At 43.6% G+C, this 1,153,433-nt stretch overlaps 1 protein-coding gene across 3 annotated transcripts; it reads left to right on the plus strand.

The window, feature by feature from the left end:
* The first annotated feature begins 90,195 nt into the window (after nucleotides 1-90,195).
* Nucleotides 90,196-890,433, plus strand: NTNG1 (netrin G1). Of its 3 annotated transcripts, XM_086953890.1 has the most exons (8): nucleotides 90,196-90,975; nucleotides 99,311-100,044; nucleotides 401,687-402,327; nucleotides 606,485-606,657; nucleotides 654,948-654,974; nucleotides 733,699-733,764; nucleotides 815,634-815,768; nucleotides 889,176-890,433. In XM_086953890.1, exons 2-8 carry the CDS (start codon nucleotides 99,799-99,801, stop codon nucleotides 889,400-889,402), a joined length of 1,515 nt encoding a protein of 504 aa, XP_086810016.1. In that variant the 5' UTR covers nucleotides 90,196-90,975; nucleotides 99,311-99,798; the 3' UTR covers nucleotides 889,403-890,433. The 3 variants fall into 3 exon arrangements, with proteins under 3 accessions (XP_086810016.1, XP_086810017.1, XP_086810018.1); XM_086953891.1 differs by lacking the exon at nucleotides 815,634-815,768; XM_086953892.1 differs by lacking the exons at nucleotides 733,699-733,764; nucleotides 815,634-815,768.
* The last annotated feature ends 263,000 nt before the right edge of the window (nucleotides 890,434-1,153,433 follow it).

The following is a 1,153,433-nucleotide window of genomic DNA, read 5'->3' on the forward strand; positions in this document are numbered from 1 at the left end:
TAACTAGGCCAGATCCAAGATATGTCCAGGGACAACATCCAGGGATAGTAACAACATACAGTGTAGGAAAACTGTGCCTTGAGTGGCTAAAAAAATCTAAAGATGGCGTCGATTTAAGGGACTTCTTAATAGATCCTGCGAAACGACGTCATAAACGTTTCATATACAGAGGTATATATGCCATTTATAATGAAGCTTGGAAAGCAGCACAGGCAGAGACTGCAGAAAGAATACGAAAAATTGATCGTATTAATTCAGAGAAAGCACTCTCTGTAGTTGACAATGGGTTAACGACCCTGTCATCCAGAATTTATTCTTTGGACAGCATAGTATCCTCTGCCATTGACATAATGGAACAGGACTTGCTCATGCTACAGCATGGACAGTCACAATTACATTCTATAATGCTTTTAGGCTGGACGTTGCAAAATCTTCATTCTGGATATGTGTCATGGCGTCTAATCAACACCACGTCATTGTTTTCTGTATTTAACCTTACAGATAAACAAATCAGTTTGGCACAGAGAGGAGCAGACTATACTGTGCTGAGCATTGAAAAACTGGAAAGATTACCATTAACTGTTTCAGAAAAACCTGCAACAGAATGGATAATACATGGGATAATCTCTCTACATGTCACAATTTTCAATACTGTTTGAACATATACCAGTTGCCGTATATGAAAGGTTGGGTAAGGAATACATAAAGTCAACCTCGGAATTACCATACACACACACATGTTGGAGTGGGGGAAAAGAGGTATTTGTAAAAGTGCACTAAGCGGTACACTTTTATGCCAAGGTATTAATTTACATGGAGCCTGTGACGGTTCTTCGAACAACTTATCCTGCCACCTGCAAGGTTCTCCAGCAGCAGTGATAGATCAAATTTTTAAGAAACACCAAAGGGCCTTGACTCTACTCAGTAAGGCTGAGTCCATATAACGTGAAAACGTAACGATTACCAATACTGAGCAGTAATCCAAAAAACGTTTTAATCTACTTGACCCTATGAATAAATCATATAGGTCCGCTTTTTTTAATTGCACCATTAGTTGTTTAATTTTTACAACTTACTCAAACATCACTTTATCGAAAATGCTTTTGTACATGTGTATCAAACAATGAATACAGAATTAGAGAGAGAAGCTATATACAACTAAATACATTACATCAAAGACGACACCAAACCACTCAATGCAACCTCTCATGCACACTTCATACAAATTTGGCCAGACATTAGTGACACACACTCACACCATCCAAACAACACAACAGACGGGGCAGCAAAACTTTACAATGAACCCAGAGCTGGTAAGCAATGTTCTTAATCCCAACATCAAACGACACAATGAATCTTGCGTTATTTCCAGTAGAATGTAGAAATGATTCTAAATAATCACTATTTCCTACATCTAACATCTAAGTCATTCCATCAATAAGACAAATTACATTGCCGATTTGTTTGACAAGGGAAACTAGAAGGTTGACACGTTTCAAACCACAACAATTTGTTGGGTTCTCATCAGGACCATAGCGTTCTAGAAAAGAAAGGAACAATAACCATTCGTGATTACAAGACCTACAACTGAAGCGTAGCAGAAGCATACACCCACTGGTGCAAACCGCCTACCTTAATTCCTTTACAGAATCAATCTGTTGCTTGACAATCATGAAGATGTGACCATTCTGTAATAACAGAAACAAAACAAAACAAGAACTGTGAACCTAATTTCTCAGTCAGGCTGGGGCCTCAAGGATTCAGAATAAACTTAATCCAGTCAGCTTACCAGAGACTAAACTTTTCTGTGTGGTCCCTATGGTCGTGAAAGTGCTATCAGCATGCCATATTTCACAGATTGCAAGCTGTAACAGTTGGTCGTTTCTGTGTAGGTGACCCTGGCATGGGCAACACGACCATAGGGACCACACAGAGAAGTTTAGTCTCTGGTAAACTGACTGGATTAAGTTTTTTCCGAAAGTATTTTCCGAATCTTTGAGGCCCAAGCCTGACTGAGACATTAGGTTCACAGTTCTTGTTTTGTCTTGTTTCTGTTATTACAGAATGGTCACATCTTCATGATTGTCAAGCAACAGATTGGTTCTGTAAAGGAATTAAGGTAGGCGGTTTGCACCGGTGGGTGTATACTTCTGCTACGCTACAGTTGTAGGTCTTGTAATCACGAATGGCTATTGTTTCTTTCTTTTCTAGAACATTATGATCTTGATGACAACCCGACAAATTGTTGTGGTTTGAAACGCGTCGACCTTCTAGTTTCCCTTGTCAAACAAATCACGCAATGTAATTTGTCTTATTGATGGAATGACTTAGATGTTAGATGTAGGAAATAGTGATTATTTAGAATCATTTCTACATTCTACTGGAAATAACGCAAGATTCATTGTATCATTTGATGTTGGGATTAAGAACATTGCTCACCAGCTCTGGGTTCATTGAAAAGTTTTGCTGCCCGGTCTAATGTGTTGTTTGGATGGTGTGAGTGTGTGTCACTAATGCCTGGCCACATTTGTATGAAGTGTGCATGAGAGGTTGTATTGAGTGGTTGTTGGTGTCGTCTTTGATGTAATGTATTTAGTTGTATATAGCTTCTCCCTCTAATTCTGTATTCATTTTTTGATACACATGTACAAAAGCATTTTTGATAAACTGATGTTTGAGTAAGCAGTCCTCTGCATTTTTCCAAACTTTGTGCACTCTGTGTTCGGCGGCCTGCCTCTCATTTTTGGACTCGTAGCAGGAATGCTATTCTTGTTCCTTCTGCTCCGATATGGCAAGTCCGGTAAGCAGCGACACCCAGATTACCATAGAGAACACTCTCCTGGCAATGAAGTGTTGTGAGCGCATGATACAGATCCTGGGCCTGGCTCGTCTAAGAGACCTGAATACCACGTGGTTCCTATCATTCTGACCAATCTGGCAAGATTGCATCTTACCTGTTCTACGATGCCTGCTATGTGGAGAAGAATGCGTGTTGGATGTCTGTCTAACACTTCCATCAGCACTGCCAACAGATGTTGATGCGTTGCTTGGTTCAGTAACGGCCCATGCATCGTGTTGTCCCCAGCGGCTACCAATCCTGATGACGACATTCATTGAGATCTCACAGACGCAATCTGCTGACGGTGAGATATGTGGATCAACAGGCACACAGGTACCATCTCCATCTACGACGAACATTGCTAATATGGCTAACGCTGACGTCAATGCTTTACATTTCTGTGCTATTGGTTTACTTAATGAAGTGGTTCAACTTTCACCTACTGTGGTAGACGATTTCTTTGCCAGTTTAGAAGATGTGATGTTTTCTCCAAACAACAAGAATGACTTTTGAAGTTAGCACACAGCGTTCTATGGGACTTTGTATTCTACCTTCACTTTTCAAAACAAAACTTCCAACTTTAAGAACTCTATTTTTTCTACGATTTGACTTTTTCCAAAATGTAACTTTTTTTTTTTTGGCACAAAGTAATCTGCTTAAAGTAGAACTATTCTTAGGGAACAAGAAATCTTTGAAACATTTCCAAATTACAATATTTGACCTTGTCCACAACCTAAACAGTTTATATATTCTGTCATGGAATGGTGTTGACTTTTTCTTCTGTATTTAAGAGCCATTTCATAAATGTTATTTCATGACTCATTCTGAAAAAGCATTTTTCAATGTCACACTACATGCTTTAAATGAAAATATTGCTTTGTTAAAATGCGTACAGCACAAATGCTCATCTTTCGTGTACAACTATTTTGAATGCATTTTATGTATTTTGGGAGGGATTTTTTACACATCATGCTTTAGATATGTTTAAAAATGCTCAGAATTTAGTAATATCGAACATAATAAAGTGGAGTGGGTGTTGTATGGCATTTTAGGATACGAGCAAAAATTACAGATTCATGCCCTTATATAGGTATAATTCACTTTGCCCTTATATAGGCATAGAAATCATACCCATATTTAGACATAACCCATCCAGTCCAAATACAGGCATGGCTACTTCCACTAGTTCCAAAAAGAGACAACGATTTCTTGGAAAACTCGGCTTCAGCATTCAGGGACATCCCCTTGTTTGAATATTGATTTGTCCTAGAAATCATGGAGTTTTCAAAGAACTACCATTCCCTTGGGGTTCTTTGATGACGTTATTATGTCTGACTTTACGTCAAACAAGGCACCTTCAAGGTATAAATATGCCTACACTTGCCCTAGCAAACACACGGTGGTTCGGAACAGCTCGACTATCTACTTGCCCGACGCAGCTCGCTACAGCACGTGCCGAAGGAAGCCGACCCTCCAGCTGACGCACTGACAGAGAGGCTGCCTTTCTCTCGCTGAGAATCCAGCTCCAGTGTTTCCAAGCTCCCCTCGCGGGGTGTTGGGAAATTGAGTCCCGAGACAGAGATACCAGACCTCCGACATTCTAAAACCAAGGTACGAAGCTGATTAGACCCTAAGAGAAATCTTGGTTAGATTCTTGGCAAAGAAAAACTAAACCTATGCTACACCTGACTTACTTCTTCCCTCGTACTAGACTTAGGTTAGATACATCGGGGTAGGCGTATTTTAGAAGCACAAGTTGAGTACTTTTAGCCTTTGTTATTTATATATGTATTTATCTATGGTCTAAGAAACCATACAATGCTTTTACAGTATTATTTTATAATACTCTTCTTACTGTACTCATTATACTTTGCAACCAGTATTGTAGCAGTTCACTTTACTTGCTTGAGAAAGAATACTGTTCAATAAACCATTTTATTGAAAACGCCCGTCTCTCTATTTCGCTGCATCTCTGATGAAATGAAGCATGCACTATTGACTGATTAATATATCTATCTATTATTTCCACGACTCTGGAGATCAGTTTTATTCTTGGGGAAACAAAGTTGTCATGTATATGCCGTTGTCAGAAACCAATCCCTTCTTGTTTATTCGAGAAAGTTTTGAGTGACCTCTGAGCTAGCTGGCACTCACAATTAAGTCTAATATATTCGATAGAGACCTAGAGCAATCAAAATGACATCCCGGCAAGACTTTTTCCTCGTTTGTGATCAGCAACATCAAGTTGCCGATCGCGAGCTTGGAAAATAAACCTCCGGGTGAGATTCTCAACGCGAGAGGTCAGGTTTCTCATTGCGAGTGGTCGTGTATGCTTGCGACCGCTCCCAATGAGAAACTACCAGTCTGCGTTGAGAAAGCTGCTGCTCGAGTAAAAATCTACTCAAGCGGCAGAAAACTACAGCTTGCACTGTGCAAGATGCCGCTTTTAATGATTGCACAGTTCAGGATGCTTGTCCACACTGTGCAATCATTGAAAATGGCATCCTGCACAGTGCGAACAGTGTACTAAGCAGTTAGGGCAGTGCTACGCGTAGCTCGTGTAGTGCGAAGTGCACTTTGCGTAGCTTCGCGTAGCGCAAATTCGCAAACTACGCCCAGCCCTACAAAAAAAGATACAGGGAAAGAGGAGGTAAGCAGGCAAAAAATGTGGGGGGAGACCCGCCTAAGGATGACAAGTCTAAGAGGGAGATGATGTTTTCCGTTGCTGAGGAGTTGGAAAACTCCTTGACGATGCTGAAGAGTTCTTTGCTGTGGTTGGAGCTGACTTTTATGCGATCAGCTAGTGCATGCCTTTTCATCTCGTTCAGAAGTGGGTGGTAGTGGTTGACCGATGTCTTGAAGGTAGTCCAGTCTGAGGTCTCCTTGCTAGTTCACCATTTCCTTTCCAGAAACATGGGTGCTGTGTTTAAAGGAATTGAGGTGTTGTTATTTCTATAGGCTCACAAGTGTTTTTCCTTCACCAACCATTGCCCCCACATTGAAACGTAATGAAGAGGCAGCCTGCACAAGAAGCTACCCTTTAAAATGAGGCAGAGTCAGCATCAGCACAGTCACTCTCAATGTACAGAGTTCATGCCATTGAGGCCTATCTATGTGTGAGTGGTACAGGTATTGGGGTACTGAGAGTAGGGTATTTTGTTCAGCCAGTCTCTGCAACTGGACTCTGACAACAGTGATCAAAGTTTGTTCTAACCACAGTGTCAGGATTTATCAAAACTCAGACACTGTGCCAAAAGGGTATTTATCACATTCAAAGCCACCTTCGGTAGGAGCATAGGGCTAGGTACAGCTAAAGGTTTTCTACAGTAGACTATGAGCTACAGTGTCGGTACTCTCAGATATTATCTGTTCTATCATGGGTGAAGTCACTAGCACTGCATTTGGGCATTGATTGGGAGGAGTTATGGTTGCATTATTGAATTTTGTGAGGAAATCAATATCAGTGACTCCCAAACTTTTCCGCAGGAGTCAAGGAAGCTCCCTGTGATCTGTACCGTGGAGTTGACACCTAGGGAGTGTAGAATCAGATTAGTGAACATGACTCATAACTCAAAAAGCACACAGTAATGACATAGATCAAGGTCCTGCCAAACACCCATTTTTATTAGAAAGAAGTACTTTATTTCTAACTTTACGCATTCAAAGACATATTATGACATTCATAAACTATAACACAATTGCCTTGATGTCGAGGCTTTTGTGTCTCACTGTCAAGTCCCTGAGCCACCCGATTTCCATAATGTGGTTGGGGTTATTCCCAATTCACATGTGGCTGCATCCAGGGAATGCTTACTAGTAGGCCTTACTCAAAATTCCACTTCGACTTTTATAAAGTAGTCAAAAGTGTCTGTGGTGCTGCAGCACTCTTAGTAGCGAATCCCCTGGGAACCGATATACCTGGAACAAGTCTTACCCACTTCAGTAATGCATGGCAGACCCAGCTGTTCCAATTGCTCACTGAGCTATGTTGCTGGTTCCAAAAACGTTTAGCAATGGTCCTAGGCTTCTATCTACCAGGTAAGTTCAGAACTCCCTCAATGGGTGGAATGGGGGTTAATCCTGGTGCTCCTAATCTGTTCTGATGTGAGGCGGCGATGTACTCCAGACGTCATCCTGAGTCCACAGGACAGGTTTTTGCTTCTGTCAATCCATGGGTAGTGGCTTTATTCATCCGGCTGAGAAACCGAAATTCTTGGATCCTCAATACCGGCAGCCACTCCTGGCACACAGAGTTGCGGCAGTACTTACAATAAGGCATCAGTCTTTTTTGCATGGTGACCTGCACCATAGCAACTTCTTCTGGGGTCCCCACTTAAGCCCTCACAGGTCTTGGTGTTTGACTTTGGCAAAATTACTTCCACTGCGGCCGCTCCTAGCATATGGGGTCACTGCAAAGGCATGATATGGGTTTCACATTTTCTGCATAGCACTCAGTTCACAGCACAGACAGGCATCACTAACCTAATTCTGCACAATGGCAATGACCCATTCAGTTCAACAGTTCTCTCCTCACACCCCGCACCGGGAGTCCTCTCAGCATGACTCCCTAGTGGACCTTGTTCCCTCCAACACTCTTCTATTCCTCACAGGACATATTGGTCTTAGCGATCAGGCAGGAGGTTTAAGTTTCCCGGAGTGATGCCCCTTCATCTAGCGTGGCAACGAGCAAGCCTCAGCTCCCAGCCCTGGGCACAGGCAGAAGACTTGGAGAGCTTCCCCTTCTCATATAGCCTGTCTGGCTGCTATGCAAATTAGGGGGTAGATGTATCAAGAAAGCCTTTTGCGATTTCTTATTTGCGATCATTTGCAATTCGCAAATACAGATTTGAAAAACGCGATGTATGTAGTTTTCTGCGATTTCTTAAAAATCGCAGAATATTCTGAGAATAATCCGCGATTTCTTAATTTGCGAAATTCGCAAATTAAGAAATCGCAAAAAACGGGAATCTGCCAATGCAGGAACAGGCTGATGACATCACAGTCAGGAAGTGTGGGTGATTACCTACACCTGTTTGCCTGAGCCACACCCAGTGGCAGTTGGAAGTCTGTTTGGAAGCTGTGCAGACCTGTTTCACTTCATCATGGAGCCTGAAAATTCACAGGAAGGTTCTTCTGGAGAGAAGAGGAAGAGGGAGCAGAAATTTTCAGAGAAAGAACAGGAGACAATAATTGAAGAAATGGCATGCAACCATGAGTTGCTTTTTGGCAAACAAGCACTGAAAGTGCCAGAGGCTCGCAAGAGGAAAATATGGCTTGAAATCCAGCAGAAAGTAAATTCTGTAGGAGTCACACCACGTACCATCAAGGAGTTGCGCAAAAGATGGTATGACATGCGCCTCCGGTCCAAGGAAAAACTTGCTGCAAGAATAAAGGAGTCTGGCAAGACAGGAGGGGGAACATCCACTGCTGAGCAGCCTACTCCTCATGAGGAGCTTGTTGAGGCCACTCTCTTGCCTGAGAGTGTGAGTGGGGTTACACAGATTGACAGCACTGAGCCTTCACAAAGAGCAGAAGGTAAGAAACAAGTATGTATGTATGTGAAGTTGTGGGTCATGCATGTGCCTGAAGTTAGTATAAGAACACAGTCTGATTATCTGCAAGCCCGGTACCTTGAGTCACAGTCAGAGGTAATGCATTGTGGGAGTTGTAGTTACATTGCAAATTCCTTTTTTTTAAACATCTACAAAGAAAATGAATTTATTTTTTAGAATGAGATTAAAAACACAATGAGAAAATTAGTTTAAAAGTAGTGAAACGTTATTAAACTCATACAGTAATCTACACAACAAACTCACATGTCCCTATCTACATCCACAGCACATGCTGGACAATCCATGGAGGAAATTGACGATAATCAGGCATTTTTCCAGGATGTCTCTGCAGCTGAAGAAAGTGCAAATGATAATGTTGACACCACTCCAATTGTCAGGCAAAAACGGAGACATGTGGCCCCTATGCCACCTTTTCAAGATGAGGACATGGAACCTGAAGGTTCAAGAGAGAGTGTACAGGAAGCAGCTGTTACTCCAAGACATGTTGAGCAATCTCAGGCACATAGAAGAAGAGCTTATACAATTGATAAGCCAAGGAGCAGCAGAAGTGGGCACGAGGACAGTCCTGGTGTGTTTGCTGGATTGGAACAGGACATGTTGCATGTGCAGCAGAAACAGCACAAGGCCCTTCTCTCAATTAACAGGCAGCTGTGTAAATTAAATCAGCACAATGCAGGCATGGGGGATGGGATGCGTAAAATGGCTTTATCTATGGATAGACTCTGTTTGGCCATTGAACGGTCAGAGGATTCACGAAACAGGGCAGCACACCGTGCCCATGCAAGGATGCTTGGCTACTCCAAAGCCATCAACAGACTGTGCAGTGTAACATCAAATTTCACTAGGCGTAGTATCACTATGCAGCGAGTGGTGAGTGAGTGCACAAGGTCTGTTGCAAAAGGTTTTGATAAAGTTACCTCAGCAGTAGAATTGCTACAAACAGCAAAATCAGGCACAAGTGAACTGTTGGAAGCTGCTGACACTGAGGAGACATCAAGTAGGAGCAGCAGTAATCCTACACCTACATCTGACATTGTGCAGCGCAGGAGTGAAAGGAAGGCCAGCCATGCTACATCCACTAGATTACCAAACAACCAAGGGCTTTGACTCTCTTCAGTGAGGCAGAGTCCAAATTACCAATAAACCAAAACAGATGCCAGCACTGAGACCTGATAAACTAAATGATTTAACCAACAGACTAGAAACTTAAATTTTTAGTCTTGTGCTGGAGTTAATCCATCAAAATTGCTTTTTATTTTTCAATTTTTTAGACCAAAAAACATACAAAATATTTATAAATATGTGCAATAGACATAAAGACAGACATGAATGAACAGATCACAGTGCTCTAAAACTCACTACACACACCCTCTTTCACAATCATTCCCTCACTCACAACTGAATTCTCTTCACACAAACTTGCATACACAAACATAATACACACTTGATAGTGCAAAGAAAAAGTTTTGAAATGTGATGGGACCTGCGTAAATAAATTAACACAATTGTTCAATTATAAATTAAAGATCTGAAAGGCAGCAGCCTGAAACAAAATTCACAAATTTGGTCTGCCGCTATACAATTGAATTGTATTTTTTTGTCACAAACATTTGCAAAATGAAGCTGACTTAAAACGTAGGTCAAACCAAAACAAGACAAGGTTGACGCGTTTCAAACCGGACCCTTTTGTCCGGTTCTCATAAGGACCAGAAGATAATCTGAAAAGAGGATACAAACAACTTCTTTAACTTCAAACATAATACTTCAAATTTAACTGTAATGGCGGCCCGCCATACAAAAATAGCCTCCTACCTTGTTATAGACAATAGCTTCAGTCAATTCTCAAGTAGTGTGTAAATCTATTGAAAATAAATCAAAAGGCAACATTGCGGGTTAGTTACTACATGTATGACACCCTTTCCTTTTTTCTGAATTTGACACCAAGCCTCCTTCATGCTGTGGGCTTACCTCCTGAGGGGTGAGGAAAAGCTGAGCTGTGGGTTCAGGGTTGCCTGGGGGACCGAGTGGTCTGGAAGTTGTCTGGGGCTCGTGGTTTCTGAAACGAGCAACGTAATAGATTGTGGTTGGACGTTTTACAATTAAATGAAACAGGTGTAAGCGGTATGAATAGAACGGTGGACCCTTACTTCAAAATAGAAGACAGCGTTTTCTATATCAATGCAGGAGTTTCGCCTATGTCAGGGAATCCCGCTGCAGCGTTGACGGCGTGTTCCGTTTTTTTATTTATTTCTATGAAGGAATGACGGCAACATAGTAAATTTCACTCTGTACTTATGGGGAAACAGGGAGATTTTACAAATGCCGGATAACGGCTTACTGATTCAAAAAATGACTTCAAAGCCGCTGCTATATCAATGGAGGAGGTTCTCCTCCGTCAGGGAATGCCCGCTGCAGCGTTGGCGGTGTATTCCGGTTTTTCTTTTTCTTTCTCTTTCTAAGGAGGAATGACGACAACTTAGTGATTTATCGCGCTGTACTTGTGTGGGAGCAAGGGGATTTGACCAACGTCGGATCGAGGCTTACCGATTCAATCAATGACTTCAACGCCGCTGCTCCGCGACCGTCGGCATCGGGATCACCGCGGTTTCCTGGTTGTTGCCGTCATTCCTTCATAGAAAGAAATAAAAAAAACGGAACACGCCGCCAACGCTGCAGCGGGATTCCCTGACGTAGGCGAAACTCCTGCATTGATATAGAAAACGCTGTCTTCTATTTTGAAGTAAGGGTCCACCGTTCTATTCATACCGCTTACACCCGTTTCCTTTAATTGTAAAACGTCCGACCACAATCTATTCCGTTGCTCGTTTCAGAAACCATGAGCCCCAGACAAGTTCCAGACCACTCGGTCCCCCGGGCAACCCTGAACCCACAGCTCAGCTTTTCCTCACCCCTCAGGAGGTAAGCCCACAGCATGAAGGAGGCTTGGTGTCAAATTCAGAAAAAAGGAAAGGATGTCATACATGTGGTAACTAACCCGCAATGTTGCCTTTTGATTTATTTTCAATAGATTTACACACTACTTGAGAATTGACTGAAGCTATTGTCTATAACAAGGTAGGAGGCTATTTTTGTATGGTGGGCCTCCATTACAGTTAAATTTGAAGTATTATGTTTGAAGTTAAAGAAGTTGTTTGTATCCTCTTTTCAGAATATCTTCTGGTCCTGATGAGAACCGGACAAAAGGGTCCGGTTTGAAACGCGTCGACCTTGTCTTGTTTTGGTTTGACCTACGTTTTAAGTCAGCTTCATTTTGCAAATGTTTGTGACAAAAACATACAATTCAATTGTATAGTGGCAGACCAAATTTGTGAATTTTGTTTCAGGCTGCCGCCTATCAGATCTTTAATGTATAATTGAACAATTGTGCTAATTTATTTACGCAGGTCCCATCACATTTCAAAACTTTTTCTTTGCACTATCAAGTGTGTTGTATGTGTGTGTATGCAAGTTTGTGTGAAGAGAATTCAGTTGTGAGTGAGGGAATGATTGTGAAAGAGGGTGTGTGTAGTGATTTTTAGAGCACTGTGATCTGTTCATTCATGTCTGTCTTTATGTCTATTGCACATATTTATAAATATTTTGTATGTTTTTGGTCTAAAAAATTGAAAAATAAAAAGCAATTTTGATGGATTAACTCCAGCACAAGACATCCACTAGAAGCATGGAATCAGTGCAGAGCTCTACTAATAGGCAGCGCAGAAAATATATATATTTTAAAAGCCTGATTTGGTTACTAAGATTGACCCTAGATTTCCATTTGAAAAACATGTTGACTTTCATGTGCATTAACAGGTAAAGTATCACAATATCAGTATGCTTAATGTTTGAAAATTAAAAAGATATAAATCTGAACTTTAAACATGTTTTGTATTCTTATTCTTACTTAAAAGTAATTGCGTGCAATCTCAGTGCGTCTTTGCCGTCCTGCAGCAGCTCCTACACCTGTTGCAGCTCTTCTAGGTGGTGGTATTTCTTCATCATCAGATGTATCTGAGTCACTCATTTCTATTTCAGTCCCTTTTCTCATGGCCATGTTATGTAGCATGGCACAGCTAGTTACAATTTTACAGCACGTGGCAGGTTTATATTGCAAAGCACCACCACTTTTGTGAATGCAACGAAAACGGCTTTTTAAAATTCCAAAAGTTCTTTCTATTACACCACGGGTTGAACAGTGAGCCTTATTATATCTCCTATTATGTACATTTGTTGGATTCAGATATGGTGTCATGCATCACCTGCATGATGAGAATTAATGATTGAGTGTTACTGTCACATTTAAAGTTAATTTTACCCACTAACAATATATTAATGATAGTATATTTACCTAGTAGAAAACCCTCTCCAAACTGGCCAGCACTCAAACATCTATGAAGTCCACTATGCCGAAAGATATAGGAGTCATGAGTACTCCCTGGGTACTGAGCCACAATATCAGTGATAATGTACTTTGCATTGCACACCATTTGAATGTTGATGGAATGGTAAAATTTTCTATTTCTATACACATATTCTGTGGCAGCTGGTGGAGTGATGGCAATATGGGGGAAACAACCTTTACAACGCAACTTTTACAACGTACTACCATTACAACAAAACTTTTACAACTCATGCATTTACAACGCAACCATTACAACGCATGACACTACAACGCACACCACTACAATACATGCCATTACAACACAGTCATTACAACGCATACCATTACAACGCATATCATTACAACACATAGTACCCTTACACTATCCAACACTTACCCTACTGTTGCACCCCCTGGAGTTAGAATAGTAATTTTTACCCCTACACTATCCAACACTTACCCTACTGTTGCACCCCCTGGAGTTAGAATAGTAATTTTAACCACTACACTATCCAACACTTACCCTACTGTTGCACCCCCTGGAGTTAGAATAGTAATTTTTACCTCTACACTACCGTACATGCAATGTAATGTTATGCGTTGTAATGGTATGCGTTGTAAATGTAGTATGCGTTGTAGTGGAATGCGTTGTAAAGGTAGTTTCAAAGAATTCATTGTAATGGCATGCGTTGTAATGGTATGCGTTGTAATGGATGTTGCAGTGTAAAAAATGCGTTGTAAAGGTAGGCGCTGTAAAAGTATGCATTGTAACATCATACATCCCAATATGGGTGCCATCTATGCAACCAATAACATGTGGAAAACGTGCAATTTGATAAAAATCCAATTTAGTTTCTTGTATTTCTTGTTGGTTGTTGTAGAGGTAGATGTGATGTTGAAGCCTACTCATCATTGCATCCAGGAAATTTTTAAAGAAGCGTGACAGGATACTCTGAGACACCCCTCCAACCTCTGCAATGACCCAGAAGCCAAAAGGTGCAGTGAGCACAATACCTGCACATGCGTATGAATTGATTGGGTCCTGGCTGTTGCATGTTCCAGAAAGTGCTTCAATTCATCAATGAGGTCCAAAATGGTGTGTAGGTTCAGTCTGTATTTCTCAAATAATTCCTCTTCTGTTTGCTGGAATAGTGTAATATGCAGTCTGAAGATTCTCTCCTGCCTCTGTCTCCTCTGTGCAAGGGCTTGGATATGCAGCCTCCTAGCTATCAGGTAAAGTCCACCCATTGTGACAGTTGAAATTGCATTGTGGGCTCTTTTTTATACTTTCAAATAGATTACCACCTGCATGTACTTAGTATTAATTGTGATTACTTAATTTGCGAATTTCATGTTTTCGCAATTTGTGAATTTTTGATACATCTGTTTGTGATTTCTTATTATGCGATTTTTTCTTTGCGAAATTCGCACATGTAAAACCATGCAAATTAAGAAATCGCTAAAAAATTTGCAGAATTAATACTTTCGCAAATTAAGTAATTGCAAAAAATGCGATTACTTATTTTGCGATGCGATTTCTTACATACATCTCGGATTCCTATTTTTTAGTCGCATATGCTTTTTTTGCGATTCGCAGCGTTTGCGACAAAAAAATTGCTTGATACATCTAGGCCCACATGTTTTAGGATCTCAGCCTTCTCAACCTTCCCTTCTTATAGTCAATTGGCAGACACCAAATGTGATTTTGGGTCTGGGTCCTTGAATTTCTATGTTAGGGTTCCACTTCTTTTGAATTGCTCCCTTCCTTTCTCTCTTTTCCTCTTGAAAGTATGTCTGTCAATGCATAACTCTGAAGCTGATAGTCCCCACAACACAGGCCACGGAAGTGACTAGAGTCTCTCTCTCCCTTCTCCTGTGTGTCCCACTCAGCTCACAGGAATGCAGCAATACACAAATCTGTCTGGGGAAGTCATTTACTCCTCATGTCTTCACCAGGCAGGCCTGGGCTTCCCAAAATGAAACCCAGGGTCCTCCCTATAATGTACCATTGCAGGCACACGTATACTCACTATATTGATACAGCGCACACATTATTCAGTTCTGTACCTCCAATCACAGTGCCCTCACAAACACTCATACATTCAGTATGCACATACACTCTGCACACTGTATATTTGTGTAGCCTTTCTGTGTTGTGCTCTGGTGTGCTTTTTGAACAACACACACTGCCAGCACACACATTCACGATGGGTGCACTGCATAAGATCACTCTTCATGTATTGTACTTCTCGCAAGCAAGCAAGCACACATACCTTCACTGTGCATGTTCTGCACAGCACTATATCTCTCATGTAATGTATCCCTTTCAGGTTTACATGCACTCAGTACATGTACACACCATGCATGGACTGCACTTCACTGCTCTATCTTTGTACTGTACCCTTCCCTGGCACACGTACATCCAGCACAGCCACCACTCCTGCGCTTCACTGCACTTTACATCCAACTGATGTAGGCCAAGGGTGAGTTAAGTACACCGCAACAGAGAATGGATCCATAGGAACAGATTCCTCTAATAGTTGACTGCTCACTGTAGCTGCCAGTTGCAGCTTGTTTGTCTTGAGAGTCAGCTCTGTGAGGTCATGGCGCCATTCCTTGCCTTCCTTCAACTCCTCCTTGTATTGCTATTGTAACTTTATTGTGGAATGCAAAGGGGACATTTTATTTCTTCATCCAGTTGTCAAGGCTGTGTCAGTGGTCAGTGTTTCCTGGATTTTGGTGAGGGAACAATTGGACAAACTCACTGACTCCTGCTGCTGGAATAAATCATACTCCACTGGTATAGGTCTGCCCCAGACTCATCCACCAGCATGCAATTTGTCTTACTCAGTTTCATAAGGGGGCACAATTATTGAATTTGTTGAGGAAATTAACACCAGTGGTTCCCAAACTTTTCCTCAGGAGCCAAGATAGCTCCATGTGATCTGTACAGCGGAGCGGACACCTGGGGATTGAGAATGTTTGGCAAAGCATCTGGAGGCCTGGCAGGATGGGTTGAGTCATTAGGCGAGTCTTGGGTAGTGAGAGCTGGGAGATGTGTCATGGGTCTCTTGGTACCCAGCAGATGACCATACAATGGCTGGTGAAAGGGCAAAAGTCTGCTTGGGAAAGGTTAAATGTGTGATTCTATCTGGGTACTCTCATCACTCTTGTATTGCCTGGAAGGCTTGCAAGGTCCTGTCATCATATTTTATTTGCTATCTAGACTGATGTTAGTCTGCAGGATAAGTAAATGATCTCAGGTTGCATATCAGCTTCACCAGTGGAACAGGCATGCAGGTCTAGCTGTTGTGCAATGGGTGCAGTAAGAAATGACAGACACCATTTCATTATGTTATGTTATGTTATGCAGATTTGTAAAGCTTACTATCACCTGGGTGGTTATCCTGGCTCTGAGCAGGTGTGAGTCTAGGCACACTTAAGGCCTAGTGGGACTACTAAAAAAGCCAGGTTTTCAGCTTCTCGCAGAATTATGGAAGTGAGGAGGAAGATCTTATGTGTAGTGGCAGGTCATTCCACACTTTAGGAGTGATATAGGTGGCTTGACTGCGAGATCTGGTGTACTGTGTGGGATTTGTGCAAGTAGGAGTCCGGACGAGTGGAGGTGTCTGGTTGGTTTGTGAAAGCAAACGCGATTGTTGAGGTATGCTGGGCCACTGTTATAAAGTACCTTGAAGTGTGGGTGAGGAGTTTGAATTGCAGTTGTTATCATGATAACAGTATTGGTCAGTCCAGGATAATGTCCCCCTCTTCCCCGTAGGGAGCCTTGGACTGCACGTCCATAGCTGCCACTGAGAGTCAAGTGTGGAAGGGGTACTTGGCCCAGTTGCTCAGGATTCATACGGAGCAAAAGGCCTCAACCACTGTGGTTGGGCCCAGTAATCCCTCTGTTCCCCCGGGCCCACTGAACAGGGATTTGATGGTCTGCATCTCTTCTCATGTCACATTAGAAAACACAGCACATTAGCACCTGAATGACAAAATATGTACAAGAATAAGCATGGTCTCCTTCTGATATGTCAAAACACAGAAAAGGGCCAGGAAAGATTTAGAGACCAGCAGAAGTTACCGCACCAAATACTTAGGTAAACCACAAAATAAATACCTGGGTTTATTAAGGAGAGAAAGAGAGGGGACAAGAAAAGGATGAAAAGAAGGGTGTACTTAGAGCATGTGGTGTATTCCCTTTTAAGGACGAATTCCCTCAACCACCAGAGGTGGCATGCTTCATCCTTCTTATATGTAGCAGCAAATTTTGAATGTGACATGGTTTGTGATGTTTATTACACTGTAAACTATACTGCTCAGGCAGGTGTACATGTATACACATACTGTCAGTCACCATTCGCCTTTGAACAATAAGCTTGAGAAGTGGACATGTACAAATGTGCATGGAGTATAAACAACTGAATGGGGAGTATCTGTGATAGGTAGGTATGGGAACAACAAAATATTTTTTCCAAAATGGGGATGAGAAGAATGGGTTGGATACAGAGGGAGGCAGATGTAGATGTAAAACCTAGATACAGGTCACATTGTTGACCATGGTGGGTATCATGAGATTGGGATAGGTCAAAAGGCTAAATACTAAATATCAAGTGAAATAACAACTGGAATTTTAAATAGAAAATTACAAAAAGTGTCACTAAAAGCTCCTTAAACTCTCTCTGCAATAAGGTACATCACAACATCTTTAAAAGGTGCCTGGCAATCGTCATCCATACACCATGGTTGCATCACGTTCCTCAGGTATCAGGACTTGTAATGTCAATAGATAATGAATGGTAGTAGGGGATTTGGAAAAATAGTGATGATGGCAGACAGATGTTTTGTTTGAGTTGGATAGGAAGCTGCTTCTGAAGCCCTGCAGAAAATTATTTTATGATCCTGCCCAGCGCTACATGGAACTTCAGGAAAGCCTGCTGGCCAGTCAGGGTTTGACTGCTCAATTATTAGGAAATATCCTGGTCTCAACAGATAGTGCTAGAGTGTCTTCTGCCTAGGTTGTTTCTTTTGTGATGTTTCCTCCTGGGTTTGTGGCACCAAGTACGTTATACTTTATATGGGGAATATCCTGCACTCCTTTCTTTTTAGAAACCAAATGGTTTAAACAATCTTATACATAAAAAATGTATTTGTAATCCTGGTGCTGTCCCTACTCACCGACTGGCTCCTGTCAGTTTTATCATACTCCACTATCCCAAACAGAACCTGTTTGCAAAGAGACACACTGTACACTAGCTCCGAAGGTGCTAAAGTTTAAATATTTTCTAACATTTAATCCAAATGAATTCTACCAACGTAATCCAACGTGTAAAATTATTGTGTCACTGTGATATAAACATGTTATTCAATAACAAACAATATATTTCCAAAGACAATATGCAAATAGTTCTTCATAATTTCTTCTTTATTCTTCTTTTCTTTTCTTTTGCTTGAAATTCTTTGCTTAATTCATTACATCATGAATTGCATACAACCTGATTCCCGATGCATTTCGGTAATTATACCTTCTTCAGGGGAATACTGTTGTGTACTCGTTAGGACATCTTGCGCTTATAAAACGTGGCTTACTGTTGTATGCTGATTTCGATATCGTTCTAGCTTGACCTTTGTAAACTTACTTCAACCCTCCTCACGGCTCACTCGCTCCTGTCCTCTATACGATATCAGCACTTGTTCTCCAAACCAACTGAAGAAGGTATAATTACCGAAATGCATTGGGAATCAGGTTGTATGCAATTCATGATGCAATTCATGATGTAATGATCGTATTGTGAGTGTGTCTGCATTTAGAAACCATTCTGAGATAAGCATTTGTGTATTTCATGTGTTTGCAGACATATAACTGATTAAAAATCTGTGCTGTTTTAATATTTTGATACAATTAGAAAGCTGTTATCCTTCATGTGTTTGCAAAATAAGTCAAGTTTCTACACTAAAATGCAGTACTCCTTCCAGACTATGCAATGTGTTTTGGTAAAATGCAAGGGATAGTGTTGTTTGTCTAGAATCACACAGTGAGTCTGTGTACATTTAGGAATCATTCTGAGAGAAGCATTTTGGTACTAATGTGTAGTAGAAAATATTGTGGAATGTGTGCAGTCACTTTATATCTTGTATAATAGTAAATGTATTTTGGTGAAATATAAGCGATAGTGTAGCTTGTCTAGAATCCCACAGTGAGTCTGTGTGCATTTCGGAATCATTCTGAGAGAAGCATTCTATACTAGTATGTGGTAGAACATTTTGTGGAATGTGTGCAGTCACATTTTGTCTTGTAGACAAGTAAATGTGTTTTGGTAAAATGTAAGGGATAGTATTGCTTGTCTAGAATCACACTGTGAGTCTGTGTGCATTTAGGAATCAGTCTGAGAGAAGCATTTCAGTACTCCATGTTTTTCAGACATATAATTGATTAAAACCCTATTTTGTTCTCACATTTCGGTAGAATTAGAACAAAATAATTAGTTATGTATTTGCAAAATGAGTTAAACAGTAAAATGCAGTAATTAAATATGTGGAATGGTTGCTTGATGTGTTTGCTGACACATAAGTACATGTACTCATGCAGTGAGCCAGGCTTTAGGGCATGCAGTGTTTCAAACTCCTATGCACTATGCATGTAGTAGTCTAACCATCTTCAAACACGTGTTTCAGGCGTGCAATTCCCCAGTTAGTATCCATACACTCCAGCAAAACCCTGTGATTGCTCTTGCAATCCCATAGTGACTCTTTCAGTAGCTTGTAGTAATCCTTTCAGTGAAGTGCAAGGGATACTGGGCCCAATGTATCAAGCAAATTTGCATTCGCAAAGGCCGACATTCACAGAATTTCGGCCTTTGCAAATGCGAATTTCCTAAATGGTATGTATGAATCAAAATCTGGTGCAAAACATCGCAAAATTTGCGATTCCTTATTTTGCAATTGCATGTAAGGAATCGCAAATTTTGCTATTCTTTAAATGCAATGTATGAAGCAAAAAAAAATGCTAATTGTCCTTAAGGAATCACAAATTACCACCAACTTCAAGTTGGTGGTAAGTTGCGAATTCCTTGAAAAATGCACATGTTTGCATTTTCAAAGTGCCATGTGACGCAAATACATGCCCCTAGGGCATGTATGTGCGCCACATGTGCACCCATGCTTATTTCAGGGGTGCAACAGGGTGTTTTTGGACAGCCCTGCACCCTTGAAATTATTCTTAATTTGCGATTCTCAAATTGTGAATCGCAAATTGAGAATAACTTCCCATTCATTCCTATGGGCCTCCTGGCCCTTAGAAATGAATGGGAAAGTATTCCTTAATTGCGATTCGCAATTTGCTAATCACAATTAAGGAATACTAAGAATTCACACAGAAAACCGAATTTGTACATACATACCAATTTGCGATTCTGAAATAGCGATTTCTAAAAAATAGCTATTTCAGAATCGCAAATCAGCTTGATGATACATATGGCCCACTGTTATTTGTCTAGAAATACACTGTGAGTCAGTGTGCATTTGGGAAAATTGAGAGAGAATCATTTTGTTGTTCAACCGTTTTGCAGACAAATAAGTACATGTACTCATGCAGTGAGCCAGGCTTTAGGGCACGTAGTGCTTGATTCTCCTATGCACTATGTATGTAGTGCTCTAACTACCTTCAAACGTGTGTTTTAGGCCTACAATTCCCCAGTTAGTATTCATACACTCCAGCACACACCCTGTGAGTGCTCTTGCAATCCCATAGTGACTTTCAGTAGCATGTAGTAATCCTTTCAGTAAAGTGCAATGGATACTGTTATTTGTCTAGAATCACACTGTGAGTCAGTGTGCATTTTGGAAAATTGACAAAGAATAATTTTGTTGCTTGATGTGTTTGCAGACAAATAAGTACATGAACTCATGCAGTGAGCCAGGCTTTAGTGCACGCAGTGCTTGAAACTCCTATGCATTATGCATGTAGTAGTCAAACTACCTTTAAACTTGTGTTTCAGGCCTACAATTCCCCAGTTAGTATCCATACACTCCAGCAAACACCCTGTGATTGCTCTTGCAATGTCATAGTGATTTTTTCAGTATCATGTAGTAATCCTTTCAGTGAAGTGCAAGGGATACTGTTATTTGTCGAGAATCACACTGTGAATCAGTGTGCATTTGGGAAAATTGAGAGAGAATCATTTGGTTGCGTGATGTGTTTGCAGACACATATGTACAGGTACTCATGCAGTGAGCCAGGCTTTAGGGCATGCAGTGCTTGAAACTCCTATGCACTATTCATGTAGTAGTCTAACCACCTTCACACTTGTGTTTCAGGCCTACAATTCCCCAGTTAGTATCCATACACTCCAGCAAACACCCTGTGAGTGCTCTTGCAATCCCATAGTGACTCTTTCAGTAGTTTGTAGTAATCCTTTCAGTGAAGTGCAAGGGATACTGTTATTTGTCGAGAATCACACTGTGAATCAGTGTGCATTTGGGAACATTGAGAGAGAATCATTTTGTTGCTTGATGTGTTTGCAGACAAATAAGTACATGTACTCAAGCAGTGAGCCAGGCTTTAGGGCACGCAGTGCTTGAAACCCCTATGCACTATGGATGTAGTAGTTTAACTACCTTCACACTTGTGTTTCAGGCCATCAGTTCCCCAGTTAGTATCCATACACTCCAGTAAACACCCTGTGAGTGCTCTTACAATCCTATAGTGACTCTTTCAGTAGCATGTAGTAATCCTTTCAGTGAAGTGCAAGGGATACTGTTTTTTTGTCTAGAATCACACTCTGAGTCAGTGTGCATTTGGGAAAATTGAGAGAGAATCATTTGGTTGCTTGATGTGTTTTCAGACACATAAGTACATGTACTCATGCAGTGAGCCAGGCTTTAGGGCATGCAGTTCTTGAAACACCTATGCACTATGCATGTAGTAGTCTAACCACCTTTACACTTGTGTTTCAGGTCTACAATTTCCCAGTTAGTATCCATACATTCCAGCAAAAACCCAGTGAGTGCTCTTGCAATCCCATAGGGACTCATTCAGTAGCTTGTAGTAATCCTTTCAGTGAAGTGCAAGGGATACTATTATTTCTCTAGAATCACACTGTGAGTCGGTGTGCATTTGGGAAAATTGACAGAGAATCATTTGGTTGATTGATGTGTTTGTACACACATAAGTACATGTACTCTTGCAGTGAGTCAAGTTTTAGGGCACGGAGTGCTTCAAACTCCAATGCACTCTGTATGTACTGGTCTAACAACCTTCACACTTGTGTTTCAGGCCTACAATTCCTCAGTTAGTATCCATATACTCCAGTAAACACCCTGTGAGTGCTCTTACAATCCCATAGTGACTCTTTCAGTAGCAGTGGGAATCCTTTCAGTGAAGTGCAAGGGATGCTGTTTTTTGTCTAGAATCACAGTGTGAGTCAGTGTGCATTTGGTAAAATTGAGAGAGAATCATTTGGTTGCTTGATGTGTTTGCAGATACATAGGTACATGTACTCATGCAGTGAGCCAGGCTTTAGGGCACGCACTGCTCGAAACTCCTATGCACTATGCATGTAGTAGTCTAACCACCTTCACACTTGTGTTTCAGGCCTACAATTCCCCAGTTAGTAACCATACACTCTAGTAAACAACCAGTGACTGCTTTTACAATCCCATAATGACTCTTTCAGTAGCATGCAGTAATCATATCAGTGAAGTGCAAGGGATACTGTTTTTTGTCTAGAATCACACTGTGAGTCAGTGTGCATTTGGGAAAATTGAGAGAGAATCATTTGGTTGCTTGATGTGTTTGCAGACACATAAGTACATGTACTCATGCAGTGAGCCAGGCTTTAGGGCATGCAGTGCTTGATACTCCTATGCACTATGCATGTAGTAGTCTAACCACCTTTACACTTGTGTTTCAGGCCTACAATTCCTCAGTTAGTATCCATACATTCCAGCAAACACCCCGTGAGTGCTCTTGCAATCCCATAGGGACTCTTTCAGTAGCTTGTAGTAATCCTTTCAGTGAAGTGCAAGGGATACTGTTATTTGTCTAGAATCACACTGTGAGTCGGTGTGCATTTGGGAAAATTGAGAGAGAATCATTTTGTTGCTTGATATGTTTGCAGACAAATAAGTACATGTAATCATGCAGTGCGCCAGGCTTTAGGACACGTAGTTCTTGAAACTACTATGCATGTAGTAGTCTAACCACCTTCACACTTGTGTTTCAGGTCTACAATTTACCAGTTAGTATCCATACACTCCAGTAAACACCCTGTGAGTGCTCTTACAATCCCATAGTGTCTCTTTCAGTAGCATGTAGTAATCCTGTCAGTGAAGTGCAAGGGATACTGTTATTTGTCTAGAATCACACTGTGAATCAGTGTGCATTTGGGAAAATTGACAGAGGGACGTTTGGTTGCTTGATGTGTTTGTACACACATAAGTACATGTACTCTTGCAATGAGTCAAGTTTTAGGGCACAGAGTGCTTCAAACTCCTATGTACTATGTATATACTGGTCTAACCACCTTCACACTTGTGTTTCAGGCCTACAATTCCCCAGTTAGTCTCCATATACTTTAGTAAACACCCTGTGATTTCTATTGCAATCTCTTAGTGAATCTTTCAGTAGCATGTAGTAATCATTTCAGTAAAGTGCAAAGTATACTGTTATTTGTCTAGAATCACAATGTGAGTCAGTGTGGATTTGTATTAATTGAAAGAGAATCATTTGGTTGGCTGATGTGTTTGTACACACATAAGTACATGTACTCATGCAGAGAGCCAGTCTTTAGAGCATGTGGTGCTTCAAACTGCTATATACTATGTATGTACTGGTCTAACCACCTTCACACTTTTGATTCAGGCCTACAATTCCACAGTTAGTATCCTTACACTTCAGCAAACACCCTGTGACTGCTCTTTCAATCTCATAGTGACTGTTTTAGTAGGATCACTGAAATAATATCGAGAGTCAAAATATCGACCTGCAAGAATATCGTGGACAAAATATCGACTGACAAAATATCAAGTTTGTATCTACAAACAGGTAAGTACAAAAATATCGAGTTAAAAATATCGTTTACAATAATATAGTTTTATAAAATATCGACTTTACTAAAAACAATGTTAAATTAAATTAATATTAAAAACTAAGTACTAAAATATACTTTAAAATACTTAAATTAACTTATAATAATTAAATAATTAATGAAAGTAAATAAATAAAAAAATGTACTTCATATTTCTTAAAACATATATATATAGTAACAAAATATAATTAAATAATAGCTAATATTAATAACGTACAATAACAAAAGTGTAAAAATTACTATTCCCACTCCAAAGAGTGCAAGCATAGGGTAAGCGTTGGATAGCGTAGGGGTTAAAATTACGATTCCAACTCCAGTGGGTGCAACAGTAGGGAAAGCGTTGGATAGCATAGGGGTAAAAATTACTATTCCCACTCCAAAGAGGGCACAGTATGAAAAGCGTTGGATAGCGTAGGGGTTAAAATTACTATTCCCACTCCAGTGGATGCAACAGTAGGTAAAGCGTTGGATAGCGTAGGGCTAAAAATGACTATTCCCACTCCAAAGAGTGCAACAGTAGGGAAAGCGTTGGATAGCGTAGGGGATAGAATTACTATTCCCCCTCCAAAGAGTGCAACAGTAGGAAAAGCGTTCGATAGCGTAGGGGTTAAAATTACTATTCCCACTCCAGTGGGTGCAACAGTAGGGAAAGCGTTGGATAGTGTAGAGGTTAAAAATACTATTCCCACTCCAAAGAGTGCAACAGTAGGGAAAGCGTTGCATAGTGTAGGGGTTAAAATTACTATTCCCACTCCAGTGGGTGCAACAGTAGGGAAAGCGTTGGATAGCGTAGGGGTTAAAATTACTATTCCAACTCCAGTGGGTGCAACAGTAGGGAAAGCGTTGGATAGCGTAGGGGATAAAATTACTATTCCAACTCCAGTGGGTGCAACAGTAGGGAAAGCGTTGGATAGCGTAGGGGTAAAAATTACTATTCCCACTCCAAAGAGTGCAACAGTAGGGAAAGCGTTGGATAGCATAGGAGTTAAAATTACTATTCCCACTCCAGTGGGTGCAACAGTAGGGAAAGCGTTGAATAGCATAGGGGTCAAAATTACTATTCCCACTCCAGTGGGTGCAACAGTAGGGAAAGCCTTGGATAGCGTAGGGGTTAAAATTACTTTTCCCACTCCAAAGAATGCAACAGTAGGGAAAGCGTTGGATAGCGTAGGGGTAAAAATTACTATTCCCACTCCAGTGGATGCAACAGTAGGGAAAACGTTGGATAGCGTAGGGGTTAAAATTACTATTCCCACTCCAGAGAATACAACATTAGGGAAAGTAAATATCAAAAATCTAAAAATGAATATCTATTAATAATTCATTTTAAAAAATATATTAATGTTATCTAATATATTAATTAATATTTTTAATTTACTAATTAACAATAATTATTTCATTGATTCACCTATTAATACAAATTAATTAAGCATTAGCAATTAATTATTTTATAATTAAAAATTGTTTGACAATTATTTCCAAATAAATACATTTTAATTAATTTTATTATTTCATTAATTAATAATAAATTACTTTCCACCCTATGCCCCTATAAACCCACAACCCACTACAGAAATTAAATTACTAAAATTTACATAATTAATAATATAAATTAATTAACAATTATAATTACATTAATTAACAAATATAAATTAACACTTAATTACTAATTACTATCAATGAATAAATTTACATATTTAATTAATTATAATTAAATTACTTCCCACCCTATTCCCCTATAAACCCACAACCCGCTACAGAATTAAATTAGTAAAATTTACATATTTACCAATTAATTATTAAAATAATTATTTTCCAATTACAATTAAATTAATTAACACATATAAATTAATGAACAATTAATTACAAATTACTATCAATAAATAAGTTTACATATTTAATTAATTATAATTAAATTACTTCCCACCCTATTCCCCTATAAACCCACAACCCGCTACAGAATTAAATTACGCAATAATTATAAAAACAAAATTCATTAAATATAATTATTTATAACATAAATACACACTTTTCACACATATTATAACATAAAAATACACTATAAAAAATTATATTTTATTAAAAAATCGATATTTTTCACTATCTATATTATATACTTCGATATTTTAACTATCTATATTTTTAACAGTCGATATTACTTCACTTACCTTAAAAACGATATTTTTGTTGTCTATATTCTATCCTGTTGATATTTTGTCCTGTCTATATTAAAAACTCAATATTATGTCCAATCGATATTTTGGACTCGATATTATGTCTGTGCACAGTTTTAGTACTATGTACTAATCCTTTCACTAAAATAAAACTCAATCAATTATGAATTTATCAACTGTCTCCCTTTATAGAACTATAATCATTCAGTTACTATGCATGTAGTCATACAGTGAGACAGGGTTTAGAGTGCAGAGTGCTTCAAACTCCTATTCACTATGCATGTACTGGTCTTACCACCTTCACACTTGTGTTTCTGGTCTACAATTCCCCAGTCACTATCCATGCACTCCAGCAAACACCTTGTGACTGCTGTTGCAATCCCATGGTGACTCTTTCAGTACCATGAACTAATCCATTCATGAAAGTAAAATTAAACTAATGATGAATTTACCCAATGTTTCTTCTTATAGTACTGTAATTATTCTGTCAGTATGTTTACAGTTATGCAGTGAGCACGGCTTTAGGGTATGGAATGTTTCAAACTCCTATTCAATATGTATGTAGTGCTCTAACCACCTTCACACTTGTATTTAAGGTCTACAATTTCTTAATCAGTATTTATATAAAATATGTTTGTATAGTAATAGAAAAGTATACTTTATAAAGTTATTAATATATATTTATTTATAATTATTTTTTACAGATACTGTTTATCATCATTGAAATTAAGTTATCATGCCGGATAAAGTAAGAAAAAGAAAAGGGCAGAGAAAGGACATTTACTTGAAGAAAACTCAACCAAAAGTATTGGATGACCAACATAATGTGGCTAAAAAGACAAAATCTTCTGGTAAGAGCACAAAGCAATTTATAAAAAATGTTTGTAGTGTCTGACAGAATGTACAGAATGTTGAAACGACTGAAAATGGTTCAAGAAGAAAAAATACTCAAAAAAATAGCAAACGGGCCGTGGCCAAGATGGCGACGGAGTAGGACGTGTGCTAGTGTCCCTCCGGCGCCACGCTAGTCTTAGCATTGAGTAGCACCCTCCCGGGGCACCGTTACCACGTGCGGCAGTGTCACCTGCGGTCGCGCTGCCACGGACGTCCTGCCGGTGGCCTCGGTTTTGCTCCCGGTGCCTGGGAAGCGGAGGTTGGAGACACAGCCTTCCCGCGGGCAGGCAGCCGAGTCGAACCCTGGGCGAGCACTGGGCAAGGTGGAGCCTACGCCCGCACCCGCTGCTGTGCCCATACGGACCCCGGCTGGGGTTAGGAGGGAGCGGACACCAGAATTGCGGCAGATGTGAGGAGGCCACCTGCGGAAGGAGTGATCACCGATCCGGCGGCTGAGCGGATGCGCAGTGGTGAGCTACAGGAGGCCGGGGCTTTGAGGCCTATCCGGAGCGGAAAGAGGCGGGGCTGAGCGCGGTTTGGCTCCTTGCTGGCTTTGTCTGCCGCTGCCCCGCCGGCTGCGAAGACCCGCCCTGAGGCGCTGGATCGCTCTCTGGGGCCCTGATTCCAGGCTGGGTTCTGGAGTCGCTCTGGGGCCTTTGCTATCTGGCCCGGAGACGGATTTCCCTGAGACTCTGAGGCCTGCCTGACTTTGAGGCCTACCTGGGAGTCGGGAGCTTGTTGAAGGCTGGCTGCCATCTGGAGAACCCTCGATTTGCTGATTCTTGCCGCCCGGACACCCCCCTGGACTGTGCTGCCTGGTCGCATGGTGGCGGACGCGGTGTGGGGCCCTACATGAGACAGCGATCCTGCGACCTGCCTGCCGGGATGAATCACTGAGCCCTATGCCCAGGGGGTGTGTGGATTGCGCTGGTGTGTGGTGGTCGGGGAGCCTGCTGCCCCGCTCCCCTGGACTGGGGCTTGAGAGTCATTAGCGCCCACTGCTGCGTGCCTTTAGGTGTGGCCCTACCCCAGAGAGCTGACTGGAGACCGCGGTCTGCTTTGCTGTTGGGGGCCCGCTGCCTGGTTGCCTCTGTTGGTCCGCACCCGGTGCCGCTAAAGTGGCCTGCTGAGCCTGGCTGGTAGTAGTGGATCAGAGCTACGAGTGTCGGGGTGCAGTGCATGGACGCCTGGCCAAGGTGGTGAGCTGAGTGTTCTTGGGAGGATCTGAGCTTGACTTTGACCAGCGGCGGCGACCCGCAGCGGGGCCGGTCGTGCCACTGGGTTGGAGGCCTAGCCTGACGCTTGAGGAACACTGCCCTGGCAGCACCTGTACGGGAGGGGCATTTGTTTTGACGGTCCGGTGGCTGCTGGAGGGTGGTCTGCTGTCCTGACCCCCTGTTGGTGAAGGGGTGCTACGATGTCCTCTACGCTGCACAAAGGGAAACCTGACAAAGATGGCGCGTCGAAAAACTCTCAGCAACCGCCGTCCCCCGGGCCCAGCGTGTCGCCCAAGCAATCGGATGATGAGGCCCCTGCAACCAAGGCCTTCATGACGGAACTCTTCGCATCCATTAAGGAGGACATATCCGAACTTCGCGCCCAACTGGCGTCGGATCTCCGGGAAGTGCGGAGGGATGTGGACGGCATAGGAGAGCGGGTGGCGACCTTGGAAGACCATGACTTAAGCATGGCGAACGATGTCCACCAACTTCAGCAGGATATCATTCGGCTCACGGAGCAGAACTTGGACCTCCAGACTCATACGGAGGACCTGGAGAACTGGTCCCGCCGGAACAACATCCGCATTTGCGCGGTACCATGGGACGGTGAAACAGGGGACCTACGAGGCTACGTCCAAGCTCTCTTCTTGCAGATACAGGACGAGGAGGATGTACAGGACATCACAATGGACAGAGTTCACAGGGTCGGGCTGCCGAGGCAGGAAGGGGGACCGCCCCCGGACATTCTAGTCTGTGTGCATGACTTCCAATTAAAGGAACGTATCCTGCGGAAAGCACGGGCTATCCCAGTATTGCAATTCAGAGAGCACCGCCCGCAGCTTTACCAGGACCTGGCGGCATCGACTCTCCAGAAGAGGTGGGAGTTCCGTCCAGTGACCACCTTTCTTTGGGAACGCAACATTTCCTACTCGAGGGGTCACCCCTTCCGCATCATCTTTAGGTGGCAAAACAGGCTAGCGCAAATTCGTTCTCTTCAAGTGGCGAAGGATCTTCTGGGCCTGCACGACGTGACACCTTCACAGGAGGCTGGCGATTCACCGTCGAGGAGGCGTAGACGGTCTTCCTCTTGGCCGAGAGTGGGCCCGGACACGGATCGTAGACGGCCTGATCGTACTGCGAGCCTACAGGAGAGGGGGGCTGCAGTAGCTTCGGTGGCCTCGGCGACTTTGGCGTCCTCACAGCAGAGCTCCGGAGCGGCCTGATCCTTGAGCCGCTGGCTGGTTGGTGCCGGAGGGACACGTGAACTCAGGTACCGTGTTCTTTTTTTGAGAAGACACCCGGACCGTGGCCTTAGGGGACCCAACAATGGTGCCCCGTTCCCGGCCCAGGAGGAACTCTGCCAACTACTGTTCACTGGGTCTGCTAGGTATATTGTTCGGGTTTTGGTTTGTTCATTTGGGGGAGGGGGGACTGGAAGGGGGGGCAATTGAGGGGGGGGGTTGTTGGGGTGCGGACTAATGTTGTGCAGGGAGGTGGTGGCGTCCGGAATGTGTGCGTAGTGTGTTTTTTTCCTTCTGAAGGTGAGGCGAATGGGACTCTGTCTCTTAGGATTCTAGGCGGGAATGCTTGCCGGATTGGTGTTGTAATTGCATATCTACCCTGGAGGCAGTGGGGTCGGGCCCGAGGGACTCTTGGTCTTGGCTTGGGAAGCTGGGGTCTGGGGGGAATGGGCTGGCCGATGAGAGGTGGGTACTGGGTGTGACCCGGGGAGGGGTCTGGCTGCCTCTGGAGGGGTGGATGCATGGTCATGTTGTTGGAGCGAGTACACAGCGATGGGTTCTGATGGTTCATCATGCCAATTAGTTTCGAAACGTGGAATGTAAAGGGCTTCAATTCCCCACAGAAACGCCAGAAGATTTGGAAATATTTATCTGATCATCACCTGGATATCGTGGGTCTCCAAGAGACCCATCTGGCACGTAGAGATGAGCTTCGGCTCCGACACAGACATTTCCCTCTCATCTATAGGTCCTCGGCATCCACCAAACACAGGGGGTGGCTCTTATGTTTCGGGCGTCCCTACACTACCAGCCTATGGGGGTTAGTTGTGACAAAGAGGGGCGCTGGCTGATGGTCAAGGGAGTGCTTTACGGCAGAGTATGCATGTTTGTGGTGGTATACGCTCCCAACTCTGGGCAGAATTGTTTTCTCCAGGACTTGTTGGATAGGGTGGGGGACTTTGTGGAGGGGCATTTGCTCTTAATGGGGGATTTCAACATGGTTTGGGACAAGGATTTAGATAGCTCCCGAGCCCAAAGAGCGGACACTGGGGTCCTTTCCACTGAAACACAGCGTCTTGTGGGGGAACTTGGATTGATTGATAGTTGTCGTTTCCTGCATCCACAAACTAGGGATTATACCTTCTTTCCCCATGTTCATCATACTTATTCCCGTCTGGATCATATATTTTTGAGCCAAGCCCTCAAGGGAGATGTCCGTGATTCTAGCGTTTTCCCGCTCTCCGTATCAGATCATAGCTTGCTGGTTCTCGGGCTCCACTGGTCGACGGGGGGTGATGGCTTGAGGAAATGGTACTTTCCACCAGCGCTTATTCGGGACGATGCGTCCTGTAAGGAGTTACGGAAGGCTATTGGGGAGTTTCTGGCCCTCAATCCGGTTGCGGATACTTCGCTCTTCAATACGTGGGATGCGTGCAAGGCCTCCTTGCGGGGTACCTGCTTGGGCCTCAATGCTAATCTCAATAGGCTAAGGAGAAAGGAGAGGGAGGATTTAGAGGCGGAACTTGCCGTCTTGGAACAGGCGCATAAAACAAACCCATCTAGAGCGACTCTCAGACCATTGACGGCGGTGGGGAGTAAATTAAAGGCCCACTACAACAACAGTGCTGAATTTACCCTCCTGCGGATTAGGCGTCTCTCCTACTCACAGGGGAATAAGGTGGGAAGGCACATGGCCGGCCAGCTCTGGGATAAGAGAGAGAGGGACTACATTGGTGGGATCCAAGATCCGTCTGGTTCACTGCGACATAGAGATGCGGATAAGGCTGATATCTTTGGCCGCTTCTATGAGGCACTCTATGAGGGCGACTCTCTGGATCAAGCAGCTCATGATCGGTTCCTGGCTGACCTCCCCATCCCACAGGTCTCTAAGGAGTGGAATGAGCTTTTGGCTGCCCCCATCTCCAGATCGGAAGTGTTAGATGCCATCAGGGATTTGAAACTTCATAAGGCGCCGAGTCCAGACGGCTATACTACCCTGTTTTATAAGTCCTTTGCGGCCGAGCTGTGCGATTTCTTGGTGTCTCTTTTCAATGAAATGGCGGTCACTGGGAAAACCTCGGGCACGATGGCAGAAGCCATGATAACCGTGATCCCCAAGCCGGAGAAGGATCTCTCCAAATGCTCATCGTATCGCCCGATAGCACTCCTCAATATAGATGCTAAATTATATTCCACTATCATTGCACGCAGGCTCCAGGATCTGATGCCGGCTATCATCCACCCGGATCAGTCCGGGTTTATTAAAGGTCGCCAGACGCATGACAACTTGCGGCGGGTAATACACCTAATAGAAAAGGCCACCCGGTTTCGGATCCCGGCGGTACTAGTGGGGCTTGATGCGAAAAAAGCCTTTGACCGGGTTGACTGGAGATTCATGTTCCCCACCCTGGAGGCCTTTGGCTTTTCGCACCAGTTTATCACAATGATCTGGGCGAACTACAGCTGCCCTAGCTCTAAGGTGGTGATCAGTGGACATCGCTCCGCCAGCTTTGCTCACTCCCGGGGTACGAGGCAGGGGTGCCCCCTTTCCCCTCTCCTCTTTGCCTTGAGCATTGAGCCCATGGCCCTTGCGGTGCGAGAGCAGGATCAGATAAAGGGACTCCCTTTTACGGGAGAACAGCACAAAATCTCCCTCTTTGCGGACGACGTGTTGCTGTCGGAGGGGGAGCCAGCTCATTCCTTACCACATATTCAAACCTTGCTGTCCGACTTTGAAACTGTGGCCGGATTTAAGGTTAACTTTGATAAATCGTATATTCTAAACTTGACTCTCTCTTCGGCAGACCTGGAGCAAGTGCATTCGCTCACGCCTTTGGCATGGGCGTCTACCTCCCTATTGTATCTGGGAGTCCGTCTGACCCCCACTATACGATCTTGATTCGCAGCGAACTTCCCACCAATGTTGGCGGCGGTTCGAGCGGAAATGGACCGTTGGAAGCCGAAATATATCTCTTGGCTTGGTAGGATCCATACAATCAAAATGGCCCTCCTTCCTAGGTTTTTGTATCTCTTTCAGGCCCTCCCTATCCCCATGGAGATTGATTTCTTCCGACGCCTTAAAACCTTATTACTGAAATTCATTTGGCAGGGGGGGCGGGCACGCTTCTCCTTTGCTACTTTGCGACGTCCCCGGAGGGAGGGAGGAGTGGGTCTCCCCGACATGCACTTGTACTACAAAGCTGCGCAACTACGGGTGTTGGTTGAGTGGTCGCAGCAGCTTTCGGAGAAGCATTGGCTGCAAATGGACAGGAGTGTGGCCGGGAGATCGATCTGGGATCTGGCCAGGAAGCCCAAGGTGGATAGGCCTAAGAACGCCTACATCAGCACGCCCACAGGCACGGTCTTGAAGGTGTGGGACTCGATCACGGGTGATGATCGCTGGACGACATTTCCTTCCCCTTTTACCCCATTGCATTTTAATCCGGCCTTTCCGCCTGCGATGCAGGAGGGACCCTTCCGGTTATGGAGAGAGGGAGGATGCAGAGCCCTTACGCACTTGTTCCATGGGCGACCTCGACGGGACTGAGGGAGGCCGCTACAAGACCGCTCTCGCCCTTTGAGGCCTTCATCCTCCATGCCTCCACGATGAAGGGGACGATTTCCTTCCTATATGGACTATTTCTGACCACGACGGTCTCTCCCCGTCCTCGCTACATGGACCACTGGGAGGTCCTCCTGGGCCGAGACATAGCAGGGGAGGAATGGAAAGGTCTCTGGCGGGATATTGCAGCTCACAATCACTCTGTGGACTTACGTGAAGCCCACCTTAAAACCATGCTAGATTGGTACCTCTACCCATCCAAACTACATCGCATATTTCCTGCTTCTTCAGACCGATGTTGGAGTGGCTGTGGTCTGTTGGGAGACTTCCGCCACATCTGGTGGGACTGCCCGATCATCCGTTCTGGGCCGAAATTCTGTCCCACATCAAGGACATCCTAGGGTATCTGATCCCGGACTCTTTGTCCTATGTTCTCCTGGGTCTTCGGGATCCACTGTTGGAACATCAAACTAATGCGGATAAACAAATTATATGGCTCTGCCTTGGAGCCACTAAACTTACACTAGCTGCAGCTTGGAAGAAATCGACTGCCCCGGCTATATCATTATGGCACGCTAGACTCTGGAGATTATTGAGCATGGAGAGAATGGCGGACATCTTCCTGGGCAATTTTAAAAATGTTATGTTTCGTTGGGGACCATTGGTTCGTTTCTTGTCACAGGGTTTGCCATCTGCGGTATGCCCTTCTGCCCTGCGTGCCCTTAACCTTTTCCAGATTTAACCTGTTAGTATGATTGAGGAACTGAGACTGAAAGAGTATGTCGGCGCCACCACCTGGGGGGGGGGGGGGTTGGGTGGGGAATACTTTGAGGGCGTTAGTTTGTCTCCTGTTGCGGCACAGCATTGTTGATGGAGGCTATTTGAAGCAGGGAGGCTTTAGCAGCAAAACTAGCCAATGGGAAAGGTCACCCTTGGGGAGAACTGCCGTTGAGCCATGGAACGATTGACTCTGATTTCTTCTCTCTTCATTGGCAAGCACTGACTTTGGGACCTGCCCATGTTGATGTCGTATGTTACCACAGAAGCCTCTGCTTTGGATTCTTACAGGCCCTTGAGTGGGTGATGTTGCGGAACTGCCGCCTGTATTTTTTCTGTCTTTTTCTCTCTCTTATTTTTCCCCCTTTCTCTTACTTTACCAAAAAAAAAAAAAAAAAAAAAAAAAAATAGCAAACAAAAAAAAAGCAAATGAACAGTCAAATGATACGATCTATAGTAAAAGAAAACAAAATCAGTATGAAGAAATTCGCAAAGAAATATTTTATAATAGAGTAGTTCTTAATTTACTGAAAGATACAAAGAAATATAAAAAGAGAGCACTACTTTATAAAAAGAAGAACTGTATTGAATCTATTGTTGAAAATGCTTTTGAAGTGAAAAGGAAACTATTCATTTTAGTATGAAACAGAATTGGATCACTAGATAAACCAATCAATTTAATTAATCCAAAAGTAAGAGGAAAAGAATAGTTAACAGGACTCATTTTTGTGATTTTTTTTAGGGGAATAGAAACACAGTTAAAGTTCTGAGCCTTTCTTTAATGAAGCGAGTTATTTTCAGACCACTAATTTGTTTCATGCAGTTGACACCAGTGGTCAAGCTTATGAGGTTAGATATGTGTTGTATTCTCTGCACTTATGTTTCTCTGTACCTCTTTAAGTCCTGCATTCCATTTTCCCTGATGTCATCTTCTCCTGTGTTCTGCCCTGTCAGTTAGCTCCCTGCTTTCTGATGGGAACACCAGTTATTCTCTATGGTGCTTAATAAATAAGTATTAAGCCTTACTTCTGTCTACTGGCTTCATTTACAACACATGGCGACGATGAGCAGAAAGAGCTGAACAACCATAGAGGGAGGAGAACTCCACTGGTGAAAAGAACCACGTGGATTTTTGAAGAAAAAGAAAAAAAAAGCTCTCCCATTTCAAAGAACCACGCAAGTTTTGAAACAAAGAAGAACCTTTTATCCATATCAAAAGTACTGTAATAGAGATATCTTTGCTACCTTGAAGAAGAAGAAACGTTTTGAACCCTGCAAAAGTTTACGTTTTGAACTGAAGCCTGCAAAGTTTCCAAAACAACTGGTGAGTTTGGGAGAACATTTACCTATTTATACCGTGTATCTGATTGTGACTTTGTCAAGTTGGGATTATAAAGAGGTGCACCTTGCTAAAGGAACCCTATTCAACGTTATATTTCGGAAAATTGAACTAAAAAGAAATTCCTGTGCACGTTTAAAATTAAAGAGAATGAGAGCGCAACTTCTTGAAAGAAAACGGAGCAATTTGTGTCGTATTTATGCCATTCAGTAAATATTTGACTTTTCCCTCGTCTGAACCGACATCACCGGTACAAACACACAGGTTGCATCTTTCAAAAGTCTCCTCGAGCAGAGAGACACACGAGCACACTCCTCGAGCGGAGAGGCACAAGAGCTGACTCACCGTTCGATTTCCCTGCCATTGTTTTCCTTTAACGGAGCCGAAGGAAGCACTCGAACAAGAAAGGAACAAGCGTCACTGACGGAGGAGGTGACGTGCCGGCAGTGACGCGACTGCGCAATGCAACGTACGCGGCGGCCATCTTAGGATTGTCTGGTATCCTAGCAACTGACATTGCTCATTGAACATCGCACCGAGTTGAAACCGATACTTCAAACAACATACCGAGTGACTGAAAAATGCCTCTTTAAACAGAAACGAGTGTCAGCAAGAGGAATTAAAGGGTGAGAGTGCCATTAACTAATCGAATTTATATTTTTTTTTCTTCTCTTTTTGTTTTTTGGGACTTTAAGCAGCGCACATTGAAAAGTCACCACAGACACTATTCCCTACATTGGGGAAGCAGAGAAAGAGTGGGGAAGCACATATTGTATGTGTTAATGAGGAAAAGTTGACATTTCATTTGAGTTTGACTATCTCTCTGTCAAAGAGAATAGTGCTTCTTTAAGAATGGAAAATCTGAATATTATTGCACCTCCATTGTTCTTACAAGCTACTGGGGATCCACCCATTGAGTGGGATGAATGGATAGACATTTTTGAGAATTATATCGAGGCACTTGATGGGAAAGATTTCAGTGCAATTAGGAAGAAAGCCCTCTTGTTAAGTGCATTGGGCAAGGAGGGTCAACATTCCTTTAAATATCTTCCCGTAGCAGTGAACCAAGATGGTAGGGCAATAACCAATGTATACACAGAAGCCAAAGCTCGGATGAAAAAACAATATGCTAAAGAAGTAAATATTGTTATGGCGAGGCACAAATTTTACACCCAACCCCAAAGGAATGAGGAATCAGTAGACCAGTTTGTAGCTAGGTTACGCGAGTTGTCAATAAAATGTAATTTTGGAGAGATAAGGGACGAAATGATAAGAGACCAGCTGATAGTACAGTGCCGAAACAAAAAGATGCAAGAAAAACTGTGGGCGGCAAAAAACCCTACTCTACAAATGGCCATTGACATAGCAAAAGTAGTTGAGGAATCGAATGCATGCATGAAAGAGATGGAAAAGAAAGATAACACAAAAGAAAATGTTCAAGGCAATGGTGTTTCTTGTGTTGATCATGATGAAGTTGCTGTTGTGAATAAGAAAAGTGTAGATCAGGGAGGAAGTGGTCAGAGGAGATTTAACAATGCGTTCTCAGGCAATGACAGGAATAGATTTCAAGGAAGAATGTGCAGTAGGTGTGGGAGTACTTTTCATAGTTCGGACTTCAGGAGGTGTTTTGCAATTGATAAGATGTGTAGGAAATGTGGGCGGAAAGGACATTTTGCGAAGATGTGTAGAGGTACAAACGTTGATAAAGTAGCTGTTGTTGAAAACAGGGATGAAGTGAGAGACATCGCTAGTATTGAGGGTGCCAACAAAATATTGTGTTTAGGTGGGGATGGTGTGAATGAGGGTGAGCCTGGAAGGAGATTCAGACCAAAAGCCCTGTTCCTTATTGATAAAATTGAGGTCCAGCTGATGGTTGACCCTGGATCCTTATGGACCATCATTCCCAAGGATATGTTTTTAGCAAATTGGAAGGATGTGCAGCTATCTGCTTGTGACATTAATGCCTGTGGTTATCAGGGTGAAAGTATAGACGTGATCGGGTTTATGGTGTGTGTAATATCATTCAAGGATCGCTCAGCCGAAGGAAAGGTGTATGTAGCCAAATCTGGTCCTGCAATTTTGGGATGGGGGCAACAGTATGACCTCGGAATAATAATAAATCCTAGAGCAGCACAACAAGTGATGGTGGTAGATAGCATAACCACAGATTCGATAGTTGAAGGGATGAATGGTCTGTTTGATGAGCATATAGGAGAGTTAAGGGGTTATGTGCATAAAATTGTTTTGCGGGATGATGCCATACCCATGCAACACAAAGTGAGAAAGGTTCCATTCATTGCACGTGAGGAAGTGAAGAAGATGTTGGAAGAAATGCTAGATCAGGGTGTGATAGAGCAGATCGAAACGTCACCCTGGATTTCCCCCGTAGTTATTACGACCAAATCCGATGGAAAATTTCGTTTTTGTGTGGACCTTCGCACCCTCAACCAAAACATTGTAGTAGACAACTTCCCCTTACCGAACATCAATGAGTTGGTCCTGTCACTAAAAGGTGGAAAGTATTTTTCCAAGTTGGACCTTCGCAGCGCCTATCATCAAATAAAACTACACCAGGACTCAAAAGCACTGACAGCGTTCATAACAACCGAAGGAATATACCAATTTACACGAATGCCTTTTGGACTCGCCTCTGCAGCTGGGGTATTTCAAAGGATGATGGGTGCTGTACTAAAAGGCGTGAACAATGTAGTGTATTTTCAGGACGATGTCCTGATATTTGGAGCGACTGTTGAAGAACACAATGTGATCTTGAAGACCGTTTTGGAGAGGATGGAACAGGCAGGATTGACTCTCAAGAAAGAGAAATGTAAATTTGCAGTGGAGGAGGTTGAATATCTTGGGTATACATTGTCTGTTGACGGGGTAAAACCCAAGAGAGACTTATTAGACTCCATTAGAAATGCACCACCTCCGTGCGATAAAGATCAGTTGAGGTCTTTCCTCGGCCTCATCGAGTACTACGCTAAGTTTGTAAGGGATTTTGCAGAGAAAACTGAAAAGATCAAGGTGCTGTTGAGGAGTGGATGTAAGTTTGTGTGGGGTGTGGAACAAGATGAGTGTTTTAAAAGAATCAAGGTGGAAATTTGCGAGGCAGGCATTTTGACACCGTTCGACACCAACCGCAAGTCAGTTTTGACAGTGGACGCGAGTGCTGTGGGTGTTGGTGCGGTTCTGGCTCAAGTACACGATTCTGGTCTTAAAACTGTAGCGTTTGCCTCAAGAACACTCACTACAGCCGAGAGGAACTACTCTATAATCGAGCGTGAAGCTCTAGCCGCAGCATGGGGTTGCGAGTATTATAGGATGTATCTGTGGGGGTTCAAGTTCACGTTATTGACAGATCACAAACCCCTAGTTAAAATACTTTCGCCTGGCGGCGCTGGCAAGGGTTCTGCCAGGTTAGCTAGACTCGCTGCCAGGATCCAAGAGTACTTGTACACTGTGGAATATATTCCCGGTTGGAAGAATTGCCAGGCGGATGGACTCTCTAGACTTCCACTACCTTGGGAGAGGGTGGACAAGTTAGGAGTAGAATCTCTCAACTCAGAGGGTTCTGTTGCCGCTGTGGATGAAGTTGTAGATATGTGTGCTGGGGCAATTAGTAGAAGTTTGTGGAATAAATCTATGGCTAAAGATGTGGTGTTGTGTCAAGTCAAAGACCTGATAGCGAAGGGTCCAAGGAGAGAGAGTTGCTTACCTCCTGCACTTCGTCCTTATTTAAAGGTTCTGGAACAATTGTCTATCTTGGACAAAGATGGATTCATGATTTTAATGGACGACAAATTCATTCCTCCACAAGAAGTGCGATTTACTTTATTTAAGCTGGCCCATGAGGGTCATTTAGGGCAGTCCCTTACCAAGAGGAGAATTAGGGAGAATTTTTGGTGGCCCGGAATGGACTCCGAAATCTCGCAGTGGGTGGAGAGATGTACCGATTGCTTGGAAAGCGAGAAGAGACTTAAAGTGGGTAGCCATACTGGTTGTGGCTCAATAGTAGATCCCGGGTGCCCTTGGCACACCATATGTCTTGATTTTATTGGCCCGTTCTACCAGTTGAATCAAGATATGAGGTTTGGGTTGGTAGTAGTTGACGTCTCTTCCAAGTGGTTGGTAGTCAAATTCATGAAGGAAATCACTACGAGCAACACCATTGCTGTGCTGAGTGAGATCTTTAGAGAGGAAGGTTTTCCCACAAGGATCATTACCAATAATGGGACGCAGCTCACCTCCCTGGAGATGGCTAATTTCTGGGGAAGGTGCGGTATTGTTCACTCAAGGACCTCACTTTACAACCCCCAGGGAAATGGCATAGTGGAGAGGGCCAACCGCATGGTTAAAGGTGCCATTCAAATGGCGATTTCGTCCAGAATGGATGTGAAGAGTTTGGTTAATGACCTGGTTTGGGCCTACAGGACTACTGAAAATGGTGTGACCGGTTTGATCCCGTTTTCTGTCATGAGGGGACGTTCAGCGGGTACTAAACTAGTGGCTGCGTGGATGAAAGAATATCTGAACGCTGACCTTCCTGCTGGTCCTGGTGAGTCTGACACCGCACGTGAATCAGATGGCGCGTGTAAATTTGCTGTGAATGATTGGGTGAAAGTCAAACCGGGTCGAGTGGGTGTCGGACTAACGAAGTTCAGGGGGCCATTTAAGGTCAAGTCTGTCCATAAAAGATTTGTCACTTTATTTAACGGTGAGAGTTGGAACTTGAGGCGTGTGGCACTGTATAAAGAAGCCGAGCGAGAACCGGTGAGAACCAATGAGCCTAGTGCCAGTAGTACCTATGAGTCTTGTGCTAGTAGAATTCAGAGAGTGAGAAGACCTCCAGGTTATTTACGTGACTTTGTTTGTAAGTAAGGTCTCTCTCTGTAACGAAGAGCATGTTCTTATCATGTTTTTTTTAGACTCACTTTCGTTTTTTTTTGTGTTTCTCCATATGAAGGGAAGAGGATATGTTGTATTCTCTGCACTTATGTTTCTCTGTACCTCTTTAAGTCCTGCATTCCATTTTCCCTGATGTCATCTTCTCCTGTGTTCTGCCCTGTCAGTTAGCTCCATGCTTTCTGATGGGAACACCAGTTATTCTCTATGGTGCTTAATAAATAAGTATTAAGCCTTACTTCTGTCTACTGGCTTCATTTACAACAATATGGTTGTCCAATTAACAAAGAATTTTTTTTCCCCAGAAATGCAGAAGAAGTTATAGCTGCTGAAGTTCTTGGCAGACATCTTAAAGCCCCTGTGTTTACTTGGGATTGCAGTAGTATTTGTAGTGTATGACAAGAATCTATTGATAATTTATGCAATTTCTTACGAACCTATACTAATAAAAGTGTTAAATAAAAGATTAAGATGTTGCAACCCCTAGACCCTTGTAGAGTAAGAAATAATACTGGTTTGCAAGGTAACTCTCTGGCTTGTCTTTCTAGGCAAATTTGTCAAAGTGTTTTACACCATTTCAGGATGTTGGCAGTACATCATACTCAAATGCGGAAGTTAGTTATAAGATTGTATTATGCAAAAAGTCCAGCACTAAAGTTAAATAGGTTGAACAGTGCTCTTTTGCGTGGGTCAGTTTCAGATGTGAGGAAGATTTGTGATGACATTTAGTTTTGTTACATTGGTCCTGAACAAGAGAGTGAAGAAACTCAGACATTAATGGAAGAAAATGTTGGAGAGAATGTTGAACATAGTTGTACAAATAATTTTGATGATGAAATTACAAAGTTTAAGGTGATTTCAGGTGAAAGGCCACATTTTTCTTGTATTTGCTGTCGCGAACTCACTATAAAAATCAGACTAGGAGTGTTGATATGTATTTACAAAGTGAAAAAGAAAATAATGATAAGTGGAAGGAATTTGCAACTTATCTGTTGGTAGAGAATTGTTTTGATTTGGGTTCTGATCAGCATATTTGTAAATATTGTTATAACAAATTAGATGGGAATAAAATGTCTGCTAGAGCTGAGCATAATAATTTAGAGTTAGTTGCTATTCCTCCAGAATTGATAGATGTAAACACCTATGAGTCTATTTTCATTCAATGTGTGCACCCTTTTCAGGCTATTGTTCGTATGGAGCCTAAAACAGGTAAATTGCCTCCTTCAGATTTACAAAGAGGATTAAAAGGAAGAGTTGTGTATTTACTGTTAGATTTGAAGAAAAACATTGAAACTATTGGTGTAGAGAGTGTAAAAAGTGAACCAATAGTTATTCTTGTTAATGGTATGCCGACAAAGAATAAGAAAATCTTGAAGGAGTTAGTGGATGTTAGGAAAGTACAGAAGGCAACTTTGTATTTAATAAAAAACAATGAGTACTATAAAAATACTTTTAACAGAAGATACTGAAACGTCAAGTGGACAAATTGAAAAAGTGGACATGTTAAGATGTGACGAAATCGTTGAACATTACAGTGTGCATCCACTTCATTCAAAAGAAGTGATGGGGAACATTATTCAGTTGTTCCAAATGAAAAAAAGCAAAAGGAAGTCCCATGAGTGTATGGGAAGAGAGCTTGGAAGCTCATTGTTTTCCACAGTTGTTCCTAACTGGAAAAGGAGGACGATATGATGAACGTCCTGTGCAGATTCCTGCATCTGAATATCGAACAACAAGATTATATGCAGAAGATCCAAGATTTCGACAATGTATCCCTTATATATTTCATCTTTTGTTTGAAAGTGACTTGTCTGGACTTTCATATGCAGTCAATCACATCTTAAAAACTGGAATACATCTGCAAAATGTATCTGCAAAAGATTTTATGGATAAAGTGCACCAGAGAGATGATCATTTAGAATCTCAGCTCATTAATCATAAAATTGGATCTGGCTGGAGTGGATAGTCTCCTTGGCAATCTTAAATCTGGCTCCCCGTTAGATGCTGCTCCCCCGGCAGTTCTTAAACAGGTATCAGGGACAGTATGCCCTGTGATAATGCAGGTCATTAACGCGTCTCTGGCCTCCGGTGTAGTGCCCCCCAATTGGAAGAAGGCTAAGGTCAGAGCCCTGCTAAAGAAACCCAGCTTGGATCCTGAAGACCTGGCCAACTACAGGCCCATTTCACTATTACCAACCATCAGCAAAATAGCTGAAAAACATGTGAATCAGGTTCTCTCTTCCTTTATTGAATCCACGGATGGATTACACTCCACCCAGACAGGGTTCAGAGCAAAACAAGGAACAGAGACAGCCCTGGTGGCGGTAGTGGAGGCAGTTAGGGGTATTGTGGATGCAGGAGGCTGTGCTGCGGTGGTCCTGTTGGACCTCAGCACAGCCTTCGATACAGTAAACCACTCTCTCTTGCTGCATCGGCTGCATCTTACAGGGGTCTCTGGAGTGGCCATCAAATGGTTCCATTCTTTTTTATCAGACAGAAGCTTTTCCGTCTTTGAGGGAGAGGTGTCATCCAGCCAGCTGCAACTGAATCACGGCGTTCCTCAGGGATCATCCCTCAGCCCTACTCTGTTTAATATTTACATGAAACCTTTGGCTGAGGTGGTTCTTCCCTGGGGAATCCAATTTGTTACCTACGCCGATGACACGCAGCTGGTTGTATCCTTGGTGAGGAACGATGCTTTAAATCAGGGGATCAACAATCTGACCCCGTGTCTCACCAAGGTTCTGGAATGGATGACCTCCTCCTTTTTGAAGCTAAATGGGGCCAAAACGGACATTATGCTTCTGGGTTACAAAGCCCCAATTAACCTTGACCCTTGGTGGCCTCACTGCCTAGGACCCCCCCAGCACCTAAGACCCATATAAAAAGCCTGGGGATCTGGCTAGATTCCTCCCTTGGATTTTACTACCAGGGCTAAGAAGGTAGCCGCAACCTGCTATGGGCTGCTGAGAGTCTTAAAAAAAGTGTTAGACCTCTTGCCATTCGAAGCCAGACGATTGCTGGTCCAGTCGCTGATTATGTCGCGGCTGGATTATGCAAATGCCGTCTATATGGGGGCTCCAGTCGGCACCATAAAAATTCTGCAATCCAATTTCTTTTCTGTGGAGCGTGCCCATCGGATACCGGGCGGCCCGCCGAAGTCGGGTGTTGCGCCTAGACCCATCATTGCCCGGCTCTTCAACTTTAGAGACCGGGATGTGATCCTTCAAGGGTCCAGGAGACATGGGCCGCTCAAATTTCAGAACTCTGAGGTGCACTTTTATCCGGACTTCACCAGGGCCGTTCAAAGGCAACGTCAAAGCTTCGCAGGGGTGAAACGACGCCTGAGAGACATGGGCTTTAAATACTCGATGCTGTTCCCTGCTAAACTTCGGATTGAGCATGAGGGCCGTGCCCTGTTTTTTGATGTGCCGGAAAATGCGAGTGACTGGCTGGACACTTTGCCACAACGCCAGGAAGAACACGATGAACATTCCGGAGGCGCAACTGGTGGTTCTGATCTCTAGGACTGGTCTCTGATGTGCTGCTTGTGGCGGTTGGTGACCCTGCTGTCTGTGACTGCTAATACCAATGCTATTCCGACTTTGCTAGTTTTTCCTGTTTCTTACATGGAGGGTGGCGGGAGGGGTTTGTGGAGATTACTTACTCCTCTAGGGACTTTTTGTAGGCTAGTTTATGGGGCGACAGGCACACTGCTGGTTGGGGGGGCTTTTTAGTCTGCTGCAGGGGTGCAGGGTGGGGGTGGTGGTGGGGAAGTTTGTTTGTTTGTTCATTTTTCTCTCTTTCTATCTCTTAGGCAATGGGTTATATACACTGTTCAATTTCATTTGTGGTTGAGGCTTGTTGGGGTTGGGTGGGGCCGGGGACACGATGATGGTGGGTAGGAAACTACGAGTCCTCAGTTGGAATGTTAACGGGTTGGGTGACCGTATCAAGAGAGGGGTAGTGATTCAACTGATTAAACGCCATATGCCTGATGTCGTTCTCCTTCAGGAGACACATCTGGTTGGAAACACATGCAAAGCACTTAATCGTAAAGGGTACAAGATGGTGGCCCACTCGGGGTTCTCCTCTGGATCTCGAGGGGCGGGAGTTCTTGCTCGTACGTCCCTTCCGTTTGAGGTCGACGTCACTGTGATTGATGAGAGAGGGAGGTACGCCGCAGTGGCGGGACGATGGGAGGGGCGTGCCCTGCAATTACTTTCAGTTTACGTTCCCCCGGGCTTGCAATCTAGCACCTTCCAGGACCTTGGTGGCGCCATTTTAAATTTGCCCGCTGGCTTGCTGATAGTGGGGGGTGATTTCAATTCGGTTTGCTCCGGCTCCTTGGACCGCCATCCGCCTAGAGACCTCCGAGGCTCCCAATTGTGGTTGCCATCTTTCCTCGAGACCATGGGTCTAGTAGATAGCTGGCGGCTCCTGCATCTCACACTCTGTCATTTTTCCTTCCATTCCGGCGCCCACTGTAGTCTTTCTAGGATAGACTATGTTCTTACATTGGCTGCACACGCGCCTGCCGTTTCTGAGGCCCGTTTTCTAGCAAGGGGTATCTCTGACCATTCCCCGCTGTGGGTCTCTTTCGACTTTGACGTTGTCATGTCGGATCGACCGGCGGTTGTTAACCCGTGGTATTTCCGCAATCCCAAGACTCGCAATCTCCTAGCCAAGGCCATCGACCTCTATTTTACTGAAAACGAGGGATCGGTTGCGTCGGCCACGACTCTATGGGAGGCGTTTAAGACAGTCTTGAGGGGTGAGGCTTTCGCACTCATAGCGGAGGCCCGTAGAGTCAGAGATGCTGATTTGGTGTGCATCGAGGAGGAGATCATGGAGCTTGACTCCCAGTTGGAGACTGAACCCGATCCGGCTCTTCTGCACGACCTCTCCCTCAAACAGTCGGAATACCGCGACCTTGCTACAGACGCTGCCCTTGTTTTAGCTAAAGAACAGCAGGGTCGGATATACGATGTTGGCGATAAGGCTGGGAAGTTGCTGGCCTGGTTGGACAGGAAAGAGATGGCTAGCCGTGTTGTACCCGAGATAATGGGGGAGGACGGAGTTGTCGTCTCTGATCCAAGTGCCATTGCCGAATCCTTCGCTGATTATTTCCGAGGCGTCTACACCTCTGTTTCGGACCGATCTGAGACCGATTCGACAGTGCTCCTTTCGACTGTCGACCTCCCCTGTCTTTCAGACGAGGAGCGCGACAACCTGGACAGGGACGTCTCTGTTGATGAGATCGCCCTTGCGATCCGCTCACTGCGATCGGGCAAGGCACCTGGTCCCAATGGTATCCCGGTTGAGCTATATAAGATTAGGCCGGATGTGGTTTCCCCACACCTGCATAACATGTTTCTGGAAGCGCGGGACGCCGGCCTACTTCCCCTGGACCAGAGGTTGGCCACCATTGTGGTCATCCATAAGGAAGGGAAGCCGAGAGATTTGTGTCGGTCTTATCGTCCCATTTCTCTCCTTAATGCTGAGCCTAAGATTCTCGCCAAGCTACTCGCTAATCGACTGATTGGAGTTATCGGCGACTTAGTGCACCCGGACCAGTCGGGCTTTATTCCTCACCGCAACACTGCCCTTAACTTGCGTGGACTCCACGGCGCCCTGGCCAGGGCCCACACCCTGGAAGAGCCGGCAGTCCTTGCTTCCTTGGACGCCACGATGGCCTTTGACTCTCTCGAGTGGAGTTACCTCTGGGCGGTGTTGGCGAAGCTCGGTTTTGGCCCGGTGTTTGTGGGATGGGTGAAGCTCTTATATGCCGACCCACTGGCTAACGTTGCCGTCAATGGCCGCATCTCGGCGTCTTTTGCCCTTCATAGAGGCACCAGACAGGGCTGCCCCTTGTCGCCCCTTTTGTTTGCGCTCGCTCTTGAGCAGCTTGCGGCCCTGTTGCGCACACACCCGGATCTACACGGCATAAGCTGGGCCCCTGGTTTCGAGGACAGAATCTCTCTCTATGCCGATGATATTCTGCTCTACCTCACCTCCCCCTGTAAGTCACTTATTGTGGCGTGCGATGTACTTAGACTTTTTGGACGGTACTCTGGCCTTGTTATTAACTGGGCCAAGTCCTCCCTCTACGTACTGAAAGGGGACACACCGCGCCTCCCTAGAGGCTGTAACATCCAGGTGGCCAGCCAGGGCTTTAAATACTTGGGGATTTATATCTCTGGTAATGCGAAGGCGCGATACGACCACAACTTGCTTCCCCCTCTTCTGCGCCTCCGGCGTGACGTGGAGGGCTGGCGCAAGCTTCCACTTTCTTTACTCGGACGTGCAGCATTATTTAAGATGATGTCTTTGCCCAGGTTCCTGTACGCCCTATGGAACACCCAAGATCCGGTCCCTGCCCGCTACTTCCGAGAGATTGAGGGCCTTCAACGTGCCTTACTCTGGGACGGCCGTCCCCGCGTCGCTATCACGAAGCTCACGCTTCCGTGGTACGACGGTGGTATAGCACTACCAGATGTGCGAAGATATTACTGGGCCTCCCAATTGGCGGCTATTAATCATGGTTTCTATGGTCCGGAAAATAACCCTGGCTATGCAATGGATAAGTGGCTCTTGGGTGGCGGCAATTACTACAGGGCGCTGTACTCGAGGTCTCTGGACAGGCGGATGTCGGATCCAACGAAAACTGCGGTCCATATTTGGCGGACAATTACCAAGGCGCAGGGCTGGCAAGGCAGGCTGACTAGGTTCACCCCATTGTATGACTCAGATATTTTGGGCAAGTTATGGCACACCAAGGGCTTTGATAAATGGGACCTCATAGGTATTTCCAGGGTTGACGATATGATCTCAAAGGGTGAGATTAAGACCTTCTCACAGCTGCGGTCTGAGTTCCAGCTGGGCAACTCGGAGTCCTTCCGGTATGCCCAGTTGCGACATGCACTGCTCTCTGCCAAGCCGGCTGAGGGGGCAATTCCAGAAAGCTCCCCGTTGGAGGACAGGGTATTGGATGGCCATATGCCTGACAGTGCCATCTCACTGTCGTATAAGAAACTTATTAATGTTCGAACTGACCTCCTCCTGGGCGTGCGGGAACAGTGGGTGCGAGATGGACTGGAGATCGACGATGAGGATTGGCAGAGTGCAGTTTCTTCCCCTAAGGAAGTCGCCATTTCCTCGCGTCTCCGACTGGTGCAGCTCAAAATCCTGCTCAGGGTGTACGTGACTGGCCCCCGGCTTGTGCATATGGGCTACTCGATTGATGGGCTTTGTCGCCGCGGCTGCGGCGCATCTGCTACTTTTATGCACATTCTTTGGGAATGCCCCGCCATAGCCTCCTACTGGAGATGTGTGCACCGCATTATGGACGAGGTGACTGGGGTGGTGGCGACTGCGGAAGCTAGGAGGTGTCTCCTCAACATTTGGGAACCGTACGATCACAATGTGGCTCAAACGCAATGGGTGACCCTTGGCAACATGGTGGCCAAATGCGACATCGCGCAGAAGTGGGGGGCTTCGGCAGGTCCCCTGGTGGTGCAATGGAAAGCCAACATGGATTGGTGTATGTTTAGGGAAAAGACTGACTATGTTGCCAGGGGTAAGCCCAAAAAGTGGTTGAAAGTGTGGGGAGCCTGGAATGCTTACAGGGGAGATATTTGTTTGCCCCCGGAACTTGTCTCTTTGGAGGAACATCTGTCACCATAACCTGTGACACCAACTGTGATACGCTGTCATACTGAATCCTGTTTCCTTTTCTTTCCCCCCTTCTATCCTGATCCATTCCCCTGAATCCTGTGTTTGTGTATCCGCTGCTCCCCCTACCCCACCGCCTACACCTCGATGGGCTCTTCTACTCCATTGCCACTCTCTATGCGCCTTCTGGCGTTCTCTTCTTTTTCTTGTTCTATGTTCCTTCTATGACATAAAATAATAAAATCAACCTTCATTGTACTGTGGCAATCGTCCTTGCACTATTGCTCTCCTGATTCATTTTGCTGCCTTGCCTCCGGGATGTCAGGCTGAATAGGTGTGTGCACTTTTCTAAATAAAGGTTTTAAAATTTTTTTTAAAAAAATAAAAAAAAACATCTGCAATCTGTACAGAATTGTGCTGCTCGGCTGCTCATGAAAGTCCCCAAAAGATGCTCAGCCAAAGCCGCACTTCAATCCCTCCACTGGCTATCCATCAAGGGAAGGATTATATTAAAAACCCTGTGCTTGGCGCATAAGTCCATCCATGGTGCTGGCCCGCCTATTCTGGATCCCCTCTTTCGTCGCCATCAATCAGTGAGATCTCTGAGATCCAACCAGCGGAACTTGCTGGTAGTCCCCAGGATGAAGCTAGCCCGGATGGGTGGCCGTCGGCTTTCTGTGCACGCAGCTAAAGAATGGAACGTTCTCCCAGATGACATCAGGCACGAGTCTAACCACCTCGCTTTCAGGAAGCGTTTAAAGACACACTTGTTCCAATAGTGTCTTTCATGTCCCTTTGTCTTACAGCGCTGGGATGCTCAAGAGTAACCATGTGCTATAGAAGAAGGTATTAATTCATTAATCTGATGGCATGTCAGCGTGGAACTAATGAATATTGGTACCGTTGTCATGGAGAACTGAAATGTATGCTACGGAACTTAGGAACTCCTACATGGTTCCTTACCCTAAGCTGTGCTGAGTACGCTTGGGATGATTTACTTGAATTTCTTCGAGAGGCAAATTCCAATATAAAAAAATATTGAATACAAGACACCTGGGGAATTGTGCTCTTTGGATCCTGTTGATGTATGCAGGTATTTCAATCATAGATTTGAAGCTATGATGTATTTTATCTGCAATTAAAAAAATCCTCCTCTTGGAGAAGTTGTGGATTTCTTTTGGAGAAAGGAGTATCAAGCAAGAGGTGCTACTCATATACATATGCTGTTATGGATTAAGGACACCCCGAAATTTGGCACAGATGCAGATGATACTGTTTTGACTTTTATTGAACAATATGCCACATGTGCTGTACCCAAAAGCACAGAAGAAAACAAGTTAAGAGAACAAGTCTTACGATTCCAAAGCCACTGATGTGGAAAATACTAATGACTGAATTACAAGTCTAAGGATAAGTTCTACACCAAATGTCGTCTTGCATTTCCACGTCCTGTAATATCCAAAGGAAGAGTGAACAGTTTTATGTCATCTTTGTGACATACCATTACAAGAAAGTCTCCAAAAAATACCTACAACTTAAGAAGAAGCAAAGAGTCAAAATGCATAAATGACTACAATCCAGTTATTCTGTCCATGTGGAATGCTAACATGGATATTCAATACATTGCGGACAATTCCATTGCTGTTGCTCAATATGTAATGTCCTACATTACAAAACCAGAAAAGACGGAATTGAAAGAAATGTGGGAAGCGATTTCTAACAAGAAGACTCTAAATAAAAAATTATACAGTTTCAGTTTGAAGATGTTATCACATCAAGAAATTGGAGCGTATGAATGCTCAGATCGGTTATGATCGGTTATCATCTGCAAGTCTTTACTTCAAATCTAGAAGAATAATTTGGGTGAGTCTAGGTCTTGCAGCAATGTGAAAGCGAGTACTGGAAACTGTTCAAGAAATTGAATATTTAGCAGAAAAAGATCCAGAAAGTACTGATATTTTAAAAACGAATATGTTAGACACATATTACCCAAAAAGAAGTCATCGTCTTGAGAACATATATCTCAATGAAGTGGTGCAAAACTACACTTTTAAACTGAATATCACAGAGAACATCAATGATGGAAAGTATGGAGTCATTGGTTCCGAAGGATGTCTAGTGAAACAAACAAAAGGAAATTTAATTAATCACAGGAGGCTGAGTTTTGACACTGGTGATAAAAGGGAATTTTACTATTTAGCCTTTTGCAACTGTTCAAACCATGGTATCTATAATTGGAATTACTTGGAGATTTCCAGAGCTATGAAGATTCCTTCAATGCTTGTAAAGATAGAATAGAATGCAGTGCTTTTGCAAATTATGTGAAAATGTTGAATGATGAAATTGGTCAAAAAGCTATCATTGCAGCTGAGATTGCGGCAGTTCTCAAGACAGTCAAAGTTCTGCTGCACTGAGTCAAGATCCACTAGGACAACCACATTTTGAAAATGAAGCAGCGATTGCCATGAATGTGGTGGAAACAGCAATGCATCAAGCTCAAGAAGATGTAATGAAATTAGCAAACTTGGAAGAACAACGCAATGTTGAACAGAAAGAAATATATCAGCAAGTGAGACAACAGATTGACCATGGATTTCTTCGTGAAAAGAAAGAATGCACATGTACATCATTTCAACCTATCCGAATGTATGTGAGTGGACAAGCAGGAACAGGAAAAAGTTTCTTAATTAAAGTAATCACCAGTTATCTACAGAAAACAACTAAGTCGCATTTGTCTTGTGTTGTAACTGCTCCAACTGGGTTGGCAGCACACAACATTAAAGGAATTACTTTGCATCGTTTACTAATGCTACCAGTGGAGCATGAAAACAAATTGGAATACCATAAACTATCTGGTTGTTGTTAAGTTTCAAGAGTCCTGAAGAAAAGGACACTTCTGATTATTGATCTGGTAAGCATGGTCTCAAACTTAATGCTTGCTTTTGTGCATTTAAGAATGCAGCAAATTCTTAAAACAGAGTATGATGTGTTATTTTGAGGAAAACATGACATAGTTTTTGGAGATCTTCTGCAACTTACTCCTGTGAAAGGACAACCAGTGTTTAAAACACTTGCACATGAAGACACCATAAAGTCTATGGGTAGTGTTGGAAACGTGAACATTTGGTCATATTTTGAATACAAAGAACTCATAACAAATATGCGACAGGCAAATGATGTTGATTACGGTACTATTCTTCAAGATATAAGAATTGGACTACTGACAGAACATGGAAAACAAGCTTTGAAGAGTCAATTACTTTCCAATTTGTTTCCAAATGAAGATATAGTTCCTGAGAAAATATACATGAAAATTACAGAAAACAAATCTGTAATCTGCTTAATGCTAACACTGCGCAAGTGTTGTATATTCAACAAACAACTTTTGAAACTGGAAAATTAAGAACTAATAAAATTGGAAGCCATCGATAAAATAGAGCATGAAGGAATCACTATTATTTTGACAGAAAAATTGAAGACAAAATTGAATTATTTAGAAAAATCGATATCGAAACCTGCTGGTTTAGAAAAGAATCTATATACATGTAGAAAATGTTGAGTCATTTTAAGGCGTAATTTGGACGTAGAAAAAGGTTTAGTTAATGGAGCAATGGGTAAAGTTGTGGATTTTTTAATTATCAGATTAAAGATGGTATTGAATTCTCAAAAATTAAATTTGATCAGATTGAAGAAGTGAAACAAATTGGTTGTTGTTCAGTTCGTTTTTTGCTTGATAAAGATTTATATGTCCGTAGAAAACAGTTTCCACTTTCTCTGGCATATGCAGTGACTATTCATAAATCTCAAGGATTAAGTGTTGAGAGTGCTTTGGTGCACTTTGGAATAGTGTGTTTAAAGAGGGTATGGCATATGTTGCTTTGTCCCGAGTTAGAACATGATCTGGTTTGTTTTGATTGATTTTGATGACACAAACGTTACTGCAGATGCAAACTGTGTAAAAGAGTTTAATACGTTAAGAAGAAGATATGCTCCTAATTTAGGTCAATATCCTGTATTTGAAAAGCGTGTCGTAGCTCGAAAAAGAAGGTATGGCAATATCTGTAGTGAAGGTATGGAGAAGGAAAAAAAACAAGATAATGTTGTCACTTCAAGCAAAAAGAAAAAGGACACAGATAGTTGGTTACCAGTTTGAAAATAGTTCAGGTGTCAACTGCTATGCTAATGTAGTGGTTAAGCATGGGCGGAAAATCCGTTCCGCTCGCGGATTTCGCGGATTTTCGGTAAATTTGCAATCCGCGAGATTCGCGAATTTCCCGCAAAATCCGCGAGCGGAACAGATTGGGTCAAAAGTTCAAGCTGACTTTTGTAACTCTTTTAAAATTTCGAATTTTGCGGATTGCGAGTTCGCAAATCCGCAAATTCGCGGATTGCGAATTCGCAAAATTCGCCCATGCTTAGTAGTGGTCAATGTTGTTTTCTTTCTTGAAGGTTTGCAACAGCAAATTATGGAGAATCTGGAAAAAATATTTTGTTCCTTGTTGCATTCCATTTATGAAAAATTGAGAACTAATAAAAGTAAAATACAAAGTGTTTGTGATGTTCGTAATCTTTTGGACGTATGTTCTGGTTCTACACAATTTACGCAAAATATCCAATAAGATGCTCAGGAATTTCTAATGTATATGCTTACTGTATTGGAAAAAGAAGGTGTAGACATAGAGAATATTTTTGGTCTTTGTTATAAATGAGAACATCATTGTGAAATTTGTATGTATACATGTAGTACTAATGTAGACACTGAAAGATTTCTATATTTGACATTACCAGAATGTAAATCAGTGTCTTTCAAGAAATAAGTTAAAGCAGCAAATCAAAACATGGAGTGTAGCCAATGCAAATCAAAAATGTTATCAACATTATTTATACAAAGATATAGACATATATAATTTTAATGATGCAACGTTGTACAGCTGATGAGAGAAAATTAGGCACTTTAATGAAACATTTTGTAGCCAGTCAACTATCACTATCAGGAATGACTTTTGTAGCAGTAGCAATAATTTTCCATGATGGTCCTTCCACAACATCTGGACATTACACTGCCTATCTAAAAAGTGACAAAGGCTGGACACTTTGTAATGATGCTCAGTTGGTTTTCAAACAATGTTTGCCTTTCGAATTACCAAATTCCTACCTAATATTTTTAAAGCCAAAGTTTTAGGAAGATAATTCAGCCTCTGAGGAATTTAATATTTTGATTTAATAGGATTACCATTGGATAATTTACATAAAAATGAGTGCAAAAATACAATTTGGCCTCATGGAAAGGTATCTGGTTGAATTATGGACTTTTTCTTGCACATTGTCTCGGTGTATACTTTTAAGTGACAATATTTACAGTGTTTATAAATTAAAGTTATAAAATTTTCTTAGCAGTAAGGATTTTATATATGTGTGGTTTGTATTATAAGGTATATTTTTGAGGATGGATTGTTGCTGTTTTTTTAAACAATCTTATTGATTGTTTTTTTTCCCCGCTGTTATGTGATGAGTACGATTGAAATCACTGATTCTAGTGAAATTCAATGTATTCTGAGAACAGCAAAAAAAGCAAAGAAATTACTCTGTAAAATGTTTAATTTATGCTGTGTTAAAATATATAATTTCATGTTATAACAATTTTTTCTTTTCTTTTACGGATCCTAATCCTAAAATAAGCAGTTTACCATAATTTACATTATAAAAAACAAATGAATAAAATGTGTAGCGCTTTTTAGATATATTACTGCTGAGGTAAGTTTAAGTAAGTCTTAAAATGCACAATGATCTGTGTTTGCTCACAGTTGAAAAAAGGGAAGATGGATGGAGTAGATTTGTGCCAGAGAGTTCCATTGCAGACAGGTATCAAATAGGACACAGCTTCAGAGCACCTGTATGCAAGACACATGGTATGGTACACAATAGAGACTTATGGTGGTCTTGTAGGGTATGGTAATTTCAGAATTAAAACAAATAAAACTATTTAACTTAAAGCACATCACTGAGTGTTTGTGCACATGTCACATTAGGCCACATCTCTTCTCTTCAGTCATATATAAATATGTACTATAAGTTTCCTAAAACGTAAGAACTTATAAATGTAACTTGTTCTCTGTTAGCAGTACAGAAATCTACTCCTATAATAAGAATTATCCTAGCCATTAACTCTATTTCATATTTACAAAAATAGGAAAAGGCACTCTGTATACCTTTTGTTTTTTATGTAAATACAATCTCATCATACACACCACTTTGCATTGAAAAGGTGTTCTATAGGTGTTGCTGTGCGTGTTGCATAGAACACTCATAGAAGAAAATACATCTCCAGTTTTATAAAAAATTATAAATCTGGACATGTGTGTGGGCACTGCACCATCCTCCAATTGGTGTAGCACGGCACAACAAGGAGAATTGTTTTCACTTTTCCTCATTTTTTCTCTTTCAATATATGCGCAATGCACACCATATATTGAAGGAGAAAAATGCCTTTACTGATTGTTTTTGTGCAGGAAGGTGCCCCTTCGTGCACAAAAATAATCTCTGCACAACACAGACATCCTTGCACCATGGTGCAAGGGTGCCTGTGTCACCACATGGCTGCAATTTAAGCAGCTGTGCAGAGAGAAGCACAGACTTGCAACATATTTATGTACATATGTTACAACCCTGTGCTTCGGAAGTACCACAGCATGCTTTAGCTAAACACTTTACAGTGTCATGCTGCAGCACTTCCCTATAGTTCTGCACTTATCCATTCACCATACACCACAAATGCTTTCTTTCAGTCAATTATACACTCACATACATTCATGTAAACTTTCACACAATAGCATACAAGTTTAACTCTTTTTTTAACCAGAGTAGTTAGTTCTGAAAATAACTCTTTTTTCTTTTTTGTTTTATATTTTTTTAACAATTTTTTGATTTTTTTGTGTTTTTGTAAAATGAAAAAAACTCAACGAGATGAACAAAACAATGAACTTTAGGGCAAAAAAAAACCTAACAGTGATGGTTATCCAGTGCTTTGAAAACTAAATCAACAGATTGCTCCCCGTAGCACAGCAATCTATTGCATTTCACGCAATGTATTTTTGCGTTAACCAGTTGAGGCCGTATATCTAAATTGGATGTTGAACTGGACGCCCCCAAAGTGCTTGGATCTTGCGGTGCTGGTGGTACACTCTTCTGTAGTCTTCTGCATTCCTTTCTTGCAAGATTTACGGGATGCATACATTGCAGATGTTTAAACATGCTTGCAGTTCCACAAGAATACTTCTTGTTAGATACTTCTTGTTGGGGTCTCCACAAGATAGAACTGACTTGCAAATTTTGCACGTTACCTTCGTGGCATTGACTTTTTTAAGTCCCTCTGGATAAGTAAAACATTTCCAGACAATCGATTCATGCTTTTTAGGACGTGGTGGTTCTGGAACAATTTTTCTTGATGAGAGTGTTCAGAATCTGAAGATTCTTGTTGTGAAGCCATTCTTGATAGTTAGAGCACAACCAGGTCTGCAATCTCCAAAAAATAGAAGGTCTTCTTAGAAGAGGTCTTCTCCAAAGGAAGGTCTAAGAAGAGTGATTGAAATGTGTGGGGTCGTTTAATACTTAGAATAGGAAGTGTTATGAACCAATCAAATTTCACCCAACTCGCACCCAGCGCAACCTCGCGAAATTGCATTTATAAGTAATGTAACTTTATTGAAAGTTAAAGAATATTATTTTTATGATTAGTTCATATAATGTCTTGTCTTAATATTTATATTAAATATATATGTATATAAGTCTTTGAACATTAAATAAATTTGCGGGAGTAGCGCACCCACCGTGTCTGATAAGCATATGATGTAACGTGCAACCGCACGACCGTCGCGTCGCGTAATTCGTACATGTTGCGCACGCGCTACAAGTCGCGTACAAGTCGCATAGCGTCCGCCTTGGGAAAGTTGTATTCGTCGCACGTCGCACACCGTACGCGGATCCTACAGAACAATCCTAAAATGGCCGACATGTTCCGCGCCGTGAACGAAAAAGATTCGCTTTGGGTGTGCGACTCCAAAAAAAATTGCAAAAAAAAGAATAAAGAAAATATTATAAATATATTTAAAAATATATTTAACAAAAACATAAAAAAATATTTTTTTAAATAAACTTTTATTAAATATTTGTAATGTAATTTGAAAAATAAGATATCTAAAAAAATATAGTAAAACAATATGTAGAAATAATTATAACAATTAATACATTTAAAAATTTACATTTACAAAACTTTTGAAATACCTGAAACAATGATAGGTTTCAGACATGTTATAGGTAGGAATTAGCATTTAAAAAACCTTTAAAATTCACTGAAAAAGCCATAGGTTTTAGGGGGTGTTATAGGTAGCTGGACATCAGTGATGTATTTTGAGATGTCATCAGTGATGTCATGAGTGATGTCACTGACCATGTCATGAATAATGTAATGTGTGACATCATCAGCAGTAGATGGCGGGCGCGCAAGTTATAGTTAGTACAAACTAACTATAACAGGGGAATTTTAATCGTCCACCTAACCATAACACCTCTAAAACCTTTGTTTTTTTCAGTATATATATATGAAATTCACTAAAAAAAATACGTTTCAGGCACGTTATAGTTAGGAATTAGCATTTTAAAAAACTTAGAAATTCGCTGAAAAACCATAAGTTTCAGGGGCGTTATAGTTAGCTGGATATTTCACTTGTACAAAACCATTGAAATTCCAGTTACAGTTATACACACTCCACCACACTTACTTCTACAGAACCTTACACATACTTACTCTCTTAAACAATTACTTATAGAGACACATACTTATTTATTCAGGAACTCTTCCAATCTCTTACTCTCACATACACCAATACTCACATATACTAGTTTAAAACATATGTAGTCACTCATAAAGACACCATTACACACACTTATCCACCCATACAGTCCTGCATACATGATCTCTTCAACACATACAAACAGTGAGTCACTCATTCATGCATCTATGCACTAAGTAATACCCCCAGCAAATTTGCCGATTTAAAAAAAAAATTGGGTTCTGGGGGTCCTTGTGGGACCCCCTGAACAGTCCTAGGAGGTCAAGGTGTTTCTACCCTGCTCCTTTTTCGTGTTTTTCGCATTTTTCTTTAGGTTTCTTGTGCCTCGGTTCTACAGAGGCTCGAGATGGCTGCCAACACTTACTGATTTGGAGTGTTTGCAGCCAATTAGTATACAGCTCATGCTCGGCAGGGTGCGCTTAGGGTGCGCGGATCCTCCACGCTCATAGATATATATGTGATTTTACTTTTGATTTTATCAGGAACTACTAAACGGATTTACACCATTTAACAAAAAGGCATGACGCTGAACCAAGGGCTACTTTTTTGCCAAATTTGGTGTAATTCCGTTCAGCAGTTCGGGCTGTAGCTGTGACTAAAGATTCCTATGGAAAATTACATGGTGAAAACATGTTTTGGTAACCCCTTTTTTTCTCGGCCCCCACTTGACGAATCAACCTGAGACTTTCAGGATAGGAGCGGACTGGAGCGCCCCACGAGTTTTGAAAATTTCGTGAAGATTCTTAAACCGGCTCTAAAGTTATTGGGAATACAATGTTGCGGATTTCCTATGGAAAATAGGTCCTAACTATAGCTACCTACTGGCGACCGCCAGTAGGTAATATATATATATATCAAGCAAGAAGATGCGTCTCGAGCTATCCAGCTCTATTGACCAAGAGCTGGATAGCTCGAAACGCGTCTTCTTTTTTGCCCAAAAATAAATACTTTTTCATAGACTGGATTGGTGTGGCTCGTACTTCTTCAAATTAAGGAGTTTCCTGCTTGATTTTGTGAGCGGCGGCACCCACTCGATCACAAGCCCCAGCCCTTTGGAAGGGAGGAGGATTGCGCCAACAACTGCCATTTGATATGTGTGTATATGTATATATATATATATATATATATATTCACTGACAAAAACATAGGTTTCAGGGACATTATAGTTAGAAATTAGCATTTACAAAACTTTTAAAATTCACTGAAAAAAACATAGGTTTCAGTGATGTTATAGTTAGTTTAACATTTCACTTGTACAAAACCAGGGAAATTTGGCCATTATAGTTAGTTGACTAACTATAACGTGCGCACCAGCAATGCACTGATGATGACGTCACATATGACATGGACGGTGACATCACCTATGTTTTTTTCAGTGAATTTCAAAGGTTTTTCAAATGCTAATTTCTAACTATAATGTCCCTGAAACCTGTGGTTTTTTCAGTGAATTTCAAAGTTTTTTTAATGCTAATTTCTAACTATAAAGTCCCTGAAACCTATGGTTTTTTCAGTGAATTTCAAATGTTTTTTAAATGTTAATTTTTAAGTATAATGTGCCTCAATCCTATGTTTTTTATTGACTATATATATATATATATATATATATATATATATATATATATATATATATATATATATATTGTTCGTAGACTTGAAAATAACAGCGCACTCTCAGTAAGAATTATACGATCAGCAGGTCTTTATTCCAATGTTCGTTACGTGTTTCGAGAGCTGAACTCTCTTGCTCAATACAATATATATATATATATCAAACAAAAGTTAAGAATAATTTATAGTTAGGAAAACTATAGTCATGCTTTCTTTTTTTCTTTTGTTTTAAAAATTATTACAAAGAATGTCGCACACCCTACACCAGAGGTCTTCAAACCTTTTGATGCCGAGACCCCCTTGTAAAACCTTTTTAGGGGTAAGGACCCCCTTCTGACAAAAGTTTCTAGAAACTGGTACTCCTCATCATCATCTTTTGACAACCATAAATTCGCCTGTTAGACCTCATCACATCCATCCATCATTTATCCACCCACACTTTCACACATCCATCCATCCTTTCATCCTTCCATCCATCCATCCATCCATCCATCCTTCATCCATCCACCCTTTCATCTTTCCATCCATACATCCATCCTTTACCCATCCACCCTTCCATCCATCCACCCATCATTCATCCACCCACCTTTTCACACATCCATCCATGCAACCTTTTATCCATCCATACATCAATCCACCCTTTCATCCTCCCATCCATACATGCATCCTTAATTCATCCACCCTTTCATCCATCCACCCACCCTTTCATCCATCCACCCACCAATCATTCTTCCTCCCACCTTTTCACACATCCATCCATGCATCATTCATCCATGCAACCTTTTATCCATCCATACATACATCAATCGGTCCACCCTTTCATCCTTACATCCATACATCTATCCTTCATCCATCTATTCTTCACCCATCCACCCTTTCATCCTTACATCCATACATCCATCCTTCATCCGTCCACCCTTTCATCCTTCCTTCCATCCATCCACCCTTTCATCCATCCATCCATCCTTCATCCGTCCACCCTTTCATCCTTACATCCATACATCTATCCTTCATCCATCTATCCTTCATCCATCCACCCATTCATCCTTCCATCCATACATCCATCCTTTACCCATCCACCCTTCCATCCATCCACCCATCATTCATCCACCCACCTTTTCACACATCCATCCATCATTCATCCATGCAACCTTTTATCCATCCATACATCAATCCACCCTTTCATCCTCCCATCCATACATGCATCCTTAATTCATCCACCCTTTCATCCATACATCCATCCACCCACCCTTTCATCCATCCACCCACCCATCATTCATCCTCCCACCTTTTCACACATCCATCCATGCATCATTCATCCATGCAACCTTTTATCCATCCATACATCCATCCATCGGTCCACCCTTTCATCCATACATCTATCCTTCATCCATCTATTCTTCACCCATTCACCCTTTCATCCTTTCATCCTTACATCTATACATCCATCCTTCATCCGTCCACCCTTTCATCCTTCCTTCCATCCATCCACCCTTTCATCCATCCATCCATACATCCTTCATCCAGCTACCCTTTCATCCTTCCTTCCATCCACCCTTTCATCCATCCATCGTTTCATCCATCCACCCTTTCATCCATCCACCCTTTCATCCACCCATTCATCATTCATCCACCCACCTTTTCACACATCCATCCATCCTTCATCCTTACATACATCCATCCACCCATCATTCATTCACCCACCTTTTCTGTGCCTTTCTCATGGGGAGGGGGGGGGGGGTCAGTATCTCTCTGCGTGTTTTTCCTTCTTTCCCGATCATGGGAGGGCATCTCTGTGCCTCCCTGCTTGGGGCGGGGGATGTGTCACGGGACCCACAGCTCCAGGCGCGCAATATCCATTGACCTCAAAGGGCAGGCTACACTACAGCCTGCTCCCCCAGCCCCCCTCCCCGACTTCCCCCAGCTCGAAACGGCTTCAGGGACACACACAGCCACACCCAGTACTTGACAAGTCTTTTACTTGTTAATGAGGCTTCGATGTTTTTCACACCTCGGTGTGAATTAGGCCTCGCCGTGAGCACCCTCAGCCCAATGCCAGGGACAGAATCTGCGACCCCCCTCAAAGTACTCCACGACCCCCCTGGGGGTCGCGCCCCACAGATTGAAGACCTCTGCCCTACACCCACCCTACAAGATGGCTGCACGCATCATGCTAGCGCGCATTTTAGAAGTCGCGCTGGGGGCACAACTTCAACGTAATTTGAAAAGTAGGAAATAACTTTAAAGAAATTATCAATAAAAGTTTTGCTTTAAGTGTTAGTCTAATATTATTTGCAAAAGTATTTATAAACTATTTTTTTCAGTATACTCTGGACGATACAACATTTGCAGTCTTCGCAACATATGCGCGTACAGTGCGCAACCCATCCCCGCACTTATTTCCAGGGTCACGCCGTGATCGCGCTGGGTTCGCAACTTCAGCGTATTTTCAAACTTTTAAAAATTACAATTGAAAGTTAGAATATGATATTAGAAACAGTTTTGCTAATATACTTATGTGGAGCAGGGGTATGGGCGGACCGGAATAACAGGCGGGGAGGCCGGGTCAGTGCGCTATGGTCAGCGAGGTTTTATTAGGTGTACAGAAATATGGTCCTTCAAGAACAAGTGCTGTGTGGTGAGTCCTGGGTGGATATGCAGGGCTGGGGTCTTCGAGATGAGAGTCTGGCGAGGTGGGGTCATCTGAAGGATGTCCGCTGCTGGGCCGAGGTCGTCTTGTCCAGGGAGAGGCACCGGTGTCCCTCGGAGGTATACAGGGGAGAGAAAAGTACAGGGCGATTAGTCCTGAGCAAAAAGGACTTCTGAGTACTGCCACCTACACCGGGGAGTGAGGGAGTTGAAAATGAGTGTGAGGAAGGGACGGTAGGGTAGGTTGGGAAGGGAAGGCAAGAGATGGAACGGGGAGAGGGTGTTGCGTGTGGGGGAATGGTGCTCAGGTCTTTTATACAGTGCCAGTGATAGGATTATATATATTAGCTACAGTGATTAAGTGATTGTGTCGTCCTATATACACTATTTTACAACTAACTACAAGGGAAACACGGAGAAAGGTTAAAGTGTACTCTCGTGCCCCGCCGCAACTCTCCTGTGAGTTGCGGCCGCTCTCCATCCACCTCCTGAGGTCGCCACCAATCTTCGGACCAGACGTCCTCCTCCTCTTCCTCGTCTCGGTTCTTCCACTCCGCTCCGCTCACTGGTACTGGTTCTTCGCTTGCTGCTGCCTCCTGCCACAAGTCCGCTGCTTGGAACGCCTCTCCTTTCTGGCCGATGGCTTTTCTGTGTTCCGGGCAGGAATCAGGGTAAGCACTTCGGGTGTCGAAGGCGGACACTTCCGGTCCTTCAAACGTCGCCTCACTTCCGGAGTCAAGGGAGTTCACTTCCGGTCTTTCGCGCTCTGCTGTTGCTGCTGGTACCTGTAGGGAAAAAGAGAGAGGAGGAGCCCTGGTTGATAGAGATGCTGCATGACCGGTCTCGGAGGTCAGGGAGCCCACACTCGGACGCCGCCCCGGGGAGGTAAGGGCTGCTTCTTCACATCCCCTTTTCCCTAGCAGTCTTTCTTGTAGGGGTTGATGGAGGCGGATAACGGGAGAGGTAATCCGCATTACCCTGTTCTAGCCCCTTCCGGTGTAATGTTCTGAACCAAAAGGGCTGCAGAGAGAGAAACCACCGGAGTACTCGGTCGTTTTGGCCTCTATTGCGTGCTATCCACTCTAGCGGGGCGTGATCAGTGTACAAGAGAAACTCAAGTCCCTTCAGGTAATACCGAAGGCTTTCCACTGCCCATTTAATAGCCAGTGCCTCCTTTTCGACAACTGCATAGTTCGTTTCTCGTGGGAAGAGCTTCCTACTGAGGTAAAGGATCGTTTTTCTACCCCTTTTGGATCCTTCTGTGACAGGATAGCCCCCAAACCCTGATCGGATGCGTCAGTCTGTAGGATGAAGGGCTGTGTATAATCGGGACTGATTAACACAGGTTCGGAAACCAGGGATTGCTTGAGCAGGTTAAATGCGTGAAGCAGCAGGGGAGAGGGATGTTGTAGTTTCTCTTCTGTTTTTGTGGTTTTTCTCAACAAATCGTTCAATGGGGCCGCGTTTTGCGAAAAGTTGGGGATAAATCTCCTATAATAGCCCAGCAACCCGAGGAAGGCACGGAGTTCTTTCCGGGTTTGTGGGAAGGGTATGGCTTGGATGGCCTTGATCTTGTTGTCCTGAGGACGGATGACCCCTTCTCCCAACAGGTATCCTAGATATCATCTACGCGGGGTAGGGGATAGGAGTCGAAAGTAGAGATTTTATTCACCTCTCTGAAATCGATACAGAATCTAGTAGTGCCATCGGGCTTAGGAACCAGGACTATGGGCGAGTTCCAGCTGCTGCTGGAGGCTTCTATGATGCCCATTCTCAGCATCTGGTTCGTTTCTTCTTTAATGATGGCTCTGCGTGCTTCAGGGATTCGGTGGTGTGTCCCGGTAAGGACGAAAACACTGCTTGCAAAGAGGACAAGGACCGTCTGAGGTCCTGTTTGTTTCTTTCAGGCAGGTCTGCGTCAAGGCAACCTTCAAAAGGAAGGGTTTGAATACCGGATAGGACAGGACGGGGCCCCTCCCACTTTTTCAGGAGGTTTACATGGTAGATTTGGGTGACCCCTCGGGTGGCGTCTGTTTCGACCTTGTAGGAGACAGGAGTCACTTGTCTTAGGACGGGGAACGGGCCCTGCCACTGCCCTAGCAACTTATGGTCAGAAGACGGCATGAGTAGCAACACGAGGTCTCCAGGGACAAAGGAACGGGCCTTGGTTCCTTTGTCATACTGTTGTTTCTGCGTGATTTGGGCGGCCATCAGGTTCTGCCTTACGATCTCTCTTATCTCTCCTAAGTGGGTCTTGAGATTGTCTACATATTCGGGTAGAGGCCGGGTTCGATCTGGTTCGGTTTCCCAGGCCTCCCGAGCCATGTCTAACAGGGTCCGGGGTGCTCGCCCATATAACAGCTCATATGGTGAGTAACCGGTACTGCTTTGGACCTTACACCGGATGGCAAAAAGGGCAAGGGGAAGCATCTCCTCCCACCTTTTGCTCTCAAGGCCTAAAAGCTTCTTAAGGGTGGTTTTTAGGGTAGCATTGTAGCGCTCTACCAACCCGTCAGTCTGGGGGTGGTAAGCCGAGGTTCTTATTTGCTTGATACCCAGATTGGAACATACTTGGCGCATGAAGCATGAGACAAAGGGCGTCCCTTGATCGGTCAAGATCTCGCGGGGAAAACCCACCCGAGAGAAAATGGAAATGAGGGCTTTTGCAATGTTCTGGGTGGTGGGTTGGCGCCGGGGTACTGCTTCCGGGAATCGGGTGGCATAGTCTACCAACACAAGAGCATACCTACACCCACTCCTAGAGGGTAGCATGGGGCCTATAAGGTCCATCCCTACTCTGGTAAAGGGGACATCAATGAGAGGGAGGGGTTGGAGAGGAACCCTCGGGGGACGATACTGACTGTTTTTCTGGCACATAGGGCATTCCCGGCAATATCGTTTAATTTGCCCATATACGCCAGGCCAATAAAATTTCTCCAGGATCGTTTGTCCCGTCTTTTCGTCACTGAAATACCCTCCCAGTAAGTGGCTGTGGGCCAGAAACAGTACCTTGTCACAAAACAGTCCAGGGATAACCAACTGGGGGGATTGCTGGGGCCCTCCCTTCCTGTACAGGAGTCTGTTCTTTATGAAGAAGTAGGGACCTACTTGTAGCCGGTCCTCATTGTCCAGGGCACGGCCCCAGGCGTCGTGTAACACAGGGTCTTCTTGTTGTGCCGCGCGGAATTCCCTATCCGTTTCCCACGGATGGGTGTCCACCTGAGCGGGGCAAGCCATGGTAAAGTCCCTTTTTTCTTTCTTCTTTTGGTTTTTAGACTTTCAGCGGTTTGGAAGACGAGTCCAATGAAGGAGAGACATGGGAAAATGGGGCTTCCGCCCACCATCTCTTCAGGAAGTCTGTAGTGTCCTGAAGGAGGTGGGGAAGACCACTCTAGTCGCTATCTAGGATAGCTTGTTCGGGAAGATTGGGTACCAGACCAACCGTTAGCAGGCTTCCTTCATCTGTGGGGTGTTGCACACGCACTCTTGCTGTGGGGTAACTCTTAGTATCACCGTGGACACATTTAATGGCCACGGTACCAGTCACTGGTCCAACAGGGTGTGGCAGTTCCTTAGGTCGTAGAACGCTATGCCCGCACCCCGTGTCGGCGAGCGCCATCATTCGGTGGCCATCAATCCTTACGGGACAGCGGAACGGTGGAGGGGTTGCTTCAGTAGTGAGACAAACATAGTTCTTGGCCAGTCCTATGTCCATGGGTTCCTCCTTCTGGGGGCATATGCGAGCTATGTGCCCATATCCACCGCAATGGTAGCATTGAGGACCGGGCTGGGGTGGCCGAGACATGCCAGGGTAGGGTAAAAAGGGAACAGGATCAGGTTTCTTGGCCACGGGAGGGGGCCTTTGGGGCGGAGATGGCTGCCATGTGGTATGCGGGGAGGATGCTCATCCTTTATTCGCTGGGATTCCTGCGCTCTGCTATTTCCACTGCACTGTCGAGAGTCAGGCGAGCGTGTTGGCGCACCCATTTCTGGGTGGCCGGATGCAAGGACGCTAAGTACTGCTCCAGGTAAATCTTTGATAGAATGACTTCCTTGGTGGCCGTGGCGGGCTTCAACCATCTATTGGCCAAGTCCTGAATACAAAATAACAAAGCCCGGGGAGTTTCCTGGGGCCCTTCCCGTGCCTGACGCAGACGAACCCTGTACGTTTCGTCGTCGATCCCTAGACGCTCCAGGATGCAGGCCTTTATGTTGTTGTAAGGGGTTTGTCCCTGTATGTTGGCCGGCTGGTAGGCTGCCTGCAGCTCCCCCGTCAAAAGAGGACATAGGTAGTGGCCCCATTGGTCGGCAGGCCAGGCGTCGGCCTGGGCTAGGCGCTCGAAATTCGTAAAAAAGTAATCAGGATCTTTACCGGACACATATTTTTGTAATACCATGGATGGTAGAGAGGCCATTGGTCTTTGCTGTCCCATGACGGTGGTAAGTTTCTCAAGGGCCTGATCCTGCGCGGTGCCCTGGCCCTTCAGGACGTCATGCAGCTGTCCAAGATCGTCTTCCGCCGTCTTGAGGAATCGTTCCATCATTTTCCCTAGGAGTTCCTGGCTTTCCGCCAGCTGTTTGACTGCGGCCTCCATGCTTCCGGGATATCCCACTTCTGACACCAACTGTGGAGCAGGGGTATGGGCGGACCGGAATAACAGGCGGGGAGGCCGGATGAAGTGCGCTATGGTCAGCAAGGTTTTATTAGGAGTACAGAAATATGGTCCTTCAAGAACAAGTGCTGTGTGGTGAGTCCCGGGTGGATATGCAGGGCTGGGGTCGTCCGGATGAGAGTCTGGCGAGGTGGGGTCGTCTGGAGGATGTCCGCTGCTGGGCCGAGGTCGTCTTGTCCAGGGAGAGGCACCAGTGTCCCTCGGAGATATACAGGGGAGAGAAAAGTACAGGGCCATTAGTCCTGAGCAAAAAGGACTTCTGAGTACTGCCACCTACACCGGGGAGTGAGGGAGTTGAAAATGAGCGTGAGGAAGGGACGGTAGGGTAGGTTGGGAAGGGAAGGCAAGAGATGGAACGGGGAGAGGGTGTTGCGTGTGAGGGAATGGTGCTTAGGTCTTTTATACAGTGCCAGTGATAGGATTATGTATATTAGCTACAGTGATTAAGTGATTGTGTCATCCTATATACACTATTTTACAACTAACTACAAGGGAAACACAGAGAAAGGTTAAAGTGTACTCACGTGCCCCGCCGCAACTCTCCTGCGAGTTGCGGCCGCTCTCCAGCCACCTCCTGAGGTCGCCACCAATCTTCGGACCAGACGTCCTCCTCCTCTTCCTCGTCTCGGTTCCTCCACTCCGCTCCGCTCACTGCTACTGGTTCTTCGCTTGCTGCTGCCTCCTGCCACAAGTCCGCTGCTTGGAACGCCTCTCCTTTCTGGCCGACGGCTTTTCTGTGTTCCGGGCAGGAATCAGGGTAAGCACTTCCGGGGTCGAAGGCGGACACTTCCGGTCCTTCAAACGTCGCCTCACTTCTGGGTTCAAGGGAGTTCGCTTCCGGTCTTTTGCGCTCTGCTGTTGCTGCCGGTTCCTGTAGGGAAAAAGAGAGAGGAGGAGCCCTGGTTGATAGAGACGCTGCATGACCGGTCTCGGAGGTCAGGGAGCCCACGCTCGGACGCCGCCCCGGGGAGGTTAGGGCTGCTTCTTCACAACTTATTAAAATATTACTGAATTTTTTATTTGTAGTGTATAATCATGTATACAATATTTTACGGGTGCACAATGGGTGCGTGATGGGTACGCGCACCTTAGCGAATTTATGTCCGCAGAAAAAAAAATCTGATTGGTTAAAATCATTTTCATTCTGGAAGAGGGAGGATCCATCCTTCTGATATTCCCCTTACTATTTGACTTTGACAGAGAGCAGCCCTGTTTGCTGCTTCTCTTTGCCTTTATACATTTTTGTGTGTTTCCTTATTTGTTTGAAGAACAATGTCTTCCAGTCTAGTTCCCATTTTTCCCTTGGCCATTGAAGACGAAGAAGAAATTGTGGAACGCAGTAGAAAGAGGAAGGAGAGCATTGTCTGGGTCTTCTTCTCTGTTCTAGAGGGTGAGAAGAAGGTTAACACCCGGAAAGTGACATGCACCATTTGCTAAAGAATATTGACTAGAGGATCGGACAAGATGTATTAATGCAGTACCAGCAGCATGAAGAAACATCTAGAGACTCTGCACCCAGTTCACCTGGCAAGAGAGGAGAGGAGGAGAGAATTGAATGCTGCCGCAGAACAAGACCCTAATGCTCCTTCCACTTCAACACAGAAACTTCCACCTGCTCCAAGGCCCCACATTGTGCCAGTACTTTTACACGCTGCAATAAGTTGCAAAAAGTGTGACACCAAACTGTGCATTGGAGAGCAATGTGTGGATGTCATCACTGATGCTCTAAAAGCACATAAATGCTAAAAATAAATTATAATGTGCTTTTTTGTCTGTTCTATTACAAATCAAAAACACACAGAAAAAGTAAAAAAGGTTAAAAAAAACATTAAATTGTTCCGGGAAAAACAATGGTTCTTACTACTGGTTAAAAAAAGAAAAATTAGTGATTGCAGGAGAGTATGGACACTGTGTGGGTGATTGGAGAAATGCAAGTCTAGTGCATGTCTTTTTTACGAATGTTTGGGTAGTAGCAACATGATTGAATGAGTTCATGGATAATAGCTGGATAATTGGAGGAGTGCATGAGTAGTGCCTGGGTAATTGCATGAGTGCACGGGTAGTGGCTGGGTAATTGGAGGAGTGCATGAGTAGTGCCTGGGTGATTGCATGAGTGCATGGGTAGTGGGTGAGTGATTGCATGAGGTGTGTATGGGTAATGCCTGGGTTTTTAGACAAGTGCATGGGTATTGTGTGAGTGATTGAAATAGTGCATGTATTTATTTATTTATTTATAACATTTATAGAGAGCACTGTTACCAAACGGTGTCCTGGCGCTAGAATGAAAGCTCCCCTCGCCTGGCCTGAAGCTTAATGAACGAAAAGCCATGTTTTCAGACTTTTGCGGAAGGTCATTAAATCTGTAATCTGTCTAAGAGCCAAAGGGAGAGCATTCCAAGCCTTTGCTGCCCCAAGACGAAGCTTCTGCCACCCAGGCGTGCTTTCCATATCTGAGGGGTCACGATCAGCCCCAGGTTGGCTGACCTAAGATGTCTACCCGGCAAGTACCATTGAAAGTACTGTGTTAAAAACGACGGGCCAAGACCACGAAGGGCCTTGAAAACTATTCACAAAGTTTTAAAAGAGATCCATTTCCGCACTGGAGGCCAGTGCAGCTTCACCAATTCCTGGGAAACAGATGCAAACTTTGGTAAGCCTGTGATGAGATGAGCTGCTGCGTTTTGCAAGGCCTGTAGTTTGTTAAGAAGCCCCTGTTGGGCATTAAGAAATAGGCTGTTGCAGTAATCAAGGCGAGATAAAGCCAGCGAGGTCACCACTGTTTTCTTACGCTCATCGGGTAAAAAAGGAAGGATCTTCCGAATTATTTTCAGTGTAAAATGAATGGATGACGTCATTGCATTGACTTGGGGCCTAAAGGTAAGCTTATTATCGCTAGGTTCTTGTCGTTCGTGACTGGAATCAGGGTTACACCCATCCCTTCAGGCCACCAGTTCGGACTCCAAAAGTTATCACTGGAGCCGTAAAGTAAAACTTCGGTTTTGGCTGAGTTTAACTTTAAACAGTTCCTGGCCATCCAGTTGCTAACCGCTGAAATGCACTCCTGGAATTTACTGGCTACGCCTTCCTCTTTACCTGGTAGCAGTGATACCACAATCTGCGTATCATCCGCATACGATGTAAGCTCAAACCCATATGATCGAATAACTGGGGCCAATGAGGAAACATAAACATTGAAAAGGGAGGGACTTAGGGAGGATACCTGGGGAACCCCACAGGGTAGCACAAATGGTTTAGACTCGAACTCCCCCAGTGCCACCACCTGGATCCTGTTGGTGAGGAAAGCTTTCAGGATGTCAAGGGCTTTCCCTTGTATCCCGCAGGCCTCCAAACGGTCCACCAAGATTGTGTGGTGGACCGTGTCGAAGGCCGCCGACAGATCCAGCAGGATCAGGGCTGCTCTACCCCCAACGTCCATCACTGCTCTGATCTCCTCTGACGATTTAATTAAGGCAGATTTGGTACTGTGACCTGCTCTAAAACCATGTTGCGATGGATCGAGGGCTTGTGTGGCCCCTAAAAATGCGCTAAGCTGACTATTCATGGCTCTTTCTATTAGTTTGGCCGGTAGCAGTAGTCTGGCAATGGGACGGTAGTTATTAGGATCGGTAATGTCTAGATTGGGTTTTTTTAACAAAGGATGGATCAAGGCCCATTTCCAGCCAGATGGAATTCACCAGCCACAAACATGTTGTTAAACAAAGTGGCTAAGGTGGTGGCTATAGGAGCCACGGCTAACTTTGCCACCGTGGCCGGGCAAGGGTCTCGTGGAGAGCCCGATTTTGTACCTAACAGCAGTTTCTTAATTTCCTCCGTACTCACCGGGGAGAAGTTCCGAAACTTGACCTCATTTGGATTGGCTGTTGAGTTCCCCGGCCTGGCCACAAGCAGGTTATCCCTAACTTGACCTTCAAGGGAGTAAAAGATGTTCTCCACCTTGCTTAAGAAGAACTGAGCTAGCCTAGATCCTCGCACTGTTCCAAACTGGGAGGCGTGGTCGCCAGCTTTGGAGTGGCAAGACTCAAAACCGTCTCAAATAGTTCCTTAGGCGAGCTCCTGGCACAATTAATACGGTTGGTGAAGTAACTTTGTTTTGCCTTCCCAATCATGTCTTTATATACCACCAGACTTGATTTGAGTCTTCTTTTGTCTGCCTCGTTATAATTTTTCCGCCAAACACGTTCCAGTTTCTTACAGACAAGCTTATACTCTCTGAGCTCAACTGAGCACTAGGGGGCCGATGGAGTCATACGAGTGAGGCGGCAGATTTTGGGTGGAGCTAGCATGGTGCAAGCGTGGTCAACCCAATTGGAATAGGTGACAGCCGCTTTATCCACATCTAATGGGAGCGTAACCATGGATGATGCCAAAAGATCCTCCAGGGAGGCTCCCTCTATCTTATTCCAGGCCCTACAAGTCCTTGCTAATTTTCTAACCTGCCTTGCCCGATGGGGTTTTGTGGCGGGAATATTGAAGAGCACTGGAGCATGGTCCGACCAGGTGACTAGGTGGATTTTTGAAACCTCAAGGTCAGGGTGGTTGGTAAACATTCCATCCAGGGTATGACCAGCATTATGAGTAGGGCCTATCACCAATTGTTTTAGATCGACACCATTCATCACCTCCGTTAGGGCTGATGTGTCCGGGTCTGAACTATTCTCTAAGTGACTATTCTCATGTTTACTCCCTGGGTGATTGCATGAGTGCAGAGGTAATGTCTGGGTAATTGGAAGAGTCAATGGCTAGTGCCTGGGTAATTGCATGACTGTGTGGGTAATGTCTGGGTGATAGTATTACTGTACAGGTAATGTTTGTCGGATTGGAGGAGTGCATGGGTACAGCTTGAGTGATTGAAGAATTGCATGGGTAATGCCTGGGTGATGCATCAGTGGAGACGTAATGTCTGAGTGATTGGAGGAGTGCATGGGTACTGGATGAGTGATTGAAGAAGTATATGGGTAGTGTCTGCATGATTACATGAGTGCATGAGTAGTCTTTGGTGATTGGAAGAGTGCGTTGGAACTGTATGACTGATTGAAAAAGAGCATGGATAGTGGCTGGGTGATTGCATGAGTGCAGGAGTAATGTTTGGATGATTGGAAGACTGCATGTTTACTGCCAGCATGATTTTATAAGTGTATGGGTAGTGGCTGAGTGATTGCATGAGTGTATAGGTAATGCCTGGGTGTTTGGACAAGTGCATGGGTTGTGCCTGGGTGATTGCAGGAGTGGAAGAGTAGTGCATAGTTATTGTATAAGTGCATGGAGTGTGGCTGGGTGATTGGATACGTTTATGGCTACTGGCTGAGTAATTGTAGGAGGAAGTGAGTATTGTCTGGGTGATTACAGGAGTGTGTGAGTGGTGCATGGAGGATTGCAGCAGTGTATGGATGGTATGTGAGTTATTGCATGAGTGGATGAGTAGTGCCTGAGTGATTGTACAAGTGCATCAGTAGTCCCTGTGATGATTACAGGAATGCATGGGGAGTGCATGGGAGATTGCATAAGTGCAGGGGCACAGACTGGGTGATTTGAGGAGTGCATGGATAGTGTCTTAGTAACTTCATGAGCAGAAGGGCAATGTCTGGCTGCTTAGATCAGTGCATACGTAGTGCCTGAGTAAAAGGATGACTGCAAGAGAATTGCCTGGGTCATTAGATGAGAGGGTGGGTAATGCCTGAGAGAATGAATGAATGCACGGGTAGCACCTGAGTTAATGCTAGAGTGCAATAGTAGTGTCTGAGTGATTGGATAAGTACATGGGTAGTGTCTGGATGATTGCATTCGTGCAAGGATAGTGCTTGGGTCATTGTATGAGTGTGTATGAAGTACCTGAGTGAAAGTATGAGTGAAAGACTGAGGTCTGGGTCATTGGATAAGTTCTTGGATAGTGCCTGAGGGGATGGATGAGTAAAGAAAGAGGGAAGAGGGGTCTAGAAAGAGGAAAGAGTTGTGCAGAAAGAGGCAAGAAAGGTGCCAAAAGAGGGAAGAGGATTACAGAAAAAGCAAGAAAGGTGCAGAAAGAAGCAAGAAAATTGCAGAATGATTGAATAGAGCTGAGCAAAAACTCAAGAGAGCTGGAGAAAGAGGAAAGAGGGGTGCAGAAAGAGGCACTAGGGCTACAGAAACAGGCAAGAGAGGTGTAGAAAGAAGCAACAGAGGTAGAGAATTAGGTACCAGAGGAACAGCAATTTATAGGTACTGTCTGTATTATTGCATGAGTGGTGCCCATGTGATTCATGAAGTGCATTGGTAGGCCCTGTGGGATTTTGTAAGTGGATATGTATTGTTTTGATGATTTTCTAAGTCCATAGGAAATACCTAGGTGATTGCATGAGTGCATGGTTACTAGTTGGTTGATTTGAGGAGTGAGATGATTTTGTTTAAAAAATTAAATGACTGTAATAAAAGTGACTGTAAACATAAATGCATATTACTATGGTTATTACATTATTTCATCTTACCTTCTGTTTTGAAGTAGATATCAAAGTCATTCATAGTTGTTCCATTGCAAATTAAATTTAAAATATTTTCAAATTTGAGTTTTACTTTCTGTAAAAGACAAGAAAAAATGCTGTTATTTCAAATAATATTAGACATTAGGACCACAACATCATTTTAAAATGACATTATATACTCAGGTTTTCTTATTTGCTGTTTTCAGATTCTATTGAATTTCAGTATACACAGTGATTTCAATGTTGATCATCATAAAACAGCGGGCAAAGAAATAAAATCAATAATATTGTAAAAAAAAAAGAAATCTCTGTTCAAAATATTCACAACAACTTTAACTATCTGTTTACATTTTCAAATATAAACACTTTAATTTACATTGCATAAAATACAAATACCAAATATATTAACTACTTTTTTCTATCACAATTTTCCAAATTTAATATCAATGAACCGAAATTAAAATAAAAACAGTAATTGGTCACATCTTCCCATTAGGCCAATTTATGTTTCCCAAACTGTTTCCATTAAAAATATCCAAAAAAACTCATTAATTCATTTTGATATCTTCCCAATAGGCCAAATGATGTTTGTGAATTCAATTGCATTAACAATATCTGAAATAAACTCGTTAATTCATATTGACATCTTCCCAATAGGCTGAATTATGTTTTCAGAACTTTGGCATCAAAAATATTAGATATGAATTTGGGAATTCTTAGGGCAACTGACATTTGAATTTTAAATGGGCATCATTACAAAATGTCCATCCTTTATTGTATCTTAAATACTCAGTATAGTGTCCAGTTGTTAAACTAGGTTGATCATGGAAAATGATAGCCACTGCTTTAAAAGTTCTTCCTGAAATTGACACTTGACTTGCCACAGATTTTTTAATTTTGGTTTCCAATTTGCTTCCATCTGCTGCACAATGTTGTAGCATTAAAATGATATATTGTCCAAATCTTTCTATAAATAATGTTAACAGCATTTCCTATTTGCAGTGAGTACATTTCATATCTTGATTAGCTGATTTCACTAATTTGTTAAAAGACACGGTTTTGCAATCTGTTATTGTCAAATATATGAATCTTTCAGTATCTATTTGCGTTATAGAAGAAAATGAACAGTCTTCCCATTTTTTTCCCATCTGTAACAAAGTCCAAACAGATTTTCAATTGGTATTCCTTCATCTTCCAATACTGCAAGAATAAACATAAGAAATTCTTGAGCACCTTGTTGTACATTGAGTGTAAATTGTAAAGAACCTGTACATATATCCAAAAGATGCCGTATGCCAGAAGCAGTATGGATTTTCATGTTATCAGTTTTCAAGTTTTCAAAAATATAATGTAACAAAGAACAGAATCTTTTTTCTCGATTTTCCATAATTGCATGCTGTAGATTTTCTAAAAAAAACAACATTCAGAAATACATTAGCATAGCAGTTGATAACTAATCTGTTTCTAACTGATATCCTATAATATTATCAATGTGTCAATTTCCATTTTCTTTCCAGCCTCATCACTTGTTTGAATTCTTTTCTTCTTTACAACCTCACTAGAATGTTTCTCATATCTTCGTTTCTGACATATCACACATTTTTCATAAATAGGATATTTACCTAGGTTAGGAGCATACAGTCTTCTTAACCTATTATACTCTTTTACACAATTTACGTCCGCACTAACCTTTTGCTCATCAAAATCAATCAAATACAATCCAGATAATGTTCTTACTCGAGACAATGCAACATATGCCATAGCCTCTCTAAACAGCACAATGTCCAATCTGTTTGAGCTCTTCAAACTGATCAGATTTAATCTTCAAATATTCAATATTGTCTCTGTTCTGAATCTTTACATAATCAACAACTTTTCCCATTTTTCCATTCACTAAACCTTTTTCAACATCTAAATTATGGCGTAATATTACCTGACAGTTGGCACATACATATAAGGTCTTTTCCAAACCAGCATGTCTGGGATATAGATTTTTCCAAAGAGTCTAATTTTGACTGTAATTTCTCTGACAGAAGAATAGTAACTCCATCATGTTCTATTTTATCAATGGCTTCCATTTTCATTATCGGTTGTCTCTCCAGTTTCAACAGTTCTTAATTGAATGTAGAGCATTCTTTCAGTGTTGGCATGAGGCAAATTATAGACTTATTTTCTGCAATTTTTTGGTATAATGTTTCAGGAGTAATATTTTCATTTGGAAACAAGTGGTTAGTAGCCGACTTTGTAAAGTTTCTTTGCCATGCTTTGTCAAGACAGCAATTCTAATATCTTAAATAATGTTTTCATAATGTTCGTCACTTGCTTGTTGCATATTCTTAAGAATTTTTTTATATTCAAAATGAGACCAAATATTCACATTTCCAATACTTCCTAATGATTTTTTAGTGTCTTCTTGAACAAGGGTCTTAAAATCTGGTTTTCCTTTCACAGGAGTAAATTGTACTAGATCGCCGAATACAAATATATGTTTCCTCTAAATAAAACATCATAGTCTGTTTTTAAAATCTATTGCATTCTTAAATGTACAAAGGCAAGGATTAAGTTTGAGACCATGCTCACCTCATTAATTATCAGAACTTTCATTTTCTTGAGGACTGTAGACACTTCATAACAAGCTTCTCCTTATAGCTTGTGAAATTCAAACTTATTTTCATGTTCCACTGGTAACATGAGTAAACAATGTAATGTAATCCCTTTAATATTGTGTGCTGCTAACCTATTTGGAGCGGTCACAACACAAGATAAATGTGAGTCAGTGGTTTTCTGTAGATAACTTCTCAAACCTTTAATCAAGAAATGTTTTCCTGTTCCAGCTTTCCCACTGTGCATAAGAGTAGGTTTAAATGATGTGCATTGGCATTCTTTCTTTTCATGCAGTAAACCATGTTGTATCTGTTGTATACCTTCCTGATATATATCTTTCTTTTCAATATTTAGTTGTTCTTCTATGTTTTCCAAATGCAGTAGTGTCCTGTCGCGCTTGTTGCATAGCTGTTTCCACTTCACTTATTGCTGCTTCATTTTCAACAATGGGTTGTCCTAATGGATCTTGACCTAGGGCTTGATTAGGATCGTGGTTTTTCCGCATCCTCCGGGCCGGCGGAAGCCACCGCCGGCCCGGAGGATGCGGGAAAACCGCTGCGGAGGCACAGAAGACCCACTGCCAAATTAGGATGGTGGTGGGTCTCAAATTCCGTCCGCTGCTTTTCCGCTGCGGTCGCCTTCCGGCCGCCGCGGTAAAGCTCTAACATGGCTGGCGGTGTCTGTCAGACACCGCCAGCCATGTTAGGATAGCGGAAAACATATGCTTTTCCACTGCGGCTTTTCAGCCGTGGAAAAGCATACGGAGATTGCCTTCAGGGGCCTGTTGCGGGCCCCCTTGGTGACGGAGGGGTGGGAGGTGCACATGGGGGGTACCTATGGTACCCCCCTGCATTTACGTGGACAAAGCGGCAGGCACCGCGCGGTGACTTCTGCTTTGTGCACGCAAATGCCGTGCATGCTTTTTTAACATTGCGGCGGGTGCAGCTTGAAGCTGCACCTGCCGCAATGTTAAAGATTGAGGATGTGACCGCGGTCACATCCTAATCTGCACGGATGGACCTCCGCAGCCCCTGCGGATGGTCCCTCCTACTCCATGGTGGCGGACGGACTCAGGTCCGTCCGCCATCATAATCGGCCCCTTAGTGCAGCAGAACTCTGACTATCTTGAGAACTTTCTCTAGCTATTTCAGTAGTTTCTTGATTAATCTATTTGTTTAACATTTGCAGATAAATTGGAAACATTGTACATTCAATGCTATCTTTACAAGCATTGAACGAATCTTCATAACACTCGAAATCTCCAAGTAATTCCATTTCAGTCCGCCAAGGCTTGAAGAGTTGTAAAAGTGCTAAAAAAAATATATCTTTCATCTGGAGTATCGCAACTGAGTTTCCTGTGATTAATAAGATTTCTTTTGGCATTTTTACCGAACATCCTTCACATCCAATTACTGCATATTTCCCTTAATTTATATTTTCTGTAACATTTCTCTTAAAGGTCTAATGTTGCAGTACTTCATAGGGACATATGTTTTCCAGATGTGGACTTCTGTTAGGATAGTACGTATCGAACATATTTGTTTTAGGAATTTATGTACTTTTCAGTTCATTCAGTGCCAAGTATTCAATTTCCTGTACAGATTTCAATACACGATTTTGTGTTGCAACAAGACCTAGACTTACCCAAATGATTCCTCTTGACTTTGAATATAAATTTGCAGATGTAAACCAATCCGAACATTCGTAGGATCCAATCTCTTGATATGAAAGCCTCTTTAAACTAAAGCTGTACATTTTCTTACTAAGACTCTTCTGTTGTGAAATATCTTCCCACATTTCTTTTAACTCTGTCTTTTCAGATTTTGTTATATAAGATGTAACATAGAGAGCAACAGCAATGGAATTATCTGCAACATACTTGATATCCATATTTGCATTCCAGATTGACAAAATTACAGGATTGTAGTCATTAATATATTTTGAATCTTCACTTCTCTTTATATTGTAAGTATTTTTTGGAGATTTTCGAGTGATAGTATGTCTCACTGCTGATATAAAACTGTTGACTCTTCCTTTGGAAATTATTGGACGTGGAAAACCAAATCAACATTTTGTATAAAATATTTCCCTGGACTTGTATTTCCGTCTGCAATACTTCCACATCGATGATTTTGAATACTTAAAACTTGCTGTTTTAAGGTCTTTTCTCCTCTTGTAACATAGTCTTCAATGAAAGTTAAAACAGTCTCATCAGAATCGGTTCCAAATTTAGAAGCATCCTTAATCCATAATAACATATGTATGTGTGGACCCCTCTGGCTTGGTACTCCTTTCTCCAAAATAAATTAATAACTTCTCCAAGAGGTGGGTTATTTTTATTGCAGATAAAAGTCATCATTGCTTGAAACCTATGATTAAAATATCTGCACACAATGACTGGATCTAAGGAACACAGTTCTTCAGGTCTTTTGAATTCAATGTTTTTAACATTTGAATTTGCTTCTTGCAGAAAATGAAGTAAATCGTCCCATGCGTATTCAGCACAGCTTAGCGTAACAAACCACATAGGGGTTCCTAAATTCCTCAGGATACATTTCAGTTCTATGTGACGACGATACCAGCACTCATTAGTACCACGTTGACACTCCATCAAATTAATCAACTGAGATTCTAAATGATCAGCTCTTTGTTCCACTTTGTCCATGAATTCCTTTGCAGAAAGATCTGTAAGATGAACTCCTGTCTTTAATATGTGGTTCCCTGCATAAGAAAGTCCAGACAAGTCACTTTCAAACAAAAGATGAAATATGTATGTAATACATTGTCGAAATCTTTGATCTTCTTAGTATAATCTTGTTGTACGATATTTTGAAGTTGGAATTTGCACGGGTAGTTCATCATATCGTCCACCTCTTCCAGTGGGGAACAGCTGTGGAAAACAAAGTGCTTCTAAACTTCATTCCCAAACACTCATGGGAGTTTCCTTTGCTTTCTTCATTTGGAATAGTTCAATAGTAGTTCCAATCTCTTCTTTTGAATGAATGGATGAACACTGTAATGTTCATAAATTTCTTCAGTCCTGGAGACATTGACTTTTTAAATTTGGCCAGTTGAAATTTCTGTGTCATCTCCTAAAGATATTTCTTCTTTATCCAGAGGCATACTTCTATAAAAAATTATTGTTCTGTGTAAGATATAATGTAGCTTTTTTAAGTTTGCTCACATCTACCAACTCTTGCCATATTTTACGACTCTTTGTTGGTACATCATTAACTAGAATAACTAGAGGTTCAATTTCTTCTCGATCTACACCAACTGTTTCAATAATTGTTTTTAAATCTAAAGGTCAATACACAACTCTTCCTTTTAAACCTCTTAGTAAATCTGAAGGAGACAGCTTACCTGTTTTAGGCTCCATACGACCAATAGCCTGAAACTGGTGCACAGATCGAATTAGAATATATTCATATGTATTTTAATCTTCTAGTTCTGAAGAAATACCTTCCAAATCCAGGTTATTATGTACAGCTCTAGCTGGCAATTTATTCTCTTCTAGTTTGCTGTAACAATATTTACAAATACATTGATCAGTATCCAACTCAAAATGACCTTCCACCATCAAATAAGCACCAAATTTTTTCCACTTACCACTGTTTTCCTTTTCACTTTACTATAAAAGATCTAAAGTGGGGTAGGCTCCCGCCACTACCGGCACCAGTTGCGGGTGTGCTCCCGCCTAACGAGGCATAATCCAGCGGCACCAGAAGGGTGGGGTGGGCTCCCGCTCTGTCGCAAAAAATACCCACAAGCCGGGGCAGGTCTCCGCTGTACCCTGGGACCACGGTAATGCGGGGTAGGCTCCCACTCCACAAACCGGCATGGGGAATCCCTACACCAGGGATTCCCTCTGAAATTCTTCACATAGCACAGGGCGCTGCAAATGCCAGCTCCTCTCGCCTGACAATTAGAAATCAGAGTGCTCACGAGGCCCTAGAAGCCCCAGCTCTAACAGCAAAGTTTTTAGGGGCATAAAGCTGGGCTCAGGCAGGCCAGCTCCCAGGGCCCTCCAGCAGGGCCTGGTGGTTCCTCCTGGAGCCCAGCAGCAGCAGCCCCAGCACAGGAAAAAGCTCAACCTTTTCATGGGATCACAGCCCCAGTATTTATACACATTTCATCTTTGTCTGCAGCACAGGGCTTTGGGGGAAACCAGTCCCAACTGGTTCTTGGGGATTTGTAGCACTCTGTCTGTTGACAGGGCTCCTCTTCTTCATTGTTAGGTGGGGGCTCGTCATCAGACACACCACAGGGAGGGGGGCGGAGCCAGCATTCATTAGGGCATGTACAATCCTATTCAGGGGCCATGGACTACTCCTCCCACTACTGCAAATGCAGATGTCCCATTCAGCCTAGTGCTGCCTCACCCTGTCCCTCCTGGAGCCACACACACCTCATCAGCCCCTGTCACTCAAAAGCCAGACATGCAATTCACATAAGGCAGGCAGACACATAGCTCCCAGAAATGTCAATTTCTAAAAGTGGCATTTCTAAAATAGTTATAATAAATATGCACACACCATTGTTCAGCATTTATTATCACTATTCGAAATATACCAAACGTGACCATGCTGCGCCTCTCATATCAGGAATTACCACTGAAACACTTATCAGGGAATCCCTAGTGCATTCTTATGGGAGGGCAGTCCCACAGTAGTGAGAAATCAAAATGACTGTTTGTCACTACCAGGACATGTCACACACTTACGGTACATGTCCTATCTTTTACCTCCAATGCACCCTGCCCATTGAGCTAGCTAGGGCCTACTTTAGGTTTAAAGTATTTTATTCAAGACAACACGTAAGGACAAACAAACATTGCAAGAGAATGTAGCAGGGCGGAAAAGCAAGTGTCCAAGAGTGCCGTTAAGGAATGGCCATCCGTTGACTCCGCCTGCACTGTGATAGAAGGCTCCTGTCGCCTCAACATGTTATGACATTTCCAATTAAACCCCCCCACCCAACATGCCCCCCCAACACCCAAACACCCATCCCCCCTCCCCATCCCACCCCCCGTCCAGTGCACAGTCCCGAAGCTCAACACACCTCAGAGCTACAATACTAAGGAGAGAAACTCACAGGAAGATCAAGGGGTAGACTCCACCTGGGCTGGAAGCCTCAAAAGGCGGAGATATTTGGGACAGGTAAGTTCCTTAAATTCAGTAAGCAACAGGGAGTGAAATGGTTGCCAGAGCTCCCTAAACTGGTCCACATCCCCCGCCACCGTGAGGGACAGCTTCTCCATACCCAACACATGCCACAACCTGTGGAGCCAGCCAGTGATAGACGGGACTGTAGCAGTGTGCCAATGAATCAGGATGTTCTGAACCGCGGAGCCCAGAGCTATTGCTATTTGTCTTCCTCTACGAGAACGAAGGGGATACATCAGATCATTCGGAAGTCCCAGCAGGGTATAGGCAGGGAAACGCGGCAGTTCAATTTCAAAAGCAGAATCAATTTCATCCAACACTTCCTTCCAGTAAAGTTCTAGGAGCGGGCAGTCCCACAGTATATGCGTAAGTGTACCCTTATGTCCACACCCCCGCCAACATGCATCCGCTTTACTACGGTCAAACTCATGCACTCGTTCCGGTGTGTAATACCAATAGGTAGAGATTTTAGTCAGTGTATCAGTGAGTCCCATGTGGTAGGCCGAGTGCCGCGCTCTATAGGCTATGAGTTCCCATTCCTTAGGGCTCAGTGTCCTCCCCAGCTCCCTCTCCCAACGCTCTCTCCCAGGGTGATAAAGGTGTGTTGCCGGGGGTTGCAGCAGCTTGTACAAATCAGTAATCAGTTTGGAGTCCGAAGTCCGTGTCATGAGCCAGTGCTCATAAGGGAGAAAAGGCCGATCGGCCGTCTCTCTCACTTGCGGGTGAAGGGCCCAGTGGCGGGCCTGCATGTAATGAAGTCGCTCCGTCTCTGGAAGTGAGAACTCCTGGCGAAGTTGGGGAAAAGGAACCACCCCGTCTGGGCCATAAAGATGACATAAGGCTCTGCACCCCGCCTGTTGCCACCTCGCAAACGCTCCCCTCTCCATCCCTGGGGTGAAGTCTGGATTATCTACCAGCGGAGTAAGCGGTGACGGGAACGTGGTGAGGCCACGTAGAACGCTCGTAGCATCCCACACCCGCAGTGGCACCCTCGTAACAAAGGAGGCATAGAGATTTTTGGGCCGATGAGGGCGACGTAGGAAGGGGATTTCCTGCAGCGGTCTCCCTGCCACCGCCTGATCCTGGAAGAGCCAATGCTTATCAGACTCCCACCTACTCCATTCCACCAGGTAACGCAGCTGCGTTGCCTGGAAGTATTTGCGAAAGTCTGGGATACCCAGTCCACCTGCCTCCGGGGCCAGCAGCGAGAGGGCCCTACGTAATCTAGGCTTCTTCCCCTGCCAGACAAACCGAGAAACGTCTGCCTGCAATTGCGAGGTCCATCCCACCGGCGGTTGGAGCGGCAAGGCCCGAAAGAGGTACAACACCTGAGGTAAAATCGTCATTTTGACAGCAGCTATCCTGCCAAGCCAGGAAAAGGTGCCCCGATTCCATCGGCCCAGTTCCTCCTTGATCTTGGCCCCCAGGGCCCGATAGTTTGCCGACACCATCGCCGCCAAGGTAGGCGCAATCTGGATGCCCAAATAGGGCACTGCTCCCGAAGACCATAGCATGGGAAACCGCTGCTGCAAACAGGCCCTAGTGACCGGGTCAAGGGAGATATCCAGCGCTACCGATTTCCCCATGTTCATCCGAAATCCAGACACCGCGCCAAAAGAGGACAGTTCCTCCATGCACGCCGGGAGAGCCACGGCGGGCTTGTCAATGGACAAAATAACATCATCAGCGTAAAGGCTAACAGCATGTGTGAAGGCCCCCATCCGGATGCCGGTCACTCGCGGGTTATCTCGCATCCGCTGGGCAAAGGGCTCCATGTAGAGCGCGAAAAGCAAAGGTGAGAGCGGGCAACCCTGCCTGGTGCCCCGTTCAATGTCGAAGGAGGTAGAAGCGTGCCCATTAACGCGGACCACCGCCGACGGACGAATGTAACAATTAAGGATCATGGTGCGGAATTTCTCTCCTATACCCGCTTTCAGAAGCACCCGCTCCAGGTAAGGCCAGTGGACTCGATCAAACGCCTTCTCTGCGTCCACCGCCAACATCATTCGCTCCCCTGGAATCCGGGAGGCCTTTTCCAGCAAATGAACAATTTGTTTCGTATTGTCCACCGTCTGCCTTCCCGGGACAAAACCCGCCTGGTCAGGATCGATAAGGCCGGGCAAATGGAGAGCTAGTCTAGCAGCGAGGATCCCCGTATATAGTTTTAAATCAATATTCAGAAGGGAGATCGGCCGGTATGATCCACATTGCTTTGGATCCTTACCTGGCTTAGGGATAACCGAGATCGAGGCCCTGAGCAGATCAGGCGGAATGGCCCCGGGCTCTGCAAAGGAGTTGAAGAGGCGCGTCAGGATGGGTGCCAGCGTCATGCAAAATGTTTTATAATACAGCGCAATGTAGCCGTCCGGGCCCGGTGCCTTGCCGTGTTTGAGTCGGGCAATGGCGGAAACTACTTCCTCAATCCTAATGTCCCTGTCCAGATAGTCCGCCTGCATAGGTTCCAGAGAGGGAAGTGTGATCGAGGTCAGATAAGTGTCCATCGCCTCCTCATCCGGGGGGTCCCCGGCATAGAGGTCCTTGTAAAAGCCCCGAAAGACGGCTGCTATTCGCTCGTCTTCAGTTTCCGGCATGCCCATCGGGCCAGAGATCTCCCTGACCAGCTGGCTCTGCCGCGCCACGCGGAGCCTGTTTGCCAACAACTTGCCACAGCGGTCCCCCCCAGTATAAAAGGTGTGTCGCAACCGCAAAGCGGCGTACTCCGCCTGGTCAAGGTCCAGGGCCGCCAGGAGCTTCCTGGCTTCCTTGAGCTGCCGCCAAATTCGGGGGGCCCCGGTTCTGCGATGGATCTGTTCCAGTTCCCGAACACGATCTGTAAGTTCATCTCTCTTGGCCTGCCGCTCCCTATTGTCCGCCGAGGAAATCGCTATAAATTCCCCTCTGATGACTGCCTTCAATGCCGCCCATTGGGTGGCCCGACTAGTGTCTGCGTTATCGTTATGGGATTGAAATTCCTGAATCAACTTTTCAATGCGAGCCACCACCTCCGCCCTATGCAGCAGCGTATCACGAAGGCGCCACGTCCGTGGGCGGAGTGCCGTCGGGGGCATAGTTAACAGGACCTCGACCGGGGCATGGTCCGAGAGGGAGATCACACCCATTTCTGATCCAGATGCTAACGCCTTCACTGGGGAGGTAACCAAAAGGTGATCTAACCGTGCGTACGTTTTGTGCGCATGAGAATAGTACGAGTAGTCCCTATCCGTCGGGTGCAGATGTCGCCATAGATCAAGGAGGTTCAACTCGTCCAGCTGAGCCTTACGGTCCGCCGAGAGTTCTCCAACCTGAGGGGAGCGTTGCGCCGACCTATCTAGTGCAGAGTCGAAGACAATATTGAAGTCTCCCCCGAGTATGACATGTCTATCCTGGGAAGATGTGACCTCCTCGATCGCCGCCTGAAGAAAGCGGTCCTGTCGTTCATTAGGACTATAGAGGGACCCTATCGTAAAGAAAAGACCCCCGATCCGAAACCGATAAGCCAGTAACCTACCCTTTTGTTCAGCAAATTTGTGGAGAACCTCCCCCTGGAAACGCCGCGCTACCAGAATCGCCACCCCAGCTGTTTTAGTGGTGCATGAGGAAAAGAATTGTGAGGGGAACTTGTGTGAGCGGAGTCTGTGTGTGTCTTGCGACAGTAAGTGCGTCTCCTGGAGGAGACAAATATCTGCCTGTGTGTTCTCTAAAAGCGAAAGGACGGCCCGCCTCTTCACAGGATTATTCAGACCCCGGACATTCAGGGTCACCACCTTACATGTGGTTGGAGGCATGAGTGGTGGTGTAGTAGAAAGCAACAAGGACCCGCCGCAAAAACGGGAGGACAAGAGCGTCATTCAGCCCGTGGTGCAGCAGAGTACTATGCAGAGAGCATTGACACAAAAAGCAGACAGTTCCAAGCAAACCATCAAGCAGGCTACCCATCCAGCAGCTCACCGCCCTCAAGAAGCATCCGGCGATCCCTCCCACCTCTCCCCAACGTCCATGCCAAGCAAAAAGGCAGATCGCACCGCTGAAGCCATAGCCAAATGGAAGCAGATCAAAAAGCACAGACAATGTCAAAATGACCACTGTGCACTGGACGACCCCCCCTCCCCATTCCAAACCCCCAAACCCCGTCTTCCACTCCACCCCCCAACTCCCCTGGCCCCCCCCCCCCCCCAACTGTTCCCCGTTCTCCCCGCCCACCCTCTCGCATCCAGCCCCTTCCCACAACTGGGACCAGATCAACAACTTCAAACACCCCCCTCTCTACCCCCCCAAAAACTTGTAGACCCATTGTCCCAGTCCGGTCCTTATCGGACAAGCCTGCGGAAAGTCAGGAAAAGTGGACGTCCAGCCACCTCGCACCCCTCCGCTCCCCCCACCCCCCCAGACCCTCAAACCTGCAGCTCCACCACAGCGATGTCGATCTCCCCCCGGAGTTCACTTAAGCTGTCAGCGCCACCACAGTTGCAGTAGCAGCTCCAGTTCCATCCTGCACCGCTGTGTCCGACTCCGCCCGGGCCGTAGGAGAGTCTGGCCGTGACAAGGAAGCAGATGATCGCCGGCCGGGGATTGTCTGCCATCCGTCTCTGGTAATACGGCTCCGGCGCGGTGTGTGAGCTCCGTCCTCAGTGGCAGTGATCCCCAGCACTCCACACGTGTCCTGAAGAGAACGCAACTGGTGCAAGATTCCGTTCCACCTGAAAATGAGCCGGAAGGGATGTCCCCATGAATACTGAGTGCCATGCTCCCTAAGAAAGTCAGTCGCAATTTTAAAAGCTTTGCATTTTTGCAGAGTGGATACGGCCAGGTCCTGATAGAGAGCTATCCGGTGGCCTCTGAATTCCAGGGAGGGTCTCCTCCGAGCCTCCCTCAGTATCCGCTCCTTCAAGGGGTAGTCTGGCAGGAAAGCCAAGATGTCGGGAGGGGGCGCTGAATTTCGGCGTTGCAGGCCTACCCTGTGCGCCCTGTCAATCCGAATGGCGAAGTCAGCCGGTTCCCCCAGCACCTCTCTGAACAGCTCTCCGAGGTAGGCCGCCACATCTTCCCCCTCCTCCCGGGACGGAACGCCCCGGACGCGGATGTTGTTTCTCCTGGAGCGATTCTCAAGGTCCTCCGTGTGCGTCTGCAGGTCAAGGTGCTGTTCCCGGAGTCGGATGACCTCCTGCTGCAACTGTGTGATTTCCTCGTCCTTAGCTTGGCCCGCTTCTTCCACCGTGGACACTCTGTCACCGAGACCGTCCACCTCCCTCCGTATCTCACGGACCTCACCTGCGACCTCCTGCTTAAGCGTCTGAAAGTCGTCCCTCAATGAGCTGAAGAGGGACTCTAGGAAGGACCTCGTAACCGGGGGTTCTCCACCACTCGCTCCTTGGGCACCACTCGGGTGGGGTGGGGATGGCTGACCTCGGTCCTGTCTCGCATTGCTCCGGTTCAGCATCTCTGGCAGTGTGCGGTCTCCCTTCCGGGACCCTCTGTTGTTCGACATGTTGGCTACCGAGGTGCTCTCCTGGAAATTCAACAGCCCAATCCCTGGTGCAAATTAGGAACCGAGCTGCCGGACTCCCACGCCGTCCCACCACTGACCTATGGGGCTGAGCCGACCCACTGATAAAGCAGGAACTGCGGCGGGACCAGCGGTCCGTTCCCTCGACGACTGGCCACCCTCCCGGGCCCTCAGCACCAATCCGCCCGGCGCTGCTCTCCTCTCTCGCTGCACAAGCTCCGCGGCCTCGGGCTCGGCGTCACCTACGTCACTGAGGGATCGCCCTTCAAGCTAGGCCACTGCAGACCCTCAGGGGCCACGTGGGGGTCGCAGTAATGTCCGGTCGGCCCTCTCCTTCTCCCACGGTCAGGCCCAGAATGCTGCCAGGGGTCCCCCTGAGGAAGGGGTCTGTCCCAGTTCTATACCGGTGGCCAAGTGCAAAGGCGGCTAGAAACGCAGGAGCCCAACTCCCGGTACCCCGTGGCCCCAAGGGGTGTCGGCCGCCACTGTCCCCTCCGTTGTCCCCCAGCTGTCTGACTCAACGCAGGGTTCACGTCGGCCCAGGAGTGCCGCTCCGTGCTCCGCAATTTCGACCGGCGGGCCGGGGGGCCACCGCAGTGCAGCGTCTCTGAGGCCCGGGGCGCAGGCCGAAGCTGCGGCCTCGCGTAGCAGGAGGCCCCAAGTCCGGCACCTCTCCCTCCTCACCTCTGCTCCAGCCGGTCCACGCTCCGACGGGGTGCCACAGGACCAGGCAGGTCCGTCCGGGTCCGGCAGGTAAGGACCACAGTGCCCGCCGACCCGCTTAGAGGCCGTCAAAGTAGTCGAGGCCTAGGACCCAGGCCCGAGCCCCGGCCTCGCGTGAAGTCCGACGCCGGCCCGGCGTCGGAGTCTCTATGGCTTCGGATCCGGCAGCCCAGGCCCCCGGCCCCCGCGGCAATGAGAGGCTCAGAAATCCGGGGCAGGCAGGCAGGGTCAGCGATTCTGCAGCAATCACCCGGGCCGACGTCTATGGCCGGGCAGGGTCCGTCTCTCCACTGGGCCGTGTGCTAGGCCCCGCTCGCCCTCCGCAGCGGTGCCCCATCCGGAGTCAGCCCAGCGCCCCGGGAGGGGTCAGCGGTCTCGCAGATGCTCCTCCGGTGCTACGGGCTCCCGCTCTGTGTAATGCAGCGTCCCGGGGGGAGAATCAGCGCATGCACAGCAGGATTAGGGTCCAGGGATGGCGGAGCTCACTTAGAGTGCGACCACTCAGCCCGCCATCCTGGCCACGCCCCTCTAGGGCCTACTTTAAGGGTAACTGACATGCAGTAAAAGAGAGGTCACAGACATGGCACACACTTTAGGTGCCATGTCACAGCAGCAGTAACACTGCACGCACAGGCCCTGCAATAGCAGAGGCCTGAGATTAGTTTGAAAGGCTACTTCAGTGTGTGGCGCAATCAGTGCTGCAAGCCCACCAGTAGCATTTAATTTACCAGCCCTGGGTATATGAGATACCACTTTACAAGGGACTGACAGGTAAATTAAATAGGCCAAACAGGTGTAGACCAATTTTACCATATTTATCACAGAGAGCACACGCACTTTACACTGAACAGCAGTGCTAAAGTGCCCTGAGTCCTAAAACCACCAACACCATGTCAGAAAAAAGGCTAGGAGAAAGGCAAAAAGTTTAGGGATGACCCTACAAAAAGGGCCAAGTCCAACAGTTAGCAAGTGGATGCGTCTGGGGGAGCCTGATAGAACCAGTCGGGCCAAGTTTCAGCCACCAGACAGGCCATATCATCAGTGGAGTTTTTCCAGGAACTGAAAATTGTGGAATGCAATTTGGATGGGGCCAATTTTTGGTGGGGCCCACCACCCGGAAATTGATGCCTGGGGCCATATCCTGACCACCAGTGTCTCTGCCTCGACCAGCTCAGACGGTATCCCCAGCAAGCAAAATGCCTCTGCCAGGTTGGTGAGTGCAGGGGCCCAACCCTCCCAGGTGAAGAGGAGGTGAAATGCATGGATCCAGCAATATTTGGTATGATGGACAATGAGAAAGTCCACCGCAAGTCTGAGGGCACCTTGGCATGGCCGGTGAAAGGTCCTCGAAAAGGAGGAGTTAGGTGTCATTGAATGAGATAGGGTCCCCCTGCCGTGCCTTGCACATAATAAATTCCTTGTCAGTGAAGCAGTGGATGCGGGCCAGTATATGTCCGATATGTGCTTGCTGTCCGAGAGAGGGGGCCACTCAGCACGCTCTGTCCATGGGGAATGGGTCCCTCCTGGGCATTCCAGGACAGCGTTGAAGATGTCCGAAAGGTCTGTGGAGAGCTCTGCATCAAGAACAGCGGCTGGGACCCCTGGAAGTGGATGTTATTGCTGCATGACCTGTTCTCCAAGTCCTCACATTTCTCATGAAGAAGGTAGAGGCAGTCCTTCATATGTTGTTGTTGGGTGGTCTTGCCCTCTTTGCTGAGTTTGTCGATGGAAGTTTCGGTTTAGGCCACCCTCTCTCTGATGTCGTTGACATCTCTCTAGAGGGCACCGAGGTTCCTTTGCAGGTCGACCTTAACACCGTGAAAATTGGATTGAAGCTTCTGGAACAGTTGAAGGAGCAGGTCCCTAGTGATTTGCGGAGGTTGGCTTTCTGGTGGGTTGTCTGACTCGCCAGGATTGAACGAGGAGGATCCCCTACCGAGGGGTGCCGAGTTGGCTGTTGGAGGACAGTCTTAATAGTGGAGCCCTTATTGCCTCCAGTCATGGTGTGGGTAACAGTGGCAGGCAGGGTGAGGACTGACATGAACTCCTACACTCACCCCACAACCACTACAGTATTATCCCCCTACCATGGCATGTCTTACATACACATACCTTCAATGTGTTTGAAGTATTTTGAGAACAAGTTTAAAACCCTTTTGGAAAATACGCGAGGAGTGAATCAATATTTCCATTTATAGACTATTACTGCCTTACATTATCGTCTGTAGAGAAATAAGCCAGCTTTCACAGATCACTGCAAGCGGTAGTTTACATTGACATTCATTTAAACATTGATGAGTTTTCTTTTAATACATCTACACATATTACTTTAAAAGCTTTGCTACAATGGAGAAGAATGACATTTAACTGTTCTTGGGAACTGTTATTTATACACAAACGTATGTCTATTGAGTATGAGTTGGGAAAGTATAGCAATCTCTTAAAGTCCCTTATTACACACCGATTCCTGCATCTTATGTCCCATTTCTCTGCATTCTTGTATTGCTCAAGTATTCCTGCAACCCGGTACTACTGATATCCACAGTCTCAGCACTTCCGGATGTGAGACTACTTATGTGGTATTCCGCTATGACTCAGTATGTGTCTCCAAGTGTTGTGAAGTCTGACTGTTTTTTCGCCTGACCTTTCACCTGACCAAAACAAGGAAAACGTCTGGGTTAAAACTGGCCAACAAATGGCAAAAAATATTTGGAATTTATTGGGCAAAGGCCAATTGCCACGTGTTATTCCACATGTTCCGGAGCATTCTTGTGTTTCAGCGACTAGGATGTACGTATTACTAGGACTTGCCAACAAGAGAATACCTATACATGGGTCCCATCTTCGTCTGCCACTACAGCGGGTTGTGACATCACTTGCCTGGGACATCTTTGGCTGGGGAGGGGTTCGCCGCTATGTCAGAGGCTCGCTCAACACGAGAGAGAGGGTACATATACCGTTACGTAAGATACATTTTTCAGTTTTTGTTGCCTTATTTAGGACATTTGTTGCTTGTAACGTGTGCTGCTTCCACACAGCAATGACATTTCTATACGCTTTGCCTGCACACGCAGCATAAAGACTGGGGAGAAAGACAAAATAGTGTGTGACTGTTAAACATTAAAAATGTCTCTAAAAAGGAAGGTCCATCCTGAAATCGAAAGGCGTGTACGTGCGACTTATCGCAGAGGCTCATGGACACCACGTACTGCTCGTGGTCGTGCCCTCTTTTCTCCTTGAGCGGGCATACGGTGTCAGAGTAGGTGATTCGCCTCTGCCCTCGCCATGCCACGTCTAGGTTTGCATCAGTCAGTGCTGCGGGCGTCTGTTCCCCCACTCCACCTTCAGCAGACTTCGGGGTGAGTGGCAGGGCGAGGAGATGAAAGGGAACGGTAAAGAAAGTTGCGCTGCAGACCCAGCCCTTCCACACCTGGGGGGAGGCGGTGCAACTTAGTGCAACCCACGAGCAAACAAGAGCCCTTGCAGAGTCCACGGGCAGCCAGTGTGTACTGCACAGCGGCACGGGGAGGGAGGCAGACCCCGGGGAGGGTAAAGCTACATGGAAGTTCAGAGACAGCACATGGAGCTTGGGAGGGCATATTCTGGAAAAGCGGAAGGGCAGCTAGTCGTGGAGGGCAATAGCTCGGAAAAGGGAGAATTCGCTGACCTTGGGCAGAGGCATGTTTAGAAGTGCAAAGGCAGTCCGCATAGAGCAGAATCACCCTGGGGGGCACCGGAGGCAGCTCTAGAAGTGAAAGGAGAGCTCACAAAGGCAGAGACTTGCAGAGGAAGTGAACAGCAGTGCTGACTTTCAATGAGACCCTACAGCTTAAAGCTGTCTGCGAGCCCATCTCTGCTGCCCTGGGACGAAGAGTCCATCTCACCGCTGACCCTGCTCTCCTGCCCCAGACTGTGCCCTCGCCTCTTCTTTCAGCGCATCCGTACCCCTGGGTTTGGAGCCGGTAAGCGCGGGCAGTGAGGAGGAACGCCCCGCCAGGCACGCACGGGGAGAGGCTGGTGGTGCTGGAGGGGCTCCCGGAGCGCAGCACGCACGGGGCCACCACTGAGAGGTGGTGGTGGGCAGGCTCAGGCTGTATCCCGAGCCCTGCTCCCGGTTGGAGCAGAGAGCTGCCTGCGCGGCTCCCCGGGGGCGTGCGGTGCGGTGCGGGGCGGAGCCATCCGATGACCCTGGCGGCTTTGGGGAAGTCAGAGGAGGAGGAGGAGGGGCAGCGGGCTGTGCCGGGACACTGCGCGCTCACTGCCTGTCCTGCTGACTCCCGCACCTGTCACGGCCGCTGAGCGCTCGGATCCGGAGACATCCCCGCCCTCGGTCCGGGCGGCGCTTCTTTAGGAGGCAGAGGGACGCTGGCCTGAGCTGCGGATGGAACCCGGAGCGGCCGAGGCCAGCACTCACTAACTCCGCGGACCCAAGGCTCAAGTTTTGTGAGCGGCGGCCGGATCCCTGCAGCCCGTGTCTGTGGTGTGGAGTGGACGCAGAGAGGGAGCCTCCGCCCGAATCCGCGCCAGGGGACCCGTGGGGAGGGAGCGTCTGACAACTGCAGCCCCCGCCGAGGGACCCGAGGACAGGGAGAGCCCATCACCAGCAGCCCCCGACGGAAGATCAGTGGCGGCGGAGTGCCAGCACCTGCAGCCCCCGCTCTGGGACCAGAAGAGAGAGAACACCTGCTGTCTCCTACGCCCCATCCCCTCCACTCGGCCAGGGGACCAGTGGTGAGCGTGCGTCCGGCACAAGCATCTCCTCTCCTGTCAGGGTACCAAGCGCACGGCACCTGCAGCCGCCGCCTACCAGGAGCGCCCGAAGCCTGCCAACTCCACAAGGGCACCAGTGGCAAGGGAGCGCCCCGCACCTGCAGCCCCGTCTGAAGACTGGAGGCGAGAGAGAGAGAGTGCTCCATCCCTGGACCAGTTTAAAGGGAGTCCCACAACGACATCATCCACCCAGGTCGGACCTCAGAGACAGACCCATGTGACCGTCAGTTATGAGGGCACAGCCCCTCCAGCGCGACCTGCTATCCGAAAAGAGGTGTTGAGAGTAAGTAGAACCCCCCTCCCCCTCCACACGTTCTCATTATACACCCCCAGTACCAGACAACCCCAGCGCCCAGCCTGAGTCTGAGCAGATGAGGCGGTGGGGGTGCGATGTGCAGGTGGGGCTTCCCTGAACCAGGAACCCACCTGGAACACATACTTGTATGAGGGACACCGCTGCGACTACCTGTGCCAATCACCCTCCCCCAAGAGTATCGAGGCTGCCATCAGCCCACCCATTTCAGGGTCCTCCCTCCATGATAAACTTTCCTAGTGCTGCTCTGGAGCCGAGGCAGGCATTTCATCTCGTGCCCTCCGGTGGGGGCTGTGGGGGAATGTCTTCCTGGCCCAGCATCCTTTCTTTTGACCACAGCAGACATATTATGGCTGCGCTGCCAGTCAGTCAGATTGAGATCGGTGCCTTCAGATGTGCGAGTTTCCCTTCCATTAATTAATTGATTGAAAGGTGGAATCGTGGCTATGAGAAGAAAGCGCGCCCCCTCTCGGCCAGAAGCTTCACGACGCTACTTCACTCACTGCCCTTCTTTATTTTCCGGACAGTGGTGTGGGGCCAGCCAAGGGGGGCTAACTGGTTCTTTGTCGGCACAGCGCTGGACACCCTGTCTCAAAATATGGCATGCCGCTCTACCGACCCTCGGGCCTCCCACGCACCCGCTGGGCTGCCCTCATTCATGCCCTGAACCCACGGAGGAGGTACACCCCTGTCCGTGGAACATAGACAACAACTTTGCAAAGACAGACACGAGGGGTCGGTCGTTTCCTCAGCCTGGAGAGCTGGGGCCATGACTGCGCGTGTAGTGTTTCATGGAGGCATAGCCTGTGAGTTACATTTATTTCGGCATTGGTACCTCTCACCTCGCTCTCTCCAGTTTGCAAAGGCGGGCAGCCCTTCAAAGTACCTCTAACCTTTTTAATTGAAAAGCCACGTGTCTGTAAATAAATACATTACACGCCGCGTCACGGTAGAGTGATTTCAAGAGCACACCATTTATTAATGCCGGAGATGTCTCAGCTCACTAATGCCGACTGCTGGTACAGAGAGAATGGGAGGAGGGAATGCCCTGAAGTCTATAGCGCTGGCGGTGACTTGCAGACCCCGCCCCCTTCATCCGAAGTTACCGTCTTTGGTCCCGGGCAGGCGATTACCTATGAGCGGGGGCATGAATCGCTCCCAGTGTGTTTTTTTACTTATGTTGTGGGGAGGAGGGGGAGAGATGACGTGGGAGTCTCATCACAGATGTCCCCTCGGCAGCGGACCGGCTGCGCTCTTTCACAGACTGAGGCAAGCCCAAGTCCTGGGCCAGCAAACTGCATGCACCTCCCAGGTGCCCGGCTCCGGCAGCAGCCTCCCAAAGAAAAGTTTCATGGCTTACTATTAAAAGCGTCACTCTGTAAAGACTGAATCGCTGTCCAGAGTTTGCAAAACATCTGCCGTTCTGCAAAATGTCATTGTAGAATGCGAGTAGACCATCCATGAGAGCTCTGGTGCACCGCGCGCCGCAGCGCAGGTGCATGCCAAGGAATGCACGAGACTGTTCGTGCAGCACGAGGGCAGGTCGGAGGCTGTCCTCGCGCGAATGCATACCTGCCTGTATTATCTGCATTATTAATGCGCGCGGGATTCGGGTGGCACGAGGAATGCACCAATCACGCGATGCATTCGGCCCCTGCCTCTGCCGAGATTTATGTTCCGCGGACTGGTTAATGTGCATGGTTAATAGCAGCTCTGCTGCAGGAATAAGGCCAAGCATTCCGTGCTGCCAATGAGCGGCACGCAGGGGCGGGTGGACGGGGCAGACCGAGGGGCTCTGGGGGCTACTGCAAAGGAGGTCAAGGTTGTGCGATCTGCTACCTGTGGCGATAAATGGCAGATGATGTATGATTGGCTGCAGAGCCCGAGAGTGGTCCAGCTGTGTTCTGGGCTAAATTAGTGGGCACTGCCCATGTGTGATGTACCTGGGCACATCTGTGCCAGGCACACACACGGGCCCGGGCTGGAGTCCTCTTTGAGCGTTTGCTCACATTTGAGACACCGTCTGAAGGCGATGCTCATATCTGGCAAACCCGTGCCTTCAAAAGGCAGTCATTTTTGCGTGCAGTGTCCCAGGGACCTCACTGAACTTCACATATTTATTTCCGTTGACTCTGTGCAGAGAATTAGTTAGCCCAGACGTGCCATAAATTAGAACCAATTTGACCAGGAGGTGAATACCAAAGCCACTAAGCGCCTGTCCCCGTCCTATCTGACAGTGTTGCGCTAGGTTGAACGTGGGCTGTCTGGGGAGGGGTGCCCCTGCACCTGTCTCAGGTTTGCCTGGGAATTTACTGCGATTTAATTCTCCTGGGTGCAGCAGGTGCAAGGTGGAATCTGCTGTCTCTGAGACCCAAGGGTGCCAGCTCACACACATTTGCAAAGTGCCCACCGCCCCCCAGGTACCCCCTGCATCCCAGCTATTTGAGTACATATAAATACCACACAAACGACCCTCTTAGGCGAGGCACATGTTATCCATTTGCTAAGAATCAAATCTGAAAAGAACTGAACCTGTCATGTCCAGCATATTTCACTTTATCAAGGCCACAATGCTTTTTGATAAAATAACGCTCATTCCTATGTGATGGAGTACAGTAAACATGTTTTTACAGCAAGTTCTCTTCCAGTGATTTTACAACTGTGCTGCGTTTTCTTTGAAAATCCATTTCCTATTAAGAAGGACGATGCTTTTAATTTGTTTTAATATGTTTTATTTTTTTGTATCACATGAGCCCATAAGTGTCAATGATGTCCTGTAATTGTTGTTTATAGAAAGTGCACTTTTTTGGTGCATACATTTGCTCAGTCGTCTTTGACACGTCACAGCAACTGTAATGTTTTACATATGGCGATATATCTACGCCACGCCAGCCCAATTAAAACAGCGTCTGCCTCAGATTCCTATTGAAGGTTGTGCTATAATTAGAGTGTATGCATGTACGCACATCTTCAATACCATGTATGACAACAATCAGAACCTTGCTGATTGTCACATTGTCCCCATGGACGTCACACATTGAAATTCTGACTCAGAAGTGCTTCAATTTCATGTTAATCATAACTGGGAGGATAACCCTTAAATAGATTTCTTTCAAAATATCAGTTCCTTTGTTTCCCTGCATTCCACTAAATACATTTTCTTGAATGAATCTGAGTAGGGAACCTTGTGCCCTTTCGATTAGGAGCTATCAATAAACTGAAAGTGCTAACAAATGTCTTGCTGAAAAAAAAAATAATCCTACCGTTAGACCTGCAGGTTTGACAACTTAAAACACAAAAATTGGTACGAAATGCGCACACTACAATGATCCTGCTTTCCTTTGGGGTTTTCTTTTAATTTAGCAATTAAAATGAATACAACCAAAAATATGTTTCCTTATTTCTTCTCATATTTTCAGGTAGTTACCATGTGCACACAAAAAAAAAATGCCAGAGCCAGTAGATATGGATTTATGGATGATACAAGCCGTTCCCTACACATATATAATTTATACAAAAGGCCCTGATTTCCTCGTTAGTGTAAATGCCTCTTGTCTCCAGAGTTCACAGTAGAATAATGTCTGGGAAGCAGAGTTCGGTGAGGGCGTTGCTAGATCATGAAGCTAGAGTAAATGTGTCTGCTCCCATGGTACCCTGAGACAAGCTCCGTCGTTTGGTTCTTTGTGCCTTTTTAAAGGAAGAGATAATATCTATTTTAAAGATAAAAAGGAATAGGTTAACAAAGCACCAAAGGGAATGAGGCACCATTCTGAAACAAATTCTATGCAACGAGCCTGGCAGTATTAAAAAGTCTCCTGACCTGTAGCAAATTATACTTAATGCTCGTTGGTCAATATCTCTTCCGTTGTCAATGGAAGCGCATTAAATGGAGATTCTGCAGACAAACTGAGCTCTGCTACATCAGTCCTTGCCAAAGTCTGACATTGTTAATACATTAATAATATGTCTGTAATGTAATGGAAAACTATTAATCACACCTGGTTATGTGCCAGGAATTTAACCTGTAGTTGACTGATTTTTGACAGCAAAGCTCTACATATGCTTGATTTTCAGCTGACTTGCGCGCTCTACACCTTTTCATTGTCCTTGCACCAAACTCATCAAATAATATAATCCATAATCCTGTATAATGGCCATCATTATTGCTCTGATTTATTTAATGAGCATTTGAGGGGGAATTGCTTTACTACGACTGTATGCGTTAAGAAGACACTTGGGCTCACATTTATTTTCAATTTCTCCTCTGTCGCTGATGTCTGTGCATACATCGCGCTGAGACACGTCTAACACTGAATTTATTGATTGGAAATTATAAGTGGGGCGACAATGAAGGGCCACTAAGAGTCAAATAGATGGGCAGAAAGGAATAGTGGATTTATTTGCACCCCAAACTTAAAACAGCAAATATGAAATCAGAGGAACAGCCATGTGGACCTAGGGTTGTCGCTTTGAGATTTCTTGAAAGCCGTTTAATGCTACCAGTAGTCTTCAGAATGTTTTTATTGCTAAAACTGTTATTGGAGGCAGCCCATTATTCATTGCCTCTGTACAACTAATTAGTGAAAGGTCTGCATGCATAACTTGTATGATGCAGGGGGGTCCCTCAAGTCTAATATACTTGTTGCCTTACATTTTTACTCCTTGCCACTTACCTGCCAGCAGTCCGGAGGCTCATGGGGTCTTATGAAAACTGAGCTTGTTCACTGAGATTTTCTGCAGGCTATATAATATGGGCTGAAAAGTATTTTTACTAGCTAACCACTACTTAATAATGACAATTTTTCAAAATAAATAAAGCCCCAAATAATTGAAATGCACTAACATTTAGTAAGATTCCGAAACTACATATAGGAGCATCACCGGTATCTGAATGTGCAATCCTATTTCATGACCTTTATTAGGACTTTTTATTCCATATTTTGCTTTCCTTCTGTGATAATGAATGTTGCTAAGGTTTTTGTTTTTTTTTGGTGGGGGGGACATTATGAAATGTTTTAAGTTGCTTAATTTGAGTTATTGGTAGATGACTCTGACCTTCAGTCAGAGCCAAAGACTATTAAATCCGCGTTTAGCCGCAAACTCCCTCCCTGCGGCGTGGGATATCACGGCATCCCATGAAATTGTCTGGATTATCGTTTGAGTTAATACGTCCCTCGTCAGTCCCATGCCATCTTTATGGGATTTAAACATCTTCTGCTGTAGAGAGATCTGTTCCATACACCACAATTTCACTGTTGTTGATTACACATAAGTATTGCAACAGTTTTGCAGCAGGCTGGTCTGTATTCAGATCATCGCGGCGAGGCAATCCGAGTTTTCAGCACATTTCCTAATACAAACTATTGCAGCCTGTCCTATAATAGCATTTTGTGAATTGAATATGATGAGAATGGCAATTGCATCCATAAGGCAATTATTATAAACGACTTTGCTATGGAAACACAATCCAACCATCTGTTGGCATTTCACAGTATCTTTGGCTTCACAGAGTTGAAGGCCAGACAATATTTACATACAGTGAACTATGCAGAGATTGTCCTCACATCAAGGAATTAGCATGTTGCGGAAAGAGGTTTCATAAGGACGTGATTGTGAAACTGAACTGACTTACTGATGGCCAAGGAGGAGAAGGCTGAGCAATCAGATAGTTGGAAATGAAGCCTTCTCCGAGAAGCATTGTGTTGATCCACCTCAGTTGTTTCTTTCTATGAGTGATCACATGGGCTGTATTACGGATGAATTAATAAACGCACCGATCTATATGCGCCATAAGGGAGTTGCTTCAATTCGGAGAGTAAACCAGTGGAATTACTAAAGTCCAGTTTGTAGTATACAGATGTGTCAGACCCACTCGTATACATTCCGCACATGCTATAGTTTCTTCAAAAGGATGAGGGCGTGACCTTGTTAGGGCTTAGTGGAAGGCATGGACTTGCGACAGGGGAATGGAGGCAATCTATCGCAATCATTACAGACAATAAGAACTGTGTCTGCTAGCCTGTTTGACACAGGATGCATTTTCCACAATATGTACTCAGCCCATCCTTTTGAATTACAAAATTGTTAACTGTGGAATTTATGTTTTACATTTGCAATCTCATAGGTTTAGCTCTGTGGGTGATAGAACTAGGAGGAATTCTAATATAGTTTGGAATAAGCCTTCTTTTATGTACGATCAACATTTTTGAGTGCTGTAAAAAGTTACATTAAAAGTTTAGTGACCCATTTTTTGTCATTGTTATGTAATAACCCAATCAGCCTAGTGTGACACCGAAGTCTGTGATTTAAGTAAAGACTGAAAGAAATATGTTGATTTAAAAATTGAAACATTTCCAGCTGAGGTGCTATTTATTTATTTAGACCTTGTAAATGCTCACAAGCAATTATATCTTTCGTACTTTTATACTCATCGCTAAAAACTGGATGGCTTGTTTGTGTTCAATGATAATTGCTGTTAGCCAACCCAGTATCAACCCTTCCATCAATTGCATGGTTATTTCCTCCTGGATTTGAACTTGAAACGAGCAGGTTAAACGCCATTTTCTGCAGCAGCATTAAAAACACTGAAGCTAGTATTAAAACCAAATAGGAGAAAAGTACAAATGTTGAAATGTATAAGATCCCACTGTATTAGGAATGGGAAGAGGTTAAAGTAGACGCCGGCATAATGACCGAACACATTTAATCAAGTTCACATTTCATGAAGTTTCATGAGTTTGTCGCTCATTTGATTCCCATTTAGTCTACAGCTGACAGGTTTTTAAATCAGGCAGTAACTGCAACATTTTTCGACCCTTGTAAAAAAAAATGAATGACCAGACGTTACAAAGAGCCCAGAAGGAGGTTGATTTAGGACCAGAAGATCCTGCTCTGGGAGGCAGTCAGTGTTGCAGTTGCAACATAGGCATTCAAAGTGGAAGAAAAAGAAGGAAACCAAATTGGATTCTGTATCTCTAGAGCATGAACACCTCAAAGGAAGGTGCATCTAACTTCAAATGTCTAAAAATCAAAACTGGCAATTGTTCGGGTACAGATGATAATGCGTACAAGGCAGCTGGTCAGGCCGACAACTGCAGCATTTGAGACGCAGTAAAGTTTGCTTACAAAGGCCGACATTAAAATGCAGAAAGCTGCAAATCGCAATCTAAAAGTTCATTAAGACTATTGAAGAATTATGAATATTGCCATATAGGCATATAAATCACAGAATGGGGGATATTCACCAACTTTGTATAATGAGATAATGATAAAAGCTGAATAATTGAGGTTTAAGTCTGGTAAAGAGAAGACCAGAGCAATGAAATCTTCAATTTTCAAATTGCCATGTGGCACGCTGTTTCTTGCTAATGCACCTGAAATGCACTGGAACCCTAATTGTTAAGGGGGAAATATTTCCCTCTGTGAATGAATCACCTAATTGAAATTGATCATTTCTGAGTGCCACCAAATAGTCACGAAGCTAAAAACTAAGAAGCGTACATTTGAAAGGACCTCTGGTGAGCACCTCAACCACTCTTAATTTGGGATTGCCTTTTGTAATTTAAGAAAACATTGACACGTGCCACCCAAATCTGTTTTAGGCCTAGCAATAATAATATCCGTGAAAATGGCTTATCACCACGAGGGGGCCTAGCTAAGGTCCTTGCAAGTTTCTTGCACAGTGCTCGTAAAAGCAAGAATAAAAATGATGCCGCTCCCATGACTCATTAATGTGATGAATGTTAGACTCTATAAGGTGCTCTGTTTCTCCAGTTGTATTCAAATATATTGTCCCTTTGTATTATAAAAATTAATATACTGCTCAATAGCCCTTAAAATGTGTAAATGAATATATGATTATCTATTGCATTTTACGGTCACTACCACCCTATTGAGACATGTGCTCTGTGGCCTCATGATACAACGTGGGTGCTTGACTTGAATGATTTGTGTTTGTCGCCTACTGCTGTTTCTCAAAAAGTACTAAGTGTGCAGGGTTAAACTCACTTAAGACCCAGCGGAGTCTCATATTTGTTGAGAATTGAGCTTGGACTTACCTGAGAATGGGTTCAGTAATTGAGGTTCAGAAGGTCCCTGGATTGGGACAAGAGTTAAATACTCTTCTGGGACAATCTCCTTGGTTGAGAATCATTCAAAGGTTGCCAAAGTCCCCAAAAGAAGTGTTCACCCAATTACACCAATTTGTAGCAAGCACCATGAAGCCACCACAAAATGTGAACATGTTGCACTTTTTGTTGTGTGTTGATGCGTGGACAATAAATCTCCTTCTTTTGTTTCCAAAAAGGTGCCTGTGCTGGAAGAAAAGATTGACTGATTGATGGGACATTGACGACTGCGCTATAGACACTCAGCCTCTTGCTTCTGATACTGATTCATCAGCAGGCCTGACCATCCCTCGTGAGCCGGCGGTGGAGAGCTGCGCTGGGCTTATCCACAGTACAACGGAAGATCCACCACTTTGGAAAATTACTATCAGTTCCAGGACATCTCTTCTGAAAAGCTCTCATTGAATAGATGTAACCAATGACCGAGCATCAGCCTGAAGCCGTTTTCAGAGGAGGTCACTTGATTATGGACGGTGTCTACAAACTTCGTCAATTTCCTAGAAAACACACTGTGTGCTAACAATTCTTATTTGACTGCTGAAGCCTATTTTTTGTAATAATATACATATATCTATAAATCATATATATATAGCACTCCAGATTGTATAGGAAAATACTGGATGTGACATTTGGTGTTCCTGCTAAGAGGATTTCAACGGATTTCGAGATGTATTTATCAAGCTTGCTGTCACTTCAAGCCCTTTGGGTTACTATATCTTCAGGAATGCAGCATTACCCGTCAGAATACGGGCATTATGATGTGTGCAAGACTCTGATGAGATCAGATGAGGGAATAGTTTGGGAATATATGGCCTGCCAGCCAGAATCCACGGATATGACCAAGTACCTGAAGGTGAGGTTGGATCCCCCTGACAGCACCTGCGGGGAAACTCCAGAGAAATTCTGTGCAATGGTAAGCGCATTTCTATTCTGTATCTGAGGCAATGCATGGAAAGCTTTTGCGTAGCACTGTATCTGCAAGTGAAATATCTTTTAACGTCCTTAGTAGAAATCTCTGTAGAGTGCCAAAGGAATAATATGGAATTATAATGCCTTCTGTACATGCTATAATTGGTTGTGAATTAACAAAGAAACTATAGCACATTTGAAGAACCAGGTGCAATGGAAACGTAAGAGGTTGATATTGTGGACTGAAAATTCACAGGATGCAGTTACATTGTTAAATATGTTAATGTATGTGTTGTTTAGGGTTAGATGTACTGTGTAGCACTCACTGAAAACTCAATCGCCTCTTGCCACTTACAACAGGTGGGCTTCAGAATAATCTGTAAACCACACTGAGCAGAAACAGGCCAGAACGAATGGGTCTTCATTGCTGCACAGAAAGTGAGAAGAGAGGGAGCCTGACAGGGCTGCTGTGGAGTGACTTTCCATAAGCCAATTGCAGTAGTGCAGACAGTGCTTAATTGATAAAAGAATATAAATAGAGGGTGCAAAGTCTTCCTTTGAAACCCGCTGCTGGTGCTGTCAAATGTCCTGGTTGCCGATACCAAGGCGGCCGGGTTTTGACTCCACCTCATGTCTCTTTCTTCCACCACCCTACACTTCCTGCCTTTACATCTCACTCTTGTAGATTCTGTTTCTTCCCAACTTTCTCCCTTTGTCAGTAGTTTGATATCTTTCTCTTCATCTGTTCTTCTTCCTGTCTCTCTCGTCATCAACATCCCTGTCTTCAACAATTAATTTCGGTGCTCGTTGTATCAAAGCACCTGCACAAATTAAGCATGGGATTCAACAGCATATCTCTCTGACGTTCACTGAATGGTTAAAATGACTGAAAGGCTGCGGTGTCATGGCTGCCGTGCAAGCGAAGTCGGATAACAAACAGAGAGCGCGGCATCAAGCACTTGTATAGCAGACAGAGGGTTGTAACAGAGGCTCTGGCCTGTGCAGGGAGCCAACGGATGATTCACAGCAAACATTCCACTAATAGTCAATGACTTTGAAAGCTGACGGCTCAGCCTGCCTGCAGTGTTCTGCACTCTTTGCAAGTCTTCACACTGAAAGGCAGGTGGCAATCTCCTGCCACAGCTGCCTGATTTCTCGTTGAACCAGAGGTGCAAGAATTTGATGTTGGTAAACGGAGGACGTCACAAAGGATCCCGCGCCACGTGCTCAGGGCCGCACCTGGCGGCACTCCCAGATTGTAATTATTTTTTAGAGGTAAATAGAAAACCAAAGAGGGTGGGAAGCAAAATGTGCTATTTTACACGCGATGCCCCAGACTTTGCGTATTTGTCAGTTGACAGTAAGTCATTGGCGCATATCCATGTTCACGCTGCAGCTGGGCCCTTTGGCGTGTTTGAAAATTGGTCTTGATTGGCTGATATTTATCGCGAAGCTTCCTTGTCATCGCCATAGGGATGACACTGAGGTGGTAATTGGCTGTGGGGTGTCAAATGAGTGGCAAAAAATCAAGGAAACAAAGGGATCCTTCTTTGTTCCCTCTCCAGAATAAAACGCTCTTATTTTGGGAAAGAGTTGGGGGAAAGCTTAACTACAACATTGTAAGTGATGCTGAAAACATAGTCTTGAAAACATGTCTTCACACCAGAGGCGCAACTAGAGCCAAATTCTGGGGGGCAGGAGGGGAGTCGGAGAGGGGTGTGGACTAAAACGTTCGAGTGGACTAATTCTTCCAGCAATAGGGGTGAAAAAAACAACAAAGCCTCGTTAACACGTAAATGGTCTTTTAAAGACCTGTGAATTACTCGGTGCGGCTACAATAAGACGGACGCCAGCCCGGGAAGCTGTCTCACACACGACGGGGGGCTGAAGCCCTTTGAGCCCAATGGGCGTTGTGCCCTGCCTCACACGCATCCAAATTGGGGTATCGACTGACCTTGGCCATTCTGGGAAATTACTTGTGCTTAGCAAAGCAAAATGATGTCATAGAAGCTTGCTAAACACGATTTTTTGTTGTTGCAGTGCAGTTTGTGCCTTATAAATTAGTTTATTGGGAAAGGCACCTGGAAATGCATTTAGTCGAAATGCTTCTGGGAGGCTGCTGCCTACTGTTTCCAATATAACAATTAGATCTCTATGTATTGATCATAAGAGCCTCAGCATTAAGTGCCCCAGATGCCAAGAATCTAGGCAGCCATTGTGACTCTGTGAAAGTTAAAAGAATTGTACAGACATGTGTACGACAAGGGAGGCCCCGGGGAGAGACAGACAAGTCTTCGTCTCCCCTTGGGATTTTCAGGTGAGTGGGCACGTCGGTGTGACGTCCCAGGCCCTGATTGGGTGGTCGGTTAAGGGAGGAAGCGATTAGTGCTTTCTAAAGGCAGGAAGCTACTTTTCGCGTCTGTCTTTTGTCATGGTTCTATTTTCTTTTTTTGTATTTAATTTTCTCTCTTTTTTGGCGGTTATTTTTTGCTTCTGTTGCTTTAATTCATGCTACAGCGTGTTTGGGGAGAGAGGTTGGTAACAATAGAAACATCATTTTGCTACTGGTAGCCGGGTCTCCTATTTAGGCTGGCGGTGTCAACAGCATAATGGCTGCTATATGGGCATGAAAGGGCGATAACACAGCCCGGTGAGGCCGAGCCTATGGTCAGGGAGCAAGGAGCTGTCCCTAGCGGAGGTGTACAGGGGAGTGGGGGCCTCAGTCAGTTGGGTGCATGAGTAGTCGGACAGATTGGAGTGTGTGAAGGGTAGAAGGGTTTATGGAGGGAACAGTTTAGTTTTTAGAAGGGGGTTGGGTTTCAGGAAATAACTTTGTGTTGGTGAGGTTTACCTAGTTTTTGCAGTAATTTGGCGTAGGGAATTTGCGAAGTTTGTTGATTTTCCAGATCTGTGTGACAAAATCATCCTTGTCCCTAGAATGGTGTGGAGTGTCTTCTTGGGGCTTCCCTTAAGTTGGTCGCACTATGTAATTTCTATTAGTTAGGTTGCTTTATGTGTATGGAGACCAATCTAACGGCTTGGGAAAGCGACTAAAAATCTCAAGCATGGAATCATCCCTCCCACTTCACCACCAAAGGAGTGCTTTTCACACATGTCGTACTTTGTAATAAACGACACAATTGGACAGCCTTCAGGAACATTTCTCCAACGCGAGTAGACATGCTTGATTTCCGCTAGCATCATGCCACGGTCGTCATATCTGCCTGTACGCAGGCAGACCCTCCTGACCAATCACAACACTTGTCTAAGATGGCCCCCTTTCACTCACCTCCGAACTAGAGCATCATTACAATAGATACAAATCTGTTTTGTGTCAGAGTAAGCCAAGAACAATGAGCTAATGTGTTACTTGGTGTGTATGGTAGTACAGAAGTTGCTGGTTGCTTTTGCTATCCTGATTTTTGAGAACCACCTTCAGAGTGAAGTATTCAGCTCATTGCTGAAGGTTTCAACAAGGAAAATGTGCTGTTCATGGTGATTTAGCATTATAGGTATAAAGCCTACTATTCTTTTAAAGAGAGCCCTTCACCACAAAGATGTTAACAAAAGTTTGTCTTCCATCCTTCTTTCCTGTTAGATATTGTGTCTGTGTCCCAGTCATTATTTGCTTTTATTGTTGTCCCCATGCATTTACCCTACCGATAAATTTATCTGTATGATTAGCCGTCTGTCTGGTTCGAAAGGGCGTAAATATACATGTGCTTTGTGCACCACTACACCCCCCTCAGCAAGTAGGAAATATTTAATTGCTAGCATTTTGTGCCTCAGTTTCTGATGGAATGTGACCTATTTATGGACCTCTGGTGCTCTTGAATGAAACCCTTATGCACCGTGATGTTACATGAAGTACTCTGGCCCACTGAACAGCACCCAAACCTTTTTGCAGCACCTTTAGAATATTTATGCTAGAATATTCAGAATATTATGACAACTCTCTCACCTCTTTGAGCACCACTCTGATGTACACTCATCTTAAGCAGACAGCAGCGATGCTGATGGTAATTTGTTGCACGTCACTGAATTCTGCAGGGATGTTCACGGACATTAACATTTCCATGAGTATTATATACCCTGGCTGAAGGACATTTTGTTTCCTGTGGCACATTGCGTGTAATATCCGCCGTTTCGGGCCTGGCACCAACACCTTTCTGCTGTGTTTCAAGTGGCGATGCAATGATGTATTGTGCAAATGAATGAATTATTTTCTGCAAGGGACTCCTGCTCTCAGTTCTGTGCTACTTTGGCTAATTGTGGAGTATTTGATTATTTCCTCCACTGCCCTTCAAACCAAGATTAAAATCTATTGCTTTCAGCCAATGGATGAAATTTGAAACTTATGATTTAATATGCACTTTTGATGAAAAATGTTTGTGCTGCCTCAACCCCTTCAATCTCTTCTTCAAAGCATTGGGTTACTGCTTCTTGACTCTACAGCCCTCACAACCCTTTGTTTCTGGAGAGATGCTGGTGTTGCTTCTGTAGCAAGAGTAGAGCACCTTGACAGCATTTCAAATGAAAATAGCGCCTCTTCATGAGGTCCTATTGTCTCCTGTCTTTACGCTTCCTTAAATGTTACCTGTAGGGCTCAATGAGTGAAAATAGCACCTCTTCTTGAGGTCCTGTTGTCTCTTGTCTCTGAAACTCCTTAAATACGACCTGTAGGGCTCAATGAGTGAAAATAACACCTCTTCTTGAGGACCTGTTGCCTCCTATCTCCACGCCTCCTTACATCCGCTCTGTAGGGCTCAATGAGTGAAAATAGCACCTCTTCTTGAGGACCTGTTGCCTCCTATCTCCACGCCTCCTTACATCCGCTCTGTAGGGCTCAATGAGTGAAAATAGCACCTCTTCATGAGGACCTGTTGCCTCCTGTCTCCACGCCTCCTTACATCCGCTCCATAGGGCTCAATGAGTGAAAATAGCACCTCTTCATGAGGACCTATTGCCTCCTATCTCCACGCCTCCTTACATCCACTCTGTAGGGCTCAATGAGTGAAAATAGCGCCTCTTCTTGAGGTCCTGTTGCCTCCTGTCTCCACGCCTCTTTACATCCGCTCTGTAGGGGTCAATGAGTGAAAATAGCGCCTCTTCTTGAGGTCCTGTTGCCTCCTGTCTCCACGCCTCCTTACATCTGCTCTGTAGGGGTCAATGAGTGAAAATAGCACCTCTTCATGAGGTCCTGTTGTCTCCTGTCTCCACGCCTCCTTACATCCGCTCTGGAGGGCTCAATTAGTGAAAATAGCACCTCTTCATGTGGACCTGTTGCCTCCTATCTCCATGCCTCCTTACATCCGCTCTGTAGGGCTCAATGAGTGAAAATAGCACCTCTTCATTAGGACCTGTTGCCTCCTATCTCCACGCCTCCTTACATCCGCTCTGTAGGGCTCAATGAGTGAAAATAGCACCTCTTCAAAGGTCCTGTTGCCTCCTGTCTCCACGCCTCCTTACATCCGCTCTGTGGGGCTCAATGAGTGAAAATAGCACCTCTTCATGAAGTCCTGTTGCCTCCTGTCTCCACGCCTCCTTACATCCGCTCTGTAGGGCTCAATGAGTGAAAATAGCGCCTCTTCATGAGGTCCTATTGTCTCCTGTCTTCACGCTTCCTTAAATGTTACCTCTAGGGCTCAATTAATGAAAATAGTGCCTCTCCTTGAGGTCGTGTTGTCTCTTGTCTCTCCACCTCCTTAAATACGACCTTTAGGGCTCAATGAGTGAAAATAGCACCTCTTCTTGAGGTGCTGTTGTCTCCTGTCTCCACGCCTCCTTACATCCGCTCTGTAGGGCTCAATGCATGAAAATAGCGCCTCTTCATGAGGTCCTATTGTCTCGTGTCTTCACGCTTCCTTAAATGTTACCTCTAGGGCTCAATTAGTGAAAATAGCGCCTCTTCTTGAGGTCCTGTGTCTCTTGTCTCTGCACCTCCTTAAATAAGACCTGTAGGGCTCAATGAGTGAAAATAGCACCTCTTCTTGAGGTCCTGTCGTCTCCTGTCTCCACGCCTCCTTACATCCGCTCTGTAGGGATCAATGCGTGAAAATAGCGCCTCTTCTTGAGGTCCTGTTGTCTAATCTCCGCATCTCAATAAATGGGACCTGTAGGGCTCAATGAGTGAGGATAGCACAACCTTATGAGGTCCAGGCTCCAGTTGTCTCCTATCAATGCGATCTGTAGGGCTCAATGAGTGATGAGGGAAAATAGCATTTCTTCATACTGTCCTGTTATCGTTACCTGTCTCCATGCCTCTACACCAATCTGTAGAGTTCAATGAGTGAAAATACCACTTCTTCATGAATTCCTGTTGTCTCCTCCCGTCTTTACACCTCCTTATATCGGTTCTGTAGTGCTCAGGGAGTGAAAATAGCCACCTTTTCATGAGGTTCTGTTGCCTCCTATCTCTACACCTCCTTACAGCTGCTCTGTAGGGTTCAATGAGTGAAAATAACAGATCTTCATGAGGTCCTGTTGTCTCCTCTTGTCTCTACACCTCCTTACATTCGCTCTCTATGGCTCCATGTTTCACAACGCATTTGCTTGGTTGTGTTTGGGCGGAATTGCTACGTTTACGACAAAGCCTGACTGTCCTCCCGTATTGTGTTTGTGCTGTTCTTAACCTTTCCTGCCGTCTGCCACACTTAGCCTTCTCTGTGGGCTGTCAAACTTTGCCCTCTCTGTGCAGTGTCGCCTGCCACACTTAGCCTTCTTTGTTCGCTGTCGTCTGCCACACTGAGCCTTCTATGTGCATTGTCGCCTGCCACACTGAGCCTTCTATGTGCGCTGTCGCCTGTCACACAGCCTTCTCTGTGCACTGTCTCCTGCCAGACTTAGCCTTCTCTGTGCGCTGTCACACTTTGCCCTCTCTGTGCAGTGTCGCCTGCCACACTTAGCCTTCTCTGTGCGCTGTCGCCTGCCACACTTAGACTTCTCTGTGCGCTGTCACACTTAGCCTTCTTTGTTCGCTGTCGTCTGCCACACTGAGCGTTCTATGTGCATTGTCGCCTGCCACACTGAGCCTTCTTTGTGCGCTGTCACCTGCCACACTTAGCCTTCTATGTGCGCTGTCGTCTGCCACACTGAGCCTTCTATGTGCGCTGTCACCTGCCACACTTAGCCATCTATGTGCACTGACGCCTGTCACACAGCCTTCTCTGTGCACTGTCTCCTGCCACAGTTAGCCTTCTCTATGCGCTGTCACACTTTGCCCTCTCTGTGCAGTGTCCCCCGCCACACTTAGCCTTCTCTGTGCCCTGTCGCCTGCCACACTTAGCCTTCTCTGTGCGCTGTCACCTGTCACACAGCCATCTCAGTGTACTGTTGCCTGCCACACTTAGCCTTCTCTGTGCGCTGTCACACTTAGCTTTCTCTGTGCGCTGTCACACTTAGCCTTCTCTGTGCGCTGTCACCTGCCACATTTAGACTTCTCTGTGCGCTGCTGCCTGTGACACTTAGCCTTCTCTGTGCGCTGTTGCCTGCCAGACTTAGATTCTCTGTGCGCTGTCGCCTGCCACACTGAGCCTTCTATGTGCGCTGTCACCTGCCACACTTAGCCTTCTCTGTGAGCTGTTGCCTGTCACACAGCCTTCTCTGTGCACTGTCGCCTACCACGCTTAGCCTTCTCTGTGTGGTGTCGTCTGCCACACTGAGCCTTCTGTGTGCGCTGTAGGCTTCCACGATTAGCCTTCTCTGTGCACTGTCGCCTGCCATACTTAGCCTTTTCTGTGCGCTGTCGCCTGCCACACTGAGCCTTCTCTGTACGCTGTCACCTCCCACACTTACCCTTCTCTGTGCACTATCACTTCCCACAGTTAGCCTTCTCGGCTGCGCCGTCACCTGCCACACTTTTCTTTCTCTATGCGCTGTCACCTGCCACACCTAGCCTTCTCTGTGCGCTGCCACCTGTCACGCTTAGCCTTCTCTGTGTGCTGTCGCCTGCCACACTTAGCCTTCTGTGTGTGCTGTCGCCTGCCACACTTAGCCTTCTCTGTGCGCTGCCCCATGTCACACTTAGTCTTTTCTGTGTGGTGTTGTCAGCCACAGTTAGCCATCTCTGTGCGCTGTCGTTTGCTACTCTTAGCTTTCTCTGTGCGTAGTCGTCTGCCACACTTAGCCTTCTGTTTGCGCTGTCGGCTGCCACATTAGCCTTCTGTGTGCGCTGTAGGCTTCCACACTTAGCCTTCTCTGTGCACTGTCGCCTACCACGCTTAGCCTTCTCTGTGCACTGTTGCCTGCTTTACTTAGCCTGCTTTGTCACCTACCACGCTTAGGCTTCTCTCTGCACTGTCGCCTACCACGCTTAGACTTCTCTTTGTGCTGTTGTCTGTCACACTTAGCCTTCTCTGTGCACTGTTGCCTACCACGCTTAGCCTTCTCTGTGCACTGTCACCTACCACGCTTAGCCTTCTCTGTGCACTGTCGCCTACCACGCTTAGCCTTCTCTGTGCACTGTCGGCTACCGCTCTTACCCTTCTCTGTGCGCTGTCGCCTACCACACTTAGCCTTCTCTGTGCAAAGCCGCCGTCACACTTAGCCTTCTGTGTGCGCTGTTAGCTGCCACGCTTAGCCTTCTGTGTGCGCTGTCGGCTGCCACACTTAGCCTTCTGTGTGCGCTGTAGGCTTCCACGCTCAGCCTTCTCTGTGCGATGCCGCCTGTCACGCTTAGCCTTCTGTGTGCGCTGTTGGCTGCCACGCTTAGCCTTCTGTGTGCGCTGTCAGCTGCCACGCTTACTCTTCTGTGTGCGCTGTAGGCTTCCACGCTTAGCCTTCTCTGTGCACTGTCGCCTGCCACACTGAGCCTTCTCTGTGCACTGTCACCTACCATGCTTAGCCTTCTCTGTACACTGTCGCCTACCACGCTTAGACTTCTCTTTGTGCTGTTGTCTGTCACACTTAGCCTTCTCTGTGCACTGTCGCCTACCACGCTTAGCCTTCTCTGTGCACTGTCACCTACCACGCTTAGTCTTCTCTGTGCACTGTCGCCTACCATGCTTAGCCTTCTCTGTGCACTGTCGGCTACCGCTCTTACCCTTCTGTGTGCGCTGTCGCCTACCACACTTAGCCTTCTCTGTGCAAAGCCGCCTGTCACACTTAGCCTTCTGTGTGCGCTGTAGGCTTCCACGCTCAGCCTTCTCTGTGCGATGCCGCCTGTCACGCTTAGCCTTCTGTGTGCGCTGTTGGCTGCCACGCTTAGACTTCTGTGTGCGCTGTCGGCTGCCACGCTTAGCCTTCTGTGTGCGCTGTCGGCAGCCACGCTTACTCTTCTGTGTGGGCTGTAGGCTTCCACGCTTAGCCTTCTCTGTGCACTGTCGCCTGCCACACTGAGCCTTCTCTGTGCGCTGTCACCTATCACGCTTAGCCTTCTCTGTGCACTGTCGCCTGCCACACTGAGCCTTCTCTGTGCACTGTCACCTATCACTCTTAGCCTTCTCTGTGCACTGTCACCTCCCACACTGAGCCTTCTCTGTGCACTGTCGCCTGCCACACTTAGCCTTCTCTGTGCGCTGTTGTCTCTCACACTTCGCCTTCTCTGTGTGGTGTCGTCTGCCACACTTCCCCTTCTCTGTGTGGTGTCGTGTGACACGTAAAGGAATCTCTCAGCACACAAGCGTGTGTTCTTCACACGCTGACGAATGAACAAAACAACCTGTGACCTTTGTAAAGCACGCCTTTCTCTTGATTAACACGTCTCTTAATGTTGATGCCACGCGCCAGATCTGTTTCAACACCGTCTAATTCAGCGTCACAAAGACACATCTGCCGTGCATGGATGGATGCACCTGAGCACATGCGAGTACACAGAATCATTGTTGTGATACCAACCTGCTGAGAAAGCTGAAATGGTTGCACAAAAGCCACATTCTGCTATCAGGGTCTAGACAAATGTGCCTGTCATATCTTAATGCAACACCCCGGTGGCTTCAAAATTGTAAAATTATCTGCAATTATCTCCAGCCTGCAGCTAATTTTCCTGATAGGTTAAACAGAGGCATTGAAAAGAAGCCTGCAGACGGAAGAAGTCATGTACGTTGCTGCAATTTATGGAGCAGAAGCGCTGATGGCAGTGGAAACTCGAGCCCTTGAGTGCTGCTATGGATTTCATAGCCAATCAAAACTAAATTAGGAAACACGGATTATTAAAAACTCTTCTTTGCATGGTATTCCAGCATATTATTATGAGCTGGACATTAACTGTATTCTCCCGAGACGCGGTGCATCATTAATGCAGCACGACTTTAATTACAAGTAAGCTCCGATTACTGGAAAATAGACGAAGTAAAGTACCCTGTTGCAGTTGAAAAATCGGTTTATCGTGTTTATTGGATTTATTAAAATAAGGAATATTGTGGCCCGTCTCTAACATGCCGTTTAAAGTGAAGATTTGAGGTAACTATTTAACAAATGCATGATTTTTATTTAAGGAATTATGCTAACACATATTTACAGGCTTTGTAATGCTATAATATGAATCCCTACCATGTTGTTGTTTTTACTCTGGTTGAAGATTGCGGAAATCATTGACATTAAGATAGATATTAAGATCCCAGTCACAATTGGTGACTTAATTCCGTGATGTGGGCATTTTTTTCCAGGGCCACATTTCAGCAGGTCAGACCTCGTGAAATTAGCTATAAAGATAGCAGACACATGCTAATTGCAAAACCTAGAATAGGGACTATAGTGCTGTTAATATGTTAATCCTCATTCTGAAATGTGAAAAGGGTGGTTGGCGCCAAAACAGTTCCCAGTAAATAACGAAACCTTCATAATCAGTATTTGCAGGGTCTGCATCCCAATTTGTGGGGCACTTATGGCGGGGGTTACATTTGGCTGCAAACAAAGGGCACATAATCATGTTTGGATTATGAAAATAACTTTTAAAGTGTGACCTTCAGTGTATCTTTCCTGTGGAAGTATTAAGATGCTTGTAATAGTGTATACTTCTAATTGGTCTGTGGCAATTCGTGATCTGAGAGAAACAGAAGTTGGCTACTCCCACTAGTCTTGACCTAGCCAGGGAAATGTTCAGGACTTCTAAAAATGTAACATGAAATCTAATAATATTACACGAGGCTGTGACAGGCCTCTAAACGCTGATTAATGATTACTTCGACTTCTATGATGCATGATATTTCCTCTTTTAAGTACATGGGCTAGAATTCCAGAGCTTGAAGCTTAACCTTCAGAATGGGCTGAACCACTTGAAATGACTCATTTCACCCCCATGACCTTATAGTATGTCTACAAGCTCTGGAGCTCAGCTGCTGAGACATACACACTGATACTGCAGGCTATGAAGGTGACATCTTGTGGGACTAGAATCAGAGTTATATTCATGAGACTGTGAACTGCTCATTCAGAGGATGGGTCTGGTGCCACTCACCCAGCATAAGCCAATAAGAATGCATGTGACATAAGGGGATTCTCTTTCCATAGGCTGCTCACTTCCACGTAGAAGGGTGCCTGAGATGAAACCATAGAAGGCCCATTATCCAGATCCCCTTTACCTGCCTCATCCTATAGAGGGCTTGATAAAGCCCCCTTTCAGCACTTCTCCTCTCGAAGGACAAACCTATCTCGTGCTTTTCTCGGTTACGCATTCAATCAACAGTATGTTATGTGCCAGAGGTGTTTTCATTTGTAGGATGGAGTGAAAACGACTGTGAAAATGTTGAGGCGAACACCTTTTCTGCACAGAAAATATTACCGCCTTCCCTACACGCAGTAATGTGGGGGGAGCACGGTATGCCTAAATAATTAATATTGTTCTGCTCGAGTGCACGACCTTGGCTCACGTGCTGAAATGTCAACTGTGAATTCCAAGCATGTGTTGTATACTCAACAACCGGGAACACGCATCGCTGGTCACACAATGTGCAGAGGCAACAGCGGGTGCCAGTTGGAAGCTTGTTTGCTTATGGAATGGAGTCGCAGCAGGGAAATGAGGTTCTGACGGCATGCACAAATTATTCATGAGACCACAGATTTGGAGTGTTCGTTCTGGTTGTTGCGGTCACGCGGACAGCTCGAGGTAGAGCCAGGGGATTGTAGAGACATCATCAAAATGACGCAGGAGTGCGGTATTCTCTCCGTGATGGGGTGAGAGATGACTTACATCTGATAACTCACCGGGAGAGCGGTGGAATGAGAGAGGTTCACATTCTTTAAGGCTGTACCCAGTGCCGACTAATGAAATGTTCTTGGAGTTTGAAGAAATCTCTTGTACAAGTGGTCGATATGAGAAGAGACTGAGCAGGATCAGCGCCGGAGTAAGGGAAGGAGCTACCCCCTCACAGATCTGGATGCTAGCAGCTTCCTGGAGAGAGGGTGTGGATAGAAATATCACTGAGCTCCAGAGCACCATAAGGTGCGTTTCAAATGATGGACTTGATGGGTCATTGCATCTAGAACTTTTTTATAAAATTCAAAGTCCGTCTGCATTGTAAGGCATGCCTTCCTTTTATCTCAGAATGGCTCCATGGGGTGAATGGAAGAAGCACACTTAATCCTGACCACCTTGTTGGTGATGATATGACATATTGAGTAGGGAATATCGGATTAGCAGAACAAATTAGCCAAAATATCAAGGATCAAAATACCAGTAGGTAGGTGTGTACATATACACATATATATATATATATATATATATATATATATATATATATATATATATATATATATATATATATATATATATATATATATATATATATATATATATATATTTTTTTTTTTTTTGTGATCAAGGCCACTGCTGTGGCTGAAACACGTTATGGCGCGCATGTGATTGCAATAAAACTTTGTTGGAGCATCATACTTGTTTGTCTGTGTATATATATATATATATATATATAGATATATATATATATATATATATATATAAATGTATATATCCACAGCCTTGGCTCAAACTTTCGAGGTCCAATGGCGCTCTCTCCACCGATGCTAGGACTACTAAGCAGAGCCCCGCTTTTTCATATTACACAAATCCCTCATGATAAGAGAATAAGTCCGCACTCACAAAAGAGTTACTTTCCCAATCCTTAGGTTTATTTGTCAAAAATCCAGCATATTAAGTTACAAAACCAACGCGTTTCGCAACCCACAGTCGCTTATTCACGGTGTTCATTTGTTTTGATTAATCCTGGGCTTCAAAGGTTTCCCGGTCATGACTGGTATGATGTGGTATGATGGTAATTGTGGGAACATCTGAAGACACGGGTTGCTTCCTGTGATGTTTCAGTACAGACCGTTATGAAAATGTGGAAGAAAAGTGAGAGTGCCAGTGTCTAATGCTGACACTGGCAAAATCCACAATAGTAGTGTTCCATGTGTTGGTAGATCTTATTTGCGTAGGGGCTACTCAAGGTAAATACGGTTACACCAGCCTCCAACAACAGTAGAACACTCGCTAGATTACACAGCAGGGCAGGTAGGGATAGCATTTCTCAATTTTGCTGGCATTGTTTTGTAACCCATTAATATTAAATGGGGAGACCCAGAAAAAGTCAAAGGACCTGGTTATCAATTGGTACAGAAAACAAAGTGGTCCATCGACATTGATATTGGATGTTACAATAAATGATACAAGTGTGTTGTATTTCTTATGCAATTAAATCCTGCAATAGAAAGAGAGAGACAATAGCAAAATACATTCGCAATTGAAAATAGTACCAACTGATATAGTAAATGCCGAAAGCACATTGAATTGTTTCTCAGCAAATATTCACATCCGTTTCAGGAAAAAACAACTGGACAGATATTGAGGAAAGAGTGAAGGTAGCGTGAAGAGAAGTGAAGAGATTGGTGCTCATGTGAAAGGACAAAGAAGGTCTGAAAGAATAATAAGAACATAATATTTCTTCTGTATAGTATCAAGCTAAGGCCAAAGTCCTTAGTTTATGGAAGGGCCTGCCCCTGTCTGTCATTCAAAACATAACCATTATCCTTGTTTTGTCGTGACACAGCAATACTCCATCTGTGATCATGCATGAGGGAAGGGGGGTACATAGGGTACAGACTCCAATGGGGGGGTTTGTCATCGACGTTTTGACCATGGCGCAATAAAGGTAAGTAAACTCCTCAGCTGTGGGTCTTCATCAGGACAGGGAGGGGACCTACGTTTTAGGAAGGTAGCGCCCCCAGCGATACCTTGGGCAACCCGTTAATGGTGTGCCATATCTTCAATTTCAAAACTCAGAACGGGCCGTACTAAAAACGTCCATATGAAGGGATGAATCCCTTTCCAATTCCGCTGAGGTTTTGGCGGTGAGAGACTCAGACAAGTTCAAGGTTTCAACACACAGTGTCCACGATACTAATCTGTTGGCCTTATTCAAAACCAGTGTGAGCTCCTCTCGGGGCTTCGTCACAAAGACCTGTTTTGTTGGCATCAGGGGGAGGAATTATTGTGTCTTCTTACTCACCCATGTTTGGAGTGGAGGAACACATTTGCCATACTTTTCTTCAGTAAAGCAGTAAAGCACCAGTGGACCACTTTACCATAACAGAAACCCAAGCACAAGGGCTTATGTTACCACTTGCCCAGGTGAAGGGAATTGAATTATGTTATCCAATCCCATCAAAGCCATCAAAGCACACATGATATAGCAGTACTCCCCATGTGGTGTAGTATTTTAGTTTAAAGCTGTAAAGTGCTCAGACATTTCTATATTACAGAGCACAAACAGGCTACAGTTGCTAGAATGTATAGGAGGGTAAAACTTTGGGTTGTGCCCCTACACTGTACAAACTCAAAAATGTTGCTCCATCAAAGAGTGATACATTATTTGAAATCCTCAAAGCGTAGCAGAATTCATCAAGCTCTAAAGGAAAGGATTATTTGGTGCAAGGCTACAGAACCATCATTTCATGCACCAGCAAATGTTGTGTAAGGAGAAGGAAGGCACTGTGGCCACACTCTCCCAGTGGAGGTAAGACATGTGGGAAGAGAGGAGTCTGCATTGTGGGGGCTGGGGAAAGAGGAAAGGGGTGTGCCCTGGTATTTTCATTGTTTGATGGAGGTGCATGGAGAGTGGTGAGGAAGAGCTGAACCTATATTTACTGGAGAGCTGTGGGCCACAACAGGTGATTGCCTGCATCAATTTACCGGCTGTCCAGTGTAGTCCTTTACCTCTTTCCTGTTGCATCAAAATACGCATACATTCACATTTCGTACAGCAAATTAAAGCAGTAATGAAAATAATCGGTAATCTGTAGAGCGCCTGATTACTCCATCTGGAGTGTCTCCACACTAGGTATTAGTTCTCCATTACAGGACCCTTTATAACACACTCAGCAGGCTCTTTAATCTGCCTAAAAATCAGGTTTTGAGTTTCTTATGAAAGGCTGGTTCTGAGCATTCCTGTCTCATAGTCATGGTGTTCCACATTTTGGGGTCTAGAAAGCTAAAAGAACACCCTCCAGTGCATGCTTTTTTCACAACGAGAATTACGGTGAGCGAGGCCCCTGCAGGTCTAAGACTTCTGCTGGGTCGATAAGTCTTCACAAGATTATATAGACAGCAAGGTCCCTTTCTGTTAAAACATTTATGGCAAAAGCACATAGCTTTAAAGGACTCTCACTTGTTCACAGGAAGGCAATGCAGTTCGGCTAAGGCTGGTTTGTGGACGAACGCTTCAGGAGATCAAGCAGCAGATGTGCTGCCATTTTCTGCACCCTCTGGAGCTTTCTCCATCTACCTTGTGAGGATCAGAGATATAACATATTCTAGTAGTCCAGTCTGGACAAGACCAGTGCCTGGACAACTGATATTCTGGCAGCTTTGGGGGAAAAGCCTATGACCTTGTTCAATGTTTTTAGAATTCCAAAACATTCTCCCACTAGGCTGGAGATCTGGCTATCAAATGATAGATTATCATCAAACCACATGCCATGGTTCTTTACTTTTGGCTTGGAAGCTTGTACTGGGCCAAGTACATTCTGGCCACCAAGCTGTGGATCAGATAGATGGTTGTTTTCCTAGGATGAGAACCAAGTTGTTTCCCGCATTACATTTTAGGCAACTGTAATCCATCCACTCTGCTAGTTCAACCAGGCAAGATCTAAGCCGAGCTGCAGGGGCTCTGCCATCCTGAGACAAGTTCATTATAAGCTGCGTAACATCGATGTACGACACAATGTTAAAGCCGTAACGGTTGATGCCATCAGGTTGGGGCGCAGGTAAAGACTGAACAAAGTAGGGCTGAATGCAGAGCTCTGTGGCACTTTCTGCCGCAGCGAAAAAACCCTCAGATGAGAAAAGTTGTTGAACCACCTGAACGGTGTAGTTCCGTAGGAAAGAAGTTAGCCTTCGTAAAGCCATGTCACAGACACTGTATTTCCACAGCCTTCCAAGCAGAAGGCCATGGAACACAGTGTTGAAAGCTGCACTTAAAACGAGTATTATAAGTGTTGCCCCTTAAAACAATATGTTTAAGAGACTCAGAGTTTCCGAGGCTAATAGCAGCACCGATTCCGTGTGGTACTGCTGATGGAAACCCGATTGGGTCTCGTGCAGTAGATCCTCAGCTGTTTATGTGTTTCTTAACCATATTGGAAAAAAACGAGAACAGGGAGATGGGCCTGAAGTTCCCCAGCTTTGCAGGGTCCAGTGCACGTTTTTCAGGAGTGGCACAATAGTAGCATGTTTCCACCTCGAGGGGACCAACCGAGCACAAAAGAATTATTAAAGAGGTCAGACAGTCCACGTAGAATAGCCTCCATCCCTTGTTCCAAAATCATGGTGGATTCACCTGGTGAGCCAGATTTCACCTTAGACAACAGAGCATGCAGCTCTTCTGTGGTTAAGGTGCTAAAGCTAGAGAGTCCTTCCTTATTAACCACGTTTCGAGGCATGGAGCCTCTCTGGCTGCCTTCAGGAAAGTTGCATGAATATTGGAGACTTTATCAGAGAAGAATTGGGCAATTAAATTACAACTCTCCACTGACAGGGCACTAGACGCAGAGACAGCCTGAAATCCCCCCCTATGCAACTCTGTGCAATCAAATTGCTGACTTTTTTGAGGAAAAGATCGTACTCATCCAGAAGGAATTTCTTCCATCTCCAGCCCCCTCGATCTTAGAGCCCCTAATGCGGGGAGTAAATAACCAACATACCTTGAGTGGTTTTCAACCAGTCTCCCTCCAACAGACTCGTAAAGCGATTCTGGCCTGTAAATTAGGAGCTCCGACAGACTCTTGTCCCCCCCCGAATATTGCATCATTTAATTGATGTTGTCAATCCTAACATCAACGCGATTGTAAATACGTCCTTAGATTCAGGAGAAGTCCCTCAAGAATGGAAAAAGGCTGTTGTCAAGCCTTTGATGAAAAAGCTTAATAAATCGACTACGGATTTGTCGAACATGCGCCCCATATCGCTCCTTCCAGTATTGGGAAAAATTACTGAACAGATGGTTTACTGTGAGTTGAAAGACTTTGTCGATGGGCATAATATTCTACATCCCCAACAGTCAGGTTTCCGTCCCAGACATTTGACCGAAACTGCCCTCATTGAACTTACAGATTCCATCAAGTTCCTACAGGATGAGGGAAGGAAAGCTGTCCTCATCCTGTTAGACCTCACGGCAGCGTTCAACACCATCTCCCACAACATCCTGATTAATAGGATGAGAGATATTGGTGTGACAGATACAGCTTTGGCATGGATAAAATCTTTCCTGACTAATAGGTCTCAAACTGTATCCCTGGGCCCTTACCTATCCAGCGAAAAAACTATTTCATCTGGCGTCCCTCAGGGGTCCATTTTGAGTCCATTACTCTTCAACATCTATATGGCCCCCCTAATAGCTGTGATAGAATCCCATGGGATCCTAGTCACGTCATACGCTGACGACACACAACTTGTCGTCTCGATTGACAAAAATGATATAGATGCAGAACAGAAGTTTCAGACATGCCTGAAGGAGGTTTTTCAGTGGATGAGTAATAACCACTTGAAATGCAACAGTAGTAAAACAGAAATCCTCCCGCTAGGTAAGGATCATCTATTCTGTCCCAAGGATTGGTGGCCAAATGATTCACCGGCCCCGCCTAGCTCAGTGGACTCTGCACGAAATCTGGGAGTCCAATTTGACTCGGCTCTATCCTTTGATGAGCACGTCAGGATTACAGCAGGATGCTGCTTTGGCCTAATCAAGTCACTCAAGAAGTTTTTCGACTTCCTGCCCATTGCGTCCAGAAAATCAGTCGTGGTAGCGTTAATACTATCACGGCTAGATTATTGCAATGGTCTGATGGCTGGAGTGAAAAGGTCCACATTGAGAAAATTGCAGAGCGTACAACACGCTGCTGCAAGATTAGTTCTCAAACTACCAAGAAAATCCTCTGCTTCTGCGTCACTACAAACCCTACATTGGCTGCCCCTTCACAAGAGGATTCTATACAAGCTCTTATTGACTGCTTTCAGAGCTTTAAACAACATTGGTCCAAAGTACCTCGTTAAGCGTTTTGTTAGCTATGACCCATCACGTTGCCTGAGGTCCTCGGGAGGTAACCTAACCAGGATCCCGAGGTACAAATACAAAACCAAGGGAGGCAAAACATTTACGGTCCTAGCATCAAGGGGGTGGAACATCATGCCTATAGATCTTAGACTGATTGACAAGGAGAGCATTTTCAGGAAACATCTTAAAACATGGATCTACCAGCTATCCGACAGCTTTGTAATGGCGGCAATCTAGAGCTCCACCCACTAATATACACATGCACAGTGCCAGGATGCCCCCATCCGGAGTGACAGGTTGCGCTTTACAAATACCCACATAAAAATACAAATACAAAATACATGATCCAAGGAGGATAGTGATTCACGATGTAGAATTGCTCTGAGAGGAGTTGTAAGCTAGGTCGATCATATACCATAAAAATGACTGTGCGCGATATTGATCTGTTTGTGATATTCCTTCAGTGCCTTATGATAGGTAGCTTTATCCCAGGCATTCTAATTTTTACACCATATATGCTCTAAGCTTTTTTAGGTCTTTTTGTGCATAAATTGCTCTTCATTGAACCATTCTGCCAAAGGTTTGGCGCACTTAGCTATATAGTTCGTCATAGGTGAAATATGATCAAGCGCCTCAGTTATCCAGTTCTCTACTTATGAGTTTGCAGTGTCTGCACATTCACTTAAGGTTGGGTGATTCACAATCAGAGGCTCCATATAAGGAGTGGGGGTAACCCTAGTCCATTTCCATGACATAATCTGCTTAACTTTATTCGGGGTTGATGTAGGATTGGTCAAGAAAACATGGAAAGTTATGACACAGTGGTCAGACCATATCAGAGGTGCAGGAGAATCCACCATCACTCCTGTTGAGTTGTCAGAAATGGGATCCAACATGTGACCCAAACTAAGCTTGGGAGCACGTACCAATTGGGTAAACTAGAGTGCTTCGAAGTCCTCAATAAGAGTGGCTGCCAGACAAAACGTTGCATCCTCAAAAATGAGATTAAGGTCACCTAGGACCCAAAAGTTGGTGTAACACAATTAAAAAGAGGACAGGATGTCCACTAAAGCAGTCATGAAATTTGAGGCCAAGCCCGTAGGCGATAGACCAAGAGCCCCGCTACGTTAGGATTGCTCAATAGAAAGAAAGCTGCCTCACAGTCCACAATATTTATCTCTGAGAAGGTGCAAGGGATAGTCTTCATGCATATCTCTCAATACTACTGCGCATAAATAAAATAGCAAATTGTGCATGTGACTTTTAGAAAATTCATGGCTTTCTCAAGTTGTACATTATAAGCCAGAAAGAGTATGCTATATAAATTAAATTCTATTGTAAAGAACACATAACTTTAGACATCATGGTAGTACTAGATCCTTACTTTTCCAAGCTCAAAAGAAAGAAAACCCCTTGCTTGTGAACTCTGTTTTCCCAAACTGAAATTGACTCACCTAAAACAACTTTCTTGCTCAACCGATCTGGCCATTTCATAGTATCACTTGATTTCAAAGTTCCAGTCAGAGTGTCTTATGCACCGTAAAGTCAACCTTATGTAATGGTAGTGTAAGTTTAAATCAGACCTTGGCTAACATCACAGGTGAATCGTCTCACTCTGAATCATAGTGACATTTTGAGCAGTGATTCTTCTTTAAGTATAACACATTGACAGGCACATGCATCAATGTTGGGTTTTGTGATTCCTTAGTTGCGATTTTTAAGGAATCGCAATTAAGGAATCGCAAAAGCCTATGCATGTAGAAATCACTTAAAAATAGTGATTTCTAAACATTCCTTAATTGCGACTGCGAATTGCGAATCGCAATTAAGGAATACCTCCCCATTCATTCCTATGGGCCTAGAGGCCCATAGGAATAAATGGGAAGACACTCTCAATTTGCGATTCTCAAGTAGAAAATCGCAAATTGAGAATGCAATTTCAAGGGTGCCAGGGTGTCAAAAGGACACCCTGTTGCACCCCTGAAATTGATCTGTGCACATATGTTGTGCACACACATGCCCTAACGGCATGAGTGTGCGCAACATGAAACTTTGAAAAATGCTCAAAGGTGCATTTTTCAAAGTTTTTGCAAATTACCATGAAGTTGAACTTCATGGTAATTTGCTACTCCTATTAGTGAAATCGCTAATTTTTTTACTTTGATGCATTTAAGGAATCTCAATTTGGGATTCCTGAAATGCAATCGCAATTTAAGGAATCTCAATTTAGAGATTCCTTAAATTGCGATTTTTGCATTTGGGATGATACTGGTCGCATTCTGAGAATCTGCCTGTTTGTGACCGGTTTTTAGCTTGATACATGTGGCTGTGAATTCTGATAATGCGTGGAAAATAGCAGACACCAATTTTCTAAAGATACATTTCCACCAACCAAAATGCTTACATTGTGCACCACTACGGTGGTGGTTAGGCATTCCTTTATGAGGGTAGCTCAAATTGGAATAATACAAGCCAGTTTTTGGAGTTTGAAGAAATAATTGTTGATAGAGTATTGATAACCAACCACCAATAGATGGCAGGCAACCAACTCCTTATATTGACAAACCTTAATTATTCAGTATTTGTCACACTGAGTAAAAGGCATCTATTTTGCACACTGAAAAAAAATCTCCAGAATCTTATGCATAAAAGCAGTCAATGGTGTCAGAATAATTAATTAGCAGCTGAGGTAATGGTAACCATGGAGTTGGATGACAGCTTCAAAAAGGTTCATTGACATCTCTAGGTAACAGCTCGGTAAGAAAGGGTAAATCAATTTCATCATCACATTGTGTATTCCTGCCTCATAAAGGTCCTGTATGAAAAGTGGGTTTCATAGAGCACAGACTTGAAGGCCTCTCACAGATCCAGAAAGATCAGAGCCTTGACAATGCCTCTATCAACCTCCAGTCTAATATCATTTGACACTGAAGCAAGCACATTCACTATGTTTATCCCATGGTAAACATCAATCAGAAATTATTTCAGCCTGTCATTGATTTCTGTACAGATCTGCAACTGAGCAGAGTTACCCTTTTCAAGACCATTGCTAGTTTGATGGTAGAGTACAGGGTCTTTCATTTTCTTGGTCCTCAGGATCAAGGGAGGGCATCATCAAAGAATACCTGAACATAACTGATTTTAATATACCTGTGAGGCTCAGTGGTTGGGAAGGAGTATTGCTGAGGTGAAGACTTACTGATATGCTTATATTCTACCATCACTGTAGCTGTGCATAGTTAATTTAGGGAACCAGTAATGTAGTTGTTAAATATGAACAAATCAGGAAATACATTTTCCAAGACAGTTTGAAAATAAGCAAAAGTAGAGCAGTGGGAGTTCTCATTGCTACCTGGGAATGGATTTACAGGAGGTTCAAGTTACTCAGAAACTATTTCAGCTTGAGTTTTCTCTATGTTGGTGTAAAAACAAAGATGTGGGGTTTGAAGGAGAAATAAGGTAAGCTTTAATCAGTGAAATCCTTCCACAGCTTGCTAAGAGCCAGCTGACTAGAGCAGAACAGTCAAACTTCACTGCTGTGCATTTCAGAATGGAATCCACAAGTGCACCACTGTGATGTCATGCATCTTCCTTTCTATACATTTAAGAGTTAAATATGTAACAAAACTCACAATGACGCTGCCAAACTATCAGTGGCAATATACAAAAGGATAGGGCTCTCCACAAAGGTAACTTGTGAGTAATTTACACGTGTAAGTTTCTCTTACACATTTGAGTAACTTTACTACTTTAGGCTCTTCACATAACCTGAGTGTAAAGTTACTCTAAACTGTTGTCTTACATGTCTCCACCCTTTGAAAAGGGGTGGACCCAAATTTAGAAGTATAAGTTACTACTGCCAAAAAGAACCAGTAATAACGCCACTACCATACACATGGCCAACCATTGACACTACAACACCTTCTCATAGAATATAATCGAGACTGGGGACTAATGGAGACAGGGCTTAAAATTAAACCTCTTAAGAAAAAAATGCTCAATTAAATTATTTCAACTAGTTAGCTATATAAATAGATATATTTCAAGGTTAAGCAATATATAAAAATAAAAGAAATGTATTATTTCATTATAAAATATTTTAACAACCTTTTTTTTCAAATCTAAAAATTAATGTAAGATTACATTTTAACAAAATATAAATACATTACTTTGAATTCATTTTATACCTCAGTTTCAGTCCTCACTAATGCATTGTTAAAATATATATTTTTTATTTTGGGTGGGAATTATTTTTTTTAATTGAACTTCAGACAAAGAATTCTAATTTAATTTAATACATTTAGCTAGATATTTTATTCAAAAGTAAGTGAATAGTGCTGTAGCATTTTTCTTTTGTTCTACATGTAAAATAATAGTAGATTCGTTTACACTGTCAGTTAACCTAGAAATATCTGTAGTAACTTTTTCTACGTTTAATAAACGTTTTTAGTAATACCTATTCTGTACCATAAGGAGATCTCCACCCTGACAGAGGAGTGGCCCTGTGGTAAAGTATAGAGAAAATTACAAAGTGCAAATTCTTATTTAAAAAAATGTGTGACAATATTTTATGTTAATTATTGTTGTAAATGAAATCTATACATTTATTTAAAATATTGAACAAAAAATGACTGCACTAAGAACTTAATTTTGAATTACATCTTTAATTAATTTAAATATTTACATAAAAAATTATTTCGTGTGAGCCGTAATTTAAAAAACTATTTACTACCTAGGGTAATTTTGTTTATGCATAGTTTTGCAAGTACGGTGCTCAGATGAGTATTAGTTCATGTTTGTAGGGGATGGTCAATGCTCTCAATGTTACAACATTGTGAGTTCGACCTTCTTGCATATGATGCTGATGACAATGACGCCATCAACACATTAATGTATATCTTGTGAAGGTTAAATTGATGTATGCTTTCTAAACTCTAAAAACAAGTAACCTATCCATTTTTGTAAAGCTGTTCTGTGTTTTGCACAGATGAGAGGGTAGTATTATTTTTTAAATGTTCCGTAGTCCATGTCATGCAAAACTTTGTGACCAGGCTCTTTGGGGAAAGAACGTTGGGTGGCAGGTGTTCTTAATCTGAGGCACTGGGAAGCAGTTGGTAGAGGAATTGAGGAAGAAAAGCAGTGGGTGGATGAATTACAAAGCATTTTGCCTGGTGCTATTTCTTGGCCCTGGTGATTAGGCAAAACAATGCTGTGTGCAAACACCTATTAGCACCGTAGTATAAAAGCAGGTTTCTGGAGGTGGTAATGTTTAACAATAATTTGTTGAACATATATTTGTTGTGTGTCTTTCTGTTGTGGTGGTGATGTGTTCCGTTGTTTTATATGCTGTCCTGTTTTTGTGTTGCATTATTTTAATGTGATTTTGTGTTTTATTGTTGTTGTTGTGTTGTGTTCTCTTTTGGCTGTGTTGTTGTGTTCCTTTATGTTTTAGTCATGTTGATTTAGACTTTGCGGACAGGTTACTTTGTCATAACTGTGATGCATATACCGTCTGCCGAAATATAAATCCCATTATATCCTGTGGGATTAATATTTCGGCAGGCAGGATATCCATCACAGTTGTGAGGGAGTAACTCATCCTCCAAGATCTAAATCAGGGCCTTAATTTAGATTGAAAAAACATGACTACATCACAGCATGTGCAGTCAACATTCTACAGCAGGTGGTGGCTGCTCCTCCTCTATGGTGGAGGAGCATCGCCCCACTGCTTTTAAGCAGTGCAAATGAAAGAAATATAAAATGATAACTTTGAGTGCTGATGTATGGGCAGGTGGGGTTGCTCTGCTCTCTGAGCAGAGGAGGAGTGGGTTGCCCACTTCTAAGTGCACATGACTGTTTTGCCACCCCTCTTCATCGTCATCATCATCATTTACGGCAATCATAGTGACATGCATGTTTTTTTAGCACAGGCAAAATGTGCCTCCATTGCCTGAGCAAATCAATGTAGGCTAAAAATGTAAGATACCTCTTTGAGGTCCAGTAGTAATCAAGAACAGTGCCTAGTGAATAGGTTTTTCAGATGGAGAGACACAAATCAAGCGAGACACATCCGGCCACCTGCTATGTCTGCATCTAGAAAAGTTGATCAGCCTAATGCGTTAAGATCTAGCAGACCTGCCATGCTATCAGCACTCAAAGCTAGTTGTGATTAAGCTATTAACATATGGTCTCAGGCACAGCTGAGCCCTGAAGTCTAAATTTCAGCATGATGAGTTACAGAATTCAAGCCTGTAGAACTTGAGTTGTCTAAATGTTAGCTAGTAAAGTTTTGTGTGTTTTAGTATATATTGAATCTACATGAGACACGATAGACAATGGGAAATGCACAAGTTTTCAAAGAACATGTGGAAATAGGTACATTTTGATCATGCAATAGTGCACCAAACTTCTCATTGTGCTTACATCATGCACCTGGTACCACATTCTGCTACTAAGAGAAAAAGAAAGGAGGGTTAAGGATAGCCTAATTAAAAGGTGCAAATGTTATCATTGTGCACTGCAATATAATATGCTGGACCCATAGAGACGTCTTGAACTGCATGTCCTGCATCCCTTTCCTTGAATATGGTCGGCAGCCATTCAAAATGGGAGTCATTTTACTGGAAGGGGGTTGTGATACGTGGTAGTTGGTACTTGTGTTCCTATCTATTTAGAAAAAAAGGGGATTAAGTCAAGAGTAGTCTTTGCACACTCCTTCAGTCATTGGATAATCACGCATTATGCTGTGTGGATAGCACGTCGTATATTCATAAATGTTCTACATTGTGTAGCTGACACTCCTGAACCATGTATCAAAACTCACAGATTTTATTTAAAAAAAGACATATTTGCGCTTAATATATTCTTGTTTACTTCTCAATTTCGTTTATGGTGCAATGTGTCAATGTTTGTTTCCATTAACTTGCAGAGAGGAAAATAGTGTGCTGACTTCACTTAATCTACCACTAATTGGTGCAAAGTAGAAATTGTACCCCAAAATATGTAGATAGGTCTTTTCCAGTACTGTTCTGCCACCCACTTTTGCACGTTAGACCTCAAAATGTTCAATCATGTATTGTGCTACAGCATTAATGTTTGTGCATTTTTTTACTATCTAATATGGAGCACTTTGCTATTTGAGAAGAGGCATTTTAGCACCTTCGGTAATAGCAAAATCTCCAGCAGAGGGCAACCACGTGCACATTCTACAGAAAGGGTACTGTCATTTTCAACAGGGCCTCCCCTGTGCGAGATTATTTTCCAATCTGTTTGTTGCGTGCCATTATGAAGAATGTATTGGGTGACATAAGCGAATCCACATTGTTGACCAGTTTGCAATTTCTACTCATAGCATATCTGAGGCTTTTGTAGGAGATGCAGTCATACACTGCTTCTCTCTGCCATGTATTCCCAAGACCCAAACCAAGACATTCAAAGTAGCGTTCTGGCAGGAAGAATGCAATGTCGGTCTATGGCTGAGTTTGTTGAATTTTGAGCTCGGACTGAGGACTTGTACCAAGGCAACCATGCCCCTGGATGTTCTGAGGCCTCAACATCAGAGGTTAGAAGGTGAACAGCTCATTGGGATCCCAGAGCATTCCCAGAAAACACTGTTATTCTGTGTGATGTTCCTTTTGTGCATGTCTTCTTTATCTTGCTTTGTGACAATCTGTATCCGTGTTCTGTCTCGTTTTACCTGTCATGAGCCACTCCAGTGTGTTTGCCATTGTGAAACGTTTTAATACTGCCCAATGATTTGCATTGGGGTTTTCAAAAAATGTGGACTCGCTGTCTTCCTGTTATAATTCTTTCACTGCTACATTTTGGCACTGATTTCTTTAAAAGGAAAAGTCCCCAGCCAGGAACAGCTTCTAACCAGGGGTGCCACCCATCTTTTGACATTCTGACTGTGCTTTTGCACATGAGTGCTACCACCTGCTGGCACCGGCAGGCAACTGGAGCTACGTAAGTGCTTGTTTAACTCAATTCACCAACTGAGAAAATGTGCTTTGCAGTCAGTGGAAGCTCTAGAGCGCTACCAGGAGACAGAGAGCTCCCAGCCGACATTGAGGACTGTGCTCTACTATCAATGTCTGCTTTTCCCATTGCCAATGCCAAAGACTTCTTAGTCTGGAAGCTCTGCTTAACTTGCTCTAAGTCTTCCAATTGGCCAGGGATGCTGAAGGCAGACAGTGTTTACATGTTGTTTTGAAAACAGATGATCTTACTTTCATATCATAAAATGACAAACTTTACTTTTTTCCTAGTTGACGTTGGAAAAACCACCAGCTTCAATTACATTTCTAAGCATAGGTATCATACTGCATTGCCTTTTCAAGGGAAAGCAACGCTATCTTTGTCAAAACTGATACCCTCATTTCATTAACATGTTCACTTAACTTTTGGCAACATGCAATGCAACCCAGCACCATTAATGTTTGACATGCCAGTTAAACCCATTGTTAAATTGAGTGCTTGGATCAAGTTAAATTGATAAATATTTAATTGCTTTGGATGGCAAGAATTTTGATGAAGAATGGAAAAAAGCAAATTTACTGAATCTCTTAGGAAAAGAGGCTCAGATGATTTTTTAACACTTACCACCCAGTCGACCTCCAACTGATATGACAGTATGTACTATAATGAGTACCTGGTACCTTTTGATAAGCTCAAAGTATGACTTGAGGAAGATCCACATATTGTAATGGAATCTCATAAACTCTACGCGCCATCAACTGCCAGATGAAGCTATTGATACTTATGTAACCACACTATGCATCTTGGTGGCACAATGTGAATTTCATGGCACTTTGGATTTATACATTACAGATCAAATGGCTGTAGACTGGTATAACAAAAAGATTCAAGAGCAATTGTTACATCATCATAATCCTTCTTTGAGGGAAGTGATTGACTTGTTAAATGCGTTGAAATATCCTGGGGATCCATCGAACAGATGTCTAAAATGAGACAATTGTCAAAAAATTATGCCTAGTCCAGCAAAGTATTTATTGGAAAAAATTGATTATAAAAAAAGTTATAAGAGTGGATCTCCATGTAATTCTTTTTTCAAATACTATAGACCCTGATCAAAGTCGCATACTGCTAACTCCGAGAATTGTCCTGCTGTTGGTTAAGAATGTTTTAAATGCAAGAAAATTGGACATTTTGGCTCTGTCTGCAACAACTCATCAAAGAATATCAATAAAATACAAAAATTTGAGGAAGAAATTCCTGTTGTTAACCTCATAGATGCTAGTAAACATCCCTCCCCAGTGCTGCGCTGTCCATTGGAACTAGTGCTGAATGGACGTCCAATGGTCGTGCGCAGCACTGGAGAGGTAGTGCTGCCGTCGGCCAACGCCCCGACGCAGCACTTAAGGGGTTAAAGCTAACATGGTTTTCTTATTGACAACCACAGTGTTTCCTATGTAATTATCAGAATACACTAAATGAAAGCAATAATGACACACTCATAACCAATTCTACAGACACTGTTCTTGTTAAAAGCATTCTATCTCAACATGAACACAACATTGCCACTGTGATAAGTGATCAAATGAAGTGGAAAACATTGACTTGGAACATTTTGTACCTCTCTATTGAGATATGTTTACTGATAGTGTAAGAATAGATGTTTTTTCAGATTTTGGTTCTCAATATGCAGTTTGTTCGGATTTGTTATTTAAGAAGTTATGGAGAGATAGCATTCTTTTTTAACCTGTTATCAAAACATTTTTATATTTGGCAACACAATTGATATGTTAGCATTTCTTGTAGCTCATATACCATTTAAAAATAATATATGTAAAGAATATGTTGCTCATAAAGGACAACATTTATTAGGATAGAGACATCAAGCCAAATTGGCAATGGCTGTTTGACCAGATACTGAAATCTTGTATCTTTTATCACAAAATAGCTCACTGTAGAATTTTTTTTGTGTGACCATTTAAATGTCTTCTACAATAATTTTGGAAACTGAAATCATTTTCACTTGAGAAAAAACTTGCTGAAAATGCAATATTAGTTAGACCCAAGCTTCAAAACCTTGGGCCCGTTTCACAGAATGAACTTAAGACTCAATCCTAAACTTAATACTATTTTGGTATTCACAGAATGCACTTACTACTTTTGGCATTCACAAAATGAACTTACTACTTTTGGTATTCACAGAAGTTAGGATTTTGTCTTAAGTTTGTCTTAAGAGAGACTTAAGACAGACTTAAGACAGATTTAAGACAAAATCCTAACTTCTGTGAATACCAAAAGTCGTAAGTTCATTCTGTGAATGCCAAAAGTAGTAAGTGCATTCTGTGAATACGAAAATAGTAGTAAGATTAGGATTGAGTCTTGGATTCATTCTGTGAATCGGGCCCGTACCACCTACTATGCACAGAGTTGTTTCTGTATTATTAGAAAAAATGTGTAGGTACGTGGATATTGAACCAGTGGAATCTTCTCAATGGGTGTTTCCAATTGTGCTGGGAAAATAAATCATGCGATTTAAGATCTATCAATAAACAAGAACTAGTGGACTGTCATCCACTTCATCAGATAAAGTAAATTGTCTCCAAAATGGGGGAGGCAACTTTTTTCACAACACTAGACTTACATGCTATATACCATCAAATTATTGTATGGAGAAATTTAAACATCTTAAAAAAGTTTTTAACCCAGATGGGGCATTTTATTTTCACAGAATGGCATTTGTTTTTAGCATAGGCAGCTTCATATTCCAGAGGATTACAGGTAATCCGTTCAGAACTACTTAGGGTGTTGCAGCTTTCCAAGATGATATTGTATACGTTGCTCTAACTATTGATGAACATAAAGCCATTCATACCAAATTTCTATATAAGTTCAGTGAAAAGGGCTTGACTGTATGAAAACTGAAATGTAGATTTTTGTACAAAGAAGTAGAATATTTATGTCATTTCATCAGACAGGATTGTATTAAACACAGGCAAGCTTTACTTAATGTATTAAAGAAATATTTGTAAAATTAAAGATATTAAAGAAATACCATCTCCCACTTTTAAAGATCAATTCTTTTCTTTCTATTGGTCTATGTGAGTATTATTTACATTTGTTGAAGAATATTTCTTCACTCAATTCTTCCAAGCATGCAATATTAAGAACAAATATCAAGTTTGAATGGTCTGAAAATTTACCAATCAACAGTTTTTGAAAGCATTAAAGAAACAAATATTACTGCTATTGAACCTTTTAATGAAATTGCAAATTGTATAGTCACTTTGGATGCCAGGGTTGTATGTTTAGGAGCTGCTTTAATTAAAAGGATTCCAGGAAACTAATTTAAGGAACAAACATGACCAGTTGCTTGTGGATCATTAAGTGATACCAAAAAGAGATACTCCACTATTGAAAGGGAGATTCTTAGATGTATGTTTACAGTGAAACCTTTCTAAACGTTTTATGGGGAAGATGTTTCACTATTAAAACAGATTATCATCCTTTAATTAGTTTGTTGACAAGTAATAGACAAAACACTTCTAGACTTACTTGTCTTCTTGCTAAAGTATATGAATTCATCTTTGATACAGAGTTCACTTCAGGTAGGTTAAATGCCAGAGCTGATTGTTTATCCTTTTTCTGAACTCATTGCCTTTGGAGGACAGAAGTAAAGAATACAGTAGTCTGGAGATCTAATTCATGCTGAAAAGGAGCATATTTGCGAAACCGATTGGGTCAAGGAATGTAGGAGGAAGATTGTGGTTTAAAACATGTTCAAGAATTTCCAGTAAAGAATATTGTAAAAAAAAAGCCATGCTATCCAAAACCTTGCAAATATTTCGGAAAGTGAACGATGAGCTATCCACAATGGAGGGGTTGGTCTTCATGAGTCAAACGTGTACCCCCAGATTCACTGAAATCTGTAGTTAATAATGTTGCTCATATGGACACCTAGCTGAAACTTTGATCAAGAAATTAGTCCAGATAAGATTTTGGTCGCCCCATATTGAGGATGTCATTTGATGTAGAGAAAACTTGTGAAGTGTGTTCGAATTCCAACAAATCATATAAAAGGAAATTCCTGTTGTATTTCCCAACCAATGGCATTGTATCACATTTAGATATTATTCCCAGCTGGCTGTCCATGTATAATGTCAGGACATGATCAAGGACACGAATGACACTCCAAAGAACAATTTTAGAGATAAGCAGAAAAAAGTATTCATGATTATGATATGGATTGTCCATTTAATAAAAAGTATACAGTTGGTTCACTATGTAACACGAATATAGAACAATCAGCTGTAAGCACATGAATCATAATCATGTGAAGGGGGAAAAGATGTTCCTCCAAATTTTGTCTCTGTTCCAGTGAGCAAACAGATTAATGGAAACCCTGCTAATTTGAAAGACTATGTTTCAATTTTATGTTATGTTTGAATTTTATGTTATACTTACATTATCAGGTTTGTTCTTATGATATTATTTCTAAGCAATACATTGAGAAAAATATATGTTTTGTTGTAAAGGACTAAAATGTGTCAAACTGTGTGATGTTCCTTTTGTGTGTGTCTAGTTTATGTTGTCTCTTGACTATCTGTGCCTGTGTGCTGTCTCCTGTTGTATGTCACGTGGGCACTCTTGTGCGTGTTTTGTTTTTTACCAAGCATTCTAATTCTGCCTAATTATTTGCTGTGGGGTTTTCAATAAAGGTGGACTTACCATCTTCCGCGTCCTCCTATTATACATCTACCGCAACAAGCATTTTATATAACACTAGACTTGACCAGTGCGCACACTAGCAGACTAATAAGGAATATGCATTAGCCCTTTCCAATTCTATATACATGAAGTATTGTGGCGTCCAACAATTAGATTGTGTCAGGTGTCAGGTGTAGGACAATGTGTAAAGGCCTGGCAAGTTTACACCAAGGAATCATTAGTAATCAATAGCAAGCAATGATCAACTAACATTATTGCTGTACCTCCTTGATGCTTTGTCTTCATATTTATGTTTGTCTAAAAGAGATTGGCACTATAGATATTTGTCTAAAAGAGATTGGCACAATAGATATTTGTCTAAAAGAGATTGGCATTATAGACAGAGAGTGTAACGAAAATTGTAGAAGTATAAATGGTACCGTGCTATCCCCAGTGCGCATTAGCCATGTTGTAAACTCTCAGACTGCTTCGCTCGCTGATAAATCACGTTAGTGCCCAATTAAAGCTGCTTTTCATTCTATCCACCTTTGAAGGGTGTAAGGCTGAATCAAACCTGCTGGGATTTGAATAGACCCTCAGGCAAAAGAGCGTACATCAGGTTTTCCAGGTTTTTCTAAAGATGATTAATTGTCTCTGAACTGCCACTAATATATGTATGTTTTTGGGATGTCAGTGGAATGGAGAAAGCCTTTGGGACAAAATACCTATTACGGTTCTGCAAGGTTAAGAGTATTTCACCTCAAGGTCATTGGCTTTAACTGACCCAGAGGCAGCCCTGGCAAAATGCAGTGAGCCATCTAAGCATAAAAAAGAAACAAGTAATGCGTGCACTTCACGTCTGCCTAATTAGCTTAACAAATTGTTTAATTCTGTGGATCCAGTTAACTGTGGTGTGTTAGAAAGAACCCTTCCTCCTGCATGCACCACATTATTCCTGACACTGATAGAATAAACAGCGGCCTCAAGCGCATACATGGTGAATGTCAATGGTTCTTCCTGTTGTCTGGTTCTTTCTATCTCACAACATAACTACCACTGGATGGTCACATATAAAATACTTGGGGCCAGATGTACGACCCTTTCATTTAGCGCCTCGCAATTTGCGACACATTGCGAGTCGCAAATTGCGAGGTGCTAAATGAAATGCACAACAGTGTGTTTAAACTGTTTGCAATTCTCAATGGGGTCGCAAATTGCGAGGCTCAGTAATATTAATGAGCCTCTCGCAATTTGCGAGCCCATTGTGAGTGCCAGCCCTCCCAGGGATGGTGGCCTGCTGGGCTCAGCAGACCACTATGTCTGGGACTGCTTTTTAATAAAGCAGTTTTTTTAATGCAGCCCGTTCTTCTTAAAGGAAAACGAGTTGCATTTAAAAAAGATTGTAAATGAAATGTTTTCGTTAAATTTTTTAGGGCAGGCAGTGGTCCTTGGGAGCACTGCCTGCCCTTAAAAAAATATTTTGCATACATTTGCAAAGGTGAAGGGGTGCCCAGGGGACCCCTTCCCATTTGCAAATGCAAATGCATGGTAATTGCGAGTGTTTTGCTACCGCAATTGTGGTCGCAAAACATTAGTACATTGTTTTGAGACTCGCTATTTGGAAGGGAACGCCCCTTCCTTTGCGAGTCACCAAAAAATTGTGGCTCGCTAAATAGGCTATGTATATGGCCCAATATATTTTTCCATGCGCAAAAGGGTTCACAAAAAGAGCCGTACATCTGGCCCTTAATTCCTTACAAAGACGTAACAGTAAAAGACACTGCTCCAGTTTTGGATACCATTTCAGTACTTTATATACCGTTGCGCATTTTCCTGTTTCACTTCCGGGTAGTGAGTTTTTGTTCTCGAGACCAGAGCTGCGATGCTCCGACCTGAGGGAATGTTCCATTGTCACTTAAAGGTAAATGAGGTTTGAAAGTGGCAACGAAAGCGGACCTGATCAAACCAGGACGCAGTGGAGCAAGCGCAGGTTTTAAACACAAACATCTCATTTACACAAAGTGACTTTTAGTACTGCGGAGACACCTGAACATCTAGAGGCAATTTAAGAAATAAATTGACAATTTCAGCTTGGCTTCTAGAATAAGGTTGCCACATTGGCAAAACATGGAGAAGCAACAAAAGAAAATGCCCGTTTCCACCGATAATAAGGATGTTCTCTGGAGGTTTGATGACGGGTTGTAGTGGATCAACAAAAAAAATACTGCATACAGTTTTTACAAACAATATATTAGCGTATAGGTCGAGAAAGTGCCATCTTTTCTTGGTCTTTAAAGCAAATACAATTTGTAATATAGGTATATTATTTTCTTAGCTTCAGTGAAATGTTTCTTTTCCACATCAACACAATAGTTGTTTCCGGACGAAATGTGTAACTGCAAAATTGTTGAGATAACGGGAAATGTACGCCATGAACCGATCATGCTGGGCAGGAGACTGTAAATCTATTGAGTCAATGGTATGTACAAATTTTTTTAGTGGGTGTGTGCTGCTGTAAAGGTAAGATTTGGAATATTGAGACAAGTATTTAAACAAGAACATGAATGTTGGCTGTTATATATTTGAATTACATTTTTAATTGTCTGTTCGATTAGTTAAAATCATTACAGGAAAGATAACGCTTAAAAAATATTTTTTTATGCTGCCCCCTATGCTCTCCCCAACACATCAATAGCCTGGCTTTGCGCTCCGCCGTTTACCTTTTGGCACATTGTGCAGTCCCCAGTGTTACTAGTGTTTTATTTATGCTTAAAGGCAATTGATACAATGCTTTAAATTACTCGGACTTAATAATTCTGAATACAAAATAAAATAAAATAAATGTGTCAGCCCTTTGTGCCTATCGGGGACCACCCTGCTTCCTTCTGCGTGATTTGGCATGTCAGTTACAGGAGCGGGATTTCATTCCTGCGACTCCTTTGAGTTGATCCAGATCAGATGGGTAAATTTCCCCAGTCTTGCTAAATTCAATGTCTTTAATTTGGAGAAACATAAGGGCGATGCCTCTCTACAGGCCTTTGCCCCATTGTCAATACAAATCAGCCGAACAAGGCGCCGACGTTCATTATTCAGTTAGGGGCAATAGCACAGAAGGTGTACAGCCTGCATTCTGTATATTCCCCGGTAATATGGTGTGTGTAATTTTTTTGGCATCAACTTTTTGGTGTGAAAGGTTTGTTCATGGCAATAAGGCATATTGCGCCGGGCAGTATAATGCTATAGCAATTCAAAGCCAGGACAACCTGTTATAGCCCAAGTAATTCCATTGTTTCTAGCCCAATATTCACCCACCCCCAAACAACTATGTCTGTATGTATTTCATGGTGTACAAAGTTAGAATGTCTGTGATCTGCAGCAACACCCTTTTTTAGAACGCCATAAGCGTCACAATATGTAAAGTTGCCAAAGCTTCTGTTTTTAAGAGGCTGGGGCCAGCAGGAAATAGCCACACAGGGCAGCAGGTTAAGGCTGCTCTCTGCTCTGGTCAACATTCACAAAATCTGAAGTCCTTTTCCCTGCTCTGTACTTTGCCTGTTGTGGCTCCCTCTATCACCACCACCCAACTCTAGATTGTTTTGTAGGCATTTTGTTTTGCCTATGATGTCATCACAGACAGGGTCAACTTTATACAAATCAGTATTGGTCCTTCTCCAATAACAGCAGTCCTGGCCAACCCAGAAGGGATAGTTCACAAATGGGTCTGTAGCCACCAAAATCGAGCCAATTGTTCAAACATATACCAACAAGCATTTACAATGCAATGGTTTTGCCTTTGTTAAAGTTAGAGCTATTGGCATTGCTCTTGACATTATTTTTATTTATGTTTTTTTAACATAAATAAATGGCATTGTCATTTACAATGCCACTAGCTTTATCTCGCAAATGACACACACAAACACCCACGGAGAGGCCCCCCCAAACACACACAGAGCCCCCCACACACACACACCCACACAGAGCCCCCCACACACACAGCCACACAGAGCCCCCCACACACACAGCCACACAGAGCCCCCCACACACACAGCCACACAGAGCCCCCCACACACACAGCCACACAAAGCCCCCCACACACACAGCCACACAAAGCCCCCCCAAGTATAAGGTACTTAAAATGAGTAATTTTGTCAAAATGACACGTCATGTGTAAGATTATAATGTGTTATTACGCATGCTCCGTGTGTGCGCCTGGTATTGTTTGGCATTAAGATGTGATACAAAGTGACCAAAATGGTGCTGGGGCTACTGGACCAAAATGCATTACATTCACCTTGCTACCAGAACCCACGATCTGGACGGAGTTCGAGCATTTAAAAGTGATTTAAGACATAACACATCGAAAACATGCCACTTCATACACAGTAAACTTGACGAGCTATAGCAACACGTTTTTCAATACAACGGGGATGGACACCAGTACATGGCTGGGGCTTTAAGAAGACGTCACCGTCCAACGTGTTACTAAGGCGGAAGTAAATGCAGCGCTCCTTTTCAATGGCCTCACACGCCCATCACGATTGCTAGTCGGCTTGCTACAATGAGTCATTACTATCGGAAACCGCATCCGACTTTAATCTTACGTTTTACAGTATTTTTACACGTACCCTCCAAACAATGCTTCCGGATTAATTGGTGCAATATTTTTTTTATTTACCACCCAAGATCCCACTCCTCCTCCCGGCAGTGAGAGCGCAATGAACAACAAATTAAAGTCCGAAGAATGGTTTTCAGGAAGGGTGTATTGGCGGCGGTTAGGACAGTGGCAAGAGTAATGCGGAGGAGTACGTTTGCATTTCGGGGTGGGCATGCTGGGAACGGAGGGAGACAGGATGGCAGGAGATGGGTGGAGGAGTGCACAAATTACGTTCTCAGTTAAGGAAAAGATTGGGTACCAGAATACTTTATATATAGTACAACGAAAGTGCACATGACAGATCAGATTGTGTGAAGTCCAAAGGATCACTTCAGAGTTAGCAGTGTAAGAAAGGCATGTACGGAGGGCGTGTGCACCCTATGTGTAACCTGGATGAGCTGGTGAAATACAACGCGACTTTCTGCAAGTTGAACGAAACTGCTTCCGAATTAGTAAACTACCTAGGACCGTTCACTCTATACCCTTCACATGTCGGATGGTGTTCAACGCGGGCTGCCGTTAGTAACTGACTTTATTTACTACGTGATTGCAAGATGAAAGTCGGCGCTTTACAAAACTGAGGGCATTTTTCCTTAGTTCCTTTAGATTTCAAAGAAAGCATACCTTTGAGTTGGCTACTCGCAACACTTGTTTTTTGACAAAACTACAGAATAGTGCATTTCGGTTAGCACGCTGTGTTATGTTTTCTTTATTTGATTTTCACTAGCATGCCACACATTCTCAGTTAGTATATTGTATTCGGCCAGTTTGTAGCATCCACTTCTAATCTAGACTGCAGTCCAATTTACAGGTTTTCTGTTGCTGACATTAACGGGTGGTCGGAAAAGGGGGGGGCTCTGGCGAATGGTTAGAGGCTCGTTGAGGGTTGCGGAGACGGGGCTGGGGCTCAGGAGCAGAGGATGTGGCGTGACAAGACGGGGGGGCTATGCTTGGAGCTGGGGGCTCAGATGTCTGAAGGACATGGGGGGATGGGGGCAGGGTGTGCGCCGGTGGGGTGAGGGTGTCCCGGACTGCGGGGGTGCAAGGAAAGTGAAGGAATACAGGGGTGGAGGGGGGTTGGGGGGTCGGGAGCACGCAGAGGTGGTAGCAAGTCACGGTGGGGTGGGGTCTACTCCTAGACAAAAATACGAAAATGCAAAAAAGGCTGTTTAAGGGGATTGGGATGCATATGTTTTTGAAGTAAAAAGGAGCAACAGTGAAGGGATCTGGCCAGAACGCACGGCATGTCCAGCATTAAGTGGGGGAGGGTCGGCCGCCAACAAGGTTTTAACTCCAAGCCGGGAAATCGGAAAGGGGAGGGGCGTCCAGCATCGCTAAGCTTTTGGGCAACCCTGTCCACACCATGGCAAATATGCCTGGGTCTTTCATGTACCGCCTGACTGATGGAGGTAACTCGCGCCGAAAGCAAAAAACTCCAAAGACAATATTTTTATATTCACCTCGACAAATAAACGTCATAAGGACTAAGGCCCCAGGCGCTGCCGCTCACGGCGATCGTGCTAAGTGCATCATCGATGCCACATTTTAAAAGGTCGAAACAAGCAATGGCGGGAGCGTGACTAGAGGGGAACTTAGAGGTCCAGTTCGCGCCGGCCCTTCACGGTACACCGAAGGTCAGGGGAGAGAGCATTCTGGAGCCAGTTAGATGTTGCACGCAAGGTATATTACAACTCTCTGCCCTCAAACTACATACACACCACAAAGTGCCTTACTTCCTCCATGCGCCAAGCTTAAAGCAGTACACAACCACCACGCTTAGCAAGAGAATGGCAACACGGGGCATCACCCACAGACACCCAAGTGTTGGTCCTGGAATCCCTAACGGAGAAGATGCATTTCTGTCAAACTGTTTTTTCCTAGTTTGTTACCAGAAATGTCACTAAGGAGGCTCTGCGGAGACTGAGGAGGTGTCTGCAGAATCTGAGGGGGTGTCTGTGGAGACTGAGGAGGTGTCCGCTGGACAGTCAGCACGCACCCTGCCCGCTCTCACCACTCTGTCACGCACCTCCCGCGCAACGTCACGCACACTGGCAGCCCTCCCCTCCCCCTGCACAGTCACACACCGCCACCTCCTACAGAAGTGTCTCAGCACGTGCCCTGCCTGCCCCCACACACTGTACTCCACGCACATCCACACACAGACGTCCAGCGCCTGCAGCTGTGCGGTCTCATCACACACTGTCCGCCCTCACACTCTCCCTTCCACACACTCGGGCAGTAGGGGTACGCCCCCTACGAACACCACCAGCTCCTGTGCAATTCCTTTCTCTCCACAATGACGCACACTGCCAACACTTGCTGCGGGGTGTGAGGTCCATCCGCACATACCTTGAGCTCCCACACTGCCCTTACACACACACTGCAAGCCGAGGCTCTGCTGCAGAGGTGAGAGTGGCAGCAGGCTCCTCACAGATTAGCTGCACTGCACCTTAGCAAGGACACACCCTGCAGTGTCAGTGCGGTGCGCACAAGACAAGGAAGGAGGCACCAGCTTTTGAGACACACCTGCCTCGGGGGTCCACTGCTCAGCCAGTGCTCGTCAGTATTTTGAGTATAAGTCCTGTGGATGTCACTTCTGAGTGCTGCCGGCACGTGCGCTGCTGTCCCCGCACCCCGGCTCACACTCTGGGTCCGATCCAGCCTCGCACTACCTTCCCTGCCACCGGAGCGCAGAGAGTGCAGCCGGGATTCAATGCGAACGGCAACTTCAAAAGGAGGGAAGGAAACGGCTCCCTGAGCGCTGCAAACCTTGCGGGGGCTTCTAGGCGACAGGAGGACCCTTGGCGTGACTTACACAGACCCTGGCAGCACAGACACCCACAGGTCCGAAGAAGTAACGGGCGAAGCAAGGAGCACCCTGACAGATCCCACTGGAAGAAGAGGGGGTGGGGCTGATCCCTGTGGTGTGAGAGCAACAGATCCCACGGGGGAATAAGAGGGACAGACCCCAGCGGAGTAAGAGGAATAGATCTTATAGGAAAAAGAGAAATATATTTGAACTGAACAAGGGTGGAGGAACAGATCCCAGCGGAGTAGGATAATTGATCCAAATGAAAATGCTGACGGGAGCCGGATCCCAATAGGATAGCATCGAAAGGACGGCGAGCAGGACATCGGGAGCGACGGATCACGGCGTAGAAAGAAAGAAACAACTGGTCCCAGATCACAGCGAGACCCAATCACGACCAGATCCGAACAGACACCAGTGAGGCATCCACGGAGCACGTGGGAAAGGGGCGTGGCCAAAAGATCTGCGACCGAGAGCAAAGACACATCCAACTTTACACGGAGGGGCGGAGGACTGTACCACCGGATCCCAGAGGAGTGCACAGGACAGATCCACTGGCGAAGGGTGGACAACGCGCGCCCCGCTTTCAGCAGTGGACAGAGCTCAGCAAGGTGGAGGAGTGAGGACAGAGCTGACCTCGGAGGCCGACTGTGGACAGAGCTGATCTCAGAGTGTGGACAGATCTTCCAGGGACTGCAGGTGTTGGGGTGGGTGAGCGGGGGAGGAACGGGATGGTGCGGGTTAGAGGAGCTCGAGGCGTTGGGGATGACTGTGAGCAAGTGGGACTGGACTGGGACAAGTAAGAGAAGCGAGGGGCTTCTAGGCGCTGTGGGTGGAATGCGACGTTGGAGAATGTCTTTCAGGGACTGCAGCGGATGGGTGAGCGGGAGAGGATTAAACGGTTCAAGAAATCGAGAGGCTTCTGGGCGCTACAGGAGCGAGAGTGAGCGGGTGCAGCTGGACTGGTATAGGTAAGAGAGGGGATTTAGGCATTCTGGGGTTAGAAGGGTGAGCGCAGGGGTTTAGAGCGTTCCGGAGTGAGGGGGGGGGGGGAGGGGGCGGGGGTGTGATCCGGCTAAAAAAAAGGCTGCGGACTGGTCAGGATATTATAGTGCCGTGAAGGCACCGTAAGGAAGTGAGGCGCGCGCAGCAGGTGTCTGCGAGCGCAGCTGGAAAAGTCTATGAGAGACCACAGGCCTTATGGAGCTCACCCCTTTTCTCTGCCACACCCGCTAGTGCAGTCACTTCCTTTAGGCTCCGCACTCTGTCCTCTGGTATTCCACTATGTTCTGCACTGCTTCAACCTTTCCAGATTATGGCAATCTGTTCCTGCCCTTATGCCATCTCCACGGCCGTACCGCCGCAATACAAACCCTCGGGCTCCCCCGCTCTTCCTGTTCGCCAGTAGTCGTAAGCAGACCTAAAGGGATGGACTTCGTGGCGCTCGGAAGAGGTGTCTGTCAGTATAAGTAGGACTCTCTACAGAAGCATGGACCTTATACAAGTGCCTCGAAGGGACTGACTTCGAGGTAGAGGATAGTGGGCGTCCACCAGTCAAGATAACAGGGTTTTTGGAGGGGGTGGGGAGAGGGGCGGGAGAGTACACGAACGGCGGGAGGGGGGCGGGAGAGAACGAGGGGGGCGGGAGAGTACACAAACGGGAGGGGGGCGGGAGAGGACGAGGGAGGCGGGAGAGTACACGAACGGCGGGAAGGGGGCGGGAGAAGACGAGGGGGGCGGGAAACGTTGACATCCATCGGACAATTTTGCTTAGAGAAGGATGGTTTTTCAAGAAGCTGAGCTCTTCTGATAAAACAGCTTTTTTCGTGTATTTAAAAAGAAAAAATGAGATAACATCTCTCAGTTGTCCAACAAACATCAAAGTGTACATGTGTTACTGTGGAAGGAGTTTGTACAAAGTGTTAATTTTCTAGACACCATGACTGTTTCTCGAAACATGCCAGAGGAAAGCTGCATTTAAAGCGCAGGCCCGTGCAGCCCGTTAATGACTTCCCTTCTCTTCGTCGAGATTTCCCTCAGGTTCTGGTAATTGCCGCTCCTCAACTCCTTTCTACAAACGCAAGTGCCCGGGACCTGCGTCGAGGCTGCAGTTCTACTCGCTGAGCTAGTTAATTGAAGAACACTGCATAGCGAATAGGCCAGAAAACGGAATTAAACAAAGTCAGCCTTTGGTAAATCAGGCCCCAGCGGATATATACACCTCCGGCCTAGGCCGACAGTGTGAGGATAGCTAATCAATGCTTGAAACCACGAGCCTGCAGCAACTGATCGATGTCATATGCAGACAACGGCGGCCTTGTCACCTTAATATGAGGAAAGCTCTGGTCTGCCTTTTACACCAATGATTGGTTCTTTTGCAGCACATCAGTGGCGGGCGCTCGGAGCTTTGAAGAGCCCCCGAGCAGGGTATTAGAGGTAATGCCGCATATTTAACGCCAGTTACTGGAGGACGGCCGGGGACAAGTTAGCAAAAACATCTCTCTGATTACAGAGATTTCCCTAAATGGCTAACAAATGCCCGCAAGGCCTCTAATGCTAAGTCATTCTTAGATAGCTCTTAGCAGGAGAACACACTATCGCTGCCGCACTGCTGTCCGCAGTCTCAAGACCCGATCAATGCTAACCTCGAGGACCCTGGGCCCTGCCTGCAGTGCTGCAGGATGCCAGTGGGGTCCTGTCGGCCCCGGTGGCAGTTTAACTGGGACTCACTGTTTGTTACGGTCCCTCCAATCTCTATAGCAGGCCCTTAGACACGGAATATCGGACATTGGGTCTTTGCTACCCTTATCCTGCCTGGTAATTGTAAGGCTACTCAGCAACACGGGAGGGGGCGGAGATGTTCCTAATGCCGTGGTTGAACCCGGGAGGGGGTGGGGAGGGGGGCGGGAGAGAACGAGGGGGGCGGGAGAGTACACGAACGGGAGGGGGGCGGGAACGGGAGCCAAGGCAGCGGTAGGGGGCGGGAACGGGGCCGGGGAGACACGGAGAGCGGGAGAGGGGGTGGGAACCGGCAAACAAGCATTTAAAAAAGCAAGCACTCACCTGGACTTCTTCCGGGTGCCTTCAATGGCGGACCAGATTCGGGGGCGTTCCCGGCTTTCGCCTGACGTCGCGTGACGTCGGCAAAAGCCAAAGAATGTCGGGAACGCCCCCGTGTCTGGTCCGGCATTGACGGACAGGCCCCTCGTCCAATGGCTAGGCTCCATTTACGGAGCCAGCCAATGAATGACGAGGGCCGACCCAAAGCACACTACAGTTCTCATCAGGTTTTCGCCTGCGCCGAAAAAGATGCGCAGAGCGCATCTTTTTGGCGAGGCAAAACCTAAAAATGTACATATTGACTTATGAAGGAGGGCAATCAGTTAATGAATCTCACATCATAAATGTAATTTTTTTCAACGGCAATCATGCATTTTTCACCATTCTGAGGCATGCCCCATTCCTTCTATTTAATTGATCGAATTGCTCCCATTTGCCCTCAATACATTATTTACTGAATGGAGTTTTGTATTTGTCCAAGCCTACTCATGAACCTTTTTACGACAATAAGAACAGAATTATCAAGCCTTTTAAACATTTTTGTTGAGGTTAATAAAGTGACAGTCTAATTGTAACCTTCAGGGTAGGATATTTGAATAGAGAAATGTATCGCAGCTTGCTTTGCTGGAATAATTGAAAGTAATGTGATGGGCTTGACATTGATCTTAAAGGGCGTCAATTAAACAGACCCTTTGAATTGGATGAACAATAGTTTCTGATCAAATTGATCTTGAACACACATGCCAGAATAGATGTTTTTTAAGTATCAGACATTAGTCCGCAAAACTGTTAGACCGCATGCCTTTACTTCATGGACTTTACTTCTCAAGACTTAACACCGCTGTTTAATTTAAAATCATAATGATAACCTGCTTTGTGACACGAGTCTTTACTGCTCACATTTTGTTTTATCCTGCATTTTTCTTTGCTTCCTAAAATCGCATCTATCTATCTATCTATCTATCTATCTATCTATCTATCTATCTATCTATCTATCTATCTATCTATCTATCTATCTATCTATCTATCTATCTATCTATCTATCTATCTATCTATCTATCTATCTATCTGTCTGTCTGTCTGTCTGTCTGTCTGTCTGTCTTATCTATCTATCTATCTATCTATCTATCTATCTATCTATCTATCTATCTATCTATCTATCTATCTATCTATCTGTCTGTCTGTCTGTCTGTCTGTCTGTCTGTCTGTCTGTCTGTCTGTCTGTCTGTCTGTCTGTCTGTCTGTCTGTCTGTCTGTCTATCTATCTATATATAGAAGTATTTCAAGATCTCATGGCCTTCTTTAGGAAGATTAGGCTTCGTGCATTCTTTGAAGGACAGGTAGAATCTTTACCGATTGTGATCAACAGATCAGGGCTGCAGCCGGCGTCTACATTTTTGCCCACCTTAGACCAGGTTGATACAGAGATAGCTATCTTTGAGCATTTGGTCTACAAAAAACTGAAGACAGCTATGAAGTTCCTTCCTGCCCCGTGTTACAACATCTCCCGGTCACAACAAACAGCACTACCGGAACTAAGACAAAATAAGTCACTGACCATAAAAAATTGTGATAAAGGTTGAGGCATTGGTATGCTAGACACAGAGCTATATGTCACCAAGATGCATGAAATGCTACATAATCTAGATCACTTCATCCCCATTACCATTGATCCTACCACACGTGTCAAGAGAATCATTCTAGACATGAATACCAAAGCACTTCGACAGAACCACATATGTAACAAGGAATGCGAATTCCTGAATATGGCCAGACCCAAAATGCCTGCCATTTATGGGGTCCTGAATATCCACAGGAACAGTACTGAACCACCGTACAGACCCATAGTAACTACCCTAGGGTCTATTACTGAACCCCTGTCTAAATATGTTGATTTCATACTAAGACCACATGTCCCCAAGATTCGGTCCTATGTCCAAGATACGCGGGATATTGTCAATAAAGTAGAACATCCACCTTTCAATTCCACAAGAGAGACCATGGTCACTATGGACATAGAGGCCCTTCACAGTAACATCCCTCAAGAAGAAGCTTTAGAGACAGTCATGTGGTTTATACAAAAGCATTAGATCAACTGTTCAAGGACATTCATTGTAGATTGCTTACATATTATCTTACAAGAGAATACTTTCGAATTCCATGGCTCACTTTACAAACAAACCAAGGGAGTCAGTATGGGGGCGTCTTGTGCCCCCACAGTGGTAAATATCTACATGGCCCAATTTTAATCTAAGTATATCTGGAATGAAACCGCGCCCTTCAGTGAGTCTATTACCAACTGGTCTAGGTATATAGACAACATTTTCTTCATCTGGATAGGCCACCAAGAGGAGTTATCTGAATTCATGTTGTGGCTCAGCCTTTGTGATAGCATCATCCACAGAACCACTCATACACCCAAAAAGTATAAATTAGACAATTGGAAGATTAGAGAATCCAACCTTTATCTGAGTGATGAAGAAATGTCTCTAAATTTCCTGAGTGGATCTCCTTAATTAAATATTCACTAGAGTACTCTTGTTAATCTCATCAGTGAATTAAACTGAGATTTCCATACTAAAGAACTCTGGACAAAGCCAGAGTATCTGCAAAACTATATCATACTTTGTGCAAAGGGAAATGAGCGGCCCTGCAGGTAGCAAGGCATCATATCCGTGAAGGCGCCACAGTGCCTTTTCTGTGTGTCAGAATGCATATCTGCAGTTCCAGCACCATTCGTTTACCTCCTTTTACTTCTGCCCACCCCTTAATTGTAAAATTACCCTTAATATCCTTTACCTCTACCCACCCATTAACCCTAAAGACACCCTTACCCTCATTTACCCCCCTTAAACCTAAAATACCCCTCACCCTCTTTATCTCCTCACTCACAATGAACCACCAAAACAATGCACTATCCTCATCTTGCATCCACTCGCTCTGCCTGCTTTGAAAGACATTCAGATGGATCCCCACAGAATCCAGTACAATGGTCACCCACACACTCATCACCAGCTGACTTGAGTACGGCAACGCAATCTATGCCGGTGTCACCCAGAAACAGCTCAGGAAGCTACAGAACATCTAAAACACCCCAGACAGATTGGCCTCGACATCCCCTGCGGCTGGCCTCAACATCCCATGCCACTGCCACATTACACAACTTTTCCAGAAACTCCACTGGCTCCCAATCAGCAAGAGAATCACCTTCAAGCTCCTCACACATGTCTACAAATCTCTCCATGATGCAGGAACAGTATATCGAACCACTGCCTCGCAATCCACACACCTGCCAGATAACTCTGCTGCAACCAACTTGCCCTGGCCTCCGCCCCCGGATCCACAAGGCCAGAACTGGAAGATGATCCTTCTCCTACCTCGCGGCCAATACCAGGAACACCCTGCCCCTCCACCTCACACAATCCGCTTTGTTGACCCAATTCAGAAAGGACCTCAAGACCTGGCTCTTCAAATGAACCACCACACCCAGACGGATCAGCAGCCCCCACCCCCCAGTGCCTTGAGACCCTCACGGGTGAGTTGCTGCTTTATACAAACTCCTGATTGATTGATTGAATGCCCTCTATAAACCCCTAAAACCTAAAATCACCCTTACATTCCTTTACTTCTACCCACCCCTAAACTCTAAGTTACCCTTGCACTTTTACCTTTATCTAGCCCTAAACCCTAAAATGACCCTTTCCCACTTTTTGTTTGGCAACTCCTTAACCCTAAAAAAGATGTACCTTTGGAGGAGGGCATTTGGAGTAAAGGCACATGTGGTGTAAAGACTGAGGATTATAGTTTATGTGGACTAAAAACTGGTGGAGTAGTGGTTACTTAGAGATTTTTCTCATGCCAAAGTCCAATTCATATGAATATTTCATGCACTCGGAATCTTTGAAAATGCTCTAAATTTGGTGGTGCTTCCGTTACATTTTCAGCTGATATCATAGCCACCATATTATGTTTAGGAAGGTGGCGATTGCAGCGACTCCACGATATAGAATACTGCTTTCTAGCACCCTCAATATATGTTGGAAGAAGGCAAAAGAGGGTGTTAGAAATGGGATTTCTGGTAGGGTAAGGCTTGCGCCAAAGCCAGGCAGAAACCACCACTCTAGTCAGAGCAAGGGAGTTACACGCCAAGAATAACCCCTGCTTACCCCCTTTGCAACGTGACACGAGCAGTAAGGCTTATCCCGGAGGCAATGTGTAAAGCATTTGCGCACGCACCCACAGCGACAACATCCCAGGCCCACCACAAAAGGAACTCCACACAAGGTTATATCAAAAATAGCCTTTGAATTCTCCAAACACATCAGATAGTAATCACACAATATACATTGTGCCAACTGGCACGGGCAAGATTTACAAGGAATTATTTACACATGACAGGGCCACGTGGGCCACTGTCCGAATCAGCACTTGGTAAAGAACTAATATAAGAATATAAATGAACTTAGAACACAACCAGTAATCACTGGCAGACATTATACTCAGCGTCAACATGTAATATAACTCATAACAGGCACAATATCCCACAAGTCTAAATATATTAGACCCCCACCACCTAAGTAAACATTACACTAGGGGCATAAATCACACAGGGAAGTATAATCTACCTAACACAAACCTAAACAGGTAAAGCAACCTCCTATGCATAAACCATATCTAGAGGTATCAAAACAGGGTGCACAAAACATACTACACATAATACATTTCCTAGCACCCAAAAGCATTAGTACATAAATCACATTAGGGCCTGGTACCCTATAAAAGTAACCATCCCCTTGTCCAACTGGCCATCTAACAAGGGGGCTCACATGCCCTATATCCAGAGAGTCAGGGCTGCTGCCTAGGCAGCGAAAGTCAAGGTTGCGCCACTGTGCCATAACCTAAACGTTGCAGCTGCCCACTACTTGCTGGGCAGCTGAGAACAATAAACTAGAGGCCTAAACTCTGCAGCTGGCACTAAGTGCTGCGCAGCTGTGGAAGGCCAAGGTAGGGTGAAGGAGTGCGTCTCACTCCTAGGTTTAAAGGCACAGGTCCCCTGAAAGAAAAGCCTAAACGGTGCAGCTGCCCACAACTTGCTGGGCAGCTTTAAAATGTAAACTGCGGCATAGGCTCTCACTAGCCCTTAGGACCAAAACTACGCCAAACTTTGGAGCCATCTAGGCTCTAGACACAGCATGTGCCCTGGAGCACTTGGGCTCCAAAATGATGAGCTAGCACGTTGGAGCCCTCAGGCTCTAAAGATAATGGGGCCATACTGGGGTGCCATCTGGCTCTGCTAATACACATATGCCCCCAAAAATGTGAACAGAACACGGGCCCCATACACTGGAGAAAAGTGCCCACCATGGGTGGCACGGGCCCACAGGGCCTTGGGACCCCCACGGGGGCCTTCTAAACTATGGTGTCATGTTGGAGTGGCCCACTGCGCATACAGGGCTGCTCTGACTCCATCTCTCTCCACCCCCCAGGCTCCCTCGGGCACTCACCGGTTGGAGCAAAGGACTCTCTCTTCACCCGGCGGCAGCACGCAGGGCTCCGTCCTGCACATGGGAGTAAGTGAGGCTCCGCCTGCTCGCTACTCTACCCGGTCCCTCCTCGGGGACATAGGCCTGGGCAGGGGAGCCCGCAAGACTCCAAGCGACTTTTCCAGACTGTCGGGGCGTGCACGGTCTTCCTCTGCAAACCCGGAAGTCCCGCCCAACACCAGTCAATCCTTGCCTGACTTTCGCTTCAGCCGATCGGGGCCGCGGAGGGATTTCACTCACTCCATACAATGAGGGGTCGGCTCCCTCGTTATCAAAAGTATATCCGCGGGGTGGGTACCCGCTAGCTCACAAAAATGCGGGGTGGGCACCAGGTAGGGAAATATAAAATATAACAAAGCCGCAGCGTGGGCACCTGCGCACCATAATTAATCAACTAAGCGGGGTAGGCACCCGCAAGGCATGAAAGGAGCGGGGAATCCATACGAAGGGGATTAACTCAGCCCGGGTTGCAGCTCAGCGCTGCTCATCCCCCAGACTCTCCCTCGCTGGGCCAAGGAATACAGCAGAAATAAAGGGAGCATGGTCTAGGAAGTCCTGGGCATCAGGTGGGGAAATGTGGGGCCCAAGGGCCAGAACACAGGGTGCTCCAGCAAGTCGACAGCCCCCATGGCAGTCCCTCCTGGGCCCCAGCAGCAGCTAGCCCCCTCCTGTTAGGATCCACCAAGAACTCCAGGCATCCAGGGGCAGGGCAGGGTCCAGGGAGGCAAGCTTTCCCCTGGGCCCCAGCAGCAACACGCCCCAGGTAGATTCAATTTCGGGAACAAGAACATTTTACATGGGGCCACAGCCCCTTTTTATACACAAATTCCTCTGTCTCCAAAGGTGCAGGCAAGGGGTGAACCAGATGCAACTGGTTCACTTTGTTTTGCTCAGCCCCTCTCCCAATTCACAGGACAGGCCAGGGACATCAGACACACCACAGGGGGTGGAGCCAGCATTGTGGAGGGAAGGCCCAGCCCTATTCAGGTCCCAGGTGCAACTCCTCCCTCCCATCAACATGCACATCTCTCCATTCACCACCGGACAGACCCATCCTGACTCCTGGAGCCCAGCACACCAGCCAGCTCCAGCCAATCACAAGCCAGACAGTCAATTCACATTCACTGCACAGACATGCCAACTTCTAAAAGTGGCATTCCCCACTAGACACATTAAATCTGCGCACACCATCGCACAGCATTTAATCTCACGAGTTTGCACATACCAAACTCCCCCCTGCACTCCCCACACATCAGGAACTACCATGGACACACATATTCCCTATGCATTCCTATTGGAGGGCAGGCCAATCTTACCACACACACTCAGAGAGCGCACGCACTTTTTACTGGGCCACAGTGCTAAAGTGCGCAGAGACCAGATATCACTAGCATCATATCAGAGTTCAAGGCAAAAAGTTTAGGGGTGAACCTGCCAAAAGGGCCTAGTCCAACAGAGGGTGAACAGGACATCTGCCTTTTTAGTGGGATGTCCTCTTACCACACTCCTCTAAATTTGGCCATCAGTTTTCATCACCAATACAACTTGTTAGTTGTTCTGAAAGTCACAAAAAGGTTTAGCATTTCACCATTGTTAAAAGTAAATGTGGCTGTCATTCCCTTTGCACAGCAAAACATGATGGTTTCGTACAGATTACAGTCACCCAGTTATTTTATTTCAAAATACTGCTATAGCCTAGATCTACCATAAGGGGCATTAAAATACCCCAAGTACTAGTGCAAAGCATTGGCAGTTCAAGACACTATGTATAGCAAGAGATGTAACTTTATACTATTGAGTTAGCAAGGGGGATCCATGCTCCTGTACAATCACCATGCCCAGCCTCACAGTATTCATTTTCTAAAATATGTCTTTGCATTTGTGGAGTTAGTGCTACATCAATCCTTGGAAGATTCTTCACTGGTGGAGGAACCCCCATCAGATTTACCTCTGCCATAGGTGTAGTACGGCAGAGGTAATTCCACCAGAGGCTTTATCACTGGCATGGACACATCCAACAGCTAATTTATCTCTCCCGCCACAAATCTGAGATTTTCCTTTATCACCAAAATCTAAATCAGGCTGAAAGATTTGAGAACCTTGGTTTACCTAGATTAAAAATGTAATTATTGAGCTTTCTTTATAACTCCTATATTTTGGATACAACCCCTTGGAAGATAGAATTGAAACACTTCTACTGTGCCTCTGCAAAATTCTCCAGTTGAAGAATATTAGTTATTGATGTATCTTTAAAGAGATTGTTGTCTATCAGGTTAGCAGAAGGCGCGGGAGACAATTCTGCATCTAATAACGTGAGACCACATGAGATACGGTTCTGGGACTTGTTTACCTATTCAGATACAACTTCTGCTATCACATACTTTGAGGTTGATCCTGGAGACAGAAAGAGCCTATCAGCCAAGGGAGAAAGTATACATTTGACATCAGAAGTTTAGAGGATCCAACCTTTATCTGAGTGATGTAGAAATGTCTCTAAATATCCTGAGTGGATCGCCTTAATTAAATATTCACTAGAGTACTTTCATTGATCCCGGTGAGAGAAAGAAAGATTTCCATACCAAAGAACTCTGGGCAAAGAGAGTGTATTTGCAAAACTGTATTCTTTGTGCAAAGGGAAATCAGTGGCCCTGCAGGTAGCCAGGCACTATATATTCTTGACGGTGCAACAATGCCTTTTCTGTGTGTCAGAATAGATAACTGCAGTTCTAACACCATCACTTTGAGTAGCACTATGCCACCATTTGCATATGGCGTGTAGAATGAAGCAGTATCTGCCGAATTTAATCAAGTGTGTACAGTAGCACAAAAAACTTTCCAGCAGATTAAAAGTGTCTTACCTGAAGCAATAAACCATAAGACTTTCTATATAAATGGGTTTACTTTTAGATTTCAGACCATGAGAAAGTGGTCAAATCTGGCTTGACTGGACTGTACTGGAAAATTAACCATTTCATGCTCCTAAAACATTAAAGTTTCAGTGAACTCATTGGTGTCGTTCATGGGTATCCAAAGTGGTGGCTGATATTTCTGGCCTTCAAACTGCTAACAATGGACTCAGGAGGATGACGTTAGCAGCAGAAACAATAAATAAACATAGTTAAAAGGTTAAAAGGCCCTGTTTGTGGTCTGCAGTTTCCCTTTGCTTAACCCATCAGTGACAAACAAAAAGGCTGTTCAGGGGCAAACGGCTGGGCAACAGATCTAGCGTGAGTTGCCTTTGTCACTCAAGTTGTACACGATTTGACCTCCCTACCTACAGTATTTTGATACATTAATATCCATCAGACAGACATGGGCAGGCTAGCTGGTGACTGACTCTATGCTGGCTTTTTTTTCCTTCTCTCCGCCAGGTGGTTCTATGAGCCAAGTTACATTCTCTCTATGCACCTTTATGCCACAAACTAGAAACAGAGCTGGGAGCAAACATATACCGTACAATGAACTGCATAATGGAGGCAGAACAACCTCTGTCCCTTTCACATATTGTCTACCACAGGCGCTATACAAATAAATGACCCAAACTGTCCAGCATCCCTCAGGCAGACCTTCAAGTTCTGTTTTTTTTGGGTTTACCATATTATGCTATGATGGGAATATATCACTGGGTCACCACAGTATTGCAATTACATCGATGTAATTACTACAGATTGCTTACATTTCAATGTACTTTAATTTAATGAATTAATTAATTAAGAGGCACAGGATTTTTCAGTTTAATTTGATCTACATTAAATAAGAGTTAGGGTGAGTTTATAGTCTAGTATAGTTTACAGTACAGGGCAATGAGTAGGTATTCATGTTAATTTTTATACAGTTGCAATTTACTTGGAGTGATAGTGTTAATTACCTAAATAATTGTAATAGAAATAAAACAGTTTGAGAGCTAGAGGCATTCTAAGATCATGTATTGTAATGAAATGCATTTCACTTTAATATAAATAAATATTTATAATTCACTATATTTCTTTTAAATGTTTTGTTTTAAGGTTTGCATTATCAATGGGATTATGGTTAGCATAAGACTACTCTTTTTTAATAAATTCCCTAAAAAAGAATATATATTAGAAAGTATTAGGGATATATTAAGGATAATTGTTTATAGTTACTTCATTTTCAGTTGATTAACAGGTTAGCTAAAATGGTTACCTACATGATTAGTGTTGACATTTATTTTAATTTAATTTGAATTACGACCAGGGCTAGGATAAAGTTAATTAAATATTTTAAATATAACTAGATTCATTATATTAGTTTCATATGAGATTTTAATGCAGGTGTAAGTTAGGGATGGTGTAAAATGTACGAACATCTTACCCAGTGTTGTAGTTACAGCCAAGGTGGTGGCCTTGATGTTGTGATACCGCCAACGTGTTGTCAGAAAATTAATAATATATGACTGTTGCTGGTACTCAGTAACTACAGCAAAAACAAAATCCAGGAAAGGGAAATCAAAGTATTTGTTACTTCATAGTGGTGTTGCTGCAGCCATCTTTAGTTGTATTATGAGGGAATCAGTTAGACTTTTTTGTTATTTAAATACATTTTATTACAAAAGTGCGCACCACTAAAGAGCAAGGGGGCTAAGGCAAAGAGCCTGGTGCCCTCTCTTTGGAACTGGTATGCCCAGACGTTGGTCCCATGCACACTGTGCCCCTGGCACCTAGCTGTCCTTGGCTGATGATTCCTAATTAAGGGGAAACTTGTCCTGGACAGCTTATGTTCTGGTTCAGGAATAACCTGGCCTGGCATTTAAACCTGGACTGTTCCCATTGGAGCAGGGTCAAGACATATTTGCCTATGGATGGGTCCCAGTTGAGGTGGAATGGTGTGGAAAGTAACAATGAACTATGATGCAGTTCCGAGTATTAAATCCATTACGTTTGTGTACTTCACTACCCTATCTTTGTAAAAGTGCTGCAAAGTTTGCACTATTGATATCTGTGCTGTAAATATTCTTTATGTGTAAGAGAAGCTAGTCCTGCTGCTCTTCAAACTGTTTTTATTCTGTTTTTGTGAAGAAGTGTGAACTGACGCTTCCTGTGCAGCACTTGGTTGTGGTAGGGATGCTTGCCCTGTTGGTTCTCCTGTCATTGTGGACTGTATGTTTTGGTAACGCAAGATGAATATATTTTTACCACAGAATCATGCTGAAAGACCAAAATGATTGCCTTTGCCAGTGCTTCTTTTAGTAGTTGTTGTTCTGTCTTTATGTAAGGAGAGAACAGTCGCTTAGAAAACATCAAAAAAGTTGCTCAGCAACCAAGATTTAACTGCTTTTCATGTCACTTTCTGCCATTTCTGAATTCTCACTAGGGAGTTACATGCTCTAAGTGCAGGAATTAAAATGTTGTGCTTGTGTTAAAGAAATAAAACAATTCTTTTCAATCAATCACTCCGCACTTTTGATCTGGAGAGAATCCAAAGGTGTCCTCTCAGAGGGGCCGCCATGTTGTAGATAGCCCCCTCCTGAAAATGCACATAGCAAACCTGTCACGCTGCATCGCATGAGAGTGCAGATCCTACTTAGTTCGATGTCACACCGCATGATACTATCCACATCTCCAAGACAGTCACTCATTTTGATTGATTACTTTTGAGCACTAACAATGAAACTGCTTCTGACACGCAGAAAGATAGACAGAACCAGAAATAATAGGGAAAAACAGACTGAAACTTTTCTGCACATCAGAAATTGCAATAATCTTTTTTTCCAGTGGAAGGTAGTACTTATGAGAATTGTGAGTGCCCTGAATTATTAAGAGAAGAGGACTGTTTAACTCAAAGTGTAAAGGTTGTCGCCGTTGGAAGCTGAGAGCAAAAAGGTGAAAAAAACAATACCGAGTTAATTCAAATAATTTAGATATATTCCAAAAATGTAAATGCAATCTTTCTTTCTCTTTCCACTGTCATGCACCTTCTCCTTTCACTCCTTCTCCCATTGCCCCCCCCTCTCTCTCTCCTTAATATCCTTCCCCTTCCTTTCCTCTTTTTTTCTACCTGGTTATTTTTTAAATGGAATCATACATTCTTGCAAGATCGATCCAAGCAATGGTCATAACGGGATGGTCATACATTTAAAGAAATCACTACACACAAAGTTAGTGTTGATAGATTATTTATTCTTTACCTGTGCTAATTGTAAGACCTAAAATACTGATTAAACCCTCCCATGCTCATGACGGGCTCAGCTCGTCATGAGCCACGGTGGCCGTGTGGTCATGACGAGCTGAGCTCGTCATAACTTCCACAACGCTCGCACGTGGGGTTAATTCCCCTGCTGTGCTGAGCATTCTAAAAAAACGGGTGTGGCCGTGATGAGCTAAGCTTGTCATGAGCACACGGCCACCGTTGCTCATGACGAGCTGAGCTCGTCATGACCCCGGCGGCGCTGTGCGCGCCCCCCTCCCCCACCCCCTTGCACAGCAGGGGAATTAGCCCCGCAGGCAAGGGGTTAAACAATAGAATTGACAACTAAGAAAACACCCATACGCAACCAAAAGAGAACACATTGATTTCAATCAATCAATCAATCAATGCATTTATATAGCGCACTACTCACCCGGAGGGTCTCAAGGCGCTTGGGGAGGGGGGTCCGCTACTGCTCGAACAGCCAGGTCTTGAGCTGTTTCCTGAAGGCGAGGTGGTCATGGGTCAGGCGGAGGTGGGTCGGGAGGGAGTTCCAAGTCTTGGCGGCCAGGTAGGAGAAGGACCTTCCTCCTGTGGTGGCTCTTCGGAAGCGGGGGACGGCGGCGAGGGTATGGCCGGTCGATCGAAGCTGGCGTGTGGGTTTGTAGAAGTTGAGGCGGCTGTTGAGGTATCCTGGGCCTTGGTTGTGTAAGGCTTTGTGTGCGTGGGTGAGGAGCCGGAAGGTGATTCTCTTGTTGACCGGGAGCCAGTGCAGGTCTCTCAGGTGTCCGGAGATGTGGCTGTGTCGGGGGATGTCGAGGATGAGTCTTGCTGAGGCGTTCTGGATCCGTTGGAGTCTCTTCTGGAGTTTGGCAGTGGTTCCGGCATAGAGGGAGTTGCCATAGTCCAGTCGGCTGGTGACGAGGGCCTGGGTGACCGTCTTCCTGGTCTCAGTGGGGATCCACCGGAAGATCTTACGTAGCATGCGCAGGATGTTGAAGCACGACGAGGATACGGCGTTGACTTGTCTGGTCATGGAGAGGGAGGAGTCCAGGATGAAGCCCAGGTTGCGTGCGTGGTCTGTTGGTTTGGGTGCGCTGCCCAGGGCGGGGGGCCACCAGGAGTCGTCCCAGGCAGAGGGTGAGGAGCCCAGGATGAGGACTTCCGTCTTGTCTGAGTTCAGTTTCAGGCGGCTGTTCATCATCCACTCGGCTACGTCTTTCATCCCTTCGTGCAGGTTGGCTCTGGCGGTGGCAGGGTCGTTGGTGAGGGAGAGGATCAGCTGGGTGTCGTTGGTGTAGGAGATGATGTTGAGGTTGTGTTGCCGTGCGATGGCCGCGAGGGGGCTCATGTAAACATTGAAGAGGGTGGGGCTGAGCGAGGAGCCTTGAGGAACGCCGCAGATGACTTCGGTGGCTTCTGATCTGAACGGGGGGAGGCGGACTCTCTGTGTCCTTCTGGCGAGGAAGGAGATGATCCATTCTAGTGCCTTCTCCTGGATTCCGACGTTGTAGAGGCGCTGTACTAGGGTGCGGTGGCAGACGGTGTCGAAAGCCGCGGAGAGGTCCAGGAGGATGAGGGCCGCTGTTTCTCCGTTGTCGAGCAGGGCTCGGATGTCATCGGTGGCTGCGATGAGGGCGGTCTCGGTGCTGTGGTTGGCCCGGAAGCCAGACTGCGAGAGGTCGAGGGATCCGTTCGTCTCGAAGAAGGCGGCCAGCTGCTTGTTGACGGTCTTCTCAATGACTTTGGCCGGAAACGGGAGGAGCGAGCATCAAAGGCATATCCAACGCAACTCACAGTTGCCATAAAGCTGGCAGTGGAATACAATGGATTTACTAAACATTTGAAGGAACTACCAGCTATATGGCCACACCTTTCCTACATGAAAATCTTACGCAATATGGGCAGGTGCATAAGTAAATTCCATCCACCCACCCATGACCACCTATAGATATCCTGCAACTGAATTTCAAGGGACCTCACAATTGAAGCAGTAGAAACAAAAACATGAACGATTTTAAAAATACCAGTAGAGAGACATAGCACACCACACCCGCTATGTGAGTCTGAGGGGGCAATACTAAAACACTCAATAAGAATGAATAAAGGGGGGAACTGTGCAGGGTTCATGAGAAAGCAAAGAAATCTCCTTTGAGCTAGCCACTATTATCTGCTATTGAACTCTAGGTTTAAAATCAATAGCTTTTAGACATCTTGGAACGAAACATAGTGCAAAACATTTTGCTGTCATAACAGATTGTTTTGACCTTTCCCAAGAATGTGCAAGATTGAAGATAACAATTTTACTTCTTTGGAACTAGCAAGGCATGCATCAGTGATTGGATCTGAACTGTGTATTGATTTAATGCTTAAAACCTCAACTGATAGAATCAGGAATACAACAGCAGATTACTCCTTCTTAGACGATAATAATGAATACGGTGCTTCTTTACCCTGCACCTCCATACAGTGTCTGGAAATGGATTCATTTAATGGGTAACATGTGAACCAATAGTGTAAACATCACTCTTCAGCAATAACTGTTTTGCTACAAAATGTCAGCCCGATAGAGACAGAAGGGAAACGTAGTATTCATACAGTTTTCAGGCTGTCAACTGACTCTTCAGAAAAACTGAAACAAAAAAGAAAGGAAATGTGAAAGATAGAAAGCATAACGATGAAACTGTGCTAGGGATTTAGAAGACCACTGCAAGAGTTCTTGTAAAGTATATCACAGGTTAAGAACACATTCCAAAGGCGTTTTTTTTCCAGAATCATTCTCTCTCCTAAAACATAAAGTTAGAAGCTATTTCATATCTGATGTATCTTACTACAAACTCAGAGAGAGAGCCACTCTTTGGGAGACTTATTATTTGTTCCTGTTTGTGTACCAAATGATTTTGCTTCTGAGGAGTATTATTATGAAGGAAAGACCCAGAGGGCATGCAATTCAAGTAATGTGGAAGATCTGATGAATATTGGTGTTATGGGTACTCCCACTTCACGCATAGAAGAAAACATCCATACTTGGCTGAAGAGCACTTCTGCCAAGTCCTTCTCTCATGTATGTCCTTCTCATACATTGTTACCAGTATCTCTAAAGAAGGGTGTTTTCCATAAAATGTTTAAGATCTAGAATCCATATAGAGCTCAGCATTTCTGATGAGAGATGAAACGACTACATCCTGTAATAGGGATGCTGATTGGTTGTGTTAAATCTCTCAATTAACTTTCAGTAAACCTTTGAAAGACTGGTGCTTGTAACCTGGTTTGTTTAACTTTCTTGTCTTTCTCTGTTAAATGTTTGCATGTATTAAGGAGGCTGCTGTTCGAATCAGATCCGCAAAACACACAAGATGATGGACGGAATGTTGCACAATGGCAAAACATTCACCCCCAGTCAAAGATCTGGGTTTATATTTTGCTCACCAAGCCACCCCAGTTCAGACATGGCCATATGCAAATCAGTCTTGACCCTGTGCCTCATGGGAACAGTCCAGCCCGAACTGCTAAGCCATGTCTTCCTTGGATCGGAATCAAGCATCCTAGGACTGGTTTCTGGCTATCAGCGGTCTTCAGCCAGGATAGCTTGACTCCAGTGGCGTAGTGAGAACGGGACCCACGTCTGGGCACACCCTTCCCACATAGGGTGAACAGCAAAACACACAAGAGGATGGACAGAATGTTTGTTCACCATAAGTTAGCAGGGTATGCTCAGACGTGAGTCCCTTGCTCACTTTGCCACTGGATTCAAGCAAGCCGGGCTGAACACGGCTGAAATGCCAGAAACCGGTCCTCGGAAGCTTGATTCCGGTTCAGGGAAGGCACGGCTTGGCAGTTCGGGCTGGACTGTTTCCATGAGGCACAAGGTCAGACTGATTTGCATATGGCCATGTCTGAACTGGGGTGGCAGAGTGGGCTAGAGAACAGTGATGGATTAAACCCAGATCTGTTGACTGGGTGTGAGTGTTTGATTGGTTCAGATGCTCAGTCCATCACCACCCCTTTTTGTACCGCTTTGTTCGAATCAGATCCAGCATGTATGCCTTACAGAATGATCACCTTCATTTTATTTCATTTAAATATGGAATGGAAGAATATCTAGTAAAGAGCTTGGTATTGCCATGCACTATTCTGTGGATTGCACCCAACTCTACTTTGGCACCTTCAAAAGACATTGATTGCCCTCAGTAGTGTAAAAGCACTCTGCAGAGCTGGATTGCACCAAAGTGAATTGCTACTGCTCAGGCCATTCATCAAAGTGAATTAGTTTGACTCACTTGAATGGGCTCTTTTTCTGTCTGGGATCAATACAGGTAGAAAGCTTTGTTGTTATTCCAAAAGACATTACTAATGTCTGATCTGCATGTTGGGCAAGGCTTGGTTACCCCAATTTGAAATGGTCAATATTGTGACAAAAATGGATACAGTAATCTCGCTTCCTTTGTAAGCACAAACATCTTCAAATATCCCATGTGTCATCCTAAGCCACGAAATTCTAATTGGCTCAATATCTGGCAATTTGGGGAAGGTTTACGAATGTGTGACGCAAATATTGCATGAGATGGCTGACACCAGATTTCAAATAGATGAAAATCTTAATAAAGCCATGTTCTGGGTTGACAGTGCCTACTTGTTCATATGATCAATTTGCTCAACATTTGACTGACAGCTTAGTCTTTTAAACGAAGAGTAAAATCATCCTATCCATTTGTTGTGGTAATAAAGATCCCAATGGCGAGTTTCTGTCAGACTTGATACACTTCCAGTGATGAAGATTTAATTTGTGCCTTCTGTAACATGCTAAAGCTCCCTTCGATAGAGATCATACTAAATATGACAGTTGAATAAAATAAGTGAATAAAATATTGCTGGGCCCATTCCAGGGTTAATTCTAGTAGCGAAAGAGCCAACTAATGATAAGCAGTTGTCTGGCCCAAAGTCCGCTGTCAATATTGGTATTGTCCACAACAGGTAAAAGTTGTTTGTAGGTGATACCTAAACAGTAGACATCAGAGGAGTGGCTGTGGCCATTGTTCACGAAACAGATAAATGTGCTTGTGCATTTTACAACAATCACCTCTTCAGAAGTAGAAGGATTGAAGGCAATGTACACAGTCAATTTTTTTTTTAATCCAATTCATTTATTTTTAAAACACTAAAACGAACAGCTGTAAAATAAAGTTTTACATGCACAATTGTCTTTTTCTGAAGCACCATTCCTACATGCAACATTATTTCTAATTTCAACAATGTAGACAACTACATTATCCTATGTTTGGCATGGCCAGCACAAATTTGGAAATGCCATATGTTTACTGTTTTGCAGCATCTAGTATTTTGCTACATTCAATCCAATGGTTATTGGCAGCCATGACATCACTCTTAGCAAGTGAATGAAGCATGGTTTGGTCCCTTAGAATTGCTGTAAAGCAAATATTGCGATTCTTGCAAGTGCTTTCCCAGTAAAATGCCTCCTGAAACAAACAGTAATTTCTCACCTCAGCTTCCCACTGTATTTACCTTAGAGATATACACAGCCTTCTAACATTTCTCTCTTTTGATAGATCAGAATGAATGATAAAGTATGGCCTGATTTAGAGTTTGGTGGACGGGCTACTCTGTCGGAAATGTCACAGATATCCTGTCTGCCTTACGAAGTGCCATAGGTTATAAGGCACTTACAACAATGCGGAATTTATATAGGTTACCGTTGTGATGGTGTAATCTGCCTGACAAACTCTAAATCAGGCAAACAGTATAAGTGGGCTAATAATAAAAACATGAGGCTCAAATGACAGGGAGCATGGCTGCAATTCTAGCCTCTCCCCAAATCCATGAAAAAAGTGAGCTCATGCCAGTGTCATATATTTTTCTACAGTGATGGATTTTGAATGTCGGGTGTTATGTAATTTGCCATTGAATTGAGACATTGTGTTTTTGTGCAGAAAACTATACCGACCCAAACTATGTGAACCTTTATTGAAACTTCAAGGAGGCCTACCTTTCAGAAATGTAAGGTGTTCTATCTTCTCCTAAGTATCGGGACGCCCTGCCACCTTACCAAGAGAATGTCCCACTCTAGGAATCTGGTTTAATGATTGCCATCCTGACTTTCAACTCTGTGTTGAGGTTGGAAAGTGGGATTGTTAATATGTCAGACTACAGAGGTGACTAGTAGGGAATGGTGGCAGGGAATGGTGGCAGGGTGAGGTGGGTGGTGGGGGTAATAAAAAAATATTTTAAAAAAATGTACATGCTGGTCGCCAGTTGCCAGCTGCCGTCTCTCCTCCAACGCAGGAATCAGGAAGCACATGGGCTCCCAGACTCCCCTAGCCAATCACAACACTGCATTAGAGCAGCGTTGTGATAGGTCTAAGCGCCGTGGTTTGGTGCTCAGAGAGGGACTGGGAGGCTGTGCATGTTTTCCACCCAGGCTGTGCAATACAATCATTGGAGAACAAGCAAAGTGCCCATGACGTTTGGCCGGCCCAAGACGTGCACGCAAGGTTCAGCAACCACTCTCCTCCCTTTGGGTCACTGGAGCCCAGTCCTGCCCCACCCTAACCTAACGTGGCTGCAGTGTAACTGCAAGCTCAATAATACAATAAAATGATAACATTCTGTTCTTATTGGTTTTTTTTCCTTTGCACTGCTCTTAAAGCAGGGCCACAACGCTCCTACACTAAGGTGCTGCCGCTGTCAGAATATCGAGTACAAAAGTGTAGAGTTTCAAGAATATGATGAAGGTCAGTGTGTTTGAGTAAGTATAGAGTTATTACTCTTAACTCTGCTTCTCTGTGCCTTTAAGATACACACATTGTCAGGGTACATAATGTGGAGATAAACATCATAAAGCTACCCTTATCCATAATTGTTTACACTTATGAAAATCAGCGCATTGACATTTTGATTGCAATATTGTGTCACGTCTTTATTTAAATCTCTATATTGCCGTAGTACACCATGGGGGCACTGAAAGGCAATGTTTTCATGGTTTATTCTTGCTTTTCAGGCTCTAATGGTGTGTCTATAAGCACATTCGGGAACTAGTTCTTTCTCCCAAATTGTTTTTCAAATTGTTTCTCACATGAATATCACTATTCATATTCCAAGTTACAAGTGTCTTAGCCTGAACTCTGAATATTGTCATCTTTTCAAAAAGATGTTTCTGTCTTCGTGATCAAATTGTTGAGTATTTACACTAAGTGTCAGTAAAGAATACCATTTCGCCTGCTATGAAGTTCATCATGCCTCTCTCTTTTGCATTCTCCGGATGGGAAAAATATGCAGGAGACTTCATAATGCAAATTCTTTACGTAACATATAATCACCCTGCTTTATTGAAGTGATGTTGATTGATTACATCATCTAATATAGCCGTTTTACCGAAAATGATTTTGATTTCATACACATTTTCGATAGGATTAGAAATTAAATACCATCTTCTTGGATTTAAAAATGTTCATCGAACATAAACTGCTCAACATTGTAGGCTTGCCTACATTCTTCATAATCCCTTTCAAGCAGTTGCAAGCTACTTGTTTTAGAAAGAAATAATATATATATATTTTTTTATTTCAAAGGATTTTATTAGAAAAATAATTTTTATACAGTACAGATATACAGTGCAGATATACTGTAGGCAATACTGGTGTCATCGTACGCCGGTGGGGTTACATTCGGCATATCGCTGACCTGGTGGCGGTCTGTACACAAATAGCTGGTTAATCGTTAACTCGGCGTGATGATGTCATTCACGGAAGAGAATCGAAACTATTTTCTACAAGTCTTTAGAACTCATGTACAAGCATTTCCGAAAAAAAAACACATTAGCAAACTTTTCCATACATAAATACTTCTATGATCCCCATGTTGTGATCGAATAGAATGTCTGGTCATCTGTCTTGTCCCGCCTCAAAAAAAGTTAGGAAGTTTGAAGGTGTACCTGAAAATCGCCATAGAAAAGGGTTTAAATACCATTATTTGTGGATGAGATGGATAACACTTAAGAATCGCATTCATCTTGCCTGCCTAATGCACACTTAAATACATATTTCATGCGCTTCATAAAAAAACAGACTTTTGTTAAATAGAGTCAATAACATTTTTAAATAAACAATTTCTTTAACTCAATTCAAAGTTAGGTGTTTGAACATGTCTCAGTTGGGAGGCCCTTGAACACCAGCAATGGATTTTAAGCAATAATTCTCCCTTCTTGCTGCAAGTTGATATCCTTACATTTTATTCCCATATCTTAGCAGAGTTCCTAGTCAGACTCAGGATCTGCTCCCCCTTGAGTGCGCTTGTTCAGCTTGGCATCACTGATACCTTTGGAAGCCGCAGTCTACCTGTGCCGCATCTGCCCTGATCATTGTTGGCAGGAGCGTGCTTAGGCACCTATGAGAAAAAGTCTCAATCTGCATTTAATTGAAGCTTGGGTCTAAAGCATATTGATTATTAGCCACATTTTCTCACAGCTTAACATCTTAATTGGACTTCTTTTGACTATGAAAGCATGCCAGGTCTCCCTGTGCATGAACACATCTATGATGCTACCAGCCGAGAATAATGAAGCGTGCGTTTGAGGTAATTCTGCAGACTGTAATTAAAAACAGGGCAGTGCAGAATAGGCAGAATGGCTGCCGCTGCAAGTATAAGATTGACCCAAGAGAGCGGCTTTCTACAGAGGGAATTTGCAGTGGCTCACCACGCACCCACTCCCAGAAGAGCCTTATTATGATGCATTGTGTGTTTGCTTGACTAGATGTCATCTCAAGCAACATTTGTAATCAAATTGTCTTAGTGATAAACTCATTCTAAATATTCACTGTGGGATTGTCTGCATTTTAAATGTGACATGTTATTATAGCTTGTCTATCAGCTTTGGAAGTTTAGATATAGAGCCAAATTAACAGCGATACTTACAAATCTATGTTGAACTTAAGAATGTAGAGAACGTAATTTATAAAAGGGGAGAGGATGTGGCTTAACTGGCTAGGGTGGTGGAGCTCATATCTGGGGAACTGGGTTCATTCTCAGCAATGATGCTCAACATCCTGTGTTTCTGGCAAATCACTTAATCGCCCAGTGCCTAACAGAAATAAATGTGTCCTCGTGTAATGTAACAGGTACTCATGTAAAGCGCTCTAATACCCGATACCTTCAAGTCAAGTTTGCACTATATAAAACTCTGGGGGGAAAAAAATAAAAAAAAGGAAACTCAGATTTGAGATACTAAAAAAGTAAATGTATACTTATAAACAAATGGGTCACATATAGCATTGCGCCAAACTGCTGTATAGCATTTTAGGACCCAAGTGAAATTTTCCCGATTCATGCCCTTATATAAGTATAAACCACCTTGTCCTTATATAGGCATAGAAATCATAACCATATTTAGACATAGCTCATGCAGTCCAAATACGGCATGGCTACTTCCACTAGTTCCAAAAATCCACAACGATTTCTTGGAAAATTAGCTTCAGCAGTTAGGGACTTCCCCTTGCTTGAATATTGATTTGTCCAAGAACTCATGGAGTTTTCAAGGAACTGAGACTCTTTGATGACGTTATTATGTCCACCTTTACGTCAAACTCGGCACCTTCAAGGTATAAATATGCCCACACTTGCCCAAGCAAACACACAGTGGTTTGGAGCAGTTCGACTATCTACTTGCCCGACGCATCTCGGTACAGCAAGTTCCGAAGGAAGCCGACCCTCCAGCAGACGCACTGAGAGAGATGCTGTCTTTTCTCTTGACGAGAAATCCAGCTACAGTGTTTCCAAGCTACATTTGCAGGTTGTTGGGAAATCGAGTCCTGAGACTAACCTTCTTCATTCTAAACCAAGGTACGGAGCTGATTAGACCCTAAGAGAAATCTTGGATAGATTCCTGGTAAAAGAATACTAAACTTATGCTACACCATACTTACTTCTTCCCTCGTACTAGACTTAGGTTAGGTACATCGGGGTAGCCGTATTTTAGAAGCACCAGTTGAGTACTTTTAGTCTTTATTTATTTATGTATGTATTTTATGGCTTAGAAACCATACCATGCTTTTACAGTATTATTTTATAGTACTCTTCTTGCTGTATGCATTACACTTTACAGCCAGTATTACGATTGTAGCAGTTCATTTCTTCTGCATGAGAAAGAAGATAGTTCAATAAATACTTTTATTGAAAATGCCTGTCTCTCTTTTTTCTCTGCACCTCTGATGAGATGAAGCACACACAAATGACTGAGTAAAATATCTATCTTTTGTTTCCACGACTCTGAAGATCAGTTTTATCTTGGGGAAACAAAGTTGTCATGTTTATGCGGTTGTCAGAAACAAATCCCTTTTTGTGAGTTCGAGAAAGTTTCTAGTGACCTCTGAGCTAGCTGGCACTCACAATTAAGTTTAATATATTCGATAGAAACCTAGTAGACGTAAGTCCTACGTCACATCTATAGGATATATTATTGTAAAGCGCAGCGCCTATTGGTAATATAAGAACAACACTACAAAATGAATGGGTCACATATAACATTCCACCACTATAACTAATATTTCCTTATATTAAGTGAAGGTGTTTCAAATGCATGCTACCTATAACATTATTTCTACTTGAAGTTTCATGATTGCAGTCTATCACACTTTAATTACAATCTTTGTTTTGAAAGATTCTTCATAGAGGATTCTTTCAATGGTATTTCTTAATAAAGTATAGGAAGATCACTTTTTGTGTGATGTATCAATAAGCTGTTATACCATGTAAAGACTCCAGACAGGGCTTGCTATGCAATCACAAAGTGCTCTATTAGGAGGCAGTGTGGTCAAGCAACCTTAGGCTTAACACAGAGGAGTGAAAGACATTTGCAAATACACACAATGATCAATGAAAGACTTGATAAATCAATAAGGAGATCCACACCAGTTTATAAAATTAGCAAGTATCTTCATGTATGTTCATGCATCAGAGAAAAATTGTTCAGGTAACTACGTTCTCAAAGATAAATTCTTTTCACTTTAAAAAGTGGACACAGTGCAATTTTCAAGATCTGCAATGTTAACTTATGGAAGGAAGAATAAGTTCAGCAAGGTATAGTACATCGACTTACAGGGCCAATCTCTTGGAGTTTAAAGTGAGTCGTCCAATGCAGCACCAGCAGTACACCACCCGGGCGCAGGGTGCAACTTAGACTCAGAGGCCAATAGGCCTCAATGAGGTTGGTCTCTGTAAAAAGAGGCTGCACGTTCTGACTAGGAAGTCAGTCAGGTTGAACCAACAGGGGGTTTGAAGGCCTGCGATGCTCAAGGATGTAGGGGCATATGGTGTCCTCTTCTCCACCACCCCAGGGCGACGGATGCAGAAGTGTCATTAGGCATCAGGTATCTTTTACAAGTAGAAGTCACGCCTTAAGGGGCCTGTATGCAGAGGATGCATGCGGTGGGGAGTCGACGAGGGGTGAGACCACATTGAACTTGAGCTCTAGAGGGCTTGGTAACCTTGTTGGCACTATTGGTCCACGTCAGCTTGGGACGAAGGTGATGGGTGCAGTGGTTGCTTCGAGTGTCAGGTTTTGGCTGTTCCCGAGGCCTCAGAGTCTTCTCCTTTGGAGTTCTTTGAAACAGGTCTGCTGTTCACATGAGTTCTGATCTTTATTGAATCAGGCTGTGCTCCCAGGTTTTGGAGGCGGTCAGCAGAAAGACAAGTCATCTTTGGTGCAGGGTCGACAGAGAACGTCAGACAGAACAGCTGGACTGGGACCAAGTCAGGTGCTCTCTTCAGTCTTCTGCTCTTGTGGCTCTTTGTGTCCTTTTTCTTTGCAGGTCATCAGGATCTGTTTCTCTGGTGTCAGGGACACCCCTAAATACTGAATTTCGGGGCCTTAGGGGAGTTTAAGGTAGGCGCCAGTGGGCTACTGTCCCTTTGGGTCACAACATCCCCTAGATGGCCACTTCCTGTGGGAAGTGGGCATAACCCTGTCCCAGAATTCGTACGTATGCCATCACAAAGATGGGTACTTCTGAAAAAGTGCATACACCTTACAGTAGCGCACCTTAGGGGCTGTAATAGCCTGGGGTGTGGCCCGCCTACCTGACTAGCCAATTTTCCCACCTGTCCAGGTGCCAAAGGGGCTTCCTCTCCTTTGAAAGGGGCCAGATTTGCATTCTAAAGGCAGCACCTTCTTTTAAGGTCACCAGCCCCAGGAAGCTAATCAGCAGGTCATCCTTTGGAACGGGGTAATACACCCTCTTGCTGGACAGGCTTTTTTTCTGGGTCTCCTGAGAGCAAAAGGCTCATACCCTGGGGGATCAGAACACCATCTCAAGTGGTAGGCTGGCAAAAAACAGTCAGCAAGGACAACAGAGGCTGGTAGGTTTTTCTAAGGTGCCCTCTGAGTGCATATATTGGTAAATCCAATACTCACATCAGTGTGGGATTACTAATACAAGCTTCCTAATACCAAAAATCACTATTTTCAGTGATGTCATCATGTAGCTGGGCAACTCTTTTTCACCAGTGTCCATCACATGTTCTAAAATTGCTTCCCGCGTCACTTGAACTGGCAGTAATGGAACTGACCAGCACATGGGCATATCTGCTCATGCAGGTAGGCCCTCACATGTAGTACTAAACACCCTGCCTTAGTGCTGTCAGTCCTGCTGTACGGGTGACTTACAAGTATCACATGCAGAGGTAGTAGACATGGCACAAAGGGATGTGTGACATGTTGTGTTTTCACTTTTGTTTGCACCAAGGCATGCAGCCTTCGATGGCAGTCTTACATTTGCTTGTTGGGGTCCTTCAGGGTGGCACAATTAGTGCTGCAGCCTTAGGGACCCTCTTTCAGACCTCAAGACCTAGATACGAGTGTACCATCTACATGGGACTTACAGAGGGTGCTAATGGTTTCACCAAGTAGGTTAAAAATTGTACATTTTGGGGGAAAGAACACTCCGGACCTTGTTAGCAGGAACCCAGTACACTTCAGTCAAAGCTCCATCACATACCAGGCAAAAAGTGTGTGGGAGGTACTGCAACAAGTATCCAATTCCTACATAAAGCATTCTTAATTCCAGCACAAATCAGTAAAGCCCCTTCTCTAGGGACGCAATGCCCTCCAAATAGACTGGGAAGTGCCCTCAACCGCATGCTGTCAATGCAGCACATTTCACAGTCTGCAGCTTTAAATGCACTGCTGTGCACACCCAGGTTGGTATCCTCCTTTGCATCTGCTTCAACCAAGCTTATCATGTTACACCAAGAGGATAAAACATTGCACCCAGTATACCTGGCCCGGATACCTATAGTGTTTTCTATGCACCAAAGCTGATCAACACGCCTATAAAAATATAGAAAGTCAGTGGGTTTGATAAACTATCCTCCTCCGAGAGGTGCCGGTAGTTGTTGCAGAGATTTAATTTTGTATTCATATTACTCCTACTCATATGGAACGAGAAAATTGGTGACAATTCAATACCAGGCAAGCCACTGTGTCATGGAGGTCTGGCTGGCATTTATTTTGGTTTCCAGAAACAACCCTACAAATCGGTTGTTTGTTGCTGATAAGACAAAAGCAATACTACTGATACAAGGAGTTTTCGACCTGCATGGCAGGAAATGTTATCTTTTTCCTATTTGTGCCTACCATGCATGGTGTTTGTGATTAGGAAGAATTAACATTGAAAGTCGTGCACTAAATCAGACCGGCCTTTGATGCCGAAAAGCCTGCAGTACGTAGTTGAAAGGACACTGGATGAGGACTTCCAACTGAGCCTTATTTAGTTGAGGTGATGAAATCACAAGTTTGGCAGAACAGGGGTACAGGAAGGACATCCATCAACTTATGGTAGAGAAACTGTTTCTGCCGCGCTTCTAGTGAGGGGTGTCTCACTTATAGTGAGGGGCTTACTCTCCTAGGGAGAACTAAAATAGGACTATATTTACACTATAAGCAGTCTTTGCTTTACATGGACCTCAGTGTTGTGAGAGAAAGACAAAAGAATATTGTGGGCAAAGAAACTATTCTATTGTTTTACCTCTACTGCACAGAGCCCCTGGGTGCTTTTATCGGAGGAGAACGTGACAGAGGGGCCCATTTAACTAGGCGTTTGCCGTGCATATAGTGATGAGCTCTCATCAGTTTTTATTATTGTTTATTTTTCAGCACTGGAGTCGAAAATGAGTTGAGTTAAAGGGCCTACATCTCTATATAGAATGGTAGCAGGCCAGATGTATGTGTGATTGCCCCCCATATATCAGCTTTTTAGCTTTCACTGATTGTGGATCACAGAAGTGTTTTTGTTTAATTGAATTTCTTTGCCTGAATGCCATCTAAGAGTCAGTGGTAAAAGTAATCTTGATTCTCTGTTCACCTGTAGGCGGTGGAGTGTCTTTAAAGTAGTTGTTATATATTATCCTTTCTTTCGGTTTCAGGCAGAGTCTGGTTCTATATTTCTCTTGGAATTCCTGTGTACATAATGTTGCAATAGCCTAATGAGGGATGCACATCTGCTCCACTGAGTTATATATAGAGGTACATCTGGAAGAGTGCGAGATCTTGCAGAAGCACCAGATGTTGGAAATGTTTGCTCTAGACCACAACAGTTATTGTTAGGGTGAACGAAGGATCTGTGTCAAATACTATTCCTGAATTCTTGATTATGTGCTGGCAGTGCTTTCTCCTAAGACATAAGGCCAATAGAGTAGCCTGATGTTCCAGATCACAATGACATTGGTATTAGACCCTGTTAGGCACAGATAGTTCTGCTTCATCTGAATGTGAATGTGTTTCATTCAATTGATGTGGGGTTGTGGATTGTCTCTATAGTCCACTGTCTGAAAATGTCTCTGCATGCAATTGCAAACATTTTGATTTAAAGGTGGTGTTGTAAAATAACATGTGCGAATGATGCATGAAAATGATGAAGTGAGTAACTACAGGATGTTTTTTGTTGACGAAAAGGTCTTTTGTTTGTGATTCAAAAAGTTTTTTCTGATGAACTTCAAGGTCATTTATTACCCCTATCCATTTCTTGTGGTTGACTGTGTTGTAGGCATTGAAATCATCAAATAATACTGATATAAATCTAAGTTCTTACTAAATAGAGCATGATTCGAATATTGTTATTCATGTGACGGTGTCCCATATTGGAAGGATTACTATAATCCAATTCAATGATACACTTGTTCTGTGAGTACTGCTTGGAGGGTTTATTTTACTGACAGATGAAGACCCTTTTTGATGTCCATCAGGTAGGACTTGAGGGGATTTTGTGCCTGTTGATTTAGGGGAATGGGTACTCTGCCTTGTTGGAGGGAAGCGTTCACTAGTCTTGAGAAGTCTGTTGCTAAGGTGAATGAGCTGGTTGGGTCGTTTGGTGCTTTCAGTTTGCATGAATGACTAATTGGCGTAAAGGAGTACATTGAGATGGTGATATTTCATGAGACTAATACGGCACTGGGCTACCTGGACATTTTCAGCTGATCCTTAATTGTGGGAATTTGCACATTTGAAGTTAAACTACAATGGAATTCTGAAAGATCCCGGTTCCATGATTTGATGATGGATTTTAAATTTGTTTTTGTATTTTGCCTGCACAATATGAATGTTTTCTAGGCTTTTCTAACCATGTAAATCGATCTGTGGCTTACTCACATGTTGTTTTTAAAGGAGGTTTTGCCCTTGAGTGCTTTATGAGGTCATTTATGCTCTGCAGGTAGGTCACAAGCCTGCTTTCCTCCCACCAACCACAAGAGAGGTCCTCTCCTGCCTGATGGGACTCTCTATGCAAAATGTGCATTCATCAGTGCACAAACCTAAAAAAACCGAAATAACAATAGTTCTGACCTATACTGATCAATTGTTTGTTGTCCCTGCTCAACTTCGCCATGCATGTATGTACACCAGGACAGAGAAAATATTCATGAGTGGGAAAGCCCCTCTGGTAAATGAAATGACAACGCTGACTGACTACCACTGTGGGCCCACCGTCAGTCAATCAGTAGCTCCTGAACCTCTAAATGAGGTGGTTGGGACCACAAATTTGGTGTGGTGTGAGAACCCCCAATTAACAGTAATGATTATAACGCATCACAGCTTCAAGCTAATCTGGGTTTAGGTAAACAGTTATCAATCTTGTTTCTTCTATTGCTCTTTCATCTGGTACAGGCTGAGGTAAAATTGACTTAATAAAGTAAAACGTGGGAGAATCATAATATAAAGTAAGGGTGGACTTATCAGCCAAACCTTCAGGACTCAAGAATGTGGCCTCTCCACTGCTCCAAATATCCAGTGTCCCAAACAAAAATAAGAGCTTCAATTCAGCCCTCTTCCATTCCTCAACTGAACCAGCTCATGAAAAGTGTGACCTTCTAGTTCAAACTCTTCAGACAAATTATTCATCTATTCCATCTGCCAACACAAAGAGCTCAATATACTACATTGCCTTCAAAATTGCCTATGTGTTAAGTGTATGCTTAGACGTGGGTCTCATACTCAGTGTGCAATTGGAACCAATCTATTCCGGACTGATGTGCGCCAATACAGCTGAGACTAGTCCTGGGTTGCCTGTGTTCCGATGCAGGGAACACCTGGCACATCAGGTAGAGCTGGACTTTTCCTATTGGAGCAGTTCAAAGACTGATTTTGCAGAGGCCGCCGCACCCGCCCGAAGGGTGGGGGAGGCTCGAAGGCCGGCGCCATAACCCTCGTGGTGCCACCAGCGGGAAAAAACTGGTTCTGGGCGCTTCGATGCGCACAGGAACCAGCGGAAACGGGGTGCGCACCAGCCACCCGACCGGAAGTGACCTGTTGACCTGGCGCCCCCCAAAGGACGTCCAATGGTCAACCTGGCTTTGTTTGAACCCCCCAATCAGGGGGACTCACCTGAGGCCTGCATGGAGGGCTCAGGAGGATTTAAGCGACGCCGCCCTCCCAGCAGAAGCACATCGCATTCGAGGAGCTGGGAGAACGGCGCGACAGCAACAACGACTGAAGAACAACTGAAGAAGAGAGGCGACGTGGCGAAGGACGAGGCAGGAAGACGGTGGGACTCCGGTAGAAGATCCAGATCATCATCACCGAGGACGCCTTACGGAGCGCGGCGCGCCGTGCCAGCTCCCCCGAAGCAACAACAGGTAAAGACCGCGGCAAGCTCAGGGCGCGGGATAAGCACACGCAGTCAGCTGTGCCCCCGGCAGACGGCCTGACGCTGACGCGAGAAACTAAGAAGCCACACACAAGTGCGCAGAGACTCACGACATGTCGGAAGGCCAGCCGGACGAGATGGCGGAGGTACTGTTGAAGATCCGCGAGTTATCGGCCATCCACGGCGACGACTGGCTTCACCCCCACCTGGGCAAGGGGAAGGAGAACAGACCGGTGGAACAGGCGGACGAAGAACCAGGGCCTTCCGCACCCAAGAAGCTGAAAAACACGCCGATGAAGAGAACATCGAAGAGGAACCCTCCGAGGAAGGTGCGGCAGAAACCTCTTACGCCGAGGCCAGAGGGCAGTGAACAGGGCGAGACGACCGACAAAAAGAAAAAGGGTGAGCATATTAGCAACATCGTAAGGGAATGTCTAAAATCGCTAGCGCCGGGGCTACTTAATGGCATAGGGCAGGGGGTACCAGGGCCTAGGGAGCAGCGCGCGGAGGAAGCGGCAGGTCTCACGTGGCATATGGTCGACCCGGGGTGGGCCCGTCAGACAAGAGTGCAGGAGCAGGTAAGCTTGTCCGCCCAGGGGGAACAGGTTTCCCCGCTACCCGGTTGGGGTTACGGCCCCGTTTCAGGAAGCCCACCTCCGAGTGGGGTAGTCAACGATCATTACATCAGGCCATCCCCCGGCCCGGCGTCCCTGACTACGAAAGCCACCGGCCTGGCATGTCTCATCCCCCTAGCGGTAAAAGAGAGGATATGGCGCAAAGAATTCATTGACATATTTTCGCTGCTTGAAATACAGCTAGAAGGACTTGATCTAACCACGTGCGACAGGAAAGAGGAGGACAGGAGAGAAAGGCGGGGGGCCAGAAAAGAGCGCAGTTTCGAAAATTGGTTAGACGCCTTCAGAATCATGGCGTGCATTATAGTGGAGAGGTTCCCTCATTGCGCGGCTGACTTGTGGCTGTACGAGGCCAATATCCACCTAGCACAGAGGCAGTTCCCGGGGGATGCCTGGCTAGAATACGATAAAGGGTTTAGATTAAAAATGCAGAGGCACCCCGAAATGGAGTGGAATGAGGAGGATGTCTCCGGCTTCATCCACAAGATGCTCACAGCCAAAGACGTTAGGACCTGGGCCGGAAAAGGCGACCAGCCCTTTCGGAGCTCATACCAAAAAGGGAAGAGTGGTTCTTATCAAAGGCGGTCGAACGGGAGATCAGACTCCCCAACCGCAACTAAGGCGATCTGTTGGAGATACGAGGCGGGGGACTGCTCATGGGGCTCGTCTTGTAAGTTTCAACACGCATGCGCGAGCTGCGGGGGCAAGCATGCCACCGCCGCATGCAAAAGTTCCAAACGTGAAGCGAAAAGGGAGAAGAGAGAAAAGAGCAAGAAGCGTTAGCCCCAACGCAGGTGAAAAGAGGGGACTGGTGGACATTTGTAACCGCCAGCTGGCCAGATCCCCCATTGTTACACAACAGCTGCGCAGATTAACAAACAAATACCCGAACAAAGCAGAGGCCAGGTCACTGGTAGAGGGCTTCGAGCAAGGCTTTGTTATTCCATTTCAGGGCCCGCTCCCCTCGGCGGGGGCGAGCAACCTGAAGTCGGCAAGCCAACACCCTGAAGTGGTTAGCGCCAAGATTGAGAAAGAAGTGAAACTGGGCAGAGCTGAGGGCCCTATCCCAAAGGAATTACAAGGAGGCATAGTCATCTCCCCGCTAGGTGTGGTCCCCAAGAAAGAACAAGGTCAATTCAGGCTGATACACCACCTTTCGTTTCCGGAAGGTTCCTCCGTGAACGACGGTATCGACCCCGAAGCTTGCTCAGTGGGTTATGCGTCAGTCGACGACGCAATCGAGCTGGTGAAGGCGACAGGCAGAGGGGCTCTTATGGCGAAAGCCGATATTGAATCCGCGTTCCGACTATTGCCGGTCCACCCTTCCAGTTTCCACTTACTGGGTTTCCAATGGGGAGAGGACGTTTTTATTGACAAAGCCATGCCCATGGGATGCGCGATATCATGCGCATACTTCGAGCAGTTCGCCACCTTCTTAGAATGGGCGCTGCATGACCGGCACCAGGAAGGGGGGAAACTGCACTACTTAGACGATTTTCTGTTCACGGGCCCGGCAGGTTCCTCAGTGTGCGCAAGCACATTGGCAGCCTTCGAGGAGCTAGCCAGGTCCCTAGGGGTCCCCCTCGCAAAGGAAAAAACTACAAGCCCGACCACAAGTCTCACGTTCCTGGGCATAGAGTTGGACTCTATAGCGGGAACGGCCAGGCTGCCTCCAGGCAAAGTAAAGGAATTTCGCGAGGAAGTATCGAAGCTACGGGGTCGGGACAAGGCCACCCTGAGGGAGATCCAGCGAGTAATAGGTAGACTCAACTTCGCGGCTCGGGTAATCCCGCCCGCCAGGGTATTTTTAAGGCGCCTAACAGGGCTAACGGCCGGCGTCACCCACAAGCACCACCACATCAGGCTGAGCGCAGGCGTGAAACAGGACCTGCGGGTGTGGGACGAGTTCCTACAGAATTTCAACGGGGTGCTGATTTGGAGAGCAGGTTGGGTAACGGCCGAACAGATAGCCCTTTACACTGACGCGGCTGGAAGCCTTGGCTTCGGCGCGGTCCTGGGAAACAGCTGGTGCGCCAGCCAGTGGCCAGACGAGTGGCATGCGCAGGGGCTCACCAGGAACATCACGTTTCTCGAGCTGTTCCCAATCATTGTGGCACTGACCATTTGGAGCGAGAAAATAAAAAACCTGAAACTCACCCTTTGGTCAGATAACATGGGAGTGGTGCAGGCCATTAACAGAGGCGCAGCGAGATGCCCGGACATGCTGAGGCTAATGCGACGGTTAATTAAATTACAGCTGGAAGGGAACCTGGAGCTGAAAGCACGCCACGTGCCAGGGGCAGAGAACTCGGCAGCAGACGCACTCTCACGGTCCCAAATGAAGCGCTTCAGAGAACTGGTGCCCGGGGCGGACAAGGAGATGACCCCCTTTCCATCGTCCCTTTGGGACCTGGGGGAGTAGACTTATCATGGCTAGTAGGGCAATCACTTACCGCAGAAGCTAGCAGAAGATACAGGACATACGCGGGCACAGTGATGAAAGTTGGGGGCCTAAAATCGCTGGAAAACAGGGCAAAGACTCGCACAGCGGTCGAGAAATTCGTGCAATGGGCATTCGAGTTGAGAAAGACGAGATCATGGGCCCAGGCGCATCTGTCCGCCATTGCCCATTTTGCGAGGCTTTACACAGGCGAGGACCCCACTACCTCGGCCTATCTAAAGACGGCCTTAAAAGGCTGGAGGAGGGTTGAAGGAAAAAAGAAGGACAACAGGCGTCCCATCGATTTTGCCAAACTGGGACAGCTCCTTGGAGCCCTCACAGGCTTGATATCGGATGAGTACGAGCTGCTGCTATTTAGGGCGGCTTTCACGACGGCGTTCTTCGGAGCATTCCGTGTCAGCGAATTGGTAGCCCCCAGCAAGTCGGGCCCAGCGCAGCAATGCCTGCAGGCAAGAGACATTAAACCAATGGAGAGGGCAGTGGAGTTAACACTGAGACAGTCCAAAACAGACAGGGCAAGGAGGGGGACGACGATACGTCTCCATTGCATACCAGAGTCGGGGCTCTGCGCTGTATGCTGGTTGTTCAGGTACATGGGGGCTCGACCAGCTGGCGATGGCCCTCTCTTCATACATAAGGACGGGAGGAACCTGAGCAAGTTCCAGTTTACAGCCATAATGCGCTAAGGCCTTGGTAAAGCCGGGTATTGCGCGGCTTCGTTTGCCTCTCACTCTTTCAGGATCGGCGCAGCAACCTCGGCATCGCAGCATGGCATGCCAGAGGACAGGATCCAGGCAGTGGGCAGATGGCGCTCCAGGGCGTACAAGTCGTACATACGCCCTCACCTCGTATAAAAAAAAAAAAAAAAAAAAAAGGGGTGAAGAGAAAAGACAAAAAAAAAAAAAAAAAAAACAAAAGGGAGAGAAAGCCCCGAAGGTGGGAGGGGGGGAAGGAGTGGGAGTTGCCTTGGGATGCCGCACGGCAGGGTGACAACACACCCCCGCCCTCTCTTGAATGCACACGGTGCGCAGTAAAAGCCACCTAACGGAATGCTTTCTCTCGACAGGGGGACGCCCGCAGCTGGTCTGGGTGGTGGGGCACTCATTCGTGTCCCGGATGGAGTCTTGGTGGCGGCAGGGGGACCGCAGCATACGCAGGCCCAAAGCGACGTACATCCGGTGGATAGGGCAGCCAGGCATGAGATGGGAGCAGCTACTGCCGACGCTGGACGGCCTCATGGCAGATTCGGCCTGGTTGCCTGACGTCCTGATCATCCACCTCGGGGGCAATGACCTGACCCGGCTAGGGCGAAAAGCTGTCGGGCAAGCCATCCAAAGGGATCTCACCAAGACAGCTGCGTGGCTGGGACCCACGACGGTGGTCTGGTCCGAAATGATCAGCAGGAAACATTGGAGAGGTGCCGATTCCAACAAGGCCGTCGACAACGCAAGGAGGAAGCTAAACGTGGCAATGCACAAGTTCTGCCTCGCCAATGGCCTGGAATCTGTTCGGCACGGCCTCATCCACCCGGGCCGCCCAGAGCTCTATGGGCAAGACGGGGTACACCTATCCGAAAAAGGGATGAAGGTGTTTTGGGATAACTTGTGGGGTGCAATGTCACTCGCAGGTTGCAACTAAAAAAAAAAAAAAAAAAAAAGGGAAAGAGGGAGAAAGGTGGGAGCCACGAACCAGGTGCAGGGGGGGGAGCCGCAGTGAGACGTGCGCCTCCCTGCGGCGTGGCGGAAATCCTACACTGGTTGGCTAAGAAAACACACCGGCGGGCGGTGTGTAAGAGGATGGCCACTCACTTTTGAATGCCGCACGGCAGGGTGACGTGGCGGCATAAAGGAGGGGAGTAGCAGGAGGAGACGGCACTCGCGGCCCAGACCCGGCCGGACGGCAGGGCGCAATTTGGTAGCGAGCTGGGGACCTAACTCCCGACTGGAAAGCGTAAAGCTCCCCTCCACAACACGCAGAAGGCGTGGGCAACCAACCACTGGAGCACCAATAGACTGACAACAAACTGGTTGTGTACAAGCCCCATTTTCGAACTAAGGAGGGCACAAAGAGACTGACACCTGCTACTAGAAGAGGGTGTCATAATGTGTAATATGCCAATTACGATTGATGAGTAATGTTCAAAAATGGAAGATTGCTTGATACCAGTTTGTGTTATTAATATGTCTTTGGTTATTAATAAACTGCGGCCAACAACGACCACTACTGATACCAGGCTTTGTTGGCTGACATTATTTCCCACCTTCGGCAGCAGCAGTATGCGGGGGCCGGTAAGTATGGTGAGTATGGGTCTCCGCAGAATAGGCACATGCGAGGGTTATTGCAGAGGCCGCCGCACCCGCCCGAAGGGTGGGGGAGGCTCGAAGGCCGGCGCCATAACCCTCGTGGTGCCACCAGCGGGAAAAAACTGGTTCTGGGCGCTTCGATGCGCACAGGAACCAGCGGAAACGGGGTGCGCACCAGCCACCCGACCGGAAGTGACCTGTTGACCTGGCGCCCCCCAAAGGACGTCCAATGGTCAACCTGGCTTTGTTTGAACCCCCCAATCAGGGGGACTCACCTGAGGCCTGCATGGAGGGCTCAGGAGGATTTAAGCGACGCCGCCCTCCCAGCAGAAGCACATCGCATTCGAGGAGCTGGGAGAACGGCGCGACAGCAACAACGACTGAAGCCCACCCACCCACACCTAAGGAACAGCAAAAGTCGCAGTGCTGGATAGGGGAAGGGGCGTTAGCGGAAATCCTACACTGGTTGGCTAAGAAAACACACCGGCGGGCGGTGTGTAAGAGGATGGCCACTCACTTTTGAATGCCGCACGGCAGGGTGACGTGGCGGCATAAAGGAGGGGAGTAGCAGGAGGAGACGGCACTCGCGGCCCAGACCCGGCCGGACGGCAGGGCGCAATTTGGTAGCGAGCTGGGGACCTAACTCCCGACTGGAAAGCGTAAAGCTCCCCTCCACAACACGCAGAAGGCGTGGGCAACCAACCACTGGAGCACCAATAGACTGACAACAAACTGGTTGTGTACAAGCCCCATTTTCGAACTAAGGAGGGCACAAAGAGACTGACACCTGCTACTAGAAGAGGGTGTCATAATGTGTAATATGCCAATTACGATTGATGAGTAATGTTCAAAAATGGAAGATTGCTTGATACCAGTTTGTGTTATTAATATGTCTTTGGTTATTAATAAACTGCGGCCAACAACGACCACTACTGATACCAGGCTTTGTTGGCTGACATTATTTCCCACCTTCGGCAGCAGCAGTATGCGGGGGCCGGTAAGTATGGTGAGTATGGGTCTCCGCAGAATAGGCACATGCGAGGGTTATGCCTATGTCTGGGTCCAAACTGAGGTGGGGTGGTGGGCAAAAGAACAATGGGCTGGAATGCTATCTCAAGCTATTACCAGTGGTTGGACTTAGTGCAAGCATTCCTCTCGTCACCTTTTGTGTGTTTAATATACCACCCTAGGTGGCAAGGGTATGCCCTGATGTGGTTCCAATTCTGACTGTGCTACTGGAACCAAGCTACACCTGACTGTAGAGCCCCAATCAGTCTGAATCCAGCCTTTTGGTGATTGTGTTCCTGTCAGGAAGGACCTGGTATGGGAGTTTGGGCTGGACTTTTCCTATTGGAGCAGAGTCAAGACTGATTTGGATATGGCGGGGTCCAAACTGAGCTGGCGTGGTAGGCAAAAGAATGATGATCTGGAATGCTGTCCCAAGCCACTGCCAGTGATTAGACGTATTGAAAACATTCCCTTGCATCATTTGTTGTGGGCTGGATGTACCATTATAGTGGCAGGGGTAAGCCCAGACGTGGGTCATATGTTCACTGTGCCTCTGGAACCAAGCTTCACACGACTGACAGCCCCAATCCAGGCAAAACCAGTCTTGGGCTGCTTGTCTTCCAGTTTACATAGGACTGGGCTGACAGTTCATACTGGACTGTTTCTATTGTGGCACACCCAAGACTGATTAGCATTGGGTTGGGTCCAAACTGAGGTGGCACGATGGGCAAAATAGCAATGTTTTGGAATCCTACCTCATGTGATTGGCAGTATTCAAAATTATTGCAAGCATTCCTTCCATCACCTTTTGGGTGTTCAAAATGACAGTCACACTTGATTTGGTCTTACTATATGAGCTTCATTGCTGCCATCACTATAGAGTTGAATTCAAGCTATTGTGCTTTAAGTTAAAAATCTACATGCAAATAGTCTAGAGATAACTGAACTGCACTGCTTTCCTTCCCACAACTCAACCTCTTGGATCGGACACACTACCGCTTTGATAAAAAATCCAGCAACAGAATTCTTGTTAGAAGCATGTGCCTTTAGAATGCCTTATCGTGATCAATGAAAAGCCTTCCTACTATGCTCATTTTCAAGGAAAACTTAGAATCTCGCCTTTTAAGCCATGCAGTGCAAGCGTTTTCCAAAATTCCTTATTTCATATTCTTTTTTTCCCACTCCCTTTTACTGGTTTTCTGAATCAATCCATTTGCCTGGTCTGCTACTGCCATTCTGCAGCTGTTCCTAGGTGTGAAGCACTGTATAAACACAGTATGCAAATAACAATCGTGAAGGATCTCTAGCCATCCTTGCTGGTTGGTCTCAATCAGAACTGAGTCCTGGGCTACTCCAAAGGCATCCCTGCACATGAGGCATTTTGTTTTATGTAAATGTTTGACAGATACTAGTGGTGGTGGATGGAATGTTTGTGGTGATAGAAAAGATTGATTTATGTGTCACAGATTGGGGAAAATCATTTACATTAATTCTAGGTAAAAACCAGGTACAAGGTTTACCCACCTTTAGTTAAGTGAATTAAAATGCATTCAGGTTGTGTAGAACTTCATTTGTTTGTTTCCTGTTGCTCTTGTTTGTCAATATACCTTTTTAAGTCTACCATCATATTTGAGATATACATTAGGGCTGGTCTACTCATCCATGACAGTGCTATCACAGCCTAGCATCTGTTACATCTGGACAGTATGGAATATGATTTGGGGTTTAAAGCTGTAGGATATAATCATATCTTCAGATGCGATATAAGGGGGGGAAGGCTTCATAACTGTAAGTAAATGCAAAGGAAAACAGTGCACTACAGGTAGAGGCCTTTTGAAAGCAATCCTATCTGAAACAGACAAAATGCTGCAGGCAGGAAGCAGACACTGTAGATGTGGGTAAAAGCAGTTGGAGTGACAAGGTCCAGCGAGGAATCCTACAGACAGTATGGAAATCTGTTTCTTTTTGCTATCTGGTATTTGTGTATCAATATTTGAGGGTGAAAGTAACAGGCTGAGCTACAGCAAATCCGGCATGGACAAAATGGGGAACAAGTACGCTGAAGACTAAAACACTGAAAATCTACAGAAGTAGAATTGAACTTTTGCTAATAGGGAGCTTGATGTTTGTATGAATATGTACAATATTACTCCAGCAGTACTACTTCCTGTGCTCATAAATGCTTTTGTGAATAGTTCACCCAGTTTTGGGGTACTCCCTTAAAGTCCAGCACAGTTTTCACGTTCTCAGAAAGAAAAACACAAGACCCCATGCAAATAATCCTAGCACTACAGCCCAGGGTTCTCCACTATGGGCTATGTCCCCAAAGAATCAAATACCTCCAAGAGAACATTCTACCTCATAGTTCTTTCAATGGAAGCAACTAGGCCATAGATAGTAGGCCTGTTTATTCACCTGAATTAGACGATATACCAAATAGAGAACTGCACACCAGCACCTAATAGAAAGGGAGTGTAAAAATAATCGGCTAAAAATTGAAAAAACTAGAATACACATGCTTTAAATGGGCCAGTACTGTGTGGGACTGAGTACCGGCACTTTTTTATTTTGAGAGGGAGAGTACCGGCACTTCTCAAGAGAAATTTAATACTTTAAATCGGAGAGTACCAGCACTTCTCAAGAGAAATGTAATACTTTAAATCGGAGAGTACCAGCACTTCTCAAGAGAAATGTAATACTTTAAATCGGAGAGTACCGGCACTTCTCAGAAACAAGCAGGTACTGTGGTACAGAGTACCTGCACTTTTATTTTTCCATTTCAAGCACTGGGAATACCAGGCGTTAAAAATAGCGCCTCCTGCTTTGCAGCGACAAAGAGAGGCTGGTCGCTATCACCCCCCCTCGCCCGTGCAAGAGGTGTTACCGAGGTTCGGCCGAGTAATAGCCACACAAATAATCGCAGATTATAATGTCATACAACGCCATTAAGTAGGCGAAGGAAAAATTGCAACATTTTCATTTTAATGAGATGTCAACTCGCTCTCCTGCCGCACCATGCATCTTAATGTACCTTGCTGTCTGCACCCACTTGCGGCTGCATGGCTTTGTCATTACCTTGCAATTCCTTTCTCTAATTTCTTGTGGCACCCGGTGCTTAAATCCGCGAGAAATGTGAGGTGAGGCGCAGAGGATTCCTGCAGCCTGGCTCACCGGAAGAAGAGCACTCATTTGCATTATTCATGACATCAGGATGCTGATTTGCATCTGGTAATTGTTGACGCCTTTCCAGGCAGACAGGGCCGGGCCATGTCTAAGGTTACTAAATATATATATACAATTGACTGGTATTTTTGGAAGTACACCGCTGAGGTTCATTCGCCTCACCCACATTTTTGGAAATCGAGTGCCTTCTGTTCGCCTTTCGGCATGAAAGGCTTCATTTGCGGAAGTGCTCTCAAAAACAAAAATACGCACGCAGCTTCTTTCAGCAAAATATGTCCTCATTTTTCATTAACAATGGAAAACATTGTAATTACGGTTCAGCGGTGGTAAGTCATTAGAGCGGCTATTAGTTGATTTCGTTGAGGGCTTTGTTTCAATATTGTGACAGCGCTGGTTGTTAGGTGCAATTTTTTAAAGACGCGGAAGTGTTTTCAATTAGGTAAGGTGCCATATGTTCGGATTGTAAAATGCAGCACGTGCTTATGATATTCCAGCCCTCTGAAGGTGCCGGCAATATTTTTAACATTCCGTGGACAGAGGCAATGGCCTGTTAAGCGCTTTACGCACTCTATTAACTAAGACAGCTGCTGAGAAATACAGTACCCCAGACAACCTTCATGAGCGCCATCCGTGCCGCTCATAAATCTTCCTAACTAATCCTAACTGTGTTAACAGTGGCTTGTCTTGTTCACTCGGAGGGCTGCGAGGAATATAAAAGGAACAGGAAAACATGGGGTCACACTGACAGGAGGAGGGAAACGCTGAAATAATATTCGTGTATACTCCTATGCAAGGGCTGTGAATGTACCAAGGGGAGCACGTTTTCACAGAATTGAACATGCTGTTTCTTATTATTTTTGTTTTAACTTCTGGCTTCCCCAACAAAATCTGTTTTATTTTTAATCTCTCACAGCATTTTTCTACTTGGGTTTTTATGCATTTTGTGACCACCTGGATGAGCAAGTTGAGTAGGGACAACGCGTAGGGGAAAGGCTCTCCCGAAGAGAGAGAAAGAAAACATATGCACTCCTATTGAGAGCTTAAAGAAAAATAAAAAAAGTAATTTCCTGAATGTAGTCAAGTGAAAGGAGTCAAGTCAACCAATCAGAACGCTTTTAGACTGAAATACTGCTGGGCGTGACGCAGAATAGGGAGGAAAGGTATTGAATTTAGATGAGACAACAGAGTCATCCAATCACGAGAAAGGGGCCAAAACAAAGTCCACTCTATGCATATTAGAAACAGTAGGTCTGCCCAACAGACAGTTAAATATGTCTGTAGCTGAGACCTAAAATGTGTTTTTTTAAATGTATTGTACTATTTAGATGGGGCTCCAGGTATTAAACACATCTTGCAAAATTGATGGCCATACTAACTCCACTTCTTCCACCTATCTGTCCTCAACCAAGCTTATGTTGGTTTATTGCTCTTTACATGGAAATACCACTTATTTATGCAAGATGTGGTTTTCTCACTCCAACCATTCTGTTTACTCCTTTTAAAAACGATAGCAGCCATCTCTTTTAGATTCGGTAAACTGTAGAGATGGCACTGATTCTTACACTGAAATGTGTAGTGTGTATATCGAACTATTCTTTCATATTTTATAAACATATGGGGAAAAATGACCCCGTTTGTTATTGATGGAACATACATTGCAGCAAAACAACATATTTTCTAGTGCTGTGCCTTTCAGGGCCGTTTTTTTTGGTGAAAAAGCTGCTCCAAGGGCTTTACGTGGGATGAAAAAACTAGGGGGGGGTCTCTCAAAGGGGCGTGAACGATATAATTAAGGGCGTTGCTTAAAACGTAAAAGCTAAAAATCTGTGCTTAGCATAGTGCTCCGCCCCACAGGTATGTTGCTGCTTTTGTCATTGTAACCAGATGCATAATACAACAAGTAATATTGCACCTACAACAAGCAAGGACTATTTTCTTTATCAATGGTTGTTAGTTGCATAAGACAAATAAGCAACAACTACTGCTTCATTGTATATAACATTAAAAATGGTTCAGTTCTGAAATAGTGAGACCGTGAAAGAACTATAAAGTAATGTAATGTAATATAATGAGAATTTATAAAGCTCAACATATACCCCGAGTGACTAGGCACTATCTACTGAAAAAGACTGCATGGGAACAGTTGGAGTGAAGATGATGGGGTCAATGTCTAAATATCCAAGTTTTTAGGCCTTTCCTTAATCTTAAAAAAATAAATTCCTTCTTAAAGGTTAATGGGATGGAGTTCCAGAGTTTGGCAGTTATTGGAACAATAAGATTTCTACTGGCCGCTGATCTAAGGAATTTTGACGTAATGTAGGACGTAAGGGCGTGTGTTTGCTGCTCGGACCAAAGCCATGCAGGTACTAGAAGGCAATGCAAAAGGCCTTAAACTCAATACATTTTGCTATTGGCAGTCAATGCAATTGCACTAGGGCTTGGGAAGAAGGCTTGTATCTCAAGAAGCCCAGAAGTATCCAGGCTGCTGACTTTTGTGATATCTGTAACTTGTTGGTATACCGCTTTTGTGTGCTGGTAAAGAGAGCATTGCAGAAATGAAGTCTAGAAGATATAAGCGCAGCGGCTACTGGTTTTGCAGATCAGGGAGAATGAAGGGGAGTATCTTTCTTAGTGCCTTATGGATGAAAAAACAGGAGGAAGTACTGTGATTGATCTGTCCTTCAAATGAAAGTTTGGTATCGGATAGCACTGCTAGGTTTTTTGCTTTGTTCGTTATAGTTTGAAGGGGGCCGATTTGGGAGGGTCACCTGTTGGCTGTCCAGAATGTGGGATTGTTGCCAAATAATAGCACTTCTGTTTTAGATGAGTTGAGCCTTCAAGCAGTTGTCTAACATCCAGTTGCCAATGTGACACATGCAGTCATGGAACTCGACAGCTGTTAAGTTTGGTGAGCTAGTTACTGAAATGATTATTTTCGTGTCATCGGCATATGAAACGAAGGCAAATCCATGCATTTTAATAAGTTCAGCCAATGGGGTGACATAAAGGTTGAACAAAGGGGCTCAACAATGATCCCTGGGGATCTCCACAGGGAAAAGAGAAGGAGGGTGAGACATGATCACACAAGTGAACGGATATGTTTCTCTCAGTGAGGATGGAGGCTTTTAAAGATAGTGCTTTTTCTTTGATAGAGAGCGAGGCTGGACAGTCAACCAAAAGTTCATGGTTGACCGCGTCGAAGGCGGCCAATAGATCCAATAAGATCAAGGGTACATTATCTCTATTTTCCAGGGTTTGTTGAGCTCCTTTGTGGCTGGGATCAAAGCTAACACTGTGCTGTGATGTGCACAGAAGCCAAACTGGGATGAGTCAAGGATTGAATTTTTCATAATAAACGTTGTCAGTTCCATATTTATGGCTTTCTCTACTACCTTAGATGGAAAGGGGAGTATCGAGATCGGTCTAATGAGTCTCTTTCAAGTTACATCAGAAGCAGTGAAGGGTGGTACTGTGCAGAGTTAAGACTTTTTTCACCCTGAGAGTGAGGGTATAAATGGAGAGCCCGATAGGGACCCATCTAGCATCTGCTTTTTAGAACTGCTGGTACTGAGCACCTGCAGACCCTGACTCACTTACAGGCCTGGGCTGCTCACAACATCTAATTTCACATCGGCAAATATTGATTCCCAAAAGCATTGCCTAAAACGTTTGCTGAATTTTTTGAAGAGACAATCAGTGATATACAGTTTGGGTTTCAGGTAATAGATACATTTCTTTCCCAGTCAAATGCACTGGCTCGATTGTTCCCTGCAGAGCTCCTGCTTCATTTAAGTTCTCTTACAATATGGAGTATGACTTCCCTTTAGTTTTTTGAGTGAGGGCCTGGCTGGGCTATCAATGTTTCGGTCATTTCTGTTGTTTTATTGGTAACTAAAGTAACCCCTGATTAAAGATGAACATCATGTGTTCTACTTCTGAAGTGAATTTCCTGAAATCACTAATTAAAAAAACGAATTGTGTGCAGAGAAGTAGAGGCAGGATGCTTTAGGTTAGAGAATCTGGATCTTGAAAGTGGAGAAGTATACCCTTTGCAGTGGAATGAGTTCTCTGTGAAGACTCCAATTTTAACACACCATTGTCAGTCTTGCGTGAGGCAGGTCATATGCTGTTGTGTGACAGACGCACACATGGCTGAGCCACGCATGCCTCTACAACACAGACTCAACCACGAATGCATCTTAATCATGCGTTCCTTTACCATGCATACCTTTACCACACAGTTTCACTATAAGGTATGGTTGGGAACGGGATATATGTGTGGTAAAGCTCACCACTGCCTGACCCCCCTCCCTGCCCTAAGTCCTAAAATCTTCTTCCCCCTACCTTGCCCCCTCCCTGAGGCCTAAAACCTACCTAGTCCTGCACTCCAAACTACCCCTTCCCCTCTTGCCACCCTGAGGCCTAAAACATTGACCCTTCAAAAAAATGACCTGACCCCAGCCCCCGCCCTGAGCCCTAAAACTTACCCCCGCTCCCCTTACAAGGACCCCTATCTCTTCCCCGTTCTGTTGCCTAAAACCCTGGCCCTGTTTAAAAAACGGCAGACCCCCCTGGCCTGAGTCTTAAATTTGACCCCCACCCCTAAAAACTGTCCCCTAAATCCAGCCCGTCCCTAAAACAACCCGACTATCTCCCCCCCCCTGTCCTGAGCCCTAAAACCCTGTCCCAGTTTAAAAAGACTGTTCAATTCCCCCACCCTGAACCCTAAAACTGACCCTCACCCATAAAACCCAGCCCCCAAACCTTACCCCAGCCCATAAAACTACCCCATCTTCTCCCAGCCCTGAGCCCTAAAAACCCTGGCCCCCTTCCAAGAACTATCCCGACCCCCCCCTTCCTTTAGCCCTAAAACCTTACCCTCAACCCTAAAAATTACCTCTTCAATTTGTCCCCAACCCCACTTACCTGTCCGTGTCTTGAACTTTCTGTTCTGATGTTTCCTCTTCCTCTCCCCGCCCATCTGGACACTAGAGCACTATTTACTTTAAGGCAGATGCGTGGCACAGGTAAGCGTGGTTACGCTTGCGGGAAAACGGCACAAGTGCCTCTTGCCGCCTTGTAATGACCGTTTCCAACGCTGTCGATTACAAGCCATTTTGTTAGCTCACAGTGGGCTTAGGGCTCACCTATTTCTTGCCTCTGGTTGGCTTCATTGTCACTCCTATTTCCTTGCTTCTGATTTGTTAGTGCGTGCTGGCTTCCCTGTTGTTGCTTATGGTGTGCCACAGTTACTCGCATCCTCTTTCTATACGTTGGCCTTTGCCTCATGTTTAGACCTGTTTTGCTGCTTTCAGTTTATTAGATGGAGTTTGTTTAATTCAGTTTTGTCTGTCCAGTTCGGCGGTGGTGTTGTACCATTGCTTGCGTCTCTGCTGGTTTACTACAAGGAATGTGCCCGTTTACTTCATAAACACACAGAACGGAGAATAGGATCTGGTTGTGCATGTGTATATGTGTGTCTTGTACTATTCTCAGAGCTTAACTCACACATGAAGGACAGACAGACTGGCGACTCGCACCACAGAAGGCTGGACATGGGTGAGGCATCGGTGGCATGTCTGCTACCAGGATGCACTCATGGATACCTTTTTATTAATTTGTGTGCACAGCAATGTAAACTCCAAACGCACATTTGAGCTCACAATGGGAGCATTCACTGACGAGGAATATTTCCAAATACAAAGCTACTGTGTGGTCTCAAATGAGTCTGATTTGGAAATTGCATTTTTGGGAGTGTCCTATGTTTTTATGGGTTGTTTTGAAGCAATTCCTTGCATTATTTGAACAGAAATGCTAACCTATCACACCTTCTACTAGATCAAAAATATCTTTACTATGTAATCTCTAAATATTAGTGTTTCCTTTTGAATTATTTACGCATGCTCATTGAAAGGTAATCCCAGTACAATTGTGAACCTTCTAAAAAGGTAGCCTTTTTAGATGGAGTAAGTGTATGTATTTGTTTCCTTTACAACGCAACTTTTACAACGCACTACCGTTATGACGCAACTTTTACAACACAAGTCATTACAACGAATTGCGCTGGAGGGCGCTCTAGGATAGGGAAGGGTTTTATTACTATCCAACACCTTCCCTACTATCCACGGGGACTGGAGTTGAAATGAATGAAATGAAATGAAATGAAAATTGCACTTGTATAGCGCATAGCTACCCGGAGGCCTCGCAGCGCTTTTGGAATAGTAAATTAAACTATTCACTATCCAGCGCCCCCCAACGCCAGTCGTTGTAACGACTTGCGTTGTAAAAGTTGCGTTGTAAAGGCATGCGTTGTAAAAGCATGCGTTGAAACGTCATACAACCATTTGTTACACTGTCTTTCTAACACTTTATTCATGCTTGCGTTTTTTTACTTCTTGTTATCATTTTTCCTTACTTTTAGTTCCTTTTCTCCTATTCAGCAGATCTTATTTCTTTCTATTGTTATTCTAAACTTTATACTTTTATGCCTTAACTCAATTCTGTTATTCTTGTGTCATAAGTAACTTGCCTTTTTTTTCCTTGTCTTTCTTTACCCTAGTAATCTATATGCTGTTTTATATGCTTTTTTTGTTCTCTTCCCTCATTAGCATTTAATTTTTCTTTTGAATTTTTCTGCATTTTCTCTCCCTTGGCATTTATATTTTTCTTTGTCCATTACTCTTTTCCTTGTGATGTTTTTTCTTGTCACATTTTTCTATTTCTTTTCACATAGATACTCCACGCACAAAGGCATTGCGGTTTAATGCAGCGCATTGTCTAGACCCATATTAAACTACCTGTAGTGCTGAAGTCCTGTTAGTACAGCTCTACACGTGGGTCTGCAATCCTCCACTCTGACAGCCCTTGTAAACAAGCACAGGCAAAGCCAATAGGTCTTTCCTATCTGAGGTATTGACTTGTGTTAATGTTTTAGCCATGCTGTGCAGCATGGCTGAAACTTTAAATGATGTGGCACTGTGCGTGTTTAAAAAAAAAAACACTTTCATCCATGTTGCACAGCAGCCGTGCTGCTGTACAGCATGGCTAAAAAGATTGATAAATCCAGCACCTCACGCAGGTGAGATGCTTGTTTTCCTTACCCAAGGAAAGCAAACACAACAAGATGATGGACGGAGTACTGAAACTTTTCAGACACTCACCCCCAGTCACAGATCTGAGTTCACCACCTCAGTTTGGGCCCAGCATCAGTCTTGACCTTGTTCCTCATAGGAACAGTCCAGCCCGAAATGCCAAACCAGGTCTTCCCTGGACCAGAAACAAGCATCCTGGGACCCAGACCTGGTCTCCATGCCACCATGAGCTCCATGCCTCTGGAGTCAAGCTTGTCTGGCTGATGAAGTGTGAGTTAATGAAACCTGGCTGTAATCAGTCCTCTTGAAGCAACAATCAGGGACAGACAAAACAGCAGGTCTGACTTAAAACCTCCTCACCTGCAACAAAAGAAACTGCCGTCCCAACCCTCACTTCTACCATTAGACAAATGTCAGTGCTCTGTAAGAAAATACTGCGTTATGGAATTTCTTGAAGTCAGCTCCGCCTCCACCCCTCTTATTTCAGTGTCTCAATCCCCATCCTCCAGACACAGGAATGCAGGCAATACACTACCACTTTCTGGGGAAGATGTCCTCAACCTCCATCTTGTGCCATTCAAAATCGGAGGCATACAAAGTGGATCTCAGAGGCGTATGTACTCAGGTTCACACAGAAACTTATTGCCACATATGTGCAATTGTTTTACTATATACATGCCCACACTCGAATGCACACAGGTTGTCAGCGCAAGGTTCTGGGTTTCACAAAACAGTTGAACTCTGCTCAAGAGGGGTCAGAAGGCCACATTCTCACTGACAAAGATAAAAAGTTTGGTCAACTATAAGATCACAAAACATGGTAAGTTGCCACCACCATTTTCTATGCTAAACTTAGGACAGGGACAGCAGTCTTCTATCCTCTAAGAAGACATGCTTGACGTGCCTCTCCAAGTCGCAAGACAAGTCCAGAGCTATGCATTTTCAGTGACAGAGTCAGACTTCTGTGCACCTGCTAGAGTAGCGGGACACCAGGGACAAAATACAAGTCATATACCAGTTTCACATTTAGTCAAGCACTCACAGCAGGTGTACCTGCCAGTTAACCATGCAGATGATATTCCTGTTCCAAAACTCAGAAAATAATTTGATCTTCTGAGGCTTCAGACGGCCCTATTACGTGAATGTACTACTTAACCAGGACACTTGACAGAAACTGGAAAATATTGAACATTGAAAATCATTGTTGATCTTGCTTGCAGAGCTCTCAAGTTCTCCAGCCTGCAATAGAGGGTGAGCAGCTTATTGTTCTCTATTATTTTTTACCTTCTGTGACTTGTTGATTTCAAAGGAGAGAAGGGGTTTACTTATAAGGAAGGGATTGGTTCAAAATAGAAATCGCACAATGCAAACAAATATAAACTATCAGATAACCTACTCACTCCTTGAATGGAACAACTCGGGAGCTCTGTCTTTGTTTAAACATCTGTGATATTGTCACACAAATACACATTTATGTTCTGCCACTTATAATTAATTTTGATTGCACTGCACGTGCCTGCTTAAAAAAGGATTTCACCATGTGAGGAGGTGGTGGGGCCTTGTTGGGGCAGATAACTATATAAATGACACATATGCCCTCTCCCCACTTACATTGCCCCTCATACAAACAAGCATTGGCAAACCCAATAGATCTCTAGCTGTTGAGATCTATTAGTTTGTCAGTGCCTTTTAGCCAAGTTGTACAGCATTTCTGGAGTGATGCAACATGACCAAATCCGAAAAAAAGCTTATGACGCAGCAAGCCACTGTATATTGTAGGCACCCACACCACACATGCAGGCATCTGTAAAATGACGCTGCTGTTTTTTAATCTTTTTATTTGCTGTTCAGAATTGGATCAACTAATAAAAAGAAATGAAATGTGTAAAAGTGTTTTTTTTAAGTGTGAGGGGGAGGGGCAACACAAAAGACACTGGTCGGTCTGGCACCGGTTGGGGAAGAAACATGTTGTGGGGAGGAGAAACAATGGGCAACACAGAAGGAGGGCACCTATGGGTGAAGCAACATGGAGGGTAAAGGCAGTAGAAATAATAGAAGTAATAGGGTGGGAGGAGGTGGGGAGGAAAAGCAACAGGTGAAAGAGAGCTGAAATAAGGGGTAACAATCCAGAGGGCGGGGTGGAAAGGAGATGCAACAGATGAAAGAGCAATATGTAGTGGGAGAGAGGTACGCACACAGGCCAAAATCCAATGAGAAGGAGAACACAAGAGTGAGTGAAACATGGAGGGGGCAGGAAAAAGTAAAATGAATGACAGAGAGCTACACGGAATGCAAGGGGAGAGAAATCCAAGAGGGAGCTAGATGGAAAACACATGCACTTTCATGGAGAACTTAACCAGAAAGAAAAAAAAGTAGTGCTTGAAAATCAAGCAGTGAAAGAATAGAAGCCAGCTAATCAAAATAGATGGAACAGATTGTATGCAACATGTGAGGCAAAAAGACAAGATTGACAAGCTGAGACATGAATAAGAAGCAGGGAAGTAAGAGGGGCGAGGAAAGTAAATCAGTGGTAAGCAATAGGCGACTCCAATCCCCTGTATGCTCCTGGTAAACCCACAATATGTCTGTTGCAACAAGACCAAACAAAGCTTTCTGAGGCTAGCAGTGATATCCTGGCTGTTTCTCACTCTTTTCTCGACATCAGGAGTTCCAAGCCTCCAAAGATGAGTTTAAATTCGTCTCTGTGTAGTGGTTTCCAGCTCGCCTTCTATGCCACCGTTCGTCATGGGCGTTACCTGCGCTGCGCGCATGACGAGCTGGCTTTGTCACGTAACGCGGGTATTTTGAATTTTCAGCGCGCAGCGGGAAAACCCGCTAGCGCGCATGCGGTTAACATGAGTGCTAAACTGGCTTAAAATGGCCTACAGTTGGTTCACCTGGCCTTCAAGAAATGCACAATTGTAGCTTAGATATGGTTCCTTTTCTCCTGGCTGTGGAGGCTGCATCACAGCAGAAATTCGACTAATTGAATCATGTTTATAGCCTGTAGGTATGTAAACTACTGCCTGTGCTATTTCCAAGCACTGTAATTAGGCAGGCATTCGTAGTTTCCTAATTGGGCTGTTGCCCTTCCTGCTTTAATCGGGCTAACAGATTTTTCCATTTAGCCATCGTCAGATGATGGGATTAGTCTTCGATAAGGAGATCAGCCTGCCTTGCCTTTGCTCTGCCGCGTGTTAATGAAAATCAGATCATTGCTGCAAAAGGCTGTGATGCGCAGCTGGCACGCTTTCAAAGCCGCGACTCACATGCCAAGGTCCTATTAAAATGCAGGCTGAGAAAACAGATGAGATGCGCTCATATTAACAGCGTGGTGGCTGCAAGAGCTGAAGTGTCTGGGTTGGGTGCAATACCGCCACACTGACTCCTCCCCCCACACAACCCCTTGGTGTTCAACTAGGTCACCATGAATGTCTGCACATTGGCTCACGTTTACTAAAGTTTATGCTGTCACTCATATGATGCAAGGTGGTCCTTTACAATGGTAAGTAAATAAATGATAGCCTTTGCAATTCATTATTTTGTTAGTGCCCGCAAAAAACTTTATTATATTTGGGCCGGCGTGTGCTTGGTGACGTTAGACATACTAAGCTAGATTTTTCATCTGATCTCATTCTATGTTCTTGTCGTAGATGGTGATGTTAATTATTAGAACAATTAGCACCTTATTATTGTGCTTGCTATAATTTCCCACGGTCTACAATGCAAAAATTACACAGTTGTTGTAAAAAATAATAACTGTGTTTTTTTATTTTATTTTGTTCAGGTCATTTTAATAACCTCTAGGGGAGGTTATTAAAATTGTTGCTCTTATGCAAACCTTACATCATGCAATTTGCAGGGCTGCAGGTTGGTTGAAGTGATAAATCAGACACAAAGATGATGGACGGAGTGCTGAAACTTTTCAACCACTCGCCTTCAGTCAAGAGATCAGGGTTTAATATTTTGTTAACTATGCCACCCCAGTATGGACGCAACCAACTGGGGTGGCGTGGTGAGCAAAAGAACGATGGATTAAACCCAGATCTTTGCTCCTGGGGCTAAATGTTTGCATTGTTCAGCACTCCATGCATCATTCCTAGTTTTTGCTTTTGTCTGCTGTGGTCCTGCCTGTTCATGACCGCACTGCTCTGGTTCCTGTGTCTCCTGCCAGGACCACAGGTTGGGAGAGCTGTGCCATATTGATACTGATGACAACAAAGTCCCTCTGGGTGTGAAAGAAAACCAATAACTTACTGAGCCCTCCTGCTGTCAAAGGAAGCATGTGCACTTTATTTTTCCGTTTTCCTTTCTCACATCTGATTGATTTAAGCTGAAAAGCAAATCTTCGATTTTAGATTAGGGTTTTGTTTCCTAACAGTTAAAATACAATCTCTGAAATCAGCCTGCAAATCTGTCTATGTTACATTTATATTTCACACACATTGTTTTCTCTTGCTAATCTCGGGGTGTATGAATTTGAGCCTGTCTTTCTGCACTCCTTAACCTGTTAAATGACATTTACACTTTTTTAAGCCTCAAGTGATTCTTGGAGCTTGGTTTTAAATAAAATGCAATGTAGACAGTTTCAAAGTCCACCATCTAAGGAACTTTGAGGAGAAAATCTTTTTCAACACGTGATATATTTCACCTTTATTGGTGGAGTACAGCCTCTTGGAAAACATTCAACATAGGAGTCAAGTTCCTTAGAGCACTCACTGAAATGCAGTCTCCCACACTGGCTTCAACTGTGCATTTAAAATCGGCTCCTTTTTCAACCAACCTTTATTTTAGCTGCTACAATAAGACTTGGGCTGCTAATAAAGTACCCCATCTCAGAGAAATACAGCATGCTGTTGGTCATGAGATGCTGTGTCCTGGTCTGCTAGGCTCCCCACAGCATCGACTCGGAGACTGAACTCATTCATGAAAAAGGCCACACTCTCCACAGTGCATGCGCACCAGTGCTTGAGACATCATTTCAGTGAAAGATAGAGTCAAACCTTGAAACCACAGATCAGTGCCAGCAGATTTGGATGAGTTTTCAAAGTGGGCAGTGATTCCCTTCCACAGGTGGGTTCAGTTTGTGATTGCAGCCCCCTGCGGAGTTATGTCTGTAAATCCCTGGGGTCTGTGTGGTCCCATCCGAAGGGGGCACACTGAGTGCACCCACCAATGACGTCTTTGCTCTTGAGCCCATATCTGCAACATGATGTAGGTGCGGGGCCAAAGAAGTTCCTTCATTTGCATGTGGCTGCACCCCTTGCAAATGAGGGAGTACCCCCTCTGGATTGCACTGGCATCAAATGTGTGCATGTGTGCAATTCAAATTACGAAAGGCACAGTACAAATCTTTGAGACGTTAAAGAGCCTCTGGGGAACACCAAAGGGGAGGCCAATGCCTATAGCACCCGAGGGAATATTTGGTAATGTAGCCCCAGGTGCTCATGTTGGGTTAACAAGTGTGCAGTTTTCCAGGAGTTTCTTCGGCTTCTCTCTGTTTATCTGTACAATGTGACAAAGTCTTTGCAATCTAAGTATTGATACTGACTGGTGGACACCAGTTATATTAATGCGAAGTTTTGTTCTTTTGAAACCAAACATGTTTCTTGCTTAAGTGGAAGAGAAACATACTTTTGAGAACACCATTTGCTGCTTGGTGCCCTAACCGTAATGCAGTGTCTCTCTACAGTGTCTTGCTGCAGTGTGTCTCTGAAACTGGTAACTACTCTCTTCCAAATGTCAGCAGAGAAAGGCTCAGAATTTCTCATCTCTAATTTTGGGGAGAATGTTGCTCTCTTGGAGTGAAAAATGACCTCCAAATTGATTTACTAGCAGTGATGTTGTGAGACCACAATGCAATGTATATATTCCTGTTAATGAGATCATAATTGGCAAGATAATTTCTTCATGTATCCTATTAAGTGCTTTAATACCATTCTTAATGAAATTATGCAATACAAAATTAACCATAGTGGAATCACAGTGTAATGGAGTGTGCATTCCCAATTTGCCTTAAGCGCTCCTGGAGTTGGAGCTTACCCCCAGGTCCCTCATGTCCTCGTCCCATTCATTACAAAGTGGAGATGACCATCTCCCGACAGAAAAACACAAGAGGAATGCTGGGACCCTAATACTGCCCCTCCCACTGGGAGTACATAAGCAGTACTTACCCTCCTGTTCTTTTTTCTGTCTGTCGACAGACTGGATGGTGTACTGATATTTCCTTCTGGCATGCGCAGCACTGTGGAAAGGATGTCCCAATATTGCTGCCGACTTTGGAACGGGGCATCAGGTTTGTGGCCTGTGCACAATCCCAGCCCTGAAAATAATTGCCGAATAACTTATACAACAATAATTAGCTTCGCATTGAATGCAATACAGTGTCTTCAAAATGTGCTGTTTAATAATGACCCATACAGCGTTTGTGTGTGCCCTGGACTTTCCACTCTCTGCTGGTTAGGATTCGAGGGGTTTGCGACCCTGGGATGCCGAACATTTCTGGCGTGCTGCTGTGGTCTCGAGCACTGGGTTGACGTGTTCGTTTACAGTCTTCTCGATTGCGCATGTGATGTTTTTTTCCCATTGGCGGCCTTGTTGGGGGCCTTGTTGTGCTGTTGGCCCCCGCTCTGGCTGTTTTCGCTCCCTTTTTCTTCTAGAAGCCTCTGTTAGCCTGCTAGTGCCAGTCCTGGAGTGGTGGCAGGTTTTCCTTCTGGAACATGCCATGTTCCAGCGTCAAAACCTCCTGGAGATGCCAAGGTTTGTACCCGGGGCCTCCTACTTGGGGAGCATGTGCTCAGCGCTGTGCTACGTCCCCTCTTTTTTTGGGGGGTATCCTGCTGCTGCCACAGGAGCCCGCGCTGCTTGCTTCCTGTAATGGCTGGATTTTCTGAGTAGGTGGGATCAGCCCCCAGGGGCCCCTCCAACCCAGCCAGAACGTACTCACCTTCCCTCCTCAGGACTCCTCTATCCAGGCACCTGGTACCTACCTGAGGATGGGGAACTCGCAATATACAAGCTCATATTATTAAGAACACCACTAAATCTATAGGGATACTAAGAATACTCACTGATTACTAGGGATATCCATACCCTACACCACACTTATTCACATCAGTTGGTCTCGCGGCCACCCTGACCCAGACCGTTCTACCCTAGGGCAGATATGACACACAATCCGGTGTGTCTACACATGGGCCTGCAGAACCCAATGCTCCCTTTTCCAAACTGTTCGCAATCCTGCGAAACTACACGTTAGTTCGACCTCCTAACGCTCTCACTTATTCAAGCCACAATCCAGTGGGTATCAACACTGGTTCGACCCCCCAGTGCTCTCATTAACGCCGCATATCAACGACGACCACATTCCTATGAACAATTATTGGGATAATATCTCAGTTGTCTACTCGGGATGAAACTACAATAATAACTTTGAATATAGTTCCAGATTATATAGTGTACTCCCTGCTCTTGGCATCAAAGGTCCACTCACTCCCTATTTATGTGATCACCACTTACCTGATTGGGATTACTCATCCATTCACATACCTAGTAATCACCTAGGAGATACATTTACCTTCAGTGAACAAGAATAGGGGCTACACACCAGTTTGTTATAAACTGGGGTTATTTTATTACAACAATATAAACCTTTACACAGATCTGACAAAGACTATAGGTAGAACACACCGCTTGAAAGAGAAGGATTACACATAACAGGAACACTCCGCTGAAAGGGAAAAGATTGGACATAAAGTGTAAGTGTAACTAATTCAGACTACCTCACCTATTAGAAGGAAGATTTCTCTCTCTGCCTCTGGTGGGATTAGGGCTCTCTCTCTGCCTCTGGTGGGATTAGGGCTCTCTCTGTCTCTCCCTCCTTCACCACATCACCACGTCTCTGGTTCAGTTGCTCCAGCTGACAGCCTTCTTTGATGCTCTCTGCACTGCTTTCTCTCTCCTCATCTTCAGCAATCGTCTGCCTTCTTTCTCCATTCAAGAACTGCACTCTATTTTGCAGCTCCAGCAGACATCCTCTCTCTCTCTGCAAGCTGTTCTGAGCTCCAAGCTGTTCTGAGCTCCCAGCAGTTCTGTGCTCCAAGCTGTTCTGAGCACCACGCTGAACTGCACACCACGCTGGACTGGACTGAACTGAACTGAACTGAACTGAACACTCCTCCTCTCCTGTAGCTCACTAATATGGAAGCTTGTCCTTTCATGGAAAGCTACGGCCAGTAACCTGCCGCCCACCAAATTCTTGTACCTCCCCGTACCAAGGACACGTTCCCAGCTGGCCAGCCTGAAGTTGTGTCTTCGGAGTGGAGAAAAATACATTCCTTCGATAAGGGCCAGCCTGAACCGGTTCTCTCCAAGCGAACAACAGCCTTAACTATAAACTTTGCCTTTGCCCTGAAAAGCCTCTCAGCTTCATCAAGATGGAGTTCCTCTAGCTCTAGGCCTGTAGGCCTGAAAGGGGTGAAATGCTCCTTAGCTCTGTCAGAATATCTACATAAACCATACCAATATGTCTAATATGTCAAAGCCAATAGGCAATAGACAGGTGAAAGTCAAGAATAAAGGCATATTAAGCAGCTATCCTCTTCTAGATCTGGAAAAAAAGGCTTAAAAGGGCCAACACAGGCTATGAATACCTATACTAGATGCGAGCAAGATTAATGATCTATATCACTGCTAAATAAAGCCAAAAACTCTGCCATAACACTTCCTGTGTGTGCTCGTGGTGGGGACTTCTGTGTGCCTGTGGTTGCTCTAACAAACTGGTGCTCTCTGGGGCTCTCTGACCTCGCCCCGCACCTACGCTGCATGGGTGTCTGGATGGTGTTGGACGGTCGGGTGCTGTGGTTCCTGGTTCAATGGTGTTGGACGGTCGGGTGCTGTGGTTCCTGTGCTCCTCTTCCTTGGTCTGCGTGGTTGGGGTTTCTGTTCCTGGCCTGCGGCCTTGCCGCCTGCCCGCCCGGCTCTCGTCTGTGCTCTGGGGTAGGGCATACCATGGGTCTTCTCCCTTTGGATCACTTCTTCAGGTGGTACCCCTGCTCGTGGCCGCTTGTGCTTGTGAGTTTTCTTTTCAGGCACTGTTGGGGGGTTCTCCTCTCTGGTGAGTTTTCTGTTTTGTGGCCTGCCTCGGGTTGGCATGGGTTCCTGTTGCCTCTGTGGTGGTTGGTTCCTTTTTTCGCTGGCTCTGCCTTTGCTTGCTCCTGGGGTTCCCTGTGTTGTTGGGGTCTCCCTGCCTGCTTACTTGTGCCTTACCCTCTGCTGCTCTTGTGTCAGGGTCGCTTCTCACTTTTTCGGCGACGGCCTGTTGGGGGTACGTTATGTTCCCCCTCTACTTCTGGCTCCCTTCCCTCGCCTGGTGGTGGGTCGGTGTTCCTGCTCCTTTGGCCGCTGCGGGGGGGGGTGGTCCTGTTGGCTCCCCTGGTTCCTGACGACCTGCTGTGGTATTCTCCGATGGTGGCCTTGAGTTGCCTCCTCTGCAGGCTGGCTGTTGTGTTGTGGCCTCTGCTCCGCTTGTGTGTCCTGGTTCTTCGCCTCTGCTTCCTGGCTTCTGTGTGGTTGGTCGCGTTTGGGGCTCCTGGTTCCTGGCCCTGTTCCTTCCATCCCTTGGGCTGCACCATGTTCCTCTCGTAGATGCTTGGCGGTGTTGTGCCGGGTGCTCTCTGGGGTGCTCTGCCCCCTCTGCCTACGCATGGGTGGCTGTGCTGCCTTGGGTGCGGCTGTTCTGTTCTGTTCCACCCTACCTGCCCCTGTTCTCATATATTCTCTGCAGTTATGCTGGGTCGGACCTGGTTGGTGCCTGGTTGGGAGCCCGCCTCGGTCTTAATGATGCTGTGGGCTTCATTTTGCTCCGGCCTGGGGCTTCAGGTGTTTGTCCGGGGCCTTCTGTGTGCTTGGGTTGCTTCTGGGGACTAGCTGCTTCTGCACTGGCTCTCCCTGTGCTCGTCTTTGGCTTGCTTCCAGTGTTTCCTGGCCGCCCATCCTGGTTCTGTCATAGTTCCTGCCTGGTTTGTTCTTGGCTGGGGCCTCCTGGGGGTGCCTGGTGGAGGTTTTTCTGGCTGGTATAGTTGGGCGCCTGCTATTCTTTTCCTTGGCGCCCCCCCCCCAGATTGTATTTCCGGTGGCGGTTCGTCTTTGGTCCCTGGGGTTCGTGCCGCTGCTGTCGGGGTGGCTGTCTTTTGCTGCTGCGTGTATCAAGAGGGAGAGAGAGGACCAGATAGCTAGTCCAGATCCCCGGTTTATATGTATAGTTAATCAAAAAAGGACTAGCTGGGATGGGGTTGGTATGATATTATATTGTAATCATACTGGTGACTCAGTATTGTTTTGTCAGGGGGAGATGGCACCTGTTGGGTGTCTTTAGAAAGCCCTCACCCACCAACCTAGTTGGTGGCATGCTTCATCATCGGGCCCACCCAGTGACACCTAGCGTGTCCCGGGTGTGCTACGACGCCTGGCTACAGCGGAGCAGGTATGTCACTGTGTGTGCGGTAAGGGTGTTAAGTAAGTGAGTTTAAAACGGCTTGGCGGGGGTCCCAATACCCGAAGGGTAAGAATACTTTATTAAATGGGCCTCCGCCAGCGGTTAAAAATAAGGCAGTGGGACGTTGGAGGCGGGTTACGACCTCCTACGTCCTTTAATGTGTCAACATGTTTCAGCCAGTGCCTTATCTGTAATCTGGCTTTCTTCAGGACTGATAAAAATGTGTGTGGTTAAAATAGGGGTTGTGTAGTGCAGGCTATGTGTCTACACGCCCTAAAGTGTATCTAACAGGTGATGACAGCTCCGTCTCTAGTGACTCTAGCAGTGGATCACAGAAACGGGGAGGAAGAGGACGCAGAGGACAACGATCGCCTAACCACTGGCAAGGAGGACAACCAAACCAATTCTATGGTTTCCCACCGAACTTAAGCCACATGCAGGAGGGCCGGCGGGTCCTCCTGCGTGGTTGGGTTGCTTGGCTCTGGTCCTGGCTCCCTGGTTCCTTTGGCTTCTGTTGCCCTGGTGGGTGCTGTTTTCTTGGCTCCTCTCTGGCGTTGCTTGGGTCGGGCTTTGTGGCATTTTCGTCTGGATGCCGAGCGCCCTGGGGTCTTTTTCTTTTTACTGCTGCTCCTACCCTTGCTGCTTGCTTGGCCTGGGTGTAGGGTGCTGGTTCGGTCCTTTACCGTATTGGTGCCTGTTTTTTTCTGTCCTCTGTGCCTAGTGTAGGGGCTGCTGAGTGTTCCCGGTTGTTCTGGACTTCCGTTCTGCCTTCCTTTCCCTCCCTTTTGGGTTGGGGGTTTTCGGGGGGTTGTGGCCGGTGGCTTTGTCCCCGCCCTTATGGGCTTGTTCATTGTTGGTTTCCGGTCTTGTTGGCCTCTCCTTTGTTGGTCAATTTGGGCTGGTTCTTTCTGAGGGCATCTCAGGCCTGTGGTCTATGTGTTGGACTCTTCTTCCCCTGCTGTTCTGGGTTTGGTTGCCTTCCTGGTTTGGTTGGTGGCCTCCTTCCCTGTTGGGCTTTTTGGCCTCCTGGGGTTTCGGTTCTCTTTCCCCTACCCTGTCTCTTCTGTTTTTTTGGGGTCTCGCTTCTGTCTGGCTTCTGCCTCCTGGGCTCTTGCTGCTTCCTGGTCCTCCTCGGCGGAGTTTTGGTGGGTTTTCTCCTCTGTTTTCTCTGGGGCCGGGTTCTTCAGTTTTGGTGGTGTGGGCTGGTTTATGGCCTGTGCTTTCCTCCTTCCTTGGTTAGTCTTGGTGCATGTGCCTGCGCTCTGTTGGCCGTTTCTTTCTTTGGCTGTCTCGGTTTGCTCTGTGTCTGGTTGGCTGCCAGGTCCTGTGTGCCTTCCCGGTGGTTCTGGGCTTGGCAGCCTTATCCGGTGGGGTGGTTCGCCGTCTCCTTTGGTTCCGCTTGCCCTGTCTCTGGTTTCTCTGGTTGGTGGCCTTCTTGTTGGGGTCCTGGGGTCCTAGCCTTCTGTTGGTCTCCGGTCCTTGTTTGGTCCCTGCTATCCTGTTCTGGGTTGCGGGCCGGTTGTTTCCTGCAGTCCCCCTTTCCCTCCACCTCAGTGCTCCCTTGGGTTGCTGCTTTTGTGGTGGTTTCCTGGGTGTGCTTTGGTGTGCAGAAGGCCGGTTTCTTCTTTGGTTTTCTCCACTTTGTAATGAATGGGACGAAGACATAAGGGACCTGTGGGTAATGCTCTATTACTTACCGGTAATCTTCATTAGTCCGGGTCCCGTTGTCCTAGTCCCATTCATACGCCCCTCCCTCCCGGCCGGCCGGCCTTCTGGTCTGGGCTTGGTTGTACAGGAGGGATGCTGGGTAAGTACTGCTTATGTACTCCCGTGGGAAGGGCAGTGTTAGGGTCCCAGCATTCCTCTTGTTTTTTCTGTCGGAAGATGGTCATCTCAACTTTGTAATGAATGGGGCGAGAACAACGGGACCCGGAGTAATGAAGATTACCGGTAAGTAATAGAGCATTAACTGCTGCCACTAGATGAGTACAAGTGGGCATGATTCCTCTGCACACATATGAGCCTGCTCTGATTTAGTCTAATTATGTAGTCTTTTGTAATTCCCACCCAAGTTTGTAATCAATAACTTGCCACTCCTTCCTAAATAATATGGTACAGTTGGAGGATAATATAGGAACAAGTGAGGAAGACAAGTCCCATAGAGTCTGAAGATTACTAATGTACTTTTTCATATAGTGCTTGTATACATTAAGGTTATTGTTAGGTCCATGGGGGAGATATCCTTTACATCACATGCGATACATCTCATGCCAATACAACGCGGTTGTTACAACGACTGTGTTGTTACATCACATACCTTTACAACACAAGTCGTTACAATGACTTGCTGTAGGGGGCACAAGGTGTTGGATTTAAAATCCAGCACCTTCCCTACTGTTGCACAGACTGGGGTTGGAATAGTAAATTTTACTATTCCAACATCCAACACCCCATAAAAGAAGTTGTTGTAACAACTTGCATTGTAAAGGTATGTGATGTAACAATGCGGTCGTTACGCCATATGATGTTTGCATTCTTGTTTTGGTAATGAGATATTATACAGAGCATGCTGAGATTTCCCCAATTGTAAAGTTGGCAGGATGCCTATGGAAGCCCCTGCTGCATATGATTGATTCCAGTTACAACTGTGTGAACCTGACAATAATTCTCCTTTTGTAAAGGAAACACGAATAATCACTAAATTGGAGCCAGATACAGTGTCTGACCATCGCATGTTTCAGCATCATCTGTAGTGGTGGGTGAGCTCACAAATTATATGGGAGCGCCGACCCAGAACCAGACCCAAGTTCAGCTCTAACAGCCATGGAGTTTTTAATGTAATTGTCTTGTAAAATCATGCAACAAACATTACGTTAGAGCATGATAAGGTGGCTTCAATAGTCAAGAAAGTGTATTTCCTTAAAACATAAAACGTTACACTTTGTAAAATAGATTAGTTATCAAAAGTAAGAGTTTTTGAACTTGAAATGTTCCTGCTCCGCTCTGACAAAAATTCTGTTAATGAACTAAGAGGCAAGTCAGCTGTCATGTATCCCTTAAATGTTGCCTAGGTTCTAATAATGTATGGAAACTTCATAGGGTATTAAACCAAACAGAAGGCAGAGGAAGCTTGGTGAAATCAAGTATTTGACTAGGATCAAACAGTTTGGTCAAGCAGAAAAGCTGAGATTGACCACAGATTTCATGACTATATCTTTCTGATTTCAAAGGTTTTTTCGCCCTTCTCAGAGGACCACAGTTGAGTGCAGGTAACAGGCAGTATTTACATTTTTAGCAGTTTTACTTAGAGCGAACGCTGCCCAAGGACATAACGGCTCTTATCAACTGACACATACTATGTTACGTGCTTTTTTTCCTGCATGGGGATTCATGAGGTGAGCAGCCGAGGTCGGGATCTGAACCCAATGATATCTGTTTGGCACATGTGGCCAATAGTCCATATTGTCTCTTGAGAAAGCTCGGCTTGTTTTGGGCTTCAGGTTGCCAGAGGATCTTGAGATGAGCCAGGCATCTGGCTCTAGTCTGGCTTGAGCTTTCAGTGGCTCGCCCACCTTTCATCATCTAGGTAGTACTTGGCTTTACAGCTAATGTGGCTCCATAACAAACATGGAAAACTGCAAAGGGGCTCAGTTCTCTGTTGTTTTGTTGTTTTATGGCTATACTCTTTGGGGCATTCTAAACAAAATTTAAACAGAAACTAAGTAGATAAATCTAGCAAAAACAAGCTTTTCCCAAAACTTTGATAAAAAATTGGTTGGAAAGCATGTGGGGTTTAAAACAGTGCCTCAAATTAACAGATTGCTACAAACAAATAGTAAATCCCAATAAAGTGTCCTCTGCTATGGGATTTAATTTGCATGTAACTTCGAAATTTCCTTGGGGACTTCTTTTGATCCCGTGAATGCTTCCTCTTCCCTTTGTATTGCACCTGATTATAATTCGCCGAAAGGGTGTTCTCTCAAGAAACCCTTGGGGAAGGTCAGGAAATGGCAGTTTCTGGATCTCCTTTTATGTGCACTGGCCACTTTCCACTTTGATCCCTCCCTAGGGAGGCAGGTTCTTCAGCGCTCAAATAGTAACTCAAGAATATTTCTTCAAACAGCCTCCAGCGATTCTTACTGTAGTCTCTGCACGTTTGTTTATGTTGGTTCCTTAGTGAAACCTGGCTATATTTTTGTTTACTTCCACCTTCCCAGCAATCCTTAGAGGCAAAGAATTAAACAACAGCTTTTTAAAAAAAACATTTATGTCAGTGTGCCACACAATTTGGAGAAGATCCCACAAGTAGCATGTAGACCATTGTCAGAATTAAAATAGAGACAGGAATTTGCAAAATGATACTCTCAAGCAAGTAGATACAATAATGATAATGGTACCAATGTACAGACTCCCATCCTTTAACATATATATATGTGCTCACCCATAATACCTGCCAAACATGATGTGATTGCATACCTTTATTTCAGATTGTGAATTGTTTACGAATAGCAGAACAAGCAGGTTCTGTGTAAAGGAAGCTATGCCCACAGGTCAAACAACACTACAGGTGACCCTACTTCCCCGAAGTGTAATGTAAATCTAAATGTGAGACAGCTGTTCCAGTAGCAGTGTATTTGAAATGTAAAGTTTACCTCCAATTCCTTCTTAAAGCTGCCCGTGCTCAAATCTTGTCAGTGATGCCTGGTTTGAGCTAACAAACCCAAAAAACATTGAATTTTGTTTATGTCGTGCCTACTATACAAAGGATACACTGTCTATTACATATTGTGGTTTACCAAGAACGTAGAGGTGCTTGGACCCGCACATTGCTTACAATAGGTTGGCTTTCCTTGTCACTCTTATAAGCTGCTTCTTATTCGTGCTCCAGTTTGTCAATCTTGTTATGTTATGTTATGTTATAGGGTGTCTTATAGACCGTGCGGCTACTCGGGCAGAGTGTCCTGGCGCTATTTAGATCTGTAGAGGAGACCGGAAAACACAGACAGACTAAACACCAAAAAGTCAGGTCTTCAGACCCTTCCTAAAGGACGGCAGATTGTCTAATTTCCTAAGAGAGAGGGGAAGCTTATTCCAAAGTTGAGGTGCCAGTAATCTGTAGGAGCGGCCCCCAATATGGGCATGCTTAGTAGCTGGAACGATGGCCAGAGCTTGTGTGGCAGTGCGTAGAGATCTGGAAGGGAACTAGAATTGGATTTAAAGGCCATGGTTAGAGTCTTGAAGAGTATACGCTTCCTCACTGGGAGCCAGTGGAGCGAGTCAAGGAGGGCTGAGGTGTGAGTCCTACGACAGGCCAAAAATGGCCCTGACAGCAGAATTCAGAACAGTTTGCAGGCGAGCTAAAAGGTACTCTGGGAGCCCTAGATAAAGTACATTGGCACAGTCGAGCCTAGAGCCGATCAGTGCCTGGACTGTGATTCTCCTGTGAGAAAGGGAGAGAAAAGGGAGAAATTTCCTGAGCGTACGCAGCAGGGCAAAACATTGGCCAACTAGACTGAGAATCTGGGGCTTAAAAGTTAATCCGTTGTCAATTTTGACACCCAGATTCTTAGCAACCAGGGTGGGTGAAGACGGGGGATGCATATCCACAGGCCATCAGGATTTCCAATGAGTGTCAGGGGCACAGCCGAAAAAAATTATTTCAGATTTATCTGAATTACATTTTAGCTGGTTACGCTGAAACCAGGAGAAAACGGCCTCAAGGCAGCTCTTGGTGGAATCGCCGGCGAACTCAGGGATCTTGTCACAGGTGAAGAGAAGCTGCGTGTCGTCAGCGTAGGACACAATCCGGGCACCATAGGACTCCACCAGTTCAGCCAGGGGGGATAGAAAGATATTAAAAAGGGTGGGACTCAGTACCGATCCCTGTGGCACACCTACTGCCAGTGGAGGGACAGCCGCTGAAAAAGGAGGGACCCAGATCAATTGTTGGCGCTCGGACAAGAAGGACTCAAACCAGTAGAGTACTGTCCCTCTAGGTCCAATCTCCTGGAGTCTTGAAAGAAGATGGTTGTGAGGGACGGTATCAAAGGCCGCTGAAAGTCTCAATAATACCAGCATCGCCTTCCCTCCACGATCTGTCACCTCCTTGATAGACTCGGTTATCTCCAGCAATGCTGTCTCTGTGTTCAGATTAGAGCGGAACCCTGACTGAGTATGTTGCAGGATGTTATGTGCTTCTAAATAATCAGACAGAGTGGAGTGCACATGTTTTTCCGCAAGTTTGGCCAAGGCAGGGAGCAATGAAATTGGTCTGTAGTTTGAGTGCACCAAAGGGTCCAAGTTAGGTTTTTTTATCAATGAGACAATGTGCGCCTTTTTCCACGCCCTAGGGACAACACCCGGTTCAAGAGAGGCATTTAGAAGAGAATTGACCAGTGGATTGAGAACATGGGCCATTTTTGCCAAGATGTTAGCAGGGCAAGGGTCGGATGAAGAACCGGATTTCAGCTTGAGTAGTAGATCCAGTGACATCTGAGGAGACAGTGATGGAAAGACTGCAAGAGTATGACTATCAGAGGAGGTACACAACCCGGGCGCTAGAGTGCCAGGATCGTTAGCAGGGATATCAGGTGGAAGGGACGCCTGAATGTTAAGGATTTTATTTGAAAAAAAACTTGCCAGTTGCTTGACCCAAGATTCAGAATGTGAGGATTTGGGGATAAGAGCAGTGGGAGCTGTAAATTCCTTTACGATTTTGAAAATGTCCTTACTAATATTGCTAGCCGAGTCGATTCTTTTAGCAAAGTAAGATTTCTTTTCCGCCACAATGGCCTTATGATAAGTTTTGATGAGATCTTTATACATCGCCTTAGAAGGGGCTTCGTAATTTTTGCGCCATATTCTTTCAGCCTTCTTACAGCTTCTTCTGATCTCATGGAGTTCAGCAGTGTCCTTACCATGCAGCATTGCTTCTTTACAATTTGTTTGATAGGCTGGCATCACTGCTTTCAGTGCTTGCTTTTCAAGCACAACTTTTTTCTTTTGAGTCAAGCATTCCATTAGGAATATGTGTATTTCCAGCGGTCTCTCTTACATGCGTGTCTCCTTGAAGTCTGTGTTTCTCTCTGTTGCCCAACTGCTTCTCCCCATCCTATCCCTCTTGTGCTCAGCCCTGTGCTTCTACCCAATGCTTCTTCCCACCTGCATCCTATGTGATGCTTTCCAACAACCACTGTTTTTATTCTGCTTCCATGTTGCTTTTGTGTCCCTTTCTTCCCTCACTCCTGCTGATTTTGTGTCCTCTCTGGTGTTGCTTTAGTGTTTCTCCACCCTCCCCCATATTATTTTGCTTTGGCCCAACCTCCCCAGTGTTGCATCGCCCTCTCCTCCTGGCCCCCCATTCATTTCCCTCCCCGTCCAGGCCGCTTTAAAAAATACGCTTCTGCACATTTTATTTTCTTTTTACTTATGATCCAACTCAAATAAGTAACAAAAAAAAGGGCAGCAGCACCAAAGGCCTTTGCTTTTTTTAACCTTGGACACACTGTACTGCATCACAGATGCTGTGCAGCATCACTAAAAACCATTGACAAATCCAGTAGGTCACAAACAAAGGTGAGACCTGTTGGCTTTGCCACTGCCTGTAATATATGCACCTATGCAATAGGTAATAGAAGTTTAAAAGTAATAAAAAGTAAAAATGCCACCATCTATTAAGATTAAATGAAAGGAAAAATTAGACCAGAGATTGGCCTGGCACTGAAGTGGACACTGTTTAGGCAGTTGTGCACAAGCAACATGCTATCATTCATAGAGTGGAGAGCCAATAACTGAAGTATACATGTGTATATATATATAATGTCCCTGTAACCTTTGGTTTTTCAGTGAATATATGAATATATATATATATATATATATATATATATATATATATATATATATATATATTCATATATTCACTGAAAAACCAAAGGTTACAGGGACATTATAGTTAGGCTCAATAGAAATTCAGCAGTTAAAGTTAAAGTTATACTTACGTTAAGAAACAACAACTTGTGGCCTAAGGTTACTTAAAAGCACAAATTATAGTTTATTTAGATAAGTATAACTATAACTGTTGAATTTTTATGGTTTTGTGTAGGTAAAGTGTGAACCTAAATATAACGTCCCTGTAAGCTTTTTTTATTTATTTCTATGGGTTTTGTTAATCATAAAGAAATGTTTAATTACCGTACGTTAATATAACTAAAGCCCGGGCGTAGCAGGGGTTGGTTGCAGGGACTGGCCTGATGCCAGGCCTTACAGCCAACCCCCCAGCTTTTACCCAACCCCACGCTGTGCATGGCCTTCGCCCATGTGCAGCAAGGGTATGGTGTGTGAGTGGAACCGTGTGGACCTGTAAATGTAAATTGATACTTGGATAGCGCACTACTCACCCGCAAGGGTGTCAAGGCGCTTGTACGAATACCCCTGTGGAACCCATCCTGGCTTTCCCTGTGAAGCGTCCACTCCTGGGCACCCCCAAGGTGGAAGCCAGTCATCCTTAGCGTTGTGGGGGCCGTTGTGGAGATTAAGCAAGCTATTGCCCAGAGTTGCAGAGTGGGACTCCATGGTTGGAATAGGCACCGAGGTGAGAATTATCAGGTCCGTGGAATTTTGAGCCCAAGACCCACCGAGGCGGGGAATTGAATCCTGGTCCCGGGCTAGACCTCTGCATCAGGGTCTGCCGCTCTAATCATTGAGCCACACTTCTCCACCTGTGGATCCCCCACAGAATCCCCAGAGGATCCACATCCCCCGATATCTAAAAAAGTATTTCTTTCAATACCTACCAAGCTACTGGAATGATTTCACCGAATTACAAAAAGAGATATTTTTGTGCCAAGATCTGGCTTTCTGCCAAAAATAGTGTAATTCGATTCAACAGTTCGGTCTGTAGCCGTGTCTAAAATCTGCAAAATACCCATAGACTTTGCATGAGGAAAAAGCATTTTGGAACCCCCTTTTTCTCTCACCCTCGGGAAAATCACCCTGAAACTTTCCGTGCAGGACTAGGCAAAGTAGGGCACTTTTGGGGGGAAATTTCGATGCAGATTCGTCAAATGGTGCCAAAGTTATTAGTAAATCAAAAATGTCTTCGTCTATGGGAAATGTTGGTCCTAACTATAACTACCTACTGGTAATTAATTTCACAGAGAAAACAAATATTAAATGGAGTTTTACACAAGTAAGGGAGTACGATTTTAAAATCCTACCCCACAAGATCCAGGCTGCCAAGGTACCCCTACCCTGCACCCTTATATCTTTGTATTTTTAACTTGTAGGACACTGGGACAGAATCCCTAGTCCTGTAATAGCTGATGCAATATTTCTGTTCAGGTTGTGGGCAGCAACTCATAGCTCCAGCTGAATCATGTTGCTCCCACAGGAACAAGACATCCAATGGGAAAAATGCTCTGTTGGCCAATTGCAACGCCTTCTTTTTTTAAATCATGGTCCCGCTGGACTCCCGAAGAACTCCAGCTGGACCAACTGGCACTATATCTATATTTTCTTAATCTTAATTTCTCAAAAACTATTGAACAGCTTTACACCAAATCACAAAAACATATTTTTTTTTATAAAGATCTAGCTTTCTGCCAGATTTGGTTTAATTTTGATTAGCCATTTTCTCTAAATCGTTGTCTAATTTTTCTGCTATTCAAACCATATTTCTTGTCCATGCCATTGACATCAAAAATACAACTCACCCCAAAATGTTCTACTGATGATCCCACTTGTAGTGGCAGACGCCATCAGAAATTATATCAAGGACATCATTGGTGATATTATTGATTACTTTGCCTTCGACAATACCTAAGTATAATATCTTTGTTTATGTGTTATTTGCTCATGTTTTGTTGTTAAGTCCAGTTGTATGTTGTTATTTTACAAACAACTCATTTGGGGATGAGTTATGATTCCGATGGCTTGAGGTATGTTTTGTATAGTTGAAGATAATTGGTAAATCAAATAGATTTTTAGGTATTGATGCGGCACCAAATTGTTAGATTAACTGTGATTTATTTCAGCGATTTTTTTTGTTTTTTTATATGTATACCCTTTATGCATTACCTGAACCATAAGGCTACTTTAAATGTTTTCACTCAGTGAATTTTTGAGGTATTTATTAAAAGGAACATTTTTAGTTGGATTCAGGGTCACTGCCTGTGTACCCATTCCCTGCTACACATTGGTAAGGGCCATGCATGGTGGGGTTTGGATGCATGGCCTGACCTGACAAAGTCATGTGTCCAACTGTTTGTGGCTGCAGCCCCTGCTGTGAACAGCAATGGACAAGCAAATGTGCATCCCAAGCAAGGCTGAACTGGAAACCCACTCCGGCACTGGCAACAATGTTCCAGCAAGCCACCCTCACTTATTCCCCGCCCTCTCTTTTACTTCGCTTATGCCTCCCATTGTTTCTGTTGCAATAAAGTGGCAGAGGTTCCAGAAGCAGCCCTTTGCTTAAAATAAACAGCCTCCAAATGCTCCAACCCTCTGGGGAAATACCTAATGGCCTAATGGCTTAAAAGGCTGTCTGGACCTGTTCCCAAGAGGACCTGCAGTCGCCAGTGGCCTGATCACTTCATTCTTTTTTAGGTCTCGCCTGTTTATGCGCATGCGCATCGAGCAAGCGAGAGTATTGCGACTTATCCACTCTTTATCTACACTGCAAGGAATCGTGGCGATTCCTTGCAGTGCCCGTGACTTTTAAGGTCAATGCGCATGCGCATTGAGCTTATGCGCATGCGCATTGACCTTAAAAGCGCGTGCGCGTGCACGTCCGTCTTTGTTTACCCGCTCCGCCCCCTCCCGCCGTGTCGCATTTCTCCTCCCCCTCCCCTCTCTTCCTTCCGTCTAACGCCGTCTAACTTCCTTCCGTGTAACATCGCCGCAACGGTCACATCACTCGTCTTTCCTAACACTAAGGCTAACCCTCCGTCCTCCAAGCCCACCCCCCCCTCCCCGGTAAGACTCCACGCGGTTTGCGTCCCTCGCGCAGCTCACCCGCTCCGCCCCCTCCCCTTCCCGCCGTGTCGCAGCCTACAGCAAGACTACGTCTCAGTCCGCCGCGAGCCATGCTCATCTACCGGGCTGCAGGCACACTGATCCTGCCAGTCATTCCCACAGGCCGGTCGCAGCTCCCTCAGTGCCGCCCGTCCTCCAGCTGCAGAGCACAGCGTCACACGTATCTTGTGTGTGTAAAGGTGCCCCTCCGATCCCTAATATAACCATTTGAGGGTAAAGGGCTTCTCTCGGGTCACCATTTAGAGGTTAGTGGTGCCGAAGTTTAATTTTAGATAAAGAGAGGCCCCCAAAGATAAGGCAGTCAAGGCGCCCCCAGTGACCCGCTCACCGCGATGAGCCGCTTCCGCTCTTCACTCACCAGTTCAGGGAACGTTCAGGAGCTTTCAGGGCCTCGGGCGCAGGCCTCCTGACTACGTTGTTGAATGTGCCTGCCATCTCCATCAATCACCCCCTGTGTTCCCCGGCACTCTCCACTGTTACTGGAGGGACACACGGGAGATTGTGTGGCTCACATGTCTTCCCCTTCGCTCTGAGTCTCCGCTGCCACTTCAGTGCAGTGATGTCAGGTAGAGGACCCTTGCCAGGCTCACCTCCAACACAGTGTCTTGGCTCCCTGGGGGCTTGCAGTTCTCCGCCACCCTCCCGATGCTGCAGCAGGTCCTCCGCGTCGCCCCGGCAACGGGCCCTCCACCTACGCCCTCTCCGACGCCATCTTGATTCCACGGCGGCCACCAGTCTGGAGTCTGATTCACGGCAATCCTCACCACTGGGGTATATCCCTCGCAGCGCCGACTGTTCCGCTGATTCCCTCAATCATTGAGAATTGAATCACGTGTTTTGGAGGTGGCAAGCGCTATGGATGCGCTCTCCTCAGGCTGTTTGGAATGCTTTTAAGATGGCAGCCTCACAATGGTCAGTCAGACTTCCAGCTGTCCCGCAGTCAGCATTTCTTCAAAACGGACAATGCGGGCATGTTTTGAAAGGTGCTGTGTTCCAATGCAGTGGGTCATCTGCCAAGTCAGATGATAGAAGCGTGGGTCCCGACATTTAGTCGTGAAGCTCCCAAGCAACACAGAGCTCTACAGAGCTGCGGCCAGCTCACTCACCCTCAACCCCTCACTCACCCTCACTCACCCTCAACCCCTCAACATCAACCCCTCACTCACCCTCACTCACCCTCACTCACCCTCACCCTCCCTCACTCACCCTCACTCACCCTCCCTCACTCACCCTCACTCACCCTCACCCACCCTCACCCTCACTCACTCTCACTCACCCTCACTCACCCTCACTCACCCTCACTCACCCTCACTCACCCTCACTCACTCACCCTCACTGTCACTCACCCTCACTCTCACTCACCCTCACTCACCCTCACTCACCCTCACTCTCACTCACCCTCACTCTCACTCACCCTCACTCTCACTCATCCTCACTCACCCTCATCCTCACTCACCCTCACTCACCCTCACTCTCACTCACCCTCACTCACCCTCTCACCCTCACTCACTCACCCTCACTCTCACTCACCCTCACTCACCCTCACTCTCACTCACCCTCACTCTCACTCACCCTCACTCACACTCACCCACCCTCACTCACCCTCACCCTCACTCACCTTCACCCTCACTCACCTTCACCCTCACTCACCCTCAACCCCTCACCCTCACTCACCCCCACTCACCCTCAACCCCTCACCCTCAACCCCTCACCCTCCCTCACCCTCCCTCACCCTCAACCCCTCACCCTCACTCACCCTCAACCCCTCACCCTCAATCCCTCACCCACACTCACCCCCACTCACCCTCACTCACACTCACCCACCCTCACTCACCCTCACCCTCACTCACCCTCACCCTCACTCACCCTCAACCCCTCACCCTCACTCACCCTCAACCCCTCACCCACCCTCAACCCCTCACCCTCACTCACCCTCAACCCCTCACCCTCAACCCCTCACTCACCCTCACTCACCCTCACCCTCAACCCCTCAGCCTCACCCTCACTCACCCTCAACCCCTCACCCTCACTCACCCTCAACCTCATGCTAAAGATTTACAAAAAAACCCATAAACAATTCTAAAAGCACTAACTCTAATGCTGCGAGACCTATTGCATTTCTAATGCTTGTTTAAAAACAATGTTAACTTCTTGATACTCTTGATTTCAAGAGTGCACATTTGTATTAACTCGAGAGAATTTGCTGTATGCAGTGGCGCCCATTTCCAAGTACAAAAAAGCAGCTACATGCTCTCACATGTATGGGAATTTGCAAGTTTACCTTCCATTAAATGTATTTTCCTTATTTTTTGCACATTTTGTCCATGTCTCTGGGTACCTGTATGCATTCCTTTTTGAGTTAGAGTAAGTTATTGGGTCCCCAATTTTGTGGATGATATTAAAATGAGATTGGCAGAACTTGCAAGTTTCCTGCTTCCAAGTGTAAGGACAGGATATTTCCAAAATGTAACCCTTCAGTGGTCGTTTATTTCATTTTTCAAAACGAATGCCTCAAAAACTACTTAATGGATGTACAACAATTGAAAAATAGCAGGCTTTCTGAGTGAAATTAAACTTTATGCCAAATTTGTTGTAAATCTGTTTACGGTTTTTGCTTAGTGGAGAACAACATTTCTCATGGGAGCTAAAATGCGAAATGCCTTTTTTTATCTCCCCCACGCGCATTACCAGGGCACAAGTCCTAAATTAAGAAGTGGGGGGACGCTCACAGACAGGAAGTGACGTCACAACCTGGAAGTGACGTCACAAAAGGGAAAAAACCTAGAGGTGGGGGGGGACGCTCAGATACGTGAAGTGACGGCACGACGGGAAGTGACGTCACGAGAAGGAAAAAAAAAAGAAGTGGGGCGACGCTCAAATACGTGATAGTGCTCACAGGACGGGCGCACTTGTCTGTGGCGAGCTATCACTGTGCATCTGGCACTTGGTGGGGACAAGGCAGGCAGCGCCTGGGTTTTGAGGGTTAGTGGCCAGTGTGCGCAGTGCAGGCTTCTTGGCGCTATGCTGATGTCATTGGTAGCCTTTAGAATGCACTAGAGCAGCAGCATACTGTACAGATTAATTAATGCATGCTCTCCTACAGCATACCAGCTTTTGCGCAGGGGGGACGGCGTCCACCCGGTAAGACCCCTTAAAATAAGTGGGGGGACGCCGTCCACCAGCGTGGTATCCCGACTCGAGCCCTGCGCATTACTACTTTCCCCTGCATGCATCTGCACAAACTTGGCTTTTGGGTTTCCTTGGAATGCGTAAAATGTTGCTACTCATTATGATGACGGGCAGACCGCCACCGGCAAGCCATCGGTGGCTGTCCGCCCTACATCTAGTGCATTGGTCTGACTGCTGCATTTCGCCACCTGCGACAGGATCCAAGATCCTGTCAGGGCGGCGATCGAACTCCTATCCTTACAATGGAGGTGGTGCCTGCACAGGCACTGCTGTGGGGATTAGGATGTCCTTTCCCGACCATCTTTTCATGGAGGTCCCACTACCATGAAAAGGCAGAAGGAGACAGACTTTGGTGGCCTGAGCAGGGCCCACGTTCATGTGGGCCACTGCTAAGTGGCCTGGGGGGCAGATGTAGTGTCCCGCACACATCCATTCACATTGTGCCAGGCACCATATGGTGCTTGACACACAGTACATGGATGTGCACAAAGTGCCTTTTGTTCCTATTCTTCCGCTTGCCGTCATCAAATCATCCGTTGTGTTTTTTATGAAATTATTGTTCATTAATCACTATTTTTCGGATTTGAGATGAATATACATGTATATAATTGTAGAAGATTAAATATGGATATACATGCATAAATGAATATATGTGGTGTGTTTACACAGTTGAAGATGAAAAGAACGAGTTATATCATGATCTAATATAAAAAAGAAATGAAAATAAAATAAATATATAATTTTCTATATCATGCTGTAAAGTATTTGTATTTGCACCTAGAATATTGATGTACGTCTAAATGAAAATACATGTTTGCTATTGCTGTTTTACCCAATTAGTCTTCCATCCCTACATATAGCAACGTCATTTGTTTAGTAGGGATCCCCATGTTTTTGAAAAAAGCAAAGTGCCTTTTTTACTGTGGCTTGTGCTGCCACCCTTTTCCTGGGCCTCAGCATAGGCTGCAGTTGAAAAAGGCACTTTTCAACTGCCTGTACGGCAGCCTGATCATAATAGGGCAGGTGGAATCGCCGACTCATTGTCGGACGTCACCTACCCGATAAGCGCCAGGATGCCCTTTGGGTGACAGGTCTGCGCTTTATAAGTATACCTACAAATACAAATACAAATACAAAATAAGATGTCGATCGGCGGTCCGACCGACCGCCATCTTAATGAGGGCCATTGTGTACATTTGTGAAATGGCGCCAACGTTATTAGACATTTAAAAAAAAGGTTAAACCATAACTGTAGCGTTACTATCAGTAAAAGAAAAATGTTCTTAATTTTTTTTTTTAACATGAGCAGCAACGAGCAGATGAATTCGAATATTGCACCTCTGATGTTTTTACTCTAAGCTAAATGTTGTACTTATAAGTATTAATAACAGCGTTTACTCTATACCACCTCACAGCAGCTTAGTTAAAAATTAGAAGGGGATACCGGGCAGCGAAACAGACCTCATGGTTTGATATCCTCGTTTTCTGACGTGTGGGCGGCCCAGGATTACTGTGACTGACGGTTCAAAAATGCAATGATCTGTTGTGTCTGGACCACTCCATGCAAGAGAATATTTAAATCAATAATAATGCTATCAGATCTGGAAATCAAATGCAAACTAATTCCCCGGGCTTCCTGTGTATAATGACATTTGCTCTTATGATGAATTGCTAATGTGTTTTTGGACTGAAGAATCGCTAGAACAGGCCGGGCTGGGATACAAATGAAAGGGCTGGATTTGTGATGTTTTTATTGCTCTGAGATATTTACAGCCAACAGCAAACGACAGAATCATGCATTCTGCGCATCTCTGCTTTAAGAAGCAACCATTTTTCTCTCTGTGAAAGATGAACTTATTTCATAGAGGAATCTCTTCGCATTTAGGACTGCTTTGTTTAAAGCAAATCTAGCAGCTCAAATCTGTTCAATTTGCACACCCTGATGTGGGCCGAATGGAATGTTTAGTGCAACCAGCACTGGTGTGTCACTCCACAGACTGCAACTGAAGTGTTCATGGTGCTATAACCTGTCTATATTTTCACATGCATTAGCACTTTGTTAAAGCATAAAATAGCTTCATATTTTGATGCAAGGCTGAAATCATTAGACGAAGATCAGGAGAGACTGATCACTCACTCATGCTAGGTCTCGCCTACTAGACAGTGCATGCTGTCGTTTGCAAGGCTTATTGTTAGGTTGTGTGGGCATTGAGCCCACCTATTGCTTTCCATTGTTTGTCTTCATTGTTATTCTCATTAGTGTGTGTGGGTTTGCCTTCCTCTTCTTGTGTTTATCCCTTCTCAGGAACATGGATTCATTACTGTGTCTTTGCACTTCTCGCTTTTTTGCAGGCGCTGCATTTTAATGTTTAAGCAGCCCACAAGAATGCATGTGTTTTCTAGCTGTCTTCCTAGTGTGCTTCTTTTCCCCCCTTCCTGATGCTTTCCTTCCCGCTTATGTTTCTCACCCACCCCCTCAGTGAAGCGTTCTCCCTCATGCTCCCTCAACTGTGTTGCTTTCTGGCTCAGGTGTGTCATCCTCGTCCTTCCAGCACCACAGTGCTGCCTCTCTCTATCGTCAGATTGCTTTACTCCTCATCCTCCACACTCCATCTTCCACATTGCGTTACCTCCCACCTGTTTGCTCCCCCAAGCCCTCCATTGTGCTTTCCCCTCACCCGCACCACCTGTGTTCCCTCCAGCTCCCTGTCTTGCTTCAATCACCACTGGTAGCTCCCACACTTGCCACCCGCTTTACTTCTGTGTTGATTCTGTCCACATGCCCATGTTGCTTCCTACCACTCACTTTCCTCCCCTAAAAAATTCTTTTGAAAGTTTTTTTTCTTTTATTTGCCGAGTCGTATGAGCAAATAAAAAGAAAAACAGCATTGGGGATGCAAAACTTTGAGGTATTGGCAAAGCCAGCAGTTCTCAAGGCGAGACCTTTTAGCATCACCAGTGCTTGTTTTTATTCAACATTCATGAACCTACTTTTGGTACAGATGTTAGCTCAGGCCCACGAACATTTTTTGGGTGGAATCTTTCAGGTTAGATTGGCCAGGAGGCCTGTTGTGATTTCCTTCTGAGTGCACCACTGTAGAATGGAGATGCATGACTGTTATAGCAGTAATCGCACTATCTATGGTGGTGCATGCTTCATGCCCCAACTCAGCAAATCTATAGATAGTGCATGTGTAGCTGACATCAAGGCAAGGGGAGGCATGGCTGCTGCTCTTGGTTTGTGAGCTGCAATTTCATGCAACAACTCGAGAAGCACAGAGTTACTGCATGCGCTGTAGGCAGTGCAATTATTTCCAAAATTGTTTTTCTTCTGTGTGCAGCCACAGCAGCAGTTAATGAGACAGCCGGAGTTATCACTGAGCCAATTCTCACATCAGTGTATTTACCTACATGACATGAATATTTCCACTGAAGACTCAGGCATACTCTTCTACATTCAACATTCCATAGAGCATTCTTGCAAATAGAGTCAAAATACATGACAGACCCTGTAGACGATACTACCCAACCCATTACACATACGAGTTACATCAAACAAATACATTACAGACTATAAAGTACATCCCAAAGAAATAGAAGTAGCAAGATAACATCAGAACAAATATAATAACACTGAAATAGTAAACGTATCTGTTAGACCTGGCATCTTTGGCGTGCTTTTCCCCTATCTTTTTGCCTCTGCCTCCTGTATTTTTGATGCTGTGCTGGATTTCGTTTTTGCTGGTTTAGATGCTTTGGACACTCTACCACTGCTGATCAGTGCCAGAGTGTAAGTGCTCCCTGTGTAAATTGTTATCATGATTGGATATACATGATTGGCATATTTGTATCACCACAAAGTCCCTAGAAAAGTGCACTGGGTGTGCCAGGGCTGGTGATGACAAATGCTACTAGTGGGCCTGCAGCACTGATTGTGCCACCCCCATGAGTAGCCCTAAAATGGTGTCTCAGACCTGCCACTGCAGTGCCTTTGTGCAGTCTAGGATCTGCCGTGTCCTCCTGGTCAGTGTCCCCACTGACCAGGCCTAACCCTTCCCTTTTTGTGCACATTAGTCACCCCTATGGAAGGCCCAATGTACCCCCCTGGGCAGGGTGCAGTGTATGTGAAAGGTAGAGCATGTACTGGTGCAGGTGACATGCTCTGGTAGTGAATTACAGCCATTTTCGTTTTTCACTATTGTAAGGCTATCTTGCTCCATAGATTAACATTGGGGATGCTGGCTACAGTGGCTTCCAGCATTTCTTCCCATAGGAACAAGATAGGACATAAGTATCTAGTATCCCTGAACTCAGAATTTAATAACACATCTTTTAGGAAAGGTTGTTTTTAAATCCTGTGTTTGAGAACAGCACTTTTAGAAAGTTGCTGCTCTCTTGTCTGCCCCTTCTGTGTGCCTTGGCCTGTTTGTGTATTGACTGTCTGGTTTGAGAGTGACAGGGGCTGGGGATTCCCCAGAAGGCTGGCTGAGTCAGCCCTAGGCTGAATGACTGCATTTGCAACCTGAGTGGTGGAGGAGTTAGCACCTGGGCCTGAATAGGGCTGTGCCTGCCTGCCACAATGCTGGCTCCACCTCCTGCTGGGTGGCTGACGACCCTGCCCCTCACTCTGAAAGCAAAGGAGAAGCCAGGAAAACATAGTACTCAAGAAACACCCAGAACTGGTTCAGGCCGGGCTCAGGGAGCACATGCACTAAGAGAACAAAGACTTTTAGGGGTATAAGTACAGGAACCCTGACAACAGAAAATTAGATCATCCTGGAATCAAGAAGGAACCTCTGCCAAGGAGAAAGCTGAATCTGAAGAAGGAAGACTGTCCTGCTGTTGCTCTGCTGGACTGACCTGTTGCTTTGCTGCCAAGGAGAGGGGAAGGACTTTGCTGTTGTGCTGTGTCCCCTGTCTTGAAGGAATCTCCAAGGGCCTGAGAAGAGCTGGCTCCCCATTCTGAAGTCCCAGGAACAAAAGGACTTCACCCCCAACTTCCCTAAACTCTGCTGAGAGAGTTCTGTCCTTCCTAGAGTGCTTGATCCAGTTGTGGGGCCTCTGGAAGTTGTACCTGTGCTGGGAAGCTTGAAACTAAGCTTGAGAGAAGACTTTTTGCAATTGAAAAGTTATCGCATTGCTCACTGCGGAGCGCATCCCCGACAGTGCGAGAAGTTTCCCGCCTCTACGAAGGTCGAGATCGTTGCAGCGCCTGTTGCCGCTGTCAGACCCGTCGCATCCTTCGTTTGCGGGACGTACCCGATCGGTGCGGGAAGCCTCACATCGCTGCGAGTGTCATCGCAGAGCCTGTCGTCGCTGGGTGAGATCGCCGCACTGCTTGCTTGCGGACTGCATCACGTCGCTGCGAGTGTCGTCGCAGAAACCATCGCGTCGAGGAGCTGCGAGAGAGAAGATCACCGCTGGTCCGTGCCTCGTCGCCCCAGAGATCGTCGCACCTCCAAAGATCGTCGCATCGTGCCTTTGCGAGAACAAACTTCCTACGGAACCTACGCACCGAAATCCATACAAGTGGCCTTCCTCCCCTTACAGACCGGATTTGTCACAACATGCCCGCTGCTGCAGCAGGGCTGTCGCATCGCCTCCCCAGGGTCTCAGGAGCAACGCATCGCTTGTTTTCCACCGCACCAGCTTCTGATTTTGGAACTTTGTCGCAACTAAAAGGTACTGTGAGTAAACGTGACGAAACTGTGAACTTTTCACGCATCTGTGGATTATTTTATCGCAACCTAAAGAACTTACCTTAAGACCTCTTTTGAAACCATATTATTGAACTGTGTATGTTGGATTCGTGTCGTTTTGGTCTGGTGTAGTTTAGATTAAATACCTTTATTTTTCTAAACTATTGTGGAGTCGTTTGTGGTGTTTTCACTGTGTTACTGTGAGTGTTGGTACAAATACTTTACACATTGCCTCCTGAATAACCTTGACTGCTCGTGCCAAGCTACCTAGAGGGTGAGCAGGGGTTATCTCAGAGGGTTTCCTCCTTACCCTGACTAGAATCAAGGGTCCCAATTTGGACAGTGGTATCTACCTTTGCCAACTAGAGACCCCCAGTTCTAACAGTATCACATTACATTGTTTTTACATTTGCCATGTTATTCTTTATCCCTGCTCGAGCATTCCTCTTAATAACATCACTTTCTCTTGCTGTCCTTCCATTTTCCAATCCAATCCACTCCTCTCCATTCTTTCTTTTTATTTGCATCCAGTTAACTCTGGTGGCACCACCCTTTCCAAGTTTCACTTCTTTCTCATAAGAAGTCCTACAACCTTGAACATAGTCTTTATGACTTGTATTGGATGCCAGTTCACCTTCATTCACATTTCTCAGGTGCCTATATGGGCCAAATCTACCTCTTGCACACATTTCTCCTGAGCTGATCCCCTGATATCCACTCTCATCATTGCTCTGTCTTCCTCTCAGACAGCCATTGCACAGCTCAATCTTTGATTTACAACCTCTCGACATCTCAAATGGAACCAAAATAGTAGTGCCATGAGATCCTCCTGTCAAAAACCCCAAACATGAACAGTTCCTCCACAAATGGGTCCTGTTGTGGATGCCCACTGAAATGCTCTCCCCATGCTTCACGGTTGAGCTTGCCAAGTGGGCCATGACACCTAAACCTTGTCTTTGTGCCTCTCCCAGGCTCCTCATATAGTCGGAATGCTGAATTATTTAGCTAGAGCAGAGTTTCCAAAACTGTGGGTCACAATAAACTGGTGTCTTTTGAACCAATTATTGGTGGGTTGTGAAAGTCCGAGCAATACATAAGGATACCTTTCAGCTCTGTGTTTCTCTTATCACATTTATATGCGCTTGAAAGGCAGAGATCAAATGTCAGGCTATGTCTTCTGACAAATTACTTCTTATTCTTTTAACTCAGGGATTTGTGTTTACATTTTTTTCTCTGACTGCAAAGTGAGAGATGTTTTTTAAGTGAATTAAGTGACAATCTTGCTGGAGCGCTGGGAGTGCTGGAAGCAAAACCAGTAGGATGTAGGTTTTTTCAACACAAACGAAATGTAAATTCTGAAACTACTGTATGCATTCTATTTGTTAGGAAAACAAAAATGAAGCACAATTTTTGGGGAATTCTGAAGTGTGCTGGAAACAGAGATTTTAATAGGATCAAATCAACTTAAGACACATTACTTAGTGATGCACAAATTATAATTGTTCACAGAAACCAGATTTACCCACACTATAATTTGTGTGATATGTCGTTTTATCATTAAAACTGCATGTCGATGCAAACCTAGTGGCAATTTCAATGAAAAAGCAATTTCAATGAAAAAGTGTTTTCTGTAAATGAAAATGTGCTACCACATGATGTTTTAGTTGTATTTGAATATCCCCCCGCCTCATGTCCATTAAAGGTAGGTGGGTCACAAAAGTTTGTTGTACTAACAAAATGGTCGTGGTTCTAAAACGTTTGGGAAGGACTGAGCTAGAAAAAGCATATTGAGGGCCTCCCACCTTGAGGGAAACATGCACCAGGCCTCATTAAAGATATTAATCTTCCCTGACTATACAAATCAAGTGCAGTCTCAGCAGAAGTGCTTCTTGGACTTTAAACTGTTGTATCCCGGAAATGAAAATAATCTTTACAGGCAAGGCGTTCTTCTTCAGCTCATCCAAAAGTTCATGGGACAGGATGAGAACAAGACAAACCTCAGGAGAACGTCAGCCAGAGAGGCTTTCCCCCAGAGTTTGCCCTCGTTTGGGTACTAGGGGAAAGTTGGTGATGCAGATGGCATAGCAGATTCACATCTGAGAATCTACCAGCACGCGGGAGGAGAGGCGGTAGCCTAGTGGAATCCACTATCAGGACTGGTGAGGTGAAGGACATCCCACCAGAAATTAAAGGTTCAATGGGACACCCCAGAGACTGACATCAAAAGGTACAAAATATAATGTTGCCTTATGAGATTAAAACAGGTTCTCACTCTTCTCTCCTTTGGGCACTTGTCTATCTCTTTCTTTTCCTTTGCCTGGGGAGACTGGAGGCTGTGAGGTACTTGGGGAGTTGGGGTCGATTCTGGGAGCTGAGGTCGGGCCTGCTCGGGTGCCGGACACTCCTGCAGGTCACACTAGAATTTTCCTTCTACACCGATGTAGTTCTGAGCTCACTGTTCCCCTCCTCCCTCAAGGGTGAGGGGTGAAAGCAACGGTGGAGTGATGGGAGTGGGAGGGGCCATACTTAATTCTACATTTCTAAGGGAGTGGGGAGGGGTAATTTGAAGTTTTGCCCATGGTTCCCAGTACAAGGGCTATTGTGCACTTCCAAGTAGAGGTGATGTGAACTTTAAGTAACACAATTTCCAAGGGTGGAGGTAAAGGAAAGGGAGAGTGTATCTGGGAAGACACACACGGTGCCCTCTAATCGCTTCATCCTGAGCACGCACAAGCTATTGTTCCTCACTGGTACATACATGGAAGCCTCAATGTGACTGGTATCCACCTGGCTGCAGAGAGTTCCCCAGTCAAATACCACCTCAAACAGTGAGGAAAGAACCCTGTCAAAAGACATGACATGGCAGAATTGCAACCAGAGATAGGGCCCCACACTAAGATCCCATTAGGGTATGCGCCCAGTAGGACATCATCTGGCAGGTATGACACCCTCAATGTAACTCTGTAAACGCTGCTCTCAGGAATCTGTCTTATCTTTCTCTGCTTTGCGAAAGTACATGCTGTGAGGAACTGTTTCAGGGAGTGAAAAGGATGATTGGTTTCTGAAAGACCCCTCATACTAAATTCCACCACATCTATCTTCCCAATTTTAATGTTGAGTTCAAATTGGTTAAAATCAATAATATCATTTGGAAATTTAACATGATGATATAATTAAGAAAAGGTAAACAACTGCCTAAATCATGACTCCATTGGATATGTGGCTTTCCATCCATGTTTGCATTTAGTTTGAAAAAGCTTTACATCTTATCACAAGATTAATGTGGAAGGTATCACATAAACATTTGCTTAGGTTGTTTATTCTTCCATGTTTCTCTTTTTAATAGCATTTGACCATGGCATCTACTCTCCTGAATTAGGGATTTGGCCAACAAATGAATCGTATTTCCTGCTATCAAAATCTCTTTTAGTGGAATGTATTCTCACATCCTGTGCATTTACTGGAGTTGTCATTAGGATGCTAAAATATTTTGTTTGCTCCCACAAAAGGCAATCTCTTTCGGCTAAGAGTATTTCCTATTCGCGGCCTTTCCGTATTAACATGCAAGGGAAAAGAAATCATTTTGTAGGATTGCACAGGACTGGCAAAGGAAACACACAGAAATCTTATTTGAGAAGAGGTAACCTCTCCTTGCAAGAGGTTACCTTGCAGCAGTACGCCGCATAGAGCAGGAGAAAGCTTTTGATTTCCTAGAGCTAGGGTTGCTAAAGGGCTTCTAATTTACATTTCTGAGTCTTGATCAGAGCCCCAGGGGGCTTCTTAGAAATTCCTTTTCTACCCTAATCTCGATTTTCTGCAATCTCTAGTTTCTGGCTGGAGAAGAATTGGAGAGTTATTTCATCTTCGTGGTTGGATTGCCACTGCGGAGCAGACTTATTTCGGTGCACGGCACTGGCTGGAAATTAAACGAGCGACAGCAATATGTGGAAAAGTTAATCATTTCGAAATGTTACTCAATTTGTCTTAACCATGGATGAGAGTCTTAAAAATATGCATGAAAGGGACTTTGCCTATTGATGTGTTCCATTAGATCATGGGTATTCACAAACATATTCCCGGGGGCTGCAAAGTTTGGTCTATGGTGCGACCAAATGGCGCACCGATGCCAGCGGGGGTGTAAAGTGGGTGTAGGGGAAGCAAAGCATGTATATCTAGTGGCTGTCTTTAAAAATGAAGGTGTTACTAGAATTAAGGGCCTAGTTACTTCCTTTCCCTAACTGTCAATTAACCTTTAAATAAGTGCTTGCTGTAAATGTACCTTTTTAAATGTTGAGCATTCAAGACCTCTTGTATATACTTTAGTATATACTTATATGTGTATGTACTTTGTGGGCTCTGGAGATCAGCCCTAGGACTTATCTGATTCCGCTTAGGGACTTTTTTGTCTGTTCAACTGCCTCTCTTTAACTGTCTTGATAGAAAACGACCAGTAGAGGTCAGTAAAATACCAGAATTGCTATCTGCTTGTTCAACTGCCTCTATTTAAGTGTCTTGATAGAAAACGACCGGTAGAGGTCAGTAAAATACCAGAATTGCTTTCTGCTAACGGACTTTCTTTTTTTTAATGTTTCTGGTAACTGCCAATATTTAACTTTCTTGAAGGAAAACGGCCAGCTGTGGTCAGTAAAATAGTAGAATAACTTTACCATTCTCTAGATTCCAATCCATAGAATTGCCTTACACGAGCACCGGTAGACAATAATATTTTTTTCAAATCTTGTATTTTCAGTGATATGACCACCGAACGCCCTGATTTTATATTAAAAACAGAGCACTGCTATACCATTTTCCGCTGAAAGGCAATATTTCTCTACTTGTGTTCCCATACCTGGCGTGTCACGCAGTTTGGGGCTTACTTTCCCACCACGTTAAAGAACAGTAGATGTTTCAGCACTCAGGCTAATGTGCTGCATAGCTCAATATATATAAGGTCCCAAAGGCGAGACCGATTGCATTGCAAATGCTTGTTTCATTGTAGTGCTGAGTTGAGTAAACAGCAACTCAGTGCTGCTGCTGTCCAGGGGACCGCATATAAAGGTTAGGAGGGCTGCATGCAGTTCCCGGGCTGTGCTTTGAGTATCACTGCAATAGAATGTGACAACAGCAAGGGCATCTGGGCAATCACATGGTCTTAGAGCATATGTCTAAAACTGGATCAGAGGGGTAAGAATGCATAAATGGTTCGCTAAGCAGAGTGGTCAGTCAGCACCTCAGAGTGCCCCAACCCAGGAGGACCTTGTTTGAAAACATGAGCCAATTATTTTTCTTTTCTATGACCCAATTAACAAAAGGCCACTTTCATTGGTCGCTGCATTGTCCATTCTTGCAAACAGAGGACGTTATGACGTCCATACCTGCAGCCATTCTACTGGCTGCGTGAACAACCAATAGGATGGCGGGCCATATGCATACGACCTAATACGTCTCATTTAGATCAGCAATAATAAAATCAAACACTGGTCCCCTCGTGGGAAGTGTAACCCCTACCTGTAAAGAGTACTGTCAAATGTGTTTGCCATCCCAATTGTAGAGTAAATAAATTTGACCGTACTCTTTACATAAAATACTACATGTCATTTGAAAAGGAAGTTGACACTTTCCCTTCCCCCAAGGGGAACGGTGCGTGATTTTATGATTGATTTGCTCCGGTTCCTGGGGTTCCATATTTGCCCCTTATTTCCTAATACATTTAGTTATGCAGCAGAATTGAAAGGTACTTCTTTAAATACAAAAGATTTGTGATGGATGATTCCTTTTCACATCCATCAACAAGCTGCTTTACTGTACAAAGAAAATTCTTATCACTGAGGTCTCAAAAGCAAAATTGATATTGTGAGGTACAGTCCCTCACTTGAACGGGCAAAATATATACCTGGCACTGCATGCCAGGTTACTGCGAATTATAAATAAGTGTGAGCCAATGATAGCTCTTATCAGACAGTCCCTCCGCTCTTTTAGAACATCCTCTTTAGTTCTCAACCGACATTGCTGGCAAATGTCCTATCATGCAACTCACCATTCCTACTCATAAGCAACTATACCACAAAGTGCACCGAGGCACCGTAGGTTGGCAAAAATTCTAAATAGAATGAACTAGAATAAAACGGGTTCCTTCCCTGGAACTAGACATGAGTGGCTGCCCTGGGTCCGCTCATTCTTCCTCAGAATGGCAGCTTTGTAGGAGCACCGACTGATTTAATGTATTAATGCTTCGAGTTTCAAAGGAGACATTGCACGAGAAGCACAAAACCCGACTCTCTGGAACGAATGCTGCAGATATTTAAGCAGAATCCCGCTTGTAGTGTGAGATGCTCCGGCTCAAAGCCAAGAGATGCGATGTGAAGGGGAAGAGAGCAGCCGTCATATGCCTTCTAAATATAGCCTGCTTCCAACACCTGTACCTTTTAAGGCTCTTTAACATGGGATGATGAATACTTTCAGGTTTATTATACAATCAGCGCTTAGCCTGGTTAGTGAGCGCTATATAAATGCAATTACAAGTATGTGTGGTGGTACAAAATGATATTGCAATGCGGGCTGGTCCTCCAGCATCCACACACCAAGGTAGGGATTCTGTTCTTGTCCAAGTTCTCAAGAAGTAATGGATCGAGGAGCTGAGAACCCGATCTAAGACAGTGGGAGCAGCAATGTGGACCTTGTCTTGTTGACCATCTTGTGACAGATGTTGGACAGAATCCTCGTTATACACATCTATCAGGCCTTTTCGACTGCAATGGTTCTATTGCATTAGCCCAAAGTCTGCTCCTCGCCCAGTTTTCTGCCTCCTACCAGTGCGGCTTAGAGATATTTTTGGTAATTGGGAGGTGCTCTATTCCTCCCATGCTGTGGTGCCTTGTTATGACAGCACTCTCCCTGTTGTGCTTGGCACTCTCTGCTCCATCTAAGCTTACAATTTACATTAACCTATCGAGGAGGTGTCTTCTCTGTTTCCTCCTCATGACTTGGCTGGGATTCAGATGACACACCTATCACTGCAACTGTGTAGGGAACGGACATTATCGTTCAATGACGTGCCTTCCTATTTTATACAGAAGCAGACATCGAGAGAGTGAGAGCGAGGCAGAGGGATACAAGAGTCCCCAAAGCAGTTCATATTATGGTTTAGACTCGAATACCGGGTTGAGTTGATCGCCTCCAATGCATCTGCTTTCAACCGACAGTGGCAAAAGGGATCCCCCTTCTGCAAGCGTGTTAAAGGCATGTCGCAGTGGGAATTCTCGCTATTGGCTCCCGTTTACACCATATTGATACCATACCATACCATACCATACTTGCTGATTTGCTCCGTTGCCATCATCATGCATGGTTTGATTGAGTCATCCAAGAAAGCGCTATATTGTTTTTTCTTTTTTGTTTAAGCACTCTACAAGACTGCATATTTTCCTTCTTTCTCCTTGTTGTATGTCTTCACCCGTGCCATGCTCGCTGCCTGTTTGCTTCCCTCCATCTTTGTGTGCTTATTCAACTCCCCACATTCTTATTTCACCTGTCTGCTTCTCCCTCCACCTCCGTTTGGGTTCTTTCTCGATTGTTTGCTCCCCCCACGTGTGTGTCTCTCTCTCTCTCTCCATCTCTCTCTCTCTCTCTCTCTCGCCTTCATGTTCTTTCCTCCATGTTGCTTCCCCCCCAACTGCACCACTGCTTTGCGTCGTGCATCCCCATTCCATTGTTTCCCTCCTCGGTATTGTCCTTGCTCCCATCACCGTGTTGCTTCTGTGCTACTTTCTTTTTTTAACCAATCCATCTTGGATCTGCAAACAGAAAAATAAGCACCTGCGTCATTTTGGTGGTAGGTCCGCCTACAAAACGACATGGCCAGCCATGTATTGCTTTCTTTTCTAATTTAAAATCCATGCTGCACAGCGTCGGGGATTATGTAGACCATGGCTAGAACCATTGACAAGGCTAATAGGTCAGAAAATGCTAAACCGATTGGCTTTGCCAGTGCTTGTTAATATTGATCATATCAGTAAATTCAAGCGTCCCTCTCTGAGTTGAACATTTCGTATACCCAGGGCCAGACCTACGCGAGGGTGCACTGGGGAGACATTCAGAGTTCCAGGCGATGTGAGCAGCTCACAGACCTGCACACACATCAGTGTCCCAGACCTGGAGCAGCCATGGAGATCTGTGTCCATTCGACATCAAAGCGGATGATTTCCATTCTTACAATTCTCCTCAACTTCCTTTTGAATCCACAGACCCAAACTACCACATGGCCTATGTTCAGGGGTCAAAGCATGGCATTTGTGAGCAGCATTTAGGGGTACAAGGGTGGGGCAGCATCAGTGAAATGTCACTTACTTCAGTGTGTGTGTCTACCCCAAGATGTGAGAAATCTACGTTATAAAGCCAAACGCTCCACATTCCTCTATTGGCAGCTCAACTAGTGCCTGGCCCCAGAGGGCAAATAAAAACTTAACAAAACACCTGAGCGATTTATTTCCGTTTACAATCAACCTTTGGCAATACTTGTATTATTCGTCATACCGAAAATATATATATTTCTTTTTTATATATTTTGATACTTGTGCTCTTCAATTTGTAATGAAAAATAAACTACAAGTGCCAGCATTCAGAAAGATATTCAAAGAAATAAAACGACAAGATGAGTTAGTCACATCAGACTTTGGGCAAAAGATTCACCTGCGGTGTCATATTGTTGCTCACTCCCACATGTTTAATTGACTTCTGCACCATGGCTTGCAAATGGTACAGAAATTTAAAGATGAATCATCTCAGGCAGTTAGATCATCTAATCATTGTTGTGTCTTTGTCTTGTGGTCTCTGTAGTACTTACCTTAAGGTATTGTAGCTAAAACTGGAACTGCAGCACAATGCAAAGCAATAAACAGGGCCATATCCATCAGCAGCCAGCTCTAGTAGCCTTGTCAAGGCGTGTTACGGAATGGCCCTCTACATTCAACGCATTTAGTCAATGTAATGGTTCAAACCAATATATTGATTACAAAAATAAGAAAAAGTGCCACTTGAATAAAACATGATTGCCAGAGCTACATTGGAAGTGCTTTGTTCAGCTTGCATGCATCAGCTGAATCTTTGGCTTCCTTCGTACGTTTGCTACATGTAAGGGGAAGGGATTTTGGAGAGGAGGCGCTAAGGGAAATCAACACTTTGTTTCATAGGGGATAAACATTTTTTATTCAAACCAGGATGCTGTTAGGTCAAAGGGTGGCCCTACTGACAAGCGATGGCAATTTCACTGCAATACGGGTATCTGTTAGGTACCAGAATATCCTAACAAAGATATCTTCTGTCAGAAACATTATGACCTCAATATAGTCTATAAAAATATCGCCCCACTGGAGTTAATATTAGAAAATCTACACACAAAGGCACAATAGTTTAGAAAGTGTTATTTAGGACAGTATGGGCCAGATGTATCAAGATACACTTTTGCGATTCTCAAATAGCGATTTTTAAGGAATCGCTATTTGAGAATTGCAAAATGATATGTATGTAGAAATTCGCTATTTTTTAGCGATTTCTTAAAATTCCTTAATTGCGATTAGCAAATTGCTAATCTCAATTAAGGAATAATTTCCCATTCATTTCTATGAAATGACTGTGAAATTATTCTCAATTTGCGATTCGCAATTTGCTAATTGCAAATTGAGAATAATTTTAAGGGTGCAAGGGTGTCCAAAGGACACCCTGTTGCACCCCTGAAATACGCCTGGGTGCACATGCGGTGCACATACATGCCCTAAGGGCATATATGTGGATCACATGGCACTTTGAAAAATGCAAAAATGGGCATTTTTCAAGAAATTCGCAATTAGCGATTCCTTAGGGACAATTAGCAATTTTTTTTGCATCATACATTGCATTTAAGGAATTGCAAATTTTGCGATTTCTTACATGCAATCGCAAAATAAGGAATCGCAAATTTGCGAGTCCTTATTTTGCACTGAAATTTGCTACATACATACCATTTTGCTCAAATGAGTTCGCAAACGCCGATTTGAGCTTCATACATCTGGCTCTATATTTCTTTCAGACTTTCGCTAATGCTATTGTGACAAAAAGCACTGAAATGTATATCGCTTTTTGGCCTTTTGCATGTAACTCACTCTTCTGGATGATTTAGGAGGATCACAGGGATGAGACAAGCTTGCCATCCTCCTGATTTACTGCATATGGTACAGAAGCAGGAATATCGCCAGGCAAAGGTGCCGGCAATGGTGGAGGGGATACAAGGGCGGATTACAACCCCAAAGTGCATTTGCCACCAGTAGCCACAGACACCCTTCAATCTTAACATGAGTAGATGCGGCTCCCTTCGCCCCATCTCTTTGATCCCTTATGGCGCTGCTCGACCTTCATATTATCCAAGCAATTCCTTTATAAGGAACTGACCCAAAACTGCTCTACAATGAAGAAGGGAGAGCACATCGGCCATTGTTGCCTTCACCCCAGAAACATAATCACTTAAATTCGTTTTTTGCCTTTCAGAAGAACTCCCTGCTTGGCATGGCTTTTACAATGCTTTTGCTATCAGCATTTGTATAGGCCATTTCTATTATTTGTACAGATCCCCTGCCCTTTTTTCATACAGTTCTTGGAATTGTCATTGACTCAAGTCATGGTGGTGTGGTATCACTGTGTTTTGTCCCTATAGATTGGTTTGTACAACCGACTGCCTGTATTGGTTATTGGGGAAAATACAATTTGTACGAATCCCACGTATTGCGTGTTTGCTTTATTGGAACTAGAAGGAGCTAATTGGTCAATGGGCTTCAATGCTAATCAGCGTGTACGTGGGGATCCTGATCACTTCCTATTTTCCTTATGCACTTTTGCATCCTCAATAAGTTATTGAGGTGGGATCTGTTGATGACTATGACACAGAGAAGCTCATACATGATTATTGGTGGCCGAGAAACTGAAGGCTCGAGCCAGAAGCCGTGCTGTGGCTCAGCTCCAGGCCCTCTTGATCTCTACAGCCAAAGTTATCCAAGCTTTCATGCGGCGTCGGCAGAGGGTCCCCATAATTTTGCATTACGTCTCTGGGTTCAGCTCGACCAAGAATTTTCATGTGCTAGAGAGAGAGAGAGATAAAGACAGAATGAAGGAGAGAGAGAGCATGTGTAGTGGGGGGCAGGGCCAGCTTTAGCACTGGTGGTGCCCTGTGTGACAATATTTGTTGGTGCCCCACCCAGTGACCACCGCTGCCCCAGATTCCCTCTCAACCACCATTTAACAGTGCCCCTCAAGTCTCCATAACAAGTCTCTCAGATTAATTTAGTTTTATATTGCCACTCATACCAGTGTGAGGTGTCAGAGCACTTTACATCATACACACATTTAACAGAGACAATCACACATGTAAATTAGTGTAAGGAAATGTTATATAGAGTATTGCAAGATGTAGGATTCACATGTCATCCATACTGGTAGGCAGTATAGTTTAAGAGTCCTTGGTTTGGAAAAGCATACATTCAGAATTTAAAACACAACACTAATTGTTAGGGGTTCACTTTAATAATAATAATGAAGTTCTACCTAAATTAACCCTTTTCGCAAGATTAGGTTAGGGAAAGACTGGGCAAAAAAACACGTAGGTCAAATATACACCTTGCAGTTTGCATGCACCTCTTTGATGACAGTTAATGCTCTATTACTTACCGGTAATCTTCATTACTCCTGGTCCCGTTGTCCTCGGCCCATTCAGAAACTTATGGAGATAACCATCTTCCAGACAGAAAATAAAAACAAGAGGAATGCTGGGATATCCCTACTGCCCCTCCCCCCGGGAGTATAAAGGTAGGATCTACCCAGCAGCCCTCCTGTACAAACAAGCCCAGACAGGAAGGCCGGCCGCCCGGGAGGGAGGGAGGGGCGTATGAATGGGCCAAGGACAACGGGACCAGGAGTAATGAAGATTACCGGTAAGTAATAGAGCATTACCCCCAGGTCCCTTATGTCCTCGGCCCATTCAGAAACTTATGGAGAAATACCAAAGCAGAAAAAGCCGGCCTTCCCAACCCAACAGAAGCCAACCCAGGAAACCACACCAAGGCAGCAACCGCAGAAGGAAAAAGGAAGAACCGGGGAAACCCCAGGCAGAGCCCCCGACAAGAGGGACCCTCACCAGACCAGCAGACACCCAACAAGAGCAAGGGCGCACAGCCAGACGACCAGACCGCCACCACAGAGGCCAACCAGCCCACCGCAGGAACACCCGACAGCCAACCAGCGACAGGGAGAGCACAGACACCCAAGCCACCACAGGCAAGGGGACAACAGCAGAAGAGAGGCCAAACAAAGAGAAAGGCCAAGAGCCACCAGGCCAAAAAGCCAGAAACGGGTAGAAGAAGACAACCCACGCCAGAACAGGCAGGAGACAAGCGGACCAGAGGAACCAAAGGCCCAACAAAGAAGAACAGCGGAAGCCCACCAGAACCCGACCCGGAAGGCAAGACCGAGCCCAAGGCCAGGGAAAGAGAGAAACCCCAGACACCAGGGAACGAAGAGCAAACCCCAGGAAGCCAAGCCACCAGGTCCCGCAAGACGAGGACACAAGGCAAAGGGAACCAGCACCTCCAGGAAACCCGAGCAGGAAGAACCAACAAGGGCAACCAACCAGGACAAAGAGGAAAGGGAACCGAAGGAACCCCAGGAACCCCAAAACAGAACTCCAGCCAAAGCGGAGGAAACGGGAGCAGGAATCAACAGCCCGAAGAAGGCAAACCTGAACACCAAAGCAGGAGCGCAATCGGACGGGCCAAGGACCCGGAGGACCCAAGACAACAGCAAGGGAACCACGAAGGACACAACAACCACAGCCAAGCCAAGCCAAACCAGAAAAAGGCCAGGCAGAAAGACCCCAAACAGCCCAAGCAAAGGACCGGGGCAGGAACCCAGAGGCCAGAGAGACAGTGGCAAAACCACCCCAGAGGACCTCACAGGAGCAACCGCAGCCAGGGAGGAAAGCACAAGCAAACCACATCCCACAGCCCGGCAACACCCAAGGCAGGGCAAGCACAGGGGACGAATCCCGCACGGCGAAAAACCGCAACCAATGGTACAGACAGGAAGCCAAAGCCAAAGCCAAAGCAACCCGCAGAACCAACCCAAAACAAGGGAAGGACAAAGAGGGCAAAACCCCAACAGAGCACAGGCCAAGGAGCCAACAGCCCCGCCGAAGCCCCAACGAACCCCAGAAGAGGCAAGAAGGGAAAACAAGAAGGCAACAGCGTGACGGCCAGAAACAAGAACCAGACCGTAACACACCACACCCACAAGCAACCGGAACCCCACGACACAGGGACCAGACACCCCACAGGCAGACAGGGCACCCGCAAGAAGTGCCAAGCCACCCAAGAAACTCCCAGAAGAGACACCACCAGGCAGCCCAGGACCGCAGAAAGAGCACAACCAGGCAACCCAGAGCAGGACGCACAAACAGAAGGCAGACCAGCCCAGAACAGGCCACTACAGAAAGCCACGGCCGAAAGCCAAGCAGAAGCAAACGCAGGCCACAGCAACCAGCGCAGCGTGCCTCCCACACGGCCAAGCAACGGGGAGACGCGCAGAGCGACCCGGAAGAAACGGGGAGGCGGCGCCCCCGCCCCAAAGGGCCGAGAAACCGGAACACCGGCCAGGAGGAAGCCATGCCGCCCAGCAAGCCCGCAGGCCGGGAGGCAGACCCAGCAGACATCCTGCGAGACAAAAACCCACAGGCCCAGGAGACGCAACAACAACGGCCACCCCGCACCACCACCAAAACCAGAAGAGGCAGGAAAGAAAACCAAAAGGAAGAAGCCAATCGCACCCCGCAGCTCCAGGCGGCCAGGCAGAAACCAACCAGGCCAGACCAAGCTACCGAGCAGACAGCGGAGCGTGGGAACAACACACCAACCCCGAGAATAGGAGGCATGACAGGACCCGGCAGCCGCCCGGAGGCCCCAGGCAGCCAACACAGCAGACACAGGAGGGGATGCCAGGAAACAGCAGAACCCAGCAAAGGGAAGGCCACAGCACCCGAAGGACCAAGCAGGCCCACACCACGCACCACGCCCGACAACAGGCGCAGGCCGGGAGGAACAGAACAGCCGGACCCAAGGCAGCACAAGCCACCCAAGCAGAGGCAGAGGGGAGAGAGCACCCCAAAGAACCAACGGCACCCACGAGAGGAACCAGGCGCAGCCAAAGCAAAGGAGGGGTAGGACCAGGAACCCGGAAGGGAAGAACCAGGATCCCCAAGCAGGGCAGAGGCCACAACAGCCAGCCCGCAGAGGAGGCAAGACCACCGAGGAGGAACAGGACGGCAGGCCAACCTGAACGAGGGGAGCCCACAGGACTCACCGCGCAGTGGCCCAAGAAGCAGGAACAACGACCCACCACCAGACGGGGCAGAGAGCCGGAGCAGAAGGCAACCCAAACAGGCCGCCGAAGCAGAAAAAGAAGAGACACCGGCACCAGAGCACCAGAGGGCAAGGCGCAAACCAGCAGGCAGGGAAACCCCAACCACACAGGGAACCCACGAGCAAGCAAAGGCAGGAGCAGCAAAAAGAACCAACCATCACAGAGGCGACCGGAACCCAAGCCAGAAACAGAAAGGGCGAAGAAGAGAACCAATGGAACAGACCCACGGAACGTCCACCACCGGAGACCCGGGGCCAGCCCAAGGTAGCGCGGACCCCTGAAACAGCAGCAGCAGGAAACCCCAAAAGGGAAGGCAGCACAGAGCCCACAAGCAAGCCCCGACACAAAACAGAGGCGCAAAACCACCAGAGCGGAGGCCAACCAAACGCCGCACAGGGGACCGGAGGACCGACAGAGGGCAAAGTGCCCACCAACACAGCAAAAGGAAGCGCCAGCCAAGGCAACCCAGGATGCGGACGAGCAGCATCACGGCCGTGAGGAGCCCACAACAAGGAGAAAGGCACCCACACCCAGCCGCAGCGGAACAGGCAACAAAGAGAACAAGGAAAGCACCCCGCACAGCTACTCACACGGACCCCCGCACAACAAGTGCACAGGAAGGCCAAAGGAAACCGCACACCCAGAAGGGAAGAGGACCACAGAGCCACCAGACCCAGAACAAAACTGGGGCCAAAGAACAGCCCAACCAGCCACCACGGCAGGCAGCAGCGCACACACCCCACCAGACCCGGGCCCAGGAAAGCACCCCAGAAACTGAGACCCAAAGCCCAGCGCCGCACTCGGAAGCGCGGCGAGACAACAGGAGGCATGAACCAAAGGGGGGCAGCACCAAAGACTGCAGAGGCAGCCGTCCGCCAAGAAACAGAGGAGGAAGAGCGCCCCCGCCGAGACCAGAACCTGGACCACCCACCGCCATGTCGACCGTCCAAGCCGAAAGAGCAAGATAGGCAGAGTGACAGGGACAGAGCAGCCCCACCACTGCGGCAGGCAGCACACCCCCCCCTCCCAGACCCAGGCCCAGGAGAGCAAGGGACAGCAGCGGCCCAGCCGACACACAACATCAACAGCAGAGGCCAAAAACAAGCCTCCGTCGCACACCCCCCTCCAAGAACTACCAAGAGGAGGCGAGCAGAAGTGGCGCAGGGCAGCAAGCAATGAAGCGCCCACTCACACAGGCAGCTCCGGGACCAAGTCCTGCAGCGAAGAAAGGCAATGAGACCAGCACAGGAAGTGGAACCAATGCCGAGGAACGAACTCGGGACACCAGCCCCAAAGACGGCAGCCATGGCAGTCACGCCACACGCACCTGCACCCCATGGAACACTCCGGAACAAGACATGCCTCAGCCGAGCACCCTCCGGGGGAGCAAGAGAAACGCAGCCCGACACCGAGCACCACGCTCCCAGGCATGCGACAGCAGCAGCTGCAGACTCGAGATGCAGCAAGGAGGCAGAGGGGGCGGTCCGCGCCGGGAATCGAACCTGCAACAAACAGAGAGACACAGAACTCTGGCGTGGGCGCCCAACCTGTCGAGCAACCAAACATGCAAACAAAGCCACTGACAGAGGGAGAAAATGTACCGCAAACGCGGGACTCACCCAGAGCGGGGGCCCGAGCAGCATCAGCAAGGCCCCCACGCACCAACAGCCGGATCCGGGAACCACCATCAAGCGCAGCGCGTCTCCCACCCGGCCAGGCTCGGGGAGACGCGCACAGCGACCCGGAAGGAACCGGGAGGCGGCGCACCAGCCGCAAAGGCCCGGAAAACCGGAACCACGGCGGCGAAGAAGTAATACCCCCCAGCAAGCCCGGCAGGCCGGGGGGCATACACATCAGGAAACACCACCCCTGCCCGCGAAGCCAGGCAGCCGGGCAGGAGGAGCCAGAAGAGCCTGCACGCCACCCAAGCCCAGCAGGAGCAGGTGCAGCCCAACATCACCAACAGCATCCAGCAACTCATTCTGTCGAAGAGAAAAAAAGAACAGGAGGGCTGCTGGGTAGATCCTACCTTTATACTCCCGGGGGGAGGGGCAGTAGGGATATCCCAGCATTCCTCTTGTTTTTATTTTCTGTCTGGAAGATGGTTATCTCCATAAGTTTCTGAATGGGCCGAGGACATAAGGGACTTGGGGGTAATAGCTCATTGTACTATATTAGGATTTTAATTTATAAACTGCAAGTAACAAAAAAGATCTCTCTGACAAAAACAATAACCTATTGACCTATTAACATTATATGCAATTTGTGATCTGCATGGTACACGTTCTTAGCAGCAGGCATATTAGCCCTCTGAGCTACCTTAAGATGAGTCAAGCTTCAACTAGACAAAACTCTGTCTCTCTTCTCCAGGAAGAACATTAATCACTCGAATTATCTTGACATTTGTATTGATATCTGAAAATTGCTGGAGGCAAGGAGCCCAGCAGCAGGTGGTTTGCAAGCCATAAAATGTTTGCAAACAGGGCGCCCATACCCCAAGTCAACACCTGGTGCGGTGGCACCGATCGCACCGCCCTAGAGCCGGCCCTGTGGGGATATCTCACCTACAGGCCGACAAGAATCTTTAAAAAAGTGAAGTGCATTTTGCGAAGTAGCTGCTGGCAACACCGTGGATGTGGGGCTCTTGCACCCCTTTTGGGAAGGTTCCATGAGCCACGCTCTACACTTCTCACAGACGGGTTGTTATGAAAGATGGAACGCCTTGTATGCTTTGCAACTTTGTTACGCCTTATGAATAAGTGATGGAAGTGACCCATATTTCGCCACATCGCAGAGCATTACATTGGCTTCCAATCCATCAAAGAGCTGCATTCAAAGCCATGACCTTAGCCCATCGAGCAACTAGGGGTAGGGGATCGGCCTACCTCTCTGTTAGTATCCGTCCTTATTGTAACTCTCGGAACCTCCGTTCCAACTCCCAACATCTGCTTTCCATACCAAGATTCAGGAAAGCACGTTCTGGAGGTAAAACCTTCCAGGTCTGTGCCACAACTCTCTGGAACAAACTCCCGATCGCAATTAGGATGATCCAGGAAGAATTACCCTTTCGTAAGGCACTAAAAACTTTTCTCTTTTGTTAATTCCCCCAGGACTATCACTCTGCTTTCACTCAGAAGCGCCGGGACACCCCGTTGGGGTAGCTGCGCGCTATATAAATTACACAAATAATAGAATAGAATGATTTATATTTTGTAATTAAGCTCCACATGTTTTAAAGCACTGAATCGTGAAAACACAGCTATATTCTGGTGTGCAGTGTATTTCAGCAGCACGTTTTGTTCCACGGTGCCTAGGCATACCTGATCCAGTTGTCTGTACTCTTTACTGGTATGTTTACATTTACCTGTGAGTGTCCGACCCTAAAAAGGTAGAGGAAGCCCTGAAAACCCCCTGCGCGGGGTACATGCATCGCATGCCTCCTTCCTCGAATGCTAAGAACATCCTTTATGCTAATGGGAAGGAGATGGAACTCATTTGCTCAGACACTGCTGTGTCCTTACATGACAATTAGAATAATGAATGCACCATTTGCATTTTAAGATGAATGCCTGTAGGAGAGCTGCAAAGAACATTACATTTATAGAGGCAAAGGATTGTTTCGTTGATTGGAGTGATGTTTTAGGGCGTTGTTGACATCTCAATCTTATTCCTTCTTGGCCTATTATTTCACCAATTTGGGTATCGTAAATGACTAGTAATACATAATGTGGTGTGGTCGCACTCGCTCATCAATCCTCCAGCAATGCATTATGGTAGATGCAGTTCTGCTTACCGACATTTCAGCTAAATACTTTGTCGGTCATGCCGAAATCTTCTGATACGTTTCATGCTTGACGGCATCCTCCAGAGGGACATATTACTTCGATTCGGGTATACTTATAATATTATGCGAGCATACAAATTACTCTTACGCAATAAAGATAATATGTTGTGTTTCCAGACTAGAATGAATGGGTATCTAATATTCACGGGCTGTGTGCTAGTTTTAATGGAGAATTCCGCATAACAAGATTTATACGGAGCAGGAGTTGGGGCCCATGACATCAGAAACCACCAACATCACCACAAAGTCCATCACCGCTAGATAACCGTTGAGAGTGTGTTCCTATTTTCAAACCAAAAGGAAAAGTTACCATGAGATAAAGCTGATAATCACATGGTCGTTAGGAAAATGTATGCTGCCCTTTAGACCCACAGCCATTTCCTCAAAGTCCTGATGCACCAGGACCACAGGGCTGTTATCACCACATCTACTAACATCACATCAGTACAGCAAGAGGAGGACAGAGTGGGGCTGTGACAATATTGGGGTGTGCGGAAGAGCAAGAGATTCTCAAACACTCTTGCTGTGATTGCCAGACAGTATAGTACAGCCAGCATGTTTAACTGATGATCACCAATATAGCCTAACATCTCCAAACTCCACGAACATAATAAGGGAATAAACATGGCAGGCATATAATTGCAATACAAAATAAGTCAAAATAAACATTGCATTGACCTGCTATCATAAAATGGTACCAAGCATTCCAATACAGCCATCGTTTTTAGAAGTGATGTCTTGGCAATCTTGGAATGGTAAGGCAAAGATACTTTAAGAAAAGTGTCATTCAAGGATAGCCACCTACTAAACATCACCTTGGGCAGCCATCATGGAATGGTATTGTGCCTATTGTATCATTGCACCAATCCACGAGGGCCGTCATGATGCTTATACATGTTGTGGCCATCTTGAAATAGACAATAGCTTGGAATAGGCAATATAATCCAAGCTGGCTGCTAAGTTCGGAAGTAGTGGCTGCATACGATACAGCACAATGCAGGTGAAATGAGAGGCAAGCAAGTAGCTTTTGTTACACTGTCTGGGGTCCTGGCAGGTGGTCTAGTAAAAAGAAACAAACACAATGAAAAAAGAAGAAAATAAATGGAAGGGGACCTTTAAAAGAAGAAAGTAGAAAACAAAACAAATTACACTGGCACTGAAGCACATTAAATTTCATGCACCCACATTTGATCAGGAAAAATAGAGCCAAAGGCTGAAGTTGTCTGACGCATTGTTCCATGCTGTATATTGTTATAGGTAGAAGCAGAATGTGAATAACACTCGGAAAGACCAAAGGTTAACCCATAGCCATATGTATGAATGTATGCTTTATTACTTTTCTTATTGTAAGATCAAACCAGACAGCAAAATCTGTCAGGCCAGATATATATATATATATATATATATATATATATATATATATATATATATATATATATATATATATATATATATATATATATATATATATATATATATATATATATATATATATATATATATATATATATATATATATATAAATATATATATATATATATATATATATATTCACTGAAAAAACCATAGGTTTCACACCAGTTATAGTTAGCTGGAAATTTTACTGATATAAAACCATTGAAATTCCCACGTTATAGTTAGTCGGACTCACTATAACTTGCGCGTGCAATGCACTGCTGATGACATCACATATTACATCACTCATGACATGGTCAGTGACATCACTCATGACACCATCCTTGTGACATAGTGACAGACCTCCTTTCACTATAATGTAACCCTTGAGACACATATTCAAAAATAGTAACTGAAATTTTAAAAAAAATGGAGATACCTATATCAGTTACAACAAGCAATTCAGTAATTCCACTATCTATATACACATCCACTCATTCACCAACAGTTCTATATAGTCACTCATACATATACTCACTCATCATATGAAGTGATACACCTATACATGCTGTTACACACCGACATTCATCCAAAAGTTACTCACACACATATTCACACGTGCAAATAAACTATTGGACATCCATTTATTTGAATATAGAGTTATACACACACTTCCACCTTACTTCTATTGAAAATTACACATATTTATTCTCTTAAACAATCACTTATAGAAACACATACTTATTTAAAAAGGAAATCTTACAATCTCTTACTCTCACATATACTCACTTATATACATCAATATTCATATATACTAGATTAAAACATATGTAGTTACTGATAAAGACATTAGTGAGACAGTCATTCACTCACTAACAAACACATATAGACACTCATCCACCCATACAGTCCTGTACATATGCTGTCTTCAAAACACATACAAACAAAGAGTCAGTCACTCATGCATTTATGTGCTAAGTAATACCCCCACCAAACCATATAGACACTCATACTGATACTAATAATAATATCAAATAACCCATACACATACGCATGTTGCTACTTATCAACACATGTAGCCACTTATACACAAAGTGAAACACTAATATATGTATTTAAATTTTTAAACATAACTCACTAATATTTATTTTTCAGAAAGACACATATTCACTGGATGGTGTCATCAGTGATATCATGAGTGATGTCACTGACCATGTCATGAGTGATGTAATATGTGATGTCATCAGCAGTGCATTGCACGCGCAAGTTATAGTGAGTCCGACTAACTATAACGTGGGAATTTCAATGGTTTTATATCAGTAAAATTTCCAGCTAACTATAACTGGTGTGAAACCTATGGTTTTTTCAGTGAATTTAATAGGTTTTTTAAATGCTAATTCCTAACTATAACTGGTGTGAAACCTATGGTTTTTTTCAGTGAATTTCAAAGGTTTTTTTAATGCTAATTCCTAACTATAAGTTTCACTTTATAAATAAGACTGTTAGCACTCTAGTTGTTCTTTTTAACACTCTGGTACATTCTGTCATTGGGCTACAGTTGGGCTACATCTAGTTGAATTTTGGGCTACATTTACAATTTTTGATCTCTGGTGGCCATCTTTGGGCTACATTGGGCTACTTTGGGCTACATTTGGGCTACATTTTGGCTCTAACATATATTAAGCCCAATGTAGCACAATACATATTTTTATAAAGTTAATTTTTTTACAAACCACTTCAGAATAGGGCTACCTGTCTCTACAATTTTCCCATTTTTTTTTTTTAATTTTTGGGGGGAGCGCTCCCAGAGCGCGACCCGGAGTGCGCCCCGAAAAGCGTATTTCTGAAAAGCGCCCCCGGGCGCGCTCCGAGGAGCGTCTCGTGAGCGCCAATATCGCAAACGAAAACATGATTGTGACGTTCGCGTAGCCGCGACCGCGTGATACGCACGGCGTAAGCGCACCCGGAAGTACTCGCGCGAATACGATCGTGCAACGTAGGCGTCTGACACGCTTACGCGGCGCGCCTCTGGCCGCGCCCCGCGGCGCGTCGCGTAAGCGCGTCGGGTCATGTGACCAGAAAATAACACTTTTCATTGGTTCATAACAGTTTTGGTTTCATAATGATGAAGCCCATGGTCATGTGACCTGTAAATAACACTTTTCATTGGTTCAATAATTATTTTTTTCTAAATTTAGAGAAACCCACCCATTTCTCTCACTATTGATTTTCACTTGGAGAGAGCAAGAGGTGTTTTGTGAATTCTCTACTCATTAATTTTCCTGATCTACAGCAATGGCTGCAAGGGAGTCCTCCAGCAGTGATTCAGATGGATTTGTGCAAGAGGACCCTCCTCACCAGAAAACAAAGAACCACTTCATCTGGAAATTTTATGACATCCCTGAAGGACAAAAAAAAGTTAATGCAAGTAAAGTAACTTGTAAAATATGTGGAAGTATTTTATCCAGAGGCAATCCTCTAAAAAAATACAGCTTTGGAAATGCCAATTTAATTAGGCATGTCAAAAGAAGACACCCCAACAATTACTCCAGGGAGAGTGTCAGGGAGCTGGCAGAGAAGGCACGAAGAGATGGCAGCAGCACCTCCACTGGTGGAGCAACACCTTCAGGTTCTGCACGTGCAAGAATGGTCCCTAACATCCAGCCGGTATTTGCAGGAATAAAATGTTTATGCACAAACTGTGACGAACTACTCTGTTACGGGGAGCAGAGCGTTGAACTCATTGCAATAAAGAAACAGGAACACCAATGCTCTCCCCGTCCCTAAATTTTCTCATTTTTTTGCTCCTGTTGAGCATTTTCTGAATCCCTGTTTTTGTTTTTCCCCTGAAAAAAAACCAAAAAAAATATAAAATCGTTTCAAAAAGTATAAAAAAAATATAAAACAACAAAAACAAAAAAAAAGTTCTTTTCAGAACTACCTCCAATTTATAAAAAAATGCTATTTTTTTTAAAAAAAAAGTGCCATTCTTTTTCTCAATCGTACGCTCACCGGTGCGCGTACCAGGCGCTCCCTCGGCGCAAATTTAAAAAAAAAAATTTTGGGGGGCCCCGTACGGCTTTTTTATGACCCCCACATCAAACCTAGGGGGTCAGGGGGGGTGTACCCTGCCCCCTTTTGCTCATTTCCCCCTTTGATTTTTACCACCTCAATCCTACCGAGGTACAAGATGGCGGCCGCTGCGGACTGTTTCGAATGTTTACAGACACCCGAGAGCCAATCAGCTTTCCATGCGCACCTCGCGTGTCGCGCCTGGAGCGCACTCCGGTGCGCGCACCTGTGCGCTGCTATAGATATATATATTTTTTTGAACCTTAATTACTCAAAATCCACTGGAGCACATATCTTGAGACATAGCAAAGGCACATCGGGCTACCAGTCCCTACAATTTTGCCAAATTTGGTGGAAATACATTCAGCCGTTCGGGCTAAAAGTGACATCGACCGCCCTATGGAAATTAACATGGGGAAAACGCGTTTTGGGACCCCCCTTTTATCTCGGCCCCCGCTTAACGTACCCCCCCCAAACTTTCAGGGAAGGACCGGAACCCCGCGAGGCCATTTTCAGGAAATTTTCAGGCAGATTCGTCAACCGGCGCCAAAGTTATTCCAAATAGAATTTTCAGATTTAACATTGAAAAAAATCCTAACTATAACTACCTACTGGCGACCGCCAGTAGGTAATATATATATATATATATATATATATATATATATATATATATATATATATATATATATATATATATATATATATAATTTTGGTTTTCACTGGAATCTGCCCTGCATCTATTTACCATCTATGTAGCTATGGCAGGGCCAGAAGTATACCATTGAAAAACCAGGTTACTGTGATTTGAACTGAACTTTGTGCACATTAACATAATATCATCCCTCAACTGAGGAAATTGAGGAAAGCGGACTTTTCTAGCCGCACATATAGAACTCATTGATTGAATGAATGTCAGCAAATTCAACGATATATCTTGCACATTTAGTATTTTGAACTGATGAAGATTAATCTCGATGAACTGTGATGTTATTATTCTTTGATGAACTGTGGTGTTAATTTTTCAGTACATAGATAATGTTTTAATCATGATGAGACAACTTGCACATAGGACATTATCAGATCCACAGCTTTATTTTTGTCAAATTCATTATGACACCAATATATGTAATATACCCTTTTTATATGCATACGAACAAACCTAGCATATGTCAAATTGCTTTTCGTATGTAGAAGAATGTTAGATACAACAACATTCCAAGATGGCGTCCATTGTGATGTTTGAGGGTTTAGTCCTATGTTGTTGTCAACGACTGTAAAGAAACTTTATTAACATGCTGTTTCCATGTCACGATTGATACACTGACGAAGGCTTACGCCGAAACGCGTCTGTGCGTTTTTCCCCCACAATAAACCCTTCCATGACTCGTAACCCCTCCTTGAGTGCTGTATCTTTTCTCTGAACCTTGGAAAGTTCGAGCGCAATATATATATATATATATATATATATATATATATATATATATGTATATATATATATATATATATATACATATATATATATATATATATATATATATATATATATGTATATTATACGCACACACATGCACATACAGAAAACACAAAAACACACTACACGTAAATTTACAAATATGTTCACAATTGCAGTTGACAAAAAAACAACCGACCCTTAAAAAGGGGGTCTGGCAGTACAATTCTTCTACCAACAAGATTTGTCAGAGGGGTAGCTCACACCAAAATCTTTGACTACTAATATAAACTATGAGATACAATTTAATAAATCCATGTCAACAAGCTCTAACACCGACAATTACTACCGCCATCCCCCCCCCCTCCCAATTAGAGGCCTGTTGCATTTAAAATAAGCATTAAGCATTTCACAATAAATTATTAAGCCCTACTGCCTTTATCATAACTTTTGATAATAAACAGATCAGACCAATGGCACCTAACATAATGTTTCCCAAGAAACAAAACCTTGAATATATCCTTTATCACTAGCATTTTACTGTGACCAACTTAGTCCTACAGTATTGAACATCGGATTTTAAACAAAGCCACCATCAGCCGTCTGTCATAAAATTGCAAATATATATAAAGTTATAGTTGACAAAACTGTACAAAAACGTTATTCAATTCCTCCAAAGATGGCCTTAAAATAATGAACAAAGATCAATGATCAAATAATGATTCTCCTACCCTGTGTTTGTCAGAGGGGTTAAATAACACTACTATTCTTGCCTGGTATGATAATCGTTGAGATTCCATATAACAAAATACCTTCCGAAAGGCAATAACAGTCCATTCTTAATGGACTTTATAGTCAATATATGCTTTTTACCACAAATTGGTCAGACATACTATGTTTTTTTTTATAGATTTTCATAATAACCTGATTAAACCTATACATGCAATGTAACGTTTTAGGCCTTATGCTTTTATCATAACCTTGTCACCATAACCAAATCAGTTTTACTGTATTGGAATGAAGAGGGTATTTATATTTTTTGCACAGATTGCTATCCATACTAATATAATAAAGAGAGAGCCCAAACCTTTGAGGTGGGTAATCTCAGGAACCACAGCACCAATCAGTACACCCAATACAGCGTTGGAAAGGGCAGTTGCACCAGAAGGACATAGGCTATGCAGACGCCCACCATATACATTTAAAAGGTAAAAGAACCGTGCCAGCAATGTAGTCCCTTGTGGGCGTGTCTATGTTGTGCTGTGGGCGTGACAAACGCTGGGGCGTGTGGTACGTTCTGCCCTTCATGCCATGTCTCATATTGTGTGCTAATCCCACCCTGCTCCCTTTAAATACCCCTGCACCCCATAAGCATAACCCACCCTTACTCCTTGAAATACCCCAACACCCTTAAACACTAACCCATCTTAACCCTATAAATATACCCTGTACCCCCTAAAAATACCACTGTACCCCAAAACCCAAACCTACCCCTGAACCCTAAAAATACCCCTGTACCCCCAAACCCAAACCTAGCCCTGAACCCTAAAAATAACCCTGTACCCCAAAACCCAAACCTACCCCTGAACCCTAAAATATCCCTGTACCCCAAAACCCAAACCTTGCCCTGAACCCTAAAAATACCCCTGTATCCCAAAACCCAAACCTAGCCCTGAACCCTTAAAATACCCCTGTACCCCAAAACCCAAACCTACCTCTGAACCCTAAAAATTCCCCTATACCCCAAACCCTAACCTAGCCCTGAACCCTAAAAATACCCCTGTACCCCAAAACCCATACCTATCCCTCAAACTACTCCTGTACCCCATAACCCAAAACTATATCTGAACCCTTAAAATACCCAAACACCCCAAAACATATACCTCAGTACCCCAAAACATACACCCCTATACCCATACTTACCTTATCCAAACATTTAAAAAAACATGCTTTTACCATTCATGAATTTACAACGAATTTCGTTGTAAATGTATGCGTGGTAAAAGCATATAAAATGAAATGCCATGCGTTATAATGGCATTGCGGAGTCATGGTACTTTTGTAATGAAAGTATGCGGAGTGATGGTATGCGGAAAGAAAGTTGCGGAATAATGGGTGTTTACCCTCCCCTGGTAAGTATATTGGTGGCACGGCGGCCCACATCTCCAGCAACATACTTATATTTTTTCACTACCCATTTGAAAAATGCACAGGTCTCTCTCATTGATGGCCAGCACCGACATACACTTTTAGACACACCTCCCGCCACAAGTTCTAGAATTGCGAACTTTAGAGCTGGGGAGTTACGTTCGAATCTCGGCAAATCGCTTAGTCTTCTTGTGCCTACCACAAATGAATGTGTTCTTCTGTAATGTAAATTGTGCTCATGCCATGTTGTCGAGTTCGCGCTATATAATATTGCAAGAAAAACTAAAGTAGGGAAACTCGAGTTCACACACTACTGAATGTGCACTCTTAAGTGCATCAGCAGTGCACTGTGAATCGGAGCCTTTCACAGGCCTGTCACAGATAAGAAATGCAATCAAAACGAAATCCTACAAAACAATATACTACTGGCCGGCAGCAATTCATACCCGGACAACGTCAGGACGGGCTGCTAGTTGTATATGACCGGTCTTGTTTCAATAGATCACCATGTACCAGCTAGAAACGTACTATTAAAAGCTGAAACGTAAAGTTTGCAGACATTGCAACGATGCACTGCAGCGCAGCATACATAGACCATGAAAACGGGACAGGGCTGAGAAGAGACTCTTCATTTGTATGCCAGTACTGTGGGGGCATTTCTGCAGACCTCCTGAGATCTTCTGAGGTTTATCTTTCAAGTTACTTGAATCAGAACCCTGGGCGGGCTGCTCCCACTTCACAGGCACACAGACTGACGAAAGCTATTTAGGGGCCGTGGCCAATTTTTTTTCTGCGCTGGGACTGCAATTTCAAACACACAGGAGAAAATATTCGTATGTCGAATTTTCTTTCAATAAAATCCTATATCGACACGATCTTTTATGTTTTGAACGTATTCAGTAAAAAAAATGCTGCCCACGCTGTCCGTTCCCTAGTCTCGAGCACCGAGATTGACTTTCGCGGCACTGACTCGGGGCTGTATTTTTCAGCGAATATGAACCTGAAGCAGTTTTTACTTGAATATTGGATGCTGCACATTTCAGTGAAAAAATGCCATTTATTCATGTTCTATAAAACTGTCCAGTGTACAAAAATTGGATAGGGCATGTGATGAGGAAGAGCGGCAATCATGAGGTTCAGGTCAATTAGATGAATTACTATTCAGGTCAGCGCCTAGATTAATTATTTTGTTTGTGTAGTGTGTTCGTTAAGTGGTTTGCTGATTGCTGCTCAGAAGATTGATTACTTGGTACATTTACCTTGTGGTTTCTGCGGGGAAAACATCTTTTAGGATTCATCATTCCCAAGGGCCCGGAAGGTTCCTCTCACATCACAATGCGCCAATGTCAAGCGGGGAAGTAAAACGAGGGGGGCCGTAAACAAAGAGTTCCTGAAGGTGCTGGGGTGAAAGGCGCTAATGACGCAGTGAGGCCTGCTCCAGAGCCAGGCAAACTCCGAAGGCCGAGAAATACGGCGCTTTAAGAAGCAGCGCCGAGCAAGATGAATGGCGTAAATGAGAGCGTGCAGATTGCAGGAGTTCTGTGGTGGAAAAATAATCCATCTATAATGAGCGGAGGCAGAAATTCGGAACACGGATCAAAAAAATGGCTAACTTTTTAGAGTATAGAAATTACGATTCCATGCAGCGAGGGAGGGAACGGGGATTGCAGGCCTGGTAAAATAATGTGTTCGGTAAAGGAGAATCAATTGAAATGTGAAAAATGGAGAAATAGAATAATACATTTTTAATAAGAGACTGAATATTAAAAACGTGATGAAAAGGAATCCAATTTGCCTCTGATTTCGGAAGACGGCTGTTGAGAATTGGGTTGCCGGATCTGAGTTACTGCAGCCAAGGCGGCTCCGGGGCCCAGGGAATCGGCCAGCATTAGAACCGACGTCGCAAGTCTTAAATCGTCTAAGATGAAGACCAGGGCCTTTATGGATGCTTAGTTGTGTACCACTAAGGTGTGCTTAATTAGGAATGTGGCGGCTATCAGCAACATCTTTAATTCTATAGACAGGGCCGGTGGAATTATGCTGCGGAGGAGGACCGAATTACGTGGCGGGGTTAACTAGATGATGTAGCAAGAAAATACAAATTATGCTACCTAATACGACGCATTTTGAAATAGTATTACTTCATAATCTTCTCAGTTTTTCACATGTTAACACTGTCCTGACAAAGGTTGCACCTCATTAGTGGCAGTTTCACAAAGCTCTCAGACTAATGCGAACTCATGGCCTACAACCCTCTCAGCAGACCTTGACTGTAATCAAACAAATGAAAATAGAACTAAAAAAAGAGATGTGTGCAGCAAAGCACGCATACAATGAACAATTTTAGACAAAAATGCTTTATGTTAGCCAGCAAAAAAACTCAAAAGAGTTCTGGGCTCATATCAATGTCCTATTAAAAGGAAAAAAATCGACATTATAATTCTGACATTACCGAACATGAATGGAGAGCTCATATAGTAGCTACATTTAACACCCAGATAGTCCCTGGCACTCCCGTTAATAACGATACATTGAAGGCGAGAAGGTCTGGCACCATTACCTCTAGGGATACTCCAACCAAAGAACCGCGGATGGCTGCGACACCGAGACTGACCTCCCAGGCTCCAGATCTCATGACCTGCACATTGAACCCGATAGATCATGGCAACCCCAAAGTCAAACAACCAGAAGGCAAATGCCAGCCAGGTCTATTTGAAACATCAGGGTCAGACCCACTAGTCCCCCATCTACAAATCACACGAAAACAAGTATTGAATTCAATAAAAAAAACAGAGTTCCAATGGGGCCCAGGACCAAACTGCTTGCCAAACGCCTTATTCAAAAAAGATCCAGCTTTCCGGTCCAATCATTTATCATTGCTGTTTGCTCACACTTTGGAGTCTCACACCATCCCTGATTCTTTGCTAGGAAGCATCCTACACCCCATATTCAAGTCAGGGGCCCGTTCAGATCCATCTAGCTATAGGCTAATAGCCCTCATTGATGTTGAGGCAAAAATTTACGCCGCAAATTTGTTGAAAGATCTAGAGGACTAGGTCAACAGCACTAAACTGATCCCCAATACACAAACGGGTTTCTGAGCCTGGATGGGCACCTTAACAAACATATCTGCTGTCAGGCTCCTGGACAACCAAGCTATTGCCAACTCAAAGATTTTGTATGTCTGTTTCGTAGACCTCAAAGCAGCCTTTGACAAAGTCCCCAGATCCGCCCTGTGGGCAAAAATGAAATCCTGGGGAGCCCCCACAAAACTAATAGTTGCAATAATCAACTTCTTCTCAAAAACATGGGTCCAAATAAAAATGGGGGATGGTCGAAGTCTAACAGACAAAATCACTGCCACCAATGGCTTAAAACAGCGGTGCATTCTAGGCCCTGTTTATTCAATATTTATACAGTTGACTTAGACAATAACGCGTTTAACATTAGGGGACACTGCAAAATTGGAGAAAGTGAAAATATCAAGTCTGCAATATGCTGACAACATCGTGTTATTATCCCAAATGCCCCGCATACTCCAACAAATGATAAATCAACTAGCAGAATACACAACCGCAGCTCAACTAGTTATAAACTTTTAAAAAACTAAGGTTATGTGTTTCTCTAGCCCGAACAAAAAATTACAGAAATTTACCTGGACTATCAACAGTAATTGCCTGGATCAGGAGGGAACATACAAATACATGGGAGTAACATTAGATCGCCACCTTAACTACAAGCAATATCCAGTACAGCGGAAAGCAAAAGCAAAACAGCTACTATTTGCATTTAAAATCTAGCAAAAAAAATGTAGTGACTGTTTGGCAACTCACTTCTTTAAAGGTCGTGGCAGCAAAATTCTTGCCATCAATCACATGTGGATCGGAACTACTAAACACAAAGGAAACAATAATTCTGAACACCTCCTAAACCAGCCTCTTCAAAAATCTATTCACAATTCCGCCCCACATTCCACAAGCCCGGATTAGATTAGAATTCGGGTTAAAAAACCAGATCCCATCAAGACAAAGAGCTCTTGCTAAATATTATTGGAGTATGAGGGTAGCAGATGAAGAGTCTCTGGCTCATTACTGCTGGCTGAAGGTTGAAAGGCAATCCAGATTGACTAAATCGGTTTACCCATTTCTGAAGCAATTGATTGAAGCTCTAAAGTTAGAGGAATCTTATCACATAATACCATCCTATCCGGAGTTCAAATGAATAGTCAATAAAACTATCAAGCACCAATCTCAGGAAAAAGACAAACCCTCATTGACCTAAAAAATCAACGCATGGATGGTGTTGCCAACATATACAATACTAAAGCCTCAACCATATCTGTTGGAACATTTTTGCAAATCGCATAAAGCGGAAACTTATTTCACTGAGATTGGGAGTTTATCCAGCAAAAGACCTTATCCCAAAATGGAAGCGGACATGGCCCTCAATGGATTGCTGCCTTTGTGGACAAGGAGATGAGTCATTGCTCCTACTACTATGCATTTATCCAGCATTATTATCCGTACAGAAACAACTCCTATGGCCAACAATGAAAACAGAACAAATAAGGACTTGTAGATCCACCATAATAAAATGCTTAGGAGGCTCGACAGTACAACTGGCATGTAAAGCAATAACATTTTTGAGCTTAGCTGCAAATGAACTAGAAAAGAGCGGCAAGAACTCAAACTGGTTAGGCATGCCAGATGATAAAGCGCAATTAATCATTCCGCAGTCAACTTGTTTACAGCAGAATGCACTTTACCTCCGAGAAATAACAGGGTATCATCAATGGCACCAGCACTTTATCTCAGACCACTAAGCTAAACTCAAAAGATTTTATATAGGAAATATACACACAATGACATAGTTTCTTAGAATCATATATTTCTTTTTTAAATAAACATTGTCACTATACTTGCTAATCGCCCTAGGGCCACTCTGAGAGATCTCTTATCCAGCCTGGCCGGACACAGCCCAAGTATAACCTCCTAAGAAGTACATTTTTATAGCGTGACTGGCAACCAACAAGACTGTAGGAATCAATTGCACACTGTTTTAACTTGTTTTTATTACAAATCTTAATGAGAGTATATCAACGAATCAGTACTTTTGATTGTGAATTTTATGTGTATCAGTGGCTGTGCTGCTCTTTTATGATTTAAACTAAATCCAATAAAAGTAATTTTCACTTATCATTCATCATTCCAAATACAGTAATATATAACTGAAAGTCAGACTTTGCATAGGGCCTTCCATTGAATTGTAACGCAAGTCGTCCAGATTTTAGTAACTTTTGACCGTTTGAGCTAGAAACATTTTTGTTTGTTAGAATCTGATTATGCAGCATATGATGGATTATGTAACAAATGCAGCAAATACACATTTATGTGCAAAACGCAGTGGCCGCAGAATCGCATAACAGTGGCCCTCTCTATAGAACATTCTGTGCAACAATAATAACAATTTGTTTTCTAATAGCACTTAATACTTGAGTTTTTGAGTATTGGTCAGGTTAAGGGTATTCATTTATTGAGCTCAGAAGGTTAACAGGCTGAGTTTGCCTAGCCTGTACCCAAAAGTATCATGACTTCAGATCAATGGTTGTCAGAAGTGAGCCCATAGCGCACTGAGTGATACTGTATTCCAAAAGAGTTAATGATATTTTATCACAGAATTGAACAACCAACCTTTTTTTACAAAATTGAACAATCAACTTATATTGGATGTAATTGAGCATAGCATATTTTTTCCTATTAGATCCAAGCTAAATTTCTCTTGTCTTAGTTGAATCCAGCTGCAACTGAAGTAGAAATAAATATTCCTCCCTTATTCTGCACCTCTTATGTTGCTGTTATTCCTTGCAACTAGAACTATGTTCCCACTCATGTCAATAAAGACTATGTGTTCTCCTCTGATGCCTACCATATTGTGACTGACATTGATACACTTGTCCTGTTGCCTGTAACCACTACCCACTTTCTGCTACAACCTACCATCATTTTCTTTTCCAGTAAACCATAACAAAGACAGCATGCCCTGCTTGTGTTGGCCTGAAAGGCAACTTCTACCAATCTGACTGCTGTCCAATATTCCTAAATGCCATCTAACTTCTTCTCGGAGTCACTGGGCTGACTCCCCACACCTCTTGAGACAATCCTTGTACAGCTCAGTATCCACCTCATATATGCCAAGGGTGTGTTTAGTGTCGAAGTCCAAGGTCAGGTTGTTTGATGGAACATTGCATGCCTGAACAACTCATGCCTGCACCACGTGGTCTCAACCACGACCGGGTCTTTACTACGCAGTTTTGTGGTAAGGACATGATTGGTAAAGGGACATGTGTGCTAAAGATCATATCCCTGCCCCCAGCCTTCAAAACTGTCCCTTTTCCTCTGCCTGCGCCCTTAAAATTAACCCCACAATTTCAAAACGACTCCAAACCCAGCCCCCTGGCCTGAGCCCTAAAAACTGTCTCCTACTTCCGCAAGTACCCTAACCCAGCCCTGAGGCCTAAAACTGCCCCAACCCTTAAAACTGTCCCTTTCCCCCGCTCTGAGACCGAAAAACTGTCACCATGCCCTCAAAACCACCCTGCCCCATCCCCCTGCCCTGAGCCCAAAAGACTGTCCCCTACATCCCTAAAGTACCCCGACCCAGCCCGCGTCCTGAAGCCTAAAACTGCCCCAGCCCTTAAAATTCTCCTTTTCCCACTACCCCACCCCAAATGCTACACTCTGACCCCAAAACTGACCCTGACCCTAGCTCCACAGCTCTGAACCCTAAAAATAGTCCCCAACACCTGTAAAATACCTCGAATGAGCCCCCCTGCTGTGAGTCTGAAAATTGTTCCCTGCCCAACCCCGAGCCCTAAAAACTACCACACCCCGAAAAACTATCCCCACCCTTCCAAGACCCAGCCTCAGCCCCACGTACCTCACAGCCTCCTCTCCCAAACCTTCCTCTTCCTGTCTTCCTGTGCCCACCCATCCACTCTGCATCTAGACTGCACATTTCCTTAACCATGCATATGTGTTGGTAAGGCATATGTGTGGTTAAGACAAGCATGGTCTGGCTTCACGGGGAAAAGGTATGTGTTGCTGAGCCCGTGTTGTTAAGGCAATTTCCCCCAAGGCTATGTTGGTTAACGAAAGGACCTAGAATTCTATAGCTCATACATGCTTGAGGTCATCTTAGTGATTCTACTGGATTGACCCTCCTGACTTTGCTCTACTTAAGACAAGACAATGCATTATCTATCCCATTTTTGCATTCTTGCACGTGGACAAAGAGAAAAGTGCTTATTCTTTACCTGTTTCACTAGGCATCTTTCTGTCCAAAACACAATCCTCCCACTGTCAAGTCATTCTCATCAAAAGGTTCTGCTACTATGATATTCAAGAAACATGTGATCTTTAATAGTGCACCCTTTTTGACAAGTTCTGGGTGGTGTATAACACTCCATCTGTTCCCTCAAAATACTCCAAAGCAATTGCTTACTGACACATCTTGGTATAAGTTACATGCCCTAGAGGGCATTCTCCTCCTCTTCAGAACTTCAAAGGATCACCTGCTTCCTTTATTACACTAATATATTAGTTTCTGTCTTTCTGGACCAATTTAACATTCGCTATCCTTTTAATGAAGGGGGTGGCAAGAGGGTGTGGGGTTACCACATTTGTGGAATTCAGTTTCCCAAAGAAGGAATGCATTTGCAACAACTTCATGTTTTTTTATAATAAGCAACCTCTCACCAGTCTGATTGTCTCCAGATTGTTAGTCGAGTCGAGTCCTCACAATACTGAGTTTCTAGGAAAACCCTAAACTAGTGTGTCATTGCCCTTAGTCACATATTTAGGGTCTTGCTTTTATTGTATACCTAAGCCCCCAACAAGCAGAAACTCACCCCAACAGAATACAAAGCCATTTAGCACACATTCTTTCTTCATCACTCTGAAGCACTGTGCTAAACCTCTTAAAACTGATCAAAGGTGATTTCATTTTCATGTGCTATCCAGCAATCCATAATTATTTTGGCTGATTGGCAGCAGTGTAATGATGTAATGTCATAGGCAGATTTGGTTCAAGAGAAAATATTAATTTAAAGCTCTAGGAATGCACCTCACCCAGCACCTTCTTTCTTCTCCAACTCTCTTCTTCTCCGATCAGAACATTTGTAGAATCCCCATGTCATTTTCAGAATACTACCTAAGTTTTATAGACATGCCTGGAATTTACATCAAGATACAACACACCTTCCCCTTTTATGATAATAAGCAAACCTATTTAGAATCCTTAAATGTAACTAATAGAAAGCAATCAATTATATGAACAAGATCCACATTGTTTTTTAACAATGTTTCACAAATTCTAGTTTGTAGAGTTTTGTCTTAGTTAGGGATAACTAAGTTGTAACTAAGTCCTTCAAATAAGATGGTACCACCACTTTTTATGAGCTTCTTGTCACTTCGTTATTATTTCCCTCACTCTTTTCCTTTGTGAAATTATTTGCTCATTCCATTTCCTCCTTTTCTTTACCCCACTTTGCAACTCTATTTGAGTTTCACACTTTTTGGTAATTCGTTTTAATAGCATTCCTAAACAGCTTTATTAATCTCAGAGGAACACTGCATTTGATCGATTTGATCCCCTACCAGGAAGTCTGATCTTAACCCAATGTTGCTTATACTCTCTTGTGGTAATCAAACTGTTTTCATACTCACCATTTTGTTTTCAACCCTTTCTTTCCACTCCGATTCATTCACCATATGTCCCTTGCCCTCGTCTTTCTTTACTATTATCCAACTGGGACACATCATACTATTGGGTCTCCTTATCCTAAATAATTCAAACGGTTTCACACCAGTGGTGAAATGGGGAGTCAATCTATATACTTTCACTTTTTCACTTACTTCATCTTTCCATGATATACCACTCACCCTAGAACACTGTATGGTTCCTTCAACACTTTTTTGAATCTCTCAATAATGCCATTGCATTCAGAATGATATAATGCAGATTTGTTATGCATAATACCTCTTTCCTTAAGAAAATTCGCCATCTCTCTTGAAGTTAACTGCACTCCATTATCAGTAAGAAAAACCAAGGGATATCCTGTATGATCAAACAATGTTTTTAGAAATCCTATCACCACACAAGACTCCACAGCGGGTCACAATCTACAGGAAATAGGGTACACTGACACGGACATAGATAATGGTACATTACACGCTCTGTTATTGCCAGGACACAGACCCCCGAGGGACTTGCCCCCCCTGTTAGACACTGCGATCAAATGTTGGAAAGCAGCCTTGCTGTATGTGAACGCTCCCTCTGCATACGCTGGCAATATTGCACTGTTAGGTATCCCACTAGCAAGCGGCAAACTCACCAGTCGTACGTTAGCGCCCTGGACTGAAGCAGGTATTAGCACGATAGCGGACCTATTTGGGAATGAGACATTGCTTGATCACAACACTTTTGTTAATGAGACGGGAGCCCCAGCACACCTGCATTTAACGCACGCTGCGCTGATTCAATACATAAAAAAGTATTGGACGCCGCAGAGGAGGGAACCTACCAGCAACGAGTTGGTCAAGATGGTACATTATATGGGAAGAGGGAGACACTTGATCCGTTGGATATACACTGGTACTAGCGCACATACACAGGTCTCTCTGGATACAATGAAGATCACATGGATGGGGGAGATAGGTAGAGACCTGACAGACAAGGAATGGACGGCTGTAATTGAGCATCCCCGAAAAGTATCAAGGAATTAAAAATTCAAATATATACAAACTTTGGTGTTACATCGTGCTTATTTGACCCCGTGTAGATTGGATAAAATGTTCCCACAAACACAACATTCATGTCCCAGGTGTAAGACAGAAGGGGCAGATTTAATACACATGCTATGGGTGTCCCCGACAATAAGGGGATATTGGAACAAGATTAGGAAGATAACCGGGGAGGCAGCGCGTCAAAGGATCTGAGACACAGTGGAAGAATGTCTTTTGGGTTTGCACAAACACCTATCTAAACAAAAGACACAATATTGATTCATAGATCTTGCACTAATATTGGCTATTAGAACCATTACCATGCGCTGGAAGTCGAGTAAACCCCCAGAAGTGTCGAGCTGGCACATGGAAATGATACGCTGGAGCTGTGCAGAGGGTGCAGCATTGCGTAGGAAAGAAATAAGAGGACTGCACAAGACACCAATAGCACTAGAATGGGAGACTATGTTAGAAGAGCTGAAGTCAACTGATATAGATGTAGATGTTTAACTGTGTTGTATGCCAACTGGTAACATGTAACGCCCATGCCTCAACCCATCGTGTAATACAGAGCTACTGTATGTTTAATCGCATGCAAATTGAGACTTTGGTATGGTACAAATGGTTGGGAAATACTGTACGTACGGAACTGTGACCAGGGATGTTTGGGGAGGGGGGTAGTCACGAGGGTTGATAGTTATCAAGAAGAGTACATATTCCATGTTCCGCTCAACTGTTGGGAATGTTATATGTTCATGTATAACGCTGACACTGGCGGAGATACTTGGATATATTGTCGTAGGTATGAACATATAAAATGATTAGTGGTTATTGAGGAATACGATTGTATGAGACAGAAATAACTTGTGAAAGGAACATTGTATGAATATGTGATACAAATGAAAATCAATAAAATATGTTTAAAAAAAAAAGGCTCCACAGCCGTCAATTTTGGAACTTCTGGCCAACTAGAGTAAACATCCATACAACTTATCAAGTCACGATCCACCTTTGAGATACGGATGGTACTTATAATTTCCAGTGCAATCTCCTCCTGGGTTGTGTACTACTCTTCAATATTTTATTACTTTTAAGACATTTCACACACTCTCTCACCTTTATCTCCACCATCACATCTACTCCAGGCCACCACTAGTCGGATCTAACTCACATCTTCGCCTTTGAAATCCCAGGATGACTCTACTGTTCTAGAGACACAATGCGTTCTTTCAAGGCAACTAGAGGAATCAACTTTCTTCCTCTTAAGAGAAGACTGTCTCTCACGGTTAATTCTCCTCTCACTTCTCAGTAACCTTTTAATACTCCCTTATTTATGTGCCTTCCTGACCACTCATAATTTATTAACTTCATTATTCGCTGTAATTCTGAACCCTTTCCTGATTCCTCCATCCACTCATCTTCCAGAATAGCACCACCTGTCACCAAACACGTTTGAGATCCTCTTCATAAGACTCACCGCCAAACATATCATCATCTTCACTTAAATCTTTCACACAACGTAAGTAAGTAACACAATCTTCAAAATGTTCTTAGCTTCAGGAACATGAACCACCTTATAATAATATTCCTGTAAAGCAAACACCCATTTACATTTTCTGCTGGAAATGTCATCCATACCCTTAGACATAAAAACATCCCTCAAGGGCTTATAATCCATCTTAATAAAAAAACTAGAACCCCCACAGAAACACCCTCAATTTTCTTACTGCCCAATATATCCCCAATTCCTCCTTCTTAAGGGCAGAATATTTAATTTCTGCTCCATATAGACTTCTAGAAATTAATAATATATCTTTCTCTCGTCCTTCCACTACCTGTATAAGCACCGCCCGTAAACCATTAGAGCTGTCTCCTTACCTGGCTCAAAACTAGACAGGTTGGGGGCTTCCTTTAATCCCACTATTAATGAATAAAACTCTTCATCACATTCATTATGCCACAAAAACTCTGCACCTTTTTTAGTTGCATACGCATATTATTACTTTTTTCAGCATAATTCACAATAAACTTCCCATTATATTCGTCCATACCGAGAAATGTAATCAATTCATCCTTGGTGGTGGGGGCAGGCATTTTGCTAATGGCAGCTACAAGATCTTTCTTAGTGAAATGCCTTATGCAGTTATCTGATGACCCAAGCATTCAGTGCAGTCTGCATGAAGCTTACATTTGTCCAATCTCAGAGAGAGTCCACATATGTCTAATTTACCTAGCATTGCACACAAACATTCATCATGCTCTTCAACTGAACTCCCAAACAAAATCACACCATCCTGTTATATCCTAATTCCTGGAACACCCTTCAAAACATGTACTATAAAAACTAGACCAAATGGCATCCTTACATATTTAAACTGTCCTAAGTACTGATAAAAGGTGTTAAATCTGGTGACAAGGGACGCCGTTTAATTTGATGATATGCGGATGTCAAGTCCAAGGTAGAAAACTATTTGGTATCCCCCACTGAACTTAGCATTTCTGTTATGTGGGACTATGGATAGCTATCATCTACAACACATCTGTTCAACCCTCTCAAATTGATACATAGGCTCACACTTCCATTCACCTTCTTAGCCATAACTACTTAAGACAGCCATTCAAACCCTATACCTTTTCAATTATTCCCTCTTGTTCCAATCTGTCCAACTCTTGAGCCATCTCTTTTCTCACGCCTAATGGAACACTCCTTGCTTTGCAAGTTTTTGGTATTAAACCTGGTTTGATTTTTATGAAATTTGTATAATGTTTTAAACCTCTTACCTCTTGTCAAAATACATTGGGAATCAATTCCTTATATTTTGTTCTGCACTCATCCGACACAGTATCATGCAATTCTATTTTAGAGGTAATTGCCACTGAACTATTAGTTTTAACCTCATCTACAGTCTCTTTCAACCTGACAGATGGAGATTCGGTGGGATCAAGATACACACTGAGCTCCTTCTGATCGATCCAACTAATGAGAGAGTCACTCCTTATTGATACATATATCTTTCAAAGAGTAAACCTCCTCTGAACTCAATATCACCCATTAAAATATCAAAGAAGTTTGATGGGTTCACCTCCATACCCTCTAGGTTTTATGTCTGACTTGAACAATTGAACCTTTCCTTTTAGTTATTTGTCATAAAATAATGTTGGTATAAGTGTAACTTTGTACCAGAATCAAACAACATCCTCACCTTTGCAGCCTCTACATTCACATCTCCCATTGGCCCATCATCATATTTAGTCTTGACTTGTAAAATGAAAATATTGCAATTATCCTTTGTTCTACACCTCCTGCACTTTTCCTTTATTGATCTTATATCTTCAATTTGACCTATAGCGACCTTCTTTTACTATATACTTTGCAAGTTGATTTCTATGCCGACAATCTTGACTATTGGCTAAATGCGTAGCACTATTACATTGAAAACATCTTAGTGTTTTTTTTAATTCATTGCAATCATTTAAGAAACGTTGATACTATCTTTCTTTAAAGTTTTCACCTTTTCATTTCTAACTCTGTAACCATCCCCTCCATCTTGTAAAAAAAAAAGCCTTTTTTTAAAAAATATCAACACATGCCTTAGAATGCTCTACAGTTTTTGCAATAGTCAACACCTCATTCAAAGACGGATTATATTTTTGCCATAATGCTTCTTTTGCTTTATCATTATTACAAACCAACATAAATTTCTAAGCGTTCCTCATTTGAAGACTCAAAAATGCACATAGATGCTAGTTTATGTAACAATGTTATATACTGCTCTAGGGATTCCCCCTACTTCTGCATTCTTTTCCCAAAGTGAAAACGCACAAATACTGTACGGATTTTTGGTAAATAATGTAAATCAAGCTTCTTCATGCAAATTTAAATTTCAAAAGATTTTAAATTAGAAGCCTCACTATCTGACAACTCCGGTAAATGCTCATATACTTCTTGCCCCTCATGACCTAGACAGTATAGCAATAGTGACATTTTCCTTTCAGCACTCAAAGAGGTGCCTTAAACTCTAGAATAATGATTGAACACTTTTTTCAATTTAGACCAATGCAGAATTGGTTCACCAGGGGCCAAAAGAAAAAGTGGAGGCCGGCTTACATTTTGGCAGGGACAAATACCACTATGTCAAAACACTAATATGTCAAAATACTAAAATTCACAAAGTTAAATTATGCCGGTATACAGTGAATTCCCTAGATCCAGACTTGTAGGGAAGTAATAGTTATTAAATACGTGCGACCAACTCTGCGATAAACATATAAACTAAGGAACCAACAGTCTTAAAAAAAAATCTGTAGCCGTATACTCCCAATATGTTGAAACATAAAACTGCCTATTTCAAAGGTTGCAAAAAAAAACATTTTTTTCATCCGCTCGTACTGTTGTATATCAAGTCTTTCCCATGTACTGTATAGAGATACTTTTAATAAAATAATATGATAGTTGTGAGTATGTAAATTTCAGATGAAATGAATGCAGTGTAGTAAAGATCCTCTCAAAACTCCTTGTTGAATTATTCACATTGGAACATTCCGGAAATTTGCTAAAATTATTTGTAAGGCTTTATCCAAGAAGTCATCTCTTTCAATATGTCTGCTGTGAGTACTTCAAGTTTTGTTGGCCAAAACGCTATGTTGCCAAATTTAATATGGCTACCTCCAGAGTGATACACACACAGTTCCATTAGTTATTTCAGATTTCAGTGGTTGCCAGGTAACCTGGAGCGTGTGTCACAACACAATTGTGTTAGATAGCTGCTGAGAAGACGCACACACCACTCCAGCAAGTGTTCCTTGAGAAAAAACGGGTGCAGCTCCTACAAGTGTTCATCACAACATGCTTGCATAAAATGGCTGGCTTGAAGATGTGTGCATTATTCCAGGAAGCGTTCCTCAAAAGAACACACGGGCGGTTCTTGCAAGTTTTCCTCCAGCCGCTCAATAATGCAGTTTGAAGCATGAGCAAGCCAGACAGGTGCGCACTGACAGGACAACAACATTGAAAGTTGATGAAGTGACAGGAAAAACTATAAAGAATTTGTGATGAAAGTATATTAGTTAAAATTGCTGGAACGAAATTCAAAGGCACCAGAATTTAATACTCAGAGTAATCAACCATTGGTGAAGCTTAACAAATTTGTTTTTAAACTGTTGAGCTGAAGACATCATAGGCTGTTTCCACTCGTCACCAGTGTAATGATGTAAGGTTGTAGGCAGATTTGGTTCAAAAGAGAAGGTTTAGGAATACACCTCATCCAGCTCCTTCTTTCCTCTCCACCTCACTTCTTCTCCAATCGTAACATTCTTAGAATCTCCATGTCATATTCAGAACACTACCTAAGTTCTATGCACACGCTTGGAACTTACATCAAGGAACCACAAACAACTTTATTGCTGATTTAGAGCACTATTGCGTTTTCCATTTTGAGTGTATCTGCAATCTGCATACATGAAGTTTCAATTGGGCACCTCACTGCTGCACAGTCCAAACAGTTTTTGACATAGTTACCCACTGAAAACGAGAAGTGGTGAATCAGCCTGAATTCCATTTTTTTGCTTTGGGTACTCGCCTCCACTTTGGCACCTAGAATGGCATGGTGGTAAGTCAAAACATAATTGCCCTCTGAAATGTTTTGCCAGCTCGTATCAGCCACATACACATTTTTGGTGATGTTCAATGGTTGTTTCTGCGAGACTGCAGCAAAAGGTTTCCACCCAGTGGTAATTACCTGAGCAATCTCTTGTCTACTTAATGTGCCCTATATTTATCTTCTCCCAATCGTAGTCTGGGTGCTGCTACTATAATTATGTCTTGAACATTTTGCAAAAACAATACCACCCAGCTCTCTAGGGATTGGAAAGGTGCTTTCTGGTTTCTGTCCCATATTTCTGAAATACGTTTGCTGTGTCTGCGTCAATTGACTTAGCATGAATGTCATTGTTGCTAACCCTCATTGCCAATTTTTAATTTATTGCCTTAATTTTCCTCCTAGGGAGTTTCTTGTTCGAGTATACCCAGAGTGTCCACATATTAATGTCAAGTGGTTGGAATTAAGCACTCGGATGTTTGCCTCTCTGCTAACAAGTCCTTTCAGGCCTGCAATATGTGTATCTCCTTATATCTCACTGAAATCACTATGGAATGGGAATTAAATACATACGCACTTGTTTGACATACACACCTGCTTGACTGTAACTACTCAGGAACAAGGCAGGCTGGTAAGCTAGGGCTATTGCTCATGGATATTCCCGTATGACTGTGCCCGTTATATTGTATTTTGCCCTTTTGTTTGCTCACTGCTTTACATTTTTATCATCATTTTTACCTTATATTTATTTTCTTTTATTCATATTTATCATTTTTAGTAATTGGCCTTTATCAATTGTCCCTTTGCCAGACAATATTGCCTAAAATTGAAATGTACAGAATTTCATTACCTATTTTGGACTTTAGGATCAGAAAAACCTAGTGGAACCTTCCCAGACCTGTCTTTGGTCTCGCCCTTACTCAACATATTGGTTCCTTGGCCTTCTATCATCTGCTTCTCTGATTCTTTGTGATCACTGTCACTGATAAAATGGATAAGTCATTCCTTTGCCCTCTCTTATATCAAGAGCCACTGCTCGTTTACGCAAACCCATCAAGGAAGGATGTCTAATCTCCAATAGCAAGAACGGTCACCCAGGCCCTCGTCAGCAGCAGGTTGGACTACGGAAACACCCTCTACACAGGAGCCTCGGCTAAACTCCTGAGACGGCTCCAATGCATCCAGAACGCCTCTGCACGCCTGATCCTCAACATCCCTCGCCACAGCCGCATCACACCCCACCTGAGAGACCTGCTCTGGCTCCCGATCAACAAGAGGATAACCTTCAAGCTCCTCACCCACGCACACAAGGCACTCCACAACACCAGACCAACGTACCTCAACAGATGACTCAGCTTCTACACCCCCACACGCCAGCTCCGCTCCGCTGATCTCGCCCTCGCCACAGTCCCCTGCTTCCGAAGAGCGACCTCTGGTGGTAGATCGTTCTCCCACCTTGCCGCCAAGACCTGGAACACCCTCCCTATCCTCCTACGGCAGACCCAAGACCTGCTGACCTACAGAAAACTCCTCAAGACCTGGCTTTTTGAGCAGTAGCAGCATTCTCCACCCCAGCGCCTTGAGACCCTCACGGGTGAGTAGTGCGCTTTACAAATGATATGATTGATTGATTGATTGAATAGCAGAGAAGGAAAGGTATGTCAAGGTTTAGTGGAACTGATAGGTGGAAGTCAATGAATCCAATTTTGAGTTACATCTTGAGCACCCATTAACCCCTTGGATGCGTGCGAAATTTTCCCGCAGTGCGCGAACATTTCGGGCGTGCGCAATTCGGACGGCTTCCGGCCATCCGACGCATATGCCACCCATAGCGTCGGACGGCTGGGAGCTGTCCGATGCATCCAAAGGGTTAAAGTGTTGGGCGCCGATGTCTGCATTAGCTCACATACTTCATGTTGCACCTGTCAGCCTTAGGGTGGTCTTTCCCTACCTTTTTGCTCTTGCGCCTCCCATTTTTGACTGAACCGTTTTGTTGGACTTTGGACTTTGGGCGCCTCACCACTGCTAAACAGTGCTGAGGTGCAGGTGCTCTCCCCTAAAACCTTGTGACGCTGGCATATATGCCACAACCCCCTGCTACTGCAGTAAGGCTTAACCCTCCATAGGCTAACATTGGGAACCCCCCTTATGGGATAATGTCTGACAGGGACATCATAAGTCTGTAATGTTTGATCTTGTTGGACTCGGGCGGGGAACCCTTTCCAATGATATGTGCGGTTTGGGCACTACTACCTTAGGGATCCCACTTTGAGAAAGTGGACCCTTTCCTGCCTACACTTAGCCTGGGCCCTGTAAACTTCCCCTTCCCCTCTGCATACTGATAGCCTGCCTGGGTTGGGAGGTGGGAGTGGTGATACACACCTTCTCCCTTGGATGGGCTGTGCTGGGATGCCCACTGTAGCCTTAACGGCCCTGTCTCTCGTCACTGTGACATCCAGGTCAGGGAAGGCAGGGAACATACTAGAACTCCCTGGACTCTTCCAGAAGCCCCAGCCTCCAGACCCTTCCAGAGACTTCTACCACTTTCTAGCCCCTAGACTGTAAGATATATAAGGGAGGGTCTTGGCTTCACTTCTTTGTTACACTGCTGGACCTGGAAGAACCTCTGTGGGAGTGAGGACTGCTGCGCCAGGAAGGATTGCCATTTGGAAGGAGGCTGACTGCTCCAAGGAACTGCTGCCCCCATCTAGTGAGCTGCCCTACTGCCTGTTGATCCTGCCATGCAAGAGGATACTGGAGAAACACCCCCTGAGTGTCTCCACAGCATACATGAGACCTAGTTTCTTTCATTGGGACTGCAACACTATTTAAACTGCCCCTGTGGCGCTGGGACAGCAACGTTTTCTTCATTGCCTCAACTACTACCTCTGCAGCACTGGGTGTGTAAAACGACTTTCTTCCTCCCTTTGAAGACACCACCGCCAGCCTGAGTTGAGCGCGGTATTTAAATCACCCCTGTAACGCTACAGCGCTGTGCCTACATTCAACCCTGTTGGAGCTGTGACTGTTGGAGACTTGCAGCAGACCCCTGAACCTGCGATCCTTCCGGGGTCTCTGTGATCGCCTTTGCTGCTGGTGCAAGCTGACTGAAACTGCCCCCGAGATCACCGCCGTTGGCCCGAGTCCAAGCCCACCAAACATCGCTGCTGGAATCACCACTGTGGCCCTGAAGCCCCGGGAACCCTCACGCCATCACCGACGTCAAGGGGAAGCCACGCTAGTATTGGCTTCCACACGGGGCGTTGCCCAGCAACCGGGATGCACCGCCGCGGCTTGAGGACGAGCTGTGCTTGAGAGCGGGAGGGGCTGCCTCGCTCCTCATCTGTGCAGCGCCCACGGAGCCCGAAGCCCCAGCGTGAGAGGAGCCATGCACCCGCAGCCGCAACTGCCGCCCCAGGTAACGCCTCAGTGCCACTAGACTGCTGCGAGGGGGCGGGTTGCGGGACAGACCGGTCCTTGGAATTTGGGCTTTGTACTTGCTTGGCTGGGAACCCTTCTTCAGAGCTGACCTGCACAGGAACTGCCTCCCTTCGTACATGGGCCTGCTAGTGGTCGACCTCCAGTAACACCGGCCACATTCTTGCTAAAGGCACAGCGGGGTCGTCTTAATGCTGGAGGATTAACCCCTTGCTTGGCCAGGGCCGACTCAAGGACTGTGGGACCCCATTCCTCCCACATAGGGGGCTCATTACCTTGCACCTTTTTCTGCATTCCAAAAATGTAACCCCTCCTGGCGGGCCCCAAAGACAATATTACGGGCATGTAATGGTTCAATGGCACTGGGCACACCATCACGCTGGGAGCATATGGGACGGTGCTGGTAATTCATAAATTACTGAAGGATTGGGGCCAATTCCACGCCACTTAAGGAACTGTTTTAACCCGGATGTTAAGTACTGTTCTGCCAAAGGGGTACAAACTTGTAAGGACTGAGAACAGTGCGTTACCTACTGTACTCGAGGAACTGTGTTTCCCCAGGACTGCATATCTAAGGGACATTCACTACCTGGTACTGATGGCAATCACCTCATAGGTATTACTTGCGGGGGAACCATTGACTGGGCATGGAATATTATTGCCTTATTGGATCTTGCCTGATTTTTAGATAATAACTATTTTTATATAAGATTGGTGTAGTGTCTTTTTCTTGTGTGCATGTTTCACTGTGTATTGTTGGTGTGTGTTGCACATATACTTTACACATTGCCTCTAACGTTAAGCCTTCCCGCTCTGCGCCAGGCTACCCTGTCGGAAGAGGTGGTCTCCATTTGGACTAGGGTGCATACCCCGGCCAACTAGAGACCCCGGTTCTAACACTTCACCATAATCATTCAGTTACTCTTCATCAACAAATATTTTTTTAACTTTTTTAGAGGTTGTCCCTTTAACCTGGTAGCTCTGAACAGGTTGTGTCAATGATATAGCGCCACTGTCCTCTATCTGTGAATAGGAGGTGGTGCTTTCAGTGTTACTAGAGATCAATTCAACTTTTGTTTGAAGAACACTAAGTAGTGTCACTCTAAAGTGCTTTTTACCTACACTGGTATTATTCATATATGAATTATTGCATGGTACAGGAACAAAAGGTGAGCAGTCAAAGTTAACTAGACCAGTAGAGTCCAACATTGATCCAGGAAACCGGATGCTAGTCAAATGTTCAGGATACCCACAAAGATATGCACATTTTGTGCACATCATTTAAAAGGGAACATTTCCTGGCAACATGTAGTGGATCCCTTCCTCTTGGACGCATTGAACACCCCAGGCCAGGTTCTAAAGAAGATGCATGAACCTTGTGGTCAGCACTGTTTTTAATGCAGCATTACTTTTACTCCAGCAATGTACATTTTTAGCAACCTCAAGGCGTATGTACGAGGAATACCATAAACATGTCAGTCATAGCTGATTTCCAAGGTTCATGATTAATTTAATTACTGTTTTGTTAAATTTAGACAACTCAAATGAGATTGGCATATGTAACCAGGAGAATATTCTCAATGTCTCAGAGACCCTGTCTCCCGAATAGGGCTTGTAATGTTCTTTGAAATAAAATGAGTATTCACTTCCTAGAAGCATCAGATCTGCACAGGTGTGATGTATGCTGTGTAATTACTGGAACTCAATTGGTTGCCATCTACAAATACCTTTAATTAGATGTCTTAGGCAGCCGCAGCCAGTGCAGGTAAGCACGGTAGGGCCAGGTAGGGCCAGGTGGGGCGGGGGACGAGGGGGGATTTTGACGGACGATGATGAGGGTAAATTAATTATTTATTTAATTTCCCCTTGCCATCGTCTGTCGAAAATCCCCCCTCTCACCCGGCCCCCCCCCTCGCGCTTACCTGCACAGGCCGTGGATAGACCTAGGTGTGATTTGCTAACATTTTTTGCATTTCTAAACCTGCTTATTTCTAATTAAAATACGAATCCAAAATTGGGATTGTTCAGTGTCATAACAACAAGTTTAGTTGTTATTGGTTTGATACTTTAATTAATTTTCTGCCCGAGGCTTTCAGAGCTGCAAATATGGTTTATTGAAGATTCTTAGAGACTGCCAGTCAAGAACGTTGTTTTGGAATCAAATACGACTTTCTTGCAAATCGAATAAAATATTCATTAGTCAGATCTTAAATAAATGGTAAATTTCACCTTAGGCGTCTGTAAACACAAGTAAGAATTATATTTCAAGCATAGTGTTTAAGTCATCATAGTTTAGGCATGTTGACTATGACAGCAAATCCCAGCATGTTAGTGACATTACTTGAAAATAATTAATGACCATCTTTGAAGTGCAGGGTGCTTTTAATTAACATGCTGCAGTATTTTTTACTATTGAGTATGAGGTTTTCATTTGTAGCTCATGACCAAGCAGTTAGTGTTTCATTTGTTAAAGTGTTCTCTATTACCTATATGCAGGGCCACTGGAATTATGCAGCAGGAGAGGGACAAATTATTTGGTATAATGCTTCACATTTTGTAATAGTATTACTTCAGTTATTTGTCATTTTTAAACTTGGTAACACTGTATGGGTATTGGTTGCACCCTATTAGTACCAATTTAACACCCACATTTAGCAATGAGCAACAGAAAGTTGACCATTCCAGCTTCGCAAAGCACCTTCCACCATGCTTCAGTATATGTGTCGTTGCGTTTTTAGTAACTTTTTAACCGTTTGAGCTATAAACAAAATATTTTTTTGATAAAACCTGCAGATTATGCGGCAGATGATGGATTATTTGGCAAATGTATAATTATTCGAAAATCGGTGTGGTCGCACAATCGCAAAATTCTATTGACCCTGCCTATATAGTCCTGTCTGTCTGTCCAGTAATCTGTATTCCGTTATCTACCAATCTAGTAAAACACTACAGATTGTTTCCTTGTCTAACTTAGATTTGTTATTTCTTAGCTTGCTTTTGATAACGCTGGGTCTCACTATTACCATACCTATACGTGTTAATACTGTCTGGACAGAGGTTGCACCTATTTAGTACCAGTTTAACCCCCAAATAGTGCAATACTCAACAGAAAGGAGACCAGTCAAAGGTGTCCCACTGCACTGCCACATGTGCCTATCCATTTTTAATAACTGTTAAACTGCTTGAGCTAGAAACAATATATTTTGTTAAAATCTGAAGATATTGGGGCAGACAAATGATTATGTAGTAAATGCGACAAATCCCTAACTATGCTGAAAAAACACTGCACAACCACATATTCCCATTGGATCCACTTACATATCAGACTATTTACTCCTAAATATGTAATTCATACTTTTTTAATTCAGTTGCATTTATCTGTCTACATTTTCACCTATCTACCTTTCTGTTTAAATATTTTCCTGCCCTAGTTATTTTATAGCTATTTATATCTATCTCACTCTCTATCTGCCAAGGGAATCATTTGCATTACTGCATGTCTATCTAGGTTTAGATCTGGCTCCATCTGCCTTTCCCTGCTTCTTTCTCTAACATTTAGTGGCATTTTACTGTGTATGTGCCTTTCTCTGACTGTCTCTTCTCTTCATATCTTTCTGACTTTCTTTCTCCCCAACTATTTTTCTGGCAGTCTAGGTGGATTGATAGCAGTGGTGTAGTGCATTATGATGGGGCCCCCTTGCAGAATGTGACGAGGCCCCCTCAAGTCTGACATATCTTACAGTTATTGTTTGGCGATGCGCTAAATAGGGCCAGGGTAGGGTGATGAGGGCCCACTGGAGGCTTGGAGGCCCCTGAGCACCACAGGGGCTACAGCGGCCTGTGCTATGCCCCGATTGACTCTTGTCATAGAAGTAACTATGACTGTATGACCAAGTATAAAACACCCTTCCTGACTATTGGTATGCATGACTAAATGCCAGCAACACTTTTCAGCAAGCTCTATCTCTTTGCATGTAATGTCATATTCAAGTACTCGCTGTCTCTACCTATGTATTATTGGGTCTGGGTATTGATGTGTTGTCTTTCTATCTAAATGAGTATCAGTCCTTCTCTCAAGCGAGCTAACCACTCATCTTATCGAGAATCTCTGGCCTTATGTTCTTGTCTTGTTTCATTGTTTAGTTACCTGTGTTTTTGATTTGCTGCTTAAATGTCCTTCTCGTTACCTGTCTCTCTAGTCATGTTTGTGTTTTCCATCCTTCCATCCATCCATCCATCCATCCATCCCTCCATCCAATGTCCTGTCTGCCAAGATGTCTTCATGTTTGTCTGGCTGTTTGTCTCTTTCATTGTCAATCTAGCTTCTCTTCTACATATGCCTTTTTTTCTACATGCCTGTCTGTATCTGTAGCCTGTCGCTCATAAACGGTTTCTCTAAGTCTGTTTTTATATGCCTGAAAGTAGGCCCACTTCTTTCTCACTGAATGTCCGCCTTCCTGTTTAGCTATGCCTACCCTTGTGCCTGTCTGTCTTTTGGTATGAATTTCTCTTTGCTTTTCAGGCGTCCATCTATGACTATATGTGGCTCTATCCGTGCTATACCTGGTACCAACTAGTCTTACTAGGCTTTGTTGGCCTGCCTGTCGTCTATCTGCCTGTCAGACTGTCTTCCTTTCTATCTTTCCATCTTCGTAAACGTGCTTGATACTGTGTGCCAGTTTGCCTACTTGTCTGTTTACATAATTTCAGCGTATGCGCCCTGTTTTCTCCATCTGTCGATTCACGTTCGTTTTTGTTAACCTGTGTCCCTGCCTGTTTGCCTATGAAGTGCAAGTTTATCTGGCTGGCTAGTTGTCAATAAATGTCTGGCTTACTGCGTTTGTGTTTTCATGTTTGCCTCTCTAATTAGCTTTCTTATATTTTTTGATCCTGACTTTGTTGTTAACTATATTTTTTATCTACTTGTCTGCTTCTTTATTATCTTTCCTAACAATCCAAACTCTTGCCTGTCTCTCTTGCTATCTTTCTGCTAATGTCCTTACAACTATCTTTCTGTCCACCTGCCTAACACTCTAACTATACGGGTTTTTCATTGTTTAGCTTGGTGTTTATTTTTCCGTTCATCTGCCTGCCGGATGCCTACATATCTACTTGTCTCTATCTGGTTCTCAATATATATAGCCTTCTGGAAGTATATCTAACTTATTGGTATGACAGTCTAGCGATTTCTCTCTCACTGTTTAGAAGTCCATGTGTATTTATCTAGCCAGTCTTACACTATTTGACTGTGCATATGTTGTAAATAGGATGGTCATAGATGACAGGATACTTCTAGTTGATTACATGTAGATTTATTGTAAGACACAGCTGAGTACACAACCTCGCTAGCTGACCAGACCATCAACTGACACTAGTAGAATTCTCAGGTGGAAGTAAGAACATACATAGGCATTGTGGTATACAGAGAATGAGAAAACACTAAGAAAGGACTAAGACTACAGACAACCATATTACATGAAGAATCAATGTACAACACATCTCCCTCCTTTATAGAAAAGAAATGAAAAAGAGCAAAACAGAGATTACAACACCCACCCCATGTAGTACAAAAACGAGATACACAAATCTAATTAAGTACCACACGAGGTATCAGAAATATCACTAACAAGAACGGAAATACAATAAGATAGTAGACATTTGTACTACACACTCCATCCCCCTCCCTGAGGCACTAAACGTCAGCACAACATAGGGTATACCATGGGTACTGACTGGCCCCACACCCTCCCCAAAGAAGGGTACACCATTGGGTAAAAAAAACACCGCCCTAGGAAAGTACAGCCACAACAGCTCTTCTTACACTTTCCACAATGACCCCCAAAACACACAAGTTCACACCCTGGAACTAAAACTACAACATACCCTACATAGGGTATACTATGGGTACTGACAGGCCCCACACCCTCCCCAAAGAAGGGTACACCATTGGGTAAAAGACACCGCCCTAGGAAAGTACAGCCACAACAGCTCTTCTTACACTTTCCACAATGACCCCCAAAACACACAAGTTCACACCCTGGAACTAAAACTACAACATACCCTATATAGGGTATACCATGGGTACTGACAGGCCCCACACCCTCCCCAAAGAAGGGTACACCATTGGGTAAAAGACACCGCCCTAGGAAAGTACAGCCACAACAGCTCACAATACACTTTCCACAAAGACACCAAAACACACAAAAGGTTAAACACACCAGGTAAGATTATATAAGCTCTCCTAGATAGAGTACATCAGGGGTATTGGCCCTTAAAATTAGAAAAAGACACTGAAAGTCAGAACAACCTCTCCATGAAGAAAACAAAAGGAGAACAGACCCTTGAAACTGGATGAAGAGGGAATCGCTCAGACAACCTCCCCTAAGTAAACGTTTATCACCCTTGCAAACTGTGCAACTTCCCTTAAATGCAAGAACAAACTGGATTGAAACAGTAACTGTCCACACTTGTCCCCATAAAAAGAGCACCCGTATGGGAAACTACTATAGATAAACAAACAAAGGGAAAGAACCTGAACACAGGTGAGCGGTCCCTCACCCGAAGTAATCACTAATATGAAACTGGTACAAAGTTCCACTAGGTTGTCCTCTACCATTATCAACAAGTCAACAAAATATTGTAAATAGGATGGTCATAGATGACAGGATACTTCTAGTTGATTACATGTAGATTTATTGTACGACACAGCTGAGTATACAACCTCGCTAGCTGACCAGACCATCAACTGACACTAGTAGAATTCTCAGGTGGAAGTAAGAACATACATAGGCATTGTGGTAGACAGAGAATGAGAGAACACTAAGAAAGGACTAAGACTACAGACAACCATATTACATGAAGAATCAATGTACAACAGCATATCTATCTACCTATATAGTATTCTGTCTCTTTGCACGTAAGTGTATCGAGATAAATCTTTCTTTACTCAATACCCGCCTTCCTACACTCTCTATCAAATGTCTCACTGTTTTACTATATTTATAGCTCGTTGTGTCTCTAAGTAGATTCATCAGTACCAGGCTACCTAGGTTCTAGAGAGATGGTTGTGCTTTGCCCAACTTATGCCTAGCAGCTTAACTATATGCATATGTAGCTGCATATTATATGGCCTGATGTAGGGTTGGGTGACAATAGAAAATTCTCTGATTTTCTTCAGGAAGTGGAAAATCCTCCAATGAAGAAAGGTCCACTAGTGCAGAGTTCTCCAATAAAAGCGTCTCCTCTTTAGAGATAGCATGGCTGTTGAATTCCACTAGACAAGTCTTCATTGGATGATAATCCTCTAAGGAAGGACTGTCAACTTATCTCAGAACTGGAGCATTGTCCTCTACATGCAGCAGTTCTTACATAAATCAAAGGGATTTGTGTTACATCCCAGTTGTAAGTTGGGTCCTTCGAGATTATTTAAAAATGATGGGCTTGGCTGACCAGACTACACTGGTAAGGAACCTTCTTCACACCAGCAAAGGACAACTGCTGAATTTAAGGTTTTCCACCTTGGAGTAACAGCTTTCCCCCGATGTGGTTCCTGCAGAACCAGTGAGAACTCCCTGGGGGTAGAAATAGTCCATCCCAGCTTTTCCATCTTGCCAGTGGGCATGGTGAAATTGCATGTTTTAGTATTCACATTACAGATGTCCCTGACATGGTGAGACGCTTCCTGCCAGAACATAAGGAGCACTATTAATGTGGTTCCAGGCATACTGGAATTGTTTACATGGCATTCTGGTACCAATAGTGGTAACAGACTGTCATGCCTAAATTGGGCTCCTGACCTGATGCTATTTCCTAAAGTGCCTCAACCACCTGATGGTGCTTCTGAAGGCAGAACTGGCAGTAGTAGCGTCTCTGGCATGAAGAAGACCCCAAACCCTGCACCCTTTATAGGGCAGGAGAACAGAGAGATTGGTTAATGGGACTTCAGATGTTTTGGGGATGAAGTCCCATTGCAACCCAAATCTAAATTGGACCCATTTGTGTCTATCACATTATCTTGCTGTCTGTCAGTATCTTATATACCCTATCATATTTCACTTTGTCTGCTAATTGAGTGTCTTTTAGGGTTTGCTTGTCTCTAACTATCCAGATAACTTCCATTTGATCTTTGTGGACATCTCTCTAACTAGCTGCCTTCTTCTGTGTCATTGACTGTGTATGTGCTTGTCTGACTTGTTATCATTTTTCCTGCCTGGTCATCGCCCAATCTAGATATCTTTTATGTTTGTCTGCCTGCATGTTTCTTTTACTTTCTTTCTCTGGGTCTCTTTGTGTGTGTATGCAATTCTCTGCCCAAGAAAGACTATGCGTTAGCCTCATCGAACATGCCGGTGTGTCTTTTTATGTGTGTCTTTCAGGCTTCATGTATTTCTACATGGATTATTTACATGGAATTATATATTTCTGCATGTCTTTCTGTCCTGGTGTGTGTGTGTGTGCGTGTGCCTGTTAAACAGGGATGGGCAAAATTGTGTACATTTTTCTGTGCAAGACAAGCAGAATTCTTATAAGAATTACGTGTAGACAGTCGTGAGTTTTGCCATCGCGTGAGACACAGCAGCTCAATGCTTTGTCACACTGATTATAATTCATGTGGTGATTGTTGCTAGCACAGTGCATGTAGCTGCGGCCCACAACTCCCGCAGGATATTTTGCGTTTTAATCAGTAACCCAGGGATTGGAATTAAACAAGCAGCATACGAAGGAGTAAAATATAAATTACTTAAAATAGGCCTAACCAAAAAAATCGAGTTTGCACGATATTACTCTCACAATAAAAAAACGTGCGTATAGTTATACTGTTAGAATACTCATCTGTCTAAACGTACGTTTCTATGAACCTGTCCATGTGTAGTGGCGGCTGGCCAGCTGCCTCTGAATGTGGTGGTGAGGCAGGGCAGAGGGGTGGGGTGGGGGGGGGTGAGAATAAAAAGATAAAAAATAAACGTACCTGCTTTGCCGCCGCATCTGCCGCACACCTCTCCTCCATCTTCTTATCTTCTTCCCAGCTGGAGCCTGCAGACTGCACCGGAATCATTCAGGCTTCTAACTCTGCCAGCCAATCACGACGCTGCAGGAGAAGCATTGTGATTGGTCTGATTGGCCTGTTTGGCTGCTCAGGCAGTGCCTCGGGAGTTGGGGCATGTCCTCCACAGGGTTGTGCAACTCAGCCCAATGGAGAACATGCCAACTACTGTTTGGCCAGCCCTAGAGGGCCGGTCAAAGCATCATGTGCATTTAGGGAGGGAGTGCAAAGCACTCATGCTCCCTCTGTGGCGAGTCAGCCCCGCCCGGAGTCGCAAAGGAAAATAAAATGATAATAATGTATTGTTATTATAATTTTAATTGTACTTTCCACTGTTCAACCAGCAGTGGGACAAAGCTCCTCCGACTTAGCGGAGGAGCCGCCACTGAGTGAGATAACTCAGTGGGTTAAATATTCAGATCACAGCATTGAAGCTTGTCAAAGCTTTTTATCATCCATAGATTGAATATTAAACAGAGAACCAAGAGGAAATTAAGGGGTTGTGTGCAGGTGACACCCACAGAGGAGGGGCTGTAGGCCAAGGGTACCTGCTGTGAGAGGAGAACATCCAAAGACTGGCACTGGTCAGGCCACTTTTCTGCTGGAGTTGTTGCCTGCACTGTCACAGAATCCTAGATCAGGCAGGCCCCTACATGGCACAGACAGAATGTGTCACCCTGGAGGTGGGATGTGTGTCCATACTGGAAATTCCTGGACTGTCAGGCAAGTGTTCAGCCTCAAATTACAGACCTGAGCTGAAGGGTTAGTCTGAGGGTGTCAGCCTTGAGATGGTGGAAGCGAAAATGGAAGGCGGGTGTCTGTAGTTTGATGTTTTAACCCACTTCTCTGATAGTAATAGGAGGTCTAAGAGGTCCCAGGGAGACTTCTAAGCTAGTCGGTTAAGGACAGGAGAGTTTGTTCAAGGGAATGAATATCAAGAGTTGCCTTACTTCACCTGCCAAGAAATTTTGAGGGTGTCTTTTATGGGCCGAAATGTGACAGACGAGTAGGGAGTCTTATGCCTTGGGTCTAATTCTGGCATAAAAGATTGGCACTGGGACAAGTGCAGTGGCAGCTGGCATGTACCAAGTGTGGGGGAGGGGCGGGGGCAATAAAAAACATATAGACTTACCTTCCTGGCTTGGTGCTCAATGTCCTCTTCACTCGGATCTTCTCTCTTGGAGGAAGGCTCCAACGCTAAACCCAGCCAGCTCCCCTAACCAATTCTGTTGCTGCTTTCACTAGCATGAGAGAAGTGCCAGGATTAGAGGGAGCAACCTCACTCAGTGATCTCTAGAGTACTGGAGATCAGTACTTTCTCTAACCCAGCTGACTAAGAAAGCTTGGTTAGAGAGGTGTAAAATGTGCATGTCTGGCTGGCTGTTGCAAGACGGCTGGCCAGAGAGACATGCGCATTTCAAACTTTATCGCACAGATCCCTGGTGCGACTCAGCAGCAATGGCCCCACCAGGTCCTGAAACTCAGTTCGAGAGGGGTTGTTAATAATTAAAATTGTAATATAAAACTTTGTTACCATTTTTTTCAGCTCTGGGGTTTGTGGGGCGACGATCACCCTCTGAAATGGAGGACATGAGTTTCCCCAGGGCTGGATGTGAATGAAAGGGCCTGGACTGTGTCCAGATAGGTTTCAGGAACCTGAAGTATGCACTAGGTGATTTGATGCAAACCACCCCTAGCATTTGACACATGTAGATGATCGCACAAATGTTAATGATTCCATTTGTCAGTAGTAAATTGTTCAATGCACAGGGTCACATAATATATGAATCTGTAAGGTGAAAAGTTCAATTTACTGTAATGGTCCTTTTGGACACAAATGACATTAGCAAAGGAAAATCAGAAGCAAAATCATAAACAGATATGCTCAGTAATATTTCTCAAACCCTCTAGAGTACAATTTATCCTACTTTCCGTTGAAGAAATAACTTATGTTTATGTCGAGAATTGCAACCAATATCACTGAAAAACAAACAGACTGTAAAAAACGAGACAGGCCAACAGAGAATAAAACACTCGAACTACTCCATGCTACTTATTCTCAGAAAAGGGAAAATGGGATGTTTTTGATAATATAGTCAAGGTACACACACAGAAATATCGAGTGTGAAATTCCAAAGGAGTAGACCAACCTGAAAATAAATAAACACAACAGAACTGCAGGTTAAAATTTAAACAACAAACTACACTTTGCAAATGCAGATAATGAACTAAAATGCATTATGAAGAGACCGCGTTGAAGATATATAACGAGCTTCAACCCCAATTATACAATTGCTCTGAATGGTGCGAACTTATCATTGAAAGAAGTGCCAAACTCACACAACTAAAAATAGGACCCCAGTAAAAGCGCATGTGATTGATATTGGCGTTAAACCTGTGATTATTGCCTGCAGTCAAATTGCGCTCAGTATGTTCCCATGATGTTTTATCCAGCCCAGACTGTTTTCAACTTTCAAAGAGCAAGAAACAAGTAATACACTGATATACTAATTACAAAAAAGTATCTTGCTACTTGTTTTATATAGTCGGCCACAACCACTAAGGCGGAGGAGCGCCAACCTACTGCTCTTTGAGCTGGAAAATAAAACAATAATAACATAGTTATTATCATTTTATTGTATGCAGGTTCTGGGCTGGGTTAGGGTGTGGCAGAGCTAGAGGCTCAGGGGGATGAGTGGTTTGCAAATTTAAAGGGCCCATGACTCCTTGGCCGGCCATCTTGGCATGGCCAAACAGTCATGTGCACTGTGCATGTTCCCCACCACGTTACATTACACAGCCTGGTGGGGAACATGCCCTGGCATCCAGTCCCCATCTAAGCGCCAATCCATGGCACTCAGACCAATCACAATGCTGCATTGCAGTGTTGTGATTGGCTTAGGGGAGCCAATCACAGCACTGCATTGCAGCATTGTGATTGACTATGGGGAGCCTTGGTGCTTCCTGGTCCGGGACTCGAGAAGCAAAGGAGAGATGCAGATGGGGGAACAGGTAAGTGGTATTTTTTATATTTTTTTAGTCCCCTGCCTTCCCCCTAGCTCTGCCCTCCACCCTCATTCCCTGCAAGCCGCTACTGGCCACAACATGTTATTATATACAGTGCAAGCAAACTACAACAAGCATTTGGAAAGCCAATATGTCTGACATTGACCACTAGCATTCGTCTTTGTAAATGCTTGTTTTTTACATAATTTTTGTATAACTTTATTGTTGAGGAAACTGCCAAGCCCACATCAATCTTAAAAAACATTGGCTAAAAGAAAAACTATCGTAGGGTTTCAAAAAGCCCATATTGTTATAGTAGTTAGCCCCTGGAACTTAATGGAACTACTTGTGTGTGGATGTGTTCCTTGTGAGAGGGCAGAATTTCATTACTCAAAGTGAAGTTAGCCAATGGCTGAAGTGCGCTGGCCCACTACTCCTGTAGTGGTTTGGAAGAAAAATGTGCATGACCTGATAACAGACTAACAGATGACGAGGGCTGACTGAAAGCCCCATTAATTGAGTATATTTTATATATAATTTTAGTAAAATGAAAATATCTTGGCAAACTCCATATCCAAACAAACATTGGCAAAGCCAAGTGGTCTGGCCTTTCGCATAGCTACAGTTATCTCAAGTAATTACTAGATGTCCTTATTAAGTCATAAAAAACAGTGTGAGGTCATTAACAAGACTGCCGCACTGCAGAACATTACTAGATGCCCCTCTTAGGTCAGTAGCGATTGCTTAACAAGTCTGTCACAAAGCTGCAATAACTCACATTTTTACTAAATGTCCCTTTTGAATAAGATACAACTGCTTAAAATGTCACAAAGTTGAGGGGGTGTGGGTTTAACATAAAAATGTCCATGTCCACTTTTGTTACTCTAATAAATGGTGCTTGATTTCTGTAGGATAAGTAAAAATGCCAATGCTGGTAAATGCTGATACTGCATTTTTCAAAAAATGTCTTGCTTACTGTGGAACACTTTTAAACACAACCTGGTATATCTAGGTACTAGCAATCACTCCTTAAGTGAAGTACCTTCTTCCGTATTGTTGGGAAACAGTTTTTTGAGTTGCACTATATTTATATCCCAGTAAAATGGCCACTGCCTTATGCTATGGGCTGTGGTAGGAAGAAGCAAAATGCAAGCCAATGAATTAAGATATGTACTCAAACCTGCAAATCCACAAATCATTACTAGGTGTCCCTTACAAATCAAATGCAAAGGTACTAACATTCTTACAAGAAGCTGCAGTTCCACTAGGCATTACCTTGGTGTCCCCATCAAGTCAAATGCAAACGCATTGAAATTCATACATCAAGCTGCAGCTCCGTCAGTGTTCACTAGATGTTCCTCACAAGTCAAATGCGTAATTATTAAAATTCTGCTAGTCTTCACTAGGTGTCCATAATCAATTGTAAATGAATTGATATTCCTTCGTGAAGGTGTAGCTCAGCAAGTGTTTACTAGGTGTCCTCACAATTCAAATGAAAAACGATAAAAATTCCTACATCAAGCCACAGTTCCACTAGCCATCACTAGGTGTCCCTCAAAAGTCAATTACAAAACCACTGAAATTCTTTCATTAAGCTTCAGTTCCACTAGTTGTTACTAGGTGTCCCTCAGAAAGCAATAGCATTGAAATTCTTTCATGAAATTGCAGTTTCACTGGTCATTATTAGGTGTCCCTCAAGTCAAAGGCAAATGCATTGATATTCTTTTGTGAAGGTGCATTTAAACAAGCTAATATTGGGTGTTCCTCACAAGTCAAATTCAAAAGCATTGAAATTCTTACATCAAGTAACAGTTCCACTAGTCATCACTAGGTGTCTCAAAGGTTGAATGCAAACGCATTAACATTCTTTCATGAAGGTGCAGTTCCACAAATCACTACTAGGTGTCACTTTCTAGTCAATTGCAAAAGACTTGAAATTCTTATATGAAGCCCCAATTTCACTAGTTATTACTAGGTGTCCCTATCGAGTCCGATGTAAAATTATTGAAATTCTTATATGAAGCTGCAGTTCCACTAGTCATTATTTTTTGCTCCGCACAAGTCACCTGCAAAAGCATTGAAATATTTTCATGGAGCTGCAGTTCCCTTCTTAATATAGGTCTAGCTCGTCAGAAGCAACTGCTCCAAATGACCTGTACCAAGCTAAAAGGATGTAACTTTAGTATATTAATTTGCATATTTTAATCATTTGTTCTTGTTTGCCATGGGATTACTTGTTTGTCAACCCTGTTTCATAATTAGAAGTAAAAATTAGAGATTTCAATGCATTTCTTGTTTTATTTTTAAAGCCTGTGAACACACCCTACTATTTATAAGAACTTTAATTTAATGGTAAGTACAAGTACAATTATATAGCTTACCTTAGCTGTTTATGTGTCAACGGGTGTAAGTAGTTTTTGCATACTTACAGTGCTTGTTTAATATTCCAATATGAGATATGCAGTTCCACTAGAAGTTACTAAAGGGATCTCTAAAAGGAAGATGAAGGTGGTCGAAATGTCAAACACAACGCTGTGGGGTGTGTGGCTTCAACCTAAAAATTTGCATATACACTCTAGAGGATCTAACGACTATGCCTGGATGGAACTCGTGGAGATTCACTCCATGGACGGACATTTGCGGCGTGGACGCAGGAGATTTTTTAATTACGGGAACACTAGCAACTTCTTCTATATTACAATTTGTACAACAAGGAAGATACAAATTTGTGCACTTTTCTTTTAATATGAAGGACTGACATCTCGTATTTGTAGAGGGTTTTAGCCATTGAGACTGTCCCTCACTCGTATGCACCATCAATCAATACCAATGGGTGCATAGAGATTGGACTTGCAAGTTTTATCATATCGATTTGCGCTAGCAATGATTACCTAGCCTGATTCTATTGAACTTTGGAAGGAGAAACTCATACTCAACAGATTTCTCATAGATGATACATGGATTGAGTGATAGTCTGATACTGCTGTCAAAACCAAGTAGTGAGAAGCCTGAAGAAGGAGGTTGGACCCGTGTAAACCCTCCGAAATGTGTCGCTTGTTCTTGGCCAACTAATATATGTTCTTTTGTGTTATGTGACACAATTTAAAGATGCAGTGTTAAATCCACTGTTGTATAATTCTGTGGTTTTGTCCTTATAAATTTGGATTTTCTGACATTGTTGCAATTTATATTATGTATTATCATTTTTAATTTGATATGTTTTATTGTGCAATATGATGTATTATTCCTAATGTGAATAGGAGTTTTTATATATATAATTTCTTGAACCAATCTCAATAAAATTAAAACGTCCATTTTTTAAAAAACTGGATTAAGGATTAATTTACTGGCAACTGATAAACGGACCCGTGGTTGATTGAGCAGTATGTGTGTTGTGAATGTATGGTTGGTATGCTAAAATAATACCCCAAAGGGAGTTATTTTTAGACTTAACTGTCTCTGTGGTGTCCTGTTTTTTTGGAGTGTTGGACCCCTCTCTTTTTTTGGAGGTAGTCACTCAATGGAATGCCATATTGTTACAAACAAACTCTGTAAGATTCAGTGGAATTACATGAATGGGTGGAAATAGACACGTGGAACTGCATGCGCTGTGAGGAGTTCATTCCACGCTGAAAAATCCGTGCGAGCGGTACCATGCAGCCCGCCAGAGGGCGCAGCTTCTGAAGTTGATTTTGCTGCCTCTCAAGTAAATTTTCTATTTGAGTGGTAGCTCCCTGACCGTGCACTGTCGAGACAACCCACGTTGTCGAAATCTTGCTAGGTGCCCTCTTATCGACTGAAAATCATGCTAAGGGACACCAAATCACGCTTTTATTCACCAAATTATCGTTTTGGATCTTCATGTGAGCCACGTTCAAGAAAACCTCCACCATATGGTGGTTGGAGGAATTTGAGTACACAAATGGAAGCTACCCTGAATGAATAGTCATTTGGGATTAGCGACCAAATTCTAACCAGCACTAAGCACTAACTCAGTGGGATGCTGGGCATCTAAAAAAATGTAAAGGACAGCCCTCACACACCACCAGGTGTCATACTTCAACATTGGCAATCCTCGCTCTCTAGAAATTGCGTTTGGTAGAGAGCAGGCCTACACCTGGAGACAGGGAGGAACTTCTAAGAATGTAAGTGCGGGCTCATGAGAAAGTGATTTTTAAAAACCAATATAAGAACCCAAATACATTTATTCGCTGGTTTTTACTTGCTATTAAAAACTAAAGTCGGGGGATTGGGGGAACAAATACCCCATCACCCCCATTATCGTCAACATGTTTCTGCCATTCCCTCCAAGGTTCTGTGACATTCATCAGGACAAGAATGACAATTCTCAGATTAACATGACAAGAGAATCAGGATTTCATTAAAGACATGGAGGCTAGCATTATGCTGAGGAGGATTTCTGGTCTTTTTCAGAAGTTGAAAATGAGAGAAGGAGACCAATTAAGAGAGCTAAGAAACTTCACTCCTTTGTCCACTTCTTTATCTCTATTTCCATATTAAACTCCTCATTGGAGACACCCTTCTTTTGTATGCCGCCAAGGACTCCACTCTTTTTAATGGAATTAAATCCATCCTTCCCCCCTCTAATCTAAATGCTTAGTTTTCCTAGCTCTCTTAATTGGTCTCCTTCTCTCATTTTCATCTTCTGAAAAAGACCAGAAATCCTCCTCAGCATAATGTTAGCCTCCGGTCTTGTAATGAAATTAGGGCTCCTCTCTTACCAAATTTGGTCAGATGTTACCACTGTATAGGGTTACCTGTGTCATCCTCTAACTAAATGGTGTTTCTTTAACACCAAGGCAGGGTCCTAATTGCCTCATGGGAAGAGAGTAACAGGGACCCCTGTAGTCACATTTGCCTCAAGGTGCATCACTTGCCGTCCTCCCAGACGTGTCCACCCCTCTCCCCGATGATTGGCGGAATATGCCATAAAGCGGAGCGCCCAAAATTCAGCCACTTCTGCCTGCAGAGCAAAATATATCGACCACCCCTACTAATGACTTGTGCTCATTTGCAGTAGGATAACTAAAGATATCAAAGCTGGTTTATATTGAGAAATGGACAGTGTAATTTACAATAAATGTCTTGAAAGTTACGAAAATAGTTGATGAGACTATCAGTCATTGGGAAGTGCAAGTGTCTTACAATTTCTGTTTTTGTGGACCTATTTTCATGTGTATGTGTACGTGTGCGTGTGCAAGGGGAACATGTAGTCACTCAAGTTGCAGGCATTCAATGGCTGGAGTGTTCTGGTCTGTTGATCTATACCTTTTGCTGAGGTGGGAGGGAGTATAATTTGTGTGACATGTCAACAGACTAATGGGGATAGAGTGTTGAAAGGGAGCCCTTGTATACTAAAATTTGTTGGTAACATTTAAGGTTGTCCTTAGGCCAGACAAAAAAAAGATCATGATGTGGTCAGGGTTGTTTGTAGTAGTATGAGTAAGATGTACCATTTCCTTGGATGCACAACCTGCAACACCACACTACAGGGCAAGTTCTTATGAAAGCATTTCCTTTTGCCCTTTATCCTTGCCCTACACCTCTTTTGATATCCACCAGACAACAATGATCTGATTCCAATCAGAAACTGTCTCCTTCTCCGCCAAGCTGTTAATATGAATGCATAGAAGAGCTAGAAGAGGTAACTGTAGGAAACTGGGATACAGGTTGAGGGAAGGGGAAACTCTACTAATGCAGCAACCATAATTCTTGTCAGGATGAAACACTAGCAAACCCCAAATTAACATGTACTTAACCATCTGGTAGCTTGGTACAAAAGCAGTCAGGTGTAACTTAAAGACCATGTGTAAGATATTTATGCAGCACACAAACAGTAATAAAGTGAAAAAACAACACGAGAAAAATCCCATAACAATTTAGAAAAATACTGTAAAATGTAAAAAATAAATTTACATAAAATGACATATTTGTTTATATCACTTATAGAGCGCAGCTGCCACCTAACAGTTATTCTGGCACTATTAAAATCCAAAGAATAGAACCTGAGATATTCAATGTTAATGGTTTTGTAAAAATCAAGCTCTAAGAAGCAAACAGGGCAAACCCCAGTTATCTGGCCACGCCAGACCAGGACAAAGTCTCAAGTTCAGGCCGACTATGATGAAAGCATCGGTCGGTTACAGGACTGAGTTCAGTCTGTGTAAATGTACCATGTGGGACTGGGTGCCAAGGTGCAAAGTCTTTGCGTTGAGCTGTCCGGGTTGGCATAGAGGAACCCTTAACGAGGAGTGGGAATACAAGGGCCGGCATTGAGATGCACCACGCAGTGGAGGAGTCGATGACTGTCAATGAAGACCTGCGATGCAAGGTCTTGTGTCTGCATCTAAGAAGCCAGTGGTTTGTGGGGGCTTGCGCTGAGGTGCATCAGTGCAGGGGGATGAGATGTGTCACGCTGTGCTGGAGATGGGCTGCGTCAAAGAGGCCACTGGGGCTTGCAAGGAGGCGCTAGGATGTGTTGGCAACGAGAATGAGCCATATTCAATAGCGTACTGCCTCGCACTGAGATGTGTGGATATTTGTTGATGTTGAAAAAGTCTGTTATGTCTCTGTGACTTGAATAGGGGGCCAGCCAACTGTCCTTGAGGTCATGGATCCATACTGGCAGGGTCCACACAGGCAGGCTGGGTTCAGCAGGGTGCTTACAGCAGCAGAAGACTCCTTGTGTAGCAACAGCAGGCCTTGGGCAGCAATGCAGTCCTTGGTTAGCAAGCAGGTCAGCAGGGAAAACTCAACAGCTGTGCATTCCTTCTTTCTGGAAGAGTCCACAGTTCCAGACGTAACCTGAAGAGGTGGGTCTGAAGGCTCACTACTTATACCTGGTGACACCTTTGAAGTGGGGGAAATCTCTAAACCCCTCCCCTTACAGAGGTGTCTGGCATTTCCTGCCTTTCTGCCCTGGCCCTATCTTGTCTGGGGTCACATAAGGCTATTTATTTTAGTATTTTATAGAGAGCGACTTGACACGTGAGGGTATCAGAGCGCTTTACAAGGTTAACAGTAGTGAACAAACAAAAGGCTTAGAGGTACAGAAATATACAAAACGGTTGGAGAGGGGCAGGGGTGCTAGAACCCAAAAGGGAAAAAGAGGGACACAAGTGTATGGTTACAATTACAGTTAGAATCCCTAAAACAAAATCACAGTTTCTTGGTGTAGTGGATTGGTGAACTGAGGAAAAAGCAATAGTCTTAGAATAGTCAGGCACATTGTGGTGGTTAAAGGCAGAACTTAGACGAGGCATTTACCCATGAGGAAAGTTTTGGCCTCCTTTTTGAAGTGTGCTAGAGAAGGGATTCTTCTGACGGTGGGTGCGAAAGAGTTCCATATTCTTGGTGCAGCCCCAGAGAAAGTCCGATTGTATGTTCTTTTTTTCCGAAAATGGGCAGGTTGGAGCAAGAGGTCTCTGGTGGACAAAGAGTTCCTGCTTCCTCCAGATACCACTAGTTTCTGTGCCAGATAGGCAGGGGAGTTTGCGTATAGAGCGTTGTGTGTAATGCATGCCAGTTTCAGCTGTATTCTGGCCTCGAGGGGGAGCCAGTTCAAAGCTTTCAGATGTGGAGAGATATGGTTGAATTTCCTAGTGCCGCTAAGTAGTCTAGTGGCTGCGATGAGGCAGGCTTTTAAAGGTGCCAAGGAGATCTTGGGTAATCCCAAGAGGGTGGAACAGCCATATTCCAGCCTAGAGATGACAAGTGCTTGGACTGCCATTTTTAAGTCAGGAGCATCGATAAAGGGTTTCAGCTTCCATAGGTAGCTCAGGTGGAACCTGGCTGATTTAGCCATTGAGTTAATGTGGTCCCGCATTTTCAGGTTGCAGTCGAGGATTATACCCAGAGATATGGCTGAGTCCACGATGGTCGGCTGGCAGTTTAAGGCTGTGATGGCCTTGATCCACATCTAAATCTCCGGGTTGGCTTTTGTAGGGGAGATAGGAGAAATTCCTTTTCTTTGCGTTGAGTTTGAGTTGGTTAGAGGCGAGCCATTGGACGGTCAGTTTCAGGGCCTCGTTGAGGGAGAGGATCTCCCCGAGCGATGAATATTAATGTATATTTGGTTGTCGTCTGCATACATATGGTAGAAGATGTTAGCGGTACGAAGCACTTCTGTAAGCAGCTCTAAGTAAAGATTGAAGAGGGTGGGGGACAGGGTTAAACCTTGAGGGACTCCCACCGTGGCCGGGGTGGGAGCTGATAGGTTGCCGTTAATTAGGAATCTCTGTGATCGGTTGTGGAGGAAGGACCTAAACTATTCTAAGACAGAGCCATCCAAACCCATCCTGAGTTTGAGGCATTTGAGTAGTTTTTCATGGTTGACTGAGTCGAAGGCCGAGGATAGATCTAAGAGGATTAGAAGGCAGGTTTTTGCCTTGGTCTAGGGCTTGGAGGGCATCATCCACGATGTGGAGCACAGTAGTTTCAGTGCTGTGCCCCGGTCTGAATCCAGATTGGAAGTCATCAAATAGGTGGAAGTTGTTGATGTGTTAACTTAGTTGTTGTTGTGCACACTTCTCTAACACTTTGGCTAACAGAGGGGAGGCTGGATCCAGAGATTTTTTTTAAAATAGGGAGGACTTGGCCGGCTTTCAGGGAGTCCAGGATCAATCCCTGCTAGTGAGAGGCATTTTTTATTGCAGTCACAGGAACAATGGATTGAGAGGCAGCAGTGAGGCAGTTGGATGGTAGCGGGTCATTAAAGTGGTTATTTGGGTTTAAGGGAGAGAAGATTTTAGAGACGAAATCTTCGTCATAGTATTTGAAGTCGGTCCAGGGTGCTTGATTTTAGGTGAGGCCAGTGGCAGTAGCGCGGAAAGGGGGGCCAGGTCTGGAAGGGATTGAGAATATGTGGCGGGACTGAGATAATTTCCTAATGCTGTGATTTTATCAGCTAAGAGAGAGGAAAATTCCTCTGATGATATTAGAGAATTAGCAGACTGTTTCAGTGTTTTAGCCAGTTAATTTGATTGGTGTTTGACCAGTTCAAAGAGCTTGCGGGGTCTATTCTTGGCATTCCCCAGTTCCGATCTGAAGTATTCTATTTTTAGAATTGAGGATGTTCTTGTTGTAGGAGTTTCTTGCCTGGCGGAGAAGTGTGAAATGCTTTGTAAGTGTGCTTAGGCAAAGCCTTTGTAATATCCAAATGGGGTAGGTCACAGCTCCTCCACCTCATCCTGACAGAGATGGCCCATCCCACCAACACCTATTCCTCTTTGTCTCACTAACTTAGAGTAATATACAAAGACCAAATGCCAACTACACCTAGTTATGTGACCCTGTATACAAGCTGCAGGCACCAAATGATCCGAACAGGAAAATGCCAACTTTCTAAAATCAGAAGAAAATTACAGCTTGAATGCACTCAACAATAAACTAATTGAAACAAATGATTAGTTTCCTCAAATTCCATCAAATTAAAGTGTGCACCCAGTAGGGGGCTCTGTCAACCTCCTAATACAAATGTAGACAACAAAACCTGGATAAATAACCAAGGACTCCAGGTGCAATACTGTACTGTCACTTAATCCTCAGTGTACATATAATTACATGTAGCTGTATTAATATATCAGCAATAATGAGACAATTGTGAACAATGTTCAACTTTAAGTCCAACAAATGTATAAAAACTCTTCTGAAATCATCAGACGCAGAGGATGTTGGATAACAGAATCTGCTTTTATTCAATTGCAGATGCTCTTCAAAAAGAACCACAATGGTGCTTAGTTCAGCAATACACATCAGCTGAAAATGTATTTTCCCAATGCGGTTCCGGCTGTGATATGCCCTTTGCCAGGTGAATCTGGGACATCAATCTTTTCAATGAATATCAATGAACTTAAATCATGCTTTTTGATATGAACACACATTTAGTGAGGAGCTCATTAAAAGATCAACAAGGCTGGAGACTGAGAAAGCACTGTCAAGATATCAAATAGCGGCTAAGAAAAAGAGAAACAAGACTATATAGTGTGAAGTCCATTGAAAAAAATGGTCTCTTAAGAAAAGTAAAGTTCCTGAAAAAAGGCTCACCCAACATACAGTGCTGTAGTGATAATCGTTAATGTACCTGTGGTGAAACCCCGAAATCAAAATACGATCGAATCTACGGGCACTAGAACTGTGCCATCAACTGTAAAGTTGAATGAAAATCGATCAGAATGCTGCGTGAACAGCCATAAAGTGTATCTACAACTAACACCAGTGCGTAACAAAAAATAAAAATAATAATAAAAAGCGTACCTCCGATAATGACTGTATTAATTCAACAGAAAGTTGAGGATCCTGTAATGTGAAAGGTGAATAAACTGGTAAGTCCAAAGCGAAGTACCAATAGCATGAAGTTGAGAATAATACCTATCTAAAAGCGGTATTCTCAGAATTGTGACTTAAAATCCAACTTTACCATTAAAGAGGTTTTTAAATTACAATTCTGTAGAGACCAAACTCAATTTTCCAAGCAATTGAAAATCGAAAGTTATTGGGTGTAATAATGTAACCCAATATTATCCTACGGGAGAGGAAGGCCTTGCAGTAGTGAAAAACAAATTTAAGAGTTTTTCACTACCAGAACACGTACAAACTTAGAAGTACATGTCCAACCTTTTTTATGTAATGCACCCTTTCCTAGGGGCTATTTAGGGCCTATCTGGCATATATGTGTAAAAAAGGAAAGTTTAGGCCTGGCAAAAGGTTTATTTTGCTACGTTAAAATGGCAGTTAATAACTGCACACAGCTTGAAATGGCAGGCCTAATACATGTTTTAAAAGGCCTACTTAAGTGGGTGGCACAATAAGTGCTGCACGGCCACTAGTTGTACATGTAGTATCACATTGCTATAGCTTATAAGCAAATTAAATGTGCCATTAAGTGTAAGCCAATTTTACCATGTTTACAAGACAGAGCACAAGCACTTTAGCACTGGATAGCATAGAGTCTAAAGGGCAACAAAAGTCGGTTTAGGAAACAGGTGTGGTGAAAGCAAAAAGTTAGGGGTTACCTTGCAGAGAAGACCAAGTCCAACATTTATCTATCTATCTATCTATCTATCTATCTATCTATCTATCTATCTATCTATCTATCTATCTATCTATCTATCTATCTATCTATCTATCTATCTATCTGGTATGTTACTCCTACAACGCAACTTTTACGTAGCATTCCGTTACAACGCAGATTTTACAACGCGGGATCCATTACATCGGATGTCATTACAATGCATGGCAGTACATCGCAGATGCTATTACAACGCATACTATTACATCGTAAGTATTGGTAAGTATTTATTTTTTTTTATTTTATTTAATATTATTTAATTGATTTAATTATTATTAATAATAAAAAAAATATTTTTGTTTTTAAATATTATAAATTAAATATATTAATTTAAGTGATTTTTTAAATAATTATGAGTATAGGAGTATATGTTTTGGGGTACTGAGGTATATGTTTTGGGGTGTTTGGGTATTTATAGGTTTTAGGGCAGGGTTTGGGTTTTGGGGTTCAGGGGTGTTTTTAGGTTTTAGGGCATGGTTTGGGTTTTGGGGTACAGGGGTGTTTTTAGGTTTTAGGGTAGGGTTTGGGTTTTGGGGTACAGGGGTGTTTTTAGGTTTTAGGGTAGGGTTTGGGTTTTGGGGTACAGGGGTGTTTTTAGGTTTTAGGGCAGGGTTTGGGTTTTGGGGTACAGGGGTGTTTTTAGGTTTTAGGGCAGGGTTTGGGTTTTGGGGTACAGGGGTGTTTTTAGGTTTTAGGGTAGGGTTTGGGTTTTGGGGTACAGGGGTGTTTTTAGGTTTTAGGGTAGGGTTTGGGTTTTGGGGTACAGGGGTGTTTTTAGGTTTTAGGGCAGGGTTTGGGTTTTGGGGTACAGGGGTGTTTTTAGGTTTTAGGGCAGGGTTTGGGTTTTGGGGTACAGGGGTGTTTTTAGGTTTTAGGGCAGGGTTTGGGTTTTGGGGTACAGGGGTGTTTTTAGGTTTTAGGGCAGGGTTTGGGTTTTGGGGTACAGGGGTGTTTTTAGGTTTTAGGGCAGGGTTTGGGTTTAGGGATAATTAAATTATATTTACCATTTTAAAATATATTTAATCAATTAAATTTATTATTTTACATTAATTACATTTTTTAATTAAATTAATTAAATTAAATAAATTAATATTTTTAATTTAATTTAATTTCATTATAAAAAATATGTACATTAAACTAATTACTTTTTTTTATTTATTTAAATTAATTACAATTTTTAATAAAAGTACATTTATTAAATAGATATTATTTTATTAAATTAAATTAATGACAATTTTTAAATGTCTTTTAATTAAATTATTTAAAAAAAATAATTACAATAAACTAAATAACATTTTTAAAAAAAGGTATACTTACCTATACTTACGATGTAATGCCATGCGTTGTAATAGCATCTGCGATGTAATGCCATGCATTGTATTGACATCCGTTGTAATGGATCCCGCGTTGTAAAATCTGCGTTGTAACGGAATGCGTTGTAACACAACGCGTTGTACTGACACCAATCCATCTATCTATCTATCTATCTATCTATCTATCTATCTATCTATCTATCTATCTATCTATCTATCTATCTATCTATCTATCTATCTATCTATCTATCTCTCGCTCTGTCTGTCTATCTATCTATCTATCTATCTATCTATCTATCTGTCTGTCTGTCTGTCTGTCTCTGTCTGTCCATCTGTGTGTTTCTGAAAGGCAACTGCATATCTTGGTAGTTGTGTTATGCCCATCCTTATAATAAATGGCACATATATTATAAACTACAATGCCACTGATGTATGTCTGCTGTGAAGTGGTCGAGCTGTTCCTGGGGAACTAATCTAATGTTCGTAAGGTAACCACATATTTCCCTTACATATGCTGTGATGCAACACTAAACCCCTATGCAAGCCATTTACATTCCTGGCTCAGTAATGTGGCTTGGATGTCATGGGCCCTGTGCAAGCAAAGAAAATGGCCCCTTTGACGGCTGTTTTGGTAGTAAAATATAGCAATTTTTGGGGTCCAATACTTGTGGAGCACTTGACTCAATGATTTTCTAGATGTGTAAATGTTCTTGCAGTAATTGTACATCTGAAGTTTGAAAGCTCTGCATATGACAGCAAACAAATGAGTGCATAAGGTCAGGTAAACAAAAGGACCGAGAAGATTATGTACTCCTAAAGTGACAGCATTTCCCTTGCATACATCTTTCATGGAAATTACTAGTGATCATGGCCTTCATACTGGCCAGTGAGTGCCTAAGTACACTAGTTTCAGCCAAGGTTTTCCACATAAAACATGCCCCGCACATGTTAATAGACAAGCATACAAAGCCCAGGCTACCTGAACGGAGGCATAAACTAATTGGAAACATTTAAGGGTCTTCGTGGAGCCTTACACGTTTCTTCTCATCAGGCCTAGAAAAAATTGTCACAGGTGTGACTAATGCACATTTTATGACACCTCTAAAAATAATCTACCATTTCCTCCTCAATCTATCAGATCACTGCATCTGAGGTGTTACTATAGGTGAGAGACTCTTTTGGAAGATGAGGTGTTTTTATGTTTTGCACATCCCATTCAGACAACTGATTCATAGCGCGCGAGGCTGCATTGATGTAAGAGCCGTGCCGACATCATCTGTGTCTCGCGAGGCCCCTCACTGGCACTATGTTCCGGTCGTCACCTGAAGCGCCTGTGTGGCTCACGCGCTCTCCTTTTTCCGGTCACACTTTGTCGTCCTCTTTCTGAAGCCCCTGTGTCTGAACTGCTGGAATAGAATCAGAGAAAGTCGATTTGAATTCTAGTCCACAGAAGAAAGGACATTTGTCAAAACGTAGCCTATTTATTTTCTTTGTCCTTTTTTGCGGGCGTCATTTCTTCATAACAGCGGGCACCGAGTTGCCACTGGGCTTTCAATTATTAGACCCTTCGTTTTTAAATGTGCAACAAAAGCAGCTAAATGGCAATGCCTCTGTAGGGATCAGCGTACCCTTCTTGCCCCCGCAGGGCTAGGCTTCCAACCATTTATTTTATTTTTGCCTTAAAATATTGTGGTCCTAAATGAATTAAACCAAAAAGAAATCCAGACAGAATCGTACATCCATTCGCCATAGCATATATTCTTGCGTAAACTTGACTCTCTAATTGGATTTGAATCTACTTTTACAGGAATTCTGGGAGAAAGACAATTGATAGGCTGGAAATTATTTGGAATAAATGTGAGAGAATAAATCGCTTGATGTTTCCGGCCTCTTCAGGTCACAGGTGGCAGCTCCGTGAAGACTTCTTACGTGCATGGTCTGAAGATAGTTCATTGTTGCTAATACAAAGGCAGATTCTTAAGTAGCTCAGGCTCGTGAAGATTTTTTTTCTAAAAGGACATCACTTATTCCGTACCAGGTCACTATAGATCTTTCTGAATATGAAGTAGGCCTGAACATGGAGCCACAGTAGCACCTTGCATTGCGAAGCTGTTAACTTGCTAACCTATTTCCTGTTTTACATTCACACTTTTATGAATCAATCGTCTGAAAGGGTTTAGCCAAAATGAAGCTGCTTAAAAATTAACAGCTCATTTAGAAAATACATTTAAAGTAGACGATGTCGGTCGCTAATTAAAAAAGAAGAAAATATTACAATGTTTCACATCAGTTTGTATTTTAGTTTACAAGCTGCTATCCTGCTGTCTTTAGTTTAGAAGTTGCTATCTTCATTAAACCCAACCTGGAATTGTGTGTGGGTAGGATATATATCAGACTACCTTATGTCACAGTTGATGTGGTTTCCTTGTATACGTCCATTCAGCACATAGAAGGGATCAATGCATGCAAATATTTTCTCAAATTCCGCTCGATATCTCTTCGTGAGCACCTCTCTGAAGAAGACATTCTGGCTCTCCTCCTCCCCTGCACATCGCCCCCTGTAACTCCTAGTCCACCTGACCTCACGGAGGAAGAAGTTCTTGACCTCCTCCTTAGCTAAAATTCTGCCCTGGTAACCCCATGCCTCTCAGACCTGAGTGACGAACACGCTATCCGCACGCTAGCAACTAACCCCAACAGAACAGCTACCGTTCATAGCAGAGGAGTTGTCAATAGCAACCTAGCACTAGTACTCCTCACTGCCTCAACTCACGACACCCACCCCGACCCCCCACTATCCGGCCTTTTAATTAACTGTCGGTCAACAGTAAAGCATGCCGCTGATGTCGCTGATCTCATCTTGAGCCAAAAATCAGATTTGCGATCCTAACGGAATCATGGCTCAATTAATCCTCATCACCCTGCCTAGACCTCTTAGTCCCTCCCAATTTAAGCATCGTTAGACTAGACAGGCAGTCCAGCAAAAGGGAAGGCATTGCCTGCATATACCGCTCCAACCTCCACGTTACCGCAATGCTCGCAGATCCCACAGACTCCTGCGAATACCTGGCTTTGTTTGTATGCAGCAACACCACCCAACTGTGCAGACTGCACATCTTTTACCACCCCCTAGGCAGGAACGACTCCTTCACTGACCACCTTTGGAAGTCATTACAAAGTTCATAGGTCGCACGCTACTCCACCATTACAGCGTGTGTACCCCAGGAGCATCACGGTAGATGTAGTTCTCAAAGCGGGTGCGCTTATCGAAAGTTCAGAAGTGTGATGCACAGTTGCAGGCCAACTCTGGACACCGGTGTTTCTGGATAATTGTCCGTCATCAGCAGAGTGTAGGATGAGTTTCAGGGGTTGCTGTGCAGGCTGCCAAAGTGTTATCAGGTATGGTACCTCTCCGGGCGCGTAGGGCGTTACCTGAGCTCGTCAGCTCAAGGCTCAAGGGAGCCGAATTAAGTACAAAGTTCATAGGTCGCACGCTACTCCACCATTACAGCGTGTGTACCCCAGGAGCATCACGGTAGATGTAGTTCTCAAAGCGGGTGCGCTTATCGAAAGTTCAGAAGTGTGATGCACAGTTGCAGGCCAACTCTGGACACCGGTGTTTCTGGATAATTGTCCGTCATCAGCAGAGTGTAGGATGAGTTTCAGGGGTTGCTGTGCAGGCTGCCAAAGTGTTATCAGGTATGGTACCTCTCCGGGCGCGTAGGGCGTTACCTGAGCTCGTCAGCTCAAGGCTCAAGGGAGCCAAATTAAGTACAAAGTTCATAGGCCGCACGCTACTCCACCATTACAGCGTGTGTACCCCAGGAGCATCACGGTAGATGTAGTTCTCAAAGCGGGTGCGCTTATCGAAAGTTCAGAAGTGTGATGCACAGTTGCAGGCCAACTCTGGACACCGGTGTTTCTGGATAATTGTCCGTCATCAGCAGAGTGTAGGATGAGTTTCAGGGGTTGCTGTGCAGGCTGCCAAAGTGTTATCAGGTATGGTACCTCTCCGGGCGCGTAGGGCGTTACCTGAGCTCGTCAGCTCAAGGCTCAAGGGAGCCGAATTAAGTACAAAGTTCATAGGTCGCACGCTACTCACCATTACAGCGTGTGTACCCCAGGAGCATCACAGTAGATGTAGTTCTCAAAGCGGGTGCGCTTATCGAAAGTTCAGAAGTGTGATGCACAGTTGCAGGCCAACTCTGGACACCGGTGTTTCTGGATAATTGTCCGTCATCAGCAGAGTGTAGGATGAGTTTCAGGGGTTGCTGTGCAGGCTGCCAAAGTGTTATCAGGTATGGTACCTCTCCGGGCGCGTAGGGCGTTACCTGAGCTCGTCAGCTCAAGGCTCAAGGGAGCCGAATTAAGTACAAAGTTCATAGGTCGCACGCTACTCACCATTACAGCGTGTGTACCCCAGGAGCATCACGGTAGATGTAGTTCTCAAAGCGGGTGCGCTTATCGAAAGTTCAGAAGTGTGATGCACAGTTGCAGGCCAACTCTGGACACCGGTGTTTCTGGATAATTGTCCGTCATCAGCAGAGTGTAGGATGAGTTTCAGGGGTTGCTGTGCAGGCTGCCAAAGTGTTATCAGGTATGGTACCTCTCCGGGTGCGTAGGGCGCTACCTTTGGAAGTCATCACAGCCATGGTTTCCCCCAACACTAAAGACATTTTTCTTGGCGATTTCAACCTGTACTGGGATGACCCCAAGGATCCTCAGGTCAACACCATCAGAGACTTCATGGCCGAACAAGCCCTTACCCAAGTCTGCACACTCCCAACTCACTTGAAAGGCGCCACTCTGGACTGGATTATCGCAAAGGATTCTGAGGTCAAACTTATCTATAGACCCATGCGATTGGTCTGACCACCACACTATCACCTTCCTTCTGCCTGAGACCCACAAGACATGGGCTCCACAACCCGTGGTTCCCAAACATTGGGTTAGAGACACCAAGAACCCGGATCTCAGGAAATTGGCAGCTCAGTGTGAAACCTTTGACTTTTGCACCTCTCCCTCCCTTTAACTTCTCCCCCTCTTCCAATCATTTCTTATTAATCCAAATAAACTCCTTTGAAGGGTTTCCTGAATCAGACAAACCACTACATCACCCTTCACCCCATAGATCTTTTCCTGAGGGGTCTGTGGGTCGTGTCAACACTAATGCTGAATGGTATAGCATAGACCCTCTACAAAGGTGTCCACGAACTGTATACATTTTTTTCTCATCACTACATACACCCTTTACTGGAACACGTGGTAATTTTTATGTCCTCCCTTCTCTGCACCTGAGGGACTCCGTGGACAGGGTGAATGTCACTTATATAAGCTGGGTAGTAGGCCATAGCATCGGCGCCTAGATACCCTCACAGATGACAAGCAATGCTCTACAAGTCCACCTTATGTTCTTGATCCGTGACTAGCTCATGTGGTTGCCTCATTTTGTTAGTTAATTTGCTTATGCACCTGCATTCCAAGGTTTGAGCGCCAACTGGCTGTAACCAGTGCATGCCTGCAGACTGCCCCTCTGCCATGCCTCAGTAGCTTCTGATGAGCAGTCACTTTGACTGAAATTGGGGCACACAGTGAAAACGATTACCTTACAAGTGTGTATGTAAGTGTATAGGCATTTATATAGCGCACTACTTACCCGTAGGGTCCCAAGGCGCTTCGACCGCTGCGAAACCCTTCCTGGCTTCCCTGAGAGATGGTCCCTTAATGGGTATCTCCAGGGTGAGACCAGGCCTCCCCGGCGGTCTGGTGGGGCCGTTAGTGAAGATGAGGCAAGCTAATGCCCAGAGTTGCCGAGTGTGATCACTGATCAGAGTGGGCACCGAGGCGATAGAATTATCGAGTCCACTGACCCTGGTCCAGAAACCTGCCGCGCCGGGAATCGAACCCTGGTCCCGGGCCGTCCTCTGCTCTCGGGTCTGCCGCCTCTAACCAGTGAGCCACACAACAGACATGCATTCCTGTTTTGTGGAGCAGTAACTGTTGGAAAACAACATTGAAGAGGTTGCCCAATGCTAAATGAGAGAACCTTATGATGGAGCATCTTCCTCTGTTATGTGTTGGTTGTGTTCCAAGACAGTGGCAGAATAGACTAGGCCACACAGGGATGCTACTATTACATGTAAATTGAAAACATGTAGAGCGCTGTGTTCCAGTCGCCTGCCATTTGGAAGATGAGGATCTAGATCATGACAACTTAAAACATTTGCAAACAAAAATATAAGAAAGGTGGTAGAGAGGCCTTGAAACCCAACTGCAGGGCAAGGCTCTGGATTTTGTCACTGGAATATGTTTCTCCTCTGTTCCATTGTGTGGTTCTTCTCAAGAAGAAGGCCTGCACGCTGCTAGGCATATCACAGCATGGACCGCACTAAAAAACAATATGTCGACACATCTGAACTTTCAACGCTGCCTTTAAACGTACACTGTAGTAGTGCCACTCATGTCCATCGTTTGCTTACTGCAACAGTTCTCTCACAACCACAAAGGAAGCACCTCTGCCTACTTAGGTGTATCCAAAAGAACTACGGTGAAAGATGAACGCCTGGGTCCTCCTTTTAGCGAATTCGTGATCACACGTCTACAATCCTTACCTCGTGATTGCACTTGGCCCAGCAAGTTGTTAATCAGTGGAGGCTATCCCATTAAGAGAACATTTGTGAGTGTGAGGTATTTGATTGCTAAGCTCGACAGCGAAAGGCGTTCAATCTTTCAGACAGATCCTTACAGGCAAATCTTAGTATTTGATTTTGCTCTTTATCTGATGCACAGCTTCGTAAATGATGCTGATAATATTTTGATGTTAAAAGCAGTGACAATTATTGGTGAAAGATGCAAAAAGATTATTTAAATGCTGATCTAGAAAGCGCAAGTGAATTTTACTACAAGTTAAAGATATAAATCAGGCAAACACCAGCAAGGCACACAATTTTGTGGGGGTTTGGTGTGCACAAGTACACAATCTGTGCCTCATTTTTGATTTATGGATTTTGTGAAAATGGATGGTTGATAATACAGCAATACTGCATGCTGTTCTCAATTCCACAGTCTGCAAACCACAGACATTTTCTATTTGCCCATACACTTTGTGGAAGGTTTTTCCTGGTTCAAATCATGCCAGACAAAAATATCTTGGGGCATATTATCAAGGGGGTTTATCTCCGCTTTTTTGGCTTTAAAAGCCAAGAAAGCAGAGATAAAATTATCTCCCTATTACCTAGCTGTCACTAACACCAGTTAGCGACAACTAGTAGGAGATAGCGACCATCTTGGGCACCGCTTTGCATGTCATTGATATTTATCACTAATGACATGCAAAGTGGGCGTGCCAAGATATTAGCGACTGGAAACAGTCGCTAACATCGTTCTCTCCTATTACCAACTTTTGGAGATATTCGCGCTAAGTGCGAATATCTCCAAAAGCTAACACCTGCCCTGAGCAGTTCTTAGCCATGTTATCCAATGGGAGGTGGATAACATGGCTAAGAGCATTAGCTCGGTAATGCATGAATATACATTGTGATAAACCTTGGGGTTTATCTGCGATAAAAATCGCCGCAGCTCAGCTGTAAATATTTGTCTCTAACCAAGCAATAGCGATAATTATCGCTATTGCTTGGTAATATGCCCCCTTGGCTTTAACTATAGTTAAAGTGTAAAGCACGGCACACCTTTAACAGGGTGCATCAGGTGTAGACCAGGCGTGTCCTTTCACCATGACTGTGCTGTCTCAGCACAGCCATGAAATCACATCTGCCCTTCTGCCAACATATTAGTGAAAGGTGGGCTGGCTTATTGAAGACACTGATCAATATGTCATTTTGCAGTCGACAAGCAGGCCTGAAATTCAGAGAGAGGGAGAGATTCCTCACAGTGTGAACCAGTGAGTGACTGCACCCGCAGGCAAGGAGACATCTGATGCTACATATGCCCCCATTTTCCCTTTCAAAGGGGAGCCCTCATGGAGTGCAGTGACTGTGCGCCACCTCCACATGGCGCAGAGACAGTCAGTGCACCTCCTGATGGCCTCTTTGGCTCTGTGCCCTCATCTGTAATACGGCATAGGCGCAGTGGCAGATAAAACCGCCCCATATTGTTCCTGTATCGCACATGTAGCACCAACATAATCTCTATTATAGAAGGGGCAGCACAAGTGTCTGCAATCCGCTCAGTAGTGCCAAAGCGCTCGGTTGCAATCCCTGCGGTACTTATGACATTACATCCCAGAGTGTGCATCATTTGCCTATGGGTTTTAATCCCGTTTCTGGCGAACATGAACGGGATCTGCAGGCTGTCTTAACCCCTTCCATGCTGATGACGGCCCCCAGCTGTCATGCATCACGGTGGGCGTGTGCTGATGACGGCTGGGGGCCGTCATGAACCCGCCCACTCATTAAAACGTCTGCACAGGCGCAGAATCGCGGCTGCGCCTAAGGGGTTAATGTGACCCAAAGTGTTTGCTCTCTACTGATTTCCAAGTTCCATCCAAAACAATCCCTTTCCAAACAGTGAAGATTTTCACATGCTCCAAGCGGTGGTTCTGGTGTAGTAGCGCAAAGGACTATTCATTCATGTGAACCATAGGAAACACAAACGTTATTAGCTTATGCTTTTCTCGTGCACTGATTTCTGCCTGACCTGAATGTATTCAAATGTGGGTTTGATAAAAAGCCATCATCCTTCAATCTCTGTTCTTGAAAAGAGAAGACTTGACAGCCCACGTATTCGATGTATGGAACCATTGCGCATACTGACAGAATGTGAAATCCCTATTACTTGAAATTGGAATCCCCATATTTATTTCAAAGAATATTTTATATTACCGAAGTGTTGGCTGGGGCCCATTGAAGCATTTTTTATTCTCGGGACAAGCACGATGAAAGCTGAAGGCATACTTTTTCGACGAGTAGAATGAATAATCTTGGCAGAAAGAAAATAAATTACATTTTGCTTACACTTATCATCTGTATTGGCGTTGATATGTTCTTCCCCTGATTTAAAGAAATATTTCTGGGTATAGTTGCAATTTTTATCAAACTATCAGAGAATGTTATGTAAATAATAAGATACACAAATGGTATGTTATAGAAGACTTCTAAATTACAATTGTTATTTTTTGTTTTAGTGGTATAAATCCTAATGCAAGAAGAGTGAATGTATTACAATGTAGTAATTAAATGATACCTTTACTATTTGCTGGTACTCCATAACGAGTTATAGACTGTCAGGAATCTAGCAGTCCATTCTGAATGTATTATGCCTGCTAGACTTGACAGCCAAAAATACAAAACTTTTTTTAGCCAAGGTTTTATCATTGAAATATTATCTAGTATAACAGAGGAAGAATCAGACAAGTCATTACAATACCTCCCATACCCTGCATACTCCTTAAAATATATCCAATATGCACTAGATTTCATGATTGACGATATATGTTTTTTGCACTCTTCTACTTTTCCTGTTTTCCTTTTTGCACATTTTGAATGTCAAGGTTTGGCTATGCTATCAGAATGTGCCAAAGCTAAACATCATTGATGAATTCCCTTCTAGAAAACATTAGGAGATTGATGCTGAGTTCAAATAAAGGTCAAAGTAACAGAGGCGGCTCCTCAGCTGGGGCGGGAGGAGTGTATCCCCATTGCACAAAATGAAAAAGAAAATGATTATAACGTATTGTTAATATCATTTTATTTTTCCTTTTGAAGTCAGTGGCACTCGGGTGGGGTGGGGCGGGGCTGGGCTGGCGAGGGCATGGGGAGGAATGGTTTGTATTCCTAAGTGCGCATTACTGCTTGGGTGGCCCTCTTGGGCCAGGCAAACAATCATGCGCACTTTTCATGTTCTCCACCAGGCTGCATTACACAGCCTGGTGAGGAACATGCAAAGAGTCCCAGTCCCTGAGCGCCGTGACCAATCACAGCGCTGCATTGCGTTATTGTAATTGTCTTTGGGGAGCCCTGGTGCTTACTGTTGCTGTCGGAGACAGGAAGTAGGAAGAGGACTTAGGAGAGATGGTGCTGGCCGACTGGCCCAGGTAAGTGTTTTTTTTCATTTCCCTCCCCTCCCCTCCACTCCCATCCAGTAGCAGCAGCTGCTGCAAAGAAAACAGGCATGTAGGAAAAACTGACTTCTAGACATGTTCCATAATCAAAGATAGCGGTCGGATCACCAAAGCCTGTCTGTAGGATAAAATGTAAATCTCAATAGCTGGAAAATTAGTTTGGCATAAGATCTGTGAAACTGTATGTGCAACTTGAGTAAAAGTGAAAAAGACCAATGTTCTACATGAAGGTCCCTCTATAATCTTATTTCGCATTCCAACAAGCTTTGAGATGAAATATTAATCAACAATGTTTATGTTTTGAGATTCAGTAATAGGAAACATCTGAAATAAAGTCCTTACAGGTATTTTGTCAGTACACTCAAGAAGCCAAAAGGGTGAATAGTCTTATGGATTTATGCTTGCTGAAAAAATGTCCCGTCATATCTGAAAATATTTCTTGAATGGTGGTGCTTAAAAATGTATCATAGGTCTAGTGGTAGAAAATCCGACACTACTGAGCCAGTCAATGCCAAGCAAATGTCAACATTCAGGAACATAATGGAAGGTTTTGCAGAATATAGATGGAAAAAGGATTTTTGGCTTTCTGAGAAGCCTAGCTGCTCTTGCAAATCCCCACTATTTTGTAAATTATTAAACGAGGGCCCCCTCTCTTTTTAGGGAGACCAAATATCCTCTGTAAAGAACTGGAATAATATTTGGGAAGGGTCACTACCTACCTCAAGGAATAGTCACAACTCTTGTCAGGCCTAACCGTTAAAGTCACTAAATTAACCTAAGCTCAACTCCTTGGCAGCTATGTTGCAGAGCAGACCGGCTTAACTTAGCGCAATGTGCTTACAATGTGCTTACAAAGTATGAAAACAGTAATGAGGCTAAAATACCAAGTCAATATCCTTCAGCAAGGCAAGGCAGCCAGTATTATCCAAGGAAGTTCTCATGAGGTCGGATAGACGTTGGATGAGGTCCCGCTGAAGTTGTTAGTTTAAAAGGAATAGCTCTGAGTAGGAGGAATGTGTGCCTACGTCGAACAGGTACTTTTGGCATCTTAGTGACGATTAGGGTGTTAATAGATTGAAGAGTGCTTGCAGGCTAGTATTTGGGAACTGCAGGTTGAAAGAATTCTGCACGCATGGAATGCTCTGCATGTGATGCAAAGTGCTTTCAGCTTCAAACGCGGTGTTTAGCAGGCACAATGTTGGTGGTAGATCACTGTGGCCAATATGTAGTAGCAGTCTGGCTGCTGTGTTTTGAAGCCTTCACAGTGTCCTTGCAAAGTGTTATGGAAGACATACAATGCATTGTGGGCATTTTCATAATCAAGGCATGAAGGCTTTTAGGGGTGCACTAGGAATGTGTGAATGTGTTGTTTTGTGAGGAGTTTAGCAATACTTTGATGTGTGACTACATTATATAGTCATAGTCTAATCTTAATGTTAATGAGACTTGTTGAGCGCATCAATACCCAGAGGTGTCTTGGCTCTATGACTACAGTATGCACCCCCAGGAAATCAGTTCTGGAAAAACCATGTCTTTTTTTTAAATGGTGAAGGAGGCAGCTCCTCTGAGCTTGGCCAGTAGCGTGTTCCACAGTTTTGCGGTGCCATAAGATAAACTTTGGCCGCCCCAACTTGTGGTGCTTATTCTTGGCACTTTCATCAATCCTGCGCATGAGGACCACAACTGTCTAGACGGTTGGTATCAGACAAAAAGATTTCTAAGAGAGAAAGGTCCTGTGTTGTTCAGCGATTTATATGCTAAACATAGTGCTTTAAACTCAATTCGCCTGGCCACTGGAAGCCAGTGAAGTCGGTGAATCTCCTTGGAGATTGAGTCATATTTGGGGATGTTTCCTAACAGCCAAGCAGCTGTATTTTGAATTGTCTGAAGTTTTTTTAGATAATGTTTTCGTATACCAAAGTAGAGACCATTGCAATAGTCCCGTTTTGCCTGGACCAGTGCCGTAACTACCAACTTTCTGGAATCCATAGAAATGTATGGCATGATTTTCTTCAGTTTTTTTATCAGAAAGTGGGAGGCTGTGATGATAGAGTTCATCTGGTGTGAAAGGGCTAGCTTGGTATCAATCCACACTCCTAGATTTATGGCCTTTCGCACAGGTTTGGGTGCTTCACCCATCTCTGCCGGCCACCAAAGATTGTTCCATCTAAGTTTCAAATTACTGAGGATTATAATCTTGGTCTTTTCAGAGTTAAGCTTCAGGCAATGCAATCCCATCCATCTATTTGCTTCTCTCATATATTTCTGAAACTGTAGGGTGGGGGCACAGCTTGTTTTCTATATGCTGCCACGACTATCTGGGTATCGTCCGCTTACGATGTCAGACTGAAACCAAACTTTCGAATCAAAGGGGCGAGTTTCGCGGCATAAATATTAAAAAGAGTTGGACTCAAGGAAGCTCCTTGAGGGACTCCGAAGGGTAAAGCATATGGCTCTGAATGAAACTGTCCATTGTGACTGTTAATCTCCTTTCCTTCAGGAAGGAGGCCAGTAAGGTCAATGCCATTACCTGGAACCCCATCGTTACTAGCCTCTGTTGCAACAAGGTATGGTCCACCGTATCGAATGCAGCAGATAAATCGAGGAGGACCAGGGCAGGTGTCCCTCCTCCATCTTACCCTTGGGTTTTTAACAAATATGCCTGATTGTGGCCACAGATCAAGGGCAATGATGCTGAAGCAATGACTGGGTCACCCTGACCTCACAGTCTGCAGGCTAGCCAGTCAATTCACAGAGAGAAAAAGGAACAATTTGCATTTGCACTTTTCATCTCCTTTTTGGCCCGCATGGACAAACTTCTGTGTGAAGTAATCACTTTGACTGTATGCCCTAATCAACATGGGTGTGTGTGGTGCTTTCCACACTCATTGCACGGTAAACAGTCAAAATATTGAGTTTTTAATTCCGACTTACACTTATATCGAGTTGCTAATATCGATGGGACAGAATATCGATGTCCAGAATATCGATGGCCAGAATATCGACCCTAAGGTAAGTAATATCGAAATTACTTATATCGATAGCATATATATCGATGTAAGTAATTTCGATTTACTAATATGTGTTAGAAATTTTAGTTAAGTATTTAAATTAATTGTTATAATATGTGTTTAATATGTTTTTATAAATAAAAAATATATACATGTAAATAATATGTTTTTAAGTAAATTATATGTTTTACTACTGGAGCGGGTTGTGGGTTTTTAGGGGAATAGGGTGGGAAGTAATTTTTTTGTAATTAATTATTTATTTTTAATGATTAATTTATTTTGCAATTAAATTTTAATTGGCAATGAATTATTTTAATTAATTAATTGATTAATTAATTGATAATTTATGTATATTTTTAAGTAAATTATGTTTTACTACTGGAGCGGGTTGTGGGTTTATAGGGGAATAGGGTGGGAAGTAATTTATTTGTAATTAAATAATTAGTTTTTAATGATTAATTTATTTTGCAATTAAATATTAATTGGCAATGAATTATTTTGATTGATTAATTGATTAATTAATTGATAATTTATGTATATTTTTAACTTAATTATATGTTTTACTACTGGAGCGGGTTGTGGGTTTATAGGGGAATAGGGTGGGAAGTATTTTATTTGTAATATTAATTAATTTTGGGTAAAGGAGTATTTTTAGGGTTCAGGATCAGTTTTCAGTTCTTGGGTAAAGGGGTATTTTTTGGGTTCAGGGTCAGTTTTCAGTTTTTGGGTAAAGGGGCATTTTTAGGGTTCAGGGTCAGTTTTCAGTTTTTGGGTAAAGGGGCATTTTTAGGATTCAGGGTCAGTTTTCAGTTTTTGGGTAAAGGGGTATTTTTAGGGTTCAGGGTCAGTTTTCAGTTTTTGGGTAAAGGGGTATTTTTTGGGTTCAGGGTCAGGTTTCAGTTTTTGGGTAAAGGGGTATTTTTAGGGTTCAGGGTCAGTTTTTAGTTTTTGGGTAAAGGGGTATTTTTAGGGTTCAGGGTCAGTTATAGGTTTTTGGGTAAAGGGGTATTTTTAGGATTCAGGGTCAGTTTTCCCTACTGTTGCACCCACTGGAGTGGGGGAATAGTAATTATTGTTAAGTAAGTATATATTATATATTATTTTTAAATATTATTTTTTTAATTAAATAAGTATTAATAATTTTTTTCCATTATTACATATATTTAAATATGTTTAAGTAATTAATAAGTATTATTTACAGTATTTTTTATGTTATTTTAAATTTAAAAAAAATCGATATATTTGACAACGATATTTTTAACATCGATATTATTTTTTCGATATTTTGGTACTTACCATGTTGTACATAGGGCGTCGATATTTTTGCTATCGATATAATTACGCCGATATTTGTGTAGGTCGAAATTCTGTCTGTCGAAATTCTGTCATAGATCCTCATTGCACTATTCAAAAACAAGAATTGTAATGGCAAATAGTTAATTCAGCATATATGCATTTGCATTACCGTGTAGCATGAAATACAGCAAACACTGAATTTATACATGTGTTTGACCCTGTTGGCCCTGTTTGATATACCCATTGTTTCTCCTTTGTTTAATATCCACCATTGAGAAAGTCTTGCTGATGAATCTGGCAGTAAGGCCCGCAATCATTTAGCAGCAGTCTGAATGTTGCCATCATAAAAACATTAACATGAAATAATGTTTTATATAGCAGTAGTGTTGGACCTGACATCCGTGGCGTGGTTTCCCCCCAACTTTTTGTCTTCCAACCTCCTGTTGTTGCTGACTTTGTTTTGGCTGGCTTTAGGAATCTGCACACTTTACCACCGCTAACCAGTTCAAGAGTGCTTGTGCTCTCTGCTTTTCAATTCAATTCAATTCAAAGTATCTTTATTTCGGTAAGAATTTTTACCATAAAAGATGTTTAAAACATACATTTTAAAACTGTTATTTTGTAAAAAGTTATACAATATAAAATATAAGATCAGGCTTTAGCACAGTCCCGTGTTGCACTGCCGTGTCCTGGATACAGAGGGGTCAGTTGCCAGCCCTGAGGCATTTCCTTCTGATCGTCCAGATAGCACCCAAATATTTGGCCACCGCAAACACAATGTAATCAGTCAGGTTGGTTTTCAGGACTCTAAAAGCAACCAGACACTTCACAAATCCCAGGTTTCTGCATAAAGGGACTATCCATAGTTTGCGAATCTTTCGATAGACAGGACAAAAGAAGAGAATGTGAAGTTCAGACTCATCGGAGGTTCTGCATGCTGGGCAAGTACTGATTACATCATTGCTCCATTTGCTTGTAAATGATCGGATAGGGAGGGACCCATGTCTCCACTGCAAGTATAATTTCCTAAGTAGCGGAGGGTGGACTTTGTCTAAAGTTGATTCAAAGTTGTAAGTGGCCTTGAAGGACATGAAGGAGTCTGTCAGTGACCCGGGTTTTGATTGATTGAAAAGCAACGATGATTTGCTGTCGTGGTATGCCTTGACTAGTTCCTTTTTAGGAATGAGTTGGCAAGTGGCCAAGGGATCAGACCACATTTTAGAAAGTCCCAAACCCTCCAGTTCCAGTTTAATGAATTTGAGCCATTTGATTTTTCCAGCATCCGGCATAGCAAGGACCTCCTGTAGTCCCTGTCTGTAACTGGCCAATTCTGGGGTTGCCCACAGTCTGCGCCAATAAGCCAACGGGCGGAAAGCCAAATCGTCGTCTAGCGGACGCAGGCCCAGATCCATCCTAAGGGGGACAAGGGGCGTACTAGGAGGAAGTCCTACAAGCATTCGGATGAATTTATTCTCCACTTTCAAGAGGTCTGGTGTTCCTACATGGCCCCAAAGTTCAGACCCGTACATGGCAGCCCCCTTAGCCTGTGTTTTGTAAATCTGCATTGGGGGACCAATGGGCCTGATTGAAGATTTATTGTTCGCCAGAAGGTTCATGATGCCCCCCGAGTGTTGGGTCAGTTTAAGTAGAGCTTTCTCCAGATGCGTGTTCCACGATAATTTATCATTTAACATAATACCCAAATATTCAAAGGTTTTCACCCTCTCGAGCCTGTTGTGTGCAATTCTGGGGCTGGAGTGGAATTTCTGTGGGGGATTGAAGACCATGAATTTAGTTTTGAGAGTGTTGATTTCTAAACCATGGCCCTCGCAGAAGTCCGCAAAGCCATCGAGGATGCGCTGGATACCCATTGCCGACTTTGATAGCAGCAGGGTGTCGTCGGCAAACATAATGGCCGGCACCCTTTCAGCAGCCAATTTTGGAGCATCAGAGTTGGGTACCCCCTCCAGGTGAGAGATAACCCCGTTGACATAGAGGCAAAACAGGGTCGGTGCAAGCACACAACCCTGTCTTACTCCCCTGCCAACGGGGAACCTCTCGGACAGTACACCCATCCTGCCACATCTCACCTGTGCAAAATTGGCGCTGTGAAGGCGAACTATCATTTTCAACAAACCCTCAGGGACCCCCAATTTGGCCAGGACCTCCCACAGCTTGGTCCGGGGGACCAGGTCAAACGCCGCCCTCAGGTCCACGAATACAGTATAGAGGCTGCCACCCTCCAACTGCACCGTTTTCCAATAAATGAGGACAAGCTGAAAGACCTGGTCTATGGTTGAGACCTTCTCCCTGAATCCTGCTTGGAAGGGACTCAGGATATTACAATCCCTAATCCACTCGAGCAGGCGGTTTAGCAGCAGCTTTGCAAAGAGTTTTTGTGACACGTCAATCAGGCTTATTGGCCTGTAGTTGGCCGGTAGCAGAGGTGATCCCTTCTTAAAAATTGAGACTATCTCTGCCCCCGGCCATGACGAGGGGATTGGCATGCCATTCAGGATCGAGTTGAATAACACCCTGAGATAAGGAGCCCAGATCTTGGGTTCGTGTTTATAGAGGTCGCCTGGCAGCCTATCAAGGCCCAGCGCCTTTCCGGCAGCCAAGGCCGTGATTGCCGTGGTGACCTCCTCCACACTGGATCCATCCATGAGGGCTACACTTTCAGTGGGTGAGTGCAATACGTCTTCAGGTAGGGTCATCAGCTGGTCGCTGCTATGTGTTTTGTAAAGATTTTTAAAATGTTCCTCCCAGACAAAGGGTGCTATGTTGGCCTCCACTGCTGCAAGTGGTTCAGCTGAGCCATGCTTAACGATTTGCCAGAAAGTCCGGGCGTCTCGAAATGCAAGGGCAGCTGTCATTTTGGTCCAGTTCCCCTCGTCCCAATCTACTTTGGCAGCACGAAGGGCTGATTTGTAAGCTAGTCGTTTTTCCCTGATTTCGCTTGGAGTGTCTCGTGCTTTGAGTGATTCCAGTAATGCAGCTTTTGCTAACCTGCAGGAAGCGCTGAACCAGGTGACTCTTTTCTGCTTGGGCTTCTTTAGCCTGGCCACCGGGTTCAGCACCTCTGCGAGATTGGTGCATAACTCAGAGTGAATAGTACCAAGCTCATTCAGTTGAGCAGACTTATATAGGGAGGGATTAGTTACCTTGGAATTACCTGGGGAAGAGATTCTAGATCGTTGACTGGTTGGTGCATGCAGCGCTCAACCTTTTCTAGGGCGGGGACAACTAACTCATACAGTCTTCCGATGTTACTTGGGTTTTCCAGCAATTTTGCCCACTTAATTCTACGTCTATTGCTGGATAGTGCAAGGTCCACCTGATATGCGGGATTTTCGTCTACCTTGACTGTTTGTGGCCCCTGTAGCTCGAATCTTAGTGAAAGCAGGTTATGGTCACTGTCGGATCTGGGGATTACACCGAAATCTTTCACTTTCTCCCAATCCCTGACTGAGACCATGATATAGTCAATGCGTGACTCATGGCCAAATCTGTTAAAGGTATATTTTGGCGGGATATCCCCTTTTATTCGGCCGTTGCAGGCCCTCAGCGAATGACTGAGCATGAGGGACGTTATTTGGGTGGCAAGTGGAGTCCAGGCCCTGACCAGTGGGTCGGTCAGGGTAGGGATGTTCCATAGTTCGTCCTCTTCACTGGATATGCCTGCCAGGTGATCCGGGAGAGGTTCGTACTGGTGATTAAAGTCACCACCTACAATTAGTGGGGAACAGAGGGTGAGCGAGTCAAGAAACAGGGCTAGGTCCTCAACTGTTCCCGAGGTTGCTGCTACCCCCAGCGCTCTTGAATATATGTTGATCAGTGTTACTCTTCCTCCACTTGGCCATACTAGAGATACACATTGGAAATCCAGTGAATTGGTTTCCAAGTGTGTGGCCCTGCAGCCCAAGTGGGAGCCAACCCAGATCGAAAGGCCCCCTGATGGACGGCCCTTTCCTCCCCATTTTGCTTGAGTCTCAAAGGTGGCAAAACCCGGTCGGGGATGTTTTTCTCTGGCCCACGTCTCTTGAAAAGGCATATATCATACCTAGGCTGTCCTGTTTTCAGTTTCTATTTTTGGTAAATTCTGGTGGTGTTTTTTCAGTGTTTTCAATATCTTAAAAAACAGTTGCTATCAGTGGTTACACATTTTCACGCCACTCAAAACAACAAAAAAAGTGTTTTTTCAGTGTTTATGGAACTTAAGCTTTTATCATTGCTTGCTTTCTGCACTGATTGAACATGGTATATAGACAGTGTACGTATAGTGTATACCAAAGACATTTTTGCAAATTAATCTTATTGTAGTACACCATACAATACTTCTTCAGTGAGACTTTGGTCATGTGTGCTCGCGCTTTCTTCCCATGTAAACTTCTGTGAAAAGGCCCTCCGCATTCATAGCCCCTTGGGCTGAGAACCGTCAGCTAAGGGACACAGTTGGGATGACTCTTTCTTTGATGCCACATAAAGCACAAAATGATAAATATTTGTGTTTTAGTTCCTATGCATAGGAAAACAGTGCACCAGAATGGACTAAAAAGTCAATAGCATCCCTCATTAACTCTGAAGATTGTAAAGATGCTTTCAGCATACCATCTAACAAGTGGCAAGGATCTCCTACAGGGAATCACTTCAGCTCGGGTATCAATTTTGACAGGTCATCACACATTTTTTATATACGTAGCTGAATCACTACAAATACAAACAATATCACTCCAATCTTTGTTGAACTTGGAAAGATCCTTTTTTGCAGAGCATAACAAGTGACACTGCGTTCCATGTTTTCCAAAAGTCTGGTGTCACGTTTTCATCACTATCCCAGATGCTTGGTGATATATATACTTGTCACTACACCTTGCATTTAATGTTTAAAGCCTGAGGTGTTGGCAATTCATCTACTATCAATACTGACCCACTAGAAACTATGGTCTGATGTATTAAGGGTTTTTACCCATTCTCTGTGTGTAAATGTGATGACGCATATTAGGAAAGATTTTTATGAAACTAGCCATTTTACCTATCAGTGAAAGGATCAAATGCAGCCAAAATATCAAATGTGAGTTTGATATGTCCTGATTCTCCCTTAAGAACAAAATTCAAGCAGAATAATGTTAGCCAGTGATTCTTACTGCTAGCTTGTACAACAAAGTTACATTTTATTGACCCGTTCAGTAAGAACAAAATAACTCACTTTCTTTTTCCTTTCTTTGAATGGCATTTAGTTTGTGGTTGTGCAGGTGTTTTTTCAGTGTTTATATGTTTTCACCGGTGAGGGCTATTTTTCTTTCAGTGGGGTGTTATCAGTTATTATAGGTTTAAACCTAAAACCCCACAGCCTAATCATACCCTTCAATGAGTTCCCCCCATTCGGGTGAATCTGCTTTGTTGGCTAACCCGGCTACATTCCAGGAGAGAATGGAAATTACTCCTGGAGCCTCCGGTGTATTAGTGGTAGCTAGTGGCAGAGAACATTCGCGTAGGGAAGATACGCCTTGTTGGGTGGGGAGAGATGTGCCCGATGGCACCATCTTTAATTTTGGGCAGGACAGAATAGGAGGTCTATCCTTATCACTAATATCTAATTTATGAGTTTTAGTTTTAGTTGGCTTTAGTATTGTGACATCGTGCCTACCTAGCCCTTCTGTTAAGTTATAGTCCTCCAACTGATTTTGTGGTGGAGGAGAAATTAGACGGCCCGAGTGTGGATTTAGTGTGGTGAGAGCTGATTGGTCCATGGGGTGGGTCGGGCAACTTATTGAGACGGGTGCTGAGGCTACGGTGGTAGGCAGGTGTGGACGTCAATCCACTTCCTCAAGGCACCCGTATCTGTTAGAAGTCGGTACCCCGTTCCAACCGCCATGTGTGTCCGACCAGTGGTTGGGTGGCCCTCCCCAGATACCATTCCTCTCCGGGATCCTTCTCCAGTTCCCTCCCAAGTTCGAATAGGAATGGGGTGGGTAAAAGTAAGTGAGGGGTCTGGATGCTATTGGTGAGTTTGTGCTGTAGTTATTCCAGGAGTGAATGGCATGTGCAGTATTAGGGTCCTCAAAGGAGACGATCACACAGTCACCACTAACGGACTTGTGTGTGGTGCCTACCCATGGAACCCTACGCACCATAAGGATTTTACTCCTTAGGTGGTTGGGTATTGGCCTATTGACATTAAGCCAGTGGATCACTTTGTTCTTTAATGAAGCAAAATCTTCCTGCTGGTTGTAGGTCAATTCTGTAACCCCTGTCAGCACTACAACATAGGATCTTACCTCAGGGGGAAGGTCAACATAGCCCCTTAGTGGTGTATTGTTAGTATTAGCTCTCTGAGTTTTGGAATGATTAGAGTTATGGCCATTATGCCTCGGGTTTGGCTGATCTATCATGGGTGGTACCAGTTGTCCTGCCGTGGCTGATGAAGTTGGTGGTATATTATCAGCCACCGATTGGTTGGTGATCATCGTTGCCCTGTTAGTTGGGATGTGAGTATTTACCTTATGCCGTGGTTTTGGGATCGGTTTGGCCTCTGGGCTAGCAGTAGAGGTAACAGCTGTGGATGTAATAGCAGGAGGGAGTGGGGTGGCATTAGTAGTTCCCGTAGGCTTAACCTTCGCGGGAGCCAGCGGGATAGCAGCAACTGGAATTATAGTATCAGATGGTGCTGTGGTGGTAGACGTTCCATGCAGGCAAGTTGTTTTTTTATTCTGCATAGTAATGGTTGCCAAATTTAAGATGCTTTTTTCGGTTTCCAGGATCTGAGTTTCAATGTGTGAAAGTCTCACTTCAAGGGGGGAAAGCAATTTTTTGAGTGTTTCCCACACAATTGTTAAAAACTCGACATCCTTCCCTTTTATGGTGCAAAGTGGGACCCCAGTGGTGTCACTTTCTATTGTGAGGTCATCATTTTCGTGAGTAACTACCGGTTGTAGGAGGGTGTCTTCTAGTCTCGTTTCAGAAGAGTGAATAGTAGTCACTGGGAGGGGATCTAGGGGTGCCTGAGGTGGTGCCTTAGTTAATAGCTGGGCCTTCGCTATCTTGGCCTTTTTCCTTGAGTATGCCGAGGTATTTTTGCGCTTCCTTTTGTTATGTGGTCCGTTTTGTGGGGTAAGAGGATTCCCTCCTTTTGATGGCGGGGATTTGCGGATTGGCGCTGTTGCCGATAGGCCCTCCTCAGCCTCCTTCTCCGGCCCAGCAGTTTCACCCGGTTGGGATTGTGAGGAGTAGATGGATTTTAATGGAGACCCCCCCTGCAATGTAGGTATAATAGCTGTTTGTGGCTGGTGGATGTCTACGTGTGTAACAATCAAGGTAGGGGCGGGTCCTGGTGGGCGGTCAGGTGTTTTGGCCCAAGCAATGGGCCCTAGGGAGGATTTTTTGGCTGCAGTTAACTCCTGTGACAATCTTCTTGCAGCGTCTAGTTCAATAGACACCCTATGCTGCATTTTGGCGATCTCCGTATCAATAGCTGTGTGGGTCCTGGTAATAAAATCATCTAGAGTGCCGTTTTTCAATTTGGTCTTGGCCGCTCTGTCTCTGAACTCTCTGGTTGACATAGTGAATAAACAAGGTAATCAGCAAAGTGGTGCCAGTAGGGGAGAGCGGTAGGACCAAGTGGTGTGGCCCAGTCCAGTCTCTACCTGCCTCTAACGGCCTCAAACGGCCCGCTCTTTGCCTGGTCTTAGCCCCGGGCTGCGTCCCGCGCTGCGGGAGACTGTGGAAATGATATAGGGGGCGTGATGGGGGGGGGGGCGGGCCTGCAGGGAGAGCGGACCGGAAGCTGTTCGTCGGTCTTGCAGGGACTCCTGGTTGTTGGAGTCCCGGCACGCTCGCAGCCCCGCTGAAGCCTCTCGCCCGGTACCGCCTGAGTCGTCACTCCGTCAGCCGTCCTTCTCTAAAACCCGCTGGACGAAGCGGCACCCGCGGAGCGGGTGCGGCGAGGTGTGGGCGGGATAGGTAGAGAAAGTGCTGCTGTGCCTCTGTGCCTGGGTATGGAAACCTCCATGCAAACGAGCAAGTAACCCACAAGTAAAAGGTGAGGGATGCTTTAAAAGTCCTCCGTTGGGCGGGGGGCGGGCCAGCAGGGAGAGCGGACCGGAAGCTGTTCGTCGGTCTTGCAGGGACTCCTGGTTGTTGGAGTCCCCGCACGCTCGCAGCCCCGCTGAAGCCTCTCACCCGGTACCGCCTGAGTCGTCACTCCGTCAGCCGTCCTTCTCTAAAACCCACTGGACGAAGCGGCACCCGCGGAGCGGGTGCGGCGAGGTGTGGGCGGGATAGGTAGAGAAAGTGCTGCTGTGCCTCTGTGCCTGGGTATGGAAACCTCCATGCAAACGAGCAAGTAACCCACAAGAAAAAGGTGAGGGATGCTTTAAAAGTCCTCCGTTGGGCGGGGGCGGGCCAGCAGGGAGAGCGGACCGGAAGCTGTTCGTCGGTCTTGCAGGGACTCCTGGTTGTTGGAGTCCCCGCACGCTCGCAGCCCCGCTGAAGCCTCTCGCCCGTTGCCGCCTGAGTCGTCACTCCGTCAGCCGTCCTTCTCTAAAACCCGCTGGACGAAGCGGCACCCGCGGAGCGGGTGCGGCGAGGTGTGGGCGGGATAGGTAGAGAAAGTGCTGCTGTGCCTCTGTGCCTGGGTATGGAAACCTCCGTGCAAACGAGCAAGTAACCCACAAGTAAAAGGTGAGGGATGCTTTAAAAGTCCTCCGTTGGGCGGGGGGCGGGCCAGCAGGGAGAGCGGATCGGAAGCTGTTCGTCGGTCTGGCAGGGACTCCTGATTGTTGGAGTCCCCGCACGCTCACAGCCCCGCTGAAGCCTCTCGCCCGGTACCGCCTGAGTCGTCACTCCGTCAGCCGTCCTTCTCTAAAACCCACTGGACGAAGCGGCACCCGCGGAGCGGGTGCGGCGAGGTGTGGGCGGGATAGGTAGAGAAAGTGCTGCTGTGCCTCTGTGCCTGGGTATGGAAACCTCTGTGCGAACTCGAACACGGTACAGGATTGTAGTTGCACTGTTGGGGCAACATTAACATCTGAATGTTTGCTGGATATGTCTCTTTTGTATTTTCTTTGTTTTGTCTTTCAGGTTGTCCTTAGGAACATACAGTTGATGTTCCATTTCACCACTCTGGCGTTACTCCACCGTAATATACGTACTATAGGGTTATAGGGTGTCGCAGTCCCTGAACCCTATTTTTATTACCATTTTTATAACTCACCTTTACACGGTCGTCAAGAAACGCACCAGGATCCATTACGGACCAACACTGCACGAAACATGTCGACCTCACGTATCACACTTTCACCACCACATACATGCATGGATTTCTAAGGGAAGCAGCAGAGCAATACTCTCCCCTCCATTTTTATTTGTTTCGTGGAGGTGCATTTACTTCCAGCGGTAGATTTTATCCTTTACCTCATGGACCCCTGAATAAAATTAGTTCATAGGTACCAGTAGGGTAAACCCCTCTTTTTAGATATCACACACACCTTTTTTTAGGCCCACACACCCATATACACAACTGTGGCGTCTCCTAAAAGATCTCCGATAAAGAGCCCTCTTGCGGGGCCCGTGGAGGACTGCAGCGCCACCCCCACGAGGAGCAACGCCCGATGAGGAAGCATGACACTCGCAAGAGTGTGTGAGGGCACAAAGATCTAAAGGAGAAATTCCCCTGCTTCATCGAATCCCAACCTGAACACTTAGAGACATTTCCATTCCCTGTGACTTCCCTTTTCCTTTTTTCTTTTAGCTTTTCCTTCTTTTTCATTTATAGTCGCCTACTAAGGCACTGACTTGCAACCATAATCCTGCTGCATACCTGATTACTTTGGGAACTGTTACCATTTGTGTCACATAAATGTTCTTGGGAGCATTGGTACTGGATCCATCTTTTCCAAAAACGCTCCACGTCCCCCTTATGTGTTTGAAAAAAATTAATCTTTTGCCTGGCACAAACATAAGTTGCCCCCAGGGTATGCACTCAACAGCCCAGAGGGCAAAACGCAGTGTTTTTAAAAAGTTGGACATGTCCTGAAAGTGAAAAACTCTTAAATTTGTTTTTTGCTACTGCAAAGCCTGGCTTTGCAGTATCAAAAACATTGGCTTGCCTTATTCCATCTAATAAGTGCAAACATTTGATTGGGAATAGGCAAACAATTCATGTTTGGCGTCTGAGAAATGATAATTAAAAATCCTCTTGAATTTTACAGTCTGCTTGCAACTGATTAGGCTGTGCCCTACCTTTACACAATGGACTTGTCACCACTGCATTGTTCATGCCAGCAGCTTTGAGAGAGAGCAACGGAGACGGGAAATTTCAAAGACTTCAGAGGGAACTCTCTGGAAACTTTTATTTCAAAGAAGGCACCAGATAGAAATAGTGGACCTTAAGACCCATCTTCTCAGTACACTCCTTGACCTGTGGATACTACAGAAGGATGAATGCGTTGAGACTTTGCTGCCACAAAAACTGCCACTCTGCTGCCCTGGTACTTTGATGCTCTGCTATCCTGCTTGCTGAGAAGGAAGACTAGACTTGCACCCTTTACCCTAGGCTGAAGTGACTCTAAGGGGCAACCAGCTGGCATACTGTTCTGAGTTACAGGGACATAAAAAGCTCTAGAGGCTCCTTGCAATTGCTCAGCTACTTGCTGCCTGGATCTGCACTGCAACTGGACCTGCCTGAGCCCTGTTGGCCTCTGCTGTAGTGTGTTCCTTATCCACAAGAGATGGCCCTCAGGTCCTGGGCCTTTGGCGTGGCATCAGTTGGGCGTTCTCCTCAAGCAAAGGAAAAAATTTAAATTTTGGGCTCTTCAAGATCCAAGTTCTTGATGAAAATGCCGCCAACCAATGCAAAGTTCCAGTGTACCCGACAACCAGTGACGCTTGACAATGTGAGATATGCACTTCCCGCTACAGTATTGACAGCTCTAAATGACTGCCAACGCAGAGATCTAGCAATGACTGTCTGCGACACCCAACAGGATCTGCACTCCACAGCGACAACCTTCCACAGCGCTTGGTCATCCGCTACACTCTCCATGCTCCTCGCAGCCCCTTCCTCCATGATCGGAACTCACTGTGCTGGACTTTGAATGGCACTCTTTCAGCGAGGTTAAATTGGTTCCTGTGTCCTACAGCTCCATTGCGGCCGGCCTGAACTTGTAACTTTCACCCAGTCTTGCACAAACAGATAACCATGATTGGCGCTTTGTGCTTTTAGGTGCTTTACTTATGTGAAGTCTTTAAAATTGAATATTTCTAGTCTGCTGATTGGATTTGTGTCGCTTTGTATCAAATAATATATTACATTTTACTCTATTTTTCTAAATTGGCGTGGGATTTTTCTTCTGTTGTGTTTTCACTTTATTAATGTTTGATGTGCTGCATAAATACTTTACACATTGCCTTTAAGTTAAGCCTAACTGCTTTTGTGCCAAGCTACCAGAGAGTTAAGCACAGATTCATTTGGACTTTGCTTGTGACTTCACCCTGGCAGGAATTGTGGTTGCTGCTTCACTAGGGTTTCACGGCCCTCAACAAGTAACCCAATTTCCAATAAATAGCAAAACAGTGCCTTTCTATTAAAACATAATTTGCAACAACATTGCACAATACAACACACCACAATACCACAAATCGGCACGCCAAATCAGAAAACAAAACTCCAAAACACAATGAAATCAGGTGTCAACTGTTTTCTTGTGTATAACTTGAGGGCTTTTGTCAATCAGTAAATGTTTCTTGAGGGTTTTGGACCATTCACATTATAAATAATGTGCTATACAGTCCAGTAATGACCTTAAAGTTACATAGGATTCCATATCTCTACTTAAACATATTTTCAGGCTCAGCAGATCAGTTCACAGCCAAGCGCGTCTATTTATCATGAACCAGATACAAGATAATATCAGCTGCTTAATTGTGATGCTGACATTGAATGCTAATCCGCAGCCTAAGACTATGAAGAATGAAAGCCGACACACTGAACGTGTTTCTGTATAACAGACATTTTCAATCCAGGCGGTGCAGAGCTTGTGGATATGTAATTCATAACTCAACAGGTAGCCAGAAAAGAGGTATTAAACAGATTAGATTATGTCTGCAGGGGACTCAAGGGTGGGTAAGGGTATTGGGTGGTGATCCAGCGTGATCCAACACCTAATGAGGGATCAATACTCGATAACATTCAAATGGCCCATACACATTCACCCAAATCTTTTATGCGCTGGGGGTAAATTTTATAATGATGACAAATTTAGTTCCCTTCACAGATTCATGTCTGTCATTTCTGAATACATAACTAAACCTGTACATTAACTTTCTTTCTTCTTGGTCGATGGACCAAATAGTTGAATAGTTGATGGTAATGATAGCACTATCTAACTAATTATCTAGTTAGCTGAATAATCACAGACTCTCTATAAATTTAATAAAGCTTTATCTAAAAATGAAATGCTCAAATGCATACGGTCACAAAAGCAAACAATGAAATTCACAAGAGGGAGAAAAACAAAACAGCAATGCAAACAATGACAAACTCATCGTCAACATGAATATGCGCATGAAGGAGTGGATAGATAAAGACAAATCAGTTTCAGCAAAAATAATGCAAAACAATATACATATGACGGGGTGGATAGATGAAGAGACAAAAGTTTCAGAGACAAAAATACATTTGCAATTTAATATGCAGTTTACGAATCAGAGAAATAATACAAACCCAAAGGGTCTGTGGAATACCACCCCCTGCCAAGGTGATAGTGGGGGTCCCCTTAAATAGAGTCAGGTAACAAATTCTTCAGAACCCAAAAGCAGGACGGGGACATAAACAGCTAGGCCTCTCTGCAAAGCGACAGACATCGACGCATCACCCATCTCTCCTCTCCATCTGACCTAAAGGCTAAATCACACCCCTAAAGGCACCCCAGTTATACCCTAAAACCTACATGTCCGTCCGACATCAGTTGAAATATTTCACGATATACAACAGCCTATTTGTGGATTTTAGGAGCTGGTCTGTCACACCACTGTTACTTCATTCATAACCTGATCATGTATATTGTTCTACGTCCTTTCCCATTACTTAATAATTGACATGTTCACATGATTTAGTATAAGATATATTTCAATATTTTTGCACATTATTTTCCAACAATGTCCGTGGAAGGAGTCTTTAGTCCCACAGACAGTTACATCCTTTGGCAGGCGTACAATGCATTCAGTGCTGAGTATCCTTGAACTCCTGTCCCTTCTTTTCAGGACTCAGCACTTCTGGCTGCTCTGTCATAAAATTTTCGTTCTCGCTCCAGCCCCTCATCTATCAGGCCAAAGCACGAATAATGGAAACCCATCCGGCTCACTATAGCAAATGGAACATTAACATTCATTAATTATCTGATGATGCACATTTCACTGTTTACCACCCACCTTTGCACTATTCCTGTTATATGTTTTCCTAGCATAAGCTTAAGGCAAAAGCGGCATTATTTATCATTTTAAAGCAGGATGCAAAGCACAAATGTGAATACGACTTAGTCCTTTCATGCATTAGTTTGCATTAGTGCACACATGTGCAAAGGTGTCTCCCTCGTGTTCATGTGATGTGTTAGTCTTTTACTGTACACTGTTAGCATGCATTATGGGGGTGTCAATCCGAGCAGGTTTCTTTTTGCGAAATCCTGCTCCATCAGTGGTAAAGGTGTTTTTAGGGTTTAGAGGTGCGTAGGGGTATATGGTAGTAAGAGTATATTTTGGTTTAAGGGTGGGTAACGTATTTGGTGGTAAGGGTATTTTTAGGGTTTTGGGATGGGTGAGGGTATTGGGGTAAATGTATTTTTAGGGTTTAGGGGTGGGTAAGGGTATTGGGTGTTAAAGGTGCTTTTAGGGTTTAGAGGTGGGTTAGGGTATTAGGCAGTTAGGTAGTAGTAAGGGTATTTTTAGGGTTTAGGGGTTGGTTACTCAGCAAAGCCAATAAGATTTGGTCAGCAGACTATTGACCTGCAGAACCTGGCCCAGGCACCACACCTAAGCAGGTGTTGAAAAACCTTGGAGTAAAAATAGATCAATCACTTTCCATGAAAGATCAAGTCAAAGCCACCTGTAGCATCTGTTTTGCTACAATGTGGCTTTTAAAAAAAGTATTCCAGTGGCTTATGGACACTTCCAGAAAAACGCTTGTTCAGGATCTAATAACTAGTCACCTAGTCTACGGGAACACCCTATCGGTAGCAATAAACTACACCTTATTGGCGACTTTGCAAGAAGTGAAGAATACATCATCTCGGCTGATCTGCAATCTACCAGCGTAATCTTCCGCCAATCCCATTTTAAGGAAGCTTCACTTGCTGCCTATTAGAAAGCGCTCTGTTTTCAAACTTTGCTATATGACACACAAAGCACTCTATAAGGTTTGCCCTGCCTATCTATACTCAGGACTCAGCTACTATCAGCCTTCCAGACAGCAGAAGTCCTCATACATAGCGCTTTTGCAGATTTCTTGCATCCGTACTTCAAGATGCGGAGGCAGATTTTTTTCTTACACAGCCCAATACTATTGGAACAAACTCCCTCTTCATCTTCGTACCTGCCTTGACTTTATAAGCTTCAAGAAGATGTTGAAAACCTGCTGTTTTAGAAGACTTCCAACTTGACTATTCCAGCGCAGTGTCACGATTCTCCTCCAGGAGAGAGTTGTGAGCTATACTAACAGACAGAAATAAATAAAATGAATAAGGGATTTTGATTGGTAAGGGTAGAACAAAAACGTTATTGTTTTATTATAAAATCATTACAATAAGGAATCACTTTGTGGTGAATAAAAAGAAAAAAGACAAAAAATGAGCTGTTAATACAAAATTTAAAAACTATGATATTACAAAATGACATTGGTCCAAGAAATCCCAGATTTAAGTTTACATAATTTTCCAATGACATACTTCATCTGAAAAAAAAGATATGTGCCGGGGGTACAAAAACTTCCTAATTAAAAAAAATGAGGTTCCAATAAAAAACACTTGAGAGAAAAAAAAGCAACAAAAAAAAAGCAAAAGCAGACTTACCACTAGTCCCTATGAGTCTGGCCATCCTGTATGGTCCCAAGTATCCCCAGGAATGAAAAAAACTGGGATGGGATTACAGGTGCTCTGCTGCATTACACAAATGTTTTCCGCCCTTAAGACAAACTTGGTGAACCGGATGCTAAGCATCGTGTTGGTAAGGGTACTTTTTGGATTAGGGTGGGGAGGGGGTATTGGGTGGTAAGTGTGTTTTTAGGGTTTGGGATTGGTTAAGAATATTGGATGGTTAGGGTATTTTCAGGGTAATGGTGTTGGTAAGGGTATTGGGTGGGTAAGGGTGTTTTTAGGATTCGGGGTGGGTAAGGGTATTGGGTGGTAAGTGTGTTTTTAGTGTTTAGAGGTTGGTAAGGGTATTGGGTGGTAAGGGTGTTTTTAGGGTTTAGGTGTGCATAAGGGTACTGAGTGGTAAGGGTGTTTTAGAGTTTAGGGTGGGTAAAGGCATTGGGTAGTAATGGTGTTATTATGGTTTAGGGTGGGTAAGAGTATTGGGTGGGAAGGGTATTTTTAGGGTTTAGGAGTGGGTAAGGGTACTGGGGGGTAAGGGTGTTTTTAGAGTTTAGGGGTGAGTGAGGGTGTTGGAGTTAGGGGTCGAAAAGGGAATATATATATATATATATATATATATATATATATATATATATATATATATATATATATATATATATCAGCGCTCCAATCGTACCAAAAATCCCGGGTCACTCATGAGCGGGTGCATCAGACGCGATGGCACACGCATTTTAAAATCCTGGCTCGGACTCCATTTTCCCTGTCACAAAACAAAGTTCAGCACTCCAGGGGTACAGGCAAGAGTTTCTTTATTTCGCCATTAGCTGTTAGACAGAGGCGTTTCAGATGTGAGTCCTTTGTCAGTGTGTGCTCAAGATGCCGCGAGGCGGCTACTTTAAATACGTCATTGTGACATGCCAATCAACATTAGATGACGGTGTCGAGATCGCATATGCGCACATATGAATGTGGCGGCCATCTTTGAATGTGCAATATAATGCAATTTTCAATGCAGTTTATTGTTTCTGCAGCTGATCTTGCCGTGTATCGGCATATCTGCCGCTCTAGCTGGTGTAGCCTTACGTATTTAAAGTATATATATCCTGGTTCGGACTCCATTATATATCACACAAGAAGACCGGCTGGAAACCGGTAAGAAGGCACTCACTCAGGCAATTTTCAGTTTTAGACCAACTGCTTTATTTCCAGCATACTCGTCTTAATCCAACGCGTTTCGCCTTCGGCCGAAGGCTTGATCACGGGTGTTGAGCTCTAACACGAGCCTACTTTTATTTTAGTGCACAGTGAAAAAAACTTAACAGTGAAATGTATACTCCTGTTTGTACATTTATCTTTCCCATAGGCATGTCTCAAATAACATAATCAATATTAATCATATTCTCAGTACAGCTTCGTCAACACCTATGAAGCAGAGAGACAGACATCTCAATTCAGTATCTCATAATGTTAAACAACAAAATATCAAAAAGAAGAGAATCAAAATTGGAAAAAAGAGAAAGGCAAAAGATTATTAAAATCGACTTTACAGAGGTACAGGGCAATATGTCCATGATTCATTCATTTTCCTAAATGCACCATAAGTTCTTCTCTACTATTCATCCCATGTGGATGTTTAGTTTGCATATCAATAATATAACGAGATTCCAGTCTACGTAACCTCATCAGTCTATCCCCTCCCCTTGGAATAATTGGAACATGATCTATGCCGAAGTATTGTAATAGGTCCCTATTACTTTAGTGTTCCTTGGCAAAAAGCCGGGCCACCGGGTAGTTGACATCTTTGTTACTAATGGCACGTTGATGTTCCAAAATTCACATTTTTACATTGTTAATTGTACTGCCAATGTATTTGAGACCACATGGACAGGTCAAGCAGTACACAACATATGGGGTTTGGCATGTGATGAATTTGGCTATTCTTCTGGGTGTTTGTAGACCAGGAATGTTATATGATAGAACCCGTTTGCTATTCTCACAGGCTTTGCATTTGGCACAGGGAAAGAATCCTTTCATGTGTTTTAGAGTGTTACTTTTCTTAGGCTTAGGGGGCATAAGATGACTCTGTACCAACTTGTCTTTTAAAGAACTTAGTTTAAGAAAGGTAATTAGAGGACGTGAGGGGACATCTTGCCCTATAGTGGGATCTAATCGCAATATGTGCCAGTTTTTGGTCAGTATCTTTCTCAGATGGTTAGCATCATTAGAGAAAGTTGTTATCATCCTGAATTTGTTGGTAATTTCTGATTGCTCTATTTTTTCTTTTTCATTGACTAGACACCTTCTTGGTATTTTCCGAACTCTGTCAAAGGTTTTCTCAAGGAGAGTAGAGTCATATCCCTGGTTTTAAATCTAGTCATAGATTCCTTGGCTGCACTAATAAAATCAGAGTCTCTTGAGCAATTGCGTCGGAGTCTAAGTAACTCGCTGTAAGGTATACTGCGAATCAAATTTCCTGGATGACTACTCTTGGCATGTAATATGCTATTGCCCGAAGTGGGCTTCCTGTAGAGTGATGTTTCAAGTTTCCCCTCATTTACAAAAACCTTCAAATCTAAGTAATGCACCTCTTTTCTACTTATATCACTAGTGAATTTCAGGTTCAAGTTGTTTTTGTTCAAATCCCTGATGAAATCTTCTGCCTGTCTGAAGGAGCCCCTCCATACTAGAAAAAGGTTGTCTATATAGCGACGACACAACAACTATATATTCTGCCCATTTGGCATTATCACCTCCAAGGGCCACCTGCTCCTCCCACCAGCCCATGAATAAATTTGCATAGCTGGGGGCGAAGCAGGTGCCCATCGTTGTCCCTGAGATCTGTTTAAACTGGTCATTTTGGAATAAGAATATATTGTGTGTCAGGCAAAATTCCAGTAGTTCAATCTACATCACCCCATGTTCAGTATACTTCATTGCTCTTTTTTCCAAAAAGTATCTTACTGCCTCAACTCCCTGAATATGCCGGATACAGGTATATAAACTTGTAATGTCAAGGGTTATGAGTACATATGTATTGTCCCATTGGATGTTTTCAACTTGTTCAATGAAATCTTTAGTGTCTCTCACATAGGATTTTAGTTTCACAACCGATTGTGCAAGGAATGAATCAATGTAGGTTAAGACATTTTCAGTAAGTCCTCCCTTGGACGAGACAATCGGTCTCCCTGGTGGTGAATGGAGGTCTTTGTGCACTTTCGGCAGTTGGTAAAAGGTCGGTGTTATTGGTTCATGGTTTCTCAAAAATAAATATTCATTTGTATCTAACATTGATCTGTTACGCCATTTTTTCAATGAGTTGTGGTAAGTTTGTATACTTTGAACATATTCCTCTTTATTAGTTTTAATATAACATTGTACATCCTCTAATTGACGGAGGGATTCTTGACAGTATTGTTCTCTTGAGAGCAGGACAATATTTCCTCCCTTGTCCGAAGGTTTCACAATAATCTCATCATTGTTGCTGATATCAGATATTATTTTAGATTGGATTTGAGAGAGATTCCTTTTATGGGGGTGCGTTTCTGCCCAGTGATCCTAAACTTCATCAAATCCTGAATTACCACATCCGAAAAAGTATTGATGGCGTCGTATGGCATTTGTGGATTAAATTGTGATGGTGCCTTGAAGTCGGTTACAGGGGCTTGTTGTTCAATATTTATTCTCCTAGCTCTCATTATTGGATCATCATATGTTTCCAAATCTTGTTCTGTTCGTAATTCTGTCAAGGTTTCCATAGGATTAAGATCCTTGGTACTCAAAGTATCTGTAGTTTGTCTAATTGATCTTTTCTTTGTTCTTTTAACTTCCGTAATTGAGGGTTTCAATGCGAAGAATTTATGCAACTTGATTTTGCGAACCAGCTTGAAGAGGTCTATTTTGGTCTGTGTGTATTCCAATTTGTCACTAGGGCAAAACATCAGACCCAGTTGTAAAGTATCCTCCTCTTCTTTAGTCAAGTTTTTGTCGGTCAGGTTGATGATTGTGAGGTTTGAATTAGGGATCACCATTGGTTGCCCCTCTTCTTGTGTGGGCTCTGGGATCCTGTTCCCCCTCTTCCTCTTCCCCTTCCAACCTCCTCTTCGGGTTCTTCTTCATTTTTTGGAGGTCTTAGGTTCCCTCCCCTGAGCCAACTTTGGCGTATGAGATTGAATTCCAAATGAAAATACTGTTTTAGATGTTGACACTGTTTCATCGCCCGATTGCCCCCCCCTCAGTTACTTCTGATTCTGAGGTTTCAACCCGTGCTGTTGGCAGTGTTCCTTTCTTCTTGTTCAATGCCTTTCGTGGAGCGTCGAATTTCTTTAAGAAGTTAAGTATGCGCCCCAAAGCATAATCATGTTCATCCCTTTCATATTTTTCTTGTTTTCTTTGTCTGATTTTTAGTTCATACTTTATCAGACGTTTCTTCATTTCCTCTCGTAGTTGTTCCTGTTTCGTTTTATCATTATCCTTTGCAATATCTTTTTCCAAGTTGTCAATCTCTTCCAGTATTTTTGCCCTGTCACTCCATGCGAACTTGACCAATAAATCCAGCATGGCCTTACATGATGCCGCCGTCAATTCAGCCCACTGTTCTAACAATTGGGGATCAGGGTTCTCATAGGCGGGGACTGTGTAGATACGCAGGCCCCTCGGGACCCTGTCGACATCCATGTAACTCTGGAGGGAAGTGGCTTCCCACCATTTTCTTATCTCCCTCTCGGTGCATCTTTCTAGTTTCAGGAATAAGTTCTGAAGTGAACTCCGGGCTACTGCTCCTCCACCTCCCGTATCCAAGAAGGCTGTTACTGCCAGTGTAAGTTTTTTTAAAATGTCTAGTGCCGCCTCGCGGCGATTTGCTTCGTCACACATGCCCAATGGCGAAAGCTACACAGGGAAGCCTCCCTGTGTGTAGCCTGTTTGCCCCACACGCTCTGCTTTGAAGTCTCAAGATGACTCTTCCATGTAGTTTACAAGAGAGAAAAAAGCTCAAAAGGCTTACCCGACACTGTTGTTCCAGTCTGGTGTCGATTTGCCGGTTTCTCGCTGATTCACTCTTGAATTTCCGTCTCTCCCAAGCGGTGCCCCGATAAACAAATCAGCGCTCCAATCGTACCAAAAATCCCGGGTCACTTATGAGCGGGTGCATCAGACGCGATGGTACACGCGTTTTAAAATCCTGGCTCGGACTCCATTTTCCTTGTCACAAAACAAAGTTCAGCACTCCAGGGGTACAGGCAAGAGTTTCTTTATTTCGCCATTGGCTGTTAGACAGACGCGTTTTGGACGTGAGTCCTTCGTCAGTGCTTGCTCAAGATGCCGCGAGGCGGCTACTTGAAATACGTCATTGCAACATGCCAATCAACATTAGATGACGGTGTCGAGATCGCATATGCGCACATATGAATGTGGCGGCCATCTTTGAATGTGCAATATAATGCAATTTTCAAAGCAGTTTATTGTTTCTGCAGCTGATCTTGCCGTGTATCAGCATATCTGCCGCTCTAGCTGGTGTAGCCTTACGTATTTAAAGTATATATATCCTGGTTCGGACTCCATTATATATCACACAAGAAGACCGGCTGGAAACCTGTAAGGAGGCACTCACTCAGGCAATTTTCAGTTTTAGACCAACTGCTTTATTTCCAGCATACTCGTCTTAATCCAACGCGTTTTGCCTTCGGCCGAAGGCTTGATCACGGGTGTTGAGCTCTAACACGAGCCTACTTTTATTTTAGTGCACAGTGAAAAAAACTTAACAGTGAAATGCATTGCATTAAGGGTAACGTAGTTTTTCATGTGAAAAAAGTGTTAAAGTGCTCAATTTACAATAAAATTGTATGGAAGTATCTCTTTGGATTTTGTGGACATTAGAACAATGTTTTTAGTTCATATTTTTCAGTCATTGGTGACTAGCAACCATGGCTGTGATTGTGTCGTAATACATGCTCTCTGGTGAGCGATTTCACAATAGTCAAGGGTTAGTCAATGCTATGTCTCTAAGTACAAGATGATTATGAGGGTGTCGTCTCTCTGGTGAGTGAGTCCTCTCAAATCATTATTATGTGAAAACAATATTATGGTTTTCTGTTACTGATGGTTTTGATAATGTATTACAGATGGACATGTAGTTCTTTTGTCTGATTGAGGCCATATGGCGTGAGGGTCCTGAAGCTGGTGATATGTTTTGATTCCTTTTGTCTCAATGCTTTTCTGCGATTTCCTCCTCTTTCCAAGTTTGCCTGCTGATCAATTGCACAGTACTTGAGGGTTTCCCAGTTGTTATCGTGGTACTTGCATTGGATTGGTCTTGATGCGTGACAGCTCTTGTGTGCTCAAGGATCCTTTTCTTGGCCTCAAAGATGGTGCTGCCGATGTAACTTTTGGCGCAGGGGCATGTTACCATGTATACTACAAATGTACTTTTGCACGTTAGATGTTGTTTTATTTTCCACTTTTTCCCCCCAAACATAGTAATGTCTTTTGTTGCCGATTCAATCCGGCAAACCTTACATTGTTTGCACGGCCAGAAGCCCTCACGATGCATCCAATTTACGTTGGGAGTGTTTTTAAAGTGGCTGTGCACCAATTGGTCACCCAGATTTTTTGCTCGGCGAAAAGTAACATGGGGATGTTCTCCAATGATCTTTGATAGAGTTGAGTCTGCACGTAAGATGCCCCAATGTTTTTTGATTATTTTTATCAGGGTGCCCTTTTCTGCAATGTAAGATGTTATTAATCTGATTTTGTTGTCAGATTTGGTTTCTTGAGCTTTATGAAAAATATCTTTTCTGTCTGTTTTAATTACTTTTTGGAAACATGGTTTCACCATATTGGGTTGGTATTTTCTTTTGATGAATCTGTTTGAGGCCTCTGTGCTGTGTTTAAGGAATTCTGATTGTTTTGAACAGTTTCTTTTTATGCGGAGAAATTTTATATATGGGATGCTTCTCTTTAGTTTGTCCTCATGAAAGCTTTGTCCATATAGTACAGAGTTGGTTGCAGTTTTCTTCCTGTGTAGTGTGGTTTCTAGACAGTTTTTTTCAATATAGATCTCTGTGTCAAGAAACACTACCCTGTTGCTGCTTATTTCATAGGTGAACTTCAGATTTGTCGAGGTGTTATTCAATTTTTCAAAATATTGTTCAAAATCTGTTTGTTCACCGTCCCATATAATAAAAAGATCGTCTATAAATCTAAGCCATAGTATCGTCCTCTTTTTCCACGCATAGTTTTCTGTTTTCCAGGCCTCATTTTGTACGTACCAACCCTTGGTGAGATTGGCATAATTAGGTGAAAAGGAGAAGCCCATGGCACAACCCCGTATTTGTTTGAAGATGTTTTTATCAAATAGGAAGTAGTGGTTGTGTAGGCATAAGAAAATCATGTGGTTCAACATTTCATTGTGTTCCCTGTATCTTATGTTTCTTTTGCCCAGATAGTGTCTGCACGCATTCATGCCAATGTTGTGCTCAATATTTGTGTACAATGATGTCACATCCATGGTGATGAGTTTAAAAGAAGGTTTCCAAACAATTTTTTCTAGTCGTTTTAAGAGGTCAGTTGTATCTTTTATGAATGATGGTAACTCTCTGACTAGAGGAGCTAGGAATTGGTTGATGTAATTTGACATTTCTTCAAGCAATGAGTTATTCGCGGAAACTATTGGCCTCCCTGGTGGTTTTTGGCTGTTTTTGTGGATTTTTGGGAGGCAATAAAATGTGGGTAGAGTTGGAAATTTGTTTGTCATATATTTTTGTTCGTCATCACTTATGAGGCCAGCAGTAGTCCAGATCTTTAGCAAGTTGGTGATTTCTTTTTGTAAGTCTGGAGTTGGATCTTGTTTCAGTAGCTCATAGCAATGTTTATCCATTAATTGGCGTTGTGCTTCCTCTGCATAATCTGTTTTGTTTATGCTGATGATGTTCCCACCTTTGTCCGCTGGTTTTATCTCTATTTTTTTGTCTTCAGACAGATTTTTTATAATCAATTTTTCTTTTGTGGTGAAGTTGTTTTTTGGTTTGAATTTGTTTGATTTTGTATAACTCATTGATTACAAGTTCCTGGAATAGGCCAATCTTGTTCCCAGGTGGTACTATAGGGTTGTATTTGGATTTTTCTTTTAAACCACTTTCATTGGCACCTTCTTGTTCCATGGAGTCTTCCATTGCAATAAGTTCTTCTTCTTCCTGTGATATTGACATGGCTCCTATCGTCATTAAAGTGGAGAGTGCCTCCGTATCTTCAACATTCAGATCTATGTTGGATGTCCCTTTCGGTTGTATTGTTTTTTTGGTGTTTTTTTCTGCATGGATATTTGCAAGTTTGAGTTTCCGCGTGTATTTGTACAAATCTACACGGGTTTCAGCGATGTTCAGATGGGTCATGGGGCAGAAGTTTAATCCCTTTTTGAGTGTGTCTTTTTCTTCATCAGTTAGGATTCTTGCTGAGAGGTTGATTATATTTAGTTCTTGGGAGCCATGAGATGGATTTTCTACCTTCGAGGTTGTCTGAGTCTCGCTGTGGCCCAGGACTCTTCTTTTGCCTCGTTTCTGGCCTCTCTGGCCTCTTCTTGTTTTCCTCCCTTTCCTCGGGGATGTCCCCTTCCTCTCCCACGGCCCCTTGTTGGTTGTTGCTGTTTTTGTTCTAATGCTTTCTGCATCTCTATTAAAAAATTGGTCTTTTTTGCTTGTTGGACAGTGCTCGGTGTTGTTTGTTCGTCCGTGTCACTTAATTCTAGACTTGTTAGTGAGTCAAAGCTTGAGGTTTCATAAGCCTCTTGTTGTTCAGGTTGTTTGCTTTTCTTTTGGAATTGTTGTTTACCAAAGGTAAAAATACGTCCCTCCTCAAAATCCGCTTTGTCTCTTTGGAATTTATGTTGTTTCCGTGCTTTTACACGTGCTTCATGTTTTTCAAGATTTTTTAGGATGTCCGTTTTCAATTTTTGTTGATCTTCATTTAGCGTTAAGGATTTTATTTCATCTTCTAATATTTTTAATTCCGTTGTTGTTTCCTTTAGGATTTTTTCAATGTGTTTGATGAGTATTACCATCAAGCCCATGGATGAATCTAGGAGGTGCTCGCCCTATTCCTGAAGTAACTCACTTGTTGTGACTTGATGGCTTGGCATTAGAGTTAACCTTAAACCATGGGGTATTCTTTTTACTTCCATATACTTTTGTAGGCTTAGAAGTTCCCACCATTTGTTAATTTCTCTCTTGGAGAGGCGTTCCCATTTATTTAATTTATCTCTGATGGTATCTGAGGGTGTGTCAGTTTGGCCCCTTTCCGTGTTTTTTGTACCCTGATATTTGAAAAAAATATTTATGTCCGCTATCCTTTTTGCTTCTCTTTCTTCCATGACGAGTATTTAATTATATTTTTTCTTGATTTTTTAGTTTGAACCCACCGGTTCTTTTTCAATGTTTGTTGGTCGTAAGTGATTGGCCTGAGTCTGATTAACAGTAATTAGGTTAGTGATCTATGAATTTACTTATTTACATAAAATTCATGGGTGGTCACATAGCTTTTTAATGTGCAGAAAGTCCCAATTTGTATGTATTGTGTTAATTTCTCAAAGTATTCTTGGGAAAGTAAACACTGTCCGGACGCTGTATTAATCACAGTTTGTATACTTGGGAGATGGCGCTTTTTTTCCTTTCTCCCCAACAGGTTAACTATGTATGGGTTTTTCCTACCGGGATTCTGTTGTTGTAGGGTTGCTTCGGTTTTTATGGTACAGCCTTCAGCTTTTTCTGTGGGTTGCGGCGGAAGAATTGGAGAATTAGCGTGTTTTTACTCCACTCTGCTTTCACATTTGTTGTTTGTGACACGCCCGGGTGTTTTCCACTTTGATGTCTGCCCGGCATGTCGCTTCTGTACTTCGAAGCTCCCGTTGTACAACACGATCGTTCACTGCCGCTTCCGCTTCCGCTGTATGGTTACAGAAAAATCCAAAGGTTACAGGAATGCTATAGTTAGACTCAGATTTCACTCGTACAAAATCAGTGAAATTCAGCAGCTATAGTTACCTGAGCTTACTATAACGTCTACCCCGCAATGCGCTGCTTATGACCTCACATATTACATCACTCAATACATGATCAGTGACAACACTGATGACATAATGTGGGCTTCCCCCATTAATTGCAGATTTTGCCCTGGGGGGCTGGCGGTTCCCAGGGCACAGGGGAGGCCCCTGTTTACTATGAAAGAAGCCCTGGGGATGTGATGGTCCCAGGGCAATAAGCAGCCCCAGGAGGCGGGGTCCATGCTTCCCCCTCACTTATTATCACAATTCCCCTGGGAACAAGGCCATTAACTAATGAAGCGCGGGAGTCCGCGCTTTGTTTTTTTTTCAAATATTTCAGCCGGATCCGCGGATCCCCTCAAACAGTTTTTCAAAGATGCTTTTTGAGCACTGCAGGATCCCTGTAGTTATCTCCCAGGAAGCCTAGGGGGTCAGGATGTTTCTACCCTGCCCCCTTTTCTTTTTGTTTACATTTTTTTATATTTTTTTCTGTGACTCAAGCTGATTCACAAGATGGCTGCCAACACTTCCTGGTTTGAAGTATTGGCAGCCAATCAGAACTCAGCACAAGATCGGGAGGGGTCGCAAACCCTTTGCACCCCCAGAGTACATCTGAAAAACCTTTAAATAACTCTGAAACTACTAATCAGATTTAGACCAATTCACAAAAAAGGTCGATTTCTGGACCAACAGCTACCTTCCTGCCAAATTTGGTGTAATTCCGTTCAGCAGTTAGGGCTGTAGTCTTGTCTTTAGTTCCTATGGAAATGACCACGGGGAAAATGTGTTTTTGGACCCCCCCTCTTTTCCTTGGCCCCCCACTTGACGGATCACCCTGAAACTTTTAAGTCAGCAGCTGAATTGAGTGTCAAACTAGTTTTGAAAATTTCGTGAGGATTTGTCAAATTACACCAAACTTATTTGCAAAGCAAAAAACGCTCTTCCTGTGGAAACTTCATTGTAACTATAACTACCTTCTGGCGACCACCAGAAGGTAATATATAGATATAGATATACACACACAAACACACATATATGCATGTATGTATGTATGTCTATGTAGATATATGTGTGTGTGTGTGTTTATGTATATATACAAAAAGAGATTTCACTTACCTGATATATACTTCAATTTTTGTTGTAAAGGTATGCTTGGTAGAGGCATATGTGCGGTAAAAACTTGCATGGTAAAAGTAATGTGTACTACAGGCAAAGGTAAAGTACACGTGGTAAAGGCATGCATAGTTCCATCATACATCATCTTTGCACAGGTTCCTGGTGCTCATAGCTATGCATTCTATACCCAGAATGTGGAAGCAGGTGCATTAGAAAGCTCCACTTCGCAGTCTAGCCTTGCATTCTTTTACCCTTCTTAGTTTCTATGAGAAAAAGTGGAATAAATAGAAGTGTTAACTTTGTATACCGGTGAAGGGAAAAAAAGAGTTGCACAAGGCATGAGAGAAGTATGTGTGAGGGCAAGAGCCTGGGTGGGCCAGTGGGTGGAAGGGTTTGAGTAAATTGGAATTGATGGAGCCTGGAAAGCAATCAGATCTTGATGACCCCCGAAGAGTGTCCCTAAGGAGCTAAGAGCTGTAACATTACTGATTATATTTTTGTGCTCGGGAATGTCTGATGGAGCCCTGCAAAATCCTCATCTATTATTAATGTTCGAGTGCACTTATGAACTAGGTATACACTATTAAATGTTGCCTGCTGAGGGTATTAGATTGGGCCATCCATTTCGGAGTGGCACTTTCCTCTCGTGGAGCTCATATGCTGACATAAAAATAAGATGAGGGCCACCTTAGGGTTTTTGCCATCTAAAATAAACCCCTATGATTTGTGTTGTGTTTGACAATCAACTTGTTTGGCTGCTGCTGCTACCGCACGTGACGCCTCCCGCGCAACCCAGCCGCCTCCTGCTGAGTAAGTAGGAACCTTTACCAGGAGAAAAAATAAATTATGAATTAAAGTTGACAGAATCCTGTCACAAGCTCCCATTAATGAACACCACGGAGGATTGGCTGCCTTGCGCTTCTTTGTCTTCGGTAATTTATACCCAATATCCCACAGATTATGCAGAGGAGACGTATGAATATTTGTTGTTGCTTCCCATTTAAGCAACTAAGCTGGATTTTATAAATTGCTGGAACTAAGAAGGGGGAGAAATAGATTGTTAAAACTGGTTCCTGAGGGTAAATATTTAAACAAAGTGCAGCATACGTCTTTCTAAAGATTGAGGCTTCTGGTTGGTGGTTGTTTTCATTTCCTTTGCATAAAACTGTTTCCAAATAAACCTGGCTATTTATTGCGATAATGGGTTTTGGCGTGCTGCGCGGCTTTTGAGAAAATGCGCGAAACTTCTACAAAGCCGTATGCAAATTTATTTAAGGCAACAATGCAATGTATCAGACAAGTAACTGGGTTGGGGATGAAAGGGGTCTAAGGGAGCTATATGGAAGCCGGAGTGAATCCTCTTTCTCTTAAGTCTTTTCATTTCAGTAAGAGCCTGGGCTTTGTGTGTGAGAGAGTCGGAAAGCTGCCTTCCAGTGCAGCCAGGGACGAAGAGCGTGGTGGAAAATGGCTGAAAATGCACTTGTGCTTACTTATGTGAAATAAAGGCCCGGTACGTTTACTGCTGAGCATTACTCCACTGTTTTGGTGACCTGCATTGTCACAATCACCCCTTTTGTTGAGGGGGCGCTATTGTCTCTTGTGGTCTAACAACGGTATTATACAAGATCTACAAATGCAGTCAGTCACACAGGGGCTGGTGCACAAAGCTTTTCCTGTGTGTATGTGTGAATTAGCCACGGTGAAATCTACAATAATTCTACACCACACTTGTAAATTCGGTGCACTTCACAACAATACTACACCAACGGACCTAGGTGCTTTCTACACGTGCCTGCTTTACACTGTGTATCCGTGAATTATACAGGCATAATTTTACTAATAGGAGTGTACAGTTTGAATTTTACAATAGTTAGTGTCAGAAGCGTGTCAATAATAACCAAGAATAACCAGTACAATTGTGTAGAACACTCACAAAGTAATAATGTTTTGGTATGAACAAAAGTTTAGAAATTAAATTTACCGCACTTAGCTGAGCACAAAACTTACACCATATTGAGCAGGGCACAAGTCCTAAATAAAGAAGTGGGGGGACGCTCACAGACAGAAGTGACGTCACGACCGGAAGTGACGTCACGAAAGACAAAAACCCACAAGTGGGGGGACGCTCAAATACGTGAAGTGACGTCACGACCGGAAGTGACGTCACGAAAAGGAAAAAACCTGTTAAAATAGGTATGTGTTTAATAGTTGGTGTAGCGCTTTTGCGCAGGGGGGAGGGCGTCCATCCATTGGTTGAAGATCTTGGCGTCTATTGGGTACCCTGGCAACGGGAGCTGTTTGTTTTTCACGAATACGGTTCAGTTTCAGCAAAAGCATCGTGGACAGTGTGTACTGTACAGGCCCTTAGTAAAGAGTTTTGTTTGGTCAGTCGGCACATAATTTGCCTATTGGGCTGATTGTATACACCCCAGAACACACGTTTAATTATCTAGGAACCAGCTGCTCTTCTCGTTACACGGAAGCAAATCAAGATTTCTACCGACAATACACGACACATTCTTAGTTTGAAGCGTCCTTCACCCTTCATGGCGGCGGTGCTGGGTCTCGCGCTCACTCCTCAGACGTCTGCTGCCTCCTGTGCCAATGGAGCTGCCTGGGCCCCAGCATGGCCACTGATGCCCCCTGCCGCCTGCCTATCCGGGCATCACTGGGGCAGGGGGTGAGATGGGCAACAGCAACAACGCCTCGGAGCCGGGATTCCTGAACTACACCCTCTGGGACCAGCCGGACAATGCCACTCACACCTCCGACTTCTGGAAGAACATCGACCAGGTAAGCTGCTCGCCTCGCGCCGGCTCCAGGAGGGAGGCACGTGCGCCCCGGGAGCCGTCCGGGAAGCGCTAGCTGCTTGCACGCTTGGATTTTCATGTTTTCCAGAAAGGGCGTTTCTTCTTTTTAATTACACGCCCACCGTTTTTCACTACAGGGCATCAAACTCAATGCATCTTCTTACCAATTACACACATTGATATTTACAAATTCAAATGTTCAAGTGTCGCGAGGTGTTTTTACATTTAGAAACCTGCTGCTTGCGTTGACCGGCGTGGTGTCCTGCGGCAGTCCGAGAAACTTCCGATTTCAAAATGGTGGACGGCATTTTGATTGAGCAGGGTGGACGGCGTCCACCCTGGAAAACCCTCGAAAATAAGTGGGGGGATGCCGTCCACCCATGTGGTACCCCGACTTGGTCCCTGATATTGAGCCAGACGAAATCAGAGCAGAAAGTACACCAATGTATGCAGTTTTACCAAGGTACTTGTAGGAAGTAATGGCTTGTGTAGCTAAATATTAATTTACAGCAAATACTTGCTTAATTTGAATAAAAATGATACGGTGTGTTTCTCCTTTCTATAGAAACATCTACTGTACAACATCATTAAGTCTGCCCACGCGATACGATCCACAAAGAAACCCAGAAATTAGACTGATTGGATTGTGTTAAGGTGGAAGCACCCTTTTTGGAATTTACAAATAATTGCAAGAGTGCAACTAAGAAAGTGTGTCAACTGTAGCCTCTAAGGGCCATTGATATTTATAAACATCTACAAATTCTGAAAAATGTCATATATGTATTTCGAAATAAGTATAGTTAATTATCCGCTAACTTTTTGTTATCTGTTCTATGAGGGATTGGCATTCTCACCCACAAACGAAACCTTGCCCCTAACACCCTCCCCAGTTTTGGGGGTGTTTCCTTCCTTCCAGAATGAGAGCCGATTTACTCCTGCCATTGACAAGCATTGCTCTCTGACACTTTCCAGCGTGGAAAACTACCAGCAAAAGGTCTGTGAATACTAAAAAACGTGTGAGTTTGTTTGTGTTCATTACCTTTTGCCAGGGTCCCGACCCTGGAATGGCCACAACTTGCTCTTGACAGCAGATTTAATCTCACTTAAAATCCCCCCAATCCAGTGTAATGTTGCGTGTGATTAAACCTATTTCTATTTGTTTAATGAAAGCATTTAATTTGCACCTGTTCATTCTACTTTTTGCGCATGTAGGTATCACTTAGAGGTGCAAATTGCTTTGTCATTCCAGTCTAAGGTTAGGAATGGGCACAGGCCATACTCGATGTGACTACCATACCTCTTCTGCATGCTCTGCTTGCTGTTTTGCCATCCTCCGATCCCTAAGGAAAGTCCTTCCTCTCCTTCCCTCCCATGCTAGCACCCAAGTGGTAAGATGTACCATCCTCAGCAGATTGGACTATTGCAATGCCTTTCTGCTGGGATCCCCTGGGTTCTTGCTGGATAGGCTCCAAAGGGTCCAATCGGCAGCTGCTAAACTGGCCTTGGGGCTTCCTAGAAGAGCACACGGGTCGTCCTCTCTGAGCAAACTCCACTGGTTACCGGTTAGGCAGAGAGTACAATTCAAAGCCCTTTGTATAGCATTTAGGGCGCTCCATGGAATTGGTCCTGCCTCCCTACAATCGAAATTTGCTTAGTACACTCCAGCCAGGCAGCTTCGCTCCTCTGAGGCCAAGCTGGTAGTCGTTCCCAGATTCAAGAAAGTCATATCCGGAGGCAGATCCTTCGAGGTAACAGCTGCCAAGCTCTGGAATACGCTCCCAGACGAAATTAGGCACATCTCTGAACTTCTCCCATTTAGGAGAAGGATCAAAACCTGGTTATTCCCCAAGACAACCGTCTGATAACTCCCACTCCTGTGATTCACTTTCATGCCTCCCTCTGATCCAGTCAGTGCCAGGATGCCTGCAATGGTGACAGTGCGCTTAACAAATGCCTAAAATAAATAATAAATAAATGCTTTACAGCATATATAGTTTGCTTCGCTCATAAAATCACAGGTTCCTGAATGCCGCCAAAAAGATCAACTCATAAGTAGACCATTGGGGACTTCTCAATTAATAAACAAATACCATTGTCCATTGGCACCAGATTTATGGTGATCTAGAAAAAGGTGTGTGCACACCTTACACTCCCAGGCTGCAAAATACCCTTTGTGTAAGTTGTGCTTGCCAAACTCACCAGGGCTTTTAAAAAGAATGCTAATTGCATTCATTATAGAAGTGATAATTTGGAGATTGCTTTTTTCCAATTCAAATTCCTCGCAGAGCACTGCAATCTATTTTTTCAGCTTTGAAAGGAGCTGCCTTTCTGTTCGAGGTGGATTGATTTTGGGTGATGTGGTGGTAACTGAAATCCTATTAGGACTCCAGGGTATTTATATACTGCTGAAGTTAACATCTTTGCCCTAATGAGTTTCTAGCATTTGTTTTTGACGTAAGTTACAGCGAAGCAGCCTTGCCAGTAAAATTGAAGGGATTATTCACTTTATGTTGACAACATGCTGTTTGGGGGAATTATAGAGCAGAGCATGCTGATTAATTCTGGCTATTGTGCCAAGCTTAATTTATTGTGTCGGAGAATATAATTTGAGATAAAAAAAGACATACTATCTGATATCACCAGCTAGCTGGCTGACATTCTGCATCTTTAACACACAATTAGTTTTCAATGGGAGCCATTGCATTTTCAACATATTGCTGTCTTTTTTATTTTTTTTTATTTTAGCCGGTTTGGGGAAATGCTGCTAGCGGATGGAATTGAAGTGCTTTATATCTCATTGGGCTTGTTAGTTTCGGAGCAACAAGCTCAGCAAGGTGTGCACTCACACACAAAATCGTGTGAAGTTCAGACATCTACTAGCACCAAGCTAAGCTGGTGTGTAAGCAAAGAGCAACCAGGAAACGCAGCATACTACATAACGGCCGGTAATTGGGAACTAAGCCAAACTTTGTTTGTGTCAAAAAAACGAGGGAGGGAAGGAGGGGGGAGGAAGGAAGGAAGGAAGGAAGGAAGGAAGGAAGGAAGGAAGGAAGGAAGGAAGGAAGGAAGGAAGGAAGGAAGGAAGGAAGGAAGGAAGGAAGGAAGGAAGGAAGGAAGGAAGGAAGGAAGGAAGGAAGGAAGGAAGGAAGGAAGGAAGGAACATTAGGACAAGACAAGGGTGTGATGATCAATTAGAATTATGGTTCTTCGGTGGCGGAATAGTGGGATTGGCAAGGGTGTAGTAGCATTTTGTAGTTAATGAAGATGAAGGCAGACCAAGATGACTGGTTTTGCTCCAACCCCACTAATGAAACTACTTGGTACAAAGCAGATATGACGTTTGCAACTGAAGTACAGATGCAGCCTAATAAATGCACCCTGCACATGATCAGTACCCTGGTTTAATCTTGGGTGCAGTCACAATTTCCAGAGGAAGATCCAGTACAGAATTATTAAGAATGGGACCACATTTTGGGAGACATCGTTGAGTTTGACGGCACCCAAAATTATGAGTAATGTTTTAACATATCTTTGGGAATTTCAACTTTAACCCCTTGGGCGCGGCAGCGATTCTGCGCCTGTGCGGCAGAATCGCGAGTGGGCGGGTTCATGAAGGCCCCCAGCCGTCATCAGCACACGAGCCCCGTGATGCATGACGGCTGGGGGCCGACATCAGAATCGAAGGGGTTAAGGCAATGCAGGAAACCAATATTTGTGTGATATATTTTTTGTAGACAGATACATTCATTTTTGTTACGCACTTGGAGATTAAGTGACTTGCCAGGAATCACAGGATGTTGAGCGTCCCTGCCGAAACTTGAACCCAGTCCCCCAGCTCCGAGGATGAACGCTCTAGCCATTAGGTCACACCCTCTCCCCAATTGATTGATACTGAAAATTTCTAGTGTATGCATACCTCTGCAAGTCATGCTCATCATGCAGCATTTTCTTTTATTTATGTGGTAAAGTTTAGAGGAAATTATTCTGGGCTCACTGCATTTTAACACCTTGGCTGCTAGTGGTTTTCCCCTCCTGTGCTGGAAAGTAAGATTTATCATTGTTCATGACAACGTCAGCTCGTCATAAGCAAAGGTCCCCTGTGTCTCATGAGGAGCTGAGCTCGTCATGAGCAGGGAAGAGGTTAAATGTTGCAGCCTCAGTGGACACTTTTTTTGAGATTGGTATGTACTGATCACTGGCTAATTCTATGGTGGTGCCTAAGTACTGTAATTTAAAAGTAATCGAGAGTGCAACAATTTTAACAGTAGACTTTGCTTTATGGCGTCTCTTTCATGTAATATCTTTGCAATTCAGAAATCGGTATGGTATTCTTAACAACATCCAGACTGATTCTTCCTTGTTAGGGTGACTGTACTAGACTACCACAGGATGGCCAACTCATGTGTTGCTCTCTGGTCAAGTATTCAACAGTCCTCAAATCCCATACATGTACCCACAGGTTAGGGCCATCTGTGGCAGAGGAACTCAAAATTACATGTGTCTATATATTATATTATATTATATTATATTATATTATATTATATTATATTATATTATATTATATTATATTATATTATATTATATTTTATTATATTATATTATATTATACATTACATTACATTATTTAAAATGCAACCAGTATCTCCTGCACTAGCATCTTTAGAGCCATGCCCACTAATACCTGGATCTGCTCCCTGAGTACATGTTGCTGCTATGGTATTCTTTAATGAAATGCTAAAGGTTGGGATTGCACACTTAAATCGTTTCAACTAAAAGCAATGAAGCTCAGTAGACTCAGTAACTTTCACAGCTTTGCCATATAATGTGAAGTACTCGATGTCAATGCATAGAACTAATACAATAAATTCATCAAATGAGAGTGGGTGGAACACAGAGCACTGCTTTGGTGCCCACGGGGCCTAAAGATCAACGCGTAGAGTGTCATAAACACGTCCATAAGCAATTTGAAAGAGTGTCGCGCGTTACGAGTGGCGCATTACTTTTGGTGCATGCATAAACTTCTGTGTCCGCAGTGACCAGAATGATAAATGGTATGGTAAGGGCAGCAGCCCTCACATTATGAATCAGGTGCTGTTAGAAGGCCAATCCTGCTGACATTTTCGGTGGGAAGGGCAATCATTGTTCCCATATTTTATTGTGGCTGCGGGCCCCGTTCTGATTACCAGGACAACATTTTAGAGAGACAATGCTTAAACGTGGCGGAGTTCTTTTATTTCAACCCCCATGTTTGCTTGACTGCCTTTTTTTTTACTAAGTACTGCTTGAAAAGCATTTTCCATCCCTCTTTTCTGTAGTGTGTGCCACTCTATTTGTGATTTTTGCAAAGTGTGCAATATTGTTTTCCTCAACTTTGGTTGCTGAAATGTGGAAAGTCTCCGTGTATTTTATTTCCATCTCATACTATGCTCAGCTGAGACAAGTCAGCAAATTGTTTAGAGTTCCATCTTGCTCTGCGTTATATGGTCTGGAATTGATTTTCCGTCTTTGCTTCGTTTGTGTGTACTTTGGGTTAGGAGAAGATGGACAGGAGCACGTGTGCACGAGTACATGCATTTGTGCATGTGTCAGACTGCTTTAAACTGTTTGGGTTTCCAAGTTGTATTTGCTAAGCATATTTGGTGTGCAATTTGTATTGGGATACTCTCTGTCTCAATCCTCTGTGCGTATAGTCTGTGTTGCTGTTTCTAAATGTGCAGTCTTTATTGGGGCTGCCCATCTGCTTTTTAGGTTTCGCCTACACGAGGCTTGTGAAATCTCGTGTAACTGAAATAAAAATGTTAAAAGGGGTTTAGAACTAGCCCATTACTTACCTTCACTTACCATTGGTTGGCTCCAACGTCACTCCTGTTTTCTTTCTTCCTGTCGGTTACCGCCTCCTCCTGCGTCCAGCTTCCTGCTTGGCTTCACATCTTCATCTTTGCTGTGGAGCTTGACAAAGTACTTCTGGCCGGCAATTTCCTTCCGTTAGCTGCGCTCTTGTGGCATACTGTATTCATTTTTTTTTTACTTTCCAGCATCCATATTCTATTAATTGCTTTCCCCTCGCTACCACCATTTCACGTCCATCGCTGCATGCCCCATTAATTTCTGGCCTGTCCCCCTACCACCTCGCTCCCATCACTGCATGCCCCTTCCCCACCCCATAGCAAGTTGCCTCCCTACAAGCTCCATTATAGTTTCTTTTATATAGTGCAAAGTCGACTGAAAGACCATGGAACACTTTACATGAGTGCCAGTTACAATACACAAGGACACATTCATGTTTACATCCACATAGGGAGATTAAGTGATTTGCCCAGAATCGCAGGATGTTAAGCTGGTGCCAAGACTCGATCCTGGTTTCCCAGTAAAATTTGGTGAGACCCAGGAAAGTCCTCACCTCAGTCTATGTTTTGGGGGGTTGCCAATCCAGGAAAGTCGTAATCTTGCCCTGCAGGGGCTGCACCTTGCCCCACTCACAAGGAGTTACAGCTATTCCACACCAACCTGCCTCTCACTGGCCTTGATAGTGATAGTCAAGTCTACCTGCTGCAGGGCCTGAAGCATCTCCTGGAGGTGGTACAGGTGTTCCTTCCAGCTGGAATTGAAGATTGCTGGTCATCTAGGTAGGCAGGCACAGCATGCCTCATTCCCAGCCAGAAACTTGTTAACCTACCTCTGAAAGGTGGCCGGGGCATTCTTTAAGCCAAAGTGCAATACCCTGAACTGGAAGTGATCCTTTCGGGATGAAAATGCAGACCTCTCATTTTCCTCTTTAATCAGAGCAATCTGCCAGTACTCTGATATTGTTGTTTTTTGGTCCTGCAAAATTTAATACATTTTGCTTTATTTTTCTCACTTGGTGTGGGATCTTTCTTGTGCTGTGCTTTCACTGTTTTACTGTTTTCACTTTATTACACATTACTTCCAAGTAAAGCCTGACTGCTTTGTGGCAAGCTACAAAGGGTTGAGCACAGGTTAATTTGGGTGTTTCTTGTGAATTTACCCTGACATGAGTTGTGGTTACTGCCTTTGTAGTTTCACCCCCTCTCCAAACAATAACTCAATTTCCTACACGTCTTAAGACTTTGCAAAAAGTAATACATGTAACAGTAACATATGATTTTTTGACAGCAACTGAATGATGGGATAATTAAAGACAACTTTATGATAATTCAATGGCCAATGTTGGTAGTAGCCACTTAATTATAATGATTTTGCTGTGCCAGTGTCTTTGGCTTTTGGAGTATTATTAAAAATCATTGTAGACAAGGCTCACTCATATATAATAAAGAAGTACATTGTTTTTTTGTATTTGTTCATTGTTTTGGAGATATGAGAGTTTTAACATCCATAAGTAAGGGCTATTTATTTTGGTTGCCTGTACAAAGAGGTTTAGTCACATGTCCAAGAATTGCAGGCCTGTAAAATATAGGGGTACTGCATGCTTTTGTTGAGCAGGAATGATGGCTTAAGTGGGTCAAAACAGGTTGTTTGTCTAAGAAAGGGTAATAATGTGATGGAAGATAATAGCATTTGTGGATTCATGGTTGATGCAAGTGGACTGGATGGAAGTGTGTTTACTAATTCCTGAATAGGTTGCAATTCTATGGGAGTGTCAGAGGTGATCTAACATGATATTGGGCAGGACATTTGCCAATTACTTTTCTATTATGTTATTGGGGGTATTTGTATAGAAAAAACATAGTCTTGGTAAAAGGGAGCGAGGGCAGGTCCAATAATATGAAGGTTGTTTCCAGGAAGTGTGTGTGTGTGTGGTGTGTGCCCATCGATAAGTGAAAGGATGAGTCTACTGTAGAGTAGAGATGTGGTTTGGGAGGAACACTGTTATTTTATTAGGCATCAAGTTGTCTGGGATGTTCTTTTGTCACATTGTCTTTGAATAAGGGACATGACTGATAATACAGAGCAATGACGTGGTGCTGGTGGGTTCCATGGTTGGTATAAGAGACACTATGACCTGATTGAGGGTGTCAGCGGTGTTCATTTTGGAGGTTTAAGAAAGATCTGGAGGTTGCTGTGGAATGTTTTGGTTGTACTTTGTGTCATGGTTGCAGATGAATTATGAGGGGATAATGTCAGCTAGTGGATCCAGTCTAGAGGAAATGAAGGAAAGAAACAGTGAGATAGTGTAGAAGGGAAAGGTCAAGGTTGTTCCTAAGGATGTGGGTGACTTTGGTTATGTAGAAGATGGGGTTCACTGAGGAAAAGAGTTTGCTTTGAGGAGACAGGGAGGTTGAATTCACCCAGTTAGGTGTCACCAGTGTTGGAAATAGTGTCTGAAGAGATAAAGTTGCGAAATTCATCTGTGACAATCTTGTCCTCATCAAGAGGTCACCAGAAGGAAAGTGAGATGATCGAACATGATGGAGTAGGTGGTCATAACGAAATGCGTACTCAAACACATTCAAATGGGAGAGAGAGAGAGAAAAGAAGGTAATCCAATGGTATAATTAAGTATGATGGTGTGGGTGCCACCGCAGGCTTTATGTGAATGACATTAGTTGATGACTTTCAAAGTATTAAAAATGAGTTGAAAGGTTTTTAGGGATGCAGGGGTGGACGGGTATAATTGATAAGAAAGGCATCTAGGTTGACGTGGATTATAAGATTGCAGGTATCAGATAGGTGTTTTGCGCAGTGCAGGTTTATAATGCTGACAGGTGTTGATGATGGGGTGAGGAGTGACGAGTTGTTGATGTCTGAAAGTGAGATGCTCATGTGATAATTTAGACTGTATGGAATGGTTCAATGGAAGGGTGGAGATGGTTGAGAGGGGAAACCAACAGTGGCACATCGTGTACTTCAGGTACACTGTTCACCATGGAACTATTTAAAGCACAATTTACCAAGAATGCATTTAAAAAAAGATTTCACTAGGAATAGATTACAATTCATAGTTCTTCAGAGGGACTATGTACTCGGGTACACAGCACACCTCTATACAATTGGTATGTGGGGGTGGTCAGTTTGGTCCCTGCCACTTGTCTGTAGATGTTTATGTGTTAGGCAGCAGATCCTTGACAAGAGTGACTAGACTGAAGTTGCCTTTTTCTATTATGTCCAAAACAAAATTGTTATTTCCATCAATCTTTGGTTTTGCATGTGTAATTTAGAGTGTGAGATTTGTGTACAATATTGGATGCAGTTTCAAAGAATCTGTGCCATTACATGTACTGACTTGAAGTGGTGATTTCATTTGCATAAAGAGTATGTAATGGAGTTTCCCTCTTTTCAAACTATTACATGCTGTCTTGAAGCAGGTGCCTTCTTCCCCCTTTCCTCTCATATGTATAGAATTGATGTGGGTTTTCCATCTCTCTTATCAGCTGGAGAATGTGTTGGCCGGGGTTACTTCTAATTTCAGGATAATTGGACTTACCTATTGCTTCACAGGACATGTAGAGAATTCAGTGTGGTACCTGGCAATTTTTTTCTACTGTTTACAGGATGGGAATATGTTCCCTTCTCTCTTTTCATATATAGACATTATTGGATACAGTTTTTACTATTTGGTTCGTCATGTACAGTCTGTTCTGGGATTCCTTCTATTTTTCATTCTTGCATTGATAAGCATATAATTATAGTCTTGGGTGTTTATACAGTGCGTTATTACCTTACTCAAAAAGGGTGTGATATATCACATATTAGAACATTGAAATGTGGAGCATTCCATTGAATACAGTGGAGCGCTCTGTGCTTCTACGGGCCGGTAAAGACCCGTAAAGTAAAATTTCAATGTTTTCACTAAGGCCTCTCGGAGCCCGAGGGGATTTAAACCCACTCAGGCTCTGAGAGACATTTGTTTTATTTGTTAGAACATTCTGCCCTCTAGTGGCAAATGTTCTAATAGCCTTATAGCCCTTTGTAGCTGGGCTATACCGGCTATTAAAGCCCAGCTACCTTGTTAAAGGCGCTTGCCTTCGGCTCTGGCCTTTAACGCTGGAACTGACCTTTATTAGCCAGTATAGCCCGCTACGGCGGGCTATAAAGCTATATTATGATAATTCAACATTTTAGTGTAGTAGTTCTTACTGTGGTCCAAGGACCCCTGGGAGTCAGTGAAGCCTACTCAGGGAGTCTGCAGCTGCTTATAAAATGTTATAATATTAACAGATTAATAATGTGTGTATAAATAAAGAAGCAAAATGAATAGTTTTAAATTATAAAAGTTCAGCAAATGTGAAGGAATTTAAACTGGAGGCAAACAATTACGTTAGTATCCTCAGATTGATTTGTGGGAGCAGTGCAAGTGCATCAAACAGAATATAGTATGGACGATGAGATGCATCAATTACAGTTACGACAGCTTCAACCTCACTAATAATATTAAAATGTTGATTTTTTGTATAATTGTTTGTGAATTAAATAAACGATTTCATGATATATATGTTTGTTTGATTAATGCTTTTCTCTGTATTTTAGTGCATTGTTTTGTGGTTCAAATCATCAAAAGTGCTTAGGCCTGGGTCCCCTGCTTCCAGTAATGTTTCATTGGGAGCCCCCAGATTCCAATAATGATTTGGTGGGGCTCCATCGTTCCCGCAATGATTGTGTGGGGGTTCACAGAAGTCAAAAGATTATGAACAACTGTTCTAGTACTCAGTTTATCGACCTCTTATCACAAAAGTGTGTCTGTTAGTCCATCCTGATTCTTACCTGTGTCTTTCAGGTTAAAAGAATCTCTATAGTAGGGGAAATCACTATGGTTGACACTGTTTTCTTCTGTTTTTGTGTTGCTATATTTAATACCAGATAGGGTTTTTGATAGCTTCAATTTTGTTCTCATAAAACGGGATGTGGTGTAAATTTAGAATTATACTATGGGATTTATTTATGAGTCCTGCGCCACTTTTGCGCCACCGTGCTTCACTTTTTGTGACACACCGTCAGCGTAAAAAATGTGCCCTGTTGCGCCCTATTTATAAAGTGACACATCTAAGCAGATACGTCACTTTGTAAAGCCCTATGCTACATTATACCTGCGTCAGGTATAATGTATGCAGAGTAGTTGTTCTCACATAAAATGCCTCAAAGAAGTGATGCAGTGAAATCTATGAGATTTCACTGCACCACTTCTTGGATGCCACTGGGTCAAAATCTTTCGCCTGTCCCACAGCAGGCGTAAGACTGAGGTAGGAACATTTAACATGGGACTTGCCCATGTGTAATGACACTTTGCTGGAGTTGCGTCACTTTTGCGACACACTCCAGCAATGCTTCATTACTGTGGCTAAAGAAAAGTCAGAAATACTGACGTATCTGTAACTTCTTGCGACGGGGAGCACCATACATTAAATACGGCGCATCCATCGTGTCACAAGGAGGGCGCAGTGAAAACGGTTGCATTGCTGTTTTCATACAGTGATGCAACCGTTTTCCTAAATAAGGCCCTATGCTTCTGAAATTCCACTCCATTTTGGAAGGCAGTGTTCTGCAATATTTATTATTTTCCTGTCGTGCAGTTTATGGCATGTACTCCATTCCATGCAAAATGACAACTCTTGCTACCTTCAACAGAGAGAATAGTCCCACGACGCACAGGTGTGTTTGATACCGTCATACAGAACACATTCAGTTTGACACATGTTGATGTTTCCGAACTAAAACAATTTTGGAGTCATGAAATGGTTCATAATAGAAGATATTTTGAAATTTAAAAAAAAGCAATTACAACTTGGATAAATGTATTTGTGTAGAACTCGTCATTTAAATTCAAAGTCATTACTGCGGAATTGATTATTGATGTAGCGTAATCTGCCATATCCAATCTGCAAAGACATTGGTTACAAAGTACCAGTGCACCACGGATCCTCCTCTAGATGGAGCACTGTGCAGTGTTCACTCACCTAGACACAACATGAATTTATGAGATCTTCCACAGTCACACGGTGGGGACACTGGGCCCCTGTAATATTTCACTGCACCCATTGTGCAATCGCACATCTTCTCCTTATGGACACCTGACATTTATCTTTACTTTAAAATTGCTTTTAATTATGCCAATGCTTATGGTGCTCTAAATTTTGTTTAATTAAGCCATGCGTTTTTATGATGACATTTTTTGCTCATTAAACAAATTAGACAAAGAACTATAAAGAATACAACTTTCCAAAGACTGTATTTGCTGGTGTGTATTTTCAGGCATCTGACGTTTCTCTGCCAGCATTGGTAGTAATAAAGGGCGCGCGAAATTCGCGCAATTTGCCTACGCTGCACGCACCAGCGTAATTTCAATGGTCAAAATAATGCTGGTGCCGTTTGCAAGGTGCCTGTTTTACTAGCACACATGAAGCCCTCCTGCGCCAGTCGGTATCCATGCTTTGCCCTCAATCTCCACGGTAACCGTTTTTAGGCAGTAGAAGAAAAGTCCTCTTCTGGGACGTTCTGTATCCGATTTTTTTTTCTTCTTCGACTCTTGGCCTGGTCGACCTCGGCGGCCGTCCCCATCTTGAAAATCCCAGATGTAATCCTCTGTGGGGATTTAGCCAGGTGTCTATTACGGTCGGTAATCTGTGATACAGCTTCCAATATCCACGCTGACGAAAGGTTAAGCCCCTCTGTCTTTCTTCCTGCATAAAAAAGTCCACAAGGTGTTAGTGTGCACAGGAGCGAGATTGGAACAAGCAACAGCTTCAATCAGGATCTAAGCCAGAGCATAGGTTGTAGCTGCATTTCTGTGATGAGACGAGGTCTGAGTTGAAAGGGAGCCATCGGGATTTAACCCCTGAGCAACAGGGAAATCTGTTTCCCACCGCCGAGTGTGTAACCGGAGCAATGAGCCGTGCATTTACCACTGACCTTTCACCTGGTCACATTTGGAGTTCCCTGTACATTATATAAGACCATTGGTCCTGCTCGAGAGCTCCAGGAGCCGCTGAGTGCTCTGCAGTACAAATGCATACATTTTCTACAAAATGAAAAGGAACACTGCAGAGAAAAACACAAATTTAAACAGAGAAATTAATGGCGGGAGCTACTACAGATGAACACGCCTTCAAAGCATGAAGTTAGGGAAAGAGAGAACGAATCACTTAAGGCTCCACTTCTCGTTTCTCATAGCCCTTAATTAACAATTGCAATACATTACATATTGGACTACGTGCATGTGCATGTAAGATGTGTGTAATAATGTGTAGGAAATATGAAGATGATTTTCTCTATAGAACAGGGATTGGGAATATTTTATCACTGCTCCACTAGTTCAGATACCACAGATTTGTTTTTGTATCTACTCAAATACAAGCTCAATTGACTGACATTCAATAGCACTAATACTATAGATTAAAGCCCACGTTACTGATGCTTTATCTCCTGATGAGTTGTGGGCATAAGCCACAATTACCACCACAAAATAACTGCACAGCTAAAATATTTATTTAGAAGGAGGCCAACACTCCCACCTTAGCAAGTGGTACAGAGTGTGTGTGTGAATGTGGCATGGTTAATGTAGAGTGCAGGTGATATAATGGTACTTTTGCGGTCATTCCATATTTTGATAACAGCTGTAAATAGAGGGGGTAGAGTTGGTATCAACACTCTGATAATAAGGAACGTTTTACTGCAGGTGTATTACATAATCAATAAAACAAGGAAATATGTATTTAGGTAGCTAATTTATTGATGTTAAGATACGTTTGTGAGGTCAATAAGGGTGGAATGAAAATGTTATGGTAAAGCTTGTGCTAGAGTATCTATGAGTCGATACTAATAGTGCATGAGGAATGATATCATTGTGAATCTAGAGTTGATGATGTAAGGTGCTGGGAGTCAAAAGAGGCCAATTAGGCCAATAATTCTGGGCAGTTACAGGCAGAACGGATGGAGGTTCTTGGTTGTGGGGGAAGCAGGATGAGTTGAGCATGTGGAGAGAACATTTTTCCTAGTCACAGGAGGGTGTGACAGGGTTATTGTCATGCATCTAGTACGAGAGGTGCACATTCTGCATCCAACGGTGCTAAAGATCAAGGAATGCCTTTCTTTGGTGGCATAGGCACAATCTTAAAATCATTTCCCTCGACCATCCTCCCATTATCTTCAGTCATTGTGACCTAAACAAGCAGATTCACTAGTTAAAAGTCATGCTTGTCTAACTGTTCTCTGACAATACACTTTTTAACACATACTGTTCCCATCAAGTTCCATGGCAGTTCCCTGAATACTATTCTTACTTCTTATTCGCTTCTGAAACATCATTGTTTCTGATCTTTTTCCCTTCAGTTATAACCTAACCAAGGTGATATCAGCATTCTCCAGCTCTCTTTTCCAATCACCATCAACCTGATATCAAAACGGAAATTGCCCATTAGGATATCTTCTCTTATGTTGACTTGATTCACCACAACTTCACCTTTCTTGTGAGCTCCACCTCCTTTGACATCTTTAATGATGCTCTTAATTGGTATTGATTGTCACTAGTCCCTCCATTTGTGCACCTCCTCTGCCAGTACTCTCAACGTTAGATTACACCTAGGAAATGTTTACTCTCTATATAAACCAGATATGCAGGAGACTTCACATGTTGAGTAACTCTTGCAACCCAAGCTCGCTCCTGAAAACATAAAAAGGGACACTATGCTTTTATAACTGTTACTAATTGGTCAAAATATTTTTACTCAAAGACCTCTTCATCTGAATTCAACCTCCCCCTAGGGGCTATTCCAAATAATAAATTGGTTGCTTCCACCTTTTGCAACTTACTAACCCAACCTATGGTCAAATGCCTCTTGCTTATCCCCCAAAACCTCTCACACATAGGGAACTCTTTCAGTGCCCTAGTCATGGTCTCTCAGCTCTTTATCTTCTATACTCTGTCCATCTCACCACTACTAACTTCTTTACAGCTGTGTTTTTCCCATCATTCTTTCTAGTTACCCTCCCTGTGTGTCCTCTGAAGCCTCTGGTCCCATAATCCTCTTTCACTCTGTTGGAAAATGGCCCTCACTGAAGAGTCACCCCATTTTTTTGCCTTCATCTTCCTCTCTTTCTGACTATCTTTTTGTTGGCTTTAGGACTCTGGGCACTTTACCACTGCAGACCAGAGCTAAATTGCATGTGTTCTCTCCTCTAGTAGCACACCTTAGGTGTGCTACAACGCCTCCGCTGTATCCAGACGTTGAAGCACACCCAAGGTGCACTTGGTGCCTTGGGTGGGGCCCGATGATGGAGCATGTCACCAACTAGGTTGGTGAGGGAGGGCTTTACAATAAACATAATGTATTTTCTTTCCTAAACAAACATACGCTAGGAGCATCCACTCCAGAGCTAGTTCTCTTTGATAAAATATATATACCAGGGGGAGTGAACTGGCTCCAGTACCTTTCCTCCCTCTCCTTTTGATTCTTAATAAGTAAAAGACATGACATGGACTTTTATGGTTTACATGTCCTGGTAGTCACTAACAGATAATTTTGTTTTTTGCTACTGTGAGGCCTACCCCTCTCATAAAGTAACAGTGGGAATTCCTATATACACTTTTAAGCTGTGATTCTTGATCAGAGCATTCCCTCTAGACAGCCACACAGGATAGATGAGTCTAAGCACCCATCTAAATACATCTGAATTCTGATGGCCTTGCCTGGGCAGAATGGAAGTGAGGGGGAATAACACTTCACTTGAATAGGTTGTGTCGTGTCCTGGCCACACACAAAGGACTGATTACCCTCCACATATAGCTTTGCAGACAGTACTTGGTTGAAAGGGATCCTTGTGCACATCAGAGGTCTGCTTTGAAGTCACCCCCACTTCAAAGGCACTTTTGGGTAAAAGCATTGGGTCTCAGACACTACTGGAGTTATAACTGAAGCTATGCCAGAAGAACTGCTGTGCTGCTTAAAGGACTCAACTGGACTGCAGATCTGGAAACCCTGCTTTTCAGTTGTTGTCCTGCTGCTTGCTATTGTCTGCCTCTGCTGAGGGAGAGCTCGACTCTGCCTCACTCCAGTTGATTTTTAGGGGCGTGTTGGCTTGTCTCCTGTTGCTTGAGAATCAGGTATATCAAAGCCTCTGCCCCTGCTCCTGTGCCTGGCTCATTGGAAGTGACCAAAAAACTTCCGAAATGGATTTCGATGCATCTCCTGTCTGCATGTAGCAGAACCAGCGAATCAAGCTGGTTGCGGGAGTAAAATCAGCTCATCGGCTCAGAACCAATGCTTTGCCTCCAGAGATCGACACATATGACAGAGTATTGCCACTGCTGCAGCTTGGTGAGATCGACACATCCCTACCACTGCGCAGTAGAATCTGGTGCATCGATCGACGCCTCTCAACTGCAGCACCGGTCTTGGGAACTGACACATCGCCTTCACTGCATAGAGAAATGGACTCATCATGTGCCAGCGGAACTTGACATTGGCGCATTCCATTGCTTGCAACTAGAAAATGTGCTTTGTTCACCATGGCCTGCGTGGGTCCTGAAGCTGGCCTGCTCTTCCATGATGGTGGCCAGAACTTTGTACCAATCCAGCGTGACCTAAAGTAACTTTTTTAGCACTACTTGCTTCTAGGTGCTTTACAGCATTTATTCTTTTAAAATTCAGTATCCTAACTTCTATACATTGGATATTTGTCATTTTGGTCTTGTTTTGTTTATAAAAGAATCTATTGTTTTGAATAATTTGTGGTGTATTTATTGCGTTACTGTGTATGTGTGTTGCACAAATACTTTACACATTGCCTCTTTAGAAAAGCCTGACTGCTCTGTGCGAAGCTACGAAAGTGTGAGCACAAGTTATCTTTTAGTAAGTATCTAGCTTACCCTGACTAGAGTGGTGGTTCCTGCCTGGCCGCATGCCTCAGCCGACCAGGAATCCCACTTCTAACACACTCGCTCTCTCTTCCAGTGTACAGTCCTGCCGGTTCCAACTCATTAATTATTTTATCTGCATGTCACCTACCCACAATGCTTTAAATCTGCTGTTAATATGCAATTTTTCAGTAAACAAGTCACTCTTTTTCTTTTTCCATCTACCGTCCTGTTTCCCAAATCTTTATTTTTGGGCTTGGCCCTTTCTGCAGGGCCATCCCCATACTTTGTGGCCCTGCCCTCTTTTTTTGCTGAATTTGTTTTTGTTGGCTTTAGGACTCTGCACACTTTACTAATGCTAAAATGCTTGTGTTCTCTCCTTAAAATATGGTAGAATTGGCTTACACCCAATTGGCACATTGAATGTACTTGTAAGTCCCTAGTAAAGCAGTGCTACATGTGCCCAGGCCCTGTAAATTAAATCACACTGGTGGGCCTGCAGCACTGATTGTGCCACCCAGCTAAGTAGTACTTTAAACATGCTTCAGGCTGCCATTTAAGCCAGTGTGTGCAGTTTTGAACTGCCATTTCCACCTTTTGCCAGGCTCAACCCTTCCTTTTTAGGTCTTGTCTGGCGTTAGCAGCACGCATGCGCTGCTCTCGCCAAGACGAGGGCTGTTTGGAATTGATACGGCTTCCAAAGCGTGCACATGGAGGGACAGAAGAGACAGTAGATGTGCACGCGTGGAGTGGATTCTTTACTGGTGGTGTGACATTCAGTGGGCTTTTTTTCACCTCCAGTAAAGCATCCAGTCCCCGCGTGCACATCGATGAAGCTGTTATAAACATAGCGCATTGTGAGCGCGGGCCACCTGGGCCGCCGAGCTATGTGCTGATTAGTATCAGGTTTCCTCCTTTCCTTGACTCTTGACAATCCTGTCACACCTGGCTGAAAAATCCTTCCAAGCTTATCCAAACGCAAGCAGCCCTGATCATGCTTCCGTAGTGGCTGCGAGGGAGAGCGGCAAACACCAACCCTGCACTGAAGTGCCATCGTGCACCTAATGAAGCTGCCTTCACTTGTAGCTACGGCGAGAGCACAACATGCCTGCAGAACTGGCAGCCGAGCACGGGCCTACTGAAGCCGAGCTACAAGACAAGACATGGAGCCAGCGACAAGTGCTCTACAGCAGGCCAGGCACTTACATAAAAGCTAACTGAAAGCAAGACACCCTGCAAAGCAGACAATTAAACAAAAACTAACAGACGAGTGTGGAAAATTAATACAGTTTGGTGAACATTATCTACGCCATCTTGCCTTTTTCCCGATGCCACACTTTTCGTCATGCACATCCGCCATATTTTAGCCGTTACGATCAGAATCACCCTCACGAAAGACCCCCACGCACCGGTCATTCCCACTCTCACATGCCTTGCGCATAAGCGGCAGCCATTTTAAACACCATGGCCTCCCTGCCCCTCGCTGATAGCCAGCGCGTCTCTCTCTCTCTCTCCTAACCTCGCAAGCATCCCCCGCACGCTGACAACCCCCGCTCTCTCATGCCTTGGGTCATAAACCCCTCTTCAACGCAGCTTCACCACAGAATCCCATCCTGTTCCCAGCGCGACACCTCCCCTCATTCCTTTCATGGTCTCAGATCCTTTTGATGCAAACCCCCTTTCCCTGTGTCCCCGTTTGTCTTCCTTGTTCCCAGGCCGCCACCTGGCCCTGCGGATACTGTTTATTACCCCGTACAGTAGGAAGCTTCCCCTCCCCATCAAAAGACCCTCGAGCCGATCAAAGCCCCCACCCTATGAGATCCGATCAACTCCACGCATTCCGTGAATCGGCGGAATGCCCTGCTGCGCGACAATCATCACCTGTTGTGACCGGGGTGGGGAATTCAACTGTAAATGTATGTGGGAACGGGTCTGAAGGGGAGATTCCGAGGATGTTCTTTCAAATATCAAAGTGTTGCGAGAATGTGTTACGTGCAATAAAGGTCGTAAACCCTAGTATAAGAGGCCAGGCCTCAGAGATGTGGTTAGAGCACCTCGTGACGATACTTGCTGTCTGAATTGATGTGTTCTCCTCCGGAGAGAATAAAATCCTCGTTTCCTGCCTTCCAGTCTCCAGCGCCTGCTTCTTCATTGATTAATATTGGTGGGTCATAGAGGCGACACCGCCGGGCAACATAAAGGGGTCTTTACTTTACTTTACTGGTTGTCTTTGAACCCCTTTTAACAATTGGCGTCCCAAGCGTGGGGCCCATCAGCGACTCGTGGATCCAGTGGGAGAGGTCCTGACGACAGAGTGAACGACTGCAACGATCGGAAGGTACCCTGTCCGATAGACCCTCGTCTGACAGCCGATCATCCGAACTTCACTGGTTCCGAACAGACCTCTCTCGAGTGATCTGCGGTCCTGACTGGGAACCATCAGGAGTGCCACAAGGAGTACGAAGAGAAGAGGACGATCGGGCGCTGGATTCGGAAGACAAGAAACTGTCCATGCGGTCCGGGTAAGGTCGTGTAAACACGACCAATTGCGAAAGTGATTGATAATTGATGAGAAAATACTAGTATTACTTTTTGTTAATTTATTTGGAGATTCACTGTCTGCAAACGGAGAAACAACAGGCTCTCCCTTTATAAACAGTGAAGGATAGGTACGCATCCATCGGACCTATCTTTCTCCCCCACTGAACAATTTCCACTCCCCCATTGATTAACTGTTATAGATTGTTTTCTGGAGATTCTCTGTCTGCAAACAGGGAAGAATAGGTCCCCTCTTTGCAGATAGTGAAAGGGTAGGTGACGCGGACCTTTGCGAGCCCACTTATTCTCCCCATTGACCATATTGATTTTTTATTTTTGACCTAACATTGATTGCTCAAGATTGGTTCATGAGGTATTCACTGCCTGCAAACAACGTAGAATAGAAATATTCTGTCTAGTCTTTGCACGCAGTGATAAGATAGGTAGTGCTGACTATTATCCCCATTGTGATCCGTCATGCCTGTCTTCTCCCCACTGGTTAGTAGCCTGTTTAGCCCGGACCGCTTATTAGAGATGAACCATCCGGCTCCGCTGGAAGGCACCCCTAATAAGGACATGTTCATGAAGCATGGATTAATCGCTATAGCCTATAGCCAACTGTGGCATAAATATACGAAAAGGGATCGAGAAAGTCAGTGGCCACTGATAGGATCCTTCGATCTTGACAAAATAGAAACGGTAGAAATAACCCTTCGTAGGAATGAAACAACACCTATTATGCTCGATAGTCTCGGTATGTGGCGCAAAGAAGCCACACGACGAAAGGAAAGCGATGAAGTCAGAAAGGGTGAAGAGACACGACGGACAACCCTCCAAACGTCTAGTAGGCAAAGGGAAGGGCCAGCGATGGCACAGTTCCGAGGAGTAGACATGAAAAGGGAACGGTGTAAAGGGATGTGCCGACAGGACAACCCCGGGACACAACGACCCGAAAGTAATCCCCCGACACTATGCACAGGACGAACAGATTTAAAACAAAACCAATGTGCTTTCTGTAGATGTCTCGGGCACTGGAAAGCCCAATGCCCGACTCTACAGAGCATAGGTAAGAACGGAGGGTCGACAGAAAGAACAGGCCGACAGAAAGGGAAAAGGCGCGAGATAAAAACCAATCAGACTAGTGCAGACAGAACAGATAGAACCACCCCGTTTGATTATGCTCGATGGCACAGATTCCGTCAGACCAATTTTAACGACATGTTAGAGTTCTGGGACTGATTGCTCTCTGTTGCTCCCCCACTCTGAAAAACAAACACAATTACAGGCCAGTGTAAACAACCCCCGTTAGAGAAAGGACTCAAGGAAGCCAAGCATCTGTTATATAACTTAGGATTTAATTACGGTAAAGATAACACACAACCAACGGTAAATAGAATAACTAGTAGAACACTCTCTAAAGCAAACTGTACTAATAGGAGAAATACAAAACATATTACGCTCACTCCGGAAGTCCTCGAAATGTAACAGTTCGACGGTCCCGCCCACCCGAAACACATAGCACGTGTGGGGCGTGGCCTGCCAACAGCCATAGACCAAAAGAGATCGCCGGCGAGAAGGTACAGGAGGCTCCTCAAAGCAGGCAATGAAATGGTCTTTCCATACTACCCTTCCAGGGATGGCGTCCCCCGGGCCACGAGTAGGGAGGGGGCGGATGCAAATGACCCCCTCCCTCGTATCTCCTGGTCCGGCCATCACGAATTCCTCCATCGAACTGATGCAGGGTGGGCAGGGAGGGAGAGGCGACGCGGACGAGCCTCTCCCGCCTCCGCAGGTAGGAGGTTTCCCAGCCCTGGCCCGGCGCCGATGTCCTCCAGCCGGGCGACGGCCATATACCTGCACAGCACAGAACTTACAATGTCCGACGCACATATATTTCCGCAGCACAGGACATACAATGTCCGACGGGCATACTTGCGCAGCACCGGACGTACAATGGTCCCCCAAGAGTCGGAATCAGGGGTGTAGGGTGGTCATCATGTACACCCCTGATTCAAAGGGACGGCGTGGGATGCGCCGGGAGAGGGAGACGGCACGGACGAGCCTCCCTCACCTCCCCAGATGAAGGCTCCACAGCTGCACCCTGGCGCCCCGAACCAAAATGCCCTGCTCCAACAGCATGATGTTCCGCTTCCATCACCACAAGAAGTTTCTTCCACTCCTGATAGATACGACGAAGGGCGGCAGCTGCAGGGTCTCAAAATGGCGCCTGGGCCCTCTGGAAGGCGGGTCTAGGCCGCTGGAGGAACTTTGTCCGAAATTGCAACTCGGGCACTTGCCCACCTGGGCGCAAGCCCCCACCATCGACAAACATCCCCTCGACTTTGAAGATTCTACCAAAGTCCCAAGAGCCCTCGGCCCCTTCAGGCTTCCGGTGGGGAACAGCTGCATTGATCACTAATGAAATAACCACGACACAGCAGCAAGATGGCGGTGCTCTCGTGTCTGCACCAGCTTCAGTCTGAACCACCCAGGAACATTATGGGCTAACGAACTCGAGTAAGTTCCGGCTGAACATCAACATGACCCGGTAAGAAAGACTCTACCTCCCTCCCTCTCTTGATTGACGGTCCACACCACCAGCCCCTCTGTTAGCACAGGTTTTTGAACTGCCGAAAGGGACCCTGATCCAACCGCCAATCGTCGGAGACATTTTTGCCCCTGATGCTACTTCCGGACTAAACCGGCCTCGCCCAAAATAGCGCCGGTATCAATAAGAACTAACGGATGCCTCGTGGTGTTCCTTAGCTAATGAGACTTGATGTACTAAGATATATATACGAACCTTTGCGCACTTGATGAAAAAGGGAGGAGGGTTCACTTGGCGAACATTCGAAAGGGGTCCCGTAAAAATGTTGATTTCAATGAACGATTTATTCTGATATTTATTGTAACTGGTACATAACGTCGCTTATGATGCACACCCACGGTATACATCTAGGAAATGCGATTACGATGAGCTTGACTGTGTTTCCATTTATGAACTGAAATGCCCCTGATCCCTCATCACGCAATGGAACGTTTTTAGTTACTTGCAAATAATTAATTAGGCCTTTTTAACATGTTCTTGTGCCGCAAAATAACCCCCCTACTGTATGTGCTTCCATCGTCGACATGTCCGGCCAAAATATGATTGCACTCTCACATTTTACGTACTGAACGATTATGCAAATAAAGGTTTTCCAAACTATGAATAGGCATCACATGCTTTTGTAAATGTGGGAATTGGTGGGAGGGCTTTTTCTGTGCGCAACCGTTCTGCTCTTTTTTTAAGGTTATCTGAAAAATGGTTGTTTGGCCCTGAATTGATGATCGAATCAAAGGTATGATACGCTGCCTCCAAAATATGCGACTAAGCTCAGGAACTAACGTATGAAGAAGGACCTCGACTTCTGAGAATGGGTAAAGTAAAGCGGTGTGATTGATAGAATGTTATAAAGGTATGGTGGTCGAAGGTACTAAGCGACAGGGTTGACCGAAGAACTGATATGCCTTAGAACTTCACAGCTTTGGGAATGATTTAAGGATCCCGATGGCCAGATACATCTACAAAACCAGGTACCTCGCGCTAGGCACCTCTGATTCCTCTTTTTAGCATTCCCTACACACGATCCATAATGCCACCCTCGAACCCCCCATGAACCACCTATCACACTGCCCGCCCCCTTGACTTCAGAAACCAAGACCCTAGGGATTATATCCCGGGGAGATAAGTACGAGTATATGGTAAGTAAAGGACTTTCGTGCCCGTACATTTGATGTGCTCGGATGTTGTTCCCCCTCCCTTTTCCTCCTTTTTTCCCTCTGCAGATTACATTGGAGTCCCGATTAGGGTACCGTAAAGGATCTGGAGCCACGTCACGCCCGATGCATGAAAACGGACTAACGCTGCAAGACGACACAAAAGGACGCCCTACTCAATGCGCGACCTTTTTGTACCTGACCTAATGCTCTTCCGTCCCAAAACTGCATGCTTTCTACATCCTAACACAGACCCGAAACGTCTAACGTTGGGTAATGCACTGAATAGCCCAAACGATACACGGTCATTCTCCATGTCACACGTGTACTATTTGGCCTATTGTTACTCTCTCTCTCTCTCTCTCTCTCTCTCTCTCTCTCTCTCTCTCTCTCTCTCTCTCTCTCTCTCTCTCTCTCTCTCTCTCTCTCTCTCTCTCTCTCTCTCTCTCTTTCACCCCTCCACACTTTCCCTCTTCCTAGCGACTGGCACCTAATTGGCGAACCTGGTGCACCTCCTGATTGGCCCCAAATACCACAAGTATTTGCACAAATTCGTCCTAAATAAAATCGTATCGATACCACGTTACTACCTCTCCTTTTCTGCTAAATATGGATGAAAATTAAATTGGCCAAAAGGAAAGGGACAGGTAAGACGACTAAGGTTCCCTAAATTTGACCCACAGTCAGGGAACTATTTGTCAGTGGCTTCTATGATAAAAAAAAAAAATGTCTGCGGTAACGCGACCTTCCCCATTCCAAGTTGTCTCCATACCCCAAGCAGTAAAAAAATGATGGAGACACCCCCGTCTTCCCAAAATGCCCCCAGTTTGGTATCAGCTGCCCTGAACGAGAATCTGAAAAACGCCCCTTGCTCCAATTCGCTGTGTTCCTAGTTGTTTTCCAACAGACCTCACCCACCCCAAGGATAAGTTTAATAATTATCGCAAGCCCCCCCCGAGTTTTTGTAGTAGCCAGGTTGCGAGAAACTATATAGAAAGTTAGAAAGATGTGTGCAAAGTTAAAATTAGATCGAAAACTGAAGGAACTTGTTGCAGTAAACCTTGTTGAAAATAGGATGTTTAGCCAAAAGATAGGACGCATTGATGTAATGGAGAGTCGTTTAGCCTATGTTCATCCCTCAGAAGGATGCCTATCAGACTATGTTGAATAGCACGTTGCACTTTTCCGTAAGATACAAAGCCCTGAAGACCGGCCTAGCCTTGCAAGACTCGTACTAGGGAAATGGGTCTCTACCAGAAGGACTGACATCTACTGTAATAGACGAATGCAATGAATGGGTATCAGACCTTGTACCACGACAAATGAATGTAATAACCAACAAAATGCCAAAGAATTAGCCACAAAGGGAAGTTGTAGGAAATCCAGCAAACCCATCATCAATTGTTTATACGTTGGCTGCAAATCTCAATGTAGCGGATGTTTACCCCAGCTGCTTGGTGTTGGGAGAGAAATAGGTTTATGTAATTACCCTCTTCTGCAAAATCTCTAAAGACTGTCTTTTCGAACTCATTTAAGGGTACCACTGTCGGAGGAGAAAGAGACCGGATGTGGGAGCACGCGGCCTGACTGCGGATCGTGGAACCTCAGCGACGGAGGCCAAGGCGAGACCACGGCAGTAAGGAGTCGCAGGATAAGGCACTGTTTCAGACAAAGCTAAGGAAGGGGCTGACCTGAAGCCCCTGCTCTATGATCGACGTGTGCCAAAAACAAACAAAAAAAAAAGTCCCCGCTCTCTGAACCTGGTTATGGACCCGCCTGTCTCAAATTCTCCGTCCCGCTGATCTGTTCCCGACTTGGCCCTGCTCCATCCCCTCCTCCTCCGACCTACCATAAGGACTGTTCACACACACACCTTTCCACCTGAACTTTCAAGTTCCTCCAAATCCTACTGAGCTATCCAGAGAAGGGTATTCCCTGCGTCAAAAGGGAGGGAGCTCCGACTAAGTAGACCACGAACTATATTAATCTCAGAACGGTGACCTAGAACTCCACCAAGGGTCGCCCCTAAAGAGAAGATGAACGAAGTATGTGGTTCTACCCGCTGCTGAACGCCTTGATGATGATGGAAGCAACAGGAAATACCCACCACAGAGACTCAAGAAACAAACAGACCCCACAACTCAAAGACAATTGCACTTTTCATCACAATCCTTTTTCTGCCTCCTAATAACTATGCTCTGGGTTACGGAAGAAAATGCACGTGCTCCGGAACCATGATGCATTCCTCTCAAGAGGTCTGGCGAAACAAAACAAAAATGTACCCCTGCCCGCAGACCTCCAACGACTCAATCCACATGAACATTCCTGTTGACAGAACGAATTGTAATACAGGTGCTCAACAGTGCCAACAGAAGACGACAAAGACACTGAGAACTCTGATTTTTATTTTTATTATATCTCATTTCTCTCCCAACCACCATTGGACTGACTATGCTCCCGCCGAGTACAAAAAGGACTTACTTATATGATAACTTACCAGTTCCTATTCCAAATGACTATAAGTATCTATGATCTGTACCCAACGCCTTCGCTACATAATTCTAGTCTGATATTGCAGTACTATGACTTTTTCTGCAACCAACTTAACGATGAACCCGCCTACTAGATGATGTGATGTTTATAATGTGATGTTTATGTACAGTTCTTTTGCCTAAGTCCCCTCTCCCTTACTTATGACCGCTGCAATAGGTATAGATAGGAAATAGGCCAGCAAGATGTCTTGGAAATGTTAAAGGGAGGACTGTGGAAAATTAATACAGTTTGGTGAACATTATCTACGCCATCTTGCCTTTTTCCCGATGCCACACTTTTCGTCATGCACATCCGCCATATTTTAGCCGTTACGATCAGAATCACCCTCACGAAAGACCCCCACGCACCGGTCATTCCCACTCTCACATGCCTTGCGCATAAGCGGCAGCCATTTTAAACACCATGGCCTCCCTGCCCCTCGCTGATAGCCAGCGCGTCTCTCTCTCTCTCTCCTAACCTCGCAAGCATCCCCCGCACGCTGACAACCCCCGCTCTCTCATGCCTTGGGTCATAAACCCCTCTTCAACGCAGCTTCACCACAGAATCCCATCCTGTTCCCAGCGCGACACCTCCCCTCATTCCTTTCATGGTCTCAGATCCTTTTGATGCAAACCCCCTTTCCCTGTGTCCCCGTTTGTCTTCCTTGTTCCCAGGCCGCCACCTGGCCCTGCGGATACTGTTTATTACCCCGTACAGTAGGAAGCTTCCCCTCCCCATCAAAAGACCCTCGAGCCGATCAAAGCCCCCACCCTATGAGATCCGATCAACTCCACGCATTCCGTGAATCGGCGGAATGCCCTGCTGCGCGACAATCATCACCTGTTGTGACCGGGGTGGGGAATTCAACTGTAAATGTATGTGGGAACGGGTCTGAAGGGGAGATTCCGAGGATGTTCTTTCAAATATCAAAGTGTTGCGAGAATGTGTTACGTGCAATAAAGGTCGTAAACCCTAGTATAAGAGGCCAGGCCTCAGAGATGTGGTTAGAGCACCTCGTGACGATACTTGCTGTCTGAATTGATGTGTTCTCCTCCGGAGAGAATAAAATCCTCGTTTCCTGCCTTCCAGTCTCCAGCGCCTGCTTCTTCATTGATTAATATTGGTGGGTCATAGAGGCGACACCGCCGGGCAACATAAAGGGGTCTTTGGTTACTGGTTGTCTTTGAACCCCTTTTAACACGAGTGTGTGAATGTGACAAGTACGCTACAGCAAAACAGGCACTCACATAAACACTAACTGAGAGCAAGTCACCCTGCAAAGCGAGAATTACACAAAAGCCAAGAGAAGAGTTTCTGGATGCGACAAACGCACTTCAGCAAGTCAGCCAGTCTTTATGTATATAAAAGGAAAGGAGAGTAAACCTCAGCATGAGAGGCAATTACTTGAAAGCAAACTGAAAGCAATGCATCAAGTAGGAACTGAAAGCAATGCATCCAACAAAACAGTGGTCAACCACACAAAAGTAAACTGAAGCAAGTGTGCACCTTCACCTTGCAAGCTGGGTGCTAGTCAACAGGCCAGTCACATACATTTAAACTGAAGAAGAGTACACCTCAGCATTCCAGGCACCAACATAAAAGCAAACTGAAAGCAATGAATCAAGTAAAACAGTCAAGCACACAAACATAAACTGATGGGTGCTGTTCAACAGGCCAGTCATATACATTTTTACTGAAGAGTGCACCTCAGCATGCCAGGCAGACACATAAAAGCAAACAGAAAGCAAAGCACTAAGCAAGCCAAACAGTTTAATGAAGGAAAATTGAAAGCAATGCATCCGGCAAACTAGACAGTGACTCAAAAAGTAAACTGAAGCAAGTGCACACTGAAAGGAACCCGCAGTCATAAGCCAAACATTCACATAAACGCAAACTGAAAGCAGCTCGCCAGGACACCCAATGCCCCAGCAAACCAGACAAGCACACCAAAGCATCCCACCCCTGATAGGATGGCAGCTGTGCTCCTAGGGTCACCCCTCAGTTTTTCGCAGGGTTGGGCACCCCTCAGTTTTTTGCCCTGTGCGTCTGGAGGGGAGACAGGCAAATGGGGTCATAATGGGCCATCTGGCAGAGCTACTTTGTAATCGAGGTCACCTACCCACCCAGCTCAAGACTGAGTTACAGGCTGATCTTAAAGCTTTAAACAACCACTAGGGTCTCCAGCTAGTTGATTCTTGAGCCAAAAGAGAGTCCTCAGCTCACTGGGAGTCTTTACATTGTGTAATTTCCAAATTGGAAAAGGTAACCATGTTCATGTTTGGTGTCTTTGGAATTGTAATGATAAATCCTAACTTATGGTGATGTCAGATTTTAAATTACAATTTTGAACAATGACACTTTTAGGAAGTTGACATCTTACTGCCTTAGCCATTTGGTACCTGCAGCCTGTCTCTGAGTCACGACTAGGTAGGGTGACAATTGAGCTTTCTGTATTCCTCCTAGACAGTCATACACAATAGGGAGCTTAAGTGTACCTTGATAGGCCATCACTGGCAGGATGGGAAGGAGGAGCTGGGCCCAGCCCCACGTACACTTCAATAGTATATGTTCCATATGTTTTTTTTTTTAAAGGAGCACTTGCCAATAACAGCCAGAGGACAAGGCTGACAAGGCTGTCCTCTGACTGTTATTGGGATTGCTACAAGGCACAATGGAACTTCGCTAAGAGTACCGTTTTGAATGCAAAATTCAATCTTTCACCTTAAAAACATACTTTAGCATTTCAAGAATAAACGAAAAACACAGCCACGGCCGGTAGTAGGTGTAACTGCAGGGCAGTGACGTGGGGAGGGGGAGGGGCAGGGTGGGGGGTAGTAATGTATGGATTACGGACTTTAAAAGATAAGTAAACATATAAATAAATAAAACGAATTTTGTTGTGCGCACTGCATCGCATTTGGTGATGCAGTGTAAGCAACGAAATTCAATTTATTTATTTATATGTTTACTTATCTTTTAAAGTCCGTAATCCATACATTACTACCCACCACCCTGCCCCTCCCCCTTCCCACGTCACCGCCCTGCAGTCACACCTACTACCGGCCGTGGCTGGAAAAACAGCAACTGCTTCTTTTAAATAAAAATCATACTGGACTATACAAAAGATGTGTTACACTGTCAAGATTCCAATCAAAAGCCACGGCATACTAGAAATAATGTCCCCCAGTTCGATGTCCTTATGAGAACCCCTAAATAAATTAGGGTTTGAACCGCGCCAACAACCTTTGAACCATCAGAGAGGGTTTGTGTTACTAATTATAATACGGCTTCAAGTGAACCTCTTTTGCACACTTTGAAGGACTTTGTTGTAAGGTCCCTTTGCAAAGCTCAGTAAAATAGAGTTGTTTATCGATATCTCTGTTGTTTTACATTACCATAAGTGAGCCTACACTAATTGTCCAGTCTGTTGGGGCCCTTTGGTTTTGAAAAAACATGTGAACTGGGACATGCTCTTATATGTATGTCTTTCATATAAGTTTGGCATTTCTTTTGTCTTGTATACACAGTTTTTTGATCAATTTTGTTTTAGTGCAAGGAAAATCATTTGAAGATGTATGACATTTCCTCTGTAGTGCTTTTATGTTTATGATAGTCATCTGCTTACAGATTGTTTGAATTTTGCGTTTGAACTCATAACAAATAAGTATAAAAGAAATTATTTGCGATCAGATATTAAAAAACATTCAAATAAATTAGTGTCATTACTGATGCTTTCGTGGTGTCCTTTCAATAAATAGTGGCCTAGCCATGCTAACAAAAAATAGGCCAAACACTCCCTTGTTGTTCACTCTTTAAAAGTGGCATTTTCAGGCCTGCAATTAGGAACTGACTTTATTAGGAGATGTATTTTTGAATTACGCATCCAGAGACACCCAACTCCAATTTTTTTATCAGCTCCAAATTGGAAGATATACATGTAGGGTGTTACTAGGCAGGTCCGATGCTACCTTATGGGAGAGATAGGCCTTGCAGTAGTGAAAAAACACATTTAGCAGTTTTCCACTACCAGGACATGTAACACATAAACCACATGTCATACCTTTTAACCGCATCGCTGCGGCGGTTATTTTTCCGCTACGCTGCTTTTTTAGATGACGAGCTGAGCTCGTCATCCGCACACGACCACCGTGGCTGATGACGAGCTGAGCTCGTCATCAGCATCGAAGGGGTTAAATACATTACACCCTGCCCTTGGGGTTACCAAGGACCTACCTTAGGGGTGCCATATATGTAATTAAAGGGAAGGTTTAGGCCTTGCCGTTGGGGGATACTTGCCAGGTCGACATGGTAGTTAAAAACTGCACACACGGTCTCTGTGGTGGCAGGTCTGAGACACGTTTGAAGGGCTACTCGTGTGGATGGCACAATCAGTGCTGCAGGCCCACTAGTAGCATTTGATTTACTGGCCCTGGGCACACACAGTGCACTGTACTAGGGACGTATTTGTAAATCAAATAGGTCACAGTAATGATGTGATGACACTGTGATGTCATCTAGAATGGGAATAGATTCTAGAAGAGATGGTTAAGGGTTTTCAAGGGACATTGAGTCAGTTAGTGCAGGGACTTACAGCTGACATAAAGATCTAAATCTAGCTCTAATAAATAATATATACAAGCACATCCTAGTGAGTATATTTATTACAATGGCGACGATAGGTGGAAGAAACATGCAAAAGAACTTGCACTCGTGGACAAGCCAAATACCATTACATTTTAGACATAGAGCACTTGCATTTTAGCAATGGTCAAAAGGGGTAAACTGCTCAGATTCCTAACACCAGCAAAAATGAAGTTCAGAAAACATCAAAAACAGGAGATCAGAGGCAAAAAGACTGGGGAATCCATGCCAAATGATACCAGGTATAAAACATACACAGAGGGGCTTTCGGGCAGCCCTCTTCAAACACAGACTTGTACAAATGTCATTTATATTTTATTTCTGCCCTAGACACCATTCAGCATGAGGATGTCTTGCACTGTCCATGATCACATGCTCACAACATTTTTATCACCAGAAAACTACAAAGGGGTGGCTCTAATCAGTATGGCTGAGCCGGTATCTAGAACAACAAAATGAGGATGCCAGTACTGATACACATGAATACTTATTAAAACGCTAAACCTGAAGTAAGATTCAAGGCTTGGAGCTGCTTAGTAGCTTTTATTATTTGCTTAATGTTATCAAAAACGAATTGGTTCAAAAGTAAACAATATTACATGCTAGGTACAAAAATAAGGGAATAAACAATCTTTCATTATGTCAGACATATCACAAGCATACAACAATCAACCATTCAGGAACAATGGGGAGAATAAGAGGTGATGTATTTACAGTGAACGATATTTACAGTGAACACAAAGATGCTGGAAAAGGCCACAGTCTGCAATATATTTCGAAAAGTTTAACTGAAAAATTATTTACAAACAATGTACATTCCTAATCAAAATTTGAATAATCACAGTTTTTGGTGGAATAAAGTGAAAAAATGAACACAGTAATGTACAACGGGTGATAAGCAGCGGAGCAATTCAGATGGACTTATCACCCACGCAGACTTGAGAGTGGTGATGGGCCTACGCGTTTCGAATCCTGCTGGTCTAAGAGGATTCTCATCAGGGCCTTTGATTCAAGAAGAGGTGCAAGTGCATCCAAATATAACTTTTCACAGCATCAAGGCTGGGGGATGATTTTGTACCTGCTGAGATAAACACAGACGGTGCTGTACCAGAGGCGGTGAACGCTTGGAGGGGCAATGGTGATACCCAATATTCTAGAGCCTCTATCTTTTAGGTCGCTGTCGCCATTAGGGTAGAAGTAGATTAATTTCGTGCCCAACAGAGGTGAACACGTAGTGTGGCAATATGATGTAACCAACACTAGACTTAGAAGTACCGTGATTAGTGACAAAGGGCGTAGTCCGCCAAACGCGACTACCAGCGTTCAAACAATTCGGCGGTCCTGCAGTAATATAACATGACAAATTGTCAGCGGGCCGTTATTGGCAGGTTTAGCAAATACGATTTTTAACAAACAAAGTGGATTTTACCGTCAGCGCTGTAAAGCACGCTGCGAGGGGGTAATTTGTTATTTAAAAGCTTCAATCAGGGAACTTTAGGCGACAGCGAAACGAAGCGGTTGCACTCAGGTGAGTGCAACCGCTTTGTTTCGCTGTCGCCTGTCGCCTAAGTTCCCCAATTCGTTTTTGATAACATTAAGCAAATAATAAAAGCTACTAAGCAGCTCCAAGCCTTGAATCTTACTTCAGGTTTAGCGTTTTAATAAGTATTCATGTGTATCAGTACTGGCATCCTCATTTTGTTGTTCCACAACATTTTTATGGCATCATTTTTTACCTGTTTTTACTTTTTGTCTTGGGGGAGCAGATTTGCAAAGTGTTCACGCAACACAGCAATGGAGGTTGCTGCACTGCGTTGTGTGAAAGGGAGAAAACGGAACAGCATCAAATCTACCAAGATTTGGAGCTATTTCTCTCCTCCGCTGCTTGGGCACAGTTTAGGCTGGCTTGTCCCAGCACACTTACCCTTGCAACATAGAGTAAGGGTGTATGCCTGATGTCAAGCATAGGTTTTATGCAGAAGGACACCCTCCCACTAGAAAACGAAGTGGCTAGACACAGGTTAACACTTTTCCAACTTTCTATGTGTTCTGTGCAGTGCAGAACACATGCAAAGTTGGAAAAGTTTTGAGAAAAGAAAACTTTTCTCAAACTGTACCCTTGTCTGCAGAGGGCGGGATAAATTTTGCAGCAAAGTCCTCTGGTACCTTTTTCGCAGATAGGGCTTTGCATTCATTGGTTGTTGAATGCCACCAGTGGAGCGCCCCCTTGATGCACAAGCAGCAAGAGCAGAATAGCACAATGCCCTCTATTGTATTACGTTAGGGCTACCTTCGATGGAAAGTAAAGGCCAAAACAACACTTTGTGTCAGTTTGCACTGAAAACCTGGCACAAAACTTTAGGAAACCCGCCTTTTGATATCTATTACATATGCTTCCAGACAATATACGAAGAAAACATGTGAGACCTACGGACTTTATCAATGCTGCTTATATTAAGTAAATACAGGTGGAAAAAAGAGAAATGCTTAATCCACAAAGAGAAATACAAAATAGAGGTACTTTCAGGAATCAATGAAGAATGCAAACACCCACCCATTACCTTCGCAGAGTTGAAGGATTCAGTACTGCACGACTAGGCCACCTCTCATTCATAAAACGGTATCTCAGTTTATGGTGCCTCAAGAAGACAACATTTTACAGGAGGATCATATGACGTAGTGCCATAAAAGTGATTATCGCTGATTCCAGTCCCTTTCAGCGCCCCCCAGTCACTGGGCCTGATGCTCTCTGACAGCGCGGCTTAAACACAGCATGGGGGATGGCCCGTGCTAATCTTTAATGCCTCTGTTTTGGCGCGCGGGGAGAGGGAAGGGATTTTTTCATCGAGTACTATCCACCGGTCACGTGGGCGCCAAGGCTGTTAGTCTTTCATTCGGAAGGCTTAAAAATCAGTCAAGGTTTTAAAAAGAATTATGATTTTTGAAGAGCTCTGAAGCGCAATGAACTACTGACATTATTATGCGAATGCAGCTAAGTCTGCCTGTCTGCCTCAAAAGCCACAATTTCTAAATGAACACAAGAGTACAATCATCTCTAAGTATTAAATCAGTTATGTGAGTGCGTGGTCGCGTTTGTCACGCCTCTTTTAATTTTGAAGAGACGTTATTGGAAAGCCTACCTGTCTCTGATCACCTCTTTCAATGTCAACTACCTCGAAAGCATCTCTTGTCGTGGATGCTGCAAATTCAGGCTGGTGCGAGGCATGCTGTTGTGACAGCTATATGCAGTCTTTGGACGACCAGGAAGGGGCAATTCTAAAAACTCGATTCCTTGCTTACTTTTTGAGCTATGATGCAGCATTAACTCCCTATCAATGCAATGTTTGTTGCATCGCTGATACGGATGGGGTTAATATGTTAAAGAACAGTTTCATTCCATTTTCTAAGCGGGGAAGAGAAGCTCCCTAGCTTATCAAATAAATAAATACATACATAAATAGATAGATAACTGAATAAAAAGGCAGCCTTCATGTTACCGTATTCACAAATGGGCCTAATTCTTACGATGTCACTTCTGACAATAACTGGAGCTGTATGGGAAATTGCAAAATTTCAATTTTCCCAACTTTGCATTTTTTAAACTGCAACTTTGCTGGGTGCAGATCTAGGCTTAAATATAGGGCCCAGCTGGCTGCTGCTCTGGACGTACTCGTTCCCTCACAAAGTCCATTTGTGACATGCTGCAAAGCCAGCAAATTAGGTTGGAACTTCGTATGAGTAGGGAATGGATGGTGCATGACTACATTCCCAGCGCGCCTGAGATGATATCAATTGGGTCCCAGCATTCTGCGCTGTCACTCAAGATTAAGGGCAGGCGGGAGTTGTTGTCATGAAAATCTGAAGTCAAATCATGGCAGCCTAACATCTCTCCTATCATGGATAGTTACATTTAAAGACGATCCAGATGTTTGTGCGCGTCTGAAGAAAATGTTTTTCTTAACAAGTGATTACGAGCAACAGAAATACAGGTTACAACAGCTCAGCCGAACACTTCCTTGGCATATCTCCACCCCCTACCATCAATTGTCCATCATTGAAACCTCCAACTCAAACCACATGCACAGTCTGCATCAAATATGCCATCCATTCCACATCACTGCTCCGCACAAGGCGTCATAGCATTGCATCACACCACTCAGTGAGTCACTGACCACAAGAAGGACCTCCAGCTCTAGGGAGGGTTAACTTCTCTTCAGCGAAGCCAGGATGTGTGGGACAATGCTGGGCAACATTGGGAAACTTCAGCCGCCTTCATGAAGGGCTAAGTTTAAATTTCACACAATATAAGTCTGCTGTTAGATCATCAATTAAAGGAAAGCCTAGCATGAGTGTCTGTCCTTATGACATGAGTAACTTTCCAAAAAGGGTCGAGAAATCTGAGCTTCTGGTTCTACCACGGCGTGTTTGCATACTTTAGTTGTATTTGATAGGTGTTGGTCTCCTTTATTCTTTCATATTGACATGTTAAGGAGCGATTGAGGATCATTTTTGTGAACTGAAGATGGACTGATTCCTCCCTGGTTGCATGTTTCTCTTATGCAGCGGTTAATGAAGAGCACCTCAGCATATGGAGTTGACTTTTGCTCCTTGCATCCATTGGTCTTGTATTTGTCGCCATTGTCAATGGTTTGGGTTCCACTTTGGCCACAGAGTTTGCTCAGGGCCTATGGTCTTCAACTGGTGTGATCCGAGAGATCTATTCACGGAGATGTAGTGCTTTTCTGTGAAGTTGAAGAGGAGGTTTGTGCAAATCTGGATAGAAAACCACATGAGCCAATAATTTATGAATAGACAGGTGGCGCCAAAATCCTGAATTTGTTGGCACAGTGTGTGCTGTCCTGAATATAGATTAATCTGCATTTAATCCAGGGCTCATGTCTGCTCGGCACAAACAGAGAATGTTCAGGCAGATGCTCCTAGACAAGTGTTCCTTCCTCGATGAACTTCTGCCATCATCGCGAGGAGTTGAGATTTTTATGTGGCATTTATGTTGACCTTGGCAGGTCATGGTTCCTTTGCTGAGCCATTTGGTGGTCCAATCCGACCGGTCATTTCCTCTCTCTTCCTTTACACTTTGGTCTCCCTCTCATTTGTGATGGTTGTGCCCAGGCCCGGACTGGCCGTTGAGGGCACCGGGCAATTCCCCGGTGGGCCGCATGGTTGGGGGCCGGTTTTGGGCCCCTGGGGCAGTTTTTGTTACAGGGCCGTTATGCTGCAAAAACTGCCCTGTAACAAAAACGGCCGAAAACCGGCCCCGTCACAGACGTGATCGCATCTCTCCCCCCTCCCCTCTCCTCCCGGAGGGGGGGAGGGGGGCCGGCCGAGCACTTTGCCAGGGCCGGTTCTTGTTCCCAGTCCGGCGGAAACATTGGAGGGTGAATGCCTAGGGGTTTTCCACTTATAAATATCCAGATGCCCTTCTAATTTTGAGGAGACGTTACTGGAAAGCCCACCTTTCTCCGATCAGACCTTTAAATGTCACCTACCTATACAGCACGCTTTGTCTTGGATACTGAACATTCAGGCTGGTTCGAGGCACTCTCATGTGACAGCTATATGCATGCAAGACACGTGCAGGCTGTAGACAATAACACGTAAAATAATCAGTAATGCCTGCAGGAAATGTGCAGGCATTAATGATTATTCTAAGTTTGATTTGTTTACCTTGGAAACTTCCCATACTAATCTCAAATGCAATGCTTATATTATACTCCCTTTTGGTGCTTTTGAGTTAAAAAAATCAACTTCTCTCTGGTTTTGAAGTTGAAATGAAAACCATTTTTAAGTCAAATTGCGAGAAAACAATTCATCCATTTTTAATGCCAACCAGCAGTTAGGATGAAGTATTACCAGTCTGCAGGAAAACTAATTGCTCATGGTGTAAACATAAGAAAAATGGGTAACTCTTCATACTGCAGATAATCTAATAATTAAAATATACATGAGACTTTTCTCGTGTAATAAGAACCTTGTACACCCCTAATTCTAAACACCGAAGAACCATTTCCTCTTTGTGTTAGGTGCACATACTTCTCCTCAGTCTTGTGTATTCTGAATGAGACGTGAGCCTGGTGTGGCACCTTCCTCTCTGTCAGCCATCCATGCATCCCAAGAACCTTCTGGTGGCATCGTTTTTATGACTGGGCAGGCTTCTTCATGTGTGAAAGAGTATGAGCTTGCCCATCCTTGGGAACAGAGTTCGGTGCCTTCTTGGGGCCTTTGTACTCTTCTCATGGTGATCCTATTCTGGCTTCTCTTAGGATTTTAATGCTGAGGGCGGGGTTTCTGGCCACCATTACTTCATCCATCCATATGGTGGGACTGGGGGCAAACACTGCCTCAAATGCCTTTATGTAAGTTCTAATTTTCTCACTTTCTGGCGTTCAGACAAAAGGTTATGTCCCTTTTCCACTGATCTGAGGATACTGTATTTCCTGCTATGGTTCCGGGTGGTTCTACTCCATTTGGGCCAGGCTTTCATACCCTTGAGATGGGGAGTACATGTACATCGTTGCGTTTTACAGGAGCGTGCTATTAACTTGTTTTTAACCAGATGTGTAATTCCATATCATCAGAACTTATATACTATATACCCAGCTAGGAAAGGAGCGGAAAATGCAAAAATGATTTGCTTGCTATATGTATGCCTTTAGAAGGATTAACATCATATTTAAGGACTGCAGCGAGGAACAATAGGATTCAGAGTAATGAAGATTGTATAACCTATGCCTGTGGCCAATCATAAAAGTCTGAAGCACCCTAAAGCTTTGAAAGACAAGCATTTGCAATGCAATAGGTCTTGCAATTGCGAGATTTTGAGCCATTGGCATTGTACATGACAGTGCCTTTTATTTATGTGTTTAAAAAAACCTTCAATAATAAAAGACATTGTCATTTACAATACCAATAGGTCAAATTTTCTAAAGTACAAGACCTATTGCATTTTAAAGGCTTGTTGTTTACAAGCGCCCCATTCTGCGCTTTCACGTTAATAGAGGCCACTCTCCTTTCTTTAGACTAGCTGTGTCTAAAGAAAGGCCCTCGGCCGCTTTTACAGTGAAAGCACGGTATGGGGCGCTTTCACCAAAAAAGCATGAAAGCGCACATGGTGCAGAGAATGTTACAAGAAAGCATGTTGATCTAGTGGTAGGAGAACCTCATTAAAGAAAATAGTGCTTACAGACTAAATAAGACATACGTGTAACAACTAAAGTAAAAGGGCCAGTCCTCATGATACGTTAGTAATGAAGGCAAGGTGGTACTAAGGAGGAACTAACAAGCCTATTAGCGAATCAGAAGGCAGGATTGACGAAGGACAATGACATACGCCAATGACAAGTATGGGCAGAGAGTGGCCAGGGCTTCAAATCCGTACTGCAATACAGCATGCCTCGCAGAGCAGCACATGTGCTGCCCAGGCTTGACCTAAAAAAAGGGGCCCTATGTACTAAGACCCATTCACAAACCAGGAAGTGATGTTTTCACACCAAACTGGTGAACATATGAAGCTGCCTATATACTAAAAGGTCACATTTCAAACTGCACATTTGCAAGGGTTTGGCAATACAACCTGCCTAATGATTATTTAGTAGACAGGACACATTGTGCTACCCCCTACTAATGACTGTGGATGCAAGCATGGTGGTATGCAAGAGGCAGCAGAACATCATCGATGCATTTGCTTTGTCTTGCAGGGACCATTTGTTTTGCATTAAAGAAGCCCATGTCATAGTAAAGGGACTGGTGCTGCTTTTGAAAAGAAATGTTTTCCATTAGAGAACACATTGGAGGTAGCATGCAGTGGTCTGGTGGAGCAATGCACACTGCTCTTCACGCTTCCCAACAGAATTCCTAAAGGGGAATTTGTAAAGTGGAGCCTGCTTCACCTTTGCAAATACTTTACCAACCCCTTTGAGGCATCAGTAACTTTGAAATAGTTTGTGGTCAGAACTGCAGTTGCAGAAAATTGATACATACCATTGATAATTGCAATTAGGAGCCGACTCTCTTCCATGCCCTATCCCAATAGTGATTTTTTAGTGATTTGCAAAAGTCATTTTGTGAATTGTAAAGGCTTCTCTGTCTTGCAATGGGGTTTAGTACATGGCTCAACATTAACTTGCAGTCAGAAACCCAGTGATTTTGCGAGTCGCAGGATTAGTGATCACAAAATGATTTAGTACACCTGGCCCAAAACTATAATTTATTTACTTTAGAATATTTGTTATGTGTATTTAGCCTAAAGGTTCATAAATTATTTAGATTGTAAATATCAATGTAACTATAAGTCTATGGAAAAAATTCTTCAGGCGAATCAAAGTGTTACGAAGATGAGCTATTATAGTATTTTGTGAGAAATTGAGGGTTGTTTTTTTGTAGGTGTGATCATATCAGCAGCATGCTTACCCAGACATGGTTTCCCTTTCACATGGCAAGAGCATACCTAGGCTGACTTAATCAAGTAGAAACTAAATGACTCATATGCCCTCTGGTCCCCCCAGAAAACACTTGCACTGCCCCATAAAATGACTACCGTCAGATAACTAGAAAGAAGATTCATTAAACCAGAGCACAAGCAGCATGGGTGGGTACACATTATCATATCTTCTCTCTTCACATACAGAACTACACGTCACACTCACCCGCAGTCTGGTTGCAGAGACATCTGGCCTGATGTCTCAATTTGGTAATAATCCATTGAGGGGTAAAGTAACCTCATGCAATAAATGCAACATGAAAAGATAATGGAGCAGATCAAATCACCGTTTTCATGAATGCAAATAAACGTTGATCTTTAGAACCTGTTGACGACAAGGATAACAAACTTGAGTTTGTCAAACTTTTATCCACACAAAGCTCATGAAGTCTACGGAGTTGTTTGTTACCAAGCCACTAACTGGTCTTCATTTTTAACAATACCCGTTTGTACTCAGGCTGTTTTGGCTTTGGTACTGGGGACACATTGCAATGTGTTTTATGTTTTTTGTGGATCTTTCTAAGATAACATTTTATTTGTATTCATGATTACGGTGATTTGATGTGCTCCATTATCTTTTCATGTTGCTTTTATTGCATGGTTGCTTAACCTCTTAATTGGTTATTTTTTTCTTCAAATGATACCAACGAGAAGCCCTGTTGCCTAAATGTGATTATATAGCCAAGTTTCCATGGGTTCAAGGGTTGTTGTAGTAATCTTGTATGTATTTGTCTCAATTTTGGAGACATTGATTGTCTTAGTAAACCAAGCAGGCACCGTATCCATCAGTGTGTGATTCCTGAAAGGAACACTTGCTTTGTACACAGGTTGACATACATGACCACACTGGGAACCCAAAGCAGCCCTGGCAATTGTGTTGCAACAGCTCCAAGGGGGGGGGGGGGGGGAAGAGTTGCAAGTGTGAAGCACTGCTGCTTTTGTTACAGGGAGCCGATGTTGCAGCACTGCTCCAAAACCGACCCCAGTACCCAAAGCGGCCCCACCTCAGCATAACCCGCCCCCCACCCTTCCAGCCTCCCAGAAAATGCCTGATGCCCGATACAGCCAGTTCGGCCCTGATGACACGCTGTACTGGATTTGTAAAAGCGCAGAAGTGCTATTACTCGTACAGTAGGAGCACATTATGAACTTGTACGGGATTCTCAAAGGATGCCTGGCACTACTCCAGTAAATCTTTGTTGGTCATTGGTTTACAGCAATGTATAAATGTTATGCGTGTAGTCTGGAATACACGCATAGCATGTATAAATATCATAATAGCACTTAGTGAAAATGTCTGCACTTGAAAAAGTAGAGCACATTTTCATTTAAACGAATATACTTTTTGTTTCTATACATGGAACATATGATTACCCTCAGAGAGAGGCTTTCTCTTGCAGAACCATTCAGTTTTATGTGTTGCCTTTACCAAGAAAACGCCCTCACTTCTGGTTAATTTGTGTGAGTTTGCAGGAAGGCAAAGTTCCAGTAATTGTGGTGAATACCCACAACCTTGAAAGCTTGTAGGCCTTCACTAACTCTTACAACGACCCTATGCGGGAGCTTCCAACCACATTCGGTAAGTTTGCAAATGCAGCAATTCCAGCATGCCGGGCTGCCTGCAAAACGTCTGCATTCTCAAATGCACTTTGCCCTTGGAAAATTCTGCCAAAAGCTATCCTGATAATAGGTTGAAATTAGTTGAGCAAACTGCCTTGTGATTGGCCGGGCGATCTTCTTTTGCAGCCTGAGAATTTGTTCCTGCTTACTCTCATCAAGAACCGAAGGCGTCTTGGTTCCAGCATGTCACGCACCGAGCTTTCATCCGAACCAGTGTGAAAAAGGCTGTGGCTACGCTGGCTCGCGCCGTGATTCTTAATTTTTTCCCAGCGCCTCGATAATTGCAACGGTCGTTAAAGCATGCCTCTCCTAACAGGCCGCTCAGCACTATGAAATAAAAGAGCGCGGCCTCATTGATTTCCAGCGCGCGCGCTCATTTGGCGAAGCCTCTAATTTGGAATGGCTGGCGAATGTATTGATTTCAATAAAGTGTTTTGCTGCTGAAATTACTACCCCGAGCTGCTGCAGGTGAAGGACGAGTCCTTCGCCGTGGTCGCTTTCCCAGTCTCTTCCTTGTAGTGCACTGCGACAGTACATTAATCTGCCCACTTTCAAACTCTCCTCCCCGGCACATGGATCACGAGCATTGTTTTCGTCTTTGAGCGCGCGCTGGTCGGATTCATTCTCGCCCTTTCACCGCGAAGTGTCCTGAAAGGACCTTATGTTACCTCTTGGTTGTTGGCTGATTGGGCTGTGCACCCTTCTCTGGAGTATCCCGCATCCACCAAACTCTAAATCTGACTGAAGTATTTCTCTGTTTAGCCATATAACGGCTTTTTTGACTATCATGCAAAGCTCAGGTGCAAAAACATTTCAGTGACATTCAATCATTGCATGGTATTGGTCTGTTTTTGCACCCAATTACACGTTTCCCCACATGCACCTGGGAATAAAATGTGGTAATAGAGTTAGCGCCTGGTTCTAACACGCAGTATTCACCTCTATACACGCTTTTGTGTATCTATTTTCCTTCACATATTACGTGATGGAAATTCGACATGCCTAAAACAGCGATTGAGTGCATTTTGGGTCGAATCAGTGATTTGCAGTCAGACACAAACACATTTGTGCTGGATTTTAAGTCCGCTCGGCTCTTGGAATGAGCCTCCGAATAAAGTTGCAAAGAGAAGGGTGGATTTTAGAGCATTTGCCCTCTTCTCGAGTTCCACTTGCTCCTGACCGTTTTCCTAGAGATGGCACGGTTCTTCTGAGCACGCCAGTACGGCCAACAGACCCATGACAAAAGATTGGCCTTCAATCCATCCTGCCTTTTTTCCTAACCGCCCTCTGTGTTATGGGCTTGTATTTTTTCCCCTCATACTATGCGTGGGCCTAACAATTACACAACTGCTTTTGGATGAACTACTCAACTCCCTGAAGATGGGTTCCTGACATGGGTTCAGTTGACAGTCTTGCCCGGATACCATAATATAAGGCAATGATAAACTCCTGTATGGTTTTGAATTGGACATACTGCTGTCTGGAATAGGAAGCATTTTGATGCAATGAAGTTGTTGTATTCATTTGATGTCCTTTCCTGCAAGAGAAAGTGCCTTTGAAGGGTGCACCCCTTGCTGATCAATTGGGAAAGGGATAATCTATAAATATATAAGCGGCAGCATAATATGAAGTTCTGTTCCTTGAACTATGTTTATATCAGTGCCATTGGTTTGTGTCCTTTCTGTAAAGCAGTTTGAGAGACTCAACCTGTATTTCCCGCCAGTTTTGGCATTCCTAAACCCGTTCAAATGTCACCTGAACATGGCATTTTCAAACCGTTGACATGCGCAACACTGGGCTCAAAAGAGCATGCCCTTTGAGTTGTAGGCTTTCAAAAGGGATTGGAGGTGCCTGGAGCCAAGAGCTAAGCATCATACAGCCATGATGTGTAGTCCTTGTATGAGAAGGAGGCGATAGCCGGTGCCAGCTCGAAGAAGGTATGCGTGTTCAGAGCATATGTGTTATAATCTCAAGAGGTGATGAAATGAAATCATTTAAAGATTTATGTACAGAATACAGTAACATACACAGCGATGGATAAACTCACTTCTTAGTACAAAAGCAAAATAATATCATTCTACACATCCGGTGCCTAATGTATAGCAGTCTGTACCCAGGCGTCAAACAGTAATGCATAGTGAAATATAAATATCAAGGTCTTAACTGAAAACCAAGAGTTTATGGTAGGAACACATAATCATTAATGTACTTCCTCACAGCTTCGTCTACTACCATAAGCATCATGTTCTGCACTCTCATGGTTTAGCAAAGTAACATTGAAAGCAATATGCATATCCAGGAGTTAATTCTGTAACAAATGCACGCCAATCTACATCAACCTACCAACCAATGGTTTACTGCATGAGACAATGTATAGCATTCTCCACATCCATGGATAATTATTGTTAACACTACATAGGCTCAGGCGAACAATATTAACCTCTCCCTACCAATTAACTTACCCGGTTCTTGGTTGGCTCCATCAGGGCAAGTGTCTTACTCACCTCTTGGTGATGGCCATTTCGTGAACACATTGCTGGGGATCACCCTTTTACAATTCCAGAAGACTGCAAAGGGCCTAACAGTGTTCAAGTCCCTCCCCCTCACTGACATGTGTTCATTGTCAATCGAAGGATGTCAATCTCTACTTTCCAGTTCTGGGCTACATCATCACCTTGCTCATCGACCGCTTGCTTGATTAGTGAGTTCCACTTCCTAATTTAGACGCACTATAGTAATGCCACTTAATCAAGACCAAATACAGATCCTAAGATATAGTCTACTCATTGTCGTCTCAGTCGTTCTTTCAGGGGCTATATTCCCCATGGATCCCATGAGGTTTAAGGTGACCCGACCCTTGTCCCAGGGCACCTGCTCATGTCAACAGCTTAGACTCCAACAGTCAATAACATTGAGGGGTGCTAGACTTAGATCTCAAATCAGAATGAAATAGTCATTAGAATAGATGGTTTTGTGGCTTTGCACATCTATGGTTGAGAAGTTATTCTATTAACAGTAGGAATCTGAGGGGGCCCTCAATACATTTTGCATGGAGACAAAACTAGGAAAATAGCTCAGCAAATAATGTAGTCTGATTACACTGGTGCGATCCCCCAGTTGACAGATTTAAATCTATGCATTGCCAACACAACCTGTCATTCATCTGGGGTTTATACAAGGAGTACCATTAAATTGAGTATTAATAATACCTGCTATTTACAGTGTTATAAATTGGGTAAATTGCATCAAGAAGAGCTGCATGTCAACAGGCTATTATTACCATTGTTATTCTGTTATGCCATTGCCTCATTCTAGGTTCTTGACTATTTTGTGAGGTAACACTGTCCTCAGTAAATACTGATACTCCTGGGTTACTCATTCCGAGATCTGTTGTATTTTCCCCACACAAATACTGCCAGGTGTTACTAGGGCGAAATTGTGAGCTCAGAAAGTGCTTTATTGCTGCACATATTATTATTCAGTTTTGAGCGCAAACTGTGTACCAGCTTGGATTGAGTTTATTGTGACTGTAGGAATGAGGGCCTTAGTCTAAAAAGTGATCTTACACTGAGGTCACGGTGCTAGGATCCAGTAACATTTCATATGAATGCTTCTAAGGATTGCTGTGAGCATGAAAGCATGCCTCATACGCTCGTATGTGGAGGTGGCATGTCTGCTCTTAGGCGCTTTGCAGGGCGGATTTTTGGATTTACTGAGAGTAATGCAAATATTGAACACACTGACAGAATATGTACTTATGAATGGCTAGCTTCCTAGAGGTACTCTGCAGAAGATTGAAGTATAATGTGTCAACATTTTTATAAAATGTAACAAAATGTATTGATCAGTAGGAGCTGAACTTGAAATTAGTCACCTTAAACTGATCATTCACTTTTGAACTAATAAGGACTGAGAAACACTTAGAGACTCTAAATCTACACATAGTAGATAGATAATAGTTTAGTGGTTTTTTTTTTACAACTGGTATGCTCGCAGTTATACATCCCGGAGTTTTGTCCCACCAAATTGAGGTCAACGTGGGAGGATTCCTCTGGGGCTAGTAAGCACGAGGCATTGTCATCCCACAAACCGCACACACACTTCCTCGAGATCGAGGTGGGACCTCATTACTGCAGCTTAAGCTCTGCAGCTTGAACCCCGAGGACCTCGCATGACATGTATTTAAAAAGAAGCCAGGAACCTAGTTGCCCAGGGTTACCTTCAGTGTATACCCAACAGGGCTGTTTTGGGATTTCATAGTTTATTCTGAATCTAATCAGGGGCAGGACCGTAGCCAAACATTAGCACGAGCAATAGTTATGCATCATATGCGTGGCATGAATTGCAGCAATATAGTGAGTTTCAGATATAGTTCATGCGCTTGCCCTGTGCCCGGTGACATGTTGGTATGAATCATGCGATCAGTGTCGGTCTGGCCTGTAGCGCAATCAGACAATGATTGATAAACTGGCCTTACATGTCAGTGTGTGGACTCTTTTTTGGCAGATTTTGGGCCTGTTTTATGGTATGGTGGGCCGGTTCTTACTATTGTCTTCTCTGCTATACCACACATATTGTCTGCAGCAAGCATACATGCGTCCAGTCACTGCTGCCTTGCAAAACACATATAGAGCTTTGCAAGTTCAAAACTTCCCCGTTTGCCAATATGGGCAACTTTTATTTTTTTTAGCAATCTGATTCACTAGTGGGACCACTTTTATTTTGGTGCCCGGGTCTATTTTCTGTACAAGTCCGACCCTGCATGCGATTTGACTTCCTGCCACTGAGGAGAAGATTGTAAAATAAAATGTTGCTGCATCATGGGACCGGAAGTGGCACAGCAGCACCGCCATCATTTGCTTTAACCTTGCCATGGAGGGCGAGCAAAGCCGTAAAAGCTTTCCACTGGCGGTGGGATTTGTTTTCACTTCCTCAAAATAGTCCAGGTCTCCAGTTAACTGGGCAGACTTCCAGGCGGGCTTGTTCCATCGAGCAGGATTACCCCCTCCTGATAAACTGGAGCCGGCGTCTGGTGGCGCGGTGCCTTTTCCCGAAGTCCTTCCAAGACCTGTAGCTAATAGGGAGGCAGATGTCTGGATCCGGTCCCAAGGCGTGGAGTGCGCGGTGTTTCTAATGATTTGTGGTAAACGTTTTAAGGGAAGACATTACTATACAGGAACACATTTAAAGGCTGATAAATTTGAGGCAGGGGATATTGTGGCCTCGGCTGCGCGGGTATTGTTTCCTACCTCAGGCCCGCAGAGGCATTGTGGGTTATAAAGCACTTGCCCTAAAACTGACTTTTTAATGAACTCTGCTCTTGAGGAATGTGCTCGAGTAGAAAATAAATTCTCCCTGCTTGGCTGCTGCAGGTTGGGAAGAGGAATCATTGCCGCCGAAGCCTTTGTCAGGTGGTCATGGCTCATGTGCTTTTGTGACTTGGTTGTTAGGCACACGCAGGGCAGTTTAAGTGCAACCATTTTCCCGAGTCAATCTTCTTGCAACAACAGATATTGTGCCTCAGCGTTAAAGTGTTACTTCAAGCTCCCTGTCGTTTTGAATAGTAACCAGGCAGACGTTTGCAGCGCTTGGGTCGGAAGGAGAATTTCTTGCAGAAATTGTGTTTCACGGTAGAACAGCATCAGTGCTTGAAATGGAAAAATAAAAGTGTAGGTACTCTGTAGGAGAGTACCTGCTTGTTTCTGAGAAGTGCCGGTACTCTCCAATCAATAGTATAACGTCTCTCTTGAGGACTGCAGGTACTCTCACTCTCAAACTAAAGAAAGTGCCAGTACTCAGTACCAGACAGTACTAGCCCATTTAAAACAATATACAGCACAATGAAGAATCATACCACTTCTCAGTGCACGTGTACCGCTTGTGCATGCTTATTAACGTTGAGGATTTAAATGGGCCATACTTACAGGTACTGAGTACCTGCACTTTTTCAATTTGAAAGGGAGAGTATATATATTTCTCAGTGGAGTGCAATACTTTTCATGGGAGAGTACTTCTAAAAAGTGCAAAGGTACTCTTGGTCAGTGAGTGCTTAAACTTCTCTAATTCCATTCAACCACTACATTGCGCTGCCCTAAAATACGTGCCAACATTAGTCAAATTAGTAAATAGTCCTGTTAATATTTAGGTAAAGGAAAACTATTTGAACAAACATTGTTTAATAATCCGGCTCTAGTTTTGGGATAGTTGACGTGAACACGATCCGTTATGCAACCATTAGTGCCTATTGTGCTTTCAGAATTTTGGAGCATAAACCCATTTCGGAAATGCACTGGGTAAGTATGCAAAACTGCCTCATGTGAGGCTTTGAATGGTTTCTCCAGAGCAAAAATAACAGTATAGCATTTTCAATTAAATCAGATAGAAAGATGGAGGGTCTAATTCACAAACGGCCTCCGCCGTCGTAGCGGAGGCCTCACAGTCACGGCGGTTTCCCATTGTGGAGGTCCCGCTGTGAGTGACTAAAATGCCTCCACCACGACTGCGGAGGCCGCAGGATTTACAGGTAATCTTGAAGCAATACTGATGAAATATTTCAAATAATATTCTAGTGTTTCATAATTTGCTAAGTAAGCCCTATCTTCTCAAGAGGTGTCTTAAAAAAACTGACACCCCTTGTAAAATATAGACTTCATTTGATTGCTTTTTGTAGTGCTGGTTTGTGACCAGCATCCTGTTTGCACTGCAGGAAATACCGGAAATGCATTCTATATATTCAATCCTTTCACAGCGAGTAGGTAGCTGAAAAACAGTCTGCAAGTGGAAAGCCAGCCCTTTACTGTGGACTCAAAAAAATAGTATGATTGGACCAAGGGCTCTGCCCCTCATCATATTGGGGAAATACTAATTTACACTTAACTTTCAAGCCCATATAAAATCTGCAGAAATTACCGATATCATTGCTGTGACTTTTTCTAGTCCACTTCCTTGCCTAAGACAAGAACAATATAAATCCCAATCACAAAATAGTATCAAATTAGATAGTGGATCAATTGCATGAAGTTGTTGATAACGTTTTTGCTATTTTAATTGACCTAATATATGGTCTAGTTCTCCAACTTCTCAGTAATGTAGGCATTTTGGCACTGATAGTAGTCCCTAATGACTTTCTGACATCATTGCAGCTATCTTTAAATATTAAAGCGAGGTATTGTTACCATATACTAGTAATCAGCACAAATGAAAATGGATAACATAGCACAATCGCATTGCAAGCTAATAAAGAATATAATAATCTCAATTTCGATTCCTATACTAAAAACAGCGGTATTGTCTGCCAACATTGCTACACCTACGAACACTTTGCATGCAAAGAATGTTCTTTAGTGTGTATTTATCATTTTTATCTCAAAACTCTGCACTTCAAATATCCCCTCGGATGGCTAAAATTATTGTGAATACTTTCCCTTGTTCCTTTTGAGATGGAAGAGCATTACATATCATTGACATAAGTTAAGAATTGTCTTATATTCACACCACCGGCTCTTTTAATGCATAGAAACACACACAGCTCATAATCATATGGCTAAAACAGCAGAGGTTTCTCTCAGATTAGACAATCATTCAGTTTCAGACATCTCGTCTACAGTTTAGGGGTGAAATTATTTTATTAGCCTCTATTTGGACCTTCAGAACCTGTATTGATGACATTGTATCATACTTATGGAAAGACAAAACCTGCAATATCAGTAATTCCCCAATATGTATTAGTGCAGATTTTGACTGGAATCTTTACATGAGTCCGTCAGAATTCCCTCATTCACAAATGGACAGATTGAATTTGAGGGGGAGTGACATGTACTGCAATCAAACAATAGGTTTGGTTACAAGCAGTGGTGCCAGACAGAAATAATGGGGACATCTCTTTGTGGAATAATGAGCTAGTAGCCATTGTTTGCAAATGTATATAGTTGCCTGATGCATGTGGAAAGGTGCTTGGTATAAATACAGAATATCAAGTCTTAAATGTTGTGCAGCAAAAACTATCAAGGACATAATATTGTGCAGATAAGTATATATTGGTAAGCAGAGATTTAGTATTCTTAACTCCATATATTTGTACATTGCTTATATATATTATTTATATATATATATATATATATATATATATATATATATATATATATATATATATATATATATATATATATATATATATATATATATATATATATATATATATATATATATATATCTCCACCCTAAAATCAGGCAGTAGGACTTCCATTATGATCGCAAGGTAGGCTTACAAGGATCTCCTGTTCCATGCTAAATCTGAATGGGAAACTGAGAGATGGCACGCAATTAAACAGGCATTAATTGCCAAAGACGCATGTTCCTTTTGGAACTTGGTCCATACTGGGAAGCCAGAGGGTAACTCTAAGATTGACCCTAACATCGCTGAGGAAGCCTGGTGTGCCTACTTTAGAGATCTCTATTCTAGTCCCGCTTCTCTAACCCTGGATTCTCCAAGTCCCCTTCCGAGGCTGGATCCAAGCCACCTCCTCCCACCATTTACTATGTCGGAAGTGACCCTAGCGGTACTAGCTTTGAAGCCAAAGAAGGCCCCGGGGCTAGACAGGATCCCAGGAGATCTCTACAGAGATGAGCTGAAGATTTGGGTCCCCTACCTGACTGTCCTATTTAACGCCATCTTGAACGGACAAGAACCCCCTAGTACATGGTTGGGGGCTGAAATCATTCCAGTCTATAAAAAGGGCTCTCCCCTGGTACCATCAAATTATAGGCCTATTAGCCTTATTGACGTCACGCAAAAAATCTATGCCAGGCTCCTCCTACAACGCCTGCAGGATTGGATTGAAGAGAATAATATTCTCTCCCACCTGCAGGCAGGGTTTAGAGCAAAAACATCTACCATTGACCAACTACTACGGCTTCAGCTACTTTATTGGAAGCATGTGGTTTTGGATGGGGGAAGCCTGTACTTAACTTTCGTGGACCTCAAATCCGCATTTGATATGGTGGACAGGAACCAACTGTGGGGTATACTAACTAATATGGGGATCCCTTCTTACCTGTGCCATCAATTCAAACGACTTCACGAAGGTACTTTTGCGAAGGTACGTTTTGGCTTATCTGGCCAGCTCACCAGAGCATCCCCAATCGAGAAGGGTGTTAGACAGGGGTGTGTACTTGCCCCTACCCTATTTTCTCTCTTTCTAAATGGCCTTATAGACGATCTGATCAGTGCAATAAACATTGACGCCCCTAGTTTAGCTGGCGCAAAATTCCCTGAACTAATGTTTGCGGACGACACCTTGCTGCTCTCCAAAGCACCAATGGGGATGCAGCGGGTGTTGGACCAATTCACCGATTTCTGTAAATGAAGGAATCTGGTGATTAACATAGATAAAACCAAGTACATGGTGTTTAACGCCAGCACAATCAACTGTCCGCACCCTAAAATGGATGGACGTTCCCTGGAAAGGGTAAACAACTTTGTCTACTTAGGCTTGGCGCTAAATGACAAAATGGGGTGGGACACACAAATGTCTAAGGCCAACCTAGGGCTCTTACAGTCCGCGGGGGGAATTTTAAGAGTGCAGAAAACCTGTGTGCATAAACTAGTGAGTGTACCATTAGAAATATATAAAGTTCAAGCTAGATCTTACGCTCTTTATGGGGCGGAACTTTGGGGGCACCGACCAGTAAACGAGCTCAGTGTTACTGAGAATAACTTTATTAGGCACCTGCTCACCCTACCTAAAAGCACACCATTAATCCCATTAAGGTTGGATCTAAATCTGAGGTCAATTGCAGAAGCAATTGCCTCTCGCCCACTCCTCTATTGGCGCAGATTGTGGAGTGTGCCAGAGCTTGAGAGCTACAGGGAGGAACTAAAGATCGTGATAGCCTGTCAGGGCTCAGGCAAGATACAGTGGCTATCATTCATAAGGAGGCAAGCTACCAGGATTGGTATGGAGAATTTGTGGTCCAATCCGGAGGTGGCATGCCAAGCTACCTCGAGACAAACCCTGGCTGCGACTATAAAACACTATAATCTGCAGGAAGCTTTCCATTCATCCAGGCCCTCCAGTCTCACTGATAGTTTTTTAGATCTTAAGAACGTTTATAGCTTTGAGAAGGAACTAGATAGGATTGAACCGATTTTAGCCAAGAAGCTGTATCTACAGTTTAGATACGGCACATTGCCCCTGCACTCATATATAAATAAATGGAAAGAGGGTCCAGCTCGCCCGTGCCCAGGATGCAAAAACCCTAATGAGACCCTTGTGCATGTAATTTTGTTTTGTCCTGGCTATTAGAGCAGTAGAAAGAAATGGATTTTACAACTATGCTTGAACTTAGGGGTCAGGAATTATTTAGTTTTTTAGAATTTTAAAATCTGACACTAATGCACTAGTAGTTACTGCCATAGCTAAGTTTCTTTTTTCTATGTGGCTGACAAGACGGAGAATGCTCCAGAAGCAATAAAGAAACACAAGCTTATGGACTGTTGTTGGACAACACATCAGGAGGCCCTGGGTCTCTATTGTATTTTAACTTTTTAATTTGATTAATACATAACTTATTGTTTTAGATATTTTACGGGACTCCGCCACCTAAAGGAAACGTGCAGACTATGTACATAAACTAGGATGTAACAGTGTATTATCTTATTGCTTAAAATGTGTGTCTTGTACTTTTATGGTTCATAACAAACCGAAATAAAGTTAAAAAAAAAAAAATATATATATATATACATATATTACCTACTGGCGTGTCGCCAGTAGGTATATATAGTCAGGATTTTTTCCCTATGGGATTTTTGAAAATTCTATGTCTAATAACTTTGGCGTTTGTGGACGGAATCGGCTGAAATTTTCAGGAAAATGGCACATTTTGTTTCTGAGCAGCCCCTGAAAATTTGGGGGGGTTTCCTCAAGGGGGGGCCGAGAAAAAAGGGGGGTCCCAAAACGCGTTTTCCCCATGTTAATTTCCATAGGGCGGTTGGCCTCACTTTTAGCTCGAACGGCTGAATGGATTTGCACGAAACTTGGCAAAATTGTAGGGACTGTTAGCCCGATGTGCCTTTGCTAGGTCTCAATATATGTGCTCCAGTGGATTTTGAGAAATTAACGTTCAAAACAAGATATATATCTGTAACAGCGCTCCGGGCTGCGCTCCGGTCCGCTTACTTTTCGCGAAACGGAACTTTGCGATGCGAAGCTGATTGGCTCCCCGGTGTCTGTCAACATTCTAAACAGTCCGGAGCGGCCGCCATCTTATCTCTCGGTAGGATCGAGAGAGAAGAAGAGGTGAAAAACGAAGGGGGAATTTAATGAAAGGGGGCAAGGTATACCCCTCTTGACCCCCTAGGAATGTTGTTGGGGTTATTAAAGGGTCCCGTGGGGAAAATAAAAAAAAAATTGATTTTTCACGGTAGAAGCGCTTCTCGGGCCGCGAACTGGGCTGCAAACTGGTAGCGAAACGGGAATTCGCCATTTTGTGCTTCGTTTTAATTAAATTACTAGGTATAAGGGGGTGCGGGAGACGTATCCTAATCCCTTATGTTTTCTGAGGGTGGCTGAGGAGGCTCATATATGTTGATATATGTCTTCCAGCGGCTGTGCGTGCCCCATCTTGTCTCTCGGTAGGATCGAGAGAGAAGAAGAGGTGAAAAACGAAGGGGGAATTTAATGAAAGGGGGCAAGGTATTCCCCTCTTGACCCCCTAGGAATGATGTTGGGGTTATTGAAGGGTCCCGTGGGGAAAAAAAAATTGATTTTTCACGGTAGAAGCGTTTCCCGGGCCGCAAACTGGTAGCGAAACGGGAATTCGCCATTTTGTGTTTTGTTTGAATTAAATTACTAGGTATAAGGGGGTGCGGGAGACGTATCCTGATCCCTTATGTTTTCTGAGGGTGGCTGAGGAGGCTCATATATGTTGATACATGTCTTCCAGCGGCTGTGCGTGAACTTTTTTTTTTTTTTGCTGCGTGACGTCTGTTAACGTTCGATTCGATAGAAATCAGGAAGTGTTGACCGCCAATTTGTCAGTGCGATAAAATATTTTGTTATAAATGAATCCTTATTGATAAACATTGTCTGCGCCATCTTGCCTTTTTTCCAATGCCACAATTTTGTCGTGCACGGCAGCCATTTTAGATGCCAGGCCGGTCCCAGGCTATCACCTAGCCCTACGGATGTAGTTTATGGCCCCAGCTGTAGAGAATCCAGACATGCCAACCCTCCCGATTCAGGCGTGAGACTACTGATTTCAGTGCTAGTCTCCCGCCTCCCGATTTGTGCAAGCAAAAACCCGGGGCATATTACCAACAACTAGCGATAATTTTTGTCTCTAACTTGTTTAGAGACCAAAATTATCGCCGCACATCGGCGATTTTTATCGCAGATAAACCTTGCTATTAGCAAGGTTTATCGCAAATGCGATAAAAAACGGCCGCAATGCATGAATATCGCTGAAAAGTCAGCGATATTCATGCATTATTGAGCAAATGCTCTTAGCCATGTTGTCCACCTCCCATTGGATAACATGGCTAAGAACTGCTCAGGGCAGGTGTTAGCTTTTGGAGATATTCGCGCTTAGCGCAAATATCTACAAAAGTTGGTAATAGGAGATAGCGATGTTAGGGACTGTTTCCAGTCGCTAACATCTTGGCACGCCCACTTTGCATGTCATTAGTGATAAATATCACTGACATGTAAAGCGGGGCCCAAGATGGTCGCTATCTCCTTTTAGCTGTCACTAACTGGTGTTAGCGACAGCTTGATAATAGGGAGATAATTTTATCTCCGCTTTCTTGGCTTTTAAAGCCAAAAAAGCGGAGATAAACCCCCTTGATAATATGCCCCACGATTCCTCGGGGGTTTCAGGTGACAGGGCTTGGTATTGTGTTACGTGGTAATTCTTCCAGGAAACGTCAGAGGGTCGATGCAGGGGTTCTAGAAGGGGTGATAAACCATTTAAGCCTCATGAACAAGCGCATGGTCTTTTAAAGATCTGTGAAGTACTCGGGGCGGCGGTGTGTGTGTATCCTCTTTCAGGAGCGGGCGGGGGGGGGGGCACTGCCAGCAACTTGCCAGGCCAGGCAGTGTTCAACACTTGCATCACCCTTTCTCTGCCTGCTATTGCGCTCCATGCTTCGGAAAGGTAAGAAAAAGAACGTGCATTTGAGTTTGAAATGTCCGATCCTGTAGCAGTACACTTGCAAAGCCCACACATGACAATAACCCGATTCAAGGCCCCATTCACCCGATTTTTTAAAAATATATAGCACTCCAACAAAGTAGGATTATAAAACTTTATTAACTTTTAAATATAACGAACGCAACGAAAACTGTAAATACATTTAAACATTTTTTGACAAAAAAAGCAACAATGGTCAGAAGCTGTCTTTTGTGCGAATAGTCCCAAGGCAGCACAACGTGCTGAGTTCTGGACGGCACCCAGGTGATGTCACCTGGGTGCCGCACTGGTTTTTGGTTTCCTACAATGCAGCTCAGAAAAACAGCGTGGGGCGTCCCGGGTGGTGCGGGGGGAGGCCTCGTCAGTAGCGGTCTGTTGTGCGAATAGTCCCAAGGCAGCAGAACGCGCTGAGATGTGGATGGCACCCAGGTGATGTCCAGTAAACTGCCGCACTGGTTTTGGTATCCTACAATGCTGCTCCGAAAATTGGCGTGGGGCGGCCCGGGGGGGGCGTGGGGGAGGCGGCATGAACGGGCCTCCCCAGGTGGCGGCCATCCAGCTGAGTTGCGCCCGCTCTTGCGGCTACAGCGTCTCGCTCACCATGTAGTTGACGTCCGCCCACTCTTGCAGTGCAGCGATAGGCGGCTGCCACAGGACTCTTAAAATGGCGGACGGCTCTTCGGTTTTGGGCCTGGTCCACTAAAATGGCCCTGGGACACCTTGGAACTCGGACGCTTGCCTGCTAGGGCTTGGGCTCCATTCTCGAAAGCGTCCCCTCAGCCGTGAAGATTCTACAAAAGTCTTGGGGGCCCTCGACTCCTGCAGGCTTCCGGTGGGGAGCGACTGCCATGATTGCTCGCGGAATGACCACGACGGAGCCACGAGATGGTGGTGCTCTCATGCTGACGCCAGCTTCAGTCTGAAACATCCAGAAACAAGGTGGGGCTTTCATCGTTTGGGAAAAAAAATGTTCTAAACCAATGAAAAGTGTTATTTTTAGGTCATATGACCAAGCCTTCCATCTTTAGGAAACCAAAAGTAAAATGAACCAATGAAAAGTTTTATAAACAAGTCACATGACCTGTTATGCGGCATAGGGCTACAAAAAGCGTAGAAAATCCGTTGGCACGTGAGGCGGCGTCAGTAGCGGACCGATGTGCGAATAGGCCGAAGGCAGCACAACGCGACGAGATCCGGATGGCACCGAGTTAGTGTCCAGCAAGTTGCTGCACTGGTGTGGCTATCCTACAATGCTGCGCCGAAAGTCGGCGTGGGGCGCCCCGTTGGCCTGTGAGGTCGCGTCAGTCAGTGGGGGCTGTGCGTCTCCCCCAAGATGGAGGCTCCTCGGCTGCAGTGGGGCGCCCCTTATCTTTTCACTCGCCGTCCAACTGAGTTGCGTCCGCACTTGCGGCTACAGTAGGCCGAAGGCAGCACAACGCGCCGAGATCCGGATGGCACCGAGGTGGTGTCCAGCAAATTGCCGCACTGGTGTGGCCATCCTACAATGCTGCGCCGAAAGACGGCGTGTCCAGCTGAGTTTCTCCCGCTCTTGCGGTACAGTGACTCGAACGCGCCGAGATCCGGATGGCACCGAGGTGGTGTTCAGCAAGTTGCCGCACTGGTGTGGCCATCCTACAATGCTGCGCCGAAAGTCGGCGTGGGGTGCCCCGTTGGCTTATGAGGTGATGTCAGTAGTGGACCGATGTGTGAATAGGTCGGAACCAGCACAAGGCGCCAAGATCCGAATGGCAAGTCCTGGATGTTGAGTGCCATAGTTGAGAGTTCTGAGCAGTGCTTGTAAGACTGTCTGAAGCTTATTTGCACCTGCTGCAGCTTCACTATTGCCCTGGTGTGGCCAAAGATCGCACATGACATAGGCGGCCGGCTCCCGAGGTCCGGCGGAACTTTTTTCCTTTTCCTTTTTGCTTCTTGTCCCACAATCCGTTTCAACTGAAGACACGACCAGGTCCCTGAATGTGTGCAGGGGGACGTTATTGATTGAATCAAAATGGCGGCTTCACACAAAGCTGACTCAAGCGTTGCTGTTGATGCTATACAGACAAAAATTGGTTTTCAGTTTGTACATTCTTCAGGATTTTTTTTTCCATCCAAGGCTGATTGAGAGTTTGTAGAAAAATGGCTTCAGATTTTCCACATACTACTCTTCAACATTCTTCCTAAATGTAACAATGTGAGACTCACTAGGAGAACGGCTGTTTATCTTTCCTTTCAAAATGCTGCCAACAATATTTTCTGAATGGAAGACACCATCTTGTAGCATAAAGGGCCGAAATGGGTTCTGGTCTGGCCGATGGTTGGTGGAGACATTTTGACTATATCTTGGACCTGCCCGGCCTCGCCCAAAATGGCGCCGGTATAAATGGGACTCGTAACTCCTTGTTGTGTACTGGTTGAACAACTTTGATATCACGAGATATGAATGCAGTTTTGATGCTCATGGCGGGCGGGGACGAGAATTGATTGAATATTTTGACATCCCTATTGATATTAAGTTCTGATGTGTTATTGATTACTGTAGTATTGAAAGTTCGAATTAACGTCACCCATGGTACTTGCCCGCAAATGTATATCTAGATGATTTTTTTGTAAGTGGCCCTGTCGTAATTTAATTACAAAATGTACGTCCACCGATTCCGCAACTGTTAGACACCTTAGTTTTTGCAACCTAATGGCCCGCTCGTTACGTTCCTCTATAATGTAAATGTCTCCTCATCATATACGATTTCAGTTATCTCCGTGGCCGGCCCACGTGGTTATAGGCCCGTATTTGTATACTGACATTTTCACAATAAAGGTTTTTAAAACAAAACATGGTAGTAGTATTTACATTGGTAAAGTTTTTACTTTTAGTCACTGTTTTCGAATCAGTAAAAGGCAAGTGAAATAAAGCAGTCCAATTACATGACGGATAAAAGGTATAATACGTAGGAACGCAGTAAAGATAAATGGTCAAGGGTAGTTGTGTTTTCCACTCCTGCAACATAAAGTGATCGATAAGAATCTGATAATCAGGCGTATCGGCGACTAAGACAGCAGGCCGAGTCTCTTTTACTCAACGGCTCCGTCATGGAACGAAGAAACGCCCTTTTTCTCGAAAAAGGAATATATTTTACTTGCAGGACAGTTGTAAATTTTCCGGGAAAGTACATTAGCCTGGAATATTATAACATATATGTTTAAAAAAAAAAAGTTCGAAATCAATAAAAAGCGTATTTTTTAGGTCATATGACCAAACTTTTCATTATTAAAATAACAAAAGTAAAATGAACCAATAAAAAGTTTTATTAACAAGTCACTTGACCTGTTATGCTTACGTTACGCGCTGCGCCGCACCCCGGATCACTTCCGGGTGCACTAACGCGGCGTGTCATATAACGCATTACGCGACAACGTAGGTCAAGAATATAGTCAAAATGTCTCCACCAACCAGCGTTCGGAACACAACCCCTTTCAGCAGTCCAAAAAGTTCTGTTAAATGACAACAGAGGGGACAGGCAACAAGAACCATCAGTCAAAGAGGGGAGGGCAAGTTCTTCTCTACCGGGTCATGTTGGGGCTATACCGGAACTGATCGAATTGGTAGTCTACAGTGTTTCTGGATGTTTCAGACTAAAGCTGGCGTCAGCATGAGAGCACTACCATCTCGTTGGTCCGTCGTGGCCATTCCACGAGCAAACATGGCAGCCGCTCCCCACCAGAAGCCTGCGGGAGTCGGGGGTCCCCAAGACTTTTGTAGAATCTTCACGGCTGAGGGGACGCTTTCGAGAATGGGACCCAAGCCCTATCAGGGAAGCGTCCGAGTTCCAAGGTGTCCCAGGGCCATTTTAGTGGACAACGCCCAAATCTGAAGAGCCGGCCGCCATTTTGAGAGTCCTGTGGCAGTCGCTTATCGTTGCATCGCAAGAGCGGGAGCAACTCAACTACATGGTGAGCGAGACGCTGTAGTCGCAAGAGCGGGCGGTAAACAGCTGAATGGCGGAAGAGGCACAGTGTAGCAAAAGCGGGCGGAATGGCAACTAAAACGGTAAAGGGGCGCCCCACTACAGCGTGTCTTCAGGTCAAACGGATTGTGGGACAAGGTCCAGAATAGAAGAGTCATCAAAAGGCAAAAAGTTCCGCCGGACCCCGGGTGCCGGCCGCCTATGTCGGGGGCGATCTCAGGCTAAACCGGTGCTATAAGACTTGGGGAGGGGGTCGGAGCCAAGCGTCTTCTCCGAGTCCGTGCCATCACACCGCCCCTCGGGGGCCTCCGTCAAGCGGTTTAGGGAGGTACCATATCACATTGTTTTCAAATGCAGTCAGGTCCACAAACGACCCTCACTTACTTTGAGAATAGTGAAGCTGCAGTAGGTGGAAATAAGCTTCAGACAGTGTTACAAGCGCTGCTCAGAACTCTGAACTATGGCACCCAACATCCAGAACTTATGCCATTTGAGAATGGCAGTGACATCGAAGCAACTCAGGGACTAAAACCATTAACGTACTTTCACGTATGAAAATCTTACTTGGGGAGGGGGAGGGGGCAGGAGCGAACCGCCCCCTCCCAGTCCGCGCCACCACACCGTATGTTGAAAATCTGAAGCCATCGTTCTACAAACTCAACCAACCTCGGATGGAAAAATCTAGAAAAATGTACAAACTGAAAACCAGTTTTGGTCTGCATAGCATCATCATGCTCGATCGATTGAGCTAGCCGGATCGGGCAATAAAAAGTATAAAATAGTTATGTAAATAGTTATTTAATAAAATGTTTTACCCTGTTTCTTTGCTGGTGTGTTGTATATATTTTTAATATTTGCATAGGGTTTGTCGTTATTTTGGGCGGGGTGGGTGACGGAGCCGAGCTGTCTTGCAGCCCTCATGGTGTGGAGCTCAGTTCATCTCACTATTTTCGTATTTCTCATGAAGGGTTGTTCCTAATATTTCTATTTTAGCGAGGTCAAAAAGAGATCCAATTACTGGCCTACTGATTTTGCTCGATTAATTTTATTTTTTTACACGATTTTTCACGATTTTTCACTATCTGCAAAGACTAAACAGAGTATTGCGACTTTGTGCTTGTTTGTAAATAGAGAATGAACCAAAGAGAATCAATTGTAAAACAGTAAATGCTTGGATAACAATCAATCAAATGGAGAGACAAGCAGGCACGACGGATTACAACGGGGGTAAAGGCCTGCGTTAACTACTGTTCACTATCTGCAAAGAGAGAGTACTACTAAGAGAAAAGAGGGGGGGGCAGCGTTCAAAGCACATCAGCGTGCATAAACACGAAAAAGTTTTTACCTATCACGTACTTGACATTTGACAGCTTTTGATATTTGCTATTAAAAAACCATTGAAATTCACAGAAAAAACCATAGGTTATAGACCATATATAGTTAGGAATTTGCATTTACAAAACCTTGAAAATTCACTGAAAAAACCATTGGTTATAGACCATATATAGTTAGGGATTAGCCTTTTCAAAACCTTATTTTACTCACACAAAACCATTGAAATTCGCATATATAGTTAGTTGCACTAACTATATATCGCGCACCCGCAATCCACTGCTGATGATGTCACATATTACATCATTCATGACATGGTTAGTGACATCACTGATGACATCACTGATGACATCTCAAATGACATCACTGATGACATCTCAAATGACATCACTGATGACATCTCAAATGACATCACTGATAAAATCACTGATAACATCTCATTTGACATGACTGATCACATCACTGATGATATCATTCATGTGATAATACCATGAACCTCTTCAGACTCTAATATAACCTTAGATACAATCAGTGTAAACAGACAGTCACAGACTGTCACTCATCCATGGAGTTACTCACACACCTAGTCAGTTATGCAAAAAATCAATCACACCTCCATTTTCTCAATTATACAGTTATACACACCTTACTTATTCAAACATATACTAATACATATTTACTCTCTTATACAATCCCTGATACATGTTCACAATGATCCATACAGCCACTCACACATTCACTGGCTCTTATGCACAGTTATTTATATATGTCAACTTTCACATGTACTGTGTTTTACATATGTACTTACTTTGACATGTAGCACTGAGATATCCATTCACTCACTAATACACTCATGCACAATCAACCGCACATACAGCTGTTTCCACATGCACTTTTGAACCCATACATATAGTGAATCAACTACTCACACATCTATGTACAGAGTCACACACCTCCCAGCCACCCATACACACACACTCAGTTTCCCATACAAATACTTGGACAACCAATGAATAACCCATACAGTTACTCATATAGCTACTGATCAACATATGCAGCAGTTTGTAGAACAACAGATATAATGATGCACAAATTAAAACAGTTTAGTCACTAACCCATGCACTCAGTGAGACACATTTAATCACTCACTCATACAGTCAGTCATGCACCTACTAAATCCTTCATCCAGACACTTATACATCCACTCATTCTTCAATATGTAAGACATATTTTAACTTTACAGAAACATACAGTCACTGGATGTTGTCATCAGCGATGTCATCAGTGATGTCATTTGAGATGTCATCAGTGATGTCATCAGTGATGTCACTAACCATGTCATGAATGATGTAATATGTGACATCATCAGCAGTGGATTGCGGGTGCCCGATATATAGTTAGTGCAACTAACTATATATGCGAATTTCAATGGTTTTGTGTGAGTAAAATAAGGTTTTGAAAAGGCTAATCCCTAACTATATATGGTCTATAACCAATGGTTTTTTCAGTGAATTTTCAAGGTTTTGTAAATGCAAATTCCTAACTATATATGGTCTATAACCTATGGTTTTTTCTGTGAATATATATATATATATATATATATGTATATATATATATGTATATATAAATATACATTGTACATTAGATTCTCCAACAAGACGCAGTCAAGGAAATCATCCTTTACTTTATTTTTGACAAGCTAAAAAACATCAACTCGTTCAGGGAGTCAAGCTCCCTTGAGATATATATATATATATATATATATATATATATATATATATATATATATATATATATATATATATATATATATCCTGCAATGTCCAAGTATTGACTGCCTCCACCAAAACGAGAGTTGCGTCGTCTCGGTAAGACTCCTTGGATTGAGTCCCTTCCACTCCTTTACACAAACGACCACGCCATGTGAGATTCAGTATTTCTTTATTTGTGCCGCTGCCAAACGCGTTTCGACTACGCAGTAGTCTTGATCACTTGATCACTATATTACCTACTGGCGGTCGCCAGTAGGTATATATAGTTAGGATTTTTTCTCTATGGAACTTTTGAAAATTCTATGTCTAATAACTTTGGCGTTTGTGGACGGAATCGGCTGACATTTTCAGGAAAATGGCACATTTTGTTTCTGAGCAGCCCCTGAAAATTTGGGGGGGTTTCGTCAAGGGGGGGCCGAGAAAAAAGGGGGGTCCCAAAACGCGTTTTTCCCATTCATTTTCCATAGGGCGTTTGGCCTCACTTTTAGCTCGAACGGCTGAATGGATTCACACGAAACTTGGCAAAATTGTAGGGACTGTTAGCCCGATGTGCCTTTGCTGGGTCTCAATATATGTGCTCCAGTGGATTTTGAGAAATTAACGTTTTAAAAAAACAGATATATCTGTGACAGCGTCCCGGATAGCGCTCCAGATCGCGTACTTTTCGCGTAACGGAGCTTTGCGAAGCGAAGCTGATTGGCTCTCCGGTGTCTGTCAACATTCTAAACAGTCCGGTGCGGCCGCCATCTTGTCTCTCGGTAGGATCGAGAGACAAGAGGAGGAGAAAAACGAAGGGGGAATTTAATGAAAGGGGGCAAGGTAGACCCCTCTTGATCCCCTAGGAATGATGTTGGAGTTATTAAAGGGTCCCGTGGGGCAAATAAAAAAAATTTAATTTTTCGCGGTAGAAGCGCTTCCCGGTTCGCAAAAACTGGTAGCGAAACGGGAATTCACCATTTTGTGTTTCGATTTAATTAAATTACAAGATGGAGGAAAAACAATGTGAGAAATGGGTATAAGGGGGTACGGGAGACGTATCCTGACCCCCTATGTTTTCTGAGGGTGGTTGAGGAGGCTCATATATGTTGATACTTGTCTTCCAGCGGCTGCGCGTGAGCGTTTTTTTTTTTTTTGCTGCGTGACGTCTGTTGACGTTCGATTCGAAGGAAGTGTTGACCGCCATTTTGACACTGCGAGTAAATATATTGTTAAAAATAATTGTTATAAATTAATCCGTATTGATAAACATTGTGTGCGCCATCTTGCTTTTTTTCCAATGCCACACTTTTGTCGTGCACGGCAGCCATTTTAGATGCTTTGACCAGACCCACTCTCTGCACGCTGCCGATCCTCAGCATGGCTCCCCACCCTTGCAAGCATCTCCCCCACGCACTGGTCACCCCCGCTCTCTGTCTTATGCATGGGCCATAAACCTCCCCCCATTTGCGCTGCTCTTCCCTGAGAATCACACCCTGTGTCCGTCCGACACCTCCCTTTCACCCTATTCACTACCGCACCCTCTGGCACTCCTCTTCCTCTGTGTCCAATTGTCCAGGCCGGTCCCAGGCTATCACCTAGTCCTGCGGATGTAGTTTATGGCCTCAACTGTAAAGAATCACCCCTCTTCAAAGGAGTTACAGTAGATCAAGGCCCCCACCCGATGAGATCCGTCACACTACACGCATTCCTACAATCTGATAACCATCCTGTATTGTGATTGGGGAGGGGATTCTCACTGTGAGGGTGTGTGGGACCGAGCCTGAAGCGGAAGATTCCAGGGATGCCTTTTTGTACATCAAAGTCTTCACAGTTATGTGTCACATTAAAAATATATAGCACTCCAACAAAGTAGTAGGATTATAACACTTTAATAACTTATAAATATATACATAGCAACAAAAACAGTAAACACCTTAAAACATTTTTTATTAAAACAGAAGGAACAATGGTCAGTAGCGGTCTGTTGTGCGAATAGTCCCAAGGCAGCATATTTATCTAGAGTGGTGCTGTGTAGGACATTCTGAATGGAAATTAACCAGAACTATAACCATCTACTTCCAATAATATAACTTTTATGCCCAAATTACGCAAAGATTTAGCTAATCTGCTAAAGGGGGGAGTCGCCATTTCTTTACAATAATCAATAATGAAAAATCGACATCAATAGGGTTGTCCGTATTCCCGATGCAGCACTATAGTGCAACATACACAGCACCTGGGGTGTCAAGGGTGAACAGGTCCTAGCTGCTTTACCAATGACTGACAAATGCTATATTAAACACTTACTTTGTATAATACTTGCGTTCACAATAGTTTTACTTTACAAAACAGAACAAAAGATTGTTTATTAGCATAGTGATTGGAGCAGTTATATACATATTCGGGCATAGCAATAATCAGAATGTCACATTCACATGTCTGCTCAGTGTTTACAGGTACTTAGTATCATTGATTTTTCATTTTCGTCTGGACCATGGCGACCAACTATAGTTTATTCTCTATTTCGTTACCTTGCCATAACAAAAAAAAGTCTTGGGTTATTTATGGAAGGTAAGATTTTTTGTTTCTTCCAATTTTTTTTAAAAAACAAAGGTTTAAGGAAAGGCAACCCTTAATGTGCATGTTTTCCACAGAAATTTGCCTTTGAAAACTAGAGGCAATAAATAAGGCCGAAATCTGCATACACTGCACCTGGGGTGTCAAGAGTGAACAGGTCCTAGCTGCTTAACCAATGACTGACAAATGCTATATTAAACACTTACTATGTATAATACTTGCATTCACAATAGTTTTACTTTACAAAACAGAACAAAAGATTGTTTATTAGCATAGTGATTGGAGCAGTTATATACATATTTGGGCATAGCAATAATCAGAATGTCACATTCACATGTCTGCTCAGTGTTTACAGGTACTTAGTATCATTGATTTTTCATTTTTGTCCGGACCATGGTGACCAACTATAGTTTATTCTCTATTTCGTTACCTTGCCATAACAAAAAAAAGTCTTGGGTTATTTATGGAAGGGAAGATTTTTTGTTTCTTCCAATTTTTTTTAAAAACAAAGGTTTAAGGAAAGGCAACCCTTAATGTGCATGTTTTCCACAGAAATTTGCCTTTGAAAACTAGAGGCAATAAATAAGGCCGAAATCTGTATTTTGTTTTTGGATACACATGTTATTTGTGTCTGTGTATTCATTTTTATGCATGACTTTATATGGAATGGTTAAAATAACTTATGATGCATCTTAACAGGAAAGATCACAAACATTCCAATGAGTGCTATGTCCCAGGTTTTACATAAAGTAGTGTTTACCTAGAGTGGTGCTGTGTAGGACACTCTGAATGGAAATTAACCAGAACTATAACCATCTACTTCCAATAATATAACTTTTATGCCCAAATTACGCAAAGATTTAGCTAATCTACTAAAGGGGGGAGTCGCCATTTATTTTCAAAATTTATTCACCCATCCGTAGCCTCTCTAATCTCCATTACAATGTGTTTGTTGCTATCGCTAGCTGATGAAAAAACTAAAGTGACAACTTCCTCATCCTTAATTTGTCTTTCTTTGTTCCTTAAGATGTCATCTGTGTCAACCTCTTCCAAGAATCATCAGCGTGCATAAATACGAAAATGTTTTTACTTACCACGTACTTGACATTTTACAGCTTTTCATATTTGCTATTAAAAAACCATTGAAATTCACTGAAAAAACCATAGGTTATAGACCATATATAGTTAGAAATTAGCATTTACAAAACCTTAATTTACTCGCACAAAACCATAGAAATTCGAATATATAGTTAGTTGCAATAACTATATATCGCGCACCCGCAATCCACTGCTGATGATGTCACATATTACATCATTCATGACATGGTCAGTGACATCACTGATGACATCACTGATGACATCTTAAATGACATCACTGATGACATCTCAAATGACATCACGGATGACATCTCAAATGGCATCACTGATGACATCTCATTTGACATTTCTGATCACATCACTGATAATATTATTCATGTGATAATACGATGAACCTCTTCAGACTCTAATATAACCTTAGATACAATCAGTGTAAACAGACACTCACAGACTGTCACTCATCCATGGAGTTACTCACACACCTAGTCAGTCATGCAAAGAATCAATCACACCTCCATTTCCTCAACTATACAGTTATACACACCTTACTTATTCAAACATATACTAACACATATTTACTCTCTTATACAATCCCTGATACAAGTCCACAATGATCCATACAGCCACTCACACATTCACTGGCTCTTATGCACAGTTATTTATATATGCCAACTCTCACGTGTACTGTGTTTTACATATGTACTTACTTTGAAATGTAGCACTGAGATATCCATTCACTCACCAATACACTCATGCACACAGTCAACCGCCCATACAGCTGGTTCCACATGAAGTTTTGAACCCATACATCTAGTGAATCAACTGTTCACATATCTATGCACAGAGTCACACACCTCCCAGACACCCACACACATACACTCACTCTCCCATACAAATACTTGGGCAACCAATCAATAACCCATATAGTTACTGATATAGCTACTGATCAACACATGCAGCAGTTTACAGAACACCAGATATAATGTTCTCAAATTAAGACAGTTTAGTCACTAACCCATGCACTCAGTGAGACACATTTAATCACTCTCTCATACAGTCAGTCATGCACCTACTAAATCCTTCATCCAGACACTTATACATCCACTCATTCTTCAATATTTAAGACATATTTTAACCTTACAGAAACATGTCATGAATGATGTAATATGTGACATCATCAGCAGTGGATTGCGGGTGCGCGATATATAGTTATTGCAACTAACTATATATTCGAATTTCTATGGTTTTGTGCGAGTAAATTAAGGTTTTGTAAATGCTAATTCCTAACTATATATGGTCTATAACCTATGGTTTTTTCAGTGAATATATATATATATATATATATATATATATATATATATATATATATATATATAGAGAGAGAGAGAGAGAGAGAGAGATATATATATATATATTCACTGAAAAAACCATAGGTTATAGACCATATATAGTTAGGAATTTGCATTTACAAAACCTTGAAAATTCACTGAAAAAACCATAGGTTATAGACCATATATAGTTAGGGATTAGCATTTACAAAACCTTATTTTATTCGCACAAAACCATTGAAATTCCATATATAGTTAGTTGCACTAACTATATATCGTGGACCCGCAATCCACTGCTAATGATGTCACATATTACATCATTCATGACATGGTCAGTGACATCACTGATGACATCACTGATGACATCTCAAATGACATCACTGATGACATCACTGATGACAACACCCAGTGACTGTATGTTTCTGTAAAGTTAAAATATGTCTTACATATTGAAGAATGAGTGGATGTATAAGTGTCTGGATGAAGGATTTAGTAGGTGCATGACTGACTGTATGAGAGAATGATTAAATGTGTCTCACTGAGTGCATGGGTTAGTGATTAAAGTGTCTTAATTTGGCAATCATTATATATGTTGTTCTGTAAACTGCTGCATGTTTAAATCAGTAGCTATATCAGTAACTCTATGGGTTATTGAATAGTTGCCCAAGTATTTGTGTGGGAGACTGAGTATGTGTGTGGGTGGCTGGGAGGTGTATGACTCTGTGCATAGATGTGTGAGCAGTTGATTCCCTAGGTGTATGGGTTCAAAAGTGCATGTAGAAACAGCTGTATGGACAGTTGACTGTGTGCATGAGTGTATTGGTGAGTGAATGGATATCTCAGTGCTACATGTCAAAGTAAGTACTTATGTAAAACACAGTCCATGTGAGAGTTGACATATATAAATAACTGTGCATAAGAGCCAGTGAATGTGAGAGTGGCTGTATGGATCATTGTGAACTTGTATCAGGGATTGTATAAGAGAGTAAATATGTGTTAGTATATGTTTGAATAAGTAAGGTGTGTATAACTGTATAGTTGAGGAAATGGAGGTGTGATTGATTCTTTGCATGACTGACTAGGTGTGTGAGTAACTCCATGGATGTGTGACAGTCTGTGAGTGTCTGTTTACACTGAGTGTATCTAAGGTTATATTAGAGTCTGAAGATGTTCATTGTATTATCACATAAATGATATCATCAGTGATGTAATCAGTAATGTCAAATGACATGTCAGTGATGTCATCAGTGATGTCATTTGAGATGTCATCAGTGATGTCATCAGTGATGTCATTTGAGATGTCATCAGTGATGTCATCAGTGATGTCACTGACCATGTCATGAATGATGTACCTATGGTTTTTTCAGTGAATATATATATATATATATACACACATAAGTATAAATTATACTCAATATTCTGAGGTACAACCTCTCTTAGATCTGAAATGATGAAATCCCATTTGCGTCACACCTTTCTTGTTGTAATTAAGTATTCTTCGTCCACATGGGTCTAGTAGTGTTTGTGCCATTACAAATTAATTTGTCACTATTTGAAATTTTGACATTTTTGTATGAAAAATATAACAAAGTGCTCTGCTTTGTGTAATATTTTCAGTTCTTCTGCTGTTCAGAAAAACAGTTCCTGCAAAACGTACAGCGAGAGGAATGCCAAGATTCTAAATAACTGTTCCATCACCACTTGTGCCTAAGCACATAATCAATCAGCATTCCAAAGCCCTAATGACAATCCATTGGCATAGGTAATTTAATGAAACAGGCCATACTCTGGATGTAGTTTGCCTTAGTTCGTGTGGTAGAAAAGTTCCCATTTTGTAATATAGCCAAGCCTCAAAATGGTCCTTTTGTATTTTCAGGACTAAGAAAATAACAAGGAGAGGGAGGGAGAGGAGGAAGTGGATTCTATCTCCCCTGGTAATCGTTATTAATCAGCGGGAATCCACTCTTTGTAGTGGTAGTGATCCCTACAGTGGTGGGGAGCACACAGTGTTGTTTAAATACCCCTCACACACCAACGGGCCCCTTGGAGTCATTCTTCATCATCGGGGGTCTTCGCACCCCTCTACGGGATGCGGCGTGCTGCGACTCACGGCTACGTAGGAGCACTGAAAGTGGACTATGTGTTGATGAGTGTGAGGGAATTCAATGTGAGTGGTGAGGTGAAAGACAGTGATTGTTAAAAAACACCTGGCTCGTAGGAGAAAAAATAATAAAAAGTTTTTATTAAGCCCTCGGCTGGTGTCGTTAAAAAAGTGCAAAGCGAGGTTGTTGGTACTATTTAGGGTACATCAACCTCTCAAGTGCGTCGACATGTTTCGGAGTCACAAGGACTCCTTCTTCAGGACGGGATGTGCACTAGTATCCCCACCTTACTCACATGTGTGTAGATGTCAAAGTGTGCTCTACAAAAAATTGGAATAGGTGAAATGTACCTAATCGTGTTATGGATGTAGTCTGTTGCGCCCAATTGGCGTAGTTAATACAGAACCTGTGGATGAAAAGACATCATGTAATAAAACATTACTTAGAAATATTGAAAAAGCCTATGTAAATACACAGGAGGGTGAAGAGGAACCAAAAATAAGGTCCATAACCCTGTAAAAGAAAAAGACATAGACAAACATAAAGACTAGGACACACATAAATTTGAAATGTTCGCCATTGGAATCCCTTGGATTGAAATGTGGGAAGAAAACACATTATGTAGAGGATATACAGTTCTTACTTTTTGATAAAGGCTAAATGGCCCCATGAGCCAAGGCGTGGTATTGGGGGTTCTTTTTTCTTCTTGCCCAATGTAGCAACCTAATGGATGTCAAAAAAACGGCGTGGATTTAGAATCTAAAATGCTGTTTTTTAGAAAGCTAGTGCCTCTCTGTTATCAGGTCTAACTCACGGTTACAGCCAAATCTGATGGTGTTCCTCCCCTCAACGCGGCTCCGACGGTATGCCGAGTCATGTTGGACAAATACTATTTATAGTTGTGGTAATTGGCTTAATTGGTGCGAAATTAGGATCGGAAAATGCCCAAAGAAGGATCTATCGATTGCCTTTTAGATCCGGTTCTGCGCGCGTCTAGCAGGAGTGGTAGGACCTCGCGCGCATGCGTGGGCAAGTAGCGTCTGCCGTTTTTTCAATGCGCATGCGCGGGAGGTGATACTAGTTTCTCGCGCATGCGCGGAAGAGGCCGCATTCCGAGAAATGAAACAGAATAGGGATATTTCTAACGCGGAGCACTATTTCTAGGGGAGTATACTGGAAAAGGCATACAAAGCTTTATGGTCATAATTAGGGATAGGATATAGCCCTATTTCATTTATATTGATGGGTACAGATAAAACTGGGTAGTTTATTATTATGGAAAAGACCTGGCACTAAGTTCTGGCCTTGGATCATGCTCAACACAGGGTTGTGACAGATGTACAGATAAGCCTGGGTAGTTTTTTGTGGAACAAGAAACCTGACACTAAGTTCTTAACACTCTGGCCTTAGATCATGCTCAACACAGGGTTGTGACAGATGTAGTGTTACATCATCATGGGTCCTTCATCGTAACTGAATCCATGGAATTGAATCATTTAACCCGGTGGTGTCTGTGCCCAGGCGGAACACCCACCTTTGCTCCTTCTCAAATAAGCCATTATCAGATGGAAGTTGTTCGATAACAGTCCAGTGGAATTCATTTACACAGTGCTGTTGTTCCAAAAAGTGTGCTGCCATCTTAGTAGTGGATTTTTTGCATCTTATACTGCTTTTGTGTTCATTTATCCTCGTCTTCACAGCGCGTGTGGTCATGCCTACGTACTCTTTCCTGCATGGGCATGTGATCAGGTAGACCACGTTCCTGCTGTTACAGTTAGTAAAGGCTCGTTGTTCCCATTTAGTGCCATTCTGGAAGGTAAGAGTCAGACTCTTTTCTGTCAGATGGCAACTATTGCAATTTCCACACGGGTGATGTCCCTGTAGCCCCTGTAGCATAGTTTGACGGATCTTAGTGGTGGGGGGTCTGGTGTGCACTAAAATGTCTTTTAGATTCTTCCCCCTCCTGTGAGCAAAGAGAGGTTTCTCTAAGTCAAGAGTGCCACTTGTGAAAATTCGCCATTGTTTGTTCACTATTTTAGAGACCTGGTTCGAGATAAAACTGTATGTTGTTACACAGACTGTCCTGTTGGCTGTGTTCTCTTTAGGGGCTCTGTCTTCCAGGAGGGCTTCCGGGTTATTGTTCCGTGCCCTCTTCATTGCTTTTTTAATGACCTTATCCGGATACTGTCTCTGTCTCAGTTTTTAACTCAGGTCCTGGGCTTGGGATTTGTATTTGGCTATTTCACTACAATTACGGCGTAGACGTAGGAACTGCCCATACAGTAGATTCTCTCTCAGGTGACGAGGGTGGAAGCTGTCGAACCTGAGAAGGCAGTTCCTCGCCGTCGGTTTGAAATGTGTTTCGGTTTTCAAAAACCCTGCCTCATGGTAGATATTCAAATCTAAAAATACCATTGATTCGTTGGACATTTGATGAGTGAATCTCAAAAAGGCATTTTGTGTATTCAACCAGGTCATGAATGTTGTCACAGATAGACTATCTCCCTCCCAGATGACAAAGACGTCATCAATGTAACGTCGCCATGTGTGAATCCTGGCTCGGAAGGGGTTGCTTGGATGGAGGATTTTGGTGGACTCCAGATGGTGTACGTACAGTTCCGCCAGACTCGGCGCGAAAGTGCTACCCATGCTGGTTCGGTGACATTGTAGATATAGGGTGCCCTCATATTCAAAGAAGTTCTTAGTTAGTGCTGTGGAAATGCATTCCATGACCACTCCTCGTGGGGTTTGGTATTTCCATCTGTTGGAGTGGAGCACCTCCTCGATGATTTGTAGGGTCTCATCATGTGGGAGGCTAGTGTAGAGGCTCTCTACGTCAAGACTCAGCAGTATCTGTGAGTCTGGGTCAAAAGGTTGATTTTGTAACAACTGAAGGATCGCTTTTGTGTCCCTTAAGTATGTATCCGTAGCCTGTACCAAAGGTCTCAAGATCACTACCACTACAAAGAGTGGATTCCTTTTGTTTAATAAAAATATTTTCAGGACTAACCATAACACGGTAAGGATTCAGCGAATTATCAAGTGAGATGTAGTGTTTGAAGATGCATTGAATATGGGTTAGAGGCATTAGAACCCATAAGAAAACAGGCCCTTTGTAAAGACACAAAAAAAATTAATGTATTATTTGTTTCAGAAAACTGTTCCATTTTAGTTGGCCACCTGAGTAGTAAAAAGGTGGTAACTTCTTGTTTTTTTTTAGGTCATTTGCAATATTGTTGAATTCAAGTAAGTCAGGTGTTTTTCTCAGATTAATGTCTGTAATTTGAATTGCTTATTTTTGCTTCCACAGGGTAACCCATACATGTGCAACAATGAATGTGATGCAAGCACTCCCGAGCTGGCTCATCCAACAGACTTAATGTTCGACTTTGAAGGAAGAAATCCATCAACATTTTGGCAGTCCATCACTTGGAAGAACTATCCCAGGCCTCTTCAGGTTAACATTACTTTGTCGTGGGACAAAACGATTGAGCTGACAGACAACATTGCGATCACATTTGAGTCTGGCCGTCCAGAAGAAATGATCCTGGAGAAGTCTCTTGACTACGGCCGAACGTGGCAGCCCTATCAGTTTTATGCTGCAGACTGCCTGGATGCTTTTCGAATGGAACCCAAATCAGTGAAGGATTTAACTCACCACACTGTGCTGGACATCATTTGCACAGAGGAGTATTCGACTGGATACGCAGCCCATGCTAAGACCATCTCCTTTGAGATAAAGGACAGATTTGCCATTTTCGCTGGTCCCCGCCTTCACAACATGGCTTCCCTTTATAGTCAGTTAGACACAACAAAAAACCTTAGAGATTTCTTCACTATCACAGACCTGAGAATCAGACTACTGAGGCCAGCCACAGGAGCCACATTTGTTGATGAGCAGAACCTTGCACGCTATTTTTATGCAGTATCAGATATAAAGATCCATGGAAGGTAAGAGCGCACGTCTTTAATCACAATGTATGCACGTTTTTTTAAAGGTCCTGATACAACATCTACTGCAAATAGCAGCCACTAACATATCACATCAGTTTCTGCTTTTCCTTTAAAGTCTGTGCTAATCTTGTGCTAACATTGCCTTGTTTCATTGAGCTTTAACAAAGTCATATTCGTTAGTCTCTGGGAAAAAACTAGCATTATGCAGATTTAGAACTCTTGGTTACTGTTAAATGCTTCCATTCACTTAAGGAGCCCTTGTAGCACTGGTTTCTCACTTCCTTTTCTCATCAATGATGCACAATTCTCTGAAAGATGTTTCAAAACAGCTATATCAGCCTCCTACGTCACCTCCCTTTCCAACCTTTACTGCAACCCCTGTCAGATAGTCCCACTCAGGGGTGAAGCACGTTTGGTCATGAAAAGGTTGCATTGTGTAGCACCCCATACCCATGGTGAGGCGCTAATATGCTTATCCCGATTCAATAAGTGGCTACTGGATTCAATGAGATTGGCTGGTAGAAGTGCAGGTTTACAGTGTGGCATATTAGGGAAAAGTTTTGATGTTGTGCATCCTGGTTGAAAGGGTAGACCAAATATATCACAGCGAGATTGCAGCTGAACTCATGCATGGAGTGAAGCAAAAAGATGAAAATGTAAGAGAGATATTGTTGCATTAGCATATACTTACCATCTTCAAGTAAGAGACTACTTTTTTTTGCTGTGCGCGGTTGCTAGAGTGCAAGTTTATTTAGTGGTATACATTGGAAGAGGTTGGGGCAGCCGCGGTCGGTAATAGGTGTTCCTGCAGGGCGGTGCCGTGGGGAGGTGGAGGGGGAAGGGCAGGGTGGGGGGTAGCAATCTATGGATTACGGAGCTTTACAGGTAAGTAAACATATAAATAAATAAAACGCATTTTATTGCGGCACTGCATCGCATTTGGGGATACAGTGCATGCAACGAAATTCGCTTTTATTTATGTATATGTTTACTTCCTGTAAAGCTTTGTAATCCATAGATTATTACCCCCCACCCTGCCCCTACCCCTCCCCACCTCACCGCCCTGCAGGAACACCTACTACCGACCGTGGCTTGGTTGGGTGCTAGATCACAGAACTTTTTGTCTGTTGCTATTGCATGTTCTTGATGGCAATTAAGGATTATCACAACTCGAGCTACTCTATTGTTTGAACCTTGATGAATATTTGCAGCAAATACATTGGTTCAACCAGAACTTTTACAGTGAGACCGTTTTTGAAAGTTATGAGTGATGTAAACATTGTTCAAGTTGTATATATGCTACTCAGGCAATATCAAATTTAGGTCTGGGTATAAGAAGTCCAAGCCAATATCACACATTGCAGCACAATCCGATTGATACAAAAAAGATTATGCACCGCAGACTGTTTACGTCTGTTTGCATCTGTTTGTGATGTATATCCAATCCTGATATTTACATCATGTGGTGAATTTGTGGCACAGTACTCATAAGGCACTCGTGCAGGAAAAAGTGAAGTAATAATGGGGCATCGAAGAAAACATATAAGTGACAAACACTTGGTGCAAACATGCTCTGCCACTATATTATGAAAGCAGATGTATGAAGGTGGTAATATGTGGCAAAATGTTTCAGCATATTAAGTAGATAAACTGCAACTGAGGTACAGCAAGACCACAACAGCCAAACACCATCTTACACTTACATACCATAATATTAGTACCACAGCATAGCACTACACGACATAACAATACAATAGCTACAACTAAATGCAACAAAACAATAATTCAACGAAAACACAACAGAGAAATGCAAAACACCAGTACAACTCAGCATGAAGCACCACGCTGCAACAAAATACAACACAATTTTCCAAATGGATTGTGTTTGTGTTGTATTTTTATTTATTCTGGTGTTGTGCTTTGGTGCTTTTCTGTTGTGGTTTAGCTTTATGGCACACGTGTGTAGTTGTGTAACTTTGGTTCACTGTATTTGTATATTTGTTGTGTTGCGCTGTGTTCTGTTGTGTCATTATTCTGTTATTTAAGACTTTTATTCAGATTGTTCATATAGTTGTGGAGTGTTGTGAGGTTATGTTGTTGTGGTGGTGTGTTTGACTATTGCATTATTTTGTTGTGTCGACCAGTGGTTGTGGTCTACCTGTACAGATTGATTTGTTACATTATGCTGCGTGGTGCCCTATTGTATTTTTGTTGTGTTATTTTCTTTTGTAATAAATCATTGTGATTTGCTCTCTGTTAGTACTCTAGAGACCTAAAAAAAATACTGCAAAATTTTAGCGAAAAACAGCACACTGCTTTAAAGTTCTAGTGACAATCGGCAATTTGCCACTTTTTAAGGTTGTAAGATACCTCTGCTTCTTCTTTTTTCACTACAACCGGTCCGCCCGTCTATCATGCCTTAAACTAGCACTTATCATCCTCGCTTCATGTGCTCGTTAATCAGGAGCAGGGGCGGCCTTAGGCATGTACAAGCTGTGCACCTGCACAGGGCCGTAGAAACCCCAGGGGCTGCCACGCCAATATATATCCTTAATATAATAATCCCCTGAGGATTTGCATTGTGGCCCCTGGCAGGGATTTGGCGGCCTCCGGCTCTGTTCCACTTCCAAACACCCTGACCCCTCCCTCTTCACTTGCCTCCGCGCCGGAGTTCCTCCTGGTTCCTGATTGGCTTCTTTTTTTCCCTACCCACTGCTGGCCTGCTGGTACAGGTGTATATAAACCACGGCCACCGCCATCCTTTCATTCCTGTTACTCCTGCGCGAAAGCAACTATAACCTTTTCCTCTCCCAGCGGGCGAGTCATCTTACAAGTTTATCTATAGTTTTTATAAAGTACTGGTGTTAGCGCAATAGTCATAGTTAATATCTGGTGGGATAAGGGGCACATGACATTCGCGTATGCATTGCAAGGAAAATGAAGAGAATTCGAGTACACAAATCTGGTTATTCGAAACGAAAGAGAAAGGCGGCTCAGCAGGCTTTCGTAGTGCCACAGGAAGGAGCAATCCTAAACTTACTGTCAGTCCCTCACGTCGTGTGTCACAATACCCTCCTCCTCCTAAATGATCGTTTTGAGACGAATTCGGAAGGGTAGGAGCAGCCACAGGTACTGGTCATCTAACGCCTTTTCTCAACGTTTTATTAAAACACCTTCCTGAGCTCTGGGGGGCTCCGCCTCGACCCCCTCTTCCGGGACCCCCTACCTATGCTCCCTGCCCAGGGCCGCCATAAGCCTAGAGCCGCCCCTTTCAGGAGCCTAATACTATTTGTTCCTCCTGGTTTTGTTCCTGTTTATTCAGCATCCGACCCACATGGCATCTCATGCCCCTGCTATCACTTATGTCCTGCATATATTTGTGACTGAACTCTTTAGGAAAAATTATCACAATTGTGCTTGTGTTATTCCTTATTTGTTTGCTAGATAATGTATGCACCAACTGCACTGGGGGCCCTTACCATTTGCCTCCAAATATTTCTGCTCCCTCATTTTCCATTCTGCACATCAAAGTCTCCTCTGTGGCTCCTAACAGATTCATTAGGACTAACCGTGGACCTAGTTCGCGCAGTAACACTACATGTAGCTACGCAAACTGCGTAGTGCACTGTGCAAAATGCTATTCGCACTGATTGCACAGTGCCGGATGCTTGTCCTCACTGTGCAATCGGTGCAAACCGCATCTTGCACAATGCGAGCGGTCGTTTTCTGCCGCTCAATTAGATTTCTACTCGAGCGGCAGCTTTCTCAACACGGACTGGTAGTTTCTCATCACGAGCGGTCTCGAGCATACACGACCAATCGCAATGAGAAACCTGACCTCCCCGCTTTCAGAATTTCGCCGGGAGGTTTATTTTCCAAGCTGCGATCGGCAACTTGATGTTGCTGATCGCGAACGAGGAAAAAGTCTCGCCGGGATGTCATTTTGCTCACTCACGGTCGCCAACTTGCCGTTGAGGACCGCGAGCAAGCAAAAAATTACCGCTGCACCATGCTACGCTATGCGTGTTTGCACTGTGCTACATGCAATTCGCATAGTGCGAAGTAGGGCAAACTTCGCAAACGACACGAGCGTAGCATAGTGCTTCGCCCAGGGTTAATGAGGACCAACATTGTGCTCAGTTCGAACAAGTGTACCCTGTTCTACCAAATATCCCTCCCGCCTCCACTTCACAAGTCTAATCTGATTGTCCTCACTCATGACCAGTGGCAACACAGAACCATCTTTGCGTTACTTTTCTTTCAACATCTATTCAATGTCCTTTGTATTTTCACTCATATATGTGTTTCTATGCATGTATATTGTATGTATGTATTTATATAGAACACCCCTGGCTAGGAAGCAATGGAGCACTGTGAATCCACAACACACTGAACAGTATTTTCAGTACCCAGCCCCCCCTGTGCCATGAAATCTCTCTTAAAGTGACAGCATGGTATCCATTATTCTAATGGTTTTCATACCAGCTCCATCAGTTAACAAAAGAATTTATCTTTAGTATGTGATTAAAACATATTAGTATTCCTCTTTCTTTACCGTCTATTTCAACAATTCCTGCACTTGACACTACAACATCCCAGTTCATATATTTGCATCATAACCTAGGCATCATTGTACCCAGAATATTGGCACAATGTCAAACTCTGCTTTATTTTGGCATTTGGTCATCACAGCGACCAACCAAACCTTTTGTGGCTCCCTCAGCTGTATATCATACACAGCCCTCTTGATTTAGTGAGTTATATCTCTTGAAGTCAAGCACAAACTCTTTACTTTTTCTACCAAAAGAACAATAGAGGATTTCAAAAACAGGATCACCATTTATTCAACGTCAAGATACCCGTTAGGTTAAATACACTTTCTGCAGTACTCTTGACCTCCAGAGTCAATGTGATTTTCCTCTGTGATTGTATTCCCAGTTCAGACATGGCCATATAAAAATCAGTCTGACCCTGTGCCCCATGGGAACAGTCCAACTCGAACTGCCAGGCCCTGTCTTCCCTGACCGGAAACAAGCATCTGGGACCAGCATTTTCAAAATGTTGACGTAAAATCCGACTTTACCATTAAAGAGGGTTTTATGGGCCCGATGTAGGTACCAAATACCAGTTGGAAACGGCCGATTTCGGCCGTTTCCGACCGGTATTTGGCCTACTGAGATGTAGGGGACCTTTTTTTGTCCGATTCTGTATTTTACCGATTCGGTAAAATTACCGAATCGCAAAAATACCGAATCGGTAATTTTACCGATTTTTTAAATTTGGGATGTAGGTGGGACTACTTTCCGTCCCACAGGCCCTTCAGATTCGGTATTTTAACACCCAATCCAATTGGGTGTTAAAATACCGAATCCAGGTGTGCATGCACATGTGTGCATGCACACCTATGCCATGTGACAGACAGACTTGCCCTTAGGGCATGTCTGTGTGCCACATGGCTCACATGCCTTTTTTTGGGGTGCTGGAGGGTGTCAAAGTGACACCCCCTGCACCCTTGCACAAATCGGTAATTACCGAATCGGTAATTACCGATTCGGTAATGCCCATTGATTCCTATGGGCTTCAAGGCCCATAGGAAGCAATGGGGGATACCGAATCGGTATTTACAGAATCGGTAAATACCGAATCTTACAGATTCGGTATTTACCGATTCTGAAATACCTACATCTCCCCCCCTCTAATTTACCACTTCATAAATACCGATTCAGTATGATTCGGTATTTATGAAGTGGTAAATGTAGATTTACCTACATCGGGCCCTATATTACAATTCCTCAGACACCCAAAAATACATTTCTACATGCTCCTAATCAAAATGTAGCACTTATTAAATGTAATACTGTATCCCAATGTTATCCTATGGGACAGGTAGGCCTAACAGTAGTAAAAAACACATTTGTGAGTTTCGTACTAAAAGGGTATATAAAACTTAAAAGTAAATGTCTGATGTTTTAAATACATTGCAGCCCGCCCTAGGGACTTCTTAGGGCCTACCTTAAGGGTGACTTTTATACATTGAAAAGGGAGTTTTAGACTTGGCAATTGGGTCATTTTGACAAGTCGAACTGGCAGTGTAACACTGCACACAGAACCTGCAATGGCAGGTCTGGGACATGTTTTAAAGAGCTACTTAAGTGGGTGGTACAATAAGTGCTGCAGGCCCACTAATAGCATTTTGTTTGCCAGCCCTGGGTATATACTATACCATGTTACTAGGGGCTCACAAATAAATTAAATATGCCAATCAGGAGTAAGTCAATTTCAACTGTGTTTTAGAAAGCGAGCACAAGCACTTTAGTACTGGTAAGCAGTGGTAAAGTGCACAGAGTCCTAAAGCCAATAAAAATGAATTCAGAAAAATTGCAAGGGGGAAAGCAAAAGGTTTGGGGGAAGATCACTCTAATGCTGACTGGTTGAACATGGACTTTTATTTATCTAGGACATGAGCATACCCAAAGCTTCTAGTCATTGAGATGTACTAACCTTGCAGGTGTGCTCCGAAATGTGTATGGTTTCAAATATATGTTTTCAAATGTTAGTGGAATAAAATAATGTATCATATAGGTGCATAGATATATTTTAAGCAATACAGAGACATATGTGGATATAACTGCGTTGGGTTTGGCCGGCATGGCCCCTTTTAGGTTATTGCAGTCTCCTTCCATCATACAATATCGATGACGTACTCCTGAGTTCCATATTCATCTTGGGCGATTGATGTCACACAGCCTGCAAGTCGAAGCTGCTGCCATCCCTTCTTAACGTATGGCTTGCTGTGTCTCCGCACTTTATTAATGGATCAGCTGGGGAGGGTTTCTTGCGCGGGCTTCCTATTTACAGCGAGCCTTGGTGTCAGCGCCACTTTGTTTCATTGCGAGGTTCACACTAAGCAAGGAGCAGATGTGAGAAGCCTCTGTGAGGAAAGTTCACACTGAGATACAAAATGAAAGCAGGGATCACGCAGCTGCACGAGAAGATAAATCAAGCTGTTTAGAGCCACAGGATCACACCCAGTAAATCATTGATGCGGTATTTTGGATTATTTTGTTTAATATGCTTTTTTAATGGCAAATTGTTGGCATGCACCATACTCTCTTTCATTTATTTCTTCAAAGCACATTGTAAAATGATTTGCTGGCCTAAATAAACAAATCTAGACTCAATGGAGGGGCTATGAATTATCCAAGTTAAAGGCCAAGGTGGGACATGATTAGTTCCGAACACAGGTAGAGATAGAGTCAAGTTAGGTACCCACAGGTCTACGCTGTTGCTCCTCTGTATACCCTCATCAGAAACGTTACCTGCCGCTTATCCAGTATCAGGAATAATTCCAGAAGCTTATATATTACAAGATCCTGTGTAGGCCTTGGTAAAAGTCCCATTGAGCATCCTTTTGGCGTCTCCTGATCCGCTGTCTCCATTGATGCGGACATCTCCGTTGCCACTCCCTGCCACAGTAATATTTTGTGCTAAACATTAAAGGTGTTGCTGATTTAAAATGATAACGTTGCTGTATAAGGTATTAAAATAGGAATGAAAGAGAGGTGCCACAATCAGAAATTATTGTTTTCAAGCCTGCAGAAAGGGTCTTAATTCAGTGCCTTCTTTGTCGCTAGTGAGATTTCAAGGGGGAGATAGATTTTAAAAGGCCCATTGGAGCTAATGCTTAACTGTTCATGTAAATCAAATTACATTTACAAATACTGAATACAACATTTTAGGCATGTTTACCTTTTAGAAGGTTCCTCCAGTTAATCTCTTCTCATTACATTTATCCGTTGCCAAATTATTGCCAAGCTGATAGGCGTTGCATTACACATTGCCCCATGGTGTGTGTACATCTAAGCATTGACTTGTTGTACCTGTCCACACTTCAAATAGGACAGGTTCAAATTATTTCTGGAAATCCAAACTATCAAGTCTGCAAATAAGTGGTATAACTTTACTTTAGGCCTGTTTATGTAGTTACTTTACTCCTTTTGTATCCCTTTTATTCCGGTTCAACCCCTCATGGTTATGATAGAGCTTATTCTATATTTTTTCTTTTGAAAATTTTCCAAATTTAAGAGTATTCATGGTAGTGTCAGTTCCCTAATATTACTGAATTGTTTCAATGGTCACTCATTTGAATTTCCTTTCTGTTAGGTGACTGAAATCTCTTGAATTAAAACCTGCAAGGAAAAGAGAACAGTATATTTAAAAAACTATCACAGTTGTTCCATAATTCTACAAGTAGTTTATCACAATATTTTAATTTGCTGTCTACCATAGGATGCAAAGCAAAGGGAACGTGAACGTGGAAGTAATTTTGCATAATACGGTGCATATTCTATTTTTATGTTGAGGCTGTGTATTTCTTTTCTACTTTATAAATGGCTCCCAGCGCTCATATTTCTTGTTAACATGAGAAATAATACTATGGTCATGCTAGAGAATTGATTTGTGAGAATGTTCTTGTAATAATTGAAGCTTTGCTGCAATAATCTGCCTCAGTAGTAGATCTGAAAAAGAGAAGTTAACAATATATTTTTAATATAGGGCTTCATTCCACATTTCTGCCATATTTAAGTGCCTATTACTCAATATACTGCCATGGGAAGGTTAGAAGACTGAGTTGGCCCTGTCAGGATTCGCAATTGTGAAAATCAGGTGACAGCAAATATAGGCAGTGATTGTTTAACTCACTCATGTATGATATGGGTGGGTGAAATAACTTTGTGTAATGCGAAATAGGTGAAATCTACCCGTTTCCTAATATGCCTGTGGAGCGAAATTGCGCTAGAGAAAACACTCTAATTTACATTTGCAGCAGCTAACCTGAGAAACAGGTGTATTTTAAGGTACAACCACTTCTTTTGGTTCTCGGTTGCAAAACAAGGTTCAGGGAGATCCCCAAGAACTGCCCGAATTGCTCATAAACCTGGCAGCTTCTCAGATTCATGTGGCTCAAACTGACCTCATTTCGTTGGTGAGAACCACACTAACTACCCAGAACTGTGTGAACTGATCAGTTTCCAGTTCATGGACCTTTTTTCACTTGCAGCTCTAATTGAGTTACTCAGAATTTTGTTGGAATTTCTTCCAGTGTACCAAAGAAAAACTAAAAGAAATTGCCCACCGCTATTTATTGATGGCATGTGTCTGTCTTGCATGTGCATTAGTTCCCAGGTGTTGGCATGGCAGAGTGACCTTGGTGCCTCTTCCTTCTGCCCCTCACTCTGAAAGCTCTTTCCAATAGTTTGTCCTTAGTACAAGAAGACTGTTCGAGGGCACATGGGCCTCCCTCACATACACATAGCTAGGTTGACCATCTCACTTGTGTCATCAGGACACTGTTTTGAAGTCCTAGACTATCCACCTGTAAATAATTGCTATCAGGTGTTCTGGTGTAATTTGGTCAATGCATGCAAACCAAGAATTCAATACCAAGGGGCCTATTAGGAAGTTGGTCGGAAAGCCTCCGACCTGCGATCGGAAGATTTCCAACCGGCATCTCCGGTTTCAGTACCGAATTCCTAATAACAATGTAGGCGGTTGGAGGTGAAACTTGCCAGTCTTTCAGGCTGGATTCCGATGGACTCAAGAAGCCCGTCAGCCAGTTGGAGGACCCAACATAATGGGATTTAATACTGCCTTTCTGCAGTTGGGATTATGATGTTGGTTTCTGACAGGCTTTCCGACATGGATAGCCTGTTGGAAAATGACTTTGAGGGTCCCTAACAGGGCCCCCTTCTCCATGCGACCTCTGGTTGGGGGCCAAGGGGCACTCATGGTGCCCCCTGTGAATTCCTGTACCGTGTGGTGCAGGGATTTACACAAACTCCCATTTCTCCATGGGAGCTTGAGATATGGCTGGTTTATGGCCTCAGCATAAGCTCCCAAAGAGATATAGGAGTATGCGACCACGCCATGTGCGGTCACATTGTAATAGCGTGTCGGGTTCGCAGACCGAAGGTTGGTCGGTCCCGAGACCGCAGCGTTGTCCGCTCGACATCGTAATCAGACCCTTAGAGTGCTTTAGGCTGTCACATAAAAGCTCATGACTGGAAACTATGTTATCACATGGAGTGAAGTGGTCAATCTACATAAAAGGAATGCCCCATAAAGAATGTTCAGACAGTTGAGCGTCATCAGCTAGATATTTCATATTACTGGCAGAGTCTTCTACCTCTTGAATACTAATAAAGCACACCACACAGTTGAGAAATGCACCAACTCCTCAGTTTGAGCAGAAGTTTGTGTATGGAAGAATATTTACTATTGTAAAGTTAGTTGAACTGAGAGTCGGTGTTGTGGCTGAATCACGTTTTCAGATCTGTAAAGTCAGGGTCGTAGCTTGGTCAGTAAGATTGGGAAGGGCGATCTTCAGGTTTACTGACAATCAGGGTGGTATATAATGTTTAACTACTTTATACCACAAGCAGAACACATAAGTGATGTCTAAGGGGCAATGGAAAGGGCGAGGAATGTGAATTGGTAGTAGTACTAATAGAGAAAATACAATATTTTGTACAGTAACAAATAATTTTGAGGAATTTCAAAACAGAGAGTGAGTACGTTTGTGTCTGTGTTTATGTAAGCATTCCTGCTGAAATCCAATGGACAAGGCATAATGCCTAACTGAAAGCACCCCGAACACCCCCATTGAAGCAATGCCCGTGAATACAGTAGAAGTTGAGGATTTCCTTGGGTTCAATGCATTGTGCACTTCATCAGCCTGTGAAACTCTCTGCTGTGAGCGCGTTCTCCCAGGAGGTTTCATGCATTCTCTCAGAATGGAGGTACATTTCTTTGTTGTGGATTAAACTGAGAAATATGTGTGTGGGTCTTTCAAGGGAGCTGACAGAGTAATTAATTTCCACCATTCTTGTGGCATGCAGGTTCATATTCAACCATATGTTCAAGCTTTTGTCCCTAGTAACTGAAAAACCGGCAATAATCAGCCATCAATCATTGGTTCCTGTCACTGGGACATGCCTGCAAACAGTGCTGGTCCAGTTGTGTCACCCTGCCAGTCTACAAGTGCTATTTGTCACTGGTAAGATAATGAATGGATCATGTCATGTTGTCAATGTTTCAACTTCTTGCACAGAATCAACAGCGAAATCCTGACGCGCATCAGTGTGTAACCTTACCCCAGTCAGTTCCCCATGGTGAACTTGAAAACGAAGTACACATTTTCCAGTCATTATTTTGGACAGAAGTAAAGCACATCCTTTGTCCTTATGTACGGCTTCTCAATGTTATTTTGCTTGTTGACCAAAGAACACATCTTGTGTCCTCACAGAGGATGAAGTTCAAACAGATATCCCAGCCTCCGACATTTCTGTGTAAAATGGGCGGAAATGACACATTTTGACCCTGTGGTGCCAACGTTTTTGTGCTGGAAACAGTTGTTTATGTGTTTATGCTGGAATCAGTTGTTTATGTGCCTGTTTTAGAAATTGTTTATTGCTTTAAGAAAAACTCATATTGAGGCAATTTTTTAAATATCAAGCTCAGATTACGACTGACAATTGGGCTAACAGCATGTTACTCACCTACGAAACACAGAAAAATCAGTAATATCTACCCAGTAAATATTCTCTGAGACCTACAGCCCAAAGCTTTCAAATCTCCTTTAAAATATCCCAAATGCCTGCAGAGGGTCTTTTTCATATTAATGTGACACCCGCTAAGCTAGTTTGTAAAGTAACGCTGGCTAGGTGCAGTCGGCAACGCCAGGCCGCCAGCAGTGCTACAAGGTAGGGCTGGCTGTAGCGCTGATGGCACCCGGCATGACAATCGTTTTTAGCAGCCAACCCCCGTCCCCCATGACCACTTGCTCGGATTCCGTCATGACCTCCAAGCAAAAGTGCCCCTCATCTCTCCATAGCCCCTCTCATACTTGCATTTCATTTGTTTTAAAGCACTGGTAAAGGCTGGCCTTACTAATCTATTCAGATATCCACATAAAATACAGATTTGCAATCAGCACAGTATGCATTCTTTGCAGCAGGCATATTAACCCTCTGCGCTAACTTATGGCAAGTCAAAACTAGCACTAGAGGAATCTCTGATCGCTCTCTCTAGCAGGAACATTAATCACAAGTTATCTTGACATTTTTAATGCTGCTTGAAAACTGGACACAGAAGGAACTCTGCCTCAGGTGTTTTAAAGTCCTAAATTATTGCTAAACACAGCGTCAGGTCAGCACCCCCTCCACAGGTCAGCGACCAGTGCAGCCTCACCAGTTTCACTTCACTGCCTTAAATCCGGGCCTACTACAAGGCTATGGTAATTACAAACAGTGCGCTATAGAAATAACTAAAATCTATTAATCTAGAGGAGCCTTTTCAAATAAATCACCATCTTACTTGTGAAAAATATCTGGGACGTTGGTGGCTTGGTGCATTGTTCAAATTCTTTACCACAAAATGGACATTTTGCGCATGCGCTCTCTGTCACTTTCATCGCAGTTCCTGGACGCCCTCAACAGAGCAATCTGTTATGGTTTCCCTTCCCCGGGGACAGCGCATCTCTTTTCCACTTCGCGTTTATTTAGCACTTCCACTCCTCGCAGGAAGCTCAGTTCATTTGGCATGTTTTATGGAGTGTTTATTCAGATTACGAGGAAAGGTCAGCGTTCACCTGTCATCAGCTCTTCCCACCCCCCGCAGCGGATTCACATCACTCAGCAAACCTAATATTCCACGTAAGCCGGCCCTAAATTATGGCCAGTCTGGCGGCGTGAATCAAGGAGCTTTTCTCTGGTGAGTAATAGACAAGTGTGATGTGCCAGGGCCTTAATTAAAGAGAGCCACTCTATGTCTTGATCTCATTTTAATTTACGGGGCATTACTACAATAATATCACTAATGGAAGGGACATTAAAGGGCTTCGAGTAGCATTAACTGTATTAAACGACGGCGTTCCCTTAATTAACTGCTGATGGAAGATGGTCCTGGTGCCTGCATAGGTTGGCTCCTCCATAAATAAAGCCGGCCATATTCGAGAAACTGACAGCAAGAGGAGAAATCGCTCGGCTGGTTTTCTTTTACTGAAAGGCTGATGTGAAATAAAAAACGTGAACTACAGTGCTTGTGGAATGAGTTAATGATCTTTCACAGAACAGACTTTGGTGAAATACTGTGACTTATTAGCATAGTCACAGGGAAACAGTGGAAAAAACAAAACCACACTACATTTCAGGCTTTTCTATTCATAGTCCTATTAGACATAATCCCTGGTCACGCTAATTTTCTGTCAGTAATATCAAGAAACGGGAACTATTTTACTTGTGCAACAGATAGTTTCCCGATTTTTGTGTTACCTATTTCTAGAGGGCATGTGAGGCTGTCATTAAGTCTTATTGAAGGTATAGGCAAGGCCTGCATTATGACTTTCAAAAATCGGGTGCAAACAGAGTCTACCCAGAATTGTTATTTTGTGGTCTGCGATACTTTTGATCATACCCCCAATTTACTTCCTCCAAATTTCCATCCGGTGTAACCAAGTGGAATTTTTGGGCAGCATTTCCTCATCGTTCCATCCTTTACATATCTGCAAATGGTAAAGCACGCAGATTTAAGTGGCAGCAAACCGCAAAGACACTTATTCCATATTCCTGAATGCAGGCCTGCAAATAGGAAGGTAAAATCCCCCCAGAGAAGATTCATTACATGCAGTAATGTTTTTCCTGGGCAATTTTAGACTCAGGCCGGAATAAGGCTACAGTTTCTCAGAGAACAAGATGACCAAACCTGCGTGTACTAAACAGATCTCACATTAATCAGTAGTTGTAGATACAGAAGGCAACTGCAGAGATTGTTCTAGAATGAGAGTGCAAAGAATTACAAAGGAAGGTTGAATATAATAGTGCATATTTTACAGGTAATAATAACACAAGTATTATAACAAGTAATAATAGCAAGATAGTAATCACATTTTATTTATGAAATTACCTCACTGACAATTTCACAAGTGATCACACCGCTTCTGGCAGATGTCTCCCCAAAACAGTTGAATCCCATCCCAAAGGTTGCTGCCATCTTTGGAAAGATGTTCACATCATGGAGAATCCACACGTCAGTTCGAGCCTGCCCTGTTTAAGGGATTCCTTGCCCAGCCCAGATTCGATCATGTTGCAAGAAATTATTGTCTTATCCCTGAAAGTGTAACGTTGTAGGAGGTCTGCAGTCTTTTGCATCTATGGCCAGGTCCACCAATATACCCCTTCTTCTTCCCACTCTCTCTCCAGTCTTCTCTTTCCCTTCTCCTGGGGCGTACAGATACGTCAACTACCAAGATCAGCCAATCCTGCGGTGATGCCTATTGTAGCCACGAAGGCGCTTGTATCTCACCTGTATTGCCCCTCGCATTACCACTGTACTGTATTATAAAATGTCTTCAATAAAACTCTTTGAAATAAAAAAATAAAAAAGTACTGTGCCTTTTTATAAAACTATTATTGAGCATGCAATTCGTGGCACTTCAAACATTGTGAAAATCCAGGGAAGTAAATGTACTGCATGGGGTAAGAGGCAAATACCATCCAGCCACTCAACCACCACCACCAAAATTCAACAGAAAATGGAATGTAAAATGTTAGATTATTAACTTGGGACGTGGGTTTTCGCCAACTTAATATATCAATATCCTGCTAGGTTAAAGCTTAGTTTCAATGGAAAATCCTGGGCTTAATTAACCACTGGTGGTTCAATCCCCTGAGAAATTAGTTCCCTGGTATTTTGCCAGAGGAATGACTCTTAAGTATTGAAGTAAAACCAACACAATATGGTAGTCAGAAACACAAACAGATACTCTCCCAAGCCAATAGAGTAAAAAAAAGTAGAAAAGCAATTAAGCTAAATTACAAAACAATTTTCAAAATCGAATAAGGGGAACTGGAGATGTGATTTTTTTAAAAGTTAAGCCAAATAAATGGCCCTAGGAACAATGGTTTGATAAAAGCTAAAGTTTAAAGAACCAAAAACACTCACGAGAGGCCACTAATGCCCAATGGCAGAAGCAAGAAAAAACGTTATCACCAACCTGTTCTGCCACAGAGACACAGAGTAGAAATGGCCAGAAGCCTAAACACAGCAGGTCGCGATACGAGCCCTAACAACTATGTGAGAGTTGAAGGTCGTTTTTCTGGTCTAACAATGCTAGGCATGGAGGGACAGTGTGGCGGCATGCACAATGAGGCCAGAGTATTGTGGCTTTGTCCTTAAAGAGGGCAAATCTAGTTGATGGGTGATCAAGTTAAGAGTAGACAGTAGGGGAAGTTTAATGATGTCCACCTCATAAAGGTGTTGAGTGAAGAGGATTATGCCCCCAAGATCTCCATTTTGTTGTTGATCTGCTGAGAAGGTGATTATATCAGCAATGGAGCAGACATATTGCCTTGCTAGACTCCAACACAACTGGAGTAAGCTAGACAGCTGAGCATGTTTTATGAAGTTCGAGAACTGGAATACTGTACAGTGTCATATTTTTTATGGCCCTTATTACGATGTGCAGAATGATCAATGAAGAGAAATGTATGCACCCTGGCATCAAAGTTTGGGAAGAAGGCAAAATATATCTTTTGCCTCTGCAAATTAGTGTAGTTCTCTGATAGTAATTTGCTCAGATTAAATTCTCACATTTTTCCCGGGCTATGCTATGTTAATGTAATTCGGTACAAAAGGGGGTGGTGATGGACGGAGCATCTGAATCAATCAAACACTCACACCCAGCCAAAAGATCTGGGTTTAATCCATTCCGTTCTTTAGCCCACTCTGCCACTCCAGTTCAGACATGGCTATATGCAAATCAGTCTGACCCTGTGCCTCATGGGAACAGTCCAGCCCGAACTGCCAAGCCATGTCTTCCCTGGACCGGAAACAAGCTTCCGAGGACCGGTTTCTGGCATTCCAGCCGTCTTCAGCCAAGGAGTTCATGTGCTTTTCTGTAGACATATAATACTAAAAATTCATAGTAAGACAAGGTGCCAACAAGGCCAACTCAAAAGCACACACTGGTGAGCCACAAACTACACGATGAGACAGAGACTTTTTTGGGGAGCTCTAGATGCTCTATCAGAACAGCTTTACAGGTGGTGCCTGACAATGGTTCTACAAGGTCAGCTTGAGTTTGTGCAAGATCTTGCTCAATACTTTTTATGGAGTTCAAAAGGGTTTGAGTGGCAAATGGATATGCAGCTATCCAACAACGTCGTAACATTTTTGAATATGTTCTTCTGATTCAAGCCAGTCTTCCAAGGTCAACAAATATGATCATTTCCCCCACAAAACAGTCAAATCTCCCACAGATTAAGAGTCTTCATGGGAAGGCAAAAAGTCTTCGGTGGTTTTCTTCCAGAAATATTCATGGCAGGTCCCGATGATTTTCATCTTCTCAAATAACATTATTAGGGGCTTTTTTACACTGGAACCAAGTCCACAAAGCTTTTATTGCAGACCAGGTAACTGTAAATCTACACAGTAGCCAAAGGCTAATTATGTTGTAGGGATTTCTTAAATTCCTAGCATTTGAGATCCCACAAATTAAATACCCCAATAGGTTCTATCAGCCTACCACAGACCAGTAATTCCTACATAAGTGGAACAGATCAACTCATTTTTCACCATACTTCCCCTTAACTGGAAATACACCATATGTTCATTATGTCTACTAGAAATACAACCATGAGAATGGTGGTTGATTAAACAGATTTAGTAATATTTTTTGGATATTTTATAGAGAATGTGTAGATTATGTAAGAAGAAATGAGTTTCACAAAGACACAGACTACATTGTGGATGCCAAACTCGCTCTATGAGACTGATGTGGATGGCACTCGCCCACAAAATGCCTATTCTATCTGTCCTTGTAGGTATTTTGATGTACTGCGTGACATAAGACACACAGATGAATGAATGCTCAATGAATTTGGATGTCTCTGGAATGGAACTACTAGTCTAAACATTTCATCCTGAGAAAGCTATAGGGTTAGTACTCATACGAGCAAAACATTCCAGCTGAACCAGCAATGCTATAGTTGCACAGTCATTACATTTAATTACTACCTAAAGTGATCCAACCAGTGGTAAACTCGACAACGAGTAAAACAGTATCCAAATGTCCAATTGAACTATGTACAAGGATGAAGGAGCACAGTTTATTATCCAATGCAAGAATTATATACCACGAGCAATTACCGGAAAAAACGAATTAAGAAACAAACACCTGTATATAAGCAATACAATAGCCAGTCACTGCAATGAAAACAGTCCAAAAAATTACTAAATCCATTCGTTGCACCACCACTTTCCTGCTGTGCAACTGACTTGATGCAAAGATCACTCGCAGGAGTATATCAGACAAGAGGATGCAACCACAGAATTTTGCAATTTAGGAGACCCTCTTATGCCTGGTGGAACCTCTTATGCCTGGTAGACCCACTGATCTTCCCTTCTTCAAGTGAATAGCCCAACAAGTGCATGCCACCCCACCAAGGTGTCTCACGCCTCCTCTGTTGCATCAATGCTGAGGGGATAAAAACGGATCCGATTTTATCCACATTTCGCTTGTGGGCACTAGAATAACTGTAAACAAGAGTCTGCGTTGGTGTTTATTAGGATGCCAATTCCTCTAACAATATTCAGCAAACTGGCAGGAATTGGCCATGGCTTTGGTTACTGGCACCAACATTCAATTTAAGCTGTTGTTTTGATGGTGGCAAGATTTCCGTAATGAATGCTAAAACTGCCTACTTACATCTTTCCATAAGCACTGCGAGTTTGCAGCTTGATGCTCACTGGCCATATGTAGCAAGCATTTAAAAACTCATCTCTTCAAGCAGGCTTTTACAGTCATTATTCCATTTTTCTACCCTGATGTTTGGGAATACGTAGCGGGATAGCGTGCCAGGGACTAGCGCTGTGGGCCTGTGGGACCCAAGATGGCTGCTTCAAGATGATGTGAATATTGATGTCAGTCTGCCTGCTTTTCATTTTGACGCTTTGCTGATGTTTAATGTCCCTAATGCTCTTCGTGCTGTTATAGGAATGTTTATGCTGCCATAGTTCATTGTTGTTGTGCTAGGCTAATGTTTATGTATGCAATGCACTTTGACGCCTCTCGAGGTAAGTTTCACACAAGACCAAAATGCGTTCTTCTCTCAAATAGTGGGTGAGTGTGCCTAGCCTTGTTTGCCCGAGTCCAAGGGGCCAAATTGCCAATCGTTGGCATCTTTATTTTAATGGCAGTGCCTCAAATCAGAAACAGTGCACATACAAAGTATTTATTCCAAGAGAATCAAAAGTATGGATCAATAAATGACCTGACATTTATGACGACTTCTTTCAAAAGCGTACATATCAAAAGAGAATATAATTTTCAATATTTTTTTTATTTGTTTAAACATTTTTTTTATTTGTTTAAAAAACCTTTGTCAAAGAAGAATGATTTGGCCTGTAATTTACGCCATCAACTTACTGATGGAAAATAAACGTCACAATTCCAGGCACGTTTCTGTCCAGTAACCACCGTCCCCATATTTATTTTGTTTTGCATTAAATAAATGAGTATTTGTCTCAGCTCTGCCAAAGAGAGGATGGCGCAGGCTCAATAAAGTTCAATATCTCAAACCGCTGTCAAATCCGTCGGCTGAGAACCAAGAGATGGAAAGCATATCCAAGAATCGCCTGCGACCTACCTTGAAGAAGAAAGGTATGAGGCTTCCCTTTGAAAGTGAAGTGCAGACTAAACTACTTAAGCAACACAATGCAACACACAAAGAAGCAAACAAAACATGATTTAGACAAATATAGTATTTAAGCGTATGTGAATAAAATAAAACACATAACGGTGCGATAGTCGGAGAGACCCAACAAAGTTTCACAATGTTAATAAAAACATTAGAAGAGTAAAACAACAACACAATTGGATGACCTATGAAGCAATGGAGAGCCAGGCTTTAAAGATCTTAGATAAGACACAAAAAAGTATCATTCTGGGAAGATCAATACATATAATGAGTAGCTGATTTTTTTCCCTAGTGAAAGTTCTATATTCGCCCAAAGCTGCATGAGGGCAAATGAAAATGGGACATCCATACTCCAAATCCGCAATGTCCAAACTCCACGACTTCAGAATGGCCCAGTGTTTGTTTTAATTCATATCCTCAGTGCTACAGGATTTGCAGACATTTTTAATCCTTGACAGTATGTTTTCCAGGCTTTTCTAGAATTTTTCCTACCGTCCAGAATTATCAGGCACAACCTTTGGCTGTGGCTAGTGGTATTGCATATAGGCCATGGTCTTTGGCGGTGCACCACACTAAGTCCCTTTGCCCCGACTACCCGCTTTGCACAGCCTATAGCCATTCCCAACAGCCATTGGTCATATGGCAAGGCCTGATGCCAAACTGTGGGGCCAATCTCCCATACCGACTGGACATATGCCCACATATACCTTAATTTCTGGCTTGTCAATAGTAAAAGTAGACATTGTTTTGGAAGTTTTAAGCAAATGCATGGGACATGGCCAAAGTAAAAACCAACGCACCAAATGGCTTTCTCTGGATGCATTCAATGACAGTATGACTTTACACTCAGTACATACCGGTGCCAATGCATAGTTTGGCTTAGGGTTAGGACCATATGGAAAGGAGTTACAATCAGGCTACTTCACTCTAAATTTGCTTCAAATGAAAAATACACCACCTACTATCAATGGACTGTTTACAAACATTTTATCCAGAGCGAAGCCTGCTGACTTCACATGTGTTAGCAGGCCTCATCTGACGGCATCGAATGTCAGATGGACTACTATGGCCAGGTCCAAACAATCCATCCCAGCACAGTTTCAATTTAGATGCTGCCTCGTCTTTGAATGGTTAACGGTGCAGATATGCATACAACAAAACCCTTCAAACTCACATCTTGTGAAGCAAATGTTTAAAAAAAGTTATTTTACATATGGTATTGTGAAGATGTGGTCTAGAGGCTTAACTTCAGACTTTGAACATGTGTACCCGGGTTCAATGTCCCAAGCTAGATATTTGATTTAGAACTGCGTGATTCTCAGCAAACATCAGACTTTTTCAGAGTTTGGCACAGCTGGCACTAAATCTAAATGACTGATGGTCCAACATGTAAAAAATAATCACCTTAAACAATTTATTGTGTTGATTTGAAGGCATGATTTATTTCAATAATCAGTAAGATTGCAAGATCCAGCTAGAATTGTCAATGAATTGCCTTTACAGACTCTGCATTAAAAATGCGATATATTTGGTGAGGCCTATTTTAAATAACCATTTGAATGTCAGGTTGCCAAAGCTTAACATTGTATACACCTATATATTTAACCCCATCTATGCCTGTGACGGCCCCCGGCCGTCATGCAATGCGGTGGGCGTGTGCTGATGACGGCTGGGGGCCGTCATGAACCCGCCCACTTTGAAAAACGTCGCACAGGTGCAAAATCGCGGCCACGCCCAAGGGATTAAGTAAAAGTGAATGAAAATACATTTCTCAAAAAACACACCATCAGAAGGTCTTCTTCTAGTGTTCACTGTAAGGAACTTTCAGCTGAATACAAATTATATTTGTGCAGTGAAATTAAAATGGGTATATGACTCTACAATGTTAAATTGAGTTCCAGAAGAGGTATGCCTCTAGCTGTAAATCAGTACTTGATTCTATTCTGTGGGACTTCCAAAACACATGGCTACCCGAATCGGGGCTCCCATAGCTGGGAAAAATTCAGGCACAGAACTCACCAAGTTATGCAAATAGCAAGGTCTTGAGATGCTCCTCAAACTTGAGCTCATCTCTAGCCCTCTGTAGCCTAGTGGGCAGAGAGCTCCACAATTTGAAAATCAGGTAACAAATTGATCACCCTCCAATCCTGGATTTCGGCACCATAGGAATTACTGATGAGAAATTGAGGATCTTAAAGTTCTGTTGGATTATGGGCTCGTTTCAGGTGCTGTGAAAGATTAGGGTCCTTTTTTGGTCGAGCCTGGGCAGCACATGCCCTGCTCTGCAAGGCATGCTATATTCAGGTATGGACTTGAAGCTCCGCTCATTTTCAGCCTATCTCTTCAATTGGCTTCTGTTACTGTCCTTTCTAAATATTGCTTTTGATTCATGAATAGGCTTTGTAGTCTCTCTTTAGTACCGCCTTGTCTGCACTTGTGACCTCCCATGAAGTCTGGACATTTTACTTGTATTGTTACACGGTCTGTTTCATCTACAGTCTGTGAGCACTATTTTTTAATACTCTTTACTCTTGCTGCTGTTGCAGGCACGACAGGCTCTCCCTAACCCTTCCTGTTTTCATGCCAGTGCAGTGCCCAATCATGGATGCTGCACTTTATCTTTAAGAAAATGTTCCCTCTCCGCTTCACAGCTAGTCGCAGCGCTTTATCATTTTGTAAGGTTCTTGTATTAGTTACTTTCTCAACCATTCGTCTTTCTTTACTTTTGCACAACGCAGCACTTCTGTGTTAAGTGTTCCACAAATTATTTTTGTTGTTGTAAAAGCGCCCCATGCCGTGCTTTCACTTTGACTTATGCACACCTTTCTTTAGACGAGCCACGTCTAAGAAAGGGACATGGCCGCCATTAAAGTGAAAGCACGGCATGGGGTGCTTTTACAAAAAAACATTTGTTTCTCAACTTAACAATTAAATGCTTTTTTTAGTAAAAGCGCCCCGTTCCGCTCTTTCACGTTAAAGGCGGCCGCACACCTTACTTTAGAAGTAGGTCATCTGAAGAAAGGGGCGCAGCCACCATTAAAGTAAAAGCGCTACAAACAAGCATTTGCAATGCAATAGGTCTCACATTTGCGAGAGTGTAAGCTATTGGCATTGTAGACAACAATGCCTTTTATTTATCTGTTTTAAAAACCAACACATAACTAAAAGGCATTGTCATTTACAATGCCAATATTTCAATCTCTCGCAAATGTGATGGCTATTGCATTGCAAATGCTTGTTCTGATAAGCTCAAGGGGCAAGACAAAGAATTTTAAGTTTAATCTTCCGTTATATAGGTAGCCAGTGCAGAATGACCAGGGATCCTGATACAGATTGAAGTTGAGATATCATTATTAGAAGATGCACTGCAGCATTTTGCACCACCTGCAATCTATACAAATTGCGGATATCCCCGAAAATTAATTCCCATAGTCCAGATGAGAGAGAACTAAAGTCTGGACAATGGTCTTGTAGACAGGATTTGATAGAATTTCTAAAATCTTTCTAAGCATTCTCAAAATGCCAAAGCAGCTGGCTTTTAGTTTCCATACCTGTATCTCACATACTGAGGCACTGAGGCATATACTGAGGCTGGCTAACTAGGGACTGTGGCCAGCAGTCAGGTACCAACAATGTAAGTAATTACCACCCACCATAAAATACTTTTTTTCCCAGTAAGTTTCAACAGCATGAGGTCATTGATTTTGTTACTTCCATCAGATAAGCTTTAAGTTGAGAGGATTTGAAAGTTTTTTCTGGGGCTAAGGAAATAACAATCTGGATGTCATCAGCATACAAAACGAGTGAGAGTATATAAGATTGAACAATCTCTGGAAGTGGGAGAATATAGAAATTGAAAAAGGAGCACTGCAGCACCCCACATTAGAGAGGAACAGACTTTGAGTAAAAAGGTTTGCCGCATACCTATATGCTCCAATCTTCCAAAAAAGAGGATAACCACTTCAAAGCCAATTCGGTTACCCCTTATCTCCATAATCTCTACAAAAAAATTGCACGAGATAAAGTATCAAATGCAGTGCTGAATAACAGTTGCTCTTCCACACTCGTCCAAGTTCATTTTAACATCCTCTACGACTGGCAAGAGAGTGGCTTCGATACTGTGGCCAGGACGGAACACCGTTTGCGAAGAATAGAGAAGATCATTCTTGACTGATGTGAGATATGTTTTCCTACTTTTTTCAGGTATCATGGTTTCATGTTCGTTGCTATGAAATCTTTTAAAGGGACATCTCATTTCTACTTCCATGCAAACTTTAATTTTGAGTCTGTTGATATATGTGGGGTTATCGAGTTAGCACCTGCATCTGCAGCACATACTTTACCATGAAATATCATAACAAGATTACGGCATACCCTGATCACACATAGGCACAAATTTACAAATGCCTTGAGTCAGGTTTACGTTACTTTTCTAATGCAAACCTGGAGCAAAGAGTTCAGGTGGGATTTATTATCCAATGCAAACCGGGATTTTCATTGGATAGTAACCAAAAGTAACACAAAGTTGCTCAGGGCGTTCAGAGGTTGGATGCAAGAGCAATTACAAGACACCACCCATGGATTTTGGTTCTAATCCCTATATACAAAGAATTGTAGACCAGGATTTGTGCCAAAATCCTATGCCTCCTCGAGGCAGGCCCAAAAGGAGAAATATTTTATTTGTATCCTTTTTTCCCCACTTGGCATGTGTACAGCATTGTAGAGCCTTAAAGCATGGGTTCTGTAGACACCTTATGGCAGAAAGGTGTCTATGTTTGCGCATGGCTGATTGAATTTGCACCAGCAATTGGAGAGAGCAGAACAGAGCCACACCTTCATAGATATGGCTATGTTCGTCTGTCTCCTTTTCATGCAGTGCAGCATAGCAACTTTACTTGCTCTGCATTGTGTGACTTCTTGATAATTCCAAGCTTTAATGCCTTTCATCGTGCTCATTATTATAGGGCTTATTGGTGCAGCAAAAAGACATTGTTTCATTGTTGTCCAATTAGATATAGAAATACAGGCCCTCCATTGATGTATCAAAATATTTTCATGGTGATTACCACAATGATTTTGTTCTCGGGGGAGGTGGGGGGGGGATTTTTATTTTTGCAGCTACTGTTTGTTTTCTCTTGTATCTTTTACGTGGGATCCCTCGTTCCCTTAACCTCTCCACTGCTCTTTTCCTATCCCCTCGTCACTAATCATATTTCTCTAATGAAAATTCTGTGCTTTTTAGAGATTCCCCATTTTTTTTCGGTTTTCACTTTCTTGTTATTTTGCTTCCCTCTCACTTTCCCATCCCAATTTGCAAATTACTCTTGGTCCTATTCCAATGGGAACAGTCCATCCTGAAGTACTAGACCAAGTCTTTTTCCAGATGGGAGCACAAGGAACCCTGACTGAGTTTTGCCTACTTAGGCCTTTTCCTGAAGTATACCTTGAGTCCCAATGCACAAGAAGCATGGAATCTACATTTAGGCAAACCATCGCCTTAAGGGTAAAAACTGGCACTCCAGTCAGAGACAAGCCACATGCAAATTCACCTTATTCTTTAGATAGGAATACAAGGACCTTCACCCCTCCCATCCTAAATATAAAGGAGAACTAATCAATTAAACCAGCAGCCGTAATAATATATTAGCCTACTCAATGTCTGAAATGACGTTGCCAGTCTTCTTCATCCTCCATGCTTCACAAAATAGCTGAACGTAGCCATTGCAGCATTGGATTTACTATCTGCTATCTGCATTTCTTTGTATCCTGCATGCAAACCTTTGCTAGTATCTGTGCTAGCCTTTTCCTTAAAGATTTATAAGCTGGGCACAGAAGAAGAGATGTTCATCCACATCCTTAAAACAATTTACACTATTTTCTTTTTAGCCATTTGAACTTCAAGCTGATTTCTATCTGCTCATGCTAGTTCAAATAGTGCCCTAACTTGTGGATTTTTTGAGCTGCCTAGTAGACCTCTCTCGTATGGTCTTTGGGAGAAAGCATACTGTATGCTTTATGTTTAACTAATCAAACACAACCTTTTAAAAACTATTTATATGTGTATCAACTCTTTTAATCTTCATAAAGGTTGAATGAGCTGGGTTTGGATTTGCCTAGCTGCTTATGTCCTCGTCCCCCTGCCTAAAAACTCCACCAAGAGCCTTGGCATTATACTAGATATGTCTTTTAAATTTGATCATCAGACATTGAAGCTATCTGCCAATTGTCATGGTCTTCTTAGAATGCTTCAGAAGATACTTCCTCGCCTCCCCTTTCTGCAAGGAGACTGATGTTCCAGGCCCTCATTCTATCCAGATTGGATTATGGAAACTCCCTTTACCTAGGATTGCCGAAGGGTACGATCAGAAAACATCAAGTGGCGCAAAACTGTGCTGGAAGAATGTTGTTAAACATCCCTAGACATCAATCTGTCCAACAAGACTTGAATTCCTTGCACAGACTCCCTGTGGCCGAGAGAATCGAGTTTATCTCTTTGCATTGCCAACAAGGCTTTGCGGGGCAATGTATCTGTGATCTCTCAATCCTTACTTTCTTTCTATCTCCTCAATGAACATTGCGCTGCTCCACAGCTCACCTAGCTACTGTCCCTCGCATCAGGAGAGAAAGATTGGGAGGACATTCCTTCTCATACAAAGCTGCCTTACTTTGGAACTCCCTCCCTTTGTCCCTGTGCTCTGAAATCTGGCTGCTTACCTTCAGCATTGTGCATCTCCTTCGAAACAGCGACATTCCCGGAAATCTGGAAACACGCCAAAATCAGCGCCCTCCTCAAGAAGCCCAAGGCGGACCCCAAGGACCTCAAGAACTTCCGGCCCATCTCCCTGCTCCCGTTCCCAGTGAAGGTCATCGAGAAAATAGTCAATATGCAACTGGCCCGCCACCTGGAAGACAACAAGATCTTGGACCCGTTCCAGGTCGGGTTCAGACAAAACCACAGCACCGAGACAGCCCTCATCACCACCACACTAGACAACAGCGAAACATCAGCCCTCATCCTCCTGGGCTTGTCTGTCGCCTTTGACACGGTCTGCCATCGCACTCTAAAGACACGCCTCCTAGAAGCTGGAATCCAAGAGAAGGCCCTAGACTGGACCACGTCCTTCCTCTCCGGCAGAACCCAGAGCGTTCGCCTCCCGCCCTTCCGATCCGAGGCCACCAACATCATCTGCGGCGTCCCCCAGGGCTCATCCCTCAGCCCAATGCTGTTCAACATCTAATGGCCCCCCTCCCACAAGGGGCCCGCCAACACGACCTCAACATCATCTCTTACGCCGACGACAGCCAGCTCATCCTCTCCCTCACCAAGGACCCGCACACCGCCAAAACCAACTTCTGCGAGGGAATGAAGGCAGTCACCGACTGGATGCAGAACAGCCGTCTGAAGCTAAACTCGGACAAGACGGAAGTACTCATCCTCGGACCCACCCCCTCAGCCTTGGACGATTCCTGGTGGCCGACCACACTGGGAGCAGCACCAACACCCACCGACCATGCACGCAACCTAGGATTCATCCTCGACTCCTCCCTCTCCAGGTCAACGCCGTCTCCTCCTCCTGCTACAATACCCTCCGCATGCTCCACAGGATCTGCAAGTGGATCCCGACCAAAACAAGAACGGTGACACAGGCCCTTGTCAGCAGCAGACTGGACTACGACAACACACTCTACACAGGAATCCCAGCCAAACACCTACGACGACTACAACGCATCCAAAACGCCTCCGCTCGACTGATCGTCAACATCCCCAGTCGCAGCCACATCACCCCCCACCTGAGAGACCTACACTGGCTCCCCATCAACAAGAGGATCACCTTCAAGCTCCTCACCCACGCACACAAAGCACTCCACAACGCCAGACCAGCCTACCTGCCTAGCAGACTCAACTTCTACACCCCGACCCGCCAGCTCTGCTCCGCCAGCCTCGCCCTCGCCGATGTCCCCCGCATCCAACGAACAACCTCCGGCAGCAGATCCTTCTCCTACCTTGCCGCCAAGACCTGGAACACCCTCCCTACCCACCTACGGCAGACCCAAGACCTACTCGCTTTCAGAAGACTCCTCAAGACCTGGCTCTTCGAGCAGTAGTGGCACCCCCTTCCCTCAGCGCCTTGAGACCCTCACGGGTAAGTAGCACGCTTTACAAGTACTCTGATTGATTGATTGATTCTTGGTAAAAGTCCCTAAACGTGTCAAGTATGTCCTTGTGTTGGGTGTGTGTGATGTTTTTTGTGTCTGTGATTGATGGAGTGTTGTTTGTGTTTGTGTTTGAGGTATGATGCTAGAGTTTTTCCTGCTTGTTTGCCTTGCAGAGGTTAATTTGTTTGTATTTTTTTATCCACAGGCCTGCTCCCTCGCTCAGGATTCTATTGAATTCATATTTTTTCTTTCTGAGCTCTTTTAGAGAGTTGGAGTTTGTGATATCCTTAATGTGTTTTGTTTCTAGTAGTTTGATGTCTCTTTCTAATTGGTCTAGATGATGTTTGGTTTCCCTGTCTCGTCTTGCTTTAATTTCAATTATCGCCCCTCTAACTGTTGTTTGAGTGCGTCCCACAGTGTCTTTGAATCCGTGTCTGGTATGTTGTTATCTGTAATATAGTTCTTAATCTCTTGCTCTGTCTTTGTTTTGTCCTCTTGGTTTGCCATGACTATGTTATTAAAACGCCATCTGCGGGTGGGGTGTTCGTTATGACGACCTGATAGTTGTAGGGTTATGCATGAGTGGTCGGAGATTGTTCTTGCCGCAATTTCCGTATGTTCTATTAAGTGTGTGTGGGAGCCTGAGATGAGGATGTAGTCTATTCTGCTGTAGGAGTTGTGTGGGTAGGAGTAGAAAGTGTAGTCCCTGGTGTTGGGGTGTTGAAGTCGCCAAGGGTCTTTCAGGTTGAGTCTGTTGCATATGTTCTTTAGGGTGTTGTGTGAGGCGGGGGTCTGGCTTGGGCCGACAACAGACTGTCTGGGGTGTAATCTAGTGCAAGGTTGAAGTCGCCTGCTAGTACTAACATATGGTTCGGGTCGCTTGTCTCCAGTTTTTTCGCTATTCCCTCCCAGTATGCTGTGTCATCATTATTTGGTGCGTATGTGTTAGCTACGACTATGGTTTTGTCGCCTCCCTTCAGGTGAGTTATTAGTAGTCTTCCATCCTCGTCGTACTGTTCGTTGACAATGGATATCTTGGAGTTTCTGCTATCAGAGTGATGACGCCTCTTTTCCTGCTCATAGCTAGTGAGCAGGCTACCTGCCCTATCCACTTTGCCCTAAACTTGTTAGCATCCTCCCTGGATAGTTTGGTTTCTTGCAACAGTATAACACCTCCTTTAGTCTTTGCTAGGTAGTCCAGTACCTTTTTCCTCTTAATCCAGTGATTTAAGCCCTTCACGTTGAGCAAAACTATCTTCAGGTCTGTCTGTAGGCCCGTGTTGCTGCTATGTGGTATTGTTGTGTTATTAATAGGTGTCATTGTGTATCTTGTGTGGTCCTTGCAATCTTTTCCCTTATCCTACCCCAGTGTATCTTTGTTTGGGGGACTGCGTAAGGATGGTGGCTACATCGCTTGGTGTACCTCAGGCTGTTGGGGTTAGCCAGGATCGGTGATTGTAGTAGCACTATCGAGTGAACCGGTCTACCAGGTGCTGGAGTGTGGACATCTACGTGGACAAGACAATACAAGTGGACAAGACAGACTAGACAGACTAGACAACACCCTCTCCCCTTCTCCCTCACCCTTCCCTCCCTCCCTACCTTAAAACATTGTGCTGAAGACGTGTGACGGAAAGATCCCTCCCGCCCGCTCCCTCCCTGGGATATCTTGGCTGGCAATTGTGAAACATTTTTGCAATAGGCTATGGTCCCCGAATTTCGAGTAATCTTTAAGTGTCAATCTCCCCCTATAGTTGTACGTAGAAAGGATATTGCTGAGGTAGATCGCTGCTCTTGGATGTTTCGTCTGTTCTGACTGGGGCCTCCTTCATTCTGGTTCGTGTGTCTGGTCACCATATCTTAGTCTTGGTGTATTTGCTGAAATGGTGTGTAGTAAATTCTGCTTTGGCATGTGCATGAGATAGACTTTGTTTGTTGAGGTATATAATTTGTTCCTTGGTGTAAGTTCCTGCTGAGCTCAGGCGTTTCGTCGTGTCTCTCCTGATTATTCCACCGTTAGTTCTGGTGAAGCTCTTCTCTTGCTTGATGTCGTTGCTAAGGTTTCCATTTCCTGTGGGGCTGGTCCTTGCAGGTGTCGTGACAGTTCCATTGGATCTCAAATGTATGTGCCATCCCTTTTCTGCTTATCTTAAATTTAGTGGGGCCAACAAAGGAGAGCAGGATGTTTTCTTTCCTAAGTTTGTCTCTTTGGGCTAAAAAGCCCTTTCTTATGTCCACAGTAGCCTTCGAGTAATCTTGTGTTAGCATTATTTTGTGTCCGTTCCATTGTAGATTTGGGTTTTTCCTCGGAACACCAAAGATGGCATCCGTGTGGTGTGAACGAAGCGGTTTGCAGAATATTGGTCTTGGGCCCTATCTGTTCGTTAGTTTGAAGGCTGACACTCTGTAGGCTCTGTCTAGCTCAAAGGGGTTCTTGAATTTGAGTTTTGTGAGCTTGGGAATAAGGTCCTGTATGAGTGTCACGCACGAGCCTGCCTTTTCTTCCTCCCCCTCTGGTACTGCTAATATCCTTACGTTACCTTTTCTGCTGCGGTCCTCAAACCCCGGTGCTTGTTTTTGAAGGGCTGTGGTTGCTTTAGCTAGGGTGCCTATCGTTTTGTTTGTGTGGAGGCCCCTGTCTTCTCACTCACTCGCTGCTCCACCTCTGATAACCTGTTATTTGCAGTGTGGATATCTGCTCTCACTGCGGCCAGTTCCAGTTGGGTTGCGTCTGTTGTTAGTTTGGTTGTCTTGGCAAGGTAATGGACTTGTGCCAGTTTTTTAATTATACTGTCCAATGTGCTGTTTATATCCAGTTTCTGTTTGATGGGGGACTCCGCATGACCTTCTGGTTTGGTTGTTTTTGGTGGTTGATTGCCAGCCATAGTGGGTAACCCTCTTTTTGCCTGGAGAAGCACAAATCTCCTGCTTCTGCTCTGATGGTCCGGATTGCTTGCAGACTCTTTCTGCGGTGCAGTGTGTGGCTTGACGTTCTCCGTGTGAAGACTGTATTTCGTTTTTGGTTTCAAGCTCCCTTTGTTGGTTCTTTGCGCTGTTTTTGGCTTCTCAGCAGAGGTAGTTTTTGTATGTGACCTGGTGCAGCAAGCTGTGTTCTCTGCCTTGACTCGTGTTTCTTGCTATTCTTTAACTAATTATTCCGGCTGCCCCTTGGTGTGTTGGTTGGGCCGCAGCTGCGGAAAGGCAATTGGCGGGATTTACAGTTCTGCTTCTAATTCCCCCGGCGAGTTTCTGGCCCTCCTGGTTTATTGCTGTTCGCCGAAGGTGTCCTCTGTGTGCTCTGTCTCTTTGGTCTCCGAGTTGGTGTTGGGTACTGTAGAGTCACTCGACTCTCCTTGCCGCGGCTGTTTGTCCTCTTTAGTATGCACTCAAGCTACTCAGGTTAGATATCGCACGGGGGCTTCTGTCGCTAGTATAGAGCCCGCCTGGGTGCGACCTACAAGATGGCGGTCTTTAGTGTTACTCCCTAGTTTACTGCTGCCTCTTTTTCGGTCTTGTGTTTGGCGTGTGCAGGTTCTGGCACTCTTGCGCGCCTTTGAAGTGTTATGTTGCCTTTATTACTAGCTTGAGAGCGCTTTGGATCTTGTCATCACAATCGTTATATCACCAGGGTGTGCCTCCCCAAAATGGCGGCCCCCTTGTGTTGCTTTCGGTTTCCTGCCGGCCGTTGGACCTCCTCTGTGCGCCTTTACCGTTATTTGCCTCTCTTTTTTCTCCCCGTTTGATCTCGCCGCTAGCACGCCTCGCTGGCTTTTTCGTGAGTGTGGTTAGCGCGGCTTCCTTACTTTGCCCTCTTAGTCTCCGTCGGTGAAGTTGATCCTGGCGTCTTGCCCACAACTACGATGGCAAACTCCTGTATTGCTTTCGGTTTCTGTTTTGGCCGGTATTGTGGTGGTGGGGGGTACAAAGACTCTTAACGGGCCCTCGGTGGTGGGGGGTGTACCTCACGGAGTGGGTGGTGTTCTGCACTGACCTCGCGGCGGTACTTGTTTCCCAGCGGCACGCTCTTCCTTGCTTTTCTATCTCGCTGTTTCGTGCCCTGTGCGGCCTCTCAGTCTCATGCCCACCCCAAGATGACCGCCTCCTAAAGTGCCTTCGGTTTCGGTTATGCTACGGTGGTGGGACTCCAATGGGGAAGAGTGCCTCGTGGGGTGGAGGTGTCTTGCACTGACCTCACCACGGTTCTCCGATTTCTCGGCTGTTCGTGCTTCCTTAGCTTGCTATCTTGCTAGATCGTTTTCTCATCCCCGAGCGGCCTCTCGATCGGCAGTCGCCATTTTGGGACTCAGTTATTCTCAGGGGGTCCACCTCTGTTGTTTCGTTTTACCGCCTTAGTTGTTCTTTTTGCTTGATGAGGTTTAGGCTCTTCTGATCTCTGGGTGTTCCGATTACCTCTGTGCTGGTTGAATCAGCGTTTTGTTCGCTGAAATCGCTCTTTTATCTCGCTTTTATCCCTGGGTGTAGTGGGGCTCTGGACTCAGGCAGCTCTCTCCATTGCCGTCCAAGCCACACCCCCAGAAGAAGAACTTTATGATGTGGTAGTGGTGCCACATCATTATGAAGGAAGATTGAGAAGTACCCTGGTCCCGAATAAAATAGAAGTTTGAAAATCTGCGCTTCTAGTAGTGGTCCTATGAATGGATGAAGTTTTCCTGTTTTCAATTCAAAGACAAAATGGATGTCGTAAACCTTCCCCAGTCACAGGTTTCTAGGCCTACTGTGACATTTTTTCATGTTGCTGTTTTGCCAGTGTGGAATTGCACAAACACTATCATTTTTTTATTGCGGAAAGGCAATCCACTGTGCAATTGAACATTGTTTCCTTTTTCTTTCCCCCCCCACCTTTTTTAGGTCTCACCTTATGACTATTCTGGACAATATCAATACTTAAAGTGTACTTTGGGTCAGCCACAATTGGCTGGCTATTTCCTTGCTTTTTATTCAATGACTTTCCTTCCTCTACTTGTATTTTTCCCTGCATTTGAGCATAGCTTCTATACCATTCTTTTGAATGGATGGTTTGTATTCTTCCACCGCTTACAGTCATGGAACCATTTTTTGTTATTTTTTCTATCAGAACTCCATGGAGTGTTCGTGTTTTCTTGCTTTCTCGCTTGTGCACTGTTTCCCCACTCAAATTCCCACCATATTCACTGTGTTCTTCGATCACCCCTTCCCCTCTCCTCCATTGCTCCGATACTCACTCCTGTTGCTTTCTTTAAAAAAACAAATTGGCAAGGCCTGGCAGCTGCATTTTTCTTTTGGACCACATCTTCCACTTTAATACACTTTTTGCACATTTTTTGTTTAATTTACTGCTCCCAGATTGATGCCTGCTGTCTTGGAAGGGTACTTATAAAAGAAATTGGATGCCTCGTTATGACATATAGATGCATGCATATGCGTCATTGCCTGCAGTGGCTTCTAGTGTTTTTGACAATGCTATTCTGCATCCCTCCCCAAAGAAGCATTCTTTTTATTTTTGCTGAGGCTGAACAGCATTGGCAAAAAAAAAACACTGGGAGAGCCAAAAAGTTGGGTAGTGCACTTGAAAGACGAGATCCATTGGCTTCGTTAATGCGTGTTGCTCTGTAAGAAGCTCCCTCTCCTACACAGCTCTGCATTTAGGGTTGCTCCGTTCCCTTCCCCACACTGGATTGGAATCTGCTCCAGCTTTTGCTGCCCATTGTGAATTTCTAGGGTGGAAATGATCAGAGAAGTGTTTGCAAATGCCTTAAAACTTATGAGATTGTGGGTTTTCACAAACTCATAAGCACCACACCTTGCTTTGCCCACCGCCCATCCCTGCGTAAATTGTAAATAGTCATGGAGTACAACTACACAGTTGTACATGCTTTTAAGCTTACTATCAATCTTTTTGTGGATTCCTTTTGACATTGATGTATGTTAACATCCGAAAATAGTTATGTGAAACAGGCCCACTGTGTTTGTGTGAATCTCTGCCAGAAACACAATTTATCATCACAAGGTTTAACACCTTCGACGCTCATGATGAGCTGAGCTCGTCATGAGCCACATCGCTCCAGTGCTCATGACGAGCTCAGCTCGCCATGGCCCGTGGAACGCTCAGGTGCGGGGAGAATTCTCCTGCTGTGCTGAGCGTTGCACGGGAGTCAATACACCTGTGACAAGCTCAGCTCGTCATGAGCATCGGAGCGCCGTAGTTCATGACGAGCTGAGCTCGTCATGAGCTTGGGGGCGCTGTGCACGCCCCTCTTTCCCCCAGAACAGCGGGGGAATAACCCCGCAGCGAAGGGGTTAAAGTTGAATGTAAACACCAAGTACATGTGGTCTGCATAGTTTATCCACGGTATTGTATACAGCATTGTATTTAATGTGTTTGCACCCCTTCCTAACTACTGCTGTTTTCTTGTGCTTATGTGGATATGAGGTAAACATGGGCCACTTTTCAGTGATGTGAAATTGTGACATTCAATACCTCGAGGCGACCGTGCATTAACGACAAGCAAGAAGCCTAGTAAAGGAAAATTCAAGCACAAAAGCATTTTGAGGAGTTTCAGTGAGTTTTGCTTATGCTGTTTGTTAGCAGAACACTACAACTGCATACGATTATGAGCTTTGCTGCTATTTCGGGGTTTGCACAGTATATGTGTGATAGTGTTTTACTGTCACTCTGCTAACGAGATGTTACCCATTAAAAATCAGTGCTATGACTTCCAAGGAATTATTTTTGCATCTATGTTGTCGTGAAAATATCAACTGACAAGGTGACCGCATAATATTTATGAAGGTATGAAGATTTTATTTGAAAAACCTTGATGAAGCAAACATTGTTTATTGTCCACACACTAAAAGTGCACATATTTTTCGTCCTTTCGCCTTCGTCGTCTGATATTGCACGAAGGTTTGCAAAGTCCTTTCCTGTGGGTCTAATTCAGGTTAAATAAAAAATATCAAATTAAAAAGAAATAGAGCTATAGTCTGTTTTGGTGTGTTGACCTGTTTCCTAAACCTCACCTCCTGTAACCAATGCAAAACAAGTTAAAAATACAGGGCCATATTCATCACCTTGCTGCGCTGTGTGAAAGGGAGAGGGCAGGAATGTGTTGTATTTAACATTATACGGAGTATTCCTCCTCTTTGTCTGCGCTGACACACATACTGCTGCCTAGCCCAATGAGTGCACCCTTGCACCAAGGTGCAAGGGTGGCTGCATTGTAGGCAGGATTGTTTTTTGTGCAGGAAGGGACACCTTCCTGCACAAAAACAACCCTCAGAGGCATTTCCCTGTTTCTTCGTGTGCTGCCCAATACAGCAACTTAGAGAGAGGAAACATTGAGGAGAAATATGATATTTCTCCTCGTTGCACCTCTGTTGGGGAGGTGTACAATTTTGATGCAGTCAGAGGTCTACCAGTGTTGGTAAAGCTGGGATAGTTTAAAAAAGTATGGATGGATGCGTGGGAACACCCACACTTCACGCATGGCACACCTTCCTCCCGCAGAGTACGACAAGGCAGCGATTTAGGCTCCCCTGCATTATTCTAGATTTATCAAGCCAAGCAGGGCACGCAAGGTGGCCGTGCGTGGCTGGGTAAATCTCATTTAGGTTTTGCATCGCCTGTGCTTACCCTTGCATGGTCTCAATCTGTAGTACTTCCTATTTAAAGATGTTGATAATCAAAGTTATGAAATCAACCTGCAAGGTAACTTGTAGACAAGTGGACTGCGGCTGTTTTGTTGTTATGATTGTGCCACTCAAAATCTCCAGCAATTATAGCTTTGCTAAATAATACTTTCCTGCTCTTCAATACTTGTCTGCTCCAAAAATTCATTTAACATTTAAAACAGCAGGCTACCAAAGCCTAATAGTGGGTGCTGTGTGAAGTGTATTTTTCTAGTTGAACCCCAGCACCTAAAATTATCTCCTACGTGTACTGTTTACTTGCTCAGGCTATGCTCATGAAGAACTATATGGAGATCCGCCAATTAAAAGCACACTCTTTGAAAGTCTCTATAAAATATTCAAATCAGCCAGTGCAATACAGACCTGGAAAAGTGTGCATCTGCATTCTATTTTTGTACGTGTTCTCATGACGGAATCTTCTCAACTGCCGGAAATCTTGGAGCTTTGAAATGACATTTTGCAGAGATTTTCTGAAATTATTCCTTCAAGTCTGCTAGGTGCGTGTGGTAGCCTAGAGCGTTACGTGGATGGTGTAGGAATGGACACGGTACTATCAGACTGCAGTGCCAGTGGTAGCCATGTTGAGTGAGCCTACTGATTTGATGTGTATGCAGGCTGATGTATTGACAGCAGTGCTTCAATCATCTTTGTAACCTCAAGTAACTGCTGCAAATAATTAGTGTCGCTATTACCCAATATAGGTGAAAGAATATTGGCCTTACTATCAGCCTGAACCTTGACCTCCGTAACCTTTGTGACGGTTGCTGTAACTGAACTCTAGACTTTCCCTTCATCCTTACTGTGCTGTCCCCGGACCTGGAACCTGTTCACAGTCTACACCTCTATTTGTTGAAAGTAGTGAAACACCTCCACACACCCACTGCCCCTTTCATCTCTCTCAAAATGCCACTAACCCCTCTCATCTCGCAATTCCACTACCCTCGCTCATCCCTCCTTCACACTCCCTGTCTCCTCTCTATACTGCCTGCTCACACAAGCTAACCACGCCGGTTACTCCCGGAGGTGATAAAGGTATTGGAACTCGATTCACACCTTATCAAACCAGTCTAGCTATGCTTTTAAAAGGGACCGATTTAGAGCAGGTGGTTGTGGAATGAAACATCAAAACATTTGTACTGTGTTGAATAGTCCCCCAATACCCAAAAAGAGTCTTGGGATGTTTCTTTAATTGCAAACACGTTGAAATTGGGTGCTGGAAGCCGATTGGAGCGTTGAGGATGTCACAGAGCAGGATAAGGGTTTGTAGGAAGCATCCAATAGCAGCCACAGATGCTTTGGCGCAGAAGGTGATAGATAAAAGGGAAAGTATGATGGAGAAGAATAGTTAGTTGCAGGACTCGGCGAATCTGCTCTACAATTCTCCTCATGTCCAACATCTGCCTTAAATTGAATGGTAGTAATATGGAGGTCATGATTGTTGGGAAATCACCCTCCATCTGGGATACAGCCGGGTGGCCTCAAACACTGCGGTCTTTACCGGAGCATAAAACCCGAAGTTAAAAACCTAGGAGTATGGCTTGACTCCAAACTTTCCTTTGAGTCACAAAACCAGGAAAGTGGCAGGGAGATGCTACAGCACCTTGAAGATGCTGAAAAAAAACCTTGATGCCCTCCCTGTATCAGCTAGAAAAACCTTAGTTCACACTCTGGTGACCTCAGAACTTGATTACAGGAACGTCCTTTATCTAGGGGCGCCAAAAGACAGTCGGCCAGATTCATCAAGCCGAAAACGGCTCGCAAAGGGCCAGATTCTGAGAATCTGGCACTTTGCGAGCGCTATTTTTGCATTTGGGATTCATCATCCCAAATGCAAAATATGCATTTTTAGAAATCGCATATTTGCGAATAATTGCCTTTAAGGAATCTCAATTAGAGATTCCTTAAATGCAATTCAAGAAGCATTTAAAAATTGCGAAATCGCTATTTTTGGCCGCTATTTACAGCGAAGTCTGACTTTGTGGTAAATAGCGAAAACTTAGAAAAATGCACTTTAGTGCATTTTTCTAAGTTGTATGTTACACACACACATGTCCTTTGGACATGTGTGTGCGCAACAGCAGTCTAAAATTACATTTCAGGGGTGCTACAGGGTGGCACCCTTGAAATCGCATCCTTATTTGCGATTAGCAAATTGCTAATCGCAAATAAGGAATAATCCCCATTCATTCCTTTGGGCCTAGGCCCATAGAAATGAATGGGAAGTTATTCCTTATTTGCGATTAGCAATTTGCTAATCGCAAATAAGGAAGCTGTAGGAATCGCAATTTTTTAGCGATTTCTACATGAATCCCGTTTTGCAAGTCCTTAATAGCGATTCCTTTATAATCGCTATTAAGGACTCGCAAAACGGGACAATGATGAATCTAGCTATACATAATGCGCATCCAACGTATTAAAAAAGCTGCGGCACGCCTTGTCCTTAATCTTCCTAGCCGTGCTTCCACGATAAAAGCTCTAGACTCCCTACACTGGCTGCCTTTTGAGAAAAAAGTTATCTTCAAAGCCACGTGTTTCTGTCACAGGAGCCTACAAGGGAAAGGCCCCAGCTACCTACATGACTTTCTCACTCCATGCAATCCCAGCCACCAGCTAAGATCGACAGGAGCATACCTGCTCAAGGACCCCAGGATAAGGAAAGCTAGGATGGGCGCCTGATCTTTTGGCTACCTAGCGGACAAGAATTGGAATACACTACCTCTATGGCTATGCGCAGAGAAATCTGAACCTTACTTCCGCAGAGGACTAAAAACTTGGCTGTACAAACACTAGCCCAGTAGTCTTGTTTCTTGCAGACATGCTTTTAGTGGGCGGACACACCTCTTGGGGTAGCCAGGCGCTCTACAAATGAACTATTATTATTATTGCTGGGGGAAGGTCTGAATATAAAGGGAGAATGAAGAAAATGGGGTAGAGAAGGAGATTATAGAGGCTCAAAGAGCACCATTGTGAGGATTGGGGGCAATACATGTTTTTTATGAAGAGGTGTAAAACTAGGTGAAAAAAGTAATGGGTGGAGGCGACAGTGAGAAGGAGACATAAAAAGAAGTGCAACTTATGAGGGGATGATAAAGGCAGTAAGAAGGAAAGACAAAGAGGAAAGGAAGTAGCAACATGCAAGGGCATGTCAAGTATGGACAGAGTGAAAGTAGTTCGAAGTTGTACTCACATCAAGCTCAGGATTTCTTTAAAAAAATAAAGAGAAGGTAGATCATATCTGATAAAGAGAACAGGAGGAATAAAGAGGCTGGCAAAGGTGGTAGCGAAAAAATGTGAGAAATAGTAAAAATACAGTTTTTGTTTCAATTTTGTTATTTTTTATTGAGCAAAGCATCAACGATAATATAATAACAGCATTATAAGGGAGTTTTTTTATTTTATTTTTTAAACCACCTTTGATCCAGATAAACAAATCCAAGCTAAACCCAAACTTGAAGATGCGAGTAAGTGCAAAGTAACAATTGATTCAGCATTAGCCCATCATACAATTGATCTGGTACAGAGATTAATAAATACGTACATAAAAAATAGATTAATACGAAAGTCTGGCATAACAGCTCAATTCTCACATACATTTAAATTGTTATCCCCACATTTTCCTAAAACAATAGTTTTCTAAAGTGCTAAAGTGTTAAAATGCTATAATCGCCCTGGCTTCTATCCCATCATTACAACGAAATTAACTAAGTATTTCCAGTTGCAGTGAACTTTTAATTGCCCTCACCCGTTTAGCACGTGCTTCTTCAAATGCCCTGGTTCGCTTCATTTTGTTTAGCCATTTTGCATATGAAGGTGCTTCCAGCGACCTCCAAATTTGAAGAATTAGGGAGCGAGCAACCTGGGAGGAAATAGCTAGAAAAGTCTCCTCCGCTTTTGTCAATTTTGTCACAGAACTCGTAATACTGAATAGGGTTGCCTCAGCAGCTGGAATTATCACCTTCTGGGTTGCCTGACTAATAGCCACAAAAATCCTGCCCCAGAATGCCCCTAACCTTGGACAAGTGAAGAATATATGTAGCCATCCCCCTTCCCCTTCTGCTTGACAGCGAAAATATCTATTCTACATCTCTGTATATTTCTAATTAAGGGCTATAGGAGTGAGGTCAGTTATCCATCGGGACAGAAACGCCTTTCTCTTAAAGTTGGCAGCTCTTAAAGCCTTACTTCCCAACAGGGATACGGCCTGCCACTTCTGGCTAGAAAAATTACATCGGGTTTCTTGAGTTACTCTCTCTAGGAATTTCTCAACCAGTGGTGACTAGTTTTGGGTTCGCAAAAGATGGTACCAGTTGCCCACCCCTCTAACTTTTACTCAAAATAGAGCGGTCGCCAAATTGGAAGGGGCATGACTCAATGATAGATTATATCTGCTTAAAAAGTATACAATTTGGAGATATTAAAAAACAGGCTTATTCTGATCCCCACATCTATCCTGAACTTCTTGCCAGGTAATAACTCTATTCTGAATTAAAAAACGCCCCAGTTCCTCTAGACCACAATTCTTCCACTTACTGAGATGACTAGAATGAATTTTGAGACGCAGGCTTTTACATTCGCTTAATTTCAAATAATGAAAGCCAGAAAAAAACAATTTGCTCAAAAAAACTGTAGTCTAGAGGAGTATTACAGAAGAGTTTAATATCTAGTCCTTTTGGGGAGTTTTGAAGTTTTAAGAAATGTTGGAATCGGCGAGCCTGAGTCTTGTATCATTTTAACTAGAAAGAAGCTATCTGATAATTCATTAGAAGACAATAAGCGTGATGTTAAATTTAAAATCGGCGATTCGTAATATGTACGGATATGCGGTAATGCTAGCCCACCTTTATTAATATCAAATTGTAGCACCGAAAGTTTATCTCTGGTAGCTTTCTTACTCAATACAAACAATCTGATCATAGATTCAAGCTCTTTGAAGTAGCTAATATTGATTTTTATATGTATATTAATAAACAAGAAAATTTGAAGAGGGAGTATGGACATCTTGATAAGGGCTACCGATCTTTCAAGGGTAGCAGCAAACGCAACCAGTTTTCCAACAGTATACTAATTTTGCCCCCCGTTGTATCATAATTTAATTTATATAACTGCCTATATTGATTTGAGACATAAATCCTCAGATACCGTATAGGATCCGACTTTAGGGCCTGTTTTTTAAGATTTGCTGGGAGAAAATCTGTGTTGGTGTTTAAAGTTAAAATCTCAGTTTTAATTTGGTTGATTTTATAGCCCCCGATCAATTCGAATTGACTGAATTCAATTAAGACCCAGTTCAGATTCTGACTCTCCGGACTAAGATATAAAATAATGTCATCTACAAACAACTTTAATTTAGACATGCCCAGGATCAGGGCATTAATTGCTATATTACCAATAATTTTAATGGCCAGGGGTTTGATAAAAAAAGTAAATAGTATGGGGGAAAGCGGGCACCCTTGTCTGGTCCCGTGATTTATATTTACTAACCCTACTTGATTTGCGTTTATCATGTTGATTGCTGTCTCACCTCTCATTTTCCATTGAAAATGCCCTGTTGTTAGATTCCAGGTTGCTAGCAGGTGTCCAAGGCCAAGACTTGTCACAAGCACCAAACACCCAGCATCGCCTTGCCTGCTTCGTACTAACATTCTGCCAGCCTCCTGGTTTAGACTCGGCGGTCCGACCGCCACTTCAGATCCTTATCCTGCAGCGTAATGCGCCCTGTGCTGTGATCACAAGCCGTGATCTGAGACCGCCAAACAGCTTTGCAAAAAAGCCAAGGGAGAAAATCACACAAACCTCCAGCGGCGTTCACCTCCGGACCACAGATGCCCAGGTACTGGAATTTGCGCGTTCCATTGCCGTGGGGAGGAGCAGCAGTCACCTGAGGCTAGGCGGAGGCGGGGATCTCTGCAGCCATCCAACAAAAGTACTGATCTTTATTAAGTTTATGCAACTCTAAGTCTTCGAAAAAAAATTGCTGTAGCAAAAAATATGTTTTCCCTTCAAAAATGTATTTTAGAATGCACTAGTTCCAACTCGAGCAGTAGCTGTGTAAATATCTTTTACCCAGTTCAAACCAAGCATCTAAATTAGTCACCTACTTGTCATAACATCTTCCTCCCATCGCGATGATGAAATATACGGATACCTTCCAATTAAGAAAAAGCACCTTCATTCAAAGCCTTTATAAAATATTGAAATGTGTCAAGGTACCACAAACCTATAAAGATGTGCTTGTGTATGAGACCTTGGGTGATGTGCATAGGGGTACAGCTTAAGTTGTCTGATACCAGGGACATGCTGTTTTTCTGTTCTGTGCTTGGTATAGAAATTCAAATGTTGCATATTTAATAGCAATTTTCTTTGTTATCAGACAATAAGTAAAAGCATACATTTTCCAATGACTCTTCAAGAGTCAAATGTGTAATACTCAAACTTATCAATTACTCGCTTAAACAATGTACTGCATTGGTTTAACCATATTAGCTCATTTTAATATTCAAAGCCTCTCTAAGCTCCAGTAATGAGCCCTAACGAAGGAATCTGTTCTGGGTGCCAGACTTTAAGGAAGCTCTGAAACCAATGAGGATTCCTCAGTGTATAAGGTGATTGTTGCCACAGCAGCTCACTTTCCGTTTGGGAATCGCGTGTCAGTTTTTGCAGTGATGTCTCAACTAATCCCTTCAATTACGTTATGAACTTCATTAAAGGCCAGAATAAAATAGATTATGTTCCAGAGAACGTTCCAGTTACTATAAGCTTCTTGGTCACACTTTTCGCTTTCAAGAGGCTTGTGCGTGGATCTTGAAACATGTTTCTCCATCTACCACAGTCTTTGCCTTTAAGTTTCTCTCGGTTTGGTTGGACTGTGAGCGGATTATGTGTTACCTCTCACTGTATGTTTTTTTAAACAAGCGATAGGTCTCTTTTATTATCCACGGATGTTTACCCACGGTTTCTGCAAGGTAGAAAGCATTAGAAACTATTATGCTAGGCCATCATACTGAAAAAAAGAAAAAGACGAATGAGGTTTCTTTCACGTTGAGATTCTTACCCTAATTTAAAATGTGTCATTAAAGCCAAAGGAGATAGCCAATCAAACAGCATATTTTGTGTGAAAATAAAATGACATCACTTCTACCACCCCACTGGTTCTTTACATAGCTGCTTTAAAACATGACACTTTTATCATCTCTTTCTTAAACATTGCAAGGGCTCCCATAAAACATTTCCATCTGTATGTGCCTTTCAAATAAAGTATAACTTTTACAAAAGGCAGAAACTAATATTTCCTACATGCCCTATTACATAATTTCACGCCACAAATGTTAAGAACACATCGAACAATAATATGATTTCTTGATTTTCCATTGAGAATCAACGCAGAACCTGGTCCTCTTTGCTACTGTCTTGTGCTGTTCGGTGCAGCACCAACCGCTATTGGCCAGATATACGAATAACTAGTTGCAAAATACTAGTTGCATATTGTGAGTAGTATTTAATGCGACAGGTCAAGAATTGTACGCATCAACCAATATACTAACATATTGGTTCATAAAATTCGGAATCATATTCTGTTGCATTCCAACCTACCTCAAGAACATTAACGGGGCCGGTTGTAAATAGCGACTCACTACATTTGGAGGGCATCACAGGGATAGTAGCCCACTGGGAGTTAGCAGACCATCATCCTTGTGCTCACTCTTAAATAAGGCACATTTTTCTCAAAATGCAGCCTATTTTCCCTAAAGCAAATGGGGTCAAATTTAAAAAGAAAAGCTTTAGGTTTGTTTTTTGTCTCCATGGAGGTGGTAGAAGTCCGGTCGGCAAACCTTTTCTTTTTTAATTAACAACCTTTTGAAAATATGCTATCACCTCCTTTGAGTCTCTGTAACTTCAAGGTTTTATGGCTGGATTTTAGCCGTAAGCACTGATACATAGAATACCAATGTTGTATTTGGATGGGATACCTATACCATGCCTCTTCCAGATCCCGCATTAGTATCTATTCACATTTTCACAATCCTGTTTTAGGCGTTGGTAAAACTTTTTTAGCTCCTAAAATAGGATTAACATATCTGAAAAAATATTTTTATGGTTGCAAACACTGAAGTATTTGCGACTATAAACATTCCTAGTACATCTGGTCCCTTGTTCATCCTTGTAGTCAATTGTTAATCTATGTATTTATTAAGATGTTTTGTTGAGTGCCAGTCAATGTCTTGCACTTCAAAGCATTCGTTGGTGTATTTAACTTTGTTCTGGACATATGTCAGGGGTTGATGAAGGATGATGTTGTTAAGGCAGAAAAAAAAGATGATGGGTGCTGCAATGTTTGAATTAATCTCCGCTTCTAGTAGTTACTCTGGCTGCATTCTAACCCATTATTTCTTGCTCATTGTGCAACCACAGACATGAAACAACCATATCCAAATTAGCCTTGGTCATGTTCCATCATGAAAAGTCCAGCAGGAACCGCAGGCATGTAATCAGGATGATCTTAAAACTGGTAGTTATAAGCATCTGCCAGATAATTTTACTTGTTTTGGAGAGCCTTAAACATATGGAACAAACATAAACTTAGATGGACTTCCCATGACACACATTGTTTACTTTTGAAAAAATACATTTTTGCCAGTAGAGCAACATTTTGTCACTAGCGTCCTGTACACTGATGGTACATTATTCTCATCTGATGCAGGGATGAGCAACAGAGAACACATATTTAGTCTGGAGAACACTACAAATACAACTTTTTAGAGTAAGTACAGTGTTTTCAATTATAAAAGCAGAAAATGGTGTTACTTCATGTTCATACAGAAAGTCAGCTAAGTGGTTCACTGCAAATATGTAACATCAAATTTAAACCATACTCACAACGGACTAGTGTGCCTAGTGATAAGATTACTTTTTGTCTGACTAGTTCATAGCATTTTTGTTACATTGATGTTGAGCCCCTTAAATGTAGATGAATGATGAAACTTATTTTTCCTAGTTTAACTTTGAAGGCACCCTCCATAATTGTTGACACCAATTTTTCACCAGTCGCTATTAAAGAGATGAACAATACACATATTGTTGAGTCTTATAGAAACAGATGGTGATGTCGTCTTTATCAGCTCAACATGCAACAATTTCCACGTAGTGCAAAATCTCTTCCAGCGCAGTGCTTTGTAGCACAAATCTATGCTTGTTCTTTAAACTGCCAAATGACAGTTTCATATCTTACTCTTAAATTTGGCCAAACATGATCATTACACACTTGAATGTTCAACTTTAAGAAATATCTGGAAAGATGTATGAGAGCTCAGAAGTAACTCTTAAATCATTGCAATTACACCGAAACATAATTAGTAAGAAGGGTGATGAAAGTGGTAGCAATGCTATTCTAAATTCATTGAATTACTGCAATGAAGCTCAAAGACATCATTGAAATCACTCCAAGTATATTTAGTTAGTAATTCTTCATGTAAATTACAGAGTTGATGACAGGGGCCCTGAATAACACACACCCTACCATGGCACACAAGGAAGGGGATGGTGCAGAAAGAATCAGAATAGTCTACAACATCCATAAAAGAGTAAACCCATGCGGAGAAATACATGGGATGACATAGCATGGATGGAACTGGTGCCCCTCAGTTGGGTTCAAAGCGATTGTTTAAAAACTATGCGGGGAACTATCTGATGTGATTTGTTTCTGTTGGGTTGAGGGGTTGGGTTCATACAGGGAGAACTGGGGGAGGGCCACAGATAACCATCTCAATGATATCACTACTAACCTAAAACATTGTTTCATATGTAATTCAAATGGGAATCTGGTACCTGCAACTTTAACCTTTTTGTTGTATTCTGTTTACTTCACTTCTTTTCTGTAAAACTCAATAAAAACAAACTATAATAAAAAATAACATCATTGATTATATGCATTGTTGATCAGCTTCCTAAACAGACTCCTTCTTTATTGGCAAGACTACTCATTGTTGGCATTGGTTCCTTGGCTAGAGGCTTTCTGAATAAACAACGGGGTATATGCACAAGAACGTGTGATAACTACCGCAAGAGTAGCGTAACGCAACTTTCAGCATCGCTGCCTATCACGGGAAAATAACCCTGTGACAACGTGGAATTCACAACACAGCGGTAGCATGCGATAGTCTGCCAACACCGCGGACAATGTCTGTGAAACAACCACCAGGACGGAAATAAAAACACATTCATCAACGCAACAAAACCTGCGATGGACACAAGCGAGATGAGAAAACAGTGACAACCAGCACGATGGCAGCAATACTACGCGCAATGCGGGAAAATGGTACAACACAAGCACACCGAATATGCGACTGAACAAAAAACATCAACAACGGCTTACTACGCATGCACCCTGGCAAAATGCGGAGGACAACATGTACACCATAACATCCAAGCAAATTGGAAGAACAGAACCGACAAGCACACTGCATGAAAAAGACCAGTGGCAGGCAGAGCAGAGCCGCAGGAGTGATACACCCACCGTGCACAATATGCACACAATCAGGAGTGCACCTCAGCAGTGACAACATCCCAGGTCAAACAGCAACCCCAGCACATTTCACCAGAGGACACAACTGGTTCAACAAATGTGCACAACCTGCCAAATCACTTCTGGAACGCATGGAAACATATCAACAAAATGTACAAGTACAAGCTGAGACCTGCAAAAATGTTTATTCACACATGCAGTGCATTTGGACATTCTCTACCGTCGCATTATTGCCATGGACGGTCACAATGTTACATGTTCATGAGAAGTAAGTGTCAATGATGGTATTCCTACGGGCCATTCCTGCTGCTGCTGCAGTGGAATGTGGCCACATGCCCCATTACCACTATCATCGGCCGGTACCACCGGAACTGGGATCCATGGGGCCCTGGTGCGAACACAGATGTTGTGCAACACACAACATGCAACGATGAACTTGCACACGATGTCCGGGCTGTACAGGTGCTTCCCACCTGCACCACCCAGGCATCTGAAACGTGACTTCAACACGCCAAATGTGCGTTCAACGATGCCCCTGGTATGTATGTGAGCCACATTGTACTGCCTCTGGGCAGGTGTGTTCGGATCTCGGAGGGGTATCATCGTCCAAGGGCAGAGTGCATATCCTTGATCACCTGTGACCGTGCAGGGTGAAAAGAATCAATACTTGGTTCTGCAGAATGTGATGGCAGGTCCACCAATCCAGTAAGGCCTGTGCTGACTGTGTGTGGGGTGAGTGTTCGCCAGCCCGCAGGGATGAGCTGATGCTGGCAACTACACCAGCAGTCTGTATAGGGTGCAGGGGTAGGCCAGGATGACCATGGAGTGTTGTTATCGTGTCTGGTATGTGGACGTGTATTTTGACGTGTTGAATATGATTTGGTCACGTGTGCATCCCCACAGTTTGCATTGTGCTGTTGAGGTATTTTGATGTGTGGTGTGTTTATTTGGAACGTACCAAAGAGCAGTCTCGTCCCATATGTGCCATCCTGGAAGCGCTTGTTGATGATGGACTATCGGAAGATGAAGGAATCATGCACACTGCCTGGTTAGTTGGTGACGACATTGGTGAAGAGTCCCCTGTGGTCCACTATTGCCTGCTCATTGATGGAATGTGTGTGCTTTCTGTTGCGGTAGTGGTGTGCAGTATCTGCAGGGGGCACAAGTGGGACATGTGTGCAGTCGATTGTCCCCAACACGGCCGGGAGTCTGGCTATGGCGTGGAAGCCTTGCTTGGTCTCCGGCTGTTCCTGCGCAGTGTTGGGGAAATGAGGGTACTGGGGTATGAAGCTGAGGATGGCATCCAGGACAGGTGTGATGAACTTTGATAGGGCCGGCTGTGAGAACCCTCCGACTCTGGCAGTTGTTGGTTGGAAGGTACCAGAGGACAACAGGTACAGCACAGCCAGCAGCTTTGTCTGCGGAGTGATGTTGGTTCTCCGCTGTGTTGGGACCGTCACCCTGTGGGTGATGTGGGTCATGATGCAGTGAATGGTTGTAGTTTTGAGCCTGTAGTGGGCAATAACTTCCTCTGGCGTTAGGTCTGTGAGCGTGGTGCATTTTCAGTAGGTCCGCTGTCTTACTCTGAGCTATCTCTGTGTGGGTTGCGGGGGCAAGTCGGGGTCCAAAGGGGGTGGTTGTGGTGGTCCTGGGGGTGGTACTGGTTGGTGTTGTTGCCCTTTTGGGGCTCCGAGCTGCATGATGAGTAGCTCCATGTCGTCTTTAGGTCTTTGGATGTGGCTGTGTGTGGGGCTCCGTTGCCTACTGCAGGTAGTCATCCGTCTTTTGTTAAATACCTGCTGCTAATGCGGCTGATCGCGTGTTTTTGGTTCGCTTCGCAAATCTGTCAGTTCGTTGTGAAAGTGGTGTTGCTGGTTTTCCGTGTGTTTCTGCACAGGAATGCCTACTCTGCATCTCATTAGCGTTAGTTGTTGGTGATACCTGCAGTTTGCACCAGCTTGTGAATGGGGTGTTAATTCTTTCACCACTTTTGATGCGTTAAAGTGGGGATAATTTGGAGATAAATCCTTGTGCATATGCACCTTAATCTTTTTACTTAATTGTTACCTCATTACCATCATGGTTATGTAGTTTTAGGAGTATTCTTTATAGATTAAAATGTATACCTTTTTATTTCAATGCAGACATATCCATGGATGGTCAATTTGCCAATACTACTTCATAAGTGCTTTGAGCAGCAGACACCTACTTGAATATATGTATTGAAACACTTAACAAGATGCTGATGGTCATCTTGTATAATATATTAAATTAAAGGTATCCTTTAGTGTTGTTCATGTTGAGTTGCCCTGGCAAAAAATTAACTTAATTAAAACAAATAAAAAAATTATCATTCTGCTTGTTTTATCAAATTTAAATAACTAATCATGAAAATGTGTCCACATTCCTTGTAAATCATAAGGGATTTATTACATTTGTGAGGGAGCAAATACACATAATTTTAAAAGAAACAAAACTAGGGACAAACTACTGTTTCCAAATAAACCCCTCATCCATCACCAACTGAAAAGTGACTGTCAGCAGTCCATCTGTGCTGCATGCTCACCAAAGAATTCTCAAATTATTTGGATCCTATTTTTACTCCTATACTGACTCTCTGCACTGTGACACTGTCTTTTAGTACCACACCACATGTGCTAACTCGCTGAAACTGAACTTTTAATTGGGTTTCACCCTATTGTTTTTTTTAACAATGAGGTCCAGCTGAAATAACATCCATATTGCTGGCATTCCTGAATCTACCAACTCAGGACGGATGGACTCTTTTGTGGAACAGCTGGTGGTGGACCTTTTTGACTGAAAATCTTTTTTGGATAACTTTATAATTGAGAGAGCCCATTGGACACCTGGGCCTTGACCGGTTCCTGGAGTCCCGCCCCAGTAAGTTGCCTGGCACACGAGTAGGGGCCCCTTCATCATCAGGGATATACAATTTAATTAAATCCGGACTACACTTCGATGGTGCAGGAGGACCACCACAAATTTGCTGATGCTAAATATTTTCTTCAAAAACTGGGCCTCAAGTACAAGATGATCTATCCTGCATGGCTCCGAGCAGAGCTAAACGGCCAACGCTATGTTTTCAACATTCCTGCCTATGCCGACAAATTTTGTAAAAACAACACTCACCCAGCAAGTCTTTACCTGGTGCAAGTCCCAACGTACCACCTCCCAGGGGTTCGGCTCCCAATTCGCCAGAAACTCGTACATCGTAAGGATCCCTGGGGTATTTTCCATTGTTGACTGTTTACTTCTTCTCACCTTACCTGTTTGTACAGCACCTCATTGGAACATATTGTTGGATTTGTATTACACCAGCTGTTTGTGCTCTGCTTATTTTTTTGCTCATTAATTGTTACTAATATGCAACTACTGTCTTCTGGTCCTGCTCTTCTGAGCGTTGTCACCCTCCAATGGTGTACACCACTATGTTTGAAGCTGAATTTATTTTATGGTATTATTGGGATCTCTAGCTTCTGTTTCTGCTGGGGTGGGTGGAGGGTACTAGGGATTGTTTTGTTACACTGCTCTTTGTTGAGGCCTTTTTACTTTCATGGTACACATCAGGTTTACCGTTACACACCCAGGTACTGTAATGTCAGAATTCAGCGTTATGCCAAGCAGTTGGTAGAGACAAATTTTTCACACTCTTCTGCATGTCATGGAGTATCCGAGGTTTGAATAACCCCCGCAAAGAGAAGCAAGTCCTTGCTTTCCTGCACTGGCACGGTATCCCGGCGGCCTTCCTACAGGAGACACACCTAGCTCCCAGTTCAGATTGCATATATGCCACTACATGGGGCGCGCGTCGATATCTTTCTCACTATAGCTCCTACTCACATGGGGTTTGCATCCTTATACATAGCAATGTCCCCTTCCAGCTGCGACAGACAGTTACAGACACAGCCAGTCGGTACCTGTTGATGATGGGCATGTTTGGGGGCCGCACAATCCTGTTTGTAAATGTCTATGCACCAAACACAGACTCTCTTGAATTTCTTACCGAACTCTCATCACAAATTGCCCACTTCCAGGGGGATTACATTCTCATGGGTGGGGACCTAAATCTCACTCGACAATTGGAGCTTGATTCTACTGGGTCTACTACGATTTCAAAATCTCATTCTGTGCAGGCCCTTACAGATCTCCTCAGCACTTTTCACCAGTCAGAAGCATGGCGCCACCAGTTTCCGACACAGAGGGACTACACCTTTTACTCTGCCCCACAAAATGAATGACCATGTACCGACCATTGGTATATGTCTCCAAATGACCTTCTGTGGCTGCACACTATTGCTCTCTGCCCTCGTAAACTGTCGGATCATGCTCATGTGTGATCACACTAAACATACCTGCGTCTGTCCCGGAGTTTCCACAATGGCGCTTCCCTACCCCTGTGCTATATGACACAGTTTTCCAATCCAAGGTGTGGGAGACCATTGTCGAATTTTTTCCCCCAACACTGGCTCTGTGGACAGCCCCTCAATACAGTGGGAAGCCTTCAAGGCCTATATGCATGCGATATGCATTTAAAAGCACACCAGGTACATTGCAGTAATCAAGCTGATCTCCCTTGGGTGGAAAATGGGTTTTGGCTCTTGGACTCTTCCAGTAGGGACGCAACCCCTGACCCTCAGTTACATGATTGGTCGAAGTTATTACAGGATTTTCATGACCTTACTCAGAGTGAGCTCGCATATCTGGGAAAAAATGCAAGGGCGATTTAGTACGGAGAGGGTGAGCACCATGGCCATGGAAATTACTGATGCCGCTGAAGAAGAAGACAACATCTTTGATTCTTTGCACCCAATCTTCAACGCATCACCGTCCATGCATGCCAGGGAGTACCGCATCACCTTCCCTGCAACACTTTCGTTGCCCTGCGTGTCACATCTTAAGGTACATTGACTCAAAGTGTTGCATTTTAAGATCTAAAGAGAACTAAGCCAATTCTACCATTTTAAGTACAGTATTGTGTATTTTTGTTGTTTGTGGTCTTGTGTTAAATCTATATAAAGAATACTTATTTTTAATATACAGCTGTGTGGTGTCCATCTGTAGTGTTGTCACTGGGTTACTGTATGTGTTCACAAATGCTTTACACACTGCCTCTGAGATAAGCCTGTCTGCTCGTGCCAAGCTACCAAGGGGGTGAGCAGGGGTTATTTTAGGAGTGTACCCCATAACCCTGACTAGAGGCAAGGGTCCCTATTTGTCACAAGTACCTACCTGTACCAACTAGAGACCCCAGATCTAACAGTAGTCAAGTGATGACATATGTATGTGTGTGCACGTAACTGTGCATGCGAGCATGCATCATCATATTGGGCTACTACAGCTTCACGATATGCATGTATGATGTTCTTTTTTATTCTGAGGTTTTTTTTGCCTATTCTGCACTGCATCTGCAAAAACATGTATTTTTGCTGATGCTACACAGCAGCAGCAAAAAAGCACTAGTAATGCCAGTAGGTCTAAAAGGCCAGGCCTACGACTTTGTTAAGACTTGTTCTTTTTACAATTTTAATGTGCAGGATTGTCTAAGTTATCCTTCTATTTGTATGGGTCTTTTTCTCATTTAAATCAGTATCTGCGAATTCACATTGTAGGGCCAGATGTACAAAACACTGGTTGCAAACTACTGGTTGCAAATTGCAACCAGCTGGGAATAGTCACGAGGGAGGTTGGAAATTATAACTCACTACAATTGTAGCCTGCTGATGTCAGCAGACCACCATACCGTTATTGCTCTTTCACTATATATATATATATATATATGTATGTTATGTTATGTTAAGAGAAGTTTTATAAAGCGCTCAGTTACTCGAGCAGAGTGTCCCAGCGCTATCAGACCTGGAGGACAGAAGCAGAATAACCAGTGGGTTTATTGTCCAAACAGCCATGTTTTGAGTTCCTTCCTAAAGGTGAGATGGTCTTCCTGAGAGACAAAGGCAGTTTGCTCCAGAGTTGGGGTGCCAGCAGTTTAAAAGAGCGACCCCCGATACAAGCTCGCTTTATTACCGGAACAGTGGCCAGTGATAACGTAGTAGATCGTAGGGCTCTAGACGGAGAGTAGAAGCCTATTCTTTCCCTTAGATAGCGAGCGCCCATGCCGTGGAGAGCTTTAAACGCCAAGGTCAGGGTCTTGAACGAAATGCGTTTACGAACTGGCAACCAGTGGAGTGATTTAAGTAAAGACGAAGTTTTGGACCTACGGCTAAGGCCGAAGATTGCTCGAGCGGCAGAATTTTGAACCGTTTGAAGACGTGAGAGCAGATACTCTGGCAGGCCCAGGTATAACACGTTAGCATAATCAAGCAGTGAGCCAATCAAGGCTGCACCATAATCCTCCTGTGGGCAAGGGATAGAAAGTGAAGAAATTTCCTCAAAGTTTTTAAGAGGCCAAAACACAGCCCAACTAAGCCCAAGATCTGAGATTTAAGAGTGAGCCCACTGTCCACTCTTACTCCCAGATTTTTTGCCACAGAGGTGGCAGTAGAAGGCGGGAACATGTTCGCCGGCCACCATGACTTCCAACAGAGGTCCGGGGGGCAGCCAAAAAAGAGAACCTCTGATTTATCCGAGTTGCATTTTAGATGATTCGTTTGAAACCAGGAGAAGATGGCCCCTAGACAGCCCTTGATGTTCTCTCCATTAAAGTTGGCGTTCTCTCCAGAGGTGAAAAGAAGCTGTGTATCGTCGGCATACGATACAATCTGAGCACCATAAGACTCAACCAAAGTGGCCAAGGGGGCCATATAAACATTAAAGAGGGTGGGGCTCAGGATTGATCCCTGAGGGACTCCCACCTCCAGCGTGGGCACTAAGGCTGAGTAAGGAGGGGATTGTTTGTTGGCGGTCGGATAGAAAAGACTCAAACCAACTAAAAGCCGTCCCCCTCAAACCAATCTCCTGGAGTCTTAAAAGCAGACGGTTGTGGGGGACGGTATCGAAAGTTGCCGATAATTCCAGCAGCACCAACATCGCCTTACCACCCGCATGCAAGACCTCCATAATGGATTCCGTAACCTCCAACAAAGCTGTTTCCGTGCTCATATTAGAACGGAACCCAGACTGAGTGTGATGGAGGATGTCATGCGTCTCCAAAAAATTGGAGAGGGAGGAGTGGACATGTTTTTCCACAACTTTAGCAAAGGCCGGAAAAAGAGAAATTGGTATATAATTTGCATGGATACGGGGGTCCAAATTAGTTTTTTTTAGAAGAGGGAGGATATGGGCCTGTTTCCAGGCACGGGGAACTATACCCATATTAAGGGATTGATTAAGAACCGGGTTGATAATAGGATTGATGATGTGTGCTATTTTGACGAGAACTTTCACCGGACAGGGATCCCTCGGTGAGCCCGATTTTAGTTTGGATAGAAGATCCAATGAGGCCTGTGGGGAAAGGGGAGGAAAGTTCGTGAGCACAGGAGGCTCGAGGACGGAGGGGGATGGAAAGGGGCTGGAATTGGGGACCCAAGCATGCCCTGACAGCGAAAAAGAGGCCTGGATGATTTTAATTTTACTGGCAAAAAAGTTAGCCATTTGATTGACCCATGATTCAGAAGGGGAACACTTGGATGTTGTGGATGAAGGAGAAGTGAATTCCTTAACTATGGAGAAAATTTCCTTGCTAGTATTGTCCGCAGCTTCGATTCTCTTGGCAAAATAGGATTGTTTCTCCAAGATAATATCTTTGTGTTAGATCTTAATACACTCCTTGTAGGCCTCCTTGAGTAGCCCATCGTAGTTTTGATGCCAAGCCCTCTCAGCTTTCTTACAGAGCCTTCTACTTTCTTTGAGCGCTGGCGTGAACCAAGGGGCCGAGGCACGCAAGTTGTTTTTGCGGCCAGACCGGGTAGGTGCCAGCTCATCAAGGCGCTGTGAAAGCCAGGTCTGGAAGAGATCTAGATCAGCCTCTAGGTCGCCTGTGAGCTGGCACGGATGTAAGGTCAAAGACTGGGCAAGCATGTCAGACGACACACGATGAAAAGCACGAGGAGCAGGAGACTTCCGACTAGAGCCGTTATTTATCGATCTAGTCACACATGAAATTTCGATATTCACGAAGTAGTGGTCTGATCACAGCACAAGTATAGGCATGGCAACGGAAATAGGGATAGTAGAAAAAATCTGGTCCAGAGTATGGCCCTTAATATGGGTGCGGGTAGTGAGATAAGGAGTCAGGCCCAAAGGGTGAGTGACATCCAGAAGCTTGATAGTGTCGCCTGCTTCTGCCACATCCATGTGAATGTTAAAATCACCCAGAAGTAAACAATGGTTAAACTTCATGGTTAATGAGGAAATAGCAGTGTGGAGCTCCTCATGAGAGGAACCGATCTGGCCAGGGGGCCTATACACCAGCAGCCCAGCGCATGAATGATGAGGCGAGAACGATAGGCAGAAGCCCAGAGATTCCACCCCGTGGATGTCTACCGTAGGGACACTAGAGCAGGTGAAACGTTTATCAACCACTATTGCAACTCCACCCCCTTTGCCCGCCTCTCGATCCTTCCTTAACATATAATAATGCTGAGGGAGAGCATTGGCTACATCGGGACTCGAAAAGTCTCAGAGCCACGTCTCGGTCAAAAAAAGACATGCAGGCTTCGACTCAGATAGTAGGCTAAAAAGATCAAAGGCATGTTTGCCTAAAGACCGTGTGTTCAGGAGTATGCAGGTAACGTTTTTTTGCGAATTGCCCTGGGCCAAGTCCAGATACGAACCAGGGGCATTACCCGAACCAGAGAAGTCCTTCCTGGAAGAGCCACTAGCCAATGTCCAGCCGCAGCTAGAGCAATGATTGCTGCTCTTTGGATTTTTGGGGAATACTGGACAGCAACTGCTGATATCATCCCTGAGTGCTGTTAGATGGGCCGATGCATATTTGAGCGTCTTGCCGGTAGTAAAAGAGGGAGGTTCACCGCCCGTCCGCCGTCCGCCGCTTCCGGGACGCTGACGGGCGCAGATGGGCTTTCCTTAGGTGCTCCTTCGGCGCGTGTGAGGCACGTCCGCTGCTCGTGTCTGCTGCGCGGAGGCATACCCGTCTTGCTTTAGACTCAACTAAGAGTGCGACAGCGAGACTAGACCACCCCCCTGTGTGCCTCCCCTAAGATGGGCGCTCGCTCTCACCGGCAGCCTCCGTGAGCCTGGGCGCTCGGCACCTATTCGGCTGAATGCAGGCAGTGGATGCGACAAGAATGGGCCAGGTAACAAGTTGCCGAAAGAGTTACTGAAATTGCTAAATTTTCAAAAAACGTGCAAAGAATAATTTTAAAACACACAGCATAAAGAACAGCGTACTAAACAGCTCCCGGCTTCCACCTCAGGAGTAAGAAACATATATATATATACATACTGAAAGAGCAATAACGGTGTGGTGATCTGCTGACATCAGCAGGCTACAATTGTATATATATATATATATATATATATATATACTTGAATGTACCCCATTTTCCTTTACAGACACAGGGATGCATTTAAATTAAGTTGTAAACTTTTTAACAGTTTGTTTTGAGAGTCCCCCGGATTACTGCCTACTCTCTAGTAAACTATTATTTATATACATAAACAGGAAGGGGGTTCAAGGGTCCCCATCACTTATGCAAATGGCATACAATGATTTGCTACTATATTTTTGTTGTAAATCATTGGTACATACCTTAGCGAATTACTATGTGGAAAGGACTCTCTAAACACACCCTTTCTAAATAGAAATTTGTTATGCCCATCTAAACCCAAATGGATTGGAACTTTCATAAAATACATTTAGTGGTTGCAAACCCTTTGATTTTGAGAATCACACTGCTAAATAACTTTGAAAATCTGGTCCTAAATTTTGTGTATTTAATAACAGTGGGGTCAGCTAGGTGGTATGTCTCAAACTGGAAAAATGTGATGGAAAATCACTTGAATCTATACCACATTAACCAATAGGACAGCTCTCAAACAATGCATTTAGTGATTTCATATTAAGTAAGATCTATGGTTTTAATTGTATTATTTTACTATGTTTATTTGCGTCTTTTTGACACAAGATCTGGTTGTGGGTCATTTTACTATGAATTACAGTGACTGGTCAGTAGGAACAAGCAACAACGTATTTTGTTTTCTCTGCATCAATTAAAAAACATACATTGGCTCAATATCAACTGTAAACTTGGAAACTTTGAAAACCTACTCTGCCCTTTACAGGCAACCGGGGTTCAATTGAGGGGCACGAAATGATAGTGAAATTATTTGTATGCAGCTAAGTACTAACTACTGATCTTATAATAGTAAATGTACCTTAAGTTATATTTTTTTCATTCAATAGATTAAGCTGGATGTTGTGTCTGTTATGCCCTCAGCCACGGCTATTGAAGGTAAGAGCAGTGGGGCCAGGGATTTCTATAGACGGAATCCCCCCTGACAGGGATTCGACAGATGACCATGTCATCTGTGGAAAATCCCTGGCACCACTTCTCCTAAGTGCACGGGCCGCGGTCGAACTCGCTGTTTAATAACATGCTGCTCCCTTAAGTACTTAGAAAAGATTGTTGAAAGTAACACGAAAACACTCTTCCTCAATGTTAGTGTGATGTCAAAGGGTATTCAATGGGCATGGGATGTTACTTCTATTACCTCTGTGACTGAGTGATGATACATAGTCCACAGACTACATAATAGATTCCATTATGTATGGGCATAAATAAGATCATCAGATGTATTAATATAAGGGGTGTAATGCTTGACTTGTTAAAGTGAAGGATGCTTTGTTTTTGAGACCACCATTAATTTTGCATTAACATTTCCTCTAGGAAAGCCAGACTAATTCTATACTAAAGACAGCTGCAAATTAGATGGCATTGTGGAGGCCATTAGAGTTATCTCTAATTCTGAAAGCTTCTCTATGATCCTGCCTTTTAATCCATGTCCGTTCCATTTTCATATATGTTCTCACACACAGCTTTGATAAGCCCACATTGTGGTAACATGGATACACCATTTGCTGTTTCCATGGAGCCTGCTACGTCAAAATAAATCGCCTCGAAACTCCATTCCTCCAGAGCCATAGAGTTGCCGGTAGACCTTCTGGAGAGCGGTGTTTAAAATGCATCTGGGAGGCCCTGCCATATCAAACGCGACTAGAAGAAAGGTTTAGCTTTCAATACACAGTTAATCCCTCTTTCATTAAACATAACTGCTATTTATGGAAAGCGAGAATGTTAGAGATGGTAAACGCACATCTCGCAGGAATGCAAATTTATTTTTTTCTTTCCCACTGACAGTTTAAAGCCTCGAATCCTCGTGGCGCTAAATCCTCCAAGCACTTCTCTTCAAGACATTGTCTGCTCGGTTCATTGTTAATGATATATTCGTTCCATTATTAATGAACATAAATGGCAAATATACATTAAAGCTTCTTCTTAATCGTGTCATGTTCTGAGAAATAAAACAACTCGTAAAGTGTGGTGTGTTAAGTAAGTGCAACAGACTCAGCTTACATCTAAACGTATTAATTGCGGTGAGCAACATAATACGATTGAGGGTTTACCACGTTGAAATTCACATACAGTCAATTGGAAATACTTGACTGGAAAAGTTTCACTAGTAACATTATGGTTTTTTTTTGTTCTCATTTGCCTTTTGTATAATTTACCTATGTATTCCTTTTTTTTCCTCTTATCTTGCTTTAAGTTTTTACTGTCCTCCTCTGGAATAGATAACAAAAATGTTACAGGATGTGGTAGAAATGGTAGTCTGAGAGAAACGATGTTAAAATCATTCCTTCTTATGCTCTAATTATCAGGTGTTATCATTACCGATTTTAATGGTATCCAATTTACTGATTTTAGTTTTTTTTAAGTCTATACCATTGAAAGTAGAAGGCAATAGTCTGCATATGTTTGTGGCAAAGGCTACAAATTGTTTATTTTTAGACACATCCAGACAGGTCGGTCAATTTTATAGCGTAACATAAACACTTGTTTTTTTAAAAGTACAGATTATAGATGGTAAGGTAATGTTACCAACATTTATTAACAACCTTCCATAATATTTGGAATAGGTGAGTGTATGGCATAATGCTTAGTTGTTCAAATCTATATAAGTACAAATGTAAATGTTCATTTGTTCAAAATCGTAAATCTCCGAAAGTTCTTCACCGATTGCTTTGAAATTTTGACACAACATTGGATTCAAATACGCGCATGTCGAATATGCGCATGTTTTTTATCGAAAGCCCGAACAGACACATAAAAATGACAATGTTCGTTTGTTCAAAATCTTAAATCTCCGAAAGTTCTTCACCGATTGCTTTGAAGTTTTGACACAGCGTTGGATTCGATTAAGCGCATGTTTATATATACACAACGGTGGATTCGAATACGCGCGTGTCCATTACGCGCGTGTTTTTAGTCGAAAGGCCGAACAGACCCTATGGATTTGGTTGCTGCGCAACAACTACAAGGGATGCATAGAGACAATAGTCTACATATATTAGGATGGTCAGTTGGTGTCAGCATGGCAGACCGGGAAGTGGGTGGAGGGAGGGGGAGGAGTTGGTTCACTTCGCAACATTAGCACGTGTTTATATATACACAACGTTGGATTCGAATACGCGTATGTCCAATACGCGCATGTTTTTCATCAAAAGGCCGAACAGACCCTATTGATTTGATTGCTGCGCAACAACTGCAAGGGACACATAGAGACAATAGTCACTAAAACATATTGTATACCCACAACCATTGTGAAATTAAACATATTCGAAATGTGCGCTTATGCTATTCTTTCTCTTCCATTTAACCAGACTGAGCCACAGCGGGGTACAGCTAGTAGTTAATAAAATGTTTGTACAAAAATAAAAGTAAAGTAATGTGGAATGTTTTTTTTGTGGATTCCAGTAGGGGGCAATATCTTGTTGTAAGAAATTGACTTAGTACCCTTTTCCACTTGCAATAATTGATAATTTGACCCAAATGGAAAAGATACAAAAATAAAAGCAAAAGTGATGTGGATTTTTTTGTGTGGATTCCAGTATGGGGCAATACATTGTTGTAAGCAACAGTTAGTCCCCTTTGATTAGTTGACATTTTGACCTAAAGAATATGTGGGTCATCATCAGTATTATATACAGAGTAAGAACATATGTTTTTGTGGTTTCGTTTAGTCAGAGAAGTATTTGGTCCCAAGTACAAATATTAGCCAGCATTGCTACAGCTGATTGGTGTGGCTTTGCCATTGCTTTTTTAGGCTATTGGCTATGCCAATGCTTGTTAATTGAGCCTGAATCGTCATTTTGGAAGTATATTTTCTATACTTTCAAGAAAGCCATCGCATTTCAAGTAGACGCAACATTACTGTTATCATCTTGAAACCATAGCATATAAAATAACTTTTCGGTCATTTTTTAACGTTATTTTTGTATGCTTCCAAGATGGCCTCTGTTTTGCATCAAGACATATTGCATCAACCAATCTTGCAGCCATCTTTAACATATAAAAAATACTCTTCCACAATGTCTGGATGCCTTTGAGTGACTTTGCAATACTGGTGCAATTTTGAAAGCATTGGGCTTTGGCAAAACAAAAAGTGACTAGCGGCAGATGGCAGGAGAGGGGTTGCAGCGGAAGGGGCTAGAAATGGCGGGAAAGGGAGAGAAAGGCGGGGGAGGTGGAAAAATAAACAGTGCATAGGAGAGAGACAGTGGTGGGAGAGAGATACAGTTCAGCACTGGGCCACAGCAGTGAAAGGTCTCTCTAAAGGATGACCGCCGGGGGACAGAGAGATGGAATTGGAGGTGGGGAAATCAGGAAAAGAGCACAAGTGTGTGTACACTGAGAGATATGCAGGGGGAAATGAGCAGGGCACACACTCGATGTTTGCCCCAAAAAAAAAAAGTTCCATAATGTCAGCAGTAGAAAGATAAACCTAAGTAATCACCAACAAAACTGTAACCTAAATGCCCCAGAGGTGGGACAAACACATAAACAGGGCACCAAGCCATCAAATCAGTAACAACCAGCTGTCTGTAGGGAGACTACACAAATAAAGAAAAGTGGTAAATGTACCACTGATGCAGTGATAAACATTGGTCTTATACAAACACTTTGCAAGCTGGAGTAAAGGAGAATCTAAAAAATTAAGGATCCTGAGAAAGAAATTGGAGAGACATTTTGCTTCATTGTGACCTAGACTCTTTCAATATATATTTGAGGGTTTACCAAATCACTTTATTAAAGGGTTTCATTTTTCTCTGCGCATCAAGAGCATGAATCTGAGGGCACATGCGAAGCAGAGCAGGCTTTCTATGTTCTTCAACCCAAGCACATGGGCTATAATTTAGAAGTCTAGAAGGCTGTGACTGCTTTTCCAGGATTCAAAACTGTGACCTGCAGATCTCCACATTTCTTCGTGGCAAGTGTTTAACTCACTGAAGGATTTATTTGGGCTTTAAGTGAGTTCTTACTGTGGCACGAGTGCTCCTGGGAATGTAGCAGCATTGGGCCGTGTTAAAGGAGACACCAGCCAGGTTTCTTGTGCCTCATAAAGTCCAATTTACAAACTTTGTCTGTGCATAAGTTACATTTTGATGTTGTGTGAAAATAACGTTGCCACCCTCTAAATCCTTGATGACATCATGTGATAAATGCCTAGTACCCCCGCCCGAGGTCCTCAAAAGCCAATTTTAAGCTGAGGAGAAGGAAAGAAGTGGTATCTATAAAATAATATACATGTCTATTGATTCCTTATTTAGTCCCTGCTCATACAAGCGGCCTTCAAGTCGGTATACAACGTTTATCATGCATTTTTTACCACGCACTACCCTTACAACGCAGGCATTACCACGCATACCATTACAACGCATTGCGCTGGGGGGCGCTCTAGGATAGGGAATAAGTTTAATTTTATATCCAACACCTTCCCTAGTGTCCACGGGGACTGGAGTTGGAATATAAAATTATACTTACCACTATCCAGCACCTCAAAGCGCTATGCGTTGTAATGGTATTCGTTGTAAATACCGCGTTGTAAAGGTATGCGTGGTAATAGTATGCGTGCTAACGTCATACATCCTTCAAGACCCTTGATCCTTCACGACTTTGAAGCTATTAAATGTAATACGATAATCCTCAAATGTAAGTGTGAGTGGTTCTATTTATGTTATGTAATGTTAATTACTATTTATAAACAGCTTGAAGTTGCTTACCAAGGAGGCAGCAAGAAATCCATTTAGAATAAGCTTTAGTACATTGCCACTTCATGTATGATGGAAAATACACACAGTTTTAAAAACAATACTCTCTTTGTTAGGTAACCAGTGGAGTCAAGTCAAGAGAGGTAGAGCATGGCTGATCTGCGAGTGTACAAAAGCTGGCATGCAGTCTGATTTTGAAGTGCTTGAAGGTTAACAATTGCAACCATTGTAAGATTTTTACCAACCTCAGTAAAGATAGGAAGCCCTCAAATTTGAGGTGTCATGGACAAACCTGCCATACATTTTATTCAAAGATTACCAGTCATTTTTACCAGACTGAGCAGTGGTGTAATGTAAAATGATGGGGGCTCTCTGCAGAATGTTGTGAGGGGCCCCCGAGTATCCCATTTTTCACATATATTCCTTGGCTTGGAGCTGAGTGGGGTGCCCTGAAAGTAATGGTGCCTCCTGAAGGGTTCAAGACCCCCTTCCACCAAATGGGATGCGGCCCTCTGTTACACCCATGGGACCGGGGCACCATCTCAACTCACTGGGCAAGTAGGCTCCCCTCTGAAATCCCTACCATTAACAACCATGACAAAGGTTTTATACATGTTTAGTTTGAGCCTTTGCATCCAGATCTATCTAATGAGGTTCCTACATGATTGAAATGGTGGCGCTAACAGCAGTTCTCCCTCAAGTCCAATAATAGTCTAATAATAATATGGCTGTTTTAGGAATATTTCTAAATTGTCTCACACCTTGGTGTGGATGAGGCCAATCAGAGGCCCAACATTGCTGTTGCATAGTGAGGTGATCAGCCAGACATCCACTGGGAATGCGATCAGTTGACAGAGCTAATTTGACTGGCAACGCTGAGAAAAGACAGGGCTGTGTTGGTTACTGCTATTGCTCATGCTACTTCTATGTCCCCTTGTTGGAAAGTGGATTATTGTTAGGGGCAAATGTAGGTCTCCGACTGGCAATAAGGCCACTAACACAGTATAGGGCTCAGAATAGGTTTTAGAAAATTATTCTTATGCTCAACCCTTGGTAGCGTGGCTGCGAGCAGGCAGGCTTAACTTCAAAGACAGGTATATAAAGCATATCAAAACACTAATTCAGTAATTAATTAATACACAACACAAAATAAAAATGTAATACCAATTTATAAAAATAGGAAATATTTGTATCTTTTAAATGACACCAAAATGAAAATAATCCACCGTAGGGCACCAGAGATATGATTTATTTAAAGATTAGTCACTTTCTAGTGCTTAGACACCAACAGTGCCACTTTAAGTTATTTTGTTGCCTCTGACAGGGACACATTCACCTTTAGCAATTGTTCTGGAGGATCTCTCACCAGTCTTGTGCAGCCCCCTCCAGCAGGCTAGTTCTTGTTAGAACTCTTTCCTGAAGTTCTTCTTGCGGGTCCCAAAATATCCAACACACAATCCAAGGTTCTGGAATCTCCAAGAGGGTCCTTGAAAGTGTGAGACTTCAACTCCCACAATCCACTTGAACAAAACCCTTACAAATCCACTGGTAGTACTCCAGGCTGGGGATTCTTGTGGTGATGTTCCGGATGAGCTCTGTTAACCTGTAGCTTGCAGGGAGTCCACTCTTTAGTCCTTTTACAGCAAAGCAATACACAGGCTGTAGGTACAGATGGTGCAGAGGGTGCAGCCTTCAGAGTGCAGGCCTTTGGAAATGCACATAAAACTTCCAGCTTGGCCCGAATTGCTTTCTTAAGTTTCAAGCAGCAGACCTGAGGAGCTCTGCCCTTCTCAGATACTTATTCCAACTTCTATGTGCCAAGCAGGAGGTCACTCCTGTCCAATGGGCTTCAGGCTTCTACCTAAAGAACTGAACACTTCCTGCAGAGTGTGGAAAAATGCTAACCCAGAAACCACTATTCTTCCAAAATTCAATATGTCAGAATTTTCAGTAGGGAGAGAACAGCTGGCTAAACACACCCCTAGTCTCCCCCTTTGTACCTTTCTTAAGCCTAGCATCTGGCTATAGGCGAACAGGGTAATGTTGTAAATGACACCAGGGTACTCCCCTTACTCTTAAAGTCCATGGTTTATGACTCCCCCCTGCTCTGGCATTCCTACGCCCAGCAAACTCTCCTCCCCGAGAGGCTTCCTAACCCCAGGGGTCATTTATCACCTCTTCAAAGCAGCCAGTCTCACCCACTTATCTCTGACCAATCAGGGAAGAGCAATACAGGGTTGAATTTTGGCCTACAGACAGAAAAAGTCTTCTAACTTCTTGTCTGTACAGTTTACAATAAATTCAACAATACCATATTGTTGGATTTATCATTATCCTTTTTACCGAGTCCTTTAATCCTAGTTTTATGGCTTTCTTTCTCAAGCTATTAACCCCTTGAGTGCTCATGACGGAACCACGCCGTCATGAGTCACGGGCGGCATGTGCTCATGACGGCCTGGTTCTGTCATGCCGCTCCGCCCAGGCAGCACTAAATCCCCACCTGTGCGGGCAAATTAATGAGTGAGCATGGTCATGACAGAACCACGCCATCATGAGCACAGGCCGCCCGTGACTCATGACGGCGTGGTTCCGTCATGAGCACCGCAGCGCCGTGCTCACCCCCTAGCCCCCCGCGGCGCAGCAGAATTCGCGGCGCAGGGAAGGGGTTAACTAATAACCTTTTCCAATGTTAACCCACGGCATGGGAAAAGTGACTTTTGCCATTTTTCTAGCACCAGGGTGTTTAAAAGCATATTTAATAGGTACTCTACATATATCTACAGGACCCCACCCCAGAAACACCTAGGGGAGACTTTAGGGGTCTTGAATATGCAAAAATATTGATGATCCTCCTTTCACAGTGCTCCTACCACCAAAGTCGATTTTGGCCATGACTTTATATCAATATGAAGAGTGAAATGTGCAATTTCACTTTACCCAGGGCATATAAAACTCATTTTATAAGGGTCCGCATTATAGATACCTGACCCCCCCCACCCCCACCCTTGGGGCACCTAGGGGAGACCCTGGGGGTACCTAATATGCCCAAACATTGTAGGTTAACCATTGTTAAATGCCCCAAAAACAAAAGTCAAGTTTGGGCACAATTTACTTTTTAAAAGCAGCCCTGTAGCACAGAGCCACTTTTAAAAAGACCTCAGGCTTCAGCAGTGCACACATGCAAGTACAGAAAGGGCAGCTGGCCTCTAAACTGCCGTGCCCTATTATTATACTAGGGATTGATAGGTAGTTTCAATCCCCCTGCCCTATTATGTACTAGAGGTCAATGGGGTAGGTAATACCAATCACAGGAATACCCCAACCCTTAGTGTACCCTAGTGAATGTAGATTTTTTCACTGCAGTGTTTTCAGCATAGCACTGGCCCAGGGCCTGGTTATGCAGTGCCCAGGGTCAGTTTGAGTCAATTACCACCAGTACCAGTCAGCCAAAAGCTGGGGGGTGCCCAGGGCACAGGATGACTTTGCAACACCGTACAAAACACAACAGTTTGAAGTAATTGACAATGTCAAATGCAGCTGTCATATCTAACAATATAATTGCACTAACACCACCTAAGTCAGCATCATCTTGAGATCATCAAGGGCCCAAGGAGCACAAGCCTGGTGCTACGGCCAGGCAAAAATCCACCTGAGCCTAATAGAATCCATTATAAGACATTAACGTATAAAATATATGAGCCTAATTCTCAGCTGGCGAGCATCTTTAATTATTGCCTAATGGTGGCCTCTACTTTTCAATGCTGCCATCTTCCACTGCCATAGTTTGAGAGTGAAGTCAATAGTCTTGGATCGATTTTCCCTCACAAAATGTAATCAGTGGAAGGACATCTATTAAGCAAACTGAATTTTGGGCTTGTTTCTGTCATCTCCATGTATGCATGGGGACTGGTAAGTTTTTGAAAGGCAATTCACTAATTTAAATCTGCATCCAGGAAGCCGATATTTACTGTCTGCAACCCAGGAACACAGACCTAGCACAACCCTATATATGGAATTAGGAGCACGCTGCTGTGGCTCCCTCCCCCATTGGGATTCTCAAGCCATCGCGCCTTCCCCTTCCCATCACTGGATGGTTCTCACTAATTCCGCACCATTACCCTTGACGCTCTAAGTGGTCCAGTTCCCCTACACCTCTGATTGTATTTTTCTTGGTCTGGCTGTTCAACATTCATGCCTTCAGTTCGATATTTGTTACTATTCATTGCTGGAGTTGCCAATATTTATTACATGGAATTGCACACAGACATGCTTATTCTAAATGTCCTGATGATGATCCATTTATTGTATATATAGATCGAAATGCCGTCGACACCCGATACACATTATGCACTGCTCTAAATTGCCATTTAATGTCTAAAGGTGTTCTCTTGCAATTTGATTGTTACATTGAAAATTGTGTGTTTAACAAACCTACAGGTTTGCCTGAGCCTTTTGTGTTCTTCATTGTTTGTCCCTCTTGGTTTAGTTGGATGCAGGCTTGTTTCCCACTTACAAATTGTTTTGTCTGTATTGTTCCTATTTGAATTTAACATTTTAAATATCTGACCTCTGTCCGGCTGGACAAGTTATACAAATATAGTACTGACTGGGTCTATATTCATTTTCCCACCTTTTTACTGTTGTTTTTTTAAGGATCACTGTTCTTAAAAATAGTCATTCTTTTCATGCATCGTTCTTTTATTTCATATTGTTGTTAAGAGCAGCTCTCAGCCTAAAGAATGCATCCATAATTTACCTCAATACATTCTGATCAAGACATTTATTTAGGAGCCATAGTTAATATTAGTATGATACTTGATTCGACATCTACTTTTTTACTCATAGTTCATAAAATGAATTTTTTCTACTTTGCTGTCACCGAGGATCCGCTCCTAGAAGAAAAATTGGTAGTACCAAAATCTGATATGAATATCTACCAACGCACTCATATGGAAGTCCAAGAAAGACACATGCCATGTCCATAAATATAAGGATTTTTGCATATTGAGTTCGAATCAATTTGTTTTTGTATATGAAGTGTTTGCAAGATACAGTATAGACGTCGTCAAAATCAACAGCTGACACATGTTGTGTCACATAGTTGGTTGTATTTTTAAGTTGGACAGCTTGACATTAAAAAAAAACAAAAAAAAAAGAATATTGACTATTCCATGAATATGGTACAGCAAATACTTACGTTGTGTTATACGTTCCTTTTTCTTTAGGTTATTTGCCCTGGGTTATATTTCTACTTGGAGGTGTAATGTGGTTTGAGGCTACAATCTCACTCTTAGTATCTCACTTGACAAGAGGCCCCTTACACCTCACATGATATTTGGATTTACTGCTAGAGTCTTGTGCAATATACATGTAAGATCCACAGACCAGTGTATCTATTGATTGCAGTTAATGCTACATATTAGTGTCTGCACTACTCATCATTTATTACATATATTTAAAGATTTTTTGTAAATTTACTATCAACTACATTTGGTTCCTGTGCCTTCCTCCAGCATCTTGACATTCCGTTCCCTGACCTTTGCCACAGCTGTACACTTTTTTGGGACCTGATCATATTAATCATTAGGTTGGTTTTATAGTACTTACTAACTCCATTCTTTTTGTTACTTTTTGGGATTCACTTGTTTAGCCACATAATCCTTTGTGTCTGTACTCTATTTCTTACATCCTATTAATGGGTTCATGCACACAGTCCCTGGAAGTTTTGTTTCTTGTCACAAATTGCTTATCTGGTTTGTACACTTAGGGTTTGTTAATTGATACAGTGTTCCTTCCTGATGCTTCTCTGTCCGATCAATTTACAAAATGTATTGGTGTGGTTACTTCTCGGGTATTTTCTCTTCTTTCTTTGCAATTTTGAATCTGACTTTCTCCCGAGTCCCTGCCATAATTACAGCATATGTTATCTGATACTGTACCATATCATTTTGCAGCATTGAAGAAGTGAACTGTGTGACGAAAAATGTGTTAGCTGTTGATTCTTACAACATGCATACTGTATCTTGCTGAACACTTCATATGAAAATAAAAATCGAATTGGACTCAATATACAAGAATTCTTATTTTCATGGACATGACTTCAGGGGTGTAACAAACACCCCTGCAGCCCCGGCGGTGCGTGGTAGGGGCACTCTTTAGTAAATGAAGGGGGCCCCCTCAGCTCTTCGGCAGAGAGCTGTGAGAGAGAGGATTGTTCTAAAGCAAGCCTCTCATTCTCTAAAGCAGTTGTGTGGGCCATCTGCTATGAGCTCCTGGGCTGACCCAGGACTGAAGAGAAACAAAGTAACAAGTTACATTGTTTCTCTTTAGTCAGTCAGAGCCAGAGCCAGGCCCGGAAAAAGTATAGGGGTGGGGGCCCCCAGAGACAGCATTCTCCACAGGGCTCTATTCCTCTGAGGCAGCACAGAGCTGATAGGGGCAGGAGAAGGATTGCAGCTCCATCCAGGAACAGGATCTGCTGGGACCCATTGGAAGGTAAACAAGCATTTGAAATATATGGTTTTGCAATATATGGTTTTGCAATATATGCATTTGCATATATGCAAGTCATGTATGGTTTGAATTGGAATTGTTAATTGTGGAATTGTGTTGTGTGGATTGGATCTGTGTTGTGAAATAATGTGGCATGGTGTGCAGTGTAATTTTGTGGATGGTAATTGAGTGTACTGGAATTTTGTGGCATGGGATTGTGTGTCATGGATTGGGATTGTGTGTCTTGGAGTGCGATTATCTGAAATGGTATTTTGTGTTGTGGAGAGGTATGTAGTGGAGTTTACTTATGTGGTGTGCTGTTAAATATTGCAGCATGATGTGGAATTTTGTGAGGACCCCTATATCCCATTGGATAACATTGAGCCTCAACCCTCTGCACCCGGCTGCCCTAGTGCCGCTGAGGTTGTAACAAGAATGCATCACTGACGCTGGGGGACCCCTGAATCTTTCCCCAGAACTTTAACTCCACAGTCGATAACTTACCTGGGAACCAATAACCTGTTTTCCTCCATAGGTTACACTGACAATTTTCATCCAAAATGTTTTTAAGTGTGGAGTTTTGAAATCTAAAAATAATCTTTAAAAATCGCACAAAAAACTAAAAAGTATTTACTTACCTGTTAGCAGGAAATGTCCCAGTGCTGAATCTAGGTATCCAGCATTGAGTTAGAAAAGTAACTTGATAAGCAACTTTCCTGTAATTTACTGAAAAAGCCTATTCATTTCAATGTACTGTATTTGCTAAGTATTGCAACCTATGGTATCCCTGTAAATCAAACAAAGTACAATTCCTATAGCATTTTCAAACTGTTCTACAATCAGCAACTTATTACTGTAAAGTATTGAATGCTTACCTGTGCCAGGCTTGCTTGGTTCTAAAAATAAAACAACAGTATATATTTTTATACAAAAACAATTGGCCTAGAGTTCAGTTCTTGAGAGTGTGAATTCATTTGCTGAGTGTGTACATCAAATGCTTAACACTGTCCTCGGATACTGCCTTACTGATTGACCACTCTATCACAATTAGAGAGTAAGGGTCTATCTAACTTCAACCTCTGCCTCTGGGGTCACCTGGACTACATACACACTATACCTCATTTTGGTGTAGTATATACAGAGCCAGTTTTCTACAGGAAGCACCAGAAAACAGACGGCGGCCACATGGAAATAATACTACACCAGCATTGATTAGCAGCACTGGTACCCGAGGAGGCGTGATGCCTGTTATGCGTGATTTTGCATTTCAGTGCGGTGATGTGGATCACCACACTTAAATGCATTAGTCTAACGTCAGATGCGTGGTACTTAGGAGGGCTGCATTAGGTGGTGTGGATTTGGACAAGCTGTGCACGCTAAGGCTTTTATGTCATGGGGTATAAAGTGGACGTTTGTCTATTTTTCTTTGTAAAAATGATATGGGCTGTTTCTTTACCTTCCAGTACATTTCTGAACAATTTGTTAAGCTAAATTGTATTGTTGCATTGTGTGTGCATGCAGGGAAGAACAAGTGTCTGGCAGACATGCAAAAAATCATTCTACGTCTCAGTATTAACTTCCACACTTCTAAGCAGTAATTCCAATCCTAGAATGAGTTACCTGTTTGCTTTACAATGACAGTTAGTTAAACAAGTAAGTGCTTTGCGAGCCTGTGTAAGTAACAAAGCTTTTAAATGGACTTGTTTTCGTGCAAGGTATTGCTTTTCCCAGTTCACAGACGGGATAAAAAAACATCTCCAGATAATAATAGGGCTGACAGGATGGTGCGATTGCAGAATATTGATAAGTGTGGATCTGGTGAGGACTGTTGGAAGCATGTGCTTCGATATGCTATTTGCATAAGAAAATACTATATATTTTTTTCATTATCCTCCATTTGTTATTAGTAAGGAAGGGGGAAGAGAAGCGTTCACCTACAGCATTCAGTTAGGCTTACGGAGACAAAGAATGCTGTGGTCTGTGGTAGATGCCACCCAGAAGTCATGGGTATATGTATCAGGAGATGCCATTGAAAGGAAGTGGAAATGCGATTTAGATGTTGCCGGTATTGAGGGCTCCTGTGCGGTTGCAGACTTCGCTGGGCTGACAGTGGGTGGGGAAATGCTACATTGTCACTATAGGTTTAATTTCATGATTCATGCATTCTCTCTGGTGTATGTCCTTGGGGTACTTTCTGACTGCTGCTACACATGGGATCAGGTTTGCCTTTGACAGGAGGTATGGTTTAGTGGGTGCATGCATTTATTTGCAAAGTTTTATATAGCGGAAACTTAGCCCTCCTCCATGTACTTTGCAGGGGGGGCCCTCAAGTTTCGTTATGCCACTGCATGACTTATGTCTTTCTTGGACTTCCTTATGAGTGCTATATTATCTATTCATATCTAATTTGTGTCTCCAACACCCTTGGTAGTAGGGTGTTTGATTCCTTAATAGTATCAACCACCATGCTTGTCCACCTGACTGTCTGTAATAGGGATGGCAATTGTTAAATACCACTACTACCTCATCAGGAAAGCCAACATACGCTTCCATCTCTAGGCTGATGACACCCAGATCTATCTGGAAACTACTTCTCTCAAAGAGATGCAAAGACTCAATGATGTACTGAGAGACATCCAGGACTGGCTGACATCCAACCACCTTAAACTAAATCCTGACAAGACGGAGATACTCCTCATCTCGAACAAGGAAGAGAACCCCCAAGTTGAGGAATGGTTAAAAGCCATAAATGCGTACAACGGGAACCTCACTCTAGCAGACTCTGTCAAATCTCTAGGCATCACCCTAGACCCAAAACTGAACATGGCGAGACATATCAAGAATTCGGCCACAAGTGCCTTCCTTAACATCAGACTACTGAACAAAATAAAACTCTTCATTCCGCCCAGTTATCACAAACAGGCCACACAAGCACTAGTATTGTCTCGACTGGACTACGGGATCGCAGTCCTCTCTGGAGTTCCCAAAGTGCATTTGGCTCCCATCAAGACAACGCCGCATGCGGCTGCCAGAATGATCACCGGTATCACGAAATTTGAACATATCTCACCCGCACTCCGAGAACTTAAGTGGCTTCCAGTCCAAATGCGGATCAGCTTCAGAACAGCCTGCCTCACCCATAAAGCCCTTCACACGAATACTTGGAAAAAAAATTAAAATTAGCCGGCCAGTCTAGGAACCTGAGAAGTTCAAACTCCCTCCTACTCATCCCTCCAAAAACTAGAAGAAAAAAGACTGTGGATCGATCCTTCACCGGAAGCGCTCCAAAAATCTGGAACTCCATTCCCCCTCACATCGGAACCATTTCCTCCTTTGTTGAATTCAAAAGACAACTCATAACCCTATTCCTCAACTGCTCCCTAGGGAAGGGATAACTCGCGACAGATAGCAGACATTTAGCTCTTTCCAAGCTCAATAACTCCGAATAACCATGAAGTCAATTCCGTCCTGCACTACAATGTGTTTCTCTTCTATTGTAAACTCTTCTTAAACTGTTTTCCCCCCTTTTGTGTATATGGTGACTACCTTCTATGTATATGGTGATTATCTGTTAGTATCTGCTGTAAAGCGCTCCGATACCCTAGGGTCAGGCCAGCGCTATAGAAAACTTCTTAAATAATTTTTTTTTTTTAATTTAACTTCTTAAATAAATGTCTAGTACTAAAATATGACTCCGTTGAATTCCTGCTGAGAGAATAGCTATAAATATGTTAATGTCATATAAAGCAATAATAATATGTGAATCACAAAAAGATAAGATCACAGTTTTAATGAATGCTCAGGTTTAGGCTTCTGGGATCATAAATTACTAAACAATCCCTGCCCTGAAACTTGTATGACACCCCACAACAGATTAGTGAAGTAGAAGAATGATGGCCTACACAATATACTTCATAGGATATACTTGAGTTCAGATGGGTAGTAAATATTCACACTTTTTTCGTTTTTTCTTTCACCCACGATCAATAAAATAACCAATTCTTCAACGGGGGACAGATTGCATGAGTTCAAGGTTCTCTGGCAGAAAGTCTTCCTGAGTTAGTTGATATTTTTCTTAGATCCGTCGTAATGGCACTTCAGTCATGCAATATACCTATAGGCTTAATGGGGCTGCTAAAAACAATCTTTATGATATTGCTTGGGTGAATGGAATACTTCTAATTACCCTCGATGTGTGCAATTTATGCACACATTTCAACAGTTATTAGGGCCTTGAGACCCTTACAACTTTGTTATACTTTTAAACAGGGAGCTACATTGACCACACTAATATAATTCTGGACATGACATGGTTCATAAAATAAAGCATTGTATTTTAGCTCAATGATATATGCTACCGACATTTCCAATGTGTGTTCAGCATATTCTGCTTTGGTCCCTTTTAAGCCAAGAGATAGCATGCGATAAAGCACAATTAATCTGACAAGGAGACAAGTGGGTCACATAGAGTTTGGTAGATGCAGGACATCTGCAAATACTTGGTCGATCACAGAACATGTATGAGGACTAAAATCTGGTGATCACACATGTTCTATTTCCAGTCATTTTAAAGAACCAAAATGTGGATGTAGCTGGTTTGAATTTTAGTTTCTGTTGTATTTAGGATATTAAATCAGATAGACTTGTTTTTTTACCACTGCTTGAAATTAAGAATGGCTGAAATCAGGTTCATCTGGCCACTACATTTTTAGCAAATAAATTGTTATTTCAAATTCATGAACATTCAGTACCTTTTTCATAGTCCACTAAGATACATAATATACACTGATAATTGGGATTATATCTTGTTTTAGGTAAAAACACACATCCGCGTTTACTTCCAGTATCACTATATCTGTTCTAGGTTACAAGAAATTTTCTATTTTTTTTATAGTTTAGATGTGATCTACTTGTGATGATATACTGTACGGTGATAGTTGTTTAGTCAGTTACGATATCCGCAGGGAGAGACTACCATTGGAATAAATGCCCATCAGGTTTTTCCAGATATGTTTCATATGTGCCGATTGAATATGATACATTCTTAATAGATTTTGTTCGCCTACTCAGCTTTTGTGAAATTTTCAATGCACCATTAATGCTGTTTATATACCAATATTTATACATACTTTTGTATTAACTTTTTGTAGTTTTACACAGTGCAAACTTGGCTCAAGGGCATTAGAGTGTGTTGCATGAGAACCAGAATATGTTACACGTTGTGTAGGCACACGAGATTAAGGGACTGGTACAGAGTTTGGTGGATGGGCACTCTGTCAAAGACGTGATGGATATCCAGTCCACAATATCACAATTATTTTACATAGTAATTCACTTACAATAAGGCAGTTGGGATATCACTGATGTTTGTAATGAAGTACTTCTCCGCATAACTCAAATCAGGGCTTGCGTGATTTGCCCAGAATCACACGATGTTAAACTGAGGACTCAAACACAGCTACCCAAGTCCATCGTCAGCAGCTCCGACATTTAGGCCACACCTTAAAATGTAAATCAATTGCTGCAATTTACCAGGTTAATTTTCACATGGGACCATCATTTAGTCGCATTTAGTCTTCAATTATCAGCATTAGGATATATCCAATATGGCACATTCATAAGGCTTTTGAATTTAGGAAGTCTTGTAGGATGAAATTGACTTTTTTGCACTATGTTCAATAATGTGGCACTGTGTAGGCAATAATTATGTGGGTGTGTAACACTCTCAAATGATCCATCTTTGGCTGCTACAGTACTGGATTACATATTTCTTTAATCTTTGCATCATTGTTTTGAAAATCGTTTTTGCTAATGAAGCATCTCTCATCACCATGTTAATACAGTAGATCTGTGGATAATATGGAAATACTTAGACTTAGTCCTAGTGAAATGTTTGTGATGTTGATATGTGTTGTGGAGGCTTGTAAATTGTGGCCACAATGCGTGGGCCCTGTATTCACAAACAGTCTTGTGCATTGTTATGTGGACCCAGGCGACAGTATCAGAGGCTCCATTTGTGAATTAGCAATAATCAGACATTGAGCTGTGAGCTGTAGCAAAGCAACAAACCTCCATGTTTGCTCTTAACTGTGCAAACATACTTATGTGAGTATGCACTATCAGATGTGCATCCACACGTACGTTTGGTGCATACATCAGTTGTTCATTTTGTAGAGAACCTATCCAAATTACTTCGTGACATTATATCATGTTTGTATCTGAAAATAAAAAATAAACAATCCCAAAATGCAAAATAAACTACTACAAAATATTGCACACAAAATGTTGCTTTTCTGTAGGATGTGTGCATTTTTAAATGCAATTATTTGCAAAAAACAAAAGAAATCTAAGACAAGCTGCACTCATCCTGTGTGTCCTTGGAAAAGCCTTTCTAACATGTCACAATATATACATCTGACATCCAATGCCAGGACGCACAGAACACCTTTCACCTCCTCCGCCTATTGCCCATGATCTTAATTTCAGATGCCACATCCTTCCCCAAGTAAGAGTGGGCAAATGTTGAGCTTAAAAAATTATTGCAAATTATCATCACTTTACTTTACAGTGGATCCATTAAGCATGTGTCAATAAATATTTACATTTAAAACTTAATATAGTAAAACTCCGTGTGTTCTGTGTTCTGCTATAAATATCAACACATGCAGGCACTACCGAAGTACACTTTGGCAGGCAAAATACTGTACTGTGAATATTCTGCTATAAATCGCTGTGGCTGTTGGAAAAATAATCCTATTTTACACCCCTTCAGACTCTGGAGAGTCAATACAAATGTTGTTGACGGTACTGAAATGCACTAATGTGTCCAAAGCTTAATGTGATTCAAGTTGTTCTCGTTAGATCATTATTTGTTTTTCATGTATTTCAATGTGTGTTAAAACAGTCTGTGTCCGAACTCAACAAGGCTGGATTATACAAGTGTGTTATTTGTAGGACACATTGACTCTCATGTTACATTAAATAAAACATGACTTTTCAGAGATGGGTTAGTGTGCTCTGTGTTTTTTTTGCAAAGGTTTAAATTAACTATGCAATAAAATACATTTGACATTTCAGATATTTGATCAGTAAAAGCAATTTTGCAGTCATTCACAAAAACCATTAATATATGTCAATCAATCAATCAAGAAAGCTTTATTTGGTTGCTTCATAAAACAATCATAAAAGCACAGAGAAAGTAAAACACATCCATACATGATTTACATTTAAAAAAATGAAAAATATATCGTATCAGAATAAAAATACATCAATACATATCTAGGATGATAAGAAATGTCTATACATAATCTAAGAAGATGAAAAATATCATCTTGATATCTTTATATAAACAAGATGCCTAGTACATTGTTAACTTAAAACATTATTAAATTCAGCTATAGTGTATCCAGAATAAAGCTCTAAACTGACATACAATTCCTATGTCTAAAAAATTTCTTCAAGTAAGTCACTATTTTAAAAGTACTGTGTACATCTTCAAGCTGTTGTAATACAATTAAGGCAGGTCGGCAATGTTGAAGCCCAATCATTTTTAAAACCGGTACCAGGTAAAGTCTCCTTAAAAAGGTAAAACATTTGCAGAACAATATTACATGGATAGTAGACTGGTTAGACTTATTGTCACAGGGGCACAGTTGGAGGTTTGAGGACCATCATTCATTTTGGGCAAAGTGACTAGTCTATGGAATACCTCCAACCTAAATCTAGTCCGGAAAAATCTATCGTAAACTCCAGGTACAGATGGTTCAGATCGTTAAAATCAGCATTATGTGAACTAGGGTTAAACGAACTGTGGTCCGATCCAACCGGGTCATCCTTTCCATCTAAGTTATTTATAAAAAATCTTTTCTGGGAACAGGTTGAAACTAGGAGTCTGCTTAGCAATAATAATGGGTCTATGACGACTGCTTTCCTTGAAGCTAAGCTGTTTCCTACGTACGAAATGTATTGGGATTTCATAACGAAACCCATGGATAGGAAGCTGCTTTTCCAAATGAGGGCTGGCACTCTACCGCTACGTAACTTAACATCAAAATGGAGAGATGGAGGTCCAGCTACCTGCCCAGTATGCGGGGAAGGAAAGGAAACGTTGGGTCACTTTTTGTTCTCTTGTCATGCATATTCCGCTCCTAGACGTGTTTGGCTGGCTCCTATGTGTAGAAACCTGGGTACTAAAAGTAGTATGGTAGCTCTACGCATTGTAAAATCTACCTCCTTAAACTGGATTATAACAGCGGCTGCAAAGTATTTGGGGTGGGCGTGGGTAATTAGGCAGAGACTGCTAGTAGGGTAACTACTCTCTGCTTAGTTGAACAGAGACTGCTAGTTTATCTATTCTCTGTTCCCATGCAAGGTGTCTTATCTGATGAACAAATTTTAAAAATCATATTGATTTTTAATAGTGATATTGGATTGCTTTTTCTTTTTAATCTGTTTTTTATGAACTTTGCACCTTGGATTGTATAAAATAGGATGAAATGTATTTTTAATTGTCTTTTTAATGTGTAATGTGCTTAAGTCATATTCGACCTTGTCATTTAATTGTATTTTATTATGTGTTTGTTTGTCTGCTTTTATGAGTAATACTCGAATAAAGCACTTTTGAATTGAATTGAAATGTCTATACATAATCTAGGAAGATGAAAAATATCATCTTGATATCTTTATATAAACAAGATGCCTAGTACATTGTTAACTTAAAACATTATTAAATTCAGCTATAGTGTATCCAGAATAAAGCTCTAAACTGACATACAATTCCTATGTCTAAAAACTTTCTTCAAGTAAGTCACTATTTTAAAAGTACTGTGTACATCTTCAAGCTGTTGTAATACAATTAAGGCAGGTCGGCAATGTTGAAGCCCAATCATTTTTAAAACCGGTACCAGGTAAAGTCTCCTTAAAAAGGTAAAACATTTGCAGAACAATATTACATGGATAGTAGACTGGTTAGACTTATTGTCACAGGGGCACAGTTGGAGGTTTGAGGACCATCATTCATTTTGGGCAAAGTGACTAGTCTATGGAATACCTCCAACCTAAATCTAGTCCGGAAAAATCTATCGTAAACTCCAGGTACAAAAGTTAAATAGGGTTGGATATTAAAAGTAATTAAAATCAATTGATTGTGGAGTACAGTAGGTTTTAATATATCTGGTGACATTCAAATAGAATCCAACAACAATAGACCCTCCTTTCTCAGTTCCTTCCTTGATATTTGATGAATAGAGAAAGGGTTAGTAAAAAACTCAGGGTGACCAAGGTCTTTTAGAAAATGTTTAACATATTTTATCCATGGAATTTTCAAAACCCCTTCCAATTTTAAAGCATCTGATAAAATATCCCTGTTTAACTTGGCCTCTTCTTTGGTCCACAACCTGTGCCAAAGAAGTACAGGTTCAAGCTTTATTAAATCAGAAATGAAGGGGAGTCCCAGCTCTGCATGACATATGCAGGATGAGGTGCTATTCGGGACTCATAAAATATATCTTAAAAAAGAATTTTCTATACGTTGGATTGGGAGCAAGTCAGCAAACCCCAAGACTCCTGCCCCGTATACTGCAGATGAAACACACCTTGCCTTGTCAATATTACAAGCTATTCTGGTGGCCTTTTTCCCAGTTTTCTCGCAAAGGTGGTATGGGCAGACGTTGTCCTTAGGAGTACCAACTTTGTGGCTGTAACTGCATGTACCCATGTGTCATTATGGGCAAAAAGAATACCCAGGTAAGAGAACTTTTTAGTTACCCCAATCTTCTGCCCTGCAACAAACATATCTTTAAAGCTCTTAATACCACGGCCGCAGCAATGATTAAGGTCTTAGAGGAGTTTACTCTCAGGCCAAGATTTTCCATAAACTGAGAGAAGCTGCCCAACACCCTCTAAAGGCCAACCTGAGTGCGGAACATCAACACGGCGTCATCCGCATATAGGAGGGCTGGTATTGGACGTCCTGTCACTTGTGGGAAATCTTTATTGTCTTTAAGGAGGGCATCCCCCAGACCATTAATGTAAAGATTCAAAAGAAACGGAGCCAGGACACATCCTTGCCTGACTCCGCTCTTAATCGGGAAAGTAGCAGAGCATTCACCCTTCAGTTCACAACGCACACGTGCCTTGGCATCACTATAAAAACGCTTAAGAAAATAAATAATCTGGGTCTCACCCCATACCTTCTAAAATGGACCAGAGTTTACTGTGAATCACACAGTCAAATGCGGCTGTGAGATCCACAAAAGCTAAAAATAGGTTCCCCTGTTTAGCCCTCGTGTATTTCCCTACCAGGATTGACAGATTTATACCCTGCTCTAACGTTCCAAGGCCAGCACGAAAACCGTACTGCAGGTCAGATAGAACAGAGTACTCCTCTGCCCAATCCTGAAGGCGTTCCAGAATTATTCTGCTTATTACTTTTGTTACACCGTCAAGTAAAGAAATAGGCCTATAATATCCAGAATCTTGCCTGTCCCCTTTTTTGAAAATGGGCGCAATAGTAGATTCTACCCAGGTAGAAGGAAATGAGGTACAACAGTTGGCAATAATTACCTGGACTAAGATGGGTCCCCAGAGAGCAATTTTTGATTTAAAAAGATCTACGGGGACCCCATCTGGTCCATGGGCCTTCCCTCCCGACTTTTAGAGAGAGCCTGTTCCACTTCATCTAAAGTAAACATCAAGTCAAGGTGATGATGGGATGGATTCAAGTTATAGTCCTCCTGGACGTTACTGTCCAGCATGTCAGGGATTCCCTCTCCATTATATACTTTTGAAAAGTACCCGATCCATTGGGCCTCACTAATAGCTATTTCAACGGTTGGGCCAGCCTCGCATAGAAGAAAAGGCATTTTAACAGCCTTCCAGAATGCCAGGCTGACATTTGTCAATGAGGCCATGTGTAGTGCCTCCCAGGCCTTCTTCTTCAGAGTATTTTCCTGTCCTTAATTGCTTGGTTATAATCCCGTCTAGCTATAATCAGAGCGACCAAATTTCTTGGGTTTGACCATTTTACTTGATGACCACGTGATTGACAAGCACAAAGGGAAGTGATCACTAAGGGAAATATCTGAGACATGAAATGAGTGGATGCTATACGCATGGTTACTTGACATTAAATCATAATCTATGGTGGAACACAAGCCCCTACCGCTAAAGGTCCAGGGCATAGGAACAGGGACTGGTCACAAATCATTAACAAATCCCAGGTCAAGGGAAAAAATTAGTTTGTTAAGGTGTTCCCCTAGAGTAGAATGGCGAAAGTGAGAAGAACATGCCCCCTCTTCAACCAAAAAAACCACATAAGTTATCCTCAGCATTGGGACATGACGGACAGTTAAAATCGCCTGCCAATAGTGTTACAATATCTTTCGTCTTATTCTCGCCAATAGATTTCAGCAATTTTTTGATACTATTTATAACAGATGCTATTTCAGCTTGGGGTATAATATTCTAAAAATTAGTTAGGGCAATACAGTGTTGCATTTATATCCAGTATGATTGTTTGATAATAAGGGCCGTTTGCACACATGGTTATTTCGTTAATCTTCAAGGCGCTTGATATATAGGTGCAAAGACCACCCTTAGCCCTTCCACTCAAACCATCTATTGCTGGCGTGTGATAGGTCTTATACCCATATACTACCTCTTTCGACCATGTTTCCTGTCGGCACAGTATGTCAATTTGCAATACAAAGTCCCACCACAGCTGGTTAGATAACTTGGAGTGAGGGCCCGCAATGTTCCATGAGGCAATATTACAAAGTGATGGATCATTCTCTAAAGGTAGAAATAGGGGTTACTATCCCTGATAAAACCTCAGGTTCCTCCTCGCCTCAGATTCCTCGCCATTTGGATGGGTTGCATTTGGACAGCCCACCGAGTTAGGAGATATTTCCGCAGTTAAAACTCTCGAGCCTTGGACCTCTTCCCTATGGAGGCCATTGATGGAGCTAGGTAGAGAGACATTTCCTTCCCAGGCCGATCTGGACTTACGCTTAACGGGGCTTACAGGTATGGAGTAAATTTGGGTGTTAGTCCCTGGAGCGAGTCAATCAACATCTTCTAATAGGTTTAAGGCATCAAAGCGGTTACTCACAGGAACCCGAAATCTAAGCTCCCTGTTCCCTATGTACTCTCCTCCTTCAAATGGTGGCCAACAGAATTTAAAATGTGTTGGTGGTTGATAGAAATAACCAAGAGGGAGAATATTTATATGATTAGGATTGACCAGCCCAGTGCTTCCCCTATCTAAAATTGCACGCACCAGAGATGGCGAACCAAAGGTTAATACCACACAATCCCCGCGTAGAGTTTTTCTGGAGGTACCCACCCACCCTACTCTCCGTGCCATTTTATATTCCGAGAAGAGGGTGTTTTTAATACAGGTCCTTCAACCAAGGATGTGTAATGCCTTGTTCCTCAAGGTCGACCAGTGTTCAAAAGAATTATGCAGTAAAGGAGGTGCATTTGACAAAATTACCGTATGCGGGGTTGCTTCCGAGGTCAAATTAAGATTTTGTGATGATTTTGTTGGGTTGCCTCAGTGATCTTGAGTATTTTTTTCCCTCTCTAAGTCTTCATTTTCAGACTGTCCAGGCAGTTAACGCCTGATATTCCCCTTACTGCATTCACTGTATTACTAACCTCTACTAGTGAGGTTCCTGGGTTTGAGAGATGGGACCCAACTCGAATAGGGATATGTGAGGTATTTGAAGGGATATCATTAGCAAAACTCTCTGTCTGCACTTGCCTAACTGCTAAGGTATTTACAGCTTGACCGTTCTCCCTACCCTTCACCCATTATTTGATGGGCATGGGTTGGGCTCAGAATTATGAATTGGTGGGATCGGAGATTTATGGCTTACCATCCCCTCCATCTTGGTCAACCTAGCTTCTACCATAGATAATTTTTGTAGAATTGGATCCAGTAATACTGTTACCATTGTCTCCAGTCTACCCCAAATATTCTCCTCTTGAAGACTACCCACAGTCTTTGCTGTCACAGTAAGTGGGAAATGAATAATGGTATTGGGGGACCTACGTTAGGTTCTGTGTCATCTACAGTAGCTCTTAATTTCTTCCCCATTACTCTTTGGCCAGGTTTATTATGTTTACATGTTCCTCGACTCTTCCTTTTTTTTTTAGGTGGTTCCGCAATATGGACTGTCGCCCTGTCAGATGTTTCTGGGTATATTTATGTAGTTTGGCAACAGTACTTTAAAATGGGCTTCTCTAAAGGCCTATTGATCAGTTAAACATTGGGATATTACTCCTTAGCTTCTTGTCCCAGAGGCCTTTATGTCAAGAAAAAGGGGTGTCTATCGAGGAGCTCAGGAGAGAATAGAGAAACAAGATAGAGCCCCTGTAATGCCCTGACCACGTACAAATTTCTCTATAGGGAGAAAGTCCCTTGTGGCTCCCTGTCGGATCTCAGGTTGCCTTAACAAGTGTTTTAGTTTGGTTTAATGGTACAGTTCTGTAGTTGGTAGATGGAAATCTCAGCAACAGTAGTCGAATGTGAGGATGTCCCGCCCATGGAACAGATCAGACATAGAGAGGCAGCCCCCTCCGCTCCACAAGTCAAAGGAACTAGGGCTAATGCTGGAAGTAGGGCATTTTTGTAGTAGATAAGAGTGCAAGGAGAGGGAGAGGTGGTCAAGCCATGCCGGCAGGTTGTCTCATTCCAAGCGTTCAGCGTAGTTCGAGTCCGGGAGCTTAAGTAGACGTTGAGTGGGTGGTTGGGTTTAGATTTCCACAGGACCTCTCAAATCGTTCTTCCTTCTGTTGCCCTTTCAATATGTAGTCAGTGTTTACCTGATTCTATCATGGACCATTCCGCGATTACTTGGAATAATCACAACCTTATAATAGTGGGTGAAGTTCAAGAAAGAGGATATTATGTGGTAGTCGGGCGCTACAGTTTTGCCTGGAGAAGTGAGCATGGAACCCAAGGAAGTGAAGAAATTATTTTTTACGTTGATGGGAAGGCCCTGGAAGAGGTAGAACGTTTTTGGCAGTATCATCATCTTAATAGCATTTATACGACTTAGCCAGGATAAATAGAGCAAACCCATTTCTGGAGGTCTTGCTGTAGTTGACAATGAAGTGAGGGATTGGTATACTTATACACATTGACAAGTTTTGTATAGCAACAAAGAACTATGTTAAAATAAGCATTTGCAAAGCCAATAGGTGTGGCACTGGCTGACAGCCTTTTGGCTTTGTCATTTTTTTTTTGTGTCATGGCTTTTGTAAAACGTTAGGGTTGGGGTTCTGCTGATCTTTTACCAATATAAAAAATTGTCCAAAGGCACCCTATTTCAAAAAGCACACAATGCCAAAGTAGTCTATGGCACTTAAAAAGCTACTATGTGTGTGGATGTGCATCTTGTAAAACAGCACAGCTACCTTATTCACGCTGAGGTTAGCCAGTGGGTGAAATTAGCTGATCAATTGCCCCATGCTATATGCTGTAGTGGGCGGAAGTAAAATGTGAATGACACAACAGATCAATAATTGAAGAGGGCTGACTGAAACCTCCAGGAAGTATATAATATATATATAATTTTAGGAAAATTAAAATGTCTTGGCTTACGACAGACCTAAATATGATCCGGATGCATGCCAGCATATGCTCTTTTTTTTTAATTCTAGCATCTTACAATACCAGATAGTCCATAGGGTTTGTTTTTACTTCACAGTGCCAGACATTAAAAACAAACATGATTTACTTTTGGTCTCATCAGACACTGGCTGAAGTAATAGCTGAGTTTCATCTTTACTCACTCAGTGGCAGAGGGTATTGGCCATCTGTAGCCCTGTTCAAGAGACATCTCGCTCCTGCTTGTAGGAAGGTAAACACCCACTTTCTCTGTGCTAATATAAATAATGCAGGCACACTGCATCGGTATTTCTGTACCTATGATTATCAATACCAGAAGGTTTGGTAATTCTGGAAAGTGTAACTACTACAATAATATCACTTGTTCTCTAAGAAATGGTGAATAACACAGGCTTTGGAATTATGTGACGAATCGTGCATGTTTACTTCATTTCCGAGTAATTTTTCCACTGTCTATATTGCCAGATATTTCTCCTGATAAAATGTGCTGGTGGGAAAACCTAAAGGTGTTGAATTCCGTGCACCTTGTAATTACGCTAAAAGCAAAAAGTCCTGTTTCTGCCTCCACTAGAATTACAAAGGGGTTCGTAATAATAACCTGGTAAAAAGATACTCCATAGGTGGATTTTCCTCTGTATTTTATACTTTCCCTGCAAATTGGAGCGTTCTGTAATACAATAAATCATGGTCTTTGAATCTACTATTTTCTGTACTATATTAGGCAGTTTAGGAGGAAGGAGCGCTGATATTTCTGCGCACGTCTTGGTTGTCATCTGTCTTTTTCCTGGAGAAAAAAACAGCAGTTGGCACAAAACTGATGAGTTTATTCATGCTACTGGCACATGAAATACGAGCCAGAATCCTACGCTCCAGAGCAAACTCTCTGCCTTCAAGCAAATGGTGCCGCTCCCTGAGAGTGGCCTTTCAATCATCTCGCGACCAGGGTCACGCTCGCATCGTTGAGTACAACTGTCACCAGGTGATGCATTGCGCGCAGACACGAGATGAAGCCATGCTCGCGAGACGCCCTTGACCAGAGCGTGCCATGTCCGGAAAAGGGGCTTTAATTAAATTGATACTGGAGGAAACTGAGAAATCACGGCCCTTGCCAAAGACAGATGCTTGGTAAAGTTGCTGGCACTCAGTCCGCCGCCTTGGCACGATGTTCCGGCCTCTCGGCGCTGCTGTCGCGTTTATCAGCCGGCTTCTGGGGAATTGCCCTGTGAACAAGAGGCTGAAAAGAATTAGAGCTCATTAGCCCTTCACAATCCCTTCTTCCAGCTGGTGTACACAATAAGAGGCTTGCTCCACGGGGGCCACGGAAACCAGGTTCACTGGTTAAAGCCTGCCACGGCTCGTGTTCCAGACCAGCATGGGTTTCATTTGTAAAACCTTTTTTTTAGCTACAGCCGGTGAAGAAAAGTTTCCTAATGACAGCATCTGTTTGAAGCCTCTCTTTCAAACACTAATGCATGTCTGTATAATAATGCGGCTGCTGCTCTTCAAAGGTACGGGGAGCAGTTCACAGACGGTCCTGCCGGATCACATTTTGCAGCCGTACAATACCTCAAAGACGCGCTGACGCATTTTAAAGTTTGACGAGACAGAACACTGCACTGAATTTCCACATTGGCCGCAAACCTTAGGAGGCTCTTGTTCAAAGCTGCAAGAAAAGTTCATGCTATCTGCTGCATTTCAATAGCTGTTGTTGGATCTGAGGTGTATTTCATGTTTGTCCTCAGAAAAAAAAGAGCTTTTCTTCAAAAAATGATCACTGTTCTAAAAATCTCACCCGTGGTGTTTTTTCAGCTATTAGCTTATGCATTTTACAGGCGGTATTCTTTACTTTATGGCTATATTATGAGAAATAGAAGTATTGCTAAAAATGAAGATTTTTTTAGGGAAATATAGCAAATACTCTTGTATATGTCAATACTTTAGGAAAAAAAATGAAAGTGCCACACAAGAAAAAAACAGCTATAGGAAATACAGTTTGAGCGGATGCTTCTTTTCGTTGGAACCTGCATTTGTCTTAAGTGTAAGTGTCATTGGGGTTTATCATTCATTAGCAAATATGTACTCATTCTGGAAATATCAATTACAGAATAAAGGCAGACAAACTCATATTTTCTGCCCTAACTCAGCATGGCAAATATGGGTTGCAGTTCTTTGTGCATACCCAAAAATATTCCCAGGTTCCCATTTTCAACTGTCTGTATGAAAGGTCATCCTTAATTCCCCATAACTATTAACAATGGATAGACAATTAACTCGAGAACCTTGCACCATCTCTCTAAGAGGCTTAGAACCTAAATTCCCTACAAATTTGAAGAGTGCCTCCACACCTCTGGTGAAGTTGGCTGTCGTTATATGGCCCATTGAATTCCATGTGCCAACATCTTCAAACAAAACCCCCGATACGGGAAGGCTGAAACAGGCACAACTTTAGGTCCGTTTACCATGAAGAATTTGTTCTTGTCTCTCATTGGGCCATATACCAGGATGTGTGTCTTTGATTCATTTACTTACAGTTCTAAATCAGACCTAAAGATGCCAAGTTCATCTAGAAGTTTCTGGAGGCCAACTGAAGTTTTGGCGATGAGCACTGCATCATTTGTGTAAAGCGGTATCGGGACTGGCAGAGCCCCTGCCCTTGGCATATCCACATTTGTTTCTACTAGCGGTCTTTCCAATCCATTAATATATATTGTGAATAAGAAGGGTGTCAGCACACAGCCTTGTCGCACTTCCCTACATAAATTAAATACAGCAGTTAGAATTGCTTCTATCTCCCTTTTTAGGTTTCGACTGCAAAAAAGCTGCACAAGCAGCTTTTGCGCAGGAGAAAGCTAATGAGTACAGTATGTTGCTCTGGAATCCGCCCTCTGTTCCATTGGCTAGCTCCATAAATGGAGACTAGCCATTGGAACAGAGAGGCGTCCGTCATGGCCGGACCAGATTCGGGGGCGTTCCCGAGAATTTATGGCTTTTGGCTACGTCAGGCTACGTCAGCCAAAAGCCAAAAATTCATTGCCCATGAAATCGTCCCTGCCGCCGCCCGGCGCCCGACCAGGAAGTCAGGCAGGCCGGGGGCGGGCCTCCGGGACACCCGGAACCGGAAGTAGGAGGGCGGGAGCCTACCCCGCCTCCCCCGGAAAAATCGTGGCTGCATTGGGCACCGGGGCAGGCAGGAGCCTACTCTGCGCCCCGGTGCACTCACCCGGAAGAAGAGAGGCGGCGGATGGTGCAGGCGGGGCTCCGTTACGAGGAGGAGAACCCCGCCGCCCAGGAGAAAGGAGCCGTCCGCCTGTCCAGCCACGGGACCTCCATGCGCTGAGGAGGGCCCCGCATCCTGCCGGAACCGCAACAGCAGGAGAAGCCGGTGAGTGGGGCAGCTGTTTCTGCTGTTCCCTGCTTGTGCCTCGGTTTTCGTGCCTCTGTGGCCGGCTTCTGGGTTGTCGCGCCTGTGCGCAGATCTATAACAACCCAGCTTGGCGTGCATCTCCCGCTGCCATCTCAGTGGGCGAGTCGTGCTGTATTATTGTCCAAACATCAATAAGGAACTTGGGAGGGACTATTTTGTAAAGAAAGTGGGTGAAAAACTATTGAAGTCAGGCATGACCCCAGAAGTATATAGCTGGGGCAGGATTGACATCATAGGGTTTAGGTGGTTAACCTTTAGATTTTAGGACTAGACAGGCTAGAGGCAAATTTTATGTTGCTAAGCATGGATCACCTGCGCTCGGTTCGTTTGGCCAATGTAATTTACACATCATGCTTGATCCAACCAGCCAGGAACAAGTCCTGGTGATTGATGAAGGGATACAAATGAGTAATGAGTTGACTACAAAGTTTCTAAATGTTTTCCGTTGTAAGCTAAGACATTTTAAAGGATTCAAGCACAAGATTATCTTGGTAACTGATGCAAAGCTCATAGTTCACAAAGTACGGAGTATTCATTTTATGGTGAGGGAGGACGTTTCCAAGGAACTTGAGTAGTTGATAAATTGTGGGGTCATAGAACTGATTGGTGTGTCAGATTGCATATCTCCTTTGGCCGTAGCCAGACAGGTGTGTGGCTCTGGGTGGGTGTGTGTGCCTCTGGGTGAGTGTGTGTGGCTCTGGGTGGGTGTGTGTGGCTCTGGGTGGGTGTGTGTGGCTCTGGGTATGTGTGTATGGCTCTGGGTGGGTGTGTGTGTGGGTGTGGCTCTGGGTGTGTGTGTGTGTGTGGCTCTGGGTGGGTGTGTGTGGCTCTGGGTGGGTGTGTGTGGCTGGCTCTGGGTGTGTGTATGTGTGGCTCTGGGTGGGTGTGTATGGCTCTGGGTGTGTGTGTGTGTGGCTCTGGGTGGGTGTGTGTGTGGCTCTGGGTGGGTGTGTGTGTGTGTGGGGGGGGCTCTGGGTGGGTGGGTGTGTGTGGCTCTGGGTGGGTGTGTGTGGCTGGCTCTGGGTGTGTGTATGTGTGGCTCTGGGTGTGTGTGTGTGGTAGTAATTGCTGTCTGCTGAGCTCGTCCGTAGGGTACAATATTTATTTATTTTATTTATTTATTTATGGGATTTTTAATGCGCAGCTAATACCCTAGGGTGTCTAGGCGCAGTAAGATACTTTAGGATACAGTGATCAGCACACAAACCTATTGATTAAAGAGCCAAGTCTTCAAGGCCTTACGGAAGCAAATAAGAGTTGGGGCGGTTTTGATATGTGAAGGGAGTCAATTCCACAATCTGGGAGTTGCTACCAGGAATCGTCTGTCACCCCAGGTGGTAGTTCTTGTTCGGGGAACAGATAGTAGACAACTAGCTGCTGAGCTTAAGTTCCTTATAGGGGTATACACCTGAAATGCCTCTTTTAGAAACTTCGGGCCAGTATGATGAATGGCCTTATAGGCAATGCATAAGGCTTTAAATTTGATCCTGCTCTCCACTCTTAGCCAATGAAGATGGCGTATAGCTGCAGAGATGGACTGGCACCTAGGAATGTTGAGAAGGATTCTAGCTGCCATATTTTGAACAGATTGGAGCTTGTTCAGAATATATTTATGAGTGTTGAAAAAGAGGGCATTTCCGTAATCAAGCTTGGAAAACACTAAGGTGGTGATTAGTGTTTTTCCAGCTGATGCTGGTAAGTACGGTAGCAGTTTTTTAAATCTTTTTCAACGTAAAGAAGGCAGCTGAGACAACCTTGTTTACATGAAGTTTGAAAGATAGGTGTTTATCAAAGATCACTCCAAGATTCCTGACCTTTGCGACTGGGACCGGGGGAGGACCCATCTGAGTAGGCCACCACGTCGGGGACCATTCTGGAGAGATGTTACCAAAGGTCATAACCTCCGTTTTCTCCGCATTCAGTTTTAGGCAATTATTGTGCATCCATGCTTGTACCTCCAGTATCCCCTCCTGAAACTTAGCTGTCACAATTGGACCGTTCTTATGCACCGCCAGCACAAGTTGGGTGTCATCAGCGTAGGTAGTTAAACGCATCCCATGAGATTTTATGACCCTTGCCAAGTCTGCGACATAAATGTTAAAGAGCGCAGGACTTAACGAGGATCCTTGGGGGACCCCGCATGGCAGTACAGAAGTCGGTGAATAATGATTGCCCAAGATAACTGCCTGTTTGCAGTTAGCTAGAAAAGAAGCTATAAGATCTTTGGCCAGGTGGTTAATCCCCAGGGCTGCAACACGGTCGACCAAGATGGCATGGTCGACCGTGTCGAAGGCCGCCGAGAGATCCAACAGAATAAGCACTGCTGCTCCTCCCGAATCCAAGATGTCTCTAATTTCATCGGAGGCCTTTATCAGCGCTGTCTCAGTTCCGTGTCCCCTCTGGAAACCCAGAATAGGTCTCACATTTGCGAGAGATTAAGCTATTGCCAATGTAAATGACAATGCCATTTTTTTAATCTGTTTTCAAAACCAACACATAGATAAAAAATGTGTCATTTACAATGCCAATAGCTCTAACTTTTTCAAAGGCGAAACCGTTGCATTGTAAATGCTTGTTAAATCAGGGTGCTATTGTGGAATGAGACCAAGACTTTGGGGGACCAGTCTTTCAAAACATGTATTAGAAGAAGTGCCCATACTTCAATGTTTTCTTTGAGTAAATCAGCAGGTACTCCACCCAGGGCTTTATCTATCAGGCACCTATTGATGGCAGCACTAACCTCAAACAATTCTACCTTCAGCTCAGCTGATTGTCCCATCTGCTCACCCTCACCTAGAACAAGAGATGGGCTTGGGGTAACAGCATTAGCATATACTGCTTTAAAATGGTTAACCCAAATATCTGGTGTGATTACCATTTCAATCCTTGACGCAGGGTAATTATTGAAAAAAGGTTGATTAATCACATGCCAGAATGCCCAAAAATTCTTTGAAAAACAAGCCCGTTATAAGGATTCACAAGCATTAGTTTTTATTTTTAAGGCTCCCGGCATTTGAAAACAAGGTCAGCATCACGTGGGATCGTTTTGATGACTTTTAGCACGTCAGCATGTGTTTTTGTACAAAGAGAGTCAAACCATATATGCAGTTTAGACTTACAGGAAGAGACAGAGACCATCAGTAGTTCTCTTTTAGAGTGACACAATGACTTAAAACACCTCGTAACATCACCCAAGTCCCCCGCCCCTCCCTCCAGCTTCATCCAAGCATGTAAACAATTCTTCTCTGTTGCTGCTTTACAGTGCTGCAAATCAGCTTTGACTTGTTGACACATTCCCATCTCTGTAATAGGCCTTCTTTTGTGTTGTAAATAGAGGTATATGAATATTTTGAGTATCAAGACAGGTTGGCAAATTGACATGGAAATTGTTAGTAAATTGTAGTTGCAAAATACATTGTCTAATACATCGAAATCATTAAAAAAAAGTAAGAAGGTCATTGGAAAACAAGGTAAAGTCTATGATACTATAGTGCTCCCTGCAAAAATATGTTGGCTTCAAGATAGGGATTTGGCAAAAGAATCAAAGGAAAATTGTAAACCATATTTGGAAATAAGCAAGTTAAGACCTTTATCAGTTGAGTTATTGCTAAAATGTGTTAGTGGTTCTACCTGGGGTCTATCAAGCCGTTCATAATGGCACCTGAACATTCACTGTGTCAGGTGTTGAAATCACCCATTCATAGCTGTGAAGTGGACTCACCAAATTTTTAGATAGCCCTCTCTATTTCCCCACTCAAAGCACTAGCAATAATAATGTTATTGGTGTTCAAACAATTATCATAAAAAATAATAATAAAAAGCTTCTTTCATCTTAACTCTAGCCAAAGGATTTTAACATGTGGGGAGGCTGGCTTTGACCAGAGAGATCTCAATGGAAGTGTAAGAGAAACTAGAATTGTGAGCCGGGTAGTAAGTCATAAAACCCCGGACATAAGGGGCTGTGGCCCAAGTCTCTTGTCATTAACAGTCATGTTACCCTGGACACTGACAGAAAGGCACATTTGGTTTGGAGAGCAACATGCCAACCTTGTAAAAGTATAAAAGAAACAGAGCAACCCAATATTCCTTTAGGGGCTTGGGAAAACAATAAAGTAATCAATGTAAAGTGCCCACTAAGGATTTCTTAATACAAATATTTGATAATTTGAAACAAATTCAGTATGTCAGATTATAACATCAATAGTTTACTTCACAGTTATTAAAAAAATTGATTCACGAAAAAATATTCATTTTAAAAGAAAATAATAATTCAACAGCAGGTGTTATCCTTAATTATTTTATATTAAAAAAACATTTTTTACTGTAAAATGGTAACAAAGGGGTTCATATAGGTTCAGTCTAAGAAAGACACGCAATGACAAAGGTTATACTTTCACTTTCCTAATTTTACAAAACTAAACGCCAGTGTCTTCAAAAGTCAAAGTCCTAGACAAAGATTGAAAATGGCTGAAAAAATAGAACTCAGATTCAAATAATACATATGTCAGCAAGATTCAGAAGGAGATTGGACACTGCGTTGACGTTTCGACCTCTGTAGCAAGAAATCAGAGAGACCATTATCAGAACTATAGGTTGTTCATGAAAATGGAAAAAGACCTTCATTAAAATATTAAAAACATATTGTAACTAACAAATTCTGTTCAAATTGTCAATACCTTCAATTTTACTATACGAAAAAAGTTTTAACACTGCCCGTGTAATAATATGCTGAAAAAAACGTGGATCCAGAAAACCCCAGAATGATTGCAATTTACTTGAACAGGTATAAAAACTTTTGACGTGAAAAAAAAGAAAATCACCCACCATACATGAATTCCAAAGTAACATTTACAGTGAGTATTATATAAAATCGAAGTTGTTCACTTAGTTCTTCTAGAAATGGGCAGTAGAGGAGTCATGAAAAGGACTCCCATAACATCCAAATGGAATATCCAAAACATGTCTCCATACTTGGTAATTATCGGTTATTTAAGCATGGCCATCGATAACCCATACATTGTATTGAATGTATTTACACAACACATTATGAAGTCTGGAGTCAGTATTGAAACAAAATCATATTATGGAATTAAAGAGTACACTCTTCTTTTAAAATCTGTCAAAGAAAAATAAATAGATGGTGTATAATCCAAGGGCAAGAGTAAATAGAGAGAAAGGTGCAATCTCTCTCTCTATAGTTTAATGAGTGAAATTGAGAGAATTTGTTTGTGGTTTTACACACTCGAAGAGTCCACGTTGGATTTCTATCATTTAGGGAACTGTAAACATACCAGTTTAGAATATGAACAATTTGCAAACATATATAAAGGAAACTTACACATCATCCTCAAAATTGATTTAGACACAAGCGTATTCTTCCTTGCAGCATCTATGATGAATCAAGCGGGACCGCGTAAACCCGGAAGTGAAGCCTATAGATGTTCCGAAATATCTAGAATGCTGACCCAGACTGGCCGTTTTACGGGTAGTGTTTGCAGAGCCATGTCTCATAGTAAAGATGCATGCATGCCAATTACAGATGGGGGACTTATGGTGTCTCTCAGAGTTCAGGGAGACCCTATGCCCACATTCATGCTACAGAAGACTTACTGTCTGATCTCTCATGGTCTGTTACACCTTCACATGCACAAATGCTATGATAATTGCAAAGGAAGTACACATTTTTCTCGTTGCTGGATTACACTGTCCAGTGTGCGTGTGACAGACAGTTTGCTTGCATGCATGTGCACCTGCATCACATGGCCCTTATTAATGAAAATCCTTATTTTAGGAGTTCACCTTGAGGTGCAACAGAATGTTCCCATATTTTCTTGAACAGTGTACATCAAACACGAAATCCTATTCTCTTGCTATTCTATTTTCCTCTTATTTTCCTCCACTGTCCCCCCATTACATTAATTCATTACAATAACTTGTTTATTGTGCTTATTAGTGCAGTTTTGCCAAGTTTACATTTTGTAACTTACAAGTATTCTTATTACCCGCTTTCATGCTACTCATGATTTCATAGTATCTGGAAGGGTGTAAAGCTGAATTGGTGCTGCAATGATTCAAACTTGGGAATTGGAGGTGAAACACAGATGTTTGTTACAAGGAGTTGAATCACCGAGACATATTACAGGGTCATATATTCATATTAAGTTGGCGATTTATATTTATTTGGTGATTTATAATTATTTATTTGGTGATTTATAAAGCGCCTGGTGACCCGGAGGCATCCCCGCGCTATGAGGGTTTGTATATCCAGCAGGGACGGAAGAGGGGGAAGGCATTACTTGGGGAATAGGAGAGTTTTCAGTTTTTTTCTGAACCCTAAGTAGTTGGGTTCCAGTCTGAGGGCACGCGGGAGAGAGTTCCAACCCGTGGAGGCTTTAACAGAGAATCGTCGACCTCCCGTGCGAGCCTTTTTGAATTTGGGGATGTTAGCTAGATGTTCGTTCTCGGACCGCAGGGATCTGGGAGCTTTGTAGGGCGTAACTAGGTCGCTGAGGATGGAGGGGCCGCTTCCGTTAATCAATTTGTACGCCGTACACATGGCTTTGAATTCCACCCTTTGGCGGACAGGGAGCCAGTGCAGGGCCTTAATGGCAGGTTTCGCTGATGCTCTGGCGGGGAGATTCATGATTAGACGGGCTGCTGCGTTCTGAGTACGCTGCAGTTTCGCCAGGGTGTACTCGGGGGCCCCCAGGTAGACCGTGTTGCTATAGTCCAGGCGTGATAGTATAAGCCCTTGGACTAATAGTTTCCTGGATGTAAGGGGGAGTAGGGGGAGGATCTTGCGTGTGGTACGCATGAGCCCAAAGCAAGTCCCTGCGGTTTTGGCCGCTTGTGTTTTCATAGATAGCTCGGGTTCGATCCATACCCCCAAGGTCTTAATTTCGCGTTTCGGGATGGGAGTTTCTCCGAACACTTCTGGCCAGACTGTTGAGGGAATAGTCGCCCACTGTTTCCCCATGAGCATCACCTCGGTCTTTGACCCGTTAAGCTTTAGTGATGTGATATCTTGACCTTATAGATACTGTGTCTTAATGATGACCATCATAATGGCTTGGTCAGAAAATTTATATCAGGACCGACCTTAGGTTTGATTGCGGTGAAGACTACTCTGTCTCCGCCATGGATGAATTCCTCCAACAGCCCTGTGCAGTAAAGGACATAGGAGGCAGAACTCTAATTCCTCCCATCCAGGAAAACTCTGGTGGTAAGGAGCATTGAAACCTGCAAAATGTTCCCCTCGCCATAAGAGAAGACTTTCATGGCGAGGAGAGCATTTTATTTTTTATTTTCAAAAAGAAAATCCTGCTTTGGGATTTTTCTTTTGAAAAGAAAAAGAAAACAGTTTGAAGCTGAACCCTGCCATTATGACGGAGCCCTGAAATAAACTGCAAACTGCAGTGACAGGAACTTGCATGGCTGTGGTTCCACCAATGCCTTAGAAATGACTACAAACTTAGTGGTCATTTCTAAATTTGTCAGGCAAAGTAGTCTCGGCCTGCAGGACATTACGTCCTCTACTGGACCAACAGAGATTACTTGGTCTCCCAAATAATAAATCGGGCCCTAAGAATTAGTGATTGGCTTTGCTCAATATAGTTGCCTGTGGTGAGTGTTCTGTAAACAAAATGTAAAACAATTCAATAAAATTAATTGTAATGTTTAAAAAAAATTCTAATTGGTATTTTGGAGCTATTTGTCGAAACAAGAGGTTTGATTTCATAGTATAAGTGGTATTTCCATTTTCTTTTCCTCATATAATGCTGACTGGTGTACTATGTCCGGCTTGTTTTGCCACTCAAGAAGTGTGTCATCTAAGCTGTGAGGAATATTAATAAAAGTAACATGACTGATTAATACCAAAAGATAATTGTAATTGATTAATTAATTTGTTTATCCAGAACTGGACTGAATGACCCTAAATAGTGGCAGAGTATACTTAGCACGTTAACACAGTTTGGGTATATACTTGGTGGGTATAGTCTCACACACACAGTCACAGACACACACACCTGGACAGTTGAATGGATCTTTTTTTTGCAAGCAGTAGTTCCTCTGGGTTCACTTAAGATAAATATAGGTTTATCTGACAACATTGAATTGCTGGTTGCAGAAGAGACTTTGTCAACAATAAAACATGTATATTGTAAACAACAACATAAAAAATACCAGTCCAATGTTCACGTATATAGCACAGTGCTCAGTTCATAGTGAACATAATTGTGCACAATGTGTCATCCAAAATGATTTTGTCCAAGAATGGGTTACAGGTGGAGGTGGTATAGGAAGAGTTTCCAACTGATGGGATCATTCAAAGTAACAATTAGTAGCTAGCATAAATTCTAGAGCATTATACATGCACTTGAAATTAATCAATGTTTTCACCCTCGTGGGCAATTGGTGGATCATCACCTCAACAGGAGTTAAAACAACAGCATTCAGTACTTAATTTGAGCTGGTGGTTACAGAGCAAGAGTTGGAAAAAGACAAAATCTGGAAAAAGGGAGGAAGAGAAAAACGGATTAACCATCGCATAGGGAGAAAGTTGGGACCAGCAAGAGTGAGATAAAAGGCAAGGCAGTGTGTGGGAGTGGATTAAAGAGGTTTCAAGTAAATTTAAGACTGCACAGCTTTGGTAGTCAGTTCTTATGGAACACGGGCTGAAGGAGGCTGGCGCTCTATATAGTTTACTAAAATGAAGTACACTGTGCAAAGAGTCCGGTGGATCCCCAATAGGTGTGCACAGGTAAGAGCAGATAATTTTAATAATCTTTTTGTGCGAGTGTGGGTGAGCAGTTAGGCTTATCAAAGGGTAATGCTAAACATTTGTTGTCACACACAGAGGCAATAAAAGAGACACACACTCAAGAATAAATCCAAAACCAATTAGAAAAAATTAAATAGTATCTTTATATACATATTTTAGGTACCAAGAACTTTGTTCAACAGGAAGCACCCCTATCATAATGCCGCAATGCAATGCAGCGTTGTGATTGGTCTGAGCGCAGTGGTTCGGTGCTCAGACTGGGGCAGGGAGCCTGTGCATGTTCCTCACCAGGCTGTGCATTACAGCCTGTTGGGGAAGATGCAAAGTGCGCATTACTCTTTGGCTGACCCATGACGACCAGCCAAAAAGTCATGCCCACTTGAAGTGAGCAAACCCCTCCCCCCCTGTGACCCCAGCCCGCCCTGCCCTAATTAAGCCCTGCAGCAAAGAAAAATAAAATGATAATATCAAGATAATTATCTTTTTTTTTCTTCTGCTCCACGAACAATGGGGCGACGCTCCTCCGCCTTAGCGGAGGAGCTGTCCCTGATTATTACCTATATATACTGGCCTTTGTGATATTTTGGTAGTCTATGTTTTAGCAATTATATTTTTGTAGCACAACATCTAAAAGTGGATATTCTGGTAGTTCCAATCCATAGTCAGTTTGGAGTGATGGCAGTAGTAAAACCTGAGGTTGAGTAACTATAATTTTAAACATTTTTGAAAGATAGTAGTGATACTTAGCCCCTGAGGCCAACTGAGAGTGCATTGCAGAGGGCTCAGTATGCAGAACAAGCAGAAGTGAGAGAGTGCACAGGATGGCCAGGGCAATTAAGGGAAAAGAAGATTGTCTGAGTGCAGTATTTGCATTGATTGTATTGGGGAATAAGAGAGAAAACGATTTTGCAAGATAGTCCATTGACTGTTTTAAAGATAAGTACAAGGAATTTAAATATAGCTTGTAGTTAAAAGGTATACTCCTTGATTTAGAGTTCAGTGGACGGGATACACCATCGCAAATGTGACAGATATCTGTACTACAAGTGCATTTTATTCTATGGCACTTGTAATACCGCAGACGGGATACTCTAAAGCAGGCCCATAATGTCTTAGATTCCCCAGGCTTCATATAAAAGCATAGGAATTCCAATTCTTTGACACTGTTAGAAATGGGGGTCTCTAGTTGGCAGTGGCTGGCCACAGTCCAAGTAGGGACTCTTCTTCCTACGTCAGAGTAAGGGGGCTACACCCTTTGATAACCCCATCTCAACTCTGTGGTAACGTAGCACGAGCAGTTAGGCCTATCTCAGAGGCAGTGTGTAAAGCATTTATGATCATACACAGTAACACAGTGAAGGACTCTACAAAGGGACACCACACAAGTAGTTATAAAAAATAAGTATCTTTATATATAGACTTAACACAAGGCCAATAATGGTAAAAAGCCACAATACTTAAAAAGGGGGTTACTCTTGAAAGGATGGAAAAAGAGTTCAAAGTGTTCAAATAGCGGTTCAGTTCAAAGCACGGGTCTCTGCGACCCTTTTACTCACAAAGTGCCTGAATTTTGTAGCAAAACAAACAAAACGTCGCAAAGAAGCTGTAGTGAGGATTTTCTCCACGCTAGGCCGGCGATGCATTGAATCCTGGCCGCAAGGAAGGATGATGCGCCGGACTGCGGGTGCGTGCGGGACAAAGCAACAGGTTTCCTCATGGTAGGCCAGAGATGCTTTGAATCCTTGCCGCAAGGGAGGATGACGCGCTGATCCTGTTGCGTGTGCGATCTCATGGTGATGAAAGAAAATGGCGCTCCGCGAGGAAGCGACGATCCGGGTGCGATGCGGGGAAAATGGCGGACGAGTGGAGTTTTCTAACGCTCTTCATCTGCAGGGGCTCGCAAACGGCGTTAGCGACGATTTCCAGCTCTCTTTTCTCTGTAGCAGAGCTAGAGGCCCTGGAACTCACAGGGGACTCACCTGCAGATAGAAATCTTCGCTGGGAGAAATCAGGAGGCTAGTGGGGGAGTCAGATGTGCCTGTGACTCCAGCAGGAGGCTAGCTCTCTTCTAGCCCTTGGGTGATTGCTTTAGCAAAAATAAAAGTCTCTCAAAAGTCTTTTTCCCTCTTCTTCCAAGTCCAAGGGGAATTACTGCAGGCCAATCCAAGAAACAGCACACAAGCACAGGGACAGTCCTCTCCTGCAGATTCCTTCAGTAACACGGACAGAGGTTCCTCTTGACATCCAGGAGCAATACAAAATGTAGGGGTTTGGGCACAGATATTTATACCCCAAAAGTCTTTGTTCTCAGAAGTCTCTAGTCACTGAACCCAGCCAAAACCAGTTCTGCTCAGGCCTGGAGCACTTTGTTTACCAGGCTGCAGTCTTCCTTTCAGAAAGAGGGGGTCTGCCATCAGACGCACAGTAGGAGGTGGAGCCAGCATTCACCTTGCCAGGCACAGCCCTATTCAGGACAAGGAGCTACCCCTCCCCAGTACTCAATGCAGATCTCTCTATTCAACCCAGGTCTGACTCAGCCTGCCTTGCCTCTCTAAAACCAGACAGCCAATACACATAACAACAGAGCACACTGGAGGCTTAGGCAAGAAAATACCTACTTCTTAAAAGTGGTATTTTCAAACACAGAATATTAAAACCAACTTCACTAAAAGATGCATTTTATTATTCTGAGCTCAGGCATACTAAATTCGATGTTCTACCATGTTCCCTGAGTCAGATAGCCAGTCTGCCCATTCTAGCCTATGGAGAACAGGTAGCCTTGCAGCAGTGAAAAACAAAATGGAGGGGGATTCACTACCAGGACATGCTACACACAGCAAGACATGTCCTACCTTATGCACACAACGCACCTACCATAAGGGTGACTGACATGAGGCTACGGGAAGGGTCAGGGGCTGGGAAGTGCGGGCACTTCACAGGCAAGATGGCAGTTCTTTTTTTTTCTTTTTTTCGTAAGACTTTATTGATATATGTCAACAGTGCACAACTTTACATTTACAACCCTGAGTTCGGTTGCAGTACATAATTTTCGCCTAGAAGGAATAATACACAGCTATTCAGCCGACAACCTCCGGTTCGGCAGCAAATTCGAATATAATGTCATTTAATATGACATCTTTTGTTTGTTAAAATCAAAGGTAGTCTCACTTTTGGATTTTTGAAAACATAACTTAACTTGTGACTCAACAGTTTGGCAGACAATTTGTAGTCCTGCAACAGTCAACTAGTCGTCTATAGTGATGGTTCGATTTAGACAGTGACAGCACCTTTTCCACCCCCTGGGGTTCCCCTAAGTTATTACTCGGTCAGTCTATCAGTTCCTACCGTACCATTCCAGAACTGCTGTCAACCACCAGCTAGGGCTAATCAGTCTGTTTCCTCCTCATCCTCTGGGCTTTCAATCTCTTCCTCTAATAAAGGTTCGCACAAGTCTCCCCGGTAGCTAATCCAGGGTTGCCAGACCTTGTTCCACTTGCGAGGGTTAGCTCTCATTTTGTACACCGCCCTTTCAGTCACCATAAGCACGTCCATATTTTTACACCATTGTGCCAAGGTCGGTGTTTCCACCGCCTTCCATCTCTGTGCTATATCTCCCTTGGCGACCATAATACCCACAATAGCCCATAGTTGACCCTGGCGTGTTAGGTCATTTGGGTTCCACACACTCAGCAGGCATACACGCGGGTCAGGTGTAAGCGATACTTCTAGGGTTTGGGAGATGGCGCGCATCACCTGCTGCCAGTAATCGGCGATGATCGGGCACTCCCAGAGTGTATGTAGGAATGTACCTTCCTCTCCGCAGCCCCTAAGACAATATGGGTGGTCTGCTCTGTGTAATTTATGTAGTGTAGTCCTCGTAAAATATATCCGATGCAGTATCTTAAGCTGCACCAGTAGGAATCTAGCCGAAATGCCCGCTACCTTCGGGGATGCCAGTGCAGCGTTCCAGTCTGTCTCATCCATTTCTCCCAGTTCACCCACCCATTTCTCCCGCAGCTTGTCCAGGGGGTCTGGCAGGTTATTCAGCAGCTTACGGTATGTGAGGTAGGTGGCGCTAGTGTGCATATAATCAGTAAGTAGGCGATCCTCCAGCAGAGAGGATTCCGGGATCTCTGTACCTGCTGCTGTGGCTGTCATCAGTGCATGCCTAATTTGGGCATAACGGTAGGTTTCGCTGGGACCCAGGTTGTATTGCTGCTGGAGATGCAAAAATGGGACCACCCCGTCCTTTGACCACATGTCCCCCACTGTGGAGATCCCTATATTGTCCCACTGAGTGAACCCCTTGCTGTGTCTTAGGTGACCCAATGCCTTAGTGTCCCACAGGGGTGTGAGCTTTGTTATGACTCCCCCCCACTAAAGCCTCACCTGCGCTTTGTGCCACAGTGTCACTGTGTGTTTAGTTGGGCCCAGTAGGTTGGCCGCCAGTCCCTTGTGGTATAGCGGTGCTAGTAGACTGTGCATGCCCATCTGTGCCCTATCCGGGGGTCGTCCTGTGGGGCGTGTAACCATTGATTGAGAACTTTAAGCTGTGCCGCCCAGTAGTATAATTGTATATTCGGTAGGGCTATCCCCCATCGTACCAGCTCCTGTTGAGCTTCAGATGTGCTATACGGGCTGGGCGATCGCCCCATAATAATCCAGTCACAATAGCCATCACTTTTTGGAAGTAACGTGGTGGAACCAGGGTTGGGGTATTCTCAAGCACGTAAAGAAAACGCGGCAGCGCCATGATTTTAAACAGCGCTGCCCGTCCCAGCAGCGTCAGAGGAAGGGACTTCCAGTGTCTCACATCATTCTTCAATCGAGTAAGCGGAGGTAGTAAATTACGCTCGTAAAAGTCCGAGGCGCTGTGCGTGACGTGAATTCCCAAATATTTGAAAGAGGTGTCCGCTACTGCTAGTGGGCAACCACTGGGAAGAGTTGGAGAATGGCCCCGCAATACATAGATCAGTTAGTCGTATATCCAGATGCCCGCCCGTGTGCATCACACAGCGTCAGGAGTCCCAGGATACCCTTCTCCGGGTCCGTCAAATAAATCAGCATGTCGTCAGCGTAAAGGGAGACTCTGTCTTCCCAGTCTTCTCTCCAGCTTATCCCTCTCAGTAACGCGGTAGTTCTAATTACAATAGCGAGTGGTTCAAGGATTAACGCGAATAGCAGAGGTGAGAGCGGGCATCCCTGCCTCGTCCCCCTGGTCAATGGTATCTCGCGGGAAATGTGGCCATTCGCCGTTACATGTGCCACTGGACTCGTGTATAAGATTTGTATCCAGGAAATGAATTTAGGGCCGAAGCCCATGTGGGTTAGTACCGCAAACAGATACTGCCATTCCACCATATCGAATGCCATCCTGGCATGTAGTGACAGAATGGCTGCAGGTTCCGTCAACAGCGGCGCACGTGCCACTGCTCCATGCACTCTACGGAGGTTTAACGCCGTACTCCTATGCGGCATAAAGCCCGATTGATCTGGATGGATCAGCTGCGTGAGATGTGGCATTAGTCTGGTAGCCAGTAATTTCGCCAGAATTTTAACTTCAGCATTGAGGAGCGATATCGGGCGATATGACGCACACTCAGTGAGAGATTTGCCCGGCTTCGGAATTGCCATGATAGTCGCCTTCCGCTGATCGAGGGGCAAAGTCTCCTGTTAAAGGCTCTCCTTGTACAGGGCCAGCAGGGGCGCGCTTAGCGTTTCCGACATTGCCTTGTACCATTCGACAGGGATCCCGTTAGGGCCTAGTGCCTTGCCGGAATTTATCGCATTAATGGCCGATTGCACCTCCTCTGGCGACAATTCGGCTTCAAGTTCATCCGTCGCGTTTTGCGATAGGGTCCGTGTTGATACATCGCGAAGAGCCGCCATGGCCGCCCCCGCTGTCACTTCGATGTCAGGGGTGTAGACTTTCTGAAAGTGGTCAGCAGTGCATCGATTAATGCTGAGGGGCGCGTGTGTAACATTCCCTCTGCATCATGCAATTGCAGTATACTCCTGCTGCCACCCTTCTTTTTGTCCAACCAGGACAGGAGTTTACTCGTCTTATCCCCCACGTCATATATTCTATGTGTGGTTGCCGCAATGTTTTCTACTGTCTGTCGCCTCAAGTGGTCGTCATGGAGCTGTTGACAAAGCTGAAGTGAGTGTAGTGTGTCTGCCGTCGGGTCAGCCATGTGTGCTGTATTAGCCGTGCTAAGATCTAACTCTAGTTCTGTGAGTTCCCTTCTCTGTGCGCGCTTGTATCCCGCTATGGTTGAAATGGCCTGCCCTCTCAGAACTGTTCCACAGAGGCCACGTTTTTGGCGAAATAATACCTGGTCACCTTTTCCAATTCCTTTTTCATGGATGGTATCTTAAGGTATCCTGGGAAAATCGGATACACCCTTTTACGGGCCTTCTCCGAGCATGACAAAGTTAGTGACAGTGGCGAGTGGTCCGATATGCCCCTAGGTTTGATCTGCACTTCATCTATGGTGAGAAGACCGCCACCCAGGGTGAGAAAGTAATCGATGCGGGACAAGCTATTATGAGTAGCGGAGTAATAGGTGTATTGCTGCTCATTGGGGTGCATGTGTCGCCAGATATCTACTAGCCCTTGCGCTTCTAGGAATTCGCTGAGCCGGGAGGGACCAGGTGTCTGTGTTCGAACAGGGAACCGATCCTGTGTGTTGTGTGCAACTGCATTGAAGTCCCCTCCTATGACAAGGTCACCCTCCGGGATTCCAGGAGGAACTTCCCTAGCTCAGGAAAGGCAACTGTATGAAGTGCTGGTGGAATGCATACAGACACTATGTTTAGCGGTTTGCCTTCCCATTGCCCATGCGCTGCCGCAAAGCGGCCTTGGTCATCCATTTTTGTGGACTGAAGTATAAATGGAGATGACTTCCGCAGCAATATGCCTGTCCCTCGTGATCCTGAAGTGAACTCGGAGTGTACTATCATGTGATATCCCCTTCTATCTAATGCCTGACTAGCAGTGCCCACTAGGTGTGTCTCTTGAAGAAGAACTATAGTCAGACCCAATCTTCTAATACCCTGCATTACCAGCCCGTGCTTAATCTTGTCCCCCAGACCCCGTACATTCCATGACAGCAACTGCAGAGGTGTCACCGGAGTTGTCCGAGGCCTTCCATCTGAAGCGTCAGTCTGTGCGTTGCGTGTCATGTTTATCCTGGAGTGAAAAATACGCGCGTGCTGTGTGCGGCCCTCCACGCGAGCCGTGCTGTGGCTTGTCCCACATTATACCCCTGTTATCGTGTCTTACTCCTCCATCTTGAGCGAACCCCGTTAGGAGCAGTATACTTTGTCGTGGGGTGGTCATTGTGTCACTGTCGTTGTGCCTTACTCTACCACTTTGAGTCAAACAACTAAAAAACAATACCCCTAGTCGTGGGGCAAAAAAAAACCAGCAAACAACCCCTCCTGAACTCCCCCCCTCCCTGCCTCCCTGCTACACGGACATTGAACCGCCCGCCCCCCAACTTAGCAGAGTGCTTCACCCATCCCCCATACAAAATACTTGCTTGTTGGGGTGAAAGACTCCCCGGAGTCGGCGGCCCCTCTTACCCTCCTCGGAGGCCCTCAGCCCAGTGTCCAGCGGCAGTCCATTAGGCAGTTAGTATGGTAAACAATTGTCCTGTGCACACCGGGTGGTCACTGCCCCTCCTCGGCGTCCTCGTCCACGTTTTCCTTCACCGGTGACTGTTCCCCCTCCACACGTCCTGGGGCCCGGGAGTCTGTACGGTCCCTTGTGTCCTGACCCCTAGGGTTCCTGTTTGATCGACGAGGCAGGGTGGCCGTTCTCCATCCTTCCAGACAGTCCTGAGCTATCTCAGGAATATCAAAGAACCATGTCTTGTTGTCCGCCACCACGCGTAGCCTGGCCGGGAACAGCATCGAATATGGAATCTCCCTCGGCCTTAATTCTCTTTTCACATCTAGGAACGCCATTCTACGGCGAGCGACCTCTGCCGTATAGTCTGGAAAGAAGGCCAGTGTGGAGTTTTGGATCTTAACAGGAGGGGACACCCGTGCCTCCTGCAGTATGGCGTCCCTGTCCCAAAAATTGAACAGCCGTGCTAGGATGGGTCGTGGGGCAGCGCCTGGTTTCGGCCGGCCTCCCGGAACGGGGTGCGCCCTCTCAACCAAAAAGAAGGTTGGAGCTCCGTTTTAATCAGATCTTCTACAAATAGACCCGTTGCTCTAGTACCTTCGGAACTCCGGAACCCCAAGGATTCTGATGATGTTTCTCCTGGAACGCCCTTCTTGGTCGTCCAGTCTCTCCTTCAGCGCTTTGTTTTCGGCCGTCATTCGCTCCATTGCCGTCTGCAGCTCCGACACGTCCTCCACCAGCGACTTCGTAACCACCTCCATCAAGCTCACCTTTTCGGACATTTTGTGGAAGTCAGCTCTTATCAGGGTGATCTCGTTAGAAATCGTGCTCACTGTAGCTTGCACCTGCATCAGCGCCCGCATGACGTCGTCCAGTGTCGCCTTTTTCCCACCTACTCCTTCTGCTGGTTTTCCGGCGGGTGTTCTTCCGTCCGCTGGGAGGAGGCGCCCTTGTCATATGCATACTTGTCAAGGCGGGTTTGTGTCGTGCCACCTTTTGATGTCTTGCCCGCCATACTGAGTTCTACAGTGTTGTGTTATTTTCGTGGACTGTCTTGGCCTTCAGTGTGTTGGTGCAGAAGAGGATACAGAAAGGGCCCCTCACAATCCTATGTGTCGTCTGTGACGCAGATGTCTGTAGTCCTATGTCGCCTGCAGTCGATTCGTGTTGCAATGTACACTCAATAATAGTCAGTCAGGTGACACAAGTCCTGACGAGGAGCCCTGTGTTGTTACAAATCCCTTATCTGGGTCGGCAGGTGGTCCCTACTGCAGTAGGTCTAGGTGTAAGGGCAATTCGCACCCTTCAGTTCATGCTCCCAGTCCAGTTCACGCCGTCAACCTTCACTCTGGTACCTCTCCTCGGTACAGTCTCCCAGGGGTATCCCAGTGTAACCTATTTCCCAGACGTCACTCACTGGGAGAGGTCGGCTCTTGCTGCTATTCGTCGTGCCCCGCTGACGCTTAGGCGCACGTACGACACCCCAGTGGCCACAGGAAATTGCGCCTTAGTCGAGCAGTGTGCCGCAGGTGTTCCTTTATCCACTTACATGTGTTGCAGAAGTGCTCCCAGCGCATAGGCGATCCCGCCGTGATTGTCGGTACCCGCGGCGTCCTGCGGGTGTCCCACCGCTCGTTGCTGCTCTTTAGTTCAGTGTGTGTCCCTTATGCGGTCTACGCACCTCAACTTTCTCTTTGGGGCTGTGTCCCACGCCTGTATTTTACAGTGTCTAGGGGCCCTGATGCTCGCTAGTCCACAGGAGTGTCCCGTTGCCTCTTTCCGGTCACCGGTGTACCATCCGCTACTTGCTAACGCTGCCAAGCACTTATGGTGTCTGGGCAATCAAGAGCGGTCTAGAGCAGGTGGACTCCGGTCTGGCAGTGCTCTGGTGGTGCCCCTCCTCACGTTTTTCGTCCGCCGTACTGCACAGTCAATGGGGCTCGATCTGATTGTCCGAGCCGGCGCAGGAGGCACTCTTTAATATAACTGCATCCCTCGCGGCCACATCACCCGTTTTACAGCTCCAATGCACCGCCGCTCACAGCCTTAGAGATGATCTGCACATCCTCCATGCCGGCTGTGCTGCATTCAAAATGGCGGTGATGTCTCTTGCAGCAGCTCCACTTTACGTGTACTACTGCCTGCAGTCCAGCTTTTAGGCACGAAGCTCGCGCCGCCGCTTCTTTGTCACTTTTAGTTCCGCCCCACCTGTTCGCGCCGGTCCGCTGTTCCTGCCGTTCTTAAGGTCACTGCGACCTCTATTCCCCACCAGCAGGGCACTTCCGGCGAGTCTCGCCCAGGCCGAAGGCACTTCCTGCCGGGTTTCACAGATGCGGCAGTCCCCGGACCCTCGTCGTTTTACAGGCCGCTGGGGTGTCTGGCTAGAACTTCCCCACCCGGTCACGGATCACAGCCGGAGTTGCTGCCGACGGTCCTACCTGGTCCTGGACGTCGGGATCCTCCTATAGAGGTCTGCAAGTGTTCGGATTAATGTCCGGATTTAAGGAGAGGCCGCTCTACTCGCGTAGCTCGTCTCCTAAGCTGCTGCCATGATCGGCTGCTAGCCACGCCCCCCAAGATGGCAGTTCTGGACTGAGCGCAGACACTGCAGTGACAGGCCTGAGGTACACTTTACAAGCTACTTCTGTGGGTTGTGCAAACCAGCGCTGCAGGCCTACTAGCAGCATTTGGGTTACCAGCCCTGGGCACACAAGCCACGCTAATCGGGACTAAAAGGTAAACCAAATAAGCCAATCAGGGATATACCAATTCACAAGCATATTTACACAAGGACATTGTGTGTTTTTAAAATTGATCGACAGAAATTCCGCATTGCCTTACACCTTCACTGCATCAAGCACTAGTGTCAGGGCTCCTTCCTCAGCGCAATCCAAGCGCTAGTTTCCGCCTACCACCTCCCGTTCTGGCAAGGGGGAAGCAGGCTTTAACACCACTTCCGGTCCCACTAGGAGCGGTTAGCGCTCTAGTGGTTGTACGCAGGGCTACTTAGGCGGAGCACCGGAGGAGTTCGCTGCGGGTGGAGACGGTGGCAGAGTCTCCATACCGCTTGCTGGCTGGAAATTGCTCGTAAGCTGCTGTGTGTAGACATAGCGAGATATAGCTATACTACTACTTGATTTTAAAATTGATTGTGAATAACATTGTGTGTTTTTAAAATTGATCGACAGAAATTCCGCATTGCCTTACACCTTCACTGCATCAAGCACTAGTGTCAGGGCTCCTTCCTCAGCGCAATCCAAGCGCTAGTTTCCGCCTACCACCTCCCGTTCTGGCAAGGGGGAAGCAGGCTTTAACACCACTTCCGGTCCCACTAGGAGCGGTTAGCGCTCTAGTGGTTGTACGCAGGGCTACTTAGCCCTCGCACCTCCTTGAGCGCGCAGCGATCGCGCGCAGCCCCGCCGAAGACCCGCCAAAGAGCTGCCCGTCTGCGCCCGTCCGCGACAGGACGAGGCCAGGGGCCCGCTACTTTGCCCCTACAATATGGACACGGCTGCCCCCATTATAAGGTATTCTGCGCATACTCTCCTTGCCTTACAACCCCAGGACATACATAGATGTACCAACAGATTATCTGTCTGCCCTGAAGGGCCATTTTCTTGTTTACTATGTGGTTTTCAGGCTACTCACTGTAACATCATTATTGGGAAGCCTATCAATGATAAAGTCACTTCAGATGGCTGGAAAAGCTTTTTACTTAATGTGAGGTCCCTCCCAAAGCATCATATGCAACTTTGGGACTGCATACATAATATAAAGCCTGAGATCTGTTTCATAACTGAAACATGGCTCAAACCCCACACTACTCCAACTATCACCTTGGGAATACCTATGGGGTATAAAATTCTCCGCCAAGATCGACTGGAGAAAGTAGGAGGCGGGATCGCCATTGTTTATAAAGACAGTCTGAACATTAGCATTTTAGAACAAGCAATGTTACCCACTATGGAAATAATTATTTTTCATTTAAAAGTTAGCCCTAAGGTTCACTGGAAAGGAGCACTAGTGTATCGCCCGCCCGGATCTAATGCTGGGTTTTCCCTAGCTTTGACTGAATTTTTAGCCCCACACATGAAAACGAATGAAAATGTTATCCTACTGGGAGACTTTAATTTTCATACTGATGTTGCAGACCATCCTGACACTATCACATTTCTGACAGATCTTGCCTTGCTGGGCCTTCATCTTCGTAATAATGGCCCCACTCATACAGGTGGCCATACTCTGGACCTAATTTTTACCACTCTCCCTAATGTCTATTGCCACCCTCCTAAATATATCTATTGGTCGGACCACAAAATGTTAGATTTTTCTTTCCTCCATCTACCTGAACCCATTAACCGCCCCATCATGCAAACTATCAAACGCAGGCCATGGCACAAAGTCACTCCAGATAGGTTTATTCAGGTCTGGAAACAGCCAGTCTTTACAGATTCTGATGACATTGAGACAGCTCTCAAAAAATTTTTACTCCTCACTGATGGAAACCATTAATGTTTTGGCTCCCCAGAAAGCAGTCAAACAACCTACCATAGCTAAAAGGGAAGCATGGTACACAGAGGCCCTTAAAATAGAAAAACAGGGATGCAGGAAGCTGGAGAAACTATGGAGACGTTCACATAAGGAGGAAGACAAAGATCGTTATCTAACAGCTATGAACATCTACTATAAAAATATTAAAAGAGCAAGGAAAGTCAGTCTTACCTCCCAAATAACTGAGGCAGGTAACTCCACTCGAGAGTTATTTAAAATCATACAGATTTTACCAATCCTGCTATATGTGAGAGTCTGGATGCTTTTACCCAAGAACTCTGCAATAATATCTCCCAGTTCTTTGAAGAAAAAATCGAGGGGATATATAAGAAAATTATGAAAGTCACAGGTCCTTCTGAGATCTTGGCCCCTAGGATTCTCCCCCCAACAACCCCTGACAAAACGCTCCACGTAATTCCAGAAGTTACCTTAAAAGATCTAACTACCCTTATTGGTAACATGAAAACAGGCTCCCCCACTGACCTGTTCCCTGCAAAAATGATTTCCCCCTTGGTGGAATCACTAGGCCCCACTATTCAGAAACTTATAAATCTCTCCTTTGCCGAGGGACAACTTCCACAACCTTTGAAAGAAGCGGTAGTGAACCCTATACGAAAAAACACCACTCTTCCCTGGTCAGAACTCTCCAACCTTCGCCCTATCTCCCTTCTCCCTTTCATTAGCAAGCTGGCTGAGAAACACGTCAATACCATCCTTTCCAAATTTATCGAGGCGACAGGGGACCTGGACCAATCACAATCTGGGTTCAGGCCCAACCACAGCACTGAATCAGCCCTCCTATCTGTGACTGATAAGATCAAAATGTCACAGGATAGAGGAGGGTCTATGATATTAGTGCTGTTGGACCTGTCTGCGGCCTTCGATACCGTGTCCCATAACATCCTTCTCAGCCGCTTGCAGGGAGTGGGAATTGGAGGCTCAGCACTGTCTTGGCTGGAGAGTTTCCTTTCCGGGAGATCGCAATCTGTCAGCTTGGGCCCCTATTGTTCCACCTCGAAGGCGCTCACAAAGGGGGTGCCACAAGGCTCATGTCTCAGCCCTACATTGTTTAATGTATATGTGGCCCCCCTTGCTGAGATTGTGCGGAAGTATGGGTTCACACCAGTTTCTTACGCTGATGACACCCAGCTCCTCTACCCTTTCAGCTCCCTTGATCCTACGGTCAAGGCAAATTTTGCTGAGGGTATGAGGGCAGTGTCACATTGGATGGCTGCAAATTGCCTCCAATGTAACGTTGCAAAAACTGAGGTTATGCTCTTCGGCAGAGCGAGCCTTCTCTGGTCTCCTGAATGGTGGCCGCTGGACTTGGGCCCAGTCCCTACACCTAAGCCTCATGTCAAAAATCTAGGGGTTAAGATTGACCAAAAATTGACGCTCAAGGAGCATACCAATCATATTGCAGGACTATGCTTTTACACCATTGGCCTCCTAAGACGAGTATTTCCTTATCTTCCTGATACTTACAGGAAGACACTCGTGCAGGCTCTGGTTACTAGCCGCCTAGACTACTGCAACGGCCTGCTGACGCTAGCAAACGCTGACGCAGTAGGTCGTATGCAGGTGGTCCAGAATACGGCGGCTAGGCTGGTCATGGGTGCGCCAGCTAGGACTCCTTCTAAGCCTTTGTTGATGGAGCTACACTGGCTCCCGATACGGCAGCGTATCAGTTTCAAAATATGCTGCACGGTCCACAAATGCTTATATGGGGATGGCCCTAAATATCTCTCCCAATCTGTTGAACTGTACCAACCTAGCCGTTCACTTCGTTCAAGCAACCAAGCACTCCTGAAACCCCCTGCAACAAAAAGAGCGAGACAGGGAGACCGAGCATTTTCGTCGGTTGGGCCTGCCCTTTGGAATAAACTTCCCACAGAAATGAGGCTGAACACCAATCATCTGGCCTTTAGAAAGGCCCTGAAAACACTCCTCTTTCAGGAAGCATTTCAGTCCCATTAATGCACCTGAAGATTACGACAACGTCTTGGCTGGCAAAGCGCGGAGATACCCTTATGGGATTGATTCCTGCGCGATATAAGAAATTAAAATAAAATAAATTAAAATAAAATAAGGAGCATTTGCGCTGTGGCACTGAATGGCAGTTGGACAGTGCCCAGAGCATCTAATACCAGCAAAAACAGAGGAGACAATAGCAAAAATGGAAGGGAGACTCACGCCAATGGGGCCAGGTCTAACAGACACCATTTTGATCTTTTTCCTAATTACTTAAAATCATCGAATAATGTTTTTCTGTGGGTGAATTTCGACTTGTCCCAACATCCTTGTATCTAAAATTCAAACTTTTACCTAAGATATAATGTGGTTTTCTTCTTGAAACATTTTTTTCCATGGTCTACGTCTGGATATGTTTGGATAGATTGATTTTCTAAATATTTACGCCACATAAATAAATTCTCCGTTTTGTGCAGCACCTATAAACCTAAAAGCAAAATTGAGGACAGTTATAAAGCTTCATCAGTCCACACAGAGCAAGATATATCAGACAGAACATTGCACATACATCCAGCAGAGCTCACATGTGTCTGATGGTAAACTGGCATGTTGCTCCGAATTGTACACGCTGAAATGTCATTGAAGGAATCAATGAATGTATTTATCTAACTCTTAATGCATTTGTTGTCCAACCACTAGTATGGTCATCCGCCTTCAATTGAGCCCAATTTTTGACTATTACTGCACAAACACTGAACACAACACAATCTTGATGATAGATCTGCCATCCTCACATGACAAATAAAATCAGAACCATATCAGGCCATATGAATGGCAGCTATGTGTCAAACAGACGTGGACAAGAAAAATGCGTAACACATAGCAACATATGCAGTTATACATTATAGAATTCTAAGGTCATCTTTTTGAATTGTTGCCTTAGAAAATCATATTTGATTACAGCCTACCATAAAATTATTTGTTTATTCTTTTTTGTGCACCATATTGTGACTGCAGTTACTTCGTAAGCCTTGCAGAAGTATTTGAATTCTTAAAGCGAATTTTTAAATTTGCTATATTGTGTTATCGAAAGTAAAAAAAAAAGAAAAACTGTTAGATTCAAACCTGTGGTTGTATTGAAGTGTTATAAATTGTTTAGTTTTAATTTCTATAAAGTTTGTATTGAACATCCACCACGAAACAAATACTTTTCTTGTGTTGCTTCTGGTAAATCTCGCGTGCACTACAAGTTTTTGTAAGGACAGGCATTTTGATAATTATTCGTTCTCATACAATTCAGACAGTGCGCTAGAGGGCTTCTTCCACCGAAGCCCTCACAACAGTGACTTACATCCACAGATCTTTTCCCACCCTACGTTGAAAGCCTGTAGCGTTTGGAGTCTTTCACGCTGCATACAGACGCCGTCTTGTGAACACAGCATGATTTACAATGCAAAGAACCCAATGGAAATGTTTCAAAGGAAAGTCACTAGATACTTGCTATCTCACTGTTGCATTTGTTTTGATTTAGCAAAAAAAAACTACAAACCAAAGACACACTCCTCAATCCGACTACACGGTCACACAGAGGACGACTTCTAATGTATGGAGAAAAAAAAACATAAAGAAAGCAGAATTTTGCCTTTCAGTAAGGTATGGGAGAAAAAGTGTACTGGAAAAATAATGAGGAGGAAAAGGTGCACACGTGGTCCCATTAGTCATTAGTTCATGTGTTCCTCGAGTTGTTATCCTGTGGCATCGAGTCTGCTGATCCACACTGTAACACTCTTTGGCAGTGTGAAGTCAGACGCTTTCCATCTGTTGATCTATTTACATAGCTTGCTTTTCATGTCAAATTGGCAAATGTTTTCTAGGGCTGAGCGAACGTGTTCATCTATTTCACGTTTTCTTTATCATGAAGGTAGGAAGACTTTGGCTCAGTACACAATACACATTTTTCCGATCATGATTGTTTTGATTAGACTGTAACGCTCTCCTGTGCTTAATTTGTAAAAAGAAAATATAAACCACAGAAGTGCCAGGGCCATTGAGAGGAGGTCACTGCATGGTGCACCGCCTATTGCTCCAACTAGCACTGCCAATGACAGTACTATCACTACTAGCCATCACACATATACAAGTGTTACAATTCCCACTTTAAACGTACATTCAAATGAGGAATACATACCGCACAAGCTATTCTTGTAGGTATTAGGGATTGTAATGTACATTTAATTATTAAACAACAGCTGTTGTGCTCCTCAAAAAAAAGACAAACTGTGCCATCATATGGCAGATTGCCATAAGAGCCAGTGTTGACAATAAAGTGCCAGTGCCGAGCACCGAAGACCACAGGCTCAAATTAAGCACTGATCCCTTTTGCATTACTTTTTTGTTTGTATATTGCCTTTCGTATATATTTTTTGTTATCCATCTCTCTTTATTATATATAACATTGGTCCATATGTATGACCACATTTTCCCATAGGCACAGAAAAAAAGTTCCGATACACAAGGTCCATTGTTCATGGTGTTGCCGCCTTGTTTTCCATTTTTCCTCTGATTTTTCTTTTTACATATATTTTTTTCTTCTTTGTTTTTCTCTGTTCACTTTATTTTTGCTTTTTTTGTACAGTTTGGTGTTCCTCATGCCTTTTCATTTCTTCTCATTTTCATTTATCTTTCTTATAGCCTTGATGTTTTTCTCATTTTTGCAACAGTCCCACCACGTTTTGTTGTCCAGAATACATTTTTCGATGACTGTGGTTTTGCTCTGACCTGTTGTATTCACTCAACACGCACCAGCATTCTTATGATTGTGTATTCCTGCTGCACACAGAAGAGCATGCAGCTACACAAAGGTGAGGTTGGGGCGTCATATTCACAATAGAAAGGTCAAATACATTTTATGAAAATAGTGGTATATGCAGCAGCCAATTCGACTGTTTCACAATGCAGTGGTGGTTGCACCACAGAATAGTGGTGAAACAAAGGAGAAGAAGTCTTACACCATTGTGCATATGCATTTTGCATATGCTGTACACCTGTCTTTGCTGTTATCTAACTCCTGCAAATAAGCTTGGTTTAGGGTTAATGTCATGCTTTAAATGATATCTGACTCCTCACACACACATACAAAGCTTTACACAACCTCAAGGCCGCATAAACTTCCACAAGCTCAACAGATACCTTTGCTCAGCCATACTCCTACTCACCTTCCCCCAATATATTCAGAATCAGATTCAGCTGCCGTGCCTTCTCCTACCTCTCTCCTAAAGCCTGGAACAACCTGCCCCTGCTCATAAGAGCCTCCTCCTCTGTTCTTGAATTCTGTGAGAAACTGAAGCCCTGGCTCTTCACCTAGCCACGAACCTGGCTCAGCCAAACAGCTCCTGTTTCAGTGCCAAGGACCTACTGGGTGATTTGTGTGCTACATAATATAACATAGCATCACTCCTTTAACATATACTTTGGTATTTTCAATGTGCCCTCAAACAGCGAAAAGAACAAGTTAACAAGTCATCTACAAAGAATCTATGACTTTCATAATCTCACACAATTTATAGCTTCATGGACTCAAAAACAGAACTACAGCTTTAACCTCACCATAGCAGAACAGAACTTCATCTCCACGAAGGACATGGTCATATTACATTTCACTGGCCATCCTGTCATTCTGTTCCGAAACTAACTGGACAGAAATTATCTCAATAGAAAACCACCAAGATGTGGAAAAAATCCCATAAAACAGTCCCCATGAACTGTCATTCTAAAGACTACAGGGATATCATGCAAAAAGCTACAGAACTGACTTAGTAACATTCGCTAACACCCTTACAGACTACTAGGAAACAATTACAAACATCCTCAGAGAAGTAGCTCCACTTACTCTGAAAACATGTTGAATAGGCCTCTCAATCAATGCTACTCTAGCAAATTATAAATGAGTAAAAATCAATGAGGAGACTTGAAAAAACTTGGAAATCAACCATTTTGGTAGATGACTTCTGAATCCTCGAAGTGCAAAGAACGAAACACAAAGGCATAGTTACCTTGACAAAGTCCAGTTACTTCAAAAGCATGATCACAGAAGCAATCAACAGGCCTAGAACTTTCTTCTAAGCTGTGAAATTCTGCTCCACCCTGATTATGCAAACACAGATTCCATGCCTAAAGCACAAAGCAGAAAGAGAGGCAACATTCTGAACAGAAAAAGTTCATAGGATACACGATGGACTAGAACAAAGCCTTATACAACATCAAAGCAGGGAGGTCAGTTCCGCAATGGTCATAATTTCAGGCCGTGGATCTAGAGATAATTCCTATAGCAAAACAATCAGCACACTCCGACAAAGGTCTATCAGCTATCCTAATCAAGTCATGCATGCATTGTGTTCGCCCTCTATTCCTCACAATTGTGATTTCATCACTGTCTAAAGAAACTTTTCCAGCAGTTCTTTAATCTGGACAAATCAGACCACCACTTAAGAAACCAAAACAAGACCCAAAAAACTTCCAAAACTTTTGACTAATGACCGAACTACCCTTTGTGAGTAAAAATGTAGAGAAAAAATGTGTAAACGTACACCTCACCTCTCACACTATGACAAACAACTTCCATAACAAAGCAAAATCAGGATTCAGAGAAAAACACGGTAGAGAAGCTGACACACTGCATATCATGGATGACATCCTCAAAATATTAGACAAAGGAGAATCCTAGCCTATTACTGTTTTTAGACATGTCAGGTCAGAAACATTCAACACCATCAACCATATATCCTTGCTAAACATCCTATCTGTGAGAATGGGCATTAAAACATTACTTTAAAGTTAGTTCAATGAATTCCTAACATCCAGAACCTAGGGGCAGATTTATCGAAGCATTTTTTGTCGCAAATGCTGCGAATCGCTAAAAAACTGCGTTTACGACAAAAAAATCTCAAAATGCAACGTATCATGCAAAAACCATCGCAATATTAAGGAATCGCAAATTTTGTGATTCCTTAATATTGCATAAGCATTTAAGGAATCGCAAATTGTGATTCCTTAAATGCTATGTATGAAGGAAGTAAGCATTGCGAATTTACACTATGAAATCGCAAATTACCACCAACTAGAAGTTGGTGGTAATTTGCGAATTCTTTTACAAATGCAGTTTTTTGCATTTGTAAAGGTGCCATGTGGCGCTCCTACATGCCCTTAGGGCATGTATGTGCACCATATGCGCACACATGTAAATTTCAGGGGTGCAGCAGGGTGTCCTTAAGACACCCTTGCAACCTTGAAATTATTTTCAATTTGCGATTAGCAAATTGCGAATCGCAAATTGATAATAACTTTCTATTCCTTCCTATGGGCCTCCTGGGCCAAAGAAATGAATGGGAGATTATTTCTTAATTGCGATTAGCAATTTGCTACTCACAACTAAGGAATTTTAAGAAATCGCTAAAAAATAGCGAATTTCTACATACATACCATTTTGCAATTCTCAAATAGCGATTCTCAAAAAATCGCTATTTGAGAATCGCAAATGGGTATCTTGATACATCTGCCCCCTAATTCCGAATAATAGACTTCTTCAAGTTAGCAACATATACTTTAGTCTGGGATGTACCGCAAGGGTTGCCTCTTCCTCTAAACATCCTACATCTGTAAATGAAACCACTGACAGAAATGGTAAAAGGTAACAGTATAGCAATTCACCAATATGCTGTTGATACTTAGCTATATCTCCGGATCTCCAATTCATTGAATAGAATCAATCTGCAAAACGTTCAACAGCAGTAATTAAATGAATGCCAATGTTTTTTGTTGAAAATGAATCCTAGCAAGACACTTAACCATGTATTTACCAGAGGACTTTCACATACCAGAACATACATTTTAATGAGCTGCATCTCTTAATGAAAATCAAGAGCTTCACCCCAACATAAGACTTCAGATCATCTATTCTGGTGCCCTCCCCTGTAGGCAGTGACAATGGCACTTTAGTGAGGCTAACCAATCCACAATTCTACCTATGAATGCTACCCTGCAAGCTGCATTAGCATCATGGGTGGTGCAAGCACCAGGAAATCTGAACACATACCCTTGGTACTATTGCTACTCCGCTAGCTAACAAGAAGTGTATATGTCAGTTTCAAAATCAGATTTCCATTCTACCTGGAAAAAATCTTCAAACAACAGGACATAAACTGACAAGGAAAAGTAAAATTGACACCTGAGGTCACATAAATGAAGAAAACATTGTGCAAAGTAGGCTTTTTCCTGCCAACCACTAGTCTCTAGAACCATATCTTAGAGGCCGATTTTGATGTCGTTGGAAAGCCATCCGGACGAGTATGGTTCCAGAAAGCTTTCCATATGAATCGCACTCCGGGAGTCCCACTGACTGTTACGATGTGTCTCTATGTTTACGAACTCAGTTCGGTCGGACTCCCATTGAATTCAATGTGAGCCTGTGTACCTAACGGGAACACAGGCTACCATTGAAAAAATGGGTGGGTCAGGAAAAGCGTGCACCACACTGTGAATGCATGGAAAGCCTCGACCGATTTGGAGGGTCCCGGGTGAAGGAGATCCTGCTACGGGCCCCCAAAAACTGATTCCCACAGCCATTTTGTCTCGGCTGACAGAATTGGTCATCATACTCGCTCGTTTGGACACCATCCCCATTGTGCGGCATGAATTGGCTTTGATCGAGTCGGATTGCCTGAATCGTGTTCGGAAACAATTCGGTCAGCCTGGACGTCTTCCTCGCATCGAACATGTTCGTCCAGAAAGGTGGACGACTCGGTCGGAAACATAGGCTCCGAATCGGATTTGCTTAATCCGAATCCCGTTTGGAGACTTTCCTAACAACATCGAAATTGGCCCCTAAGTATTCAGAAGAACAATTCCAGAGCTCCATATTTCCAAAAAGAATAAAATGCATCATATCAGACTCTTTATAATGTAGTTCTCCCCTCCCTTCTAGTTACACTGCTTTTCCCAGAATTCATTTGAAAGGTGAATTCATAAGGATGTTCTATTGAAACTGAATTGTTATCTGCAAAGCACTCCACTGCTCCTGTTTAGCTCTATAAACGGCATAAATAAATATATTTAAATAAATGATAGGACATTTTTACCTTGATGTGTTGCATCTTGTGTTGAGCTGGACTGCAGCACTTGGCCTCTGATGAGTTCTCATCTCAGGCACAGGTCCTAGTGGCAAGGATCGTAGCAGCTAGCATACATAAATCTCGCATCAGTGTTAATAAGAAAAGGTTCTGTGCTCTCTGACACAAGCCTATTGACCCACATATGGTTTTTCGGTCGCTCTTCGGTCTACTCACTGTGCTGATTAGCATTATTTAATGTGCTTATTTCTGTGTGCAGGTTCACATTAAACTCCTTTTTATAATGTAAGCCATATAAGTGTATTAGGACAGTGCCAGATTTATAAATGGAGTTAATCATTTATTGTGTATTTTATGATCCTAACACAATCATGCCAAAAAGCACCAGTAATTCTAGGATGTGGGAGTGGGTAGACACATTAATACCCAATAATCCTACATGTTGATGTTCACACAATTCTATGCTTCAGTTCTCTGTAAGGTAATTTAATACCTGCCCAGTTGATGAGGCGCAATATAGTCTAATACATTAATAGAAAATCATGTGTGGCTGAGAATAGGGGCATGTTGAAGGCTGGATGTCTGGTTTGGGGAGAAACATTAGAGGCATCTCCAGAAGCTCATGTCTACCTGAAAGAGAACTCCTGGTAATATTTTATTTGTTTGCACCGGTTCATAAGGAAGAAACTACAATGACTTGACATGGCCCTAAACCTGTGACCTCATTAAACCAGCAGTGCCAAACCCCTAACCTGGAAAGCCCCCTCCCCAAAGGCTATAATGGACCTCTAAGATGGAATTCTGCTGTTTCTATATAATATAACTTATTAGAACATTGGAATGTTGGGTGCTCCATTGAAGACAATGGAGTGCTCTGTGCTTCTAATGGCCAGTAGAAACCCGGAGCATCAACATTCCAATGTATTTGTTCACAGCTTTTGCTGTGAACAAAGGCCTCATGGAGCCCGGCGGGATTTCAACTCCCTCAGGCTCTGTGAAGCAATTGTTTTGCAAATCTGAATATTCTGCCCTCTATGGACGAAATGTTCTACTAGCCTTAGGGCCCTCAATAGCTGGTTCTGACCGCCATTAAAGGCCTGCTCCCTTGTTAAAGGCTCACGCCTTTGGCTCGGGGTTTTAATGCTGGAGCAGGCCTTTAATGGTCGGTAGAGCCCGCTAGAGCTGGCTCTAGGGCTATAATAGACTCTAGAGGCACCCTTTATTAAGATATAGACTTACATTTTTAAGTAAGATGGTTGGTTGTATCAGTTTTTATCTAAGTAAAAGTTTATTTGTTGTGGTTTGTAATTTTTATCATTGTGGCAACATAAAAAAAAATGGTCTAGCTTTTGGGACATCAGACACATAATGTTTTTGAGCAAATTGCCCTTTGACAAGATGTCTATGTGCTGCATTAAGTAATTTGATCTCATAAATAAGCGTGGCCCAAAAAAATAAAGTTTTATTTTAGCAGGTCTTTTTTCAAATTACTTAGTAGGTCACAAGATTGTTAGGCTAAATTGCCACATTTTTAAGGCAGGACTTGAATTCTAAAATGTTGTTGAATTTGGTCTTTTTAACAAACATTTTACCAGTTCCAAACAGTCTGGCAAACAAAAGATGGCCATTATATAAATTATTTTTGTGTAGCATACAAAGTAAATAATAAGTGTAGGAAATTCACTCCTTTGTGTAGTCTCCTCAGACTTTTTTTTGCTTTTAGAGCACTATAAATCCTGGCATAAATTGGCTTTGAATAGTGGGAAATAGTTAAGAGTACCTAATGCATGTACTCTTCCCTTTAATATTGCAACAAATTGACTACTAAACATTTCTGTCATTAGGTTTTGAATGACTAAAAAGTAGTGATATTGAAATAGCACCAGTGGCATAAATGTTAGCTGGTAGCTGTGAACTTCAGTTTGAATTTACACCATCCTCTAGAGTGACTTTAAAAGAATAATAAGTAGATTGCTGAGTAGCAGACTGTCTTGTGAGGAACCGCTGAAGAAAATGCCCTTCGTTTATTTTATTCTTTACAAGGATTCTTTATTTATATCGGTTCTCATGATGTATATTCTAAAATGTTTCACCACTTAAGTGTTAAATACATACTTAAATGCACTTACACTTACACATATCCAATCCCACAACAATTTCATTGCCCTAAATTATTATTTGTGGCCAAATGCATTTCGAACCTGCTTAGGTCCTATATGACGAGGCACTATATAGCAACAACTGTAATACAACAGTGAAGAGCAATAAAGGAACAGCCTAAGGATTATGAGGTAAACATATTGTGAAGGCCACATTTCAAACTGAATTCCATTACTCCAGCATCATCAATCCCCCAAAATGTAGGACCTGATTTAGAGATTGGCAAAAAGGTTACTCTATCACAAAGTGATAAATATTCCTTCCACCTTATTACGAGTACCTTATACAACTAGACACTTGTTGCAGCACAAGCAATATAGTAGTTTCCTATGAGTAACTGTTTTTAGTCAGATTCTGTACTTCACCCACAGAGGTGATTGTCTGTAATAGTGAGGGGTGAGAAATCAGGGTGTTCCACCGACCACCCAATGAGGACAAATAATTGGCAGCCAACTCACAAATTGGCGATCAGTTTCAAATATATTACTCTCAGAACCATGCTATAAAAATAGAGTATTGCAATTGGTAGACCCAACCTCCTAAAAAAGTTTAGTCTAACAAGATTTATGCAAACTAAGATCTCTACTGTTGTTACACAAAACAAGAGTAAAAGAACCTGATGCTCTGAAAATAATCTATGACTTTATCCATCAGGCTTTTAGAAATCATATAATTAAAAGCACAGATTCTGTAGAAAGAACATTAAGACACAATAAGAGACTCAGTTAAATTGAGATAATTCGGTTATTGTATTGGAGATCCAAAATCAATTCATATAAGTAAGATTTTTATGAGCTCAGTCATGAGTCTAATAGCTGGTAGTATAAAGCCATACATTTAGTCAAAGTAAATCTATAGCTAAATAAAAGAATCCAGAAGTGGATGGTTTAGAATGAATAATTCCTACCACTTACAAAGGCAGAGGATGGTTCACTAGAGTGCTCTTAGCATGGGCAAGGGGCTCAAGTTAAAGTCCTCAAGGGAAAAGTCCAAGGGCATGGGCAAGGTGAATGGAGCATTAATCAGAAAAATTCAAGTCTGGTCTCTCACTAGATCACCCAGCAGGCAAGCCCATCAGCAAGAGTAAAAGGCAAGGGGCATAGAAAGATAGTCAGGTAGTCAGTCGAAAATCAAGGAGAGAGAGGAAAGAAGAAGGGGCTTTGAAATCACAAGAACGGCTTGGCTGAGTATGAGAGGAAAGTGGGCATAATTTACACCATCCTCTAGAGTGACTTTAAAAGAATAATAAGTAGATTGCTGAGTAGCAGACTGTCTTGTGAGGAACCGCTGAAGAAAATGCCCTTAGTTTATTTTATTCTTTACAAGGATTCTTTATTTATATCGGTTCTCATGATGTTTATTCTAAAATGTTTCACCACTTAAGTGTTAAATACATACTTAAATGCACTTACACTTACACAAATCCAATCCCACAACAATTTCATTGCCCTAAATTATTATTTGTGGCCAAATGCATTTCGAACCTGCTTAGGTCCTATATGACGAGGCACTATATAGCAACAACTGTAATACAACAGTGAAGAGCAATAAAGGAACAGCCTAAGGATTATGAGGTAAACATATTGTGAAGGCCACATTTCAAACTGAATTCCATTACTCCAGCATCATCAATCCCCCAAAATTTAGGACCTGATTTAGAGATTGGCAAAAAGGTTACTCTATCACAAAGTGATAAATATTCCTTCCACCTTATTACGAGTACCTTATACAACTAGACACTTGTTGCAGCACAAGCAATATAGTAGTTTCCTATGAGTAACTGTTTTTAGTCAGATTCTGTACTTCACCCACAGAGGTGATTGTCTGTAATAGTGAGGGGTGAGAAATCAGGGTGTTCCACCGACCACTCAATGAGGACAAATAATTGGCAGCCAACTCACAAATTGGCGATCAGTTTCAAATATATTACTCTCAGAACCATGCTATAAAAATAGAGTATTGCAATTGGTAGACCCAACCTCCTAAAGAAGTTTAGTCTAACAAGATTTATGCAAACTAAGATCTCTACTGTTGTTACACAAAACAAGAGTAAAAGAACCTGATGCTCTGAAAATAATCTATGACTTTATCCATCAGGCTTTTAGAAATCATATAATTAAAAGCACAGATTCTGTAGAAAGAACATTAAGACACAATAAGAGACTCAGGTAAATTGAGATAATTCGGTTATTGTATTGGAGATCCAAAATCAATTCATATAAGTAAGATTTTTATGAGCTCAGTCATGAGTCTAATAGCTGGTAGTATAAAGCCATACATTTAGTCAAAGTAAATCTATAGCTAAATAAAAAAATCCAGAAGTGGATGGTTTAGAATGAATAATTCCTACCACTTACAAAGGCAGAGGATGGTTCACTAGAGTGCTCTTAGCATGGGCAAGGGGCTCAAGTTAAAGTCCTCAAGGGAAAAGTCCAAGGGCATGGGCAAGGTGAATGGAGCCTTAATCAGAAAAATTCAAGTCTGGTCTCTCACTAGATCACCCAGCAGGCAAGCCCATCAGCAAGAGTAAAAGGCAAGGGGCATAGAAAGATAGTCAGGTAGTCAGTCGAAAATCAAGGAGAGAGAGGAAAGAAGAAGGGGCTTTGAAATCACAAGAACGGCTTGGCTGAGTATGAGAGGAAAGTGGGCATAAAGAAGGTGTCAGCCCCCTCCTACTAGGAAAGTCACTTTTTATGTTTGAAATTATTCATTGTGACATCAGTAGTCACCATATAATGGTCTGATTGTCATGTGAGTGTTCTTCCATTCTCCCGGCACAAATTGATATTCCAACATACTTTCACATGACTATCCATACGTCCTCACAGGTTAGTTAACAAAGAGCTTTTTTACTTTGTTGCTGTTCACGGATATAGTCCAAAGGTTAGGCTCCCATCAATACACACACAAAGAAATACTGGAACAGAGTATTTTGCCACTTAAAGAATGTCACATGAACAGAAGAAATAAAGCAACATTTGAGGAAACGTATCAAAGGTCCATTACATCAGCTATGAAATAATGCAGCCTAAAGAGAAAAAATTGTATTCAATGCATTTTAAAGTTTAAATGTTCCTATTTAGTAAAATAAACACCTAATTAAGTTTAAACATAACAAAATAAATCAAACACATCATATATGATCATATTTGTAGTGTTGTTAGTGATTATTACACAAAAATGTTCAACTTTAATTAAGGCCTACTACCACTATTTCAAAAAGTACCTATTTAAATATTTCTAAAAATCATTAAAATAAATGTGTTCCTATGGTTATAAGATTTTTATAAAGTTAAACACTTATACTAAAAGCTTCAGTCATATAACACATCGCGTAAATAAATTGCACCATTGTCGAATTTGTTATGGTACCTTACAATGAAGTTAATAGAAATTCTAAGTTTCTTCATACATTTTTCATGACAACTTTGTTAAGATATAACGTAGTCGGATAATTAAACATGTTAAATTCATTATTTTACTAATCCTACTGTTTCTCCCTATTCAAGCACACTTTTGTGGTGCTTTTCAACTGTTCTCAGTTTCAGTGTCATTTTTCTAGATGTGTGCAAAGTGCACATTTATGTTTTCATTGTCAAGCTAGGTCTATGTGTTGTGTAAAGCATGATTGACTTTTATGCTACATCACACTAGTAATTATATGAACGGTATATCTGTCAGGTTGAGGCAGAGTGACCCCTCCACCAAGCTCTAAATCATGCCCATAGTCTGCAGAAGTACATGTGGTTTAAAATATTATTTGCCTTTCACAGAGCAGCATCTCTTCACACTAAACTCCAATGGTCAAATCGACCCCTATTTGTACTACTTTTCTTCTACATGTATTTTCAACCATTTGAGTGCACATATGTGAAGAGAATTTTTTTTTTTTTCTCAGTCTTGCCAGTAGGATGCTATCAGGTATTTTTCTTCATTTAGAACGTTGGACAGTCCTTTTTAGTGGTTTGAATTTTGGGGTGGATTATCTGGAGTATAATTTTTCTAAGAAGCCTTGATACTTATTATTGCAAAACCTGGCTTTAGGAAACGTCTCCAAGAATTTGAAAATGGAAATAGGGAACCTCAGCAAGATGGGGTAAAGTACAAGCATACGCATGTACATTGAGTTTTTGTCCTCATTTTGCTTTTCTTGATGCCGATCCTAAATCATTTATACCACTCAATGTAATGCTTAACTTTTCTATTATACATAGTCATGGCAATGAGGAGATGCAAAAATGAAGGAAAGTATTGATTCGAACCATCTGAAATATATATGATGTTGTTTGCTCCTTTTAGTAGACAGAATTTGGAAGTTGCTGACTAGAAGTCTACTTTCCGTGATGTTATTGCTTCCCAGGCGATGAATTTACTCTGATACAGAGTAACATTGTCATACCTGACTGGAGAGTGAAATTTGTTAAACACAAATGGTTCAAATCTTTCCTTGGGAATCATGGTTCAGTATCTTGAAAATTCAGGAGGAAAAGACAATGTGAAAAGACTTTAAAACGTTGATCTGTATTATTGAACTAGCCTTACTTTGCACAATATAAATTACACTGGGCCATATGTATCAAGCCGTTTTTTAATCGCAAACGGCCAGTTTGCACGTTTTGAAATGTATGAAACATTCCCAAAATAAGGAATTGCAAACTTGTGCGATTCCTTATTTTTCCATAGCATTTAGGGAATCGCAAATTTGCGATTCCTTAAATGCTATGTATGTAGCAATTTTAGCTTGCAAATTTTGTTTAAGAATTCGCAAATTACCACCAACTTTCAGTTGATGGTAACTTGCGAATTCTTCCAGAAATGCACAAATTGGCATTTTTAAAGGTGGCATATGATGCACACACATGCCCATAGGGCATGTATGTACGTCATATGCACACACATGTTCTTTTCAGGGGTGCAGCAGGGTGTCTTTGAGACACCCCTGCACCCTTGCAATAATTCTCAAATTGCGATTAGCAAATTGCGAATTCGCAATTTAAGAATTATTTTGCATTCATTCCTATGGGCCTCCTGGCCCATAGGAATGCATTGGAAATTATTCCTTAATTGCGAATTCGCAAAATGCGAATTAGCAAATAGGGAAGCTTAAGGAATCGCAAATAAAAAGCGATTTTGTTCATACATACCATTTTGCATTTCCTAAATAGCGATTCCTTAAAATTCGCTATTTAGGAAATGCAAAATAGTTTGATGATACATATGGCCCACTGTTCATTATATCTAGCTGCTCTTTGGCTTCTACAAATTACACAAATTAACGCACCTCTCGCTCCGGACTATTTTCTGTCAAAGCTATGGTTTCATTGGTCTGCAAGAACACAATGCTATGTAATGTTTTAGCTACACCATATGTCCAGTCCAAGTAGGCAGTCAAATTGGTCAAACTCCCACTGTGAAATAAAGGTGGCTGTACAACATATTATGAGTGACACAAACCATCCACACAGGTCTTTGTCAACTTGATCACTACATATAAAATGTTTACTTTGATAGATTGTTCTTTAGTGACCACCACTCTCCACTATGTATACTGCATGTTGCCTTCAATTCCCTGTAATTGGTTCTTCAAGGTACCTGTATATACCTTTGTTTACCATTGGTAGACTGTTTGTGCAGGTAATCTCTTCCTGACCTGTCATGTTCAATAGGCAACCCTACTGGTCAAAGTTTGATTAGAATTGTCAATTTGATTTTCTCCGCAGTCTCCCTTCCTGTCATGGAGCCTGCTAAGATAAGGCTAACTAAAAGAATGTTGCTTGCTCTTTGCAGGTACTAGGGAATTCAGTAGGAGGGTTATAGCATATAGAAGACAGTGCCTGAAGGCTGGAAAGGTGAGCAGTCCAGAAGCTGAGGACTCCAGCAGGGCAGAATGGACCGTGATCGCGAAACTAGGTATAAAATGGGAAATTCTGCAAAAGAGAAACTATAAAAAAAGTGAATACAAACTATAAATAATTGTATTAATTTATTTATTTGGGTCATTTGTAAAGCTCATGGCTGCCTAAAAAGGTTTGCCAGTGCTGGTATCCTGACTAAACCTACCAAAAACACTGAAGCCACGGGAGACTGTTAATGAGAAGGTGGAAACCAGGAGATGAGGGCTGGCTTCAAGGCGCTAGCAGTCGATTTGATTTACTTGACAAAAATCTTGCAAGCTTAGGGGCCAAGATATAGGTGCACGACAGAAGACTTGATGTGGCAGAGGCATGTATTTGTGACATTGAGGATGGAGCTGCTCAATCCACAAAAAGATTAGAGCGTGTCGAGCGTATCCTCAAGGATGTGGCAATCAAAAATGAAGACTTCGAAGCGTGCAGTCGGCGCAACAACATCCACATCCTGGGGGTTTCTGAGACTGCCATCACTGGCCGCATGGACCTTTTTGTTGAAACTCTGTTATGTGATCTGTTTGGCAAGGAGTCATTCACTTTGTGGTAGAGAGAACGCACAGATTGTTGGGGCCTCGACCAAATCCTGGTCTCCCGCCCAGACCCATCATTGCACGTAATATGAACTTTCGCGAGTGAGACTTGGCCCTGAGGCTTGCTAGAGAGCGTGGGGACATTGTTTGGGAGGGCTCTAAATTATCCTTTTATCCTGACTTCACTGTAATGGTACAGGATGCCCGTCGCAAATACTATGGGGTTAAGGCCACCCTCAGGAACCTGGGTTAAAAATATGGTATGCTGTACTCCGCAAGATTGAAAGTTGGTGTGGGAGGCAGGACTCGCATTTTTGACAGGTTTACAAAAAAAATAACAATAAGGCCTCGGCGCACATAGTTACTTCGCCAATTTTAGCAACTATGCCAGGGGTACGGCCATTCTTATTCATAAAAGGGTCCCCTTTATTCTTGGTTCTGTTGTGCGGGATGGAGAGGGGAGATACATAATTGTCATGGGGTCTCTGATAGGTTACAGCGCTGCTTGGTGTGCGTGTATGCCCCGAACACTGATTCCCCTGACTTTTTTCACAATTTGAACGCCCAACTGGTGAAGTTAGAGCCGCAGTTACTATTGGTGGGCAGGATTTCATCATGCTCCTGGACCCCAGGTTGGATAGCACTTCCACATCTCCCGACACTAAACTATGTGCCGCCGCTCTCTTTTGGAACACTGTGAACAGTTTTCGCTTCTAGATATTTGGCGTGAGCGCAATCCTACCCTTACAGACTACAGACATTACTCGAGCCAGCACAACACCTGGACTAGAATAGATTTTTGGCTAATTTCCCTGGATGTTTCCCCTTGGTTCCGAACACTTTAGTCTCTTCCTTGGACATTCTCTGATCACTCCCAGGTACTGCTACACCTGAAAGTTCCTCGCCTCAAGGAATTTGAACAACAATGGAGCTTCCCATGCTGCGCCCTTAACAATGACCTTTTTAAGGCTGAAATACTTGAAGCTATTGAGGATTACTTCACCTTTAACACCGGATCAGTAGACTCCTGGGCAGTCCTATGGGAGGATTTTAAAGCACTTATCAGGGGCCTTGTATTGCCAAACATGCTGGGGTACTCAAAAATCTCCAAAACCCGTTAGCGCGCATTGAATGAGCCCTTGCGGCAATGGATGATGCTACTATTCATTCAATAAACTCTACTGTGGAGGTACAGCACCTGGCCCTTCTGGCTAAATACAAGGAAACTGCAGACCGGGAGATATTTTATTTAGGCAAATACCAGACAGCTCGGCGTTACGGGGAGGGTGAATGGCCTGGCAGGGTACTGGCACAGGTGCTGTGGCTGCCGTACAGCAAGGCCAACATCACTGAGGTGCGCTCCGCTACCAATGGAACTCTCACCTCCACTTCAGAAGTTCATAATGAATTCCTGGACTATTACTCAGCACTATACACCACTAAATTAGGGAGTGACCAGTTGCCACAGGAAGACTATCTGTCAGAGATCCCACTGTTGTGGACGTGTTCGGAGCCATCGACACCCTCTGCTGCTCTTCAGCCCCTGGGTTAGACGGATTCACGGGAGACTTCTATAAGGAATGCAAGGACCTGCTTGCACCGCAGTTGATCGAGGTATACGCAAAGGCCCTAGAGAAACAAATGCTTCCCCCACACTTCACAAGGCTGTTATCATCCTTCTCCCCAAACCTGGTAAGGATCAAACGCTGTGTGGATCATACAAACCTCTATGCCTCCTAAATTTGGACTATAAAATCTTAGCCAAGGTCATCACCAATCGCCTGTCCCAATTAATGGAGTTTATAATATCTCCGGCCCAGTCTGGCTTCGTCCCTCACCGATCCACTTCGCTTAATCTTAGGACACCCTTTGCAGTACTCCACATGATTAATCCTGGGGTCCCTGCAGCGATAATCCTTTTAGACGTGGACAAAGCCTTTGACTACTTGGAGTTGCCCTTTTTTATTTCAGTAATGCGCCGTATGGGCATACCCATGAGATTTATTTCTACCACTGCATTATTATACAGCAAGCCCACACCGAGACTTCGCTTGAACAGCATGCTCTTCCCAACCTTCAAGCTTTTACGCAGTACCCGCCAGGGCTGTCCCCTCTATTGTTCTTCCTGGCCATGGATCTGTTAATTCGCCAAGTTCAGGAGTGACATTTGCCGCGGGGGTTACAATTCAACACCGGCCCTCTCCTGGTCTTGATCTACGGCGGACGACACAATCCTCTATGTCAGGGAACCCCAGGTAAATTTAGAACTACTGATCAGAGAAATTGTTAGATTCTGCCGTTTTTTCTGGCCTAGGCATCAATTGGCACAAATCATTAATTTTCCCTTTAACTTTGAGCACAAAGCCATGGGAGTGCGAATACCCACTTGAATGGAGCACGATTCGGTTAAATATCTGGGGATCCATGTACACCTAGACACTGCACAGACCATCTGCTTAAACTATGGGCAGGCTATTGGCACACTTGAAACACAGGTGGAAAGATGGCTACGATTGCCTTTATCGATTGCGGGCCGAGTGGCGATCCTAAAGATGGTGGTACTTTCCAATTTACCTATTTATTAATATCTCCATACCCCTCACAAACGTTTTTTTTCGGGCATTACGCACAGTCCTTACGCGATTGTTCCGGAGAGGGATGCAGGCACATGTTCGGGTGTCAGTGCCCACACTACTATTTGACAGAGGGGGGTATGGTGTCCCAGATTTATATTTGTACTATCTTGTGGCCCAATGCTGCTACGCCCATGGATGGTTTAATCCAGGATGCCATTTCTTCGGCCTGAAGCTGATTTTGTTCTGACGGAGTGGTTATCCACTGTCCTGCCCAAGGGCTTCCCTAGGGACCCCCATGACATACAAACTGTTTCCACTACAAATTGGGCATGGGATAAATTGAGACGGTTGACCGGTGCCACAACATTATATTCTTCTGCCTTACCCATTGCAAATTCTCTCTGGTTCTTGATCTCAGGTGAATGACTGGTACAGCGCACCTTGACAACATTCGATATTTCCAAACTGGGTGATTTAAATACAGGGGGCCACATCTTGCTTGCGAACGATGCAGGTTTCCAAGACAGTGGCTTTATTGATAGATTTGTCCTGGTCGCATCCGGTCCACTTTTTGGACGATTCTGCCTAATTTCCAGATTGAACCAGAGTTCTTCCCCCTTTTACGATAATAATTGAGGGCGCAAACAGTATGCATCTAATTTCTAAATTGTATAAAACATGTGCTAGTATGAGGCCAGTAGATGACAAGAAGGTCCACAATGACTGGGAGACAGACTTGGGCCACCCGATTACCGATGATCAGTGCGCCAAGTGCTGCGTAGTCATAAAAGAAGTCTCACTCAACAGCAAGCACAAGCTTCTTCATTTCAAATTTTTATGCCAAGTTTACTCAACCCCTGCTGAAGCGCACAGAATAGATCTCCAGACAACATAACTGCCAGAAATGCGCGGCACTTCATGCTGACTTTGCGCATCCTACTTGGACATGTCCTAAGCTACAGTCCTACTGGGAACGCATACACAACACTCTAGGGAAAATGATTAGCCTGCGCTTATTCCAACTCCAGAAGTGACTTTATTGGGATACACAGTTAGCTTCCCCAAATGGGTCAGACGGTTCGCATCACTGGGTCTGTTACTGGCGAAGCGGGAGTTAGCATTACATTGGGGCCGCAAATCCGCACATACAGTACAGGGTTGGCTGAGCAGCTTGGCCTACTCTAATAATAATAGTGAGATTTATGCCAGCATAATGCCCAGTTCTTCCTGTCCTAAAGACATATGGGGCTCATATTGTTCCTATGACGAGAGTCTGAATAAGGCTTCCAGCTTTCAACTAGAGCATGGTATTGTTCCGGGGGGAGTGGGGTAACAAGCTTCAATCCTTTCGGCTCACTTAGAATCAGGTACCTCTAGACAGACATGGCAAGTCCTGAATGTTCGGCTTATAATGTTTGACTATGTTGGGAGGTCTGCGGTCCCGGGAGGGCAGCAGTGATGGGGGACAAGGGGAAGCCTTCTGGAAGACGATGTTATTGTATTACTAATGTATTCATACCAGTCACGATAGGCACATCAATATTGCAATTCTAAAAGACTGTTTTCTGATTGTGACAATGATATTGTAACTAATAGTGAACAGATTTACATGTATGTATCCTTTGAACCAACACAAACATAAAAAATAAAGTTTAAAAAAAGTAAAGACACAGGGCTTTGAATGCTACAATAAAGACTGTGAAATCTGCACACTAATAAGGGCTGGACGTGAGTATGCAGAGAGAATAGGGAACATCAGAAAACAACAGGTAAGGATGCTGCATATAGCAAGGACAGTTCAGAAAGTGTACAAGATGAATTAGACACTGTGGCAACATGGTGATACAGAGGCAGAAATAACAAGGAACATAAACAGATAAGACTAGGTTCAAAACAGGAAAATGGGAACAAGAAATAAGGGAAAAGAAAACAAGCAGAATCTAAGAGCAAACCTGGGGAAAAGCAGCAGGATCTGTCAGAGAACAAGAACCCTCAGCAATAAGGACTATTGTGAGCTGCTGCACACACAGCTAACAGGACTGAAATAACTTGAAGCTCAGGAGAGGGGCACATGCGTAGAGAGAGACAGGTGCAAGGAATAAATAATGTGCTACTGATCAGGGAACACCAAGGAAGGGAATGCTGAACTGGGACTTGGGAAGGGAAAGATCAGGAAAATCAAAAGGCACAAGGAGGGAAACCGAAAATCCTAACACGGAGTGAGGGTTGGTGGCAAGATAGAGAAAGGTCCAGAAAGCATTCATGAAAGGGTCAGATTAACTGTAGGATCCAGCCACCAAAACATAAACCAAAACTCCACCAACAGATCGTGATCTAGACAGGATTTGGTAACTACAAGAATGCAACAAGAAGGTGGTGTGGAACCCTATTTTGTAGTTTGAGGTGGAGTTGGGAGTGCAAAGTATTGTACAGTGTAACTTAAATGAGTTGCACTGTCTGATATTCAGTATTTACTTTATCGTTTGGTATGAATTTTTGGAATGCTTTCGTTTCAAAAACGGGATATGGCCTTTAACTGAGACTAAGATGTAGGTATCCAAATACTGGTCGGAAACGGACGATAATACCGATTTTCGGCCGTTTCCGACCGGTATTTGGATATTGAGATGTAGGGGCATGTTAAATTACAGAATCGGTTATTTTACCGAATTTGGGGCCAGATGTAGGTAAATCACATTTACCGATTTTGAAATACCGAATATTACCGAATTTTACTGATTCGGTATTTCAAATTCGGTAAATGGGATGTAGGTACCAACATCTGGATTTTTTACCGATTCCTTAAAAATTCGGTATTTACTGATTCGGTAAATACCGAATCGGTATTTGCTATTGAATCCTATGGGCCTTGAAGCCCATAGGATTCAATTCAAATACCGATTCGGTAAATACCGAATTTGTCAAGGGTGCAGGGGGTGTCACTTTGACACCCTCTAGCACCCCCAAAACGGGCATGTGTGCAATGTGGCACACAGACATGCCCTAAGGGCACGTCTGTCTGTCACGTGGCACATGTGTACATGCACAGATGTGCATGTACACAGGAATCGGTATTTTACCATGGATTTGTATTCCATGGTAAAATACCGATTCTGAAAGCCATGTGCCAATGGAAAATTGGCTACCCACATTTCACTCTTGCATTTTCGGTAAAATTACAGATTCGGTAAAATTACCGAAAATGCAACATTTAAGGGCCCCTACATGTCAATGGCCATTTACCGGTCGGTAACGGCCGAATTCGGCCGTTACCGATCGGTAAATGGCTATTTTCGGCCACCTACATCTGGCCCTTGTAGTTTTTCCGATTCGGTAAAATACTGAATTGGTAAAATTACTGATTCTGTAATTCAACATGTAGGTAGCACTGTAATCAGTGCTACAAGGGTTTAAGAATTCGTTATTTACCACCAACTAGAAGTTTGTGGTAAATAATGAAAACCCTTCAAAAAGCATTTTTTTTGCTTTAAAAAACGTGCCATGTTGCAGACATGCATACCCTAAGGGCATGCATGTCAGCAACATGTGCACCCATGCACAATTGAGGGGTGCAACAGGGTGTCAAAGTGACACACTGTCCCCCTTGCAAATTCAGTAATTTTACCGAATCGGTATTTACTGATTCGGTAATTAGCATTGATTCCTATGGGCCTCAAGGCCCATAGGAATCAATGGTAAAAACCGAATCGGTAAATACCGATTCGGTAATTACCGAATCATTCCGATTCGGTAATTTCAAATGTGAAATTACCTACATCCCATTTACCTACTCTTATATACCGAATTGGTATGATTCAGTATTTAAGAGTAGGTAAATCGAGATTACCTACATCTGGCCTTAAAGGTGTTATCATTATCAATAAACGTTTTAACTGATTAGTGATGCTTTGTCTTCTGACTTTTAAATCAGTCGTTTTCAGATGTGGATAATAATATGTAAGGTTTATGGAGGGCTCGATCATAATACTTTTCTCAAAGATTGTTGTTGAAATTGAAATAATGCATTATCGTTGTTGTACAAGCTTTATTCGAGATTATTTGTCATAAAAGCACAGCATAAAATTAAACATTACAGAATAAAAACATATCATTAACAGGTACAAATTCATATAGACAATCTGTGCAAGCTCATACAATATTAACGTGGAAAAATTTACATATAACAAATTAGTTTAGGATTTTGTGGACATTTAAAAAGAAAAACATAATTAACTGGACCCCCCCAAAGATCGCCGCCTAATTGCCCAGGCCCACCCCAAGTATTTCGCTACCCCAGTAACTATCGACTCCTGAGTTGTTGTACACAAAATTCTTAATGCCACTGCGCTGTCACGTGTCCCAAGGTTCTTACATACAGGTGTAAGCCATACTCTCCTAGGTGATAAGTAGGCTTTGCATACAAATAGAAAGTGGCCTACACTCTCCACAGCTGTTTGGCATACTGGGCATAACCTATTAGTCGACCTCTGCCAACCTGCCGTTAGTTTTTTTAGAGGAATAGAACCAGACCTTAGCTGAAAGACTAGCTTTCTATCCATTGGGACCGTAATAGTGTCCCAGTAGTTTTCTACGGTAGGGCAGAGTTTTGTCTCCAGGAAGCGACCCGCCATAGAGTCAGACCTAACACCTCTCAACAGATTACCGCCCACCCAATCCCAATATTGTAGTTTGAGGGCTTCCTTGCTTGGGAAGACTTCTTCCGCTGGGTTGGTCCAAAGATTTGAAAAACCAAGGTTAATCAACAGGGCCCTTAGATTTTTGAGCCATTTTATTTTGTGGAAGCTATCTTCCTTGATTATCGAAAGGAAGCCATCAGCATATTGTCTAATCTCAGGAGTTGTCCAGAGACGTCTCCAATAGAGAACAGGGCGCAAACGCGCTCTATCGCTAATTGGACGTCTGCCCAACTCTAGGAACAATGGTATTAGGGGCGTACTCTGTGGGAGGCCAGTAATCCCTCTGAGAAACTTGTTCTCAGATGTCTGAAGGGCCGAAAGATTATCCCAAGCCCATAGCTCCGCACCGTATAAGGTGGCACCTAAGACCTTTGCGTCATACACTATAAGGGCGGGTTTAATCGGTTTTGTTTTAGATTTTCGGTGTTCTCCCCGCAATGCACCTGAAAGCTGTTGGTGTTTTAGGGCCACTTTTTCCAAATGATGTGACCAGCCAGGGCCCTGTGCTATTTGTACCCCTAAATATGTGAACTCATTGACCGTCTCTAGCTTGCTATTATTCAGGGTTACCTTAGGGTAAATTTTACGTCGTGGGGAAAAGGCCATCAGTTTCGTCTTCCCCACATTTACTTCTAGGCCGTGCTCTTTACAAAAAATATCAAAAATATTTAATGCGCGTTGTAGCCCTGCGGGGGGTTTTGACAGGATCAGGGTATCGTCAGCGAACATCAGGATCGGAACCCTGACGTCCGCTAACGATGGAGCGTCCACGCTTGCTTCCAACATTCGCTCGACAATCCCATTGATAAATAATGAGAAGAGTAAGGGAGCCATGGCGCAGCCTTGTCGGACCTCCCTTTCCACGGGGAAGTCCGAGGTTGACTCACAATTCCCACCCCACTGAACTCTTGCGAAATTGGATTCGTGTAGACGCATAATTAGTGTGAGCAATTCAGCAGGAATCCCCAGCTTTTGCAAGACCAGCCATAACTTAAACCTGGGGACCAAGTCAAATGCCGCCCGTAGGTCGACAAACGCGACATACAGGCAGCCCCTTCCAAGTAAGACCGTCTTCCACCGCAGTATGGTAAAGCGGAAAACCTGGTCAATGGTACTGGTTGCTCGCCTGAATCCGGCCTGATATGGGGAAAGAGCGTTGTTATCGTCCACCCAGTCCATAAGCTGATTTGTAACCATTCTCCCCACTACTTTTTGCATGGTTGCTATTAAGCTTACGGGCCTATAGTTAGCCGGGAGTGAACGATCTCCCTTCTTGTGAATGGGAATAATAATTGCACCTTTCCATAGCTCGGGAACCACCCCCCCCATTATCATAGTAATATCGAACCTATCGGAAAGCATCTTCTCGCAAAAATCCTCCACTTCTATTTGCTAGGTAGGATATTCCGGCTCCTTGTGTTCCTGCTCATTTCACTGGAAAAGCACATCCCCTGCTTCTGTTTCAGAAACATCTCATTAAACAATTAATTATTGAGAAAAGTTGGGGAATTTAAGCACAGAGGTTGCAATAGGAGCGTATATAATGTAGTAGAATTCACTCTGCCTAATTATGCGTCCAACATACAGCCCTAAAATCTCTCTGCGAGGTCATTTCTGTGAATGGAACTACTAAACTCCAATAGCTTTAACCAAACTTTCTGATATAAACAGCAAGTCGTAGTAAATCTTACAACAGCATTGAATTTACAAGTCGTAGTAAATCTTACAACAGCATTGAATTTACATGATAATACCAGTATGGTTTCCTATTTAATTTTTTTTCTTTTTTATGGGCATAAATATAGGTTCTATCCATTCTGCGTCCATCGGAAAATGCTTTAGTACATATGGACCATAGTCATTTATGTCATCAGTGAGTGTTCAAGGATTACCATCCCACCCTTCTCTTACCAAACAAAAACATTATTTCACAAAGTAACCATAGGGAACTTCAAATTATTTTGCATCACCACGGTGATATCTCCATGTTGGCATATAAAAGGCTCATAGTAGACTATGTTGATAGGAAGTTTGCGCCTTTCAGAATATTGTTGCATCTCCCAACAAGCACACCTGTCTCTTTTTGAAAACAGGTGCAGAATTTTAAGATACTTGACACTCAGCCTTTATGTAGGCTCAAGTTAAGATGACTCCCTTTTCAGATACAGCATCTTGGAGGAGCTCCTCATATCGGAATACATAATATATCCATCAGAACTCTTGCTACTACTGGGCAGCAAAACTGCCAAAATCACAGTCAACCTTCAGGTGCATGTTTGCATGAGTACATCACTCATATGGTTATCTTCCCAAGTTTAGCAGGCTCCGTTTTCTGACATTGCCCATTTCCTTTACTTCACAAACCATCCTTATTGCAAGCAGTACTATTAGAAGTCTTGGGGGCAGATTTACAAGCCCCTTGCGCCTCTTTTACACCGCTGTTGCGTCACTTTTGTGATGCAGTGACAGCACAAATCCAGCGCCATGGTGCGGGGTACTTACAACGTGACGCATCTGGGAGATGCGTCACTTGTAAAGCCCTGCGCAAGATGTAGGCGTTCTGGCACAGGGGGGGAGAGGGGGCGTTCCGGTGCAGGAAAGCCTCCTAAAAGTGGCTGAGTGAAATCTACAAGATTTCATTCAGTCACTTTTAGGGCCATGCTGCGTCAAAACCATGTGCCTGCTTGAAGTAGGCATAAGGATTGACGCAGCATGCTAGAGATAGGGCACCTGCGAGCCTTGCTGAAGCTGCATCACGCTTGCAACGCAACTCCAGCAATGCGCCACATTTCCGCCGGGGATGCGTCACGCCACACGTCACACCGCGGTGCGCCGCATTGTAAATGCAGCGCATCAGTGGTGGCGCACGGGTGGGCAGAAGCGTCGGAACTCTTCTGGCACATCTCTGCTGATTAGCAGAGATGCGCCAGAAGTCGTAAATCTGCCCCTAGGTCTAGCCCCTGCTTCACAGATGCACAGGCTTTGGCAAAGCGAACACCACAATCTTTGTTAGTCGTCCACTCACCTAACCTCTGCTGTCCGGGATGTGCCTCAAAGCCTGAAACGTGAGGAACAACATTGATTTACCCCTCCTAGGCTGCTTGAGCATGCTTTAGCATGATATTTAGGTTCTCAGCTTTGTGCATCTCAGCACTACTATAACATTAGAAGTTTCTTACTTCTGTAGTCCATTTTGTGGGAGATGTTTACATGTTTATGCTGTGATTTCCACATCTGGTATGGGGTGTTTGGGCAGGCTGTTCAGTACTGTTTTCTGAAGGGTATGTTTATGGGTATTATGTTAGCTGTACTCACAGCACTTATGATGTGTTTTTTAGATGCCTGTGTGTACTTCATATTAACATTACCACTGAATTGTTTGCTCTATTGACAGTGTGTGCTATGTCCCTGTTTTGTAATTGCATGGACTGTAGATAGCTGAGCTTGTAAAAACAGGGAAGTAATGTTTTCAAACTCTGCTGTCAGAAGCACATGCATTGACTGTGAGATTTTTAGTGATAATGTATGTGCCAAAGACAGGGAAAAGAATTACACAATCAATCAATCAATTAATCAACGCATTTATATAGCGCACTACTCACCCAGAGGGTCTCAAGGCGCTAGGGGAGGAGGGTCCGCTACTGCTCGAACAGCCAGGTCTTGAGTTGCTTTCTGAAGGCGAGGTGGTCCTGGGTCAGGCGGAGGTGGGTCGGGAGGGAGTTCCATGTCTTGGCGGCGAGGTAGGAGGACCGTCCCCCTGTGGTGGCTCTTCGGATGCGGGGGACGGCGGCGAGGGCGTGGCCGGTTGATCGAAGCTGGCGTTTGGGAGCGTAGAAGTTGAGGCGGCTGTTGAGGTATCCTGGGCCTTGGTTGTGTAGGGCTTTGTGTGCGTGGGTGAGGAGTCGGAAGGTGATTCTCTTGTTGACCGGGAGCCAGTGCAGGTCTCTCAGGTGTCCGGAGATGTGGCTGCGACGGGGGATGTCCAGGTTGAGTCATGCTGAGGCGTTCTGGATCCACTGGAGTCTCTTCTGGAGTTTGGCGGTGGTTCCGGCGTAGAGGGAGTTGCCGTAGTCCAGACGGCTGGTGACGAGGGCCTGGGTGACCGTCTTCCTGGTCTCGGTGGGGATCCACCGGAAGATCTTATGTAGCATGCGCAGGATGTTGAAGCACGACGAGGAGACGGCGTTGACTTGTCTGGTCATGGAGAGGGAGGAGTCCAGGATGAAGCCCAGGTTGCGTGCGTGGTCTGTCGGTTTGGGTGCGGTGCCTAGGGCGGGGGGCCACCAGGAGTCGTCCCAGGCGGAGGGTGAGGATCCCAGGATGAGGACTTCCATCTGGTCCGAGTTCAGTTTCAGTCGGCTGTTCTTCATCCATTCGGCTACCTCTTTCATCCCTTCGTGAAGGTTGGCTCTGGCGGTGGCGGGGTGTCGTCGGCGTAGGAGATGATGTTGAGGTTGTGCTGGCGTGCGATGTCTGCGAGGGGGCTCATGTAGACGTTGAAGAGGGTTGGACTGAGTGAGGAGCCTTGAGGAACGCCGCAGATGACTTCGGTGGCTTCAGATCTGAACGGGGGGAGGCGGACTCTCTGTGTCCTTCCGGCGAGGAAGGAGATGATCCACTCCAGTGCCTTCTCCTGGATTCTGACGTTGCTGAGTCGCTGCACTAGTGTACGGTGGCAGACAGTGTCGAAGGCCGCGGAGAGGTCTAGGAGGATGAGGGCTGCTGTTTCTCCGTTGTCAAGCAGTGCTCGAATGTCATCGGTGGCTGCGATCAGGGCGGTCTCGGTGCTGTGGTTGGCCCGGAAGCCAGACTGCGAGAGGTCGAGGGATCCGTTTGTCTCGAGGAAGGCGGCCAGCTGCTTGTGGACGGTCTTCTCGGTGACTTTTGCAGGAAACGGGAGCAGCGAGATGGGGCGGTAGTTCTTGAGGTCGGTGGGGTCGGCTGAAGGCTTCTTTAGTAGAGCGCTGAGTTTGGCGTGCTTCCAGCTCTCCGGGAAGGTAGCGGTGTCGAAAGAGGTGTTGATGATGTCCCGCAGGTGGGGTGCGATGACAGCGTCGGCCTTGTTGAAGACGTGGTGAGGGCAGGGGTCGGTAGGAGATCCGGAGTGGATGGAGTTCATCGTGCGGACGGTGTCTTCGATGCTGATCGGGGTCCAGGCGCGGAGGGTGGTGGTGGGGGGCGGTGGTTCGGTCGTGGCGTGCGTCGGTTGAGTGCTGAAGCTGTTGTGTATGTCCGCGATCTTGTTGTGGAAGTAGGAGGCAAGGGAGTTGCAGAGGTCTTGCGAAGGGGTGATGTCGTTGTTTCCGGCGTTGGGGTTGGAGAGCTCTTTAACGATGTTGAAGAGTTCCTTGCTGTTGTGTGCGTTGTTGTCCAGTCGTTCCTTGAATGCGGTTTTCTTGGTGGCGTGGATGAGTTGGTGGTGTTTTCGGGTGGCGAGCTTGAGGGCAGTCATGTTGTCCGGTGTTGGGTCTCTGCGCCAGGTTCTCTCGAGGGCTCGGCAGTTCTTCTTGGAGCTCTTGAGTTCGTCAGTGAACCATGGGGCTTTCTTGCTACCGGGTCTGCTAGGCGGGGTCTTCAGAGGGGCGAGGTCGTCTGCACAGTTGCTGATCCACTTTGCGAGGTTGGTGGCCGCCTGGCTTGGGTTTGTTGCGCCGGTTGGAGGGTTCATGCTCAGGGAGGATGCCAGTTGGTCGGCTTTGATCTTGTTCCAGCTTCTGCGTGCAACCTGTTGCTGGTGGTGGTGGATCGTGGTCCTTCTGAAGCGGAAGTGGACGCAGCTGTGGTCTGTCCAGTGGAGTCCGGTGGTGTGGCTGAAGGCGATGTCCTTGCTGGATGAGAAGACGGGGTCGAGTGTGTGTCCGGCGTAGTGGGTGGGGGTGGTGACCAGCTGCTTGAGTTCCAGGTTTGCGAAGTTGTCCAGCAGGGTGGTGGTGTTGCGGTCGTTGTTGTTCTCCCGGTGGAAGTTGAGGTCCCCGAGGAGGATGTAGTCAGCGGAGAGGAGGGCGTGCGGGCTGATGAATTTGGCGATGTCTTCGCTGAATTGTGTGCGTGGTCCCGGGGGTCTGTAGATGAGGGTGCCTCTGAGGGTGGTCTTGGGGTTGATGTGGACCTGGAAGTGCAGGTGCTCGGCGGGTGCGAGGGTGTCGTCGGTGTTGGTCGTGATGCGGATGGTGTTCCTGTGGATGATGGCGATGCCTCCTCCGGTGTGGTTGATGCGGTCCCTTCTACCTAGGTGCAGTGCAGAGAATGATATCATGATAAGGCCCCAGGTGTTAATGCCATCCAGTAGGAACCATTATAAAAATTGGATGTACTATGCGTCTGTGCTCTGAGCAGGGTTACTGTCAGATGCCCCAGTTGGTAGCAGATATCACGGCTCTTGTCTAAAGAAAGCATGTTGTTGCCATTAAAACAGAAAGTTAAGCTTGCCAGGAGCGCATAGAGGATTTCACTTAGATGTTGTCATAGGAAATCCGTGAGAAATTGGAGGATTAGATGAAGGGGGTGAGAAACCACTGCAAATAATAATCACAATCTAGGGTGAACCATTAAAGTCGCCAAATAAACCTATGCTTAACCCTCTGGTAGCTTGGCACAAAGCAGTCAGGCTTAACTTATTGGCAATTTGCAAAGGATTTATGCAGCAGTCAAACAGTAATAAAGTGAAAACACAACAATAGAACATTCCCAAACTGGTTTATGAAAATAGAGTACATTTTAATAAAAGAAAGGACACCAAAATGACAAAAATCCAATATGTAGAACCGGAGATAGGATTTTTAAAAGTTTCAATTAAAAATAATGCCAAAAAGCACAAAGCCCCAACCATGATTATCTGTTCACGCTAGATCAGGGCAAAGTCAAAACTTAAGGCTGCCCACTTTGGAGCACTGGTTGGAAAGTTTACCTTTGGACCAGAGGCAGCTCATCGAGGGAGTCCTAGAGGGCAGTTGGGTGGGGGGTAGTAAACTTCGGCATATGGCCGAACAGAATTAAGTAAATGAATAGGTAAATAAAATGAATTACATTGCACGCGCAGCATCGCCGATTGGCTTTGCAGCGCCTGCAATGTAATTTATTTTATTTATTTATATATTTACTTAACTCCTTTCTGCCATATGCAGGAGTTTACTACCCCCCACCCAGCTCCTACCCCGCCTCACCACCCCATAGCACTCCTCCAAGGAGCCGCCACTGCTTTGGACTCAGAAACTTTTATGGAGAAAAAGTGGTCGTTCACAAGTTGTTGACAAGGCGGTACTAATCCACCACTGAATCTAAGTACTTGGGGCCCGATTAGGATGGCTGGGGAAACAAGTCTGTCCGCCACCCTATCGGGAATCGGGACCGTGACAGGCTGTTTGTGGCCCTGCATGAGCCATTACAATGCGACTGCCACCACAGCAGTTACAATGCCTTTAGTTTGCATTGTTGACGGTGCTGCAGCCAGCAGCACCCGCCGCAGTGCAAAATAGGGACACTGCACTTATCCCTGCACTACATGGCAGGCACCATGCAGTGCTTGCCACATGGTGCAGGGATATATAGGGGGGCACCAGTGCCCATATCTGAGGGACAGGGGGGTCGATACGGGCCCCCGAAGTCCCTTTCTGCCTGCCTTTTCATGGCGGGTTCACCACTATGAAAGGACCGATGGAAAGGAACATCATAATGCCTATGGTGTTGCCTACCATTGTAGGCATTACTCCATCTCCGATGGACCAACGGGCTCGTTGAGCGCATCGTATCCATGGCGGTTGGTCTTTTCGACCACCACACAGCCATCCGCCATCCACATGTGGCAGGCGTAAAACTTGTTTGCAGTGGTGTGGGACCACCACCGATGGGCTGTCAGTGGCAGGCCCACCGTCACCGCCTTAAGTCCCGACGTCAGACTACTTCACGAAAAGTCAAGCTTTTAATGATTTACTCAAATAATAATATATTTCAATGTACAGCCCTTCATACCACATTTCTTCAATTACTAAGGATCGTGCACAGCAGAATAAAATCTGAACCTTTTTACCCTGGGAACCACTACATATGTTGATCTATATGGAATATGGAAAATAAACTTATCAAACAATTCAAACCTGAAAGCAAATGTAGACTGGAGACAAAACATACTTTTCTTCTTTTTAAGCGTGATGTGTGTAGTTCGGTATGATTTCCCACGTCTCACGATTTCGCTTCCATATTTATGGCCACAATTCTGAACTGCAGACATAATAACATCTATATGCGGGGTTACACAGTAAATAAATACAATTAGCACCAAATCCATTGCAAATGTATGTTAATAGGAAATAACTAATTCTCAGAAGATTTTCAGAGTTGCATATCAAATAGATTTAAGACATCAGCGGGCTGTGGCTTTGCAATAAAATATTTTCGAAGTGCCGGCCGGCAGCGTTGACTTCAATGCTGACTTTCCTCATTCATATTCAAAGACCATTGGATTTATAGAAACAAACTGGAATTATTCTTTCCAAATTATCCGTCTGGAGATCGAGACCTGGGGTTGGCTATAAAATTTGTTAAACTGACAGTTAGCAGATAAACGCGGCATGATGTACCGAGGCTTGTTGGAAGGGACGCCTGGCAGCATTCCACGCCTTCGAAATGAAAAGCGGTGTTGGAACTGCGCCGTCTAGCGGGCATCTCGCTGGCATTGCAACATTTGAAGTAAGAGTCAAGGCCGTCCTTACAAGGTTCGAGGTGCAACAGAGACGCGTGTTCGCATTTGCTGCCTGTCTATGCAGTCATTTAAGTCCAATTTCAGTCAATGCATATATACATGCACGCACACCCTAACCATAGCTCGGTCACTGTGGGAGCTGCGGCTGAAAGCACCGCGGCTCCCCTTGCGTGAGCACGTGAAGAAGGGACGATCACGTTTCGCTCCTTCCCCCGTCCCCCCTAAGCGCCCAGAGAGTCTCGGCACTGCTTTAAACTGGCGGCATAGATTAAGGGCTGGGGTTTCACGCCGCCCTGCGCACCACTTTGGCGCACTGAGCTTTGGAAAGGAGACGCTGTGAATAGATAAACAGAGACGGCGGCAATTCGACCACAACCGCATGAGAAAATGATCACTTCCAGCCCTGGACTTCATTTCATTCACAGATTTTAGGCCAGGGCTTAATTGGACCCGCGACCCACCCCCTTCCACCGTTTTACTATCGCTTGTGCTAGGGGGCTCCCTGTGCCTAAAGCTACACTTCGAGCGCTGGTGCCTTGCTCGTTGAACTGAGGTGGCAGAGATTAAAAAGCAAATGTAGTAAAATATCGACCTGGGAAATGTAAACCAGTCTCACACATTGTTTAATAATATATCGACTTTCACCCCATAGGTTTGGCATGAGAGCCCCGCACAATAATAATTGTCCAAACAGGCCAATTAACGCAACAAGGCTATCTTTACGTCTAGCATGTGTGGGCGTTTATGTTTTCCTATTATACACTAAAAAAAATCTATTCCTGGCCCAAATCTAACTGCATTGCACTTTGGAGAACTGAGTGTCCTGGCGAGTTCACTCGAGTTCATGTTTTTACTTGTGTCCTTTTTTTCTGTACTCGCATTGTAACCACAGGAACAGATATTGAAAGACGCCTAAACCATTCGGATAATCAGTGTGGGGGTCCATCCAATCCCATTCAGTCGGGTCGGGAATACTCTCTCATCCCATCTGCAGGAGAAGAAACACATGCGCAAGATTGAACTGGCCTCTTGGGCATTCCAGTGGGACCGACATCGCCTGTCTAGTAGGGCACATTGTCCCGATTTTAGGCTGTTTATGGCCTATTTTAAGGTCTGCCGGTTTTCCTGATATTACTAAAAACATTGTTCGTAGCAAACACAAATACCTGAAGTCTCCCACATCATGCGAAACACCTATGAAGAGTGAATTTCCAAGTTCAAAGCTGCCAATGTGCTCCACTCTATTTTTAGCTGTCTGATTCTCTGATGGGGGCCAGTGTTCCTTTGGTGCCTATTTTCAGTCCCAGTCAAACCCAGCATAAGAAAGATTATAGAAGTCACATTCCACAGCAGAGGTTTACTAGTTTGTCACATTAAAAACTGTGCACTAGTCATTAATAATGAAGGAAGCAGTTTGGCCAATGAACACGTGGATGCCTTGGATGAGGGCTTGGCAAGGGCTTCTCAGTAACCCCCTCCCTGGTGTCAGCCACAGCGCTCTGAATGCATTTGACTGCATTGACCCACTTGCGTTATGCACATCTATGTCCCCGTCAATCAGCACTTTCAAGGCCACAGTGAGCACTGCCCAGACTCCACTTTCCACTGTTTACCAGGCACTGGAGCCAGGGATCATTGTCCATGCGCTCTCTGCTTGATTTGAGTCAATATGTTTTTCATCATACATAGGATATGCCCAGTGCAGGGGGATATGCACTTAATTTACTGATGTGAGCATATTTCCAATATTTTATAAATAGCCCCTAATGCTTCTATCCACCCAAAAGACAGAAAGGCCTTTTTTAGCTCGAGCCAGCAGACAGCTCACATCACCTGTCGCTATGGCGACGATCTACGGTACCTGAAAAGAAAACTCTACAAAAAAGCTGCTTTGAGCCCACCCGACGCTCCCTATTTGTTACCATCAGTATCACTCTTGTTTTCTGCCTTCAAATTCGACAGCCCATGTGATGCTGTCACTTCCTTGTCTCCATGCAAAGCATGGCCCAAGTACAGATTAATTTAACTTAATTAGTCTCCCTCCCAGGGGCGGCTGGTGACATTTGACAGTGGTGAGGTGTAAACTAATTTGCATATTGCACCGCACCGAGCATGTCTAAAAACATTGCATTGCATAGGCAAAACGTCTTGGTTTTGCCAGTGCTTGTTTCCCATTTCCAGCTCTGGTTAAAAGAGAGACCTAGAAATAGTCAAATGCATTTTGTTGTTGGCCATCCATCCGTTTCCCACTCATGCTTTTTTAATTCCCCACAATCTCTCTTCATTTCCCGCTTTTATTTTCTCATTATTTCCTTCCGTTTTTTCCCTTCACTGCCATTGTTCCCTCCCTCTATTAATTCCCTTTCCCTTTTATCTATGTCTTCTCTCTTCCTTTACACGTTTCTTTTAACACTCTATATTTCCGTTGATATTTTTTTCGTTTATATGGCTATCAGTGCAAGTAGTCATAGCTGACCGCAAGATACCTGACCCCTTTCTGTTCTTTACAGGGACCCTGGCTGGGGGGGCACCATGACTGCTCGCCCAGTCGTCCTGTGCAACCCTGGGGGATGTGGCCTACCCCCTGGTCCTCTCTCTAAGGGGAACTGCACAGGGGAAACAATCTGCGCATGCGCGAGCTAGTTTCTGCCCAAAAATCCACATGCGCAGCTGCAGCAGGCCCAGCCCCCCCCCCCCCAGTCCCCGTCCCCATCCCCCCCCTTCCCCCGGCACTCCGGAAAAGGTGTCTCCCGGCCGGCGAGTAGCGCGATCATTTTAATATCTTTATTTTTATTTTAGTGACGACGCGGTGGGTCCATGGGGCTTAGTGGGGCTACACCCCTACGCCCCAATGGACGCACCGCGCCCGCTCCCTTCACCCCTCTGGCTTTGATTGAGTACTATTTCTTCTTTTTTGCATTTTTAAATAGCGCAAAATCCACCGACCGGAAGTTATGTGACGCTTTACTTGAGCACCAGTTACATTTCAGAATTTCACATTCACTTCTAAAGCAGAGATGAAGTGATTTGCCCAGAATCACAGGATGTTGAGGTGATGTCGAGACTCGGTTCAGGTTCCTCAGTTCCAAAGTCGGCGTCCCCTCTGCCTACACTGTCCATAGCATAGTTTCCATCCTAGTGATGTTGGTGCTTGCTATCCAGAGAACAGGTCTAAAGTCAGATGAAGACCTTTGAATGGCACCTTGTCCCCAGTCAACGTTCATGTACTGTAGCATTTCTGGTGCAAGAGCTTTTTTTAATGGTTTTAATGGAAAGTACAATTTGGCACTTCATTACTTTTTTACGTTCTACGCACGCCATCAGGAACTCCAAAACAGATTAGAAATTAGAATAAAAAACAAATCAGACACACCACATGACCACTGTATGCCATACATGCCACTACAGGTGTGTATCGATTGCATACTTAGTTGGCAAAATCATGCCTAAACCGGCATTTCTCACTAAACAAGGACCCTGTGACCTTGGCACAGAAACATTTATTGTAGCTTTTGTGGATTGTTACTATGTCTTTTTGCATAAGTTTACTGTGCTTTCATTGGTTGGAGCTACACCAATATGGCACATGCAAATATAGCAATTTTCTGTTGTGTTGAGAAGCATTGTTTTCCTTTCCAGAATTGCGTCCGGGGGCATGTTTTCTTGCACTTAGTACCCTTCGCCATAGTAAAAGCACCATTTGCCAGACAGCTGTTTGGCATAAAAGAGATTGAAGCGCTGTTACTGAAAAAAATTTTTTTGTTATGCCTCGGCAATCATTTACAGACCACAGAAAACGTTCGTTTAAGTGCAAACTCAGAATTGGCTACAGAAGAAATCAAACATTGCTAAATATTTAAAGCACAAATGTAGCAATTTACATCTCCTCCAAGAGAAGGGAACGTGCCAGTTTTTCTGGTTTTGTGAAGCAGTGCCTACTTTATATGCTATAAATCTGTTGCAGGCGTTCACCAAAGCTGCCCCACCAATCTCTTCACTGCCAAAGTTTGCAGGGACCAGGCAGAGTACACAGCGCACATGTGTTGCAGGCCAGGTACACGACAGGGCACACATGGCGGAGGCATTCAACAGTTGCACTGTGTGTACTACATCAATAACTAAGAAGTGATGATTTATATTCTGCGTTTAATTTCTTCTTTCATATTAATTCACCCATGGCCATGGGTCGTGGCTGCTAAGAAGGTACCTACTTTCTTACAACCTGTGTAATTTCCAGCTTTCATTAGTCCACAGTTCTCAACTGGGTGGTTTTGTGAAATAGCTGAAGTGCAGATAATAGAGAAAGCCCCTCATTCTCTCCTCCCTTTCACCCCCATCCAGTTTCTTACCCCCCATCCGCCCTGTACCTTTCTACTAGTTTTACTTGTGATGAACAGTCATAATAATATTCTATATATTTTATAGCACAGACCTGGCTCCAAGGAAAAATATGCTAGGTGAATGAAAATCTAATATTTGGAATTACATTCCTGCATTTAGACTAATTTGAAATAATACAAAAAATAGTGGAACGGGTGTGCTATTATTAAAAATTGTCTAATGATACATTTTTTCCTGCTGCAAAAAGAATATACTTAATGCCGGGCAGAAGTGTAATTCACTAAGCTTGAATTCACAAATGTGCATTGTGGCGGTACATGAACAAATCAGCATCAATGTCCATTAGGTGTATACCATGGCCATATTAGTCCCTCTTCACTTTTTAGCCACCCATTGCATTTTGGATCCTGCTTAAAAAACAACTTTGCTACCCTCCTCTGATGAGATTTAAGCACAAGGAAATATGCATTAGGATTTGCAGACTAATGTAATATTTACTCTGTTGATAAGTACATTGTCCATAATGCACTTGGAGTTTAGAATTAGGGCTTTTGAAACCGGAATTTGCTATGTAGCAGAAGAACATAAAACTTGTGATATATGCAACTACAAGGTCTACAAGGCAATGGTAGGCCAGTAAAAACTGTATACGTATACCTAACATATTGAGGTGTGTTTGTTGGATTGTTGCCATGTTAGACCTGGCACCTTTTGGCATGGTTTCCCTTGTCTTCTTTCTGGCCTCCTGTTTTGGATTGTGTGATGAACTTTGTTTTTGCTCGTGTTTGGACTCTGGGCACTTTACCATTGCTGACCGGTGCTAAAATGTGTTTGCTGTGTGTCTAAAATGTAACAGCATTTGGTTTCTCCATGATTGGCAAATTTGATTGGCACAGAGTTTGCTATCCACATGAGTAGCCCTTCAAATGTGCCTCAGGCCTGCCACTGCAGAGCCTTTGTGCGCTGCTTTAACTGCCATGTCGACATGGCAAGTACACCTACTTGCTGGGCCTAAAACTTCAATTTTACTAGATGTAAGACACCCCTAAGGTCGGCCCTAGGATGCCCCAGAGGCTGGGTGCTGTGTATTTAAAAAGTGGGACATGTGCTTTTACGTTTTACATGTCCTGGTAGTGAAAAACCACTAAATTAGCTTTTCACTACAGCAAGGCCTACCTTTCCCATAGGTTAGCATTGGAGCTGCCCTATAGAATTTCTCACACGTATCTTCCAATTGGGAGCTGATAGAAAATTGGAGTTTTGTGTCGCTGGACTCGCAATTTAAAAACACACCTTTTAATGGAGTTGCTTTTTTAAATTGCAGGTCTGTAAATGCCCCTTTTAGAAAGTTGGCATTATCTTACTTTAACCATTCAGTTAATTCACATCTGGGTTGGATGACAGATGGGGTTTGTGAATTCACTCTAGACAATCACACACAAAGGGAGCTAAGGTTTGCCCTGCATATGCTGGTGGCCCATCAACAGGCTGATGGGTCTTCCTGAATTAGAGTGGTGGGCGGAGTTGACACATGCACTTGAGTAGGGCTTTGCCTGTCCCCACACAAAGAACTGCATACACCACTGTAGTGTATCTGGAGCCAGGGCCAGCAAGACCAATCAATCAATCAATCAGTCACTTGTAAAGCGCACTACTTACCGTGAGGGTCTCAAGGCGCTGAGGGGAGGGGAGTGCTGCTACTGATCAAAGAGCCAGGTCTTGAGGAGTCTTCTGAAGGTGAGCAGGTCTTGGGTTTGTTGCAGGTGGGTAGGGAGGGTGTTCCAGGTCTTGGCGGCGAGGATGGAGAAGGATCTGCCGCCGGAGGTAGTTCGTTGGATGCGGGGGAGGGCTGCGAGGGTGAGGCTGGCAGAGCGGAGCTGGTGGGTCGGGGTGTAGAAACTGAGTCTGCTGTTCAGGTAGGCTGGTCGTGTGTTGTGGAGTGCTTTGTGTGCGGGGGTGAGGAGCTTGAAGGTGATCCTCTTGTTGACAAGGAGCCAGTGCAGGTGTCTCAGGTGGGGGGTGATGTGGCTGCGACGAGGGATGTTGAGGATCAGTCGGGCGGAGGCATGTTGGATGCGTTGTAGTCGTCGTAGGTGTTTGGCAGGGACTCCTGCGTAGAATGCGTTGCCGTAGTCCAGCATGCTGCTGACGAGGGCATGGGTCACCGTTCTTCTTGTTTCGGTCGGGATCCACTTGTAGATCCTGCTGAGCATGCGGAGGGTGTTGTAGCAGGCTGAGGAGATAGCGTTGACGTGCTTCGACATGAGAGGGTGGAGTCGAGGATGAAACCTAGGTTGCGTGCGTGATCTGTAGGTGTCGGTGCTGTTCCCAGTGTGGTCGGCCACCAGGAGTCGTCCCAAGCAGAGGGGGTGGGGCCAAGGATGAGGACCTCTGTCTTGTCCGAGTTCAGTTTCAGGCGGCTGCCCCTCCTCCACTCGGCGACGGCCTTCATTCCCTCGTGGAGGTTGGTTTTGGCGATGTGCGGGTCCTTGGTGAAGGAGAGGATGAGATGAGTGTCGTCGGCGTAGGAGATGATGTTGAGGTCGTGCCGGAGGGCCACTTGTGTGAGGGGGCCATGTAGACGTTGAACAGGGTCGGGCTGAGGGATGAGCCCTGGGGTACGCCGCAGATGATGTCGGTAGCTTCAGATCGGTAGGGTGGGAGGCGGACTCTCTGGGTTCTGCCGGAGAGGAAGGACGTGGTCCAGTCCAGGGCCTTCTCTCGGATTCCGGCTTCGTGGAGGCATGTCTTTAGTGTGCGGTGTCAGACCGTGTCGAAGGCGGCTGACAGGCCCAGGAGGATGAGGGCTGATGTCTCGCCGTTGTCAAGTTGGCGCCTGATGTCGTCTGTGGTGGCTATGAGGGCTGTCTCCATGCTTTGGTTTCATCTGAATCCGGACTGGGACGTGTCTAAGATGTTGTTGTCCTCAAGGTGGCGGGTCAGTTGCATGTTGGAGATTTTCTCGATGACCTTTGCCGGGAAGGGGAGCAGGGAGATGGGCCGGAAGTTCTTGAGGTCCTTGGAGTCCGCCTTGGGCTTCTTGAGGAGGGCGTTGATTTCGGCATGCTTCCAGCTTTCAGGGAATGTCACTGTTTCGAAGGAGATGTTGATGACCTTCCGTAGTTGGGGTGCGATGGTTACGTCCGCTTTATTGAATATGTGGTGTGGGCAGGGGTCCGATGCTGATCCGGAGTGGATGGAGTTCATGGCCGTGCGCGTCTCGTCGTTGTTGACGTTGTACCAGAAGGTCAGGTGGTTGGTGCTGGTGGTGTTCGAAGGGGTGTTGAAGTCTGGCGTTGACGGGGCGGTCGTGGTGTTGAAGCTGTTGTGGATGTCGGCTATCTTGCTGTGGAAGGAGGTGGCAAGTGAGTCGCACAGACCTTGTGAGGGCGGGATGTCGTTGGTGTTGGCGCTGGGGTTGGAGAGGTCATTCACTATGTTGAATAGCTCTTTGCTATTGTGTGTGTTGTTCTCTAGGCAGGCTTTGAAGGAGGATCTCTTGGCTGTTCTGATGAGGTGGTGATGTCTGCGGATGGCGTCCTTATGGGCTGTGTGGCTGTCCACTGTACGTTCATGGAGCCATTTCTTCTCCAGTTTCTGGCATGTGCTTTTGGGGGTCTGGAGCTCCTCGGGGAACCATGTGGCTTTCTTGCTGGTGCAGTTGTTGGAGGGTTTCTTGAGCTGGGTGAGGTTGTTGGCGCAGTCGTCGATCCACTGTCTGAGGTTGCTGGCGGCGGCGTCTGGGTCGGTGGGGTTAGTGGGAGGGTTCTGGGTGAGGGTGGAGGTCAGCTGGTCTTCGGTGACTTTGCTCCAGCAGCTGCGAGGCAGCTGTTGGGTGCGGTGGTGCGTGGTTGGCTTCTGGAAGGTGAAATGGATGCAGCGCCGCAGCGGTGGTCGGTCCAGTGGAGCTCGGTGGTGTGGTTGAAGGCAACGTGGGTGCTTGTGGCGAAGACGGGGTCAAGCGTGTGGCCGGCGGCGTGGGTGGGTGTGGAGATTAGTTGTCTGAGGCCGAGGTTGGTGAGATTGTCGATGAGGGTGGCGGAGTTGGCGTCGTTGTTGTTCTCGAGGTGGAAGCTCAGGTCCCCGAGGGGGATGTAGTCCGTGGAGGCGAGCGAAAAGGTGCTGGCGAGGTCGGCGATGAAGTCCCAGAACTGAGCTCGGGATCCTGGGGTCTGTAGATGAGTGTTCCTCTGAGGGTGGTGTTGGGGTCGATGTGGATCCGGAAGTGCAGGTATTCGGCAGTGTTGAGCGTGTCGTCTGCGTGGGTGTAGCACTGGAGAATGGACTTGTGGACGATGGCTAGACCTTCTCCAATTCCATTGGCGCGATCCCTGCGGGTGATCTTGTAGCTGTCCGGGATGGCTATGGCGATGTCGGGTGCCGAGGAGTCGTTCCACCAAGTCTCGGTCAGGAAGGCAACGTCTGGGGCGGAGGTGTCGAGCAGGTCCCAGAGCTCGACGGCATGTTTGCGCGGGGAGCGGATGTTGAGGATGATGCAGCGAAGGTGGTTGGGTCCGGTCCTTGGAGGTTTGGTGGTTCTGTTGCAGGTGAAGTTGCAGGTGCGGCAAGAGAAAGGTCCGTGTGTGCGCTTCGGGTGGCCTGGAAGCAGCGGTTGTCATGGCCGGTGTTGAGTGTGAGGAGAGTGCTAGCGTCGTATCGGAGTCTGGCATCGTGGTGAGCACGGGGTCCAGGGGTTCTGGCGTGATCCAGGCGCGGGCGGGCACAGACGCACTTGCCTCTGGTGCCTCCAGTGCGCCAGCGGTGTGCCAGTGGCGTGCCACTGCGTGCGGTCGCGCAGCGGCCGCCATTTAAGACGGGAGCAAGGGAGGAGCTGCTTGGAGGCGGGAGCAGGGCGGGGAGGGTGCGGGCCACAGGGGAGCAGTGGCGGGGAATGGGCTGAGGGGACGCAGAAGAGAAGAGGGGGGAGGGGGAACGAGCTGGAGGCAAGGGCAATAGTACAGTGCAGAATCACAAAAAGAAAACACGCACTGAATCAAAGGGGCAATAGTATGGTACAGAATCACAAGGCAGGCACTAAATCAGATGGGGCACAACAGACAGCAGTATCGAATTCACGGACCAGGGTCATTTACACTAAAAATACCTTTCTTAGAAGTCTCCCTACTTTAAAGGCCAAACTGGGTATGAGTACTGGACCTTGAACACCATAACAAAAGAAGTACTTTTGGACTGAGGACATTCTGTCAGGAAGAAGAGCTGTTGGACTGCGAGGAGTGACTGCCACTTTGATGCTTGCTTTGCTGTGTTGGCCTGCTGGCTGCTGCTTCTTGCCTGAGAGTGAAAGGACTGGATTTTGCTCTCTGCACGCTGCTTTCTAAAGTTTCTCCAAGGGCTTGAGTGGAGCTTACTTCCTGTTGGAATTCTCAGGGCCATCAAAGAATTCACCTGCATCTTGCTACCAGCACCTGGGCTCATCTGATGTGAGTCCTGACCTTCCAAGTGGTGCCAAACCTAGTCCTGGACACTTGGAGGTGATCCCGGTGCTGCAACCAAGAAATCAACATATCAAATCCAAGCGTCACTATGGAACCTGTGTATCCCTGAGAACTCGATGAATTTCCACTGCCTGCACTGAACTATGGTCCCCGCTCTTTGAATGCACAATGCAATGACCGCAACTTACAATGCAAGCCCCGACGGTGCAGAAGTACAGCCGCTGCATGAGTCTTGAGCTCCGGTTCACTGAATTCAAAGACACTAACGCAGCGCCTGCGGCTTAGTGGTTCAACATCGACACAGTGGTATCGATGCACCGCGTTGTGACATTGACACATCGCCGACACCGTGTTGCCTTCAGGAACCAAGGTCTCGTAATTGCATCCAACGCATTACCTCGCCTGTGCCCCACGTTATCGCCAGGCATTAGCGGCTGACCAAACAAGCAACACCTCTAGGAACTGATTGCTTTACTATAGTGACGCCTCATCTCCTTTGAACAATGCATTGTCCTTGAGCACCAATGCGCTACCGACCTGCATAGCAGTATGGAACTGAAGCATCACCTGTCTTCGCGATACCTCACCTCCTCTGCGCCTCATACCCTCTCTGACTTTGTGGTGCATCCAAAGTAATCTACTGAGGTCCGTGCGACTTCTGTAGCTGGCCTGCGCTCCATCGTGATTGGACTGAACTTGTCTTCTCGGTCAAGCACGACCAAATAGCCCCAGCTGGAGCTACTTTTTTTTAAACACTATAACTACATTTAATATAAAATAATTCATATCTTACCTTGTGTTTTTTGGATTTTTATTGTTCCGGTCTTGATTTACTGTTATAAATATTGGCTATTTTTTTAACTGGTGTGTAGTACTTTTGTGGTGGTTTCACTGTGTTACTGTGTGTGTGTGTGTGTGTAGAAATCATTTACACATTGCCTCTTTGGTTTAGCCTGACTGCTCTGTGCCAAGCTACCAAAGGGTGAGCACATGTAAGGGTACATATGTATGAACGCATTTTCCCATAGACACAGAATGGGTAAAACCCTTTGATACATCTGGCCCCAAGTGTGTACTACACTTACCCTGACTAGAGTGTGGCTCCCTCCTTGGACAGGATGCAAACCACTGTCAACTAGAGAACCCATTTCTAACATGCCACAAGCAGTTTTGTTAACTCACAAAGCTGCATGGTAGCATTTAATTTGATGTATTTATTTCCGTTTCACAAATTTAGAAAACGTGCTTATGCTTTCGCGGATCAACATGAAGGCTAGGCTGCTGTTGACCTATTTAGGCTAAGCTGAAATCAAACTGAAAATTCCAAAAAAGTGAAAACTGATGGACACAGAGGAAAAAAAGATTAGACATTTTGCACTGATTAGGTCTTTTCTGGGTATTCAGTGTGCTGACTTACTCCATATGACGTCTCGCACTTTTATGTAAAAAACACTTAGAATAATGACATGGAATGTGGGCATAAGAACACCCTGCATATGCTAATATGTTTTTAAGCCGAAAGTATCTTTCTGCCAGCCCCATTAGTATAATCAATGAAAAGTAATAAAAAAAACTGTTGAGGACAACCAAAGGAAATGTGTTGTGCTTCTTGGTAACATAAAACTTTATCAGCTTACCCAATTTCAGTTGTTAACTTTGAAAATAAAAGTATATATTAAATCGGTTGCAAATGCAAACGCATTGAAACAGTTCCTTAAACTGAAACATTAAATGGACATATTTAAACACAATGTGACCCAGCACAGATACACATTCTTATTTTTTCTGAAAGCATGTTGTTTAAAATGTTGAGGCCCTCCGAGTCAATTTCTGTATTGACAAACATGTTGCAGGACCCTACGGTACAGATGCGCTGAGAATCAGGTTTTGCCTTTCCTGCTTACACTCCGCCTGGATAATGCCAAAAACGATGTGCTGTTCTCACCCTGCAAGGAGTTCTGTCATAAAGGCGAAAATGAAGTGTTCTTCTTTAACTTCTCATATCCATTTTCCCTGACTGGGAGGGACACAATTTCACAACAGAGGGATCACTTATTTTAGTTCAAGAATGCCCAGGCTCTCCCATTGAGTCGCAGTGGTATGTAATACTGCAGCAGGCCTCCCGTGTAAAGTGATGATTGCTAGAGATGCCGTCCATTCAACCACCCAGACGTGCAACATCTCACTTGATGGCCTCAGCATGGGAGCAGAAAAATGGCACGTTTGGCAGCCAGTCAAGTAAAATGTTCAATGCCTTGGCATCATATCCACTCAGAGTTAAATCTAATCCCCGCCGTGTAGACCCCCGCGCAACAAATTGTTCCTTTTCAGTGCCTCGGTGGGGGGACAGAGCAAGAAATCAGCTGGAAGTGGAAACTGCAAAATACTACTTAAAAGAGGGGTAGGGAATTCAATGTAATCACTGGCATCTTAAAGCTACTTTCTTGGGATTGCAGCTGAGCAGATGTAATGCTGGTGCTAATAACAAAAATCCTGCCGGAAATAACAAATGATTACATGTGTCGGTCCACCGTCATGCGGCTATCATCTCCCCTTCCCTCCTTTGTGTATCCGAGAGTGTTGGCTATCAGACTAAATCTATGCCTTTATGATAAAGCCGGAGATGCAATTGATTCCATTCAACGGATTCATGTTTTCCTCCATAGTCTTCGATTGGATAAGTGGCATAGGCGGAGGATGTGTGTGATTGAATCAGAGAGCAGATAAGGACCACAAGCTGCATACTGCTTAACTTGAGCACACTAGAACGTTAAAACTCTTATTTAGGCTACAAATTTACTCGAGCTTCTGGATAAATTGAAAGGGGTTATAATTTCATCTTTCATAAACAATTTTTCTGTAACTGTATTTTAATAAAAACTTTAGTTTTGAGTCTTGTCATTCAAACTTTTCAGTGAATGTATGTCCCTTTTATACATTTGATCACACATGTTTTACTTGCTTTGATTAGGGATTAGCGGTGTCCATCATGGGCCCATGTAGAGTGGATCAATAAATATACATAGAATGAATGTAAATGAATCTCATTTGCATAGTGGTAAAATCTGGCAGGGATCCAGCTCGTTGGGCACTGGTGGTTCAATCAACCCTAAAATAACATCAAATGCTAAAGTATCTAAAGTTCTAAAAGTAATGGTGAAATTACATGGAATAATTATTAAGGAAATAAGCATAAGGAGTTTGTGTTGCACATTTTTGTGGGAAGCAATCCCTTGCATCAATCAGAGTACTTGTAAAGCGCGCTACTTACCCGTGAGGGTCTCCAGAGGCTGAGGGGAGGGGGTGCTGCTACTGCTCGAAGAGCCAGGTCTTGAGGAGTCTTCTGAAGGCGAGTAGGTCTTGGGTCTTCCGTAGGTGGGTAGGGAGGGTGTTCCAGGTCTTGGCGGCGAAGTAGGAGAAGGATCTGCCACTGGAGGTTGTTCGTTGGATGCGGGGGACAGCAGTGAGGACGAGGCTGGCGGAGCAGAGCTGGCGGGTGGGGGTGTAGAAGCTGAGTCTGCTGTTCAGGTAGGCTGGTCCGGTGTTGTGGAGTGCTTTGTGTGCGTGGGTGAGGAGCTTGAAGGTGATCCTCTTGTCGACGGGGAGCCAGTGTAGTTCTCTCAGGTGGGGGGTGATGTGGCTGCGGCGGGGAACGTTGACGATCAGTTGGGCGGAGGCGTTTTGGATGCGTTGTAGTCGTCGTAGGTGTTTGGCTGGGATTCCTGCGTAGAGTGTGTTGCCGTAGTCAAGTCTGCTGCTGACGAGGGCCTGTGTCACCATTTTTCTTGTTTCGGTCGGGATCCACTTGTAGATCCTGCGGAGCATGCAGAGGGTATTGTAGCAGGAGGAGGAGACGACGTTGACCTGTTTAGACATGGAGAGGGAGGAGTCGAGGATGAATCCTAGGTTGCGTGCATGGTCGGTGGGTGTCGGTGCTGTTCTCAGTGTAGTCGGCCACCAGGAGTTGTCCCAGGATGAGGGGGTGTGTCCGAGGATGAGTACCTCTGTCTTGTCCGAGTTCAGCTTCAGATGGCTGTTCTTCATCCAGTTGGGGACGGCTTTCATTCCCTCCTGGAGGTTGGTTTTGGCGGTATGCGGGTCCTAGGTGAGGGAGAGGATGAGCTGGGTGTCATCGGCGGAGGAGATGATGTTGAGGCCGTGTTGGCGGGCCACTCTTGCGAAGGGGCCATGTAGACGTTGAACAGGGTCGGGCTGAGGGATGAGCCCTGGGGAACGCTGCAGATGATGTCGGTGGCCTCGGATCGGAAGGGCGGGAGGCGGATGCTCTGGGTTCTGCTGGAGAGGAAGGACGCGGTCCAGTCGAGGGCCTTCTCTTGGATTCCGGCTTCTAGGAGGCGTGTCTTTAGAGTGCAATGGCAGACCGTGTCGAAGGCGGCTGACAGGTCCAGGAGTATGAGGGCTGATGTTTCACCGTTGTCTAGTTGGCGCCTGATGTCGTCTGTGGTGGCAATGAGGGTTGTCTCGGTGTTGTAGTTTAGTCTGAACCCGGACTGGGACGGGTCCAAGATGCTGTTGTCTTCCAGGTGGTGGGCCAGTTGCATGTTGACGATCTTCTCGATGACCTTCGCCGTGAACGGAAGCCGGGAGATGGGCCGGAAGTTCTTGAGGTCCTTGGGGTCTGCCTTGGTCTTCTTGAGGAGGGCGTTGATTTCGGCGTGTTACCAGCTTTCCGGGAATGTCGCTGTTTCGAAGGAGATGTTGATGATCTTCCGTAGTTGGGGTGCGATGGCAGCGTCTGCTTTGTTGAATACAAGGCAGCTGTTAGGTGAGGTGGTGCATGGCTGGTTTGTTGAAGGTGAAATGGATGCAGCGGTGGTTGGTCCAGTGGAGTTCGGTGGTGTGGTCGAAGGCGACGTGGGTGCCTGTGGAGAAGGTGGGGTCCAGTGTGTGGCCAGCGGCGCGGGTGGGTGCGGTGGCGAGTTGTCTGAGGCTGAGGTTGGCAAGATTGTCGATCAGGGTGGCGGGGTTGGCATTGTTGTTGTTCTCAAGGTGGAAATTCAGGTCCCCGAGGAGGATATAGTCCGTGGAGGCGAGTTCGTGCGTGCTGGCGAGGTCGGCGATGGAGTCGCTGAATTGAGCTCGTGGTCCGGGTGGTCTGCAGATGAGTGTTCCTCTGAGGGTGGTGTTGGGGTCGGTTTGAATCCGGAAGTGCAGTTGTTCGGCGGTGTTGAGGGTGTCGTCTGCGTGGCTGGCGACCTTGAGGGTGGACTTGTGGATGATGGCTATTCCTCCTCGGATCCCGTTGGCGCGATCGCTGCAGGTGATCTTGTATCCGTCAGGGATGGCTATGGTGATGTCGGGCGCCGAGGAGTCGTTCCACCAGGTCTCGGTCAGGAAGGCCATGTCTAGGGCGGAGGTGTCGAGCAGATCCCAGATCTCAGCCGTGTGTTTGCGTGTGGGGCGGGTGTTGAGGAGTATGTGAAGTCCTTGGAGGTTTGGTGGTTCTATCGCAGGTGAAGCTCCAGGTGCGGCAGGAGAAGAGTCTGTGGGTCCGTTTCGGGGCTGCCTGGAAGCAGGTGTGGTTTCGACCGGCGTTGAGTGTGTGGAGGGTGCTGGCGTCGTACCGGAGTCTGGTGTTGTGTCGTTCGCGGGGTCCAGGGGTTCTGGCGCTATGCGCGGTCCAGGCGTGGACCGGCGCAGACGGGCTTGCCTTTGGCTTGCCTTCGGCGTGGCATATAAGGGAAGCAGGGAGGGGGAGGCAGCTGGGATTTGGGAGCGGGCGGCCTATGGGAGAGCAAGGGGGGGGCTGCAGGGAAGGATCGGCGGGAGCGGGGGGCAGAGCGGGGTGCTGGCGAAGAAAAAGGGGGTCAGGGCTAGTGAAAACAAACAATGGCAGAAGGAAAAAACAGTGAAAACAATACCAAGGGGCACAAAAGGCACAAAGTAAGCCAGGTACACAGCAGGCCCTGAGTGGCGCTATGCAGCGGCGAACTTACGGCAGCGGGGGGGAAGAGGCATGGACACGACAGAGGTGCTGTGCGGTGTGGGGAGCGGCCTGACCTACAAGCAGGGTCAAGGGTCGCTCTCACAGTCGCGTAGCGGCCTCCAGATAAGGGGAGCAGGAGGGAGGGGCAGCTGGGAGGCAGGTGCGGGTGGCCTATGGGAGAGCAAGGGGGCGGGGCCGCAGGGAAGCAGCGGCAGGAGCGGGGGGCAGAGCGGGGTGCTGGCGGAGGAAACGGGGGTCAGGGCTAGTAAAAACAAACAATGGCAGAAGGAAAAAACAGTTGAAACAATACCAAGGGGCACAAAAGACACAAAGTAAACCAGGTACACAGCAGGCACCGAATGGCGCTATGCAGCGGCACACTTACAGCAGTGGGCGGGAGAGGCACGGACACGGCAGAGGCGCTGTGCGGCGTGGGGAGCGGCCTGACCTGCAAGCAGGGTCAAGGGTCGCTCTCACAGTCGCGTAGCGGCCTCCAGATAAGGGGAGCAGGGAGGGAGGGGCAGGTGGGAGCAGGGCAGCCTATGGGAAAGCGAGGGGGCAGGGCTACAGGGAAGCAGCAGCGGGAGCAGGGGGCAGAGTGGGGTGCTGGCGGAAAAAACGGGGGTCAGGGCTAGTGAAACAAACAATGGCAGAAGGAAAAAACAGTTAAAACAATACCAAGGGGCACAAAAGGCACAAAGTAAACCAGGTACACAGCAGGCACTGAGTGGTGCTATGCAGCGCGAACTTACGGCAGTGGGCGGGAGAGGCACAGACACGGCAGAGGCGCTGTGCGGCGTGGGGAGCTGCCTGACCTGTAAGCAGGGTCTAGGGTCGCTCTCACCGTCGTGTAGCGGCCTCCAGATAAGGGGAGCAGGGAGGGAGGGGCAGGTGGGAGCAGGGCCGCCTATGGGAAAGCGAGGGGGCAGGGCTACAGGGAAGCAGCAGCGGGAGCAGGGGGCAGAGTGGGGTGCTGGCGGAAAAAACGGGGGTCAGGGCTAGTGAAACAAACAATGGCAGAAGGAAAAAACAGTTAAAACAATACCAAGGGGCACAAAAGGCACAAAGTAAACCAGGTACACAGCAGGCGCTGAGTGGTGCTATGCAGCGCGAACTTACGGCAGCGGGGGGGAGAGGCACGGACACGGCAGAGGCGCTGTGTGGCGTGGGGAGCGTCCTGGACTGCAAGCAGGGTCAAGGGTCGCCTAGATCTTCGTTGCATTAGAATACCTGTTAACGGGGTAGTGCTTTGTGCTCATTTGCGTCCTTAAAATCAGCAACTAAGGAGTTCATCGATATTGCCTTCTGCAGATAATGCAACATGTTAAACTGATGTATAGCAAGAATTGGCAAATTGAATAGGTCCGAGTTATTTTGTGAGCCCTGAGAGAAATATTAAAATAAAGCCTGGCATAAAAAAATACATCAAAATAATAGCTTTCTCTATACAATGAATCCACTTGATACAAAAATGTAATGTATGATTAGTCGGTGTTTTTTTGAAATGTTTAAAGTGCCCTATGCATTGCAATGCAAGCATTCCATGGGAGAAGGATTATAAACCAAACAGCCAATAGCATAAGGTCGAAGGCTCGTATTCCCATATGGCGTAGCTAAAGGCAACTGTATGTATAGATCAAAGAGTTGGTAACATTAGATCAGAAGACAGCTGTACAGTCAAGCCAGATCTAAAAATCACCAGCATCTCCTGCACAAAGACATGGCAAAATGATAAAATCAGTAGATTAATGAAATGTAAGTTTACTTTGAGTAGGTGCTTCGTGTTCCTCAGAATAATGCACGAGCAAAATGCAAGCAAAATGAATCGAGGCTGATCAATAGAAGACAGGAAACATCTTTTAGCACACAGTAAGATGAGTATGTGTGTACGATGCCTATCTGGACTTACAAACCCATTGTATAAGAAACTATTAAAAAGTTTAACATTTATGCAAGTCTGTGAACAGCCCTCATTTAGATTTTTTTTCATTTTAATTCTACACATGCTTAAGTAAATTTGCTAGTTTGTCATCTAGATGCATGCAACACATTTAACTTTTTTTAAATGAGTCACCGCCTCACATACCTTCGCAGTGTAGTGTGATGAATGAGGCCAAAAGAGGCTATGACTGGAATCGCAAACACCAAGTACTTCATTTAGACTCTTCAGTAACCCACAACCAGAATTACTAATATAAGGGGAATCAATGTCACTAAGACCAGGACCAGTACTTTGCATTATGTATTCAGAAGGAGCTTATAGTTATGTTGGAGCCTCCGGCCTATGTTTTTATCATGCTGAGACCTTGAAGAGGTATACTATACCGCTGCAGATAGATTTAAAATTAAATTGAATTTTCCCTTAAAAACTGCTGGAAAGGAACACATGTACACCGCACTGCAGGACCTAAAAAAGACTTTAGCCATTGCTTAATCTTGTATAGCGACCCATGTTTTGTCACCACAACACTTTCTTTTACTTGGCAACTTTCTTTAAATACCACAGAGAAGACCCCTCCAATCCATAAGTAGCACAACTCATGTCCGATTTAGAAACACTGGGCCTGTACCAAAATATTAAAGGCCCCAACCATGTTGCTGGTCATACTTTGGATCTAATTTTTAAAAAATAAAGACTTTTGACCTGCAAACCCTCCCCCCGTACTTTTTCTGTGAACGGACCATTCCATGATCCGTTTCCAGATCCCTAAAACAGTTGGGACTGGAAATATATAAACTGTCAATAAAAGAGCTTCAAGACAATGGTGGCTTATCTCCCTCGACTCTTTTTCCAAAGTGTTTGAGTTTTCAATGGCTTCTAAGGATTCAAAAGTCAATCAAGCTCTTTCCGACTATTATAATTACATAAACTCTGCTTTTAATAGCATCGGCCCGCCAAAAACACGTACAAAAACAAAGCACATATCTCATGCGTCCGGGTAAACTACTTAGCTGCGACAAGACAAGTCCTCCTGCAAAAACCTGGAGAGACGTTGGAGTCTGATTAATAATCAAAATGACAAACCATTGGAATATTGAAATAGCTCATAAAACCCACATTATCAACCAAATTGGCCATGATAGTAACTCATCCATTCAAAGTCCTCAATAATTTCATCAATCCTCACACCTGCTCTCAGGCAATTCAGACCTTGAAAAAAATTTAAGATTCCTTTGCGGACCTTTTTGAGGATTAAATCCAACAAATTTACCAGTATTTCTCCAGCCCTCCTGACCCGACAAAAGAGGAGCCTAACTTCAGTCTTTCCCCTTCAAATGCATCTGCAGCCTGGAAAAGATTGATTCTTTCTCACTTGAGCAGATACAGAGATCTCTAGAAAAAGCCAAATTTGTCTCTTCCCTGGATCCATGCCCGCCAAGGATCGCAACGCTACTCTGGAATCAGATTGCTCTTGCAATCAGATCTCTGCTTAACATTTCAATAGATACCGGGAAAATTCTACTGGCCTGGAAAGCTGCACAGGTCATGCCTACACAAAAGAAGGCTAATGTTGCCCCCACAACCCTCACAAAGTACCGTCCCGTCTCGCTGCTTTTGCTTTTAGGCAAGCTGCTGGAAGGTCTAATAAATAAAACACACTTAGCCTACCTTGGGGACAATAAGATCTTGGATCCATCACAATCAGGGTTCAGATCCTCTCATAGCACAGAGACTGCCTTGGTTGCGGTCAGAGACTCTATAAGACTCTCTCTTGATGCCAGCTTTCCATTTAGGCTTATGCTGCGGACCTGTCTGAAGCTTTTGACACTTTGGCCCACACCAGGCTGCTCCAAAGGCTATATGAGATAGGTATCTATGGGACAGTGCTACAGTAGTTCTGAGACTGCCTAGAAACAGAATCCAAACTATCTTGCTGGGTGCATTTAAATCTCGCACCATGTTGATCGACAAGGGGTCCACAGGGCTCATGCTTAAACCCCACTTTATTTAACATATATGTGGGCTCCCTTACCAAGATAGTAAAATCTTTTAAATTTGAAATACTCTCTTATGCTGACAACATTCAGCTGGTCATCTCTCTTGGCAAAAAGTTGGTCAAAGTTAAAGAACATTTCTCCAAAGGGATGAAAGTGATCGCAGTCTGGATGACAAATAACTGCTTTCAGCTGAATATGGAAAAGACTGAGATAATGTTGTTTGGTAAGGCCCAACAGCTTTAGTTTTCTGATTGGTGGCCTCCAAAATTGGGTACTGCCCCCATCCTTAGGCATGTAGTCAAGAATCTGGGTGTCAAATTGGATCAATCTTTAAACATAAAAAACACGCTCTATTTACTACTGGCACCTGCTTTCATATGATGCGCCTGCTGAGGAAAGCACTATCTTTCCTTCCTCTCTCGGCTAGAGAAAACATGGTTCAGGCACTCATTAATAGCAGATTAGATTATGGTAATGCATTACTAGCTTCAGCAAATGAGACATTATTGTCTAAACTACAAGTTGTTCAAAATACAGCAGAACGGCTCGTTTGCAATCTCCCTTCAGGCTGTGCTTCCACACCTTTTCTGAGAACCTTTCATTGGCTGCCTGTCAGGAAAATAATGATTTCCAAATCTGTTGTCTTGTGGCTATGCACACATTTTTTATGGGGAAAAGTCCCAGCTATTTACACCAGAAACTTAGACACAATTGCTCACCCATTACCTTGAGATCTATTTACAAAACCTTAATTACCATCTCTTGGATCCGACGATCAAGGGGTGGAGGTATATTTCTATTGGAACAACTTGCCATACCACATCTGCTCTTGTACAGACAATATTACATTCTAGAAACTGCTCAAAACAGTTCAATTCTAACCTATATTGCAGCTTGCGACTTGTCCTCAGAACCGAGATACCCTTCCCAGGGTGATTTGTGCGCTGTTTCAAATCAAATTAACATAATATATGTATCAATCTCTCGGTTTTTTTCAGACTAATAGTAGTACTCAGTAGTTGTACTTAGTAAGCAGCAAAGGTTCCTTTCCAGATGTTTTCCCTAATATATTTATTAGAGCTGGGTATAATAAAAAAACACACCATCTTACACCTTTCCACCTAAGTGCCAGTATAACATAAGTGTTAAATAGGAATGGTTGAATACTATTACAATATCAATTAAAGAAACTTCTCCTTATAGTTGCTAGACAAATGCCTCCTCATGGCAACTGTGTGTTCTCCTCTATTGCTTACATTTTTAATTGAACATACAACTGCTTTATTATCCCATTGGATCAACGCAAAACCATATGACAAAAGCCAGAAAACAACTCACAAAGACAGAAGCTGGCAACACTGATAAGACCACTTGTGATCTTCACATTCTCAAACATATTGGTACATAATGTGTTATGTCTCATTCCTTACAACATTCGACAACCCGGTTGAAGATACGTACTACTTATTTGACAATATTCACTGTTTTGGCTGCATATTTATATTTTATTGTCAATACTGTCATATTATGGCCGCCCATCTATCAAATTCAATACACAGAATAATTGATATTCTGTTCTTCCTCCTCTCTATGAGATTGTTAGCCCTGCATCTCTAACATAAATATATCAATGTATAGCACCATGTAACATATTCTATAAAACTTGTGACCCCAGCTAAAAAAAATTGACTTTTTTTCTTATACTACACATACTCTTTTTTATATCGGCCAATCAATGCAGGCAGATTATAGTGCGTTCCCTCTCATTTACACTAGCTGTATACCAGGACTTTTTTGACATACTGCACATCCAGACTCCATGCTTTTTCCTCATTGCCTGATTTGAACTTGACAGCTACGACCACACAAAGCTCAACAAGTGTAGAAAATTAAACATCACATTGCTATAGCTTTAATGGTTATACCGTTCCAATATGGCCACCTCGTTGCCTCCGTTGTCACTTGACTTTTAGCCTGTACCTCGGATACTCCTCTCCACTTCCATTATCTTCAATAGCCTTTCACTTCCCCATATCTCACAAAATGGACTGCACGGCATGACCATATCACATCTTCATTCCGGAACGCAGAGACCCGCAACACTGCCTCTCTCTGACTACATTAGGTAAGCTCTTGGTTGCTCTCTTCGGTCTCTTGCACTTTGCCACCGTTAGATCTGGGGGTCTCTAGTTGGCCATGGTATTCACCTTTGTCCAAATAGGGACCCTTACTTCTAAGTCAGGATAAGGGGATTACACTCCTTAATAACCCCTGCTCACCCCCTTGGTAGCTTGGCACGAGCAGACAGGCTTATCTCAGAGGCAGTGTGTTAAGCATTTGTGAATATACACAGTATTACAGTGGAAACACTACAGATAGACACAACACAGGTTTTATAAAAATGTGTATTCTTTACATAGACTTAACACAAGGCCACAAATGACAAAAATCCACAATACTACACTCTTGGTTATTTAAAAGAGGATTAAATACTCTTAGTTCAAGTTGTTGGTAAATGCGACAAAGTTCTCAACAAAGTAACTGGATGCGTAATGCAAAGTGAACAAAAGGCTCACAAAAGGGGAGATAAGTGTCGGTTCTGTGACTAGGGGGAACAGTTTCGTCCTTCCTCAATGCTTGCGCAGAGTAGGGGACTCGTCGTGAGCCTTACCGGTGCGGAGGTGATGCGTAGATTCTCAGCCTGCGGACCCGTTGCGATGCACAAGATGGCGCCTTGATGCGATGCGACAATCCAGTTGCGATGCGAGAAGATGGCGCCCTTGATGCGGCGATGCGATGAGGATGCAATGATGCCCTGGCAGCCTTGCGACGACTCCGTACTTTGGAGCCGCGATAGGCCCTGCGACACACTTCCCCGGTGATGCGATGGCGACTCTCTCAATGGTGTCACGCTTCTCCGGTGATGCGACAGCAGGCAGCTTTGTGAACACACACTTCCAGGGCGATGCGACGAAGGCTCGCTTCCCTGGCGTTGCGATGATTTCAGCTGCGGCGGCGACATGCATCTTCTCGATGCGTCGCGCTTCCAGCTCCCAGCGACACGCAAGTGTCTGGAGTCAGAATACCCAGCAAGGAAATTCAGGAGGGAGCTGGAGGTGAAGTCTTTTATCCCTGAGACTTCAGCAGGAGGCAAGCACAGTTCAAGCCCTTGGAGAATATTCTGTAGATGAAAGTCCTTACAAAGTTCCTTCTCCATTCCCTTGGCAATGAAGCAACCACTGCAGGCCAACCCAGCAAACAGCACACTGGCAGTGGGGCAGTCCAAACTTCTGCAGCTTCCTTGGTTCTTCTCCTTGGCAGAAAGGTTTCTTGTTCCAGAAGTGATCTAATTTCTTGGGATCAGGGTCCCAATATTTATACCCCAAAATCCTTTGTTCTCTGAAGGCAGAGAGACCTCTGCCTAGTCCAAACCAGTTCCTGAGCACTTTGTTTACATGACTCTCTTCTTCCTTTCAATGTGCAGGGCAGAGACATCAGCCACCCCACAGGAGGTGGAGCTAGCACAGGGGAGGGAAGATACAGCTCTGGAGCACTCTGTTGACATGATTCCTCCTCTCCTTTCACAGTGCAGGGCAGAGACATCAGACAAGCCACATGGGGTGGAGCCAGCATTGGAGAGGGAAGGCCCAGCCCTATTCAGGTCCCAGGTGCTTTTCCCTAGCCTGTCTCCTGGAATTCCCCAGCCCTGTCACACACAAACACAGACAAGGAATACACACCCCAGCAGAGGCAGGCTCAAATGGTTAGGCAAGCAAATACCTCCTTTCTAAAAGTGATATTTGCAAACACAGAATATGAAAATAAACTTTACTAAAAGATGTATTTTATTATTCTGAGTTCAGGCATACTAGATTCGAATTTCTACCATGTTCCCTGAGTCAGATAGATAAGAATGTAATAATCTAACTGCCCAATTCTGGCCTATGAGAACAGGTAGCCTTCAATAGTGAACAAGCATTGGAAATGCAATAGGTCTCGCATTAGAAAAGTTGGAGCTTTTGGTTTTGTAAATGACAAATATTTTATTTATTTGTTGGTTTTTAAAATAGCTAAATTGATAGCTTTGTCATTTACAACGCCAATAGTTATAACTTTTGCGAATGTGACACCTATAGCATTTGTAATGCAATGTGTGTTAATAAAACATCAGTTAATTGTGTGTTAAAAGATCGATATTCTCATAGATATACATAATTAAAAACCAAAAGTCAAACAACAAATCATTTTCAACAACAGTGGTGGTTGGCACGACAAATATGCCCAAAGCATGCATAACACGCAAATTCTAATGGCTTGTTGACGAGGAAATGTGGTACGTTGCTGGTGCTGTCAACAGTGGGCTGTTTGTTGCTAGGAAAGGATAGCAACGGGAGCCTGGCAATGCTTCTGCTTGCGATGCTGTTTCGTTTGTGCTAACTTTTTTATTTAGATAATGGGGACTACTCACGGCATCTTTTGTTAGTTAAGTGCTACTTAATGCACATACATGGTGCTGGGGTTAGTTAGTGGTGAAGTTGACTGCTAGCTAGCATGAGATGCAGGTTTCACCGACACCCGTATATTACGTAAGCGACGCTACGGGGCCTGAGATGGTGTCTCTTGGGGGAACAGAAAGAAGGTCCATCGGGGAAGTACTTGGCTTACACTGACCTGGAAGCCTCGTCTGCCATCTCTACTGCCAGGAAACTTCTGGACCTTCCCAACTGCAACCAGCGAGCACACCGGAAGTGCCAGAGCGGTGCCGCCAATCAGAGCAGCTCGGGGGCAGATGGGAGAAGGGGAGGGTCAGCGGTTTCCTGGCAGCTGGAGCGGCCATCTTACTAAAGGTAAATTCTATAGTCGCTGAAAAGAGGCTACGTACGAGCGTGCGGTGAGGTGTAGCTGGTTGTCGTGGAAGGGGTGTGTACATGAAGAAGTGGGCTCTGCATGGAATACACCATGGGGCTTCTAGAAGGGGGCATGGTGGATGGGGGCTGAGCCTTCGGGGGAGAGGGGGGATACACGCGGGGAGAAGCCTCGGAACCTCATGCAAACGGCGGTGGAAAGGGAGCAGTGTCGGCACGAGTGGCATGTGCATGAGTACGCCTTCAGGCTCCTGCAAGGGTTGCATCTAGAAGAGGTGGTCATTTGATAATAAAGCACTGACAGGGCCCGTAGCCACTTGAGGGGAGAGGTTGGGGCAGATAGCAGGAGGGGCCCGAACATGGAAAAGAAACAGCTGTAGTGAGTGTTGAGGAGAAATGCGACATGGCAGGCAGGGGAGGGGGCGGAGCGGGGGTGTGGGAGGAGTGCGGGAACAGACGGCGAGGGGAGGAGAGTAGGAGGAGGAGAGTAGGGGAGGCACGGCCTAGCGGCCGTGCAATCAAGAAGTGAGGGGGCGGGAGAGTAGGCAAGGCAGGCGGCTGGGGGCATGTGCACGCGCTTTTAAGCTCAATGCGCATGCGCATTGAGCTTAAAAGTCACGGGCACTGCAAGGAATCGCCACGATTCCTTGCAAGTTGGACAAAGAGTGGATAAGCCCCCATAGTCTCGCTTGCTCGATGCGCATGCGCATCGACAGGCGAGACCTAACAAGCATTGGAAATGCAATAGGTCTCGCATTAGAAAAGTTGGAGCTTTTGGTTTTGTAAATGACAAATATTTTATTTATTTGTTGGTTTTTAAAATAGCTAAATTGATAGCTTTGTCATTTACAACGCCAATAGTTATAACTTTTGCGAATGTGACACCTATAGCATTTGTAATGCAATGTGTGTTAATAAAACATCAGTTAATTGTGTGTTAAAAGATCGATATTCTCATAGATATACATAATTAAAAACCAAAAGTCAAACAACAAATCATTTTCAACAACAGTGGTGGTTGGCACGACAAATATGCCCAAAGCATGCATAACACGCAAATTCTAATGGCTTGTTGACGAGGAAATGTGGTACGTTGCTGGTGCTGTCAACAGTGGGCTGTTTGTTGCTAGGAAAGGATAGCAACGGGAGCCTGGCAATGCTTCTGCTTGCGATGCTGTTTCGTTTGTGCTAACTTTTTTATTTAGATAATGGGGACTACTCACCGGCATCTTTTGTTAGTTAAGTGCTACTTAATGCACATACATGGTGCTGGGGTTAGTTAGTGGTGAAGTTGACTGCTAGCTAGCATGAGATGCAGGTTTCACCGACACCCGTATATTACGTAAGCGACGCTACGGGGCCTGAGATGGTGTCTCTTGGGGGAACAGAAAGAAGGTCCATCGGGGAAGTACTTGGCTTACACTGACCTGGAAGCCTCGTCTGCCATCTCTACTGCCAGGAAACTTCTGGACCTTCCCAACTGCAACCAGTGAGCACACCGGAAGTGCTAGAGCGGTGCCGCCAATCAGAGCAGCTCGGGGGCAGATGGGAGAAGGGGAGGGTCAGCGGTTTCCTGGCAGCTGGAGCGGCCATCTTACTAAAGGTAAATTCTATAGTCGCTAAAAAGAGGCTACGTACGAGCGTGCGGTGAGGTGTAGCTGGGTGTCGTGGAAGGGGTGTGTACATGAAGGAGTGGGCTCTGCATGGAATACACCATGGGGCTTCTAGAAGGGGGCATGGTGGATGGAGGCTGAGCCTTCGGGGGAGAGGGGGGATACACGCGGGGAGAAGCCTCGGAACCTCATGCAAACGGCGGTGGAAAGGGAGCAGTGTCGGCACGAGTGGCATGTGCATGAGTACGCCTTCAGGCTCCTGCAAGGGGGTGCATCTAGAAGAGGTGGTCATTTGATAATAAAGCACTGACAGGGCCCGTAGGCACTTGAGGGGAGAGGTTGGGGCAGATAGCAGGAGGGGCCCGAACATGGAAAAGAAACAGCTGTAGTGAGTGTTGAGGAGAAATGCGACATGGCAGGCAGGGGAGGGGGCGGAGCGGGGGTGTGGGAGGAGTGCGGGAACAGACGGCGAGGGGAGGAGAGTAGGAGGAGGAGAGTAGGGGAGGCACGGCCTAGCGGCCGTGCAATCAAGAAGTGAGGGGGCGTGAGAGTAGGCAAGGCAGGCGGTTGGGGGCATGTGCACGCGCTTTTAAGCTCAATGCGCATGCGCATTGAGCTTAAAAGTCACGGGCACTGCAAGGAATCGCCACGATTCCTTGCAAGTTGGACAAAGAGTGGATAAGCCCCCATAGTCTCGCTTCCTCGATGCGCATGCGCATCGACAGGCGAGACCTAAAAACAAAAATGGCTGTAATTCACTATTAGAACATGCTACACACATCAGAGCATGTCCTACCTTATACTTACAATGCACCCTGCCCTTGGGCCTACCATAGGGGTGTCTAATATGAAGCAAAGGGAAGGTTGAGGGACTGGCAAGTGGGTGCACTTGGCCAAGTCGACATGGCAGTGCTAGACTGCACACAGGCTTTGCAATGGCAGGCCTGAAACACACTTTACAAGCTGCTTCTGTGGGTGGCACAACCAGTGCTGCAAGCCCACCAGCAGCATTTGATTTACAAGCCCTGGGCACACATGGTGCACTGTACTAGGGGCTGACAGATAAATCAAATAACCCAATTATTGAATAACTAATTAGTACATTAATTTAACATAGGGAGCACTTGCACTGTGACACTGATTAGCAGTGGCACAGTGCCCGAGCATTCATCCAGCAAAACATATCAAAACAGAGGAGGCAATCCGTCAAAATGGGAGGAAGACTCACGCCAATGATGTCAGGTCTAACAGCCACTATAATACTATTACAAGCCAAACTTTTGCCTGCTTTCTCATTGAATTTTATAATAGTGAATCGTAGACTATGCAGATTATGATTTGGGGTATAATCTTTACAGCGTGCTCGCTAGCGCAATCACCGTAATCATCAATTATCCATTACTCTTCCCTAACCACATTCTAATACTGCCTTGCTTCTTCTGCCCCCACCCCCGACAGACAGATATAGCTATTGAATTTGTACACCACAAAATAATTTGATGACATTTGCCATTACTGCTCTACATATTAGGTATAACCTACCTATTTGCATCTGAAAATGCTTCCTCTCCTTTTCTAAATCTATACATCCTTTGTGACCAACACAGCATGCAACAGCTCCCCTTTGACCTAGTACTTCACCATTAGCTTTTTGCCAACACACGCACAGACACCTCACACCCAAAACTAGAATACATGCTATCAATCACCCACATCTCTTATCTACTAAACACCAAGGTATTGGATGGCACTGATTTTAGTGAAAGCCTTACAGAGTGAAAAGCACGCATTTACTGATGTAATATTACATGCCATATAATAATGGCAAGTTTATTGGTCTATTTTGTCCTTTTGTCTTGATGTTTTTCTTTCGCTGTTCACCTCTTACGATTACATTGAGATTTAGGCATCTTACTTTATGTCTGCTTTACTTGTTATTATGAATTATTGTACTTGCATTTTTTATAATAATAATATACAGGGCCTTATTTATGAAGGCCTTCCGCCGCCGGTGTGTCACTTTTAGAATGGAAAAAAGTGACTTACCGGCGGCGCAAGGCCTGCATAAATGAGGCCCACAGTCTTTAAAAAGTCGTAGGCCCCTGCACCGCACAAAGTTCGAAATATGTGTTGTTAGGTTCATCAGTCTTTAACAAAGTTTAACTTATGCTAAATACATTTCAAGTTTCCACATTGTTAACGTATTACTGATTAAAGATTTACTGTAATGGATCATTCTTCGCATTTTCCAGAACTGCCTAACCTATACACATCTAACTGTGTTTATTTCTGTGGACTGCAGGGGTATTGCCCACCTCCAGGTTATGACAGTTCTCACTTAAATTACAACTATTCATGAGTTTTGTAGCCTCCAGACATTGCCCCTTCCCCTTGTTTCAACTTTACATGAGAACTAGTTGCTATATTTTGTTTAGGTTAAGTGGTTTGCCCAGAATCAAAGGATGTTGAGTCGAGGCCAGGATATGAATTACGTTCAACATATCCAATGTTGAGAGTTCTAGCCACTGGCCACATCTCCTCCTTTCAATTAACTGAGACGTTGAGTACCATCAAGCTTCCTAATTGGATAGCTAGTGATGAAACACTGTGATGATTCACATTAGTGTATCAGAGTTAGAAAGCAGAGAATTATTTTATAGTTGCCTTTTATTTTTTTTTATAAATCTAGAACAAAGGACAGAAAGAAATGTCAATGAAAAATCTAGCATTATAAAAAATCAAAACAGAACATGCAATTATAAAACCTAGCAATTTAGATTAAAATTAAAGGACATGTATTTATAGTGGTAACCGATGAAATATGGGAATAGATTCACAAACTCAGTATGGCTAATTGAAGTTACAAACTATCCCTAAATAAAAATTAGATAACTGACTGTAAAAGAATCACTATTCAGTGAACCAATTGATAAAAACGTTGAAACTTTGAAACTCCATTTTTGTGACTTCCTAGAGATCTGTGTTTTGGAGAAGTATGTGTTAACATTTTCAGGTGAAGTTGGTAACCAGCCCTGAAACCGTAAAGAACAAAAGAATGATAGGTCCAAATGGGTTCCATCAAAAGCTTTAATAGGAAACCATATGTTAGTAAGGGCTAGGAAATACACCCCAGTCATTTGTTCCATGTCTCAAAAGCAGCCACCTCTGGAGTTATAGAAGTATAGAAGTTAATTCTTCATTTTCAGTTGATGAAAAGAAAAAGACGGCTGTGACAATATTTAGGCCCGGATTATAAGTCAGCCTGAGCATAATTAATGCATGAAATTCTGCTCTGCTTGCTTAAATGTTAGTAGGCTTTTTCCACACCCTGTATTCTTGAGTGTGGGAATTAACCCTGGGCAAAGTACTAAGCTACGCTCGTGTAGTTCGCGAAGTTTACACTACTTTGCACTATGCGAACTCCACGTAGCACAGTGCACGCAGCGGTCATTTTTTGCTTACTCGCGGTCCTCAACGTCAAGTTGGCGACCGCGAGCGATCCAAATGACATCCCGGCAAGACTTTTGCCTCATTTGCGATCGGCAACATCAATTTGCCGATCGCAAGCGTGGAGAATAAACCTCCTGGTGAGATTCTCAATGCGAGGAGGTCAGGTTTCTCATTGCGATTGGTCGTGTATGCTCGTGACCGCTTGTGATGAAAAACTACCAGTCCGCTTTGAGAGAGCTGCCACTCGAGTAGAAATCTACTCGAGCGGCAGAAAACGACCGCTTGCATTGTGCAAGATGCAGTTTGCAATAATTGCACAGTGCGGACAAGCATCTGGCACTGTGCAATCAGTGCGAACAGCATTTTGCACAGTGCACTACGCAGTTCGCGTAGCTATGCGTAGCTATGCGTAGCTCATGTAGTGCGAAGTGCACTTCGCGTAGCTACACGTAGCGCTACTAGGTGAACTACACCAAGGGTTCGTGGGTATACAATACTGGCATTTCAGGCTATGAAAATCGCATGAGAACTTAGCTGCTACTCCCTAATCCTAGTTTTATTTTCTGACAGGGGGTGCATGCATTGATACCACTGCCAGAAATTACCTTTCCCTCCCCCTTCCCCACCATGCTCTCTCAGCCTTCTGCCCCTTCTGAAGCCTCCATCCCACCAATAGGGCCACACATACATTTACCTCCTGCTCTGAGTAGGTGGTAAATGTATTCCCTAAAACCCCATGAAATTGGGATTCCATGTGGTTTGACAACAAGAAAAGTTGGACCTGAATGGCAATTCCCAATTCCAAGGAGTTGGACTTCAAATGGAGACATATTGGTGCATATATACTTTATGGTAACTGTGGTGCCTGCCGCTCTCAGCACATGTGTAGCACATCATGGATGGAATGCATTGTGGATAAAAAGGGACAGTGCCCCTGGTCCAAATGGCCTACTGGCCGGGATCCTGAGGGGTGGGCTGATTTGCTATCACCGTTGTACAGGGAATGCAGAGCCCTGGGAGACGTGCCCTATGCCTGGCGTGGCTCGCTATTGCAGCTATTGCAAAGAAGGGAGCTATTGCAAGAAGGGAGCCTAAACCGACCCAAAAAACTATAGACTCATTGCCTTGTTAGATATCAAAGGCAAAGCATATGTCAGTACTTTGCTACAGTAATTAACAGCCTGGATAGTGGACAATGAAATACTACCTTTTTACCAGACCGTTTTCCGAAAAGGCTGCTCCACTACAGACACTATTATGGCTCTTTCGTCCCTGGCACAACAGGCAAACTCCAGGAAAAATCTGCCAGTATGTGCATGCTTTGTAGACTACTCGGCCGCCTTTGAAGGGGTAAATCTAAGTACGATATGGCTTAAACTGTACCGCTGGAAGATTCCTGGAAAACTACTAAAATCAATTATGTCACTGTACACCAATACTTGGGTGAGAATCAAACTGGCGGGGGATACTGTCACACACAAGTTGCCAACTGACCGAGGCCTAAAGCAGGGCTGCGTTCTTTCCTATAGGGCACCCCTAATTCGGCAACAGGGTTTTCCCTGTTTGAACTGCTCATACGAAGCAAATCAGGATCCTTTCAAGATCTTAGGTGGCATGAGAAAAAGTCTTGTTTGAGACAGCCTACCAGAGAGTTAACAAATATAAGTAGAAGATGTTATTTAATATGAGCCCCTGAAGGGGCAAGGCAACTGTTAGTATGTTACAGCTTGGGAAGTTTGTTTGAGTGAAGTTGTCAGGGAAACATAGACGTTTTGAAGGGGAAATGGTCAAAACCCGTCACGGCTATCGAAAAAAACTTAACTGAGCTGGGCGAGTGGAAGGTGGAGTGTGTGGAATCTGAACAGGATTTTAAGGTTTGATGTGTCTAAGTGGAGTTTTTCCTGATGAAAATAGTTCAATAGGGGCTTCTTTTTTTGTTTTTGGACATGGATGTTTCTGTCAGAGCTTCTCCTTCTCCCATATCTGAAATGGGTAAGGTTGAAAGTGTAACTTGGGAGTATGGGTCCATGGAACAGCCTTTGTGCCCTGTTGCTTGTTGATGAGTCAGTATTGAACCGAAGTATGAGACACACCTAAAAGATTTATTGGCTTTATGCTGTTATAATATTTTATGATTTGTTTTTTCCTTTCTTATTATTGGTATGGTCTTTCCTCTATAAGGCAGAGGAGGCTCTTCTGCCAAGGCGGAGGAGCAGCTCACCACTGCTCGCAGAGCAGCAAAGAAAAGGAAAATGAATAAGAAATGCATTAGTATCATTTTATTTTTCTTTGCTATTGGGCTGGGTTTGAGATAAGCAGGCTTGGGGTCACAAGGGGGACGTGGTTTGCATAATTCAACTGCATATGACTGCTTGGCCACCTGTCTTGGGCCGGCCAGTCATGTGCACTTTGTGTCTTCCCCACCAGGTTGCAATGCACATCCTGGTGCGGAAAATCACAGGCTCTCTCTCCCCATCTGAGCACCGACAGACCTCTCTAAGAAGAGCGGCAACGCGAAGGAGAGTTGGCAACAGTTTAAAATGTAAGTGTTTTCTTTTTTGTGTTATTTCTTTCAACCCCACGCCTTACCACCCCGTATCTTGCTAGCCGCCACTGCTATAAGGTATGCTCTTGTTCCACCATACTTTTAGTTATTTTCTATTTTTGTTTGGGAGCAAAGTCCTTTTTGCCTTCTGAAGTTTAGATATGTTACTTCTATTCGTTGGGAAAGGTGTCCGGTGTTGGCCGCTCTGAGCTCATGTGAGTGGATAGTCCGGGATGGAATGGAATGGAATTTGTGGAATGTGGATTCATGATGAATCTTCTGATTTGGAAAAGATCAGATGGTGTGAAAGTGGCATGCGAGGTTCAGCCGGCTTGACTCCTGTGATTTTATCTTTCGTCACTTCTTGTTTTCTCTGTATAAAATGATCTCTCGAAGATTACAAAGCGTGTAAGTAATTTGGAGTTACCGCTATTCAGGGATTTAGAGTCACCGTTAATCAGGGATTTAGTTCTCGCTGCTGAAATGTTTGTGCTTTATCTTGAAATCACATCTTCGAATCGCAGAAGGGCAACTGAGATGTGGTTTAGCACATTTATATAGTCATTAGCATTACCCTATTTAATAGTACTCATCTTCAATGTTGTTTCGGATTTTATCTGTATAACCAGAAACGAAAGTTAAAAATAATCTGTTCACATTCTAAACTTTCATATCATAAAACTTCTCGAAATTTGTGAATTAAAAAAATAAGACTTTTACGGGATTTATTCTTAACATATGGCCGTATAAGCTATAAAAATTGAGAAAGGAGTGCATAAACCTTTCCTGAAAGGTACATTTGGCCCCAGTTTCATGCAGCGGCAGCCACTATTTCCGGGGGGTGGTGCGGCGGGGGATGGGTGTAAATAAAAATAATTTTAAAATACCACTTACCTTCAGGCCAGCCCCCCCACCCGCCGTCGTCTCTTAGTCAAGCACAAAAAGGAGGTAGACCCTTGATGGGGCTGAAGGAGGGCTGGGTCATATAAACTTATAATCACAAGGAATTGCCCCCTCTCCAAAATCAATTATTCAAAATTATGGACCAAACACACACTTATTTTAGTCCGGTCCAAGACCGGACTAAAATAAGTGTGTGTTTGGTCCATAATTTTGAATAATTGATTTTGGAGAGGGGGCAATTCCTTGTCGTCTCTTAGTCAGCTTGCCGCTGCCGCCTCTCGCTCCTTGAAGCAGGAACAGGAAGCACCCAGGCTCCTGACTCCCCTAGCCAATCACAACGCTGCAATGCAGCGCTGTGATTGGTCTGTGCGCCGTGGATCAGCACTCAGGCAGGGAATGGGGAGCCTGGGGTAAGTTCTGCACCCAGACTGTAATGCAGCCTGGGTGCAGAACATGCAAAGTGTTCATGACGGTTTAGCCAGCCCGAGAGGGCCGGTCAAAAGGGTCCTTGCGCACCTTGGAGTGGGCAAACCACTCCTCCCCTGCTCTGGCTGTCCAGCCCCGCCCCGCACCAGGAAAGGAAAGCCAAAATGACAATAACGCTAGTTATTATTAGTTTAGTTTTCTTTCACTACTGCTCACAGAACAGTGGGGCGATGCTCCTCTGCCTTTGCAGAGGAGCCGTCACTGGTTTGATGGTCTGCAACGAGGGGGGAGGGGGGGAAGGGGGGGCTCAAGATACTAGAAGTGAAAAAATTACATTTGTCACAAATGAGGCGCAGTAACTCGGATTGTAAAGGGGCCTTTTACCCCGGATTTCTCCCCTTGAGAATTATGGGGCATTTGCACAGAGACTACTGAAAATAATTACCATCATCACAACTATTGTTAAGAATGTTCCCTGTTGTGCAGTATAGGTGTGGCCCCGTTAGAAAGAACAGGTTAAAGGACAACACCAAACAGTATAGGTAATGCAAATCCATGCCCACATTAACTTGGTCACTACAGCACAACCTATTCTGAGGTCAATGGTTTTATTCATAATGAAACAATGGAAAATCAGACATATCCTAGAATATAAATGCTTACATTAATTGGCATGTCCCCTCATTAGATACAAAGAAAAACCTGCAAAGGCTTAGGATAGCTGCCAGTCTGACTTATGTCCATAATGTTTTTGGTAGGTTTCCGCTGAGCTCATTGACATATCTACTGGTAAAATTAAACAACCACAAAGGGTGTCTACTGTTGAAATATGAATGCTTAATGTGTGAATAAATAGAGTGAAGGGATATAAAGGTTTTCTTTACATTCCACTTCCAGGCTTGCAAAATTCCAAGGGGCCCTAATCCTTATTGCACATCATGTGTCTTTCTTCCACCACCCTACTTCCTGCCTTTTTATAGCACCCTTCCAAGCTCTTTATGAAAAATTAAACAGAAGCGTACATAATTTTTATATCAAGCGTATTTTCAAACACTAATTTTGTACCCACTGGTACAATCATAGACTGATTTGAATCAGTTGTAATGATTTTTTAGCACAATTCCTTAGCAAAATAGCGGTTTAGCACTGACCATCATGTGAAAATTCTGAATCCTTATCTAGCGTAAAGCAAAGTATAGTTGGTAACCAAGGGTTTCTCCCCAGAAGATTCACGCTGGGGCAATTGATGTGATCGTTTTTATAACATACATGGACTGCTTTCATTTGATATTATCTCAGCAATGTAGGATTCAATGTCATTGTGTGAGGTGTAGGGGGCAGGGCCTTACACCACCGCAAGAATAATAACGACACAATTAATATGTTTTCATGTAGCGCCAGTGGCACAATTTTTGACTATTCAGGGTGCTGTAAAATAACAGATGATACTGGTACTCCATTTAATGATACTCAGTTTATCATCCTGCTGTGGATGAAGGGTGGTGTTGGCCTTGCTGGATCGAAACTTATCAACTGCAGAAGATATGCTAGCAGCAAAATATTAACTCACTAGAAATGTTTATTCGCAGTATGGTAAAAATAATGATTCCTCTTTTCATACCATACTCAACAGAGTGAGATACTGAAGACTCCCCACTGCCAGTTTTGTATTTAATCTTATGAGACCTGGTTGTGCAGTGGTAAGGGCATTACAAGCTTGTGGGGAACTATTTACCAAGACTTGCATAGGCGCTTTCATTGTGCGGCACGATTTTGCTGTGCATCCTCAGGCTTTTATAATGGAAAGTCAAGAACTGGTCTGGGAGAGAGGGGGAGGAGAAACTATGGGGCATGTTTACGAGAAAATGTTGGAGTGCGGAGCTGTGACAAAAGTGGCAGCACATCACTCCAACATTTTCAAAATGCAGGGATGGACCGTTTTTACAAGAATATGGTGCACCCATGTGTTTTCCTTAGCACTGGGACTGAATTTAGCTGCCTAGAGCCAACAAATGCACCCTTGCACCATATCGCGAGGGGGCCTGCATTGCAGGGAATGGTTGTTTATGTGCAGGAAGGTGTCCCTTCCTGCACATAAACAATCACTGATGGCGATTTGTTACTTCTATGTGTGCTGAATGTGTGCTGCAGAATGGAGCACACTTAGAAGTAGCAAAGCGTCATTAGGTAATGATTATTTATGTGCAAGAAGGGACCCCTTCCTTCACATAAACAACAATTAATGGCATTTTGCTCTTTCTATGTTTGCTGCAAGAAAAAGCAACAACAAGGAGAAATAAAAGTATTTCTCCACATTTCGACCTTTAAACGCCTGCTCTTGCATGGCGCTGTTTTTTGGCGTTGCCTCAGATTCACACCTCCTTGTAAATCTGGGGCAGCACCAAAAATCAATGGATGATGTGGTGGAACGCCCACAGCATCACCCATTGCACGTCCTTTTCACGCTAAAGTGATGCATGTAAATAGGCCTTATTTACAAGTTACACATATTCATAAATAATCTAATGAATCACAAAAGTGGCTTACCACCACCTGGCAAATATGAAGAAGGGCATATTGCCACCAGAATGTCGCTAAAAGTGACGTCATAGTGGAGATATCCCTTTTATAAATGTGCCCCTGAGCCTAAGCTGGGGCAGCAGAGGACCACATGGGTGGTCACAAACTACCCAGAAGTAGAGAAACGAAGTCATGTGATGTTTTGTTTTTTCATGTCACCATGAATAGAGATAGCATTACAAATTAAGTTTGCTGTCTCAATGATCCCTGCCTATGGGTCATCTGTTCCATTGCAGGAAACTTAAATCAATGTCCTGCAAAAGTGTATGCTTCCCTGTTAAAGCGATAAAATGTGTCTGTAAAGTGCTGGATTATTGTGCGCAGGTGAAACTCCCTTCCAGGCCTGAAAGCTCCTTACAGGTTTAAGGCGCTTAGCTCGTCCCACCAGTCGTGTTTGCCTTTGCAATGAACAAAATAATGTCAAACAAATGATGCCGGCCTTGAGGAGCGAAACAATTATTTTTGACCTTAAACGATGACACAAGGGCTATTCCCGGTGCTGAGCAGATGTCATTTGTTTAACGAGCAGGCGCTGCTAGTGCTAAGGTATAGCATTGCAAGCGAGACGCGTCTGAGTAAAATCAGGGGCATTTGCAAAATACCGGCTGCTTCATTCGTGTTGTTGTGACCTTGTGCACCCCTTTCAGCCAGAGCACCTATCCAATAAGGAATTCCGGGAACAAGACAACCCTTTCCACATTTTCCGAAGAGCGGAGGCGGCTTAGCTTTGAGATTCTGCAAACTCTCTGTTTGTTTCATTAATATTTAGTGGCCTGGGATGTTTTATTTATCGGTACAAATATTAAGTGTGTTTTGTGCTGTTTCTGTTGAAAGGACTCAAGGTGCCTTACCCCGCTGCGTCTGCAGGAGTCAATTGCATGCTGCTCAGAGAAATTCATTTACTGTGAGCAGAGCTGTCCTTTTAGTGAAACCCTCCTCTTTGACCCCCATTAGATGGCCGCATAGCTGTTCATCCTGCTCTTGAAGCACTGACCACTGCAAATTGCCTGCTTCCCGCAGATGAAGTGCACCACAGCAGCCGGGCACATCTGTATTTAGTCCACAAGCGGTGTCATTCCCTGATTGCCAATTGCCCTCAGTTGTTTTGACCGTTTAACCCTGGAACTCTTTCAGATTGATTGGTGGAGGCCAGGCTGGCGGTGGACTAGATAGCGGTAATTATCTTGTTACCGCTCTCATCCCACTGTGCACATTGTCTTCCATTATCTTTCCTCTTCAGACAAGCGGGGCTCATTTTCGGTATTGGCCGCAGACATTGATAGCCCTCCTGTACAATTGACGGATTGCGTCTCGTATGAGCGCCTTTCCTGCGCGCGCCTGCTCGTGCCATAAGGGCAAGAAGCTGCATTGCCACATTCTGGACTGAAGACATGGCATGCAGGCACAGCCAGCTTCACAGCATGGAGTATTCTGTGCGGTGCAATATTTCACCACAGTTGAGCGCAACCACCAGTTTTCAGCATATTTATAGTCGGGGGCGTAGCTTGGTCAGTAAGATTGGGGGGGGGGGGGGGGGGGGGGGGGGGTGAGCTTCATATTTCCCATGAATAATGCTAGGATAACTTTAAAAAAAGACATTAAATAATAAACAGGACATGATGGGGGCTTAAGGAAAGAGAGGGAGGGGTGGATCGTTAGGAGTACTTAAAACACCATTTTAAAAAAAATACTAATCACCATTTTTAAAGCTTTCAAAACAGAGACAAGAGAGAGTGCTTGTGTGTTTTTGTCAGAGTGGGTATGTAAAAATTCCAGGTGAAATCCGCCACAGACTTCACCCTATCCGACTGAAAGCACTTGTATTCAGCCATTTACTAAAGAATACCTTTTTAGTGGGTCTAACGCCCCTAACTCCTGACCCTAAAGCTTCGCCCCTGATTGTAGCTCTACCCTACATTCATGACTAAAGTGCAAAGTGCACATGTCCTCCAGGATGTATATGATAATGCCCAGTACCAATCTTTGCGATGAGTGTTGTTGCATTGTATTTCTCTTATGGCACTGTCGTGCTGGATCTAATGCCTTCGGATGCTACCTGGAGAAATTAGTTTGTACAAACACACAGGCTCAGGTGTATTTTGCATAAACCCCGTAATTTCAAATCGAAGACAAACACCATTTGCTCCAGAGTAGACGTTTGCTGTGGCTCCCACACTGAGGCAGCAATTACAGAGAAGTACAGGACTGCTGTGAATTCTCGAGCACCTTCTTTACAGAAGGAATTCTGACAATTTGGCCTCAGCTACACTATCTTTGTTTCACCAGCAAATCTTGTGACACTAGTGTATTTCAGGAGATTTTGCAAGTATGACACTTTGCATGACTTTTTGATCGAAAGTGACTAGTTTGAGCAGAAAATGTATTCTGAAAACAGATCTAATTATTGTAGCTTTTGTAAAAACATTTTATTTCACCTCAGTCGCCAGGTTAGTATGTTTTTCTAGTGATAATAATGAACACCCATTGACACATTAAGTAAGCAAAAAGCTATGTAAGAGAACTTACTTAATCTAAATAGCACAGACATAATGTTACATTATGTTAATGGCAAAATAATGTATTCTCCCATGAAAACATCGTGTACACATGACAATATGGCGTGCTGACTACTTTGGGTGTCTTAGGTAAATGGTGCATCAAGCTGTGCTTGACATTTACCAACTGCAGCACCAAAGCTCTAAAAACCAGTCAGTGTATGTAGTGAGTGTTGAATGTGAGGCTCCTGGTGTGAAATCTAAGCTCATTTTGGTGATCCGTAACACACGTCACATGTGAGAAAAAAGGAATACCTTCAGACAAACCATACTTTCAAGGTGACCTGGCATTCAGGAAAGTGGAAAAGGCTCATTGAACAGCCTTGCGTGATTGTGTCTACCCCACAACAGAATAAATAGTTGATCTGGCAAAGATTGTACGTGCAGCAAAATAGACATCTATAATTTGTACACTTATTTTTTCACCATACGTAGGCACAGGTAACCCTTCACTTCAACACAAAAGAAGCATCTATATGCTCTGCAAACACATTATCAAAACTTTTCACACATCAAACACATTGAAAATCAACACTGTGGCAACCAAGCACAACAATCCTGCTACCCACCTCCCAAAGAGTGCTTTGGGGTCCCAAGAGAAGTAAAAAGTGCCATAAAAATGCTATTAGAAGATTAGAAGGTTGAAGATCAATTGAAGCCAATAAAGTGACTCAGGCCTTAAGATGGCTGGTATAAGCCTGCTGCTTCAACCTTCCAATGTTTGTCTTTCTGTTTCTCCCTTTTTAATTTAGAACATTTTACTTTCAGTGGGTGAACTGTTCTAATAGCCTTATAGCAGTGCCTCGGGCTAGATCAGTTGTAAAAAGGCCTTCTCTCCTCTGTAATAGGCCTTCGGGGCCTTTAGCTACCTGTACAGCCCTCGGTAGTGGGCTATAAGGCTTTTTTACAAATCACTACAGTGAACATAATGTTGTTGTGATTACAAACTTGAGAGGCCAGGACCATAGCAGAGTGGGAATCTCAGTTCATACTGCAAAATGGGAAGGGCACTAGAAATCTCCTTTTCAGGACTGTCTAATTGGTTAACCGTTGTGTACTATGATTTAAAAACACACTACAATCCTCTCCCGCGTGTTCTCGAATAGGAGACTCTGACTGCTGTGCAAACCTAAGACTTGGTGAAACTCTTTGTCGGCTAGTAAAAGGGCGGGCTGGCCATTCTGCCTCTCTTGCATATCCGAGTTAGCCAAAAGGCTGGGAGGCTGCTCTCAGAGCAGGATAGGCTACCATGACCCAACCATGTCTCATTCGCTGGTTCAGCCTTTGGTAGTGTGGGGCTGACTTGACTTTTCTTCCAAAGGCTGATTTTGGTCCGCCTGTGTAGCAGTTAACCCGCACTGTTGGGAGAGATGACGTGAACTGCAATTTTGTTCTAGATGAAGTGATTTTTTTGCACGTTCCAAAAAAACTCGTCTATTTTGTGAAAACGTACTTGGAATTTTCAGATTTATTTTAGTTATTGGGCTGATTATATTTATTTCAAACAGGAAGAATCGATTAGAGCTATTTTCAGGATATCTCTGCCCCCGTCCTGTTTAGCTGTCAGTAGATTCTTACTGCACGTTGCCCAAATCGTTGCTTATGCTACCTTGACATTGTTGTATATCTCAATCGGCTTGCATTAATCATGCCAAGATGTAAAAATCTAGTTAGAGTTTCCTTTGGTTTGCTAATCACTGAAATCCTCTTCTTAGAATCTTTAATCTTTATAGTCTAGAAGTGTTTTTATGCAATGCCTTCTTTGCCTTTGTTTTCGTTATTGCTGATCCCGTGTGCTCGCATTTTTAATGCACTGCCTGGTTGCTTTTAAGCTGATTGTTTAAACTTTGTGAATGGCTGACAAGAATAGGAAATGTGCTTGGCAATACGCAAGCAAGAGCATATGGCTAGTCATTAAAAATGTATCACAGAGGCTCTCTCTTTTTGTAAGTCGGCATGAGTGATTCCCTCATGTGACCTTCAGTCTGCTGCCTGCCACTTGCTTGCCAGCGCACCAGCGGGATATTAAGCAATTTAGCTTTTGATATTTCCAGTATTGTAATGCCAGTTGTAGAAATTTAACTGGAAACTGTGAAATGGTCCAGATTCGAGGCCTGGGAGCCGCGCGCGCCTCTGCATACAGATGGCTGGCTTCAAACGCCCTGCCGCATGCGCGCGAGGCGAGGGAAAGGCGAGCTGAGGGGGAATAATGAGCCTTTGAATCTCATCAGGCAGGGGAAGAAATGTGAGCTCTGACCGGGGAGCAGCCAGGTTCCGCCGCTGTTCGGCCACATCCGTTTCATGCTGCTGCAAATTAAATTCTCGCGCGCAGGGGAAACTCTTCTTGTTTGTGATAGGGCCATCATTTGGGGTGTAAATATTTTCCTTGCTGCAGACGAGAGGTGAGCGCGAGAACAAACCCCCCAACAGAAGCGTCGTGTCAGCGCGCGAGCGCGTGCGCTCCCTTCTACCTGCTCAGCGTTACAAGGTGGTCGTCACGGTGGCTGGCCTCGGAGCGCCGTGTCATCGCTTTTACCTGTATCGATAACGGCTCCCCTCTCGCAGACAGCTGGCGGTGCAACTGTCCAAACCGCCGTGTTCTGCTAATTGCTGCAGGACAGGACGATTTTTCATTCATGGGTAGTTGGGTTGAAACATTTATAGGCTGAGTAAGTCGTATGGCTTCACCTTTTACACGGAGGCAGCCAGTTGTGCAAGACGCGATCTTACATTTCCTTGACCAATCGCTCAGTGTAATGCCAGCACTCGAATGTGTTCAGTTCTAGACAGGAGGAGTTAAAGGGCCATTCCATTTAGAGAAAAGTCAGCTCTTCACCCTGTCCTGCATCTCTATCAACCACCAATAGTCATTCTAGAGGTTCCTTTGTTTGATGACGTCTGCTCAGGTTATGTGATAACTTATGATAAGAACACGAAGGGACCTCGAGGGGTCATGACAGTAACGCTCTACAATATCATTTCAACTCACTCAGGAACTGCAATAATTGAATAATGGCCTTCTTATTTGTAAAGTTCATGGAACACTGCCATTTTAGATGAAGAAACTGAGACGGGATTTGAAATGGAAGTGTGTCTGCAAGTCTATTGATGTCTGCTGCAGCTGTATGTCTAAAAGGCTGGTATTACAGGGAATTGTTAATGGAGGGACATGCTCAATTGGTTATTGAAAGGGATGGCTGGCGCTGTGCACCATTGCTGCATCCCTCTTAGGTGATTTAGTGATAATCTGGAGAAAGTTGTTAAGTATTGATTTTTTCAATCAAGCAATATGTCACACTTCGGATGGTAAATCAAATGATCCATTACCTACAAAACATGTGCGCAATTGCGTGAGTCTAGATATGAAATATTGTTTCTACGAAAAGCATTAATCAGTAAATCACTGCAGCAATATGGGGGTTAGGAATTATTATAACACGTAGTTTGTGAGCATGTTTGGAGTATTCTAGACCTTTATTTAAGCATTGGTTATTTCTCGCCTGGACTGGGGTAATGTGTTGCTGTATTTAGGCGCTGATAAGTCATACAACGTGTTCAGAATGCCTCTTCTAGACTGCTTTAACATTTACCCAGATATGTTGCTTTTTCTCATTTGCTTAAAGAACTTTAGTGGCTTAAGGTGGCCAAACACATTGAATTCAAAGCACTGTGCTATATATTTAAGGCCAAATTTGGCCTTGGACCATGCTACACACAGGTACTAGTATCTCTCTACCTGCACACTCGGCCACTAAGATCCTTGACCCAGGCCCTGTTCAGTGTCCCCAGGTTTCGCTTAACCCGGATGAACGTCCACTCCTTCACCCATCTGGGTCATAAGCTCTGTAACTCTCTACCAGATGACTTAAGGAACTGTAAATCATGTCTTACCTTCCGTAGGATGCTAAGAACTTGGCTATTCTGAACCTTCTTTTTGGAACAGCAAATCTGCAACCTATGTGGCCGGGAAACCCTTTCGGGTAGGTGTGCGCATTTCAAGTTGCTAATAATAATAATTATTATTATAAGACAGAGTAGCATTGATTTTGTAAGTTTGCTATGTGATTAAATGCACTAACTTTTAGGATAACGTTAATAAAACTATCATGAAAACATTAAAGGCAAGTGTGGGAGTGCATTAACCTCGGTCTCAAAATGTCCAGTTTCTAATCATTATTAAACATGGTGCATACTCAATGAATTCTACTTACAGCAATATTGGTTCCTGTTTATTGCAGTGGGTCACTGCGTGAATTCATAGACATATAACATGCAGGCTAGCGGATAGGATACATTGGGCAGAAACCGGTCTATGGCTCACAACTAAATTTAGGAGACAATGAGTGAACTGGGATTTGGCCAATGCTTCTAGAAAGGAAAGCCCAAACCTTCCATAGCTTGTTTCTACAGATAGGACAGAGGGTTGCTGGTACTGTGAGTGGGTCATGTTCAAGAAAAGTACAGTGACGTCAAAGGAACCTTCAATGGCAAGTTCCTTATTCTTCTATGTTTCGAAACGAGGGGCAGGCGTGCCTGCTTGGAGAAAAGGGATTGCTGCTAGCAGGGTATGCGCAGGTTGGGAAAGAATCTTGTCTGCTCTCGTAAGGCTCTTTTAGGCCAGTTGGAACCCATCAGCAGGCTCAAACCCATGGGTGCTCTGTATCTCGAAAGCAAGCATGCTGGACAATGCATTGAGGAGCTTTGTTGAGAAAGATGGCAGGCTGTTAAGCGGAGAATCCTATTTTGGATCCGAGCAGCTATAAAAAGTACTTCTATTTCCAGGAGAAGTACGTTTTCCATCCATGAAAGTGAATAGTGGCATATATGTAAATTTTAGGGTGCCTATGTATCCACATTTAAACATGCTGCATCATTTTTCAAAGTTGCAAACGTTTGTATTGATTGGAAAACTGAGGATATTAATCCCTTGTTATATCAATTTCCATTTTTTTTCTGATCCATCAGCTACATCCATTGATGGGGAACAAGTCCTCTACTAGAGGAATATTATTAATCCTCATTAGTAGTATTCATGAGTCACTTATTATAGATCATTCCCTCATGTTGCTCAGACATATAATTACAACCGTGGATGTGAATGGCATTTTTACATAATGTTTGAGTATAATTATCACACTTCTTGGAGCACCGTGTCATCTACATTTTAATCACATTGTGTACTGCACTACTAAATTTGATTAGAAAAATATATATCTTGGTGAAAAAGAAAAAAGAGGCTCATACAATAATTTTTTACAATTAACCTATTGTCACATTTTAATGCTGTGTTGATTGATGTCATTACCATATATTTAACCAAGTAGCAAGTAGCTTAATGAATCCCACAGGACCTCTGCTATACTTAATAAGAATTGAGGCATGGCAAGATTTTGAGGCTGAGGACTAACCCTGCTTCCTATAAAATCTCCCATGTAATTACTGCCTTATAACTCTCTCCACACAATAATTTTCACAATATAGGGGCACAACATATCACACTTGGTTGGTTTCTTAGCAAGATGGCATTCAATCTTTAAAGAAGGAGTTTAGGATTGCTCATTTAGTTAGATCCTAACATTGAGGCATAATAGTTAATATTTTCACATCCTTACAAATTGCTTTATGGTTTAGGAAGAGGCAACTTCTCTGGGATGCAATTGCAGGCTTTTGACCCGCTTCGTCCTGGGTCGAGAAAAAAAGAAATTGTCTTTAATTTTTTATTCAGAGCATATCTTTTGATGGTATGAGGTAGTAATCAACTTTGGTAAACTATACAGTTAGGAGAACCCAAATATTATTTCATGTTCTTGTCTTGGTGTTGGGTGAGAATGCATGCTGAAAGTCACTCCTGGAAGTGTTTTATATCACTGCCGGAGGAAGGCGAAGTGTGTTCTTGCATTATGGGTCCCATCATTTTCCAGCCTATAAAAGTGACTTTACTAAGAGGAGGGGGCCCACTTTTCTCTTGTGCTCAGTGAGCCGTTCATGTGATTTTAAACCTTCTTCATCCCCCTCTTCTCGATTGTCGACTGCCTGCCAGACTATCTTTCATGCCTTTTTCCCCTTGCTGATGGACTTGCTTGCTAGACTATTTGGTGCTGTCTGATGAGAGAGCACACTAGAACTTTTCTGATTAATGCTCCATTACCCTTGCCGATGCCCATGGACCTTTCAATTAGTGGACTTTCATTTGATCACCTTGTCCTTGCTAAGAGAACTCTTGTGAACCATCCTCCTGCCTTTGTCAGTGGTAGGAATCTATAACTCTCTTATCATCCTCTTATGGATGTCTTTATTCAGAAATAGATTTACTGTGGCTAGATGTGTGATTTTATATTTTGAGTTGTTAGACACATGACAGAGTTGCCTATGATGGTACTTTTTGCATTGATTTTGGCTCTTTAAGACAATAACCAAATTATCTAAATGTGTCTGAGTCTTTTTGTGTCTTAATGATTCTCGTGCAGAAACTGTGCTTAAAAATATCTGATCTCTAAATACATGATAGAAAAAGTCATAGATTATTTTCAGAGCATCAGGTTATTTCGCTCTTGTTCTGTGCTTCCATAGCAGAGTTATTGGTTTGTATGAGTCTTATCAGACTGATCTTCTATAGGAGGTTGGGTCTTCAAGTAGCAATGCTCTATTTTTGTAGCACGGTTCTGAGAGTAAAATATGTTATCCTGTTTTCCAGTTTGTGAGTTGGCTGTAATTATTAGGCCTCACTGGGTGGCTGACCACTGGCCTTTCTGATTTCTATCTCTTCACTATGACAAAGAAAAGTCCATCTGAGGACTACCGCCTCTGAGGGTGAGGTGTAGAATCTGAGTAAAAACAGGTACTCATATGGGCCCAGTAGTATAAAAAAAAATCCTGAGTAAGCTTCAGCTGCAACAATGATAAAAGCAACAGGGAGTGGGGGGGGATATTTGACAGGGGAGAAGCACGTTCGCGACTGAGATGGAAAGCATACGTACTGTTATGAATGATTAAGCAAAAAGAAAAAATTAGTACCGTCAAAGTGAGCAATGGATGGATAGAAGCCATCCAATCAGAGCGATCATGAAGAGACTATTTTCCAGGGGAAACACAAAAGATGATGGAAAAGCTAAGGCAAGAAAAGCCATTGAATACAAAGTGAGCAAATGAGACTGACAATAAAGCCAACCAAAGGTAAGCAGTGGGTGGGGTACAACACACTGTTACTACTTGGTAAGCTCAAAATAGGTCTTTTACAACCAAACAGCTTGTGCTGTCTGGTAAGTGTGATCTAAAACAAAAATCATGAAGAAATTTGCTATTTGCTATTTAAAAACCTTTGAAATTCACTGAAAAAAACATAGGTTTCACACCAGTCATAGTTAGGAATTAGCATTTAAAAAACCTATGAAATTCACTGAAAAAACCATAGGTTTCACACCAGTTATATTTAGGAATTAGTATTTAAAAACCTATTAAATTCACTGAAAAAACCATAGGTTTCACACCAGTTATAGTTAGCTGGACATTTTACTGACATAAAACCATTGAAATTCCCACGTTATAGTTAGTTGGACTCACTATAACTTGCGCGCCTGCAATGCACTGCTGATGACTTCACATATTACATCACTCATGACATGGTCAGTGACATCACTAATGACATCACTGATGACACCATCCAGTGAATGTGTGTCTTTCTGAAAAATGAATATGTTTTTTATATGTATATGTAAAGGTCGATGGACGAATAAATGTTTAAATAAGTGTGTAAATGGATGTTTATTTTTAATAAAATATTGATTGGTTAACTGGCTTATAAAGTGTATCTTAGTGAATACATATATTAACGAGTAATTTTTAAATATTTAAATATATATATCAGTGTTTCACTTTGTGTATAAGTGGCTGCATGGGTTGGTGACTGACTCACTGTTTATATGTCTTTTGAAGACAGCATATGTGCAGGACTGTATGGGTGGATGAGTGTGTATATATGTGTGTTAGTGAGTGAATGCCTGCCTCACTATTGTCTTTATGAGTAACTACATATGTTTTAATCTAGTATATGTGAGTATTGATGTATATAAGTGAGTATATGTGAGAGTGAGAGATTGAAAGAGTTCCTGTTTAAATAAGTATGTGTTTCTATAAGTGATTGTTTAAGAGAGTATTTATGTGTAAGTTTCCTTAGAAGTAATGTGCTAGTGTGTGTATAGCTGTATATGCAAATAAATGGATGTTCAATAGTTTATTTGCATGTGTGAGTATGTGTGTGAGTAACTTTTGGATGACTGTCGGTGTGTAACAGGATGTATATGTGTATCACTACATATGATGAGTGAGTATATGTACGAGTGACTATATAGAACTGTTGCTGAATGAGTGGATGTGTATACAGATGGTGAAATTACTGAATTGGTTGTTGTAACTGGTATGGGTATCTCCATTTTTTTGAAAATGTTACTTTCTATTTTTGAATATGTGTTTCAAGGGTTACATTACACTGAAAGGAGGTCTGTCAGTCTGTCACAAGGATGGTGTCATCAGTGATGTAATGAGTGATGTCACTGACCATGTCATGAGTGATGTAATATGTGACGTCATCAGCAGTGCATTGCAGGCGCGCAAGTTATAGTGAGTCCAACTAACTATAACGTGGGAATTTCAATGGTTTTATGTCAGTAAAATGTCCAGCTAACTATAACTGGTGTGAAACCTATGGTTTTTTCAGTGAATTTAATAGGTTTTTTAAATGCTAATTCTTAACTATAACTGGTGTGAAACCTATGTTTTTTTCAGTGAATTTCATAGGTTTTTTAAATGCTAATTCCTAACTATAACTGGTGTGAAACCAATGTTTTTTTCAGTGAATTTCAAAGGTTTTTAAATAGCAAATTTCTATAGCTATGAAATGTAATATTTTTTAAAATGAATCCTATATTGTATATTTAAATAATACTATTTTTTTAATGTTTTTTTGTATTTTTTTGTATTTTTTTGCCCCGGAGCGCTCCCGGGACGCGTACCAATGCGCTTATAGGTAAGCGCAGTTTTGCCGTGCACCGGTTCGCGTACCGGTGAGCGCCCCGTTTGCACTATTGCCGCAAACGAAAACATCATCGTGACGTATCGCGTAGCCGCATGATGTTTGTTATGACGCACGGCGTAAGCGCACCCGGAAGCTCAGGAGCACATACGATCTCACTACGTAAGCGCCCCAGGGCGCGCACTAACACGCTTATGCTATGCGCCCCCGGGCGCGCCCCGGGGCGCGTAGCGTAAGCGCGTCAGGTCATGTGACCTGAAAATAACACTTTTCATTGGTTCAGAACACTTTTGGTTTCCAAATGATGAAAGCCCCCACCTTTTTTCCTTATTCTGACTTTGTCCTTTGACTGAGGAAGACCTGTTTGGAGATCTGTGACTAATATTTTGAACTTTAAAATGGCTACAGTAGCAGCAGCTGGAGCATCTGCACCACCACCACCACCACCACAAGGACCACCACAACATCACATTGGTGGTCAAGAAGAAGAGGAGGAGGAGGAGGAGGAGAGAAGGCAGACAAGGCATTTCCTGCCTGAAGAAAAAGCCCCATACAAATCTAAGGAGCACTTTTACCGTTTATAATTCCCTGTTTTTTGTTTCTCCCCATAAAAAATACAAAAAATATAAAACTGTTCAGAAAAGCCCAAAAAAGTAAAAAGTGTTCAAAAAACCAATAAAAAAATATAAAACAACAAAAAGAATAAAAAAACAGTTCTTTTTAGAACTACCTCCAATTTATAAAAAAAACCTACATTTAAAAAAAACTCTGTCATTCTTTTTTCTCTACGGTACGCTCCCCGGTACGCTCCGCGGTGCGCGTACTGGGCGCTCCCCAGCGCAAATTGTTTTTTTTTTTGCCAGCGGGGCCCTTTTATGGCCCCCACATCAAACCTAGGGGGTCAGGGGGGGTCTACCCTGCCCCCTTTTGGTAATTTCCCCTCTTTGTTTTTAACACCTCTTGTGTCTCGATCCTACCGAGACAAAAGATGGCGGCCGCACTGGACTGTTTGGAATGTTTACAGACACCCGAGAGCCAATCAGCTTTCCGCGCGCGAACTCGCGTAGCACGCTGGTTCGCGCCCCGGTGCGCGTACCGGGGCGCGCTTACAGATATATATTTTTTTTAACCTAAATTACTCAAAATCCACTGGAGCACATATCTTGAGACATAGCAAAGGCACATCGGGCTACCAGTCCCTACAATTTTGCCAAGTTTGGTGGAAATCCATTCAGCCGTTCGGGCTAAAAGTGAGGTCGACCGCCCTTTGGAAATTAACATGTGGAAAACACGTTTTGGGACCCCCCTTTTTTCTCGTCCCCCGCTTGACGAATCCCCCCCAAACTTTCAGGGAAGGACCAGAGCGCCGGGAGGCAAATTTGAGGAAATTGTCAGGCAGATTCCTCATTTGGCGCCAAAGTTATTCCCAATAGAATGTTGCGATTTTCCTATTGAAAATAATCCTAACTATAACTACCTACTGGCGACCGCCAGTAGGTAATATATATCTATATATATATATATATATATATATATATATATATATATATATATATATATATATATATATGTGATCAAGCCTCGGCTGAGGTGAAACGCGTCATGGCGACTGGTGGGCTGTTATTCTCTATCACGAATAAAATTCATTGGTAACGATAGCACGGAGTCTGTGGCTTTACTCAACTTCCGTTCCTGCTGCACGGCGTGATACTGCGACGCTGTGCTTTGTTGTATCGGACCAAGCGCAATATATATATATATATATATTCTAAAATCCTTAATAAAAAAAATTACTGTTCACTATGTTGATTTATCAAATATTTTAAATTCATTGATATAAAATATATATGTTGTTAACTTGAAATTCTCGTAAAACGAATATAATGGAAAATACATATTTTTAATATTTTCATTGTATTAGAAATACATATAAATGTATTTATTTATTTATAAAGTTTTATATAGCGCGAACTTGACCCAAGAGGGTGTCAGAGCGCTTTCATTTATTTGCATTGCGTTAGAAGTTACATCAGTTACAAGAGCATAGTAAGGTACAGTACGCATGAACAATGTTGCAAGAATTTGTAGGAGGGAGGAGAGGAAGGAGTAATAACGGGGAGACGAGGAGGAATAGTGCCCAATGTCCGGCTGGGTAGGTGATGGTCAAGGGGGAAACCAGGGCCAATCTTCTCATTAGCCGTCTAGCAGCTCCACCGGACATCAGCCATGTTGCTCAGGTCTAAGTGTTCAGGAAAACCAGTTTTGAATTTATTTGATTTAAGAAGTTTATATAGCGCTGGCTAGACGTGGAGGTATCAGAGCGCTTAACCAGAGGATCGTTGCAATACAATGTACATCTAAAAAGGTTTATATAGTGCTGGCTAGACCCGGATGTGTGTGTGTATATATATATATATATATATATATATATATATATATATATATATATATATATATATATATATATATATATATATATATATATATATATATATATATATATATATCATACATTCACAATAAGACTGGTAAAAAATGTATATAAACAATTGAATTAGAAAATATATTAATTAACTTAAACAATTAAATAAATCTTGGAAATTGAAAAAGCCAAATAATCAATTTTCAAAAAATACTATAAACACTAAAATACATTTTAAATAATAATATAAAATATAAAAAAACAATGAATGCTATAACATCTATTTAACCAATATTTTGAAAAGTATTGGAGTCTATGAATATTAAATATACTATTCTCGATCTAATTTATGCAGCAATAGGGAAAGTTTTGGACTTCCGAGGGGTTGTATTTTCTATTCCTACTCCAGTCACTGCATTAACAGGGAGAGTATTGGACTTCAGAGGAGTTAAAGTTACTATTACAACTCCAGTCAGTGGAATAGTAGCAAAAGCATTGGGCTACTTCCTTTTCCTACTACAGTCTACACCACAGTAGGAAAACATTGGATTTTGGAGGGCTGAAATTTACTATTCCCACACCAAAGAATGCAATAGTAGGAAAAGTATTGGACTTTGGAAGGGTAAAGTTTACAATTTCCACTCCAATCTGTGCAACAATGGGATAAGCTTTAGACTTCAGAGTAGTGACATTTTACTATTCCCACTCCATACAACACAAAAGTAGGGAAAGTGTTGAACCTGGAAGGGGGTTAACCTTACTATCCATACTCAAAACAGGGCAATAGTCGATAAAGCTTTGGATTTCGGAGGGGTAGAATGTATTATTTCCACTCCAAGAAAGAGTTGGATTTTGGAGGGGAGAAATTTACTATTCCCACTCCAAGCAATAGAGAAAATATTTTACTTCAAATACATTACATATATTATTAACCCCATAAATGTAAAAAAATATTAAACTCCTAATTATAAAAAAATATTTACATAAAATATATATATGTGTATGTGTGTATATATTTATATACACACACACACATATATAAGTATTAAGAAACTAAAAACAATGAAGCAATTTATGTAATTACTATTGAATACATTTTTTATCAGTTAATAAATAATTAATATTCAATTATTAATGTATTGACTTCCACCCTATACCCCTAAGAAAACCTGCCAGCCCAATGTAAAAAACAACTAAAACAAACTTTATCATAACTTACATATTTAAAATAAATTAAAGAATGAATTACCATACCATAATTAATTGTTAATTAATTATTAATTAATTATTACTTAATGAATTTCTCTGCCTAGACCCTTACAAACCTAGCACCCAACAACTAAAATAAAAGGTAATTAAACAAGAATTTCACAACTTACATATTTAAAATTCAATTAAATAAATACTTTACAAATAATTAACATTTAACTAATTTTCTACCCACCTATGCGTTTACACACCTTGCACCCTGCAACTACCACAAGTAAAATAAGTACAATAAATCAGTATTCAATATTTTACATAATTAAATATTAATTAAATAATGATTTAACTATTAAAAATAAATTGGTAATTGTTACTTCCCACCCTACACCTCTACAAAACTAGCAGCCTTCAACTAAAATATAAGTAAAAATAATAAGTATTCTATAAATACATGATTAAAAATCAATGAAATTACAATTACTAATTCATTGTAAACTAATTATTACATAATTAACTTCCCATCCTCTACCCCTACAAACCTAACAGCCCGCAAATAACATATAACAAAAGTAAATCAGTATTACAGTAATGATATATTAAATATCAAATAAATAAGTGAAAACAATATTAACAACATCAATATTATCTGCAACAATACTACCTACCTCAAAAGTGATAATATTGTCAACAATATTTGTACATCATGATATTTGTGTGTCATGACATTTAATTTCCAGGGTTTCTGTCTCCCGAATCCCGATCTTTTTAAATCGATATTTTGTCTTAATACCGATATTTCACCTCATTGGTACTGGATTTACAACCAAATACTGACATAAGCATTTAACAAATTGACCAATAAAAGGGAGCACATGTCGCTACACTTTTAGTAACTTTTGACCTGCTTGAGCTGAAAAAATATTGAGATTTTCAGATTAATCAACATACGATAGATTATGTGGAAACTGCTGTAACTTCATAACTATGTGGAAAACGCCAAAGCTGCAGAAGTGCATAATTCTAGTAGTCCTGGTTAAAGGAGTTGCAAACACTGCATAGAAAGCACATATCTGAACAAAAATAATTTTAAGAATGTACCAACCGAAATAAAAAGTGTTGGTGTCATTCTTTGCCATGAACGCAGATATGCAAATAACTTAGGCCCTATTTACAATAGCGGTTGGTGGGACTGCCGACCGCCATTGCATCGGCAAGAAGACCGTCCGACAATAAATTGGTCATACCCATGCTATTACAATGAGACTGCCAGCACGGCTGTTGTAAAGTGCCCAGGTAGTGGGCCGCAGCACAATCCGCAGTAGAAAAAAGCACTTTGTGCACATCCATGGACCATGTGCCGAGCACCATGTGGTGCCTGGCATACGGTGCATGGATGCATGTGGGGCACTACATGTGCCCCCAGGGCCACTTAGCATTGGCGGCTGGGGGGATGGAAGCCCTGCTTGGGGCCCCTTAAGTCTGTTTCCAGCTGACGTTACCATGGAAGTGGGACTGCCATGAAAAGGTAGTCAAAGAGGGACATCCTAACCCCTTCGGTGGTGCCTGCTCAGGATTCGCCTCTATTGTAGGGATAGGATTCTAACTGCCACTGCGGCAGGATCTTGGATCCTGTCGGAGACTGTGTTTAGTGTCCCCAACCTCTGTGATCTGATCGCATGCATCAAAATGTGGTGGTCGGACCGATGACTTGTCTGTCGGGCGGACCGCCACAGATGGTCTGTTGGTGAGATACCATTTGCTCAGCCCTGAAAAGGACTAACCCTTTCAAAGCATGCTTTCTCACCTGCGTAACAAAGTTGGAAAATAATAGTCTGCCTGTAAAAGAGACTAAATTATTTTCTTATAGGCAGAATGACATCATAATATTGTATAAGGAGCTCATAGTGATACCCAGCACTCAAGTTCAAGTTCAAGTTTAACATTTCTATAGCGCACTACTCACCCAGAGGGTCTCAAGGCGCTTGAGGGAGGGGGGCACTTTACTTATCGAATATCCAAGTTTTTAGTTGTTTTCTGAAGGAGAGGTGGTTCTGTGTAAGGCGGAGGTGGGTGGGGAGAGAATTCCAGGTTTTGGCCGCTAAGTAGGAGAAGGATCTTCCCCCCATGGTGGATCTATGGATGCGTGGAATTGCGGCGAGGGCTTGATTGGACGATCGTAGTTGGCGGGTGGGGGTGTAAAAGGACAGGCGCGTGTTGAGGCATTCGGGTCCTAGGTTGTAGAGGGCTTTGTGTGCGTGGGTGAGGGGACGGAACGCGATTCTCTTGTTGACGGGGAGCCAGTGGAGGTTTTTCAGGTGACCGGAAATGTGAGCTTGGTGGGGGATGTCTAGTATGAGTCTGGCTGAGGCGTTTTGGATGCGTTGGAGTTTTTTCTGTAGTTTGGCTGTGGTTCCGGCGTAAAGGGTGTTTCCGTAGTCCAGTCGGCTTGTGACCAGTGCGTGGGTGACCGTCTTTCTTGTTTCGGTGGGGATCCAACGGAAGATTTTTTTGAGCATACGTAGGATGTTGAAGCATGATGATGAGACGGCGTTGACTTGTCTGGTCATCGAGAGGGAGGAGTCCAGGATGAAGCCCAGGTTTCGTGCGTGGTCCGTAGGTATGGGTGCGTTTCCCAGGGCCGGTGGCCAACATGAGTCATCCCAGGCGGAGGGTGATGAACCTAAGATGAGGACTTCCATTTTGTCCGAGTTCAGTTTTAAACGGCTGTTCTTCATCCACTCGGCTACTTCTTTCATCCCTTCGTGTAAGTTGGTTTTCGCGGTGTTTGGGTCTTTGGTGAGGGAGAGGATCAGCTGGGTGTCATCTGTGTAGGAGATGATGCTGAGGTTGTGTTGGTGCGCGATGGATGCGAGGGGACTCATGTATACGTTGAAGAGGGTGGGACTGAGTGATGATCCTTGTGGTACGCCGCAGATGACTTCGGTGGCCTCTGCTTTAAAAGGGAGAGGCGGACTCTCTGGGTTCTTCCGGTGAGGAACGAGATGATCCAGTCCAATGCTTTTCCTTGTATTCCGACGTTGCTGAGGCGTTGTATAAGGGTGTGTCGAAGGCTGCGGAGAGGTCAAGTAGGATGAGGGCAGCTGTTTCTCCGTTGTCCAGTAGAGTTCGAATGTCATCTGTTGCTGCGATGAGGGCGGTCTCGGTGCTGTGTTTGGCTCGGAAGCCGGACTGTGAAAGGTCGAGGGATTTGTTGGATTCGAGGAAGGCGGCAAGCTGACTGTTGACGGCTTTCTCAATGACTTTGGCAGGGAATGGGAGGAGCGAGATGGGGCGGTAGTTCTTAAGTTCAGTGGGGTCTGCTGTGGGTTTCTTCAGAAGGGCGCTGAGTTTGGCATGTTTCCAGCTTTCCGGGAAGTTAGCGGAGTTGAGGGAGCAGTTGATGACGTTTCGGAGATGGGGTGCGATAATGGAGTCTGCTTTGTTGAAAATGTGGTGGGGACATGGGTCGGTTGGCGATCCTGAGTGGATGGAGTTCATCAGGCGGATGGTGTCTTCAGTGGTGATTGGGTTCCAGGCGCAAAGGTTGTTGGAGGGGGGTTTTAGTTCGGAGGTGGGTGGGGTGGACTGGTCTTCGGACTGGTTTTCAAAGCTGTTATGTATGTCAGCGATTTTGTTGTGGAAGAATGAGGCTAGGGAGTCGCAGAGGTCTTGGGAGGGAGTGATGTCGTTGGTGCCGGCGGTGGGGTTGGTAAATTCTTTGACGAAGTTGAATAGTTCCTTGCTGTTGTGGGCGTTGTTGTCGAGTCGATCCTTGAGTGCTGATTTCTTGGTGGATCGGATCAGTTGGTGGTGTTTGCGGGTGGCGTTCTTGAAGGTGGCCATGTTGTCAGTGGTTGGGTTTTTTCTCCAGGCTTTCTCGAGGGTGCGACAGAACTTTTTGAATTTCTTAAGGTCATTGTTGAACCAGGGGGCTTTTTTGCTACTTTGCTACTACGAGGCACAACAACAAAAATGGCAGCGAAGGCAAAACCGAAACAGGACGAGATTGGGGCACAAAGTAGAGTGTCGCTATGGGCAGTGGCACCGGCACAATCAGGCAGTAATTATTAAATCAAATAGAGCAATGCGAGCGCTCCGATAATAAACAGATTAAAATGCGAGCAAAGTATAAACATGCACAGATTCAAAAGCGAGCAATGGGCAAACTTGCAGATTAAAATGCGAGCAATGGGCAAAATAATGCTTGGCAGCAGTGAGCTAAAGCATGCACCAATTCTATTCAAGCAATGCGGGCAAAGCACTACGATACTCAGGCCGGGGAGCGTGGGGAGCGACTGCTTCTCAAGGAGCCAGGACGGTCACAGCGCTTCTGCCTACGGGACGAGCCTTATCAATCAGTGGGAGGGAGGAGCATCTGGGAGGCGGGAGCGGGGTGGAGAGGCTGGCGACGAGGCACAACAACAAAAATGGCAGCGAAGGCAAAACCGAAACAGGATGAGATTGGGGCACAAAGTAGAGTGTCGCTATGGGCAGTGGCACCGGCACAATCAGGCAGTAATTATTAAATTAAATAGAGCAATGCGAGCGCTCCGATAATAAACAGATTAAAATGCGAGCAAAGTATAAACATGCACAGATTCAAAAGCGAGCAACGGAGGCCACAACAAGGACATGCTGTGAACCCCAGCACCAGCCCAGCCCCATCCCATTAACAGGGAAGGAGGTGACATGAAAGACCCTATCAAGCCAGCACTAGTCAAGTGACAAAAGCACCTGTCTCATCACTCTCACTCACTACTCCCTATCAACGTGTGGGGTGATCTGCAGAACACATAGAAAGAGGTAAATACCTCTCAGGATTGTTTTTGTGCAGAAAGGTGTACGTTCCTGCACAAAAAATAATCCTGCATGCAACACAGGCACCCTTGGACCATGTTGAAAGGGTGCCTGCAGTCCATTGTTTGCCAGCGCAGGGGCAAATGTCAGGAATGCACCGTATGCCTCAAATACGGAGCATTTCTGCCTTTTCCCAGTAAGGCAGTGCAGCGCGGGAAAGTGACCTGTCACGTTGCGCTTCACTACTATTTCATAAATAATTACCCAAGGTTTTAAGTGGTTGCTGGGAAGGTGAAGGTTCAACCATATATTATATAGGATAAAGTACCCCCTGCCTTACATAAGAATATTGCAAGTCATCCATGACCTTAAAAAGGAACTCAGCCTTAGGCCTTGCCTAATATGGTAAATGAACTCCTTGGTGACTTGCAATATCTTTATAATGTACAGCAGGTGTACTTTATCCTTATATGGTTCTTTTTGGTAACTTGAAATACATTTATCATTTACAATTGGTGATACATTATGCCATATATCTTGTGTCAATTTAAAATGTCAATTTCTGCCATCAGCAAAGTTAATTTCGGAACTCTTATTTTAGACATAAGAACACCATTAAAAATTACTTTAAAATAGGTGCCTGGTGTATATGAAACACGACCCTATGAAAGTAAACTCGTCCACTGAATGAATAATGCATATAATACCAAGCATGGACTAGGTTTTCCGATGATTAAAAAAGGAAACGCTAGAAATGATGATAAAAATGAATGTAAGTGTAATTTGCGTCTTTTGGGCTTTTTCTTAAAATAACAGTGATTTTTGTCTTTTATGTATCCTGTATTACACATTTGCAATAACGAGCATATTTACTGTAACTGTTTTTATAGTCACTAAAAGCAAATGTTAGTTTTCTTTTGCCCGGGGGATGAGTACGTGGGTGGACAGTAGCTTCAGGTAATGTTCATTTCCAGGGAAGAGAGCCTGGCAGCTTGGTTTTCAAGCTTAGTCATACATTTTGCCATTTTATTTTTGGTGCAATTACTCCGTTTTCGGAATTGATTCTTTATGCAAAAGAGAAATGTGTGAATCATTGATTCACTGTTACAAGAATAACAAGGCTGTAAATGAGCATCTGTGACCAGCCCTGGTATTTGAGAGCGGAGCAGGTGTTGACAACACCTATCTTTCAATGAAACTGTTTGTCAGTCACTAAATTATTTGAAAATTCCGAATGTGAGTGAATATTTCTAAACATAACACCTCATAAATGGACTTTGTGTATCACAGTCACAACATTTTTTTTGTTTATGCAAGGGACGTGTGCCAAATGTTTTTAATGACTTTTTAATTATCATTCCGTCAAATATGATATATTTCAAGCTTAGCTGTTGGCTGTTATCTTTCATTTACAGTACACGGCCATATATTGGTAAACCCTACTTTATAAGTATAACAGTAATACTCTAAACTGACTTCGTTAATTATGTGGGAGTGGACACAGTGGAATAGTATTCATTTGTTTGATACGGGTATGTTTTTATCTTAGTAATAAAAAAGTACTGTCATTATCAAATAATTATTTTAAAAAGTGAAACAATACTAACAGAATGTATTCATAATTATCCTCGTTTACAATTAACACACAATTTGCAGATTTCAGCTAAACAAAATATTTCTTGCTCAGATAGTTCAAATAATAGTGCCTGAAACTGTGCTGCATATTTTGCATTATTTGCCTGTTAATAGAGAAGACCTGGTCATTTAATTTGGACCTCTATGCTACATATTCAAAGTTGCCCTGCTACTCCTTTGGGGAGTGGTAATGGGGCTGATGGGCACTATGGCTATGGCTTGTCTCGGCTAGCGACATCTTAGCCCCCCTCACCAAATTCCCTCGGTCACGGCACAATCACTCCCATAAGTGGTATAACCCCGATCTTAAAAAGCAACATCTTGAGCTTCGCCAACTGGAGCGTAGGTGGAGAAGGGACTACCACACCTCTAGCAGGGAGTCTTACTTGGCTGCGCGCAACAAGTATAAGAAAGCCATCATTGCGGCCAAATCTACATATATCGCGGAAAGAATCCTCTCTGCACCTATTCAATCCAAAGAAATTTTCAAGGTGATTGGGGAACTCACTACTGACACTAGGACTCTCCCTACCCAGGCCCCTACCCAGGAATCCTGCAACGCCCTTAGCCACTTTTTTGTTGAAAAAATTGTTATGATTAAGGACTCTATCACCACCCCCTCTCCTGACGCTGTTTCCACCCCGGTTCCCCATAACTCTTCCTCACTTCTACACTTCCCTACTCTTGACTCGACCACCCTAGCAAAACTAGCCACCCGGGTCAAGTCTGGGTCCCCGGATGACTGTTGCCCCCCGTCTATACTGCGAGACATCTGTATCTCTCTTCCCGAAAGCATTCTTCCATTGCTGAACTCGTCTCTTTCCTCTGGTACGGTGCCTGGCTCTTTTAAGGAGGCCGTTTTAGTTCCTCTTCTGAAGAAGCCAGGGGCCGACCCATCGGTCCCTGCCAATTACCGACCTATTTCCCTCCTTCCCTATTTCTCCAAAATCCTGGAAGCCCATGTAACGGCTAGCCTCTCACAGTTTGTCGAAAATTCGAACTTCCTGGAACCAAACCAAGCCGGTTTCCGACCCGGCCACTCCACGGAGGCAGTCATCTTAGCCGTGCTCGACACTCTGAGAGACAATGCTGACAAGGGCATCCCCCAGGCCCTGGTCTTATTAGACCTGTCGGCCGCCTTCGACACGGTGGATCATGACATCCTTATCCGCCGTGTCGAGCAGGCCGGCCTCCAGGGCCCGGCGCTGGCTTGGATCCACTCCTTTCTATCTGGTAGGTCTCAGACGGTCAGTCTGGGGACCTTTCGTGGACCCAAAGTCTCCTCCACTTGCGGTGTACCCCAGGGTTCTTCTCTGTCCCCTCTCCTTTTCAATCTCTATCTTCGCCCCCTTCTTCTTTCTCTGAGGCAGTGGGACGTCACCGTCTTTAATTACGCTGACGACCTACAACTCATCTTTCCTCTCTCCACCCCTTCTGCTGTCTCTAATTTCCACTCTGTTATGTCCCATATTCTTCTCTGGATGAGCCAAAATCAGCTTAAGCTGAATCCTGGAAAGACAGAGCTCCTTCTTCCCGGCAGGAGCTCCATCCATTGGGGTCCACACTTCTGGCCTTCTGAACTTGGTCCTCCCCCTGTCCCTGTGACATCTGTGAAGAGCTTGGGTGTCATTATTGACTCCGAACTCTCCCTCAAGGCCCAGGTGGGGGCAGCGGTTTCGTCCTGCATGTTTCAGATCCGCAGGATCAGGAAGGTTGCTTACCTCCTGTCCCCCGCTGTCCTACTTCAAGTCACTCTGGCCTTAGTCCTGTCCCGTTTGGACTTTTCCAATTCTCTTTATCATGGCCTGCATAAAACCCTGCTTCACAGGCTACAGGTCGTGCAGAACCAAGCGGCGCGTCTTGTATTTAGGACCCCCAAATGGCAGTCGGCCAAGCCCCTCCTTGCTAAACTGCATTGGCTCCCCATCAATCTCAGGGCAGCCTTCAAGATCGGCTGCCTAGTATTCAAGTCCCTTACTGGCCCTTCACCTAGCTTTCTGAAATCTCTTACCACCCCTTACTGCCCCCCCCGCACTCTCAGATCTTCCCATCTTCACCTCTTGGTCATCCCACCCTTCAAGTTTACAAGGATGGGAGGCCGAAGCTTCTCATATCTTGCCCCTACATTCTGGAATTCTCTTCCTTTTTCTCTCAAATCTGTCACATCACTTATCCTTTTCCGTAAGTCCCTTAAAACCTGGCTTTTCCCCCAATCTGGATAAACTCTAATCTGCCCCTTTCAGTATCCCAATCAGCGCCAGGAAACCTACGGTGATAGTGCGCTTTACAAAAACCTCCTAACATAACATAACATAACATATGATGGTGAAAATACATTTCATTTGGAAGCGTGAAGTTTTTCCGATATTTCACGGTTCCCTGTGAAGTATGGATTTTAGTTCTATTGAAGGCATTTAACAAACGGTTAAAGTGGAGTTATTATACGTGAGGAAGGTAGTAAGATTTTAACTTATGTTAAAAAAAACTTTGAAATTCACTGAAAAAGAACAACTATTTAAATATAAATAAATCTGAGAAATGTTTCAGTTATACATACCTGATATAAATATAACTTACAGTGCCATACATTTCAGATCTCACCAGTATTGTAATGTGTAAGATTATAGCGAGAGCATCACAGGGGTATAAATGAAAATGTGCCAAACCCATTGATGGTAGAGGGATGAGCGCAGGGCCTGAGCTCATGCCAGGCCCTGCACCCAAAACAGCGGCACCCACGGCCATTGGCTGCTAAGCATTGTGAGGGGGGAGGGTTGTTAAAACACACCGTGAGAGTCCCACCCCTCTCACAAAAATGTCCCAAAAATAATTCTGGCCTTCTGGACTCTCTAATAATGTCCAAGGGGTCATGGTAGCCCTACCTTGCCTCTAATATCTTTTTCTGTTATGTTTTCAGCACAGGGGAACTGACACCTGTGTCCTGTAATGGCAGCCATAACATTTTCTTTCATGTTGAGGCCAGCCAATCAAATTGCTCGGCCCAGAGGGACTGTCAGTCCCTCAGGAGCAAGCTTGCTAACGAGAAAAAAAGCACTTGTGACAAATAAAATCCTCTATGTTTGAATTTGCGTCCCACAGGGTTCGTGCGGAAGTCTTGCAGGAACAACTGTCAATATATCTATAAATTTGTAACATACATTTTTCAAAGACAACTGGAAACACGCCGAGATCAACGCCCTACTAAAAAAAAACAAGGCGGGCCCAAGAGACCTCAAGAACTTCCGGCCCATCTCTCTGCTTCCCTCCCCAGCCAAGGTCATCGAGAAGATCGTCAACAGACTGCTAACCCAATACTTAGAAGAAAACAGCATCCGGGACCCATCCCAGTCAGGGTTCCGCAGCAACCACAGCACCGAGACTGTCCTCATCACCGCCACCAACGACATCAGGACCCTGCTGGACCTCTAAGCTGCCTTCAACACCGTCTGCCACCGCACACTACGCACAAGCCTCCACAATGCAGGGATCAGAGACAAGGCCCTGGAATGGACCACCTCCTTCCTCTCTGGCAGAACCAAGTGTGTACACCTCCCCCATTCTGATCCGAAGCCTCCAAGATCATCTGCGGCGTACCCCAGGGATCATTCCTCAGCCTAACACTGTTCAACATCTACATGGCCCCGCTCGCACAAGTCACCCAACAGCACGACCTCAACATAATCTCCTACGCCGACGACACTCAACTGATCCTCTCCCTCACTAAGGAACCCCTCACCGCCAAATTCAACCTCCACGAAGGAATGAAGGCCGCCACCGACTGGATGAAGATCAGCCGAGTGAAGCTGAACACGGACAAGATGGAGGTCCTCATCCTCGGCTCCAACCCTTCAGCCCCGACACCCACCGACCACGCACGCAACCTGGGAGTCATCCTTGACTCAACACTCTCCATGACCAAGCAAGTCAACACAGTCTCCACCTCCTGCTTCAACATCCTCCGCATGCTCTGCAAGATCTACAGATGGATCCCGACAGATACAAGAAGAACAATCACCCAGGCCCTCGTCAGTAGCAGACTCGACTATGGAAACACCTTCTACGCGTGAAACCCGGGCAAGCTCATTAAATGACTGCAACGCATTCAAAACGCCTCTGCACGCCTGATCCTTGACGTACCACACCACAGCTACATCACCCCCACCCGAGAAACCTGCACTGGCTCCCCGTCAACAAGAGGATTTCCTTCAAGCTCCTCATCCACACACACAAGGCACTCCACAAGACCGGCCCAGCCTACCTCAATAGACTACTCTTCTTCTACATCCCCAACCGCCAGCTCTGTTCTGCCAACCTCGCCCTCGCCACTGTCCCTCGCATCCGAAGAACAACCACCGGCGGCAGATCCTTCTCCCACCTCGCCGCCAAGACCTGGAACACCTCCCACTGAGCCTATGACAGACTCAAGACCTGCTGACCTTCAGGAGGGTACTCAAGACCTGACTGTTTGACCAGTAGGGCCCCCCTTTTTTCCCCCAGCACCTTGAGAACCTAACGGGTAAGTAGTGCGCTCTATTGATTGATTGATGGTAAGAAATTCATTATTAAGCGGGCAGAACATGATTGGAAACGAAGTAAATTGTAGTGTCTATGTGAAAATTGATAGAGAAGAAGTAAAGTGGAGAGAAGCAGGGAGACACATGTTGGGCTATTGAGAGAGATTAAGGTCAAAGTGCAGAGGCAGGGAGAAGATACAATGTAAACAAAAGAAGTTAATACATCCAACAGGAGATGCTCTGGGATCGAAGCAGATATTAAAATGGGAAGAATGCTGAAACTGAAAAGCAGAGATGAGCAGTGGCTGCAAGAGATGATAGTACAGAAAGCACAAGAGGAAAGTGCAAGCAGAGAAAGAGAAGATTCAATGTACAGCAAATATACCAGTGCCTTTGCTCACTGTGTGAAGTTTACTTGCTCGGTAAAGCACCTGTTAGTGCATATGTCGTTACACAATTTATAGCACTAGGAGATGTATTATGGATAATGCCCCAGGGGCACAAGGGGTATGTGCACACACTTTCTGTGACCCCGGGACACTTTGTATTTGCATAAGGGTTCACAGACGCTTACACTTGCCATCTGTGATACAGATTGCACTGGTGCTCATATAGCCTTGGCACAATCCCAAGGGATATTTTCAGCATTTACATGGGTTTATGAGGGAACACTGTCAATGTGCCTCCCACCCCATAATATATATACTGGCACGGGTGCAAAGAAGCTGTCAGAGAGCTCACTAACTTTGTACCACATATGAGCTGGTGCACAGACAGTACGATCCCTAAATCTACCTGTGAAAGCAGGGAAAAAAGGTCCCATGGACCCATCCATCATCTCCCTAAAGGCAAATTCAGGCACTGTGTCCACCTGCAGGAATATCACTATCCCACTTTGAACTGCAGACCGCATTACCACCTGCAAAGGAACGACAAACTGCAGCTTCATGCAGACTGTTCACCTTTCACTAATGCACTATGCCCGGAGTAGATTCACGACTGTGCTTGGAGCAGCACATAAACTGTAATAGGGCACAGTGCCCTGCTCTGTGTCTGGTGCACCCAGTTAAAAGTGCATCATGGCAAGGACTGGGATAGTGCACCATATTCCCAAAAGAGCACTGGGTGCACTATACTAGTGAGCAGGGCAAATTTTCTAATACCAGTGGTGGTTGTCTAAAAATTATAATCGGGAGGCTGGATGCCATTTGCTGGGTCAAGAATTACCATATTGTCCAATACTGTGAGACAGATATATACTTTTGATGTGTACATGCATACTAATAGTAGCATCTCCAACATATGTTTTCATTTTGTAATCAACCAATTTGATGCCGGCTCATGCCAGTAGGCAGCAAAATCTAATGGTGGTGGTAAGGGGCTACATTGCACTAAAGTGAACTTTCTGATCCCCCCTAAAGAGGTCTGAGTTCCATTCATCAGGTTGTACTGAGAACCTTGAAGCCCTTGCTTTATGAATGACCAACCCCAAATCCACATCCCTGCATTAGAACATTTTCGGTTATGATTATCTCATACTACGCTCTACACAGTTTTGGGATCTAACGTCCCTTTGGATTTGCTCATGCAAAACTCTGCGGACTGCAGTTAAAGTAATTTTTCCCATTTGTGCCCATCACTTAATTTATTAGAACACTGCATGTGTTCTAAAAGTTAGAAATGTATGATTTTGTACGTGTGTACACGTGTATGCATATATATGCTTGTTTTGAGCCTGCCTGTGTATGTTTCGAAGCAAACACAAAAAGATGATGGAAGGAGCGCTGACATTTTTCAGACACTCACCCCAAGTCACAGATCTGGGTTGAATTCATCATTGTTCTTTAGCTCACTTCGCCACCCCTGTTTAGACCCAGCAATTTGCAAATTAGTCTTGACCTTGATCCTCGTGGGAACAGTCCAGCCCGAACTGCCAATCCAGGTCTTCCCTGGACCAGATACAAGCCTCCTGCGACCGGTTTCGGAGTAGCACCCCTTATCAGCCAAGCTAGCTTGAACCCTGTCCGTCCATGTTGTGTAAGTTTCGAGTATTTTGTTTTTATATACCTCTCCTTTCATCCCTCTGTGCTAAAAGGTTAATATCAGATGAAACATTGTGAGCATTTTAACATCAAATACTAAATGTGTTTCCTGAATTATTGAACAATAAAATGTAGTACTGCATATCAAATATCACGGGTGCATGTTATAATATTTATATATCTTTAAAAAGAAATGCAAATAAAATGGAATTGTTTGAATGTGAGCAGCAGCACATCACAGAGAAGGTGATATTAATCTTTAAAAGATGTTTGAACTCTAGAGCATTGCAATTAAACCAGAAAATAAATATTTCAGAATAGGACCCTGGTAGAAGAGAATCCAATCTCGACTTGAAATGACATGCCTGTCTCCTCTTCCATAGGTGCAAGTGTAACCTTCACGCCAATACCTGTGTCTTTGACAACAATAAATTATCCTGCGAGTGCGAGCACAACACCACGGGCCCAGACTGTGGGAGATGTAAGAAGAATTACCACGGCCGCCCTTGGAGCCCCGGCTCGTATCTGACCATCCCAAAGGGCACTGCAAATATCTGTGAGTAGATTTCTCCAATAATGGCACTGTTAGTGCACGGCCTTCTGAGTAACTATGCCTCATATTTCATTGTAATTGCAATTCCGGTCAATATATTGATTGTGAGCAGAGTGGAAGCAAAGGTTTAGCTTGTGTTTTAGTCACTGGTGACCCAGATCTGAAATAAAACTCAGTTCGGTAATTTGATGAAACAGACCGATAGCCAGAATCATTTGTAAAGTGCCCCATTACGCATGCAGAAGAAATGACGGTTTAAAAGGAAATGCTAGACCGAATTGGGGTTTTATTCTTGATTGGGTAACAGATATTTTCAAGCCATATTAATCATGCTGCGTCTACCTCTGGATGACGTTTTTCCAAGCTAGCTTTCGTTTACTTTACTCCCTGATTATTGAATCATGTTGCAGGCCCGAAGAGAATTTGGATTATTGTAGTGCATTATAAACACATATCCTTGTCACCTCAACTCTTTCAATGTATCATGTACCACTAATGATAAATCTGTGAGTACATGTTCCGAGCACTTACCCATGAATGTGTCAGTCTGGTGAAGCATCACTTTACGGAAAAGGAGGCTGTAACTACTCTTATAAAGTCCCACAGTGAAAGAAAGCAAAAGTATTCCCTCCCACCTACTCCTCCCATCCTATGAATTTGCAGGCACATTTTTAATTGCCTCAGATCTAGGGATAGGCAGCATTGCACAATATTTTCACGTGTAAAATGTATTATATGTATAATTTTCCTGAAACTAATGTGAGAGTCCAGTTCAATCTATTTACTAAAATCGTGCTGCTTTCACGCGGTGGACATTGCTGGTCCTGTTAATGCATCCTTGGCACCCATCCAGTTTCACTATTCCAGAGAGACAACTTCAGCTCGAACCAGTCTTTCTGAGCGTGTAATACACACAAAACATACACATAAAAAGCTTTTACTGGCCGAAAAATTAATGCCAGCGCCAACTCATGTCCTAGTGTCAGCTAAATCACCTTTAAAGAAAGCTTCGAACAGAACATGACCACTAGCCATTTGCACAGAGGTCACTCAAACTTAAGTGATACCACCACAGCATGAAGATGCCCTAATAGGAGGCAGGTGATGTTTGGTGAAGGAAATGTCTCATCTCAAGGTCTACACAGTCCAGTCCTTCTTGCCTTGGTAGCCACCCAGGAGCATAGGCACCCATTGGGTAAGCTGGTAGGAACTACAAATGACTTAATGGCATATGTAAAAATAGAAAATGCAAATGTGATAGGTGGAATTCTTGTAAAAGTCTAGCCACTCGCAATTGCTCAGGGCTGTATTCCATTCAATCATTTTTCACTCAAAATGCCACTCCAAAGAGAAGTGGCCAAGCATGGCAGTTCGGGCAGCCCCTTTTTTTTAAGGGAGGCGTAGCAAAGTGGGCAAAAACCGTTGAATTGGAATGGGGACCAAGCAACTGCCAGTGGATGAGACTGTATGAATGCATTCCACCCATGTCGGTTCTGTTTTCCTTAGTGTGGTATGTCTAATAGTCAGCTCAGTGCGGTAGACGCTCTAGGATTTCCAAATCCCCCCACAATCCCAGAGACGTTGAGTAACTCCTATAAGTACTAAAATATAGTATACTAATGGTATTGTGTTTTGTAAAACAAAGTTTGTCATATGAAGCTGAAAAATACTCTGTGGGGGTAACATACGATTATACACTGTGGGATTTATCGTTTGTTACTATCAATAAATCAAACCCTTCAATCGTGGCATAGTGGCGTTAGCTCTTTTGGTGCAGTCATCTTACTTTTAACTTAAGGTTGCTGGCCTCTGTAGCAGTTGGGGTTGTTTTTGTGGTTGCCTGGAAGATGGGGTGTGTAAAACACAACATGGCCAATAGGGCAAGGGGACCCTACAAAGCAAGCATTGGCAAAGCCAACTGGTCTTGGCGATGCGAGAACCATTGGCAATTTTAATGCCTTTTAGCCTTGTAGCTCAAGAGCGCACATTTTATGCAGGGGAGCCATGATTTATCCTCATTTTCTGTGTTTCAGTGGCAGCACTGTAAACGTTTCAAACTGAATCCTTTTGCTACCTGCCCATCCTCGGGAGCAATCTCATCACGAGCAGCAAGCACCAGTACATTAAATAATTGCAAAATGCTGCAGTCACAAGAGAAATTGTTACAGTCCACGTGAAATGCAAAAGTATAAATATAACAAATATCGAGTTTGCTCCTGGCCGTTGCTGCTGAGGCAATGTTAAGACTGTGAGGATGGTGAAAGCACAGCAAGCATAAACTGCAATTTTCATAACATCTGTAATGGTTTTCGCAGACAGTGACTAATGGAGGGACGGTGGGAGTAGGTGTATCAAGCACATGATCCAGATTTGATTTTGACACCCTTCAAGGCTGGGATCAGGGGTTTGTTTGTAGCCTCGCACTCAAGGGCAGACAGAAGGGTATTCCTTCGAAAAGCTTCTGCAAGAAGCGATCTTATTGCCATGAGACAAGGTATGCATGACAGACCGCACACCATAGTGGGTGCCCCAGTCACTGTATATATTAACCTCTTCAGTGCTCATGACAAGGTCAACTCGTCATGTTTTACCTGCCCTATGCTTATGACGAGTTGACCTTGTCATGAACAATGGGGATCCTGCAAATCCAGCGCACAAGGGGAAAACCCCCTAGCAGCCAAGGTGTTAAGGGGCCGAGAGCAAGAGCATATACATAGAGAAAACACAGTGTACAAGATCAAGGCACTGCAGCCAACGCAAACTCTACGACTCTCCAGGCAGCCATCATGGGGTGAGAGGAGTGGCGGGGGGGGGGTCGTATACAGCTAGACCGAGTAAAAACTGCACCCAGCACTATTTACTTGGGACACACTGGAGACAGCAGAGGTTGCCTACTCTGTCAGGCCATGCCTCAAAAACGGCAGTTGCAGCATACCGGGGGACAAGTAACCTAGGCCAGACTCCCAGTGCTTGCAAAGGTAACTATTTGGGATGCTAACTCCCTAGAGACCCCACAAACAACATCAGCATGATCAAACAGTGGTCTTAGAGTACAACAATTACTAGTTGTACCTGTCACCTGGACAATAGCACTTTCATCATCACTATTGGTTATAACAAATTAACACGTTATATCTTCAAAAACCAAACAAATTTGCACAGTTGGGCTTCTACTGGTGTAGCAGGCTTTGCATATAAGCCATACTCCTAGAAAGCACCAAATCCAGAGTGGTCCTGTAACTGGGTATACCAGCTTTCCTCTAAGGGAATTACCAGAACTGCCCAACAATATGCTCTGCAAAGTCAGAAATATAGGGTGCAAAAACAGTAGGGGACTGTGGCGCTCCGGCCAAAGCTGCCAGCTATGGAGCTGGAGGTACTAAATACACAAACAATTCTCAAATTAGCACCTTCAGAAGAAAGAAAAGGAACGCTTGCACCCAATGGTTCTTCAAGACAAAAATATCAGTTTTATTCACAGAAACATATTAAAAAAGGTAAGCCTACTTCTGTGCCTTATCTTGAAGAAAGAGGTACTGACTCACCCGGGCAGCTTGGAACTAATCTCCTAAGATCCTTTTGGGGGTCATTGATTCCCCTTGGATATAGTTATCCCTCTGCATAACAAGAACATTGGCTGGCTATGACTACAATTATTACACCGTAACCATGATGCGGACAACCCAACCCCGGGGGCTGTGATTGGGACCCTCAACCTACAGGCACCGTTAGTAAGTTGCTTTTCACCCTTCCCCTGTCCTGAGGAAGACCCGCACGCTGAGGAGGTAATTACCCTCCACGCACTAAGCCGTGTCGAAACGTCGACATTCGTCCCCTGAAGGTCCTGTACCTTGTCACCATTGCCCCATCTAACAGATGATACCTCTCTTAATTATTTGTAAATTATCAAAAGCAACTTCAAAAATGACTACTTGAGGGCAGGCCATGATGAACTGGTGTTGATGCGACTTAGAACCAGTTCCAATCAGAATTATTGTAATTTCTATTTTTGAACTATCTCCACTCTGTGAATCCTCCCCCTTTTATCCATTTTTATCTATATCACACATGAGCAATACTCCTTCACCCTCCTCCTTTGAAATACCTTTCTACAACTAGTATATGACATGGTAATGTGGCTTACCTTTTTGAATAGGTTTCTGTGAATAAAACAGATATTTTTGTCTTGAAGAACCATTGGGTGCCAGTGTTCCTTTTCTTTCTTCAGAAGCTGCTAATTTGAGAATTTTGTGTGTATTTAGTACCTTGTGCTGTTTCTATAATGCCTAAAAAATTATTAAGAATCATTAAACTCTCTGGTCTTAATTGTGTGATAAATAGGTCTAGGATCAATGTTTTTCTCTAATACATGATACCCAGGTCCGTGGACAGAATTGGGTTACCCCATTAGTTTATAATACCTAAGGAGCTGGGACATCGGGTTCAAGTCTTGACGTCGGCTCAACATCCTGTGATTAGGGACAAATCACTTGATCTCCCTATGCCTACAAACATGAATGTGTCCTTGAGTAAAATAACTGAAATTGATCCATTAATGAATGTGTCCTTGTGTAAAGTAGCTGAAAATGCTCCAATAATACCTTTGGGTGGTGTTCGCTTTATACAAAACTGCATAAAAAAAAACAGGAGATGGAGGATGGAGCGAGTGAAAACTTGAGCATTCATATGGACTGCTCCAAGACGAGGAAGAAAGTGGCTCCCAAAACAGGATCAATTGATGGACACAAGTACTTGACCCATGCTCTGGGGAAAGGTAGAGGCATGGCACATTCATACCATGAACAAATGGGGACAAAGGATTTGAGATTGATGATGGAGCGAGCAAATAGGATGGCTGTGGGCGGGTTAAAGCCCACAGACTGAATACAACATGTCTCTTCGAGACAGTGCATGTGCTGTCTAGTCGAGACCTAAAAAGCAATTTAAAATAATTAAAATAAACTGCAGAAGGAGTGTTACACAGGAGACTGATAAAGAGAAGCAAAGCAGAGAACAGAAAAAGGCCAGCAAGGGAACCGTGCGATTCCATAATTAGTCCTCAAGACATGGCATTTTACAAATGAGCTCCACAGAGACATCTCAATGCAGCCCTATTGAAAAAGCAATGTTTGCAACTAAAGCTTTCTTACAAATGTTTTTTAGAACAAAGTGTCATCTGCTTCACTCGAACAAAGGTAAGAAAACCAGTGACAGTTCAGCTCAGTCTCAGTGACAGGCAGGTTAAAATATAATGCATAAACCACATTTTGCACATTAGTGTTCAAATACGTTTCCACGGATCTCACCAAGTTTTGCGTCCTAGGTGACTTGTTTAATTCCTAATATCTGCACTAACGTAGAATATGTTTAAAAATGAAACAGTATGATGTCAATGATAGGTGCTGTGTAGTTGCCTCCAATATAATTATTGCCCAAACTAATAGCATTTATACAACGCTTACCACCTCTGACATGCAACTCAATTCAATCAATTCAAGTACTTTATTCGATTTTCACCAAGTAAAAAAATCATAAAAGCAGTACATAGTAAACAAATTACACATTATAGATATACACAATAAATAGTTATAAAAACAGCATTAAATCCAAGTGTGGTGACAAATCGATAATTAATAAATTCATGATAGATTCCGTGATTTTACGACACTTTTTAAAAACATCGACATAGAACTAATACATAGGGGGTTTCCTAATTGTTGGAGATGGACATGCAACTCATATGGGACACTTCATCACATTTCAGACCTATGCTCTAATTAATGCATTTCTTAAAAACACATGCTAATTAACACTCTTATTTAAGATCTTAATGATCGCAGAAGAAGCCAATACCTCTAAAGATATCTGTGATAAGTGCCACACTCCTTCAGGTCCCATCAAGCAACCTACTATCGTGGGGTTCCTTCTTCTCTCTAGATTTATTAGCTTTTGAATCATCTGCCATGGGTAAATAGTCGAATATATCGTGCATGTAAATCTTATACAGACACGAGTGAAATGGTTAACCAGCCTCACGGGGCCTGATGTGGAACAGAAATTGCTAGGTCCAATATTAACATCAGAGTCACCCAAATATGCCAACTTTTAAGGATTATTAGGGATTTGGGGACATAATTAACTAACATTTTCCCCTCTTGTCTTTATCAAAGGTCTCTCCCAGCGCCACAAGGCTACAGGTGGCTTCAGAGATATTTCCAAACATTAAAGGGAGGCGTGCAGTGTTAGTGTCACATATTCTAGTAACATCATGATATGTTACTGATAAATGTTGCCACACTGGAGCCTTTCCTATATGTACCAACTGACCCACTAGTTTGCATTTCCTATTTTGTTACGGCTTTGGCTATCAATGTTGCCGTGCAATTTAGCACGATTAACAAGAAGAAGGAAAACCACCCCACCCCTGTCATCAAATGAAAATTGTTAATATAGTATGCAGCAGATTAAAAATGGAAAGTTCTTCCCAATAGAATTTAGAATACCAGCATTATCCGTAGAGAGACGTGAAAAAGAGAAATCTCACCACACATTTTTCAATACATTACAATCCAAAATGATTAATTTGCATGATTGTTGGGTTTGTAATTGGTGCCAAAGCTTTGCACGTCCATAGGTGTTGTAGCAGTTTTAGTTGTGAATTTTCGTGCCTCTGATAATGGAGCAAGCTGATAAATATTCATTGTGAAGTCATTGAACCTGTTGGCAAAGTCCGCTGTTCTATGTTTGCTTATATTTTAAGGTAATGTTGGAGCGTGTTTGTGTCTCATCTTCCAGAAGGCCTGATGATACTGTACTTTGTCATCAGTTGCATATGTTTTGGCATTGACACTGTGACAGCTTCCTGCTCTTGCACTGACCCCAGGAGCCTTTGCAATCTGCAGCTGCCATTGAGATGGAATATGTGATGGAATACTGCAACAGGGTGGTGACTAGGTTTTGGAATGTTATAACTAGATGCAGAGGTGCAACTAGATGCAAATTTCGGGGTGCTAAGAACATTTTTCAGGGGGGCTAATTCTTCCAGCAATAGGCAGAGTGGAGATGCGGGGGCTCTAAGAAGGGGTGAAAAAACAACAAAGCCTCATTAACAAGCAAATAGTCTTGTAAAGACCTGTGAAGTACTCGGGTGCGGCTGTGTGTGTGCCCGGGAAGCTGTCTAAGCCGGGCTGCCACACACGATGGGGGGGCTGAAGCCCTTTGAGCCCAATGGACGTTGCCCGCCTGACTGGATGTTGGGCTTTTAGGAACCAAAAGGGTTGGATAAATGTAAATAGCTCGCAGAACAAGTACAGGAGTGGATGAAAGAAAGGGAGCCAAGGAGAGCAGGCCACACCAGCTAGGCCAGCCACTTGTGTTTGCACCTACAGCTCCTCACACAGTGTAAATGGCTAGGCTGATCACTCTTTACTTTCCTGACTCCTTTCAATGATGCAGCTTTGAACATTGTACAATTGGCAGGGAGTTCATACTGCAACCTACAACAAATGAGTTGAAGGTGGTAGGCAAACCACATTGCACCCTTTAACACTGTAGGAGGGAGTCCACAGTACAACCAGTAGCGAACGTATCGAAGGTGGCAGGGCGAACTCTTTGCACACCTATAACAATGTGCAATTGGTAGGGAGTTCATACTGAATCCTATAACAAATGTGTTGTAAAATTAGGGAGACCCACTGCAACTTTGAGCCCACAGGACAGGCACTGGCCGAAACCTGTAACATTGTACAATTTGTAGGCATTTCACACGGCAACCTGTAACAAATGGCCTATTGATTACAGGGGGGCTTCACAGCAACCCATAACAAATGTATTAGAGCAGGTAATTTATTAATCTGTTAGAGGAATACAATTAAGGAGGTATCCTCATGTGAAATTCTGGTCGTATGTTATTTAGAAACCACACACGAGAGTCCTTTTATACTTTCAAACTCGCATTTTCCTTCCACGGACGGTGTCTAGCAGCTTCCCAGAAGGTCATAGGGGTTTTTAATCAGCCGAATACTGAATTTTGAGGTTGAAGTTATGATTCGCCATTCGGGCTTTACTCGTTGAAGAACCAATTGGCTGACAGGTCAGACTGCCACAGGGCATCACAACTCTGCCAGTGCGTTAGTCTGACAAGTGTCAGGGCAGGGCACTCCGAGACAGACAGCACACCTCTGAATGTAGTCTATTTTCAGACGTGACTTAAGAACCTAGGTATATTTCACGGTTACTATTATGCTCGAAGGAGGCTTGCAATGTATCAGAAATTAATAGTTTGTTAGCTGCGTAGCTTCCGTGCCATTGCAAAATGACGATTTCCATTCAACCGTTTTGCAAAGATAAAAAAACAATTCACAATCTTTACTTGCAAGAGAGGTTTGATGTTCAGAAAATCATCTTCGCGTTTTTTTGTGCTTATTATCTTAGAAAAGCAACACCAAGCAATGTGGGGAAAACTAGCCCAGGGCTTCGATATAGAAAAGACTGGGACAGATATCTCGGTATGCAGGGCTGGGCGTCTATGCACCAAAATACCAGGTGTAGCGGAAGTGGCAACACATACCCTTTGACCTTAATGATATCACAGGAAGTGACATCATATGACCCTGTATTTTCAAGAAGGCATGTCACATGACTTTAACCGCACACTCACACTCTCTTACACCCCTGACACTCATTATCCCAAAATAACGCAAAATTGCACAAGACACTGCTTTGGCTCCTTTGGACCAAGTGGACATTTCATGGGTGGTACATTGGCGTTACTTGCAACCACCCATGAATTTTGATGCAAATCCCTTGCTACAAACATTGGTAGAGAGGAATTTGCACCAAAATCCTACAAATCCTCTTGGCCGTCATAACGAGGAGAAATATTCTAATTTCTCCTCCTTTTGTCCAACTTGACATGTGTTCTGTATTGTACACTACCCATACAAAGTGGTTAAAAAAGCCTTAAAGCATACTTTTTGTACCTGAAGGGACTCCTTCCAGTACAAAACCTATGCTTCAGAAAACACACACATCCTTGCACTCTGATACAAAAGTGTGTGCGTTGAGTGGCTGCCAAAAGTGCACCAGCGCACAGGGAAACTCTCACCACATCCAAATAGATATGGGGCATTGTTTCTGTCTTCCATTGACCCATGGCAGCGCAGCATCTTTGGTGCAGCGTTGCATTGTGCCAAAGAATAGTAAATCTGGGCCTTGATCTCACCCAATCTCACTCACTAGTTGTCACTGACTCTCACTCACCTTCACTCACACACATGCTTAAACATACATACACATGCTGTCGCACACGTAAACAAACGTTCACTCGATAGCACGCATACAGAAAATGCACAAAATGCATAACAACTTTTTTTCACTTACCACAGCTGCCACCAAAAGACCAGTTCGAGCAAGTGTGCTCCATTTTTTTTTTACTATACTAGTAGTGAATAATTGAATATTTATCACTATTAGTGTAAATAAAACGAGATACAACTAAGGAATGCAGAGCTGTCCCTCTGTTCTTGGCACTGATTGTATCACCTTCGAGGCCAGGGCTCACAAAGGCAGCGCCTGGGGTCACAAGGGGCAAGCCAGGGGGCACAGCAGTGATCCGTGGCAACCTCTAAATGACCTCTATGTATGAAGGCTTATATAGAGGCCAGCAGCACATAAGCTTGAAACCAACATCTCTCTCATAGAAGGAGTACAGTGACATATCCGGTCTCGCAGACCACATTTAAGTAGATTACACAGCCATGCATCCCTCTTCATAAAGAGCTGTGCATTAGTCCTTGTCTGGTTTTACTTACTATCAGGTCTCAAGTTCCTGAAAAAAACAATGGTGAAAATCTGATTTTGGGAGTTGCTTTTATGAGTAGGAACATAGCGTGTCGTCTTAGAAACAAAATATTCAAACGTAATGTAACTAGAGTGCAAGCAAAGTAGCAAATACTTAGGTGTTCTCATCCATTTAAAACATTTCTTTCAGGTCACCTGAGGTGTCTGGAGCTCACCCACCCTATTTCCGGAGGCATCCCTGACAACTCTCTGCCTACTGAAGAGCCTTTGTTTCTCCTACATTTAATTTCTAAAAAAACAAAACAAAATAAAAAGTTAATATGGCTGATAAGCAGGATGAGCAATTACTTGCTTTTTTATGGGTTTGTCTGAGGATATCACCAGCTGAGGAATGGTGGAAGACAAACTAGAGGCATGTTAAACATTTCACTTTGATTCTGTCTTCCCCTCGCAGTTCTTACTAACATGAGGTGTGTGCCCCTTTTAGACAGGCACCCTACTGCCCACCTAAAAGAAATTAAACGGTCTCAGGTTCTCAAAATCAAAGGCTCCCCCTACACTGCAGGCCAGAGACCATCCAACTGTAACTTCTGTTGTTGTGCTGTCTCTTAGTCCTGTTGTGCCCTCATCATAGGGCTCTCCATTTGTTGTTTTTATTTTCTTCAGGTCTGGTGTTGGTTGCGAACCTTCAGGTTGGATTTTGGTTGTCTAAGTGCACCCCACCAGTGCCAAAGACGGTGACTTTGGACTGCATCTGACAGGTAGAGCGTGCCTTCTTGTGGATATGGGCTTACTCCTATTTCCTTGCTTTTCACTCCTCTCTGTGTTTTGCCAATCACAGCAGGGGTGTCAGGGTCCACTGCTTGCCTCATGTTGGCTTTGGGACTGGTGTGCTGTGGCTCAGTGTTTGGAACTGCCCTGTTCCTGATCCCAGGTTATTTTTTCTCTGGTGAAAAGGACACGTTCTGTTGCTCTCTTTTCCAGTGTACTACCGTGGCAGGGGAAGGAGTGGTGTGCACAGGTTGCAATTGTAGACTAGTCCTGAAAGTCTGTAGGTTTTCTGATTTTCTCAGGGCACAGATATATGCTGTGCTCTTCAGCTCTCTCGGGAGACAGGCTCTCTGCAGGCTGCTCCCTCATATCCCCCATCTTTAACTGAGCTATAGTACATACTTGGAGTCACTTGAGATACCCCATGCATGACCTCCATGTTTGCTTTGGCAGTGCAGTGGTAGGCTGGCATGTTGTCTTGTCCTGCTTCCTCTCTGGTTGCCTTCTGATCCTGTCCTTCCTTGAAGTTTGTTTGGATATTGGTAGTTTCACTTGGTCCTTCTAGATGGGGGCTAGCTATAGGACACCTTTATCCTTGAGATTCTGTTTGTAACCTGCATTATGCGTGCCTATATTTTCTGCATTTTTGCTTGTATTGGACCTCTGGCACACCATTGCGATTAATGCTCTGCTGGTGGAGGTCAAAGCTTCTTGGCGGGCTTGGAGTCCCACTGTCCCCATAATTTTTAGGTTCTTTAATCAAGGTGTTTTGTTAGGGCGTTCCTTGTCTTGTTCATATTCCTATTCCTATTCTGGTGATTTAGTGTTTGACTCCCGCACTTATTGATTATGAGGTTGTTTTGCAGTCAGGGTGCACGGTATTCTCTCCATAGCTGGTCTATTCCCGGGGGCTTTGTGCAGTGTCTGTGATATTTATTATCTGTGTTAATCTGTTGGGGAACTATGTAATCTCTGCAGAGCTAAAAAATCTGCATCCAAAGGCGTGTTCGTAGTGTGTGGAGCAGACCGTGTCGAAGGCGGCTGACAGTTCCAGGGGGATGAGGGCCCCCATTTCACCGTTGTCCTCGGCATGCTTCCAGCTCTCCGGGAAGGTTGCTGTCTCGAAGGAGGTGTTGATGTCTTTCCAGAGATGGGATGGAATGAATGTACTGGCTTTGTTGAAGATGTGGTGTGGGTATGGGTTTGACAGAGATCCAGAGTGGATGGTGTTCAAGATGTTGATGGTGTTGTTGTTGTTCATGTTGGTCCCGGAGAGCAGGCGGTTGGTGCGGATGGTGGTCGTGGGTGCGGAGATCTCAGTGGTTTTCAGGGTGGTCGTGGCGTTAAAGCTGTCGAGGATGTCTGATTTCTTGCGGTTGAAGAAGGTAGCCAGTGAGTCGCACAGGACTTGCGAGGATGGGACGTCGTTGGTGTTGGAGCTGGGGTAGGAGAGTTCCTTCACGATGTTGAAGAGCTCTTTGCTGTTGTGTGCGTTGTTGTCTAGGCGACTGCAGTCAATAAATAAAATATCTTGTTAATTTTCTCCGTCATTTTTTGGGGATAGGTTCTTAGGAACAGCCACTGATGTCAAGGAAGGCTAAAGCAGGCTTTATTATGAGCAGGCCAATTAGGTTAAGATGAGAAGTTAAGATACTCCACATTTCAACAAGATAATGTCCCCGGGTTCAGATCCATGACTTCAGGAAGAGTACAAACAGTACTCCTATCTGTATAGTTGGTGGGGGGGGTAGATTTAATAGCATGGTGGGAGGTAGATTTAATTGCATGGGATCCAACACATTTTAATGTTTTTTGTGAAATCAAGTTTTGTTTTTTAGTATAGCCTTACCTGGCAAAGAGTCATGACAGCGCTGTGAATGTCGGTGTTAAAACACCTTTAGTAGAAAAGGCAATCATTCTATTGTTTATACAGAGTCCAATTACACTCAGTGGTGATTATGGCACCTTAATTCTGCTTGAGAATTCAATTGAGACCCGAAAAATCAATGATGCGGATGATCAATATGAGCGACCTAATGTGAGCTTTTATTATGATGCTCAATTAAATTTCTATTACATAGCTTAATCCAGACAACTGACAGGTAAAAGAGGGGACAAATGATGGTAATATGAAGCTAATCTAATAAAATACAAAGTGATTTTTAACACCTGACCGTATCAGTGCACCATTCATCATAAAGCCTTTCCCTTGCAGGACACTATTTGCGTAACAATGCCAGAGGCCTAAAAATCTATGCGGAAACGCCATTGGCAGGGTAAGGGAAATGTGAACCTGTTTTATCAGTCAGCGGAGAGCTGAAAGTAACTAGAAATCCTAACACATGATAATTAGGGGTGGGCAAATGTAGTGCAACTTGCTTTTACCTAATTACTCAAAATTTACCAAAATGCAAACTCATGATTTGGCAGTTTTTTTTGTGTAAAAATTGCGGAAAAAAAAACTGTTGCCACTAAAGACAGCCAATTGTGTTCTTGTTGTTCTGGTTATTCACTCTTGCGCTATAATTTAGCTTCAAACAGTGGCTTAATTGTGTGACGTGTCTTAAAGGCATTAATTCAGGAATTTCACATCACAAGCATAACACAAAATTCCAAGAATTTCAGAAATTGTGCTGTCTGAATTTAAATTTCACCCACTCCTAATGATAACCTACGGCGTATGAAATGCATTTCAATTTTATATATAGTGGGTATGCAGATATGCAGAGTATAATAAGTTATTTAGCACCATCTGTCACTATGCAAAGAGACCATGAGTCTTGCGTTGGTCATGATGCCCCTTGCCTCCCTCAGCAATGGTCAAGAATAGCATTTTACACTCAGTAGATCTGCTTGAGTGGAGTATAACATGCTGTTCTTCATGCACAGAAGACATCAACAAAAGTCTTTGCTTATAACCAGAATTGAATGGGTTAACTCTGTACATGAGATAAACCCAGAAACGTTAGGCCATGCAAGTGTGATCCCTTTTCTTTTCTTTTGTGGAGTGATTTTAAAATGAAATCTGTGAAACATTAAACAGCATTGTTTCAGATCAGTTATGTTGCGCGTGTTTAATAACACGGAAGAGGGCCTTGGTACTGTAGTAATAAATGTATGAATGCATGATTAGTAGAGCACTTCCTGCAAACACATATTTTATTGGGCCCTAAGTAATCTTGTGTGCACGATATAAAACTGCTAATAAATACATTTATGTTATGTCAGGGAAATATATGTGGCCCAATATAACGTAATTTAGAGCAAATATGCGAATGAACTTACCTTCGCACAATTATTACTACAGTGCCACTTTCAAATTTCTTCTTGTTAGAGAAGAACAGCCCACCTGACATGTAAACACTAAGCCTTCAGAATGCATGTTACTAATTAATGACTTAACAGGGGAAAATAACTGGTAATGGTCACATGACCTATTTAGTGTCATTTTGCATCATTGCTTAAACATAAATCCTTGTGAACAAATAGTCTCTTTTAATGACCACACATGCAAAACATTTGTCATGAACCAAATATACCATCTGCTTAGTCTTTACCATCTGTTGTAGTCATACATACATATGCAAAATGAAGTGGTATAAAACCCCATATGTCACAGGGATTTGTGATCTTGGTTCCCTGTAATCTTTCCTCATCATAAAGAAAGCTCTCAAACCAATGTTTGTCAGACCTACTAGTATTATGTGGCATGGAATACCAAATTATATGGCACAGCTATCTATTTTAGTGGCAAAAATGAAAATGATACTGCACATTCTCTGGAAGTATTATTTTGTGCATCCATTTTAGCCAGAAGCAACATTTTCTAAATCTGCGAATTAGTTGCAACCCTATGTGGCAAATGTTGTAAATCCAGAATTATGTGGTAAACAAATGCTGCAGCCACCGAATCACTTAAATCCGCTGGCCCTCATCATTGGTCTTTGTTTTATCAATGAGTTATTGCTGAGAAGTTAAGAAAACCTAAACATACTAATTTCAATCAGTGTCCATTGTTACGTTTAAAAAAAAAACATGTAACATAAAACATTTATGACAGATAATGTGTAATTTGTTACCTATATTTTCATCTCTGGGTTGTGTTAGCATTTAGCAACCAATCAACCTTTGGCCTGGTAATTTTATGATGCCACTAGAACTGATATGGGGCAATTGTGGACCATGTTACAAGGTTACTCAGTATGTATCCTATATATATTTTTCAGAAATCTTTACAGTTGTCAAATGTCACTGGGGACATTGATAATAACTCTGAGGTATCCCACTCTATAAAAACTTCATCATTTTCCCTTGTTGGACACACTGAACCCCTCTCTCTTTTCTCTTCTACCCTAGTATCTGCTTCTTTTCTTCATCACTTCCTCAGATTGAATGATGAGGACTGGGACTTTCTAATGAGAGCACAAATCCCTGAATAACTAGTAGGCACAGTGGGTCCAGGATGGAGAAGTAACCTTGCCATGTGCTTAAATAACAGCTGAGGGGCCTTAAGACCTTCAAGGCTGTTATTACTTTTCATTGGTTATGAGAGGGTACTGCTTAGTTGAGCAAAGGGAAAGTAGAGGTGTGTGCAGGGCTTGCTTCTGCATTTCACTTTTGGGATGGATGATGAAGTTCGAATGAAAGGATGTAACAAAGAGTCTACTAGTGAAATTCATTGACTAGAAGTGTGAAAAAAGGCTTTATGTATAAAGCAAACTGTCTTTGAGAGATCATCCCTCACTCCTCCTTTTTACATCGGTCACTCTCTTTCCCATCTCTCCATTTTCCTTGCTTTCCCTTGCTTTCACTGCTAAGCTCTCTGCTTTACGCTGCTTACAAACACCCACATCGTTGTGATCCATTCCTCCTACAGTTTCTCTCTCTTCTCCCCTCTTTGCTTTACCTTCTGCTCCAGTATCCATTCTGTGATGTACTCCCTAATGTCACTGCTTCCTTCATGTGTGATTTACCTTTGCAATTTAAACCTCTCGTCTTTGTTTTTCACCGGGATCACTACTGCAGGTTGCCATATGGTGCTATGCGACCTTCAGCATGCCCTCTAAGGCAATCTGGGGTGACTTACGATTCCAATGCACCCTGAGATTTAGGTGGAGAAACATTAAACTTCAGTTTGGAGAGATTCAACACTTCTCGCGGCAGCCCCCGTGAGAAGATCACGGGGCAGCTACCATTGTCTAGCCATGGCAGACTGCTGCCGCCTGCTTTTATCTTTTATTCATTCACTTCTATCAAGTACTGCAATGTCAAAGCATGTTGCAGATACATTTATAATAGATTTGTGAGAGCACAGTTCTTTGTGGAATGTTTGCCAGCGTGAGACCCATTGGAGATTTCCAACGTGCTTCCACTGGAAGAGATGTTCCTGCTTCTTTATTCGTCACTTAAAAGTGACCTTTGATTTAAACTGTATTTCCTGCCTTAAACGTAATGACTAATACAAATGAGCCTCCTTTTGTACAAATACAAGTGAGATGACACCCTTTGACAAATGTGTGTTTACTTATTGACGAGTTAATTTGTTAACTTTTCATCACAAACCTTAGGTATTAGGATGCATCCTGTAAAAAAACAGCTCTGCTGGACCACTTCAAATGTACAAAAATTAAGTAATTGATCACAGGCACAGGTACCACCATGTTGGCTACTGATCATCATTATCCTTCTCCTGGTACAGAGTGGGTGTACTCAGTACCACTGGGGCAGCAGTTTCACTTACAAGTGACCTACGGATGCCATTTTCATAATTTTTACCTGTCTTGGTAGAACAAAAAACCCGATGCCTATCAGTAAAACCTAGACTAATTCTCTAGAAGTAGATAGGCTTTCTGTGAAACCCACTAGAAGGATTCCTGTGGTGTTTCCTAAATTGGGCAGAATGTTTAAAAAAGCAAGTATGGATTTGTTTCAGGGTACAATAAGTGTTAGGTGAAGTGTCACCCTATACTAGAAAAATATTGTTATGATAATAAAGAAAACTGCAATTAACTGTTTTGATGTGGACTTTATTGAATAATTATTTTCATGTAACCACATTAGCTCATGACATTGCAGTGTTTTCTCTGCATTTTTTAAAATTAATGTATTTGTTTATTAATAGTTTTATATAGTGCGATCTTTACCCAAGGGCTTTAGAGCACTTACATAAACGCTAGATTACATTACAGAAGGTCAGATTTTTGTTGTTTTTGTTGTATGCAGGGGGACATTATGTGATTTTCCCAGAATCACAGATCCTGATTTCTCTGTAAAGTAACATAGAGAGTAGCATTGCTACATTGTGCTACTTTGCTTCAGGAGGGGTACCCTAGTCCACATTTTGGTGCTCCAATGCAAACACCAATGGTTTTTAACACAAAACTGTTATCTACTAATAAAAGGTAGACAGGGCTGTGCACCAGAAAATGCACACATCCTCAATGCAGGTGCAACATTGGAGAATAGTTTTCTTTTCTTCAAACATTTGCAACTTTACATGTGTACTGTACACTACAGCTCACATACAATTTTGAAAAGTTGTAAACAGTCTCTAAGTATAGTATTTGTACCAATTTATGGTAGACATCACAGACATGGTGTAAGGGTGTATGCATGGTGTAAGCCACCATTAAGTGTGCTAATATAGGGGATAGACATACAGCGTTGTATCTTAGTAGATGTGACACTTTTCTTTTCTCTCCCTTTTATGCAATACAGTGCAGAAACTTTACATTGCCAGAATTTTTTTTAGTAAATTTGAATCACAGTCTCTCAAGGGCATGGTGAGGTCTTCCTACTCCCTCCCCTAAATCCCAAATCCTGAGTGCAATCGAAGCTTTCTAATTCTTTCTCCTTCAGTCTAGCAGCTGCTTGTGGGCTCCTGAGCTACTTTTTTTTTAACTCACTGTGCAGCTGTGTGTTAGTTTCAGGGCAGGGGAAGCCATAGGATGCTTGTTTTACCCAATCCAAAATGGTGGCTGAAGAGGGTGCTATTAACGGCAAACAGTTACTAGGAAGAGGGGCTCCCAGTCCAATGCCTTGGCCTGCAGGCTTTTGAACCCACGCTTCTGGGAGAAGAGATAACATATAATGGATGCTGAAAGCCCTGCTGCTCAAGGCAGCAGCACAGTAAGAACGAGTTGTGCTCTGAGAATGCACTCTTTAATGTTTATTCACATGCCCGTGCGATGTGTTTTCAAACCAGTCTAAGGTGATGGCATTGGAAATTTTAATCTAGCAATTAAGTTGTGTTCTTCGAGTTTCTGACTTGTCTCAAGATGACAAGGTAAACATGTTGATTAACCTTAGATTTTCTAGACAATTGTCTAGGATTCACTTTCTGTCTCCCATGGCCATCCATGATTGTGAGGGCATGACAGCAATATATTGATATATTAAAGGTTTTTCTGGTCTTTACTTGATTCATTACAAATGGTTTTAGACATGAACACTATATGAAGTGTTGTTTGATTGCTTCTCTATCCATCACCACAATCAGTGGCCTTCCCAACGCAGTATACTGAGGTTCTGTAGGTTATGGCCTAGGCTCGTCAGAAATGATTTTTTGAGCCCTTTTCAGTTGTGAAATATTGCTCTTGGCCTTTACTCGTTGGTAACTGACTTTGTGACACAACAATAATATGTAGAGACTCTATGGATGAAGTGGTTATCTACCTTATGGTGTCATTCCATATTAGTGTATGTGCCTTATAGGGTTTTAAAGGATTATCCTTGCTGTTTATGACTCATCGTAATCCTGAATTCCCTGAAGTGTGTGCTGCATTCACCCTCTGCATTCTGAGGTGTACTAGACACACTAATGAGGATTCTGAGCATTGTTCACATGGAATAATGCATATGCATTTGTGTGCTCTTACAACCTATGTTTAAGACTTCACGCATTATCAATAACATCACAGCGCAAGTCATTCCACTATGTTACCCTGTGCACAGCATGTACTCAAACCTATATATATATATTTCTTCCTTATTTATATATGGAATCCTTATGGATAAGGATTAACAAAACATCTTGTTTCACAAAATATGCTCAATTCATTTTTTATTTGTGCTTCTTAAATAATAGTGTCAATGTTATGTTCATAATAGTTTCAGTGTTCATGATAATGTGTAGTCCATGTATTTATATTTGGGCACCTGAGTTTATTTCACACTCACCTTCCCTTTTATTCATTACATGTGAGTGCTGGTGCATGAATAATTTAAAACAGTTAAACCCTTTAACTTACAACAGCGGTCGCTAACTCCGCACCTTAATCTTCTCCAGGTCGACCAGATCTTTGCCACCCTTTTACAATGGAAAAGTCACACCATTAAAAAAAAAAGTTTTTTAAATCTTTATTGACAAATTTAACATCTACAAAATACACTTGGGCATCAGATTATAGCATCATACACAGCAGGTAATGTACCACATATCATAAAGATCACGAGAATACAATCATACACAAACCTAATGTTGTGCAGCACGACTATGGTGTGATAAACAACCCTACACTGAAGGGGACAACGTCACCACTGAGGAGGTAGGGACAGGCACTGCCGAGGGGAAGGCAGAGAAGTGGGAAGGGGCTGTCACTGATCAGCGCCGGCGGTTGCCGCGGGCGGAGAGCCGGCGGGGAGCGCGGGAGATGCAGTGTGACTCGGGAGGGGTCGAGCATGGAGGTATGTCACATGGGGGCTCCATATGTCTATCAGGCGGGATCGCGCAGGCAATAAGTCCCAAAACTCAGACAACAAAGTTTGACATCTTGAAGCGTCCTCAATCCAATGAGAGAATCGGGGTGCTGGTCGGTGACCTTCGCCTAGAAAGGATGAGCAACATTGCGATCAGGCGTTGAGACAAGTCCGGACAGAATTTAACAAAGCCCACCAGACAAAACGGTAGGTCCAGCAGTACCACAGCAGCAGCGACGGCTCGTGGAGGGAGTTACGGTGGGGCAGGAGGGCGGGGAGGGGGAGGGGCAGGGCGGAGGTTGCTAAGAACCGGCATATGGATAATTGCAGGTAAGTAAACAATTTAATTAATAAAACGAATTTCGTAGCTCGCACTGCATTGCATTTTGCGATGCAAGGCGCACTACGAAATTTGTTTTATTAATTAAATTGTTTACTTACCTGCAATTATCCATATGCCGGTTTTTAGCAACCTCCACCCTGCCCCTCCCCCTCCCCACCCTCCTGCCCCACCGTAACTCCCTCCACGAGCCGTCGCTGCACAGCAGAGGTAATCTCAGAGATGTCGGCACACACTGCCAGCCAAAACTCCGAAACCTTGGGACACAACCATGCTAAGTGAATGAAATCCGCGGCAGGGGAAGCGCAGCGCACGCAGTTATCAGTAGGGACGAGTCCCAGTCTATGGAGCTGAGCAGGGGTACGGTATAGCCTGTGTAGGTATTTAAAATGTATCAGACGTAGCCGATAACTAGGTGATAATTTCTTAGTCTGGTTGCAGCAATAAAGCTAGTCCGCCTGACCAATATCCATGCCCAAGTCCTCGCCCCGTGCCAAGTGTGCACGGTCAGTGGAGATGGAGGTGGACGATAACGTGAGAGCATATATTTTAGTCACCAACTTACGAAGAGAGGAGGATGTATATATAAAGTCAAGGTAAGGCATCAAAGGTGGAGGCTGGGGGAACGTCGAATGCAACTCCCTGCAGATAGTTCGCAACTGATAAAAAAACAGTGTGTACAGCGGTCCAGCGGAAGCAGGGAGAGAATAGAACGTGTCTCCTGGATAGAGATCTGCCAATGTCAACAGCCCCAATCAGGTAGCATGTTTAGACATGCCTGTTGGCTGGAGAGGCGGGAAAGCAGGATGCGCACGATCGGCATGGTGCTGGCCGACAACAATGGAGCATTGGAAAGGCGGCGCAATCCGGACCAGGCACAACAATCTGGATCTCGACTGTGTCTACCTCAGCACGTGGGCTAATCGCCAGGGCGAACAGAGCGGTGGTCAGTGGCCAGGGTGTCACTTTGTCAGCCTCAACTGCCGCATGTGGCTGATACGGTGAGGGATGAATCAAAAAATGTAAAAAACTGGCCTGAGCACTTAGGGCGTAAAACTTTAAATTAGGTGCACTCATACCACCGACCGCCATGGATAAAGTGAAGACATCATACGCGATCATGGGCTGTTTGCCAGCCCAGATGAGAGAGATGATCAGGGAGCAAATTTTACAAAAGAAATGGGCAGCAAGAGGAATGGGGATGTTGAGGAAGAGATATGGAAATTTTGGGAGGATCACCATCTTGGCTATGGCTATTAGGCCAGTGAGGGACAGAGGGAGATGATTCCAGCGAGGTATTTTAGACTCCAGCCAGTCCACTGCACGCCCGAAGTTGGCCCTCCAGAGGTCATCCAGGTCCCTACTCAGCCAAATTTCCAGATAACAGGTGGAACCCGAGGCCCAGACAAAGGGAAAGTCAGGCGTGAAGGGTCTGGCGGTGTCAGTAAGGGGAAACAACACCGATTTGCCCCAATTCACCTGTATACCCGATGGGGCACCGAATCGTATGATTTCTCACACAAGAGGGCTGAGGTTGTCTTCAGGGTGATGGACATACAATGTAATGTCATTGGCATACTTAGAAACAAGGAGGGAACGGGCTGAGAAGCCAATACCCTTTTGAGTGTGGTGCTGTCGGAGTCTGGCCGCAAGAGGCTCCATTGCGATGGCGAAAAACATGGGAGACAACGGACATTCCTGGTGGGTGCCATGCCCGATGGGAAGGGGCTCCGATATCTTACCATTTATGCGGAGGCGGGCGGAGGGGCGCGTGTAGAGTAGAGATATCTTTCATATGAATGTGTTGCTGAAACCCAGAAACGGTATCAGGAAAAATAAATATGGCCACTCCAATGTATCAAACGCCTTAGTGGCGTTGAGTAGAGTGGCCACAGCAGGCAGACCAAGATTGATTTGATGGAGGACCGAAAAAATAGTCTGAAGGTTGTGCAAGGTGGCCCGGCCAGGAATGAAACCAGATTGGTCGGGGAGAGCGATACGGGGCTTGAGAGGAAGAAAGCGAGAGGCCAATAACTTAGCAGCAATTTTGTTGTCAATGTTAATAAGAGAGAGGGGGCGTTAGGAATCACGGCAGTCCGCTGGTTTGTCCAGTTTAAGGAGCAACGTTATCATTGCCTCGCGAAGCGACTGCGGAAAAAAACCATTGTCAAATGCCTCGTTATACATGGCAGCCAGATGTGGCTCTAGGAGCGAAGCAAAAGTTTTGTAGAAAGAAGCTGGAAGGCCATCTAGACCAGGGGCCTTATCGCTGAGTAGGCTGTTTAAGGCCGCTAGTATTTCTTCCTTAGTAAAGGGCTCGTCCAAGTATTCACGGTGATAATCCTCCAGCCATACCAAAGAGATTGTGTTGAAGTATTGTTTGAAAGCCTCACGCAGTGGAGGGGGGCCAGCGGAAAAAAGCTGTGAATAATAGTCCATAAAGCGAGGCTGAATCTCACCATGGGAAGTAGTCCTGGAGGGGCCACCATCTTGGAGAGCTGCAACATACGACATGGCCCGGGGGGGCGTAGCAGATTGGCCAGTGTCCTCCCGGACCGATCACCCTCACCGAAGTGATGGGCCTCTCTGCTAAGGAAAGCGAATTCCCTATCAGCCTCCTCGGCAAATTCCCTATGCTTCTCCCGCAGACATGCAAGAGTTGCAGCCCTTGGGAGGGCTGCCTGAATGGCATCCAGAACTTTAATTTCAGACTTTAGCTTGTCCAAAGTCGAGCAAATGGACTGGAGCACATCAGCTTGTTTGGAGATTCACTCACCACAAATCACTGTTTTAAAGCCTTCCCACAGGACGGAAGCTGAGTCGACCGAGCCTACATTTAAATCAAAATAATTGGTGATGGCAGTTTGAATCTCGTAACAGAAGACTGGATCCTGGAGAGCGTTCGGAGGTAGCCGCCAAGTAAAAGCATGCCGCGGGAAAGGAGGAAAATGAATAGAGATTTGGACTGGAGCATGGTCCGAGAATGTGCGTGCCATATGAGTGGTGGAGGTGAGCTAAGTGAGAACATCCGGCGAAGCAATCCATAAATCGATGCGGGACCAACATCCCCGGGCTCTAGAGACGCAGGTTCCCTCCCGGGCCTCGGTCCAAAGGTGGCGTCAGGCATCGTACAGCGAATCATCCACGAGTATGGACTGAAGGAGTGCAGCGGCCCGCGGATGAAAGGAAAGGGGGCCAGAGCGGTCCTGGGCCGCATAAAGGGTGACATTGAAATCACCCTCCCCAGAGGAGGGCCACCGGACCAAGGGATGAGATGAGGCGCCAAACATTAGTGAAGAAATCGGGATCATCCTGGTTGGGGCCATACACTGCAGCAATTATCATGGTACAAGAAAAAGCCCTGCAGAATGACATACCGACCATCCGGATCTGAAAATACCAGATGCGGTTTGCCAGGGGAGCCCCCTACGTAACAGAATGGACACCCCAGGGAGTAAGAGTAATAAAACAAGGAATGTGATTCACCCCAATGGCGTGACTCAAGTCTGGAGGAGGACCCAGGCAACAAGTGACTCTCCTGTAATAGACAGATGTCTACCTTTTGCCGTTGCAGATGTGAGTGAATGAGTCTGGCCTTACCGTGATTATTAAGTCCGCGGACATTCCAGGTGCAGGAGATCATATTTGTCATGTTGTGCTGTGAATAGGGGAAATAGGACACAGGACTAGCAGCCAGATAGCTGAGCAAGCTGGAATAAGCACAGTGGCATTTAGAGCAAACGGGATGGGAAACGAAGCAAGCCCCCGTGGCGCACATCGGGACACGCATGCAGCCTGCAGCGCAAGGAAGCCCAGTTCAGGAGAGAGTTGTCAGGACGCAGGATAAGTGAAAGAAAGGGAGGGGCAGGGCCAATCACAGTGGGTAGGGAGTAGTGCACAGTCCTACTGCTATGAGCATGGTTAGCGATGCAAATTGACCGGTAACATAGTGTAAAAACAACGATGCAACAATACAGTCGTGAGAAGCTGAAGAACAAACCTAAGAGCCCCCCCACCCTAACCCCATTCAATCCCGGTTGCAAGTAACAATCTGGGAGCAGGAACCAAGCAGAGAGGGAGAAGATTAAATGCAAGCGGCCATAACCCAGTGGACCCCCCGCCCAGCCAAACCAAACGTGACCCTCCACCCCAGTCCAACCCGTCTGTCCGCTTGCCATGCAGTAAGAGACCTTGAGACTTAAGAAGCAGTAACATGCTAAATGTAATCAACAGTCCCTGTAGCCCATCCCCACCCTGGCCCGCCCACCAGCGCAGCCCAAATAAAAATACCAAAAGGACCCCCAACCCCACACCCACTCCAACCCCCCAACTAGGCTGAGACACCACCCCAGGGACCCACAACCAGGAGGAGGGGAAACAGCATCGAAAGTATGAATTATCCTGTGAGGGCTTGGCAGGGCTAGGTGTACACCCCTGCAAGAAAGCAGGGTGGCCAAGCTAAAATAACATTAGACATCGTACAGAGAGGAAAATAGCATACATATCACAACATTTCAATCACTGTCACTGAGGCGGTCTGAGGCGGCAAGCTGAGAGCTAGATGAAGCAGAACGTGACGATTTTTCGAGTTCCTTGGCAAAGACGAGGGCGTCTTTGGGATCAGGGAAAACAAGCGTTTTAGCCCCCTGCCGGACTCTCAGCTTTTCCGGGTAGGCCAATAAATAAGAGACATCATGTTTTTGCAGAATCCGTTTTGCAGAAAGGAATTCACGTTGGGCAGCCTGGACGGTGGGAGAGTAGTCCGGGTAAAATGAGAGAGAGTTGACTCGGTGAATGATTTTACCCATATCACGAGCAGCACAGAGTATGGCATCCCGGTCTCTAAAATGAAGAAGTTTAGCAATGATGGGGCGAGGTGGTAACCCTTTAAGACATCTTCGCGGGCAGGAGGTGCGTCCAGGAGGGATGCATGATCGCCATAGTCCGAACCTGCAACATCCTGGCGAGTTGACCTGCGCTGTTCAAAGGCCATTTTGGGTTGCTTCGGGTCGGTCCTACCTATGGTAAGTAAATCCGGGCAGTGGGAGCCACAAGAGGAGGAGGGAGGAGGAAAATGACCACCAGAGGATGCAGAGAATAGGGCTGCGGGTGGGACACCCCCTCACAGCAGACGCCGGGCAACCAGGAGGAATTCTCAATGCTCCAAATAGTGGAGACAGCCGCGAATGGCCGTCAGGAGACATGCGCGCCGGGGTACCCCCGCAGCAGTGTCACTGATAGGGTTAGCAGTTTGAAATGGGCCCAGATGGGGGATTGCCCTACAGATACAGCCCTCCTCCAGATCCAAGGGCTTAAAGGGGGTAGATGAATACACAGGGCACCACAGTCACAGATGGTGCCTGCTGCGGAAGACTCCCCCCTCAAGGCTAGTGACGCAGGCGCAGATCAGTCCGAGAGGAGAGGGAGAGAAGCGGGGGGTACAGCAGCCCAACAACCGCCCCCTGTTGTGAGAGTCGAGCGTGGTTGGGCACCCGAAAAAGGAGGCCTCCAGGAAGGATACTGCGGTCTGCTGAGCAGTTGGCCCAGGTCCAGGGACAGCGCCCCGGCTTCCTCAGCTGGAGATCAGGAGGAGCGAAGGAGATGCGCTGATGGAAGGGCCCTCTGTAGATTGAACCGGACCTCCGCCCCGTCGGGAACCCCAGAGCCATGCGGGTGGCAGCGGCGATTAGAGGCCCAAGGGCGGGCTCCCTCTGCTGTAGGTAGAGCGCCAGGCGCCAATGACGACAGGGCCTCGGAGCGCCGAGCAGCAGATGGCAGTAGCTGGAGCACAGGACGGCAAAAGCGAGCCGCTCCACAAGCAGGATAGAGGCAGGTGGGGTGCGCGCCAGACACGGGCCTCACTAGTGGGGAGACGCGGGGGGCCTGCCGCTCCCGCCTCCGGACCCGTGCGCCCACAGCCGCCTTGTAAAGCAAACGTGGGATGCGGAAGATGGAGCCCAAGCCACAGCACACCCGCCCGGTGGAACAGCCCGCGGACCCCTAAACCCCACCAGAAAAGGCCACAACGACAGAACCACTCACCAGGCCTGGAACAGGATGAGGGCTGCCGGTGCTCCGCTGAAGCAGCTGAACTTCAGGGTCCCCGCACTGCAGGAAAGGGAGGAAGGCCGGCCCAGCCGCCACAATGCGCTGTCCCAGCGTGGTCGTCTGGGTGCATTTCAGGGCCCCAGGGTGTCGCTGGAGAACAGAGGCAGGGTCACTCAAAGCCTCAAAAAATGCTGAGTCAGGATCCGCTATGTTTGAACAGGTAAGATGACAATGTCTACAGAATTTTTTACAGATTGTTAAGCTTGGCCGGCAGAGCCCACTCAGAGTGCGGCTATCTTGCAGCCGGCCAAGTCACGCCCCTCAAAGACACACAATTGATGGACGGAATGCAGAACAAATTAAAACATTCACCCCCTGTCAAGAGACCTGGGTTAAATCCATCATTCTTTTGCTCACAATGCCACCCCAGTTTAGACCTGGCGATCTGCAAATCAGTCTTGACTCTGTGCCTCATGGGAACAGTCCAGCCCAAACTGCTTAGCCTGGTCCTCCCTGGACCGGTAACAAGCATCCTAGGGCCGGTTTTGGGCTTTCACCCCTCTTCAACCGGTCCTAGGATGCTTGTTTCCAGTCCAGGGAGGACCTGGCCTGGCAGTTCGGGCTGGACTGTTCCCATTGGGCGATAGGTCAAAACTGGTTTGCATATGGCTGGGACCAAACTGGAATGGCATGGTGAGCAAAAAAACGATGGATTTAGGCCCAGATCGCTGTACTGGGGTGAATGTATGATATTGATCTGCATTCTGTCCATCAATTGTTCTTTTTGCATTTGTCACCCTTTTAGAATAAAGCAAAAAACAATAACACATTTTAACACTACTTATTATGTTCAGAAAATAATGAAAGTATAGATGAATTTTAAAAGCTTTATCGTGTTAGTTTTAGTGGTTTGAGTTAAATCTTTATTCAAGTTCAAATTAGTTAAACTTGTTACAGAAATATCAAGAAAAATAATGGATAGCAGCAAACAGGAAAATATGTTCCGTAAAGGAAATTTACCTAAGTCCATATTTTTCTCTAATAGACCCTAACCTATCAGAACCCATGAAGAGTTCTTTGGAAAAGAGTGAGATTTTTAAAGAGCATTTACAAATAGTATTTCGATTTTAGTTTAATTTCTCATGAATAATAGTTCTCAATTAGGACTTAGTCACAGCAATAGCTGTATTTTTAAAGAAAATGTGGGAAACATCATCAGCAGTAGCTTACAGTGTAAATGGCAAAAGGATGGTCACAGCGCAATTAGCCCGGACCAGTCTGATCTTTATAAAGCTCTCAGTGCATGTCTAAGGAAAGGTTGGTGAAAGTGCAAGTGATTCCTCTCTAATTAGAAACATGTATATTAAACACAAAAATGTATTTATCCCTCTTCTTAAATGCTATGTCATCTTCAACCAATGGTAAAAGGATCGCCCAATGGTCTGCCACTCCCTTCTTCATTCCCACTGTAACATAAGTGAACAGCTAACATTATCTTCAAGCGGCATACTAAGTTGCAATTGCCTTTGTACATTAGTTTTGTTGTAGACAAATCTAGGGCTCTAGTGTAATTTTCCCGATTAACTCCTGGAGTCCTAAAAGAACTGTGAGTTCTTAGTGAGGTATTATGTCCAACCTTACGTCAAACTCAGCACCTTCTAGGTATAAATATACCAGCATCTGCCCTAGCAAAACACACGGTGGTTTGGAGCAGATCGACTCACTACTTGCCCAACGCCCTGCTGTAGCGAGTGCCGAAGGAAGCCGATCCTCCAGTTGAAGCACTGAGAGAGACGCTGTCTTTGCTCTTGCTGAGAAATCCAGCTCCTGTGTTTCCCGGCTACCCTTGCAGGTTACTGGGAGATCAAGTCCTGAGAGAGAGATACCATACCTCCTACATTCTATAAACAAGGTACAGAGCTGATTAGACCCTTAGAGAATTATTGGATAGATTCTTGGCAGAAACTATTTAACTCAAACTACATCTCACTTACTCCTTCCCATGTACTAGGCTTAGGTTAGGTACACCGGGGTAGGCGTATCTTCGAAGCACCAGTTGAGTACGTTTAGTCATCTTTTATCATTGTATGTATTTTATCTATTTTAAGTATCCTATGGCTTAGAAACCATATAAATGCTTTTACAGTATTATTTCATAATACTCTTTTTACTGTACGCACTTTACTGTATGACAAGTATTGCGATTGTAGCAATTCACTTCTCTTGCATGAGAAAGAAGACTGCTCAATAAAGAACCTTTTTATTGAAAAAGCACGTCTCTCTATTTCTCTGCACTTCTGGTGAAACTAAGCATGCACAATTGACTGAGTGAAATAGCCATCTATTGTTTCCGCGACTCTGGAGATACATTCCTTATTCTTGGGGAACAAAGTTGTCATGTTATATGGTTGTCAGAAACGAATCCCTTCTTGTGTATTCGAGAAAGTTTCTAGTGACCTCTGAGCTAGCTGGCATTCACAAATTAATTCTAACATATTCAATAGAGACCTAGTCAACTTCAGTCCTACGTCTAAACTATCGTTTATGTTATTCCAATGCGCAGAGCCTATTGGGAATATAGGAACTACACTACAGTTTAACATCAAGTTACCATGAGAACCTTGCAGTTTACTCTATTAGTTATTCAGAACTCCACTGTGTGGCAATGAAATAGTCTAAATCAGAAACATTCTGGTTGCAACTTCTATGGATCTACATCATACGCTTCACATTTACCTGCATACACTTTTTTAAAATTATGTTGTTGGTATTCATTATTGTGAATAAGTTACAGATAATATCTAACCAATTGCAGAGAAAACATGTAGCTTAGGAAGAATAGAAAGCATTTATTAGATTCAGCACATTCTACGAGGATGAAATGTTTTCTAAGGCTAGTGTGAATTATTTATTAAATACTGCACTGTGTCACATTCTGCTAAAACATATATTTTTTAAGAAAGTTAAAATAAAAGAAGTGCAGAGAATAGAGAATGAATGAGACCTAGCTTAACTTGACAATGAAAATACAATAGAAATGGAGGCTTACTACAACATGTTTTGTCTAAACCTGTTGCACGTTAATTGGCACATTTATAGAATTTTTCATTTTCTGTTTTCTTAAGCATAACTCATGGTAATGTTCTACCAGTCAACCGGTTTATTATTTAAGCTACACGTTTCTTGCTTTATCAATTCCCTCCATCAGATGATTTTTAAAACCATCACACTGATTGATTTCCCATGTGAGTTTGATTTCAGGAAGCACTATCATCATCAGTTGAATGTTGTCTCTTTCGTATTTTCCCTTTAAATTTCAATGATTTCATGTAATCATCATTCATTTTCCCCATCAACCCTGAATCCTTATTGTATAACTTTCTCTGCATCATTTCTTGTCTTTTGCATAAGATGTATCTACAGCACTTAAACATCACATAAAGAAATATTAAGCTCAGTCCGATTACGATTATTGGCATTAGCATAGCCTTCAGAATTCCCTTCCTGGCTGTTGATAAACAATTCTCAATTGTTTGCGCTCCTTTGCGGAAATTCGCAAATATACTTGGTGTTTCCAATTCACGTAATTCAGGTTCTAGACCTGGAATGTTCTAGGCTTACACTTTATTTCCTTACTTCTGTCTGGTATGCACATGCAGCAAAGTGGTGGTTTCAGCATTTTGCAGACTCTGCCCTTCTCAGCAAGTCAGTCTTGGAGCACCATTGACCTAATAGCAATGAGTTCAGTGTTAATTCCAAGCAAATCGCCAGATGTGCTTGGTGCCATCATAGAAACAACAGTAGCTAATTTTTTTTAACATTTCATCATTTAAAATGACACCTACTGGTGGAATTATTGCTCCAAGTATGTCTTCTGTTAATTCTGTCCGGTTCTGCATTTAGTTTTTGTCTATGTGATGGGGCCATTGTACGTGTATCTAAGCTTTTCACATGATACATTTCAGGAGTTATTAAACCTAGATAACAAATACCCTCCAAGTCAGCTGGTAATCAAAAATTAGTGTTTAAGTCACAAATATAGTAAACTCTAGGAATTGCTTTCCCATCCACTTGTAATATTTGCCATGATCTCTCTGTTAATTCATATGTGTGTTCACAACTACTAATCCCTACATGTGTAGCTCGTTTAGGTCCCTTCTGTAAACACAACTTTTCCCTTGTTTTATCTTTTTAATCTCAGTTTTGGGTATACTATTGTCTTTCAAAATTAATTCTACTCTTTCTTCCATGCATTCTCTAAGTTATTCAGATAAGCCTGTACACTATCTATTGACCTATGCAGAAAAACATAATGCCATGCAGTATCTATTTCTTTTGCTTGCAAGTGTAAATTAATGCTCTCTATCAAAGGAACTTGAGAAAGTATTAGATCATAGTTAGAGTAAAATTATTCCTAATGACCTCTTCTATAAACTAAGGAAAGTAGGATGCTACATGAAACAGAATCGGACAAAGGTCTATGACAATAAGGTACTTCTTCTGTAACTAATGTAGTTAAGTGTGCACAGACATATCAATTCTTAGCATCCATTGCATTAGTGTAATCATCTTTTTTATAGCTCACAAAGGAAAATCGAACGTGGTCTTCTAGACTAACAAAGTATGGGGTTTAGTAAAGTTCTGTTAGTTTTTTTCTGTCTCAGGTGTTAAATAAAATCCTATTAGTACTATGGGAATCATTATTACTGTTATTACAAAAACATAATACATGTATACTTATTGCTAATGTTCTAATTCAAAACATTTCTCTCTGAGTCAGCTTCAGGATTCTTGGGTTCAAATGTTTCTTAAATGTTGTTTTCTTTTGATTTGTTAGTTTTTTTAAAGTTCGATTTTAAAGCAGACAATCCTTAACCCTACTCAGTGTTCTTCTAAATGTTATCCCTATTCTTCTATTGCACACTCAGTTCTAGGTTGATCTTCTATAACATAAAAAACATGCAGCACACTTCATTTTGTCAACAGTTCTTTACAGTCACCTCTTTTTGTTTCCTTCAATTTATTTCCCTTTAATTTACTGTTTGGTTTCCTTTCAAGGAGTTTCTAACAGGTCAGGGTTTACCTTGCACAAATCTTCCAAGGTGATATTCAATGTTGTGTTCACGTAGTATGATCACTCAAGTGGCAAATAACTACAACAAGGTACCCTTGCTCTTTTGGATCTTCTAAGAGATTTTCCTTTTTGCTCTATACCACTTTCATCACTGGACTCTGATTCTTCAGGTATAGTTTCTGATATTTGTGTTACTGAGGAGCCGTTGTCTGGGCTTTATTACTGTAGCTTTTTGGACATTCATCTTGTCTGGTTCCTCTTTTTGTTCTGGTACTTGTTCCTTTACCTCGGTCTTCTGTTTGTGCAGATGCAGTTTCAGTGCCACTTTCACCTCGAGGAGGAGTCTCTGCTTCTTTCTCATTAGGGACTCCTATTCGACTTTGTGTAATTTCAGACACTTGAATGGCTTGTTCAGTTGATTGATCTTTACTCCTCTTTTCATCTTGCTGTTGCTCAGGCAACAGTGAAGTTGGTATATGTTGCCTCTCAGGAATTGCTACAGTCACCAATGCTCTGCTTGCTTGATCGTATACCACCAAATCATCATCTGGCTTTCTCACCTTCTTAGTGTTTGAGGAATTAATTCAGTTTGCAATGCCAGCACACTTAACAGCAGTATTTGTTGTCAGAATTCTAAACAAGTCTTCCGAACATGCTTCTTGATTGCAACCCAGTCACCAGGGCTGAGGTCATTGTACTGTTCTTGGTGTGGCTCTTGAGTGGCAGCTGAATCCTGATGAGAAATAGAATGGACCAAATCAGCCAATCCTTTGCAGGAGTTCAAGAGAATCTCGTCAGTGATGTTCTATAGAGCATTTGCATGAACTGCTGGTAATTGCTTTGCCCTTCCCATCAGAATCTCATGTGGCGATAGTCCTGTCTTTCTCTCTGTAGTACTTCATATGCTCATTCACACCAAAGGCAAAGCATCTGGCCATTTCAGAGGTTGAAGCACAGACTTTTGCTAGTCTGCATTTGATAGTAACGTTCACATATTCATCTATTCCAGAAGCTTCAGGTCTGTAATTGCAATGTAGTCAACGCTTAATTTACAATGCTGTGCAGATCATTTTCAGCACTTCATTATTGAAATGAGTTCCTCTATATGACTCAAGAGAAATCGAAATTCTGCACCTAGGGATCAGTTCACTCAATAACAGCTTAGTCACTGTGAGGCTGTCGTTTAACCAAGTTGGGTAGGCTTCCACCCATCTAGAAAAACTGCTCACAATGACCAGGACATATCTCAGCCCGTTATAAACTGGCATTTTGATAAAGTCCACCTGCATCCTGGTAAATGGTCTGACTGATCTCCCTATGTGTGTCAGTGTACCGTTTATTCTCTTTCCTGCATTCATTTGGTGACATCCAACACACCTATGACAAATCTCTTTAGCCAACATTCAGGATTTTTGATTAAACCAAGTTGCCTGAAAAGTCTCACCACGCAATCTGTACCTAAATGTGTGTACCCATGATAGTATTGTGTCATTGGAAACACCAAACTGTCTGGAAAGAATGGTCTCTCATCTGTCGACATTCAAATGTTATTCATATTTTTCTCAAAAGCTGCTTTAATTCACCTCCGCCCAAGTTCGACAACTTGGGCTGAGGTAACTCTCTGAAGCCAGGAAGCTTCAATAATATCATCAATGGTGCACACTACTCTTAGTGTAACATTGTTGCCTCTTAAAACGGGAGACATCGACAAATACTACATGGTGGGGCTCAATTAGAGGTTCATCCTTAATGTCAGGTTTGGGTTTAGTGCATAGATCCATAACATTTAAACAGTCCTGTTCGACCTCATCACTGTCAACATCATTTATAGGTAAAAAAGTTGAAGGATTTAGTACCCTGCATCTTTTGATAACTACATTATCGCATGACAAAATAGTTTGTTCATATTTTATCAAAGGATTGAGTCATGTCCCGAGTTTTCGTTCTCTTTAACAATAGCTCCAAAGAGTGTGGGACCATAACATTTAAAGGATATCCCATCACTATGCTCTCACTCTTTTCCAGACTAGTGCTCACCGCAGCAACTGTTTTTAGGCAATCAGCAAGACCTGCAGCTATGGGATCAAAGGCAGTTGAAAAATATGCAATTGGTTTTCAGGCATCACCATAAACCTGTGTCAATACTGAGAGAGTGCACCCATCTCTCTCAGTGAAAAATAATATGAATTATTTTGAATATTCAGGCTTTCCTAGAGCAGGGGTACAACACAATTTATCTTTCAACTCCTGGAAGACTTTTGAGCATTTGTTGTCCCATGGAATGAGATCTGACAAATGCATACTTGTCAACCTCATTAAAGGTTTTGCCATTATGGAAATGTTTGGTATCCACTGCCTGCAGTAGCCAACCATTTCCAAAAACATTCTGACTTCCTTTTGAGTTTGTGGTGGATTCTTCTCCAAGATGGCTTCCACTCTATCTGGTGACACCTTTCTAACCCCCTTCACAATGATGTGTCCCAGATATTGAACTTCTTTCTTACAGTACTGCAGCTTCCCTGAATACACTTTCTGTCCATTCTCAGTCAAGTGGTTTAACAAAGCAATGGAGCCTTGCTTGCAAGCCTCATGCATTTCTGATGCCACAAGCAAATTGTCTATGTATTGGACAAGAGCTGAGTTGTTGGGCATGTGTAGAGTCTCAAGATTTCTCTTTAGAATCGGATTGACGATAGAACCCTTGTGGGACATGAAAAGATAATAACACCTTTTGTGGAAACACAAAGGAAAAAAGTTACTGACTTTCCTCGCACAATGGCACTGAAAAGAAAGCCTGGCACAGACCAATGAACCTAAACCATTGTGCAATACCCGGAATCAGGAGAAGTATGGTGGTTGGATTCGGTACCTTGGGACAGCATGGAACAACTATCTCATTCCTCCTTAAGTTCCTGTTGGGCTTCTGGAAACCCATGATGGGAGAATAAAATGGACTTCCAATTAGCTCCCTCAGTATTCCTTTTTCCAGCATTTCTTCTATGACTGGTGTTATTCCTAATATAGCTTCTGATTTCAAATGGTATGATGGGTGTTATAGGAAATACTGCGTTTGGTTTTACAGTGACTCAGACTGGCTCTACACCTTTTATTAATCTGATATCTTTCTTTGTCAAATCCCAAACTTAAGGATTTACTGTCTCTTTTAAATCATCAGGTAATTATTCAATGGTGAATAAAGGAAACACTCCTATTTTGCTCTTCTGTTTAACCAATTTATAATCCACGTCCACGCCATGTGTCTGGAAAGCAACACCATCTGGTGTGCAGTAAATAGAGGAATTTAACTTGCAAAGTAAATCTTCCCATAACAGATTTACAGGACTTAAATACCAACAAACCACAAACTGATGCTTATTTTCAAAAGCACCTATTTGTACGAGTAATTCTTCTGAAACAGGAACTCTGAATTGTTTATTTGTTACTTCCACAACTTGAATTGTTTTTTTCAAGAGAGGTAGATCTAGAACTTTCATTGTTCTAACTGTGGACCTAGTAGCTCTGGTAACTATTCAAAATGATACTGGTTGACCCCATATTTCAGCATATATGTAGGGACCACTCTGGTCTACTTCTTAGACTGTGCCAAGTCTGCAATCTTTCTCCTCTCTCAGGCACCGGCATTTGGAATTATCGGATCCTGTGCAATCAGCTTCAGAAAATGGGTATTGTTGTAATATATCCTGGTCCGATGTCTGGATTTGTGGCATGGAATTTTGAATCTCAGTATCTTATTTAAATTAAATTGAGGATTTCCTACATTTTGGCATTCATTTGAATAGGTGGGGTAGGCATCATTAGTGTTTGGCCTTGCACAGGCATTTGAGTTTGTGGCACAGGTACGTTTGGCATTCACATGCCCTTCTCTACTTGTACATTTCTAGCATTAGTATTTGGATTATACCTGCATTCTCTCTACCAAAGTCCAATCTTGTGACATTGTGTAATCTTTTTGATTGCAGCATTATCTACTCCTGATCTTGTACCCACAGGAACACCTCTAACTCTATCTTGAGATGGATTGAACACTCCTTGATTTACCTGAAAACCAACTAGAGGAACAGCAACTTCTTGCATATTCCCTTGAGGTCCTATAAAAGAAGGACTCTGGAAACCTATCTGATCCAACTTTGTTCGTGCCAACATCAACTTTTCCTCAACCTTTTTCTGTTTGTGCCTAACTCATTGCTACAATACTTTGTGCATCTCAAACTTTCATCTAATGAATTGTTCTGCAAACAGATCTGACTTTGCGTCATGTGCATGCAAATATCCGGTTAATCCTAACCCAAACTGTGACACAAAAATCCCGATATCCTTCTCTTCATGATATTCTTGTCCACTCTGCTGCTGGAACACCTGCAACAACTGTTCATAGTATTCATGTACAGTCTCTTGCTGCTCTTGAGTAGTTCTTTTAATCTTAAGCCAATCCAAATCCAAATCTCTCAGAGGCACTCTGTCCTTCAGGAAAGTACTTACTGCCTCAAACTTCTCCATCACTGCAAGAGATGGTGTAATTGTTCTAGTCTCCCTCACTGGTTCTTTTCTTGGCCACTGTACTGCAACCTTACTTTAGGCCCGCAAATCAGCAGGTAATACTATATCAAAAAAAGTATTCAAATCTGTCCACAACACTTTGGAAATCTTAACATACTGCCCAACTCATGTATACCATTGCACTAGTTTGTCCATCAATTTTGGAAAATTACTTGCAAATGTATCCGAATCACCTCTAACCCAAGGAGCATGTACATAGATTCCTTCTGTGATTTCTTTGAAATGGAAATGCTGTCATCTCTTCCTCATTTTCCTAATTTTATTTTCTCGATGTAGCATCCTCTCTATTTTTCTTCTCATGTTTCCTAGTTCATTTCTAGTTTCTAAACTTCTCTCCATTTTTTAATTCATTCATGAGTTCTGAAATGTGCAAATGCATTCCTGAAACTCTCATGTTTTCCAGTGCTGGGTCACCTAACTGTTTCATGAAAAAACTGGGGTTAACCCTGTGTCCCTCAGAACCTGGGTATATTATAATTAAAAGAAAAATTGGTTCTGTCGGGTAGCGAAACAACTAATTTGTAGATTTTATCCGTGTTTAATATTACCACCTCCCTCTGACAGGAATTCACAACAGGTTCTTGCAATAAATGAAAAGAAAAGCCTGTATAGAACTATTTGTATCTTTATACTTTTTCAAGATGCGTTCAAAATAATTCATTAGTGACTGTCAATATCATAGTAAAAAAGTGCAACATGTGACAATAGTGAATAGTGCTTATGTGACACATACAATATGTACAAAAATGATTTCCAATATAGACAGTTTATACACATATATACAAGTTCAACTTTCACAAGAGGCCATCCATTAATACAAATTTACAGAATCCCATTTGTTGCTTTGTCAGTTCTATTGGGTTTCTGGAGTATTGAGGCCAATTGGAAGAAATGTCGACGTTTCGACCCTTCGCGTGCCAAGATGAATAAGGTCGCAGCGGGTCTTTCTCAAGACAGATGTAACAAGCACGACAGTCCTGGAATTCAAGTGCAGTTGAGTCACCTGGACTGGATCGGATTGAAGTCCTTAAATCCGGAATGAAGAGGAAATTGTCCAAACAATTCTCGGCTGTACTCGGAAACGCTGCAGTTAGTCAGCTTACTAACTGCAGCGTTGCCGAGAATTGTTTGGACAATTTCCTCTTCATTCCGGATTTAAGGACTTCAATCCGATCCAGTCCAGGTGACTCAACTGCACTTGAATTCCAGGACTGTCGTGCTTGTTACATCTGTCTTGAGAAAGACCCGCTGCAACCTTATTCATCTTGGCACGCGAAGGGTCGAAACGTCGACATTTCTTCCAATTGGCCCCAATACTCCAGAAACCCAATAGAACTGACAAAGCAACAAATGGGATTCTGTAAATTTGTATTAATGGATGGCCTCTTTTGAAAGTTGAACTTGTATATATGTGTATAAACTGTCTATATTGGAAATCATTTTTGTACATATTGTATGTGTCACAGCACTATTCACTATTGTCACATGTTGCACTTTTTTACTATGATATTGACAGTCCCTAATGAATTATTTTGAACGCATCTTGAAAAAATATAAAGATACAAATAGTTCTATACAGGCTTTTCTTTTCATTTATTGCAAGAACCTGTTGTGAATTCCTGTCAGAGGGAGGTGGTAATATTAAACACGGATAGAATCTACAAATTAGTTGTTTCGCTACCCAACAGAACCAATTTTTCTTTTGGGTCACCTAACTGAACACTGTAGATTGTTTTCATGTGAACATTTTTCTTAAGATTTGTCTCATATTTCTGAGCTACCTCTGCCAATTTATCATACACTATTGCTGCTCTTTGTGTAATTTCTTTATAATAATTAATTTGTTCCTTTGGTTCTGCTCAATAAGCTCGAATTTTAAGCATCCCCTTATTACTTCTAACAATTCTATATTTAATTTGGCTACATTTTATGATTTCTCCCTTTCTGGATCTTGTATTTCCACTACCTCAGAGCTGTCTACTCTTCTATTCCCCTGCTGCTTTTTCTACCCATGTTGGTACGTTTCCTTCTGTGGAAGCATTGATATCATCAAGTGTAACCGAAGTCGCGAAGACTAAAGTCCTTCCATCTGTTAGTGTTTGTACTGTCTGTGGTGGTCTCCATAAGGCAATCTGAGAATTTTGTGAAATTGGAACAGATCCTGTGGCAGACACATCGCCTATGACCTGAAGTGCTCTGGCTTCAGATCCACATTTGGAGGAGCAGTTGTAATTTCTCTGGTTACTATTGGGGCATTTACGGGGATTATCTGGGCTCTAGTGTGTGTTACAATTGTACCAGTTGCTATTGGAGCTGCAACTTGTGGTCGAGCCACAATTCGTGGGACAGTTTGGAGTATCTGTATAGGTCCTTCAAACTGGGCTAAACTTGAATCTGCTGGAGCAGTTGATAATGGAGCACCCACATCAGCACTAGGCTCTCTGTGAACCATAGAAATAGTATAAAGTGGAGGTCTCAATGCCAATATCTGTTCTAAAATCTCATCTCCGGAATCTGTATCTGATTCATCCTCATTTTTCTTCAGGTGGCCCTTCTCTTTTCCCTGCTTTGAATCTGAGCTAATAACTGGATATAGTCTGGTTCCAACTGTGATCGCCTTCCTCCATCTATGCTGTTCTTCAATCTATCTAGCATCCACATAATGCCTTACTGCCCGCTTTATCCTTCTCTGACATGTCTCTCTCTCGTTTTCTCTCACAACCTTTTTCCATACATTAAGAGCCTTGCATTGAGTAGGTCTAGTTGGTGGCCTCATCTCATGCAATTTTCCTTTCAAAGTCACAGGAATCATTGTACTAAATATTGCATGTCTAGAAAAACTCAATACACCCTCTTTCCTATCGATTCTACTCCACTGGCGAACCCAAGACCAAGTGTCTAACCCATACTCCATTGTCATAATATGAGCATTTGTAGCCTCAGGAGGGGTCTCTTTGCCCTACTGCACCGGAACAGAAATATCCCCTCTGATTACATTTTTTTATTCTTCAAAACATTTAGGTGCCTATTAGGATGTAGGGCGGATCACCACTGCCCGCATGGCAGTGGCGATCCGCTCAACATCCTTCCCCACCCGCCACCCATTTACCCCTGCTATATTAGTATGGCGGGGGGAACCGCGGCGGATGGGAAGACCCTTCACCGCTTTTACGCCTGGTCAACAAGTCGACCGGGCAGAAAAGGGTTTAATATGGTGGCGGTGTCTGCTAGACACCACCATCCATATTAGCATGGGGGCAGAAACATGACTTTCGCCGCCACGGAAAGGCATGCAGAATTCTCTTACAGGGGCCCGTTGCGGGCCCCCAGAGTATCGGGGGTGGGGGGTGCACATGGGGGGTACCTATGGTACCCCCTGCATTGTCATGGACATGGTAGCAGGCACCTCGCGGTGCCTGTCACCTTGTGCATGATAATGCATGCAGTGCATTCCCAGCAATGTTGCGGGCGGTGCTGTGAGCACACCACCCGCCACAATGCTGGGAATGGAGAATGCCACCGTCACGGTGGCATCCTAATCGCCGGTGCCGGACCACCACACCACTGGCAGCCGGTCCCAGCACCGCTAGGATAGCGGGCTATCGGAAGTCCAATCGCCATCCTAATAGGCCCCTTAGTTTTTGCAATGCAATAGGCAAGGAAATTTCCATTTGCAATATTATTGTTTTGTTCCATATAAGTCAATTCCTTCTCAACCAATCTAATTTGAGCTAATAGTCTGCCAAATCTTTCCTAACAAATCCAAATCCATTATTAGATTTTTTGTCAATCCAGTCTCAGCGCGATTGTGACGTCACCATCAATCTCAGCTCGAAAACACACTAACTGACCAATCCCAGCATGAAACCATATGACTTATCACTCACTCCTTGCAGCAGTTCACCCTACTTCACAATTTTCCTAGCATTCACACAACTTCAACAATAAATGTTTAAACTTCTCTTTGTTTGCTCCTTACTAAAGAAATAACAGTATCCCAATCATTCAAGAATATTTGCCACAACTGCAAGGAAAATCTAGACCGGTAATATGTAGTGCGCTATATAAATTCTCTGACTTGACTTGACTTGACTTCGATTTGAGATTTGGGATTCGGGAGTCAGGAGCTGTATTTTGGCTTTGGAAATTATAAATTTTCTAGCTCCATTCAGGGTGGGAGCCATATCTCTGCTACCAGAAACTGCTGGCACGTGGGTAATGTAAAAACTCTTTAACTTACAGCAGCAGTCGCAACTCCGCACCTTGATCTTCTTCAGGTCAACTGGACCTTTGCCACTGTTTTAGAATGGAACACTGTTATAATGTTCAGAAAATAAAGAGAGTTTAGATTATTTTTTTATAAGCTATATTTATCTTTTTAGTTTTAGTGGTTTGAGTTAAATCTTTATAAGTCCAAATTAGTTAAAACTATTTACAGAAATATCAAGAAAAATAATGGTTAGCAGCAAACAGGAAAATATTACAGCTTGTTCCATAAAGGAAATTTACCTAAGTGTCTGTTCTTCTCTAATAGACCCTAACCTCGTCAGAACCCATGTCGAGATCTTCGAAAAAGAATGAGATTTTTAAGGCGCATTTAGAAATAGTATATACATTTTAGTTTAACTTATGAAGAGTAGTTCTGGAAAACTTGATCGAGTTTTCTCTCAATGAGTTACTCACAGCAATAGTTGTTTCTTAAAGAAAATCTAGTAAACACCATCAGCAGTAGCTTATAGTGTAAAAGGCAAAAACAAGGTCACAGCACAATTAGCCTGGACCAGTCTGATCAGCATAAAGCTCTCAGCGCGTGCCTAAGGAAAATGTGATGGAAGCGCAAGTGATTACTCTCTAACTAGGAGCACGTATATTAAACACAAAAACGTATGTATCCATCTTCTTCGGTGCAATGCCATCTTGAACTAGTGATCAAAGGATCGTCCAATGGTCTGCCACATCCTTCTCCATTCCAACTGTAACATGTGAGAACAGCTAACATTATCTTCAAGTGGCATACTAAGTTGCGATTGTCTATGTACTTTGGTTTCACATTGAGGGGCATATTATCAAGGGGGTTTATCTCCGCTTTTTTGGCTTTAAAAGCCAAGAAAGCGGAGATAAAAATGATCTCTCTACTACCTAGCTGTCGCTAACACCAGTTAGAGACAGCTAGTAGGAGATAGCGACCATCTTGGGCCCCGCTTTGCATGTCATTGAAATGTATCACTAATGACATGCAAAGTGGGCGTGCCAAGATGTTAGCGACTGGAAACAGTCGCTAACATCGCTATCTCCTATTACCAACTTTTGGAGATATTTGCGCTAAGCGCGAATATCTCCAAAAGCGAACACCTGCCCCAGAGCAGTTCTTAGCCATGTTATCCAATGGGAGGTGGATAACATAGCTAAGAGCATTAGCTCGGTAATGCATGAATATCGCTGACTTTTCAGCGATATTCATGCATTTTGGCCGATTTTTATCGCTTAGGAGATAAACCTTGATAATAGCAAGGTTCCTAAGCGATAAAAATCGCCGTAGCTCGGCGATAAAAATATTGCCGCTAAGCCAACATAGCGATAATTATCGCTAGTTGTTGGTAATATGCCCCTCAGTTCCCACAACAGCCCTGCAGCTTACTCTATTAGCTATTCCGAACTCCATTATGTGACAATGAACTAGTCTAAAGCAGAAACATTCTAGTTGGAACTTCTACAGATCTACATCGTAAGCTTCACATTTCCCTGCATACACCTTTGTTTTACTTATTCTGTTGTTATTTGTAATTGTGGACAAGTGATAGCTAATATCGAACCAAATGCGATGTGAACATGTAGCTTAGGAAGAAAAGAAAACATTTATCGGGTTCAGCACATTCTACGTGGATGACATGTTTTCTAAGGCTTACGTGAATTATTTATTTAATACAGCACTGTGCCACATACTGCTAAACACATGTTTAAGAAAGTTAAACTAAAGGAAATGCATAGAATAGAGAACGAATGAGGCCTAGCTTAACTTGACAGTGAAAATACAATAAAAATGGACAATTGCTACAAAGAATCAGGCTAAGCATGTTAACACGTTAATTTGCACATTTATAGAAAGGGACGTTTTCCATTTTCTGTTTCTTTAAGCATAACTTGTGTTCATTTTCTACAAGCCAGCCATATTATTTAAGCAAAATTATCATGAGCTTATGAATTGTTACGGCTCGTGATTAACTTTGTTAGTGCTTTAAATGTGGGGCTATATGAAGCACAAGCAAGAAGGTTTTCCAATGTGTTTGGGTAATTTCACAATATTATTTCAAAAATGAATTATCACATTGGGTAATTCAGCAAACCCCTATGCTGTTACAGATGACCAGGATACAGAGTGTTGTTTCGTCTTGCACGTTTGTCATGAATCCTGCACCTGGGAGTCCTTACAAGCTTCTTATCAGGTCTGAGGATCCTAAGAACTGCATTTATACGGATCCTGTTGATTGAAAGGGACCTGGGCCCCAAGCAACGGTTCAAAATGGGTAGTGAGATTAACTTAGGTGGAGGTTTATCATATTGCAAGTGTCTTTAGTGAACACGCTATTAAACTAAGGTGACATGGCGTGCCTTTACAATCAATATAAAGGTGCCTCAACCGTTAATAAACCTGCCTCATCCCCATCTCTGGGAGTTATTATATTCTACTTTTCTTCCTCAGCTCATTTTGACTCCAGCAGACTACAAACCTGCAGCCCGTTTATGCTCTGGTCGAGCGGAAAATCAAGTTCCTCTTCCATGTTAATAGTTTAAAATAATCATCAAGAACTCCACATCCCGTGCCCATGTTTCATCTATATTTTGAAAGAATTAGGGCCATCGCACATCATTTGTGTGCCGAAACAAACTAATAGATACCCTCCAGTGTCTGCTTGATGGTAATGATTCTTGGCTAACAATATTACAATTCTGAAACATTTTGTTAGGTTCAGAACCTGGACTCACCATGGAAACTAATTCCACTCAAGCACAATGTAATGTGGATGCTCATACATTATGTTAGAATTATTTCGGATCTGTTTCTTTGTTTGAAGATGACCACTCTATATAATGGTCCCTATATCATCTCAGATATTTTAAAATATGTCCTGCCTACAATTGTCCCACATAGAAGTCCACTCCTGAAATAATGTTAATCTTTGTTTTCACATTCCATGTCATCTTTCTTTTAGTGTGTAGCCCCGTGTGATGGGTATGTCTTTTTTCTTTCTATAGTGATTGTTAGATTGTTTGTGTGGCAATATTTCTAGCTAATTTCACTACATTTCCTGGAAAGTGTGCCCCTCAAAATAAAATAAATGTCTGGTTGTAATCCATTCTACTGCCTACTATCATCAGCCTGAGATTTGAACTAAGTTTGGGATTACATATTAGCAAGGTGGCTTTACAGCGCCTGATTTTCGTCTCTACCATTTGTACTCGCAAGCCCACTATACATATTACTGGCAGCAGGATCCTGCTTACATCCCTCATGTCGCGGTAGAGGCGGGAGCAGTCACCCAATACCACTCAAGGCCATGATAGTGAATAGAAACACTGTTTTCGAAATAGGGGAGCTTGACACGGTCCAGGCCACGGCCAAAGCATGACTGGACTTGGGAAAGCGAGCGCAGAAACTGCCACCGTATGCACCCAATATGACACTTTAACATCATATGGATCTCTCTGTTACTACTGAGCCAGGTGCCCTAAAGACCCTTCAAGACATGAACATGGTGAAAATGGAGGATATGTTTCCTGGTGGCCAATTCATTGCCTTGACATCTGTGGCTGCGAATGGTGGGGTCACTGCTATGCATCTTTTAATTAATACTAGACTGCGGTCTGCAATGCGGGCGCTATATCCGCACTTTCCTGCAGAACCACCTGCGCTCGATGCACTGCAACTCTTATATACTGCCACTTCTCGGTGAAGCTGGTCACTAGATTATATCAGGTATCATAGAGGGAAGTAGCCACATTAGGAGTATCTGCATTAAATAAATGGAATTCAACCTTGCTACATCCCATATCTGAGGATGAATGGGCAGAATACTGCCGCCAGATGGGGCACCTAACAGTGAACAGTAATTTGAGGTTGGTCCACTTTAGGTATTTACACCAGCTATATTATACATCTGCCCAGCTGTATAGGTATGGTCTGAGGGACTCCGATGCTTGTAGGAGATGTGGAGCGATTAACGCAGATTTCTACCACTTGGCATGGGATTGCCCCAGGGTGTGCTCATATTGGGAATCTGTTGTACAGATTGTACATTTGATGGTCGGTCTGCCTCTGGTCTGTACTCCCCAGCTGTGTCCTTTGGGCCGGGTCACTAACATCAAGGACTCGCATAGGAGGTGTGTGGCTTTTGCATTGTTCATGGCCAAGAGAAGAGTCTCTATATGTTGGGGGAGTAGACATGCACCCACCACAAAACTATGGCTGCAAGACTTGACCTATTGTCGAGATCAGTTTACATGTTATGCAGAAGAATTACCCACGTCATCAAAACCACAGGACATTTGGACTCCCCTTACAACTTATTTGTTGTCTGTAGCCACTATCTGATATCCTGTTTTTTATCGGGGTGGAGGGGAGTATGTATGTATATGCTCAACATTCCACTGTACTGCAATGTATCCCTATTGTCTCTTCCCTTGGGCGCATGATGTCATATGATACCCCTTTTTCTAATGTAGTATCCTACATGTGATTGTATATGTAGCCCTGTCATGCGTCAATCAGAATTATCAGCTTTATTGTCATGTACCAATGCCGATTCAAATGCCATTGACTGTATGCCTTTATCTTGCTTTTGTTCCTTTCGATGCCATTCTCTGGCTTTCACTGTTTCTTAAGGTGTAATGTCCCTTGAGTGATGGCTTGTATAACATACTTTTGCAAATTAGTACTGCCTCTTGTCTTGGCTGATCTACACACAGCCACAGAAGAACAAAAGTAGAAGCAATGGCATTTACTTTTGTGAGATAATGTGCTGTTAAATCGTGACCACTCCTAAAACATGTCTCCAAGAGCATGTCATTCTGTTTCTGGTTCATAGTTTAGTAGACATAAAAATAGGCAATTATATGATGAATATACATTCCTCTGCTTGCACATAATACCATGCACTTATTGCAAAACAGAGGCCACCTATTCATACATCCCGGATATTAGCTCAAACCCTGGTACAAGCTTAGATCAGTCTATCCTCAAATATCCATGTACACTAAGAAATATCTCATCCCACCTGCTTTGGTTGGAACCACAGTGATTCTATTCAGATGCCATCTAGGCTGATATTGCTTCATGTTCTCACTTTTATATGGACTTTGACAATGGTTAAATTACATTTTGTATGCATTATTTGTTAGTGGGTGATGATAGCACATTAAATCTGAGTTGTGTGGCTAGTGACCAGACATAAGTAGGAATATTTCCCTTTTCACTACAACAGTTCCTACAGTTTATGTAGGTGAATCATAGCCCTCATAGTGGTAGCTTTCCTTTGAGCTGAGTAAGAGTAAGAGTGCAAATGGGTAAAGATCTTGAGCACACAGAATGCAGTGATAGGTTGTGAGAAACTGTCCATTTTTGCTTGATCATTCCCATTTTTTGGACTGATGTCTCTGTTTTTTTGACTCTCTGCACTGGCACACTGCTAATCAGGTCCAATCACATGTGCTTGGGCCCCTCAAATATGGAAAAAATTGGCCAACGTCTAATTGGAATATTTAACTTTACTGTAAGGCCATAGTATATGGTGTCAAAATACACACATGGAATGGGAAGGTAAATGTTACTGTGGAACTTAAAAATGTTTGCATATCCACTAGTGTGAAATAGAAAACACAACTTCAGGCTTACCAGTGCAGCCTAACTGCTGCAGTGTAAACTTGCGGTCTGACCTGTCAAAACAACAGTTTTTGAGGGGAAAAACTCCCTTTTAAGTATTAATAAGGAGCTCACTAGTTAGGGAACATTGTATTTAAAAGTATGACATGTAGAAACCTAATGTTACAATGTCCAAAAGCTATTTTCCTGTGGAAGATTCTGGCTGTCCTTTAAGGTAAACTACAGTACAGATTAAAATAGCTATTCTGCTATCTCAGGTTTGGGTTAAGCTACAAAAACAGTTCAGCCAATATTTTTCATGTTTATTAAAAATCACATTCAATGGCGAAGTTGAATTTTTATTAAATATTTATGAGAAGCAACTTTTATAAAGTTAAGTTCTCCCTGTTTGAAGCTCTTGAAGGCTAAATTGTATTAGCCTTTTAGCAGCTGCTCTATCAGTGCTTGAATTTAAAGAGGTGTGAAAACTGCTTTCAGAGCAGAAACAATAGCCTTGCTACGGGCGGTGTTTTTCTTCCCCTTGCAGAAAGACAAGTTAGGATGTACTCTGGTACTTCATTATCTACTAAAATGGTTGCCCTCTTACAAGTAAATGTGATGTACGGTGAGACCTGGGGAGGGCAAAGCTTTGTTTCCCTAGCTAGCCTGGCTCCGAATCCAGTAAGAAGGAAACTACCACCAGAACCAGTTTGGAGGGACCCCAAAGGCCGAGGCAGCACATTACCTGGGAACACTGCTGGGCATGCACACAGGCTCTGCAGAAGAGAAGAAGGGTTTGTTCATCTTGGATTTTACAAGTAAGAAGCACTGTGGGATTGTTTGCAGTAAAGCAAACAAGAACTACTGGAAAGGTGGGTAGGGTTACTCCTGAGAACTTTTATCCCATCGATTAGTGAGAAGCCAGGAGTCATCCCCACCCACTAGCTTGTAACCAACATAAATGTGTCACCTCAAGCACTCTCTTCTGAAAACCTTCTGGCCCTGTGGAAGAACAGAAGTTGGATTGCACCTGCTGTTTGAGGCCTGTGAGGAAACCTGGGGTTCAGACCTGCTCACATTTGTTCCCAGGATGAAGACGTGGACTCCAATGGCCAATAGGGTGACTCCTATGTGTTTACAGGGACACAACAAGCTACAAGAGACCTTTTTCTTGAAGTGTCCACCTGAACGGCTGTAACAGAACTTGGACTAGATGCTGCTGGTGACCTTTGCTTGAGTGAGTCCTGGCCCATAAATACTCTCACTGAGTTCCTGAGGCCTTTGGCTATGTCTAACTGGGCTTCTCCTACAATCTTTTTTTAACATTAACATTAACATTAACATCTTTGAAAAGCTGTGAAATTTAAAACAATGTTGGCTCCCACCCATCAGAGGACTGAGAACAAATCACCAAAGCCGATCCCGCCAAGGTGTGACTTTGCTGGCCTGAATAAACAGGTTTCTCCTGCTTGGAGCTTTTCCGCAGCAGCAAATCTATTTCAGCCAACCCTGGGAGAAAAGGCATCCGGCCTCGTGGAAATCATTGTGGAGGATTCTGAATGTAGAAATATTGACCGGGCAAAGGCATGAAAAGTATCGAGCGAGAGAGGACTTCTCTGGGTGTGAAGTATGAACTTTTCACATTCCGAACTTTGTCCACAAAAGCATTGGCTTCAGCTCTTGTCTCCTATCTGTCTGGTCTTGAGAGGAGTTACTCGGATACAGCCTGCTACATTTCCCCACTGCCTTCTACTGCAGAAACTAAGTCCTAAGGTAAAATCTTTGGCTGGGTCAAACATGCGTGGCGTATCTGACATGCTCTCCATCTCGGTCAGCCTGAAATTACGCTCAAGGTCCGGTCATCCACAAACAGTGACTACTGATTGGCATTTTAAATTTCCTTGATGGTTTTTGCCTTAAAGATTTAACTCTTCATATCAGTGGTTCCCCTTATTGGAATTTTGTTTTTTTTTATCATTTTGTCTTTTAAATGTTACATTGTTTTTTATAAATTTGAGTGAGATTTTCATTGTGTTGTATTTTCAACTTTTTAACAGTTTTGATACTTCTACAACCTTTACATATATTCTCTAAATTAAGCCTGTCTGCTCTATTCCATAGCTACAATGGGTTGAACTCAGGTTTAAATTGCTTAAACTTTTGCCTGGACCTAACCGCTTAGTGATTTTATTACCTGTGGTGGACTACCATCCCCAACTAATAATTCACGTTCTTACATGGGTATCGGATATGTAAGTCCCTATCTGTTAGAGCAATTGGCTTTTATATTAGTCAACCATACTAAGTTAAGCACACATTTCTTTTATGAGGTTAGAACATTCAGTGACTCCATATCAGAAAATCCACAATCAGTGTCTCACTGAATCTGAGTAGTGGGACAATATAAATGAGTAGATAAAGATAATGCATAAAAAAATCCAACCACAGCAGAAGAGGGTGCGGAGATGTGGGATACAGTGACAGCATGAAAGTGAAAAAATATGAATGAAGACTTACTCCAGTAAGGTGATTGACATACTGGTAAGACACGATGGCTAAGATGATTGACCTCCTGTACTTCAACTGGTGTGTGATGAAAGACATTTTGCATGTGAAATCTTCTATGATTTGTACAGCAACACAAAACATGCCTTGGTTTCTAAATTACCTCAGTTTATTGATTTCAACTCTACACCTGGAATAAGCCATCTTCATCAAAGGTGACCAGACTTTATTAGAATATTGTCTTCTATTACAATTGTTGATAAATATTTTTTTTCAAATGACATTAGTGCTTATCATGATACTTCATGTGTTATAATAGAGAAACAAAATGGTTGCATTAGCTGCAAATATCCAATGCAATTTGTTCAGGTGTGCACCGGAAATTACTAAATGCAAACTGCCACAAAGGAAGGAAGGACGTTTACTTCATGAATGAACCATTTATTGGTTAATTAAGGGTTCATACATGATGTCAACTACTGAATTGGCTCAATTGCTTTACTACTTTTGTTTGGGTATTCTGTTCAATGATGTACTTGGATTTTATATAACAAACGACTTTTTCTTTTCAGCAATTGCCATGAAATGGTTAACATTCAAATATTTTTTTTGTCTTTTTACAGGCATCCCCAGCATTTCCAGTATTGGTAGTAAGTAATAAGCAGATTTCAAATAGCTGTAATGTGCTGTAAAGAATCTCGTATCTGTTTTCCCAACATCCATTTCTGGCGTAGATAATGTTTCCTTGAAATGTATTTTACAGAAAACAAAATGCAATATTGACTTTTTTTCTTGGCCGACTTTACTTGTATTTCTTGATCAAAAAGACTCTGTGATGTGGACTCTGACAGTTTACCCTACTGCAAAGGCAATTTCCAGGATATTTTCTTATGAGTGAATAAAACGTTCACAAAATTAAACCTAAGACATGGACAGAAAGCTAATTTCTATTGAATATTTAATCGGTGCAACTTTCCGAGCACTCCATCAGCCAGAATGGAAATATGTTCAGATGCAAAAGGTTGGATAAGATTTCACGATTTTTTTGGTCAGGCTTCTTGAATGAGACTGTGCAACATTTTACTGCATTTTTCCTAATGTCAATCCTCAGCGCAATATTCAATTGCAAATTCTTAACTTTGCTTCTGCCCCATGAAAGTATTGAACAAAGTGTCTCTCCCAACACTTGTTCCTTCCCTCTGTGGGCAGAAACCTTATTCGCTCATCCAACCCAGTGTACTTCAAACTTCCTAATCCAGGTGCCAAACCACGTGTGCTTCAGTTGTTCTGTGTCATGCTAACACATCTCCAGAAAACATGCTAAAACACAGCATCCTCATCAATGGCTGAAATGTGCTCATTTCCCCTACTCCCTGCAATGTGCATTAAGCCTTCTTTAAAAAGTTGCCCACGTGTGCCTCAGAGCCTCTGTCATCCCACTGGCATATCATTCAGTCCTGTACTGTCTCCCCACTCCCCATTTGAAAGATCATTCAGTGCAATCACGCTCTACCCCCCCCCCCCACACCATCACTTGGTTCCTAATACATTCTCAAATGAACAACCACCCCATGTGTTTAAATATGAACTGCTCATCATTACAAGCCCATCGCCTGTGCTTTACCTCTACATAGACTCAGTCAACTCAGCTCAGTGTACTGAAACCTGATATAAGTCACACCACCCATGTGCGCTTCCACACTTCTTAAACAGTCACATCTTTCCATAGTATGTGACACAAACCTGCTGAAAGCATCATGTTACTTGCATGTTTAAAACACAGACTTGTGTGACAAATGCAAAGCCATTCTTCCCCACTATTATAAACATGAGCTCAAAGGCATAGTACACAAATGCGCTTAACATATTTTCAACCACAAATATACCCTTCCTTTGTGTGAGTAGCACATGCTGTACCAAAATATCTCACAACATTTCTTCAACACAGCTCAGTCCCACACGCCTTAATGTATCAAACTTGCTCATACACAGTCCCTCTTAGGGTCTTATTCTGAGTACGGCGGCGACAGTGGTCATTAATAATAATGGGGTGTTCCAGTATCTCACAGAACCTAGGGAATTAACAGTATACAACAACACTAGGTTCTATTGTGAAATGCACACTATCCTATGGAAAATAAAATGTGTCCTGATATGCTAAGGAAAGACAATCAATGGTGCACTATCTATGTTGAAATAATGAAGCTGACACAAAAATAACATGCACAATATATTAGCATTTATATATCGTGAAGGAACACATAAGTCATATACCAAAGACCCAAGACTTATATACAACATAAATAATTACATATATAAGTGGCATACAAAAGGTGCATTATATAAGACATAATCCAATAAACAGGAAACTTGACATGGTGCAATAAACAAAGAAAATGACTCAGTTGGGCATCCGTTCACCACTGAAAAAAGTTTCAAATATATCCTTAATCCTTAGGTGTAGGTATGTAAGACATTAAGGGCCCGATGTAGGTGGCCATTTACCGGCCGGTAATGGCCGATTTCGACCGTTACCGACCGGTAAATGGGTTTTTGGGATGTAGGGGGCCAGTTTTACAGTTTCGGTGAATTTACCGAATCGGTAAAATACTGAATCGGTATTTTTACCGATTCGGTAACTTCTAGATGTCGGTGGGACTCTTCTGAGTCCCAAAGGCCTTTCAGATTCGGTATTTTACCACCCAATCCAATTGGGTGGTAAAATATCGAATCCAGGTGTGCATGCACACCTATGCCATGTAACAGACAGACATGCCCTTAGGGCATGTCTGTGTGCCACATGGCACACACGCCTGTATTTGGGGTGCTAGAGGGTGTCAAAGTGACACCCCCTGCACCCTCGCTGGAATCGGTATTTACCGAATCGGTAAATACCTATTCAGTAATGCCCATTGATTCATATGGGCTTCAATGCCCATAGGAATCAATGGGCATTACCGAATCGGTATTTACAGAATCGATAAATACCGAATCTTAACTATTTGGTATTTACTGATTCTGTAATACCCACATCCCCCCCCCTCTATTTTACCACTTCTTAAATACCAAATCGGTAAAATTCGGTATTTAAGAAGTGGTAAAATAAAATTACCTACATCTAGCCACAAGTGCCTGATTACGATGTTGTTAAGAAACTGTCCCAAACTAATTGGTTCCGGACTAGTTTCCAAACTAATCAGGTCTTGTGAGTCCAGACGACCGATTACGATGCTTCCCAACATCGTTCGGTCGGACTGGCATTGACTTCAAAGGGAGTCTTAGTTCCAAACGAGAACACAGGCTCCCATTGAAAACAGGGGTGGCTGGGGAAACATTGCACCCTGTGGCAGGCTCCACATGGGGCCTGCCACATTGGGCATGGTTGGGAAGAGGGGTACTTTGGGTACCCCCATGGGCTACAGTCGTACATCTTGGGATAAGGGGGGCCCGCAACGGACCCCCTAAGACTGATTCAGGCCGCCATTTCGGACACACCGAATCGGAACAGTTGTCTGAATCGATCATAGTAATCGCTCATCCAGGAACCGTGTCCATAGAGCTGTATAAAATGTGTCTGAAAGACTCAGGCTGTCCAGATGCCTTTTGGAACCGATTTGGACTGCTCGAACAGTTTCTGGGCAATGTAATCGGTCATTGGGAAATCTATACGATTCGGTTAGAACAAAGGGTTCCGAATCGGATTCTGCAATGGCGAATCCCATCCAGAACCTTTCCTAACAACAACATAATCATGCCCAAAGACGGAACACCTATTCTTATTGTCAACATTTTGACCCTCAGCGGGAAGTGTGTACATACATCACATCGCAATGACAGTCTGTCTCAGATGTTCCACGGAGCAGGATGGATTTGTTTCCTCTCCTCACACGAATCAGAGAATCCTTTTGCTTCCTTGAAGCTGAAAGGCTGTACTTAGCTTCCAGTTTATGTTCCAGGTGTCCATGGAAGCAATAGGCAACGTGCTAATGCACGCAAGTTACTTCACATAAGGTCCACATTGAGGACCCCCTACTTTGCAAAGTCTTGGATAATTTTTATCCACAATTAACCTACCTCAAGTTAGATGCATAATCTATTGAATTCAGGCTGTTTTGAATTTCCCTAGTCTTGCAGAAGGCCCATTGTGATGTGTTGTATGTACACACATTCCGTTGAGGGTAGAAACGTTGACTATATGAATAGGTGTTCTGTCTTAATGTCATATATACCTACACCTAAGGAATAAGAATATGTTTGAATATTTGTTTACAGTGATGAATGGATGCCCAACTGAGTAATTTTCTTTGTGTATTGTACCTTGTCAAGTGTCCTGTTTATTGGAGTATGTCTTACCTAATGCACCTTTAGTGTGGTACTTATATATGTAATTATGTATATTGTGAAACAATCAAAACTAGGCAAAATGATGGAGGTCAAATCCTGTGTGCACTGGAAGGCTATTTTTAAATTATCTACAACTCATTTATTCACCACGGGTACGCTCAACTTCTTGTTCACCAACCACTAGTAACCCCAATCACTCTAATCCAGAAGGAGCGCTAATATTTTCAAGAAATGATCACAATTCAATATGTAAGTCCCAAAGAAGATCTTCCAGATGTATGGTGTCATGTTCTTATGCACTGTATCGCTTAGAACACATTGTGTGAAACATGTCGACCACTGATATAGAGTAGAGCCTTGCTCCCCCAGACCTTTATGCCAGAGAGCAGACACTCTGTTTGCTTTTAGTAAGATGGGTTACCACTCTATTAAAATTCCTCTGTGGACTACCCAACCTTTTTTAACCACCCACACACATCTACACACACCCTTTTTCCCTAGAGCCCTTACACCCATGGCGCCATACGGCAGGAACAAAAGATCTCTGCTAAAGAACCCCTTTATGGGTGCCCGTCGGGTATTGCACCACCGACCTGAAGAGGAGCTAGCCCATATGATGAAGCATGACACCTAGCTTGCTAGGACTCTAGTTCCAACAAGGAGGATTCCCCTCCGCCGTGCCTACACTCACTTGGGTTCATCTGTCTTTTTAACCTGGGGAACTGCGTACTCTCTTTTTGGTCTACAGCTTCATTATTTCAACATAGATTGTGCCCCATTGATTGGCTTTCCTTAGCATATTAGGATAAATTTCATTTTCCTTAAGAAATTGTAAATTTCTCGATAGAACCTTTTGTTGTTGTATACCGTACTCGAGGTGGTGGTCCGACCACTGCCACCACTGTGAGTCCGCCCGCCATATTTTGAGTCTGGCATTAAGACTGCCATAGGACCGCCGCCTCCGCTGGTATCCAGGATCCTGTAGCGGTGGCAGTGTGGAAATGGCCAGGAATATGCTGGCTGTGCCGATGTGGCATCGCTGAGCATATTTCAACTTGTAAATCCACATCCCATTTCATGGTGATGCACCATCCATGAAAAGGAAGGCGGACATGCAAGTAAGGAGGCCCTATCAGGGCACCCTGCTGCCTCTGATGGTGCATGCAGGGGGCACATGTTGTGCTCCCCTGGAATTGCACCCTTGTTACTGCAAGGTGTGGCATGCAAGACATGGTGAATACCACACTGTGCAGGGCCGTGCTGCAGGCGGTGCACCATGGGCTTGGCGTTCCTCGTGTGGGCGCTGCAGTGGCGGTCCTACAGGAGGACCACCGAACTCGTGATCAGGCCCTTAGCGTTGTGCATCAAACTTGCTCAAACACCCTCACTCCTTCCTTTATGCATCAAACTTTCTCAAACACAATCACTCATCCATTGAAATAACCCCTGCTCAAACACAGTCATGCATTGTGTGTGCACCAATACTGCTCGAACACAGTCATTCATTTAATTGGGAACCAACTTTGACCAAACACAGTAACTCATTATATGGTGCATTAAATCTGCTCAAACACAGACACCTAATTAAATTAATTTTGAACCGACCCAAACAGAATTATCCACCCTTTGTGTTTCTTCCACAATTTAATTTGTCTTGAACCCATTCTCATTGTACTAAATTTATGATGACATGAACTTCTCTGGTTCTCCTTTATCTTCCTACATAGTCCCAAAAACTCTTTCACTCATTACAATCTCATTTTCAATTGTTATATATGGCAAGGGTTCGGGGTGCTTTTTTTTTGCTCTTTATGGCGTACAGGAAACCCAAATCTGTGCTTTATTTTTAAATGAATGTATTAATAGTCCATAGACACCCACTAACAAAACTCAGAGGAAACGGTTAAACACTGAAACAAGACGCACAAGGTTTTCTGTGCGATTTTTCAAGTAGCTCTATCATCAAATACATGGCATTTTCGAGAGCACGAAGATGTCTGTTCATCATTTATTTATGAAGTTTTAATTCATTGAACCTCCCCACATGGGGTTTTGAATCTATCTGCAGCTGGTACAAAAATACATCTCAAAAACATCAGTAGAAACCCACTATTTGGCAAGGAGAGTATTTCAAAAATAATTTCATGTATAAACATATGCATATACAAATAATACATGACTGAGCTAGAATATAGCTATTCAAATATGTGGTTTCTATAACCACACTTTCGTTAGACATTCTTTCGCCAAGTAAAATAAAAAATGAAAGTGTTATGAAAAGATCTGAAAAGAAACAAGCAAACTCGGGTTCAAGCTTATAGACTCCATTTATGCAAGTAGAATCTTCTCCAGTTATAAGGGAACGGGACCGAGTTCTGTGTTTTTTTTTTTTTTGCAGTTTATATAGCACAACCTGAGCCAAGGGCATTGGAGCGCTTTGCATTAGCACCAGAACACTTTACAAAAGGTCAGATTGATTTTCTTGGCAAGGGGCGATTAAGGGCCTGTTTGCAATTTTGGTGGAAGGAATACTCGTCACCTTATTACAAATTCCATAGGATATAATGGACTTGTAGGTTTGTGACAGAGGAACCCTATCCGCCAAGATCTTAGATTGGCTCCACGTCATTTGCCCAGAACTACAGGATGTTAAACCTGGTTCGCAGTAGTCTGAAACCAATCAGGGGCCTAGACCTCTGTTTTGTTCGTTTCAAAAGGACCGAAGTAACACTTGTGAAGAAGAAAAATAGTTAATGTCTCACGAGTCACCTCCAGATGTATTACTTAAAGGTACGACTGGGAAAAAATATATTATTCTGTTTATCAAAACCGGATTGGTTGAAAATTCCTGCACTGACCATAGCTCTGTCCTATTCGATGCAGGAGATGTATTGAAGAGTACGGACATGTAGCACACAGGACGAGACTCCTAAACTGTTTGACAGGTAAAAACAATGAGGAAAAATGGATGCCACGGTGCATGATAAGCTGAGAGATGAGAAGATTAAAGGGTGATATGGTGGCCGCCCTCAGAGAATTGGCGGTGCAGAGCACGCGGAATGATTTATGTCACGTAGCGTCCCTAGCCTTGCATTAGGGGGGTAATAATGGCTGTCTGAGGCAAACACCACTGCGTAAAGCGAATCCCGTGCTCGTGCCAAGCTTGTGGAGGAGTTAAATCCCTGCAGATTCGAAGTCAGACGCAATGTGCCTGTGTGCGGTATTTATTTCTGTGCCGGCAATCGCTGAGGTGAAATTAAGCAACGGCACCGAGTGAGTGAGGTTGTCTGAATCAATCAGTGTATTTGGTCTTCATTTCTGTGCTATTTATCTGTTCAGCTGCTCAGTGGCTCAGCGGTCAGTGCTGAAGCGCGGATGTCCACCTCCGTTGCAGGCGTGCGGGCTGCGGGGCTGCGACCCGGACGGGGATCGATCCTTAAGTGCACAACCTTGCAGACTTTTAAAAAAACAAAAACAGACAGCAGTTTTTTTATCCCATACTTTCCCTGCACATTTTTGTGGTTCACACCTCTGCCATCCCAGCTGTATATCATTCAGCCCTCCTCATTCATCTCTTCTGCCCCTTTCATAGTCCTTGTTGCCAGTATTTTCTTTTGGCCTTACTGGAAAGTTGCTTACTGACTATGCTATAGCGCCTCATCCTCTCTGGCATCACAGCCACGGAGAAGCGCTGCCTGGCACAAGGCAGAACATCAGCCCTCAAATAACCTGAAGCAATCAACTAGTTCACCTCCTTATAAATGCACAGTCAGGTATTCTGATTCACACATAAACCCTCTGTTCTTAAACATATTACATTCCATCAACATTAGTAGTCTGCTAAATGAGAAATTAATTCATGCCAATACCCAATGCATTTCAGCTTAATAGGGCAGCGTCTGTTTGCCATTTTAGTTCAAGTCTAACACAAACAGGGCAGTGATGCAAGCATCCCAATCCTTTCCCATAGTTCATGTTTACTTTGTCGTTGTGTATGCCTCACTAGCCACCCAGGAGCAAATGCTACACAGTCTCAATGCTGCTATAAAACCACCGACCATTGCATTTGAACATATTTTCATGACTGAAATGGATGAAAATGTCTGGCCAAAAAACAAGACGACGCTAACAGCTCCAGAAATGGTAGATGGGAAAGCAGTTCATAGGAGCTTGACTTGTGCTTTTTCTGTTGCATGAATTACATGATTGTGCTTTTTTTCACTGTGCATCCATTCACCCCCTTTCACCCCATTTACCATCTCGGAGCATTAGCAGATGCTGGCCTTTCAGTATTTAAATGAAAAGTATTGTCATTTTTTTTCAAAAGCGGGAGGGATCAGGTCATATTTACAGTGACCTGAAATTGCGTGCTCTTTCTTTCTCTGTGTATTTATATTTTCTGTCCCACAGTGGTGACTATCCGATCAGCGCACTCATTTTTGGAATCAGTTTCCACTCCCCCCCCCCCCCCCCCCCCCCCCCCGAGATGCACTGGTACATCCATGCTGTCCTCAGAGGTAGCCCTCCTAATCCAAATTCGACGAGCAAGGTTTGCAAAGGCCTCGGTCCTGCCTGCTGCCAACATGTGAAACAACACTAGGTTTTGCAGCCTGTGCTTTCAGAGTCCAGGCCTGAAGGAATCCGTACAAGTTCTAGTTGCATTGCTATTGACCAATAAGGTGTCCCCAACCTAAAGTTCTTTCTAATAGCAGTGCACAATTTAACTTGTGTGTGAGCGAGTGCTGTGGCACGTGCGAAACGTGCATATTATGTATGGTTCAGGCACACAGCTGAGTCATAATCACTCACACGTCAACCCTTGGGGACATACTCCCCTTTTCCAATGGGCCAGAACACCTCTTAATATCTCCCCTTTGGGACTGTTAACATCAGTTTTGGTGGCCACGAGTGAGTTAACAGGTTTCAGCTTTTGTGCTCTTCCTTCTGTATTTGCCTTCACTACCTTCAGTGGGACAACAAGAGCACAGCTTTTCCAACACATAGGGGCGTTCCCTTAGCAGCAGATAGTCGCAACACCACCATATGATGTCTTCCAATCAAGCTACAAGAACCGTTATGTATTCGTATTTATTAATATAAATATACACCTATAACCTTGGACTGTATTGGGTGATTTCAGAGTTTTATAGAAGCAGCAGGAGTCAAGGCTTTCACATGGATGTACAGAGTGCCTCTTAAGTCCTCATTAAGAGTATCTTTCTACCAGCTTCCTCTCACCTGTAGCTTTTAATTACTGTGTTTAATTAGTAACCACTGCTGGGTTAAATAACATTTATTTCAGGCTACTTGGTTCAGGGGCTGGACTTATTCTTGCACTCAGAATCCTGCTCAACAGAATCGTGCCACTTAATGACTTCCAAAGCATCTTGTAAATTAGATTTTAATGACCAGTTTAGCACTTGTCGATGTCCAATAGTGTCCCTGAATATCTTAATTTGTCCTGATTAAGGAATGCATTACATATGATCCTGAAACAAGCACCCTAATAAACCAGAGTTTATGTATTTTGTAAATCACCTATAAACCTTTTACCTCTTTCTAATGCCCCAATAAAATGGCTCACAAAAAAATAACAAGTTTTTATAATTGATGGACTCTGATCCTTGGTCGTGTAAAAGTCTAATTCCACTAATTATGCTAAACAGTTTTCTTTAACGACTATAATTAGACGTGGGGAGGTTTGCCGTGATGTGCAAATAGCTTTGTGTGGGCGATTGCCACCTCTGAAGCATGCTGGTGGCAGATGAGTCAGGGGCGAGAAGCAGGCCTCGCACTGAAGTGCAATCAGGAACATCAGCCGGGCTGTGCACCCCACCTCTCCCCCCCCCCATTCGGAAAGAGGTCCTGTTTAACATGCAAGCTTTACTGTCAATGACAACCATGTCACAAAACACCCAACGAAGGCACTGCCGCAGCATCTCAGCAAATGTTTATTCCGTATAATTGATTTTCATTGCAGATGAATGGCTTGCATCAGCACTGTGTGATATGGGATTAGTGGCAGGACCCCGGTGTGGTCCTGGTAAATTAGAGAAATCCTAAATTTTTGTTAATTTAGCACATATTATTTCAGCGGTTGTAGGAGTGTAACATAGAACAGGGTTCAACTGGAATATCAGGTTTTACAATTTGTGCTACAAAAACAAAAAAATGAGGCAGAATGTCGAGTACAAAAATAGCATGAAGATAAGTACGTATCAGAAAGTATTGTTTTATTACGCTTAGCTATATATAGCAAGATTTATATATCTTGATGCTATACAAATACATATCTTCATGGGACGTGGATGTGAAGTTAAACATGGTAAATTTATACATACCTACCTGTATTTATCTTCAAAATGTTTTGCCAGTCTATATTCTGGCTACAATATTTGTGCCCTCGATAGTCTGACATGAAATCTATGTAACATAGTTTTTCACCAATTCTGTGCTATTGTTTCAGCGACTGTTTCCGCAAGTGTTATGCCACATAGTGGTTCATGACTCACTTCACCCATGCAGATGATTTCAGCTTCAATTCAATTTTTAGGATAGCCACTTTAATGGTAATGCAAGCCTAAGGAACTGCCTAGGATGCTGGCAATAGGGATCAGCAGTGCAAGAAGGACACCTGCCAACAGCCAATGAAATTCCATATTGGGAAGGAGGATTTTTTTTTTTTACTTGGCTTGCGAAACTTGAACCACTGGTGAATTATATTAAGGGAAAGGTCAGAATCATTTTAAACCACCATTCTGCTTCTTCAATGCCTTTTCCAGCCACTGCGCCTACAGGCCTCCAAAGACAAAGGGTTTTGGTTTCATGATTTAAAGCATGAGTCGCTCGCCCGGTTCTTTTTTATTCTTTACATACCATTATTTGTATTTTCCGAATATACAATAGGATAAACAGAACTACTTGCACCACAATGTTTTGTCAATCAATCAGTATGGATTTGTATAGCGCAGTTATTCACCCATATGGGTATCCAGCTGCTGAGCATGTTGCTGCAGGGAGCTTAGTTGAACATCCAGGTCTTGAGTCCTTTCCTGAATTCCAGCAGAGATGAGGACCGTAGGTGGAGCGGGAGGTCGTTCCTGGACTTTGCATCAAGGTAGGAGAAGGAGTATCCTGCACTGTTGCTGTGGCAGATGAGGAGGGTGTGGGCAAGGTAGAGGGAAGAGGGGCACATGTTTCTGGAGGGAAGGTGGAAAGTCAGGTTGTGGTTGATGTACGCTGGGGAGGGCACTGAAGGAGTGGATCAAAATCTTGAACTGGCATCTTTTCTGAATGTGGAGCCAGTGGAGCTTCTTGAGGTGGGGGTGATTTGGATCAGTTTTGGGAGGTCTAGGATGAGTCTGGCTGCTAAGTTCTGTATAGTTTGCAGTCTATGTAGAGTGCTTTGCTATAGTCCAGTCAGCTGGTTACCAGGGTTTGTGTGACGGTGCATCTGGTGTTGATGGGGAACCATTTGAAAATCTTGCAGAGCTTGCGAAGGGTGAGGAAGCAGGCACATGAGATTGTGTCGATTTGTCTCTTCATGTGAGCTTGCCGTCTAGGATGATGCCAAGCTTGTGGGCATGGTCAGTCGGAGTGGGTGTGGGTCATAGTTCTTGGGGCCACCAAGCGTTGCTCCATAGGGAGGTGTTTTTCCTGAGTATCAGTACTTCCGTCTCTTCAGTGTTGAGTTATAGGCAGTTGTCTCTCATCCAGTCGGTGATGTTCATTATGCACTTGCGTAACGTGGTGGAGGGGTCTTCTGCTAGTGAAAGTCTGCGCTGGGTGTCGTCGGCTTAGGATATGATGTTCAGTCCATGCAAACTGATGACATTGGCCAAGGGAGTCATGTAGGTGTTGGTCAGGGTAAGGTTGATAGACAAACCTTGAGGGACGCTGCAGTTGGTGTGCTTGGGTTCCTAGGTGAAGGGCAGAAGGTGGATTTTCTGGGTTCTCCCTGGAAGGAAGGAGGCTACCCACTTGAGGGCATCTACTTGTGTTTCACTGTTATGAAGCCTTTTGATCAGGGTGTGGTGTGATACTGTGTTGAATACTGCTGAGAGGTCGAGGAGAATCAGGGCTGCTGTTTTTCTTTGGTCAGGAGGGATCTGATGTCATCTGTTGCTGCAGTCAGGGTGGTTTCAGTACTGTGGCTGGTGCGCAATGCGGATTGGGACATGTCCAGAAGATTCTTGTTCTCCAGGTGCTCTGTGAGTTGACAGTTGATGGCCTCCTTGGGCAGGAAAGTGGAGCAGAGGGATGGGGCAGTAGTTCATGAGATCGTTGGGGTCAGCGGATGGTTCTTGAATAGGGGCTTGACTTCTGTGTGCTTTCATTCTTCGGGCAATGTGGCCGTGGTGATGGATGCATTAAGGATGGTGGTAAGCTCACAGCTGATCGTCTCTTTCCCAAGGTTGAAGATGTAGTGGGGGCAGGGGGTTTATGGGTGCTTCTGAGTGGATGGAGATCGTGATGGCTGAGGTGTCTTGCTTGGTGAGCTGGTCCCAGGTGGTGAGTAGGGGTCCAGATGAATGAGGAGGTCACTGGGTTGGGGTCCGAAATTTCTGTAGATGGTGGAGATCTTGTCATGGAAGATGTCAGCCAGGGAGTGTCTGAGTTCCTGTGAAGGGGTGTGTTAGACTTGGTATCCTTCGTGGTGTTTCCCCAGCCTATTTGCCTCTACCCCCTGTATTTTTGACTGTGTGATGGAGTTCTTTTTGCTGGTTTAAGTGCTCTGGGCAATTTGCCACTGCTGATCAGTGCTAAAGTGCAAGTGCTCCCTGTGTAAATTGTGATTATGAGTGGTTATCCATGATTGGCATATTTGATTTACCAGTAAGTCCCTAAAAAAAGTGCACTGTGTGTGCCCAGGGACTGTAAATCAAATGCTATTAATGGGCCTGCAGCACTGGCTGTGCCGCCCACACAAGTAGCCTTTCAAATGTGTCTCAGATCTGACATTGCAGCGTCTGCGCGCACAGTTTTTAACTTCCATGTCGACCTGGCAAGTGCACCCACTTGCCAGGCCCTAACCTTCCATTTCCTTACATGGGCATGGTCCAGTTAATGTGAAAGGTAGGACATGTAGGGGTGTATTTTACATGTCCTAATATTGAAATACTGTGCAGTTCGTTTTTCATTATTGGAAGGCTATCTCTTCCATAAATTATCATTGAAGCTGCATTCTAACATCTTACAAGTGTAACTTTCAACTGGGAAGTGGTAGAGCTGTGGAGTTTAGGTTTCCTGAACCCAGAATTTAAAAATACATCTTTTTGTGGAGTTTGTTTTTAAATTGTGTGTTTCAAAATGCCACTTTTTAGAAAGAGGGCATTTTCTTGTCAACGTCTTGTTTGTAGCTGACAGGGGCTGCTTTGTGCATTAACTCTAGACAGTCACACAAAGGGGAGCTGAGGTGTGTCCTGCATATCCTGCTGAGTCTTCCTGGGCTAGAGTGGTGGGAGGATTTGTCACTAACACCTGAATAGGCTGTGGCTGCCTTTCACAATGCTGTCTCCACCTTATGTAGTGTGTCTGGCCAGAGCAGGACAGAACTTGTTCTGGTGAGCGAGAAAGACTTTTCTTTGAGATGTGCTGACTTCAGGGGCTAAAAGAAGTATAAGTAGTGGGGCTCTGAACCCAGAACATTAGAACACTTCTGGATAAAAAGGAACCTCTGCCAAGAGCTGAAGGGCTGAAGAGGTGTGCGGAGGAGTACTGCCCCCTTGGTGTGTGTTGGCCTGCAGTTGCTTCTCCTGCTGGAGAGGACAAAGACTGGACTTTGCTGTGTATCTTGCTTGAGAAGATTCTCCAAGGGCTTGATGTACAGCTTACCTCCTGTTAAGAAATCTCAGGGACACAAAGACTTTATTTTCAGCATCCTTGAACTGCTGAAAGTCCTGACCAGTCTTGTGGTGCCAACTCCAGTTCTTGGCCCTTGGATGTTGTTTTGCTGTTTCTCCTGGTGAAAATCCATACATTGCCTTTCCAGCACCATTTTTCTTGCTACAAAGTGCTGTGTGGCCGAAAAACACACTCATCGCTGAGGCGCGCCTTAAAAGATTAACGCATCACTTGTGTACAGCCAGTGAAATCCTGGCAGCCCGAGTCCCAAGAACTGAGTTTCCAAAGTCTGAAACTCCCGCTCTGACTTGAACGCAAGTCCTGCCGTGCACCTAGAAGAATCAAAGCATCACATGTCTGCAGAAATCAATGCAGTGCCTAGATCGTTGTCACACCAACCTGCAGTGCCTGGATTTTCCCACGCATCACAACCTGTGCCCCAAATGCAACACCTGCAGGCCGGAGCTGTCCGGAAATTGACTCATCGTTTCCCCTTACAGTCCGGATTTACTGCAACACTTCTCCTGTGTGCAGCAGAACTGACGCATCGCCTCCCCACAGACTCAGGAATCGACACATCTCTCTGTTTTTCTGCGCTTCATTCATCTGCGGCTGTTTTGTTTGGTGAATTTTGATGCACTTAAGGTACTTTGTGAAAAACACCATTATCCATAGTTTTATATGGACAGAATTTAACAGGTGATATTTTGATAAATGTATGTTGGATTTTTGTTGTTTTTGTCTTATTGGGTTTAGATAAAGACACTATTTTTCTAATCTGCTGTGGTGTCCATTTATAGTACTTTCACATTGTTACTGTGGGTCTGGGTACACATACTTTACACATTGCCTCTAAAATAAGCCTTCCTGCTCGTACCATGCTACCAAGGCAGTGGGCAAGGGCTATCTAGGTGTGTAACTCCCTTATCCTGACTAGAAGGAAGCGTCCATTCTTGGACGGGGTGCACACCACTGCCAACTGAAGATCGCCATTTCTAACAGTGTAATTACATTTTTGGAAGCTGAGGGGCTGGATAACTCTCTGACAATTTTGAATAATTACTTGCAGTAGTTGGAGCTTGCTTTGATGCAGTCAGCCACTGCACTTCTGTTTGTCTTTTTCAGGAGTTGGTGGTATTTGTTGAGGGCAGTTTTGAATACTGTTCAGTCTGTGGGCTCCATGCTGGTGCAAATGGTGTGCATGTTTCTTGGTTCTGTTGTGCACCAACTGGTTTTCTTGGAGAACCTTTTGAGCTTGGTTGGTTTGCAAGTGGTGATTCTGTTGGCACAGTCCATGATCCAGGTGGAGAAGTTCTTGATTGTATGTTTTAGGTTGGTTGTGGTGTGAGGGCGTTGGTTCATTGGCTCTCCAAGATCTTGTTCCAGCTGCGGTGTGACGTAGTGGGTGACTTGAAGGTGGTGCCTGGGACTCCTGTGATGGTGTAGTGGATGATGGCTTGTTCAGTCCAGGTGAGCTTGGTGACACGGCTCTACTTGATTCTGTGAAGATCAGATTGAGTTTGTGTCCTGCAATGTGAGTTTGGTTGGTTACCAGTTGGGTGAAACCAATGTTGCTCATGCTTTTGAGAAGGTTGGCAGTGTTGATATCATTGAGGTAGTCGAGGTAAAAGTTGAGGTCTCCAATAAGGATGTAGATTTCGGAGTCGATGGAAAATGGGACAATGAAATCGGGGCTGTTGTTGCAGAAGCTGGGGCAAGGTCCTGGAGTTCTTTAGGCAAGGATGCCTCTGATGGTGGTTTTGGTATTAGTTTGAAGTTGGAAATTGAGGTGTTCCATGATTGGGGTGACATCTGTGGTGGTGGTGGAGTGGATGTTTTCCTTGTGAATGATGGTGATTCGACCTCCGTGCTTGTTGACCTCCGTGCTTGTTAATGCCCTCTTGGTGTGTACTTTTGTAACCATTAGTTAGTGTGGGGATATCAGGCACGGATGCAGGGTTGAACCAGGTACTGGTGAGTAAGATGACGTCAGGAGTGATGGAGGTAATGGTGTCCCAAATCTCAGTAGCATGGTTGCAGAGAGATTGTGTGCTGAGCAGGAGGCAATGGAGATGGTCTATAGTGGTCGTATTAGGCGTAGTGATGGCTTCTGTGCACGCTGGACCTCTGGTGTTGCAGGTGCAGAGGCAGTGCCGGCTGGTGAAAGGTCCTATAATGGATTGGGGAGAGATGCAGCAGCATTTGTTGTTGTGGAGTCCCGGGTCCAGGACTTGAAGCTCAGGGACAGTGAATCTTCGCCTCGCAATGGGGGCATGGTTCCTGGCAGACTGGCTTGCCTTCGGTATGCCTTCAGCATGCTGGAAGCCTATCAGCCCTGCAGCCGCCTTAAGTAATCCTGGGAAGTGGGAGGGTCTAGCAGCAGATGGGAGGTCATGGAGCAGGAAAATTCGGAAGGAGTGGCGAGAAAAAAGAGAATAGCAGGAAATACATCAACAGAAAAGAACAATAAAGCCATAACAGAACCCAGATTTACAGCACTTGGGGGGGGGGGAAGAATATGGCAATCCCAGTACTATTAGCAATTGGCAGCAGCAGGGAAGCAGCACGCTGACCAAGAAGTCAGGGAGCTGCTCCCAGGAACCACGCTGCAGTCTTCATAAGTAGTCCTGGGAGGTGGAAATGTCTAGCAGGAGACGGGAGGGCACAGAGAGGGAAAAAATGAGAACGAGCAGTGAGAAAAACAGAACAAGAAATACAGCAACAGAAAAAGAAAAATACAATAAAGCAACAACAGAACAGACAGTTACAGCACTTGGGGAACTACAGCAGTCCCAGTACCAATGAGCAACCGGCAGCAGCGTGGCAGCGGCACAGTGACTAAGAGGTCAGGGAGCTGCTTTTGTAGGTGGGTTTCTTTGAAATAGAAATGGCTTAGCTGACATGCTGCTGTAACTGCCGGTATTGGCTAATTTAGTAATGTTGCTTGTTGCTATTTCCCCCTATTCTGAAATAAGCCTCATGTCCTCAGGTATCTGCAGGATCACTAATGCCCATAAGTGCAGAGAGGTTCATTAAGATGCACTTCACCTTTGTATAATTGGCCCAGGTGCTCCCCTAAGAGAGCAGCTTTAAGATCTGCTCTCATCAGTATGCAGTATTCTTGGAGTTGGAAACGTTTCGACAGGGATATGCCTATTGGGGCTTTACAATACATGCACGCATATGTTGAATGCTAAAGAAGATAAGCTAAGAATAAGGAAGCGTTATGTATGCAAACGATTCTAGAGTGTGGGAGATGCATTATCCAAAGGGTCAGGTTCAAACCACAAGCCAGTTACACTTTGGCAACCTGTGGTCCACGGTCTCAGTCCCAGACTGGTTTTCTAAACCCCAGTCCCTCTGTGCCACAAAACAGAAGCAATGAGTAGAACTAGAAATTAGTAAAGTGATGAAATATCCACTTAATTGGTGTGGAAAATGGTATAAATCACTTTTTCATTCTCCGGGAACCGTATACTATTTAAATATGAAAATGGTTAAGATCTGAGCTATAAACCAAGCAGGCTGGTATTCTGCAGGGATGTCTAAGCAAAACAGAATAATAATGATTCATAGGTCGTGAATTCTTAAGTTCATTATTTACATCAAAATTGACATAGAACCTAATATTTCTGCAACTTGTTTATATAGGTGTAGCCAAATATAATGCAGTCTCTATTTCTTATTGTTCCTTGTCTGAGAAGACAAGCTTAACTATTCTGTGTTGTTTTTGCTTTACTGAATCACAACAGGGCATTTTATTCTTAACATCTCAAGTGAGGCTCTCACAGTGATTCCTTCCAGGCTTTGTTTGAGTGGAGGACCTCAAGAACACAGGGCATTTGAGGCAAAGGGGAGGGGTGGTTTTTTCTCTTACTTTCTGTCAGTTGTTGTGTTGTCTAAGTTTTTCCTTCCTGGTATGTAGGTATGTGTTATTTAAATAGAGCAACCCTAGCTGAAAGGCAGCAGAATGATTGGAGAGGGAGCAGAATGATTTGAGGGGTAGGTTGCTTCAAACAGCGAATGTAGACTGGTACCTCATCAGGATGTAGTGGTGTTTAAAGCAGTGCAGTGTGTTTTCAACTCTTTCCTAGGCGGTAGTAGTGTTGGGGCGGTCATGATGAATACTGGGATGTTATTCTGGATCCTAGGTGCATTCTCTTAATAGTGACCTCCTTCAAAGCATCTGCTCTCTGGAAGCAGGTAGCCAATAATGTCTTGTCCAGCATTGAAGAGAACACGAAAAGTCTTCTGGAACGTCCACTATTTAGGCAGTGCCTGCAAATGCCCTTTTCTTATTTGCCTGCACTCTAGATAATAGGCTGCATATGTTTAGGTAGAATGCACTATAGCCTGGGCTGAGTTACTGATGCTAAAAAGTAATTTATCATTTTTTCATACTTTCCTTTTCCTGTCTGCATGCACTGTACATACCAGGCCATACTATTATACAATCTTATCATGAATGACGAAATGCTGCTCTACCTGGATGCAAATGAGCTCCCAGCTGACAACCAAAAGCATCTGTTGCAGCATCAAACACACTGAGCGACATTGCCAGATTCTAGTATTTATTGTACTCAGGAAACCTGAGGATTGCTACAGAATCCAGACAGCGTCAATAAAAGGGTGTTTGGATAAAATATTGGACACAAAATATCAGGAGGCAGAAATATCGGAAAATAAATGTTGTGATACACAAATATCATGGTCGTTGGCAAGAATATCGTTTTTTAGGTTTTTAAGAATATTGATGTTTTTAATATCGTTTTCAATAATATAGTGGTAAAAATATAGATTTTTTTTCTTAAATGTATTTGAGTTGTTATATACATTTTATACATTACAATTATTTATATAAAAGATATTTTTTTAAAAGAATATAGCTTATAATTTTAAATGATTTAGAATAAAAAAAATGTTTATAGTGATTTATAGTGTCATAATGTGTTGGTCGGTGTATATGTGGGTAGTTAATAATAATTATGAATAATTTGATAAATTTTAGTTAATTATATTATTGGTATTTACAATTTAAATTATGTGATATAGATTTTGGTATATGTTATTTGCAGGCTGTTATGTGTGCAGGGGTAGAGGGTGGGAAGGTATTTAATTAATAAATAATTCACTATTAACTGTAAATGTAATATTTAATTGAATTTTAAATATTTAATTTATGGAATATTCAATTATTTTAATTATATTTAGTCACAGGCTGTTAGGTTTGTAAGGGTCTAGGTTTGGAAGTTAATGAAGTAATATTTAATTATTAATGAATTATTAATTGTTTAAGTATTTACTTGATTTAAAATGTGTAAGTGATGGAATGCTTATTTTGAAGTTATAGGTTAGGTGTGGGCTGCTAGGTTTGTAGGACTATAGGGTGTAAAATGTATTAGTTATTGAATACCAATTAGTTATTAATCAATAATGAATTATTTAATGAATAGTAATTCAATAAATGAGTTAATGTTTTTTATTTGTAAAAAAAGGTATATACATATATATATATATATATATATATATATATATATATATATATATATATATATATATATATATATATATATATATAGATATTACTTAATGGGCTTCCAAGTAGGACTACATATACCAGCATGCAACTGCCCAGAGTGTGAGCGCGAGGTGATGTACACCTTTGAAGAAGGATGAGGGGCGGAGAGATTACTCCACTGGGAGTGGTCACCGCAACTACTTTATACCGAAATAAACCCCAGGTGAATGGACCCGCCTGTGAAACCAGCACTGAGGAAAGCCACATCGTCTGAAACGCATCTGCCGAGCTTTTCATGAACTTTAGGAACCACGCGCTGTGACATGTTGAATGAATCCACTTAATGTTAAGCCAGAGTTGTGTCCTGCTCTTTCTTACCTGGGAGTGAGCATTGGATCTGATGTTTGACCAGTATCATGGGCACTGGCAATCGGCACGCCCTCTCAGTTTGGTGCAATGCGTAAGCCAGCAAAATTTGGACATTGTACGAAATGCGACGCGTCGTCCCCCCAGGCAGATTCACCACTGCGTAGTAATTATTTCTGCACAGGGAGAGAGGAGGTAGTGTTTACTGCCTAGAAAAGGGGTTCACAAGTGGTTCAAGCCCTACATTTATATTCAGGGTGACTGCGGCAGAGTGAGGTCCGTAGCCAATATTATTGGGACAACACTTGGTGTTTGCAATACCCAGTTACTTATGGGCTTCCACATAGGACTACATATACCAGCATGCAGTTGCCTAGAGTGTGGAGCGCGAGGTGATGTACACCTTTAAAGCAGGAGGAGGGACCGAGAGATTACTCCACTGGGAGTGGTCACCGCAACATCTTTACACCTAAATAAACCCCAGGTGAATGGACCAGCCTGTGAAACCGGTACTAAGCAAAGCCACATCGGCTGAAATGCGTCTGCTAAGTGTTTCATGGACTTTAGGAACCACACGCTGTGGCATGCAGAATAAATCCACTTGATGTTAACTCAGATATATATATATATGTATATATATATATATATATATATATATATATATATATATATATATATATATATATATATATATATATATACACACATATATTAAAGAAGCCAAGTCCTTACTTTAAAAAAACATTGACGTGCAAAGCAGGTACGGACACCATTTCTGTGCGATTTGTGAATGCTTTATTCCATTTTCAGTGCATAACAAAATTACTGGCTAATGCCGTCATCCATGACGCGTTTCGATCGCCGACATACATGCATGGTGTTACTTGTATATTTAATTCATTTGAAGTGAAGTCCTTTCCCTACACTTGTTTAGACTGCAGCAGGAATAGTAAAATTGACCTCTTTGTAATTTGACACTTTTGTTACTGTTGCCCTGTTTAGAGAAGGAATAGTAAATCTCACCCCTCCAAAATCCAATGCTTTCCCATCTGTTTCACAGACTGGAGCAGGAATAGTACATTCCCCTCCTCCGAAATCCAACGCTTTCCGTACTGTTGCTCGGACTGGAGCGGGAATAATAAATGTCACCTCATCAAAATCCAAAGTTTTCCCTATTGCTACACAGACTGGTGTGTGAATAGTAAAACGTACCCCTTTAAAGTGAAACACTTTCTTTACTGTTGCACTGACTAGAGAGGGAATAGAAAATGTCAAGCCAATATTTTCTTTGCTATTGCAAAGACTGGAGTGGGAATAGTAAATTTCACTCCTCCACAATCTAAAGCGTTAACTCCAGCTCAGCCTATGAATAAGGAGCAGGAGGCTCAGAAACACGTCAGGCAAAGTGGACAATCGTATTGTTTTTTTCTGGTTTTAAATAAAGGATTCAGTGGAACTATCTGCCTGTGAGTGCATCCTCAGTTCAGGGCAATATGTGGAAACATAGTGCATGGCAGTCCAGCCATGAAGGACTGTACCACTGTCACTAAGGTATGTTGGCGCAGAGGTTTGGAGTCATGCCAAGCCTCAATGCAGGATGGCAGATTTACAATGTAAAATCAGACTACAATCTAAGGCCCACTGGAGTGCTTTGAAATTCAAAAAAATGACTGCTAAAACACAGAACCCACTGGAGGGTATGATTGAATGCACTATAAGCTCCTGCATGCATTACTAATTGGACACACCTGTGAAGCCTACTGGAGGGCAGATCAGCGAGCATTTGAAAAGCAAGGGAGACAGTGCCTCTGTGTAACTCCAGCACAGCCTATGAACAAGGAGCAGGAGGCTCCAAAACTCACCAGGCGAAGTGAACAGTCGGAAAGTTATTTCTGGGTTTAAATAAAGAATTCGTTTTTTTTCTTTTTTTTCTTGGTGTTACTAGTATAAGTAATGCATTTGAAGTGAAGTACTTTCCCTACTCTTGTTTAGACGGCAGCAGGATTAGTACAATTAAACTCTTTGTAATTTGACACTTTTCCACTTTTCCTACCGTTGCACTGGTTGGAGAAGGAATAGTAAATCTCACCCCTCCAAAATCCAATGCTTTCCCAACTGTTTCACAGACCGGAGCAGGAATAGTACATTTCCCCCCTCCGAAACCCAACGCTTTCCCTACTATTGCACAGACTCGAGTGGGAATAATAAATGTCACCCCACTGAAATCCAACACTTTTCCTATTGTTGCACAGACTGGAGTGGGAATAGTAAATTGTACCCCTCTATAGTCCAACACTTTCTCTACTGTTGCGCTCACTGGAGTGGGAATAGGAAATTTTAACTCTTTGAAATCCTGTTGCGCTGCTTGGAGTGGGAGTAGTACATTTCACCCCTCCAAAAGTCAATAATGTCCTTACTGTTGCAAAGACTGGAGCGGGAATAGTACATTTCACCCCTCCACAATCTAAAGCATTCACTACTATTTCACACAATGGAGTGGGAATAGTAGATTTCTCATCTCTGAAATTCAACACTTTCACTACTTTTGCACTAATTAGAGAGGGAATCGTATATTTTTACCCCTCCAAAGTACAACAGTTTCCCTACTGCTGTAGCTGGTTAGAGGGAGAATAGTAAATGTTACCCCCCCCCTCCCGAAATTGAACACTTCCCTTGTTGTTGCACAGACTGGAGTGGGAATAGTAAATTTTACCCATCAAGTCCAACACTTTCCCTACTGTTGCATAAACTGGAGTGGGAATAGTATTTTTTTTAGACTCCAATACTTTTATTAATTTGGTGAACTAGAGTACATAGCATTCATTGTTTTCTTTTTTATATTTACCATTATTTGCTTTTTATTTTTATATATATTTTAATATCTATAGTGTTTTTATGTAAATGTGTTTTTGGGCTTTTTCAATTTTTAATATTATTTTTATTCTGTAAATTTGGTAATATATTTAATTTAGCTAATGTTTTATATTTTTTATGGTTTATTGTGTACGGTTTTCGATGAGGCTATCCGTTACTATCCGTTACTTCATCTTCCACATGCGTCCAGCTGGCTTTTTGTTGGGATTGACATTGTTTTCTGTGCACTTTTCTCCTCTCCCGGCACCCTGTGCTCTTGGATGCAGGGTTTGTGTATATATATCTGTATTGTAGTCAATATTAAAGGCTGCTGAGTGTCTCTGGAAGGTGCTGGTCTAGAAACCCTTCTTGGATAATGCAGGCCTCTAGGGTTTCTGTAAATCACCGACAATACGGGGAAGGCTCTGTGTGTAAGAGAGGAAACAGAAATGTAGAAGGCATACAAACATAGGAACTATCCTCAAATTAGCACACCACCTTGTTCCTCGGTACTTACATCCAGAACTCACACAGCACACCTTGAATGTTTAATGAGCATCCTTCAGTTCTGTCCTAGGGTACGTCGTCTACCAGACTTCTGGGTTCCAAAAGCAACAGGTACTCAAATGCGTGGAAGTCAGGGTTATGTAACATGTACTCACCTCCAGGAGAAACTGACATGTCAAATAATGTCAATAACAACAGTACAAACTACAAGGTTTATGAAAAAATAAAGGAAAAGATCAGGAGTACAGAAAACATACTTCCACCACTTATCTGACTCCTTGTCTCTGGCCGTTGCTCACTGTTACATTCCAGGAGCAAGAGCGAATCCAGACGTCAAAGGTATACGGGGAACACTTGCCTCAGTGTCCCCGTAATATCCAAATCATCGTCTGGCAGCTGGTGAAAGGTGATGCGGCCGATAATTAGTATCTGGCACCCACACATTGCCAGGAGAATTCCGTGGAAAACAAAGAGGCGGGCGGCCGCGGTCCAACCGTCAAGCGTAGGCAGGGGAACTACGGGAAGGAAGACAGAGAACTAAAGGTACTGAAGGAAACTCAGTGCAGATCACGCTCTGATGAGAGCGTTGCGGACTCAGCAAAGATAATCAAACTGCAGAGATTCGGAAGGCGCCTAGCAACAAGAATCCCAGTGCGACGGAACACACAGGAACACTGATTGTCAAGCACTGGGCCAGTGGATAAGTGGGGCTTATATCTAGCCCTGCAGGAATCACCTTCTTGTCTGCAAACTCTTGGGCTGCTGGGAGTTGTAGTCCCAAAAACACATGCTCCCCAGTCATGCAACAGTAGAGTAAGGGTGTACCCCTTACTTGCGGGCCCTTCCTGCCTGACAACACCATGACACATGGCAGTTATTCCGTGGCAGGTTATGGCCGAAGGGACTCTGCCCTTGAACAAGAAGATGTTGTTTTTAGAGTAGACACCACCCATTCTGTCACATATTCAATTATTAAAGCTTTAAAATGTGAACACGAGACATCTTGTGCTGAAGCAGAAAAATAGAATAATCTTGATTCATTGCTAATCATCCAAGGAAGCTAATCGCAGAGAAAGATTGGCAAGGGGCAGTTAGGTAGCACACATTCTCTATGGAAGGCAGCCAGAAACAATCTATTTGTCACACGTAGGGCATCAAAAAACAAAGTGATGGATGGAATGCTTGAATTAATCTCAGCCACTGGCAATCGCTTGGGCTGCATCCCAATCCATTGTTATTCGCTGACCATGCCACCTCAGTTTAGACCCAGCCATATGCAAATCACTCTTGAACCTGTTCCTCATAGCAAATAGTTCAGCCTGAAATGCCAGGCCAGGTCCACCATGAACCAGAACTGAATCAACCCAGGACCACTTTTGTCCTTGCTATGGGCTCTTCAGCTGGGTTAAGCTTGGTTCCAGTTGCACAGTAAGCCCAGGGCCCACGTCTGGGCATACCAAGCACACTTAGGCTGTCAAATGCAAATACAACAAGTAGATGAATGGAATGCTTGAATTTATCTCAGCCACTGGTATTCGCTTAGGGCTAAATCCCAGCCCACTCTTTTTCACCCACCAGGCCGCCTCAGTTTGGACACAGCGATATGCAAATCAGCCTTGACCCTGTTCCTATTGGGAGCAGTCCAGTCTGAACTGCTAGGCCTGTTCCTCCCTGAACCAGAAATCAAGCAACCAAGGACCAGTTTCGCTCTTTTTAAGGCCTCTTCATCTGGTTATAGCTTGGGCAAATGGCACAGTGTGCCTTGGTGCAACTTCTGGGCATACCCGGGGAACTTTGGGCATCAAATGCAAAAACAAGAAGGTGATGTATGGAATGCTTTCATTAACCCCAGCCACTGACAATCACTCGAGCCACCTCCCAATCCATTGTTTTTCACCCACCATACCACCTCAGTTTGGACCCAGCCATATGCAGATCAGTCTTAACCCTTTTCCTCATGAGAATAGTCCAGCCCGAACTTTCAGGTCTGGCCCTCTCTGAACCAGAACTCAAGCATCCGAGGACAGGCTTTGCCCTTTTTATGCGCTCTTCATCCAGAAATAGCTTGGTTCCAGTGGCATAGTGAGCCCGGGACCCATGCAAGACTGATTTGCACATAGCTGGATTCAACTAAGGTGACATGGTGTGCAAAATAACAATGGATTGGGATGAGGCCCAAGAAATTACCAGTGGCTGAGATTATTTCAAGCATTTCACCCATCACTGTTTTTTTATACTTTAGTGTGTTGCCCTAAGTGGGACGGGTTTGGGTCCCATGCACACTGTATCACTGGAACCAAGCTGCACCTGGCTGATGAATCCATAACTGAGGCCAAACCGGTCCGGGGGTGCTTGTGTTTTGGTTCAGGGATGACCTGAACATGGCTGGACTGTTCCGATTGGAGCTGGATCAAAACTGATTTGCATATACCTTGGTTCAAACTGGTGTGACATAGTGTACAAAATAACAATAGACTGGCATGAGTAATTACCAGTGACTGAGACTAAATCAAGCATTCCATCCATCACTTTTTTGTATACATAAGTCTTGCTTTGTCTGAGGCAGTTCCAAGAATACATGACTACCCTTTGCCAATATTGTAATGGATGGCACAAATGTGGAGCAAAGACTTGTCTTTAAAATCACTCTTTATGTTGCAAACTGCTCCCCTATCTGTGTGATTTTCAATCAAATCAAATCAGGGACATTTATTCAGCGCACAAATCACTCGAAAGTCTCATGGCGCTTGCAGACAGCTCTGAAAGATTGCTTGTTTAGTTGTCGAATAGCCATGACTTTAACTTCCTGCAAAAGCAGTTGTGATCTGTGATCGTGCATAGGTTTGAGGGCAGTTTGTTCCAAAAAACAGGAGCAAGAAAAGAAAAGGACCTTCCTCCATTTCTAGTGGTGCGAATTCTGAGTGGTGTGACAAATAATTCATTACTGGATTTCATAGTTCTGCAAGGCTGGTACCAACTTAGTTCATTGGTCCAATACCAGGGCCTATTCCATACATATTTTGGTGTGTTAGACAAAGAATCTTGAAGTGAATTAGCTTTCTGACTGGAAGCAGTGAAGAGATTTCAGACCGGGGGCCGAAGGGGATTTGGGCGGAAGGTTAAAGACCAGCTTGGCCGCGGTGTTCTGCAAAATCTGAAGCTTTTTAAGAAGGCCTTCGTTGATTGAGGACAACAGGGCATTGCCGTAGTCCGTGCGGTTTATTATCAGTTCCTGAACTAGTGGTTTTCTGGCCTCAATCGGAATCCATTTAAAAACCAAAACAGAAGCCAATGATATGGTTAGTCTGACTTTTCATTGATAATTGGTTGTCCATATGGAATCCTAGATTCCGTACCATCTGTTTTGGGATTGGACAGGGGCCAAGATTCGGGGGCCACCAGTCATGTGACCAGTGTTCTTGAGCCTTGCCAAAAAGCACAATCTTGGACTTGCCTTCGTTTAATTGAAGGTAGTTTGTGCTCATCCACCTATCAACTTGGGACATATATTCTTTGAATAACAACTTTGTTTCTACTGGATCTGGGCCAAGGGTGATAAAGATCTGTGTATCATCAGCGTATGATACGACATCAAAGCCGTAAGATCTGATCACCTTGGCCAACGGTGTCACGTAAAGATTAAAAAGAGTTGTGCTTAGAATGGAGCCCTGTGGCACTCCCATCTTAACTGGTCTGTTACATGAAACAGTGTTGCCCACCTGTACCGGTATAACTCGGTCTGTTAGATAACTCTCAAGACATTTTAAGGCATTCCCCTGACACCAATCTCCCAGAGCAGATGTTCTAGAATGCTGTGGGAGATGATGTCAAAAGCGGCGGATAGGTCTAGCAGGACACAAATTGATGACTGACCTCTGTCTAAAGCTAGCCTAATGTTATCTGTTACCTCAACCAGTTCTGTCTCAGTATTATTGGTGGTCCTAAAACTCAACTAACAGGGATCCAGTAGTCCATGGCTCTCAAGGTGGGTAACGAGCTGTTTATTTACTAGTGATTCAAGCATCTTCCCAAAGTGCGGAAACAGCAAGATGGGACGATAGTTAGTGGGGAGTTTTGGGTCAGCAGTGGATTTCTTTAAGATAGGCCTGACTCTGGCTGCTTTCCATAATTTTGGGACCTCAGCCTGCGAAAGTGACCTGTTAAATAGGTCTGTTAGACTATCCAACAGTACGGTGCAATGGTTGGAAGAAATTTTGGTGGCACAGGGTCAGTAGACGAGCCCTATTTTATTTTCTGCATAGCTTTTGCCACTACCCTGTATTGCATTTAGAGCTTTCGTCCAAGATATAAAGGGAGCCTGGAGACAAACTGGACGCATTTTCTGAAAAGTTGATATTTGCTTAAGGCAGAAAAGAGTTATGTATTGCGATAATTTTATCTTCAAAAAATTTAGAAAGAGAGTCAGTCCAGTCCTGAGAGTTGGGGATTAATGACTGGGTGGGAGGTGTTGTAAATTCTTTTACAATTTGGTAGAGCTCCTTACTGGAGTTCGCTGGCTCACCTATCCTGATTAGAAGAAACAATTTTTTTGCTTGTCTAATGTCCTCCATGTTGCTACGGTGGATGTTTTTATATGTTTCGCGATCGGTCAGATCTTTACTTTTCCTCCATTTCCGCTCTGTTGTCCTGCAGGAGAGCTTCACTGTCTTTAGTTGCTGAAGTAAATGTATTTGAATCACGTTCAATTAAACATTAGAAGAATGGCTCTGCACACTGAGGCAACCTGCATCCATGCAGAAAAATGTATCTGTGGACTAGAATAAATCTCACGCTTCGTGTTTAAGCCCAAAGACCAGGGGCATGCTTCTTCGCTGCTGACCCATGGGACATGGAAGGAATGGGCAGAGAGCATTCTCCTCCACTTTTCTATGGTCTGCCAGGCATCAACAGAGAAGACTCACCCCTACAGCATTATTGTGCCGGTTTCATCTCGTGTACCATTAATAGAAAGCTGATCACTGCACCGCTCCAAGCAGACCTTGGTTAACGTCAATGTAGAGGCAGCTCATGCAGGAATTGTACACTATCCTAACACCTCAGAAATTCCTGTGTGATCATTATCGTTTACTTATTGTTGTGATGTTTTATTGTTACCATTGATTTACAAATATCTGTAGAGGTGATCCTTCAAGGCCACGGTCTCATGAATCCTTTGTAGAACAGGCACCCTAGATTTATATTGTACTTTTAGTACACTAAGCGGGTCATTAGTAGTAGTCTTTTAAAATTTATTTTCTCTAGAAAGGAGGCAGTCGGTGTTGCCCTAGCAAATGTTTTTACATTATATTTAAATCAAGCGCTTGGAAAAATATGTTTTGAGATCACTCAGTGGATTGCCTTTGTTATCTGGTCAGCAGTGAGAGGTGGGGAACAGAATCGTTTACCAATCTGCTTCTTGTAGTTGGGATAAGGAGGTCCAGTATCTTTAGAAGAATTTTACGAGTTGAAAATGTAAATAGTGACTCAAACTGGCATGAGATTATTTTTAACAATATTCAGTGAAGTAAAAAGTAGACACATTGGATGTAAACCCATTTTGAAACTTCCGCAAAATAAAACCTGGCCTAGCATTTTTGACATGCTACAGAGGTTTGGATGGCAGGCGCATTAGATAAATGCCTTTTTTGATTTGATTTTAATTTGAAATTCACAAAGTTTGCCCTAAGGAGTCTTGGGGCTGCCTGCAATATTAAGAAGGATCAAAGAGGAATCTACAGGAGAGTGAAAAAGACAGGTTTTAAGAAGCTTTCTGTGAGCCAGAAAATTGGGGGCATTGCTCAAAGATTCTTGCATTTGATTCCAGAGGTGAGATGTTACATGAGAAAAACCTCTATCACCCCAAGAAGGTTTGTGAATGCGAAAAACAGACAACTTCTTTGAGGAAGCAGAACGTAAAGACATGTTTAGGGTATACTATGAAACTGTTTTCTTCAATGATTCCGGGCCTTGGAAATGCAATGCTTATGAGAAATACAGACTGCTTTAAAGGCCACTCTTTTTGACTGGTAGCCACTGGAGTTCATCCCTAGCTTTGGTCACAGATTCAGACTTTTTGATATTTTTCAGAACCTCAATGCAGCATTTTGTAGCCTCTGGAGCCTGCTTAGGACACACTGCTGGGCTCCAACCAAGATTGCATTGCATTAGTCTAATTTTGATAATACCAGTGAGGTAACCACTGTTTTTTGTAACTCAAATGGTAAAAAAGGAAGGATTTTCCTCAAAATGTCAAGTCTATAAAAACAAGAGGATGTGAGGTGGTTAGTTTGATTCCCTGAAAGAAAGATTTGTGTTTTGTAAACTCCCATCAGGCAGGAAGCTGAATACCTCCTTGCATATGCTGACTGAGACACCATGCATGGCGGATCACTTACTCCTTGGGGAAGGCTCTTTGCACATGCTGACTGAGACACCATACATCGCGGATCACTGTCTGCTTGGGGGAGGCTCCTTGTACATGCTGACTAAGACACCATACATTGCGGCTCACTGACTGCTTGGGGGAGGCTCCTTGCACATGCTGTTTGAGACTCCATGCATTGCGGATCACTAACTTCTTGGGGAGGATTAAAATGAATTGCAGGGGGCACATGAGCTTCAAGAAAAATTCCCTCATCTCATAAAAACCTTGGTGAGAACAGAAGGAAAATAATGGAATTATCAGTGACATCTTGCCACATGCATGATGAGAAAGCATCCACACCTGGCCAAAGGTAACGCATATCAAGCCTGTTCCACAACTGGTACTGGTTGCAACTCTATCTGTAACTGGCCCTATCTTACCTTTTTGTGGGTAGAGCATCCAGATTGATGTAGGGGGCTGGCTTTTAGCATTCATACGCAATAGGTAGCTACACACCTACTTGAGGAAATGATGCTACCTTTTTTAACAGTAAAAAATAAGTAATTCCTGACCCAAAAGTGATCAATCTGATCTCTCCTTTCACAGGGGTATCCTTCTGACATGGCTGATCTGTTGTTAGGTGAGAATGAAAATATCCTTAAATGGTCTTGCTTAGGAAGTAAATAAGAGAATTAACTACTCGGGAGCAGCGGAACCATAAGAAATACAGAAGGTTGTTCCGCAGAACCACCTGGCTGTAACTTCATGGAGTCTCAGCATTAATACATGGTGCGACAAGCTACATGGATTTAATTAAGTATGAAAGATGGCTGTTGTCCTAAAAAATAACATTTTTCATTATTAGAATTAGGATAATATTTGAAAATAAATGCATATTCAGGAATATTGGGTCACAAACATTTTTTTTATCAGGGTAGTAGCCAGATTAGAATATTTCCTACAGGCAAACATTAGAACAAATTAATAGGTTATGTGGAAGTTCAGGGGGATCTTTCTTGTCCAATTGAAGGCAGCTGTTATAGAAGGAAATATTTATTTGTGTTTTATCAAGGTAACATCCCTTTGCCTCCATGACAGCAAGTCCCTCAATTAGAAGGTTATAGCATAGGGCAGAGCAACAAGTCACCTAGCATGACAGTGGTACGTCAAAGGGAAAGGGCAAGAATGCATTTATCCAATATGATGCATTCCTGTCCTTTCCTCCCGCACTGGCTCAGTTTCTGCAGCCTAGTGCCAATGCAGCCATCCTAGCACCATGAACAAAAAAAATCATGGGGGGCTTTTTCTTCTTTCCATGTCTGCTGCATTTAGCACACATGGAAAGAGGCATAACTAGGAGAAATAAAGTTATTTCTCCACGTTACGCCTCACCTCAGGAAGCGTAAGGTTTTGGCGCATCCCCAGATTTACATGGTTTTGTAAATCAGAGGAAGTTTGAAACCAATGGGTGTTGCGTGGGAACAGCCAATGCAACTCCCATGGAACGCCTCCCAAGTGCAGTAAGGCAACACCTCAATTTGCACTGCCTTGCCTTACTCCATATCTCTGAGGACATTCAAAGCCACGTAAAGTGGCTATGTGTGTCGTCATAGATGGTTACATGGTTTACACCACCACAGCGTCCCATAAATTGAGGCTCCGGTGGTGCAAGAGGCTCATAAATATACCCCTAAATGATGATATGAAGAGGGGGACTCACAATCCTCCGTCACTACCCTATGTCAAACTATATTTCAAACTTTATGTGACCAATGAGCATAGAAGCCTTCTGTGCGTACATGTAAGCTCAATTTAATATTACACTTGAGCAAAAATTTTAGTGGGCACTGATGAAGTCTTTTAGCTATTAAAGCAGATGTGATGTGAAAGTTGAATGAAATACAAAGGACAGATTACATACATTGCAATGGATGGTGCTGAATAGTGTTGGTTGCTTTTTGCAATCTGTTGTGGGTGTCGCTCTACTTTCAATGCTAAATAGTTGTTCAAGTGTTTTTTTAAGCAAGTGCAACTTTCTACGGTGCAATTTGTTGAGTTTTAATTCAGCTTACAATTCACTTTTTGTACTTGAAATTGTGATATATTGTTCCAGAAAAAGTTGCAGTGCTATCCCATGCTTTTAGTGGTATTTTAGCCTGCATGCAAATACAGATGGCACTCCAAGTGATGGCAATTTTTATTGGAATGGTAAAAGACATAAAGAGCAAGGCTATGACACTCAAGCCAAGATTGCCACATGAAAATACTAAGGCCCTGACTACAAGTTTACAAGGTACAGAATTTTGGTATGGGGTACCAGAGTGTTGGAATTCCTGATTCCAATTGTTATCCCTGCATCACATTTCAGTGATAATGTGTTTTCTCCCCAGAACAGGGAGTCATTGCATCAACTCTGAAAGAGCAGGTCCTTTACCATGTGATTTTTCCTGAATCTATAGAGGAAACTCCTAACGTTTTCCACCTACTCAGAGCAAGCAGAAAGTGTGTGAATGGGGACCGGAGTGACTCATCCGTCGGTTGTCTGTGCTCTAATAATCTCCAGACTTGACTATGGTTAGTGACGCAAACCGAGGGCTAAGACACAACTTCACAAGAGAGGGCCAAATGCTTATACTGTAGAAATATGCAGTGCCTTTGTTCGACAAGCATTGCACAGAGCAGAGTTTAAATCTTAGAAATAATCTGTCAGCTGCTGAGCTCCATGTACAAGTCTGAGTAAAAGAAAAACAAGCATTTGCAATGCAATCGGTCTTGCCTTTGGGACCTTATATCTATTTAGCTATGCAGCACATTAGCCTGCGTGCTGAAACATCTACTGTTCTTTAACATGGAGAGAAAGTAAGCACCAAACTGCGTGGCACGCTAGTTATGGAAACACATGGAGAGAGATATTGCCTTTCATTGGGAAATGGTTCAGTCCAAAGCTCTGTTTTTAATATAAAATCAGGGCCTTTGGTGGTCATATCACTGAAAATACAAGATTAGATTTTTTTTTATTGTCTACGGGTGATCGTGGAAGACAATATCTATGGACTGGAATCTAGAGAAGACTAAAGTGATTCTGGTATTTTACTTACCTCTGCTGGTTGTTTTCTATCAAGAAATGTTAAATAGAGGCAGCTGCCAGAAAAATAGAAACAAGAAAGTCCCTTAGCAGAAATCAATTCTGGTATTTTACTGACATCTGCTGGTCATTTTCTATCAACTGTTAACTAGAGGCAGTTGAACAGAAAATAAGTCCCTAAGGGTAAGCACACAAGTCCTAGGGTTGATTTCCACAGACAACAAAGTACATACACATATAAGTATATTCTAAAGTATATAACTATATACTAAAGTATATACAAGAGTTCTCGAATGCTCGACCTAAATAACCCTCTGTGCTGTTGCAAAATGCATCCCATAGCGAGCCATAATATGGGGAGGCTGCATTTCTGAGGACTTGAGGGCTCCAGGTGGCATCCAACTCAGCATCTTTGAAGGGCTGAGCTGAGCCACACGCAGGTTCGCTTGTATTTTAATTCATTATCCGATTTGTTCTTATATGATGCAAATCCTTCCACCGGGCCCAAAAGGAATTTTATTTTTCATCTGCTCCTTTGACACAATGGAAATAAAATATACATTTGGGAGGAAAATGCTTTAAACAAAGTGAATTTCTCGGCTGATGGGTCAGGAATATGAGCCGGGATGAGCGGGATAATCAGTTCAGAGAGAGATAATCTATTCCGACCGCTGCAGATGGCTTTTAAATATAACTGGCATTCATTTTTAAATGTTTTAGCACAGATGTTTCCTTTTAAGTTAATTCACATGATTTTACAGGCCCCTGCCATCCTTTCCATGCTGGCCTGCATAGTTTATTTATGAGCCTCCTGGTTTATGCCAGACAAAGATGCCAGCTCCGGGGTCGTGTGAAGGAGGGACCCACTAGATGTTTTTAGTGTTAATTCAGATCTGAAGATAGACTTTCGAATGGGTAAAATGCACGCAGTCAGATATTTGAAAATAAATCTTCTTGTGAGTGAAATAAAATTCAGTAAAATAAAAGTGAGCGAAATTGTGTTTTTATATAAATTTGAGCATAAAATAAGTAAATGCACTTTGGGGATTCTTGGACAAAAAACATGAATTCAATTCGCACCTCACGTTCAAAATTCACTCAAGATACCAGCAGATAGACTGATTAGTAGAGAAAATGTCCGGCGCAACACATTTTCTGCTCGAACCTGTTTCCCGCAAGACATTTTCTCCCCGAGCCAGTCCTCACAGCAGCAAAAAATCGGTGAAGTGTAGTACTGGAGTAACTTCTAAAATTGTGCGCATTACACAGATTTCAAAAGCATAATGGGAATTTTTGCATGGGCCTAAAATAAAGACGCATATTTGTGCAAGTTCTTAGTAAGAGACCATTACCTACCTAGCGGGAAAATGCAATCCTGGTTACTCTCAGGCTTGCTGGTCAACATGATTTGATCGTTAATCTCTTAAATACAATACACCTGTATTTTGCAAAGAAAACAATTAGTTGGATAATGTATTAGTTCCATAAGCCTTTCACTGTATTGGTGTTGGAGGACACAGTCTCCTTCACCATCAACATCACTTCAGATTCGAGGTCTGCGAATGGTTGTGTGAATTAGTTAATCCAGATTAATTAGCGGTTTGAATGCAAGCCAATACACAGGCATTGTCTTCATTTCCTCACAACAGCATGTTTTGTATTAATATGTGCGATTAACATAATTCAACCATGTATTTTAATGAAGATAGCTGATTCGGATATGCTGGCATTTGCATATTATTGTTTAATCGAACCCATAATTAATGGATTACTAAGTAAGTATTATTATTAAGTAATTAATTATCAAGCAATTAATTATTTAGCAATTCATTATCTATTAGCGAATTAATTTACAAATGTTTCCTCAATGTGTTCAGGTTATAGTCTTGGTGTTGTTATTGGGGATATATAATCAGTGGTATGATGCCCACCATAGTATTCCCCTCTGTTTCTTGGCTTCCTATTTTGTTCTATTTTCCCTGAATATCAGGAATTTACAAAAGTTTCCTCAATGTGTTCAGGTTATAGTCTTGGTGTTGTTATTGGGGGTATATAATCAGTGGTATGATGCCCATCATAGTATTCCCCTCTTTTTCTTGGCTTCCTATTTTGTTTTATTTTCCCTTAATATCAGGAAGTCTCAAAAATGTCCACAGACTCGATAATTCTCGCCTCGGTGCCTACTCGAATCATGGGTTCACACTCTGCAACTCTGGGCAATAGCTTGCTTAATCTCCACTATGGCCCCACCGCGATGGGATGCCTGGTCTTCACCTTCATACAATCCAACATCCTCTCCTCTTATGTGTTGACTTTATCTTTGTCTTCAACCTTATTCATAAATGCATACATGCCTCCAAATGTGTAAGTGCATGCGACAGCAATGAGTTTGAAACTGCAATCCTAAATTCATTAGGATTAGAGGTACATCAGACACCAAAACAGGTTCTTTTTCTCAAATAAAGTAATCCTTCTACCATTTCTTATCTAAAATTGTCTTTAAAGTGCATGAAATATATTGTAGTCATGATCTGATCAGCTGATCAATATAATGATGATGTGTAGGCATAACAAAGTTGTGCCTTCCTATTCACTTGGTTATGTAATATGTATTCTTTTAATTTTATAGTGTGTATGATGATACATTTTTTATACACATTTGAAACCATGAAATATATTCCAATATGAATGTTCATTGTTGTATTCTTTTGCATACTTGGTGTATGCACAATTTGTATAACTGTTTACAATGGATATTCCCACCATTGTCTTGAGATTTCTGTACCAAACACGTATTGCTGCTACAGAAGATTACCTAAGACAGAAAGTAACCTTACAATTTCCTTTCTATTGTATTTAAAAAAGTACAAAGACATTGCACACTGCAGAAATCCATATGTATCGTCTTTTTTGTTGCCTAGTGGTTTAGGGCCAGATGTACGAACATTCACATTTGCGAATCGCAAATTGCGACAAAGAAATGATGGACGGAATGCTGCATGAATCATAAAGTCACCCCCAGTCAAGAGATCTGGGCTAAATCCATTGTTCTTTTGCTCACCATGCCACCACAGTTTAGACCCAGCCATATGCAAATCAGTTTGACCCTGTGCCTCGTGTGAACAGCCAAGACCGAAATGCCAAGCCAGGTCCTCCCTGTACCGGAAACAAGAATTTTCCTCTGGATGAAGTACCTCACAACCTACCTGCACACCGGCACAAACCTATCGTTTTGCCTCACTCCTCCACACCACCCTCTCGGACTGGACGTTACAGTGCCTTCTGGGAGTTGCAGTTTATTCATGGACACTAAACTGCTATGGGTGTGACAACATCATTAGGGGGAGGAGCAGCAAGTGCTGGATAGTATTTGACTCAGGTGGAAGCTAATAGGTGAAGGACATTGATCAGTGTTGGGCGCTGAAGAAGGCTGTCTGTGCCGAAATGCATTCGCCGCCACTGCTCCTTCTTGCTGAGAGAGACTGTTTTCGCAATATATATATAATATATATACATATAACAATCCAGCCGGTAGCCTGCTCACTGTTGGCGGGAATGTGGACCACAATTCATATATATAGCGTACATTTCACATTAACGCGCCCAAATTTGAAAACATGTATATGGAAATAGACATAGGACTCACACATTGCCTAAGCCTATATTGAAACGAGAATGGGCGCCATTTTGGAATGGTACAAGTAAAACGCTGTCAATGCATAAAATATCATTATAAATAATTATTGTGCAGCTGTATACTAATAGTATGTGCTGAGGCAATTGCAAAATTGTACATTTCGGATCAAATCACGCAAATGACAATGCAAATATCAATCAATAGAAACCATAACCGTACAAATACATGTATAATTAATTCTCCACACTAATGCGTGTCGTAAAATATAAATGAATCTACCCTTACAATGTATTAGTTAAAACAACCATAGGGAATTATACATAATGAATTAGAACAACACTTAAATTCATGTATCAACGTTGATTTGTTCGATCCAAGAAATAGGTGACATTATATAATAAAGTGCATAGTGCAATATGTAAACGTTCATATGTGTAAAATTCTGCATATTAAAGTGCAAAAGTGCTTCTTTATCTTGCTGTGCAAATACGCATTAATGTCCCCCTATGCTGTTAATTTATATCAACATATTATGATCCTATTGCGTGCATAATGCCCTTCTATGATAATTTATTATCATTTTCAGAAAATAAATTCCCTGTGGTATACACCGTATATAATACATGAAAAATAGTGCCAATGATGTCCTGATAGTTTGTCGAAGCACATACTAAACAAAGTGTGTTTAAATGCTAACGCTATTACAACGGTGGTCTGTGTTTGATCAACTTAAATCAAAGAAATAATATGTGAGGAGAAAAAGGTGACAACTGAAAAATAATACACAAGGGTAGTCATTCAAAAGACTTTTTTTTGGAATAAACTGAACCCTGTGTCGTTACAAAATATAAGTAGAAAAAATTATCAAAAATCTGCTCTGAAGGGGGCGTGTCTTAGCGGGCGCTGATGGCGGACGTGGCTCTCTAGAGCTCCCGCTAGCCCGGCGATTATCCGACAGTTTTATCCTGGCCCCCGGGCCCAAATACTACACAGTCTGTGGGGCGATTGCGGCGAACAGTGCTGGGAACCACCCGACCCTGGGAGCGGCGCTCCAGGACCGTTCAGGGCAGCGGAACTGGCCGGAGCAAAGAGCGGCCTAGACCCGGACAACCACGCCGGGGCCTCGAGTTTGGTGCACCCGGACGGAGGGCTCGCGCAGGAGCCGGAGGCGCTGTCCCTCTGCCCACGCCCGGGGCTGCCTGGCATCAGCGACGTACCGGGGGGATCCCTGGCTGCCCCTGCAGTGGCGGTGGCAGAGGCTGGTGCCCGGGGGCCGCCGAGGAGGAGCAGCGGCCTACCTGGCCTTGGTGGAGCCGGGACCTCGAGTTTGGTGGTACCCGCATGACTACATCAGCGTCTGTCCTCGTGACTGGAGTGCAGAAGCGGTGGGGCCCGAGGAGCGACGAGGTCAGTGGTGCGCCTGAACCGGACTGCTGTGACCGTTGTGGCTGTGCACACCGGGGCAGTTGCCTGGGGCCGGTGGGACGGCCCGGAGTGGATCGTGTCCTTGCCGGGAGGGACGTGCCTGCAGCCCTGGTGTGGACCTAGCGCCGACCCTGTGGAGGCAACCGACGAACAGTGAGTGCCCCCCCCTGGGGAAAACGCCCCCCCCTCGCATTGTAGTGGCGGCTAGAGGGGCGGAAGGGCCCGACGGGACCGGCTTGGACTTGCTTTGGGACCCTGGGCAGGCTGCCGGACCTAACTGCGGGCCTAGGATACCCCCGGACTGTCGTGGGGCTACTGGGGTGGACGCGACCTGGCTGTGGCGGTGAACTCATTGGGTGAGGTGTCTTTGGTGGATCCTACTCAAGCAGGGGCTCAGCCTGCGGGGGTCTGCTGGGATCTGTGGATTGGCCCCTTCCCCCTCACCCGGTGCGTGTGTGGCGTGCATCAGCTGTAGCAGTGCCTGAACAGTGAACCTTCCTTGGCTGCTGCTGGGGGTGTGAGCTACCTCACCGAAGGATCTGCTGATGCCTTTGGGGCGGCGATACCGGAGCAGGACTTGGCCATGACCAGAGGGGGGTGGGCCCGCTAGGCAGGGGCCCATCAACAAGTTCACGGAACCGAATGGCGGCCCCGGAGCACAGGGCGGTCAGGGGTCGGGCCGGACAAAGCGGCGCTCATGGCGGCGATAACCCAATCCAGGGACATGCTGGACGCCAAGATTGGGGCTGTTGGGGCGGACGTGACCCTCCTGAGACAAGACCTCCGCAACGCAGTGGCGCGCATCACAGAGACCGAGTCCAGGATCTCAGTGGTGGAAGATGATGTCGGAACCCTGAAGCAGAAAATGGCGGCAATGGAGAGCATTCAAAAGGGTCTGGCGCTACGGGTGGAGGATGCCGAAGGGCGGGCGCGCAGGAATAACCTCCGCTTCGTAGGTTTTCCGGAGGGTTGCGAGAAGGGCAACATGGAACGCTTCCTTTCCCAATGGCTGGAGAGCTGGCTCCCCCCGGATACCTTATCCCGCTGCTTTGTGATTGAGTGCGCCCACCGGGCCCTAACACAGAAGCCGCCAGTGGGAGAGCGGCCCAGGCCGGTGATCGCCAGAATCCTGAACTTCCATGATAGAGACACCATACTGCGTGAGGCGAGGGTCAAGGATTCCCTTTTATTTGAAAATCACAGGATCATGATCTTCCCCGACTACACCAAGATGGTGCAACAGCAGCGGCACTCCTTTCTGGCTACCAAGGCGAAACTCCGGGGCCTGAAGATTCAGTACTCCTTGCTCTACCCGGCCCGCCTCCGAGTAATCTTTCAATCCCGGACTCACTTCTTCGATTCGCCGGAGGATGTCTTCAGGTGGACGGATGAAACAGTGAGAGTCAGGCCCCACGCTCAACCGGGCCTTGATCCGGGCCACACGAGTGATTCATCGCAAACCCGGAGTGATCAAAATGCCCGAAGCAAACCGAATAGAAAGTCCAGATCCCGGAAGCGCACCGCCTCTAGCACTGGGTCTCGGACTGCTGCGCCCACTGACTCGGATCACTCGGGTGGGGATGGCTGAGGGGCTATGGGTGGTCCTGCCCACCTACGGATACCAGCTGCCCTAGCTGAGGGGAGAGATCTTTCTGTGCTTCACATTATTGACATTTGAACGCTGAATAAACTGTCACACTAGTTTGGTTCTTCCAGTGATTGCTGAAACTATGAGATGGGTTCGGGGTGCTCCGATACAGGGGCTACCTGCCTCCTACGTGAGAGGGAGATGTTCGGGGGATAGGGGGAGTTCTTAGGTTAGTGGGTGTTTGGGTTCCATTGGGATGGTTGGCCTTGGGCGCTCTGTTTTGGGCCCGAGGCTGCCCATAACGCGACAGACACTTCAGTGTTCCATGAGGTATTGGGGGGGGGGGGGAGGTAGGCAGTTGAGGGTCTTGTTTGGGGGTCGGGTGGGGACAGGGGCTTGGGATGGCGGGGAGGTTGGAATGACCGTGGAGGGGGGGTGGAGGGGAAGGGGGGGTGGATAAGGTTGAAACAATGTCTGCGCTAATTTGGCAAGTGTGTTGTTTGGGTGTGCGGCTCCGAGAGCCCAGGCTTCTGCATTCTCTCCCCATTGACAATGGTTGACGCCCAAAGGCCAGGCCTCCCACAGGCGATGTTACGAGTAGTGAGTTGGAATGTCCGTGGGATGCTAGACAAAATAAAGCATGGGGCGGTGCTGCGGCAGGGGAAAAGGGACGGGGCTGACGTTCTCCTCCTACAGGAGACGCACTTCCAGGGCACCAAGACCCTCAGTTTGCAGAGGTATGGCTACCAGCAAGTATTTCATGCGGGCTTTGCGAGGGGGTCCCGGGGGGTTGCGGTGCTGATACATCGCAGGCTCTCTTACGTACACGAGAAGCACTGGATCGATGCCCATGGTAGATATGTGTTTATTAAAGGTTTGGTTGGAGATGAGCCGATGGTCTTTGGCAGTGTGTACGCTCCGCCCCCATTGCAGGAGGCACTTATTGAAAAGTTGTTTGAGGTGTGGGCTGATGTCCCGGATGTTCTGGCGATTGTGGGAGGTGACTGGAATGACGTTATGGATGGACGAATGGATCGCTATAGGCCCGGTAGGGAACCCCAGGTGGCAGCACCCACGAAACTTAATGGCCTAGCGCAGGGCATGGGTTGGATTGACTCCTGGCGATATCAGCACCCTCTGAGTCGCGAATATTCCTATGTCTCGGCAGTACACAGGTCCTTCTCCAGATTGGATTACGTGTTTGTCCCGCTCCCCTGGCTGACGAGGGTTGCCTCCACAGCTGTGCATCCTCGTGGTCTCTCGGACCACTCCCCCGTGTCCTTAGATCTGCGGTTAGACAAGAGGCGACAGCCCTTCCGGTGGCGCCAGTCGGCGTGGCACCTGCAGCAGGATGGCTATCGCGCACACCTACGGGAAGCCATTTCTAACTATTGGGCGGAGAACGACGGACCGGAGGTGGACGCCGCCACCCAGTGGGAGGCACTGAAGCCGGTGCTCCGGGGGGTAGACATTGATTGGTGTGCTGGGGCCCGCAGGACCCGTCGGAGAGAGGTAGAGGAGGCGGCGGGACGGGTTAGAGACCTGGAGAGAGACTGCACGGTAGGCGACACAGATGAGGCCGTAGGGCGGCTCCTGTTAGCGCAGCAGGAGTACTCATCCCTAGCACTTGGTGAGGCGCGCCAGCTCTGGTTGGCCACACAGAGTAGGATATACCAATGGGGGGATAAGTCCAGCACCATGCTCTACAGACTCTGCCAACACACCTTCCGGGCTCAGACCCTGCCTGGTATTCGGGACGAACGGGGGGATAAGATGTCGGCTCCTGAAGACATAGCGGCCAGCTTCGCTCGGTACTACGCGGACCTATATGCCCCCCGGGAGATCCTCCCTGCGGAGGACGTTGATAAATTCTTGGCGGACCTCCCGACGCGTGTGCTCTCGGATGAGAGCCGCGATCAGCTAGACCTTCCCCTGTCTCTGGAGGAGCTGGGTACGGCGCTTGGGGAACTGAATACTGGTAAGGCCCCGGGACCCAATGGATTCCCATGTGAATTCATGAAAACCTTTCATCTCCAGCTGGAGGGGCGATATAGGCAGGCACTAGAGACCGCCAAGGAGTGCGGTCGCCTCCCGGCGGACTGGCGACACGCTGAAATTGTAGTTTTTTGCAAGCCCGGGAGACCCCCTGAACGTCACTCCTCATACAGGCCAATTTCCCTTTTAAACTTTGAGGCGAAGATACTGGCTAAGGCCCTGGCCAATCGCCTCCTCCCTTACATCACCGACTTGATTCATCCGGATCAGGCGGGGTTTATGCCCCATAGGGCGACAAGACACAATATCCGCCAGGCACAGGTTTTGGAGGAGACGGCCCGCGCCGCTGGGATCCCGACGGCACTTCTTCTAGCTGACATGGATAGGGCCTTCGACTCTCTCAGCTGGGTGTACCTTCGACGCTTCTGCCCCGCCTTAATCTTGGGCCCGTCTTCCTTTCTTATCTGAACTTGCTCTATACGGATCTGACAGCGTCGGTGAGAGTAGCGGGGGCAGTGTCAAAACCATTTCCCATTGCGCGGGGCACCAGGCAGGGTTGCCCTCTCTCGCCCTACCTATTCGCATTGGCCATGGAACCCCTGGCAACGTGGGTGCGGATGGACGCGCAGCTGTGGGGCCTGGAATGGGAGATGGGCCCGTCCGATCGCATTGCATTGTATGCCGACGACGTCCTCTTCTTCCTCACGGCCCTCAATAGATCCGGGCCCAGAGTCCTGGAGATAATGCGAATCTTCGGGGAAGTTTCGGGCTTGCATCTCAACGTGCAGAAGTCTAAGCTGTGGGTGCTGGGGGATAGCGAGGGTTTGGGTGCATGGGCGTCGACGCTACAGACAGCGGCAGGTGGGCTTAAGTACCTGGGCGTCTTTATTACAGACGTTCCGAATGTGGCATGGGAGCGCAATGTGGTGCCCATTTGGGATAGAGTGCGAACGGACATGAGAACTTGGTCCAGGATGCCACTGAACATCTATGGCCGATCGGCGATCTTTAAAATGGTGGCCCTCCCGCGCCTCCTATACCAACTGCAAAACCACCCATGCCCTATAGCACCGCAGTGGTTCCGTCAGGTGAAAACTGCGCTGAACCAAATCCTATGGGCTGGGGGGTGGCGAGAGTGGCTCTCCGCACCTGCTTCCTGTCCACGTACTGCGGGGGCCTGGCCACCTCAAATATTTTATCATATTACCAGGCGGCGCACTTACTGGTGCTTAATGACTGGTGGTATGGGGATCGGGGCGACCCGACTTACGCCTTAGAAAGGTACCTGATGGACCCAGACACTGTACACACCATTCTGTTCTCAGCGACTATCAGGAAGAGGCTTCCCGTAGTCACCGAGGTGGTCTTCCGAGTGTGGCGGGCAGCTCTGCGCCGCATGGGGTGGTGGAACAAGTTGACGCAGGAGACCCCGCTGTGGCAGAATGGGCGATTGCCGGCGCTGGCATCCTTACGGGGATTCAAGGGCTGGGACGCAATCGGCATCTCAACGTTAGGCCACATCATGAAGGGTACTACCCTTAAATCCTTCCAGACCTTAAGTGCAGAATACGCCATGCCCAAATCCCAATTATTTAAATACCTACAACTGCGTCACGCACTGTCCCCCTCCTTGGTGGGCTTAGAATCCCTGCCCGAGTTCAGCCCCCTGGAGGCTAAGGTGTTTATGGGGGAATTGGAGGCAAAAAAGATTTCGACTATATATCAGACCCTGGTCACACACTGCTCCTCCTCCCTGGATAGACTACGCTCCGCGTGGGAGGGGGATGTGGGAGCCCTCGAAGAGGAGGATTGGAGGGAGGCCCTGGAGGCCCCGCGGGGGGCGGCCATTGCGATGCGGCTAAGCTTTATCCAATTTAAGTACTTACACAGGGCCTACTTTACCAGAGAACGACTGTGGAAAGCAGGCCTGATTGCCTCCCCTGAGTGCCTGAGGTGCGGACGAGCGATTGGGACATTTGTCCACACTGTAAATGTAAATGTAAATGTAAATGTATAGGCATTTATATAGCGCACTACTTACCCGTAGGGTCCCAAGGCGCTTCGACCGCTGCGAAACCCTTCCTGGCTTCCCTGAGAGATGGTCCCTTAATGGGTATCTCCAGGGTGAGACCAGGCATCCCCGGCGGTCTGGTGGGGCCGTTAGTGAAGATGAGGCAAGCTAATGCCCAGAGTTGCCGAGTGTGATCGCTGATCAGAGTGGGCACCGAGGCGAGAGAATTATCGAGTCCGCTGACCCTGGTCCAGAAACCTGCCGCGCCAGGAATCGAACCCTGGTCCCGGGCCGTCCTCTGCTCTCGGGTCTGCCGCCTCTAACCAGTGAGCCACACTACTTCACTGTGTGGTCGTGTGCAAACCTGGCGAGATACTGGAGGGGTGTCTGGGACTGCTTGGCTGAGGTCTTGGGCTGGGACCTTCCCCGTACACCGCAGCTCAGCCTGTTGCATGTCATGGAACAAGTGGGGGGCAACATCTACAAATGCCACCTACTGGTTCTGGGCCTCACTGTAGCTAAACAAGATATAGCCAGGGCCTGGAAGGACCCCAGGGCCCCCTTGCTGGAAGTTTGGAAACGGGGGCTGGACTTTTGTATGGGGCTGGAGCGTCCTGTCTTTGAGGCCAGGGGATGCCCTAGGAAACATTTTAAGATATGGAAAAGATAGCGGGTACTACAGTAGGGAAAGCGTTGGATAGCGTAGGGGTAAAAATTACTATTCCCACTCCAGTGAGTGCAACAGTAGGGAAGGCGTTGGATAGCACAGGAGTAAAAATTACTATTCCCATTCCGGTGAGTACAACAGTAGGGAAAGCGTTGGATAGCGTAGTGGTAAAAATTACTATTCCCACTCCAGAGAGTGCAATAGTAGGGAAAGCGTTGGATAGCGTAGGGGTAAAAATTACTATTCCCACTCCAGAGAGTGCAACAGTAGGGAAAACATTGGCTAGCGTACGGATTAAAATTACTATTCCCACTCCAGTGAGTGCAACAGTAGGGAAAGCGTTGGATAGCGTAGGGTAAAAAATTACTATTCCCACTCCAGAGAGCGCAACAGTAGGGAAAGCATTGGATAGTGTAGGGGTAAAAATTTCTATTCCCACTCCAGTGAGTGCAACAGTAGGGAAAGTAAATACTTCATATATTATTAAAAAACCAAAAATATTAATACCAATAAAAAATTAATTACAATTAATTAGCAATTTCATATAAGATAATAATTAATAAATTAAAATACAAATAAAAAATAATTATTAACATTCATTACCTGTTAATACAAATTAATTACCAATTAACAAATAATTAATTAGCAATGAAAAATTAATTAACAATTAATTCAAAATAAATACCAATAAATAAATTAAAATATTTAATTAATTATAATTAAATTACTTCCCACCCTATTCCCCTATAAACCCACAACCCGATACGGAAAATAAATTAATAAAATTAACATAATTATCAATTAACTAGCAGCCCGTCCCGACTTTGTCCGGGAGCAGCAGGCTTCCCCGACTCCCGCCCGCCCCGACATAGTCCAGCAGCCCGGGCCCACGCCCGGCCCGTCCCCTGCCTGCCCCGATCCCCGCCTGCCCCGACATGGGTCCCCTTACCTCAGCCGCTGCTCCTCCCACCTGTCCGCTGCTCGCACTGCCGCTGGCCTGTCCGCTGCTCCTCACGTCACTGCTCCTCCCCCGCGCCATGTCCGCTGCTCCCTTACCTCAGCCACCGCTCCTCCAGCCTGTCCGCTGTTCACACCACCGCTGGCCTGTCTGCTGCTCCTCACATCACCGCTCCTCACCCGCGCCATGTCCGCCGTTCCTCGTTGCGCTCCTGGACGCCGCTCCTCCCTGCGCTCCTGACGCCAGCACGCACGTCGCGGCTGGCGCTACTTCGGAGGGACTACATTTTTTTTACTGTAAAATTTTTAAATAACGTTTTTTAAAAAAAATTATATAGCCTATAACCATCTACACACCCTGACGATTCCAACGGTGTATCGTGTGTGTGGATTGGCGCTGTGGTTCCCGAGTTTACCCGCCTCAAAGGCTGAAAGTTCTTCCTTTATTATAGTTGTATAGATCAAATTAGTAAAATGAATTGCCAATTAAAATGTAATTATTTACCAAATAAAAATTAATTAACAATTAATTATAAATAAATACATTTAAATATTTAATTAATTATAATTAAATTACTTCCCACCCTATTCCCCTATAAACCCACATCCTGCTACAGAATTAAATTACGCAAAAATTGAATAAAATAATATTCATTACTTAAAATAAATTAGAAAATAAATATACACTTTTCACACATATACTAACATACAAAACACTTAAAAAAATTCGATATTATTAAAAATTAGATATATTTAATACCTATATTATATACTTCGATGTTTTGACTTTTTATATTTATGAAATTCAATATTAAATTACTTACCTTAAATTAGATTTTTTTGTTGACTATATTCTGTCCATTCGATATTTTGTCCATTCTATATTTTGAAGTCGATATTTATGTAAGTCGATAATTTTAACTCGATATTTTGTGTAGTTACCAGAGCCACATTTCTGGGTACACTTTTGTTGAATTTGGTATCTCAATTTACAAGTAATAAGAATCACTTATGTTACTTATGTGCTTTGCACTTGAGTGAAAGGTCATTTTACTGTTGGATCAATAATTTATGAAATACCTATTGGAAGGGAGGGTTCCTCAGGGTGATGGGATGCAGGGGGGTTACGGGGGTGGGGTGTTGGAGGGGGGGTTTAGGGAAGGGGCACTGGGTGGCAGTAAAAAAGATAAAAAATTGTCCTCATGCAAAGATTTTTGAGAGAGTAGGTTGGCCAAAGAGCACCCTTATCTTATAGATAAGCCATGTACAAATCATATAAAGTTAAGACTAAAATGAAGGAGGGCCGAAATATCCAATTTATGTCATGGAATCTGAATGGCCTGAGATGTCCGAGAAGGTTAAGATTAATACTAAAGTATCTAGAACTTTCAGCTGCGCAAGTATTCTTGCTGCAGGTGACACATTTGAATAAGGCAGAGTTTGAATCTGTCTTCTCGAAAATACCATGGCTCCAATGTTTTTGTCAATCCCAACAGACATTGAGTACCAGTGGAGTTGCCATCCTGGTAAAAAAGGGATGTACTTGTATAATAAGGTCAATTCAGACTGACCAAACAGGCAGATGGATTATTGCACTGTTAGATTTTGAGGGGGAGAAGTTGACGTGTGTTTTGTATTACGGTCCCAATACAGATGATCCTTCCTGTCTAGTAAAACTGCAAGACAAGCTAATCACGGGAGATCCACCATTCATTATAGGGGGAGATTTTAACATCCTGCTTGACCCAGTAAAAGATAGATCTAATACTAGTCGTGCTATTGGTACACCGAGAGCCCGAAGAGTCATGAAAAATCTATTGGTAAACATTAATTTAGCCGACCTATGGAGAGCTAAGATGGGGGACAGGGATGGATTTACTTTTTTTGTAAGAAGAACCACCATGCATCCGGAATTGACTATGTTTTAGTAAACAAAGAAAATGTAGAGAATATAGTCAATATGTCTGTTTATCCAAGTCATCTGTCAGACCACGCGCCATTAGTATTTTTATACTCCACAAAGACAAGTTCGCAACAGATCAGATGGACTTTAAATAGGTCGGCACTTTTGGACCCTGGATTAATCCAGGCAACTAAAGATACTACTTTAGAGTTTTTTTTTATAATCTAGGGTCTGCCTTGGAGGAGGTTGTTTGGGACACCTATAAAGCTAATTTGAGGGGGTCTCTACGTAGTTTTATAAGTGCAAAAAATAAGCGCGACTCTCTGGAACTGCAGGTTTTGGAGGGAAGAATTTCTTCTTTGGAAGAGGAAAGAGGGCATACTTCCCAAGATAACGCAAGGGGCATGCAGAGTCCTGAGGGGGAACTTGAGGAGGCAAGAAGAGACATGCGGTCCTATCTAGATCAGAAGTGCAAGACACAGTGGAGGGCTCAAAATATGGAAATCTTTGAATATGGGGAGAGAGCAGGTGCCCTATTGGCGTTGATGGCAAGGATTGATAGGGCCAAGAATAATATAAGTGAATTCCAGATTGATAGCATAGGAACTAAATCTAGTGAGCCCGTAAGTATTCAAAATTGTCTCCTGTCCTGTCATGGTTGAAGGGTAAAACTCTGCCAACTCTTATGGAAACAGCTAGGGTTTTTTTTAGATTCACCTATCTCCATGGAAGAGATTAAGGAACATATAAAGAGGGCAAAAACTAAGAAAGCAGCGGGTCTGGATGCCCTGCCAGGCGAAATATACATGAACTGGTGGAAGAACTTTTACCTGTACTCCATACGTTATTCAACAAAGTATACAGTTTAACAGGGAAGGTTCCCACCTCCTGGAAAAAGGCCACAATAGTGTTGCTACTAAAGCCGGGAAATGATCCCCTATTGCCAGACTCCTACCGCCCAATCTCCCTGCTAAATGCGGATTATAAGATCTTTGTGGGGGGATTGGGCAAATTGACATCTAGTCTGATCAATTGTGATCAAAAGGGCTTTATGCCCGGGAGAGTTATCCAGGAGCAAATCCAGCTGCTAATAGGTAATATTGACCTAGCGGAGAAAAGACGGGATCCCTTGGTGATGGTGGCATTAGATGCCGCCATGGCATTTGACCAGGCCTGCTGGAAATATTTATGGGGGGTGCTGGAAAGTATAGGTATGGGTCAAATCTTCATCCAGACCTTAAAAAACTGTTATAGTGAAGCTTCAGCAAAAATCTTAATAAATGGTTTTTTGACCCCGAGCTTTAAAATACAGAGAGGGACTAGACAGGGGTGTCCCCTGTGTCCTATGTTATTTAATATATACATCAAGCCCTTGGCACAGGCCATCAGGCAGAACAATACAATAAGGCCCTTTAAATCAGGAAATTATGATTGTAAAATTGCTTTATGCACATATGACATCATAATTTACACCATAGACTCTGATATTTCTATCCCCCATCTAGAAAATCTACTGCTCGAGTTTGGTGAGATCTCTGGTTATATGGTAAACTCAGACAAGACCGAGATCATGTGTTGGAATCTGAAGAATAGCTACGGCCCTGAAAGCAAGGAGTTTAGATACTTAGGGGTAAAAATAGTAAAAGATCTAAACAAAATTTCCTTGATTAATCTAAAAAAGGATATAGACTTTCTTTTCGTTAAGTGGAAAAATCTCCCTCTGTCAATCTACGGAAGGGTCAATTTAGTAAAGATGTCAGTATTACCTAAACTGACTTTTTTTTAGTGTGCTCCCTCTTACTTTCCAGCAAGATAGTATCAATAAAATTCAAGGAAAGATATGCAGTTTCATTTGGGGGCAAAAAAGCGCCAGGTTATCTTGGAAAAAATTACAGAGGAAATTGTTGAAAGGGGGCTTGGCACTACCCGATATAAATCTATATTTATTGGCCATTCAATTCAAAGGGATTAGGAGGCTTTTATCTATTCCAGCAGATACTTCATGGGGTAGATTACTAGGAGAACAAGTGCTAGAGGAGGGCGGTAGTGGGCAGGCAGGGTTTTTATATAAGTTCAGGGCACCAAGAATTTTCAAGAAGGTACGCCTTGAGGTGCTAAAAGCGGCACTTCAGATATGGTATAAATTAAGATGTATCTGGGGTATAGGCTACTTTTCCCCATTCGCACCAATCTGGGATTCACCGGGTACCCCGTCCTGTTTGGGAGACTCTGGCAATTCCGATAAGAAGAGCAGGGTTAGTGAGGTGGTCGAACCTGGTAGACTCGGACGGGGTTCTCCCTTGGGAAGTACTTTTAGATAAGATTGGGTCCACATTTTCCTGATTTAAGTATTTTCAGTTAAGATCTTGGTTTGAGGCAGCGAGAGGAGAGGTAGAAGGCAATTGGTAGCTGGAGCTGCTATTTCAGAGAGTTTCGTCAAGGAAAAAAGAGGTATCATTTTGGTATAATAGCCTTTTGGATGCAGTAGATCATGAAGTTCCCCCGCAGGTAGCTGCTTGGAACGCGACTCCACCTCTCCAAGACTCCGAAAACATGTTTGACCTCTCTGTAAAGTTAATGTATAAATACATTAAGCCTTCTACACTAAAGAAAAACCATTTCTATGTCCTAAACAGGTTATATTATACCCCTGCGAAGATTGCTAAATTCGCAGCCCATTCTACCTCAGTATCACCATGCCCGAGGTGCCATATTAACAAGGTGGATGATATGCACATGTTTTTTGAGTGTGCAGAACTGGGCAGATATTGGAAAGAGGTGGGAGAATCCTTGACCGATATTTTTCAAATGTATATAGTGGTGGATCTGCCTCTGTTCCTTTTTGGCTTTAATAAGCAGGGAAATATAACTTCTTTACAGCCCCAGATGAGTTTGCTTCTTAATTTGGTGGTTTTGGCCAAAAGAGAGATCTGCATGAAATGGAAGGATTCTGCCCCCCAACCAGAGAAAGTTGGATTAAATCTGCTCTGCGTATGGCGAGTTTAGAATATGAAGAATCAAGAACATATATCTGGTCCCCCTTGACATCGTGGGGACGACGCCTCCATATGATAAATGGTTAAGGTCTGGAGAGAGCGTAATATAAGTCCAATGATTAAGCCCAGTCCTCGGGATAAAGAGGAAGGCTGTGGATGGCTAGATGGAAGCAGTAAGCCGGAGGGAGCACAGTTAATATTAAGCAGCTTGTCAAAACTGCTGAGTCTATGGCGAGATGAGGACAAAGAATAAATAAATAAATAAAATAATAATTTATGAAATACCATGGGACTATGTGCTAATGAAATTGCCCTGTCCTTATCTACGCTCACTTATCATCTGATCCTGTTACCATAGCGCTTGGAATAGTTGTAGAAGTACAGTGGCGCTATTTATCTCTAGATCCAAAAAATAGAAACCAAAAGCACATATTTATAATTAAAGTGGCTCTCTTTTAATGCTGTTTTTGCTTAATGTGCTACTGTATGCATACCTACTACACAATGCTTGGTCTACTACATACTCTTGTTTTGGTCGTACATTAAGGTTGATATTGCTGTCCGAAGGAAGTTCTTACAATCGACACATTCAAGGGTATACTTGAATACCACTAACAATTCAGGCAGCGTTGCACCTGCAACGGGTGCAGGATGTGACCAAAGCAAAGTTTCAAGGCACACGCCACATCCTTGCATCGTGCAAGAAGAGAAATAAAACTTGAGGAATGAATATGAAAAGAAGAGATGTAATCCAATTAAGTGCTGTTTTTTTCTGAAGTCATAATCCTGTTTATTGTTTTTTTTTCCATTTGTGATCCTTTTTAATACCAATTGTACTGTATCGGCAACCCTGCATACTGGCAGTTTTTGTAGTAGGTAGCCCTCTGAATCCATGGCCATGCTATGTTTAAGCGTTCCAGACCTAAATGTTACACCTGAGCTGTGTATATGTATGCATCTGTGCATGTACTAGTTAATATCATTAACACATGTGTAGCAGCTTTTTTAAATTTTAAGGGGTGGTAATCCAACATTAGCTTATAGTATTGTACCTGTGGAGGGATCAAATGGCTTACCAGGGAAAGAGGGGCAATGATTACATGCAACAATGCAACTCTAAAATGACATACTGCTATAAAGCACCGGGAGATTAGACTTGGAAGCTTGGGTACAACTGGATAGTAAATATAAAATGAGGAGACCTGAACACTACAATTGGAAAATGGTAAGCGATAAATAATGTCCATCAAATCATGACACACTTAGACGGTAACAACTTTGAGGAATAGCTTACCAAAGGTAGATATTAAAGGCAAAGAAGTTCTGGCATTTATGGTAAAAGCTAAATTGGCCTTAACGTCTACTACTCTAGCCAGTTATGTGGATGTCTAAATGTAATGAAAAAAATAAACTATTTGGGGGCCGGGGAATTCAATCACGCCATGTCTCTATGAAGAGGTTAAATGTTCTCTATTTAAAGGGAGTGTCAAATACACCTATTTGGGGGCATGGATTGAGTAACCATGAACTAAGTTGTGCCGATTGGAACTCCTGCGCTTGACGGAGTTCCTTGAGATAATTATCTTGCATGTTGACAGGCATGGTCCTGCTGTGAGGAGGGGGCTGTCTGGAGCAACATTTGGGAACAGCTCGAGCCAGTTGCCGGTGACTGCTGAGTAGGAGAACACGTTGGTATAGCCGAACATTTCTGTGCTGCAGGGTTGGCAAGATGGTGACCGCCAAGCTGCCTTGAAAGGCCAGTGTGCTGCAGCGGCTGCGGGAAATGAAGTGTGGGACCTGGGGACCGGTTGTTCCTTGAAGATCTAGGCGGGACCTGGCATGGTGCCCAGAAGATTTGTTTGGCTGCCGCTGTGAGAAGGAAACCTCCCTGATTGCCGGAGATCCCGATGGCTACTCGACAATGAAGGGGCTGACAAAAGAGCGATTAGCTTGGGCACAACTGACAGAAGGAGATGAGCGCTGTCCGGGGGCCTGATTATTGTTCAGACTAACTGCGGGCAGCCCTAACGGGTCTCGGATACACCCCTGTGGCCAGGGGATCCACAGAACATTTGGGGTAGAGGGCGTGGTCGGCCCCCCACCTGACAAACATACAGATTTTAGAATGCGGTAAGACAGTAACATGCTCTGTGGTCTTGCTGGCTGCAGGGGACGATGGAGTCAATCTGTTGGCAAAGACAGTGAGACGTGCAGGGCCTATGGACTGAAAAACAAATGAGGCGTCAGGTTGCATCCCAGCGACAGAAGCAAAGAACATTGTTATATTGTTATTGTTTGGGGGTCAGATGCACCATGAATTGGGGGGGGGGGGTTGGTTTGAGGACCACAACACAGTAAGGTAGGTTGGGAGAAATTTTTAGGGGTATTTTTCAACATATGGGGACACCAAGGTACAAAGGGAAATGCTGCCCATGCACAATTTAGAGATGGGATGGGTGGGAGAGACATGCAGCCACCATGACACAGGCGCAGGTTTTGACACTACTAACCTGGAATGTCCACGGGCAGGATTAGGTAATAAGATTAAGAGGGATCTGTTTGCAAAGGACATAGGCAGCACAAAACAGATGTAGTGTTTAATGAGGAAACGTACCTCACAGGTGGACAGCACTGCTATATGGGAAGGGTTAAAACAATTTGGCCTGCTATGCGCAATACACTTTTGGGTCAAGGGTAGTAATGATCCTTCTTAAGAGGACCTTGCTTCCCCATGTATCCCACACGTGGACGGACACTAATGGGTGCTAGATGGCAATACAGGGGGAACATAAGGGCAAGAACGTACTGTAGAGCAATATATATGCTCAGTAATCCCTACGAGCAGTTTCTCTCCAATGTCCCTCATGTGCAGTGATATTTTTTGTCACGCTACACATGAAAGACATTGGGGAGAAATTACTCATAGAAATTATGGAGTGGTTTCTCAATAGCGCATCGCCAATTGGGTTGGGAAATTACACCATGTCTACTTATATGCTGTCACGCTATATGATTTTGCCGTATGGGAGGACCTATGAATTTGAGAAAATATGTTCCCCCTTGACCTCTAAAACTTTAGCTGTATGTATCCAATACTTTGATTCTATTATTTTCATACATAAGGGCAAACAACAAGGAAGGGTTTTCTTTATAACTTTATCATTTTATTATTTTTTCTTTTTTAGTTGTATTTCTTAGTACAAAGATTTTTTTCATTTGTCGTTTTATCACATCAGTTAATATATTTTATCAAAAAGCACATGGTATAAAACACATCATTTTCTAATATCATCAGTAAAAAAAACAATTTACTGCAGGGGAAACGATATACAAAACAATCAACACTCTCACAAGTACATACATCCCTTACTTATCATACATACTACATTCATTCTTGATTCTGCGTCTGAGGGATCGCAGGTGGAAATGCAAATTAATACGCAAGGTCGACGCGTTTCGGCAGTGTGGACCGCCTTCCTCAGGACCTGTCTTGCAGAATACTCAAACACAAACAATAGTTTTATGGCCCCTGCATAGTTGAATATCTGTAACGATAAATGACATACATTGTTTTATTTGTTCTAATACTTTTTTCATTATTCTCAGTTTACGTTGCCCTATGTACGACCAAAAAGACATAATTCATTTACATATTAAAATTACTTTGATTCTCTTGTGGTTGGACCTGAACTGAGCAGTAGGATAACATCCACGCAACTCTCATGTACGACACAGAACCCCAAACCTTGTGAGTTTTCCTAGGGTTAAGTTTGCCTGAAAACTCTAGTACTGATGTTGGAGAAAACTTGTCAGAAAAGGATTCACTATCATGTTAACAATTTATGTTCAAGTGACAGTATTTTTCACTCGAGATCTAAGATGATGTCAATATATAGGTATAATTTTATCCTTCTGCACGTTTTAAACGTGCAGAAGGATAAAATTTATTATACCTATAAATTATACCTATATATAAGTAAGGGATGTATGTACTTGTGAGAGTGTTGATTGTTTTGTATATCGTTTCCCCTGCAGTAAATTGTTTTTTTTACTGATGATATTAGAAAATGATGTGTTTTATACTATGTGCTTTTTGATAAAATATATTAACTGATGTGATAAAACGACAAATGAAAAAAATCTTTGTACTAAGAAATACAACTAAAAAAGAAAAAATAATAAAATGATAAAGTTATAAAGAAAACCCTTCCTTGTTGTTTGCCCTTATGTATGAAAATAATAGAATCAAAGTATTGGATACATACCGCTAAAGTTTTAGAGGTCAAGGGGGAACATATTTTGTCAGTGTTTTGCTTTTCCCCTCTTTCCCTGACCTTGAAGTAGTAAATAGAGGGGGTCCCATTCTTATGTTGATAGGACCTATGAATTTGCCCTAAATAAGTCCCTTTGTCTTGGGGCAACATGCATTGGCTGCGTCTTTGTTCCTTGTGAGAATGAAAAAATAAAGAAAAGAACACCGCGAAAAGATGTGTCTTGACATGCCTCTCTTTGGAACTCATGATGGAGTGTAATTTTGTGTGACTGTGCATCTTTGTCTTCATTTCAAGCATAGTCGGCAGTTTAAATGGATTTGACTCATTTTTGTGCTCCTTCTGTCTAGTTGTGAAAAAATGTAATATTAGGGTTTAGTAACGGTAGGCCCTGGGAGTGAGCACTTTTTTGTTATTGTGGGAAGTATACAAACTGCTGTGATTGTGTACCATTACTGTTATAACTGAGTCTTGTCATGGAATGGTATTCCTAATGTGTGTCTAACTTGATACCATAGATTGAAAGCTGCCTCCAATATAATTAACCTAACCTTTTTAAAGTACTTCGGGTGGCACATTTAAAAATGAAAAAATCCCCCTCAATGGGCACATTTTTCAGTGTTGCTTTCAGAAGTGGGATAAAGGCAGAATTATCCAAACGTAGAGCTCTTATGATCTTTAATTAGAAAGCCCAACAGTATTGATACAAATCTGGACTTGCGATACCTCCATGCATTTCTCACCCATTTGGAGGACCAAATGAAACTACTCAACTCCCCATACAATGTCTTAAACCACTCCATTTTAAATTCTAAAGGTATTGCATTCAAGATAAATGTGAATTTTGGGGGTATTGACATTTTTAATATATTAGATATTTCTATGAATTTCAGAGGGAGGCCCCCTTGCCTTTAGTAACCTCTAGTTTCCTTTTGCTGCTTCATTAAAATTTACCTGATCCATTTTATCTATGTCTTTCACCACCTGAATTCCCAAATATCCTTTTTTCTGCTTTACAAGTGGACTGTTACAGCAAGTGTTCCATTCCATAACTTCTGTTTTAGCTGATTACCTAGGTAACCATAGACTTTCCCAAAGTCTTCCAAGGTACTCAGCGTCACAGGGAGTGCTCTTTCCAGGTCTTATGTACACACCATTGAATAATCTACATACAAGACCACTTTTTTCTCCCACTCAAAGTGGATGATGTTTTGATTTGCCCTAATTTTGTTTGCCAGTAGCTCAATATGCTCAATATGTAGATTAAAAAGCAGAGGTGACAGAGAGTGACCATAGAGGGTCCCTCTTCTAATGTTTATCTGTTTAGTAAGGCTACTGTTTACCAAAATCTTGGCTGGTGGATTTTTATATATGAACCCAACAACTCTTAAGAAAGCCCCTCAAAAGTCATGTTATTTGATCACACAATGTAGAAAGGGCCAACTTACTCTATCGAAGGCTTTGGCGGAGTCAAAAGTGAGAGCCGTCAAAGACGTTTTGTCTTTGGTGACCATGTTTATTGCACCAATCGGATCGTGAGTCAATTCATAAAGTTGCCTCCCATTAAAGCTATTTTGATCTTTATGAAATAGCGCTCTTATCACCTTCTATTCCCTTAGTTAATACCTATGTATAGATTTTATAGTCGCTATTCAGTAAGGGGATCAACCTGTAGGACTCATATAACTTATGTTTTGAGAAGTATACTGATGATGGCCTCATTCCAGGAGCACAGGAGATCTTGTCCTTTTACAAACGTCGTATTTAGTACCCCTTTGGAGAATCTGACAGCTTTGAGGGCTTCTGCCAGAATTTATTCTTTAATCGAGTAATACGTAAAGTTCATCAATCTTTTCCTTGAGATTTTCCTGGATGCTAATTTTTTGAAAGGATCATGATGGACCCTCTATATATCCTGCCCCAAGACTCTAGGGACAGCACAGGGAATTAAATATTTTATCAAGCTTATCATAAAACTTCTCATGTTCTCTCCCTCCAGACCTTCAGGAACGTTCAATACTCTAATATTGTTCTTTCTCGCGTTGTTTTCAAGTGATTCAATTTTATTGTGAAGATCTTTTTTTTTCATTTTTAGGTTTTGTATTTTTTTGTGATTGGCCTCAACTTCTCTGTTAAGCTCCTCTAAAGAGGCTTCCATCACTGACACTCATCCCATCAGAGTGTCCATTTTAGTTTCTACATGCCAGCTGAACTTTTTCCTGGTTTTTCTCTGATGTTGCAAATTTCCCTCTCATTTCTTCTATCAGCATTACAAGCAGTTTTTCTACATCTGGCTGGTCTTCCTGTCCCTGAAGCTGTGGATTGAAATCTGTAACTGAGGACCCAGTAGGTGAGGTTGGTCCTTAGCTGTATCGTAAGTTAACACCTGGTATCTATTGCTGATTTCAAGTACATCTCTACTTTCCCCTGCCTCCTCCATACTGGCAGAGCTATTACTCTGCATGCCGGGCCCTAGGTTGCCTACTTCTTGTTTCTTAGGGGTTGAAAAAGAGAGATCCTCTTCCTTTTTAGATTGGGCTTTGAAAATGGAGCATAAAGAGGGAGTGACCGTAATGCGTTCTACTGTTTTGGCGGTTTTCCCTCCACACTCCTTTAAGTTGGCTAGTTCTCCAAAACGATTTTGCCTTTTACCTGCTGTCTTTTTTCTGGTCACAGGAGAGTTGGAGGGTTCTCGTGGGTTTCTCCTTCCATGCCCGACCTCTTACTGGAAACATATGCAGCCCGTTGGCTTTCTGAGCTTTCTTGAGCCTATCTGGCATCTCTGCAAACGTGTGAGGAAGAGACAACAATACGCTGCCTGCAACGTTAGCAACAGTGCTTCCTGGAATACCCTGGACGGAAATACACGCTGAGACTCGCCGTTCTCTGCTGAGCCTCAATGGGGCCTTCGCCCACAGACCCTCTCCACAACGCTGGCCACCTCCGATTGATACCTCCCGGAACTCTTTCTGAGCCCACAAGTCTTGCATGGATGAAGGGCAGTGTTGAGGAAGAATCCTGTTGGTAAGGTAAACAATAAAAGAACAGGGAACCTCAGCATTTCTGAGAGCACACATTCAGTTCTAGAATGGAATTTGCCTAGGAATCTGAGATCTCCTGAAAGGCATTCTCAGCCAGCAACAATGTTCCTCCACTGTCCTTCTTCTGTACAGTGACTGTTGATTTAAGAGCTGAAGATTTGTCTTGACTTGACCCTGTGTAAGATGCACCAGTGAGCAGATAAGGACAGCTCTAAATGCTGAGGATATAATTATTTTGAGGGCTTGTATGTATGCCTGTTTTGTGGCTGCCCTTTATAGACTGGTAGGATAAACCTATTACCATTACTTGCCTGTCGTTTTCGTTTGAAAGCCTTAATTTGGTTAAGTAAATCAACCATATAAGCAAAGCCAGTCATAAATCGATCTTCACAATAATAAAGTTACAGAAGCAACGAGATAATAGGCAAGATATTCATAAAACATATAAAATCCTGGTACAGTAAATGCAAGTACATAATTCATATATAGACCCTGGCGATTTATGTAAACATGTATGATCCTAGTACAAAAAGTGCAAGTGCAAGGGTTACATAAAAATACCCTGTAGATCATGTGATCAAATATCGATGAGCATTGATTTCCTAGTGCTAATGGCGTTCAGGAGGAATGTTGCTGTATAAAAACACAAACCTGGTTACTCTAATCTAAAGAGCAAATTCATAGCATCTTTATTGGATCTTATGTTATGATGTAAAATAGAACGGTTTTAAATAAAATTTCCTAAAATTGGAATACAATTTGCAAAAGAATAACATATGGCAGCAGCTTTGGCGGGAGACTCCATCGCATGGGCATGGTTGGGTAGAACACTGTTTCATAACAGGAAAATTGACAAGATGATGTGTACTACCCAATCTTAGTTGTGTTAACACAAATCGATGTGATGCTCTTGTCATGACTGACAGGTAACTTTGAAACCCTTCTTTAAGATCCAATTGCAGATAAAAGATGTAGGTTGTTTGGTTCTTAAGAACACGAGAATGGGCCTCTATTTTGTGGGCTAGTAGAGTTGATTTTATCTCACTTCTAGCAACGAAATCTGCATATTCAGGATCCAGTTGGATGTCACAATTGAACAAAAGTTTAAACCAGTGAAAGATATAATTAAGCCAAGGGATTCTTGAGCAATTCTCCATTTTAAGGCAATCCCGTATTATAGATTGAATAAACAATGTCTCCTCTTTTGACCATATAGATTTCCAGAGTAAAAGAAGGCACAATGAAGCCAATTCGGAGATATAATTAATGCCCACTTCACGGTAAATAATTTCCGTGGAGGCCAATAATGGAGCACACAACAAGCGTTTTAAAAATGAATTTTCATTTTGTTGTAATAGATTACCTTGGCGATGTCCCCAAACCCCTGCACCGTTAAGTGCGGCAGTGACACATCGTTATCTCGTAAATTGTCAACATATCTCTGATACGTCGATTGCCCAGTTTAGCAGCAAATCTAAAAATACCATTTATATTCCTCATCATCTTAGCACGGGCATTATCCTGTTCCTGTCCCTGCAAAGGTAGCAAAAAGTTTTGACTGACTGGACCTTAGAGCCTTCTATGTAATATGATCTTGATCTTCCGCAAGCCATAACAAAAGTTTTAGATTTATTAATTGAAAGCTTTTTTTCCCAATAAAAATGGTAAAATTATCAATAAGACTCTGTAACCCAATGGGGATGCGGGAGAGTAGAACCGCATCGTCAGCATATAAAAGAATTGGAATGGGATTCCCGTTCACCCTCTGGGCATCTGACTCTAACAATTTCAGGGCTGCGTTCACATCATTGATTAACAATGAAAAAAGTAGTGGAGCTAGGATGCAGCCCTGTCGAATGCTTCTTTTAACTTTAAAAAAGGGGGTATATTCACCTGAATGACCGTACCGCACCTTGCTAGACAGTTCCTCATAAAGTCTTGCCAGGAAGTAAACTATCTATTTAGGGGCTCCCATTTCTAGCAATAAGGGCCATAAGATAGGGTGGTCTACCAGATCAAAAGCGCTGCTAAGGTCGGCATAGCATAAATATAAGTTACCCTCCTTTGCTAGGGTATATTTGCCAATTAAGAGGTCCAAGTTGACACATTGGTCTAATGTGCAAACTCCTTTTCTAAATCCGTATTGTACTTGTGTAAGGATCGAGTTCTCGGTAACCCAGGCTTCTAGTCTTGATAACATGACCCTGCTCATAATCTTTATAGAGGAATCCAGAAGGGAAATTGGACGGTAGTTACGGGCGTCAGTTTTCACTCCTTTCTTGTGGATTGGTATTATAATTGACTTATCCCATGATAAAGGAAATTGGGTCTCAGCGGCAGAGTTAAAAACACCTCTTTAAAAATGGGGACCGTAGAGCCATTTCGTTTTTATAAAGGTCTATAGGGACCCCATCAGGTCCCAGTGCCTTCCCCCCCTTGCTACTAGTTATAGCATCAGTGACCTCCTCTAACCTGATTGATAAAGGTATAATTTGCAAATCAGTAGGAGGTTGGGTGGACAGAATGGAAAAAGCATCTCTGTCAGTGGGATTAAAAATGTTTGAAAAATGCTCTACCCAGCAATTACAATAAATGTAGGAGTTGAGTTCGGGGATATAATCATCCTTCAAAAAAGAACTATTTACTTTGTCCCAGAACAATTTACTGTTTTTTGTATCTGCAGCTTGACTTAGATCTTCCTAGGCTATTTCTTGGAGCTCTATTTTTCTGGTTTTGATGGCTGAGGCATAAGATGCACGTAGGACCTTAATTGTATGAGGGTTTCTCGGTTCACACCCAAGGGCTTGTTCAAGGCGAAGTAAGGCCCCAGTACAATTACCATCAAACCAGCTTACCTTGGGTTTTTTATTACACTGGCTGGTTTCGTCAGTAAATTCTCAATGGAATTATTGATCTTAGTGAAATTAGCAAGCATCATTTGGGGGTCGACCGCGTCTCTTAAACATACTTGGATTTCATTTTGGCAATGCCTAATAACATCATGCTGAATTTTAGATGGATTTTAGATGGATCCAAACCAGCCCATTTTATTCGGACACCATTCAGTCTGATAGGGGCAATGGTGGACTATTGTAGACATCGGTTACATTTTTAAAACCCCAGCATAATAGATAAAGAGAGACACTGTTATGGTCGCTGGTTAGTTGATCTGTTATCCAGGGTGGTGAAAACAAGTGTGCACTGTTACATGAGATTACAATATTATCGATATTGGACATAGCATTCCTTCCTGTAACTGTGGGGCATTTCACATTATGTTTATCAGTAACACATTGCAACAATTCTAAATCCAAATTATCAATAACATTATTTAAAGCTGTACCATATTCGTAGTGGGGAAAGTGCATATAACAGTCATCGTCAGAATCCCCTCTCCTGGGCCCACAAACTTCAGTCAACGATGATGGGCATGCTTGGACATTAAAATCACCAACCTAGAGGATAATAATCGATTTTTGCCTGTCAATTTGTCTTACCTTAGACTTTCCACCAGTTGCACTGCAATGGTGCCATCGACCCTGGTGCCAGCAAGGTAAATATGCCCCGTCTCTTGGCTGGATAGAAAAATAATGAAAACACAGGTACCCCTGCAATGGGTATTAAACAGGTTAAAAGACAGCAAGGGCTTCCTGTTAAAAATGTTCAAGTGCTTTCTGGTTTTAATAACCAGTTATGTATTGACGCTAAAATCCGAACTTCAGTTTCTACTAAAATATAGTGCTGCTGCTGCTGTCCTCTCCAGTAATGCCAAACAAAGTTCATACCTAGCGCCACAGACACACCTTTGCATTATAGTGCAAATGTGCCTGTGTGATGTGCGGCATAGCTTTGTCCTCCAGTACAAAATTCCACACAAAGCCATACTTTAACCGTTTTCAAATTTTGCATCCTTGCTGTATAGTGTAGCACACATGCAAAATGTAAAATGTTGGAAGAAATATATTAATTCCTCCAAGTTAATGTCATCCTCAAAGAGGCACTTTTTTATGCAAAGCCCTGTCGATAAATATTATTAGAGAGGGCTTTGAGTTAAAAAAATGGTGGTTGGATGGCTACATTCATGTACTACCCAGGGTACCATCAAGGTGACGCAAAGTAGCAGTAGTGCTACTTTGCATTCCTTTAGGGGCACTTTCCAGCACAAAACTTGTTTTGAGCTGTGTTAGAAATTGTGTTAGTGGTGGACTGGGATGTGAGTCCCGGTCAAGCAGCAACCACAATCCTAGTTAGGGAAAGGCACAAGCAACCCCAAATTAGCCTGTGCTGCAACACCTGGTAGCGTGACACAGAGTAGTCAGGCTTAAAAGCAATGTGAAAAGTATTTGTGCATCACTTCAAACAATAAAACTGTGAAAACACCGCTCAAAAAGATCCCACAACAGGCTAGAATAATAGATCGTAATTTAATACATAAAACACACATCAACAAAAATCCAAGCAGCAGAACCAGTGTTATGAATGTTTAAAGGATAAACTGAAAAATAGTGCCTAAAAGCAGAGAGTGCCAACCACGGCTATCTGGTCACACTGAACTGGGTCAGTGTTAAAAGTTCATGCCAACAGCAATGGAACATGAGTCGGATATACTCCCATATTAGTCCCGCTGAGGGTTTACCTTCTCAAGTATTGTGCCAAGAGTCCCTTTCGCATTGGAGAGGGTCGTGGGCAGTGGCCAGCATGGCGCGAAGAGCTGGCCAGGTGTTGCAGATGGGCAGGCTGGTGCTTTATGGTGGCAGTCCTTCGTAGGTGTTTGATGCTTGCTGCGGGAAGAGATAGGCTTGCACTAAACATTTGTTTGAGCATCCCGGTCCTGGTGCAAACTGGCCCGTTTGCAGTCTCAACGTGCTGAAAAGCTTGATTTTATTGCCCATGACCAAAGAAAGGGTCCAGGACCTGAAAGGCACCACTTGAGGTCAGGAACTAACTACAGCTGGAACCAGGAGCTGTTGGAGTGCCTCTATGTCCCTGAGGCTCAGATCAGGAGGCCAGCAGATTAGCCCTTTGAGTCACACTGGGGTCCTGAGTTCAATATGAAGTTGCAGGTTGAGTTCTTCTTCCCTACGGAAGAGGGCAGCAGACAACAGGTTAACACAGCAGGGCAGCAGTTCCTTCAGAGCAGCAGTCTAGCAGAGTGGCAGTTCTTGTAGCAGCAGAGCTGGCCTTCTTCTCAGCAGAATATCCACAGGTCCAGAAGTGTACTGAAGAGTTGGTGTCTGAGGTCCTTCTTTTATACACAGTTGTACCTTTGAAGTGGGGAGAAGCTACTAGAAGCATGCCTTTGAAGTGTACAGATGACCTGCCTTTGTGGCCCTGGCTCCAGACTAACTACACAATGTATGCAGTCCTTTGTGTGGAGGCAGGACACAGCCTATTTAAGTGTAAGTGGGGCTGTGTCCCGCTCCTCCCTCCCATCCCACCAGTGATGCCCCATCCAGTTACTCTCAAGCTTCCATTATGTGTGGCTGTATAGGAGGAATTCACAAAGTCAAACTGTGAGCTACATGCACTCATGTTACCAGAGAAAGGCAGGAGGTACCAAATGGCAAAGCAACAAAATGCCAACTTTTTTTTAAGTGCCATTTTCAAAGTTCTAATTTAAACCCGACATCACCATAAGTTAGGATTTTAAGTTGTGATTCCAGAGGCGCCAAACATAAACTGATTATCCTTTTTGGAAATTACACCTATAAAATGTAATAAGGCAAATCCAATGTTATAAACAGAATGGAGAACAAGGGTTTTTTGGGGGGCGAGTCCCTACCCCTGAGGTATAATCAAATAAACAACGAGGACTAGCCCACTGTGTTAGAGTGATGGAATCTTGTTAGTATTCCATGTCACCTGTAAATGTAGCTGTGTCAGCTGGGCACAAGCAGTCTTTGTTTAAAAACCCCTCACACACCAACCTGGTTGGTGTCATGCTTCATCATCGGGGTCCAACTAAGTTGGCTTAATAATGCTACTTAGGAAGGTCCAGAGAATCGGGGCACGGGGGGGGGGGAGTCACTCCTGTCACTATTTGTGAATGTAGAATGCTCCGCAGTAAACCTGTTCAGTAGTCCTCCGTGGCCCGATTCTCTGGACCTTCCTAAGTAGCGATGATTTTTTCGCTTCCCTGAAGGTGCCTGTAACCCACAGGTGCATCTTCCACCGCCTTTTTTTCCACACACCTTAGCGTGTGTGTAGGAGATTTAAACACGTGGCCTTTCCTTTTGCCACTCACTCACCCTGGTCCTGAAGAAAGTCCCGCCCAGACTCTACAGGGACTGAAACATGTAGACCGTTATTAAGCCAACTTAGTAATCATAATTTTTTTACTTTTAGTTGCACACCCTGGGCCGCCACAAATAAATTACCAGGCAAGGATTCCCAGAGGTGCATTTTAACATTCACTTTCATTCACTTCACACTATTGCACGACACCCGCTCCGCTGTAGTCAGGCGTTCAAGCACAACCAGACGGCACTCGGCGCCTGGTTGGACCCCGATGATGAAGCATGACACCAACCAGGTTGGTGTGTGAGGGGTTTTTAAACAAAGACTGCTTGTGCCCAGCTGACAAAGCTACATTTACAGGTGACATGGAATACTAATAAGATTCCATCACTCTAACACAGTGGGCCAGTCCTCGTTGTTTATTTGATTAAATCCAATGTTATGCCAGATCGGACTGACAGTTTGAAACTGCACATACAGGCTCTGCAATGGCAAGCCTCAGACATGTTTAAAGGGAAAATTAATTAGGTGGCATAATCAGTGCTGCGGGCACACATTTAGCATTTAATTTAAAGCCCCTGGGCACATGTAATGCTACTTTACTAGGGACTTATAAGTAAATTAATTATGCAAATTGGTTATAAGAAATTGTTAACATGTTTTAAGGGAAGAACACAAGCACTTTAGCACTGATTACCAGTAGCAAAGTGCATAGAGTCCTCATGCCAGCAAAGACAACGTTAGCAAAAACAGAAGGTCTAAAAGCAAAACGTTAGGGTCAAACCATGCCAAGGATGCCAGGTCAAGCTAGCTAAAAGTAAATAATTGCCAATTCTACACATTATGCAGGTTTGGTCACTTACTGGGAGTAAAGTGTTCATAAATGTGCCCCAACTCTCCTTTATACAATGTCCCAATTTGCAAGACCCCAAACACTTGAAATCACTCTGAGGTACTGCATACACAAAAACACTAAAATGCAACAAGAAAATAATCTCCTTTAATGGTTAGGGTTGGACACAGGGAGAAGAACATAGAACTGCTATTCAACAAAGTTCTACTGGGAATTATAAAGTAATTCCTCTACATTGGTCTAGCAAGCAGGAGTAAAAGAGGATGACACCAATACACCATGCAGTGATTACGAATGCTGATTGTGACAAAGACACATGCAAAAGGTTCAGCAGGAGGATTATACTCCCTGTGTGGTCACACTCTTAAAATAGGTGGTTGAGCAAATAATCAGAGACAGGATGGCTTTTGGATTGTAAATATGGGCCCTGGACAAGGGCCCAGATGCAAATGCCCAATGTGAAATATGATATTTCAAAGAGATATCCCAGACAACTCTTCAAACTTATTATTTAATAGATCATATCAACTACCAACAGCAGAAGGAGTATTCCAATGCTCAAAGCTGCATGCCCTTTAAAGTACAAGAATTTGGAAAATAAATTGTTGGCTTGCATGACTTTCCACAACCAAGCAATAAGAAGGCTCTGATGAAGGAGCAGGAGCAATAGGCTCCCAATCCGGGATGAGTTTGAGGGACGGAGAAACAAAGATCACAGCATTATGTAAAACAACACTCAAAATGAATCTCATATAGAAATAGGAAATACATTACATGGAAAATAATTTTTATGCAGATTGGGTTACACATCCTTTCTTGGAACCCAGATATCTCAGGTAGAATGGACAAAAATGTTTTTATGAAAATACTAAATGGATGGTGTTAGATCTGGGGGTCTCTAGTTGGCAGAGGTAGGTACCACTGTCCGAATAGGGACCCTTGCTTCTAGTCAGGGCAAGGAGATAACCCTCTGAGATAACCCCTGCTCACCCTCTAGGTAGCTTGGCACGAGCAGTCTAGGCTAACCAGAGGCAATGCGTAAAGTATTTGTACCAACACTCACAGTAACAGAGTGAAAACACCACAAACTGATTCCACAACAGTTTAGGAAAATAAAGTTATTTATTCTAAACTACACAAGACCAAAACAACAAAAATCCAACATACACAGTTCAAGAATATGGTTTCAAAAGAGTTCTTAAGGTTGTAATCAACGTTCTTTAAGTTGCGATAAAATAATCCACAGATGCGTGAAAAGTTCACAGTTGCGTCACGTTTACTCACAGTACCTTTTAGTTGCAACAAAGTTCCAAAGGCAGAAGCTGGTGCGGTGGAAAACAAGCGATGCGTTGCTCCTGAGACCCTGGGGAGGCGATGTGACAGCCCCGCTGCAGTAGCGGGCGTGTTGCGACGAATCTGGTCTGTATGGGGAGGAAGGCCACTTGTATGGATTCCGGTGCGTAGGTTCCGTAGGAAATTTGTTCTCGCAAAGGCACGATGCGACGATCTCGTAGGGGCTGCGACGATCTCCGGGGCGACGATGTGCGGTCCAGCGGTGATCCTCTCTCTCGCAGCTCCTCGATACGATGGTTCTGCGACGATGCTCACAGCGACGTGATGCGGTCCGCAAGAAAGCAGTGCGGCGATCTCACCCAGTGACGACAGGCTCTGCGACGACACTCGCAGTGATGTTCAACTTTCCCGCACCGGTCTGGTGCGTCCCGCAAACGAAGGATGCGACGGCTGTGGCAGCGGCGTCAGGCGCTGCGACGATCTCGACCTTCGTAGCGGCGGAAAACTTCTCGCACTGTCGGGGATGCGCTCCGCAAGCGAGCGATGCGACACTTTTCAATTTCAAAAGTCTCTCAAGCTTAGTTTCAAGCTTCCCAGCACAGGTACAACTTCCAGAGGCCCCACAACTGGATCAAGCACTCTAGGAAGGACAGAACTCTCTCAGCAGCTGGGGGTGAAGTCCTTTTGTTCCTGGGACTTCAGGACAGGGAGCCAGCTCTTCTCAGGCCCTTGGAGATTCCTTCAAGACAGGGGACACAGCACACAGCAAAGTCCTTCCCCTCTCCTTGGCAGCAAGGCAACAGCAGGTCAGTCCAGCAGAGCAACAGCAGGACAGTCTTCCTTCTTCAGAGTCAGCTTTCTCCTTGGCAGAGGTTCCTTCTTGATTCCAGGATGATCTAAGTTTCTGTTGTCAGGGGTCCTGTACTTATACCCCTAAAGTCTTTGTTGTCTTAGTGCATGTCGGCCCTGAGCACGGTCTGAACCAGTTCTGGGTAGATCCTGAGTACCTTGTTTTGCTGGCTTCTTCTTTCCTTTCAGAGTGAGGGGCAGGGTCGTCAGCCGCCCAGCAGGAGGTGGAGCCAGCATTGTGGCAGGCAGGCACAGCCCTATTCAGGCCCAGGTGCTAACTCCTCCCACCACTCAGGTTGCAACTGCAGTCATTCAGCCTAGGGCTGACTCAGCCAGCCTCCTGGGGAATCCCCAGCCCTTGTCACTCACAAACCAGGCAGTCAATACACAAACAGGCCAAGGCACACAGAAGGGTCAGACAAGAGAACAGCAACTTTCTAAAAGTGCTGTTCTCAAATACAGGATTTAAAAACAACCTTTCCTAAAAGATGTGTTATTAGATTCTGAGTTCAGGGATACTAGATACTTATGTCCTATCTTGTTCCTATGGGAAGAAATGCTGGAAGCCACTGTAGCCAGCATCCCCCATGTTAACCAATGGAGCAAGATAGCCTTACAATAGTGAAAAACGAAAATGGCTGTGGTTCACTACCAGAGCATGTCACCTGCACTAGTACATGCTCTACCTTTCACATACACTGCACCCTGCCCAGGGTGGTACCTTGGGCCTTCCATAGGGGTGACTGGTGTGTAAGCATGGGCGAATTTTGCGAATTTGCGATCCGCGAATTTGCGGATTTGCAAATTTGCGATCCGCAAAATTCGGAATTTGTGCGAATTTGCGGATTTTTGTTTTTTTGCATGTTCGCGGGGTTTTTTGCGTGTTCGCAGGGCTTTTTGCGTCTGCGCGAGCCGCTTGCATAGCGAAGTTACCCATGCAGTCGTTTATGGGAGAGGGAGAGAGAGATAGATAGATAGATAGATAGATAGATAGATAGATAGATAGATAGATAGATAGATAGATAGATAAAGAGAGGGAAAGAGAGAGGGAGAGAGAGAACGAGAGAAAGAAAGAGAGGGCGGATCTCTGAAGGGCCAGATTCCTGAGTTGCCCCTACAGAACATACAGCTTTTTATTTTTAGCAAAATGCATATGAAAATTGTGCTGTTAAGGTCTCTTTTAGTTTAACCCCTCCTGACAACTCAAAATGGGTGTATTTGCCATCCTTTCCCTTCTTCCTGTTTTTTATATCTGTAAGTGCTTCCTGATGAGGTTTAATTCCTTGGACAGGTGCCTCGTTGCCTACTTGTAACTATTCTCTGACCCTGCTTCAAGGGTCAGAGCAGGGTCAGAGAATAGTTGCAAGTAGGTAACGAGGCGCCAGGAAGCAATTAGCAGCAGGTGTCCAAGTTGAAGTTAATTTGTTTGTAACCCTTTTGTAAAAGGTTACAAAGAAATTAGGTTCAACTTTTGCACCTGCTGCTGTAACCCTTGCTTGGCTGAAAATTCGTCCCCGCTGATTCGCGGATTTTACTGCGATTTCGCGAGATTCGCGGATCGCGAAATCGCGGAAAATCCGCAAATACGCCCGCGAAACAGATTTTACGCCCACCCTTACTAGTGTGCACGAAAAGGGAAGGGTTAGGCCTGGTCAGTGAGGACACTGACCAGGAGGACATGGCAGTTTCTAAACTGCCCATAGGCACTGCAGTGGCAGGCCTGAGACACCATTTTAGAGCTACTCCTGTGGGTGGCACAATCAGTGCTGCAGGTCCACTAGTAGCATTTGTCATCACCAGCCCCGGCACACCCTGAGCACTTTACTGGGGACTTCATGGTGACACAAATATGCCAAACATGTATATCCAATCAGAATAGCAATTTACATAGGGAGCCCTTACACTCTGGCACTGATCAGCAGTGGCAGAGTGTCCAAAGCATCTAAACCAGCAAAAACGAAATCCAGCACAGCATCAAAAATACAGGAGGTAGAGGCAAAAAGATAGGGGGAAACCACGCCAAAGATGCCAAGTCTAACACGTGTCCCCTTCCAGCTGAAAGTGGGGAGAACTACCCACCCTCTTGGGAGTTCTCTTCACTAAGGCGGAAAAACCTGGTCAGGCCATCAGCGTTGGCGTGTTCTGTACCAGGGCGGTGTTCCACGTAAAGTCCATTCCCTGTAGGAGGATGGACCACCTCAACAGTTTTGGGTTCTCACCCCTTATCTGCATTAACCACCTGAGGGGTCTGTGGTCGGTCTGAACTCGGAAGTGAGTCCCAAACAGGTAGGGCCTCAGCTTCTTCAGAGCCCAGACCACAGCAAATGCCTCTCTCTCAATCACACTCCACCTCTGTTCCCTGGGGAGTAGCCTCCTACTAATGAAAGCTACCAGCTGGTCTCCATTCTCCTCAGTGACTTGTGAGAGTACTGCTCCCACACCATGCTCTGAAGCGTCTGTCTGTACTATGAACTCACTGGAAAAGTTGGGTGCCTTGAGCACCGGTGCTGTACACATTGCAGTTTTCAGGGCATCAAAAGCAGCTTAGCAGGCTTCAGTCCAGTCCACTCTTTTGGGAAACCTCTTAGAAGTGAGTTCTGTCAAGGGGGCGACAATGGTGCCAGGTCTAACAGATGGTAAATGGTACCCTCCATGAATACCTGCATGGAAAGAATCCATCACCCAAGGAACAAAAATGAACAAAATATGTTGAGCAGAAATATAAACATATGGCCCAAATGAGGCTTGTCAGCTTTTAGACCCCCATCATTCCCAAATATAAATCATTTCATTTGAATACCAGCTGGTACAGTGCATAATTAACAATTGGCCAATCAAGGAAATAAATCTCCTATGATTAGGAATTTAAGAAACTCTGGAGAAAAACTTAGAAATGGCCTCAATGGAGAAGATACCCAAACAACTTTAGGATCGTGAGTAAATCAAATAAAAACTCAACAACTATAATGCCTTGGGACTCTAAATGCATACTCACCTGATCTAGACTATTCATGCAGATATAGACTAGTTAAGTCTGTTTATGCACTGTCTCCAAAAATTATATCTTCGCTTTTGCATAGTGTGCTTTGTGTAGGTCGATCATTCTCTTAACACCAAGCACTTTCTTAAGCCATTTTGAATGCACAGATGGTAAATATTTACAATAATTCATAATTATTTCTGTTTTAATAAATACCTTAAATTTCACTATTTGATCTCTTTATGCTTTTGAAGACACAATTTCACATTTGTAACACCTAGAATCATAAAAGGGCGAAATGGTCTGCCCTTTTCCCACTCTCTTCTACCACAGTCTTGCAACTATCCGAAACCTTTACTGTTTCCTGCTGCTATATGTATCAACATCAAATTATGGGCCAGTGAGTTATTATCCATGTACCGTGACTTTTTTAAGTTTGATAATTACTTTGGTAGATATATTTCTCTGCCAAGTAATTAGAAAATACAATGAATAGCTGTTTGATTCTTTTTTCAGCCATAAAACAGATCTTCTTTAAAAATAGACATCTAGGATATCTATATCACAAAACCTTCACTTTCCTTTTCCTTATCAAGGTTATTTCTGGAACTCTGAAAAGGAAAATATGATTAATTCTGGATTCGTTTTGAATCCAAATGTTGAAGAGAGGAAATCTTTTAATATAATCACTCTACCTGACATTCCCCTCAAGCCAAACAGATATTGACCCTCTAGTTTACTGGCAATGTGATACAACTCACCCAGTTTCCCATCAACTCATGTTTACACAGACATTTCTCCTTGATAGCTGATAGTTAGGAAAACAGTCCCTTCTTTTACCTGGGGATTGGTGTACGGTGTGATCTTATAATTATGGGAAAAATCAATATTAAAATGTATTATTTTGAAGTTTTTGTATTTATATTATTTTTCATCTACATTTCTCATCTATAATTCCCTATTAATGTTTACAATAATAAGTATAATCAAATTAATAAACACCAAGACATTTAATAGATAATAATGCAAAAATAATAGGTAATTGGCAATTGGAGTTTATTTGTTGAAAACAAAAATAGTAATTCTAAGATACAAATTAATCACCCTGTTTTCCTGTCTCAGAGCTGTAAATACATTTGTTTCCCTCTTAATTATGTTACATTTTCCCTTAGCATTTAAAATTCTTTATTGTTTTTATGACTGTTCATTCTTTACTTTTAGAATTGTCTGGATCTTTTCAGTTGCTCTCTACAACTTAAGCCACGTTCAGTGCGCCCATTAGGAGTAGGAGTTACAAATCACAGCAATTACCTAGACCCAGTACAAAGTTCCAGGTAAAACATACTTTTCACTAGATGCACTTCAATTTAAAGATTGTGAGGCAGAATTACAAAAGTATTAGGAATTAAGGTTTACCTAATGCAGTCGGTCAAACCACTTTATTCGGTTAATAAAAACCATAAAAGTACAGTACATATATCAGAATACACTAAACTTTAAAAACATCTAAAATACAAATCATCAATAAATTAGGGCAACTTAAAAAAACAAAAAAACTATTTTACAGAGCCAGAATTCATTACCTCACCTTCAAGCCCTGGCTGCCATTCATACATATATAGCAATAAACAACTCCAATAAAAACAAATCAGGATTAAAAATGCCTGCATAAAAACAATATTCATGGAGGCACAATCGATCCAACTTTAAATATTTATCATGGGATGCCGTTTTTTCCTAATTCTAACAGCTGGACTAAAAAACTTGCAATATTAAAAATCTCCCATGGTTCATTCAGCAGCTGAAGATAGAGTAAGGCTGGTTTTACCTATATAAAGCCTTTTCCTCTTAAAATAGGAATTAAAAACCTCCTACGAATAGCATTCTAAATCTCACAGAACATTATATAGTGCATAGTGTCTTCATTTGAAAAGTTGTCACAAGTGCAGGGACCTAAATCGCACACCCTACTCCAGCCTTACTGATTACCTAAGAAAAGGTGGAATAAATTAAAATGAAACATAGTTAAAAGCAGGCGATGGAAGGGCTTTGTGACAATTCTCAGGTAAGGTTCAATCTGAGGGGAGGTTTTTAACAAAAATAAGCTGTTACAGAGGGTTTTATTAACTCAGTCACTTCTCTCTCAGCCGAAATTAGGCTCAGAAAATGTGTTTTTACCCAGGCCAAATCTTCTTTTTTTGTTTTATCCAGAAAATCATATAGGTCTGGGCGCCCTAGTTTATTTAAAATGTGCTTAACATACTATTGCCATTGGATATGGTTGACTCGCTCCAGGGCGACACAGTCCCTAATAATCTCATGATTCAGGGTTAGCTCTAGGTTAAGCCATATCTTAAGCCAACATACTAGCGGGGCCAACCTCAACAAGTCTAATATGTAGCTAACGCCAGTCTCTTGATGTATTAAAATAGTTGAGGTAGATTGAGGGACTGACAAGGGGGTACGTAAAAACGTGTTTTCGACTGTCTGTACCCACTCCGACGTTTTGTAACCCCAAATGGGCGATCCATACAGTGCGATGGCTAAGTGCGATGGCTAAGCATTTAGACCTGTAGATGTTAAGAATGGCTTCGATTGGCCAGGCCCCCAGTGGCTGTGAAAAAAGCATGTACTGCAGCCGTTGAAAAATTGCAAATCATCTTGCCTAATGGAAAGGCTTCTTCACGATGAATGCTGAGTAAAGTGATTCTGGCCTAATACATTTTGCCACTAGTTATTACTGATTACTAGACAGCTATTTCAACATATAAAGATATATATATGAAGAATATTCATTTTACAGTAAATATGAATAGTACTAAATTGCTATTTTTTATGTCAAGATATGTGGAATGTGAGATTAATTAACTTTTCGCTCTGATTTATACCAATAAATTCGATGTTTCTGGTCCTCACAATTAAATAACAGAAGGTCATAGCTGTAATGAAACTTCATAATATCTGTGTAGTTTGCGTGGTGTCCTTTCTGCTTTGTCTTTCCGGTAGCCGGTAATGGGTGGCCACCAGTCATAACAATGTGAACCAGGACATTATTTAATATAATTGTGATCAGTACTTGAGTGACACAATCTTTCAATCATCTTCCATTCCATTTGTGTGAAGCCCTGAATTTTAAGGTAGTTTTGTGCACTAGTAGTAATAAGGCAAACAGTCAAAATTAATGTTCACTAAAGATCTGTCCTTTAGTTCCTATGTCTAAACTGTTGTTAAGTCTTCCAAGTTCAAGTAGATGAAACATATTTCAATCCTGTTATATAAAAAGTATATCATTGTTGTCAATGCTCCACTTACTAACTTGTACAGTCTCGCCTAGATGGAAGTAATATGTTAAATATTGGCATGCGGAGATAGCTGTTGTAAAGCTGCAGATCACTCAAAATATGATTTTTAGGTGTTTTACTGCCACAGATTAGTCACTCACTGTTAGATCACATTGTATCTGATTCCTGTATCTAATGCAGACTATACAGAATACGTAAAGATTATTCAGGGCCGCTGGAATGATTCTGCACCTGCCAGTTTTCAGCCTCATTGTGGATTTGCCACATTCTAGCACTAATCCAACAGCTGCCTAATTTGTAGGGGTGTGCAAAATTCACGTAATTTTCCTTTGCGTAATTAGGGGGAGTGCAAAACAGCAGGTGCTAATGTTCTTTTTGTTTATGTTTCACACTATTTTCTTTTGTCATAAACAGCAGGTAATTAAGTGATATCGCATAATAGCTTAATTTCGAGACTTTCGTGTAACAAGTATAAGGTGAAATGAGGTGAGATTGGGTAGGTATAACAGAAATTGCAGCCAGGCTGTTATACTTGGCTTGTGGCACTTCCCTGCTGCTCAGCTGGTGTGGGTCTTAGAATGCCTGATGACATCATAGAATCTTTGGTGCTTGGCTTGTGTGTGGAGTGGCAGTTGATGGCAGGCAGGCTGAGTGGCAGGGAGGCTGCTCCTGGTGGGGTTTTTGTTATCTTTTACTTAACTACTTGAAACTAAACTTGGAACTAACCTTCATTAAATCCAGCCTGTTTTATAAACCTGGCTCAATGACTTTTAATTACAACACAGGCCTAATAATTTGTAAATTTGAACACAAATTGTTTTTCTTCAAATACCTCAAAGTTACTAAGCTTAGTCTGCATGTAATGTGGCAAAAACTTCCAGCACTAAGCCTACGCTTACCCTGTTGACTGCTGTGTTCAGGTTTTAAAAGGGCTGTACATGAGGCCAGATGATGGTAACATTCACAGTTCATGCACTGATGCACTAGCCTTCGTTTACTGCACGGCTCACAACTTTACACGATGAAATGCACTTCAAACCGGGCTGGAAGAATGAGTGCTTATTTGGCATGAACATTTTTTGATTCACTATTGATGCACATTGATGCTTGCACTGCAGTGTTCTCAACGCATCATTCTTTTTTAGAGGGCACTGAAGAATTCCGGAAATATTTGCAGCTTGTATTATTTATTACCTTGTCTATTACTAAAGTGCGTCCTACGGAGACAACTGCACAGGACAGTTCTAATGTACAAAAGTATTCTGCAGAACTGTTTCTTGATAAAATATATGCTTCCAGACACCCTGTAAGGCGAAAACATGTTGACCAACAAAAAAGAGGTTTAAACCTAAACCTTTTTATTATATCTTGAGTCAGCACTTATGGTTGGTAAAGTGCGAATTAATGAGACAAAAATACCCAAGCATGTGCTGTGTAATTTGCCTTCTAATACGTTAGCACAATTGTCCTTTTTGCGGCACACATTTCGTAACGGTTCTTTATACTTTTGCCCTGCACGGTCAAATAATTTTTGTGGCACTGCTTTGTTCATCTGTAATTATTGTGATGGACCACACAGAACCATTTGCATTATGTTAAAAGAACCAGCCAATATGTTACCTTCGAAAAGTGAATTTGTTGCTGTGAAAGCTTCACACCCCCAGCCCCAGTTAGTATTTTGTGGAAATAAGGACTAACCCCTTTCTTTTCCGGGCTCATAGGCCATTTCTGAGAGTGAACTTCATTTTTATGATGAGATGTCTTCTAGATCATCCTGTTTTTGTGTTGGCTCTTAAAGCCTTGGGCTCCAGTCCTGAATACTGAGCAAATGCTAGTGTCGGGCGTTCAATCAATCAATCAAGCATTTGTTAAGCGTGACTACTCACCCGTAAGGGTCTCAAGGCACTGGGAGTGAGAGGTTGCAGGTTCCAGTCCAACCAGGAGGTGGTCCCTCGAAGAGTTAGGTCTTGAGGTCTCTTGCAAAGATGGGGAGCGATGTTGTTCCTTTGAGACAGGAGATATCGCAAATTTGTTTGGAATAATGGCAGCAAAGTGCTTTCTCCAGAGAAGACCCTGGATACATTTGGCCAGTCAAATGGACGAGTACTGGGGTCATTATTCCCCATGACCTGTTCTTTTCAGGGCCCTCAGTCGCGCTGCCACATTAATTTCTAGATGGTATAGCAAAACTGCCCTATAAAAATGACAGGGCAGCTAACATGGCTTAGGACACTAGATGGCTCCAGATGCCGGGTTGACTTTTCCAGCAGGATAAAGCCCCAGTTCAGCCTTCAGACCCGGGCCCTACTTATTTTGACATGTCCAAGAGGGACCCAGAGCAACCTCTCTGTGCTCCAAGTGCCCCTTCGTAAAGGCAGGCCAGGGTGACTTGCCACACACCCATCTGAAACCACGCGTTGGAGGCACGGTTACATGTTATTCTGGTAAACACAATTATCTTGCATGTGGGAGTCCCAGAGGTGCCTTCAGTGAAGGTGTAGTTATTGACTGCACATCTCTATCAAAGAACCTCAGGTCATCTGAAAAGAGGAGAGGAAACCCATTACTCTGTAAAAAGTGGAAACAGAAGCTCATCTGCAATGCACGAGAAACTGAAATTATAGATATTTGATGCTCTCCATCTCTTCGAACCTGTAACTGTTTGTTAGTGAAAAGTGTCATTGTTAACATGATATTTGCCTGTGTTTCTCCATGGTTTCCATTAATTATGTACACTTTACTTTATACTTTTATTTTGTGTTTTCTTGTGTAAAAGATCTCAAAGAGCGAAACAATGTTGGATTAAAGGCAGTCATGACAAACACATGACATTTCTAGAAGAAAATCATGATTTGTTCAATTTGAAGAAGGAAAAAGTAGCTGCTAATATGTACATTCACTGGAATAGCCCTGTGTCTAACTCTTACTTCAGTTGAGAATTGGTTATAACAGTACAATTATACTTTACATAGTGTCTTGTCGACAGCATTTGGTTCGAGTCCCCGGATATAGTAAATGTCTGCTCTTTTCTTACAGTTCTAAAGGTGTCATGTTAGGGCAACGCTGATCTGAATATATGGCCCTCATAAGCAGTCCCACAAATATTTGTCTTTACCCACCCTTCCTTTTCATTTTCTATGTCCCTTCAACTGGTGGCGAAATCCAGGTTAGGCAATCTTTATACACATGACACTTAGTTGTGTTTAAATCTCACGTTAGACTGAATACTTGTATCCCCACACAGAACATCCAAAAGGGACGTGCTTTGGTCTCCTAAACCCATTAAAAAAAGTACCTTCCCTTGCTCTCCTTCCTAATTCTGTCATGGCTGTGTCTCAGAATGCTTCTGCATTCAGGGTTCAGAAAAGGAACAAATTCAGTAAGGACAACATTCATTTTTCTTACATGGCTAAAAACGCAGTTGCCAAATTAATTCCATGGATCATAGGTGACAACACATCTCGCCCCCCCTTTGTTTCCTTTCCCCTGCCCTACCATTCTCCAGCTCTGTACGTGCACAGTTAATGATTATTTAAATGCACTTCCACAAGTATGGCGCAATGACTACATGTTCTGTCAGTCCAGCAAGCATTGTATCTCTGGTCTTCAATGATCTTCAGCAACAGCTCCCACCTAAGCATGAGCGAATTTTGCGGATCTCGCGTTCGCGAATTTTGCGGATTTGCGGATTCGCAATCCGCAAAATCCGCGAATTCCCGCGAATTTGCGGATTTTTTTTTTTTGTGTTCGCCCGTGTTTCTGCCAGTTCGCGAGGGTTTTTACAATTTCGCAATTTGCGAACTTACCTGTCGGGTCGCAAGTTTTGCGAACTTGTTGTTTCTACGTGTCCAACCTGTTTGGGACACTCTTCTTCATCACTGCCACTCTCTGTCACCACTGCCACTCTCTGACTACTCATGCCACCCTCTGGCCCACCCATGCCACCCTCTGTTTCATCACCACACCCTCTGGTTGTCCAGTGTACATTATTTTCGGCAAAGCAAAGCACACCTTCCCTGCCTCAAGTGACCTGAATTAATTTGGGGCTGATTAATGTGTCACAGAATATTTTTTTAGCTGGCACCTGCTTCCTTAGTGCGCCCTGATTAGTGATCTTTTGCACTTGCTAAGTGCTTTCATTGTTGCAAAATTAGTTACAACACCTGCCCTGCCCCAACTGACAATAATGAATTAGGGGCTGATTAATGGATTTTAACTTCCAGCCTGGCTCCTGCTTGTCTCCCTTAGCTGTAATTCATGACCTTTGTGGCATATGTGTAACTATTCTGAGGTTCAGAGCAGGGTCACATAATAGTTTCAACTGGCAACTGAACTCTGGAGGGGCCCCTCAGGAAGCACTACAGGAAATGGCTACTAATGATGTGCCTGAACTTTTGAACCTGGTAAGTAGTTACTTTCAGTTTTGCTTAGATCGTATTTCTGCAATTTCGCACTTATTCGCGGGGCGCGAACTCACGCGAACAGTGCGAGCAAAATCCGCTGCTCGCGGATTTGCGGATTTTGCAGGAAATTCGCAAATCTCGCGGATTGCGGATTTCCCGAAAATCCGCAAAATCCGCAAGCGGAACGGATTTTCCGCCCATGCCTACTCCCACCCTCACACCTCCATACGAAACGTCACCTGAACATTACAGCGACAATCCTTGCCTTTGGCCCCATTCATGTGTAGTTAAATATGGAATCATCCCATTCACCTTTATTGAACATGTCCAACCTAATTACCACTCCTCTGCAGTGTCCTCCATTTGGTTTGTAACTAAGAGATTTTCTACCTTACAAAACCTGTAATTACCCCCCTAGTAATGACTGTGTTGAAGTTAACCTCAGTTTTATTGCATTTTTCCAAGTACTCCTCTTGCACTCTCCATAGAATACCCACTTCTACACATTCACAAGGAACTTTCCAGTGCGTAGTATTGATACAACGCATAATTTATACAGCATTAGATTACAGTTTAGCATACATTACTTCAATAACATGGTTTTGCAAAACACTAGCAAGTTATACATGGAGAAGTTAGGACTTTGCAAGCCTAGGAACGATTTTATGAATTGAACATTCGGTTCAATCTCACACTATTAACACCTAATTATTTACCATGCAAAATGGTCCAAAGAAAGTTACAACTAGTTGACATGGTCATAGTTGAGGTTTATATATCAAAAAGGTCAAATGTAAATATATTGTAGTGAGCCCTGGACTGTATTTTAATACTTTAAGCACTGATTTAATTTTGTATCCCATTTAAACATATTTGTTATGTGGTCCCTACAGTGTAAGAGCCAGATTCTGCCTCCATAGCCTAAATCTGGAATACTGAAGAAGGTTTTCCCTATAGAATGTCAAACTTTGAGATTTTGACATGATTATATTGTATTACTGCATCTGTTGTTCCTTCTCATATGTATTGCAAACATGAGATAATGTGACAAATGTATTTTTTTCAAAACCCAAACTTTAATTCTAGACAGAAGAAAGCTTCTTAAGGCCAAAGGGAAGGTGCAACCCTTCCTATTTTAATCTTATTGGGGTATTTATTGGAATACCGTGAGACAGGAAATACTAAAAAATGCAAAATTGCCCGGAGAATTAAAACTGCAGTGAATTTGTATCTTGATTAGACAACTAAGAGACTTGCATATGTCCAAATGGCTCATTCAAATTCCTGAGAAAAACCAAGGGCATCACTCTGAGAAGGACACGGGCAAACCATGCAGGCCATTTCACAGGATACTCCGATTAATATTCAAATGTTGAAAAAAAGCTGAAAGGCATTCTTGAGCCTTTTTTAATCACTTCACTGCTGATCACTTGACAATGGAAATTTCTTCATTATTTATTGATTTCAGAGTGCTCCGTTATTATGCACAAGGGAGCATCCTTCATACACAAAGCATCCACCCTGCGGCCTTTCAATTGATAATTTCACAAGCACAGCAATTTACAGACAATTCTCGAGTTTGTTTAATTTTAAATATGGTTCGTTGTGGGCTTGCATCTTTAAGACGCACGTCACCTAGGTTAAGAAAGTATGTATACAATTAGTTGGTTTTTTCAGCAGTGAAGGGGTTAATAAATGGCTAATTTCTCAGCATAGAGCTCTAAGTAACAGTAAATGGTCAGGAATTGTTTGCATGGTAATCATATAACCTCTTCCTTTCATTTAATTTAGTACATGTTACCCCTTGTGTTGTTCCCAGTGGCAGGAGCCCTTGCCTTGCAATAGGCTAAATATATAGTCGTCACAAAGAACTATATATTTACCATCCGAACAAATGAAAAATTGATGTTTCGGGAACCATCAATTGCTTGTTTTTGTTTGTTTGGTAGTCACATTTTGTTTCAGTGCACTCCGTGCAAGTTGCGTAGCGAATGTCTGTGGTCTATGTTTTTGTCCATGCAGTTACTGTCTCAAATAACCACAATTGTAGCTGAAAATAACACCTGGTTTCTCCTGATGCATGCAGATCCTCCAAAGTTTGATAAGATATGGCCGAGTGTTTCTTCCCTAGAGGTTTCTAACCGAAAGCAAGGTAGGAGTCTGCACACTTCCTACTGGTTTAGAATGACTTGCAGTGCATTGCTTTTATAAAACCTGCAGGTGGGCAGAAGCTGCGCAGCATTTGTTTCTCTCTTGACAAGCAGCAACAGTGTGGGCTTAAAAACAATCACTTGAAAATGACCTTGAAACAAAAACAAATACGGTCTTTTATGAATCGGGTGGTGCAGTAGAGAGTGCTGCAAAAAAAGGCAAGCGAGATGTAGGTGTCATAGTTCCAAGAATATTTATAAATGAAGTTGAACAGCGATCCCTGGAGGAGGGAGGAATTGCAAAGCTGTCAGTTTCCATTAGGAGAGTCTTTTCATTTTGTGAGGGATAAAGGGTGATGTTGACGACATAAAAGTCGATTATCATTTTGGTGTATTAAGTGAAACGAAACGTATTGTATGTGCAAGAAAATCCACACGTAGAGCAAGGAAATGTACATAGTGATAGCGGAGTGATATACATGTTTTCGTTTTCAACAAAGGGTGTATCTTAGATTTGTGCTAAGTAATGTGTTAGTCTGAAAAAGAAATAGCAAGACATGCTAGAAGCAATGGTTCTTCACCAGAATTTTAAAAGCAGATGTTGACTATTAAAAATGTGTATAGATTAATTGTAAATGTTAATGTCTAATGCGTATTTTTCTTATGTACATATCACCCTGATCTCTTATACAAATGTCAAGTCTCACAGTTTGCTCTAAAGCTGTCTCTTAATTGTCTGTTTGCAGTTTACACAAAAAATATTTGTGGTCACCCCTTTCGTTCTCTCCTCCCTACTGCAAAAATGTATCCGTAAAAGAATGCTGAGTGTGGTTATTAATCAGTGAGTTATGCCAGAGCTAGAGTGGGTGTATGTGGTCTACGGAGATATGTTGCCCCAAGGAAGAATTGGGTAATAACCTTATTCCGAGTATCTATGGAATTTTGATTCAGGAACTGGAGTTTCCATATGAATCAGTATTTTGAAATATGAGGTCTTACCACATGCCCCCTGATTTACCAAGGACACATTTTGTAGGTAAACATGGTAGAACATGTCTACATTAAACGGTCTAGAAGTCCGGAATAACTGGTGGACTTCAGTGTAGAAATACAAACTTCTGTGGTAATTCCCCTTTGTATAGGGGAAATTTCTCATGGGGTAGTAACACCAGCACCCAAGGAATGGGGATATCAGTGTACAATGTAACAACATTGGAGTCCTGTGACTCCCATGGTGTGGGCTTTAGAAGTAAATGTGTTCTGAGAAAGATCACTCGTTTTTAGGTGTTGAGTGATAATATAAGTATGTACCACTACAGAGTAAGCTCATTCAATTAAGTGGGTAAAGATTTTTTTTATGAGGGGTTTAAGTGTACTATCAAAACTACTTTGATGCATAAAATCGACAGCTGTCTGGTTCCTTCCTTCCGTGGTATTAAAACTTGCTATGGGAAAAGACCGGAAATCAATTGCCGATACAGAACCAAATAGGTTTTATTTTTTAATAGAAAATGTTTAGACTTAAACATTCATAAATGCACAATAAAATTTAAAGTACAAAACATAAATTTGTAGCAGCTTGATGGCTAGGTCTTTATCACAATCAGATTGGAATAGCGCAGAAGACTCTGCCTTGCTGTTGCGCTGCTCCGCTGGTAACATTGTACTTTTAAATTGAACGCTGCACTTTAAAACTTTATTTTGCACTTTTTAAACCCAAACTGCTCTACCTACTGCCGCTTCCCCGGTCCAGTACCGACATTAGGCCGGATTGTAGTGGAGGGAGGACGGCATCTACACCTACACACTGGAAGTGAGTAGACTTCCGGTGCGCACGCGCCACAGGTCAGCGCTCTAGTTTTCTGGCACAGTACATAAGTGGACGTTCTTCCCGCCCCGTGCTAGATTGGAATAGCGCAGAAGACTCTGCCTTGCTGTTGCCCTGCTGCGCTGGTAACATTGTATTTTTAAATCGAACGCTGCACTTTAAAACTTTATTTTGCACTTTTTTAAACCAAACTGCTCTACCTACTGCCGCTTCCCCGATCCACCACCGATATTAGGCAGGATTGTACTGGAGGGAGGACGGCATCTACACCTACACACCGGAAGTGAGTAGACTTCCGGTGTGCACACGCTACAGGTCAAACGGTGAGGACAAAAGGACATGCCCTCCCCTACGCCCAGCGGACGCGTACTGAGGGCGCACCAAAGGTGCGCCAAAGGTAAGCCCGTCTGCGCCCGTCCGCGGCACGGCCGGGCCCGGGGCCACACACCCTGGACCAATCATACGGCTCACAAGGGAATCCTTAATGGGACTGAATTCCGGCCCAAATACATGTACACAGCCACTGAACTTGGCAAACTGGGTAGGACCCTGGAGCTATAAGCTATGCAGAGAAAGTTTCGGACCGTGCATAGAAATGCAGGAGAATAGTCAATCTAAAGTACTGCGAGGCGGGCTCATCAATGTGAGATCAATGAGCAAACACGCACTGCATATCTTTGACCTAATAACAGAAGGGGACTTAGACTGTCTCTTCATGAGGGAAACATGACTGATCTCCGAGAGTAACCCGGATGTCACAAACACTCTTCCCCCTGGATATCTGATCTCCAGGGAGGACAGATCAAATCAGAGGGGAGGGGGCATTGCGATTATATATCGAGATACCCTTCACTGCCAAACCTCTGATCTCCCAGACCTCAAAGGAGCAGAGAGCATGGGCTTTTCAATCAAGGTTCATGACTCGTTTACTTTCACTGGAGCTCTAATATATCACCCACCAGGGAAGCACACAGACTTTCTGGAGAGCATTGGGGAAGTGCTCAGCAATCTAGCCCTTAAATCTGCAAATTTTACACTCTTAGGAGATGCCAATGTGCATTTAGACTCCCCCCACGGACCCAGCAGCTATATGTTTTAAGGACACGATGAGCGTTCTGGGTCTAACACAGCTCACAACGAACACCACACATAAGGCAGGGCATATTCTCTACTGTATCTGTTCAAACCTAGAGACTCTTAGTGTGAAAATGCCCCAAATACAAACTTGGACAGATCTTAATTTTATCCCCTTTGAACTTATAGTCAGGGCCGGCAGAACAATTAGGAATACAGGAAGGACGACCGGACATCCCCATGGGGAACCATGTTGGAAAAACATCATAGGACAGCCGAGGTTTCTAATCTCAGTCGCTGAAAATAGGCCCACCCTAATTAGAGATCCCACCAGAGATAGCCAGCTTTTTGGGGAGTGGATTAACACACTCAGTCTAGAAAACACCTACGCTGCTCCGTGGACAGGTACTAGAAAGCTCTCACAGAAGAAGAGGACATCTGCTCTCTGGTTCTCGTCGACCTTAAAAGAAGAGCAAAGGAAAGTGAGGGCTCTAGAGCAAAGATGGCGCCAAAACTATGGGGAAAATGACCTGAATAATTATAAAACCGCGCGTCGCCAGTATCATAGCTTGATAAAAACTGCAAAAAAGGAACACTATACTGAAGCTATAAACAACAGCAAAAATAAGCAGAATGACATTTTCAAGATAGTTAATACCTTTATGAACCCTAAAACTACGCAGAAAGATATCCCCCCCTCTCAAAGTCTTTGTAACACAATAGCTGATTTTTTGATGAAAAAATTCACACTCTTACCAAAGACTTCCCCCATCCGCCGGTTCAAGGTGAAACAGAAGGCAGTAGAGTTGATACATCCACGGCCAGTATGTCTACCTTCTACCCGATTAGCCTAGAGGAATCTCGGACAGCAATTGTGGCGATCAAATCAGGATCCCCTTTTGATCCCTGTCCGCCTTTTGTCCTTCATGCTATGGTGGACATTGTTAACCCCACCATAAACAGTATTATAAACTCCTCACTCCACCTAGCTTCAGTCCCCGATGAATGGAAGCTAGTAGCAGTAAAACCCCTATAGAAAAAACAGCTACCAGACCCAACAACACTGGCAAATTTACGACCTATCTCCCTGCTCCCGGCTCTCTGCAAATTAACAGAGAAAGCTGTGAATAAACAGCTCACGGCTTTTCTGTAGGTTAATAACATCTGGCACCCAAACCAAGCAGGTTTCAGAGCTCACCACTGTACGGAGTCAGCCCTCATCTTTACCTCTGAAACTCTGCGAGCTGCGATGGATCAGGGAAAGAAGGCTGTCCTGGTACTCTTGGACTTGTCAGCGGCGTTCGACATGGTCTCACACTCCATCCTTGTGAACCGTCAATCCGCAGCCAGGATAGCCGGAAATGTTTTGGGCTGGATAAAAAGTTTTCTAGCAAACAGGTGACAAGTAATCACCTTAGGCCAGTTCAGGTCGGAAGAAAAGCGGCTCATGTCACGAGTACCGCAGGGCTCCTGCCTGAGCCCGACGCTTTTCAATGTATGTATGGCCCTCCTGATTGCACTTATATCATCCTTTAAAGTTAACACCATCTCGTATGCGGATGATACGCTGCTCATCCTGGTGATGGATGACGACACCAGCGAAGCGGAAATGAAGCTCAAAAATTGCCTCAAAGCTACGTTCAAATGGATGAGCGATAACCATCTGAAATTCAATTCAGGGAAAGCTGAGATTCTGCCATATGGGAAAGACAATTTGTTTAGCCCCATCATTTGGTGGCCGGAAGATGTGGCCGCCCCCCCAAACACCGTCACGGCAGTCAGAAATTTAGGGATCAGATTTGATTCTCTCCTAGCAGGAACCTGTTTCAGTATCATAAAAGGCCTTAGAAAATTCTTCGATCGGATACCTCTCACAGCACGCAAAATGGTTGCAGTACCGCTTATTACATCACGCCTTGACTACTGCAACAGTCTCTATGCAGGGACTAACCGGACGGTTGGCCATAAGCTGCAAATGGTACAACACGCAGCTGCTAGACTGGTGCTGAGATGGAACAGGAGGACGTCACCCACAGCGGCAATGGGCGCCCTACACTGGTTGCCGATACATAAAAGAGTCCTTTTTAAAATCCTCTTAATCACCTTCAGGGCCTATCACGGAAGGGGACCCAGCTACATCCAGAGTATGTTTAAACACTACACCCCCCACGAAATCTCAGATCTGCAAAAGCCAACCTCCTTACCATCCCCAATTTCAGATTAAAACTAGAGGAGGAAAGGCTCTGGGGGTCCTAGGCTCAAAGGCCTGGAATAAATTACCCCTGCCCCTCCGCTAAATCACATCGGAAGCAACTTTCAGGAAGACCTCAAAACATGGATAGACAGTCTATCCGATGTTTTATGTAAAACCTTAGTCTGAATCAGTATACTTGATCTGACTCTCAGCTGACTCAGCGTGGCCTATCACCACTGCCTAGTCTTTCTAAGCTCCAAGATGCTCCCTGGAGTGAAGGCTGCGTTATATAAACCCTTTTACATTACATTACATTACAATCTAACTGGTGCAAGTGAGAATTGGCTAAGAATGAGAGTGGGATGTTTTTAGACCGAAATGTTCTAAGGTAGAGTACTGCATCTTGATTATGTTTATAAAATAGTGCACACTGTAGTGTCACACAATTGACTTATTTAAGCAGTGTTTTTAGTTATCTGGGCCTTATCTACCAGTTATGAGATGGGCTTCTTCAAGGACAATTGTATATGCCATGCTGCATTTATGCGTCTTTCTTGTAATAGACAGAATCAGTGGCAGCAAACATGAATTAATCACTGGTCAGAAGACTGCAAGGTTTGAAAAGTATACAGTATTCAACCTTCCCTAAATCAAAGTTATCCCCTTCCATCCTTAGGTAAAAATGGATGCATGCTCTTAATTCTGGGCCATTTGGTCTTCTAGGATTTTCACAGTATTTTTCCTGGTAGCACGGAGTCCTGAACCAATACTAATAAGCTGCTGTCACATCTCACAACTGATTGTAAACAGTAGGCCCTGTGGGCAAAGGACAGTATTTTAAAATGTACACCTCCGATAACATGAAACCAATGCATTCAAACAATGGGTTGTTTGATCCTGTTATTGGTCTTCAGTCTAAGGATTACTCTGACAACACATTTTTGAACCATGTGATGATTCTCAGCAGCACAAGCAAGTAGACCAGTATCCACAAATGTTGCATTGTCAGCCTGGACTAAACAATAGCTCTGTTAGGAGATATTTTCTTTTGAATCTTTACATAACAGATGATGTTCCTGGCAGCCTAAACTTGTAAATGGCTGACTGAACCAATCCAGAGACCCGTTTCATATGAGATAGTTCAGTGGCAAACAAGAGCCAGCTGCATTTTTCCACTATTGTCGCAGACTGCTTAATGGATGTAGCATAGCCTGTTTCCAATATCTATTTTTTAGCCCATTGTGGACTGTCCCTCTGTCTGTCATTAGACATACATTTTTACTAGACAATCCTTAATGTGTATACAACAGTTCCTTTCTATCTTCCCCACCAGATGGGTATTGCAGCATTCCCCTCAGCCCCTACTTGATGTCCTCTGATGACCATGCAAGGTCATCAGAGGGGACCTACAGACCATGAACAATTGGGTAAAGCAAGAGAAGCACCTGGGAAAACCACTTGGCAAGGTGACCAGCCTGGACATATGTGAGCAGGTATTACACAACAACCCCTACAGCGCTGGGATGCCTGTCTTCACCTTGGGGGTACCCAGGAGTGGGCACTTCACAGGGAAAAGCCAGGAAGGGTTCCACGGCGGTATGCGTACAGCGCCAAGACACCTCAGGGTATAAGTGTGCTATACAAGAACGAATTCTTCTTCTTAATATTATTATTATTATGTTGTCTTCTTGTCCTCCTAAAATGGCCTCAACACTTTTGTGTAAGCACAGTAACTCTGATTACAATCTTCTATTTGTCAATTGGCATCTAATGACTGATGGTACCAAAAGCAGTCACCCAATCCAATATAAGAATGTACACCTTCCTCTATTTCAAGCACATAACAATTTGTCCCTCACATCCACCAATGTGAGCTCAGCTTCAATATTAAAATGGAAGGTGAAAAGTAGAAATGAATCATTAAGCTGTTGTAACTGACATGCAATTGTTGCCTAATGTCACAGTACCATGCCTTCCCTAAGGGATTCGTTTATATTTACCTATAAGGCTGAAACAATCACCAAGACAATTAATTTTATTAGTGTAGCAGGACACAACCTAACGGAGTGAAAAATGGACAGGCGTTTGATAGGGTGTTAATAATTCTTTCAGTTTTATCATTTTCAATCAATAGAATACAAGAGTAGAGAACATAGATGGTGGGAATTGTAGTTTCCAAGGTTGAAGGCATTTTGTAAGATGATAATCAGAGTTTACAAGCTAAAAACTGGAGCGGTTATAACCAGGCCTCCAAAACTGTTGTTATAGGCTGTAAACATTGGAAGTATTTGTGAACAAATTGAATAAAGTTGTAGTCTCCTTGCTAATCTACTCAGCCAGGTCAGAAGAGTAGGCTTTTATTCCTCATCAGCATAGAACAGTAGGTTCTTGGTGAGTTAATTCTGAATCATATACTTACCAATTGTTTAGTATGGCCATAAAACCCTATACAAAACAACATTAATGATGGCTTTCCACATTACCATCAATGAGGCCGATTTACAAAGCCAGTTTTGGCCATAAACATGCATTCATAACCAAATATGGCTTCATATATGCCTATCAAGAATTCACAGAAGGCTTCCTCGCAGATGCAACAGGTTTTACACCTGCAGATTTCTCCACCTTGAGTGTAGAGAAATCTGCTGTAGTAAGTTCCATGGAAAGAGCAGGGAGTGGGTGAATCAAGGTGTGACTTGCATTGAACATTTGTGAACATCTAAAAACTAGTGAGTTTGTTGGCATTCACAAACTCCAATCTGACCCTATTTCTAAGCACATACAGTTCTGAGTTTAACTCAAGCAAAGTAGAGAAAGAGAATGTATCACCTTCAAGTGTGGATGGTTGTAGGGGACGAAGTTATTCCAAATGGAAAGCTACATCCTGGGGAGAAAAAATAATAGAAAACAAACATTGGCAAAGCCAATAGGTATCACCTTTATAGTTCAATGCATCAGCTATATGTGCTTTTGTCACTGTGGTGTGTGCACTGGTGACCTGCGTTTTTATTGGAATGCAAGTGCCAATAGAATATGTATCTGTGCGTGCTGTGTTGCCTTTTTCTGGGTGGTCAGTGTTTGTGTAATGTGTTTTGAGTGAGGGTGGTGAGTCAAGATATGGATACATTAGGCGGTGAGTCTATGTGAGTGAGTATTGAAGGAGGTGCAGCTTATGATTGAAGTGCATTGGGGAGCTGTCTGTGGGTTTCACCATGAATTAGATGGAAAGCCACAAAGCAGAACTGATGGGGGAGAGAGTGTGTATTTGTGAGAGACAAGGGTAACACAAATTTGGATAGAGGTGCATTGCCAGAGCTAAGTATGCCCCAATACTGTAATAGATTACGGTTTAGCAAATCAGGATTGGCATACATTGGAAAAGCTGAGTGTGCCCCATTAGTGTAATAGCAGAGGGTGTAAAAGGTATGGATTGAGGTACTTTGGCCAACGGTGCGTGTCATGGCACTGTAACAAAAGATGGTGTGCTAGTCCCAATCGAGATGCATTGACTGAATTGAGTGTGCCACATATTGTATAGCAGAGGGTGTGGTAGGTCAACATTGAGATACATTGAGAGAGCTGTGGTGTTGCAGTACTGTAAGAACTGATGGTGTGGCACATCTGAATTGAGGTACATTGTCGGCGCTATGCTTGCCCTGGAATTGAAGTAGCAGAGAATGCGGCAGGTCAGAAATTAGGTATAGTGATGAGCTGTGCACACATAGATACTGAAATAGCAGAGGGTGTGGCTTATCAGGAATCAGAACTGAGGCACATTGCCAGAGCTATTCTAGCCTCTGTACGATAATAAGGGCACGGCAGGTCAGAATAGAAGCCCATTGCCAGAGCTGTTGGAATTCTCGGTACTTGATGGTAGTGATGTTTTCATGCAGGGTTAAGATGCTTCTAGGGAGTGCTGGTATGAAGCCTTGTGTATACATGCCTGGTCTGCAGCCAGAAGCAATAAACCCCCCTTGCTTTGAGAACCAGAACCCTGCACACCTCAGCCCCCTTAAGAAAGACCAATACAAATGTGAGCACCAAAGGGTGATGCAGGTTTCCCTGCATTGCTGAGACAGGAAGTCACAGTGCCTTGTTACAGCAGCTTTATAATGTTTTTTTTTAACTTTATGCACAGCTCCAGTGCCTTAGTTTCTTGTTTTCATGGGCTGTAGGTAATTATGGTTTGGGGTGCTGGATGGGGGCTGGGTGAGATGCAAGCTCAGCAGGCAGGAATACAGGGCTGCCGGAATTTAGTTCAAACAGCCTGAAATGCCTCACGGAGATGACAATTATAAGGGGAACCAAAATGGCCAGCCATGTCTACAGAAATAACAAGTATATTGTATGTGAGTTTGCATGATCCTTCTGGGATTCCAATGTGCCTGAAACCAAAAACCTGAATGCTCCAGGACTCCTGAATACTTCCTCAAGAGAATGTGCCTTCAGAAATGCCTACTAGTGCCCTGTCTGCTGACTGATGAATAGAAAGCTGAGTATTGTGGCCCATAGTTTAGCCTTTGAGTTGTTGTGGGTGTGGTGCAGGGGCATTGGTGCATCAAAACATGGTGGCAGCACCAAACCTTGCAACAATTAGAATGCCCTGTAAGCAGCACATATTTCAGCCTCTGTGCTTGCTGAGGCGCAGTGTGGTGACATTGGTGTGTCGCACTATAGTGAAATCACCATGCTCCGAACCAACTAGAACACCCTCTATCTAAACAAGTAACGTGGTGGGAGGGGTGAGGGATGGGAGCATTAGTCACAATTGAAAGTGGGTGGGGATGCAATGCCTCATGGCTCCACGGAAACCTGGCAGAACAGCATTGCAAAGATTTTTTTAAACAAACAGATGAGGTGGGCATGCAGCGACATGAGAAGAGATGGGCAGGGCAGGCGCTGAATCTGAACACAGGCAATCAGTAACACAAGCAGGAAACAAAGGAAAACATAGACTCCCAAACGGGCAGATAAACAACCAAAGCGTACAGATACAGCACTTTGTCCATGCTCCGTGGAAGAAAACAAAAGGCAAAAAGGAGGGACAAACAGGAAGGATTCACCACTATCAAGCAAGCATTTTCGAAGGACAATTCCAAGTAACAAATAAAAAAAAAATATGCAGGATGTAAGCCCACAAAGTGTATACAAAAGGTCTTGGAGGCTCGACCTAAAAATGACCTAAAATTACCTATAGCACACCGGGCTACATTTCCCCAGGTTAGAGTTGTACACTATGTACAATTCTGAATTGAGAAAATTGGGCCAGGGAAACCTGGCACACAGCTTTCACAATAGTATTCCTGGACAATTGTATCTAGTGCAGATTTCTCAATGTATTATTAGGAATCTTTTGGAATTCACAAACTTAGTATATCTTCACCTTTTCCTAGGAGTGCTTTTGCTGATGCATATTTGCAACTTTATTTGTTTAAATCTGGTTCAATGTGGCTACTATTATTGTCAATCATTGTGCACACATTTAGCTATGACCATTTGGACTGGAATGTAGTTTAATTTTAAGCATGCAGTTAGAAGGCACCTTCCATGGCAATTTAATGTGCTTTCTGTCTGTTATAAGCCTAATGTAGAGTCAATGCAAAGAGGGAATGGAATGCAAATCAATAAAGTCTCACTAGGATAGGTGAGAAATAACCCTACAGGAAGGCTGAATCTGCTTCAGAATCTTGAGCCTACACCAATTTTTTTTATATAATCCCACGGTTCATGTTTTCTGTGAGTGTGCAAGAAATTTGTGAGCAGACATTTCCAATGAAAAGCACTAAGTACAAAAAAAAGTAATCTGAGATCTTCACCGGTATGACAAACATTTTCTATCTATGTACAAATAACACATGTGGTGAATAGGCTTCTGTTTTTTGAAGATTTCACATGGCAGACGATTCTGAAGGAAATAGCTAATAAATTAATGATAAATCTTCACTGACATGGTTGTTTAAAAATCTGCTATTTACTGGCCAGTATTTAACAGGATCATATCAAGTTTTATATTCAAAGGTTCTAGTTGTTAGACTTAGTTATCATATTGAAGTTGATGGGTGTAAACCAATTATAAAGAAATTAATTTCCACCCACATACTCGACCTAAAAATGACCTAAAATTACCTAAAGTCTAGAAACAACAGTGGTCCCCAAGAGTATATAAATCCAAAGTCTGATAAATAATAGTCCACAATGGGAACTATATTGGCCACTGTCCAGCCGGACAGGGTAGTTTATTTTTTACAATGAGAAAAATACTGGGGTGTGGAAGGGCACAGTCCTGTACCGTTTCCAGGAACAAACTGGGGGAGTTTTTTAGGCAAGAAGGAGCATAGTTGGCCACTTATACTTCAGTAGACATTGAAAGTAGTGCCAATAAAAGTGCTAGACACAGCATAAATTAGACATAATAGTAGGGCTGTGAAAACACTAAAAACAAGTCGACGTTTCGATCCCATATGCTCAATGTTGCGGGAGCATCATCAGGACTAACAATAAATACATTTGCTTGCCTGGTATAAAAAGTTAACCACACAACCGCCTAATAGAAACAGGGATTAAGGAGACAGGTTGGGAAACAAAAGAAAAGAAAGAATAAATGAGAAATAAATATGCATAAACCCACTTGGTTGTACTCTGAAAGAACTGACAATGCATTATAATCGGAACCGACTTATCGTGTTCGTTAAATCATGCGAGTGATATCATTAGCCTTGGAATACGTGGTTGTTGTAATCCGTGTCTCTAGCCTTGAATCATACAAGTGGTGAGGTGCGTGACACGTGTGTGTGGGAGATCATACTTCACTGTGATTAACAATTTCATTTAGAATTATATACATATTACTGGGCCAATTCCGCTCACATTTATTCAGCATTTGTGTGCACTCTTACCGCTTTTTTAGCTGTTGTATCATGCATATTCATGCTCATACACTCAACACCTCTTAGAGTGAACACTTACCCATATGGGTCGGGGGGTTTACAGGGATTTTAATAAATGGGTCCTCGTTTTGATATTGGTATTCGCCTGGATGGGGATAACAAGTGGTAAGCCATTTATGAGCGCTAGGGGTTCATTTGCCTAAGATTTAAAGATCGCCTGCAACAGCAAGGGCTATTACCTGTATGGTACAAGTCGTACCGTTATGTCCACCTCAATTTTCGTTAGGGCAAAATTATCTCTGAAATAAATGTATACAGGGGCTGCTATCAGTCAGAGGATTTGCAATCAAGACAGCCGTTTTTATAAAAAGGGGGAGAAAGCGAGCTTACCTCACGGAGGGGATCGGCCTGATAGGTCCGGTTATACTCAAAACGAGTCTACAATAAAAACTCAGTTTTAGTATCAGAATGCGGGGGGCCAGCATAGCGTTAGTCGCCAATTACTCAATATGCTTACCAAAGGGAGGCGATGCCTCCGCGGTGTCTCTGGTCCCTGGGTGCTCTGCCGAGTCGCAGTCACTGGGGCCAGACGGTCAGAACGCTAGATAAGCGTGCAACTTAAAAAATGGAAAAAGGACTAGACGCACATGGGCGCCATCTTTGAATGGGGTAATGTTCATTGGGATATGCTGCAGCAAGGGTTTAGAGCGTGAAATTGTGCACAAGTGATTATAGTTATCGGCGCAGTGATAGAGTGATTAAAATTTTTTTAAAAACATAGGCTATTTACAATAGATACGGTTCATTAATTTTCATATATAAAGAAATTTTCATATATAAAGAATTAGTAGCCATAGGGCAAACTCATTTCCTCATTCACAAATGCATGATGCCCAGTCCATTGAGATTTCTGTATTTCCAAATTAGACCATTCACAATAATGTTGTCCAGTCCTCCGCGCGATAAAATTACCTAAAGCACACCGGACTACATTTCCCCAGGTTAGATTTGCACACTATGTACAATTCTGAATTGGGAACATTGAGCCAGGGAAACTTGGCACACAGCTTTCACAATAGAATTCCTGGAAAATTGCATCTAGTGCAGATTTCTCAGTGTACTATTAGGAATCTTTCTGAATTCACAAACTAAGTATATCTTCACCTTTTCCTAGGAGTGCTTTTGCTGATGCATATTTGCAACTTTATTTATTTATATCTGGCTCAATGTGGCTACTATTATTGTCAATTATTGTGCGCACATTTAGTTATGCGCATTTGGACTGGAATGTAGTTTAATTTTAAGCATGCAGTTAGAAGGCACATTCCATAGCAATTTAATGTGTGTTCTATTTGTGATAAGCCTGACGTAGAGTCAATGCAAAGAGGAAATGGAATGCAAATCAATAAGTCTCACTAAGATAGGTGAGAAATAGCCTTCAGGAAGGCTGAATCTGCTTCAGAATCTTGAGCCTACACGACAGACATTTTCTAACGATGTATAAATAACACATGTGGTGAATAGGCTTCTGCTTTTCGAAGATTTCACATGGCAGACCATTCTGAAGGAAATAGCTAATAAATAATGATAAATCTTCGCTGACATGGTTGTTTAAAATTTCTGCTATTTACTGGCCAGTATTTAACAAGATCAAATCAAGTTTTATATTCAAAGGTTCTAGTTGTTAGACTTACTTATCATATTGAAGTTGATGGCTCTAACCAATTATGAAGAAATTAATTTCCACCTACATACTCTAAGGCATGACCTACAAAAATTGAAGACCACCATAGGATTATGCATGATATAAAATCCTTCCATTTGATATAAACTAGTTGGATAATTTACCAATTTGACTTGATATAAAGACACAGAAGTGGAAAATGTTTGCAATTATCATTGAAGCCCAATAGTCTAGATTGATGTTGTACTTGTCTTAACGTTCTGGAGCAAAAGACACCATGATTTATTTATTTATTTATTTTGTTATTTATAAAGTTTTATATAACGCAAACGTGATCCCGAAGGATATCAGAGCGCTTTACTATTTGAGGGAGAGGAAGGTAATAGTTGCAGTACAATAATCAAAAGGAATACCAACCCAAACAAATGAAATATGCATATCAAACTGAAAGGTTACGAACAAAAGGATCAACAAAGGGTAAGATAATAATTGGACCATAGAGAACCGAGAGGGGAGCAAGTGAATAGTAAAGCAGAATAACACCAAAGGCAGGACTTAGGGTCTAAAACCAGAGCATTAGAGTAGACGATCCGAGACCCATTTAAGGTAGGACGTTGATCATGAGGAATCTTTTTACTTCCAATTTGAAGGTAACCTTGGAGGAGATTCTGCGTATTTCCGGTGGGAGAGAGTTCCAGATCTTCGGCAGAGAGCCAGAGAAAGCTTGATGACAAGTTCTCTTTTTGAGAAAGATCTGTGGTTGGATGAGAGAGTTATCACTCCGAGAAGGTCTACCCTCTCTGGTTAATTCTAGCTTTTTTGCTCGATAACTGGGGGTTTTGGAATGGAGGGCTTTGTGCGACAGACAGGCAATCTTTAGCTGAATTCTTGCTTCATAGGGGAACAAATTTAGCGATTTTAAGACTGGGGAGATGTGCTTGTTTCTTTTGGTACCCATGACCAATTTGGCTGCCGCATTCAGGGAATCCCTTAGTGGGGCCAAGGTATATTTGGGGAGGCCACAGAGCGTGGCACTGCCATAGTTAGCCTTGGCAAAACCAGCGCTTGGACCACTTGTTTGAAGTCCGCTTGTGGGAGGAAGGGTTTGAGACTCATGAGTATCCTCATTAGGTGATTATCTCCCTTGCACACATTGCTGATATGATTTTTCATGTTCAGATGCTTGTCTAGGGTGAGTCTGAGAGATTTGGCTGAGTCAACAATGAGTGGGGAGCAGTTGAAGGCAGTGTGGTGGTTCATCCAAAGGTCTATCTTGGGGATGTGATTCGTGGGAGAAATGAGAAGGAATTCTGTTTTGGAGGTGTTGAGCAAGAGGTGGTTCTCAGTTAACCAGTTTTGAGTATTTATTAGGGTAGAATTGAGTGATATGATGTATTTGGGGAGGAGATTTTCAGATAGAGTTACGTATCATCCGCATACAAATGGAAGCGAATGTCCGCGGAATTTAATGCATTAGCTAAGGGTTCCAAGAACAGATTGAAGAATATGGGGGGTAGGGCGAACCCTTGGGGGACCCCCATGGATACCGGTGATGGGTGGGAGAGAGAGTGTTTCACCTTAACTCTTTGGGATCTGTGGTGGAGAAAGGACGAGAACCATTGCAGCACCGCACCAGAAAGGCCCATCCTGTGCTTCAAAATGGATAGGAGGTTCTCATGATTAGCCGTGTCAAACTCTGAGGAAAGGTCAAGGAGGATAAGGAGGCAGGATTAATTTTGGTCGAGCATTTTTAGAATGTCATCCATAATGAGAGTGAGAGCCGATTCGGTGCTGTGCCCACTCCGGAAGCCAGATTGGTGTTGGTCCAGGAGGTGGAAATTCTCGATGTGGGCACAGAGTTGAGATTAGACGAATTTTTTTAGGAGTTTGGCTAGAGTGGGAATGTTAGAGATGGGGCGGAAGTTGTTAGGGTCCGTACTATCTGCTGTAGGCTTTTTTAGGATAGCGGTTACCTGAGCAGCTTTTAGGCAATCTGGGATGGGGAACGTCCTTTACAACAGAACTTTTACAACGAAGTACCACTACGACTCAAGTTTAACAACGAAAGTCCTTACAACGACTTCCGCTGGAGGGCGCTCTAGGATAGGTAATAGTTTAACCCCTTCGCTGCTCATGACGAGCTCAGCTCGTCATGCAGTACACTGGTCGTGTGCTTATGACGAGCTGAGCTCGTCATGAAATAATGTATTTCAAGGCTCTCTAGCACAGGAGGGGAATCGCCTTAGCAGTCATGTGGTTAATTTACTATCCAACACCTTCCCTGCTATCCACGGGGACTGGAGTTGGAATAGTAAATTAAACTATTCACTATCCAGCGCCCCCCAACGCAAGTCGTTGTAACGACTTGCATTGTAAAACCTGCGTCGTAACGGTACGCGTTGTAAAAGCATGCGTTGTACCGTCATACATACTCCAGGATCGTACTTTGTTAGAGATACGCATTGACAATCTTTGTCCAGATGGAGGTGACGACCTTCTTCAGTTCCTTGAAGATGGACAGTGATAATGGGTTTCTAAAATGTTTAGATGGGTTGATGCACTGAAGAATCTTGTTAGTGTCTCTTTTACTGAGGGAAGTGAAAGTGCCCCATGAGGCATTGTTCTTGGTGTTCAAGCTAGTCGGTTTGATTTTCTCTGATAGGGCCAGGGGGTGGCACAGATCCCTAGATATCAATAGAGCCTTCTTGGAGTCAAGATCAATACTGATGAGTCTGGATTTCTTAGCAAAGAAGGCATCTAGTTCATTGCATAAAGGTGGGCTGACTCGAGAGAACGAGCGGTTTGGTGTTTCCACAGATTGTTGTTTCACCAGCTCAAATGGTTTCCTAAGGCGATTAGCGGCTTGATTGAGTTGGGATCTGAAGTAGACGGTCTTAGTGATCATGATTTGTTTGTTATAGGAGCTCCTTACCGTTCTAAAGATTATTAGTTGGTCCGAAGATGGATTCGATTTCCAGGATCGTTCGATTGCCCTAGGGTTGCGGTGCTCCGTGTTTAAGTTGTCATTGAACCATAGTTTGAAATTTTAGTTGGGGCATTTTTTTGTTGGAGTGGGGCAATGGAATCCATGATGCTAGTGATAATAGAGATGTAGAAGTTAGTGAGTGCATGTACCTCAGTCATGTCAACTTGTGGAGAAAGGGCAAATATACAGTGGGTTGCTAGATCTGGTGTATTGATATTTCTGAGGTCCCTTTTCCAAATCTTCGATTTTGTTGTTTGAGCTTCCTCAGGGAGACTTCCATGTTGATAAAAAAGAAGATGCTGTGATGATCGGACCAATCGCACGGGGTAATGGTGTCCAGTGTGATGGTGTGACCTCTGGTGATGATGAGGTCCAGAATTTCCCCTTTATTATGGGCTGGCAGCTCAAAATGTTGAATCCGATCGTGATCAATTAGGAAGGATTTGAGACATATTTCAGCTTGGTCATTGAGGTTGGACCAGTGAAGGTTGAAATCACTGAGGAAGATTTGGGCCATAGCAGAATCAACATTGCCAGAGATGATTTCCATGAATAGCTTGATGAAAGGGAGGTTGTCCCCAGGGGGGGTGATAAAATGTGTGTAGTTTGCACATCGTAAGGTTGTGACTAAAGATATTGAGACAAAGGTATTCGCATGAGTATGGCGTGGAGGACTCTGAGTAGGAGACCGATAGTGTGCTCCGATGTATGCAAGCTAGGCCACCACCCTGCTTCAAAGCTCTGTCTAGACGGATTATGTCATGGGTAGGAGGCACTAGGAGGCCTAGGAAGGGAGTGGAAGCAGGATTGAACCAAGTTTCAGTGAGGATGATGATGTCTATCTCATTGTGTTGGATGAGGTCGAATATATCAGAGGCGTGTTTGCTAGCTGACCTGCAGTTGAGTAGTACGCATTTAAGTTGCACCGGTGTAGAGGGGCGGAGACTGTATGATGTTCACTCACATAAAATTCTCATTGTTTAGGCCTCTAGGGTTGTGAGGGGGTTCTCTGTATGGGTTAGCCTGAAAAGCTTGTATTTGCCCCTGAGTAGTCTTGTTGGTGTCTAAGATAAGTGAGTAAGAATTGAGTAGGTTATTGATATTGTTAGACGTGAGATATGATGCAGATCAATGTGCCACATTAACAGTCTGTTTTGACCAAAGTCCTTGCAATTGAGGGTATCTATCAAAGGCAGGTCGAATCAAAAAAGGGCATGATGACGGATATCTGGATACTGGTGTAGCAGTGGGAAGTAATAAGACTGGGAAGCGCATGGTCATCTCCAATATAGCTAAAAACAAGACTAACAATGCAACTAGGAAGTTACTAGGAGAAACACTTCTCAAAAGCATTTGATTTCTTAAACTCTCAACAAACAGATATTATACTGTCCTGGCCTTTATAACTAACCTTTTTACAATCTGAGATGAAACTGCTTCCATCACAGATACTGGGAATTTTGATATATTAGTGTAATTGTCTGGCATCTAGCAGTATTTATTTTGTCAATGATGAAATCTTGTCATTCCAATCATCAAACGTTTCAGTGATTGAATCAAATGTCATATGCCCATTTGATTTCTTCCTTTCAAGATGGGTGCTCTTATAGCCACATGTTACCATGTCCATGTTTGCATCTTGGAATATGGGGGTCACCCAGGGACCTCCTAATGAGTAATTACTATATAGAATATTTATAAACACAGTCATTATCCCATTAATATCTAGCATAAGAAAATGGTTACAATCTCATGCATATGGCATCTATCTAGATATGATAATTGATTAAACACTTAAGGTTTTGACATGTTGAATGGGTGTTTTCTAAAACCAATAATGTATAATTGGCATAAACTAAATTACTCCCTAAGAGGTTGATCACCAAGAAGACTATACCACTTGTGAGATTGCCACATTGTCATACACTGCTGCCTGGTTTTGCCTAGCGAGACAAACAATGATTCCTGCCAGTTTAATCTATCATAATATCCACTTTAATAAAAAGATACTTTCAAGTTTAGGTTCTATTATTGTGAAACCATCTCCCAATTGAGCTACATGTCATGAAGGAAATGTGTTGCCATTCCTGACAAATATAAAAACAAATTTTTCGCTAATAGCTTTTATTGCTCAGCACTGATAACATTCCTGAACATTGATCAGAACTGGCATTCAGTACAGATAATGACAAAGATCTACATATGTGTTCCTCACTGTATCTTAGTCAAGTGAATGACTATCAGTATTGTGCCAGAATGTGAAAAGGACTAATAGGTTTGATCATTCATTTTGTGAGATACTCATCCAGGATTTCCTGATCTGATCTTCAGGTGAAAGGGAAGGAGAGAGTTGATAACAAACCCATACCTCAGAAAAGGAACAAGGTGACATATAGACAAGAAAAAACTTACTTATTGGCTTTGATCTTTAATGAATATCAACATTTTAACCTATATGCTGTATTTGATCATAAATATTGTTTATCATATGTAAAAAAGTTCATCGCAATAATTATTTCAAAAATCGATAGAAAAAGGTCACCACATGCTTGAATTGGAATTCCTCCAAATTAGGAAGGCTTTTTAAACTCTACTGTTTAGTAAAAGGTTTACAAGCAAATGTGCATATAAGACTGGCATCCAAACTAGGATATGTGCTCATCAGCTGAAGCAACATCCAAGTTGCATAAAGCACAGTAAACAAATTGATATTAGAAGAACATAAAATAACATTTCACAATGGGGAATTATCTCTATGTAAAGATGAATAAATGCACAGGAAAGTAAAACTTTAACAAGAATCTTGAATCCAAATGGCTGTGTTAGAAGTAATCAATTATGAAAAATGTCCTAGCTAACGTAATGAAAAGTTTCAATTCTATTAAGGACTCAGAGGCGAGGATTATGCCTTCTCTCTTTGCTTTATTACAATAGCGATACAAAAGGGGATGGTGGACGGAGTTGGTAGGGTATGCTCAGACGTGAGTCCCTTGCTCACTTGGCCACTGGATTCAAGATAGCCTGGCTGATGAGGATTATGAATCCGAAACCGGTCCCAGGATGCTTGTTTCCGGTCCAGGGAAGACATGGCTTGGCAGTTCGAGCTGGACTGTTCCCATGAGGCACAGGGTCAGGCTGATTTGCATATGGCCATGTCTGAACTGGGGTGGCTGAGTGGGCTAAAGAATGGTGATGGATTAAACCCAGATCAGTTGACTAGGGGTGAGTGTTTGATTTACTCAAACGCTCCATCCATCATCCCCTTTTGTATCCCTTATTACAATAGCAGCATCAAGGTCAACAAAAAGAGTTTGTTTCCCATGAACCATAGGGAAAACAGTAGTCCAAAAAACAAACATGGTAACAACCAATCAGAGGCAGCGATAGTGTCCAATCAGGGGTAACCAGCCCAATATAGTCCTTTGCTAGTGTCCAGTCCTCCTCTTTCGGAGCGCGACAACAGCTGATCAGCACTCTTCAGATATCTTGCTTCTGAGCGTCAGAACCTGGAATGGACAGGTACACGTTACCCAAAGAACCGCATATAAGTCAACAAAAGCACATAGAACACATAATCAATGATCAGCAAAGAACATGAAAAAACAGCTACTTACTGCATTACGGGGCGGGATCTCCTTTTGGAGAACATGGGCGGGATAATCCTCGCCTCCGAGTCCTTAATAGAATTGAAACTTTCTGTTACATTAGCTATGAAAGTTTTCATTCTATGTCAGGACTGGAGGTGAGGATTATGGTTGTTTAAAGCTTGCCCACAACCAGTTGCTCCATGTTCAGCACTGGCTTGAAATAGAACATCTTAAAGGTAGAGTCTGAAGACCAATCAGCCGCATTAAGGATATCTTCCAGGCACGCCCCCAAAGTGAACACCTTTGAAGCCATTGCTCCTCGAGCGGAGTGTGCACCAAAGTGACGTAAACTTTTCCAGCCTCCTGCATAACCCGACAAACCCATCTGGCAATCGTGGGAGAGGAAACTGCCCTAAAGGGCTTCCGGAACGAAATAAGTATTTGACCCTTCCCCGGATGACGGAATTCCTCCGTCATCTCCTCGTACACCTTAAGGCAGTGGACCACGCACAATTTAGGAGAATCTGGAAAAGCTGAGTATGAAATAAACCTAGTATGGCACTTAGTGCGACGCAGGAGAGTAAAGGTCACTCCTTCAGGAGAAAAAGTCCTCCCGAAATGTTCAGAGCTTGGACATCCGAGACCCGCCTGCGCAAAACTAGGCAAAAGAGCATAGCCAGTTTTGCGGAAAGTTCTTTCCTTGAAAGAAACCAATTAGGCTGCCAGGAAAGGAACACGTTAAGAATGTGATTGACATCCCACAGGGAAGAGTATCAAGGTTCCGGGGGCAATGACAATCATAGGCCCTCAGCAGATTGCACATCAGGGGATGTTCCCCTACCGGAGCACCATTCCCCGAAATATGACCGGATGAAATCGCTGACCTGAAGGTATTGATTGATCGGTAAGCAAGACCATCCGAAGCCATATGTGCCAAGAAATTCACCTTGGCAACAGCGTTGGCGACCAAGAGATCATAACCCCGTCGCAGACACCAATGGGACCATCTGCCCCATGCAGACCGGTGTCTATTAACCGTACTGTCTGCCCAGGCCTTTGAGATGAGGTCCTCAGCTTCTCGTGAAAGACCCAGGGTTTCCCATCTGCCCCGGAAATCTGCCACGCCATGAGAAACCGAGATCCCGCTAACACCAGTGGGTGAGGATTCCCCTCGGGAAGAGCGGGAAACTGGGGGAGTAGGATTGGAAAATCCCAGGAAAGTTCCAGAAGAAGTGGAAGCCTTGCTTGCGATCTCCACAGGGGGAAAATCAGCACCAGATCCGCCTTCTGTCTGCAAATCTGTGTGTAGGCACGCATGATCATTGCAAACGGAGGGAAGGCATACCCCATTCCAGGCTCCAATCCTGGAGAAATTAATCTGTTGCCGCCACCAATGGGTCCGGCCTCCAACTGAAGAACCGGGTGACTTGGTGGTCCAGTCGAGACGCAAAGAGGTCTGCTGAGAATGGCTCCCAGTGATCATTCAAGGCTGGAAAGATGGCTCGGTCCAGCCTCCACAAGCTGAAGTCCCAGAAGTGGTGAGACTGGAAATTCGCCTCCAAGTTGTCCCGACCCGGAGGGTACTCGACTGTGACCGATATCTGGCTGTCTAGGCAGTACTGCCAAAAACTTGCTGCCAGGTCTGAGAGCGCCTTGGACCTGGTGCCCCCAAGTGATTTACGTATCGGACCGCCGAGACGTTGTCCCTTTTCAAAAGGACGCACAATCGTACTAAGTCTCTCGTCCAACACCGCACGGCAATCGAGCCTGCCAAAAGCTACAGACAGTTGATGTGTAATTTCTGTTAGTCTGGAGACCATAACCCTTCCGTGGACAAATCCCTGCAGCACGCTCCCCAGCCTAGTCTGCTGGCGTCTGACTCGATCACTAGGTCTGTGGTAGAGCCGAAAATCGCTTGCCCGTTCTAAGCCTCCATATGATCCAAACACCACTTGATCTCAGCCCTCACTTTGAGCGTCAGGCTTACTTTGTGGTAGTAAGGAAAACCTTTCTGTAGGAAGTACACTTTGAAGCGCTGCAAAACCCTGTAGTGCAGGGGCCCTGGGAAGATGGCCTGAATAGAGGCCGACAAGAGACCTACCACCCTCGCTATCTGGCGGAGGGACACCTTCTGTTTGGCCAGTATGCGGCGTAACTCGTGACGGATCGTGGACATTTTTCTTGCTGGAAGACTCTGAGTAGAGGAGGTCGAGTCGATGACGAACCCCAAGAAGGTAAGAGACTGGGTCGGTTGTAAGAGGAACTTATCCCTGTTAATCACAAACCCTAGGTCCTGCAGGAGGGCTATCGCCATCCAAAAACTGAGCCTCCAAGCCACGGGGGAACAATGCCATCAAGAGAAGATCGTCCAAATACACGATCATCTTGACTCCTGGCCCTCAAAAACTCCACCGCTGGCCGGAGGACCTTGGTAAAACACCAAGGAGCCGACGAGAGGCTGAACGGGAGCACGGTGAACTCGTAGACGCGGCTCCTCCACAGGAACTGAAGGAACTTCCTGTGGGAGTGAAAAAAGGGAATCACCAAATAAGCTTCTTTGAGGTCCAAGCAGACCATCCAGTCGTTGGGGCGAAGCATATCCCGAAGGAGATGAATCCCCTCCATTTTGAAATGACGATATACCAGCCATTTATTGAATTTGCTTAAGTTTATGACGGGTCTCTTGCTGCCATCTGTTTTGTCTACTAAGAAAATGTTGCTTAAAAATCCCTCTGGGTGACGGGCAGAAGGGGAGATAGTGCCCTTGTGCAGGAGAGAGGCGACCTCTTCGTCCACCAGGGCGGAATCCGCACATGAAAACTGGATGGGACGGGGAGGGGAGCTTTCCTAAGGGACCCTAGGAACTCTACATGGAACCCCTGCACCGTCTGGAAAACCCACGCATTGTGTGTGAGAGATAGCCAAGCCTTTTGACAAATTGCCAACCGCCCCCCTAGATTTGATGAGGAAGAAAGGTGAACACTCACCGAGGTTTGAACTGTTGGTACCTCCACAGAAGCCTCTTCCTTTGCGACCTCTGGTGGGGTAGAAGTTCCCGAAACGGGACTGGTCCTGTTGCTGACTGGAACCTTTCTGGTTACCCTGCTGGTGACCCCGACTGGCCAAGCGGACCCTGCCTTGGCCGGCCCTGCGAAAAACACGGGGGAACACCTTCCAGATTGTTGTTTGCACCCTGTAGAGGGACATGAAGGTATTTACGAATTTTCCGAGCTCCTTCATGAAGGGCTCGCCAAATAGACCCCTTGTGCCACCGCTCCAGCTTCAGAGTCCACCAGGTCGCCCAACTTTGGATCGATTTTAATGAGAAGTGACATGCGGCGCTCTGTGGAGAGGGCACAATTTGCATTCCCCAAGAAAATGACAACTCTTTGGGCCCAGTTAGAGAGGATCTCGGGAGAGATAGTAGAGCCCGATTCCTTGGCCTCCTCTGCCATGTCCAAAATCTTTGTAGCTGGGGCGAGGGCATCCAGGAGCTTATCCTGCCAAGCCCGCCACGACCTATCAATTCCTCTCTTCGGATCCCGGATGAATTTCTGTAAGAAGGTATGCATTCTGGGGTCGATTTCAGAGGTGAGGGCTACTTTGCCCTCAAAAGAGGGACGAGGACACTCTGCCCTTAGGCAATTACGAGCTTCCTATTTTAAGGGCCGGCGGATGTGCTCTGCCACATAAGCGGCCACCTTCTCATCCGGGACCCACTCCGAAGAGCGGGGGTGAACAATGTCATTCAGATCCAACATGTCTTAAGTGGCCGGAGGGGCAACTGCTGGGCGGGAGGGGAGCCAGGGTCTCGAGGGCCCTGGTCGTTATCGGGATCCCCCATACCATCAGGGACAACAGGCTGGACGGTCTGTGTAGGCTGAGGAGGGGGAGGGGAGGGACTGCAGCCAGTTGGGATGAACGGCTATCCAGAAAAGCCTGGCGTAAACGCTCGAAAGTGTCGGAATCCACCCCCAGAACCCGGGGCCATTTGGCCTGAGGGGAACCAGCTGGGACTAAAGGTTGAGGGGGTGACTGGAGCAGAGGGGGCGCCTATGCACAGTTTCAGGTGAAAAAATGCGTCATTTATTTGGTGTGAAGGCCTATCCTCTAGAGGGGAGATGGCCTGGCCAACAGCCTGGTAGATTGAAGAATCAACTTCATCATAAACAGCCACCCCCCAGGGCATCTCTGCGAGGGGGTCCTCGTCCTCAGGATACTCATCGTAGTACTCCATGCCCGCTATAACACTGAACAAAGGGTCAGGAGTGGCAACTTCACAGGCCTAAACTAGGTCCTTGCCTAAGAATGAAGAGCTGGGTGACAGCCACAATCAGGGGCCATAAAGCAGCACCGCAATTTAAGGGGGTTTATCCCTAGGGGACAACTGCTGGCAGCTAATGAAAAAAATACACACACACCCTCACCAAGGGGCGCTCACCCGCCTGGGCCTTGTCCCCTCAGTGGCCTGAAAGAGGTAGATACAGGACCTCACACGAGGCGTAAAATGCAGCAATACTGACTCCACAGCCCTTCTTTCTATAGCTGTAATACAGGGCGGTGGAGCGTTCAACAAGCGAATGCGGCAGAATTGCGGTAATGAGCCCGCCTCAGCCGCTACAACCCAGACGGGCGTATGCCTCAGACTGGAGCCTTGCAACGGAGACGCGCACGCGACGTTTGAATCGTCTGAAGAGATCAAACGTCACGCCGCAACCCAGATGACCTCTCATGCCCTCTAGCGGCAGTAGGTCCGCAACAGCCAAGCCAGTACCACGCGCGCCGCATAGGGACGAGGAAGACCTCAACCCCGCGGCGACACCACAAAACAAACAAAAACCCGAAGGTGACAAACCGCAACCCCCGAAAGAAGGGGCAAGGAACGAGAACCCGCGCACGCTGCGTGAGGCAACGCTAAATAATCCTTGGTGTCCGCCAAAGCGGACGCCAAGGACCTCAAGAACTCCCGGCCCATCTCCCTGCTCCCGTTCCCGGAAAAGGTAATCGAGAAACTCATCAACATGCAACTGACCCGCCACCTGGAAGACAACAACATCTTGGACCCGTCCCAGTCCGGATTCAGACGAAACCACAGGACTGAGACAGCCCTCATCACCGCCACAGACGACATTAGGCGCCAACTAGACAACAGCGAAACATCAGCCCTCACCCGCCTTCGACGCGGTCTGCCATCGCACTCTAAAGACACGCTTCCTAGAAGCTGGAATCCAAGAGATGGCTCTTTACTGGACCACCTCCTTCCTCTCCGGCAGAACCTAGAGTGTCCGCCTCCCACCCTTCTGATCTGAAGCCACCGACATCATCTGCGGTGTCCCTCAGGGCTCATCCCTCAGTCCAACGCTGTTCAATGTCTACATGGCCCCCTCACACAAGTGGCCCGCCATCACGGCCTCAACATCATCTCCTTCTCTGATGACACCCAGCTCATCCTCTCCCTTACCAAGTACCTACACAACTCCAAAACCAACCTCCACGAGGGAATGAAGGCCGTCGCCAACTGGATAAGGAGCAGCCGTCTGAAGCTGAACTCCGACAAGATGGAGGTCCTTATCCTCTGACCCACCCCCTCAACCTGGGACGACTCCTGGTGACCGACCACACTCGGAACAGCACCAACACCCACCGACCATGCACGCAATCTAGGATTCATCCTCGACTCCTCCCTCTCTATGTCTAAGCAGGTCAACTCCGTCTCCTCCTCCTGCTACAACCCCCTCCGCATGCTCCGCAGGATCTACAAGTGGATCCCGACCGAAACAAGAAGAACGGTAATACAGGCCCTCGTCAGCTGCAGACTGGACTACGGCAACACACTCTATGCAGGAATCCCAGCCAAACACCTATGGCAACTACAACGCATCCAAAACGCCTCCGTCCGACTGATCGTCAACGTCCCCCACCGCAGCCACATCACCCCTCACCTGAGAGACCTACACTGGCTCCCCGTCGACAAGAGGATCACCTTCAAGCTCCTCACCCACGCACACGAAGCACTCCACAACGCCAGACCGGCCTACCTGAACAGCAGACTCAGCTTACACACCCCCACCCGCCAGCTCCGCTCAACCAGCCTCGCTCTCACCGCTGAACCCCACATCCCAACGAACGACCTCCGGCAGCAGATCCTTCTCCTACGTCGCCGCCAAGACCTGGAACACCCTCCCTACCCACATACGGCAGACCCAAGACCTACTCGCCTTCAGAAGACTCTTCAAGACCTGGCTCTTCGAGCAACAGCAGCACCCCCCTCTCCCCTCAGCGCCTTGGGACCCTCACAGGTAAGTAGCGCGCAAGAACTCTGATTGATTGATTCATTGATTGATAAACAAATAATTAAGCACGTCAGAGAAAAAAACGGGTGCGAGCGCCCCTGACAATCAAGCGTCACAACATGACAGATATAGCACAGCGTTAAGGAAATCACTACACCAAGGCAACCTAACAGTAAATGCCAACAAATAAGCACAATACAGCAAAAACTGGAGAGTACTTAGCGAAGAAAGAGGAGGAGGGGACTATATTGGGCTGGTTGCCCCTGATTGGACACTATCGCTGCCTCTGATTGGTTGTTACCATGTTTGTTTTTTGGACTACTGTTTTCCCTATGGTTAATGGGAAACGTAGCCTTTTGTTGACCTTCATGCTGCTATTGTAATAAAGTGAAGAGGGAAGTCATAATCCTCGCCTCCAGTCCTGACATAGAATTCCTCTTAATTAAAGTGTGAGATTTAGAGGAGGGTCAGAAACGCAGAATGGAAGACATTCTGCCATTTCTTATCTCTCCGAACTGCTTGGTCAAAAACCTGAGTTCTAGGAGAAATAAAATCCACATAATCATTTACAAAATGCATTTGAATTACCCAAGATTGTCAAGTAAGGGAGTTTATGAAGCAATATCATTTTAGCAACCGTGAATTTGCCTGCCAGTTTGCACAACTTTACCACCGTTCTTGGACCCTAACATATGTAAAACTCCTTTGATAATACTGTGTCTGCATCTTAATTTCAAAATCTCTTAGGAAATTCCACATTCACTTGCATGAAGAAATCATGTCACACAAGGAAACTTTCTTTAACTGCGAAAAATTGAATTCTATTTTGAAAGAAATTGCAATCTCATCTAGCTAATGATTAGAAATTATTGCTGTGGGTCAGAACCAATTGCTTTCAAGTGGCAAAGAAATCCCCTACTGTCTACTTTTCATAGAAAGGACGAAGTTCATAATAAGTTGTAAGGAGGCAGGATCTGGATAATGTTTGAGATTTGGTAGATTCTCCTCTCCAGAGATGGATCTCTTTATTGACATGAAGATCCTGCAGGCTTACAATATTGAAAAGAAGATTTGGAAATGCCTAATGATGGCCCGTGGTAAAGATATTTTTCACAAGAAGGGAAATAAATCACAGACATTCCTGGCTCTTGGAATATTTCATTTTGAAGTGACCCACTTTTTTAGTGTCCATCTTTTTTGGTGGTGGGCCTGTCAGTCAATGAGCTTCCTATGTTTTCTGTGATTTTATTCAACTGCATATGGATTATTGTTCTACTCGAGACACCCCATCATGTGTACATTCATGCTTAACAGAATGCTACTGCGGAGAGTATTCATCCAGTGCCTACTTCCTCATGAAGGCTGATATGTTGATGAGAAGCTGTTGCCCCACACTTGTCAAATACAGATTTTATATTGTATCCTTTAGATTTCTAACCTGTTCTTAAACTTTTAAAAGAGATGACCACTTGCCCTAATCATGAAATCCTGTGAAAGTGGTTTATTTCTATTGAAAGGTAGAGAATTACCCTCTAGAGCTGGTTGTGAGGTCATATGGCAACAAATGAAAAAACATTATTACAATACTCATGGGTTGGCAAGAGCACATTTCTGACTATTTTTCCATGAGCAACTGTCAGCATGGTACCCCGAGATATAAGCTGTGATGTGAACACAACTATATATGATCCCTGATTGTACACTCATCTCAAGTCTTAAAGGTGATAGTTGGCTGACATGAAAAACATTAAAATAGGCAAAATGACTTAAAGAAAGGACTTTCACCAACTTAGGATTCCACTTCTTCACAATAAGTGAATCATGAAATGAAAGAGCCAATCCACCATCCCAAATCACCTGTGCATATAAAACACATACATTTTTTTGCCTGCAAAATAGGAACTTCGTGTATTACACCTTAAAACCAACCTACCACATATGTTTTCATGAACAATCTCCAGCCTATGACCTGCTTTTTCACTAATTAACTCAATACATTCACTTCAGGGATAAAGTCTGTGGGTTGGTTATGTTGAAATCAGATGTGGTTGGCTTCTGCATAAAATTATATAACTTTAAAGAAAAGCCTAGGGAAAGAAATAGCTTGGTAAATTCAAACAGACAAAATTTCATCTTGACTAAACATCAAGCCGAGGAAAAATTATCATAATCAAAAACCTGAAGATTTGACGGAAGAAAACAAATGAGAAATGCATTGAAGGCAAGTTCAAATTGGAAATGTTAAGAAAGTAAAATGTACTCAAGATACCGAATAAATTCTATGTAGAAATGAAAATAAGGGTAAAATAATTAAAAGAAACTCTGGATATGTAAAATCAATAGCTTGCAAATCAGCATAGTAACTCCCACACCTGGAAATCTTTCATTATTTGCTAGGTGGTACTTTTTGCATTATGTTGAGTGAGCAAAAACATGCATTGGTAGAGAGCTTGAGTGTGCACTCTGTGTAGGAGGAGAATGATGGGGCCACAGCGGCAATGAATTAAGGAGGGAGAGAAGTAGGAAAAAGAGGATGAGAGAGGAAGTCAAGCAGCAATTTAAGGAGTAGGGGACATAAAAGGATAGGCAAGAAGCAAGAAACAGTGGGCCCGAGAAAATAGGAGACAAAAATGAAATGAATAGAAGAGGATGGTACCAGAGCAAGAAGATACAGTATCTTGGAAACAATTGGCAGCACAGGGTATCCACAGTGTGTCCACCACTATTTGAAGAACACCCTCCCCCAATATTGTTCAAAAAGGTACTTGCCTAATTGATTTCTTCAACTTGGACATCGCTATTAAAAAAAACTTTGCCAACATTTCCTTTGCTTAGTTTAATCAAGCTGTGTTTTGAGGATATTGTTTTATAGAGTATCACATAAACATGTAATAAAGAATAGCTCAGGGAAATATTGGAATTACTTGCAAACTTATCAAGAAGCAGCGCTGTTGAATGAGATTGCATGGGGCAAATAAAAACCCCTTCATTTTTAAAGGAATAACATTTTCAAAATGATTGCATGTAGTTTGAAAGTATTTTATGGACTGACACACATTGCAGAGATATCACGCCTTACTTTTCAAGAATAGAATTTTAATTGTTAAGTTACAATAAGCTTTATTTGAACATTACTCAGTGATCATAAAAGCATATGAAATAGACATCAAAATTTAAAATAAAGCACTCTTAATAGTATCAGTGTCATACTTATACAAGTTCAGGCTTGTAAAACTGTTAAATTCATTGGGCTAAACTGACAAGAAAGGCTCCCATTTCTTACACTGAGAGCACTTTTTAGAGACAGATCAAGATTAACACAATTTTCGGAGCACCCAGCTTCTGTATATATATTAGGGCCAGATTACATTTATTACATCCAATACCCCTTGAAATTGGAATTAAAAAACGTTTAGTTTTACACGTCATACTATATGACGTATTTAGGCCACACACATATCTCTCAGACTGGGAAACATCCTTTGCAATGCAACTTTTACAAAGCACTACCATTACGACGCAACTTTTACAACGCAAGTCATTACAACGAATTGCGCTGGAGGGGGCACTAGGATAGGGAATAGTTTAATTACTATCCAACACCTTCCCTACTATCCACAAGGACTGGAGTTGGAATAGTAAATTAAACTATTTACTATCCAGCGCCCCCCAACGCAAGCCGTTGTAACGACTTGCGTTGTAAAAGTTGCGTGCTTGAAAACGTCATACAACCTGTCAGATTAGCGAATAAAATGTGCTTTTGGAATCTTGGAAACGAGAATCATTTTCTCTAAATTCACACTCCAAGTTATGTTTTCTTTTCTCCATTAAAATAGCAAAATAGTGGTCAGCTATTGAAGAATAAGTTTGAGCTTCCACGTTGTCGCTTCAGAGAAACTATTCTTTTGGAGGTCTTTCTATATGTCTCTCAACTTTTATTATTTATGAATATCTTTCTTTTTGTCTCAGCCGTTCAGTCTGTAATGGTAACTTGTTCCACATTAATGCACCCAAAATAAAAATGCGGTTTTTCATACCTTTGGAACCCTTCTATGCACCACACTCTCTCTATAAGGTCGTCATGTATATTTTTCTCTTCCATGTGTGCCTCAGCTCCTCATTCTGTTCATTTGTAATCTTCCCTCTAATTCACTAATTACATTTTTATTTTTTGTTTACTCTCCTTTTTAAATTGTCTAGAACTCCCTGACCCCCATGTTTTTCAAACTAATGTGTACTATTCATTCTGTCTCTTCTATATATGGATAAGCTGGTTACATATTCCTACTTCAATTACATTTGTAATGTATCACAATCAAGTGTCTCTGCCATTGCATCTCTTATCTTGTAACGTTGATATTCCTTCACCATCTTCATTCTTCAAGTTTCTTTTCATTATGTATGCAAAATATATTCTTACACCTGGTTCCCTATTAGACTACCATTCATTCATTTATTTTGTTCTTAACTCTTTGAATTATCCGTCTGATCCGGTCTATTTTTCCAGTTTGAAGAACAATCTAAAATAAACTTCAAATCTAACTTTTCCAGTGGGTATTTCCTTTTCCTCCCACACATTCTAAGTTTCTTAGTATCAACATTTATTTTTGTATTATTTGTAATGTTCCTGTTTTGTGCAATGGTAATGTGCAAACCTAATTGGACTAATAGTTTATAGCCGTGCAGAGGTATGTAATGAAAACCATGTTACATTCCATACTACTATGCACCTGTTCTTGCCTAACTGTCTTGATTTTAGAAAAATAACAATTAAAAACAAGTTTCTGAAAAGGTGTGCTGATTAAAGCATTGCCTTTAACATCAAAGCCATTTTGAATGATGCCTATGGAGCCTGGTTTCTTTACCTAAAATCTAAAAAAAATAACAACCGTATGCACACAAAGAGACACATTACCATGAAGATTTATTTATTGGGGGCATGTGTTGATAATAAAAGTAAATATTAACTTTGAGAAACGAATAATGCAAATTCCGGTTCCAAAATGCTCAGACAATTTTATTAGCATGTACCTCATCATCACTACAATTATCAGAATATGTGTAATTGGCCATTCCAGATTTCGGGATAGCATTAAAAGAAAACAGACTAAAGGGGTTAAGGAAAAGCAGCGAAGACTGAAAGGTGGCAAGCCTACTTTGAATCAAACTACTATACTGTCAGTTATCATACCACATAAAAAAAGAGTATAACATTTGTAAGTCTCAGTCCCGCATGTGAGACCTTTGTCATTGTCTCTGACATGACGGACCAGTTCACAAATGCATTTATACAGGACGCAATACTCCTGTAGTAGTCTTTTACGTATTCTTACAAGCCTTTGTGAATCTCCTGTGAAACGTCCAACTCTCTATAAGTAAAAGTGCAAAGAGGGCATAGTCCTTTCTATTTGCACTAATTGCATATAAATATTTCGCAATGTTAGTGTTTTAGTGCCAATTCAGAAACGCATTTAAGAATATATAAAATAATACTACAGGAGTAGTACTTACATAATGCAAACTGCCTATGTGACTAACACCAATATATTGATCTTTAAACATGTTTATTCCCATCTCTCATAGTACGGATAAAGGGTCCATGCAAGTTTTTTTTTATAACATAATTAAACGGACAATGTCTGGAAAACACATATACCATAGAAAAAAGATGTGAACAAATGAACAGAACTATTTTAAACCAACATTTGATTAATTACATAGTTACAAATAATAGGGCAAATGCTTAATTGCGAAGATATTGAGTTAATTTCGGCACACTCAATGAATTTGCTTCCTAAATGGTGCACAACATTGGCTTGTGAACATCACATCCATCCCAGGATTTTTAAGCTATCTGCAGCCATGGATTTAGCCCTCATGAACCAGCGTGTGACATCACTGCTTTGCATTTTATTTGTTTTGTATTGCCCCTTTCTCGTTTTAAAAATCAGAGTTCGCAGGAGCAAAATATCTCGTTTACTATGCAGTGCTAATGTGGCTAATGTGAAATTGTACCTTGCAATCCGTCCCTATTTATATGTTGTGACTTGTTTTTTCGTTGACAAGATGTGTTATTTTGCTATTTTCGTTTGCTGGCATAACTTTCTGATTCTGTGTTCATTTTTTTAGTTGCTCCCAAATTAGCTTTGTCAACTGTTTCATCTGTCCAAGTTGCAAACCACAAGAGAGGTAGGCAGTCCGGGATTCATACAGTGGTTTCATGAAGTCATGTTTCTATGAAAATATTACACAGTATGAATCTGGTATATCTGTTAAGTGTTTTCATCAACTCCCGACAGACCCTGTTAATTGTCAGCACTATTCACATGAAGTCCTCAAAAGTACTGCTTTCCGTCACCAAGCAGCAGAGCTCACCTGTTTTAGCTTGACTCATAGATTAATGCTAGCGCCATGAAAGTCAGGGTTGTGAGCGAAGACAAATAATCTGATTACTGGCAAATTACCAGCACATAGGACAAGCGAACTGTCACTATTATTTGATTACATTTTCCGAACCAACATCATTAAAGACGGAAATTTATTTGAAGCAGTCTTTCTCATGAAATCGCATGCAACTGAACGTCCCTTTTATCTTTTATTTCCACTTTGGATCACTTTTCATATGTTAATGCAATTATACCATTACCTGCTCAAGTCATTCATCACGTTACCTGGTCAGTGACACATTAATGGGTGTTGCTTCGAGTATTAATAGTTGGTGAGCCAATCATAGTAGCCAACAATATTTTATGTCGCCTCATTTGAGCTTTTTCTGTCTGCTTAATGTTATATCTCGCTTTTGTTTTTTCACTTCTTGTTATAGTAAGAGCCACATTTCACCGCTTAAGTGTGTGCAAACGTCTGAACTCGGTTTGACCCCCTCTGTGAAAACCATCATAATGAATTGTGCTGTTCCAAATGAAACCTAATCAAATTGCTGAATGTCCCTAATGCAAATCTATTTTCCATTTCTTTTGGCGCAAACAGAAATTTGTTTTCAACATCTGAAAAGCAGATTGATAAAGCTTCGGCCACGATTACCAGTTTCTTGTTTTTTACGATCCCTGAGCATGCAGCAGATCTTAATTGCAAAGGGTGCAGAGTTTATCACATTCGGTAATGAATGGGAGAAATTAACAGCCAGATGCATCAAGTTGAAATCGGCTCGCAAAGGGCCATATTCTGAGAATCTGGCCATTTGCGAGCGCTATTTTTGCATTTGGGATTCATCATCCCAAATGCAAAAATCGCAATTATAGAAATCGCTAAATTGCGAAAAATCACTATTGAACCTTTTTGAAATTGAGAATTTGCAATATGGGCCGCTATTTACTGCGAAGTGTAACTTCGTGGTAAATAGCGAAAACTTTGAAAAATGCACTTTAGTTCATTTTTCTAAGTTGTATGTTACACACACACATGTCCTTTGAACTTGTGTGTGCGCAACACCAGTGTACATTTGCATTTCAGGGGTGCTACAGGGTGTCCTTTGGACACCCTGGCACCCTTGAAATCGCTTCATTATTTGCGATTCGCTAATTGCTAATCGCAAATAAGGAATGACTCCCCATTCATTCCTATGGGCCTTTAGGCCCATAGGAATGGATGGGAAAGCCATTCCTTATTTGCGATTAGCAATTACCGAATCGCAAATAAGGAAGCAGTAGAAATCGCAAAAAATATTGCGATTTCTACATGCATCCCGTTTTGCGAGTCTTTAATAGCGATTCCTTTATAATCGCTATTAAGGACTCGCAAAACGGCACTTTGATGAATCTGGGGGTAAGTCTGCACACCTGGAATAATTTCAACAGATCAACACTGTAAAATTTTAAGGCAAAAAAAGTCCCAGTACATGCAGAGACTTGTGAATTATGGTGTGCATGTTATTCCCCATTTGAAGCAACACCGGTAATAGAAGATAATTATTGTACCTGAAATATTCCAAGCCCTGTGGTACTGGGAGTTTTTGGATGCAACATTGATCGCATAACCATCTAGGGCACTCATAATTAAGGCCTAAGAGTTCATCGTATTATTTCAAAAGCACAGCTCTAGCACTATAGTGATTGGAGCTTTTGAAAACCCCTCAAAGCTTAAACAAACTATTGCTGAAAGTGTGAGAAACGGGTAAAGCTCTTTTTTTTCATAACTTTGTCAAAAACTCACAAAGGTCTTAATCACGAAGCACATGAACATTCACCACAACATTCACCACAAAATGCCCAGTTGCACTCAGAAACCAATCTACTCACCCATATTATATTTCCAGCAAAGTGTAATATTATACCTGAGTTTATCACCTACCAGGACTGAGGAGTGGGTGTTCCAGAGTGCTGGTTCCCTTTACATTTTGTGAACACTCAAATAAGGAATTTGCGATTGTTCACTAACTTGTACACAACCTATGCCCAACTAGAACTATTTAGAAATGTACTCCTTCTAATTGCTTACCGGGGTGGAATTGGGAGGGAACCCCTCCAAAATTGTTTGCAATGCAATGGAAGAGGTTTCTTCACAGCTTGGAGAAATGTTCTGAGTGGAGACAAAACTGGAAATGAAGTAATGCAAAGGTGTCTTTGTATGCACAGTTCGCCCATACGTGAAAGTAGGACTTCACAAAATATTTGAAGTAGTACCTAATTAGGTTAACAACATAACTTAATTGCAAACTCTTGCAAGCACGCTGATTACTTCTGTTTTTAATGAATGAGCACTGTGCAGGCTCCCAATGCCTGCTACCGGACGATTTTAGAGGACATTTCTCTGTGCATTGCAAAGTTCAGGGTTCCTTGTGAAGCAATACTACAGAACAAGCACTCCTCCCCTGAATCCAAAAGAGTTATGTTAACTAAGTACCGAGCATTCTCTCCTCAGCAGAAATTAAAAATAAATTAAAAATAAATATGCTCTATGATTATCAGCTGTTCACAGCCATTTGTTGATACCAGACTCTCTACAAACGCATTAGTTGCCAAGTAGCTAACTGCAACCACCTCTCGTTGAGTATCCTCGCTTTCATTTGTAATTCTCACTTTCAAAAGAAAGCAGATGTGGTCAAAGGGCTGGAAAGTTACTCATTCTGTTCAAATTGTATACAAATGTATGGTGATGTCATGAGTGATGTCACTGACCATGTCATGAGTGATGTAATATGTGACGTCATCAGCAGTGCATTGCACGCGCAAGTTACAGTGAGTTCAACTAACTATAACATGGGAATTTGAATGGTTTTATGTCAGTAAAAATTCCAGCTAACTATAACTGGTGTGAAACCTATGTTTTTTTCAGTGAATATATATATACATACATACACACACACACACTCATATACGAGGAAACATCACTGTGGCAGAGACAACAGCATTACAGAACCACATGAAGGATGCAACAATAATAATCAAGCCTTTAGATAAAGGTGGAAATGTTGTTTTCCAAACTAGGGAACAATATCGTAAGGAAGCATTACACCAACTCTCTGTAGAAAAGACCTATGAAAGGGTGTCAAGTGGAATTTACCAAACTAGTATCCAAGAGTACGATGAACTGATAAGCAAGTGGTATGGAAGATCAATGCTGGGGACAGAGAAACATCTATTTTTTCGCAGTAATAACCCGGTAGTCCCCACCTTCTATCATATCCCCAAACTGCATACAGATAATGTAAATCCACCTGGGAGACCAATTGTTTCTTAAGTTAATATCTTAACGGAACACTTATCTATGTTTATAGACCATTTCTTGTTTTCCTTTGAGGCACAGTTATAGTCATATATTAAAGACACTAAAGATATTTTAAGCAAGACAGCTAAAGTATCATGGGATCCCAGCTACCTATTCATGGTATTAGACATAACAAGCTTGTATAGCTGTATAGATCATCAACAGGGTTTAAGAGCTGTTCAAGCTTATTTGGAGAAACGTCAGTTACGCTATGACATGCACAACCAGATACTACTTGAATGTGTGGAATTCTGCCTTAAGAATAAAATTTTCTTGTTCTAGGACCAGTTTTTCAAACAATTATCTGATACAGCGAAGGGCACCTGCTTTGCCCCCAGCTATGCAAACTTGTTCGTTGGCTGGTGGAAGGAGCAGGTGCCCAGAACCGTTGAGGGCATGAACAAAGGCAGAGTAGTGCAGTGGCACCGGTATATAGAGGATTTATTCATCATATGACAAGGCACCGTAGAATCAGCGTATGATTATATTGAGGTCCTAAATAATAATGATTTGAACTTGCACTTCTCGGGAACAGTGAGTCCAGTGGCAGTGGACTATCTGGACCTGAGGGTGTTTGTATAGGACCAGAATATCCACACTGCACTTTTCCAAAAGTCCACGGCTGGAAATTCAGTACTGTTTGCTAGAAGCAATCACTCCCCCCAACCTCATCCAAAGTATTCCTTATGGGGAGCTCCTCAGGAAAAAAGGAATAGTACAAGAGATCAGGATTTTGAGGCGGCTGCCTCAGAGTGCATAGCAAGATTTTTGGTGAGGGGTTATGACTCTATGTCACTCACTAAGACCATGCAGAAGGTGAAACAGATTCCTAGGGAGAAATTACTAACAGAGAAAAGGGAAAGGAAACAAGAAGATGGTCAGAGTAAGTTCCGGATGGTCACACCTTACTCAGCAGAGGCTAACTATCTTAAAAAAATGCTCAGGAAGAACTGGCATATTCTCAAAACAGACAATGTCATCACGGATGATTTCCCTAACTTACCCCTGGTAACATTTAGAAAATCAAGATCACTTTGAGACATGTTAGTGCGAAGTCATATATAGAAACCGCAACAGCAAAACCTTAAGAGAAATGAAAGGTTTCTTTCCTTGCGGCAGGTACAAGGCCTGTGCCCATAGCAAGAGGGTTTTCACATACACAATACAGGGGATAGATAAGACTAGAGAAATAAAGAAATTCCTAACCTGTAGTACTCCCTATGCAGTGCACTGCCTAGTGTGCCCATGCCGGCTGCACTATATAGACAGTACTATTCACCAACTTAAAATTAGAATATTGGAACATTTGAGAGCCATCGATAAAATAGATCCATCTTACCCAGTGACTCGTCACTTTGCAGAAGTTCATCAAAGTGATAGAAACAACCTCTAGTATTATGGCTTAGATTATGTTCCTGCCAATCCAAGAGGAGGAGACAGGTTACGTAAACCTTGACGTCTTGAGTCAAGGTACATCATAGATCAACTTACAAAATCTCCAAGAGGAATGAACAGTGAGGAAGTGCTAGCTGTGCATTTGGGGCCTTGATTCATTTGGGATATGATCTACCATGAATATAGAATACCAGCAAATGTAGCATTGAATTGAAGTAGGGGAATAATTTGAGAGAAATCTTAATGATTATATTAATTTTGAATATGGCTGCAATTTTGATCGATTTTGTGTTTAATCTTTTCGAGGGGTCATAACAATTATAGCTGTGATAATATGTGATGAAATGAAACCACCTAGGGTAATTTGAGATTTATATATCAAGCGTACTTTAGTATTTTTATCTGAGCAACAAGATTCACGCTTAGAGGAAACATGACGAAGGGACATTAGCCGATCCGCGGCTTTATGAATAAGTTAAGGTATAAAAACATACTATATGAAATGTAAATTACTGAGGAAAAATGCTGATTGTTGGCAACTGCAATTAATTGTAAGCCATATGGGTTTTATGTATTGAAAAATTCCCTCAGGAAAACGTTCATGTACCATTAGCAGACTAGAAGTTTTGGTCTGCACACCACTACAAAATGGCACCTGCTTTTAACATATAAACGTGTTTCCCTTCTTTGTTTCCATGTATAGGAAATACTGTTTATTAAACATGCTTCCTCTAGTGTGTCATTAACATTGAAGAAGGCTTACACCACAATGTTTGTGTCCTTTGTAGTCCGAATAAAGTTTTTGCAAAGGTTCCCATGGAGTGCGGTAATTTCTACATCTATTGGGTAAAGGCATATTTGTGGTACATAAAGTAATTGTAAAGACTTTCTTTGTTAAGACACTTTCGTTGTTTCACTGTCAGGTCATTAGCTGTAAAAGGAGAAATGGTTCCGTCATAAAACCTATTTAAGGAGTTGCTAAATCTTTGGTCAATGGGTTTTCTACATGGGAAAACATTTTTTTGGGTAGCAAACTCTGAATGGAAATATTTGCAACCACAAAACAGTTTTGCACATCTAGCCCATTGTCTCCATATCTCTGCTGAACTTTACATGGTCCTTCAAGTTACTTTAGTGAAGGTTCGTGCAATGCACTTTGCCTTTATTTTCTTATATGGCATGATCAAAGGCAGGTGTGAATATCACCTCTGTCTTATAGATCAGCCCAGTGTATGGTATTATGATAATATTTGAAGTGTGGATGTGTGCACACCTTAGGTACCTATTGTTTTGCTGTATCGTAATTTGGTTTACTACTTCCTTCAGCTTGCTTCCAAACATCTTGGGTCACAGTTCTCCTGCTCCCCTTTAACCTATCACCCATGCACTGTCTCTAATGCAGTTTGCTCTTTCACTTACAGTATTTCTGTCACTGTCAGCGAGTGTCTCTTCCTACCTTGACACTTCCTCTTCCTCTGCACTCTCTTCCTTTCCCTCGTTATCATATCCCCCTATTTGTCATCTAGTTCCCTCCTATGCAGTTTTACTTTATTGAGCATTCTCTCTCCTCCAGTCTCAATATTCCACATGTGTCTCAATCCAGTATTTCCCTATCTATTTCTCTAACCCTGTAGTATCTTGCGTGCAGTATAGTTTTCCCATACAGTGTCTGTTCTCTGTACCTCTACATTTCTTTTTTGCCCTTTCTCACTCTTAAGTTGCTCTATGTGGCTTAATATTGATTTCTCTAATATAGTCTTCTGTTTCTCTTTGCAATCACTCGCTTCTCAACGGTACTCCTTCTCACTAATAGACTTTCTCATTCCCGCTGCTCTTGACCTACTCTCTTGCTACTTTCCTGAACCTCATAGTTTCTCTGGCCATGAATTCCATTTGTGTGTCCTCCTTGGTCTCTCTTTTTACCAGAAATCACACTTTATCCCTATCAGTCTCTCACTATAGTTTCTCTCTATGCCAGAAGCTACTGTCCTTTTGCAGGTGTTTCTCCACCACAGCATCACTTCCCTGTTCATGCAGCTTCTCTCTCCCCATAATTACACTTATATTCAATCCCTATTTCCTAGAGTTCCTCTCTACCACTTGAGATTTATCTTCCTCAGCAGTGTTTCTACGGTTGAATCAAGTCTCTTTTTCTCTCCCTCATGAAGGTTTCCTAATTATCCGCTCTTCCTTCAGCAGCTTAATTTATTTGTCCCATGCCCTCGCTTTTTCCTCTCCACTCCATCCCCTCTTGAGCCACAGTTCTCCTTTCTGTATTCTCAGGTAACTACTGCCTGTCTCTAGCCATGCAGACTTGTATCTCCTGAAATCTGTCTTCTACAAAATCTCTTACACATATTACAATCTGTCTGCCAGCTGTATCCATCTATATATCTATATGTCTATATATCTATATCTATCTCTCTCTCTCTCTCTCTTTATATATATAATATATATATATATATATATATATATATATATATATATATATATATATATATATATATATATATATATATATATATATATATATATATATATATATAATACATACATACATACATTCATAAACTGGTGGTCCCCAGTAGGTAGGTATAGTTAGGACCAAGTTTCAAAAGGAAAAGCATTTTCTCTTTGCCAATAACTTCCACTGCCAATATCTTCACAAGATTTTCAAAACTAGCATGACAGTCAGTTCTGCTCTTGTTTTGAACGTTTTGGGGTGATTCTTCAAGTGGGAGCCTAGAAAAAGGGGAAGTCTCAAAACACATTTTCCACATGGAATTTTCCATAGGGATTTTAGACACTACTACAGCCCCAACCGCTGGACGCAATTTCTGAAAATTTGGCAGAAAGGTAGCTTTTGGTCCAGAATGTGACTTTTTGTGAGTTGGTGTACATCTGTTCAGTAATTTTTTAGATATTTATGAAAATCCACTTTTATATATATCTATAGGGACACAAATGCTTCACAAGCCCTCCCGATCTCATGCAGCGATGTGATTGGCTGCTAACATGGCATCAGCCGAGTACCAATAAAAAACATTTTAAAAAAAAGAAGGGGACATGGTAGTAATACCATGACTCCAGAGGCCTCTTAGGTGGCAAAAAAGCATGGACTTCCAGGCTTCTGTTATGTTTAGCCCAGTCCCGGGGGAGTGAGGAATTATAAAATGTCCCCTCCTAGGCTTATAAAAGCCCCAAAGTCCGACACCACCCCTGGGCAAATGATACAGAAGGTATACGGGGGCCCGCATTGCCCCCACAGCCCCAGGGACCACCACCTCCCAGGGGCAATTCATTCATATTAAGGGGGTCCATATGGCCCCCACACTCTCAGAGACCGCCACCTCCTGGGACTAACTACTACAATGAACGGGAGCCGTGCAGCTCCCTCCATTAGCCATGGATGGCACTGAGGACCCCCAACCCCGGGTCTGACTCCTACTACCTTCCGAGGTGCCCAGCTTCAGGATATAGCTGTTTACTTTTGCTACACCAAGCAAAAACAAACATAACTCTGATGTCAAACAGCTCCTGCTTGCACAAAGTGGAGTTTTCATCTGCTTCCCTGAATGCAAATATGCATGCAATGAAACAGATGAAAACTTTGCTCCCACTCTGCATGCAAGAGTAATCCCAGCTCCCATAGGAGGCGGGGAGCTGGCAGGGACCACGGGGCCTTGACTCCCCCCCCACGGTCCGACCTGAAAAAAGAAGAAAGAGGCAAAATATAGATCAGAAACGAGCAGAAGAGGCAGAATAACGTTTGCAATGAGCAGAAAGAGGCAGAATAAAGGTTAGAAATTAGCCGAATGAGGCAGAATAAAGGTCAGAAATGAGAACAAAGAGGCAAAATAGAGATCGGAATTGAGCAGAAAGAGGCAAAATAAAGGTCAGCAATGAGCAGAAAGAGGCAAAATAGAGATCAGAAATTAGCAGAAAGAGGAAAATAAAGGCAAGTACGAGCAGAAAGAAACAGACTAAAGGTCAGAAATGAGCAGAAAGAGGCAAGATAAAGGTGAGAAATAAGTAGAAAGAGGCAGAATAAAAGCCTGAAACAAGCAGAAAGAGTCATTATAAAGGTCAGCAGCAAGCAGTAAGAGGCAAAACAGAGGTCAGAAATAAGCAGAAAGAGGCCCCCAACAACCCCCAAAAGCCAAGGAGAGTTCATCTCCCAACCAGTAGTATCCAAGAGGCGCAATTGCAGAGTGGTTGAGAAAGAGGGTGGGGCATCTGATGAGGTCTCAGCAATCCCGCTGTAAGGGACTTACTTGTGGTATCAAAAGGAGTGCTTTGGCACCTAATGACCCTCAGCAGCCAAGGGGACCTCATCCTCCATCGAGTAGTGAACCAGGAGGCGTGTTTGCAGAGTAGTTGAGAAAGGCGCAAGGTCTCTGATGACATCTCAGCAATCCCTCTGTGGGAGTCTTACTTGTGGCAACAATAGGGGTGCTTGGCCCCCAATGACTCTCAGCAGCCAAAGGGACTTCATCCTCAAACCAGTAGTGTGCCAGGTGGGATGGTTGAGAAAGGAGGAAGGGCCCTCCGACAAGGTCTCAGCTGTCCCACTGTGGGAAACTTTCTTGTAGCAACAATAGCCGTTCTTGGTCCTCAGTGACCCTCTGCAGCCAAGGAGACTTCATCCACCAACCAATAGTGGCCAGGAGGCCCCTTAGAACAGTTGTTGAGAAAGGGGGAAGGGCCTCCAACAAGGTCTCAGTAATCTCACTGTGGGGGACTTACTTGTGGCTCCAATAGGGGTTCTTTGCCCCCTCTGACCCTCAGCAGCCAAGGAGAGTTCGTCCTTCAACCAGTGGTGCATCAGTAGGCGTTTTTGCAGAGGGCTTGAGAAAAGGGGTGGGCCTTCAATGAGGTCTCAGCAATCCCACTGTTGGGGACTTACTTGTGGCAACAAAAGGGGGTTTTGACTCCCAACGACCCTCAGCAGCAAAGGGGAGTTCATCCTCCAACCTTTAGTGCTCCAGGAAGCACATTTGCTGTGAGGAAATATAATTCTTTTTAAACTTTTGAAATTCACTGAAAAAACAAAACGGTTACAGGGACGGTATAGTTCGGAAATACAATTTAAAGAACCTTAGAAATTCACTGACAAAACCAAAGGTTACAGGGATATTATAGTTAGGAAATATAATTTTCTTTTAAACCTTAGAAATTCACTGAAAAAACCAAAGGTTGCAGGGAGTTATAGTTAGGCTCATTTTTCACTAGCACAACACCAGTGAATTTCATTACTTTATAGTTACCTGAGCTAACCATAACGTATTCCCCCACAATGCACTGCTTATGACCTCACATATTACATCACTCATAACATGGTCAGTGACTCACACACCCATGCAACATCTCGTACACCCACTCATACACCCACCCAACTACTCACATACCAATTCACAAACCCATATCAATACTCATGCACCCACACACTCATGCATAGAGCCACTCATGCACCCATTCACTCATTCATGAAGGCACTCACACAACCAGCCACTCACCCATAAATATACTCACACACCTGCGCACCTACACATAATAACGCATGTACTCTGTCACCTAAACAGTCACAGAGACAACCACATAGTCTCCCATGGAGTTTCTCTTCACAATCACTTACTCACCCTTACAGGCACCAACACACACACTCACTACCTATACAGTCACTCACACACCCACTCACCCACTCATACACCCAATTGCACACCCACTCACACACCCATAATGCCACTCATGTACCCTCACACTCACCTCACATGACCATTCACTCACCCATAGAGCGACTCATGCACCCTATCAATCACCATTTACAGCCACTTGCACACCAACTCACTCACATATACAGCCACTCACTCATACTGCCACTAACACAGCCACTCGCTCACCCATTCAAAAACTCACACAACCACTCACTCATCTATACAGTCTCTCAGATACCCACTCACCCATCCATGCACCACTTACACACACACTCACTCGCCTATACAGACACTCACACAGCCAATTACTCAGCCATACAGCTAATCACACACCCACTTATGCACCCATACAGCCACACGCACCCACTCACACATGGAGATTCCCAGTTACATGGACACTCACAAAATTGTTGTTTTGAAATAGAATCACTAATTAGTAGTAAACAAAGTAAACTAATTTAACTTTTGTGATATCTTAGTATATATGTTTAACACTCAGCAACTTTTAGAAAACACTCACAATCACTGGATGATGTCATCAGTGATGTTATTTGTGAAGTTATCAGTGATGTCTCTGACCATGTCATGAGTGAGGTAATATGTTAGGTCATAAGCAGTGCATTGCGGGGGTTTAAGTTATAGTTAACTCATGTATCTATAACCTGGGCCACTGGAATTAAGCAGCAATGACAAGGACAAAAGCCAATTACCACTCCGGGCACAGTATTAAAGTTTTGAATTGATAAAATACCAACCAGGCCAACCTAAAATGAGCAAAAGCAACCCGTGACACATTGTTTCACTCTCATTAGAGCTCTACATACCTGGGTATCCCTACAGGTAACAAGCTGCTCCCTAAAAATCCACTCCAATCTGTGCAACAGTAGGGAAAGCATTGGACTTCTGAGGGGTTATATTTACTATTCTTACTCCAAATAGGGTAACAGTAGGGAGGGAGTTCGACTTTGAGGGGGTAAAATTAACTAATCCCCCACTAGTCTGTGTGATAGTATGGAAGACATTAGATTATGGAGGGGTGACATTTACTCTAAACAGTGTAACAGTAGGGAAAGAGTTAAACTGCGAAGAGGTTAATTTTACTAGTCCTAATGCAGTCTAAGCAAGAGGAGGCAAAGTACTTCACCTTAAACACATAACATATACTGGTAACACCATGAATGTAGAAAAAATATTAACTCTTAATATAAAAATGATTAATTAACATGAATTAAACTTATTTATATATGCATGCAATAACAAACTAAGCACCATTATTCAAATTACATAACTACTCAATAAAATAATTATCAATTAATAAATAATTGTTATTCATTTGTTCATGAATTAACTTCCCACCTTATACCCCTACAACCCTAGGAGCCCACACCTAAAATATAACTAAAATATAAGGGCTCGATTTCGATGTTGGCCGAAAGCTATCGGACAGCTAGTCAGAGGCTTTCCACCCGACATCAATGTTTTACCACTGACCTCTGTATTACAATACCGGCGGTCGGAGGGCAACCTGTGGTGGGATTCTGCTGCGCTTCCAACAGGATCAAGGAGCCACTCAGAGTGTGGGAAGGACTCATAATCCAATAATGGTAGCAGAGTCAGCATCAGCTCCACCAGCGGGATTATGATGTCGCTTTCCACCTGCCCTTTCATGACGGTCTGCCTGCCATGAAAAGGCAGGCAGAAAGTGACTTTTAGGGGCCCCTAGCATGGTCCCCTTCCCCTCTGCTATTGGGCTACGGTGCCCCTTAAACATCCCTGCACCATGTGGCAGGCACCATGGTGCCTGTCACACTGTGCAGGGATGATTAAAAACATCCATGCACCGTGTGGCAGGCACCATGGCGGCTGCATCCAAATTCTGCGGGCAGAACCACGACCTATGGTTCGACAGTTCCATTCTGTAACGGCGTCTGACAGACATCATAATAATGCCCCATGTGTTCCAAAGTTTACATATTTGAAATTAGGTAAATAATTAACTGTTAGACCTGCCATTTCTTGGCGTGATTACCCCTGACTTTTTGCCTCCACCTCCTCTATTTTTGGTGCTGTGATATATTTTGTTTTGCCAACTTAGATGCTTTGGACACTTTGCCACTGCTAAACAGTGTCAAAGTGCAAGTGCTCCCTGTATACAGTCCCTAGTAAAGTGCACTATGTGTGCCAGGCCTGGTAATGCACATGCTACTAGTGGGCCTCCAGCACTATTTGTGCAACCCACACAAGTAGCCTTAAAAAGGGAACTCAGGCCTGCCATTGAGGTGCCTGCGTGCAGTTTGTTAAACTGCCATGTTGTTCTGACAAGTGCACCCACTTGCCAGACCTTACCCTTTCCTTTCTATGCACACCAGACACCCCTAAGGTAGGTCCAGGGTACCCCCTGGGCAGGGTGCAGTGCATGTGAAAGGTGTGTACCATGTCCTGACAGTGAAATAATCTCCATTTCTTTTTTCACTGTTCAAAGACCATCTTGCCCATAGGACAGAATGGGAAGGCTGTGCAATATGTTTTTCAGCTTATCTTCCCAAAGGCTTAAGATGGAGAGGTGAAGTTTAGTATGCCTGAACTCTCAATGTAATAACACATCTTTTTATGAAGGTAGTTTTTGCATTGTGTGTTTATATGCCACTCTTTTAGAAGTGGCTGGGTTTTTGTGCTAGAACATTTCATTGTCTCTTCCTGGTTATGGATTTGAAAGTGATAGAATCTGGGGAATGTCTTGACCCAGGGGAGGAGGTGAGACAGCAACAGACAGGCTGACCGGCATCTGGAGTGTAGGGGGAGGAGTAGCCCCTAGAAGTTAGGAGGCATGGGTTGCTGCTATTAAACAATTGCCCCAGCTCCTGCTGAGTGATTGAGAATCCAGACCCCCACTAATCAAAGGAAGAAGGTATCACTAGCAGGGAGGCACCCAGAACTTGTTTGAACAGAGATCAGTGCCCCCTGAGCACAAAGACTTCAAAGCCATTGAGGGGTATAACTATGAGAGCTGAAGCCCCTGATCTTTGGAGAATGGCTTGATAAATATTGAACAGGACTGGAACTACTTTGTGGTCAAGAAGAACCTTTGCCAAGGAAGAAACAACTGAAGAGACTGAAGGAAAGGACTGGCCATTGCTGTCTGTTGTGGGGCTGACCAGCAGTTTGCTGTTTAACCAAGGAAAGGCTAAAGGGACTTTGCTGTATGCTGTGTTCTCCTGCTTGAAACAACTTTGCTGTGCTGTGTTCTGAAGTAACTTATCCTCAAGGGCCCAAGGTGAGCCTTCTCCCTGTTGCGGAAACACAGGAACACAAAAGTTTCCCAGAGAGTCTCTGCGGCGCTGTCTGCATGTGCTTTTTGCAGCCTGAGACCCTCGTAAGGTGTGCCCTGTGATCGTGGGCACCAGGACTCCAAGCAAAGATCAGCGACGCTGTGTGTGTGTGTGCTTTTTGCAGCCCGAACCCTTTGTGAGGATTGTCCAGTTATCATGTGTACTGGAAGTCCGCCGTTGCCAATTCACAAAGATTGCATCAAAGGCCCAGCCGCTGGAAGTGGAGAGAAGAGTGAGTTCACGCTCCCCAGGTAATGTGTGTCGACTCTTGGTGAGGGGTGCGGGCTCGGAGGGAGACGCTCTCGGCCTTTCTCTCATTCCGGCAGCGCGAGCCTCTGCTTCGGCTCGTATCGCAGCCCGTATTGCCGAGGGAGTGGCAGTACCGGGGCCGGAGTGCAGAGCTGAACTTTTTGATTACACCATACCCATGTTGGGGGCAACTGTTGAGAGAGGCTGACTGCGAGTCAGAAGGAGTGGCGGAGAGACCACCTAAGGCCCCGTGATCGGTGCTGGAGTGTATTATGCATTGTTCCTTTCTGCATAGCGAACTACCTGATTGTCATATGACGCATTGCATTGTTTCTGCATAACAAACTACCTGATTAGTGTATTACGCATTGCATTATTTCTGCATAACAACGTACCTGGTGGTTGTATTATGCATGGCATTATTTTCACATCGCAAGGTGTCTGATTGCTGGGTTACGCATTGCATTATTTTTACATTGCACATGTGCCTGATTTTAGCATTAGGAACTGTATAACCTGGTATTAGGATTACAGGGGAATGTTTAGAAGAGCTCATTAATATTGCCAGAACTTATAAAAGGCTGGCTGGCCTAACAACCGGCCAGGAGAAATAGTACATATCCTCATATGTTGGATTTATATTGTGTGGTCTTAGCGTATATCTTTTTATATAAAATGTATACTTGTTGTAAAAAACTCATGTGGAGTCTATTTGTGGTGTCATCATTGGGTTGTTGTGAGTGTGGTTGCAAATACTTTACACATTTACCTTGAAGATAAGCTTGGCTGCTCGTGCCAAGCTACCAAGGGGGTGAGCGGGGCTATCTCAGAAGGTGAGCATCCTTTCCCTGACGTGGAACCGCGGGTCCCTTTTTGGCCTAAGATACCTACCTGAGCCAACCAGGGATCCTGGGTATAACATTAACATTTAATAATTTATTGTTAATTATTTATTACTTAATTAACTTCTCACTAAGACCCCTACAAACCTAGTAAACCCAACTAAAATATGGTTAAAATAAAAAAGTTTTCCATACTTTACATATATAAAATTCAATTAGATAATTAATTTACAAATAGAAACTAATAGTTAATCAATTATTACTTCTTAACTTCCCTCTCTAGACAAACCTAGCACGCTAAAATAAAATATAAGTACAACTAAATAATGAATTAATAATCAATGTTTACTTAATTAACTTCACACCCTATACATACAGGACTAACAGCCACAAATAATATATAACCGAAATTAATCGATATTACATAATTTACATAATAAATATCAATAATATAAATACATAAAATATATTAATTAATTCATCATTAATAATTACCTAATTAACTTCCAACCCTATCCTCCTACAAACCCAATAATCTGCTACAACACTATAAATTACTTTAAAGAATTATATACATCCCTTAACATTACATGCTAAATTAAAAAAATAAAACATTTAGATATAAAAATAGTAACATATAAAACCTAAAGCACCTTAAAATAATTATATGTTTTACCTAATATATTACTGAAAACTATATTTAAAATATCAATATTATCTAAAATTATATTACTTACTTCGAAAAATGATATTCTTGTCAGCTATATTTGTGCATCACAATATTTGCATTTCACAATATATAATGTATGATGTTTCTGTTTTCTGATATTTTTAAGGCTATATTTTGTCAAAATGCTCAGGGATACACCTGTCGTTGATCCGCAGTTAGTAGCGGTAGAAGTATCGACAAGACAAAGGTATGGAGTTCCTCTGCCGAACAGGTCTGAGAAGATGCATAGAGTGAGGTGTAGTATGCTGCAAATGTGTCTGCCATCCATTTGGGGGTCACATGTACGATACCCGATTCATCTTCAATATGGGTCACATGGCAAAGTGCGCCAGTAAGTTGGCCAATAAGGCAGTATACCCGTTTTGCTGCCATGTTCTTAAAGCTGACTTTGAGATGCCTGCCATAGTGTCTAGGCCTCATCGATTTGTACTTTCTGAGGAGGCTAGTGTGAACGAGTATCGCACCTCCGCTGAGGCCTATCTCAGATATTCATGTTCCACAGTTCGTATTGCTTGCTCAATGGTATAGAGCAGGCAGTGTTCTTGTTCTTTGTGAATCATTATCAAGATCATGGTGCCCAGAGTCACCACTCCAAACGTGCTACAGGGTTGCCATTGAAGAAACGGATCCACATTTTGTTGAAAGAATTGTGTCAATCCCTCTCTATTTTTCAGCCAAATGTCCCACTGGGTCAACCATCAGGCTCTAAGATGCCTAGGAGTGGAATCTCATGGATGGCTGCAATGAACATTTAGGTCTAACTGAGCATATCCAATAGGCCCCTGGCATGAAGGAACATCCAAGAGATTAAAGACAAGTAGGTTGCTGCACTCAGATAATAATCTAGTTGAGAAAGAGTGCAATGAACCCAGGAAAGAAAGATATATCCTCCAGCTTTGTAGTGGTGGCAAATGTCTGTAAGACCCAAAATCCCAACAAATGTCCACAAGGGACTGGTTGGAGGCACATCCCTGGGTGTGACAGCAACCATCAGTCCGTTCAAATTCCCCTCTACGATGGTGAGTCCCGGTGGGGCCAAACACAAGGCCTTGCGTAAGTGTGAAAGAAATGACTGTGTAAAGGGGCGGGCATACACGCAGTAAAAAACAATAGGGGAACCCCAAAGAGATCGCACCACCCAAAGATCCCACACCATACCATCCAAGTACACCCGATTCACCTTGAAGGAAAGGTGAGCATTGATCCGAACTGCCACTTGCTTTGAGCCTCTGTGGATTCCTGCATGGTACGCCACAACATAAACGTGCCGCTGCAGATCGCAATATCGATTGCCTAGTAGATGAGCTTATTGGAGTAGGAGCATGTCTATACCAAGTTGCTTGGCTTGGTGAAAGACCGCACAACACTTAATCTAGTGAAGAATACTGTGAACGTTCCAACTGAGGCAGTGGAGCTGCATGGTGTCAACATGAGGAGTCATGGCTATAAGGTGAATAGAGAATATGGGACGGTGGGTGGACTTCAAAGAAGGACCCATGGAGGATGTGACATAAACAGGCAAATCTTAGAACATACTAAACAGTCCCAAGTCCCTATATTTCAAACTGTCAAGTGTCTGTCGCTTGCAACTGGGGCCAATGTCCCCATTCCAGGCGAAGTGAGAGTTCTCCCCCCGGCCCCCTCCCTGAGCAACCCCAAAAAAACTGTAAAAAAAAAAGAAAGAAATGACCCATTACCATACCCAAACAGATTAAGTTACCCATTGTACTAAGAAGGTCGTGAGGCCTGCAGTAAAGGCCAACAGGATTGTAGGTACCGGGCAATGAATAGTAATTCAACATTTACATTTACCATTTCTTGTGAGTGAGCTAGACTCAAACAGGATATTCCGGGCAGTCAACCCTCCCCATCCAGTGACCACATGATGGTACAGCAGAGGGAAATGAGCCACATGGATATCACCACGATTAAGCTTGGTTGGTGTCCAGTGAAAGTAGTGGAAAAGAAGAGAACAGAGCACTCTCACACAAGGTGTTGTGCAATCGTTCAGAAGAGTCCATGTCTGGCACGTGGTTGCTATATACTGTGGGCAGCTATGCTGCAGTTGCTTGTGGGCTAGGATTCCATCCAGTGCGTCTCCCACTGTAGCGGGATCAACTAAGCGAGTGAGTTGCCATGGAAGAGTTGTTGTGTGAGGCCCGAGACTGCCCTCTCAAGACAGTACAGGCCTCTCCTCCACCCACTGCCAGGCTAACACTGGGGTGTCAAAGAAGTAGGATCCAGATGGATTGCAGAAAAGGGTAAATGTATTGCTGTCCCAAACATCTCAGTTTTTGTTTACAGAGTTAAACATCTTTTGCTGATTCTGAACATCCATCGTATAGTCTGGAAAGACCCAGCTGTACTGGGAGTCATAGTGTATTATCCCTTTGGACCGCACAGTGCAATGGACCAAGTCCTTATGTATGTATTTTAAGAACCTGGCAATCGGGACTACCAGAGGCCACCAGTGGCAGCCTTAGCCCCAGGGCTCGGTGGAACCACTCCAGGAGGAAACAGCTGGACAGTTCCTGTGTTGGTACAAACATTTCCAACCACATTGTTGGACAGTTACCATGGTGCAATCCTTCAACCCACTTTTGTTAATCCTAGAAATCTGGTGGGATAGACCCTCCTTGTCCTCCAACTGTAGATATAAATCCCTGGATTCTGCTGACAACTGTGCTACTGTGTGTCTGAGCTCCCCAAACGTATCTTCTAGTTCAGATATCCTGCCTTCCATTTCAATTATCTTTCAACAACATTATGGAGATTCTGAAGGAGTAGTGGCACATCAGATCAGACCCATCCTTGTTTTCCAGGCTGGCATAGGGACTGTAGAATGACTATTTTGGACGGGTGGTCCTGTGAGTAGTTGCTCGGCACAGCTCAGTTCACACTAAGGTCTGCCTGTGAGGCCTCAGAGGTCGAGTGCGAGTGTTTGTCAATGATTCGCTTTGTGGAGGATGATGTGGATTTCTCAATGCGTCTCACCATGTCAACCTCTCCTAGAAGCCTCCTTGGGGGGTCACAGAAGGAGAAACCCTGCACCTGTGTGGAGAGTGTGGGAGAGAGTACAGAAAGCGAGGCTCCAGGCAGTGGTGTGGTATCCACTTGGTTCCCAAAATAAAGGATGGGGGAGACTCCCTTCACCACTGCCACTGTCCACGCTGCAGGAATGGCCCCCAAAGTCGCCAGCTGGGCCAAAAGTATTTCCAAGTTATCAAGCTGGCGTACTATGTAACTCTGCTTACGCTAGGGATCAAAGAAACAGTATCAACCAGATTGTCACAAAGTCGGGCCAGTGAGGATTCTCCCAATAGAGGCCAGAATGAGGGAGCTGGGTGCCGCGCATGCCACAGCTCTCAGCACACCCAAGAGAAGAGGACAAGGCCCACTCACCAACCTCTTGGGAGGAACTCTCCTGTATCGTGTCCTCCCCATTGGAGCATCTTACAAGTGCCCGGCATGCTTACTACAAGAAAGATATGAGGAGCCGGGGACTCAGGATATTGCTCCATTCCCATGAGGTACTGGCTGCCAGAATCTGCAGCACTTGTCTCAGCTGCAGACGCCAGAAGACAGCCTTGCCAGGTATGAGAACGTGTTGCGCACACTCCAGCACTGCCTCTCTAATTTGGTTCACAGCATCTTGAGAGAGTGGGCCATGGCCAATCCTGGAGGTCTCACTGGCTCTGTACATTCTCATTCCCATGCCTGGCACTGGGGGTCCTCAGGGCACAAGGTAACAGGCTACTGTAAGCGTAGCCAGACTCATCAATATCAGACAGGATTTTGTGGGTCATAGACAGAGATCTTCTAAAGCACGTCTGCCATGTTGGCTGCTCAGCCATGACCCCCAGCCTCTTTCGTTTTTATGCAAACTCTTCTTTGTTCAGGCTGTGGTTTGTACCTATCTGTAGTTCCCTGCCTCTTACTCAATATTCATATTCGATAACAATATGTCTTTCCTTATGGTCTCTATCTCTTTCTGTTTTTATTTCACTGTCCTATATTATTTCTCTCTCGCTGTCTGTCCCCCGCTGGTGTTTATTTAGCCTTTCAGTCCCACCCACTGGACTTCCTCTCTACCACTAATATCCATATGCCCAGTGCTTATACAACAGGGAATCAGAAGAATTGATCTAGTCCCTTTTCAAAGTACTTAGACTTGCATAGAGTAACGTGCGTAGATCAATGTAATGTTTTAAGAGATGATCACTTGTTGGCTCTAGAGCAACTTTTGAGGAACATACAATTCTGATACCTAATTTAACTCCTTCTAACAGAAAGATATTAGTTGCACTCATGGATGCAGCTGTATGTAGCTTTGAAGTTTAAGCTGTATCAGCAGTCCTGACGCGTTTTGTTCTTCATGGCCATTCTCAAAAGAAGTCAGACAATCTAATGACCTTAATGGCGACTATTCATAATATTGCACATTCTATATTATTGGCCCCCTAGTGGACCTCCCAGAGGGAACAGGCAAATTGCATTATGGAACTTGTGGTCACTCACATGCTTTGACCGCCTTCTGCTGGGCTTTTAATGCCGTTCTCTTGCCACACAGCCATAACTCACTGCAACAAATGCACTCCTGGCAGCAATCTTCAAATGCAGTTATTTTTTATTTTTAAATCTTCCTCCCTAATCCATGCAGAGAAGAAATAAACCAAACAACACGTTTAGACCTTAGGATATATATATGTATGTATATATGTACAGACATATATATACATCATATGTATATAAATGTATACATAAATTCTCTGAAAAAATCGAAGTTTTTATTGACGTTATACTTAGGTGAAAAACTTCACCAGTTATACTTGTTTCAAGTCACTATTACTCATGCCCAAAGGTAACTATAACTCACAACCCAACTATGGAAAGTCATGTCATTATTTATATATTTACAAACACTGCAGTGATGTTATCAAATATGTTATAGAACATGTTATGAGTGAACTAATATGTGGAGTAATTAGTTGCGGCGCAAGTTATAGTTACCTTAGGCCACGAGCAATAGCTACTTGAGATAACTATAACTGGTGAAATTCAGTGTTTTTTTTTATTTGAAACGTAACGTTGTCACTGAAAGTTTCACTTAACTATAAGATCACTTCACTTTAACCTTTGTTTTTTTCAGTGAGTTTCTAGGGTTTTTTTCAACATAAAGTAATATTTTATTACCATATGTAAAGCCAATCCCGCTGCACACTGCCTTTGTACGTGCACAGCAGGAGGGGGGATGGTCACAGGGCCCAGCCTATGGGGAGGCACAGCGTCCTTGTCCTGCATCCATACCTGTGGGCAGCAAATCCCACTCCATCCACGGCTTTCAGCCATGCATGGCGTATGGTTGGTTCTGCATCAAACCCATTGGGGCAGCTCCCCTTCCAAACTTTGGGCCCTGGGGATCCCATCCCCTGGTACTTTTGATTTTTATTAAAGGGAGGACCCCTCTCCCTGAGTCATTAAGGGCCAAGGGGACCCCTTTCCACTGGGCTAAAAGATTTTTGTAATGGGGAGGGGTGTGCGCCCGCCTCAAGCCTCAAGATACCCCAGGGACCCTATCCTGCGAGGACCTTAAGGGGATGAACCCCATCCCTGAGCATATAATTATTTCAGGTACCCCATTCTCCAGGAGCCAAAATATATATTCTAAGTGGAGGGGCATGAGGCCCCCCTCCACAAGCTTTTGTGAGCCCCAGGGACCCCATGGGACAATGGGATTCTGGGTGTGTGTTTAGATGCCCAGCCAGTGCACCCACAAAACAGTACATTGGGGGATGTACCAGGGCACCCCCAATCCTAGCCGGCTCCTCACATTCACCCATCCTGGGTGCAGCAGGAGCCGGCATTGCTCCCACTCAGAAGGAGCAGCTGTTTTTGTTTGCTCCCATCTGGTGGGAGCCATCTGTGTTTCCCTGCCTGTAAGAGCGCAGGCAGGAAATCAAAATCCTGCTCCTACCCAACTGGAGCATTTTTAAAGCACCCAGCAAGTGGAAGCACACTTGCCTGCGTTTCTGCAGGCAGGGAAGGCAGGTCTACTTCCACCGGGGGAGCTGTAAAATTCTCCTGCTGGATCAGAGCAGACATATGAATTCCTGTCTGCGCTCATGTGGGTATGAAAACTACTGTGTCCCAGGACTAGGGTCTCTGGGACAGTGTTTGAGCTGGCCCCAGGTTATGGGAACCTCAAGGCCTTTACGGGCTCAGGGAGGAGGAGCGCATGCTCCTTTCCCCTATAGTTGAATGTAATCCCTGGGGGAGGCATCCCTGGGGTCTCTAACGGATGAGGGGGACACTTGAAATCAGACCCTGAGAATTGGGGCCCTGGGGCCTCACTGAGGCCCAGGGAAGGGAGCATGCCATCTCATCTATTTTTGCAAATATGCCTCCAGGAATAGAGTCCCAGAACCCATTAGTGACTTGGGGATCGGGCTGCATGCTCTCTCCCCCTTTTCAAGTATTCTGCCCGAGGTTATGGGGTGCCAGGGCTAGAACTGGCTCAGAGAGGGGGGTGCCACTCACGTCTCGGTCCCCAAATACATTCAACAAAGACCCCCTGATCGGTTCTGGTTGAGATGGTGTTTTTACTTGCTTTTTATCGATCAGAGTTTGTGTTCTACTAAGCTTTCTAGCTTTCAATTCTCCTTTTTTGGCATCGTTGTAATTGTATCCTCTTTTGAGGAATCTTTTAGTCGTCTCTTTGTACTTTTGATTCATCTCCTTTGAATTGGAACAGTTTCTTTTCATACGAATGAATTCACCGTACGGTATACTTTTCTTCAAGTTTGTAGTATGGAAACAATAGCCTGGGATGAAGAGAATGACCTCTACACGTCAAAAATTGTAATTTGGCTCCGTTTTATCGACGATTTGTTCCTTATTTGGAACGGTACAGACATTGAATTCACCCAGTACCTAAACAAACTGAATAACAACGAAATGGGGCTGAGATTTACATCAGCGAAAAAGAGATAGTGTTTTTAGATACAAAGGTATACATAGAAAATGGACAATTAGAAACCACAGTCCATCGGAAGAGTACTGCAACTAACAGTATTCTACATGGAGACAGTTTCCATCCTACAAACTTGAAGAAAAGTATACCGTACGGTGAATTCATTCGTATGAAAAGAAACTGTTCCAATTCAAAGGAGATGAATCAAAAGTACAAAGAGACGACTAAAAGATTCCTCAAAAGAGGATACAATTACAACGATGTCAAAAAAGGAGAATTGAAAGCTAGAAAGCTTAGTAGAACACAATCTCTGATCGATAAAAAGCAAGTAAAAACACCATCTCAACCAGAACCGATCAGAATGATCATGACACACAGCAAAGAAAGTCAAAATGTAAGAAGGGTACTTAACAAATATTGGAACATCATCAAAAAAGATCCAGATATTAGTGATCAACTAGGTGAACATCCTCTTGTAACATTCAGAAAACCACCTTCATTACAAGATAAACTAGTGAATAGTCATTTTAAGATGAAAAAGAAAAATGACTGGCTCACCTCTAGACAAAAAGGCTTCACCAAATGCCTACATTGCAAGGCTTGTACAGTAGGGGTATCTCTGAAATCCTTACAAGATCCACAAGGAAAGACCTTCAATATAGAGGAAACAATAACCTGTAAGACCACCCATGTAGTATACATCCTTACATGTGCTTGTGATAAAAACTATATTGGTATGACTACTTGTCCGTTACATAAAAGGATCTTGGAGCACATCAGAGTCATTCAAAATGGGGACATGTCCTACGCCATTGCAAAACATATGTCGTTGCATACTGGTAAAACATGGAAGGATATATGTTACAGTGGTATAGCAACGGTACTTCCAAATGAAAGAGGGGGCAATCGAAAACTGCAACTAAGAAGATTAGAGTCACGTCTAATCATACGCTTTCAAACAAAAACGCCGAGAGGATTGAACATGGACGAAGAGATGTACGTACATCTCTAAAGTTCACTGTAAATGGGGACTGAAACCTATATGAGATGCCTTAATTCCATGGAATACATAGACTTTGTATAGATCACATTCTGAAAAATTCAGGGCACTAGATCACATTCTGAAAAATTCAGGGCACTGAGCCCTCTATCATGTACTTTTAAGAATTGGACTATCTGTGATTGGAGTTAATTATGGCACTGAGCCAATACGTGAACAATAATACTATAGACATCATATTCAAATGACTTGCTTAATGATGTACTAGCTGTCGGTATAACCAGTACATAGGTTAGATGGAATTTTTCCACGTTTAAAACCGACTTTCATAAACTCTTTGAAAGACTGTCCAATTTCTTTAAGTTAATCTGAAATTGATTTAACAGTGATCTATATAATTTACAGAATGGTAATCAATTTCAATGCAATGATTTAGAAACGTTTTTATTTCCAAATGTTATCTAAAACTACCTCTCCCAGAATGCTTCATTACAGGCTGATGGGAAGTAAAGTATATAAAGTAAAAATAGAGAATGGACTAGTGGCAACACTGTGATCAAGACCTGCGGTCAAAACGCGTAGGGAAAGGGGGCTACCTGTGAGTCTCTTAAATAAAACCCAACTAAAGCAACTGGGCGAGTGCAGACATTAATTCTTTCTTGGTGAACGATTATATATATATATATATATATATATATATATATATATATACAATTTTTTGGGCGTGCTTGAGCCTCTCTTTAGACTAGTGAAAACAATATTAAAAACATCCATAGTATTCACAACAATTTTACTTATCTCAATAAACAATGTTCTTGTCAACAACATTTGTGCATCACGATATTTGTGTGTCATGATATTTAATTTCCGATATTTATGCCTCCTGATATTTTTAAAACAATAGTGTCTAAACAACATTCCAGCCTGGGTGGGCAGTTTTATATTGCCATTTTGACATGGCAAGACAAGCCTTTTGCCAGGCCTAAATCTTCTTTTTTAATACTTATAAGTAACCCATAATGTAGACCCTAAATGCCTAAGCGGTTGGGTGCGTGGTATTTAAAAGGTAGAGCATGTGTATTTAATGTTTTACATTTCCTAAAAGTGAAAAAACTCCAAAGTTGTTTTTCAACATGGCAAGGCTGTCTCTCCCATAGGAAACTGCTGGGGTACACGATAAAAACATATAGTGCTTAATTTCAGTTTGGGAGCAGCTAGAAAAATTATTCAAGGACTCGTTTTGATCGTAATTTAAAATTTAACTTAATGGTCAAGTCGGATTTTATATTACTGTTTTGAGAATTACACTTTTAGTAAGATGTCATTGTCTTGCCTTAAGCCAAAATAGCCTTTTTGCCAGTGTTCAGTGTCACATGACTGCTGACGGTTCCCCTGTGGTAAGATGTAGATTGCTCCCAGATAGTGGACAAAGGCTTGGGTGTTTGGAGGTGGTGTTTGTCCTTGAGCAGGGTGGCATTGGTGCTGCGTCCAGCTCCTATTTGAGAATCAAAGAATGCCTATGCTGTCGATGGCAGATGTATCTCAAACTCAGTCCTTCCCTCTTTTTGTTCCTAGACAATTTGATTCCAAACCCAGTGGGAGGGGAGGATGCTCAGGATTGGTTTAGAGTGACCACAAGGAAGGGTTTACCCATTATCATAGCCATACCTCTTGATGCTCTGAGCAGGAGAACAGTTTTGCCTTGTTGGTAATAGGTGGGGAAGGGCACTGTGGCGTATTTTACAGTAAAACACACTAAGTGTTGCAAATTTTGGAATGGTCACTATTACCATATTGGTTAGGGAGTGGCCAGATGGTTTCCCCACATAAATGTGGCATCCCCAGTACCCTCCTCAGAACATTCCCGGACCTGTGATCAGAAGGACTGCCCTGCTGCCTGAAACCTGAAGGAAGATTGGACCTGCTTGCCTTGAACAAAGGAGCAGCCCATAAGTGACTCAGAGGATCCGTTGGCTGACCTGTTTGAGCTATAGAGATACAACACACGTTCAGAGGCCTCTCTCCTTCCAACTGCCTAGCTGACCAGTTTCAACTGGCCTTACCATGGACGCTGCTGCTGGTCTCTGTTGGAGTAAATCCTAACCGCCAAGTTTGGTTACCAAGTCCTGGAACATTGGCTGATGGTAGAGTTTGCTCTTCCTGTAACCCAAAAATGGAAAATGGACTTAAAAACGCATTAGCAACTTTCTACCGGAAAGGAACCAGGATCTCAGTCAAAGCTGCAGCCATCGATGTTGTATTGCTAGTCGGTCTCAAATTGCTGGTTTACCTGGGCTCAAGGAGATATGACTTCCAGAAAAGTTTTAAAGTCAGAACATAGAAGACTTCATTTGAGACCCACTCAGTGTAGTATCTAATCAATGTCAAGACCTTTCTGGGCATGGATTTTGAACTTTGCCTTCTGTTAAATGTCCCGCCTTTGTCAATGACTGCACTGGGACCACGCTCTTCAGCAGCCTGCCATCGTCAAGCCCCATTTATGATCCAGCTTGCAGCTTGCCATCTGATGACTGATTGACAACCACTTATTTTCCATAAACATTTCTAAGACAGGACATAAACTGTTCACAGGGACAAACCAAGTCTGACCTGCGATACATCGCAGTCAGCCTTAACATTTGACTTTGCTCCAGACTAGCGTGTCCATATATCTGCAGTTGGGGCCTTGTACCTTTTGATGATATTTCATATTCAAACTTTAAAAATTCATATCTCATGTTCTACTTATTGAATTTCTGTTGATTTGGTGTCATTTCATTTATCAAACTGGTTTTTATTTTTCTAAATTGGATCAGGATCTATCTTGTGTTGGGTTTTAATTTTATTTCTGTTTGTGTACTGCTTAAATATTTTACATATTGCCTCTCTGAGGCTAACTGATTGGTGCTAGGGTATCAGAGGGTTAAGCGCAGGTTTATTTAGTGAACTTTGTGGTTCACCTTGACACGGATTGTGAATATTATTTGAGGTGGGTTCTCACTCTCCTCAACTAATGCTCAAATTTCTAACAAGAACCAATTACAAGTTGAATTTGTTTTGTTTACCAGATGGGTATCCAGGAACACTTAAGAGTAGAATTGCAGTTTTGTCCCTCACACAGTTTTACCAGCTGCATTACATCGATATCTCTGTAGCCAGAAGCCAAGAAGCACCACCCAAAGTCCACTATTTGAAGCATTTGGATAAACCGTTGTAATTCTTGAGAATGGTTGCCTTTTTTGTGACAATATTAAAGACAGTTCTGCATGTGTAGGTTCCTAATCGTAAAGTTTCAAGTGCACTTTCATTAACTTATTTGATTAAAAAATATTGTAAGGCTATTTACAAGAACAAAACAAAGAAAACATAAGGCAGATGAAAACACAAATTCATCCTATAATGGTTGTTGACCCTTACATACACATTCTAAAAATCCTTAGTTAGCCACCCCCACCATCGTAATGGAAAACATTTTAAACAATAGATCACTAAATTCTGCAACGCACTTTCAATCCTGATTGGAATTTCCTTAAAGACTAAGGGGGCTATTACAATGTTGTTAGGAAACTGTTCAAAACGAATCCGTTTCGGACTCCTTTCTAAACGAATCGAGGCCTGCAAGTTCAGACGACCGATTATGATGCTTCCCAACATTGACATTGTGCGGTCGGACTCACATTGACTTCAATGGAGGTCAGTGTTCCGAACGAGAACACAGGCTTCCATTGAAAAAAGGGGTGATTGGGGAAAACCTTGCACCCTGTAGTGGGCACCCCATGGTGCCTGTCACATTCTGCATTGTTGGGAAGAGAGATCCAGTGGGTACAACCACGGGCCCATTTTGTATTCCTGCTGGTAATGGGGGACCTGCAACGGGCCCCCAAAGACAGATTCTGACAGCCGTTTAGTGTCAGGCAGACCAAATTGGAACGGCTGTCCGAATGGGTCATCGTAATCGCTCGTCCAGAAACCATGTCCATAGAGCTGTACGAATCGGCTTTGAAAGATTCGGGCAGTCCGAATGCCTTTCGGAACCGATTCGGACTGCTCGAATGGTTTCTGGTCATTGTAATCGGTCACTGGGAAATATGTACGATTCGTTCGGAAACAAGAGAGCCGAATCAGATTCTGCAAAACCGAATCTCATTCGGAGCCATTCCCGGACAACATTGTAATCGGCCCCTTAAAAGTTATACGTACTCTACCGTTAGTATAGAGTACATAATAACTATTGACTTTCAGAAAATGTAGCTTTAACCACTTCGATGCTGATGGCGAGCTCAGCTCGTCATCAGTCTTACCTGCCGTGTGCTGATGATGAGCTGAGCTCGTCATGTAACGCGGTAAATTTAAAAATGCCGCACACAGCGGGAAAAGCCGCAGCAGCGATGCGGTTAATAACACTTAAAATGAATTCATTGAGCCTGTTTTTGATTCTTAGCAAAATATTATTAATTACATTAAAAGCTGAAATCATATTTTTCAATAGACCATGCGTACCAAATCATTTTGTTGCTCTGGCAGGTCCCATTTTAATGGAACTGTCTTATGTTTATCTGTATAAACTTTTTAGTTTGCATCATAACTGCTTATCCCAAGCAGTTGACCCAAACAAAATGCACTTGCAAGTTGGTTGTCTAAAATGAATAAAGCAAACAAAATGATATGCCACCACATTCCAAAGTTCTCAAGATGACAAAAAATTGGTTGATTCGAGCACTGTGTATTGGTGTCAGGATTTATATTGGGGTGACTGTGCTCCAAGGACACCCCCTACTCAGGGGTGGGGAATACTGACAACGGATGCAAACAAGTTCCTAATCAACTTGTACCCCTGGGCACGAGTATGTGCTGAGTAACCAGCAAGAATTTTGAAACAGTTTATCAGTTCTCCATGAGGATATTTCAATTTATTGATAATCCAAGGTGTATCACGATATCCATAATGTTAATTCACATCAAGCTTCGTAACAATATGATTCTCAATCTGATATTCATAGCTTAATAAGCATTTCACTGGCCTCCCATGGCCTCCCAAAGCATTTCGGCGCAAGCCGGCGCCTTTATCAAGGATTCTGTGGGTTGAAATGACGGTAATTAGTACTACGTTCTGAACACCAACCAAAAAATATATTAAACAGTAGATATAAACATAATCGAATTCGAAGGCTATATACCTGAAATAACCAAGTTCAGCTGTATGTATAACATATAGGTAGTTGTGGTAAGGATACAATATTTTTACAAAACTCACTTTCCCAACAAATTAAACAACACTATATGGTACTGGTTGCTAAGATGTCAAAGTGGCGCGAAAAATAATGTGATAAGTATATCAGAGTTCGTAACTGACGTGAGGTTTAAATAACGCTGTTTCTTATATGCGTTAAAGGGAAACCCTGCTGAACTTGTGCGGGAAACAAAGCGGTATTGAGTTTGAGTTAGATAAACCGCTAGGAGTAGTTACATAGTGACTGTTTAAACCGAAACAATGTAGCATAAAACAATGTGACGTGCTACTAGCTGTATAAGCTTACCAGTGAAAAAAGTAGAGTACCGCTCTCTGTGAAATCCCCTACGCTCCGTTTGAACTTACACGGAGTGGCGGAAGAGGAATAAAGGGAAATGGGTGGGTGGAGTCTGTACCTACGCGATGCGCTAAGGATTGTGGAACTTGTGTGCTGCAATGCAGTGTAGCTCAGGTAAAGGTGCAAATAACCAGATATCTCCATGCAGGGAGAAAGTAGACAGATAACAGTGCAATTACAAATAACAAAGAAATTCCACCCTTTCATTGAGACCCCCCGGTTTCAAAGTCTTTAAGACACTCCACCCACCCATTTCCCTTTATTCCTCTTCCGCCACTCCGTGTAAGTTCAAACGGAGCGTAGCGGATTTCACAGAGAGCGGTACTCTACTTTTTTCACTGGTAAGCCTATACAGCTAGTAGCACGTCACATTGTTTTATGCTACATTGTTTTGGTTTAAACAGCCACTATGTAACTACTCCTAGCGGTTTATCTAACTCAAACTCAATACCGCTTTGTTTCCCGCACAAGTTCAGCAGGGTTTCCCTTTAACGCATATAAGAAACAGCGTTGTTTAAACCTCACGTCAGTTACGAACTCTGATATACTTATCACATTATTTTTCGCGCCACTTTGACATCTTAGCAACCAATACCATATAGTGTTGTTTAATTTGTTGGGAAAGCGAGTTTTTTTAAAATATTGTATCATTACCACAACTACCTATATGTTATACATACAGCTGAACTTGATTATTTCAGGTATATAGCCTTCGAATTCGATTATGTTTATATCTACTGTTTAATATATTTTTTGGTTGGTGTTCAGAACGTAGTACTAATTACCGTCATTTCAACCCACAGATCCCTTGATAAAGGTGCCGGCTTGCGCCGAAATGCATTGGGAGGCCAGTGAAATGCTTATTAAGCTATGAATATCAGATTGAGAATCATATTGTTACGATGCTTGATGTGAATTAACATTATGGATATCGTTATACACCTTGGATTATCAATAAATTGAATTATCCTCATGGAGAACTGATAAACTGTTTCAAAATTCTTGCTGGTTACTCAGCACATACTCGTGCCCAGGGGTACAAGTTCTCAAGATGCCATGACGAAATAATCATTAAACAAGGTCCCAAGGTGTGCCCTTGGGCTCCACATTTGCAAAGCAAAAGATGTAAGATTGGTGATATATTTTTTGATAAAGTTCTTGTGTCGAAGGAAACTATTTGGAGCATGGTATTTTTATGTGGATTGTTATCTGTTCCATGTATTACTACTAATAAACACAAAACGTACCCTGCCAGATTTCCTAGAAAGTACTCGAATGTGTAGAGCTGCCATAACAGTCTCGGGGGATATTGTTCTTCCTGGCTTTATAAAGCAAATTTCTGCAATGTTTATATATATTGAAACACAACTGTTAGGATGATAACTTCACCATAGATTCAGACATCATAACCCAATAGGCTCTCACGCCCATGCACTCTACCAACGGGTATCAGCGTCAGGATACCCGTTGGGGGACAGTTGCGCTTTACAAATGTGCCATACATACATACATACATACATTTACACCTGTACAAGATACTATGTTGGAGAAGGAGCATTTATTTGCACATTACTCATAATTGGTACCTTCCAGAGATACACATATGATCTGTAATAGTGTGCCTTTGTGATGCAACAGCGATCCTGTTCTGCTCCATTAAAGAACCCAAATGGCCGTTAAGGTGGCGGTGTTTGAGTGAGAACATCTGAGCATTTTAAGACCGAGGTAAAATCACTATATTAGCTCCATGAGTCCTCTGGCAACATCAGCCAAAAAATAAATTCAATCATAGAAATAATGGGTTCATTCCGAGTCCATGCATAATCTCCCTTTTGGAGTGAAGAACTTTTTTCCAGCCAAATTGTGAAGTGGTGGAAAAAAATGGATATCATGAAATTTTCCACGTTTGCTCTTCGCCAGGAAAGTTTCTGGCAAAATTCGAATAGAAAAATACAGTTCGTAATGAGGAAAAACATGCAGAAACAGAGACAGCATGTAGTTTCTGCGAAGCAAGGAGTCGTGGGGGATTTTTGAGTAAAATGAACATAGGGAGATGCACTGACTTTGTACATTAAAATTACTAAACATCATTTTCTGATTGCACGTCTCGTACATCAATGGCAATATGTGTGAGACAAAAATTTAAACAGGAATGTGCACACCTGCATTTATATTTTTATATAGCAGAGTTCGAAGAAATAACTATTTCATGAATGTATCAGTTTTTTAAAAAGCTTCCGGGGCTAAATAATGCAAGTAGAAAATGTAACATAAAGACTACTTGTCCTAATATTTAATTATAAACATCACACGTGTTTGGTCTGAGTGGTTAGTTGAACTAGAGTCAAAATTGCATTGCTTATTCACTCAGGGCTTCAGGCCCTACCAGCACTTTTGCGCCGCCGGGATGTCACTTTTTTGACGTTCCAGTAGCGCAATGTGCAGTGGCATATTTATAAGGCCATGTAAAGCCATATTACTTGGCTTTTCGTGGCCTTATGAATATGTGCCCCTTTCACGCAGAGAACTGTGTGAAAGGGGGCGTTCCATGGGTGTTGCTGTGGGTGTTTCCACGTAACACCCATGGAACCAGACACATCCCCAGATTTACGAGAAATTGTAAACCTGCGAATACGTCAGAACCTAATACCACCCCAGGGGTGGCGTTAGGGAGCATCAACGAGAAGTAATGTTTTTATTTCTCCTCGAACTTACCTGTTTCTTTGTGTTCTTCATTCTGCAGCACACATAGAAAAGGAAATCTTCTCTTGTGATTGATTTTATGAAGGAAGGTGTCCCTTCCTACACAAAATCAATCAGCTCTGCAACGAAGGCACCCTTGCACCATGGTGCAAGGGTGCCTGCGTTGGCGCAAGGCAGCCCATTGTGCGCCGGTGCTGGGGAAAAGGACAGGAATGCGCCGTTTCACATAAACTGGGCGAATTCCTGCCCTTTTATTTTGATGTAGGGCAGCGCTGCAAGATTCCTTGCGGCACTGCCCTACGTTAAAACCTCTTAAATGAGGCACTCAATATTTCTTACCTTCTAGATGGTTTATACCAAAAGGTTTGGAGGAGTACTTTGGACATTTCATCACAAATATGCAAAACAGAATTCATGTTTCTAAATCTCCAACAAGGTGTACAACTGCAAAAGCTTCAGGTTCATTGGGTCAGACTAAAATCCTCCCCACCATACCACCATCTTTTCAGCGTCTGATCATCTTGCATTTAATGTGCCTGAAACGTATGCTACATCCATGCTCTGCCCACCCGTCTGATGTTTGTTACCCCTGTGTTTTTCAGTGATGAACATGCCTGTGCTCCCATTCAGCCATATTTTCCCTCATGATCCATTTTAAGCGAGCATGCAATGTGCTAATACTCTCTACTGTATACTTTGTGTATACATTTCTGTTCTTCCTTGCAAGACTGTGAATGCAACGGACACTCCAACCGGTGCACTTACATCGACCTGATATATGTCTTCGTTTGCGTGAACTGTAAACACAACACTAGAGGGCAGCAGTGTCAGTTATGCAGGCCCGGCTACTACAGAAACACTTCAGCAAAGCTGGATGATGAGAATGTGTGCATAGGTCAGTCTACTTACAATTCCGACTTTTCTTCTGTGCCTTTTGAGGTTGTAGTGCCTAGAATAATTATGTCCTTTGTTTTGACAATAAGGCCAAATGGTGTTTTCTTTGCAAAGCAGTATCCGCAGAGCAGGCTAAAATAAGCCTCTTTGACAACCCTCCTGGAGTTGCATCCAGTGGCGGCTCCTCTACTATGGCGGAGTAGCATCACCCCACTGCTTTCAAGCAGTGCAAGAAGAGGAAACATAAAATGATCATAACTTTGAGTTATTATCATTTTTATGTTTGTGCTGCTTTGCGGATGGGGGCTGCTTTGCTCTCGGAGAAGGGCAGGGGAGGAGTGGTTTGCTTGCCCACTCCTAAGTGCACAATGACTGCTTGGTCGGCCAAACTAGTCATGCACACTCTTCCCGTTCTCATAGCAGGCTGCATTACACCCCCTGTGCCTGCCTCACTACCCATGAGCAATGCTGGCTGCCACTGGTTGCATCTCCTCTATGAAACTTTAACACTTCTGTTACACACCATACATTTTCACAAAGTATTCCTCAGAAAAGCATACTGTACCATTAGGATCCTGGAACAAAATAACCCAAAGGCAAATCTGTGCCGGCATGTGAATAAATAGATTCCAAGTTGTAATCCATAATTGCTGTTGAAGAGGAGGCACAGGTAGAAGTACTTTGGTCTGAATGGCACATGGCACTGGAGAGAGACACAGCAGCCAAAATGATGAGCTTATGTCTTCATAAAGTGGACCTCTTCCGCAGAGTGCCATGATGAGATGGAGGGACAGGAAAATCTCACAGAAAAAGGTTGAGCAGAATCATGATATGAAATGATCTTGTGATTTTTGCATTTCACGATTTTCCAACACTGCTTTCAACACAGGCACATTCTCCAGCTCGGCGTCATGGGAATTCAGACGTGGTATTAGTTTAAGTGGTTAACATAGTACCCACATCCTGAAGATGCAGACTAGTGTCGTTCAGGATGTGGCCAAACCTTTAGCAGCACTGGATGCATCTAACATGCTAAAGCACCTTATGGACACCGCTGCATCTCTGTGAGCACTCAGATTCTAGAGCATTCTTACTTTTGGGTTTGTACTATTTTATCCTCTTAGATGAGTTATCAGCCTGTCACAAATGTCTTTGGTTGCTCTCATAGCTCGTAGAAAGAAAGTATAGGGTGAATATATTTTTGCATGAGCCTAGATATATATGTTATTAGGCAGCTCCCTTGTTGTGTGTCATTTTGCAAGACAGGGAGGGCCCTGCAGAATCAGAACATACAGAATTTACATGTATTTTTTACAAGAAAGGCTTGACCAGGGTAAAACTCCTAAAAAGAAGTTGGGGAGTCTAACTAATTTAGACAGTATGCAAGTGACATCATAGAGTGAAAAGCTTGCTTTCAAATCGTAGTTTCTCTTAAATGCTTGTGAAGTGATAACACGCTGTGTATCTTTGTTTCCTCTCCACTGCTTTGGCACCTAGGTGTGAGGATACAGATCGCATCCAGGCAGGATTGTACCCGCATAAAAGCGGAGCTGATGGTCTTTAATTCAGCCTTTGAATTGGTCCAAGCTGGGGGGAAGGGGGGGAATGCCACTCCGCCGCCTGCACTTTGTTGCTCAGTGGAAAGCTATCAACAGTGCAGGTGCTGTTGAATGTTTCCCGGAGTTGGAAAATTACACCGGGACAAGTTCTGCTTACTTCATTGAGCCCTGGTTCTTAGCTGGGGGTGGGGGGAGGGGGGGTGAGGGGGGGGGTGTCGGCATCCACCCTGTGAAAATAGCGGGTGTGGATGATGGACCCTATTGTTGGGCCACTTACCTTTACGTTGAGGCTGTCATGCTATTCTGAAATAGTGGCCTCACTCTAACAGTGGTGATAACCCAGGATATTTAGAGGCTCATTTGGGTGAGCGGCCCAGAAGGCCCTATGTCAGCAGAGGCTATGGCCTGTTCTCCTCTGGTAGAAACCCACCTGCCAAAGATAGATATCCATGTCTGCCAGCTGGGGAACTCTAAAGACTTGGGTGCAGTCACCAGAGTGGCAGGTGCACTGAAGGCGAGACCTTTGCACAATGGATGCCATGTTTGAATCACTTGTTCTGCAAAGATTTAGCTTTTTAAAAACAAAGAAGCAATACCTCTGATTCACAGAAAGATTTCTTCCTGCATGTTGGCATCATTAATTGATTTTCCTGCCTGGGAACTCCATCCTTCACACCGTCGTCCTGGACAGGTGCACATAGCGAAGAATGTCCTGCCCTAAACATGGTGGTGGCCCTCACTGTAACCTGACAGGCTTGCAGCAGATGGACCAGACCAGAGGATTTCGAAGTTAGAGCCAGCTGAGGGTTTAGTATCAGAAAAGCTCTGATTCCCTACCTCCAGTGGGGCAGATGAATCTCGAGTGTGGGCATCCACCACACTATAACTAACAACCTAAATGTTCTCCCATAGACATTTTTTTCATGGATAGGTTTTAAACTTTTGCTCACAGAATTTGGAAGTGGTATTAACTGTTGCTTCATAAAACTCAAACCCAAAACATCAGAGATGAATATCTTAGCAATCGGGAGCTCAATCCTACATTTAACTCCATTATTGGCATTTCATCAGCAGATGTTACAGATTCCGGGATCTTTGACCACAAGAGTATACAACAACCAGGAAGATATATACTTGGAGGTCGATTCTGATGTCATTCGGAAGTGCTCCGAATCAGGTTCAGGTGTGTTGAATCCGATCCGGAACCCTTGCTGCCGACCGAATCATACGCAGTTTCCAACAAATGATTATGATGACCGGAAACCTGCAGGGCTGTCCGAATTGGTTCTGAAAGGCATTTGGACAGGTTGCATCTTTCGGAGCTGAATCGTACAGCTCTATGGACTCAGTTTCCAGGCGAGCGAGTACGATGACCGATTCGGACAGCAGTTCCGATTTCTCCTGAACGAATCTGATGCCGACTCTGTCTTTAGGACCCATAGCAGGCCCCCCTTCACCCAGGGCCTTCTAAATCAGGCCCATGGGAGTACCCTAGGGACCCCTCTTTCCAACCATGCATAGTGTGGCAGGCACCATGGGGTGCTCGCCACAGGTTGTAAGGCTTTCCCCAGCCACCCCTTTCTTCAATGGGGAGCCTGTGTTCTCGTTCCGAAGGTACAGAGGCTCCCATTGAAGTCAATGAGAATCCGGCTGAATCTTACCCAGAAGCATCCAGATACACACAAATCGCTCAGTCGGACTCCCCTGATCTGAGTCGTCCGGAAAGCATTCCGGGACAGATTCGGTAGGAATACTTTCTGAATGACATCAGAATATAGCCACGTCTGTGCAGGTACCAGCATTGGGGTCGTGGGGCCGCTTGGGGGTGGGGGGGATTTTGAGGGACAATGCATAGGGAAAATGATTTATTTATTTAATTTTTCCTCTGCATTGTCCCTCGAAATCCTCCCGCACGCAACCCCACCACCCCACTGATGTTACCTGCATGGAACCCGGCTGTCAGAATTGAAACCTTAGTGAGTTGTTGTGATCCAGTTGGCTTTAAATGTATGTGCCATCTAATTCTGTCCCTCATCTTGGAAGAACCTCCCACTGGAAGGTGTGTGACTGCATTAGCTGGTGGAAAGGCTGAACACCACAGTGACCCTTGACCTGCTGGTAGGTCGCTCCCTCACCATACAGCTCCGCCTGTGTGCCCTGACGCCGCCGCTCCTGAAAGTCGAGGCCCTCCTCCACCCGCAGGCTAACACCTGCGCCTCATCCCTGGTGGCTAGTGGTAGGCCCTAGGTTTGTATCTTGTGCCCGTTATTGCCTCTGTCCCCCTCACTGCCATTGTCTTTGCCACCATTTTTTCTTTCTGTATCTTGTGCCCGTTATTGCCTTTGTCCCCCTCGCTGCCATTGTCTTTGCCACTGTTCCTTTCTGTATCCTGTGGCCATTATTGCCTCTGTCCCCCTCCCTTACATTGTCTTTGCCACTGTCCCGCTGTTGCGTCCCCGCCCCACTCTTTGGCATTTGCTGCCCTTGCCTCCCGCCTCCCAGCTACTCCTCCCTCCTACACCCCCATATATGGCGGCCGCTGTGCTGCCGTGTGCAGCGGGCTCGTTGCTGGCGTGCCTAATGAAAGCCCGTCTGCGCCCGTCCGTGCCTGGACCATGCCCAGTGCCAGACCCCCTGGCCCCTGCGAACACCACAACATCCGACTCCGCTACGATGCCAGCACCCTCCACGTACTCAACCCCGGACGAAAACACACCTGCCACCAGGCCACCCCGAAGCGCACCAAGCACCCTTTACCTGCCGGATCTGCAGCTTCACCAGCATCCGGCCCACCAAGCCGCCAACAAAAGAACCCAACTACCTCAGATGCGTCCTCCTCAACACCCACCCTGATCCCAGACATGCTGTTGAACTCTGGGACTTCATCGACTCAACCTCCTCAGATGTCGCCATTCTGACGGAGACCTGGCTGGACCCCGCCTCAGCCCCCAACATCGCCATAGCCATCCCAGAAGGCTACAAGATCACCCGCAGGGACCGCCCCAATGTCGTAGGAGGAGGTATCGCCATCACCACAAGAACACCATCTGAGTCTCGACCAACACCGACGACACCCTCAGCACCGCCGAACACATGCACTTCCAGATCCACACTGACCCCAAAACCACCCTCAGAGGAACCCTTGTCTACAGACCCGACCATAGTCCAGCGACCCCAACGCCGACTTCATCAGCACACACGCCCTCGCCTCCACGGACTACATCTTCCTCAGGGACCTGAACTTCCACCTCGAGAACAACAACAACACCAACTCCACCACCCTGATCGCCAACCTCGGACTCAAACAGCTCGTGACAACACCAACCCACGCCACCGGCAACACGCTCGACCTCACCTTCAGTGCAAGCCCCCACGTCTCCTACAACCACACCACCGAACCCCACTGGACCGACCACCACTGCATCTACTTCACCTTTAAGAAGCCCACCACGCGCCACCGCACCCAACAGGTGCCTCCAAGGCCGCTGGAGCAAGGTCACAGAAGACAAGCTAACCAACACCCTCGCACAGAGCCCACCCGCCGAACCCACCAACCCCAACACCGCCACCCGCAACCTCAGACAGTGGATCGACGACTGCGCCAACACCCTCGCCCCACTCAAGGCACCCTCCAACATCCAAACCAGCAAGAAAGCCACCTGGTTTACCGAAGACCTCCAGGCCTCCAAGCGGACATGCCGAAAACTGGAAAAGAACTGGCTCCGTGAACGAACACCGGACAGCCACGCAGCACCCAAGAGCGCCACCCGCAGACACCATCAACTCATCAGAGCCGCCAAGAGGGCCTCATTCAAAGATCGCCTGGATAACAACACACACAACGGCAAAGAGCTCTTCAACATCGTGAAAGAACTCTCCAACCCCAACGACATCCCGCCTTCGCAAGACCTGTGCGATTCGCTTCTTCCACCGCAAGATCGCAGACATCCACAACAGCTTCAATGCCAAGACCGCCCTGACAACCACCGCCCCATGACAACCACCTGCACCAACCGCCTGCTCTGCTGGACCAGCATCAACAATGAGGATACCAGCGAGATCATGAACACCATCCACTCAGGTCACCGCTGGACCCATGCCCTCACCACATCTTCAACAAAGCCAGCACAACCATCGCACCCCATCTCCGGAAAGTAATCAACATCTCCTTCGAGACAGCAACCTTCCCGGAAAGCTGGAAGCACGCTGAGATCAATGCCTTACTCAAGAAACCCAAGGCGGACCCCAAGGACCTCAAGAACTTCCGACCCATCTCCCTTCTTTCATTCCCAGCGAAGGTCACCGAGAAAATCGTCAACAAACAACTGACCCGCTTCCTCGACCCGTCCCAGTCTGGGTTCCACAGCAACCACAGCACCGAAACCTCCCTCATCGCCGCCACTGATGACATCAGGACCCTGCTTGACAACGGAGAAACAGCAGGCCTCATCCTCTTGGACCTGTCAGCCGCCTTCGACACAGACTGCCACCGCACACTACGAACACGCCTTCAAGACGCCGGGATCCAAGAGAAGGCCCTGGACTGGACCACATCCTTCCTCTCCGGCAGAACTCAGAGCATCCGCATCCCCCCTTCCGTTTCACTGCCACCGAAATCAACTGCGGCGTACCCCAGGGCTCTTCCCTCAGCCCGACGCTGTTCAACATCCACATGACACCCCTCGCCGACGTCGCCTGACAGCACAACCTCAACATCATCTCCTACGCGGACGACACCCAGCTGATCATCTCCCTCACACCGCCAAGACCAACCTCCACAAAGGAATGAAGGCCATCACCGAATGGATGAGGAACAGCCTACTGAAGCTGAACTCAGACAAGACGGAGGTCCTCATCCTCTGCTCCATCCCCTTAGCCTGGGACGACTCCTGGTGGCCGACAACTCTAGGAACAGCCCCGACACCCACCGACCACACACGCAACCTAGGGGCCATCCTCAACTCCACCCTCCATGACTAAGCAGGTCAACGCTGTCTCCTCATCCTGCTTCAACACCCTCAGAATGCTCCGCAGGATTTTCAAGTGGATCCCCACTGAGACAAGAAGTTCTGCCACCCAGGCCCTCGTCACCAGAAGGCTGGACTACGGAAACGCCCTCTACACAGGAACGTTGGCCAAGCTCCTGAATCGACTGCAACGCATCCAGAACTCGTCAGCGCGTCTGGCCCTCGGCATCCCCGCAGCAGCCATGTCAAACCCCACCTGAGAGACCTGCACTGGCTCCCCGTCAACAAGAGGATAACCTTCAAACTCCTCATCCACGCACACAAAGCTCTCCACAAGACAGGCCCAGCATACCTCAACAGATGACTCAACTAGTGCACCCCCACCTGCCAGCTCCGCTCCACCAGCCTCACCCTCGCCACAGTCCCCCGCATCCGAAGAACGACCACCGGTGGCAGATCCTTCTCCCATCTAGCCGCCAAGACCTGGAACACCCTCCCCACCAACCTACGACAGACCCAAGACCTACTGGCCTACAGAAGACTCCTCAAGACCTGACTCTTCGACCACTAGCAGCAGCACCCCAGCGCCTTGAGACCTTCACGGGTGTGTAGTGCGCTTTATAAGTGTTGTGATTGATTGATTGAGTGTTGTTTTGCAGTCTCATGAAATATCCCTTCAAAATGCACCTTGGGCACAGTTCTCCGTGAAGCTCGCAAGGAGCATCACACAAGAAGAGAAGCAAAATTTTATGAACAATGAGGCGGGTTCATTCCAAGAAGCTAGAATTATGGACTTTTTATTTTACCATCTGGCTGGTATCCAGCCTTAGATAGAATTCAGTTTGGTCATGAGGCTACCTTCCTTCCCAGGACATCTGCTAGTAAGAGGCAAATTAGAGCACATATAGATTACATGATTGTTATGAGGTATTTGTAGTCTTGTATCATGTGTCTAAGAACAGGGGTGAAGAGTAAAGATGTACATTGAAAGGTAAGCCCAAACAATTCTGCAGGTGGGTAGATTCATATGTATTAGATGCTTTTAACATATTGTGTGGAAGATGAAATAAACCATTGATGAGATAGAGGACTTTGAGACAAGCACATCCAATCAGTACACATTACCAACAGGGGCATAGCGGAGGCCCCTGCAGCCCCCACAGTGTGAGGGAGCCCCTAGGGTTCCTTGTTTTAGAGGGGTCTCCTCCCAAGCACATGCCCTTGCTTGCAGAATGTGTGCAATGGCATGGAGTAAGAAATAGGAAAACATGCACGAAAGTCACTCTGCTTTCCCAAGAAGGCCATCTGCAGCATTGAGGGGGCCCAACCCATCAGTGGGTCCCTAATGAGGCCAAGATCAATGAATATATCTGTACGATCTGGGAGACGACGGGCCTCTCATCACATTTTGCAGGGGGCAATGCCATTTTGTGTTAAGCCACTGATTACTAAATGTGCAAACCAGAAAGACGCGCTTGTACAAAATACACAATGGCACAGTGTTAAAACCGAACACAGGAATAAATGCATCGGACACCGAGCTGCACGTTTGGCACACACTGCTCACAGACAATCACAACACTCCCCGCCACTGAAAAAACACATGCACGCGTCTTTCTCTCTGACTCGTGTTTTGCTCTGTTTGGCACCGATTAAACTAAAATGCCCGATTTACTGTGAAATTAATTAGGCTGAGATAATGTGAACCTCAGTGTGCCAACGAGGAACTCGTGATCTAATAGCATCCTGTTAAATAGAATTAGCTTTTCTGCCAATTGCTGTGCTCTGGAATAGAACAACCGCAGTCTAATGGCTGTGTGCTGTGGACACAGAAACTAGGACATCTGTGTAAGAGAGTTTTAGACCGTTCTAAAAAATTCTAATGGAATGGGATTTTTATTTAATAACTTTGCCATTACAGCAGCTTCATTCCTTGTCACTCGCAGAGATTCAAAGAGCATTAGTAGGAACCTCTTAGATATTCATTATTTATTCAATTGTATGTATTTTTTTGCATTTTCTAATGATGCATCAGGTGCGCAGTTGCCTGCAGCGTTGTTGTAAAGAAACATTTTTTATGTGAAATGTTTATATGATTTACATTAGCTTTTCTAATGTACAGGGGCTACTTTGGGTAGTAGGGTGCCGGTACTGCGAATGCACCTCTCTATATGTGTACAAATGTTACTAGAATTGTTCTCACTAATAATTTGACCTGGGTATAAATGTTGGTATGAGGGCTGTAATTTCCCCATTTGGGGCCACTACTACCGCACTTTTATTGCTAAACTGATAGAAGGGGGATATATATATATATATATATTACCTACTGGCAGTCACCAGTAGGTATATATAGTTGGGACCTAGTTACCATAGGAAATTCCGAACATTCTATTGGGAATAACTTTGGCGCCGATTGAGGGATCTGCCTGTAATTTTCCTTAAATTTGCCTCTCTGCGCTCCGCTCCTTCCCTGAAAGTTTCGGGGGGATTCGTCAAGCGGGGGCCAAGAAAAAAGGGGGGTCCCAAAACGTGTTTTCCCCATGTTAATTTCCATAGGGACATTCTGACAAGGCTACAGCTCAAACGGCTGAACGGAATTACACCAAATTTGGCAAAATGGTAGGGACTGGTATGCAGCAGTGCCTTTTGTATGTTTGGTGTAAATCCCTCCAGCAGTTTTTGAGAAAATTGAATGTGAAATTGAGTCCAATGCAATTTCCCATAGGACCTTTAGACACGGCTACAGCCCGAACGGCTGAATGGAATTATACCAAACTTGGCAAAATGGTAGAGCCTGGTATGCAGAAGTGACTTTTGTATATTTGGTGAAAATCCCTCCAGTAGTTGTTGAGAAAATTCAATTTTCCCAAATTATATATCTATGGGCGGGACACCGTGAGTGCACGTAAGCTTACTGTACTCTGTACCTTCCCGAGTACGAGCTGCATGCTGATTGGCTGCTACTGTCTGTGAACATTCCGAAACAGAAGTTGTTGGCAGCCATCTTGTGCCTCGGTAGACTGAGGCACAGAAAAGCAGAAAAATAAAAACATGTAGAACTCAAAAAGAGGGCAGGGTAGAAGCACCCTGACCCCCTAGGCCTGCTCAGGGGTCCCACAAGGCCCTCCCAATTTTTTTTTTCCGAAAAATCGCGAGGGTACGCGCACCATGCGCGTACCGTCCACGCACGTGCGCGTTTTGTGGGGCCTGGGGGGGCCTTGTGGGACCCCCTGAGCAGGCCTGGGGGTCAGGGTGCTTCTACCCTGCCCCCTTTGCGGGTTTTGCACCTTTGTTTCACTGCTTTCTTGTACCTTGGTTCTACCGAGGCACAAGATGGCTGCCAACACTTTCTGGTTTGGAGTGTTGACAGACAGTGGAAGCCAATCAGCATGCCTTTCGCAGGAAAGCAGCATGCTCATTGGCTGTCAACACTTCTAACCAGGAAGTGTTGGCATTCATCTTGTGCTAGGTAGACCGAGACACAAAAGAAGCAGAGCTCACAGCCCACACAGCTCTCACAGCCCACACAGCTCTCACAGCCCACACAGCTCTCACAGCCCAGACAGCTCTCACAGCCCTCACAGCCCACACAGCCCTCACAGCCCACACAGCTGTCACAGCCCACACAGCTGTCACAGCTCACGCAGCTCACACAGCCCACACAGCTCTCACAGCCCACACAGCTCTTACAGCCCACACAGCTCTCACAACCCACACTCTCACAGCCCCCACAGCCCACACAGCTCTCACAGCCCACACAGCTCTCACAGCCCACACAGATCTCACAGCTCACACAGCTCTCACAGCCCACACAGCTCTCACAGCCCACACAGTCCTCACAGCTCACACAGCCCTCACAGCCCACATCCCACACAGCTCTCACAGCCCACACAGCTCTCACAGCCCACATGGCTCTAACAGCCCACACAGCTCACACAGCCCTCACAGCCCACACAGCTCACATCCCACACAGCTCTCACAGCCCACACAGCCCTCACAGCTCACATCCCACACAGCCCTTACAGCCCACATAGCTCTCACAGCCCACACAGCACTCACAGCCCACACATCTCTCACAGCCCTCACAGCCCACACAGCTCTCATAGCCCACACTCTCACAGCCCACACAGCTCTCACAGCCCACACAGCCCACACAGCTCTCACAGCCCACACAGCTCTCACAGCCCACACAGCTCTCACAGCTCTCACAGCCCACACAGCCCACACTCTCACAGCCCACACAGCTCTCACAGCCCACACAGCTCTCACAGCCCAGACAGCTCTGGCAAAGATAATACAAGCAGCGAACAAGCACTGGCAAAGACAATAATGGCAGCAAACAGACACTGGCCAAGACAATAACGGCAGCAAAGTAACACTGTCAAAGACAATAACAGCAGCAAAGAAACACAGGCAAAGGCAATACCAGCAGTGAATAAACACTGACAAAGATAATACAATCAGGGGGGCAGGGGCACGAAAAACGGCACAATCAGGGGACAGAAGGCTCGACAAACGGCACAATCAGGGGGCAGAAGGCAAGAAAAAACGGCACAATTAGTGGGCAGAAGGCAACAAATACGGCACAATCAGGGAGCAGAACACAAGAAATATGGCACAATCAGGGTGCAGAAGGCAAGAAATATGGCACAATCAGGGTGCAGAAGGCAAGAAATACGGCACAATCAGGGTGGCAGAAGCCTAGAAATATGGCACAATCAGGGGGGCAGAAGCAAAAATACAGCACAATCAGGGGGGCAGAAGGCAAGAAATACGGCACAATCAGAGAGCATCTTGCTCCAGTCCAAAAATCGGATCCCTAGGGCTGCTCAGGTGGTCCCAAATGGATATTAACATATTTAATTGTTATCTGCTAATAGAATTAGCATTTAAAAAACCTTGCAAATTCACTGAAAAAACCATAGGTTTCAGGCCTTATATAGTTAGGAATTAGCATTTAAAAAACCTTTGAAATTCACTGAAAAAACCATAGGTTTCAGGCCTTATATAGTTAGGTATTAGCATTTAAAAAACCTTGCAAATTCACTGAAAAAACCATAGGTTTCAGGCCTTATTTAGGGAGTCATTAGAATTGCGGTTTTTCCGCATCCTCTGGGCCGGCGGACCCACCAAAGACCCACCGCCACATTAGGATGGCTGGTGGGTCCTGGTTTCCGTCCGCAGCTGGCTTACAACCGCGGTGGAAAAGCTCTAATATGGTGACGGTGTCTGTCAGACACCGTCTCCCATATTAGGATGGCCTGTTTCAGATGCTTTTCCGCGGCGGGTTTTCCGCCGTGGAAAAGCATGTGTAACTTCACTGCGGGGGCCCGTTGCGGGCCCCCTAGGTGAAGGGGGGTGGGGGGTGCACATGGGGGGTACCTGTGGTACCCCCCTGCATTTGTATGCGGAAAGCGGCAGGAACCGCGCAGTGCCTGCCTCTTTCTGCAAACAAATGCAACACCTGCATTTTTAACATTGCCACGGGTGCAGCTTGAAGCCGCACCCGCCGCAATGTTAAAAATAGAGGATGTGACCACCAGGGTGGCGGTCACATCCTAATTGCACAGGAGGGAACTCCGCATGCCATGCGGAGGTTCCCTCCTGCTCTGGGGTCGCGGACGGACTTGCGTCCGTCCGCGATCCTAATGAAGCCCATAGTTAGGAATTAGCATTTAAAAAACCTTTGTGGAGAAGTGTGGCTCACTGGTTAGAGCAGGCAGACCCTGAAGCAGAGGTCAGACCCGGGACCAGGGTTCAATTCCCGACGCGGCAGGGTCTTTAGCTCAAATGTCCATGGACTCAATAATTCTCGCTTCGGTGCCTGACCTAATCATGGGTTCACACTCTGCAACTCTGGGCATTAAGCTTGCTTAATCTCCACAACGGCCCCCCCGCGGCGGGATGCCTGGCTTTCACCTGGGGGATGCCCTGTAGGGGCTATCTCACAGGGAAAAGCGAGGACGGGCTCCCAAGGCAAGCGCGGAGATACCCCTTCGGGGGTCGATTCCGGCGCTATATAAGAAACATAATAGTAATAATTCACTGAAAAAAACATAGGTTTCAGTCCTTATACAGTTAGGAGTTAGCATTTAAAAAACCTTGCAAATTCACTGAAAAAACCATAGGTTTCAGGCCTTATATAGTTAGGAAATAGCATATAAAAAACCATTGAAATTGCTCCTATATAGTTAGTTGTACTAACTATATTTCGCGCACCCGCAATCCACTGCTGATGATGTCACATATTACATCATTCATGACATGGTCAGTGACATCACTGATGACATCTCAAATGACATTTCATTTTTCCAATCGCCGACGCGTTTCGAGGTCAACGCCTCTTCTTCATGGGCTACTGCACAGATAAAATGACGGCTCACAGTGTTATCTTTATAGTAATTTTGGTTGATGATAACACCACCCATAGTGGGTGTGGCACACAAGGAATGCTGGTCCCTGTAGTTCCAATGTTGAGCATTAGTAAAATACCTTAAGTAGGCTCATAATTTCATAGTGGGCGTGGCACACAAGGAATGCTGGTCCCTGTAGTTCCAATGTTGAGCATTAGTAAAATACCTTAAGAAGGTTCATAATTTCTGTGTCGTTTGAGAGCATTGTTCATCCTATAGTAGGTAGGAGCAAAGAACTGCAAGCTGGATTAGATCTGGGGCTGAACGCTTCTGGAACAAACGTTGTTTACATTCCAAGCCTTTCCATTCGGAAATGGTGCTCCTCTCCCACGGCCAGGGCGGCCGTGCTATCAATCTTTCACCAAATGCCCTGGAGCCAACGTTCGTTCCAGAAGCGTGCAGCCCCAGAGCTAATACAGCTTGCAGTTCTTTGCTCCTACCTACTACAGGATGAACAATGCTCTCAAACGACACAGAAATTATGAACCTACTTAAGGTATTTTACTAATGCTCAACATTGGAACTACAAGGACCAGCATTCCTTGTGTGCCACGCCCACTATGGGTGGTGTTATCATCAACCAAAATTACTATAAAGATAACACAGGTGAGCCGTCATTTTATCTGTGCAGTAGCCCATGAAGAAGAGGTGTTGACCTCGAAACGCGTCGGCGATTGGAAAAATAATGAAATGGATCCAAATAACTGCCTCGAGGTGCAGACCGGGTGGTAGGGACTGCTGCGTGTGCCTTCTCCGAAGCTCCAGGGCATTTGGTGAAAGATAGATAGATATATATATATATATATATTATCCCCTCCTCCCAGTTGAGGCCTTTTGAAAGAGAGAAGGAGCTTAATTCTCTTTGGCAGTCGTCAGCCCTTATCTTTGGAATTACATTTACGAGAATTCAGAAACTGTGGACAACAGTTAAAGTAAATGGCATATGTAAGCACACGATTGACGCATTGGTGTTGCTCCTAATGCAGACTGCATGCTTGTATTGAAGGAGAAATGCACTCAGGAAATTCTGTGATCACCAGTAAGGCAAACGATAAGGGAAACAAATGGGTTGAAAATAAATATTCGTCCCTCTTACAGTGATATATTTTGGTTGGTTATGGCATAAGGTTATTAAAATCAAATGGAAACACGCTTGCTTCACTGGTGGCTTCATTTATTGGCAGTGCAGCAATTTCCAGAAAATAACTCTGCTCCCAATTGCAAAGTCCGCTGATGAGCGTTCCACAAGCACGACCCTTTACTGCAGATGTCATGCAGTGCACACAATCTGTGTTGCCCTGTGGGAGGTGTGAAGGGGTCAGCCTGTATTTTATAAGTAACTAGCCATTGACTATGCAGAAGCCTATTTGTGGAGAGTAAAGGTACAGCTTGTTTATGTACACAATGGAAGAGGCCTTTCTCTCCATTTATTTCCAAATACTGCAACCATGCCTGGAGAGGAGAGAAATGTGTATTCACTCTCCATTTATAATGATAGAAGAGGAGGGGACGCGGGTGGAGGTGAAATCACTCAGTCATTAATGGCTTGAGAATGCCCTCTGGGGTCATGCTTGACATTATTAATAGCAGCAAAAATAATAATTTCCTTGTTGCCTGTTTACAGTGGCGAACGTTTCCTGGTCATTAATCCCAGACTACAGTAACCAAACCAAACGCTCCCAAGGTGCATCGCTGTTTTTTTTTTTAATGACACTGCGATTGCATGCAATTAAAATACTTGGATGTCACGGTGTCACAAAGAAAGCCTTGCTATTATGGGAAAAACTGGTCCACTCCAGCAACATTTGCCATCAGCGCGTGATTTGTCCAGCCGCTGCGCCACCCACCCGCGCACACTAATAGCCGTGCAGATCCCCTGTAATATTATGTGAAATGCATGGTATGTTCAATTTCATTGCATTAACACCTCTGACCTTTGGTGGAGCAGTGGCGGTGGGAACATTGCACTTCCACAGATGATTGAAGGGATCTTCACATTTTAATTACTGCATCTTCAGAAGGTTTTTTTCTTGTCGCACCAGTTAATTTATGTCAGCACCACTTTGATAAACAGGCCTTGCAGGGACTTTGATGCAATATTAATGTGGCAGTGCACAAAAATTTGTATTTTCTAGTTTCCATATGTGTTTGTCGGCCTGATAAACCATTTGCTTTTCTGAATTATCTCCCGCTCATTTCGACGAGGTTTGTTTTATTTTCTTAAATGACGGAGGTATGTCGTTTCCTGGCTGCATACTTTGACTCCAGACTTATTTTCTTCAGTTCAGGCTTCTGAAAGCCTGATTAGCATCAGCCCTGCCAGCTTTTTTCCACTTCGCCCACGGAGGCGTCCTGCTGCTCAGCGTTCCAACATGTATTTTAGCATGTGGGCCTCCGACTTCATTAATTAACATCATTCGCTAATTGAGTGACTTATTGTTGTGTTTGCCAAAGTAACCTCATCTCCTCTTTCTTTGCACCATGTCAACCGCCGGTTGAAATTTCAGATACTCAGACAGGCGGCGCAAAATGGAGCATGAATACAAATTGCAGAAAACAAACCTGCGTTCATTTTTTTCCACTTCCAAGTGTAGCCTGACTCTGCGATGGGTAAAACTGAAACAAAAGAAGGATTTTTTGGCACGCCTGAAGCTCTGTAACAGAAAAACCATAAACAAATTTTTAAAAATCTGCACAACCCAAAATTTCTAATGTTGTAGACAAACATATTTTAATAATTTAGAACAAGTTTTACAGTGAATGGTGGTATATTGATTCGACTGCGCTTTACAAAGCTTTCACAGTCTTCATTAAACTATCGGAAAATGGCCGCCCGTACTGCAGCTCCATTAAGATCACTTAGCCTTGTGGACAAATACGGTAATGTGTATGCTCTCTGCTTCTGTTGATTTCCTCTCGTGTATTACAATTATTTCAAATTGTGTTACTGAGGAAATGCAGGTAAATAAATCAATGGTACCAGGTCCACTTAACGAGCCAGGCGCCCCCCACGCAGTCTGCCTTCACCGATGCACAGCCAGTCTTCCTCTGACTACTACAGACACGTTCTCAATGTTTTTGTCAACTTTCGAGGTCCATGGGATAGTTTTTTCTCAAATTAACTAATGCGCATGCGCCCATCAACTTTTTCTCAACTAGCGCCACCTTGTGCTTCTTTCTCGAAACCACACCAGCCGTAGCTGCATGCATTTATTGTCTTTTTCAACCCAAATGCATCCCTCTTGTCTTATTTCTACAGAGTGTCATTGTAACATTTATGGCTCAGCCCATGACCGCTGTAAGGACACAGGATGGTGTGAGTGTAAGGAGGGAGCGACAGGGCCTAAATGTGATGATTGTCTGAAGGGATATTTCTGGCACAGAGGATGTCAACGTAAGTAACTGCGCGAGCTGCGCTTCTCCCGCAGCTTGGCTGCCTTTGCTTCTGTTTGCCAGCATGCGCCGCTCTTGTACCCGAGGCAGAACAAAGAGCGGAGAGTCTTCCAAGCTTCGTTTGAAATCAAATTTTAATGCCTGAACCGACGCTGAGATTTTCTAAATGAGAGCAAGAAATTGACTTTTTGTTGCTCATTTAATTTCAGTCTGCTTTTAGTGCCCTCTTCCCCTCCCCTGCTGGAGCCCGGGAGTGCTTCTATTAAAAAATGCAGATCTATGTGCTTTGCAAGCTATAAATTAAAGTGCTCTGAGTGAGGCTATCAAGCTGTACGAACAGCACGAAGCGCACTTGTTATTAGCAAGCGACTAAAGGTGATGTCCTGCCCGTGCATGTTAACACAGCCCTTCCTTTGAATGCTGCCCTTTGGTGTTACTTCAAAATCTTTTCTCATTAATTAGGTGACATCAGTGTAATAAATAATGGCCGTGGAGTAATTCATTATCTGTCGATGTAGTAGTCATGGAGCCAGGCAGAAAACCAATGGCTGTTAAATAACTCAATCCTGGCTTAATTTCAGCATATTGCAATTAGAGACATTGAGGTTAATCTTTGATTGAAGATACTGTTTGGTTTTGAATTAAACATTCAGCAGAGTGCACTTGAGGCCTTTTTGCTGTCCCCTCATAATTACTCCAACAGTGCTGCCGCCACACTTTGCCAGGGGTGCAACAAAGGCCGCGTGCAAGCCTTTGTGTGCATACAGCAAGTACACTTGCAGTGATTTCTAAAGCATAGCAACTTTGGGCCTGAGAATGGCATGCGATTCAATGGCCTACCTAGTCCGCTGTTTTCTTACAAATATTAGCACAGAGATCCTTCCCAATTTTCTAGCTTTACTGGTGTATTGTCTGTACTGTTTCTTACCATACCATGTTATTTATTTGCTTCGTTAGGTCTATCCTAAGACAGTGCATGCAATATCGCTTGCAGGAACTTTTGTGTACTTTCTGGGGGCTGAGAACTGGCCCGATGTTTAGCATTGGTTTGCTTTATCATCACTCTCATTTCTTTGCTTCTCTTTGATCAACGTGGGCCAACTTCATTTTCTGTTCATATTTTTGTCCTTACCTTGGAACATGCCCATGTACTGCTTCCTTACTCGGTGGCCTTCCACTACTCATGCTTTTGGAGCTCCTTTTTTCTTTTACTTGCAGCAGTCAATAAGAGTGCATGTGTTTGCAGGCCCTCTCCCCACTGCTCTGCATTGTTGCTGGCCTCCTTCTACATTGTTGCTTGTACCTGCCCCTCCCATGTCACCGCTTGCCCATCATTGTTGCTTGCCCCTTTCCTGCTGTCCCCTCCCACGTTGCTTGACTCGTTGTTAATTGTCCCCTCCATCCCATCCCATATTGTTGCATGCACTATCCCTCCCACCCCTGCCACATTGTTGCTTGCCGTGTCATTTTTTGCACTCTCTCCTGCCCCTCCCACATTATTGTTTGCCCTGTACCCCTTGCTCCTCCTGCTTTGTTTCTTTCCCCATCTCTCCCTCCCTCCAGCTTGTTGTTTGCCACATAGTTGCGTTCTCCTCCTCCCAGTCCTCTCCTGAATTGTCTCCCCATTTCTCCCTCTTTGTTGCTTGCCCTGTCCTTGTCACACCCTCCCATGTTGTAGCTTGTGTGTCCCCCTCCTGTGTTGTTGCTTGCCCATTCCTGCTGCACCAGAAAAAAAGCGCTAAGATGCAGCTATCTATGTCATATCGCTTTTTTTCAGCTTTCAGCCATGCTGCACAGTAAACTTGATGCTGTACAACATCGCTAAAAGACATTGACAAAGCCAATAGCCTCACATAGGAAAGACTCGTAAAATTAGCCAATGCTTGCCTACTGTTTTTCTTAATTTATATACATAAAGAATCTTCGGCTCTTCTCAGAGGAGTATTTCTCTCTCACCTCATAATATTAGCTATTTAATGTATCGCTCCATCTCCTAAGCGGTACTTGCATTGCATGGGGAATGTTTCACAACTAAAAGTACACTGAATCATCACGCATTAAGATCTTTAACTCACAAATGCATTGTATACGAAAAGCAATATGTGTTTGTTTTGTTTTTGCACTACTCCAGGCTTTTATTAAAAATATTTTACTCAGGACTCAAAGTGCTAGTCTGACTTGGTAGCTGACAGTGCTTATTATATTGTGTCTGTATCAGTTGAGACCAAAATCCATCTCCTCTTTGAACCTGGAAGCCTCATTAACACTCACGTAATATGCATATCCACTATTAATCTTCTTGAATCCGTTGGAACCCGCAAATGTTCTTGTAGGGAATTGTCCGAGGGGTTCAGGAATTTAATGAAGTCCCCACAACGTTTTCAAACAATGAGACTCATATTGTGTACTTGGTATCGCCAACATCCTCCACACCTAGATTATGAATGTTTTTTAAATAGAAAGGAGCCACTGTTTGCTATCGAGAGACATTGGTTCAGCTCAGATTTCCTTACAGACATAGCTGGTCATCACAGACGGAACCACATTCGGAATTTAGCACACTCTTATGGTACAGCAATAGCGCGGAGATACCCCTTCGGGGGTCTAGTCTGGCGCTTTATAAGAATATAAAATAAATAAATAAATAAATAAATAAGGGCAGCCACCCGTGACTCTTAATCAAGTGCAACTGGTAGGGGGAGGAGTCATGAAATTGCTCTTGGTGTTTTAGTTGCTGAACCAAAAAAAAAATAGCCACTCACTCCGAAGGCATTCTTTTCGAGACAAACGCATGTGGGAATTAATGATCTGACAAGATGTATTTTCTTTCTCCTTAATTTGTATTCTCATTAATTTACATTATCAAGAACAACGTATTTGACAGACACTGGCTTGTATTCACTACAAATACTTTCTGGAATTCTCAATCCTTACAATCCCTAAAAGATATGGATTAATTGATGCATCCAGAAATAAAAAAGTTTTGGATCCAAAACTCACTGGAACCACTTGAAATCTAAGGATGACTTTTGATTTTGCTAAAAGTCACGTTATACCAAAAATGACAAGTAACTTACATAGGTGAAGTCCAAAAGTGTTTTTTAAGGTAGTCACGCCAGGCACTGAAGAGAGGCTGTGTTTGAGACATTAGAACCTTTGGAGTTTTGATAAATGAAGCGGTATTGCAAGTGATATCACTTGACATTAACCCCTATGACATCAAAGAAACTGTCATTATAAATACTTGGTCTACAATGCCAGGCCATAATGAGCTTTTTAAGCAATATTTACTGAACACTTAAAGCTGTTCCATGCTATTAATTACAAGCATTGGTAAGGCCAATATGTCTGGCCTTAGCAAGCTGGTTCAACTGTAATTTCTTCTTATTTTTTTATTTTTAGCATGTGCCACAACATAAAAAGAGAGTAAAGAAAACATGTTGCCTCCTAAGTGTGACTGCGATATGCTCAAAATAAAGATAAAATACATTAAACAAAAACCTCATACAGCTGTTTCACTAGTTATAGTTTTAAGAACTAAGCCTTTCAATTGCACTGTGCATACAATAATTCACCACCTAACCTAGGATTGAAATCCCAGGCAGTCACAATGCTGCAATGTCTCTTGAGGACTTTATACTACAACTTCAAAAAGAGATAAAACATAAAGTGTCATCTAACTGACCACTCTAATTGCAGACAAAATAAATAGCTACATTAAAAAAAATTAATATCAAATCAAAAAGGACACTTTAGACTACCATCGTCACTAAGAGAATGGAACTATTTTTAAGCAGATTTTAACTATGTGCACAAGCATTGTGCAGTGGCTCAGAACAACAAGCATTTGCAATGCAATAGCTCGCGAGAGTTTAAGCTATTGCCATTGTGAATGACAATGCCTTTTATTTATGTTTTGATAATTAACACAAATAAAGGGCATTGTCATGTACAGTGCAAATAGCTCAAACTCTTGTAAATGTGAGACCTATGCAAAGAAGCGGCCGCCAGTGTTCTGGTCGCTTAGAAAGTGAAAGCGCGCATGGCGCGCTGAATGTTGGATGAAAGCATGTTGTGCCTGCAGTAGGAGAAACTACTTAAAGAAACTAGTGCTTACAGACTAAAAAGAATCACTGTGTAACAACTGAAGTAAAAGGTCCAGTCCTCATGGAAGGTTACTAATGAAGACAAGGTGGTACTAAGGCGGGACTAACACACCTATAAACGAATCTAAAGCCAGCGTTTACGAAGGAAAATTACACAAGCCAATGACAAATATGGGCAGAGAGTGGGCGGGGCTTGTATTCCATACTCCAGTACAGCATGGCTCGCAGAGCAGTGCATGCGCTTCCCAGCCTCGACCTAAAAACTGGAAGAGGTAAGTACTCTGCGGCAGCTTGGGACCATATGATGAGAAAAACAATATCTCATAAACTATGTACATCAGATAAAGGGTACTGAGATTTTGTATAGTAAAATAACCTCCTACTCCCCACATGAGGCAACAACCCCATGTTGGGTGCCATGTTCCTCTCATGTCAGTCAGTACACAAAGCCTCATAAGTCCGCGTCCTGCTTCATTTAAATACTCCATTTTGAGACAACACCAACCTCGTTCTAGAGCTCACCGATTTCTGTTTATTTGAAGGCATGGAGCGCATAGGTGGACCTATTCTGGAATATGTTATTTTATATTCCAAGAACGTCACTTGAATCAAAACAGATCGAGTCTGGTGATATATCCAGCCTGAACAGACTGGCAACCCTGTTCTCTGAGAAGAACTTGTCAGGAGTCTGAACTGTTGTCATTGCATGTTCGAAGCCTCAAGAAAAGAAGGCCTGAAACATGACTTTTCCAAGTTAATTGGGAGTGTGTGAGAATCTCATGATGTCCTTTCGCGTAATTACGCAAAACTTTGGAGAAATTGCACTTAATTACGAGAAATGCAAATCTGTCATTTCCTGATGTGTAACGTGTCCTTGCGTTAATTCTTGACAGTGAATGCATTTAAGCAACGCTTCTCAAACAACAGCCAATCATTGTTTGTATACGAACGCATTCATTTTTACTGCTAATGGCACATTTTTTGGTAGATTTGTACTACGAATAACACATAACTATGTCAAATTGGCATATTTTCCGGATTTTTGCATAACACGCATTATGCAAAATTCCCAAAACTACGTGAATTATGCTGGCATATTTTAAGCTCATCCAGGCCCAGTTGATATATATAGGTGGCATCGGTCTTCTCTGCGAATGCATAAGGTAGATCTGTGTCTGCGCGCTGTCCCATTGGAGATGCACGGCAGTCGGGCTCTGACATTGTACATATACTGTGTTCTTTCAATGCACTACTGCATACAGGAACCAGGTATAGGAAAATCTGAAAGTGCCCATTCGGTTAAAATTTGTACCTTCTTCCTCATTGGCTTCACTGCATGATTGGTCAGACTACCACGATACTCCTAGCACAGGGAATGGGTGTCAGGAAGGATGACTGTACCCTCTCTCGAGACACCGATTTACAATGCAAGCAACCAATCACTGACATTTGAGGATATTGGTGGATTGAGGATCTAAGGATGGATACTCAGAGGCGCCTTTCATTGTCATGATGAAAAGACTGAACCTGAAGATGGCTTATGGTGCGCCAGTACCCTACATTACCCCAGAGGACTCACACACCCGTTTCCCTCTAATCTTTTTTATTTGTTTATTTCTTTCTTTTTTGCTTCTCTCTTGTAAATTCTATTCCTCCTACTTTTAGATCCCTGTTCTCCTCTTCCCCCGTTTCCCCTCCATTTTCCCTCCCTTTTAGTCAATATTTTCACCGTTTTTATATCAAATGTCTTAGTTAAGATTTTGGGCCTAATGCAGCTTATCCTGTTTGACATTGTACTGTCATTTACTGTCTATTGCTGCATATTTTTCAGTCAGTGTTTTAACATTCCATATTACTCTAAAATATAAAATACAAAAATTGTCCTTAAAAAAGAAAGAACATTAGGGTTAGAGGACAGTCAGCTGTCAGACAGTCCACATATTATTATGACTGACTTTTCGCTGCTCCTCCAGCCTTTCACATACTCTTACCTGCCGAAATTTCTCTCTCTGTAACATCTGGCCTCCTGTGTCTCACAGTCCTTGACAGCTGGTCCCCTCGGGCAGTCACCTGTGCTTGACTCATCTCCTGCGGGTTACCTGGCCTACAGCAAGTGCCTCTTATAGTAGTGTCTCTCTAAGGCTGGTAGGATTGGTACACAGTCAGCTGCATGTGAGTTGCTGTTTGACATGCAGCTAACTGTCCTCATAATATGCTGGTGCCAGCCAGCCCTGCCGACTTCACATCTGCATCAACCTGCAGGTGAATCTCCCCGCCACGAGGGCTCCCTTCTGCGACTCCAATGCCCTTGAAGTGTGAGTGGCGCTGGAAACCAGGTGGGCAATGGAGAACCGAGTTGTTAGTCACAGTGGAGGGAACAGGCCTGGCGTGCAGGGAAACATCTTTGTTGTGTTTGTCAGGAGCGGGGTCAAGGATGAAGGAAGTGTTCAAATACTCAAAGTTATACATGTATAATTACAGGCCATGTGCACACCGTGTAACCAAAGCAAGGCACTTCCCGGTGCCCTCTGGTGATGTGTGCAGCGGATATTAAATGCGGACGGCGTGCCCTTTTTCCTCGGTCACGTGCAGCCAATACATTCCCCATTCTTCATGTTAATTCATAAAAAGCACCGGCACCTCAGAACAGCCTCTGTGGCCGTACACATTGAATAAGGACCAGTATGGCGGTACTCAAACTATTTTTAGTGTCGTATTAAAATTGGAATAGAGCCAATCAACGTTACATTATGCTCTTCAAATTGAGGACAAATATAAATCGTGTATATTCTCGCTAGGCCCGGATCTAGTGCTTCTTTCCCTGACAACAAGGCGCTGAAAGTAATTTGTGTTGAGCATCAAACACTATTGAATAGCACGGACGGCTTGCTAGAACCCTGTTCAAAGCACCCGCCCTGGAATGTCTGGCTTCGAGATCTCATATGGAGTAATTTACTGTAAGCTGAGCTGACGGGGGAGGAAAAGCGAAAGCACGCGATGCGCGCGCTGTGCCGCCGCTTTCTCTGCAGAAAGGAGACAGGATGTGGTACGCACGGACAGGAGATGTGCACGCGTACGGAGTGCAAATCTCCAGTCCGCGCGTGCCACCTCCTGTCTCCCTTCCAGCACCAAAGCAGCAACAATAGTCTCGCTAGCGAAACAGCGCATGCACTGTGTTCGCACGCAAGACCTAAAAACGACCAATGGGAAAAGTGGACTGACCTATTGCTGCATGCTGTGGTGGGTGCAAGTAAATTAAGATTAACACTTTAAGTTTAAAAGGCTAATGGACAAAGCCTGCTGGCTAAATGCCCCTCTATTTTTGTATATTTTGTTTATATTGTTTGAAAAACAATAGACTGGCCAACAGATGAAGTTGTCTTAAAGGCCATACCTAAAAACAGGTGCAATGAAGGTACAATCAACCATGCTCTAAAACTATCTAAGGCAAACCATGACTTTTAAAGATCAGTAATTCAATTGGTTATAAAGGCTACAAACAGCCAGCAGCAGGTGGAAGAGGCGAAATATGGGTTGTAAGAAAATTAGGAAATAACAGTGGCACATAAAGTAAGTTATGTGGTCTTTGCTGTCGCTATCAAGTCTTTCCCAAACAATATAATTTACTTTAGAGGATCTGAGAGCAATAAAAAATTTGCAAGGGGCTTGTTAAAAAGCAAAATGTTAATTGTCCTACCAAATTGAAAGCAAGGTGGACAAATACACCCCTAGATTTGCTAACACTTTGCCTTGGGTTTGGATCACAAAGGTGATGCAGACAGGTGCGAAGTGTTGTTATTTACTGTGCAGTGCAAAACTTTTTTCTGTGCTGGAAAGTAGCCTTGGAGTACTGCAAAGTAGAGCTATGCGCTACATTGCGCCACAGATGTTTTCCCATGCAACTAACAATGCATTTTGGAAAAATCTTTCTCTACTAAAAAGTTAGACAGGAATTTGTTCCAAAAATTTACACCCTCACAGGGCAAGCGTAACATATGGGAAAAGTTTTATTTTCTCCAAACCTTTATGAGTTAGCTTGTCGTCTGTAATGTGCAACACACATGCAAAGTCAGAAAACCTTTTAACTATGTCTAAGCATAGTATTTTGTACTGGAAGTCTCCTCTTTCAGGACAAAATATGCAATATGGATTTGTAAAGCGTGGCTAATCGTGCTTGCAGGTCCCGGAGCCTCATTCGAACAGCCAGGTCTTGATAGAAAAGCAGGGAGAAAGCAGTAAAAATGAGGGAAAGGGAAAAGGCACTCAAAAAATAGGTGAAAAAGCTAGGAGAAAGCAGTGAAACGAAGGAAAAGCAAGAAGTCTCTTTAAGAATGGGGGAAAAGCCGGAGAAAGCAGTGAAAAATGAGGGAAAAGTAAGGAGATGGCACTTAAACAAACCAGGAAAAAAGTATGGGGAAAGCAGTAAAAGAGGGGGAAAAGAGAAGAAGGCACTCAAACAAATGAAAAAAAGCAAAGTGAAAGCAGTGAAATTAGATAAAAGCCAGAAGAAGGGTGTCTAAAGAGCAGGGAAGAAGCAGGAGAAAGCAGTGAAAAAGAGGGAAAAGCAAGGAGAAGGCACTCAAAAAATGGGGGAAAAAGCAAAGAGAAGACAGCAGCCAGAGCGATGCTGCAGCACGGAAGAGCTGGGCCCGGGTCATGCACAATAGGGTCACGCTGCGGCCTCCTAAGTAGGTACGGGGAGGAAGGGGGTGCTGGGAGGTGATGGGTGGGGCTAGGCGGGAGGCAGGAATAAATGGGTGGCAGGTAGGAGTGGCAATGAGTGAAAAAGAAGGAGAAAGCAGTGAAACAGCGCTGGGACGCCTTTGGGTAGCCATCGCGCTTTACAAATTTTCATTCCATTCCATTCCATTCCAAAACAAGGGAAAAGCAAGGAGAAGGCACTCAAAAAACAGGCGAAAAAGCAAGGAAAACCAGTGAAAACGAGAGAAAAGCAAGGGAAAGGCACACAGAAAATGGGAGGAGGAGCAAGTATAAGGCAGGCTTTCCTTCAGGCACATGATGATGGTGATCATAATGTACAGAACACTACACACAAAGGGGGTCATTAGGATGGCAAGCTGACTTAGTCCGCCCGCCATCCTATCGGTCTTTGGGACCGCCCGCCATAAGAGCAGGGGCCCCCGTGGGGGGCATTAGGATGCGCCCGCCACTGTGGCGGGCGCATCCTAAATGTTTAGCATTGTGGCACGCGGGGCTCTCAGCACCGCCCGCCACAATGCTAAACATGCACAAATGCATTTGCATTTACAAAGCGGCAGGCACAGTGCGGTGCCTGCCGCTTTGTAAATGCAAATGCAGGGGGTACCTGTGCACCCCCCCTTCACTTCGGGGGCCTGCATGGGGCCCCCGAAGTGAAGACCGCATGCCTTTCTGTGGCCGCATCGCCGCTACAGAAAGGCATCTATCTTGGGCCATCCTAATATGGTTGGCGGTATCAAATAGACACTGCCACCATGTTAGGCCTTTTCCACCCTGGTCACAAGGCGACCGGGACGGAAAAGCGGCAGACGGTCTTTCCGTCCGCCACGGTCACCCCCGCCATACTAACATGGCGGGGGGGCATTTGTCTGAGGATGGTGGGCGGATTGCCCCCACCAGGCCGCCGGTGGCTACCGACAGACTGGCGGGAGCAAACCGCCCGCCATCCTAATGACCCCCAATGAATTTTGTAGTGTGAATTCAACAGATAACCATCAAGACTTGAAAAATCTGCTCATCCACTCACTATGGCAAGTCAGATTTTTACCAGGGCAAGTTATTCTCGCGGCCTACTTGCCCGTCTGGCAAGCTGGCAAAGAACAGGTGCTCTGTTCTCTTAGAAGGTAAATGAGCATAAAAGATGCCTTTAAATCATACTTCCATCTTGTCACATTTGCTCTGCAGTCAAAGACAGAGGTCAATTGTCATCTTAGGCCTTCTTACAACTTGCTGCATATTTTATCCTGGAGGTTAGTGTTTACTGTCTGACAATTATACACATACGTGTGAATGAAAGGTTGTAGGATGGGAGTTTTTCCTAACACACAACACGTAGCTAGCTTATAAATGAACTGTACAAATATTTAAAATGATATCTCAATCGTTTTTTTTTTTTTCCTCATTCTGCAATAAAGTGTATTTGGAGTTATCAGGGACCCGCAACTTTACTTTCCAGTCCCTCCCAACATCTGGAGTCGGGGAAATTCGTTATGTTTCTTTACCTAGACGGGTCCCTTTACGTCCATGACACTTTCAATATCTCAATAGTTAGAAAAGCACCTTGTTTGCAACTCTCTATGATGGAAACAAAGAGTTTAATAAGATTAAACAAATCAGAACATTTTACTTGGTGATGGGCAAATGATACATATTTTTGCTGAAACCATTTGCCACCCAATATTGTTTATAACAATATCGTTTTATCACTAAAACTGCATGTTAGTGGGGACATTTGAAACCATTTCAATGGAAAATATGCTGTCTGTAAATTACAGTGTGCTACCACATCATTCTTCAGTAATATATTTATTGAAAGTGATTTGTTAAACATGAACTGAAAAACATTCATGCCCCCACCCTGATGGAAATGCTACCAGTGAACTAAGTGGTAAGTAAGAGTTCATGTGCACTCTATATATCATAGATTCTTATTATACAATGGAGAAAAGGGTTAGTCTATTAAATAGTCTTTTTGTATCTCAATTCTTTATTACATTAAAAAAAAGAAGACAAATAATGATCAGTAGTCAAAAACCATCACAGGAACATAAAGCCCTGATGATACATAAAAGTATGAGCAGAATAATGACAGAAAAAGAACAGAAGAAAAATTCTCCAAGTACTGCATGTACAAACATAAATGATCAATCGTCTCAACAAGCAATTATGTAATCATTAAACTTTAAATAGATATATACCCATCAATATTAAGTTGATACTAAGAGATCGGATCATCATGAACCTACTAAAGTGCCCCAAATGTGATAAAAATGACGTAAGTTGTCATTTAATTTATAAATCATTAAAAAAAAAATCTAGCCACATCTAACATACCCTCATGCCACGAATGAATAGTTGGAATAATATCTGTCCTCCAAAAAAGGTATTATTTATACTTTGGCTAAACTGGGAAACAAAAGTGTGTAAATGTACAGCAGAAATGCTGAACTCATATATTTGAAGGTGCTTTCACATGTGATAATGAAGACAAAGGTGACTTTGTAAAAAAAAACATTAACAGAGGATCACACAATTTGAGAGCAGTTTATGAATGAAGTATGTTACAGTTAGACTGAGCTGATTATTAGAGTCAAAAGACCTGCAGGTATGGTAAAATTGTTATGATTTCTTTAGGCCTGACCATGGTATTTCAAAAACATACCCACGGACCCAATGTGCCTTACTTCTGAAAGCATTAGGATTTGTCTCTTGTACTGCAAATTCACTATGTGACCTATTCTTTGTGTACACACTTTCAGACTGACTGAAGCCTGAATAAAATGGCACAGAATTTTATGTGAGGGCCTTTGACAGAAAACCTGGAAATATGCTAGTGCTTTCTTTGAATGGGCATATGGTGGTATGCATGTCAATGGCCTTGAGACAATGCCACTCACTTGTAGGATTCATGGATGTGTATGCTCATACTTCCCTGCAGCTACTACACACCTAGAGGCCAGCCAGCCGCAGCACTTTGAAGGCCAGTGACTGTCTCTGCGACTCAGCTCCAGTATTCTACCAGAAGGGACGTGTTCTCGGACTTGGCGGCCGTCCCCACTCCATTCTCTTTCCTTCCTGCCCACTCCCTCAGAGCGGAACGCACTTCTTGCCATAAAACATTCACGGGTCGGGGGAGCTCGCTTTGGGAAGGGCTGGCAACCTTAAGTTACCTTTCCCAGCCAGGGAGCCCGGAGCTGCAGGTGAGCTCGCACCTCGTGGCCGGAACAGAAAAAGTTTGGAGTGGACCTGAGCTGTTATCAGCTATATTGGCGGTCTCCGCTCTGGCCTTCTACTGTTCCCAGTTTGCACCTTTCTGTGCAGAGCGCTGTCATCAGGCAGTCAAGTAAGTCTGGCAGTCACTCAGCTATTGCGCCTGCCTCACAAAGAGCTCAAGCAGGTCCCCCCGCTTCGCGGACCTCTCGCCTGGTGCGGCAAAGACCACAGACCCCATCATTGTCTGCGCACTGCTTAAGTACCCCTGTTATGTATTAGCAGGCACTGTGTGTTGCTGTGGCAGGCTCGGGGCGCCGGTCGAGCAGCTTGCTTTAGGAAGGGCTGGCTACCTTATTTTAATTACCGCGCGGCACAGTTACCAGCCATCACGTAGAGACTGAGTCTCAGGCTGCAACTCCCAGCCAGACCAGAGTTTAATTTGCACAATTTTGCAGCCAGAGCAGCCAAGGAGCCCGGAGCTGCAGGTGAGCTTGCACTTCACGGCCCGACGGCCGGAACAGAAAAAGTTCAGAGTGGACCTGAGCTGTTGTCAGTTGTATTAACTTTCTCCCCAACCAGCGAAGCACCACACCCAGTTGTGAAATCGAGGCAGCTGCCAAACTGTAGCTCCCCGGAAACCCCCCTTAAATACACGCTGTCCGAGAGCACCAACGGAAACACCCCTTAAATACACGCTGTCCGAGAGCACCAACGCTGTGGCCTAGCAATCTGTGGGCGGTGCACCCTGTCGTGCTTAGCAAATCAACTCCCCCCCATATCGACCAGATGTGAGGGACCGCTCAATGGACCATAGCTCTTCCCCACTTCAAAATTCCTTCTCCTGAGCGGCCTCGCCCCCCGGCTACCCTCTACCTCAACCCCGCATTTAGCACCTATGCACACCCCGTACCGAACAGATGCGAGGGACCGCCCCTATAAAGCGTAGCCAGCCCCAACCCGTTCTCCTTAGCTTAAAATTCCTTCTTTTGGATGCCCCCCCCATTAACCCTGTAACTAGACCCATCTTTGACTCTTCCTTAGCTGCTTAAATTCGTACCCCTCCCTTCTACTAGCGCGCTATTGTCTCCCTCTAAACGTAATCAGTGTGGATGCGTTGCTTTTCATGGGTACTCATTGCGTCCCACTTGGACAAAGTCCTTTTTGTGCCATTCGAGGATGTTTAAAAACAAATTGCCCAGGATCACTGGAGGTTGATGCACCGAAATCTGAATGGTATTCCCACTGCCCCAAAGTTGACAGCTTTGCCCAAAAAGCCCATCGCCTCCCCCTAGGATCCCAAAGTGAGCCTCCAGCAGTGTGAGAAACGGTCGCCCATTCACCAGCTTTACCCCTGTACCCAACCTTCCTGCCTCCTTCCCGTGCTGTATGAAGTTTTACACGGATCACTGACAAAATATAGAATACAGAAATATAAAATACCCAAAATATCGAAGATAAAATATAGAAAGCAAAAATATCGAAGTCCTATCTACAAACAGGTAAGCACAAAAATATCGAAAAAAATATATAGCTAGTCAAAATATTGAATTTTTTTAAATGTCTTAAAAATAATTTAAAATTAATGAAATAATAACTATAATTAACTAAACCATACTTAAAAATACTTAAATAACTTTACATTTATTATATAATTAATTTAAGTAAAAAAAAATAAACATACAATTTGATTTTTTAACACACATATATATATATATATATATATATATATATATATATATATATATATATATATATATATATATATATATATATATATATATATATATATATATATATATTAACATAATATTAATGAAAAATATACAATATTTTTACCGTAGGATAGCGGGAGGGTAAAATTCACTATTACCACTCCAGAGACTGCAACAGTAGGGTAAATGTTGGATAGCGTAGGTGTAAAAATTACTATTCCCACTCCAGTGAGTGCAACACTAGGGAAAGTGTTGGATAGCGTAAGAGTAAAAATGACTATTCCCACTCCAGTGAGTGCAACAGTAGGGAAAGTGTTGGATAGCGTTGGGGTAAAAATTACTATACCCACTCCAGTGAGTGCAACAGTAGGGAAAGCGTTGGATAGCGTTGGGGGTAAAAAATACTATTCCCACTCCAGTGAGTGCAACAGTAGGGAAAGCGTTGGATAGCGGGAGGGTAAAAATGACTATTCCCACTCCAGAGAGTACAACAGTAGAGAAAGTGTTGGATAGCGTAGGGGTAAAAATTAATATTCCCACTCCAGAGAGTGCAACAGTAGGGAAAACGTTTGATAGCGTGGGGGTAAAAATTGCTATTCCCACTCCAGAGGGTGCAACAGTAGAGAAAGCTTTGGATAGCGGAGGGGTAAAAAGTACTATTCCCACTCCAGAGAGTGCAACAGTAGGGAAAGCGTTGGATAGCGCAGGGGTAAACATTACTATTCCCACTCCAGAGAGTGCAACAGTAGTGAAAGCGTTGGATAGCGTAGGGGTAAAAATTACTATTCCCACTCCAGAGGGTGCAACAGTAGAGAAAGCGTTGGATACCGTAGGGGTAAAAATTACTATTCACTCCAGAGAGTGCAACAGTAGGGAAAGCGTTGGATAGCGTAGGGGTAAACATTACTATTCCCACTCCAGAAAATGCAACAGTAGGGAAAGCGTTGTATAGCGTAGGGGTAAAAATTACTATTCCCACTCAAGTGAGTGCAACAGTAGGGAAAGCGTTGGATAGCTTAGGGGTAAAAATTACTATTCCCACTCCAGAGAGTGCAACAGTAGGGAAAGCGTTGGATAGAGTAGGGGTAAAAATTACTATTCCCACTCCAGAGAGTGCAACAGTAGGGAAAGCGTTGGATAGCGTAGGGATAAAAATGACTATTCCCACTCTAGTGAGTTTAAGAGTAGGGAAAGTAAAGATTTAATATATTAATACAAATAAATTAAATATCAATACCAATAAAAAATTAATTAAATTACCAATTTAAATATATGTAATAATTAATCAATTAAAAATGCAAATATTAGTTATTAAAATTATTTTCCTATTAATACAAGTTAATTACCAATTAACAATTAATTAACAATACGTTAAAAATAAATACTAATAAATAAAAAAAGGTTTATTTAATTACAATTAAATTACTTCCCTCCCTATTTCCCTATAAACACACAACCCGCTACGGAAAATAAATTAATAAAATTAACATAATTATCAATTAATCAATTAATAAAAATAATTACCAATAAAAAATTAATTAATTACAAATGAATGATTAACAATCAATTCAAAATAAATACCAATAAATAAATTTACATATTTAATTAATTACAATTAAATTACTTTCCACCCTATTCCCTATAAACCTACAACCTGCTACGGAAAATAAATGAATGAAATTAACATAATTATCAATTATTAAAAATTAATTACCAATTAAAAATTAATTAATTACCAATTAAAAATTAATTAACAATTAATTCAAAATAAATACCAATAAATAAATTAACATATTTAATTAATTACAATTACATTACTTCCCACCCTATTCCCCTATAAACCCACAACCCGCTACAGAAAATAAATGATTAAAATTAACATAATTATCAATTAATCAATTAATAAAATGTAATTACCAATTATAAATGTATTACTTACCAATTAAAAATAATTAACAATTAATTCAAAGTGAATACCAATAAATAAATTAACAAATTAATTAATTACAATTAAATTACTTCCCACCCCATTCCCCTATATACCCACAACCCGCTATGCAAAATAATTTGAATAAATTAACATAATTATCAATTAATCAATTAATAAAAATCAATTACCATCTAAAATGAATTAATTACCAATTAAAACTGAATTAACAATTAATTAAAAATTATACCAATAAATAAATTAACATATTTAATTAATTACAATTTAATTACATCCCACCCTATTCCCCTATAAACCTACAACCCGCTACGGAAAATAAATTAATAAAATTAACATAATTATCAATTAATCAATTAATAAAAAATAATTTCCAATTAAAAATTAATTACCAACAAAAAATAATGAATTACAAATTAATGATTAACAATTAATTCAAAATAAATACCAATAAATAAATTAACATATTTAATAAATACTTAACAGCCTATTCCCCTATAAACCCACAACTTGCTACAAAATTAAATTATGCAAAAATTAAATAACATAACATAAAAAAACACTTTAAAAAATTGATATTATTAAAAATGTGATATATTTTAATACCTATATTATATACTTCGATATTCTAACTTTCTATATTTTAAAAATCGATATTACATGACTTACCTTCAATTTGATATTTTTCATCACTATATTCTGTCCATTCAATATTTTGTCCATTCTATATTTTGAGTTTGATATTAGTGCTATCTATATTTTGGAATCGATATAATGTCTGTGTACTGTTTTACACATTACTCACTTATGTAAGCTCGTACCTAAACTCCCTAGACCCCACCTACTGTCCTCTCGTATAGAGCCCTCTGTTCTTCTTCTAATCCTTCACATATGGGTACATGTCATTGGGCAGAGCTGGCAAAAACATTCATCCTCTCTACATGGCGCTTAGATCGCCACTCTACTATTTCCCAGGATATGCACATACCTGTCTTGCAGTGATACTGCCCGCCCTATCATGACTACCCTGTGTAACCCCTCTCCCATTCACACATCCTTTCGCCCATTGCCAATCCTACTGCCGGAAGAACGTAAGGGGGGGGGGTTCCCGTCCTCAATGCGCGCTGCTGAATGGTCCTGGCTTCTTTCATGCAAAGTAGATTACCCAAAATGAGTTTGGTGGTACTGCAGTCATAGCTGACAGAGCTGAGTTTACTAGCCGTAGGCTCCGGGGGAATGCCCTGTACTAGTGTTTGTGCTGGTTCCGGCTGTCTAGAAGTAGCCTTTTTTACTTGACCTGCGTTATAATATTAGCTAAAATCGGTATCATTTAATAACTCTTAGATCGTTGGAGTAAAAATGCTTTTAATAAACATAAATGTATTCTTCGCAACAACAATAATTTTCTGCTAACACAGGTCTGAATTCAAGTGTTCTGAAGCATTTGATGAGCATTACAATCCTCAAAGGCATGGTTCAGTGTTCAGAAAGGAGAGCTCTGCCTGCTCCTTGCCAATGGTTCTGTCATGCCTGTGTACACACTCACCGCGGCTCTCCGACAAGGGTCTCTGAAGACGGCGAGCATGCCGGGCTCTCCAGGCAGAGGGTGGGCTGTTTTCTTCCACGAGTGAGAGTGGGCAAACACAGACATCAGGAGAGGCCGTGCCGCCCGAGAAAAGGAAGGGCACCTATATCTGTAGGTAACCAAAACCACCTTTTACTCTGTAACATGAAGTTTCACTGTTGCCATGTTTAGGATGGTTGAACAACTCCTTAATGCATCGCTCTGTCGCGGCCTTTTGTGGGGTATGCATGAAAACATCTAACACATGCTTTACTGTATCAACGTGGGGACTTTTCACACCACTAATTGCTGCAAGTGACACCATATCCATAATAAGCCTAAACTTCAAAGACCCCATGTTCAGAAGCAGACAGCCCTAGTGCATAGTTTCTTTGGTGTAATTTAGACCTGTACAAAGTTGAGCACCAACGTTGTAGCACAACTCATATTAAACATAGGATGGTGGGCGGACTTTGCCCACCCGCCATCCTCGTGGTAATAGGGACCGCCCGCCTTAAGGGTGGGGGTCCCATCTCCAGCATTAGGATGTGCCCGCCACTGTGGCGGGCGCATCCCGCATTCCTACCATTGTGGCGGGCGGTGCACTCAGCACCGCCCGCCACAATGGCAGGAGAGCATGCTGTGCACTTCCATGCTGTGCATGGAACTGCCCCCATGTGCAACCCCTACCCCCCTCCGGAGTCCTTGGGGGCCCGCAACGGGTCCCCGCAGGGATTCTCCGCATGCCTTTCCATGGCGGCATTGCCGCGACAGAAAGGCATCCACAATTGCCCATCCTAATACGGCTGGCGGTGTCTGATAGACACCGCCACCATTTTATTGCTTTTCCGCCCCGGCCGCAAGACGACCGGGGCGGAAAAGCGGCGAACGGTCTTTCCGTCCGCCGAAGTCCCCCCGCCATACTAATATGGCGGGGGGAAAACGAGCGTGGATGTCGGGCGAATTGCCCCCTCCAGGATATTATCACCAGTGGTATCCCGACTTTTAGGATTTTTAGGAAAAAGGTAATAGCACTATATTTTGCTTAAAAGAGTTTTCGGGATCTAAGTGAACTATTTAGGATCAAGTTATACTTTTGATATATACTTGTACTAGGTTCATATTTTGGGAAAGGAAGATCTGGGAACATGTTTAAAACTGATAGGATTATGGGGCAATGGACGATATTTTAGGTCAATAAACATTTTAAGCTGTTGGACTTGAAATGTTGTTTCTGATTTGTTAGCTGGGTGAATTCTTGATTAAGTGTTTATGTCAAATTTTAATTCCTGCGATTCCGATGTTATTGATGAAATTTGACGTACGAATTTTGATTTTTTTTTACATATGAATATATTAAGATGCTAATTTATGTAATAAATGGATTTCAATTAAAAAAAAATGTTTAGCACTTGTTTAGGAGCATACATGTTAGGTGTTAATGACCTGTTACATAAATAAGAACACGCAAAATGTAGCTTTGTCAGTACATGTTCCAAGTAACTCTTCACAATCAGCTGACTATATAACAGTTTTACGATCATCATATTTCATGTAGTGTTTGTCAAGTGACAGCCTCGTTGTTCAAACATTCTTCACAACGACCTTATTATCACTAAAGCACCGAATTCATGTAAACTACACATTCAGTTTAAAAAACATTTCTATATTTGCTAAAATCATGCAGCATCTCCTTTGAATATGAAAAACTGCCTTTTTTATTGAATTCAACATATCTGGGTTGAATGACAGGTGCACTCCGAAGGACTATTTGTACTTGGAATACTCACAGCCAAGAAGAATGGTACATATTTCATGAGATTCACAAAATATTGCTGTTCTTTTAAAAGACGCTACAGTTATCTAGTGACTGAATGGGAAATAATTGTATCTTGAGACAGCAAGTTATTTCCACCATTGCAGGAACATTTTACTTGTTCTCTTGGCCAGACACTAATAAGTTGCCGTATTTAAACTTGGACAAATTAGCTATCGTAGTTTCATGATTACTGAAACAGGACATATCATTAGAGTCAACAAATTATTATTCTTCAAAACGAGTTAGACATATCATAGCACAATTATGCAGTTATTATAAATAGTCTATCCACCTAAATTTATATACACAGCTTCGAAAGTATTTTCCAACAGGGTTAGTATCACATGTAGAAATGACTAGTAAAGAAATATTAGATGCATCCAAATGCACACTAGGATCATCTTCACAAGGAGTGGGATATTTGAAATCTAGTGATTTTTGATTATTTCACTCAGATTCTAAAAGTGGGTGGTATTGCACTGGTCCTACTGTTAATGCTGAAATGATGAGCCCTGTAGACTGAAAACTGTGCTTACAGTGACAATCAGGATATAAACGAAGGATGGGTTAAATGCGACTCGCAACCCAGAAGCACAGGAGTATCAACTAATATGGGGAGAGGATGAAGGCTTACGGCTGGAGCGGTCGCCCTAGAAGCTGGGGAACCGGGTTCAAGTCTCGGCAACAACGCTCAACATCCTGTGATTCTGGGCAAATCACTTAGGGCCAGATGTAGGTAGCCCTTTACCGATCGGAATCGGCCGAAAATACCGATTTTCGGCCGTTTCCGATCGGTAAAGGGCTATTGAGATGTAGGGGCACATTTTCGGTAATTTTACCGAATCGGTATCATTACCGAATCGGTAAATTTACCGATTCGGTAATATGTACCGAATCGGTAAAATAATTACCGATTCGGTAATATTTACCGATTCGGTAAAATTACCGAAAATGCAATGTAGGTAGGCAATGTACCTTCTGCACATGGCTTACAGAATCGGTATTTTACCATGGAATACAAAACCATGGTAAAATACCGATTCCGGTGTGCATGCACATGTGTGCATGCACACCTATGTCATGTGACAGGCAGACCTGCCCTTAGGGCAGGTATGCCTGCCACATGGCACCCAAGCCTGTTTTGGGGGGGCCAGGGGGTGTCAAAGTGACACCCCCTGCACCCTTGTGAATTCGGTATTTACCGATTCGGTAAATACCGAATCGGTAATGCCCATTCATTCCTATGGGCTTCAAAGCCCATAGGAATGAATGGGCATTACCGATTCGGTATTTACCGAATCGGTAAATACCGAATTCATCCGATTCGGTATTCCAGCACATCTGGAATACCTACATATCGGACCCATAGATTTACCGAATTTAAATTACCGAATCAGTAAAATTCGGTAATTTAAATTCGGTAAATCTTTTCTACCTACATCTAGGCCTTAATCTCCTCGTGCCTAACAAAAATGAATGTGTCCTTCTGTAACAAAACTGGTGCTATGTAACGCGCTCTGATATCCGATGTCTCGGGTCTAGTTCGCGCTATATAAACTCTAAAAAAATATATATCAGGAGCTGCTTTAAAGAAGACTTTTAGGGAAAAAAGCATAATTAAAATCAAGAAGTACCAACTAAGCCAATATGAAGGTGGGAAACAAATAGGGAAAATATTAGCATATAGGGTGGCTGAGAACCGTGCGCAGACGGCCGTTAAAGCAATTAAAGGGACCAATAATCAAATCTTTCAAGATACAAAGGCTATTTTAAATCAATTTGCACTATACTATCAGGAACTATACACCCCGGAGAATGAGGTGGATAAAGACAAAATTAAGAAATACCTAAACCTAAATAAAGTCTTACCTATTGACCCGGAGCAATGTGTTCAATTAGCTGAGGATATTACATCGACTGAAATTAGAACAGCTATCTACTCTCTGGCATCAGGGAAAGCTACAGGGGAAGACTCGATCCCTATAGGCTATTGGGAAAGGGGATCAAGCACCTAGGGCATGGAACTTAACACAAATTATTTTTTTCCTTAAAAAAGGCAAACCAGCTGTTGAAAGAGGGTCATATAGACCTATATCCCTCATAAATAGCGACGCCAAAATATTCGCCAAAATACTGTCTACTAGGCTAGCACCATTAATGACACAAATGGTATCATCCCAACAACACGGTTTTATCCCTAAAAGGGATACAACGGCGCATATTAATATGGCTATCATGGCTTTTGATGTGGCGCAGATTAAGTCAACCCCACTCGGTATGATATTATTAGATGCAGAAAAGGCATTTGACCGAGTGGGGTGGGACTTTCTATGGGCCACATTACTTGCTTTTGGTATAAAGGGCCAATTCCTGAACTGGATTCAGGCACTGTACGATAAACCAGCTGGTAAAGTTTCCTATATGGGCAAATGCTCTTCATCTTTTCCGATTAAACGGGGGACCAGACAAGGGTGCCCTGTATCCCCTTTATTATTTGCTCTTATAATGGAACCATTTCTGATCGCACTACAAGGTAGGGATCAGATCTCCCCTTTTTTTAATGGAGCAGAGTCACTTAAATTAACTGTATACGCGGACGATATAGCGGTTTATTCCAATGATGTCGAAGAAGCGTTAAAGGGTATTATAATAGAAGCGGGGGATTTTGGCTCAGTATCTGGATACAGATTAAATAGTACTAAGACCCAAATTGTCATGAATTATAGTCCATCAAATTCAGTACAAGGGGTATGTGATCTGGCTACATACCTGGGTAAAGATTTCATCAGATGTTAATCTAATATTGGCGCAAAACTACAAGCCTCTATTGAAGGAAACAAGTACACTATTCAAGAAATGGCAAACTACCATTAAGTATTATAGGCCGAATTAACTTGGTAAAAATGAAAATACTACCCAAGTATTTATATCTTTTTCGCTCAATTCCTTTACGTATAAAGAACTCTTATTTTAATAGATTGGACGGAATTATTAGCAGTTTCATATGGGGGTACAAGAAAGCCCGTCGCACAGTTTCATTCCTTAAACTTCCATTTATCCAAGGAAGACTGGGTCTACCAGATATAAAAGCTTATTATCTGTCTGCTTTCATGACCCGCTTTCAAAGCCTACTAATTCCAGATAAAAGTATGTATTTTCACAAATTTGTGCTAGGAGAGGATGTAAATATGTTTCTCTACAAAATAAACCACCCCAACTACTTTAAACACGTTAAATTTAAGACTATTCGAGATCTGGTCAATATTTGGCGCTCCATTTTGGTTAAATGCAAGACCTCTAATTTTCATCATAAAACCCCATTGTGGTTTAACCCGGGCTTACCTGAAATATTCCATGATCAATGGGCCTGTAGGTGGTTAGAAGTGGGTATTAAAAGCTTGGGAGATCTGTTTCATTACAATGGATTTTACTCCTTTGAACAATTGAAAGCCTGCTATAACATATCGGAGGCAGCCCATTTTAAATATTTTCAAATAAGAGACTATCTGGTACGGAAACTAAAACTAGTGAAAATTCAGGATTCAAACTTATGGGATTGTATATACAAAGAAAATGATAAAGCATGGATTAGCTTAAGCTATAAAATCTTTATTAGCCATAGAAATTATGACTCTGTAAAACTTGCTGAAAAATACACTAGGAAACTGGGAATTGCTGTGGCTCCTAATTTAATTACCTCTTCATTAAATAGCCTCCACCGTACTATACACTCCTCTAATTTAAAACTACAACTATTCAAAACTATATGTCAATTATATTACACACCGGAAAGGATTCTTAGATGGGCAAACAATAATAATTTTAATGAGCGTACAAAATGTCCAAAGTGCAACATGAGTGCTGCAGATATAACTCACATGTTTTTTTCTTGTCCACAACTAGGTGAATATTGGAATGATGTGATGGAAGTTATATCTATGAAATTAGATCGCTCTATTAATTTGACACCAGTAGACGTGCTTGTTGGCTATTCTGGGGGGGATAAAACTAACATTGATTTACTTAATATCGTACTGGCATGAGCGAGATTAGTATTAGCAAGGTCTTGGATACAACATAACCCGACGGCAGTTATGGAATGGTGGAGCCTGGTTAAAGAAATTTATCATATGGAATCTGCTTTAGCTACAACACGGGGGATTCAGGCTAAGTTGAAAGTGGACAGGATCTGGGGATTGATAATGTCATGATACCTCCCTTTTTCTTTCTTTTCTTTTTTTTTCTCTCTCTTTGCTTCTTGTTATTACTGTTATACCTTCATCTTGAAGATACGCTTTAGTTTGCGGAGGAATTGATTATGATTGCTTTGCTTTCTTTCTTGGCTGGAAATAATGAATTTACATTGTTTATTTATTTATTTATTTATTTTCTTTTTTTTCTCTCTTTTTTATTGAGTAATTATGTACTTGCCTCACGGGATGCAAATAAAAATCTTTAAAAAAAAAAACAAAAAAAGGAGCTGCTTCTACCAGACGGGGGTGGTGGGCTGGGGTGGGGTAGGGAAGTTGTAAAAGAAAAAAAGACACTTACCTGGCTATGGCCGGCCGGCGCGTCTCTTCCGTCCTATTCTTGTCTTCTTACCATCTGGAGTCTTGCAGCAGGAATCACCCACATTCCCTGACTCCCCCAAGCCAATCACGTTGTGATTGGTCTGAGCGCTGTGGTTCGGCACTCAGATGGGGATTATGAGTCTGGGCATTTTCTCCACCCAGACTGTATGCAGCCTGGATGGAGAACATCCTAAGTGCTCATTAATTTTTGGCCGGCCAGGGACGGCTGGCCAAAAAGTTATGCACACTTTGAGTGAGCAAACCACTCCTCCCTCTGGCCCCTGCTCTGTCAGCACAGCAGCCCCACCCGCACCAGGAAACAGAAAACTAAAATGACAATATCTTTGTTTATTATCATTTTAGTTTTCCCTTAACTACTGCTCACAGAGCAGTGGGCCACTGCTCCTCCGTCTTAGCGGAGGAGCCACTGCTGAGTAATATACCATATACTGTAAAATTGTTGTGCATTTGATTATTTCTGACCTAAGTTGTCATTCCATTGCAGTACACCAGGACCAAAACTTGGCACTCCACAATTTCACTGAAGAAAAGTACTATGAGGAAATAATGGTCTAAACTACTGAGTAGAATCCAAAAGCTATTATGAATACAGTTTGAGTATCTTTGTCTGTTTAATTGCAATATTTGACACACTGTTGATCGGTTGAGAGTGAAAGTTTAGAAACTGTCAACGTTTTAGGTGTGTATACAAGACAGGGTAAATCACTGTCAGTCCAGACGTGTGGACCACAATATAAGGGTATTGTGTGTGGCAGGGCTGTCATGATAATAGTGCATGTTATATGCATGAGGGACCTGATTGCATATAACATTACCACATTTAACATGAGAGAAAGCGTTTAGTCACAGGTTCTAGGAAAGTGGGCTGACAGTGTATATAGCGATGCTAACAAGCATGTGCTCGATCACCAAGTTTTCTGTTTAGAAACTACATTTTTTTCTAATTCTGTTCAGAATAAAAAGTTAGAGAATGAAACCTGTAGATCTCTGTAGTGCAAGTGCTGTAACTGTGGCTGCAAGGCATGATGATGTTGAAGAGATACATCTTGGAAGGAAGGAGAAAAAAACTGAAGCATTAGCTTCAGTAGGTTCTGTATGCCTGCCCAAATGACCATCGTTTGGACATTTTTGTAGCAAAGCAGGTGCTGAGCACAAACGGCTCTCCATTTGCTCTATAAGGCACCATTAGTATTAACGGTGTACAAGATAGCAGTACAGACTCTTATCGGTCTATTCACCTGTTAAACTCTCTTAACTTCTCTTTCCATGCTACTTCTATCTGAACGGTAAGTAGAACCCTGGGCATAGTGAGATTAATCCTGCTACAGAGAAAAATTAAGATATGGGAGTAGATCATAAAGCTAACTCACTCCATATCAGTTTAATTCTCAGTGTACTCATCAACTTATCAATATCGTTTTTGTTTGGATACTCCAATGGAAGTACACAAGAAACCCTTGAACTTAGCATTCACTGAGATAGGAAAATGTACTGAGTGTACTCTGCCTGTACAAGTTTAAAACTAACAATTGTGTGTAATAGGGAAAATAAGGAAGGAAAAAATCCATGCCTTTCAAACTTATTGTTCACAGAATGTCTCCATGTTTAAAATGCCTACCTCAATCTAATCATTTAAATATTAACCTGTACCACCAAGAAAGATGTGTAATTCTTATGAGGAATTAAAAATATAGTATTGCCTACCTAATTTAAAAAAAGGGATAAGACTGATAATTGTCTGTTTTATGGAACATCTAAAAAAGTAATGGTCATTGTAAGCAGACTAAGAGGGATAACAGGAGATGATGGCACTAGGATGATAGAATATATTTGCTTTGCTTCCAGATTAAAAATAATGGTTTCTCATACAGCTACTATAAACTGATATAGAGTCTTTAAATCCTGCATATAATTCTGGTACTTGTCTCTGTGGAAATCAAAAGTCCCTTGTTGGGTGTTCATTCTCATATGTTAATTTTCAATTTTACTAAAGCAATGATGTCTCTTCCCTATGCCCAGCAGATACTATGTGAAGCAAAATGTTAAATAGATCTAACACAAATATCCCAGGAAGTCAATACGATTACCCATGTTAGATCATATATAAACAATATATAAATATACAGAAAATACCACAGAGCATACACTAAGTAGATTGCAGATGTTCAAACAAATTTCATTTGATCATGAGTATGTATTGATATTTTACAAAGATTGCCTTGAAGGAAACATATCATTTAAATTCAGTCATTCAAAACCATAAAGTAAAGCAAATTCAGTATTTTAATCCAAAAATATCTCTTTCAACTATGGCATCTGGATTACCACATATTTAGGGACTATTATTTTTTCAAGATTTCACTCTAATCTGGTGTAGACTGTATCTGACCTCTTCTCTCAATGGGACTCTTAATATCGGTTATATAATTGATACGGTTAAGATAAGGCAAACAACGCCTTTTTATGGTGGTACCATACATTATCTTTTACCGGAGCTATCAGCTTTGATGAGTATGTCGCTGATAATTCTGTGCCATTTCTAGGACATCATTGGTTTCTCTGGAAATAGTTTCTGCAGTTCTAGAACCAGTTCAAGCTATTTCCAGTGTTTATGTATTTTGCTGGAGATGTTTTGCTTACTTTAAATATTTGCATATCTATACTAGCTGTATTTTTGTATATTGTTTCTCTGTACAAACTCTTTCTTTTACTTTGATTAAAGTAGAAGTAGAGTGAACATGTTCAGAGAATTTTTGGAGCATCTTGCTCTTTTGTTCAGCGTAGTCCCCAGGATCTGAGAAAAGGTATTAACCTCTCAATAGTTGTGAGTATGGAAGGTGCTCAGTAAGACTATGTGAATGGAAGTAATAAGCGTGGAGTATATAGTTTCCATCTGTCTCCTTTGCGTAAAGTGTTGTACACCATTTGCCTGCCTTGATCATTACCTGGACATCAAGAAAATTATTTTCCGATTGTCAATCTTATATATCAACTTGATCTTGTCATATACTCCATTCAGTGCTGTAATACTATTTTACAACATCTCTATCTAGGTCCTTAACATACCAAAAAGAGGTAATTAATGTATCTCAGCAATATCTTTACTCCTGTTTGCCATCTTGTATTGTTGATAATATGGTCATGTTCAGATTTGTGCATGAAGTTGCTAACCTAGCTTGCAGACACTGGTAAATCCATTTAGATTCTGGTCATTTGTAAATAGAAGTATTCTAGTGCTCTAAGGTAGTTGTTTTAAAAGATGAAGTTCATTAACTCTAGTATACAGACTTAATTTGCTTCCAGATTATGAGTTCTTTGTCAAAAACGTGTTCCACGTTTACGGGGCCGTCTTGGTGTGCAATTGATGTGTAAAGGGTTGTCATATCCATTGTACATAAGTACATTTCTCTCTGAGCCTTGTTTGATATTTCACTGAGTCCATTCGAGAAGTGTGTACTGTTGTGTGGAAAACTCCTTGCTCCTAAGGCTATCTTTTTAACAAAAAAAGGTGTTGCAGTATTTACCAATAGGCTCCTGACAAGGCTGAAATAATTGGTCCACCTAGGTTTCTCATATCTTTCTTTTTTTTCAGCAACAAGTTTATTATTATGATGATTGCTCAGTAATGTGTTAAAAACGTGTTTGTGTTTTCGGTGACCCAACATAGTGTTTCTGTTTTCTCAAAAAGCTTTTTTAGGTTTTTGTTGGGTCATCATGTAGCGGTGAATATGTTGATTTGTCTCTAATATGTTCTTTTAGTTCGACTTCATACAAATCTGTGTTCTTGATAAATATGGCACTGATCTTGTCTGCCAGTTTTTGGTGTAATTCATATTCGTTGAGAGCAAGCAACTTTCTTGGTGATTGTCTTATTTAATAATTTTTAAATCCTCCTCATATTCAGCTATGCGTTTAGTGATTTATTTTAAAGTAACTTCCAAGTCATTTTTTCTTTTGGATTTGTATTTCAGTCTTAATTTTCTAGCTGTCTGTTTCCAATATATTAATTAGCTTCACTAGTCCTTCAGTAGTGTAAACATTAAGGGTGCATTTCTTCTCTGTCAGAGTTACTTAACGGGATGTTGGTTTGGTTGCCATCAAGTTGTATAGGGATTATGTACATGCTAATACAAGTTAACTTTGGTTGCGGTTGGCATCGGGGCAAAGTGGTGGGCATGGGGACAAAAAAAAAACAGAATAAAGAAAAGCTTACCTGAATACCGCCACATCGCAGCTCTTCTGGCTGCACTGCAGGCACAGACTCTCAGACTGCCCTGGGGCCGATTCTGAAGCTGCCCTCAAACCAGGAGAGCAGCGTCAGGATTGGCCTGAGCGCCCTCAATTTGTGCTCCCAGGGAGACTAGGAGCCTGTGCCTGCTGTCTCCAACCCTGCAACGCAGCTCGGGTTGGAGACAGCTTCAGTGCGCATGATGTTTTGGCGGCCTGAGATGGCTAGCTAAACCATCATGCACACTGATAACAATGCCCACCACTCTCCCTCAGTGCCTATCATCCTCTGGCTCCACCCCCAAGACTGCATGGTAGGAGAAAAATAAAACAATACTAAACTTGGTTTATTATTGTTTTATTTTTCAAGTTTTGCTTTGCAGCTGCTGCTGCTGGTGGGGGGGGGGGGGGGGGGGGGAGGTGCTCATCCGCCATAGTGAAGGAGCCGCTGTTGGTTAATTCTTCTACCAGTACCTCTAGAGCTGTAGGGGCTACTACAGGGAGTTGCAGAGAGCTTTAAAAAATCTTGTAAATAAATTAATAAAATAACAAAAAACATTACAATTATTCTGGCAAACAACCTACCTATTACCCTCTTGCCAGACAAGGTAGTGGATCGGTCATTCTAGATTATATGGTTGATCATCACCATTCCTGTGGACGAGTCTCTACATCATGGCCGATCAGATGCGGAACCTAAAGAGATTTTTGCAGGTCTGATAGTCATAATTTTCTAAACTCAAAATCAGTGTTTATTGCACCGTTAGGTTGTAGTTCTAAAGCTGCAATTTTTTTAGCAGAATCTTTGTACTGACATCCTTAAAATCAGACTCTTTAGCTGTTATACTCATGATGGTTAACACCATTATTAGACTCTTCCTAGCAGAGGCGGAACATTATGAATCCTCAGACTACCGAAACAATCACTACAATATATGTCAGGGGACATTCCAAAGGCCTTGAAATAGCAGTGGGGTTTAAGGTTACTTCATAGAATAATAGTTTCAATGGCACACATAATCTAGGATTTCCATCTCAACCTTGCAACCACCAGACCTTAAAATATCACATTTTACAGACTTTGCTTTTAACCAATATATTTCATTATACCGGTATTTTGCTCGTTTTTGTGCTTTATAACACACAATGCCTCTGCACACAGCACCTTCTCTTTAAAACCTCAAAGAGTGCGCCTGGCAGGTTAGATTGGAGCAAGGTCCGGAAGCATGAAGTGTAACCTCACCCTTTGAAAATAGAAGAAGGGCAGTGTTCATTGATGATATATACACACGAGAAAGGATACTTTTTAGAAGCCTTGCATCTCCTCAGAAGAGAAACATCAAAAGAGACTTCTCTTTTTACTTACTTTCCTGAATCCCCAGAAGTTTTCATGTATTCACACCAGTATAAGCCAGGAAGACCTGTATTTTTAAGTATATTTCGTCTTTAGATTGTGTGGACAGTGTTGTTAACTTTTTTATTCTGCCAGCAAATATTGTACGACATGTTCTAGTTGTAGTTTCTAATAAGAAAAGGCTGGAAATCCCATTTCTACTTTTTGATTCTATACAATCCATTCAAAGCAACACTCCATACACTAAAGCTCTTTAAATACGTCAAATAAACCACTAGTAAGCTACCCAGAGGCTGCAGTCAGGATAGTGAGGAAATTTGGTCACCTGCTGTTGTTTTTTGTTTATAACCTGTGTGACACCAAGCAGGCACAGTGAGTGCAGCTTGGGAAAGAGCGGGTGTACAGAGATTACCCAGTGAGCATAGATTGAGAAAAGGCGTTGAAGTGGGTGTGAATTAATACAAATTGTGAGGGGCAAGTGACATATTTTTAAACGAAAGTGAAAATAAAAGTGAAAGAAATTACCTTCCGAAGTATCAAACAGACATTTGCGTGCCAGCAGCAATATCATTTCATGAAATTCATATAAAAAGGAATGAACATATATAGGCAGGGATCCCGCTGGAAAAGAGGAAAGGTCATACACTTAGTCAGAGGTAAAAGTTAGCATGAAGAGTTTCACACTAAAGCTGTCTGATACATATTGAAAAGGCAGATTCAACAGATGTGCTAACAAAGTAAAAGCAACAGTAGAAGTAAATGTTAAATTTGAAAGTTCAACCAAGTTGACCACATTTCTAGCCTAGGGTAAGAGCAGAAGAAAATGCCCCGGTTACTTACCGGTAATCTTCATTACTCCGAGTATAGTCTTCCTCGCCACATGACTAACAAAGTGAGTTTCAGCTCCACACCAGAACCCTTCAAAGCAAAAGTCAGCCTCCCATGCCTCCCATCCCTTCCCAATATGGCTGACCCATTACACCCCTGACCTCTATAAGAGGCGGGCCGGCCCAACCCACCAGCCTGAAATCACCAAGCAAAAACATGAAGCCGATAGCCAGACAGGGAGGGAGGGATGGGAACTCCTGTGGCGAGGAAGACTATACTCGGAGTAATGAAGATTACCGGTAAGTAACCGGGGCATTACCTCCTCGTTAGTCTTCCTCGCCACATGACTAACAAAGTGAGCACATACCAAAGCCAAGCGGCTTCATGGAAACACACAAGGAACCACCGGACACCCACGAAAGAGGGCAAACCCAACAGACCTGATGAGTGGAAGGACCACCCAAGAGAGTCCACCCTGAGACGGAAGAACCAGCCTGGGACAGAAAGACACCGGGAGGGAAGAAAACCAGACCCCGAGACACAAAGTGTAGCCAGAAAAATCCACCCAAACCAAAGGCCGAAGAAGAACAGAGAAGGCCCCGGACCAGAACGCACTGAGGCAAAAGCAACAGCCAACAGGCCCCAGAACAGAAAGCGGTAAGACGATCCAAACACACCAAGACACCCCAACGGGCAATGGAAGGGGAGCAGAAGCCCAGAGGAACTGAGGAACAGAGGGCATCCCCACCACAGTGACCCAACAAAAAAGCCACAGCAGAAAGGAGACGCAGTCCGACAGAAACACAGAAACACCCCACGGGGGACCACCAACCGCGAGACCACCAGAACGGGGAACGGGGAAGCGGAACCAGACGCCACCAAACAGACATGCAGGAGGCGTAAGAACGGATAGGAGTGCAAAAAGTAACTCAGCACGCCAACCGAACAAAACAACGAAGGTCACCACAACCCCACCCGCAAGGTTACCTGAACGCGCATCTGGAGAGTAATCTTGCGCAGAACAAAAAAAACAGGCTGATGGGTTGGGACGGCCCGCCTCTTAAAGAGGTCAGGAGTGTAATGGGAAGGTCATATGGAGAAGTGTGACTCAGGGGTTAGAGGCGGCAGACCCGGAAGCTGAGATCGGTCCTGGACCAGGGTTCAATTCCCCGCCTCGGCGGGTCTTGGGCTCAAAAATTCCACGGACTCGATAATTCTCGTTCCGGTGCCTACTCGACTCATGGGTTCACACTCTGCAACTCTGGGCAATAGCTTGCTTAATCTCCACTACGGCCCCTCGCGGCGGGATGCCTGGCTTTCACCTTGTGGATACCCTGCTGGGGTTATCTCACAGGGGAATACCAGGACGGGTTCCCAAGGCAAGCGCCTTGATGCCTTCGGGTGATACGTGCGCTATATAAATCGCAATACATTTACATTTACATTTACACATATTGGGAAGGGATGGGAGACATGGGAGGCCGACTTTTGCTTTGGAGGGTTCTGGTGTGGAGCTGAAGCTCACTTTGTTAGTCATGTGGCGAGGAAGACTAACGAGGAGGTAATGCAGTGTTGGACAGACAGGGTGAAGTTGGTCCTGGTGGTGAGCCAAGATGAGTTTTCATCTTGGTTGGGTGCGTAGAGAAGGAGAGCACATGGAAGATTCATCAGCAGTAAGTCTTGATGTTTGGCCTGGTGACAGAAGATGTAGTGGAAGACAAGAGAAAGGGGATTTTAGTTTCCATCGCTCTGAGAGGGCAAAGAAAACGAAAGAGTGAACGATAAAAGGAAAAAGAGTGGAGTCAAGAATTTAGGAAAATCCCAAATTAGAAAAGTGAATAATGGGAGCTGCTCATACAATACCGACAATAGTAACAGGAATAAAGACACATTATAAATAGTTTAAAGGCTGACTTCACTAAGTTAAACAGAAAAAGTGGTGAGCTAATAAACGAACTGTGCCAAATGCACGGGATGATTGGATGAAATAAGAATAGGATTAAAGAAGTTCGTGTTATTAGGACGGGGAACGTGATTAGTGACTGCAATCTCGGGAGATGCATACAGGAGATGGGAAATGCAGGGCACTGATTTAGCTGCAGTTTAAATAGCCTGTGTTTAAACTGCATATTTAGCTTACATTACCATAAAGAATATGCGCATCCAAGCTTCTGAACTCAGCAGGCACTGCGTGGGTCTCCTGGACAGCTGTGAAACTCCGGGAAAGATGATCATTTCCCTCCCCTGCCAGCTTCTGTTTAATTCAGTTTTCCTATTCACTTGCATCCCAGCATATGTTTGTAAATCATCCTTAACTAGGTAGAAGCTCCTGGGGGTAAAAATTCGGGCCGTGGAGTAAAGCTGTTTTTGTAAGAAAGCTCTCCCAGAGGAGCATAATCTCTTGTGGGCACTCATTTGTAGCAGCAAGTAAAGCACGAGTCAAGAGTGCTGTGGTGATGTTTGCCGACATTTTCCCAGAATTCTGACTTGCTGGGGTCTTGTCATGAAAGTTTGCAGTAGATGTAGACAGGGCTGTGCTGTCTGCAATTCGTCCACTAACTTGGAGAACTTTTGAGTTAAGTGTGTGCACTCTAGACAGTGGGACTGAATAAGAAAAGGTGCCCAGCTGTGCCCTGCACACGATCGTTTCATTGTTAAAGCCTGGGGGTCATGGCAGGTTGTCAAGTTTATTTTTATTTATGGTACGAAAATCCGAGGCGATCCACATAGAATATCAAAATACATACATTTAAATAAAATAAGATTCCAAATTACTATTTTGTGCACAGAGTACAGTGGAACTGCCCTATTAATAGATCCTGCAATCGTAAGAAATATCCACATTTCTAAAAAGCTTCATATTAGACAGTTTCCCAAAAGCAGCAAGATATTGCATCACAAAGTATATAAAGTGGATTTTGTGCCGTTAATGCAAAATGTGCAAAAATATATAAAAAATACTTTGAATGCAACAAGTAAACAAAAACAAGGTCCAGGTATATAATACATGAAAAGGCAAGATTCACTCCTAAGAGTCAATAGCAGCCTCAATACCTTACAGACTAGCACATCATTAATACAGCTTATAAAAGCACTTAAAAGAATTCTGTTACAAAACATTTCATTCGTGGGTACATAAAGCGACTGCAATACTGCTGGGGCTGAGATGATAGACAACTGCAAACGTAGGCCTCAGCCAATTACGCCGACATAATAAAAGAGTGGGGCACACAAATGAGACATGGTTAAGAATTTGCATACCTTTTGGCACAAATTGCAAACCGCTGAATAGTCATACCGTTTTGCCAACAGGGGATTTAGTAGGAGCACACTGTGCCTCAAAAGTATCCAAAAGCGTCTCACTCCACGCAGCAGGTTCCAAAAAATATAGGCCTGTGTTTTATTTACTAAACAAGAATCGATAGCTGGATGGTGGCCCCTTTTTTTTGTATACATGCCTCCCTTGCCAGGCGAAAGCTCAAAGACCATGTGGCTTGTTTTAAACTAACTTTGAATTGATGCGATGTCAGAGTGAAGATCAAAGCACATTATAATTGCAGTAAATCTGCCATACGCACTAACGGAGGATAAGGAAGATAACGGATGAAACTGAGAAGAATATAAAAAAGAAAAAAGAGAGTGCATTGTTGTGTCGGGCGCGATGGTCAGGCGCCGACACCAGGGGTTTAGGACGGGCCTAGGGGTATGGGGCCTGTACTAATAAATAAACACAGGAGCCTTGGGTGCAGTTCAACTCGGGGATCTCGTCTCTGTTGCCGACTGCCGACTAGAGCCCGCCCCTTACTTTATTAACTTCGGGTCACGTGACTGCTACGTCACGACGTGAGGAACGTGCTGCCTATCGCGACACTACATTCCTTCCCAACAAGGTTTTGAACAACACATTCTTAAATAAATCATAGTCCCGTTCAGAATGTTCAACATCATTCCTATACAAATATATATCAAATACACTCAATGCATATGGAACAGTCTTACGTGAGGTAGTCTTGCAATCTGGACGACGGCTCAGGATTTCTGCGCAGGTTATACTGGGACCGACCTCGACCATATCGGATGGATCCATCACCTCCAGGGATTACCTCTGCTTGGGAACCAGCCACCTCGTCAGGTGAATCAGGACGCCCATCGCTCTCACGACCACCAAACCCTGACTCTTCCAATTCCGTATGTCCAACGGCACCATCGGTTGGGGCTGGGTTCAGGCCTTCTCCGCTACCACTCTCCGATCCTGAGGGAATCACAGCTTCAGCAGGATGGACCGGTAACTTGGCATGAAACAGTTTGAAATGAGACACATTGCGGGTCACAGATTCCCATCCTCTGGAGGCAATTACTCAGGTCCCCTTGACACTTACTACAGTCTAGGGTGACTTTTCATAAGGGAGTCTGAACTTGCCGGCCTGACGTCGATTCTTCAGCAAAACCAAGTCACCCTCTGAAATCCTGCTGGTGGTGGCATGACGCTGCTGGCTGGCCTAGGCATTAGCCTTTCTTCTTCGAGTCTCAATCAATGGATCGTCAGGATCCTGGGGCTTCCACTGAGGATGGTGAGGCAATGAATCCGCAACCACCCTACCCATCAGCAAATGGGCAGGGGCGACACCAGTAGTAGTATGAGGAATTTGCCGATAATTGCGGAGGAATGTGAAGATGGCTAGTTCAATAGATTGCCCTCTATCGTGGGCAATTCGAATGACCTTATTGAGTGTCCTCATGAAACGTTCCGCCTCACCGTTAGCTTGACGCCAACAGGGCATGATTCGGCGGTGCCGGACTCCTAAGGCTGTGAGATACTCCGACAGCTCTTGACCCTGAAACGGTGGTCCATTGTCTGTGCGTAGTTCCTGAATCAGACCATGAGTGGCCATTATTTTCTCTATCTTTGGAATTACCTCTAGGGCACTGGGAGACCCCACGATTTCCACTTCCGGATACTTGGAGTAATCGTCTATTGCCACCAACGTGTGTCTGCCATCTGGCAGGCTGCCAAAATCCATGCGGCCGAGGTTCCATTAGGACGGGGGCCAGATGAGGGAATTCCCCAGTGACTTGACAGGCAGGGCACGATCTCACCATGTTCTCAGCCAGGTCGTCCATCAAAGGAAACCACACCTTTGTGCGCAGTCAGGATTTGGTCTTGACCATGCCCTGGTGACCTACATGAGCCAGCTGTACACATCGCTCGGTGAGGGCAGTAGGAATGACTAGACGGTGTCCTCTCAATAGACACACAGTGGGGTCTTCTGTTAGCTCTTCCTTTACGTGATGTAGGCTGTCCATTATTCTCCTGGCCTGATCAGTCAATATTTTCCAGTCTTCCTTGGCCTTTTGCCAATTCCCATGGTGGAGAAGTCTTTTGGCGCGTTGCGGACACTCATCTCTGGCGGTGGCCTCAGCTAGGTCCTTCATGGACAGAGGGAGTGGGCAGGACCGGGCAGTGACACACTTCACGTACTCCTCCGTGTCATCAGCGTCCTCCTTCTCCTGATCTGTGGCCTCCCGGGGATGTCTTGATAAATAGTCTGCAGGGTTGCGGTACCCTTGTTGATACTCCACCAGACAATTGTAGTCCTGAAGTTTTAGCATCCACTTTTCAATTCATGGCGGCGGCTTGGTGGAAGTGCCAGCAAATAGAGCCACCAGTGGCTTATGATCCGTGGTAACCACAAACGGTTTTCCGAATACATACAGGTGGAAATGGCAACACCCCCAATGGATGCCGATGGCCTCTTTTTCTATTTGTGAATACCGCTGGTCTGTTGCCGTGAGCGATCGGCTGGCGAACGCCACGGGTACCCAGTCTTCCTCTGGTCGTTGCCTTTGTAAAAGAACAGCACCTAGGCTCACCGGGCCTGCATCTACGGCAATCTGGGTCATCTTCTGTGCATCAAAGAATACCAATGTTGTGGATTCTGATAGAGCCTTTTGGATATCTTTGAATGCTTTCACCTGAGGCGGACCCCATTTCCACGGGACGGATTCCTTAGTCAGTTCTCTCAGCGGCAAGGTAAGGGGGGTCAAATCCTTAATGAATCTCCTGCAATAGTTTACCATTCCTAGAAAACTGCGGACCTCTGTCACACTAGCGGTGGCAATTGCACTTTTGATGTCTCTCACTTTCTCTGGATCCAGATTGACCCCTTCCTTGGAGAAGGTGTATCCAAAGAATTGTAGATTGATCTGGAGGAATTCACACTTCTCGCGATGGAGGGTGAGGCCAGCTTCTCGCAGCCTCCTCAGCACTTGGGTGAGCCGGGCGTTATGTTCTGATAATGACTTGGCATGGATCATAATGTCATCACTGACATTTATAACCCCTTGAATATCAGTAATAAGTTCCTGTATCACATTCAGTAATACTTCCGCCGCGCTGGATACTCCAAAGCTTAATCTGGTGTAGCGCCTCAGCCCCACGTGCATTGAAAAAGTGGTTATGTTGCGTGATACCTCATCCAGGACCAATTGATGGTAACCAGACCGTAGATCGAGTTTCGAAAACCAGCAGGCCCCAGCCATCTCTCCGATGAGGTCATCAATGGTCGATGTGATGTGGCGCTCTTGTTTTATTGCGGCATTGGGGAGGCGCATATCAACACAAACCACTCCTGGTTGTTTGGGCTTCTGGGTGACCACGATGGGCGAGACCCACGGTGTGGGCCCTGTGACCTTCTTGATGATTCCCGCAGCTCCCAGTTTCTTCAGTTCCTGTTCGACCTGTGGTCTCTAGTGGAAGGCAATCCGACGACCCCAACGCGGAGTCCCGGCGGAGTCACCAACTGAAGTACCGAAAATTATTTACCACCTCCCAATTATAGTTATATTCACAACCAATCCCATTCCCATTACCAATAATCAGTCAGTTGGCAGTGTAGAAGGTCCAAGCATTTATTAGACAAACAAACTCTGCCAGAGGAGCTCCTTGCGACCTAACCCCACGAGGTCCGCCAAGAAGACTGCTGGCACATGGTCAGAACATCACAAAAATACAGTTGTTGCAGAATCATGGCCCAACATGGAAAAATACAAGCTGGTACCGTTTGGTACAGAAAGGAAAGGCCATATATGGCACACAAAGCACTCTTGGTTTAGCTCATCCCAGATTAGCAAGGTCGAACGGGTGACTCCCTTCTGCCAGCTTCGAGACAGTCCGCCCGCACCCCTCCTGGAATGTGCTTATCAGGCCTTCTCCTGCTACCTACAACCTTGACAGGCCTAACGAGCTGAAACAGCAATTCTGCAACAGTTGGGTTATTTCTCAGGAGAACGCTTTTAGCAAAAAGGAATGAATGGGGTCTGCTAATGTAAGGCTTCGAGCGAGGCCACAAAATGGCGCCGGTCAAGTCAAGAAAGTGTAAAATACAGAGGGTGGTGCAAGCTAGAATTCTAAAATATGAGAGACGGATTTATGCTAATGTTTGCGTGCATATACTAAAACATTTAGATACATCATGCTAATGTTGAAATATCGATTATGGGTACTGTATAATCGAAAATCGATGCCAGTTCCTCAGTGAACACACATGTGTGCCTGCCTGTCCTCTCACCTAACACTCACTTCACCCCTTAAGACTACCCTAGGGATACTATAGTGGTAGTAAAAAGTCCCATCAGGATGGCTATTGATTTAGAAAGGTCAGTCTGATAATAAGCACAATGGTGCACACACAGACCTGCAATGACAGGCTGGACACCTGTTAAAAAACACCATGGCAGGCTTGTGACTTGTTTAAAAACATCAGAAAGCACCATTTCCTAATATGGTTAGGAAGGGTGCGCGTACCTTAACACTGCCTTTAAAGTGTCAAAGTGCCCGGGGGCCTAAGGTCACATCCAAAGAATCAGCAAAACCCTGGAGGTATCCCATGGGAAGATCCAAACCCCCTATGGAGGTAAAACCCACATGGGGGTTCTTCTCTACCCAGGCAGAGAATGTGCATGTGTACCTACACAGGCATCCCCCTACCCCTAGTTTCACCTCTCAGGACATTATACTAGGGGCGCTCTGGTTGTAGTGAGAGGCTTCCACAGGGTTTGCTGATGAGTGGAAAAGGCCAATCTGAGCATGATACATGTTTTACAGTTTATTCTGTTGGATGGCATATATCAGTGCTGCTTCCACTACTAGCCAGTTCAGTACCCACCCTGGGTATGTGGTGTACCTTTTTACAGGGCACTCACAGGTACAACACCTAAACCAATCAAGTAAGCACCCCTTCCTGGCATGTAGGAAGGGCGTGGGTGCTTTCCCGCTACAGTATAGTGGAAAAGTGCCCAGAGTCGTAAGGCCACGAAAAGAGAGCAGAAATCACGATGACAAAAAGCAAAAGGTTTTAGGGAAATCCCCTAAGAAGGGCCATGTCCAACACGGGCACTATAACTGAGGAGACAATATGCACTCAGACATGCTTTATAAGGGTATTGCAAGTCACCATGAACATACAGAGGTAAGAGGCTGAAGTTACATGTGGGAATGCGACTTGCTGTTTCAAGCCATTGCCCAAAAGAGCAATCCACCCTCTACCATGTAACATGCCTGTCGGGGCCTGTGTCTCCATAACACTCTTGGAATCAGGCTGTTGGGCAGCCATGTCATGGTCAGCTTGCTCCAGTGTCTGTAACAGCAGTTTGAGTGTTCTGCTCACAGCTCGTCTTTCATTTCTCTTCTATGATAGCTGCTATATGAAGCAGGCGTCGGCCTGGGTCGCCTGATTATATGTTTTTTCCACCTCCCAGTAGGGAAGACATTGAGGGCCGTGAAAGAAGGCCCTACATTAGTAGCTGCACAAAAAGGTGCACAGTGAAGTCAATTATCAGTTAGAATAATTTGTTGCAATTGATTACTAAATTCTTTTTAATTACTGGTGCCATCTGACATCAGAACACGCATGTAATAAGATAATTAGTAATGTTGATTTCTCGAGAGATTACCAATTTCCACTTATTATAAAATAATACATCTCACAAAATGTAATAAGATTGTAAACGTTTTCGAGCTCCATGCACTTTAATCCACTCCAAAAGTAGATCTTTATTATAGGACTGTCAACTATGACATCTGTTGGAAGGATAGCTCCATTGTGATAACAATTGCTCCTATTTTCATTACTGATCTCTCAGTGGTTCCTCATTAATGTTTACTATTTATTCATGACTTAACAATTATGTTTCGCAATTTCTCTCTAAACCTTAGTATCAGATTCTGTGTATTGCCAGAGGCAGGAGCTATATTAGACGTAGCTACCCTCTGGCCTCACTTAATGTCTCGAAGGTTTTCCTTATATAAAATGAAACTGGAGCAACTGCAGTTGAATGTATTTAAGCAGATATCTTCCTGTAGAGAGACAGTCTTGCTTACAGTAACCTGGAATGTTGCTACTACAATTTAGGAAGTAGCTGTTCAGACACTACAGCAATATATAACCAGCTAGAGACACCCAACATATACCCAGCCCCATACGTAGTCTCTCTCAACACAGTTCGACCACTTACCTTTACACACATTTCTCTTACTCTTAGTACCACTGCGTCCACACTCCTGGGTTGCAGCCTGCTTTTGCACTTCTTCATTCATAACCTTGGTGCATTATTTGTCTACCCCTTTGTCTTGAACCATACTAAATCACACTTGCATACTACGTATGGACCTAAATACCTAATACACTAGATGTTTGTTTATTCTTTGTGTACTGAGATTGCTAGTGCAGCCCCTCTAGGCCCAACAGTCTGGTTTACTATTCCACTTAAAGGTTCCTCCATGAAAAGCCCGAATTATGTGGACTGTTTATTGTTCTGGGGTGACCAGAGGCCTTTTCATAAAGACACCCCAGGATACAGCAGATATTTGCACCCACTTCTTGCACCACCTGGGCACTTTCATATTATAAAAGGGGCTAGCGATGCTTGTGCAGTCTGTTGTATGATATGTTCACACGGACACATATTTTGCGGCAGCGCTGCAGTGAGGTGATGTTCTCTCAATTGCATGAGGGTGCAGGCCCATGCACATTAGGGAACCCATGCCTGCGAGTCTGCTCTGTATGAGGGCACAGCTGAAAGGGGGCTTTCGGTGGCTCACCAACTGGGCCTAATATTGAGGTATTACAGAGTTAATCCACTCCATGAGGGTGCCCTTTGGACTGGAAGAGGAGATTGATATGTTTATTGATTGATTATTTAAAATCTTTACCAAAAGAGAATGCACAATATAAAATTTCAGTAATACAGTGAAAGTAAAATAAGCGATAATTTCATAATCTTAAAAATTCAGAAATATAAACAGTATCATAGTTAAAAAAAAATTTTTATTCCAGTTTTTTCCATGCACTTATTAAAAATATTGAGAGGGCAGAGTTAATATGTTTATCTTCCAAGCAAAGACATTGGAAGAGTACAGAAGCTTCAGGTACACTCCAGACACCCCTGCCGCTGGCAGCTTCGGTCACTCACTGCACCCATCTGCAAGGGCTCTCTTTAAAATGCTGGTCTCAGTATTACCTGATTTATAGGATGGACCAACGTCTCAAAGAGTTGGTCTGCCGCTCACTAATGCATTGTTCACAGTGCAGCAGTGAGTTCACACTTGCACTCTGTACAACACACTCACCTTAATATGGCACACTGTCCGGGTGTGCACTGGCGCACCCAGTTATGCATGCACAGGGGTGCAGACTGGGACAATGCACCATTTCTGTAACATGGCCCCCGGTCTGTCCTTGCTTCTGATTACTGGTAGCATGTTTACCCATGGTTAGCATTCCCCAGTTTTGTTTCAAGGAGACAAGAGGTAGTGGAAGAGGAAACTTCCACAATTCAAATCTTGTGTATTAACACATCATAAAGTGAAGCAGTCCCTCCAACTGGAAAAATCAGATATATATTTTATGTTACCTTTTACCCAAGCTTCAGTTTGATGTGCAACCTTTTAATTAATAGCCAACTTCTGCAACGACAATGAAATGCCTAATGGAGACCTTTTATCTTTCGCAAGTTAATTAAATCTTTGCTCTATTAGCAGCATTTTGCTAATGTGAAGTGCAGGCCGAGCAGACACACTGTTCACCTTTACACATTCCGCTTGAACAAAGGGTAATTAATTCAACACAAATGGAGCCCCGGCATCAAAAATGAAAGCTAACGAGCAATTCTGCGTGTAATACGCGGGTTCCTTGTGGCTACAGAATTAATTGAAAGTGAATCTGTGTCAGCAAAGTCCTCCAGCAGGACACCGGCCACCTGTTAATGCCACAGCCTTGCGAGATTAGGCCTCATAAAACACTATTTTTATCATTCCCTAGTGGAGGTTTATAAAAAGCGACTCCTTGTGAAGGTGGGAAGTTTATTCTCATTGGAGTGCTCACTCACCACTGAAACTTTTTTAATGGACACCGGATGGGGATGGTGAGACTATTTCATTCCATCTGCCACCCCCCCCCCCCCCCCCCAGTTCTCATGAACACTGCACTCACACTGCCGAGGCCCTCACCTGTGAGAGACATGACGTGTGTTCACTTTCATGGGACAAATTATACGCTTCTTTCTTCTATTGTTGATTTAGGGAATTTAACAGCGTAGAAAACTGCACTCAGTCAGTCAAATTAACTTTATTCGATTTGATAAAATCATACAAAGTACATAAAAACATTATTATTTACAGTTAAAAAGGAATTAAACAGTTTCATTTCTCAGCAAGTTAATTTGATTAAATAAATGCATTTAAAATATTTAAAAGACCCGTTATGTACATCAGTTTTCCAAGTTCATGCTCCTTCTGGCTCTGGTTGCTGCCACCAGAAAATTGGCCATGGCAAAAGTAATGCAAATGTTGCCCAATGATTGTAAATATAGCATTGCTGCTCTCACCTGGGAGAAGCCAGCTTCTCTTAGAACTGGTAGCAGGTATTTTTTTCTTTGGGCGGAGAAGAAATCACAAAACATAACAAAATGTAAACTGTCTTGAACAGAAAAATTGTCACAGGTGCAAGGTGGTGCTAACTCAGGATTCGTCCATTTGTTAAAATTGCCCAAATAAAAGTGAATAATGTTGAATCTGAATTTTGTTTACAAAAATCTGTGAAAAGGGTTTGTGACAAAACATAAATAAGGCTCAATTGCAAGTGACTGAAGAGTTAAGTAGTGCGTTCGAACAGAGGGTTTGGATAATTCAACTTCTTCTCGCAACATGTATGCCCTAGACATAAACTGTTTTTTTTATGACACTCACATCCTGCTTTGTGATACACGAGGGAGAGGTGAATAAATCTGGGCGACCTAGTTCATTAAAACATTTGTGCAAATACCCCAGCCATGGTATCGTGTGGCTGTATTCCATACTCATCACATCCCTCATGATCATGTGGTTTAACGATAATTCAGGGTTTAACCAGGTCTTAAGCCAGTATGTTAGTGGAGCCAGTCTCAGTTTGTCCTGGATATAATCCATACCAAGTTCTGAATGAATGGAAAACACCGGGGAGGATTGGGGGAGGGACAGGACTGAACGTAAAAAACTATTCTCAGCTACCTGAATTTTGTCTAGGCGTACATAGCCCCATAAGGAGGCACCATACAAAGCCACGGGAAGGGATTTGCTGTTATAAACCTGGATAATGGCCTTCATAGGTTTATGGCCCAGCCTTTTAGCGAAGCTTAAGATGGCCATAGATGTTCTAGAGATCGCTAGGCTTTTTGCGCGTATCTGTGGGCCCCAGGTACCCCTGCTGTCAAAAAGGACTCCCAGATATGGAAACACGGGGACTCCCGATACTATCTCCCCTTTACAGAAAAAAGTTTTTATTCCTCTCTTGGGCCTTTTCCCTTGTCTGCCTACGACCATGGTGTGCGATTTGGAAGCATTAACCCTCAGGTCCAACCGGTCCATAAAGGTCCCAAATGCATCTAACAGTTTTTGTAGGCATACCCCTGTGCGTGCTATTAGTACAGCGTCGTCCGCGTATAGGAGAGCAGGGATATTAACTTCTCCTACACGCGGAACGTCACTAGCAGCTCCAATTAAGTGTTTGCCTAGGTCATTTATTAGATGGTAAACAACAGGGGGGCCAGTATGCATCCTTGCCTAACGCCACGAAGGGATCTAAAGCGTGACGTGCATCTACCCTCTTTGGTTACTCTTACAGCAGCAAATAGGTCCTGGTGCATAGATGCTATAAACGCCACCAGGTCTGCATCAATACCCATGTTAATCAGAATATCCCATAGCTTAGACCTGTTGACCAAGTCGAAGGCCGAGGAGAGGTCCATAAATGCTAGATACAAGGAGCCCTCCTTGGCCACCGTGTACTTGGCAATCAAGAGGTGGAGATTTGAGCACTGTTCTATCGTACCCCTTTTTTCCCTGAAGCCATACTGTATATCAGCCAGACCCCCACACTCCTCCAGGCTATCTCTTAGTCTGTCTAAAAGGACTCTGCCCAGGATCTTGATAGCAGAGTCCAGCAGGGAGATAGGACGGTAGCACCCTGGATCGTCCCTTCGACCCTTTTTAAATATAGGCACTATGGTGGAAGTGGCCCACGTATTTGGGGGGGGAGAAGTATTTGCGGCTGTAAACACATTGGCCAGAATGCCAGCCCAGAGTTTGGGGGAATGTAAATAAAAGTCAGCTGGCACCCCATCTGGACCAGGGGCTTTATTCCTAGTTGTTGCACAGATTGCTTTTTCCACTTCCCCGCTGTTAAACTGTAGAGGTGTGGCCACCAAACTTGCACAGTTTTGTAAATGCGGCCGGTCCCCCGACTCACCATAAACCGAACTGAAATGGGCTATCCACTTCTCATCTGGTATTACGCAGTCAGTGTCTGCATTGGGAGATTCTGAGAAATAAGGGTGGTTTACTACAGCCCAGAATTGCCTACTGTCCCGCAAGATGTTAATGTCGGTTAGTTGTTCCCAAGCCTCCTGCTTGATGCAATCCCTTCTAGATTTCGTGGCAATCCTGTACTCTTTTCTCAGTGTTGAGACCAGAGCCCTGTCCCTAGGTTGAGCTTTAAGGGCAGCTTTTAAAGCTCTAAGGGCCTTACTGCATGCAGAGTCAAACCATTTGTGTGACTTTGGCTCTCCCCTGCCCTTTGGTGCCGTAAGGTTCTCAGCCACGATGTGGCATATTGATTGAAATGCGGCCATGGAATCATTGCCTGGGAAGGTCGGGTCTTGGCAGATTTTAATCTGCTCTTTGATCTCTCGACCGATGTTTCGATAAAAATCGTCTGCCACCACATTCCCCCACTTCAAACGCCTGCCTTGATCTGTAGGGCGAAGAATATGGCCCTGTTTAGGCTGCCCTGGCATGGGTCCCAACGCTCCCCCCCAGCGGATCGATAGAAAAACAGGGTTATGGTCGCTAAAAGGGGAAAATACAGTGCGATAGGAAATGATACAATCAAGAATGGCAGAGGTCACAAAAATATAATCAATAACAGAACCCATGGGAGAGCCCTTGTCCGTTGGAGCTCTAGATACCCCCTCTCCTGCTGCGAATTCAAGGAGGTTATAGTTGGCCAGGAGGTCCTCCAGTTCCTCTCCAGGCCTGGTGTGTTCGAAGTCTGGGCCCTCCTGGTCCCAAGTCTCCACAGCTCCCTGCCTGGGACAACCGAAGTTACAGGGGTGAATGTTAAAATCTCCCATTAGCACTATTTCATAGCTGGTAGAGGAATTTTGGATGAATGTGTTTAGAAAAGAGTCCAGTTGGGTGATGTTATTGCCCCCAAATTCCTTGTTGACCGAGTTGTAGAAATTGATAAACAGAATACTTTTAGATGAGCAGCTTTGCCTTTCTATGATTAGACAGTTTTGGGAGTCATAGTCAATTTGTTTTAGTGGACCCGTGAGGTCAAGGGAAAAGAGGGTCAAGAGGCCTGCCCTCGCTCTGCCTGCAGTGCTGGGGCAGGCCGCGACTGAGAAGCCTACAAAGCCGTCCAACCACAAACTAGATGACAAGTCCCAAGTTTCTTGCAGAGCGATGACGTCGTGTTCTGATACAAAGGTGACCCATTCGATGTCGCTCATTTTTGAGCTAATTCCGGCAATGTTCCAGCTAATTATTTTGCAACCATTTTGATCATTCGGCACAGCCAAAGAGGCCCTTGCGACCTCACTAGATGTGGTAACTTCATCTGATGATAGTCAGTCCATGTCATCCAGGCCCGACAGGGGAGAGAACTGGTTTGTTAAGCTTATACATGTCCCCTTGACCAAAGATACTGCCTGGGTGGCCTGTTGGGACAAAGTGGGAGGGATGGGAAAGGGCGCTGCTGAGTGGCTTGAGAGAGGGGCGTGTGTGTTTATGCGGGCCGTTGCTGACCTTTTACCCTGCCATCTGGCCTGGTAGTTGATATTGAGTTTGCGTAGAGACGGAGGTTGGTAGAAAAAACCCAAAGGGACCGGTCTTAGACGATCCCTCCAAGAGATTTTTGAGCCGTCCCAAAAGAGTCTGTCAGCCACGTCCGCCCTGCAGAAGTTAACGACCACACAGTCGCCAAACGTTGATTTAGGTTGTTTCCCAATCCATCCCACCCTTCTTGCGTGGATGATCAACTCCGCTATGTTTTCACCACTGCATGTGTTACCACTCCAATTCTTAACTTTGGTGATCAGGTCCTCCGTAGATTCCCTGTCCCCTTCCCCAAGTGGGTCTACTCCAATAAACACTGCAACCAAAGGTGATGCTTCTGGTGGGAGGTGGAGTTTATATGTGCTTGGCACTGCCTTTTTTCTGCATGGCTGGCTGTTATCTGGTGGGGCAAGTGTTGCAGAGGCCCCGCTCGGATTGTTCGTCAGTGCTGACGGGGGGAGTATGTTGTGTTCACATGTCCTGTTGTCGTTGGTTGGATTACTGCCTACATGGTCCATCGGCGCTATTGGCCCCTCAGTGACCCTGATTGTGCTCATATGATCAGGACTAGCCCCATTACTTGGATTGTGATTAGTGGGAAGTGCTTGCATAATTCTGTCCAGAAGTGAACATTTCTTCAGGAGACCTTCCAGACAGGTATTGAGAGTTTCTACAATGTCCTTTGCGATCCCTACCAGCAAGGGTTCAATCCTCGCCACAAATAGTTCTTCTAGTTTGTCCTCCAGCATGGTTGATCTGTCTTCAGGGGGGGGCAGACTATGTACTTTTTCCCCTCTTTTGCGTGAGCTAGGTCTGGTGACTAACTGGTTTAAAGCACTGGGAGATGGGACAGATGGGCCCGGTTGAGAATCCGAGCATGGTTGTACACTGGGGGGGCAGTTAGCTATTACCACAAGCGGATCTAGTGGAACATTGGCAGGGACGCCGGGAGAGTGGGATGTTACAACCTCTGCCAGCGAGGTGGGTGAAGTATTCGGAGCAATTAATGCGGTGGCCAGCTCTTGCTCCACGTCTGCTATCTCCTTTGTTAGAGCCCCCACAGCCGAGGAGAGGTATGACATGATGGTGTTGGAGTGCTTAGGAATTTTGGCATTTTTACCCCCCTCCTCCGCATTCGTCTGTTTCTTCCTCTTACCCATGTTGGCTGGTGGATGTTAGCGACGTGACCCGGCCCGGCCTCCTTCGGCCCCGGACGGCCACAGACGGCCCGCCCTCTGCCCGGGCTCCGCCCGACGTCGCCCGCGCGCGTCCCGCGATGCGGAGGGAGCGTCTGCTGTTTTGTAGCGCCACCAGGCGCGCTTACTCTGTGTGGCCGGAAGTTGGCGCTATGCTCGCTGGGAGCTGTAGTCTCCAGCCGCTTGATGGCGCTGATGCGGCGAGACTGCAGCGTTCCCCACCCAGGAGCTGGCGCGGTGACCGGTGTTCTTTCTGGCGGTTCCGGCGGTGGTGAGGTAAGCTCCTCACTGTCCTTGGCCCCCCGCTCCACCGAGGGAGCGTCTGCTGTTTTGTAGCGCCACCAGGCGCGCTTACTCTGTGTGGCCGGAAGTTGGCGCTATGCTCGCTGGGAGCTGTAGTCTCCAGCCGCTTGATGGCGCTGATGCGGCGAGACTGCAGCGTTCCCCACCCAGGAGCTGGCGCGGTGACCGGTGTTCTTTCTGGCGGTTCCGGCGGTGGTGAGGTAAGCTCCTCACTGTCCTTGGCCGAGGCCCCCACCTGTGAGAGACATGACGTGTGTTCACTTTCATGGGACAAATTATACGCTTCTTTCTTCTATTGTTGATTTAGGGAATTTAACAGCGTAGAAAACTGCACTCTATAAAATGCAATATATATTTGTACTCATAAAATTTCAATTTCATCTCTAGTTTCTGTTTTCCTATCTCATTCCCACGTTATTTTAGCTTTTCTTTCGCGTTACCTCCCATCTTTATTTTCGGAACAGTGTAATTTCCACAGGTATGGTATATTCGTTTTTTTGTTGATGTGTTTAGGTGTGAGCTGAGAATCATTCACAGTGAAAACTGGTATTTTTACAGATAGATGGGTGACACGGATACTATTAGGAGTGAGTGGATGCATTTGCATTAATTGAGGAGTTGGTCCTGCTGGAATAGTCAACATTGAAGATGGATGCTGTGAACTGGTGAGATGGGAAACACCATGTGAAATTAATGGAAATTAATGAAGGACTAGGCGCACCACTCAAAATTGCTTGCTGAAGACCGGTGCTGTGCTAGTGAGCTCGAGAAAATCAGAGGTAGAATCTTGGAGCCTGGATATATATTCGACATAAAAACCAGTGGGAGGGTTGTTGGTGTACTATATTCAATCCATTGTTTAACACGTCTCATGGTATGACAGTTTCACTGAGAACGATCATGCGGAAAAATCTGACTGATCTTTTCGACTAAGATTAGGACATTGGGGCCCTGAGTACTAGCTGAGCCCAGGGCCATGCCTCGTTTTGAAATTCCACCCACCTGGTATCTCCACAACTCAATTAATATTAATCGGGACCTAACATTATGGATAGCAATAGGCGGAGCCTGCAGAAACTCCAAAGTCTGCAAAAATATTCTTCACAGAGAGTCATCCTTAAGGAGACAAACGTGCAAATGTTTTCATATGAGGTGATGGGTATCCAAGCTAAACTGGTCTTAAGACTTTTTAATGCCCTATCCCCCATGTAAAACATTTCATTGTGCCCTCCAGAATTTCAAACATATGTTCTCACATAATTCCTTTAAAATTGGCAGCTTTGCACCTATATAAAAATGTATACATTGCAGTTATTTTCCATGTAACAGTGCAATCAGATGCTTTATTGCCAACCATCTACTCTCAATTCAATCTTCCCATAAAGTGTAAATGTAGCTGCTGAATGCCCTCCCTGTCTTTGGGACAGAGGCCTGCTCTACAGTTTATTGTCTTGTAAGTTTGGTGGAAGGAAGCAACGGGTACTTGTGATTGGCGATCACTTAAGCTAGAGGGTAGCAAAGGTGAGGTACCCAAAGCACGTTTATCACGTGTGATGTAAACATTCCTCCTTCAGTAAATGTACTAATACCCCGTGGTCCAAGAACAAGCAGAGTGTGAGTGTGATTCCCGAATTTGATCTTATGCATCTGAACTAGTGCCCTTACTACAGGACCGCACCACCTCCTAATAAGCACATTCCCGAGCTGTGCTCATATAAATGAACAGAAAATGGATGTTCAGACTGCGAGGAACATCAAAGCCAAATGAGAGTCAGAAGCACTTGGAGGCTTGAGAACAACACAACTGTGTTCTGGCACGCTCTTTCTATTAGCACATTTTAATTAATGCATTGATAACTGAGACAACAAGGGCAAACAATGCTGGTGCATGAAAACCTCAAACACGAGGCTCTAAACTCAACAATTATAAAACATGAACATTATTTGGAAATAGCTTTTCAAACGTCAGACAGGACACCCAAGCTTGCACAAACTACAGACAGCCATTAGACTGATGAATAAATGTTAGATCTCAGAAAATAAGTGGGTTATCAGCCCATGCAAAACATTTCACCGCTGCAAGATTACAGGAAGTTAGTTTCTTCTGAAGGTGGAGAGGTACAGATTGCTAGCATCTGTCTTGCTGATTTGGCTCCTGCCGCTCCATATGCTACTGGAAAATTCATATTCCTACACAAGAGATTTCGATTTCCTACTTAGATTGGATGTTTTCAATTCTTATACAGACAGCTGCTTTAAAATTTCAGCATAGCAGATAAAATTCAGTGTGTGCTATCAACCGGACTGGAAATATTAACTAGTTGTAACCAAATGTTAATCACAGTGCATTCATTTGTGATGCAAGCACATTAGAAAAAGCATTGGTAAACAAAGACATACCTAAGTTAAAAAAAGAAGCAGAACACACCTTTGAAAGAATTTGAGAGAAACTCCAAGTATACACTACAGCCTGGGTCCTTCCATCCTTTATTTTGATAAATACAACAGAAATGCAAAGGAAGTGCTACATCATGTTGGAGAGCATAGCTAATATGTCAAGATTAGCTCAGAGCCAGGAGCCAATGAAAGTGAGCACATGAGATGATGGGAAGCAGCATAAGTAAAACAAAAAGAGGAGAAGGCAAGCGCGAATTGTAACTGTGTACAGAGCAGGAAACTTCTGCCAGGTTTAGAGGTGCCAGAGGTAAGTTTATGGTTGTGGGGTCCTGATGGGAAAGTAAACTGAGTTACCTAGACAAAATACAAAAAGTAAATTATGCGTGTAGGGGTAAGTAAAAAAGGAGTCTGAATGGTATTTCATGGGAGCAGCAAAAAAATGGGGATCATGGCTAAGATGCCTGCACCGTTACTAAAGTCCCAAAGGTAGTGTCTAATGCAGTGAAGGTGCAAGTGGCCTGGAACACAATCCCTGATGTCCCATAAGTGAGAAAAAGGAGATAAGTCCCTTACTTCCTCAACAATTACATACACAGAATAGCCCTGCACCCTTCAAGTTTTCATTACACTATTAAATGAAGTTCTTAGCGATATTCATATCATAGGTAATTCATAGATGATCAATTGTTTTCCCAAGAGTGGTCAACCAGATGACCACATGTAGGACGGATCGCGTACACTTGTGGATTTATACTTCATTTGTGAAATTACTCAAGAACCTAAAATCGCTGCTGGAGCATGTAGACCAATTTTTTGAAATTGATTGACTTTTTTTTTCAGTATGTAAAGATTTTGAATTACGACTACCATAAAGAAATCAAAGCCCTGAAGAAGTCCGGTAACAGACGAAACGCGTTGGCTATTCGCTTTATAAAGAAATTTAAATAAAGAACTTATCTTAAATGTGAAGAGCCTTCATTTGACTTCTCTTGGGAAAACAATTGATCACATATGAATTGCCTATGATATGAATATCGCTAAGAACTTTATTTAATATTGTAATGAATACTTGAAGGGTGCAGGGCTATTCTGTGTATGTATTTCATGGGAGGAATCTCTTTGGAGTTTCTTCTTCACAAATAACCCAAGCAAACCTAAAGAAATAGCACAATTAAAAGAATTGGAAATTTACAAAAAACTAAAGCAAGGTTCACAATATATGCTCACAATTAGGAAACTTACCTCCAATTGTAACCATCAAAAAGCACGAAAAGACTGTTAATAAGTAAGAAACCAGCAAACATAGTCCTTCGTGTATGTTTATGACTGTTTATGGGTAAACGTCAGTAAAGTCGTAACTTGAAAAAAAGCTGCTTGTCCCTTTTAAGAGAATTGCATCCACTGTCTTGTTCCACTACTGTAGGAAAAAAGGTACTTTGGAAGGCACAATTATCATGAAATCCATTGGGGGCCTTTGTGCATAAGACTTATGTCAACAGTTTTAACAAAGTTCTCTTCTTTAACTTATCTAGAGGCATTAAATCAAATTTGTGGCAAACAGGGCCCGCACCAGAGCCTAGACGGTCACACTATTCTAGTGCTTCAGCAGAGTCACCTCTCCCTTTGGCTGCTGCCCCTGAACCTGGTACAGTTGAAGTAGCTGGAGCTTGACACGTAACGGAACCAGTGGTGTATATATTTTGGCATGTTACGAGATTTGAGGGGCTTAATGGGTGCAGTACTGCTGTTCAACCTGAAGGAGGTTTCTTCTGTGATGGGCCCTCTTCTCCCCCATGAAGATGTAGGTGAGGACGAATGGGGAGTGCAGTTGATCTGGTAAGACAGGATGGAGAGATTCTCTGTATACAGCCTTTTAGAATAATGGAAGTGGACAGCAAGGCTAGAGGAAGTGAGTCAATAAGGTTGGTAGCCACAGGTCCAGGATGCAAAGTCTCTTCACTCAATTGGCGTTTGCCTTGCCCCGGGAGTAATGTTCCGTCCCACATCGACAGACCCAGTAGAGAGATTGCTTAACCTAAGGGTATTTGGCAGAGCAGTGTTTTACTGTTAACACTATCATTACGTTTAGTCATGTAGTCTTGTTTCCGCCCTAGGAAAGGTGTAGTTTTGCTGAAAAAATCAATGATTGAAAAGTTAGTTTGAAGGGGGTGGCTCCACTACTTTTACAGCAGCAGACAAGATTCATGAAACAAAGTACATGCTAGCTAACCATAATCTGTAATGGCGTCTCCAAATAGACAATGTTAATTCGGAATGCAATTTAACTGAACTAAAATTATGGAACAAATGCAAATCGACGACAAGAAGAACAAATAAGACATTTGTTTTCCTAAGCCGGTCTGATCTAAAGATAGTACGTATTTGATAGCAGCACTCTAAATATTTCAATATATAGTAGACCAATTGTAATTGATCAAAAAGATGCATTGTGAACTGCAGAATATGCTCATATATATTCATATCTACATTCAGAGCATACTTTATCTTAGTTCATATAAATTTTACGTAAAACATAGTCTGAAAGAAGAAAGTAACATTTCAATACAAAGATAAAAAAGCCATTGCTTCGCCACTTCAGTTACATTTCACCTTCCTGAAATGGAATAAGAAACATGCGTTATGGTTCTTATTATAAATCTTTCAGAGATTGTTGCAAAATCCCACCTGTATTAACTATTTTGGCTAGATGCAACGGGCACACTGCTAACTGAATCGTTCATAATAGAAGCCCAACACCCGTGTATGTTGTGAGTTTTGTTTATGGCAAGGAGAACTTGAGTTTTATTTTCAATTCAATTATAATTTGGATTTGTAAAGCGTGCTTATCACCCCGGGGGTATCCAGGTGCTGGGGATGGATAGGTCAGTAATACAACCAGGTCTTGACTGCTCTTCCGAAATTCATGAGGGAGGTGGAAGTCTGGAGGTGGAGGGACAGGCCGTTCCAGGACTTGGCAGCGAGGTACAAGCAGGCACAACCCCTTCCTTGGGCTCATGGATGCATGGGACATGAGCGAGGGCTAGATGGGTTGAGCAGAGTTGTCTGGTGGGCGGGTTGTTGTAGGTAAGTCCTGTGTTGTGGAGGGCCTTGAACTCGTGGGCGAGTAGTTTGAAGTTGCTTCTCTTCTTGATTGGGAGCCAGTGTAGATCTCTGAGGTGGGGGTTATGCTTGAGCGTTTTGGTAGAGGCAGAGTGAGTCTTGCTGCTGTGTTTTAGATGGTCTGGAGTAGTGTAAATATGTGGTTTGTGATTCCTGCATAGAGTGCGTTGCTGTAGTTCAGTCTACCTGAAGATCTTACGGAGCATTCAGAGGATGTGGAAGCTTCAGGAGGTAACTGCGTTCACCTCGTACTTCATGGAGAGCTAGCTGTCCAGTATGGTGTCTAGGTTCCAGGAGTGGGTGGTGGGACTTGGTAAGGGTCTGAGGACACAGAGCCACTAAGAGACGTTTCAGGGGGAGGTGGTTCAACCCAAGATCAGCACTTCTGTCTTGTCCGTGTTCATTTTCAGGCAGTTGGACTTCATCCAGTCCGCGATGTGGTCATGACATTCTGGAAGTTTTCTCTGATGGTGGAGGTGTCTTCAGCGAGAGATAGAATATGAGTTGAGAGTCACTGGCGTATAAGATGATGTTGAATCCATGCCAGCGGACAATGTTGGCCAATGGAGTGACGTAGATGTTGAGGAGGGTGGAGCAGAATGAGAGCCTTGGGGGACAATGCAGATGGTGATTTTATTTTATTTTTAAAATATTTTTATTGATATCTTTTTTTTTCTTTTAAACGTAACATCAGCCATTGCATTGGGATATATAAGTTACAGTTCTACTGAAGTGTTGACAAGTACAAGTGACCAATCTTTAAAATATTCATGAGATCTGCCTTAGAGATTTCAGGTAAATATGCCACAGTGCCATAAACAGCACATTTCAACATTCATGCATCGGGTCTTCTTCAGATGGTGATTTTGGGTTCAGATGTGAACGGTGTTTTCCATGAGTGCGTCCTGAGAGAAATAAAAATTATGAGTTTGAGTGCGTTGCCGCTGATGCCAATGTGATGAAGTTTGTTGACCAGGATGTGATGGGAGAGGGTTGAGGAAGATGAGGGCAGTTGAATCTTCATGGTCGAGGATGGTCCTGATGTTGTCCATTGCAGCTATGTGGGCTGTTTCGGTGCAGTGGTTCAAGCCGAAGCCTGATTAGGAGGTGTCCAGCAGGTTGTTTCTCTCAAGGTGGTCTGTGGGCTGGTGGTTGATGGCTTTCTCAAAGACCTTAACTGGGAATGAGAGGAGAGGGATGGGTCAGTAGTTCTTAAGGTTGGTGGGATCTGTGGTGGGTTTCTTTAGTAGGGTCCTACTTCAGCCTGCTTCCAGGTTTTCCGGAAGGTGGCAGAGTTAATGGTCGAGTTGAGGATGTGTGTGAGTGGATGGCAGATCTCCTCTTGTCTTACATTGAAGGCGTCATGTGGGTAAGGGTCCATCAGGGCCCCGGAGTGTATGAGGTCATGATGGTTGTGATGGTCTCGGTGTTGAGGGGTGTCCAGTCTGTGAGTTGGTTTTACTGGGTTTCCATGAGGAACGTGGGTCTAGTGAGTTCCCCGGGTTGAGGGTCGATATTGCTCTAGATGTCTGCTATCTTGTCAGGAAGTAATTTAAAAGGGCATCACAGAGGTCCTGGGAGGAAGGGGTTGCATTTTCGCCTGCTGTTTGGGTGGAAAATTCCCTGATGATTTAAAAAAGTTCCTTACCGTGGTTGCTGATGTTCTCAAGGTGAGTAGCCAGGCTGGCTTTTTTGGCTTCTTTGAGGGAGTGGTGATAATTCCTGAGGGTGGAGTTTGCACTGAGTGGTTTGTAGGGTTTCTGCTGGAACATCATCTTTCTAGTCTTTTGCATTCTCTTTTTGATGCTCGGAGTTCGGTGGTGAACCAGGTGGCGTGTTTATTGGACCCCCTGGTGTTGTGTTCTTTGATCTAGGTGATGCTGTGTTTTTGTATATTATATATCTCTTATTTTCATTATTTTGGATATAAGTGTAATTGGTTATTCCTTTCCCTCATGAGTGTTGAATCTCACATGAGAAAAGGTGTTTGTAAATTATGCACTCGCCCTCAAAAAGCGGATCTTCGGGTTCACTTATACGATTTTGTGAGTCTGAGATAAAAGTGAGTGAAAAGGAATGATATTCCTGCTGCTTGAGGCTTGTTTTATTGCTGCAAATAACAAAATAAGGTAAAAATGATCCTTTAGTGTAGAAGTTGGAATGCGTAATACTCTAAAAACTATGTGAAGGCCATAATGCAAAACTGCAGGAAAAACACTTCCATAGTGACAACTGTGCACACCAATGAGTACCCTGCTTACATCATGTTAAGAGAAGCTGTGGAGGTGTTGGACCCCCTCCCCCCCCCCTCTATCCTCTCCTCATTTCATTTCTGATGGGAGGTGATGCTGCTAAGGAAGTAGAGGTAAACTGGTGGAATGAGGATGACAGCTCGGACCAATACTTCAAATGGGCAGGCACTGTCCGGGATTGAGTGCCTTCTTGAATTTGACAGGGTGCTTACCTGCACTTCTGGGAACTGCGGCACTACATTTAAAGGGAGAGTACTGGAACTTCTCAGGAGCAAACATGCACCCTAAGTAGTGAGAATCTGCAGTTCTATATTTCCACTTAAAGCACTGGCTAGGACCTAACCTCAAATGCCTTTGACCCAGTCTCTGATTCAAAAATGAATGCACTGCTTTGACAACCTAAAGCATGCATATTCTTCTAATTGGATGCACACCTTGCAGTGCGAGATTGTGGTCCGTCCAGTCCAAAGGAAAGTTTCCGAAAAGGCTGATAACTTTAAAAGAATTGCAAGCAGCAGCGAGGATGCTTCCCTGTGAATGTATTGGACAGTGCTGCAGAACATCCTTTCAATGTTTTATCGAGGTCTTGCCCCACAGCAGAACTTCAATAGTCCTGTAATGATCACTTTGGGAAAGGTGCTCAGTTTCACTGCGCGTGGTTGCCAAATAATTAATTATGTTACAATCCTGGGCCTCCCAGCCTCCTCCAGGAGGCTGCCGGAGGAAGGCCAAGCAGGCAGAAAGATGCCTGCAGTTTTGCAGGTGGCGCACGTCCATACAAACAGTACAATCATCGGAGAATTCCTTTATAAGAGCCATCATCCCATGCCCAGGCCTGCTGCAGAATCTGCAAATACAAGGGGAGAGCATTTAACTCACACCTGCTTTTACATTTAAAATGGAACAGAACATTACAGTTCCCCAGGGCCCTGGAAGGTGTGTGCGGGTTTTGCACGAAGAAGATGATGAATGTTTGACTTGGGGGTGGGGGGATGAAGAGGGGATCAGGTTAGGCGTGTGAAACCGGTGTGAACCTGTTCGAGAATAATCTTATGACTGATCACACACAAGTGCGATTCTTATTTTGTCAAATGAGTGTGTGCATTTGTTAGGCGCATAACACGTCGCTTTTAGAGGAACATAGTATAAAGGGCGCAACTGTACAGAGACATTTGCACAGACGCCTCGAGTTGCACGTGTAAGTCATTATCAAAGGTGAACTTGAACTCGGAAACCTCTTATTTAAAAGTTATATTACCCCTCAACGGTGTAATATTGTGTGTGGGTATACATAGTGAATGGGCGATAAGTGCTTCTTTCAGGGTAAGGGTTCCCCGAAAGATTTGGGAATATCCATCAGCTGAAGGTGTTGGGGTACTCTCAAACTTTACTTCGACCCCTTGCCAGTCTGAAAAAAACTCGGAGATTTCTTGGCATAAGATTGGTCAGGGATGTATCTTCCCAACAGCAGAATTAAAACTCCTTCTAGGGTGGTGCCTACACAGATGATGTAAATACGTAGTATCCATTAACTGGTGCATCCAAACGCCTCAGCAACAGGATTCAACTGACATTAAACACAGTTTGGAATGTAGTATGTTATACAAACAGCAACAGGTTAAATCAATGGATAACATGCAGGTAAGCATACAAGTGATGTAATGAAATGAGAATGTGCAAAAATATACAGAACATACCTTCAATTCTTTAGCTTACCAAAGATGGAAGGGAAAACCTCCAAAATCTGTGGGGTGTATAGGAAAGGAATTCCCCGAAGATATTTGCCATATGGAGAAACAACGAAACAGTTTTTGCTGTAGAAATTCGACAGTATTTCCAATGTATGTAGAAGCGCCTGTGCATTGCTGCAAATAGGAATTCACAAATGTTTCCAGAAATATGCTGAAAAACCTACAACTGACGCAGCCTTCAAGGCACATTTCTGGAAAGCTCTGTGAATGGTTGAACATCATAAATGATTCCCAGAAGGGGTAGAATCATACAGATGCAGAATTAGGACTTTCTTTATCAATCAGCCTAATTTTTTGCCTAGTGCCGGTACGTTACTGTCCTTTTTGACATAGTTTCAGGGTGTATTTGCATTCACTGTAGCCAACTTGTATCAGGTGCTGCCCAGTCACTAAATGGTTCAACAGCTGAGGCATGCCATGGGAGCACTGAAGAAAGATCACAATGGGGGGTAAAAACCAACAATGAATTGAATTTTAAGACGACCATATATTGCAATAAACCATGCAAGCTTTCACTTGAAAAAAGTAAGTTCCTGTCTTTCCCCACCTCTACCATACTTGCAGTCACTGGCCCTAGCCTGGCACAGTTGGGATCTTTCCAGTGGCATAACAGGGGCATAACCAGCTCCCTGCAGCCCCTGCGATGCAGCAGACCCCGTAAGTCATCAGCGGGCCCCCATTCAGCCCAAGATCGATGAATGTCTTTAAGAAATGGGAGACTTGGGTGGTGGGGTCATCACATTCTGTATGGGGCCCTATCGTTTTGGGTTATGCCATTCGCTCTTCCTAAGCCTGCAGTTGAGCAGCTCATTCCCATGCCCTCAGGAATCATAAAGCCTGTTGCCCATGAAAAAAGAGCAAGAATTTGACAAGGTGAGGGCAAAGCATCAAAATGCAAGACATTTCAAGCCCCACCTGAGGCATAGGCACAATGTAAACATCCGCAATAAGGTATCTCCCTGGCAGTAGGCAACTCAGCACTGTCAGCAGATATCTACTGAGCCGGGTCTGGTGGCTCGGTGGACTAATGCGTCTACTGCAGGGGCCTGTGTTCGACCTCATGGTCACAGGTTCAAATCCCGGCGCGTCCACTCGGCTTTTCATCCATCTGAGGTCGATAAAATTAGTACCATTGAGTTGGGTAACAACAAGCATCTGTTATTCAGCGCCAAGATTCCCTTATGGGTGAACATGCACTTTAGAAATACACATGTTATGTTATGTCTTTAGCAAGACGTTACAAACCGGTGAATTAGAGCTGCTTCTTCATAACACGGTATGCAAAGCAGGCCAGGTATAACTAGGTCAAGGTTGTTGCCTTTGGAATGCGTTGGAACAGTAAAATGAGGCATTAGTTTGACTCTGGTAATAACATTTAGGAAGGAGTCTCTCTTACTTTTAATGTTGGGATCTGGTGGAAGAACGAAGTCTCCAAAGGGAAGAAGTGCTAGAAAGAGAAACTAAGGCAGAAGAGATGAAATTGCAGATGTTAGCAATGAAGTGTACCTTGTAAGCAGGCATACAACAGGTGTGATGAAATATGGTAAAGAATGGTGTGGGTGGGAGAGTTAGTCTAGCATACAGGTGGTAAAAAGAAGAAAAGGAGAATGCAGGGAAACTCATAACCTGGATGGATTTCCTATCAATGAAGGCAATGGCGCCCACGGGTTTATGTGATTAATGTTAGTGGATGATGGAGCAGTTGTCTGGAATGACCACATTTCTGTAGTAAAGAGGACATCTAGCTTATTGAGAGTGATCAGGTGCTTGGTGTCAGAAGTATGAAATCTTTGAGGAGCAGAAGTTTATGAGTTGGAGTGAGAAAGGAACAAGGGTTCTGGAGTGGTGGGATGTTTGTTTTGTGTGGTGTATTTTAATGTGAATGCGATTGTTATCAGAAGCTTGATAGCCGTGGGGCGTTTGCTGGATGAAGTCTGTATCATGGCTGAAGGAGTGGGATAGGAAAGATGAGACACATGATGACTTGCCCTATCGAAAGGTGGTTCAAGACAATCTCAGGGCAAACTGATATACAGATCAACTTAAAAAATGATTGCCACTCACAAGGTGAACACAATTAAATGAATGATGGTGTAAATAAAGAGAGGAGAGATGTGTTTCACTGATGGTTCCTGCTGTGATAGCTAGAATGTTGTGGGGAGAGGGGGTTCTGATTAAAATGTTGCTTGGATCATGCTGACGAGGGGTAACAGAGCATGAGGGAATATTTCCACGGCTTTGCAGTTTCCACATGGATGTAGAGATAACCCCATTGGCATGTTGGTGATACATGTAGGTGTATCACCAGTCTTTACTTCATTCAGGAATGACAGTATCCAAAAGCATTATGAACATTCCTAATAGTGTGGAGGACATGAAGTAATAACGGCAAAGGCTGGTGTCTGGAAGCCAGGCAGTTCACACAGTGTTTCTGGTCGCGAATGAAATCTGCCCATTGATATGCTTATACCTCTAATCAGTGATTAACATATCATCAATTTATTAATAATCCTGTGGAACGGTCTCATAAATGGTCATAAAATAATCGATCCTAAAGCAAAGGTCCTATACTACATATTCTACTGTATTCAGCCTGATGCCGAAACTCAGAAGTAGGACAACTTTCAAACATTGTGGAAATATTTCACACATCTTTTCTTTCCCACCACTCTTGCGCGACATTTGCAGTGGGTTAGATGTCTGCTATTTCTTTTCCATCAAGTTGACCTTTACTTCTCGTTTGCAAACGACGCTTTTGCTGTAGCGCTGCTTTAAAACGGAGCCGCTAATGAGAACCTCCTTCACCCTATACAGTAAGGTTTCAATTCCGGTGGAAAATACATGGTTACTGTATCAAAGAGCACAAGGTATCAAAGCCTTGCATTATGTCATTCCCGCCTTTGAAGTGCTCAGCGGAAGTATGCATTGTACGGCCAGGTTCACTTTTTGGCGTGGGCGAGCACGTCATTTGCCATTCCTGCCGCAGAAAATCATGAAAGTGGGGAACAGGCGCACTGAGGTTTTGTGTAGATCTATTCTCTGACATTTCACAGGCTCAAAGCTGGGTTTAACTCTGCCCAAAAATGGCCTGGGTGTTTGTTCTCCTCAGGTAAAGGACGACTGAAGGGCGGGAAAATGGTTTTCTACAGCAACATGTGGAGGACCTATTGTGCTGCACTTGCACAGCAAGGAGGGCTGGGAAGCGAGGAGAGTGCCTTTACAAGCTCTACTCATGCTTCATCAGCAGAGAGAGGTACTGAGATCTTAGGGCTCAGGAGTATGCAGGGGATCTAAATTATCGTGAGGCACATAGCTGTAAATTTTGTGGACAAAGACTCACCACGTTGAGTTGTTTGTTTCTAAAGAAACAGTATTGAAATGAGCTTGTCTTCTTTCAGGATTATCACATACATGTTGGAAGTAGATATTCCTGCTTGTGGCTCAAGTTGCTGCAATGGGTTGTGTCAAAGAGGTAGAGGAAACAGCACTATATCTACTATGAAATGGCGCTATTTTTCTCTCGCCTAACCCTACAGAACCTTAGTGCATTGAAACCCTCATCTACCACTCATGGTGTGCCCCTTGACGCAAAGTACCACAAAGTACATAGTTCCACATTGTGTTACTTTAGGCAAGTTTCCAATGCTAATATATTGTGGCGCAAAGCGTTAGTAAATTTGGACTTCCATGTGGAACAATTTGAGGCAATTAAAAGTATTGCTAGGTGCTAGCAACGCTTTCAACTTCTCACAGTTACTTTTTGTCAGTTGTAACATTATTTCCTGGACATTCTTTGGGAAGAAATGTGTTTAATCTTCACAGTAGTCCTGCTACAAATGCCATAAAATCCTTCCCTGGCAAATTCTAATCGGTAGTGCCCTCATGTGCAGCGGTGCATTCCACATGTGAATGAAGCAATTCCTGTTGCCTCAGTGCATGTTGCATGCTGCATTACAGAATATGTGACTGGGGAAATTGTATTGATTGTCTGTAGGAATATATGTTACAGAATTATCATCTGACATATATATTGTGCTCTAAATATTGTTTACAACAATGTAGTCCAATTGAGCTGAGGTTTTCCGTTGTTAACTTCAATACTGGTCAGTATTTATGTAAACGATATTTAGGACACACTATTTATGGCAGAATATGTTCTGACAATGATGTTCGGTGACATACAGCTTGCTTGAGGGGGACTTCAAGACCCACTCTCGTGAAGGTTTCTTAGACCATGATCACACACTTAGAAAATAGCCAGAATTATGGAACAGAGGCACTCAACCCATATGCACTCTGTGCATCTGTGCCAACCCAGCCAATGGCTGGAAATAAGAGGAAAAAAATAAACTGGCAACATTTTCAGAGTGTTGGTTCTATAGTCACTTTATTAATGATCCATCAACTTCCACCTCTTCACTTTTTCGTTGCTTGTTTAATCAGAAGACACTCTAAGTGCACTTATCAATCTGTACATAAAAACTGTTTAATGTAGGTGACAAATATGCCTGTCTTCCTTTTATATTTAAATAGAGCAGCATTAAAAGCATGAAATGACTTCTGCAAATTGAACTTGATTTTTTCATTTCTTGTCAAAGAGAGAAAATTACACAGTCCCACAGATCATTTCTCATAGAATAGAAAATACCTGTGTCTAGCAAGGACACCACACTGTGCTCAGAAGTTTTTTTCCTGCACTTTGATTCAGGTGTATAAAGTATTACATAGAGGTGGTTTAGTGCTGAGCCCATTCATTTCCCTACTCTGTTCCACCATCGCTCAGTGGTAAAGACTACCATTTCAGTAGTAGCGGCAGCTGTTTGGTGCATATTATTGCACTTTACCTACTTCTGGTGCGTGACAAAAAACACTGAATGTTCCCTAACACCTTGGTTGGGGATTAAATGGCTGCCTGTAGCCCCTTGAGGCCATTCTGGTCTGTGATGCCCATCACCCTAGGACTGCGATTAAGACCATCTGATTTATGGTCCTATTTGTGACAAGTGTTGTTAAGACTCGACCCTACTTCTGTAAAGTCCTGAAATCGTCAGTACATTCCAGGGGTTTTGATCACAGCTCATTTTCAGGCGGCAAATTAGATGGGTGGGAAAAGTGTCTGTTAGACATGAACTCTTAAGGTAGCACTTACCCCCCCATTTTTTGCTTTCTTCTCATGGGTTTTGCTGATTCTCCTGTGGTGGCCTCTGAACCTGGGCCACTTTCCTACTGCAAATACAGTGCAAAAGTGTGAGAACCCTTTCTACACACATTAGACAGTTGTGCGGACCAGGGTTGCTGAATATGTGTCCACAATTGCAGACTGCTCTGCACCGAGTGTGTCCCTAAACATGTGTCAGGCCTGCTATTGCAGGTTGGTGGGTGCCCTTTCAACAATGTTATCCCTAAATACGTGTCACAATTGCGCTCTTACACAGATTGTCCTGTCTAAGTCACTGGCCATTCTGAGACGACCTTTATCTTCCGCTGTGTCCCTCCTCCCTCGAGGGTACGCCTTCAGGAGTGAAGTGAGTGGGAAATGAAAGGTAGGGCAGGTACACATATGTGTCCTCTGCCCAGGGAGTGCAAATTACCTATGCATGTTTGCACTACCTATGAGGATTGCTTTTTCCCTAGACTAACGGTGAAAGGGTTGACATCAAATCAGTCTGCAATAATGGATTACATATCCTGGTGCTTGACTCCAATGCACACTGGAGGCTGGGGGAGCACATATGGTCATTCCCCAGCAACAGCCATGAAAACTGGGCATGCAATTAGAACAACAGACCTCTGCCATTTGCGGGCCGGCTGGAGAGATTAGAGTAAGAGGTTTAGACACTTGGCCTCTGGCAGACAGATCATGGCCCCACTAAAGTTTAAGAACTTATTAGAAATGGGGGTCTCTACTTGGCAGACGTAGGTACCTTTGTCCAAATAGGGACCCTTGCTTCTAGTCAGGGTAAGGGGGTTACAGACTTTAGGTAACCCCTGCTTACCCCCTTGGTAGCTTGGCACAAGCAGAAAGGCTTATCCCGAAGGCAATGTGTAAAGTATTTGTACCAACACTCACAGTAACACAGTGAAAACACCACAAATGGACACAACACCAGTTTATAAAAATAAAGTATCTTTATCTGAACTTAACAAGACCAAAACAACAGAAATCCAACATACACTGGTAAAAATATGGCTTTCAAAAGGTTTCAAGAACTTGTACCTTAGAAATCTATGGATGCATGACTTTTCACCAAAGTATCTGTTGACTCGTCAAAAGTTCCCAAGCCAAACAGCCACAAATTCGGAAAACAGATGCAACACTCCTGAGACCTGAGGAAGGTGATGCAACAGTTACCCGGTCCGCAAAGGATCAGTTGCGCTGCTTCGGGTCTGTATGGGGAGTGATGCATCGATTCTTGTCCTGGTTCTGGTTCGCAGGTGATGCGTCAGGAAAGCATGCCATACAGGCACAATGCATGGATCCTCAGGATGCGTCAGTGATTGATGCAGCAGTGTCCAGCGGTGCTGCATCGGTCCTCTAGCTGCAATCCCTCGATGTGTCGATTCTTGTAGCGGTGAGAGGCGCAGCGACGGTTTTCGCAGTGGCACAGCGGTGCGTGGAAATTCTTCTTGCGCCATGGATATGCGTGGTCAGTAAAAGTGGTCATTCTATGGAACAAGCTTTCGGGCCTGTTGCGACATACACAGGACCTCCGTATCTTCAAGAAACTCCTCAAAACTCATCTTTTCAACCCTTTCAGTTAATTTAATCGGTGCCCTTTTTGCCTATGTCCATTTGCGCCAGGATACTCCTGAGTAGTTGCGCGCATTACAAATCATATATATATAACATAACATAACATATGCATCGAGAAAACAGCTGCAAAATGAGTGATGCATCGATTTTAGCAGTTCTCCACGTTTCTTCTTTCTTCCAGCTCCCAAACAGTTCCAACAACCTCCAGAGGCCCAAAACTGGCACAGGCACCTCTAGGCAGGTCAGAACACACAACAGCAGAGTTCAGGGGAGCTGAGGGGAAGTCTTTGTGTCCCTGAGACTTGAGAACAGGGGGCCAGCACACACAGGCCCTTGGAGATCTTCTTCAAGCAGGGCAAACAGCACACAGCAAGGTCTTTCTCCTTTCCTTTCTTTGGCAGAAACAGCAACTGCTGGCCTACCCCAGACACATAGCAAGGGCAGTACTTCTTCTCAGTTTCTCCTGCTCTTCTCCTTGGCAAAGGGTCCTCTTGAATTCCAGGAATGATCTACAGTTCCGGGGTTTGGACCCCAATATTATTACTACAAAATCATTTGCTCTCTGGTGGCAGAGAAGCCCTGTACCCAGCCAAATTCAGTTCTGTCCTCTCTGGTGAAGCCTCCTGACAGGAGGTGGAGACAGCATTGTGGAAGTCAGACCAAGCCCATTCAGGTGAAAGGAAATCTCCACCCCCTTCTCTAAATGCAGTCCAGGTCTATTCAACCCTGACTCATTAGGCTCTCTAGAGCCACTGCCCCTCTACAGCCCCTGATACTCAAAAACCCAGACAGGCAATTCACGGATCAGAAGAGGCACACTGGAAGGTTGAACAAGAAAATACCTACTTTCTAAAAGTGGTATTTTCAAACACAGAATGTTAAAATCACCCTTACTAAAAGATGCATATTAACATTCTGAGCTCAGTCACACTAAACTTTATTTTCATACCTTGTTCCCAGGGGCGGTTATGTTTATTAGATGTTATAAAAAAAACTCCCATTCTGTCCCATGGGAACAGGTAGCCGTGCAACAGTGAAAAACTAATTTGACAGTAATTCACTATCAGCCATGTTACACACCTCAGTACATGTCCTACCTTTCACATACACTGCACCCTGCCCAGGGGGTTACCCTGGGCCTTCCATAGTGGTGTCCGATATGTGAGAAAAGGGAAGATTTGGGCCTGGCAAATGGGTGCACTTGCCAAAGAAACATGGCAGTTAACAAACTGCGCGCAGGCAACGCAGTGACAGGCCTGAGACAGCTTTTCAAAGCTACTCATGTGGGTGGCACGACCAGTGTTGCATGCCCACTAGCAGCATTTGATTTACCAGCCCTGGCACACTTAGTGCTCTTTACTAGGGTCCTACTAGCAAATCAAATATGCCAATCAGGGAGAACTTATTACTAAGCATGAGCGAATTTTGCGGATCTCGCGTTCGCGAATTTTGCGGATTTGCGGATTCGCAATCCGCAAAATCCGCGAATTCCCGGATTTTTTTTTTTTGTGTTCGCCCGTGTTTCTGCCAGTTCGCGAGGTTTTTGTACACTTTCGCAAATTGCGAACTTACCTGTCGGGTCGCAAGTTTCGCGAACTTGTTGTTTCTACGTGTCCAGCCTGTTTGGGACACTCTTCTTCATCACTGCCACTCTCTGTCACCACTGCCACTCTCTGACTACTCATGCCACCCTCTGGCCCACCCATGCCACCCTCTGTTTCATCACCACACCCTCTGGTTGTCCAGTGTACATTATTTTCGGCAAAGCAAAGCACACCTTCCCTGCCTCAAGTGACCTGAATTAATTTGGGGCTGATTAATGTGTCACAGAATATTTTTTTAGCTGGCACCTGCTTCCTTAGTGCGCCCTGATTAGTGATCTTTTGCACTTGCTAAGTGCTTTCATTGTTGCAAAATTAGTTACAACACCTGCCCTGCCCCAACTGACAATAATGAATTAGGGGCTGATTAATGGATTTTAACTTCCAGCCTGGCTCCTGCTTGTCTCCCTTAGCTGTAATTCAGGACCTTTGTGGCATATGTGTAACTATTCTGAGGTTCAGAGCAGGGTCACATAATAGTTTCAACTGGCAACTGAACTCTGGAGGGGCCCCTCAGGAAGCACTACAGGAAATGGCTACTAATGATGAGCCTGAACTTTTGAACCTGGTAAGTAGTTACTTTCAGTTTTGCTAAAATCGTATTTCTGCAATTTTGCACTTATTCGCGGGGCGCGAACTCACGCGAACCCACGCGAACAGTGCGAGCAGTGCGAGCAAAATCCGCTGCTCGCGGATTTGCGGATTTTGCGGGAGATTCGCAAATCTCGCGGATTGCGGATTTCCCGAAAATCCGCAAAATCCGCGAGCGGAACGGATTTTCCGCCCATGCCTACTTATTACCTTCACAATATACACAGGGAGCACTTGCACTTTGACATTGATCAGCAGTGGCAAAGTGCCCAAAGCATCTAAGCCAGCAAAAACGAAATCCAGCACAGCATCAAAAACACAGGAGGTAGAGGCAAAAAGTCAGGGAAAACCATGCCAAGAATGTCAAGTTTAACAGAACTGCATTTCATGGCCCCATGGCAGACAAGCATGAAATGTAGGGGACACATCGATGGTTCAAAGGGAGACCCTTTGAACCAACCCCATCTTCAAAGGCACACTCCAGTATAACTGCTGGTGCCATACTTCAGCAAAGACTGAGATACGCTTGTGGGGATGTTGGTCCGGAGAATCTGGACTTGCGTGATGCACACTGCCAGAGGAATCTATTGTGCACAAGGGGGAGTACTGCTATTGAAAGGGACTGCATTCCCTTCCTGAATCATGGCTGGCCTCGGCCGACTAGCTGTTGCGTGGCACCCTGAAGTGTGCTCTTCAAGGGCTTGGTGAGCTTGCCCAGAGTTCTTTTGTAGGTCTCAGATCTCCTAAGCAGGAACTACACTATCTGTGACACCTGAATAGGGTAGAGGAAGGCTCGGGCCACGGGATCTGCAGTGTATAATCCATTGATCTACTGGGTATCAGTTGCACTGCATTAGGGTGCTGAGTGTGTATGTGTGCGAGTGCATTCTGTACAGACTTGCTTGATATCTGTTGCACAGTGTATCGGTGCAAAGTGAGTGAGTGTGTTTGAGAGTGACAGTGGGGAACCGCCATGATTCATGACTCTGTATGGTGGTTTGCCCTATAAGTTGATTTCTTTTTATAAAAGTATTAACTTTGATATTGGTTATTTCCTGGGTGGCCTTGTTTCTCGGTGCTGCTAAAAATTGGTATATTTCTCTGTATGTACATATTTGTGATAACGCTGTGACCTGGGGTGCCCACTCAAACTGCGTGGGATTGAATTCAATGAACTGCTAATGTTGGCCCAGGGTGTACAATATGTTCCAGGTGTCATTATTGCTAGTGTCAGTTTAGTACGGTTGGGCCTCGTACTGATAGTACTATTTCAAAGTGTGATTTATGCCCAGAGATACACGACATTCGTTCATGTTATTTAATATGTGTGTTCCATATAAACTTTATTCACATTCATCCCGAGTGGTCTCTTTTGTGATGCACGCTGTATTTATTGTGAGTGCTGTGCCAATGCTATACACATTGCCTCTGTGGTAAGCCTGATTGCTTAGTGCCAAGCTACTCAAGGGTGAGTGCAGGTTATAAAGTGAGTGTAATCACCTGCCCCTGACGGGAGTGGACTCTGCCTGACGGGGACCCTGCCTCAGCCAGGCAGAAAGTGCCAGTTCCAACAGTGACGCTAAGCTTCCTTCAATCCCATCCTTAACACCTTAGCTGCTTCGCAAATATCCCTGCCCAGTGCTGCGCTGTCCATTGGAACTAGTGCTGAATGGACGTCCAATGGTTGTGCGCAGCACTGGGGAGGTAGCGCTTGTGACGACCGTTGGCCGTCAGCAACGCTTAAGAGGTTAATGCAGAATAAAACACCACTGTTTGTAACTTTCTGATATTGCTGGCAGTGCCCTCCCGACCATCTTGCAATGGTTCTCATTGCATCAGGCACAGAGACATTTTTTCACCAGTACTGCTTATCTTTTTACAATTCTTTTAATATGATGGGCTACAACCAGCCGCACATGATGCACCTCATTTGAGATTCAAAATGCTCTCCTTGAGCTTTAGGCTCGGATGCATTTAATTAGAAAAAACACGAAATGCTTTCACAGAAACATGTGAGGGGCTGCACTGCTGATGCCCTGCTGATTTTTGTGTTTCTTATGCAATAATCACTGTTGTTTCTTTGGCACTGAACATTTTCTTTTCAACTTCTTTGAACTAAACTTGCTATGTTGATTACTTGCATAAGCCTAACTTTTGCCAAGATCTGATTTATATTCTGGTCCAAACCAGAACTAAAAGATCTCATCTTCTATTAAAAAGGGTACTTAATTAACTATTGATTTGTGCTCAATTATTCAGGACCAGCAATGATCAGTGTTGATGGGACAGATATTTCTCCACTGCCTTAGCCCAAATCAAAGGAAAGCTATTGCAGTCAGCCACTTATTATCTCCTTCCAAACAGGGCGCAGCAGTTTTATCTTGAAAGGCACCAGATGAAAATGAAAGCTATATTAACCTAAATATTTTTTAATTTGAGGAAAACAGCCACGATTTCCACTTCAAACAGAAATATATGGCGCTGTGTTTCACATTCCGTAGTTTGTCATTTATTTCAAAAAAGTATTCACTACATTTTGCTGTCTTTCTTTTCTTTCATTTTTAAACTGTAGACGAAAATATAGCATAGTCAGTGCAGCTGCCATCTACAGTGGAGAACAGGCAGCAGAGAGGTAGCATGGAAAAGCAGACATATATTCATCACCCGTTGACACCTGGAATATAATTTAAAATTTAGAATCTGCAAATTGCTAGTCAGGATTACATCAGTAAATCAACCAAAAAGCATTATTAAAGAAGGTGGCAACTTCGGCACTATGATTAGATATTGCCTAATGGTCATTCGAGTAGAATTTTATGATGGAGTGTCATGTGCTGTGAAGGACGGCAATAAATATTCCCCATTTGCTCATTTGCATGCACAAGATTTGTTAGAGTTTGTGTGGGAAATTGTGACTTTTAGTGTGAGAAACAGCTTGCAGAATGACTCAGCTTCCGAGAAGGGGAAACTTTAATTTATCTCCCGCAGCAGTTTTTTAGGATGTTGCTTTAATAAACCAACCCTGTTATTTTCTTCACTGGAACAGAAAATCTATCCTTTTTTGCATGAATGGGTATCATGTCAGGCATAGGGGTATGACCTCCTTCCTGGTCATTTGACAGACACTGTTTCCAGTCTTGGAATGTTGCGTGATGTCCTATTTCATTCTGGGTTTTGAAGTCTTGTCTTCTTACTTCCAATAAGCTAAGCAAACTAGCACACCTAAAATTAATTATTTGAAAGTGAAAAGTTCAGGACTGGAGACAGTGTCCGCAAGGGCCTGGATTAAAGTGGTCACCCTAGTCGGGCAGTTGTATTAGCCTCTCTGTATTCATTAAAGAAGCCGTCCCACATCACAAATAACTGTGATGTCTAGATCAGAATTAAAATCACGAGGCTTCTCGAGTTTACGTTGCCACAAAACACGAGAAAGATAATTTCATGCAGTTTTAAGTCAAACATCTCTCAGTGCTAGAAAAAGTTCAAGGTACCAATGCAAAGAGGATAAGTAAACCATTCCAGCATTAATGCATCAGACGCTAATTGAGATGTGCCATACCCCAGCTAACATTTTAAGTGTCAAAATCACGAAAAGTCACGACTCAACAAGCGACCACTCTGAAAAACCAAATCATTACCCTAAAAGTGGCCCTACCTTTTATTGCTCTCCAATTTATTTCAGCCATATACCAAAACACCTTCGTCACCACTAGGGTTTGACTTCCTGTTCTAGTAAATGTGCAAGACTGCCCCTCAACCTCTCTACCAACATACAGTCTTCTGATGGTCCATGCAGTTTCTCACCACCCAAATCCATGAGCAGTGATCTTTTGTCCAGCCTAGCCTATGGGTGATTTTCTAAATCTGAACTCATATCCTTGTTAATGCTGGAAATTAGACAGTCATGACGCAGAAAGCTACTTCAAAATAATGCTTCGATTGATAGGAAATACGCTTTATTTGCTCTATGCGATTTTCAAGTGCTATATTTTTCATAAAAGCATTTTACAAACATGCTATATAAAGATAGGACGTGCAGTGTGCACCTCCCTACACGAAACATAAAAAAAAACAGCCCGTTGTAACAAAGAATCACCCTGCCAAAAGGGCTTGGTATAAATTACATGCTGTGAATTGTGATATAACTGAAAGACCACGCTTCATTCGAGCCAGCCAATCAATCAATCATGGTTTATATAGAGAGACTACTCACCCTTGAGGTTCCCAAGGTGCTGGGGGTGGAGGACAGTGGTTGCGGGTCTGGGGAAGTTTTGGGGACCGGCACTTGTTTTTCTGTATCCATACTGGTATTGAGTGCAAGAGAGAGAAAAACACACAGATCAGAAACACTGAGGAAGGGAAAAATGGCAAAACTATCACAAACAGAAAGCAGGAACCATCAAGAGCAAGAAAATGGTACATGGGGCTCTGATAGTGGATTAAAGACTGCAGGCATCGGTATTTGGGGCGCTGATGTTTAATTGCACTGGCTTTTGAGCAGATATGTATGCACTCTTTCCTTCATAAATCAAGCCCTACTGAAAGGAGTACTGGGGAAAAATTACATTAAAAAAATGTATACCATCAGATGCTAAAATGAATGCATTTAAACCATTAAGAATGCATTATTCTGTGATACCTGTACCGTCCCACTTGTCCTAAGAAGAGTTGCAATTTTATTTTAGTCATGTACATTAATCAAAGCTTGTTCCCTGCCATGATGCAAGGTTTCAGACTAGTGTTGTGTTGCTAGAAAGAATATATAAAGGATGTATATAAAGAATATATAACCAAGAAGAGAGGTATACAGTTGTAACGATTGTAAAGATCGAGGCAGAATGAGAGTGCAATATGCTAAAATCAGTCCCACAAAGCACAGACTAAAAGGAAAATTCTGAAAGAGCAGAATTGGAAAGCCAAATACATTGTAGAGGATGTAACTGTATGGCCAGAGCTGCCAACTTTGGAACGGGGAGCCTAGTTTGAGTCTCGGCGTCGGCGCAATATCCTGTGATTCTGGGCAAAATACTTAATGTTCCTATGCCTAAAATAAAAGAATAAAAAAAAATTAAGATGTGACCTTGTGTGATGTAACTGGTACTCATAGAAAGCGCTCCAATACCTTTAGGTCGAGTTTGCGCTATTGAAAATGCAGGAGGATGGCTTTGGACAATGACTAAGCATGTGGTCAATTTAAGGGGTAAAGCTTTATGGTATGTTATCCATGTGTCAATGTCGTCGATCGTAAGTGGCAGGGTGAGCTTTCACATGTTCAGTTAGAGAAATGTCCATTTACAGGAGATCATTTCAAACGGAATGCTACTTGATTTAGGCCTGCAGACCACACAACTGTCTTACATTGTAGCTTCTCATGGCCTATTTTGGCAAGTTTTCATTTAATGCATTGGTAACTTTGTTGTCCTCCTTTAAACACATATCTTGCAGTTGTGATTCATTCGTAGACTCTTTTCTTCGCTCTTTGAACTGCTGCATGTGGTTGATTAGCAAATCAGACAGGAGATGAGCCCGCAGAGCAGTTTTTGTTTGGAATCAGTCCTTTAGCCTTTGGTAATTTTAGCAGCGTGTTGTTTGTACCACAATATTTCAATAATGAAATATTTTTTTAAAACACAGTTTTCGATCACTAAGAAGTAGAATGCATGTCTTGGCTTTCTCTGATGACATCAGAGTTATAGTTTATGTGATGTTACTCTCACGACCAATATCATGTTGGTAAAATGGCATACTAGTCTAAAAAAGAAGTGCGGTAAAAAAATATTTCTGTTCTTCAAAGATCTTTAGCTGGGTTCTGTAGCTCTTTTCCAGACCCATTTCTTTTCTCTATATACATACTCACCTAGCAACGTTCACTCGTTACTCACATAAAGAACTGCCTCGCCTGTTGAATTCGCAGCTTGAAAATCATTGGCAAAGGAAGGGTATTTTACAGTGGAGCTCCAATGACTGAGCTGCGGGCAATGCGTGCACTCACTTTCCCCAGGGGAGGCCTGCTCTTCTGCCCCAACCCCACTTCCCGCCAAAGGAAAGTCGACCAAAAATACCTGTATATACATACTCTTTGGTATGTGTATTGGGGATGTTCTGTTGCTCGATTTATCCACCCACAACATCTATTTACTGTTGACACATCGGAAGGAACTGAGAGCCCAAGAAAGCGTGTTTTGATTTATTGTTACATTGACCGGGCTTTAATGAAAGCATAGTGCAGAGTACCTGACTCATTCCAAGGCCGATGAAAACAAAGATGGCGATCATGGGCAGTAACCAAACACTGTTGCCCTAAAATTTGCAGTTACATATTATTCCTTTCAGTGATTGGGATGTACTTTGTTCAAGTCGCATCAGCAGAAGCTAGAGGACCCTTTAATTAGACAACATGGCTTTTTTGGGTCAACTTGATGGTTGTCAACCTGGCAAGCCATCTCAGGTTCATAAGGAGGATATCCCACTGCAGACAAGGCAGAAAAACCTATCTGGGTAGCAACCTGGTGCAAGGGGTTTGAGCTTGTGCAGATGTGGTGGATTTTCAAGGGAAGGATAATGAAAACATGGAGAGAGAGGTGGCCTTTGAAAGCGGGGGAGACTGTGGGTGGGTGCAAACACCTTTTGCTTGAACTGAGAAGACCTTTTGTACACCACTATTTTGTTTAACTCATGCCTGATTAAAGGTTGTGGGATGACCTGGAAAAGTTAAACAAGTTAAAGGTTACATGATCGGTGCCTATTCTGTTGGGGTTGGAAGCAGTAGAGAGGGAGGCTTAGCAGGAGAATATTGAAGTCGTTTAGCTTGATTTGTATTTGTGGGTTTAAGGGATTGTAGGAAAAGTGAAAGATGCCAGTCAGGGTGATTGACTAGGAGAGTCGGACTTTGCTGTCGGATTGAACCTAGATCTTTGGGTGAGTGAGGGAAGGTAGCTTTATTGGCACACCACTGAAGTGGCGTAGTAAATGAGGGGAAAGAGGCACAGATTTAGAAGTCAACATCAAAAGACAAGTTGTTATTTAAGAAATTAGATCGTGAGAGCATTGCCAATCTAGGAAAGACAAAAGTGTCAAGCTTAAATGGGCAAGTCAAGAACATGGAAAGTTCATGAGAAACTTTACCAGGATGGTATGTTAGCTAGAAGACAACTAAATCAATGACAATTTGTGATATTGGTAAATGATGGCAATTTGAAAAGGGTGGGGTTTAGTAGGGCTGGACTAATTTCAAGTTAAAGGAACATTGGGACCAAGATCATGAGAGTGAGAGCCTCTGGGCCAATGAGGCTATGGTGGTGGGGTGTCTAGCTGATTTATGTAACAGTATACCATAATAGTATAGTTAATTTGTAAGTCAAAGCCGTAAAGTGTTATGGTAGGCATCTTTAGTGAGTACTGCACCGCACCTTCTAAATGTATGTCTGAAAACAAGAAGAAAATGCCGCCATCTCATTTTTCTCTACCCCACCATTTCACTAGAGGGTGGAGGGAAGTTGTGATAGATGTCCTCGTTTTGCTCTCGGTAGCGCATGCAGTCCAGTTACTTTCAAGCCAGTAAGCCCCAAACCCCTTAATACATTTAAACTGTAATCTTTCTTTTATTAAAATATGCTAAGTTGTGCCTGTCAACTGCTACTGGTATTTTTGTGAGTACCCTGCATATTCAAGGGGAAGAATCCATTTAAACAATACTTTCAGATGTGTTACAGAAGGGTCAGTAGCACTAGGCCAAACTCTGGAAATCAAGTTTTATGTTGTCATTTAGTCGAAAATGAAAAATACTGTTCTTCACCAATGCCCAAGTAATCTTTAGAAAAATTACTGCTACGTAATTACGAGAGTATTGAAATTGGAAACTATTACTGTGTACTGCATAATTTTCTCTGAAACACCAAAAAGTAAATACTGTCCGTATTTTATAGCTGAAAGCTCTCTGCGTCAAATGTACCTCAATTTGACGCTTATAAACATGTTTTTGTTTCATTTTTCAGCAAACGTTTGTGACAATGAATTACAGCGGTGCCAGAACGGGGGCATATGCCACAGAAACATGAGGTGCGAATGTCCCGCGGCCTACACCGGCATTTTGTGCGAGAAGTTGAAGTGTGAGAAGGAGTCTGGTGGCTGCGGCTCCCGCAATAGCCAGGGGGCGGCGTCACGGAGCTGGGGACTCACGCCGACTGTGCTGCTGGGAGCCATAGTGCTCGTCCACGTCTAAGCCCCGCCGCGCTGGATGGCATCGAGTTCAGACTGCTTACATGAATGTGCCACCTGAAAACAAACCAAGAGCAAGCAAGCGTTTGCAACGAAAACAAAAACAGAAAAAAAGAAGGCCTAACTGAACTAAGCCATATTTATCAAATTGTGGACTGCATTGCGAGTCAAGACTGTTAATTTGTGGCTCAAGGCAGAAGATGCTGAATACTATTACAATAAAAAAAAACAACGCCAGCTGCAGGAGCTTACAGTGGAATGAAAGGCTTTGACAGCGCCGAGCAAAACAAAACCAGAAAGGACACACACAAACTTCCGCTACTCTGATGGGGTGCGCCGCAGTACCTCTGCCCAGTCTGTGGACCAACCAAATAAAGGGATTCTTTGCTGTCAGTGCATTGTGGGTATAAGGAAAAGCTGCCATATTGGCCTGCTTCAGTCCCTGAGCCCCTCTCAACCTGTGCTTTAGTGAACGTTGCTCTGTAACCTTTGTTGGTTGGACAATTTATCTGTCTGATGTTAGTGATGCACTTGTGTAACAGCCCCAAAACAAGTCAAGCCGGTCATACCCTTGTATATACATGCAGCACTACGTCAATAACAGGCTGGTGTTACCGTACAAGAGTGGCTATAGAAAAATAAAGTGTATTTATCCTTTTGTATTCAAATGAAGTTATTTTTCTTGAAATACTGTTCAGATGTAGATTTTTTTGTATTATTGCCAATTTGTGTTACCAGACAATCTGTTATTGTATTTAATTATAATTCAAGGAGAACAGAGTTACTTTTTATTTTTTCCTTTTAATTCATTTTTGTTCTGTTGTGCAGAGATTTCTCTGTATGGGCAGCGTGCTGGCATCAAAGAATATCCGTTTACATATATAACAAGTGTAATAAGATTCCACCAAAGGTCATTACTAAATGTTTTCTCGTTGCTTTAACACTGAAAGGTTTAAAATAATAAAATTTCCCGTATAAACAGTATCAGGAATATGTACTGCACTTTGTTATAACAATTAAAAGCAAAGCCTAATTTATTTCAAATTTCTTTCGTTAATCTTTTGTCTTGATCGAGATGAATGTTTCTTTAATCTTATTTGAGCTGCTGTGTCAAGAACCCTCAAATTGTACAAATCACCATTACATCATGGGCGTGATTACAATACATAGACACTGAAGACATACGAGATGTTCAAGAAGCTTCAATCATCATTGTAATGTTGGTAGGGCTGAACTGATCATGCAAGATGTGAAGCTAGCAGTGGATAAGCTGGGAGATTTTTTCAGGGCTGAATAGGTTTGAAGATGCGTTCAGGAATGGGATGGCTCATAAATGCTCTGTCCATCCTGCTCCAAAAGCACAGCTTTGAGAGTGGCACATGCATGAAGCCAATAGCTAACTCAATGGTGCTGAGTAATTATTGAACAGTTTTTTCTTGTCCCTTCACTATAAAGAGATATTAATCTTCAATGTTCCTCTTTTATTGAGTCTGACTATCTTTTAGATGCATTTCAAACTGCGTTCTCCCTTTACTTAACACCTTAAGAGCGTCGAACGTTCAGCGCCTAGTGCTGAACGTTCGACGAACGAATGCTGGCCCGTCGGCCAACGGTCGTGCGCAGCACTGGCAAGGTAGTGCTCGCAACGACTGTTGGCCTACGGCAGCACTTAAGGTGTTAAAACATAAGAGGCCCAATTAGCAGTTAGTGTGATACCCAGAAGCCTCTTAGAAAAGGAAGAAGACTAGGGCAGCTCTTACCCTTTAAGTCTCAAGTGCAGCTTTTGATAGGAATGAATGGGAAGACATTCACAATTTGCGATTCTCAATTAGAGAATAGCAAATTGAGATTGCAATTTCAAGGGTGCCAGGGTGTCAAAAGGACACCCTGTTGCACCCCTGAAATCTGCATATGGGTACATCTTGCACACACACATGCCCTAAGGGCATGTTTGTGTGTAAAATGGAACTTTGAAAAATGCACTTTAGTGCATTTCTCAAAGTTTTTGCGAATTACCATGAAGTTCAACTTCATGGTAATTTGCTCCCCTATTAGCGAAATTACTTTAATGCATTGCATTTAAGGAATCTCAATTTGAGATTCCTTAAATGCAATCCAAATTTAAGTAATCGCAAGTTTGTGATTTCTTAAATTGCGATTTTTGCATTTGGGACGATGCATCCCAAATGCTAAAATACCGGTCGCAAAGGGGCAGATTCTGAGAATCTGCCCGTTTGCGACTGTTTTTTTGCTTGATGCATCTATGCCTTAATCGGTGTTCTGGAGCCTGTTTTCTTCCAAGGGAAATTCTCTTTATCATTGACTCCCAAGGAAATCCATTGCATTTGTACAATAAATTCAGAACCTCGCAAATAAGGGCTTATTTACAAGCCCCTTGCGCTACTAGTGCGTCACTTTTAACATGGGAAAAAGTGATGTTCCAAAGGCGCAAGGGGCTCATAAATAGTCCCATAGTGTTTTATTAAGTCTGCCGCCTAACAGCCGTATTTCTGCCCAACATTAAAATTCGCAATGGCTCCTGATAAAATAGCATGTAAGTTTAAATCTCTGTGCTTCTGTCACCTAGCCTACTAATAAAAGGCACACATTAGTTCAAACAAGACTGGCTTGTTGTGCCCTGTGCTTGCCTTTATGTTCCTATGAAGCCCTGCTGTTATTGCTTCCACACATACAGAGCTCCTGACTGGATGGGATGGCTTTTACTTATCTACCTCCAAAATTGTTGAATCTTCTGCTGATCACACATCACACTACCAGCTGAGTAGAGCTTCTCAAAAATTTGCAAGAGTCTGTAGACCTACCCCTTTTGCTAGATGTCTGTGCCAGTGGCTACTTAGGGCCATGAAGCCCTAATTTGTCAACTGTTAGCACTTTACAAATAGCGTATTATCATCATCATCATCATCACAAGAGTTGCTGCTACTGAAAAATATAATTCCTGGCAATTGCCCCAGATGCTAAAATACTGAAATATTTCATGACTTTCTTTTCAGAACTACTTGCAAATCTTGTGAATTTTTTTAAACAACTTCATTTAGCATTTTGATAAACATATCATGCCACACATTAAAGCATCATCGTAAAGGTCAGAGAAGACAAGATACAGGAGGATTCAACACACACCACTTCCCCAAATTGTACAAGATGGTTAAACAATTTTTTTCCCATTGTTTCATATAAGCCGGTTTCTTTGATGGGGTAAGATTGATCATGTAGCTCTATAGCCCCAATATTTATTTGGACCTGACATTTGAAAGGTATAATGATTTTAAGAGTGTCTCCTCTCTTTGCATGACTAGGTGAGCCGAAGGCCGCACACCTCCGGTTAGTGCTTAAACTATCCTGTATGTGTCGCACCTGTTCAAGGCATATTTCTCCCTCAAGTTCTAATTAGATCTCAGATCACCATCACCATAGAAATACCTCAACTTGGGGGATCACCATCATCCCAGCAAAAGGAGCCACGCCGCCTTGTAACCCGCTGGAAATCCAGATTCAGCACGCGAGGAGTGAGAGGAAAAGGATAAGACAGGAATTGTCGCAGACCTCCTGCCACTAATCTAGTAGTGTAGATGTCAGTGGGAGAGGTGGCGGGTCTAGAACACTTGTTGTAATAGGGAGCCATAGGAGGCCATCCAAGGCAGTCTGGAAAAGGCCTGTTAGACCTGCACCCACAGTTTGTTCTCAAGGTCATGATTCCAATCTAATGAGGGTGTATGTTGTGCAACATTGATGTAAATACAGATATCTGGGAACCCCAGGCTGCCTTCTGCTGTATGTCGAGATAGGGTCGCTTGAGCTACTCATAACACTGTGTTTCTGTGTTTGTGTCGATTTGGGTATGATAAGGGGGAGGGTCAACTTGTAGCTTTTTTGCCAATATATAAAAAAAATATTGTGATGTAGAATGAATGCTTCGGCCATTTCATAAAAAGAGAAACTTAAGTTTTAAGAGTGGACCATTTGTGGAAGGAAGGCAAGTTTGAGCACCTCAGACCCTCTACCTCAGCTCTCAAAAGAGTGATTAAGTATGTGCTTAAGGGCATTATCATATTGATGGCTCCTTGGTTGCGCACAAGTGTTTACCCATCAAAGAAGGTCTCAGAAGTTGGTTCCAGAGCGCCCAAAAATTAAGGTGCAGTAAGTCATGGTAATAAGATATCACTCTTGTTAAATTTGGGGGTCTCTAGTTGGCACAGGTAGGTACTTGTGGGGCTAACGTGTAGTCAGTATCTCCCTCACAGTGACCATATGCATCTCCAAGCCAGATTAAACTAGCGTACCAGCCACTGGAAGTACTAGAAAAAGAAAACAGTGACTAGAAGTTCACCTAATAAATGCGAACCTTACAACTTTACCCTATATTTTGTCAAACTATGATGAGGCACAGTAATCACATTTCTGGTAAGCTTAAAAGGCAGAAGAACAATATTGGCAGCAACTTCAAACTCAATGTATCTTCCAGGAAGTTACACGTAAGTACATCAGACTGGTAAGGTACATAATAACATGCAGAGCAACTTGATCCTTCCTCAAAGTGTTGAAAAAGCTGAGAGGAGCATATGGGAGTGGGAGTAGATGGGGGCATGAGTCTCAACATTAAGCTTCATGAAAGTCCAAGGAGGAATCTTGCAAGAGTAGTCAATGGAGAAGTGAGAACAAAAAAAAGAAGGCTACTAAACAATGTTCTGACAGACCTGAAAACCAGGAAGGAGTGGCAGTAGTTAAGCAGATGGACCGCTTAACCAGAAGTAAGTTGCCAAAACTGGTAAGCAGCACTCCCCATGACCATCTTAAGAAAACAAAGGATTCCAGAAAGCACAGAGCCAAGAAAACAAGACCCATGGTCTGACAAATAATAGAGGAAATCTAATAGCAGCCTATAAAACAAAAAGCAATATAAGTAAAGTAATATTTATATGAATGGGCACAAAAACAAAGCAGAATTGTTTTAATGAAACCAATTTAAAGCAGTAAACATACTAAAATTCATGAACTTTATTTGGATAAACATTGTATCCATAAAAGTACAGCATGATAAAAAAATGTAAGTGACAAAAGTAGAGGAACAATAAATATGAATAAAAATGTACAGTTTATAAGACCCAATATCACAAGTTTCAGATTGTGAATAAAATGGAAAACCCAATCCATCCAACAATTATAAGCTTATCCATACATGACTAAAAACTCAAGGGTTGAGCATTGTCTTACGTGCCCGAGTAACAATTTTCAGAAATGTACTTATATGAAAAACCAGCTCTTCATCAGTCAAGGCAAGCACACTTAAATATGCAGAATCCAAGCAAATGGGCCTGCTCCTATTAAAAAAAGGGTAAAGAAGCCCCTCAATATATTTCATGTAATATTTACAGAAAAACAAAAAGTGTGGTTTTTTGGTCGCTCACCCCATCACATGGACAGGGTACTAAATCGAGTTTCGGGTGGTAGCCAAGGGGAAAACAAAATGCACATTTTACTGTCCCTGCTCACAAGCGGAATAGAAGGCTCCTTTCCCAGTAGCTCATAGGTAAAGTAAGATAGTTTGGTAGGGGGTAGCAGTGCCGCTCAAGAGACATATAACTGGAAACAAAGGATTTCTTCGATTCCAGCACAATTCTTTCTGTGCTATAAAACAAATAAAGGGCTCTTCTGAGTTCTTTCTTATGCAGAGTTTCGGCTTTACTGGACTTTAAGAAGATGAAGCCTTTATTGACACTGCATAAACTCTGATACACTCCAGATAGCCATGGAATATCCATCCCCTTCTCACACTTCAAACAATCAGTAATAATGTCTCTAGTTAGAGTCACTGCCTGATTCTTCCAGACCGATAACCAGAAAAGGGCTGGTCGGGCACGTATACAATCAGTTATATAATTAAAATGTAATTCTTTGTGGAAAATGTATTGTGGAGTGGAGATTGGGATACCCAGCAGTTTCCTGCAGAACCTATTTTCTTCCCGCTGAATGCAGGAACTATTTACAGTACCCCAAATCTTGGCTCCATAAGGGGCCACTGGAACACATTGTAGTTTAATAATTTAAATGTGGTAACCAGTTATGCACTAAGGGCGCTCTGCACATCCAGGGAAAGTAATAGCAAACAGTACATTGATGGTGCTCAAGGAGGACAAGAGGTTGGTTACCACAACCCCAATATTATCCACACAAGTGGAAAACAATAGATACAAGGGATTCCTCCGAGCACTCAAATATCAGAAATAAAATGTCCATTTAAATCCTTCTTCTTGAGATGTAAAGGTTCAGTCGGCACAGTCAGGTACGTTTTTATCTTCCAAAATTGTTTTATTCATTGTTCCAATTTGAAATCCAAAAAACACAGTTCCAATTAAAAATGTAAACAGCCAACACGTGTTTTGTCTTGCTTAAATTTAGCATTTGACTTCTTCAGGGCTGCAACCCAAAAAAACAATACATAAGAATAACTCAGAAGTTCACACTTACACATTTCTGCAAATACTGTTCATTATTCAGAACTCCATAAAGGTTAAACAACCACAAGTCAAAAACCCGTGTCGCAAGAAAAGAGGGATAGATTCAAGTTCCCAACAAGATATCACCCAAAGTGTGTGCCAATCAGTAATTCATTCCATAGTCTATAAGCCTCCAATAACAAGGGCTACTACCAACCTTGTATAATTGTGTAGTTTATTTTTTTTTAAAATAGCTAAAATGCACCGGTATTCTTTGGGTGGGGAAAACAACAAATCGAATTGATGGTCTTTGAGAACTTGCTCCTGGAATGGGTGAGATGCTCAGTCCAGGAGCCGTTTGCAGCAAAAACCACCCCAACAACAATGGAGCTAAGCTGGCATTTCCGAGGGCCACAGGACATTAAAAATTATTTATTAAAATTAACACTTGATCCAAACTATCCATGTATTTAACAAAGGACTGTACTAGAATGCGCAGAGAATTTGGGGTGCAGCATATAAGAACCGCATCATATGTGTATAGAAGTACAGGAAGGGGTTATCCAATATTCATAGGAACGTCTTGGTTCATGGATACTAGTGATTTATTCAATCCATTAATATAGATGATAAAAAGAAAGGGGGCCAGGACACACCCCTGCCTGACCCCCCTTCCAACCTTAATGGATCCTGAAACCTCTCCACTTCTGCCAATCCTCACCTGTGCCTGGAGATCTTTATGAAGATATGACAGAAAATTGACCAGAGACTCATCCAGTCCATAGGCCAACGGGATAGCCCACAGCTTTAACTAAGTCAAACACTGAGGACAAATCCATAAAGGCCAAATAGACTGGGGAGTTCCGTGCGCTGGTATATTTCCCAATTACAAGGCTAAGGTTGAGACATTGTTCATTAGTCCTAACCTTGCTGCGAAAGCCTAGCTGGCAGGGCTCTTAAATACTACATTCCTCTGACCATTCCCGGATCTTATGATATAAAACTCTGCCCAATATTTTTAGGGTGTTATTGATCAATGAAATAGGCCTATAATTAATAGGCTGCAACCAATCCCCCTTTTTAAATATTGAGACAATAATATTCCTAGCCCAGGTAACGGAGCATAAGTTAAATTATTAAAAACGTTTAGAAGGAGCAGGGCCCAAAAGTCTGGTTTCCATTTAATAAGATCTATTGGTAGTCCATCAGGGCCATTCAACATGTTGGAAAATGAGAGCTATTCGAAGCAGCAGCTTCAAATAAAATTATTAGAAGTACAGACAAAACAAGACAAATTGACTAAACCCTGATATGATAAATATAAAATCAGAGGAGGAGAGATTGCACCGTATCTGAACATGCATACTAGCATTATCACTTCCCTCCCTGAACTCTGAATGAATTTAGAAGCATGCACCAGCATAGAAAATGATCTATTACTAATCTTAAAATCAAGAAATCTAACCACCACAGTACCATATCAAACGAGGTCCTCATGCATTTATTAGTGTAGTCAAAAAAAATAACACATCTCTGAATCCTCTAAACACTGTAACACAGACACTGCAACAGAAACTTTGAATGTGACCAGGAAGCAATCACTACTTGCAATATAAACAGTTCAGCCACACTCAAAATCAAAGATCACAAGCACATCAAGCCTAAATCCCAGAACCCTATGCTTTCAAACATAGGCCTGAAAAGACACTCATGGTGAACTATCATCTGCTGAGCAGGTAACACAAGAACACTAGAGATGAATTGGACAAGTTGTATACATTAGGATGTAATTGACATCTCAGCATCCCTACTTGTATCACTTGGCAGAAAATCAAACCAAGTTAACTGAAACTACAACCTGTACATACTCCTTTCACGGATCAAATTTTAACTTCCAAGCATGAAAAATGTTCCAACACCAGCAGCAATAGAAAACAAATTCAAACCTTCACTACAACCAACCAAAATGAAACCCAGGATTCCTTCCCTAACACATTTGAGTATGAGCCTTGTGGTGTCCTTAGTTCAAATATAGTTACAACTCTAGATGTCTCAACAAAGCTGCAGCTGCATCTTCACATAGGTTTGGGCCGTGAGGAGATAATTGTCGGCACGTGGAGCAGATTGTCGCTGGAACTTCGTGTTGGCAGTAGATATTGGTGGCCGTGCTTGGCACGAAGATCTGGCCGGTGAGTTGTTTTTTAGAAACAATCATTTTTATTATGCGGTTAGGATATCTTAGTACACAGCCCAGCTGCCTACATCAACTTGCCGACAGGGCGGATTTGCACAATAAAGACACAGCGTCTGGGCCTACACCCCGGAGGGCGACCACGCGTAAGTGAAGAGGCTCCGGCGCCCCACCTGAGCTGCAACCACCGCTTTTATAAGGAGATAACCAGAAAAAGAACGTGAGAAACAAACCCCCCCCAGCCCCAACACCCTCCCGATACACCCTCCCACCCTCCCACTCCCACCCTGCTCCTCATCAGCTTCTACCAACACCACTCGTCCCTAAGGACCCACCAACTCTGTCTGACTGCAATCAAATGACCTTCAAGCAACAGGCTACAGGCTCCAAAAGGATAAGTTGTAAGATTTGTAAGTATTTTGGGCATGTCACTTCTCAAAGATCTTTAGACAAGAGCTGCAAAAACGGACCCCAGAGCTTAGCATACTCAGTGCCCTTACCGTCCACCCCCAAGGAGAGGCGCTCGATAGCTAGGGTGTGCCACGATCGCTGGACCCAATCTCGGGGGTCAGGTATTGCCGGGGAACCCCACTGTGCCAAAAGTACATGCCTCGCAGCCAACAAAGCCAATGCAATCTGTCTGCCCCATAGCGAGCACAAAGGGAAGAACTTAGGATGGGGAAACCCCAGCAGCGTATGTTCAGGCAACCGTGGGAGTCTAATCTGAAACGCAGTATCTAGCTCGTCAAGGATTGTGCTCCAGTAACGTTACAACTTCAGGCCGCACCATAGCAAGTGTATCAGGATCCCTGAAAGCCCACATCCCTGTCAGCAGAGGCCTGACTTTGCAGTGTCCCAAGCCTTGACGCGCGCAGGGGTATAATACCAATATGCCGCTGTTTTATATGCTGATTCGGTCCCCGCAGTGTTAGAGGTCGTATGGTGCACTCCATAGGAAACATGCTCCCATTTTTGACCGTCAGGGGACGCCCCAACTCTGTTTCCCAACGGACTTGCGCTTTTGTACGCTGCTTCCGTGAGTGGTGCATGATCATCGCGTTAAGCTCCGATATGAATCCCCCGTCGTCTTTTTTGCATACCAACCATCACTCAAAGGTCGTTAACGGTCACGACATGAGAGCCACGTTGGCTGGTTGGGTCACCCAATTTGCCACTTGCACATGATGAAAAGCATCCGCTTTGGGCAGCTGAAAATATTCCGTACGTAGTGTGGTAAACGGGATCAGACCATCCAGATCAAAAAGCGAGCCCACCCTCTTGCAGCCTTCCTCTCACCAGCGATGGAAGACCAGTGATGCACAGCCCGGCGGGAAGTCAGGGTCATCTACGATGGGTGTCATTGGGGAGGGGAAGGAAGTCCAACCCTTACGCTGCTCCAATTGGTCTCATGATTTTAGTGTCAGAGAGGTCACTGGGGAAGAATACAGTCCCCATGCTCTAGCCACAGCTCTCGACAAATATTACATCCGGCCAACATCTGGTCCATAAAGTTCCAATGTTTACTAGACAATGGCCAATTCCACTCCACTATGTACCTAAGGCAGGACGCCTTAAAGTAAGCTGCAAGTAGGGTGAAGCCCAGTCCACCTGCTGCCTTCGGGGTAGTGGCTACTGCGAACCCAAAGCGCGGCCTCTTGTTGTTCCATAGAACTTGTTAAGCAGCCCCTGAAGCTTCTGTAGCATGCCCGGTGGGGGCTTAAGGGTAACATCTGAAAAAGATAGAGTATACAGGGAAGTACAGTCATTTTTATCGCCGCCAGTCTCCCAAACCAAGCTAATTTAAGGGGGGCCAGTCGGTGAGGTCTTTAGTAACATGTTCAGTGAGGATGGCATAATTTAAGGACAGAGTTTTAGCCAGGGTCGGAGCCAGCCGTATACCCAGGTACGTGCTGTCTGATTGCACTCATTTGAAGGTGAAGTCCCTCTGCAGGCCCACAGTATCAGTGTCCGGAACTGAGAGGTTGAGAATCTGCTATTTAGAAAAATTAACTTTAAACCCGCCACTTTTTGGAAGGCAAGGAGTTCCGCAGACAGACACTGCAAAGAAGAGTGGGGATTGGTCAGAGCCAAGATGACATCGTTGGCGTACAGACTGACTTTATGGACGTCTGATCCGACACGGATCCCTGAGATACCGGCATGAGACCGAATGCACTGGGCAAAAGGCTCCATAAAAAGCGCAAAAAGTAACGGCGAGAGGGGGCACCCCTGCCGCGCCCCCCTAGTGATGGGAAAGGGGGCAGACCGACACCCATTCACCCGCACCATCGCTGTAGGAGCCGTATAGAGGCACTGAATCCATTGTAGGAAATTGTCACCGATACCGAAAGCTCTCAGAACTGCAAACATATAGCCCCAGTCCACACGGCCGAAGGCCTTCCCCGCATCGATAGAAAGCAGGAAGGCCTGCGCCTTAGATCGGTGTACCAAGTCCATGAGATGGTGGAGCCTCTTAGTGTTATCACCCCCTTGCCTAGATGGGATAAGCCCCGCTTGATCGGGGTCAATCACTCTGCCCATTAGAGGGCTGAGCCTCGCAGCCAACACTCCCGCAAATAACTTAGCATCAATGTTGAGGAGCGAAATCGGCCTATAAGAGCCGCATTCCGTAGGGTCCTTCCCTGGTTTGAGAATGACCGTTATGGCTGCCTCAGTCATGGACGAGTCACCATCCCTGTGAGGAGGAAGGAATTAAAGAGGCGAGTTAAAAGGGGAGCCAGCTCCACACAATACGTTTTATAAAATATAGCTGAGAAACCGTCCGGCCCGGGCTAGTTTCAGCTGCGCGATAGCCGATATAACCTCTTCTACGCGTATCTCCGAGTCCAGCGCTTCCGCTGATTCCCGATAGAGGGGCGTAATACCACACGATGCAAGATACTTCTTTATGCCCTCAGGGGCCGCATCCTCCTTCCTATACAGCGTTTGGTAGAATTGGTGAAAAATGCCAATAACGGCAACGTCAGTGGTGTGGTCCGTCGCCTGAGGGTCCTTGATAGATTGGATAGTGTGTAATTGAGTGCGCGCGCACAGCATATGCGCTAGCATCCTGCCCCCTTTATCCCCGCAGAGGTAAAATTTATGCCGCAAACGCAGCAGGGTATGTGCCGCCCTTTCGAGGTCAAGGTGTTGGAGCATGCGCCTCTTCATCTCCAGCTCCCTCCTCGGAGCCCCTGTCCTCTTATGAATCGCCTCCAAGCCACGCACATCCCCCCTCCAGCTCCGCTCGCTTTTCTTTGCGCAGACAAGAGTACGTTGCAGCTAGTTCTATACATTCTCCTCTTAAAACTAATTTCAGGGCTTCCCAGATCGAAGCCAGAGGAGTATCCTCCACCACATTATCGGCTAGGTAATGAGTAATAGTGTCACAGATCTTCGCTGCCGTTGAGTCCGAGTGCAGCATGGAGTCTCGAAGGCGCCAACCAGCCGGAGGCGGCCGGGCACCAATGAACGAAACCACCACCGATATAAGTGTCTGATGGGAGAGGGAGCGCGGTGTGATGTCCGCTGCGGACAAGTGAGGGAAAAAGGAGGATGTGGCCAGAAAGTGGCCTAGGCACGCATACGTCTTGTGAGCAGCTGAGTAGTAGGTGTAATCGTGCTCCTGGGGATGCTGAACGTGAAATACATCATGCAGCCCACCCTCTAATAGCCACTGTTTCCCCCCTTGCGACCATGCACCAGTTTGGTTTGACCTCTGCTCCGACCCATCTATCTCGCCATGAAGGTCCAGATTCTGCTCAGTAAGACGCAACACATCCTGCTGGAGCTGATGAATGTCTTCCGCTATCCTGAGGTCGTACTCCTCCAGGGTCGCAACCCGCTCCCCCACCGCGTCTACATAGCATCTTATCTCACACAGGTCCGATGATAGCTGGGCATGAAGTTCTGTGATGTCCTCCTTAATGGCGGCGAACAGCTCCAACATGAAGGCCTTGGTCACCGGAGCTTCACCATCACTAGGGCGTGGAGGCGTGGCAGCGAGTGGCGAGGCTGACCGCCCCGCTCCCACCTGCGGCACCTCTTCCCGCCTTTGTCTTTGCATTTTCTTGCAGCGGCCATCTGTCCTAGCTAAGTGACCTGCTCCCCGGCACACCACCCCGGAACAGGGCCTCAGCGCACACCCGAGAGTCCAGTGAGGGTATTCGCACTCAACTCCCAGTGTAAGTGCGACTCCTTAGCTTGGTGGCAAGTACACAGGCTAGGCAAGGGCCAGGGGCGATCGCCACACCAAACACCACGAATAGGTAGCGCATTGCACCCCCACCAATACGCTACTGGGCCGCTGATCCACAATTGCGCTGCTGGCACACCACCACAATATCTGCGCGGGAGCTGGGTTCGACCCACCACAGAGTCTAGGTGCTCCTGGGCGCTCTTGCAGCACTGAGGGGCGCAGGGGCAAGTCAGACGCAACACTTCCAGGTGTCAGCAAGGCCTAGGCCATGATGTAGTCGTCCCCAGGATCACCCTCACAAGCAAATCAGCCCCCGCTGAGTGGGCAATAGTATAGCTGAAGCGGAGGGGGGGAAGCAGCCCACCGGGCTCCAGGTGCACTCCACAGCCTCCAAGCAGTAGGCCTCACGCAAACAGCTAGGCTCCAAACCACACGCTCTCAGCAGGCCCTGCGCCGCGGTTCCCTCCCGCTGTCCGCTGGTTCGCGGAACGAGTACCAGGGCCCTTGGAAGCCATCCCAGATCACCTCACCGGGGATCGCCAGTAGCGGTCCCTTGAGGGGCAGCGTGGGCGGTCAATGCTTCCCAGGAGACTGACCGCGCAATTAGCTCCACAAGTCGCCGCCGCCAAGAATCACCTCCGCCCCAGACAGTCAGCCAGCTCCCTCTGGGCCTTGCACTCCTCCTCCTCCCACCCTGTCGCCGTCCGCCGAAGTGCGGACCGAGGTCCACTCAGCACAGCCCTCCACGCTTCTCACCTGCCCTCCACAAACCACAGCACCGCCTCTCCCCTCCGGTGTGGGCTCGGTGTGGGCTCGGCCGCCAGGGGCCTCCTTTGCTGTGTCCTCCGCGGCCGCCGCAGGACTGTCATGCCAGCTCAGGCCCCGTAAGTCACTCCTCAAAATGGTGGCTCAGGGGGAGACCTGCCTCCGTCCTCAGTCCCTCTGCTCTGCTGGGCGCTGCAAGGGGCACCACGACCGCACCTCCGCAGCCCAGGTCCAGATCTCTGCCCCGTCTCTGTTCCCCGCTTGCCAACAGGGGGACCCGCCACCCCGGCGCTGTCCGGAGCTCCTAGCTGGGCCGTTACAAGGCCGGAGTTGGGCTGGGCACCGCAGAGGTCCATACCCCCGTTACGGGGTCACAGGGAGCCTCCACCCTCACGAACTCGCGTGGATGGGCACGGGGAGGGCCACTACACAAGGCGGAGAACAAACAGCGCCGGAGGGACAGCAGGACACGTCCTACTCCGCCGCCATCTTAGCCATGCCGTGAGTTGTTTTTTGAGGAGAGAGACGAGGTGAGGCATCCATGTAGTCGCGCTTCACTTTGCAAGCAGAACGAGAGATATTTGCTTAATTACGAGCATGGACAAATACGGGAAAAGTACAATATTGGGCTAATAGAGTAATCCCCGAAGGCTATTTCTAATCACCAACACACCTGCCTGAGCCCTGCTGCCGTCCTCTGTTGGAGTGAGCCCTGATCATCAACAGGTACCCTTCAGCTCCTGGACTCTTGCAAGCACCAAAGTATACTCCTCCGCTTCAAATCTGGGCAACATGTGAAAATCCAGACATTTGGGGCTCTTCGCTACTGCGAGCAAGCACTCCCATCAGTTGCAGTTATGACAATGGCCAGATCTTCATGCCAAACACTGACCACCAATATCTACTGCCAACACGAAGTTCCAGCGACAACCTGCTCCATGTGTCGACAATTATCTCCTCACGCCCCCCACCTAAACGCATCTTGGAAGGCTGGGAATAAAAAGGGGAACAAACCTGTAATGCGTGGTAGATGAAGAAACCTGCATAAGACTGTAATAAACCTATGTAAACGAAAAGGTCAAAAAGACATTTCTAGTACTAAAATATATAGATGAAGAATAGTCACGCAGTATGAGTAATTAATAAGTGATACCTGTGCTAATTTATAAGTAATAAAAAACATAATAGAAGTAAACAGTTGTAAATATAAAGAACACAACAGAATGATATACTTATCTTGTTGTGAGCAGCTAACAAAAGAGGAAGAAAGACCTGTGCACTAGATGGTTATACTTCTTTACGAACATTCTATATATTTTTGATGTAATAATGTTCTTTAAAGGGCTGCATGTTGGGGCATCAAATAAAAGTATATGCATAATGGTGACCTCTGGTCTTGTAATGAAATCAATTGACTGTTTAAAACGATAAGATAAAGCCAAGCCTCTCAAGGTCACTACATAAGATGCTATATCTTCATCCATTCTTTGTGCTCTTGAAAAGAACTTATGATGTTCGAACACCAAATTAGTCTTAGGAGTGAATTGAATATCTAACCTTTACATTGCCATATCAAAGACATTACTGGGTTGTCCATCACCCATCCCCAAAGACACTTCTGGTGATTCTTGATGTATTCTTCTTCCCTCAATACCTAAGTAGTAAAGAAGAATGGCTTGATGTCTAAGAGGTCCATAGAGATCACCTCAAATGGCTAACATATAAGTAATGAAAAGTTTTTTTCCATTGATTTCTTGCTACAGGTGGATCTCCAGCTAAAGATAGGAAAGATGGATGCAACGCCATACTCTGATCAGCCATGTTCCTGCAAAAGAACTTATCACAACAAACTAAAATATGCATTTAAAATAATATGCTAAAACAATACATTAATATAACAAACTGCCATAACAATTTTAAATAATAACTGAACCCATATATTTGCTGGGAACTATTTGAGATAAAAAAATCTTACACTAGGGACCCGATTCCAATCCGACACACAAGCGCGCGCTGTCTGACCGGCAGAGTACGATGCAATGCCTGTCAAATACACATGACTCGCACAGAACACAACGTGGACGACAGACTCGTACGGAAATCAACCCATCCGAGTGAATCATCTGTAAAAAGAGACCGATGCAACCAACTCATTGGCGAATGCTGCAACATAGCTGAGTGTGAATGGGACAGACTCGGACCACCCGCTAATAATGAACAAGCATCCTTTGCGGTCAACTGAACGTTTCTGTTATGCTCAACAAAATAAAATAGAAACAGACAGAAAAAGTCCAAACCAGCATTGGCAGTGTCAATAAAAAAAAAGCTACACCCACAACTCCACCTATATAAAGGGGCATAATCCTTACCATGATCCTTTGCAACTTCAACAGTCCTGCCAGCAGATACCACTACTACACTGCACTGATACATACAATAACAAATCACCCACCTCACAATCTGTACACTACTAGCAACTGTCAACTGCTACACTCAAAAACTCACACCTTTACTCATACTCATTCACTCTCACCTTCACACTCACCCACACATCCATCTCCACCACCACCCATCACCATGCCCACAAAGAAGATTCCAAAGTCCACAGACAGTGAGTTGGAAATCATGGTAGATGACATTCTCAGAGTAGAGCCACAGTTATTTGGGAACTTGGTCCATCAGACCCCCCTGTCCCAGAGAAACAAGATGTGGGAGAGGATTGTCAACAAGGTAAACGCTCAAGTACCGTGCCTACGCACAATGGACAATATCAGGAACAGGTACTATGATGTGAGAAGGAGGGTAAAAAAGCTCACTGGCAAAGAACATTTGATGAGCCAGCGGACTGGCGGTGGCCCTCCTGCAACACCTGTGCAATTCACTTCCTAGGAAGAGAAGGTGCGAGCCATCCTTCCACAGGAAGGCGTCTATGGAATATCAGGAGTACCAGAGCCTGGTATTGACAGCACATACACAGCCACAGACATCACTGTAAAGGATACCGTGATAAAAATACCTGCACTCTCAGAGAAATATGTAACTATTTAATGACATGTACCAACTTACTAAAAAAAAACATTAAGGCTTTGTGCTTAAAACAACGGCCACCACTGTCAGCCATCTTGCCAGCACTGTTTCACTCACTCAGAGGGAAGCTGAGTCACAGGAAGAAAAGATTGGTTTGCTGGGAAGGTGGGAGTAGTTTAAAGCATGATGGGAGTCGTAGTCACTTCTAACAATCCTCCTCCCACATGGCCCTTCAAGACACCTTCTACTATGCCCATCTCACAGGCAGTGGAAAAGTACTACAAAGATGGCTGACTCTGGGCTCTGGTGTAGGGAGCACAAGGCCCTTTTGGGAGTTGTGCCCAAACAAACACCAGGCCATCACTGTCAGTCATCTTGCCATCACTGTTTCACTCACTCACAGGGAAGCTGAGTCACAGGGAGGAAAGTTGTGTTTGCTGGGAAGGTGGGTGTAGCTACAAGTATGAACTCTCCCACATGGGGTGAAGGGTTCAATTAGGATCAATTACTCAAATGACTGTGGACTTGGCTCAGAAAATTTCATCTCCAACCACTATCAACTCATCTGTGAACTTTGGACTTCAAAGATTTGTATAGCACTATCCTTTTTGTGTCAAATTGCACACATGCACTGCATTAAATTTATATTAACACAATACTTGTTTCTGTCGTGAATGAAATACTGTTTTTCAGATAGAAATGATGTACAAAAAAACAAGGAATTGGCTGAAAAACAAGTACAGGAATTTACCTACTGTTTTATGAGTAAATGTAACCTGACACATCCGAGAGATACTGTTGGATTTGTCTCTTTTTGCAGGGTCATCCCTGAATTTTTTGCCTTCCTCCTATATTTGTTGTTTTAATGACTCTGGGCACTTTACCACTGCTGATCAGTGCTAAAGTGCATATGCTGTCCCTATTGTAAATTAATGTATGAATTAGTGATTTTAGTGATTCCATGATTGACTGGTTTGGTTTAACTGTCAGACCCTAGTACAGTGCACCAGGAGTGCCCAGGGCTTGTAAACCAAATGCTGCTGGTGGGCTTGCAGCACTGGTTGTGCCACCCACAGAAACAGCCTGTAAACATGTGTCTAAGGCCTGCCATTGCAGAGCCTGTGTGCAGTCTGATACTGCCATGCTGACTGGGCAAGTGCACCCACTTACCAGTCCCTAAACCTTCCCTTTCTTCATGTCAGACACCCCTATGGTAGGCTAAAGGGCAGGCTGCATTGTAAGTATAAGGTAGGACAAGCCCTGGTGTGTGTGGCATGTCTAAAAGTGAATTACAACCATTTTCGTTTTTCACTATTGCAAGGCTACCTGTTCTCCATAGGCCAGAATGGGCAGTTAGATTATTACATCTTATAATCCTAAATGACACGGGGAACAAAGTAGAAATGAGGAAATCAACACTCCTTCTCAGGGGTCTCGCTGATACTTAGTCCTTCAAAAGCTGAACAAAAAGTTGGCACAGAAACTGCAATATCAAAAGAAACATTTATTAAACTCACATGAGTTGAGACTACGTCGCACAGAAGCCATAGCAACTGAAGGAGGCAGTCTGCAGAATGCAGAAACCTGGGGCTTTATATATGTTTTAGAATTACATAGTAAGCATAAATGCAAGAGGCAGTCCTGGCTCATGTGAGCACACAAAAATGCCTAATATGGACATGCAAGTTCTCTTTGTTCAACCAAGTGGGAGGAGCTAACAGTTTTCAGAACGTAGTAAACACATTCCTATCTGAAACTAATCAGTAACAGCTGCAGACCCTACCGGGCATTTTTGGGCATGCGTTAAAGTGGAGGAGGCTAAAAATATCCTGTTACTGGGCAGACTTCAGGCGCAGCTAACAGGAAGGTGGGACAAAGCACATGGTGAGCACATGGCAGCACATGGCAGACAAGATGGCTGCCAGAAATACAAAATGGCTTCTGCTAACGCTAACCCATTGCTGCTAATTTACGACAGACGGCCGTTTTAGCGTTAGCTGAAGACATTCCTATGATCCAGTAGGAACATAGAAAACATGTGCTCATTAATTGTCATAATTTTATAAATTTCCTAATTCTAGAGGAGCATTTTCCATTCTAAACATTTCATTAAGGGTATGAACAGGAGTGCAAAAGAGAACGGGACATTGGGTCATAAGCATACATACAGACAGTAGGAGAAAGTAATGACCACTATTACAGACAAAATTATCATTTTTCACAACCCTAAGCAAAAGCAAATCCTAAAATCTTTCAGTAAACACTATATACTCAGGTGAAACAGTGGCGATCCTTCAATGCTCTCAGGTTGAATAGGGATACTCTTCCACAGAGAATGAACTTTATTCTGCCTTTACTAAACAGAATACTACTCTAAAACAATGCCAGCAAAACAATAAGAATCAGTCTCCTAACACCCATTTTATGCAATCGCACAAAAACCTCTTATGCAACCACAATTATCCCCAGAGTCCGTTCAAAGCCTCTCTGGCAGGCTTCTATCGTCCATCAAATCTGCTTCCATTGCTGCATGGGCCTCTTGATTCAGACCTCCCATGAAAAAAACGTTGGAGTGCCCTCCTCGCAAACACTCACAGCTCAGTCGAAAGTCTCAATGTCTCAATGCAGTGCACCAGTGTCTCTCCTCTGTGGCAGACACTACAAATATTGTGCTCTTCACTTATCATGGGCACAGATCATCTCGTGCAAACCATCTCGTGCAGACCATCTTGTGTAGGCTCGGGTCTACATTCTCAAGCTCCAACACTCATTATTCAGTATCAGAGGACGCTCAGGCTGCTCTTTTATGGGCACCATGATGTAGTGCCTCTTGCCAATCTTGGATCCTCCGGTGCACTGCTCTTCCGTAGGAGCAAAGGAAAAAGGGGGAGTGTGTGGCCAAAACTCAGGCTAAGGGGCTCAAGGGACTGCACACTGCCAGAGGTTACCAGCACATGACAGGTAGCTTTTGCTCTTTTGCAATGAAACTCTGGTTCTGTGGCAAAACCAGATCCTCCTTTTTCTCTGATGTTCAACGCTGTCTGATGAAGCAAACACAATACTTTGAAGATACCATGGATGGCGTGCGGGCGCCTTGCTACTTTCTGGGTGCTGGGACTGTAGGGCCAATGGCTCCTGCTTTCATCTGTAGCTGTCAATGATAGGAGTTAGGATTCGTCTTGATCACCATTCTGCAGGGTATCATTTTCCCTTTGACTCTGGAAGATCCCGCAGAACCTAGTGATGTAGGAAATGTGACACAGTTGTTAGTTTTCATCAATTTAGTACAAAAAACAGTTCAATATTTAACAAGGGGACTGCAAACAGATAGCCTGCAATCTTCAAAGGAGTGGCCATACGCTATCGGACTATTATGATCTAAAATACATTGTCATTCTCATAGACTACAAAGACAAAGGCAGTAGGCAAAACAGTGACTCTAGCCTCTTCAATTGGGTTTCCATATGAGAGCATATCCTCTACCATCTAAGGGTAGATAACTACATAAGAATTCTATATGAATGGATGTCCTCACACATAGTGACATCGTCTAACGGGGTAAACATTTTTCTCAATGATTAAGTCCAAGGGGCAGATTTATGTTAACTGGCGCATCCCGAGGGATGCGCCAGTTAACGTGCGCCACAGTGCGCCACAGCTATGCCACCCATGGTGCGCCGCATTTATAATGCGGCGCACCATGGTGCAAAAACGGCACAGATGCGTGACGCATCTGTGCCGGAAATGTCGCGCATTGCTGGAGTTGCGTCGCAAGCGCGCGCAGCTCCAGAAAGGCTCGGGGGTGCCCCATCTACACCATGCTGCATCAAGACCTACGCCTGCTTCAAGCAGGCGCAGGGTTTTGACACAGCATTGGCCTGAAAGTAACTGAGTGAAATCTCATAGATTTCACTCAGCCACTTTCAGGAGGCGTTCCTGCGCAGGAACGCCCCCCCCTGCCTAGGAACGCCTCCTTATGGCGCAGGGCTTTACAACGTGACGCATCTCCTAGATGCGTCACGTTGTAAATAGGGTGCATTGTTTGTGCCGCAGTTGCGTCAAATAAAGTGACGCAATTGCGGCGCAAGGGCATCATAAATCTGCCCCCAAGTGTTTCTAAATTCCTCATCTAGAACACCTCAAAAGCGAAATCACATAATGCAGATTATCAGGGACATATAGATACCTCACCTCCAACAACTGTGCACCAGGTGCACTCATGCAACACAAAGGCCAATGATCAAAATGTGGAAACAAAAAGACAAGAACCAGAGAGTCCTGTTGCTTCCACTATTAAAACACATCTGGTCTATCAAAGATTAAAGCAGCAGAAAAAAGAACTGAGAACCAATTTAGCATAGGCATTGAATTTGTCATATTCAAAAAATAAACATAAGGTATCTACTATTGAGATGGAAAACTTGTCTTACTATAATATTAAATTAGTTAACCAGTCTATCACTACCCTGACAGTCAGACTGGAAAACATCGAAGTAGGCCTAAAGAAAACTCTTGAAAACCAGTCTGGTCATACAAAAGGGAATTGTACATAATATGGCGGCCCCTGTTACATCACTGCAGTCTGGAAGTGTGAACCTGAACAATACACCAATTATAAAAAGATGAGTTGACAGGTGAAAGGAATACGGAAAAGGGAAATAGGATTAAGACACAGCTAAAATCCCCAATAACTAGGCACAATGCAACATCAGTCAGGGGAGATGCGGCAAAAGGAAAATCTATAGGAAGAACAAAAAAATTACTCGGGTAACAGTCAAGTTTGTGACATAATACCAAGAGTATGGGTGATACACAAAAGTCACAATAGTACAGAAATTGTAACTCTACCGCTGGCCCCTACACCATATACGGTAATCTCAGCTAATGGTCCAGTTCCTTCTTCAAGGGAAAAAAATGAAAAGTTTAGGTCACCTTTAGCAAGAGCCACAAATCTATAATTTCATCATCCTTAGGTCCAATCAAGGATACATAAATCTAGGCCTGCCTATTCCTTGAGGGAGAGGGCAGTAACGTAACTACAGGTGACACAATTTGATCCTGTATATCTCTTTTATTTTTCTTCAATACTTATAGCCAAATTTGACATACACTGGTGAAGTGTTGTCTGTCTTGTTCACAACATGAAAAATCATATCTGTGAAATTTAGTATCAGCACAAATTTACCCAACTGTTGTGCAGCGATTATGCATCGTCATGAAAAATCCCTTCACAACACAGAGAAACTTGTAATAGTATCAAAAGCAACAACATAAAACAAAAACATGCATAAGATAAAAAACACACACATGCCAAGCCATCAGATATACGCGCCGTATATAAAGCACAAAAAGCAAAAGACAAAGTACAATAGCATATGTAAATAAGCGGTGACACACAACACCATTGCATGCACTTTATACACTGTGAACCTGCAGTCCAAAACCCAATATTCTGGCCTGCTTAATTTGTCAGTCTAAAAATCAGACTTACACCTAAAATACTTTCCTTTACGTTCCTCACCAGCCGTTTGACAGCAGATCACCAGTCAATGGAGATCAGCTGTCAAATACAACACTGTGTCGCTTCTGACACACAGGACCAGCAGGAACAATTAATAAAAGAATAAAATGCAAAATCATGAAAAAATACACAAACATTTCTTTTCAAAGAAGTCTTTATAAGAAACATCTCTTTTCAACATACTGCTGACAGAGCACATAACACACAAAATCTCAACTGTTATCCAACCATCTTTTTTATACATGCTAAACCACCTTAATTTTGACTGTCCAAAAATAAAACTCTTTCACAGACACTCTGCGTGTCTCGTGCGCCAACCCCCTTTAAGGCCCTGCTATTTTTCTCTCTTCAAGGCTGGTCAGGAATGCACTTCTCGGAGACAAAGCCCTAATGTAATAAGCTGCAGATGTCAACATGAAAGCCTCGCACAGCCCTCTAATGTGCAAGCTTTAATTTCTGTTCGTCAGAGAAGCTTTACCCCAAGTCATTTCTCCATCTGTTTTCACTTACTTCTAAACCCCCATCTCACTGACCTTAAGGTCAAAATCTGCCTGGTGCACTCCGTGCTCCTCAGCCTCCCTTCCTATTCCCTCACTCGAGCTGACAAAGACAAAAAGCCTTCCTAACTCTTTCTAACCTACAATAATCAACCCTATTGAAAAACACATGTTATATAAATGACTTCTTTTAGGGGCTAAAATTCATTTATTCTTAGATTATTAAAACATTTACTGTGAACAATTCGCAGAACATAATAACATAACATACCAGCTTTAGAACAAATGTTTTCTAGCACCCTATGCAATGGTACTCATTTCATCAACCTTAAATGGATGAACGTCTAAATAGTCCCAGCTAAAGTTGGAACCTTCAACCCTGATATTAAACACAAAAATCTCTGCACCGGGCACATTGGCTCACTGAGCTATGAAAAGCAACCTCAAATATTAGCAACCTGCAAGTTTGCATTATACACACATGTATGAATTTACTGAAGCCTGAGACACTTTAAAACTATTGTAAATGGCAAGAATACTGTTTAAAAGGCTATTTAACTCAATTTCGACTTTGATATCTGGGGCACTTAAAAAGAAAGATCCTACAATTGCATTACTTACTAAGCATCCTCAGAATGTTCTTTACAGATTGCAAAGATTGGACATTAGACGTATCTCATGTAATTCCTTAGAAAAATGAGTTTTCACGCCTGCGCCAAGTGAAAATCAACATGTAAATGTCCTGATTATGCAGTAACACACAACTTAAATTAAATTTTAATGCTAGGAGGTCATAGTATGAGTATTAAGCTTTATAAATATTAAAAAACGAATTTAGAAGCACTTATTTTTTTAATGATTATTTTTTCATAATTAATAATTATTTTTACTAAACCCAATCATTTGTGATAAATCCACATATAAAAACAAGCTGCATCTCTTGCCTATCTTTTTTAGATGCAGTCATTTATGAGCCTAAGCACAAAAGCCTAACTTAAAACATGACAGATTTTCGCGCCACTTTTTAAAAAAGGATTTTTCTTAATTAGCAGGAGAACCAAGAATTCTTACAAAAAAATGCTTAAAGAGAGGAAAACCGCAATTGAAATGTCTTCCTGTGATACAAAATAATGAACCTTATTTTTGTAACCCTGTAAAACACTATTCTGAAAGGCAAAATTCAAACCGTGATTAACTAACGGCTAAGTCCTGGCTGAATAAACATTCCGATGTTATTCGTGGCCTTCAAAAAACAACATCTGTTTCCTTAATGGCAGTCAGAACCCTGCACAGTGTTGAAACCTGAGCACGCTGGCAATCTTACTTAAAACAGACATTTCGAGTTTTAAAATGTGTGTGCAATAAGATGCATTTAAATCTAGTAAAAATTCATTTTAGCTGAAGTATTTGCCTGTTTACATGTAATACAATGCATGTAAGTAAAAAAATGCTAGAAATTCGTTTCTCTACAAAACACACAATTTATTTTGGAGGCCTTTCATATTCCTAGTGAATGTGAATTTTAACTTTATCTATTTTAAGCATTTAACATTTTGCACATATGCGTTTTTGCTTAGTCTATAAATCAAATAGCAACATATAACGATTTTAGCATATCACATGGTAAATTGCTGTTTTTTATTTAATTTCTACTTAATAGTAATTAATCTAACATTTTACTTAACAGACTGAAAACATCAAGAACCCACAAACACACATTGAGCTCATTTCAGACATAAACAGAAAGGGTTCAAACACTCAGGACACACAATACAGCGCTTTAGCCATTTTTTCATAAATTGCTCCATCGCTATTCACTTACAGAAGTTACACTAATGGGAAAACCCACATAGACATTTAAACACACATTTAACCCATAGATCAACACATAGGATTGAAACAGAGGACAGCCCACAGACTGTACTTAAACCAGACCATTTGTAAATACTAGTTGTAAGTCATATTTACAAGAAACGCTTCTCAATAGTGTTCCAAAAGACTGCAAAAACAGTCCCACAGACTGCTGTGTATCCAAGAAGCCAAAATACACTCAATTCACTAGTTTTGACTGGCAGAGCACCAGAAATCGCTCTGCATTTCTCCATTCATAAAATTACACAGAACAAAGACAAAGGATCCTTATATGTATTATGTGCATATTTTAATTCCCTGGGGATACAAAATCACCAAGGAAGAAATATGTTTTGATACCTAAACCTATTTTAGGTATTCCCTCTAGGGGAGCTAGCTAATTTTAATTCACATGTCCCTATGGTACCTTCCAAAAAGCAACACATTCTTTTTATGTGAGCTTGAAAACAGGCATGCCAAAAATATTGCAGAATATACAATATTATACCCAAAGTAGTGCTTAAAGTAACCTTCATACGTGCACCGCTCAAATTTCATACAAAGTAGAGAAAAATCTCCTCATTACCTGCCTATATGTGTTGCAACGCATATATCCCAAATCCAAAACCAAATATGACTAGTCCCACAAAACAAAATAGCCGCAGCAAGCGTATCCTAAAACTGCCTTGCCAATCCATGCTTCAAAAAGCTCGCAGCAAGTACCGTGGAACGGTTCTTACCAATCCAGAGCGTCCAGGTTCTAACTGCCAAGTTCTGAATGACCTAAAGGTCTTTTTAATATACTCACCCCAAAAATGTTCTCAGTCAGGGGGGACATCATGTGGAGGATCAAAATCAGGAAGATCAGAAACACACTGGGCTGCAAAGACAAAGAATCCCCAGAATCACCTGTACACAGAGTACCTTTTTAGTAGAAACTTGTCTTGTCTTCCTCCGTAGATTTCTGCCTCCTGAGAAGATCACTCCTTCAGATAGCCACCTCTCTGATGAGACCCACATTTGGGCGCCATTTGAGGAAATCAACACTCCTTCTCAGGGGTCTCGCTGATACTTAGTCCCTCAAAAGCTGAACAAAAAGTTGGCACAGAAACTGCAATATCAAAAGAAACATTTATTAAACTCACATGAGTTGAGACTACATCGCACAGAAGCCATTGCAACTGAATGAGGCAGTCTGCAGAATGCAGAAACCTGGGGCTTTATATATGTTTTAGAATTATATAGTAAGCATAAATGCAAGGGGCAGTCCTGGCTCATGTGAGCACACAAAAATGCCTAATATGGACATGCAAGTTCTCTTTGTTCAACCAATTGGGAGGAGCTACCAGTTTTCAGAACGTAGTAAACACATTCCTATCTGAAACTAATCAGTAACAGCTGCAGACCCTACCGGGCATTTCTGGGCATGCGTTAAAGTGGAGGAGGCTAAAAATATCCTGTTACTGGGCAGACTTCAGGCGCAGCTAACAGGAAGGTAGGACAAAGCACATGGTGAGCACATGGCAGCACATGGCAGACAAGATGGCTGCCAGAAATACAAAATGGCTTCTGCTAACGCTAACCCATTAATGCTAATTTACGACAGAAATTTCTAGTTTAGTATACCTGAACTCAGAATGTTTAAATACATCTTTTAGCGAAGTTGATTTTAACATTCTGTGTTTGAAAATACCACTTTTAGAAAGTAGGTATTTTCTCATCTAACTATCCATGCCTGCCTCTGCTAGGTTGTGTATTTCTTGTCTAAAGTTTGAGTGACAGGGACTTGGGGATTCCAGGAGACAGGGTGAGTCTGCCCAGTGGTGAATAGAGAGATCTGTATCTAAAGGGGAGAGTTGCACCTGGGACCTGAATAGGGCTGTGCCTTTCCTCCACAATGCTAGCTCCATCCCCTGTGGTGCGTCTGATGTCTCTGCCCTGCACTGTGAAAGTAGAGAAGGAGTCATTACAACAGAGTGTTCCAGAGCTGTGCCTTCCCTCCACAATGCTGGCTCCACTTCCTGTGGGGCGTCTGATGTTTCTACTCTGCACTGTGAAAAGAAAGAAGGAGTAATGTAAACAGAGTGCTCCAGGACTGACCAGAACTGGTTCAGACTAGGCAAAGGCCCTTCTGCCCTAAGAGGACAAAGGATTTTGGAGTATAGGTATTGGGACCCTGATCCCAAGAATTTATATCACTTTTGAACAACAAGAAGAAACCTTTGCTGAGGAGAGGAACCAGAAGAAACTGAGGAGAGACTATCCCTGAGCTGAAGTGCTGCTTGGCAGATAAGCCTGCAGTGGATGCCTGACTGCCAGAGAAAGGAGAAATGACTTTGTGTGCACTTTATTCAACTTGTGAAGGATCTCCAAGGGCTTGAGAGAAGAGCTTGCCTCCTGCTGAAGTCTCAGGAACAACAGACTTCAACCACCGCTCCCCAAGATTTCTTTGAAAGTGCCTGCTGCTGTATTGGGGCCTCTGAGGGACTGGGTGAAGCAAGGAGCTGGAAGCACGTCTTACGAATGAGAAGCGCGTTGCCTTCGCAGCCGCTGCTGTTGCATCCCTGACCAAGAGTGTCGCCGCTCTAGCTGAGGCATTGCACCGCAGAAGTGCCTCGCATCCACGGAGAAGCATGCCGCCGTACGAGCCGCTGTCGTCGCATCTCTGAACAAGGGTGTCACCGCTGCAGCTGTCGCATCGAGCGGAAGCGTCTCACATCACTACGATATCAGCACGATAGTTTTATTAAGAACATCGTTGCGCTATCGTGTATGCACAAACTCTGCTGCTACAAGGGTTTTTAAACTCGTTTGCTATGTTTTAAAATACTGTTTGTTACCTCCATTACCTAGTGTGCTGACTCCCCGGTCCACCGCAGCAATTCATGCTGTTTGTTGTGGAGGGAGGAAAAGCGCCCTCACTTACTGGTTGCTCCATGGCGGGCGGCCATCTTCCTAGGGTGACGCTATGGTCTCCCCTCCTCCTTAATCTATTTACTCACCTGCCCAGTCGCTCAGCGGTAACGCGCAGCGGGAGCACCGTAGACGCGCCGAAGAGGCGCCTAAGAGAAGCCAGTCTGCACCAGTCCGCGTCCAGACGCTCCCAGCTCCCGGCCTCGGCCTGCATCATGGTAGGAAATCGCCTTTCATACAGCTCCTCCTCCCTGCACGCCTTACAACCCATCACTAACCCTCTATGCCTTCACTCGGTCCTCCCTATTAATACGAAGGCTCATTGTAAAATGTGTGATTGGAGTACGTCCTCCCCAAACACTGTGAAACTTCACTCCCTACATAAGTGGAGGATTTTCCTTCTTAATTGCCGGTCTCTACTGAAGCACCATACCGAACTGGCCATGCTGATAGAATAGCTCAACCCTGAAGCCCTCTTTCTGACAGAGACATGGCTCCAGTAAGAAAGTGACCCGACCACAGTGTGGGCCACCCCCCAAGGTTACACTCTTTAACGACTGGACCGCCAGACAGGCAGAGGCTGTGGATTGACCATCATTTATAGAGATAACTACAGATGGCGCGTCACTTCATCCACCACGCCAGCCTGTGAGAGCCTACATTTTACTCTTGAATTCTCCCCTACCACCACCTTCTCTGGCATTTTAGCTTATTGACCACCTGGTACCCTTAGCGATTTCGTCACTAACATGACGGACATAGCCGCTAATCTACTGCTCACCTCGGCAAATTTTACCTTGCTGGGTGACTTAAATCTACACCTAGATGACCCGCTTGACTCAGCAGCCAATAGTCTTCGATCAAACCTCCAGGCCATTGACCTACACCAAAAAGGCTTTCACTCGACGCACACCAAGGGACACCTCCTAGATCACATTTATACTGATCTAGATAGCCTAACTGTCGAGGTACCCTTTCCATTGCCCTGGACTGATCATTTTTTAATACCCTTTACATGGTCCACAAGCTCCCCCCCCACCTTACAAAACCACAATAAAAATTGGGGAAGAAAATGGGCCTCGCTCCCGCTCCCTGAATGGGAATTGGCTCTCACCAAACACCCACCCCAGAAGGCGACCAATCCTAATACTGCCACTGTCACTTTTGACAATTGGATCTCCGGTACCCTAGATCAAGTTCTCCCGAGGGATTCCCTGAATTCAATATCAAGATCCAAAGTCGCTCCTTGGTATTCCCCCGCCCTTAGAACGATGAAACAATCCTGCCGCAAACTTGAGAGAGCTTGGAGACAAGACCGTTCACAATTGAAGAAAGCAGAGTACAGAGCCGTAATAAAGCTCTACAAAAATGAAATAAAATCTGCACAAGCCCAGTTCTACGAATCTAAAATTAATCTGGCTGCGAAAGCCCCTAAAGAAATTTTTAAAATAGTCAAATCTTTAATTTCCCCCTCCCATGAGCGCCTATCATCCGATGGCGCACAAACCCGTTGTGACAATTTAGCTACTTTTTTCTCACAGAAGATTCAGGTCATTTATTCCTCTTTCAGCACGGGTAATGATGACACAGAACTTACTACCACAACAGATGCTGACTTTCCCGTCCCCTGTCTGCTGGACAAATTTCCACTTCTTGATTCAATCACATTAGATAGATTGATTCCCAAAATCACCTTGGGATCTCCTAATGACCCAGCACCCCCGCAGACTCTCATTAAGGTCACCGATGCCATTCGCCCGGTCATCTTGGATGTCCTTAATGCTTCCATCACTTCCAACTCCGTCCCAGCTCCTTGGAAGTGTGCGATGGTTAGAGCTTTACTGAAAAAGCACACATTGGACCAGAACAACTTGGCCAATTATCGCCCAATTTCCTTGCTTCCCTGGATGAGCAAACTGCTTGAGAGGTACGTCAATAACATTTTAGTAGATTATCTAGAGTCCAATAATCTGCTGCGTGCCTCTCAGATGGGGTTCCGTCCTCAGCACAGAACTGAAACTGCTCTCTTAGCAGTGACGGAAGAAGCTAGAGCTGTGCTGGACCGGGGAGGAAAAGCGGGCATCATATTACTCGATCTCAGTGCCGCGTTCGACACGGTTAACCATGCCACACTATTAGATTGACTGAATGGCTTGGGCGTGTCGGGCACGGCCCTGGAATGGCTGACCTCCTTCCTGGATGAGCGATTCTTCCAGGTGTTTGAAGGCGAGGCAGTCTCCTCCAAGTATCCACTTAGTTGTGGGGTTCCCCAGGGCTCCTCCCTAAGCCCCACCCTTTTTAATGCTTATATGCGACCTCTAGAAAAGATTTTCCATCCCTTTGGTGTGCGTATTGTCACCTACGCCGACAATACCCAACTGGTGGTCTCTCTGGACCACTTTGAGGGGTCGTCTAACACCTTAGGTCCCTGTCTAGAGGCTGTTGCTAAGTGGATGCAGTCTTCCCATCTTAAATTTAACAGGGAAAAGACGGAGATTATGATGCTGGGCAACCCTTCTCCGACCGCCCTAGTTTCCATATGGCCCACATGTCTCGGCCCTCCTCCCCCTCCCAAACCCCAGATAAAGAGCCTTGGAATCTGGCTTGATAAAGCGCTTGACTTTTCGGTCCAATCCACTAAAACAGCCTCTACGTGTGTTGGGCTAATGAAAATGCTTCGTAAAAAGCTCCCTTTGCTTCCATTCCAGGCGAGGAGGGTCATGGTTCAGGCCCTGATACTCTCCCGCCTGGATTATGGAAATGCCCTATACATAGGAGCCCCGGCAGCAGTTATCAACAGGCTTCAAGTCACGCAAAACTGTGCTGCTCGACTATTGTACAACATTCCCCGCTGGCAGTCAGCCAAGAAAGCTTTAAAAGAACTTCACTGGCTCCCAGTAGCTGCCAGAGCACAGTTTAAGGCCATGTGTATTCTGCACAAATCCTTCCACCGTACAGGCCCTGCCATTCTGTTTCCCTTAGTTGTGCCTTATGCCCCGTCTAGAGCCCTTCGCTCTAGCTCACTGCATCTAGGAACCACAACTAAAATTAACAAAGCCCGATGGGGCGGTCGCTCCTTTTCCCATAATGCTGCCAAGCTTTGGAATTCTCTCCCTCTATCCCTTAGAGAGAACAATAACCGGATCTCCTTCAGAAAGGCTCTGAAAACCCACCTGTTCGCAAAAAAGCGTGCTGATTCACCCTGAGCTCGCCACAGTAATCAGTCAAAAGCGATGCGAGGCCTCCGGGTAGTGACGCACTATATAAGTGCAATTTTTCATTTCATTTCATCAAGGGAGAAGAGTTTCGCCCCAAAGCCGCTGTCATCGCATCTCTGAACAAGGGTGTCACCGCTGCAGCTGACGCATCAAGTCGAAACATCTTGCATCATCGGAGAAGCGTGCCACAACAACAAGAAGACAACGTCTTTATTTCTTTGCACCAAAATGTCAACGCATCACTATCTTTGCAACACTTTTAGTTGTCCTGCGTGTCGCATCTAAAGGTACATTGACTCAAAGTGTCGCATTTTAAGATTTAAAGAGAACTTAGCGAATTCTACCATTTTAAGTACAGTATTGTGTATTTTTGTCATTTGTGATCTTGTGTTCAAACTATATAAAGAATACTTATTTTTTTATATAAAACTTGTGTGATGTTCATCTGTAGTGTTGTCACTGGATTACTGTATGTGTTCACAAATGCTTTACACACTGCCTCTGAGATAAGCCGGTCTGCTCGTGCCAAGCTACCAAGGAAGTGAGCAGGGGTTATTTTAGGAGTGTACCGCCTTACCCTGACTAGAGGCAAGGGTCCCTATTTGTCACATATACCTACCTGTGCCAACTAGAGACCCCCAAATCTAACAGAAATACACAACAAGGTCAACACAACACACATAGTACATGTCATAGATCCTCATTGCACCCACTGTTGTAAAAGGAAACTACATTTCAATGCACAAACACTAATCATTGTCATATAAACTGAACATCAGGGCATATATACAGTGTGTAACTGAATGTTGAATGTGTGGAAACAGACAAGGTACACCTCAATGTGGAGCAAAGGTTTATTCCACAGGCACACCACGTTACCTTCACACCAAATGTAATCAAATAACACTGCCAATAGGCACAAATTATCCAAGATTCTCATTACTGTCTGAAGTGAGTATGTGGCACAGATTCATGGTCTCAGGAAAACTTCAAATCTGTAACTGCATTGTGGGTCTGGGAGGTCACATGTCTCCATACAACAGTCAAAGTACCCTGTGAAGGAGAGACATAGAACAGTCTTGGAATCACTTATTTTTTCATTCATCTCCAAGAAGTATGTTCATCATGTAAATTTATACATTTGTACATCCCATTTGCTGTGTCACTTCCAGTCTCCCTTGCAGGAGATGAGACAGGTTTGTAATGACACATGAGTGTCAGGAGCATTACAGATCATACAACACGCCAAATAGTGTGTTAGTCTACATGTATTTAGTGGTATTTGAAATACATCTAACAGATGTTTCACATGCCATCATGTGTCTTGGGAACCATAGTTTACTGGCAGACTGACAAGTGCCATGTTCATATATGTGTAATGATTCAAAAACTGCTGTGAACATTATACAACTGCTTGCTCTGTGATGTGTTGTGATGAAAATCATGAGTCAAGTCTATGCGGATGACTGCTGTGAATCTCTTTCTCATCCTTGTTCACAGCATCATCAGTGGCTACTGGCGGAGACAGTTCCACGGACCAAGGGGAAGCGGCTAGCTAGACTGGGTCCACTGTGGAGGAGGAGGAGGGACCCAGTGGCACTGAGGGTGAGGGGCCGTGGATCTACTAAAACAGATACGTGTGGGGCAGACATCCATGCGGAGTGTCCTCCATGCACACACCAGTCTTTTCAAATAATTGGTGTCATACATGGAGGGCATGTCATCAGACATGTCTGCCCTACAGCAAACAAATCAGGCCATGGCCTCCTCACTGCGGGCAGCTGTGCCTGTCCTGCAGCAGTCCCTCACCCCTGCTTCCTCTGCCCAAACCATAGTCCCCACTACTCTACCTGACCCACACACACTCACACAGGCACATACAAACACTGCAACAGACACAAGCAGCACACAACCACCCTAAAAAGAGTCTTAAAAAACACTCAGGGGACTGACATCACACACACAGAGGAAAGGGCCAAAAAACTCACACAGCCATCGACAACCACTCTCCATTCCTCAGCTACTGCTTCCTCCACAACCTCTACCCTTGACTCTTCTGCAACCCCTTCTTCCCAGCGGGTCTTCCTCTGTGACCTTTGTCTCTTCCCCACTGATATCCCCACTGATACATTAGACCAGGCTCGCAAGGGGAAGAGGAAATCAATGGACACAGAGGAGATCCCCCATGCACGCACACCCCCCTAAGAGCAAGAACACTGAGCCCCCACCCGTACATCCCCCAGAACAATCACTTCTACCACAAACTCAACTTCCTCCCGGTCCCAGGCCACCCCTCCCAAAGATCACACATCATACCCCATCTCAGTTTCCCACACACACCATTACACCCTCCCCAGGATGATAAGGCCCTCCCCTACCACAAGCACTTCCCCTCCCACAACATCACGCCTTCTGTCTATTCCTGCCACTGCAGTGGAGCCCCCACCCCCTCAATTAGACATGACCACTGCAGTGGAGCCCCACCCCCTCATTCAGACCAGTCCACTGCACTGGAGCCTCCACCCCCTCATTCAGACCAGTCCACTGCAGTGGAGGCCCCACCCCCTGAAACAGACTAGTCCACTGAAGTGGATCCTGACACAACAGTAGACCTTATCCCTCCCACAACCCATACTGGTACACCCTAGTCCTGTCCTGCAGTGCCTGGTATGCCCCTAAAGATGCCACTCCAAGGGGAGATGTCCCCTAGTTGTTGCAGTGCAGGCAAGAGAAGAAGGTATAATTTGTATGACACCCTCAAAGACCTTATAAAATGGACTGGCCATTGGCCTTCTTGTTCTTAATGTTTGTTATGGTTCATCACAAATGCTGAATAAAGCATTTTCTTCATTTGTAGATCTGCCTTTCGTGTACCAAATATTGTTAATACGTCTAATGAAATTGATGTTTAAATCTTGTTGTGGGAAAACAATGATATAGTGATGTGATGGACTGCATGTGGTCCATGGCATACGTGTCCTATTACAGTATGTATCTGAGTCATCATTGACTACAATTGCAGGTTGTCATGATCTACAGTTTTGGGCAATGAGAGTGATATGTTTTTAACAACCTACCATCTTTGACTTACACTTTTGCACGAAGGTTGGGCTGACATTTGTACACATTGTGCAAGTTTTTCAAGGTGCAACCGTTTACGATGGATATGCAGAATAGCGCAATGATAATCTGCAAATCATCTGTCTCATCAGTACAACTGGGTAAACATGAAATTTGACTACGTGCAGATGATTTCGTACACACATGTACACAGGCTGATGGAAACTGTGACTTGTAATTGTTGTATCCATGTCTAAGTCTCATTCTGACATGGTAGACCCCTGCCAAAAACAAGCTTGACACAGATGACCTTCCACTGTAGTGAAATCACCTCATGGCAGTGCGTTAATCTGTGACATTTCCTGAGCCCATGGTGTGTGTGAGGTGAGCAGGAATCTCTGTCTTGACACCCCCTTTCCTACCAAGATTATAGTCCCTGCAGATGTTCCTGTTTGGGAAGCTTTCTGTGGGCTGACTAGTCCAGTGCGTTCTCGACCTATTTGACTTTGAGTGGCGAAGATGTGGTTGCACCAGTAGAATGGAGTCATTATGATGACATCCCTGGTTGCGTTGGGACAAGGGCCTGCACTGTGAGCAAACACAGATGTGACACATTAAATATTTGGTTTGTAACTTTCACAGGTGATCAGCAACAATATTTATGAATTGTGATTTGTCGGAGAATGATCTTCAATGCAATTATGTATATATAATTTCTTGTAAGAGATTATTTTGCTAAAGTGTAAATATCACTGAGTTATATTTGTGTTAGCATCATCAGCGTGTTTTGAATCTGTCATCTGTTTTTGCAAGTGTGGCACTTGTATGTGTCTATGGCTGCTCACAATAAGCAGATTCTACCCTTCCCTCTAGCCTGGTGGCAACATGTCTTATGTGTAGGTTTCCTTGAGGGAGTTCATTATTCTGAGACACTGTTAATGTACCAAATGTGTCCGATGCATATCCCATTATGCACATGTACTCCATCCTAAACGGATGTATACATTTCACGTGTTATGCCTAGCTATGTGTATTGTGTTTGTGAAACACAGATCCCACCACCACCCCTGGCATTGTCAACAGTGCAGGAATATTAGCTTACACATTTGCCTGTGCATTGGAGCCAAGTGACACATTTGTTGTATCCCCTATCTGGTGAGTCATGTGTTTTCCAAGTCTTCTGCAGTACACACTCAGCATTGGCAATTTGACATCAGTGATAAGCTGTACTTAATGCAGCTTTTGTAGTTAGATGCAGAATTGGTGTGATAGACATGCAAACAAGTTAACATTGTAAATGGTCTGATCTTCAGTTGTGTGCAACGCACATAGTCAATACATGTTGGCTGACTAATATGTTGTTGTTGGTCCATGCTTTTCTACACAGCAAGTAGGAATGTTGACAGCTGTGACACAACCACTGCATGATTGTTGTAGTGGGAGGCTCATGATTCTATTTTGAGTGTCTGTGGACTTGTGTGTTGTCGTGGGAAGTCTCCTGTGTGCTTCATTGGACACCATCTCTTCAAAATGTCATCCTTCTGTGCGTGTGTGTAATCCTGTTGCCCTGTAGGTTTGGAGTATATGTTGTTGTGGGCAGATACTGTGAATTTGTGTCCCATACATATGTGTGTCTGGCAGCTCTTGTTCAACCATCAAATGTGGGTGTCCTAGTATGTTGTGTGCTGAGTGTACCCTCCCAATACAGAGTTTGCCACATTGGTCATACACAACAGTACATGGACCCATGTTTGTATTGAGATCACAATGATGTGTGGTCAGTAATGTATTCCTTGTCATAAAGCCAGTGATCCACACTGTCATGGGTGCCTGTGCAATACCACATGTCTATGAAGGTTTAGATGAGACACATTGCTGCTGATCAATGTGTGTGATGTTTAGACTAGCCAAATGTGACTTTACTACTGCAAAGGTCTCTACCTACAATGTGGCCTCTCATTATGGGACATGTCCGGGGAGTAATGTTTGGGTATGTGAGACAACAGTGGTTCTTGCAAGGCACGTGACACCGTGTGCTAGAGTGAGTACACTCAGAAATATGGCCCACATACTAATTCAGCCTCACGGAGGGTCAGCAGACAGGATACTGTCCCCACAGTGCTGTAGCCTTGAGGGTACTATGGAAGAGAGTCAGTCTCTTGATGTATTGTTTGTTGTTCCACTAAACCTGTTCTGCATGTGACTCTTGTGCACCCGCTCATCAAACAATGTCTGATTGCCCACATTCACTATCCCAATTTATGGAATACTTCCAGATTTCACACAATGCGCATATGCCTCAGTGGAGTTCTGACCCACATCGTGTGTATTGTGCCAGGCAAGAAACACTCCAACACTTACACACATATTGTGTTTGTTCTGCAGTGTGTGGCTGCTTGGTTGTCTTTGTGCTTCTTCGCCCATGTATTTCAACTGTCTTTGAAGGGCATTGAGTGAATGTTTAGTTGAATGTGTTTCTCTATTGCCCTGGGACTCCTTCATCTTCACTCTGCACATTCCTTATGTTTTGCATTTGACCTTGCTGCTACAGTGTGGTACTGGATCTCATCAAAACTGTAGTTTCAGATTGAATCCTTTGTATTGGTGTCTGCTTGTGACAAATATGTGTGTTTATGCATTTTGGGTGGTCACGTAGTAAATTTTTCAATTGCACATTGCTGACATTGTTAGCCCACAAAAGCACTGATTGGCTGCACAAGGCTGAGGGTATGTAACAAAAACCACGTTTGCCTCAACACTTCTGTTGTAGCTTTGCAAACAACCACTACTTCGTCACTACATTGCTTGTGTATTTTGTTCCAAAACATACATAAGTGCTTGAACCTGCTGGGGGTGTGAAACCTACATTCACCTTTTTGTCACTACAGTGATGGAGGGGGTTATCCCCCAACACCTAATTGCTTGATAATGGTGGGGGCCTGGACCCAAAATCACCTTTCTATCAGTACAGAGATGGGGGTGTTATACCCCAAAACCCCTATATGCTTGATAATGCTGGGGTCTTGAACCTCATAATCGCCTTTTTATCACTACAGAGATGAGGTGTTATACCCTAAAACCCATGTATGCTTGATGGTGCTGGGGGCTTGAACCACACAATCATCTTTTTATCACTACAGAGATGCTGGGAGATTAAATCCCACAATCTCAATTTTATAACTACAGAGATGGGGGTTTTATACCCTAAAACCTCTATATGCTTGATGATGCTGGGGGCTTGAACCTCATAATCGCCTTTTTATCACTACAGAGATGATGTTATACCCTAAAACCCATGTATGCTTGATGGTGCTGGGGGCTTGAACCACACAATCATCTTTTTATCACTACAGAGATCTGGGGATATAACCCAAAACCTCCTGTATGCTTGACAATGATGGGTCATTTACCAACACATTCACATTTTTATCAGTACAGAGATGGGGGGATTGTCCAGCATTTGACTTGAGGTGTCAATTTTGCAGGGAGTTTGCTCACAAAACATACATTTGACATGACGACAATGGTGGGAGTGTTAGGCAGAATCCTACTACTAGTGTGAGGAAAAAGGGAGGGGAAGCACTCAGTGTTGTGTAAAATACCCCTCACACACCAACAGGCCCCTTGGTGTCATGCTTCATCACCGGGGTCTTCGCACCCCGCTAGAGGGATGCGGCACGCTGCGACCTACGACTACGTGGGAGCGTTGACAGGTGTTAACTATGTGTGGTGTGTGTTGATTGTGAGTGATAAGAGGATTAAATGTGAGTGGGAAACGTGGTGAGGAATTTAAAAAGTACCTGGCTAGTGGGAAAAATGAAAAAAACTTTATTTCGTACCCCTAGCTGGTGCTATTAAAAGGTGTGCAGAAAAAGACGAGGTTGGTTTGTCTTAATTACGGACAAAACCTCTGGTGTGCGTCGACATGTTTCGGTACGTGTGTACCTTCTTCAGGACAGGGCACAACTCCCAACCCTACTCACGTATTTCTAAAAAAAGGGGGTAATTATATTTAATAAAAAGTGAAATCACTCATTTCAAGTTGGCTACAATGTGCCTACAGCGGTTCTTGGGATCATGTATTTACATGTCCTGCAAAAAAGGAAAAAACCATTAGGTTTGGTTCCCATGAGGTATTGGCTCAGACAGGTGCAGTCACCTGGAGCCCCAAACAAAGAACAATCTGTAAAGGAAAAGACATACTAGACACACAACACATAGGACACACTTAGGTTTTTTGTACTTATTGTTTTTCAGACATACTCGTAGTCTTTGATGTCTACTGCATCATGAGCAAGTCCTGAGCATCAAGGTGGGTAGGTGGATCCACAATCTACAATGATAGAGAGGTGGACTCAGTGCTGTTACTTATATTTACTTCTTACCTCATCCATCTACCTAGAGAGGCTGGATTCTGTGTGGAGAGAATACTCACGAAATCCGCCTGTATTGGCCTCCTTCTACCACCCCGTGCTGCTCCGCCGTGAATGAATTGCGGACGTGTTTGGTGGTATTTAAGGAGAGGCTAGGTGTATTGTCATTGGTTAATTGCCGGAAGTCACAGGGACCATGTATGAAGACTATCTGTTTTCGCCTTTATGCATGTGATCTAATTAACTTTGACATGTGACCCATTGTTGTTTGTTCATTACCGGAATGTCCATGTATGGTCTTTCCGTTTTCTGGCCAATCATGTGCTATTAATGGGTCCGGCGCTGAATAGAGGACAGAAAAGGGGAGCGCCGTTGTTTACACGACTGTGTATCATGTGTGCATGCGCATGAGTTGTTTCCCATTGGTGTCTATGCGCATGCGTAATAGCCGGTTGGAGGTAGTGCATGTTCAGAGATGTGATTTTTAGCGTTGGCCCTTGTGGGCAGATACCAGCCGTAGTGGTCAAGTGATTTGGCTCCACGGTATGTCATCGTTTAGTCCCGTGATATGGGTACCCAGGCGGAACACCCAACGTTGTTCCTTCTGGAACAGGCCTGATTCCGAAGGTAGTTGCTCAATGACAGTCCAGCGAAGATCATTTATGCAGTGCTGTAGTGACAGGAAATGTGATGCCATTTTGGTTGTTGATTTTTTACAGCGTATGTTTGATTTATGTTCACCAATTCTTGTTTTGACCAGTCGGGTGGTCATGCCTACATATTCCAATCCACATGGACAGTTAATCAAGTACACCACATTTTTCGTGTTACAGTTTGAGAACTGGCGCTGTTCCCATGTCATGCCATTCCTGAAGGTGAGGTTCTTGCTTTTCTGAGTCTGGTGGCAGCAGCTGCAATCACCGCATGGGAAGTGGCCCTGTACACTGGTCGGGAATCCGACCAGCTGCTGCCACCAGACTCAGAAAAGCAAGAACCTCACCTTCAGGAATGGCATGACATGGGAACAACGCCAGTTCTCAAACTGTAACACGAAAAATGTGGTGTACTTGATTAACTGTCCATGTGGATTGGAATATGTAGGCATGACCACCCGACCGGTCAAAACAAGAATTGGTGAACATAAATCAAACATACGCTGTAAAAAATCAACAACCAAAATGGCATCACATTTCCTGTCACTACAGCACTGCATAAATGATCTTCGCTGGACTGTCATTGAGCGACTACCTTCGGAATCAGGCCTGTTCCAGAAGGAACAACGTTGGGTGTTCCGCCTGGGTACCCATATCACGGGACTAAACGATGACATACCGTGGAGCCAAATCACTTGACCACTACGGCTGGTATCTGCCCACAAGGGCCAACGCTAAAAATCACATCTCTGAACATGCACTACCTCCAACCGGCTATTACGCATGCGCATAGACACCAATGGGAAACAACTCATGCGCATGCACACATGATACACAGTCGTGTAAACAACGGCGCTCCCCTTTTCTGTCCTCTATTCAGCGCCGGACCCATTAATAGCACATGATTGGCCAGAAAACGGAAAGACCATACATGGACATTCCGGTAATGAACAAACAACAATGGGTCACATGTCAAAGTTAATTAGATCACATGCATAAAGGCGAAAACAGATAGTCTTCATACATGGTCCCTGTGACTTCCGGCAATTAACCAATGACAATACACCTAGCCTCTCCTTAAATACCACCAAACACGTCCGCAATTCATTCACGGCGGAGCAGCACGGGGTGGTAGAAGGAGGCCAATACAGGCGGATTTCGTGAGTATTCTCTCCACACAGAATCCAGCCTCTCTAGGTAGATGGATGAGGTAAGAAGTAAATATAAGTAACAGCACTGAGTCCACCTCTCTATCATTGTAGATTGTGGATCCACCTACCCACCTTGATGCTCAGGACTTGCTCATGATGCAGTAGACATCAAAGACTACGAGTATGTCTGAAAAACAATAAGTACAAAAAACCTAAGTGTGTCCTATGTGTTGTGTGTCTAGTATGTCTTTTCCTTTACAGATTGTTCTTTGTTTGGGGCTCCAGGTGACTGCACCTGTCTGAGCCAATACCTCATGGTAACCAAACCTAATGGTTTTTTCCTTTTTTGCAGGACATGTAAATACATGATCCCAAGAACCGCTGTAGGCACATTGTAGCCAACTTGAAATGAGTGATTTCACTTTTTATTAAATATAATTACCCCCTTTTTTTAGAAATACGTGAGTAGGGTTGGGAGTTGTGCCCTGTCCTGAAGAAGGTACACACGTACCGAAACATGTCGACGCACACCAGAGGTTTTGTCCGTAATTAAGACAAACCAACCTCGTCTTTTTCTGCACACCTTTTAATAGCACCAGCTAGGGGTACGAAATAAAGTTTTTTTCATTTTTCCCAATAGCCAGGTACTTTTTAAATTCCTCACCACGTTTCCCACTCACATTTAATCCTCTTATCACTCACAATCAACACACACCACACATAGTTAACACCTGTCAACGCTCCCACGTAGTCGTAGGTCGCAGCGTGCCGCATCCCTCTAGCGGGGTGCGAAGACCCCGATGATGAAGCATGACACCAAGGGGCCTGTTGGTGTGTGAGGGGTATTTTACACAACACTGAGTGCTTCCCCTCCCTTTTTCCTCACACTGGTAGTAGGATTCTTCTTGTTTATGTATCAGTGCCCGTGGAGTAGGAATCCTACTTTGTACTCTACCTCCCTTCTTTGTTTAAAAGGGAGTGTTAGGCAGCCACCCCCTGTGGGGTGGACAATGGTGGGAGTGATAGGCATCCACCCCCTAAAGGTAGAGAATGCTGGTAGTGTTGGGCATCCACCCCCCTATGGGGTCGCCAATGGTGGGAGTGATAAGCATCCACCCCTCTATAGGTAGAGAATGCTGGTAGTGTTGGGCATCCACCCCCTATGGGGTGGAAAATGGCGGGAGTGATAGGCAGCCACCCCCTATAAGTGGAGAATGATGGTAGTGGTAGCCATCCACCCCCTATGGGGTGGACAATGGTGGGAGTGATAGGCATCCACCCCTATAGGTAAAGAATGCTGGTAGTGTTGGGCATCCACCCCCCTATGGGGTCACCAATGGTGGGAGTGATAAGCATCCACCCCCCTATAGGTAGAGAATGCTGGTAGTGTTGGGCATCCACCCCCTATGGGGTGGACAATGGCGGGACTGATAGGCAGCCACCCCCTATAAGTAGAGAATACTGGTAGTGGTAGGTATCCACCCCCTATGGGGTGGACACTGGTGGGAGTGATAGGCATCCACCCCCATATAGGGCTGAGAATGCTGGCAGTGTTAGGTGTCCACCACCTATTGGGGTGTTGCCTTTAGCAGGGTAGTGATGTTTTTGTGTGTGGTAGCTGTCTGACTTACCGTCTGTGATGAACGTGTCAGTTATGGTTGTTGGTGTACAGTATAGGGATGACATCCGCGATTGGATACATGTCTGCTTTGTTTCGTATGCAGTGATCATGTTGTGGTGCGAATCGAAGCTTAAATACGGCTCTTTTGGGTGCTCTGACGTGCTGGAAGTGGCAACCTGTTTGGAGCGTAAGAAGTACTTGGCCGGACGGAAACTGCTTGGGAAATGCCTCCGGATTACTCCATTCAGTGTTTACAGAGCCTGTTTGTATGGAAAATAGTGCTGGATCCGAGTGTACGTGTCGTTTGGGAATTGGAGACATTTGCGCATCGTACTTCATTGTTTGGATGGACCAGCTCCCGGAACGAGTTGGTCGGAAGGTAACACTACGGATGGCTCTCAGAGAGCCTTCCAAGTTAGATCGGAATCGGACCCTAAGTCTTTTCTTGAAAGTGAGAGAGACAGACTCTGTTTGTTGGTAGCATTGCCTTGAAGTTTATTATTAGCAAATGACCGTTCCTCTTATCTCATGTTCTGGAGCCGACAGCCTCTGACAGAGACCAACTGCACAGCTGCACGTAGGTAGGACAATTGCTATTTAGTGCTAAAGCGGACCGACCACTGTAAACTACAAGTTCGTGCTGACTTGTGCCGAGGCGTGTCAGATGCTGGTGGCAGCAATAATATTTCTTTTCTTTTAATTTTAGTGCTAGAGTGAACAGAGTGCTGAAGCATGCCTTTTCCTTTTATTAAGGGCGCGCGCCGCTCTTTGCACGTACACTCGAGCCAATAAAGAATCCCTTCTACCATGAGCTTGTGCCTTTGACACGAGCGTGCGCCGACCCTCATGTTGGTTTCTAACTGAGTTTGCCTCGATCCGCTAGGATTAGCGGTATTTACTCAGCCTGACTGCACAGGCGTTTAACACTTGCCAGCCCACGCTAGTCAATATTACAGCCAGAAATAAATATATATATAAAGTATTTCAAGTCTGTTGCCTGTCTTGAAGGAGAAAACTAATTACCATTGTTTTCCAGGGGTGGAGATGCTGCACAACCATCCCCTGCACAGTTCTTTTAACTCATTGCCAGTGTAAGGATCAAAAAAGCCTTAATTTCTTCTTATATCTTTATTGTAGTACACAGCATCCCCAGCTGAGCTCAACGCTCTCCAGCTCCAACAGTTACAATCTCCCCCAACATTCTTTTCTTGTCCTCTGACCTCACCACTTTCTTCATCTCCTGCCAGGACTTCCATGTCTCCACACAATTCCAGTCATATGACCCGGGACACGGACAGGAATGGTTAGGGCAAGAAAATACCAACTTTCCCATAGTGGGATTTTCAGAATTGTGACTTGAAATCTAACTTTACCATTAAAGAGGACTTTAAATTACAATTAATTTGAGTTCAAAAATGATATTCCTAATCCTCCCATTCAAAAGTTATCACTTATTAAATGTAATAAGATAGCCCAATGTTATTCAATGGGAGAGATAGGCCTTGCAGTACTGGAAAACAAATTTAGACGTTTTTCCCTACCAGGACATTTAAAACATAAAAACACATCCTACTTTTTCAATATAATGCTCCTTACCCTTTGGGCTATTTAGGGCCTACTTTACTGGTGACTTATAGGAATTAACAAGCATTTGCAATGCAAATTGGTCTCGCATTTGTGAGAGTTAGAGGTATTAGCATTGTAAAAGACAATGTCTTTTAACGACCAAAGAAATGAAAGAGGAAAGAATATGGAAACAGAAAGGATGCTAGAGAAAGGAGGAAACTGAAATGGAGATGGAACTAACTGAGGAAAGGAGATAACTGGGGTAAAAAGAAAATAGAGGTGAAAATGGAAATGTTACAATAAAGATAGAATGTGAAAAAGAGAAGTAAAGACAGCAAAAATGACCAAAGATTAACGAGGTAAAGAAAGCAGGAAATAGAGACGAGCAAATAGAAACAGGAGAAGAAAATAGCAAAAGAAATCAGAGCAAAACAGAAAAAAGCAAGGTGAATATAATGGAGCAGAAAGGTTTGGATTGCCAATCCCTGTTTCCCAATTTCCATGAAATCCCCCTCATAGATCAACAAACATTTCATTTCTTAAGACTGTACAAGCTGCAGGGAAAGCAGCAATGCATAACATCAACATAATAGAAAATTGTTTGAAAGTCATAGGCTTACAATGTATTTAGTTCCCCTCCCTTTAGTTATTCACTGCAATAACCGAGTCAGGTGTGGAGCTACCAGCTGGTAGCACAAAAAAACAAACTACTAAGTGCCTAAGGTGCCTTCTGTTGATTTCCATCCTGCATATTAAGCCATGCAGGTAGGCGAGTCATGTCTTGGGTTATGGCGACCTAAAAAACTGCATATGCAACTCATGCCAACATCTGGCAACACACAAAAGGGAGATGTTAATGCAGTAATAAGGGAGGTTGAATTGTCTTCGCGATGTTCTTGGAAGAAAACGAAAGAAAAGTCTGTAAAATTGATATTATGCACAAAAACCCTAATATGCCTAAAGCAAAGCTGTTGAACAAGCAGGGGGATGTACATAAATATAATGTTTAGGATGGAAGTATAAAAGGTAAAAAAAAAAAGAATACGTAGACAAACTTTCCTCATTGTGGTGTCCCTTGGAAATATTTTAATTGTCGAAAATTCATTCAATCAATTCTAACAAGAGATTGAAAAATTATCAGTTTTGGGTGTATGCTAGGAACCCGACAGGAGTTGAGTATGTCTCCCACATGGGAGAACGTTCTTTTTAATTGTTTTGTGTTCTTGCTACAGCGCTGCGAAGGCTCCTGTATGATGGGCAGCTCTACATAACAGTTCAAAAAGAATACCAATAATTCTCAATCAAAAGCTGTGTGGAAGGTACGATAGCACTGAGGCGTGATAATAATTTGTGGGTGTGTCAGTTTGTCTCGCCTCTTGTATGCTGCTGTGCCCTGTGGTCTGCTGTTTGCAGGGTGGCTGCTGGAAGGAAGCGAGGGAGAGGCACAACTGGCACTGTGAGAGTACCAGAGGGTGGGTGTAATGGCCGGCACCAACAGGCGGTTGCCACAGAGCCACTTGTCGGGAAAGGAGCCGCTTTGGAGTCAAAAGGCAGCGCGCACCCGTGAGCAGGAAGCGATGTTTATTGGAAATAGGCAGCACATTTGAACAAGCCCAGCATCTGGAGGCAGCTTCGCCGTGTGCGCACAACTACAGCAGACACTAGGGGCCAGATGTATCAAGGCTTTTGCGACTCGTAAAGGGCCTTTTTGCATTTTTTCATATATATGAAAAAATCGCAATTTAAGGAATCGCAATAATTTGCGATTCCTTATTTTGCCATAGCATTTAAGGAATCGCAAATTTTGCGATTCCTTAAATGATATGTATGAAACATCTTTAAATTGCGAATTTGTGTTAAGAAATCGCAAATTACCACCAACTTGTAGTTGATGGTAATTTGCGATTTCTTTTACAAATGCCCTATTTGGCATTTGTGAGGGTGGCATGTGACACATATACATGCCCTTAGGGCATGTATGTGTGCCACATGCACACACATATAGATTTCAGGGGTGCAGCAGGGTGTCTTTGAGACACCCCTGCACCCTTGAAATAATTCTCAAATTGCGATTAGCAAATTTTGAATTCGCAATTTGAGGAATGCATTGGAAATTATTCTTTATTTGCAAATTCGCAAAATGCGATTTCGCAAATAAAGAATAATAAGGAATCGCTAAAAAATTGCGATTTTGTACATACATTCCATTTTGCGAATTCTAAATAGCGATTCGCAAAAAATCGCTATTTAGGATTTGCAAAACGGAATCTTGATACATCTGGCCCTAGGTGCCCAATGCAGAACCTTCAGAGAGCGCAGACCCACAGCTCGGGTCCAGAGACTGGGTGGGTCTGTCGGAACCCGACCTGCAGCCTGACAGAATTGTAGAGCAGGACATGGAGACTTGAGGCACCTTCATAAGGCAGCGAGAAGAGACTAGGGGCCAGATGTAGGAGCCAAAATACCGGTTGGTAATGGCTGATTTCAGCCGTTACAGACCGGTATTAAGTATTTGGCATGTAGGGGCCCTATTTTACCGATTCGGTAAATTTACCGAATCGGTAAATTTACAGAATCGGTAAAATACCGAATCAGTATTTCTACCGATTCGGTAATTTTGAGATGTAGGTGGGACTCTTCTGAGTCCCACAGGCCTTACCGAATCGGTATTTTACCACCCAATCCAATTGGGTGGTAAAATACCAATTCCAGGTGTGCATGCACATTTGTGCATGCACACCTATGGCATGTGACAGACAGACATGCCCTTAGGGCATGTCTGTGTGCCACATGTCACACATGCCTGAATTCGGGGTGCTAGAGGGTGTCAAAGTGACACCCCCTGCACCCTTGCAACATTCGGTATTTACCAAATCGGTAAATACCGATTCGGTAATGCCCATTGATTCCTATGGGCTTCAATGCCCATAGGAATCAATGGGCATTACCGAATCGGTATTTACCGATTCGGTAAATACCGATTCTTACAGAATCGGTAATTCAATTACCGATTCTATCTACATCTCCCCGCTTCTATTTTACCGATTCATAAATACCGAATCGGTAAAATTCGGTATTTATGAATCGGTAAAATATACTTACCTACATCTGGCCCTTGGTATGTCTGTTGGAATGAGACCCACAGCCATGCTGAATTGTAGCGTGGAAGGCATGACACAGACACTCAAGGCACTTCAGTCAGGCAGCGAGAAGAGAACCCCTTCTGCAGTGCAGTGCAGTGCAGAGTATACCTACAATGGGGTTGGGGGCTGAAAACCCAAACAGAGGGGGCTCTGGTGAATCCACAAGCAAGCGACAGGTAGTAGGGGTTGTACTTGAATGGAGGGGAGAGGCCGTTGCGCGCTATGAAGGAGCATTGCGTGCGTCCAAAGGAAACCATTAGTGCACGCTATGAAGGAGCGTTGTGGCCGACCAAAGGAAATCATTAGTGGAATCCCCACATAGCGGAACAGACACAGAAAGGAGCGACCAACACTGACAAACACCAATAGCGAGCCAGCATTTCATATTGCTACAGATAATAACCAATGGCAATAGGTGGGTGTGCAAAAACCCTACAGAAGAGACTACAACAGGTAGAGGCTCGGCCTAAGAAGGAAAGTTTAGGCCTGGCAAAACCTTTATTTTGCCAGGCCAAACCAGCAGTTTTAAAACTGCACTACAGACAGAAATGGCAGGCCAGAGACATGTTTTAAAGTGCGACTTAAGTGAATGTCACAATGAGTGCTGCAGACCCACTAGTAGATTTTATTTACAGGCCCTAAGTACATATGACACCATTTACTAGTGTCTTACAAGTAAATTATACGTTCCAATCAGGTGTAAGTCAATGGTAGCATGGTTTAGGGAGAGAGCACAAGCACTTTAGCACTGGTTAGCAGTGGTAAAGTGCACAAAGTCCTAATGTCAACAAAAACAAATTCAGAAAACAGCAGAGGGAAGGTAGAAGGTTTAGGGGTGACCCTGCAGAGAGGGTCAAGTCTAACATCTCTCAATCAGGTGCTCCTTATTTGGATTTCTCTATCCTGTTGATTTACATGTTACACTTACCTCTGAGAATATTTTCAACTTTTCCTTCAGGTTCTTTAGTGGCAGTATCTCTCATTTCATCAGCTATTGTAGAACTACTTTGCACAACTCCACAACTCTTCTCTGCAGTGGAGAGGTGTGGTACAGTGGCCAGTGCAGCTGACTTCGGTGCGCAGGGTTCACGGTTCGATCCCCGGCTCTGGCGGCAGCTCAACTCAGCACCACGTGTCTTTGGGCAATAGCTCACTTAATTTCCATGATGGCCCCAAGCACCTTGAGACCCGTAAGGGTGAGTAGTTTGCGCTTTACAAAATACGGATGTAATTTTTTTTTATTTATTTACAAACGCCCACCTTCAGATTGAACTAGTTTTTCTCGAGTTCAATTTTGTGCAACTGAACTTCCACTCAAACTTCTGCTTTCTTTGTTTGGCCTTGGACTTAGGATTTCATTTTGGTTTTCACTGGTTCTACTTGCTTCTTCTAATACTTCTTCTTCTTACTAAAGTTTTGAGTCTGGCTCCCTGACTTAACCACTTACGATGAGAGTCTTTCCGGTACCCAAACTCTCCAAGTGTGGGAAGCATGAATCCAAGAAAGCAGTTTGTGACACTTTACAAAAGTGTTCATACCAGGATCACCTGATGAGACCCTTTCCATCTCTGTTGTAGGCAGTCCTCTTTTACATCTTGTTTGATAAGAATCCGTTCTATTGGTTGTAGATTATGACTTGCAACTGAGGGTACAGAAAGGATGGCAAGCTGCACCTAGTGATGGATAGAGCACACTGTATCATCTAAATGCTTCCAACAATCAAAGATCAACTCATTAGTAATACTGAGCAGGGCTGCACACTCGATACCTGGTATCGTCATTGGTCTGTTTATCATTTTTAAATGTGGAGACTAATTTTTTTGTTTGGACTCCGTAATACCAGAGAGAGTATATCTTGTCATTTCAGAGAAGTATGTGCACATACTTTTGCGAGCTTGTTTTTGATCACACCATTCAATCTTTCAACAAAACCTGAAGAATGTGGGTGGTAATTGTGGTGTAACATTTGATCAATGCCTAATGTCCACAGATCATCTCCATGTTGTAATTCTTACGGTGTCTACCTCTGTCTGATTCGATCATCACTAGCATTACATACCTAGGGACCACATTTTCTGATCAATAATTGTGCAACTGTCAGTGCATAACATCTCCTTGTCAAGTGTGCCTCAACCCACTTTGAAAACATGCACACCACTACTAAGATGTACCTTAGATGATGATGTTGATATGTCCACAACACCGACCTGCAAATGTATTGAAAGGACCATGATGACTTGTGACTATATTAGTTTTCAATCCAACATTATTTTGATGACACTGTACAACTCTGACGATTACTTTCTGCATTATTCCTAAAACAAAGGTTAAGCCAATAATGATATTATGATCACCGCAAGAACAAAGCAGGCTTTTAAATTGGACACCAGTGCATTGTTTAATCATTTGGCTGGTGGGAGACACAAGGTGTCATCAATAAAATTGCAATGATACCAGGAAGATTTGACCTTTTTGAAACATCAGGTTCAAAAAGGGGTGAGAAAGGTATCAAAAGAGTGCATCTCAGAAATTCTCAGAACAATTCAATCCCATACACAGAGAAATGTGAGCGTGTTCTTGGGAATAGTGGGCTTCTAACATCAGTAGACCAACTTTTCTCTAGCTGGTGAGCTTTTGCAGATTCTGGCACATAGTGACAAAACTGATGCAGTCCCCTGTGATGTGAGATCCATGAAAGCCTTCCTGGAGCAGAGACACACATTGTGTACAGCATCCACTCTAGGAACTCCAGACTATGAGAAGACATTGTAACAAAAGAGAAAGGTGCACTCTTTCCACACACAGCAGTGGGAAAAGACATGTTGCATATTTATCTGGAACTCTCAATCCAGTTGCTATTGCTCTTCCTGGATGTTTGTGACCGTCTGTAGTTACTGTTGTAGCCATCATCCAAAGTGATTGAGTAGTTTGTGGTCATACATTATTTGTGTTTGTGGGCTACACAGTGGAGATGCTTTTGATCAGAAGCAGGAATCAACATGCAACTAATGCGAGTTTAACCAAGTATTAACTAATAATTCTCACAGTCCAAAATGTGTTAATCAGAAGATATGGTACATTAAATCCTGCTACTCTTTTGCCACTTCCAAAAGTAGGCAAGGATATTAATCAATGAAAATAAAGAACATGATTGTTTGGAATTAATAGAATTGGTCACAAAACCTAGACTTAAGATGAAAGACGGCGCCATTGAATCAAGCTGATTTAGTTCTGCTTGCTGATGGCTCTTGTTTAAGGAACACTGCTGTGCGTAGAAAGATTGCACCCTGGGATTGAATTGTTCTGAGAATTTCTGAGATGCACTCTTTTGATACCTTTCTCACCTCTTTGTGAACCTCATGTCTCTAAAAGGTTAAATTTTCCTGATACCATTACAATTTTATCTATGACACTGTTCTAGATCCAAAGTACAAGACAGCAGACACTTCTTAGGTATAATTGTAGAGTTTAGTTTTCAGCACTGAAACAGACATGCATCTCCTCCTCTGACCATGCTCTAACTGCCACAGCTAGAATCCCAGCAAAGTAAGAATGTATAAAGGAACATTGGCACCACTCTAAGAGTGACATAATACTGAATAAAATAGAAAACAGACTACATAAAACAATAAAGCTAAAATGATATTTACAACACATCTCCCTCCCTTGGAACATTGAAAATAAAATAAAGATGACTGTAACATAGAGTCAATGTATATAGTCATCCAAATACACAGGTGGACGACGGATACATGAACTCCTGACACAATCATTTGACAATAAAGGGAAACCATTTTGAGTTCTCATATTTTGACTTTGAACCCCTAGACTATGTGATGCATCACCATCACCTTCTTCCCTTCTAATATCTGAAACATTTTGAGTAACACCATAGCCCTGAGTAGACAACATGTACCCATTGCTATCAAAGGATTCATCAGAAGTTACAATATTAGACTTGACCTTGCAGCATTTTTGATATAGCGCAACTCTACGGTAGTTCCACTTTTCACCATTCTCAAGAAGAATAAACTGTGGATACACACGCTTAACCACAAAAGGACCTCTAAATTTTGAAAGTCCCTCTGAAGTACGCCCAGGTTTAACCTTGAGAAGATCACCTGCTGAAATTGATACAGAAACTTCATCAAACCCTAGTGGTGTTGAAATGTTCTCGTTACAGTTCTTAAGCCAATTAGGAGTTAATTTCGTATTAGGAGGACTTCCACACATCAATTCGAATGGCGTTTTAGCATCTTGCTTGTGTGGAGTAGAACGATATGCCCAAACCATTTCTTGAACTTTATCATTAGAAAAATAACCTGATGCACACGTCATTTGAATAATTCCCTTCACTAATCTGTTCACTCTTTCACAAATGCCATTGCCCTGTGGGTTATACAAACTAGTTTGATGATGAGATATGCCACAACTCTCTAAAAAGAATTTCATTTTGCTAGAAGTAAGTTGTGTTCCATTGTCAGTTACGAGAACAGGCGGGGACCTTCATCCGTAAAAATACTTTAAAGAAAATTAATTGTTGAATCAGTGGTGATTTCCCTTACAAAACTTACTGTGAGCCATTTAAAATAGTTATCTACAACAACAATTGCAAAACGTTGGTTAAAAGGCAGTTCATCCATGGGTCCTATAAAATCTAGACTGACGCTGTGCCATGGTTCATCAGGTGAGAATATTTTCCCACAAGATTGACTTCCAACAACTTTTAGCCTCTTCCCCCCTTCCCTGCAATAATTACAACGTTCAACACAAGAAACTGCATCAGCATCAATAAAAGGCCACCAAAAGTTCATCTTTATCCTACGCTGGGTGAGGGTTTGACCCAAATGCCCCTCATCCGCTAAATCGAGAAGCTTGTGCCTTAAAGAATGAGGAGGAAAAAATCTATCTCCCCTCATAATCACCATACTGTTACATACTGATAACTCATCCAATACTTTAATAAAAGGTCTAACAGCAGGCTCTACAGTACTCTCTCGTCTAGTTCCAATTTTGATGAGATCCATAACCTTCTGCAAAACCAAGTAATTCTCCATACCTGAACACCACTCTTCTTTCGTGAAAGAACCATCACCCAATGAAATTACATCATTGAAGAAAGCAACTGCATCCTCTTCTCGAGACACTAACATACCATCACTAAAGTTTTTATCAGAAACCGGAAGTCTGGATAAACAGTCCGCTTGTATGTTCTTCCAACCCTGAATAAAATGCAACTCAAATTGGAAATCTTGCAACCTTGAAGCGAGCCTCACTAATCTAGGAGAACCCTTCCCAGCACCACCAGGAGCTAATACATTCACCAAAGGTTTCTGATCTGAACGTAAAATGAATTTGGTGCCCCAGAGATATGTTCGAAAGTATGTTGTTCCCCAAACTGCAGCGAGGGCCTCCCTTTCAATGACAGAATAATTGCGTTCAGAAGAAGATAAAGGTCTAGACGCAAAAGCTATAGTCTTTTCTTCATTCCCATGTCTTTGTAAAAGAATCGCACCCAAGCCAATGCCACTAGCATCGACCATGAGAATCGAAGTACGCCTGATATCAAATGGCGTCAACACCTTTGCATTGCACAATTCACTCTTAATGTCATTAAAACAATTTGTGTGCTCCGTACCCCCAGACAAACCTTACACCCTTTTTCAATAAACCCCTCAGAATTGCCGTCTTAAAAGTCCTTCACAAATTTCGCATAAAATTCGATCAAACCCACAAAGGATCTCAATTGATCTTTGTCCACAGGACAAGGGGCTAACTCAATGGCTGTCAATAAGTTTTTTTAGGCTTAATACCGTCTGCCATAAGTACATAACCCAGATACTCAATTTCTTTTACAAAAAATGCGCATTTCTCCTTTCAAAGTGTGAGGCCAGCCTCATCTATCCTAGCTAACACACGATTCAGTGTATCATTATGTTCTACTTCAGAATCCCCAAAAAATAAGTATGCCATCCTGAAAGAACAATACCTTTGCTATACCTTTAAAAATCTCTGACACCATCCTCTGAAAAACACTAGCCGCAGATATTAGACCAAATGGCAACCTGGTAAATTGAAATGCACCCTCGCTAGTTATTAAGGCCGTGAGATGTTTCAACTCTTCATGTAGGCAAATTTGGTGATATGCATGTTTGAGGTCAAGTTTACTAAAAGATTTTCCTCCCTGCAATGTAGTAACAAGTTCACCAATATTTGGTAATGGAAACACATCAGCTATAACATTCTTATTTAGAGACCTCAGGTCAACACAGAATCTAATTTTTTAATCCGGTTTTTGGGTGATAATAACTGGAGAAATCCATGTGGAAGCTTCTACTGGTTTGATTATTCCCCCTTGAAGCATTTCCTCTATGACCTTTTTCACTTCACCCCTCACCGCTATAGGCACCCTTCTTGCCTTGTGCTGAGATGGAATGTTATTCTCTTTCAAAAGAATCCTATGAACATATCCTTTCAACTCCCCTAACTCTTCTCTAAAAACATTCTTGAAATTGAAAAGCATATCATTAAGGCTAAACTCATCCAGGACCATTACCTGTTCTTCAGCTCGAGGATTAACAATTATATGAAGGTCATATTGATGCATCCATCCCAAAATGGCCGGACCATCAACTGATATATAAACCTTTCCCATTGTAGACCTGTTCTTACAGCATATATTATCCTCAAAATAACCCAGTGAGTCAATTCTTTCTCCTTGGTAACCAGTTGGAGAAATATTACTACATATGAGTGATTTATCACCCCAAACCTGATTCAACAAGGATTTCGGAATAATGGTCCACTTTGACCCAGAATCAACCATTAAACTGACAATCTTATTGCCAATGACAAAATTAGCTTTTGGTCTTATTTCTCTTTTCTCTTGGCACACACTAGTCACAGAGTCTTCCAATACCCAAGTCTTATTAAAATCTCTTCTTAAATTCTCCTTGTCCTCAACTACAGTTACTCTACTCTTTGGTTTCATTTTACACATTTTAGCAAAATGCCCCACTTTACCACACCTCAAACATTCTTTGTTGTTTGCAAAACAATATTTTGCATCTGAATTATGAGAATAGCTGCCACACCTCGAGCGCATTTTGCTTTGACCCCTGTTATCAAAATTCTTCTTTTGCAAAATGTACCCTTTTTTCTTACAATAGCTACAGAAGAAGTCTCATTATCACTGTTATCACTAACTACGGAACTTTTATCAGATAATTGAACAATCTTTGTTCAGAACCACATTTCTGTAACTTTCTCATACATTTTTCTGATTCTTCTACAATTTTAGCTAAATCAATCGCAACTTTTAACGTTGGATTTTTTGCTGCCCAGAGTCTCTCCTGTATTTTGCGATTGTTGCACTGAACTATTAATTGATCACGTATTAGTTCATCCGTCATCTGTCCAAAGTTGCACTTAACAGATAACTCCCGCAACCGGGCAACAAAATCATCAATAGACTCTTCTTCTCGTTGTTTGTTTTTGTAGAATTTATATCGGTTCATCACCAAGTTCTCCTCTTTTGCAAACCTTACTTCCAATCTAGCCACAGCTTCTTTAAACTCATCTAGTACAGACTCACCAGATGGTAAAACTTGAGGCAGATACTTAAAAATTCTTTGACCTTCCTTTCCAAAAGTGGTCATTAACAAAGCTTTTTTCTTTTGGATGAAAACTCCTCCCCATCCAACGCTTCAATATAATTATAGAACATAGCTATCCAATCTTCCCACGAAATTGTGGGGTTCCCCGGTTCGCTTAAAAACTGTGGGGGTAAAGCTACATTAACCTGTTGTGACATTACAACAATTAATACTTCTTGCACTCTAGATGTGAACTACTACAATGACACACAACCTATAAGTTTACCCCACTAAAGTTAATGTAAGCCCATTCAACAGTCATACATATTGTCATACAGTATAGTCCCCTTGGCTCTTCTCTCTGTGAAAGTCGTTTTAAAGAAGGTCAACCAACACCAACCTGATACCGAAAACACTCAAGGTAAGGGTGAGTGCATCACCGTCGCGGATAACACTCGAAATAGATCTTAAATAAAAAATAAAGGTGAGTGTATCACCGTATACTGCCGCACTTGAGTGTGTTTTATTAGTCAATGTTTTAATCCTCCGGAGCGGCTCTCCAAAAACCTTCTCCACAACCTTACGAACTTGCGCCGAATTCACTCTCCTCGTTGATTTAAGATGGCCGCCAACGTCCTACGCAAATACGTCAGGTGACGACAAACGTCTACAGCTTAGGCACTCTGTTGCTATGTAGGCTCGTCGGTGGCCGCAGATCTTGGTTGCCTTGACAACACAGATTCTACAAACGTCACATACGCACCAGGAATCCAAATAGGCTTGTAGCTACTCAGTTGTCAAGGACGCTCGCTCTCCGCTCCGTTGCCAAGGATGATCGCTCTTCGGCTGTTAAACTGAGCGCTCGAGCAGAGATCCCAAATATCGCTCACCACTTCTTTTAACAATTTCAGCACATCGAAGTCTCACCACGCCACCTCCAATATGTGGAAGCACACCAAATTGATGCTCCGCATGTAGTGTCTTCGAGTTGGGTTTGATTGCTGTCTGAATTCCGTTGCTATTCACCTCCACCGCAAATTAAAGGGTTCCACTGCCATGTCAGAAGTTTTGCCTCATCGCCAAAATGTTGTAGATCCTAAGTGCAAGACAGCATACACTTCTTAGGTATAATGGTAGAGTTTAATTTGCAGCACGGAAACAGACATGCATCTCCTCCTCTGACCAAGCTCTAACTGCCACAGCTAGAATCCCAGCAAAGTAAGAATGTATAAAGGAACATTGGCACCACTCTAAGAGTGACATAATACTGAATAAAATAGAAAACAGACCACATAAAACAATAAAGATAAAATGATATTTACAACAAACACCTTGTGGCTCTCACCAGCCAAATGATTAAACAATGCACTGGTGTCCAATTTAAAAGCCTGCTTTGTTCTTGCGGTGATCATAACATCATTAACAGAGTGGACCAGGACTGAATCTTAAGGTAATCTCAGTGCCTCTAGATCTTTCTTGAAAACATGTATAAAATTAGGGGTGGGCAGTGAACTCCGCTCCACTGTGAAGCGGAGTGCCGAGTACAGTCCAAAAACTCCATCACCGCAGCGTAGCTGAGTTTACCGGTGCTGCGGCTCCCACCTCAAAGTTTAAATCTCTCCCTTTCAAGAAATATGTGACTTACGCGTCTTTTCGGTTGTCCATGTGCTGGAACCTCTTGTAGTTCATTTATGAAACATCTGTCAAATCATCGGTTATTAAGTAAGCAGTGAGAAAAAAGGTGTGTTCCACTGTCGGGTTCCATATTTTAAAAGCATTTCTAAACAAGCGTGTTAACTTCCCAAGGCTTGAGTGAGCTCACTGCGGAATAGGAGCTGGCCCCGGTTCTCTCTCCACCGGCCCTCTGAAAAAGGACAGAGGCCAGGAAGCCGCCAGCTGACAAGGAAATAATTATCAGAAGCGCAGCAGCAGAAGTTTAGCTGATATGTTTAAAATGTATTTATAACTGCCCTTAATAAAGTCAAAGAACTGGACTGCAGCAGGTGTGCTAAACTTGTAGCAATTAATCTACCATGGATACATTTCCTACACTTTATTGGGCCCCGGTTCGAAAGGAGAGCCACGTAAACCCTCTGCCTTTACCTCCGCTCTGTCCCATTGCTTCCCTGGGCACATTAGTGAATGTAAACTACAACAAAAAAGGTCATTTTCTCCTTTCAGCAACAGCAACACAAGTGGCTTGATTCTCGATTAAGTTCAAGATTCCGGGATGGCTTCTGATAAGGGACTTGTTATTCCTCCTCCACTTCCCTGACTTCCATATCCTGTGTCGGGAAGGTTGTGGAGGTGAACTGAAAGGGGCTATTCTTTTATTTGGCAATTAACCCCGTCTGGGTATATAATATAGTGTTATGCAATTGAGCCTTTGCTGTTATGAGCAAGGGCCAGAATCCGAAAGCACCACTCATGCACCGATAACAATATGCTTCAGGGACAGATTTTCATGTCAACTATACTCTTCAGATTGCATTACATAGTCCCAGTAACAAGTAGAGCACAGTCGTCATGATAAGTGAAATAAAGTGTCAATTCACCAACAATTGGGCTCTTGTATTTCTTTGATTTCTAAGTCCAGGTCTCAACACGAGACATGTATGCCCGGGGCGGAATGCTGTTTGCATCTCTCTTACATGCTCCGTGGCCTTTTCTGCAGCCTGGTGGTGGCCATACTGTTGTTGGCCCATGTCATGTAGCATGTAACAGGCGGGTCACTCAGGGCAGTGGACGTCCTGCCCAATCCTCTTCTTTGACTGTCTTTGCAAACCTCCCATCTCTCTTTCTGGCATGGGCGGAGTGGACTGCCCCGGACATCCATCATCACACAGGAAATGATTCCTGTGTTGTGCACTCACTGAGCTGGCTGTTCTCAGGATCTGCCGTTGTGACTGTGGCTTGGCGGGAGGCTCGGTGACACCGTCCATGAAATAATGGCATGCCCCGCATTAGATCGTCCCTCCTGGCATAAAGAAGAGGGGATAGATTAAGGTTTGGCAAATGGTGGAGCTGCCCTGCTCTAGGTGTCCCACTATCTGGGCTGCAGTAAAGGTAAGTGGGACTTCTCCACTTCTTTAAACTAACTGTATCTGTATTGCATCCAATAAGGAAGATCCAGAGTTCATAGGAGGTTGAGATAAGATTTATTCTCCAAAAAATAGATACAGCGCTCCTCAACTAACAGAGTGTGTTTCTAGAGCAGCCTTCAGTCTCTAACTGCTGCCAGCTTCACAGAACAACATTCTACGTTGCTAAGTGCTGTTGCCAGGTAACAGAGACTACATGTGAGCATACATTAAAATAAACATTCAATGACAATGCAAGTGAAAGAAATAATGATAATGAATTAAGAAGGATTTAAGGATGTAACAATCTGGTGGTTGCTTTGCCCTTAAATTGCCGACTCCTCACATGCACAGAACACACCGGAATTAGGCAGAGATTGCCAGTACTCCGTGTAATTATGCAGAGTGCAACTCCACAAGCTCTGCCCACTACTAGTAAAGATTATATCATTGAGGTAATCCTTGCCACATCAGCACCTTATTTTTTCATTTGAAGGCAAAAAGATACTGGCTATCCTCACGAAGTGGAATGGAAAAACAATTTTGAACAAAAATCAATCAATATCCTTCAATTTCCGTTGAGTTTATGAATCCCCTGTTACATGTCTTCTCAAATTTCCCTTAGTATACCCTATTGTACTGTCTTCTTAGTCACTGGGGTAATCTGTTCTCCAGCTTCATGAGAGAGTCTGTACTTTGGTACACATCAACAAACTGCTCACTGTTTTAATGTAACATGCAGTGGCTTAGCCCTTTTTAAAAGCCTAATATCTTTTCCTTGTCAAACTCCAAATCTCCCTGTAAAAAAATTAGTTATTAGTTGAGTATCCATCTCAAGTATATATCATGATTTTTGTCAGGGTGGACCACTACAGTCACTAAAGAAACTTGAGTTCAGCCCTCTGGTAGCTATGGCACAGAGCAGGCAGGCTTATCTTAAAGGCAATCTGTAAAGTATTTATTCAGTACTAAAAAAGTAATAAAAGTGAAATAGAAAACACCAAAAATTACAAAATTAATTAGACAAATGGAGTGAAATGTAATAATCTAAATAACACAAAGATGACAAAAATCCAATAAGGGAAGGTGGAGATATGACATTTTAAAGTTTCAAGTAAAAATATCACCAAGAAGCACAAATTACCAGTAATAGTCAATGGTTGCAGTAGAACAAGACCTAGGTACAATGTGACATTGATACACAAGGGGGGCATAAGTGGGAACTATTTAATGACCTGGCATTGTTACAATCCCTATAACTACATAACAAACAAAGTGTAACAATGGGTCAGCAGGAAAGTGGTGCAGCTATCTAAATGACTGTGTGTATGTTTGGATTCAGGGATTGTGTTCTTTCAAACATACACACAGTCATTTAGATAGCTGCACCACTTTCTTGCTGACCCATTGTTACACTTTGTTTGTTACAATGTGACATTGACCACAATGGAGTGCGATCAAATACACAAACCAGGTTCATCCTGGTAAAATATGTTTCCTTCTCACTTTAGTCTTTTAGGTCCTAATGCACAGCAAGAGTATACTATTAATACACCCCAGTGAGGCTCACAGAGTCCAAGACAGATGCCAATGGGAGGGACCAGCCCAAGTCCAACTGCTTCCAATCATCTGGGCAGTTGTAGATAAAGGCATCTAGTAGTCTGTTGTGTCCTAGTAGCATTTACAGGAGTTCTGTCTCCTCTCCCATGGAGTCAACTTCTATGTCCTGGGTGCCAGAGGGACTGCAGGTCCAGTTTTCTAAACTCTACTCAGGTCTAGCAGGTTCAGTCCTCGTCTCATACTACAGGGGCCTAGGAGTGTTCTGAAATGGGTGCCTATAGAAGCCATGTGCTTGCCTGGCACAAGAGCTAGTGGGTGGAAATTACCTCTTACAATACCTAACTAATGGAGTAAAGGTTTCAAGAGCTAACCCTACTGACTTTGGCCATTTTTAAGATGGTTGAGTCCTTCAGTCACACTGAACCTGAAATCTGAAAGCTGTGTGTGTGTGTGTTAGGGGGGATTATGGTATGGTAATCCTGGTGTCCCTCACATCTAACACCAGTTTTAGGAAGTCCCGATACCCCCAAAAATTCATAGGCAGATGTCTGGTAGGACAAAGCTGAGCTTTCAGAAACCAGACTGGATATATACAAATTGTTTTGGTAGTCTGTTCCCCTAGTTTGAAGTGTACCCCAATGTCATATGAAACCTCTAGCAGATCTGTCAAGCAGGTCTTGATTCCAGCAGGAGCTGACACTTCCATGTCAATAGGAATCCCACTATGATGGAGGCCTGTTTGGATGGAGGGACTAAAGAGGGTCACAGGCCAGCTTGTGACAGGATAGGCCTCTTTGAAGATAAATACGTTCTTGGGCCAAGCCCACAGACCAATCACCAAAGGCCTTATGTCCTTGTCCTGGGAGCAACTTCACATCTCAGTCATGCTCATGGAAATGCTAATTACTTTAAAAAGTGACCATTGCCCTTCCTGAAGTCCATGGAAGCTAAATTGGCATTTTGATCTCTCCCTTCAGCCAGACAATAATTAGCTACAGTTGATTTATCATGTTGTACTGTTGAAGGGAAGTTCCCATTGATATAGGTTCCCTGGTCATGTGGTCTAACATACATCAATGTGCCATGTAGCAGACATGATTTATGAGCTTTTACAAAAGATTTCCTAAGTTTGATAGAAGAATCAGTCAAGTGGTATTCAGAAAAAGATTGGATTGAAAGTGTTTTGGAGGTTTTGTTGGCAGATTTCGATGGTTTTTTATCCTAAAAAATGTGCAACTTGAATGCAAGGCAGTGACTAGAGGGCTAAAAAAAGGAAAAATGGAACGAGAAAGTATGTACCAAGGTATACGCCTTCTCCAGAGTATGTGGAGAAATAGATTGAGGTTATTGATCATTTGAGAGAAAATGTTCCATTGAAGCATGTGAACTGGCCAACAATAATGAGAATTACCTAGATATTATGAGAGACTGACGCTGGTGCGCCTGCAATATAGTGGGATGGAGGATCTGATTAAAGAAGGTGCATCAATTTTTGTGTTAGTTTTTATGTTGGGACTGAAACCAGAGCTGAGCATGAAACTTCAACAGAGTGTGTTGCGCTGTCAAGCAAAGTCAATTCATGAGATTTTGGCTAATGAAAAAAAATTGTGATGATTATTTTGATTCATAAAAGAAATTGATGAAGGAGAAGTTGATGCTGTAGCAGCCTGAGTGTTTTCAACAAGGAGAGCAACAGGCCACAAAGAAATGGTTACTTAAAAGTTATGTTTCCAAAATATTATTCACAAATCCAACTTCACCAGTAAATTGAGCTTGTAATAAATATTTCAAAATCCCCAAAATATAATGTGTAGCTGGTTCCTATGTGTAAATAACATATAGTAAACTCCCATTGCTTTACTATACAACATCCAACCCTGCTACAGTGAAAGTAGCTTTAAGGTGCTAGTCACCATAAAGACATGTCTACCATTGGCCTTTAAGTGTTCTGCTTTTAAATACCATGCACTCTGCCTTTTGGTCAGTAAAAGTCTTAGGAGTGATTTATATATATTAAAAAAGGAGAATGTAGGCCTCACAAAATGGGCCATTGTAGCAAGGCAAATTTTCAGTTTAAACCTGTACAGCCAGGCTAGTTGTGGCAGTCTTACTGTCATATTTCAATAATCTCTGCAGTGAGTGGCACAATGACATTTAACCTAAAGGATGTTCTTACACTTTGGGCACCATATACCAGGAACATTGAGGTAGGTTAAATATGCCAAATAAGGTTGTGCCAATCTCATCATGTTAAATGAGGGAGCATAAGCACTTTACCAATGGTTACTAGGGTTAACGCTCTGTATCTAGCAAAAATAGTATACAGAAAAAAGGCAAAACAACTTTGTGAGGGACCGTGTAGAATGGACAAGATTCCAAAACCCACTTTTTACAATCTATTACAAATATGGAGGTATGTCCTCTTCTGTGAGAACTGGAAATGCCTTGACTTTCACTGGCTCTGATTCCAATACATATTCAGCATCTGGGTCATTTGCTTGAATTCATTTTAGTAAATCTGTACCCAGCAGGTTCACAGGACTTGTTTAGATAATCATAAATTCATGCTTATTTATAACTGACCCTATCTTCACTGGAACAAAAACTGAAATTTGATGAACCACTTGTTTATTTGCCATGCCTACAGCATGGACTTCTTTTCTCGAGAGGGGTAAGTTAAGAATTTCCACTGGTCTAACTGTGGATTGGGTAGTACCCATTAACTGTAAAACTTTTTACCTTCCACATATGGTCCACTCTGAGAGCTGACAGAGGCTTATGTTAATTAGCCTTCTGGCCAGTAAAGTGTAACTTTCTGAAAGGTACTTTACTTTAATATTTATAAAAATTCTATTATTAATAGAATTTTTAATATCTATTAAAAATAGTTATTATTTTTAATAACTATTAAAATAGTCTTATCATTACAGATCGTACATGCAATATATTTATCAAATACTTTTAACAGCGGTTCCTAACCCTTTGATGTCTGTGGACCCCCACTGATCCATTACTAGAACCCGAGGGCCTCCACTGAGTCATTATTTGAAGCTGGGAACACCCCCAAGCAATTGCTGTAATTTGCACCTCGAAATAATACACAAAAATGCAGAACTAAGTATACACCACTCAAATATTTAAATATTTTACTTAATACACAATGAAATATAGGAAAATCGAAATTCTTATTTTAATAGGATGTTTGGAATGTTTCCAAATTTCTTTTTTTCATTCTTGAGGATAGCAATAAAGCTTTGTTTTACTTGCTCCTAATGTATGCTCTCTTTTTGTTGTAAACAAGACTGAACATCATTGTTGAGCCACGCAGTCCGTCAAAGCGATGTAATTGATCGAATTCTGCGTTGGCATCAAAGGACAATGCAGAGGTTCAGATCAGGGCAAAGCAATCACTGCATCAATGTTGGTGGTTGTCAAATGCAGAAATCACCTTTCCATGGCCCAGTGTTGTAAATCAGCAGTGGTTAGATTAAGCATTAGCAGAAGACATGCTTCGTTTTTAACCATTATCGTAATAAATGTGCCGACTCCATCTTGCATTTGTAGCGGCCATTTTGTATGCCATATATTGCCAGGTGCTCGTCGTGTGCTTGGTCCTACCTTCTTGTTCATCGCGCTCGGAGTCTGCCCGGCAACAGGCTATTTTTAGTAGTCTCCGCTTTCAGCATGCCTAGACATGCGCAGTAGGATCAGTGACCGTTATTAATTGGTTCCAGATAGGAATGTGCCTACCAGTTATCGGAGACTGTTAACTCCGCCCACTCATCGATTGTGCCTTCCAAAATGTCCTTGTATGGTCATAAATCTGCTCTTGTCTTTTGTACCGCCTTTTCTTGAGCCCCCTCATTGTGTATAAAAGGGGCCATGTGCTTTAGTTCGGTGTGCTACTCGATACAATACCGAAGGGTGTTGTATGGGCTGTAGTACCACCTTTAAAGGTTTAATAAACTTTGCTTTTGTATTTTCCAGTTTCATTGCCAACTTCTTCCTAAGGTCTGAGGACTCTGTGCAGAGAAGGGCGAACCCTTGCACTAAGTAGGCCTAGCTGAGGTTTGCTTACAACACCAGGACTGGATTGGCACCACTTGGCAGGGGATGACTCACATATAGCAGAGTCCAGGTGCTGTTGCAGAGTTGAAGGAAGTCTTTGATGGCCCTGAGACTTCAGAACAGATGGCAAACCAGCAAGCCCTGGGAGTCACTCAGGGTTCAAGTGAGATGGGTCCAGTCCTTATTATAAGCAGGGCAGAGATCAGGAGGCTGCAGGTCAGCACAGCAATGCAGAAAAGCAGTTCTTGCAGAGCAGTAGTCAAGCAGAGTGGCAATCCTTATAGCACAGCAGTATTTACTTGTGGCAGAGTACTTCACAGGTCCAGTAGTGTGACATCTTGGTTGGGTCAGAGGTCAAGGACTTATACTCAGTTGTGCCTTTGAAGTGGGGTGACTTCAAATCAGACCATTGAAGTGCACATGTCCCCCTTTCATCCCAGACCTGGCTCCAGACTATCAGTAGGAGGTAATCAGCCCTTTGTGTGGGAATCAGGACACTGCCTATTCAGGTGTAAGTGTCAGCTCCCCTCTCTCTTCCTGCTCAGGAAGAGCTATAAAGATGCAGATAAATGCAGATGAGTTGTCTATTACACACACCCTGCCGGTGTTTGTGGCTGTCTAGAGGGAATGCACAAAGGGTAGCTGTCATCCATCACAGACCTGTATTGGAGACAGGCTGCAAAGCACACAGAGCAGTAAGAGCAGAGAAAGTCCCACTTTCTAATAGTGGCATTTCTTAAAATAGTAATGTTAAATCCAACTTTACCATTAAAGAGGATTTATCATTACCATTCCAAAGATATCAAATATGATGCAGCTTCTCCTTTATGATCAGGAATTAAAGCTTAAACGTGCTTTAAGGAATTGCCAATGCTTACCTAAGAGAGGAGTAGGCCTCACAGTACTGAAACACAACTGTAGCTGGTTGTCACTACCAGGACAGGGAAACTTAAAAGTACAAGTCCTACATTTTAGTTAAACCACACCTGGGTCTACCTTATTGCGGACATATGTGCAATAAAAGGGGATTTTAAGGCTTGGCAAGTGGTTTTGAATGCCAGGTCGAAGTGATACTAAACTGCACACACAGGCCATGAAGTGCCAGGACTGAGGCAGGTTTGAAAGGCTACTTGTCTGGGTGGTACAACAAGTGCTGCAGACCCACTAGTAGCATTAAGATTACACACCCTGGTTATTATATATGGCACTTTCAAAGGGACTTAGTGGTAAACCAAATAAGTCAATTGTATATACAGAATTATTACCATGTTTAGGGGAGAAGCACATGCACTTTAACACTGGTCAGCAGTGGTTAAGTAATCAGACTCCTATGGCCAACAAAATGATACAGCAAAAAGAGGGGGTAAGCAGACTAAAAGTTTGGGGATAATCACCATAAGGATGACAGGTATAACAATACCTCAACCACAGGCAATGCTCCAAACCTTCTCCTTAAGATAAGTGCAATATTTATTGTTGGTCACAAAAACACAGGCAAATTGTTGGCTAACTATCTTAAAAACAAGAAAGAACACACTGGTAATCTGTATATTTAGACAAAGATATAATGGATCATTTGTGAAATTATATCGTACTCTGTTCACACCAGATGTCCCTTTACCGTTTCTAATATTTGCCCTTATCGCCACTCAATCCAGTGTCCTGTTAAAGATCAATATGATTTTACTTCTCTTGAACAAAACCTTTCGAAGTCAGATGTTAAACAGGTATTGGCAGTTTTAAAACTTGGCAAGACCTCTGTCTCTGATGCGTTTACTATTGAGTTTTATTCGCATTTTTCACGTTGATTCCTACCTACATTATTACATTTATTTAATTATTTCATCTTTACTAGAGATGCTCATTGTACATTTCTGGAAGACAGTATTTACCTCATTCCAAACGAAGGTAAATACCCCAAAGTTTGTAAAAGTTACAAGCCTATCTCATTAGTTAACACTGGCTACAAGCTTTTTACAAAAATGTTGACTCTATCGCTTAAACCTTTCTTGAATTGTTTGATTGGTGAAGAACAATCTAGATTCATTAAACGGAGGTTATCCTCAGATAATAATTGTTTGATTTAGAATGTTTTAAACAAGACCACTAATTCCATCATTGCTTTGGCTGCAATTACCATTAATGTGGAGAAAGCATTCGATACAGTGGGCTTGGACTTTCTTTTTGAAAATTAAAAAGATCAGAATTTGATCCTAAATGTAGCTCTATGATTTCTTTACTTTGTAACTCCCCAAAAGCTTGTATTTGTATCAATGAGCTGACATCAGATTTATTTTCTTTCAAAAGAGGAGTTTATCAAGGATGCCCACTTTCACCCTTATTCTTTATTTTAGCATTAGGACCCTTTTCTTTCAAAAATATGGGGCAATCTTCTTATTTATGGTTTCCAGTATGGCTCTAAATTATTGCATCTAGTTGCATATGCATATGCTCTACTCTTATTTTATATATAATTCTGATAGTTCTTTATATCCTCATTTACAGGAGATTAATTCCTTTTCAGAAGTATCGGGCTATACAATTAATATAGATAAAACTGAGGATCTCCCCTTAGAAATAGCTTGCACCAAACAAATGTTTAAGGTTAATGGCTTTTGTTGGCTTACTTCTCAAATAAAATATTTGGGTATATAGGGCTCTATTTGTGCCATAGTCACTCTTAATTTCAAAGTATTATTAATCAAAATAGAAGCCTATATAACTAAATGGAATCTTTGTGCTATCCTGGGTCCCTGTAATTGCCTGCCTGCTGCCAAAGGTCACGCTGACTCTGCCTGCAGGCTTTGATAGCTGGCCAACACTCACCTGGGGGCTCTGTTCTGCCGCGGTTTGCCCTGCTGTCACTCTAGGGACTGTATTGCCCAGGGTGCAACGCGGATTTGCTCAGCTGTTGCGGGACTCGCTGACGAGGTGGAGGCATCAGGCCATCTCTGCGCATAAAGCGTCTCCTCTCCCCCCGCAGCGCGGATCCCTATAATTGCCTGCTTGCTGCCAAAGGTCACGCTGACTCTGCCTGCGGGCTTTGATACCCGCCAACGCTCACCTGGAGGCTCTGTTCTGGCGCTGTTTGCCCTGCCATCACCCTAGGGACTGCATTGCCCAGGGTGCAACGTGGATTTGCTCAGCTGTTGCGGGAATCGTTGACGAGGGGGAGGCAACGGGCCATCTCTGCGCATAAAGCGCCACCTCTCCCCCCGCAGCACGAGACGTGCCGGGCAAAGCCCGGGGCAAGGGCGGGCCCGTTCTTGCCTGTCACTGAACGGAGGTGGCCGGGCTGGGCCATCCCTCTTGGCTTGTTGTTCCGGGACTAAGGTAATTATATATGATGGCTACAACAAATGTCCCCGCCCGCATCCAGTGGAAACGTGCATGTGCGACAAAACGGCCCCGTGTAGAACCAAATAGTCCCTCACCAACTATGCCCACAGCTATTACTTAATGCTTCAGAAGGCGTTTGGGGTAGTTACCTCAGAAATCAAACTTACTGAAAGACGATTATCTATCACCCCTGATTTTTCTCCTTTGGCATTTTGACTCTAGCAAATGTTGTGAACTCCCCTGAACCTACTGTACATAAAAGTGGCCCTTTACATTATTCTGTGCAAACCCCTGCACTTAGTACAAAAACCAGTAGAGAGGGTATTGCTGCAGTGACTAGAAAAGTTAAGAAAAGAAATCAGGGGAACAGTAGGAGTCTCAAGGACAAAAAGGCAGAGGGTGAGAATGCGAAAGGCATACCAAATACATCCAGCTTAGAAAATCCCTTGGGTAATAATCATTTTTCTTCGTTCGCCCAAACTTATCCATCTTGGGCCCAAACATTGATATCAGATCTTCTTACCCAATGCAGAATTATTGTGAAGGAAGAGTTTGCCCCTATTCTTGACCATATTCAAAAGCTAGCAGCTAGCGTGGGTAAAGTACATGTAATTTCCCAACAGAATGCCAACTCTAGCACATCATCTAGATCTCAAAATATGAGGCCAGAGCTAATTCAATCATACACAGAAACCATCCTGGCTCAAGGCCACACTAATTGTAATAAGGCAGTATGTAACATCAAAGCTGTAGAAAAAAGTACTCCTGTACTAGATGGGCAAGTTCAATCAGGACACCAGGGTCAGACAGAACCTAATACATATTCAGGGAGGGAGGCCAAATGCAAAACCAGTGTACAGGGGCAAACTTAATTAGTAATGTTGTAATGTCCAACATACCCACTGAAGGGAATGGAGGTGGTGGCCTTTTAACAAGAGAAACTAAAATATTGTCCCTTTCAACCATTAACTTACTCCCAGCGACAGCCCCATATGTAATTATTTTGGCTGGAATCCCCGAATTTAAGCACGCACAGAAGGAATCATAGCTAGATCTCAGAAAAAAGATTATGTTCTGGCTGGCAACACAAAAAATATTTCCTTACAATAGGGCTGGTAAGATTCTGATGGTACGGAGTGTGGCTTGGGTGGGTCCTACAAACAAAAACAATACAAGGGGACTGTATGATTGTTAACTTCAATTACCCAGAAATTGTACGTAGATTAGTAATCCAACCTTTTTGCCCTACGGAACAACAAATGGCCATCAGAGTGTTTACTCTGGATTTCTTTTATCCCTCTTCCCGAAGTATGGGTGAACCATATACTGCCTTGGACTGTGGTAGATGGCAAATGGAATCTCATAAAACCCCTACAGTTCATCCACATTACTCTTTCTCCTTTAATATTCCGGTCTCAAACTGATTTGGGCTCTTGGAGGATGTAGATTGACTGGGAGGGCCTGACGTCTCTAAACATGATAAACTTGGATCATGGGCCCCTGATGCATCATCTCATTTAAGCCAGGTTTACGAACATCTCACAGTGAATAGCAGGGTGGGACTGGATCTACAAAACTGGGATATTCCTCTTCGCAAGAAGGCCAATGGACCACTTGAAATTGGTGGACCTCCCCTTACGGCTTTTATTACACCAGTACGATGTCTGCCTACTGCAGGAGACATGGGCAAGGGAAGCGATTGTAAGGTTGGGTTTTGCATCATATAACAACATGGCATCTATAGGAGAAAGGGGTAGACCTTACGGGGGATTATCCATATTGGTAGCCTCGCATTTGGGCTGTACGGTGACAATTAAATACTCCAACTATAGATCTTCAATGTATTACACTCAAGTTCCCATCTAAACTAAGGGTAACTTTTAATAATGTCTATTCTCGCCCAGTTAGGTTGGGGAAAGTATCCCCCACTTTGGCCTTGCTGGATATTTTTATCTCCACTGTCTCTGGTGAGAGTAGAATGATTATTGCTGGTGATTTTAATTGTCAATATGAGCCTTTACTTGGCATTGGAAACTTACTTACCAGATAAGAAGATGAGCAATGGTCTATTCCAGAGCTTCAGATTGCTCCTACTAAGGTTTGGTCACCACTGGCTCTCCAATTAAATTCTATAAATATGGCCCATTATTTGAGAGCCTGTAATGGACGTGCCCATTCAGATCGGGAAGGGAATGCCACGTTTAATCGTGTTGGTCAGTCCTCCCGGTTAGATTATATCTTGGTAGAGACAAGGACATGGTCTTGGGTCATTCACTTTGAGATTCTTTTACGCCATGACAGTGACCATAATGCTCTGGTCTTAAATTTAAGACTTCCTGGGACAGGCATTGCCCCCAGGGAAAAATGTAATAAGGAAAGTGTATTGCTTCTCTCTAATGATAGAAGAAGGCTCAAATGGCCTATGATTAAACAATCCCCATATAAAATGAGTGCCTTATATTTAGTTGTTCATAGGTTTTTTGCGGAGATAAGTGGTTTCATTGAGCACGAACAGGAAGTGATGATAGATAAAATTGATAAATTACACAGGGGCTAGTGGCTGATCTAGCAGACTTACTTAACCCAAAAGTGACTAAACCCAGGTGTTACCAGATGACCCAATCGTAGTTTGATCATAAGTGAGAATAGTGAGAACTGACAGTGGATATGGTCAAGTGGCAGATTAGCAGAATATTGCGCCTGACAAGTGGATGGAACATTTCCGGGCACTGTATTTGACCAAAATGTTTACTTCCATATCGCAGACAATCTCCCAGAAAGAACACATCAACTTCTCATATAGTCCTGAAAATGCTCCACACTGCCCAGAGTTAGTTGTTGGAGGTGGAGGGTGCGATAAAGAGACTCCCGGTAGGACGCGGGCCGATGTAATGTCTTGTTCAGCTAAAGGCCAGGACAGCGGACGTCGATTCTGATAAGCTGAAGTTCTCTGACCAAGATAGAGGCATGCGATTTTAATGGTGTGCACCTTTATTTCGGTTCAACTTGGGTGTTTTATAACATAATTAGCACTTCTGCGAATATTCATGTCTTTATGCACCGTTAATTGGCTGACCAAGGGGGCAAACAACCGCGCAACAGGCCATTACCTGACTGCTGCTGCAGGGACCAAGACGCCGGGCATTTTCCTGCCACTTCACTGCCGCTTCCAGCTCGCGGCCAGGGACCAGGAGCACTACAGGTCCCAGGACGCTCGGCGCATCCCCTCCCACTTCCTGTTACTTTGGCGCCTGGAGGCGCTTAAACACAAGAGGCTCCCTCGGTGGAGCGGGGGCAAACAACCGCGCAACAGGCCATTACCTGACCGCTGCTGCAGGGACCAAGACGCCAGGCATTTTCCTGTCGCTTCCAGCTCGCGGCCAGGGACCAGGAGCACTACAGGTCCCAGGATGCTCGGCGGCATCCCCGCCCACTTCCTGTTACTTTGGCACCTGGAGGCGCTAAAACACAAGAGGCTCCCTCGGTGGAGTGGAGGCAAACAACCGCGCAACAGGCCATTACCTGACCGCTGCTGCAGGGACCAAGACGCCAGGCATTTTCCTGCCGCTTCACTGCCGCTTCCAGCTCGCGGCCAGGGACCAGGAGCACTACAGGTCCCAGGACGCTCGGCGGCATCCCCGCCTACTTCCTATTACTTTGGCACCTGGAGGCGCTTAAACACAAGAGGCTCCCTCAGTGGAGCGGGGGCAAACAACCGCGCAACAGGCCATTACCTGACCGCTGCTGCAAGGACCAAGACGCCGGGCATTTTCCTGCCGCTTCACTGCCGCTTCCAGCTCGCGGCCAGGGACCAGGAGCACTACAGGGCCCAGGACACTCGGCGGCATCCCCGCCCACTTCCTGGTACTTTGGCGCCTGAAGGCGCTTAAACACAAGAGGCTCCCTCCGCATCGCGGACGCGCGCGGGCTGCACCAGGCTAAGCCCGGGCAAAGGGCGGGCCCTCTTTGGCCCTCAGTGGCCGGAAGAGGATGGGACAGGCCACAGACCCTGGATCTATTTTAAGAACTATATCTTTCACGTGAGACTTTGGACTTATTAATAGGTTTTAATTTGTGTCTTATTATTTTTTGTTTTATTGGTGCAAATTGTTGTTATTACTGGTGGTTTGCTCTACTAACTTAAACGCAAGAGTACAGTTGTTAGTGTTATGTCTAGACTCACCAAAGACATGCCAGCTGGCATGATCACTATGGACAGCTTCTTGGTTAAAAAGGTTAACCAAATCAATAATGAGTGCAGGGCCTCCTTAGGACGTAGTAATCCTCCTGTATCACCTGAAAATATGCCCACTCAAGTGATATAAGTTACAGAGGGATTTACCGAAGGGAACCCTAATCCAAGTAGTGAAGGGGCCCCTAGGACTGTGGTCCAGGTGCAGGTACATGCGGAGGCGCACTCAGATCTGCAAAACTCCTCTAGTGAAGAATCAGACTCGGCCCTTCCAACACCAAGACCAATAAGAAAGTGTAGAAAGATTCTGACAAAACGAGGGGGAAAAACTACAAAAAAAAGAGCTGATACTTCCCGGCCTAATACTAATAAGGCTGGTAACCCTGCAACAGGCGTTAGTAATCTGGAGGGTAATAGTGAAGGAGGGTTAAGCCTAACTTCTAACCATTATGAGAATCTGATCAGCACACTAATAAGTAAGATGGAGGAGAAAATCACCGAACTGGTTAATCCATTATTAACTAGATTGGATGCTGTAGCCTCTGAGGTAGAAAGGCTGGGAGGACTGTTGGCGGCACATCTGGCTCCTGCCACTGCCCCAAAAACGAATGTACCAAAATCTATTTCTAACAAAGTTGTGAAGGGAAAGGCAGATAGGGCAGAGAGTGTGCAGCAGCAATGTCCCCAAGGTTTGGTAGAAACCAGGGCTGTTAATAATTTGTCACCAGTAATCCAGCCACAAAAACAAGCGCCGGCACTTGTGAGTAGCAGACCAGCGCCAACCCAGAGAATAAGACTTAGGAACGTAAATCTTCCGCCTGACGGTGGGCCCTATGTGGTGGCGCTGACAAATGTTCCATGCTTTGAAAAACATCCTGCTCTACCACATGGGGAGTCTCAAGAATCACTGAAAAATAGAACAGTGGCCTGGTTAAACAAAAATTGTGGTTTTCCAACTCACTATTATGACCAAATTATTTCAACAGAAAGGGTCAACTGGGTTGGCCCCTTGTGGAAATCAACAACTTGGGATTGTGTGGTTTTTAATTTTAAACATCCACAACATGTTGCTACAGTGTTATTGTGTGCATCCTCACTAGTGTATAGCCCAAACAGTGTCTGTGTGCGTCCATTAGGATATTTCTATGCGCCTGGGCCAATTACCCCCAAAGACTCTTGAAGTTTCAGGCTAATGTCCCAAACTCGACCACCCACACCGGCAACACCATATATGTATAATACTGCTAGCCATGGGGTGAATGGATGGCAGATGCCTGTACAGAATAATAATGCTGTTAATCAGAGTAGGAGAGGGTCTAATGTGGCCACACAGATTAGATTCAAGGTGTTTTCGGGCCTGGATGCTTGTGATTGACTTGAGGAGCATGAGGGTCAAAGTACTGCACGAAACCCAGTAGATCAGCCTATAGAGGCAAAACAGCTCACAATACACAAAAATAATGTTATTTGTTGGAATATTGCTGGGCTGGCCACTAAGATGCAAGATGAGAACTGGGTTAAATATATTAAATGTTTCCAGATTATATGTTTACAAGAGACTTGGTCAGTAGAGTGTGACCTTTTTATTGAAGGATACAAGGCATACTTTGTACCTGCTATAGCAGTAAGCAGGGGCAGGCCAAAGGGGGGGATGGTCATGTTTATCTCTGTAGCTATGACATGCACAATACAAAGAAGGGCATCAAGTAACCCTGGTATTCTAGGCTTAGTTTTAGCCAAAGATAATTGTATGGTTGGTCTGATCAATTTTTATAATTCTACCAATACATGCACAGCTTTTAACAACCTAAAAACCTTAAATGACTATGTTAACTCATCAATGAAGGACTGCTCACATAACCTAATGATCATGGGTGATTTTAATGTTCACCCCTGTGGGGACCCTCTAATGAAAAATCTTCAGGAAATCCATTGTGCTAGACATGAGGGTCTGCACTTGGAACATACACCGGAGGGGGACTTTTTTAATGACTTTCTAAATGACCATGATCTTACATTAACAATGGCACTGTGTGATCGCATGAAGCGCTTTGATACTCCAACTTTCAAAGGGCATGGGAAAGGGACATTTATAGATTATATGTTATTAACTTTGCCAATGCAGGTTTTTGCAGATTCATTCACTATTGAAAAAAATTAATTTAGTGATCACAATCCATTGACTATCCACCTTAGGGGTCCTTGGGTGGTTAATACAAGTTGCAGTCTGTCCATGGGCAGGGTAAAGACAACGGATGGAAGACGCCGCCTAAAATGGGCCATGTGTACTCCTGACCTCATATATAAAAACATCAAAGATACCTGTAGTGGTGAAATTAATAGCTGCACTCAGGTTGACTCTAATCCAATGCGGGTCCTGTCTGCATTTCAATATCTAACAGACAAAGTCTCTATCTTAATGACAGAGTCAGCAAAGAAGTCTGGGAAAGAAGGACCGCGTTGGTTTAATCAAGAATGCTCTAAAGCCGCGCGCAACCTGAGATCTGCCCTGGCAGCAAACCCACGAAACAAGGAGAATACTGGTGGACATGGGGATCCCCACCTACCTCCTTGATATTATCAAGAGACTTCACTCAAAAAACTTTACCCAAGTCAGAAGTGGCAAAAGGGTGTTTTGACACCGAGGTTTTCAGTCAATAGAGGAGTGAGACAGGGGTGTGTCTTGGCCCCTTCCATTTTCTGTCTTTTCTTCAATGCCTTAATTGCCCACCTTATGGGGGTTAAAGACATTGATGCCCCGAAAATAAGAAATGAGCAGGTAGTGGCATTAATGTTTGCTGACAACTCCCTTCTATTGTCGAAATCCCCGATGGGAATACAGCGTGCCTGAGACAGCTTTGCCAGTTTTTGTAATCCACCAAAGACCACCCGTCCCAACCCTTCTTTGAATGGCATAATTCTGGAAAGGGTAACTGTATTTGAATAATTGGGTGTTACCCTTAAAGATAATATGGAGTGAGGTCCCCAGATTGCCAAGACCAAACTTAGGTTGGTACAGACTACAGGAGGTATCCTAAAATTGCATAGGGAATCCACCTCTAAACCAGTTGCCTCCATTCTGGAGATCTTGCAAAGCACAAGCTAGGGGAGCTATAATATATGGGGCGGAACTGTGGGGACACTGTTCGACTAAATATATTCTCATGGCAGAAAATAGTTTTTTGACATCTCTATTGGCTCTCCCGGTTAGCACTCCCCTTATGCCCCTGAGAATGGATTTAGGAATTAGACCACTAGATGAAGAAATTGGCTGCCCTTTAATATACTGGCGCAGATTGTGGGTCACTCCAGAACTGAAGCATTTTAGATCTGAAGCAAAAGAACTTATGGGACTTCCTGGGACATAAAAACTCCAGTGGTTTGCTTATATAAAAAGTGAGAGTAAGAGGTTGGGTAACCTGGCTCTCTGGAGCAACCCTGAAGTTGCTTGTGCAGAGATGTCACGCGCTGACTTGGTTAAACTCTATCGTAGCCAACAGATGGCGGGTATCCTCATTAACTCCATGTTGAGTTTTTTAACCAGTTTCTTAGTATTAAAGAGGAGTACAAACTAGAGCCATTTTTGGACGAGATTTTACCTAGTGCAGCGAGGAAACTCTATGTACAATTTAGACATTGGACACTACCACTTAGGGTTTTTTCTCATAAATGGTCCCATTCTAAGCTGTTGGAATGTCCAGCGTGTGGTGCACAGGAGGAGACTGAACCCCATGTTTATTTCTTCTGCCCATGTTATAAGTTTCTTAGGCAGCGTTGACTCATCCAACTGTGTAGAAGTTTGGGGTCCAAACAGTACCATCAGACATTTAGAATCCTAAAATGTGACACCTCTCCGCCTGTTGTATTTTCAGTGTCCCGTTTCTTGCACGCCATGTGGCGCAGGTGCTGGTCATTTATCAATAATACTTCCTGCTGGCACTGCTTTGCTTAGTTTATCTTGAGGTGTGTTACATGCGTAACGTTTGCTTATTACTTGTACTTTTTGTATTCTCTTTTTAACTTTTTTACTTCTTTTTTAACTATGTCCCTAGCTTTTATGCTATTTAATTGAGTATTTTTATTTTAATGCTGATGTACATAGTCATAGTGCTGTTTTTTATCGATTGTATGTTTGTATCTTTTAAGGTCTATGGCCGAAATAAAGATTATTTGAATAAATGCTATCCTGGTGAGGCTGATTGGTTATCGTGTTAATCATGTATATTATTTCTGTGATGCCAATTAACATTACCTTTTCCACTTTTGAGAACTCCATGCTTCCAAAATGTTTATGGAATGGTAAAAAATGCAGTCCAGCTTTTGCAAAACCTAAGAAAGTTTGGCAACATTGTGGTATTAAATTACTATATTTCTTATCTTATCATCAGACTTTTGTATTAAAACAGTGCTCATTTTGATTGTTGGCTAATCCTGGTTTCTTGTCTCCTCTTTGGGTTGATTTGGAAAAATCCAAATTTGCCTGTATGCTTCTTTACCCCTTTTTAAGCTATTGAACATCACAATAGTAACTTTTGTTTTCCTGCTCTATCTGGTATAATAAATACATTTTAACACAACTATGTCAAACAAGGAAAAGAGCCCTTTCCCAATGCCGTAAGGGCCGAGAGGACATCTCATGAGGGAGTACACCCTACTGTGTGCAAACTACTATATCACAATAAGTACTCCTTCTATAGTAAACCCTGTTAAGGTACAGATGGGAAGTCCTAAGATGAAGAGACCCACTAAGGAGTGGGGAAGGAAACAATTCCTTTTGTTTTAATTACCCTCACACACCCTAGTGGTGTCATGCTTCATCATCGGATCACCCTGATGCCTACAAGTCAGGGTACGATTTACAAAAGGGGGTGGTGATGAACAGAGTGTCTGAGTTAAACAGACCACTCTTACCCAGTCCAAAGATCAGGGCTTGATCCATCACCGTTATTTATCTCACTGCCCCATCCCAGCTCAGAACCTGGCTATATGCAAATCAGTCTGTCCCTGGCCCAGTGCATCATGGGAACAGGGCAGACTAAACTACCAAGCCAATTCTTCACCAGAAAGGAGACAAGCTACCGGGGACCGGTTTCTGGCATTTCAGCCTTCTTCGGCTACAAAAGGGGGTGGTGATGAACAGAGTGTCTGAGTTAAACAGACCACTCTTACCCAGTCCAAAGATCAGGGCTTGATCCATCACCGTTATTTATCTCACTGCCCCATCCCAGCTCAGAACCTGGCTATATGCAAATCAGTCAGGGTAGGCTCAACCGTATTTCAGGGAGCTCTTGGTGATTATGTGACCAGGGGAAATTAAAGATTATAAAACCTCATGAAAATCCCAGTATCCCTTCATTATTGGATCTGCTAGGGTTATTAAAAAGATATAAAAGGGGGGTCAAATAGGAGTATTTATGGTCCTATGACCCTAAGGCCAACATGTTTCAGTCCTGCAAGGGCCGTAAAGGTCCTGGACTTTCTTCAGGGCAACAAGACGCCTTCCCCAGCACACGCAGAAGGAGATTTCCCTCTACTGCTGTAGGGCAGATAGCTGCTCCTTATTTTTCTTAAAGGAGATAATTTATCTCTTTCATTCTCTTAACTCTCCATCTGTAAATACACAAAGACAAACAAGAGAATCATAGTGTATTATTCATTTAATACATTCAGATCCTTCCCATGTGTGATGTGCTAACCAGTCCACCTGTGTTGTCAGCACAGTGTGAAAACCACATAATTTCTCATAAACACATTGGCATGTGATTATGACTCTCATTTACTTTTACCACACTCACATAGGTGGCAAAATATGGTGTTGTGGCGACCATTTTCGCATACTACCACTATCCATATACTTGTGCGTGCATAATCAAGGTGAATCTACCCGTGTCACACTCACTCGACAGCGTAATGCTGCTATCAGTCACCATGTTTTAGTCTTGCATTCCAATCATTCACACTGTAACACTTACCCAGTTATGGGCGAGGGAACTCATCTCTGGGTACCTCACAGCTTAAAGGGGTAGCCCTGTAGTCATACACTGAATGTCAACAGCAGACACACAACAAAAAAGACAAAAAACAAAATTCCTGTAGGGTTTAAATAGCAGTAATGCCTGCTTCATCGTGGGCGCTCTCATACCTGTTTCTAAGCTGGCTGCCACAATTACTCACAACATCAAGGGTCCTGCCCCGCTCTGTAACCTACTTGGTGCGGGCTTCTCAGGCTCTTTGCGTGGAGCACCCGGTTGCCGGTGTTTAAATCTGCCTTTCTAGCACGAAAAAACAAATTGCACAACCTATTGGGTGCGGTCATGCTTGCACGTCATAGTTGAGACGCCATCGAGAAGCGTAATCAATTGTAATTGAATGCTGGGAATTGTGGTTTGTACTGATCTTTATTGGTACAAAAATGCACGAACCGCATTTGTGCCAGGTCCATCTAGTAACAACTGGTCAATTTAGACGGCTCTTCACAGATTCCATATTTCATTTTAGACAGGCACACAAAAGAATGTGAAACCATTGGTTCAAGCAAGGGGGGAATACTAATGAAGGATGCAAGTCCTTTCTAATAATATGAGTTGGCTGGATATTCAACCCCAAACAACTTTATTAAGATACAAAAACAACACGGGTCACTACTTTTTTGAGTAGAGGTGCACTCAAACAAAGGCACTAAACCTAGGAGAGGTGATCAGCAAAGACTGTTCACGACTATATGCAGAGTTGCGAGTGAAATGAGGGTCAGATAGCGTTTCCCCTCTTATTCTGCCAAAACTACAGATAGGGATGCCGCTCTTATTGTTAAGGACCCAAATTCCGGTGCTCATGCTGTATAGATACACACCCTTTGTAATCGGACCAACCCTACTCATATGCGTGCTGCATTATATTAATCATGTTTGTCAACAGTAAAATGACAGGATGTTTAAGGGCTACAGTGAGTTTCTATTTAGTTGGTTCCACGGAATAAAGTCATTGAGTCCTATTAAATGGGTTTTCAATCAATAAACCCATTGTTGTTCACGTTATAATAGTCTATTGCTCAGGTTGCCTGTACCACTTATTTTTTCAATGACTGTCCATTTGATATCAGTGTCAAGGTAATGGGCAGCAATTTTAATAGCCAAGATTGCCCTCCTAATCGTACTTCTCTGCTCGCTTATTCATGTTTTTATTTTCCTGCTCGTCATTCCCACATACAAGAGCTGGCATGGGTACCTGAAGACATACACAACACTGTCGATATTATGTGTTCCCCCGGGTATGACATACCAAGATCGATTTGTTTGGTGTTTTCTGTGAGAGGGCATACCACACATGACCCACAGAGATAGTGACCTGTAACCAGTGGATTGTTCCAAAGTGTGAGTTGGTTAGAATTCTTCAGTTTGTACATGTTGGTATGTATCAATGTGACTCTTAGACTCTTCTTCCTCTTAAACGAGAACATTGTTTTTTCAAACGTGAGTTTGTTTGATGTTAAAACCAGCCATTTTTTATTTTTTATTTTCTTAATGTCGTTAGACGAGGAATTGTAAGCCGTGACACATATCAACGTATCCTTTTCCCGTTTCTTATGGGATTCTAGTAGCACCTCCCTGCGGGTGTTATGCAATCTTTTATTCGCCCTTACAATGATTTTTTGTGGGTAAGCCTTCTGTTGTAACTTCTTGGTTAGTCGTGCTGCTTCCTTTTTGTAGTCTTAGTTAGTGCAATTTCTACGGACCCGGAGGAACTGTCCCATTGGTAAGTTCTCCCTCAGGGTGCATGGGTGAGCACTATCAAAGTGTAACAGTCTATTTTTGTCTGTGCGCTTAGTGTACAGTGAACTCATCAGGGTACCACCACTGGAGACAAATTTGGCATCTAGGAAGGAGACCATTATGCTGTTTGTGGTCGTGGTAAATTTTAGATGTGGGTTTAGTTGGTTCAACCAATTGAGAAAATTATTCACACAGAGACCGCCCTAATTAAGGCGGCAGACGAAATAAGGGCCACAATGGATAAAGGTGGACAGGCTGTCCTGATTTTGTTGGACCTGTCGGCGGCTTTCGACACGGTCGATCATGCAACATTGATCGGCCGTGTCGAGGCCATCGGTATTAAACATAGAGCCAGGGACCTTATTTCATCCTTCTTGGCTGATCGTAAGCAAGCAGTTAAAATGGGTACTTTTACTTCACCTACCTTCAGCCTTCCTTGTGGAGTCCCGCAGGGTTCCTCGCTAAGTCCGACCCTTTTTAATATCTATGTCTCGGACTTAGCGAGGGTAATAAAAGAGTACAACATCAATTTGACAACATACGCCGACGATACCCAGTTGGTACTATCCATACACAAAAACGGACCTACTGTTGCAGCAAACTTTAAGAATGGTATGAGGGCCATTAGCAGTTGGATGGCTTCCAACTGCTTAAAACTCAATTCATCTAAGACGGAGGTCATGCTCTTTGGAAATATTCAACCTTTGTGGTCCCCCTTATGGTGGCCTGAGGAACTGGGAACTCCACCTCAACCTGTCAGTAAAGTCAGAAATTTGGGAGTGATATTTGATGACAAGCTCCTTTTCCATCACCACGTGAATGCGGTAGTTTCATCATCCTTTAACATCTTAAGGAAAATAAAGAAACTCTTACCGTATCTCCCCATAGCTACGGGAAAAACACTTATATCCACACTGGTGTTTTCACGCACTGACTACTGCAACGCCCTCCTCCTCAATGCTCAAAAAAAGGTTATTTCCAAACTGCAACTGATACAAAATGCCTCCGCCAGAGTTTTATTGGGTATTCCCAAATATAGCTCTGTTTCTGGATATCTGGACCAATTGCACTGGCTCCCAGTCAGAAGTCGCACGAAGTTCAAGACCCTCTGCATTGTCTATAAGGCAATAAACAATATGGGACCCAAATTCCTGAGAAGTTCTTTTAAGCCTTTGGCAACCCCCAGAACGCTGCGTTCCAATACGGCTCATATGCTTCAGATTCCCAGAACAAGGAAAGTTAATTGGGGAGACAGATGTTTTGCCATAGCAGCAGCAAAACTATGGAACTCTCTTCCCCTCAATATAAAAATCAGCCCATCCTTGATTGTCTTCAGAAAACAGCTAAAGACTTGGCTGTTTTCTCAACGACATGATTCATAGATCATCTTAACCAATGTCTTAAAGTTCTAATTACTGGTTTTTCAGCCTTTAGCCCCTAGCGCCGAGACACCCAAGGGTAATTGTAGCGCTTTAAAAATTGCAAAAATAAATAAATAAATAAATAGTATGGACTTGTCCCCCTTCCAAATGACCAAAATGTTGTTGATGTACCTAAATCACTTACAGATATTATTCAAATATGGTTTAGTGGGCCAGATATGTTGATCTTCAAGATGGCCCACGTACAGACACGCAATGCTAGGCGCGAAGGTGCTGCCCATCGATGAGTCATGTACTTGTAGATACATCTAGTCTTCAAAACAAAAGAAATTCTACATCAGGACTAGACGCATAAGGGTGATGACCAAAGTCACTGGTGCTTCCCAATGCCATTCTTCCTGTCTTAAAAGGGCCTCTATTACTCGAATACTTTCTTCTTGTAGGATGCTGGTATACAGCGCTTCCACGTCCAGACACACCATGGTATTTTCTACTGGATCCTATCATATGTCCGTCAGTAGGTTCAGTAGATGTTTGGTATCTTGCACATACAACTTAATTTGTGTGACCATGGGTTGTGGAAACCAATCGGTATATTTGGACAAGGGTTCAAGGAGGGACTCCACACCCGACACAATAGGCCTCCCAGGAAGTGGAATTCTTCCTTTGTATATTTTGGGTATTATGTAAAACAGGGGCACTCCGGGATAATCTGGAATCCGAAAATCATGTTCTTTCTTTGTAATCCAGTCACAGTCTACTACATCTGGGGTCAATGTTCTTATTGTCTTTTTAAGTCACACAGTGGGGTCTTTGTAGATTTTTTTGTACTATATTTCATCAGCCGGGAGATTCATGCATGCTGTTCTGCAGGCATTCGTACTCTAAATGACCGTTGCTCCCCCTTTATCGGTTGGCTTGATCACACTATTAGAATTAGTTCTCAAAGATTTTATTGCTTGTCTCTCATAGTTACACAGATTGTTAAAAGTACCTCTCTTCGCCTGAAGTTGTTCCACTTCTATAGTGACACTCTTATCAAAAGCAAGAACATATGGGGGCATCAGGGAAGCTGGTGAAAAAAAGGTAGACTCGAGGCGTAGTGTAGTGTGGTTGGCATTGTCCTCCGATTTGTCTTTGTCCATAAAGAACGTCTTGATGCTTATTTACGAGAGAATTCGCTCAACTCACAGTGTAATTGGAATTTGTCCAGAAAAGCTCTGAGGACAAATACTAGTCCTTTTTCAAGTACTGATTGTACCCTGGTACTTAAAATGGTCTCCATCAAGTTGGCAACTAATCCCTTGTTCCACTCGTGCTCTGTTGTTGTCCTCTGGTTAGACTGCGGGTGTTCATGGCTGTCCTCTCGTCTTGCCATTTGACTCTTCTGTTCTTGCCCCTTCTTCCGCGTCTCCCTCTTCTCCCACCCTGTCCTAAAAAACAATTAGCATTGTAGTTGAGTTGGAAGAAGAGTGACTGCAACAGTAGGGGAAGTTTTGGACAACGGAGGGGTAAACATTAGTATTCCCACTCCAGTGAGTGCAACAGTAGGGAAAGTGTTGGACAGCGGAGGTGTAAAAATTACTTTTCCCACTCCATTTAGTTTAACAGTAAGGAAAATGTTGAGTAGCGGAGGGGTAAATATTACTATCCCCACTCCAGTGAGTGCAACAGTAGGGAAAGTTAGGATAGTGAAGGGGTAAAAATTTCTCTCTCCCACCAGTGAGTGCAACAGTAGGAAAAGTGTTGGGTAGTTGTGGAATGAAATGTACTACTCCCTCTGCAATGAGTGCAATAGTAGGGAAAGTGATGGATGGTGGAGGGGTAAAAATTACAATTCCCACTCCAATGAGTGCAACAGTAGGGAAAGTATTGGATAGCGGCGGGGTAAAAATTACTATTCCCACTCCAGGGAGTGCAACAGTAGGGAATGTGTTGGATAGCGGAGGGGTAAAATTTATTATTCTCACTCCATTGAGTGTAACAGTAGGGAAAATGTTGGATAGAGGGGGGGCAAAAATTACTATACCTACTCCAGTGAGTGCAACAAAAGGGAAAGTGGTGAATCACGAAGAGGTAAAAAATTACTATTCCCACACCAGTCAGTGCAACAGTAGGGAGTGTCTTGGATAGTGGAGGGGTAATAATCACTATTCCAACTCCAGTGAGTGCAACAGTATGGAAAGTGTTGGATAGTGGTGGGATAAAATTGAATATTCCCACTCCAATCAGTGCAACAGTAGAGAAAGTTTTGGTTAGCGGAGGGGTAAAAATTATTATTTCCACTCCAGTGAGTGCAACAGTATGGAAAATGTTGGATTGCGGTGGGATAACATTTACTACTCCCACTCCAATCAGTGCAATTGTAGGGAAAGTGTTATATTGCAGACGGGTAACAATTAATATTCTCGCTCCAGTCAGTTCAAAATTAAAAACAAAGAAAATGTTAACAACAAGAAAAATATTTAAAAAGATAAATGAAAACATATATAAAAATGTTAAAAATTTAAATGCACATATATTCAATATTAAAACTTTTAAAAACGTATTATGATGTTAAATACAAATGACAAATACCTGCAAATATTATATTAAATAAAATAAAAAATGTATTTCAAACAACTTTTAATTATAAATGATTTAAAAACAAAAACATTAATTATTACATAAATGTACTTTTTTCCCTATACTATAACACCACACAATTTACAAACCAAATCTAAATTTAAAAAAATGTGCTTCTATAATTAACATAATTAATTACCAATTAAAAAAATATTATTAATTAAAAACAAATTAACACTCATAAAGATTCATTAACTTCCTGCATTTTACCCCTAAATCCCCACAACCCACAGCTAAAATTAAACTGAAAAGAAATTACACTAATAAAACTTATTTTCAATTTAAAAACTATTATAATTTAAGAACTACTTATAAATAAGGCTTCCAGTTTTCTGTTTTACTGAATTTTACCGATAATTACAGACAGAAAACAATGTGTTTCATGTCTGTATTTATTTTAAAAAGTAGAAAAATACAGAAAAGTATGCTTCTTGTGAGTGACTTTCCATGCTGTCCTTCATGAATTTTAAGCCATCATCAGAGCAGAAAGACAGCATGCACAATTAAAGACCAGGATGATATTTCCTTAAATACAGGCACATGTTATCATATATTTGTATATTATGCTAATATTTACATGTTGGGTAGCTTTTTGCTATTTTGACTGCTGAATTTGCTAATACGCAGCAGGCATCAAAGTATGAGTGGATATTTATCACTTAAAAATTGCGGAAATATAGCATGTTACCATTCTATTTAGTCTTGAAACAAAAAATAAATATGGATAAATACTAACAGGATGGCAAAAAAATAAATATGGATAAATGCAGACGGAAATGTTAAAAAAATAATTACCATAAAACTGGGAGCCCTAATTAAAAAGTAAGTCAAATTAATTTACTCCCTACCCTTTACCCCTGTAAAAGTAAAACCAACACAATTTTTTTTAACAGTTACCCTAATTAAATATCAATTTACTTATTAATTATTAAAAATAAATTACTTCCCACCCTTTACCTTTATATCTCCTCACAACCTGCACCCAAAAAATAATAACATAATCACCACAACTAATTACCAATTAATTAATTAATAATATAAACAATCAATAATAATTAGTAATGAATTAAAATTATTTACTTTTCCACAATGAGTACTATAAAATCTCAATCAAATAAATATTAATAAATGAAAAATAATCATTCATGTATTAAAGTTAAATTACTTCTCACCCTATTCCCCTATAAACCCACAACCCGTTGCAAAACTAAAAAATGCAAATTTTAATTAAAATAAAATTGATAACTATGAAAAATTTAACACATATATCAAAAAACATAAACAATACTTATACAAAAAACCTGCTTCACTTACATTTAAAATATAACCTTAAATACATAACACTAATTAAAAGATCGATATTTTAAACAACAATATTTTTGCAAATGATATTAATAACATATATTTTTAAAAACTATATTTCTTACCTTAAATTCGATATTCTTGACCCCAATATTCTTGCTTTCGATATTTCTGTGTCACGATATTGCCAACTTGATATTTGTGTAAGTCGACATTTCCAACTCGATATTCTGTCTGAATACCACTCGGAAGGGGATATAAATGCCTCCTGGTCTGTTTGCTTTGGATCAAATTACATAAGGTTTTGAGAGCTGCTAAACTAACACAAACATTTTACTTTATTTATAATTGTTTACTCCTCATTCCAAAATCACACAAAAAAATTATAACATTGCTGTATCCACTTGTTGGTCCTGTGAAAGAATTATTTTTGATTTAATACATATGCTATTTTACTGACCAGATGTTAATAGACTTTGGAGACTTGTCTGGAAACAAAGTAATCCAATTCTCAAGGTTAATCATTCCTTCTAAATCACTTATTTTTTTACAGGTGGATTGGATTGGCTGAGATATGGTCTAAATCTGTTTCTGGGAACCACTTAATTAATCTTCTGCTCCCTATAGCTTTTCAAGAAATCATCAGTATTTGGAAAATGTCATCCAGCTTTGTGGTTCTCTATATATTAGAATCATGGGGGCCGATTACGATGGCGGGCGGACAAAGTCCACCCGCCATCGCAGATGCAAAAGATGCAAAAGGGACCGCCCGCTACAGGTGCGGCGGTCCCGCTATTTGAATTGGGATGCGCCTGCCACCCTGGCGGGCGCATCCGGTATTTTTACATTGCAGCGGGCGGCAGCATCCGCCACAATGTACAAATACATGTTGTGCATATGTATATACAACGTGACAGGCACCATGCGGTGCCTGCCACCTTGTACATGCATATGTAGGGGATACCATAGGTACCCCCCAAGTGCAATATAAATTTCCCCTCCCCCCGGGGGCCCGCAATGGGCCCCCAAAGGCATTCACCGCCTGTCCTTTTGCGGTAGAATGTCCCAAAAAGACAGGCATGCAAATGAACATGACGGTACCTGCAAGGCACCGCCGCCGTTGCCCCATAGTACCTTGTCCCGGCGGAAAAGCACCACCTTGTGGGACCCCGGCGGATGATCTTCCCGTCCGCTGCGGTACCTTTCCCATTCCCACCACCATCCTAATTTGGTGGCAGGAATATTCAGGGTGATGGCGGGAAGTCCGCCACCGCCGGTCCGGCGGTGGCGGACTTCCCGCCATCATAATCGGCCCCATAGATTGGACACTACCAATGTCACTCCAGTGTCAATGACCACTAAACCGAAATGAATATGGTTACCAGTCACAGATTTTCTCACTTACTCGAGCCTACATTCTGAGAAATAGTTAAAAAGTGATTATTAACTACCGTAAAATACTTGCATCGGTGTTCTGACAAAATATCAAGTTAATAATATCGAATGACACAAATATCAAGTTGGAAATATCATGACACAGAAATATTGGGGCTGATTAGGATGACGAGTGGACATTCGCCTGCCCGCCACCCTGGCGGTGCTGGGATCAGCCGCCAGACGTGTGGCGCTCCCGCACCACTGATTAGGATGTGACTGCCACTGTTGCATTCTGCATTTCCAACAGTGCAGTGGGTGCTGCTTACAGCAGCACCCACCGCAATGGTGAAAAGGCAGGTTGTGCATTCCCATGCAAAAGGTGGCAGGCCCTGCGTGGGGCCTGCCACCTTGTGCATGGGAATGCAGGGGGTACCATGGGTATCCCTCAAGTGCACCACCCACGCCCCCACAGCCCCCCGGGGGCCCGCAATGGGCCCAAAAAGCACATCCCCACCAGCCTTTCCATGGCGGCATTTCCACCATGGAAAGGCCTTTACAAACAGGCATCATAATATGGATCATCATATTACGCCTCAGCTCCGCCCTACCGGCAATCGTAAAGATGGCCGACCGGCGGAAAAGCGGCAGACGGACTTTCCGTCCGCCGTGATATCCCCTCATAATATTATGGCGGGGGTAAATCAGGTGGAGATGGCGATCCACTCGCCATCATAATCACCCCCAATGTGAGGAAAAATATCGCAGACAAGAATATCGATTTAAAGGTAAATAATATTGATGTTAAAAAATTGTTGTTAATAATATCGATTTTATATTATTTTTGTGTATTTTAAGAAATAAGTCAAATGTTTTAAAATGTCTGTTTGAATATTGTTCATTTTTTAATACAGTTCGTAAATTAATAGTAGTCTTTAAATTTAATGTAATTTTTTGTATTATTTTTAGTACCATAGCAGGTTGTGGGATTTGTAGGGGAATAGGGTGGGAAGTAAATCAATTAAAATTAATTTATAAAATGTTTACATTGATATTAATTATGTAATTTATAAATATTTATGTTAACTATACAACTAATTTTTTTTGTTACGTTTTAGATGCAGGCTGTGGGTTTCGTAGTGGTATACAATGGGAAGTTAATTCATTATAATTGATTTATAATTAATTTTAATTATCATTAATTATTAAAAAAAATGAATTATAATTATTTATGTAAGTAATCAAATTCTTTTTTTTTAAGTTTGAGGTGTGGGTTCTGTGTTTTGTAGGGATATAGGGGGTCATTAGGATGGCGGGCGGTCCATGGAATGGGACCACCCGCGGACCGCCTGCCGTTGCTGTGGGGGTCCCGTTGGTGACATTAGGATGCGCCCGCCACACTGGCGGGCGCATCCTGAATTCTTGACATTGCGGCAGGCAATGCTCTCAGACCCGCCTGCCACAATGCCAAGAAGGCATGTCGTGCACTTCCATGCACAACGTCTCAGGCACCGCGCGGTGCCTGCCATGTTGTATATGGAACTGCAGGGGTGTACCCCCATGTGCACCCCTCAACCCCCACAATCCCTCGGGGCCTGCTACGGGCCCCCAATGGCAAAAACCGCCTGCCTTTCCGTGGTGACAACGCCACCACGGAAAGGCATGTCCCCGCTGAAATGCTAATATGGATGGCGGTGTCTCCCAAGTACCGCCACCATGTTAACAGCTTTTCCGCGCGGTCGACTCTTCGACCTGGCGGAAAACCGGTGGATGGTTTTTAGCGGGCGGATCGCCACCGCCATGTGGACGGTGGCGACCTGCCATCTAACCTAATGACCCCCATAGTGTGGGAAGTTAATTAATTGTAATTTATTATTAATTAATTTTTAATGATAATTATTTCATTGATAATTATTTATGTTAATAGTGTTAATATTTTTTTTCAGTTACATTTAGGGCCCGATTCCGATGTCATTCGGAAGGCCTCCGAATCAGATTTGGCTTTCCCGGATCCGATTCATAGCCCGTGTTTATGACCAAATCGTACACAGGTCTAGACAACCTAGTACAATGTGAAGATCACGTACACGCTGACCGAACCTTTTACGGGACCAGAAATTGTCCGTACCACTAGCCGAATTGTAGGTGCCCCTCAAAAGGGGATTGTTTGCGCCCTATGACAGGCTGATGGGCTCCTTGAGCCCGTCAGAGGCCAGCCGGTCCTACCTGCCAGTTTAAACTCTGACCACCTGCATTGTAATTAGGCGGTCGTACTTTAAACCATGGATGTCGGTCGGAAAGCCTTCGATCTGTAGTCAGAGGCTTTACAACTGACATGCTAATCAGCCCCTTTGTTTACAATGTATAAGTTGTAGTGGGACTAGTATATGTATTAATTTAAAATGTTTACTTTATATTTTTTAGATTTATATACATTTTTTGGATTATTTAAAATGATAATACTTATAATTGTTAATGTTTTTAATGTTTTATATATAGTTAGTACTTTTTTGTTTTTTTTTATTTGGTTGAGTTTTTTGTAATTAAAATAGTTTGTTTTTTAATGTTTTATGTTATTGGATATATGTATATATTACCTACTGGGGGTCACCAGTAAGGTAGTTATAGTTAGGACCTATTATCCATATGAAAACTGCAACATTCTATTTGGAATACCTTTGGCGTCGATTGATGAATCTTCTTGAAATTTTCCAAACTTTCCGCTCCTTCCCTGAAAGTTTGGGGGTGATTGGTGAAGCGGGGACCGAGAAAAAAGAGGGGTCCCAAAACATGTTTCTCAATACAATTTCCCATAGCACCTTTAGGCACGGCTACAGCTCGAACGGCTGAACGGAATTACACCAAATTTGGCAGAGAGGTAGTCCTCAGGTCCGACTTGTGACTTTTGCATATATGGTGTCAATCTTTTCAGTAGTTTTTGAGAAAATTGCGGTTAAAATCATTTATATATCTAGGGGCGCGGGGGATCCGCGGATTGTGCGAGAATTGGCATCGTAGCATAAGCGCTGAATTCTAATTGGCTGTCAAGCGGTTGTAAACATTTGAAACCAGGAACTGTTGGTAGCCATTTTCTGCCTCGATAGAAGCGAGGCAGAGGAAGTCAGTGAAATATGTGTGCAAAACGTGAACAGGGGAAGGGTAGACACACCTGACCCCCTAGGCCTGCTCAGGGGGTCTCATAAGGACCCGTAGGGCAAAAAAAGTAAGACATTTTTTTTTACGAAAAAAAATTGCTGGAGGTACGCAGGATCCATGCATTTCATCGCTGAAAAAAATGAAGCATGTATTTTTGAGATATATATCAAGCTTATGTGTTTAGATGTTGGGTGGCTCTAAAAAGAGCCCTTGTGTTTATTGAGAGATTTTAGTACTTACAAGTAAGTACCGATGCAGAATCTAAAGTTCATGAGGAAGACTCTGTTCCCTTCATCTGTAAAATGTACACTCTCTATTGTATAAACACAATGCATATTGTAGGCACCCCAGGACACTGCAGGAGCCTGTCGTGGTAGTTCCCAGGGCCCTGGAGTGCACCAGGCAGAGGGCCATGCAGGCTGCCTTCCGTAATACACAAATTCCCGGGGATGGTGATTCCTGGGGCTTGAGGGGGGTCGTTGAGGCCCACATACTTGTAATTTTGTAGGGGGGGGTTGGACGCAAAAGTAGTGCAAGGGGGTTTTAAATCTGGTACACAGTGTTTTGTTTTACTTTGCTTTCCTATTTGGTCTTGTAGAGGATCCAGGGTAAATATAGCGGTTTTTGCACAGCCAGTACCTTTCAACCCTACCCCCAAATGGCTTTCTGCCTGTTACCATGAAAGCAGTTCATGGAACACTTATGTGAGCACAGAGGATAGAAGTTCACTACACTATAGGTATAGACTCTGGTAAAGATCTGATAAAGAGTTAGCCTCAGGATTATACTTCAAATTATAAATATCATTTCTATTGTGGACTGCTACCCTCACTAAAACAAGATGTATATACTTTTTTTATTAACATTTATTAAAACCATAAATAACTGGAAACATAACTAAAAGATAAAAATACAATAAATAACTAGAACCATAACTTTAACAAAACAATATAATAAACAACATGTGATATGGCCAGAAAATAGAAGTACGGTAGGTAATCTGCAAAACAAAAGAGATAATTAGTGTTTAAAATGAGCTCAATGTGACTAAATGAGGTGAAACACTACAAGTTAAAGTAACAAACCCAGCCTCCACCACCCATGGAGCTTCTTCTCTGTTGTTGCCACCTTCTTTGCTATGCCTTATCAATCAAATGTCTTCACTTGACCTTGGGTGTACAAGCTCTCAAAACGCTTTCACTGGCTATTGTACATGCAAACTTTGGTCCACCGTTTTTATCCATTTTTGTAGTTTGAGATATAACATCCTACCTGTGTTCCTCATCTCCTACTTCCTCTTTTCAAATTCTCTTGGAAAGACCATATCAAGCCTTCAAGAGAAAAAGTAAGAAGTCTGGGAAACCACTTTATATGTGAGTTCTGTATGCCATCCTAATACCCAATCATGTAATTTCTTGCATGCTACTTTTCTGTAATGCACTTCAGTCGCAGTGTTCATTCTTGTCTGGCTGTGTGCATTACGACAATATTGAATGTTTTGAAATTAATTTCCACAGGTCTTAAAAAAGGTGAATGCAAGAAAAGTTACTTGCCGCATGTGCAAGACTGCTTTCAAGAGGAGACCCCAATAAAAAGTACTGGTGTGTAACTGCAAGTATGCAGAAGCACTTGCAGATCAAGCATCCGGTCTACTTTGCAAGGGAAGCGTTAAGGAGATTGAGAGAGGATCCTCTTGCTTCATGAGAAGGCCCAAGTACCAGTGGAGCAAAACCGTCAACCTCTATTGCACAGACTAATATTCGTCCCTAATTTGGAACCCTTTAAGGGAAAAAGTAAGAAGGTTGGGAGCTCTGTATGCCATCCTAATACCTAATCATCCATTAGTTATACAGAGATCCACCATGTATCAATCAGACCCATCCGTACAAGTGTTAATTGGAGATTATCTGCCACCAAAAACCCCTCACGTACTTATATCCGTTACTTTTTAACTTTGTCAACTAGTTATATTGAGAGTATTTACCTTGACGTTATCCGTTAGAAATTTGTGAATCTTTTGGGTCCATACAGTACATAAGAGTCTAAATGTAAAAAAGAAGTACATTAGCGCATCATAACAGCAATGGTACAAATTGTAGTACCTAATTTGAAATATTTTCTACATATTTTCAGGGGTTTACCAATCGAGTACATAGGACAGTCACAGATTTTAAGCTGTGCCTTTTTATAAAAAAATTCAAAGACAAAACAAAGTACCAAGTAATCCGAAGTTTATGACACCACTAGGGCATTATACATTTTCTATCATAAAATGTTAAAGTCAAACCTGATGACTCCATTAGGTCTATTGCAATTTTCATTTAGCTTCTCACAACTAGTATGTTCCATATTTGAGACATCGGTGTAATGAACTAGAACAGGAGGATATTCTTTCTTCAATCTCGGCAATTGGCTTCTGACTTATGTAACATTCTGCAAACTGAATAAAAGAGTTAAAAATGTAAATGTTGTACAAATGTCCAAGCTTAATTTTAATGTACAGAAAAACAATGGTTCTCGAAAAGATTGGCGCTGAAAAGCAATCATCAGAGGTTTCAAACCAATCGCTTTAGGACCATACTAGTGGTTAGCCAAAATTATATGCGAATACCAATATGCTTTCGAGGGGCACTATGGACGCGCTCGGATGGCGTTCATAAATTATGTTATGTTATAAGTGACTTATAGCGCGCTCAATTACTCTTGAGTCCCTGGCGCGTATTGAACTGTAGGCTGAAAGAAGAGAATGATTAAGTGAGCTGATTGAAAAGGTGCGTTTTTAGCAGCTTCTTAAAAATGTGGAAGTCCTGAGTGTGGTGCAACAAAACAGAAAGACTGTTCCAAAGCATGGCTACTTTAACGGAAAGTGACTGACCCCCCATCCTTGAACAGCGGAAACGGGGAGTGATCTTCAGACGATGGGAAGCAGAGCGCAGTGAACGGTGGGGGATATAAAAGGCCACGTGCTTCTTTATATAGGGGTTCCTGAATAATGTAGTGCTTTATGGGCTAAAGTAAGGGCCTTAAAATGCACCCACTGGGCTACAGGAAGCCAGTGGAGGGCACGCAAATGTGACCTTACACTGGACCTCTTAGAGATGTTGAATAGGAGTCTGGCCAGCGCGTTCTGGATAAATTGGAGTTTATTCATCAGGTATCCAGGGATGCTGATGAATAGCGCGTTGGCATAGTCCAAGTAGGACAAAATGAGTGACTGCGGAAGCATGGGAAAAACCTACTCAGTGACTTAAGAGTGCCAAAACAGACACCCGTAAGTCTCTTAATATGTTCAGAAAACCGGAGATATTCCCCAAACCAGACTCCCAGGTTCTTAGCCGGACCCCCCTCAGATAGTGGGCGGGGGAAATATGGAGGCCACAATGCTTCTGTAAAGAGCGGGGGAAATTGACCATACAACAATATGTCAGATTTCACCTCGTTGCACTTGAGTTTAGCCTGCGCCAGCCATGTGAACACGGCTGCAAGGCAACTCTCTGCAAACTCTGTGCTCAGATCAGAGCCGTTCCAGGTGAATAAAAGCTGGGTGTCATCAGCATAAGCCATGATTTTGGCACCCAGCTATTCAGCCAGGGAGATCAATGGAGTCAAATAGATATTAAAGAGCAGAGGGCTCAAAGTCGAGCCCTGGGGAACACCAGTCGATACTTCCCTAGCCGAGGATGAAAAAGGGGGCATCCAGACCTGTTGAGTGCGGGCATCCAAAAAAGATTCAAGCCAAGCCCAAACTGCACCAGAGATGCCAATGGAAGAGAGACGGGCAAGAAGAAGCTGGTGAGGTACCGTATCAAAGGCGGCAGAGAGTTCGATTAAAATCAGAACCGCTCTGCCACTCCCGTCCAAACACTCCCTAATTGCCTCTGCCATCTTCACCAGCGCTGTCTCTTTGCTATAAGATGTTCTAAAACCAGATTGGGCAGGATGTAGAGCCCCAGATGTTTCCACGAAGGCCTCCAGTTGGCGGAATACCACCTTTTCACATACATTTGCCAATGCCGGGAATAGGGAGATCGGACGATAGTTAGCCGGTACTGAGGGATCCGCCATAGGTATTTTAAGAAGAATGAGAAGTTTAGCTTGCTTCCATTGTGCCGGTACATTGGCCGACTTGTGTGCTTCAGAGCACACAATCTCTGCAACCCCTGATAAGGTTCTAGCAGGACATGGGTCCGACGGAGAACCTGACTTGAGGGATTTGAAAATGGCAAGAATATCGGGCAGCTTGGTCGGCGCAAACTGAGTAAATAGCGAATTAGTAAGAGTACAGAGAGATTGATCTGAAGAAGTACTCTGCAGCTCCGCTGATGATACCAGGCTATCTTGGATGGATTGTATTTTGTTGATGAAAAACGCGGAAAGCTCCTCACACCACGCCGGGAAGGCTGAGATAGTCTTATGCTCTGCGCAAAAGGACATAAAACTTCTAACAATAGAAAAAATCTCTTTGCTATTATTATTAGCTTTCATAATTCTTTCAGCATAAAAGTCACTTTTAGCTTTCCTGACAATTATGTAGTAATCTCTCTGTGCCATGCATAAAGCAGATTTAGCCACTGGACAATAGGCAACCCGGCGTTCCAACTTCTTGCAGCCCAGTTTTGCCTCTTTTAGGGACCGAGAATTCCAGGGTTGAGAGGGGGAAGGCCGATGCGCCCAGTTAGACCGAGGTTTACAGGACGATTCGACCCTCTGACTAATCCAGGTATTAAAATGGTCTACCGCACCAACAGGGTCCACTGCAGGGGCAGCCTGAGAGAGTGAATAAGGACCTCTGTTAATGCAGGAATACTGATCTTATGGGTGGGAGGCCCAGGAGTCAAAGTGGGAGGGTGAGAAGATTTCCCCATGTCCCATGAGAATGTTATCAAGGAATGATCAGACCATGTGACAGGGAGCGGATCAGCCACATACAATTCAAAGTTAAAGCACACCAGGTCGATCAAGTGGCCCCCCTCATGTGTAGGCTTAGCGACCCACTGAGTCAGCTGAGTCAGAGCAAGTAGGTCTAGCAAAACCGCGGGGTCCGGAGCCTCCGGGGTGTTCAAGTGAATATTAAAGTCACCCAACAGAAGAAATGTAGAGAAGCGCAAAACACGCGGGGCAATAGCATCCCCCAGAGTCTTTAAGAAAGCGGGCCAGGGGGGGCGGTAGACCAGAGTACCCCCCATCGTAAAATGAGGTAATAAAGTGAAGGAGAAGTCAAGGGCCTCACCCTCCACCAAATCCATGGAGGTTTCACATGAAAAAGCCCAGTCCTCCCTAAAAACCACAGCCGTAACCCCCCTTGTCCCCGTTGTGCGACCAGCACGTGCTAGATGGTACCCCTGGGGGATTGCAAGCTCAACCACCGGCTCACACGACTCCCTTAGCCACTTTTCTGTGATGAATAACACGTCTAACTTGTTATCCACGATTAGCTCCAAAATATTAGCAGCATGTCTGACCATTGAGCGAGCATTAATAAGGGCTGCCAGAACCCCCGATTTCCAAACAGCCTGAAAACCTAGGTCAGGTAATTTAGTGGTAAAGCAAAAGCTACAAATAGAACACCCACTAGAAAGGTTGAGAATGTCATCACACCGTTTATAACCTGCACGGGTTGCCGGGTCCAGTGCTACTAGCTCATCGTGGTTAAAAACACGCCTGCCTGTCAAGGTGGCTGGCTCCGAACCAACAGTGTAACTGGCCCTGGGCGCATCCGGGGCGCGGACGGGCACAGACGGGCTTGCCTTTGGCGTGCCTTTGGAGCGCCGGCGGCGCACCCGCTGCGCGCCCGTTAGAAGCATGTGCAATTTATATGTCCTGCTCTAACTAGCGTCCCACCAGGATCCGGGACTCTGAAGATGGTGCCCTGTCCTCCACTCAAATGGCACTGGGAGCCATGGTGGACCGGGGCAGGGACAGCGCACCTCACTTAATGGAAGCTGGGGTAAGTGCGTGCCAAATCTCAGAGGATCAAACAGAAGACTAAAAGCAATCAGTGCAGAGCAATATAGAAACACAGAATCTTTAAAACATTAAAAAGAAGCAATTATTCTTTAGGAAAGCTCCGGGGAGCATTTAGATAAGCGTGTCGAAATAAATATTTTCACGAGCAGTCTGAGTTCAAAGCGGTTCGAGCTGGGACTGCAACCACCCGCTCTCGCCGCAGCGAACCCTGCACTGCCGACCAATTTATATGTCCTCCCTCCCCCAGCTAGAGCACTAACTAGCATCCCACCGGGATCCGGGACTCCTATGATGGCGCCCTGCCCTCCACTCAAACGGCACTGGGAGCCGCGGTGGACCGTGCAGGGACAGCGCACCTCACTTAATGGAAGCTCGGGTAAGTGCGTGCCAAATATCAGGGGATCAAACAGAAGAATAAAAGCAATCAGTGCACAGCAATATAGAAACACAGAATCTTTAAAACATTAAAAAGAAGCAATTACTCTTTAGAAAAGCTCTGGGGAGCATTTAGAAAAGCGTGTCAAAATAATTATTTTCACGAGCAGCCTGAGTTCAAAACGGTTCAAGCTGGGACTGCCACCACCTGCTCATCCCTAAGAGCCCTCTTTCCTATTTTCAACTATTCTAACTAAAACAGTTATTAAAATAAAATAACATAAAGTAATGTATCTTCAACAAATGTATGTTTTTGAAAGTATCATTACCACCATGCAAAAAACACCACAATTGTAGCTGTCCTGTTATCTTTGGTTAGATTCTATCACTAACTGCCATTGGTTATATTCGGAGTGCTTCAATATCTGTAGGAAAACCTTTTAGAGACATATGAATGGTTATGTAAAATATTTCACATGAAATACACAAATCCTCATCTCAGAATGCATTTTTATCATGAAATGTTGAAGTCAAACCTGATAACTCCATTAGGTCCATTGCCATTTTTGGCTGATAGTATATGGGAGTAGTCAGTGGATCTGGTGTGTCGAGTTGTTGACCACAACCTGGGATAGTGCATGGGCAGGAATAAACAGCTTGTGGCGACCAATACGTCCCATGGTTGAGACATCTGTATAATAAGCAAGAACAGCGGGCAAATCAAGTTTAACGTTATTAAAAAACATGGAGAGCGTGCTAAAATACAACATTGACCAATCGATTACATGTGCATTACACGAAAAAAACGACATCGCATTAACTTGAACAGCAAGTAGCACACTGCTGCGGGAATGGCCACGTGGCGCTTGGCAAATTAAAGAAACGTGGTAGGATTAAGTGATTTGCACAGAAGAAAGGATAAGAAATCAAGTATAACGTTATTCAAAAACATGGGGAGCATGCTAAAATACAGCATTGGTCAATTGATTACATGTTCAGTGCATGGGGAGGAAGCAGCATGTGGCACACTACTTAAAAAATAAAGGCAGCAGGATTAAGTTATTTGCCCAGAACCATCGCCTACCAAGGCAATATATTTGAGGTATAAGAGCTGGAAACCGTGCTAAAACACACTATTGCCGAAAACATTTCTTTTGCAATGCATGGGGCACGTGACACACTACTTACACAAGAAAAACAACACCACATTAACTTGAACAGCACGTAGTACACTGTTGCGGGAACGGCCACGTGGCGCTTGGCAAATTAAAGAAACCTGGCAGGATTAAGGGATTTGCACAGAACAAACAATAAGAAATCAAGTTTAAGGTTATTAAAAAACATGGAGAGCGTGCTAAAATACGACAATGGTCAATCGGTAACATGTGCTGTACAAGGGGAGGAAGCAGCATGTGGCGCACTACTTAGAAAATTAAAGGCCGCAGGATTAAATGATTTGCCTAGAAACAACGGCTGCCAAGGTAAGTTATTCCATATACAAGAGCTAAAAACTGTACTAAAATACACTATTGCCGAAAACATTACTTTTGCAATGCATGGGTCACGTGACGCACTACTTACACAAGAAAAACTACATCGCATTAACTTGAACAGCACGTAGCACACTGGTGCAGGAACGTGGCTCTTGGCAAATTAAATAAACACACCAGGATTAAGTGATTTCCACAGAACAAAGGATAGGAAATCAAGTTTAACGTTATTAAAAATCATGAAGAGCGTGCTAAAATACAACATTGGTCAATCGAGTACATGTGCAGGGCATGGGGAAGAAGCAGCACGTGGCGCACTACTTAAATAATGAAAGGTGGTAGGATTAAGTGATTTGCCCAGCCACAACGGTTACCAAGGTAACTTATTCGATATACAAGAGCTGGAAACCGTATTAAAATTCACTATTGCCCAAAACAATTACTTTTGCAATGCATGGGGCACCTGACGCACTACTTACATGAGAAAAATTACATCGCATTAACTTGAACAGCACGTAGCACACTGGTGCGGGAACGGTCAAGTGGCACTTGGCAAATTAAAGAAACACACCAGGGTTAAGTGATTTGCACAGAAACTAAAGTTACGAAGTCAACTTTAATGATATAAAAAAGCAGAAAAGCGTGCCTAAAAACAACATTGTCAAATCAAACAGAGAGTTGCATTTACCCGGTATTTAAAGATCGTTCAGATTAATTAATTTAATTACTATTAAAAAAGAAGTGCTCACCTACGAAGAAGTGGATACGAACACTATCAAAGGCTTTGACTGTGGAATAGTAAAAGTTCAAGAAGGTTGACAGCTTATAACTGCTTTGCAGAACGATGATCCGTTGAGCAAGATGTCACTGGGTGTGAGAGCTGTGATTGGGCATGTTGTAATTAAGCATGTGCAAATAAAATGAAGTACGTTAGGGGTACTTAGCCAGACGGTGGGACGTATTTTGCGCATGCATAACATTAGCACGCATGCGCTACCACAAACATGCATGCACAAAGTGAAGGCAACTCCTAGGGGGTAAATACACAGATGGAGTTCGGATGTCATTTGAACACAGGCTCCTGCAGGAGGCGGGGAGCCGGCGGGACAGTGGGGGAATTGGAAACTCTCCCACGGTCCCCAACAGTGACGGGCAAAATACATTTTTAAAAAAGTCAGTTTCTGGGGAATGGGGTCCCCGGGACCTTGAAGTGGCTTCAGGACGGGGGCTATGTAGCCCTCCTCCATAAAATAAAAATATATTATTAGCCATGCCCTGGGGGATTGGGACCCCGGTGCCCGGAACGGGCCCTTCCCATAAAAAAATTGAATATGGATACTCCGCTTATTGTCATTGTACCATAGGCGTACCCTTCCCATCGCACACTGAATGCTAATTGGCTGAAAAGTAGTTGTCAACATTCGAAACTAGAAACTGTTGGCAGCTATTTTATGCCTTGGTAAAAGGGAGGCTGAAAAAGCATGGGAAATGTGTGTTTAAAACGTGACAAGGGGGAGTGTAAACATACCCAGATCCTATAAGTCTGCTCAGGGGGTCCCACAAGGAGCCCCAGAGCCATAATTTATTTTTATTTTTTGGGTAAAATCGTGGGGTGCGCGTATGATCTGCGCATTCCAGCGATATTTAAAAAAAAACGTGGGCTTCCGTGCGTCTTCGGTAATTTGCATTCTTTCAACTGTTTAGAGGAGATGCAGCATTGATGGATCCAGGATCCACCCCTGAGTAAGAAAAGTTAACAATAACACTATTTACCTGCTAAGTGAATTTCCTTTCATAGGCTAACATTGACTGGTTTCACTTGCAAATTCTTTTAAGTGTGGAGTTTTGGAACTTTAAAATAGTCACCTAAAATCATCTGAACAACGAATTCCAATTTACTCAACTGTTATCAGGAGAGAACCCAGTGCTGCATATTTTAGCCCAAAGCGATACAAAAGGGGATGATGGACGGAGCGTTTGAGCAAATCAAACACTCACACCCAGTCAACTGATCTGAGTTTAATCCATCACCATTCTTTAGCTCACTCAGCCACCCCAGTTCAGGCATGGCCATATGCAAATCAGTCTGACCCTGTGCCTCATGGGAACAGTCCAGCCCGAACTGCCAAGCCATGTCTTCCCCGGACTGGAAACAAGAATCCTGGGACTGCTTCGGATTCATACTCCTCATCAGCCAGGCTATCTTGAATCCAGTGGCCAAGTGAGCAAGGGACTCACGTCTGAGCATACCCGGCCAACTTAGGGCGAACAAAGCAATACAAAAGGGGATGATGGACAGAGCGTTTGAGCAAATCAAACACTCACCTCCAGTCAACTGATCTGGGTTTAATCCATCACCATTCTTTAGCTCACTCAGCCACCCCAGTTCAGACATGGCCATATGCAAATCAGTCTGACCCTGTGCATCATGGGAACAGTCCAGCCCGAACTGCCAAGCCATGTCTTCCCCGGACTGGAAACAAGCATCCTGGGACCGGTCTCGGATTCATAATCCTCATCAGCCAGGGTATCTTGAATCAAGTGGCCAAGTGAGCAAGGGACTCACGTCTGAGCATACCCTGCCAACTTAGGGCGAACAAAGCAATACAAAAGGGGATGATGGACGGAGCGTTTGAGCAAATTAAACACTCACCCCCAGTCAACTGATCTGGGTTTAATACATCACCATTCTTTAGCTCACTCAGCCACCCCAGTTCAGACATGGCCATATGCAAATCAGTCTGACCCTGTACCTCATGGGAACAGTCCAGCCCAAACTGCCAAGCCATGTCTTCCCTGGACCGGAAACAAGCATCCTGGGACCGGTTTCGGATTCATAATCCTCATCGACCTGATGCTTACTTTTTAAAATTGATATACATTGTATTTTAAGTTTGTTCACTTTCGCCCACAATTTTAAAACATTTATTGTCTTTGCGCACTTGGCGCTCACATACTGGGAATTACCTGTCTCTCCCTGAAGCGCTGTAGCCCCCACCACAGACGACTAAGGTCTGGCTGGGTTCGATTACTTTGGGCGCCATCTTGGGTGAGGTGAGGAGCCGGTGAGCGGTCTAGTGCTCAGCCCCTCCCGCCCCACAAGCTTAAATGGTACCTTGGCACCGGAAGCGCAGCGGACGAGCGCAGCGGGAGCGCCGACTTCGCGCCGAAGTCGTGCCAAAGTCCTGCCCGTCTGCGCCCGTCCACGCCAGGCCGGGTCCAGGTGCCATTTCCTCTGCCCCTGATTACATCACATATTCAAGCTCGGCCCTATTGAGTTTACAGCTACCTCCCTGTACTTCTGCCCCTAGCCTGAATTGTCAAGATGCACCGTTAAAATGTCCTAAATGTGCTCTTACTTTAGACTCTGTGGCCTCGGTCACAGACTCCCTTTCATCCACTTTCTGGGGCATCTTGCCTTCCACGCATCAGGTCCCCTCTTCTAAGTTGAATATCTGCCCTGATTTGAATTTTATTAGCATCAATTGCCGATCTCTCCCTAGGCACTGTAGAGATATCTTTGACCTCCTTCAGTCACCCAGCCCGGCAGCCATGTTTGTAACTGAAACATGGCTCAACGAGAGCTCCGGCCCTGACATTGCCATGGCCCTCCCCAACAACTACACCTTTGTGGGGAGAAACCGTGCTCTCAAGGAGGGCGGAGGGATTGCTGTTATTTTTAAAAGCGATTTTTCCTGTAAATGGGAAGACCTTGATTTTCCTGGTTGCGAAGCAGGTCTCTTTAAACTGCTTCTCTCTCCTTCATTCACTCTGACAGAAATCCTCATTTACCGTCCCCCTGGTTCGGCCTTTGCATGGACCTCTGCTCTCCCTGAGCTTATTGCCCCTTTGATCTTACAATCCACTAATTTCCTCATAGTGGGTGATCTAAATATTCATTTTAATCAAGCTTCTTGTCCTATTAGTACGCGCCTATTATTGGACTTAGCCGCTCTGGACCTCCACCTACTTAATTCCTGCCCTACCCACAAAGCCGGCAATTTATTAGATCCCCTTATCTCGAATTTAAATTGTATCACATACCACTCTTCTTCTCCTGTAATTTGGTCCGATCATTTCATTATTGATTTTTCAATTAAGATATCCAATCAGAACTCTTCCATTAGTTCTCACCCTCACAAGGCCAGTAGGAATTGGAAAACGCTTAGAAAAGGATAAGCTGAACATCTGCCTTGAAACCTCCAAACCTGCGTGTTCCATCATCACCACGAAGGAGGTGTCAGCTCTTGGTTGTCAACAGCCCTAGACTCCTGCCTCCCAACTCAGAGAAACAAATCTCAGATCCATCACCCTCCGGCTCCCTGGTTTAATGATTCACTCCGTCTTGAAAAATCTGGTTGCAAGAAATTGGAACGCATTTGGCGCTCCAATTACTGTGCGACTAATAAAACAAGATATAAGGCCGCCTTGCGGGCTTACCATTCTGCCTGTGATACCGCCAGAGCTAATCATGCCAACATTACCATACTCAATGCCCAAAATAGACCTAAGGCCTTGTTCAAAGTGGTAAAAGATCTTTCAGGCATGTCTTCGGCACCTAAAGACCCCTGTCTGGACACAACTCAATGTAATGCCCTGGCAAAATTTTTTCTGGAGAAAATCGATAAGATCTACGCTATTTTTAACGCTACTCCCACTGTTTCTTCCACTTCCGTGTCTCATTTACCCATTCCTGGTTCCATCGATGCATCTAATCCAACTCCCACTGCCCCCCTACTTCACTACTGGGAGCCGATCTCGCTCTCACTCTTTCAAAAATATCTTAATGAAATAAAAACTGGTTCTCCCCTTGATCCTATGCCTCCACAAATATTGCGAACTTTGGATCCAACCATACTCCAGATCATTCTGAATCTTCTAAATGCTTCATTGGTTGAAGCTACGGTCCCTAACGAATGGAAACACGCGATGGTGGTTCCATTGTTAAAAAAGGCCAACGCGGACCCAAATAACCCTTCCAACTTTCGTCCTATTTCTTTGCTCTCTTGCTATTCTAAGGTTCTAGAAAAACACGTTAATTCTCTTCTCACTTCTTATGTTGAATCCTCTAATCTTCTTCACTGTTCTCAATCTGGGTTCAGGGCCGGCTTCTCTACTGAGTCCACGCTCCTCGGTGTGTCTGAGACCATTAGAAGACAGGTGGACAGCGGGGAAACAGTGGCACTCATTCTCCTTGACTTGAGTGCCGCTTTTGACACCGTCTCCCATCCCATCTTGCTGTCCACCTTGAAATCTGTGGGTATTGATGGTCCCGCCCTGGCCTGGATCGCTAGCTTTCTTTCTAAACGCACCTTCCAAGTCTTCTCTCCCTCGTCTGTTTCCTCCATCTTTTCCTCCCCTCACGGTGTGCCACAGGGGTCTATTCTTAGCCCTCTCTTTTTCAATCTTTATGTGCGACCTCTTGCCTTCCTGGCAGAGCAAGCAGGCCTCACGATCTATTCTTACACAGACGATGCACAAATCGTCTATTCGCTTTCCACCAATAAACATCTCCCCACGTCTTCCCTGCAGTCCGGGTTGGAACAAATCGCTAACTGGATGCACAGTCATAAATTAAAACTGAATGGTGATAAAACAGAGCTACTCCTATTCGGCCCTCACACCTCGCTCTGGGGCCCCCAACATTGGCCTCATCAGATGGACCCCACTCCTACCCCTTCAGCCTCAGTTCGCAACCTCGGGGTCCTTTTTGACAACCAGCTGTCATTTAAGCAACATGCTGTAAAAGTCTCTGCCACCTGCACTACCATCATAAGGTGGCTGAGAAAAATCACGTGGATGCTTCCTGCTGACACCCTGAGGACAGTGGTCCAGGCCCTTGTCACCTCACGCATGAACTACGGGAACATTCTGCTTCTGGGTGCCTGTAAGGAGGTAATAAAGAAATTTCAGGTGGTTCAGAATATGGCAGTCCGCCTTCTCTGTAACTTGCCTGCCAGGTCATCGGCCTCCATCCATCTGCGCAAGTTGCATTGGTTGCGCATTGAGAGCCGAGTAAAATTTAAAGCTCTCTGCATATTGCACCATATTAAAATGGGTAAAGCTCCTAAATACCTATCCTCTTTAGTCCAGCATTATGTTCCCTCCGTACGCTGAGATCGTCCACACAAAACAAGTTTCTGATCCCTCGGGTCAACAGAGCTAAAATGGGAGGCCGCTCGTTTGCTCTACTGGCACCCTCCTTATGGAATTCCATGCCCCAATCCTTGCGATCGGAAACCTGTCACTTGACATTCCGTAAAGAAATTAAGACTTGGCTTTTCAATACTTAATTTGCGTGCTCATTCCCTCTCAACTGCTCATTCCCTCTCAACTTCACTCACTTTCTGTTTTTCTTTAGCGCCAGGAAACCTACGGGTAGCTGCGCGCTCAATAAATGTAATTATAATAATAATAATAATCAGCCAGGCTATCTTGAATCCAGTGGCCAAGTGAGCAAGGGACTCACGTCTGAGCATACCCTGCCAACTTAGGGCGAACAAAGCGATACAAAAGGGGATTATGGACGGAGCATTTGAGCAAATCAAACACTCACCCCCAGTCAACTGATCTGGGTTTAATCCATCACCATTCTTTAGCTCACTCAGCCACCCCAGTTCAGACATGGCCATATGCAAATCAGTCTGACCCTGTGCCTCATGGGAACAGTCAAGCCCGAATTGCCAAGCCATGTCTTCCCTGGACCGGAAACAAGCATCCTGGGAGCGGTTTCGGATTCATAATCCTCATCAGCCAGGCTATCTTGAATCCAGTGCCCAAGTGAGCAAGAGACTCATGTCTGAGCATACCCTGCCAACTTAGGGCGAACAAAGCGATACAAAAGGGAATGGTGGACGGAGCGTTTGAGCAAATCCAACACTCACCCCCAGTCAACTGATCTGGGTTTAATCCATCACCAATCTTTAGCTCGCTCAGCCACACCAGTTCAGACATGGCCATATGCAAATCAGTCTGACCCTGTGCCTCATGGGAACAGTCCAACCCGAACTGCCAAGCCATGTCTTCCCGGGACCGGAAACAAGCAGATCTGTTGACTGGGTGTGAGTGTTTGATTGGTTCAGATGCTCCGTCCATCGCCACCCCCTTTTGTACCACTTTGTTTGCCATATATTGGCAGGGTATGCTCAAACGTGAGTCCCTTGTTCACTTTGCCACTGGATTCAAGCAAGCTGGGCTGAAGACGGCTGAAATGCCAGGAAACCGGTCCTCGGAAACTTGTTTCCGGTCCAGGGAAGGCATGGCTTGGCGGTTCGGGCTGGACTGTTCCCATGAGGCACAGGGGCAAACTCATTTGTATATGGCCATGTCTGAACTGGGGTGGCAGAGTGGGCTAAAGAACGGTGATGGATTAAACCCAGATCTGTTGACTGGGTGTGAGTGTTTCATTGGTTCAGATGCTCCGTCCATCACCACCCGCTTTTGTACTACTTTGTTTGCCATAAGTTGGTAGGGTATGCTCAGACCTGAGTCCCTTGCTCACTTTGCCACTGGATTCAAGCAAGCCGGGCTGAAGACGGCTGAAATGCCAGAAACCGGTCCTCGGAAGCTTGTTTCCGGTCCAGGGAAGGCATGGCTTGGTGGTTCGGGCTGGACTGTTCCCATGAGGCACAGGGTCAGACTGATTTGCATATGGCCATGTCTGAACTGGGGTGGCAGAGTGGGCTAAAAAACGGTGATGGATTAAACCCAGGTCTGTTGACTGGGTGTGAGTGTTTGATTGGTTCAGATGCTCCGTTCATCACCACCCTTCTTTTGTACCGCTCTGTTCGCAATAAGTTGGCAGGGTATGCTCAGACGTGAGTCCCTTGCTCACTTTGCCACTGGATTCAAGCAAGCCGGGCTGAAGACAGCTGAAATGCCAGAAACCGGTCCTCAGAAGCTTGTTTCCGGTCCAGGGAAGGCATGGCTTGGTGGTTTGGGCTGGACTGTTACCATGAGGCACAGGGTCAGACTGATTTGCATACGGTCATGTCTGAACTGGGGTGGCAGAGTGGGCTAAAGAACGGTGATGGATTAAACCCAGATCTGTTGACTGGGAGTGAGTGTTTTTGATTGGTTCAGATGCTCCATCCATCACCACCCCCTTTTGTACCGCTTTGTTCGCCATAAGTTGGCAGGGTGTGCTCAGACGTGAGTCCCTTGCTCACTTTGCGACTGGATTCAAGTAAGCCGGGCTGAAGACGGCTTAAATTCCAGAAACCGGTCCTCGGAAGCTTGTTTCCGGTCCAGGGAAGGCATGGCTCGGCGGTTCAGGCTGGACTGTTCCCATAAGGCACAGGGTCAGACTGATTTGCATTTGGCCATGTCTGAACTGGGGTGGCAGAGTGGGCTAAAGAACGGTGATGGATTAAACCCAGATCTGTTGACTGGGTGTGAGTGTTTGATTGGTTCAGATGCTCCGTCCATCACTACCCCCTTTTGTACCGCTTTGTTCGCCATAAGTTGGCAGGGTATGCTCAGACTTAGGTCCCTTGCTCACTTTGCCACTGGATTCAAGCAAGCCGGGATGAAGACAGCTGAAATGCCAGAAACCGGTCCTCCGAAGCTTGTTTCCGGTCAAGGGAAGGCATGGCTTGACGGTTCGGGCTGGACTGTTCCCATGAGGCACAGGGTCAGACTGATTTGCATATGGCCATGTCTGAACTGGGGTTGCAGAGTGGGCTAAAGAATGGTGGTGGATTAAACCCAGATCTGTTGACTGGGTGTGAGTGTTTGATTGGTTCAGATGCTCCGTCCATCACCACCCACTTTTGTTCCGCTTTGTTCGCCATAAGTTGGCAGGGTATGCTCAGACGTGAGTCCCTTGCTCACTTTGCCACTGGATTCAAGCAAGCCAGGATGAAGACAGCTGAAATGCCAGAAACCGGTCCTCGTAAGCTTGTTTCCGGTCCAGGGAAGGCATGGCTTGGCGGTTCGGGCTGGACTGTTCCCATGAGGCACAGGGTCAGACTGATTTGCATATGGCCATGTCTGAACTGGGGTTGCAGAGTGGGCTAAAGAACGGTGGTGGATTAAACCCAGATCTGTTGACTGGGTGTGGGTTTTGATTGGTTCAGATGCTCCGTCCATCACCACCCCCTTTTGTACCGCTTTGTTCGCCATAAGTTGGCAGGGTATGCTTAGACGTGAGTCCCTTGCTCACTTTGCCAATGGATTCAAGCAAGCCGGGCTGAAGATGGCTGAAATGCCAGAAACCGGTCCTCTGGAGCTTGTTTCTGGTCCAGGGAAGGCATGGCTTGGCGGTTCGGGCTGGACTGTTCCCATGAGGCACAGGGTCAGACTGATTTGCATATGGCCATGTCTGAACTGGGGTGGCAGAGTGGGCTAAAGAACGGTGATGGATTAAACCCAGATCTGTTGACTGGGTGTGAGTGTTTGATTGGTTCAGATGCTCCGTCCATCACCACCCCCTTTTGTACTGCATATTTTAGCCCAACCCTGACCCTGAATAGTAGTTCTAAGCATATTTACAAGTAACTTGTATTTCCTTCCATAGGAATCCCCTTCCTATAAAAAAAAGAATAAAGTTAGATTTGCGGGTCAGGCTCTAGGGAATGGGGTCCCAAAGGGCCCAGAAAAAGTAAAAGGAAGGGGGGGGGCACACAATATAATGTAATTAAAAAAAAATATCTAAAAATAAATAGTTAAAAAAATTGTAAATCAGTATAAAAAAATAAATATAAGAATAAATATATTTAAAAATTGTCATTTACAAAACCTTTAAAATTCATTGAAAAAACCATAGGTTTCAGACATGTTATAGGTAGGAATTAGCACTCAAAAAACCTTTGAAATTCAACGACAAAACCATAGGTTTCAGATATGTTATAGTTAGGAATTAGCATTTAAAAAACCTTTGAAATTCACTGAAAAAAACATAGGTTTCAGACAATTTATAGTTAGGAATTAGCATTTAAAAAACCTCAGAAATTCACCGAAAAAAACACAGGTTTCAGGGGTGTTATAGTTAGTTGGACATTTATCTCATTCAAAACCATTGAAATATCCCCATTATAGTTAGTTGTACTAACTATAACTCATGCACCCGCAATCCACTGCTGATGATGTCACATATTACATCATTTATGACATGGGCTACCCAGAAAGGAATTTGTTCACGTTTTGTGGGCACTTTGCCCATTAGTGCGTCTAATGTTTGTGGAGTAATTTTAGTACTAGTGCTCTGTGTAAGAGGTGCAGTATGTTGTGTTATCACTGTTCATAAAATACGTCAATTACCCGTAGGTAGGTGTCCTGGTGCTGAATCACTAATTCTCTGAGAACAAATCGAGCGACCAGGGTTAGCGAGTAAAGAGCCAGGTTTTCAGTCCTCTCCGAAAGGTTAATAGGGCCATGGCATTTCTCAAAATGGGGGGAAGCTCATGTCATGTTTTAGCTGAGCATACCATAAAGCTTCTCCTTCCCAATGTGGATTCTTAACGAGTGGCACAGTCACCAGCTTGGCTCCTCCGGAGCGCAGGGTTCTACCGGGTGTATACCATTGTAATTTCCGTTTTAGGAAATCTGGGCCTATCCCATGGAGTGCCTTGAACACAGTACTGAGAGTTTTAAAAAGCACTCAATTCTTGACTGGAAGCCAGTGTAGTTTCCTCAATTCCTTAGAGATAAAGTCATATTTGAGAGTACCCGTAATCAGCCTTTGCGCTGCATTTTGTAGCATTTGCAACTTGTTTGCAAAGTGTTCCTGTGTATTTAAATACAGGCTATTGCAGTAGTCATGTCTGGACAAAATGAGAGCAGTGACTATGGTTCGCTGACAAGATGTAGGCAGAAAGGGCAGTATTTTCTTAATCACTGTAATTAAAACATACACAGAACATGCCACTGCATTGATTTGGTCCCCGAAGTTGAGTTTTTCATTGATAATGACTCCTAGGTTCTTCACCTTCCTAACAGGAGGAGGAAGTGGCCCCATGTCTTTTGGCCACCACCTTGGGGTCCAGAAGTTAGGGTCATTGCCAAACAGGATTACCTTGGTCTTCCCAGAATTGAATTTTAGCCAATTTTGTGACATCTAGGAACTTGTCCTCAATTCCTATTGTATGACCAGGTCGTAAAGCCACCACAATTTGCGTGTCATCAGCGTATAAAGTCAGGTGGAATACAAATAATCTGATCAGGGTAGCCAGCGAGATAACATAAACATTAAAAAGAGTAAGGCTAAGGGTGGACCCCTGGGCTACTCCACACAGCAGTGAGAACGTTTTGGAATTGAAAGTACCCAGTGCCACAGTCTGAGATCTGTCCGAAAAAAAAGATCTAAGGGGATCATAGGCTTTGCCTTGAATACCACACGCAGACAAACGGTCCATCAGAACATCATGATGGACCATGTCAAAGGATGCGGACAAGTTCAGCATAATCAGAGCTGCTTTGCCACCCCTGTCCACAGCCTCCCTTATCTCCTTGTGGACTTTATCAGTGTGGATTCTGTACTATGCCCTTCTCTGAACCCAAACAGAGTTGGATCCAGAGCATTTGTCCCAACTACAAAGGTGCTGAGCTATAAGTTCATGGTTTTCTCAACCAGTTTTGCAGGTAATGGGAGGTGAGATATGGGTCGGAAATTATTTGGCTCCTTTGGGTCCAGGTTAGGCTTTTTCAGTAAAGGCAGCATTGAGGCCAATTTCCAAGGACTAGGGAAGTGTCCGACTTCAAACATTGTATTAAACAATGGAGTGAGTACTAAGGCCGCAGGCACCTGTACCTGTTTAATTATTGAGGCTGGGCAGGGGTCCTAAGGTGAGCGGAGAGGAGTAGCTTCTCAGTGTCTGCTGTGGGCAGTTGCTGACATTTGTTGAAGACCATTAGGGGATCAGTAATTGGCTGCCTTCCCCTCAACCGCACCCCAAATTCCTCTGGATTAGAGTGACTGAAATTCAAAAAGATTTTACTTTGTTTAAAAAGAACTTGGCAATATTGTCACAAAGTTTCTGACTTACCCCAACCTTTGTTATGGTGGGGGAGGCCAGGCTTGAGACAGTTTTAAAAAGCTCTTTGATAAGAGTTGTTTGCAGAATTGATTCATTTTGCATAGAAGCTTTTCTTTGCTTCAAATAGGTGTTGTTTGTAAATATCCAGACTTTTTCTATACTTCTGTTTCTCCTCTTCCATATAGTCTTTCCTCAAGGTTCGCTCCAGAAGCTTGCAGGAAAGATTTTGTCTCCTCAAGTCATCTGAATACCAGGGGGCTATGGGATGTGTTCTTCTAGGGCGTATTGTTTTAGCTGGAGCTAGTGTATTACGTGCTGACTCTACCCATGATGTGTAATGAGTAACTGCCTCTTCTAGATCAGAAGGTAACTGACCGACAGAGGCCATGAGTACAGCCTGTAGGTCTGTACTCTTAATTGTTTTCCAGGCTTTGCTTTGAATCTGGATCTTTGGGCCTTTTCATTGCCCTGTGATGGGTAGCTAGGAGAATCTCAAATTGAACCCCCATATGGTCTGTCCAGGTCAAATGCAGTGTGCCCGTACGCCGCAAGTTAGGGTGATTTGAGAAGATTTCGTCTAGAGTGTGTCTTGCCAGGTGCAGGACACATTCTAGATGGATAGAAGGGTGTTCAAACGTGGGGCACAAGTATAGGTATTAAGAGAGGAGCAATAAATACACTGAGACAGGCTGAACAAAACACGTTTTTTTTATGATAGGTGCAGTAGGTAGCACAATAATAATTGCGAAATTAAAATGGTAGATGTATAACTACAACAATGGATACTGATTAAATGTTAAATGCTTTATTGTCTATTTCAGTTACCCCTGAAGAAAGGCTTTGGTATTTCCGAAATGCATTGGGTCTTTTAATAAACACTGCTGTGAACGAACCTTGCATCTGCACGTGTTTTTGTAAGAGGTCTGGCTGGGCACAACATTACCAGGAGAAACTTTGAAAATGGCATAACATTCCTGCGTGTGGATTGAATTGGAATTGATTTTAAAAGATGTTAAAAAAAGTTGGTTTAAAATGGAACAAAAAGAAAAAAGCGAAAACATTGAGTAAATTGTTAACTACTAGCAGGGGCAGAATGGACGCAAGCATGTTGGCAGTGGGACTGGATTTGGGGTGAAAAATCACCCCACATAAATATTTACAATCCTTATAAGGCATTATGTCCATACAAGACAGTCTGTCCTTATTTGGAGTTACGTCCTTATAAGGCTCGTTCATATGAAATGATGGGGAGATGATGTAGTTAAAGTGTATGAAGTTCCCTAGACCTATATCAGGGTACCAATTTGAAATTTTACAGTGTATGTCATCAGCACAACACACATGGCTCATTGTCACACTCCTTGACTGTCAAACACAAGTAGGACCTTCACACATGCCCCTCGCCTACACATCTCACACCTGAAACAATCAACACCTGTGTGAAACACACATATTAGTGCATATGATGACCTGTGAGTTCACTGACAACCAATCACACTCCCTGTGATGCATCCACAAATATCAGACTCACACTTAGTGATGCCTAAACCAATGCTGACACAAAAACAATAGCCAAACACAAATCTCGCAAACAACATCCACAGAAGTCCAACAAGCCCAGCCATGTGCAGCCAAATAGTGGAAAGGCAATTTGACCCTAGACAGAACAGGAATACACAACATTGTCACTCAGGACAAATGCACAGACACCATACCACAAAACAAACAAGAATTGCCTCCTCACAAAACAATCATGAACAATAACTGGGATCAAGGGGACAAATCAGCTAACACACACATACACACCACACCAGTCATCAAGTGAACATGGTGTCATAGTGTACCACAAGCATGCACATGCACAATCCTGAAAAGTGCCAGGTCCAATATAGGAGGACAAACCACTAGTGTGCACTCACAACAAGTTCATGAACATGAATTCACATTGCTGCATGTGCCATACACACACAAAATGCACACTACACATGCAACACACATATGAATGTATCATAATGAACAAACTACTCTCACACAATGTCATGCCAATAGAACAACACACATATTGCACCTGTCAGCAGAAAGAGCCAACACAGGCCAAACACTGCATACATCCACAAGAACAACACAGCAGAGGTGCATACCAATCCATCACATAACAAACTCAGCTTGACATCAGGGGGATGCACACCAAGCAAGTACAGGGCAATATACACTGACAGCGCTGCATGTACATCAAGCAGTGTGTGCACAACTACAAAACCAGTAGCACACATATCTGAGAGCCACACCATGAACTCCCACAACACAAATCATCACAGTACAAACATAAGATCCCACTCAGGAAGGGTAGCAGTACCTCAACAACCACACATTTACCTTAGCCTTTACCCACAGATGCACATCTCATAGAAACTCAGATGCAATCAACATGACTAGAGGGCTGGGATGCTCAAAAACATGCACTGCACATGAGCAACCATGACCGCAAGCAAGTAGAAGAAAATATCCTAAAACTAATTGTTAAACTGTCCTAAGTGGCACATTGGTGCTGTACACAGATCATCTTCACACAGTATAGTGTCACACTATGAAGTGGTGGGGAGGCTCACACACTGGCTAGCCATGGGGTGGAAGACATGAGATTGAAGTGGACAGGTGAGGAGTGTACAGTCCACAAACAGATAGAGGAGTAACTCACAATGTGTAGGCATTAGAATCACATAAAAGGGGATGGTTATGACTCCACATACCACATACCATACTGGAGTCAAAAATGGGTCAAGGGACAGCAATGCATGAGAAAACTCACAAATAATGGCAGTGTGGCTGAGCAAGTCTGCACAGTGAGCACAAACAGAAACAAGACACATGGCTCATCAACAAAACAAAACACAGACATGGCAGTCACACACTCTGCATACACACAACTTGCAGTGACGACAAGTAGGTGCTCCCCAGGAATGCAAGGACACACCAACACACTGCACAGCGCCTAACCTACAACTCCCACAATCTGGAGCACATGGCTGACAATTTAAACAAACAGGCACTCATCACCTGGATCATACATGTGTGTACTTGGCATTGCAGGGGCCACACACATCAACACTACTGCCAATGACAGCCCATTCACACTGTATGAATACTCAAGTTCACATATTCAAATGTACCCATGTGACTATGAAGACATGCCTACACAAGATGACCACACATCAACACTGACCATAGAATGATTAGGATAACAGTGGATCATCACAAGCAACCATCATTGCGCCCTCAAGCCTCAGAGTCAACAATACCAAAAGTGCATGTCACCTCTGGGAAAGTCTGAAAAAGTAAAACAAGCAATTGGCAATGTTAAAGTGGCATCCAGAGCATGTGTTACATGCAACCATACCCATACATAAAACATTTTATTTAGCAAGGACATTGACACAGCAGACAACAGGAGTAACTGTCTTTATTACAGAAGACCCAGATAGGCATCCAACGTACATAACAGCAAGGCTATTGGCCAGTACAAATTCAAAGTATGTACATGTGTGCATGAGAAACTGCACAGGGAATGGGCATCCAAAGTGATAAACAGCAAGGCCATTAGCCAGTCCATACATCTGGTGTGCACATGTGTGCATGAGAAACTGCACCTGGAATGGGCATCCAAAGTGATAAACAGCAAAGCCATTGGCCAGTCCATAATTCTGGTGTGCACATGTGTGCATGAGAAACTGCACAGGGAATGGGCATACAAAGTGACAAACAGCAAGGCCATTGGCCAGTCCATAATTCTGGTGTGCACATGTGTGCATGAGAAACTGCACAGGTAATGGGCATACAAAGTAACAAACAGCAAGGCCATTGGCCTGAACAAGTTCAAAGTATGTACATGTGTGCATGAGAAACTGCCCAAGGAATGGGCATCCAAAGTGACACACAGCAAGGCCATTGGCCAGTCCATAGTTCTGGTGTGCACATGTGTGCATGAGAAACTGCACAGGGAATGGGTAACACCATCCACTGCCATGGGAATCTCCCCAGCTCAGGGGATACAAATGGGCAGTCCAGGCAACGCTGTGGGAGAGATGGGGTTGAGAGGGGGACTTTGCCTCAGATTTGGCTGTCAGTTGAACTGGGAGGTGGCTGTTGTTGGGGCCAGTTAGAGGACTGGACACGGGAGAGAGAGGACCGGCTAAGGTAGAGGCATCAGTGACTGTGGCAGCCTGAGGGCTGCTTGGACCGGGTGGCGTGGTGGCACGGGGAGGTGGAGACATGCTGTCATGAGACGCAGTGTGTGAGGGTGAATATTGAGGGCTGGGTATCAACTTTTTGGGGATTCGCTATCCAACAATTGTCTTGGCAGGAGTGGGAAGTGGGGTGGGCAAAACAGACTTATTCTCCACCAAAGGTGTATCAGGTGCAGGTTGCTCTCCCTGCCGGGATTTGCTGGATCTGGTAGTATGCTTTGGGTATCCTTGCCTTTTCCCCTCAATCACCTGGTTTCTAAGTAAACCCCCCACGTTTCTCTCCTGTCCCAGCTTCACGGGGGTGTGGGTGGGCGTTGATGTTGTGGGTGAATCTGCCTTAGGGAGGTGTTTGTGCGGAGTCTTTGCAGGCACCAGGTTCAAAGCAGATAGGGCAACTGTTAGTTTGTCTTTGGCAGCAGGTGTGGGGATGGGAGTGCCCTTGGATGGGGGTGATTTGAAGGAATGTGAGGCTGCGGCATGTTTCCTGGCCTGATGCCCCTGAGTGTTAGGTGTAGGACTTTTGCCTTTTTGTGCTTTTGCCTGTTCTGTGTTTTGGGGATGGTGTCTGTGCTCTGGGCCACTTGGAGTGCTGCTGTTGTGTGCTGCGTGTGGAGGACTTGGCGCCTGAGGGCTGTGGCGTGTGGGCACTCTTGTCAGGAGGTGCCACTGCAGGGTGGTTGCTGAAGAGACTGGAGCTGGACTGGGAGCCTGTAACTGCTGAATGGCTGCCGTCACTGTGGAGGACAAAGACTGGACAGTTCTGTGTAGCCCACCCACGTCAGAATGAATGCCCTCCACGAAGGCAACCACCTGTGCCAACTTCTTGTCATGATGCTGGAAGGCATTCAGGAGAGCAGACTTACCCACACACACCTGGCGGAAAAGATCCACTGCCTCCACACTGAGGGCAGCAGGGGAGACAGGGCAGCGGTTCCTGGGGGGAAGGACACTTTACCCTTCCTAGGGCTGGGGCACGGACAGCACTAGTGGTAGCAGCCGGGAAGGTGGGCACTGGATGATATGTGGTGGAAGAAGAGGCAGATTTCAATTTCCCTGTGCCCGCCAAAATCAAGGAGTCACTGCTGGATTCTGATGATGTTCAGGTTAGTATTTCCGGGCGTGGTTCTTCCAGAGCACTCCTGTCCCTCTCCGAGGCGCTGGTCACATCAGTGTCAGTGAGCTCATGTGTAGCAGTTGTGGCAAAAGCTTCACCACTGGTGTCCATCCCCTGTCCTTCGTGCTCTTGGTAGATGCTGCAATCAACAGAGACGTAGGTTCAGTATAGTGCCATACTCACAGACATTATATGCAAGCAAAGTACAAAACCAGAATATGGCGGCTAGGCTGACACTTAACCGGCCATGCAGAGCCTCCGCATCACTTGCCATAAAGGATCTACACTTGCTGCCCATTGCAGAAAGAGTCCAATTTAAGGCCCTCTGTATCGTCTTTAGAGCAATACATAAAATTGGACCAAATCTGCTGCAAAGGAAATTCACATGGTACTCTCCTGTTGGATGCCTGCGTTCCTCCTCAGCTAATCTGATCTGTGTTCCCCGTGTGAATAGTATGAGTATAAAAGGGGTAGGCCCTTAGAACTCAGGACCTGGGTCCATGGGACAGTACAAAAAAGAGGTCGGTCTGAGTTTCAAAGATATCATACAATTCAAAATGAACACACGATCACCATTAAATTTGAAACAAGTCAGAAAAATAGATCAACTTATTCATTTCATTCATTTTGGCATTTTATTCATGCAAGGTCAGAGTACGATCCAATTGCAGCCAAACTTATGAATTAGCGAATTGAAGTATATACATGTAATTGTAACGTCATTACATTCGATATTCGGAATAGGTGCTCTCGGTTAAAAGGGGGAGGGTAAGTGAATAAGTGAAAGGGACAGGGTAAAGGTGTTGTGACATAATTATTACATCCAGATTAAAAATTGAAAAACCTCTACAATCAAGTTAATGGGCAAAGGTTCCCAAAAGTCACATCACACATAGATAACGAGAGTGCATCTCTTATTTAGCTCCTATGGTGTGTAAAATGGAGGCGTAGTTCTACGTTTCGACCCCGGTTACGCTAAAGGGCGATTCGCGGCCTCATGTTGGGGTCTTCATCAGGAAGAAATGGAGAGCCTACAGGGTAATATGAATAAAGAATTCAGTATGTGAGCGGTGAACAAGCGTGGTGATATTAATCAAGGAAGTGATGTGGAAGGTTACCTACATCATCAGACGGTCGTCATATATTCCGTCTGTAAAAGGGGCTCCCTCAAGCTCCAATGATTACTGAAACACAATAGAAAGGTGCCATCAGGGCCCTGAAACATGCTAAATTGAAAATGCCCGGGGGTGGTGAGTCGAGGGACTTACTTTACGTGCTGATAGTCACACAGCCGTTGGGCACAGGTAGTTCGATCCTCGAAGGGTTTATTTTACTGTGAAGAGAAGGGAAGCTTCATTTAACATAATTGGCCGTCTGGATACACATAGACTTGTAAGTATGGCCGATTACGAGTGGGGGGCACCCGGATCGGATGTCTTTGCAGCCGGGCTGCTTCTGGTTTATTTACCTTTCAAGCGGGAGCGCACAGCCGCGCTGCTTCTCCGTCGGCGTCCTGCATCCGAGTGTGCTCGCGGTGCAGGCGCTGAATGCCTATGACTACTAGAAAGGACTCTGCTCGCGGGTCCAATGGGATCAGAGGCCTGACTCGCGTGCTCAAGGGAGCGTCTCTAAAGATTGTCCTCACACCGTGGGGAACATTAAATGCTGGCTAGCTGGGATAGACTCTATTGAACATAGAAACTAATATATACGTACCAATGCATAGGTATCCACAGTTTTAACATGTAAAAGACCAGACAGAATCAACAAAGTCAAAGGTATTTGAAAATACATTCTATACATGTGACAGAGTGGAGAAACCAAGTACTGTGATGGCCTTATAAGTGCTTGTTATGGGAGGGATAACTGCACCTATCAAATAGGTGAACAAGTTACTTTGCACAAGTATAAATACATAAGGAATGTTTGATGCAGAAGGAGAGTTACAGTGTCCCATAGTTTATTCAGGATTGAGTCCCGCCATCTGCGAGAAACTGGCTTCGAGTTCATTCAACCCCTTACTTATTGTTTGAAACTTTTGCATCCATTTGCATTCCCTTGTGTCAAGAACAGCATTTAAATTACCCCCCCGGGGGCCGAGGGAGATTTTTTCAATTATCAACCAGCGGATGGATTCTGGTGGGTGTTTTTTTTCGGTGAAATGATCTACCAAAGGGGCCCCTGGAGTGGTGCAGCGGATCCGGCTACAATGTTGGAATATGCGGCTTTTTGCTTTTTGCTGTGTCTGTCCAATGTACATGAGATCACACGGACACAGAATTGCATAAATCACCCCACTTGAATTGCAGTTGGTCAGAGACTTGAGGTCTACTGTGAGGTCGTTGTACCATATTTGCTTGGTCTCCAAACACATCGGACAGGCTTTGCATTTGGTACATTTGAAGTGGCCCACCAGTTCTGGTAGATTCCATAGATTCCGAATTGTCGGTGCCGGTTGGGTTTCTAGCAAAGACCGCACCACAGAGTCTCTGACATTCCTAGATCTTTTGAAGGCGTGCATTGGCGGATCGGGAACTTTCAAAATTTCTCCTACCAGGCCCCAGTGTTTATTAACAATTTTGCGAATAGCATTGCTTTCGGTACAGAAGGTGGTCACACATATCATTCGGTCTTGTGCTGTAGTTCTGATCCTTGGTTCGAGTAGGGTTGCTCTGTCCTGGAACCATGCTCTCTTTCTTGATCTTTTTACTAGGCGTTTTGGATAACCTCGATCAATTAGACGGATGATGAGGTCATCCGATTCCCTAAAAAAATCCTCTTTGAGGGAACAGTTTCTCCGGAGGCGGAGGAATTGGCCAAAGGGCAGATTGTCCCTTAAACCTCTGGTGTGGTGACTTGTATATCGTAATAGGGAGTTTCTTTCGGATGGCTTGCGGTAGAGGGTGGTGTAGAGATGTCCATCCTTCTCCTTAATACTAATGTCAAGGAAATCAATCAATTCTCTGTTTGATTGCATGGTAAATTTTATATCTTGCGATAGATTGTTTAACCAGGCCAGGAATGCATGGAGGGATTCCTCTTGGCCAGTCCATACCATGAGGACATCATCGATGTATCGATGCCATCATTATGTCACAACACCTTTACCCTGTCCCCTTCACTTATTCACTTACCCTCCCCCTTTTCACCGAGAGCACCTATTCCGAATATCGAATGTAATGACGTTACAATTACATGTATATACTTCAATTCGCTAATTCATAAGTTTGGCTTCAATTGGATCGTACTCTGACCTTGCATGAATAAAATGCCAAAATGAATGAAATGAATAAGTTGATCTATTTTTCTGACTTGTTTCAAATTTAATGGTGATCGTGTGTTCATTTTGAATTGTATGATATCTTTGAAACTCAGACCGACCCCGTGTGAATAGGGCCCGTATGGGAGATAGATCCTTCTCATTCACAGCATCCAGACTTTGGAATGCCCTACCCTTGGAGATAAGACTACTAAATACCTTGTCAAGTTTCAGAAAAGCACTGAAAACTAAGCTGTTTCCCAGAGATTAGCTCCCTATTGTTGTGGTTAGTATTCGCAATAGCTGATTGGTAACTCTAAGCGTCAGGATACCCTTTGGTTGATAGTGCGCTATATAAGTGTACCGAATCTATGTCATAATATCGACAGACAGAATATCTACATACAAAAATATAGACACAAAAATATCGACATCAAAAATATCGGAGTTATATCTTCATAAAGGTAAGTACAAAAATATCGAAAAAAAATATCGTAGTACAAAATTATCGAAATTAAAAATATCGTTTTTTAAATGTATTAATAATAATGTAAAAATAATTTAAAAATACATATAATATTACAAATATTAAATAGAAACATTAAAACATATTTAAAAAATAATAACTAATACATACAAATTTAAAATAAATTAAAAAGTATACATATAAATTTATATATATATACTTACTCCACATATTGCAACAGTAGGAAAAGCGTTGGATAGCGTAGGGGTAAAAATTACTATTCCCACTCCAGAGGGTGCAACAGTAGGGAAAGAGTTGGATAGCGTAGGGGTTTAAATTACTATTCCCACTCCAGAGGGTGCAACAGTAGGGAAAGCGTTGGATAGCGTAGGGGTAAAAAGAACTATTCCCACTCCAGAGGGTGCAACAGTAGGGAAAGAGTTGGATAGCGTAGGGGTTTAAATTACTATTCCCACTCCAGAGGGTGCAACAGTAAGGAAAGCGTTGGATAGCGAAGGGGTAAAAATTACTATTCCCACTCCAGAGGGTGCATAAGTAGAGAAAGCGTTGGATAGCGTAGGGGTTTAAATTACTATTCCCACTCTAGAGGGTGCAACAGTAGGGAAAGAGTTGGATAGCGTAGGGGTAATAATTGCCATTCCCACTCCAGAGGGTGCAACAGTAGGGAAAGCGTTGGATAGCGTAGGGGTTTAAATTACTATTCCCACTCCAGAGGGTGCAACAGTAGGGAAAGCGTTGGATAGCGTAGGGGTAAAACTTACTATTCCCACTCCAGAGGGTGCAACAGTAGGGAAAATGTTGGATAGCGTAGGGGTAAAAATAACTATTCCGACTCCAGAGGCTGCAACAGTAGGGAAAGTGTTGGATAGCGTAGGGGTAAAAATTACTATTCCCACTCCAGAGGGTGCAACAGTAGGGAAAGCGTTGGATAGCGTAGGGGTAAAAATTACTATTCCCACTCCAGAGGGTGCAATAGTAGGGAAAGCGTTGGATAGCGACGGGGTAAAACTTACTATTCCCACTCCAGAGGGTGCAACAGTAGGGAAAGTGTTGGATAGCGTAGGGGTAAAAATTACCATTCCCACTCCAGAGGGTGCAACAGTAGGGAAAGAGTTGGATAGTGTAGGGGTTTAAATTACTATTCCCACTCCAGAGGGTGCAACAGTAGGGAAAGCGTTGGATAGCGTAGGGGTAAAAATAACTATTCCCACTCCAGATGGTGCAACAGTAGGGAAAGAGTTGGATAGCGTAGGGGTTTAAATTACTATTCCCACTCAAGAGGGTGCAACAGTAGGGAAAGCGTTGGATAGCGTATGGTTAAAAATTACTATTCCCACTCCAGAGGGTGCAAAAGTAGGGAAAGCGTTGGATAGCGTAGGGTTTCAATTACTATTCCCACTCCAGAGGGTGCAACAGTAGGGAAAGAGTTGGATAGCGTAGGGGTAAAAATTACTATTCCTACTCCAGAGGGTGCAACAGTAGGGAAAGCGTTGGATAGCGTAGGGGTTTAAATTACTATTCCCACTCCAGAGGGTGCAGCAGTAGGGAAAGCGTTGGATAGCGTAGGGGTAAAACTTACTATTCCCACTCCAGAGGGTGCAACAGTAGGGAAAATGTTGGATAGCGTAGGGGTACAAATAACTATTCCAACTCCAGAGGCTGCAACAGTAGGGAAAGTGTTGGATAGCATAGGGGTAAAAATTACTATTCCCACTCCAGGGGGTGCAACAGTAGGGAAAGCGTTGGATAGCGTAGGGGTACAAATTACTATTCCCACTCCAGAGGGTGCAACAGTAGGGAAAGCATTGGATAGCATAGGGGTAAAACTTACTATTCCCACTCCAGAGGGTGCAACAGTAGGGAAAGTGTTGGATAGCGTAGGGGGTAAAAATTACTATTCCCACTCCAGAGGGTGCAACAGTAGGGAAAATGTTGGATAGCGTAAGGGTAAAAATTACTATTCTGACTCCAGAGGGTGCAACAGTAGGGAAAGAGTTGGATAGCGTAGTGGTTTAAATTACTATTCCCACTCCAGAGGGTGCAACAGTAGGGAAAGCATTGGATAGCGTAGGGGTAAAAATTACTATTCCCACTCCAGAGGGTGCAACAGTAGGGAAAGCGTTGGATAGCGTAGGGGTTTAAATTACTATTCCCACTCCAGAGGGTGCAACAGTAGGGAAAGCGTTGGATAGCGTAGGCGTAAAACTTACTATTCCCACTCCAGAGGGTAGAACTGTAGGGAAAATGTTGGATAGCGTAGGGGTAAAAATTACTATTCCCACTCCAGAGGGTGCAACAGTAGGGAAAGCTTTGGATAGCGTAGGGGTAAAACTTACTATTCCCACTCCAGAGGGTGCAACACTAGGGAAAGTGTTGTATAGCGTAGGGGGTAAAAATTACTATTCCCACTCCAGAGGGTGCAACAGTAGGGAAAGCGTTGGATAGCGTAGGGGTAAAGAATACTATTCCCACTCCAGAGGGTGCAACAGTAGGGAAAATGTTGGATAGCGTAAGGGTAAAAATTACTATTCCGACTCCAAAGGGTGCAACAGTAGGGAAAGTGTTGGATAGCGTAGGGGTAAAAATTACTATTTCCACTCCAGAGGGTGCAACAGTAGGGAAAGCGTTGGATAGCGTACGGGTAAAAACCAATTAATATGCATATCAATTAATCAATTAATAACAATTAATATTATTAAATTGATGTAATTATAAATGAACTAATTAACACATATTAATTACCAATTAATTAACAATAAATGCCAATAAATAAATACAATCTCTCTAATTAATTACATTTAATTATATCACACCCTTATCCCCTATAAACACACAACCCACTACACATAAATAAATCACATCATTTAATCACTTAATAATTATTAATTACCAATTAATTATTATTTAACAATAACACAAAATTAAATATATTAGCACATTAACTCTAATTAATGTAATTAAATAATTCATATTATTTAATTACTAATTAATTATTATTCAACAATAACAAAAAAATAAATATATTAACACATTAACTCTAATTAATTTATTTAACTAATTAATATTAATTAATTACCAATTATTTATTATTCAACAATAACAAAAAATTAAATATATTAGCACATTAACTCTAATTAATGTAAGTAACTAATTAATAATAATTAATTACCACCTAAATATTAATTAACAATAACAAAAAATTTAATATATTAGCACATTAACTCTAATTAATTGTATTAACTAATTAATATTATTTAATTACCAATTAATTATTAATTAAAAATATTTAAACAAATATATTAATTAATTAATTATTATTAAATCACTTCCCACCCTATTCCCCTGTAAACCCACAACCCGCTCTGATACTAAAACGCAAAATGTAAACAAAATTACTAATTTTCAAACATACATTAAAAAACATATTTAACAAACATATAAACAACATAATAAAATACATAACACTAAACAAAATTTCGATATTAGTAAATTTCGATATTAGTAACATACATACCATAAAAACGATATTCTGTCTGTCGATATTTTGCACATCGATATTCTATACTATCGAAATTAAAACATCGATATTATTGTATATCGATATTTTAATTTCGATATTTTGTCTCTCTACCAAGTGTACCTACATTACATTACATAGTCAAATGTTGTCCACCACCTTGTGCAGTCTAGATGTGCAACCTTTATGCAATCCTCAGAAGATATATGGAATCATGCATAGTTGACATTAATGACCCATGTGACATTGACACAGCCAAATAGATGGCCCATGCCTCCTGGTAACCCAACACACTAATCTCTGTAAGCATACCTACGTGCCTGTAGTTGTGATAGATATACATCTCAACATGTTGTCTCTGTCACATATGGGGTCACTTCAAGGGAACAACACAGATACTGACTCCCAAAAGTCCTTTCGCAATGGCCATGAGCTACTGGTACCCGCCATGTTGGGCTTTGAAGCACAACTACAGTTGTACATTGGTGTAAGATGTGTAGTTATCACAATTTCCAAGTTAAGCACTGCACACATCTACAAAAGCACACTAAGATGATGCACACTGCTGTTCACTGCCCAGTGATGTCTATGACACCCATAATGCAGCAGATGTCAGAAGGCCAAATCTTATCTTGCAATGTCAAGGGCCATTTTATTAAACACATGAGAAAGTACATATAGCAAAAATGCATGACAGCTGCACTCAACACAGAGGCCACTTACAAGCCATTGCATCACACTAGAAACCTCACTGAGCTCTGCATTGGCTCAGGGTTGGGATACATGCAGTCAGTCACACCCAACGTCACCCTTCGCAGAATACTCACCCCCAACTTGCTACTGATGGGCCCTCAAACATCCATCCAGCTCTGGCTGTGTCACTGCCAAGATGCGGACCATTAGTGGTGTCATGCTCCTGCGTGCCAACCTTCCAGTCCAAGGGCGCATTCCCAGCGTAATCTCTGCCACATTTTTGTTCAGCTGGCAGATGTCATCCCACCTCTTGTGACAGTGTGTGTGGCATCGGTTGGAAACACCCAGAGCCCGCACCTTGTGTGCAATGGTCCTCCATATGGCCTTATACTTGTGGACTTTAAGCTGCAGGCATGGCAGACAAGAAGAGGAAGTTTTAGTGACACTGTTTCATGTACCACTGTGTGGCAGTACATGAGCATGAAAAAACATAGCATAACAATGCATACATGTTGAGCAGAGGCCATACAGCATGACACGTAGTACATTTGCATCAAATATTCTCATAGAAATGTATACAGGTATGATGTAAATGTAGGTGTACTTATATAGCGCAACCTGTCACCCAAAGGGCATCCTGGCGCTTGCTTAGGGAACCCGTCTCGGTATTCCCCTGTGAGAGGCCCCGGCAGGGTGTCCACAGGGTGAAAGCCAGGCATCCCGCCGCGAGGGGCCGTAGTGGAGATTAAGCAAGCTATTGCTCAGAGTTGCAGAGTGAGACCCCGCGAGTCGAGTAGGCACGGGAGCGAGAATTGTCGAGGCCGTGGAATTTTGAGCCCGAGACCCGCAGAGGCGGGGAATCGAACCCTGGTCCACGGTCGATCCCAGCTCCGGGTCTGCCGCCTCTAACCACTGAGCCACACTTCTCCACTGTATGATGATGGACACAGTACCTGGCCATCTCATACAAATGCAGAGTGCCAGCATAGAAACCAATGTGAGGAAGGCCTTCATCTATGATACAGTAGGTGAGTGAGCAATGCATACAAAGTACATTTGAAATTATGTTTTGGGGCAGACTAACTGTGTCTAACACTACACACCCCTCAATGTCGTTGGTCAGTGAATGACCAGCTGTGTAATGGAGGTCTCATTTAGGGCCATGTTCTTACATTCTCACACTCTTCTCACAAGGTATAGGCCTGTCTTGTGCAATCCTCAGGCCTAAGATAGCTCATTGAGAAATACAACACATGTGTTTCACTCTGTCCATTTACTGATGTGTCCTTGTCTAATTGGGCAGTTTCTGTGCAGGCCAGGGGGACTCACACTGACATTAAACGTGGGCCATAAGAACATTCACATGCATGTACAATATAAAAGGGCAAACAGTGCCTACACATGCGAGTCAGTACACATTATGAAAACAATGGAATGCTGATATCTCCAAATTAAATGTATCTGATGCGTCATAGGTGAATTACCACCAAGAGTGTTACACTCAGGCATTTAAATCTTGTGCATAATGCACATATATCCATGGTGGCAATAGGAAAAATCAAAATATATTCTTCAGTACCCTCTGGATGAAATACCTTTGTAATGTCACAAATGAGCATGTGAAAACCTCATGGACAATGACATCACATAGCACAGGCAATTTTCCAGACTTCGATTGTCCAAACCAGCAGTGTTACTATATGGCTGCAACAACACTGCATGTCCCTCTCATCCTTATATGCAGCCAAGGATCGGTGGAAATAAGGCTACACACCCCATTGACATGAAGTCAGCATGCTAGGCAGTGTATCACACATTTACCCAGTCTCAGACCAATGTTTGTATTATTTTTTGCTGAAGAAGGGCTGCAGAAATGTCCATGTTGCCATCCTCCCCAAATACTGCAGTGCAATATTTACTAGGCCATGTATGGAGCATGGTTTTAGAAAAATTAGGATGCATGCACCTTAACTTGCACTCAAAGGCACATACTGCTGCAGAGCAACATCATCTGAGCACTCTGAGCACTCTCAAACTTTCACTCTGAAACACTTACTAGTACATCTGGAGCACCATATAGCCCGAATCAACAAAAAGGAGAAAGGGGGGACCAGGAGATTGTTGAGGTCCAGTGTCCATGCTCCTCAAATGCTAGTAAATCAAAAAGGACACTGTTCTGTGATAAAGGGTGCATGTATGTCACCCTAATCAGAAGAGAGGAGAAAGACTGGAATAGAGAAGAGGTAAGAAAAAATATTTTTATTCAGGCAGCCGTTGGCGAGGGTAGGTGCAAAGGAGTATGCACCCATCTAAAATCCCATAAGTTGCAGGCACAACCAGCGAAGCCTAGCCTCTGGAATCTTCCCAATCTACATTGAGAGGGTACAACGTGGACAGCTCTACTTATAAGCGATCATCTGACTTTTCTAGCCACTTTTTCCTAGGGTCCATTGTGAGCTACCTCACACATTTGACGGGGTTATAACCTCAAAACTCCCCCCTCTTCCTCACTGACGTGCACTCACACTCCCTTCTAGGTCCTGAAGAAACGCGATAGATCATTAGGACTTCCATAGCGTGAAACATGTCAACCTGTGTTTAGTTACACTGGCACATTGAGCCCTTACGTAACTCACCAACCTTCTGGTTTTTTAATCTACCAGGGACACCACAAGAAAATCACCCAACAAGTAGTTTTAACTCCCCTGCACGCACCATACCACCACTTCTCTCTGGATCCCCTCTCGCTCTTCCCCCGCCCCAACACCCGCACTCATCAAACAGCTTATTCTCTTTAAAAGATCTCCATTAAAGAGACCCTTCGGCTCTTGGCTATGGGAGTGTTCCATCCTGCTCAGGGGTGGGACAAGAGAGCACAAGATGGCGACTACCTGTGAGTTTGAAGAGAACAATGCAATAGCTGCCACATGGTTCTGGCTGGGGGGGGGGGAGTGTTCCATTCTACTCAGCTGTGGGACAAGGGTACCTGGGGAGAGTTGTAGTGCTGGTTTCTCACCCACAACCACACCTCCTTGTTAGGATGGCTACCTCCCTGTGAAGTGGAGCAGAGGAAGGGAATTGGTTACACATGGCTCTTGGATGGGGGAGTGTTCCATCCTGCTCAGGGGTGGGGCCGGATAGCAAAGGATGGCTGCCTACCTGTAAGTTTGAAGAGCGCAATGCAATGGCTGCCACATGGTTCTGTCTGGGGAAGAGTGTTCCATCCTGCTCAGCTGTGGGACAAGGGTGCCTGGTGGGATTTGTAGTGCTGGCTTCCCACCCACAAACAGCCTTCCTGTTAGGATGGCTACCTCCATGTGAAGTATAGCAAAGGAAGGGAATTGGTTACAAATGGCTCTTGGCTATGGGAGTGTTCATCCTGCTCAGGAGTGGGACAAGAGAGCACAAGATGGCTACCTCCCTGTGAAGTGGAGAAGAGGAAGGGAATTGGCTACACATGACTCTTGGATGGGGGACACACTATACAAAGTGGCGCACAAGATAGTCTCCCAGCATATATCACACCATTCTTGTGTTCTCGTGAACTTTATGTCTTGTAAATCAATTTCATCTGAGTCTCCACTTGTAACTAATGAACTAACAGTGTCCTTCAACCACCAAAGGGCAAGACATGATCCTTGTTTTGTTTGAATGGGGAAAACCCTTTTTCCAAGCTGAAGTTAGTCCTATAAAAAAGAATTGTCGCTTGCAAAGGTTTAGTCCAGTTGAAGCCACCATTTACTGCCAATCGACATAATCCTCATAATAACACGATGGAACTGTTCAACTTTTCCCTTGGCTTAAGGGTGGAAACAAGCTATTTTTAGTTTTGTACGCTGCAATTGTTGAGATAATCAGAAAACTTCACACTAGTGAATTGAGACCCATAGCCATACCCTAAAATTCTCCTTTGAAAGAAAAACCTTCCATGAAATGGATAACAGAATTTGAAGTAATATTCTCGACAATTTCCAATTCTGGTGACTTTGTTAACTGATCTAGCGATTATTTATAGAGATGTATATCAATGTCGTATTATCCCCTCTACACTCTCAGACTGCGAAAATATGTCCTTTGCACTAGAATTTGCGCCGACAAATACCTTTTCGGGTATCCTGGTTTATCGCCCACCAGGAACCCTAGGCCAGTTTATTTCCAACATGGTCGACCTAGTTGCTGACTCAGCTCTTACATCGGCTAATTTTACGTTACTGGGCGACCTAAATTTACATCTGGATAGTTCTCTTGATCCCTCGGCCAACAATCTTCGGCTGAGTCTTCAAGCGATTGATCTAGCGCAAAAAGGATTTGCCCCGACACACAGCAAGGGTCATTTACTGGATTCTGTTTTCAGTAATATCGACACCTTAACTACTGAAACGCCTCTCCCTCTGCCCTGGACAGATCACTACCTAATTCCCCTGAGTTGGATAACGGGGAACCCCCTATCTATCCAAGAGCCAAAAACAACAAGGGGGGAGGAAATGGTCGAAACTTTCCTCCAGTCAATGGGAGTCGGCTCTTGCTGACCTTAAGCCCGTGCATGTTCCCACCCCCATCTTGGCCAGTAGTAACTTTGATAACTGGATCCAAAACTCTCTTGACCTAGTCCTTCCCAGGGAACGCCTGCAGTGTATAAAGAGGCAAAAAGTAGCCCCATGGTTTACATCCAAACTGAGGGACAGGAAACAATCCTGTCGTAGGCTAGAAAGGGCATGGAGACGTGATCATTACCAGTGCAGGAAAGCAGAATACAGAACGGCAATTAGACTTTATAAGATCGAAATCAAAGCCGCACAAGCTCCTTTCTATGAAACAAAAATTAATACAGCTGCCAATTCACCTAGGGAAATTTTTCAGATAGCCAAATCACTGATCTCCCCTCCCCAAGAATTAGGCTCTTCAGAAGGAGCACTGGCGCGCTGTAATAATTTAGCAACCTTCTTCCACCAAAAGATTCAGACCATCTATGCCTCCTTTGCTCCTGACATCGCTGAACCAGACGCAGCTGGAACAGTGAGTTTTAACTCCCCAGCCACCTGCGTGCTGGAACAATTGACCCCCCTGGATCCTGTCTCACTGGATAAAATAATTCCTAAGGTCACCTTAGGCTCTCCAAGGGATCCAGTGCCTCCCCAATTTCTCACTTCAGTCATTGATCTGTTTGGTCTAGTAATCCTTGATGTTATTAACACCTCGATTGCCTCGGGCATAGTTCCCACATCATGGAAATGTGCAATGGTCAGGGCTCTTTTAAAGAAACCCAATCTGGACCAAGGCAATTTATCCAACCACCGCCCTATTTCCCTTTTTCCCTGGATGAGCAAACTGGCTGAGAAGCACATCAACAACATATTGGTCGAGTATCTGGAATCTAATAATCTGCTCTCCACATCCCAGACGGGGTTTCGTCCCCAGCATGGGACTGAGACAGCTCTGCTGGCTGTGACAGAGGAGACAAGGACCGTGCTGGACCACGGAGGGAAGGCGGCCATTATCTTGTAAGATCTCAAGGCTGCGTTCGACACGGTTAACCATGCCATCTTATTACATCGTCTCAGTGGCATGGAGGTGTCGGGCGCAGCACTGAAATGGCTGACCTCCTTCCTGGAGGAGCGCTTCTTCCTGGTCTTTGAGGGAGAGGTTGTCTCCGCTAAGCAGCCACTCAGGTGTGGGGTCCCCCAGGGCTCTGCCCTGAGCCCCACGCTTTTTAATGTTTATATGAGGCCCTTGGCGGAGGTGGTCTACCCTTTTGGCGTCAGAATTGTTACCTAAGCAGACGACACCCAGCTTGTGGTTTCGTTAAACCAAGCTGAGGGGTCCTGTAGCACTCTGGGTCCCTGTCTGGAGGCAGTCGCCAGATGGATGGAACTTTCCTGCCTCAGTCTTAATGGGGAAAAAAACGAAATCATGTTATTGGGTAATCCACCACCCAATATTCTTGCCCTCTTGTGGCCTAAATGCCTGGGACCTCCTCCCCCTCCCCTTCCCACGACACAGATAAAGAGCCAGGGAGTCTGGTTGGACAGTTCCCTCGACTTCAAGGTCCAGGCCACTAAGACCTCATCTACCTGCTATGGTCTGATGAGAATGCTTCGAAAGATTCTTCCCCTGCTTCCCCTGAGGAGAATCATGGTTCAGGCTTTGATACTCTCTCACCTGGATTTCGGCAATGCTCTCTACTTGGGAGCTCCAAAGGCCACAATCAACAAGCTGCAGGTCACGCAGAACTGTGCCGCTCAACTGCTCTACCGAATTACAAGTAGGCAATCCTCCAAATCTGCTCTCAAGAACCTGCACTGGCTTCCTATTGCAGCAAGGATACGGTTTAAAGCCATGTGTCTCACTCAGAAAGCAATTTGGAGGACCTGTCCACCTATAATGCATCCTTTAGTCACTCCCTATCTCCCCCACAGAGCTTTACGCTCTAGCTCATCACACCAGGCTACCCTGCATAAGATAAACAAGGGCCGTTGGGGAGGTCGTTCGTTTTCTTTTAATGCAACAAAAATCTGGAACTCCCTTCCTCTCGCTCTCAGAAAGAATAACAACCTGTTGGCATTTAGAAAGCTTTTAAAAACCCATTTGTTCGGAATATCTTGCTAGCACGCCAACATGTTCTTCTCTGATTCAGACACCAGCGCTGCGAAGCCTCAGGGTAGTCTATGCGCTATATAAATATAATTTTTCATTTCATTTCATCTATTAAGACTAAAGCATATGTATCTATTTTGGCCAAAACATGGAAAGGTCCTATTAGGATCAATCTTGATTTCCACCATTGACCCTCAGGAGGACATACTGGCACGGGATTTGTTACACAAAGCTTGACAGACTTGTCACTCTTTTTGCAAAATTTACATTGTGTTACCCACCTATCAACAGCTTTCTCCGGGCTAACCCGCCAATACTCAGACTTTCTCAAATGCCCTCTCATGAATCTGCAAAGCCTACTTTCTCCATCATGGGAACACTATTTTCCACAGCTAGTTTCCCCTGATCCATGACACTTTACTTCAATTGCCCTTGCAGCTTCAGTTTCTCCGACCACCCAAAAGTAATATAGTCCTCAACTTTCTTCATAATGGGATACTTTTGCATTGCATGCATTCAATTTGCCTCATTGACAGCTACATCAGAATACTGACTCTTAGCTCGACATCAAACATGGTACAAGTCATAGGCATCAGTATACAAAAATATCTTTCATCTTCCTGTGATTCTTCATTTGGTAACCACAACAGAGAAATGCATTCAGCATACTGGTTACATTTTCCTGGAACATATTACACTTTGAGCTGGGCTGCTTAGAGCTTAGTGGCTAATCTGGCTTTCTTTACCTGGTAATAGCATGTTCACAAGAAAGTTATGGTCAGTTTTCACCATCAATCTATTCCCCCTAAAGAAACATGTAGAAATGCTCAGCCAACCTGGTGCAAGGTATGAGTTCTTCCTCTATAATAGAGTAGCGCCTTTCTGACTTACACAGGGATTTGGAGCCATGCACTGCAACCCACCCATTCTCACAACCCGCTGCTCTAAGATTACTCCCAAACTACTGCTAGTGGCACCATCAGCTACTCAGTTATATTTATTGTTTACCAACATTAAAGGTTTGTAGGCACGACATTTTCAGTACATCTTGAAAGTAGTCTGAATGCTTGTATTTTTTCATTCCCTTAAATAGATGTAAAACATTTTTAAGTAAAGATTTAAATGGTTTTGATTTTGAGCAACAATGTTCAACAAATTTCATTTAAAATTCTGTAAGAACTAGAAATACATTAATTATTCCTTAGAAGGTGGATCAGGTACTTCCAGGATTGTTCTGATGTGACACTTCTTCGTTTTTATGCAACTTCTAGAAAGAGTTGACTCAAATATTCATAACTGTCACAGCTAAATCTGCCTTTTTGAGTTTTATTGTCAGCCACATTTCAGAAAAAGGCACGAAGACCCATTCAAGGTTTCTATCATATTAAGCGGTACCTGATATCTCACAAATGCAATTATGTTATATTGAAGGTGAGTACCCCTTTCACAACATCCAGAGTCTCTTTCATGATGTGCTGGACTACAGAGGCAACTCATTTGTTATACCCGACAGCCTTGGTGGGTTAGTCCCCCAAACATTTGCCTTCACTCTCCCTGTTTGGCTGAGTTTGTTTTTGTTGGCATTAAAACTCTGTGCACTTTACCACTGCTAACCATAGCTTATGTGCTTGTGCTGTCTCCCTCAAAAATAGTAAAATTGTACTACACCTAATTGGAGCATTTAATTTATATGTAAGCCCATAGTAAAGTGTTCCTACCTATACTACTAATGCTACAACTGGGCCTGCAGCACTCATTGTGCCACCCACTACAGTAGCCTTATAAAAAGTGTCTCAGTCCTAAGACTTGAAGCATGCAGTGTAGTTTTAAACTGCCATTTTAACCTGGCAAACTAAACCTTTTGCCAGGCCTAAAGTTTCCATCTTAATGCATATACGCCACCTCCAAGGTAGACCCTGAAGGCTAATAGGGCAGGGCACATAGCCTAATAAAGCAGGGTGCATTGTGTTTAGAAGCTAGGACATGTATGTTTTGTTTTTTCACTGTTGTGAGGCCTATCTCTTGCATTCACTAACATTGGGTTACTTAACTGCAGCTAATAAGTAACAATTGGGATCAGATAGAGATATGCTGATACACTCAAATGTATTGTAAGTTAAAACCCTCTTTTAAAGTGAAGTCGGATTTCAGTTCGAATTTTGTAAATGCCACTTTAAAAGAGTTGGCATTTTCTTCTCCCAACCATTTGTGCCTTCTGACAGTGTATTGGGTCAAATAACTGTGAACTGCTCTGATTTTAGGTTCAGGTTTTAACGTCTTTATTTCGAAGCTTTCTTCATAAAAGACACATATAAAAATACATACAAATTTACATACATCATGAATAGTACAAGTTTAAAAACGGTTATAAGTGGTCATCGAGACATTTTATAAAAATCAATTAAACAGTATCACAAGACGTTTTACATAGATCGTTAAAAAGGATTTACAAATCATAATTCATACATTCAAAATTAAACTGAGTATATTCCCTCTTATACAGTTGTCATAGTAGTCTTAGTTATCTTCCTGAGAGGTATCTGGCCCTAATGGTCCATGCCCATCCAATGTATTTCGCCACACCTATGGAGATCCACTCGACTGTATTATATCTCAGGGTTAGCAGCGCTTCTTCCCACACCCGTGTATTAATCCTTCTACAGATGGGTTTTATCCATTTCTGACGAGGCGCACAGTATGCTGGACAAACAAAAAGAAAGTGACCCATTGTTTCCTTTTGCTCACTACACCAGGGGCAGTGCAAAGATAGTTGATTGTGCCATTTATTTTTAAATTCCCTTATTGGCAACGTGCCAACACGAAATTGATGATATAATTTCCTATCTGCACTTTTGGTGATCCAGTCCCAGTATATCTCAGTGTGGGAAACCACTTTATAGAGCAAAAAGAAGCCAGTCAAGTTTTGTTTATGTGAAAGCAAAACCAAATTTTCTTTGACTGTGGACCAAAACATTAATTTAAATTCTTTTTTTGTCAGAAATACCTGGTTTTCCGGATTTGACCACAGCATATGAAGACCCATCCTATAAAGAATTTCCTTTACGTTTTTAGACCAAGGTAAATTCCCTGACCCAGGTATTGATCTCACGTCCAGAACTTCATTTGCGAACATACAAAGTTCTGGAGTGGTCCAGATGCGTCTCCAAAGGGCTACCATTCTATATTGAGCTTGATTTTTTATTGATTGGCAGCCCATATCTAACATAAGGGGGAGTGTTGGAGTAGATAATGGAAGTCCTACCAAACTACGGAGAAATTTATTCTGAATTTTGTCTAGTGAGGCAAGATCTACATAACCCCACAAGTCGAAACCGTAAAGGATGGCAGAGCTAATTTTGGCATTAAATATTTTTAGGGCTGGCAAGACTCTTTTGGTTTGGGAGCAACGTTGTTCTTTGACAAGGCAACCCGATAAACGGGCAAATTTTAGGTAAAGTGCCTCGATCTGCTCCTTCCAACGCAGTCTATAGTCTATAACCACCCCTAGGTAGGTCATCACCCCTACTTGTTCCAAGTTGGTACCATTCATAGTAACATGACCCCTATGTGATCTATTCTTGGTCAGAACCATGAATTTGGTTTTCGAAACATTAATTTCAAGATCGTTATCTGTACAAAACTCCACAAACTTATTAATTGCGGTCTGGAGACCCACCTGTGTTTTTGCCAGGATCAGAGTATCGTTAGCAAAAATTAAGAGGGGGAATCTTGTCCCACCCAAAACTGGTGCATCTGTCAGGGTAGAAGAAAGAAACTGTACTACTTGATTAATAAAGAGCAAGAACAGGGTTGGTGCCAGGACACAGCCCTGTCTTACTCCATGGGTCACTGGGAAGGGGTCAGCCACCTGTCCCTGACGTCCCCATCTAACTCTAGCAAAGTTAGAGTCATGTTGCCTGATGGTAAGCTCAAGTAGTTTGGGTGGCATACCCATTCTCTTTAGGGCTTCCTATAATTTTCCTCTAGGGACCAAATCGAACGCAGATTTAAGGTCCACGAACGCTGCGTATATGGTGCCATCACCTAGATGCACTGTCTTCCAATAGATCATGATAAACCTAAGCACTTGGTCGACAGTGCTAATACTGGCCCTAAAACCAACTTGTAGTGGGGATAGAATATTTTCCTCACTCATCCAAGACTGGATTCTACCCAGCAGCATCCTGGCAATTACCTTCTGCAGGGCATCGATAAGACTTATAGGACGATAATTCCCGCAAGGGTCTTAACACCTTTTTTGAATATAGGGAGAATTTCGGCCCCTTTCCATGAGTCTGGTATACAGGGTCCTCTAGCAATAGCATTAGCTAAGAAGGGTATATAAGGGACCCAGTTTATTGTATCAAGCAAGAATGCCTGTTACATTGCCGCAGAATTGGGCCGGAAAAAATACAACCCAATCCTTGGCTGAAACGTAGTTAACTGGGGTTAGCGAGTCCCATGACCCTCCCCACTTCACTACCTGCCAAAATGTAAGTTGGTTAGTGGACAGACTGGCCTCATATAGTTCCAGCCAGCGTTGGTCATCCCATGCAGTCCTTACTTGGTTTAGCACTTTCTTATATTTGGCCCTCTCTATTTTAATATCCGTTGTTACCCTGGACTTAATAACAGCAATCAAAGAATTATGTGCTGTGCGACAGGATTGGTTGTACCACTTAGCGCCCAAGGGTTTACTACCAGTTTTCGACGAGCCACCTTGCTTTGTAAAGAAAAATTTAAGTTTAACAAAAAGGGACTCATGGATTGCAGTGATTTGTTCCAATGGCCCCATTGTATCCAGCACTGATTTCACTTGATTAGTGGCAGCTACAACTTCCATTGCAATTTTTTCAATAGTGTCGGGGACTTCCAAAATCTGATCCCAGCGTACCCTACGGCGATCATTTGTAAGAAATCTCTCAGCCGTAGTGTACTTTGAAGCGTTCTTTATCGACAAACCACCATCCACTTTCAAGTTTACTGATAAGGGATTGTGATCACTTTCTGGCCTGTCTACTATTTCCATATCCTCTAATAGGCACCAAAACTCTATTTTAATAAGGAAATAGTCTATGCGGCTGGTACAATAGCCGTTATCAAATGTGGCTTTTCCTGCTTTGTCCAAGATGGACCTCCCATTTGCTGCCCTAAAATCCCACTCCAGACATAACCCAAGCAACCCAAGCCATTGCAGAGCAGCATCAGTGACTTTTTTGATAGGCGAAAAGGCAAGGCTGGGAATGTTCCATAATTGGTCTGTCTCACCATAACAATTATCTTCCATAACTGGTAGAGGTTAAAACGTACAGTTTAAATCCCCTGCCACTGTTATACACTTATCTCGGCCAATGCTATTTAGAAGGAGTTCAAGGTCCTCTATATCTTCAGGACTCTTACCTCCCACTCGTCCCCTAGCATATATATTGATTAAAGACAAGTCCCGTTGATTTACTCTGCTGAGTTTAAGGCCCTGGAGATCAGCACTAGGAGCAGATAGCTCGTGAGTCCTGTAGCATAGAGATTGTTTTAGCCAAATAACAAGACCCCCAGACGGGCGACCCTTTTGCCCTTTATGAGCTGGTTTATAAAAATTCTAATAACCAAGGCGATAGATAGCTTCAGTTGACCAACTTTCTTGAAAAACAACAACATCAAATTGCTCAATAAATTCCCCCCATTCTACCATGTCCATTTTCCCCTTCAGCCCCGCAATGTTCCAAGACAATATCCTGAGTGTATTTACAAAAGCTACTAATGGCTCATCAGGTATTACTACATTCCCCCCACTTTCCTCATTTAATAAGGGGTTACCAATGCCATCCTCTACCAAATTAGTGGCATTGGAGCTATTTTTTGATAGATCACCCAAAGGATTTTCTGCATAATTATGTAAATTTTCAGTGCTGGTGTCCATCACCTGGGTGCCTGGGGGATGAGGAGATATTAACCCAATAGAGAGCCTGGGCACCCTATTGTCCTGTTCCATTGTCCCCCCGTTATGTCAATCAACACCATCCAACCCGCACAACGGTGCAAAGCGATTTCAGAGATGGGGCATGAACATAGGGTAAGTAGCCACTTCCGGGGGATATCTTCCTCTAAAACTAACGTTTTGGTTGAAATGATTTCGTCGAGGAAGCTCTCTACCCGTGCTGAGTTTAGGGTAGAAATAATGCAGGGACAAAGTTTGAACATCACCCACTCTTCCAAATCTAGGTTCTCTGCTAATAAACTCAGCTACCCACTGCTCCCTAAAGCTGATGACGACACAATCCCCTTCGAGGTCTTTTTTGCTAAAACCCACCCAGTCTACTCTCCTAACGGTAAGGATATCAGTCTTTGACATCGGTGGGAGTGGACGATTCTTATTTAGCCAAAATTTCACTTTGTTGTGTAAGTCACTTTGGGTTTCCACCTTACCCTCTCCCAGTGGGGCAACTCCTGTCAAGATTACGGTGTATGGCAGTGATTCAGGAGGAAGATTCACACATTGTTTCCTGGATGGGATATTATTCCTAATCAGTGTGTTTTGGACTGCTGGGCGTGATGGTTTGGATGAATCTTTTGTAGTGGACTGTGTTTTGTTACCAGAATCAACTTTACGGGGGATAGTCACTACAGCAGTCTGCTTATTTGTATCAACGGCAGGTTTCTGCTGGGGAACCTTCAACGAGGATGATACATGTTTTACGATTTTCCCCTTGTCTCCATTACTCAGCACCTTTTTCTGTGCGTTCATTTGCAAAGGGCCCTTGGAGCTACTAGATTGTTGAAGATTTTTCAAAATATCGGAATTTTCCCTCACTAATGTTTCCATAGAGTCCATTTTAACATTAAGCAGTCTAGTTCGTTCAAATAAGGGCAAGAGGAGAGATTTAATCAACACCTCAATTTTATCTAATAGTGTACCTTCTATATTATTATCTGTGTTATTATTATTACTCCCCACAGGATTTGGAGGTATCACTATTATGTTTCTTTGGGACGGATTCTCACTAATGGTTTTCTGAACCTTTTTATTGCCCCCCTTCTGAGTCGAATCTTCTTGTTTCCTTTTGTTAGATTTGTGCATATTCCTATTCTCTAGAGGTGATAGATGTGCTTCGGACTCTGGGCTTATAATAAAACTAGAGGAAGTCGAGGTATCAGTCTCAGAGTTAATTGTGTTGTGTTGTGAAAAACTACCTTCTAATAAGGAAACCTGAGCGATTTTATCAGCACCCCCCTCTAGCTCTGACTTAAGGTCAGTAGGCGCAGATTGTACAGCTATAACATTACCAGCCACAGAATCCAATTGTGTTAGTGGAACAGGGGAAACAGCTTCACAAATTTTTCCTAAAGATGAACGCTTACCCGTGACTAAGTCAAGAGATAAGCGTTTTTCTGCAAGTGCAATTTCTTTTTCTAGGGTGCATGTTGTACGTTTAAAAAATTGGTCAATAGTACCAGTAAAAACTCCATTTGTAGTGGATACTTGGACCTGTCTTTCTTTACCAAAGCGTAGGGGCATTTTGTGTGTATATCGTTAACCGCGCTACCAGAAAATACAATATGCAATACAACTGACACTATAAATCAAAGAGTCGTACGATACCAGATGACACTGTGGGGAGAATGAAGGGGAGGTGGCCCGACCCGACCTCGGACGGCCTCAGACGGCCCCGCCCTTGTCCCGGGCTTCTCCCGGTCGCTCCCGCGTAGCGGGACTTCTGGGATACTATTATAGGGACTACGTTGATGGGGAGGAGCAGGCAGGAAGAGCGGCCCAGGTGCTGGCAATCTGGGCTGGCGGGGGCTCCTGGGAATTGTAGTCCCGGCCCCGGCCCTCGCTCGCAGCCCTGCTCGCTGCACTGGCTCCCACAAGTCTCCTCCACAAAGGTCCTTGTCAAAAGTTAATATTACCACTCGAAGCGGGACCCGCGAAGCGTGTTCCGCGAGAAGTAACTCGGTGAACAAAGGAAAATCCTGATGCGGAGAGACCCAGCGTGTGGCAAACAGGTAGCAGCAAGGCGTCCCAAGGAATGATCTGAGTGCTGGTGCTTAAGAGCGTGCTGGTGGGGGGGAGCAGGCAGGGAGAGCGGCCCAGGTGCTGGCAATCTGGGCTGGCGGGGGCTCCTGGGAATTGTAGTCCCGGCCCCAGCGCTCGCTCGCAGCCCTGCTCGCTGCACTGGCTCCCACAAGTCTCCTCCACAAAGGTCCTTGTCATAAGTTAATATTCCCACTCGAAGCGGGACCCGCGAAGCGGGTTCCGTGAGAAGTAACTCGGTGAACAAAGGAAAATCCTGATGCGCAGAGACCCAGCGTGTGGCAAACAGGTAGCAGCAAGGCTGTGTATTCCTTTAATACAGTGACAAATAGGGGGCATAGATGTGGGCAGGGCAGTCCATCCTGCCAGGATAGCTGGGGGTGGAACTGTAGTCTGCCTCACTTAAACTTCAGAGGGCTTGCCTCCAAAACACACAAAGGAACCTGACACCAACCTTTTGTCCCACCAGACAGTTTGGAGCCTGGAGAAGGAAAGAGAAGAACTTATCAAAACCAGATGTGGGGCTAAGACTAGGTGTCTGCCCACACACAAAGGCTGGCACCAAGAATAAGTATTGGACCTTTACAGCTACTCATCTGTATACTCCTGAAGCTGTGGACATTACAGAAGACGGACTGTCCTGCTGCCAGAAGACTGCCCTGCTGCTTGAGGACTGCCTTACTGTCGGAAATGGAAGAGTGGACCTACTTACCTTCATCCCAGTCAATCTGAGTGATTCTGAGGTTTAGTTGGCTGACCTCCTGATGAGTTATAGAGACACAGTAAGCTCTAGAGGCGTCCATGCAACTGCCTAGCTGATTTGCTGCAACTGGGCCTGCCTACACCTGCAACAGGACCTGCCTGAGCATTGCTGACATCAACTGAATTGAGTTCCTGTACCCTAGAAAGTGTTCCCCAAGTCCTGAACCCTTGCTAGCACCAGCCTGAAATCCACCAAAAAGAAATGACAAAATCCTGAAGTTTGGGCTCTTCGTGAAGGCAAAAAGGTCCTTTTGTGCCAAGACTCTCACACAACAACCCCCAACAGGAAGCTCCGGTCAGACCTGTTCTTCAAGCTACTGTGGCTGGCAGCAACGACTGACAGTACGAGATCTGCACTTCTCACTACAGCAGGGACAGCCCACAGTGATGGCCAACGTGAAGCTCCTGCAATGATCTTTTGTAGTACCAGACTGGGTTTATGTGGTACAGTGATGACTGTCAGTGACGTCAGGCTTGCTCCTCACGCTACAGTGATGACCACCCGCAACACTCTTCCTGCTCTTTACAACACAGTGACAGCCATCCACAGTTCTCTCCCTGTTCCTTGTGACCTCCTCCATCATGAATTTAACTCCTTGTGTCAGACGCAATAGTTAACTCTTCAGCTGGACTAACCTGATCCCTGTGTCCAACCTGCACTCTATCGCGGTCAGCCTGAACTTGGGACTTTCCTCTGCTCTAGCTTTACTAGATGACCGCAGGTGGTGCTTTCTGCTCCAAGGTGTTATTTTTACCTCTAACTTTTGTATTATTTTATTTATTAAAATGTACTCACATTTTTTAAATCTGTTTAGGATTTTCCTGGTGTTGTGTTTTAACTATATTACTGTTTGTGTGCTGCATAAATACTCTACACTTTTCATCTAGCCTGACTGCATTTGTGGCAAGCTACCAGAGGGTTAAAGACTGGTTAATGTAGTGACTTTAGGGGTTCACCCTGACAAGAATTGTGGTCGTTGTCAGAGTGGGGCTTCCTCCCCCTCAACCAATACCCCGATTACTTACAGCGTGCAAGACTAAAATGTATAGGTTTACACTGAAACACACCCTCATGCTGCCAAGTTTTTTTCACCCCTTCTGCTAAACAACCTGACTATAAGCACTAGCAAGGTTGAAGGTTCAAAATACATTTGACTCTGCCAGTGTGCTTGAAAGGAGGGGGTGTTCTATCCAAATCGTAGTATTAAGGCTATGCAAGTAAATACATAGATGTATATTACTGAATTCTTGAAAGAAATGACAATTGTGGCAACCCCAGGCGAAGATTTAATCACTGTTATAATTTTAGCCAACAAAGATCTTCAAGAATCACTTCAAATCAATAAAACGTTCTTAATGCGATTAACACAAAACTATTCATAAAAGTTCAGACATACATCGTAGAAAACTCTAAAAACAAACAATTCATGTCAGCAAATGATCATTTTCCAAGTTCTCAGAGATGCACATAAAAAGAAAGCTACAGGTTAAGAGTCAGGCAACATTCGTAAAAAGTATAAGGCTTGGCGACATTGTCTCAAATTAAGCTTCCATAAAAGAGGAGTTAAAAATCTTTTTCGATGATTACAATAAAATTTACAAAAAGAAAATGTGCAAATCAGTTTGACGCGAGAAATCATCACAAGGACAACAAGGAATATCACTACTAGAATAAATACCAGCAAGGTGGCTAAACATACACAGGATATATTTAAGGCAAAATCTTAACAAGCTAAATCTGTGCAGAGGGAATGTTGCAAACTCCAAGTAGGAGGATAACCCCTCATCCTACAGTGGGTCTTCCATGTATTCCCTTATAGTAGGTTTATTAGGGTTTGCATTCATTCTCGCATCATTGGCAAAGGCTAAAAAACAGGTTTTTAAAACTTTTTTCGAGACAGATACACAGTTTCCAGGTAATTTAAATAGGCTCCTTAGATCTAAAGTATGTAGGATATTTTTCACATACTTCAACCATTTAATAGTCTCTGTATGTTCTAGGGCTAAACAATCCATTATTATTTGTTGGGTAAGGGACACAGTATCTCCACACCATATTGCATGTCAAAGAATAATAGGAACTGCATTAATCTGATCAGTTATATAGGGGATGTTTAGCTCTTGATTTCATTTTAAATTGGGGCAGCTAATGGGAAGGCTCATCAATGATTTCCAGAAACTATCCTCTATTATTTGTAGCCCCTTTACATTAACATGACTCCACTCTCCAGCACCGTATGCAGCTACTGCACTAGACTTGGCCCAATAGACTTTTCTTAAGATATCTGGATATCTGGATTTCTTGTTCCCAATTTGTTTGAAAAACAGCAAATGGCGTTTGTACTCTTTTCAAACATGATCCTGCGATTCGCAGTCATATTCAACCAGGATGCTCAATACTAAAAGGTCACCCCTAGAAAGGAAAATACCTCTGTCTGCACCACTTTACGATGAGAGATTAAAAAGGTGGGGGGATTTTTCAACTTTTTTTGTGCAATTAAAACAAATGGCTTAGATTTGTTTGTATGAAGATCCAGACTTTTCAGATATTCTACATAGTTATTTAAGAGTTTCTGGAGTGACTTCCATGTGATCGCAATTAAAACTGCATCATCTCCATATAGTCAAATTGGATTGCACATCATATTTATTCTGGGTACATCTGTGGCTAATTTGAGCAGTTGAGACTCCACCCAATTGGTATAGAGCAAAACCAAAAAAGGTGCGAGAACCCAACCTTGGCGAACGCCTCTAGTAACTGGAAACTATCTGGGGCACTCGTCCTGTTTGCCATACCCAACACATGCTTCACTCATCGAATACAGTTGTTATGAAGGCAATTATTGAGAGGTCTACCCCCATTTCCCTCATGAACCTACATAAATTGGAATGGGATACACAGTCAAAACCTGCACTAAGATCCATGAAGGCCAGATATAAATTGCCTTGCTTAGCTTGGGTGTACTTCGCTATAAGTAGACTCAGGTTCAGACACTGATCTTGGGTGCCTTTACCTTTTCTAAAGCCATATTGTGCCAGGATCAGAATATTGTTTGCCAGGGCCCATGTCTCCAGTCTATTTAGTAGCACTCTTCCCATTAGTTTAGCCATGCAATCAAGGAGGGAGATTGGCCTATAGTTCCTGGGGTCTAGTTTATCCCCTTTTTTGTAAATTGGAATTAGAACTGCTTTATGCAAGGAGGAAGGCAGTCCCTCTTTGGCTACGGCATTGAATATGTTGGTAAGCAGGGGTCCCCAAAGATCAGGGTAATCTGCAAAAAAATCTATTGGGGAACCATCTATACCCTGTGCCTTATTATAAGAGGATTGTGCCAAGGCTGCACCTATCTCCATGTTATTAAACGTGAGGGTGATATTAGGTGGAGGGCAGGCTCCTCGTCAGTCGCTCTGGTACCCTCTCACAAACCATTAAAAATTTTACAAAACTGTTCCACCCATGAATCCTCATCCAGATGTGTGTCCAAATTAGGAACAGAATTTGAGTTTAGAAATGGATATTAAAGGAATTCACTAACCCTAAAGTAAGTAGCACAGCGGTTCCCCACTCGCAAGAGCTATGTGACAAACTGGCCAACCACTTCAGTGAGAAGATAGATAAAATCTATAACTCTCTGGGGGGCGGAGGGGCAGTAAGGGGGCCAAGCCCTGAGGGGAGGGACCCTTTATCAGTTAGGCTTGACTCATTTGCCACCATCACCACAGAGCAAGTTAGTCAGCACTCGCGGCAACTAAATCGGGGGCAGAGTCAGACTGTGCCCTTCCCGTCATCATCTCAGAGCTGATGACAGTCTTAACCGCCTCGCTCTCTGCAGTATGTAACGCTTCCTTGGACACGACCACTTTCCCCAGCAAGTGGAAAAGAGAGTTCATCAAACCTCTGTTGAAGAAGGTGTCAGCAGATCCGGCAGACATGAATAATTATAGGCCTATCCCCCTCCTTCAATGCTGTTTGAAAGTCATTGAAAGGAAGATCAATCAACAACTGGCGGGCTATCTGGAACAGCATGAACGGCTGGATCCATCTCAATCAGGCTTTCGAGCGAGCCATAGCACGGAGGCAGCCCTGATGGAAGTCACAGACAATATTAGGATCCTGCTTTGTAGGCTGTGGGAGATTGGTGTCGGAGGTAAAGCACTAGCCTGGTTGCAAAGCTTCCTGAGAAACAGAATACAATGTGTCAAATTAGACACTTTTATGTCATCGACCATTCCACTGGAAAAGGGGGTACCCGAGGGGTCCATCCTAAGCCCTACTCTGTTCAACATATATGTGGCCCCTCTGGCTGCTATTATAAGAGCCCATGGTTTTGAGACGATCTCGTATGCGGATGACACGCTGGTGATAATCCCATTCGAGCTGGATCCCGCTGCAACTAGAGCCAAGTTTAAGATCTGTATGTTGAACATAGCCACCTGGATGGGAAAAAATGTCCTGCAGTTAAACTCCAACAAAACGGAGATCCTCCTGTTCGGGAAGGCAGAGGAACTATGGACGGCAGAATGGTGGCCCTCTGAACTGGGGGAACTCCCTTCCCCCACAAAGCAGGTAAGGAACTTGGGAATTCGGCTTGACATCAGACTATCGCTGGAAGATCAAGTGAAGGCACTCTCGAGTACGTGTTTCGGTACTCTGCGAAAGCTAAGAAAGATCTTTCCTTGGATCCCCCTAGACACAAGAAAGACCCTTATCCAGGCGCTTATTCTAAGCAGGCTGAATTAAGGCAATGACCTACTTGTAGGAGCCAGGGAAGATCTATCCTCCAGGCTTCAGGTGGTGCAAAATACTGCAGCAAGGATGGCACTGAACAAGCCAAGTTGTTCCCATCTCAACCCCTAATGCAGACCTTACACTGGCTACCCATCAGAAAGAGAATTGCGGTTAAACTCCTGACTCTTGTGTTCAAGGCAAGGATAGGGTTGGGGCCAGTATTCCTAAGGAAGAAGGTAATTCCGGATGTCCCGGGCCGCCAGCTTAGATCAAGCAATCAGAATCTACTATGCCTGTGCAAGATTAATAAAGCAAGAATGGGAGGGCCTGCATTCTCCAATCTTGCTCCCTTTCATTGGAACAGGTTACCAGAAGAGATCCGACAATGCATCTCCTTGGGGCACTTTGAGAAATGTCTAAAGACCTGGATGTTTTAGAGGGTATGAGTGCCTTGCCATGTGCTGCCAAGCACTGAGAGATCCCGCTGGAGATGATTTGATGCGCCATACAAGTGTTAAATACATAAATTAAATAAAAATCACTACCCAGAAGTCCCTTGCATTGTTTGTAACTGAGGCTTTCAGTAATTTTTCCCAAGCTTCTTCTTTTAATATCTTTGATCTATTCTTCCTGGCCATAGAATAACTTAGCCGGGCCTGTTCCACAAGGGCGGGATTTCTTGGCACACACTTGAGTGATTGATGTAGAAGGAAAAGTGATTTAGTGCAGTTATGGTCAAACCATTTCGGTCGTATTATTTTTTGTGACCTGCCACTCTTTGAAAGGTTCTTTCTTACCTCTAGCAGAATAGCCTCAAAGGCCTCAATAGTAGACTGGGGTCGTCTTTTGGATCTAAACATATTACTATTTCCTTCATTCTGCTAGATATGACCTGGGGAATGAGAACAGCCTTGTCAATGCCCTTTAATTTAAATGTTATTCTATTCTTCTTAGCTATAATGGGTTTTACGTGTGAAAGGTTAGGGCCATGTTTACCTAGGCATTTCATATTCCAAGATCTAGCCGCATGATCAGTACAATCCAGAAATTCAACATTCCTGTTACTAAACGCTCCTCCCAATATAGCAGAGGCTATTATAAAATCAATTGATGTGCCATATAGGGTAGAGCAAAAGGTTTCAAGCAGGAAGCCGGTAGATTCCGACCGGGGGGTTCATAATCTTCAAGTCTTTTGTGATAATGAGCTTATTTAGAGCATTGCCATATTGGTTATGGGAAAAGTGTACATTACCCCCTCCGTCCTCCTCTGTTAAACTACAGATAGAGGTTGATGCGAGAGGGCAGAGTTGCACATTAAAATTGCCCAACCAAAATACTGTTGGATCTTTTTTACAAGAACCAATTAACTTATTCATATTTTCCTCCACTAAAGCAACAACTTTGTACATATCACCCCCAAATAAATGAGTAGTAAAAATTAATCAATAATATGGTGTCACCTTCCGCACCTTTAAGATGTAACATGTTAAAATATTAAAATTCATTAAAAGATGATAAAACTTCAAATCGGAGGGTGTTCCTTATAAATGTCACAATCCCACCCTTAGCCCTTCCGGCAGGTGAGGCAATTGCAGGGGTACAGTATGACGTATAGCCATCTATATTAACAGGACACACTGCACAGGTTCTCTTGCAGACATACTAGATCAAAAGTGGAGATATATTATAAGCAATCTGGGTCCATCACTTTCTGCCTCAGGCCTGCAATGTTCCAAGTGATGTCTGTAAAAGTATCTATGTCCTTTAAAGGAGGAACGTCTTCAGCTTGGTTCTCCCTAGAATCAGATGGAACAACATTCTGGGGTTCCTCCCTGGCACACAATCACAGGCATCCAAGTCCGGCAATGCCAAAAAGCGATTTGCAGTTGGTAATAAAGGGGTGGTATTTCCTCTGTACTGCAAGTGAGTTTGAGTCTCTGCTCTATAAAAAGGAAAATCATGAGCCCTATTACGGTCTATTCCTTTCTGATTCATCACTGGTTTATAAAAGAAGCCAAGAGGTAGTGAGAATATTTGTGTATTTGCTGAAGGGTTATTGGGTAATACTTGTAGTAGCTTTTCAGCCATAACCCTTGTGATTTCAAAGTTACTACCACACAGTCTCCTTGAATAGATTTGGCTTGCTTCCCCAGCCAAGAGACTCTGTGGGCCATTAGGATATTACAGAAACCCTCTGCCCATCCATTTGTAGTTTTGTAAATCCAGTGCTGAGCTTTGTGGATTAGTTGGGTTGTAGTTTCTGTTTGTTCGTTTTTTAGAGTTGGAGTATTGGTAAAAATGACTACGTAGGGGCTTGCGGCTGGGGGGAGATCTAACCTCCACCACTCTTCTAAATTTTGTGAGAGATTAGGGACCTCCCCTACCCTTATTGCTAAAGTCTCCTGATCCAAGCCACTTCTAGCCAGGAGGGGTTGAGACACTGATGCTAATCCTGGACCTTGAGCCACTGATAATACCGGGGCGGGGAGGCAACAGCATTGCACTGTGATGGGAGCCGGGATACAGAAGACACACTATGGGTTTGCTGAATCACTGTCGGGGGTTGTACTGATGTTTGCTGATTCACTATGGTCAATTACTACAGGACTTTGCAACTGCCCTTGGGGGTTCCCCCTCTCCCCATCCTCGCAAGATGGCATGTTTCTTGATGGTTCTATCTCTTTCATTGCCTTTCGATTGACTCTAACAGCAGAGTTATAGGAGCTAGGAGTTCTTATAATTTTTCTAAAAGGTCTTCCATATTCAAAGCCTTAAAAGGAACAAGTATCGCCTGTTGTTGTGAATTTTCCCTGTTACCGCCTAATACACTTTCAGGACCGAATTTTCTTTTTCTTGGTCTCTTAGGATTGATTGTGGGAAGATTTCTTGAGGGGCCGGGTTTCATTTTTGCACTACTACTTCATCTGCTGGAATTTGTGTCTCTGATAGTGGAATGAAATTGCTCGTCGCAGGAGTAGAGGGAATATTGGGGCTTATGGCACCCGAGTTTGACCCCAAAAAATTAGGCAACTGACCTTCATGTATCGATGATGGGATATCTTTATTTATGGCAATGTCTGCATCAAGTGATAATCTCCTCTCTGCTTGGTCAATCTTTAAGACAATCGCACATGAGGTCTTTTCTTAAAAAGTATCCAAACAAGTAAGATTTACCTTCTCCAACGAGGTGTTGGCAGCTTTCCTCCCCCATGCTTGCAGCATTGTTTTTTACCATCTTGTAGCCCTTTACTTTAGCCAAAACTTAGAGGGGGGGCCCAACCCAGCCTCCTCTGGGCTCCGAGAGGCATGGACAGGCCCACCCTTTGCCCAGGCTTTGCCCGGGCACACCCGCGCAGGTTCCATGTTGTGGGAGACCCTAGCCCCCTTTGAGCACCTCCAGGTGTGGGCCTATGGTGATGCTGGGGCTCTCGAGCCGCAAGGGATCCTGGGGATTGAAGTCCCCCTCTGTAGGCAGTCACTGGCAGCAACGGCTGAAACGGGTGTCCCGTGCTGCGGGAGACCCTAGCCCCATTTGAGCGCCTCCGGACACGGGCTGACGGTCACGCTGGGGCTCACGGCGGCAAGGCATGCTGGGGATTGAAGTCCCCCTCTGTAGGGAGTCACTGGCAGCAACAGCTGAAACGTGCGCTCCGCCCATGCGTGAGACCCTAGTACCCTTTGAGCGACACCGTGTGCGGGCTGACTGTCATGCTTGATCTCTTGGGCCCCAAGGAATCCTGGGGATTGAAGTGCCCCTCTGTAGGCAGTCACTGGCAGCAACAGGTGAATCTTTTAAAGCTTCCTCCTTTTTGAAATTTGAAACATCTCTCACAAAATGTCTTCCACGAATCACCACACCCTTCAAGATTATGCAATGTTCAAAGCTCAAACCTCTCCACAACATTTTGCGAAACACTTCATTGAATTTGTCCTGCAAATTGTCTCATGTTTCAGGCCATTTCTCTCCTAGCTATTCCCTAAGTGACATCAGTCTTCACTGAATCTATGGCATAGATAGGGGATCAACTCTTGGATCCAACATGTTTCCCGATTCCTCCTGCTGTTACCGGCCCAAATAGCTATCCCCTTTTTCTGAAATATATTTTTGGGCATAGGTTCTAAGTCCCCGGATAATATTCCACCCCCGAAGTAGCCTATAATGTTTATTTTGTGACCAGTGTAACCACTGGGATGACCGTCAGTGATTTACAATACACTCACATTCCACAGTCTTTTGACTAAAGCTATGCCAAGAATGGTGAACCATGTACACAAACTAACCATCACTTCTCACCCGTCAATACATTGATCTTCTTTCTGCATTTATTGTAAAATTTCTCAAAAGCAGGGCAATTTTTTAAATATTACCAACAAGGCTATTACTACCACACTTAAATCAAATCACTGAGTACTTATTTAATCATGTTAAATAATTTTTTTTGTCAACCATATGTTTATTAGCATTTCAACAGACATTACATTACCATTTTCCAAAAAAAGTATGCAGAGCAGTTGGACAATGTATGGCTTAGTGCTTATAACATGGTTGAACTTCCATCTATAGCCTAGGCCCATGCTATTACGATGTTAGACCGCCAGTGATAGGTACAGTTTCTGAGTTTTTATCAGCATGGGGTGTTCCATATAATAGGCATGTATACATTAACTTTTGTGATAGGTTTTAAAATGGACCCTTGCAACTGGGAAGGTGCCCCCAGAAAATAGAATACCCCCACCGAAAAGAAAAACCCTCCCCCCTCCCAACAAACAGAATGAGTGGTGGTGGCGACACATTGTGGTGTTCTCTACTATCTAGCCTAATGCAGGCAGTTAGAAATGAAAGAGGTGCATGCCCCTGACTGAGAGTGGACACACTGCCAGTGGTAATCCTTTTGTGAGAAAGGCAACCAAGGGGCCCCATTTATATTCAAAACTTTTATAATCGTCCCAGAATATATCAGTCATTCTCTCCTGTCATTCTCTCCTGTCTCCTGTCTCTATGGCCCTCCCTCCTGGAGGGCCATAGAGACAGGGCAAGCTGCTTTTTTCTTCCACACTGCCGCGATTGTCACATTTGCAGCTCCTATGAATGTCCACATGATGGCTTTATTAGCTTTAGTTTGGTGCTCGAGCGATGGGTCTCGCAGGCCCAAAGGATTCTCTCAATGGAGGTCGGTATAGGATATCCCAACATGCTTTTAATTTGGGCTAGGATTTCCTCCCAGAAAGGTTTGATCATGGGACTGTCCCACCATATGTGTTGGAAGTCGCCCAGTACCCCAGAGCCCCTCCAACATTGATCTGATTTCTGCATGAAATCTGCGCATGCGCGGGCACCCGTGCTTGCGCATTCCACGAGAAATGCGCATGTGTAGTTTTCATAAGGAAGTCGCGATGGAGGAAGAGGGACACCGCAGATAAGGTTAGGAGTTTTTATAGTCTTAAAATTGCTTTTTTTAAACATAAACTACACTGTTAATAGCACGGGTGGGAGGCCAACTCCGCTCCGCCATGAGTGTGCAGGGATATGCCTGCTCCGCCTACTTCGTGGAACGCGGCACAGGCAAAATTCTGCACATTCCGTGGGCGGAACGGAGATTCCATGCCCACCCCTAGATTTTATCTTGGGAATGAAAGCTTTATTAAGTTCGATAGGGAGTGCCTGAAATAGATATAAAAGTTTGGGAGTACTGTCATCTTTACCACGTGTATGCGGCCAAGCCATGAGACAAAAAAGGGTTTCCAGCACATAAGGTCCTTTTGTAGTTGAAGGAGAGAGGATGGGAAGTTGGCTTTGTAAAGCCCTGCTATTCATGGCATCAGCTGTATAACCAAGTATTACAAAGACTGAGTAGTCCTTTGGAGTTGAGTCCCTGCCTGTAGTGCATTGGCCTCTTCTGCCGGACTGTGAGATTAAGTATATAGGGTTTGTTCAATTTACCTTTAAATCCTGCGACCGCTTCAAATCTCATCAGTTCGGATTGCAGTGCGGGAAGAGAAATGGCTGGTTTCCCAAGTGACAAAAGTACATTGTCTATGAAGAGCGATATTTTGTGGGAATGTGCTTCAAAGGGTATTCCTTTATCATGGGGGACTCCCGAATGGCCATCACCAATGGCTCGATGCTTGGAGCAAACAACAGGGGCGACAACGGGCATCCCTGTCTTATCCGTGAAGCCAAAGTGTGTGAGAGTGCTGAAAAGGAATGACCAGTCCACCCTGTCAAAAGCCTTCTCTGCATCCAACCCTACAAGGACCGCTGGTATCTTGCATTTGGTGACTTCTTCAATAAGGTGCACCATGTGTCTGATGTTATCATGGGTCTGACGACCTTTTATGAAGCCTGATTGATCGGGGTGGACTAAGTCTGGCATCAAGTCATTCAATCGAACCGCTAGGATAGCTGAGTATTCCTTTGCGTCTAAATTCAAAAGAACGATTGGGCAATATGAGGGGCACAGGTGAACATTTTTTTTTTTTTTTTTAAACGCCTTTATTAGAATTGTACACATCATACACAGCTTCCCGCCTACAACCCACATGGGCCGGTGAAGTGACAAGGTTGGAAACAGTCGAGCACTTGGTAAGACGGTGTACACAGCTTGATGTCGTTAACCCAGGGGTACAGCAGCGTGAAATCACAGTGCGGCCGTTAAGAAAAACGTGAGTCAGCAGCTGGGCCGTCCTCTCCCACTTGCAAATGTGTCCCCGAGGCGTTAGGGGGGAGTAGGTCACGCAGGCCGGGCGCTGCATAGACCGAAACCCTACTCAAGACCGAAATCCATTTCAAAGGGTCCAGAGTCTAGTTAAAGGTTACAAGAGCCTAGTCCGTCTGGTCACTCTGGTAGTCCTGGGTACAGATTGAGGGTCCAGTCCTTCTCCTACATGCAAGATGGCAGCAGACAGCAGGTCAGCACAGCAGGCAGCAATCCTTCAAGGTTACAGTATATCAAAGTGGCAGTCCTTTCCGCATCACAGCAATTCTTCCTGGCAGAGTCTTCCACAGTTCCAGAAGTGTACTGAAGAATTGGTGTTTGAGGTCCAATAGTTATACAGATGCCTACTTTTAGTGGGAAAAGCTTCTAAACATTTCATTTTGCAGTGCCCAGGTTTCCTTCCTCTCCTGCCCTGGCTCTTAACTAACTACAGGGGGTATGCATCTATTTATGTGGAGGTAGGACACAGCCTATTCAAGTGTAAGTAGGGCTGTCTCCAGCTCTGACCTCCCATCCTGCCAGTGATGACAGGCTACAGGCACTAAATTGCTAAGGCGGGCAAATGCCGACTTCGGACTGGTATGACTAGATGCGGGTCCCGTGTTCTCCAGGCCACTGGAGTCAAGATATCCTGGCTGATGAGGGGTGAAACCCCAAAGCCGGTCCTAGGATGCTTGTTTCCAGTCCAGGGAGGACCTACTTGGCAGTTCGGGCTGGACTGTTCCCATGAGGCACAGGGTCAAGACTGATTTGCAAAGGGTTGGGATCCAACTGGAATGGCATGGTGAGCAAAAAAACAATGGATTTAGGCGTAGATCTCTGTACTGGGGTGAATGTATGACATTGTTCTGCAGTCTGTCAATCAACTGTTGGCCATTTTTAAAATTGTAACCAAAAATCCGACCTGACCATAAGAGAGGATTCTTCATACAATTCCAAAGACACCAAACATGAACTGTGTACCTGTCCCAATTTGGAAGTTACAGCTTATTAAATGTAATAAGGGAACTCCAAAGTCACCCGATAGGAGAGGTAAGCCTGGCAGTAGTAAAAAACGAATTAAAGAGTTTTTTTCTACCAAGACATGTAAACCTAAAAGGTTCATGTCCACCTTTTTCAATGCCCTCTGGCTGGCCAGTGCCTCTACCTTCCAATTGAGTTAGCCGGACCAGCACTCCAAGGAGATAATTTCTCCAGTTTGATTTTGGTGGAATGTGTATTCTGGGACACAAATGTGCCACACTTCTCAGGAAGTTGTCATAGCAGAAGGTGGACAATTGAATCCCATTGATTGGATTATCCCCCCCTGCCAGCCCAGAATGTGAAATAAATATGGGAGATATGCATAAGCTTCCCAGGTCCCTGCCTGAAACATATGGGGAAGAAAGACTGCCCTGCTGAACTCAATGACTGCACCACAGGAGACTGCACTCAGAAGGACAGCACCTGTTGCTCTCTAAAGGTTCCACACAAGAAGGACTGTGCCTGTCTTATAGGATTAGGAGTGGACTCCCAAATCAGCAACAGGTAGAAAAGAGCTGGAAGAAGTCACCTGCAGCATCTACTGAAAGGACAACTCCAGCTGACCAGCTTCACCTGAATTTTCCTGGACTGACCGAGTGCATTGTGGGAGTTGGAGTCCCAGACCCTAAGAGGCAAACCAGAGCCTCTTAACCATTGGCTGGTGCTGTCCGTCACTTCCTGACCATCAAGGAATATTTCTGAAGAAGGTCTGAAAGTTTGGGAATTTTTTCCAAGTTTTGTGAAAAAGTTCCAGAAGACCATCATCACTGACAAGAGTTAAGAAGAAGACAAAGATCACCAGGGCTCACAAAGGCATCGCACTGCAGCAGGCCACTGCTGTCGACGCAAAATCCAGATCCGAAGTCCCAATTGCTTGACGTCAAGAGAAAAAGCTCCAAAAAAGTGACTAAGTCAGAAGGTTAAAACTTGACTGGGCTCAACCACTTATTGTATCCAATTCATGGTCCATCTCTGTCATCCTGAAACTGTGACTTTGTCCCGGTAGAGCACGACCAGATAGTCGTGGTTGGTGCTTTATATTTTCTGGTGCTAAGCACTTTAAAAAAAAAGTAAACTTCCAAAATTTATAATTCTGTCTCCCTGCATTGGATTTTCATCATTTTGGTGTAATTTAAACAAAAAATATTCTCTATTTTTATAACTTAGTGTTATATTTTTTTTATTGTGTTGTGTCTTTTACTTATTTACTGTATGTTGATATTAAATGCTTTACATACCTATCTTCTAACTTAAGTCTGACTACTCATCTGTCAAGCTACCAAGGGTTGGGCAAAGTTTAATTTATTGAGACTTGACTGGACCTTATCAATGATTGTAGTATTATTACTAGCTTTTTGGTACCTACTAATAACCCACCTTCCGACACTAATAACGGTCACAAGTAAAACATATGTTTACTGTGCTTAACCCTGGGTAGCTTAGCAAAAAAGCACATAGGCTTAACTTAGAGGCAATGTGTAAAGTATTTATACAGCATAAAACAGTAATAAAGTAAAAACACAACACAAGAAAAATCTCAAACCACTTTCGAAAAGTAGATTATATTTTAATAAATTATTTAACACCAAAACAACAAAAATACAATGAGTAAAACTGCAGATTTTGATTTTTAAAGAATTACGTGAAAATGAAGCCAAAAGTGCCAAGAAAGGACATCTGGTCGTGCTGGACCGGGATAAAGTCAAGAGTTCAGATCAACTGTGATGGGGTGCATGCCGGCCACAAAGACCAGGCTTGGCTAGCTGAACAAAAGTACCTTGGTCCAGGTTACATTGATGTCAAGGATCCGGTCGATGATGAGGTTGCGGAACGCAGACAAGGGGATCAAGGCAGTGATGGTGATGCGTTGGTCCTTGTCAGGCAACAGCGGTGATGCATCAGCTCTGATGAGCAGGTTGCTGTGATGCAAAGTTTCAGTGTCATCGCCAGGCTATTGTTGATGGGGATGCGAGGCCCTTGCTTTGAGTAGAGAGGTGTGCATTCGCAGTTCCAAAGTCGATGCAGCATCTCTTAGCCATGCAACAGCAGCGATGCACCAGTTTTGATCCATGAAACAGGGGCGATGCAGTAGCAGCGGTGCATTGGTGCTAACCCATGAATTGATGGATATGCACTAGTTCTATTCCCTCCAGCAGCAGTGATGCATTGGTTCTGTTGAAGCAAGCACCTTAGGCCCACTTCCAAGGTTTCCAGTACTGCGGTGGCACCACTTGGCAGGGCAGACGCACAGATGGGCAGGTGCAGGAGCAAGATAGTTGGAAGTGTTTTATGCCTCTGAGACTTCAGATCAAGAGGCCAGCCAGCTAGCCCTTGGAGGCACTCTGTGTTCCAGGACCAAGTGATGCAGGTCCAGTTCTTCTCACCCAGGCAAGGAGGGCAGCAGGCTAGCACAGCTAGACAGCCATTGTTCCAGAGCAGCAGTCGAGTGGAGTGGCAGTCCGTAAGCAGCACATCAATCCTTCTCCCTCGCAGAGTATCCACAGGTCCAGAAGAGTACTGAAGTGGTAGGATCTGAGGTACAGTGCCTTCGAAATGAGGTAGCCTTCAAAGAAGGGCTTTTGAAGTGCACAAGGGTCTTCCCTTCCTGTCTTGGCTCTAGACTCTCTACAGGAGGCATGCAGCCTTTTGTGTGGAGACAGAACACAGTCAATTTATGTGTTAGTGTGAAGCTGTGTCTATCTCCTGGCACGTGGCCAGGATAGGTCTGCTTAGAAATACCACCATTCACATGCTCATGTTTGTAAGTTGCCTTCTCTTTTAAATAAAGTAAGCTTTGACATACACTTGCGTGCACTACCATGCAGAATAACATACTCTGAATCTGCATTGCTGACATTTCCACTTCATAAACACACTATCACAACACCATTGAACATTCAGTACAAGGCAGAAAGTTCACACTGCAAATTGTATTTGTTAATGACTGGTAGGTGATGAAGCTATCCAACTAGAATAAATAATTGTGGCCTGACAGGGGTTGCACCATGGACACATGGGCGCTAATATTATATATACAGAACCACTTCCTTGTTTAGGGAGAGGAGCACCCAGCTGATACTGTGAGGTCAATGCATGTAAAAAGTCCAGCTCAGCTGATTCTTGTGTACCAACACAAGGGATGTCCAGCTCTAGACAATGGGGAGTTAGACCACTAAGGCAGGGATTTGGCAGATCACCCACCCTAGGCAAGACTAGATTAGGGAGCTCTAGGTAGGAGAACACTATACTGAGGGGCAGATTTATGACGACTGGAGCATCCCTGCAAATCAGCAGGGATGCACCAGGTAAGATGCGTCACACAATTTTACCCTTGCGCCACTACAGATGCACCGCATTCACTATGCGGCACATCGTGGCGCAAGGATAAACAGATGCGGGATGTATGACATGACAACGCGGGCTTTTACCCTGCGCTGCCATTACGACACTGCTTTTACAATGCAAGTCATTACAACGACTTGCGCTGTAGGCGCTGGAGTGTGGAATAGTTTAATTTTCTATTCCAACTCCAGCCCACGTTACAGCAGGGAAGGTGTTGGAATAGAAAATTAAACTATTCCTTTTCCAACAGCGCCCTCCAGCGCAAGTCGTTGTAACAACTTGCGTTGTAAAAGCAGCGTCGTAATGGCAGCGTGGGGTAAAGCCCGCGTTGTCATGGCTGCTTACCACAGATGCGTGACGCATCTACCGTCGGAAGGGTGGTGCATTGCTGGAGTTGTGTCGCAAGCGTGACGCAACTCTATCAATGCTCGAGGCCTGATCATGCATAACGTGGTGCATCACGCCTTACGCCTGCTTGATATAAACAAACAATGGTCCGAGACCTATATATTTCTGAATGAACAATGAATCAGAACTTATCCAATTAAAGAGCATATGTTATTTAAACAGCCCTGCTCAATTAATGATAAACATAAAAGACGGCAACAGCAACAATCTCCAAATATATGCAATATTTTAATCTATTGTCATATTCAAAATTTGAACCACAGTTCACAATTTATACACATTGCCCCGTGTAGAGCGTGCAGTATAGCAAAAGGGTGTCAAAGAACGTGAAAGTGATGAAGATGAAAAGAAAAGAAGTCACACAAAATTATAAATAAAACAATTTCAATAATTTCAAAAACAAATCCAGCCAGTGAATGCCGGAACAGTACAACCTGACCACTTCAAATAGTCCACAGAAACTCCCTAATATTATTCTCAGACATAGAATGTAATAAATGTCTGCACTATATCACAGAGAGAGAGATTAGTGGTCCAGGTATTAGATAAGTGTCGACGTTTCGACTCGTCTTGCGGCCTTGCAGTCGATTATGCCTGGGCCATGCGAGTCTTCTTCAGGACATATTAGACGGGGCAACACAGGGATCTTTTTGGTGACCCTGTAAAAGATATAAAGGACTATAAAAATTGGGGCTGTTGCCTAATCACTAAACCAGGGACAAAAGTCCAGGCGTGCTTACCCTTCTCGGGGAGTAGTGGTCGTAAGTCCCACTCCAACTAGGATCAGTCCATGTAATCCAAAAATCCTATTGTACAAACTGCTAAATTGACCAGGTTTCTGAAAAAAACAATGGGGGACCTATGTAAAAAATATATATATATATGGTCCCATAGTCATGGATTCAAAACATTCACGTCAGAGTAAAACATAAAGGTTACCTCTTCAATAATTTAGGTTTCTTATCATTGATAGATGTGTACTTTCGAATCGATGTCTTGTCAACGGGAAGCTGTAACAATTATAACAGCACTTGTAAAAGATTGGACCAAGCGGACGAAATTATAAATTACCGCTATTTATAAGGGGCTCACCGTGTGTCAAAATCCAGTGCCCAATCTTGAGTTTATATTATTTCACTATACGATTTTACTGGGGCAAATCCTCACGCTGTAAAACATAAAAGAAGAAGAACCAGTTGGTGAGGAACCCTCCCAATGGTTGGTGCTTCCAAGTTTATAAAATAATTCAAGGAATTCATTACCTGGATCGGTGAATTCTGTTGCATTAGCTATATCCAAAATCAAAGATGGTCGAATGCCAGTGTTTAATAAACTTTCAGGCAGCTGAAACGAGAGAAAACCCCCATCATGAGCGCCTGCTTTTGTTAAAACAGGGGAAGCGTTTTAATAGCCGGCGGCCTAAAACCTCATGGGACGCTTACCGTTTACATAACTGAATTCCATGTTTTAACACGCGTCTCCAAGAATACTGAGGCAACTGCTCTCAGGGGAACGCGGCGTCTGCCAAGCCCCACGGATATGTTTGAGCCGGTAGTGTTCCTAGCAGTAAACAGCGGCGAAGGACTACGCCGATCTTTTTCCTTTACTGCTTTCAGTGATGTAAACAAACCAAACCGGACAATGCAAAGTGGTAGCCTCATTTTTTAAAGATGAATGGTATCTTGGCAATTATTTGTACCCTTCGAAACCGGATTTTAAGCAACAATATATGAACCTGCACATTTTCTGCTAATATTTACAAAAAGCTCATAAATCAGTTTAAACAAATATATCAATATTCTCTAATTATGAACTTAATCCTCAAAGGTAATCTCAGACAGTGATGAAAAATGTGGCGGCCATCTTAGTTTGGGAATACAACTGCAACCCAACAATTCCCATTGGTGTACTAAATTAAAACGATTTGCCTTATATACATATTTACAAAGACATTTTTACAAAAACTTTACATTATATTTGCAGAACACTATTAACAAAAACCTTACACATATGTACATACAAACATATATCAGTGTTTCATACAGTCTTATCATCAACGGCTAGGTATACAAAGTTAGAGAATTGCCACCTGTCTGTTTATTTCCTCCAATTCATTTAATCCCTTATTAGCCGTGTCAAGAAGTTATATCCAACGGCATTCCCTTCTGCTAAAAATACTTTGGAGATCACCTCCTCTTTGGTTTACTTGCACCTTCTCTATTACCCACCATTTGATACTCTCAGGTTCATGGGCAAATGTTGTGAAGTGTTGCACGAGAGGAGCTCCCACAGTTTTGCATCGTATGCGACTGACATGTTGGAGAATCCTACATTTTATTCTCTGTATTGTCTGTCCGACGTACATAAAACCACAGGGGCACAAGATGGCATAAATCACCCCTGTGGTATTGCAGTTACTATGTACTCTTAATGTGTGTACCTGATCGTTATGTGAGAAGGTGGAACATTCCAAAGTCAAGGGACATGCTTTGCAATTCCCACACTTTTTGTGGCCCATTACTGGGGGTAAACCCCATAGTGTGGTCTGAGAGGGAACTGTCATAACTGGAAGAAGTGATTTAATTAAGTGGTCCCTGATGCTTCTCCCTTTTCTGAATGCGTGTAAGGGTGTCTGGAGTCCACCCACTTCGTTTTGTACCAGATGCCAATGCCGATTTATGGCTTTTTTAATCTGATTGCTTCTGGTGTTAAACGTTGTTACACACACCAACCTTTCTTCACTCTTACCCTTCTCTTGTACACTAAGCAATTGCTCACGATGGTTGTGCCAAGCTCGCTTGCGCGCCTTCTTAAGCAAGCGTATGGGGTAACCTCTCTCGCTAAGTCTGGCAATCAAAAGAGATGATTCGTCAAAGAAGTCCTCCTTCCTGGTGCAATTCCTGCGGAGCCTCAGGAATTGCCCGAAGGTCAAATTGTCCCTGAGGTTCCGAGGGTGATGGCTCGAGTACCTGAGGAGCGTATTACGCTCACTACTCTTTCTGTATAAAGTAGTATACAGACACCCAAGGTCGGACTTTATTTGTATGTCCAAAAAATTAATCGTATGGTTGTTACACTCGAATGTAAATTGGATATCGGCTAGTTGTTGATTAAGCCACATGTGGAATTTAGTCAGGGACAATTTACTACCATTCCAAATAAGAAGGACATCATCGATGTACCTGGCCCAAAGTTGGATTTTGTCTCTATATGGGTTGTTTTGTCTCAACACAAACATGTGTTCATATTCACTCATGAATATAATGGCTAGATTAGGTCCAAAGCTCGCCCCCATAGCCACGCCCTTGGTCTGTACATAGAATTTTCCCTGAAATATAAAGAAGTTCTGTGTCATGGCTATGTTTAAGAGTTTGATAATAAACTCAGTAGGAACCCTGTGTGGGGCCGATCTGCGGTTCAAAACAGTTTCAATGCAATCTAATGCTGCCTGCTGAGGAATGTTTGTGTATAGGGCAGTGATGTCCATTGTTGCAAGTAAACAGGTTTCCGGATCATACTGGCGTCCATCAACTAACTGTATAGTTGCCATGGTATCGCGTAAATAGGTGGGGGTAGAAATCGCTATGGGTTTAAGAAATATATCAATGTATTTACACAGAGGTTCCAAAACGGAACCGCATCCTGAAATGATGGGTCTCCCCGGTGGATCCTCCAGGCGTTTGTGCACCTTTGGGAGCGTGTAAATCGTAGGCATGCGTGGATATCTGTTGTTTAGAAAATCAAATTCCTGTTTAGTAATGTACCCCTCCTGTAGTGCAATGTTGGTTACAGCACTAACAGTTTTACTGATCACCTTAGTCGGATCTTTTTTAAGAAGCTTGTAATTGCCCTCAACTTGTAATTGGGATAATATCTCACTCTTATATTTCTCAACATTTTGGATTACAATCGCCCCACCCTTGTCAGCGGGCTTCACTACAATATCGGTGTTGTTTTTCAAATTGTAGAGAGCTGTTTTTTCCTGTTTGCTCATATTGTATAGTACATACTGTCTAGTAGTTAGGATCTGTTCCACATCCCGTATGACCACCTGTTCATAGGCTAGAATCTTACTATCCACCATGTTTGAGGGCGGATTAAACTTAGAAGGAGGTCTCAGCCCACTGGCTGAGAAGATTGGATTATGGGGGACCTTCTGAAAATAATGTTTAAGGCGATCCTTCCTGAAGAATTGTTGTAATTCAATCTTCAGATTGAAATCATTAGGCATGGCTGTAGGGACAAAAGACAACCCTTTTGAGAGCACACTCTGTTCATCTTGAGTCAATACATGATCTGACAGATGTATGACCGGATTCTCTGGTCTATGCACTACCATCTGTAGTGTTGGCGCCTCGTCCTGATGTCGCCATGGGAGTCCGACTGAAATGTTTTCTTCCCTCTGCCTGTCCCTCGATTCCATGTCACATCCCGTGTTCCCCTGGGTCGTCCCCAGGGACGGCCTCTGCCGCGTGGTCCCCACCATTGGTCCTCGCCTAAAAAAGATTGTTGGTCTTGAAAATTCTGGGCCGAAGAGTTAGACCCTGTACTAGTACCTGGGCGTTCTAATTCACTATCCGAGCCACTGCTGGCTGATGAGCCCGAGAAGGTGTTGTAACGTCTATACCCTCCGCGGCCTCGGCTAGAGGAACCCCCTCTCTGGTCTTGTATATAATACCCTTCCTGCAGGTAGGGGTATGTGGCCTTTTTATCGTATGCTTTGATATCTTTAGCCACTTTTTCCAATTTAGTTCCCTGTGTGTATATGTCAAATTCCCGGATGGTTTTCTCTAACCTCTCTAGGGCCTCCTTGGCATTAACTAAGGCTTTGTCATCAATGATTTCCTTTCTCAAGGTAGCTATCTCCCTAGTGAGCCTTTCCACTTCTACTACTGCGGTTTCAATGCCCAAGACCATCCAATGTCTTGAGCATGTGTTGGATATGAAGCTAAAGCCCTCCTTAAACTTCGGGTTCTCTAGGAAGATCGCTGATCATTACGGACCTGAAGTCCGATTGGGATGACGTTTGATCTCAAGTATTTCGCTAAAGTATGCCCATGTAACCTGGTTCGTATTAACTTCTTTTCTAGGCGTTCCAATTTCGTGATCTTTTCATTCAATGACAAATCACTAGTCGTGGTGTTGTCGGCAAGAAAGGTACCACTACCTTCCTCCAGTATGAGTTTGTCTATATAGTCCTCACTATAAGATAAGGTCTCTTTCTCCGACATCCTCTGATTTATGATTTTCTATTCAGAATAGTTTCTTGACTATAACAAAACACTTCGTCAACACAATGACTAACATTTAAACAATACATACAACCCTCGCAGAAAAACTGCTCAAGGTAACCATTAAAGAAATGGGGTAACCCAAAAAGTACTGGACCTGGGTATTATATTGATATAAACAAACAATGGTCCGAGACCTATATATTTCTGAATGAACAATGAATCAGAACTTATCCAATCAAAGAGCATATGTTATTTAAACAGCCCTGCTCAATTAATGATAAACATAAAAGACGGCAACAGCAACAATCTCCAAATATATGCAATATTTTAATCTATTGTCATATTCAAAATTTGAACCACAGTTCACAATTTATACACATTGCCCCGTGTAGAGCGTGCAGTATAGCAAAAGGGTGTCAAAGAACGTGAAAGTGATGAAGATGAAAAGAAAAGAAGTCACACAAAATTATAAATAAAACAATTTCAATAATTTCAAAAACAAATCCAGCCAGTGAATGCCGGAACAGTACAACCTGACCACTTCAAATAGTCCACAGAAACTCCCTAATATTATTCTCAGACATAGAATGTAATAAATGTCTGCACTATATCACAGAGAGAGAGATTAGTGGTCCAGGTATTAGATAAGTGTCGACGTTTTGACTCGTCTTGCGGCCTTGCGGTCGATTATGCCTGGGCCATGCGAGTCTTCCTCAGGACATATTAGACGGGGCAACACAGGGATCTTTTTGGTGACCCTGTAAAAGATATAAAGGACTATAAAAATTGGGGCTGTTGCCTAATCACTAAACCAGGGACAAAAGTCCAGGCGTGCTTACCCTTCTCGGGGAGTAGTGGTCGTAAGTCCCACTCCAACTAGGATCAGTCCATGTAATCCAAAAATCCTATTGTACAAACTGCTAAATTGACCAGGTTTCTTGAAAAACAATGGGGGACCTATGTAAAAAATATATATATATATGGTCCCATAGTCATGGATTCAAAACATTCACGTCAGAGTAAAAGATAAAGGTTACCTCTTCAATAATTTAGGTTTCTTATCATTGATAGATGTGTACTTTCGAATCGATGTCTTGTCAACGGGAAGCTGTAACAATTATAACAGCACTTGTAAAAGATTGGACCAAGCGGACGAAATTATAAATTACCGCTATTTATAAGGGGCTCACCGTGTGTCAAAATCCAGTGCCAATCTTGAGTTTATATTATTTCCCTATACGATTTTACTGGGGCAAATCCTCACGCTGTAAAACATAAAAGAAGAAGAACCAGTTGGTGAGGAACCCTCCCAATGGTTGGTGCTTCCAAGTTTATAAAATAATTCAAGGAATTCATTACCTGGATCGGTGAATTCTGTTGCATTAGCTATATCCAAAATCAAAGATGGTCGAATGCCAGTGTTTAATAAACTTTCAGGCAGCTGAAACGAGAGAAAACCCCCATCATGAGCGCCTGCTTTTGTTAAAACAGGGGAAGCGTTTTAATAGCCGGCGGTCTAAAACCTCATGGGACGCTTACCGTTTACATAACTGAATTCCATGTTTTAACATGCGTCTCCAAGAATACTGAGGCAATCGGAGAAAGAGACCTTATCTTATAGTGAGGACTATATAGACAAACTCTTACTGGAGGAAGGTAGTGGTACCTTTCTTGCCGACAACACCACGACTAGTGATTTGTCATTGAATGAAAAGATCACGAAATTGGAACGCCTAGAAAAGAAGTTAATACGAACCAGGTTACATGGGCATACTTTAGCGAAATACTTGAGATCAAACGTCATCCCAATCGGACTTCAGGTCCGTAATGATTCAGCGATCTTCCTAGAGAACCCGAAGTTTAAGGAGGGCTTTAGCTTCATATCCAACACATGCTCAAGACATTGGATGGTCTTGGGCATTGAAACCGCAGTAGTAGAAGTGGAAAGGCTCACTAGGGAGATAGCTACCTTGAGAAAGGAAATCATTGATGACAAAGCCTTAGTTAATGCCAAGGAGGCCCTAGAGAGGTTAGAGAAAACCATCCGGGAATTTGACATATACACACAGGGAACTAAATTGGAAAAAGTGGCTAAAGATATCAAAGCATACGATAAAAAGGCCACATACCCCTACCTGCAGGAAGGGTATTATATACAAGACCAGAGAGGGGGTTTCTCTAGCCGAGGCCGCGGAGGGTATAGACGTTACAACACCTTCTCGGGCTCATCAGCCAGCAGTGGCTCGGATAGTGAATTAGAACGCCCAGGTACTAGTACAGGGTCTAACTCTTCGGCCCAGAATTTTCAAGACCAACAATCTTTTTTAGGCGAGGACCAATGGTGGGGACCATGCGGCAGAGGCCGTCCCTGGGGACGACCCAGGGGAACACGGGGTGTGACATGGAATCGAGGGACAGGCAGAGGGAAGAAAACATTTCAGTCGGACTCCCATGGCGACATCAGGACGAGGCGCCAACACTACAGATGGTAGTGCATAGGGTGAACAGACAAAATATCGACTCCAAAATATCGACTGGACATAATATCGAGTTTTAAATATAGACTGGACAAAATATCGACTGGACATAATATCGACTACAAAAATATCGTTTTTCAGGTAAGTGAAGTAATATCGACTGTTTAAAATATAGATAGCAAAAATATCGAATTTTTTATAATATATAATATTTTATAGTGTATTTTTATGTAATAATATGTGTGAAAAGTGTGTATTAATGTTATAAAATATTTTATTAAATGGAATTTGTTTTTTTAATAATTGCGTTATGTAATTCTGTAGCGGGTTGTGGGTTTATAGGGGAATAGGGTGGGAAGTAATTTAATAATAATTAATTAATTAATATATGTTTGTAAATATTTATAATTAATAATTAATTGATAATTAATAATAATTAGTTAATTAATTAATATAATTTTGTACATATTTTGAATTAGTAATTAATTGGTAATTGATTAATTGTAATTAGTTAATTACATTAATTAGAGTACATTTTAATATATATAATTTTGTGTTATTGTTAAGTAATTAATTGGGAAAAAATAATATTAATTATTAAAATAATTACAGCTAATGTGCTAATATATTTACTTTATTGTTATTGTTAATTAATAATTAATTGGTAATTAAATAATATTGATACATTTTGGGTAAAGGAGTATTTTTAGGGTTCTGGGTCAGTTTTTAGTTTTTGGGTAAAGGGGCATTTTTAGGGTTCAGGGTCAGTTTTCAGTTTTTGGGTAAAGGGGCATTTTTAGGGTTCAGGGTCAGTTTTCAGTTTTTGGGTAAAGGGGCATTTTAAGGGTTCAGGGTCAGTTTTCAGTTTTTGGGTAAAGGGGCATTTTTAGGGTTCAGGGTCAGTTTTCAGTTATTGGGTAAAGGGGCATTTTTAGGGTTCAGGGTCGGTTTTCAGTTTTTTGGGTAAAGGGGCATTTTTAGGGTTCAAGGTCAGTTTTCAGTTTTTGGGTAAAGGGGCATTTTTAGGGTTCAGGGTCAGTTTTCAGTTTTTGGGTAAAGGGGCATTTTTAGGGTTCAGGGTCAGTTTTCAGTTTTTGGGTAAAGGGGCATTTTTAGGGTTCAGGGTCAGTTTTTAGTTTTTGGGTAAAGGGGTATTTTTAGGGTTCAGGGTCAGTTTTGGGTTTTTGGGTAAAGGGGTATATTTTAGGGTTCAGGGTCAACAAATAAGATTGTAAATTTTTTTTATTATTTTCATTTATTATTTAATTATTATAATTTAATTTAAGTATTTTTAAGTATATTTTAGTCATTAAAATGTAATATTAATTTAATTTAACACTGTTTTTAATAAAGTCGATATTTTTTACATCTATATTATTGTTAACGATATTTTGTACTCAATATTTTTGTACTTACCTGTTTGTAGATAGAAAGTCGATATTTTGTCTGTCGATATTTTGGCAACGATATTTTTGCAGGTCGATATTTTGGCAGTCTATATTATTTCAGTGATCCAGTGCATAGACCAGAGAATCCGGTCATAAATCTGTCAGATCATGTATTGACTCAAGATGAACAGAGTGTGCTCTCAAAAGGGTTGTCTTTTGTCCCTACAGCCATGCCTAATGATTTCAATCTGAAGATTGAATTACAACAATTCTTCAGGAAAGTTCGCCTTAAACATTATTTTCAGAAGGTCCCCCATAATCCAATCTTCTCAGCCAGAGGGCTGAGACCTCCTTCTACGTTTAATCCGCCCTCACACATGGTGGATAGTAAGATTCTAGCCTATGAACAGGTGGTCATATGGGATGTGGAACAGATCCTAACTACCAGACAGTATGTACCATACAATATGAGCAAACAGGAAAAAACGGCTCTCTACAATTTGAAAAACAACACCGATATTGTAGTGAAGCCCGCTGACAAGGGTGGGGCGATTGTAATCCAAAATGTTGAGAAATATAAGAGTGAGATATTATCCCAATTACAAGTTGAGGGCAATTACAAGCTTCTTAAAAAAGATCCGACTAAGGTGATCAGTCAAACTGTTAGTGCTGTAACCAACATTGCACTACAGGAGGGGTACATTACTAAACAGGAATTTGATTTTCTAAACAACAGATATTCACGCATGCCTACGATTTACACGCTCCCAAAGGTGCACAAACGCCTGGAGGATCCACCGGGGAGACCCATCATTTCAGGATGCGGTTCCGTTTTGGAACCTCTGTGTAAATACATTGATATATTTCTTAAACCCATAGCGATTTCTACCCCCACCTATTTACGCGATACCATGGCAACTATACAGTTAGTTGATGGACGCCAGTATGATCCGGAAACCTGTTTACTTGCAACAATGGACATCACTGCCCTATACACAAACATTCCCCAGCAGGCAGCATTAGATTGCATTGAAACTGTTTTGAACCGCGGATCGGCCCCACACAGGGTTCCTACTGAGTTTATTATCAAACTCTTAAACATAGCCATGACACAGAACTTCTTTATATTTCAGGGAAAATTCTATGTACAGACCAAGGGCGTGGCTATGGGGGCGAGCTTTGCACCTAATCTAGCCATTATATTCATGAGTGCATATGAACACATGTTTGTGTTGAGTCAAAACAACCCATATAGAGACAAAATCCAACTTTGGGCCAGGTACATCGATGATGTCCTTCTTATTTGGAATGGTAGTAAATTGTCCCTGACTGAATTCCACATGTTGCTTAATCAACAACTAGCCGATATCCAATTTACATTAGAGTGTAACAACCATACGATTAATTTTTTGGACATACAAATAAAGTCCGACCTTGGGTGTCTGTATACTACTTTATACAGAAAGAGTAGTGAGCGTAATACGCTCCTCAGGTACTCGAGCCATCACCCTCGGAACCTCAGGGACAATTTGCCCTTCGGGCAATTCCTGAGGCTCTGCAGGAATTGCACCAGGAAGGAGGACTTTTTTGACGAATCATCTCTTTTGATTGCCAGACTTAGCGAGAGAGGTTACCCCATACGCTTGCTTAAGAAGGCGCGCAAGCGAGCTTGGCACAACCATCGTGAGCAATTGCTTAGTGTACAAGAGAAGGGTAAGAGTGAAGAAAGGTTGGTGTGTGTAACAACGTTTAACACCAGAAGCAATCAGATTAAAAAAGCCATAAATCGGCATTGGCATCTGGTACAAAACGAAGTGGGTGGACTCCAGACACCCTTACACGCATTCAGAAAAGGGAGAAGCATCAGGGACCACTTAATTAAATCACTCCTTCCAGTTATGACAGTTCCCTCTCAGACCACACTATGGGTTTACCCCCAGTAATGGGCCACAAAAAGTGTCGGAATTGCAAAGCATGTCCCTTGACTTTGGAATGTTCCACCTTCTCACCTAACGATCAGGTACACACATTAAGAGTACATAGTAACTGCAATACCACAGGGGTGATTTATGCCATCTTGTGCCCCTGTGGTTTTATGTACGTCGGACAGACAATACAGAGAATAAAATGTAGGATTCTCCAACATGTCAGTCACATACGATGCAAAACTGTGGGAGCTCCTCTCGTGCAACACTTCACAACATTTGCCCATGAACCTGAGAGTATCAAATGGTGGGTAATAGAGAAGGTGAAAGTAAACCAAAGAGAAGGTGATCTCCACAGTATTTTGAGCAGAAGGGAATGCCGTTGGATTAAGCATGGGCGAATTTTGTGGATCTCGCGTTCGCGAATTTTGCGGATTTGCGGATTCGCAATCCGCAAAATCCGCGAATTCCCGGATTTTTTTTTTTGTGTTCGCCCGTGTTTCTGCCAGTTCGCGAGGGTTTTTACAATTTCGCAATTTGCGAACTTACCTGTCGGGTCGCAAGTTTTGCGAACTTGTTGTTTCTACGTGTCCAGCCTGTTTGGGACACTCTTCTTCATCACTGCCACTCTCTGTCACCACTGCCACTCTCTGACTACTCATGCCACCCTCTGGCCCACCCATGCCACCCTCTGTTTCATCACCACACCCTCTGGTTGTCCAGTGTAAATTATTTTCGGCAAAGCAAAGCACACCTTCCCTGCCTCAAGTGACCTGAATTAATTTGGGGCTGATTAATGTGTCACAGAATATTTTTTTAGCTGGCACCTGCTTCCTTAGTGCGCCCTGATTAGTGATCTTTTGCACTTGCTAAGTGCTTTCATTGTTGCAAAATTAGTTACAACACCTGCCCTGCCCCAACTGACAATAATGAATTAGGGGCTGATTAAAGGATTTTAACTTCCAGCCTGGCTCCTGCTTGTCTCCCTTAGCTGTAATTCAGGACCTTTGTGGCATATGTGTAACTATTCTGAGGTGCAGAGCAGGGTCACATAATAGTTTCAACTGGCAACTGAACTCTGGAGGGGCCCCTCAGGAAGCACTACAGGAAATGGCTACTAATGATGAGCCTGAACTTTTGAACCTGGTAAGTAGTTACTTTCAGTTTTGCTAAGATCGTATTTCTGCAATTTTGCACTTATTCGCGGGGCGCGAACTCACGCGAACAGTGCGAGCAGTGCGAGCAAAATCCGCTGCTCGCGGATTTGCGGATTTTGCGGGAGATTCGCGAATCTCGCGGATTGCGAATTTCCCGAAAATCCGCAAAATCCGCGAGCGGAACGGATTTCCTGCCCATGCTTACGTTGGATATATCTTCTTGACACGGCTAATAAGGGATTAAATGAATTGGAGGAAATAAACAGACAGGTGGCAATTCTCTAACTTTGTATACCTAGCCGTTGATGATAAGACTGTATGAAACACTGATATATGTTTGTATGTACATATGTGTAAGGTTTTTGTTAATAGTGTTCTGCAAATATAATGTAAAGTTTTTGTAAAAATGTCTTTGTAAATATGTATATAAGGCAAATCGTTTTAAATTAGTACACCAATGCGAATTGTTGGGTTGCAGTTGTATTCCCAAACTAAGATGGCCGCCACATTTTTCATCACTGTCTGAGATTACCTTTGAGGATTAAGTTCATAATTAGAGAATATTGATATATTTGTTTAAACTGATTTATGAGCTTTTTGTAAATATTAGCAGAAAATGTGCAGGTTCATATATTGTTGCTTAAAATCCGGTTTCGAAGGGTACAAATAATTGCCAAGATACCATTCATCTTTAAAAAATGAGGCTACCACTTCGCATTGTCCGGTTTGGTTTGTTTACATCACTGAAAGCAGTAAAGGAAAAAGATCGGCGTAGTCCTTCGCCGCTGTTTACTGCTAGGAACACTACCGGCTCAAACATATCCGTGGGGCTGGGCAGACGCCGCGTTCCCCTGAGAGCAGTTGCCTCAGTATTCTTGGAGACGCGTGTTAAAACATGGAATTCAGTTATGTAAACGGTAAGCGTCCCATGAGGTTTTAGACCGCCGGCTATTAAAACGCTTCCCCTGTTTTAACAAAAGCAGGCGCTCATGATGGGGGTTTTCTCTCGTTTCAGCTGCCTGAAAGTTTATTAAACACTGGCATTCGACCATCTTTGATTTTGGATATAGCTAATGCAACAGAATTCACCGATCCAGGTAATGAATTCCTTGAATTATTTTATAAACTTGGAAGCACCAACCATTGGGAGGGTTCCTCACCAACTGGTTCTTCTTCTTTTATGTTTTACAGCGTGAGGATTTGCCCCAGTAAAATCGTATAGTGAAATAATATAAACTCAAGATTGGGCACTGGATTTTGACACACGGTGAGCCCCTTATAAATAGCGGTAATTTATAATTTCGTCCGCTTGGTCCAATCTTTTACAAGTGCTGTTATAATTGTTACAGCTTCCCGTTGACAAGACATCGATTCGAAAGTACACATCTATCAATGATAAGAAACCTAAATTATTGAAGAGGTAACCTTTATGTTTTACTCTGACGTGAATGTTTTGCATCCATGACTATGGGACCATATATATATATATTTTTTACATAGGTCCCCCATTGTTTTTTCAAAAACCTGGTCAATTTAGCAATTTGTACAATAGGATTTTTGGATTACATGGACTGATCCTAGTTGGAGTGGGACTTACGACCACTACTCCCCGAGAAGGGTAAGCACGCCTGGACTTTTGTCCCTGGTTTAATGATTAGGCAACAGCCCCAATTTTTATAGTCCTTTATATCTTTTACAGGGTCACCAAAAAGATCCCTGTGTTGCCCCGTCTAATATGTCCTGAAGAAGACTCGCATGGCCCAGGCATAATCGACCGCAAGGCCGCAAGACGAGTCGAAACGTCGACACTTATCTAATACCTGGACCACTAATCTCTCTCTCTGTGATATAGTGCAGACATTTATTACATTCTATGTCTGAGAATAATATTAGGGAGTTTCTGTGGACTATTTGAAGTGGTCAGGTTGTACTGTTCCGGCATTCACTGGCTGGATTTGTTTTTGAAATTATTGAAATTGTTTTATTCATAATTTTGTGTGACTTCTTTTCTTTTCATCTTCATCACTTTCACGTTCTTTGACACCCTTTTGCTATACTGCACGCTCTACACGGGGCAATGTGTATACATTGTGAACTGTGGTTCAAATTTTGAATATGACAATAGATTAAAATATTGCATATATTTGGAGATTGTTGCTGTTGCCGTCTTTTATGTTTATCATTAATTGAGCAGGGCTGTTTAAATAACATATGCTCTTTAATTGGATAAGTTCTGATTCATTGTTCATTTAGAAATATATAGGTCTCGGACCATTGTTTGTTTATATCAATATAATACCCAGGTCCAGTACTTTTTGGGTTACCCCATTTCTTTAATGGTTACGCCTGCTTGAAGCAGGCACAAGGTTTTGACGCAGAGGCGTCAGAAAAGTGACTGAGTGGAATCTTGTAGAGTTCACTCAGGCACTTTACAGAGGATTTACTGTGCCAGAACGCCCCACCCCTTGCGCCTGAACACCCACATGAAACTGACGCAGGTTTCATGTAGCACAGGGCTTTCCAACGTGACACACCTCCCTGTAAATAGGGAGCAACGTGGTGGATGGTTTAGGCCGCCGCTCCGTCACAGAAGTGACTGGTAGTTTTAACATTTTTATTCATTATGTTTGACAAAATTGACCTTTTACGATATATATTCTATCTAATTATAAAATTCATAAATATGCATGATCCTTACTAGTTCATTTTCTCTCTTGGTTAGCACAAAAATGTTCTTTTTCTTGTTCACACATATTCTTCATGATTGCATTCTGGGCTTGCTAAATCTTCCCATCACTTAGCTTGAACATTTTTTCCTTTTCTTCTTCTGTTTTATCCGTTGTTTTACTAACTTCACAATATGTAGCGCATCAATAGGAAATTAAGAACTTCCCCCGGTACTGTAACTAAGCTTGTTTTCATATGGTTCTTGTTAACAGCCTTGAAAAAGTTGTATAACGACAAAACACATGTTTGCTGTTCTTTTGTATCATCTATGTGTCAATCTGTCAAACGATCCACCGATGATCAAGACTGTGCCATACTGATTGCTCTACGTTTGAAAATAAACTGTCTGCTGACTGTTTGTCAGTCAGTTTGAATTTTTAAATGTTCTGTGCTCTGCTGTTTGAATTTCTACATTTTATGCGCGTGGAGGATCTTTCACCACGTACTGAGTCATATTGTGGGTGGCACGATATTTGCAATGAGCATGCCGCAAAATATATTGAGTGTTTACATTTGCAAACTTGACTGAGGTGCTGGCTGCGCTGTCTAAAACCACTGTCACCCTTTCTGTATAACAACTCCATAGGTACTAAACATGACATATCCACCACCTCCTAATTAGAAATTATAGTGTATTATATGTAAGAAGGAATCCTCAATGTATCCTATGGGAGGGGTAGGCCTCACTGTAATGAAAAATGGATTTGGGGGTTTGCCACTACCAGGAAATGTAAATGTTAAAAGTACATTTCACACCTTTTAATTACTCAGCTCCCTGCTATGAGCTACCTATGGCCTACCTAAGGGGTAACATTTATGTAATAAAAGGGGAGTTTAAGGCTGGGCAAGGAGTTTAATGCCAAGTCGGCATGGCAGTGGGCCACTGCATTCAGGCAGCAATGGCAGGCGTGGGATAAGTTTTAGAGTGCTACTTAGGTGGGTGGAGCAATGAGTGCTCCAAGCCCACTGGTGGCATTTCATTTTCAGGCCCTAGGTATATGGCTAGGTCTATGGTATACCACTCTACAAGGGACTTACAGCTATATTAAATATGTCAAAGAAGTATATGCCATACAAACCAAAATTATGGGAGTGAGCACAAGCACTTTAGCAAAGGTTAGAAGTGGTAGAGTGCCGAGAGACCTAAGGTTGACAATAACGAATGCATCAAAATTAGAGGCAAGCAGGCAAAAAGTTTAGGGGAAGCCCACTGTTGTAATTAACCAGCTCAAGCTGAGTTGTAGAATGCTAGAATGTCATTACCTCATGTATTGTCGTGTAACACTCTGGCTCTGGATTTGCTGCTGTGAAGACCTCCAACCTGTTCGTGGTTGCGTGAATAAATACATTTCTCCTTGCACCTATTTACCTTGCTTTTATTGCTGGCCACAAGTTGCACTTGATTGGGGACAAGTGTAAACAACCACCGATTCCCCTGCAAACCCATGTGGACCATTTCTTCAATTTTGGGACTTGGCAAACTACTGATTACGCTACACTTGGAACACAGACAATGGTCTACGCTGCACCTATGAGCACACTGCCAACTGCGCTACACCTGGGACATCACAACAAACACCGGACTGCTTATATTGGCTGATGCTTGAGTCCTAAAAACAGTGAGTGACGGTTAATGGCTTACCTTTGAATCCCTGCCTTCGCGTGCACCACTGCATGTGCTCCTTCATTTGTTCTCTGTGTTCGTATCCCATACTTGCCGAAGGCTCGTCCACCACTGCATGCGCTCCTTCATTTGTTCTCTGTTCGCATCACTGATGTGCCGAAGACCCCTGCTCTCCTGATCATGTTGTGATCCTGCGCTGGACGCACGTGTCGTTTCACGAAACGTGCAACGTGGCGACCATCTTAGTAAAGGAAAGAAACTTTCTAACAGTAAAGACACAAGCCAACTGATCGCTTTAATTATTACATTTGGTTGTCAAGCGAGTAAGCTGGATTGAAGAATGAGTTTAGTGTTATGGCAGACTCAGATTCCCCTTTTACTTTAATAAGTTCCTGTCCCGTCCGATTCTCGTCTGTCCTTTTTTTTTGATCCAACAACGCCAGGATGCCTGCAAGGTGATAGTGCGCTTTATAAGACTAATAAATAAATATAAATAAATAAGTAACAAACTATGGAATGAGAAAGTAGGGCTTGAGAATGTTGCCCATCGACATCATTGGGTATGTAGTTGCGAAAATTGTGTTCAAGGGAAGAGAGACTGTTGGGAAAGTGTATGTGGCTAAGAGGAGAGACAACCTGCTTGGATGGAGGCACCAACGTGACTTAGGTATAATTTTGATTCTGCCAAAAATCCGCAAGACCAAGTCATGTTAATAGACAATGTGAATAATACAAGTTTGTGTTTTGAGGAATTTCCTGAGGTGTTTACTGATGCTCTTGGTCCCCTGAGTGTGAAGCAGCCTTTGAGTTGGTTAAATCAGAAATTGGCAAAATTCCAACTTTGGGAAATTTCGACACCAAGTTAAAAACGGTTTTGATTACTGATGCCAGTTTGAAGGGACATGGAGCTGTACTCTCACAGATGGTTGATGAAGAGGAGAATGTTGTAGCCTTTGCCTCTAGGGCTCTTAGAGAGGCTGAGGTCAACTACTCTTGTATTGAAAGAGAAGCATTAAGTATGAACTAGGCAGCACAACACTTCAAATGTTATCTTTGGGGAATTCCGTTCACTGTTAAATCCGATCATCGCCCCCTTGTCAAAGTTTTTTCTTGCCATTAAAATGACCACATCACCACTAGGCTGAAAAGATGGAGCGAAGGCCTACACGAGTTTAATTTCCATGTGCAATATATCTCGGCCCAAAGTAATAAGTCTTCTGACTGCTTGTCTCGTGTGCCTTTAAGCAGCAATCAAGTCGTTCAGGAGTTTGAGTGTGTGAATTGGCTGTCTGAACCCTCGCTATCAAAGGAAGAATAGATATCTTGTACTAGTAAGGATAAAGTGTTTTCCTCCCTTAAAGTTACCATCTCTAAGTGATGACCGGATTAAAAAGATCTTGACTCTGTTTTGAAGCCTTTCTGAGCTGTGAAAGATGATCTTACCTTTTGCAAAGGATACCTTATGAGGGACGACAGAGTGGTTCCACCTGATGAGCTGAAAGGGAAAGTGGTGAATATAGCTCATGAAAGGCACTTAGGTAGGAGTCTTACCAAGGCTTGTGTCAGAGAAAGATATTATTGGCCTGGAATGGACCCAGTGATAGAGAGTGTGGTCAAGGACTGCCATCAGTGTGCTATTAATGACAAGTCTCATACCACCAGTCATGCTCCTTTGTCTGCCGTAGAGGTCCCTGATGCTGTAGGGACCACGCCGGGGTTAAACAGAATTGGTCCATATGAGTTAATGCCCTCTCATGAAAGATATGTTACCCTACTAGTCAATTACACCTCTGAATGGGTGATCTCCAAGTGTATGAGTTTTGTTAACAGTAGGTCAGCGATCAAGTTCTTGAAAGATGTGTTTGTTTCAGAAGAAATTCCCAAATACTTGGTTACTGACAATGGGGTGTAGTTTACCTCCAATGAGTTTTATACTTTCCTAAAAGATCTTGGAATTGTTCATCAAAGGACAGCCCTATATTCTCCACAGGCCAATGGTCTAACGGAAAGGATAAATAGCGTTGTCAAAAGCTGTGCCCAGCGGGCATTGGATTCCAAGATTTCTCTCAGCAGTGTTTTTAGGGAAACCTGGTGAGTGCAGTAGACTGTTCCCAATTCAATTTCTCAAAAATATCCTTTAGAAGTCTTGAGAGGCAGGATAGGCAATTCTAAGCTTAGTCCAGTATGGTTTCCTATCCGGAAGGAGAGAGTTGTATCTGATGATTTGAGAAAAATCAGGTTGGCTGACTACCAGCAGAGGTACAAACTGCAGTATGATAATACAATGTCAGTCAGAGTGAAGAAGTGGAATGTGGGTGACCGTGTCCTAGTAAAGAGGGCAAGACATGGTCACAAAGGGTTGTCTAATTTCCTAGGCCCTTTTACCATCACTGCTATTAGGAAAAATGTTGTAATCCTGAACAATGGCTGTACTTGGAGTATGTCCAGGCTTGCTAAATTCACTGAGATGTTCCACCACACTGCTGCTAACCGTCGTCCTACCTACTTAGAGGGAGATGTGAACACTGGTTGTTCAAGCAGGCACAGGCACCTTCCTGTGAAATTTAAGGATTATGTTCTGTATTAAAATGTGCTCTTATTCTTTTGCCATGGTTCAATTTTTTCCTACTATTTCTGCACTTGTTAAGGCTAAAAACATACTCTGTAGTAGTATTATAGTTTCTTTATATTTTTCCCTGCTTATTGTCATTGTATTGTGCCATATTGTTTTTTCCCCGTTTAATTTTTCTCCATGATTTTGTAAGGGGGATGTGTTGTAATTAACCAGCTCGAGCTGAGTTGTAGAATGCTAGAATATCATTACCTCATGGACTGTCGTGTAACATTCTGGCTCTGGATTTGCTGCTGTGAAGACCTCCAACCTGTTGGTGGTTGCGTGAATAAAGCCATTTCTCCCTGCACCTACTTACCTGGCTTTTATTACCCACCTTAAAGCTGACAGGTCTAGCACCTCCCTGAACAAAAATGTAAAAGTTAAATGGTTGGCATAGGATTTCCTGTTTCTACTTTCACAGTGAAAGTGCTGCTGTCAGAGCATTAACCAGCACAACTGCCAAGCTTAACTTTTCAGACCATCCTAAATGCAAGCATCTACTAATGAATTATCCAGTGTGTGAAAATAAACATCTTAAACACAGAACGATGTTGGCAAAAAGTTGTACTGTTCTCCATTGCACCTTATATTCTTTCATTATATACGTCTTGTTAAACCTACTCTGTAGTGTCAATGTACTACAAAAAACACACGCATGATTGTAGCTTCCTTACAGTGCATTCTGTATTTGAAATTTGATTCATAAAAATAATACACAATGTTAAATAAAACACATTTTAACGCCTTAACCGCGGTGGCAATTGGGAGGGAGGGCGTGGGGTGGGAGAAAAGTAGACCAAAAATGTTTGTGTGTGAAAAAGGCTGCTTTATTAGGAAACAGGTGCACATTACAATAAATAAACCCTGGCAACGCCTTACAAAACTATACCTCACTAAATAAATATTTAACTACAAACCCCGCCCCCACACCCTCCCCTAAAATTCTTTGACCCCTCCCCCACCCAACAATACAGCATTAAACATTACAATAACATTATAAACATAACATCATCAATAAAGCATTACGTCATCAATGAAATCATTACGTCATCACTTAACCCATTACGTCATCAACACCCCAATCACATAATGAAAGCCAGGCCCTCGATAACCAAAAACCCTGCCTGACCCTTCACCCCTGTCAATACCCCCCAAAACCTGAACGGTCAAGCAATGACCAACTTCCCCTTTTAACTGTCAATCAATGAATCAGACCAATACTCACCAAAACTTTACAATAAACCGCACTGAAACAACAAAAACCCCGCACAGCACCTGTTCCTAGCGGCAATACAAACCACAAACCCCCTGTACACCTATTAACAAGAAAACAGCCTTAGATCACAAAAGGAAGGATTATATAAAATATAAACCCCAAGGGAAAAGAAAAATTAAGGGGGGAGAGGGAGGGACAAAAAACGCTAACTGTCCTCCTAGCCGCCAGGTCACCAAACCTAAAATGGTGGCTAGGAGTCGGGGACACGTGAATTTATAATTGCGCTGGCAAAACCTACTAGGCCAGCCCAATTCCAGAAAGTTCTAACTTGCTGCGTAACCCCTCGCAGCCCTCCCAAACTGCCCGGGGGAGGAGACCTCCCTTCGGTCAGCTCCCTCCCCCAAGCCCCCCTTGGGAGGGAGGGCGAGGGGTGGGAGAAAAGTAGACCAAAAAATGTTTGTGTGTGAAAAAGGCCGCTTTATTAGGAAACAGGTGCACATTACAATAAATAAACCCTGGCAACGCCTTACAAAATTATACCTCACTAAATAAATAATTAACTACAAACCCCGCCCCCACCCCTCCCCTAAAATTCTTTGACCCCTCCCCCACCCAACAATACAGCATTAAACATTACAATAACATTATAAACATAACATCATCAATAAAGCATTACGTCATCAATTAAATCATTACGTCATCACTTAACCCATTACGTCATCAACACCCCAATCACATAATGAAAGCCAGGCCCTCGATAACCAAAAACCCTGCCTGACCCTTCACCCCTGTCAATACCCCCCAAAACCTGAACGGTCAAGCAATGACCAACTTCCCCTTTTAACTGTCAATCAATGAATCAGACCAATACTCACCAAAACTTTACAATAAACCGCACCGAAACAACAAAAACCCGCCACCCAGAAAGGTAGGGGGGGGAGGAAACTACACCACCCCCCTTTCTGCCCCCCCAACCAGGAAAACAGAAGCAGAAACGAACGAAGTTCAACGCTGCATTGCCAGTGAACGTGCCAAAACTTCACGCAACTCCAACAAATAGAGGTCCATCCCCACTCTGGAAAGGTGAACACCATCGTCCCTGAAAAATTCCACTGTCTCAAATCGAATCTCTCTATGGGAAATCCTGCTGAAACCAAGACAATGGCAACATCTAGAAACCTCAGAATTTACCTTTTTCCTGGCTCTATCTACAGCTCTTGGATTTACCGCTCCTCTCCAAAACCTACCCGGAACTAGTTCAGTCCAGAAACATGGCAACCAGCCCAAAATTGCTTAATCAGACTCAAATCTTTCTTGATAGCACGCAACAATACAACACCCTTAGTGGTACAAAGATCGTTCTCCCCCAAATGAATCACCAGAATGTCAGGACATAGCCCGCCCACCATACTGTTGTTGAGGCATGGAATTAACTCTCTCCAGAGCATACCACCTTTCCCCTTCCAAACCAAGTTGAACATGCGAGCATTAAAACCCAGAAGCTCTCCGAAGTAACTCTGCGCCGCCTGGACTCGGGCCCATTTCACGAAGGAATGCCCAACTATCCAGACTGTCACCATAGGAGAACGGGGCCCAGCTACAGAACCTATAAAAGAAAACAGAGTTAAAGCTCATGGAAAGGAAGATGGCGCATGCGCCTCCTCCGCTTGACTTCTCACGTAGCGCTGAAAGCAGTTTGAAGACCAACACCCCAACCTCATGATATCCCTTTGCATCCAACCTCTATTAAAAGCTTCAGTTGCAGCACCAATCCGGAAAGAATGTGTACCATATAAGTTCCCATCCAGGCCCAAGTGGTGTAACGCCTTGCGCAAAACCATGCGAAATTGGTATGCTGTAACAGGAGTGCTATCAATATGCTGGAAAACAAGAGCATCATCACCACCCCCTGATAAAGAACGCCAGCGCCGAGCCAACAGTAAAGGGCAAGTAATCCTCGGAGATCGCGCTTCCAACCACACTCCTTTCCCTTCTTCCTCTGATCAGTTTTGGAGCTAACCAACCAAACATGCACCCCTTCATCAGAACAAAACACATCCCGCCAAAAAAATCTACACTTACATTTGGAACCCAACAAATCCGAAACCCTAAAAGCTCCAAAAACATAAATGCCATTAACATGGAGAATAAGCATGACTCAAAGTCATCCGTACAAACCGAAGGCAGAATAGTTATCAGCCGAGCCAGCATCTGCCAAGATAAAGGAGCCCTAAATCTGCTGGTGTGACCTTGTTCTCTAGCCCAGCCCTCCAGCATTCTCCTGCCAATCTCCCCCGCCGAGGGAGAATAACCCCAAACCAACTTACCCATGAAAGCTATCCCAGGCAATTTACCTGCAATGGTTACCCTGGTCAGACCTTTATCCATGAGATCTAAAATGAAATTTACCACATCCTCAGAATGACGCCAAACCTCCTCACGCCTGCAAGCGCCGGACTCCAGAAACTCCCTCCAAGCCAGAGAATAAGCAGAACGCGTAGATAGAGACAAAGAACCTACCACCAGTTGTAAGACCCGACGTTGCCTACGTGCCACAGATGAATCTGCATCGGGTTTGGTGATCTGTCTGCCTCCCTCGCCAGTCCACGGAATCTCCCCCACTGTGAACGAGACAGAGCATCCGCAATGTCATTGTCCACACCAGGAATGTGCGAAGCACGAAAGTGAATGTCGTGTTTCAAACAGCCCAGCATGAAGACTCTCATGAGCTTCAAGACCTGTTCATCCCTGGCAGATTGTCGATTAACAATCTCCACCACAGCCATGTTGTCCACACGAAAAAGCACCTTCTTGTGTGCTAAGACCTCCCCCCACAGGGTCAAAGCCACCAGCAAAGGGAAAAGCTCCAAAAAGGTAATGCTGTGACCACCATTCAACCACTCATCCGGCCATTGTTCTGCACACCATCTCCCATTCCAACACAGACCAAATCCTTCACTGCCTGCTGCATCCGAACACATTTGCACATCCCACTGGAAGTCAACATCCCGAACCAAAGGAACACCATTAAAAGAAGAGAGAAATAATTTCCACATTCTCAAATCTTCCTTGACAACAGCAGACAAGCGAACACGATGGTGAGGCAAATGTTGACCTGCAAGAGCCCTGCCCAATCTATGACAAAAAGTCCTTCCTGCTCTCACGACCCTGCACGCAAAATTGAGATGACCTAGCAACACCTGAATATCTCTCACCAACACTTTCCGTTTTTACAACATGGTTTCCAACAACTCCAGCATCTTCACTTTTTTATCCTCAGGCAAGCGAGCCCGCATTGCCACAGAATCAATTTCAATTCCCAAAAAGGACAAAACAGTGGCAGGACCCAAAGTTTTCTCGGGAGCCAAAGGAACTCCAAGATCCTCCATGAGCCCTTAAGTGTCCAGAGCAGACTGGCACTCCGTGGAGTCCGGGGACCCGACAAAGAAAAAGTCATCTAGGTAGTGCGTTACCAGTGAGTGACCAGACTGATGAGTAAAGTACCATTGTAAAAAAGTACTGAAACACTCAAAAAGAGCACATTAAATGGAGCAACCCATCGGCAATGCCTTGTCCACATACCATTTTCCTGAAAATTGTATACCCAGTAGACACCAGTCATCCGGATGGACAGGCAGCAGCCGGAAAGCAGACTTTATATCACACTTGGCCATCTCAGCAGCTGCGCCCGCGGTCACAACAAGTGACATGGCCACGTCAACTGAGGAATAAGAGACTGAAATAGCATCTGGATCAATAAAATCATTTACAGACGACCCTTCCGGCCATAACAAGTGTTGAATAAGCCTGAACTGTCCCGGATCTTTTTTAGGGACCACTCCAATAGGTGATACTATCAAATTAAGGATCGGCCAATCATGAAAAGGGGCCAGCCATCCTTCCTTCATGCACTTCTTTATTTAATTTGTCTTGCACCACTGCGCCATACTCAGACGCTGATTTCAGATTAGCAGACCATCTCCTTTGTCTGGAACCCATGTAACCCACTGGAATCCAAATTCAAAACCGTCCAACAATTTTTGCTTCACAGCTTCATCCTCATAATCCTGAAGTGCAAGGCGCAACTTTTCCAACTTAACCGGCGTATGAGCCTTTGGGCCCAACACCCTGAGTACCTCTGGATCCCCTACCCCCTGAAAACTGTTGTGACGTCCCTGAACCACTTGCACCTGACTGTTTCCCCTGTTGACCTCCTGCTGGCTTGTTATCCCAGCATCTAGACAATGGGTGCCGCCTACCGCAACCAGAGCATTCGTGTCTGAACTTACAATACTCTCTACTACAGGACCCTTTGTTGAATTCCCAGCATGTGCCCATTCCAGACTGCGTGTTTGAGCTACTCCCCACCCCTCCCCGGGTGGGTTTTCCCTGAAAGGGCGGTAAATTAAGGGGAGACCACTGGCTGTAAAAATCGTCTTACCCCCGATGCAGATCCCATAGTATGCTGCCATAAATCAGTGTCCAGATCCCCCCACTTAGCCTCCGGATCCCAAGCCATCCTGGCCCTGAACTCCTCATCATATTGGGACCAAGCAACCCCCTCCCAGTAAGCTGTGCCTTACGTATAACATCCATGTACTTAAAAAGAGACACGCTGCGCTCTGGAAACTTTTCACAATATACACTCGCATAAATAAGGAATGCAGCCGTCCAATTTTCAATGGTTAACGGAACTCTAGGACGTTTTGCCAGCTCAAACTCCTCTTCTTTCGACCCTTCTTTGGACCGGACTTCCCGGTGTAGCAGCTTAAGAATTTCCACATACTCTCCCTTCCAAATACGTTCTTTTGTAGCCAACATCAAATGAGCACCCAAAGGCTTCGTGACCCCCATATAAGGCAACTTTTTAATTTTCAATTCCTTGCTGGCCAATGGCTCCTTTACCCCACTTGGGGCTTCAGTGCTAGTACCACTCTCCACTTTACCTGGGACTTCTAAAACATTGTCAGTGCCCACAGCAGTGTCTTTAACATAGCGACCTTTCAGCAACCTCCCTTCACCAACTCTAACAGCCCCTTCCCCTTCTGTGCCCACAGACACCATAGTAGGTTTGGCCTGTGCAGCTAACTGCTCACCTGGTAACAAAGAGACTATACTCTCAGGCCCTGCCTGTGGTGCTGAAGCCAATGTATCCGGTCTTCGAGGCGCCCTGACCGACGGGCCGTGCTCTCTTCTCTCCTTTACTTGTCTCTGCACCGCTTGAGCCTGAAAAACACTACCAGACACATGAGAGGGTTCCCCCCCCTCTACCTCCCGTAACTCTCCTTCCTCGAGACTATCTTCATCATAATCCAGGACCACCGAATCAAGTTCAGGAGGAAACACCACACTACGGGTCTTACCTAACCCGGCATCAACAATATTACATTTTAATTGTTGTGAAGAACCTCCAGGAGGGGGAGCAGACTGTACCCGCCTGTAACTCCCCTTGCGCTGACTCTGTGGCTCCATAGCCGCCGGTAAGGTGGGCCACCTAGACCTGCTACTCGTTGGGGCCAGCGGGGTCACGCCGGACCCTCGTGTGCTGACCGCGGCGGGTTCCCTCGGTGGAACAGAGAGGGCCGCGCTAGGCATTCTCCTCACTTCACCTCGGCGAAATTGGACTGGACCACGCCCTGCCAAGTCTGGACCGCCGCACCTATCCCTGTCCTGAAAAGAAAAAGTTTGGGCTGGTGTGCTAGGATCCCTAAATACAAAACCTGCCGCAGACCCTGTCCCCTGCAAATTAGCACCAACAGACATCTCTGTAAACCTATCCAAAGAGCGTCCTCTAGTACCACCTCTCACAGGCACCTCCCTGACCGGAGAGTCGCCTATCACCTCTTCATCCTCACTCCAATCCAAATTATCAACCGCCACCGCCGAATAAGAAGCTCGAGGAACCCCTCCACGCCAACCGTGACCTACACCAACCTTCTGTAATCCACGCTGCGCCAAACCTGCAGCACCAAAATGCTCCCACCCAGGGGAACCAAACATCAAAGAGGGGCCTCCTGCATCCCCGCCCAATAAGGAACAGCATTCTTAAGCCCCTGTACAGGCCCACCAGGTACTTGACCGAAACCCCTGCCTTGCTGAGACGTTATGCCAGGAAAACCAACACCCTCTACACTCCATATAACAGGATGCCAAACCCCTGCAGAATGACCGACCACTGCCCCTCCAAACCCCAAACTCCCTGCACCAGGTACATGACCCGCAACATTGACATCACAAGAAAAGGCTCCATGGCCCACCTGTGGCACACCCCTACCCTCCCTCTGAAAACTATCATCCACCTCCATGAACCCACAAGGCCCCGCTCCCCCTGGCCGAGAAGCCTCCAGCCCCAAAGCAACACCAGAAACCGAACCCCCCTCCCCCATTTGAGCCCACTCTCCCTCTCCCCTGGAACCTCCCCCCACAGACAATGCAGCACCCACAGAAGAACCAGGGGTAGAAAACAATAAAGGGGTGCCCACATTTCCCTCCACGTCCAACTGACCATCACCCACATCATGAGAAGTAAAAGCCTGACCAACTTGATGCTCCAAAACCCCAGAGCCCTCCACTCCACCTGCTACAAAACTGCCTGGAACTATCCCTCCCACAACATGTTTCCCTGGCACTACATGTATCGAAGGGGTTGATAAAACCTGAGTGCCTGCATCCAACCGAAACTGTGATTCAGCAACAACCGTCACGGAAGGATTCAAATTGGGCTGAACGTGTTCCTGGCCTACTCCTTGTAAATCTGAAAATTGTACAGAGCCCCTGCGCGCTCCTCGCGCAACAACCACAAGCTCCGGCTCCACCCGGCGCTCAAACAATGGGTCTGAGGCAGAGCGCTTCTTGCTCCCTCTCCGCCCCCCCTCCCCCGCCTGCCCGAGACATTCAAAACTGAAGCTAACGCTTCCACGGGAGCCACACTGCCCACCTGCAATGCCGCCGGTACAACCAGCGCGCTTCCCGCCTCACCCGCATGCCCCGAGGTATCCCCAGACATCGCCGGAGCTCCCCCGCCCCAAACGCTACTCGCGCGTGCCCATCATGGGCCAGACGCGCCTCCCCCGCGCATACCGAGGAAGCGCCAGACGCCGCCGGAGCTCCCCCCTCCCCAATCGCCACTCGCGCATTGCCAGGAGGGGCCGGTTTCCTCGTACGGTATCGGCCCCTCTCACTTACCTGCCCAGAGCGTCTCTTCTTCGGGTAGGAGCATGCTAACACCGCAGCCGAAACACCAGCGGAGGCCTGGCGCTGAGGGCGCGCCGGCCCCCCTCCCACCAGCAAGTCCATGCGACCTGCTTCTGACAAAAGCCTCATCGCTTCAAGCACACGATAATCCTCCATTATACAATAAGGTAGAGACAATGAACACTAAAGGGCCCTAAAACTCTACAAATAATCTCTACACAAAAAACGCTAACTGTCCTCCTAGCCACCAGGTCACCAAACCTAAAATGGTGGCTAGGAGGCGGGGACACATGAATTTATAATTGGGCTGGCAAAACCTACTAGGCCAGCCCAATTCCAAAAAGTTCTAACTTGCTGCGTAACCCCTTGCAGCCCTCCCAAACTGGCCGGGGAGGAGACCTCCCTTCGGTCAGCTCCCTCCCCCAAGCCCCCCTTCCGCCGCGGTGCGGACGTTCTAAAGGGTGGGCGGGGCATCGACGGCCAACGGTCGTTCGCAGTTCCCGGGAGGGAGTACTCCAGTTAGCCTTCGGCCCACGGGAGCACGGAAGGGGTTAAATCTCAGCACATTATCCTCAACAAAAACACACTTTTTTAAAAAACTGACAAACATATCTGCAGTGTCAGACAAATAAAGAATGCTATACAGATGACAAAATGCTCAAATCTTTAACGAGTACTAAAATCAATCAATACATCATGGACTATTAAACATACGCAATTGATAACACCATTGCCCATGTTACTTATTGTGTAATGTGGTCCTATATTTCCAACTTGTTCATAAACAACTGAGTATCCTGATTCTTAATTGTCACCAGAACCCCTCAATGAAAATATAGGCCAATGTCACGAAATTACCAGTAGTGTATTCTCTTTCTCTTTTTTCCGGCATACATAAAACATGCTTCATCCTATTTTTTTGTAATCCCTGAATATTTGTTAACGTTATTTACTCATATTCTTCTCCCCTGTTAACGGGGTTCTAGCAACAATCTCCTTTCCTTGCAGGAAAGAAGAGGAACGGGATAAAAGTGACTACTGCATGCAACATGTTCTTATTACAAACGACTCTCTACGAGATTCATTCCTCTCTTCTATCTTCATGCATCCTGAATGTTTCTGTTCCTTCCAGTATTTACATTAGTGTGCAAACTAAAATAAGACACTGCTAACAAGAGCTTTGACCTTTCCGTAAACATACCGACTGTCTGAGAAGCTGTTAATTCACACCATGGTAATGCTTATAAAATTAACTAAAAAACATATTCATAGCCACAATATCATGTAAATTCATTTGCAAGAGACATATGGAGCTTTGGATTCATAATTAAAGGACTTCCTGGCATTAAATCTGAATTAAATCTGAATTACATTTTATTAGCATGTGCCACGTTCAGTTTTTAATTACTAATCATAATACAGGAATGTTTTTACTGTCTTTAGCTACACTGCCCGGAAACCAAACATTTAATTGCATTTCGTGAAGCAAACAGAGCAACTGTGTGCACGCGCATTGTTCTTTTAACTGCCAATCAGTGTCTTGTCACATATTATCCATATCTTCTTGCAACATAAAATGCCATTGTGTTTTTGTAGTAGTAGAAAGCGGTATTTATTGATTATTAAAATCGTGTTGTAACCATAAAAGAAATCAAAGTTAACTTTAATATTCAGGGGTCAATATATCAGAGAAGGCGTCAGTCCATGGGCCTCTTGCATAGCCATTTCCGGTAGATTCGTGATGTGATGGTTTGAAACAGCTCAGGGCTCATTTGGCTAATGGAGCAAAGCCAGCCTCTGGCATTTCCTTTTTTATTTACCTACTACTCTGCCATATGTGAACTCTGCGGACCGACACTCCTTCGGTTCAACTCTCCTCCGACCTCTCCCCACCACCATCACCACCCCATTTCCCATGTCACCTGTCTGACTTGGCACGCACATTCTCTCCTGGAGAGCGTCTAGCCACGTTCCCAAAACGCGTCAGTCCCTGCGGCCAAATTTGTTCTATGTTCATACCAATTACCCACAGCCTGCGACCCTTCTGCAGTCAGAACTTTACTAATTGTTCAGCCAGGCTCACAGAAAATGGGCCTTGCTTTTTTTTTTTATTTCAAATCGTTTTTATTGAAGTAAGAAAACAAAGCAAAAGACATTACATTAAATCTTCCATCAAAAGTGAATTAATACAGATGTTGTCAGACCAATACAGAAACTACAAATGATAAAAATAAAGAGAATAAAGAGAAGAATCACTCTTGCTTGTCACATGGTTATTGATCAAGTTGTTAAACACTTGACGTGTGGATGAATGGGGATAGTTCTGACATAGCAACTAGGATCACACCCATGTATCTAAGCTACTACTACAAGGTCGTATTGCTTCAAGGCGGTTCAAAATGGAGGGATGAACTGCCTAGTGACTTCCATAATTTCTTATTGGATGGACACCACGTAGAGGACTGTAACGCCTGATTCGTGGCACCCCTCAGGAAAGACAGCCATTCCTGCCAAATTTTGAAATTTACTTCCTTAACACATTTCCACTTGCACAAAATAACCTTACATGCCAGTGTCAACATTAAATCCAAAAGCTGGCGATCATGCTCATTTGTTAATCGCGGTTCCAACCCCCCTAGAATGACATATACAAATTCCTTCATTGGCTTTATCTTAAACACATGATGAATGCATACAAAAATTTTCTCCCAATATTCTTTCAGCAGGGGACAGTTGAATAGCATGTGAGGAAGATCACCAGTCCCTGATTGGCAATTCCAGCACTCCGGAGAATCACGTAATTTACATTTAAATAGCTTTTCCGGAGTCCAGAACGACCTATTTATGAGCATATACTTCGTCTGGAATAGGATGGGTGATACTTTGTGGGCAAGTGCTGACTTATGAATCAATTCCCAATCCCACTCTATTCCTGTGGAGTTAGGTTCCGCTTCCCATTTCGCTTCCACTTTTTTGTGAGATTTGCTGGGCAGTGGTAGCAACAGTTTATACACCTTGGAAACGAAGTGACCTGAGTGCATGATGCGTGGGAGATGTGTTATCAGCCACGGAGTGTAGGGTGTGAAATTACGGTTGGTTAATGTCGCCTTAACTTTTAGAAAATTATAGAAGTCTATCGGGGCTAGGTCAAACTTCGTTTGTAGGCTTGAGAACGGGATTGGTTCGCTGTTGTCATACAAGTCTCCGGCCAGGTTAATACCTTTTTCGGACCATGACTCCCAGAAGAGTTCCACACCCATGTGTTTAAGGTAGGGGTGGTATACACCCGTTACAACGCATCTTTTACTCCGCACTACCATTACAACGCGACTTTTACAACGCATACCATTACAACGCATTGCGCTGGGGGGCGCTATAGGATAGGGAATAAGTATAATTTACTATCCAACACCTTCCCTAGGGTCCACGGGGACTGGAGTTAGAATAGTAAATTATACTTACCACTATCCAGCACCTCAAAGCGCTAATGTAATGGTATGCGTTGTAATGGTCGCGTTGTAACGGTAGGTAGTTGTAATAGTATGCGTTGTAACATGGTACATCCGGTAGGGGTTTCTCCATAATGACATGCATGATGATTTAGAGAGTGTCAATTTGGTTTTATGCGTTTGGTCAAGTCTAAGTAGGGCCCTTCTGGTATTTAACAATATGTATCTGGAGTGAGGTAGGTGTGACAGATCCATGGTGATTAAAGACTCAAGAGGAGCCTTGCCCACTATTGATCTCTCAATGTCAATCCACACAGGAGTGTAAGTTGGTGATTTTATTAACCATTGAGCACCTTGCTTACACAGAAAGGCTGTCTGATAGTTCCTGAACGATGGTAGCCCCAGGCCACCTTTATCTTTTGCCAGTTGTAATTTCTTTAGAGATATCCTGGCTTTCTTGCCCCGCCACAGGAAGTTACCAAACAGCTGGTCTATTTTTAAGACAAAATTATTAGAGAACGTCATAGGGAGCATACTGGCTATGTAGTTAACTAATGGTGTTGACATCATTTTGAGAGTTTCTGCCCTGCCCCACCATGAGAGAAACTTTGGGGACCAACTTTCTAGAAGAGTAGATATTTTTTTCAAAGTCGATTCTTCATTTATTTTTAGAGTGGAGACTAAATCCTTATCGAAGTCCAACCCCAGGTACTTAAAGCATTTGGGCTGCCATGTAAGACCAGAATCCCCCAAGATCCCCTTATCCCCTATATTATTTAGCAGCTTGACCTCCGTCTTGTCTTTATTGAGCTTATAGCCCGAAACCCTCGAAAAGTCTTCAATGTCCGACATGAGTGCAGACACTGCCTCATCCGCCCTTTCAGATAGGACAAGCACATCATCTGCATACGCTGTCAATTTAACCGTGCAGTCTCCAAAGGGTATACCTGCAATTTTAGGATCTCCCCTTATATGATGTAAGAACGGTTCAATTGCCAACAAAAATAACGAGGGTGATAAAGGGCACCCCTGCCTCGTACCTTGCTTTAAGCAAAAGGAGGATGAGAACGATCCACCCGCTCTAACTCGCGCCGAGGGGCAGCAATAAAGTGACATCACTAGCCGTGTAAATGTTTCCCCCAAATTAAATTTATTGAGGACTGCTTTGAGAAAGACCCAATCAACCTTATCGAAGGCCTTTTCGGCGTCTAACGTTATTGCTACTGTAGGGGTTTCTAGAAGTTTAGATTTCTCCACATTTCTCCAAATGGGCCTTGCTTTGAGGATGAAAGTAGAGATGGAAGGGTTCATGATGGCACAGTTGAAGGTTTACCTTGTTACTGAGAGTCAGTGTGAGGGATTCTTTAGATGTGGGAAGGCCACCCAGGAAGCAGGTAAACGTGAACTGGCTATTTTGGGGCTGCTCGTCTTTAGATCGGGTACATGTGTTAGTCTATTGATTTCTGGAGTTTTTCTTTTTTTTTAATAGTTCTGAGAGCAAGAGCAAAATATCAGTGTGAGAAATTGGGTTGTTGGTTGAGGAGGATGGAACCCTTCTCAAACAACAAGCACAATTCTCGTCAGGGTGAACCACAAAAAGTAATAAATTAGCCTGTGCTTAACCATCTGGTAGCTTGGCACAAAAGCGGTCAGGCTTAACTTAGAGGCAATGTGTGAAGTATTTATGCAGCACTCAAACAATAATAAAGTAAAACCGCAACACAACAAAATCCCACATCTTTCAAACAGAGTAAATTATATTAACCCCTTGTATGCTGATGACGAACCCCAGCCGTCATGCACTACGGTGCTCGTGTGCTGATGACGGCTGGGGTTCGTCATGGCCCGCCCCTGTTCGTTTGTTTACCGCACAGCGGCGGAAACGGGCCAGCAGCTAAGGGGTTAAATACAATGATACCAGAACAACAGAAATCCAATCAGTAGAATTGGAGAAATCCAAGTCAGGAGCAGGCTGTGCAGGTAAGAGTGGTGGGTAAGGGGTGTGGGGTGTGGTGGGGAGTTGACGTACAACTGCAAGGGAAAATTAAATTTAAAAAAAGAAAAATGCTTACCTTGCGCTAGCCATATCGCCAACTCGGTGAGTGCAAGGTAAGTGGTTTTCTTTTTTTTAAATTTAGTTTGACCTCATCGTCATCTGTCTACTCCCCCACCCTCAACGCTCTTACCTGCTCAGGCCGCTCCTGTTCAACGTCTTAGGTAAAAGTGGCACCAAAAAGTGCAAAGTGCTAAATGGGTTTATCTGGTCACACTGGACCGGGACAAAGTCACAAGCTCAACCTGGCCCTGATGGAGTGTTGGCAGGTGCAGGACTACGTTTGGCCCGCTGGTCAATATACCTGGTTGTAATAAGACTGAGATGTGGAGACCTGCATTGCATGTGTTGAATGGCACCTGCATCACACTGTGTTGAGTTGCATTGGTTCTGATGTGGCTGACGATCAGAAGCTGCGAGGTGCTGCATTGGGTTGCTTCGTGCAACATCTGTCCCAATAAGGCTGCCGATTGGGAGCTGCAGAATGCCGCGATGCGAGGTCATGCACTTAGATGTATCACACTGCATCAGCTCTGATAGACCTTGCAAGATAGGCTTGCAATAGTGAAACATTACTTTAACAGTTTTTTGCTACCAGGACATGTAATGTAAAACCTAAATCCATATGTCATTTTTTTTAATACAATGCTCCTTGCCCTGGTAGCCTTTAAGGCCTACCTTTGGGGTGGCTTACATGTATTAAAAAGTTATTTAGCCAGGATAAAATGGCACTTGAAAACTGCATTAGAGGCTGCAGTGGCAGACCTGATACATGTTTTAAAAGGCTACTGCAGTGGGTGTCAAAATGAGTCACATTTAATCTACTGGCCCTGGGTACACATAGTACCACTTTACTAGGGACTTACAACTATATTAAATTTGACAATCAGGTGTTGACCAATTGTATCATGTTTTAGGGAGCAATCACAAGCACTTTAGCACTGATTGGCAGTGCCAAAGTGCACAAAGTCCTACAACCAACAAATTCAGCCAAACCTGAGAAGTGAAGCCACAAGTTTAGGAAACAGCCACCCAAGGGTGTTAGGCCTAGCAATCAGGTTTCGAGGGATCTTCGATGACAAGTTTTAAAAGTGCATGTTTTTCTCCTCAATGTGGGGTTCTGATTTCTGATACAGTATGCCACTATGTAAGATTTGACAAACTAAAGTTGCTGTGCTGCATCCAAGAGAAAGAGCAGAACAGTGCCATGCATTGGTGCATTTTTGATTACTTTTCACAACCCCCACACACACACCTCCTTGCACAATAGTGAAATGATACGTATGTTATGTCTAACTTATATTTTGTACTGGAAAGATACCCTTTCTGTACAAAATACTATGCTTGGACATGGTTTGATCATTTTACAAGTTTGTATATGTGCTGTACAGTACATCAATGCAAAGTTGGAAAATGTTGATAAAAAGAAAACTTTGTTTTTGCATTGTGTTACTCTACCTTACTGGAGGGCTACTTTCCAGTGCAAAACAAAATTTGCAGTGCAAAGTAAGTCCCAATACTAAACTTTGCACTGGGCTTGTGTCCCTTCTGTGATGCAAACCTGGTGCACTTGTGGGTAAATCTGGGCCCTGAACAGAAGATGAAATTAAAGTTGGTTTTCCAAATCATTGTACAATTCTCACAAGCAAACTTATTTGGTCTGTAGTATGTGGTGAGTAGAAGGATGTAGTGTGGTGGCACATTTTCAATTAGAACCAAAATACAACCAAGTCGGCATCTTTTGAGTCATGAACACTGCCGGAGCTGATAACACATCTTCTTTGGAGCATCCATCAGTGACATTATAGTTCAATGAATTGGATAATATGAAGTCTCTAGAAATCTCTCGTAAATACCTTGTGTGATTGGTAAAGCAGGTCTCAGTTGTGAAGCAGCAATAGTGTGACTGCTTCCTGGGAAAGTTGAGAATGTGGCAAATTCAAATGAGTGACTTTGCCACTATGTGTCCATTGTCATACATTTAGCCTCAAGATTTCATGTGATTCAAATGAAGAATATAACCCAAGGGGCATATGTACAACCTCCTATTGCCACCACAATTTCACTTATATCGACGTTGTGGTGGCTATAGAGTCTGGGCCTTATTTACAAGGCAGTGTTACGCCACTTAACATGGTTTAATGCTGCCTTGTAAATGGTTAGCATGAAAGGGGTGGGCAGTGGGTGTTGTGGAGGGCATTCCACCGCAACAGCCATTCATTTTGATGCTGCCCCCTATGCACAAGAGTGGTGTTCATAGGAGGCAGCTGGAAAAAAAATTAAGACCAGGTGAAACCTGGTCTTAAGATGGCGAAACGAGGAGAAATGCATAACTTCTCCTCATTTCTGCTTTTTCCATGTGTGCTGTCTTGTGCAGCCCACATGGAAAATGCAAAATTCCATGGATTGTTTATGTACAGGAAGGTGTCTCTTCCTGTACATAAACAACCCTTTAAAAAAATGCCATTTGGTGACTTTCATGTTTGCTGCATGAAGCAGCACACATGACAGTGACAGAATGGCATTTTAATATTGTTTATATGCAGGAAGGGACACCTTCCTACATATAAACAATCCTCCCCTGCACGCAGACACCCTTGCACTACGGTGCAAGGGTGCCTGCGTTGGTGCTAAGTTGCTAAACTTAGCGCCATTGCAGGGGGAAACGCAAGCCTTTACCACATCCTGTAAATGTGGTGCAGCCTTGCGTTTCAGAAGTGTCAGAGAGAGGCGTTAAGCCAGGAATGCTAACATTTCTCTCTGCCACTTCCTTGTACATATCACCAAAAATGTCAAGTATTCGAGGGGAATATAGTCAATGAAAAAAGGGGCCCCCTGAAGTTAATGATGCAGGGCAGACAGGCAGGGGAATCAGATACTTCAAAACACAGAAAAATGCCTCCCCCTTTGTTTAATATATCGGCTCAATTAGAGTCCTGAATTTGCAAAGTGCAAAGATGAGCTCCCTAGTACCAGAAACAAGACCAAATATTTAAAAAAATATAAACATTCTTTTATTTCTGTTTACATTAAATTTTTCGTATACCATTTCATATCAGAGAGATCAAAACTTAACAGTGATTTAGTACAATAAATAATTCTATACACACACCCAGCACACACCCACATACCTACAATCAAACTATGCAACAAACACACTCATTTAGAAATACCCATACATATCAAACATACCCAAACATCCTTATATTATATTATATTATATTTTTCTAAATATGTGGTCTTGTTTCTGGTACTAGTGAGCTCATCTTTGCACTTTGCAAATTCAGGACTCTATTTGAGCCGATATATTAAACAAAGGGGGCAGGGATTTTTCTGTGTTTTCAAGTATGCAAGGGGCACATGAATCTCTCTAGTGAAGGTGGCATTGAATATCCTACAAAAGAGGCTACATAATGGAAGAGTATTAAATGTCCCTGATGAAGAACATCCCATCTAGACAGAAGTTATACCCCAAGAGCAACAATGAGGAAAACATGCTCTGGTTTCCTCAGGCGTCAGATGGGGAGAATGTAATATGGGAAGAATGTAGGTCTTTCTCATGCACAATTAAGTTTGACTCAGTTCGGAGTTAGAATTTGGAGTTTGGAACCTATAGAGCCCAGAAATGGACTTGAAATCACATTAGAAGCGACCAAGGCAGTGAGAATAATTCTCCATGAAGGCTAACTTAGCGAGTTGAACTCCTGCCACTGTTAAAAGTAAGTCTGGGTGAAGTGTTTTTACACAGGAGTAATCAGAGTAATTTCAGTAATTATGCATTACAATGAAATTGCCGAAATTACACAATTATGCCTGCTTGAGTAATTAAGAGTAGTTTGGGGTTAGAATCCTACAGCAGGAGCCAAGGAACATCAAACTAAGAGAGTGCAAGTCGCAACTAGCTGCTGGTGTCCATGTCCTTTAGAGTTTTGAGCAGTTTTCTTAATGCAAAATGCATCATCTGGCACATTTTGGATGTCAGGGTGCATTTTGCAATAAGAAAATAGCAATGTGTGCTGGATTATACGTCTCATGTATTTATGCATAATTGCAAGTAATTTTGTGGTAATTATGCTGTAGAAAATTCCACCAGTTACTTCCAACCCTAGATTAAGGTTGTGATCAGCAGGTTATGAGATCGGTTCGAGGCAAGGCATACTCATGATTAGGAGGTTAGTAAGCCAAGTGCCATTACATTTGCCTATTGAACCACTATATATGCATGGAAAAAGTGCATTATACATTACTGTGTTTCTATTTTTATATCCATAATTAAAACATTCCAATGCATGTATTCAAAACTACTAGATCACTTCTAACACTCTTCCACTCTTCCACTGCGCACTTGTGTTTAGCAGATAATATCTGTTGTATGTCAGTGGAAGCTGAACTACTGCCATTTGAGTTCTCCGTGTATCATCACAATATGTCGTCCTATGCACATGATGGTAATTCAGTAAATAATCTAATGTAAAGATATAAAGGAAGACAATAAAAACGATGCTGCTGATTTGCAGTAGTCTGTAAAACATGAAATCATTGTTGCCATGAGCAGAAATTTTGCAACCTCTGGAAGTTTATAAATGCCATCCCACGTCAAGCAATGTAAAAGAACAGAATAGCATAATTTATTATAAAGCAAAACAGAAGGAGGCATGCAGCTGCGGCGGACCAAGATGGCCACTACGTGAAGAGCTCTGCGGCACCGAGCTCGGATCGGCGCAGAAGGAAACATTCACAGGATGCGGTTCTGCTTTTCAAGCATCGCTTTTTGCTTCAGAAGATACACAGCACTTTGGGGCAAGTCTTTACACCGATTCATGGTCTTTTAGATGCCTTTTCAGCTCCGTTTGCATCTCCTCACAGCGCCCGTTTTTACGGCCGCTATTTTGTGCATTTTCTTACTGGCTGCTGTTGTTTTTCTATCTACAACATGCTTACTTCAGTTAAGGCATAATGCACATTGTTTCTTTGTTGTAATATTACATATGTGCCCTCCTCTGCACTATTGCTTGTATTTAGTCTACCAGAAGACTTTTATGAAAGCCGTTTGTCAACTGGTTTATCCTACTGCTTTGTGCTGCTCAGCTTCAAATGACATTAACCTCGCTGATTCACAAGCAAATATGTCTCTCCTCTCGCTGCTGCAACCCCACTTTGGATATCTGGCATTTTGAGTTGGCAACTATGGAATATATTATGACTGCTTATAAGTCTTTATGAATATTTTTTCACGTCTTTTTTCTTCTTCTTAGAGTCTGAACTTCATGCGGCAACCATTTTATGTGATTCTGATATAAATAACAAACCAAAGCCTTATAGAATACGGTTCACAAATATTTTATTGTTTTTTCACTCTGCTACGTGGCTGCCTCACACATTTTGGTGAATCCATCTCTTTCTTGCTGAATGCGCAATAAATTCTACCATGGATTCCCGAAACTCAAATTTTAGGTTCTGGTACTGGAGGTCGTAAGGACTCTTTTGCTTTCACCAACAAATGCGCCAAAAAAGACCTCTAATCTCCATCAAAATCACCTCTTCCTCTAACATTAGAGGACACTATGGATGAACTACATCATATCAAACCTTTCAGGAAGGAAAACCCTGCTACCCTTCAGAGAAGTGAAGAGAAATGGTCCGGACTTGAATTAAGACTTTCAGATGTAGAACAAAAAATAAGCGATGCTCAGGATGTTGTTGCCAACGTCGATTCCCTCACTGAAGAAGTTACTCAACTAAAGAAGACTACAGAGGGCCTAGAAAATCGCAATAGGCGCAACAACCTCCGTATTTATGGAATTCTGGAAGGGTGTGAAGGATCGGACATGATCTCCTTTTTGAAGTCCCAAGTTCTGCAGATAGTCGGCCTCCTGAAATCTATGGACTTCAATATCCAAAGGGCGCACAGATTGGGGCCTCAGAGTGCCTCTTCCTCATCCAGACCTAGAGGTATTATCGCCTCCTTCCTTCTTTATTCAGACTTCATGGCTATTCTTAATGCTGCCAAACAACACAAGCAAATGCTCTGGTCCGGTCACAAAGTCTTTTTCTACCAACATGTTTCTAAACCAATTACCAGTCGAAACAAGGAATTTCTTGACCTCAGACCTTCTTTGAGATCCATGAATGCTTGATACGGTCTTATACATCCATGCTTTTTCAAAGTGACTTATAAAGACATAACTTTCTCTTTTGACAAGCCAGCCAACCTTCGGAAGTTTATTCATGTCCACAAGGTAGAAGCTATGGAATTAAGCAAACCTTAAATGTTTTTTTCAGGTTCTTTCTCTTGCTTGTATTTCTGGTCCTCCTGCATGTTCCTGATGCAGGTACCTGGCTCCTGGTTCCACCCTGTTATATTGCCTCCTCAATGTCTGCTACAAACCTTTAAAGTTTTCATGTTGGTTTTCTTTCTTATTTTTTAGGTCTTACCTGTAATGTTCCCGATGCAAGTGTTTCCATTCCTATTCCCTCCATGTTTTGTCATATATGATTTTCTATGTTATACAGTTTCCTCAATGTTTGGTAAGTTCCCTTCCACTTTGTATCATACGTTTGCCATTTTGTCTTTATTTTTCTACTTTTCCCTTGTTGTTCCTTTAGGTAAAACTTTCCTTTCTCGGTGCCCCCTTCCAGTTTTTTGAGGCCGTTGTCCTGTTTTTGCCTCCCTCCCACACTATTGCTCTTTTTGTCTTTTTTCAATATGACTGAAGCGTGTCAGCTTTTCGTCTTCTTTTCTGTGCTAGCTCTTTACGGGTTGCTCCGCTCCCTCTTTTTCCTCCTGTTTTTAACCCATCTTCCTCCTCCTTTTCCTCCTTTCTTACTTCAACTTCTGACTCTAATTTCTTCGAAGTCTCCATTTTGTCATCTCCCTTCTATGGTACCTTATTGTTCAATCATCCTCTTCCCTTCACATCCGCACCAAATGACTAATTCTATTTCTTTCCTTCTCGATTATCATTTAACTTTTATTCCCTCTGCAAGTTTACATTCTCTTTTCCTCCTTGCCTTAACTTTCTTTCACACTTATGCCTAACACTATTAAATTATTGTTGATGACTGGCTTTCGAGTAATTTCATGGAAAGTAAAAGGTATTCAAAATCCTGTTAAAAAACAGAGAGTGTTATCTCATCTCGCAAGATTGAAATGTCATATCTCATTAATACAAGAAACACACTTTAAGCTACAAGATCTACCCTCACTACGTAAACAAAGGATGGGAGAAATGTTCAACTCCCCTGCTGTGAACAATAAGAAGGGTGTGATTACTTTGTTTCACAAATCTTTAAATGTTCAGTTACAAAATGAATTTCATGATACCAATGGTCGATGGTTGTTTTTAAATGTTAATGTTAACAATACTCAATTCTCCTTCTGCAATGCTTATGGCCCTAATAGCATTGACTTAACTTTTTGGATTGACTTTTCTACTCTACTATCTTCCCATGTTTCAGATAATTTGATTGTGGGTGGTAATTGTAATCAACTAATGGACCCCTTCCTTGACCGGCGATCCCAAACTAAATATATCCCTAATAAGATGCAGAAAATGTTCCACAAAGCCATCACCTCGAGAGGTCTGGTTGACTCATGGAGAACCTCTCACACTGACTCATTAGAATTCTCCTTCTTTTCTCCTGTACATAAATCCCACTCCCGTATAGACTACATTTTCCTTACTCGACACGCACTTCAATTTATGAGCAATTCAGAGGTTGGCTCCATTCTCATTTAAGTTCACGCCCCTATCATTTTAGGCATGGATTTTCCCACTCCTTCCCCTACATCCCGTTGCTGGCGATTTAATCATTCTTTACTCCTGGATTCCCAATTTGTTGAACAATTCAAGTCTTTTATTCAGGAATTGTTTCAAAATAATCTTACTTCTGACTCTCAATTTCCCCATATTTGGGATGCTTTCAAAGCCACTGCTAGAGGCTTCATTATCAACTTGGTTACTGAAAGAAAAAAAGGCCCTTTTAGAAACCTCTCTTGTTTAAATCAAATCAAAGCTCTTGAACATCAATATTTCACTACAAAATTGTCCTGATGGTCCGTCATCTCTTATTAAAGCCAAATTGACTCCTATTTTCAAACTATCCCTAAATCTCTTGATAATTCAGTAGATTTTACATCCTTAGATACACCCATCTTAGAAAGTGAACTCTCTAACAATATACATTTATTATCCAAGGATAAAACTCCTGGCCCGGATGGCTTTACGTTAGATTTTTTCTACACTTTAAACAATTTTTAATCCGCCAACTACTCACACTGATTACCCCACTTTCTCACTATTGGAGAGTCAAGAGGACCTTTCACTCAAGCTATATTGTGTTTGATTCCTAAAAAAGATAATGACCCCTCCCTCTGCAAGAATTATAGGCCTATTTCCCTCATCAATACGGACTGCAAAACTTTTGCTAAAATATTAGCCATTCGTCTTAATAATGTAATCCCTGACCTCATTCATATTTACCAATCTGTTTTTGTCAAAGGATCCATTACTGATAACTCAAGAACTTTCTTTAATATTATTCCATTTGCTTCCAAATATGGACTCACCAGTCGCTGCCATTACATTATATGCTGAGAAAGCATTTGATAGGGTCAACTGGGATTTTATTTTTGTTGCGTTAAGATGGCATGGTTTCAGCCCCTCTATTAATATGTTTATTCAACTGTTATTTTTCGCCCCTTCTACTTCCATTTTTGTGGGTTAATTGCTGCCAATCTAAATATTTTCCATTACTTAGGGGTACTAGACAAGGTTGTCCCCTTTCCCCACTTTTATTCATTCTTGCTTTGGAACACTTTTTTAGAGAAAATAAGACATTCTCCACAGTATACTGGTCTCCAATTTGGAAACAATGATATTAAATTTACTGTTTATTCTGATGACATTTTATTATACATCTCCAATCCGTCTACTTCCCTGCCTGATCTTTTCTATTTATTACAAGAGTATTTAGTAGTTTCTGGACATAGATTGAACATTGACAAGTTTGAGGTTTTACCCCTGAATATATTTTGCCTTTCTCATATGTTTCACGGCTCTGGTTTTGAGTGGAATCCTAAGAGTATTAAATGTTTGGGCTTTTTATATGCCAACACCATCAAGATTAACCTTGCCGAAATACTTACAAAACTTTCCATCCTTATTGAAAGCTGGTCCCCCCCTTTTCTTATCCTGGTGGGGCAGACTGGCCACAATTAAAATGATATTACTTCTAATTATAAATGTTTATCTCTCAATGCTCCCAGTTTCTCTTCCGCTCACCTTTTTTAATAATATCAATCGTTCCCTAACCAAATTTCTTTGGAACAACCGCAAAGCCAGAATCTCACTCTCTTGTCTTCAACAACCCAAGGATTTAGGTGGACGTTATCACTCTTCATTTACCTTGAAACAAATTTGGACTTTTTTAACAGATTCCCCTGGTACTCCTATAACGGCTTGGAGTTCGTTAGAATAAGCCGAATTCATGTCTTTTACATTTCTCACAGCTTTTTGTTTATCTCAACCTCCGAAGCTTTTTTCCACACCCTTTTTCTCCCATTCCAAAGCTCTAGCATCTTCTCTGTTTCAAACTCATCTTCCTTCCTAGGATCAATTTTTACATACTCCGTTATGGTATAACAAATTTCTGAAGATCAACAATAGAGTGCTATTTTGGAAGGAATGGGATGATAAAGGTATTATCACTTTAGATCATGTGTTGAAGGATTGTTTCGCTAGGGATTTTTTTGATATTTGTGCATCCTTCCATATTTCCTCCACACATGCCCCTCAGTATCCTCTTTTGAAGGCTTTATACTGACTCATTTACTTTCTCTGACTAATTCCCCTTCTACACTAGAACAGGTCTCTTTGCCCCCACCTGACTTTTCCATCCCTTCTAAAGCAGCGTTTATATAAAAACTTGTATCCCATTCTATGACTGTTAGAACACATTTTAAAGTAGAACTCTTAGGGGAGAAATTCTTGGTCCAAAATTTTTCCTTTCAAACTTGGGATTCTATTTGGTCAAAAATACATACGTCTTCACGCTTAGCCCGCACTACACAAACTCTATATTGCTTCTACAACAGAATTTTCTTCACTCCTTCTGATATGCATAAATGTAATTTGTTAGAATCTAAGAGATGTTGGTCTTGCTCTTATGAGAACAGTGATTTTCTTCACATGTTTTTTCAATGCCCCTTAATTAAATAATTTGGTTCCGTATTTGGTTAAAACTTAATGAAATCTTATCAATAAACTCCTCTTTTGAAATTGTTCATGTATTTTTCGGCAGCTCCTTTCCCCTCTGGAATGTACAAAGGAATCTTGGTAAGTTCTTTTCAGATCATTACCATCAACTGGAAAGACACTTCAAAAATGTCATACTAAGCCGATGGAACTTATGTCATCACCACAGGTTGGACCATGCCTTTGCCACTTCTCTACCTCTGTTAATCAAAAAAGATTTGCTGTGGTCACCTTTAACCTCTTTTCTCTCTGGAACTGCTCCCTGATTTTATTCAGTTTACAGTACCACTGTTGTATGTATTTACATTTTGTATTTTCCCCTCTCTCTTTCCCTCTCCATTTTCCTTCTTCTCCTTCTTCCCCCTTCTTTCTCTTATTCAGAATGTAAGAATGCATTTTTCTTCTAAGTATACGTTTTCCCTTTTTGGGGTTATGGACATAATTTTGTAATTTGTATGATTTATGCTAATATTTACTTTTGCTATATGACCTTCTAATGATGTTTTACTTTGTTTAACATCTAAAGAAAGCATTTTAAACAACAACAAAAAAAGCAAAACAGAAACGTTTCACATGAAATTGTGAGTAAGAGGCTATAGGAATTACGTTGATAAATGGAAGGTAATCCAAAAGGCAAAATGCAAATTTGGAATGTATTTTTCAATTAACTCCTTCTACCCCTTTCTTATGGGAACAGTGGCCCTCTTTTAGTAGTTAGTAGTAATGTATTGTTCAATGTCAAAACCATATTCATGTGAACAGAAAGAAAGCAACTCGTTCAGAGCAATATGTTGGACTATTTAAAAGCTTCTATATCATAATATCGAACACCAACACATTTGTAAGAAATCCGGGCTAGCGTGCCCTGGGATCGACAGGGGCATTGCACCCCAACTGTAACAACTGGGTCTTTCCCCACTGATTGTTCTGTGGCCCAGTACTGACAGATCAAGTAGTGGTCCATTTTAGCACTTGACTATCATGTGAGCAAAGCAGAGCAACACAAGGCCTAGTCAGGTGAGGGGATGCGGGCTAGAGCTTCATACTACAGAAACACAACAAACAACAACTGATAACTTGCTGCCTTGCCAGTGCGTTTTCTTACAACAATGAAACGTACATTAATACACATACTACTTATACTATGCCCAAATAACAAAAATATAGATATTAGCAAGTGGAAATGCCTATACACCCTCGCTAATGTCTCACAACCATCAGGGGTGCACGCTAAAGGAATGCTCCACATATCTGTTTGACCCCTAAATTTAGTCTGGATGCCCTTACATTGACTAAACCTCTAACAGTCTGAAAACTAGCAAGCCCTGAACCCTAAAACACAATACCCTTGTATACACCAGATACAACAGGAAGGGACACTTTAATAAAAGGAAGGCCTACTAGCTGTGTCAGTGTTTCACCATACTAATAAAAAGCAAAATCAACACTCAAGCACAATGCAATCTAATGTTGAAAGCCCTTCAGGATGGTGACACCTACATCACCAGCTTAAGACAATGTATGCAGTGATATGCTGTCAACAATATACATGTCTATACAGTTTATAATAACTGCAAAGCCACTAGTGTGTCCAGCATGAGTTAGTGGGGTCCACCTCCAGTGGTGCCTACCACACAACCAATTTATAGATGATACAAGGCAACACTCTCCTCCAGCGTCCCCAGGAAGTCCATCCTTTGCTGATCTCCAGAATGAGTGGAGCGGCTAGTGCTACTGGCCCTGGACACAAGAGTTCTGTAGAGTTTGTAGAAGTACAAGCTTGGAGTCCTCTATCTGCAGTGGCTCATCAGCAGGCTGGTTTGTCCTCCTTCCTATATAGTTGCCTTAAATTCTCGTAGATCTTCCCTTTTGCAGGAGTTTAAAAGTGAGGAGAGGGTGGGGGTCTCTGCTCAATCCAAAATACCATGTCCTCCCTTCATCCATGATTCACGCACCTGCACAGCATCCTTAGGTTTTTCCAGGATGCTCATTGTAGATGACTTAAGGCTCAAAAGCATATAAAAGAACTTCGGAGATTACTAGAGAAGTACTGCGTTATGAACAAACATCTAAATCTTAAGCAAGATTTTAAAATAACCACTAATAATTATGAAATCTTTGTCCAAGCTGAATTATTGGAAATAACAGCTGAACTCTTACCCACTGTTTTAGTTAGAACTTTTATTAGTACATGAACCACCGGACTCTGCACACTACTTAGCTGTGGGTTAGTAGACTTTTTAATGATATATATCACGTCTTAAATTAGTAAAATCATACAAGGAGACTTTAATATCAGAGATGACAATCCAGAACTTGCTAATACCAAAGATCTCCTAGAATCTTGGGGATCTCTAGGTTTCAAGTATCTAATAGAGACCTTCCCCCCATCAACTGTGACACACAATTGATTTGGTGTTTAACAATAATAAATTTAGTTGCAGTCTCTGGAGAGGTGTCCTTTCCTTGAAACAAAGCATTTATTAAATTCTCCTTACTGTTGCCTAGGAAGTGTCTAGTCCGGAACAATGCCCAGTAGGGGATACCATATATATTTGGGGCAAATTACCCCCTCTGATCTTAACCCGTTGTGTGCTCAGGACGGCCCCCAGCCATCCTACGTGAGGGTGGGCGTGTGCTCAATACGGCCAGGGGTCGTCCAAATGTTGCCAATTCCCCAGCGCAGCGCAACTTCCACGCCTGTGCGGAAGAATTAATTAGTGGGCAGAGTTCGGCCATCCTCTGCACACGCCTACCGTGAGGTAGGATGGCCGGGGGCAGTCCTGAGCATATAAGGGGTTACGCCCCTTAATTAAATCCCGCACCATGGCAGAATTTGCGCCGCAGGGAAGGGGTTAATAGAAACCTGGCTCAAAATATATATAGTCAGAGTGACTACCTACCAGTGGCTAGTCAGCAATTTGATAATTAGTTAATAACCACTTTCAAAACATCAGTGCAGCTTACAAAAGGAGGAAATGCCTGGTATTACCAATTGGCTCCCTGTTACTGGATCCTGGAGAGCTCCTAACTATCCGGCTGGTCCTACCACCCCCTAGTTTCTAGATAGAAAGGAGGAAAGGAATTAGAAAGGAGTGGACTCCATATTATGCACATAAAATAATGCTCAAAATTGAACAAAGAGATTTTCAAGGTCAATAATTCCCAAACCAATCCAGACTGCTGTAAAAACAACATTGAGCCATCTCAGCAGGTGTCCAATATCTTCTCCTTTCACTTCCATGAGAAAATTACAAAAATACATTTCTCACATTCACATTACACATTTGGATAATAACTTTTTGATATACTCTAACAGTTCACCCAGGTCTGTTCTTTTGAAATCCAATTACTAATTTGAATAAAGAAACCAAAACAATACACTAAACTCTAATTGATTACAGGTTTTCGAACTGATCCAAAACTCTCATCATTGACTGATTGATGATGTTTATTGAAATGATTTCGATTGATATTCCACTTTAAAACCGTGTTAAAGATCCATTGCAGAGAAGAAGATTTTGGTGTGGAGCTGGAGAACCCTTTTTTAGGATATGAGTTGAACTGATTAAATTAAATAAAAGTTTCTGTGCCAGCAACATTTTTGATATACTCTAACATTTCACCCAGGTCCCTTCTTTTGAAATTCAATCCAATAACTGAAAATTAAACTTGATAGCTGATCCATCCCTTCACGCAGGTTACCCTTAAGACCCTTGCCCTACGTAAATTTTCAACTTTCTAGAGCTAAACATCCCATTGTCGATTGAGTATCTCTGCAATGCATCATTTTAATTGGGTCCAGTTCCTGATGTTTTGGAGAAGGCTTCAACATTTTTTTGATATTTATTTGATCTCCTTAGCAAGATATGTTTTGTTGTTTCTGTTTCAGTTTTAGAATGTATGCACATGATACTCGGATCTTTTTAAGTCTTGATCACTCCTCTCCATCAGCTCTTCTTTTGTCTCAGTCATCTCATGGATGTCAGCAAATTCTCTCAAAGCTAACATAGAAAAAACTGAGTTGATGCTGATGATTAAAATAATTCCTCTAACTATACTTGATTCCAGACCTGTTGAACTGGGTCCAGTTAATGCACCAGTAAAATACGTTTTTAATTTAGGTCTCCAATGTGATGAGGAACCTCACATTGGTTCCACGAATCAGTAAAATATTTTCATCTAGTTTGTTTCATCTCAAACTGCTCAAAAAGACAACCCCTTATCTATATCAAAAATCTTATCAGCTCATAATCCAAGTGGCTGTTTTGCCAAGGTTGGACAAGACTAACTCGGATTCAGAATACAGCCATCAGATTAATTTTTGATCTTCCAGAACAATCCCATATCTTACCTTACACTGGCATCTTACACTGACTACCTGTGACTGAGTGAATTAGCTTCAAGACAGAATTTATAGTGCACCAGGTAAGAGCACATTTCTTAGATGAAAAGTTCAAACATTACAGTTCCACCCAACCACTTACACCCATGGAAAAACCTGTTTCTTCTTCCATTTGTCATAAAAGCTAGCACTGGTGAAAGTTTTTTTTTGGCAGAAAAAATCTGAACCACCTTACCCCTTTCATAGGATCAATTGAAAAGACTCAGTTTTCTTAATATTTCACCAAGGGAAAAATTGCTTTATGTCTGAATAGTCATAGGTTTCTGTTCCATATTCTTTCACCAGGTTTTCAATTGACTGTGCAATTGATTTCCACAGTTGATAGCTATTGTGTTACACATATTGTGTTGTACATATTCAAATCAAATGAAATCATTTAAATGGGAATTAAATGAAAATATTCAGAGATGATCCTATAAAACTAGTACAAATAGGAAGGGCTATGCTCTCGTTGCAATTTAATTAATAGGGAGATTGATGTTTCAAGGCCAATTCACAAAGGCACGTAAAAGAGAACTCCCACAGTACTACTTCTGATACTCATAAAATCTTTTGTATATCAGCATCAAAGATTATAAAATGTGAAACCAATTTTAATTAAAAAGAAAAAACATTGATACAAAGAATGCCAAAAAATGCCATGAAAAAGACAACATATATTAAGGAGACTAGAAAATAGTATAAAATAAAATGCTTTTCCATCAAGATAATTGAATTTAAGTATTCAGAGTTGGTAAATGAGAAACATGTAAATCACCCATAAGGCCCACATAACAAATGTTGAAGTGTAACCTATAGACCAAACATGGTAGACCTACATTTAATCATGTTTAGCTGGATGTTGTGGCTTGGGCCAAACAAGGGTTATACAATGGATTTTGGAACCTTATTGAAAAGTAAACCTGCTCAACTTGTTGAACCAGGCATCTTTACTTGAAAAATCTGAAAAAGAAAATGTTCCATCGGAGACAGGTCTCTCCACCTGTTTATTGGATCACTTTGTCTTTTAGGTGGCACAGGTCTTGAAAATTCACAAAAAGAAATTATCTCTCAGTGTCAAAATATGGCCATCTTTTGCATGGTATTCCTCCAAATGTTTGCCTTCCGTTGCTGAACCCATTTTTGTGGGCCCTACAAATTTGTGCAATTTCCCCCTGCCAACCAGTGCGAAAGTGCTTGTGCTCTTCTTTCCAAACATGGTAAAATTGGTATAGACCTGATTCGCACATTAAATTTGCTTATAAGTTCCTAGTATATAGTATCACCTGTACCCAGGGGCTGTGAATTAAATGCTACCTGTGGGCTGCAGCACTCATTTTGCCTCCCACTACAGCAGGACTGCCAGCCCTGTGAGCCTTAAATGTTGACTTTCACCTGGCCTAGCACGACCAGCTAACCATTGTTGGTGCTTTATGCTTTTTGGTAATATTTTACCTCAAACTTTAAAACTTCATATGTCTGCTTCTATGTATTGGATTTTGTTGTTTTGCTGTCAATGTATTCTATTTTCCGAAAGTAGTTTGGGATTTTTCATGTGTTGTGTTTTTACTTCATTACTATTTGAGTACAGCATAACTACTTTTCAAACTTTACTGGTTTGTGCCAAGCTACCAGGAGGTATAGCACTGGCTTACTTAAGTGTCTTTGTTGGTTTAGTGGTTCACCCGACAAGGATTGTGATTATTCTTTAAGGTTGGTTTTCACCCTCCTCAGCAAATACTCAACTTCTTAAATCCAGAACATGGTGAAAAAGCAGATAATGGTAGTTTCCACTCATGTATTCTAGTGCGTTTTATAATAACCCCATTCCACTTCTGTATAGATCTTGGGGTCACCATAGGTTGGGCATCATATTCCTCTGTCTATTCACCAGTTAACATGGACCCCCTTCTCTGTGCAGCTCGATTACTCTGTTCTAGGATCATTCAGCTAAAACCAGTTACAAGTGCCAGGGCATGCACTAAGCTGCAGACTGTGTATGGAAGACTACATGAATTATTTAGAGTTCAGTGTATGTGGGACATCTGCAAACAAAGTGCCAGATGCCCTGCCCATCAAACTTGAATTTTGACGCTTGCATCACATTTTTATCACGCAAACTGGTACATGTGTGACACAAGGCTCTGAGTCAGATTTATGAACCCATCCAATCCCACCTTGCATGACTATGAATGGCCTCATAAATACTCATTAAGGCAACTCATCACAAATCGCTGCATCGCCTTACTCTGCACAAGGTAGCCATTCTATGGATATTGCAATCCCATAGTTTTTAACACATTTCCAGATTTACATGGACTTGTACACCTGGGAATGCGTCAAAACCTTACACCCTTCGAGGTGAGATGCAACAAAGAGAAATATCTTTATTTTTATTCGTTTTTTGCAGCACACATAGAAAGAGGAAAACGCCTTTCGGTATTGTTTTTGCACAATGGTAGGAAACAAGGTAACTGCCTCCCTCCCCAGACACACACACACACACTGGTAGAAAACGTCCAGCACATCAGTGTCATTTAGTTGTTTTTCAATTGCAAATTCATGCTCTGGCATTTTGTTATTGAAAAATAAAAACATTTTCACAGTAAACATGATGCTCGCTTGGCAAAGCTTAATTGTCTTCAGAAGAGGAGCCAGGGCAGTGGTCTCCAGAAAGGTGTGAGAACCAAACCTGCCTGGCATGGAATTCAAACCATGGTGAACAGACTTCTGCTAGAAGAGCCCCAGGCCTGGCTTAACAGGTGGACTGGCCTGTTGTCTGCCTTCCCCAAATGAGTTCCCAGAACCTCAATGTCAATGGGAGTCAGTTTAGCAAAGTACTTTAGAACCCTTAGGACACGTTCTCTTTGAAACAGTTTCAGCTATAATTTATATTGTATGTTTTGGAAATCTCCTACATTATTATTTTTAGTAATTACTATGTGATTAAGTTCAGTGAATTTGATTTGCTATCGGACTATTCAAGGGCTGCTTTCCTCTGAACCGAACCCACAGGGATATACTGATTAGAGGATAGAATGGGGAATTGTGAGGTCCACAGGTTAAAAATTGAAGTAGAAGGGGACAGAAGATGGCAGTTACTTATAACATCTGCTACAGAATAAGGGCTTAGAGATCAGAAATCAAGCTAAAGAACTTTTTGATTTCTCAAGTAGGTGCTGCAATTTGAAGGTTAAACGTGAGCATCTAAGGTAGATTGAGGATGCTGCTGGACTTGTATCCTTGATATCTCAGATGTTCTTTATGACAAAAAAACAAGAACTGAGACTCATGGAATCATATGTAGTATTAACAAAATAAAATGTCCCAGTAACTCAAGTATTAATTAAAGCAAGTCAATCATTTGTTTTCCCCTTTAATTGGTGAGATCATTAATGTCTCTTAGACTGACGATAGTGTCACTGAGTGTAGAAGCACTTCTGGATCACCCCTTTGTTACAAAAGCATTTAGTCACCTAGCTAGTTTTAGATCTTTAGCTAAAACTTCTTTTCATACCACGCTCTTAGAAAAGTTGATCAACAAACAGTTGATGACCTAATTATTTCAAGAAAGATCTGAAAATCAGTTTTGGACTGCATAATGTTGATGTGGAAAACAATAGTGTTAAAATAGAAAATTATGTTTGTTTATGAAAACAAAATCACGTCCCTATTAACAAAATCACCCGTCGTGAACTCCGCATCAACCCCAAATAGTAAATGCATAGTCAGGCCAGTCCTGAGACCCACACTGCTTTATAGGGCAAAAGTGGGATGGCACATAGCTGATAGATAACCTCACAAGCTGGTAACCCTGGGTCCCTCCAACAGATAGGCGCAATGTCATTAAAATGGTCGAGAAAGAATGACCCCAATAATGCACACATGGCCGGAGGGGGTACGCGCGCCCCTGAAACACCATGAAAGTCAGATGCTACATGAGTTAGGAATCTATAACCATGAACTCCCCATGCTGGACATCTGGACACATTACCCACTGGCCACATTTTGTCCACCCAAGGTCAAGGTCCACCTATAGCATCCATTTGACCATTAATTTTTGACACTAAGGCAACAACCAACATTCTTCACTATATATGGTTTGCCGGAGAACTGATGAAAGCTGTATTTAAGAAGGATGCCAACTGAATGTAAATTGAGATAGTCCTCAGACTCTATACATGCAACTGTTCTCCTGGCCACTATGTTTAATTAAATTAACTGTTCCTGTTTTACCAAACACCTCTTGTTTTTTAAAGGTATTTTGTAATCAAGTAACATATTGGCAAACTAGACCGGAAGGATTGGGACCTGGTACCCGACTGCAGCTGAAGGAAGGTGACTCCTCCAGGTTGGATACACATCACGCGATGACAAAGGTGGGCAGAAACCACAGCTGATTGGAAGTTTTGCTGAACCAGTGGGTGAGGGTCAGTCCTGAAGCAGCCGTCACAGGGGGTGAGAGACCAGATCTTAGCCTGAAACATTGTGGGTGTTTGTTTGAGCATTTGGCATATCGCAAACTAGGGTGAAGCGTAAAAAGGTAACCTAAGCGCTCTGCCACTGACAGGGTCTGGCATATTACGTATTTGATGTGTCCCAGCTGTATCAGTCATAAGGCAGCCTCGGAGGTGATCCTGCGCCCCGCGATGCATTGACGTAGTTCATCCAGAACCCCCGGTGAAGCTTTTCGTGCGACTTCCTATCGATAATTATTTGGATCGAGGCGCACCCAGTATCCAGATGTATCTAAATGCCCGTTTCATTTTTGGGTAATCAGTTGGCAAACATAGAAAACCAGATATAAGTGAACAGACCCGTTTCTGCCATAGTGGTTAACACATATCAGTCAGTTACCGCCCAGGATTCGTTCACCATACTAGCGTCTCGCTTGGTACTACTTCACCCCGGGCATATCATCGCGTCTCATAATCAACTCTCATGAAGGCAACTACAACAACCAATAAGCGAGATACAGAGAATATCCTCATCTCCATGACTGAACAGCAAAAGAGCTTTTCTTATATGAAGAGTATAGCTATTGTTTTTTGTTAATGTTTCTGTCTTAAAGCAAATGACGGACTCCTGAGGAAGGCAAATGCCGAAACGCGCGTAGAGTTTCCACCCACCGCTTTGCTTACTCCGATAGCCCGACTTATCACCATAGTCATTTGTACTCTGTCTGTTGGTTTTTCTTATGTGTTTAATCTCTTAATTCTCACCTTTGTCATTTGAGTATTTTTTTATATGAAATGACAAATTACGTATTAGTGATGTCTTAAATATTTATATGTATCTTTTAGAAACAAGACTCTTATCAAAAAAATGTGTAGAAAATATTTAAATAAAATACAAACCATTTTTGAATATAATCATTGGGTTCTGTTTTATCAATTTGGTGTACATGTCACTTCAATGAGTTTATTAGTTCCTTTGGTTCCTTGGGTCCTTTGGCTCTTCACTAAGCTCACTACCATATGTTTTTCTAAAAAATTGTCTATTCTACTCCCTGCCGGTAGTGTATGCATTAGCAGCAGGGGTTCCCCTTATTTCTAAAAGATCCTGTGGAAATCACCATTTTCCGATAGTTAGCATGCTAGGAAAGGTGAATATTTATTTATTTATATATCCCTTTATAACGTCCAGGACACTATTTTTGTGATATAGCTATTCTGTATGGGCAGAGTTGTCACCTCATTCTCATAGTTTTTTTCTTTTAAAGGATTTCTCAGTGCTAACAGGTATCCTAACACCATTAGTATCTGAAAGGAGTGAGAGGTATTGGTCACTTGGACCTCTGGGCGTGACATAGAGCTTTTGCTTGCCCTTGGGTGTGACACAGGGTGAGATTCTAAATTTAGTAAAATCTTGGTCCCAGAAAACTGTTCCTAACCTGTGTGTGGCCAAGAAAGGCCAATAATTTTTAAGTTGCTTCTTTTGTGGTCTCTGACTATCACATTTGTCTTGGAGCGGATAGTGGCAGTCTATCCACTTCTCTTCGAAATGTGTTCCACGCTAGTCTTCTTTTGCTAGAGAGAAAAATGTGTTGCAAAATATCAATTTTTTTGTACAATGGACCTTTTTCTTTGTTTCTCATTGATGAAATTTATTATTTTGTACTATGTCATTGCATTTCTTGTAATTGAAAACTATTCTTAGAGAATTGATGCAGATTATGTGCTAACCCATTGTATATTTGCCCAGTGTTACAATGCCATGTATGCAGTCTTCTCTTGTTTTCATGTAAATGCTCATTTGAACTGTTTTATGTAAGAAATTGCCACAGTATGTAACATTGTAGGAGTGCACCACGTACGTTTGCCCCCCACAGTTAGAAAAAATAAAATCTCTCAAAAGATTTGAGTTGTATTTGTCTACAAAACTACTATAATTCCCATGGATTCCCCATTAAAGCACATGGAAACGAGGTGTTGTCAAGAATAGCACACACACATTCCCCTGACCTAAGGAGGGAACATTTGATAGCAACATAATTGAGCATACTAAAACACATATAGAAGGTACATATACCAGTCAAAAGAGAGACAAAAGAGAGGCATTATTAGAATTATGGGCCATCTTTGAAGAGTCCAAGAGTGATATCCCTACAATGCCTGTAGCAAGCAAGGCATCAGCACCTCTCCCACCATATGCAGGGTTTACTGACAAAACATTGCCTATGAAGTCATTGCCATAACAAAAATATCGAGCCAAAAACATTGTGTCAAAAATGTCATCCTCCTATACTTATAACGGTGAGTAAAAATAAATCGAACAAAAATATAGTTGTCATTAATGTTGTTGTATTAAACATTATTTTTTTAATATATATATATTTAAATATTAAATATTAAGGGCCTCATTTACGAGGTTTTACTGTAGGGCAGCACCCCAGGCATTCCTGCTTCTGCCCTACGGCAAAAGAAAAGAGCTTGGAATGTGCTGTATCTATCAGATATGGCGCATTCCTGTCCCTTTTCCCTGCACCGGTGCACAAATGGCTGCTGTGCACCAATGTAGGCACATATGCACCATGGGACCCTTCCGGCAAAAAAACAATCACTAGAGGCTATTTCCTCTTTCTATGTGCGCAGCATTCTGCAGCACACATACCAAAAGGAAAAATGAGCAGAAATAAAGAAATTTCTCCTCGATGTGCCTCCCTTACTAATCCCCAAGGGAGGCGTATGTTTTTGGCATTGCCTCAGAGGTACGAATTCTCGTAAATCTCGGACAGTGTCAAAAAGTCATCTATGTTGCAGGGAATGCCCCCAGCAACACCCATTGCATGTCCTATAATGCAGAAAACTGTTTTAAAGGGAACAATATTAATGAGGCAGCTTTAAGCCCACAAAAGTTGCTTAGCGCTCCCTCGTAAAAATGGAGCAGGCTACTGCGCTACGGAACATCACAAAATCTGATGTTGCGGTGGTGCAAGGCGCCTCATAAAGGAGGCCCTCAATATATTAAATAGATACATTAATTTAATATAAATACAATAGATATAATGTATAGTTAAACAAATATAACAAAGTTAAACACACATGTATAATATTATATATATACATATATATAATTCACTGTAAAAACCATAGGTTTCACACCAGTTATAGTTAGCTGGACATTTTACTCATACAAAACCATTGAAATTCTCCAGTTATAGTTAGTTGTACTCACTATAACTCGCGGGCCCGCAATCCATTGCTGATGATGTCACATATTACATCATTCATGACATGGTCAGTGACATCACTGATGACATCACTGAGGACATCACTGATGACATCATCCGTGTGAAAATCAAATACACCTCATCACACACCAGTATAATCTTTCATCACTCACTGTAAAATAGAAAGTGCCATATTTGAAACCATTGACACACCAATAGAAATTTCTAAACACCCACTCAGTTATTCATAGAACTATACACACATCTAATCACTTACCTGTATATTCAGTGTTATATGTAGTGAATAATCAACAGAACACTATAAAATATACTTATACGCCTATTTCAACATTACACACCAGCACACATTGTATTCACTTATAAATACATCCTTCTGACTCATGCAAACAATTGATTATACTTACATTTACTCATCTACACACTTATACAAGCACCACTTCATCTATTTATATAGATAGTAACTCACACTTAGTGTGTTATAAAATAACTATTACAAGTATACATTTATCCATATAGTGACTCATTCAATCACTAAGTCTTAAGCACACTTAATTAGATATAACTGTCACATACACTGCCTTTTCTTTCAAGTTTAATGGAGATGTACCATTGAGAGAAATATTTCATCACCACCACACCCATAAACATATACACTCACTGAAAAAACTGTTATAACATGTAGTCTTTACCTCATATACCTACTGAATGAAATATTCACACATTTTTGGGCAATCACACACCCCCACCAAACCACATAGACATTCATTTACCCATACAAATACTCAGTAAAGAAACCAATAACAAATATAGTCTTTAACATAGCAATTAAGACAAAGCAATAAAGACTTTCACACAGTTTAGTAACTACACATTATATATAGTTAGACTCTACAAATTAGTCAAGGAAACAATCAATGGCACTGTTACTAAATCCACCATTCACACATTTATACTTATATATCCACTCATTCTTCAATGCAAAGTAGTGTAGTTATAATACATATTTAAATATCAAAGCAAACCACATTCACTGGATGATGTCATCAGTGATGTCATTTGAGATGTCATCAGTGATGTCATCAGTGATGTCACTGACCATGTCATGAATGATGTAATGTGTGACATCATCAGCAGTGGATTGCGGGCGCGCGAGTTATAGTGAGTACAACTTACTATAACGGGGGAATTTCAATGGTTTTGTATGAGTAAAATGTCCAACTAACTATAACTGGTGTGAAACCTATGGTTTTTTCAGTGAATTTCAAAAGTTTTTTAAATGCTAATTCCTAGCTATAATGTGTGTGAAACCTCTGGTTTTTAAGTGAATTTCAAAGGTTTTTAAATGCTAATTTTAAAATGTATCAATTATTATATTTATTTGTTATTATACAAATGTTCTATATTGTTTACAATATTTAAATTCTAAATTTGATTTATGTATTATTATTTACAAATTTTTTATTTTTAAAAAATAATTCTGGCCTTTTTTCTGAAATAAATACTGACTCAAATGATTAATATCTGCTACTGAAAAATGTTCTATGGCATTTGTGCAGCACACCCAGAATGTTTACTAGACTACAAGGTGACTATCTGAGAATTCTAACCCTGATATACAAGTGTGTAAGTGGTTAGACCACTTCATGTACACACTCTACATTTTTAACAACAGCACTGTACTGCAAAAAAATATCTCCTCAAACACATTAACATACCAAATGCTCCTATCACAATGTTTTTAACAAAGCAGACAAATTAAGAATCAGACTCTATACAAATAAACTCCTGCTTCCACATTAGAACACATTTTTCTTATTAACTTAAAGTGCACAACATAAATCCCCTTACAAATTAACAACTCACCTTTAAAAGTGCTACATTTCAGTGCAGTGGTGTTAGAGCAGTGTAGGGGGTCATGGTGGGACTGGTATTTCTTTTTTTTCTGAGTATAGAGCTGTGTAGTTATGTTTGGGCAGTGTATAGTATCATGCAGGGGCTCTCACTCCATGAGTACATGCATTTCCATGTCTGCAAACAAATGCACCGAGCATGTGATTCTGTCACAATATTCCCAAAAACACACTGACTCACATTGTGATTCTAGACAAATAAAAATATCCCTTGCAATTCAGTAAAACGATTACTACAGTGAAAGAGGGTCTTTGCTGGGAGTGCTGTTTCAGGGTTTAGAAAACTACAGGAGTATTCACCCAGTGTAGGGGTATTGCAGGGGGTGTTTTTTCAGAGTTTAAGGCACAGCAGCAGTGTTCGGGCAGTGTAGGAGATCATGCAGGGAGTGCTGTTTCAGGGTTTAGGGCAGTGCAGTGGTGTTTCAACATTATAGGGGCATTCGCTGAAAATGGTGTTTCAGGGTTAAGAGCAGTGCAGTAGTGTTAAAAGAGTTTAGCAGGTGTTGCTAGGAATGGTATTTCAGGGTTTAGGACAGTGCAGTGGTGGTTAGGCTGTGTAGGGGGGCATGGTGGGATTGATATTTCTGAGTTTAGAACAATACAGTTGTGTTTGGGCAGTGTGTGGTATCATACAAGGGGTAGGAGTATAAAGCACTGCATGTCCTAAAGCCTAACCCACTCCATGAGTACATGTATTCCCATGTCTGCAAACACATGCACCAAGCATGTGATTCTGTCACAATATTCCCCAAAACACACTGACTCACATTGTGATTCTAGACTAAAAAAAGTATCCCTTGCAATTCACTGAAATGATTACTACATGCTGCAGAGAGAGTTGCTATGGCATTTCTACAGCACACCCAGGATCTTTATTATACATCCTGGAGACTATTTGGGAATTAAGAGGCCTGACACACATACTGCATAGGACTTTTTAGCACTACATGTCCTAAAGCCTGACTCACTTCATGAGTACATGTACTCCCATATTTTCAAACACATCAACTAAGCAAATTATTCTGCTACAATTTTATGAAATAAATACTGATTCACATTGTGATTCTAGACAAATCAAAATATCCTTGCAATTCACTGAAATGATTACTATCTGCTACTGAAAGATTTTCTATGGCATTTGTGCAGCACACCCAGAATGTTTACTAGACTGCAAGGAGACTATCTGAGAATTCTAACCCTGATATACAAGTGTGTAAGTGGTTAGACCACTTCATGTACAAACTCTAAATTTTTAACAGCACTGTACTTCAAAAAAATATCTCCTCAAACACATTAACATACCAAATGCTCCTATCACAATTTTTTCCCCAAAGCAGACAAATTCAGAATCAGACTCTATACAAATAAACTCCTGCTTCCACATTAGAACACATTTGTCTTATTAACGTAAAGTACACAATATAGATCCCCTTACAAATTAACAACACAGCTTTAAAAATGCTTTTGTAGATTTAGAACTTGTCAATCACACACCAGATTTTCTTAAGCAGAATCTCTGAATTGTGCACCAGTCACTGGAACCATAGAATGGTATTGCTTCCCTCTCATTTTCCACACATATTCATGTAAATAACCAATGAAATTTCTTCCCACATGAATTCAAAACCAAACTAACATTTTAATTGGTTCTACATTTCAACACTTTCAAACTCACATAATGTTGAACCTTCCCCCACTGCTCTCTCTGCCTGTTACCATGGTAACACTCCATAGAACCTAACTGAACACACAGGTGAAAAGTTCATCACACAATGTTGCAAACCAAACCAGCAAGGGTGTTTGACTTCTCAATATACCAGCTTATCCTGTGCAATGTTCCTTTCAATGACTTTTTCTCAACCATTAGCATTACTCCTTTTAAAAACAGTAGCATGCACCCTAGTTTTCAATGTTGAATTGTCAGACACCACCAATCATTTATTTTTTTCAAGTGCACTGAATCTCATCCACATTTTTTTCTAGAATCCTACTTTTCAAACTGCCATTTCATTTCCAGAGCCCATCTGAGTACAATCAGATCTCCCTTCAAGATGCTTAGAGTGTGGATTGTGGGACACAGCTATATTTTCTGGAGTTAAAGGTATGTAGCAAATAGATGCTTTCTCAACCTTGATTTACCAAAAGTGGATATTATGTGGATTGGCCAGAGAGGATTGAGATGTCACCAATTGATGCCATTGGTAAAATCCTTTTTGCATCTCCCACACCCTGACCTCATAATTGTGCACTGTGGTGGCAATGACCTAGGCACTTTGACTGGGGTAGGTCTGGAAATGCTTTTAAATGACACCTATGGGCAATTGATCTCACTTTTTCCACAAAGTGCCTTTGTATATTCTAATATATGCCACAGGCAAAAATGGGACTGGTCCAACCAATATTGTCCGCAGATTGAGAAAGCAAGGAAACATGTGAATAGGTCTGTTTCTGTTTTCCTCAGAGACTATGGTATGGGTTCTATATACCACAACAACTTGTGTTACAACATGCAAGGCATTTATAGAGGAGATGGTGTACATTTCACAGATGAGTGGAACAGAGTCTTCCTCTTGAGCTTTAGACTCTGCATCAGTACTTACATGTAGGTACAAAAACACTCAATGAACACAACAGCTCTTTTTAGAGCCAACCAACATCTAAACACTCAAACTTGTTACTTAACTGTATTTTTTTTGTTTTTTTTGCCGACGTACGCGCACAGTGCGCATACGGGTGTGTGCACCGTGTGCGTACCCCGCGATTTTTAAAAAAAAGAGTAGGCCTAGGGGGTCAGGGAGTCTCTACCCCGGTGACCAAGGCGATTTTGTCGCTGAAACGCGTTGGGTTTCTTTTGATGTTTGGCTGGTTGTAAAAATATAGTCTTCCTAAGCTACTTTGAGACTGGCAAATTGTTGCGAGGAATGCACTGCGTATGGTTTAGGTGCGAGGTGGAGTTGATGTAATACAGGGCGTCCTTGTGCCCTGGAGTGCACTGACGCGGAAGTGTCCCGGTTTACAAGGATTGTGGCAAGTCGATCTATCTATCTATCTATCTATCTATCTATCTATCTATCTATCTATCTATCTATCTATCTATCCATCCATCCATCCATTTATGATGGATAGATAGATATACCAAGAAATAAAAATATTTAAAAAAACAAGCCATTATAATTAAAATAAATAAAAGTAAACAACATAAATAATCTACAATTTACAAAAAATAATTTACACATTAAAAACATTAATAATTATTATAATTTTAAATAAACAAAAAACATAATAATATAAATTGTAACAATATAAATTAAATATTAACATTTTAAATGTAATACATATACTATTCCCACTTCCATTTATACAAAAGTAGGCAAAGTGTTGGACAAAGTGTGGATAAAATGTACTACTTCCACTACACACAATACAACTGAACGGAAACTGTTACATCACACGGGTAAAATTTACTATTCCGACTACAGTCACTGCAACAATAGAGTAAATATTAAATTGCAGAGGAATACATTTTACTATTTCCACTACACTCAATGCAATAATAGTGAAAGTGTTAGATTGAGGAGGGGTAAAATATACCACTCCCACTCCACTAAGGCGCCGATTAAAAGTCTGGTGGTCCATGTGGTGCAGCAGTCTCCCGACTGCCCTATTACAATTAGGGCGGTTCGACCGCCATTGCCCCCCCACCGCAGCCACCCGGGCAGTCAGGAGGCTGCAATATGCTTGGCCGGACCAGTGCGGTCCCGCTAAGCATATTACGAGTTTCCTTTTTGCCGGTGGTGTCCTGGAGGTTCCTACTCCATGAATACTGTGGCGGAGAGAAAAGAAAGGGAGCCCTGTGCCACCTCTATCATAATTAATTGTAAATTAAATAAATAATATTAATTAAAACCTAAGGGGCCCATTAGGATGGCGGGCGGATCACCCCCGCCAGGCCGGCTGTAGCCACGGCCGACCTGGCTGGGGCGTTCCGCCCTCCATTCCTGCTGGAATGACCCCCCCGCCATATTAGAATGGCTGTGGGGTCCGCGGCAGATGGAAAGACCGTCCGCTGCTTTCCGCCCTGGTCGCAAAACGACCGGGGCGGAAAAGGGTTTATATGGTGGCGGTGTCTATCAGACACCGCCAGCCATATTACCATGGGCATTTTCCATTGCCTTTCAAAGGCATGCAGAGTCTACTTTGGGGGCCCCCAAGGACTCCAGGGGGGTGGGGTGTGAACATACGCCCCTGTATTTCAAAGGACAATGTGGCAGGCACCACTCGGTGCCTGTCACGTTGTGCTTTGAAATGCACAACATGTATTTTTGACATTTCGGCGGGCGTGCATTCAGCACAAAAAATAATTACATAAAATTTATTAAATACTAAAAATGTAACAACTATATTAAAAAACATAAACAACAATTATACAAAAAATTACATCATATACATTGAAAATATATGCTAAAATACGTTACAATAATTAAAAAACAATATTAACAACTATCTTTTTGTAAACAATATTAGTGACTGATATTTTTAAAATCAATATTACTTACCTTAAAATCAATATTCTGCAGCGATATTCTTGCAGACAATATTTCCATATCATGATATTTTGCTCACATCATTTTGGTAAGACAATATTTTGGTTTCTATATTTAGTTTGAATACCCATATGTTGTAGGTGCTCCTGCGAGCCCTCCTACATTAGGTTATTCAAATCCGACAATAATAGAAGCCGACAAGCCCCCTACCATAAAAAGGACAGTTAGGCCCAAGTAAGAGAGATCAAAAAGACAGCGAGCCCAGAATCTTCCAGCACAACCAAGTTCCTTGAAACGGTCCCCAAAAACTCGACCTCCACCTACCACATCCAAAACATAGGACCTCAACAGCAAGAAAAACAAACACTCCCACTGGGTCAGGCGAACATACTCGAGTGACAGGGAGGCTTGTGGTGGTTCTCGATAGCGATGCAGCGAGTGGGGGGAGGAAAGGAGAGGAAGGGCGCTGCAGTCCCCAGGAGCCGATGACGATGGTGAGGCTACAGGATTTATCCAGGTAACTGAGAAAACAAAAGAATGTGACCTCGAAAGTGAAGCCAGGTCATCAGGAGTAAAGATTAATCCAGAGAAAAAGAGACAAGCCAGACGGGGCAAGGAGGAACATTGGGAACTGACGCTTGAGAGAGAAAGAGCACACAGCCACACACTCCTCATACTGTCAACCACATGCCAGTCAGAGGAGGAACCCATTGTAACAGTACTCGTAACCAACATACCTTATATCTTCCTGATAAACACAGGGTCAACAAAGTCATGCCTAAGGGAGAGGATAGTCTCTTTGTCAGACGGCACTACGGCCATACAAGGGTTTTCAGGTACAGTGACAAGGATCCCATTCATGAAACCCCTGGAACTGGACATAGGAGGTAGTCGCGGGAGGGGACACCAATTATATTATCCCTTGTTCCCAAATAATCTATTGGGACAAAATTTAATAGGCAAACTAAACATGACCATCCAGTTTTCTGATGGCAGGACTATGGCCTGCTTCTCCCCTGGGGGTTCTTCTCTGAGACTCACACTGTTAAAATTCCAAACCAAATTAGGACATCACCTGTCAATCAGACTGCCTTATTTATTGATTTATAGTCTTAAGATCCTCTCAGATTCTTGCCTCTAAAGGTTCAAGTCTCAGTTTCAGTGGCATGGAATTCCACCGCCTGGCAGCCCGTAATCTGAAAGAGCAGCCCCCTAGAAGTGTTCTGCGCACTCTAGGGATTGCTGCCAAAGTTGCTTCACTGAATCTCAGATGTCTGGGAGGAATTTGTCAAGGAAAGAGCTAACTAGGGCCCATTTGATTCAGTATCTTATGCGTAAAGCACAGAGCTTTGAAGGCGACTCTTGGCTGAAAAGGGAGCCAATGCAGTACAGCAAGACCTGGCCTGATGGAATACAATTTTGGAATATGTGATAGCATCAAAGCTGCAGCATTCTGTACTCTTTGGAGCATTTCCAATCTGCCTTTAGGGAACCCCAAGTATAGCACATTACAATAATCAAGCCTGGACACCAAAATGGCCTGTATTACTGTTTTTTTGCTGAATCAGGTATGAGCCCTAAGATCTTCCTCAGCAGCTTCAGGACCCCAAAAAGGGTGCCTACTGTGGATTTGATCTGGCTACCAAAAGACACCTGTTCGTCAAAAGAGATGCCAAGATTTTTCACTTTAGGCTTGGGTATCTGTAAAGCGCCCAAAACAACAGGCCACCATGCAGCGGACCAGATGGACGGCTGCCTCCCTACTACCATCAACTCGGTTTTGTCTGTGTTAAATTTCAGACAGCTAGCCTGCATCCATGCCGCAAGATCAAGCAGGAGTTGAAATTTGCTGCAGCACTGCCATCCTCTAGCGCCAGCGTGATAATAAACTGCGTTTAATCAACATATGACACCAATTTTAGATCATGGCATTCAACTACTTCTGCCAACGGCTGGATTTACAGATTAAAAAGTGTAGGACTCAAGGCCGAGCCCTGTGACACTCCCTGCTGTCATAGGTATAGGGCTCCTGGAACACCTGAAAATCAGCGAGCCAATCAAGAGCTCTTCCCCTTATGCCCTGTGCCCACAACCATTCCAATGGTACCGCATGTGAGGCAGTGTCAAACATTGGAATTAGGTCCAAGGGCAGCCTTTCTCCCTTCATCAGCCACTCTTTGCAATGTCTCAGAGGCTAGAAGCAGGACGGATTCCATGCTATGATGTGGCCTAAATCCAGATTGTGTCTCATGAAGGAGATTGTTTTCCCAGATGAACTGCATAAGCTGAGAATTAACATGGCTTTCAGCCATTTTCACAATGGGTGGAAGCAGGGAAATTGGGTGGAAGTTCAGTGGTTTTGAGGGGTCGAGAGTAGATTTTTTTAAAGAAGGGAATCACCATTGCGTGTTTCCACTTGGCCAGGAGTAAAACAGGTTCAAAAGATGAGCTAAGCACGGCTCAAAGAGTAGGGGCGAGGGCCATGAGACCCAATTGTACAATAGCCGGGGGTCCTGGGTCTAGCAGAGAACCCAAATTGATTTTTGTTGCCAGGAGACATAACTCTTTTACTGAAATATTCTTAATCATAGAGAATCCTTCAGACAAAGGCTCCACAGTCCTAAAAGGCATAGAAGAGCCATTATTCTTGGCTGATTCGGGGAAGAAGGCATAAAAGCTGAACTTTTCTCCTAAACAAATTGCCATCTCATTGCAGCTGCTTGGACCAGGCGCCTACTGACTGACACTGCATTCATTGACGTTCAAGATTTGACATAAGAGACAAGAAATGACCCTCGCAAGGGGCATTACTTAAAGCTTAAGAAGAAGGAGGATAAAGGCTGAAAATACTGCACCAGTCAAAATACCCTATCTAGGCAATAATTATTGTTTGATAGATTTATTTATTATTTATTTATTTTTGAGATTTATACAGCGGGTACAATTGCCCGTAGGCGTCTCGGCGCTAGAAACTTTGAATGTATTCCCGAGGTTAGGTCGGTAACTATTCTTGATCGAACAGCGAGGTCTTTATCTTTCTGCGGAAATGCATCAGGGATGGGCTGTCTTTGATAGAAGCTGGCAGGGAGTTCCATAACCTGGGAGCTGCCACAAGGAGCCTGGAACATGACCTCCATATGTCCCAAAGAAATGGCATGCCTGCCATCTTGACAAATTGAACAAAGGGTGGCCCAGCACTCAAGCATGTAAATTATGTGTGAGTGGAGCTTACTTATTAACCACAAGCACAATATAATAGGAAAGCACAATAAGTTAAGATCTTCCCAATTGCAAAAACACTGATAGATTTTGATTGTAGGTAAGTAAATTCTTTATTCTTTTTCCATTGCCAAATTCTTAAAATTGAAGACCGTCGATGCGTTTCGTCCTCATGCAGACTTCGTCAGGGCTTTGCTGTAGCCAAAAAACTTTTCTTGACATAACATTTCTCAGATCAAATAACAGACCAAATCAATATGGAACGAATCACACAAATAATTTATTTATTTTATTTTATTTTATTTTGAACGTTTTATAGAGGGCGAACAAGACCCTTGCGGATATCAGAGCGCTTTACAGTAAGTAAAGTTCTTTACACATCAGTTAAATATAAGTCAAAGCTCGTATACATAACATCTTGTAAAAGCAAAGTAATAAGGTACATCACACAACTATCTTGGTGAGTCAGGTAAAGGGTAGATATAATGTCTAGGTTGTCTGGATGGTTCCTTGTCATAATAAGGCTTAGTAGCGAGGGTACGTTTGGTCATAAAAGTTTCTTTAGACCATGCTCAGGTGAATTTGGCCATGAGAATCGATTTTACTTCCTTTTTGTAAGATGCATTAGAGAAGTTAAATCTGGTTTCTGGGGGTAATGCATTCCAGATTCTGGGAGCCATCCCTGAAAAGATTTGGTTATATGTTTTCTTCTTGTTGAATCTTTGCGGTTTCAGTAGTAATTTTTCCACACTTCTTGAGGATCTGATCAAACAGAGATCGTCAGTTTCTGTGCCAGATAGCTGGGTGCCTTGTGATGCAAGACTTTATGGGTCATACACGCTATTTTCCAATGAATTCTGGCTTCCAGAGGTAGCCAATTCAAGGATATTAGCTCCGGGGAGATGTGAGAACTTCTTTTAGATCCAGTGATGAGTCTCGTTGCAGCATTGATTGATGCTCTTAGAGGTGCGGTTGTAGCTTGGGGCAGGCCACAAAGAGAGACACTTCCGTACTCCACTCTAGAGATAACTAGAGCTTTTACTGCCTGCTTGAAGTCGTTGTCTGGCAGGAAAGGTTTCAGCTTCCTCAGTGTGTTTATCTGAAAATTTGCTCCCTTTGTTGCGTTGCTGATGATTTTTTCCATATTGAGGTTACTGTAAGAATTATTCCCAGTGATTTCGCTGAATCCACGATGGTTGGTTGACCGTTGAGTGCTGTGAGATGTTTGATCCAATCTTGCATTATGGAGACTTGGGCAGGTGGAGCGATTAGGAGGAATTCAATTTTTAGGGCATTTAATTTAAGATGGTTTTCTGCCAGCCATGTCTGGGTATTCCCTAGCGTTGTATTAAGCGATTTGATGTCTTCTAGGGTGTGGATCTTAAGGTATAGTTGTGTGTCATCAGCGTACATGTGATATTGCACGTTAGACACGTGTAGAATTTTGGTGAGTGGTTCTGTGAAAAGACTGAACAAAGTTGGGGATAGTGAGGACCCTTGCGGGACTCCCAAAGTTACTGGGACGGGTTTGGACAGGGTGGTACTGACCTTGAATTGTTGTGTCCAGCTTTGGAGGAATGAGGTAAACCAATTTAGCACTCACCCTGATAATTCCATTCTGTGTTTCAGAAGATCTATCAGGTTCTCATGTTTGAGCGTATCAAAGGCTGAGGATAGGTCTAGCAGGATGAGTAGTCAGGTTCCATTCTGATCAAGGATTTGTAAAGCGTTGTCAATTATATGTGTCATGGCTGATTCAGTGCTGTGACCTGCTCGGAAACCTGATTGGTATTTATCAAGAAGGTCAAAGTGATCAATATGCCTTGTCAGCTGGATGTTTACACATTTTTCAATAGTTTGGCCAAGGTAGGAATATTGGAAATAGGGCGATAGTTGTTTAGGTCCGTTGGGTCTGCCGTGGGTTTCTTTAGAATGGGTGATACCTGTCCGGCTTTGAGGGTGTCAGGGATGCAACCTGGTTGCAATGGGCTGTTTATGATCTTTGTCCAGAGAGGTAGAAGTAATGGAGTTAAGTCTTTAACAGCATTTGCGGGGTGAGGATCGGTTAAGTGATTGTCAGGATTCAGGGTACAAAGCATTTTGCATATAGCTTCTTCACTGTAAGTAGCAAAGGATGACCAAGCTGCATAATTTTTTAGGTCACACTTTGATAGGATTTGGTGCGGTGTAGATGGAAGTGATGGGGAGGTTTTCATAAGAGGGCCAGAGTGTAAGATGAGGTCATTGAGGAGGTCCTTGTTGATGATGTCAGTCTTCTGAATAAAGAAGGCAGCACATTCTTCACAATTGGGTTGTGGGCAAGCTATGTCTTGTAGATGTTGAGATGCATCCTTAGATTGGGTTTTGATTAATTCAAAAGGTTTTTGGGGAGGATTTTTTGCTTGGTCTCGTTGGTAGCTGAAGAATTCTGCTTTAGTGGGCTTGCTCTTTCTGTAATATGCATTTCTCTTCTTCCTTAGAATCTTGAGGTGATTGGTGGATGGAACTCCATGTTCGTTCAGAGGTTCTGAGAGATCGGCTATCCTCGCTCAGTATTCCATTGTACCAGGGCCTAGAATCTTTCATGGAGACTCTCTTTAGTTGAAGGGGGGCTACCTCATTTAGTATCGAGTTCATGGAATTGAGGTAGTGATTGGTGAGGTCATGGACTTTGGAAGTCCCTGCAGGGGCAAAAGTAGATTGTAGCTGGAAGATGGTAATATGTTACGGTTGATTTTGTTCAGGTCTCTTTTCCATGCTTTTGGTCTTGTGGATTAAACCGAGTTAAGTTTAACTGTTTTCTTGATAAAGAAGGTGATGATATGATGGTCTGACCAGTTATAACGTTGGAATCTCTTTTAGAGATTATTATATCCAGGATTCAACCTTTATTGTGTGTAGGGCTGTTACAAATTTGGGTGAGGTCTAGGTCATCAAGGTAGTTTTTGAGACTATTAACCACTGCATCATTGTGGTGGTTCCAGTGGAGGTTTGAAGTCTCCAAGGAATATTTGAGTATTTTGAAGACCGGTGTTAGATGAGACCATATCCATGAAGTGTTCGATGAAGGCGAGTTTGTCACCTGGTGGATGATAGTGGGTGTGTAAGGAGCATACTGGTTTGCCATTGCTGGTGATGTCAAGGCATATGTATTCACAAGAAGGGAATACAGAGGATGTGGATCTGTTTACTGAGATATTGGTACGGTGTATGCAGGCGATACCTCCCTTTGCCTTATCAATTCTGTCCAATTTGATGATGTCCTAGATTGGGGGTACTAGTATGTCAATGATTTGTGTGGAGGATTCCTTTAGCCAAGTTTCGGTTAACATTATCAGGTCCGGTTCTTGTGTGAGAATGAGGTCAGCTATGTCCGCTGTGTGTCTTGAGGCCGATCTACAAATTAGGAGTAAGCATTTAAGACGGGCGTGATAAGGGATGAAGTAGGTTCCTAAATGAGGGGGATTCTTCTTAGGTTGTTGTCAATGACGCCTCTAGTGTTGTGTTTAGTGGTCCTGTGAGGGTTGGGGGGATAGTTGGGATTGTCGTTATAATGGGAGTTAGAGGGTTCGTGAGAGAGGTTTCATATGATTGTAATAGAGAAAGCAGCTCGCTCTCCGAAAGCGGATTGGTGCTACAGATTGGGCAGGTTGATTTGTGACAGAAGGGAACTGATTTCCAGCTGGGTAGCATAAGTTTCGAAGTGACTATTAGGTGGTTCAGGTGCCCGCTAAATTTAGACTGTCTTGTATCTCTGGTGAACCACGGTTGTCTCGATATCACCTAATTAAATGCTTGAAGTTCTTCTTTGATTTGACGTAATGAGATCATGATCTCATCAAGTTTGGGGTCTGATGAGGTTATGAGTAGGGATGAAGGCTGTGTTATGGATGTGGATGGCTGCTTTGTGGTCTGGTCAAGTCTGGGGCTAGTGCAGGCATGATTAGAGTTGGAGGCTGTGTTATGGATGTGGATGGCTGAGTTGTGGATGTGGATGGCTGAGTTGTGGGTGTGGGAAGTGTACTTGGATCGAATGTGTGATCAGAGGGTGGCGTGTCTTCTATGTGGTAATGGAGTGTCCTATTATGTTCCAACACCTGAACTGGGGGTGGGCTGGAATGGGGGATTTATTTGCTAGGAGTATCAGTGTGCAGCAAGGATGAGATAGCAAGAGTGTCGGTTTTGGAAGGGATGATGTTAACAAGGGGGGGCTGTGATTGTAAAAGGAGGGGATTCAATATCTGTTAAGGGTGAGTATGCTGCCACTATCGTGCGGGTGAGTGTATTATGTGTGGGTCAGGTGACGCGGTAGTGGCATGTGTCTCAAATATGAATATTGGTTGGTTTAATAGAGGATCGTGGTTGGTGGGAGCGTTTGGTGACGTGATGGGTTTTGGTGGAGGGGTTAGTCTGGGTGGAGGTAAAGTATGACTCGGATGTAGGTACTGATCGGAATAGTAGTGGGGTGTGGTTGTCAGAAGGGATTGGCGATGCAATACATTGTGTACTGGTGGTGGGAGTAGCCTGGGTGGCGGTTTGGTGTTTGGTGTTTAGACACTTGGGGGTAGATGTATCAAGAAACCCGTTTGCGATTTCTTATTTGCGATCTTTTGCGAGTTGCAAATAAGGAATCGCAAAATGCGATGTATGTACTTTTTTGTGAATATTCTGCGATTTCTTAAAAATCGCAGAATATTCTGCGAATTTTGCGCGATTCGCAAAATAAGAAATCGCAAAAAACTTGAAACTGCCAATGCAGGAACAGGCTGATGACGTCACAGTCAGGATGTCTGGTTGATTACCTACACCTGTTTGTCTGAGCCACACCCAGTGGCAGTTGGAAGATTGTTTGGCAGCTGTGCAGACCTGCTTCACTGCATCATGGAGCCTGAAAATTCTCAAGGAGGTGTTTCTGGAGAGAAAAGAAAAAGAAAGCAGAATTTTTCTGAAAAGGAACAGGAAACTTTAATTGAAGAGATAGCTTGCAATCATGAGTTTCTTTTTGGGAAACAAGCACTGAAAGTGCCAGAGGCTCGCAAGAGAAAAATTTGGGTAGAAATCCAGCAAAAAGTTAATTCTGTTGGAGTTACGCCACGTACTATCGAGGAACTGCGCAAAAGGTGGTATGACATGCACCTCCGGCCCAAGGAAAAACTTGCTGCAAGGATAAAGGAATCAAGCAAGACAGGCGGGGGAACATCCACTGCTGAGCAGCAATCTCCTCATGAGGAGTTTGTAGAGGCAACTCTCTTGCCTGAGAGTGTTAGTGGGGTTGAGCAAATTGACACCTCTGAGCCTGCACAAGGAACAGAAGGTAAGAAGCATGTATGTATGTATGTGAAGTTGTGGGTCATGCATGTGCTTCAATTTAGTGCATGTACGCAGTGTGAGAGGTACCCTGAGTCTTAGTCAGTGGGAATTCATTTTGGCAGTAGCTTTTACACTTCAATTTGTTTTTTACCCTACTTTCTCATTGAAAAAGATAATAATTTATTAAGTACTGGTTTGAAAATCAATTTTTTTTTTAAAGTTAGGAACACTTTATTGAACTCATACAGTGATCCACACAACAAACTCTCTATCTACATCCAAGGCACATGCAGGACAATTGAGGGAGGAAAGTGATGACAATGAGGCACTTTTCCAAGATGTTTCTGCCGCTGAAGAAAGTGCACATGATGAAGTAGAAACCAATCCCATTGTCAAGCGAAAACGAAGACATGTGGCCCCTCTGCCTCCTTTTGAAGAAGATGACATGGAACCTGAAGGTTAAAGAGAGAGTGCACATGAAACAGTTGTTAGACCAGTTCATACAGAGCAATCTCAGGCACAGAGAAGAGCCTATACAATGGAAAGGTCAAGGAGCTGCAGGGTTGGACTAGAGGAAAATCCTAGTGTGTTTGCTGGTTTGGAGAAGGACATGTTGCACATGAAGCGCCAACAGCACAAGGCCCTACGCTCCATTAACAGCCAGCTTTTGTAAATTGAATAAAAGTAATGCAGGCATGGGTGATGGTATGAGGGCAATAGCTTCATCTATGGATAGACTTTGTTTGGCCATAGAGCGCTCTGAAGAATCAAGAAACAGGGCAGCATGCTGTGCCCATGCAAGGATGCTTGGATACTCTAAAGCAATTAACAGGCTGTGCAGTATTACTTCCAGTTTCACTAGGCGTAGTGTTACTATGCAGCGAATAGTCAGTGAGTGCACAAGGAGTGTTGCTAAAGGATTGGATGAAGTTACATCTGCAGTAGAATTACTACAAACTGCAAACTCAGGAGCAAGTGCAATTAGAAGCATGGAATCTGTGCAGCGCTCTACCAACAGGCAGTGCAGGAAATAATGTTTTGAGACATTCAGAAATTAAAATTAAAGTTTACACTTGCATTACATTTAAACAATATGAAGAATTGCCTGTGCAGTAACAGGTCAGGTATCAAGATAGCAGTATGCCTATTGTTTGTAAAATAAAACGATTCTACTCTGAAACATCATTTATGTTTGGTATTTCTAATTCTTACCTAAAAGTAATTGTGTGTTATCTCAGTACGTCTTTGCCGACCTGCAGCAGCTCCTACTCCTGCAGCAGCTCTTCTTGGGGGTGGGGGGGATAGTGGAGGGGATATTTCTTCATCACCAGATGCATCTGAATCACTCGTTTCAAATTCAGTTCCTTTTCCAAGGCCATGTTATGTAACATGGCACAGCTAGTTACAATTTTACAGCACATTGCAGGATTATATTGTAAAGCACCTCCACTTTTGGGAATCCGACGAAAACGGCTTTTTAAAATTCCAAAAGTTCTTTCAATTACACCACGTGTTGAACGGTGTGCCTTATTATATCTCCTTTCATGTACATTTGATGGATTAAGATATGGGATCATGATGAAATCACGTACTGCATAGGCACTGTCACCTGCATGATAAGAATTGATGAATGAGTGTTTATAAAATGTGAAAAGTGATTTTTTACAAAATAATTACTGTAATGAAATTATATTTACCTAGTAGATAACCCTCTCCAAACTGGCCAGCACTCAAACGTCTATGAAGTCCACTGTGCCTAAATATATAGGAGTCATGAGTGCTGCCTGGGTACTGAGCAACAATATCAGTGATTATGTACTTTGCATTGCACACCATTTGAATGTTGATGGAATGGTAACATTTTCTATTTCTATACACATATTCTGTGGCAGCAGGTGGAGTGATGGCAATATGGGTGCCATCTATGCAACCAATTACATGTGGGAAATGTGCAATTTCATAGAATTCCAATGTTGAATCTTGGATGTCTTGTTGGTTGTTGGAGAGGTAGATGTGATGTTGAAGCCTACTCATCATTGCTTCCAGGAAAACTTTTAAAAAGTGTGACAGGGCACTCTGAGACACACCTCCAACCTCTGCAATGACCCTTTGAAAAGAACCAGATGCCAAAAGGTGCAGTGAGCACAATACCTGTACATGCGTAGGAATTGATTGTGTCCTGGCTGTTTCGTGTTCCAAAAATGTCTTCAATTCTTCAATAAGGCCCAAAATGGTGTGTGGATTCAGTCTGTATTTCTCAAAAATGTCCTCTTCTGTTTGCTGGAAAAGCAGAATACGCAGTCTGAAGATTCTCTCCTGCCTCTGTCTCCTCTGTGCAAGTGCTTGAATGCACAGCCTCCTAGCTATCAGGTAAAGTCCAGCCATCGTGACAGTTAAAATTGCATTGTGGGGTTATTTTTATACTTTCGACTTGGTTACCACCTGACTGTTCTTAGTGTTAATTGCGATTTCCTAATTTGCGAATTTCATGTTTTTGCAATTAGCAATTTTTTAATACATCTCTTTGCGATTTCTAATTTTGCGAATATTGCAAAACAGAAACCATGCAAAATAAGAAATCGCAAAGAAATTAGCAGAATTACAACAATCGCAATTAAGTAATCACAAAAATTGCGATTACTTATTTTGCGATGCGATTTGTTACATACATTGCGGATTTATATTTTTTAGTCGCAAACGCTGCATTTTTGAAAATCGCAGCGTTTGCGACAAAAAAATAGCTTGATACATCTACCTCTTGTTCTTTAATAATGGGGAAGATGTTATCCAGGAGATTTAAACTGCAGTCTTTGGATTGCATGAGGATGGTTCCGTTATTGTAGATGGTGATGTTTGCTGTCGCTTGGAAGAGCTGGGAGGGGGAGATGACTAGACCATGCGCTGTTTTCCTAGTTTAGGAGATCACAAATAAGGCTAGGAATGCTTTCCCCCATTGTGCTCTTCGTTTAGTGTGAAAAATAATATCTGTGGTTGTATGCCCCTTGTGTATTGAGAAGTAGGAATCAGCAAAGGGTGTTTCAGGGTGAAGTTTTAATAAAATTGTGCTTAAATCGTTTGGATGATTTTCTTGAGAGGTTGGGAAGGGTAAATGATGGTATAGGTATGCGTGCCTGTGAGCTCCATAATAGAACAAGCCCAGTTCTGAGGAATCTGATGAGTTTGTGCTTTACTTGAGTTTCTCTAATGGTAGTGATGTGGATATGTATCTCCCTTGCGTCCAAGGCATTTTCTGGTTCAGGAGCATTACTTGCCCCTTCTATCTTATGAGTGAAGAAATGAGTGCTTGCTAACGTAATCTGCTTATGATATTCCTTTATCACAAGCTGGTAGATCTCTTTGTCACGAGTACCATAGATCTTCTGCCAATTCCATTCCAAGCGCTTACAAGCCATTTTGACATGCTGAAGATCCTCTGTGAACCACACCACAAAGTGTCTAAGCTGAGAAATGTACTGCTTTTTCCAAGGGGCTACCTAGTCTAACAATTCCTCAATCCAGGTCGATTCTGCAGATTGGCATCCTGGGGGCATTTTTCTAGACATGGAGGGAATCTATTAATGGGCGATGAAAATGCTTCCTGGATGACCCTGGTTCAATTCCGAGTTTTATTGGAGAGAGTAGGTGGTGCTTTCGCCCAGGAATGGGTGTCCAGCAACTGGAAAGGAAAAAGCAGATGGTCAGCCCAGGCAAGAGGGACCGGAGAGGCTACTTTAATTGAGGATGAGTTGGCAAAAATGGGGTTGAAACTGTGTCCCTGCATGTGTGTAGGCTCCTTAACTAGCTATTGAAACTCAACCAGCTTCAGGTCTTCCATTAGGCCTAATCCAGCATGTGCACTCAGATGGTCAAAATTCAAATTTAGATCCATTAGAATGTGTAAGTTTGAGTGTTGCGGCGCAAATGGCGCAATGATGTCCAGTATAGCAGAGATGAAAGATGTGGCAGTCCCCGGGTGCCGGTATATTAGAAAGCCATTCACTAAGGCAGTCTTAAAGGTTATGCAAAACATTCTTAGACCTTTGCCATTACACTAGGCAGTGGGCATGGCAAACTCATTGGCCCTAATTTGTGGGTATAAAAAGGGCAAAAACATTCATATCCAATGCAGTGCAGGAGGGAGAACTGATTAGTGACTGTGCAGCACATGCACCAAGTGGGTTCAACCAGGCAGAGTAAGATCCCGTCTCACACAGGTGGGCACTGTTCATAGATGGGTCCCTTGTGATAGAACAGAAAACAGTCGAAAAACACATTAGGACAGTGAGGTTCTACGATTTCAGATTTCGTCCTGTATCTAGCCGCCATTTTGTGTCCTGTCGCCATTTTGTGTTGCCCTCACTCAGGCAGCACGGCGAACGATGTGCTTTTGCTTTTCCAGCTGCTACGTGTCCTTTTAGTTCAAAAGTAACTCCATTGTCCTTGTTCATGAAACCCAATGTCAGGGTCTGGCTAAGTTCGTTAATCCATGTCTGGCTCGATGGATCCCCGTCTCGGCCGACTATTTGCCCTCTCCTATTCTTTCCTTATATTATCTTATCCGACTGGCCTTTGCTATTCTCTCCTTGTATGCTCCTATTACACAACCATCCTTTGAGACACACAAGTACGTCCTGCCACCTGCAAGAGGGGATTGTGGACACCATCACTGATTAATTTGTCGGGAGGGGTAGCACAGAAAAGGGGCGTATTTGAGACACCTGATAGCTTGTGTTTCAACTTTTCTCATTGGTTTGTTTAGTATGTGCAAAGAGTGGGATATTGTAAATGTGTTTCCTATAAAAGACTGTGCGCCACGGATTGAAGTGGCAGTCTCCTTAGAATCCACCCTGTGTGTAACTTCTGGGACAACTGTGCTTAGCTGCAGCTTTTAAACCTGGCTTCCACGCTCAACAGAGTGTCTCGTGTCTCTGTTAGTTACAAGGCAGGTGAATCCGGGGATTTAGGCGTGCCCTGCGCCGCCCGGCCCATAAGGCCCGGTTCTCCAACTGGTGCCCAATGTGGGGCGGTTTTAGTGGTATCGGTTCAGCCCGAGGGTCGTGAGAAGCCCCGCAAGAAAATTCCGGAGGATTCGCAAGCCACATCAAGCGACCCCTGTATGTCAAAGTGGACCGAAGGTCTTTTACACCGCGGCTACTCCTCTGCTGCTGATGACTGCTGTCCTGACTACCACCCTGCCTTGAACCCTCTGGTGATGATTGGTATCGCGAGACGTTACATGGACCCCCGTTGGCGTGAGAAGACCATTTAGTTAAGTATTTGTGGGTAGCACCCACTTCTTTGTTTTGTTTTTGATTTTTGTTATTCGTCTGTTGCAATAGTCGAAGCCGAGGGGTGAGTACTTTTGTACTGTGTTCTTTGCTTTTACTCCTTGAAGTTAGTAAACGGATCAGTGTGTTAAAATGCCTGGTCTGAGCGGATTTAGGAAATTTGTTTGTTTTTGTTGTACTAGGGATTCCCGGCTTGAGGAGTCATGTCCGATTCCTCTGGTTGGAACTCCCACTTATGAGCTCTATTCCAAGCATGGTGTTGGTCCCATTGCCTTTAATGATGCATGGATCCGATACACGAAGAAAGATGGTGTCTTGCGATGGCCACAAAATGGTAGCTTTGAGCCTGACATATTAGATAATTTGGAAGCAATGCTGTTCAAAAGAAAAGCCCGGCCGGCAATGTTTGACTCTTTCCGCCTTTGGCGTAAGGAAGCCATACAGAGAGAAATTAAACAAGCAAAAAGAGATAGTAAAATGAAAGATATGACGGTTATACAGGCTGCCCAGCAATTTAAAGATGACGAGACTGATCGTGCGATTGAGGTCTCGGATAGACACATCGGATGGCAATCGATAGGTGTTATCCTGTGTTACTTCCACAACGCAAAGGTCTTGATGAAGATCCCTTAATGTCTCAAAACCTTTGAAACTACCTCCCCCTTATGCACCAGGTGCTAATGCACCTGTATTATTGCCACCTGTGCAGCGACCTGTTGTTCAGCCAGGAGCTCCGGCTCCCGTACAATTGCCTCTTCCAGTATTACCGCCTGCACCTCCTTTGCCACAAACTTCTGTATCTCAGTCTCCTTTGCCTTTTGTGTCTCTTGCAATGAGTAGTCCTTCTCTTCCTTTGCTTAATACTGCGTGTCCAGTTTTGCTCCCTACTTATTCTCCAACTCGTAATCGTTTAATTGATACTTTCTCTGGTCTTTTCTCCCCCCTCTTTGGCCCGTTCAATAGGTCTCCTGCTTTTTCTCTAAGGCAATCCCGTAGCCAACTCCCAGATTCCGAGGAATGAGTTGTATTTGACTCCCTTGCTCATAAATGGATGATGAATGGTTCGCTGTATAGTGTACCCGATATACTGAGTACCTTTCTCCAGTGGAATGCGCCTCCGCAGAGATACGTTTTTAGTTCTATGTGTGACGCACTTATTAAAGGATGGGAGGATATGGAGTTGGATATAACTCCTCAGGGTCTATTGGATATACAGGATAGGTTTGATAAAGGAATTATTGTGGGTCCTGATGTTGAGGGTGCTATACAGACACTTGTTACTTTCAGGTCCTTATATTCTTCCCGGACTCTTCCCGAACCTGATCCTGCAGTTAGACAGAAAACGTAGAATTATCCTATGAGAGAAGTTCCTCCAGTATGGAGGGAAGCAGTTCCGCAAGGGGGCGATGTTCAAGGTGTCCCTGCTCATTTTCACTGTGTATGGGTACATGTTCCTTGGAAACAAGCTGAAGTTTTAGCACTTAAGCAGTCTTTGCCAGACCCTCGTAAAAATCCTGCTGGTGATTATAAAGAGCTGTCCCAGACTGTTAATGCATGTATTATGAATTTGGCTGATGTTGATATGTTGATGGGGAATGTAGTTCCACAAGCATTGTGGGCTCGGATTCGTAGAGAGGATCATGATCAGGCTTTGGGTGGTACTTGGGCTGATATAGTTGCAGCAGATACAGCACAAGTGGGTGGTGCTAAACTGGATGATTTGATTACACAGTTGCCTGGTAGAATAATAACTTTAATGAAGACGATGATGCCTGCCCTACGCGTTAATTGGGATAAGTTAGCTGGGTGTAAGCAGAAGAAAGATGAGAGTGTTTCTGATTTCTTTACTCGGTTTGAGGAGACATTTATTGACCATAGTGGTCAGGATTTGAGTACTGAAGGTGGACAGCGATTATTTGTGGATAAATTTGTCTTCAATCTGCTTCCTGAATGGTCCCATAAGTTGAAAGGTTCGGAAAGTTCTTGGGCTGTTTCTTGGTCTGCCCAAATATTAGCTACTGCTCAGTATTATGAGAATAGGGACAAGGAAGAGAAAGATAAGGCGGAAAAGAAGACTAAGTATTTAAAGACGAAAGTTCTTCTTCAGCAGGCTTATCCCCCTCGTTCTGGCCAGCGTCAGTTCCAGCAACCTATTCAGTCTCAGAGGTTGCTGCAGAAACCTGAGCCTTGTGTTCTGCGACCTTTCCTTGGTCCTAATCAGTGCGCCTATTGTAAAGAGGAAGGCCGTTTTAAGAATAGTTGTCCGGTTTTATTGCAGCGTAATGGTGGATTTCAAGGGCCGCGAGGCCGTGGTGGTTTTCAATCAGCACCTAGGGGTAGAGGGCGAGGTGCGATGCCTCAGAGGCAGCGTTCCTTTCCCCCTCAGAATTCTTCAAATTATTTTGATCATCAGAATACTCAGTCTGCGCAATATTACAATGATGATTATTGTGTTGAAGGTGAGGTTCAGGATTTTCATTCTAGTTAGGACAGCCATGGACAAAGTAAGGGAGTTGTATCAGTTCCAGTGGATCAGAATGGGCCTTATGTTGAAGTAGTTGCTTTGGGTGTTGCAGAGCCATTTCTTTTGGATACTGGTGGAATCAGAAGTTCTATGATCCATTCAAAACTCCCTGGGGCACCTTTGCCAGGCTTAATGAACGTTTCTGTAGGATTTTCCGGCGCCCCAGTGGCTAACCCAATTTCTTGTCCTTTGCCTCTTTCGATTGGTCCTTACGATCTGGAAGCTCCACTTATTTTAATGACTGGTTGCGGAGAGAATTTGTTGGGTTTGGATCTGTTGAAACGTCTTCATGCAACATTGTATTGTTCCCCCTCTGGTGTGCGTCTTACTTTGGGTGAGAAATTGGTTTCTCCTATATATCTATCGAAGGATAGTTTTCCGCCTGAGTTGCAATCTCTTCCTGCTACACTTTGGGCTACAGGTCCAAACGATGTTGGTTTGTTGCAGATTCCTCCTTATGTGATTACTATTAAGCCTAATGTTAACTTGCCACGTATTCCACAGTACAAGATTTCTAATGATGGTAAGCGAGCCTTGTTGGCTTTTATCTATGATCTGGTCCAGAAGGGTGTGGTCGAAGAAAGTAGAGGCAATGTTTGTAATAGTCCTGTTCTCCCTGTTCTTAAACGCAGCGATCCTTCTCAACCACCTGTGTATCACTTTGTGATTGATCTTCGGAAGGTCAACAAGATTGTCGTCCCCCAGTTTCCTGTTGTCCCGGATATCACTGCTTTGCTTACTATGATACCCGCCTCGGCTGCATGGTTTTCTGTTATCGATCTGAAGAATGCTTTCTTTAGCATTCCTATCGCTGAGGAAAGTAGAGATATTTTTGGCTTCTCTCTCGGAGGCCGAAGTTTCCGGTTCAAGCGTGCTCCTCAAGGTTATTGTGAAAGTCCCTCCATTTACAGTCAGGCTTTGAAATCTCAGCTTGACGCGTTCATTTTGCCTCCAGGTGCTACTTTGATCCAATATGTTGACGATTTGCTGATTGCTGCTGATTTGGAGGAAGTTTGTAAAGATGTGACGGTCTCTTTGTTGCGTCATTTTTCTGACTTGCATCATAAAGTGTCCCCTTCTAAGTTGCAATATTGCCGCCAAGAGGTTACCTATTTAGGTCATCTCTTGTCGAAGGAGGGAAGACGATTGACCCCAGAACTAATTCATGCGATCGCACAAATGTCTGAGCCAACCACACAGAGAGAGGTACGTGCTTTTCTGGGCATTACCTCATATTGTAAACAATGGATTCCGAATTTTTCTTTGTTAGCTAAACCTTTGTTGGCTCTTACGTTGAAAGATACGCCACAACCTCTCCCTTGGACCGATGAATGCCAAAAGAGTTTTTCTGATTTACGTAATTCTTTGTGTTCTGCACCTGTGCTAGGTACTCCGGATTACAGTAAGCCTTTTACACTTTATGTGCATGAAAGAGAAGGTTGTGCGTTGTCAGTTTTAATGCAACAATTTGGAGACAAACAACGGCCATGTGCCTATTTTTCGGCAACGTTGGATCCAGTAGCCAAGGCATTGCCTAGTTGTCTCAGAGCTACAGCAGCGGCAGCAATTTCTATTTGTCAGTCTGCTGGATTGGTATTAGACAACACCCTTGTTGTTATGATACCACATCAGTGGATACTCTTTTGAATAGGACTGAAACACAACACCTCACGAGTGCTCGCTTGTCTGGATATGAGTTAATGCTTTTGGCTAGCCATATACATATCAAGCGGTGTAATACTCTGAACCCAGCACCATTGTTGCCCATACCGGATGAGAAAGGCATTCAAGAACAGCATGATTGTTTTCTCCAAACAGAGGAGGAAATGAAAGGCGGAATAGATCTAAAAGATAAACCACTTGTGGATCCGGACGGGATCCTATGGGTAGATGGATCTTGTTTTAAGCTTCCAAATGGTGATGTTTGCTGTCGCTTTGAAGAGCTGGGAAGGGGAGATAACTAGACCATGCGCTGTTTTCCTAGTGTAGGAGATCACAAATAAAGCTAGGAATGCTTTCCCCCATTGTGCTCTTCATTTAGTGTGAAAAATATTATCTGTGGTTGTATGCCCGTTGTGTATTGAGAAGTAGGAATCAGCGAAGGGTGTTTCAGGGTGAAGTTTTAATAAAATTGTGCTTAAATCGTTTGGATGATTTTCTTGAGAGGTTGGGAGGGGTAAATGATGGTATAGGTATGCGTGCCTGTGAGCGCCATAATAGAATAAGCCCAGTTCTGAGGAATCTGATGAGTTTGTGCTTTACTTGAGTTTCTCTAATGGTAGTGATGTGGATATGTATCTCCCTTGCGTCCAAGGCATTTTCTGGTTCAGGAGCATTACTTGCCCCTTCTATCTTATGAGTGAAGAAATGAGTGCTTGCTAACCTAATCTTCTTATGATATTCCTTTATCACAAGCTGGTAGATCTCTTTGTCACGAGTACCATAGCTCTTCTGCCAATTCCATTCCAAGCGCTTACAAGCCATTTTGACATGCTGAAGATCCTCTGTGAACCACACCACAAAGAGTCTAAGCCGAGAAATGTACTGCTTTTTCCAAGGGGCTACCTAGTCTAACACTTCCTCAATCCAGGTCGATTCTGCAGATTGGCAGCCTGGGGGCATTTTTCGAGACATGGAGGGAATCTATTAATGGGCGATGAAAATGCTTCCTGGATGACCCTGGTCCAATTCCGAGTTTTAATGGAGAGAGTAGGTGGTGCTTTCGCCCAGGAATGGGTGTCCAGCAACTGGAAAGGAAAAAGCAGATGGTCAGCCCAGGCAAGAGGGACCGGAGAGGCTACTTTAATTGAGGCTGAGTTGGCAAAAATGGGGTCGAAACTGTGTCCCTGCATGTTTGTAGGCTCCTTAACTAGCTATTGAAACTCAAGCAGCTTCAGGTCTTCCATTAGGCCTAATCCAGCATGTGCACTCAGATGGTCAAAATTCAAATTTAGATCCATTAGAATGTGTAAGTTTGAGTGTTGCGGCGCAAATGGCGCAATGATGTCCAGTAAAGCCGAGATGAAAGATGTGGCAGTCCCTGGGTGCCGGTATATTAGAAAGCCATTAACTAAGGAAGTCTTAAAGGTTATGCAAAACATTCTTAGACCTTTGCCATTACACTAGGCAGTGGGCATGGCAAACTCATTGGCCCTAATTTGTGGGTATAAAAAGGGCAAAAACATTCATATCCAATGCACTGCAGGAGGGAGAACTGATTAGTGACTGTGCAGCACATGCACCAAGTGGGTTCAACCAGGCAGAGTAAGATCCCGTCTCACACAGGTAGGCACTGTTCATAGATGGGTCCCTTGTGATAGAACAGAAAACAGCCGAAAAACACATTAGGACAGTGAGGTTCTACGATTTCAGATTTCGTCCTGTATCTAGCCGCCATTTTGTGTCCTGTCGCCATTTTGTGTTGCCCTCACTCAGGCAGCACGGCGAACGATGTGCTTCTGCTTTTCCAGCTGCTACGTGTCCTTTTAGTTCAAAAGTAACTCCATTGTCCTTGTTCATGAAACCCAATGTCAGGGTCTGGCTAAGTTCGTTAATCCATGTCTGGCTCGATTGATCCCCGTCTCGGCCGACTATTTGCCCTCTCCTATTCTTTCCTTATATTATCTTATCCGACTGGCCTTCGCTATTCTCTCCTTGTATGCTCCTATTACACAACCATCCTTTGAGACACACAAGTACTTCCTGCCACTTGCAAGAGGGGATTGTGGACACCATCACTGATTAATTTGTCGGGAGGGGTAGCACACGGGGTCTGAGAAAGGGGCGTATTTGAGACACCTGATAGCTTGTTTTTCAACTTTTCTCATTGGTTTGTTTTGTATGTGCAAAGAGTGGGATATTGTAAATGTGTTTCCTATAAAAGACTGTGCGCCACGGATTGAAGTGGCAGTCTCCTTAGAATCCACCCTGTGTGTAACTTCTGGGACAACTGTGCTTAGCTGCAGCTTTTAAACCTGGCTTCCACGCTCAACGGAGTGTCTCGTGTCTCTGTTAGTTACAAGGCAGGTGAATCCGGGGATTTAGGCGTGCCCTGCGCCGCCCGGCCCATAAGGCCCGGTTCTCCAACTGGCGCCCAAAGTGGGGTGGTTTTAGTGGTAGCGGTTCAGCCCGAGGGTCGTGAGAAGCCCCGCAAGAAAATTCCGGAGGATTCGCAAGCCACGTCAAGCGACCCCTGTATGTCAAAGTGGACCGAAGGTCTTTTACACCGCGGCTACTCCTCTGCTGCTGATGACTGCTGTCCTGACTACCGCCCTGCTTCGAACCCTCTGGTGATGATTGGTATCGCGAGACGTTAGACGGACCCCCGTTGGCGTGAGAAGACCATTTAGTTAAGTATTTGTGGGTAGCACCCACTTCTTTGTTTTGTTTTTGATTTTTGTTATTCGTCTGTTGCAATAGTCGAAGCCGAGGGGTGAGTACTTTTGTACTGTGTTCTTTGCTTTCACTCCTTGAAGTTAGTAAACGGATCAGTGTGCTTAAAATGCCTGGTCTGAGCGGATTTAGGAAATTCTGTTGTTTTTGTTGTACTAGGGATTCCCAGCTTGAGGAGTCATGTCCGATTCCTCCGGTTGGAACTCCCACTTATGAGCTCTATTCCAAGCATGGTGTTGGTCCCATTGCCTTTAATGATGCATGGATCCGATACACGAAGAAAGATGGTGTCTTGCGATGGCCACAAAATGGTAGCTTTGAGCCTGACATATTAGATAATTTGGAAGCAATGCTATTCAAAAGAAAAGCCCGGCCGGCAATGTTTGACTCTTTCCGCCTTTGGCGTAAGGAAGCCATACAGAGAGAAATTAAACAAGCAAAAAGAGATAGTAAAATGAAAGATATGACGGTTATACAGGCTGCCCAGCAATTTAAAGATGACAAGACTGATCGTGCAATTGAGGTATCGGATAGACAACATCGGATGGCAATCGATAGGTGTTATCCTGTGTTACCTCCACAACGCAAAGGTCTTGATGAAGATCCCTTAATGTCTCAAAACCTTTGAAACTACCTCCGCCTTATGCACCAGGTGCTAATGCACCTGTATTATTGCCACCTGTGCAGCAACCTGTTGCTCAGCCAGGAGCTCCGGCTCCAGTACAATTGCCTCTTCCAGTATTACCGCCTGCACCTCCTTTGCCACAAACTTCTGTATCTCAGTCTCTTTTGCCTTTTGTGTCTCTTGCAAGTAGTCCTTCTCTTCCTTTGCTTAATACTGCGTGTCCAGTTTTGCTCCCTACTTCTTCTCCGATTTGTAATCGGTTAGTTGATACTGTCTCTGGTCTTTTCTCCCCCCTCTTTGGCCCGTTCAATAGGTCTCCTGCTTTTTCTCTAAGGCAATCCCCTAGCCAACTCCCAGATTCTGAGGAATGAGTTGTATTTGACTCCCTTGCTCTTAAATGGATGATGAATGGTTCGCTGTATCGTGTACCCGATATACTGAGTACCTTTCTCCAGTGGAATGCGCATACGCAGAGATACGTTTTTAATGCTATGTGTGACGCACTTATTAAAGGATGGGAGGATATGGAGTTGGATATAACTCCTCAGGGTCTATTGGATATACAGGATAGGTTTGATAAAGGACTTATTGTGGGTCCTGATGTTGAGGGAGCTATACAGACACTTGATACTTTCAGGTCCTTATATTCTTCCTGGACTCTTCCCGAAACTGATCCTGCAGTTAGACAGAAAACGTAGAATTATCCTATGAGAGAAGTTCCTCCAGTATGGAGGGAAGCAGTTCCACAAGCGGGCAATGTTCCAGGTGTCCCTGCTCATTTTCACCGTGTATAGGTACATGTTCCTTGGAAACAAGCTGAAGTTTTAGCACTTAGGCAGTCTTTGCCGGACCCTCATAAAAATCCTGCTGGTGATTATAAAGAGCTGTCCCAAACTGTTAATGCATGTATTATGAATTTGGCTGATGTTGATATGTTGATGGGGAATGTAGTTCCACAAGCATTGAGGGCTCGGATTCGTAGAGAGGATCATGATCAGGCTTTGGGTGGTACTTGGGCTAATATAGTTGCAGCAGATACAGCACAAGTGGGTGGTGCTAAACCAGATGATTTGATTACACAGTTGCCTGGTAGAATAATAATTTTAATGAAGACGATGATGCCTGCCCTACGCATTAACTGGGATAAGTTAGCTGCGTGTAAGCAGAAGAAAGATGAGAGTGTTTCTGATTTCTTTACTCGGTTTGAGGAGACATTTATTGACCATAGTGGTCAGGATTTGAGTACTGAAGGTGGACAGCGATTATTTGTGGATAAATTTGTCTTCAATCTGCTTCCTGAATGGTCCCATAAGTTGAAAGGTTCGGATAGTTCATGGGCTGTTTCTTCGTCTGCCCAAATATTAGCTACTGCTCAGTATTATGAGAATAGGGACAAGGAAGAGAAAGATAAGGCTGAGAAGAAGACTAAGTATTTAAAGACGAAAGTTCTTCTTCAGCAGGCTTATCCCCCTCGTTCTGGCCAGCGTCAGTTCCAGCAACCTATTCAGTCTCAGAGGTTGCTGCAGAAACCTGAGCCTTTTGTTCCGCGACCTTTCCTTGGTCCTAATCAGTGCGCCTATTGTAAAGAGGAAGGCGGTTTTAAGAATAGTTGTCCGGTTTTATTGCAGCGTAATGGTGGATTTCAAGGGCCGCGAGGCCGTGGTGGTTTTTAATCAGCACCTAGGGGTAGAGGGCGAGGTGCGATGCCTCAGAGGCAGCGTTCCTTTCCCCCTCAGAATTCTTCGAATGATGAATACTCAGTCTGCGCAATATTACAATGATGATTATTGTGTTGACGGTGAGGTTCAGGATTTTCATTCTAGTTAGGACAGCCATGGACAAAGTAAGGGAGTTGTATCAGTTCCAGTGGATCAGAATGGGCCTTATGTTGAGGTAGTTGCTTTGGGTGTTGCAGTGTGGAAAGTGAGCCCAAATTACTATCGATGCCCGGGCTGCTGGCGCAAGTCGCCTCTTAGTTCCCATTCTGAGTAGTTACCAAATAAAGAGACGGGCGCTGGAAGCAGGAATACCAGAACAGGATTTATTACTCATGAGGAGAGCCTGTCATTTCGGACACGAAACACAGTGTCTTTCGGGAGGTGCTATGACAAGTTCTCAGAGGCATCGCCTTTTATACCTTACAGAACATTCCTTATTGTAACAACGGCATTGTGAAACAAGAAAACGACATCCCCCTAATCCTCGTGTCAATCCCACCCCACATGCATCCACAAATGTAAATGTAAATGTATTAGAAGCCCTTGACCTGCTGATAAGAGGAGGGGGTAATCAAGCAGCTGAGTGTTCCGCCGATTCTTTGGATGTGTGCGCCTGATCGTATCCCAGGGGGTGGGGAGGCCAGGATCAATAGTGGGTCCTTTGAGGAGGAGCGATTTCATACAATAAGGGGCAGTAAACAGTGTCTCCCGGCTTAGGTGATGGCCTCGGACATGTGTGGATAGTCCATCGCGGAGGGAGGGTTACTGACAGAGGGGTTATTCATGAAAGGAAAGGAGGTGTTGGTCAGGCGCGGCCGTGACTCCCAAGGACAGGGTCTTGCAGAAGAAGGAGGTTTATGACTTGTCCATGTGAGGGAGGAGGGGAGAGCCAGGGTGCGCACAGGGACAGAGTCGCACAGAGAGAGAGGTCTTATGACCCGCACATGAGAGAACGGGGGCAGTCGGATACAGCTGGGGGGGGTTATGTCAGCTGAGGCGAGGGATGCTTCTTCAAGAAGAAATGGGGGACTTTGCGTGGGTCGAGCAGGAGGGTTGCTTTTCGTAGCAGGGTCGCGCAGAGGGAGAGGGTTTCATGGTCTATGTATGTATGAGGGGGGGGGTTCAAATACACGCAGGAGGGAAGCCGGGGATTCCGATGAGCGGGCAAAAGGCCATGGTGCCTAAAAATGGCTATCAGGTACATGTGGGCACGGGCTTTTACTGGCGGAGTGGTGTGGTTAACGTACAGGGAAGGGAATGGGAAAGGGCAAATGAACGCTGCTTATGTACATCAATTTCGTTATTTTCCACAGTCGCCGCTTTTTACATAACAAAGTTCATTTTCCCTATTCTTCCTAGTAAATGGGCGTACATATAAACATGTGTGGTTGACGAAACGGCATTTGTAAATACTAACACATTGCATATAATCATGAACAGTTGGTGTGATTGGCAGAATGCAGCACATAGGAAATTGCACTTGTTGGGTTCCTAACGTTCAAACATACTACATAGCATAAATGCTTCTGACTTTCTCAAAAATGTTACCAATGAACATTTTGACCAAGTAATTGAGGGAGGAATTCAGTCCAAATGAGATCTCTTCGTCACAGTGTCTTTTTAGCAGTGAGCCATCACTGCTAGGCTCTAGTCCGTGTCCTTTTGTTGGCGCTGTTGAGCACCGGCGGGGGAGCTATAGGTCCAGCTCGGATCCATCCTTACGCGTTGCAGGGTGCGGTCAGTCCTCTGCTGTTAGACCACAGTCCTGTTCCCTAATCAATCCTTTTAGTGGCGCCTTATGCTCGGCACCTATATTCCTGTGGCGTAACCCCATTTCCACCTAAATGCTGTTCTTCCTTCCGACAAAAAGTCACGTGGAAAAGGGATATGGTTCAGTAGTCGATGAAAGAGAGAGAGAGAGAGCGGAGTGGGGTCAGATTTCCTGGGACACACCAAAAGGACCAAGGCAGCAATGGATAACAAGCGGGCAGGCCCATCAACCGGGCTTGGAAAGGGGGACGGAGGCTTCAGGCACGCGTGGGTAGGTGGACAGAGGGCTTCAGGACAGCCTTTCATCCTTTCGTTTACCACATTGGAGAGTGCTGCCTCGTCCCGTATTCCTGCTGTGCTCTGGCTCCACCTTTGGTCGAGGTCGCATGCGTCCCATGATCTGCAGCCAGGCTGTGTGTCACGTCCGACCCTTCTCCTCCGATGGTCATATATCTTTGAAGGGGTAAAAACAAGTTTTAGGAAACTGACAGGAGAAGAGATTTTTACATTCGAATTTCACCCGCAATCCTAGCACCTGGGTGTTATGCTCATTGGTCAAAGTCAGAAGTCTATTACCATGAAGTAAGTATGTGGGTATTTCTACTGTGTTTGTACCAAGTCTAATCGGCGTTCATTCATGACACATATGGACAGAAGTCAGACTCCTATCACTTGCGTAAACATTCAGGGGAGACTCGTCCTTCCAACCCGAGCCTTAGCAGTCTTACATTTCCCTTTTTAGAGCCGGCTAACCTTTTAAGCAGAGCGGGGGTGCAATAATCGAAGGGCAGTGTTAACGCATTTTTCTCGAGGGGCGACAGTTGGTCATGGTCATTAGTTATGTATCGGGGACAGCAGCTGGGGTCAATCAGGTGGGGCGGGGACGCTTCGGGCATTCGCGCTTTAAGTGAAAAAAGGGGGGTGGGGCAATTTGAGCATTGGGGTCAATCTGGACATTGGCGCTTGTTTCTAACGAACGAGAAAATAGGGTGCCATTGACATATAGTTCCCCTTTTAAGAAGGCCAGATTAGGGGACCTTAGTCGTCTCACCTGTCCTTTCTTTCTTAGCCAATTCGAGTTCATTCATTTTGCAGAAAGGAGGGGTAGTAATATGGCAAATTACAATCATTTTATTTTCTGTCAATTTCGCCGAACACCTTCGTGTTCGATAAGTATCCAATCAGACCGGTGTCAGCGGGACACAATTTTATATAAAAAGGAAGATGGAACAGGGGGACTCTCATAGAGAGTGAGAGTCGTCCGCAACCTAAACGAGCCATTCAGTACACGTATGACATGTAGAGAGAGAGAGAAAGAGAGAGAGAGAAAAAAGAGAGAGAGAGAGAGAGAGAGAGATAGATAGAGGGGGAGAAAGAGAGAGAGAGAGAGAGAGAGACGTGTACGAAAATAGGTCATTTAGTGTGCCCACAATACAGGACAGCAGGGGTTAGGTAGCACAGAGACGCGAACAGGGGGGAGACATAAACTCATACGGTACATACACACAAAACTTCAGACGAAGGAAGACGGTACATGTATTACATACAAAGAAATTCATGACAAGACATAGAACAGTTATTGGCCAAAAAGATCGGGCTGAGTTCATTTTACCTAATCCTCCTTGTTCTTCTCGCTTGCTATTTTTGCGAGCGTTCTCAATTACTAATACTCATACCTCGGTCAGCCGGTCGGAAATTAACCTGGTCAAGCTATTGCCCACGGTTGGATCTTAAACCACTTTTGAGTGTCTTCTTTTGGTGGGAAGTTCTCCAGGCGGAGGCAACAGAGGGTATTGATCAGGAGTATAGCCGGACAGCTTGGTTATATCTATAAGAGGGTGAGAAGGAGGTGGTACATTTCGAACATCAACAACATTTCTTCCTTCCCAGATGGGTGGTGCCTAGGTAACCCTTACCCCGGGACTTTTCCTTGTCCTTTCCCTATCTAGTTAAACGTCATAGTTATATTATCTAACGTGCTAATTTCGAGTCAATTTCCGTCATACAGTACCCGTCAAGTTTCTATGTCAGTCCATCCTCCCAGTCGCTATGTTCTAAGGAGGAACAGTCATATCTAAGTCTAGCATAAGTACTATGCTCAAATCCCCTCCTTCCCTTATCGTCGGTCGTTCGATCATCGCTCTTCCATACTTCAGCCGACGTTCCGACGCGACCTGCAGAAAGGAGAAGAAGGGGGTGGGGGCAGCATTCAAAACACACCAACGAGCATAGATCCGAAAATGTTTTTACCTACCACATACTCGACTTATCTCCACGGGGTGCATTCTCTACCATCTCGGCGTTTAAGCCCAGAGGGCCCAGTAGTGTTAGATAGATAATCATCGATGGTCTGCGTATCTACATGAATCACTTGATCGTGGCTTTTTAGGTCATGTGCAAGGGTGGTGGTCAAGTGGCATTTTTTTTTTTTTTTTTTTTTCGGTATCGTTTTAAGGGCGTCTGAAACACTTTTCCGGCTGTCTGTGACACATAATGTAGCTGCTAAGTATCGGACCCTTTTAACCTCCAACCTTAGTCATACTGCATGTATTTTACTTATGTCGGTGACAGTAGCCATACATTTCAATAACATTCATAAATACAAATGCTACAATAATATTTGTGTGTTCAAAAACTTTAATGAAAAGTTTGGCGCACAAATACGGGCCTACAACCCAGTGGGCCGGCTACGGAGCAGACTGGAACTGGGCATAAGAGGAACGAAGTCGGTGGCCATTTATTTCATAAAGTGCAGCAGTGCAACGAAAATCATATCGAACTTTCTTAAGGGGCAAGTATAATGCGTGTCAAGCTTTCAATAATATCATCTCATTATCCTACTATTTACTCAAGACTTAACGTATATCAATTCATTGTTCAAATGCTCAATCAGTGCCTATTTCATACCAATTCATTGCTTCCAACACATAATTAGTACCCACTCTAAATCAGTTCATCGTCCCAGCACATAATCAATATCCATTTTATATCGCTTTCTGTTCCAAGCACATACTCAATATCCATCTTTTCTACTTTCATTGTCCAAAAACTGCATACATATCTTGGGGCCTCAAAGCTGAGCAATCAGGGTGCAACAAGGATTTTTAAAAGTCTCATTTTGTATCGGCGCCATTTTGGGCGAGGTCAGGCAAGTCCCAGTATAGTCAGATTGCCTCCACTGACTCGTAGTAGGACCAGAACCTTCCGTTGGTAGTTCAAAAGTTTTTTTTGCAATAGGGCAACAGTCTAGCAATATGGACCATCAGTCAAAGAGTGGGGAGGGCGGCAACAATCTTTCCTACCGGGTCATTCTGGTGTTCCACCGGAACTGAACAAGTCTGTATCTTTGCTGCATTTTAGCCATTTCCAAACTGAGGCTGGTGCCGGCAGGAGTGCGCCGACATCTCGTGGCTCCATCGGAGGACGGGGGCGGGGGGGGACGCCTCGTGGAGAGGTTGGCCCCCCAGGCTCTTTTAGAATCTTCAAGGTTGAGGAGCACAGGGCGTGTGCCCGTCCCGGGCAAAGAACCGCTTTTTGATATGGACCCTCTTCAAGCAGGAGCGTTGGGGTGTCGCTGGAAGCCTCCACCTGGAGGGAGGTGGGGGAGGCTCGTTCGCGCCGCCTCCCCCTTCCAGCGACCCCGCGCCGTTCTTCGGCTCCAGCGCTTCGGTATTGGCCGTGCCAGCTAATGAAGATGGGGGGGGGTCGGTGGCTGAGGCAAGACATCCCCCCCCTTCATGTGGCGGGACTACCTGCAACTTTCAGGGGTTGCTACTTGTGGCGGGACTACCTGAAACTCTCAAGGGTTGTCCAAGACATAATTGAAAAAAACACTGACGACCTCGCCTTGGCTCCGGTCTTCGATGATGGCCGGATCAGGCAAGAGAGGGGGGGGGGTCGGTGGCTGAGGCAAGACAGCCCCCCCCCGTGGCCTGCAGGGCAGCAGAAGAGAGGAAAAGGAGAGACCTTTACGATTTTTTGGGCCGTCCGCCCTACAGCCTCCCCTTCCGGTGGCGGCCAGCCAGGCCCTGCTCTGCACGCGCTGAGGCCTCGCCTTCCGGATGGGCGTAACCGCGGACCTGTTGCACTTCGGGAGTTTTCCGGAATGGGGGTAGGTGTTTTATTGATTTGTATCTATTTCATGTTACCGTTATTTGGGCGTGGCAGACAATGAGGCAGACATGTTGGGAGCAGGAATAGGCAGTGGAGCCTAGCTACCTCGTGGCTGTCTTTGCTGTCAAACTTTTCGCCATTTTATATTTCTTATTACGAACTGTTTCTAATGTTTCTTATTTTTAGTGAAGTCGAAAGCTCATCAGGGGGTTACTGACTTAGCCCGATTTCTTTTATTTTTCCTTCCTTTCCTTAGCGTGTTTCGAGCTAAAGTTTTCTGTTAGTAGGGTACGGTGATCACTTCATTTTTATATGTCCTTTCATTAGGGGTACTCCTGGACGGACCAGATGAATTACCTCCAATAAATGGTCCGGGTGGAACTAGATTATCGATCAGTGGGGAACACATGTCCCTTCATTATGGTATCATCCTGGACGGACCGAATGATGTACCTCCAATCACTGGGGTAGCCTCCTGGACGGACCAGATGGCCTACCTCCAATAAAGGGTCAATGAGTGGGGAGCATACGTCCCTCCAGTAGGGCAGCCTCCTGGGCGGACCAGGTGAGCTACCCCCAATAAATAGTCAATCAGTGGGGAGTGGGTAGGCCTGACGAATCATAAAGGGGCATAACCTACCCTTTACTATTTGCAAAGACTAGACAAAATATTTCTATTCCACGTTGTTTGCAAACAGAAAATACCTCAAACGAACAATTCCTTGGACAACAATGTCCAGTCAATCAATCAATCAGTGGGGAGAAAAACAGGCATGACGGATTACAACGGGGACAAACGTCTGCATTACCTGCCCTTCGCTATCTGCAAAGGGAGACAGAATATTTCTATTCGTCTCTGTTTGTGGACAGGGAAGATCTCAAAGAGCAACAATCGATTATTAATCGATATCAAACAATCAGTGGGGAGAAAGGTAGGCATGACGGATTACAACGGGACAAAAGTCTGCATTACCTACCCTTCTCTATCTGCAAAGAGAGACGAACGTTCCTATTCGCCGCTGTTTGTAAACAGAGAATGTCTCGTTCTCAAGAAGAGAACCAATATTTCAAGTAGCATCCAAAGCTAAATGAACCAATAACCAAACAATATCAGTATCCAAATACCGATTCCAATACAATCAATCAAACAATCAGATGGATAAAACCATCCTACCAATCAGGCGTAAAAACGCCCTACTTAATCTTACCCGGACCGGACCATACGAACAGTTCTTCGTCTTCCTCCTCCAGCGCCCGATCGTTCTCTTACTCCATGCAGCATTCCTGTGGGATTCCAGTCAGGACAGTAGGTCACTCGAGAGAGGTCCGCTCAGAATCGGTGAAGTTCATTCGATCGGCAGCCGGACGAGGGCCCTCTCAAGGCAGGTATACTCCGATCATTTAGATGTTCACCTCATCGTCTGGATCTCTCTTACTGGACCTTATGTCACTGATGGACCCCGCGTTGGGACGCCAATTGTGGAAAGTGAGCCCAAATTACTATCGATGCCCGGGCTGCTGGCGCAAGTCGCCTCTTAGTTCCCATTCTGAGTAGTTACCAAATAAAGAGACGGGCGCTGCAAGCAGGAATACCAGAACAGGATTTATTACTCATGAGGAGAGCCTGTCATTTCGGACACGAAACACAGTGTCTTTCGGGAGGTGCTCTGACAAGTTCTCAGAGGCATCGCCTTTTATACCTTACAGAACATTCCTTATTGTAACAACGGCATTGTGAAACAAGAAAACGACATCCCCCTAATCCTCGTGTCAATCCCACCCCACATGCATCCACAATAGAAGCCCTTGACCTGCTGATAAGAGGAGGGGGTAATCAAGCAGCTGAGTGTTCCGCCGATTCTTTGGATGTGTGCGCCTGATCGTATCCCAGGGGGTGGGGAGGCCAGGATCAATAGTGGGTCCTTTGAGGAGGAGCGATTTCATACAATAAGGGGCAGTAAACAGTGTCTCCCGGCTTAGGTGATGGCCTCGGACATGTGTGGATAGTCCATCGCGGAGGGAGGGTTACTGACAGAGGGGTTATTCATGAAAGGAAAGGAGGTGTTGGTCAGGCGCGGCCGTGACTCCCAAGGACAGGGTCTTGCAGAAGAAGGAGGTTTATGACTTGTCCATGTGAGGGAGGAGGGGAGAGCCAGGGTGCGCACAGGGACAGAGTCGCACAGAGAGAGAGGTCTTATGACCCGCACATGAGAGAACGGGGGCAGTCGGATACAGCTGGGGGGGGTTATGTCAGCTGAGGCGAGGGATGCTTCTTCAAGAAGAAATGGGGGACTTTGCGTGGGTCGAGCAGGAGGGTTGCTTTTCGTAGCAGGGTCGCGCAGAGGGAGAGGGTTTCATGGTCTATGTATGTGAGAGGGGGGGGGTTCAAATACACGCAGGAGGGAAGCCGGGGATTCCGATGAGCGGGCAAAAGGCCATGGTGCCTAAAAATGGCTATCAGGTACATGTGGGCACGGGCTTTTACTGGCGGAGTGGTGTGGTTAACGTACAGGGAAGGGAATGGGAAAGGGCAAATGAACGCTGCTTATGTACATCAATTTCGTTATTTTCCACAGCAGAGCCATTTCTTTTGGATACTGGTGCAATGAGAAGTTCTTTGATCCATTCAAAACTCCCTGGGGCACCTTTGTCTGGCTTAATGAACGTTTCTGTAGGATTTTCTGGCGCCCCAGTGGCTAACCCAACTTCTTGTCCTTTGCCTCTTTCAATTGGTCCTTACGATCTGGAAGCTCCACTTATTTTAACGACTGGTTGCGGAGAGAATTTGTTGGGTTTGGATCTGTTGAAACATCTTCATGCAAAATTGTCTTGTTCCCCCTCTGGTGTGCGTCTTACTTTGGGTGAGAAATTGGTTTCTCCTATATATCTATCGAAGGATAGTTTTCCGCCTGAGTTGCAATCTCTTCCTGCTACACTTTGGGCTACAGGTCCAAACGATGTTGGTTTGTTGCAGATTCCTCTATATGTGGTTACTATTAAGCCTAATGTTAACTTGCCATGTATTCCACAGTACAAGATTTCTAATGATGGTAAGCGAGCCTTGATGGCTTTTATCTATGATCTGGTACAGAAGAAGTAGAGGCAATGTTTGTAATAGTCCTGTTCTCCCCGTTCTTAAACGCAGCGATCTTTCTCAACCACCTGTGTATCAGTTTGTGATTTATCTTCGGGAGGTCAACAAGATTGTCGTCCCCCAGTTTCCTGTTGTCCCGGATATCACTGCTTTGCTTACTATGATACCCGCCTTGGCTGCATGATTTTCTGTTATCGATCTGAAGAATGCTTTCTTTAGCATTCCTGTCGCTGAGGAAAGTAGAGATATTTTTGGCTTCTCTCTCGGAGGCCGAAGTTTTCGGTTCAAGCGTGCTCCTCAAGGTTATTGTAAAAGTCCCTTGAGGTGCCGGGTTTTTGGGAACCCGGTGGTGCCAGGGGATAACACCCGAAGACCTCTGAGTTCTCCCTGTTCCGGACCACAGAAACCAAGAGTCTTCTAGGTGAAGTCAGAGACCAAGTTTTATTGGCTGCAACCAAGTAACATGTGCCCTAGAAGTACGACAGTACGGGCCGTAAGTTCTCAGGAGACTGTTCGTTTTTACAGAAACAGCCTTCTCCTTTTATATACGATATTACACTTCAGGCAAGAATTCTTGAGTTTATGATATGGTCATAGACATATTTACACAATAAAGCAAAGAGCGAAGTCATGACGGCCAACCCATATTTTAGATGTCCAGTTTGTGATAGATGACCCAGCCCAGCCCGGAATTACAATCAGATATCGATGAAACCCCAATAGAACAGGGCACCTCCTTGTCATAAAACTGGCCATAAACAAGGAACATGGACAGGTGTATGTGTGCAGGAAACATTGTCTGTAGGTGGTGAATGGTTTATGGCATGTTGTGCTTTGATGATATCTTACTCGACCACTGGGCGAGGAGCTGCCCAAACAGGTTTGGCCGGAGGCGGTAGAGTCAGTTCGGCCAGGTCATGGGGAAGTCAGCTAAGGTGGAGGTGTCCTTTCAGATCAAGCTCGACCTTAATCAATTGACTTATATGAGGGCAAGGCATAAGATGAATGCGGTTCACAAAATGGAGTCCGAGGGTTTGGAACGGAAACCATGATTTAAGGGTGTTAGCATCGCCCAATTATGACGCAAATGCACAGGGATAATGTCCTAATCATTACCGGTCTGCCGATACCAAATTCGTCATGGTACGATGATATTTTGTGACACGAGTGTTGGACCTCGGTAGCATATTACAGCAAGGTCTGGAATTTCAGAACCACAGCCCTCCTTTTGCCCTCATATTAGGCAATAACTCATGCTAATCTGAGTCCAAATCTGTATTGATGAATTCATGGAGATGTTGCTGTAGCATCATTCTGTTGCTCAATGTGTCCCTCGACACAGGCTTCCTTGCACATGAAGTAGCACAGAGGCCACATATTGCAGGAGCGCACTGCACAAACAGGCAGAACATAAACAAAATGGCTAAGATCATCCCAATGAAGATCAGAGTTTTCCATCCCCAGGCAGATATCAGTTCCCAGAACCACCCGAGCAAGGACCAATCCCCTTTTTCCAAGTGAAGGGAATCAGAGATTTTGTGTAGTTTGGAGATGGCTTGGTACACCGTCGGAGCATTATCAGGGATGAAAATGCAGCAACTGGATTGGATCACTCTACATACACCACCACGGTCTGCGAGTATGACATCTAGGGCAACCCGGTTTTGAAGGGTCATAAGTCGGTCCGATTGAAGCTCGGCAGTCAGGTTACTAAGGGCACCGGCCGTCTCAGTCACGGTGGATTCAACTACCCTTGTTAACTGGCGAATGTTCCTGCTGTTCACCATAGGCCCCCAAAATGGCAGAAAACCCTTTGCGAAGTCCCCAAACTCTTGACTCGCAGTGTCGTCTTGACTCACGACACCCCTAACTGTCCTTGTCCGATGGTAATCTGCCCCGGCCGTGTAGGTGGGTGGCAGCAGAAACGAGATAAAACATGTGCCCGAGAAGTCAGGGGGCAACCATGTGTATGCTTTGTCATGGCAGACGAAGTATGTACCCTTAGCCGCTAAGAATTTAGGGGAAGTTCGGGATGCGAACACATACGTTTCCGTGCATACGCTCTTCCCCAACTGTGCTTTCGGATCCCTACCAATACCTTGCAGACATAGGTGACCTCGGTGGGGTACTACCCAAACTGGGGAGGATTTCTTCGATTTCTGGCTCTCACTTAAGGAAATCCCATATTTGGTGATGTTCCACCTACTGTACGGGGCAAACTCATCTTTGGGAATCGTTCGATATGTGTCGATATCCCTGCTCATATTCCTTACTCCTGCCACTAGTGCCTTGTTGCTGGAACTGCTCCCTATGGGACGCGGTGGATATGGTTCTATGGCGAACAGGAACATTGTCTGGAAAGCCCACAGAGAACCATAATAACTGAATGGCAGGACGAATTACGGGATGCCCTTATCGGTCGTGTGTGGCATAAGTCCACATATCCAACAGTTCGATGTGTTCATTATAGACTGGTGCTGGTGTAGGAGCTGGATGAATGAGTTATTTACAAATTCTAGTCTTCTGGCGGACTCGTGTTCAGGCAGAGGGTGAAAGGAGTATGTGGGAACAGTAGGAGGAGGTGTGGGCTGAGTGTTATTTACAAGGGTAACTTTGAACGTGGATAGAGTATAGCTAATCAAGAACATCGTTATGCTGCACAACAGTAGAATACATATTATCAAGAATCTCTTTTTGGCCATCACGGTGCATATTTGCCTTTTAAAGTTCATGGGTCTAGCAGGTCTCTCTACCCTCGGGAGCTCCATCCTCTAGTTGCTGCCCGCGGTGGGAGTTTGATTCTGCCAAGAAGTGCGCTCTGTCCAGTCCGGGGTAATTCCCTCAGACCGACCAGAACCGTTGACCTAGGCGTCCCCAGCTGCACTCCTCAGACTTCAACCGCGGCCCTAGCAGCAGAACCGGATGGCGGTTCAAAAATCAAAAATGAGCAAGTTCCCTGGGCGAGAGAGCTGTAAAATCAAAAATAGTTCTTAGGGGAAAGTAAGTCACATAAGTTCACTTTTATTAGTCCTTTTTCTCGACCTCAGATTATATCGTTGTTTCCCAGGTAAGGTGTGGTCTTCAAACAATATTTCAGGTTCTGTAGTGTCCAACTGCATTGACGGTGGCACAAATCCTTGAAAAATACGATCACTCTCCTTTTCTGTACCAGTTCCTTTCAGTCGTGCATCGCTGAAGAGTGTAAAGCGAGGTACAGTTTCAGTCTCAGAGTAAGCGATTCCGTCCTGGACCCACCGATCATATGGAAGAGGCAGAGGGACCCGTTTACAGTGGGTCCCGTGGATCCAGTTCTTTTTTCCTTCCACCCGAACGGCTGATCTTGTGGAAAGAAGGACGAGGTACGGTCCGGTCCACCTAGGCTGCTCGTTGTTTGTGAGTTGAAAATTCCGCACCAAAACCCAGGTGCCGGGTTCAATGGAGTGACCTGGATCGTCAGAGGCTGGCGGAGAGGAACTGTGAACCTGTTGGTATAAAACACGTAATTTAGTTGTCAGTTCGTGTAAATAGTCAAGCAGTACAGGGTGCTCTATTTCACTGAGCCTCCTGGGCCTCGGTACCCCCCATACATTTGCTGGGCGCCCGAATACGATTTTGTGTGGGCTAAGTCCCAGTCTAGAATGGACAATCATTCTGGTAGATAGGAGTGCTAAAGACAAGGCGTCAGGCCACTTAAGACCTGTGCTGGCTTGGATCTTGGCTAGTTTGAGCTTTAGGGTGCCGTTATAGCACTCTACTAGACCTGCTGATTGGGGGTGGTTTGCAGCGTGAAATTTCTGGTGGATGCCTAGACATTCGCACACTCTCTTCATCACCCGTCCCACAAATTCACTTCCATTATCACTCCAGACCATTCTAGGCATCCCAAACCAAGGGAAGAATTCCTTGACAAGGGCTTTGGCAGTTGACAAGGCAGTGTTGTCCTTGAGGGGGTACGCTTCCACCCACCTGGAGAAAGCGCAAACAACAACAAGCACGTATTTCAGATTGTTGCACCTCTCCATGTGGATGAAGCCGAGCTGCAATACCTTGAACGGGTACGTTGGAGGCGCAAAATGACCATCAGGGGTTGGGGTTCCCCTTACCGGGATTATACTTCAAACACACCATACAGTTCCTGACCAAATTCTCTGCGCATTTCGGGATACCACTATTCTGCCATACTGGGGCCAACAGTTTACAGATTCTTTTCGCACTGATGTGTGCCATTCCATGGGCCATTGTCACCACTGCGAGTACATAATATGCGTCGGGTAACAGCCATCGTTGGTGCTCTGACAATTCGACCCAACAACCATTCGCATCCAATCTTCCCTTGCTTTCTCTCCATTCATTCACCTCTCTTTAAGTGGCATCCGCTTGTATGGACTTCACACTTTCAATAGTGTCCTCACACATACCCACATCGGGGATCCATCTAGCAGGACCTACAACATACATCCGACTCATTGTGTTCCCTGCAGTCTCTTTCGCAACCTCGTCGGCAAATGCATTCCCACGACCAACATCATCTTGAATCTTTCTATGTGCACTGCACTTTACAATCGCAACTTATAGCGGCAAGGTCAGTGACTCGAGGAGCTCGTTAACTAGCTGACCATGTTGGATTGTTGCACCATGTGACGTCAGGAACCCACGTTCACGCCACAATCGTCCAAAACTATGGGCTACGCCAAAGGCGTATTGGCTATCAGTATACACATTCACTCGCTTTCCTTTTGCCAACACACACGCTCTTGTAAGTGCAACTAACTCTGCTGCTTGCGCAGAATTCTGGGGGATGCGTGTGGTCTCTACAATAGTGTGCAATGTTGTTACAGCATATGCTGCAGTCGTATCACCATTTGGCAACTTGAAGCATGAACCATCAACCCACAAATTATCATTACATTCAGGAAGGGGTGTGTCCTGCAAGTCTACTCTCCCTTTTGTCTCTTCTTTCGTCCTGAAGCAGCAATCGTGTTTTTCAACCTCATCTGTCTCTGCCGGAATAGGTAATAACATGGGGGGGTTAAGTGTATCACACCTCTTTATGTGTATGTGGCTGGCTAACAGTGTCAGCTCATAGCTGGACAGTCGAGCACTAGTTAAATACTGCGTCTTCGTTCTGTTTAGTAAAATGTCTACTGCATGTGGGACCATAACGATCAGAGTATTATTCATGACTAACCCAGCAGACTGTCGAATACAGACAGCTGCTGCAGCAGTGGCCCTCAAGCAACTTGGTAATGCCTTAGCTACAGGATCTAAAGTCGCGGAGAAATACGCGCATGGGCGCTGTTTATCTCCAAAGTATTGTGTCAAGACTGATAATGGGCAACCTTCCTTCTCATGGACATATAATGTAAAAGGCTTACTGTAGTCGGGGTTGCCCAACACAGGAGCCGAACACAATGCTTTGCGCAACTCATGGAAACTTGTCTGACAATCTTCAGACCAAGGCATAGGATTGGGTGTGTCTTTGCAGAGTAGTGCCAGCAAAGGTTTGGCCAATAGGGAAAAATTCGGTATCCATTGTCTACAGTACGATGTAATGCCGAAGAAAGCCCGAACTTCTCTCTGTGTCCTTGGGGCACTCAATCTTGCGATTACCTGTATTCTTTCTGGGGTCAGTCTCCTTCCCTCCTTCGATAAGATGTGACCTTGGTAGGCCACTTCTTGTCGGCAAAATTGTAATTTTGGAAGGGAGACTTTGTGCTTCATGTCACATAAATGACGCAACAACGACAGTGTGGCTTGCTTGCAAATTTCTTCAGTATCTGCAGCGATCAGTAGATCGTCTACATACTGAATCAGAGTCGCACCATCAGACAGAACAATCGTATTGAGTTGTGTTTTCAGAGCCTGACTGAATATGGATGGACTCTCACAGTAGCCCTGAGGAGCGCGTTTGAAGCGAAAGCTTCGTCCTCCTAAATTGAAGCCAAAAATGTCTCTGCTCTCCTCGGCGATCGGGATGCTGAAGAAGGCATTCTTCAGGTCAATCACCGAAAACCAAGTGGCTGAAGCTGGAACCATTGTCAATAAGGCGGTAATGTCGGGGACCACTGGAAACTGCGGTACAACGATCTTATTTACTTCTCTAAGATCAATCACGAATCTGTATACAGGAGGCTGTGAAGGATCAGTACGCTTTAAGACAGGCAAAATAGGACTGTCACAAATGTTGCCTGTTGCTTCCTCAATGACATCTTTCTCAATCAGATCGTAAATGATCGCTAACAACGCCTTTTCACATTCGCTAGAGATCTTGTATTGGGGGATACGTGGCAACCTAACATTGGCTTTCAACGTTATGACATACGGCGCTATCTCCAAACAACCTACATCATTAGAACCAGTAGCCCAAAGTATATCCGGGAGGGATGACAATTCAGTCAGAATATCTTCCTTTGACAAATACATTGGGGTAATCACTTTCTTACCAAGGTTAAGTTGTACTCCCGAAGGAGAACAGTACAAAGTCGCATATAATCTCTTTAACAAATCCAAACCTAACAAATTTTCGCCACAACCTGTTGTAAGGATGAGGGGTGCTTCTAATTCGCATGGACCAACAGAAAGGGCCATAGGGTTAGAGATCGGGTTTCTAACAGGGGCGCCAGAGAAACCTACTGAAATATTCATTTCGCCAGACAAAGGTGCGCCAGGAAGTTTTGAGTGCATAATAGAACTTTTCGTAGCACCAGTATCCAGCAGAAATGGCTCTGACACTCCTGATGTAATCACCTCGACATAAGGCCCATTCTGATCTACTGGAACTGAAACAACTCCCTCTCTTTGTCCATGGCTGTCCTAGCAATTATTACCCTCATTCTCGTTTTCTGCGTAATAGTCATCAGCATAGTACTGAGCTGACCTGGAAGACGCATTATTGTGTTGGTCAAAGCTATTCATGGAATTCTGAGGCGGGAAGGAAGTGTTATTCTGGGGGAAATTTCCACGACCCCTACCCCTAGGAGTCTGTTGAACACCTCTACCTCGTGCACCAGAAGCTCCAGAGGCACCATTCAGACGTTGTGCCAGAGCTGGACAATTATTCTTGAAATGACCCTCTTCTTTGCAATAGGCACACTGATTCGGGCCGTATGGTAAACGCTGATGGGAAAACTCGTTTCCTTGCGCGTTTCTCGAATACTGCTGTGGTCGTTGATAATTGGGCTGACTAGGTGTGCGAGGCGGATAGGCTTGCTGGAGAAGAGCTTTGGTCTTTAAATCTTTAGTCTTTTTGTCTGCTTTATCTAGCTCGTCCTTGCGCCTATTTTCGTAGTACTGGGCTGTGGCTAAAATCTGTGCTGACGTGGAAACAGCCCAAGCACTCTCTGAATCTTTCAATTTATTACACAGTTCAGGAAGCAAATTATGTACGAATTTGTCTACGAACAATCTTTGGCCACCTTCGGTAGCCATATCCTGACCACTATGATCGACGAAAGTCTCTTCAAATCTCGTGAAAAAGTCAGACACATTCTCATCTTTCTTCTGCTTGCACGCAGATAACTTATCCCAATTGACACGCAATTCAGGCATTAAGGTCTTCATGTACGTGATAATTCTACCAGGAAGTTCAGCTATTAAAGGCTCAGGTTTAGAACCACCAACTTGTCTAGCATCCGTAGCAGCAATATTAGCCCAAGAGTCACCTAGTTCTTGATCATGATCTGTATGGCGGATCTTACTCCATAAAGGCTGTGGAACGACGTTCCCAAACAGCATGTCTACATCTGCTAAATTAATTATACATGAGCTGGCAGTCTGTGATAACTCCTTATAATACCCTGCAGGATTTTTACGTGGATCGGGTAATGTCTGCTTGAGTGCTAGCACTTCAGATCTTTTCCAGGGGACATTTACCCATACACGCTGGAAATGCGGTGGAACAGGTGGATGCGCATTCGCATCACCTTCCCTCCAAACTGGAGGAACCTCTCTCATGGGGTACTGTCGTGCCTTTTTCCTACCTCACAAATCATCCTCATACAGTGATCTAGACACATTTCCCTTACTCCTATAGGATAATAACAGGTCTATTGCTTTTTCAACATCGGCACCCACAATCATGCCTTCATAGAATTTGAAACGCATACGAAATAATTCCTGCATTTTGCGTTTGGGATCATTTGTTTCCAAATCTTCGCAAAGATTTACACACATCTCTTCGAATACATATCTCTGAGTGGGTGCATCCCATTGTCGGAAAACTTCCATAACAGACTGAACATCGTATTTAACCGTGTCAGTAACCCATTTACGTGCTAACTCCTTCAGCACTTCTCTTTCCTCATAATCAGGCAGTTGACTACGCAACTGTCTACGTCCTGTTTTAGTGGTCGTTTTAGGCGACCCAAAGAAAGGTGAGAACAGACCAGTGACAGTACTTGCCACTCTCTGTCGAACGGAAGGAGAAGCTTGCGGAGAGGCAGATGCGCCGGAAAAGACAGGCTGATGTAAAGAGGAAGTTGAAGCAACAGCAGAAGAAGTCGAGGCAGTGGCAGAAGTAGTATCAGGATAAATAGTTGGAGCAGCAGGCAAAGTTGTATAAGAAGTAGACGGAGTATGTAGCTAAGGCAGCGGCCCTTGAGAAGGCTGCGCCGGAGAAGTAGGAACCAGCTGAAGAGGAGCTGGTGTTTGTGCAAGAGCTGCTTTTCGTGCGCCAGTGCGCGGTATAACGAAACGTTTCGGGGGTCCAGTAATACTCGATGTATATGGGGGTGGTGAATTCAATAAATGGGACATTAATGGATCTTTCTCGGATGTTCCCTTTGAATCTTGTCCTTCATGGGGCAACATCGGGTAACATTTATCTACTGTTAGTTTCTTGCTTCTGAGCATTTGTTAATTTTTCTGCTCTTCCTCATTATCCCTGTATGCGATGGCGGCTTGCACCATCAACATACCTCTTTTATTCTTCTTAGCTAATTTTATTTCTTTCTGTTTGGCTTCTTTGCGCCATAAGCGAAAAGAGTCAAACATTGCCGGCCGGGCTTTCTTCTTAAACAGTTTGACCTTGAGGTTATCTAAAACTTCTGAGTCAAAACTACCATATTGGGGCCATTTTAAGACACCATCCTTGCGGGTGTATTTTATCCATACCTCATTATATGTGATAGGGCCTACTCCGTGCTTGATATATAATTCATATGTTGGAGTTCCAATCGGAGGAACCGGACACGAATCCTCTAATCGGGAATCCTTACTACAACCAAGACAAAACAAGTTTCCAAGTCTGCAAAGACCAGGCATCTTGGCTCACTAGTCTAGCTTCAAACTTCAAGGGATTATCTAACTAAGATATTTTCGTGAATATACAAATCCCTCGGTTTTGGCGCTTGCAAGTTCCAAACAAAACCGTATCTCAAGGATGCCAAAACTAAGAACCAAACTAAGGACTAGGAGACGCTCCACTTATTCTTAACTGAAGTATTGAAGATCGGTGACGTCACTTAGAAGACTCGTCTATCGTTTCACTCTACCAAGGATCACTGGGTCCAAAACAGGGCGATAGTCAGGGCAGCAGTCCTTCGTAGCCGTCGGGACGCAGGGAACCTCGCAGCAAAGACCTTCGGAACCACGTCGACATACAGGGGTCGCTGAAGTGGCTGGCCGTTCTCTGGAATTTTCACACGAAGCTCCTCACGAACATCTGGCTTGGACCGTCACCGCTTGATACCGCCCTGAGTTGGGCGCCAACTGAGGTGCCGGGTTTTTGGGAACCCGGTGGTGCCAGGGGATAACACCCGAAGACCTCTGAGTTCTCCCTGTTCCGGACCACAGAAACCAAGAGTCTTCTAGGTGAAGTCAGAGACCAAGTTTTATTGGCTGCAACCAAGTAACAGGTGTCCTAGAAATATGACAGCACGGGCCGTAAGTTCTCAGGAGACTGTTCGTTTTTACAGAAACAGCCTTCTCCTTGTATATACGATATTACACTTCAGGCAAGAATTCTTGAGTTTATGATATGGTCATAGACATATTTACACAATAAAGCAAAAAACGAAGGCATGACGGCCAACCCATATTTTAGATGTCCAGTTTGTGATAGATGACCCAGCCCAGCCCGGAATTACAATCAGATATCGATGACACCCCAATAGAACAGGGCACCTCCTTGTCATAAAACTGGCCATAAACAAGGAACATGGACAGGTGTATGTGTGCAGGAAACATGGTCTGTAGGTGGTGAATGGTTTATGGCATGTTGTGCTTTGATGATATCTTACTCGACCACTGGGCGAGGAGCTGCCCAAACAGGTTTGGCCGGAGGCGGTAGAGTCAGTTCGGCCAGGTCATGGGGAAGTCAGCTAAGGTGGACGTGTCCTTTCAGATCAAGCTCGACCTTAATCAATTGACTTATATGAGGGCAAGGCATAAGATGGATGCCGTTCACAAAATGGAGTCCGAGGGTTTGGAACGGAAACCATGATTTAAGGGTGTTAGCATTGCCCAATCATGACGCAAATGCACAGGGATAATGTCCTAATCATTACCAGTCTGCCGATACCAAATTCGTCATGGTACGATGATATTTTGTGACACGAGTGTTGGACCTTGGTACCATATAACAGCAAGGTCCGGCATTTCAGAACCACACCCTCCATTTACAGTCAGGCTTTGAAATCTCAGCTTGACGTGTTCATTTTGCCTCCAGGTGCTACTTTGATCCAATATGTTGGCGATTTGCTGATTGCTGCTGATTCGGAGGAAGTTTGTAAAAATTGTTGCGTCATTTGTCTGACTTGCATCATAAAGTGTCCCCTTCTAAGTTGCAATATTGCCGCCAAGAGGTTACCTATTTAGGTCATATCTTGTCGAAGGAGGGAAGACGATTGACCCCAGAACGAATTCAAGCGATCACACAAATGTCTGAGCAAACCACACAGAGAGAGGTACGTGCCTTTCTGGGCATTACCTCATATTGTAGACAATGGATTCCGAAGTTTTCTTTGCTAGCTAAACCTTTGTTGGCGCTTACGTTGAAAGATACGCCACAACCTCTCCCTTGGACCGATGAATGCCAAAAGAGTTTTTCTGATTTACGTAATGCTTTGTGTTCTGCACCTGTGCTAGGTACTCCGGATTACAGTAAGCCTTTTACACTTTATGTGCATGAAAGAGAAGGTTGTGCGTTGTCAGTTTTAATGCAACAATTTGGAGACAAACAACGGCCATGTGCCTATTTATAGGCTACGTTGGATCCAGTAGCCAAGGCCTTGCCTAGTTGTCTCAGAGCTACAGCAGCGCAAGCAATTTCTATTTGTCAGTCTGCTGGATTGGTATTAGACAACACCCTTGCTGTTATGATACCACATACAGTGGATACTCTTTTGAATAGGACTGAAACACAACACCTCACGAGTGCTCGCTTGTCTGGATATGATTTAATGCATTTGGCTAGCCATATACATATCAAGCGGTGTAATACTCTGAACCCAGCACCATTGTTGCCCATACCGGATGAGAAAGGCATTAAAGAACAGCATTATTGTTTTCTCCAAACAGAGGAGGAAATAAAAAGGCAGAATAGATCTAAAAGATACACCACTTGTGGATCCGAACGGGATCCTATGGGTAGATGGATCTTGTTTTAAGCTTCCAAATGGTGAGACAACTGCAGCTTATGCTGTTACTACTTTGAATACGGTAGTAGAGACAGCACGTATTGCACAGAATTCAGCCCAAGCAGCTGAATTAATTGCTTTAACGAGAACATGTGTCTTGGCGAAAGGATGGAGAGTGAACGTCTACACTGACAGCCAATATGCTTTCGGTGTGGCTCATTGTTTCGGTCGCTTGTGGAAGGAAAGAGGATTCTTTACTTCCCATGGGACTAAAATACAGCATGGCCAGTTGGTGACTGATCTTCTCGACTCACTTGCTTTGCCTGCACAAATAGCAATAATCAAGTGTAGCGCGCACAAAAAGATTACTGATGATGTGGGTCGTGGGAATGCTTTTGCAGACGAAGTAGCAAAAGAGACAGCGAGAGATGTTACGAGTCGTATGTATGTTGCGGGCCCTGCAAGATGGATCAGAGAAGGAGGAATGTGTGAGGACACAATAGAAAGTGTGAGAACGATTCAAGAAGAGGCTACTGAGAAAGAGCTGAGTAAGTGGAGAGTACTGGAATGTTGGACGCGACTGGGTGTTGGACTGAATTGTCAGAGCATCAACAATGGCTGTTACCAGACGCTTATGTACCAGACCTGTAGTTACTATGGCGCATGGTCCAGCCCATATTAATGCAAAGGGCATCTGTAAAATCTTGGCTCCAGTATGGCAGAATGAAGGAATTCCTAAATGTGCAGAAAACATGGGGAAGCACTGCATTGTCTGTTTAATTCATAATCCAGGAAAGGGAACCCCAACTCCAGCAGGTCATTTTGCTCCCCTTACGTATCCTTTTGAGGTATTGCAAATTGATTACATTCATATGGATTGTTGCAATAATCTCAAGTATGTTCTGGTGGTGGTTTGTGCCTTTTCCAGATGGATAGATGCCTACCCCCTAAAGGACAATTCTGCCTTGTCTACTGCCAAAGCTCTTTTGAAGGAGTTTTTCCCGAGATTTGGTTTGCCGCGCATTGTCTGGTCTGATAATGGGAGTGAATTTGTAGGCCAGATTATGCAGAAAGTATGTGCAGGTCTTGGTATTAAACAGAAATTCCATGCGGCAAACCACCCTCAGTCAGCAGGATTGGTAGAGTGTTATAATGGTACTCTCAAGCTCAAATTGGCCAAGATTCAGGCGAGCACAGGTCTCGCCTGGCCTGATGCCCTACCATTAGCACTTCTGTCTACGAGAACTACCGTGCATTCTCGTTTAGGTTTGAGTCCGTATGAGGTCGTTTTTGGGCGCCCAGCAAATGTCTGGGGAGTCCCTCGACCTAAAAAGTATTCTGATATTCCATACCCAATGCTGATTGACTACTTGCATGACCTCACCACAAAATTACGTGTTCTTCATCAACAGGTTCAAACCGCTTTGCCAGAGGCCTCCGCAGACCCAGGTCATTCCATCCAACCTGGCGACTGGGTCTGCATGAAAAACTTTCAGCAGAAACAGAATTTGGAACCTCGTTGGGGCCCACCGCGTCAAGTGCTGTTGACGACACGGACAGTGAAGGTTGTTGGGAAAAAGAACTGGGTCCATGGCGTGCACTGTAAGAGGGTACCTTTGCCTTTGCCTTTTGACCAGTGGATTTGTGAGGGCATAGGTGATAACGAAGGTGAAAAAGTGCCTAGATTTGTACCATTTAGTAGTGCACGCCTGGACCACATGAACTCTGAGAAAGAAGACGATGACGTGTTACAGGAGGCCGTCCCAACACATCTGCGTTTGAAAGCGGTGGATCCAAAAGCCTTGTTTAAGGACCAGACGATCCCTAATGAGACTCGATATAATTTACGACCGAGAATGACCAAAGACAATTGAACTTTTCCTATTTATGACTTTTCTGATTATACCTTTTTGTTTTGAAAGACATTTTAATGTGTTTTCTTCCACTATCCATCAAGTTGCAGGGTCACGGTACGAGTCTTAAGCTGTGACCAGAGTAGTGACCTAGGGTCTGCAGGACTTGCAGTGTCATAGGACGGCTAACAATCACAGCTAAGTGATCTAGGAAGATTATCGTGAGCAACGCTTTTAGAGTAATGGATACTAAAGTGGAAATTAATGATCAGACTGTAAATATGAAAGAAAGACTTAAGAAATTAATGTCTAGTCCATGTGGAATAACCCTCTGTATTCTGATATGTTTATGTACTTTATTAGCGTGTGGAAGTTGGGTTGTTTATGTTCTACAGCCATTACCTGTCCCTATATCTGTCTTTTTATCTTTTCCTACTACTGCCTCCCCACATCGATTTTATACTCTTTCAGAACACGAATAGATTAGGAGAACCTTTTACTTCAACAATTTGTTTTTTCAGTTATTGCATCAACACCAACTAGTGATGAATACTACTGATTGTTGGGTTTGTGGGCTCATGCCTCATAATACAGGGAGAGGCATGCCGTATTTAGTTTTTCCATTCTCCTATGAAGGTTCCGCCTGGGCTTATTTGGCTATGTTCTCTAACCTTTATCCAAATCAGCTACAATATCCTCCTGGCAGTCCATATGGTGGTGGAGCAGACTTTAGTCACAATACTTTGATTAAGGGAATAGTGACTATGGCTAAGATTGCTCAGATATGTAAGATTCCTATCGATGAGAAGAGAGCATATGATGGATGGAATATAACCCGATATGTTACTAGCCTTACAGAAAAGGCTAAACGAAGGAGCTCTCCACCAATTTGGACTGTACCTCATCAAGGTAATTTCTGTTTACAAATTAATGGCCAGAATGTTAAGAATCAGCAGGAGAAGAGTGTCTGTTCTCATACTTATGTCTATACACCTCAGATTCCCTCACAGCTAGTGCCATCACAAGGCACATATTTTATCTGTCACGATAGGGCCTATACATGGCTTCCTACTTATTTTTCAGGAACATGTTATGTGGCTTTTCTTCTTCCCCCAACGTTTACTGCTCCTTCAGGTCATTACAAGAAAAGACATGGTAGGGGAGTCTTTGATCAGAAAGACACAGCAGGACAGGAGGCAGCTGACTTCATTAAAGGGTTGCTTCCTTTTTGGGGCCCAATGGCCAATTGCAGAGACATCAGGGACTTAGCTCGTGTTGTTGAGGCTACCATAAATAAAACTTCTGGAGCCTTGAGTAATGTGACAGCCGAACTTCAGGTGGATCGTCTTATGACGTTACAAAATAGGATAGTTTTAGATATTATCCTTGCAGATCATGGTGGAGTCTGTAAATTGATCGGGTCTAGTTGCTGTATTTACATTCCTGATAATTCCCCTACAGTATACCAAGCTATCTCTAAGTTACATACCATGTCCGAGTCTATACACCAGGACACAGGAGATTGGTCTGTGATGGGATGGTTTTGGGGACAACTGTCCACATGGGGATGGAAGATACTAACTTTCCTTGGAATGATTTTGGCTATCATCTTCTCTTGTTGCCTTTGTGTGCAGTGTGGACCTGCAATATGTGGTCTTTGTGTCACTATGTGTGTCCCGAAGCCTGCGTCACGGAATACAGAGAATATTAGAATGCTGTTACAGCAACAGCTCGATGACCTCATGGCCATTGACATCAACTCAAATTGACTTGAGTCCCTGGTGTATTGCCTGAGTAATGGCAAAAGGAGGGTCTGAGGTTCTACGATTTCAGATTTTGTCCCGTATCTAGCCGCCATTTTGTGTCCTGTCGCCATTTTGTGTTGCCCTCACTCAGGCGGCACGGCGAACGATGTGCTTTTGCTTTTCCAGCTGCTACGTGTCCTTTCAGTTAAAAAGTAACTCCATTGTCCTTGTTCATGAAACCCGATGTCAGGGTCTGGCTAAGTTCGTTAATCCATGTCTGGTTCGATTGATCCCTGTCTCGGACGACTATTTGCCCTCTCCTATTCTTTCCTTATATTATCTTATCCGACTGGCCTTCGCTATTCTCTCCTTGTATGCTCCTATTACACAACCATCCTTTGAGACACACAAGTACGTCCTGCCACCTGCAAGAGGGGATTGCTGACACCATCACTGATTAATTTGTCGGGAGGGATAGCACACGGGGTCCGAGAAAGGGGCATATTTGAGACACCTGATAGCTTGTTTTTCAACTTTTCTCATTGGTTCGTTTTGTATGTGCAAAGAGTGGGATATTGTAAATGTGTTTCCTATAAAAGACTGTGCGCCATGGATTGAAGTGGCAGTCTCCTTAGAATCCACCCTGTGTGTAACTTCTGTGACAACTGTGCTTAGCTGCAGCTAATAAACCTGGCTTCCACGCTCAACGGAGTGTATCGTGTCTCTGTTAGCTACAAGGCAGATAAATCCGGAGATTTAGGCGTGCCCTGCGCCACCCGGCCCATAAGGCCCGGTTCTTCAGCAGTGGTAGTAACAGCAGGAATTTTTTCTCACACAGTAGAGGGGAGAGGGTCAAACAACTACTCTACCACCCTGAACCCCCTAAATTCACTATAATACACACATAAAGGGGTGGAGAGGACAAAACCACAAATAATGGAATTTAAAAACAGTGACAAACTCATATGTTTGGAAAAACTGCCCTCACCCCCACACAAATGTGTGTGATATGCTTCATCATCGGGTCTGCTACAACGCCCTGGCGTAGCCACGCACAGAGCGGAGCATAGGGAGGGGAAACATATAACATGAAAACATCACAAAGAATAAACATGACAAACAGTTTACAAACCAAGAGGTGTCAGTCCAAGACTGGGTACAGTGATAAGACAAAAGATGCAGTCAAAAAAGGTAAGTTTAAAATTGGCTCATGGATCCCTTTATTCGTAGGTTCCAAGGTCAGGATTACAATTAAATAACGGATGGTGGTGTTAAGGAAGGAAATTTAGGAACCTATAACACCCCTCCTACACTGCTGGAGTCAACATGTTTTGACCTGGGTGTGCCCCCAATCAGTAGGTCACATTGGTCTTCTTCAGGATGTCTATCCATCCCAGTCCCATACGAAAACTCCTTACCTTGATAAGTAGTCAAGGAGATAATGATAGATCTAATTGATCTTGTCCATGTGGAGGGAGTTCCGTCAACACGGAGTACATATACGAGTTTCTTAGCAAAATAAACTCGAAATGTCAGTGGGGTGGAGTTCCAAAGAGCACAACTGCTCTGATGGACGCCTCCGTCACCTCTTGTGCCCCTGAAACAGATGCCGCGAAGGTCACAGTATCAGCATGCAGCAATGCGCTTTTGGAATTACCACAGATCACCAGTTTCTAGGACTCAGATCATACTACTTAGGGGAACATCACTTACAACGCATTTTTTACAACGCACTACCATTACATCGCAACCATTACAACGCATACCATTACAACGCATTGCGCTGGGGGGCGCTCTAGGATAGGGAATATATTTAATTTACTATCCAATACCTTCCCTGCTATCCACGGGGACTGGAGTTAGAATAGTAAATTAAATAATTCACTATCCAGCGCCTAAAAGCATTATGCGTTGTAATGGACTGCGTGGTAAAAACCGCGTTGTAAAGGCATGCGATGTAAAAGCATGCGTTGTAGTGACACCAATCCTACTACTTAGCACCCAAACATCTGGAGATGGAAAAGGCGAGGCTTTCCGATGTTGTACGGTACCCCCGTCATGCACAAAGACTTCTTTGATCTACTGATTACTCTACCTAAAGCATAGCTGTAGTAAAATATGATGTGCACACTAGGGGTAAGAACCTATTGCTGTAAAACACCTGCGCCATTCAAATGGCAAAGGAGGCTGCTCCTAATGGAGCAGTTGGGCAGACACACGTACTCCCCATACAGCTTGAAGTAGAGAAAACACCCATTGAGGAACAAGCCCAAAGAGATATCATGAAACTGCCTCAACACACATTCGAAAAAGACTGCCCTTGATGGGGCAGCAAAAGCTGCAAGAGGGCAAATGGCACCAGTCTAAATGGGGGCTGTACCACAAAACCCCAGGCGTTTCCAAACTGGCCATGGCAGTAGAGGTCAGGGAGGCTACTATTGCCACAGGCTGGATCACATTGCAGAGAGATACTAGTCAAAGGCATACCATGAGCAGAAAAAGCATCAGGGATCAATGAGCCAGGCCAACCAACCCAAAACCCCACAAATGTCCCTCATAAACACCAAGTACAAGAGAATCAAAGTACACAC

Source organism: Lissotriton vulgaris, chromosome 1_1, assembly GCF_964263255.1.
Source record: "Lissotriton vulgaris chromosome 1_1, aLisVul1.2, whole genome shotgun sequence".
Classification (NCBI taxonomy): domain Eukaryota; kingdom Metazoa; phylum Chordata; class Amphibia; order Caudata; family Salamandridae; genus Lissotriton; species Lissotriton vulgaris.

Bases quoted from the DNA above. Each gene is read 5' to 3' on its own strand.
- NTNG1 (XM_086953890.1), top strand. From the start codon at position 99,799: ATGTATTTATCAAGCTTGCTGTCACTTCAAGCCCTTTGGGTTACTATA. The intron at 100,045-401,686 runs GTAAGCGCATTT...TTGCTTCCACAG, and splicing joins CAGAGAAATTCTGTGCAATG to GGTAACCCATACATGTGCAA. The intron at 733,765-815,633 runs GTAGGAGTCTGC...TTATTTCTACAG, and splicing joins GGTTTCTAACCGAAAGCAAG to AGTGTCATTGTAACATTTAT.